The sequence below is a fragment of the Solea solea genome, chromosome 7 (assembly GCF_958295425.1).
Source record: "Solea solea chromosome 7, fSolSol10.1, whole genome shotgun sequence".
NCBI lineage: Eukaryota > Metazoa > Chordata > Actinopteri > Pleuronectiformes > Soleidae > Solea > Solea solea.
In genome coordinates, this window is record NC_081140.1 from 7,819,698 (window position 1) to 8,863,732 (window position 1,044,035).

General features: G+C 40.4%; 20 protein-coding genes and 2 long non-coding RNA genes across 41 annotated transcripts in view; 11 read left to right on the top strand and 11 right to left on the bottom strand.

Annotated features, from left to right (window-relative positions):
* The window catches only part of LOC131463152 (RNA-binding protein Musashi homolog 2-like), a 121,980-nt gene extending 88,343 nt beyond the window's left edge, over nt 1–33,637 (top strand). The window contains exons 8-15 of one of the 2 annotated variants that reach the window (XM_058634870.1): nt 12,488–12,570; nt 15,495–15,609; nt 17,288–17,362; nt 19,477–19,599; nt 21,557–21,760; nt 25,335–25,489; nt 25,815–25,866; nt 28,686–33,637. In XM_058634870.1, coding sequence (XP_058490853.1) covers nt 12,488–12,570; nt 15,495–15,609; nt 17,288–17,362; nt 19,477–19,599; nt 21,557–21,760; nt 25,335–25,489; nt 25,815–25,856 — 797 coding nt within the window. In that variant the 3' untranslated portion in view covers nt 25,857–25,866; nt 28,686–33,637. The remainder of the gene's footprint in view (nt 1–12,487; nt 12,571–15,494; nt 15,610–17,287; nt 17,363–19,476; nt 19,600–21,556; nt 21,761–25,334; nt 25,490–25,814; nt 25,867–28,685) is intronic. The other variant, XM_058634871.1, reaches the window with a different exon arrangement.
* A 4,870-nt stretch (nt 33,638–38,507) lies between these two features.
* Nucleotides 38,508–42,927, bottom strand: mrps23 (mitochondrial ribosomal protein S23). Its single transcript, XM_058633201.1, has 5 exons — nt 42,771–42,927; nt 40,880–41,065; nt 40,218–40,292; nt 39,968–40,094; nt 38,508–39,420 (listed from the first exon to the last, which is right to left on the bottom strand). Exons 1-5 carry the CDS (start codon nt 42,812–42,814, stop codon nt 39,265–39,267), a joined length of 588 nt encoding a protein of 195 aa, XP_058489184.1. The 5' UTR covers nt 42,815–42,927; the 3' UTR covers nt 38,508–39,264.
* Nucleotides 42,928–45,309: 2,382 nt separating this feature from the next.
* ngef (neuronal guanine nucleotide exchange factor) lies at nt 45,310–70,506 on the top strand. Its single transcript, XM_058634617.1, has 15 exons — nt 45,310–45,791; nt 51,972–52,077; nt 56,066–56,368; nt 56,816–56,880; nt 57,964–58,214; nt 59,424–59,584; nt 59,732–59,884; nt 63,800–63,929; nt 64,046–64,120; nt 65,033–65,122; nt 65,522–65,685; nt 66,257–66,415; nt 67,002–67,084; nt 67,192–67,296; nt 68,052–70,506. The coding sequence occupies exons 1-15, from the start codon at nt 45,581–45,583 to the stop codon at nt 68,312–68,314; spliced, it is 2,319 nt and encodes a 772-aa protein (XP_058490600.1). The 5' UTR covers nt 45,310–45,580; the 3' UTR covers nt 68,315–70,506.
* Nucleotides 70,507–78,115: 7,609 nt separating this feature from the next.
* Nucleotides 78,116–84,046, top strand: LOC131462886 (golgin subfamily A member 6-like protein 24). Its single transcript, XM_058634439.1, has 8 exons — nt 78,116–78,199; nt 78,536–78,871; nt 79,726–79,809; nt 79,900–79,968; nt 80,060–80,583; nt 80,720–80,854; nt 83,560–83,650; nt 83,741–84,046. The coding sequence occupies exons 1-8, from the start codon at nt 78,116–78,118 to the stop codon at nt 83,813–83,815; spliced, it is 1,398 nt and encodes a 465-aa protein (XP_058490422.1). The 3' UTR covers nt 83,816–84,046.
* Nucleotides 84,047–85,682: 1,636 nt separating this feature from the next.
* Nucleotides 85,683–97,783, bottom strand: sidt2 (SID1 transmembrane family, member 2). Of its 5 annotated transcripts, none has more exons than XM_058634259.1 (27): nt 96,948–97,783; nt 96,743–96,864; nt 95,314–95,478; nt 95,150–95,195; nt 94,658–94,759; nt 94,369–94,452; nt 94,101–94,266; nt 93,604–93,697; nt 93,045–93,103; nt 92,793–92,819; nt 91,967–92,005; nt 91,793–91,870; nt 91,594–91,656; nt 91,122–91,237; nt 90,929–91,002; nt 90,297–90,363; nt 90,127–90,200; nt 89,894–90,017; nt 89,372–89,489; nt 88,644–88,780; nt 88,431–88,539; nt 87,563–87,639; nt 87,422–87,468; nt 87,223–87,328; nt 87,024–87,134; nt 86,805–86,918; nt 85,683–86,496 (listed from the first exon to the last, which is right to left on the bottom strand). In XM_058634259.1, the coding sequence occupies exons 1-27, from the start codon at nt 97,194–97,196 to the stop codon at nt 86,434–86,436; spliced, it is 2,631 nt and encodes an 876-aa protein (XP_058490242.1). In that variant the 5' UTR covers nt 97,197–97,783; the 3' UTR covers nt 85,683–86,433. The 5 variants fall into 5 exon arrangements, with proteins under 5 accessions (XP_058490242.1, XP_058490241.1, XP_058490243.1 ...); XM_058634258.1 differs by having other exon boundaries at nt 91,579–91,656; XM_058634260.1 differs by lacking the exon at nt 92,793–92,819 and having other exon boundaries at nt 91,579–91,656.
* Nucleotides 97,784–100,925: 3,142 nt separating this feature from the next.
* On the top strand, nt 100,926–139,201 carry sik3 (SIK family kinase 3). Of its 3 annotated transcripts, none has more exons than XM_058633489.1 (26): nt 100,926–101,241; nt 114,640–114,756; nt 115,283–115,346; nt 115,885–116,046; nt 116,211–116,335; nt 116,521–116,644; nt 117,122–117,240; nt 117,397–117,507; nt 117,612–117,746; nt 118,230–118,310; nt 118,837–118,946; nt 119,560–119,716; nt 119,862–120,011; nt 120,098–120,171; nt 121,176–121,310; nt 122,658–122,799; nt 125,090–125,209; nt 125,385–125,443; nt 125,612–125,721; nt 126,473–126,648; nt 127,965–128,089; nt 129,343–130,112; nt 130,218–130,372; nt 130,827–130,956; nt 131,048–131,174; nt 135,636–139,201. In XM_058633489.1, the coding sequence occupies exons 1-25, from the start codon at nt 100,951–100,953 to the stop codon at nt 131,167–131,169; spliced, it is 3,864 nt and encodes a 1,287-aa protein (XP_058489472.1). In that variant the 5' UTR covers nt 100,926–100,950; the 3' UTR covers nt 131,170–131,174; nt 135,636–139,201. The 3 variants fall into 3 exon arrangements, with proteins under 3 accessions (XP_058489472.1, XP_058489473.1, XP_058489474.1); XM_058633490.1 differs by having other exon boundaries at nt 118,233–118,310; XM_058633491.1 differs by lacking the exon at nt 121,176–121,310.
* Nucleotides 139,202–140,355: 1,154 nt separating this feature from the next.
* On the top strand, nt 140,356–149,299 carry LOC131462716 (transmembrane protein 25). Its single transcript, XM_058634180.1, has 9 exons — nt 140,356–140,688; nt 142,666–142,783; nt 143,877–144,221; nt 144,308–144,598; nt 144,679–144,813; nt 144,888–144,921; nt 146,303–146,412; nt 148,050–148,133; nt 148,700–149,299. The coding sequence occupies exons 2-9, from the start codon at nt 142,705–142,707 to the stop codon at nt 148,771–148,773; spliced, it is 1,152 nt and encodes a 383-aa protein (XP_058490163.1). The 5' UTR covers nt 140,356–140,688; nt 142,666–142,704; the 3' UTR covers nt 148,774–149,299.
* Nucleotides 149,300–150,623: 1,324 nt separating this feature from the next.
* LOC131462873 (T-cell surface glycoprotein CD3 gamma chain-like) lies at nt 150,624–154,930 on the top strand. Of its 2 annotated transcripts, XM_058634407.1 has the most exons (6): nt 150,624–150,762; nt 150,920–151,016; nt 151,237–151,437; nt 151,563–151,700; nt 154,394–154,461; nt 154,565–154,930. In XM_058634407.1, exons 2-6 carry the CDS (start codon nt 150,968–150,970, stop codon nt 154,637–154,639), a joined length of 531 nt encoding a protein of 176 aa, XP_058490390.1. In that variant the 5' UTR covers nt 150,624–150,762; nt 150,920–150,967; the 3' UTR covers nt 154,640–154,930. The 2 variants fall into 2 exon arrangements, with proteins under 2 accessions (XP_058490390.1, XP_058490391.1); XM_058634408.1 differs by lacking the exon at nt 150,624–150,762 and having other exon boundaries at nt 150,781–151,016.
* A 3,563-nt stretch (nt 154,931–158,493) lies between these two features.
* On the bottom strand, nt 158,494–162,273 carry LOC131462864 (T-cell surface glycoprotein CD3 epsilon chain-like). Its single transcript, XM_058634397.1, has 5 exons — nt 162,008–162,273; nt 161,350–161,547; nt 161,104–161,247; nt 159,744–159,796; nt 158,494–159,056 (listed from the first exon to the last, which is right to left on the bottom strand). The coding sequence occupies exons 1-5, from the start codon at nt 162,072–162,074 to the stop codon at nt 158,997–158,999; spliced, it is 522 nt and encodes a 173-aa protein (XP_058490380.1). The 5' UTR covers nt 162,075–162,273; the 3' UTR covers nt 158,494–158,996.
* A 1,410-nt stretch (nt 162,274–163,683) lies between these two features.
* LOC131463120 (myelin protein zero-like protein 2) lies at nt 163,684–183,905 on the top strand. Its single transcript, XM_058634821.1, has 5 exons — nt 163,684–163,999; nt 179,513–179,682; nt 180,041–180,251; nt 180,820–180,991; nt 182,312–183,905. The coding sequence occupies exons 1-5, from the start codon at nt 163,945–163,947 to the stop codon at nt 182,469–182,471; spliced, it is 768 nt and encodes a 255-aa protein (XP_058490804.1). The 5' UTR covers nt 163,684–163,944; the 3' UTR covers nt 182,472–183,905.
* Nucleotides 183,906–188,810: 4,905 nt separating this feature from the next.
* mpzl3 (myelin protein zero-like 3) lies at nt 188,811–205,863 on the top strand. Its single transcript, XM_058634753.1, has 6 exons — nt 188,811–189,084; nt 192,534–192,700; nt 200,478–200,691; nt 201,909–202,065; nt 202,739–202,808; nt 202,991–205,863. The coding sequence occupies exons 1-6, from the start codon at nt 188,994–188,996 to the stop codon at nt 203,069–203,071; spliced, it is 780 nt and encodes a 259-aa protein (XP_058490736.1). The 5' UTR covers nt 188,811–188,993; the 3' UTR covers nt 203,072–205,863.
* Nucleotides 205,864–210,242: 4,379 nt separating this feature from the next.
* On the top strand, nt 210,243–222,029 carry gap43 (growth associated protein 43). Its single transcript, XM_058634811.1, has 3 exons — nt 210,243–210,559; nt 217,224–217,848; nt 220,708–222,029. Exons 1-3 carry the CDS (start codon nt 210,530–210,532, stop codon nt 220,788–220,790), a joined length of 738 nt encoding a protein of 245 aa, XP_058490794.1. The 5' UTR covers nt 210,243–210,529; the 3' UTR covers nt 220,791–222,029.
* Nucleotides 222,030–239,376: 17,347 nt separating this feature from the next.
* lsamp (limbic system associated membrane protein) lies at nt 239,377–849,593 on the bottom strand. Of its 3 annotated transcripts, none has more exons than XM_058633310.1 (9): nt 849,341–849,593; nt 421,486–421,564; nt 304,443–304,587; nt 300,511–300,598; nt 267,294–267,419; nt 251,473–251,604; nt 249,190–249,310; nt 241,759–241,907; nt 239,377–240,143 (listed from the first exon to the last, which is right to left on the bottom strand). In XM_058633310.1, exons 1-9 carry the CDS (start codon nt 849,402–849,404, stop codon nt 240,046–240,048), a joined length of 1,002 nt encoding a protein of 333 aa, XP_058489293.1. In that variant the 5' UTR covers nt 849,405–849,593; the 3' UTR covers nt 239,377–240,045. The 3 variants fall into 3 exon arrangements, with proteins under 3 accessions (XP_058489293.1, XP_058489292.1, XP_058489291.1); XM_058633309.1 differs by lacking the exon at nt 849,341–849,593 and adding an exon at nt 646,569–646,773; XM_058633308.1 differs by lacking the exon at nt 849,341–849,593 and having other exon boundaries at nt 421,486–421,914.
* On the bottom strand, nt 581,179–582,662 carry LOC131462253 (uncharacterized). Its single transcript, XR_009240865.1, has 2 exons — nt 582,298–582,662; nt 581,179–581,610 (listed from the first exon to the last, which is right to left on the bottom strand). It is a non-coding gene; the product is annotated as an uncharacterized LOC131462253 (long non-coding RNA).
* LOC131462251 (E3 ubiquitin/ISG15 ligase TRIM25-like) lies at nt 667,267–670,485 on the bottom strand. The gene has a single exon (XM_058633306.1). The coding sequence runs from the start codon at nt 670,477–670,479 to the stop codon at nt 669,340–669,342; it is 1,140 nt and encodes a 379-aa protein (XP_058489289.1). The 5' UTR covers nt 670,480–670,485; the 3' UTR covers nt 667,267–669,339.
* A 14,117-nt stretch (nt 849,594–863,710) lies between the features above and the next one.
* Nucleotides 863,711–879,468, bottom strand: igsf11 (immunoglobulin superfamily member 11). Its single transcript, XM_058634535.1, has 6 exons — nt 879,286–879,468; nt 871,294–871,501; nt 870,694–870,849; nt 869,092–869,214; nt 868,034–868,181; nt 863,711–866,586 (listed from the first exon to the last, which is right to left on the bottom strand). The coding sequence occupies exons 1-6, from the start codon at nt 879,322–879,324 to the stop codon at nt 866,031–866,033; spliced, it is 1,230 nt and encodes a 409-aa protein (XP_058490518.1). The 5' UTR covers nt 879,325–879,468; the 3' UTR covers nt 863,711–866,030.
* An 80,755-nt stretch (nt 879,469–960,223) lies between these two features.
* Nucleotides 960,224–964,156, bottom strand: LOC131462197 (uncharacterized). Its single transcript, XR_009240855.1, has 3 exons — nt 962,934–964,156; nt 962,711–962,819; nt 960,224–961,839 (listed from the first exon to the last, which is right to left on the bottom strand). It is a non-coding gene; the product is annotated as an uncharacterized LOC131462197 (long non-coding RNA).
* Nucleotides 964,157–965,669: 1,513 nt separating this feature from the next.
* Nucleotides 965,670–967,909, bottom strand: si:ch1073-340i21.1 (uncharacterized). Its single transcript, XM_058634203.1, has 4 exons — nt 967,795–967,909; nt 967,235–967,344; nt 966,798–967,016; nt 965,670–965,821 (listed from the first exon to the last, which is right to left on the bottom strand). The coding sequence occupies exons 1-4, from the start codon at nt 967,814–967,816 to the stop codon at nt 965,816–965,818; spliced, it is 357 nt and encodes a 118-aa protein (XP_058490186.1). The 5' UTR covers nt 967,817–967,909; the 3' UTR covers nt 965,670–965,815.
* A 1,056-nt stretch (nt 967,910–968,965) lies between these two features.
* LOC131463076 (nucleolar protein dao-5) lies at nt 968,966–978,847 on the bottom strand. Of its 8 annotated transcripts, none has more exons than XM_058634743.1 (31): nt 978,735–978,847; nt 978,020–978,159; nt 977,558–977,653; nt 976,889–976,993; nt 975,695–975,788; nt 974,989–975,038; nt 974,790–974,894; nt 974,624–974,704; nt 974,385–974,510; nt 974,146–974,241; nt 973,254–973,302; nt 973,095–973,156; nt 972,976–973,012; nt 972,771–972,886; nt 972,453–972,545; nt 972,261–972,371; nt 972,067–972,159; nt 971,805–971,897; nt 971,613–971,705; nt 971,424–971,513; nt 971,235–971,324; nt 971,052–971,135; nt 970,869–970,952; nt 970,684–970,767; nt 970,483–970,548; nt 970,354–970,401; nt 970,060–970,170; nt 969,883–969,966; nt 969,714–969,803; nt 969,583–969,627; nt 968,966–969,500 (listed from the first exon to the last, which is right to left on the bottom strand). In XM_058634743.1, exons 1-31 carry the CDS (start codon nt 978,754–978,756, stop codon nt 969,117–969,119), a joined length of 2,922 nt encoding a protein of 973 aa, XP_058490726.1. In that variant the 5' UTR covers nt 978,757–978,847; the 3' UTR covers nt 968,966–969,116. The 8 variants fall into 8 exon arrangements, with proteins under 8 accessions (XP_058490726.1, XP_058490725.1, XP_058490730.1 ...); XM_058634742.1 differs by having other exon boundaries at nt 974,624–974,707; XM_058634747.1 differs by having other exon boundaries at nt 974,624–974,651; nt 974,833–974,894; nt 978,735–978,846.
* Nucleotides 978,848–980,126: 1,279 nt separating this feature from the next.
* On the top strand, nt 980,127–984,687 carry tp53i13 (tumor protein p53 inducible protein 13). The gene is made up of 9 exons (XM_058633406.1): nt 980,127–980,628; nt 980,740–980,814; nt 981,461–981,496; nt 981,682–981,740; nt 981,835–981,913; nt 982,170–982,298; nt 982,420–982,632; nt 982,764–983,721; nt 983,912–984,687. Exons 1-9 carry the CDS (start codon nt 980,509–980,511, stop codon nt 984,016–984,018), a joined length of 1,776 nt encoding a protein of 591 aa, XP_058489389.1. The 5' UTR covers nt 980,127–980,508; the 3' UTR covers nt 984,019–984,687.
* Nucleotides 984,688–984,947: 260 nt separating this feature from the next.
* On the bottom strand, nt 984,948–1,006,187 carry git1 (G protein-coupled receptor kinase interacting ArfGAP 1). 3 transcript variants are annotated; one of them, XM_058633403.1, is made up of 21 exons: nt 1,005,782–1,006,187; nt 1,002,645–1,002,778; nt 1,002,382–1,002,494; nt 1,001,324–1,001,429; nt 1,000,852–1,000,938; nt 1,000,618–1,000,748; nt 1,000,415–1,000,509; nt 1,000,288–1,000,330; nt 999,369–999,395; nt 998,751–998,799; nt 998,230–998,302; nt 997,491–997,588; nt 996,561–996,672; nt 996,046–996,170; nt 994,891–995,043; nt 993,430–993,774; nt 991,074–991,157; nt 989,665–989,741; nt 989,350–989,523; nt 988,879–988,942; nt 984,948–988,769 (listed from the first exon to the last, which is right to left on the bottom strand). In XM_058633403.1, exons 1-21 carry the CDS (start codon nt 1,005,831–1,005,833, stop codon nt 988,554–988,556), a joined length of 2,358 nt encoding a protein of 785 aa, XP_058489386.1. In that variant the 5' UTR covers nt 1,005,834–1,006,187; the 3' UTR covers nt 984,948–988,553. The 3 variants fall into 3 exon arrangements, with proteins under 3 accessions (XP_058489386.1, XP_058489385.1, XP_058489387.1); XM_058633402.1 differs by having other exon boundaries at nt 989,653–989,741; nt 1,005,782–1,006,186; XM_058633404.1 differs by lacking the exon at nt 999,369–999,395 and having other exon boundaries at nt 989,653–989,741; nt 1,005,782–1,006,186.
* A 2,474-nt stretch (nt 1,006,188–1,008,661) lies between these two features.
* The window catches only part of ankrd13b (ankyrin repeat domain 13B), a 38,727-nt gene continuing 3,353 nt past the window's right edge, over nt 1,008,662–1,044,035 (top strand). The window contains exons 1-14 of the mRNA XM_058634444.1: nt 1,008,662–1,009,153; nt 1,024,015–1,024,150; nt 1,026,129–1,026,253; nt 1,026,861–1,026,906; nt 1,027,293–1,027,436; nt 1,027,782–1,028,022; nt 1,033,148–1,033,214; nt 1,034,763–1,034,844; nt 1,036,254–1,036,318; nt 1,037,477–1,037,613; nt 1,038,518–1,038,675; nt 1,040,329–1,040,517; nt 1,041,108–1,041,271; nt 1,042,972–1,043,111. Of these exons, the coding sequence (XP_058490427.1) occupies nt 1,009,046–1,009,153; nt 1,024,015–1,024,150; nt 1,026,129–1,026,253; nt 1,026,861–1,026,906; nt 1,027,293–1,027,436; nt 1,027,782–1,028,022; nt 1,033,148–1,033,214; nt 1,034,763–1,034,844; nt 1,036,254–1,036,318; nt 1,037,477–1,037,613; nt 1,038,518–1,038,675; nt 1,040,329–1,040,517; nt 1,041,108–1,041,271; nt 1,042,972–1,043,111 (1,802 nt within the window). The 5' untranslated portion in view covers nt 1,008,662–1,009,045. The remainder of the gene's footprint in view (nt 1,009,154–1,024,014; nt 1,024,151–1,026,128; nt 1,026,254–1,026,860; nt 1,026,907–1,027,292; nt 1,027,437–1,027,781; nt 1,028,023–1,033,147; nt 1,033,215–1,034,762; nt 1,034,845–1,036,253; nt 1,036,319–1,037,476; nt 1,037,614–1,038,517; nt 1,038,676–1,040,328; nt 1,040,518–1,041,107; nt 1,041,272–1,042,971; nt 1,043,112–1,044,035) is intronic.

Genomic DNA, 1,044,035 nt, shown 5'->3' on the forward strand with positions numbered 1-1,044,035 from the left:
TACTAAACCTAGAGCTGAAACGGTGTCTCTGTGGTGCAGACGTAATAGCAGTAGCACAGACGTTTCTGGGTTGTATGGGGGGTTTTCTTTGTGGCGTTTGCGAGAAATTGTATATATACATCCATGTATGGAATAGAAGGCAACCAGGACCCATCACACTTCTGTAATTGCTTTAAACCATGGCATGATTTATTTCCAACAACCTTTTGCCTCATAAAGACTTACTGTTCACTATCAGGGCATTAAAATACAATCAAACAACAGCTAAAATTTTCACTTTATCACAGTTTCCGCTCCCTCTTTCAGCTGCAGTGAATAATGATGTGTGTATGATGTAGAACAGAACTACATTGTTTCCTCGCTGCCTTCGGCCCCAGTGTCATTTCCAATGAGGCACAATATGAACCACTGCCTCCCTAAGAAACACACTTTCAGATCTCTATCGCATCTTTAATGTCTACCACAGATGGTGTGCAATCCCACTGTTGATTTTCCACTGTGAGGAAGATTAACGGAGAGCCGTGTAAAAGGCAGCCAAATGAAATGGCTGATGGGAGCTTACCTAACTTTATTTACATTATCATTTCTGAAGCTCACAATAACACGGGGAAGCACAGAAAGCAGAGAAATCCATAGGCGAGCTGAGGATTCGTATTTATCATCATTACTGTGTGTCATTTTAATAAATAATGTTGATGTTTGTGCCAGAGGGAGACAGATGCACGCGCATGTAGAAAGTAAACAAATGTTATGCTACCAGAATAGAGTTATTACACTGTTTGGATGAAAACTTGATTCTGATTCAGAACATTCTATGGTGTAGCATACGACTGCTTAAAGCGGACATAGACCGGAAGCTCCAATTAACGCTGCGTTTGTGTGTGTATCTGCGTCATTACCTCGTTTATGAAACCCTAAAGTTTCAGAACAAACAGTTCAGCCACTGCTGAGAAAATAGTGTTTTATTGTTTTCCTGGGCTCTGCGAAGCGGATCGGCACTTCCATTTGTTGATGATGTCATCAGTAAACCTCACCACTCCACCGTAGCTCCTCCTGGTGCGGGCACTAGTCCGGGCACATCCGGCTGCGTACATTCAACCGCAGAAGAAGAAGAACTACTCTCGTTGTAGCTGCTGAGATGCAGAGCATCCACCATGCCAGAGGGGGAGCTGCGTATCTGAGAGCTGGCATACCAATTACATCACTTCCAGGTACCTGGCCAATCACAGGACAGTGGGGAAGCTCTCATTGGCTGGCCAATCACAACACAGTCCATGTTCTCGGGGTGTGATTTTGGTCTGACGAGAGCACCAGTGAGAAGATATTTTGATCGGCTTGTTTGCAGCGACTAGGAGGATTTTGAACATGAAAACAAGTTAATATATGTAAGTAGACCTCCATAACATATATGTGCGATAAGAGTATTCGATGTCACCTTTAAGGCCCTGGTATAATTCCTTCGCATTGCACGTTGCATATCGTGGACCCAGTATTCTTGCGCGTCAGGGTCCTTTAGTATCTCACTTCGAGGCTCGGATGACTATCCTTGGCGACTTCTTCTTCTATTGTCGAAATGTTTTATCTGCTTGGCAAGTGGGGCTTAATACTCCACCTACTGGTGGGCCAGAAACTCAGTTTGCGCATGCGCTGTCCACGGTCTTTGCGCACGGTTCCAAAACTGCTGTGTTGATGACGAGCAAGTATATCTTTGGTACTACAGAGCATTGCTAGGGACATATGTTGCTTTAGGGGTTTGGGGCCGTTCAGACGTAGTGTCTAAAAATGCTTGAAAAACATATGGGAATAGACAATGGTGTTTTTGACCAGGGCAGTTGTGCTTCGGTCGCAGTCGTCATTACGAAGCAACCAAAACCTGGGAGTTGCTGAGATGACTGAAGTTGCTGCAGCTCATTCAAAAGCTCAAAAGTCTCGTAAGTTTACCAAATCTTTGTGTATCTAAGTGAATACTCATTGTTTACAAGAAGCACAACTTAGTTTTAAAACTCTTTTATTTGCTAGAGAACGATTTAATGTGACTGCATTGAATAACATTACGCATTAACATGAAGCACTGAACAAAATTTGCCTTTAGCAGGGAAACACGGGGCCGTTTTCTCCTCCAGTTGGAGAACCAGTCAAGCTTGATTACACCTTTAATCATATTAATCACCTGTCTTTTTTCCCGCTGAAAAAATCATGAAGATCAATCTGTCCTCATATTGTTTTCGATGCCATTCAGGCGTTATTTATCGTCTACCCTTGACCGTGTCTCTGCTTTGACCTCTTCCTCTTTTCCTGTGGAAGGAAACGGTTTAAACTGTTTTGGCAATGCATATCCTTCACATGGGTTTCATAAAACCACTGGAGTGCTATAGTTTTATAATGATACTCAAGGTTTTTACACAGCTCATGTGTACATATGCTCACTCTCTCTTTCTCTCTATCAGCCAGAGCACTGTAGATCGTTATTAGTTTGTGTAATTTCTATTCAGAGACAAAAGCAATGATACAAACACAGACTTATCATGGATGATTCACTGTCCACTTATGTTGAATCAGTGCAGAGAAACTTGTCGCTTTAGTCACCTAGTGCTTTTAGGTGCGCTCTCACATCAAGTATCATTTTACGTCTCGGGCCTCAGTCCTTGAGTCCTCTCCAATTACTCAGTCAATTAGTTCTGCTGCTTCCATTGTAGCCACAGCCATCCACAACAGCAGCGTGGTACACAGCACTCAGGGAAATGGTGGGGGAATTTGTCACCAGACACTTAACTCTTCCAAGTGGCATCACCTATTGTAATCTAACTGATGTCATTCCAACACTCACTGTCCTACATCCCGCTGCCAATACTGTTCTAACTCACGTGGAAACAAAGGACATTTAGCAACTTTAGGCAGACTTTACGGCCCTGATGGCCAGTCTGACAATATACCTAATACTTTGATTTAAGTCATTTGTTTTTGTGTGACAATCTGGTCAATATTTTTATAATAACATTAATGGAAACTTGTAAAATGTATTAAGTAATTGTAGAACCAAAGCTCCTTAGATGGCTGTGGAAGGACAGGGGTCAACATAAAATAACACCACACTGGTTGATTTAATATGTTCACTAAATACACCATTGCTAAACAAAAACAGCGTTTACAATACATTTGCGTTCAGTACAATTGATAGTCTGGTTAATAGTAAGAGACATTTACCCTTGGAGCTCCAATTCTTGTCATATTTCAAATATAAGATTTCCAATACTCATACAAATCTGAATTATGATAATTAATTTGATTATTCATTAGCGAGTAACATCACATGGAAGCTATTGGCAGCAATAGCAGTTGTTTATTTAGTGATTAGTATTCTTATTTTAGTATTCTTTAAACTATATAGATGCAGTAAAGAAATATGTGTGTCCTGTTATTCCAATTTTAGTTACACAATTAAGCATTGGTTTAGGGTCAGTCGGTCATTTGATGCTCTTTGCTCCTACTGCCCCACAGAAGCATCTAGTATGGAAAGATCTCAAGACACTACATAGCAAGTCAATGAGCTAATATTAGAGCTGGGGTCACCCGATAGTGTTATTTTATATGTACAAATGTTGTTAACTTTTTTTTTTTTCAAATATGGAATTCCGTCTTCCACAAAAAAATCAGTATCAGCTGCTGAAACACGTATTAGCCTATTAGCAATCGACTGCTTTGTGCTTAGTTGTATTAATTTAACATGTGATAGCAAGCATTCACTTGCAAAACAAAACAAATTGTCAAGTCTTTGAAAGTATAGGTCACATGTCTATTTTTACATTAATTCTTATTTTCATACTGCATTTCTGCAACTTATGCATTTTTAGTTCCCCCCCTCCTCAGGTTTGTTTATTGCACTTCTGTGAAAGAGACACTGCAGAGAGGCAACACGGTAGAACGACCCACCCATCCAGTGCTCCAAACATTTCAGTAAGTAGGACACTGAAATGGATGGTCCACTGTGTGTAGGTGACCTACATAAATGAACGTGGATAGAGATTTCTTCTATAGCTCAGCTGAGCTCAGCAGTAAGTTTGAGACTCAGCGTTTCATACACACAAGGTTGTCACGTACCGTATATTGTAGGAAGGGATGCCGTTAAGTATTAACGTACTTATGTCCGTGTAGGGCATATACTTTTGTTACTCTGTTGTGTGAGTCAGTGTTATGACCTGTTGTAAAATTCTGATAACGTGTTGAGGAAATGTCGTTGTCAAAGTCACAGTGACGTCTTACCAGCTGGACCTGGTAAGCGCTAAAATCTAGCCAGGACAGGTGGACACTGAACTTCTGAGGTTTAAATGTGACTCACCCAAGGTTTGGTTTCAGTCAGAAGACTCACTCAAGCACATATGTCATTTGTATTTGTCGTAGCACCCCAGTTTTAGCATCACTGCACTTGCTGTACCAGCAACTGGATTGAAACCTAATGCCGTGTTTCCACTGAGTTGGACAGTTTGGATCTGTACCATTAGGAATTGGTTCCATTAGGAATAGTACCAAAATAACCGGCCCCAACCATTGCATTTGTCGGTACCCTTCCCTTGGGGTACCAGAGTAATGGTATGGTACGGGTGGAGCTGGACCATGACAGTCAGCTGATTGGGCATCACTCCCTTGTGACTGGCGTTTCTTCAACACCTGCAGTCTCATACAAAGCTTGACGTCTTGTTGAGACAAACAGCCATAAAGCAAGCAGGAAAAAACTAACTGCTGGATGTCCTCCGTTGTCGTCTATTGTGTTGCCCGATGACCGTTCCAAACCATTACTGTACCATGATGGAAACATGACTTATGGGTAACAATGCTGTTTTTCCTTGTTTCTGGACCAACCTTTTGTTTAGTGTGAGATCCACTAATCTCCACTGCATATGATAAATGATTTCATCTCAGTCTCACTTGCCTTTGCATCCTCATGTTGGCTTTGAGTCTTACCACGAGAATCTGGGTTATACTTTTATTGAATGCGTGTCCACTTGGTCTAATGGCTGCTAGCTTTCAGTGTCCGTTACCTCATCCACACCTACAGTTTGAGTCCTTGAAACATAACGCTTTCTAGTCCAGTTGGTGATGTACTCTTGTTTTGATCAAGAGAGACAATGAAGAAGATGGGACCCATAGATTTTTGCTTGAGATTATGTGGGCGATTTTAGTATGCACAAAATCAAAGTGGCTCTCCACAAACAAGGAACTCGGAGGGCATGACCCAGGCTTAAGATTATAGTTAGACATTTGCTAATACTTCATGTGAGGACTTTAACGGTTGAAGTGGGACATACAAGAAAGATTATTCATGTTTCCTCTTTTGTTAGCACATGCTGCAGAGCTGTCTTTGTGTGTTCATTGTTATTGTCTGTAATGCTTAATATGTACAAGAGAGATAACTTTGTAAAGTCCTAAAATGATTAGGAGCTCCTACTCCATCATTCTTGGTAAGACGCTTGTAATCACATATATATATATATACATTTGTTAAAGTCTCCTGTGAGAGCTCCTCTTGCATCCAAAAATCGTCAGGGCTAATCAGCAACCACACCGTTGATATTCAGGAGTGAGAATGTGTGGCAGAGGAGAGCTCCACAGAAACGTAGAGATAACAGCATCCACAGACTCCTGCGTCTCATCTGTCACACATAGATTGCCATTAAATTCTGTCTGAGAGCTCTGCTATCATCTAATTAGAAAGGCTCTCTCTCTTTCACCCTGTCTGTCTTGTTCATTCGATCATTCAGCCACCTCTATCTTACTTTGATCGCCCTCTGTTTACCTCTGTTTCACAGAATGTCTGTCTTAGCCACCTCCCGCAACTGCTCACCCCTGTTTCATTGGTCATGCCTGGTGATCTCTTGGGGGAAATCCTCTCATGGTTCTCGTCTTGATGTGTCGTGTGTAATTAAAGCCCAAATTGTTTTGATGCCAGTGTAATCACATTAGTGTGTTATTGGAGGAGAGAAAGAAGAAGAGAAGAAAAAAGCTGGAAGAGAGACGGGTGATTTTAGGGGGTGGGGGTGAGGGGGTGTAGCAGGCTGTGGGAATAGTTTGAATTCAAACCTACTTTTGTGAGGACATTTTGGCTGGCGCTCTCAACTATAAAGGGCTTTTTGGGGGTAAAGACTTGGTTTTACAGTCAGAGATAGACTTGGGTTTTTGTCAAGGGTTGGGCTTAGGCATTTAGTTGTGGTGGTTAAGGTTAGAGTAAAGCGGTAGGGAATGCATTATGTCTGTGAGTGTCTGTGTGTGTGTGTGTGTGTGTGTGTGTTTTGGCAAGCATAAATCTGTCACTATGGATGTTGCTCAAACTCCATACAGCATTCAATTAGCCTCTCTGTCAAATGGTGAGGGAGGGCAGTTATGATGGACAGATGGAGGAGACACTATGAGAAACAACTGAGAGAAAAGTTTTACTTTGGTTTTGCTTATTGTAAGCAAAACCACAACAAGACTGACTGGATCTTACTTTGACTTCCTGGTTTATCCAAATATTAGGATGAAAATGAACTTGATGATGTCAGCTGAACACAAATTAAACTGAGAGTATTGTGCGGAAGATGTTCATCTTAGTGTTTAAATAGTTATGTAATGAGAACACACATTTGGTGGCAGCATTATTAACCCTTTAACGCCAAGCGTATCACGGACGACACTTTTGCGCAAGCGCACTTTGCATTACCGCAATTATGTGACTGTTTGTGCTATCGGAAAAATTCCAGCAGTTTCTGAAAGCTGAGAAGTTACACGTCAAAGCCAACGTGTGGTTATTACGGTCATTTTACTTGCACTGTTGCAGGAAGCTGGTGAATCAGCATCTTTGTCACCAGAGAGGAGAGAGTTGGATAATGGTTTTTGGACGTTGAGACAAAGACTCAAACAAGTGTTATTTTAAATATGTGTTGTACTATTCAAATGTCTTATTTAACACACAAAATCTGCTGTTTGTGTACAACTATAGTGTTGTTTCTAAACAAAACTTATTGGGGTTTTTTCATTTTAAATTGTTAATACACCATTTTAACATGCATGTAAATAACTATATAACTATCAAAATAAATATTGAAAGTTATTCTGGAAAAATAAGGCAAAAGCACTTACTTTCAGGACATTTTATGGTTAAAATAAACAAATTAAAAAGTCCAGGCGGACAGTTTTAGGCTTAGGTGTTAAAGAGTTAATGTAAATAAACAGGCTTGGCACAAATCAGGAAGATCAGTAGAAACCTGAGGTCAAACTGGGTCAATGAACAGAACAGTGGAAGTTATCAGGAGGCGGGGACAGTTGGGCACAGGTGAAACACCTCCTAATGGGACACACAGTCATGAAGGCTGTTTGGCACTGCTTTGTCTCCAGTTATATAGTATAAAATGTATACGGTTAATTCGATCGATGAAAGTGCAGTTTCGTCAACGCTGTCACGTTAGCTGTGCTCGGAGCCACCAAATACATCGCATTTACACTTCTGTTCAATCTGGTCACAATGCATCACTGATTTAACAGATTGGATTACAATCCGTCCTTGGGTTTATTTATACCTGTAGTTACAAGTGGTCAGGTGCTATCTGATTGTAATCCGATCACAGACAACGGGGGAATTGGATTCAATTCCAAATAAGTCCATAGACTTCCATAAGAATGGAAGTCTATGGACTTATTTGGAATGGAATCCACTTCTAGTACAAATTAGGTGGACACCAGTGTGATTGATTAGCTAGTAGAGATGCACGGTTTGGCAGTTACACCCGCGGACACCACGGATAATCCGCGGGGCGAGTAAATTGCATTAAAAAAATTTTTTTGGATGAATTGCAGATGGGTCACAGTTGAAATAAATAAACAAATTATTATTATTATTACTATTATTAGCTAGTATCATCCAATAGGTGCCTGGTTGAAGGTGACATCTGTGAATCACCGGTTTCAAAAACTGACATGCTGCCAGTCAAACTGCAAATCTCGAGGCTTCAAAAATAAAAATGTCCACTTTTTTATAAATGGTCTCTGGCATTCCTTTGGTGGGGACATTATGAATTTGTAAAATGTTAAAGTCTGCATTAAAGTTAAACCAAACAAATCAAGTTGAGAGCAAAATAAAGAAGTGAAACCAGCCTGCTCCTGCAGCTGTGCTCTGCAGTTATGTGGAACAGTGTCGTTTCTGAGGTCAGCTCTCGGGTGCATTAGCCAGTGAGCCACATCTGCTCACTGAGCTGACTGGACTCCTCATTTGTTGGATGTAATGAACCAAGCCAAGCATCACTGTCATAAGTCATTTAGTGGCGTAATGATTTGTCATGTTGCTGCTGCTGCTGCTGCCTGGTGTTTTCAGATTGCACCTCTGCAGTGATGCTGTTGTTGTTTTCTTGTCTCCACAGCAATGTAACAAAAAGTCCTCCATATGCAACATGCCTTCCAAAATGATCCTTTTTTTAATTTCACATCATTGCATGCAGTATGACAAAAAAAGACCAAGATACAGTTAACGTTCAGTTAGGTTGTGACACGAAAAAACTAACTTTGTTGAAGATGTAATGAAACGTGTTGTTGCCAGGCAGGTTGCCCTCTGAAAGTACAGTAACTCGATGACAAGTATTGCCAGCTCCTCTACCTCCCCCTACTGGCCTGGACATGATCTAGCATCGTTCATAAGAAATGGACAAAACATCACAAGTCAATAAATGAAAGTTATATTTACATATATGTGACTACACTCTTATCTTAGCATAGAAATAGGAAACTAGGGGGGATATTTGAATCTAGGGGTGATATTTGATATCTGAAGCCCAGATCCAGTTCGCTGGATCCCATAGGAATGTAGCATGGTGGGGTCTTATGTTCCTGATTCCTTGGTTGGCAGTTAGCTGACACGGACACAAATGGACATCTGAGTTATTCAAATAATATATATTGAAATGTTCTGTAGTCATCTGAAACTATGACCAGTTTCAAGCTTGGAAAGTCAAATACAATCCCAATGGTCCGATGATAAAGGTTGATTCTGAAGGACACCAAAGACTTTATGAGAATCCATGTGTATGACTTTTAAACATATGTAAAGTGTCTCTGAGCGCCATTTGAAAGCACTATATGAATAAAAATGATTTATTAGTAGTAGTATGTATGTATGATTCAGGTTTCCTTGCTTATCAGGAGCTATGGGGTGCACCTGTGTTCTTCTCGCACAGCTGAAGCCAATTAGTCTGGTTGGGAAGTTAGAAGAAGTTTGACGTTTCCCTGTTCAGTTGTTTTTTTAGTCTCTGGAGAGTCCACTCCTTTTGACTCTCTGTATTTTAGGTTTTTAAGTGGAAATCTGTGTTGAGTCTACATTTGAAGTGTGTTTCTTCTTTTGGCCGTTCATTTATTGACTTCCACTTACACCACTGCTTTTGGGTTTGGGTTTGTTGGTTTATCATTTTTGATAGAATCTGTGGGTGGCTGTGAGGAGTTTTACTTCCACCACCATCTTTTGGAAACCCAACAATCAATTTTTTTTATATATATATATATTTTTTTTTTTGCTTCGACCCTTTTATTGTAGTGTTTTGTTAGTTTGCAAAACCATAATCCCTGAATTGAAATGTAACAATGGGGGGGCTTGTTGGGAATATGAAATAAACAGTTATTTTGCAGATATTGTGTTGGCCACTCTTGAGTTACTGAATTGTTTGTTTGCTGCTCAAACCGTGGAGGACCGTTTACTGAGAATCCCACTTTGGAGGCACTCAATTTGAAAAAAAGGCAAATCACTTGCCAGTTTGGCAATTACAGTTACAGTGAGTAATGTCAATGTTTGCTTGGACAAGGAAACACAGGATTACAACTCTGAAGCAGAACATTCAGATTTTTAGTCTCAAACAACTCGTTAAACCTTGTTAGATGTATACTATTTCACACTAATCTTCCATTCATGTGTGCAATTTTTCCTCATCTCTTTGGTATAAGGCATCAAAATTCACAATTAGCATCCCTTTTTTTAATGTTTGAATTAAGTAATTGTTGTCACCGTCACATTAATAAAACATTTGCAATAAAAAACTGCCTGGGATCCCCACGCTAGCCTGAAATACTTATTACTTATAAATTCAAATCTTGGCTTTAATCTACATTTTTTAATATTTATGTATTTGAGTGCATGCTATAGATAATATATACTGTTTATGAAATATCGATGTAATATATGTATATATGGAAAAAAATATATTGAATAGCCACCAGGGGGCGACTCTGCTGGTTGCAAAAATAAGCCCATTTGAATGGAAGTCTGTGGAAAAATGAGCCAACTTCTCTTGCAAGTTTGTCTTGGAGGAGCTAGGACAAAGGTAACACCTCTGAACTTGGCCCAGCCAAATCGTGATCCTTGATTTCAGATTTGAGAATCTCATGGGTGACATCATGACCAGTTGCCACTTGGTTAATATTAGTTTTTAGTACCAAATGCCCTGTGTTTTTTTACACTGATACATTCACCTGTTTTAAATCACAACATACAATCTTGATGGTTTGATCAACGTTCAAGGAACATTGGAACTATCCATCCATTGTCCACCACTCTATCCTCCACATGAGGGTCTTGGGGGGGCGCCGGTGCCAATCCCAGCTGACATAAGGCAAAAGGCGGAGTTACACCCTGGACAGGTTACTAGTCTGTCACAGGACCAACAGGGTGGAGTGGCTCAGTGGTTAAGACCGGTACCCTGTGTGCGAAAGACATCATTGTCGCAATGGTCGCAAGTTCGACTCCACTCCTGGCTGATTGTACTCAATTCCATTGTAAGTCGCTTTGGATAAAAGCGTCTGCTAAATGACATGTAATGTAATGTAATATAAAAGAGAGGAGCAACCAGTCATTCACACCTACGGGCAGTTTGTGAGTGTCCAGTTAACCTCTGCATGTTTTTTGGACTGTGGGAGGAAACCAGAGAAAACTCACGCACACACATGGACAAGATGCAAACTCCACACAGAAAGGCCCAGACAGGGATGTGAACGAGCAACCTTCTTGCTGTGAGACATCAGTGGTAGCCACTTGCTCCCCTGTGTGGCTCCACATTGGAACTAATGCTGGAAATTAAAAATTGTCTGCCTACATACACACAAGCACACTCCTGCATCTGTCACTGTTCAACTGTTTTCGACTGCACATGTCCCCTGAAAGTGAAATGATAAAGATGCCTGAGCATCCACGTTGTGCTTTAAGTCCTGTGTAATAATGCAGCCATACATCAGACATATAATCCCTTCATTACCTCTTTTTTTTTTTCTAACCTGTCAGAGCCAGCCGATCAGAGGAGGCCTTTTCTGGTTCTCCTCTCGCCTCCCTATTCACCTTGTGTGTTTCTCTCCCAGCCCATCAGTCTGCTTAACGTATTTCACTCTGCTCATTACAATGTAGTGAGATGGCTTGCTGCCTCAATCGATTTCCCTGTCCGCTCTCATTTACTTTTCAAGGGTTCCTGTTTCTAAAGAGCTTATCTGTGTTTCCTCTCCTTCCCCTCCCTTCCTCCACTGCCTCCTTTATTGTTTTTGATTAAGAGAATGTGTAAATAAGGGAACACACTTCATGGATGCATGCCAATCTACTTATTGAGTTAGTTGTGTCGCAGCTACAGTTTCTAAAATGTTTTTCCCCCCATTTCTCTCACACATTTACACATGAAATTGTGTGTTTGTCTGTCAGAAAGCGTTTAGTTTGTATGCATCTCCAGGGGTTTATTGGCTCATAGGCGCCAATTTTAGATACTGCCAGTTCTTGTGAGGTATGCTTAAGGTGAATTGCCCGGCCCTGAGCTGTATGCAAATATAATCTATTATTTAAGCTCATTTACACACTGAATAATGTGCGCACAGTGTCATGGAAGTTTAATAAGAAGAATTGCCACACGCTGGAAACAGGAAATGACATGTTGGATGTACTCCTTCATGGTTTGACCACATCAGCCTCAAACATGGTCAGAAGAACCTTGACAAACAGCAGCATAATATTATGTCAACCTTTTTTGAGAGTCTTAATTATTATTTATAGAGTTCATAGTTTGAGGGCTTTGTTTTATTGTGCACAAAAACAAACAACCAATGGAGTCACCCCCTGGTGGCTATTGGATAGACTACAGGTTGTAGACACTTCTGTGTTGGCTTTAATCTCTGGGCTGGGAGAATAAGTACATTTTCATACATAGTCTGTGCTTCAAACCAAAAACATTCAAGTTCAGTTCTGAGATGTGCATCATTCTAACTTTAAAACTAAGTGAACCTGAGGAAACAAAGCTCTGTGTGAGGTGACAGGTTCCAATTCCACCTCGTAATGAATAGAAATGAGTGTTCTCAGCTGTAAATGGATCGTGCTTGTGGAATTATGACCAAGTGTCCCGCACCCCCCCTCCCCCATCCCTCTCCCCTTTCTTTTTTCTATTTCTTGCCTATTGTCTCTCTCTTCTCCTCCCATTATTCTCTCCATCCCTCTCTCTTCTCTCTGCAGGTTTTGGCTTTGTAACATTTGAAATTGAGGATGTGGTGGAGAAAGTCTGCGAGATCCATTTTCATGAAATCAATAATAAAATGGTGAGTGGCTCCCATCTCATTTCAGACTGTTGGAGAAAGATCAGGATTAATATTTGATTTCCCCCAGTGTGGCTTTGAAAATGATGTTGGAAACTGATACTGGGAACACACACACACACACACAGAGAGAGTTTAACACAGCTATTCTTCTTAGGACAATGCGTTGACTTCCATTCTTTTTAGAACATTATCCCTAACCTTAACCATAACCAGTTAATGGCTAACCCTAAACACTTCCGTGAAGACCATCACACTGACACAAGTGTCATTGTAAAGTTTGACAGTTGGACATTCCTGATGCTTGGTGCTGGAGACGGAAATTTAGCAGAGCGACATCTAGCATGGCCAATGTTGTTCAAGCAATAGAGCTGTTTGGAAGGTGTAATCTTTAAGCATAGATTAGATTAACCGGTTGAACGGGCTATATTTAACAACTCAGTAATATTAAGTGATAAAAACGAATGACGTGTCATCAGAGATCAAGGAAACGTGCTAAATTTGAAATACAAGCAAGTTCTGTTCATGTGTTGGTTCGGTGTAGAGTCCTGCATTGGGACTGGGATCCCGCGGGATTGTTGGCAGGATAGAGAGCGCAACTGAGATTGGACTGGAAATTTCACAAAGAACGCCGCTCTGCGCTGTCGAAGCTTGCGAGGTTTAATTCGAGCGTACCTTATTTTGAGTTATTTATTGTATTCATCTGAATGTATTTCTTTGATAATCTGTTTTGGAGCTGTTCATAATAATGTGATATTTTGCACATTTTTTATTTTTTTTAATAGATTTGTGTATTGTTTTTATTGCCATGCAGATATTTGGACATCTGATTAGTTTTTGGCCTCAGTTTACTCTAGATTTTTGTTGCATTGGTTTTTATTTATTCTGCTCATGCTTCTTTTTAAACAAAACATTCATTGCATATAAACATATTTAATCCTATACTATGGTCCCGTGCAGGGCTCTACTGTACACCAGAGCAACAACCTGCAGCTACAATAAATAAATATAAAATGTTTCCAAACCTAAAAAGCCTCACTACCATCTCAAAACATCTTGACGAGAGGAGAAGAATAGTTGGAGACGAATAATTATCCTTGTACAGTGAAGCAAAGCAACAAGGTTATAAGCAACTCTCTCTCTCCTTCTTTCATACTCTTATTTGGTAGATATTTAACATGTATACTGTTTTTACAGCCCATTATATTATGTGTTATTTCTCTGCTGATGTGACTCAAATACTGCTCTCAAGCTGACACACTTTCACTTTCAATCTTCCCCTGAACAGTGGGACAGTCACGGCATGTTTTAAAGCGCGTGTGTGCATGAGCACAAGTGTAACACGTGGTTATAAGTTCAGCGCCACGTTTCAGAAAAATGCCTGTGGGTGGCATGTTTTGAAAATTGGGACTGCAGTAACTTCTTCCATTACACGAGCAACGCGAGGAAAGAGAAGCGCCGGCACCGCAGTGTAGTTCAGCAAGCGCGTGACCCTGCAGCGGTTCAGTCGATGCCTCCGCAGCGTACGTGCGAGTGAACCACACTCGCTGACATGGAAACGAGCTGATGGAGACTGCGACGTGAGGCTGAAAACTCAAACCCCTTTTCTTCAGGATGTTGTGTGAGGTCCAGAAGTGTTGGCACGACAGCGTCAGTGCTGCGGTCGTGTTGTTAGACAAAGTCTCTGTCTGACAGTTATTTCAGGATCTTTATTCAGGGAGATGTCAGGGGAATCATGCCCCTCACTCACTCACTCACTCACTCACTCACTCTATAGGCTACTTTTTCCTTGTCTCAGTTTGTCCATCATTGTCATGTTACATCATCTGCCTCCGTTCTAAATCATGGATCACTCGTGTCAAACTCTCGCCTCTTTTTTTTCTGTCAGTGTGCCGCTGGCAGCTGAAACCGTGTTTTTTAACCGTCTCAGATTGTCTAAAAAACTTTTATCTGCCGAGCTGTGATTAAGTGTCGCTCTGTGCTGTCCTCCCTCTAACTCGAATATTCAGTGTCGGTATCTGTTTAATAAATACCGATCAAAATTACTGGGGAGGGTAGCAGAGATAGAGAAATCTGATACAATCCAAAATCCATAAATATCACATGAATGTGTCGCACACAAAGACAGACGTGTACCTCCGAGAGAAATATCTGTTTAATATCTGACAATTAAGAACTAAAAGAATCAAAATACATACAATTCTCTCCGTCTCTCAGTGTTAGTCAAAGGGATATCATTTCTTCTGCATACATCGCAATTCCACACATTCTCTCTCTCTCTCTCTCTTCTTAATGATACAATGAATCCATGCCGCTGTCAATGTGAGCTCTTATTCTACCGCTCTCATTATTGTCACTGAGTCAGCATGCGACTGCCTTCATCAAAACAACCTGGAGGAAGAAGCGTGCGCACACTAGGTATTGATTTTCACATGATAGCACATCACATGCGTTTATTGTTTGGGGAGCTCAATAGTGCTGACCGTGGTTTCTTTACTTTAGTCAATATGTCCCCACAGAGAACCTGCCGCCACAATCCTCCGTCCATAACAGTCATTGACTGGCCTGGTTTAAATTGGGCTGCAGGGGGAAGCGCAGGCATTGTTAACGCCAACAGGCAAGAAAAGAGAAACAGAGGAAGGTTATGAAATATAGACCGCAATCACAGCCGTGGCTCACATTCATACGAGGTCTTAATGCGTTGAGTAAAGTTTGTACAGTGGGAGCAAGTGGACAAAAGTGACAGTTTAAAAGGCTCTTTCCTGCCAACACCCCTAAAATGAAGTTTTAATGTTTGTTATGCTGTAGAAATGTCTTGTTGTATCTTACTCAGTCATGCAGGTGTGAAGCTGCATCAACCAGCCCAGTGTTGTGGTTGGATCAATACTGCTTGCAGCCATAACTGTCTTTGTTGTCCATACTCACAGGTAGAATGCAAAAAGGCCCAGCCTAAGGAAGTGATGTTTCCACCGGGGACGCGAGGTCGGGCCAGGGGTTTACCATACACGATGGAGGCCTTCATGCTGGGCATGGGTATGCTAAGTAAGTACGCACGCAGCTTGTTGTAGACTGTATATTAAAAATCGAGTCTTAAGACCTGTACATACTTAAAGAACAGTGGAATTTGTTCCTTTTCTCGCGGTGGCAAGAACAAAAACAAAGTGATTTCTGGCCAGAACATTTCATACTTTACGAGAAACTCGTAAATACAAGCACACTTTGCATTACCGTAGTTACGCAACGGTTTGTACCATCGGAAAAATTCCAACGGTTTCTGAAAGCTGAAGTCAAACCAACCATGTGGTTATTACGGTAATTTCACTCACACTGTTGCAGGAAGCCGGCGAATCAGCGTTGAGGAACAGTTGGAAAAACGGCTGTACATAGTCTCCATTTTTTGGCCTGTTTTTGGACATTGAGACAAAATCTCAAACAAATCTTATTTTAAATATGTTTTAAACTGCTTAAATTTCAAATTTGACAAGCAAAATCTGGTGTTCGCATACACCTACACAGTGTTTTTTTCTGTTTTTCTTCATTTTAAATTCTTAATTCACTAATTTAACATGCAGTAAATTGTCAGCCACGCCCACTTCAAATGTCTGGCCAATCACACAATTGTTGTCAGACAAAGGTTCTGCCCAGATGATGTTTTTGTCAAGAACAAGCTACAAGAAATCTTATGCTTTCCTCAGTGTAGTCAGTCTGGAAGTACCAATATCATCACCAGTAAAATAGCCACGAGGTTGGTGATTCCACTGGATGTGAAAAGAACTCTATGAGATGTAAAACATCAGTTAAGTCATGCCTGAAGAGTGAGTGAGTGGACTCAATCACCAGTTTCAGGTCATCCTCATTAGGACACAATGTCAATTTTGTAAATTATGTTCCCATTTCTGCTACATTTTTATCATAAAGACAAAAGGTCAGTTTATTTGAAGTGTGGTTGTATTAGGTCCCCATGCACGCTGTCGTCAGAATTCCGCCAAAGACAGGAATAGTCTCCCTTACTGCAAACATGGCTGCCAGCGTGAACATGAGAAAAACAGATTCTAAAGTGGAACTTAACCCGCTCTTCTGCAGCACACTCCGCCTAATGCCTCTTTTTGGAAAGTGCCAGAGAAGTGGGACCCGAGTGAGAGTGGGAGAGTGCAGAGCAGTGAGGGTCTGCTTGTCTGCTAGTAAAAATCTGACTCTGAGTTGCGGCTGCCTTACACAACGCTTCACATGGTGGAGAAGAAAGAAAGGCGACAAACAAGAAGCTGCTGCGTTTAAAAAAAGTGGGAGGAGCATTGATTAGACAAGAGCGTGATGGGAACTGAAATAGCCAATGGCAAAATTTGAATGCAGTAGCTGGTGTTTGACCAGTGAGAGGCAGTAGAGACACCCATTTGTTATCACAACATGTATCATTTCAATACTTGTGAAGATTTGCAAATAACAAATAACATTACTAGATAGACATATGCACTTGCTTACACCTGACAAAAAGTGATTTTAGTTATAAAATTTTATAAAATTTTATTTTATTATAAACTTTAGGCCTGCTTAGGTCTTTCGACTGGAAACCAGCACAGAAATTGCTATAAATTGCTCTTTGTATTGATAGAAAAATGGTTATTTTATTAATTTATTTATTTATTTATATATTTATTTATTATTTTAAAATCTTGTCAGTCTAAGTTTGGACAAGTCATCTCTTGCCCTTTTTTTCCCCCAGGTTATCCAAACATTGTAGCTACATATGGCAGAGGCTACACTGGTTTTGCCCCTAGCTATAGCTACCAGTTCCCAGGTAAGTTCTGTTTATTTACACACACATATACAGATATATACAGTATATACAGTATATATATATATATATACACACCTGCAGTATGAATTCCATTTTCTGCTCAATTAGCACTTAACTAACATGAAGTATAACATTTTCCTAAAACAGCTGTACACCTTCACTGAGCTCCCATTGCCATAATGAAAAGATTAAAAACAGTGGCTCAGTGCTGAGTGTGTGTAATATATCCTGGCGAGGTTTCATGCACACCTGTCCGCCACACTGAGCCACTTATACGTGTGGTTTTCAAAAGTCAGCCCAGTAACCGATGTGGGTTTCAAACACAGGAAGTGGAACACGTATTTACATGTGGTTGACCAAATGAAATGCACACTTTATTTTAGTTCACGTTGTTTCTCGTGGAAGAAAATGAATGGTCGCTCACTCTCCTGCAGTTCTCCCTCAGTAGCTGCTACAGGAGGCCATGACTGTACACTTTCATGTCCACAAAACACATGCAGTCACACTTCCAGAACCACTGTAGAACTGCAGGGGCAAAGGGCTGCTCCACTGTGTCTGCCAATCAACTTAAGAGAGGCTTATATTCACAAAGTGGCAGCATTATTGAAATTACCACGAGTTCGACTGGGTTACAGGGCAAAAACTAAGAATTATGTGTAAATGCTCCTTAAGAAAGATGTGGCCAAATGATGCAGCTGTAATTAACGAAAGATTTGCTAAGGCCGCGTCTCTCACACTGTTAGTGAAATGCATTTTTTAAATCCACTCAGTGTTTAATGTAATTTGCTCTCCAAACTAGCAAACAAACATATTACACTTAGAAATCTCATCCATACATATTTGTCTCGCTAGTTCTATTTTGAATTTCTGCCTCCAATTTAATAAATCCCTTATGGTTCTCCCTGGTTTCCCCCCGTTCGTTGCACCTCCTTCACTTCTCCTGTTGTTCCCTGATTGTGCCAGAATGACCTTGGCGCTCATATATGAAAGGTGAAAAGAAGACCCCCCCCGCCCCCCCCCCTGTTTCCTTTGTAGTGTTGAGGGATTTAGAGTAACTGGCTCACAGTGGAGGCTGGCAATCGACCGTTGAGAAAGAAAGGAGCTCATCTTTTTCCCAAAGAATTGCCCATAATTCTTCCCAGAGACTCAATTCAGCAGAGGTCAAACACAGCGGCTCATGCCAGTGGATGTTTGTAGGAAGCCTCTAACTGTTCAGTCGTCCACTTCTTTCTAATGCAGCGCTGTTTTATTACAGGCTGATTTAATGTCAGCTTTGTCACTGCTTTATCTTATTTTCACAGCCATTTGGCTTCCCTTCCTTGTGTTATGTGATATGGGATAATATTATGACGGTAAATTACAACAGTTACGATTTACAGTTTCTCCCGCCGCGTTGGCATTGTTATTATTTTTATGTTATTCACATGATATTCTGTATGCTCGCGCCAGTTTACACCAGGTCCAGTGGGTTTCACTACTGATTACTGCTTTTTATTTTGTGGGTCTCATTCTGTGTAATGTGCACCCAGTGAGAGAGATATATAGTTTAAGATTGAGGCAGATAAAACTCAACAATTTACACAATGAGCGAGCACTTCCTTCCCAACTGGGTGACAGTAGAGAAACGCACTTTAAACGCACTTGTGCTCTTGATCTACATGCAGAGATGCATCAAAGAAGCACAGTCTGAAATATACAGTGTATTATACTGAGAAATGCTGCGCGGAGAAGGGTTTTCATTATTAAGAGATGTGTGTGTTGTGTCCCAAGGCATCTTTCCAAGGAAATGAAATTGCTTTTCACACAGGCAAATCTGCAAATGTTGATGATCAAAGCATGCCAATTTCAAAAAAAAAAAAAATCTGTAAGAAAATACGTTTAATTCCTTAAAAAAAAGTTACAGAGCGCTGCTCTAAAGTCAAGCTTGTAATTTTGGCACATGGCATCTATGAGATTTCCCCAGATGTGATGTGTTTTTGTGATTTGGGTGTGAAAGTACAACCAAAGTACAAGATAAAAACGGGGTAAAAGACACAAGAAGATTTGTATGAAGAGTAATTAAGCAATATATAGTTATAAAACATTGGTTTTTCCGTCCTGTGCTCTTTTCTCAGGCTTCCCAGCCGCAGCGTACGGACCAGTGACGGCCGCGACAGTAGCAGCAGTTCGTGGCTCAGGTAGGGGAACCCGTGGAAGAGGGGGAAGCTACATGGCATACGGACAGAACGCAGGGGCAGGTAAACGCTCTGTCAGTATTCTGTGTAGCCTGAAACTCTATCCATTCACTTTTCCTACACATGTGGTCTGCTTAGCTTCTTGGCAACACACGTACACTTGTTTTTTTTGCAGTTAAAAACATGTTGTGTGCAAAAACAGGACCCGAAATGTATTTCATGAACAGAAAATGTAATATCTCAATTACATCTATATTGAAAGTTCACTTCCCATGTTCCTCATGTTCACAGCGTGTCACATGTGGTGGCATCAGTGTGTGTGTGTGTGTGTGTGTATGGATGATCTCATCTCATCGTAATTTCCCCAACAGAGTTTTGGTCAGTCAATTCTCATATCGTATTAAAAAATAAAACTTAAAAAAAAAAAGTAATGCTTCAAAAGATCACCAGCCACCTCCAAAGTGTGGTACGTATTTAACATGTACTGTAGAATACACATACACTATTACAAATATGTTTGAGGCAATATGACATGTTGAAATTTGAATTTTACCTTAATAATGGGAATTTGATTATATAAATGTGTATATGTCTATATATATATATATATATACATATATGTATATATATATATAGAGTATATATATATATATATACATATATATTTATATACATACATATATACATATATATACTGTACATATTTATTAGGGCTTCAACAAACGATTATTTACATAATCGATTTTCTCGATTAATCGAGTAGTTGTTTGGTCCATAAAATGTCAGTAAATGTTGTCCCCACACCAGAATGATTCAGTTTTAATGCTTTCTATGTTATACAGAGCAAAGAATATAAGAAGAAAATATTCACATTTCAGAAGCTAAAAAAAATCTGAAAACGTGTTTATATTCTTTAAAAAAAACACTTTATTCATTTATTAGTCGATTAATAATTGTGTTTCTGGAATGGTTAATGCACCAGTATGATATTTGTAATGCTAAAATATAATTATTATTGTTATCTACAAATTTTCACATTTACTATTTTACAAAAAAACTTAAAAAAAGAGTAAAGCACATTATCATTTCTTAATTAAGATGTCAAATTATAGATATTTACTTTAGAAACATTAGTTTTAGCTGTTGAATGTTTTGCTTGATTCATTTCTGACTTCTCAGAGAAGAAGCCCAGTGAGCCGACACAAATTCGGGGATTTGGGTATTTGCCAAATGAATAACAATCACATTTTTAGTGTTAAACAAGTTTTTGAAAGATTTCCATGACATATACTTATGTCTTCTCCTTTTTATGACATGTGGTCTAATACAGTTGTTAACCACAGTGTATATGCTGTATGTTAAATGTGTCTGCAGAGCTATATTTTCATTTGATTTTAACCTTTGATTCATTCAACATCAAACCAAAGGGTTATAACATGGTCAATATTGACCCTTAATTTGCTTAATGTGTGAAAATAATTACCACAAAAGATCGAACAGATTAAAGTTATGGATAAAAACACCAAAAGCAGCCTGCGTTCATTCTTTAGCAGACAAAACAGAGAGAGGAACCGTGAAATACTCTTCACAACCGAGTGACTTGTGTTTTAGCAGTCGTTTCTGACCTGCAGCTGTTGCAGGATGTCTTATTATCACACAGGAGACATACATTTATTTAAACGGATCTTTTAATCCTGTGATTTGTGCAGTAAATTGCACATGAGCTCAGCGGCAGGGTAACGTCAGGATGGATTCATGCACAGTCCTCGGGGATGTATGAGCAGTTATTCTCAGTGGCGCAGGAAGGAAGCGACGTTTCTTCATATAATGGTTGCGGTTCACAAGTACTGTAGCCGGTATTGAAAGCGATGGGGGGGGGAGTAACAGGAAAGACATTTCCACAGAAATTATATAACCTAATTCTGTCATTTAAAAAACAATCATTCAAGGTTATTATAAAAGTCAGTAATGGAATACCACCCCCACATTTCCCCACCCACCCTAACCCACTCTCTCCCAGGATTCCCTGATTATGGGTTATATTCTGCATCCGGAGCCGGTGGTGACGTGCGAGGAGGCGCGTCTTACTCTCTGGCTGATTACAGCTCCCTGGGGCCCCAGGCTGCTGCTCAAATCCTGCCCAGTGGTCATGCCAGCTCAGCGTGCAACTCTCCCACTTCCCTCCAGCACCACCTACACAGCCCGGAACCTTTCAAGAACCCAGGTGTGTACCTCCGTCTCTGTGCTGCTGCTGCTGCTGCTGCTGCTGCTGCTGCTGCTGCTGCTGCTCATGCATGCACAACCCACAGAGAACACAGCTCATCATCAGCTGGAATGAGTGTGGAGAGAAACATTTTGTCCTTATTGTTGGTTTTCACACGCTGTGTTTTTTTTTGGAACATTTGTACAATAAGAAGAAGATTCTTGGATGTGTTTTATATATTTTGTGCAGTTTGTTATGCAAAATAAGATGAAGTTACAATGAAGAGACATTAAATAGCGGCCAGGTGAGTCTGGCCAGTTAGAGATTAAATCTACAGTATTTCTGTTCAGACTATTCTCCGGACAATGAAATAAATGGCACACAAAGTCTCCAGATAATGGCTAAATGGTGCTTTCTTTGGTCACAGTGACCTTTTTGGTTCTCCACACTAGACTAATGATATGTTATTAAACAGTGGCCACTACTGACATTATTATAAAACAATGTTCAGTGTTCCCACGGGTCCGTGAAAGTAGGGATGGGAATCGGTATTGGTCATTGTTATCGGTATCGGTCGGATACTGTTCAAAATCACTGGATCGGATATTGGACGCATACAAATGTAGAATCCGATATGATCCAAAAATTCCTATATATCGCATGCTTCACAATGCACAGGCTGGAAAAATGTAAATAAAAAGGATAACCATTTTAGCCGAGTCATGTTTATTTCTTCTTTTAGGGAGAACAATGTTTTTTACACAGTTGGAGAATTACGTCTTTGAAATGACTGGGCACAAATGTGTCGTTGAATTGCTGTATCGGAATAATATCGGTATCAGTATCGGACACAATGTGGTATCGTCCCACCCCTACTTGAAAGTTTATGAATTTTTCTTTCAAGACCCATAAAGGTTTTTTGAAAATGACCCTAAGTAGACATGGGTCATTGAAAGTGCTTGAATTATGTGCATAAAAGAAGTTAAATTGAACACCTACTGTTTCATGCACCCTGCATTGCTCGATGTACGTAGATTAGGCCTTCACAGGACACCGTACACTGTCTGTCCCCCTCTCTCTCTGTCGTTGATGTGAGATTCCATGCAGAATAATAAGCGAGTAACACTAAGCAAGTGAGAGCCAATTATGTTATGCCTGGGAAATGCAAATTCAAAGATATCTGACTCACCAAAGAAAATTGCATCGAGTGATTTGCCAAAGATCCCAAGGACAATCACTTGTCTGGATGCAGAGCGTGTTGCAAATCAATAAATGTGGACGCCACGGGCGAAGCTGCTCTTACAAGTTGCCCTGAATTCTTAACCTGTGTCAGCACATGTGGTCCTTGAATTTGAGGGGAATGGTCCTGGAAAGTCCTTGGAAAGTCCTTGAATCTGATGTCAACCAAGGTGTGGGAACGCTGATTATTAATCCTTTAACACCTAAGCCTCAAAATGTTCATCTGGACTTATTTTTAACCATAAACGGGCCAGAAAATGTCATGTGAGTAAGTGCTTAACCCATTTTTCCAGAATAACTGTCAATATCTGGCAGTTATTTACAATTTACTGCATGGTAAAATAGTGTATTAACAATTTAAATTGAAGAAAAGCAAAGTTTTCTTTAGAAAAAACTTTGTAGTTGTACACATATTTAAAATAACATTTGCCTGAGTCTGGCGGCCTTCCTGCAAATTACGGTATTAACGGTAATGCAAAGTGTGCAAACGTGTCGTCTTCGATGCGCTCTGTGTTAAAGGCTCAAATAGAAATGTTCCAGTCTAATCTTAAGGATCAGCAACAGCGCACAGATCCTGTCATATACATATAAAAATGTGTTGTGTCTGCATACACGCTTAGGCTTCTCAGTTTTTCATTCAAAAATGTTTGAAAACAACACGCGTTGTCCTGACTCCACGATCGGCTGTGAACAGAAAGCTCCGTTAACGCTTCACTGTCTCATTAAATAAATCCTTGTTCTTACATGTCTTTAGTTCCTGAAGCCTGTGCCATATATGGTGTCGCACATTTTTACTATTCCAGCACATGACTCTAAACACAGAATGGACGGTGGTCTGCAGCTTCTCCCTTATTTGATATTACTCCCCTCCCGGTGATGTGAGTTCATGAAATGTTTTAGCACACATTACCCAGTACACCCTGTGCAATTTCCGGCCTGTCAGGCAGCAGGCGAGGTCCAATACCCCAGCTACTTTGGACAAGATAATCACCATCATATATTTAAAAGAGATAACTGGAAAAGGAGCAAGGAGGAGATACGGAGGGGAAGGGGATGTGGGTGTGCAGAAGTGTGAAGGCTCTCCTCCTCGTGACAGGTGTTGATTAGATGAGGAGTGTTATGTCCAATTCCCCTGTGCAATTTTTGCCAAGCATTCATAAACTGCCTGACATATCTGCAAAACGCCCAGAACACCAGCATGAAGGTGAGAAGTGTTTTTTTGACCTTTGATTTAGTGGATTTATATAAAAAAATAAAAACCTAAGCTGCACTTGAGTCGTATATTACGTAGAGTTAAACTGTCCGCCATTACATATAATAAAGGTGTCACAACCCTGATCATTTCCTTATTATGTTAACAGTTTTACTGTGTGTCAACAAATCCCATGACAGACAATGAAGGATATTTAGTCTCAGTGGCGTGCAGGGACGTTAAACACAGACCAGCGTGTGAGACCTGTGGGTGTAAAATGTGTCCCTGTATCATTTAGGAGGCAGAATTAGTGATAACACAGTCATTTATTGTCCTCTTGCCATAGAGCTGTTGATGGTGGACCAGGAAATAGAGTTAACTCTAACGATAACGTTCACATGTTCGTGTGGGAAACTACCGAGGTGGAGGTTTGTGCTCTCCGAGTGCTTTCTCTCATCTCAACCCGGGGCTGCAACTAACGATTATTTTCTCAAGTAATCATTTGGTCCATAAAATGTTGCTGATCAGGGTTTGTCACACCTGGAAATGATGATGTTCTCACATGTCTAGTTTTTACTCCACAAACCAAAATGTTAATGATTTCTTTTATTGAAAGAAACCGGACAATATTCACATTTAAACTGAAAACTGGTTTGAATTCTTTAGAAAACACCCAAACCGAATGATCGATTATCAAAATAGTTGACAATTCATTTAGTAATCGATGCATAATCGATTAATCGAGTAATTGTTTCTCCCTGTGTTGCCCACAGAGCAGTTAAGTTTGTAAGTCTCTGCTGTTTCCCCTTGCATTGTTTTGTGTGAAGGGTGCTGTATAAATGTATTGATTCATTCTGTCTGAATAACAACTCCCTGTCTCCTTTGTCTCACCGCTTGAGTTTGAAATGAGTAAAAAAAGTAAGTTTCTGACAGAAAATGACGCGTTCTGTCCTCCTCTGACGCTCGGCGCTGCTCGGTTGTTGCGTTTTGTCGTCGTCGCGATAAGAAGTCAAAATGATCTGTCGTCTCTCCAGATCATCACTGAAGCGGGGAGATTGTGTCAGAGTTGCCCTGTGATCGTTTGCCAGGCTACGGTCAACCTTTATCTCTTAGTGCCAGTTATAGATTCTCTTGTTAATCCGTCTCTTGGCTCTTCCTCGGCAGGAAGCAACCCAGCTCGGCCTGGCGCATTTCCTGGTGCCAACAGCCCTGGTCCTGTAGCTGACCTCTATGGAACTGCCAGTCAGGACTCTGCCGTGGGCAACTATATCAGTGCCACCAGCCCTCAGCCAGGATCTGGCTTCAGCCACAGCATTGCTGTAAGTATCATTTATAATCTCTGCACTCAAACTGATTTTTCAATATTGGATTATCCACTTTTTTTTTTTACTTTTTCAAACTGATTTAAGTTTGCTACTGCCTTATTATAATATGTGCTAAACTCTCCACCTGGCCATTATGAATGTGTGACAAACTCACAGGAATCAGACTCCAACGGTTAGTAAGTCAGGCAGTTTCTTTTGCTGAAAGTCATGCAGAGGTCGGCACAATCAACAACAAAAAAAACCAGTCAAGGAATAATTGTTTGCCACTTTTTTTTTTGCTTTTCTCCATGGATCATGTGCTGTCTGTTATACATTTCAGGGTCCACTGATTGCGACGGCTTTTACGAATGGATATCACTGAGCGCTCACAGGTGACTGCTTGTTCTCTTCTTTGTTGTATCGCGTGATATTATTTCTTCCTCGGCCTGTCTTCAGCTGTCTGTTGTTGTGTCCATTTTAAAATAGCCAATGCAGATGTTCACAGATGTCACTTCATCCTAGTTCCTCCTTTACATTTTGTGTTATGCTGCCCAAACCCTCTACTTATCCAAAGTGACAGTAGTTTTTCAAACGTCCTTCTCTCGGCGTTAAAGCAGCCACAGCTGGACACGTGTGACATGTGCGCCCTCTGCAGACAGTTCTTCCGTTGCTTTCTCCAGTTATTTGTCAATACAAGAAGGAGGTGGATCAGTCATACGTGCGCTTCTTCCTCTGCTTCCATGTGCAGTAATTAAACAACTGCCTTTTTGTGTATTTCAAACATTGATGTTCACTTAGAAAAGACATTTTGTGTGCAAGGCTGGAGCTCCTGCATGTTTCTTAAATAGTTGCCCTCCAGTCTCCAAAACTTGATGGTGGCATGAAATAAAGAATTGTTGGATGAAAATAGTGATACACACGAGAGTGGAGACCGTGTGCTGCAGAAATGTGACAGGTCTTTCCACAGGTTAGCAGATTTGTGAATGCACACTGCACCTTCCCACTGTGAAATTGAGATTTCCTTCTTTTTTAAAGACCCAGCAGAAACCCTGATTTAAGACATCGGCAGGATTTGCACTGTGAGAAAAACCTCTGTAAGTGAGTGAGGTCAAAGAAGTAGAACGGCTTCTTCCTCATATGGATGCTGTGCAGTGTGCACTACATGCCAGATTCATGTGCACAGCTGCTTCCATGTGTTCAAACTCTAAACATTTGTCATGAAAACAACATGGGAGCATGTGTGATAGTCAAATATTCAGTCAAATATTCTCAAAGTCTGTGTAGTATCCACCTGAGTCCATGTGCAGATACAAAAATTAGCAAATTAATAGATACAAGGAGCGTCTATGAGAGCATATCACATGTAGTCTGTATCCAATGTACGTGTATGAAACACTTCAACGTTAGTGCAGCATTCACCAAAGTATACCGCCTTCACTGTTGGACATGAATCAGCTGCTCATAGAATCATGCACCACTGTAAGGCTTTGTGCTCGAACGATATCAAATCATATCGTTATTTTACTTCCCAGCATGGGGACGGGTTCTTATTGCTTGGCCGGAATTGTGCACAGTCAAATCCATATCTCACTGTTCCATAAACCTGTGGAAACGGTGAATTGCATTATGGCTGAAGGTGGTTTGGCTGATACATGTTGCTCATCGACTGTCGTTGGAAACGTCCGCCAGCTTCTGCACCAGCTGTTTGATTCCCCCGTGTCCTTCGTGTCTGTGGCCTGATGACTCATGCCCCCCCCCCCCCCCCCCCCCCCCCCTGTATAGGACAGAACAGGGTAATACAATGTAATACAACATTCAAAAGACTATACAAAAGGCAAAAAGTCAAATTTAACAAACACAGGACAGACAAAAATCACACATATGGTCTGATTAGACATGTTTGTTGCAGACTCTGACCCATTTCTGGTATTATCTCTCCCGATAGCCAACACGACAATATTAACATTGATTGCCACATGATTTATTTTCCTAATGGTTAAAATCTTATTTCATGTTACAGCAGCATGACTCTTTTTCTCTCTCTACCTGTCAGTGATACACAGACACATCTGTACATTCAGACACAGTCATACATGACATATGTGTGTATTTGCATTCAGAGGGGGAGCGTGAGATCAAACATGGTCACAGAAGACATTTTAATGTCAGGTGTGAACACTTTTTTGCATGTTCACCTCACGTCTTTGTGTTTTTCTTATTTTTTTATGCGCTCTACATTAATGACATGTAAATTAGAGTGCGTGAATATGTTAAATGTGTGATCATAGATCATGGTCTGGGTTCAGGGGAAGCCAATGCAGTTTTCATAGTCAGTCATATTAGATATATACAGTTTACATATGATATTGCAGTATGCTGTCTGAAACCTATGGAAGCCCATTTCCGCCACATAAAAAAAGGGGTAAAACTTAGCTTTGATAATAAAAATATCTTCAAACTAAGTCATAATTGTGAGATAAAAAAAGGCGAAGTCCTAATTTCGACTTTTTTATCTCATAATTTCAACTTTTTATCTTATAATTTCAACTTTTTATCTTATCATTATGACCTTTACCTCATAATTTCGACATTTTTATCTAATTTCGACTTTTTATCTCAGAAGTATGATTTTTTATCTCATAATTTCTACTTTACATCTCATAATTATGACTTTTATCTCAAAATTTCGACATTTTTATCTAATTTTGACTTTTTATCTCATAATTTCAACTTTTTGATCCCATAATTTTGACTTTTTATCTCAGAATTATGACTTTTTATCTCATAATTTCTACTTTACATCTCATAATTATGACTTTTATCTCATAATTTCAACTTTTCATCTAATGATTATGATTTGTTATCTCATAATTTAAACTTTTTTATCTCATAATTTCTACTTTACATCTCATAATTATGACTTTTATCTCATAATTTCAACTTTTTTTAGATCATAATTTTGACTTTTTATTTCATAATTTCGACTTTTCATCTCACAATTTCGACTTTATCTCATAATTTTGACTTTTTATCTCATAATTATGCCGTTTGATCTCGTAATTTCGACTTACTTTGAGGATATTTTTATTATTAAGGCTAAATTTGATCTCTCCTTTTTTTTTTATGGTGGAAATGGGCTTCCATAGAAACCTGAGTGTGAACTCACACACTATACAAACACATCCATGCTCTGAACTCTTTCTGTGTCCAGGTGATGTCATCCTGCACTAACCACTACAGCATCCATGCAGTGAGCCCCGGTGGAAGTGGCACCAGATGAAGAACAGCTCAGAGGCAGGAAAAAAAAAATCAAACATGATGACATAAGAAGAAGAAGAAGAAGAAGAAGAAAGAAAAAAAAGACAGTCTGTTGTACTGTAAGACTGACCTGCTGTTAAGATTGATCCTTCTGACCGTCCTGTCACTGCTCTGTAGATATTTACCAGTTTATTTTACTTTTCTTGTTGAATTATGATCTTTTTGTACTTTCTAAGAATATACGTCTTTTAAACCTCATGTAAAAAGGTGTATGTGTGTGTGTGTGTGTGTGTGACTCACATAAACCAGTATGACTCACTATTGACTTACTCCGTGAGTAGTGACTCACACTGGTTTACGTCTTTCTATGCCTCAGTATGTTTTTTTTGTACCAGCAAACACAACGTGACTCACTGTAGTCATAATAGTACGGTATTAGTTCATCAAAACACACTTAGTACTTAACTTAGCACACTTAACAGTAACCTTGAACAGCTTTGGTTTTTTTAGCAATATGGTTAGTAAATGTACATTTCTGGCAATAAGTAGACTAAGATATTATCATACGTTCACTTTCATGTTTGTTTTCTGGTGGGAAAAAAAAGACAATGCTGTCCTTTTGTTACTATATCAGTGCATTAATGGAATGATATCAACTGTCCCGCCCTCCTACAGTATATACTGTACTGCTTTTTCAACTGTAGCTAATTTAATACCAGCAGAGTTGTCTACAATAAGAGCTCCACGAGTTGATGTGCGCACACGAATGCTGACAGGGTTCCTCTTCATTCTCTCGAGCTCGGTAGCATTAAAGCACATGCAAGACTTGTGGGAGTGTGAAAATACGCGGTTGTGCCCTTTAATTTCATGATTTGTTTGATATGGTCAAACAAGGGATTGATGTATTCTGGATATCTTTGTGCTTGTTGACGACATTTTCACTACAGGTCACATTTCACCCATTCACATACACACGACTGCACTTCTCTCACAGCTACACAAAAACACTTTTCCCTGCTCGACCTGCAGAGCAACAGCCATGATAAACAAGGCTACGTTCAGATTACCTTAACAAAATGACTAATTGAGATTTTCGTGTTTTCCAAAGCTTGTGATGATCGATATGTGGATATGTGACATGAGTGAGCTTGGTCATATCAGAATCCATGTGGCTTTTTTGCTTGTATGCAGTTTTGGGGAACCACGGATTGGTCACAAGGTCTTACTTAATTCAGTAGTTGGCTTTCAGGCTTGGCTTGACCCTCTCACATGTAAAGCAAACCTAACTACATGAAGAGCTTGCGTCTCACTTTTAATCTGAAGTCCTGGAAACAGCAAACAACCATAGCAATTCCAGTGGCCTACAGCCAGCTACTGAAGAAGACTATGACCTGAATGACTGAGAACCTCCACCAATACAGTATTTGCTGACTTATTCCCTGCTTATTTCTCTACTGAACATTTACAGTATAATATACAGCTATAGAAATGGTATGATGTACAAATGTGTTCTTTTCATTGGTTAAAAAAAACCCACACCACAAAGTTGCTGGGATCGTTTCCAAATCTGACCGATCCCTGCTTTTGAAGTGCAGACACAATGTTATGTGTTATTACCTCAGTCCTGTGTGTTTGGTTCCACTGACCATAACAGTCTACGTTAGAAGAAGCCTCACTTCCTGCACATTATTTTTGAAGTGGACTTTGTTTTTTTATGAACAGCTGAGTCTGGGTCAGTCAGGATATTTGTTGTGGCGCTTTTAGTTAAATAGTCTAAAACCACTGCAGACCACTGTAAGATCGATCGTTACGACACACGGAACAAAACAACATGAATGTCATGTAAACAGGAACCTGCTAGAACTTCACTAAAGACTCAAACTTGCTTTCGAAGGTTTGGAACGACTAGACTCGTACAAACTGATACATGTATATGCTGTTTGTTTGTTTGTTTGTTTGTTGTTGTTTTCTTTCATCCGTGCTGATGAAAACATTTTGCAAATGACTTTTACAGACCGTCGTAAGCCGATTACTGGACCGCCTCTGAAGCGGAGACTTCTAGTAATAATCGAATAATCAAAAGTTTGTATGATGTTATTAATGAAGAAAAGAAACGTCAGCGTTCCCCTGTATGAATTGCATTTTTATGAACAATTTGTATCAATATTTTTGTGGTTGTTGAAAATTATATGTGCAATATCTATAAAGCTAACAATAATAATAATAACAATAATAATAATAATTATGTGTGCTGTACATCCGCCCCCATTCTCTCTCCATTTCCTGTCATGCTATACGATAGTCTTCAGTTACTGTTCATGTATTTGAGTAATGTAGACAAAAAAGAAACTGTAGAGTGCTGTCTTTGTTACCAATGTAGTGATCTTTACACGGATTTCTTAAAACACCTAGTTACTTGTGATGTAGTTACAATTTTAGACTTCGACTCATTATCTAAAGTAGGACCAGTGAGCATAGAATCTTTTTTTTCCCTTATTTTCTTTTTGTTGATGTTCATGATGTTCCATGCTGCTCTCAACCAAAGCTCTCCTAAAAACATTTGAAAAAAAACAAACCCCTGCTGTAAGTTGTTCTTGTAAACGAGGCATTGCCACCCTTGAATGTTATAAAAGGGTCTCTGTGCCGTACTACCTTAAATGCTAATGCTTGATATGCAAAACACTTTGCTTTGTCGTAATCGGAGAAACGTGAAAAGAGCGACATTTGATTTCTTTACTTTTTAACGATGATTATAAATGGCAACAACCTGAACTCGGTCGGCTACTAGTTTCTATTGTTCGACTTGTTTAAACAACTCATACTTTAATAATCATGAAACCCAAATTGGAACTGCGTACATTTTTAGCAAAGTACAGCATCATCGTGTCTTGATTTAAATTGTCATAAGTGGTCACATGGTCAAGGCCCGGTTACACATGAAGGCAAATCTTTACCCTCTGTTCACTTTTATTTTGTGAGAGCAAATCGCACGACAGGAAATAAAGCATTTGCTTCCTGTGGCACGCAAGAAATCCACAGTATGTTTTTGTGTTGAGCTCACACGTCAACACAGCTTCAACCAAATCCAACAACAAAAGGGACTTAGAGTTTTCACAAAGTGACACAGGTTTATTTATTCACACCTGATTCAAATGGTCTGATAACCTGATAACAAGCTGTTCACATCTGAATCAGGTGTGTTGGAGCAGGGCAACATCTGAAACACGCAGGGCAGTGGAGTGTGTGTGTGTGACCGTAGCCTCGCTTTGGTCTCATGAAATCATCTGTTCCGGACCAAATCACTTTAGGAAAAAAACAGTGACTGTAATCCCAGCTCAAAACAATGTAGAGCACATGTGTCAAACTGGTGGTGCCGCCACTCAATATCATGGCCCACGAAAACGAAAGAATGTTGCCAGCAATATTTTTAGAATACTAATAAGACAATTAAAATGATCACATTATTAACGTTAAATTACACATAATTACAGTTGTCCACAGTATTTTGTTACTGAGTTTTAGTGCATTTATTTTGCATCGTGAAGTATGCATCATTCTATATCAAAACAAGCACTTTTACTTAAATATTATAATGAATATCTTTACTGCGATATCATGGTGGAATATTGTGTTATCATTTGAAACTCACCCACTACTGAGCGGTTTCCTTTAGTTTCCTTTTCCTTTAGACCGGCCCCCTCTTGACCAGACAGGGTCATTTGAATATGACACAATGTTCACCTAAACCTCCTGTATGTTGACACAGCTCCACTGCAGACCCTCGTTTTTGCTTCTCCTCTGGTGCAATTGTTCTTGAGAAGGGTGGAGAGGCTTTTCAGGCTCGGCCTGCAAATAAAAACCCTGGAATAGCAAATTAAAGTGTTATCAGTGAGGCCAGTGCTCCAGTTAAACATGTTTCCTTTATCTCTGAGGACGCATCGTAGTTATTTAATAACTCGCTATAATGCCGTTTTAAGTTCTATTCTATTTCCGTACACGTTCGTCACTTCAGATCGTCTCACGTTGCTCTCATGCCTCACACTTTAGGGTAGCATGGTTCTACGGGATATTGTCGCTTTACTTCAACAGCTTACAGTTCACGAATGTAAGATGTTTCTTCTTTTGTTTTTTTACATTCATCATGTTAAACATTTGAGTTTGTCACTGGATAAATGTTGGCTCCAAAAAAGAAAAAAGAAAAAAAGAAAAGTGAAAAAAACACAATATAATATGACCTGTAATGTATTTGAATATTTATTGTGAGTGTACTACTGTATCCACCTAAACTTGAATCCTGAGGCAAGTGCTGGACTAGTAATGGACAACTGTACATATACTGTTACTGACCCGATAATTAGATATTTAATTCACAGGCACAACATTTCTATATAAAGACGCATTACTTAATGGTACTGACAGTACTACAATGATAATAATCGGTTTTGCAGTATAGCACAAATTCCTCTTGAACGTCTCATGATTTTCTGAGCGGTGCAGAGTCATAATATCTCAACATGTAGCAGTGGACGCTTGTCCTTCATCTGGACAATGCTGATTGCCTTGCTCATTCCTGCCACTTGCCTTTTTTTTCTAATGTTAATGGACATTTTTAAGTTTTGAGCTGACTGAACAGACTGAAAGCATCTTTCAGTACGGCTTGCTCAATCCCTGTAAAAAAAAAATTAAAAAAAATAATATTAATAAAAAATAAAAAAACAATAGACAAAGGAAAAAAAGGGGGAAAAAGTGGATAAGAGTTTCTCACATCCAAGATGTGGAAAATATAATTTTATACTTGTATTTTATATTAATGATAATAAAAGTTGTTTGTCAATGGTTCCATTCTCTACCGTGGTCCAGAAATCAATGTGTTTGTTCAAGAATGAAATAAAAATTGTTTTCAACGAGTTGAGCGGATGTTTCCTTCCAACGCGAATCAGCATTAACAAAATAATCTACACGTGGACGTCAAAGAGTGACATATTTCAGTTGTCAGTGTTCAGAAAACAACTCGGCACACAGCAGCAACGTCCTCAAACATCGCTTCTATACGGCATGAAACTATATGTGGATTTCCACAAACCACGACAACCGCCACTTCCCAGCTGGAGCAGTTTGACCCAGAGGCCGACACTGACAGAGAGGACGAATAAGCCACCGGTAGCTCCACAGCCTTTCAACCCACAGTGCAGCAGGGTGTGTCGCTGTGGTATGGCCATGTTCCCGACCTGTTCTTCACACCACGGGTCGTGAATTTAAGCTGCATCTGTTTGGTCCTCTTGAACAGAGACAATGTCATTTTATTTGTATGCTGTGTGCATCTTAAAACAGGCTCTGTCAAGCAATACTATCAGGCGTTTATGTGTATACAGCAGCAGCAGCAGCAGCACAGGGGCTAAATAGGGGATAGGAAGCAATTTGTCACGGTCGGTCCAAAGCAACATGGGCCCTCATCAACGCCAATAATAAAGCATTAAATGACATTATTCTCGCGGGTGTATTGTAGCTGCTGTTGCTGCCTGTCATGTCTTAAATGGTAGGAAAATCAGAAAAATTGTCTGGTGTTTATTTTCACTTTGTATTCAAAATGGCACAATAATTAGAAAGTAACCAAATGAAACAATAAGTGCGTTTATTGTCACCATGACAGCCCTAAATGGCTTTTTTCAAGTGAAAGCCAGTGTATATGTGTATCTAATCATGTTATTTGTTGATCCAGGTGCAATTCCTCACAGTTTAGTTAGAAGTATTAAAGAAATAATACATATTGTGATAAAAAAACCAATATATATATATACATATATATATATATATATATATAATGTTAACATCATACTGTACTGTATGTTGGGTCTTTTACAGGTTTACTTCTCCTTTCTTTGATTTGGGGGAACAGGGGTTTAGGGATCAGTCAGCCTACAATAATAAAACAGTAGACTATATTACAACACACAATCGATCGAAGTACGTAATACGTCAAATATAAATAACAATCCACAGAAAAGTGGAGCAAGTGGCATTTATTAATCACATTTTCATACATTTCTGGATGTTTTCATCGTGGGTGAGCAGTGAAGTCCACCCGTCCACTCACAGAGATTTAGTTGTTTTTTGTAAGTCGGTCCAGTTTCTGGGACAAACCTGACAGATCATTCACTTGCAACAAACACATAGTTTGAGGAAGAGCACTGTTCATCGTCTGTAAAAAAAAGAAAATTGTCATCCACAACTAAATCCACCAGAGAAAAGAACCGGTGGAACAAGTTGTTAAAAAAAAAGTAACATAGCATCCTGCTGTGTGCATGAAAAGGAAATGGGGCAGAAGAGGAATTTTTGTCAGCCTCATTTTTTTGTGGCGGCTGGGGAGAAGTGGAGATGTAGTGACTGGACTGGTCATAGCTGGAGCTTTTGGAGTCAGTCTGGAGTGACGGAGAGTCCAAACGAATCCATTCAGAAAACATTTGGCATTAAGAAGACCCAGTGATGGCGACACCTGCAGTACGGGCTCTCGTCTCACCGAGGAGAACCAATTAAAAGAAGTTGAAAAATGACTGCAGGTGCACGAGGGTCTCTTGAGAACTCATTTGGAGATGCCTTGTGTTGTGTGGGAAGTAACAGCGCCGTAAATGTGGATCTGTGGATCTGAGAAGGTTAAAATGGAACCAGGATTTTGAGTTCAGCCAGTGTGAAATATATATATACAAAGTAGCCCTAATTACACATTACTATACAGGCATATGCAACATATGAACATATACTAGATTCATTGGTCAGAGTTTTTATTTTAATTTTGAATATTACAGCCTATACAGCTTCAAAATGTGTCTAAAATGTGCTGAAATTGATCGTTTCTGGCACATTCAAGTGTTTTTCCTTGTGTGAGAGTGAGATGGGTTGCAGGTGTGTGTGTGAGAGTCTAGGTGGGATCTGATTGGTCCTGCACAGGAGGTTCCTGTATAAGAGGCCTGATCATCCACAGCTGCAGTGGACTTCCCTTGAATCCCTCACAGCCAGACTGATAGCAGACATGTGGAACTTTTTAATGAACATTTAAAATGGCTTGTTGAGTTTAGTTTTAGTTTAGGGTGTTTTTTGGGGGGGAGTTGGGGAAGAGGGAGTCTTTTTGGTCTTGTTTCTATCAGGTTTACCTCTAGGCCTGGTCGTAACAACAAGCAGAGACAATTCATGAACTTGGGAGAACACTGGGGTGAACTGAGGCTGGAGTCAGTGCACAAAGAACCACCACTCATTCAATTTGCGGAAATAGAACCCCAGACCAATGTGAAGTTACGTGTTTGTCCACTGTGTATGTAAATATGTGACAGTCTATGATGTCTTAACAACAGATGTTCTGCTTTATCACAACATAAGAGAGCCTTTCCAAATCCATAGAGAATCCAAACAGACTCTACAGAACCTCAGCGTTGCAGAATCACCTGATTGACAGAACAAATACTTTATATTTTCCAATACATTCCAAGATTTAAAGCTTTCGTGAGACGTTTAAAGCAGCACACTGGGTTTGATGAGCAGAGGGAGAAATCATTTGAATATCCAACAATTATAATATACACAGCACCTGTCACCCTGCCAAAATCTAGATTATCTATAGTCTTGAGAAATGTCATGAGGCCGAAGAAGACTATAATAATTTCCATCCAACTGACACTTTTCAACGCAGCAGAGCAGAAAACTGAAGTGAACTGAACTTCTACAAAAAAAAACTGCGCATGTGTGAATCGTCACAACATCTAATGTTCCTGAATGAATTGATGAGATGCGAAAATGGGGATGGCATAGGAAATTAAAGAAGGGACAGCAAGAGAAAAGACAGATAGATCCTCACAGAGCAACATTATTTATTCAAAGCTATAATTAATAAGGGCCGTTTCATCATTACCCACCGCCTGTGATGGCTTCAATATTTAATGTTACTCATGGGACTAAAATAGGACAACGTGATGCTTTTCCCATTATGGGTGAGCGAGTCAGTGACACAAGTTATGAAGTGAGATCCTTTTTTAAAAAAAGTTTACATGGCAGCACAGGAGATGAGTTTTAGATGCATGTGCTGACTCTTTCTGCGCTGAAGTCTCTGCGCGTTCAGACGTAGAAGACAGTGACATGGCCGCGTCTTTTTAAAATGTCCAAATCCTTTGTCGTCCTGCTGATTTATACAAATCAAGAAGGAAAAACTGATGGAAACGTGTGTTTAAGAGTACGGGTGTGAAGTGAAGTGTGAGCATATTTGATGTGGGAGTACAGGGTGTAATAAGATGGGACTGAAAGACGGATCCAGACTGGATCAGATAATGATGAGTCCAGTTTTTATTAAACACTGATGTTTTGGTTTCATCCGCTCATCTCTTATGCTGTGCTGTTTTACAGATTATTTTTGCTTAAAGTTGGGAACAACAGCAGGTTGTATGTATATATACATATGTATATATATAGTATGTATATATATACAGTTTATTTTTATATAAGTGCATAAAGCAGACTAATGATAGAAGGTGAAAAGTTGTAATTAGCTGCCTCTTGGTGATTGTGGGTCAGAGGCAGCAGGTGGCAGCAGGATAATTACATTTGTGACAGTGTGGCAATTGAATTAATGCAAGCAAAACAACATAACAACTTTGTTATGCTCCAGTGAGCAATAACACACCAATCATAATCAGCAGCTGGGAGGCACAGGGAAATCTGTAGTGGATGCCAATGCAATCTATTACATTAGAAGGCAGCAACTTTTAACTTCGCTGTCACTGTTCTTATTTAATCTTTTGGATTCAGACTACTTTGTTCTCCGTTTAAACTTGCATAGAAATGGAAAAATCATCTTTGGTGCTAGCATGAATTTTGTTTTTCACTATTCAAAAAGGGGCCACTTCACCCAAAAAGTACAGTTGTTTTTTTCACTAATTTCCAGCGATAAATGTGTTCCACAACAACAGAGGACGTTGGGATTGAAATAAATAAATAAAATGGACAAAAAGTCGACGTCAGAGTCACTTCCTTCAAAGAAAATAAAAGCCCTACACTTACTCTGTTTTGGTCAAGTTTTATGAAAAAAATCAAATAAATAAATACATAAAAAAAGGTCAAATTTAATTTGATTCTGTAATAGAATGTGAATTAAACAAACACAGCAGCATCCTAATGATTTAAAGTTTATTCTTCATTTGACCAAGTGGAGGAAAAAAGTTTAGTTAGAATCTATGTATTTTATTTTTATTTTTTTTACATGAGTCAGAGTCATTGTATGTGCACACAATGGCCAATTCTGATTTTGAAACAATAATAATAATACAGCTGTCAAGTAAAGTGAGCACCACGCTGTGCCTCATTGCAACTGAGAAAAGGAGGAACGATTACTTCACTTTGAGGTACAGTCGACATGATGAGATATCGCTGTGACTGTGGAGTCTTTGAATCGGAGGACAAAGACACTGAACTAAAAATAGCATTCAATTCTTTGGAGTTCCTCCGTGTCTTTTTTTTCGATGAATATTTAGTTCAAGGTATAAAACCACTCCTAGACAAAATGAGGCACATAAAGAAATAGCAAGTACAGTACATTTATACAGTAGTTCTGTGCTGTTGTTAAATATTAGATGCATCCCTATTCCCAATTATCATTCATTTAAATGACTGTTCTGCTCTTGTGATCTAGCTTCCTCACTGCAGTGTGATCAGTTATTTGCATTTTCCACATTTTATATTAGAAAAGACTGCTGTTTATGTTTTAAGGCAACAAAATGAAAACAAAATATTCCACTTAATTATAAATTCAGTTGTATTTATTTTTTTCACTCAAACGTCAAGTTTTTTTGGGAAGAAAAAAATGTCAAGGAACAAACAAGTCTTCAATTCTTAAGCATTCAAAGGGCAACACAGAATATTAACAAGGTCACAGTGACCTTGACTTTCAGCTGCTCATATTAATTAGGTCCTCTTTGAATTCAGGTGGATGTTTGTGCCAGATGTAAATACAGAAACCAGTTCTGGACCTCACTCAGAATATCTGAATCCTCAGACTTTTAAATCACCAACTGCTAAATACAGATAAAGTCACTGTATGTGATTTCAACGTTGATGTATTTGACAGTATTAGCTCTGCATTCAAATCACTGTTAGACTCAAAAGGTTTCATCCCGGACTGAAATAAATCCAGTCCAGGTTTTGATCTTACCCTCTGATCTTGTGTTTGATGATCTGTGTTCATTCACTGACTTGTTTCTAAATTTGTTTTAGGGGCCATTCTCCACTCCACTGTGATATGGACTGAGGGTTTGTTTGTTTCATGTTAACAACAACAACAACAACAACCACAACAACCTGTAAGTGGTGCGTATAGATACTTAGAAACAGAATCAGTCAGAAAATGTGAGACGATCAAACAGTCCAGTGAGAAGCTCCTTATCCTGGCTGAGATCTCTGCTGAGCATGTACGGACTTAGCAATTGTGACAAAAAATGTCCGAACAAGACCACAAACAAAACCACATTAAAAGCTCGTTCGACGGAGGTCCTTCCTCAGTTGCTGAGGTTTGTGGGAGGTGTGTGTGTTTGTATCGTGTGGTCCACTGTTTCCGTGCTGTCTGCATCGACTGCCTGCTGCTGCTGCTGCTGCTCAGCCAGCATGTCTGTCAGCTTCAGCCTGAGCGTGGGATCCTTGGACACTGCTGACACCTGCAGGATAAAAGCAATACTGTAATAATGTGTTTGCCATTTGGTACCAACATTACATGAGACTGTACGGTCCAGTCAGTTTGTACTTTCTACAGCCCAACACTGAAAACTAATGTCCAGGGCTGCAACAAACGGTCATTTTCATAATTGATTAATCTGTACTTTATTTTCTCTATTTGTCAGAAAAATGTTGATCAAATGTCATTTTTCAAAATTGGAAATGATGATTTTCTCAGCTCAGATTGGCAAAGTGCCCCCCATGACCCTCATGTGCAAGATAAAGTGGTAGAAAATTGATGGATTGTTTGATTACCTTTTTCATCCACAAACCAAAATTATTACATTTTTAATGATTTCTTTGTTATATGGAGCAAAAAAACTGAAAATGTTGACATTTAAGAAGCTGAAACTATTGAAAAAAACAAAAAAAAAAACTGATCATCAAAATAGTTGAATCATTTAATTAGTCTTTTAGAGATATGTCTAGTTTTACAAGCTGTGATGTTAATGTTGCAGTCATTGTTTTCACTTATAGCAAAACACTTACAGGTGGAGGAGCTCCTCTCCTCCTCAGCAGGATGCCCTCAGCGAGTAGAGCTTTTCCAGTTTCCTCAAACAGAGCATGATCATCCAACTCGATGTGGCTCTTCAACTCTGTGTATTTGTCGACGAACCTGCATCATCAAACTGACCGTGAGCAAAACTTTTTAAAGATTCTGCGCACCAAACAGTTGGTGTGCACAACAGATTATGACACGACATAACCACACAATTTTATCTGTCCAAACGAAACGTACCTCTGACACGTAGATACAAAGGATGACTTGGTGAGATCAAGAGTCCGACCTGTGCCGTACTGCTCATAGAACTTCCTGAAAGACAGACAGACAGACAGCTGTGGGTGAGCAGAGCCTGTGGATCAATTACATGTCCAGAAGAGCTCAAGGAAAAATGGCAAATTTCACCAACACTGACTCACTGATGTCATGCTACACGTACATTGAGCAGTGCTGCAGCTTTTACTGTGTTAATATTATGCATTGGGGATAATTCGGCATCATCACATTTTAATTATAAATAATTATAGAATTATACTGAATAAATGATATGAATTGCCTAATTATAATTACAATTACTGTTACTTAAAATAATGAAATGGCAAATTTAATTGACATTCCATTACTGAAATTATGTCAGGAATCTTTTTTTTTTTTTTTTTTTTTTTAAATGATCCTTGCAAATCAGGCAAATGGGATTATTGGTGGCATAATGATTTTGAGTGTACAGACACTGTAGGAAACTAAGCAGCCTTTTTAGAGGCTCGAGTGCTTTTTCCCATTTTCCAAAAGTATCAGTTCATAAAAGTCTCAATTTTAGGGTGTTGAAAACTCCATGTATAGTGTGGATGCCAGGTGTAAGCTTCTTAAAACAAGCATTTAAATCGTAGTAGTTCACTTACGCTCTAACTTCATCCTCTCTGTAAAAGATATCGGGTACAGTTTCCTTGGCCTTGCCCCTGGGTCTGGCACTGTAAAGTGGCTTCCCATTAAGAGGATTCTTCTTAGGTGGAAAAGCCTGGTACACATCAAACCAGATGGGTTTCTCTGTCGGCTTTATGACTCCAGAGCGAATCAGGTTTCGAACCCTGCAATCAGAGGCCATCACACACTGTATGGTCAACTCTTACAGAGCAACAGTAACAGACACAGGCGCAGTCTTGCATACATACATATTATGTTATCACAAAAAAAAGAAGAACTGAGGAAGTTTCAGGTTCAGTTTCTGAAACTGAAATGACCCTAATCTGGAGGACAAAGTGGTAGAAGATGAGTGAGTGAATCTGTCAAATAAACAGAGATGTGTTTGTTTTGATTTCAGATTCAGAAAACTTTATTGGTCCCAGAAGGCCAATTCATCAGTAGCTTCCCATACACAATCATCCATTCTCCCATACACATGCAAACATACAACATGTCAAGGCACTGGGCGTCAAACAACAGGGACACAGGAAAGAAAATAGAAAAAGAAATGCGTAAAATTGACCCCAATCAGAGTTTAGTTGTCTAAGAGCTGAGGTAACAAAATATTTAGAGAATCTATTTGTTCCGGTCAGGGGCAAGAGAAACAAATGACTGAGGGGAGAAGCCAGGATGTGATCATGATCATTAATAATGTTTTTTGGCCTTTTTAACCACCCAATCTCCCCCAGTGATTTTGCCGCAGATATTTATAATGCTGCTGAGAGCATTTCTGTCCGGTCTGATTTTTTTTTATAAAGCTAGAGATGTGCATGCAATGATATTATGACTCAAACAAACACTTAAGTATATGCCTTTCTGCTTTGGGTTTGCCACAAACTTAGATCCAGACAGTGACTATGTTGCAGACAGTACAAAAAAGGCATTAGTTTCAATTCATCATGTTCTTATTGGAAAACAGTGTCTTTAAAAATACAACATTACACTTTGCACATCTATTTTCAGAGGCAGGTGCGTGGGAATGCAGCTACAGGACTCAAAACAGCAAACAAAACCCCCCACACATTTAGCCTGAAGGAGGTTTGTGCAAGAAAACCTTCCTGTAACAAATGTCAATGTATAAGCAGCAATACATTTATTTGTGCAAGTCAGACCATGTGAGAGGTCTCTTTTGTTTATTGTTTTGGAAAACAGTGGACACACATCTTAAAATAACGCCCTCAAAAAACGTATCTACCTTTATGGTTTCTAGCTAGTACGAGGAATAATCTACATTTTGTCTTTATGTATTTAGCTTTGGCGATATGTAAACTGCTCATGTTGATATTTCGGTGACTCATTGTGCAGCCCTTGCAGACACACTCCGGAACTAAAGGTGGCGCTAATGCGCCTAGCACACTTGTTTCCAACCGAGGTTAAAAACGCAGATGTTAACACATTTTTTTACGTTTGTTTCGAAATAAAACACATTAATTGCCTAAAGTGCGCAACAGCCGGTGTTGCCAGTTTTGGACCAATAAGACGTAGCGCTGTGTTGATGTAAACTAAATGTCATTTAATGGCGCTACTGCCATCATTACAGCCACAGTTGGTTGACTAACGTAAATTATTTTTGACACGTGAGACACATTTCTGGATGTTTCGGTTTGCCGAAACGTGTGTGTGTGTGTGTGTGTGTGTGTGTGTGTGTGACCTCATCAGCACAGTCTGGATAGCGTTTCAACAAAATTCTTTCAGAAGAACTGGGCTTTTGACGTAATGTCCCCCAGGACATCATGACTTTAGCTGATACAGCGCTGCTAATAGTCACTGTTAGCTGCCAAGCTAGCGAAAGGAACCAAATAATACAACGTTAAAATGCTGCTGTCTTACCGTTCGAATACTGTCCCCAGTTTCTCTAGTCTGCTGCCCGCCATTCCGTTTTTTAAATGGACAGACAGAGGTCAGCAGCAAGAACACTGTGCCATGGACATATCTACTGTCTTATGTCTTCTTCTTCTTCTGTGTGGCGAAGCGGTGGACTAGATGGAGCAGAGGCTAAATGCTGCCCTCCCCAGTTTTGAGTGTGGAAAGTGAAAGACATGACAACCGATAAGGTAAATATTAGCTCATACTCCACTGACTCTTAGGGATGTGAAAAGTCAATAAGCAAACATTTTAATTTTGTGATTTTTTTGTTTGTTTACTTGGGTGTACAGTTCAGGGGAATGGATGCTGAACAGGCTGTAAAAAGAGCTATCAACTGAAAGAAACTAGATCCGGAGGTATGATATCGGTGTAGTGCAAGAGAAAACAAAATTAAAGCAAAAGCAACGTAAGGAGGGAAGTAGAAATAGGCTTTGATTTCAATGAATCAAAAGTACAAGTTTGAGCAGGAGGGACTGGATGGTATCCAAATGACAAATGCACATGGAGCAGTAAAGACTGTGATACACGTTTTTCGATGGAGTGAAACAATTATCACACAGTAAATGTTCTCATGCAAGCAGAGCTGTGAAAAACAGACCCAATCACTGAAGCCAGTAGGCCCTGAGCAAAGTCATTTTGACAGTTGACAGTAGGGAAATCACAGGTGTAAATAATCAACTTAATGATGACTGAACCGTTAATATGGTCAGTAACATCTGTGCTTTTCCTGCTAAAACATTTTCAAATGGCTGCTATGAGAATTGGACCTATTTTCAGCAAGGACCAGTGTGAAATCACAAAATCTGTAATCAACTTTCTTCATCACACTGGACTATAGTATTTACACTCACTGGCCACTTTATTAGGTACAACTCAAGCATCAGAATGGGAGACGCGCAACACAGCAAAACTTGAAGCAGATGGTCTACAGCAGCAGAAGACCACAGTTTTTGTCATCCCTAACAAAGTGTACATATTAAAAAGTTATTTATTGGATAAATCCAGAACACTCGCCTGTCAATTGAGTGTATGGTGTGAAAATTAAGTAAAACACGTGTAAAAACTAGATTTGCTGTCATATACAGTGAATCCAACCTTTATAAAATGCCAGTCCGTCATTCTGTATAAATATTTTTTGTCTTTGATTTTCTTTGTCAGCAAAATGCATTAGCTGGAGGGAGGAATGGTTGATAGGATGGGTAGATCATTTAAACTTTATGTTTTTCTCAATGACTTTTTGGTTTGACCAAGTCACTGCTCAGACTCACTGTTATTAAAACCAATCACCGGTTTCGATGATGAGAATAACTGGTGTACATCTACTTTGGCCACAGGAGTCCCAAGGTAGAGGTGGTGTGAGGAAGAGAGCATCAGATCTTTCCCCAGATAAACTGCCAGCAAAAGATAGAAGCACAGGTGTGAGGATACATCCTCTGGACCAATTGTGAGTCTTTTCAGTTGTCAATCATGATATCTCACCATAATGTCATCAGATAACACAGGTGTAACTATGCAACTACATTTCCCTAAAATGACAGGATTTTTTTTTTCCTGGTTAAGAAGAAGTAAAAAAAAAAAAATCATTCATTTATTTTGGAAAAGATGTATTTGATAGTGAATTTAGTTTGATTCCACCAGCTAATTTGAAGGGACAGGTTTTATGACCAATATTCCAGACTGCCACCAGGGGGCAGTCCAGATTCTGTTGCTTCACTTTGAAGAGCTGTCAACTTGCTTATCTTCATGTACAAAGTACTGTATTAGCTCAGTGCCTGGAAAAATTGATAAATCATAAAAAGAAGACGAGCAAAAAATACAGCAATGAACTATATTGCTTTATTATCTATTTTATTTATTTATCTACACACAAGCATACATGTATGTGTATATAAGTGTGTGTGTATATAAATATATTTGTGTGTGTGTGAGCATACGTAAGTGTGTGTGTGTGTGTGTGTGTATATATAGCACTATCTATGTGTTGTTTATGAAATTAATTCAGAACTCGGTGTCAGTGGAAAAAAGTGCAATTGAACTTTAAACTCTCCCTGTCAGGTGACTAGAGATAAAGTGCTATAAGGGGCCCTGTCTCAACAGTAATAAATATATAACTCACAATATGTTATACATGCATGAGAAAACAATATCCAAAACCTTCTAAATGCATGCTGCATTTTTGTCAATTGTCCTTTACTGTAACCTGAACTCGGGCCCAGAAATCCCAAGAGTGAGAACCCAGACAGAATTTGAGGAGAGATTTCTGAAAAGAAGAGAAAAGTGAACAGACTGAATAATTAGTCATCAAGTGGCTTTTCAGGTTCCACAACAGATTTTTTTTTTTTAGAGCAGAGGGACGGGCAGGCTGGTAAGGCTAGGTTGCTTTCAGGAATGTCAGCATGTAACAGGTTGGTGTAGAGAGAGGGACGGAGGGAGTGAGCCAAACAGGGGAGGGACTAAGAGCAGGAGAAGGAGAGAGTCATAAATACAATAATTACAGCTCAGGCAAAAATAAACGTCACAGGTTGCCAGCGTATCTAACAACACTGCTGTAACACTGACAGCAGGGACACAGGCTCTGGGAATTACCTCTCTTTTCACTGACTTGCTGTTTGTACTTGGATTTACTTTTTCAACAGAGCATTTCTTTTATTTTGAAGCATGGATTTGCTTTTGGATTCTGGCTAATTACGACAGATGTCTTAATCATTTTTTTAATGCCAGCATTGTCATAGGCAGATATTTATAGCAGACAAAAAATATAGCAGATATTTATCATGTCTGTGATTGCCCTGTTTAGGGGGAAGTTAGGAAAGTCACAGGACACGTCAGGGAAGCATGCAGCTGCTGTGGCTCAGCCGAGCCATGAGGAGGACGATGACGAGGATGACTCCAAGGGTGGTTTCAGCAGAGAACCCATCCGAAGGAACTCACGGTTTTACCGGTCGATGAGGAAAAAGAGGAATGTTTCATCTGATCGGCGTGGAAGTAAGAGAACAGCAGAACACTTAAAGTTACAGTATATTGGCTCATCTGTATGTCACCTGACATTTAAATTCAAAGGTTTTTGCAGAGGCTTTGTTGAAGGGCATAGTGAGGATCTAAGTGCCATCTCTGCCTTGACAATGGATTTAATTTGGCTCCCGTGTGGTTGAAACTAATTGCTGTTATTTCTTTTTTGTTCCATTTGCATTTGAAGTAGTTGTCACTGAAAGTGGAACAAAGGTTTGGTACTTCAATGCTTCACTAGACTTATTCATGAATACAACCTGAGAAACTGGTTCTGTTTAAACTGCGCAATAATACCTGAAAGTTCCACATGTCGCTTGCCTGACATTTTCAAGCAAACAGCCTGAAGTGTGTGTGTCTGCAAGTGTGTGTGTGTGTTTTCAGCCAAACACACCTGAATATATTGTTGATTATAGTGAAAGTTTTCATCTCCTAATGGATTTAAAGTACATCAATACACAACAGTCTTGAAGAGGAACACTCATACACACATGACCAATGATGGAACAAATCATTTAACCATTTGTCTCAAATGTTTTGAAATCTGCATATTAGCCATTGCACCCCTTTCATAAAACCACACTAAATGCAACAAAGCGTTTGAGCTTAGACTTTGCCCAGATAGGCCTTTAGGGAGGGATCAAACTAATTGCTTAATACATAACTATTATGATCACTGATGGTAAGGATGAGGAAATTAAACCAGTACTGTGTGTTTTTAATGGTTGTTTTCTCAGTCGGATTAGGATCGTTTCTAAACCTTTAATCATGATTACGATGTTTGTCTTATTCATTCAATAACCATCGTGTATTAATATCTTTTTTTTTGTGTTCTTTTTTTAACTTTGTTCTTTTGCATTTCAACAGTGACACAGTATGATCATATGGCATTTGCTTTGATTGCATGGATGGTCATTCATAGCACATGTATACAAGTGAAGATTTCAATCAGGGAAGACTTAGATTGACAGTTGAAAAAAAAAAGATCAGTGATAAGATTTGGATGTGCAAAACAAAACAAAAGCACAGAAGCGCATTGCATTCACTTGAAAAAAAAAATATTTTGGTTTGTTTTTCAGAGTAATTATTTCTGTTTTTCTGAGAAATCTTTCTTTTGATTTACTGAATAATTTTTTTTCTGAGTTTAGAGAGCATTTGAAACAATAAATGCATTCATTCCTTTATTGGGAGTTCGATTTATAACAACATGGATGGTTTGTTTAGTTTAATCAAGTTTTACTTTGATCTGGGTTTAGGACACTGGGAGATAGTCCTATCCTTAAGTCACATAGATGGTATTACCATTAGTTTGTCGACTTTACGCAGGCACCTGAGGACTTTGCGGGTGTTCAGAAGGAAAGCACATTGTGTCAGATCTGTTAGACATGGCAATGTTTCTCCAGGATCAGTTGGACAGATATGGCATGCTCCATGGATACAAGATGATGCATTTGAAATGCATTCAGGTTACGTGGTGACTCAAGAGACGATCAGGAAAATATGGGAGTCACTCGCAGGTTGGAGGTTCTCAGGAAAGAAATTACTCCGAAAAACAGGAGGGGGGAAAAAAATAAAAAAACTGAAAAAAAATATTCAAAAAAACAAACCAAAAATTAGTTTGAGTTTTTTTGTTGTTGTTTTTTCAAATGAATGCAATGCACTTCCGTAGAGAAGAGACGGTACCAGAAATAATATTATAATTAGCTTACCCGACTGACAATAAGGATTCTTGTAAATGAAAATGAATAACTCATTGCTCCAATGACTTGACCAAATATTAAACATTGTAGATTCAGAAGAGGACGTGTTGATCTTTAAATGATAAACAGTGTAAAGATTGTTAAATTAATTATGGCAAAGAAATGGTAGAAAACCTGAGTTGATGTTGCGAGAACCTGAGGTTTAGTATATTTATGAATAAATGAACTATCAGTAAACATCCAAATATCAATAAAAGGTCATAAGACCAAACAGAAATAAAACTCAGAATAGCCAACTTATAAATATCTTGTATTACAGTAGTTTCCACAAAGTGGTCACTGGTCTCCCTGTGGTCCTCAGTAAAAGAAATACATTGGAATAAAAGAAGTTCAGGTCATACAGAAACATCACATTAGAAGCACTAAACAGACCCAAAAGGAAAAAAAAGAGAAATCGGGATTAAATATACAACAGGAAAACAAAAAACAATGAAACCAGTAACAGAACCAATTTAGAAAATGTAGTCTTAGTGACGTCTTGTATTTGACACTGTTCTCAATATTTGCAATAGAGCTACAACTAACGATTATTTTCATAATCGATTAATCTGTCGATTATTTAATCGATTCATCGTTTGGTCCATAAAATATCAGAAAACCTTAAAAAATGTTGATCGGTGTTCGTCAAACCTGGAAATGATGATGTTCTCAAATGTCTTGTTTTGTCCACAAACCAAAGTTATTAACTTTTAATGATTTCTTTTTTATCCAGAGCAAAGAAATGAAGAAAATACTCACATTTAAGAAGCTTAATCGAAAATGCTTCGAACCGATTAGATGATATCAAAATAGTTGTCGATTAATTTAGTAATCGATTAATAATCAATTAAGCCCTATAAAGATTACCTTGAACTGGGGCAACCACTAGACCACTGGTCGCTTGGCGTGTAAAATACAATTTGGCAAAAACCTGCCCGAAGCACCTTATCACAAAAAAGTGAGGTGTATTTTTCCACATCACATTATTAATAAATTGTAGGAGATAATATTCACTCTTTTGCTTCCACAGTTAGCCATGATAATGTTTTTTGCATCTCAGACACATTTGGTCAGAATGAACAATTTAAAGCTCATCTCGCTGCTCTGTTCTGAGCTACTTTGAGTTTCTTAAAGTGTTTACCAAACAACTGGGCCAGCGCAATTTACCTGATAACATCAGTCACAATGGACAGTGGGATGTATGATATGTATGATGTGGTATTATTATTATTATTGTTATTATTATTATTATTATTGTTAATATATGTAGGAAATATTCTTGGAATTGCAATGCCTTTCCTATTTTGGTGACATCATCAATTTGATCGGACCAAGAAAGCAACGTGTCCAGTTTAACTCCCAGCAGTTTAGGTTCAGTGACCTGCTCTACATCAACTGACTTCTGTATAGTTCGGTTAGCTAGGACATTTTTATTACCAAAAACAATACATTTAGTTTTAGCTATGTTCAGAATTCATTTGTTTGTTCTCACACCTCTGATTATGCTTTGAAGCCCGGCATTAAGATATTCTCTCAGCTATGCTAAAGTGGAGTCATCCCTGGCAATTTTGTTGCCAGTTTCACTGCTGAGTTTTCTGTGCAATGACAATAAAAGGAAGTCTTAGTCTCTAAGTCTATCAGCATAATCACCACATTAGCATTTCTATCAACTGATGTTAAGTCTTTTCTAAAAATCGAAAATAAAAGAGGACCCAAGCAGCTTCCCTGTGGAGCACCACAACATACATTTGTTTTGAGAAAAACTGCCATTGAAAAATACCCACCGTCTTCTATTAAGCAGGGGCTAAGGGTGAAAAGTTGTACCTTTTTTAAGCTTCAAAATACTTTGATCCGTGCCATCAACAGCTGCTGTGAAATCCAAGAGCACAGCTCAAACTAGTTTCCCAGCATCCATGCTGATGTTGGTTTGCCAAGTTAAATAAGGGCTAAAACATTGAAATTTGTGTTACATTTGTGTCTAATATGTTAAATGAACTAATAGCGCCAAGCTGAATAAGTGAGAGCATGTGATTTGTGATGAACCAGCACCAGTTATATGCATGACTTCATGTAAATCAGGCGTCAGAGATCTTCCCTGTTAAAAAAACACAAATGTCAAAGTCAGCGTAGAATGATTGAGCAGAAGAATGCTTTAAGCTGCTACAAAGAAGATGAAATATGTTGATTTATATGCATATTAAATGATAAAATTGTTGCATGTGCACAAAGCATTTAGCACTTTTCTAGTCTTGATGGTGAGATTTTACACTTAAGTTTTGCAATTTACCCTTCAGCATATAGACTACAGTTTGTGCATGGGTTCCGTGCATGGGCTAAAATCATGCAGACTAGTGTTCGGTTAAATGAAGACTGCGTGAATCTGTTTTCTGCATGTCAGAGTCCAGAGATGGACTTTGTCAGCTGGGATTGGCTCTCGCTTCCCCTGTGAGCCTCAGCAGGATTCATTAAATGAATGACTGTGTATTTGATCTGATTTACATTATATAATGTGGATTTCTGCCTAAAGCCCCATTTAAGAAAAAATATAGTCCTCTTTAATTCAATACAGCTCTGTAGTCTACTGCAAATTTAAAAATGTCTGCATTACTGTAACAGTTGACATATTTGACCCAGTGCCACACACACACTGGTTTCCCTGACACCGCTGTCTCCAGTAGCAGCAGCTCGGGTGTGTTCTTGCCCCCACCCAGTTGACACATTCTTGAATCTGTAAAGCCATTCTTTTTTTCTTTTTTTTTTGCCTTCACCTTTTGTCTAACTTCTTTTTTTGATTGTAGTCTAGTGTCCTTTGTCACACTCACTGTATTAACTGCAGCAGGAACATGTGTCGCAGTGCATTTTCTTTTATTGATGAAGTCTCTGCTGTTGTCACCAAACAAGATCTCTGTCCTCAACTCCACTCCTTTTTACATGTACTTGAAATTTACATTCAGAAAAGTCTTCTCGCTTGATACCTCGATTCAGCATAAATAAAACATTGACCAGAAGGATCAATAATATGCATTCATTTAAATAAATGTTTTGTACATATATATATATATATATATACACATATATGTGGGCTTATGCCTTTGTGCTGACGTACATTTTAATGCCTCCCCAATTATTCATCAAGTCAAACAATAGCTGTGCGTGACTTCTGACACAGAGGAAACTACGGCATGGAACAAAACCTGCTTCTCCCCCTCTTTATACGGCTCCAAAGCGATATACAGCAGATCCCTAGATTTATTTCTCAATCACCTAGGGCAGAAAGACATCGCTGTGAGCTTTACCCAAATAACAACAAAATACTGGAGCAGTATTCATTGACTTACCTATTGTAAAGAAAAGAAAACACAGGAATACAGGAATCTCACATGCCTCCATAACATAAACAGGAGATAACAGTGCACAACAAAAAGGCTTTCTCACCCCGACAGCTACTAAGACTGTTACAACATTTACAAAAGGCTGTTTATAAATGGATCATACACAAAACTTATTTGAACATATGGTCACATTTGGTGTTTGGAGAAAAGGATCTGAAACAAAGTCTGCATCTGTCCGTCACTTTTTAATTAGCACACCATCAGCCTCTGTTGGTTTACTGGTGCTTCCCTCAGATTTATTTTGTTGCTTTGGTCTTTAAACGCCTTTTGTTTGGAACATAAACTTACTGATCCTGGGAGCAATTGACCAATAACTCCTGGTTAGCACCTCACATACAACCCCACTTTAAAAACCACCACCTATTACTTTAATGGCTGACATTTCCCTCATTAAGAGAGGAAGAAGAGAAGAAGACTAGAGTTTAAAAGGCACAGTGAGCTGGAGGACAAAGACAGGTTGGTAGTTGATATGGATCACTGAAGTGCGTTAACTTTTGCACTAATATGAGTATGTGAGAGCAGGTCTGTTCGACAGCACATATGACAGCGATGACAGTAAGGGGACTTGTCTGGTAGCATTTTTATTTATTTTTGTTACTGATGAATACTCTGGCTGAAACAATGACAACTGCTATTATAAATAATGCACTTACCAAATTGCAAAGGCTGCAATTTGTAGGCAAATTTAAAAAAAGTAGCACATGCATGTTGGTAGTATAAAATAATAATTTATGTTTTATTGGTATCATGTGGTACTGCTCCATCTTGTTTTAAATTTATAACATGGTAAATATTTACTGAAGTGTCAAAAAAAAATTGCAATATGTATGTCAGAAAAAGTGGTCTTATCAAGTGGTCTTTCAAAATCATCATGTCAGTGTTCTTTACGGAATAACTATTTTCAGTAAATAGCTGCGTAATAAGCAGGATAATGTGCAGTGGGATGAGTCAGGATCTCATAACTTTTGTACATGATTAAAAAGACAAATTTGCTCTCTCTCTCTCTCTCTCTCTCTCTGTCTCTCCAGCTTCTCCCAGGCGTGATGTGGACCACAGTCCATCCCGCAGAGCAGGCGTCACCAACGCCAATACTCCCTTACCCCACAAATCACCTTTGTTGCCCGACACCAGACGGTAAGTCTGCATGCCTTCACTGCCCAACCCAACAAGTGCACCCAAGTGACAAGTGAACACAGAAACACGCCCGAGAAACAAGCAAAACACCCAGAGCTTATGTAAACACTGTCATACACCACTTTTATACTTCATGCTCAGTAATCAAATGTCTGTGATAAGCATACGTGCCTGGTCCAATCACAGCTGCTCAGTGGCCTCATGCAAAGAACTACAGAAGAGGCGATGTGGGTCATCCACAAAACCTGAGCCCAGCTACTCCAATCTTGTGTCAAGTCTGTCATTGGACAAGACACTTGAACCCAAACTGTCCCTGAAGATGCAGCCAACTAACAGAGTGTGAGTGTGATAGAGAAGCAAAAGAGAGAATGAATGTCAAGTGTGATGTAAATTCATCAACCATAGCACCTGCAAACATGCTCAGACCCATGAGTATCAATTTCTCATTACTTCTTACATTATTACATGAGAACTAAGAGCCCATTACTACATTGTTATACAAGTAATTATATCACATTACCTCATTGTATTACATTAAATTATTGCAGTATTCAGTACCACACTATTGCATGCGTACATTCACTCACTCACTCACCCACCGTCTACCGCTTTATTCTCCACATGAGGGTCACAGGGAGTGCTGTATTTATACATTCATACATATATCTACATTATTGCTGTATTCACTGCTGAACTATTGCAGTACTCATTACCTGATTTCATTGTAGTAAAGTATTGCAGTATTCAGTTCTCCATTATTACATTTTATCTCAGTATTTACAATACATTACTTCACGATATTGCATCACATTATTAAGGTATTTAGTATTACACTAGGACATTACCTCATTACTTTGTATTTCATTATTCAGCACTACATTTCACACTACTGCTACTACCTCAATATTCAGATCATTACCTCACTACCTTTATCTTACATTTTTCAGTTCTCTGCTACATTATTACTAGAGCTGCAACTAACGATTATTTTCATAATCAATTAATCTGTCGATTATTTTCTCAATTAATCGTTTGGTCCATAAAATATCAGAAAACCTTAAAAAATGTTAATCATTTCTTTGTTATCCAGATCAAAGAATGCTTGAACAATTGGAAATCTTGTTTTAATCATAAAAAAAGCTTTGAAACCGTTTAATCGATTATCAAAATAGCTGTCAATTAATTTAATAATCGATTAATTGTTTCAGCTCTAATTATTACATGAGAAGTCAGTACTTGTTTCACCCCAATACCTGAGAGCACATTAGCCATAATTATAAAAGAGTATTGAGTTTTTACATTACAGTACCTCAATAAAGTTACAGTGCATTGTTACAGTATCCACTACTACATCAGGACACAAGTTTTCCGTATTTTATTTCATAATGTTACATTTTAACAATAATCAGGGGTTTTTTCGTATTACATTATTCTATGATTACTCAGAACTACATTGTTAGTCAGAACTAACTCGTGGGGCAGACCACACCCAACTTCAAACTCTGTTTTCTTTCAATCTCACATTCACACTTGGCACCTGTCAACTTTGTGACGCGTGGTTGTGACGCTGCTGTGGTGACAAATCTTTCCACAGACAGTCACAAGTCAAGTAGTGACGTGTAGCTGAGCCAAATTTACATAAACACTGCTAATCAACTTTAGTTTCACATCTTTTATATGTCAACAAGAGAGAGAGAGCTGCAATGTGTTGACCAGGTCTGTTGAGACGAAAAATAATGGAAATATGTATGGAAATCTAAGCATTTGGAAATGTTATGATATTATTTTGGTATTTTCAGTTGTTACCAAGGTAACATTGGTGCCTTGTTCTCAACTATGTCCTACTTCAGTTGTTGGAACCTCTGAGGAAACATCTGAGGGTGGTCTTCAAATGACTATCAATTCATCAGGTTCATTTCTATGTGTTTATACATATTTATGCACATATGTTATCCATGTCTAGTCCCCTGAGAGTCCCGTCCATACCTCTTTAAGTTGGACAGGAAACGTAACTTTTCCCTCAAATAATTCACTGGTCACCATAAAAGCTACATTTTGAGCTTTTATACCAGAGAAAATCAATTTAACAAGTTAATGGACTGCCTTCAGAGCTTTTAACAATGTCTTATATTGTTTATCTACCAAATCAAACTGGCTCAGGGGTGACTCAGTGGAGTATACTATGACATTTAAGTTATGGTTATATACCGTACTTCATGACAGGGATGGTAACTTATCTCTATTCAAAGTTAGTTATTGGATCAACTGTGGATTTTCTTCTACCCACTGTAGATCTCAGTAAAAAGTAAGAGCCCAATTTTACTTCTGGGCCCAAAAAAATTATGCATATACACACAACTCACGCATAAAGCACCTCCTACACACAAACTAATATGTGTGGTACCTCATGTAACTTATTCTTTACAAATACAAGTATGAATCACTGAAATGTTTTATTGACAGAAATCTATAATCTTTCCCTTTTGTCCTTACCTGTGAAGCACTTTGTGATGTCTTTTTAAGCATAATTTTTCACAAAAGAAGTGTATTGTATTAAGTTGGGGGATAAAAGAATGGCTCTGTTTTTTCTGAATTTAAGAGAATTTTCCCTGAAAAACAATAGCACAGAACAAAAATTCTGGAAAATGATCTTAATTCAGAAAGATGGCTGGATGCGAAGAATGTCAGTCTGTTAATTGCATAATTGTCCAATGGTTTACTTGGCAGATGGCTTACTAAGGACAACATTGTGGTCAGTGTTTGGAAAAGAAATGCAAGAGATATCAGTCAAAATTCCAAAAGGTGCCGCCTCTGCCCCATCTCTCGCAAAAAGCCTGCTTAGTGAACTGTTTGACACTTATTCAGTTAACAGACGGGCGGACCAACAGACAGACAGACAGACAGACAGACAGACATACCTTGCAGTTAGAGATAAATAGCAGTAATGGTTTACAGATACATGTGAGGGTTAAACTGCAGTGGGACAGGACAGCTGTTCTATAGCGTTAGAGATTGAGAAACTTGCTGATGCAAGAGTTAGTAAAAATGCACTTGTCCTTTGACTTTGACAGGTTTAATGGATGGCAGAGCAGACAACAAGTATGGACTTGCGTACAAGCGATTCGGGGTGTATGTGTATCCCTTTATGGCAAACTGTACGAGTTGTTATGAGGCTTGTGAATGTGTGCTTAGGTTCTCAGTGAGACAAAAGCAGGTGTGCACATGGTTTCATAAATCTGCAGGACAGAATGTTCCTTTTTTGTTGTTTTTGTAAAGGTTTATACATGTTGCTGGTTGTTTACGCTTTGGTTTTGATGTTGTGCTGTTTTGTTTGGTGTTTATAGGCCAAAATAAACATTTTGTTGTGGATTATGTGAGTGTGAGAACTACACAGGACAAATCTGTAGCAGTAGACCGAGTCTTAGAGGATCTAGCCACTAAAAAACAGTAGTTTTAAGGAAAACTGTTCCTTGAACAAAAGAAATTCACTTGACATTAAGCAAAAGTGCACTTCTGAGAAAATTAAATAAGAAATGTATGTCATATGGAGAAGTCTTAGGCCACCTCTAGCTTTGTTATTGTTTTCAAAAAATATAATACTAAATACTCAAGCATGTCTTGGATAAACATGGAGTAATAGGCCTTTCGACAAACACAGGTTTGACATGAATTAAGGTTTCACTCCAGGTTTAACAGAGCCGGATTCCTGCTATTGTTTAAGTGTAAGGGTAGGTCACAAGAAATACTTGACGCTTCAGCATGTAGAAGCTGTTTTTTTTTTTTATTTAATAATTAATACATATTTCCTCTTTTTCTCTGGCTGTATTCAATTAAAGAGATCGAGATTATTATATATTGTCATTAGAGCATTGCTGAAACGACAAATCAAACCGTGTCCTCAGACCTTTGCGGTGCTCTATGTGATTCTAAATATTATTTTTTTTGTTGACTGTAGCCCTCAGCCTTAACCAAATCTCCATTGTTCCAGATCTGTGTTGCCAAGCAATGGTGATTCCAGAAGCAGACATGCTCGGTACAAGGATGCTGTGGATAAGAGAAGAGAAGGTGTGGGTGGAGGAAGTGCGGACATATCGGCAGCCTCCAACAGCCAGCACAGAGATTTAACAGATGACAAGACCTCTTACAGGATTCACAACGTTCATAGTGGAGAAATAAAAAAGCTCTCGGAGAAAACAGCTGCAGCTTGCACTGTGCAGGAGGTCAGAGGGACAGACATGAGCTCACAACAGCCCAGTTCTAATGGAGCAGACCGGGAGCACTTCAGCCGCAGGTAATGGAGGGTTGTCAAGGACAAAAACATTAAAAGATTATTTTTGTTCTATACTGTATATATATATCTATCTTAAACTGTGGTTTTGTGGTTAACAAAAGATACAAAAGACAAGACAGGGAAATGAAAGTGATTTATTTGTTTGTAATCAATCAGTTTTTTTCAACAGATTGATAAATGCTTTGTGAATAATAATAATATGTGACATTGGAATGACTGTGTGGAAAGACAGATAAAAGAATAATACTGTAAAACCATAGTCCTAAGGCTCACGATGTATATGTTGCTGGACTGAGCAGAGCATTCATCATTGTAAATCTGTGGGCTTAAATGTGCCAACAGCACTGCTGCATCATTCTGTAACAGTAAAATGAAGCATAAAGTGATTATATCCATTCCTCTGCATGCCCATACATGGATTTCCTGTTTTGTCTCCCCTTTTTTCAGGTTGCTGAGCAATGGACAAGGCTCTCAGACGATCACCCACAGCCTCAACATCATCAAAAACATTGGTGAGCAAAAGATCGTGAAAGGGTGAGGGTATCGCATATATTCCACCCACTGTTTCCGCCTCCAGAGAAGCGGCTGCAGCAATTATCTCTTCATTGTGAACAGAATAGATATGATGAATACTGAATGACAGGTTACTTTAAAAAAAGAAGAAAAACAACAATCTATTAACCAACTACATTGCACCTGTTACTAGTATCTTTGACCCGTTTCATCAAGGTCGAGTGCCTCTCTAAGCTGATCGTCTGGCAGTGTTGACAGTCTGCTCACCATACTTCAGTGTGTACATAGGCTAAGGCTTATTTGCAGGGATCAGTCCACATTTACTTAAGGCAGCAGTTTATCTGCACGACTTCCAACACTTGAAAATGAAAAAGAATATAGGTGTAGTGTGCGCGTGCGTGTGCCACTCTTATGTAATTTCTCCGTCCACTTCGACGCCCACCAAAGCAATCTGCAGTATATGACTGAGGGAGATTATGCAACCAACTCCAAAGTCACCTTCGCTCTTCATATGCACACAACCCAACGTTCCCTGTAAAGAGCATCTGTTCTTATCAGCAAACTTTCAACCCACCTGAAACTTGGAGAGCGAGACGGTTTTTATGTGTCTGTTCAACCTCCGCACTGACTTGAGCGCAAACACATTTGAAGTCCTACCCACTTCTGTGCATGTTTTTTTTTCTTATTTCACTGGCCTCACAAAATGTCCCATAAAGAACAGACTGCATGTGTTATTTTAAAACTGAAACACAATGCTAACTGGTTTGTTTAATGATAAATACTGAACACAAATGTGACCAATCCACCATTTGATTCGTAAAGGAATATTTCGTTTTTATTTAGAATGTCAAATTATGTTGAGTTGTCACAGCGGGAAATACTAGTCATGTGATATTTTGCTGATAGAAGTTGAGATTTCTGGGTCAAAGAGGGAGAAATAAAACATCTTAAGAAAAGGGCTTTTAACTCAGCAGAAGAAAAAATACTGTTTCTTGAGATGTAGTCACCCAGGCTTTTGCCTAAAGCAGGAACAAACCCCATGTGTACTGAATGCCTGACATATTTTCTTTCTTACCCTCCAGCCTTCTTGTACCAAGAATACCGGGATACCTCCAAGCAGCAGGAGATCGAGCAGCGGCGGCAGCGTGACAACCTCCCTCCCGGGGTAACGACCGGGACCTCTGTGACAGAGCCCGGTGTTGTGTCTCCACCAGCGCTCCAGCTGCAGCTGAGGAACAGCGCTCGCTCACTGAGCTTATGGCAAAACTTGGAGGCCGTGCAGGCCAGTGGGCTGCTCACTCGGTTACTGCACAAAGAAATCATAATGCAAGAGGTTAGTTGCATGTTACTCTCAAGACCGGGCAGGAGTGACTTCAAAGGTTTTCATGTTTACTGTCAAATAATTTAACGTTCAAGGTTGACACAAAATGGTGGACATCAACTTTTCATCAGACACCTATCTACAGCAAAGTTTGTTGTCATTTTCAATCAAAACAATGATTTGCAGTGACCTGGGTCCTTTCTCTCCCCCATTTCATTCTTTACTGTCCTGTCCAATAAAAGGCAAAAAAAACAAAACAAAAAATTCTATTTTGATGACGTTGGGAAGCAGCATGGAATTGTGGGAATTGTCTTATCTTTTTTTAATTTCCTGCACATTTGCCAAATGCACACAACAATAATTTAAACCAAAATAAAGTACAGAATATCACTCTGACATTTCAAAGGGCATAAAATCAGAGACTGAAAAGTGGTTGATGACCAAAATGCAATGGTCTGTGTCATTGAATAGAAATACTGATTTGTTTTGATTTAGTGAGTGTTGTAAACTATTTAGCTAATTTAAGTACACTACATTAACATAAATGACATGTGTATATACTGTATAACATTAATTAAGGTTGAAATGTTATATAATATCCAAGAACTACTGACTGCCAATTTGTCTCAGTGGTCACATGTGGTACTGCAACAGAAACATCCTATTCTGTCCCCTAGACGATGATTATGTGCAAACACGGTTCGTCACATTTTCTACTCAATATTAACATTTATCCTGAGTGATGTCAAGTGGACAGTAAGTATAGGTCTGAACTGAGCTAATGTTTCCTGTATGTATTTTTACATCCAATCAATCAATACAGTGTGAAAGCAGATCCATTCTCAAGATGCATGTTGGGTTTTTGTCCGAGATTTTTTTCCCTGCACCAAAAGACAAATACGATATTTGTATAAATATGTTAACCTGTGTTGCGTTTCAAAGATGAGCTTCTGATATTTGGTGTGACACAGCAAGATCAATGCAACAGCATAACAAACTACAACCTGAGCAGCAGGTCTCAATCCCCACCCTCACAGAACAGTTCAAATAAAACATGAACATAATTATCTCCCTTTTATGACAGGGTTGTTACCTTAGTCTGTCATGGCCTATAGAGTGTATATATATCTATAAGTACAGTACATCTAATTAACTGTCTGTCATCTCTAAACCACAGATGGCAGCACTGACACACAGCATTTTGTTTGTTTTTCTGTCTAGGCCATGTTTGAGCTCGTTACCTCAGAGGCATCCTACTACAAGAGCTTGGAGATTTTAGAGACTCACTTCCTACGTAACCCAGTTTTATTCAATACTCTCAGCCAATCCGACATGCACTTCCTCTTCTCCAACATCGAGGAGGTCATGAAAGCCAGCGAAAGGTAGGACACGACAAGCTCTTTTATTTATTTATTTATTTATTTATTTATTTATTTATTTATTTAATGTCTCACAAATCTAGTGAAGAAGCCTGATCATTCAAAGTTACAACCTTTTTCTCCATGATAATGGTCTCTTGATATGTCCAGGTTCCTGATGGACCTCGAGCACCGAATCGAGGAGTCCATTTTGATCTCTGACGTGTGTGACATTGTTTACCACCATGCAATGGAGCACTTCAGTGTCTTCACCAAATACGTTATTAACCAAGGATACCAGGAGAAGAACTACAGGCGTATTTTGTGAGTATTACCTTTTTCATTTGTTACGATGTGCTGCCTTCATGCACTTGTTGTTTTACATGCGTCACAAAGTCAGTTTTTTGTTGAAGCAGATGGTGGTGGTGCTTTATTGTGATGTACTGCACTTATTTGAAAGCAGGGAGTCTGTGCTCACACTGTGGCCTGCTTGACTCCTTACAATAAATATGTGGATGAGAGGGAAAGAGAGAGAGAGAGAGAGACACTGAGCAAGAATAATAGACATAAACCTTTATATGTTGATGTTTGTTTTTTGTCCGGGGAATTCTGTCACTTTTCAGAGAACCGGTTTCCGTCTTTGATTGAGACAAATATGATGTACAGGGTGTGGCTGACTGAAAATATAATGTGTGTGTCCTCTCCATCACCCACACATACCTGATTAAGAGAGTGACTTTCCCATTATGCGCTGCAGAGAACAAGTAGCTCACACGATCACGATGTTGAATAACTCTGAGGCCTGTCGCTTGTTTTTTAAAAATGAAATATGAAATTAAGTGTGTTCGTGAGCTCTTAAAGTGTGTGTGGCTGGTTTTGTAGATTCAAGATTCTTTATTATTCACCCATGATAAAGTGTACGAGTCATGAGAACCAGGTTTCTTTTATTACTTGTCACACACAATCACATCAGTAGTTAAGCTGTAGAAATGTTGGTTCTGTCACTTCAGGTAACATGTGACAAATACCCAGTCACTAATTATTGTGATACATGAGAGGAGGAGGAGGGGGAGGAGGAAGCGAGCAGTGTTTCCTTCTGTCATGCAGCCGGTTTGCACTGCCATTCATTCCAAGACGGATTATTTCCAGGCTGCATATCATGAAGCAAAGGCGCTTTACTCCCCCACTTCACATTCATTCACACGGGCACATGAGCACCAGTTTCCCATAAAGTCCACCACACGTGTTCAAAGCCAGTTAACTACAGTTATATCACAGAATGTGTGCTGTTCAGATATTCAGATTCACATCACTCAAATAGGGTAGATGAAAGAAATGCCGTCTTTCAAAAATAATTAAAAAGTAGTAACAAAATCACCAACAAAACAGAGAAGGTCATACAATTTAAAAATACAAACTGAATTTTGGAACATTTACTGCATTCAGGTAAGACAAGCTGGCAGAAACTAAACAGTGAGCAGTGACTTGTTTACTAGACGCAGGTGAAACTAATCGGGGGAGGAGCAGGAAATCTCAGTGGAGGGGAAAACAGGGAGTGAAGTTGTCTGAAATGAAAGAGAATGTATGTAGCCACAACAGGAAATGGTAAATCATGCCAACAAAAGTGTTGCCGTTTGATTTTCGGTAAGTGCTTCTCTGCTGAAACGTTCATAGTTCAAACATTAAATGATAACGCTGCTGATATGGGTTATTTGTCTTGACCTCAACTCCCCTTGTCTTGTTTTGTAAAGTGCGTTGTGATAATGTCTGTTGTGATTTGGTGCTACATTTTGATTTGACGCGTTAAAGCAGGAAAAGCACAGGTGTTACCGGTCACATTAACGATGGCTCGTTTCAGCATGAACCCTGAAACTGAAGAAGCCAATTCATTTGATTCTTTACACCTGTGATTTTCCGGCTGTGACTTGTAAAACAAAATCACCCTTTGGGTTATTTTTTGACCCAGAGTCGTCAAAGTCTGTCATCGCAGCCTTTATCGCTGTTCATTACCAATCAAAGATGATTAATAATGTGTTGGTGGTCTGGCCATTGTCCGCCATGCTATTATGATTTTTATCGTCTATGCTTCCTGGTTCACTAATGGCTCAAAGTGAGTGTTGCTAGGTGTCACCGCTGATGTTTGAGTCACTGATAGGTAGTTTGTTGCCAGCCAAGTCTGGTGTGATTGCAGCCATTTGCAACCGCACAGATGTAAAACACAAGGAAAGAAGACTACATAAATAAAGTTGAACACAAAAAAATTATAGACATGGATGTTTGCAAGTCCTATAAATGCTGTGAATTAATTCTGGCTCTGAAAAAGTTGACCCACAAACTTGTAGCCGATTTGTATTTGATGGAACAATTAGACTTTTAGAGTATTTGACAGACTCTTGTACCATGTGACCGTCAATACTAGAGAAGAATTATTTATTCTTCTCGATACTTTGCATGGCGTTTCTGTATGAATGTGTTGAATGTAAGAGAAAGGCGTCAGTGAAGGGTTAAAGTGAACAGAAACCAAACTGAGCTGCTTTAGTGTCGGCAGTTTTCGTAACATTTACTGTCGCTCTGAAATGTACCATTGACTTTGAACATGCTGAAGCCGCTCTGCAGTATTTTTGGTTCAGGTTGTTAAAGGCTCATTTGGCTCAGACACATGTATTTTATGGCTGAATTTCTTTGCTACCTTTGGACTGTGTACCGTGTATTGCCATAGCAACATGTGACCTGTTGTTAATGCTGTTTTCTTCATTTGTACCAACTTGGAACGTCTTTACCCTCCTGGGGCTAAATGTAGAAATGGCCATGCACGATTACACCGTTTAATGCGCACGCAGACTGGTGTCAAACAACAAAAGTAGAATGTTTGGTGCGATTGCAAACTTCAGAGTCTTCAATGAATTGTGCAAATTAAATTTAAAAAAAAGAATTGGAAAGTTGAATAGTCTTTTGTTTTATCCTGAACTGTGACTCATTTACACTCTTTCATTTTAGTCAGTTAATCATTGATTTTATATTGATTAGAAATGAGATATCATCAATAAAATTTCACTTTCGTTAGATGTTGTTTTGCACAAAAACCCATCGGCGGTATTAAAGGGATAGTTCAGGTTTGTTTTGTTTTCTTAATAGGGTGTGTATGAGTTACCTATGGCATGTCGGTGTGTTGCATACAGCATGTGTGCACCAGAGAAGATGTGTTTCAACCCTCTAAAAGAAGTCCCAACTGTAAAAGAAAGAAACATCCTGACTGTATGCTATATTTTGAATATTTTCAGAGGGTCATTATGCTGTCAGAAAGCTCTTTTTCTAGGCACAGTATAAGGACACCAATGTCAAAGCTTTGTTCTGTGTTGCAACGCAGCAATTTAGATGTCTGGGTTTTGCTTTCAAAGGGCTGACTGACAGCATGGTAAACCACTGAAGGTTTTCCAAATATAGTGCACAGAAAGACTTTTTTCGCCCCTCTTGAGCCTTCTACGATCACACCAAAACAACAAGTAATTCATTTTTTGCAGGGCCTGACTCTGACTACATCAGCGATTATCAGTGTGTTACACACTTCTCACAGTGTTCCCACCTGCTCACTATAGTGGAAGGAGATTCCCCAACAAAGTGTAAAATAAATAAATAAAAAATAAAACCGCATGCATTTCTCAATCTGCTTTGCTCTGCCTAACCTGTCAAGGATTTGAACTGACTCACAGTGCCACCTGCTGTTGTGAGGGCGGACACATGTAGGAAACTGGCTGAGAGAAGAGAACATCGCTGCACTGTATTTGTCTTGTCTTTTTAATCATCGGACAGTTGGGTTTTAAAGTTGTGCTTCACACAGTGTAAACCTAGATCTAATCCTGCTAAATTGCTTTTAAATGTGTGTTTTAACCATGCGTTACATACATATAGTATACTGCTTTTATAAAGCATATCTTTATACTTATTTGTTCATATTTTGTGGGTTATTTTATCTTAAAGTGTGTCCTTTTTGTTTTGGCACGAAGTCGCCCGCATAGATTTTGGTCTTTCATGGGTTTTCTTGACAAATGAAAATAGACTTGCAGTAAGCGATCAGGGTGGGTGATACTGTGTCTACGTGTGTGAGAACAAGGGATGCTGCGTTATTTCTGCAGCTCATCAAGAGCTGGAAATAAATCGACTCTGTTTTTCAGAGTTGGAGCTGTAAGACAATCTCCTTGTGCTCTCTAACCACTGTATTGTCTCATCATGACTGTCCAGAGAGGGAAACCAGGCATTTCGGGAGACGATGGCTGCACTGGAGAACCATCCGCGTGTCCGAGGCCTTTCCTTTACCTCCTTCCTCATCCTTCCCTTTCAGAGGATCACAAGGCTCAAACTGCTCGTACAAGTGAGCGTGCCAACATGATGCATTTTTAATATGTTGCAGCAATAAATACTTGGGGGGTTTCTCCCCACTGTTGAGGCTTTTTGGTGTTTTCATGTGACATTTTTTTCTCTTCTCAGAATATCCTGAAAAAGGCTGAGGAAAACTCTGAGAGGGAAGCCAATGCTATAAAAGCTCATCAGCAACTGGAGCAGGTGAGCATCAGTGAGAGTGGTATTGTTGAAATATGATTATTATTATTATATTATTGTCATTTTGGTGAAATTATTAGATCTTAGTGGTGATCCAGATGTGAAAATTCCAGCTCGACAAACACATTCACACCAGTCCTGGTGGTAACACCTGAACTGCTATTGAAGTTAATCTGTAACCACTGATTGACACTCTAAACTCCTTAATTCCCTTTACATATTACTATTTACATACGGTCTATGATCATGAAGGCGGTGATTACAATCTTTATGGCTGTCATTACTGTGCAGTGGTGTGTGACATCCTGATGGACAGCATTGCTGTGTTCATTTGTTTTTCCTGTGGTTTAGGCAACAAGATAGTTGCAGTTTAGATTTATGGCCCAGAATGGTGCATCTGTTTGGGGTTGTACACTTGCGTGTGTCTAGTGGAGGCTTCTTATAGTTTGACTTATGCACCAGTGGTGTGTTCATAAATGTGTTGATAGAAATGACCAAGGCACAGGTCAGTACTTGACGCTTAAGTATTTTATAGTGCAGTCTGCCTCCCTCTACTGGCCCAGACTGATGAGCATGAAGACAACAAACGCAGTCAAACAAAGAACTAAACAACACAAACCCTAGTTACATTTGTTGTCCTATAATATAATTGATTATACTGTAAAACATACAGTTTATTGCATGTATTATTTCTTAATTAATGCATGCAATAAGTCTTAATTGGTTTCATTAACCTACATGTAATCAATTCCATTTAACTCCCTGGACTGTTTGTTGTCAAGTAGCTAGTTTCCAGCAAGTTTACACACAGATTTCACATCTGACATTTGATTTTTAATGTATACGTGTGAAGTAGAGCATCTCACATGATGATTGAATACTGTTGTATGTTTTGGGTATCTGTGTCCTCCTCAGATTGTCAAAGAGTGTAACGAAGGGGTGCGAAAAATGAGCCGCACGGAAGAGCTCATCAGAATTGAGAAAACACTGGAATTCAAATCCAAGGTAAACCAAATCTTACTTTCTTCTTTTGTCCCACTATGTCAAAGTTACATACACACTCGTTTTTATCCTTGCACATTTGACCTATGGAATAGTATGGGCCCTTTGCTATATATACATATATATGTGTATATGTATATGTATGTGTATATGTATATATGTATGTATATATACATATATATGTATATATATATACATATATAAACACATATATATGTGTTTATATATGTATATATATATATATATATATATACATATAAAATGACAACATACAGTATAACTATATAGGTAAAGTATGGCAATATCATTCTCAGGATAGGGACATACATATACAGTGTACAGTATCTGTATATAAAGTCCTCTTTATTTACTTTTTTTTTTTTTTATCTTTAACTCCTGCAGTCCGTGCCCATCATCTCTCACTCACGCTGGTTACTAAAGAAGGGTGAAGTGCAGCTAATGGCAGGACCAAAGACCACGAGAACCATGCGGAGTCGTAAACTCTACCAGCCAGTCTACTTGTTCCTATTTAACAATCTGCTGCTGGTCACCAAGCCAAGCTCCAGGTAAGCATTTGTCATATACTATATTGTCTGTCCTTTTTACTCTGAGGTGGTAGTTTAAACAAATGCAGTATCAACATAATGTCGGTGCTTTCGACACTTGGTCAGCAATGATTTAAGTGCCGTTGCCTAAATCCTTTGGTGTGAGGAGTGAACAGTTTACAAAGTGAGACAAAGCCGTCTAAGCAGCAAATGTATTGATATTGATAAGATATTGTCGAACTAAACAGACATAGGTTGTATTTGACAAGCCTTTAGTTAAGTGGCTAAAATTAGTTTTTCCTCATGTGTCCATAACTCACACAACAATATAAAAGACCTGAAATATTGGATCATAAAAGGCTGTTTTTCATTGAAATTCAGTTTCTGAAATTTTCTTTACTGTATCCACCGTGACAGCAAATGTTTGTCACATTTCTAAAAACAAGAGGGCCTTCTTACCACTCTGTGCTCCTGTCCTCATGTTACCTTGGTTACCAACTGAGTTGCACACTTCATTCATTCATAAGCAAATCCATCAGCAATTGCACTGAAAACGGGGATTGTTAATTGAGCGGGTTTCTGTTTCTGTCAGTGGGGACAAGTTCCAGGTTCTCGACTGGTGCACGCGGGCCATGTTGAGGACTGAAGACCTCGATGACCAGGGCCAGCTGCTGGCCAGCGTGTTCAACCTGAAACTACTGGAGAACCAAGAGGATCGTGCAGTCAACTACATGCTGAAGACGGCCAGTATGTAAGTACCTAAAGGATGAGGATGGCTGGATGCCTCTGAGCCGCTGTGATCAAGATGTTTGTAGAGAAAATGAAGAAAAGCATTATTTTTTTTTAATACATACAGATGTAGTTCTGTTGATGGAGTTGCACTTTGTGAGTGTGTGTGTACCTCGCTATGTGGCACTATTTGGGAGGGTTATATATAAGTATGTCTTTTTATTTTTCTTCTTCTTGAGTGTAGTTTTTTTTTTGGAAAATGTGGAACAGGCATTTTTGCTTCTGTCTGCACCTAGTTTAACTCTGAGTGTGAGTAAAAGCATCCCAACAACTACAAAGTAAGACCATCTATAATCTTATCTCCCAAAAGTCCTGGTGTTAATTTGATATTTGACATAAATGAGACTGATTTAAAATAAACTACACTATACATCACTCATTACAGAGTGTTATACTATAGCTCATAGTTATGCGTCACAAAAATTAAGCTGCTTGGATCGGATCGGCTAAAAGTTCATGATTTGTGAACACCGACCAAACACAATGGGATAATTTTCATCAAGAACTGTAGAATATGTCTGAGTGTTTAAACAAACAAATGTTTACAGGAGTGACAAGCTGCGATGGATATGTGCTCTCACTCCTAACCGACGCACTCGCTTCATGTCCAGCACCAGTTCACATCAAGCAGGTGAGAGTGAGACACAACATCACACTGAAGGCGTGAGCAGTCGTCACCATCAAGCCCTGGAAACATGAACTCAAGTGTGTGTGTGTGTGTGTGTGTGTGGTCTTTAGACTCTCCACAGGTGCAGTGTATTCAGTCGTACTCTTCTCAGGAGCCAGATGAACTCTCCATTGAGATGGCAGATGTTTTGAACCTCCTAGAGAGAACAGATGATGGTGCGTATTAAAGCTTTAGTGTGCAAGAACTGGTGAAATCTCATGGTGAGGCTGCAGATTGTAACAAATGGAACATCCCTCTATTCATCCCCTCCCTTTTCATGTGCGTCAGGGAGCTACAGTGGCCTTTGCCATGACAGATAACACGTCGCTCTTCTTCATTTGTGTAGTGAGCTTCTGCTATGAACCACAAAACACACACTCTGACTGGTTTTCTCTTCAGGCTGTTTGTAGAAACGGCAACACAACATGACGGCGTCCTTTAACAAATAGTTCATATAAAAAAAACTTATTTTAAAACTTACATAAACCACTGAAGTGATTTTACACTTATGCAAACATATTTATCGGTGATATAGATTTGGTTAAAAAAACGTTCTTCAAATACCAGAAAGCATAAAAACTCACTGTTTCCTCTTCCTTCCTTGGTTAATGTGCTGGATTTTATGTGGGCGGAGCCATTCTTCTTCATTTGCATATTGAGCTTATTCTTCAAAACATGAAACGCATTTGTGTGGTCGGGCTGCTGTAAACATGTCAATTTAAGTAACCTTAAGTATTAAAGGCTAATTCTAAGGCTACGAAACCCATTTTTAATCGAAAGTGATTATACACATTATACAAACGTACTTATGCATCGTATATTCAATTTCTGCCAGCAAACCCTCCTAAATGTTACACACTGGACCTCTAAGAAATAAAAAAGTAGCCTAATACGAGGAACCTTCTGTGTTTTTGCTTCTTCTCTATTTCAGGCTGGATGCTGGGTGAAAGGCTCCATGACGGTGAGAGGGGCTGGTTCCCTAGTCGCTTAGTGGAGGAGATTCAGAGCAAAGAGGTCCGAGCCCAGAACCTGAGAGAGGCCTTTAGGATCCAGCAAGCCCAGGAAGGTGGAGGAGGCCCACAAACTGCAAGCAGGTCTGCACTGGGCAGAGCGGGCAGACGCACCGCAAAGGTGTCCAGCTTCTCCACTTCTTGGACTGGTGAAATGGGGGAAAGCAGTGACATGAAGCAGTGAAATCAGTAAAAAAAAAAAAAGAAAATTGACGTTTTCAGGACCATTATGCACTAAGAAAACAACAACAACAACATAATAATCAGGATACACACAACAATTCCAACACTAAGACACCTTGTCCTTTTGATTTTCATTTAAAAGTGGATGGTTTTTAGAGATCCACACTTTTGTCTCAGTGATCAAAGTGCTTGAACAAGAGATGCTGCATGTCTCCTAAAAATGTGTCGTGAATGTGTGTTGTTGGCCCTCACTTTATGAAGTATAATGCATGACACAAAGCTTTGTGGTTGGACGGAAGCTTCGTTTGGTAACGACTTGAACCCTAACAGTCCAGAGCCCCCTCTTCCACTAGCGCGGCGCGGCCTCGCCTCGCCTCGGCACGACGCGGTTATTTTGCATTCGATGTACTGTAAGCTGCTGCATGGGCAAGTTTTAAAACTTTTAATGTGTTCATGTGCACACTTTTATTGTAAAAATAATCACAACGTAAGCATTTAAGTGTACAGTGGCACTGAGAGCTCAATGCTCTGCAAAGCAAATGAGAGAGAGCTCCGTCAGTTTGGCTCATATGCTTTATGAAAAATGGGCGTAGTCTTCCGGTTTGAAAAGTGAAGCATAGGAAGTAGCAGTTAGCCACCAGGGGGCGATTCTGCTGGTTGCAAAGATAAATCTGTTTGAATGAGTCTACGGGAAAATGCTTATTGAGCTTAGTGAGCATTTTCCTGAGGAGTCAATGGTCTAAATTGCAAGATTTAGGTTTTCTTTAAAAGTATGTGATGTTTATTTTGTAAATGATGTTCTCATTTCGAGGAAAAAAGATGACAAACTACAGCCCATACGAGTGGACACCACTGGCTGTATATTAAATGTGCGAAGTAGTCTTCCAGTTTTCCCTCAAGAAACCAAAGCAGAAGTACAATATGTTGAATAGCCACCAGGGGGCAACTCTTTCCATTTGATTTATGACGTTAATAAACTTAATGGTCTCAACAGCTAGTTTCAGGTCTTCTTCAAAAGAACATGATGTCAGTTTTATTATAAATGATGTTCACGTTTTGAGGAGAATGGACCAAGCACAGAAAATAGGAGTGTGATTGACAGCTAATATTGGCCAAATCTTCAGTCTCGTGGCTTCAAATTGAGAGTTAAGATCATTCTGACCGGCTTCAAAACTTTGAGTTCATTTTGCAACCGGAAGACTACGTCCACCTTTTATAAACAGTCTATGATTTGGCGACATATGCAGCATTTAGGGACCAAAATGTTTATGTATGAGGAGATGATTTCAATTTTTTCAAAGAATGTCCTCGCATTTTAAAACTTGTTTGAATGTTTTTTAAGGATTCCTCTAAGGATTTTTTTTTTTTTTTCTTTCCCGACGATGAATGGTTGAAACTTGAGTTGTGCTGAGGCTACTTGGATTGACTGGCCAACAAAGGCCTATTTGTTTGGTGATTCTATGCTGTGCAATGGACCCCCAGATTGTCATTGTCATGACGAGTCCTCCTGCTGCGCTGAAGAGCGAACACAAGCTGAGCGCAGCCTGTGGTCTATGCTGTCAAAAGACAACAAATCTGGACATTATAAATCTGCAGTGTTTCTTACTCACTGTAAACTTCTGTTTAACACACACACACACACAGGTTTGCACAGCTATTGTTTTAAGGACTCGCATTGACTTCAATTCAATGCCTAACCCTTAACTTTAACTAACGATAATTCCAAATCTTAGAACTAATCTTGACCAGGTCCTCAGAAATGAATTTCTGCCTCATTAGAACCAGGTTTTGATCTCCATGGGGACTACTGGTCCTAATAAGGTCAGTGTTTATGCCAGTACATAAGTACACACACACACACACACACACACACCATCTTCCTCTATCTCTCTTGTGATTAATGCCAAATAACTGCAATATGTTGTAAAAAATACTATGGATCAGTCTAATTGTAAAACCTGCGTGTCTATAAAAATACAGTTTGTGTACAGTAATGCAATCCTTGAATGTTTAAAATAATAGTAAACAAATACTTCATTTTGTAAGATGTAAATTATTGTTCATAAAAAAGCAATGATCACAGATTTCTGAATGTTTCTTTTTCAGTGTGTTTAAATTCATGTGCATCATGAAACTGGTTTGAGTTTGACTTTAAATGAAGGACAAATAAGTCATATCTTGTTGATGCTTTAACTCTCTGTGTTCTTTGTTGTGTGTTGATTATAGAGGATGAGACAAAAGCCACTACTGTCTTTCAAAATGGGGGGAACTTTTATCCTCTAATGTGAGTAGAGCAACGTCACAAAGGTGTACAGTATATACTACTGTAGTACATAGTAGTATACACCTCTACACTGACCATAGAGTAACCACTGTAACCTCTGAGGTTAGTTTATCTTTATTTATTTTGTATGAAATGTGAAACAGACAAAATATGCATTACCTGTATGGTTTTAGAGAAACTGAAAAGTTGAGTTCAAAAGAACTTTACAACGATTATAATATGTACACATAGGAACATGATTACAGCAACTTCATGCTCAACATTCCCACCTTTTAAAAACAGATGCACGAGAAACCGATACCAAGCTCAGTAACCTAAAACTAGCCTCTTAAGGATTATACACACGTATAATTACACACACACACACAGGTTTGTGCGTCTATTTTCTTGCACTGCATTGACTTCCGTTCATTTGGACAACATTCTAAACAAAACATCATCCTTGCCCTTACTAAACCAGAGGTTTAAGGACAAGGTCAGGAGGGGACAGTGAAGTAAAAAAAAGAAAAAAGTCAAACCTTTTCAGGGAAAAAAAAAACTGTTAAGTCAAGTTTTCATTATGACACTTCATAGAATTTCAAAATAAAAGTGTCTGTTTTGATACAGAAAAATACATGTTCACAATAAATACATGTTTTTGTGATGCAATTTTAGTCTGTAAATTAAAATGAACTAAACCGACAGAAATAACTCGATATGGGCCGCATGAAATTGAGTGGCCTTAAACCATAACCAGTTTAAGCCAGACCCCTAACCGGATCACGGGGTAGTGTAGGTTTCTAATTCCTGAAGATGGCAGTAATGCAACATCGTGGACGCAAACAACTCTTTAAATGCATAGAGGAAGTCAGAGGTAAGAGGAAGGGAGCTGTGCACTGCTGCTCACTCAGGAAGCCACAGGTCACAGGTAGATGTCATTTCCTCCTCGTTTACCTTTCATCTGGGTTTCTGTGGCTGTTGTGGAAGGAAATGTCACCTGATCTCGCATGGTACGAGTTTGTTGTGCACATGCAAGAAGCCACAAGTGTGACTGTTTGGGGATAAGAAGGAGAGAAATTGTCTCAGGGTTCGTTTTGAATGTTCTTGCACAGGTTGCCAGGGCAGTGGCATTGCACCTTCATTCATTTCCTGTGATGTATGTGTTTTGCATTTTTTTTTGAGATTTTTGATCACTTGAAGAGCCAGAAGTAAAAAAACATTACACTTTTTGATGTTTAATACAGTAGGGGATTGTCAGAGCTGCAGGACGACTTTCACAAGAGGAGGAAGAGGTAAACACATTGCTGGGGCAATGAACATGAATCTGCCTCTGATCTGTGCTTTCTTTGTGAAATGTAACCAAAACAGTAGGCGTAGCTTACCGTTCTCACTCAAACTGCAAGAGGACGAAACAACTAGAAAATGTCTCAGGAGAAAAAGTGCACTCTTTAATATACCATCTCAGCGGCTTCTCAAAGGCCGTGGAATGAATTTGGCGGTGAAATTACGGCCAAAACGGGCAAACACATGTGAAAATATGATTTGATAGGTCTCCAAGCACCCAATGTGATCTGTGGCTGACCTTGGTGTTTTACTGCACTTGGCCTCCATAATATTACACATTCATCCTCATCCTCCTGGTACTTAAGTAAATAGTTGCTGGGATGAAGTCCTCATTTTAAGTCTGGCCTTTGTTTGAAATGTTTTTCTTTGTTTCTATAGAAAATGGAGCATGGAGTGGACAATCAGAGTTAAATCAGAGCCAAAACTAAAAGGTTCCTTGTATCAGCTGCTACTTGGAGCCTCGCTATGCTTTGCATGCATTAACTCTATGACCCAGTTAAGCCTGAAACCCTAAAAACATCCATCCATCCACCTTCTACCACTTTATCCTACACATGAGGGTCATGGGGGGGGGGCGCTGCTGGTGCCAATCACACAGCTTAACTGAACCATGGCTTACTCCCTGCAGATCTCCTCTAGGGTCTTTACTCTGACCCCCACACCTGTTAAAAGCCTGTCGCGTGTCTTATCTGGAGCTTTCCTCACAATCCACTTTGTCCTCTTTGAGTTGTGACACTGAGTCTGCTGCTTCCCTCCAGCTCTCCATTTCCTGGCTTGCAGTTGCAGGACTCCCTTCAACGCTTTGACTCGGTTCATCGGTTCATCTTTGACCCCGACGACAACATCACTGTGTGGCTTCTGGCAGCGGCCCAGCTGTTTCTCCCAGTCACAGAGCAACTGCGTTCGTTTTCTTGCGACATTCATGTGTCTGAACGTGCAGCTGCTCAACTGTCCTTCCAGCCACAGGTTGCACACTGTCTCACTGCCCTTTGCCTGTCTCCTTCCGTGCAGGTGGAAAAGAAGACGCAGTCCTTGACGTTCACCATGATGCTGCTGCTGCAAAGCTTACTGCTTTGCCCAGTAGAAGGAATCTCCAGTGCACACAATGAACGTATGTCAAACCCCTTTTGTTCTGTCTGTTCTACTTCTTACCTCTTTTCTTCTTTGTCGTCTTCTAATCATTTCAGCAGGCACTTTTCCCCACTACACAACATTGTTTATGGACCTAGTGTATCAAAGGAATCAAAGCACATCACAGGAGCATGAAAATACCCCTAGAAAGCCTGAGATATATATGTGTATATATATGTATTGCAGGTTTGAAAACGGCTGAAAAAACAAAAATGCAGGAAATCTGTGGCGTTCTCTGTTGTTGAAGTTAGTCTTTGGTTATAAATCTAATGCTTCATCTAATGCTTTAGTTAATTATTTAAAATATGTATTCTCGGAATTGAGTTAAGCTCATCTCATTTGTCTCAAAGCCTGGTTCTGATTTGAATCTGATTTGATTTGATAAACTAATTTTTTTTTATTAGTTTTTCTTTTTTTATATATAGATTTTTATTGAAATAGAACATAACCAACATACAAGTGCTCTCTGTGTTCACAAAGAAATCAAAACAGGAAGAAAATTAAACTACCATCCAAACCAAAATGACTTCAGGTAGCTCACAACTGTCCTTATCCCAAAAATAAAGAAATAAAGAAATAAAGAAATTTATAAAATAAAGAAAAAATAGAAAAATACATATACATGTGTATATACACATACATACATACACATACACACACATACATGCATGCATATACCCGCACATACAGATTAAAAAAAAAAGTTCAGGGGCCACATGCAGCACAATTTGATCTCAAGTGAGCCAGAACAGTAAAATAATAGCATAATAAACTATGGACAACAAGAACTCCAAATGTTTCCCCTTTGTTTACATTTCACAAAGTATCTTTTTACAACCAGATATTTCTTGTTTTGAGGAAAATAAGTGCAATTTCAACAATATTATGCTATAAGTTTGCCATTTACACATGTGCATTACAAGTTACAGATCACAGTGGATCTACAAACGCACAAATCATTTAGTCACAGGTATCTGGAACTGAAAAATATAGTATTTTAACATCATAACGTCGGCCCCCAGGTCAAACGTTTGACTTCCCTGCTTTAGCCTGTTCAAATGAATGGAAGTCAATGAATCTGTGTGTGTGTGGCTTCAGTCGTCACCATGGTAACAGCCTACTTTCAAACATCGTACAGGTACACAACATGAAAGGAAGATGCGGAGACAATTGATGTGTCTTTTATATGTCATTTCTGACAAACTTTTTGATGAATGTAAGGTACGAGTGAGGGCAGCATAGGTCTCATATCACTGCTGCTGCTTTATGAGGGAGGCATTGGACCTCTCTTGGCTGCAGGAGGCACAAGTGTTTCCTTCACTCTCATCCTGGAAACAATCTGATGCCTTTCCAGGATGTCAGACATCACACAGGAAAATCAAGGCAGATCATCACACCTGTTAGTAAACATAAAGAACGGCATCACATAAAGGCAAGTCTGAACACGAGGATTTCACCTGCACCGTTGTTTAACAACAACAATACTCCTTTTTACTTCATTAAAGCTGGTTCTCAAATTTTGTATACCAAGCAGAACTCTTGAGCTCTTGAAGTAACACCATTATCACCAACGTTAAAATACAGCTGTAAATAGGTTGAGCAAAGTCAGCTACAGACTCTACAGGAGGCAGATTTGTTCCCAATAAGATCATCATCCTCCTCTTCCTCACATATAGTTCCCACACTGGTATAGTGAAATTAGATTAAGATGGAGCGAGAAATAAAGTGACTCTTATTATTCTAATTATTCTACTGCGGTCAAAATTCCTCAGCTCACATACCCTGGAATATAAAGTAGAACAGTACTTCTGCTTTTACTCCCAGTACCATCAGAAGTATAACGCGTACCACTGATGGTAGACGTACCACAGTTTGAGAATCATGGCGCTACACTATAGGTGGTTCCGTTTCTCTTCAGCTTGTAGCAAAAAAAAAAAATCACATATTAGGAGGTTCCCTGCTCGCCCTGACGTTGCGCAACGAAGAGCAGAATGCTTTATGGTCCCATACATCTGAATTGTTATATAATTAATAAAACTACATAGCCTAAAATGTAAAGAATACTGACATTAGGCCTACATTAAACCATGGAAAATGCATGTCAAATATTAGGCCAAAAAAACAGCACTTCTGCAAAAGCAGACACCTAATGTTTTCCATGTTTCAGTCTCAAGTCCTCAAATTTGTGACTTAAGTCAGACATGTTGCTTACAGCTCTAACCAATGTCTTGTGTGAGTTCATGCAGGACACGGTCGTCCTACATCGTTTATCTTTTATTCTCCAATCAAAACACCAAGTTGGTCTATTTAAATAACTCCTTCCTCATTCATTTCCTGCCACACCAATGCCTCCTCGCACCCCTGCTGCTGCTGCAAACCTTTAGTGCCACTGTTTCAGTCTCCATATGTGAGAGAGATCGGCACTGATCCTGAGAACAAGCCAGAGCGCCGAAGCTTGGCCAAGGAAGGTGCCGTTGCCCCTTTGCCTCCTGAGTGGAGTGCTTGGTAAGAAGAGGCAGAGAGGCGGAGTTATGAAGAGGCAGCATCCTCAGTTCCCCTTTATACAAAACAACTGGCGATCACTGGAACAGGCTTGTGTGGCATTCAGAGATCTGAGGACACAGATCAGTGTAGTGTTCTACACAAATACATGTGAATACAGTCTTCATGGATTTAGAATGTAGCATAGGATTGATTTTGTCTGTGTGGATAGCAACTCTATCATTTCCAGAGAGGCTGGATATTATACTGGTGACCTGTCCATGGTTGCCCCACCTTTTGTCAGCCTGTGTCAGCTCGGATTGGCATGAAATGGTGTACTTCACATGGTACAGTGTTCACTGTCAGTTGGCGGCGCAGCCTCCAGCGAGTTTCTCCAACATCTGTGTTCATCTGCTCATCTTTCCTTCCCTTCTCTTCTCTCCTACATAGCCAGCAGGAGACAGACAAAATCAGCTCCCCCCCCCCCCCCCCCCCGCAAAGAGCTTTTCCACCACTAGGTGGCCAAAGAGCACTTGCGCCTCCAGATGAAGAAGGACACGAAGGAGAAAAAAGGGAGAAAGAAAGGGCCAGACAAGATAATTGGAGTGAGTGTTTGTTATATATATACATACATACATACATATATACATATATATGTATGTATGTATGTATATACAGTATGTATGTATATGTATACATATACATATAATATATATATACATATATGTATATACATATATATTTAAATTTATAAGATGTGAAGGGAAACTTGTAAGTTACATTAAAGATGGATTATAATCCACCACGTGCATTCAGTGAAAGAGAAGAGAAGACTCTTAGTGTTAATCTGTTACCTTACAGCTGCCCATAATGGTCCTATCCAACAATGCCAATAATGAGTTTGTCATATGTGTTATAATTATTTATAATAATTCCACGTATAACTCCATGAGGCTTTTTTAAGGTCTAATATCGTTCAGCATTCACTTGCTCTGCTGTTGTGGTGCTATACTTTGCTACAAATGAACATTGTGGATATTGTGGCTGCACCATTGTAGCCTATTACTAGTTTCCCTCTATCTCTGATGACACAGCATGCTCATCTTTCATGTAGAGCATTTAAAGCTGTAGCACGTAACTTTTATTGTCGTTAAATGAGTTCCACCACTGCTGATCGGCTCTTCATCCTTCTCTCTGTGTTTCTCTGTGTAGCCTGTGATGCACACAGGAACTGACTGTTTTATGTCCTCCCCTAACCCTAACACTAACCCTAACCACATCCGGACAGCAGAAAGCCTCCACATCTTCCGCCGCCGACTAAAAACACATTTCTTCCGACTCTACCTCTACCAAGAAAAAATAATAAAAAAAAATCACTTGCTTATACATCGCACTTACGACTAGCACTTTATAGTTTGGCTTACTTGAAGCTCTTACTTACTTTTAGCTCTTGTTTGTACCCAAATGTTTAAATGCACTTATTGTAAATTGCTTTGGATAAAAGCATCTGCTAAATGACATGTAATAATGTCAAGACAGATGGAGGCGATAACTGCAAATGTGAAGAAACATACACAAAAGAGTGACTTGTGACTTGTAAAGCAGTTGTTTAGGTAGTTGTTGGAGATAAACCCACGTGTTTAGGATTGTTAAGTGGTTTTAACTGAGGTACAGTTCGGCGCAGTTCGGCTTGATTTCTGTGTCGGACGTCTCTTCCTGTGACGGCATAAGTGTTACATACTGCAGCTTTAACGCTCTATTTATTTGTGTGGCTCACATTGTCATCGCCTCCCCTTTAGGCACTGACTCCAGTCTTGGAACCCTTACCGTCCCCGCTGTGTCGCCTGCCTCCTCTGAGAAGACTGAACTCCTCTGGCTGTGGAGATGCCACTGCTCTCCCGGGTTCACTCAGCAGCTCACGGGGGCTGCGGCCTTTCAGACCTACCACAGGGGTAAGAACCCAGTGCTGCAGCCATTTGATGCACAGTTTGTAGTGTGTTTAAATATGTGTATATTGACAGAATCATTTGAAAATGAGGACCGAGCGCAGCCCCAAGACAAATGCATACAGTATATACTTTGATGCAGCTGATATCTATTCAGTGTCTTCGTACATTATTTTACTTTGTTGCATCGGAGGGTTTTATTGTTGTGTGTATGTGTGAGTGAGGAGGAAGATGAGGAGCAGAATGGAGAGGGAGGAAATAGGGAGAGCAGAGTGGAGGTGGGTAGCAGGGAAGAGGAGGTCGGAAGGAACAGAGGAGGTTTCTGTAATTGTCTGTGAAGGTGAGGATGAGGAGAAAGATGGATGATTGGTGACAGATGACACGATACACAGTCAGGAGAGAAACGCGACAGAGGACAGTGACGACAATAAAGAGGCAGGAAGGTGCTTTGAAAGTCAAGATGACGACACCAAAGACGGAGGAGAATGTGGAGACTTTAGAGGAGAAAGCAGACGCAGGAAGGCGGGGGGGGGGCAAAAAGCAGCTTTACTAATGACAAAGATGAAGAGAGTTCAGAGAAATAGGAGGAGGAGGGACGTGACAAGACACAGAGATGAGCTCAGTGGAAGCACAGACGATGAAGAGGGACAGATTCAAAGCAGAAGGAAGAGGTGGAGCTATAATAGCAGGCTTGCTGATCCAGAGGAATCTGATGGTAAAGGTAAGAGTAAAGGAAGTGAAGCGAAAGGATGCTGAGGATGAATCAGACGCACCAAATCCAGCAGCAGCGTCGGAGCGTGAGGAGGGAGCCGCTTAAGTCCAACCTGCAAAAGTTAAGATGACATTGAGTGACCTGAAAACACTCGCCCTTGGTTCACAGTTGCCTATTATGCCTGCTGATGCACACCCATCTCTAAACAGTGTCACCCAAGCATACATGAGATACACCTCCATTGTCTTAGAGGCAGAGTGATTATGGGAGATGATGACCTTGGGATAGAGAATATAAAGTGGTCTTTTTTGTGTATTATTATTCAGACCTGCTTTGTTACTGCAGGAGACTGACAACATCAGTAAGACGTCGTCATCCTCCACTGAAGACGGGAGGAAGAGGTTGTTGAGAGAAAAGGAGGAGAGGGTGCGTCTCCTCCAGGAGGAGCTGAGGAGAGACGAGGAGGAGGAGACAAAGAAACTGAAGGAGGAGAGTGAGGCCGTGCGGAAAAAGTTACGGATCGCTCTGGAGAGAGCGACGTCGGCAGAGCACGACAGACTGAACGCCCAGAAGAAGCAGGACACTGAACGTCTGGAGGCGGAGCTGAAAGAGCAGCTGGAGGCAGAGAGGACAAGACTTCAGGGAGAGAACAAAGAGAAACTCAACGCTTTACAAAAGAAGGTGCGTGAGGAGGATGTTGGCCCATTTTTATGTATTTTGTCCTCTTTTTGTCATTCAGTGTTTAAATTGTGCTTGTCATTAATTACAAGAATGACCAAATCCTAACATTGACCCCCTGGAAATTTGTAGACGTTTCCTGCAACCAGGTTCCTAATGGATGATACCAACTGTCAATCACTGTGGTGTCCACTTGTTTTGTGTTTTTCCTCTAAATGGAAACATTATTTAACCAAATTGCCATCATGTTCTATTGAAGAAGACCTGAAACTAATGAATGAGACCATTATCAGGACCTTTTATTATAAGGGTTGCACCTCATGTTCCGGAAAACGACCCCTCAGCAAATACTCTCAAAAGAGCCTGGACCTCATCGTCCGTCCACACTCTTTTCTTTTGCTCCATATTTTATTTATTATTATTTATATATTTATATATATTATTTATTTTATTATTAATAAGTTCTTCTTTCTTTGTCTACTTGTAAAGGCCTTGGGTTGCAGCTGCACTGGTTTAAACAGCTGCATTATGTTTTCCACCAATCAGTGTTCTTCAGTGCATAGCCCCGCCCCTCTAGAGTTCCTGGTAATCTGAAAAGTCCCTAATTGCGTGGGTTCTTCTTTGGGTGAGAGTTTGGGATTGAAGGAAAGTTTTTCCCTGGGTAATTTTGGTGGGAACGTGACAATTTTTTTTTCAAAATCCAGGGTCAATGAGAAAAGTTCCTGGAGTTCCATTCTTTCTGATTCCAAAATGTTATATACCAGATTGTGGAAGAAGACATTTTATGCCTTTATTTTTATTTTTATTTTTTTTTTAATGACATTTTATATATAAAACAGCCTTTTTCTGCCCCGTAGGAGTCTGAACTGCAGGATCAAGCTGATCAGTTGGAGCAGAGAGCCAAAGCGCTGAAGAGCGAGGAGGACACGCTGCACACTAAGGTTTTGAAGCACATACTGTATTGTATGTGCGATGAATCATAGATGCTCCAACGTGAAATATGTGGGCTTATTGTTCCTGTCTCTCATCAGATAGCAGATCTGAACACAAGGAAGATAAAGGTGGGGGAGGAAGAGAAGGAGGTGGACAGGCAGATGGAGGTGTGAGGCTCTACTCTTTCCCTTGTGACAAGAATTAAACTCACCCTCATCTCTAACTACAGCGTTTATGTTTGCATTGGCCTTACTCCAGCTGATCCAGGAGAGAGACCAGCTGAAGGAAGAGCTGGAGCAAGCCCATGAAGTCATCCACAGAGCCATGGAGGAGTGGAGAGAGGCCAAGGAGAAGGAGAAGCAGCTGATGGAAGAGCAAGACCAGCTGAGGGAGGAGCTGACAAGGATGAGGGAGGAAAAATGTCAAGCCTGTGAATTTATCCAGAGAGCCAGGGAGGAGAGGAGCGAGGCCAAGGAGGAGAAGGAGCAGCTGAGAGAGGAGAGAGACCAGCTCATAGAAGAGCTGCGGAAGATGAGGGAAGGCAGAGATCAGGTGAGGGAAGAACTGGAGAGGATGAGAGAGGAGAAACATCAAGTCCAAGAACTCATCCAGAGAGTCAGGGAGGACATGAGCAAGGCCAGGGAGGAGGGAGAGAAGCGGCTGAGAGGAGAGATGCACAAAGCCAGAGATGAGAGCAGGAGAGCAAAGGAGGACAAGGGGAACCTGGAGAGCAGAGTGATGCTGCTGCAGGAGACATGTGAACGTCTCAGACACAGAGTCAGGTACAGTTTACCTACACAGGACACACACACACTGCTGAAACACCAAAGTCACTGTTCACTTCATGTACACTCGTGCTTATCAGTCAATAGAAGAAAGCAAAAGTAAAGCGAATGGGCTTGTTTGCACTTTGTCCAGTGAGTTGGAACAAGGTGAAGGAAGTCCTTCCAAGGAAGAGACAGCGCCCTCTAGTGACAGGAATGATGCGTTGCTTCACCTGGATGACTCACCACCTCGCTCCCCTGGATCAAACATTCAAAGCAACATGGACAAGTAAGGAGACACACTTCTTCTTCTTCTTCTTCTTCTTCTTCTTCTTCTTCTTCTTCTTCTTCTTCTTTCAGCTTCTCCCTTTAGGTGTCACCACAGTGCTGCCTCCATCTTGTGTCCTCTTCTGTTACAGCAACTGTCCTCGTGTCCTCCCTCACAACATTGATAAACCTTTGCTGTGGTCTTCCTCTTTTCCTCCTGACCAGAGTGTATCACAATTTTTGTTTTGTTTTGATACCCCTTTGCTGTTGCTACACTAGGACAGCTAAAGTCCTCGCACATAGAGGCAACAGAACAACACGATACAATAGAATAATCCCACAGTATCATAAAACAATATACTGTAGAATGACAACAGAACAAAAAAACAGTTTCTAATGCAGGGTTTCTCAGTCGTGGCCCTGCTCCAGCACACCTGATATCAGGCTCCTGCAGTTCCTGCTGATGAGCTAAACATATGTCTATATTTGCATAACCATTTAACAGTTTATAAAATGGATTCTTAAAACGTTTTTTTTATTCAAATGAATTTTGCTCTTGATTTCGACGACTGCTGATATTTCCGTTATACAGCTGTCTGTTTCGTTTCTTTCACTTTACTTTTTTAATGTGTAGCTTATATGTTTCCATACTTTAACGTTTTAATGTGGATTAATATGGGAATATTAATCCAAGACCACTTCTTTAACTGTACCTAATGTTGTGACCCTAGGTTTGAACGTTAGTTGCACCTGTATGTGTGTGTGTGTGTGTGTGTGTGTGTGTGTGTGTGATGGGCTGGTTGATTGAGGTGTGCATGGTTGATTGAGGGGAGTGTTTTAGTGGATCCTGGGATCCGATTGGTCCAGCACTGAAGGTATAAAATGCCAGTTTATCACAGCCATGGTGGACTTCCTTGAAACCAGTCCTAGCTATAGTCTGTTATTGTGTGTCGGGGGGAAAAATAAGGGAATGTCTTTTCTTTATGTTGCATGTAGGTTTTAGGCAACAGGCTGCTCCTCCCAAAGTACAGGACCAACAGGCTGGGGGACTCGTTTGTCCCCCGGGCCATCAAACTGTACAACTCCTCACTGGGGGGGGGGAGGGCAAACAAAACAAACAGTATGAACTAAACAAACAACTGTCCATAATCACAACTTACTGACATGTGCAATAACCACAACAATAACATAATAACATGTGCAATAAAACCATAAAGACATGTGCAATAAAACCCTGGGCATTACGGGGTGACTGTAGGTGTGTGTGTACCTATGTGTGTATATTTATGTATATATATATATGTGTGTATGTGTATATGTATATATGTATATATATGTGTATATGTATGTATGCATATATATGTATATTTTATTTTATTCTATTCTATATTTTATTCCTCCTGTAAAGTGTGACTCTAATTTTAACAGTGCTGTGTGTGGATGCTGGAGCTGTTAATTTCCCAGAGGGAACCTCCCAAAGGGATTAATAAAGTCGTCTGTCTGTCTGTCTGTCTGTCTGTCTGTCTGTCTAGGTTTTCCTGCGTTCAGATATGGTCTGCAAACATTCAATGATGCATTTCTGTCCAGAAAAACACCACTCACTGGATATTTCTAAATGTCTTGAACCACTCTGCCTAAACTATAGAGATGTTTGTGCATAAGAATCCCATTAGATCTGTACTTTCTGAAATACTAAGACCAGCCTGTGTGGCACCAACAAGCACGCCGTGTTTAAAGTCTCTTAAATCACCTTTCCTCTTTATTCTGATGGTCTGTTTGAACTCCAGCAGCTCATCCTGTCCATCTGAGTCGTTGATATGACCAAAATATTAACTGGTTGATTGGAATGTTCTGTGCACTTATACTATGAGCCTTTACACATTTAAATTATCCAGGTTACCATGTTACATTTCCTCACAACCCAATGTCTGTGTGGAGAGTGAGAGCAGCCAGTTAAAGGAGAGACGGGCAGCTCTGAGGGCCACTCAGTCCAGCATCTCTCTGGACTCCAGCATGGTGACTGAAGAGATGATAAGAGACCTACTGCAGGTAAAAAAAAAAAAAAAAAAAAGGAGGAGCATAATGACAATTGGCCTGAAAGAGGTTTAATCAGAACGAGTGTTCATTGCTGGCTGTTTTTCCCCTCGCTCTGTCAGGAGGTTAGAAATTTGTCAAAGCTGGAGAAGAGAGTTTGGAGAGTGAAAGAGGATCAGATTCAGCAGCTGAAGAGCGTGAAAACTCAAGAGGTCAGGAGCAAACGTCAGGCTGGTCCTGCAGTGTCGCCGTAAAACTTACATTTAGTTCAGCATTTATCATCAGCCCTTTTCTATGCACATTTTTGGTTTGCACATAAAAATGAAATCATGGAATTAAACCGTGAAATGTTCACATGTTGCAGTTTTTACAACTGGGGGAGGTGGGAAAGTGTTTAGAAACAGCAAACAAGACAAGGTCTGTGTGACTGATGAGGGAAGCATGTCATCCAGTTGTGTCACCTTCTTCCGTTTGTGCCACCTGCTGCTGCATGAATATGCTATATACATTATTTTCTTTAAATTTAGTCAGGATTTGATGCATTTTAATGCAAATCTAACTTGTTGCAACAAGAAGATCTGTTTTCTTTTTAATTATTTGTAATCAATTAGAAATGCCCTGGTTGTCAGTGTACCATAGTGCATATTTTTTTGTTTTTTTTATACAAATGTTCATGTCGCTCTGCTCCGTCAGCCTTTGTCTGGGGAGGCAGGAGAAAGGAGGGCGACTGATGACGTGCCTGAGTCAGACCACAGTTGTACTGTGGACCCACTGGTCAGAACAGGTAAATCCTACCAGCCATGGTGTGTAGAACTACGTCTCTTTCATTTATTTACTTAATGTCTTCACCTCCTCCGTGTTGCCCTGTCATCAGAAGGTCGTCCCTCAGCCCCAGCCAAAGTCCTGGAGTCTTTGCAGCAGATCTCAAACCATTTCAACACTGTTCTGAGCACACTGGGTTCCGTCGCTGGGTTCACACCTCACACAGCCGTCCCTTTGTCTGCAAATCAGCCTCACTTAATCTCCTCATTTAACCCAGTCATGCACCAGACACACGGCCTCTGCCCCGACTCCGTGCACCCTCGTGTCTCTGTGAGGCTCCCAGAGCTTTCGTGGAACTGGGCGCCTCAGAAAAGCCTGAAGGCCTGTGACGACCTCATCAACAGGCAACGGAGCCAGACTTTTCCTGGTACGCTCATGAATAACAAAGCACGCGTGATTGTTTGAAAAAAGAGAGTTTGAACTGTTATTCTGTTCTATAGGAGCAGTTATGACGTCCACGTCAGCCTGCTCATCATACACTCCTTTTAGGTAGCGCCCGCAGCACAACATTCATCATTATTGCAACTTTCTACAACCAATGTTGTTAATGACCTTCAAAACGTGTTTGTGTGATTTCCTCAGTAAACGCGGCAACCGCCTGTGTTCTGTGGAGATGGACGGTCCGAGTCTGCAGAGACAGATCGACAGCATGAAGACGTGGCTGGAGAGTCGCCGAAAAGACACCAGCATGTATCCTGCGGTCACACACACGCAATAATGCACGGCTGCTACTTGAAGAGCATGTGTGTCACATTATGGAGACTCATGGGGAAGACTGTGTGGAGGTGTAAGGTCAATCGAACAACTGACCTAACTTTTCTTAAGTAGCTAGAAATCTGTATTATATTTGTTGTACTTAATTACTTAGCCAACAGTGTCATTTACTGATGTGTCGTGCTGTTGTTTGTCTTTAACTCTACACTTTCAGACCTTTGTTAAGTCGCTATCAGGTTCCGTCCTCTGAGAAGGACTTGAACTGACTGGACCTGGACAAAAAAACCCAAACAACATCAGAGCCTGTGACGACTGAGGACATAATGTAATGTACACTTCAGTCCTGTTGTACTGTGACATTTTACACTGAGTGTGACATAATCAAGGACCCACATGTCACAAAGAACTGAGGACTTTCCTCCAAAATAGATGTTGATGCAAGAAGGGGACCATATAATGTCCTTTGTACATAAACATTGTGTGTATAGTGTAGTTTTATAAACGCATGACGTTTCTGTGCACACTCTTTGCCATCGTCGGTTTTCTTTCTTCGTCAGTTAGTACTAACTTACTCACGGGAACTTAGTGGCTCACTTGACCTTGAGTCTTCTGACACTGATCATTCATAGACAAACACCTGATATAAAAGTGTGTAATAGTGACATCTTATGGTGAGACTGCAGATTGCAACAAAAGACAAAGGACTTGTCCACTCACTCCCATCCCCGAGCAGAACAGACGTTCACAGACGTTCAAGCATGTACACAGTGAGTAAGGACTTAGAGCTGTTTCAAGTTAACTTATACTTGCAAATTGTTTTGATTTGTATATATTAATATATTTTATTTTAGAAAGTGAGATAATAGTCTGGAAACACAAATATTTTTCCATATTCCTTTCCCTTTTTCCATACTTAACCAGACCTGGAAATTACTCAAATTAAATTCCATACTTTTCCATACTGCGTATGAACCCCTGCATAAAGTCTTGTCCTATTCCTGTTTATTTAATTTCAAGACACTTGCCCTTTCACTATTGTTTTCCCCATCTTTTATGGATTGGGTCAAGGTGGGAGAAGCTGTTCTTTGGCATCGTAAGCGCCTGCTCCACAACTCAAAATAAACACTCAGGCTGCTGTAGAAATATGGCAGCGTTATATAGCAAGGCCCTTACCTTCACTACATATATAAAACTATTCTTAAAGCAATTACACATTTACATAAACTAACCCTTTTAAATGTGACTCATTTAACGGACATTTCAAAGAAAACCCACTCATGTGCAAAGGAGACTTTTATTCAGTAACCACTCGTTGCAATATTTGACATTAAAATCCTTTTTCCTTTTACAGTACAGTGCAAAAATACCTTTGCCGTCAAGAATACAATCATCGTCATCATCATCATCATCAGCGATATTCTCAAAGGGGACGGCTAGCATGAGGAAAACTGATCAATCAGCACAGGATGTGATTAACATGAATAAGAACATTAAAGGCCACTGACGGACTGGATGGGACTCATGTTGTCACATTTATGTTTGTAAACAAACGCACACGCGCACACACACACACGCACACACACAGCATATAAACAGTAATTTCAAATTGCATTGAAGATGTAGGACAGTATAAAATAAGTTAATTTTGCTTTTTTAGCGTGTATATCATCGTCTTCATCGTCAGCAGTAAGTAAACATCGTTACATCGACAGTGGCAACAAAGACAAAACACTTCATCATCACTTCACGTTGATCCAGCTCTTCATTGGCTCTTTGTTGGCACATGAGTGTCCATACAGGTGCGGGGGGGGGGGCGGGGCTACACCCATTCCTTGACTGGCTAATTGGCTGAGAAAGGTGGAGACATGACTGTGAAAAGCCTGGAAAATAAAAATAATCCCAGGATACTGGCTGTGCTCTTTGAGAACATGAGATGCAAACAGAGAGAAAGAAAGAAAGAAAGAATGTGTGGTGGTGTGGGGGGGGGGCAGTAAGGCAAAGAGGAAGAGCTGAAATCATCATGTGACCGATCTAGAAGACGTAGATCTTGTCTCTCTGGACGGTGTCAAGGTCGTCGTCAAGAGTCAGCAGGACCTAAGAGGGAATGGTGTGACATAATAACGTGTCAGTGCTCAAGAGACATCACTTGAACTCAACTGTTAACTGAATTTCGGGCCCAGACAAGTCAGAGAATAATTTCACTTAAAAAAAACATCTTTTAACTAGAAAAAGCAGCTCAAACACGGCCACTCAGATTCCCACAATAGTTTCTAACAAAAAGAAAATATGAATATGAATACAAAATTAATTAAAATTAAGTAATGAATAACTTCTCATATGTATACGTGTTGAATCTTTGTCTATTTAATACTGTGACTAACAGACACAACAAACTATAATACCAGGAAGGATCCGAACAAGGCGATGGACGAGAGGAAATGCCAAATGTCGTGGTCATCGAAGAACGAAAGCAGGATGCAGTCCCTGTTGTGCTCGCGAGACTCTGCTGGTGTTTTCTGTGGCAGCCAAGGAAAACACACAGTAAGCCGTTAGTGTGTGTGTAACGTAGGAATGAAGTGTGTGTGTGTCTGCGCGTGTGTGTGTGTGAGAGTTTTACTAACCTGCCAGGTGCTGAGACCGTGGAAGAAGAAGAACAACGCAAATCCCCACACCACGGCTGTGAAGAGGATACACACCAACGCCAGACACTGGATTCTCTCACCACTCCGCAGCTACACACACACACACAATACAAAGGTTTCAAAACAGACCACAAGTCACATGTTTTCTTTGCAATAACACGGATACACTGAATCCCACCTTCATGATGATGTAGAAGGCAAAGTAGAGCAGCAGGTTGCAGATGGCGATGGCCAGCAGGTAGGAGGCAAAGTCATTGGGTCTCTCTATGAGGCCATAAGCAGCTCTGCAGACAGTGAGGAGGGGAAAAAGGCGTCATTGTCTTTCCCTTGTGCATTCATCATTTTAATTCCTAATCAGAGAATAGGCGTAGACTTACAGAGACCAGTTGACGATGTTCCCCATCACGAGCAGAACCATGCGGTCCTAAAAAGACGCATCATTAGGAGAGGGTTTCATGATTTTACACAGTGAAAGGTCTTCGAGCAGAACGCGGCAGAACCCGCTGGTCAGTACTCACCACGTACATGGGCCCACTGCACTGTCTGATGGAATCTGTGTAGATGATGTATATCATCCTTCGCATGACCCCAGAGTCTGACACACACACACACACACACAAAACACATCATGGAGGCAGAGATGAGTTGCAGGCTGGCATATACCACGCTTGTATTACGTAGATTCAGAAAGTATGACTGACAAGAAACGAGACCTACAGCACAATTGAAACTGAAAACTTTTATGTGGCAGCTGATAGTTGCGTCACGGCTTGATAAGAACCAGCAGGAAGCGAGCAGTGTTTGTACAAAGAAGAATGTATGCGTATTTAAACCAGTTTTAGGTGGGGATCAAACCCACGGATCCACAACAGCTTACTAAAATGCATCACTTGCAGTATAACGTAAGAAATAACGTTCTGTCTCTACAGTGCAGTCTACAGTTACTGTGTTGGCCACTGAAATCTATTGATTGCAACTGAAATGCCCAAATATACTCTGTGAGGCCGCCAAAGTCTGATTTTTTCATTAGTCAGAGTGAGTGTTTGAACTAAATTTGTCAAGATTGCCCTGAGAGGCTTGAGCGATAACAAGAATTGGACATAATATGTAGTAGAAAATGTTGAAAAATGTCGAGCAGTGTTTCTTAAACCCTGGAAATGATGATTTCTTTGTTATATGGAGCAAAGAAACATTTAAGAAGCTGAACATTGACCATAACACTGATTAATGGGTTATCAAAATAGTAGACAATTCATTTAGTAATCGATTAATAATCGAATAGTCTTAGACAACTGGCTGTCTAGGGTTACACAGAGTAATGTGGACTGATTTTATAAGAATCACAACTCCAGCCACGTGTTTTTGTTTGCTTTCGTGTGTTCTCACCAAGCCTCCATCTGCCCATGTAGTAGAGCTGTGTGCTGAGGAGAAGAGTTGCCAGAATGTGGATCACAGAGAAAACAATCCAGAAGACGGTGTTTCCCTTCCCAAACACCTACAGACAGACACACAAGAATATAACACATATGTTTGTTCGTTTTTTTACACGTTACACATGCTGCTGCTGCTACTGCTGCTGCTACTGCTGCTATCACTTACCACTCCCAGCACAGAGAAGAAGATGACCGCAGCCAGGCAGGCGTACGCAGTGTAAGCACTTGCATTGATGTCTGGGTGTCTCTTCTGGTACAGTTTCAACATGCACAGCCCAGCAATCATGTACATGAACGACGTGTCTACAGAGGCGGAAGAGAACATTAAGACATGAGATCACCTCGTAATCATCCAACGCCACAAAACAAATAAGAAGCGAGTCGTCACACATCGGATTTACAGTTTGGATTTGTCGTGTTCATTGCAAATGACCAACTTTAACTGTCATGTGTCTTTAGGAGTGATTGTATTACATTAGTAGCAGATGCTCTGCCTGTCTGGTGAGCACCGTTTACCATTATACTCCATAAATTTCAGAACCAGCGGCGCTCTTAATGTCAGCTGAGCCCGGGCACAGTAAATTAAAAGGCAATTTCCAACAAGCCACAGTGTATGTTGTCACACACGGCTGGAAAAAGAAATTGAGCCCAGCCACACACATCTACCTGCTCTACTAAGTATTACATTTCACTCTCTGCAGTTAAGTGCTGTGCAAACTCTGCATCACAACAAAACACATTCAAACTGCAATGCTGCAGAAAATGTCCAAGATACAACAGAAAGCTGTGCGGCATCAACAGTTTTACATCAGACGGTTACTTGCCATGAATACTATGTCATTGTACAAAGACACAAGTGAGGGCAATTTTTGGTTTTGGAAGGGGAACACTTACCAAACTGGAAGTTGGTGTAGTTGGGACAGACGTGGTAACAGGCACTGAGCAAGCCCTCCATCATCAGAGCAGTTCCCATGGCATAGAACAGACCAAAGTGCTTTGGGATACCACATTCCTGGGGTGAGGGAGACGTAAAACTCAAATTCACATATTGCATATTATTCATCTGCTATTTTGTTCCTTTTTCTATTTTTTATATATACATTAAAAAAAAGATTTGCTTCATGAGGCTGCAGGTCACAAGCAAGTGTGATTATTATTATGAACATCACAGAATCTGAACGGTAACATGCAATAGCAAAAAGGAATTGTTGGATGAGGTAAACAGGAAAAGATTAAAATAAGTAAACGCACACAGCTGGGAATGTGTACAAACAAAACATGACCTTTTTCAAATCTTTGAACTGACTGTTCCTTTTCTTTTTCTTCAGTAAAATGACTCAGACACTGACTCCTTCCTGTGAAGTCATTTATTTGTGGTCCATTTTTAGGCTTAATTCCATCACACTGAGCACTTACATGTGCGTTGAGATCATTGCGGACGAGCGCTCGATTGTGGACAATGTCTCTTTTGAGGACAATGAGAAGGAAAAGAAGTCCCAACATCACGTAACCAAGGTTACTGAGTATGTTGTTGAATGCACTGTGTGAGACAACAATGACAAGTGAGTCACGACACAACTGGAACATGAGTACATCGTCAAATTAGATGTGAGCTGTGGGAAAAAATTGTTCATAATTTAAATGCATACCTAAGAGCTCCCATAGGGTGGGCACACAGGAAGTTATAGTAGCAAATGTCCTGGTTTCCTGTCACATTGACTACCTGCAGAATAGAGGTCCGCTGTAACATCCAGCTACTGCACAGCAACGTGTTAAATGCAGGAACGTGATAAATGCAGGAACAGTTTACGTCTCATACCGTTTGATAGGTGATGACCAACTGGACGACTGGCAGCGCGTAGAACACAGCAATGGTGGCAATGTTCCTGAAGAGAAGATTATATTATTAGACTTTATGATTGATTTTCTTTAGTTTATTACGTATCAGAGTACAAGATGTATTACTCTCAGGAAGAGGAAAGTACAAATAAGTATGTACCAAACTTATGAATAATGCTTTGTTACTCCACATCTATGTTACCACACAATAATACAATACTGTATTTTACTTTAACAACACCCTGAGTGTTAGGGTTACTGCTCTACAGTGAGAGAGCTCATGTATTTAAGGTCGAGTGTGTTACATTTAAGAGGCAGAAGTGGAATATATAAAACATTAGCATTTATAGAGGCGGACATCTTCTGTGCCATGTTTCTACAGCAGTCCGACAAACCAGCCGGAGAGCTTCTTCTGGTTTGCTAAGGCCCCAGTAGTTCCCTGAGATACTTGGGTAATGGAGGGGTGAGGTGTCGTAATTCTTACAACTTGGTTCAAAAATGTCATCAACTGTGACTTATACATTAACCTCTGCTCAACAAAACATAAACAGGGACATAAAGACATATTTGTAATAAAGTAACGGTATTTCTTGATCTAACCAGTGTCCTCACCAGAAGTAGATTTGGTATTTCTTGCTGAGGACCCTCTTGTCTTTGCGGGCCAGGTCAGACACACAGAGAAATTTCTGTAATCACAAAAAGGTACTTCATGTTACTGACAATCAACAGGTGAACGCTGTTATTTCATAGCAAATCACCACATGTCTAATAACTGGTGTTACTGTGCGTTAGGTTTGAACGCCACCTTGGTGCGAACTATGTTTTTGTCTGAGTTGATGTCATCCAGCGTGTCGTAGTCGTCCTCCTCCACAGAGCTCAGAGATTCTTGCCTGCTGCGCCCAATGCTGTCCAGCGATCGCTCTGATAAACGGATAAAGGAACAGAAGAAGAGAAGAGGGGACATGGCACCAAAAAGAAAAGTGGCTTTCAGTTTACTGGAGGGACAAGTTAAACAATTTAGGCAGATGCCTGGATCTAACAGCACATTTTCAAAAGAGGCAATTTAACAACAAATCAAACCAGAAATTTAAATGATTCTTGGTACTTTGATCCTTGCACAGTCAATTTTGTCTTGCTGTTCATTTCAGCATAATCAGATCAGGAATCTGACCTGTTCTCAACGTCACTGTTTAATGATCAATGATTCACATAGTGCTGATTTGCTTGGTGCACTAAATCTCTGAAGTGATTCAGCAAATTACGTGGCAGTGAGTCACCAATGCGGACGGCTATGTGGTGAAGCTGACTGACGATTGGTCGGCGTTTGAAAAACTCCTGTCCTGATAAACGAAGACACAGAAGGGCCCAGTGAGCAGCTCGCAAAGACGGCAACTGCAAGGCAGGCTGTGGAGAAATACTGCAAAGGAGTGACATTGGCAGGCCAGAGAAAACACCTGTGTCAATGTTTGCACATACCCATGTATCCGTAATTGTTATCAGTAGACGTGGCACTGTCAGTGATGGCCTCAGAGCTCAGCGTGCTGCCGTTGTCAGCTGTTGTGGGGGGAAAAAAAAGAAAGAAAAAGATTATTAATTAAATTGCCTCAAAAATAAAAAACTGACGTAAAATAAAAACTGCTCAAAACTCACCAAAAGAGCCGTATTCATACTGCGAGGCAGGAGTCTTTCCTGTGGAGACATGAAGAGACACAGTTAAAACGGCGGGTGAGCTGAGAACATGTTAATGAAATGCACTTGTACAAACAAGCCCTGATGCTACCACACCACCAACTGGTTAGTAACTCACTGCTGCACACTAAGACACCAATGCAGCTAAATTGTTAGCACATAAACACAAGGGAGTTGAGACGACATCAACACATGCACAGGACAAAAAAAATAGACATTTAGAGTCTGAAGAACTGTTTGTTTCAGGCTCAAATTGCTTAAAAGAACATGTTAAAAAAAAAAGCAGCTTTTTAGCAGTAGCTTCGTGGTGGAGTGAAAATGTGAGTGTTAAAGCTGCTTTGTTGTGCAGAGCTGCTGCAGTGAGAGTGTCAATGTCCTGCAGTTTAAAATCAAACTATATCAGCGCACACTGCAGTGAAGAGACACAGATACTGAGAGGCAAAATCATGTTGTAGAGAGGTACAGTGCAAACCTAACATTTTGATATTATCATTAAAAAAAAGGGAATACAGTAGTTTGAAGTCAGTCCTACCTAACAAGTACACCTTAGTTTGTCATGTGTATCTGTATCTCTATGATGCAAGCTTCCCTATCGCGGACTAATGCCACTTAATTAGGTCCACAAAGCACCACAAGCCAATCATGTCATTCTGTACACTTTTCTACAAATGTTCTACTGCAGGGCAGTAATCGTGTGTGAGTAAAGCATGCAGGGCATCTGCAGACATGCCACACAGCCTGAAAGAAAGGTAGCAAGAGGACAAAGGGAGGAACCGTCTTGTAATACCATCTCCATTCTTTCCAAGCAGAGAGGCTGAACCACGTATTAGCATGAGAGGGAGAGAGTGTGAAAGAAATATTTAGTACACATACACGTAAGGATAACACACTAAGATTAAGAGTTAAAAGGTAAAACAACATAGTACATGTTATCTACTGTAAAGTGGTATTTATACTATGAACAATGGTATATTCCATACACCCCCCCACCCAAAGACCCCCTAATAGGCCGGTCCATCATAGCTAGTTGCTGGGTTACCTGTCTCAGCAGGCGACATGTCAGCAGGGTTCTCAAACTCATCTCTCTTCTTTTTCATTCTGCAGAAACAGAAAGAGGAAAAACATGCAAATGAACATCATGCATATTCAGCATAGTGTTGTTCTTCTTAAGCAGCTTAATGAATTCTCCAACTCCACAGTTAAACCTCTGGGTTACATGGGGTTTAACTGTGGGGTATTTATCAGTCTGAGACATACTGTAAGGCAGTAAAAGGAGATGTCATGGTTGTATATGGCAGAGACAGAAAACTCCAGATAGGTCTTTTTAAAAGTCAGAAGAGTTTGTGTAGATAAATCCCCCATTACCGATGGAAATCCATTACAAAGGTAGAATAACATGATTCAAATGTAATAGTCAGACAGCTGTTATGACAACAGCCAAAAAATACATAAAAAAATATGATTCAACACTGCCTTATTCCAACTGTATCTCACTAGCTTGCAAACAGAACTTGCTCACTTCTCTTTGCTGGATTCATCTATATGCGAATTGCGAATGGTAACTAAATGCTAATAACTCTGCGGAGCAAAAATCTTACCGTTTGTTCTCCAGACAGGCTACCAGGAAGGTGAGTACGTAGAAGGAAAGGAAGATGCCCAGACAGAACAGCATTCCCATCACATATACATTGGCTGCAGAGTGTGGGGGGGGGAGAGACATATTTAAGGCTGAATTCACATGCTAATACGACATGACCATACGTTGAGGACATAATGCAACACAGAATACAGACATATAACTCATATAAAATGACTTTTGGAGTTTAGGCTGTTGCTGGAGAATTATGGGTTCAATTGACATGTTTCCACTGGAAAGATGTTAATTTTTCCAGTGGAAACATGTTAATTGAGGCACTGCCCTGTTTGCAGTGTTTGTCAGAAACAACAGATAAATTGAGAAAACACTGCCTGGACAGTTGTGTTGGCTTTTCAATCCGAGATGTTTTGATAAAGCCATTTAGCCCACCTTTGATCAAACATTTACTGAATGCAACAATGCACATGTCTTAATTTCCACAGTGCATATCTGACTTACAGTTGATGGCAGGGAAGACGATCACATCGAGGACTTTGCTGCGGTTGCCGGCGTCAATCAGCTCATCAGGCTGCAGAGGGTAGTAGCGCAGCGGACCACCACATGCCTCGTCCTCTGTTTTTACCACTACCACTACATAGAAACTGTAGCTGGGAAAATCTTTTCTCTAGAAAGAGACACGAAAAAACATAATATGACTCCGTCCGTGTGGTCATGCCATGTTCTGACTCAAAACCTTCTGTAATGTGGCAAATTGGAGAAACAGTACCTGCACAGTGATAGCACCTTTTTTGGTGATGGTCTGGTACATCCCAGTGAAGGCTACATTGTTGTCCAGGTCATAGACAGGGCACTGAAAATGAAATAAGAAAGATGGAACATCAAAAGATTGAAGGAAGGAGAACTAGAGATCAACAGGGTATCAACACCATCACAGAAATAAACCCATTTATGCCCTTGTGTGGGTGACAGGAACTACTACATGCTGACCACCATCATCTGGGCCATTTGAGGACAGCAGATGTCTGGCTGTGGAGACAGAGAGTGGGATAAATTACCTGGATGTCCTGGACGGACATCACGGAGCAGGGGAAGTTCATGTCAGAGTTGACCTTAACTATCACAGTGTCCACGCCATCTGGAAACACGTACTTAAAGTACTGAGAGGGAGAGAGAGAAAGAGAGAGAGAGAACATGCGGGAAAGAAAAAGGAAGGGTATTTAGAGGGGACTGGGATGTATCTTGCATTACCTCTTGACACAAATAACATTCATTTCAAAGTGACAATGCTTATTTGAAAGCTTCAAATAAAAGCTGAATCACAAGTGTGGGAAAGCAGAACTTAACAGACGAAAAAATGTCAGCAAAAACAGTTACAACGTGCTGAATTGTGTAAAAACTGAAATTCCCTTCAACCACGCGCCACCTTTTTTTATTGCCTACTTTGCTCAGCTTCTCATCTTTTTATCTGAGTCCATGACTAAACTTGCTTGTTGTAAACACAGCTCACACTTTCTAAAATGAAAACACCCAAAGTTAGTGAATGATACCTGAGGTTGGGATGGTGAGGCGGTGAAGCTGAATTTCTTGTCTGTCCTGAAATCAAAGTACAAATAACATAGCTGTCATACCAGCAGGTCACTTGTTGATCACCACCTACATTGGTGCCCTTACAGCAGGGTGTGTTTATGTGATTTTATCAAATATCACTCACTGAAGGGTGAAGCTTTCAACCCGGCTGACCCTAAGCTGGTAGTTTGTGCCTAGGCTGGACAAGGTAGACACATCCACAAAAAAGTACTGTGTTTCAGAGGCGGCCCGTGTTGGAGGCTGACACAACGTCCTTCCCACATGATTGTAAGGATACTTCCTCTGGTAGCTAAAAACACAAAGACAGAGAGAGGAGGAGGTTGACAAACAAACAAAATCTGACTTTTTACATTTTCATTTTCTATCACATTATTATACAACAATAACATCTTCCAAATGATTGCTGTTTAAGAATCTGCTGGCCCAAAAACATAATGTATCTCCAATACTTCAGAGGAAAGTCAATGAAAAGCAAACTCTATACAATGTGGTACTAGTCCTTTAATAGAGCCATGTCATTGCTAGGTGAAACCAATGTAATTTCAATCACTAACAACAACTTGGGTTCTTCAGGTCTTTTCAGATTTCAGATGAGGAAGTGAAAGTCCAAAGTTTATTTGCAAAAGCACAAGTATGTGGGACTGCATATGCAACATTACAGTGAGGTTACTCCCATGTTACACAACCACAGAGAATATCTCAAGGAAGTCGGAGACACAGGTCACATCACAGATTGGCAGTTGGTTAATGGCTAATAAACAGATCTGAACTTTTAACCTGTTATGACATCCCACCCGATTAAGTGTGACTGTCCTATAAGTGCCAAGGTGCAATCCAGGGCTACTGAAGGTTTCTCAAATAATTGAGATTTACTCATTGATTGAGTACAGATAATTAACCAAAGCTCCATCACATGACCTGAACTCAGAACTGTTTGCAGTCAGCAGCAACAAAAAGACACTCTCAAACAGGAGCCTGGGATTATTACTGTAAATACTGTATCTAGCATACAGTAAAGAACTAATCATAAAACTGGGCTTCCCAGACATGAGCCTTGAGAAAAATAGCAACTGACTCTTTTCAGTGTAGACATTTTAACAAACTGCCAAGATATACAACTAATCTATACTTAAAGCTAAATGTGCGTGTCCCTCTTGTTTTCTGACTACAAAATGGCTCTCTCATGATACACACAGCATAGCTTATACCAGAACTAACCTTTGCCCCTATTCTACAACATATATATGTATAGTATTATACTGAGAGAAAGGTATCAGGTGATGTAACGTTATGGGGCTGTTGCTGTGGCAAACAGAGGGCAATGAAGCATTACAGTGGTTCTCTCGTATTACAAACTGTAAATACTGTTGGACTGTTTGGAGTCCACAAGTGTTTTATTCAATGTTGTAGGACTATAAAAAGTTTAGTTGAGTGACTTTAAAGGAGTGAGAGAAAAGCTACATTCTTTTGAACCTTTGAATCAAGAAGCAGTTATATGATTCAAGGTAATTCATGTTTACAAGTGAATTATGTTACAAAGAGGGAAGACTCACAGGCCTCTAAGGATGAGGGGGACTTGGAATGACAGTACAGCTTGCTTCTGCCGCACCACAAACAAAATAGGACTCTCCAAACCCTGCGACAACACATCCACAGTCACACGTACTCCCTCCGTCTGAAACCATAAGAAGGGAAATAAGAGATCACACTTGACTCAATGTTATCACATGAGAAACAATTTCGAACATGCAAACTCACCTTATTCCTGGATATGGTGTGATTGAAAGCATAGATGGTCTGATTGTCGCTTGTAACCGTGCCGTTGTACGTCACATCAAACTCTGCCTCTTTTTGGACCACGTTCGTGGTCTCCATCACTGCCCCAGTACCGCACACTAACTGGGTCAAACATAACCAGAGCAAGGCTGTCAATCCAGGTCGGATCCAACAAGGAGCAGGTCCAGCGCTGTTTTTATGACGAGATTTCCAGCAACTTCTTAACAACATTTTGTCTGACACAGTCTTCCTGTACTGACAAACGATACCTCAAAGTTATTCCAGCCTGTGCGGCGACACTAATAGAAACTCCACCCCATTCAGACGTCCTGTTGGCTAGCTCAACTGTGTCACTTCCACTGGTGATTTAAACAATAACAGCAGGAGCTAAAAGACAAGCTAGGGCGATAACAGGGTGTTTACTTTGACCAAAGGCTCGTCCCTCGTCCTATTCACACCCGTAACAAACACTGTGGTGTCAGCAAATTACGCGATAACGCAAGTTTCAAGACAAACTGACAGCGACACCCTGTCTTTCTTCATGTGAAAGCACATAAGCCTGGCAGGCAGCTAGCTAACGGTGCTAACGTTAGCATTGTTGATGTGGACGCTGGTGAAGCAGCTCCGTCCGTGTTGTCAGTCCCGAGTTCAGGTCCAGCGTCGCGGAACGCGTGAAAAATTACAAACGGCACTAATTTTGTTTACACGTCAGGCAGCTGTCACGGTTCCACGACATCGTGTTGAAATGCTTCTCGGGCTGTGTGTGTTTACAGTGTGGCAAATCTGTCCCGATAGCGCCCCATACCGCCACCCCTGCTACAACCACGCTCAGACAGTAAACAAACCGAGAGAGACGTCATGACGTCATGCAGCTGCCCTGTGTGAGTGCGGGTTATGATCTTGTTCTGTCAGATAAATAATTCACAAAAATGATCAGAGCAGGGGTCTAAAGGTCCATCATTAATAACGTTTATAGTCATGTTTGATGTCATCTTATATCCGTAGTTTATGGATAGTGAGTAAACCTCTGTGTTTCCTACAGGATGAATTAACTGTCTGTGCAATACATACAGTATATCAGTGGAATTTCTCATAAAGACAGTCCTGTGCATTGCTTTTTCCATGTTGTACATAGCTTGGTAACGTGTTAACATTTTTCTATGTATATCCAATCCAATTTTATTTATAAAGCACATTCATAGCAGGGTGACCAAAGTGCAGTACATACAATACAAATGATAATACAATACAATAATAAGAGGGCTAAATACACACATAAAAGCAAATAAAATAAAAATGAAAGTATGAATTTGTATGTTTTATAGTTCCCGGCATTGATAATGTTTACTATCTGTGCTGCAAATATTCAAATTAGAATTATTAATTTTTGCACAAACACAAATTAGTGATAGTGAATTTGACCTCTGCATTTAACCCATCCTTAGTACACTCACAAGCCAGGCACAGGACCAGTGGGCGGCATTTATCTGCACCTGGTGAGCAATGGGATTAGACTAAACTTTACCAGGTACCTTGCTCAGGCCCTTTCCAAGATTGAACTGGCGACCTTCTGGATATGAGCTCAATTCCTTTCCTCTTGTCCATGGGCTTCCCAATATCTAGGTTGTGGCGCTGATAAAGGATTATATTATACCTCTCATAATCATAACTATAATTCTGGGTAATTTTCACATCCACACAATCCCGTTAAAATTTAGAAAATCAAAGAAGCTAAGAACACATCTTATTTTTGATGTTTACATTTGATGTTTAAAATGTACTTAGACTGTGGACAACGCTGATTTTATGATTATTAATTTGCATTGCGGGCCACACGGTGGTGTAGTGGTTAGCACTCTCGCCTTGCAGCGAGAAGACCCGGGTTCGAGCCCCGGTTGGAACAAGGGCCTTTCTGCATGGAGTTTGCATGTTCTCCCCGTGTGTGCGTGGGTTCTCTCCGGGTTCTCCGGCTTCCTCCCACAGTCCAAAAACATGCAATGTGGGGATAGGTAAATTGAACACTCTAAATTGACCATAGGAGTGAGTGTGAGAGTGAATGGTTGTTTGTCTCTATCTGGGTGTACCCCGCCTATCGCCCGATGTAGCTGAGATTGGCACAGCACCCCCCGCGACCCTCTGGTGGAGGATTAAGCGGTAGATGATGACTGACTGACTGACTTTGCATTGCAGTGCAGTTTGAAGATGTAATTGGACTACTACTTGATTACAAAACTGCCTAATGTAACTTGACCAGTAATCTTTATGTAACCCATCACTGTTTTGGAAAATTAACTGTAAGGCCCAAAGAGACTGTGATTTATGTAATCTCGCCCCTGGTGCCTCAATGCATTCTTCAATTACAGAGTGCAAATGACTGCTTTGTTATCTAAAATAACCACGTGTTTATTTGGGAATCTGAATCATGTTTTCTAAAAACCCTTTGCTTTTTTTTTTTTTACTTTGACACAGTGCCTGTTAGCCTTGGGTCATAATGCAGGATCTGCTTTTACACACTATTATTTCACCAGGTAAGTGATATTCAACAGTGCATTTCAAAACAAGTAAACCTGTGACCGCAAAACAGTGTGAACATGATTCACACTGTTTGTGGTGCAGCTGCCGAGGATGCAGGAACACCTTTCTAACATTGAGTGGTGCTGTCTACATCCCAATGAGAGGGCTATAGAATAGAATAGAATAGAATAGAATAGAATAGAACAGTACAGAATAGAATAGACATTTATGCAGCATTTCTGAAGAATAACTTAAAATATATAGTAATATATTTTTTTATATATATCTGTATTATATATTTAATATATATAGTATAAATACACTTTTTTGCATTACTATTTTGAATCCTATAAATGTACTTGCATATTTTGCATTACTAATGAGTGGTTTTGATGGTTTTTTTCTTTGATGTGTTTTACTTTTCAAACGTATTCAGACTGCTCATCATGTATTCTTTACTTAATCTAAAATAATTATGATACATGACAGTGAAATAAAACTAATGTTAACAAAAAACAAACAAACATTACTGTTACTGTGAATGTCAGGTTGTCTTCCTCTTGCAGGTGTGCGGGAGTAGAACAAAGCATGTGTGAATGTGTTTACTCCTCACCTCCTGCTCCATTTGAAGAGACTTTGGAAACACAGAATTGAATTTCAGTCAGTGCTCCCAGTGTTTACGACGAGATCTCAGGGACACTGGTGGAAAGCTAATCAACAGTAGCAGCTGCAATTATCTAAAAAAACAATATTTTATCAACAGTGGGGGTTTTTATTAGTAGTTTTGGAAAGTTGTAAACATAAACAACATAATCTATCTATCTAAATTATATATATACAGTAAGGATTCCCAAATGGTGTGTTTATTTGGTGGGAAAATTATTATTACTATCACTATCTCACAATTTGTTTCTGATGAAGTGCTTTCATAATATAGACTGGACATAGACATATTCTTCTTTAGAGGTGTTTATCTTATTGCTTTTTTTAATCATAATAAAAAGCTGTGTAGTGTACACATTGTATTAGTTAATAAACTTTACTTGGGACCTTTGGTGGTTTTATGACTTAATCAACTGTGTAAACGTTCACAATAGCGTGTTTATTCGAGCAGAATGATGGGGTGACTGTTTGTTTATCTCATCCTTGATCATTTCAATCTGCCGTAGTAATGTTAGAGCTGTGTATCTCTTTAAGGCCTCACCAGCCAGTCTGATCATACATAGTGCAGCAGTTTGCAAGGAATCACTGAATCATGGGAACCGGAGTGATAATGCGCACTTCGTTGTTGTCAGGGCAACCACAATACGTTTCTTTGGATTAAGTCATTTGTTACGCTGATCGTTGCCATGGTTACAACCTAGAGAGGGCGCTGCGGAAGAGCGTTCCACGTAAAATGACGCAGGGCGGGGGCGTGCCCGAGATGCGCGCTGCGCAAGGCTGCTTGTTGTTCCCGCAGAGAGGCGAGAAGATGGCGGCCGTGTCAAGCGGAGGTGCTGCTGGGTCCACTGCGCCCGGGATTACGCACTCTGCCCGACCGACCCACGCAGTTATGGGCTCCCAGAACCGAGGCCAGCCATCCTCCGGGATCAGCCACCCCAGTCGCACCAGCACGACCACTGGGTGCATCACCAGTCCTGGCCACACTTCGGCCACCAGGCCCCCCCCAGCTCGAGTGGGCCACTATGAAATCGAGCGGACCATCGGCAAGGGGAATTTCGCGGTTGTTAAACTAGCCACGCACGTCATTACCAAAGCAAAGGTAAGGCGACTATTACAGGAGCGTTCGAGGCGAGCAAGTAGCAGTTGTCATTGTGTCATTTCAAACATTTTCGAGCATTTACTCAGGATGACGCTGGGGCCTTTAGGCTCCAGGGAGACAACGGCCAGCCCGCTTTGGTGACACCGCTACTTGGTGTTAGAGAGAGGGAGAGGGTGCGTTCGACACGGGGCATCACCTCCAACTACTGGAGACAAACACATCAATGTCAAGATTAAGATGATATCGCATACATTAACTTGTAGTGTTTTAACAAACGCCAGAAAGGCCTGAGGTTAATGTGTGGCAGAGCGCAGAGGACGGAGAGAAGGGTATTGACGAAGATGAAAAGGGGGAGACACACAGTGTTCCGACTGGAGTTGCTAGCTTAGCTTCGTAGCTAGTTAGCTGTTTGGCTAGATTCAGATGTGTTTCAGACCGAAACCGAGGCACAAGGTTAAAAGTTGGACAACTATGAATGAACAATATACTTCCAAGGTTATAGGTTGCTCAAGTATCGGAAGCTGTCTTTAAAATGAAGCACAGGAGTAACATTTGAATCACGCTAAAGTCATTTATGACAGAGTCAGAGATTTGGGCTGAGCAGTAAATAGTTTTGAAATCGAAATCAATGTGAAACCACTCAGTTAGCAAGTCACTACGGCTGCAACTTAGGATAAACCATGTGTAGCACATCTGGCAAATGGGTTTAACGTTAGCCGTCATTAAAATAAAATCCTAAATTATGAAACAATACATGTCTCCTCAGAGCTGTAGAATATAGTATTGACTATTTTGATAGCATCTCATGCGGTAATGACCCATTACGTTGTGCAGTAACTACTGAAGTGAAGCTTTACTCAAAAATAACACTTTAATCATATAACATCTCTGCCCGGAAAATTGCTAATTTTCCTTAAAAGCATTTAGCTTGACGAAATGGTTTGAATTATAAATGAATAGCGTTTTAAATTATCAGCAACTTTTCTGATATCTCTTTGACAAAAATGCAACTAGTGTGGTGTGAGTCAGTCCTGTGGTTAAAACTGTATAACAGCCTTGTGATCTATCAATTTGAGATATTAAGGCCCTATTAAGTGCAGTTAATTGTTTGATGACATTGACTAGAAAACTGTGACATGTCAAAATTTGTAGTTTCAACTGTGCATAAAGTTGGGAGTGGTATAGCAGTAGACTCAATCATTGACATAATCACCACCAGACACTGTCATAAAGTAATGATAATAGTTCATTAGATTGGATAGATTACATTGTAACACTATATATTTCTCCCTGGCTTTTGAAAATGGTGTTTTCAGGTGTTTTTTTTTTTCCACACAGAATGCTTTCAACTTGATATTTGGTTGGAATATAGGAAGGTATACAAAGAGATGTTTGTACTAATTGATCAGGTGCCCAACTGTTTTAAACTGATTTTAAACAATTAATCCGTTCTAACTCCAAATATGTTGGCTGTACTTTTTTAGCTGATGTGGTCGTACCAAAGGGGCCAGGATGAATTGCTAATCAGCATGCCTCATTTGATGCTTTCAGCAGTAGTACTACAGTTTCTGCCATTTTGATGTGACAGGCTGTCAGTGAGGGCTTCTGTTGACCATACTTTGTATTAGAGGAAAGGCTGTTGTGATGTAAAGAAGCGCCATCGTAAGCAACGTTTAATTCAATTTCGGATGACTAAAGCCTGTACTCAGACAGTTTCAGCATTATGTGTTTTTCAGCTGATGAACATCCTTTAAATTTAATGGCATAAATAAAGGTGTGTCAGGGTAGTTGAGTGAGCAGCTTTCCCCTCTATGCCCTTGTTGACATACACACAGACATAGGTCAGTGTGTACTTTGCACAACATGGCCCAGTGAAATGTCCATGTAGTTTCAAGAGGCCAAAATAAACTTAAGTCAGTGAATGTTTTTTTTTTTTTATAGAAGACATTTCTTGTAGTGTGTTCATCTGACTTCACTAATATGTAGGGGGGCAGTATGTTTGATGTTGTATGAGCAAAACAAAGACAGTAGTGACATAATGGTGACAGAATGATGTGTTGGTTATGAAGCTGTGTTCCATGTGTGTGTTTGTGGCTGGCTGCCTGTCTAACAGAGTGAGAGACAGACGGAGGAGAAAATTATAGTGGTACATGGACTGACAGAAAGAGATGCCTTGTTGTCTGTTGAGGGTGGTCTCATACAGACCAGTCACTTCATGATTGTCATCATCTAGTGCAGAAGTTGTAGTGACCTCAGTTGCTTTTGAATAGCAGAGGAACAAGGGCTGTGCTTTCCCATGTCTATGGATATTATGAATATGGATATGATGAAGATCAGTCATCACAAAAATATGCTGTAGAGCCCTATGTCATGGGCTTGTTTTTCTAACAATTCAATTAGAAATGCTGACTAGACAAAAACGAATCCTAACATCTCTTGTGGCATATTTCCACCGGCTCTACTCGCCTCACCACGGCACGGTTTAAGTAGCGTTTCCACTAACATAGTACCTTAGTACCTGCTCAGGCGAGGTTCCAAAAGCGTGCCGAGTAGGTACTATGCGATGATTGGTCAGACTGCCGGCCACTGACTGGCCAGAGTGCCGTCACAGGAAGAGACGTCCCACACACAAATCAAGCCGAACAGCGCCAAACTGTAGGTCACTTAAAACTGCTTAACAATCCTAAAAACGTGGGCTAATCTCCAACAACTACCAGGGAAATCTCTATATTTAACAGAGGAGTCTGGTGTATTTAGGGACAGCGCTGGCAATCGTGAGCCACATCACAGACCACTGTCACTGTAGTCTGTGGAATAGGAGGCTCCAGTGGACAGAAATCAAGTCGAACTGTAGATCAGTTAAAACTACTTAACAATCCTAAAAACGTGGGTTAATCTCCAACAACTACAGAAGTCGTTTGCGTGTTGTGTGTGTCACGTATAAAACGAAGTCACCGCAGTTTCACTCAGCCGTGCAGTGATGACTCCGCCCACGTTGAGTAGATACTTTTTTGTAGTGGAGATGCAACCTAATCGTGCCATGTCGTGCCGTGCTGAGGCGAGGCGAGTAGAGCAGAAATACACCATTATAGTTGTTGGCTGGAGCTGGATGATCGCCTGCAGTGCAGTCACACTGAGGACATTGTTTTTAACACTTGGTAGCTTTTGAAGCCCATAAAGGCACAGTCCCTTTCTCCCTCTTTTGCTCTGTTTAACCTAAATCATTTAATGGGCAATTTATCGAAAGTTTATTTATTAAATACACACACACATTCAACCATTTGTTAAGCTAATAATCATGAACCAGTGCTGCTAGTGTATATTCTTGGTAACTTGGAAGCAGCCAGTCACCAAATGCAACCCTTCAGTTGCAGATAGTGTGCTGCACGTGTACAAGTGAAAGTTCATCTGCCGCAAACAAAGGTCAGTGAGCCAAGTGGAAGTCAAAACAAGAGTTTTCATTCTCTCATACAGTTGCATTGCTAGAAAAGTAGTCAGGCCATGGTTTGCTATGGTCTTCACAAATGTTGATTTCAGTGTTCTATAAACATTACATCTAATCAGAGTCCTTTTTAAAAATATTAGTTTTTGTAGGCTTCCGGTGACACCATAAAATACTTCTGCTTTTAGTATTTTTGACTATTTTTAATTACAACACCAGCACACATTAACTTCTAACAGAAACTTAGTTCTGTCTTCTCAGCAGAATCACAGTCACAACACATTTTGGAGCCTTGTTTTGGTGTCTGAGCTTGGTACATGGTGACAATATAGGCCACCCATTGTCCATGAGCTCACATGAGGTGTGCATGGAAGCCAGAAGAACATGTTTCAATTGACCACATTTGTGTTTCTTTTGATCAGAATGCAGATATGGGGTTACTGAAACCATTTGACTGATTGAAGAAGTTGCTTTGTTATGGAATTAGATTTGTGTCAATATTTTCAAACAACACTTTTTCATAAGCAAAAATAATATGTATTTAATCATTCAAAAATATACTGTTTTATTGTGTGAAAATACATTTGTTGTTTGCGCTCCCTAACTTGTTCTTTGCGATCCCTAACTTGTTGTTTGCGCTCCCTGACTTGATGTTTGCCCTCCCTGACTTGATGTTTGCCCTCCCTGAAGTGTTCTTTGCGCCGTGGATTTTTGTTTGCGGGCAGGCCTTAGGAAGCTGAATGCCTAACAGCTCAATGCCCCGGCAGTCGTCACAATCTTGATTGGAAATCGAATATTGATCAAAACAACGACACAATCTCGACCATCAAAAGCAAAGCTGGAATTGACGATTTACGTCCTGCAGGCGTACAAGAGGAGAAAAAAAACACTGTTGTGGTCGTAGCCATTGTAGCACGGCTATACAGTTAGTTCCTCCCACTAACCAGGGCAACTGCTCATTTGGGTGACACATCCACAAACTTGAAACTCCTCTTGCTTCTCTGAAATCCCCAGTGTGGAAATATTTTGCGTTCCCTGTGAACGCAAAATATCAGACATGAGACATCAGACATGAGACATTATTCAGCGGTGGAAAACCCTGGATTTAAACATTGAAGTAATGTACAGGAACCACGCTTTGAAATGTCAAGCAGGTTGCAGAGCTACATGACTCTATGACCTCTCTTCTTTTTACAGTTAGTTTCCAAGTTACTAGTTATTGTTACATACATATTGTGGTATCATGACCTTAAAATCGAATATAGGATTCGGAGAGTCGTGACACCTCATAGATATACTAATGATTAAGTAAAGGCACACTTTTTAAAGTGTTATCTGTCTTTTGAGCCCACATCAAGGTTAGCATGATTGGCAATGATGACACTGCGCTGCGTGTCCTGACCTGCCTCGCTGGTAAAACTGTTTTTCCCCCGTTGTTTTTCCTGTCGTTTCCCCTTTCCTCTCGAGTGTTTTTAGGCAAGGAAAGGATGAGCTGGAGGAAGAGGGTTAGGCAGGCAGGATGGCAGGCATTAGAGGACAGGCCAAATGTACTGTGTAACAATTTCACTCACTCTCTGTCACATTCTCACCCCCTTGTGCACAGTTCTCTGACACACCATCTTGCTTTCTCTGTTTCACAGAACCACACAAAGGCATACTTGTGTGTGATTTCTTTTAGGTGAATATATGTGTTTAGAGCTGCAACTAACGATTATTTTCATAATCGATGAATCTATCGAATATTTTCTCGATTAATCTATCAATTATTTTCTCGATTAATCGTTTGGTCCATAAAATCTTAAAAAATGTTGATCGGTGTTTGTCAAACCTGGAAATGATGACTATCTCAAATGTCTTGTTTTGTCCACAAACCAAAATGATTAACTTTTAATGATTTCTTTGTTATCCAGAGCAAAGAAATTAAGAAAATATTCACATTTAAGAAGCATAAACAATCAGAAATCTTTTTTTAATCATGAAAAAAAACTTCAAACCGATTATCAAAATAGTTGTCGATTAATTTAGTAATCGATTAATAATCGATTAATTGTTTCAGCTCTATATGTGTTTCTCCCTCTCATCTTGCCCCACTTTGCTGCATTCTCAGCAGTGTGGGTTTCCAGCCAGTCAGCCTCACAAGGGGAGACAGAGTCCCAGAGACACAGCCCAGACATAGTCATGGTGATAGTTATACTCTGTGATGGAGAAGACTGAAGGCTTCATCACTATTATTTTGTAGTGCACGTATGTCTGTGTGCGTCACTAAAGGCAGCCGTTTCTGTCCATATAGCTCCATTGCAACATAATAGGAACATTACATGCCAGCAAACACTGTCAGTTAGAAAATCACAACTCTCTGCTACCAGCATCTTTAGCACCGCTTTTTGTCCGAGGCGATTGTGTGTTTCCAAGGCTCCTGGTTGGGAAAGGTCGCTTGAACAAAGTCACGCTGGTTTCCATAGTAATGGGGATAGCTCCAGACCTACCAATTCTGAATGGAGGTGACTTGACTGAGCTTTTTTCTGTCATGAAAATGTCTTATTGACAGGTTGCAGATGCAACACATTTCATATTCTGAGCTTGAGTTTCCCACCTTTAGTGTTATGGACAGGCTTGGTCCTTGACATGTCTCCCAATGAATTGATTACTGAGTGAAGATGGTGGTTTGCAATGCTGATGTAATTCTTTCATCTAGAACAACCGCTGCGCTGTGATAGACAAGATCTGAGGTATTTGTTTGATTCTGCTGCTTTGAAAATCCTTACTAGGATTAAAAACATGGCCTGTGCACGTGTGAGCTATATGGATTCATTCACTCGCAGCATACAGAAACCTCAATCACAATGCATCTTGTAAAACTCTATCTTTACCAGTAGAACATTTTTATTCAGGTTTGGTTTCAGCTAATTCAACAACGTTGTTAAGTTTAATCACTATTGTACTGATCAGCTGAATAATATGCTTAGTAGTTAAGTTCTCAGTTATTCATTTGAAATTATCCTCTATGCATTGTAGCTGTAGCATGAACTCAGTCAGTGATGATGGAGGACACATGAAGACAACAAGACTTGCTTGAGTCAGTGAGGCAGTGTGCAGCCGAAATGTTCATATCCCAATCTGACTTAATTAATTACTGTATTAAGATCATGTTGATAGATTTTGGATAACATTTTGATGAATTGTTTAGCTCTAATGGGTACCAATAGTTACTGAGGGTCGGTCATACTCTTTCATGTCCATGTGTCCTCTGAAGTCTTACGAATACTAGATAATGTAGTCCTCTTCTGTGCATGAGGAGTAAACAGCATGGCAGACGAATGTGTGGTGTCCAGTTTTTCCACACTGTAGCATGTGTCCCCCGTCTTATACTCTCAGCCCGACACATTCAACTGAGTCATTACCACACAATCTCACAACACAGTTCACAACACACCAGTAGAACATCTCTGAGACGCAATGTGCTGACTCACATTGTACGTACACATGCATATTATTCCCAGAAAGTGGTCCAGCTAGTGGTGACTTGAAATGGTGTTTCTTTGACTTTTTCTTAAACACCCATGTGCACATATGTGAGAGTTTAAGAGTCTCATGTGCTCATGTGAGTTAAGCCTGAGCATTATGTTCCTGTGAGTGTTATCTGTGTCACCTCTTGATGAAGGTTAACCTCATACATTATATCACTGCACCGCTCTGTGTGTGTGTGTGTGTGTTTGTGTGAGACACTGTAGACATTGCACCCTATAATAATTCTCTGTTAAAGATCTGCCCATTTATAGTTGAGTAATGCATGGATTTTGTCCAGTATTGGAGCTCAAGAATTCTTGAAGGCTGAACACTGTGGCTTTTCAATAATTTAATATAACAATATGCTCTAGTGCAATATCATTTTATAGTTTTAATGGCTATGTAAAAAAAGGTTCAGTTTGTACTGACAGAAAGGTAATGAATTGAAACAAACTTTGGGTCATAAAATGTCATCATTATGAATCATTAACATTGTGTGTGAAATGTGAAACTGTTTGTTGTATTCTGTCTATTCTAGATGTTTTAGGTCATTTGAATGGTGGTTAGTTCACTGTATTGTTATTGTAGTAGATGACAGCAACTTCATCATTTCACAAATACCTCTGGTCTTTTTCGCCAGCTACAAGCCTTTTCAGAAGTTGTTGGTTACTTTATTAATTGTTAGCTTTGATATGATTGGTTGTGTATATATACAGTATATACATTAGTGCCGGGGCGATTGGTCGACTTGCATAACTTCCTTTGACGTGTTGCAATGAAGTTAGATGCTGACTCCCGGTCAAAGGACGGAGAACAAGCTCACAACTCCCTCGCGATCATCTAAACCGTGGGAGTATTTTAGACAGAGACCTGACAATCTGGTGATTTGTAAGCTCTGCAAGTTGGGGATAGCGGTCACAGCAGTACAACTGCTATGCAGGAACACCTGAAGCGAACTCATCCCGGAGCAGTTAGTCAAGGCGGTGGTAAAACAGCACCACTTAACCGCGTAAGCAGAGATGTTTTATTAATTTGTCATATCTTGATATACACAAACCACATTTTTAAATTTCTTGCCTCAAATGATCTTAAAACGATGTTCTGCAAACACAGAAAGAGTTTTATTTCAAGCTCTGAAATAAAAATCTAATTTCAATATCACAGGCTGAGGTAACGCTGCTCTGTGCTGGACACTGTGAGCACCAAGTGCTCGCCTAAATGGAGCTCTTCATCTACGACAACAGTCACTGTTGAACTAAATATGTCAGATCTTGATACATATATTTGAATTGAACATGCTCTTGCTTTAATTTTATTTTGGAGAGTATTATGTTGGACTGTAAAACAAAGACTTCCAGAGTTAAGACTGGGGTATGCTTTTTGTTTGTTTCATCTTGTTACATTGTTATTTGTAAGAGAACATGATTGAACAAACTATTGAAATATTAATGAGACAAGTTTTTGATATTTGTGTTGGGTTAATCCATTGTTATATTTATTAATAGAGTAATACAATAATAATTGTTATTAGGAACCTTGAGTTGAAGTTGAAATACACCCCAAATAACAAAGTTAATGTAGAGTAATATAATGTTGGAAATGAAATATCTTCACTCGTATTGCAAGGCATTGATTTGCAGCAGTTGCAGCACTGCTTCTCCAGTGTTCCTGGGCATGATGCCCCATCAAGCTTTGCACACCTGAGTTTGGGGATTATTTTTTGCAAGGTTTTTTTTTTACTGTGAATGCCCCCTTAAAATTGGTTCAGGTCAGAGCTCTGGCTAGGCCATCAAATGAAGTCAGAATTATTGCTAAGCCTCTTGAAAACCTTGAATATTATAAGCCCTGATGTTCAGTGATTGGAAACTGAACATTGATAGTGCTAGAATGTATACATTCAGGGCAAAGTTTTTTTTTTTTGGCTTAACTTTGGCCATGTGTTAGTTTTGTCTCATACAGTCTCTCACCTCTTCAAGGTGTAAATAAGTTTTTGTCCATTGCTCATATTTTACGCTGTTTATCTTGCCTGTGTGCTAATGATAATTTCAGTCTTGAAAGTGTACCTTCACCCAGTGTTACCCACTGATTTATTTCAGTTTGTGGATGTCAGACTACAAGATTGAAAGAGGAACTCTCATGTGAGCATGTCATGACACTCAAGTATTCACAAGTGAAAGTATTGTGTCTTACAAGGATGGTTACAAACATCATGGACAACTGTGTGAAAGTGCAATGTTGTGAGTGAGCACGGGACAACAAAACACTAACTAAAGGAAAATGTATAGTTTAATGAGAAGCAGTGGTGGAACAATTTACAATATAGTGGACCTCCATAGTCTAGATAATTATTGAGAAACATCCGTCCTGAGAACTCTTCATCTGGAAAGGAAATCTCTTCACTTTCTACACTCATTCTTTCCACAACTCTGACCTGTGTTCCAGTCCCTGTGCTGTCATCAGCATTCTATACCATTGAGGTGGTAGTTAGTAAATGATGAGTGGTGCTGGGGTTTGTCAAGACATGATGCACACTAATACAACCTGACTGTTCAATCAAAATGTTATCAGACCAGAGAGACTTGTTTTCTAACTGAATACACTGCAAATGTTTATACAGAGGTCATCTCCGTCCTCTCCGTGTGTTGCCGTGTGAATAAGTCCCTAACAAGCTCCCAGTGATCAGTCCTTTAAACCTCTACAGTTTACACTAGCTGAATTGCTGTCATGTGCTTGTATTAAAGATCCAAGTCACATAAAATCATAGGATGTGTACTGTGAAGCTTGTGTATGGATGTGTGTGGTTTAATGTACAGTAAATGGACTCTGCTGCTGGGCACCAGCTGCTCTGTTATGGAGCTATGTTGATGTCACAGTCTTGTGATCAGAGGGGCTATGTGACATTTTATCTCATTACAGCCAGCCTCCCCGGAGTGTGTTTGTGCATGTGTTTGTGTGTGTGGGTGAAGCAAAATCTTTTGACAGTCATGGAAGCAAGTGCAAAGGAGATGGCTGCCGAGGTACACACTTAAAGTCTCAACACATTGTACTTTGGCTGGTGCTAAACCTGGATGCCCAACCTGGTCACATGTTTGTTTGTTTGTTTGTGCAGTACAACCTCCCAGCTGCCATTGCCACTGATGTTTCTATGGTAAGATTAGGAGCAGTCGATTTGTCAAAACAGTGTGTGGACATGTATTTGCTGCCCCAGTTAATTTTGTTATTTAGTCCGTCATCAATCTTACTTTGGTCAAGGTTTTATATTCAGCAACACCAAGAATATTTTCAGAAATCAGAAATACAAATGCCTTACTGATCCAGAAGACACATTTTCAAACTACGTTTGCTTAGTTTCAGAATAGAACAAATATGAGAAATTACATTTTGCATTGTGTACGTCATTTGCTCTCTAATTTGCTTGATCATGTCGGCAGAAGCTGCATATGCAAATGTTGCCTAGTTAGATCAGTTCCTCTGATTGACCTTTTTAGAGGCCACAGAACATCAAAACAATAACAGAGTTACATATACTTACAATGACTAGAGCACACCGACTCACCTAATTCGCCTCATGGACAGCATATATTTACATCACGTTCAACGGTCACTGTGAACTCGCAAAATGCATTTTTGGACACATCTTAAAATGATGACAAAATTAACTCAGAGAAACACAACGATTTGGATGAAGGCCACTGTCAGACTAGTGATGGAATAAGAAGTACTTTTCAATGTACTGAATCATTAGAATCTGTTAATTAAAAAGATTTGCTCACTGAATCGTTCCGTCGTCCAGTCACTGAACTGGAATACAGCTGAACGGTTGTGATTCGGCTCACTTGCCGGCTTTCGGCAGTGCTGTCTCTAAATACACCAGACTCCTCTGTTAAATATGGAGATTTTAAATATTGGAGATTAATGCATGTTTTCAGTCTTCTTAAGTATTTAAAACTGATCTACAGTTTGGCATTGTTCTTGGATTTGCTGAGGCTGTTTCTGAGAGTTTAAGCTGCTGAATATCACTACACGTTCAGTGTACGAGTAGGCTACGTTCGCTGATTCATTCACAGTACTTTCAGTGAACGAATCACTTAATGTACCAGTACACATACCGTTCCCTATGAAAGTTGGCGAGATTAGAGTTCAGCACACAAAGTAATTAATTCTTGCATTAAATAATAACTGAAGTGCTTGTTTACGTTATGTATCTTCGTTTCCATATGGCCAGAGTGTAGTTTAAAAGTACCCGTTCTCCACCTCCTCATCACCGGGCAGCTGAGCTGAAGCATTGGTGAGTCTCTACACTGTCATTTTGTGCTTACTGGGAAAGTTAAAACAGCGGAGAACTTGACTGTGTGCGTCAGTGTTCGAACAAATCGTCTGCGAGCAACACAACACTATGTCAGACGTTATGTGCTCTCTCAGGAGCCCCCTCTTGGCTTTCCCCCACTTCCCCTTCCTGTCTGTAACAGGAAGTCGACCTTGTTGGGCTTCAGTTGGACTCATCTTCGTGTCTGCTTTCAGGAAAAGGGAGCTCAGGGTGGCACTTGTGTGCTCACTGATGCAGGACACATGGTTTATGTTTTTTCACACACAGACAGACAGACTGCACTTGTTTATTTTTGGCAGGAGCAGTGTTTCGGGGCAGTCCCATTAGCTTTGCTTGGTTAAGTCATTAAAGTCGTCTATCCATTCTTAAGTGGCACAGCAAAGCTCCTGTCACACATCATCAACATCCACACTGCTGGAGCCATTGTCAAGGACTCATCAATTGCGCAAGATACTTTCTCGCAGTTGCAGGTCGTGGTTTAGGTCAGGTTATCCAAAGAAGGTCGAATGTAAAGGAAGCACAATGTTTTGTAATTCCCAGCTTGGCTTTTTGTCTTAAAAAATGCTAGTGATTAGGAAAATAATTTTCTTATGGAACTTTTCCATTATAGAGTTCTAGCACTGCTCGACTCTATTCATTTATTTTGCTTTTCCATTAGGGATAGTACCTGATACCTGGTGCTTTATTTGGTACCTGCTCTGGGGAGGTTCCAAGCGAGCTGAGACAATACTAAAATGTGATGTCAACAGACTGTCGGCCACTGACGGAGTGTGTCGTCATCGGAAGAGTAATGAGCACAATGTCTGACCCAAGAATCAAACCTGCCATTTTTAAAAACTGGCGAATGCGTTACAGACCAGAGTGGGACTCAAGCTGGCCTTGTCTTTTGCATATGCAAGTGTTCCTACTAGGAATGCCTTGATAATTACTTTTTTGTGCCTGCTCCTGATATCACAACCATGTGTATCTAACTTTGTCTATCTATCAGTCCAATACAACCAACTACAAAGCTGTTGATGCTGACACTTTTACTTCTTGTCCATTTCAACTGTATAACATGAAGAATCCAGTGATTTTGTACTTCATGGATGGTAGGACTCAGGGGGAAAATAATGCATATGCTAACAAATAGCTGAAAGCTAAACCAGAATCTGCTGGTCACTTACAGGCTGGAAGAGGGTTTATCACCACTTTGCATAGGCAGTCACTCTTCAATTTGATTCCTCACCAATTTATGTATACTGGGACACGGTAGTCTGCTTCATCAGCATGGTCCAACTAAAACCTTAGTTCAGCTTTGAATGGAAATGTAGTGTTTGTACTTGGTCATTTTAGGCTTCATCTACATTATTCCGCGTTTATTTAAAAACTGATAAATTCTGCTGGCAGGTCGTCCACATTATTCCAACATTTTCATTTTTCACATTTTAGTTTGAAAAGTCCAGGGCTGCATTTTAGCTTACATAGGACTTTGAAAACTACCATGGAGTTACCCTCATTCACTTCCTGATTCTTATCGGTCACACTTTCTTCAGTTTCTCCTTGTCATCTGTCTCGTAGTAGAAATCCATGCTCTTACAGATTTTAGTACTGTTTCTCATTGGTGTTACTTCCTTAAAATAAGCAAGCAACTGCAGAGAAGATAATCCGCTTCCTGATCACACCGGCATGAGAATACCCTGTAGACCTGACTGATTTTGAGGTGTGTTAGTTTGGATGCAGATGAAAAATGTAGTCTTCAAATGAAAGCTTAGTAGTGTGGATGTCGTCTTAGACTTGATCTGACTCGCACCTTCTTTCCTGAATGATTTCGTAGCACTTGTCTCTTCTGTTTGTTGTGTCATCACAGTGATACTGCAAAGGTGCTGGGGCCATGCCCTGGAATTATTGCCGGTAATTTAAGTGTCAGCTAAATACCATTAACATTAATTTATTGCTTGTTTCTATAATGGCCTAAGATCTTGTGAACACTTAAAGAAAACCGATAAAAATAATTTATCTTTAAACATTCTATTTCTGTCTTTCTGCCTTCCAAATCTTACACTCTCCACCACCACTTTACTCTCTCTCATCATTTATTCTTATCTCTCCCTCAATCCTTTTCTTGTCTTTGTGTCTCTAGGTGGCTATAAAAATAGTGGATAAGACCCAGCTGGATGATGAGAACCTGAAAAAGATCTTCAGAGAGGTGCAAATCATGAAGTTGCTGAAACACCCCCACATCATCCGCCTCTACCAGGTACACGCTCGCACACAAAACCAACAAGAGACTAAGATCTTAAACCCGAGAGCTGTTGCCCAGGAGAAAACAAATGAAATATGTGTCGGTTTAACAGGATCTGATGTGTTGTTGTGCTTCAGAAATGTACTGGGTTGACGGCAGAAATGTCCCCATATGCTTTCGTCTCCCCCTCACTTTTCCAGATTCATGGGCATCATAATTAAAAAAAGAACCCTTCCCACACCTGTTCCAGCCTTTCACAACCCAACTATCTGAAACTCCTACTGTTTCAATCTAGTATGCCACATAATCACAAAATGTACTTGAAATATTGAATGATTAATGTTGAACTTCAATGCTGTCAGATACTGTACATGCACTGAACACCTTACTGACAGCGTCTGTTCTATATAAATCCTCTTGTTTCTATGCCAAACTGTGCTTACTCATTCGGTTGCATAACGGGTGAACCACCCATCACTAGATGTTAGTCTGTCCGAGGGTCTGTTGGTCCCTGTTTGTCATCATTTGCTTATCTCCTCAGGTGATGGAGACGGAGAGGATGATCTATCTGGTAACAGAGTACGCCAGCGGTGGAGAGATATTTGGTAAGGGGAGTTCCCCCCTCTTACCTTGTTGGATTGCCTCTGCTTTTGCAGCTTTCGTTTCTAGATTCCAAATTATGCAGAGTGTGCAACATTTCTTTCCACATTTAACAGCAGCTCATCTTATATTAACGACAGAAAAATGTGATTTTGGTCATCCGTCATGGTTTGCACTGGGGGTGGGAATCTTTAGGTGCCTCACGATTAGATTAGGATTACGAATCAGGGGCCACGATTTGATTATAAAACAATTAACGCATCTTGTCTTTGTATTTGTGAATCGATTCAGAATCGTCCACGTCCGAATCGAGATGTAGCTAAGAATCGATGTATTGTCTCTTCTGTTACTAAGAGCTTTTATTGAGTTGAAATGCATGTTTCCAATGGTCATTTCTTCTATACCTAGTATTTCAGTCATGTAAATCATGATTCAAACAGAATCTAGTCCATTTAATGAAACTTGGAACAGCAGATGACACTGTGGCCTGAGAGCCAGTGATACATTTCTGAACTGTGCTCTGTGTGTGTGCACTGTGTGTAGACCACCTGGTGGCTCATGGGCGTATGGCAGAAAAAGACGCCAGAAAGAAGTTCAAGCAGATTGTGGCAGCGGTGCACTTCTGTCACTGTCGCAACATCGTCCACCGAGACTTGAAGGCAGAGAATCTGCTCCTGGACCACAACCTCAACATCAAAATCGCAGGTGCGTGTTTCACTGGGTAAACTTCATTTAGTGATTTCAGGCCATCTTGGCAATTGACACTATGTGCTTTGGGGAGCATTTTTTCCTGTTTGATCCAATTTTCTCCTTTTACTCTGTTGAGGAGAACAAGGAGATTAAATCAACACCTTGTCTCTTGCCACCAGATTTTGGCTTCAGTAACTTGTTTTCTCGAGGCCAGCTGTTGAAGACATGGTGTGGCAGCCCTCCCTATGCTGCACCGGAGCTTTTTGAGGGGAAAGAGTATGATGGTCCAAAAGTAGATATATGGGTGAGTAGACTGTAACATTTCAAGAAATAGGAATCCTAAATGTCTTTGCCTTTTTAAAATATAGTACTTGAATTGAATTGTTGTCTTTAAATAATTATAACACCGTTGGAAAAACATCCCTTTCACTCACTTTCTTTTTTCTTGCTCTTTCTTCTTACTTGCTTCTCTTTTTTTTGTTTCTACAGAGCTTAGGTGTGGTGTTATATGTTTTGGTGTGTGGCGCCCTGCCTTTCGATGGCAGCACTCTACAAAATTTGCGGGCACGTGTCCTCAGTGGGAAATTCCGCATCCCCTTCTTCATGTCCACTGGTAAGAATTTCGTTTACCTGCTTCCAATATCTCGCTACCTTCTCCCTCAGTCCAATCCATCAGTAGCTCAATATGCCACTGACTTTGTTTGCATTAGAGAGGACATTTTGAACTCCTCCAAAAAATATTGCATTCACACAAATTTTACACTGCATTTAATTCCACCAGTGACATGATTGCGCTTTTACACAAAATATCAAAACATTAACTGAAACCGCTCTTGCAAAATAAACGATATAATGATGGTATAAAATATTTTTACTGCATTACAGGGTTTAAACATGTAATGTTTAAACCCGAATTAGCTATTTTTCTCGGCCATTAATAAACATCATGCTTGGGTGCAACAACAACTGTGCTATTTTCTCCTCTTCATAAAATAGAACAACCACATTCAAGAACACTCTGTTAAAAACAAACAAACATATGGTTTATACCTTTTTGTGTGTAAGGATACATATGTTTGTGTACCTGCAGACTGTGAGTACTTAATCCGACACATGTTGGTCCTGGAGCCCAGCAGACGGTTGTCCATGGAGCAGATCTGTAAGAACAAGTGGATGAGACAAGGAGACCCAGACCCAGACTTTGACAGGGTGAGAATGTTTCTGTCTCAGTATTGTGTAATTGTATTCTTTTTCTGTATTTTTTTGTATTTTATTATTTTTTTTTTAAATGTGCTCCAAAGGAAATGTTACGGAAGTTGTTCTTTTGACTCACATCTCCCCACCCTGTTTTTCGTCCCCCTCTAGTTGATAGCAGAATGTACGCAGGTGAAGACGGAGAGAGAGACGGAGCTCATCAATGAGCAGGTGCTGATAGCCATGTCTGAGATGGGCCTGGACAGAGAGCGCACGCTTCAGGTTGGATACAGATTTGTAGCTTTCTTTGCGAACTTGCTCTGTTGTATTTAAAATTTCAGTACGGCACTAATGATTTATATTTCTTCTTCTTTTTTGGACTTCAGTCCCTTCAAACAGATGCGTATGATCACTACAGTGCCATCTATAGTCTGCTGGCTGACCGCCTCAAGAAACACAAGACGCTGCGTGTTGCTCAGCCTCCCCTGCGTTCCATTAGCTACCCCCTTAATGCTGTACAGGTTAGTTACTGACTTTTGAAATCACTAATGGAGGATTGCATGTGATATGTCAATTTTGATGATGATTGATAGTGTTGTAGAGTTTTTAAATTAACTCTAATCCCTGTTTCTACAGTCAGTGAGTCACAGCTTTGTCTCTGCCTGCAGTCTACTGAATCATGTGTGCTTGTTTACACCGGGAATTGAATTCTTGTGGGTGTTTCTTCATTGGTGTTATATGCTGAATAGGCTACAAGGCTGATTGTGAGACCATGCAGAAAAGTGGATTTGTTGAACGCACATGTGGTCCGATTTCTCAGATGGTCTCTGAAGTGAAAAGTGTGGTTAACACGACTGTTTCTTCAGTCTACCTTACAGTAGTTGTCATGTGTATCCGCTGAATAGAGTTCATTGGCTTTAACCCACATCTGCCAATCCCACTGCACTAAGAAGATTATAAGGAAATTAGTGCTGTCCTCACCTTGTGTGTATGTGTGTGCCCAGCAGACAGATCCACAGGGTAATCCAGTTAGCATGACCGTTCCCCACGTCCAGCTCATCAACCCAGAGAACCAGATTGTTGAGGTGAGTTGAGGTTGTCCACCTAGTTGAGTCACTCTGGCCTCACGACCAGTTCTGTTGTAATTGTGCTTGAAATCCCAATCATGGCTTTTGTGTTGCTGTGTTTGAAAGGTGAAAATTGCAGCATACGTCAACAGCACATCAATGGTCTATCGTGATATATTTCATATTGTGCATTTGTGTAGTTGTTAGTTGTTTGTAAATAATTTACACTTGACTTATACAATTTACTACTGCAAGTGTAACACAGGATTCATCTAAGACTATGATCAGACATAAGCGTTCACACGTACAGTACGTGTACACACACACAGCCTTAAAGCTGACTCACAAACACTGTGAAACACAAGAATGTGTCAGAGTGCTGCATTGCAGCAGGGATTTTTTTAAGAGAAGACCTGGAATTGCTAAATGATAGCATTCAAATACGTTCAAAAAAGTGTATTCTTTTAGATATAATTAATGCCTGCAACACACAAAGGCAAATCCAAATGACTACATGCTGTATGTATGTGTTTCTCTTACTTAGCCGGATGGCAGCATGGCACTGGACAGTGATGAAGGAGAGGAGCCATCTCCCGAGGCCATGGCTCGCTACCTTTCAATGAGGCGGCACACTGTGGGGGTACCAGACCAAAGGTAACGCATGTAGCTTTAATTATTTGAAATTCATTAGTTTGATATACTGAACAATTGGTCACACATTGACACAAAGTGTGTACTTTGATGGTTCACTTAAATAATCTATGACATATAACAAACAATAGTGTAAGTAATAATAATAATAACACAACTTGACGTCACAAAACATTGTTGCCTCTATTATGTTGCATATCAGCTTTTTATGTGCAGGTAACTCACTTTTAAACAATCAGAAGAACAATTCTACTTGACTAAAATCAGTGATCTCTACTGTGATGTTGCTGACTTCCTGTGCAGTGCTCTATCTTTACATCTATGCTTTACACACACATTAAAACATTGTGAATATTGATTTTAGGGTGCTTTTAGAACAACATAAATGGTGATTATATTTAGATTTTTTTTGTACCTAAATCATAAAAAAAAAATGAATCAACGATTATTAGACTAAAACATTGAAATATGCCAATTCTTATATGTTCAAATACTCAAAACGGACGGAGCAGACAAGTCCACTACACTTTGTTTCTCTAATGTTTGCATTTGAATTTGTTTGCTCAAAACCAAAACCATTGACTCTGTCCTTTCATTTCCTATCCTCTTTCCACAGGACAGAGATGCAGGAAGACCTTCAGAAACTGCCACCAGGTTTCCCACGAGGTGCAGTGCCCCAGCCCCCATTCCCTCTATTGGCCCCCAATATGGGCCAAATACACACTCTCATGCCAACACAGAGCCTGCAGCCCACACAACAACTGGAGTACAAGGTACAGAGAGTTGGTTTAGATTGTCAGTCTTTCGCATTGTGATTTTGAATATTTGGAGGTTAATTGGTTTACATACAGAAACCTGAAGTGTTTATGGTGCTAGGCTCTCAGTGTATTTGACTTTGTGCACCTGCTGGTCCTACAGGAACAGTCTTTGCTTCAGCCACCCACACTTCAACTCCTCAATGGCATGGGGCCTCTCGGCCGACGAGCTTCCGACGGAGGAGCTAACATTCAGCTACATGCTCAACTCCTAAAAAGGCCCAGGGGTCCCTCGCCTCTTGTCGCCAGCCCGGTGAGTATATATGTCATTCCTGAGGTTAAGAATTTCTGTATGTAAACTGTTGGAGTCCTGACCAATATCCACTTTTCCTCTCACAGCACCCTATCCCTGCTGTAGCTCCAGTAGATGAGGAAGGTTCGGATGGAGAGCCAGACCAAGAGGCGGTACAGAGGTACGGTGATGGTTTTGGTGATGGGATTTTTTTTATTTTTTTTTTGCAAAGGTGCTGTCTAATCTGGATCCACTGGAAGACCTGTGACCATAGACCACACTTAGATTTGGCTGTCATGTTTATTCAAAAATCCAAAACAATTTAATTGTAATGCTGAATAAATGTCTGCATCATAACTGTATATGTCAATATTTTAAAGGCCTTAACTACAGTAAGACGATAAGACATGCATATTTTGCATGGACTTTTGTATGTATTTAGTCACTTTAACTTTAGTAAGTTAATTAAAAACAAAACAGAATTATGCAATGGAGGTTTTTTGTTTGTTTTTTAGACATTTAGAAATTTAAAGCTAGCCACAGGTGTGGAGTAAAAATGTGGTCCATGGTCAGGGTTTTCCAGCAGCTCCTCTTCAGACAGCAGCCTCAGCAGACTTCGCTGGTGTCCTGGGTTGCTGGGAGTGAGTGCCTTTAGGCTGCTCTGCTTTTTTTTTTCCCCCTGAGAGGTGGCCACTCTGCTGTGGTGCTTATCCCATCTCTCCTCCTTTGTCCATCGCGCAAGTGCCTTCCGCCACAATTCCAAACTAAATCTCCCTCCAAAATCAGCCCTCCTATCGCTCAAACTCTTTGGCCAAACACCTTCTTTATCTCCCTAATTTCAGCAAGTGCCAAATTATTCTCTTGACTTTCTCACTCTTTTCTCACACAGCTTTGCTAACTCTGAAGCTTGCAAAACCAGTGATTTCAAATGACAACCTGTCCAGTCCTTAAATTGGAAGCTGGGGGGTTGTGGAATCACTTTAAGCTTTAACATCCATCTGTGGTGTCATTTTACTTGTTTTTCTGATTGGCTAAGTTGATATGACTGATGGCCCCTTGGCAGAGGTGGAAAGGGGCGGGCTTCCCCCCCCCTCCATCTCCATTAGTCAATGAAGACAGAGAGCTGACCAGCGCTGCTTCCTGTCTCCCACCCTCACCCCCGTCCTCCCCCTCCCTGCGGCCCAGGTACCTGGCGAACCGCTCCAAGCGGCACACGACGCACGCGCTCATGAGCACATCGCATGGCGAGCCCTCGGCAGACTCACAGCGGCCCCAGGGCCCCCGCCAGAGGGGGGGTTGGGCCCCCGACATACACACCCGGTGAGGGGACACGCCCACTCCGAGTTGTATATGCACAAACACAACACACAAAACCTTACATAAACTTTGGGGCACATTAAGCCTAACTCTCTATCTCTCACACCAATACTCAAACACAGCTCATCTCACACACACACACACACACTGCAGATGAATTGGTGAATGTTGTGCACCCTCCAAAGAAGGAGGGTGTTTGTGCCTGTGAAAGTGTTGGAGGTGGAGAACATCTCCACACCACCTGTAAACCATACTTCATATTAACTGCTTCTTCCCTAAAAGCCTGGAAATAGCAGGTATGTTACTGGTTCATCCAGCAGAGTCTTTCTGTAGAAGCAAACCCTCAAACCCAAAATACGTTAGTCTTAAAGGAATACTTCACCGAATAGGGGTAGTATTTTTGAGAAATTGAAATATCGTCATTCTTTTCTTTGCTACGTGGCCACCAGTGACACTTGGTCCTGTTAGCGTAACTGTTAGCAAAGATGGCGGACACTGTTTACATTCTAGGAATGAGGTCCTGTCCCGAATTTAGCGTTGCAGTTTCAAGCCTTGGAACAAGTGTCACTGGTGGGCACTTAACTAAAAAAAGAATGAAGCTATTTCTCGACTCAGAGGAAACTGAGGTTGGGAAAAATACTACCCCTATTCTAGTAACACAACACTAAATGCAAATCAGTGAATTATTCCTTTAAGTCTTAGTGAACATGTTTTATTGTGCTTTTCTTTTCTGATCATGTTATAATTACCTGTCCTTCATGAATATAATCTCCTTCCATCTCTGAGTAGAAGTGTTGCTGTGTTTAGATGCAACGGTAGCAAGGACCTGTTGTCTTATATAGTGCTTGTGTCTGTTGTTACAGAAAGCCTACTATTTAGAGGTAGAATTGATGGTGTGTAGCCATGTCTTTGTTCATGGATTACTTTTCTAGGAAATGATGGATTAAGCTGATTTCGTTTATGTGACCTTTAGATCTGTATACTGTCAGTCAGTCAATCAAAAATAACAAACTGAGGATGGAGAAAGAAGTCTTTTGACATTTAAGTTGCAGTTTTACCCTTAGTCAGTTGTATTTATCTAATATTAGGGTTAATCTTATCTTGCAGCCTACTGATCTTTTGGTCATGGTTATAATTATTTTAAGGATATATTCTACATGAATTTATTGCTCATATCAGTTGTGTGAATCTTTAAGTCTTAATATTTTACTGTCATACTTGCAGTACTGTATTTTGAAATTATGTGATGTGTCTTGTGTGTCTGTGTTTCGTCATTTTGTGTCTTTGTGTGTGTGTGTGTGTGTGTGTGTCCATATGTTTTTGTCTGCTTCTTGTGGTCCCCCTCCTCAGATCCAGTTATAAGGACTCTAACACCCTTCATCTCCCCATGGAGCGCTTCTCACCCGTCAGGCGGTTCTCTGACGGCGCCGCCACCATCCAGGCTTTCAAGGCTCATCTAGAAAACAGCAGCCTCATTAAGCAACTCAAACAGGTAGATGTTAATATCAAGGCGTGCCACGTGAAAACAGGGAAAAACCTCAATGCCCTTCACTACTTGCCCATAGAACACTGACTTAATGAGGAATCTTCCCCCAATTTGGCTGTGCTACAAGTATTTGGTCTACAAATACTTTCAGTCTCCATATTTTAAGATCAGTTGGTTTACTTACAAATTTAGCCTCTATAGTATGGTCCCTAATTTTTGTAGGATCACATTCAAAGCAGAGGTGAAGGACCTGATCATCCTGTGAGATTGTTATATCAAAATAAGATTTAAATGTAATTTAATTTATCTTTGTGAAAGGACCGGTTGATAACGTTTTACATTCATGGTGATGATCATTGATATAAGCCGGTATGAAAACTTTTGTTACGGCTCACGGCTCTGAAAGCGTTTTGCATCACGTGCACCTATACTATGTCAACTACTGTCTATACTAATGATATTAGCACAAGAACTGTTGAGGAATATTTAGATTATTTGGCTCTGTGCATGTCCTGGCACAGAGCGAGACTGAACATAGGAGCTCAGCTTCGTGGCTGAGACACAAATAGACTGCTGCCGTTGTTGCGGGATTATTAGACTAAAACATTGAAATATGCCAATTCTGATATGTTTATATACTCAAAACGGATGGAGCCACCTAATGCAGACATGTTTTCTTACCGTTTTTATATGATATGCCGTGTGTAGTCGAGCTGTGATATCCAAACTGTTGCTGGCAAACTTTGCATGCAACTTTTTTCCCGCCACCTATTTTTGTAAAATGCTGCCACAGTGCTGATTTCTTTGACAAGGAAGTGAGAGGAGGACTGACTGTAGCCTAAAATGAAACGCTCAAAATTAAATAAAACCACCGGATGTTCTTTAATCTATCTGCCTCTGCTGGGTTAGGTTAATCCAAAAGATTCTAAACAAGGGGGGTGTTTTCTGAAGACACACGGTTACCTGTGAAACAGGGGTGCTCTTAATACACCACCATTAGCACTTGGTACATTCCTCCTGATGAAATTAATCATAGACTATGAAATTATCACAGCAAAAAATCAACCATTCAGAATTGCATGTTGTCTTGCATGAAGCTGAAATTTAAAATTTAAAATGCTTTTTTAATTTTAGGCCAACAACTACTAAAAGACAATCTAAAGGTTTTTGATCAAGATTGGAAGTTTTTGTCTTGAATTTCATATGTAAGCTTATGTTTTCACAGGTTTTTCTTTATTTGTCAACCGGAATGTTGTTACACTTTTGAGGCTCACTGTAATCCTGACGCACAGTGAACAAAATGTCTTTAAGCTGAGGTTAGTTGAGGCCCATCACCTGAGAAAACCTCAACGTACCTCTTCAGACATCACATCATCTGCAGGGACACTGCACTGATATTATCTCACCCAGAAGGAGGCTTAGGTATAGGGAAGAGACAATCGTCATCAGCGTCATCTTTTTTTAGTGAGTGCTTTGTTTTAGACATGCACTGACGTGCCAGGATTATCTTAGCATTCAAGGGTTAAGGGGGTTAATAAGGCTTGAGGAGAGGGTAACACACTCGACCTACATCTAGGCAAAACTCGCCAAACACACGGAATCCCCACTGCACTTTATCCCACTAAGAGCGTGCAAGAAACTGGGTGTATACAAGCGTAGGGATGATTATATGACCTCAGAGTATATTATACATGTTGTAGCTGGTCATACAAGTCGGCAAGCCTGTTCTTTTCATAATTTGGGATTTCAAAGTGCTTGGGGGCAGCAGCTTTTCCTGTCTCACTTTTTTTTTTATTTTTGCAGAAGGAAACTGGTTCAGACTGGAACTCGGTGAAAAGATGTGCTTTAAGCATTTGCAGCACAATTAGTTCGTTTTTAATAAACGCAATCGCTGCTATTATCCAATGCAGTAGCTTATTTGTATGAGTGCACATTTGAGCAGCTTTAGGCAAACAGTCAGTCAGGTGATTTACACATGGAGATAAACCCAGGTTGCACTGGGAGATTTAGGGAAAAGTATTGCCTCTGAACACTCCACACTGTGAGCCATTACACAAATCACAAAAGCATTGGCAAATACATAGATATTGCCTTTAAGTTCTGTAATCAATTTTATCCATGGCTACATATTGTCCCTTATTGCTGATGAATTGGTCTCTTGCTGTTGATATTTATCTTGCATTGCTACATTGCTTTGATGGATATAGTTCCCCTCTCCCTCCCCTTAAGTTTTGATTAAGTAAAATATCTTGCACTGAATTAAATATTTTTGGTCGCTGTCTTTTGTTTCCAACAGGAGTGTGAGCAGCTCCAGAAAAAGTATGCTTTCCAGCAGGATGAGCATCTCCTGGAGCACACCCAGCAGCAGCATATCCTCTACCAGCAAGAGCAACAAATCCTCCACCAGCAAATCCAGGTATCTGAAGTGGACAAAGTCACCATGGTGCCAGATTTACACTCATTTCAGGATGGTTTCACTGCTTTACATTTCTTCATGCAGGACAGAATGAGCTGCTTTACTCCACAGTTAGTTTGTTAACAAATCACGTTATTCTGAACCTCAGAGGTAATGTATTTATCTTTACCTGCAGAGTCTGTCTTTAGGCCATGGAGAGAGCCAGCCGAGTCACCTAACCCACCAGCTTCAGAGGTGAACATGCGCACACGCACACATTACTCATCGGCCATTGAACGGTGAAGAATGAACTTGATACTGTGGTGCAGCAGTATCGACTGAAATGCTACATCACATAATTCTTGTTTTTTTTTTTGTTTTTTTTCCTTTTCCTTTCTTCTCCTCTGTTTTGTCCTCTCTCAGATTGCATATCCAGCCCTCCAGCCCGCCGCCAACACATCCCAGCAACCACCTCTTCAGGCAGTCCAATCAGAGCCCTCCGCCTTGCTCTGCAGGCATACTGCAGGGGCACGGTTAGTGACACCATTAAAATGCTTAAAAATTAAAGTGTACAGACAGTTAAAATTATCGCTTCACCTAAACTAGCTCCAAATGTACCGACATTTACTGATGAAGTTGCATGTTGCAGGCTGAACATCCCTCACTTTGTGTGGACCCTATGTAGCCTTCAATTAGCAACACAACTCAAAGGATGTGGAGTCTGTATGAAGTGGGCTATTGTAAGGACACGGTGGTCCAAAATGGCTGCCTTCAGAGCTGATCCGGCTCCTAATATGAATATCAAAGGCTCATTCTGGGGTAATGAAAAACAATTCATATAATCGGGTGGTTGTTTTTGCCAAATGAAAATAATTACATCTAAATTTACACATTGGACCTTTTAAATTATTATTAGCTTTTTCTTTCTTTTTTTTTTTTAAAATGCATTTACCTTTTTTAACTGCATGTATTAGAAATATTAGTCAGTTCTGAATTAAATAGAAATGTTTTTGGTTTTTTTGCCACAGCTGAGTTAACATGTTGATCATTATAACTTATGGTTACAATATGATTTTATTGACTTATTGTAATGGTACATTAGCTATGATGCCGTGTTATTGTTGGGACAGTAAATACAAAACAATCACTTGAAAGCAGTAGCAAGAAACTTAGTTGGTGTTGGTGAGTGACTCTTTGCTCGAGTCATATTTTCTCCTCGAGAAAATTCCAGCAGAAATTTGGTGGATGTCAACACTCTGCTGCCTGTTCTGTCCTCTCCTATAGGTGGTCCGTCACCAGTGCAGTACCAGCACCAGCATGGTACTGCAGCACTGTACCAAGGCCAGAGTGGAAGCCCACCTCCCACAGGTTTGCCTCGAGTCGCTCTCGCAACAAATCAGCAAGCACCATCTGTCCGCCCCACTGTCCCATTGGCACAGGGTGTACCTCAACAACAGCAGGTGACAACAAGGAGCCGTCTAACTGTTTTCCTTTTATGTTTGTGCTGATGTTACATGTGTTGCGGTATAACGTATCTATGCAAGTTCTGTAACTATTATGGCGTATTTCCACCAGCTCTACTCGCCTCGCCACGGCACGGCACGGTTTAAGTAGCGTTTCCACTAGCATAGCACCTGGTACCAGGTACTATTTTTAGTACCTACTCCGGCGAGGTTCCAAAAGCGTGCCGAGTAGGTACTATGTGATGATTGGTCAGACTGCCGGCCACTGACTGGTTAGAGTGCCGTCACAGGAGGAGACGTCCGACACAGAAATCAAGCCAAACAGTGCATGATTTAAAACAACAACAAAAAAAGGTTGTGTGTGTGTGTGGCGTATAAAACGAAGTCACCGCAGTTTCACACAGCCGTGCAGTGATGACTCCGCCCACAATGAGTAAGCCAGGAGAGCCGGTAGAAATACGCTATTAAATACTGGGCAAAAGGTGTACCACACACCCTGGACGCCGTGATAAAGATAATAGTGATGATGATAATTATCATTAATGATACAGGTTTTTAAATGCTCCCCGTCTCCATCCTCCTCTCTCCTTTCCATTCTTCTTTTCACTCAACTCACCTCTCCTTCACTAACCCCCTTCCTTCCTCCTCTCCTTTCTCTCCTCCCAACCCGGTGGAGGCAGATGGCGTTGTACTCTGAGTCTGCTTCTGTCAGATATTTCTTCCTGTTATAAGGGAGTTTTTTTTCTCTCCACTGCTGCCAAGTACATGCTCATTGTGTTCCTGTTGGGTTTCTCTGCAATAATTGTAAGGTCTTCAACTTACCAAGCAAAGTGCCTTGAGATAACGTTTGTTATGAATCGGTGGGATGCAAATAAAATTGAATTGAGATTTTGCATTGTAGGCATTTAATTTGACTTAACATTGGTGTTATAGCTGCAACTAATGATTCTTTTCATAATCGATTAATCTGTCAATTGTTTTCTCTATTAATCGATTAATCATTTGGCCTATAAAATATCAGAAAACCTTAATAAATGTTGATCGGTGTTCGTCAAACCTGGAAATGATGATGTTCTCAAATGTCTTGTTTTGTCCACAAACCAAAATGATTCACTTTTAATGATTTCTTTGTTCTCCAGAACATTTAAGAAGCTTAAACAATCAGAAATCTTGTTTTAATCATGAAAAAAACTTCAAACCGATTATCAAAATAGTTGTCGATTAATTTAGTAATCGATTAATCGTTTCAGCTCTAATTGATGTAATGTGATTCTTTGAGTAATAGTTAATTTCAGCGTTGACTGTTCATACAGGTGACCATCCAGGTGCAGGAAGTGGAACTGGGAGGTGTGGCGCAGAGACAAGGTAGCTTTTTGTCCACACCAGGACACAGAGTTCTTGGGAAGCAGCTGAGTGCAGACAACGCCGAGATGCACAGGTGACCTCACCCATCCTGTCACCACATCACCTGATGGCTTTTACACCCTCCCAGCATTACCATTGGACTGTTTCTGTGTCATCTCCTTCCATCCTTTTTTTTTTTGACACTCTTGATGATCTCACCTCCCGGCAATAATAGACACCTGCATGCTATTCTGTGTATATATTTTTTTTTTATACTTTTTTCTTCACTAATTTGTTTGTGTTTCCCCTTTCTGTCATTTATTTTCTGATTTTTAATTGTATTTTTAAGGTCTAATGTGTAATAATTAGTGACACCTGATGGTGAGACTGCAGATTGCAAGAAACAAAGGACTCTTTCCCTCACCTCTTCCTTTCCCAAGGGTGTCGGCGAACTACTGTGGCCTTCATTTGCCAAAAAGGACGTTTGTCCTTAACAACCTTGTCTACTGTCAACTGATGGTGATGCAGATCTTAGCTACATTGTGTTTCTGTGAGTTATGCACCAGGTTTATGTGGACAGAGCGGTTCTTCAATTGCAAATGTAGCTTCTGCTTCGAAACCCAAAATGTACGCTCTGGCTGGTTTGTCCCTTTAGGCTGTCGTAAAAACATCATACCATGGATTAGTGAATTTGGTTAAAGCACCTACATTGCTTAAAGGACATAAAAAAAGGCTTATTCTGAGGCTATGAAAACCAAAGGATTTTTGTTTTGAAGCTATTTCACATTCATACAAACATATTTATTAAATTTCTGCCAATAAACTCCTAAATGTTGGAACTTCCAAAACCTTAGACAGTAACACTGATACTCAAACAGTACTGACAGTCAACTAAAATATAACATTGAGTTTTTCCCAAGATGATTTCTGAAAGCTTTCTCCACTACAGAATAACCCGGTGAGTGGTTGGATGTAGTGTTAGAGGTACAGTATGTGTTAAGATGCCAGCAGTTGAAGTAGGTGATCGGTCGTCCTGTGACACCTGATGTCTTCGTCCCATGAACGGTCCTCGTACCCAGCAGTGGCTTCACTAAGAGCGCAGTCTTCAAAAAACAAATAAAAAAATGCATCATTTGGAAACATCCTAACACCTCTTAGTGAATTCTTGAACCTGGATCCAATGTGAAGTGTTTGCTAGGCTGCCTGTGTGTGGTGATTTTAACGAAGGCCTCCTGTAGATTGATGAAAGTGAAGGTGATGTAGTGGCATCCCAACCAGGACTTGGGTGTATGTCGCTATTTGACAACAGATGGCTAATTCAGCTCTACATTCCCTCTTCTTATCCAGTCGCAGCCTCGGCCGCTTCACATCGGGCTATGAGCAGGCCCAGTTCAATGCCCACCTCATCTCTGGCGACGCTGCCTCCCGGGGCGCCTCCGGAGTGCTCAGCTCCTTCAGCCCGTACCTACAGGGAGCCTCGCTCAAAGTCCCCAGCCTAGAAGGGTACCAGGGCGGGGTGGTGGGGAGTGGCAACTATGGTACTCCCTCAACACTACAACAGGCCCTGCTGTCCCCAACTCCTTTGGACTACCGCCCCCCACAACAGCACGTCACCCCCACCCTGCAGGGCCTCCTCTCCCCCCGTCACTCTTTAACAGGGCACGCTGATCCCAGGTTGCCCCCCCAAGACCTGGCTGCCCTGCTGAAGAGGCACAGTCCCCGGCCGTGCCCAGCGCCCCCCACACCACCCAGCGGTCCGCCCCAGGAGTATGGAGAGATGTTGCTTCTACACCAGCTGAGCCAGGGTGAGAGCTTGGAGCAACCGACACCACAGGGTGCCCCCGGAGGCCCACACTACCTCCACCTCCTCCAGATTCGACCACCTGATGTCCAGCCACAGCAGCACCCAGCCCAGCCACCGTGCCCCAGCTTACCTTACTCAGAGAGCATGGAGGAGGACGAGGTGCCACCTGGCTACCATCACCCACACGAGGGCCTGCTGACCAAGGCAGGGGAAGGTCATGAGCTTCTCGGGCCTCCCTGCGGAGGCACCCCGCCCTATAACTCCCCGACACACAGGCATGGCGGCTATATAAGGAGTCCTCCAGCAACGAGAGGTAACATCTGTTTTATTGTCGCCGTATAATTTACTTGCATTAAAAGAACTCTTCTCAAACAGCTGAAAACACGCTGTGTACTGAACACACTCTGCTTTCTGTCAGAATCTGAGTGCGTGGAGTGTAGGCCCCCAGGGCAGGCCATGGAGGTGCCTGATCATAATGGTGTGGGCTACTCTCGAGGTCCCCAGGGTGACGCCTATAGGTCCCGTGGACAACTACAGCGCCACCACACCATTCAGACCTGCGATGATGCTTATGTGAGCTAAAGTCTATTGATGAATTACTTTGAGCAGATTGACCACATTCCTTTTAAAGGGCCCAACAATTAACCAGACAATTAGCAAGTCACACATGTTACAATTAAATTATTACATTTTTGATTGTTAAATATGAAAAAATTGAAATGGATGAATGTTAGAAACAATATCTTTATCCTTTTAAGTGCCTGTCCTCGCATTACAGTGTAGTAGTCGATATTTTGATGATATCCCACGTGATAATGCTCCGTCTTTACTTACTACTTAAAAAATTATGTCACAATTCACTACGAGTAGGAAAGCAAATGCACCAGGGAGTCATGTTTATTTAGATGTTTTTTTGAGGTATTAGTGCATGTTAATCACATCTGATCTTTAAAAAAAACAACAACTTCTGAGTCTTCATAAGGATTCATTCAGGATTCTAAAAATGGTTCCCTCTCTGGCTGCTCAGGACCAGGTAGAGCCCATGTCTGGAATGAGCCTGTTGGCTGGAAAGGCATTAAGCTCTGCCCGCATGTCAGACATCCTCAGCCAGACATCATTGACAGGAAGCCAGCAGCTGCACCAGCGGGAAGAGTCAGGTCAGTGTGCGACATGATATTAGCTGAAATGCAGTTTTTTGTTTTTTCTTTGGTCAATATCACTAAAGTCTGTGTGCTCCTCCTAATGCAGTGTGTGATGTCGAAGGGGAGCTCCATGCAGCAGCGTGCTACCCCTCCTCCTGCACCAGTGACATGCTCCTCAGCTACAAGCCCCCAGACCTGCAGTACAGCATGGAGCAGGCTGGGGTCTAGCACAGGTACACGCACACAAACAGAACAAAGGGTTGATGATAAAAAGTCAATTATTGAACGCAGATTAGTTGTTATCTGGTGATAGAGACACCGGAATACAGAGGAGGGGGTTTAGGATCTTCAGGTGCAGCAGGCCTTTGGTGTGAAAACCTTTTTTACATCATAAAAAGTTAGATTATACATAAAAGAAAAGGAGAAATGGTGGCTAGCATGAGTCGAGCAGCTCCGTGTACAACCACAAATTCAACAAGTGAACTTTGCTGTAGTTTGTGTGTGGCCTCAAACTGAATCAACTCCTCAATCTGGGAAAATCTGGGATTGGAGCCAAATCTTCTCAGGCACATTCCTTTTGGCACATCGTCACCTTATAAATCACTTTCCCAAACAGATTTTTATGGTTCTGTAGTAGTTTATATAATAATCATTCATCAAATGCTTTGACCTTTTATGGGTTACTCAACATTTATTATAACAATACAGTGTTTACCCTCTTGGTTTGTTTCATGTTTTCATTTTACAGCACTGAACTTGGTAGCTTTTGGGCGTCAAACCACATCAAACTTTCAACCAATCGATCAATTAAATGAGTTCACGCATAAATATGGCTCTTTAAATCAAAGATTGAGCTCATCCAATCATGCCGTTATATTTTTGAGGCACTTGAAACAGAAGCCGTCGTCAGGAGTCTATGTGCTCCTGTAGTAGCTTGCTCAAGATTGTTCAACCCCCCCCCCCCCCATCAGGTCTGACATATTCCTTTCAAAATTAAGGGCTTAAACAGGATTATTTGATTTTCTATAAATAGCAAAATAGGTGTCGACGACTGGTGTGCAGAGACTTTTTGGATGTGCATGCCTTAGCACATTTTCTGGTTTCGTTCTTATGTGTTTTTTCCAGGAAACTTAGCTCTGGACCTGCCACTCAACATACAGATGCATTTAAGCAAATGGCAACTGATTGTGACATCACTCATATTGATATTTTGCAAGTGGGAGTTCCTACAACCAGCACCTCTTGGACAACACTAGCTGTTATTCACACTGGTGTCCACGTCATGTGCTATTAAACAAGATCTGGGAAGTTATAAATCAAGTAGAGCTGCAACTAACGATTATTTTCATAATCGATTAATCTGTCGATTATTTTCTCGATTAATCGTTTGGTCCATAAAATATCAGCAAACCTTAAATGTTGATCGGTGTTCGTCAAACCTGGAAATGATGATGTTCTCAAATGTCTTGTTTTGGCCACAAACCAAAATGATTAACTTTTAAAGATTTCTTTGTTATCCAGAGCAAAGAAATTGAGAAAATATCCACATTTAAGAAGCTTAAACAATCGGAAATATCTTGTTTTAATCATGAAAAAAGCTTCAAACTGATTAATCGATTATCAAAATAGAAATTCAGTAATCGATTGTTTCAGCTCTAAAATCAATATTTATATACAGTTGAGGCCAAAATTATTAGCCCCCCAGGAATTATGGAACATTTTCCTAAAATTCTTCCCAATGTTTGCAGCATTGATAAAACTTGATATAATCAAACATCACCAGTGCCATTTAGTAGCTTTTGGTACATTTTGGATATAAAATAAATGTTTTGGCTTGCTTTATATCAAATATAGTGAAAAATGGGGTGGTCAAAAATATTAGCCCCCATATGAATTTTTATTTTCAAAACAAACCTAATTAACCAATCAGGTTTCAAACCACACCTGTGCAGTCAATTGGCTTCCTGACAACACCTGAGCATTCAATCAGCATAAAAGGAATCCAAGGAACATGGCACATGTGCACATTGAGAGGGATTACTTTTACTCATCATGCCAAAGACAAAGGAAATCAGTTTTGAGCTCACAAAGAAGAAAGTGGAGGCTCAGGAGAAGGGGGATAGGTTATACTGCCATTTCCAAGCATTTCAAAGTGTCTAGAACCGCTGTACGTTGCATCATTGCCAAGTACAAGGAGTCAAATTCAGTAAGAAACAAACCTGGGCATGGTCGTAAGTGCAAGATTTCAAGAACTCTGAAGAGAAAAACTCTGGAAAATCGTCAGAGATGTCAGCAAGAACCCCCGGACATCTGCCAAGATGATTGTTGCTGACCTGGCCTCTTCTGGAGTTGATGTTTCAAGGAACACAGTTGTGAGGTCTCTTCATCGAGCTGGGCTTCACGGCCATCACCCGAGAAGAACCCCTTTACTCAAAGAGCGGCACATCACAGCAAGACTGAAGTTTCCCCGTGAACATTTGAAAGGTTAAGATGAGTTTTGGAAGTCTGTGCTTTGGTCTGAGGAGACAAAACTGGAACTGTTTGGGCACATGGATGTGGCGTATGTTTGGCAAAGAAAGGGAGAGACCTTCAACCCAAAGAACACAGTTCCCACAGTTAAACATGGTGGTGGGAGCATCATGCTGTGGGGCTGTTTTGCAGCCTTGGGCACAGAGAGCCTTGTTCGGGTGCATGGCATCATGAAAAAAGAAAATTATGTTGAAATATTGAGGAATAATATGCAGAAATCTGCTCGTAGTCTATCCATAGGTTGTCACTGGGTCTTCCAACAAGACAATGACCCGAAGCACACATTGAAATTGGTTCAACAGTTCATTAAGGATACCAAAACCAAGGTCCTGGAGTGGCCTGCACAGAGCCCAGACCTCAATCCTATTGAGAATCTGTCTCAGGTGCTCAAGCTGAATGTCCATGCTCGGAAACCACGCAATTTGGACCAGCTGGAACAATTTGCAATGGAAGAATGGGCCAAAATCCCTCAGGAGACCTGTGCCAACCTAGTAAAGAACTACTTTAAGAGGTTGTTTTCAGTTGTGGCTCAGAAAGGGTACTCTATTGACTATTAATGGCCAGGGGGCTAATAATTTTGGACGTCTCATTTTTGCCCTTTTTTGTTTCAATTCAGTGTATCAATAAAATATTCACATCAAACTTAGTGGACATTTTGTCTTTGTTATTTTGGAAACAAATGCAATACAAACACTTGTTGTTAATGGTAATTTCCAGAGAGAAATAAAGAGTTTTGTCTAATTTCACAAGGGGGGCTAATAATTTTGGCCTCAACTGTATATATGTATGTATGTATGTATGTATATGTATATGTATATGTATGTATGTATATGTGTATGTATATATATATGTATATGTATGTGTGTATATATGTATATATATACACATACATGTAAATATGTATGTATATATATATATATATATATAACCCTAACCCTTAGACAATTCCATTCAAAATGACAGCAGAGTCTAAATGTTTAGTTGTGTATCAGAATCCTTTCCGCACCCACACTAACACACTTGCAAACATACTGTAATATCCCACTGGACATGTGTGTGCTAGTGGAAACAGGAAGCTGATTTGAAAATGCAAATAAGAAAAGTTCAGGCAGTGACAGTTGTGGTTTTAATTCATTGCTGGTAATAATAATAATAAAAAAAAAGTGTGGTGACTGATAAGAATCAGTTGTTAACTGCCTCATCTGTGATTTTGGTTCATTCAGACCAAAACAAGACTTAAAAAATGAAGCCTGCAGCGTTTCAAAAGCTGTCATAGTGTTCGGAAAGTCCAAAGTGTTGTTAACAGCAGGTGTAACCTGAGCAATTGCAATGTGTTTCACTTTGTATATTTGGATAACTGGGTACGTCATCAATTTAATCTTACATGAGAGGGATTAGAAAAAGGAATCGGCAAAATGAAAATGGCAAAAAGCCCCAGGACAAAATGACCACAATGACACCAGCTGAGTGATTTTTTGCCCACGCCACAGAAGATGTTGTGCAGTTTTTCTCACGGACAAAGTTGTTTTTTTGATTATTGGAGATTTATTAAGTAGAAATTGGGACATTTACTTTGACAATTTGACTTATTTTATGTCAAGCTTCAGTTAAATTTTCACTTATAGATTTAACACTGGATTATTTTCTTGGTTAAGTCATTATTTTTTAATCAGAGATATAAAAATAATCAATTGTTCTCTCTTAGTAGAAATTATGAAAGAACAATTTGAGGAAGATATCAAATAGCGTTTTTTGTGTGCATTGCAAAAAAAAAATTGCGTCGCATGCTATTTGGTTTGCTATATAACCTGCGATGTAGTCGGTTTAAAGTCCAGGTTCAGTTCAATATTCACTGTGTGATGGATTTAAAATGAAAAAAATAACAAAATCTCTCGCTCCATCTTGATCTAATTTCAGTATTCCAATGTCTGAAGTATATGTGAGGAAGAGGTGGATGACGAGAGGGCAAATAATCTTATTGGGAATAAATCTGCCTCGTGTGCAAAGTCTGTAGCTGACTCTGCTCGCCCTATTTGCACTATTGTGTCGTAACGTTGGAGATAATGGTGTTTGAGACTTTGAGAGTAGAACAACTAACCCCAAACAAATGGCGTAGACACAACTGTTGAAAATGCTGTTTCTTCTGTTCATGTGTCTTCATGCAGGAAAGGATGTATCCTGTGTACAGCGGTCCATATCAGCCATCCTGAGTTGTGTTGACTTGAGTTGAGCAGCATCACACCAAACCCACCACCACCACCACCACCACCGTCGTCTTTTGCCCAACCTGGGCCTCGGGAGGGAGAGGGAGGGAGGGCACTCTACGTCCATCTGTATTGTCTCCGTCTGTCCCCGGGAGGGGACTCTGTATAAGAGAGGGAGAGTGTGTGGGTATAATCTTCAGTGGGGGGGATGGGTGGGTGGGGAGCACAGGTGGGGCTGTGGGGGTTTCAAAGGTCAAAGTGCCAGCATTTTCTGCACAGACCTTCAGCACTCGCTGCTGCTGGTCATCTCTTCTTTTCTTCACCTCCCGTCGCGGTTAGACTGCAGTTCCACTCCTCCCTCTTCCGGCCCCACAGCCTCACCCCCCCCTCACCACCTCACCTCACCTCACCTCTCGCCCCGGCTCCCACCTGCTGCCGCCCCCGGCCTAAAACTCCCGCGTCATCATTTGTCCTCTGTTAACTGTCGGCATACTTGGTCATGTGCCTCGTCGGCTAACGCAGCGATCCAGTCACACTCGGCAGAACATGGAGTCTAACGTAAACACACACTGCTGCAACAAATCCAAAGTATTCACGTTAGGTCTGAGTGCGCATGCGTGACTGAAAAGACGGGGTGAGTTGACTTGAAGTTGTCTGTGAGAGTTGGTCAGTTCCTCCCTCTCTCCCGCTCTCTTCCCCCCCACCCCCCATCCGCTGGCCTGCAGCAGATAATTCCGAAACGGGCCGAGATGTCGACGGTGGCGGCCCCTTATTGGCCGGGTGTTTTGGATCTCTAACAAAGCCGCTCTCCAAAGATGGAGCTCAGTGATATCGCACAGGACAAACCAGCTCTCATAGTTTTATAGTTTTTTTTCTGTTTCTCTTTTATTTTTGTTCTGGTATTTTTTTTTAATTTTAAAATTCATTTTTACGGCTAATGTCCAAGCAGGCATTATGGTCAATATTGTTACTCTTGTTGTTACTGTTTTCTGTAAAATAAGTTTTATTATAATGGATATTATTATTATTATTATTATTATGTTATTAATGGAAAAATAGTTCTGTGTTGCAAGGAAGACAACTTTGTTCTTTGATTACTTAAATCTGCACTTTCAGTTCAAGCTGTCCTCTCTTGTCTGTTTCCACCCTCTGCACACGGCTCCTCGCTCTCTGTCATGCTGTTCACCTTGTCTTTCAATTTACACGCCTGTTCATCCACCTCGTCTTACCTTTCTCTCCATCCTCCTCCCTCCTTTTCCATGTCAGTGACAGTGTATTGCATTGTGGGTAGATTTACCAGACATTTGCTCCTTTCCTTGTACAGTGATGCCATGTATAGAACGCTATTGCAATTTCTGTATCAAATCTATTCTTTTTGTTACTTATTTTCTTTTGTTTTGTTTTTAGATGTCGTTGGGGAGGCTTTTTTTTATATCGGTATTGTTTTTCATTTGTACTTTTGGATGTCTTCAAAGTGTTTCTTTTTTCTTTTACTTTTCCTTCGTTTGTTTCTTTGTTTTATGAATCGTTGAGATTTCTAGCCAAAAATGGACAGAGAGAAGAGAGACGCTGCTCTTTCTGTCCCGTAAAAAAGATTGTTCTTATTTGTTTTTAAATATTATTATTATATCGAGACACTTGAATAAGAGGAGAGTAATTATTTTGTGTTGCTCTTTAAAGTATCATTTCAGTCGTTGATGTTGTTGTGACTGTCATTCTTGTTGATGTGGGGCCCGTTTTCTGTTGGCGGGGTCGTTGGCGGCAGGTTATACAGGGTCAGGCTTCGGGCTTTGTCGGGGTTGGTTTGGGTGCTACAGAGACTTGACAAATAAACAGAAAGAAACAATAAACTACCGGTGGAACAACTTGTAATATAGCCGACATATCATCCCAAACATCACAAGTGTGGGGACGGACAAACCCACTTCTCGTTCCCTCCCGTGCTGCCCTGCCCATCTCCTGCGATCCTCCCACCGTCTTTTACTACATCGCTTCTGATCAGATGAAGCATTGCGGACAGGACGCCTCCTCGCAAGTTAACCTGTTACTATGGCAACTAAGGAGGACTCTACTACTGCTTTTACTGAACAGCCCTCTTTTGGTTTTGTTGAACTTATGCCCCCCCCCCCCCCAAAGTCTGGAAGGGATGATTAGCGGACGCTGTATCTACATTTTATAATGGATCCTGTCTGAGTTAGATAAATCTGGAAACACTTCCAAACCGCGAAAGGGGAGACATTTATGTCAGGAGGTGAACGCAAGACTGAATCGTTGAAACATCTTCCGCAGTGAAGGATCACTCTATTGCGGCCCGAGTGTGGATAAGTGTGCCTGCCTTAAAACACGTCTACCAACAACATCTGTGCATCCTAAATTGAGTCGAACTACAGCGCAGGCAAACGGAGGCTTCAGCATACTGGAGGATTAAATATCAGCTTTTTAAACAACATTTTTATTCATAAACCTCTATTTATCCTCCCATATACAAGTACACCTGGATGTTGAGGTGGGCCAGCAAGGGGGGGGGGGTGTGTGTCAAGATTTCTGCTTCACTTGTTTGTGTTTAAAAACTGATTGCACAATAACCTGGCTGCATGGCTGGCATATTGTTCGCTGTTTCCATCCGAGAGCTGCAGATGGTGTCATGCGGCGCTCGTGCTTTCCATTTTGCATCATGTCACTTCCTGTTTACCGGCATTTCGCTCTCGCTCAGACTCATCATGGTTAGCCCTAGATGTTAATCTGTGAAAGCAGAGCGTGCACACGCGGGGTGGGATGGATTCATGAAATAACCTTGATTAAATCTGTTTTGGTGCGTTTTCCCCCACAAAACGAAACCTTCTCATGTGTGAAACATTTCCCTCCAGATCTCATTTGTTCCTCATGCAGATCTTTCCTGCACTTTTCTTGTTTACGCCAAGCCAAAACTTTGATCTGGTGGAAAAATCACTTTTTTTTTTACATACAGGAGAGGGAAATGCCTGTAATGGAAGACGGTGCATGTCTCGTGTCCCATGGCAGTATAGAAACTCTAAAATTAAGACCTGGAGGCTCCACTTTGTCTGATATTGTGACCAGTACCAGAGCCGTTGTACGGAGAGCAAAGGCACACAGGAAAAAGACGACTTGTGTGAATGGAAAGCACCGCACATGAATTCAGAGACAATGGGGAGGAGAGCTGCTTTACACACATCTCCTGCCTCTCTCGACTGAACCTTTACCCTCCTCTTCTCTTTTCTGTCTTAACCCTTCCATTCCTGACTTATGTGTTTTTTTCCCCTCTCCATCCCAGGCTCATTTCTCGACAAGCCAGCTCTCTGCTCCACCCCTTAGGTTTGTTTTTGTTCTTAATTGGCTCTCTCTCTTTCTTTCTCTTTCTTTTTTTGTCATTTTTTTTCCATTTTGTTTTTTATGTTCATTTCTGTTGAGTACAAAAATACTAAAGTGCAACAACGATGATTAAAAAAATATCAACCAAACTGAGATGAATAAATAAATATATATAAATAAAGAAATAATTTAAAAAGCATGCGACTCGTGTGTCTTCTGTTTTGAACACAGCCGCATGTGTTTGCATCGCCGCAAGTTATCTTTTCCATGTTGGACCACGACTGGCTGCCGGACTAGTTTTCTCACGTAAAGTCATGCGCGTCTTCTTCCTGTTGAAGCTTTTTGTTCTACTTAAAGGCCAACAATGCTGTTAAGATGATTTGTTTATATTATATTTATTGTTTCACGCATGCAGAGCAGGATGTGTCACAGTGCCTAACATGCCGGCTCTCTCTGGTGGACAAAATGTGTAATAATAAAAGTACTAAATGTAACCTCCTTTGACATTTTGTCTTTTGCAGTGTCTTGTTACTTATCGACATCATCCTATCTGCAGTAAGCTGACGGTAAGCTAATTATGATGGTGTTCTGGATTACATATGTGGACTGTGTGTTTGTATAATCTTTAATGGAACTCTTTGCTCTTCCGTCTGTGACTGAAATCTCTGTGTCAACACATTTGGAGCTTCATCTCCAGGTTAAAAGACTGGAGTTACCTGTATGTCTTGTTTACAGGCTGAATCTGGAGGTGTGCAGGCTGCACCTCATCCATCCATCCATTGTCTACCACTTTATCCTCCACATGAGGGTGGTGCTGCTGCTGCTGCTGCTGCTGCTGCTGCTTGTGCCAATCATCAGCCTCACACAGCTGTCTTCTAACATTTAAGCTGACGTTGCATGAATATTGTTCAATTCTTTGCTGACGTTGTTCTTAAGATGTGGAAGATGAACACAAGGGTTATATGATATTAACCTTCCCATTATACACATGAACAGATTACAGTTGTGACTGCAGTGCTCTGAGTGCTGCTGCTCTGGTCTGTACAGCTGCACTGCAGAGTCTTTCCAGTCTGAAGTAACTGAGCTCAGAAACCACGAGCATTTGGAGTGTCAGCTTTTGCATCTCAGCAGTGGATGATAGGGAAAATAGCGTTTATCTCTCTGAAATGACAGATGACTCTTCTATTTACCATAATGTCATTCCCCTCTCGGATCATTAAAGATTGATGTTTTGCACTGAGATCCTTGACATCAAACCTACATTGCCTCTCTCCTCTCCTCTCTGCACCTTATGCTGCCCTAACATGCTTCCTTCACCTTCTCTCACCCCCTTCCCTCCAGCTCCTCAGCTATCTGCTTCTCACCTCTCCTCCTCCTCCTCCTCCTCCTCCCTTCCCACTCTCACAAAGTGGCGACAGTGTGACTGCCTGCCTGCGTCAGACAGCCCTTGCCAGCTACCGAACACTGCTACTCGAGCTGCCGCGTATGCCCTGCAAAAAAGCTCTGTGTGTGTGTGTGTGAGGTGTGTAATTGCATGAGTGTACGCAGATGGGAAAGCAACTGAGTCAGGGAGGGCTGCCTCTCATCTCTGCTGTTACCACCATCCTTCACTCTCCCTCCTCTCCTCTGCTGCCATGGAGCTCGAGCAGGCTGAATCACAACAGCATCTGCACAAAGAGCTGAGGTAATTCTCGCTGTGTGTGAGATGTGGGCTTTCATTGCTGTATGAAAGTGCACACATCTGTACTGAAATGCCTGCATGCAGCATTGTAAAACGTGTGTGTGTGTGTGTGTGTGTGTAAAATGTCTGGTCCTCAGCAGCCTATCAAATTGCCCTGATTGTCAGAATAAATACAGGATCCTCAGTCTGATTGTGAAGCACTATCACATCATATGTGCAAATGGTATGGATGATTTTACCGGTTGTATGTGTAGAATGTCTTTGTGTGTGTGTGTGTGTGTGTGTGTGTTTCCTTTATGCATCAGTTCCTGCTTTCGTACTCTGGTCACATGACCCAGCAAGCAACCACACTAGACTTAACGTGTTCCCCTGCACTTGCTGTATATAAATGTATGTATATACTGTATATATATACACGTGTGTGTGTGTCTGTGACAGACACGTCTGTTGTTTTTTGTCTTTATTGCCGCGTTTGGAAAGTTTCATTTCACGTTTCAGGATTGTTTTTCCAATAACAACGTTTAAGATTCTCTATTTATAATCTCATGTGCCCACAGAGGAATTGAGTCATGCTGGTTTGATGTCTTTTGCGATATTATTCGTCTCTGAGACGTAATCGATAGACGTCACTGTGAGAGTGTTGCTCTGAACAGTCCACAAAGTAAGATAGACTAAGAAGAGTAAGTGAAATAGTCATCGAGGGAGTTCACAGTTTCAGTGTATTACTCCCACAACATTGTTAGACTGTGGAAAAAAAAAAATCAGTTTATGATCTTTTTATTCCTCCCCTGGTGCCTACCTTTGGTACGTGGACCTTACGCCTCCATTTCAGTTCAGCTGCAGGCGCCTTCATCAAAGTTTCTGGTGCATTATACTAATAATGCTTTTAAAGGCTAAACTGGCTTCCAGCTCATAAATCTCAAGTCCAGATAAGGATTTCGGTTTCATAAGCTCCACCTCTTTCCAACTCTGCACCTCCAGATCTGATAGAAGTTGATGTAAAGTCTGATGGTATTACTCCATCTCTCTCATGGTATTTTCAAACAAATGCGAGGGGCTTCTCTGCCGTGACCTATATAGTGGAGGATATGTAGATAGTGGAGTTTCCCTTTAAAGGAATACTTCCCCGATTTGCATTTAGCTTTGTATTACTAGAATAGGGGGAGTAATTTTGAAAAATTGTGCTTCCCAACCTCAGTTTCCCCTGAGTTGAGAAATATCTTCATTCTTTTTTTTTTTGGTACGTGCCCACCAGTGACACTTGGTCCAAGGCTTGAAACTGCAACGTTAATTCCACACAGGGGACGGGACCTCATTCCCAGAATGTAAACAGTGTCCGCCATCTTTGCTAACAGTTACACTAACAGGACTAAGTGTCAATGGTGGACACGTAACAAAGAAAAGAATGAAGAAACTGTGTCTTGGGAAGACACAGTATTGCTGAGATTTCCAGATATTATGCTATTATTTTATTATTCATTTAGCCTCAGCTAGGGTAGAGTGAACCTAAAAACCCTACGTTATGATAATTGCTGTTTTCCATTATGAAGTACGATGTTAACGAAGTGTAATGCTGCCACACATACAAAAAAAAGTGGGGTTTCCAGTATTACGTTAGAACGAGAAACTATCAGGTTATAACGAGATAAGATGTTTTCTCTTTATAACAAGATAGTTTCCTAAGATTAAATATTTAGGTTATGGTTTGGGTAAAGGTAAAGATAAGATTGTTTTCTCATAACGAGAAATTATCATGTTATAACGAGATAGTTTCTTAAGATTAAGATTTAGGTTATGGTTTGGGTAAAGGTAAGATAAGATTGTTTTCTCATAACGAGAAATGATCATGTTAAAACGAGATAGTTTCTCGTTATAACATAATACTGAGCACCCCACTTTTTTTTTGCATGTGTGGCAGCATTCCGCTTCCGTACGATGTTATCTCACAGTAAAAAAGAAGTGTGATTTCTTCCTCAATAGGTAGATGTGTGTTTACATGTGGTGCTCCGCTGGGCCAGTATGAAGTGTGTGTGTCTGAGGAGGTGGGCACAGGGCTCTGCTGTCGTGTTCCTTCACACACTGGCCTTATCCTGGACAGGTGAGCGACACGCAAAGCGTCGTCTATTATACATTTCTGGCATGTTGACGTCGTTACGTTTGTATCAGGTCACTGGCTCAGATGCCGGGCCTTTCTCTGTGGAGTGTATATGTTCTCCCTGTGTGAGTGTGGGTTTATTCCAGGTACTCTGGCTTCCTGCCACTGTCCAAACACATGCACAGGTTAACTGGTCACTCTAAATTGACCGTAGGTCTGAGTGTGAACGCTTCTTCATTTCTGTACGAAGAGATTTGTTTTATGTCAAGACTGTTGGAGGCAACGGCAACAATGTGCTTGTAAAGTGAGACACTGCAAACAGGTTGGAGTATGAGGGAAAACACAGGTAACACTTTTTATAATTAGTGTTAAAAGTACACACTATCAAGCATTAGCATTAATAAATATAGAATTCATCATTTATAATAATAATAAATAGCTGCTTTAATCCCTCAGCTCGCTCCAGCAGGAGGATCCTCTGTACTCAAGCAGCCAATCAGCATCCAACTACATACTAATGAGTATTCATGCATTCTAAATAATGAATTCAATATTTATTAATGCCTAACTAATGCCTGGTAGTGTGTACTTATTATAAAGTGTTACCAAAACACATGATTAATGCTTCTGACCTCTGCACTGCCACTGTACACACGCTAATGCTCCCTCGGTCAGGTCTGATAGTATTGCTTGACAGAGCCTGTTTTCAGATGAGGGACGCAGCATACAAATATCAACAAACGTTGCACACTGCAGCTTTTAACTTGACATAAAGTCTCTGCTTTTACACGAAAACCTGCTAAACATATTGATATCCTTTTAAATAAGTAAAAGAAAAGATGAATCATTCATTATAAGATATAATTGCCTCCACCAAAAAGCTGTAACACTCATACATCATACACAGATCTATTCACCAACACCTTTGCAATGAAAATTGATCACAAAATAAAAGTTTGTTCACATGCTTGTTTTTTTATCTATGCAACGTAAATGTGAGGTTACACCCAGTGTGTACAGTCGGAGTAGTGAGGTGTTTAAATTATTCTGTTTGTCATAATTTGCCACGAGCAGTTCCAACATTGTGTCCCCACAGGTGTGATCGAGTCGGCCCCAAAAATCGACGGATGGCACCGCGCGGCGATGACGCTGCAGGAGAACATGACACACCGCTTTAACTGTCAGTCAGACGGCTGGGATCCCCATGCTCCGCTGTTGCTGACCTGGTACCTGAACGGCGAAAAGCAGGGAGAGCCGTCGCCCAACCGTGGGCGCCTGGTGATGACATCCAAGGAGGATTCTCCCGTCATGAGACCAGGGACCAACCACAATAGCACGTTCTCTCTGCACGCCAGAAAATGGGACAAGGAGCTTGTGTGTGTGGCGTCAAATCCTCGGACGGGAGAGAGCTACAACGCCACAGTCACACTCAATGTCCAGTGTGAGTAAAATTGATTCAGGGTTATAACACAGCTGGTTTTTTCTCTTCATACAATGAATGTCCTGCTGTCTCCTCTGTCCCCCCAGTTCAACCAGAGATCCTCAGAGTGAACGCCCACTATAGTGAAACCTCAGGCCCCGGCCTCTCCCTGGTCCTCTTTGCCTTGGTGCGGTCCAACCCGCCCGCCACCATCACCTTCGTGGACCAGTCTGGCCAGCTGGTCGCCAACACCTCTGACTTCCTCATCTTGGACTCCCGGAGCTACCCCTGGCTGACCAATCACACCCTGAGGGTGACGCTCAGTAGCCTGTCAGGGAATATATCGATGAATGCCAGCAACAGTGTGGGAGCGGTGCAGAACAACCTCACACTAGCAGGTGAAAGGCAAAGTGACAGTGAAAAGCCAAGTGAAAAAAGGTTGAATGAATCCTTTAACACTCTCCCGTTGTCTCTCCAGAGTTCCTGCAGTCTCGTGTGGAGGTGCCCATGCTGGGCATCGTGACTGGAGGGGCCATGGCCTTCATGGCCCTCCTCATCCTCAGTCTTATTGTTCTCTGCCTCATGCAAAAAAATCAAAAAAGCAAGTCCATTGGTGAGACTATGCAATTTTACAGTACATGAAGTTACTCGGCCGGATGATAACATCTCCTTCTTTTTCTGTTACAGACGAGCCAGTGGAGATTCTCATGACCAAGAAGAGGTAAACAAAGTAATCAGATTTCTGTGATTAGACAGGAAATCCAATCAGCTAGTGACATGATGACAGAAGATAAACCATAGAAGAAAGAATGCTAGTTTTACTCATTCTGTACACCTGAGGTGCCTCAAAGAAGACATTTCTTATGTCCATAAATTCATTATGTTATTCTTTTTTGGTGGGTGAGGGCCACCATAGTTGCCGAACACACTCAGGAAAGGGAGGAGTCCTCTGGACCTTTAAGTACTATATGTAGCTCCTTTAAGCGACTTAATTCAGAGACCGGAGAATAATTTGTTGCCTGGCTCTACTCAAAGATTACAGCATCACTAATGTAGAGTTAGCAGAACATCAGCACAGATGCCAAGAAGCCACTGCACAGGGCTGAAAATGAAGGGTATGATAATGTGAATTTTGCTGCGAGCCAGGGTGGCTCTTGTTTCCCTGAAGATAACTAACTAAACTGTACTGAGTGTAATTGTACTCAAGAAAGAGTACACTTTTAACATAACATTCCCACCATGCTGATCTAATCCTATTCCATTTCCAAACTATCTCTCTCTCACACACGCACACACACACACACACACACACACACACACACACACACACACACACACACACACACACACACACACACACACAGGTCTGTGCAGCTATTCCTGGGAAACTGCTTTGCTTTGTCCTCCATTCATTTGACCAGTCTATACAAAGCGTCATCCTTAACCACCACCAGTTAATGACCAACCCTAGTCTTAATCTATCGATAACTAAAACCTCAGCCCTAAACTTCACTGGTTCCAGTTCTACCTCATTAGGACCAAGTTTTGGCCTCTATACTGGTCCAACATGGTCAGTGTTTATGCCAAAAAAAAAGGTCCCAAAGAGGTAAAAAATAGAATAATACACTATACAGAATACACAACCTAGCCCCTTACCCTAACCTTAACCATCATAACTAAGTGCCTAACCCTAACCTTTACCCAAACCATAACCTAAACCAAAATCTAATCCTTCTACACCTTAAAACCAGGTCTTAAAAAAAGCACTTTAAAGATGGTATATGTGGTTTTTGGTCCCCACAAAGTCACACCTTGAAGAACTCTCCCACACACACTCACTCACAAGTAATAATCTCTAATAATAAAAGTGAAGAAGAATAGATTTCGGACTTCTTTTATTCCCACAAACACCTTCCGTTCACTGACGGTGCGTTTCCCACACCTATCGCACATTCATTTTTCCCCATCAGCACATTAGTGATCTGGAAGGAAAACACTGATGAAAGCGTTCTTGTGCGCTTATAAATACTTAATGTTCACCCAGGAGACACGCAGCACATCTGAGCCAAGTTTGATATCTGTCCTCCATGTTTCCTGCACAGTGACTCGGCCAATCTGAAGGCGGAGAAAGCTGATAAGGTCCACATCCCGAGAGAGAACATGTCTCTGCCGTCCAACATGCAGCTCAATGACCTCAGTACTTTGAGAAAAGGTAAGAGTTGCCCACAGAAAGATGCTTTGCATTTTGCACAGATATTTCATATTGGTGTAATATGCCCTCAGTTTAAGTCATAGTTGCTGTAACTTTTATTTAAAATAATAATTCCTACAGATCTTCATCGTAACATGTTGTAGGATCTGGATCCCAGACTCTCAGCTGACTTCATACATAGTCTCTTTGTCATTTCTGTTGTTTTGTAACTCTGAAGTTGTAATATACATGTCGGGTAAATATAATAATAACACATTTTATTTGTATAGCACCGTACTTGCAAGGATTGCAGCTCAAAGTGCTTCACAATAAAAGGAAAATAAAATTTTAAAATTAAATCACAACCCGGGGTGGAATGGAAATGAAAATGCCCGAGTCATGTGGTTTAAAAGCCCTGTTTTAACTTTAAAATAAACTAAAAATGCAAATAAAACTCAACACAGGGTGGAATAAAAAGGAGCTAGTTGAAGGCTAGAGTAAAAAGACAAGTTTTAAGTCTGCTTTTAAAAATATCTAGTGAGCTGGCTTCCCTGATGTCTAACGGTAGCGTGTTCCAAAGTTTAGGGGTGTAAGTAACAAAGGTGGAGGTATTTCTATACAAGGAGGAGGAGCTTAAAGTCCAATCTAAATGTTACAGGGGGCAGGGCAGCTAAGACTGGACTAATATGCTCTCTTCCTGGTTCATTAGTAAACAAGCAGAAGATGAGCTGAAGTCTGTCAGTAAAAAGTACATTACAATAGTTAAGTCTGCTTGAGATAAAGGCATGTATTCATTTTTCAGCATCTTTTTATATATATATAAATGGTTCCACTTTAGAAATATTTCTAAGGTGGAAGAATGATGTCTTTGTCACCTTATTAATGTGGGACTGGAAACTAAGATTTAGTTCTAATACAACGCCAAGACTTGTAACCTCAGATTTAACCCTGGGAGCTAATTTCCTCATAAATATGTGACTTGATTCCTGTCGCATGTTGCATTTAATGTGCATTGCCAAGGTTTGGGAATGTTAGTCTAGAAATAGATGGTACATGATGCTGCTTTACTTAAAGCTGCAGTGCATAACCTTTTAGCGATTTTTGTTGTTGATGTCATGATTCTCCGTGAACAGACATGATGTCATGCTGTTTGTATGCCGCGTCCATCATCTGAAAACAGGCTCTGTCACTTCTATCAGACGTGGCTGAGGGAGCGGCTGACGTGAGATCATGAACTGTGAAACACTGAGTCTAGTCATGCGGAGCCGATTGGTCGATCAGCACCGTGTGAACCTGTCTGACAGTGGTTCTAACGAAACTGACATTTCTTTATATTTAAAAATAGTGCACTGCCGCTTTAAGGGACATTGTAACTATGTATACCAAAACATTCACGTGGAAAATGACATAAAATCCTGAAAAAAAGACTTGATATCCAAATGTAAGTTACTGTGACGGTACCAGCATCAGCTTTTTCAAGCTGGATGAAATGAATGATTAATGGAGAGAATCGCTGTTGTCTCTACTCTTTATTTTAACTCGCATGAGGGGAATGGAAATCATCACCAGAGATAAATAAACATGTATATTTGTTTTTATGTTGTTAACACCTCATACACTTGCATTCTCCTCCATCTTTCCCACGGCGCTCCTTGTAGCCCGAGAGGCTTCGCTGCACAACAGTCTGGGAGCGAGGAATGAAGAGGAGGAGGAAGATCTCTCTTTAGCCTACGCCGCCAGAGGTCAGGGAACTCCACTTTGATACCGCTGCATTTTTTTTTTTTTTGTATTTATACTCGGAGCCGGCCCAAGGCACAAGCTTGGGGCCCCCAGATCACCAATAGTGTGTGGAAACAAAAACATTTGAACATCTTAAAGAAATCTAGATATCTTTAGATGCATTCATATATCTAAATACTGTTAATTGTAAGATATAAGGTTTTATATTTTAGTTGACACATTTGTTCCGAGTTTTTAAAAACGTTAAACCGGTTTAGTAGTTTGCCGCAAATGCAATATCTGCTGTTGTATTTTGTTATTTTTCTTTGCATGTTCAGTATCACCACACAAACGCCTGTGATGTTAAAACAAAAACAAGAGTGACACTGGTTTGGTGTAAGTAATACTGCTATAATATAACGTTACATTTCTATCAATAATAGTCAAGCACAGGCTCCTAGGTGATTGGAAGGGGGGCCCCGTAAAGGCTTGGTGCGGCCCTGTTTATACTTAAGCTTTAGCATAAAGCAACAATGATGATTGTTTTTTCTTTTAACCGCTCTGAATTCTTTCCCCCGATGATTCTCAGGTTTTGCCAGATATCCGATGGTGGGCTACATCTATAAGGTGAACAGCACAAGCAGCGAGGAGATCTGGCTCTGACTTACCTCAACCCTGACACACTCATGCATGCATAACGACTTCCAACAATGCATCTGTCAAAGAGGGTAAACTGCCAGTCGGTCATCCGTCACCTCTAAGCTGCACCGGCGGGACGTGAGCAGTGTTTGTGGGCCACGTGCAGCATCGACACACTCTGGCTCTCTGACCGAATGTCCAATTTGAAGTGCACAAAACAAACCCGTCTCTCTACACATAAAAGTACTCATATAACGCAACGTTCCGCTTCGTTTTTCCACCTGTAACCACACGCTCATCGCTCTGTCCTCCATATGTCGCATCGTCGGAATGCATTTAAATGTCCTACGCTTACACCAGAATGTCCAAAAGGTAACGTATCGTATGTGCGGTTTTACATTCTGACAACTAACGCCTCAGTCAGGTGGCACATGATTATGAAGTATGTATTTATATATGGACAATATACATATGTCAAGTACTGTATATTTGTATGAACATGTACACGTGTACAAAAGAGGATGTCAAATAAAGACAACACTGACATTGGGATGAAGGCCGGACTTGTAGTTGTAGTTTCATTGTCACTCACTAGAGGGCACTGTACGGTGATTTATGAAATGGAAATAGAAGAGGATTTTCATTGTGTGTGTGTGTGTGTGTGTGTAGCAGTTCAGTAGCAGGTGCTGGAGGTGTGATATTTGTGCGTGGGGGTAAATGTGTGTACTTGTATTTGTTACCTCTTAAGGTCCTTTTCTGGCATAAATGCTGATCTTGTCAGGACCTGTGGTCCTCGCGACGACCGAAACCTGGTTCTAATGAGGCAGAAGCTCTTTTCTGAGGAACTGGTTGAGTTCAGGACTAAGATTTAAAGGTGGGGTTGGAGTTCTGCAAAAATAGTTTTTAGTTTAAGGTTGTTTAAGCTCTCCAAATCTATCTATCTATCCGTGTGTGTGTGTGTTTCTACATATGTGAGCGCCAGGTGTTCGCTCTAGGTCACATGTCGTTGTGGCTTCTCTTCATACAGGAAACAGAATTGTGGTGTGCTCTCGTTTGTGCTTCTTCTTCTTCTTCTTCTTCTTCTTCTTCTCCTTCTTCTCCTTCTTCTCCTTCTTCTTCTTCTTCTTCTTCTTCTTCTTCTTCTTCTTCTTCTTCTTTGCTCGGCTGTGAATGTAGTGATTGTCACCGACAGCGGGACAAAACATTCACAACATGCAGAGAATTAAAGTGTTTAGCTGAACACACACAGTTGTTGTACCAGATGGAGCGGCTCCATGGGCGTCACAAAGCGACCAGACAGTCAGAGAGTGTTCACAGACTGAGTCATTTCAACACTGTCAAAACTAGAAAGGAAACATAAAAAATATCCACACCAAATTGTGCAAAGTCAACAAATGTTACTGTGACAATCAATGTATTGTTACTACTTTTTTTTCCCATGAGAAAAACAATATATAAATTGATCCTCAATCACAGAGAGAAACAAAGAAGTGCAAACACGACGGTGTTGGCAGAGGTAACCATTGTTTTTTTTCTTCCTTTCTTTCTTTTTGTTCCTTTTGAAAAGAAGAAAACTGCTCCCACCAAGTATATAATCCATGAAATACACACAGACGTTTCTAAACTCAATCAAAGCTGTTTTTTTCTTATATACTTTTATGTATAATATACGTGTGATTGCGTCACTGATGCAGTCATGTGTCGTTTAATTTTTACTTTGCCTAGAGCAGCTTTAAGTGTTTTTGTTAAGTGTTTTCACAGTTTATAACGATGCGTCGTCTTTCCTGTTCAATTCAAGTCAAGTCAAAGAGAAGTTAGTAACTTTTGGTGTTGTCATCTGATGAGACAGAGACACAGAGACACCACGTCCTCTGCCAATCACACTCGTGTACGCCTCACCACACACACACACACACACACACACACACACACACACGGTGTGAGACATTGAAGACACGTTGGAAGAGACTGGATGAGACGTTGACTGCAGAGACGGAGCTGCTCCTTTCTCAGGTTTAAATTCTCACATCTTCTTCATATGTTACTGCGTTTGTCATTTATCTTCCGCTCTCTGTAACAGTCACTTAAAATGGTTGACTGGGACAAGAAAATGGTGCTCTTCCTGGTCTTCTGTTCTATTCTCTGTCTCTTTTTTTTTTATTATTCACAGTGATCGGGATCATCTGTCGTCAGCAGAACTCGGACGAGTCGGTACACAATGAAATGCCAGTTAGTTTTGCCTTTGCTGCTGCTTTGGACACTGTCAGGTAGGCCTCTGTCATCCTCTTTAGTTTTTTGTTTTTTTTTAATTCAATAAAATCCAAATAAGGACAAATATCTGTCTTTACAACATCCTGTGAGAGAAACAACACCTTTGATGGTTTAAATGTCAAATCGACCTCATTCATTTTGTAACGGACATACAGTAAGAAAACTGCTTTGAAGGATAAATGCTGTTTTTTTTCCATGTGTTTTCCTTCTGCTCAGGTTCAAAGGCAAACGGTGAAATTACAGTGACAACTGTACCAGGTGGGATTCGGGTGCATTGTGGAGAAAAAACATATATTAGTGAGAATCAGACGTCTCTGGAGTTGCCTTACGAAGATGGAAATTCAGGAAACTACAAATGCGAAAAAAAAGACACAGATGAACCATCGCCCAATGAAGAAATCTACGTGAAGTTTCGAAGTAAGTTCTGCAGCAGAGACGGCCTTTTTTTATTATGTCATAAAACAACGGGTATAATCATAATTCTATCAATTATACTTGAACAGTACATTAGTCATTGTGTGTGTGTGTGTGTGTGTGTGCAGCCTGTGACAACTGCATTGAGTTCGACACAGGTTCAATAGCAGGCTTAGTTATTGGAAATGTGGTGGCAACGGTTGCGATCGGAGTGGCTGTCTACCTCGTTGCATCCCTCAGTGGTCCAGTTAAGGCTCAGAAGACAGGTACAGTATCTATCTTTATCATATATGTCATATTTTCTTGCTTGTATAATGAAAACATATTTATCAGCGGCGACTGGGGTGTATTTTAATGAAAAGAGAAAAAAAGCACTACAAAAATCAAAAGAAAAAATGGAATAAAGTGGTGGGTGATCGATGTTAGATCAGACCTGGTGATCTGTTCAGAGCTGAGAGAGAGAGAGAGAGACAGACACACACACACATACAGGGAGAGAGAGAGACACACACACACACACACACACACATACAGGGAGAGAGAGACACACACACACACACACACATACAGGGAGAGAGAGACACACACACACACACACACAGGGAGAGAGAAACACACACACAAGAAGAGAGACACACACATACAGAGGGAGAGACGCACACAGGGAGAGAGACACACACACACAGGGAGAGAGAGAGACACACACACAGGGAGAGAGAAGCACACACAGGGAGAGAGAGAGAGACACACACACACACAGGGAGAGAGAGAGACACACACACACACAGGGAGAGAGAGAGACACACACACACAGGGAGAGAGAAGCACACACAGGGAGAGAGACGCACACACACAGGGAGAGAGAGAGAGAGACACACACACACAGGGAGAGAGACACACACACACAGGGAGAGAGAGACACACACACACACACACAGGGAGAGAGAAGCACACACAGGGAGAGAGAGACACACACACACAGGGAGAGAGAGAGACACACACACACACACAGGGAGAGAGAGAGACACACACACACACGCAGGGAGAGAGAAGCACACACAGGGAGAGACACACACACACACAGGGAGCGAGAGACACACACACAGGGAGAGGGAGACACACGCAGGGAGAGGGAGACGCACACAGGAAGAGAGAGACGTACATACACACACACAGACATACACAGGGAGAGAGACACACAGAGTGTTGTCTTTTGCTGTGACAGTATGATGTTGTTTTCAAACTAGTTTGACGTCCACAAAGGTTTATAAAGACATGATTGACTCAGTCATCACATGTCTCACCTGCTTTGGAGAAGACGTGATGTTTATATGCGGTTATGTGGGCCAGTCCGCTGGGCTGTGGGCACCAGTCTTTGGGCCCCAGAGCTTTCCTATCTTTTGTATTGGATGGTGTTCCTGTGTGCATGCCCCACCATAACAAGAGTCTATGGATAAGATGTGTGTGCCCCAAAGGAACAGGAAATACGTTACTGTAAACGAGTGAGACGGAACGTTTTTAAACTACATTTGAATGCAGATTACACGCAGCAGTCACAGTCTATATCATGTGTAGCTCGTTTATTCAAATGTTCCATGTTTCTATAAATTATTTTAGATGATTCCTAACTTCTTATTCATGTGAGACTGGTGGGGCGGGGCCCTAGCGCCCTCTATGGACGGGCCGCCACTGAATTATTTATGAAAGACAAGATGAATGAGGCCTAAGAAGCGACACTATTGGAACACTGACTCCACAATGTTGACGAAACCCTAACCCTAACGTCTCAATGTAGAAAAGGCTGTTTTGTGTTTTGAAGTACGAGGAACTCATTTGTGAGAATAATGGGAATAAAAACACTCTGGGCTTCTTGAAAAGCTTTTTTTTTTCCTCTTGACAATATTAAGGCTGACATCCTGTGAGTGTCCTTTGTTGAACTTTGCCCGAATGATTTCCCTCCTCTTTTCCATCGAACTCTGTGTAAAATTCCTGCAAAGACACTGCAGAGACTAGAAGACAATGGAGGCAGGAAATAACATTGAACTGTTGCCAGCATCTTGGGGCTTTGTCCCGTCACACTCTTGATGTGCCTCACCTTTTTGCGTCACATGAAATATCATTGTGTTTGTGTTTGGATGTTGTTCCGATGCTTTGTGTTTTTACCGTCAGGAGCACCACGACTTCCTGTGGTTTCACAGAAAGTATAATCTGCTGACATTAGATTCATCTATTTTAAATCAAGTGAAATGAACTCCTGACATAAGTATGCAAGAGTGTTAGGGCCACATGGAAAAAATTTAATAAAACGGCATGAATTCTGAAATTAAAGTCTCAGAATTCTGACTCTTTCTCTAATCTCAAAATTCCGCCTTTTTTCTCGGAATTCTAAAATTATAGACAGAATTCTGACTCCTTCAATCTCAAAATTCTGACTTTTCTTCCTCACAATTCTGACTTTTTCTTTAATCTCAAAATTCTGACTTTTTTTTTCTCACAATTCTGAGATTAAAGTCAGAATTCTGACTTTTTCTTTTATCTCAAAATTCTGACTTTTTTTATCTCACAATTCTGAGATTAAAGTCAGAATTCGGACTTTTTCTTTAATCTCAGAATTCTGACTTTTTCTTTAATCTTTAAATTCTTCTCTTTTTTTTTAGAATTCATCCTGTTTTTTCTTTCTTTCCTTCTTTCAATATAATATGTATTTTTTTTTTAACATGTATTACACTAATATTCTTCCGTACATAAGCCTGTGCTTATTGAGTTCATGGGATTTTATAGTAAGTGATGAAAATAATAAAATATTAAAACTCAGCAACCTTACTTTAAATAAATAATTCAGTTTGTTCTGTATATTGTATCTTATTACACATTAGGAATGAATGTGCAGATAGTTTGTGATTGTGTACATTTTTTTGACAACTTTTCATTAATGTCTTTGTCATATATTTATCCTCAGGTTCTGGTCGACAGCATAATATTGTTCCCAATGAAAGGAACAGCAGAGCCCCCAATGACCATTACCAGGTCAGATTAAGATGTGAAGGCCTCTCAGCTGAAATACATGCTATATTGAATCTTTGTTGTTCTGAAATAATACTAATATGTATCCATACGTTTAATCCCTCAGCGCCTGAAGTTCAAGGCCGGTGGTCAGAAAGACGAGTATGATGTCATCAAAAACAGAAGGGGAAACTCCTCCTGATTCACTCCCACGCTCATGTTGTGCGACCGCTGAAAACACACTGTACTGTATATGCTCTTCTTCTTCTTCTTCTTCTTCCTCGCTGCATCGCAAACATCAGTAGACGCGTGTTCCTGTGGTCAGTGTTGTGGCAGCACGCCTGCAGATGTGTCGCTTGGTCGAAGAGTGTCGCTCTGCTTTGATGTCATTTGTCGTTTTGACATAGTATTACTCAGACTTACCACTCGCATGTTGAGTGACCTGATTCCTGTATTGCATTTGCTTTTATTAAAAAACACGTAAAGACACACACATTCTGTGTTTTTCTGTGCTTTCCTCCTTCCGGACTGTAACTAGAGCTGCTACGACAGCTAATTCATCTTAATATAAATAATGTTTTTTGTTTTATTGCTGTAAACTTGAAATCAATCAAAAACAATTACCCACAGCTGATACCAGAAGTTAATAATATAATATAATTATAATATAAGTTATGCAATAAATCTTAACCCTTGAACACCGAAAGTATCGTAGGCGACAGGTTTGCGCAAGTGCACTTTGCATTACCGTAATTACACATCGGTTTCTGACAGCTGAGAAGTTGCACATCATAGCCAACGTGGTTATTACGGTAATTTCACTCGTGCAGTTGCAGGAAGCCGGCGAATCAGCGCCTTTGTCACCAGAGAGGAGAGAATTTGAAAAATGCCTGTGCATAGTTTCCCTTTTTTGGCCTGTTTTTGGAGATTGAGACACAAACTCACACAAATGTTATTTTAAATATGTTTTCAAATTTCAAATTTAACACTACTAGTGCTTTTTCTAAATACAACTGTTCTTCATTTCAAATGGTTAATACACTATTTCAACATGCAGCAAACTATAAATAATTGCCAGATATTGAAAGTAATACTGGAAAACTGGGAAAAAGCACTTACTCACAGGACATTTTCTGGCTCTTTTATGGTTGAAATAAGCAAATTTATTTCGTAGCCTAAAGAGTATCTCCAGCGACTCGTATGTCACACTGAAAACAACAAAAACTCAACTATGTCAGGTAATGTAACGCAGCTGTGAGTGGTCATCAAGACTAGAAAAACACTATATAAATACAGACCATTATACATTTTCACTTGCTCTTTAAAAAAATAAATAAATAAAATTATTAATTATTATTTTTTCTTTTTTTTTTCTTCTCAGTGTGGGACCAGTTACCCCTGAACTGGTCACTCACACAGTATGTCCAATTTTACACCTGTGCAATTTTTTCATGCGTGCAATCTCTCGTGCAATTTACATATAGTGTATTTTTTACTCTCTTATTAGTGAGTACAATTTTGTTTTTAATATCTAAATGTTTACTCTGAATTGACCATAGGCGTGATTGTGAGAGTGAATGGTTGTTTGTCTCTATGTAACTGTCCAGGGCCTTAAGTCAGCTGAGGTTGGCACGGCTCCCTCCGCGACATGTGGAGGATAAAACAGTAGAAGATGGATGGATGGATGTAGTATATCTACATTTTCTTATGCATTACTTGCACATAGGTTCTTCTGTTGAGAGAAAGCAGCACAAAATGTCATTGTACCTGTGTATAACGACAATAAAGCTCATTCTATTTTATTCTATTCTATTCTATTCCATTATCTTTAGTGTCATTAGTCTTTGCCCCCTAATGATGAGCTGCCACAGGAAGTTAGAGAATATACTTTTTCCACCACCTTGCCACCCTGTATATATCTCAGTGTCAGGCTGTGTCAAAATGTCGTGATTTATATGGTAGAAAATGACACAATACGGTTAAAGACGAGAGACTGTTTTTAAAGTTTAAAATAGCATCAAAGTAGAGGAGGCGGCAGAGGAGAGAAGGGGAAGAGATGAAAGGCCCAAGCTGACTTTAGAAGAAGCCTCCCCAAAATCTGAAAGCACTTGCTCAGACTCCTTTCTTCACTGTGCTGCTGTTGCACACACCAAGCAAACAGAAGAGAGAACGGGTTGCTCAGACTGCACAACCCTGATCAGCACACACACACACACACACACACACGCGCTCATGGTTACGTATCCACGCACACACGGATGCTCGCTCACATGACTACACACACTTGTCAGGCAGATGTAGGTCTGTGTGTGGGAGCAGTTTGACTCACGACAGTCAGATAGAGGAGCAAACACAACATCCCCTCCCCCCTCTTTACCTCTGGGTTTCTTTCTAGCACACACACACACACACACACCTGATGAGGATAATAGCATTAAGTGTGGGAGTATTTCCGCAAACTCCTCGCACCTCTTAGCTCATTCAGTTTGTGAGAATGTATCGTCATTAACACAGAGCAGAAATATTTCATGACACTATGTTTCCAACTGTCATTTCCATCAGTGCAGCTGTGCTCTGTCATTTTGGGGGAAAAAAACAAACAAAAAAACCCAAAAGCAAACAAAACAAATGAGGCCAAAACATGACACAACGTTTCCATTGTCTGTTGCAGGGTATCAGAAACACTCTGATCGTGTTCAGCGTTGTGAAATGTTCCAAAGAGTTGTTAATCACTTGTTTTATGTAGATGTAGCGGTGAACTTTGCTCACAGACACACATTGGGGAGACCTGAGCGCTGAACGCGTGTGAATGGTAATTGTGAGCATCTCGCTGGCTGTGCTCCGGAAATGAGCTGCGGTTTTGAGGCTGTTTCATTAACTTCACACAGTGATATCTGCCAAAAGCATCTCATCTCTGTTTCCAACCACAGGCACAAAAAGAAAATGAAAACAATGGTGTCCGATATATTTATCATTGGGCGTATCTGACCTAGAGGTTTTTTTAATTTTTTTTATTTTTTTACAGTGCTCTAAAACAGACATTAAAATGACATGAGATGAGGATGTTGCCTGCAGTGCTGTTCATCTATTTTTGTATTATACAGACAGCTTGAGATTAATAATTGAAACATATACAACACTGTTTGAATTTAGGCGTGTACGGAACTATCAATACAGTAGAATATAGAAATACTTTGAATTATTGTTATAACCCTGGGTCACGTGTTTTGGGTTCATCTGGCATTTTAATGTGCAGTTTCTCGCCTCCTTGTGTCCGTGTGTCTGTCAGTCTCTCAGGTGGATGTCAGCAACCAGGTGTCACACTGTGAGTGGCTCATTTAAAGTAGATTGAGTGGATGGAGTGACAAAAACCCTCCTTAACCTGCACTGTGGGCTTTCATCCTCACCTTCCCAAGCGAGTCCTGTGGCGTTTCAAAATCGTTAAATGTAGTTTTGTCGCAGTGAGTGAAGATTGGAAAATGAAGTTGTTGTATGGGCGTGGTAAGCTGCAGTGAGTAGATTCTTTGCTTTTGAGAGTTTTTGTTTACTTAAAGGAACACTCTACTTACTAGAATAGAGGTAGTATTTTTGAAAAATTGTTCTTCGAGTTGAGAAATATCTTCATTCTTTTCTTTGTTATGTTTGTTTTTCTTTGTTGTTTGCTATGTGCCCACTTGGTCCTGTTACCGTAACTGTTAGCAAAGATGGCGGACACTGTTTACATTCTGGGAATGAGGTCCCGCCCCCCTACGAGTGGCTCTAAAAAGTGCGGAATTAGCGTTGCAGTTTCAAGGCTCAAGTGTCACTGGTTAAAAAAATACATTTATTTTAACAATTATATATCAGAAATATTCTTGACAGTTGTTTTTGTATTGTATTTAATCCTCTGACTGCTTCTTGGCTGCAGGCCTTGACTCTCCTTCCCTCCTTCCTCTTCGCTTACTGGACATAAAACATTTTTTTTCGACATTGTTTATTATTCTATTATTTTTGTTATTGTGAGAGTTTTTCGTCATCACCGCTGTGTCGGGATATGTATCGTATCATCAGATTCCTGCTAATTAAACAGCCTGAGAACATGTTTAAGTGAGGTGCACCTCATAAACTGACAGCTGTTCATACAGAAAACATACATTTCTTTATTCAAAATACGACAAACAAGTTGTTGTTTTTTTGTTGTTTTTTACAGTACTCCAACTTTTTATATTAAAAATTATACCAATTGCACAGGAGGCACAAAATATACACTACTAAATTAGAACATAATTAGCATCACAAAAGTAGATTTAATGACAGTTGTGTTGGATTGAATTGGACTGTACAGCTAGATGTAATATACAGATAATATATAGGTGTATATACAGAAAAAAGACACAATATAAACATGGATGTAAATCACTGCGGTGGTGTTGGCACACAAAACAGTGTAAATAATGGATGTGAGTGGGAAAATTTAAATACATCAAACCAAAAGCCTGTGTGTGTGTGGAGCACGCTCCTGTATGTGTCCTTTGCCCATGCAGCCTTTACACCACGTGACCTAGTGGACTGTCTCGACTCTATCCCATCCTGTTCACGACACTGTAAGGGTCGTCGGAGCGAGTGCGAGGGTTCAGTTGCTGCCAAAACAGAAAGAAAGAAAGAAAGAAAGAAAGAAAGAAAGAAAGAAAGTGGTCTTAAATGTGTATTACATCGCAGTCATATTTGACTCGGAGGGTCTAAGGAAGCTCAGCACAACAGTCTAAACTCTTCACTCTAACTAACAACTCGAACAAGCCACAGTGCGTCTCTGGTTTAGCTCATATACCAACACAATTTGTGAAAAACAAAAAGTCAGCACGGCGTGACAGTGAACCAGCACACATGTACACTGACGGAGCTAAATTTAGCCCAGCCATCATTATTTTGACAATTTTAGACCTGTGATTTTCTGACTGTGACCTGTCAAAATGGCTGCAGTGCACACAAACCAGAGCACAGTATGAACCCTAATGTGTAAATATAACCTACGCAATTTTGTCAAAATCTAAAAAACAACAACTTAATAATACCAGGCGTTTCTTCATTTCACATGAATTGTGACTTACAATACAACAACAGTGATCTTAATGTATTGATATCTTATGTCCTTTCTTCAATAGGTCAATAATGATAACTAGCATCTTTGCAATGTGTCCACGAGGGACTTTTGATGACACGGCTGGGTGTCATTTCTCATTGCGATGTGTTACGTTAGGTTATGTGGCTGCGCAGACATGTATAACAAAACTGACGACGGAGAATGCAGCACCTGGTCCAGTACCTACCTCATAAGGAGAAGAGGTGCTAGGTGGAGCGTGGCCTCCTGAACGAGCAGGTACTGCAAGACAATAACAGATATCATTTCCATGAGTGTTTGTGACATTGTACTTTCAACTTTACTCACAAGAATGCTTGGTAATTCATTGTACATGCATTTAGACCACGGGTGCTTCAAGGAACTTGACCTGAATCCAACAAAAACAAGTGACATCGGGCCTAGTTATCTAGTTTCTAACCATGTTATAATTGCATTCTCATGCTGTATTCACACCAAATCAATCTCTGTCGTGCCACAGGATAATTTTCACATGTACCATATTATTTTAAACGTAAGTATAGTAAGTTCTCCATAGACATTTCCACAACAGAGAGTGCAACAATGTTTTGGTTGATGGTGACAAGATACGCCAAATTCTTCTGTTTAAAATCTGTTTAAAATACAGCAGCTCGCACTATGTACACCAGACGCAACCTGAAAAATGTGTCCGGTATGAGCACAGCATCATGCTCACAACCTAGTGGAGCTGTCACTGAATTGCTGTTGATGTGGAGTAATATAGCAAGTCTTGTTGCCCACCCATGATTTAGACACGTTATATAAATCCTTGTTATATCAGGATAAACTCGATAAGGCTACATATGTACGTAGGTTATGCCTTTCATCCACATTACCCCGGCATTTTAGGGAAAACTTGGAAAAAAAAAATCCATAACAATCAAGTTGAATTCAATTAAATCGAATAATTTATCTAAAAAATGGAAAAGGTTTCATTGTGCTGCATTTAAGTATAGTTTTTGCAAAAAACAAATACCTAAAATATGCAATTACGTGCACTCGCTTCCTAATTGGCTCTTGTCGGCCCCCAACTCAATCAATTGTGACCAAAAAGCTCAGTTTCTTGTTTTCCTTAAGCAAACAACTACAGAAAGGAGAGTGCACTTCCTGTTTCCACTGGCTTGCACATGCCCAGTGTACCTGAATGTTTTTAGCTTTATAGTAAAGATTACTGCTGGAAACACTCGTCTGGATACTGAATGTTTCACTTAAAATTCCATTTTTAAATGAAAACGCAGTAGTACGGATGTAGCCAGTACCTCAATATGAAATATTTTCAAGGGGATGAGTTGCTTGACACTAATAGTTGAGATTAAGCCTACGTATTAGTCCTGTCCCATTTTGAGTCAGTGGAACACCTGAAATAGGACTTACAAGAACTTTAGCAGCGGCATGAATTAACATACCGTGTCTTTAATCCACTGCAGTGACTTAAAAAACAACTTAAAAATCAGCATGTATCAAAACCAAATCATTCTTACTCGGCAAAGGTGATTTGATTAAAACTCTAAGACTGAGTGAACATTTACGTTTTGGAGTCTGTGTAGGTTTGGCTGAGCTTTTGTTCTTGGTGCACTTGTAGATGAAGATCATCAGAGTCATTGTCGCGACCACGTCCACAGTGATGGCCAGCAGGAACGTAAGCCCGTCGAGCTCCACACAATTTGCACATGCTAGAGAACAAAGACGGAACGTTAAAGACGCGTTGGCTCAGAGAGGACAAGTGATTCAGGAAGCACATCATGAGAAATGATAGGGTACTGCATTTTACTCACCTTTTCCTTTCACGTAGAAATAATATTTAACGTCTTTATCACCGTCTGGTTCCTTGTATGTACAGTGGTACAAGCCTCTGGTTTCACTTTTGTAGGTATTTTTATAACTATCCATATTTCTTCCCACTTCTTTGCCATTTTTGTGCCATGTTCCCTCCAATGGACAGGTCATTTCGAACTCCGCGCCACTGAATGTTACTGAGAAAAGACAAGACGCAAACATCCATATACACACACACACACGAGCATCCTTGTATCCAGTTCTTTTTCATCATTAAAGGAGGACAATGTGAGGATCCAAGAGATGAGGTGCATCGTGGTTTTCAAGTACGAACACCTCTGACGTTTAAAATCATTTTCTCTCTCTTACAACACGTTCATCACACCATGAATGATAAAGTTACACATTTACCAATCAACAACCAAGAAAAATAAATGATAAAATAAAAGAACACAATGAACGACTACAGCAAGTTCAACCAAACGTGAGTGACTAAGAGAAGCGTTCGGTTAAGTGTGGTGTGACCTCGCTACACAGATGTCACAGTTCTCCTACAAAACAAAAGTACAGGACATTGAACGCTATCAGACTATGCTTTTATCTAAATTCAGAGAAGCAAAATATAAATATGGGACTTTAAAAATGTAAAATATTTACCCATCCCAGTATCCTTCGCGGTAGCTACGCACAGGAAGAGCACGGCGAGAGCAGCTTGAAAAGCCATGCTGGTCGCTTCCTGAAGATGACCCCTGCTTTTGATCTGGGCCTCGAGATGTGATTATTGTATAGAACTAATGTGTGAATGTCTCTTCTACAAGATACGGACGGCATCAATCTGTCACCTCGGTGAAACAGAAAGAATAAATGGTGAAGACCACTTCCTCCACCTTCTCTCTCTCTCTCTCTCTCTCTCTCTCTCTCGCTCTCACTCACACACACACACACACACACACACACACACTCGAGGTGTATTGTCTCCCTTATCCAGCACAGTAATATACTGCATTAAAAACTGCTTGTTTTTATAAAGGAAGATACTGCGATATCACAGTAATAGGTGACATAACAGTGACAGCTGTCAGTACACAGTAGTTTTCTATAAAATGTATCCAATATTTAAGTACAGTATCTACATGTAAACACAGTCATTTGCTGTGAACGTACAGTCGGATATTTTACAGTGTATCTTTTTACAGGTGTTGGAAATGTCTCAGATGCAAACTGTTGCAGTAAATATCAACTTTATCACACACACACACACACACATGATAGTTCACAAGCTGAGAAATTAAATGAGAAGCTGTAAAAAAAAACATTTTACAAAAAAGAACAGGTTAACTGATGCCAAACCTGTAGCTCATCCTTGAAGTAGTATTTTCCTGTATAAATACTGTATTTGACTGTATAAAACACACTTTGTTGGCTGTAATAGTAAAGTACTTTCACAAGAAAACACAAAAGTACAGAGTTATATTGTACATTCTCACAGCTTAAGCCTGTGAAATCCTGTAAATACTGTATTTTGCAGTGTACAATTAATGTGTCAAAAGTTTGACGTTTCTTATGTTTACTATTGAACATTTTGTGTGTAAATATCTCGTCTTTGCCAATTCTTTCACAATTGGTGCAATGACACATGTTGTCATGGCCAGACATAAAGATGAGAGAACACTCAACCGCCTTCATTTTCTTAAAGGCAAAGTGCAGCTCTGCCCCCAAGTGGTTCAAACCAGGAACCAGACTGTTATTTGTCTGGATATTTGGATTTTATTGACAAAATTCAGGTTCTGAAAATTTGGTTCCATATTTGATTCTATATATGTTTGTGTGTATATATATGCCTATATATATTTATATATCTAGATATAGACATCTAAATATAAATATATGCATATTTAAAATATTATACAGTATATACTGCATAATATTAAACCACATTTCCAACATTTACATCACCAATAGAAGAGACAGATGGTCCTGTTAAAAGTGCTGTAATCGAAATAAATAAATGTCTATAATCAAAAAAATCATGATAAATAAAAATGATATGATAAAGAGGAAAACTATTGTAACCAGCAACAGAGGGAGTAAGTAAAAAAGAATTGGTAAAAGTGGTAGAAAGTAGCGAACAAAAGATGCTTATGTTCAAAAGTGGGTGTTTTAAATGTTTCAAAGAGTGCATTTTTGAAAGATTATTTTCCAGGGTAAGGGTTTGCGCAACAGCTGTGGCATGGCGCCACGCGCTTCACGCAGCAGCAGCAGCAGCGGCGGAACAGGTTGGGTGACCATCGATAGGAATTCTCCGGCTCGAGTGTATGTTAGAAAGTCAGCAGCGAGGAGAGGGGGGAGACTTTGTTACTCCGCCCGAGAACTGTGGTGGGAGGGAGCTGAAGTGAAGTGTGTGAGGGCAGTGGCGAGTTGGGACGCGTCTTTGGAGAGACACGGTGCTGGAGAGGACCCTCCGTGAATACATGCTTTCGTCCCTTTAAAACAAGACACATACAAAGACTTGTGGGTCCGTGTGAGTCACGGCGGAGGCGTCTCAGTGGGTCAGTTGACTCTCCGGTCTGTTGGTTCGTCGGACTGTCCATCCAATGTGCGTAAAGGGGCTCTATTTCCTCACCGTCCTGACTGGACTCGCAGTTTCAGGTGAGACCCGGATTTGGGGTGGTTTGGGGGGGGTTTGTCTACATGTGTGGAATGAACTGTTTGAAGGTGTTTACCCATGTTTCCGAGCTTTTCTAACTCGACCAGTCAAACATAGTCAATATTTCTCATTTCGAGGACACAATCATATTCCTCTCCTCGACCGTGCTTGTGTTCCACCACTTGTTTTCTCAAACACCAGGAGTCGTGTTAAGGTTTAACAGGACGATCCTTCAGAGACGCTTCCCGGCAATCAAGGTCTGAGAGTAAAACCCTGATTGTGTGTCCATCAGTGAAAGCTCCACAGGGAGCCTTCATCTCTTTGCGCGCGGCCGTGCGTCATTGGGAAGTGGAGTATTTGGCACCGTTGGCACCAAGTGGGCCGCTCAAGCAGTCACTTGTGACAACTTGATGACTTTCTACTGTGGGCAACAAATCCTGTAGGCATTGTTTATGCAAACTCGCTCCTTTCCGGCCTATTAATGTGCATCCGTGCTTACGTTCACAGGGACTGTTAAGTGGCCCAGTGGACGCAGATAAGTCCACCTGCTTCCCGTACAAGAAGGCAGGATATGTCAGCAGGATCAGAAACACACAGCCATGTAAATAAACACTAATGGAGAATGTCAGCTGGTTATTGCTCCGTCTAATGGAACACGTTTTAATCTGTTTCACCTTATGAGTGGCAATTCATTCAGCAGCCACCAGCGTGTTTAACCTTGAATTTATCTGTGTCCATCCCAGTAAAGTGGATTATATTGATTGGACTTGTCCATCCTCTGCCAAAGTGTCATGTAGGGGATTCTCAATAGCATCAGAAAGCTTCTTATGTTTATAAGCAGCGTGTGCTTGCAGATTAGTGGATGAAGAGGTGTAGATGATCAAATAACAGCCTGTGGACGGAAGGTCAGGCGTGTTGTGACTGAGTTCAGCTGCTTCTCACTGTTTTTATGGTTGGCTTCCGCTGCCTTTGGGTTTTCTGTGTTGGTTAATTTGGGACAGCGTGATAAAACAAGCCAGCACCCTCGTCATCTCGTCCTCATGGGGAACATGTTGTACAGCTGCAGTTACACTCTATTAGGCTAGAATAATTCCTTTTCATTTCTCCCTCTTCTCGTTTCTCCTCCAAGACGTAGTCGGTTTTCCCCCGATATGTTTGGCCATTTTCTTTTTGAACACATATGACTGTGTGCAACTGTGTAAAAAAAGAAAGCTTTAGAGACGGCAGCATTTATTAAGTTTCTGAGAACAATAAAAGGGAAGGTCTCACAAATAAATAATACTTGGCGGATGTCGGAGTCGTTTTTTGGATAAAAAGTGTGTCTCACATAGACCAAACAGAATAATCTTTCTTCCCTCTTACTTCTGCAACCACAGCAAGTTTTGCGGCACCAGCAATCGTCCATCACTCTGGAAGATAAACGCTCTGTACTGTGTTTACTGTAAAATGGAAGGCGACAGACTTTAACTGTGAGGTGTAGTCTATTGTGAAAAGGAGAATATTGCTGAAAATAGAGACAATCTGCAGGTTAGTCTATATTTTCTTGTCAACAGGGAACAGGGGAAGAAACGCTAGTTGTGGCAACAATTTTATAAGAACCCCTCTTAAACGTGATCGGTCATGTCCAAGAGACTGCAGTGACACCACTGTCAGAAACTGTTTAACAGGAGTTTTTCCTCACTCCATGTGAGGGTCTAAGGATAGAGGGTTTCACTTACTGTACGGACTGTAAACCCCCTTTGAAGCAAACTGTGTTTGTGAAAAAAAAGTGCAGCCAAAAGCTTCCTTAAAGTGCCCTTTTTTTTCAGTAAAAAAATAAAGTAATGAAGTAATTTATAGTCTGAGTGCCAAAATAAAAAAAATAAAAAAAGAGGTTTCGTCAGACTAGTTTCGATCTAAACCGTTGAGAAATGAATAACAGATAGGCTGCCGTGTTCAGTTTGTGGTATAGTGTCATCATTGCTTTCATGGAGGGGTAAATGAACGTCAATTAGCTTGAGTCTGACTCCCAATCGCTTTATCTGGTTATGTTTGTCTTTGAGAAATTTGAGAAATTCAACTTAGTACAATTTCTGTTTACATGTAGTTTAAAGGTCAATAGTTCAGAGTGTTGTTTTTAAAACAATCTATACTCCAAGAGGAGATTCAAGTAGTTTCTTGACATTGTTTTTCACCCTCTGCCGTCTGTTTTTATTCTTCCTTTAATTCTTTTCCTCCAACATCTCAACTTCAACTCAAACCAAAAACAGAAACAGGTTCAAAGGCTGTGTGACGTGTGCCAACCTGTCCTGACTTACAGGTTTAGCACACACACACACACAAAGTGACTGTTGTCAAACGCAGCACACACTGGCTTATTGGACGTTGTCAGGTTGACAGGAGACAAGCAGCTTGTTTGCGTTTAGTGGGATGTAACCGTTATCTCTGTGCCACGGTGTCTCTAATCTCGCCGCAATGATGGGTCAGCGGAACACAACAGAACTGTGTTTTTTTCGCTGCGCTCGTGCTGTGTGTGTTGACACACCTAGAGGGACGTCTGGGCCTTTGTTTGCTGGGTTGATGGGATGGCCTTGGGGTGTGGGGAGTCGACAATGACACGTTCATGTGTACGAACACATCAATCCCTGACACAAAGGGCTCAGGGTGGCGGGCGCACGTACCTGTGAAATGTCGGATGGAGAGTGTGTGAAAGCGAGGCACTCCCTCTGCCTCAAGCTTATAAACCACAGGACTGCACTCAGCTCCGATTGTAAACAGGGATTTGATTTATTATTATTTTTAGTTTTTCCAGTGAATTGAAAGTGTTCGCAGGGTCATCTAAGGTCTGCGTGTGTGCACGCGCTGAAGTCGACACATGGTCGGTCCATCAGTTAAGCGCTGCTGTTATTGTAGCTGGATTGTGCCGTTTAATTGGACTATTGTTCTTGCTATTCCGAGTCCAAGGACTTCAGTTCTTTGAGCTGACAGTTCACAAACCCCGCCGCGCTTGTCTCACTTCTTCTTTTGTGTACCGACGTTGACAAAATTAGATTTAGTTACATTTTATTTGGACTAACATACTGCATTTGCACATTTTGTCAACACGGTCACATTCTTACTCTCTGCAGGTTGTTGGCCTCTAAAAAAAAAAGTACTCAGTGCATTGAGTACTTTTTACAGAACGAGCAGATCTGTATTGAGCAAAGAGGAATGTCACCGTAGTCACTTTTGTCCACTGTTTCTGACTAATAAATGTTAACTCTTAATTCAGCTTTACTTGACACAGCGCTCAGCTATTTAAGTGAACGAGACCGTGAGCTGATGAATGACGGAGAGGGAGGAGGCGATAGTGGGTGGGGCAGAGAGTGGACAGGTTTCAGTCACACCTGAGCACTTGAATGAGAGGCGGCTCTTCATCAATTATTAGCCTATTATGTCATTGACGTGCACCTGCCTGGTCGTCTGGATGTAGTGTGAATTAAATGCGCTACATGTGAAACAATCACAGTCAAAACAATAACAAAAGACAGAGTTTAATGACGTTAGGACACGGCGTGGGATCGCGGGATTTGTTGTCTTGTGTCATTCGGTTCCGCTGTGCATCGTCGCTCTTGTTCCAGTTGTGACAAAAAACACACAATAAACTGAAAAAACAGAAGACAACAGAAGACAACACATTAGCCAACGAGTAGCATGAATTATTTCCTTACTTAAATGGTAGAAACGTGGATTTAACAGTGTTGGAAATGTTTTGGAACATTCGTTTCTTGACATTTTAATGCAGACATGTTATCACTTATGTGAAATAGCATGGCTGTCTGGTGTCTGACCCCTTCTTGGTCATATATAATATTCACAGGACTCACAGTAATTCATTATTTCCTCCTGGTCTTCTCACATCCTATATAAAATAATGCTGTAAACGCTTCTCCAGAGCCACAGAATGTATTTCAAGGTTGTTTTTAAAAGCTGAATCCTTAGGGCACAGGACATTTAGTCTGCTCTTCTTCCCCCATTACTGTTAAAACCTATATACAACTATACGACACACACACCTGAGCACTGCTCAAAATAATTTTTTAATTGGATTGAATTTGTGACATTTGGAAATAAGTTTGCTTGGCTCGTTTTTATGATCAAAAATAAAACAGAAAACTTTTGGGACTTCTACCAAGGAGAAAACTGTCGTGTACTGTGGCTACAACAGAAAGTAAGAGCAAACCCAAGACACAGGGATTCTACTAGAGAACAGATTTGCTCCGCTTTTACAAGACCCTGACTACTCAAAATAAAGGTCATCATCCAGCACCAGAGAAATATATGAGGCTAAATGATATACTAAAAGGCTGCAGAAAGAGCAAACTACCGGCCTCAAGCGCTGATAGTGGGTGACGGAGTTGTGAATGAGATAAAATACTTTTGCAGTAACTAAAGCACCAAAGTACTCTGTTTTACTAATGACATGGTGTCCGACATCTCAGAGAAAATTCTGGAAATCACTGCTGAGCATCCAACAGTGAAATCTCTTGTCATACACACAGGAGCACTTGATGTTGTCAAGCTACAATCAGAGGTATTGAAACAGGATTAATATGATCTGCTGAACAAAGTTCGATGTGTGAATACTGAGGTGTTTATCAGTGGACCTCTACCGACAGTTCAGCAAGGAGGAGACGAGAGATTCAGCAGGCTTGTGATTTTATTGACAATTTTAACATTTTTTGGGAACGCAGACACCTCAACAAGTCAGGAGTACAGCTGTTAAGCTCCAACATCATTTTATACGTCAGTCAACAGCAGCCTCTGCCAAGGACAAGGCACGAGATAATCCAAAACAACAGAGAAGACTGCGTTCTGGAGAAGAATTGCTACCGCCTGAGATAAGGACTGACCCTGAAAGACAGCACACCCAGAGAGAGGAGTCTCAACATGAGGAGTCTCCCCCAGCCCAAACAACCCAACATGAGGAGTCTCCCCCAGCCCAAACAACCCAACATGAGGAGTCTCCCCCAGCCCAAACAACCCAACAGGAGCAATCAAACAATCCCCCAGCTTGGGAGACTCCCAACTTTCACCCATTTTTTCTCCCCTCACCCGCCCTCCTTGTCCAGCCCCTCCCATTCCACCACGCAGGAAAAAAACATCACCCGAAAGTCACCAAGCCCCCCCCCCCCACCTTCTTTGAATCATATCATCTGTGAGTCTGACTGACATGTGCCGGGTCCAGGCTGTAATACTGATACCAATAATGTTCTCCTCCAGGAAAAGTCAGGGCCATATGGAGTTCAATCTCAATCTCAATCCCTGTGATGATAGGTAACAGAAGAATGTTTAACTGGTGAGAAATAAAAAGGGTTCAATTAAATCTGCCATTTTAGTATATATCAAGTATAGGATGTCAACATGTGAACTGTTAGTCAGTTATCTGCACTGACTTCAACTTTTTTTATCATAACAGGGGATTTTAACATTCACGTAGACAATAACATGGACAGTAATGCTAAAGAACTCCCTGCTCCCTGACAAATAAACATTTGCTAGCGTGGCCCTTTATGGTGGAAAGCAAAAAGCAGAGGTGTGTGCCTCGTCCACTTTATCGTTGGCCAAACGGTTCGTCTGGTCGGGAGCAGAGGTGGAAGTCACAGTGGGATTGGATTCAGTCTGACTCATTCCACTGCAGGACACTAAACATACTCGTCCAGCTTCATAGTAAATATGGGCAACAAAGTCCGTCTCTCAAGGTTTGGATCGGCCGCCCAGCGGATGCCTGTGTGCATGTAATGAGGTGGATCGAAGCACAAGCACTGGACCCCGCCATCCCCTGAGGAGTTTGTAATCCTGGGGAGAAGCTGTTGAGTCAGCTGCGTGGTGGGAGTGGAAGAGGTTTGATGGATTAAACTCTTATCCTCTCTCACCCACTACATGTTTCCTGTGGACACTGCAGCCTGATGCATTACAATTGGCCCTGGAGGAAGTAAGTGGGGGGGGGGGGGAGAAAGAGTTCAAAATAAGAGGCTTAAACTCGGTCTCTGTTTAAAGACCGCAAAACTGTAGAATACTTAAGTTAAAACAATACGTTATCAACATTGCTGTATTTGTCTTTTCCATTCAAAGACATTCATGCAAAGTAATAGAGGCTTTGAGTTTAGCTCTTTCAGCTTTGTTTGTAACCTGCAGGCTGTATATGGCCATATACAGTCATTGTGTGCATTACTGAAAGTATTCGATGTGTATAAATCTTATTCCCCAAAACAGCCTGCAGTCACCTGAGGACAAACAACACAATTTTAGACCCTGGCTGCACAATTTGTCTTCCTTCCATTCAGCTGTTAGTGCATGGATAAGGTCAGCCAGTGAGGTTTGGTGAGCGAGCGTCACCTGCAGTGACTGTTCACATCCACCCTGTAGGTGCTGGATGGGCTTGCATCACATCACAACATTAGGTTTCTCCTTAACTGGAACAAAGGCAGAGGAAAACAGCCCCAGAGAACGCATACATACAGTAAGTGCATGGGTACATACTGTACCTTCAGCAATAAGGAGTGTTTGCTTGTTTTGGCATAACTGCATATTTGACAACTGGAATGCCTGAAACATATAGTGCTCATTAGGCTATAGTTAACACTTGTGTCCACTTCAGTGAATCCCCCCCCCCACCACCACCCAACCCTGCCTCTTAACTCTGTGTCCTCCTCCTCCTCTGCAAACACACTGTTACCTGAACCTGCTATTCCCAACCCTCGGTCCAGCCCCACATGAAAGAAAGACATTGTTTTAAAAAAAAAGAAAGGGGGAAAACTAACCTGGGCTTGTGAAACCTCTCACAAAGAAGAGAAGAGACTCTTTGTATAATCCACTGAGCTCTGTATTTTTATTTTTTTTTGTCCCTTCCTGAGTGTTTCCTCCAAAACCGGCACATCAGAAAATGAGGTTTCCTTCTGTGGTCCCTTTGTTTGTGAGCCATAATGAAGGGAGGTAAAGCATAAACACACACACCGTATAGGAAATAATGTAATGAAGCCAATTTCCTGATCGTGAGAGTCGGGGCAGTGGCTTGATTTTTTTCTGGGTCTCCAACTGTGTTTCCTCCACTCTGTTTAAAGCTGTAGTGCAATGTCCGTTAGATTCAAACCACTGTCGCGAGAGTTCACACAATGCACATATAGCCTATCAGCGGCACACGGCTCTCTCTGTGTTGATCAGTGTAGCTGTGTTTAGTGCTCGTGTCAGCCGGCCACATTCTGCACACAGGAAGTGACTTGTTTTATGGCGGAGGCAACAGCAACATTGAGCAAGTAAAGTGAGACTAACTAAAAAAAAAAACAAATTGACAAACTAATTGAAAAACTAATTGACAAAAGCTAATTTCTGCATATTGTAGTGACCCATTTACAGCTGTTTACAACACTTACACATACATCTTAACTACAAGGTCGGAGAAAGTTGACCAATCTGTGGGTCCCGACCCAGTCTTTTTCTGCTGCTTTACTTAATAAACTAAAACAGATATGGTGTGAATGGTGATGACGTGGGGCGACAGCGGTAGAGTGAGTTGTCTCTTAACTTGAAAAGTTGTGGGTTTGATTCTGCTCGATGTGTTGCCTTGGGCAAGACACTAAAGCCCATGACAGATGAGTGATAGAAAATGTGCTGCACATAGATTTGCTGTATGAAAGTGTAAGCGAATGGGTGTGATGGCAAAACTGTAGTGTAAAGCAGCTTTGAGTGGTCATCAACACTGGAAAAGCGCTCATTTCCCATCGTGGATATTATACTGTATATTTTTGTTTGAGTTGTGAAGGCAGCTCTGTCCCCTCTGATTTCACCTTGTTCATATCTGCATATTTATGAGTGACTGCAGCACCAACAATTCCCCCAACGTATAAGGTGACACAGGTAAGGATATTGAGGCAGGCGTATTTGTTGACTTTGCACAATGCCTTTAAGATATTCAAAGAAAAACATAGTTTGAAAACCAAAGAATGTTTGTTGAGCAGTTATGACAAGAGTTCAGTATATGGAGTACTGTGTGCCTCGCTGCAGTGTGAAGCACACCCAGAAGGGCCTGAAAATGTAAACATTTTGAAAAGCTATCCTTGGTAACGGTTGCTAAGTGCAGTGACTAAATCTGAAGAGATGCTTATCTGTCAGTCAAATGTCCTCATAGTTCAGAGACTTTAGTGCAGGGGTGTCAAACTCATTTTAGTTCAAGGGTCACACGGACCGCAATTTTATCTCAAGTGGGCCGGACCAGTAAAACAATAGCATAATAACCTAGAAACAACAAGAACTCCAAATGTTTCCTTTTGTTTTACATTTGATGAAGTATCTTTTTACAAAACACATTATGAACAACCCGAAGTGCAATTTCAACAATACTATGCCCCAAGTTTACTTGATCAACATGGATCTGCAAAGGCCCAAAACATTTGGTCACAGGTATCTGGAACAGAAAAATATACATTAGTATATAACATTATTTCTCATCACAATGTGAAATTTTCACAAATTCATTAAACCTGCAGGCCGGTTCAGACCCTCAGGTGGGCTGGATCAGGCCCACGGACCGTATGTTTGACAAACCTGAATAAGTGATTAGATTTTTACAGCACATGATGATCAGCCAGCACTCTTAATCATATTGTTTATATCATAAAATTGTTAATTAAACTGTGCCATTCAGTCAATGGCTGTGCCATCTAATGCATATTTGAAAAAAGCCTTTTCATTCTTTATCATATATATGCATATGTCGCACAATAGAAACAATAACTCCTGCCAAATGTGTGTAATGACACGGGATATTTGTATAGCTACATACTGCTTGCAGCAATGTGACGCTAAAGAAACTGGACAGCATGCGGGTGGCATTATGCACTTTAAAACCTGCCTTTCCTTGTTGACATTGGCTGAAATGTTACACAGGCATGTCCTACACGACGGGATACTTTCTCTGCCCGCCTGGGAGGGACAAACGTTGGCTGCCTGCCACGCCAAGTAAACCTAATCACACTCTCGTGGGCTTGGCTTGAGGATTTTACAGCAGATGAAAGTATCTTGGCCTCTTTGGCTTCAGACGGGCAAGTCTGCAATGTATTTTGTACCAATCGTGTTGACAGGTAGAAATAAAGTGCAATGAAGGTTCAGCGAGTTCATTTTATCATGATATATTGCATATTGACATAAATTATGGACTAATGCCAGCACCACCACATTTAATGGATTTTCACGCACACACTGAGAGAGATAGAGAGAGAGAGAGGCAGAGAGAGAGAGACTTTTTGAATACTGAACCGAATGTGACGACACTGAAGATAAAACATTAAAGAACAATGGAAGGTAACAGTTTACAACCTCTTCCGCTTATTCCTGATAATGCCTAAAAACAGCTGGCGATGACATTACCGAAAATAATCACAAAGACATACAGGGGATACTGAGCTGAGGTGAAATGACACACGGGGAAGTCTTTTCTATAATTACCTCTGCCAAGTAGATTCTGTTTTCACCTATCTCTGCAGGATACAGGTAGAGTGGTGAGGTGTGGACCAAGGACTTGACTGAACTTGACTGAAGTTCTAGTTATAATTGTCACTGTTTTTCAACTCCTGGGAACCAGATAGCAAAGTTTTCACACACTTGATTTAACTTTTATTGATGCTTTGACCCAAGATTATTATTATTTTTTCCTTCTTGTTCTAACTGGGCATTAAAAAAACGGACCAAAGGAAACCTAATTCAAACCAATAACCCATATTTCAATCTTAAATCGTGTCATTGTGTTTTATTCCAGAAAAGACAGTCGCAGCATGCCGGTCAGCGTCTGCAAAATTTAAAACATCATTTAGATGAATTCATGCATTTGGCTGCACTCAGGTCCTGCCCTCCACTCAAGTAAATAACTCCATCTTAATAAGCGGTGAAAGCTCCCCCTGTCTGTCTCTGCCTCTGTGCGCTGGGTGTGGTCAGCACTGGCAGGATGTCCAGACATAAACAAAGGACAAACTCAGACTGGACAGAGAGACGGGCTGGACTGGACGAATGGTCAGACAAAGCAAACAAACAACAAATCAGTCTAATGCTATCTCCTCATTACCGGCTTGCACTTATGAAGAACAATACGTTTCCAGCATTTCGTTCTCCTCCAGCCCTATTCACTACACTTCTTACTCATTCACTCAGTCACTCATACTGCTCTTGTGCATCACTTAAGCTCACTTTCGACTCATTTATCTCTCTTTCTGTAAATGAGCTAAATTCTGCACGCTTAATGCCTTCACTCATGTAATGGTACACATCCTTCTTTTCCAATTAGTCCCTGCTAATGCCTGATTTAACACTGATCATGTACTTTTAGCGGGCCGGGACAAACGGTCATAGTAATGGAGGCACTGTACATAGTCCTAAATGTGCTCTAATTTCACTAATATCCACTCTGCCTTCAAAAAGACCCAATTAACCCTAATTCTTAATCAGCTCAGCTTATTTCAGAAGACAGCATCGTTGAATTTGGTGGTTTTCTGTTGCTGATTAGCAACACATACATCAATTAATTTACTGTAAATAGAATGATTAATTTTAATTGGGGGTAAGTTGGCCTGAAGGACCTGCAGTCTCTCCTGATTTATGCAGCACCATGAATCATTTCAGCACAAGCAGGTTAGACACTCTACTACAACTATGCTTATCATTAGGGATGTCCCGATACTACTTTTTCACTTCTGATACGATACCGATATTGCAGTCTTAAGTATTGGCTGATACAGATAATGATCCGATACGATATCAGCACGAATCATACATACTTTAATTACTTATTTTGTAGTCTGGAATGTTAGAATAGGCTTGATCAAGTGATATTACCTAAACAGAGTACAATAGTCAGCAACAGTAGGTATGAGAAAAACTGTGGGTTACATAAATTTTAACCTTCAATATAAGAATATTGGATTTTTTGCCATGTTAATTTCATACAGTCTATGGTTAATTTCATCAGGAGGAAAGTACCAAGTGCTAATGGGGGTGTCTTCAGAGAACACCCCCCTTGTTTTCACTATTTTGGATTAGCCCAACCCCCACAGGGTGAGTGACTCGTCCCGCAGGTAAACCCAGAGCCCGGCCCCGCAGACTTTAGAGGCAGTCCGATATAATGCAATACTTGTTTTTTGACTGATATCGGACCAATATCCGATATCAATATCGGATCGGGACATCCCTACTTATCATGTACAATATAATCGGAAAAAAAGTGTTTTATCTGCAGTAACTTGCTCTGCAACATCATGTCATTGGTTAGCTGATGCCACCATACCACCATACTCACAACCAGAATGCTTTTTTGTCTTTTTCTCTACGGAGCTCCCCCTACAGTTTTACATTATTTTTACGACACCATGGTAAACATCCATCCATGTGTCCCCTCGCTCGGTCAGAGAGTCGTTTTTCTTTCCTTCATTTTCACCGGCTCATGCTATGATGAGCATGAGCTATTGCTGCCTTGATCTTACTGTATACAGGAGTTGGTACCTGGCTTGGTAAATGACTCTGGGGTTGTTAAATTAGGGTTCAAAACCTGCATAGTACTGCAGGTATGATGACGCAATGCAAAACTGAGCATTAGCAACACTTGTGCATTTCGCATCCATGCCAACAGGAAAACAGACCATGGGAGTTAAGCATTTAATCTTATCTATGTGCCAGTTTCAGTGGCGATTGCTCTAAGACATTCAGCTTCCTCTAAAATGTTGTCAAATATGTGCTGTGTTGTGTTTACATTTCAATACTAAACGTGTCACTAGTTTGTTCAGAATCAGCTGTTTATCACGGCTCGTCTCACATGATTTTCGTATTCCCGTAGCAGCATGAGAACCACTGTGCTTGTCTCATGAATGTGGTAGAGCAGCGTATTTATAAACAGGGTCTATCAGTTCTGACGGTACACAAAATAACGCCACTGCTGGACCAGCCACCAAAACAAGAGCCTCGAATAACAGCACACAGAGACGGGGTGTGACACCACATTAATACTCTGTTTACTCAGCTAACGTTTGTTCCCTGACATCATGTGAGGCTGAATGTTTCATATTAGACTTTTAACAATAAGCAGATCACAGTGAAGCTCAGGCAGAACTGTTTTGTTGTTAGGGAAATTAAAGCGTTGGCCTGATGATTGTGCTATGTGTTGGAAAGTCAAGGGATTCATAATGTCAATACAATTCATCCCTAGGGCGGGCGTGATGGGTGTCTAACCAAAATCACCTTTTTTTTTTACATTACCCCAATCCAAGTAATAGCTCATAAGCTTTTTCCCAAAGTGAGGAACATTTGACACATTTTCATGTAATCCAAAAGTCTGGTGTGGCTAAAAACAACTTTACATATTTTGAGAAGGAGGCTTTTGCTTGATAACAGGACGGGTATTGTTGTGAGACATGCAACTCTGCCATTCCCTCCCTGTGTCTTTGCCAGGCTTCACATGGAATATGAGATGTTTACTTGTTGGCTCAGATTCTCAGACTTCTGCTGAGATTTCACACACACTAAGCCTACGGGGGAGTCATTAGGTAAACTGATACAACCAGCCCTGATGCAATCTGCTTAATGAGTGTCCTAAACACATGAAGTTTGATCCACTAACTCCTTCTTTTCTTTACACTGAACTTAAAGTGAGGGTGAGCGAGAATGTGGAGAAAGAGGAGGCCTCTCGAGTCGATCCATTGGAGCGAATCTTGTGCTGACATACAGTCAAAGATATGTTTTATTGTTAATTATTGTTTTTGTGAGCAGTGTAACTGCTGCGTCCTTCACCTGAAAACAGGCTCTGTCAAGCAATACTATCAGACGTGGGCATGCCACCAGGCAAGAAACTTGTGTTTTTAAGTATTAAGTTTATATATACAATGCAGTGTCATGTACTGAATCATGTTTTTTTCATTCAAGGAAAAGTAACATATTAAGTCTGAGATAAACTTGAAGATGAGCAAAGGCAGACTCTTATTGCTGTGTGTACACTGTCCGTAACACTCACTCACTCACTCACTCACGTTCCTCCCTGGTTTCATCAGGCTCATTTAAAACACTTAGAGTTTAGAGCACTGCCAGGGCCCAGTGATGAGAGAGAAGGCTGTCTGTTTAATGCTGTGTGGCGGCTGCCTGGTCTCCCCACTCTCTCATCCCAGCCCACAGGAAACTCTTTCCAGCCTGATAAGGAACAGAATGTGATGCCCGAGGAGCCGAGAACATGCTGATATTTTTCCCAGTTAACTCTGACCTTAACTACAATTATAAGGAAGAGGAAATGATATGGCCTAATTTGCCTTCTTTCCTCGACTTCATATTTCTACGCCTCGAGCTTTGTGCTATCTTGCTTTTAAGCAGCGGGATAACCCACTTCATTTTATTTAACCCACATTTTAAATTGCTGAGTAGAGCCTAATTATTTTAGGGATCAAAGCCTTTATGATACAATTCATATTGTGCATTTTTTGTGAATCCCTTAACCATTAACCAGCTCCTGACTGCGTCAATGAAAGAAGGATGAAACATGTATTCATGTGATTGAGTCCTTGTTTACATGTCAGTCGTTAGGCTATGTTTGAAAATGGATGTTTTCCTCCTTTAGTTAAGCGGGAAGGAATTGGGCTTGTAACCAGAAGGTTGCTGGTTCAATCATGGGACAGGCCAATGGCTGTGGTGCCCATGAGGAGCAGATAAATGTTGTCCACTAGTCCTACGCCTGGCTTGTGTGTGTAGATCTTCACACCAAGGTTATTATAGTTAACGAAATAATGAAAAACCTAAATGGAAAAAACAGAAATAACTGAAATAAAACTAAAAACTAGAGTGAAATGTGCTTAGTTTTCGTCTTTGTAAATTTATTTCATACATAAGCCTTTTGGGTTCATATGAAATGCATTGATTGTTTTCTCTTTTATGCACATTTTGCACTTCAGGTTACTTTCTTGAGACTTTTTTATTTGATTCAGGGATGGTTGTTCATCTGTCCTAAGACATTTTTAAAATGGCATCTTTTGCTGGGTTTTTATGACACAATAGACCATAACACCATGACCTTTCGAAAACGAAAACAAAACTAAGCATTTACAAGAAACAAAAAGTAATAAAAACTAGCAAACCCACTCTAAAAACTAATGAAAACTAACTCATTTTAAAACAAAAACTAAAAACTATTATAACCTTGCTTCATCCACATAAAAACACATACCCCATTATTATAAGCATGGTTATGTCCAGCAAGCAATGGTAACAGACAGGTGTGACTACACATCTTGCTTCATGTAAACAAATGTGATGACATCGCACGTTGACGTTGAACAGAGAGCGGCGGACACACCGCAGTGTGATGTTCCGAGCCAAAACCTCTGTTTTCCGCTGTCTACCCCTCGTACATACTGTGAGTGGAGGAAAATCTTCACCCTGACAGTAGTTTTCCTAAATGTGCATTTTCAGTGGACCAGCGCTGAGTCACAGTTTCTGTGATGTTGCTGCTTCCTTATATGGAATGTGTAATGACGTTAGGGCTGATCTTGGCTACTGTGATCACGCTGGCTCAGGCTATGCTGTAGCTCTGCAGATGGATTGTCCGCTGTGTGCCAGGACATTGACTTAAACAAGGCCAGACATGGCTTCTGATAATATTGGAGCATATGGAGGTGTCCCTATAAATAGTCCAGGTGATTTGGACTCAGCAGCAGACACATGGACTTCCTCTGAGACTTTGAGCCACAGTCACTGTACAAGTTGGATGGGACTTGATAAATAAGGGAGATGTGATCTGTTGATTTCTGACGTGATGTTGACCAGCTGCCAGGCAGCAACTCAGCATTAAGCTGGTCGCTGCCTCAGACAGTACATGCATGTGTGTGTAAGTGTGTGTGTGTGTGTGTGTCCTTGCTAGGCACACTCTGTTGAGCTCCATCCATCATTATATAGCAGACCCAAATTGTTGCCAATATCGCTGTCCGCTCTTTCAGTCCATTTCTTCTCCGTCCAATAGATCTATCATATAGTGTGAAGATTGATATCGTCCATATCCACATAATATACAGCAGACTCTGCCTCAGCCGCAGTCGTGCAACTCAAGTGGGTATTTTTGTGAGAGTGTCACAGATTTGTCCTCCTGACCGGAAATCAGGTGACATCAGGATGTGATGAAGCAGATTCCTTAAGGGCGTTCACTTACGGCTTGCAGATCTAATCTCATTATTTCAGCATTTGGACATATCTGCAGAATTGCAGACTGTTCTTTGCTGTGTATATCTCGGATAAAGCTATAGTGACAACTTAGAGTTAGGGATTTTTCTTGCAGCAGCTCTGCGTAGGCAGAGGCAGGGTCAGTGGGTGCACTGCATGCACTCACTGAGCTGGAAATTACTGTTGTGGGTGAATTCAATGTGCAAGTCTTTGCTGCTGTATTTTTTTTGTAAATGTAGTTGTGCTTCTTTTACAAAGCTCTGATGTATGCATTGCATTTATTTCTGCTTTGTAACCTCTGCTGCTGTGCCGTATGCTTGCAGGCGTGCTGCAGGTCAACGGGATGCGTGTATACACATCTGGGGAAATGGAGGCAGTCAATGGCACAGATGCTCGTCTCAAGTGCACATTCGAGAGCTCCTCTCCGATTAATATCAACTCCATTGTCATCACGTGGACCTTTAGACCTCTCAAACCAGGACGAGAGGAGTCGGTAAGTGTGTGTGTGTGTGTGTGTGTGTGTCTCTGGGAGAAAGTGATCAAACCTCAAACTTTGTCAGTGTGTCAGGGATCATCCACCCCCTCAAAAACGGAGGAGAGAGGAGGTGATGAGTCATCTGGCTCCCTATGGAGAAGCTAAGACAGCATATGTCTCAGTGTGTGTGTCTGTACCTCTGTGTGTGTGCACATACTGCGAATAGAGAGAAGAAATAATCAGCCATTTCTCTCTGAGAACAATATATCATTCCTCAGCTTTCTGCTTTTCGTTTGGTGACTTTCTGTCTGTGACAATCCAACAATAATCTGTCTCACTGTTGCTACAACCCCCTATTCTTCAAACTCCACGATAGGTGTTCCACTTCCAGCAGCGAGCCTATCCGCCTACAGACGGCATTTTCAAGAAGCGCATTGTTTGGGCCGGTGACATCATGGGCAACGACGCCTCTATTATAATTCGCGAGGTCAAGTACACCTACAACGGCACTTACATCTGCCAGGTCAAGAATCCGCCAGACGTTCACGGCCCGGTGGGAGAGATTCGACTCCGTGTTGTCGCTACAGGTCAGAAGATTCATTTATAGACATATAACCTTCCTTTCTCCCCCCCGTCTCTCCTCGGATGCAGCATTTTTTGTTTTTGGGGCACTTTACAAAGGAAGGACTAAGTGACTTTTACTTCACTTAACTGAGCCACTTGGTGAAATTAAGCTGATGAGCATTGTCCCAGGAATAGAGGAATTTGCATCTCTGGCAAAAATGAAGTGGGCGAAGAAGAAATTAACCTGATTTGATTAAACACATTAAGAATGGGGTACGTTTATTATTATTTAAGCACTAATAAATAAACGGCGATTAACTTAGAAACATGCAAACCAGTCAGTTTTGATTATAAATATATATGTAAAAGCTGAAAACTGGTATTAATATTAATATGAATAGTAGTAAAACTGGACATTATAGCTGATTACGGATATTTGTTTGGGACTTCATTGCAATCCCTGCAGTGTTTCAGGCTGGGTTAAAACGATTGACCATGTACAGTAAAATAGCTCTGAGCAGTAAAAGCTCCTTTGTTTTGTCAGGTAAACACACTCAGTCTGGTTCTCGTTTGTTTCCTTCTCGCCTACAGCGTCTTTCTCTGAAATTCTACGCCTGGTTTTGATCATCGCGAGCAGCATCGCCGGCGTGATCATCCTCCTCGTCATCGTCGTGTCTTGCAGGAGGTGCAAGAAAAGGAGACAGAGACACCTGGAAGGGAGCGAGGAAGCGCCTCGCAAAGAGAGAAAAGACCCCACTGCGTGGTAAGACCAAGAGACAGGCAGAGGGGAAAGGAGAGGGGGATAACTCTGTCTAACTCTGGGGATTGGGGCATGTGGTGCTCTTTCTTGGGGCCTGGGGCACTTTTCCTTCTGGACACTTCACTTCTGCGCTCCTCTCCATCCACAGTCCGGTCACAGTCGCAAACCTGGACCAATATATGGGCAGCTGTCACTAAGCAGAAATAAAATGAGAATGTGCCTTTGTGTAGAAAGCTGTAGGTGCTGAAGTCTTTTATATATTTTATATCACTGTACATGTGCCTTTTATTTCTTGAACCTCTTTTATCAGTTTATTTGTACTTGTTCCAGACACAGTTCCTGTTTAGAGTCAATGTTTTGCTGATGTAGATGGAGAACAATGGTGTATCCCCGCTGTTTACTCCCCAACTAATACATTATCACTCCCACTGCATACGTATGCAGTGCAGCCCCAATGCATGATACATTGTTTCAACAAGCATTACAGGCTCTGAAGGATAAATGAGCGCCTCAATGACCACATGATGGGAAACATGATGAAACCCCATTCAAAGATTTGCAACGTTCCTATTTCCATTTCATTTCACTGCTGAGGTTCTATTGCTTTGTATTTCTGACACGCTGTGGTGTTATGAGACTGATTTATCTCGACTGCTGCAGCAGTCATCAAAATGTGTTAGAGTAACCATGACCTGATGATGAGCACTTGTTGGAAACAGACATTTCATACTCAAATAGAATTAGATCAGCACTTTTTATTTTGTGTTTTATTTGTATTGTATTTTTTCATTGAAGTGGCTGATTGTTGTTTTTTTTTGTTGTCTCATAGCCCATTGTCTGTTTTGAACAATGAGCTATTTGGTCATGTTTTCCTGGGCATGTGGTTCTGCTTTGCTTCTCACTTGGGTTTTCAGATCTCTCTGTAACAGGTGATACATCTGGTTCCTGTGTTGCGATAACGCAGGCACCAGTTTTAAAAAAACACAATCCTCTCGCGGAGAGGTTCGTCGACTTCACTGTGATCTCGGTCGAGAGACGAATCCGTTCACTGAAACGCGATTGTACCTTAATCAGATGACGATGTGCAAACAGGATGATATTTGGAACCGTCTTTTGCTTTCAATGTTGGAGTGAACTTGTGTGACGCTAACCCCTTTGTCCCTGCTGTTTGTGTTGCTGTCTGCTTTGTCCTTGTCCTCTCCCGTTTTGTGTCACTTTTGTGCATTCATGTGCATGAATAATTCATGGACATGTCATACGTGTGTGTGCTTGCTATGCTGTCTCCCCTTTTGCATGACCTCCCTCTGTGTGCATGTGTCCCAGCCATCCATCACGGGCCGTCCATCTCTACATGTCGTACACATCCATAGAGATGGACAGTTCAGATGGCATGATCTCAGAAGCCAGCACCAAAGACCCGAGCTCCTCGGAGGAGGAGGGCCCAAGCTCAGATGATGATGATGGTGACGATGACTCCGACTGAGGATGTGGGAAGAGACAGAGAGACAACAACACTGATGTGAAGCCAGCCAGGAAGTTTGCTGGAGGGATGCCTACACGGCATATGGATTAAATTCCGGGATTCTGCTGAAAGGAGGCAAAATCAAAAGAGTGCTGTTGTTGTTGCTGCTGCTGCTGCAGTGTGGGAAACAAGCACGCTCTCTCTGAATAGAGGGAAAATGGAAAGAAAGTTTTGTGTTTAAGTTTCCACTGAAGAACAGTTTGGGGCGATGCCTTGGCGATGGCTTTGAAACAGAATCAAAAGGAAGCAGCAGTCTGCTTTTGAAAGTGACCAAAAATATTCTTGAGTGTGAAGAAATGCTGTGTCAAACCAGCAGGGCTTATGAAGTGAAAGGCAATATGTTCCTGAAGCTGGTTCAGCCTCAGTTATGAAGGGGAAGAGGGGCAATTTAGTGTTCAGTAAGATCTTGTTAATTGTCAGGAGTCAATATTAAACAAAATTAGCAACAACAAACAATTGATTTCACCAAGGACGCTGGCATATAGTGTACTGTGCGTCCTGCAGTAACAGTGAGGACAGTCATATACGGCCCTTTACTTTTGGTGTACGTCTGGAACTTTTTTTTTGCAAACAATGAATTCTATTTTTTTTAAAAAGCAAAGAATTTGTTAAGAGCTTATATGTTCCTCCACAAGCTGGCTGAGTCTATCAACACGTCACATCACGTCACATTACTCGGACAAAACAAGCACTGATGTGAAGTTTCTCTCATTAAGGCCACATACTTGATCGGTGAGCGAGAAATCGCACATGCCGGAATGCACAGTCAGATCTGAAAACCCTTTGACGGCAAAAATGTCCTTGACAGGCTCTTTTCTCACTGTGTGCGCCTGTGAATGCATCAGGTCTACTAACAAATGATTGTGATTTTTTTGATTTTTTACTTCTGTGACATACTTTTCTAATAGATGCTTTTTGTTATTGTTGCATTCTCTTTTTTTAGATAATACCAGAGGTGTTTTGCTCTGTTATTTTGAAATGTCATCGTATTTGTTTGTCATAGAGATTTTTATTAAAACAAAAACAAGATTTTCTAATAAAAAACAAATGCCTTTAAATCGTTTACCACATTGTGTCGCATGCATTCCACCACACAGAGTGCATTTGCGTAGACAACAGTTGGCCCCAGAAACAAATAATAGCACAACCTGACATGATTTGACACGGCTCATCTATTATGTAGGAGAGGAATCTCATTATTCAACATTTATTATGCATCATTATTTTTAATGTACTACCGCCAGTTGTGTGCTTATGGTGTGTCTGTCTGTAGAGTACTTTTCCTTGTTTACCTGTTTACATTTCATTGCATTACTGTTAATATCACGGCAGGGATTTGTTGTTTAATTTGTTTCAGGCTCAATATGTATTACATTAGCCATGCTGCCCTTGTGACTGAAGTCTGGTATTGCTTGTTAGATGTTCATGGGCATGAATATGTTACTGTGACTGTGACTGTGTGTGTGTGTGTGTGTGTGTGTGTGTGTGTGTGTGTGCATGTGCACACTGACCAAAGTCTGTCCCTTGGGTGCAGCTTTAGTTACTGACTGACAGACATTTTGTGTGTATGTGTTCTCGTATTTGTTACCTCTTCAGGACCTTTTCTGGCATAAACACTGACCTTGTCAGGACCAGTATCCCTCATGGAGACAAAAACCTGGTCCTAATGAGGCAGTTCTTCAGAATTTGTATCATGGTTAAGGTTAGGGATAACACTTTGGTTAGGCTGTCAACTGAATGGAAGAAAGCGAGAATCCGTAAAAGGGTAGCTGTGCAGTCCTCTGTGTGTGGTGTGTGTGTGCACTGGGTCAGAGCCAAGGATGACTAACAATAAAAAGAGGGACTGTCGAGAGACCTTGTTTATCCAAAGCTAAAATAATTACATGTGCATTGCTGTTGAACTAGTGATACGACACTGTTGTCTCTAGATAATCTTGCTTGTGTCATCACAGAGCTTCTATTAATTAGCCTCGCAGAGTTTAAACACTGGCCTTCAAATAACTCTCCCACACCAATAAAAAAAATGTGAGTGTGGAAATGAACATGTTTAGATATTCAGGGAGTTTTGTAAGAAATGACTTCACTTAATCATGATAAGAAACACATGGCAGTGGTGTTTTTGAAGCACGGCCTGGCTTAGTGAATGAAGAACAGCTCTCTAAATCCTCTGAATGTTACACTTGGCATCGATGCAGAGGAGAAGAGAGACAATAACACATACCGTGTTATCTAGTGCGAGCTCTGTAAAGTGACATGTAATGAAAGAAATGAAACACACAGAACACAGAGAAAAAAATCTATGTTATATATCATCATCACGGCTATACTGTCCTCCCCTCCTCACAGAAATAGGGCAGTTAAGAAGCGAGTCATCGTAATGCTGCAGTGTGTAACCTGTGGGGATTTGTGCTGTTGTCAGTGTTATTATTCTGCCTCTGTATAGAAGTATAGAAGAGAAACATTATTTGTATGCTGTCCATCTGAAAACAGTCTCTGTCAAGCAATACTATTGGACCTGACTGAGGGAGCGTTTGTGCGCATTCACCAGTGGAGCACATGAAGGTGGGGACAAGACACGTTTATCCTGTCAAACTGCTGAATGACCAGCTTATTTAATCGACTTTGAGAATGTTGCCGAGCAACACAAGATATAAACGCCACCATACTGAGAAAAAAGAGAGAGTTGTGCGGGGCTGATCAACACTGTGTGAAGTCATTTGACAAGGGTTTGTATCTAACATCGAACGTTTTGTTCATGTTTGAAAGTCACACACTACAGCTTTACATGCGTGCGCTGCATGGCTAAAGGGTGTGGAATCTCAAATGTACTAGATCTGCTGTTTCATGTGAAAGTGAATGGATGATTTCCAAAACTGCAGAGCGGTTGCCAAGAACGGTGGTGTTTTGCTCACCTGTTCTCTGGTGGTTGCCTCAAGGCCTTGTAGGAATTTGGGGGGGAAGGAGAAGTAAATGAAAAGCTACTGCACTATCAAGTTTCACATCCCACAGATATGAATCAGTTTTATGTTAGTTAAAAAAAAAAAGGAACAATGAATTATAAACAGTCCAGATTGAACAGTTTCACAGTAATTTCTCATCAGGCAATTCAAAGCTCTTTCCCAAGAACCATTCCTTGTTCATGACTCAGTAAATACGGCATTGTCCAATATGTAGCAACTCACGTAAAACTATGTCAAAAGAATAGATTACTGTGGGCTTTGTTTAGGAAAAGACGAAATGGAAACTATGTTCTTATCCTCCCTGCTACTTTTTTCTGACTTGCTTCATCTCTCTCTCTCTCTCACCTCAGTCTGCATTCCACACCTAAGAATGGGTTGTACCTGGCACAGTGTTGTGGAAAAGCACTACATTCCGTCACGTGTGTGTGTGTGTGTGTGTGTGTGTGTGTGCGCACAAACACAAAAACATGGGCTTGGCACAACAGGTTGCAGAGAAGAGAAAACAGAACTCCTTACTGGCATTTATCGGTATGAGCAAATGTTCAAATCCATTCACTGTAAAGGCGGGGGGTCCTGAGTGAACTGTACAGAGTAGAGGCCATGAGGTGAGTAATATAACCTCAAAGAAAGGTTTCTCTGTATGTGAAAACAAACATACAGTGAGATTATAGATGCAACATTTCATCAGCTTTTCAGCACATAAAAGGTTCAGGAGCTGATGAAAAGTCAAAAAGACACTCCACGTCTTTTTAGACAAAAGATAATAGTGACATACACCGTCTGGTTGCAGACTTTAAATCACCTTCATTAGTCCCCTCCAGTGTTGACAACAGAAGAAGGAGTCTCTTGTTGGCCAGAGTCGCCAGAAAGCCAGTTATTGGGGAGAGCGTTCATTGTTGGCGAGAACATTTCAGTGGAAAGTGATACCACGCTACTGTAACCACACAGGAGACCCCACTCTCCACCCTCACAATACATAACACAATGTAGAACTTTGTGTTCAGGTATCCAGGTAAGACCTTATCTTCTACCAGAAGATGCATGGCAAGCAGATCAGATGTAATATGGTTGGCACAATGTAGCACTGTGGAGCACAGAAATTGTGAACGCTCCCAGGTAAGGCAAGTCCTGTAACTCAGGATCTATTCAAACAAAAAGGAAGTGATACCCCTGGCCTCATTGTGGGAACCGTTACATAATATTATGAACAGACACAATGTAAACACTGTACCTATGACTGGAGGACACCCATCTCATCTTTATCTTATTAATAGGTTTTGCATGGACCTCGAGCACAAACAAGGAACAGATACTGTATGTAAGCGCTAAATCTAATCAGAATGTTATTGCACCTGTGATGCTGGATCTTTCTTGAAAGGTGATTAAAAAAGTAATAAAACAGAGACATAATTAGTATCATCAAATCTGCCTGCTCTGGCATCTTGTGTAACAAATACACAGGAATAATTTCCACATGGTCTTTAGTCGATTAGAAGCCAGTTATACAGTAACTCACATAGACTCAACTTTATTCATTGTTGTTATTGCTTTTTTACGTTTGCTTTTACTTTAATTAACTCATAAATTCTTATCAGACTCAGACTAACGATTTTGCACAAAACAATCATCTTTTTTTGGGAAATGATTTCAATATTGTGTTTCTTCTAACGATGCGACAGTGGCATGTGTTTAGCACTTCATAAAATATCTGGCCATGCACAGTAGACTGTATTTCTGTCAACTGAATCAGATTATAACACACAGCTGATAAGTACACTATATTACAAAGAGCTGGGCCCAGAGAAATAGAGCTTGCTGCTCCCGTTCAATATCCTCTGATGTGTCATGAAATAAAACGAGGTCATGAAGCACGACTGAACATCTCTCCTATCAGGATTGAGGAATCGCTCCTGGCAGACCAGATGGATGTGAGGATGTAACTGACAATCCAGAACAAATGAAGATGTAAATAAACTTCAAAAGGACTTCGTATAAACACAGGCGAGTGAAACTGAACCAGTGATGGCTAGGAAAAACAAACATCTTCTCCCATTAGGGATAATTACAACAGTAATGACAAGAGATTGGTGACAGGGATTGCAGAATAATATGTCTAGAAATAGCAGGGGAGACCCGTTATACCATCTATGATTTTGTACCATGGAGAGAACAGAAAAACTCAGGCCTCAGGCCTCCACACAGTGAGTTCATATGAGGGGGCAGATATGAGAGAATGTATTATATATTAATATGGTTCTATTTTGAACGAGCCCGTGCCTGTTTTAAAGTCTCTCATGCTTATTATCAACATCCTTACATTGAAGTTAACCGGCCAAAATAAACACAATATAATAATGATAATTAAGAATGTTAAATAATTCTTAGTTAACAATTAACTTATCATTGTTTAATTGTTATCATGATTAAATAACACTTTTCTAATGTCATTAGTGATTATCTACTCATGGCATTTGTTATTGATTAGTTAATCACTGGGTGGTTAGGCAGTGATTCATGGAGGCTGCCTTCATGTGCCGTCATGTCTCCACAGCAGTAGAACAACATCCTTTCTAGTATGTGACAGCCACTGGAGTGGGACTCCTCCCTATCTTACAGTCTGCATTCTGCAGTCTCACCATGAGATGTCACTGTTTTTTACACACTTGACCTTTAACATCATTTAACAGTGGTCAGAGGCAGAGCACACCAAGGCATAAGTAAACTAAGTGGCTGCTCCAATATTACATTTTAACATATTAATGAAATCTAGATATCTTTATTAATATTTCATTTACTTGTTTTATCCAGGTTTAGTTCAGTATGACACAGGTCATTTATAGTTAGAGTTTTTACATTTGTACATAGTCAAGCACAAGCTGCTCCGGGGTGGGCGGTGGGGGGCAAATTCAATTCAGCTTAGGGCCCCATAAAGGTTTGGGCCAGCACTGGTCAGAGATCTGGTAACTATACTGTCCCATTTTTATAAGTATTATAAGTATAAATAAGGTTGGAGACCTTTGTTGTACAGATTCAGAATCAGAAGTACTACTTTATTGAACCCTGGGGGGAAATTGCTTTCCTAACAAAGATTCACAGCCTATACTACTACTCTATAATAAGAAAAATAGATAAAAAAAATAAAATAAAATAAAGAATAATGCACTATTTTACATTAAATGTTGTATACATACTTTAATCAGTATAAATAGTTGTTAATGTACAACAACATTAAGATTGAATGAGAATTTTGGTTGAATTAGTGACATATTTGAGGGTCACCACCCTGGTATGTTGTGCGTTGTCTTAGTCCCAGTGCTCCGGCCGCAGCTCCGGCTCTCACCGCCCGTGCTCACTTCCTGATACACCTGTTTGTCAGGTAGGAGTTAACCTACAGTCACAAGGAGCAGCAGAGAGTCTGAGTCATGTCAGGACCGACTATGGACTCTGCCGTACCCAAGTTCTGACTTTTTTTTTTTTTCTGTTTTCTATCGTCACGCGAGTGAAGCTGTTTTCCCACATTAAAATGCGTCGATTATGTGGAGGGATTGTTGCTGTGGACGGCGTGTCGTCGTCGCCGCCGCCGCTGCTGCTATTCTGTGTGCTCTGGTGTTTGGGTGAGTATCCAGGCCGAGGCTCGGCGTCCATGTCGCCTACAATACAAGTTTCAACACACCGAGAGAAACTGTGGTTAGTTTACGACCAGCTCCGTGTGAGTTTCAGTAGACTGGCAGTGACGCTGTGGTACTTTTTATTCAGGCGTTTTTAACGTTTCTAACCCTCACTATTCGCACGTCATTCCCTGTAGGCTAACTTTTAAATTCAAATAAACGACAGGTGTGTAGTGAAATACGTATGCAGGTCCGTATAAGCGCTACATCTAACGCCATTTTAAGATAGCCCTTACGTTAACGTAACCATGCCGACCTTCAAATAAAAACACAGTTAGCCTTTAAATATGCAGTGTTTTAGATTCACACATGAAGCAATAATATTATACTGTGAACGAAATAAAGTAAACATTATGAATTTGCCATGGTCTACAGCATGACAACTGTTAGTCATATTTTTGAATTCATTATTGAATTTTGTAGGAATAAGTCAAAATAGCTCACACTCACAGGACTTTATATACAGTCAGTGTTCCACTGTTGCGAAGGTCGTGACAAGAACAAAGTTTCTGATCATTTTTGCTGTCATCTGTGGAACATCCAATAGTTTGAAGAAATAAAACAGATGTTTCCATGATGTTTATGTATGTTTTTATTTCACAAATCTTTAAAAGTAAAAGGCTTGGGAAAAAAATAATAATCTGAAGACCCCTAAATAAAACCTCCTGCATCCTCTCTGTCTGGGAATAACTGGTAGAAAGGATTCCTGATGGGTCACCATCAGTTACTGTGGTCAGCGTAGACTATTGCCATAACCTTGAACAGTTGTTTACCTTCTCTTGAAAGCATTTGGCCAATTATGGAATTAAAAAATAATCCTTACAATATACTTATAATAATGGCTACCAGTGCTGGGTATATGTACTGTATAGGCATGGTGGAGCAGTGCCCAACCAACTAATCCTGCTATTACTACACCCCAAAATGTAAAATAAATAACAGGCTTAGTCCGGACACAATTAAGCAACATATTCTATTGCACACCTAGTATGTGTGTAGGAGGATGAGAATCATTGTAGTGTGTCTGGATATGATAAACGTTTCACAATATTGTTGAGCCATTTTTTTGGCCACAATGATAGCAGGGCAGCACAATGTAGTGTGGTCTTAGTTTGTTTTATTTATTAAAAGAAACGTCCAGACATCTTGTTATTTGAGAAAGCAGGTGTCAACATCACCACTGATGAGCTGCCAACGTCCCAGTCCCACCACTGATTCCTAGATTTTCAGCGTCCTTCTTGTTATTTACTTGAAATCTTTCACAGCTCCTTTGCCTGAGTTTCACTTGTATGACGTGATACTCTTGTTTGTGCTGATGACCCATCTAAGGGGATCTTGAAGATGATTCAGTGTGATCACCTGAGTCTGTGTGTGTTTTGTGTAAGATAAACTTTGTCCTCACTGTTGGGGTCTTTGATGGAATCAGTGGTGTCTAAGATTAGATATGTGTGCTGATTGCCACGCTTATTTTGCTCTCACTTAATCCTTGGTGAACAAGTGGTTCGGGGTGGTGGGTGAAGTTTTGAAATGATGATAAGGTGATAAGATGCTTTAATTTAGGCCCAGAAAAAGCAGTGTTTAACAGTCAGTGGTGGGGTTTTAACACTCAAATTCATTTTTAAAGGAGGGTTGCTCAGCAGGGGCCAAAAGAACAGCAATAAATAATCAAGAAGATTGTGATCATTTGTTTTGTTGCAATGTTTGAGTGTTTTAGTGGTGGGAATCATTTGCAGATTTGGTACATGATTCAGTTCAGTCAGAAATTACTCTACAGCTATTCTTTGGACAGTTTTAAGAGTTAAACCGCAGAGCAAGTCTCACTGGATACTTTTAATTATCTATGAATAAGTTGGAGTAGTCAATCTTTTGATATTTCATGATTCTGAAATGCAGTTTCTTACTACCATATTAATAGTTAAAGTTATTATGACTCTTTAAAAATAACTTTAATTTACTATTTTGTCTCTCTTTTGGTTCCTTTGGTTGATCTTATAGCTTTTCCTTTACTGACATTTTGTTTTGAGTGTTTTGCTGTATGTTTTGAAGTTCCCCAATGCCATGAATTGTATGTACTATTGTGATCTCACTGACTTTTCATGGGTCAACACATGGTTGACATGGTCAGCAGTGTAATGCACCTGTCAAACATAACCATGTTTGCATTATAGCTAAACTTGTTAATATGCTGATATTGGTGTGAAGCACCATACTCAAGGTAATGTCACCAAGCTGCTGGTGTTGCTGTATTTTCCACAGCTAGTCCAATATTGAGTGTCAAACAAGTCTTTTGTTAAATTAGCCATAGCTCATAGCCGATATGCTGATATTTTGGGAGTGCTTGGGCTGATTACCGATACCAATACCGATACTGATTTACATGTTTTTCCCTGCACCCACTTACAAAGGTCATTTAGTCTCTTCTGTAGTGAAAGTAACTTATATTTTTCATACTCATGTTGCAGCAGATGCAGATATTCATATTCTTCATTATGCAAAATAAAGACAGAAAAAGAAAAAGTGTCGGAGAGGCCACCAGCATAGAAGTCAATAAGGTAGCAGTCTATTCAGACTACTGTTTTAGTTAATAGTCATATTGTTGTGTTTGCTGATACAGTATATGATCATTAGAGCTGCATTGATTAATCGATGTGCATGAACAATAATTCAACAATTTTGATAATCAATTAGTTGGTTTGATGTCAATATGTTCTGCTTCTTTGCTCAATATAACAAAGAAATCATTAAAACTGAAACATTTCAGTTTGTGGACAAAACAAGGCATTCAAGAAAATCATAATTTCCAGGTTTCGTAAAAAAACAATCAACATTTTTCAAAATACTCAATTAATTAAGGAAATAATCTGCAAATTCATTGATTATGAAAATAATCGTTAGTTGCAACCCTAATGATAATACATTTTAAAGCCAATTTCAGCCGATACCTATATCGTGTGGATAACGTCGTGCATCCCTAGCCATCAAGGGTGCATTTGTGGTTTGTGGATGTAGTCTAGCAACCTCTTAAGCATCATTTATCATTGTAGTCTCCTCAGGTCCTTCAGTATTCTGAAGAAATAGATATCAATGAAAAAACACCCAGCAACAAACACAGAAGCAAAATGTGTAGCTTTATCTGTAGCTCTAGGCCCTGGACAGGCGGATGATTCTGTCAAACACAACAGAGAGACTAGTGAGAACAGTTCAGTTCTTTTAGGAGGAATTTGCTGTGGTGTCACTTCTACGTTACCACTGTAACACTGTTTGCACACAGATTGTATCGGGTTTGCTTACAGCAGCTGAGGACACTGTCACCCACATGAATTTGTTTTCCCTTCCCTTCCCCTACATCCAAATCTGCACATATCACATATCATCCCTCACATTCTTTCTTCCAGTGCCTTGCCTGGTCTCCTCCATCACAGTGAATTCACCAGCAGAACTGCATGCATCTAAAGGGGACACTGTCGAATTGTCCTGCACTTTCACTTCTACCAGTAGGCCAACCAGTAAGATGACGGTCGACTGGTCCTACAGGCCCCAGAGTGGAGGGCCACCACAGACAGTGAGTACAACTCAAGGCTGTATTATATATTTTTTAAGTATCTTTATGCACATTTGCAATTTCATTCATTGACTGAATGCAGATGGTTTGCAAGTTACCATTTGGTAGCAATTGTGCATTGTTTTTTTTGTGTTTTTTTTATTATGACACATTTGAAAGTGACAAGTGACTTATTTTCTTAACCTGCCAGTAAATGGTCTGCATTTATGTAGCACTTTTCTAGACTTGATAGCTGCTCAAAACACTATTTTTTCATTTATTCAATTCATTGCACACGTTACACACAGCACCACAGCATGTGCCAGTTATTTTTTTTCTGTCAGGCATATACTGTATAATCCCTATTCACATGCTGCTGGCACAGCTGCCAGGACTAATTCACAGTCAACTGAATATTTGCAATTTTGATTTTCTGGTCAAATCTCATTTGAATACATTACCTTACACTTTGAGGAAGAGGGAAGGACATGTTGAGCTTGTTTCTAAAGTTTGCTTTCCATCATTAGGTTATCTAATATTTTGTCCCTCCTGTCTGACTCCTCCAAAGGATTGATTTTCCAGGGAATCCATAAATGCCCTCTCTATATTTAAATTCCCTGTAATTTAAAAGTTATTTTCCATAAATTGTGAGTTTGATAGTAATTTTAGTCAATGGCCATAAGATGGCATTGGTGTTTTTTTTCCAGAAGGAAGGCATTGTTGTGGAACTAAAATAGAAATATGCTTCTGACCCATTATTGTGAAGAAGAACCAAAGAAGAAGAACCAAACCCTAACCCTAAAGATCCATGGTAATGATTGTTTTGAGTTGAGTTGGTTGTGGCAGTTTTATATAAAGTTTTCCGTTGCATCTCAATGTGCATACGTAACTTTTTGTATTCTGTACAAACATGACTTGTTTGATATTTGGTTTGTTTACACTATTGACCAAACTTCTGTTGATTTCTCTGGACTCATAATTACATCTGTTCCCATAAATATCCCCTGAAACAAACACAGATCAGCCTTAGTTGAAATAGAGATACTATGTGTCCTGAGCTATGTGCCTTCCAGCCTGGCTTTTGTCTTTACAGGAGCTTCCCCCAGAAAAACCCTGCTGGTCAGCTGCCTTAATATACCGCTTCCTCTGTGGTGGTATCATGGTCTGGAAATACGTCCAAATGTATCCATCCCGACTCAGAACTGCACTCAGTCCTCTAACCCCACATACTCTGGGTTCAATCCCAGTGACCAATCCACTAAAGATCCACCACATAATTTAAGCTGTTCCATTTGGACTTGAGGATAACCATCATGTGTGGTTCTGTGAAATTGCATTTGGAGCATGGAAATCCATAGTGTGGTAGCTGCAACTCCATATGCCATCATCTCCTATAGGAGCACTTAGACTTAAGTGGAGGCTAATGTTTTGTGGCTGTGCTGATATGGAGTGCTGTTGGTTTAGTCATTAAGATGTTGTCTTGTGTCCGAGCATGTATGGGGAGGAGAAGAAAACGCTCTGCATGTGAGTTTGTACATATGCACGTGTGCGTGAGTCAGCACATGGATGGTATTACTTAACAAAGCTTTCGTAGAAAGGTGTGTCAACAGGGAATATTGCCGGTATATCTGTGGACTAACCGTCCAAGCTATTTTCTTCTCTTTATCAAATAAATAAGAGGTTGCCAGTTTCCTGGATGGAACCAAGTTTGGAAGTTTCTAATTTCTAATTTACAAGCCTTCATTTACTTTCCATCCAATTCCATTAGCGGTTTGGCCTGTTTATTGGCCTGTGTGGGCCTGGCTGTATATCACACTGGAAAAGAGACCATGAATAAGCATGTGTAACGCTCCATCAGAAAATATAATTTTGCTGCCAAAGCTTTAGTGTCAATCTGAAGTGCTGCAGTGCTTCACTGACTTGTATAATTACTTCAGTCCTGATGAGAATTCATTTTGTAGATTGGAGAAAAGAAGCTGAATGTTCAATCAAATATCAGTGGGAGTGGATGATAATTATTGGATTTTGGAACTAACTGGAAATTGAATTCTGCTGAATAAGACTAAAAAGATCCATTATCCATTACGAAGACATCAACCCTAAGTTGTGTAGACCGTTGTCAAGTCAGGGGAAGATTTTGTTTCAAATGTTTCAGAGGTGACCCCAGTATAAACAATCTTTCATTGCAGTTTTATTTACTTTTTAAACATTTTTTTCAAGTTTACCATCAAGACTCATGTTTGTTTCAAGACTCCACAGACTCTTGTGTAGTCACTAACTTCAAGCTGCTTTCATGTGAGTCGTGCACTGCCAAGTCCTCAAAGGATCAGTCGTGAGTAAATAACATTGCAGGGAGATATGCCTGTTTTTTTTAATCTTTGCTAGGCTTTTAGTCAGTCACCGCGAAATGCAGCAGATAGACACTTAGCTGTAAAGACATAAAACCTGATCACTATTTGTGAAGTATTGTTCAGGTGATTCCGTTGTTTGGAGATGGATAGTTTTATTGGGAGGCAATACACAGTTATTCTTGTTGACAAAGCTCATAGTGTGCAACCGCAACCTATACCCCATGCAGCCTAGACCAATGTCTGTGACTGTTCTGATATGTTTTATGTATGTATGTATATATATATATATATATATATATATAGATAGATAGATAGATAGATAGGTAGGTAGATAGGTAGGTAGGTATGTATATATATATATGTGTATGTATGTATATATATATATATATATATATATATATATATATGTGTATGTATATATATATATATATATACATACATGTGTGTATATCACACTTTAGGGCCAGTGGGATGAGGGTTGACCGGTGCATCACAACTGCATATTAGACCTCACCTATTTTTCACGTGTGCACGTGTTTCACAGCATAATAGACAGTGAAATTCATCTTTCACTACAGTTTAGTCATCTATATCTGTCGTGCATGTTACAAACACAAAAGGTCCTGTTTCTGTTTCAAAGCAAAAGCCCTCCAGCATTGCACTTCCCTGATTCCATTCCTTTTTTCTTTTTTCTTCTCCTACAAAGCTTTATTATGGTGGATGTATGGTTTCACACTGAATAATCGTCGTATTTAGTACAAAGGTGTATTTAAAAAAATATGTTTTATGATTTTCCAAAGCAGACACAATAGAGAAAAATATTTGTGTGTGACAACATTTTTTCTTTGCTCGCACTGCTGCACCTAACATTTCCATAGTATCCCGTACATTGATTAATGCATGGCGACAGAATCAGCACTGACTGTCATCAATTGTTTCACAATGTACTGTATATTGTTCTGTTCATTCACTCTCTCACACACATGCATGCACACACAAACTAACAGCTGATTTGTCTGCTCATTCTCTCCACACACAGCGCGTGCAGCCTAAATCAAATGCGAACAATGTTCATGGTATTTTTCTTCTATGAGCGTATGAGGGGTTTGTAAGTTACTGTGGTCAAGCTATTGTATCTGACACTTGTTTCTCTGTTGTCTTTAAGGGTAAAAAGCCTATGAACCCATGAGTCAAACTGATTTGTAAGGATATTGACGTATCGTTTTCAAAATAAAACACAGAGAGCACTATAAAAAGTCTTTGTTTGAGTGCACGGTATTCACACAGTACAGTTTTTCATATTTCAAGTTAAATCCCACATTCACACTTTTTAAATTGAAAAAAATGTCAAACTGCAGTGAAATGCATAAAAAAAAGGGATTCAGGATACATATGACTGCTAGCAGACTGGAAATCAGACATTTCTACTCTGAGTTTTAAAGAAATTTGTGTGCCACATTCTCATTTTTTTTTAATTCAAAAGAATCTCAAATTTAAGATGCAATAAAAAACACATTTTCTGGACACATAGGTTCTGGACAAGGCTGACTAGTTTGTGTTCAGGACATCTACTTGCATACTCGAAATCAGACATTTTACTGTGTACAGTTTTAGCGAAACTCAAGTTAAATTAATTTGTGCCTCCAGCGATTAGACTTATAAATGACCTGTTGTAATCCTTTGGTTCTACTGGCTGTGAAACTATTTGCCATAGGGAATAATAAAGATTCTTGAACTTGAACTTAAAATGTTCATTGACACTTTTTAAAACAAATTTTTATTAAATTTCATATGTGATAAGAACATACAGAACATTTTCCATGAGACTGACTAGGTTGTGTTCAGGACATCTATGACTCTTACCATACTGGAAGTGAGACATTTTTACTGAACTGTTTTGAATATAATTTCAAGTTAAATGTCCCACATTCTCAAACTTTGTAACTAATGCCACTGTGTGTGTGTGTGTGTGTGTGTGTGTGCTTTGAATGATGACAAACATTTCCTTACCAATTTATTTTTGTTAACCATCGTTTACATAAGTCTGAATGCATGTGTGAAATGACAAAAAGGCAACCTGTAAAGTTACTGCACTGAAGGCTGTGTGTTGAAAAATGTGGGTGCACTGAAATTTTGTGCAACCAATGCAAAAAGACTGGAGTTCACACATTCAGTGTGAACCCAGCTTTTGGCCTGGTCTTGTGAGATGCAAAAACATAATTTTTGAATTAATTAAACAAAAATCTGATCTGCTCTGCTTTTGAGAGAAGAGGTGAAAGCCATGCAGCAGTCATGTACTCTTTATTATGGTTCAACTCTTCAGTTTTTTCCTCACAGTTCATCCTCAAGTCTTTAATGGCGGACTGTGCAGTGACCCCCAATAATCATCATTACTCAGAGAAGTCCAGTGTTCCCTGTAAGAGTGCTGACCTGCGTTTTCTCAACCATCTTCTGGACCACACGTGACTCTGTTTCTATGAACCGCTGTGTTGGTAGCCTCTGATGCAGAAAAAATGAACCAGACCGTTGCTGAATTCAACCTGTCAGAGTTCACTGCACACTTTAAATCCACAGACATCGACCAATACATGGCAAAACTTGACAGACTGAATATAAATAAGATCCTTACAATGTATGGAAATAACTGGAGAGGACATAAGTCCAGACCTGCAATATGCTTGTTTGTGGGTTCCCATTGCTACATCTTGTGCTGCTCGCTCTGGGCATGTGTCATAGCAGTGATTTACTTCTGCTGTCTCTCTGGATCTGTGGGGATCCACTAAAATGCTCTTCCATTATCCCGTCTCCGATTGTTTTGTTGTCCCGGAGCACAATGGCTGTCCACCATCGTCACTTTTATGATGTAAACAGCCAGCAAAGAGACACGTTGTCTGAAAATATTGCCTGATTTATGTGTTGTCTAGTATGCAAATTAGCTATTCAGCTAACTTCAGCTAAACCATAGACCTGGTTCTGTACATGGTCAACTAAACTAAGCTAGTATACATCTATAGAGGTGAACTGCAGTCTTGTTACCTTGGTTGTATGACATCAGCTACTGGAGCTCTATAATGTGTGTATTTGTGACCCAACAGTTCCTGTCAGGGGGGTAAGAGTATAAAATGTGCCTCCTGGTTTTTATTTGAATGATTTCTCTGTCCATCCTTCTCTACAATGCTCATGTGGCCACAGTTTCCACTTTGAAGTTCACTAAAATATTGTTTCATGTTGGAGGATAAAGTGGTAGACGATGAGTGAGTGAACTCCAGCATAATATGTTGGCGAGCAGCACCGGCTGTTTTGCATTGAGCTGGGATTCCAACTGACGAGTGCTTCTGTGGTAATTAATTCAGCTTTGCAAACTGTGCATATTTAGTTGTAACCTTTGATCTGTCAGACTCAGACAGCTTTTTGAACTGAAAGGTTTGCTCCTCAAACTCTTCTTTGTTTGCCTCTTCAGCCAGAGCAGGTATTGGCTTATGAAGCTTTAAATATTTAAAATAAATCACAATGAATAATGGGTTTGACAGGGCTAATAGTTACCAATAACTGAAAATAACCCATATTTCCGCACACAATGAGTACAGAACAACTTTTTCACCTTGGTTACTGATGACTAATCACATACTTGTTAAGACACAAACTTCCAGATATTTGTTTACTCTGTGGAGAAACATCCTCAAGAAAGTCCACAGTTTCCTCTTCTCCACCTACACTCCCGGCACACTCATGCCTTGTTTTGGTGAAGCTGGGTCAGCTTAACGTGGGAGTAATGAAGAGAATCAGACTGATATTATAAAGTTAGTTTTCATATATAGTTCATTATACTCTTTCTGCACATGCATATTTTTTTGACAGTTGCTTGATCAGATGTTTATTATTATTTCCTACGCGGAGCCCTCTTCACTCTATTAAAACATAATGTAAAGTAAATGTCCCACCACCATCTGTGCCGCCACCAGTTGCTTTTAACACTATTTTGTTTTGACCGAAACATGTTTCTGAGTAATTATTCTTACTATACTTTTCCTAAATTAAAGAATAATTAAAAAAGGTGGGCGATTACTACATGTCTGAGATAGGGGATACTATGCTCACTGTGTGGTCCCCAATCCTTATCCAGTTTTTTCTCTGATTGTTCACTGTGTAAAGGCATTTTTCCTCTATATAGTACCAGCGTGCCTCACTAAATATACCAGACTCCTCCATTAAATGATGAGATTTTGGACATTTCCTTGCTAAATGTTGGAGATTAACCCACGGTTTCAGGACTGTTAAGTATTTTAAACTGAGCCACAGTTTGGCATTGTTCCGTTTGATTCTTGTGCCTCTTCCTGTGACGGCACTCTGACCAATCAGTGCAAGGCAGTCTGACGAGGTCACGCATAGTATCGGCTCAGCTCGCTTGGAACCTCATCTGAGCAGGTACTAAAAAAATGTACCAGGTACTATTGCTAATGGAAAAGAAAAGTAACCGTGTATTATAAGCAGGGATATGCCAATATCATGCTCAGTATGGGTATCTGCTATATCTTTGGATATCGAAGAAGAAGGGGAAAGATTTTTAAATCCCATACCATTCATAAATTCTTAATATGCTTTAAATGCAGAAAGCTGCATGTTGTAAAGCTGCCAGAAAGCTGTAGCATTAGGTTTTTAAAATAGCTGGTAAATTCAACAGTGAATTAGTTAAAAGGATTTAAAGGTGACATCGAATGCTTGTATCACACATATATGTTAGTTATGGAGGTCTGCTTACATATATTAACATGTTTTCATGATTAAAAACCTCCTAATCGCTGCAAACGAGCCGATCAAAATATCTCCTCACTGACGCTCTCGTCAGCCGCGCTGTTTCAGACTAAACAGTTGCTGTGATTGGCCAGCCAACGAGAGCTTTACAACTGTCCTGTGATTGGCCAGGTACCTGGAAGTGACGTAATAGATAGGCCAGCTCTCAGATACACAGCTCCCCCTCTGGCACGGTGGATGCTCTGCATCTCAGCAGCTACAACGAGAGTAGTTCTTCTTCTTCTGCGGTTGAATGTACGCAACCGGATATGCCCGGACTAGTACCCGCACCGGGAGGCGCTACGGTGGTGAGGATTTCTGATGACGACATCAAATTAAGGAAGTGTCGATCCGCTTCGCAGAGCCCAGGAAAACAATACAACACTATTTTCTCAGCAGTGGCTGAACTGTTTGTTCTGAAACTTTAGGGTTTCATAAACGAGGTAATGACGCAGATACACACACAAACGCAGCGTTAATTGGAACTTCCGGTCTATGTCACCTTTAAAAAAGCAAGCCCTATGTTAGACACAAACAGTGGTAATAGCTAGTAATAAGTGAATTACATGGCATTAGTGGTCAAGGTAGAAATAAACAAACAGAAGGCATAACTTCTGGTTAAGATTTTTTTAACAAATGACATTTTTCTCTTCCAGTTTTTCCATTTCTCTTCACGGGCGTACCTCCCACCTGATGGTCAGTTTGCTGGTCGTATTCAATGGCAGGGGAGTCCTGCACGCGGCGAAGCCTCCATTTCTCTGGTCAATGCCACACTGAACGATAACGGGACCTTCACATGCTCAGTCAGAAACCCTCCCGATGTCCACGGGTCCCCGACTTCGCACACTGTACTGACTGTCACACCAAAAGGTAGGAAAGCACTTATATACACTAGTGCTGTCCCTGTTTTATCTGGCACAGGGAGTTCCGGCTGGCCTGTATCCATGCACTTTTTTACTAATTTTTACTGAATTCTACACCATAGATGGCAAATGACACAGCAGTTTGCTCCAGTGGAGCTAGTAGTCACACACAAACATCTGTGCGTGTCTGTGTGTGTATGTGTGTATACATATGGGGGAAGAGAATATCTGAATACCCATCAAATATTCATTTGATCATTTTAATTCCTTCTAATTACTGCAGTGTCCTCGACATTGTACACACTTGATTGTGTGTAATGTCAGTTGTCAAATCCAGACTCTTGTGTTGTTGTTTCTCCTCTGCGCTTGTCCTGGCTTCCCCCCCCCCGAGGTGTTTGGATTTTGTTTGTCCCACAGTTAATTGTGTGCTGTTTGCTACATGCAGAGTTGGAGCTGAGAGGAAGCAATTTCAAGTGCAGCAGACTAATCCAAACATCTCCCGTGTGTTTGCACAGGCTTGTCATGATGTTAGCTCTGCTTCCTCGTTCGTGTTTGCCTGCCTGTGCTGTCAGCAGACTGTTGATGGTTACATGCAGGGGGTAATGTGTTGATACACGTTTGCAGTCGTTATGATCATTTAAAATATTGAACTACTGCAAAACAAGAAGTTTCTTTTAAGCGTTTGCATATTTTGGGATATAAGAGTTACTTGATTTTTTTGTCTGTGGCTTTGATTTGACTGTAGAAGAAACACAAAAAGCAGCATAGGAGTTCCTATTTTCTTCCTTCATCATTTTGAACATTGGATTATTATTTTGATGTTTAAAGAAATTTTTGCTCTCGTTTCTATTTTTATTACATTTCATTGCCTATATTTATATATTTGTCATTTTCTTATGTTTGAATAAATTAATTAATTTGTGCAGGGGACAAGATAAATACGACTCAAAAATATGTAAGTGGAGCATCCACCAGCACTGCTCAAGTGAGCATGTTTAGATCTTTTTGTTCTATTTCTTCTATGCCAAGAACTTAAGAAGACACTGTTTGCAGCCAAAACACACAGCAACGTTCATATGTAATAGTCTATTATTGTTCAAAACCTATAAACTGGCATTTTACTGTTTACTCCTGTGTACCTGATACGTGTGTTCCGTTCATGAGTACTCATGGAAGTGCTGATGTGCACGGTCATAAACCGAGATCCCACCTTCTCTCCCGCAGCCGCCAGTGTCCGCTTCTCCGATGTCACCGTGCTCCTCTTCTTCATCATCGTGCCTTCTGTTGTCATCACCCTCATTCTGATTGGACGGATAATCTGTCCCAAGAAAGAGCGCGGCCAGTCGAAGGCCTACAGATCACCCATAGAGGTCACGGAGGGGTGAGTAGATGTGCTCAACTAATCACTGCTGTCGGTCTTCAGGGAGTAGTGACGGTCACTGCAGGTCGTGGTGGGTTATGGATGTGCGTCTAAATCGCCAATTTGATAAAGATTAAACGAGAGTTCTAAGTTGATTTGAGGGTTAATTTCAGGAGGATCTGCTTCTTTGGGAAAGGGAGAGCGACGTCTAAAACCCACAGCGTCTATTAGCAGCTTTACAGTGGAGAAGTCACACAGGAGCTGGAATTTGCTCCTTTGATTTGTGTAATACATGAATATAAACGTTGAACAGGCCGGTACTATGTTGCATGAATGACTTGGACACGAGTATAAATGTAATAAGAAGCAACTCATGTTCTCTTGGGAAGTCATTATGTTATGTGAGCTGCAGCATTGTTTGATAATTGGAGGTACTTTCTCAAAACTGCAGTATTTTTTTTTGGTTTTATTTCCTTTTGTTTACTATTTACACATAATTTCAAGTGTTAAGACCACATACATTACATAAAGTGTCTTCTTCCTGCAGGAAATGTGAAAATGTGTCATGTATTCTTTCCATTTGTTACATGTTTCAGCAGGTTTCTGTCTCTTTTAGTCTGTGTTATTTATATTCTGTGGCGTGTGAATGTCATAATTGTCATTACTGACCAACTGTTTCTGTTTAATTCATCAGGGAGGAGTACGCCGTCACCCCCTCAGCGGCTCAAGCGAAGAAGCTGACATGCTGCGACCTATATTTTATGGTACATTATGGAACGTTTCGTAATAGCATGTCTTACAACCCATGAATAACTTATTGAGACGTGTCTGCGAGATCCTTCTCACATGTTTTATATATCCTTTATGTCTGGAAACTGGACCAGTGTGCGTGTGTGTCTGTCTGCATGTACCGTCCACCTGACTGTCTCTCTTTTTGTGTGTCCAGGACTCGGAGGATGAAGAAGCGTATTACAACCTAAAGAAGAGGCCTCCCATAGATGAAGGCTATGCCGAGTCTCAGTGCTAGAGAACCCCTTTTGGACCTACTTGTGCTTTTCAAAACACGTGAGGTCAAGAATGTAAATCCAAATGCTGGAGTCATGTCTTCTGTGCCACGGTCAAACAGTCACGCAGTTACGTTGGTGATGTTTACTTTGTTGACCCTCCATATTTGTTCGCATGCTCCTAAATTTCTGAAGGCTTCCGATGAACCAGTTTGCAGTTTTTATACCAGTTAGTACCTCAGTACCAGCAGAGGTATTAACTCCTCAGTGTGAGAGCTTTTGGTTTTGATTTATTTGACGTTATTTCTTTTTTTTTGTGCCTGTCCAGCATAATTGGGTGTAAACCGACCCACAACAGGCAAACGCAAAGACCTCGTTCAGTCCTGGTATTAACATCTGTCCTCAAGGACCCGATCATGGCCAAAGTAAAGGTCTTGAATGAGGTCCTGATGAGTCCTGAATGCAACCTCAGATTTGTGGTTTGAGGCTGCATTTGTCCACATTCCTGCGCGTGTAAAAACGCGATGCGTCCTCAGGACAAACTAGAGATGCCTCCTCTGCTGATGACGACTGACCAGCAGTCAGACTCTTATTAGCCCTCATACATTCGTTTATTTGCAGGCACCACAACAATGTTATCTCTGAACACCACATTTTTTTCCTAATAGTTACAATTTCTTTAGTGCAAGGAGATCTACTAAAGCTCCTCTCATCTCACTCTCTCTCTCTCTTTGTCAGACACGCGCACAACACAAAATAATGTGCTGACAGTCAGACTTGTTAGAAAACATTATTTTCGTCTCGCATACAGTCATCACGTTGGCGTGTGTTTGAATATTACATAATACAGGAGACACATCCAGGACCCATTTCGCTATCTGGTCGCAATGTGATCACTGATGTTAATCCCAGGCCTGAACAGGGCCAAGCACAAAAGCACTATGTATATTTTTTATACATCTTGGATGATTTAAAATGTTTGACTTTCTTGTTGTGAAGGAGATAAGATTTTGTTAGGTCTAATTTATTGCCTGTGTAAAAGTGTGGCTGTATGAAATCTCTTTGTTGAGCTGCAGTGTATTGTTTCTGTTCCATTCTAAATATTTTGTAGTTAAAAAAATCAATTATATAATGTGGAACATTAGCTTTAATCATGTAATAATATTTATACATAACTGTACATAAAGGTATACGTTAAATATGTCTATTCTTATATTACAATATAATATAGCAGTAGTAAATATGTGTGTATTTTGGATACATAGCTGGTTTGTGTTTTTTTTAGAAACGTAAATAAATAGTTATTAATAAGCAGATTATTGTGGTTTTAAGAGAAAGAACATGATTTGAAAGATGCTTCCAGTGAGTTGTTGATAAGAATTTGTTAATTTGATCATGGTTTAGAAGGAGATACAATTTTTGAAAGCTCATAGCAAACCACCATTTTTCCCTCTGCTGTCTCTTTGTTTAGTCTTATGCAGTATTTATGAATGGGTCTCTTCCACTATTTATGAATGTTCTTGAATATTCCTTAAAAGGCTCAGGCTGGAGTCGAAGAGCGTCATTGCGGCGGCATCTGTCTCATCTATGCAGTCGTGGGACCAGAGAGATTTATACAAAGTAAAAATAATCAAAAGCCTCCATTGAAACACACAGAAAACAATAGGTCTTCATTCAGTCTCATTTCTTTTCTGTTTCTCATTCCTCTCATTCACACTCTCAGCGCTTTTAATAATTCACACGCAGCTATGATGAAAACATCATCATTCCCGCTTCATCTGAACTACCATGGTAACGACCTACTGATGTCGGGCGGAAGAAATATAGCTTTTTCAGCCAATATAGATCTTCTAAATCAATTCTTTTAGGGAGGAATTATGCAGATTTTTATTGGCCCCCCGATGATTGGATATAATGTTATTACAACATGGTTTATCACTGACGTTTACTGTCTCTGATTCCAGTGTTTGTTTGCATTTTCAGCTGAGATCGAAATCAGTAAGTGTTCAAAAAAAAATCACAACATTGAAATACAAATGTTTTCACAGCCCGGTTATTATTTTTATTTAGTCACACATGGGAATATGTGGGAACCGTAAAGTTCAGAAAATGATGAATAATGTTATCATTTTGAACCCGAGGCAATAGAACTCACAAGCTTGAGTCTCCTAATACTAAAAAAAAGAGTGAATTTGTTGGAGCTGGCCGAGCGTGATGGCTTTGCAGTGTCAGTGAATTGCAATTGTATTAATGTTCACTGCAAACGACTGATTCTTTGCTGCCCCATGTGGCCACTTGCACAGTATATTTCAGTTTTCCAGGTTCCTGTTAAGCAGAAAAGACTACCAGCGACTTTATACCACAATCGTATTTTGGTCTTGGATCCATGAAGAATGGCAGCTCAGTGCAGGTAGCTGGTGTGCTTCCTCGGCATCAAACAGATGCTGAAGGCATCATTTGGTGCTGACGTTGCTACTCCATCAACCCCATGATCTTTTTCCTAAGCGCTGTGACAGAACTTCACATTGAAACACTGAGCTTTCGTATGTGATAGACATGCATCTATACTGTAGCGCTGTTTTCTGTGCCACTTTTAGATGGCTTAAGTTGTATTTGTGCAGTCGTACAACAAATGGATTTGTGCTATTTTTCTTTACACTCCACAAGCAAAGATTTCACAGAGATATTTAGTAGTGGCTTTATTGCGATGCTTCCCTCTCACTTTTCTCTTATCACATTGTTGTTCTCATTGATTATCCACTGTGGTTTTTTTTCTCTCCCCAGCAATGCTCAATAAAATCTGCTGCTCACTGAATCACTGGCTTCCACTTTCTGCAGCTTCCACTTTCAATTGCCCCACAGGGATTGTTGTTGCAGGCTACTCTACAGGTAGCTTTTCATGAGTGTACAAAGCTCACGTATGGTAAGTGATCGTCTTCCAGTCGTTGTGCTCATCTTCTATACTTGATGTTTGATTTGTGATGATAATCATAACGCACAAAGCCCTGTGTTTCTTATTTATCGTCAACCCTACACATAGACCAGCTTATTCATTACAGATGATGTGTTGAATTTAATTTGATATTCCCCTATGTAAATAGCAGCTGGATGGCATGTGATTCATACAGTCTTTGGCACATACAGTGACCTTTCACTGTGCAAATGAGGAGCTTCGTCACCACCAGCCTTAAAAAGCACAGTGTCGATGCACAATGCAGCAAACCAATATCTCGCAATGAATTCATATTCAAAGGTGAAGACTGTCGTGTAAAAATAGCACTGCGGAGAAGTTAAAGCTGTGTAAAAGAAATGGATATGCTCTGACTCTGCGGCACACATCTTCATTTTTTACTGAAATAATAATGCATAAAATGCATAAAAAAAAATAGGACAGCTAACAGTGCTCCATGGGGGAGCGTGCTCCAATAAATACCCTCATTAGATGACACTGTGACTTCAAGTGTTGTGGGTAGCAATGAAATGGAAACGTGATGACACACTGTGAACCGGGTGTCCCATTTTTACGACTCAAATCTTAATAATAATAAACCACATTGTAATCACGGCCGGCGTAGTGGCGGCCCACAGTGAAGTGATGCCAGAGCATGCCGTACTGTGCCTCGATTGTTTTCCTCCATAATATTGGCAGAACTGAGTGACAGTATTGATCCTGCGGTCTGTACGGCAGCATATTCAGCTGCTTAACAGCAGAATCAGATAACTGGACATGGATTAGCATACTAAGACATCAAGATAAGGGAGGCAGCGACTTTAGGCTGGGTCAGTGAGTCAATTGCTGGCCGACCTGCTGCAACTGTAGATGTATTGTTTTCAAAGAGCAGCCAACACACACACACACACACACACACACTCACACACTCTAACTGGTTTGTGCAGCTATCATGAACTTCCATTTATTTGGACAGCCAAACCAAAGCATTATCCCTAACCTTATCTATAAGGTTGAGGTAAGGTTTGTACAGGATCAATGTTTGTGCCAGAAAAGGTCCTAAAGAGTTAATAAATGCATGTGCACACACACACATACACACAGTCTCTCTCTGTCTCTAATATAAATGAATATAAATTAAATTTGGGCCACACGGTTGGTGTAGTGGTTAGCACCCGGGTTCAAGCCCAGGTTGGAACAAGGGCCTTTCTGCATGGAGTTTGCATGTTCTCCCCGTGTGTGCGTGGGTTTTCTCCGGGTTCTCCTGTTTCCTCCTACCGTCCAAAAACATGCAATATGGGGATTAAGTAAATTGGACACTCTAAATTGACCATAGATGTGAGAGTGAGAGTGAATGGTTGTTTGTCTGTTTGTCTTTATGTGTGGCCCTGCGATGAACTGTCCAGGGTTTACCCCACGACCCTCATGTGGAGGATAAAGCTGTAGAAGATGGATGGATGGATGGATAAATTACATTCAAAACATCGTCAAACAAGTTCACACGACGCTGATCAGTTCCACACACCAATCTCCATGCCGTACACAATGTGAATGTGTTTAGGCCTCGACTGACGTGAAGGAAGGCAGAACCGTAACATCTGTGTTAGTAAAGCACAAAAGCTGTGAATAGACAGAATATGGACCTAGAAAACTCTGAAAGGGCAAGTCTGATGTCACTTCCTTGGCTTAAAAGTAAGAGAAGTTTTTCCCTAATCCTTATAGTCTGTCTCTTTGTGTGTGTGAAAAAGCTGCAGCAGAGGATGTGGTCTTTCTGACAGGGGCATCTCAGTCACTCGCTGCAGAAGCTCAGGTCATGTCTTGTTTTTACTTGAGCTTTTGATTGTAACCACTGGGAAACTATCGCAGCAATAACTGTATCTTTAGTGTCTTTGATTCACTGCTCGACCAAGTCCACGTGCTCCTCACGCGTAAATCGGGGCACATAAATACTTTATTGCATTGAGCGAATTTTAATTGGCGCCGTGAATCATTTTCACCAATTTGTAGCAAATGACGTCTGCTGACGGATTATGTTTGCATCGAAAACACAAGTAAATAGCAGAGATTACCAAGTTAAACACGGATGGATGTAAAAGAGTGTTTCATCATGTTTTTGGCTTTCTCTAGGTTCTCTAAATTATTGATTCATCAACTTTGTTTGAGTCTCTACTTGGGGCTTTGGTGTTTTTAATAATTGGTGTAGAGTTTGGTGGACGTCTAGTGCTACAGCTATCAATCATATTCATTATTATTATTATTATTTTTTAAATCCTTTAATCAATAACAACATAAAAGTGGCATTAAATACACATCGTAGTTCTCCAGATTTCAAAATGACATGTTTAGTATGATGGACTAATGTGTCTGATGATAGTAAAAGATTAAATATTCATGTATAAGAAGCTTTAGTCATTAAATATTTGACTTGTACAGATGTGAACGCTGATTAACTGGCTTGTCGATTCATGATTCCGTCTTCCCGTGACTCGTGAAGGATGCAGCACGCGGTGCAGCGTTTGAACTTTTCCACACATTTATTCACTTTTTATTCTTTTCGCGCAGATGTTCGGGAGGTTGGATCTAGGAGCAACTTGTGGGAATGTGCTCAGAAAAAAAGTCTGTTCCCTTGTGTAAAGCACTTATCTGCGAGTTATTCCAGTAGAGTGGCCCGTGGGGAGCAGTAAACTGGCATCTGATGAGTATGATTGTGCGTAACTGTATAGAATTGAAGCGAGGGAGTGCTGGGAAAGATCATGCGCACTCAGCAGAACATAATGACAGAGACTGTGTCATACTGCAAGCCCGTACACCGAGATGACACATAGTGATGATGTAGTACAGCCGAGTAATGGTGCTAGATTTTCCTGTGTGGTTGCTCTGACCACCGGGAAAGCTGTGGCTCAGCACGGGAGGTTAACAATTTCACCTCGGTGAACTGGATGTGGCATAATCCTGTGAAAGGGAAGAATAGCAGATCACAACCCCCCAGGAGTCTTTTTTTTTCTCTTTTATACTCCTCTTCCCACCATCCAACCTGCCCTCCATTCCTGTGTATACTGGTACCCATCATCCCTTTCTCCAGCCTCATTTTGTCTGTAGCAACTGCAGGCACTCACCAGTGTCAGAGCGGGGGTGCAGGCTCTTCTGACACCACACTGTGTGTATGTGTGTGTGTGTGTGTGTGTGTGTGTGTGTGTGTGTGTGTGTCTGTGATAGGAAAGACAAATACAGTGTGTGGGTGTTTGCATGAGCGTGCATCTGCCTCTCTCACTATATAGTAATGGTTATAAATGCACGTGTGGGGATAATACACGAGTTGTACCTGCCCCATTAAACCAAACCTGTGCGCAAATGTGGGCACAGAGTCAGGGGGAAAAAAAAGGGGGGAGGAAGAGAGAAAGATAGATGCAGTTTCCCTCTCTTGCCTGTCTGCCACACCCAGTCCTCCTGCTTCCTCCTCCCAACTTCATCCCCCTCTCTCTCTCCATCTCTCTCTCTCCCTCTCTCTTCTTGTCTATCTGTTGGTGTTTCCATGAGAACAGAGAGAGCGCTGGTATGGGGGGTGGGCGAGTTGGTGGTGCGGGTGACGTGTCCTCAGTGCACATTGTGTGTGTGTGTGTGTGCGTGTGCATGCATGGTGCATGTGCCTGGCGTTGATCACTGCTCTCTTTCACACGTCTCTCTCCTGGCAAGAGCTGCTCCCGGCTGTGCCAGAAAACACGCTGTCGGCATCGGCCATGTCAAATTTGCAGACGCACAAAACTGTGCACACACACACGCACACACACACGCCACTCACTGATCTGAGATCCATAGTAGAACATGCAGTCTGAGACAGCACCTCGTGCACGTCAAAGGGGAGTGGATATGAAGAGAGGCATTGGTGCTGTGGAGATGAACAACGTTTTAAAAAAAGATGGACAATTAAATAAAAAAGGCCAAATATTTGACTTATATAGTCAGTTATTCAGGGAGAGTCTTTTTAGGGTGGGGCCGCAGCTTTTGATGAAGCCATGCTGAAAGAGAGGAGGAGGAGGAGGGGGGGGGGGGGGGGGGGAGAAGATGTAGAAGAGAGGAGTGCTGATCTAAAAGAGGTGGTGGGGTTCATAACTATGAGTGAGAATTGGGCGAGGGTGGGGGGAATAGTGTGAAGCGAAGATGGGAGGAGAGGGAGTGAGGGCTAGGGAGGGGTTTAAAGGGTGGGCTTTTAGTCATTGTCAGGCAGCCAGTAGGAGAGAGAGAGAGAGGGAAAGAGAGAGAGAGACAGAGAGAAGGAGGTGAGTCCAGGCAGACCAAGTGTAGAGCGTGTGTGTGCAAACTGGGATGAGTAAATGCGCCGAGCAGCTTAGCTGTTGATACAGCCAGAGAGAGAGGGTGTGAGAGAGAGAGAGAGAGAGAGAGTGTGTGAGCACGAAAGCAAGAGAGAGAGAGAGAGAGAGAGAGAGAGAGAGGGTGAGAGAGAAGAAGTGAAAGGGAGTAAAAGGGAAGAAAGAGGCAGAGAAGAAAAAGGGAGGATACTACAACTACAACTATGCTGTGCTGCATAAGAAGAACCAAACCGGTAAACTGCTCTCATTTGCTTCTTCAGTCATTCTGGCTTTTTTTATCTTCTTCTTCTTCTTCCTTATGATAAAATGCTGCATCTGAAATGTGAACTTTATGACTGTTGTTTTGTCTTCATTAGAGGAAAATGTATTTTCCTTTGACTCGGGGCCTGGTTCGTCTGAGCAGAAGTGTATCACACTGAGCCCAGACACGCCTAGTTAATGTGATTATCCTGCATGAATGGATGTTGCCACAATGCCTCTCACATCTCACACTGTACTTGCAAGAGAGGAGCAAGACTGTGACTTCATTTATGGGCGGATGGGCATTCCCTCGTATTGATCAAACACTCGCAAAAAGTGACAGATTAATGAAAAGATACCTGATCGATTCTGTATCGTATGTGCTCTTAAAAGCTGGAATACTCCCGCATTTATTCAGCGGCTCCTCTGAAGTCGACACATTGTTCCATTATTGTAACTTAGACAAAATATGTGCTTGTAAATGATGCTCTAAATGTATGTGGTGTTTCTTTATTTCTTTATTTCTTTTTACTTCTGATGTCTTGAGCAGAAATTGATGACACAGGAAAGTAAATTTCCACAGTGATGAGGAAAAAAAGGGTGGGGTACGGATTGAGTGAGCAGCACCATCATGTCAACGGCCTCGAGGGAATATAATGGGAATAAATGAGTCTAAATGGATTATAATAGTCCTCCAGCTTAATAAGTGGATCCTGTCAATGGAGGGTATGGTGAAGTATGCACTCATTTAAAGGGTGCGAAAGGGTGGTGTTGGCTAGCTTATAATAACCCAGAGCCTATTCTCAGTGGCAGTAAAAAAATAAATAAAAAAAGAAGGTGTTGCATGGGTGCGGGTGGGTCTGGACAGTGGAGGAGGAGGTGGCACTCTCCTCCCTTGCTCTCTTGTAGTCCAGCAGCTATCATAGTGGTTTTGTTTGTGATCAGGGAACCAGTTCTTGGTAGTATCTCAAGAAATAATTCTGATTTAATCTGATTTATAGCAAACACTGGATTCTGATAGGACTCCTTAAATGTCATCCTGCATGAGTCATATCAGCTGTGGCAGGGAGGGAGAAGCAGAGGGAGAAAAGAAAGCAAGTGTTGCCGGGGTTGAAAGACATGCGGGGAGAGGAAGATGCAAGAGAGATTGACAGGAGAGATCGAGTGGCAGGGTGGAGGGTGGTTGGTGCACATGGGGATGGATGGAGTGAGGTAGAGAGACGAAGGGGAACCTGGTGGGCATGGAAAGAGAGGTGGAAAAAACCCACAGGGAGGGAGATCGGGGGAAGGTAGAGGGAGGCATGCATGCTGCAAAGCAAGAAAAAATGCAACGACAGAGTAAAAGTAGATGGGATATTACAAATGGAAACAAATGGAAATGGTGACAGAGAGAGGGACGACGGGTGGAGGAATTGAGCAGGTGCAAATGTGAGGAAGAATGGGAGGGGGGGGGAGATGATGAAGGAATAGAAGCCGGCATGCTGCACTCTGCAGACCATGTGGGTGAGGCACCGGCTTTTTCCCACAGTCGCATTAACACTGTCGCTGCTTCGAGTATCACAGGGAAAAAACATCCACTCGCTCTTGCTTTTCATGAGCCTGGGCATGAATTAATCCAGACAGACTCAGTCGTCTTCATGTCTTCATGGACGGATGAGCAAAGAACGGGGGGGGGAGTCTGCTTTAAAACATGGCAACGTTGCTGTGGGTGCTGCCATTGTGGTGTTAAGTGCTCAATCGGAGTAAAACAAACGGCGGCACTTCACATTTAACTCTTCCCCACTATTGCCCCCAGCCTCTAGCTCTGGATTTATTTAAATTTAGTGGAAAAAAACTCAACCCCAACACTTATCAAATCCCACCCATGTCTGCTCTTTCAAAAAGTGCCTCTCCACCTCATTTCCCCAAAGACAAACTCCTTAATTAAGACGCAGACTTCAAGCTTAGAGAAAAGGATCTCCTCTTGTACCGTGGCTCCTCGTGCCCTCAGTGCCCTCTCCCTCGGAGCCAAAGAATTAGCCACAGCCCACATCTCCTGCTTCCTCCCCCTCCCCCTCTCCCAAAGCACCTCATCCAAACCCCTGCCTCTCTCCTCCAGCTCCTCTGCACTTCCACTTGCCTTCTCTGCTCAGCACCTTTCTTCGTCCTCATCCCCTGGCCCCCTATGCGATCAGCGGCAATTGCAGAGCCTTTGTTCAGACAGAGAGCCGGCGTAATCGAATTAAGAGGCTGCTCCGGAGGACGTAATGACGCTGGCATATGGCTGCTTATTAGGTGCTGTGGTGCATCTTTTCCCAGGCTGTCGTAAAAAAAAAAAAAAAACCTTTAACATTGCTCATCAATTCCCTGTCAAAAGGAACAAGAGCGAGAGAGAGAGAATGAGAGAGGGAGCGGGGGCTGTGGCAGTCACCACCTGAGCCCTCCTCTCCTCATCTGCAGGAGATAGCTGGCTAAAAGGGTGTGGTGCTCTGCTGTGTGTGTGTGTGTGTGTGTGTGTGAGGAGCAGGAGAGAAGAGTGGGGAGCAGTTTGCTCAGTGAGAAGAGTGAAAAAATGACAGAAAGAGAAAGGAGATATTCAGAACATAGACAGCAGCTGTCTGAATGATTCGTGCAGAAAGCAGACAGACACTGGCATCACGCCGGCGTGTTCAGGTGAAGCGTGTGTGTGTGTGTGTGTGACACCGGCCGAGCTGATAAAATTACCCCTCTGCGTATCTGCAAACTGTGGCAGAAAGACACAGAACAGGGTGGTTTTTCCCCATTGCATTTAAATGAACACTGTAATTTATGACTTACATTATCTTTAAAGAGACTTCAGCCCCCCCCGTGCCTGTTTATGATAAAAGGGGGCCTGTGTAACTCTACTGTTACCAGTGCAAATAATATTCCTCTCAGCAGCATTTGATCCAAAGCTGGAAGGAGCAGGGACGTGAAAAGGGAGTGTCCTTTTTTGAACGGATAAGTGGATTAATCACGTTTTTTAAAAGAAAGACGTGATTATGATGCCTGCTTAATGTGTGCATTAGAGTGAGCTGTGGTTCTGTGGTCATTCGACCAGCACCACGTCTCTCCCCCCCCCACGCCCGAAACATGTCCCTAATGGCACTGGCAATGAGGCAGTGCGAAGGTGGTGGATTGTTGCTGTGTGTCAACATTGGGGGATGGTATGTGTGTGTGTGTGTGTGTGTGTGTGTGTGTATGTGCAGTTATGGATCTGTCGGTAAAAACCATTGACTCTAGGGTGTGGTTCTCACGACAGCCATGCCCACCCAAGGACAGAGACAGGGAGGGAGTGAGAGAGAGAGAGAGAGAGAGCACAGACCACTGCCGATAGGTAAAGCCGTCAAATAATGTGCTTAAACATTTTAGCACAGCGATTTATTACTTTTACAGGACACAATTTTGTCCTTTGGTGATTGGCACTGTAAATAACGTTACTAACTGTTCCATTCCCATCATGAAGACAGCTGTTGCTCATGCCCCCAGTGCCCTGTCAGAGATGACAGTGACTCTCCTATGTTGCTATATTGAGAATTGCATGAAATGTCTCACAGTCGTGTGAGAAGAGGCCCATTATATTGCACAAATTCCACGGTTTGGTTGCTAATAAGCACACATTTCTCTGGTTAATGGGGTGTATCTATGGCAACCAGAAAGGCCGTGTTCATAGAGGAAGCACTGCGGGCTAATTGCAAGAAGTAATTTGATTACCCTGATAATGCAAATATGTTGTCTCATCACAAATTAATCAAGGAAGCCACAGAGTCTTGGTGTGAAGGGAGCACGTCTTGTCGTGGGCTGTACCCTTGGGAGGCGCCGCTGTATTTATGAATGAAAATGTGTGCCGCACAGACGAGTAACTAAGTAGACGAGCGCCTGCAGGAGAGTATGTGACCGGGGTTCAATTAACAGTCACAGTCCTCACGGAGCCCATATTGAAAACATTTGGTGCAAAGTTTTCCTTTTAAACGAGATTTAAAAACAGACTTTTATGCATTGCACCACTGGCGAGTGTATATATGCATATATTACAGCGGTGTGTCATCAATCTTTCAATACATGGTAACATATGACAGGAGTCAGATAATGACAGAGCAGCACCTTTTTGAAGAAGTGACGCACAGACAAATGTCAATAATTCAAATGATGATGCTACAGTTGTGGTCCAACCATGACGGTAATCTTCCTTCCCCTTCTCCTTACACTGTTATGAGATCACTTGGCAGTCTGCTGGTATTTTATTACATTTGCACTCACACACACACACACACACACACACACACACACACACACACACACACACACACACACACACAGATTGCTAAAGTAAATGACATCCCCTTTTGTTCCAATAATGATGTCATACCCTGGCCATTCCAAACACCCTCATCCATCCCTCTCTTTCTACCAACCCGTCTGACTCACAGTTTGCAGTAATTGTATTAAGTGTTAAGTGCTCGGGTCAAAGATTTTAGCAATTGTAAGCACCTATGAGATCAGAAATAATAAAAGAAAAGTCACCAGAGACCTGCAGAGGGTGTGCCAGTCTGTCTGCCTCCATGCCGCCGATCTGCTCTCATAGCACTGCACCTCTTTGACTTTATTGGGACTATTTAAAAACTGTATGTTTTTTTTTAAGGCGAGGAGCAACAATATTCCACTCCTTTCACAACCTGTGATTTTATAGTATTTTTTTTTTGTATAGGTTTTAATATTGCATTGCACTAAAATTGCTTCAGGAAGATGATGTATTGGATTTATACCCCGAGCCCAAGAGTCTGCTGCGAATAAAGGTGGAGGAGGTGGTGGCTTTACCGTGGCCTCGCTGCTCCAATATTGCAGTGACACACTGACCCTGAGGAGGACGTGTTGGTTTAGGGCCTCTGGCTCTTAAATCATGTCTCACCAATTTAATTTCTCGGCAACTGTCCAAGTCAGGCCTCGTGTTTAATACGGGAATCAGGGAAGGGACACGTGGCTGCAGCAGGTTGCAGCAGCCAGTGTCTTTTCCACTTAGATTCACTGACCTTTAACAAGATGCCACTGCACAGTGACACTAACATACACACCTATAACCCCATCAGTCCTTCTGCTACATCACACGCTCCTCCTTATCCATGCTGATTGCTCCCACTGATTTATGAGTTTCTATTGGCCTGCTCCCCCCCGAGGGGTCCGATGAACTGCCAATCAGGGTGACATATATTCTTTCATAGCACCAACCAGTAGACGTGATGAGTTAGCACTCTGGTTGTCAAGGTAACCTTTGATGGTTGGGAGGGGTATGGCAGTGAATGCTGAGGAGATTCTAGGCAGCTGGTTCCCTAGCAGCCAGAGATGGAGCTTTAGAATGCTACTTCACCTCAAGGACAGAGATGCACTCATTATTTTGGAGAAAGAGCCTCCGTTTTTGAACATCTATGGGGTTTTTTTTTCTGCTCGCAGTTTTGTGGATAGTCTCAGCAGAGAATGCAGCAAACACGGATGCGCAACTTTTTAAGTTTATTCACAGAATCTGTTTCCGCAGCCTTATCAAGAGCACAATATCCACCTCATGTCTGAATTAAATAAACCACAATAACTGCCCGGAGTCATGTTGTTTGTTGTGCCATAAATCCAAAGGGTATCCAATTCATTATGTTCAGGGAATCAACGCCAACACAAATTCCTGTGATTCACCACTGCACTAAATCCCCCTTTTCCAGCACATGACATGACAAAATATTGTACCTTTATTCTATTGTCAGAGGTAACTGGTTCCAGACCAAGCTGTGACACACAGAAAGACCATTTAGATTGAGCAGTTTTCACATATTTATCATTTGGCTTGCATGCTCTGACAGTTTGTGTTTGCCCCGTGTTGCTTATTCACATTCATTTAAGATGCACATTTCAATCTTTGGATTAGTTGAACCTTGGCTAGATAAATATATTTATTTGATTTGATTTTTTTGTTACCTTAATTTGTTTGCCAATTCATTTTGAATGTATACTGATTCATTTTGTTTGCCACTTCCAGTGCTCATCATTCATTCCTTTATTTGATTTGATTTCTTTTCATTAGATTTTTATGACTCATAGCACAGCCCACTATTTGATGGACAACTATGGAGGCAGTAACTCAAGGTAATATCACGGAACCCCTTTCAATATTACATGTGTTGCCCCTTTTCCTCCTAATCTTGCTCCTTTTCCAGTCCTACACTTCTACTTAATTCCAAAAAAAAAAAAAAATCCTGAAACCCTAACCCAGTTTTTCCAGTCTATGGTTCTCCAGTGAAACCACAACTCATAAATTAACTAACAACTACCTCTCATAGCACATTCTTTTGTCACTTTCCATCTTCTGACCTTTCACTCGTGCATCTTTCGTGGAATTGTACACTCAAAAAAACCAAAGTTTGATTACTTGAATATGTGGGATTATCATCCCCAAGCGGTACATGCCATGAGTAGTTGTATGTTTTTATGTGACAGCCCACGGTCAAGTTTAAAGGATTACCCATTGCTCCCTGGGCGCAGATCAGTGCTGCCCACTGCAAGAAAAAATTATTCTAAAAATAAATATCAGTACTAGAGTTCCTTGTGCTGGTTTCCAATGGATCTTCACATGAGATTATGGTTTTTTTAACAGCTGTATTCTCTCTTGTCTGCCAGGTGGAGAAAAATGAGGATGTGGACCAAAAGATCGAACAGGATGGCACCACTAACAAACCTGAGGACAAGGCCCACAAGGCTGCCACCAAAATACAGGCCAGCTTCCGTGGACACATAACTCGGAAAAAGATGAAAGGTGGAGAGGAAGACAAGGACGAAGACAGTCCTGCGGCTGCAGAGGAGGCGACAGAGGGAGGAGAGAAGGTAAACGGAGACGAGACACCTGCAATCGAGGAGGAAGCTGCAGGAGAAGAGGCCAAGAAGGAGGAGGAGACGAGCCAAACCAAAAGCCCAGTGGCGGAGAAGCCAGCGAATTCTCCAGCAGCTGCCGCCGCTGCGTCTCCTGTAGCGGCTGCGCCAGCTGCTGCTTCTCCTGCGGCCGCCACGGCGTCTCCCGAGCCCCAGAAAGAGGAGCCAAAGGCTGAGGAGAAAGCTGAGGAGAAGCCCAAAGAAGTGGAGGCCCCGGCGGTGGCAGCCAAGAGTCCCACGACAGCCACAGCTGAGGAGAAGAAGGAGGAGGAGAAGAGTGAAGAGAAAAAGGAGGAGGCCAGACAAGCCGACGTGCCTGCTGCTGTCAGCTCGACAGCCGAGAAGGAGGAGCCTAACCAAACAAATGATAAACAAGGTATGCAGGATGTTCCTACACTTTATCAATAAAATAGGATAAATTGGAAATTCAGAAGACGATAGAACCAGGAAACTGGTGTCCCGAGTTTGAAGTAGCATTTTATCCAAATATAAAAAATATTCTGGACACTCTCACCAATCAAGAAGCAATTTACTCCGTGTAAAAATTTTATAAACATCAATACGTGAGTTATGCTGTAGCCTGCTTGGCAGGCATCACAGGAAATAACTGCTTGTTGGGTGTGTGGGATTTAACGCTCTTTGGCAGCGCTCCACCATTCACAGGTTGATGCAGAGGTACGGCTCAATATTTGATTAGACAGACAGTTGCATCTCGGTCTGTGCAAGATGGGGAACTGTATATGGATGAGGTGCGGAGACTGAGGATGGAAGCGTTGGAGCTCAAGCGCGTCCAGCTCAGGGAATTGGCACGACTTCCTGTGCTTCTCTGAAGGGCTCGTAAGATTTGAGTCCTGGCACCAACACGGTGCTTCAATCATTTACTGGAAAGACAACACCCACAGCGGTGGATTGATGACCGCCCCAAACCTTTGGTGCGCGCGTCACAGTCAAAGCATTGACAGCGACCTGACAGATTTCACGGCAGTCCATCACAAAATGTCCAATTACGGCAGAACGTACACTCCCATAAAAAAGAGCGAAGGTCATGAAACAATATGGCAATGCTGACAAAATAAACTTCCACAACATGCACTTGACATTAACCCATATATCTGGTCCAAGGACTCTCCGACTGGGTCAGACAAGTAGGTAATGGAGCATGCTCAGTCTGCATGAGGTGGAGAACACGCACACACACACACACACACACACAGGTTTGCTCAGCTGAACAGACTAAACAATGTATTATCCCTAACCTTAACCAATACCAGTTCATACCTAACTGGAACCTTCACCATAACCACAATTAAAATATTAGCCCAATTAGCCAGTTCCAGTCCTCATTAGTACCTGGTTTTGGTCTCCATGGGGACCACTGGTCCTGGCAAGGTCAGTGTTTATTCCACACACACATACATGGACACAGAACTACATGGAAACTAGGTCACCTAGACAGCACTCTCTTCCCCTGTTGTCATAGTTACCACCTCCACGGGATAGCTGGCCTGCATGGAACAAAGCCGTGATAACAGGTGCTCTGATTTAAATGAATGATTAATGATCCTCACCGGTCACAAGCCGCACCAGAGAAGCCTGTCGCAAACAAAACAGCACTTGACAAAGAACCGCACATTAACAAACCCACTGCTGGCCATCATCTGCTTTACTAACAGAGACAGCAAATGAATATTTATAACAAAGTCACTCGGCCAGGATTTGTCAGCACACAGACTGTGTTACATGCAAGGACGCCAGGTACTCTGATCCGTCTGAATAATTTACGATGTAGTCTGCCTTTGATCCAGATTCTCCATTAAGGATATTCGGCTTTACTGGCCCAACTTAGTTACATCCAACCAAGTTGCTGGCTGTATATCTGACAGCGTAATGAATTATATAAAAGCACTGCATATTCCCCACCTATTTTTTAGTTGACGTTTACTGAGTCAGATTTTAATTAAATGGAAGAAATGCAAGTATACATTTGGGATCACACCCCCAAGTTCATCATTGTATTTTTTCAAAGTGTATGTCAATTTTTCAAGGACAAGTCACGCAAACAGAAACCATTCCTTCAAAAAAACCCTTTCCTCGTGCGGTGAATTATGTCCCATTTGGGAAACATAATTCATCCTCTCACTGCACAACGTTCAATCAAAATTTCAATCAAATCAATTTTGTTTGTATAATCCAAATCCTGCTGTGTGCATAATGGGTAAGAGACACATCTCCATGTCTTATTTGATAACGCGCCAGCATTTATTCAGAGTCAGTAATGTCTCTGTGGTAAAGTAAACGGGGACGGCACTTTGTGTCAGAAAGCAGGAACGACAGGCGCAGCGTTGTACACTGGGCGAAATCATATTTGCATCTCACAGGTCAGCGACTGCTGAGACGGACGTTCACGAGTCTGTCACAACGGCTAACAAGCTAATTACCTCTTACCTGCTATGACTCATGCTGTCTCGAGTCACACATGATTACACACAAACTCAGGCTCGCGCACGCACACACACACTTAACACAAGCAATAACACCGACATGATGGCCCCACTTCTTTCTTTCTTTCTCTGCCTCCCTCCCTCTCTCACCCGCCCTCCCACCCTCTCTTTCTCTCTTACACACACATGCTCCATCACTCCAATCTCTAGTGCAATGATGTCATTCTTTCATGGCTGCTCCATGTCTATTAAAAGAGTATGAGATCACCGAGGTTTGACATCACCGCTCTCAGGGTACTTGAATAATAGATTTTGGTCAGACACAATAAAACGGATGACTGATGACTGATCGCGTGATTACGTCTTATCCACGATTTATATATATATATATAAAGTGAACTTTTTAACTTGGAGACTACAGCAACATCTAATAAGTGAACAGCAAATTAACACGTTGTATAGGATTTTTAAAGACCAGAATGACACGTGAATATGATTGTTATTCAGCATCATAGCATTACAATTCAGAATATGTGGATGTGACAGGCGGAGATGCCGCTGTTAACATCTCGATGTCAGTTAAAGTGTTTCTCGGCTCCATTAGGAGCACTCTCTTCCTGTATTATTTACACTGCCAATTTCAGACGTTTCGCCGCGTCTTCTGAATGACACGGCCCTCAGCTTTAACGCCGCGTGAGCGTCATGGAGTCGTTTCGTGTTCGAATTTCATTTTTTTTCTCTCAAACCCCGCCTTTTATCCGTCATCTCTCCTCCTTCTTCTCAACCACTCACAGATGCTGCAGAGGAGTCTAAGGCGGAGGAGGCCGCCCCGGCGGCAGACGCAGCGGCGGAGGCCACCGAGTCCAAGAATGACTAAGGCAAAGTCGAATGCAAAGAAAGCAGAATTAAGAATGAAGAATAACATAACAAAAACAAAAATCTAAAAAGGTTGCTCTTTGCCTTCCCAATGAGAGGGCACTCCGTTTCTATTTGTTTGTCATTTTTTGTGTGGCAATGATTTTCTCATGTTGGGGGGAGTTTCCAGCGTGATGTTTTTTGGCTCAAGCTAATACTTTGAGGAAGTGGTGATGATGATGATGACGATGATGATGTTGTAGTTGATGATTATGGAAATATGATTGTTATTCTGATGATGAAGATGATGATGATGATGATGATGATGATGATGACGGGGACGAGGATTTGATTTGCTTCATCTTCACTATTTAATGTAAATGAAATATCTGTGGAACGACCGCTTCCCAACTGGAGGTTCACACATTTAAAATGCATTGACGATGCGCCACATTTGATTTGCATTGCAATGCACTTTATTAGTCACATTTAGATATAATCCGTTTTCGCAGCAACGTGCACAAACATGGTTTAAAAAATTGCAGCCCTAGTTTTCGACACGGCACAAGTGTACTGAGAACACAGCAAAAGTAGATAAAGTACGTGACACACACTGGATGGAAAATAGAATGTATAGTTAAATGTGTGACATCTCCACTTGGACGACTTTGTCCTGAATCCAAAAAAAACCACACATAGGACAAGAATGTCACTCTCTCTCTGTTCTGCTTGAGTCATTCAAGCTTGGTTTACACCCCTTTTACATACTCACATTTATAATAAAGGACCTGTTGCCATTTGAATGACATGATCATACAATAAACTATAGAAATCTGCTATAGTATTGATGTAACTGGCTCTTACATGACAATTTGTGTTCCGCCAGCCAACTGTGAGAACAGTAGCATGAACCATCGAACCAGATGCATGATGGGAACTCTCCCTCTGAGAGGAAACTTTTTCGCAGTCACAAAAACTTAAGAGGTGTGGCGGCTTCTTTTTGATGTCTTTGGTGTTGTTATGACAGTTTATATGAATTGGAAAAATACTCTTGCACTGATGTTACAAGAAAAAAAAGGTTAAAAAAAGTAAAATCTTAACAAACGAGCAAACACAAAAAAAAAATACTTTTCCTATGTTCCAGTGAGTGCAATGTCCAGTTTCAACCTTATCAAGGAGTTCAAACTTGTGAGAAAACATATGAAAAAAATAAAAATGGTTTCAATGTCTGTTTTCAAAATAAAGCAAATGTGCCAATTACCACCATAAACTGTGGCGTTTATTTAAAAGAACTGTTGGAAATGACTCATTACACTTTGATCAATGATGACAACATTGTTTCAATTTTCCTATGAGTGCTATTCAAATTAATAGTTCACATTTGGAAAACATGCTTATAAATCTAATACATCTGTAGAGTTGACATTATAAAGCTGGAGTGAGGGGACATTTTTCTTAACATGAAGTCTGTAAACAGTAAACTGTCTGTAAACAGAAATCCATTTCATAATCTGTCACAACCAGATTGTGAGACGTGCTATGCAGACGGTTTGACAGCAAATGTTTTTCAGCTGGTCTGACAGGGTCTCACTTACAGGTGAGGGGAGGAATTCTTTACAAACAGAAATGAATAACCACTCTTTTTTTAAGACAAACTGGCACCTGAACATTAAAAGTAACAAATGAAAAAAGGAGAGAGGATATCCCTTTCTCACCTCTGCAGACTACTTGAACAGACTGCACTGGATGGAGTGTCTATGTCACTTTAGAGGATACTGTAAACAAACAAACAAACAAACAAAACGTGAATATAAATATGTGTAATTTGACAGGGGAAGGTGGAAGCATTTCTTGGCCTAAAATACTGGAACCCCAAAATCAATAAAAACACAATTGCGGGTGTGAAATTCAAGACAATAATAGACTGTGCGGTAAGTTTAGGTATATATTTGATGGTATCCAGAGTTTAGGGTATGATCCCCGTTCTCAAAGTTCAAACAGACATATTCCTCTCTATTTTACTGTCTTACTATTCTTACCAAATTACATGAAGACACTAGAGAAGCACGAATAAGCAAATGGTTTCTGGAGCCTAAGAATTCAAAAAAGATATAACTTAAGGACTTCTGACTCGTTGGAGTCGCTTCATTAGCAAGAGAAATCACTTAAAAGACACATTGAAAAGCACATGATGTATTTTATGATTGGTTTAATTTATTGTTTTCAAATAGAAGTCAATGTTATAATAATAATAATAATAATAATACACTGATATACACTGATTTCTCATTAGAACATTTTGGTAGAAATCTGGGATGGGCCTTTGTGGCTTTATTTTTTTTTTTCTACCATACTTTTGCCAACATCATTTGCACACGGCGAGGATGTTACTTCTCTCCCAAAAATCACCACAAAAAGTCATAGTATAGTGTGTCGTCCAAAATCACCCAAAAAAATAATAGTATAGTATGTTATCAAAAATCATCCAGTATAGTATGTCGCCCAAAGTCACTCCAAAAGTCATAGTATGTGGTCAAAAAGGGTCAAAAAAGTCACAGTATAGTATGTTGTCCAAAATCACTCAAAAAAGTCATCGTATAGTATGACGTCCAAAATCAGTCAAGAAAGTCATAGTATAGTATGTCATCCAAAATCAGTCAAAAAAGTCATAGTATAGTATGTCGTCCAAAATCACTCAAAAAAGTCATAGTATAGTATGTCGTACAAAATGGGTCAAAAAGGTCATAGTATAGTATGTCGTCCAAAATCTGTCAAAAAGGTCATAGTATAGTATGTCGTCCAAAATCACCTGAAAAAGTAATTGTATAGTATGTGGTCAAAAATTGGTCAAAAAAGTCATTGTATAGTATGTCGTCCAAAATCACCTGAAAAAGTCATAGTATAGTATGTGGTCAAAAATTGGTCAAAAAAGTCATAGTATAGTATGTTGTCCAAAATCAGCTAAAAAAGTCATGGTATGGGTTTGCGTTAGCTCACTTGGTAGAGCTGCCGTCCCATGTTGAGGTTACAGTCCTCACTGCAGGCGACCCCGGTTCGAATCCCGCATCGGACAGTCCTTGCCTGCATGTCATTCCCCCCCTCTGCCTCCCCATTTCCTCTCTCTCTGCACTAAACTATCGATTAAAGGCATTAAAAAGCAAAAAAAAAAAAAAAAACAGTCATAGTACAGTATGTCGTCCAAAATCACCTGAAAAGGTCATAGTATAGTATGTGGTCAAAAATTGGTCAAAACAGTCATAGTATAGTATGTGGTCAGAAATTGGTCAAAAAAGTCGTAGTATAGTATGTCGTCCAAAAAAGTCACAGTATAGTATGTCGTCCAAAATCACCTGAAAAAGTGATAGTATAGTATGTGGTCAAAAAAGTCATAGTATAGTATGTCGTCCAAAATTGGTCAAAAAAGTCATAGTATAGTATGTCGTCCAAAATCAGTTAAAAAGGTCATGGTATGGGTTTGCTTTAGCTCACTTGGTAGAGCTGCCGTCCCATGTTGAGGTTACAGTCCTCACTGCAGGCGACCCCGGTTCGAATCCCGCATCGGACAGTCCTTTCCTGCATGTCATTCCCCCTCTCTGCCTCCCCATTTCCTCTCTCTCTGCACTAAACTATCGATTAAAGGCATTAAAAAGCAAAAAAAAAAAAAAAACAGTCATAGAACAGTATGTCTTCCAAAATCACCTGAAAAAGTCATAGTATAGTATGTCGTCAAAAAAGTCACAGTATAGTATGTCATCCAAAATCTGTCAAAAAAGTCATAGTATAGTATGTCGTCAAAAATTGGTCAAAAAAGTCATAGTAAAGTATGTTATCCAAAATCTGTCAAAAAAGTGATAGTATAGTATGTCATCCAAAATCACCTGAAAAGGTCATAATACAGTATGTAGTCAAAAATTTGTCAAAAAAGTCATAGTATAGTACGTTATCCAAAATCTGTCAAAAAAGTCATAGTATAGTATGTTATCCAAAATCTGTCAAAAAAGTCATAGTATAGTATGTCGTCCAAAATCAGTCAAAAAAGTCATAGTATAGTATGTCGTCCAAAATCAGTCAAAAAAGTCATAGTATATTATGTCGTCCAAAATAGGTCAAAAAAGTCATAGTATAGTATGTCGTCCAAAATCTGGCAAAAAAGGTCATAGTATAGTATGTTATCCAAAATCTGTCAAAAAAGTCATAGTATAGTATGTCGTCCAAAATCAGTCAAAAAAGTCATAGTATAGTATGTCGTCCAAAATCAGTCAAAAAAGTCATAGTATATTATGTCGTCCAAAATAGGTCAAAAAAGTCATAGTATAGTATGTCGTCCAAAATCTGGCAAAAAAGGTCATAGTATAGTATGTCGTCAAAAAAGTCATAGTATAGTATGTCATCCAAAATCGGTCAAAAAAGTCACAGTATAGTATGTCATCCAAAATCACCTGAAAAGGTCATCATATAGTATGTGGTCAAAAATTGGTCAAAAAAGTCATAGTATGGTACGTTATCCAAAATCTGTCAAAAAAGTCATAGTATAGTATGTCATCCAAAATCGGTCAAAACAGTCACAGTATAGTATGTCGTCCAAAATCACCTGAAAAGGTCATAATATAGTATGTGGTCAAAAATTGGTCAAAAAAGTCATAGTATAGTATGTTATCCAAAATCTGTCAAAAAAGTCACAGTATAGTATGTCGTCCAAAATCACCTGAAAAAGTGATAGTATAGTATGTGGTCAAAAAAGTCATAGTATAGTATGTCGTCCAAAATTGGTCAAAAAAGTCATAGTATAGTATGTCGTCCAAAATCAGTTAAAAAGGTCATGGTATGGGTTTGCTTTAGCTCACTTGGTAGAGCTGCCGTCCCATGTTGAGGTTACAGTCCTCACTGCAGGCGACCCCGGTTCGAATCCCGCATCGGACAGTCCTTTCCTGCATGTCATTCCCCCTCTCTGCCTCCCCATTTCCTCTCTCTCTGCACTAAACTATCGATTAAAGGCATTAAAAAGCAAAAAAAAAAAAAAACAGTCATAGTACAGTATGTCTTCCAAAATCACCTGAAAAAGTCATAGTATAGTATGTGGTCAGAAATTGGTCAAAAAAGTCATAGTATAGTATGTCGTCAAAAATCTGTGAAAAAAGTCATAGTATAGTATGTTATCCAAAATCTGTCAAAAAAGTCATAGTAAAGTATGTCGTCCAAAATCAGTCAAAAAAGTCATAGTATAGTATGTCGTCCAAAATCTGTCAAAAAAGTCATAGTATGTTATCCAAAATCGGTCGAAAAAGTCATAGTATAGTATGTCATCAAAAAAGCCATAGTATAGTATGTCGTCCAAAATCTGTCAAAAAAGTCATAGTATAGTATGTCCTCAAAAAAGTCATAGTATAGTATGTCGTCCAAAATAGGTCAAAAAAGTCATAGTATAGTATGTCGTCAAAAAAGTCACAGTATAGTATGTCATCCAAAATCTGTCAAAAAAGTCATAGTATAGTATGTCGTCAAAAATTGGTCAAAAAAGTCATAGTAAAGTATGTTATCCAAAATCTGTCAAAAAAGTCATAGTATAGTATGTTATCCAAAATCTGTCAAAAAAGTGATAGTATAGTATGTCATCCAAAATCACCTGAAAATGTCATAATTCAGTATGTAGTCAAAAATTTGTCAAAAAAGTCATAGTATAGTACGTTATCCAAAATCTGTCAAAAAAGTCATAGTATAGTATGTTATCCAAAATCTGTCAAAAAAGTCATAGTATAGTATGTCGTCCAAAATCAGTCAAAAAAGTCATAGTATAGTATGTCGTCCAAAATCAGTCAAAAAAGTCATAGTATATTATGTCGTCCAAAATAGGTCAAAAAAGTCATAGTATAGTATGTCGTCCAAAATCTGTCAAAAAAGGTCATAGTATAGTATGTCGTCAAAAAAGTCATAGTATAGTATGTCGTCCAAAATCTGTCAAAAAAGGTCATAGTATAGTATGTCGTCAAAAAAGTCATAGTATAGTATGTCATCCAAAATCGGTCAAAAAAGTCACAGTATAGTATGTCATCCAAAATCACCTGAAAAGGTCATCATATAGTATGTGGTCAAAAATTGGTCAAAAAAGTCATAGTATGGTACGTTATCCAAAATCTGTCAAAAAAGTCATCGTATAGTATGTCTTCCAAAATCGGTCAAAAAAGTCACAGTATATTATGTCGTCCAAAATCAGTCAAAAAAGTGATAGTACAGTATGTCGTCCAAAATCAGTCAAAAAAGTCACAGTATAGTATGTCGTCCAAAATCACCTGAAAAGGTCATACTATAGTATGTTATCCAAAATTGGTCCAAAAAGTCATAGTATACTATGTTGTCCATAATCGGTCAAAAAAGTCATAGTATAGTATGTCGTCCAAAATCGGTCAAAAAAGTCATAGTATAGTATGTCGTCCAAAAACGTCATAGTTTTGTATGTCTTCCAAAATCAGTTAAACAAGTCATAGTATAGTATGTCATCCAAAATCACCTGAAAAAGTCATAGTATAGTATGTGGTCAAAAAAGTCATAGTATAGTATGTCGTCCAAAATCAGTCAAAAAAGTCATAGTATATTATGTCGTCCAAAATCAGTCAAAAAAGTCATAGTATAGTATGTCGTCCAAAATCAGTTAAAAAAGTCATGGTATGGGTTTGCGTTAGCTCACTTGGTAGAGCTGCCGTCCCATGTTGAAGTTACAGTCCTCACTGCAGGCGACCCCGGTTCGAATTCCACACTGGACAGTCCTTTCCTGCATGTCGTTCCCCCTCTCTACCTCCCCATTTCCTCTCTCTCTGCACTAAACTATCGATTAAAGGCATTAAAAAGCAAAAAAAGAAAAAAACAGTCATAGTACAGTATGTCTTTCAAAATCACCTGAAAAAGTCATAGTATAGTATGTGGTCAGAAATTGGTCCATAAAGTCATAGTATAGTATGTGGTCAGAAATTGGTCAAAAAAGTGATAGTATAGTATGTCATCCAAAATCTGTCAAAAAAGTCATAGTATAGTATGTTGTCAAAAAAGTCATAGTATAGTATGTCGTCCAAAATAGGTCAAAAAAGTGATAGTATAGTATGTCATCCAAAATCTGTCAAAAAAGTCATAGTATAGTATGTTGTCAAAGAAGTCATAGTATAGTATGTCGTCCAAAATAGGTCAAAAAAGTCATAGTATAGTATGTCGTCCAAAACCGGTCAAAAAAGTCATAGTATAGTATGTCGTCAAAAAAGTCATAGGATAGTATGTCATCCAAAATCGGTCAAAAAAGTCATAGTATAGTATGTCGTCCAAAATCACCTGAAAAGGTCATGATATAGTATGTGGTCTAAAATTGGTCAAAGAAGTCATAGTATAGTATGTTATCCAAAATCTGTCAAAAAAGTCATAGTATAGTATGTGGCCAAAAATTTGTCAAAAAAGTCATAGTATAGTATGTGGCCAAAAATTGGTCAAAAAAGTCATAGTATAGTATGTTATCCAAAATCTGTCAAAAAAGTCATAGTATATTATGTCGTCCAAAATAGGTCAAAAAAGTCACAGTATAGTATGTCGTCCAAAATCTGTCAAAAAAGTCATAGTATAGTATGTCGTCAAAAAAGTCATAGTATAGTATGTCATCCAAAATCGGTCAAAAAAGTCACAGTATAGTATGTCATCCAAAATCACCTGAAAAGTTCATAATATAGTATGTGGTCAAAAATTGGTCAAAAAAGTCATAGTAAAGTACTTTATCCAAAATCGGTCAAAAAAGTCATAGTATAGTATGTCATCCAAAATCGGTCAAAACAGTCACAGTATAGTATGTCATCCAAAATCACCTGAAAAGGTCATAATATAGTATGTGGTCAAAAATTGGTCAAAGAAGTCATAGTATAGTATGTTATCCAAAATCTGTCAAACAAGTCATAGTATAGTATGTCGTCAAAAATTGGTCAAAGAAGTCATAGTATATAGTATGTTATCCAAAATCTGTCAAAAAAGTCATAATATAGTATGTTATCCAAAATCTGTCAAAAAAGACATAGTATAGTATGTCGTCCAAAATCGGTCAAAAAAGTCATAGTATAGTATGTCGTCCAAAATCGGTCAAAAAAGTCATAGTATAGTATGTCATCCAAAATCGGTCAAAACAGTCACAGTATAGTATGTCATCCAAAATCACCTGAAAAGGTCATAATATTGTATGTGGTCAAAAATTGGTCAAAGAAGTCATAGTATAGTATGTTATCCAAAATCTGTCAAACAAGTCATAGTATAGTATGTCGTCAAAAATTGGTCAAAAAAGTCATAGTATATAGTATGTTATCCAAAATCTGTCAAAAAAGTCATGATATAGTATGTTATCCAAAATCTGTCAAAAAAGACATAGTATAGTATGTCGTCCAAAATCGGTCAAAAAAGTCATAGTATATTATGTCGTCCAAAATCGGTCAAAAAAGTGATAGTATAGTATGTCGTCCAAAATCAGTCAAAAAAGTCACAGTATAGTATGTCGTCCAAAATCACCGGAAAAGGTCATACTATAGTATGTTATCCAAAATTGGTCAAAAAAGTCATAGTATAGTATGTTGTCCATAATCGGTCAAAAAAGTGATAGTATAGTATGTTATCCAAAATTGGTCAAAAAAGTCATAGTATAGTATGTTGTCCATAATCGGTCAAAAAAGTCATAGTATAGTATGTCGTCCAAAATCACCTGAAAAAGTCATAGTATAGTATGTGGTCAGAAATTGGTCAAAGAAGTCATAGTATAGTATGTTATCCAAAATCTGTCAAACAAGTCATAGTATAGTATGTCGTCAAAAATTGGTCAAAAAAGTCATAGTATATAGTATGTTATCCAAAATCTGTCAAAAAAGTCATAATATAGTATGCCGTCCAAAATCGGTCAAAAAAGTCCTAGTATATTATGTCGTCCAAAATCGGTCAAAAAAGTGATAGTATAGTATGTCGTCCAAAATCAGTCAAAAAAGTCACAGTATAGTATGTCGTCCAAATTCAACGGAAAAGGTCATACTATAGTATGTTATCCAAAATTGGTCAAAAAAGTCATAGTATAGTATGTCGTCCAAAATCGGTCAAAAAAGTCATAGTATAGTATGTCGTCCAAAATCGGTCAAAAAAGTCATAGTATATTATGTCGTCCAAAATCGGTCAAAAAAGTGATAGTATAGTATGTCGTCCAAAATCAGTCAAAAAAGTCACAGTATAGTATGTCGTCCAAAATCACCGGAAAAGGTCATACTATAGTCAGTCAGTCAGTCATCATCTACCGCTTTATCCTCTGCCAGAGGGTCGCGGGGGGTGCTGTGCCAATCTCAGCTACATCGGGCGATAGGCGGGGTACACCCTGGACAGTTCGCCAGTCCATCGCAGGGCCACACACAGATAGAGACAAACAACCATTCACTCTCACACTCACTCCTATGGTCAATTTAGAGTGTTCAATTTACCTATCCCCACATTGCATGTTTTTGGACTGTGGGAGGAAGCCGGAGAACCCGGAGAGAACCCACGCACACACGGGGAGAACATGCAAACTCCATGCAGAAAGGCCCTTGTTCCAACCGGGGCTCGAACCCGGGTCTTCTCGCTGCAAGGCGAGAGTGCTAACCACTACACCACCGTGTGGCCCTCATACTATAGTATGTTATGCAAAATTGGTCAAAAAAGTCATAGTATAGTATGTTGTCCATAATCGGTCAAAAAAGTCATAGTATAGTATGTTATCCAAAATTGGTCAAAGAAGTCATAGTATAGTATGTCGTCCAAAATCGGTCAAAAAAGTCATAGTTTAGTATGTCTTCCAAAATCAGTTAAAAAAGTCATAGTATAGTATGTCGTCCAAAATCACCTGAAAAAGTCATAGTATAGTATGGAGTCAGAAATTGGTCAAAAAAGTCATAGTATAGTATGTCGTCCAAAATCTGTCAAAAAAGTCATAGTATAGTATATCGTCCAAAATCAGTCAAAAAAGTCATAGTATATTATGTCGTCCAAAATCCGTCAAAAAGTCAAAGTATAGTATGTCGTCCAAAATCGGTCAAAAAAGTCATAGTATAGTATGTCGTCCAAAATCACCTGAAAAAGTCATAGTATGGTATGTCTTCCAAAATCGGTCAAAAAAGTCATAGTATATTATGTCATCCAAAATCTGTCAAAAAAGTCATAGTATAGTATGTTGTCAAAAAAGTCATAGTATAGTATGTCGTCCAAAATAGGTCAAAAAAGTGATAGTATAGTATGTCATCCAAAATCTGTCAAAAAAGTCATAGTATAGTATGTTGTCAAAAAAGTCATAGTATAGTATGTCGTCCAAAATAGGTCAAAAAAGTCATAGTATAGTATGTCGTCCAAAATCGGTCAAAAAAGTCATAGTATAGTATGTCGTCAAAAAAGTCATAGGATAGTATGTCATCCAAAATCGGTCAAAAAAGTCATAGTATAGTATGTCGTCCAAAATCACCTGAAAAGGTCATGATATAGTATGTGGTCTAAAATTGGTCAAAGAAGTCATAGTATAGTATGTTATCCAAAATCTGTCAAAAAAGTCATAGTATAGTATGTGGCCAAAAATTGGTCAAAAAAGTCATAGTATAGTATGTGGCCAAAAATTGGTCAAAAAAGTCATAGTATAGTATGTTATCCAAAATCTGTCAAAAAAGTCATAGTATATTATGTCGTCCAAAATAGGTCAAAAAAGTCACAGTATAGTATGTCGTCCAAAATCTGTCAAAAAAGTCATAGTATAGTATGTCGTCAAAAAAGTCATAGTATAGTATGTCATCCAAAATCGGTCAAAAAAGTCACAGTATAGTATGTCATCCAAAATCACCTGAAAAGTTCATAATATAGTATGTGGTCAAAAATTGGTCAAAAAAGTCATAGTAAAGTACTTTATCCAAAATCTGTCAAAAAAGTCATAGTATAGTATGTCATCTAAAATCGGTCAAAACAGTCAAAGTATAGTATGTCATCCAAAATCACCTGAAAAGGTCATAATATAGTATGTGGTCAAAAATTGGTCAAAGAAGTCATAGTATAGTATGTTATCCAAAATCTGTCAAACAAGTCATAGTATAGTATGTCGTCAAAAATTGGTCAAAAAAGTCATAGTATATAGTATGTTATCCAAAATCTGTCAAAAAAGTCATAATATAGTATGTTATCCAAAATCTGTCAAAAAAGACATAGTATAGTATGTCGTCCAAAATCAGTCAAAAAAGTCATAGTATATTATGTCGTCCAAAATCGGTCAAAAAAGTGATAGTATAGTATGTCGTCCAAAATCAGTCAAAAAAGTCACAGTATAGTATGTCGTCCAAAATCACCGGAAAAGGTCATACTATAGTATGTTATCCAAAATTGGTCAAAAAAGTCATAGTATAGTATGTTGTCCATAATCGGTCAAAAAAGTGATAGTATATTATGTTATCCAAAATTGGTCAAAAAAGTCATAGTATAGTATGTTGTCCATAATCGGTCAAAAAAGTCATAGTATAGTATGTCGTCCAAAATCACCTGAAAAAGTCATAGTATAGTATGTGGTCAGAAATTGGTCAAAGAAGTCATAGTATAGTATGTTATCCAAAATCTGTCAAACAAGTCATAGTATAGTATGTCGTCAAAAATTGGTCAAAAAAGTCATAGTATATAGTATGTTATCCAAAATCTGTCAAAAAAGTCATAATATAGTATGTCGTCCAAAATCGGTCAAAAAAGTCCTAGTATATTATGTCGTCCAAAATCGGTCAAAAAAGTGATAGTATAGTATGTCGTCCAAAATCAGTCAAAAAAGTCACAGTATAGTATGTCGTCCAAATTCACCGGAAAAGGTCATACTATAGTATGTTATCCAAAATTGGTCAAAAAAGTCATAGTATAGTATGTCGTCCAAAATCGGTCAAAAAAGTCATAGTATAGTATGTCGTCCAAAATCGGTCAAAAAAGTCATAGTATATTATGTCGTCCAAAATCGGTCAAAAAAGTGATAGTATAGTATGTCGTCCAAAATCAGTCAAAAAAGTCACAGTATAGTATGTCGTCCAAAATCACCGGAAAAGGTCATACTATAGTATGTTATCCAAAATTGGTCAAAAAAGTCCTAGTATAGTATGTTGTCCATAATCGGTCAAAAAAGTGATAGTATAGTATGTTATCCAAAATTGGTCAAAGAAGTCATAGTATAGTATGTCGTCCAAAATAGGTCAAAAAAGTCATAGTTTAGTATGTCTTCCAAAATCACTTAAAAAAGTCATAGTATAGTATGTCGTCCAAAATCACCTGAAAAAGTCATAGTATAGTATGTGGTCAGAAATTGGTCAAAAAAGTCATAGTATAGTATGTCGTCCAAAATCTGTCAAAAAAGTCATAGTATAGTATATCGTCCAAAATCAGTCAAAAAAGTCATAGTATATTATGTCGTCCAAAATCCGTCAAAAAGTCAAAGTATAGTATGTCGTCCAAAATCGGTCAAAAAAGTCATAGTATAGTATGTCGTCCAAAATCACCTGAAAAAGTCATAGTATAGTATGTTATCCAAAATCGGTCAAAAAAGTCATCGTATAGTATGTTGTCCAAAATCAGTCAAAAAAGTCATAGTATAGTATGTCGTCCAAAATCAGTTAAAAAAGTCACGGTACGGGTTTGCGTTAGCTCACTTGGTAGAGCTGCCGTCCCATGTTGAAGTTACAGTCCTCACTGCAGGCGACCCCGGCTCGAATCCTGCATCGGACAGTCCTTTCCTGCATGTCGTTCCCCCTCTCTGCCTCCCCATTTCCTCTCTCTGCACTAACCTATTGATTAAAGGAATTAAAAAGCCCAAAAAACTACTTAAAAAAAAGTCATAGTATAGTATGTCGTCCAAAAAAGTCATAGTTTAGTATGTCTTCCAAAATCAGTTAAAAAAGTCATAGTGTAGTATGTCGTCCAAAATCACCTGAAAAAGTCATAGTATAGTATGTGGTCGAAATCGGTCAAAAAAGTCATATAGTATGTCGTCCAAAATCGGTTAAAAAAGTCATGGTATAGTATGTCGTCAAAAAAGTCATAGTATAGTATGTCGTCCAAAATCGGTCAAAAAAGTCATAGTATATTATGTCGTGCAAAATCAGTCAAAAAAGTCACAGTATAGTATGTCGTCCAAAAAAGTCATAGTTTAGTATGTCTTCCAAAATCAGTTAAACAAGTAATAGTATAGTATGTCGTCCAAAATCACCTGAAAAAGTCATAGTATAGTATGTGGTCAAAAAAGTAGTAGTTTAGTATGTCTTCCAAAATCAGTCAAAAAAGTCTTTGTATAGTATGTCGTCCAAAATCGGTCAAAAAAGTCATACTATAGTATGTGGTCAAAAATTGGTCAAAAAAGTCATAGTATAGCATGTCGTCAAAAATCACCTGAAAAAGTCACAGAATAGTATGTGGTCAGAAATCGGTCAAAAAAGTCATAGTATATTATTTCGTCCAAAATCACCTGAAAAGGTCATAGTATAGTATGTTATCCAAAATCGGTCAAAAAATTCATAGCATAGTATGTCGTCCAAAATCGGTAAGAAAGGTAATACTATAGTATGTCGTCCAAAATCGGTCAAAAAAGTCATAGTATATTACTTCGTCCAAAATCGCTGAAAAAAGTCATAGTATAGTATGTCGTCCAAAATCGGTCAAAAATGTCGTAGTTTAGTATGTTGTCCAAAAAGTCACCAACATGTCATAGTCTCATTGGTTTTGTTCCTAATGAAGTGATCCGTGTCAGTGTATTTAATTGACCAGGTGGTGGAGTAATTATTACATAGTGATCGGTGTCATTGAGATGCTATTTGGTGGCCTGCAGCCTCAGTTCTCAAACAAAGGTTTTATGTTGGCCAAAAATATATGAGGGTGTGACCTGAAATGTCTGTGGCCACTGGTTTGATACTCGTCTCCTCTGCCACAGTCCACAGATGAAATTTTTGCCTTTGAGTGCCAGAAGGCTTTCTTTGAACACACACAGTTAAGATACTGTATGTGTGAAGCGTGTAGACATTGACTCAGATATAAATAACTCTTTGTATTTCCTGGTGATTTTCAAGAAAAATATTAGTGGCAGATCGGAAATTTACCAGGAACAGGAAAAGAGATTATCCAGAGAACCTTCCATACAATAAATACCCTTTATAATCACACAGGCACAAACCTGATATGTGACTGTGTAAAGAGTAATCGTAACACAAAATAACCTGTTTTAATTACATCAGTATGAGAACACAACGTGAGGCTCCAAAGACAGCTGGGTTTTGATCATTATCAGAAAGTCTTGCAGCGACTTTTTTTTATTAGACCGCCACACAAAGCCACAGCTGCCCTAAATCAACAGCATTGGTAATCATCAAAATCCTCTTTTATGTTTCTTCAATGATTAATACACCAGTATGAAGACGCTCTTTTACTGAAATGATTTACTGTTTTACAATAAACCCCAGAAAAAAATGGTAGAGTGTATTAATATTTCTTGATTAAGACGTCAAGTTATAGTTATTTACTTGCATTCCTGAATAGAAACATTAGTTTTAGTGGTTGAATGTTATGCTTGATTCATTTCTGACTCCTCAGAGAAGAAGCCCAGTGAGCCGGCTGAAATTTGGGTGTAAAAAAGGTGAATTCAGCGCTGTATAGTTACTTGAAACCATATGAAAAGTCATTGCACACCATTCCTGGTCAAAAAGCACGTTTTGAGGTAGGAAACTCACAGGATTTTTATAGATGCTTGCTTTGCATTGCCAGTGTAGGCACTAATTACAACCCCAAGGTGAACATAAATACCAACCTTAGCCTCTCAAAAGCTGTATATGACCTTCACGGTAATGAGCTGCTCTGCTAAATGAGGAAGTCCTGGACTGAGATCCATTTTTTTGACATTTCTTTTATAATCTTCGCCCTCTCTACAAAGTTCCCTGTTCTTAAATTATATTATATTATATAAAATCCAACCCCTAATTTTCAAATAATTTTCTCACTGTTTTAAGGAGCATTTTCCCCACTGTTGTGTCTCAGCTCGGCTTTTCTCATCAACAGTCATCAACAGCTGTTCCGGGAAATTGGGAATATTTCTCTTTTGTTTAACTCGCCCCGGATTTCCCCAGCTGCTGAAGCTATTAGAGCGACACATTGTGCAATAGCAGGCTTGTTTTTCTCGCCTTCTTTTAGTCACAATTACATTGCCACCGCCTATCCTCAGAGTTAGAGGCTGAGATTGATGGAGAACAATGTGTTGCCGTCCTCTCATCCAACCCCAACTGACTGGGGGCATAACTTGGTTTGTACTGACACCCAGTGGAGAGTGGCTTTACTGCAGTGATCGTCGTGGACGCCGCATGCTGCAGTGAGGAGACTTACCTTTTCACATTGAGCTGAATCTGACCTGCAATTCTAACACTCTCCAGTGGACAAAAACGTCGTCCAGAGTAACAATACACATATTATTTTTATTTGCATGATACATGGTGATAAACATAACAGCGCCATTAAATGTCTCTGTGTTCCAAGCGATCAAAGGAAAAAGAAAAAACAAACGTCTCCAACACCTTCAGTCACATTCAAATGCAGAACACTGAATTCAAACAACTTTATTTTGTGTTATGAACATTTTCTCATATACCTTTATTACATATATATCTTTTTTTCTTCTTTTTTTTTTAAGAAACTCACTGCAATTACCTTATGCCATGATAAAGTAAAGTAAAATAAGAAAACAACAATGGGACACTGTGCCGTGTCATTAATCCATGATTGAACCTTAATCTCCCGTGACAGAGGGGACGTACAAACATGATAGTTACAGCTGCGGTTTAAATCTTTCAATGCTGAGTTTGTAGAAACACAATCTTATGGATCCGCTGACTTTACAACATTCTACTGTAGAAACATCATACGGTATATATACACACACAATGGCAGAAAAGAAGAATCTAAACTTAAATTAAATAAGAGGGTTACCACAGTAACCACACCTCAAAGGAAAGTAAATCTTTAACTGTATGATTTCCATCATGCCCCGTGTATGTATGTATGTATGTAACTTCTCAGATAGGTTCATAATAATAATACTGAAAAAAAATAAATGACAAGCACACACACACACACACAGTTTTGTACACTGAAGCAGTGATGTTTTGAGGCAATGGTCAATAGTAAACTAAAAAGCTGTATCTACAGTCTTCAGTAGATACTGTATGTGATCTGTGGATCTGTCTACAGAGGGTTGGCGCAGTGTCCATAGGCTGGCTTTTGGTTTCTATGAGCAATGGAAACACTATTCTTTTTTTCAGTAATTTCTGTTTTTATTAATGAGACAGATCTCCATGGCTTTTCTACTGTATATAGAAGTGTTTTCCCTACATTAGTCAGTGCTTATTGGCTGGTTTTTCTACCGTCATGGTCACATGGACATGGATTAAGGTTCGCCTCATACGAAAATCACCAAACAATGGATGACCAATCGCTGTCCACTGAAAACATCACCTCACACAATCTGGCCTTGATGCGCTGAACTGTGCTTCGTGTGTTCTAAGCAGGTTCAAATCAATTCTGAGCACAATCTGACTCTAGTCGTGTGTCAGGGTCTCCTCCTGTGAAGCACAGTTTTAGTTTGTCTGAGAATCTGCTCAAGGCCAGCCCTGCTTCTGCCCTGAGGCGCTTTTTCTCCGTTCATTTATTGTTTTATTTTTCTATGGGACACAAACCGAGACGGTCAAACTTGGCAGAAGAGAAATGCGGCACAGAATGCTCTCACGCGAAAACCAATCCGAACTGTTTAGCCACAGCTTCCAGATCATTCATGTCATTTTACAGCCAGGTACATAGCTGTTGCTGATAATCTAGCATTCTGGGATAGCCATAAAAAATAAAAAAAAAGTGGTAAGAGAACCTGCACAAATACCCACATAGTACAAAAACATCAGGAGTCAAGTTAATCCATGTTAAAGTAGATGCACCAGAGTTGCTTATTCAGTTATAAAAGAAATAAATTAAAGCAAAGCGTGTGCATGGCCGTCGTCAAAGCGTAAAAAAAAACCAAGTAGCTTTCATTTGCCGTCGCGACCGAAAGAAAAGGTTTGAACTGATATCGGCAACACCACAAAGTCACATAGCATTTACAAAGCAAACACTGGGAACAAGTCTTTTAATGTATGACAACAAGGATGACATTAATTACACGCGTGTAATTTTACAGTACTAGTACAATCTCGGTTTGGTTGTTTTGGAGAGCAGAGACTTGAATACACACACACATCCGGTCATGGAGCTGAGCTGGGCGCCGCAGTCCGTTATGCTATGCGTCGCCTTAGAGCGGGTCAGTGAGGAAAGAAGGCAGCTAATAGTTTAGTGCGCAGTTTCAGCAATTTCTCACCACAACAGCACTGACTTGTGGAGTCGTTCTCTGAAAGAACTGCAGCGTTTGAAAGATTCTCCTCGGAGTTTTACAGAATATTGACCCAGTATTTATTTGTAGGTAAAGAAATAAATTCCAATATTTTGGCAAAGGTGTGAGGGGACAAGTGGTGTTAATATATGGTACATATTTATTAGAGGAGCCCATCAGCACAGTGGCCTTCAGTTTGTTTCCTTTGTTGCTTCCATATTACATCTCGGTACATGAACAAGCATTACAGGCTAAACATTGTATTCCACTCTCGACAATATCCTGTGAGTATCGTCTCAACTGTACCAAACTATCTCCTGTTTGAAGTGTTTCCCCCAAATGTCGGTGAATGATGGGCTTCAGGTTTGCATGACAGGACAGGGTTGCCAGTTCAAGTGATCTACAAAGTAATAGCCTACTCAGAAACATGGTACAACATGGTCTCAGGACATTGGATTCAAGTATATTTACACACACACACACACACACACACACGCAACTAAAATGAATGAGGTAAAGACTGAAGAAAATAACCTCAATATCAATATATCATGAATTTGTCTGTACCAGTTCATATTAAAACACACACACGTCTTTGAAAGAGAGAGAAAAAAAAACAACTAAAAAGTAAGTCATTCATTGGTGTCATACTTTTTTCTTTTTTTCTTTTTTTCTTTAAATCCAAATTCCAGCAGTGTAGAAGAATCATCCTATAAGTCATGGAGTAAAAGCAAACACTGCGTGTGGCGCCGGACGCGGTGCCGCCCGCCGTGAAGCGGAGGCAAGCTGCACAGTATGGTGGGTTGATCATCAAACAAGCGACGTACACTGCAACGATCTCCTCTGTTCTGCTGTTGTTACAGTGGCAGAGTTGGCAAGTTGCCTTATCATAGAGAAATACAAAAAATGTACTATGTACAGTATGTGTCATTATAATAATCTACTCCTTTTCTTTGAAGTGAGAGTGCAGCTGCAGAACCGAGAAGGAATTCTGTGGGGGTAACAGGTGAGTGTTTGCAAAGCCTCTGAATGAGGGGTGTCGAAGCAAAAGAAAAAGCTATTTTGTTCAGGTTTGCACTCCACGTGTTAAACTGTAGGATCATGTCAATTCTCTTCACTGCATCCTCAAATACTGGGCTGGATGACAACAACTGTGAGTGACTGCCACGTCTTGAAACAATGCCGCTGATTGGAGGAAATGCTCCTCACGAGAGAAGCATCACATCATTAATATCAAGCTTTAATCTCTGTACAGACACATCTGTGTTCTCCCTTTGATTTCTGTGTGTGCTAGTTTCAAATTTACAGTATATGGATATTTGGCAGAAACTTTGCATGTTGCACATTAATGCACGGCTCAAACACTCAACAACTAAAACAACGGGAATAATAGGAGGAAATATACCTTATGTCTTCAGTACTTCTAGCAACACATGATTGTTGGCATCCCTGTGAGCAGAGAGCCTTTGCTTTCATTCCCATCAAGACAAAAACACAACAAATCCCAAACCCGATCCATACCCCAAAGACAAGATTTAGCAGAAACAAAGAAGTGCATATGGATTAAAAAGAGCAATGCATTTCTTTAAAAGAGCACTGTTTGCTTGTCCTGTCCTTAATTTCACTGTTTTTGTCGTTGTTCTCGAAACATTTTTTACTGATGAACCCATCGCTTGTTGTAATACCTGTAAGCAGTGCTTGAGAGCAAGTAAGGTTTTTATATCACGATGCAAACAGTCTGGAGGGGCGGTAATAAGGATGTCGGTGAGCTGGAGAGGAGGAGGAGGAGGAGGAGAAGGAGGAGAAGGAGGAATGAAGGCCAGGAGCTGGGAGGAAGAGGAGGAAAAAGAGGACAGTGGTATTAACACTTGATGAAAAGGCAGGCGAATGAGGCCAGCAAGAGCCACAGTGATTGAGATACACAGGCAGCGCTGTTGATATCTCGACCTGTCCCGGGTCCTACACGGAGAAAAGACAAAGAGAGAGGGAGACAAACAAGTAAGAACTTAAGTAACAAGAGAGAAAAACAGGGTTTTAATGTTAACAAGAACAAACATGACAAGTATTTGGTTAGCCATCCTTTTAGTTTTCATTCAAAAACCTGGTATTTGCATGGAGTCATAATGCATGTGCTGTATTTAACCCTTTCCAAGGATTCAAATGGCAACAAAGTGCAGGTGGTGTTGTTTAGTGACATCTAGTGGCCACATTGTGCTACCACTGACCTCCCATAGTTTGACTGTAAGTTGATTATCAAGGGAGAGCAGAGTAGAAGAGGAACATTCCAATGATTGGCAGGTCTTCACTTCTTGTTTGTGTGCATTGTCAAAATGAGGATGTTTTATTAATCTGGTTTAGTTATTATTATTATTATTGTTATTATTTTATTTTTATTTTGCATTTTTTGCAGTATAGTGAGCTCAGGGAGAAATAGGACTGTTAATAATTAAAAATGACATCACAAGAGCGTACACTGCGTTTCAGCTCCACAGGTTCAAAGCTTCAACCAAATATCAGATACTTTTTTGATCTTAACTTGCCTAAATGAAGTGCAAACATCACTGAGGCTGCATAATATATGATACTGAATATTTATTTAAAAAAATCAAAGAGCAGCAGGTGTTGTTGAAGGTATTTGGTTAATATTACAGTGACTACAGGCCTCAGATACTAATTGAAAAAAATTAGTGAATGTGGTGTATTCATGGAGAATCATCACCACATATAGCAGCTGCTCTCTCTTTAAAAACAAAACAAACTGATTTCACTTATTTACACTTGTATTTAACATGGCTTTATTTTACCACAGCAAATCATCATGTTGTCAGTTACAGTATAGGGAGGTGTTTGAGCTGTTATCTGGTGCATTGCATGGTGGGTTGTTGTGTCTCTCCAGCAAATTTAGTAGGAAATTAAGAACACATTTCTATGTATTTATTATGTTATTATGTGGTGAATGTTGTCAGTTCATAGTGTTTTATTTCCATATTTGAACTTCTTAATTCACACAAACTGAGAAAACATTTGTCAGGTGAATGTGGCAAATAATAAGCAATGAGTTAAGGAATATGAGTTTAACCAATTTGCATTTAACTTTGTATTACTAGAATAAGGGTAGTATTTTTGAACAATTGTGCTTCCCAACCTCAGTTTCCCCTGAGTCGAGAGATATCTTCCTTCCTTTTTTAAATACGTGCCCACCAGTGACACTTGGTCTGAGCCTTGGTCAGAGGATTGAAACTGCAACGTTAATTCCGCACTTTTTAGACCCACTCGTACGGGGACGAGAATGTAAACAGTGTCCGTCATCTTTGCTAACAGTTACGCAAAGAAAAGAATGAAGATATTTCTCAACTCAGGGGAAACTGAGGATGGGAAGCACAATTTTTCAATTACTATTCTAGTAATACAAAGCTAAATGCATAAATTCTTTTCACAGATAAGTATTTGCAGAGCCACAACAATCCTTATTATTGTGCATGGTACAGAAACCATGTTCATCTGTGTACAATAATCTTCCACTTTGAATTTTGAACTGTGAACTAAAGCAAATAACAATCGATGCTGTACTCACTATAAAGGAAAAGGCTGGCATTCTGGACGCCCAGTCGGTTTGAGGCCACACAGGTGTAGTTCCCATAATCCTCCTCGGTAACATTGGCAATCATGAGAACAGTGGTAGTGCCAAGAATTTGGATATTGATGCCCTGGGCATTGGACAGCCTGGAGATAAAAGGAGAGGAGAGACGGACAAAAAAATGATGCAATTTTTTCAGCATATTATAAAACAATAGGAATTAGAGGACCTCGGAGCCAAAGGGGAGTCGGTGGCATTTGAGGCGAAATAGTAAAAAATCTGCTGTTTTTCGGAAACAGCCGAAAAAAAGAAAAATAAAACTCACTAGAGCTTAATTAGCTAAAGAAAAGTATTCCCAAATTTCTACACAAAGATAAAACACACTACAATTATTCATGACCTACTTCTTGGCTTAAAACTAGACGTGAATCATGTGATTATCGGCTTTAGTTATACCTTCACAATGTGGATCACAGAATTTGGCTTTGCTGCATCGAGAAGGCGCTGTTGTACTAAATAGACCTCCGCGAGTCTCTTAACAAAATGACTCTGTCAGCACCGTGCACTTCATTTCTTTTTTCATGAATAAATTATAACATATTCAATGCAATGTTAATATAATTGATTTCACCACCCACTGAAGGCTGTGAAGGGGACATTTGAAGACAAAGAGATCCATATGTTTAAAAACGAAATATTTACAATAAATGTGTAGTTGCAGGTTTTTTTTTGTGAGTTAACACATTCATTTTATTCCATACAGAGTTGTGCTTCAGTGTCGTATTTGTGCACGTATGAGTCAGGACTGTTTCCCGTTTTTAAACATTATTCATTTCAACAGTTGGACACAAAGCTGCATTAACCAGAGAGAAATCCTTGACCAAGCTCAGCAAAGGCAATGTCACCATCCTTCTTTTGACGTTTGCAGAAATGTAAGATGCATTAGAAAACATTAAATAAACAGTCTAAGTGTTGACAAATTACAATGACACCTTTTCATCAAACAAACAGAATATCTGCGCTTCAGCGTTTGGATTTAAAATGAACGAGCTGCTGAAGTCCGACACTTCACGACCACCAAACTTCTGACAATCAATTATGTCAACCTTGGATCTTTCTCCACAGCAAATTAATCAATACAAAACGCTGACACGGACTTTATGCCTCACTGGTGTTTCTTACATCATCAGAGCCAAATAAACTCTTATAGTAACACGGCACTCATAATGGATTCTGCTTGTTCTGAGCTGATTGAGTCTCTTCGTATCATGGAAACAACGTGAAGTTCATTTCAGGCGCCTCAACTTAATCCTGCTTAAGTCGGGGTAATGCGGTAACCGGAATTTGAGCAGGGGGATCGAGAAGTTTATGCTGACATATACTTGGCTGATAAAAAAGTATTAACATAAAAGGAAAATGCACATCATTGCACAGCATAATTTGGCTCGCCGGGGAATGAGGAACTTGATAAAGTGCTGAGGTTCTTCCCGTAGGGACACCTTGGGAGCAGTGGCTGTGTAAGTGTGTGTGTGTGTGTGTGTGTGTGTGTGTGTGTGTGTGTGTCTGAAAGCAAAAGAGAGAAAGAGAGAGAGACCTAATGGAGGGAAAGTGTAACAGCAGTGTCCCTGCTTCATCTAAAAGCAAACCCCCGTCCGACGATAAGGCCAGCAGCAGATTTATTCTCCAGTGCGTCTTCATGAGAAGTGACTGTACTATTAAAAAGGCCTGCACATGGAGTGTGCTGCTGCTGCTGCTGCTGCTGCTGCTACTGCTGAGAGAGCCAGATAATACACAGCACTGTGGAGAGCTGAAGACAAACACGTATTTTTACTATAGATTACAGCCCATGATTTTAATGCAGTGGTAAGGGATAAAACTGACCTAAACGGGTCAAAACAGATAGAACTTTCTTTGTTTCCACAGTTTTGGCTCAGTTTGCTGCACACAGGCTGCCAGTTTGAACGCCCAGCAGCAGAACCCTGAGAAGTAAAGATCAGGCAACTGTATCGTTTTTGTTTCCTTTTGTATTTTTTGTATCAAGGTAAATATTGCCGCTGCTGATTTTAACTTTGTAAGTGTTTGCAAACATAGATCGACCGCCTGAAACCTCCCACCGCCGAGATTTCAAGTTCATCGTCAAATATGCTCGCGTCTCTGCCAGCTTCTTCATCTGGCATTATAGACTGGAATACATTATCAGAAAAGTTGGCAGAGATGAGCACATCTATCTTTGCAGGACTGTTTTTAAACTGTGTGTGTTCCTCACAGGCAGAGGGCAGTAGTGATCTACTGTCCACCTTTAGTGATTTGTTCTTGATGCATGGAGACACTCTGCTACATTAAACTATGGATTGAAATGATTTGACCCGTCTGTTTGGTGGAGGGCAGGCTGTGGGTGTGCAGGGCTGCAGTCGCACCACCAGCAGAGATGAAAGACCAGAGCAAATCATCAGAGGGACAGATTTGATTCTGTTGCGTTTGGGAGCATCTAAAGTAGGTTATCACTGCTGGAGAAAGTGACAGACCTGTTATGATTCAAGGCCGATGATAAATTAAATCAAGTGGGGAGTCCTGCTGAGACTCATAACCCAGGGATGATTGAAAACGGTTCGGTGGCCGAGACAGCCATGTATCAGCTGGCAAAACAACCAAACATAAATGTCTGTCACGCTGGCTGACAGCTCATTTTTGAAGTTTCCCCATGTTATAAACATTGAAGGAGTGATTTACTGCACAGAGAGCTGCAGAGGAGAGACACCCAACTTTAAGCTGTTAAGTGGTTGCGGTCATGTAGCCGCTTCTATATGATGTTAATTTATACGCCGATCTGAGTTACTTCCACTGTGCACGGCCAGTCAGGAGAGATAGATCAGGAGCGGGGAAGGTCCTGACAGCCATGTTGTTACAGTGATCAGTCATGACCTCTTCGCCGGCATCTACTGAGGCTAATTAGATCTTCAAGTGCTGAGGAGTCTCTCAGATCTTCGCGAATCAGAGATGCTGTGAAGTTATGTTTCATTTATGTTGCAGAGCAGGAGGAAAATATGATCGCCTGCGCTTATTGAGACTGACTAAAAGTGGGTGAGGCGAGTAAAAGGTTCCTTCACAGAGGAGGAGGAGAGTGAAAAGTATTAAAAGCAAAGCACTGCAGCCATGTGTGTGTTGAGCAATTTATAACAAACTGTTTCTTTGAACTCTTCAGTGATTACTCCTGCAGTGTTTACTCCTCGGCTTGTTTGGACAGGTAAGAGCAATGCTTTTTCAACTTGGCACTATAGACACACCTGTGGACCTCAGTCCTCTTCATGGACAACAGAGTGATTTGTTTGGGAAAAACATAGAAAAGGAGTGTGAAGAGTTTAAAAAAATGCACAGGATTGGACCTGAAACATTTGGGCAACATAGAAAAAAAAAATAAAAATCCTGCATCTGAAGGCTGAGAGAAATTAAATATTTGAAACAAAATATGTAATTACGTAAAAAGCAGCAGAATAAAAAAGTGTGTTTCTATATGACTGCACATAAGTTTCCAAAGTTAAGACATAAGTAAATTAAGGAACAGACTAAACAATGAGTCTATCTGCTAACGTGAGCTGCAATTGCTAACCAGCTTAGAACATGCATTAACTAGTTAGATTTGTGTGGGGGTTACGGGTTATATATTAAAAAGTAGAAGTGATTACTTCCAAGACAGAACAAGAAGATGATGAGAACCTTTGTGAGCGCCTCTGGTGGGTGGACCATCTCACGTCTTCCAGATTTCGCAGCATCCTTCAAGTGCTAAGTACCTGTATCATATTTGGATGTCCGTAATTTGATCTCCTCTAGGCTATGTGCAGAAAAGTCTACAGTCTTACTGACCAGCTTACTGTATACTATACTGTATACTGCATGATTTTGAAGTTGTCCTGGACTTAAGATGCACAACGTGAAACTGTGGTGGTCCTTCGTCATGCTGTGCGAGAGCTTCAAAGACGGCTGTTGTCACAATCTTGCCACCAAAGGTAGCTCGTGAAAAGTTTTCCTGACAGTGACAGAAATGGATGACAGTGTGTGAGCTACGATCTACTAGCTGAGGAAACTGCAACATGAATGACAGAGTCAAATACAATGGAGACAAAAAAAAAACACACAAAAACAGAACTTGGCTTCAGTGGGCATAGTGTGAATTATAATGATTGCTAAAATAAGGTTTTTATTTCAGCAACAGTTTAATTATTAGACAAGTCTGATATTACACCTTTCCTTGCTTATAATTGTAATACAAGCCCATGCAGCTTCTCTTCCCTTCACTGTGATTTTATGATCTCTTGCCTTACAGCAAGAAGACCTGGGTTCACAACCCTGATCTGAACAAGGGTCTTTCTGCATGGAGTTTGCATGTTCTCGACCCTTGTGTGTGTGGGTTTTCTCTGGGTTCTCTACTTCGCTCCCACAGTTCAAAAACATGCAGATTTGGGGAATATGCAAATTAGACACTCTAAAGTGGCCATTTGATGGACTGGCGATCTGTCCTGGGTGCACCCCGCCTTTCACCCGATGTCAGCTCGGATTTGCACCAGCGCTCCCTGTGACCCTCATGTGGAGGATAAAGATGGATGGATAGATGGATGATACCGATTACAGAAGAAACTCCTAAATTTTTTTGCAAATGTGAATTACTTTATTTGTTTCAATTCAAACATGTGGTCCCCACAATTCTTTCCTTTGTGGAAAATGCAGCTAATCTGCTGCAACACTGTTGAAAGGCACTTTAGTACACACAACAGTGAGGGAGTGCATCTGTGTTGATATGACTGCGACAGCCAGAGCTGAGTCTGTCTCCAGTTCAGTGGTGCATTTACAGTCTGTCACAGAAAGCTATTCAGTTCAGCCCAAATAAATAAATAAATAAATAAATAAATACATGAAAAACTAGCCATGCGCATAGGGTTAACAGCTTGGCAGCCTATTATTATTTATGGCCAAGTAATAATATGACTCAGCTACATGAAAGCTGAATCACCGGTGAAGAAATGCTACCGATGCTGAGGATGATAATTCAATAAATTCATCTGAGGCAATAAACTACACGATTTCTTTTACTTGTATCCAACAACTCCAAGATTGGCTGTAGGCAGAAACATGCAGCTTTCGCCTTGACCTTTTAGCACAAGTACAAGTGTATATTTAAAACCTCTGCAAGGATCCATATTAACAACTTCTTCTTTTACTTCTACACCGACTACCTTTTTTGATTCTCTACCTCTTTCTAGTAGTAGAGAATCAATGCCTCATTTTATCTGTCTGACATAAAGATATTATTGTCTGTGTGATTGTGTATCAGCGACCATTACTAAGTGTCCATTGATCTCTGAGCTGATGAGGTTAAACTGAATAAGAGGGTTTCAAGCATGAGAGCAAGACCCCAACATAACAATCAGGTAAATAACAGGCTCGAGATTCTTCAGGAGTTGATCTATGAAATTAACAATCCAAGCAAGGATAAATGACATTATTATGGTGCATTATCATCACCATCCAAGGAGAAAGTGCAACAGCACCGGCACAGAGGCAGAGAGGGCTCCGTGAGCAGGCACAACGCCAAAGTCCTCCAGGGGACAAAACAACTGAGATAGATGGAGGTCGAAAACAACAGATAATGCAAAATATTTCAACAACCATAAATCTTTTTTTTTTTTTTTTTCTTCCCAAGCACTGACGTGATAGGCCCATTACTTTGGAGACCATATCTGTGATAACACTTGTGACACTACTGCAATATTTTCTCCCAGTCTGCAGTGAACTTTTACTGCTGTAGTTTGGGAGCACGAGGAACGGCAGATCAAGACACTCTGCATGTGCAATTTTCGTAGCGTTAGCGCCCCCCATTCAAAACCCTCGAGTCTGAAAATGATACAGGTGGCGGGGTTTGCTGCAGAGCGGGGAATCTCAGGGGTTGCAAGTTGAAATGAAGGGACAGGCTTGCCCTTGGATGTCATTACACTTCCATCCTCTTTGAGCAGCTTCCAGATACATGCATGACACTTAAATTGATAGCTTTCCAATGAACACCGGCGGTGCGCGAGCGTGTGTGTGACCGCACAGTTTGCCTCTTTGTGGGAGACAGTACAGCGCAGGGAGCTCGATTTCCATTTCGGCGGAATTACTTGTGGTATGAGAAAAGGGATTACTGAGACTTTCACAGACTAAAGAATCTAAATTGCTCGCCGAAGAATGTCAGATCTGTTTAACTTTTTTTCCCATTCTCAACAGAATATCACAGAATCCGCCGCTGTCTCGCACAGTAATGTGCAAATTAACAATGGACTAACAGCCTCGTGAGTGATTAAGTGGGTGATTAGTCATAATAAAACGACACAGATGATGTCATCAAATGAACACTGGGATGTGACAATGGGACTAATCTGAGGGCAAATTTGACATGGGGGACAAAGCCATCCATTATAACCACTCGTTCAAATGAGGCAGAGGTTGTCTAGCACAGAAAATAAAGTCAGGAAGCTGCTGCCACATTTTTAGAAAGAGGAGAAATGACATCAGGTAGTCCTGCAGTTTGCCTGTGGTTGTTTCATGAATTTGAACGGATGATTATTCACTGTGATTTCTTATGTACAAAGTGATACTCTTCATTAGTTCTGCCTTAAGTGAGCCTGTGACAGTTAACATGAACGCCTCTTTGCATCTGCCAATGTAAAACCAAAGTCTATAATTAAAAATCTCATTATTAGATTTGCAACGGCGGCGCGATAAATCAAGTTTGCTCCTTGCCTGAAAGTGATTCAGGTCAGGTCAAGTAAAGTTTGTTCTGCAATCTTTCATCGCGCGCACATGACCAGCAGCACTTCATCTTTAATTATTAGTCATCACAAATCATGTTTTAATACAAAGGTCGGCCAAATAAATCACACGGTAAGTACATAATAAACTCTACTCTCGACTCTACTATGCACTTGGACTGTAAACACAGCGCTGTGAGTAATGTGTGTACAGGAAAACTTCCAATGTGCTGTGGCTTTGACACAGACTATAAGGGAGAGAAAAATCTCTAACCAGAATCCATTACAGATGACCATTACAATGATAAAGAGGATTCAGGGCACAAAGGTGCCAACCTTGCTGGATATGGTTGATATGGTTGTTTGTGATACTCGTGTTTAGTAGCGCGTTTGACTGCTCAGTCTTTTTGCCCTTGATTGGGCTAAAGCTAATGCTTTACACCCAGACTGCATTTGCAGAACGTCCTGAATCAGTGTGTGATTTTAATTCCATTTGAAAAATGACTTGTGGCTGCCAAAAGCCTTTAAACGCGTTTCACGGTCATCTCCTACACTAATGGATTAATCAGAAAAATTGTGTGGAGGAGTCTTTTTTTTTTTCAATGTGAGTCGCTGAAGAATGAATGTCTAAATGTGCTTCGAGCTTTACCTTTTTTCGTCTCTGTACCATTCGAACTCTGGTGTGGGCACAGCGGTGGCGTCACACTGCAGGATCCCCATGCGGCCCACCTGCGTCTCCGAGCTCTGGGTCTTCTTTATTGTCGGAGGGTCTGCAGTGGCAAACATCAGTGACATATGTTACAAAGTATGATCAAACCAACGACGAATCAGCGCTCATGTCATGTAATTTGGCAAGTGTGTTTTCTTTAAATTTCTCTTGAAACACCTGATATGTCACGTAATGTCAATGTGTTTGTATGTGTGTCAGGGTTGGGACTGAGTATCTCCCTCGCAAGGTCTTAGAGACACTAGTCTATGCTTTTATAACATCTCGGCTGGATTATTGCAATTCCCCGTATGTTGGTTTAGACCAGTCATCTGTCCAGCGACTCCAGCTGGTCCAGAACGCTGCCGCTCGCCTTTTAACAGAAGAGAGACCCCATCACACCTGTGTTGCGCTCCCTCCACTGGCTTCCTATTCGTTTTAGGATTGATTTTAAAATGTTATTCTTGGTTTTTAAAGCTCTTAACGGCTTGGCACCATCTTACCTTTCTGAACTTCTTCTTCTTCGCGCTCCATCACGAGCTCTGAGGTCTAATAACAGGCTGTCTTTAGATGCGCCAAATTCTCGACTAAAAACCCAGGGCGATCAGGCCTTTTCTGTAGCTGCCTCTAAACTTTGGAACAAGTTACCGGTGGAAATAAAATCTGCCCCCACCATTGAACAGTTTAAACGGATTTTAAACACCCACCTCTTCTCCTTCGCCTTCACTTCAGGATAAAAATAGTCAACACGGACACCTCTAGGCAGTATTTTACAATTTCACTATTCTATTATATCACTATTTTACCGTTTTACTTCTAAAGCACTTTGGTCAACCTAGCTTGTTTTTAAATGTGCTCGAGAAATAAAGTTGACTTGACTATTGAAAAATGTGTTGTCACTCAATATTAAATTTCATCCTCTCATTTGTGTCAGTGTATATTTAGCATGCTGTTTGACCGAGTTCGAGCACCGCTCATGATTGGCTGTCTCGAGGCTTGCAGGAAGTTAGGAAGAGAGACGGCGCACATTCCCCAAAGGAGGTAGAGGAAGACAGGCTTTACATTTGTAAGTGAGTGTGTGTCTGTGTTGTGTTTTGAGAGGCTGGCGCTTGTTGAAGGTATTTCGAGAAGATCTAAGGTGACACGGAAAGTGAAATCAAACACTTGACAGTACACAGAATAAACATGAGAGCAGATAGTCACTCCGCAGATTTTGCCAGCTAAAACTAAAGAAGTTTACTGAAATGTGCAATTCTTCCTTGAGACATATTTCATAAAATGTAATATCTATATCGAAATTGTATTAATCGAACCCAACCTTTGTCAAGTTAAGAGAGAGTTGGTCAAACCAAGTTAATTAAAGCTCTTCTCATGCTGCTGTAACATGAAATAAGACTTCATGGCGATCAGTGGTGGCTACAAATAATTAAATGTACTGTATGGGCACTGATTAGTACACAAAATACAGAAGATTAGAAGACGCCAGCTGAGGAGGCGGTCTGTGAGGCATCCTGACGACAGGTTGTGTGTGATTTTATCATCGGATCTACGTCACATTGGATTTGGGAGTGTTTCGACCTGTACTTAGCTCACTCAGGAGGGTAGATGTTAATACCAGCTCTGAATGGAGTCACAGTTTTGCTTTTCTTGAAACAACATTAATCTTATTGTGTGAAGCATAATCTGAACAGGATCATTGATATAAGATTTAGGAAGCTCTTTAATACCACAACAAATGCTCTGGATTAAATGTCACTGATAAGAGCAAACAAATAAACCATCAAATGTATCGAATAAGTTCTTCCTCGTGCTACAAGCAAAGTTTCATTTTAGTTATAGGCACAAATATAAGTTCATATCATCAAGATTTGTCATGATGATTTTACAAAGACAGTTGCCATGGCAAAGACAGCTCATGAGACACAAGATGTGGTGTCTCATGAGCTGTTCATCAACCATCAACAACATGTTTAGATCAAAAGAAGTATCTTTAAGAAGATGTAATTAGGCCATCTTGTCTTGAAAGTGTCTCTTAAACATCTCTATGTCCTGGATTCATCTTGAGAAGATTGAAGGATGCTAGAAAACCTCCAAGATTCAGATACTCCACATTTCTCTACCCTTATCTGTTGAGTGTATCGTGCTGGTGAAATGCCCGACATGTGACGTGACAAGAATGTTGATCAGCTTAGAACACGGCGTGCACTGCAGTCGGTTATTACTTACAGTTGACGACCACATTGACGTATTTGACATCCGGCGTGGCGACGTCATTGCTGGCCTTGCATTCGTAACGACCCGCTTGGTTTCGCATGACGCCAATAATGTCCAGATACTCTTCTCCGTCCAACGGCTCTGCTGCAGAGAGGTGGGGGGGGGGGGGGGAGAGAGGAACAAGGGGAGAGGCAAAAGAGACGAGGAAAGAGGGGGGGATAAAGATGGCATTAATGTTTAATGTCAATCCAGTGTGACTAACAAACATTGTCTTCAAGAAATCTCTTCCAAAGAAAGAAAAAATCCTCCGTCCTCTGTTAACTTTTCTTAGCATGGAGACTAAGAAAATAGGAGAAAACTAAATGGCAACTTGCCAATAATACCTTAAGCTGTGTTGTATTTTGTTTGACTAATCCTACAACTAATAATACATTGGATTACATACCTTACCAAATAAACATCATTTTAATTTCTATAACATTATTTTGCACCTTTGCTAATAACAATGATGAAAAATAATAGAAATGTGTCATCATAAGTGGTCATTGTAATACTGTCTTAGACAGATTTACTAGTAAGTTTGCGTTAACATACATATAGTTAAGCATATAAGTTATACCACCACCATATTTATACTGGCATATTTACTCTTTATCACTCCATAACCTGCTTGTTTTACACAGTCTGTTTCAATCTGCCATATTTATTGTCATAACACTTCGTTTTTCACTTGTGTATAATCTCATATCTATACGGCCACATTTATAGTTTTCATCATAACCACCACTTGTGACATGTGCAGTGACAATAAAATTGAATCTAATCTAATTTAATACATGTGTGGCTGAAATGTCACACTTGATGGTAAATAACTGGTATCAGTCGTGAATATTTCTAGTTGTCTCGTTGCCTGAAACCATGTAATTCATACGTTTTAAGTAAGTGATAATGTTCGACCACGCAGCACTTTGCTTGATGCACACTGACACTTACATTTCTCTAATAGTTGCTTTTGATTAAAAGGCAAATAATTGAGGCATCAACTTGATCTTCGGCTTGCTGCCATGCTCATAATCCATATCGGAGTCGTGCAATGCAGGGGGAAAACTCGGGCTGAATTATTCTAATGAACTCTCTAAGTCGATGTGCATTTAATATTCTGCAACTTGTTAAACTGTGTCTGTAAAAGCTCGAGTTACCAGAGGAAAGTTATCTGCAAATGTCACGCAACACATGGTGAACAGAGTGCAACCAAAACCACTCTGGTTCAGTATCAGACTAATTGTTTAGCTCATTAGTCATGTGAAGAACATGGCGTCACTGTGTCTTATCAGGAAAGGTCTCGTACATCTTTTTAACGATGTATGTGTGGGTCAGGGAGAGGAAACGGCTAAATGTTTACTGGTAACTGGTAAGAACATGTGACAACATTGCACTGAATTGATGGAAATTGATAATAAATGCAGCAATGGAGAAGATCTCAGGGTATTTCTTCTCAAAATGAAACCATTATCTTCACTGAAGGGAGTGGGGGCGTCTCTAAGGACCCAGAAAATGTAATAACCACAATGATATCGACTGATACTTCCCTTAATCTAAGAAAATAGGGAATGATGGAATCTTGGCAGAGGGAATAAATTGCACACAGATCTCTGGGGGGGCGAGCGGGTAAATGCAATGTTTGTAACAACAGTAAATGTCAGTCGTCTCAGTTGTGAGAAAGTTCATGGTCCCAATGAGGCTCTGCAGGATCTTTGAAACTGAAAACGCTGCGCCCCAAGAAATAAACCAGCAACTTCATCCACTCTGATGTGGGAGGTTATAGTTGGAAAACAGCTGTTCTGCTTAGGCGAACACCTATAAGTGTCGCTCCATTTCACAGCATAAAGCCCTCTAAAAACAACAGGTAAAAACACCTGAACAACACCAGGCTGACTCCCGCCGGAGGCTCAAAACGACACTCACAATATCTACAAAAGCGCGCTTGAAAAACGAAAAGTGTTTGATGGCGATGGAGGTATGTTGATACTGTATTATTTCATGGTGATTGAAAGATCAGTGGGATCATGATCAAAGTCTAAACCAGATCATACTCGGCTCTCCCCAGACTTACTGCCAGACTATCATGATTGGAGTGGTATGATTGAGACTGTGTTGCCATGGAAATTCTATTGAAGCATAGTGTCTTCTTCAGTGCTTTGGTTTGGTGCCAGAGAGCGAGAGAGATAGAGAGAGAGAACCACCAGGTGACTGCAAAGATCAAAGAATATAGAATGGGGGAGAGAAAATGGAAATGACAGATGAGACGAAGCGACTTGACTAGTTGTTTCAGCGGCCCAATTAACTGTCAGTAATCTCACTTGGAGCACAGAGAGCAGCTCAGTCACAAAGGGACGAATGGGAAGCGATGTATTGTCTGAAGAAACAAATGATTACAGTACAGCATTTCACGTGTCTTTGTCCCCGTCCTCAGGAGAATAGAGCTTTGTGATAACATGCGTAGTACTTGCGTCCTGCGCACGTTATCTTTTTAATGAAGTGTAATAAAGATTGATTGGTTCATCTTTTGTAAAGGGAATTTGTTGGAGTTTGTGTGTGTATGTGTGTGAGCTGACGCGCACACACATACACGCACCCACGCCGGGTTGGAGGCGTAAAGCCTGGTGAGTGAGTGCAGACAAATTTCCCTATTGATTTGTTTTTTTGTTTTGTTTTCAGGAAGCACTGGAGGAGTAGTGACTGATTCAAAGTATGCACGTCACAAAAACCTATGGAATCAGGACATTTTCATGCAAATCTGTGTGAAGTCAAGATAGGTAGAACTTGCCAGTTTTTATTGTTTTTTGTTGAAAGCTATGCTATAGCTCCACTGGATGCACACATTTTCATAACTTTGAACAAGCATAAATAAGCTTTGAGGACAGTAAATCTGTAGGAGCCGCACACTGCCATGTCCACCCAAATGACAGGGACAATGCAACTCGAGTTTTAGACGGCGGCTCTTACACTGATTACATTACATTATAACCACAAGAGTGTGTTACGGCCACTGGACAACAATAATGTTACATTACAATCTTTTGTTTAGCAGATGGAGAGTATTGTGTATGTGTCTTAGTTGTGCCTACACTATGTAAAGTCATATTTTTAAGTTTTAAGTTTTCTTCCTTCATATAATGCTAGTTTTTATTTATTTTATTTATTTTGATTTTATTCGTTTTTCTTCCAACCTTCCTGCTGGAGCCCTTGGTGTGGAGGCAACCACGTGTCATTGCAGCCATGAGTTATTCTAACAATAGACTTCATAGTGGGGGGGACTCAAAGAATATGTGGTATTGGCTGTTTTTCTCTCGGAGAAAACAGCACGGCATCTTTAGAAAAGCATTAAGTCGATTGTTTCAACAGATGGTTTATTTTAGTCCGCTCAACTGTGGCGTTCTGACAGATAAAACATCAACCACAGTAAAAACGTATCGAGTTAGGAAGTACGTCCTTCACCAAAATATAAATGATGTTCTATCGTGGGTATCATCGCTTGCATGCAGCGATGGGTTTGCAATAAAGATGGCGTCATAATCTTTTCCAGATTTCTGCCTGTCGTAATTCTTCAAACGGTGTCCCATTTTATGGGCTGCATGTCTAATTTTGGAATGGAACCATTCTGTGATTATTGGAGGGAACTGCATGTCACGTCTGCTAAGAACCTACTGCATGTTTGCTAAGTTGCTTGGAAACCAGATCTTTTAAAAACACCATTTTAAGGAGCTGTTCAATACTAATAATAATAATAAAAAAAATACCTCCAGAAAGAACAATGTAGATGGAAACCAAGTGATAGTTGAGAAGTAAATCAGTTACATACATTGAAGGACATTCGAGCTGCCAACAGCTGAGGAGCGATGGACTGAAGCCACTTAGATTCCCTAAGCCATTATTATTTAAAACCTTTACAAACATTAAAAGGTCAAAGGTAACTCAGTATTTGTTTCCTTAAACCCACATTTTCTATCGCAAACTCATGATGCTTTGCTGCCATTCCCTAAATCGCTATGCAGCCTGGCCTGGAAAGACAATGCCCATACAGTAATTGCTGTCTGTTTTCACACATTATTCTGCTGAAAGCCCGGCGGCCTGTGGGGTTTCCAACAGCAGGCTTTTTGGAAGTGATGTGAAGAGAGTGGAAGGACCTACAAATGCCTGCTGGATACTGATTGGCATTGCACTGGCAATTTTAAGTTTGTGTGGACAAATACAAGTTTTCCATGTCAATTAAGGACACTGCAGGTGTGAGGGACAGCGGTGGGATAGTGGGATGGGTGGGGGATCCAGCACATGCCCTCCCACCTCCCAAAGCATGTGAGGGGCCCAAAGACAGGAGAGAGCACGGGAGAGCCACATGATGAAGAGAGGTGAAGTATGTGAATCACAAACCAGCAACTTCAGCTGGCAAGTGGATGGCGCTCATTTGCATGTCCTCATGAATCATTCATCAGCATCACTTTACCACAGTGTGCAGCGCAACATTTATTTTGCAAATGCTAATTTATGTTAAGTGGCTGATTTGGGAAACTTCAGGTTAGAGTAGCATAAAAGACTAAGCCCCATTTACGTTTGTCTTTTGATTGCGTGACTGGGAAAGAATGTGCACTTGTCCACCACTGGACCTGTAACTCCATCCATGTGTGTATGTGAGCGTGTTTGCACAGTTGGTGCTAGCTTTATCTAACACAGCCACACAGCAGCCATCGTTCTGACAGGAGTCGGTGTGATGTAAGTGATGGGTCAACACATAATTACAGAGCGACTGTCCTCATCAACACATTCTTTTTAGAGGAGATAATGAAAAGATGACTAAGCTCGGAAACTCGATGAATAATTTTCTCTCATCTGACGTTATTGGAAAGTGTGCTGACAAAGCCAAACATGCCATGACATACAACTATGGGGAACTGAAGAGTACTGACAAGAGTGCACAACACTGTATGTCCGACATTGATTTGAAAATGTACATTTTCTTTTTAATGTAAAAGAGAAAAAAAAAAAAACATCTGTCACATTTCGGAAAATGTCTTGCCTCCAGCTTCCTTTGAAATTTAAATATCCTGGTCGTAACAACATAAGTTAAAGTTGTTTCTCTCATTGGCAGAACTGCCATGTCCTTGCATGCTCGGAAAGCTTTACTGTTTATCCTCGAAGAAATCCGACAACATTCTTGTCTGCAGTCTGAGGACAAAAGCGGAACTTCCACTTCTATTCACAAGCCATTTGCTACTATTGCTGCTGCAGGCGGTGCAGAAATAACACAGGTGTTGGAGCCAAAAACAAGACGGCTGTTTATTTGCCGCTTCTTGAGCCGAAGAAATGATACGCACAGTGAAGCGGTGCGGCTGTCTGTTTTTTTCCCGAACAATGTCATTCCTCTCTCTATCTCATTTTCCTCACCCTTACATACTTCCCCCTCAACTCCTTTGCTTTCCTTTTGTTCAGCTTTGGGGTGGTTTCTCTTGCTGTGGCCACACACTGTACTGCTCTGTATTCTGTGCGCAAGTGTGTGCTATTCAAGTCGGAGACCGTAAAGGAGATGAATTGTTGATAAAACAGAAAAGAGTTTAGTGATTAAATTCCAGTGAAGGGGAGTGGGGTTGTCTGCTCTTTCTTCTACTGATAAACGGATCAAGCCTATTGTTGTGGGAAGACTTCTCATTACTATGTGGATACGTTCTATGGGCCTGCGTTAGCCATGGAAGAACAGGTTTTGTGTTGAGCAAAGACAGGAACACAGTATGACTTCTCCCTCCTCCATCACTATTTTCGTCTGCCCTCTCTCCTTTCCTTCATCTGTCACACGCACAGCAACGTCCATGCGTGCATGAAAGGACACCGAGACACGGGCATGCATCATTCATACACTCCTTCATGTCACAACCCCACGAGGTGAGTGTGAGAAGTGAGACGGACCCAGAACACTGCAGCTTTTGCATGAGATATCACCAGGAGATGCAGATTAAAGCAGATGCTAATGATTGTGTGTATGTGTGTTGTCAGGAGGCCAAGGATTGACCCATGGCATGTGCAGCAATCAATCAGTGTGACAATGACAATGTAGCAGCTGCGTAATCCTCGGTAAATCGCCTGCATCCTGCAAAATGACATCTCTGTTTCATGTAACTGACGCGTCACTGCCCCGCGTCACACTCTTAGAGAAGTTTATACCTTTTTATCAGTTTCAGTTCTGATTAATACAATTCTTTGGCCTGTTTTGTGAAGGCTACAGGTCTAAACAACTTTCTTATCGACAGCAAAATATTGTAAGCAGGGCCGGCGCTGTCTGAATACAAAGCACGTGCCTCATGTTGCGCTGGGGGCCACAATTTATGTGCAAATGTGGTGCAATTGTGCACGCCACAGTGTTCCCAGTGCAAGGTCTCCAAGCCATTGCTCACAAGGCCATTTGTCTGCATATGAAGGAGAAAAAGGAGGTCTTTGTCATCTGCGGCACATTGTTGTTGCAGTATGACTGACACTCTGCGTCTCACCAATCACGGCGCAGAGCTCGGCACCGATGCAGGTGAAGAGATGGTTACTAACACACATTTAAATCTGGCACAAGCAACCTCCAGCTCCTCTCCAGGGTGGGTATGTTGTCAAGGTAAACAAAATAAATATTCTAATTTATACAGTTGCAATTTACAAAAAGTCCAGTTTCTATATTTTACTGCACTTTGTCTATTTGTGTGTAGACTTGTATGACAACACACATTTTAAGGGCTGCCTTTTAGTCGGATTAGTCAGTCTATATATATTATATATAAATAAGTGTGTGTGTAGTAATAGTATAGTAATAATTTATGCATGAGAGTGATTTTGTAACACTGAGACTCTTCACACCTCCTCCACCCTCCCCCCTTCAATGGCAAGCGTTATTTTGCCATTAAAACCTGTTTGTGTCAAGGCTCTGCCACACTCCGTATACATAATGAAGGAGGCAAACAGGAGGTGTCTCTCTGTCATAAATGTGAGTGTGGCACTTGTCAGGTGTTCCACCAGGAGCCTGCAGGACAGTCCTCTTTTGCATAAACCTGCTCGAGAAATGAGCACCGCGCTTCCAAAAGACTTTACCTCATTTGTCACGGATGTCAGAGACACATCACTCTCACAAGTTATTTAGGGTGAGCTCTGGGAGCCACAAAGGCTGATGACATAGTATCCATATCCTCTACTTATTACACACGTGGATTTTTCCAGAAATGTACTCAGATTTCTGCTTTAGGTTCGCCGGTGTCACTGCTCTGCGGCCCAGTATGACCACGCTATTTTACGGAGAAGTTGTAATGGCGAAAGGGAAGAATAGGCTGCGTCGCTGTTCTCATCTCCTCCTTCTTCGTCCCTACCTTGTGCAGCGATTCAAATCAGAAGCCATCAAGTTACAAGTTCCCCTCTCCTCCAGGCTACTGCCTCCCTGAGAGGCTGTGAGACTCTGGGGGTCAAGAAAATTGCTTATGAACTACAAAAAAAAAAGTGCTGAGTGTCTGTACAATGGTGATTTTAAACAAGTCTTAGCTATAGTATTCAGCCAGCCCAGTGGTGACTGCACCTAATGAGGCTGGGTAGACATAGGGCAAGCTGTGCTCATGATGTTCTGCACACAGTGTGACAGCAGACTGATTTCAGACCAGCTGCTGATGATGCTGATTGTAAACAAACACATGAACAGTGATAGTCAGCAGATCTGAGACCTGCTGAGAGATGGATGAGCAGCTGTGTTCTCTTGCTTTCCAAAAGGCTGATGTTAAACCCGCACATGCACATGCACATGCTCACGTGCACACACACACACAGCTGGATACGTGGAGCACGAGGTTTGACCTGGGTTGCTCTGACAAGGACCTGTCACCACCTACACTTCAATCTCACAAGCAGCAGGATTGTCAGCTACTTTCTGTCACTGGCAGGCTGGCACACAATGATGTGTGGAGTGTGAGTGCCTCCTGCCTAATCTGCTCCCTCACTCCATCTACACAGGAGTTACATTACTGAGACACCTATGCATCTCCATTCTTGCCTGCTCCCCCTCCTCCCCCCTGAGAGACAGAGATATATGAGTGCATGTTGTGCTGCTGCACTCTGTAGCACCGAGTCGCTCCCCAGACAGTGAGATGAGGTGTAGAGAGGACAACTGAAGTGACTGTCATCCTCTGTTGAAGTAAGAGATGGAAGGATGATGGAAAGAGGAGGAGACAGGCTGAGTGTAAATGAGGAAGAGGAAGACAGAGCGACAGCCGAGGACGGAAAGACAAAGAGTAACAGGCGAGGAACAGGGAGAGTGCATTTCAGACAAGGTGACAGTCCAAGGGAGACATTCCTGAGCCCGGTCTTGGAGCATGGCCGCCTCAGCTGAACTCAATGTAGGAGGAATGTCAAGGGTACTTAGTGTCAAGCCTCTAAAAGGCCGCCCTGCCAAGAACTGTTATAAAAGGGTTATGACTTTAATATTCAGCCGGATCATATACTGTAGGAGTGTGGCGGTGGTCCAAATCAATTCAATTGAGCAGATGTCTTTGTTGCCACAAAACTGTGGTGACAGATTCATGGCTTACCATTTACAGTTAGCTGACCACCTTAAAGGTTCAGTGTGTTGCTCAAGGACACGGCAACAGTAAATATGGCTGCATGGTGATGGGAGTGGAGGAAGTTCAAGACCAGAGACTCCTCACAGCCATTTGTGCATTCAGCCACCGGAGAGCAGCATCGTGAATAAATCGACAAGGCATCTTTATGACTTCGATTTAAATCATTAGCGTCATATGTTCAACGCGGACTCCACAGACGGACAGATGTGTCTGTCTTTGCTCGAGTGAATCGGAGGTTCACTGTGGCTGTTCTCCCTGCAGCGCCAAATGACTGACAAACTTTATTACACCAGAGAGGTGAGAGGATCTGGAATGCATAATTGAACATTAATTAACTACTAGAGTTACCATAACTAATGATAAGAATGATTGCACATCTAATGGAACTGGCCATTTGCATACTAAAACGCGGTCCTGCTCTTTCTCTTCATCTCTCGCCTGTTTGACGTCTTTTATTTCCCTCTTTTGTTTTTCCCTTTCCTCCCCCGAGGATAGCATAACTCCCACCAGTTCCACCCCTTTTGAGCTCTGTGTGGGTCCTCCTTGTTTCATGGAATACCAGAGGCAGCCAGAGGGCATGTATTTTTCATACTTGTCTGACTTCTATTTTGGTGGTCTGAGACGCACGCAGTGTAGGATTCTGTGCTCGACAAGTGGCTCTATTTCCCTGCCCTCATGGCGCTCGATGGGGCGCTGCCACTCTCCTCCCACCACCCAGAAACTCCAGACTCTGACCTTAAGCTACACCGGGGAAGTTAAAAACAGTAAAGGACTCAAGCAAGAAATCAGCTACCTATAGAAAGCAAGACGCCTGAAGGTCCAGAGCAGAAGGCAGGAGGTGTTGGACACATGTAGTGCACTTTCTCTTCACCCCATCTTATATCTTCACACCAATCCTGCTGAATGTCCCTGAACCACTGCTCCCCCTCCTGTCCTGCCATGCCCTGTTAATCATTGGCCTCACAAGTCAGAGCAATGAGCTACTCAATATCAATATTCAATATTCAAAGTCAATATTCACAGCTGTGTCCACACTGACTGAGCGCTGCAAGAAAAAGTGCTGCCGGCAGTATTTCCACAGTCTCCTCCACAGCTAAAGTAGATGTCATACTGCTTCAGTCACTGTTTCTGCCCTAATATTTTCAAAGTTTCCTGTGCTAAAGTCAGTGTCTATGGTCAAGGGACTCCATTCATGAGTCACCCACGCAACAGGAGCACATGACGGATGTTTGTTTTGTTCATCCTGTGGTTTCTCAGCTGGTCATCTCGGTAAACTGGAGGGAGCAGGTAGAGTCGATATTATTTTTCACTCTCACTCCATTGCTTCACCTGCAGTGCACTATAAAATAATAGCAACACTTATTCGCCTGATGAATTGCATGGACGAAGGAGATCCGGTTAAAAGCCGTTAATGCTTATTGATTTATAAGAGCTATCGTCTCATCAGAGACAGGTCGATGAGTCAAAGGACTTTAAAGCTCAGATAAAACTGAATAACAGGAAGTCGACCAAGTTAAGTGAAAGGAAACATTGATTCTAGGTGCTCTATAGAATGAATGGAACATGGAAGCCTTAGGTAATAAAAAGAGATTTTAGACACTTGAAAAAGATATGCTATGCATATGCTATGCATGCTATTGATTCAATTAGAAAGACTGTGACATTTAAATGTTAATATTTTCTTCCATGAAAGATAATGGCGAGTATTAATATTTGCAATCCTACAATTTGCCCCATTTTCTGCTTTGGTGATGGAAACCAGGCAGCAAAGAAAGTGCTTGAGAAGAACTCGTGCATGAACCACATTAAGTGATGTATTATGAGACCTCTGCAGAATTCACCCAGATCAGTGCCACAATCCCTGGATTACACATGTATCTCCAAGAGGTGCAAGTAATAACCTGCAAGTAATAACCTACCTGACACCGTGTCTCTCTGACACACACACACACAGCATCATATGATGTTGTCTACTAATTGTGTACATTATAATACTCACTGTACATTGTACATACATTGTTGAATAAATTTAACCCAGTAGAGGATGACGACAGACATGATCAGTGTCTCTACTACAACCCATCCAACTAAACCTGGGATGAAATACAACTTTTGGTCCACTCCAGCATTGGAGGCATCATCTGGCACCAAACCGTTGTGGGTTTTTACTTTAAAGCCCCTGGTTCTAGTCTCCAGATTTTGTAAACTGTGTTCGTCCCTTGAGTCTCATCGTTGGTGAAAATTACATTTCAAGTGTTCCAGTGTTTGGAAACGTAATAAAACTATGGCGTTTTGTGTTTCATGTACATGCTAGAGTCTGTTGGTTATGTAAATGGAGTGCATGGAGGGGAATTATATAGCTTTTTACAACTCCTTTAGTCTCACTGAGCCATTTTGGGTTCAGTGTGGATGCTCAACAATGTGACCTTTTTCCTGCCGAAACATTTTTGATCTGTCTGTTCACAAATCGGTTCATACAGTGTTCACAGGGTAAAGTAATTAAACTACCAAACAGACATCAAGACATTTGAACCTGTCCTCAGCTTTCTCTACGTTAAAGTAAAGGTTCCAAAAAGCAGACGAAGGACAGACTCTTTAGAAAAGAAACAAAAAGGTATGGAGAGTACATTTTCTGCAAGCTGGATATACAGCACATATACACACAGTAGGAACTGTTTGCTCAGAGTGGTTGCTGTAGTTCATCAACATAGAGGGTGTAGTGCACATCATTTTCACCGGGGCTGCGAGAAATATGAAAATGTCGCCGTGTCTTCATTCTTCAAACAGTGACGAACAGTTTGTTCTTTTGTCAAGGGCAGGCATGCAAATTCATTTCCATGAAACAATTTCTCAGTGAACACTAGTCAAGAAAGACTTCCAGTAGGAAAGGAAAGCCAAAGAAAAACCGAGGATTGTCTGTCTCTCTGTCTATCTGTCAGAGCAACACAATCAGAATCATTGACATCATTAATCTGAAGTTCTGATGTCTCCCACAAATTATAATAAGACACGCCCTTAATTAAAAGAACATGATCTTTCGGAATGTATTTTGGTGCCTGATTCTGTGTGTGTGGTCATTCACTAATGACAATTTGGCAGGTTTAATGTTTGATTTAGAGTTTGGGATGCGATTTAAATAGGTGACAGGTTTTGTGGGCAAGGTGACAGTCTCTGAGAATAATGAGGTCACTGGAAGGTTTCATAAACCTAGAACTCCAGGGAATACGGAGACATGTGGAGATTATCTTGCATGCGGGTGCCATCAAATTTTCGCTCATCGGTGAACAGCAACATGTGCACAAAACTACCCATCGGCATTTACATATTTTTACAACAGGCTCTTGAATGGCCCTTGAACTCCTGACACCAGTCAAGTTGCAAGCATTTCAGACCTGGCTTAAAAAACATTAATGAAGGCTGGCAAATAAAAGCTGTTTCCAAGATTTGAAATATTTCTGTTGAATACATTTATTTTTGCCATAAGTGAACAAAATAACAGTCACAGTTAAAGTGTAATTATCCTTAAGTGCAACCCTTGACCTCATGACACCAATGTTCTGAGTTTTTTGGGATTTTTTTTTTCCTACAATTTGAACAGGTTAAGTTAATAGTTTGTAAAATATTTCTGCATTTAATTGACCACTTACTGTACTTAAAGTACCTTTCATAAACTTTAATTAAGAAAATTACACAAGTATGTAATATACATTTTTGACTTGATCCACAAGACTTGAACTTGAATTCACATGCTGCACAATCGCGCAACTCTGAACAAAAGACTTGACTTTTGCCTTGGACTGATATTTTGTGTTTTGCGAACATCTGTGGGCGCAGCGAATAGTTGAGAGCCTCACTAGCTGAGCAAAGTGGCGCCTCCACCCAGGCAAGCGAAGGCGTGAAGCAGTGAGACCACAGGCTGCCAGACATCATTATCTCTCTCAGCAGTTCCCTACATACTCTGGAACTGGGTTAGACTTATGGATTCTGGGGCGAAAGGCACCCACAATAACAACAACAAAAATAACAATAGTTCCAAGTGTTTGCAAATAGAGTGGGACCCCCATCTCAGCGAACACATGTGGCCATGTACACTTAACAGGATCCAAATCCGGCAGGATGTTGACAGGATTTTCCTTCTGCCACACAGTTTCCATTTCTATATATTCCATCTTTTTAGTAAAGAACAAAGGCTTGTTAAAGTAGTGGTCTGCCTACTACTTTAAAACACGGGCAAAGTAAATGATGAGAGCAAGAACAAAGAGTACAGAAAGACATTCTCAAAACTTGCAGAGGTGTATATAGCGGTCTAAAGCAGCTTTTATCATCCACTGTGGATATTGCTTTTTCCATTTTGCTATATCCACATTTCATTTCATTTCCTTGGAACAAAAGCTGTCAAACTCCTAAAAGAGCTTCACCAGAAATAATGTTGTGAGCCATCTCCAACCTGGAGGAGTCTTCCTTGCCACAGATGTGTAAGGCAGCCAGTTAGAGCCATATGGCTTGCAGGATTCGACTTCTAAAAATCACTCGACTCTAATGAAAACGGACAAAAGAGGCAAACAAACCTACACACTTTACAATTTACAATTTAGCTTCAAGGTGCAAAAGCAGATATGTTTGATGAATCATGTCTGGATAGTGACAAGACGATGCAGTAATTGATAAAGACACACACACCCAGAATGGCTTTCCATCAGAACACAGCTGTTATCAAACGGAGATGTTGTCAACTTCAGCATCTCCGCTCATCAGCAGTTGTGTACATTTATCTTTTCTCAGAAATCAGCTTAAATCACAAACAGCATCACTTCAATCGAAGAAACCCACACATAATATAGAGTGATGAATCAATATTCCCATTCTGATGGTGTGTACAGAATATGTAAACTTGGCAGAAGATTTTGGCATCAGAACACAAGAAAAAGGCAATTAGAAGTTATTGCTGTACATATTCAGTATGCCTGTTCAGGTGCTCATTGAATTCAGTCATGTCGTGTAAAGCCTCCATGGTCTTATCACAATACGATAGATGGGTAAAGTGCATGACGTTATTAAAGGGTGACCAAAATGAAATGGGCCATTACCTTGAATATAAATATGAATCTCCATGGAAAAGAGTGTTGAAAACATATTGATTAATTCATCTTCTACCTCTTTATCCTCCACATGAGGGTTGTGGGGGGCCACATGGAGACAAACAACCATTCACTCTCACACCTACGGTCAATTTAAAGTGCCCAATTTACCTAATCCCCAAATCTCTACCAGAGAACCCGGAGAAAAGCCACACACACACGGCAAGAACATGCAAACTTCATGCAGAAAGGCCTTTGTTCAGACCGAGTCAAGAACCTGGGTCGATGCTACATACTGTATTATATATTTATATGCAGTTATACTGTAATTACAAATATTAGTCTTTCTGTGAGTATCCCACAAACAGAATGTTCTATTTGAGACAGCTGTTCATTATGAAGAGATGAAAAATGGACTTTGCTGTCTTCAGAGGACAAAGGTCAGGACCACAAAATTGAACTATTGTCGTTTTTACACTCTACCACAGTAAAAAGGAGGAAAAGCCGAGTTCATTGTGGCTGTGGTTCCAGCTGTGAGTACTCACAGTACTGACTACTGAGTACATGCTGCTAAGGATCATGGCTGGGATCATCTCATCATAAAAGATCCATTTCATAACTGTGTATAACTTGTGTCACTGCCCCCAGACTAACCCACATGCCTCAGGTGAGCCTGTAGAGCTTTCTGAAAGCCACTTTTCACTCACCTCGGCATGGCACAGCACGTTTTTTTTTTTGCTTTTCCATTAGCGATAGTCCCTGGTCCTTTTTTTAGTACCTGCTCTGACGAGGTTCCATTGAGCTGAGCCGATACTTTGCGTGGTGTCGTCAGACTGCCGGCAACTGATTGGTCAGAGCGCCATGACTGGAAGAGTCACGAGCAAGACGTCTGACACAGAAATCTTACCGAACAAGGCTGATCTGTAGATCAATTAAAAACACTTCAAAATCCTGAAAACTTGCGCCAGTCTCCAACTTTTAGCATGGAAATGTCTAAAATCCTGATTGTCGCGATCATGAGCAACAAGGCGCATCGCAATCCCTGCCGCTAATAGAGCATTTTACTCTATTAGAGTAGCTGATATGCTAACGCCTTCCCTCCATCAGTCATGATGTAAAATGCATCACTTTCTGTCTCCACAGACACAAAAAACAAAACAATGCAATACTGGGAAACACAGAGAGTCTGTCAATGCTTTAAAAGTAAGGGACATTCGTTTACATTGAAAGGTTACATGCTACAGCTTTAAAATTACTGCACTTGACCTCAGTAACTTAATTTTCAGTGATTTACACTTACTTTTTTGAGCTACTTATAAAATGCTAAATAAAATTGGACATTTACCCAAATTAACTGAGTAGTATCAAATTTATTTTAAACATGCATTTATGGTTGGCATCTGGGATAAAAAAACCAAAAAAAAACCGAGTTGGCATTTCTGCAACAGTTGTAATAAATGAAGTTGGGAATAAAAAATCAAAAGGAAGTCCATATAAAATTAAGTAGACTTTTAGTGTCTATGAAGAAAAAGAAGAAGCTCTAAGAGCCATTCTTCATATGCTTGAGACGGTTGCACAGTGCCAGACTCCTGACGAAGTAAGAATAATGGGACGTCAGCGAAGTGCACCAAATGTTGTGAGAACCTAAAGAAAAGCTAGCGGGGATACATCTTGCTGATTGTCTAAAAGATGAAGTTATTGTAAGCCCATGAGTACTCCCTTTGTTTTTAGCATTTAGTATATTGGAGTACATTTTAGGGACAACTGCGACATTGATAGTGCTGCTGCGTATGGAGCTGCTCATGAATCATAGCATTCAGATCATCACAGTGAGGGAGCTGCTCCAAAGCAAATCCAAAATCTGAAGATGCAAAGACAGTGTGAGACATACTGCGTGTCTCTGTGTGATAAAATAGTGACCGACAGGAAATCTTTTAGGTAAAACGATAATATGAAAATGTGTCAAAGATAATCATATTCATTTACATAGCCATGCACCAGAATACATGTCCTGAGAGAGACTTCCTTGTTTAGAATGCTTAAAAGAGTCATGCAGGATTCATATCAGGAAAAACTCTGGCAGACTGACATTCATGATAATAGGTACTGAGTGGGTGATTCTTACCTGAGGGGTTAAGCAGCCGCCAGGTGATCATAGGGTCCGGCCTGCCACTGGCCAAACAGCTGAGTGTCACGTTACTGCCCTCGTTCACTATGATGTCGTCTGACACCTTGTAGATGCTGGCTGGAACTGGAGACATGAGAGAAATGACGTCAGGGTTAATAAGGTGACGAGAACACGAAGAGCAGAGTGTGCTTCGCTAGACACAGCGACATGAGGGATCCCACGCTGCGGTTTTACCAGTGTCAGAATGATTGTTTTGAAACCTAAAAAGACCATATTTGGATGAGAGGGTGGGGCTTATGAATAAGCAAGGGGTAAGATATATCTTACTGAGTCAGCTACACCATAGACATGACCTAAATTACATTTTAATCTACATGGTGCCATAATTTCCAAAATGGACATTAAAGAAAATTGTTTGCTAATGATGTGTCATCATGGATGAAGGAAACATCCATCCATTTTCTACCACTTTTATCCTCCACATGAGGGTCGCAGGGGCGAGCAGGTGTACACCATGGACAGTTCACCAGTCCATCACAGGGACATTGAGAGTGTCCAATTTACCTAATCCCCACATTGCATGTTTTTGGACTGTGGGAGGAAACCAGAGAACCCAGAGAAAACCCACACACACACAGGGAGAACATGCACACTCCACGCAGAAAGACATTTCACAGAATTTCAAAGTAAAAGTGCTTGTTTTGTAGGTCACGGGCCATGTTTTCATGAGTGGTGGGCCGCATGTGGTTGTAGTAACTGTTTGTCAAATGCAAACACTTACTTATGTGCTCTTTTTGCGTAACATGAAGTACTGTGTATGTTTTATACTGCATCTTTCTCCAAATCACAAGTTCTTATCAAAGTTTTTACACCACACTGCACTATGCTTGTTTACCATGCCAGCTGCCTTACTATAATACAGGCTATAAAGAGAAGAAACTCACAAACACAAGCTGACCTTGATTCTCTCAAATGAAAGGAGGAGTTTGAAGAAGAAGCTTTAGAAAACCCCCTTACTACTGTATCACTCAGAGTTGCTTTGAGTAAACTCTCTCAACCTAGGATCCAAATAAGCAATTTAATCTCCTGCCCCGGGACCTGAGCTCATGAAAACTCATCCCAGCTCTTGTCTTATGGGACAAACCCGACACTTGGCACTGATTCTGAGTTCAAACGCATACTGTGAGCAAAGACGGTTTTTAATACAAGAAGGTGAAATGAAAAATGTTTGTGTGGGTGCAAGTGTGTGTTTGTGAAAGTAAGACTGGTCTGGTCTGGTCTTGATGTGGCGCTTTATGATCATCCTGCTGCCTCGCGATCACTATCTACCCCTACTGCTCTCACTCCTGTACAAACAGGGACGTAGAGGGAGGCAGAAACCTTAACTCTGAGAGGACAAAAAAAAAAAACTGATGAATTAAGAAGGTACAGTTCGCTTTAAAGTGAGTCAGCAGCTAAGATGCAATCAATCATGAAAGATGCAGCGCGGGCATACATCACTGTTTTCACAAACTGTGGGTGAAGGGATAAGGTATCGTGTATGCAGATATGCAGACGTACAAATAATGATCAATGGGTCTGCAAAATGATGAATGTTGGAACAGGCATAATGCAGGACGAATGAGGGAGGGCAACAGCTCTTTTCCTCTGAACCTGTGATATGTGGGTTTACTCTTCTAATTTCAGCTACACGTGTATGTGCAGCCATGTGTCGGGTCTGCATTTTTATGGACTTGACACATGGGCTAGGTCATATTGCTGCGATGAACCCAATCCCTCCCAACAAGACACTCAACACGGTTTTAGTTATAAACTAACAATTAGTTAAGGTGTTAAACCATTAAGTGGCATGTTTCTGGTTTCCTTTTACTATAAAAACTACAATTCACAGATTCAGCATGTTACTGAGTCAAAATCCCATGATTGAATGACACATTTTAGAACCATCTTTTTAGAATATTCTTGGGCAAACCTTCAATGGGTAAAATATTGAATATTAAATTTTTATTTATACATTCGGCCTCAATTTTCAAAACACCGTATCCATTCCATCATTTTATATTCATGAATAAGACTAATTTACAGGTCAATCTTCATTTGATTTGATAAAAAAAACAACAACATCAAGTTGTGTTGAACAAGTTATGTCAGAATATAAAGAAGGTTTAAAAAAATAAAAATAAATAGCTCTGACACCGCTCAGCACCTTGGTCTGTTTGTGTTTGTCACAGTAAGAGAAAAAGACTTCCTTAACCATCTGATGGAGTTCACGAGGTGGAAATAGAAGAATGTTGCCAACATTTCAATTTTATAATATTGCATCGGAACTCTGAGTAAGAAGTAAGGAACCTTGAGTGCTTTAGTTTCACCTCTGTTTAGCCGTCCAAATCAACGCGAGGTTGGGTAATAAAAAAATCAAAGCTTGTTGGCTACCTGCTTAAAAGTGTCAACAACTGCTGGTGTAAAACATAACACAGTGCCTGCTCTCAAAAACTGTTGTAAATGTGTCCATAAACGGGGCACTTAAAGTCCAACTGCTCCATTAAAGTAACTCACTAGCCCTAAAATAAATAATGCATAATAGATATACTCTTGTTGTGGTTTCGACGCATGCCAGAGGTTACAGTGGCTTCTTCTCGTTTGATTTCAATTTTACTGCTTTTAATTTCGGTGGCTCTGCTTGACAGGTGTTCATGGTTTGACCTCAGTGGAAAAAAAAAAAACTTTACTGAAAGTGCAAGCACATTTGTAAGAAATGCAGTGTGTGGGATCATGTGTATGTACCGATACAAATACAAGCATATGCTTTTTAAATCAACCTGCTGTGTTGAATTGAAATGAAGCTGCACCATGTCTTACATATCAATGTTTTCCCAAGCAACAATATTTCAGACTTTCTCTGTTTTAGATTGTTTTTCCCGCAGTTATTACGGAGGCGCTGTCTCTGTACGATCAGCCTCACACCCATACTAACATCTCTCCCTCTCTCTGTACACACACACACACACAGTAACCCCAAGTAAACCATCTCCCTAATACTAACTGACAAGACAGTCACACTCGCTGCAAACAGCATCTTAAATGAAGTCATACAGAATTATTGCTGTAGTCAAAAGACCAAGCCAAAATGAAGATGTGTTTTGCAGATATGGGGAGATGAAATGAGGGGATGTCGGGGTGGTGGCACTCAATTGAGGTGACAAAGAATCCAATTGGCTTTCTTTTTTTTTTCCCCACCTCAGAAACAACCAAAGCGGGGCGGGTTGGGGGAAGTTGATTGGCTGAGCGGAATATGTGACTGGAGAATTAATCCTCGAGTGCATTGATAAAAATGGATTGTGGCGGAAACAACAACCGCTCATACTCTGATAACCCTGTCACCCCTGGGGGGGGGGGGGGGGGGGGGGGGGGGGGGGGGATGGGGAGAGGAAAGACAGGGTGAGCAGTGAAAAAAAGAGGCAAGATGGAACAAAAGGGAGACAATAATAAAGCGGGGGGAAAAAAAGTGTGAATGACATTTCAGCTCTAACAGTCCTCTGTCTGGGATCCTGCTGTCAGCCGTGGAGGAGGAGGAGGGCGAAGAAAGAAGTGAATTGTAATCACATAGGTCAACCTTAAAGGAACAATGTTGGAAAGGGCGGCCATTTGAAAAGTACTTTACTATTGCAACTGCAGGATGGATGAATTCCACAGAGGTAGACTGCACTCTGCTAATGTTTCCTCTAAGGACAGGGATTCGAAGCATCACTCGTGACGATCACTGGAAGCACCAGGAATGGTATCTTTACGGTTTTATCTGATACCAATACTGCTTATCAATACCAGTACTTGTCATGTATAAGCCTGCCGAAACCAATGGACTCCACTGTATTGAAGGGCTGTATTTTTATTTATTTTTACAAAAAAACTCTAATTAATTTTATGTGGCCTGCCACTTAATATCTAGTTATAATGAGTTATTTCTGTATGTTTTTTTTATTTAATTGATTCACTTTGCATCATAAATACATTAATTGTGAACAATTTAGTGTTCCATATCAAAACAAGCAGTATTATTTTTGAACTATGATAAATGTTATAATGTCAATGTATTTTTTCTCAAAAAGTAGGACGCTTTTTTCACTTGACAGTCCATTAGTCATTTTCCCTCATTCAAAAGTGTTGGATTGGGGTTGGGCTGACTTTTGTAACTGCTGCTTGAGTGGCATCGTTCATGGGATTATTAGGAATTTCTTAAAACAAGCAAAGCTAAACCAAGGACGCTGCGGTTCCAATAACAATAACAGCAGCAGAAACTCAAACACACTGACTGTTGCATTGCAAAGTTTTAACTCTAGCAACCAGAGTCCACCATGACGGCTGAAGAGTAAACAACACAGTGTCACATATAACAGCCTAACTGCAGCAGCTTTGTTATTGCTAACAAATGGCACATTCACATTCCCAAACGTTTTAAAGTGAAATTAGAATAAAACAAACCAAGATATCAACAGTGGCACCATTTATCCAGATGCTTATTGATACTTCGGCATTGACTGACCGCTACCAATTAAATACCAGTTCACAACACTCATCCCTAACAGGCAAACACTCACTTCGATGCCATGAATTTTGTTGCCCTCATTCATGGCCGAACATCGCAAACTGCAGGCTCCACAACCACTATCTAACCACTGAATAAATAAATAAAAACTAGAATAAAAACCTAAAAATACATTTTAAATAGTAATATCCTATTTGGTTTGGTTTTCCAATTCCTCATGAATAATAAACCTCAAAACATTATAATACCTTGACCTTGCTTTCAACTCCAATTTAAAATTTCAAAGAAAGAAAGTAAGACAGAAAGGCAAGACGCAGCTAAAGGCACAAACAAACATGGAGCAAGAATAATTAAGGTGCGTGTGTATTTGTGTACGTGTATTTTGAAATAATTAATGACTCACTCGCCTTTCATTCACTCTATGTATTTGCAAAATAATATGACACAAACCTCTCTAAACAAAAGGTTTAGGTGAGTGAACATTTAGATCTACTCCACAAGTTGAGACATCCTATTAATACTATAAGTCTGCATTATTAGCAAACACAACATGTGTGTTTTAAGCTGTTATCACACAAGCTGCACAATTAACGAGATACTTCTCTTATCACTTGATTTTTACGCATCTTGGTTCATTTCAAAGAGTCAATGTTGGGGTTCTCTTCATTTACATGTGACATGATTTTAAAACATTCATACTGGGGGAAAAAAACAATCGAACAAATGATCATTTGTTTTTCAATGGGATGGATTTAAAGGAACAAATCAGATAGTTTCTAACTCTTTCAGAGGCTGAGTATAGGACAGGTGGCACTATGTGACTCTCTCACACATATGACTGCAATAAAGAACTTTAAATGCAATCTACTCTCTAATTTACAACGACACAAAAGTGAACATCAGCGAGTTTATGTATGTAAACTAGGGCGGTTTGTTGGGAAATGAAGCTAACAAACACGGCACAATAGACAGTGAACAAACATCATTAAACACACATTAAAACAAGAAAAAAAAACAAAGGCATCATTATTGATTGGCCATTCAGTGAGTCTCACTCTGTCAACCACACCAGAGACTACAGCATACTTATAGTATGTTAGAGAGCAGTCTATTTAATTAAGATCAGGAAATATCTTAAGTGATGATGCTGAAGTCCAGATTCCCTGTTGATTCAGAGTTTACTTAGTTCACACCTAAGTCCGCTAGACTCGGTACGATTGGGGGTTGCAACATTCAGCCCGTCCGAGTTTACTTTCACACTTTCGCACTTTAGTGAAACGAACCGAACCTTCAGAATAACGTATTCCCCTCCTCGCCTGAGGTGGCGCTGCATCAAGAATTATTGAAGAAGAAGAAGACATGGCAAACAACGGATAAGAAAACTTGCTCATCTGTTGGTTAATGCAGGACAACTTCTGTTTCTGCCACATCAAATCCTTGGGGTTTTCATGTAGTTCGAACATGCGACACGCGTGTATACTTTGATTGTGTTTACCCACAATGCCCTGTGTTGTAGTCCGCTTCCTTGGTTCACTTGAAGCAAACCAAGAGCTACGTTTTTAGAATGCACCCTTAGAGACTTGTAAAATATTTCCCCAGTGCTCTCTTACTCCCACCCCACATCTCTCCCCTCCTGCGTTTCCATTTCTTACAATCACAGGTGGTCTGTTCTTAAAAAAACACGGCAGCACTCTTGCTTGGTCACATGTAGGCATATTGGGCATAACATTAGCCTCTGCATAGAAGTGGGGAAGGCAGCAAGGAACAGGATGTGCAACCTTGCCCACCTGGACTCTGTCATATTGCTTTATATTCAAGCGAAACCCATTCATTACAATTCAAGGATTACTGCACCAAACTCAAGTCCACTCTATGGGACACATGCAGCAAACAATAATAATAATAGAGATGAGCAGAGCACAAACACAATTAGATCTTAGAATATCAAACGCGTTGTTATCCATGAATCTTCTGGATTGTCTCTTTGCATCATTTTACATGTTTTGTATATTTCGCCTTTAGCTCATTTCGCTCCCATACATACCCCTGCTGGCTCGCAATGTGACATTTAGAGGAGTGATGTGGCAGCAAGTGCAGAAGAGGCGCGCGATTATGCTCAGCTAATTTGAAACCATTAGAAGATAATCAGGAAAAAGCACTTGCAGCTCTTTGGCTTTTTAGTGCGAAGACGCTTTACTGCCAATTACCTGCTTTCTATAAAACAAGGTCAGAAACAAACCTTCCGACCAAAGAACAATATGTGCAGCTTGTTGGCCACCAAGGTGAACCAGTGACTGTGAATTGGAGGCCTGAGGGTCACATCCAGCTTGTGAAAGCTTCAGCAGGCCTGCAGAGTATTTTTCAGGGGAGTCACGGCCAAGACAGGCAGCAGCAAATACAAAAAAAACACAGTTACACAAACAGAACACATATAAAAAGAATCCACATTATGAAAAACAAGTGCGTCTTGTAGAGAACTCTCGGTTTGGATTTGAAAGCGGTCAGTGAAATTAACCCTTTAACACCGAGCGTATCGCAGACGACACGTTTGCACAAGCGCACTTTGCATTACCGTAATTACGTGACAGTTTGTGCTATTGGAAAAAATTCCAACCATTTCTGCTGTGAAGTTGCAAGTCAAAGCCAACATGTGGTTATTACGGTAATTTTACTCACGCTGTCGCAGGAAGCCAGAGAATCAGCGTCTTTGTCACCAGAGAGGAAAGTTGTAAAAACACCCGCACATAGTCTCCTAGAACAGTGTTTTTTTTTTTTTTTTAAGTAAAACTTTTTGTTTTTCTTCATTTGAAATTGTTAATATACTATTTTAACATGGGGTAAAATGTAAATAACTGCCAGATATTGATTTTATTGTTAAAATAAGCAAAAAGGTGCAGATGGTGTTCTTTCTGCAACATGTTGCATGCAGAAGGTGCAGAATGGACAAAAGCCTTTTTGCCCAGTTCAGTACAGGCATATGGGACAGAAAGCAACAAATGATCCAGTGAACGGGAAGAGTGAGGATCAGCACTTCTCTGTTAAATGAAGGTACAAATGTCTGCGTATTGCCTTACATATGAAAATATACCAGTTCTTCATTTTTTGTTTAGCTTCAACTGACAAGAAGATTACGTCTTCGTTTTCTACACGGTCTACGGTAAAAAAACACAAATGTCACCATTTGAAGAACGGTGCCAAATTAAAGCTCAGAGCTAATTTGCATTCCCTTGGCACTGATTGCCACATACTGATTTTCACTCATTTAAAACATCACGTCTGGGTGGAGGGATTGGAGGGACGGTCTCTTTTTTTTTCCTTGTGAAGAAAACTTGTGCAATTGGACAGTGTTAGAAGGTATTTTTTATCATAAACACAAACACAGCCTGTCTTAGAGGCAGTAACAAGAGTATCGCAAAACCTAGTAATAAACACAAAGGAGAGCTGAGTAGTCTGACCATTAGACGTCAAATTAATTAGTTCCAAATATTCCCAGGCTTTAACTGCTGCTGCTGTGGCAGCTGAAGGAACAAGAGAGGGTCAGGAGGGGAAAACCCCAGCTATACTGAGGGGTGAGATGTAGGAGGGGAGGGGGCTGACAGCAGCCGATAATATGCTGCTGTGAGGGCAGAGCAGCACGTGAGAATGAAAGCAAGCAATATCATCAATCAAAATATAACAAGTGCCGCTTATTATACACAATATTCAATAATTAATTTACCAACGCCTCGTGCAAGATTAGGGACGCTCTTCTTCAGCCTGTCGGGACACTGACCATCAAAGCGGGTTAAAATTTAGCACGTGCTGCCTCTCAGGATTTCATTCTGCAGTTTAAGTCTGAGTGAACACGTTTTATTATTAGATCGATGTATAGATATGGTTAGATTTGTGTTTCCAGTTCATAATATTAAACAATAGTCTTATTTTAGGCACAGTATATCATTTCTGGTGCTATGGGGTAAGTCGAAACATTAACAAAAGCAGCGAGGGATCATGGGGAATTGTCTTGCTGTCTGGTTTCCCCTTTATAAATCATCGCAGAGCCTGCAGCAAACAGCAATGGGTGTTGTGATCGGTGATTGAAACCTTACATTAGTTCATGATAGAGGGACAGGGTAGTCAAATGCCCAACCTGTAATCAACTCCTCCCTCACGCTTTCCTTGCCTCACATCACTGCCACCGTCAAAGCTTTGCTGCCACCACCCCAGCCTCTATCTTCCCAGATCTGAGTCTAATGCCAATTTTCCGTTATACAGTTCAAGCACTACACGGCTCGACTCTACTCGGTTCGGTATCGGGCACGTCGTTTTCCATTACTCCTCAGCGTAGATGGGTAATCACAGCACGGCTGCACGAAACTGCCGAGTGACAAGTTCTTTTCAGTGTGCTGAATCGTTAGAATAAATAAAAAAAATGAGTTCAGTACTTTCTGCATGATTGGAGCGCAGCAGAATGACACAGTCACTGAAGTGAAATAAGGTGGAAGGGGATGTGATTCGGCTCATGATTGCCGGCTTTCGTCAGAAACACACCAGAAGTATTGAGATTTTGGAGATTAACACATGTTTTCAGGACTTTTAAGTCTCTTTAACTGATCTACAGTTTTGACAGTGTGTGATTTAATTCTTGCGTCGGATGTCGCGCTCATGACTCTTCACGTGACGACACTCACTGCCAATCAGTGGCTGTCAGTCTGTCGACATCAAATTTTTTGCAGCGGATCAGCTCGCTTGGAAGGTACTAAAAAAAAGAACCTGGTACCAGGTACTATCCCAACAAAAAAAACGAAACAAAAAGAAAAACACGAGTAGAGTAGAGTAGAGTCGTGCTAGAACTGTATAGTGGGGAAATGTCTGTCTTGCTTGGGCTCACTCATGTGCAGGGGTTTCCTGCATTGCGCTCCCTGTTTAGCTGAGTATGCTGCTTGGGCATTCCAGGGAGCAAAAGAGTGGAGCAGTAACAGTATTTCCATTTGTTGCAATAAGTAGTTTTAACTATGACATGAATGTTCCTGACTAAAAGAGACACATTTACAACAAAATGAATAACACTACAGTGTAATTTGTAATATTACACATTATGTTTTTTAATAAATATATATAGAGAAAAAATACTGAACCTTAGATAAAATGTTGCGGCAACCTCTGGTGGCACCTTCCTCATGCAAGGCAATCATGCAAGGCGATGTTAATCCACAAACTAAATTGTAGAGTTAAGGCCATTCAAATGACTTTCTCCCAGAAACCTGATAAATCTGTGGCCAAAATGGCACCCCGACACATAATAAGGCTTAGAGAGCGACTTGAGAGAGGAAAAAGGCCAGAGGAAATAGAAACGATGAAAGGGAAGAAAATAGCAAAATATAATCTCCATGCTACATCTCCAAATGTCTGCAATGTGCTTGTGTTGATAAAGGATATCTTTTTAGATTAATGCTACACCTTGTGGCTGAGTCTCTGGTTGTAGTTTTACAACTGAATCATACACACACACACACAAACACACAATACATTCACAAATTTTGTTTGGTGGTGACAGTATATGCTGTGTGAGTTACTGTTTATAGGCACCAGTGATGTCTCCAGTTATTCACATCGGCTTTGTTAATCAACGTAACGATGGAGCACAAATGTACAGACACATTTGCCGGCATGCGTATTGCATTTTGCAAAATAAAGGTGAGGCCGATCCTGTTTATTATAAAACTTGAGGGTGTGTATTTTGCACACACACACACACGTCTGCACTTCATGTATAGTGAGGACAATCATAGACATTATACATTTCCTAGCCCCTTACCCTACACCTTGACCATCACAGATAAGTGCCTAAACCTAACCCTTACCTAAACCCAATTCTAAAGGCACAAAGCGCGCACAGACCCAACGTGCAACGTCATCAATGCGCACCGTGCAGGCTGCGTGTGCAGCCCAGAATTTGAAACCGCATGCAAAGAGCAGGACAGCGCATGCGCAAACTGAATTTCAACCCCAGCGGTAGGTGGAGTATAAGCCCCGCTCACCAAGCAGAAAAAAACATTTCGACAACAAGAAGTAGTCGCCAAGGATACTCGTCCAAGCCTCGAACCGTCTGACACCCTGACTCCCCTGCCCGATTAGACCGTTCAGCTGTGAGCCTCTCGAACCAGACGTGTCCGAGAGATCTATGGCATTCTTCTCTTCTTCTTTGGTAGGAAGATGTCATAGTGCCTCCAGAATTACACTGCCACCCGATGGTGAAGTCAGATACTACAGGACCCTGACGCACTATGCGATGCACACTTTGTGTTCCAGTATACTCTAACCCCAAAACCAGGTCTTAACCCCCAACATGCCCTAAAAGATATGAAGACGAGCCAAAATGTCGACACATACACACGTCCCTGCCTAGCGCTGCTGAATTGAAAGAAAAGTGAATGCATAAGTGTGAGAGGGTTGGCTGACTCTGCTGTTACTTCTGCAGGAGTAGAAGCTGAAGTTGCTTGGCAATGCCGGTGCAGCAGCTCCGCCACCCGCCATCCTGCCCTATCTACTCTTCACTGTTGTAAAAACACATGAGGCAAAGTGAAGGCAGATGAGAGAGAGAGAGGTGAGGACAGAGTACAAGACACCACCTTAACCAAAAAACTGTAACCGTCAGCATAGGCAGTACTTTAAAAAAAAAAACAAGATGCCGAAGAAACTTTCAAAGGAAGTAGCGGATATGAGACAGATGTGATGGTCTGCTGGAGGCACTGATAGACGTGAGGGAGAAATAAAAAGTGTTTTCTGTGACATTCTAAAATAATAATAATGAAAAACAGCCACTTTTTTCCATTTGAGACCAACCACATTTTCATCTGTCCTCAGTCTACTTGAAGACAACAAGGTGATTAATTAAGGAAATATTTTTGTTGTTGTTTCATAAGAGGTGTTTTTCCAATAAGAGTCCCAAAAGGCGAGCAACTAATGCAAAAAAATTTAATTGGTGTTTGCGTGAAGAGAGGAAAAACAAGTGGTGTGCGGCAGAGATGATGCTGTTCTTGCTAACAAGCTCTACATGAGTGGCCAGGGAGGGTAAAGATAGTGTTTCTTTTCCCATAAAATGAACTAATGGCGACTCATGCGCTTGTGAAAAATATCTATGTTTAAATTCAGCATAAGATGTAATTCTTATCTCGGCCTAATGGAGGTACCTCCGTAAATCCTTTGCCTCCTCAGGTGCAATAGCTTTGCTCAACGTCCACGGAGACTGGAGGGCTTGCCAACAAAAAAAAAAATGGTGAAAGAAGATTTTTGCATTAAAGCCATCTGATGATTTAGGGGCTTATGATATCATACAGCTCATGATAATGAGAAAAACAAAGATGAGTAGACAAGCTAAATCCAAGGTTATAGAAGACTGGCTTCAGTGGCTGCCTTTCCCTCTACAGGTATACCATTTATTCAGCTCTTTAATACCACTGCCTGCCCTTTGCACTTCCACTTCCAAATACCATCCCTCATTATGTCACTTTGTCCAGACAAGGTTTATTGGAGATCATACGCTCCTCAAAACCCATATATGTATGCAGCTCAGTTTAGACGCCTTTTATGCCCCACTACTTCCCATTTCCCTCTCAGTGTGAAACCGCCATCACCTCCTATTTATTTTGCCCAAGCTATTCCAAGTCTCATCCAGTTACAGCTGTTTCAGCAAAACCTTAGCTTCTGATTGAGAGTCGGAGGTGTTAAGCAAACCATTCTTTTTCTCCTAATGTCGCTATTGCTGCAGTTTTATTAGGAGAAACAAAACAAACCAAAAAAAACAGTCATTATATTGTATTTATCTGTGCATTTTAATATATACATTATTAATAAAGTTCATATGCATTAATATTTAAATGTATTGTGATATCAACAATAAAATCACTTGAGGATTCAAAATATCACTTGAGGAAATTGATAAAAAAGTTTCAAAGGGAATAATTACATTAAAAATGCACATTTAAATGAGCTGTGGAAGTTTCACAGAACACGTAAATATTCAAGAGATTATCCTTTGCCATAAAAACAAGCTGTCCATTAACGGAGGAGGTATTGAATGCTCTCATTACACACTACTAAACTTAGATGTGGCCGTACTGATTATGCCAATTAATTGTGAAACAATGAGATCAAAGCAACAACATACAGTACATTTTTTTCACTGGCACACAATAACAGAGATCTATCCCCAAGGATGGAAGGTGGAAGTCAAACCTGCAATCAACACCAACCAATCAATACTTCATGATCCTCCTCCATTCAGTGGATCCTATAATAAGGAGAGTGATTTTGTGTGTATGTGTGCGGGTTCAATGATGTATAAGTGCATTCTGTGTACATGTGGCCATTAACGATTCACATCCTTTCCCGGACTACAGGTCTCCCAACATTTTTGGTAAGCAGCCATTAACTCTTAACCCCGAAAGGTTCTTCATTTACTTCGGTCTGCAGCCTCACCGACAGACTCTAGAGAATCTAATTATAAAACAGCAATGGGGAACAATGCGACACAGCCAGCTCACACATGACAGTACAATCTGTATGTAAAGAGAGAAACAGCACTAACCCACATTTATGTACACAACGCAACACAACACCAAAATGTCACAGAATAAGATAGAAAGTAAAAGATTTCTACTTTTTTTTTTATTCATAGCATTGCCTTCTAACTTTCCTAATGACATTGAACTGTGAAGTCTTGGGACAATTCGAGGACAGAACTGTGTTCCAAACAAACAACATTGTTTGATTTATTCTGTCAGTGTCTTCCAGTGTCTCTTCAGCTTAAGAGATGAACTAAGTAATTGGTTGATAAATGATTCAGTTAATTTAACCCTTAGAGCACAGAGCATTTGGGGTTTCCATTACTATGTTTAAACGTACAGTATATACAGAGGCTATACGAATGAGCAGTATAGAGTGTCTTACATCCTTTTTTTTCAGCACAACCTAGACAATCTAATGAAAAAAAAACCTGAGCCAAAAGTACTCAAAATATTTAAAATCGGATTCAATTTGTGAAATTTGGAAAATACATCACAGTTCAAAGTTCACTTGGCTCGTTTTTATGAACAAAAACAAAAGAAAAATGCTCTATTTTATGACTTCTGCACAATTACTGCTACTTTATGTCACTACTAAGAATGTGATATAAAATGAGTCATCACTTTGACTCAACAACACATAAGAAGACGAAAAAAAACAAATTTTTTAAAGCCTGAATATGTGACCTATAAACACCACCCCCAGGATGTCCATATAAGGAGTTGCGTATTATTCCCATGGCAATTTACCATGAGCACTAAGGGTTAACTGGCATTTCAATAGCAGCTGCGAAACTTAACACTACTAATCTTACATACCTCAGTCATAAACTTGCCTGTTTGCTTATAATTGGTACTAAATAAAAAACAACAACAATGCCTTTCATTAAAATATACATTATTCATGGAATTTTGAAATAAATTGCTGTTGAAATTGACCCCCTACTGGCTAATTAATCTCCACATGAACAAGAGCTCTCTGTGAGGTGATATGTCAATAACCATCTTACAGCACATACTCCTGATCCACACAACACAGTAAGCACTTTGATGGTTTAATGCTTGCATGACCACTATACTACAGTACACATTTACAACACCACGTGTCACAAAAGCTGTCAACGGGACTTTCATGAGCTGGTTCTTTCCCTTCCTCAGCACAACCATGTGTAGACAGCGAAGTGCTTGGCGGTAAATGCCACCACAGCAACGTAAAGGGATAAAGAATAAAGGAAACATGGTTTAATCAGAACTGATCCGATCAATAAGGAGTCCATTTTGTGAGGCTTCGTCTGGCCTGAGCTTTGTGCACCATAACTGTAAAATGGGCAGCAGGAAGCATTGCTCAAATAGCAATAATGCTGTTAATCATTGTAGTGTCATTTGTTTCTGGTATTTCACGAGTTAGGATTTGTTAATTTTCTACAACTATAATGGGAAATCCATAAGTAGTCGTGCCACTAGATGGCTCATTATTGCCAATATCAGGGCCAGCAAATTCAAGTAATAATGCTGAAGTGAGGTCAGCCAAAAAAAAAAAAAAAGTCATCAAACATTTGCTTTCATTGGGTTTCACAGTGTTGCTTTGGAGAATGAAATGTACTGGCTGTGCTGTTGCAAATCTGCACTTACACTGCTCAGTGCATAATGCAAAACTTGCATGATGGCTGTTCTGGGGTTATCTGCTGTTTTGCATGATGTACTCCAGCAAAACAAGCTGGCTCAGTCAGCTCAGTCAATTAATGTAATACAAAGTGGCAAACAGATAACCGATTTTGCAGTAATCATCTGTCCACAAACTGAGTGTGTGTGTGTGAAAGTCATCACTGCAGGCAGCCAGCTGCACTCTGAAATGATGATGAACTAAACGGTAAAAGGTTGTTTAATAGGCATTCACATAATGAAAAAAAAAGTCATGACAGCTAATAAGACTTGACAGAAATTATGCTTTTTGTTATTTTAATATTTATGCTGTTTAGATTTTTGAAAGAAAGAAAAGGAGTGCCTTAATTTGCCCTTCTGTTTTCAGTTTTAGCTTATTTACCCATGACTTCAAACGTTTACAGTATTCTCCCCATATTAAAATTTTTTTTTCTGAGTTAAGCCTATTCGTTGTGAACCATGATAAACGTCTATGGCGATGGCGGAGTTTGCACAACACGAGCGCTGTAGATTATTTGCTGCCATAGTGTTGATTTCGAGATCTGCCGACACTCATGCAGCTTGTTGATTCTCACTGTGTGAGGAGCTGTGAACAGCTGCTGGAGTGAAAAGCACCTGACTCACTCAGCTGGAGACCACCCCACATTGCTCCATACAGACACACAGCTTGTGAGTTGAGCTCACAGCAGCTGCAGCTGCTGTCATAAAAAGCGAATGAAGAGGGTGTGTTCGTCATCATATTTTTTGTCACACGTCCCTGTGGGTGTCACGGTGCCTTTCATTTTAACGGGGCATTTGGAATTAACAAGTCTATAGTTGCAAAGTTCAACTGAAACGCCCGCCTGAAGTGAGAGACCTCCAAATACAAGATGGTTGCTCTGCACAACAACATTGCACTATAAATGCTTTGCATATATATATATATATATATATATATATATATATATATATATAAATATATATGCAAATTGGTACATACGGACAACTCCTGTCCTTTCCGAGTCTCTTCCTCCGTCCCGTCCTGCCTTGAATTTCCAATGTCGCCATTCTGTACCCTCAACTCATCCTATTTGCCTCGTCCATGTCATCTTTCCTCTTAGTCTTCCTTTCCTAGTTTCCGTTTTTGTGCTTTGCCTAGAGCTGCGGTCTAATGAGCAAGTGGCTGGTGTTGGGAGAGTGTTTTCTCGCTCTGAGGACAGATAATAAGCCCGTATGTTATTCACCACAGTGGCAACTGCAGCAGCCGACCAGTGCCAGCTCTCAAAGACCATCCCCCCCCCAGGGAAAAAAAAAATATTTCCCATCAAATTCGTGGCTGCGCATCAAAGTACCAGGAAGAAGGACATACTTGACAACACTCAGCGACTGTGGCTGTGAGATGCCTTTGCATTAGAGAGCAGCATATTGTAATGAAGAGTCATAAATATTTTCCCTCTACAAGTGATAAGCTATTTTTTCTCATTAGTGAGATGTATTTTTATTTTCTCCTTAGGCCTGTGTTTTGATTGCAGTGCATGTGTGTACTTCTAAGGGGAAAATTCACACCGAAAATGGAATAAAATTAAACAAAGTGACATCAAGGCAGCTGCAGTCACTTTACGGAATGTTCAAATTTAGTCGGTCATACTTTCGCTCGCCGTATTAAAAAAAAAAGTACTATCATAAGAGAACATTTCTGACAACATTTCACACTACTTACCACACATTTTTAGATCAAATACTTCCCCGGGATTTCTGTAAAGCAGCTCTCCATCAAAGAGACATCCAACACGACAGATTCTCGTCACGATGAGTGTTTAGCAGTCTGCTGCCACACAGAAGATTTAATATGTAAAGCACTGCTGGTTATAACATATGGTCCAGCAAAATAACATGCCAGACATCTGCTGGGGCAGTGGGCACTTACAGAAGTACCAGCCAAGATATCTCACAGGTAGAGACTGAGGATGTGCACAAGTATGTGATCTATAAAAAGCCCACGACAAGTCAGCCAGTGTGTTTTAAAACTATGACAAAATAGCTCACAAAACCCTGATTTATACTCATTTTGTGGCTTGACAAAATTAAATGAGGTGCACTTTTAGTTTATGCTCAGTCAAAATGTTATAGTCTTCTCCATGTAACCACACATCTCCAGCTCTTTCATTCTACATTGTCTCATCCTGATTCATACCTGTGCCGCTTTTTCATTCATTTACTGAAGTGTTTGATATGACTCATGGGAAGGATATTTGGAATTTACTTTTAGTGAAAAAACAATGTGAGCGACTGCAGCGATGTACCAAATCAAGAAAGCAACAGGAATGAGATGTTCTGCTCTGACATTTGACGATAAAACATCTACATTCAGTCATATTGCATGACAAAATATGACTGTCCACAACATAGGAGGAAAATTAACATTGAAATGTTAACGCCATAACAGCAAAGGACGAGGCCACAAGCTCGATGAGCCTCTCCATTTCACAAATCCTCCGTTGTGACACCAACATTATCCTCTTTCATTAGCTCTGTTACTTGTTCTGTTTCATTAAACACATGGTACAGTTGAGTGTTATGGGAATGTCACATGCATTCCCTTTTTTGGTCATAAACTAATTAAATATACTGTGACAATGACATCAGATGAGCGGTTAATGCATCACCTTTTGCTCAAAAAAACAGGGCAATGTGCAACATTTCACAGGTTTGTGGAATTCCGCATCAATGCAACATATAAAGCTGTCACCAATGTCAGCAGGAGTTGTCGTAGATATAAGTGTCTGGAAAAAAATAAAAATTCAAGGCCGTCCATCGACTAGTTGTTGCATTTGAGTCTGAGTCAAAGTGGTAACGTGGCCGAGAGAGCATCAGGCCTTCCCTGGAGCTAGTCCGCCGGCATGGCTAAAAGCAGAATGAGTGATTCTTGTTGCTATTATAAGAGGGCTTGCACTTATTTTTCAATCTGCTGACAGTAGAGAGAAGTGGAAGAGTTAAGTAGTTTGAATCAACGTGGTTCTTATAGCAGCTCTGCGCCTGCAACACCTGAGCCACAAGGTACACTCTGAAATGAATTCAATAAAAAAAGAAATAAACAAAATCTCCCTCCTCATGTACAAAGCACTTACTGATCAAGCACCATCATACCTTAAAGAACAAGTCTTACACCAAATCGCTTCAGTGCCACAATGCCTGGCTTACTTGTGGTTCCCAGTCTATAAGAGTAGAGAGTAGAATAGCAGGCAGAGCCTTCAGTTACCAGGCTCCCCATGTGGAACCAGCTCCCAGTGGTGGTTCAGGAGACGGACACCCCGTCTGTATTTAAAGTTTTTAAGACTTAAAACCTTCCATTTTGACACAGTTTATTGTTAGAGCTGGCTAAGGGAAACCTGAACCATTTGCCATAGACTTAGACTGCTGGGGAGGTCCTGTGGTGCACTCACACTCACTTCCTCACACTCAGGGTATGAATGTGACATTATTGCACATCATTAAGCTTGTTCTTTCTTTCCCTAGCGTGTGCTTTTTCTTCCTGTCCTCTCGCTGTCTCTGCCATCATCTTGCAGGTTGACCCTGGGCTGCAGGATCCAGATCCAGTTGTGAGGTGATTATAATTATCATTGGCATTAGCAGTATTGTCAACATAATTATGCTGTGACTCAAATTGATATCAGTACAATTTCTTTTCAACAATCTGTGCAACTGTGTGTATAAATGTCACAACTGACTCAGAAGTGTCCTGTCTAAACATATAACTTGATACAACTGCTGGTCCTCTGCTGGTATCTCTACCTCGCCTCCCTCTTTCCCTGTCTGTCCCCCTCCCTGCTCTTATCCAGCCTCTGGTGATAAAGGCAGGATCAAGGCTTAGCAGTAGGACTGACCTGAACAGCAACAGGGCTGAGTGGCAGACAGTTCACACAAAAAGTACACACACAAACACAAAAACAGCAGGTGTCCCGGGGTAGTAGGCAGTGGCGGCTGGTGATGAAAAACAAGCACTACTTGAACATGAATTTGATAACGGTGAATAGACAGAAAACTTCAGTATGTCGCAAAAGGTCTTTCTACAAGTGATGTGGCTTCATTGAGATCACACAGACTTTGACCTGGAGCTGCAGATCAAACACGGTGTACGAGCCAAGGAGAGCTTTGCTATCTTATTCAGGTTATTCATTGCCAGAAGGGCTTATTTGGGTAATGCTCATCCCTCATAAGCTATTTACATGAATCACAGGCTAGTGTGGCATGTGCATGTAAACATAGATGTATACTGGAGTATTCCACTCACTTCGGGATTGGTCAACAGGGAAGTGATTTTGAATGACGGCCACAACAGTGTCGTTTGATTGGCCAGAGGGATGTGGATGCAACCAATGAGAGAGCAGCACCAGGTCATCTGCTTACCAAAAGTTAAAGGACAGTCATACACACTCATGTTACCACATCATGGTAAATGCATGTTACCAGGAAACGTAAGTAGTTAACTAAATACAAACAACAGTGTGCACAACAAGTACACGCCACACAATGTGTAAGTAATCCTTTTTAATTTAATTTTTTCATTATTTATGTGGAACATAAATTGCCTTCTTTTGTCTGCATTGTTGATGGAGGTGTATGGAATTAGATTGGTGTCAATATTTTCACTTTTCACAAAGCAAGCAAACAACACAGAAGTAGTCACTCGCTTTCCGTCTGGAACTCGTTCCCCAACTTTTCCCTGTCGATATCTGACAAAATTATGCAAAAGGTTTCTAACGTTTATAACCGTTAGTTACTTACAATTATAAGTTCCAGACAGACAGTGACTCTAAGCTTCTGATGACTTCCGGTCCATTGAGCTGTCACTCCAAAACTCAGTAGCCAATCGGTAGGCAGCTCTCTAAGGCCTGCCCGTGGTCAGAATCGCAAACAAAAAACATTGGCACAAAGAACAAATGAGGGAGCTCAAAAATGTCATGAAAAGTGTTGTTTGAAAATATTGACACAAATCTAATTCCATAGAGGTGACGTCCTAGCGCCCCTCACTGACGAGCCACCCACTCTGGTGGTAGGGCAAAGAAAAAGCTGGCGACTTTCTATTAAGCCACAGCAGGGGAAATGGGGAAAGCACAGGTTAGAACGCATGAGGGAGGCATCCTCAGAAGGCAATCACAAGAAGGACCACATAGGCAGTGCTACATGTTGTATGATTTCAGACACACACTGACAATACCTCTGCACACAAACTAACCTCGTCTTTACCTCTTGGAGAAAGCAAGTGAGGTCAGGTTTAACTGTGCCACTCAATCTCACTTCCATGTGCATTCACAGGCTTGAGTTCCAAGGAGTTGTTCATTTATCTGACAGGCCCAGGTCACTTAGATGATGGAAACAAGATGGAGGGAAAGGATACTGGCAGGTTCTATACAAGTAATAGTTATGTGTGTGGGGAGAGGACGTGATGGAGAAAGAAATAGTACTCCTCCATATCAGAGATAAGACCGGGGGAGATGCTGGTCAGAACTGATGGCCAGTGGCTCGCCTGGTTAGTCAGTGAAATATGGCCGCAGAGGCTCACCTGCATCCCCAGCAAATACCCCGGCTGTCATGGCTGCCCATGGGATGGCCCCATTTAAATGCATGAGAGCACTTCTCACAGCCAGCATAAAGAAGATTAAAGGAGGCTGCATTTTTTTTTTTTTTTTTTTCTTTCAGAGATCCAGTCTAAGCAACATAAGCTCAGTAGCCCAGGGAGAAAAAGGGAATGGTAAATTGTTGCTTTCATTAAAACTTCAAGGAGTCAGTTTCATTATGAAGGTTCAAAGGCATTGGTAAATGTGTGTGGCTGCTTTCTCCTTCTCTCTTTCTCTCTTATTCCTCAACTTCATTCAGTTGCGTAGCTGTATGAAATAATGGACAATGTGACGGTGACATGCAGTCTTGTTCCTGGAGGGCTGTTGCACACAGATCTGTGTCTCGTAGCTGGCGTGGCAGGCACAGTGGGGTACATTGGCTTACTGCTGGCCCATCACACAAATGCTTCTGGTGGGTTTGTTGGGAGGTTTTCAAGAACCCCAAATCTCTTATTTTGATTGCTTCTTCACATCCTGCATCCATGAGTAAGCTTTGGTCCATGTGACATAAACGATGTTACCAACCTGTATTCACCACGATAAGTGCGGACTCCATGCTTAAAGTCAAATGCAGCTGAAAAATTATTGGGATGGAATAGAATGTGATAGCGCTTGCATGCATGGGCAGGAAGTATGGAGATGCCTGTAAAGATTAAAAGCTGAAAATAAAGTACAAAGAGTGTTTTCTTCTGGTTTATTGCACTTTCTGTTGTTGTTTACATGGACTTGGGTTATTTTAGTTCTTTGCTCATGGTTTCCTTGTTATTTTTTATTTTGTAGCTCCTACTGGTCTGTATCTTGTCTAGCTATATCTACAGTGTTTGTCCTGCTCCGCCCGGATGTGATTCACCTGTGCCTTATAATTTTTCCTGACTACCTGGTCCATTTAGTCTCTGTGCTCCACAGTCGCTTTGTCAGTCTTAGTATGTTCTGTTTCTTGTGTCCTCATGTTCTGTTCCCGCAATACTCTTTGGGCTTTAGGTTATTTTTGCTTTTTTATTTATTTAGTTTGTTTTTTTATTCAAGACTATTTTTTGTGTCAATACTATACTGCATTTGGGTCATATCTTTCCTGCACCCTCACATTTTACTTGTGTTATTTTATACTGCAGCAGCTGTTCACTGTGAAAAAGCTCTAAAATTCAGTATACACTGCCTGCAGTGCACCAAACACCAGAGCCAGTGAGTACGTACCGTTGATGATGAACATTGTAGATAGTTTTGTATGGAAGGGGCAAGAAATTAAGGATGTAAAAATTCACAGAGGAAACTAAAAGCATGATAATCATGACCACTGACTTCAACAGTTTTAAATTCATAAAATGTTTAATTTGTCCAATTTCCTGGACGTGTGCGGCCCAAGCTTTGACCTACTTCATTCCCCATTTTAAGTCTTACGGACAGCCATCAATTTACTGAGAAAAATTATCATAAAAACACAGAGGTCATACACTCCTTTTAAGAAAACGGTTGCCTGCTGTTGCTTTATGGGAGCTGACAAACTGCACAATCCAAACATCGGCGTAATATATTTATAATTTGTTTCATCTGACCAAGGTCATGTATCTAAATAACTGTCAACTTGTAAGAGACATTGATAAACAGCCTTATCCACATCACTGCTCAGTTTTGATATATTGTAAATTGCAGTGTAGGTGGCATCAATCCCGGTGTATTGTATGCAATAAACACTTGGACACTGGACAGAGAGTAAATTGTGTTCAAGGCTTTGAGTGCCATGCACTCTTCAGTTGCTGGAAAGTCCTTGATGAGCAAAAGCTTTGTCTTCGGTGAGAGTGAGGGCGACTATTTGTTGTCTTTGGGGGTGACGGTAGCTCAGTGGTAGGGCGAGTCCGCTCTCAACTTGAAGGTTGCGGGTTCAGCTAGTCTACATGCTGATGTGTCCTTGGGCAAGACACTTAATACACACCCACGTGATAGGAAAGAAAATGTGCCGCACATGGATGCGCTGAACCTGTGAGTGAATGGCAAAACTGTAGTGTTAAGCAGCTTTGAGTGGTCATCAAGACCAGAAAAGCGCTATATAAATACAAACCATTTACTCTGGCGAGTGGAAGGCTAATTGCTTTCTGTTATCGTGACAGTTTCACACAGGCGAAAAGGGATCGTCTTGCAAAACGACTTTTGTCTGAGCTCAACGGCTGGTGGCAATATAAGCAACAATGTGAATGTGGGTTTGATCATGTGGCTAGTATGGAATTATATTTGTGTCAATATTTTCAAACAACACGTTTCATGAATCAAACAAAACCTTTCAAGAAAGCAACAAAAAATGTATTTAATCATAAAATATTGTATTTTATTGTTTGAAAATACACTTGTTCTATGCGTTCCCTCACTTGTTCTTTGCGCTCCCTCCCTGATTTGTTATTTCGCTCCCTGATTTGTTCTTTGCACTCCCTCACTTGTTCTTTGCACCGTGACTATAGTTTTGCACGCATAAAATAATTGTGAGTATCTAATGTTTATAATCTGACAAACGTTAGATATTTACAATTATTTTGTCAGATGTTGACGGGGAAAAATTGGGAAACGAGTTCCAGATGGGCAGCGACTCCAAGTCCGTGATTATTCCAGTCCCATTGAGCTGTCACTCCAAAACTCAGTAGCCAATCAACAGGCAGCTTTCTAAGGCCCACCAGCAAACAGAAAAACATGGTGCAAAGAACATCTATTTTTAAACAATAAAATACAATATTTTTCAATGAAATCAAATTTTGTTTTGCTTCTTAAAAAGTGTTGATTGCTTTGTGAAAAGTGTTGTTTAGAATTATTGACACAAATCTAATTCCATATAGATGCACTGCTGATATCTGAAATCAATATAGCCTAGCCTGTGCATGTCTATTAATTTGTCTGTCCATCTGTCTATGGGCCTTATGCACGTGACATTCTGACAAGTCATAGGAAAGGTATAAATAAGGTATAAATAATCAAATTTATGATGGCTAAGTTCTATTTAGTTTCGTGTGCACACTTACATGAGCTGAACAGAGCCATTGTTTAATCTATGTATGCACACATGTAGTGAGAGTGAAGGAACCACTGCTCAATAAATCACAGGTGTGCAGACGGCAGATGGAAATATGGGGAGAGATGGAGAACATAGTGGATAAAGAGCGTCACAGGCACAGCTAAAAGATTCCGACTGTCCCATGATACCATCCAAAAGGTCAGTCTCATCCTCGCAAAGACTATGGCAAAGAAAATGATGTGCAATAACACAGACACATGCGTCCTTGCACACCTGCTCCCTCTTGCAAGAGTGCTCACATGTTTGCCTTCAGAGAGTTTGGCGGATTAGCACTTTAAATAACACAGCGCTGCGATATAAGGACAGAGGAAAGATGGATAAGTGTGGAAGGGGCAGGCTTTTTTTTTATGGTTGGTATCTTTTCATTAAAAATTCATACATGCCAAGTAGGGATAAAGGTTGTACCCCGTGGCTGAATGAGAGAGAGTGTTGACGTTAAAGCTCATATTTTTAAAAAACAGGGAAAAGGGCATTTTCCATAGTGAAACAAACAAAAAAAGAGGTTAAAACAACCACTATGCTTGAGGGGAATATGTTGCAAAATGGAGTTCTTTGTTTACAAGTAAAGTAAACATAAGTGCAACAGTGCACCAGACTGATTGTATTATACTGGTTTTATGGCGTGACCAAAAACGAACAACATCCCAATTGTTGCCGTAATTCTGTCAATTCTGATGCTCCAGAGCAAGTTCTGCAGTACATTACGATAAGTCACTTTTCAATGGACACAGCAAATTGAATGCGGGTCACGACAACCAGGGAACAGCTGCTTATGGGATTATTCACTTTACTACTTTACAGTCACTGGTCCTGTGACATTTATGAATGGATAATGCAATTTGTCTCGGAGAGAACGCTGCTCACAAGGAAGGATTGGGCAATAACTTGTGGATTTAAGATCTAATTCAGATTGCCCAGCCACCCTGGCTCTGGTCATAAACCCAACAAAAAAAAGAATGATTATGTTGAAATGAAAATCTGCCAGAATATACAGTTCAGTGAATATGGCTTGTCATGTTTTCTGTGCTTCAGTGAAATGAGAGTATTATTTGGAGAAACTTTAACAAGAGAATTATTTCACAGACTGCTACCATATTATTTATGATTTTAATATCAGCAAGGCCACTAAAGACCTAATTTTATGACGTCAGGAAGCAGTGTGGGATCATGGGAATTATTGCCTTGTTGCCTCATTTGGTTCCCCTGTGCTTTATGAGGCAGAATGCACAGCAATCAGCAGTGAGTTGTCATGATCCATGAGTGACAATTACTATGGGCGGCAGATGGGCATGAATTATTTGTTTATTAATAAAAAAAAACGATAAAAGTGACTATTATTAATTATATTAAAGAGATACAAAACTGAAACATTATTCATCAATGATTCCATTGACTTAAAAAAAAAATTCTACTCTAATAGCGACCTAATTTGGTGCATCTATTATTACATGGTGGCAGCAGCAAGCATTTATTGAATGGACTGCATCTGTGTTTGCAGAATTTATTAAATTTAAGAGTTTTATTGAATGAACTATGAAGACAGTGTACATCCCACAGAAGGGATGACATTTAGCAGGGTTTAACCTACTGTGAACCCTGCATTTCTTTCATTAGCTCTCATGCACTGGAATTCAGAAAATTATTCAACAAATAATCCTGTTGAATATTGGAATCATGCTAGAGATGCCCCTCCTTAAACTACACACAATAAAATAAAATTAAAACTAAAATAAAACTACAGACAACACACTGGCTCACTAGTAATGCTGAATATTTCCTTCCTCACTCTGATGTTTTATGGGAGGTTTGCGTCGGAAGATTATAGCAGAGATTGTTAAAGCATATAATGATGTCATTTAAAGGCAACAAAAATGAAATGGTCGATTACCTTTAAAAGGGGGCCACACGGTGATGTAGTGGTTAGCACTCTCGCCTTGCAGCGAGAAGACCCGGGTTCGAGCCCCGGTTGGAACAAGGGCCTTTCTGCATGGAGTTTGCATGTTCTCCCCGTGTGTGCGTGGGTTCTCTCCGGGTACTCCGGCTTCCTCCCACAGTCCAAAAACATGCAATGTGGGGATAGGTAAATTGGACACTCCAAATTGACCATAGGAGTGAGTGTGAGAGTGAATGGTTGTTTGTCTCTATCTGTGTGTGGCCCTGCGATGGACTGGCGAACTGTCCAGGGTGTACCCCGCCTATCGCCCGATGTAGCTGAGATTGGCACAGCACCCCCCGCGACCCTCTGGCAGAGGATAAAGCGGTAGATGATGACTGACCTTTAAAAGGACATAAGGATAGCTATGGATTTTAAAGTATGAAAATGATTTTGGCTAATGTAAGCACACTACTTGACAAATTATGTAACATTTGTCTCATCGTTTTTACATATTCAATGCAGAAATTTTAACTATTAACACTGAAGCCTCAAAATGTCCGTCTCGACTTTTTTGCTTATTTTAAGCATAAAAGGGCCAAAAAAATATCCTGCGAGTAAGTGCTTCTGCCCATTTTTCCAGAATAACTTCCAATATCTGGGAGTTATTTACAATTTACCGCATGTTAAAATAGTGTATTAATTAATTTAAAATGAAGAAAAACAATAAAAAGTTTTATTTAGAAAAAAACAGTGCAGTTGTACACAAACCCCAGATTTTGTGTGTTAAATTTGAACAGAATCAAACTAACAAAAACTAAAAAAAATAACAATGTTGTCTCAATGTCCAAAAACAGGACACAAAATGGACACTGTGTACTGGCGTTTTTCCAACTCTCTCCTCTCTGGTGACAAAGACACCGATTCGCCGGGTTCCTGCAACAGCACGAGTGAAATTACCGTAATAACCACATGTTGGCCTTGACGTGCAACTTCTCAGCTTTTAGAAACCATTGGCATTTTTCCGATAGCACAGACTGTAGCGCAACTATGGTAATCCAAAGTGCCCTTGCGCAAACGTGTCGTCTGCGATATGCTCGGTGTTAAAGGGTTAAATATTGTACCTTTACATTGTAATAAATCATAATATCACTGTATATTAAAATGCTGTTTTTAATCCAGAGGTCACAGAAACCAAGCAATGCTGATTTGAACCGGTTGAATTAGATTAGATTACATTAGATTAGACTAGATTAGATTCACTAGAGTGAAAAGTTAGATTCAAAAGGAAAGAAAATAAACCATGAAGGCAGCAAATGTGAAACAAAATAATATTCAATGACTATACTATGATACAGTGTACTGCCATTAAACTCACCTCACGGTTCCTTTGGATTATACTTCACCACTCAGTGGGAAAAAAATATGCTTTTATATATTTTGTGTGAATATTTAATAATAATAATATTATATCATAATTGTCAATAACTTCACTATAATACATTGCAGTGTCATTAAACATTAAACTGTACATGATACTACACCATAATGTGCTTTTATATAATATAATTCTATTAAATATGTCTTGCATGTGTTTCAACAATGTTTCATTTAAATCACGGAAGCAATGCCGGGCTTTTGAGAATATCTTTGTAACTCATTCCCAACCTAAAATAAATCATACTCTCTCAGTCCATGGTGCAGCTTCATCCGTCTAGCACAACTTTTTGCTTACGCAGCTCTCAGAGTAATTCATGGGAATGATATTAATATTATTAATTAGTATTTCGTGCACAGGTTGTGCCTCCCTCCCACCACCATGTTATGTCTAGGGCTCTGTAGGTTAGTACCCTGAGTGAGAAACATGCATGCACACAGATCTACATTCATTTATTGTGTAATTACTCTGCACAGAAAAATCATGTCAAAATCCAAACTATTGGTGCTTCAGTGCCGACTACAAGATTTAACAGAATTAAATTGAGGTTTACTGTGGCTGTGTGAAGGCCACTGATATGAAAGCATCCACAGTGCAAGTTAACTCACTCACTAGCCTTGGTTATTATTATGCTTTTATTACTGGAGCAGTAAATTAACACTGAATGGTGGATACACTGATGGGAAGCACAGTTTAACAAATAGAAAAAACTATTTCTGATTGCAATCAGCAGGCCGCAGACACACTGTCAGTTACGCTGAGTGCAAAATGAAATAAAAAGTTCCACTTCTGTGGGATGAGAGATATAAGAGGTCCTCCTGAGATGAATGAATCACTCTCCAGCCTCTGCGTTTCATGATAAAGTATTTAGATTGTGCTGACTTTGCTCGTGCAGCTGTGGATGGTTGTATAAATGAATGTGGGGAAATTATTGAGGTGGGGATTGTGTCTATGTTTCGGCTTATATATGTGCATGTTTTTTTAGACCTAACGAAAAAAATGCCTCCCTGTTACATTTTAGTGCACCTCCTTATTATATGCAATAAAAAAAGTATTTGCAGCAAATTCTCTTAAATAATATAATCTAGGGATTTGAATACGTGTCTACAGTAATGCTAATGGTTCTGTGTGGCAGCACTTAAAGTTTTAAAATGAATACTAATTTCCGCAGGCAAACATGCCTCATGTAAAATAAGACACCTGAACTCTGAAAACCCAGTGTGTAATGTCTAATTTTACAACACATCCATGTAACAATTTTGTTACATCACGTTACATGTGAGGTGTGACATTATAGTTCTAAATTAGAGAGCAGAATACAATATATGATCATCGTAATTTAAGCATTTTAAAAATCTCAAATATTCCAAGAATAGGAATGTGTTCCACATAATTCAAATCTCGTTTTTACACTCAGAATGATGTTTAGGAAATTTGAGGTTTGCTATGATGCAAATCTTAGATTTCATGTGTTGATGTACTCACAAGGAACGACACTGTGTGGAAACCACAGACATTTAATGCTGTGTTTCCCTATCCAGGAGATACCAGGATATTCCCACGGAATGATGGTACCATGGACAATAGTCAAAATAATACTCCAAGTGACTCACAGTGCTGAAAAATAACTTTAGATTAGCCAAAGTTCATGGACTGAACTAAAAATGTAAATTTCACTGGTGACTGTGCAAAAAAATCATTACGTTCATGAAGTGTCGGACTTGCTTTGCCTGGTCGAACTAATTGGCCCTGCAATCATTAGAGTGATATTTATGAGTGTAAGTTTAATATACTAAACTGGTTCCTGACTTAAATCAAAATGGTTTTTAACCAAGACAGTGCAGTGGTTAAAATAAGCATGTTTTCTAAAAAAAATAACAGCAATACAGGGCCACACAGTTGGTGTAGTGGTTAGCACTCTTGCCTTTGCAGCAAGAAGAACCAGGTTCGAGACTTGGTCCGAACAATGCCTTTCTGCATGAAGTTTGCATGTTCTCCCCGTGTGTGTGTGTGGGGGGGTTTTCTCCGGTTTCCTCCCACAGTCCAAAAACATGCAATATCTTTGTAGGTAAAGTGAGTGGTTGTTTGTCTCTATGTGGCCCTGTGATGGACAGGTGATCTGTCCAGGATGCACCGTGCCTATCACCCTATGTCAGCTGAGATTGGCACAGCACCCCCGTGAGCCTCATGTGGGGGATAGGATGGAACAGCGATATAAAGGCTAAAGGAAACAGACAACACACACACACACATGCAATGCACACAGCACAAAGTGCCAACATTCATTCATCTTCTACCACTTTATCCTCCACATGAGGGTCGCTGGTGCTGACAACACATGCCTTTACAATTAAAAATTAATCAATAGGTCATTGCATATATTGTATACTTGAGATTACTGCGTGCGTTATGAGCTGTGTGCGTTCAGTGATCTTACTGAAGGTGCAGGTAATAACTCTCAAAGAGTGTCTCAAGAGATTCCATCACATGCTTACACCTGACATTATGCATCTGAATAAAAACCACTGAATTATATGAGACGATCCATCTTTATTCAATTCAATTTGTTGTAGGAGCCATAATGTTCAGTAATTATATGAGCAATTCAACATAAAAAGGAAATATGTAATTCATGTCAATTCTAACATGATTGATTCTGTTTCATTAGCCATTTATCATGTCTTCAGCTCTCATCGCAAATTATTTCACCGAAAAACACTTAGTGCAGAATGCAGTAAGGAGAAAGTGCAGGACATCAAGAAAGCTTTAGCTCAAGGATCAAAAAGTGGACGTTGAATTTTATGTAAACTCTTCATTCTCTTCAAACTGTGTCTTTTTAATGGGGTGATATCATAATTCACTATTCAGTGTTGCCTCTGTACAAAAGAGATTTACACAGTTCCCCTACTAAAAACACAATTTATTTTTAAAAAGCTGACAGAAAAAACACATTAGCTATCACATTCAAACTTATATTATATATGATAGAACATATTTTAACTCGCTGATCAAAACATAAACCTGTCATTGTCTTCTACAGACTTTAAGTGCTAAAAACGAACGCAGTTGAAGATTGAAGATTCAAGAACCTAACACAAGACTACCATGACATGGATGACTCGCCCATTGACTAAACTTTCTCATAAAAGTCAAAAGCGTGTCATTATATTGAAATTCTTGTCATGTGCGGTGACCCTGCTGCTCGGTACCAGGCGCCTGGGCCCTGCGAGTTTGCCTCTTTCTCATCCACCACAAATTTACTTTGTCTGATCATTTGTTTTCCAATTACTTCCCTGTCCCTGCAAGCAGAAAATTGTCAGCTTTGGTTATGTGAACCCAGTCTTGGGTCTGTAACCAGGGGCAATGTTTGATGCTTAGAACATTTTTGTACCCATTAAAAGATGAAGGCAGGCTGAATTATTATCCTGCAGAGTAGATTGGGTTTTGCAGAGGTTAGTTTAGATGGTATAGAGCAGCCACTCAAGAAGATACATTGATCGCTTTCGTGGTAGATATAAACCAACAAGAAGTGTGGAAAAGTGTGTATGTAAAAACTAAAAAGCTACAGATAAAGAAGTGATGCAGTGTTCGAATATTTGTCCAGTGTAAGAATAAGTCAAATTTACACACATTCATGCTAATTGCCAGAAACCTGTTCCTCCAGCCCAGCAGTGTAATTTAGATGAAAGATGCTGAACTCAACCTCAAGGAGAAGATTACACCCACATATTGGGGGAATACAACAGATGAGCTGAACAATGGCAGGGAAATGAAATGGGACTTTGAGAGGCACAGCAGAGGGAAAAATAGCAGGGAAAGAAAGCAGCAGAATCAATGTTTGGCTATAACTGTCGCATTAGCTGTGATAAACGAGGCCGCCGACAGAAACTCTGAAAGTCAACGCGAGACATTCCTATGATCAACGGCTGAATAATCGGACACAATGGATTCTGGGAAGGAGAGGCGATATGGTGCCGTGGATCCCCGAAGAGGAGCATCATTTCATATATTGACCTTTAAAAATGCTATTAATGGACGATATCTTGGGTTCATGGACGTACGAGACGCTATTGTGTGCGGTGGAATTACATCGTGAGCGCTGCCTCTACTGACAGCCCGTTATATTTATCTGGGGTCATGTTTCACGTAACGCAGTTTAAGTTTAAAACAGACAGGGCAGTTAAAAGAAAAGCGTCTGAGTGATCGTGCAATCGACGAAGGAGAAAATGCACTGAGGCTGGTCACTGCACACACACGTCTGTCGTGTATCTCTGTGGATAACAAAGAGAATTTATAGCTCACATCTGCACATGCTGTAACACTGAGAGGTGAGAAGATCAGAACATGGGTGTTAATGAGCCGGATTTTTTTTTTGCTAGGATTTTACCATTTCTCTCTTCATTACACGGCGTCTTGTAAGAGACAGGAAGAGCCTGTTCAGACCCTGGTATGAAGATCTGTTCAGGTCTGTGAACTCAATAATCCCCTATCGGACTCATTAGGGATCACCTCCTCAGCTGATGTCATCATTTCTAAGAGCCAAAACGTGGATTTAATTCACAGCCACGGCTACAGTGCTGTCTACTTGTGATCCCATCTCTCTGATGTTAACACCAGGTCCAAACTGGGACAAAGAGGACACAGAGAAACGATCCGTGACTGTGCTCTACACACAATAGGTAGTGGAGCAGTACAATGTTTTGGGGAATTTGCTGTTTCTTCACAAGGGAAACAGTCAGGGGCCACACAGTTGCTGTAGTGGTTAGCGCTCTTGCCTTTGCAGCAAGAAAACCAGGGTTCTTGACCCAGTCCAAAGAAGGGCCTTTCTGCATGGAGTTTGCATGTTCTCCCCGTGTGTGCGCAGGTTTTCTCCAGGTTCTCAGGTTTCCTCCCACAGTCCAAAAACATGCAATATGGGGATTAGATTAGGTAAAGTGGACACTCTAAATTGACCGTAGGTGTGAATGTGAGAGTGTCTCTATGTGTTGTCCTGTGATGGACTGGTGAACTGTCCAGGGTGTACCCTGCCGCAACCCTCATGTGGAGGATAAAGCAGTAGAAGATGGATGGATGGAAACAGTCAGCCAAACTAATAAAATTCACCTCTAAAGTTCACCACTCAACACATGATCTTGCTTCTTTATCACACACAATATCCACAGTTTAAAACACATCAACTTGGGCTTGTGCTGACCACAGTAGCTAATGAGCGTCGCATTAATCTTCTCATTAAATAATTACTATCAAGAAAGGGGACAGGAGATTAACCGGAAAACGTCAAACTATTCCTCAGATGAGATTAAATTATTGTCGCAGTGTAGCTGCAGCTAAATTAACCCCCACAAGGGCCACAGCATAAATATTTGTTAATGGAAAAAGCTGAAAATAAGACATGGATAAATCCACTTAATGATAAGTGATTAATCATGAGTTATTTATTAAGCAAAATGCCAAAAAGTCTAATGTGGCTCCTGCTTACTGAATATTAATATTGGAGAGTTTTTTCCCTGAAATTCAGCATCTTCAAAATAGCAATCTTTTTTTTTTTTTACACTTTTTCTGCTGCTGAACAAATAAATAATAAAAAAAAGAAAACTGTCTTAGGATAATACCAGCTGCCCCCACACTTCCAGTGTGTTAATTACTTGCAAACTGATGAAAACACAACTTATGAGCTTAAAACAATCAAGGTCATAGAAATCGTGCTTTTCTTTGAGTGACAGTTTGGTCCTCTGTGCGGGTTAATCCAGTTACGTAGAACGATATGGGAGGAAACTAGAGGCCCACTTTGCACGGATGCAAATCCAGCCTTAATTGTGGCACTAAAGTAAGACAATATACATCTAAAAAGGGGAAATTCAAAGTACTAAGATACAAAAAGGAAGAGCAGAAAGAGAAACACGGGGCAATCTAAAAGATGCAAATAAACTAGATTTAAAAATGCAATAAAACGGGGCATAAAAATAAGGCACAATTGAATAGCTTGAGCAGTGGGAAACTGGCATAAAACTTTTGTGTGCTTTTCTGGTTTGTGGTGCATTAAAACTCAGGGCTTTTTTCCTTCATCTTGCTTTAACTCTGGGTACAATAAAGAGACAATTTAAGCACATTCTGAGGGGTTTGGAGTTTAGTGTTCTTTAACATGTGACACACACACACACACACACACACACCTGTCACCTGCTACTGAAGGCAATTCAAGTGCACTTAAGATTCTTTTGAAATTGGAGAAGAAATGACGTGGCTGTATAGGAGGCGTTTGTGACATAAAGCATTTTGTTTTTGACAACTTACATTCATATAAATCATCACTGACACCTTGGGGGACACATGGTGACAGTGATACCGTACATCTCACAATTAAGAGATATTTGAAATATCCCTGAAAATGTGATCAGATGTAATAAGGGGAAAGTTTCCGTATACAATGGATCTTTTTTTAATCTCTCCCAGTGGAAATGCTTTTGTATTTCCCTGCTGTTTGTGGAAGGAAGTCTTACCTTGTACGATGAGGTAGACCTGCGAGGTCTTGGGCTGCTGCTTGGTCTGTATGGAGCAGGTGTATGAGCCCTCGTCATACACGTCCACCTGTATATCACACAATGCAATATTGATTTTTATTAGTTTAAAAGCAAGGACATGTTGTAATTGCAATGACAGAGCAGTGGGGTCCGTGTATCTTTTGGTCGTTCAATTTTCAATTCACAAACGGATATTTAAAGACAAAAATGAATGGTTATTTAATTTTCGTTTCAAAATACAAACATTAAAATTCAATTACAAGGCTTTTTTCTTTGTCAATGTCATAAAGGGATTGACTAAATTTTAAAAAAAATGATTTTTTTTCCATTTTGTAGTTATAATAACAAAATTAAAATCACTAGAAGACAGAAACGGAAAAATGCCCTTTTTTTCATATTGATTAATTTTTCCGTTTCTGTCTTTGTTTTTGGTATCAGATTCATCGTAATTTTACAAGAGGGAATGAGAATAAAGTCGTAATTTTACGAGAATTAAGTCGTAATTTTACAAGAATAAAGTCCTAATTTTACAAGAATAAAGTTGTAATTTTACAAGCATAAAGTCGTAATTTTAAGAGAATAAAGTCATAATATTATGAGATTCTTTTTTTTAGCATTGTTTAATGTATTATTATTAAATAGCAACAGAACACAGATGTAACCACTATCACTTTCAGCCATTTTCTCCTCCAGTCCACAAAAGAGATGACTTTCTCCAAGTCTGTGATTCCTTCTTCCAAACAGACTCAGTTTCTTGCACAATCTTTTCAAACTGTTGATGCTAAAGATAATGTGGTGCTGCTGTGCCAAAAATATGAATTATTTTCCCAATCAAAATGTAACTTCGCGAAAGGCTCTGCGTTTCTCATCATGACGCAGGTTGCAGCTGATCATCTGAGATTTTGCTTGAATAATAATTATGACTTTATTCTCATAATATTATGACTTTATTCTCGAAAGATTTTTAAAAAAAATGATTCACTTTGGCCCTAATTCCTCCGCCGTACAAGGATTATGATTCTGAGAAATGACAAATAATAAAGAATTATTGGAACCTCTCAGATGTGGGCAAGCTGGCAGCTGTTCTGTGAACCGTTTCTAGATTCAGCCACTGAGAAGCAAAGGAGACTCTCGCACACGTTTTAAACTTGCAAGAATGATTTAATCGCTGCAGCGCTTTGGTCCCAGACAAAGGTTTGCCTGAAACGTTGCAACAATAAAATCATTCTTGCAAGTTTAGCCAAGTCTCCTCACTACGCACCGATCCATGTTTTCCTCTTTATGCACCTGACGTAAGAAGTTCATGTGTGAAGTTTCTTTTTTTGCCCCCTGTTTTAGATTCAGCCATTACAATTTCATGTTTTTCACTCACTGATCATATTATTAGTTACACTTGGGCTGGGTATTTCAGAGACCGCCTCTGAAATACTAATTTACTTATCACTAATTAGTCTTACTAATTACTTTTAAAGCAATACATGGCCTTTCACGTTTGTACATAATTGATCTAAATTGCACTTGATAACCTTCGCTGCTGCCTTGGCTCCTCAGGCAGGACCATCCATACTCCTTCCAACTATTCCCTATTTCAGCATTTATGTGTACAGTGTCTCGACATCAATTCCCGATTCCCTTTAGTCTGGTCACTAAAGGGAATCGGAGGTTTCCGGTCAGAGCTCCACAGCTCTGGAACTCCCTGCCTGAGGAACTTTGAAATCACTCCTCAAAACCCATGACGGCATGTGTCATTTTCACATTGTGTTGTTCTTTCCCCATTGACTGTGTGCACTCTTACTCTGTAAAGCACTTTGTGACTGTGTTAAAGAAGTGATAAATAAAGGAAGTTATTATTAAATAAACCTATAAGCATAACCAAGCTTAAAGTGGCCAACGAATGTACATTGGCCTCTACTCAACAAACAGTAAACTGATTTTAACCGTGTAAAGAGCAAATAGATAACTTTCTAATCAAACAATTAACAGACAAATTATTTGAAGAGTCCTATGCATACTTAAAAAAAAAAAAAACAATGAGAAAAAAACCCTCTGTCTTGAAGTAGGAAAAAAAAAAAAGAACTCTGTAAATTCAAAACCAACAACAACATTATCTTGTCGTGGCATTCTGATTGAATTACAGCACAAGGCCCAATGTGTTTTCTTACATTTAAATAAAATTACAAAATTGCAATTTCACTAATCCTCCCCAAAGTGCTTTTATTGCCTTAAGCTGGAAATATGCTTTTGTGGAGATACACACAAATGCTGTTGTTGACTTACACAGGGAGGGAGGGATAATTCACTCACATGCACACACACACACACACACCAACGTGGGGATTTTTCAGTTTCCGTTCTTTGGGTGAATTTTGCCAAAACATCTCCACAAGTGATCCTCTAAAACAAATTCCCCTTGGAGATACTTAGTTGCTCTCAAGTCTCATCACTGTGTGTCTATGTTGATAATGCTCGGTGGATTTTTATTTTCCATTTTCTTGATCGTTTCCCAAAGTGACACCGCTTCTAACGTGAAGTGCGTGCAGCCGAGTGACGCAGGAGAAAAATAATAATTCCAGCTTAAATCTAGGAGCTGCCTGGCCACTGGTGTCAACATTGTACATTCCTCACCCCCTCTATGATACATAAACACAAATAACCCACGTAATTACATTTCCTTGTAAAACGTGAGGATGTCAGAATGTCACTTATTTACATTTTCCTTTGGATACATTTCACACTCATTACGGCAGCGCTCGCAGCACAGATGCAGGCAGGAAGTTTGCACGAGGGGAAACAAACAAATATGAAGGAGTGTGAATGCGACATAGGCTAAGGTTATTTATGGCAATAAATGATCTCTGACGAGCCACGACAAAACATGGAGCTGTTAAATTGCTTCTTGCTGTTTATTTTGGTGTTATGCAGTATATAACTTTGCTGTTAGAGTTTATATCTAACGTTTGTCTTAGGATTTTTATGTATTTAGCATTTTGGTAAGTTTACTAAACCCATGTATGTTTGTATATTACTTGCCAAACATGTTAACAGGTTATACACAAGTGTATTTTAACCCATACACTTGTTTTAACCCAACAAGTGTATTTTTTCCATTACTATGTTTAAACATACAGTACATACAGAGGTTATAAGAATGTGCAACATAGAGTGTCGTATATCCTTGTTTTCCAGCACAATTTATAGGCAATCTGATAAAAAAAAAAAATCAAATTTCACCAACTATATAAACACACCTGAGCAAAAAGTAATAAAAATGTTTGAAATCGGATTACGTCACGGTTCAAAGTTCACTTGGCTCATTTTTATGAACAAAAACAAACAAAAAAAGGTCTCTTATGTGACCTTTGGACAATTATTGCTACTTTATAACACTACTTAAAATGAATCATAACTTTGACTCAACAACACACAAGAAGGGTAAAAAAGAAAACATGGGTGCACCTAAGAGCACTAAGGGTAAAAAAAAAAAAAGAAGTACCCTGAGGTGATTGGTAGGTTTATATAAAACCATCATTTGAATGGCTGATTTATCCCATGCGGGGTTAAATGAGGATTTCCGGAGCGACTCATAACACAAGGAATGCTTTTATAGTTCTTGCTGATAGTCAAATGCAACAATCAATATCACCATCAAATTCAGTCCATTAAATATTAATCCATTGTTACCTTTTAGACACAGGCAGTCCAGCTGCTTGCCCACAATTCTGATCTTTATAGTTTGCTCTTTATACTACACGAACCTAACCACCCTGGTTTCTGCGTGTTTTGTATGTAGCGGATACACAATCATTAATCTCTAAATGTCAAACTCAAAGAAGCAGTATCGCATTTAAACGTAAACACAAATCAAAAGTGTAAGCACAACATTTGAGGTGCAGTTTTGAGTTCAACATTACCTTCTGAATGCGCAGGCTGTACTCCAGCTGTCCTTTAGTGACCAGATCTACTCTGGGGTCCAGGGACCATTTGTCTTGACCGGCATAGATGATGTTGGATCGATTGAGCCAGGCCACCTTGGACACTTTGTCATCAACATAACACCTGTGGGCACAACAAGAACGAGGGAGATCTTTCATTAGGAGGACGGAATATGAAAACATGTGAAAATGTTGTGTTTTAAGTTTAATTTTAAGTGATCTTGACCTTGTTGGGTGTGATTCTGGCAGTTTGAGTAACTGCCTATCATTGTGTTTCACACTTTTCACAGGGTTTCTGCCTGCTCAGCAAATTGACATAGTACAAGGACCGATGTAGAGTATACAAGTCAGTGACCCGTCACGTTGATTTTAAAGCACTTATTTTAGAGTACGAAAAATTGCAACATGTTGCTGTAAATAAGGATTTACACACAATCAATCGTGTTGAAACAATGGACCAAACTTTGTCACAATTCAGGGTTATATCGGATACTGCTGACCAGCAAGGTAACTGTAATGTTTGGTAGCTGTTAAGACAACAAAGTTAAGGAGCATCTCGTTTTCTCTCCCTCGCTGAATGTGACACTCTTGTCCTCCGACTCGTTCTCTCATTTTACACATTTTTTTAAATCTGCTTTTATTTCTGTCTGGTAAACACAACTTCTTTAAAAGGTGAGCCTATTCCTGTCTGGGAGAAAGGACACTGTTATCCTCTTGTTTACCTCTTGTTGCGTGCTGTCAGAACATTATGCCAAGTAAGCTTGAGCTAAAACATCTTGCACGGGAGAGAAGGGAGCCGAGCGTCTGCCTAATGAATAAATGTAAATGTGGGAAGACGTTGGAATCAATGAGAATGGATATCAGCTGTAATGCAAGCTGACAGTAGATGTGTCTCACATGCAAATTCTGGCAACTCCCCGAGCCCTGGCTGTGCTCACTGCTTTGCAATGTGTTGGTGTACAAGAGAGTAGATTAGTGAGGCAGTGGTGTGCTGCTGTCTTTGGCAGGTGACCCAGGGTGATGCACAAAAGTGGTGGTGCAGTCACCCCAGCCTGTTACCCAGTGGGAGTTGGATGTCTGATTTGTTGAGGGCTTGTACACGCAGCTTGAAACACTGTTGAGGTTCTTTCCTTTGTGTGGAGTCCAGATAACCAACTGTATTATTTACTTGTGTTGGCACACCTTCTACTTCTCCCCTCCCAAGTTTTTATCCAGATTTCCTTGAAAACATTTTTAATTGTTTATGTTGTCCAGTTCGGTTTTCATAGTATTTCTTTCTGTACGATGAAGGTTTTTGAAAATGGTAATTGGGTTTTGCAGACCCTTATTTTCAGGGCCGTTTCTAGCTTTGTGGGGGCCCTGTGCAAGACGCTGTTGGGGGCCCTAGTTTGCCATACCACAATGGTTTGATCCCAACCCTATTACACTTTAAACGCAAAACATTAACATTAGCATTAACAATTTAAAGTGAATAAAAACAAAAAGTTTTATTTTTTAAAAAAACAAACAGAAAAAAACACCGTAGTGTACCGTAGTACATGAACACCAGATTTTGTGTGTTAAATTTGAGTTTTTTTTTTAGTTTTTGTCTCAATGTCCAACTGTGCACAGGCATTTTTCCAACTTTTTCCCTTTCTGGTGACAAAGACGCTGATTTGCCGACTTCCTCCAACAGCCTGAGTAAAATTACCGTAATAACCACATGTTGGCATTGATGGGCAACTTGCCAGCTTTCACAAACCGTTGGAATTTTTCCAATAGCACAAACCGTAATCAATGCAAAGTGCACTTGCGCAAAAGCGTTGTCTGCCATCATTGCAGCGTATTTTATTCCTATACCCTATATTTATTTTTTTCATTTATTCTCCTCAGATGAGGCTGCACATGCAGCTTTGGGGCCCCCTGGTGGCTTGGGGGCCCTATGTCCGCATAGAGTGACAAATGGCTATGCTTATTTTTTGGAAAGTGTTCCCTTCCAGTTGTTTTGTAATATCACCAATTGCAAGTCAGAGAAGTTAGTGTTTGTTGATGCTTGATCAAAGATGGACCCAAAGCATCCAGAACTACTCCAGACACAATGTCCTGTAATCATGTAGTCTTCATCCTCAAATGTAGTTTAGTGTAGACCGTGCTATGCCTCTCAACAAATCATCCATGAATGATAGGCCACTGTGGCTCATGATTCATGCAAGTTATCTGTTCAAGTTTTTTTTTTTTGAATATTCTCACCAAGACCTCGGAGATACAAAAACATCAGCTACAATCCCACGAAAATAAGTCTAAATGTGCACAAAACACACATTCCTTTTTCGAGCAAACACTGTCAAAATGATTTTGGTTTCTCCAGCAAAAAAAACCACTTCATTGCAAAGAAAAATGTGTGTGCGGCCGTTCTAAATCTGACATTTATGAAGGATAAGACTTTGTAGGAAATACAGAGTGACATGGTTTGGGTGTTTGCAGTGAAGTAATAAACGTCCCTGGCTCACTGAATGGCTGCATCTTAGTTTTTTTTTTTTCCCCCACTGAGCTTTCTTCCTTTCCTACCTTATTACCTAAAAGTCTCCTACCGTGAAGTAACTGAGAGGAGGATGAAAAAAGAAAAGCAGGGAAGTGGAAGACAGGAAGAGAAGACGTGAACAGAATATGACAGCAGTTTCCTTCCAAAAACTGATATACGGAAATGTTTTATTGAGGAATTAAACACAGAACATATCAATGCTTTATTCATTAAGTGAAATCAATGATTTAAATTGATTCATTAATAGTTATTTAAGTTAGCTTTAATGAATTCTTATTGGTTCAACATTGTGAGTACGGATCCAAGACACATATTCCTGAATGAAACATCACTGATGACAGACAGGCACCACTCAAGGTCCACACTAGAAATCTTTTGATTGACGTAGCGGAATACTTTCTGCAGTGCCGAGGGCAAATTTTAGGTTTTCGGATTGTAAATGTGGGATTTTAGACTCCGTGAGTGGATCTGACAGAAGTTGCATCATGAAAAGAAATAACAGCTCTTTTATTCCTCTGTGGGGAATTTCCTAAATTCAGGACTTAAGGATGATGTGTGATCAGAATCAGAAAAAAAAAACCCATTATTGTCAGAGAATTGCCTTTGACGTGGCTCAACACACCAGAAACAGTGCAATATCAACTATATTGTATCTCTTTGTAAAAATAGTAAAAATACACAGCATAATGTGCGGCAGCATTTATACGACTTGATTTAAATATCTAATTGCAATTAGTTTGACTGAAATTGCGATAATGGTTTGCAATATAAGGGGTAACGGTAATTTTTACATGATTGCAGTTTGATATGAATAACATATTTAGAATGATTACTGTGTCATATTTGTGCAGATCTGTGAGAAGCATATACATTTAATCTAAAATGGTAATTTGACACACATTTTGGCTTTAAGAAATATTGCGGAAATTGCAGTTGGCTGTATCGTGACTTAGATAAAAATTTCGAGAAATTGTTTAGCCCTAATTTAAATAAAAAAACAAATTTTTAACAGGAGTAAAAAGGTGAGTGATTGCAATAGAATTAATTCAAATGTTGAAAATGCAAATAAATACAATAAATAGTACAAAAGTGGGTGTAACAAACTGAATGATACCCCTCATCGCTTGAAAAATCGGAACTGTTCGCTTATTTAAATCAGCTCCTATAAATTGACTATGAGTTAAGTAATAAAACACAGCCAGCAGTGGAGTTACGGTACAACTGTTTACCATGGCAACAGGTAAATAAAGATAAAAAAAAAAGAGAAAGAGCAGAGCCTCCATTTGAATTCAGTGGAGCACAGTGCACATTTATCTCAGAAAAAATAAGTTGTGAGAGAACCTTAGCTCGAGACAATCGGGAATCAGTTTGCACATTTTCATTTTTGTTTCACTGCAGTCCACTGGACCACGTTATTCTGAAGACTTTAATTTCCTCAGTGGATGCTGAAATCCTTCTGTTTGGTATTTTTTTTTGTGCTGTTGCTAGAAGATGAAAATGAATAAGTCATAAGTTCATATATCTTTAATTGTAAGTTGATGGTCTATCGCAGCAGCAGCAGCCAAATGAGCTTAGCGATTTGCAGTGATTTGTTAGTGGAGGCGTATATTTTTCTGGACGTGTATTTCAAAAATAAATCCTGCTCAATCGTATTTAATGAATGTATAACCATACTAATTAGTTTATGTTATAAACGGTAGTGTTTTCAGTCACGCCACGATCACGCCCCATAATATGCAAGTTTTCTGGGAACATTTCACCTGCCATTCACTCAGTGAGTCTTATGTGTCTAAAGCTACACGCAGATTTCTCTTTATTGTCCATCAATCAACGTTTCAGTGCAAGGGAAATGATGGACACCATTACATTAATGTCATATTAATATCCAGAGTTGCAGTTTTAGGAAGACCGTGTAAGGATTTTACATCTGGACTAGGGAAGAAGTGACAATGTGCGGGTAATAATTGAACGTACAAATTATAGTTATATAAAATTATAGGGGAAATATATATATATATATATATGTATATTCATCATCTCAGAGTTAACAAACTCTGATTTTTTTTTAATGAATCTGCCACCAGGGTCCCACTGAGGAGACTTAATAAACACATGAAAATTACATTTTTCACACCAGGTAATTAAAAGAGTGAGTGCTTCAGGTTAATACAGTGCATCTCCAACAAAAAATAAGAAAAGAGAAGAAAATAAAAGGCAGTAGTAATTACTGAAACCGTAATGTGTGACAGTGACCAGAAAACAGTTTTAGTATTACTACTGTACATGCATATATGGCACCACTGTGCATTGGGAGGAAAATGTTTTTTTTCATGTTGTTTTTATTGTCAGAGCCTGAGGCTCGTATACGTATCTCATATGTGAGGGAGTGTGTGTGTGTGCGTGTGTGCTTGTATCTGCTGCTTCTTTAGGACACTTTCCTCACATTAACACTGCCCTTGTCAGGACCGGCAGTCCTCACCAGGTGAGGCAGAATTTTGATTTGAATTTTGGGGCTAGGCAAGGTTAGAGATAATGCTTTGTTTAGTCTGTCCAAATGAATGGAAGTCAATGTGGTGTCGAGTGGCTGTGCAAATCTGTGTGTGTGTGTGTGTGTGTGTGTGTGTACATTAACGATTTCTCATTTTTTCTCAGATTTTTTCTTATCTGTCTGTAAAGTCAAAGTCGAGACGACTAGTCGTTTGATGACGTTGGCAGCTGTATGACAATGAGCGACTTTTATTTAAGTTCTCTGTAACATGAACAGTCAACAAGTGCACTTTCAAAAAGAAAAGAAACATCATGCCTTCTCAAAGACATTTAAACAAAACAAAACATAGCCTCATACCTTGAATTTTCAGGTCATTTTAAGTGCACAACAGAAAGTGAGGAAGATCTCAGCGTGGAAGAGAGGAAGATCTCAGCGTGGGAGTGAGGAAGTTCTCGACCACCCGGCTCTAGTCTGGGCTACGGCCGCACCCAGAGGTTTGGTCCCACCCCCACCCCGATCCGCTCGTTCCGAAACCCCCCACCATAGCTCAGCGTTCCCGTCGTACCCACTCCCAGGGCCGATGGACTCAACGGCGTCGCCTCCACCCCCGGGTACACACCCCCACCGGACTCGGAAGCTCTAACCCCAGCAGGGTGCGGTGACCGCTGCCCCACCCGAGTATGCATTTCTGGGTAAACGCGACTTGTCGACTCCTTACACGACTTGTGCCGCTGACGTCCATGCGTCAACAAATCAGCTTTTCTGTTAATGCCCTAGTACACACTTTCATAAAACATGTTTCTGATATTGCGATTCCAAACTTCCAAGTCTTTTGGCATTTACTTCTCTTCAAAGACCACAGCTATAAAACAATTTATGACACGATGCCCACTGTGACACCTGTGGAATTGTTGTTGTATGTTGAGATTGTGGGGCGTGGGTTTCTTCTGAACTTCCCGACCCGGCGAGAAGTAACACCAAAATGAATTCTAAAAGGTCACTCCTACAGTATGTCCTCTGCCTGAGGTACTTTCAAAGTAATATCAAAGCAGCGCTCTATGATTCCCACAGTCCTGGGACAGCTGCCAAGATGGTGAGGCGAACTTCAGTGTGCAGAATACGTAGTGAACTATAAGGAGAAACATTTGTTTGTTTATTCTTTTACCATCTGTCTATGTGAGACAAGCCGTTTTTTACTGTGAATAGCGCGCCTCTAACGTGTCACGCAAGCTCTTACACATAAATACAGGCGATCGGGTACGATTAATCATCCAAATGTTCCAAATTGTATTACCTCCATTCAGTAAGAGGTTACCATGTGGTGACACAACACATGCCAGCACACTCAGAATTCAATGCTGCTCTGTAATGTTCTCATCTCCCCTCGCCTTATATCTTATCCTCTCATCTCTTTACACCTCTGCCTCACTACTCCTCTACTCCTGCTCTTCTAGTTCCTCACCCTGCCTCCCTTTCATCCCTGTCCTCCTTTGTCTGTTGTGTAGGTTTCGTCTCCCCTCTCATCTCTCCATCACTGTACAGCAGAAGTGGACAGCATGGGATGAAAATGCGAGCAAGTATTCACTGATCTGCACTACAGGACAGGTTCCTCAGCTGCCTGTGGTTCCCCACTTAGTCAGTCATCCCTTGAACTACTCAAGCTTCCAGAGGGCCCTGACAACCCTTGCTACAGAGGGTAGCGCATGCTCAGTCGTGGCTATATCCTGTTCTTACTAATGAGCGTGAGCGTGGGAAGTAGAAACGCTTCTATCACTTGTCAGAGCAGTTGCAGCTCCTGCTTCCTTCTAGCAGAATATCTGTCAAGGTGTGTCCTCACTGGGCTGGTTTCTCATGCTGTGTCCAGCTTCTGCTGGACCACAATGAGAAGTAAGAGACAGGCTTTTTTTTTTTTTTTCTTTCTCACTGGCCTCATCTGAGGAGTATTCAACAAGTCACTTCAGTGAACGGGATTTGATTGGAACGGTGGGCCATGGTTGAGCGATTTGTAATGAAAATACATTCCATTAACTGGCTGCAGCCGTCGCAATGATGCACTTTCTGAGCTGTGTTATTTAGCCAGCATGACTTCATTCATTTGAATTGGCAAACAAAATTTAAAAAAAAATAAAAATCTGCCTGTTTTAATCACAATAACATTTCTTTGTGTGCAATCCTTTCCAGAACGCTTGTTCTCAACTGACGACATATTCTCACCTTACATGAAAGTGCTTTGCAAGTATTTGCTGATGCTCGTGAACAAAAAAAAAAAATCTTATTAAATGCACTCTTTGTACAAAGTGGCATTGTTGTTTATCAGTCCCCTCAGAGACCAGGGCTGGGATTACACCGGGTCTTGCTTGTGATGGATGCCTAGGTTGCTGCTCTGCACTGTTTTACCCTGAGCTTTGTTGATGGATGCTCTGCTGTGCTATATTATACTCTTTTTCTGCCCCACTGTGCTGTGCCAGTATGGACTGGCCAATAGGCTACGGCTGACAGGGGACTGTGTGGGCTGACAGATGCCTGGGCCAGAGCTGCTGAGCTGGGCTTGTGTTGACAGGAGGGCTGGGCTGGATGGATCCCTGCTCCAGGGCTAGCCGTGGGGGAGGACCAAAGAGCAGGCTGGAGCCAGGGAGTGAAACTGTAATGAGAGAAACGATGTGCCAAGACTGACAGAACAGCCAAACCACCCGCTATCCCATCAATACACAGGTCTCCTCGTCTTACCTCGTCTTTCCTCTCATTCCTTAACAATTTTTCTTTTCTTTTTCATTTTTATTTTGTATTGACTCTGCTCTGTTGTGCCCTCAATATCCTTCACCTTCCTCCTCCATCACTTTCCCCTCCTCACCTATCATTGACTGGAGGACCTGTGTCACATGCATGTGTTAGTGAAGATTTGTGTGTGTGTGTGTGCGCTTGCAGTAAACACGCAATCTGCCAGCCGGACAGAATTTGAAATCTTTTCTCCGAAAGAGTCAACTTGACTCATCAGTCGATCAAGGTCAGAGGTGAGAGGAGCACAATGGCTGTTAGATCGAAATCTGCTTCACTCGAGCCTCGTGGACAAGAGCTGGCCACTGTCTTTGTTGTGTGCATGTGGCAAGAGGGGAACAGAGGGAGTGAGATGGAGAGATAGCCAAACAGAACGACAGGAAAAGATGAGAAATTGAAGAAAGGAGCTTAAAGGCGAGAGGGGCAGTGTTTGTAAGCTACAGGGATAGAAGCACAGCTAAAGCTGTGAATCAATTCAAAGTGAGGTTGTTCATGTATAGCCCTTACCACAGATATTCACTTTGCAGCAGGTTAAATGTATTTCCAGTATCTAAGTTTATCCCTTACTGGGATTAAGATACCAAAGCATTTACTGAAATACATGGTTCAATGCAGTCGATCCACTTTTTATATTTGATAAAAAAAAGGAGACTAAAGTTTAATGTCAACCCTTCTAATTCCCTAATAAATCAGAAAGTATGACAGTGTCATTTTATTTTTAGTATTTTGAATTCACAGATGTAACATGAACACTGCATGCATTCCTTGGGTGTCACCATGCGTGGCAATCAGCAGGTACAAATGTTCATTACTCCTTTTCGTATGCAGCTGTTGACACTAACTAAAAATGGGTTAAGCTCATTATTGGGATTTCAAAAGGCTGCTGCAGAGTGTTTGAAGCATGTTTTTTTCATTCTCCTTCTGCAGGTTTAATGAAGCATTTACAAAGAGAAATGATGGGGATGATATGTCGAGGGTGATAAACTCTCCCTTTTTCTTTCGCTAATTGTGATTTTGCCCCTCCCCTGAGCCCTGAACGTGCCCAGCTAGCAACAGAAAAGACACAAGTCTCTCAGAGAGATCAAGCACCTCGCTCTCTCTTTCACAATGAGTGCTTTAGATCTAAAGAGAAACAGCTATGTTAACCCCTTTTAACTTCTTCAAGACCTGCCGTTAGTTGTTACAATCACTTCACTTAGTATAATTATCATTTACCTCCAAAAGCCAAACCGTGGAGCCAACCCGCGCTGGGAAATCCCTGCTGATGGAGCGGCATTTGAATAAACTTGGAATAAACTGTTGAATTTTGGTCCTCTCTGCTTCAAAGCCCACTGACAGCCACCGCCATGAAACCAATCTAGTTTGGCATGCATCAGTGCTGAGAACAAGCATTAATCAAGGCAGAAATTATTGTTCTGATACCTGGCCAGCAGACATTCATCAAAAATGGTTACAAACAACTTAGGACTTTGCACATAAGTTTGATTCATATTTACTTGGCACAGGTGATTTTCCCTCTAGCACTGTAAGTGCCAAGGCAGTTAAGTCTGTGTGTGTCATGTCATGTGCTGGAAAGTCTCTGAAGATGATCCACATGAACGCTGGGATCTGCTGCATAGTGCAAGACTTGAAACCTCACCACGAACGTTGGACTGAGGACAAGAGGTCACAGGAAAAAACATGCACCACGCGAAAGCCTGAAACATTTAACTGCTGACAGAAGTTCACGTCGTATGTGGTAGCAGCGCAGGAGCCCTGACACTTCTCCTGTCAGTCTGTCATTCCCTGTGACCCATTTATCCTTATTTTAAAGTCAGTGTGACAACTGGAAAGAGTTCCTTCCTTGTCCTTCCTTGGTTGGATGTCAAGAGACCATGACAGACGTAGACAGGGAGATCTATCGCAAGGCCAGTATCCTGCTATTGAATCTACATAAGATGTACTCTGCTTCATATCTTCCTCCTTTTGTCACTTTCATCCTCCCTCTCTCTTTTTCTGCCTTTTTTTTAACCTTCTCATGAATCAGTCAATGATCCGTCCTCTCTCGGTTTTCCTAATTCATTCTGGACCTCTTTCTCTCCATACTTGTTATTCTTTATCTCTCCTCTCTAAGGCCCCCACGCTGCTGTGGCCACACTGCAGTTCAGCACATGGCGAAGATGCACAAAATACGAATCAAAAATACTGCATATTACAACTTTATTTTACAACAAGTCCGTGCGACAATGGTTATTTTGAATGGCACTGCCATCAGGATTTCCTCGTTCCTACATATCCATGATGTTTGGTGTGATTAAAGCAGCATAAGTGTCGGGTAGAGAGCGATATCATGACTAATGTTACATATGCCTCTTTCAGCTGCAAATTATATTCATTACGCCACAATTACTGCCTGCAGAGCGCGGATGACTTCTCTCACGGATGACTTTACGCCGCATTCTCCCGTTATTATTACAGGATGTCACGAAAGGCCTTGTCTCCAAGTGTGACACTGTGGAACTACAGGCTCATTTCTCCACTCACACAAGATTTACTTCTCATACCATCACTGTGTTCTGCTTTGGTGCATCACGGGCAAAAAAAGAGGTGAATCAGTTGATCATCCAGTGCCACTGAAGGAGGCAAGGGGGAGAAAAAAGAAACAGATCTGACGAGTACTAAAAAAAAAAGAAAAAAAACCTCCAGACCTGACTGTTTCTCCCTGGGCTGTGAAATGAAATGCAGCATCATAAATTCTGTCTGAAATGAAATAGGCTTATTTGAATTTTTTTTGGCCTGGCACACTGTTTATGTTTCTCGGGAAAGCGTCTGATAACGTGCAAAGTGGAACTACCAAAACCTACATTACATCTCAACAACATAGATCCTCCCACCCACTGCACACACACACACACACACACACACACACACACACATACAATACACACCTTAGTTGCTCAGAAAATCACAAAAAAAATCAATAATTTTTTTTGTTTTTCTTTTTAGCTCATAGTCGTTTTCATCTCAAAGGCAACTCTTTGAACTGAAAATGTATTGTATCTTGAATAATGATGGTGTGAATCAGAGCTTGGGGCGCAGGTTGTTTCATCATCATTTCCTATGTTAGCAGTGGCTTTTATACCCTCTTGCCAAACTAATCAGTGATTCTTCTCCCCAGTGAGCTAATTTTGAAAAGCACAGCCTTATTAAGGAGGTTGTAAGGGATGCTATTTGACGCCGCATCAAAAAAAAAGCACAGCGCTTGTGGCTGGACTTTAAAGGTTAAGCAGCAGTGGTGTGGGAATCGGCATATCAAATGCATGACTGACAGGTGTCACGGCAAATGAGAAGGTCAGCGAGGTCTTCTGTGACTTGCTGCCAGTGATGGAATCGCTGATTTACATGCCAGTGCAGGAGGAGGAGACGTTGAAACGGTGACCGCTCTTCGCTTATGAAGGTTTACAGGCAATTAGGTAAAAACGTACATTTCTTGAATGATTCATGTGCCTCACCCATGCAACATAAGACACTCGAAAACAATGCTTTACATAGCGTGTGTCTCATGCATGCCACAGATTAGCAGTGACTTTGGGTCGGTTAAATTAATTAATATTCTTACTAAATTGTTAAGCTCATTCCATGACAATTGTTAATTTAATTTCACTTAACAATCTATTTGAAAACATTTCTAGATTAAAAACTGTTTGGAGTATAGGCTATACTTTATTGAGAGTTTAACCGTCAAAGGCTTATGTTAATTGCTTTATCAGTCCCATGCAGATGTGGTTTTAAGGGATTTGAGTGACAGCCACCAAGCAAGCCACATAATTTAATCAGATTTCTATCTAAATGAGACTTAATCCGGATTGGTGCATTGTGAAATCAAATGTGACCTCACCCTTTTCCCAAAAGAACCAGAACCAATTCATTTCTACATTTAGTAATGCACTTTCTTGCTAGAAGCTGCTTCTAAAGAAATATACATGTTCAGGGTTTTTTTTTTATTACATTGAGACACGCATCCTTAAATATGAATACTGAAACACACACCTCTTCACACTTGATGCGTGCAATGTTCACCCTACATTCAGTTTGCTCCAGTACATTCATCCTTGTTACAAAGTGCCCTGTGTTTAAAAAAAAAAAAAAAACAGAGGCCCAACCTCCTACTGTGCAAAAACTGCATGAATTGGTAGCCATGGTAACAATGGATCGTGTCACAATTCCAACATATGCTCATACTTACTTTGTCCCTTCCATGGGGTGAAATTGTAATCAGTCATTAACATCGACATTTTAGTGTGCGCTACGCACAGCTTGAGTTCCTCTGCTGTTACAAAGGTTTTATATAGCACTTTCCACCAGGGACAACTTGTTACATCAAGTGGTCTCCTGAGTGTCGATGAGGTTAAGTACTGTAAACAACCACCGACTGCTGTATAAGGCATATGTAACTGGCCTCGTCAGTTGCAGCTGATTCTTTACACTAACCTTTAATTACTCACTTTATCCGTATAAGTAAGCATCCGTTTACTGATCAAAGAACGAGGAAAACCACAGCCGTAACTGACTTTGACATCGAGATGTTCATTTGGGTATCCGCCGTGTCTTAACACAGTACCTCATAACACACATGAATATTTATTGATTTATTCATTAACTTACTGACACAGAAGCGCTTTTGGGCACCGCGGTATAACTCACTGCTGCATGAAAAAGTAGGAAAAAAAAAAATTATTATAACTCAGACGCAGCAGGGGACTCATGAATTAATGAAACTCAATTATTATCTTATCTTTGACCTAAATTACTTTTTGATGTCACGGGCTCCAGAGATAAACACACATTAAAAAAAGAAAATGCAGACCAGATCATAGATCATCCAAGAAAAACCCCTGAATCATTTTAAGAATAATGCAAAATTAAGTCACTACTGTATTAGACTACCATACTAATTGTGCAGCATGTATGATGTAATATCAGTGACATTCATATATTAACCTAATGGTCATGCTTGATGGACCATTTTATGTGTGATTTGTACATGACAATTACCGTCTGTCTCTACAGCCATCGCATACGTTTACAAGCACATGACGTGTCAATAAAGAGCTTTGCAACAGTCATAACTTATGATACACAGTGTTCATTTGACTGCCTACAACCGTCGCAACAGTTTCTTGGAAAATAGGTATGGGATGAGGGACAGAAGACTGATACAGAAGAAGAGAAACAAAAAGCTTTATGACTTGCACAGGAACTGTAATAGAAAATAATAAAAAAAAAAGCCTCACACTCTCAACTCAAACGCTGCCATGTGTGGCAGCCCCCTCCTGCACACACAGAGATATGCATGAGGAAAACAGGAGATTCCGGGTAATGATCCAGCAATGTGTTATTATCATAACAGCCCTGGAACCTTCTCTGAGATGCTGTAAACAATCGAGCAGATTCTCTTTTAATTGCTTTCATTGCTGTGCAAGTCAATGAGAAGTGGGGGTGAGGGAGTCAGTGGCAGGGATGGAAATAAGACAGTTGGAGAGGGAGCGACGCCGGGTGGGGGGGTGGTTTGTTTCTCAGAGCAACTGTTCCAGCAGATAATGCCAAGCAACTATGACAGAAAAGGGGATGAGAGGGAGAAGGAGAGAAGAGGAGGCAGAAAAATGTGTTTTTCTGGGCTGGAAATCATCCCCTCTTTTTGCTCTCGTCTGCTTGGATCTATAAAAGGGAGCGAGGGGAAGGGGAAGCTTGAAGCTAATAATCATGCTAAAATACTCTACTGACACTAGAAAATAAACAGGAATGCAATTTCATTACAGTGGTGTTTTAATAACAAAAGAGGCGGCACCACTGCTGTAAAACCCTGACTCTGTGCAGGAGGAAATTAGCCTGTGGCACAAACAAGGATTAGACGGGGTTTTAGAACATTAAAACAATATGCCACACACAGTTTGTCTTCTCATATAGTTTAACTTAATGCAACAGCACAGGTTCTAGAAACCACAATCACCAATAAACTCATAGTTGCTGTTGATCAACAGTTATTGCCTGTGGGCATAGTTTCCCAAAGCTGTAAATGGGATTGAATCTTAACTAGACCTCAGCAGTGTTTTATATGTCTTCACTGCTCACAGCTGCATTACAGCTGACCATTTCGGAAAGATTGATTCCTCATTTTTCAGGCAATCGCTGAGTTCCATCCCTTTTTATTGCACAATGGAAATCAACGTTACAATACTTTTTGAAGCTTTTTTTGATTTGCAATCCATCACTCTGAGCGTTTTATTGCCTGTATGATTTTAATCAAAGTTACTGTGTATTGATGTGAGCGGAGTCGGTTGGGGTGGGGTGGGGGCGGGGAGCAACTTGAAAGGAGCAGGAAATGAAACAACTCAAGAAAACATGATTCTACTCCAACCTCTGATGTTTCCTTATGTTTATAATGTTGAACATGAATGTAATGATTTTTTGCTGCCGTCCGCCAAGTCTTAGCTCCTTTAACATTACCTGCAGTGAGAAAGCTGTATTATCGTTAGATTGCAACATAACACCATCCATCCATCCATCCATCTTCTACTGCTTTATCCGCGCTGTGCCAATCTCAGCTGACATAGGGCAAAAGGCAGGGTACACCCTGGACAGGGTCTACAGGACCCTGACGCACGAGTATACCAGGGTCCACAATATGGCCTTTAGAGTGTCTGATTGACCTTATCCCCATATTGTATGTTTTTTGGACTGTGGGAGGAAGCCGGAGAACCCGGAGAAAACCCACGCACACATGGGGAGAACATGCAAACTCCATATATAAATAAATAAATAAATAATAAAAAAAAAAATCAGAGCCTCACATACAGAGGAGATAATGAATGTATCTTTCCAAGCCACTAACGTCACCTACATCCGTTGATGGAATCCCCTCACTTCAACAGTGGGTGCCACTGAGTCCCCTGATCACAGTTACTATTTGAGGCAATCTAAACTCCTTCTGATTCTGATTCCTCTTGAAGTCATCTGCTTTGGTGCTCTTGCTCACATCAGCTGGAAAACCCATTTTGCGGGGCCACAGCCCAGCCAATTTCTATCTGTCACAGGTAGTGGGGAATTGACTATGGGACATGTAGCATATCACTATAAAGTGACAGTAAAACGGGAAATCACTTTGTGCCAGCTACATGCTCTTGTCACCTTCTATAAGAACTTTGTTCAGTCAGAGGGAAAAGTCCTTCAAGCTAAACGGTTTGTAGAGGAAAAGATAGCAAGTCAGCATCGGGTCCTGTCTCCTTGCCCCAACTCAGGACACAATGTGTGAGAACGTAAGTGGGTCTCTGAACTGCACACTTTAAATAGACAAACGCTCGAAAAGAAATGCACAGGACACAAACGCAAAAAGTAACCACAGAGAAGTCTGCATGTGGAAAGCTGCGAGTGAGGAGTTTGCCAATCTGATTATCTGTCTGAGACACGGAAAATGTTCCCATAGCTACACAATCACCGATGCCTGATCAGATTTTACAAACAAGACAAGGCACTTTCTCTTTAACCACGGCTTACAGCCGACCAGCTGAAGTCACGCATGACCTAATGCTGCCAGGGTTATGTTTTATTCTTAGCTTGTCAAAGTAGATTTGCTGTTGAATGGAGCTTGAAATGTGGAAACCAAGCTGTGGGTAGTTGTGAAGCTGTGGCGGTTGCTGGACTTTCAAACAGGGGAAGCACTGATTTGCATTTAGCTTTGTTTTACTAGAATAGGGGCAGTATTTTTAAAAAAAATTGTGCTTCCCAACCTCAGTTTCCCCTGAGTCGAGAAATATTGTGCTTCTTTTTTTTATTGTTACGTGCCCACCAGTGACACTTGGTATGAGGCTTGAAACTGCAACGCTAATTCCGCACTTTTAGAGCCACTCGTAGGAGGACGGGACCTCATTCCCAGAATGTAAACAGTGTCACTGGTGGGCATGTAACAAAGAAAAGAATGACGATATTTCTCAGGGGAAACCTTTCAAAAATACTACTCCTATTCTAGTAAAACAAAGCTAAATGCAAATCGGTGAAGTATTCCTTTAATGCGGCGTGCTGCTACTGTATGAGAAGGAATTGGCATGAGAGGATCTGTGATAAACTGCTGATTCTGAACAGTCATATGTCGCATAGATCGCGTTGTCATGAAATGTAAATACAACAGTACATATTTGACTGTTTATTTTATGAAATTCTGTTAGCCTCTTCACTGAAGGTATTTCCACAAGCAAAATTGTTTTTCTAGCAGCTGCGGCACCTTTAACACTCACAATTTAAAAACAGTACCCCCAGTTGACAACACCCATACAAAAAAAAAGAGTAGAAAAAAGTCTGTGTTTAAAGTAATTAGCCAAGTCGTATCTCCCTGTAGTTTTGTAGAGGCTCTCAAAATTATATTAGGCACTATTTGGTGTGGTGTTATTCGACACATGTTGTTTTAATTTGAATGATTATAAAACGTTACTGAAAATATTTACTTAAAAGAAAACAAAAGAGATTAACTCACAATGTGCTGCTGCAATGACAGCTTATTTAGGCGCGTAAGCTGTTTGTGGACATTTCTAATGTTTCTTCTAAATGACTGTGTTAAGTTTATCATACCCAGAAGCAACCACAGACAGAGGTGTGTGTGTGTGTGTGTGTGTATGTATGTGAGAAACATGGAGAGGCAGAGAAAAATGGCTTATTTGAAGAAGACAGATGGTGCAGGCGTAGCAACAGCGCCAAACTGGAAATGTTTATACAGTATATTTGCATGTAAAATATAGCTTGCAAATGTTTCCCTGTTTTTTTGTTTTTTTTTATATATATATGTATATGTGGTGCATGCTGCACTAATCTTGCAGTGCGAGATGCTAATCTGTGTTGAAGGGGCAAAGCAATTTAAGGTGAACTTCACACAACTCGGAGTGTTTCTGTGATGTATCTGATGAAGGATGGAACACTTCCCCCGCTGTGTGTATGGGTGTGAGCATGCAAGTCGTTAATCACTTGGACAGTACTCCGCTTCAACTGCAGTTCAAAACAGTGTCAGAGAGGAACAAGGACTTCACACCAGGAGAAGAATAATCCTACTGTTATTTTTACCACAAACACTGGGAGCTGTCTGTTAATAGATTTGCATGCGGAGCGTTCCATACACATTCAACTTTTAGAGGACTATTATGATGTGATGTGTCTGGGATGTGAATAGAACACTGCAAGAAACAGTTTTTTGGTTGGAAAAGGAAGTTTTCCTTTTCCTTGTTCACCAGTTTCGGCGCGTATCTTCCGCCTTTCTCCGAACTGTCACTGTCTGATGTTCGGTGGTGACGTGTCTTATCAGCGGTCGTTGCGGGGACGGAAGATCACGCCTCACCGACAGTTACTAGTACACGCCAAGGACAAGATACAACCAGACAATAAACGCAACTTCATCTACGAAATCCCTTGCCGCTCTTGCAATAATGTTTCATTATCGGTGAAACGGGCAGATGCTTCCACACACGCAAAAAAAAAGGAACACCCGAAAGAATGCGAAAAAGAAAGAGAAAAGAGACACACAAGATGCGAAAAAGGAAAAGCAGACCAGGTGTAAGAGCCATTTCTTTGTGAAGCTGCTGCAATACCAATTTATGCCGGCAGGTGGGGGGTGTGTTCTTTTTTTGTTATAAAGGTGGGAACTTTGTGTCACTGGGCAGGTGTTGCCGGACGGAAGAGCGCACAGTTTTTCAACCGCTTAAAAATATGCTTTTGGCACGGTGGTCTCCGTCACCGATTTACTGCTACTACTGTTTGTTGGACTTAATCTTGCTCCGTAAAAAGTGAGAAATAAAAGGTTGCATATTAAGCAAAACAAGCGTGTGGACTGGACTTCATTGGACTTGCCAGTAAGTGTATCCAGCGTGTTATTAAGTTTAGCCTGTCCTGCAGCCCCTCAGTGGCTTTAAGCTGGGGCTTAGCCACTACACCAGGAAAACCTAAAATCAGCCATATCAGCCCACTGGAAGAGTCATTTGCACAGAAGAAAACCAATAACAACGGTGGATCATGGAGGCAGTGGAAATAAGGAAACGTGTAGAGCTGCAACTAACGATTATTTTCATAATCGATTCATTGATCCATAAAATATCAGAAAACCTTAAAAAATGTTGATGATGTTCGGCAATTCGTCAATCCTGGAAATGATGATGTTCTCAAATGTCTTTGTTTTGTCCACAAACCAATAATGATTCACTTTTAATGATTTCTTTGTTATCCAGAGCAAAGATATGAAGAAAATACTCACATTTAAGAAGCTTAAGCAATCGGAAATCTTGTTTTAATCATGAAAAAAGCTCCAAACCGATTAATCAATTATTAAAATAGCTGATAAGGCACGTCACCACCTAACATCAGGTGACAGTTTAAGGCAGAAGATACAAACCCAAACTAGTTAACAAGGTAAAGGAAAAATTTCTGTTTTCACAAACCAAAGAACTAAATTCAATCAGTAGACAGAATGAATTTTCACAACATACTTCAAGAAACACATTGTGGCGGGTATTTCATTCAAAGCAGTGGAGCTCACGTCCCTCTTCAGAGAGATCAAGGTTTTTGGGGGTCACTGATTCAGTTTGTTTGTGGGTGTAGCGTTCTATTCTTTTATTATGGCGAACTTCACAGGGAAGCAAATCAATCGGTAAATCTCTGTCTCTCCGTCAGGTCTCTCCTTTTGATTTTCTTGACAACAGCATCATCATCAGATCGACTGTAGACTTGGCAGTTATATTGCTGCAGACCTGAGGAAGTGCAGGGTCAACTCGGAGAGTTTAGGATGAAGTGTCTGGAAAATCACATACCCACTAAAACTCAACTGACGAATGTGTGATGAATGATAATGTATTGCTATTTTGCCGTTATTGGAGTGCTGTGTTTTATGGGATGGCGCTACGATTTATGTTCAAAGAAAAATCCCATAAAGACTTGGGTGGCAAAATCTTGGCCCAGTGATGATTCACAGACAATTTGGTTTCAATCAGAATGACAGTTCTGTAAATTAAATTCAAAATGAAAGAAAATCCATCACAGATGCCATAGTAGCTTTTTTGTTCAGTACAAAGAGTGGGAATTTCCCCCAAAATCTTCAGTCAATTGTTATGGTGTGAGAGGCACAGCCTTGCCAAATATGCATTATTTGGCCTCAGTGACTGGGCTGCCATCTGGCATTTGGTCCCTTTTTCCTACTTCTTTTGAAACACTGGCAAATCATTTCCCATTAGTGGGCCAAGTTATACTTTTCTAACTTATTCCAGCTCATGGCACATTGAGATCCCAATATAAATAACCTACGCAAAATAATCAGGTCTGGGACCTTACATAAACCAGTGACATTTACAAACCACAAATAAACAAAAAATAAAGAGCATGCTGCGTTCACAGACGGTCTTTATTCCTTTTGACACTGGCAGGCACAGTGTTCCTTTCTGACTGCTTTGTCAAAGTGTTTTGTTCCTCAAAGACATGGCAGCTAAGATATGAGAGCAGACAAACTTCAATCATTTTCGTTTGGCATGGCTTGTTGTTTTGGACGCTAAAAACGGGTCTGCACAGTCGCAGAGCGACTCGGGCACTTTTTGAAGAGACTTTTAAAGTTACTCGAAACTAAACTGAGCTGAACTGAACTAATGGCCAAATCAGATGGCTCAAGTCAGAAATTCAGCCAATGCTAGGACCATGGTTCATGGTACATGTAACCACCAGTGTTACGCCAGCTTCCTCTGGTGGCAATCAGAAAGAGTGCATAGAAGATGAAACAAAAAAATGTAATATTAATGATGAATTATGATAATAATTACTTGGTATAAAAAGTTTAAATAAATAGTTGAAAAGAGACTGGAACCAGACACATTCTCTGAACAGGCCTGGTTTAAGCTGCCATTATAAACCAATAAATAAAACAACAGCATACTCTGTGTTTATTTTCTCTAATGACTACAATCAGAGAGCAGAGCTTCGTTCTAGTCCTAGTCTTTTCCATGGGAATTTAGGCAGAATTGTCCAGGATGTACCCCGCCTATCGCCCTATGTCAGCTGAGACTGCAGCACAGGATCCGCCGCGACCCTCATGTGGAGGATAAAGCGGTAGAAGATGGATGGAGTTCTGTAAAGACAGAGCACTCTAACAAATAAGTCATCAAAGTAGCAGAATCTCAAAACAGCTGGACTACACTCACAAGTGGAAACACCTCTCTATCCACTCTGGCAGCAAAGAGAATATTACTCCAAAATGTCTTCTCTTCCTTTTCTTTTTCTACTTTTCTATAGCTCAGCACTTGAAAGAAAGTATTAACCTCTGCCTTTGTTTGTCTCTCCACTCTTACAGACTTCCATCAGAGAAGAAGCTAAATCAAGCGTGACAGAGATTTTTATTACCAGGTGTGCACTCACTGATTGCAATTTGAGGTTGTGTGGATGTTAGTGCTTGCGTATATATATGCAGTATATGGCAACAGAGAAGTGTTAATAACTGTCATCGAGTCAAGCGGCAAGGTTTTATACAGCAAATTTAGTCTGATTACATTACAACCTCATTAAATGTGATAGCCTTATACTTAAATGTAATAACATGCAGGATTTCTTAATACTCAGGTTATGTACTGTATCTCAGGTTGAGATTTTGTGGATTATATCCATTTATTTATTTTCATTAATCATTATTAATAGCACTTTTTTTGTTAACAAAATAAATTGTGGCATAATTGATTACATTTACAAGATGGGAAGAGTCTGTAGTTATTTGTGTCCAATAAATCCTCCCAGTGAAGGCCATTTACATTTTTGTCCAATGCACTGCCATCTTCCCAAACCGCTTAATCTAAACCCACACGCAGGTTCATACAGTTCTTCATCACTTGGGTGATTTAGGTAATTAATGGTAATGGATGAATGTGCTTACCTTTTTTTGTATGACATAAGTGCTAACTGAAATGTCTTGGAGTTTATAGAGACATATATAGAACATAAGTGTTTGAAATTTCACATTTCACACGTTTTTAATGCGTGTGAAGTGGGGAAATTACAGACTTTCAGTGAGTGAAACTAAAGAACATCCCTCCCCATTCCATATTTTGCTGTGCTGGAAAAAGAGCAGAAATCTCAGACACAGTGGATGGAAACGTGTGGTATATGTGGACTGATAAAACTAAATTGCCTACTATAATGAACTGAGGCAACAATGAAACACCACCATATATCAACAGCTATTGGTGCCTTTTTTATATCATCAAACCATGTCAATCTTGATGGAGACGCACATAAATGAACATTTTATTTTACCAAATCTCAAAATGTGACATATAACTACATTTGGAGTTGGGTTTTTGTCAGATTTTCTTCTTGCAGCTCTGACTTAGTAAGTACAAATCCAATGTAAAGCTCTGTAGAGCTGAAACGAACTGCAGAAACACACGGCACACACTATGAGAAAAACAATTGCAGCAAATATCGCTGACACTTGACTCTGATGTGTCAACACAAAGTGAGCGCAATTTCAATGTAGGTTTGATGAAGGTGTGAGAGTAGTTGGTTATTACAAGTGCTGCTCCTGGAAACTCTCTGTCGCTGCTGTCTATGGTGGATATTTTTTTATTTCTTTGCTTTTGTTTCTGGCTTACTTTGAAGAATGGTTCTCGGGAGAACTAACAAAACAGCTTTGACACCATAACCAAAAAAAGAACTCGATTAAGAGGCCTAATGTGAAGTAGTTAGATTAAATCCAACTGATGCGCCAGCTTAGTTGTGCTCTGCCACCGCAGACTGAATGGTCTAGTTAAGATGTCGTCAAAACCACTCGTGCTCTGGTGCTGCCGTCAGGCACTTTCACAGCACACCACCATAAAAGCTGCAATTGATGTTTGCTTGCTGGCACTTTTGGGTGCTTTTAAATTATGCTTCACTGGGAGATATACAAAGACACAGTCTGTGTGGAGAAAGACCAAGCCGGCTTTTATCAGAAAATATCAAATTGCTTCCACTACATTACTGACATTTTGCAAAACACACAATCAGGTTTTATGATTGCCCAAATATCCGTCTGGACCCTATGCAATATGCAGTGAAAAAAGTCCATTTGTGGAGATCTTTTTGTGATCATTATTTCTGCTACAGTCACATAATAGCAACAGTAGTGTCAGGGTCATGCAGTCTGAGCCAAAGTGTTCTGACCGAAAGATCATTTTAAAATAATAAACCTAATACTTAAGTTAGTACTTAGTAATGCCCGTCGGTTGTGAAGTCGTGAAGGACTTTAAATGGTGAAACAGATTTTATTTAGCCAGTCAAAATAGTGCTTCACAACAATAGGATTATTCCACCGTTATCTGCACAGGTAATCTCATTGACACCGTGGGTCTCATTCACAACAGAGACCTGATTCTCTGTCATGACAGAGGCAAACCTAATGTTTACAATTACGTTAAATAGCTGAACGCGATTCCTCCATCAACTTCCCTTGAAACCACATCAGGAAGTCTGTGTGTGACCCCCGCGTTTAATTGACTTGATGGATGCGTGAGCTCCAAGGACTGAGATGTGAAGATACAAGTCAGAGATAGAGATCACAGCTGTTCCAGTAAAAACGTGATATTCGGCGCCGCTGTTATCACTGCTTTCAACATAGCAACATCAGGGGAAGGGAAACACTTAATATGAGCTACACCAAAAGAGTCTTATCTCAAGTGCTGATCCTCAGTCGATATACTACAGGCCCAGGGTGTCTTCTGATGTGATCCTGGGTGTGTAGATTTAACTTTAATGTTGACTGGCGGCCTTGACTTTAGCTGTGTGGCACCCTGCCAGGGCAGAGATGGGAGGCAGAGGCATGGATCGGTGTGTCTGGGACACTGACTGATGGCTGAATTCTTCTCCCAAGCACAGTGTCAATCGTCTTTTCATTAAAGGGAAATTCCTCCTCTGTCAAAGCAACCATGTTCATTGTCTGTCAAAACACTAAACTAAACAACTATTTAAGTGTGTGCAACTGATGCTATTTATAACACAGAGTGAATCTGGTTTGCTGATTTGTTAAAGTGCGACGGGTACTGTGGTTCCGCAACGATACCGTCTACCACATGTTAGAAACAACAATTAAATACGTACGGAATTCAGTGACAGCAATATGTAGCATGAAAAGTAATTCATTTAACTTGATTCGCTCGGCTCTCTGAGCATGTTAGCATCATTTAGCTCATAATTTGGATTCCACAGCCTGCTGTTCTGCCCCCGAGAAGGACCAAAACTTCATTCATGCATATTTAAACAAATATTTTACTTACTTTTAAAGCTTTAAATCATCTGGCACTGTTGTTATCTCAGAACGTTTATGTTGTTTTTTGTTTTAAGTCAAATAAAAAATTGATTTGTATATGTTTTTTGTAAAAAAAAAAGTATTTTTGTATGTATTTTCATCAATTTTATTGTTTTCTCTTATTTTTACTGCTTGTTTGGTTTAACACAGTTTTTTTGTATTATTATTAATGATTGTAGTTGATTTGAAGTGTTGAAGTACTTTTTAACAGGGCAATATAAATGTGTAACCCCGCCTTTCACCCTATGTCAGCTGGGATTGCTCCAGCTGCCCACAACCCTCATGTGGAGGGTAAAGCATAATGAATGAATGGGGAAAAAAAAAAAAGTTTATTTGACATTTGACCTCAGGCTGCTTTGTGCTGTGGTGTATTCAGGTGGCTGCAATAATGTTTCATGTCAAATGTTTGTTTTATAGTTTTGATTTTTTTTATCAGCACTGCTCATCAATTGAATGCTCTGACAAACACAGGGAGTTGTATAGACACAGAGAGTGACCTGTTTTTAAAGTTGGAACATAATCACTAGCTGACTAAAAATAAAATATGTAAGCACATAATGTATTAGTCAAAATGGGTCAAATGTCATAAATGCTTCAACCTTCTCACTCACTCAGGGACCTTAATTAATGCCATTTTACCTGTAATCATCATTCACTGCCAAAGTTTCCACTGTGGGAATTATTATTATTATTGTTCTTTTTTACCCAGTAACAAATGCGATTTAAAATATAGAAAAGTACATTACTTCCAAAAAACAAACTTGAGTAAAATTTAAAAAAGTTCACCAAACAAAAAAACCTACTCAATTACAGTGACGCACGTAAATGTAATTCATTACTTTCCACCTCTGGGCTGCAAATCAAAAGCATTTATAATGAAAAATCCTACGATACTCAGTGATAACACCGCAGCTCAGAAAATGAACGAGCAATAACAGAGAGATCAAAACATCATCACAAGCCACACATGAAATATTTATATATAAAACTATGAAATATCTTGGCAGTGCATCATAAAAACATGCTTATTTATCGACAAGGACATTTTTAACTTTTAATATCAATGGGTCTAAGGCAAGCCAAAAGTGAGATATGGGTGTGGAGTTGACTTGCAGTGAACCATGTGCAATTACAAAGCCCGATGTTCTCATGTAGAGAGAATAGGGGAAGTAGAGTCAGCCTGGCAATTATCTCTTTGGTGCCTCTCTAAGGTAAATGACACACACACGTATGTATGTGCACACGCGCACGCTCACACACACACTCACACTTTGTCTCTGTGTGAAGACCATTCTCCCCATTTGCAAACTGCAATGCTAATGGCTGTGTCCCTCTGACCATGACAGTTTGATTGGCTTCTTGGAGTCAGGAAAAAGTCCCGAGCTTATTACCCATGATGTATAGCAGCTGGACATTTCTGGCATTCAGGTGCTCGTTAATGAAGTGCCTTGATAAGACGCACGGAGTGTTTCAGTGAGGTACCACATTTAATTGTGCCTCCACAAGCCATTGAATCGGAAAGTATTTACAAACAAATGCAATAGAACTGAGGCACAATAATCCCCGTCACGTCTGGATAGTGAAAAATAATCCCTTTCAAACCTATTTTCAATAAGATCATTCAACTGTCCCTTCACTTTTATGAAAATGTAATCACCGCGTTTTGCCACAACAACATGATTTCAGCAACGCTCTTTCAAACGCTTCCCTTTTGACAACAATGAAGACATTGATAAATGAGTCTCGTCGGAAATGACATGTCACTCTATACATGCCACCCACAACATTTTAAGGGACCCGCAATTATGGAAGCAGTCATTAAAATGAACTCCTATAATATGTGACAGCATCATTTTCATGCCTGCTCATTATTTCAGTTTATGTCGCTAAATTTGCATTGTACCATATTTATATTTTTGTCAGGCCCCCATTAGGCAAAAGTTTTCATCAATGCAAATTATAAAAATCTGCCCAACCTACAGGTGAAAGTGTTGTTACTTCCGGAGGCAAAGATAGCTTTTATGTTTATGCTTGCCTGTCTGATGTGACACGGCAGATTTCCAAAAGCCCACGGCCTCCTCCTCATGGATGGCAGTAATCGTGAGTTCAGTGGTCTCACCTGAACAAACACGGGGGACGTCAGCGTGTCTGGGATGTGTTTTAGTGCTTCAGGGCTTGTTATCAGGTCGGCCCTAAAAGGAACTTCAAAATGTTTCCCCAAAAGCAAACCCAATTTATGCTTGTGATGTTCCTGCAACTGAGTACATGTATAAAAATAATTTAACAGGACATGTTGACAAGTACAGCATATGTCTTATGGGGCTGCACGGGGCTTATTTGTACAAATAAAATGCAACAGAGCTGAGTCTAATTCAAGTGAAGCTCAGGGACAGTGGCTAGTTGTATTGATGAATAAACAGATGGGTAACTATATGGACATATGTGTCCAAATGACAGATAGGCAATCTGAGTTGAATGATGGGCAGATGATGGATGGATTTGTTGTGTTATTTTATACCTGTACTGTAAATGTGCTGTTGACAGATTGTGCTGCAACACTGCTTCACTACATCTGGCACACGTGCTGCTGCAGCAACAGCTGTTCACCGCACCGTCATCTGCATCTGATGCAAGACGAACGAGCCACAGGTAACCCCCTCATTACTCTGAACTTATCGGAGATATTTCTGCTCAGCTCTAATCAATATTAGCTGTTACGTCCCTGTCAAAACACATTTGACATGAAAATGTATTATTTCTACTGTACATTAAATCACATTATCGCACAGACTATCATATTACATTCCTGGCTCCACATGTTTGGATAGCACGTGGGTTTGATTTCATTAAACCTTGAGGGATTAGTATTGATATAAAGACAACACTGAGACTACAGAGCATAACTTATGAACATTAATGGAGATCCATTTGATTGAAAGCATTGTCAAGGGAGTTCACACAATGCTGATTAAGCTTATCAGCTCTGCACGACTGTCTCTGTGTTTCCTAGTATAACAGTGTTTAGATCTTGTTTTTGATTCAGTTTTATGTCAGGACAGACGGAGGCAACACTGAGCTTCTAAAATGAATGTGTGTAAACGTGACATCATGAAACGCTCACTTTCCCCAGGATTCAGTGCTTAGTATTGTTCCAGTAATTAGAGTAGGTCCCGGACAAAGTTCAACACAAAGGAAATTTGTAGTTTGAAGTTTTTTGGACTCCAGGAGGAAGCCGGAGTCCCTGGAGAGAACCCATGCACACACAACCAAACTCCACACAGACAAGTCAAACCGGGATCCGAACCAGTGACCTCACCACTGCACCACGGTGAGACCTATTGAGGGAAACAATCCCCACATAACTGACAGAACACACGTGTAAAAGGACAAATAGATAAATGAATAAGGAAAAAAACCGAATGGAAACCCCGCACCCTGAACTCTTCAGATCTTAGAAAGCGCTACATATCAGCTGCAATTTAAGTGTGAGTGAACGAGCGTGAATGAGTGAATAACAAAACTGTTCATTCTGAACATGTTAACACATGCACATACATAATACGGTGCTTTGCGTGTTCAGCAAGACGACAAAACTGCGATAAATATACAGCGGGTGCCTGCATGCGCATGAGTATGGCCAACGTTGGACGGCGCTGTGTATCTGTCAACAATGAGTGGGTCGAGTCACGCAGATTAGAGCCTTACAGCCACACAAGAGAGTGTATTGCCTGCTAAGGGCCTAGAATCTGCCAGCTATGGAGAGTAGGGCTTCAAGCATGCATATGAGGGGTTTTTAACAACACTGAAACCCTCTTGACAGAGTTTTAAGTCTCTTTGTCGGTCCCCATTGCGTTCTCAATTATGACTTAGCCTCGTGCGTCCCTCACCTCCCAGTAATCCCTCATCAACTTCTCTTTCTCGTTCAATCATTGCTATTTGTCATCTTAATCATCACTTTGTTCCCCTCCTTCCCTCCGACGCCCTCTTTCCCTTGTTGTGATGTTGGGGATGTAGCCTGTGGACCCGTCGAAATAAACAGCACATAATTCCATCTATCTTGCCACAGGCCATTCGCTTATCCCCATTAGACAGGACTTTTGGGAAAGACGCTGCCAACAAACAAGTTTTCCGCCCGCCTACGGACACCAAAACACATTTGCATGGACATAAGCTCACAAACAAACATTTAAAAACACATAAGTGTACAAGTGAATACTAAACATTTTAGCACTCCCCCTTAGGGCAAGTAAATGCCTGTTTTTTTTTTTAATATCTTTTATGTTCAACATCAAACAAAACTTTATGAACATGATTCAACAGATAATCTCCTATTGCTCCAAATTTGCTTATTTGTTGTTTTTTCTAATGTTTCTAATTTTCTGTGCTGCAGTCTTGAGATGGCAATGCTAGTTAGTTGTCTCTCTTGATTCGCTCCGAGTGTGTGATGAGCTGCACCAAATCCCAATGAGTGGACATTTCAAACTTTGTTTGTTCTGTGAATAGAATATTATTTTTGTCAGTTGTGTGTGCTGCTCAAAATGCATTAAGACAGTAGCACTGGGAGTTCTCCTCGTACACAGAGAGTATGAATACATGGAGGAAACAAGAGACTAAAATATTCGCCAGGCTTTAAAGAAGACAATGCTATTAGTTCCTGAAAATGCCAGAATAAATCAATAAGGATAACCTTCCTTGTTTGCCTCCTCTTCTCACGCTCTTCCAGGTTTACACCTTACACATTAACCTTGTCTACTACTGAAAAACCACATTTCTGCACAGCTAAATTCTCAACTATGCTGAAAGGATATTTCCTTCACCTTGTATTTCCTTTTGGACAGAGATTGACTCATGTTAGTTATTCACTACACTCGCAGTTTAGAGCTTTTATCTTCCACAGCAATGATATATTATTATATTATTATAATATAGTAGAAAAATAAGAAAGACACCTGACCGAGACCAGCTAAATAAATCACAATATCAGCCCTGCAGGAGAGACAGTCTGGCTTCTGTTGGGTACGTGATTGAACCTGAAGTTTAGATTACGTCATACAATCAGAGGGAACAGAGAGGTTTTTCTTTTTCATATTTGAATCACCGTTGAGTTTTGTTGGAGTCACTAATCATATCTTAAATGACGGTTAATTTACAGTTTCAAGATTAACACCGACACTTGAAAAGTGACACCATATAATCTGAAGCGAGTCAAAAAAAACTGTTGCAGCTCTAATTCCGCAGATACATTGATCCGACTGTTTATCTCCTCACTGGCTGCCAGCCCAGTCAGATTTACATTCACTTGGTTAAACTCGGAGAGTTTCTTTTTAATGGCTTTGCACTGATAGATGACTCCTTCTTTGGATGTAGTGCGGAGGTGCTAAAACACGCCGCTCTGCTGCCAATGAATCCTCACAGTATCTTTGATTTCTGATCACCCTTGTTCGTCTTTTTATCCACTTGAAAGAGAGGACGAGGAAAATGAAGTGCTGACACACAAAAAATAAAATAAACGGGCGCTGAGTCAGAGCCCTGCTGTTCAGAATGATTTATTACGACCAAACGCCAACGTCACCAAAGTCAACCAGAAAAAAAAGGAATGTTGGTGGGAGGTATTCTTCATGTAAGTCGACCACTTGTAGAACACAGTATTCTCTGTGTTACAAATGAATTGGTAATGGTGTTAATGTATGCAGCACAGTACTTCACCATTGCGCCATTCACACTCATATTAATACAGCTCATCTACATATATATATATATATATATATATATACAGCAAACGATAAAATATATCTGATGATGACAAGAAGATGCTGTGTTGCTGCATCCAGACACCCCTCTGAAGAAGAAGACGTGTTCTGGACGCATGTAATGACCTATTCACCGGACCGTTTGTGTTCCAAAGACGCATCAGGTCAGATTTGCAAGCCCAGACTCTTTTTGTAACGTGTAGTTCAAAACTCAGTTCACCAAAAATTGTTTCTGGCAGTGGCACTGCTGCAACAGGGCTGTTGGTCGTACCATTCCATGGGTAAATGCAGCTGGATACTCCTCATGAATTGTGCACACACTGCAAACAAAGCGCTCTGTGAAGCGATTGCAACCAAGCTGAGACCACCGTCTGTAGCCGGTTATGCCAAGCCCACTAGACTAACACCGATCTAGGGGAGAGACGACTAGATCGTTTGTTCTAGTGCTTACAATTCAGCTTACTTTTGATTTTTGCGTGCGACAGTTCTAGTTATTAGCGAATTAGGTACTGCCATCAGAGTCACCTTGACATTTGACCACCAAAATCTAGTCACTTTCTCTTTGAGTCCAACTGTTTGAAAACGCCTCCTGAGATTGTGAGGTGTTAATACATTGATGATGTCTACCCTTTTACTTTTTGGCCTGCGACATTAAGGACTGTCTTTTGGCATTCAGCATTTGGCATTACAGATGAATTATTATGTGGAGAATTGGACAATTACTCCACAATTCCTGGGGACACTGAGCAGGAACACATGCTATTTCCAAACAATGCAAAACCTCCAGGATAAAATCACAGAATCAATCAATCCTTCTCCTTCAGCCCATATTAATCGGATGCACAGAAATTGTTTTGTTACTGTCCATTACGGCAGTGCAGTGTGTGCTGAGTGATATTTTTCATTCACTGGCCTCACTTCCAGGCTGTAACACTCCTTTCTCCTCACTCAGTCTCGGCCCAAAAAGATTTGAGTGCAGCTTCTTTCGCTACTGGAATTGCACAACTTAATGTGCAGCGCAAACGCAAGAGAGCTGATAAGCTGAGCTGAACCCATGAAGGGTGACCTCAAAGTGTTGTCAGTCTCATACCTGTAGGAACGAGAGGTGGAGACTTAAGGTGGAGACTTAAGGAAAGGGCAGAAAGTGAAAGTGCGAGGGACATGGCAGAAGAAAAGTGCAGAGGAAAGGGAGATGAATGAAGACAGAAGGACGGAGAGACAGAAGTGAGGTAAAAGGCAGAGGTGTGTGGGCATGTGACTGATGTGAATCAGTTGAGTCCACTTGAACAAAGGACAGGACTCATGTTGTTTGTGACCCAGTCATCTCCCCCCAAAGTCTGTGTGTGTGTGTGTGTGTGTGTGTGTGTGTGTGTTCCAAGCATATTCTGAATTATCCTGTTCCCCCTCGCAGGCATCACTGAGCTGAAGGTGTTACAATATGATTACACGCAGAGTAAAGTGTTTTTTCCAAACACTGTTTGCTGAGACTGTTTCCTGGATAAATACATTACTCGCCATTTAGGGACCTTGCAATTTATTCGCTACAGACAGATGGAAACGGCTTCTGTGAAAAGGCACGGTGAGAGGGCCACAAGCCACAACTGATGCCACCAACCTCCATCTGTGCGGTGCTGAGCAGATCTAGTGTTGTGGGGGAAAAAAAACGGAAAAGGGCATAAAGGAACAGTTACTGATGAGATGAATCCAGTGACCTTCTCTCTCCACTCCCATCATTGCACGGATCAACCATGCCAACTGTTGAACAACAACCAGCTCTTTTCCATCTGGCACTAAATCCTATCTGGCGTCAGTATTCTGTATAACACAAATACAATCCATATTCATTTCGAGTGATTCTACACTAATGGAAACATCACTTTAAATACATTTCTGATAGAAATAACCCACTAAAACCTATACAATACATTTTCTGTAGATCTGTAATTGCTTAAAAATGAAATTCTATTAATTTTTTTTTCTTGCAGAGAAATTAATACACGATTTAAAGACTGCTTTTTTAGCAATAAAGTTCCACGTTGAAATCACTTACATTTTGAATAATAAAGACATTTTAAATAGAATACCTGGCATGTCATATCTTTCTTCAATAAACTGACTAATTGTGTTTTATTATTATCATTATTTTTTTTAATTATGTTTTATTGTAGCACTGGCAACCTCCTGTATTTATCCTCTGAACAAATTTGCATGTAGGTGTATATTTGAAGAATAGCGTTTCTTCACGTCAACGCTGTCAATAAAATATTTGTATTACACCGGTAATTAAACTTAATTATATTGTGCCATTAAACTCAGCACATGCTACATAAACCCTGTCGGTATTAAATACCATTTCTCACCGTGTGAGCTTGGTATCACAGACCTGAGTTGAGCAAGAACAACCCTTCACTGGGGCTCGTTCATTCAGAACTGGGGTAGTCACTTTCATGCTGGCGGTTCATGTGATCATTCAATATCAAGGATTAGCATGTAGGGCAAAGGCTTATGGAGCGTTTTTAGGCTCGATGGTCCAGTGCACCAGAGGGCTGCTCGCACCTGCATGTAAAGCTTTAAGCTCTTAAAAACCTATTTGCTCAACCAGATTTTTTTAATACGAGTGGTGGGAACACTTATTTTTAACCCGCAAAGGCTCGAGCAGTTTTGCTAATCTCACACGTGAAACACTGTCTCTGTCTGTCCATCCAATCCCTTGTCCCTATCATGATTCAGCAATATTTGAGTCAAAGTCTAATGACAGCAAAAGTCACTACCTTTAAAGGAATACTTCACAGATTTGCATTTAGCTTTGTATTACTAGAATAGGGGTAGAATCATTTCTACATTCTTTTTTTTGTTACGTGCCCACCAGTGACACTTTTAGTTAGTGACGCTAACAGTTACGCTAACTGTTAGCAAAGATGGAGGACACTGTTTACATTCTGGGAATGAGGTCCCTTCCCCCTATGAGTGGGTCTAAAAAGTGCAGAATTAGCGTTGCAGTTTCAAGCCTCGAACCAGGGCTCGGACCAAGTGTCACTGGTGGGCACGTAACAAAAAAAAAGAACAAAGATATTGAGGTTGGGAAGCACACTTTTTCAAAAATACTACCCCTATTCTAGTATTACAAAGCTAAATGCAATTCGGTAAAGTATTCCTTTAATATGAGAACAGACCACATTACAGATTTTGAATATATTTGTGGATTAAACATACATGATACCTGACAATAAATTAAAGTATTTATTTATTTTTTTTAATCAATAACCATGATATAAGCAGAATACTAAACTCAAAATGTGTATGAACCACCCCAAGCAGGCTTGAGGTATAGTTCCTCTCCTGTGTGTCACGTGTTAAAAAGACTTAAATGCCCTTAAATGTCATAAGACACAGCAAAACCGAATCAAACCCAAGCAGAACAGACAGCTGTCGTGGATAATAATAATAAAACGAAGAAATCTCATCTCATCTGCATAAATATCATATAAAAATGCTTCATCGGGCATTAGTGTGAGATGAATTGATGAATGAAGATGAATTGTTGGTGTGCGGCTCCGGTGTATTCACTACAGATGTTGCTCAAGTGCGGCTGCATATTTCACACCCACTACAGGTTCAAGGCATTGCTCAGAGGTGACACCTTCAAAGACGGAATCTCTTTGACACAACACAGCACCACTAAATGCCACAGACAACGTGCCTTCCTCTGCACGTCACTTGTTGACGCTGATTGACAAGACAAAGGTTCCGTTTAACTTTCAAACATTTTCTTTTTTCCCCCCTCACCCAAACTGAAATGGCAAAGAAAGTGGGATAAACAAGACAAGCCGATCATACTGACAGATGGAGGAAGCAAAGGATTTGTCTATTTCTCTTTGACTGCATGTTCAATATTGGTCTCAACTCATCATCATTTTCTGCCGTGAAGTCTAAAATAATGTTTCCAATGGTGCTGTGGGTAACTGCTACTACCCACCCACCTCAACATGAGTGAACATCAAATTCTTGAGGATCAGAGAGCCGTGTGTGTTGTAACACTGCAAATTCCCTGTTCTGGGTACAATAAAATAAACGTATGTTTTGCTGAGTAATATCCAGTTTCTACTGGTCATAAAAAAATGTTTGATCTCCAGTTTAAATAGTTTTTTAACCAGTGGGTCAAAAGCTAAGAATAACACCAACTTTATTTATTCCCTCTCTGAATTTAACCCATCCTCTACTAGAAACCTTCCTAGAATTAGGAGCAGGGGGAAGCCACTGAATAACACCCAGAGACCAAATGGGGGTTTGGGTACCTTGCTCAGGGGTACCTACAAGCCAAGGCCATAGGCTGCATTTTAACCATGGACACCTTACTTTTTACAACTTGGAACCACACTCTAAATTTGACTTTATCCCATTTCATTTTATTTTATTTTATTAGTGACTTAAAATCACTTACTTCACTTGAGCAAGAGACTGAATTTAAAGATACGAAGTAGTAATAATGACTATAGCATTGTCTCTGTGCTCAATTGTCTTGTTTTTCTTCCTTCAACTTGATTTCTGGTATGCTTTTACCATATTGTTACCATATGATTTACCATATGGCAGACAAACCACTGACGCTTAGCTTCGTTTGTGCGTTCACCCAGGTTAAAAAAAATCCCAGGTATACCTAATAATTTGAATGTTAAAGAGGTTTTATAGGAAGACATAAATGAATTCCTTGCAAAACACAATGGAAGTTCCAGCTCAGACTAAGTTCCTTTTGTGACTGCTCTACTGAACAAGCCAGCAGCATATTTCGGGGTGTTCTTGTGTGTGCCTACACAGCACTTACGGGCTGACTCAAGGATTATTAAGTGATGGTGGGATAGAAGGCACGTCAGCTTGGGCGATGGAAACAGCTGTTCAATTTCACACTTCTTCTCTCTCTCTCTCTCCCTCCCTCTCTCTCTCTGTCTCTCTACTCTATCTGTCCAAACCCTATGTACTTGCTCCCCACTGAATATACAATGATGCCTTTTCAGACAGTAGCCTCTTAGGTCTTTCAAAACCAATAGGGACACACAAATACTCTCGCGCACACACACTAATATAGCTTGTTCTGACCCAGACCACTGGGCTGAGTCAACATTTCAATTATTTATCACAGCTCCCCTACAACACGGAGAGGCTGCCCAGCAGAGGGATTGAGAGAGTTGTCGCCACAGTAACAACAGTGATGAGTTCTTGTTACTCGGCTCAGCGTTTTTCTACTAATACGACAAATTGCACTTCCAACAGCACAGGGCTGGAAACCATTACTTGTCATTTCCATCAGAGTGCCCTCCCCTCCCCTTCCGTGTCCCCGTCTCTCTTTTTTGTTTCCGCCGCCTCACAAACACACTTGCATTATGGACGCCTTGTCCAAAGGCTCATTTGAATTACAGTTCTCATGAGGTGAAACTTTTTCTGATGAGGCCAGGTTAATACTTTCCCTGCAGACCATACGGATTGATTGTGTGCACAACGCAAGTCCAACATTTTGTGAGTGCACAAACAGTATGTACTGTAGTTAGTGTTGCCTTCTTGTTTTGTTCTAAGAAAGATGACAACAAGGAAGACAGTAACCTTGGATGTGTGCCGTGAAGAGACATTTTGCGAGGCACTCCGCCAGTAGCCAGACTCGAAGTGCGAACCCTTGGTGAGAAATCACTGCTACTGAAATGGAATGTGAGACACAGTGTGCATACATAGAATGACAGAGTGACATAGACCATACTTTTAGTTTAAAAAAAAAAAAAAAAAAAACAGAAGTGAAGCCATGTAGACACAATGCATTGGTGAAATCTGGGTGAAACTAATTTAATTTGGCTGGAATTGGAAAAAAAAAAAAGACCAGATTGGATAAATTAGTGTTTTTCTATTACCCTCGAATGAGACTTTTATATCAGGAGAAAGGTCAGCCATTCTGGACCACCATTTTACTACAATAGCCCTCAATACACCAAATAATTATATTATGTTTTAAGCTAATTGGAGGTTACAGAGGGTCTCCAACACACTTGGAATGGAAGAGTGAATTGGGGGATATTCAGCTGCAACATGCTACTTCACCAATAAATGTCCATCACTGTACCTTCAACACACTGTCAAAGCAGGAAATGTAACTTAACAGAAGAAAACATATACATAATCAGATCACTAAGGCGGTAAAATGAGTATCTTATTTTTTACTCACTTTTTTTTCAATATAAAAATGATAACGTTGAAAGGTTTTCCTCTCGGTTTATTTAGTCGGCTAAAGGAAAGACGATTTTCCACCTTGGTGGACAATAAAGACTTATTCCATTCTGAATAAAATAGATAATGTTATATCAACCCAGTCAGCAGAATCCTATGGTAAAGCACAGAGGAACTTTATTGTCATTATACAACCGAAATTGTGAGAGCATTTCAGGTGGAGGGTTGATTAGAGCTGTTGCAACTGAGCGTGACGCCACAAGGGACAAAGCCTAACCGAATGTGTCTAACATTCTAAGATTAATACATGTTTCGATGCTGGCAGGAAACCAGAGAGCCCGGAGGAAAACCCACAACCACAGAAAGGTCCCAGATTGGGAATTGAACCCAACACCTTCTTGCTGTGAGGCAATAGTTAATAGCTAACCACGACCATGCAACCACATTCATATACTTGTGTTTTAACTGCTGGCGAGGCTTTTGGTGGAAATGTTGGTGAGATAATCGCGCCCTGGTTAGCGGCTAATTTTGACAAATTGTAGTCGACGTAGAAGTGAAATCTTGCAACTTACTGATATTCAATTAAAATCTCTGCTACATTCTAATAGAGACCTGGTGGCAGTTAATCACTGCTTTGACAAATACACCCACACAAACAGTGTTTCTTTCCTTTTGTGGCCCTGGGTTTTCTTTGCCAAATCTCAAGTAATTATCACTTGCTCTTTTTTATTTTTTTTATCTTTGTCTTACATTCAAGTGAAACATACTTAGGTTCCCAGTTCTCGGTGGAGAAAAGAGAGGAAAGCAAAGTACAGAGCTGTACTCATGCATAGATCAACCCATTTACCTCAACATGACCTGTCTTCTGTGTGCTTATAAAGACAGAGGCACAGACACTGACACGCAGGTCTCAGTTAACTTTCTCAATCTAAATTGATTAAAATTCCCTTTTGCCCTAGAGGCAGGGGCTGAATGTTCAACCCACTCAGAGGAACAGGTGATGTGAGAGAAAGACAAATAAGTTGCGGCTGAGTAAGTGACATGTTCCCCTGTGCTCATGTGAGTGAATTCATTTCACTTTTGAGAAAAGCCTGTTTTGGAGATTGCATGAATCCAGATTTCATGTCCAATTTCCAGCTTGCCTAGAGAAAAATCAAGACTGCAGGACTGTTGAAAGTGATCAGACGCCTCACGCTCACTCAACAACTCTCTTCAGCGAGGCTCCATTCCCTCTTGGCTCAAAAATCTCATTATGCTTTGCACATCATGTAGAGTTTACTGTTATTGATTAGGCTCCTCTATTACAGTGGCACCAGTGTTGTCCATTAAGCAGTATCAAGGAAACACATCCAAGACTTTAGAGTGTGTTTTACACTAATAATTGCGTATGTAAGCGATGTCGATGTTGGAATGAATACAGAAACTTATGGTTTGTAGTCATAAAAGCAGGAAGTGACTCAGCACTTTTAAGCCACGGATTCACTTGCAAGATTGCAAAAGTTTTTCAAAGTCTGATCATCAAGAAAATAAGGTCAGTGGTTAAATCGTGGCTGAAAGATTTTAATTTTTTTTCTCTCCTCAAATAAATTATGATATCACATAAAGTGCATTTGTGATTATTGCCTCCCAACATAAAACGCTTGGCAGTGACACTTTCAGTATCTACAGGATTGTTAATTCCACCCCGAGGAGACACCATCTGTCCTCTGTGACTCTGCATCTCCTGAGATAATTTTGGTTTTCTGTGCCGAGATCTGAGCTGAAATGACCTCTCTCCTCTATTATAAAACTGTCAAGCAGCAACACCAGCCAATTTTTACAGGCAATAACAGGAGTGGATTTGATTGGCCGTGATTGCTGATAGACCCTGACACACAGCCACGGAAAAATACTTTTTCTTAATTCGACAAAATTCTCCATCTATCTGCATATCACGGCTGCCTTTATATTGTGCACCAGTGGTTTTACACAACCACTGTAACTGGAACATAGATAATTAATCCATTAACTTTTAGAAGGAATGAAAATCCCAACGGTCTTGTTTTCAGTTTTCTCTCTCCACATGACTGCACGTGTGTATGTTTGTGTCGTATAAATGAGATGGTTGCAGAATTTCAGGCTGCTGTCGTGCTCAGGTGCCTACAAAGCAGTGTGGTCACACCTCAAGTCATTTTCTTTTTTTCCAAGAAAGACTCTGAAACACAATGTCAAACCCAATATTCAACCCAATCCTCCCTAGAGAGATGTTAAAAATATGCCATCCATGACAGCAGCCTTACATCAGCAGAAGATCTCTTTGTTACGCCGCTGGTAGAGAGTCTGGCTGTTCTTTTTCATTTTATTTATTCACTTTTATCTTTTTTGAGAAAGCCTCAGAATGTCTAGCACTGAACGCACTGCAGATATAAAAGCAACAGTTTCGCTGCGGCGGAAACAAAGAGGAGCCTAATCCCGGTAAATCATATAAACAACAGCTTCTATTTTGTAAATACTAAATAAGTTAAAATTCCCCCTTTGCAAAACTTAACCTTTCCACTTTTTAAGAGTCCACGTTGCATCTGGCTATTGCAACACCAGCATTGTGCTGCACATAGTTGATTTTAAAGCCTGTACAACTTCTGACTGAGTGTTGGTTACTGATGCAAAAGAAGAACAGTTGTCAGCTTTTTGTTCTTTTTAAAGCAGATTCAGTGGAGCAAAGAATTAAAAAATATATATATATATATATGTACTCCATGAAGTGACATTTTTTCTTATAATGCAGGGACTTTTTTGGAAAAAGAAAGATAGCCTGATCATAATCTTCCAATACTTCCAATACAAAATGTAAATGTCGATACCGTCTTCCCCTGAGTCTTCAGGCTGCCTCCTTCATGGAGAGTGTTGGAAAGGGTTGCTGGCATTCAGGTTTTCTTTAGCATGCTTTTTCCACTAGTGGCCAGCAGTTCCCCTCTCCGACCGAGACAAGCCCTGCTTTTGATTCTCGAGACATTGCATAGTTTACTGGAACTTCCTTAAATCCTGCTGAAAGTCCTGCTCCATAGCCACATCAAACTTAGCCACACCTCAATGTTTGGTTCTAGCCTCGTCATGCCTCCTTAAAGGAATAATTCACTGATTTGCATTAGTTTGTATTACTAGAATAGGGGTAGTATTTGAGTATTTGAATTAGTATTTAGTATTTGAAAAAAATGTACTTCCCAACCTCAGTTTCCCCTGAGTTGAGAAATATCTTCATTCTTTTCTTTGTTACGTGCCCACCAGTGACACTTAGTCCTGTTAGTGTAACTGTTAGCAAAGATGGCGGACACTGTTTACATTCTGGAATGAGGTCCCGTCCCCCGTGTGGAATTAGCATTGCAGTTTCAAGCCTCGGACCAAGTGTCACTGGTGGGCCATGAAAAGAATGAAGATATTTCAGGCGAAACTGAGGTTGGGAAGCACAATTTTTTAAAAATACAACCCCTACTCTAGTAATACAAAGCTAAATGTAAATCGGTGATGTATTCCTTTAAGACACAATCCATATTAATTCTCCAGGTAAATATATCACCAGTATATCGTGGCATACTTAACAAGTCATCAATTCCTCTTTATGGTTGATGAGGGCAATCAACCGTTCTCTTTAAATTTCTGCACTTTATGACTTTGATAGAAAATAACAATGGATTCCTCCCACTTTACTGAACATGCTTTTGGGGAAAGATTAGCCACATAACTACACTGTAGATAACATAGTGATGGAAGCTTGTAATCTGTTATAAAACTAAAAATACATTTGTTTCCAGACAGATTTACAAAACGTAACTTCCGTGAATGCGATTGTCTTACAGGATGTCCAAATCCTGATTAGTCCTCAGTGTCTTCAACATGACTCATTTAGTGCATGAATGATGGGAACCTAAAATGATCAGATGTGAACCAAGTTTTTATGGGATTTATGTGATAATGACTTGCACAATAGCACAAGTCCACATGGAACCGGACCTAAGAGCAGGGTTATGCTGTGTGCGATGGCGTCTGATCACATTAGACAAAACTGTTTACAGCTGTTTCTCACAGTCCTACTCAAAGGCAGCATGAGAAGCAAGTCAAAGAGATGCAGAGTGCAAACATCTTTTAATTTGGGGATAACAAGTCTCATATGTAGACAGTCTTTCCCAGATGGAATTCATAGTGTCGATAGAGCTGACAGAGTGAGCACAGCTTTTACTTAAAGCAGGGGTCTGGTTTTCTGTTTTCTGCAACACTTTTTTTTATCTGATCTGTTGAAATCCTCCTCACTTCCCAATGGACATCATTAAACAGTATGTCTGGACAAAAGTAAACAACCAATACTGGAATGATTCTCATGTCAGTCACTAACTGACCTGCCTTTGTGTGCCTACACCTTGTCTGTAGTCATTAAGGCTGCAACTATTACTTGATTAATAAACAACTACTGAAGTAATTGCCTTTGTTTATGCAAACACGCATCTCTGATTTCAGCTTCTTAAATGTAAATACACGCTGGTTTCTTTGGCCCTAAATGACGAGACTGTCCTCCAACAAAACAGGAATTAAGACTTAAACCAGCACCCCTAGCAGTATAAATGACAGCAATCTGGTACCTTGGACGTGTCCTCATCCAGTAGCTTCACCGAGGTTACAACTGGCACAATGGTCAAATAATTGTACTTGTATAGTTTTGGTATAGTCAATATGGGTTCAACACCGGTGTGCTAAAACGTACCTATGGGTCTTATTCTAGAAACATACCTATGGGTCTTATTTGGGGGTTGGCCAAAATTACAATAGTTACTTTTCAGTAGGAGGACAGTTTGTTAATGACAGTTAAGTGAATAGCGTTGGTCTTTGGACAAAGCAGGATGGGCCAAACAAATAATTAATTAATCATTGTCCATCCATCCATCCATCCATTTTCTACCTTTATCCTCGATGAGGGTTGTGGAGGGGGTGCTGTGCCAATCTCAGCTGACATTGGGCGATAGGCGGGTACACCCTGGACAGATCGCCAGTCCATCGTAGGGCCACATAGAGACAAGAAACCATCCACTCTCACTCTCACACCTATGGTCAATTTAGGGTGTCCAATTTACCTAATCCCCATATTGCATGTTTTTGGACTGTGGGAAGAAGCCGTAGAACCCAAAGAAAACCCATACGCACATGGGAGAACATGCAAACTAAATGCAGAAAGGCTCTTGTTCCAACCAGGGCTAGAACCCAGGTAGTGCTAACCATTACACCAGCCCTTAATCATTATCATTAATCAAAATAATTGACAGATTATGAAAATAATCATTACTTAGCCCTGGTGCTCTTAGACCATATATCCTCACAACAAGCTCTTTTTTTTTGGCAGGAGAATGACAGAAATAGGGGGCGGATCTAGCCTCATATTGCTTGCTTTACCGAACTGAACAACCCTAGCTTTAACTATGCAACATGACAAGGTTTTGAAAAAATTTCCTCAAATTGACATGGAATAAGAGTGAAAGGTAAACCTCATTATTATTCTATGAACAGTCACGTCCATGTAAATGATGTCACATGAAAGACACGGTAACATCAAAGAGTGATCACTTCAAGGAGAGAGAGTTTCATCAGTTTGCGTGAGCACCTTGTACCTGACCAGGACAAAGAGACAGCATGCTGTAATGTTGCACAGCAAGATTTTGAAATGGTATCAAATGACGACAGCTCTTAAAGCATAGACATATGATAAAGAGAACATTAACATCACCCTGTGCTCATATTCATATTGTAAAATATTTTATATTCAAAATCCTTCCTGATCCTTTCTGTGAGAGCATTTGGTTGCATGCCTCCGTCTTTCACAAAGACCAAATAATGAGTGCAAATTTGTCTGTTTTGCAGCATGCACATCCAGCAAAGACCAATGTGCCAAGAAATATGTTTCAGAATGTATGGGCGGCATGTAAAAGTCTGTGGGACTTGTTATATTGTAGCAACCTCACACAGTTGATCTCCTTCTGTCGTCGTTACAAAAAGAACTCGCTGTTTGTCACGACGACTGAAATCGTAGTCAAAAGATGAAATGAAACTTTGTATGTCAGGCATCCTGAGTGTCAATGCCGTGCATTGTACGGCTGGTCATTATCACCGTGGCCCTGCAGGCACATCGGTCAGCTGGCACAGAGATCAAGTAATGCCATCAGTTATGCAGAAAGATGTGTCAGCCTGGCAGACACATCCATATACACAAGCTCACTTGTTGGCTCACCATACATGAATGGACAAGGATTTCAATTACTAAATATATCCAGGGCTGTAGCCTGTAGCATCTACCAGCTCTCCTTTTTTGCCCCGGAATGTCCCGTTTTTTGCTACCCTTCCGTTGTTGTACCAAGCCCAGTGGTCTGGCTCCTACAGGGTGATGCCAGACAGACTGCAGCCCTTTGATTACTCACACAATCCTCACTTCCTTGAATCAGTAGAGTAAAAGAGTGTTCTTTTTACATGCAGCCTGTGGCCTTCTCTCAAACAGACTTGTCTTCTTTCTGTGTGATTAACAGCCACATGCCAAGAAGACAGATCACAAAATGCTGGATGACCTCCACTGTAACCCTTTGTTTTCTGTATTGTGTTCTTCATGGAAATTATTGGCGAGCTCCACTGCGATGTTGCACTGTGCAGCTGACACAGCTTCCACAAGCCAGATCATGGCGTACCATTCCAAACCACACTGTGACAAGCTAAACTGCACGGCTTCATGGAGACGGAGATGTACGGGCATGCCTGTGCATACAGCACACACATTAACTGACTCTATCTCCCTCATCTTTCAAAATGACAGAAAACTAAAGGACAACATATAAAAAATATAAAAAAACAACCACAAAATTGTATTTCAGCTTGCTTCTTAATCAAGCCCATTTTGGCAAAAGGGTTTAGGGTTGGGGTGACGATACAGCTGTCCAACCCACCTGCTGCCATTTGAAGGCCAAGTGGATAAATGGGTGGGGGATCTCTCCAACTGCAGGGGGGGGAATTTACAAAGTCTCTCCTCTGACAGGGAAGGAGATCAAGGGTGCAGAGAGATGCCGGAGCAGAAAGGCAAATATGCAGAAAAACACATACTGTCAGGGTAAAGGGGTGTACAAAATGTCAGCCTTGGTGTATGCCTGCACACACACAAACACAAACACACAGTCTGGTTTCCATGACTTCAGAGGACAGGACATGACTTACCTTGATTTCCTGGAGACTTACTCTAACTTTAACCATAACTACTACTGGCCTTACCCTAACTCCACAACATGTCTCCAAATATAAAATGTTCACATTCTGATTATGGAGACACAGTCCGCATACAATGACTGTTTCAACGGATATATGTCCCCATAACATGAGCATACCAGGAGCACATTCACACTGGCTGTAACCTTTCTCACGTCACCGCCTCTTCTAAGAAACAATTTCTCACACACGCAACAGCAAGATGATTCAGTGTAATTATCTTGAAAACAATGTGTGTCCATATTCAATTGAGCATATTTAACTGCGTGTTGCAATATATTTTCCAATCGTACAAATGGTTGCCATATAAGCTGCAATTAGCTGCACAAACCTGCGGTGTGTCAATACAGGCTATTAGCAGGAGGATTTAAAGAGAGCCTGTGTTGTAGGTACACCGGCATCCAACATTATTTCTGGATGTGACCAGAACACAAACAATGATTACTAAGGAACATTTTATTTTTATTTTTATTTTTTTTATGTAACAGAACATGGTCACACACACAGGGAATTTCAGCAATGTTTTTCACTTGTAAATGCCACAGTCTTGCTGCCAAATCCACTTATTTATCCACATAATTGGAACACCATTTCCCTCGTGCACACATATCATTATTGGATGTTTTCCAGTTTGTATAACATGACCGGAGTCACACACAATAGAATTCACTGCTTTTTAGTGGCTCCTTATACCAGACTGCTCAGATAAGGTAAGGGAGACACAAGTAACACACAGGCAGCAGGGGGTTGATCCTTAGAGGAGCACTTTGCAGATTGTCAACCTTGTTTTCATGAATTAGTCATAGGGGTGTCATGAGTATAACATCCAAAATGCACTGCTATCCTCTCTGTATCACTGCAGTCAGCTGGAGCAGCGTAGTTTACGTTTGCCATCGACTGACATGAAAACACATCAGTGGAGGCTGCAAGAACTGTGGCAGAGATGTAGTTTTTCTTTTTTCTTCAATATTTATTATTATTTTTCCTCATTGCCTCCTGGGAAGCATCATACCCTTCACTCAGCTTTTGGATTCGAGAATGGCAGTTTGGACAGAATATATAGCTTCCCAGAGTATTTTCATCGCGGAAATTATGGATCACTTCATATTTCATAGCACGCTGTCATGAGTCAAAAACTATACTAAAGCGGTGAGCTTGGAAGCAACCTTGGCTCTTCTTGGCTTGTGCTGTTTCTTTTTATGCAGATAGAGGCCTTATCATATCCTTAAATAGAACCTTGGTCTTAGATTATATTTAGCTATTCATTTCTCATGTTATGTGGTACACTTCCATATCTCATTACAATACAATAGTCGAAGGCTAATGTAGTGTTATGGCAGAAATTAATATGAACCTTATAAATGGGGCGGCAGTTCCTGGTAGCTAATCTCGACAGTTTAATTAAATTGATCAGTCTTATATGAAAAGCAGTGAATTCCACTTCAGCGGAGCGCCGTTCTCAACTTTAAAGGAACAACTCGGCCTAAATGAAGACAATGTTTTAATTATCACCTATAACGCGATGACAAACGATTCTTAATTGAATAATAAAGCACCACTGACAACGCACTACTTGTCTCAGGGTCACAGTTGGGATTCAGCATGATTTATATGGACTGACGAGAGAGGGAAGAAAGGGTGTGTGTCAGAAAGAGAGAGAGTGAGTGAGAGGTGAGAAGAAGGATCACACCTTAGTGATAATTATAGTCCTTACATGATAGTTCTCTGTGGGAAGTCACAGGCAAATATAAATCACATATCTGCTGTTGTAGTATTTCCATTCTTTTGGAGATTGGGCTTGGTCCACATTTTCCTCGAGTGCGTTTGTATAAAATCTGCTGGAACTATATCCTTGGCTCCACAAAAAGGCTGCGGACAGATAAGAGCCTGTATTGGTGACCTGCAGTCATATCTAATTTGCTTTGCTATACAAATTAAAAGTGAATGTAAATATATAAATAAAAGTGTTTTCATAATTGTTACCTCCTTAAAAGTGAGGATTTTGTACACTGATTTTCTGACTGGGGTCACTCCAAAAAAAACAACCTCAAATTAAAAAGTAAAAATAACTAATCCAACCAAACTTTAATACTCTGTCAAGGCTTTATAAGACAAGCTTTATAAGGGGTCACACAGGAAACGACTATGCAAACAAGATGAAGCAAAGACTTAACAAAAACATAAACCACAGTCATTTTACTTTTAAATTAGCGCATAAAACCTCCCTGGAAGTGAACTACCAGGTAAAAATGTGGTAGCAATTGCCATTAATAATGATTATAACTCTATAATAATAACTCTATTTCAGAATATGCAAAATGGAGGGGGGAGTGGCATTAAAATATTCATAGTTAATTTGGAGAATTCTAAGGCACATAAAATTCCTCAAAACACACACACACAGAAACAACCAGTGCTGGCCGGAATACCGTATTTCTTTTTTTATGATTTTATGATATGAATTTTGTGTATACCACAAAACCGGTATATGAAAAATGGGACGTGGTGCAGCAAAACACTTTTTGACGAGGGGCCTTGTTCACTGCACCACACACGCTAACGGCTTGGCTGGAGAAGTGACAATGAGCACTTTACTCCACCAACTCAGCAGAAAACACATATTAGAGTATCAATAATGGATCATGTAGAAAAAGAATACGGTTGTATACTATACCGCAAAACCATTTTTAATTCTGAAAACTAGCGTGATATCAATTTTTGGTGATACTGCCCACGAGCAATAACTCGCACTCAATAACAAATTGCTGAGAGGCAAAGATGGCCTGTCTGTGAATTTTCACTAATTAATTATGCATAATGACTTCAAGGTGGCAGTATTTCAATTTCACTCTCTTACCTCTGTCCGTCTCTTGTGATTTGTTTTCACTGAGGACAGAATGGATGCAGCTTTACGACAATTATAACTCCAAATCAGCTGCTGTTTGGACAAAGGCCCGACTTGTGCTAATCCTCTAACCACTTACCATGGCGACAGCTCTGACAGGGTCAGCCATGTTCCCTCTGGCTAATTTGAAGGATGAAAATGCAACAGGTAGGTGTAGGCGTTTGCAGCAGACTGCTATTATTATTTGCACAACAGAATGTACAATTTCTGAGCAGTTTTAATGCGCTGGAAAAGCGATAAACCCACTTTCTCACATACACGCACGGTTATACACACATGGACAGCGGTGAAGCATCCGTTCAAATTATTCCAATCAACAAGAACAGCAAAACAGTCTTCCTTCACTAATGGATAAACAAGATCACTCTGCTGTGCTTTCTATCCCTTATTATTTCTGTGTGTGTGTGTGTGTGTGTGTATTCATGCCTGTGAGTGAATATCACAAAACAACAGCAATCAATCTTTTACTCGGGGAAACAAATGGTCGATTTCCTATATTGCATTTTTGTGTGAATAAAAAACACTGTGCACTAAACCAAAACAACAACAACAACAACAAAAGCGGTTACTTTTCATTTAATATCATTTCCGTGCAGTTATAATGCAAGGAAAGAAGAACAGGGTGTTTTTTGAATAACAACACCCAGGCCTGAAATGGAATTATCACCTTTGCGGTGGAGTTTTTTTCTCTACTGCTGCTGAATTAGTGTTAAATATTTGAGTCACTGTCTTGTACAAAAGGCATTTAATATGCTCCAAACAAAGTGATGACACTGGTAAATGACATGCAGCACACTGTTCCCATGTTAGACTGACAGGCCGCCTGAACGACAGGCTGTCTTTTTGATTGACTGCCTGGATGACCATCCAACCGGAAAGCGAGCAGACTCACTTCTGACTGACGGACTAACCGACGGATATGCTGAATTGACTGACCGACTACCCGGTCGCACACATGGAGCTGATTGGCAGATGTCACTTGAGTCTGTGGGTGGCCTGGGTGGGTGGTCGTGAGGAGAGTTTTGAAATGTGGGTTCATGGCTAATGCAGTGCCGCTGAAATCAGGAGGGAAGACGGAGCAGGAGGAGGAGGAAGAGGTAGAAAACTGTTTTCCTATGAAACAAAAATGCCTCCTGAATTTGGGTGTTTGTTTCGGACTAAGGCATCCTGGGCAGGCAGAGAGCTAAAATAACCTCTGGCTGTCAGCATGGCACTCTAAGTCTTAGGGGGATGCCAGCAGGCACAAGTGTAATGTGTGTGCATGTCTATCTGTTCTTATTCCTTCACTTGGACTTCCAGGCATGCATACACGTTTCTGTGATTGTTACTGTGCAACTGGTTTGTAGCTCTTTTAACAGCATGTCCCCGAGCAGCTCCCTTTGAACGGCAACGGCTCCTTTGTGTTTAAAATAGTCGGGCATTTGTAATACAGGCAAACTGGCCTCAGATGGCCCTGACTGACGGTTTGATAGCCAGACCAGTTTGGCATGTGTAAAAATAGCACGTCTTCCTGTGATACCTGCAGCATGGTTGCGCCGAGCCAGCTAAATCTTTGCAAGTGCACCTCAGGTGTACTGGGAATCAAAATTGCATTCTGTTTTACTGGAAGAGGTGGGCAGAGGTGTCAACTTGCCTCATCGCCAGTAAATTGGAGAAAGAGTACATGTCAAGCTATTTTAACCCAGTGTTGCCATGCATGGTGACATTGAGGGGGATGTGGGTCAGGTTGTCATGTGCACCCAGGAAATCACTGGAGGCTCAAACAGTCCGCGGCGAAATGTGCAGAAAGGCAGAACTGACTGGTCGCCAAGAGGGAAAAAAGGCAAAGTGCATATGTCAACACTATTAACACAAAAAGGAAAATCTAAAAATTAATCAATGCCTCACATTGTGACTACCTTAATCATTTAGATGAAATTTCACAGTATGTATTATGTGTTCTGTTGGCATTGTAATGTCACACACATACACAACTGTATACATAGACAGCTGCAGAGGCTTATTATGACAGTGATAATGGTCTTTTTTGTGCATACGTGGGTTTTTTCTTTTTTTAAATCATTAATGTATATATATATATATATATATAAAGAAGTGCAGTGCATGGTGATACAACAGTTCCATATCCGTGCATACTATATAAACGCCACGCTTGAATGGATATAGAAAATCTTGCAATTGAACTGGGTGAATACAAATCCCAGTCTCAGGGCTGCTGTCCCATCCCTTACTCTGTCCACAGGGAACTAATACAAACACAAACACACACACACACACACACACACACAAAAAAAGCAATGAAGTAGTTTTGAGATTCATTGTAAGAGCACAAAAAAAATGCAGCAAAGAGAAAGAGTTTATATTTGTTATACATCCATTTAACTTCAACGAGCAATATTGGCTGCAATGTGTTGCTATTCTGTTTCATTGTGAAGAGTTAATGAAAACCATCCATCTCCTTTGAAGCATTTCCCTGATCGCTGTTGTAAACTATAGATTCCCATGGCAGCTAATTTCAGAGGTTCTCTCTAAAAAAAAGGGGTAATAGTTTATATATATATATATATATATATATATATATATAACTATATATGCACAACATGATGTATTCTGTATAAGGGGAATATTACTTATAATAAGAGAGGAGAGCATCACGTTCGTTCATAAAGTTAATGTCATTGAGGCAATCAAGAGTTTCTCTTTACATCCTTTAGGCTGCTCCCATATGGTAAGAGAGTGACTTTCACAACTCACACATCTTACTTCATCTTTCTGTAATGGCTCTCTAGGAGCAACGCTGTGCTGATGATAATCTTGCCAGATGGTGTAAGTGGTAAAACAGGAGAGGCGGCTTTTTTCCCTTCATTTAACAATCATTTTCTCAACAGGGAATGTAGATTTAGACTGGGAATCTAGGCAGAAATGTGCACAGTAAATGATAACTGCGATGTGAGCCATTTCTCCCTGTTGCGTTTATATATATATATATATATATGCGTCTTTAAAATCTGATGACAAAAAAATAGTGTTATTGAGTGAAGACAATGCTTTGATTTATTCCTGTTGAGTCTCATGTGATTTGACTTCATGGTGAGTCAATGAACATCCATCCAACACCAAACCCGTTTGTATGCAACTTGGCTTAGTCAGACCACTGATGATTTTTTCAGTTGAAAGCAAGCCTGTCTGACAGCCGGCTACAGGAAATGAACATATGTCTCAAGAAAAAAACAACCTCTGGATGAGCAGATTATTTAAAGGAGATTATTTGACTGGGACACTGGTATGAAAATAAAAAAAAACGAAAAGTCTACACTTAATTAACAGCATTTTATGAGTCAAAAGGAGAATATTAGGTCAGTTGCTTGCATTATTCTTGCAATGTGCACAGTGACGGAAATTGGTTGTCAAGTTTGTGTAAATAGCCTACTCATAAAAGTATCATGAGGTCACATGCTAACAGCATCTGTTCCACTGCATTATTCCTGCATATGAAAAGGTAATAACTCCGTTTGTTACCATGGAAATACCGCACGCCATGGCAACTCACATTGCTCACAAATGGCAGCCAGGTACCTTTTTTGTCACCGTCTCTGGGAATAGAGCTTTAAAAGACATTATATTCTAAAAAGTATATTAAAAAAAAGAAGAGGAAATTATATAAATATTTTACTCAACAAAACCAAAGCATGGAGTAAAATAAGGATTAGAATAGAAGGGATTCATAAATCGTTGACGTTCACTGAATTTCTCCTGAGAGGAAAGTCTAACAGTGAAAGGTGAAAGTCGACTGAAACACACATACACACACTCTGCCACTTGTTTCTCTATACTTTACCTTACTAAACCGCTCTCTTTCACCCCCCCCCTCCCTAATAGAAATCAGTCACTAAGCTTCCCAGGGACAACCTCATTAGAAGAGCAGAGCAGACAAGCAGACTTCCATCTGTCCCGCACTCTATTCGTTTAATGAGCTTTTACTCGTACATGCTTCACCAGTCACAACACACGACTATATTCTTCATTTAGAGCAACGCCATTAACAGAAGACCCTCAACGTACAGTTCATACTTGCTTGTACAAAAGAAGCGTGTCCGTGTCCAGTGTGGCATGTACGTAAGTATCACCATATGGTGTAAACGTGTGTCTGACACGAGTGCAAACTTGGCAGCTGTATAGGACAGTCACTTATTCCTTTGGAGTGTGTTGAAGCCAGTCACTGTGTGTAAATTGGATTTGTCGACCAGGACTAGGGATCACATTACTCCTATTTTAGCAGTAGGGCAGTAAATTTGCCCATCTGGTGTAGAACCCATTATGGCGTCACTTCGGGCTATTTCTCAGTCACTGAAATAACAGCTCAGACAATATTTTAGTCACTTGCTCGAAAAGAAGATTCTACTGTCATACTGTATACTTCATGCGAACTTACCTATGCATGCCAAAAACAATGAGTTTAAAAGTGAGACTATAAATCCTCTGTTTCTACGTGCATGTACTTAATATACACTCAATTAGGTGCAAGTAACAAGCCGTTGAAGCCCATCCAAGCATAAATTGTAAGCGGTTATTTGAGCCAAAGTTGTCTTTCTATGATCTTGAAACAGTCTGGTCATTCTCCTCTGACCTCTGGCATCAACAAGGCATTGTTGGTCAGAGAACTGCTGCATGCTGGATATTTTCCTCTTTTTTTAAGACCATTCTCTGTGAACTCCAGATAATGGATGTGTGTGAAAATTCCAGTCGATCAGCAGTTTCTGAAATAGTCATATCAGGTAATCTGGCACCAACAACCATGTCACGTTCCAAGTCTCTTAAATCACCCTTTCACCCCTTTCTGATGCTTGCTTTGAAGTCCAGCAGGGCAACCTCACCGTGTACACATGCATGGAGTTGCTGCCATGTGACATTTCAACAGTTGAATCTAAGAGAGTAGCAGATGAGCTGTAGGTCGGCACAGCAAGGTTTCTCCTTAATTATCTAGACCTGTTGGTATATGTGTGTGCGGCACAATTGGGCAGCCAGACCTCATATGGTGCTTTTCCATTATACAGTTCCAGTTCCATTATACTGTTCACCAAATGTCCTTCTCTTTTTAACTGATCTGCAGCTCGGCAATGTTCAGTTTCATTCTTGTGTCAGACGTCGTGCTCATGACTCTCTCGGACCAATCAGTGGCCAGCAGTCTGTTGACCCAACATTGTAGTATCAGCTCAGCTCACTTAGAACCTTGCCAGAGCAGGTACCAAAAGAAACAGCGGGTACTATCCCTAAATGTAAAAGCAAAAAAGTTGAGCCGAGTAGTGCCAGAACTGTATAATGGAAAAGCGGCGATAGTTTTACCTGCATGCCACATACCTGCAAGTGGCATGCGATGCACTTCTCTCTTTCACACAAGAACTTTTCTTTCCCGCTCTGGTCCTGTCACTCAAACTCTACTGAAACTTAGAGCAAACCACATGCAAGCATGCCCCCCGCGACTGCCACAGACTAAATTTATTCTGCATTCAGAAGACTTTCAGAGACTATTTATCAGACAGATACTATTAATCACGGACTTCAATTGTGTTTTAAAAAGGCGTGCGACAGTGATGGATGCACAGCTGTTCCGTGTGCATTTCACAAAAATATAAACTTGTGATGAAGAAAAAAAAGATTTTGCTGACGTTGTCCTTCACCAAGGCCACTTTACTCTCAGCTACTGATGATCTTCAATCACCACTCGCCATAACTGCCACTGCTGTTATTGACCAAAAACACCTCCCTTCTCGTCCCCGCTGGTCCAGCAGCACATCGCTGCCTCACCCCAAATGATCGAAGCCGCTCAGCCATGCAAGCATTAAAGCGAAATAGGCAGGTGAGAAATGCATGAAATAAGTATACGTATGGAAATTGCTCAGGTGTTTATGTTTCAGCGAGCAAAGGAGATGGTGCCACGACACGAGGCACAGATCCTAGCAGCATCACGTCGGGCGGTGGAAATGGCATGAAATACAGTCTATTTCACAGGCTGCTGGGTGGAGTTGGGGCCCCGAATGGCACAGACCAACTCTTAACTCACTCTCATTAAATGGTGCAGTTTGCGACGGAGCACAAGGTGATGAACCCGGGCTCAATATCACTACAAAATGAAACAGGTGCATCTATCACGGGCGGCCACCGTGGGTCTACTTTAGCCTGCCGATGCTTGCTGGAATTCATGGTGTGCCTGCATGCGTGTGTGTGTGTGTGTGCCAATACTTGTGCATTAGCAGAATAAGTGTGCAACTGCATGTGCAAGGATGCATGAGTGCTAACACAGATGCCTGTATTCTGCTGACACTTCTACAGGAAACTTTTTTTTTTTTTTTTCCCCACAGGTTAAATCTGCCACTGAAGCAACCAGGAAAGTAGGACCAGAGTGTTGTTATCAGGTTTGCACAGCCCTGTACTTTATCTCACACCAGTACAGTATGTGCCGAGGTGCGGTGTTGGTAAATACTTTAAAATGTAGTGCGTCTGCTTCACGAGTCTTTACACCAAATACATACAGAGGAGACAGTCAGCAGTGGCAGCGATGCATTAAAATGAAACCAACATCATTTTAACATCAAGTACAATGTGTGAACTTAATTGAATTCAATTGTGTAAAATTAAACTAAACTGGAAGATAGGGTGACATCAGTTTACTTTCATTTGGATCATTTTACAGAGCCACTAAGCTCTGGGATAATGGAGACATAACTAATGTGAATAAAACATCTTCTCTCTCTTCATTGTCAATGGTACAATTTCAGAATTGTAAAGGTAAACAAAAGGTAAACAAACTCAGCTCTTGTGAAAAGACGTAGTATGTTTTACTTCATCTTTGTTGTGACAGGTCATACTTTGCAGCTGATCCGGTCCATCTTTTCAATTGTTTGCACAACTGTGAGAATGCTTTAACCGTCCACTTGACTTCTTGGTTTTGTCACCTGGACTGAAGGATTAGGGATAAGCTGGTCCCAATATTTGGCAATGCCAGCAGAATCACTTGGATCACCATGAGATAAAGCTGAGCGAGCTGTTTACTTACAGGAGGACGGGCGATAAAGCCTAACACAACCTGAAGAGAAGTTCTTGTCTTTATTTTCTCTGTCTGAGATGCGGAAACCTGTCAGGTGTAAACAGCATTTCATCTGTATCTGTTGTACGTTGTTTTTAGTTTTTCTACATACTACATACTGATACATTAGATAGTAGATACGTCACATTAATGAATGTGATGTATCTGATCTTAAAGCGTGACTTGTGGAAAGAAACAAAGTCGTGCCATTGCTCCGGTGTGAATAAAAGTGCCCAGTCAGTATGGAGCAGTCTCTGCCTGTGTGAACTCAAGTCATGGTTAAAGCATGACTATATTGATTAGGCATGATAGCAGCCTATTCGGCCGGTAAGGCCCCACTCAGGACCAGCCAGTCAGTATCAATTCTTTAGTGTGAGAAGTGGAAACATTTCATATCAGGCCCACAGAGGGGAAATGAAGTGTGGAGGTGTTGCCTCTCTTCTTTGGTGAAATATGAATTTAACTTTAAATGAAATCAGGGACCGAGAGAAGGAATTTATTGGTTTGCAAATTACTTTTTGTATTGGTGTTTCCGGAGACATCCTTGCACATCTCCCTCTCTCTCTTTCTCTCACACACACACACACAGCTGCCGACACACACAAACAATACAATTTAAATGTTTATAACCCCACAAGGGAAACTTAGTTCCCACACATTGTTTAAAAAATGAATTCCCACATCATTATGCTGAATACAGTTAATATATAACACACACACGTTTGTGCAGCATTCGTAGTGAGGACCCTCATAGATCAAATGCATTCCCTAGGCCCTTACCCTAACATTAACCATTACAACCCTTATCAGATCCCTAACCTAAACCATTCTAACCCTAAGACTAAAAACACTTTAAATGTGTGAAGACCAGCCAGAAATGTCCTCACTTTCCCCAAAATGTCCTCACTCCCCTGCCCTTTATACATTAATTTGGTCCTCACAAATCTACACATTCAAGAACACACAGCTATAATTTTAGGGACTCTGCATTGACTTCGATTAATTTGGCCCTAAACCCAATCACAATTTAAATATTAGCTCTAAACATCCTCAGAAATTAGGTCCTGCATTGTTAGGAAACAAGTTATGGTCCTCCTAACAAACACAAGAATACACACACACACCATCCATCCAACCTGAAACACATGCTGCCCTTGGGTTACTCTGCTTACTATATTAATTTTCATGATATACAGTATATGGGACATTCCTTTGTATGTGTCCACACTTTGTCAGTGTAATTGTCACTTGCAGAGAGACAGATATATACATCCGTCAGGCCGGATTCTGTGCATCAGCCAGAGAGCCCTTGACACCTTCAATTCAGAGTGAAGTATGGTATACGCGGTGGCCGAATGGCTTCTCTGCCTTCTATGCTCAAGGTGCATTTGATTCATATGCTTACATGCATCCAAGGGGATTAAGTCCAGCAAGGACAAAAGCATTGTGTGTGGCTTGAGTTTAAATCAAAGACACCCCCTCAAGTATAACTTTGCACACATACCAGTTTAACATGAGCTACACAAATGACCTTATATCAGGCTTTGTCCACACATAGACTGGTATTTGTCAAGCTTTGTTGGCCAATCAGAAGTTTGCACTAACAACAAAGTTCAGTACATTTTACTTATATAGCAGCTTTCACATATATAAAATCACAAAGTGCTTCACAATAAAAATATAATAAAATAATAAAAACAACCAAAGTACTAAACCTAATACACTGCATAAAACATAAACACAGACAATCCTTTAAAACCCTCGCTCAACTAAAAGCTTGTTTATAAAGCCAGGTCTTCAGCTGCTTTTTAAAAGAGTGGACACATGTTACGCAGCACAATCTTAAGTGGTAAAGCATTCCAAAGACTAGGCGCTACTACCTGGAAGGTATGGTCTCCTCTAGTTGTGTACTTTGACAGGGGAACCACTAATAGCCTCTGATCTGCTGACCAGAGATTACATCTCCGGGAGTAAAGGTGCAGCAGAACAGCAATGTATGAAGGAGCCTGAAAGCTCTAAAAGTAGTCACAAGGACTTAAAAGTGTGTTCTAAAATGAACTGGTAACCAGTGAAGGGACGCTTAAATAAGGGAGAATATGTGGAGTTAAAAGTCTAGCTGCCACATTCTGGACAGTCTGCCGACAATCAAGCTCCTTCTTATTAAAACAAGTAAAAAGACTACAGCAATAGGCGAGGCGAGATGAGATAAAAGCATGCAGGATCATTTCTAATTCAGCCTTTGACATAAAGGATCTGAGGCTGGTAATCTTACGATATGCTGCTTGATCAGCAGGAGTTTACCAACGACCAGGGTTTCTGTCTCGTCAGAGTTTAGTTGTAGATAATTGTCATTTAACCACTGCTCGATGCCAGTCAGTCAAACAGTTGATTAAGGATGAAAGTTTATGGAACTCGGTGGATTTGAAAGAGCAGTACATCTGAATGTCATCCGCATAGAGATGATATGAGACAACTACTGTCTAATGATCTGTCGCAAGGGGAGGAGGTATAACAGGAACAGTATAGGCTCCAGGACAGAACCCTATTCATCAACATCCCACTGGAATACACAGTTCACAAAACACATGGAAAAGATGATTCAGAGTCCTGCCAGTACGCTGACATCCTCCCTCTTTTCCATGTTGCTTGAAACAAGTGCAATGAATCAGTTAAAGCACCGTTGTGGCCAATAACAACCAATCGGGAAATTCATGCATATAGCTGCATCATCATTTCCAAGGGTCTCACTCAGCCATTTTTTTTTTTTTTTGCTTATATCCTCTGCCCCAGTGTTTTTAAACAAAAAACAGAGCCCAAACCTTTTTGGAAAACATACAAACAAAAATGGTTGTGTGGATGTCGTCTTACACGTGGTAAAACTGATAAGAAGTGAGCCAAACTAAGCTGACCTTGGTCAGATCCTGACTATGTAAATGTAAACGTCCATATCTTTACACTGATAATGGTGGCGGTTTGTTAAAAAAAAAAAGGGGGGGGGGGCAACATCTTTAATGCATAAGTAAATGAACCAAGAATCAGCAAGAGTGACGACAGATTGGAGATAAAAATTGATATATATTTTTTTTTTTTGCCAAAGTTTCAAGTTGGGTGCAACTTCATTAATTTTTATTTTTGTAGGTTAGGTACCAGAACAACCTATAAACAGAGTCTATAAAGATTATTACAACTGCATATAACAAGTGTTTTATGCCATCGCCCATGGTCAGGCTGACTCTTGAGGCGCTCCTTCGCCTCCGCTTTCTGAAGTGCAGTAGCCTTTATTTACTCGACAGCTCCTGAGAGACTCTGATACTGTGATAAAGAAAGGGGGAGAAAAAACACCAGCCCCTCAGTTGCCTCTAGGGTCTAAAAACCTGTCTTCTGTGGATGCATCAAGTCAGTCCGTGTGTGTGTGTTTATGTGTCCGAGCCAAAGGGTGACTGTGTTTACCTGACGCTGCTAAGAGCACACATATACTTAAGGTCAGTGAAAAGGTGTCCTGATGAACAGACAACACAGAGACACCATTAAACTACTCTCCGCTATGATTCCCTCCCTGTGTGATAACTCTTTTACCATCTCCTCCTCTCGGCCTCCAACCCTTCCAGCTCATCCATAATACATGAAGCGTGCTACGAGGGATGGAGATGCAAAATCCACGGCTGGTGACTTGAGGGGAGGGGGAGATAGGTGTATGGTCATCCCTTCTTGTGATGTGAATATCATTTCCCATTCCATTACGTGGGTGTCTTACATGTTGTTAAGACAAACTGAATAGTAAAGAGTAAATAGATGAGAGGTCAGGTCAGATTAGATTTCACATGTTTCTCTGCTGTGGTTGGTTTGACGATGAGTGTGTATTAAAATGTATTTGCTTACACTAAAGATGAAGACAGGTAGACAAACCAAAGACATAGCACATTTGAAAAATGATCATGTATACATTCATGACATTTCTATTTGAGAAACATCCATGTGGGCATAACAAAGTCAGAGCAGTGTATCTGGCAAAAGCCTCTAGAGCAGTAAGTAGGTAAAGTATCTTGCTCAAGGCGACGTCAGGATAGCTTAACACTGACAGCAACCCTCTGGCTATGAAGCGTCTTCCCAGTAGGCTGTCCGGCATTAACGCTCCAACACTTGAGCCCAAACCAATTGCCTTTTTTTATTTATTTTTAATTATTATTATGTATTGAAAGGACACATTTTTTTTTAATTCCTGGATCCAACCATTGACTCTATACTGGAGGTGGGATCACACTGAATGCCTGTACGGCGTCTGTGTCACACATCACCCGGTTAACATGTCAACACTAGAGAGCCAAAATGAGACAGATGTCCCAGGAAACAGAATTATACAACACGTGTCATCAACAGACAGTATTTCCGCGAGGTGCATGCATTTCACAGCAAAAACATTCTCACTTTTACCAACGCTTCTTTTTTGCATTTTCACCTACGTTTCAAAGACTGTCGCAAACACAATATAATCTTTTCCCTTTTCCCCAAGTAAAAAAGCACTCCAGTGTTTCAGTTCCCTGAATCCATTCACTTAAAGCTTTTTTCTGAAATATTGGCAGGCATGAGAGATGTGCGGCTTCATGCGGAGGAGTTCTGGCATTTAAATGGGTACGGGAGCATTTAGAGTATTTAAAAGAATAGTTGTATGTGTTTCAAAGGCAAAGCAGAAGCTTTGCAGCAGCCACACTCTCCCCTTGTGAACAAACAAAAGACACAGCAGATAAGAGTTTCAGCATCACACACATCAAGTGTGGACCCAGCCTCACCTCTTACTATCCTGGACATCCCTACAGTGATGCCTCACTGCGCGCGCTACGAAGGCAAATTTCTAATCGATATGCCTTTCTGTTGACAATTAAAGCGCCACGTCAAAACTTTGAGGATTTTCACATTTCTCTCGACAGCTTGCCGAGTCCTCGATCCGTCCTGTCTCGCATCAAGATGAAGAAACACAAAAACACAGCCCCATTAATGTCAAAAATAATTACTCACACTAACTTTCATGTAGCCTCATCAGTCAACTACTGGGAAATAATTAATTCCATCTGTCCGCTATCGAAAGTGGTTTACATATTTGATATGCTGGCTTTAGGAGTGGAGCTGAGGCCCAGGAGAGAGTCAGGCTTGACAAGCCCCAGCTCCACATGGCTGCATTTAATTAGGAGGGATGCTGGAGAGGATGTGGGGGAGGTACTTATGTTAACTGATTTCCCTCTTTAATCAGAGCTAATCTCCAGTAATTTTCACAGCACAATGCCGACTCATTCATGAAGTCAAATTAATAGGTGAGGAATATAGTGCCGGATGGCTTGGCCTGGCATCATACGACACTGGCCTCCAATCTCTTCCTGCTTCTTTTTCTTTTATATTATTTTCCTTGCACTTCCTACGTTTGGGAAATTTCAGCACAAGCAATGAAGAGAAAAAGAGAGTCCATGTGTGCGTGATGAAAAGACACAACAGGGATGAGTGTATGAAAGTGAAAAAGAAGCTATTTACCGCTGTCACTGGTCTTGGATATTGCTTTGTACGATATAATTATAGGAGTATAAGTGGAGGATAAGTCCTTAAGTCTTTGTCCTGGAAAAACGCTTGTAGCACCCTCACGCAATAAGATAATGATTTGAAATGCATCTTTTATTTTCAGTCACTTTGTGTGTGAGGCAGAGAAAAAAAGATGACAGAAGAAGGAACTTTGAGAAAAGGGCAATTTTATGATGATGACATGACTTTTATCATCTCAGGCCAGGAGGGGAGGAAATGCATGCAGCTGTTCAAACGCAAAAAAACAATCAGTCATGGTAAGCCGAGGCTCCAGTCGCTGTCCACTGGTTTGATCCACGATTGTCTGAGTACAAATAATGACAAATACTGTTTGAAATGTTGATTATTTTACAAGACAAAAAGAGAAAGACAAAATCTGTACGTTGGCTGGGACAAAATGTGGGCTAGTAAAAGTCAGAGACTGATGAAGTATGTAGCCATCTGCTGGTTTATTACTCGGGGCTCTGCCAGGTTATATGAAGCAGACGGTTGAAACATTTGGTGGGACAGGTAACAGTGTGCACATATGCACATTTGCATTTGCAAGTCTGTGTGTGTGTGTGTGTGTGTGTGTCGACACATATTTGTGTCATATGAGCAAAGTTGTCTTTCAGACATATTTCCAATAGTCTATGACCTTAATCTTTACTTTATAGCACAGACTCATATTCAGTGTATGTACTGTAACAGTTCTAATAGGGGCTGAAACAGACAGTAAAGGTTTTCACAGTGTGTTTGCATGGCGCATTGACACATCATCAACTCCAGCATTGCCAAGCTTCCCTGGACCCACCTGAGAGCGGACAACATGGCGGCCAGCAGGGACAGAAGGGAAAATAAACGATTTTAACTACTTGACAAATGGCTCCCCGAATTATTTATTTCACGTCTGGAAAGTGATGTCCATAGAGAAAAGCAGCTACAGCTATGTTTCTACATTTTTCGGCGTGAATCTAATGAATAGTTTTAATTTCTTAGGGTTAAACATGTGTTTTAAAAACCCGGTTGATATGTTTGTCAATAAGGACATTTATTTGTGATAATAAACCAAATCACCCCTCAAAATGATGAAATCAGAAACAACTTAGATACATATAACTGTAGCTTGATTACCAATAAAATACTCATTGCTAATACAATTTGGTCACAAAACGCAAAGCACGGCTCAGTACAATATTATTGATCGACAAATCCATGTTAGGGGTCTGAGATAAGGTTTCAAATACAACGTCTTGTATTGTTGTGTTGTACGAGTTCTTTTACTGATGGAAAATCAAATTGCCAGAAAGTCTGTATGTCCATTGATAGCTGCTTTAGGCCAGACCATCATCGTTTCAACCACCACTGACGGATTACCATGACTCACAGTATTGATTTTTGACATGCGGATGATTCTTAATGGCTGTGTGAACTCTTGACCTTTCTGTTCAGTCTAATGCCAGATTGTAATGACAAATATTACCATTGAATACGTAGAACTCCTTGAACCCAGAAGCTGTTTTAAAGGGAGTTCAATAGTGATTTAGTACAAGTGCAGTACAACTTGCACGAAAGGGAAGGGAAAAGGGACAGTGATGAAAATTGGAGCAGTAGATTCTGAGATATACGTCTTTTAGTCCCCAGTCTTCAACAGAAGTGAAAAAAAAAGCTGCTTCACACAACTCCCATGATACAATTTTATATTTTTTAGACCTACCCTGCCCATAAAAGGTATTAATTTGAAAATGTATTAGAGGATAAACCCCTTGAGATGCACTACTTTATTTTCAAGGGAGCCTCAATGTCCTCATCTTTCAAACTCCATGTACCAATTTCATGTTTTATGCAGGCTTTCTATTTGAAATCATGGTTGAAGCTTTGATTTATCATTGTAGTCTGCACAGATCAACTGATGTTAGAACTCGATCGCATCTCAGCACTCGTTTTAAAATGTTAGCTGAAACACTATTAAAAAATAATGAATTAAAACTCTGAAAATAAGTCACACTGAAGAAAAGTACAATTATGTACAGTATATTCCTTGAGCACTGAGGTAACTGCAAATGTCTCAATGCTACAACCCTGTCTTTATATATGCTTTCTACTGATGCTGTTTCTACTGTACATTGGTGAGTTATGTGTATTTGCCCAGACTGCATTGAGACATTTCACAGCAGCAACTGTGTTGGAACATGCAGGCACATGTAGTCAGGGACCTGGGAACATGTTTGTACACATTTTCAATATCAGAAAATAATGTGTGTGAGAACTGTGATTACAAACTTGATGAATTCAGGTTTATTTTTAGCAGTACAATCCACATAGGAAACGTGTTCTTGGTGTTTACAGCCATACTTCAAGTGTATGAAGCTGGCGTGCTTTACATGCGCTGTGTGTTTCTTCAGCCTCACCTGATCTGTGTGCAAGTGTGGGAATGTCACCATAGTGAAACGAAAAAAAGCCAAAAACAGATCCACTGAGAAACACAGGGGGATATGGAGGCTTATTCGGCATTCCGTGTAACATTCCTGTAACATTGCAGGTTTTTATGGAGAGGATAAGCAAAACCATGGTGTATTTTTCCTAAACCTAACCAGGTGCCTTTTGTGCCTAAAGGTTAGTTGCTGTGTCTAAGTCTAAACACATTCATAAGCACAAAATGGTTTATCATTCCCTCAGACTGTCAAAAGCACCATAGGGGGTAAAATTCTATTATGTTTAATTTTAGAGACATGCCAAATAACTCATATCATTTTGCTTTGGAACGTCTCATCATAAATGAGAATTCAGGTTAGTGTCGGAAATTCATTTTTATGTTGAGTACTAATAATAAAAGAAAAGATGTGGTATGTTCGGAGGGGGAATGAGACTATTTGCTTTTGACACGCAACAGAGAATGACTTTTGTTCTTACTGTTGTTTACACTACAGTGCCTCTCTGATCTCACACAGCATGCCATGACTGAATGAATAAATACGTATGTAATGCAATATCCACACACTGTGTGCCAGTCTGTGTATGTGCCTGTGTTTACTGAAGGTCAGCTATGCTCCCCAATCCTCACAAATCCCCCTGGCACTTCTCACACACTCCAGCCAAAACACCATTAGACGCATTCACAGACATGGTGAGACCGGCACACATTTCTCCCTCTCCTTACTGCCCAGACTGTATCTAACAACACAACAGGCCTTAATCCTTCTACCTGTGACTTTCTACAAACAGGATTAGTCCCAGTTTCTCCACCAAATTCTCCCTCAAATACCGGTAAATCCAAGGTTTCTGGCTCATCGACGGGCCATGGCCCTTACTCTCTGTTTCATGTCCTAAATACACTGCTGCCCTTATCTAAATGAAAAGTCGTACTCTGGATGTGAAGCACTCCCATTCCTCACTCTCACCCTCTTCAGCATGCTGCTGTGTAGACAGAGAAGCAGAGCTGAATACATCTATGACAAGGGGGGGGGGGGGGGGCGAGCGTATCCGGCAAGAAACATGCTAATCATGTGCTTTTCCCACATATCTACAGACGTACATTAACAGGCAGACACACAGCATATTATAAAACAAAACGGTGAAATATGGCATCTATAATGCGGCAATGGGCGCACACCACAGAATGACAATCAGTAAACATCGACTTGAATGTCTGAACATCCGTAATGTGATTTAATACGGGAGAGAGATGGATGGAGCGTCGGGGAACACTGACGATGATTTACTTATCCACCTGAACAAGCAATGCATCTAAATACTGTGAGTTAACACATTTGCAATTTATGAGCGGGATAGTCAGCACAGCTGGACATATTAATGAAAACAGGTGTATTTCCAGGAGGAGAGCTCCAAAGGACAGCGCCATACTTTGTCCAAACTGCTGGGCTGATGCAGCAAATTTGGCGTATTTTTGATGAGTAATTATTACAATTTGGGAAATGTTGATCCACGATGAAGTGTTTCAATGTTGACTTTTTCTTTTAACCTTCTTTCTTTCTTCCTTTCAGTACTTTAATTTTTGCCTTGTCATGTCTACGTCTTTAATCCCTTCCCTTTCTCCTCAACCCTTTGTCTCCACTGTAATTTAGAGCAGAGCCATTTGCGAAAAACCTTTTGTAATTGTCACTGAACAAAAGAGATAGGTGCAAATGGGAGAAATTTACAGAAGTCCTTTGCGTGTGCCTAAGAAAAGGTCATGGGCATTTCCTCTCATTAACAAGAAGTGACACTGCCTTTAACTCAATCTGATAGGCAAGGGAAATTACAGCTGCAGTGTGGAGAAAGAGCTTCTAATCTATCTCACTTTCCCCAAGTTCTGTACTCTGACCACTGGTTTTGAGGAGATAAGCACTTTCAACACTTTTAAGAATCCCTTAGTCACATCAGAGAGTGAGTTGAAGGGACTATTCAGATGGATGACACTCCAAGCTTGTAGCTGTCCACTGGGTTTATTAGCTCTCTCCCTTAAGTGAAAAGAGATTTTTTGAGAGGGAGTGCATTTGAGGGGATTTGAAGTGATAGCGTGTGACACAACAAGCCTCAAACACTTCACTGGGCTTTTCTTAAAACTGTCCCCTGATCTGAAGGAGACATCAGCGATATAAAGAAGATATGTGCCTACATATGTGTAGAAGTGTCTATGTGGCTTTGAATGTGTGTGTGAGAGCGTTTCTGTCTGTCGTTGCATGTGCATGGAGTCTAACAGCAGGCAGCACTGATTATACAGCCTCCAAGAGCTAAAATTGCTCCGTGATTCACAGGCAGTGACAGCAATCTCTATTTCAAACTCCGAGACTTGTTTTGAGCAGCATATGAATATTCAGTGGGAGCCAGGGGTTTGCTCTGAGTATGCAAATACGAGTTCACACTTGCTCTTTAGCTATATGCTTGTGCAAACTTAGATTCACATTATGTATCATCACTACTAAATGGTCCTAGAGGGCATGTTTTTTGCTGTGCATTAAGAGGTTTGAGGTAGGTCTCTTACCTGCAGAGAGGAACGGGAGTGATGCAGATCATTTCGATGGATGACGAAGGCAACAGCGTTCCCAGGAGGCCACATAAGAAAGAAGACAGAGGAAAGCTTGGTTAGCCAACATTATAATTGTCTGTGTGCGTAGACTGGAGACAAAAACAGGTGTCGTCTTTCGGTCCGTTTGTGAAACCAAGAGATTTGCGATGTCCCCTGCATTCAGGCACTCACACTGTCAATCACACTGGTGTCCACTGACATGTGTGCATCTACTTTCATCTAAATGGGAACATAATTTCCAGACTTGACAACATGTTCTATTAAAGAACAACCATAACTAGCACTTGAGACTGTTAAATCCTCAGGAAAATGTGTATTAGAAGTAAAGTGAGGAGCAGGTTTATTTTACAAAATACTTCCATTGAAATCGGGTTATTTTTGCAATCAGCGGATTTGCACTCTGTAGCTGTCTTACTTCCGTGACTCGCACTTTCAAAGACTACATCCATTGTTATATAAATTCTATGTGTGTGATGATTCTATAAAACCAGATGTACGAAAGTCCTAGTATCTGTGACAAAAAAGATGGTATTATACTGGTGATGACACATTAATCAATGCAGTTTGTCTTCCTATTCAGAAACCGGTATCATTTTCTGAAGACATGGAAATTGTTACAAATTATATGTTACATTACTTTACAGCAGCAAATAAATAAAGCCAATAATTATATTTTTTTTTTTTTAGCTCAGAATAATCAGCATCACTATCAGCACCACCTCAATTCCATATCATCATAACCTAACAAGACACCATTATCAATATTGATAGCAGTTTCCCTGCCACTGTAATCATCATCAATCTCAAATTCATAGTAGAATAAAGAAAAACACCCTTATATCAGTCTCGCAGCAGCAGTGCAGAAAAAAAAAAGAATACATAAAGCTGAGAAAAGTTCTTCATATACTTCAAAGTTGTATTTGGGAAATTCAATGGTTTTTTTTTTTCCCTTATTCAAGAAGAGTCAGGATGGTTGTGAATAAATGTGCCTGTGTGAGTATACACACACACACACAGAGCCAGAATGACACACTATAATAAAGTTTTCATAGCATCGTATAAATATATAAGGGTAAGATTTACTTGCTGGCAGATACTTCATCCATGAACTACTTCTAGAGGTGATAGAAGCTATTTCACACCTTTTGCTGTAAAGCCATTTTTAAGATACTACCAAAATTCAGTTGGCGGGGGGGGGAGAGTTACAGCAATTCCCATGACCTGAACTTTATGGGACGGGGCTACCTCATGATGAACAACCCAGCATATGGAGACGGTTCTATTTCCTGTCCAGGTTGGAGCACAAATCCCTGTCTAGTCTGTTCTGGTGATGGGTGTAACCTTTCAACTTCCTCCACATCTCATCACAGCTCCCGGTGGGGCCTTATGAAGGCATAGGCTGCTGTTATAAATGGCAGCCTTGCTATCTGTGCTGCCGCGAGTAAATCCATGTTTCACATGGAAAGGTCTATGACAGACCTCTGCTCTTCCAGGGGCTGGTTTTTGAGTTGTGGAACGGGCACTAACTCGCTACTATGGGGGTAAAATGGCAGACTATCGATTGCGAAGATAGAGGACTTAAAAGCCAGAGCACAGTCGTCCTTGGGCAAGGTCGTCACCCTTCCTTCAGCCATTACGGGCAACATCCACAGCGAGACAAGATTCTCACATACTATGACACATGTACACAGGTGCAAAAGTACAACAACACGGCCCACAAACACACACATCAGCCGCATGATGAGGAATCACAGTTGCTGCCACCCTAGGCTTTTTCCGATAACAGTCTCTTTCAATGATAACAACATAAACTGGCAAGATGGGAACCTTCATGACAACACATAATTAATCCGGTTCCTGTGAGTTATAAGTATAATGGGGAAAATGGCTTGGAGATTGCAAGTAAAAATAACTGGTAATTTGTTCTAAAAGCACCTGCAGTTTCAGTGGCGAAAATAATGAATTATGTCACTAATTTTCGTGGGAAGAAGTCAGCCAGCACAGGTGAGAATAAATGGCAACAATAAAGACTCGCTGGGCAGCTGAAATGGGTTAAGACTGCATTCTTCTAATGTGTGACTCGTATGGATGCACATGAGTATTTAAATATGCTGACATGTCCTAACAAAACTGAACAGGCCAATGTGTTTCAATAAGACAAGTCTTGCCGCAGGGCTCTGTGCAAATAATGAACTACTTTAAAATCAGGTCATGGTAAAATTAAACACACAGACCAGACAACAACAAAAGAATAATGCATGTCTCATCATGGGAAGGTGAATGCATTACCTCACTCACTTCAGAAAATAGGGTCTCAGGACCATGAGTGAGTTGTGAAAAGGTTACTTCCTCTGACATATTGAATAGGGAAGGTTAATGAGCAGACTGGAGAGTAGCTGTGCCACATACCCGGCATTTAATTAACACTGCATTTATATTGAGAGGTAATGGACATCTGGTACTTCCATTACAGTTAAAGGTCCCCGTTTGTGATAATTATAGGCAGATTTGATAGTGAGCTTTAAAGGAAACTCTTGCCTTTTGATGTGTATAGTATACTCAAGCAGTGACAAGGACATGACGAAGCAGATGTGAGAACATTTATTCTGGACTTTCAAAATAATACCACTTTTCCCGATATTGTCTGTTCAGCGGTTGTTGGTGTCAAATGTCTTTGAGGACAATGAAAGGTTTATTGAAAGTAGTACTTTTACACCTGGCATTAGAATGTGTTTCCTGTAATCAGATAGCAACCGGATAGCTCTTCACCGCATGCATTTACACCTGGTATTAACATGCGTCTCCACTGTTTACATCAAGATCCAACTGCTATTTGATCACGGTCATCCCCCCTCACGTCACTTCACCCTCTGTGCGCTGCCGTATCAACAACAACAACAACTTTAGCAGCAGAAGAAGTCATGCTATTGTATGGAGTCCTTTGCTTTTGCTATTTGAAGCACGGGGGAAAAAATCATCTTTTACAAGACAGATGGAAGAAGAGGAGCCTGTGTGGTTTTGCCGCGGCTGTCACATTAGTTGTGTTAGCTAACGTATTTCCGATCCGTATTTCCATCCGATCCACCGCTCAGGTGGATCGGGTGGAAATACAACACTACACATTTTCCCAGCAGTGGCTGAACTGTTGTTCTGAAACTTTAGGGTTTCATAAACGAGGTAATGACGCAGATACACACACACAAACGCAGCGTTAATTGGAGCTTCCGGTCTATGTGGCCTTTAAGCGGTCAGGCGCCATCTGATTGCAATCTGATGACAGGAAACGCATTTTAATGCCAGGTGTAAAGGGAGCCTTTGAGAAAACTATGTAGTGCTTTGCACTCACCAATATACAGCTTCAAGTCATTCTTTTGCAGTACTTAAATAACTGAATACAGCAAAAGCTGTCAAGTCTGTGTCCTCTCAAATTGCAAAAACTACACAACTAATATCTACTTTTTCCTGTCACAGAGTTGCAAAAGGATTTGACCAAAGTTCCCTTGTTTCTTTCATCATTGGCAATGATGTGCATAGGTATGGTTGGTCCCAGCAGGGATTAAATGTCATTCCATTCAAAATCACTTTATAAGAACTGCTTCAACTGGTTATGTGTTCTTGTGAACCACCTGCCTAACCTTCATCTCAGTATCATAGCGTTTCAATTTGGTCCCGGGGATTGCAAAGGCTTTTTTATCTGCAGACTGTCTTAGATGGTCGTTGCAGATTCCACCTTTTTCTGTACCAAGTGAATCAAGGTCTGGGCAGAAATGAGTCCAGAATGAAACAATGTTGGAGGGAACCTGCTGTGGTTTGAGGTTTGGGGGCAATGCTCTTAAGCTGTCGCACGCTGCTAGGATTGAAGGAATGCACTTTCTGCAGAGGATTGCCTCTGGCTGAGTATAAAAATGATCCATATTCCAGTCACATAAGATTTCTTTAACGGCAAAGCATTTCAAAAATCACCAATTTTTAGGTTGGCTTTAGTTTGCATTCAGAACCACAGCCACGGTACCTGACCTATAGTGTTTCATTTAAGCTAGGCTCTGCCCTATCTCTGTGTTTGTGCGTTTGAGCACCATGTTTGATTTCTATCAGAGCGCGTCCCTTCTGGGTGAAAGCTGGCTGACAATAGGTGTTTGTATTCTGTCTACAGTATGTGTGCTTGATTCACTCATTGATTGTTTGTGGTGTTTTGTCCAACAGTCCAAGGGGGATGACAAGTGTTCAAATTGCACATTTCATTCAACATAGAACAGCGATGCAGAGTGATCTGCAACCAACACCAGTGCAAAAGCTCACAAACGCACCACACGCAAGCACACACTTTCCCAATCAATCTGTCTGACAACCTCTACTGGGCATTATTGGAGAGGGAAAAAAAGGGCGAGAAAATCAATACACCAGTGGCCACCCTGAAATAGCTGCTGCTCTATCGTCATATGTTGTTTCCACACATGCTGTTGTTTTGTTCAAAAAGAGGAGCTGGAACGTATTAGAGGGAAATATGGGGAGGATGTAGGGAAGAAGACTTCTGGATTTCGGATGGGATGAATTTGTGGGTCATTCACTAAATTTGTGAAATACAGAATTGCATACTACTGAACTGCTGGGGAATATGATATTACACAAGAATAGAAATGAGCTATCCTCCACAGAGCACTGCTCCCGGGCTTGAAAGAAAGCAAATGGGAGGCGTGAAGTGAGTAATTACTGCATGCAGTCCACTTACAGCCAAACGCCCACTTTAAGATGGTCTCAAGCCATGTCCCATTTGTTAAGTGTAGTTTTCACATTGATGCCAGAATGGTGGGCACAGGAAGAACATTGTAGAGGCATGGGGAGGCACTGTCTTCTGACTGCCCGTCCGATTATTAGCCATCTGTTTTACTATTTATATTAATAACAAAAGCATGTTGTAGGTGTGACAGTGTGTGATACACTCAGCAAGACGTGATGGAAAAAATCAAGTGTTTAATATGTTTGGGACTAACACAACTCACAGTTGTGTTAATAGCGACGGCGTGTGCTGACCGTCTCGCAGCAGGATGGCGAAAAGTAATCAAGTCCTACTTTGATTTCTACTTTGAAGTCTCACGTGAACATGATTTGAATCAATTCTGCATTTTTTGGTTCACAGGCTCCCATCAAGCTGTCTCTGCCATTAAGATTGCTAAAGCTGTATGAATATATCGTTTCCAGTTATCATTAAAACTCCATCGGTGTTTAGTGTGTCCATCAAATGGTGGCCTCCATTAAGTAGACTCAGTCATGATGTGAATATCAAGGGCTCATTCCATGGCGACTGTACACACATAAATTCAGTATAATTATTTTATATTCAATTTATGCAAAATCTGACATACTGGGCCTTGAAACCATGGCAAACATGCTATGTTCATGTCCATGCACTGCACTGGGATGGATGGATGGATGGATGGATGGATGGATGGATGGATAGATAGATAGATAGATAGATAGAATAGTGTAGAATATAGCTGCTGTTTCATAAGATTAATTTCATTGCTGGTCAACACATGCACATCTACAGTACATACAATAATAACAAAAGCAAAACATACAGATTTTTAGAAAGAATTGCTCGTGTACGGTGACTATAGAATTAAATTGAGACTTACTGATTACCTTTTAACAATAAGATCAACATACGAATGAGCAGCAAGGTTTTGATAACTGATGAATTATTTAAATTACTCACCAAGTAAATGCCAAATAATTCCCAGTTTCACTTTTAAAAATGTTTGCCTCGGGTCTTGCAACTGTGCAATTTGGTGTTTAGGAGTCCTTGAAAAGAAAAAAAAATCGGAATTCTTGCGATGACAGAGAGCAGGGAAGTTTGGGGAGTCAAGCCTGGATGAGCATGACAAGAGGCTCCATCGCAAAGGTCATGACTGGACATGTTGATTGGTTCTCCCACACACCAGCCCTCATCACCTCTCTCCCTCCTTATCTCGTCAGTAAGTGACTTAGGGCCTCTTCAGATCCTCCCCTTACTGACCTTCTATTCAAATCAGATTTTGAATTTTCTGACAGAAGGAACAACCACTTAAAAGACACTTGAGGTTTAGTGCGCGTGTGTGTGTTAGTGTATTTGTTACCATAAAAACTGACCTAATGAGGCACAACCTCATTTCTGTTTACTTTAGGGCTCGGATTTTAATTGTGGTTAGGGGTAGGCATTAACTGGTTTGGGATAACACTTTGTTTAGGTTGCCCAAATGGAGTGGAAGTCATGCAGTGTCCTAAAAAAACAGCAGAATATACCTCTGTGTGTGTGTGTGTGTGTGTGTGTGTGTGTGTGTTCATCAGGAGGATGCTGTGGGAGTGAGGAAGAAAGTGAGGAAATGAAAAAAGTTCATGGAGTGTTATCTCTCGTCGTGCACTGAGAGGTAAGCTGAGTAGAGGGGTGGAAGATTAAAGAAGAGGTCTACATGGACACTGGGGATCCACAGATCGAGTCCGTGGGGGTCTGCAGGACCTGAGAGACAGAGGAAAAGTGAGATGAAGAAATTAAATGAGTGAAGGAGAGCCTGTACAAACTGGCTTATCGGCTAGCGTTCCCCTGGAGAGGTAAAGAAAAGGAAGGAAGGGGGTGGGAGAGAAAGACAAAGAAGAGGAGGATGAGTCAAGAAGTAGAGGGGAGGTGGAGAATTGCGAGCAAGATGAGTGAAGCAAAAGAGAATAGGGAGTGGAATGAAAACAGCAGTAAACGGAAAGGAAGAGTGTGGGAGACACATGAGATAATTACGTGGTGTTAAGTTAAGATAAAAGGAAATATAGAAAGTATGAAATAAAAGAGAAGCAAGGAAAGTAAAATGAGACTAATCAAAAATGGAGGTTTGCTGCAGAAAGCCAAATAAATGAGGCAGGGACACCAGCCTCTCTGACACTATCTACTATCACCTCACCTCTCTTTAATAAAACATGGGCTTGCAGCGATCAATACACACAGCACACATGCAGGTATGCACAGTCACACGCAGGCAAACCCTGCTTTAAATTCTAAACCATTACTCGTAAAAGCCCAAAGTAAAATGTAGCAAAATAAGGTTCTTTATCCACCCATCATCCCCTCTTTCACTGGTTGTCTTTCATTCAAAAAGACAAAAAAACAACATCCTTTCAATTGCAGTTTACGCGATGAGCCGATATCACTGAAATGCAGGTGATCTACGCATTCAGGTGGACCCACAACACGATTTTAGGTGTTCAGGAACCCATTTATAAGCTGTTATTGGAGTCTGTCTTTCACCATGTAGTGCGCTTTCACCTATCCTCCTACACACAGGCACCAGAATGAAAGCAAAGTGGGATTTGAATAGTACAAACATTTTGTGGAGGGAGAGCTTTGCTTTGAAATCAGAACGCATCGCAATGAATAGAGCAAGAAGACAGGGAAGAAACAAAATGGATGTATTTATCTGTAAAAACTGCATTTTTATCCGTCAATGTAAACTACATGATTGATTTAAATTTTACGAACAAAGAAAAAGGAAAATGTTATTCAAGTAAAATAAGCTCAGATTTCGAGCCTCTTCTTTATACCGGGTGTCCCCTTCATTGAGAAATGCATCTACTGTGTATTACACTACAGTCTTGGTGAGCACGACATATAAACACCTTTTTTTTTTATTGTGTGATCTATTACCAAAACTGTCATACACAGTGAACTAAGTCGCACTCTGGAGCAACAGCCATTGTCTCCGCTGTGACAGGAGCTCAAGGGAACCCGGGACAAAAATGAAAGTGACATGTTTATATTGAAGAGAAGTATTTGTTTTGGTTAATTAAGTGCTTCGGAGTCGTTGGGTGTTTCATTTTGCAATGTTGATGTCGCAGTTTATTTTTCAGACTAATCATGGCTTATGGGCAGCATTATTTTGTGGTTATTCAACATGTAAATATTATGAGCTCATGGAAAATATAAAGAGATATTTGGAAGTGTAACTTTAGTCCAAATACACTGGCTACATGCTTCTTGCTCCAACAGGCTCTTTGTGGATTATATCATTCTTAAGTCTTTATTGATTTTGCTACATCAATACATACATAAATAAATAAATGAGAGCATCATAGCAATACATTGGTTGCCTTTTTTATGGAATAATCTAATCTCTTTTTGGGATGCTATTAAAGGAAACCTCTGCACACATTTAAGAACACAAAGTCCTCCAACCTCCAGCCCTAGTCCAGTCCAGTCCAAGACAGAAAACTATTTTCTTTATGTAACCACACAACACAGTTAAGTGCCTGTAATTAAACGTATTACAGCAGCCCTAAATTAGTTTAGAACGGTCACACCCTGAGCGCCCGTTTGTATTATTTAAGATACTTAGTCAAGTCTAATGTTCTCTATACTGAACTTGAACTCAAACAGATTCACAGCCCAAGTCGTTTGCGCAAGTCTCTGTAGAGATAACCCCAATTACTGCTTCAAACAATCACTCACACACACATTCATGCAGCTATTCTTCTTAGAACACCACCTTGGTAAATGGTCTGTATTTATATAGCACTTTTCTAGTATTTATAACCACTCAAAGCTGCTTTATACTACAGTTTTTGTCATTATTATTATTCACACGTCAGCAGTGTTAAGTGTCTTGCCCAAGGACACATCGGGTATCGAACGCACAACCTTTGAGTTGAAAGACGACTCAATCTACCACTGAGCCGCCGTCACCCCTAAAACGAGAATGACCACAATTCAAATCTTAAGCCCTGAATTGAACCGAAATTAGGTTCTTCATCATCATTAGGACCCGGGTTTAGTCTCCATGGAGACTACTGGTCCTGGTCCTGACAAGGTCAGTGTTTTTGCCATGCAAAGAGGTAACACATACAAGTACACACACAGACACGCACACATGATGTGAGATATACTCCTGAACTGAGGAGTCAGCAAAAAGAGAGCGAGAGAGAGAGGACATGTCCGTTTAAATGAAAGTGAGGTCAAATGTCAAGAGTACAGGGAACTGCTGATGATGACACTGGAAACTTGAACTCAAACATAACCCTTGTCCTGTGTTCTCCCCTCGTCTTTCGTTCCTTTTTTCTATTTCAGTGTGCGTGTCAACATATACCGTACTTCAGACTTAATCATTCTCCCTCACAGTCTCTCTCTTTGTAGCTTACACAGTCCCCCGTATTCAAACGACCCCCTCCGCCTTCCGACCTGAACTCAGCAAAGCAACCTCTACTTTTCAACATACAAATTCATTCTCCCAGTTGTCTGAGTGTGACAACGTGGTGAAGAAGAGACGTGTCCTCCAACTCATTGAGAGCAAATCTGAGTATGTCAAGGTATCTGAGTCGTGGCACAAAAAAAAAAAAAAGTTCCGTTAAACTTCAGTCCAGTTATATAGCAACACAGAGGGTTTTCAAAAGTCCAAGGATTATCTGGATGTGGTTTCTGCAGAGGGTTGGAGCAGCTGTAAAGTAAGCCATGGATCAACTCTTTATGTTTCTCTCTTTCTCTCGCTCTCGCTCTGTGTGTGTGTGTGTGCATGTCTTCAGTAAGCTGTCTTTGTGAGGACATTTTGGCTGCTCCACACAACTTTAACAGGCTTAGGGTTCAGGATAAGGGTAAGGGTAAGGGTTAGGCATTCAGTTGTGATGGTTAAGGTTAGGGTAAGGGGCTAGTGAAAGCGTTACGTCTTTGAGTGTCCACACAAAGACTGTAAAACCAGCGTGTGTGTGTGTGTCACTTCGCCAACCTTTAATTAGAAATAACTTTATTGCTCATAGCTCCCTTGAGGCTGTGATCAATCTCTGGTTGGCCAGTACCAGTTTGTCAGGAAGCACCCGCAGGCCTCTGGGTGGCAGCAGCAAAGGATGGTGTTTTGCCACCTCAGAAACTGCCTCTGCCTTTAATCCTATTATGCAATTAACACATTGCTTGAAGATCAAGGACCACAGAACACCAGAAAATGGGAGCAAAAAAAAGCAAATGCAGCATTTGAATTACTCAGCCACAGGAAAAAAACAAAACAAAAACACACCACTCGAGCCCTTTCAAAACTAAGGGAACCGGGGTTTTTTTTTTAACAAAGACTCAGACGTTCATGTCTACAGTGAAGTATTTAATTCAAAGTAAACTTGTATGGTTCGTGAGCCAAAGCATCAATTTATTGAAAGGCATCACGTCTGGCACTAGGTTTTTTTTTAAATGTTTTCCTCTGGGTTTTTGTGTGAGAAGGCAAAGTGGAATCTCACTCGAGTCCTTGAATAATGAGTCCAACTTTTCAGTTTCACTGGGAAAAAAAGAGGGTAACAATTCACACGTCTGTGCAAAAGATTTAACCGATTTAGCCGCTTTAACAACAATGTAATGTGATGGGTCAGGACAGCACCTCATTGTTGTTGTTGGTTAGATTTTCAGCACAATCTCATAATGCCTGTATCCTCATTTGTCACTAGAGGTGATGTGGACCAGCACATTAGTGATTGGTCTACATTACTCAATATCCACTCAAAATCCACTGCTCCTTCTGCAAAAAAAATAAAAAAAACATGAACAAATGTCTTTGGTGTAATCGGATAAAAAAGAAGAAAAGAAATACAATGTATTGTGAGCTGGGTGACAAGGGTTCAGGAGACCCGCACATCTTAAGAAAAAGCAGTTAAATGATTTTCTTAAGAGAAGAGTGATGTACAATACAAGTAAACGCTGTTTTACCACTTTATTTTGCAAGGCTGTCCTTCACAGGGCATAATTAAACCAAACTGCTCTTGCATTCCAAAGACATTGAACATTTTGATTCCTAGTGTCCCACTTAGAGACTAACTGACCTTGAGGAACACATACAATGATTATTTGTTATCGTCAGGTAAGGTAAGGCAACCATTACTTTAGGTTCTCAGAATTTGGAACTCCAGTGGTGCACTAATGGTGCTTGAAGGAATGTCTGAAATCGCTGCTGTTTATACCAACGCTGTGGGCCGAGTATGGACAGCATATACAAAAGTCAGTCTAATTTAATTAAGCTCACAGGAGCATCTGGAGCAGGCGCGAGGAAGAGGAGGATGAAAGAGCATCTATTTGTGCATTTATTTGTTGTTGTGGCCACAATATTAACACTGATCATCCCAATTCTCTCCCCCAGCCCGGTCCCACACAACCCGAACACATCGCATGTGATCGCAGAAGACACATCCCATGTTCCAGGGCAGGGGTGGGCAATTATTTTCCCCAAGGGGCCACATGAGAAACAAAAAAATATTGTTGAGGGCCGGACCAAATTTGAATTCATTTTAATTGAATTTGATCTCTCGCACAGAGCGCACCTTCACGCTTACGCACACACACACTAATGCTGCAATCACACCGGATGAGTTTACGTACGTGTGACGGTGCTTCGCTGGTGAGATAATAAGCAAATAAACAGGGAGGGAGATAATGATAACTCCTGAACTTAAACCGAGACACTTGTAGAAGAAAGGTACCACGGACATCGTTCTTAACATTTTCTTCGATACAGGCTGCCTCCAACTCCTTTGCGCGCTCTTCATCAGATAAGTTCTTGTATTTCTCGTTGTGTTTGGTCACGTAGTAGCGATTCACATTGTATTTCTTAAACACTGTGACCAGTGCACCACAAACTAAGCACACGGTGTTACCTTTGGCGCCTGTAAAGAAAGATTTAGCAGTCCATGTCTTGTTGAAAACGCACCATTCAGAATTAACTTTTCTTTTTTTAACGCAAGCCGGTATTTTTAGGGGGCACCGGCAGTCGGCTCAGTAGCGAGAGCGCTGCGCTGGAGCACGGTCGACAATGGTTCGGTCCCTAACTATACCACCTTTTTAATATTTTTTTTATTTTTACTACCTAACCCTGTCTTTTTGCCCTAACCCTACCCTCAGTAACATCTGTGCATATTCGAGTTGGAAAATACTACCTTTACCACGTCGCATTCAGGGGTTTGAAAAAAACGACCCACAGTCACGATTTCAGAAAACGACCTAATTGTACGTTTTCAGGGGTTGAAAAAACGACCTATATGTATGTTTCAGTTGGAGGACAGGTTGTATTTTATAGTAAATAACATTTGAGTACTATAAGGATAACACTTTTTCATATCTGATACAGATACGACTATCTACAGAAGAGTATTAGGGCCACATGTAAAAAAACAGCATGTATTCTGAGATTAATCTCATAATTCTGAGAGAAAAAAAAGTCTGACGCAGTAGCGGCCCCATAACTGAGTGCACTCACGCACTCACACACACACACACACACACACACACGCCTCCCACATGTGACACGCCAAACATTTCCCAGTCCTGTTCTGGTTCTCTGCATCGGACATAAGTACCACCACAACCATAATCGATTCCCTACAGTCCCCATAGTCCCAGTGGAAGTTTAGCGCTACACTCCGGTACACACACACACATCCACCACACTCTCTCAAACACACACACGCACACTCACCATAGACACTGGTGTTTCCTCCGCTGCTCTCCGTCAGGCGTCAGATCGGACAAACATGAGCGTAGCTATTCCGGCAACTAAATAGGACTCTTCGTGGGGAAAGTGACCACCTGACTAATTATGTAGATGTATGGCCGTTTAAAAGGGCTTTACTGAAGTGCTGTCAAAATGAATATTTTCTTTTCATTATGAAATTGAATCTGGAGCTCCTTACTGTTTCAGAATAAACATTCCATTTTAATTAGTTAGTTGTTTGGTTTAACGCCAGTTGGGAGGGGCTTAACATTTATAAGGCCACCATTTTGAGCCTGTTGGAGTGGGGAGTTTGTGGCATGGTGTACACAGAAGGTATTCACAAAAACAAAAAAAAGAGTATTATTGTGGGGTTTTGCTTACGTTTGTGGCTGCTTTAAGAGTTAAAGAGAAACTCTTGTAAACTTGTAAAAAGCCTTTGTTACTTTTTTTTGGATCTACTTTTGTTGTTCTTTTTCTTCTTTTGTTACTTTGTAAATACAATTTGTTTGTTCTTTCATCACTGGTTCATTGGGCACGGACAGTTACACTATTTCTTTGGCCTGTTTTTCTTCCTTTATCTTTAAACAGGTCAACAGAGCTTAATGATCACAACAGACCATCCTTCTCACTTTCTTTTGGTAGATGTTGGTAGGGCACGTCTCTCTTTATGGCCATAATTGAGATAGAGAGAGAGAGAGAGAGCGAGAGAGAGAGAGAGAATAACTGACATTAATCCACAGCAATATATCAACTTACTCCACACTTACTTTTTTCTCTTTTCAAATTGTTCAATTGTACGCTGTTGATTCACAATCAGTCAAAGAAACAATGCTGTTGTGTCTTATCACCATAATGAATTTTGAACAAGCTTTCATAATGAAGTTATAATTTGATTCTGAAAATAATTACAGCAAACAGAGTTGTAACACAAGTAGCTTTGAGTATTAATTGCTTTACTGCAATTTGATGTTTATTGTGATTTGAGCAGGGAACTTTAGACAATCACAATCAAATCCACACTAAGGCATTGTTTAGACTGTAACCCAAATCAGATTTTTGACATCCAATTTTTCCAAAGCTGATTCAAATCATATATGATGGTGGTTATAACTGCGATTCTGATTGGATTTTTAACAGATCCATTTCAATCTGAACGTCTCGGTCAGATAGGAATTAAACGTGTCTTTTTCCAGGATTCCACTGCATTAGGGCTTTAGTCAGTGTGTCAGCTTCCACCGACTCCATCATTGTTCCGTTAGTCTGTGCCCCCCGCAGAAAATAAGCAAGTGTTCCATTTCTGCCGCCTAATTCAGCACAAGTGGGACAGGAAGTCAAACACCGATATAACATTAAGCGTCCGTTTGTTTCAGAATAAAAGCCCCCATATTTACACCATATCTTATTTACACGCATGCAGTGGAATCCTGGGGTTCTGCATCCCTCAAACGACAACAACAACAATGACGTAGATCCGGAGAGACGGAAGTTAATTGGAGGTGCGTTAAATGATCGTCACAGTGGAAGACAATAGTTTGAAAAAATCAGAAGAAAGTTTCTACATAACCATTTGGGACAGAAACAGACAAATATTTCTGTCATCCATTTTGTTTAGACTACTTGTTTTTCTGGGGCGTGGCCTGTAACTATAGAAACCCATGTGGAAGACTAGATAGTATGTCAATATTGACACACACAGATATATATAATATGCTTACAAATTCGATTTGGGCTGCAGTCTAAACAAGGCCTCAGAGACACAGGACACTATTTAGATGATCGCATGGTGGTGCAAGCACATTACAGTGTGTCCAACTCTAATTTTGCTACTTACAAGGTACGTTATCTCAGCGCAAATTGAGGTACAAGCAAAAAAGGGGTTGTATTTAGTTTCTGAATTGTTTGTGGGTGTGTTGAGGGCGTTTGCAATGTGCCAACATTACGCCTGACCACACCTCATTGTAAGAACAATGCACCCATGGGCGTACTGATTTGCTATCTACACGATGTGGTCGTTGGGTACCAAAATGACCGCGCCGGTTGGAAACTAGCAATGACACTTGCTCTGTGGTTTGCACAGTTTAAGGTGGGACCAACAAACTCACAGCCTCCGATCAAAGAGCACTTCCAGAAGAACGTAACAGCAACCTTTGTCCTCCCACTGAAATAATTGCAGCAATTACCAGAAGTGCCATCATGCTTTAGCAAACAGACGATTTAACCTTTAGTCGTCAAGGTAAGCAGTGTTCTCTACACCCGCTTCTCCTGTTGCTTCAAAATGTCTTTGTAAGAAGATGAAGATGTGACAGCTGCTGGAAAGGTTATGTGCAGGTCAAATATCAGAGCGTCCTGAATGGCCCCTAGTATGCCAGTGGGCACTTGTAAACACATGGGGCCAACAGAGACATCAGACGTTTATCAGTTTATTGCAGGAAGACATTTATGTTAACCATATGAATGACAAAACAGTTTATATGTAACTGTTAATGTTTTTTTTTTTTTTTTTTTCAAATATAGAACCCACATTATCTGCAACATACCATGCTGTTACAATATGCACAACTGTGTGATGCTGTAGAGGTTGAGACTGTTGAAGCAATGAAGGTAGCCTGGCTAATGCCAGACTGCATCTCAATCTCATTTAAGATTCTGGGAAGGATGCAGTCACCTCCAAGGTTATAATAGTTTTGGATTTTTATTAGTTTTAGTTTTTTTTTTAGTTTTCAATTTGTTGTTGTTTGTTTTTAAAATAAGCCCATTTTAATTTGTTTTTAGAGCAGGTTTGCTAGTTTTTATTTTATGGAAATGGCTAGTTTTAGTTTAGTTTTGATTATTTTCATGTCAGTCTAATTTAATTTAGCTCACAGGAGCATCTGGAGCAGGTACGAGGAAGAGGAAGTTTAGTTTTGTAATGTGGAATATTTGCCAAGTGCAAGATGCAAAAAGGTCAAGTGTTGTGTCATAAAAACCCAGAATAGGAAGCCATTTTAAAAGTTTATTTGGGCAGATGAACAACCATCCCTGAATCAAATATAACAGTCTACAAGAAAGTAACCTGACGTGCAAAATGTGCATCATAGTGCTGAGGTTGGATGCAGTTAGTGTGAAAGGTACATTACATTACATGTCATGTCATTTAGCAGATGCTTTTATCCAAAGCGACTTACAAGGGAATTAAGTACAACCTGCCAGGGGTGGAGTTGAACTTGCAACCATGAAGTCTTTTTCACACAGGGTACCGGTCTTAACCACTGAGCCACTCCACCCCCCAAGGTAAAAAGGTAAAAGGCAAAAGAAAGGTAAAAAGTATATAGCCAACAGACTAAAGACACATAAACATCCATCCATCTGCTTCCACCTCATCCTCCACATGAGGGGGGAGCTGTGCCATTCTCAGCTGACATAGGGCAATAAGTGGGGTTACACCCTGGACAGATCACCAGTCCATCACAGGGCAGCATACATAGACAAACAACCACCCACTCTCACACCTACAGTCAATTTAGAGTGTCCAATTTACTTAATCCCCATATTGCATGTCAATTTGTCAACCCAAATGCTTGTTGTTGTTTTCTAGGAACGATGGCTGCTTAGTAAAGGTGTTTAAAATGGAAGCAACACACAAATGGAAAGACAGCTGCTCTTTGATGGACCCTATGAAGGAAGTAAACAAAAACTAAGGGACGTCGCTTCTCTGTTGTCATCCAAAGGTCAGGGAGAGGTACTAAAGAGGCCCTTTTTTGGGCTACATTTGCAATATGTTGTAATGTTATGTGTTGATATTGGTGGGTGGGGGGATTATTCCTTGTTTTGTTTTCATCCTGTGAAGCAATTTGATTTGCATTGCTTTGTGTAGCAACGCTATCTAAATAAAGTCTGATTGATTTATTTTTCAGGTCCATCACTGGTACACAAGTGTGCGAACACACACACACACACACACATATACACAAAGTCCTTCACAGAACTCCTGTGAGTGCTCACATTAAGGAATGGTAACACATACTTAGAGTTTGCAAATGTGTGTGCAGATTGATCCAGACAGTGTCAGACTGTCAAAGAGAGAGAGATGCGCACACAGAGAGAACTTTGTGTCAACCAGCTGGGAAGAGTTTGGCTGACAAAATCAATAAGGAGAGGAGAGTCAGCGCAGATGTACGGCCTTGTCTAGCCAGTGCTCCCTTGTGTGGCATGACCAACATCCAAGATAGAATCCATCTACAAATTCACAACACTCTCCTGCTCTGTATTCTCTACTCTATTATAATTGTTGTGTCCCTGTCGCAGTTTTGAGACCACCCTGGTTTTTTTTTCATTATTCTGTTATTACCTGAAATACACATGTCTGTTTTTCTGTGCTCTGCAGTCTACTTGTTGTTGTTTTTTTTCTCTTGGCCACTACCCTTGCACCCATCCCCCCCATCTGCCGTCCTCTGTATCTCTCCATCCATACTGAAGAGATGTTTGTAAGTGTGTTTGCCTGGCTAACCTATTGATTAATTCCTAAGTATGCCGCCCTCTGTGGTTATGGGGGTTGCAAATACTCTCTCAAACAGCCCTAAGGGCAGCGAAGCCGGCTGACAGTTTAAACATTTTAATCACAAGGTAGTAACTACTATCGCTCCGTTCAAATTATCAGGCTAAAGTGACTCGTGAAATATTCTCTAATGGAGCGACAGAATTAAAACTTGATTTTGGGCAATGGAAACAAAATAGATTACTATTGTATTGTATTGTATTGTATTTTATTGTATTAAGATGAAGGCACTAGGATGCCAGGTTCCTCAAACGACTTTAAAGTTGTTAAATGACAACTTGACATTGTATGTTTCTGTCACAATAGTATTCTTGTAAGGGCCTCCTCCATTACATTTAACATCAGCCAGAATGCAGTTGACAAACTTTTAAACAATCATGACCTGAAGTAAGAGAATTCACAGCCTATTTTCCTACACACACACACACACACACTTGAATACGTTTTGGTCTCACATACAGTATGTCTTCTGTTGACGAAAATGCATGCAAGTGTGCATAAAGGCCATTGTATAGGGTAGTCACATTCAGATGAAAGTCAGACGCAAGACACTCGCCGCTGTGAACCGTTAAATCTGATCTGTAATGAACTGGAATTGAACTATGTGGTCGCGTGTCGTGCACAGTGTGGATTCAAATGATGCATAACAAACCTCTGCAGACGTAATCAGAATGATATGGCATCTGCCTCCCACCCAAACACACATTCACATTCGACACCAGTGGCTAAAGGAGCAACCGGAGGTAGATATACAGTGTCCCATAGCAAAGCAAGTGCATTCTTCAGTTTTGCGTGTGTGTTGGTGTACAGAGAGAGACAAAGAGAGACAGTTACAGAAAGAAGTGAGCGAGGTAGAAAGGGCTCATGGTGCAGCCTACAGCCAACTCAGCCTAAATGGCTCCTTTGGGAATCACTAAAGCGGAACAATCGATTTCAACAATGGATGGCTTGAAGAGTGAAAAAAACAGGACCATGGTGTCTATTCCACACTGGAACTTCACTTGTTTCCGTCTAAGCTATAAACTGATTCCTCCCCCACTTAATAACTGATTTCCACACTAAAAGGGAGGTAATGAGAGAGGTGCCCTTCACGGAGCTGTAATGACCGATTCCAAAAGTGTTACATTTCGGCGAGTTGCTCACCTATCTTTGTTTGGTCTGCTCCGACCACTGATGAAGGCCGTGATTTAATTATCCCTTAAAAAATCAATTTTACGTAAGGTCGTACAAAGTGCAAAAGCTGTGCGGATAGCGGCTTACGTGCGATCTAACCGACGTGCACTATGAGGACGTATGAGGAGAACTGTTTCGAACATTAAGCTGCAACCAACTCTACATTCACCCAGGCAGTCTTTGTGTTATAATTAACATTCTTTAAAAAAAATAGGAAATGTGCAATCAAATGAATTAAACATGTGCTATCCTGATGAAAGCCGAACTTGCCATTTATGTAGAGTTAGCATTTCAGAAGACAACTTGGTTGACATTTGTCGGGTAAGCTGAAACCACAAGACGTGGTTAAAAAGAATGTGTTCGCTTCAGGCATAGTCATTAATCAATTACGAGGCTGCAGCGGTTACTTTTTAATGTGTAATACTGTACGTTGGAATCTAATTTATAGACTACAAGAGCACAGTTTGATTTTTGTAACTTATAATGAGAACATTTCCATACAACCCAGTCACTGGGAGGAATCGGAGCGGCGGTTTCATCTCTTAGTCTCTTATCTTTTATAATGCTTTTATATTCTGTGTGGACCCCAGGGTAACTGGTGTTCTGGATTATCTAATAAGGATTATAATAAAAAAATAAATAAATCATAAATCTTCAAGCAGCAGCCAGGGTGGACTTTTTCATGAAATACGTACAGAGCAGTACTTCAGTCAGTGTACGGTTTTTATATCAACAAAATGGAAACATTTGGGCAGAAATGTATAGAACTTTTATTCATTCATTATCCGTACTTTCGGCCCCACACGTCAGTGAGGCAGTGATTAGGGTCAGGCGGTGGTTGCTCAAGAGGAAGAGTGGGTTGTCTAGTGATGGGGAGGTTGACGGTTTGATCACCACCTCCTCTAGTCTGCATGCCAGTGTCCTTGGTGAAGACACAACCCAGCATTTCCCCTAATGGCCGTGTCATTAGTGTGTAAATGCAACAAATGAGTAGAGAAGTGCTGTGTATCTGAAGGTGTGCGTCAGTGGGTAAATGTGTGTGCTGGTTGAAGACTACTTAATAAATGTACTTTATTTACCAATCCACTGAACTCCAAGTAAGACCATCGGATAATGATGTTTGTGGATACTTGAAATTGCCTCAGTATTGCCCTATTTTTGTGTTTTGTGCGATTTGCAAGCAGTTGGTGATTGTTTCTTTGTCAAAAAATGTAAGCGCTTCACCTAAGGCAAAGACTGACAACACATTTTATAAAAAAAAAAAAATGTTTCACACAATGTCGTTTCTTTTCTTTGTTTTTTCTACCTGGACTTTACCAGAAATGATTACGTCCTCCATACAGCATCAGTACTAACACCACACATCAGCCACACATATCTCTAAGCGGCTTTGGACTCGAGCCATGTGCCAGGTCAACCCCGATCAATTATGCAGTTATTTCTGCTTGGTCAAGCAATTTGAATTTTAATCCCATGGCTGTTAAATCAAAATCCACTTTATGAAGTGTGGAGCGAAGCGGCGAGCGGAACCCGTAACTCACGTGCTTCTTCACATGTTTATACAGCAAACAGGCTGGAGCAGCCTCCGAGATAAAACTGCAGCGGGTCAGGACAGGGCATGATAGATAATCCTTACATCATTTATGCATCATAAAATAAATAAATAAATACGTGACAAAATGACAGAATTTCATCACTCACACAGTGCACCGTCCCTGCCTCCCTCACCGCCCTCCTCTCGTCGCCACAAGCCTCATTATGGAGTACTTTGGAGAGTGCCTAAGATGCTGCGCTTACAATGAGAGAACAATTAGTGTCAGAAAGCATCATTCTGCATTCTCTGACGCTCCATTATCTCACATGAGTTCAGTACTTGCAGACGAAACACAAAAGAAACATGCAGTCAAGAACAGGGAGATGCTCAGTCACAGATGCTCACTGTACTCGTTTATGCAGAGTGCCATTTTATAGAAATCAAACTCAATTGTATATGTGTTTCCTCATGTTCTGGTGAGGATTAAATAGAGAGAGAGCGCTGCCTTTGTAGCACCGCCGGCTCCATATCAATGATGTGTCTGCATGGGATCATAAAAGTGCAAATGTCAAGTTCTCTTGCACCCAAAAAGTAAATGGACATCTCTTCTCTTGCTATATAATATGCCTGAAATACAAAGCAGTGGATCAGTACTAACTCTACACGTGCTAATAACAATTAATATCACTTATTTATTCATTATTTAAAAGTCTAACAGTTTCTATAGTCAGACTCTGAAGAGAAACTGAGGGCTGAGACACTAAGTGACACATATGGGTTATGATAATCACTGTACACAGGAGAAATGACTGCATAACCCAAATTTGATTTCATATTCATTCATTCATTCCTTCGCTAATGCTTTATCCTCTGAGAGTCGCGGATGAGAGGCAGGAGAGGACAGGTCGCCAGCTTTTCAAAGGGCCACCACAAAAACGCAACACACCTTTGGTCACTATCTCCAGTAACCTCGTCCCAATATGCATGTGTTTGGACTGCGGGAGGAAGATGGAGAATGCAAAGAAAACCCAAGCACACGCGGTGATGAACTGCAAACTCCTCTTCGAAAAGAGGACCCAGATGAAGTGGGATCGGATGATCAGATCACTTTATAATTATAGCACAAATGCAAGATATTTCTTAGTTTTGTTAGTGAAAAACAACGCTGAGCATACATATTCACACAGACTAACGGATGAAAAAAATGTTTTTCTTGAAATAACTTCGCGGCACGTGGGGGTATGATATTGCTACATGTCTCACCAATGACGTCGGCTACAGACATCTCTGCATGGTGACGAGGTCCCGCAAAGTAAAGCACGGAGGTTCTTTTTTCACAGTATCTATAATGAGACATACCTTTGACAGTGTTCTTCTCTGTGGCCACTATTTTTAACAAAAACGGCAGCAAGTGGGAAAATCAGCTAATTAACACTGTTACACATTATTTTTTCTGTCGAGTCTTTGTTCTTTAAAAGTAAACCCTTTTAACTTTTCCCTCTTCTTCCTGTCTTGTCACTTTTGTGTTGCTTTTCCTCCCACAATTTAGAAAATCCCCCAGTGCACTGCCGTCCCTGTCACTGCTACCTCTTCGGTTGATGCGATGCGTATCAGGGGGTAGCCATGTGTTTTTTCTGACACACGCTAATACACACATTTCAGCAGGTGCAGAGTTTTAACGTGTGTCCCAACATGATCACACTATTACTGCTGGCAGGTATGGATGAACTGCGTATCGCAGCAACGAGACCGTAATCGCTCAGCCGCTTCTCACACTACTGTAAACTGTTAATGACGGGTATCACAACTCAGTTTGTTTCACATAATGAGCAGGAACTTTATTTTTGCACTATTGTATATTGTATATAGCTCTTTTTTACTCTTTTTTCATTCTCCAGAGCAATGAACTGCAGTGTGGCTGCATGCAAAATGTAAACACAGGAAAAGCACATTTAAAGGGGAATAACATTGTGCCAGGAGCTCAGCCAGGGACACAAAATGTGACCTTCATTCTACCTGCTATCTTAACCACGCCTCAAAAAGAACTACTGACCACCCCTCATTAAAGCGCCGATGAGTCAGCAGACTATAGTTTTCTTTATCAGCTGGGAATCCCAAGTCAGCGTTTTCAACTATAGTGGTGAAAGTGTTTTCTTCATTATTGTATCAATATACACAGGTGTTTGTTTTTCTTTTCTTCTATTGCTGCATTTTTCAGGCAATTTCAACAATTCATACACCTAAAAGTATGGCTGGGTCAAGCCAGTCTTTTTTTGGTCACGCAGCTACATCCACAGTTTATAAGACAGATAATAAATAAATAAAACAACAACAACAAAAAAAAGACTGCTGATGCCGACCACCCACAGTGCATTAATGTGGCAAGATGTTGGAGCTCATGAGCGTAAACTAAATGAATAGTAACAGGAATCTTAAATCACCTCTGCCAGAAAAGGTCTCTTGGGGGTGGATGTTTGCATGGCTGACAGGCGATAGAATAATCCTTGTGTTTTATATATGAGGTTATAAAACTTTGATACTGCTTTTTCTTTTTCTGCTAACAGTGCCGTTTGATTGTGTGCCACTCCGTTGGAGGCTTTGTAATGTTTTTTGTACAGATTCAAGAAGGACCCTCAGGCATGTTATTGATGTCCGCGTCTATACTGTAGCAGCATCGGATGCACACAGATGTGCAACCACACATAGCCGGGCTCTCCTCTATGTTTCTTGCATGTTGTCTCGAGGAGAGTTTGGCGATTCTGCAGGGTGACACCGGCGTCTGCAATTGTCTTGGATCTGTTTTGACATCGGCTTGACAGCTGATAGGAGCAGGGGCACCTTCCTGCTGCTGAGGCAGTATAGTGTCTGCATACCAAGACAATAGCGGGAGTGTCTCTATTTGCCGCGAAGGGAAGCGAAAGAACTGCTTCTTTCAGAGTTGACTGACATCATTCGTTTGATAAAGAGACAACTTGGCTGATGTGGTTGAGCAGAACAGAGACAGTGATAAAATTACTGTCTTTCCCCTCTGTCCTCCGAGACAAAAGAAATATATAACTCACTACACAGTGAAGTGAAATGCACTTTACATATGTGTGTGTGAAGTGAATAATGTGAAATGTTACAATGCACAGGACATCAATATATACATGAATTGCTTGTAAATTTCTGTCTTTGTTTAATTGAGCCAGTCTGAGGCAGAACATAAAAGCAACCCCTGACTAATTACTGTTCATGAACTTCTGTTCAACTCACTGCATATTTTACTCTTGTGTTAAAGGACAATCCTCAGCAGACAAACATATCAAAAAAATAATAATTCTATGCTGCCTTGAATATTTCATCTGACTTCATCTTTATTCCACATTACTTAGCGTTGCATTTTACAATAATGACGAGATGAACAGTCAGGGGTGATGGTGTTGTTTCCACCATTGATTTAACAGAAAAAAAAATTGCTCTAATTTGTTTCAAAATATATTATTGTGACAGGATACCGTTGAGAATCTCGTACCTGAAATTAAAGCCATTTCTCTTATTTCCCCTGCACATTTCTATTGCCGCACAAATGAAATTGCAAACTTGGATCAAATTGTGCAACACATACTCAATAAAATTCAAACACGACGTCAACAACTACTTCCTGTGCTCATTACAGTTCAAACCTACTTTGTATCATCCAGGTTAAAGAAAGCCTTTCCACTGTTGTTGTTTTTGTGCGTCAGTGGAGCTACAACAGAGGGATTCTTTGTGTTTCCAAGGCCGCCTTTGTGTGCCCTCTTTCACTAACTACTCCTCACTACTTCACACACACACACACCCACACACACACACACCCTCGGCAACTGAACCTCTGCTATTCCTGCCTAGATTTGCATGAGGGCTTTCCATTCCTTGCATATTAATCACCTCATTCATCCACCGACGCAGTGTCCACAGTCCAGCCAAAAATGTGTCCTTTCCTCTCTCTCGCTGCCCCTCCTCCTTTTCCCAGAGCAGAGGAAACCTAGCCTGGGTCAAGCTTCCCATAATCAGTGAGCCACTAATTAATGAAGCTGCATCACTATGCTGACATCCAAAGCTTAACTCCTGGAGACTTATATGAGTGGGTGTGGACACAGTCAGAGAGATACTTTACCCCAATAGCCCACACTTTCATTTATTTTCCGTGTCATTTCAACTGCTGCCTTAGGATTTAGTTGAATGTGGAGCAAGGCACACAAGGCATAGACCGAAGCTGTAAATGAGTTTGGTGGGGAGCAGCAAGTTGAGGAATCAGATGGTTAACTGCTTTCAGAAGTAAAAGAAGTTATAGTTGGGTCTCATTGGCATCTCCTTAATCCTCTCAGCTGCAAGCAGGAGCAGGAACAAAGAGCCAGTGATACAGCTCCAATAAACATGATTGAACACGGACACAAATCTTCCCTGTGTGATATGGCTTTTTACTTTACAGCTGGGACAAGTGACTTTAATGACTTGGGTGGAGGCCAGCCAGGCGTTAAGATGGTCAGACAGTGGGACAGCGTGGCACCACTTAGCCCCTGTCAGTAATGGGCAGGACACCTCCATCACAACGGTCATGCTCTGCCATCCTTCATGCCGTTCCCTTTGTGCCTCTTTCTCCCACACACATACCACAAACACAACAGAAATGGGTAGAGAGGAGAAGCAAATTGAAAGAAAAGAAAGAAAGAAAGTTAATGGATACCTCCCTATTTTCTCAACTGACAAAAGGACCAAGCACTCATTCAAGCCTCTAGGAATGCTGGTGAGTACACACCACAACAGCAGACTGAAGAGCGACTACTGAGCCATCAAAGCTTCACTGTAAATCCTGCAGTTCTTATAGTTGTATTAGTCGTGAGCATTGGAAGAATACAAGCAATATTTTGCCTCAATATTTTTCCATTACATACAATGGGTGCCCACTGTGCCAAGGAGCGAGGCTTATTGTGTTGTGAAGCTACAGCGAGGGTTGGAGGAAGGTTAACATTGTCACTTTGAAGGACAAGCTCTATTCTGCACTGTTGTTGCCCAAGATTCACCAAGAAAGCACTAAATGCTCGCTACTGCTGCTCCCACTGTTTATCTGCCTGCTTCTTTCCTTCAGTCTCAAACTATTTCGAGATGAATGACAACTCTCATCCTTTCATATTTTCATATTTATTTTTGATCAAGTTCTATACATCGTTTACTTATAGCTTCTTAACATTGTGCTATAAGTGCAGTGACCAGGATGCACCGCACTTCTGTCAGGGCCATCGCTCCCACTTAAATAGGTTGATATGCAAATTTTGAACAAGAAAAAAAATCAGGTTACCACGTTTGGTTAACTGAATATTTCAAGTTCTGTGCTGGTGAAATAATTGTAATTTGCTAATTAGGTCAGACAAAGAAGTGAGCCAGTGCACCGGCCAACCATATGCCCTAACAAGCTAATTATAGAATATTTCCCATCAATAACAACCACACTGAGTTTCACTGAACTCCTCGCACTCATTATACACACACACATGCACAAACATTCTCTCTCTCTCTCTGTCATCCCAACATCTCATCCTGCCTTTCTTTTCTCAGCGTGTCCTAATTTGCTCGTCCACTCTGCCTGTGGGTCAGCAATCTGTCCATCGCTCACTTTGCGGGTCATAATTCGGGAAATAAACCTTTTTGGGCAAAATAGAAAAGTGGGACATCCATACTACTGTGAGAGAGAGAGAAACTAAAAGAAGTGCAGATTATTCACTTGAAACATGTCTAATCTCCTCCTTATTAGAAGCAGTAAACAACCCTCTACATGCTGGGGAAGTCAATTTTCTGGTACTTTTGGTTTTACTGGCTCCATGATAAGATGTGTAGAGGCAGCATGCGCTATAGTGCTAAGTCTCTGCTGTTGGCATTTTAATGCCATGGCAAGAAACAATTTTGTCACTTTTATTACTTGTCAAAATGCTCCAGTGTTCACACGTGTTCAGTTTAATTAAAACCTAATCCATGAAGAAGGGAAACATTAACAAACAGGTAGATTGATTGCCTTATTTATTTATTTATTTAACTCTCTCTAGATCTACATGCTCAACAAGGGCATTGTAGTAATTAATTGGAGCCTGGAGGTTGGAAGGCCTATCGCATGAGGTCAATACGCCGGCACCGGCCACGCCTGTCCTGTAATAAGCTGACATAGTTACGACGTAATTGGCTGGCGCAGCCAAGCGACAAGGGCAGGCCGGATGGAAGCACTGACCGAGAAAAATTAGAGAGGATGGTTTAAGATTGATCACCGAAAACCTCTCTACCGGGCTCCTCCGCTCATAATAACCCACAAGGATTACAGAAAGGCAGGATGACTAATCTCAGGCAGGGAGTATAATTGTAAAGGCCACATCTCTCCGAGTGTTAGCTTTTAAAGCCTAGTCATCCATTTGTGAAAGTTGATGCTTTGTGGAAAAAAAAAAAAGAAAAAATGGTAAACAAAGAAAAGTTAATCTTGAATGTCTAATTGCCAAACATTCTCTTAACTAGATATCTCACTGCACACTGTCCTTGATATGAAAGTGCCGGGAGGATAATCTCTCAGTCACTCCATACCCGACATGGGCAGTAATAATAAAAAAAAAAAAGGTCAGGATCCATGAAGACGGTGGTGAATGAGGACATAATCTCAGCACATTCCCCACAGGACTCAGCCAGGATGACAGTATTGACAGCCAAGGCTGTTTGCCATTCAATCTAATTGGAGCAGTGATTTCCATATAAACAGGCAACAAATTGTTGCAAATGGCATGTTCAGTGATGGTGCTTAATGCAAGGTGGCAGACTGCACAAAACAAATTGGGAGCCGGAACTAGCACCTAAGTACAGACTTTAGTGCTCTCAGTGGACCGGTGGAGGAGGAGGGAGGTTAAGGAATGGTCCAATTAGGCTGATGGGCTTGAGGGAAATAGAAGATGGCTTACTTGAAAAGAAAGGGGGGGGGATTTGTGACACCACCGTGGCCTGTTCTTTCTATCTTCTGGAAGCGAGACAGGCTGGCTATATGACATGCACGGACACGCGCACATGCACCCTGTACCTGCAAAATAAACTGCAGTTAAACTGCGGTTTCCACTTTGTGCTGATGTGGAACTCCATATATCTTAGCAGCTGGTTAAATGTTTCCATTAAGTACCTGCTTGCTTGTCAGTGTGTCAAATTAAACACCCCGGGAATCATAGTATGGCTTTTAAATACGAGTAATTGGCCATCCTGTCAGCTTCTCACAGGTGGAAATGATATTGAAAAGGCACCTTTGTGGACCCCGGTTCAGGGTCTAAGGCCTGTTTCCCATAACCGCCTGCAGTCATATATCAGCTTGGAAATGAATGACATTTAGACTGCTGCTATGAAATTCATGATTTGAACACATATAGATACTGTGACGGGGAACCACACAGTCGGCATTTGGAAAAAGGCGTGATATTTATATACTGTATACTAGCATTGGCCAATGTATATAGAACTTCAAAAATAGATACCTTTGTGAATTCCAATCAGCTCTTACTGGGGGCAAAATACATTTATAAAGGTTAGGCTTTCAAAAAAAAAAAAAAAGGCATTGATATCTACCGCTGACATCTAGACATGTTTCTACAACAAAGACAAGCACATCCTCCACCACTGACATTATTCTGTTTTTGTTTTTTTTCCCACTAATAGCTCCATTTTTCTCTTGCCATACATCATATTAATTTAGTGCCCGATATGCAGACTCGGGCTATTCTGATTTAAATAACTAATGAAGCGCTTCTTGCTGCCAAGCAGGAGCATCTGCTCAAAGAGACGCAGAGTCAATTTTCATAAATTCGAAACACCCTCTGGGGAATCACAGAGTGAGGTAAGAAAGGGATAGAGGGATGTGGAGGAGGAAGGACAGCGTGATAAACAAGGTTAATCTGTACATTAAGGTACAAACACAGCTACAGATCTTGAATTGTAATGCAACACAACAACCAGACCAGTTGTAGATTACTACTGATTAAGCCTTCCACTTAGTAAAGTCCCATTAATGTAAATTAATAATCCTAAAATGCATCGTATGATATCGATCATGGCATCACTTTCACAAGTGTGTATGGAAAATAAACTATACTCTACCCTGTAATGGTTATTTATATCACTGTCTCACTTGACATACCAGTTGACATAAAATGGAGAAAAGTCACATAAAGCTCCTTTGGTTCAGGTCCACATGGAAACATTATTCCATATGTAACACCTCCATCACCAAAGGACATCATGAAAGCTCATGCTTTAATTGCCTACAGTTTGACTGAGAGTGCTGGAGAGCGTGTCATCACTGTTCCCTGTTCCTCATCTGCCGCCTCCTGCCATTGCTGTTACTAATCATCTGCTCCTCCACCCATTCATCTACCTGCAGGCTTTGGCTATAGGACCCACGTTCCACTGACACTAATTATCTACGCAATAATTGCACATTTTGACTCCTCTCTCCTGGTTAAAATGAATCGCACACATTAACATCTGACCCTAACATGTACCTCTCTGATATAAAGATATGTTATCTTGTTTCTGATTTGTAAAACACGTGTGGCTCGCTCCTCCCATACTGACTTTTCAAGAGCTATTGGGAGGAGAATTGACAAATACACAACACTTTAGCAGCGGGAATCACAGGGTACCTCACAGTATGCAATACGTTGTCCACGATACTAATAATATCATAATACAACGAGTCTGTGATAATCAATACATTGCACGATAAGCATAATATCTGTTGAACTAAAGAAAACAAAATGTTTGTGAAAAGTTAAAAATGCAGGATTACTCAGGATTATTCACAACATAGAGAATAAAGTGCATAAAGTCAATGTATTCAACATGTTTGGAACATCTCTTAATGTAGCTTTTCTCCGCCAGGTGACTTGAGGAGGGGCTGTTTTACTTTCGAGCCCCTAAATTTATTCATTAAAACATCAATATTTGCGTATCAATTCAGCGACAATGATATATTGCCAAATCGATATTTTAGCCTCACCCCTACAACATTTAGTCAGTCAATAACTTAATAATAACTTTAATTTATACCACACATCAAGTAGGAGATTAACATATATTCAGTTGCGATAAATATCAATGGCATCACCTGTGTATGATGATCCAATTTTATCCTTTCCACTTAATTTACCATAAACCAGATCTATAAAACATGCCATTATTACGTCTGCACTGTTGCAGCACCTTGCAGAAATCTGTTGCTAAGGGAAACCACATCAGCAGTCAAAGAAATCCCTCCTTTATGGAGCCATTCACATGCAGTGTCTTTAGCGTGCGCGTGATATCAATTAAAGGCGTTTTGAATCGAGACACGCACAAACTAGAGTGATGTCACTGTGGTGCACGTCCGTTGTAATGTGCCAGTTCTTGGCCCATCTGTAGAACAGAAGAAGTTCAACCTTTTCTGAGTGTTTTTTTGGAGAGTATTTTTACTACTTGGGCTAAAGAAGTAAGTCAAATGAATTAATGAAAGATACGATACACCTAAAAGCAAAAAATGTTCTTCTTCTTTTCACACGAGCAAAGCTGCTGTGAGGGAAATGTGGTGCTGTTATTCCGTTGTCGTTTTCGTCGATTAATGTATAAATGAATCCAGTAGCAGCTCCTAGGTTTTGGTTAGTTTTTAATGACAGAAGCAAAACTCCCAAGTACCTACGTTAAAAAAAAAAAACCTCTGGTTTCTCAAAACACGTTCCTGACATGTGCGTGACGCCTAAAATGCTGTTTCCATCCCAGAGAACCATAGAGTTGTGCCCCAGGGGTTGGATGTATGTACAATGTACCACAGTCTCCCGGGTGGAGAATGCATTAGCACAATATGGCACATTACAGGAGTGAACATTATAAAGTGATATAATGTGGATCAATAATTGCACATTTGCCCCTATATGTGGGAAGGCAGAGCTTGGTAAATGGCGGGGCATACAGCAGAGAGGGAGAGAAATGGGCTGAAAATCCTGAATACAATGGAGAATGCAGTGGGGGTTGTCGTTTTAGCTGCAGGGCTGCTGTAAAGTCAGCGTCTGAGAGAAACTGCAGTACAGACACCAAGTGCATGTCAGGTTAAGTCAGGATTTACTTTGACTGCACAAAAAACACTGGTTCCAAATTGAAACGAATGAATGAATGAAAAAAATATAATTTGACTTTAGATTCGCACAGTTGTGTAACTGCACGTGTGACTTTTGGCCAACAGACTGGAGTTTGCCTGTGTAGTGAAATGATTTCAAAATTAGCAACTGTGATCCCATTAACCTGTCACAACACAATACACAACAAACGACAGACTCAGCGTCCAAGTTACAGTACATTATTTATGTTCGCGGAGACCAAACAATGTGGTTTTTACATCGTTTTGACTTTACAGGTGTGTCAAGTAATGTTGTGTGTCTGTGGAGTAAGTAAGAGACAGAGATTTATTAATCTCTCTTATTAATACTTAGTGCACTCATGGTAAATTGCTGATGGAATAATGCACAACGCCTTATATGGACATCCTGTGGGATCACATATTCAGGCTTTAAAAAATGCAGGGGGGGGGGGTTGTCTTCTTATGTGTTGTTGAGTCAAAGTTTTGATTCATTTTATATCGCATTTTTAGCAGTGATACAAAGTACCAATAATTGTACAGAAGTCACAAAATAGACCGTTTTTATTTTGTTTCTGTACTTTTTGTGAAAATGTTTTCTTCTTATAATCTCTGTATATGTTTAAACACAGTGATGGGGAAAAAAAGCAGCCAGAATGCTGTGTGTTCTCAGGGTGAAGAGTCCAATTCTTATGAAGGCAGACCATTATAGTAGCAAAACCAAGCGACAGATATGAACCTTTAAAACCCCAGATAGAGGCGATATCAGTCTATTCATCCAACTGTCTAACCCTGTACTTCTCTTTCCTACATACTGGTTCAGGTTTAGCACATTCTCGTCATTGTGAGATTTTCAAATTCTCAAGGCAAACTGTGTCTGTATCCCTGTGATATGACTCTGTAATACTTCAAGCTACGCTGATAAATAAATCAGAACGCTTCAGCTACATTACAAGTTAGTCCGGTATCTCTCTAATGTTCTACATTTACAGTCCATTCACCTAATTCCCTGCAAAAAACGGTTACTTGAATCAAATGTTGTTCACAATGGAAATGACTTAGAGTCCAGTCAGTCGATCCAATTAGTGTCCGCTACGAAAAAAAAATTGAAGCATGATTGAGAGGATGATCACACCGGCTTGTTTTCTTTCTTCCTTTTTGTGTGTGTGTGTGTGTGGAATAATTTAATACGACATTCATGCCAAGCACATTTCACAGCCTGCAAGTACATGTTTTTCAACCCAGAGTTAAATTAACGAAGAGAGAAAGCGAGAGAGAGAGAGGGAATATAAGTGTGTGCAGCCAATCAGCGGGATGAAGTCAAGTTCCTCACTGACGCCATTGGATGTGTCACAAATCAATTCATCTGCCATCTCCCAATGCTCCTTTCATTATTATCACCACCAGCACCCTCAGCCCTCACACATCCTTCCCAATCACTCCAGTCCACATTGATTAGATCTGTTGCATCTCGAGTCATGAATCATTTTCTCTGCACGTAAAGGGAAAATAAATATATGCGTTGGTGTGACACATCAGAATGTAGGTGAATATGAATATGTTCAGTTCTGTGCAGGTCAAAAACAAACAAACGAGCGATATCTATTTTTGTATTAATTAGTGTAGAAATCCTGCGCTATTTTCATGTATAGATGCACTAATTCAAGTAGTTGCCTTTGTTCCACAAATGGGACGCTGCGATGCGTGAGCCACGCTGTGAACCCGAAGAGACCGGGATAAAAAATAAATTGTGAGAAACTGGCTGTGGTAGGAAGTAAAGCTAATCAGTTAAACTAGGTAATAACCCTCCAAGTTCATCTTGGGTGCCGTCAATTCTAATCTTGTGTGCACAAATGTCTTTGAAGCAATTATGGATGTGAACCCCGCCTTGGGAGGTGTTTGATGTTAATGCTGAATGGACTGTGAAGATAAACATGCATATTCATGTGATACAATCACAATAAACTCCTATATGGCTTTTTTTCTGTTGTGATGTTTTCTTTTTCTTTCTTAGGGTGCCTTTCAAACCTGCTCTGTGTTTATTTTATTTTTTTTTCCATTTTTACACTTGAGCTTAATCCACTAGAGACATCATACTTTCAGTCGTTCTGCAGAGCGGCACACATCAAGTAAGACAGCTAAAAATACAACAAGTACTTAACACCTGCACATACTGTATGCTTAGATGACGGAAAGGGTGGCAGGCGCTGAACCGTTGCTCTGCTTTTTTGTCAAATCTCAGTATTTTTTTCCCAGGGATTCTTTGAAACAGCGAACTCTGTGTCTCTGCAAGATGTTCAATACTCTGTTCTCCGGTGAGATCAACGCGAGCCACATCACACGGCGACGCAGTAAAAGAAGAACCGTGTAAGACACGGCTGGAATGAAAGGGAGAGCACACTTACAACAGTGGTTAATTAGGATTCCTCTCAGGCGACGTGGCGCATTGCCACCCGCTGTGAGACTCTGATGAGCGGAGGTTGAGAGACAGACTGCATTGGAAAAGACCATCAGAAGCGATTTGTCTTTTAACTGGCCCTTGCGTGTCAAGGTTCAAGACATGATGCACTTTTTTTCATTAACGCGTTGTCATTTGCTTCTGTGAGTTATTGCACTCTAATGCCACAATTTATCTCCTTTCAAAACTACCTCCTCTCCACTTGGCTGCAATAAAAACAGCATGGAATGATGAGTCCGCCTGTTGATGTTTTAGAACAACAAAGCATAATTACTAGAGGTGGGTGGTTAAACTTAAGGTATGCTAACCTTATGTTTGCATATATCTGCAGCATCTGAGGATTTCTATTTTTATGGTACTCTGGGCTGTACGTGCATTTATGTACAGTATAGATTACAATTATGTGTGTGCACTGTAATTCAGTTCTACCTGTGAATCTACAGCACATAGATTCTACTTTTAAAGATGAATTACCTGAATCATATTTGCCCAGAAAATATCGAGTCAAACACACAGTTTTAAAGGAAACAAAAATAACAAACAAACAAAAACACTTAAAAAAAACAAAAAAAAAAAACTCTCTGCAACAAGAGGAACATGATCTGGAACTGAAATGTCAATATGTGCTCTATGCACATTTGCTTGTGTGTCCCATTCTTACAAAAGTCAGTAGCATCTGACTAATGAGCTCATTAGTAAACCCTTCAACACTGGAATGCTCAAAGGTTCGTCTTAATTGGTGAATCAGTGCATGTGTAAAATCTGGTCACAAAACGCTTATAATTAGATGGAAAAAAAAACAACAACAAAGGTATGGCCATAAAAACATTTAAATCTCCATTAAGTGGTTTATTCAGCATTCACTGAGGAGCAAAACTTTGTACCATGATTAATATCAACTTATATGAGTGTTTCTTATCACCAGTGTCATTAATCAACCTTTAAGATGAGATACTTCAATAGGGCTGAATATTTTGTTCTTGGCACAGCAGAGCCAAAAGAAATAGCTTGAATGAATATCTACCACTAATTTACACTTCCACAAAAACTAAAATTAAAATTCTGACGCTGCTATTGCAAACCAGATAATTGCTTACGCCGAAAATGCACTGTTTCCGACGTATACACATCCATTCTGTTCAGTGTGTCTGCGTAACGCGTCGGGTCCGCTGAGTCGCGGAAGGTCAAAGTGGAAACGCAGCACTTCTATTTCTGGCGGATGCCACAGCAGAGCCGCATAAATTGAGCAGAATTCCGCACGAGCGGGAGAGGAAGTAGGGAAATAAAACATCAGGGTTTACTTTTCAGAATAAAACATAGAAAATTCTAATCTTCAGCCAACTTTAAGTTTAATTACGCACATATTCTTAAAACCAGACCTGGTTTACAATATTTACAGCCTACTAAGGATAAGACACAAACTAGGCGCCTTTCAAGGTTTCCAGACATCTGGACCAGATACACTATCTCAAGGCTTACTAACTATATGTATCAGAACCTGGCACGGAATCTACGATGGTGTCTTACTGTTCAGATGTCACGCCCTGTCTCAGTATTCCTCGGATCTGAGCTGTCTTCAATAAAATCTTTCAACTTAACTCATCACTGACTCCAGAGTGTCCATCATCAAAAATCTCCGTAACAGACACCACATCGAATTTCAATCCTTGCCAGCCCAGCGCGCTCCTGTTTTTTTTTTTACGGTCGTTAGAAATGCTGCTCCAACATGGACGGCGTATTCCCGTGCGAGAAAACCTAGTCTCGCGACTAGAGTGCATTTACATAAAGACCCTTTGTGAATGTCTTAAAAAAAATAAAATAAGGGGCACTCATTGTGTCTTACTGAAAGATGGTACATTCTGTTTGATGAGCACAATGGCCTGTGACCTGGATTTAACCTCAGGTAATCAGCTGAGGCTGAGGAGTGTTCTGCTTCTCCGCTGTAATAATATCACGAAAATATGACAGCAAAAGGAAAGATGGGAACCATATACTGTAGTTAAGAGAAAGACATCACAGGAATTCAAAGAGATGTCTCGGCTGACTCAGAGAAGAATTAAGGAGAATAGATGAAGTCTCTGACATGTCAGACTGGCTGAGAAATGAAGCCTTTCTTGGTGAAAAAAAACAAAATAAAATAAAGAAAATACAATAAAAAAATGTCAACTTACCGTGAAAATCACCACTGTGGCAAAGTGCGACAGCACACTCTTTCTATCATGCAGTATATTTTCTCTTTATTACTGCATCGGCATGCGTCACGTTCCATCTCTCCAAAGAGCAATGTTTTCTTGTGCAATTCAATTTATCACTGAGGGATGCAGACAAGCACTCTGTCACGCAACCACACTGTCAAAACAATTACAGCTCATGGAAGAGAAAAAAAAAAAAGGATTCAGAGTGAAGAGGCAATCCACAAGTAGCCACAGACCATTAACCTATCATTAGTGCAAAATTGCAAAGACTTGGAGTTGGAAAAAAAAAAAAAAAACCTGTTGAAATGCATATTTAATAGCATTGTGCTTCTGCAGGCGAAGAAATATGGCGGAAACAGGGTGTGGTGTTGTTATGGATTTGTATTTTCTCTTTTGGACCTAATGTGGAAGTCTTGACGCAAACTTGGGAGAGTATCTGTGCATGCAGAGTACTTGTACTTGCATGTAGACACATGATGACCTTAAGTGTGTGCGTGAGACTAAAGGGAAAGTGGTGTGAATGTGAATATCTAGGCCAGTAATAATGAGTTCTCAGTCACTGCAAAAGCAGCCACACTGTGATCTATTTCTGCCTCACCACTGGATCTTCTGGGCCTTGTACAATAATATACGTGTGTGTGTGTGTGTGTGTGTGTGTGTGTGTGTTTTATGTTTTATTGATCACAATGTGATGCTTAATGTCCCAAATTAAGTGATTGAAATCTATTGTATCTGTTCTACTTTCTACATGTGAAAAACAACATTATAATGATTATTGTAAAAGTGTATGAACTACAACAGCGTGGACATGGGGGGAAATAAGTGAATGGAAAAATTAAATTTGATTTGGGCATTCAGGGAATCCAGAATGGGATGCATCCATAGAGATTTGATTGGAATGGCATTTCAAACGTGCTCTAAATGTAGTTTGGATCTATTGTGCAAATGTAACATTCTGTTCATCTCATTTTGGCTGTCAAGTCTTTCGAAAATCAATCTGAATACGATCTATATATAACAAACAATGACTTCTGGCCAGTAATCTGAACAAGGCCCGTGGTCTGCTCTGCTCTCTCATTTTAGTGGCTGCATAGGTTTCTGTTATCTTCTGCATACACAATCAAATCCACAGTATTATTATTATTATTATTATTAGCATTGAATAATCTGCTGCTGTCAAAATGTTTTTATCCCCCATATTTTCCAAATTGTATTTTGTAAAGTATATAAATAAGTATAATAAATAAAATAAAAATATTTACTTAGACAATGGAGAAATGCAGAGTAGCTGAGAGAAATGTGGGTATTAGTTTTAATAAAAAATAGTTATTTTGAGGTTTAATTTGGAAAAGGCATTATATTACATTTGTAAAAAAAAAAAGAAGAAGGGATACTTTAATGTAAATGTGTGCATTACTGTACAGTATGTGTGTGTACAGGACGACATGCTAACAAACCAATATGCACCTAATCAATCTTATCTGTTCTGCACATGTGCACAAACACAGACTGTGGACACAATTACAATGCTTATGGGCACACATTTGATTAGCACTAACCTAGTTCAATGAGGTTCCACAGCATGTAGGTCACTATAATCTAAGAGCTGTACAGTGGTGTGTGTGCATGTGTGTGCGTGTGTGTGCTGACTGAAGTAGACCTGCTATAGATGGCAAAACCAGCAGGGCTGCCAGACCACAAGCTGGGCTCTAGCTTGCAGAGTTCAAGCACCACATGTCCTCATATTTCTATCAATTTTAAGTCTTGCATTGACTTCCATGCATTTGGACAGCCTGCTGAAGGCCTCGTCCCTAACCCTAACCATAGCCAGTTAACGCCCGTCGTAACCTCAACTTAACCACAATTCAAATGTTAGCCCTGAACCCAACCAGTTGCTCAGAAATTGAAACCAGGTTTTGATCCTAACCTCGACAAGGTCAGTGTCATTGCCAGAAAACAAACACACACAAAACAGTTATTAATTAAATAACCATATGGGACAGGATTTCTTTCCATGTTCAGTTTTATGTTCAGCTCTTAGAGAAATACATTATTCTGTGTAACAGGTGTGCCAAAGGCAGTGCACAATCCTGTTTTCTGATTTGGCAACATCTCGCGCAACAAACACAAACACAAACAGTCCTCTTTCCTTGTTGAGTAAACTTCAGCATGGCCAAGTGTGATTCTGCCATATGGCAAGCAGACAATGCTTATGAATCGAGAAAAAAAAAAACACCATAAGTTCATTTGATGTCGTGGTCCAGCTGGAATCTGATTTCTGTTGGCAACAAGATGTTGAAAGAATGAGAGAAATGTGATGTTGGTAGAGAGGAACTGGGTTTAAGTCATGGCTAAATACTGAATATGTGCTGGCAGGCCTGGTTGTTTAAAGATGACTTACCACAGCTTGTGGTGAATCACAGACACTTTCACAAAGCTCAGCTTGTTTTAAAAATACTTAATTGACTCAGCTCGCTGTCTAATTATAGGATATTGTCTACTCACTCTGTTTCTGCTGAATCCCGTGTTGGCCTCACTTCAATGAAGCCGCGACACTCAATTAACAAGTGATAACAAGACAATAGATAAAAATAATAATAATGATAAAAAAAAAAACTTGGATGAACTTCTCACTCTGCGTGTAGTGGCAAGACCTACTTGAGCACCACAATAAAAGATAAAAGGCCAATTTTGTACCCAAACCAAGGCATGTTTACAAATATAAGCTGGTATAATGAGATTGTCTAAAAATGATCTCCCAGGGAAGGATAAAAATGAAGAACCACTCTCTTACCGCGATCAATTAGCCCAAAGAGGATTGCTGCCCCAAAATATCTTTTTATTGAGATGTGCATATCCCAAATGCAATCTGCGGAGGTGTTGAACAATGTTTGGGCTTCTAGTTAATAAACTTTCTTTAGGCGTACTTGTGACCTGACAGACCTGTTTAACATTTTCACAAACAACAATGTGCACTCTTTGCCACTAGAAAGAGTTGCAACGATTCAATAAAGCCTGCGTGGTTGTAAACTATGGCAACCTTAGGCCACTGCTTTTAAGTACTTCCTATAAATTGTTGTTGTGCTAATAAGGAAGCCACAACACTGCCTCCCTGCACTCCCATGCACAAATGCACGTGTGGCACCACTCACAAACACAAAGTCAAGCTTTCTGCACGGTGACACAATCAGTGTCAGAGGAGGGGACACGTGAATCGAAAAACACAATGTATTCCAATTATTATTCATTATTATTGTTCTAGCCTTTCTTTCATTATTTTCATTATCTCCATTTGCTTAACTTTAGCTCAGCAAAAAAACAGACACATCTCACTCATATTGCTTTAACCTTTTCAATTGCACAGCCTAAACTTCTGTATATATTAAGTCATAATTAGTTTCTCACAGGGAATCCATATCATCATAATCCCCATTTGGGATTATGATTGCCTGCAGCCGTGTTTCCCCACACGTCTGTCATACTCTCAGACGCCACCTGCCCACCAGATGTTACTGGATGGACTTCCAACCACTATATCCACCTGTTTTATCTTGTCACACTGTTCGCTTATGTGTCATTGTGCTGCACATACTGTGGACTAGCGTGTATTTTCTGTACCTGACAGTCTGCAAACTTTGTTGTTGTTGTGATTTAATGTATTAAAAAGTGGTTCTGTACGAGGGTGCATCTCAGGCCCAGGTCCAAACTCTGACCGGACCCAACCTGAAGCCAACAAGCATCATGGATTTTCGATACCCGACACAATGAGAATAAAGCCCGCCTCACACTAGAGGATAATTGGCCAGATTTCAGTCCCAATCTGGCCCTTTCAACAATGGTGGTGCCTTTTGATTTCAGGCTGATCTGAACAGATTATCTGGCCAAATGATCCTGTAGGTTAACAGAGCCCTGCAATAACCAATGAAAGTGAGTTGACTGGGCTGCCCACAGTGCAACGAGGATATCCTGGTGGATGGTAAAGAAAAAAGACACACTTGTGGATTCATGGCAACATTGCGATGCTTATTCAATGTGTCCTGCAAGACGTATCACAGCTGAGCGAAGACAGTCCGCCTCCGCGTCTGTGTATATTCTGAAGTCCCTGGTATCTCCAAGTGTGTGGGGTCCTGCGTCTGGACTGAAACGTCTCGTTTTTGTTTTCGCTGGATTCAAACATCGGTTACGAAGTTAGCTGTGTCTGTGTCTGTGGTTACATTTTTTTTAAATCAAGTCAGATTTGAGAATCCTCAAGTGTGGGGCAGGCTTATGCTGAAGCACACTGTGACCATAATGCAGGTGGCGTGCATAATGTTACAGCCAGAAGGAAATGAATACTAAGCCCATGAATACACACGCAAACAAACACACACACACAAGTCACACACTGTTGTCCTCAGCACTGAGAATAATAAAGTTCAGACTCACCATTAACGGCAATCAGTTCTACTGAATGAACTCTTGTTGAACTGTAACCACTGATAACTTGTTCATGTAATCCAACCATCATGGATTATTTTGAGTTGTTGTGGAGGAAAAGGAGAACATCCACCGCGGACGCTTCAATAGCCTGTGTGATGTGTTCAATGTGCTGCCGTGAATAGTAAACCCCGTTCTACACAGAAATATTAGGTCAATCAATTTCCCCTTAGCATCACTTATTATTTCTTGTTAAACATCTATGTATGAAATGTTTACACCATATTTTCAATTAAAAAAAAATAATAATTCACCCCATTTTCTCTATGTTTCAGAATTTGAAATGACTTAACCGAACCCGAACAAGCATTTCTTGATTTTTTTTGTAAAAAATGCAGCGTGACCGTGCTCTAGCCCAGTGTTTCTCAAACTTTTTCAGACCAAGGACCACTTAACCCATAAAAAAACACTCACGGTCCACCTAACTCCAAATAGCCCCAAAACAATATGCCAACTTCAACAGTTCACAAATGACAACCTCCTAAAATGAATGAATGAAGTGAGTGGTCCTAAGCCACTGATCCATTTCTAATGTGTTTGCACCACACATCACACCGCTTTGCAAAGTCACATTCCAGCAGTGACGGCAGCAGGGTCACACTGACGTAAGCGGTTGTGGTCAGCGGTGTCGCAAACTGGTCCACTGCACTGCTCCAGTCAGACAATGTCACAAAATGGCACAAAAATGTTTTTTGGACTTAACATAAACTCACTGGGGATCACACTTTTAGAGGCTGCTCTAGTCTGTACTTGAGAAGACCCATGCCTTCATTAGCTCCTGCCACCAGTGGTGTCATCTGCATACTGTAGTGTGGAAGGACTTCTTATTTGCAACACATATGTGCACCAACTCCCTGAGTAAATGACCTGCACACATCACACTATACAAACTAGAATGTGACTCCAGCTGCATTTGTGTGTCCAAACTCAACTGAGCATGAGATAAAACTTGCTGAACCAAACTCTGACCCACTGGGCAGCATTGGACGCCATTATTCTCAGGTCAGGTCTCCATACTCTATAGTACAGGCCACACATGATACTGTATGTAAATGCAGAACAAAAACAATGCCTACACACTTACCATTAAACATTTGAAATCAACAAATCTGGTCACAGTCAGCTATTAAGACATATAACCGCACAAATAGACGACATGTGATGTGCTGCATGGGCAGAGATTAAGCAGATTACGGAGACTGTCATAGGGACCAGTGAATCTCTTGCTAAGCTTGGCCTGCAGGCACACATGCTGATCCCCCAGTATGCATAAGTAGGCTTTGTCTGCAACCTGCCAGCACTATAATCAAAATGAAGAAGAGCAATCTTCCACATGAATGTGCCCTCTTATTGAGTTCTTTTAAAAAGGACGGAGATTCGAGATGATGCAATGAATGCTTGTGTAACAGCTTTGTTTTATGTGAGATGGATTCGGGCTCCTTGCTGGCAAAAAAAATAATAATAATGATCAGGAAATGGGATTGTGCCATTTTTATTATTTTACTCCTGGATGTGGTAGAAATTGCCTCATACTTAGGTAAGTATAATAAACCTCTGTTGAAAATATGATAAAAGAAGAAAGGTTGAAAAGGGAGAAACAGAATAAAACTGGAAGTACCCATCTGTGTCAGGTAGGGGCATATACAGTATATATATATATGGCTAGTTTGTGCATTCAGTTTCAGCAACAGATGGAAATATATACAGAAATGAAAGCTTTCTTTATCTGAATCCATACCATGAAAAATTCAGGATTTTCTGAGGGCAAAACTAGGAGCTTACCTTGTATCCACAGCTGCATGCTTTATACATGCGCTGTACATTCCAGTGATCGCTGAAGCTCAAAGAATCTCCGCCTCAACAATATGACTGAAATAAGTATATGCAGTGCTGAGCAGGGAGAACTTAATTGGCAAGCTTCCATGCTGCTCAGCAGTGTGGCACGAGAGGCTCTGACTCCTGCACGTCTCAGAAGTGGCTGTGCCTAAAGATTGATTATTATTATGATTTTCCCCGCAAATCCTGGCTTTCCCTGGGTGGGCGAGAAGACGTCCCTCACAGAGGCTTAGATGAGGGCATGAAGCACAGTAATATGACGCGAGCGCACATAAATATAACCACGTTCTAACGCGCTCATATGGAACCCACAATGACGGCACCGAGGCATTTGCACACCCGCTCACGTCTATTTCTTCTCCCAGCCCTGTCCTTGAACAGTGGATATGGGAGTTTGACAAAACCAGTCAATTAGGGAGAAGCACTGGCTTCCTCCGGAAGAAGCGGGGAGGAGAAAATTGGAGAGAAGCACAGAGACGAGAGGCAGAGAGCTAACAAAATGTAATGCGGGGAGAATGATGGCGCAGATGAAAGGATGGGGACCAGCACTGTATTTGTGAAGAATCGGCGACAGCATTACTGGGAAAACCATATAAAACATGTACAAAAATGTGTCAGATGTATCTTATTTTACAGAGTGAGAGTGTTCAACTTAAACCAAAATAAATCAACAACAAAAGTTGTCATGGAAATATTGTCCACCGTCCATGGGTGAGATAAGGTTTTAACAAATTGTGTGGAGAGGCACAAAAACCTCAACCCAAAAAAAAGAGACAGAAGGTGCCTGTGAGGTGAAGTCTGAGAGAGCATTAGACAGACGTGTGAAAAAGAGCACAAATGGCAGCTACCACGTGGAAAATGCATAGCCTGGAGCACTCTGACATTTCTACCCACACAGTGATCAATCTCGTTTCTCCATCTCTCTTTCTCTTTCTCTCTCTCTCTCTGTCTCCCAGTGCCTCTCCTCACTCCCCCTCTCATCGGTCTCTCCTTGCCAAATCACATGAGGTTGATTTCCTTTCAAGTGCCAGCTTGTGTGTCATAGACAAAACTGGCATCGTGTCTCTTTGTTTTCCATAATGAGGTGGGACAATAAGTTAAGTGTATACATCAAAAAGAAAAAGAAAAAAATACTGGGTGGGCGGCAGGGTCTCAGTTTCACCAACAGCAACCAAACCCAGACACATGGCAAGATTTGGCAATATCCGGAGGCAACTGCAGCATGGACAAAGACTCACCTCGCTTTTAGCCTTCACTGTGTGCTGTTTCAAACATAGATTTTGTTTTGACTGTTGCTGACAATTGCGCACATGCCTCGAGATCAGGACGCCGCGATGCCGCACACGTGAACGTTCCAGCTCACGCACCTGAGACCACATTTTAAAGTATTTAAGCTGTTAATACAGGTTTTGTTAAGTGTGAGGAACAACACAAAGACACGTAAAGCAACTCATCTGGAAATGTACAGTAAGCCTTGCCTGCGATTCAACACAACCATCAAAAGAAGCAGCCTTGCACTCAGAAACGCGTCCCTGAGGTTCTGCCTCTTTTGTCTCGGCTGTGATAGTGAGTCTTGTTTCTTGTATCCCGTGATCTCTCCCTGTCTCTCTCCCTGCAGCGTACAAACACACACATTTATCACTCCCTCACTGTGGTCTACATGCTGGATTAGCCAGCTCTAAATCAAATACACATCAGCTAATGGGGGGGGGGGGGGGGGGTGTTTGCTCACCTATTATTGTTTGTGGTATGTTTTTTTCTTTCAATGTTAAAGGTGGGGGGAATTCACTTCCTTCCTTTTCAGCGAGCCATCACAATAAATAAACTCTCTGCTCTTTATATTCTAGCCTTTCAGCCGGCAAAGTATTGTGGAGACACAATGTGAAGCATCCACACTGCGGCCCAACAAATTAAGTGTCAGTGGATGAGACACTGTGGGCAGACTGCATTGTTCCGACAAGCCAGATGCTCGAGGGACAAGGCCACACATGTGTTTTTAAGGTCTCAAAGGTCCCTCCCTCCCCTTCATTTGATTTGTACACTGGTTTGCACAATCGTGCTGACTAGCTCTGCGGACGTGAAACTTTGGAGGTTACAGCAGTCAACTTAATTGCACCCCATGTTACTCCTTCAATAACTATTGATCCAAAGGAAAAAAAGAAAGGGCAGGCTGAGAGCAGCTGAGTTAATGTTCATCTAAATGCACTAAGGACAAATTAAAAGCAGATAAATGCAAGACTACACAAGACACCCCATATATGTATATATATATATATATATATATATATATATACTGTATATATATACATAAACCCTATATAATAAACCCTCATGTGATAGATGGCTAATGACCCAAAAAATAGGTAAATACAACACAGTCAATAAAAAGTGACATGAATGCAGCACAATACTGCATCATATTGCTATTGACAATAGAGAAAGCTCATTAAAAAGTAATTAAAGTCCCTCATCATCCCATCACCCCCCGCTGTTGTCATCATCACCATCATTATTGCCTGTATTTTCCCGTGTCCTTAATGTTACCGCACGCCAAGTTACCTCACACTGAGTCTCGACAGAGTTTGTCTGAGAAATAACACAAATATGGTCAGTAAGCCATAACTACTGTAAGCCTAGGGAAGAGAGCGATGGGAGACTACCCAGGAGAAAGCCACTCAGAGAGGATGTACTGAGCAAACAGTGGAAATAAAAAAAAAATAAGCAGGTGTCTTAGTGGGATATCAAAAATCCCTTCTCTATTTGAGGATGCCTTTTACAAGTCCATGACAATTTTAGGTTTTAAAGACGGCTTAGTTCAGCACAAGCAAGACACCCGGAAAATGGAGAGGAGAAGGGAGCAGCAGAGTCCAGACAAAATATGAAAAGGGTAAGTGCAGAAGTGGGATGTGCATCAAGCGGAGATAACAGCAGGATGTAGCAGGGCAGGTTTAAGAAAGGCTGATGCTCCTCTCACACAACAAAGCTGGATTTTGGCAGAACTAACACACACACACACACACACACACACACACACACACAGCTTAAAAAGTTCCCCATGCGGGGCCACACTGTGAATCCTATCCAAGTACAAAATATAAATAGATGAAAGATGATTGTGGCACATGGTACACCAAATGGAGTTTGTCCATCAGTATACTTCTTTGACTGAATGGAGGTTTGTACTTTATTTTTTTTATAAAGCCAAACAGTTTCTCACATAACGGTCAGTGGCGAGTGAGAAAATGTACTAACACCCCGACATACCGTAGGGAAGTAAAGAAACCACAATGACGCAAATATACACAATACAAAACAACAACAGGGACTCTATTTGGCTCCTCACTTCCTTCCTAACATGCAAAAACATAGCTCACAACTCCCTACACCGCCCTCTCTTATACATGATTAATTTTAGACAGCTTCTGTGGCATGGGTATAAATACTGAATGAAAATGCTGTCAACAAATACAACTGACATTATTTTTATGAGCAATGTCTTGTAAGACTGAACTGAGCCATGGTTAAATAGGCTGAGGGGTTTTCTTCCTTTCTCTCGTCTCCGGTTCATCTGAATGTGTGTGTTTTTTCTCCACCTGTTCCATAGTCTTTGGGTACAATGTTAACTTCAGTCACACCACATTGCTGCACATCCTGCAGCATTATGGGATCAGGTGATATGCAAATGTCTGGAAATCCCTACAATTTAGGATGTTATAGCATTTAGTGGAAGTTTATATTTTAATAGGGTGGTGAAGTGGCAAGGTCACCACAGGTTCAGCTGAGGTTCCTTTCTGTCTTGAGTTTGCATGCTCTCCCAACGTGCACAGGGGTTAGACGGGGGAAACAAAACCCACGTGCAGTGTTAGCCTGTTGCAGCTGCTATGCTTCCACCTTCCCTCAATACTCAATACTAGTCATTATGTAAAATACAAAACCTTGTTATATTGAGAATCAATGAGAAAGAGTTGTGTGCAGCTCACACCAGAGCTGTTTGGTCCGCTTTAAATAGACCAGGGTTCGTTTCCTCGGATTGTCTCTGTTGCATACCAAACAAGCGAACTCTGGCACACCTGAAGACGTGGGTGAACCCCGGTGCGGTTCGCTTACAGTGGGGAATGCAAACAGACTATCAAGCGGACCAAAGAGTGGAAGTGAGGATAGCTCGCTGCCTCGCCTGCTGCTCGTACTGTGCAGCTCCTTGTGAAAAACCAATTAGGTTTGAACACCAAAGTAAAAACAGAAACCCAAAGACTGCATCAATTTGGTGTTGCTCCATTGTTTTGTTTTTGTGGTGAGCAAGTTGGCTGAAGGGAATGGATCTCTGTTTACTGTCCTTGGTTTTCTTCTTCCTCATGCTTCCCCCCCCCCCCCCCCTCTTGATCAGTGCTAGTTCCGGGCCCAAACGAGCAGCTGTTTTAACCGCGTTATGTTGTCCAGGCGGTTCGGTCCGCATGTGAAATTTGCCCAATCGAATTGTGTCCCCCGGACTCTCCTAAGGGGGAATGCACCCAGGCTGGTACAGAGATTTGTGTCCATTTAGAAGTTACATACCTTTTGATAAGGAGATTGTTTTTTTTCTTCCAGGAGATAACTAGTGTACGTTGTATTTGTCCGTGGACATATTTTGTCACCACGGTGTCATCTCAACCACACAAGAAATGCAGTCACAAAACGTACCATGAATGTCTGGTTGTAATTAAACATCACGGTTGAGATGGCTGTGGTCTAACCACTTGCGGGTTTGGAAATCAACGCGGTGACGCACATGACGCGAGAACCTTGTCTCCAGTTATATTTGATATAAATCACAGGAATCGCTTACGCCCCCCCCAGCACATACCAGAAAAATCATCCACTTTTAAGTTTCCATCATTAGAAAAAGATACGGACACTGTTTATGTTTAATTCATCCTAGTTTTATTAGTGTCAGCGGGCATGTGCTGAACATTTCAAAAAGGTGTCCAGCTATAGTATACAAACATGCACCACAGTTTCAGTGCCCACCATCACTTTTACTGTTAAGGTTCTATTCACTTTCTTCTCTTTCTCCTGACATCCTGAGCCACTCCAATACATGTCAACCTTTGGCTGCAGGTGATGAGCGAGCCTTTGCACACCAGCAGCCTTTTAACTGTGAGTGCCCTGCTGTACATTAGCTAATGTAGTTTAAGTGCTGAACATCAAGTAATGATGATTTATCGTCAAGACAACAATATGGTTCAGACCCAGCTGTCTGCTAGCCAATTGACGGAAATTGACATAAAGGCTTTGTTGAGAGCCAATGACAATTTTATAATAATATAATAATATAATAATAATATACAGTATATATATATATATATAAAAGGGTATTAACATATATATAATTATATATTATAGTAAAATTAAAGGAAACCTGATTCAACTGGAGGCAAGTCTAATAAAAAAAGAGTGAGATTCCTGAAACAATGTCGGTCCCTTTGAATAGAGGATTAAATAAAATTGAATAGAAATAATGAATGGCAAATGAGTCTGGCAATGCTGGATTCTTGTTCTTTTTATTTTGTTTAATGAAAATGATGGAGAGTTCAATCTAATGACACCATGCTGTTGAAGTTGGAAAGGACTTCCGTTAAACTTTACAACTGGCAAATTTATGCTTTACAAATCCGAGGGGAATGCAGAACAAGTAGGCCATGGAGTCATAGCCATTCCTCAAATGCCAAACACTCAAGAGGGAAACTCTAATTAATCTCCTACACCTTTAGCACTGTGGCCTTTTCATATCCTTGTCTTTTGAATTGGAAATTAAAACTCAGTAGGATAATGTAGATTAAAATGTGGGAGTGAAGACCAGTTTCCTGAGGTGGGTATGAAACATATCACTTGTACTTGTACACTTGTGTCAGGTAGCACCGACTTTTCTGACTGTAATAACAGTCAAGGAAAGTCAAGGAAGGGTGCTCAAAGGGCTGAATTTCAAGGATGTAACGTCATCAGATCTCGGTGAAGGACGGATGCTTCACCTTCTATAAAGGGCCTGAGTCCTTCTCACAGAGCGATGCACGCGTGTATCCCACAATCCCTTGCATTCCCATGTTTTGCCAGGTGTAACCTTCTCAATGACGCTACACTGGCTCGCCTGTTGCATTTCTGCAGTCGCACAGTGTTGTTTCTCGTGATGCGATGTGCTGCATACACCTTATTGTGTTACTGATAATCCATGCATAGCAACTGTAATGCAAACGTTATTCTGCATGACTTACAGTGACAAAGTATAGGTAGGCTCTGTGCGAGTGGTAGCACAGAGTAGCCTCTGGATAAACTGCTACCTAACAAATTCAGTGATGCCTTTCGGCTTGACTGGCGAGCCTGTAACAGGACTGCGCAAGACTGGCATGATGTCGGTGCCTTATCACTCCTTTGCAGGCTTTGCAGCTTTGTTGAAAACAACTAACGATTTCTTTATAGTGTGTTGTCTTTCATTACAAATATTTTTTTTTATTATGACAAAGCAACCGATTGTGCTTTGTGGATTCCAAGAGAGGACAAAGTAAATACAGTATCAATGTTTGTCTCGTGACAGCGTTGTTGACAATCATCAGCCGTGGGAGAGAAGAGCAGCATCGCTATTTGAGAGCTGACCATGCAGAGAATTAAGGTAAACATTCACAGCCAATGCCAATACATCGCTACAGGGTTTGACGAGAGGCTTTTTTTGTGCTCGGTTTGTTTATTAAGTGCTTCCTTTTGCATATTACATGGAGGGACTGGCGCTACAAGGGGACATATGGCTTGGCATCCTCAGTTGTATTTTCTGTCCCCCTCTGTTTAAGTTTCATGCATCTATAGAAATCTATTGAGAACAACAAAGGCACTGGATGAGATACTTCTGAGAGAAAGCGATAGGTGAGATGAGCTGATTCTTTGTGCCTCCCACTGCTGATTTTGACTCTGCTTAGGTAACCTATACTCAAATATACTTACCTACACTAAGCCAGTGTGGTATTCAGGCTTTCTGAAGCTATACAATCTCTACATAAACATTGGGCAATGATTTGATTACATCTTTGAGTACAATTACTAGGGCATGTATGGGATTATTGTGTGTAACACTATTTTCAATGCAACTGCATATCAATGAGGTAATTATTATTGGTTTTGTTGCTAATCTGGGGGGGGGGGGTGATTGGTAAACAATGAGTGTGATCATCCTGGATGTTTCTTACTGCAGGCCTCTAATCTGCTTTAAAGTCATGTGGATTTAAAGCAGCGGAGACTCGGGACATAGCAGCTTAAAGCCACTTGTTTCAGCTTTAATATAAATTCATCTTTACTGAGTGAAAGATTTGAATTTATTTAACCATCTCTCGCAGTTCCAGCTAAACAGAGCTTGGCCCAGACTCATTCATTCATTCATTTTCCATTTATACTTTTCATTTTCCTATTTCACATCAGGAAGATTATTTTTTTTTTTGTCTTTATTCAAATGCTTGCTTTATTCCCTTAAAGTTGCTATAGTCAACTTTCAGCCCTACAAGATGTCAGGGAGATGTTATATGAGATGTTATATAAACACATAATATAATACAATATAATATAATATAATGTAAAATAATATAATGTAACAATATAATATATTATATTATAATATAATATACAATAATATAAAATAAAATAAAATAATATATATAATATATATAATATATAATATTGTGGACCAAAAACAAGGGAATTTCTGCATGTTCTCCCCAGTCGTGAGAAGGTAGTATAGTTCAAAGCATTCATGCATGGCCTGTGTCTCCCTCTGGACTCGTAAGTAACATTTATATTGTTGTGTGTCTATTTTAATAGTCTGTTTGCACAATCACGCTAGATTTGGTCGGCTGCTAATACTGCCGAGGCTTAACTTTTGCTTTGGCAGCCGTAGGATTTATATAGCTGCACACTGACTGGTTATTGACATTTAAAATGGAAAGTTCCTGTGCCTTTTCAACAGCTGTATAACTTCCTGAAAGATTACAAAAAACCTGAGCGAAAAAAAAAATTGATCCCGTAAGGTGGAAAATACATCATATGGATTGTGATGACTTAAAACAAGACCTTTGCGCCTGTCCCTTGTATTAAATACCACATATACTGACTTCTTACTTCACACATAGTTTTTTTAAAACATTGACTGCAGCTGTATGAGACTGATATTTTGGTGTTTTCTGAGCGCAGTAAAGAACACACTTCCACTCTTCTTCTTTTGCTATCTCCAATGGGTGGCCGGCGGCTGTGAGCAGTTGCTGAATAGTTTAAATATGCACTTGGCCAGTGTCTGGTCAGTCAACAAAAAAGCCTAGGTAGGGAGAAAAATAGACCTTGATTTCAGGAAGAAGCACTTCTTCTTTTAGCATTCATTTGGAATAAAAACATTTCAGGCCTGGCTTCCATGGTTGGGTTATTTAGAAAAGCACACTAAGAACATAATAAAGGGCTCAGAGTGTCCTGCTACATTTTCTGAAGATGAACCGGGCAAACATCAAACTACGGGCTGGAAGCCTGTGAGGTTGGGAAGCTGTGGAGGAGACACACAGAACTGTAGTGGACTGCAAGCTTCAGATTGGAGCTATATAATGTCAAAGGACCGCACTGTCTCTGCAGGCAACTATTCAGATCCTACTGACCAAGATGAAAGCCAATGGAACTTGTGACGAATTCTGAGTCGTTCCAAAAGACTTGGCACAATTGGCAAAATATCAACCGAATTCCACATCCTTCATGTCCCAAAAGCTCTTACCCTGCACCTCTGCTCTGTCCCAAGCCAAAATGGGGACGAGATGATAAAGACCCAACTGGCAACCACTCCGCTCTCCCACTGTGGCATCATGAGTGAAAATGAAATTGATTTGAAAATCCTATCTTGGACCAAGCTGGAACAGAAGGGATTATTGTGTTGATTGTACTAATACTGTGTCCCTGTCTCCCACTCCTCCCTTACACCATAATTCGACCCACCATACACCTCTCTTTGTTTTGTTTTTTCTCCCGCTTGCTTTCTTGGTGAGTGCTCTCCTCGTTTTCCCTTTTCATTTCGATATCTCCCTCATTAAGAATCTCCTTCTTCCTCTTTCATGTACACTCCACAAATCAGGTTAAGTCAGCCCAGCTGAACGATTCAGTGCTGGCAGAGAGAGAAAGAGAGAAAAAAAAGAAGAGGGAATAGAAAGATTAAGAGATAGAGGCACAGAGTTGCCCAAGGAGGCTCTTACCTAGAAAAAATAATGCAGCTCTCCAAAGTGATGGGCTGTAGAAAGATATATCGAGACCCCTTGGGGGCTGGACATCCCAAATAATGTTGCACTTTTGCCCTCTGCCTGGAAATCCAGACATTGATCTGTTTTCCCTCCATTTTGCTCTGTCCACTTGGAATACAGCCTGGACTGTACCGTCCACAGTATCAGCTTCCCAGAGCTGTGAACTGTCTGTGAAAATGAATATCCACACTGCATCTCCATGGTAATAGGAAGTGACAGCAATAATTGTTGGTTACAGGTCACCTCTGTGCAATGTCAACACAAAAGTATATTTGTCTCTTCTCCTTCCATTTTTTAAATTATTTTTTTATTATTTTTTTGATAGTTTTCCTACAGATTTTTTTTATGTAGAATGCAAAAAAGATGCTTGTATTTAACAATCAGTTAAGTAATCCCAGCAAACTGACAGCATGCTACATAATCCTAGAAATCCCTACGGTTTTTAAACAGTGTTTATGTACCAGATTCTCACATGACTACAACACCATGGCTTATCCTCTTTCTCTACATCCATGCTTTTCAATTCAGTGAAATAGGATAAATGTGAGATGTTCTGCTGAAACAAACACATTTCTCGAAGGTTGAGGGTAGTTGAGGTTTTGATAATGCTAATCCGAATCACTGTATTCACTATTCTCTACCATCGCAGATCGTATTAAAACTCGATTTAGACGAACGCAGTGTCTCGTGGTGTCTGAGCCTCGAGCGGATTTCACATACATAACATCTGTCTGACTCAAATTGAGGGTAGAGTCCCAAAGCTTTGACAAAGATCCTCAGGGGCACGGCACGAGTGCAGAGTCGTCGTCTCTCAAAGTAAGAAGTGAGGCACAGTGCACTGTCAAAACACAGACAATTGACCCAGAGGAGAGCAATCACAGACACTGTGTCATTAATACTTTAATAAGCAATTGTCAATTATTAGGTCTTCGCCTGACATTGCAACCTTCCCCTTACGGGCACAGCAACGTGAGGGACTCGTAAGAAAAAAGCAATTAAAAAGTAGTGCAACTATTGTGAAACAGACATCGCTTAAAGAGATGCAAAGAAACTTTGTTTTGTTCTCTTCTCTTCAGATTTATATTGCGACTTGTTCCTTGTGAAGAAAGTTTGATTACACTTCATCATGAAAAAAGAAGCTTATTCACTATGGTAAAGGGGCTGTGAGAAATGTGTGTGTATTTAACTGACCTAAATCTTTCGGGTCTCAAACTGCCGGGATGCAGGCCTAGATTTAACATGCTCGCATTTAACGTCCATGCTTTCCAGGGCCAAATGTCATCTGTGAACTCAACACAGAGCCACCGCACCATTCAAACAGCAGAAAGCTTAGGACACAGTGTGCCTAAAATGGTAAATCACGTTACACAAGGCCATCTAAGAATCCAAAGCAACTATATGACTTATATGGTTACTAAAGTTTAATCTTGGAGGCTGCAGCACATCAGATGAGCTCTAATTCACTTCACACCGCAAATGGTGTTGTGCAAATGTTTACATAATTCCGCCCACAGTGAGTCAGTTCTAGGGAGTAATCTCTTTCAGATTAACCCCCTGATGACCTGCTTAGGAGTCCAAATGTTAACAGTATCTGGATCTAAATGTGCGGCTGACTCAGAGGAAAGCAACCTACCTCTGGATATCTGTGCAATAATATGACGGACAAAGAGCAAGTAAAAATCAATTTAGATTTAGTGCATTTCCCCATAGACACCTACAGCTAGTGGGGATATGTCAGGATTTCCTTTACATTCACACTTGATGAGGTCTGATAGAAAATGAGATTCTGGGAACAAAGCAACAATTCCAGTTATTAAGTCACGCTAATATGTGCACACACACACACACACAAATGAACCATACTTAGAGTAATGCTTTCTGGCATTGTGCTCGTTTATAATGTACAAGAAAAGGGACTTCAGTCATGTATTAATCATGACATGAATTAGTTTGGTTTGGGTTACAGTATGAGCCAAATCTGAAACATATAATGAAGATTCAGGATGAACATAAACAACACATGTGCTTTCTCATGTTCCTGTGTGTTTTCCTGTCACAATGGTTGTTTTGCCACATGCTGTTTCTCTACTCCACCATCTCTCCTCTTGTGCCACAAATGTCACGACTGCAGCCACAGACTCCACTGAAGGAGTCCAGGCCCTATTACGCCCCCAGGTCACCAATATCCCTTCAGCATTCACATAACCCAGCTTATGGAATCAGATACTCCATGTAGCTCGACAAATTACTAGCCGAAGGCCTCCCACCCCTGCTCAAAGTTTCAACCTTCATGTATTCACTTTTTTTTTTTCTCCCCTCTCCACTATCCAATTTGTTGGGTGGAAAGTGGGTGTGAAAAATGGTTGTTGCTTTTCAATAGAGCCAAGGGGGTCTGAATTCCGGTTTATTGTTGTGTGACTGACAATAAACAAGACGGATCAGTCATGTGAACACGATACATTATCAAGATCAGATTAACTATGACACTCAGTGTGCGGATAATTATTCACCAGTCATTTGTCACGGATCATGGTAAAGGAGCGGACTAAGGGATGCGAGTGTTTTCACAGAAAGACAAATCCAATTTGAGTCTTAACCGAGTGCCAAAGCTGCCATCACCTTTGAACGACAGACTGACCGGGCGACTAAATGGTTGAATTATAGCTAAGACACAGAGAACGGGATTGGGAAAGTGAAACAAATAGCTGTGACCCCCGGTGAGGTCAACAGTAAAGAAGTCAATGGACTAATTTGAACAGCAGGTAGCTGGATGGATGGCACCTGTTTGCCAGAAGGAATCCATTAAAGAAATGTATTCCGATTGAACTAGTGTGTGTGTGTGTGTGTGTGTGTGCCTAAATGAGCACCGGACACGTGTGAGTGGCCGTGGCCGCGTATTTGTTTTTGTTTTTTTGACAAGCTGTGTAAAAGGTCTGTCCCGTAATGGCATTCTATATTTTCACACTCATTAGTGGAGCCTGGATGGTTGTACTGTAAATACAGCATGAAAGTGGGGAGAGGACAGGTGAGAAAATCAATGTGAGTGTTGTGTGTGCAGCCTATTAGAACCAGTGGACTGACCCTGCATCCCATTTTAAACGGGGAGGAGTGAGGAGGAGGAGGAGGAGGAGGAAGAGGAGGGTGGGGGTAAAGAGACTTGTTTGGAGAGAAAAAAAAAAAATCCCCCCTGCCATAAACAAGCTTTTTTGGTCACGTGGTCAGTGACATCTGCCGAGCAAAATCATAATACCTCAGTTGACAGCTTATTGTCTGAGAGGTGATTAAGTGTATGTGTGTGTGTGTGTGTGTGGGGGGGGGCTTATGGACACACAAAAACAACCCTGACTCCACATAAGAAAACTATTTTTTTGTGCTAACTCGTCTTTCTTTAGCGATGCATGTGTCACGAACGCTCGATGTTCAACATCGCACACGTTTTTTTTGTGTTTTTTTTTTTTTTTAAAGCCAAGGTGCAAATGAAGTTCTCCGTCATTTCCTCGCCCTCATCATCATCATCTGCGTTTCGACAGCGCGCATTTTGGCACTTACACACAAACATCCCTAGACATCGTGACGCACGTTATCCTGTCAGCAGTCTCTCCTTAAATAAATATAAATAAGTTGAGATAACTGTTATGACGATGATATAAATGAACCTCAATGGTCGGCTTCGTGCTCACATGAGTGAAGCATACAGCTTTTGGCTCGTGGTTGTATAAGGGAACATGGCATTCGAGTACAATTGCGTTCGATAATCAGAATAAACTGATCGCAGAAAGGCAGACGCTCCATTTGGGAATATGAAATATCAGTCAATTAAAAGTTTTATTGTCGCATCCAAACATGTCACATGTCTATTTACTTTTCGTTCATTTTTGACTTTTAAGTTTACCCCAGTTTAAATCGACACAAACTCCTCGGGGTGCAGTTTGATGGGATGCAGCTGTCTGCTCCAGGTGACGATGCTGCTGCTGATGCTGATGCTGCGCGTCCGGAGGCGGACGGGAGGAGAGGAAAGTTAAGGGATGAGTCTTACCTTATGATCGCCGTGTCGCCCTGGCGGATGGTGATGTTGTCGGTGGCCCGCTGCATATCCACACTCCGGACAGGGAATCCTGTGGGGATAAGACACAGCAGTCTGAAAAAGGACGCCTGCAATTGCCTCCAACACGACTTGCGTCCGGGCTGCATCTTAAAGCACACGAGCGCGCCTTTCGGGAGCGATAGATCCAATGGGAGGGAAGAAAGATGTGAAATAGTTGTCCAGACTTCTCGAAAAACCAATAATGTCCTCGGGTCCAAAGCAGTTGCGAACTGAGCAGTGATACGGCTTTGCCTAAAATACTTTGGAGACGAAAATGCACCTCACTCTAAAGTCTATTGATGCGCAATGCACTCCGCGTAAAGGGAAGGGACAGCCAGCAGCGGCGATGGAGAGAAGCAAGCTTCTGTTCAGAATCTGAGAGATTCATCCCCCCCAACCCCTCTCTCTCTCTCTCTCTCTCTCTCTCTCTCCCTCCCTCCCCTCTCTCTCTCTCTCTCTGTGAGTGTGTGTGTGTGTGTGTGAGCGAGAGTATCCAGTCGTCTGACTGTGATGCTCCCCTCACTGGTTGTCAGGACAACAGCACCACCTGAGGTCCCTTTTGGTGAGACACATGGAGCGAAGAGTAGATGGAAGAACTTAAAACGGGGATGTCGTTGATGTTCAAAGTAAAAAAAAATAGATTAATTAATGGAAATGATTATGTTTGTTATGTGCTCTGAGTGAATTTAAAAAGCACCGAAACTTGCTCCCTCTCTGCACAATCTGGTGAGGCAAAGCCACGAAGAAGGACACTTACCTCTGAGTATCATTATTACACATCACATTATCATTAGTCTTTAAACTATGCGACAGTGTGCACACAGGGATCCAGTCGTGTGGAGCAGTGGCTGCCTCACATTAAGATAATGCAGTGACCATGAACTCCACGGTAAACGAGACTTTAGTTGATTATGATTTAGTGGTTAATGGCATGACTTCACGTGCTGTTAGGTGTGACGAGATAAACTGACGGCTCTGTGACAGTCTTCTTCTGTAGTCGGCTGTAAGCGACTGGTCGAATAACGTGTCACCGCTCATCCACGAGGCTTCTCTAGTTCATGGTCTCCATCCTGCCCAGCTGTGATTATCCACTTCTGGATGTACTCATTTCAATTTTGACAGTGACATGTTCTTATAAACTGAAATTCTATTGGGATTGTGTTAAGTCAGGTCTTATTGTGGTGCGCTGTGCCGTGTGTGTTGTCCTGTCCTTGTTTGTTGTGTTTTTAATTGTTTCTGCACTGCCATCTGCAAAACTGATTTCCCCCCGAGGTGCAATATATCTCTGAACTGAACTGATATTTTAATTTGATGTCGTTTATTAAATTTATGTGTATCAGGGGCAGAAGACATCCATCTCAGAGAGAGGAAAGGTGCTTTGTACCTGATTTAGCGACGAGCTAATTTCCATCTGTGGACCCATCGTTCTCATTCCTCGATCATTTCTACTTCGTTGAGATGTTGTGATAGTAATTTTAAAAATTTCCACCAATTTTAATGACGTGTGGATTCTGGGTGAGGAAAAAAAAAAAAAAAAACAGATCCAGGAATGCAGAAAACTCGGCTGACCGTGGACAGGGTGATACTCAGCTGTGCATAGCTTAACCAGATGTAATCATCTCTTGTCTAGACTGCCATGGGGCTGTGTCTCGGTAGGTAATTACATCCATTTCCAGCCTGAGTTTGGAAGGTATGACGCTTCCAATTCAACGGAAAAGGCAAATACAGAATGAGCTCCTAATTTCACCAAGCACTGGCTTAATAGACCATGATCTAATGTGCATTCGACGATATGCTTAATGAAGTGCAGAGTAACAATTTAGGCAATGCATTCGGCATTTTATTTGGTTCAGAAACTACATTAATACTAATGTGAATCATTATAAGTGGTTGCACAGAAAATCCCTGCGTTTTCGTTTTTGTCTCTGTATTTGGTTCATAATTCAGACTCAACAGCACAAAACAAAAGTGTTTAGTGATCAACCTCTGCACATGCAAGCACAATACATGGTAAGAATACAGCCTATCACTTCACTGTGAACTGATTATACTGTATGTGGTTTTAACATTACACTACTTGTCTTTAAACCTTAGCGCTCGCGCGTGAGCACCCACGGTAATTTGCCGTGGGAATAATACACAATTCCTTACATGGACATCCTGTGGTGTGTGTCTGTTCATAGGTCACATATTCAGGCTTTAAAAAAAGCATATTTTTCATCATCTTATGTGTTGTTAAGTCAAAGTTAGGTTATTCATCTGATATCTTATTTTACGTAGTGATATAAAGTAGCAATAATTGTGCTGAAGTCACAAAATAGACAGTTTTTCCTTTTATTTTTGTTTCTTAAAAACGAGCCAATTCAATCCAATTTCAAACATTTTGAGTACCTTTTGCTCAGGTGTGTTTACATAGTTGGTGAAAATGAATTGTTGCCTAGTTTGTGCTGAGAAAAGGATATAAGACACTCTAGATTGCACATTCTTATACCCAACGTATATACTGTATGTTTAAACATAGCAAGGGTTAAAAATAACACATACACATAATGCAAGGACGTTGTCCTGAACACCAACCGTCAGACAGAGTGAACCAGTGGAAGACATTGTGCTATTAAGCCTTTATTTCCAGCATCAGCACATTTTAAGCGCCATATCAGAAGGAAGCCCCTGCAACCACTGCAGCCTACTGTTATGTGCAGGCTTCACAGTGAGATTAGAGAGAAGTGAAATGCAGACATAGGGAGGTAACTGATATCGAGGAGTGTATGGATGTGCTAATGTTAGTGTATTAGTTAAAGAGCACTGAGGCGCTTTCAGAGCGAGAAGTTTGCAGAGCTGTTCCCAACTTGGCCCTTAATAGTCAGTGCCTGTTACCATTTCCTCAAAGCATCTGGAGGGTTTTAGCGAGAGATTGCTCAGTTTATGAAAGAGCATATGCATTAAGACCACTTAAAAAGGGACTGGGCTCTGAAGAGGAGATGATGAGCTACTTTCCATGCAGATTTATACAGAAATGGCTTGTGTGCTATTTCTATAGGAATTCTCCAAGATCATGATTGTGTGTGTGTGTGTACTGTATGTGTGCAGAATGAATTTGACAAAAGTGATCCTTCACTCAAGTGAAGGAGTGAATGTGACGTCCTGTAAGAACGTAAAGCAACATGCGTATCGAGCCATGTGGCCCATGGTTAGCCGTTAGAACCAACAGCATATAGAGTACATTATATTCCTTGAAAGAGCGCTGATCACCAAATGAAAAGAGGATGACCCACAGTTCAATTCAGAGGCGAAGCTGTAAGTGATACAGTATGTGACACGCGTATGCAGCAACTATGCCGTCATGACTGCTGGCTATAAGTTGAGTAAAAATACACTTGTCATAAGACAGAAGTGGTATCTATTGTTCTAAGTGGAGCAGTGAATGACGAATGGTGAAACAACAATGGTGTCATGAGATAAACGTCTTTGATGGAGAAAGTAGAACATTATCTATTATTCAACTCTGTAGATCAACTTAAAAAGGTGCTGCATGAAATGCTTTAGGAGGCTTTCCTCTGTCCCTATAAATACACCGGAGACTAAGGTAATATAACCAGAAATCATATCTGTGCTTCTTCAAGCTCTGTAACAGGGGCAGTGCACACTGCAATATACAGTATAAGTCAAGCCGATGCTGCCTATCGCTTTAGGACTAGATTCATACTATTAACTCTTTCACACCGAGCGTATCGCTGATGTCACGTTTCCACAAGAACACTTTGCATCACTGTAGTTACGCGTCGGAGAGAGTTGGAAAAATACGTGCACATAGTTTCCATTTTTGGCCTGTTTTTGGACATTGAGACAAAGACTCAAATGTTATTTTGAGTCAAAATGTCATTTCCTGGCTATTTTATGGCTAAAATAAGTCCAGACGGACATTTTGAGGCTTAGGTTTTAAAGGGTTCAATAAATAAAATTTTAAAAAATTGAAACGAGTTTGTAAAACATGACTTGGCCATGTGTGATTTATTTTTTTGGCACAAGGTCTACATCAAAGGGGAAGCCACTATAGAGCCATTTCATCAATGCACAATATAAAATGCACCAACTTTCTCCCCATCTCAAAAAATCATAATGACTCTGGCAGAGTGCCTCTGCACAGTGCTGCCGATCAAAGAGTTGCGATCTGCAGAAAGAAACATAGATTCATGACTCTGATATCAAAACACAGATGAAACAAGGTCAGTTTGTGAAATGAAAATTGTGGCACGTCGACCTGCAGTGCTGGTTTGCAGCTGGAATGATCATTGGATTTCTGAACACCCCGCGGTTGGAATGTAAAAATTATCAACAATTAATCTAATATCATTAGATTACATGGTTGCACTGGCACAAAGTACACTTACTTCCTGGAGCGAACTATATAGCTAACAATATCCATCCATCCATTTTCTACCGCTCCATCCTCCCTCCAGGAGAGTACTGTACCAATCTCAGCTGACATAGGGCGATAGGCTGGCTACACCCTGGACAGTTCACCAGTCCTCTCACTCTCACACCTACGGTCAATTTAGACCAATTTACCTATAGTAATCCCCATATTGCATGTTTTTGGACTGTGGGAGGAAACCAGAGAAAACCCACGCACACACAGGGAGAACATGCAAACTCCGTGCAGGAAATCTTGACCACCAAGAAACTGAAGAAACTACTGTATGCATACACAGTCCGTGTATTTGACGGCCAACGGATTTTCTTTACACGAATACATTCACAGTCATTTTGTTTCCCGCTTTTTGTTTATTTGCACATCCAGACAACTGATCATTGTGTCGTGTTCCCTTTTCAACGATTGATGATTTTTGTTTTTCATTTCCCTATTTGTGAACGGTAAACGGCTCATTTTCCGATTTTGGTTTTATTTATTCAATTTAATCTTAAAACAAAAATCCGTTGGCCATCAAGTACACAGACTCTAAACCCACACTATAACCCCAAACTGCCATGCAAGTATAATGTCAAAACCACATACTAACTAACAGCAAGCAATTATTTTAGACTGGTGAAGAAACAAAGATATAAGTTCAGAAATATACAACAAACAGTGGCAGAGTCAGGAAGAAGCAGCCACAGTGAAGGGAACTTGATACATAGACTGTTGAACTGCACACACCGTCTGTCCACTTAATAATCTTTACAGATGGAAGACACAGTAGGAGGACACAGAGTGGTGGAGAGGGAAGAGTAACATCTAATGATGAACACAAACTGCATCTAATGTTCTACAATAACCAAATATTTCACTTCCATTTGGTCACAATCCCAAAACAGCTACAGAATTTGGTGTCAAACTTATGAGGGTCAACAACAGACCTCAGGAGAACCAGGGCAATTGAACCCAGAGTCCAAGCACCCCAGCCATTCTAGTCCTGGCTAGAAGAGCTGCTTCCCACACTGAGAGAAACGCCTCCTCTAGTGGGTTAGGGTTGGGCTCCATTCTGCCATTTTGTAAAATGTGAAGTAATCAATGGAGTCCTGTATGGTGATTGTATTTATTAAGAAGCAATTTATAAATAAATGTTGCTCAATTCCCTGACAGCAAAATCCACTCAGCCATACTAGAGTAAAATAATAAATAAATAAAAACATACATTCAGTACAGGAAACTCAACTTCATCCTCTTTCCACCGAGGTCAGTAACATAGATTCAAAAGTATTTGGAATATAATTTTGTTTGTGCTCTTGTCAGTCATCTTGATTGAGTAAGTGTTCATTAGGTTATTTTGGAATAAACCTCCTCAGGGGTGAGTTTTGTTCAAAGATGTATTCCCCATCGTTGGGGCCCCAGATCAATAACGGCCCATGAACAGAAATACCACGACTGTTACAACAAGAGGAGAATCTATAATGGGATTCTGCTACTTCATCCGCCTCTGTTGTGCACTATCTAACCTCTGCATGAAAACAAATGGCACTCTGCTCTGTCGTGAGCTATGGAAGATCAATGAGCCAAGCTCAACCCTTGGATTCTTATTCTTTTTTTTTTTCCCAAGCCAAATATGCTCTATGTCAAACCGGTAGGCTGCATCAGCAACCCTTTCCCACACATACACACACACGTTTGCACAGCTATTCTTCTTAGGACACTGCATTGACTGTATTCATCAGGGCATCCTAAACGAAGCATTATCCTTTACCTTAACCATAACCAGTTAATGCCTAACCCTAACCTCAAATCTTAGCGATACATTTAACCAGCTCCTCAGAAATTAGGTTCTGCTTCATAAACCAGGCTTCATGTTTTTGTCTCTCTAAATATATATATATATAAATGTAAAAAAAAAAGAGCGCATGCATAATTTTTCCCTGACATTCCCATCAAATCCTGAGCCTTGGCAGCAGAATGCATGATACAGTATGCAGTGAAAAGGATACCCAGTAACGTACTCAGCACTATTCTGTTATCACCATCAACACCACACAGCACAGCACACCTTCATGGACTGACGGCGCTTGCTCTCCATCCTTCTTTCTGTCCGTCAGCAGAAACAAAAAAGCAAGAAAAAAAAAAGAGAAAAAAAGCAAAGCTCTGTATATTGTACAGCCTGCCGAATGATAGTTCAAAAGTTAGTGGGGAAACCACATTGTGAACACTTGGGGGGAATTAAATAAAACTGTGGAGACATTTATTTAAATAATTTACACAGATCAGCCACAACATTAAAAGCAATTACCAGTTTGAATGTTGTGGCCGTTACTGACTTGCTGGCCAGAGGGGACGTGACAAATGATTTTCCGAGTTTTTATAACTTGGTCCATCGTCCACCACCTCCCCCTCCTTGTTTTTGGGTCGAATAACATCTGGGTGATGTATTCTCCATTCTTGATGAAGTGTAGTTAATCTGGCGAGCTGCCTGCCTGCACATACTTCAAAGGTTTTTTAAAAAAAAAAACAAAAAAAAAAACTCCAAAGAACACCTTTCAGCGTTCATTTGATTCAACGCCTAACCTTGCCAAAGTTGTTTCACTCTTCCGGACTTCATTGTGTGGAGCTCAGAGCTGCTTTATATGTGAACTGAACAGCATGCTCTACGTGATTATGACTTCTTCTACACCCATGTTGTATAATGTGATGGTACGGTGATGGCTGTTTTCTTCTCTGCTAAAATGTTCTGTCAGATAAATATATGTATTTTGTGTGTGAGAAAGTGTGTACGGTGTTTGGATTATCTCATAAACACCAATGTGTTTTCTATTGGGTTTTCCTTTTTGCCTCAAACTTTCCATCAATATGCGGTTTGCCAAAAACGTTATAATCCCAAGCCACACTTGAAATGTTTCATGCTGCCTCGTGAGCAGAAAGGACCACACACTTCTACAGAAGTAAAATCCATACACATTTATTCGTAGACATTTTTTTTTCCTCCCCTTCCTTTTCCTGTGGAAATGGGATCTGCGAGACGAGTGAGCCAGTCAATAAAATGTAGCCTGCAAATGACCCTGTGCAAATGTACACATTTGCCCTAACAACACCATTCCGCTATGGTATAAATACATTTAATTTCTCTTTGTCTCCAGCTCCTTGCACTGAATAAAAAGCTTTTGATTTCATTCAAAAACAATGTGAAATAGGGAAATGGTCATAAAATTACATAAAATGCCATGAGTGACAGATTTATGATAGGACATGAGCCAAAGCAGCACTGAGTGGTTACAGTTTTATGTGAACCTTGGTATTCTGTGATGTATATACTATTTAATATCTGCTGTTACAGGTACATCGGATTGGATACTTAGAAAAACACCCAGTACTTGATGTTTCTTTTCTACTATGGTACACTCTGTACACATTTGATTACGCAAACACTGCAGTGTTCTATGGTTAGAAAATCAATTCACACAGTGAGTCACTCCACATCTGTCTGACCACAAGTTTAAGCTCAGCTTTTAGCGGCTGTGCATTATACATCCCTTATACTGAAGACGATCACACGCTGACTCTACTCCCGTCATACAAATGCACGCGATGTCTTCACACATGAGAATTGTCTTGACTTGAGCAGGGTCATCTCTCATCTTGCTATTCAGTCCTATTAGTGAGTTCAGGAAAAAGAGAGGCCTTGCTGAGGACGATTTGTTTAGCTGCAATTGTAATGTTCAAGGAGAGAACCCACAGGATAACAACATGATTTCCTTGCAGTACAAGGATGTGCAGCCTGATAGATCGACGGAGTACATCCTTGTGAACAAAAAGCAGCTGATGTGCGACTGGAGAGCAGTAGGTGAAAGCAAACATCACATAACCACTTAAGATACGGTAAATTATGGTATTCCTTTAAAGTTTTTTTTTTTTTCCTCTATTTAACCAGATAAAAGACCCATTGAGATCAAGATCTCTTTCACAAGGGTGACCTGGCCAAGAAAGGCAGCAGCACACATCATAGTTAAATAAAAAACAGGAAGGCAGCAACTACAATACAAACATGGAAATACAAAAGTACAACTAGACAAACATAAAGTGCAAGAGTTGTGGTCACAGTAACAATTTAAGAACACAGGCACTGTTCAATGGATTTCTGTTGCCTGTCTTTTAAGATGGAGTGGAAAGCTCCCAGTGAAATAAAAGCTTGCAAATTAAGTTCAGTTTGGAGGGTATTCCAAGCAGAGGGGGCAGAGAAACTGAACGGTCCGAACGCGTGGAGCAGACAAGTGCAAAATGTCATTGGAACGTAAAGCATAATGGCTTCTGGTCCGCTGAAGAAAAGTGCTTAAAAAGGTAGGAACCAAGCCGAGAAGAGCCTTATAGACCAGAGTCATCCAGTGTGTGTAGCGTCTTACAGACAGAGAGGACATGGAAGCTTTGGCATACAGTTCACAGTGGTGGGTGAGGCGGCTACAGCCAGTGATGAACCTCAGAGCACAATGATAGACTGGAGTCAAAGACTGTAGGCAACTGTTAGAGGCACACATGTACACAACATCGCCATAGTCAAGTATTGGTAAGAATGTCACTGATATCAGGACCTTCCTAGCTCTGAGGGAGAAACAAGACTTGTTTCTATAAAAGAAACCGAGCTTCACCCTTAATTTAGAAACCAAAGTTCTACATTAATGCACACATTTCTATTTACCAGCCACAGCAGTGATGGGTGGATTGTTTTCCCTTTGTCACCAATGTGAAGGGTTGTGGCCCTGGACACACTTGCAGCAGCAGGCATTACCATGAATTTAGTATGCCTGTCCGTCCGTTTGTCCGCTGCCAAATCTGAGACAGTCATGTATCTTTATAGGTGTGTATAAAATCCGACTGCAGACTGAGACTAAAGGCCCTGGTATACTTCCACGCACATGCTGCATGTCACATATAGTGTTGCATATCGCTGACCCTGATATACTCGCGCGCCAGGGTCCAGTAGTATCCCACTTCACCATCGGGTGACGGTACAAGTCTGGGCGCAGGGAATAGACACATTCCTGCCACAGAAGAAGAGAACGATGCTACAGCTCCCTCAGTTTTGCCTTGTGCCCATGCCATATACCCTAACAAATGGACGAGGCCTTCCTGTTTCCTTGACGGAAACTGAGGAGACTGCATTCAAAGTCAACTCCGCATGCGGTTTGAATCAGTTTTGGAAAAAATTGTATGTGCCAAAAAATGAAGCTTCAAATGTGGGCTGCAGTCTAAACAAGGCCTTAGTCCCTGCTAGCGACAAGGATTTCAGAGATTCTGTTTGTTAGGCTGGTTCTTAGAAAAGGGTGCACACTGTGCAGCCAGGATTACAGAACCTAATACACCCACATTTAATAACACCTAAACAACACCTAATCAATTTAATGTTTTCAAGGAACTCGATGGAAACTGATTATTTTTGAGTGGTCTTTGAATTTTCAGTTGGAACAGAAAACCTGGAGTGCCTCTCAGACCCACTGCGCATATTACCTTTGCTTTTACAGCTTTCTGACACTTCTGGACTTATTTTTTGTCTCTGCTGCTCTTCTGTGGTTTTGTCTGCAAGTCACTTTTGTTGTGCAACTTTTTTTTTTTTTCTCTCCAAGTCTCCAGCAAGTTGAGCCAGAAGAACAAGGCTGTAGAGGTTTGTTTTTCAAATGTTATTTTTCTTTTCATAACAACAACTATGATTTTGCTTTGAACACCTTTGAGTTTGTGTCCTTTGGCTGATGGCAATTTATTTAAGAAGTTTCCTAGAATTAGTCAACGTCTGCTCCCGCATCAACACAGCAGTAAGATGCACGCCCTCTCCGGACCTTTTAAAATGAGAAAAGTAGGAAAGGAAATTAGACGATCCTGCCAGCAAGCCTTTACCTCTGAAAAAGCCGTTATTGCTGGTAGAACAACCATCACCAGGCAATCGATAATGATTGTGGGTAGAGCAAACTAGAATCACACATAAAGGCTGTTGGCTTGCCAGCTAATGCTGCTGTGAGAGCCAAGGGGATCATACAGCACATTGACAATAATCCCACTAGGCTACAGCCAGCACTTCCATACTGATAATAATGACTTGATCTGTATTTGATGGTGACAGTGTCATTGAAACATCATAGCATTTGACTTAAAAGCATACAATTACCAGCCGCTACTTATTCTATTTGCAATTGCCCAGTGTAGCTTGCATCAGATCAATTCATATAATAATCAGATTTACAGTACACACATTTTCTTTGTGTGGATGAGTTTATGGACTGTGTGTTCCATTTTGGTAAGGGACATGCATCCATTAAGTTTGTTTTGTATAACACGGACCACATCATTTCACTGTTACAAAAGAAACTAGTTTTTTTCTTTAATGAGTGTTTATTGAATTCTGCAAGAAAGCAGATTTAAATGACTTACAAACAGGACCTAACACAAATCCTCTTGGTAGAATAAATTACATTGCAAAATAAATGTTCATTCATTCATTATCTACTGCTTCATCATTCACATTAGGATCATGGGGCCACTGAAGCTAATCCATGCTGACAAAAGGCAGGGCACATCCTTGACAGGTCACCAAGTCTATTGCAGGGCAAAACTAAAGAGATGAATAACCATTCATTCTCACACTCACACCTATGGTCCACTTAGAGTGTCCAATTAACCTCTGCATGTTTTGGATTGTAGGAGGAAACCGGAGTACCTATAGAAAACCATGCATAAACAGGGAGAGCACGCAAACTCCACACATAAAGTCCCAAACTCATGCAAGGCAACAGTGCTAGCCACATGTAACACTGCGTGGCCACAACATGAATGTCACTGAGTTAATTTGTAATGTCTGAGTCTCTTTGAAAGAAATCAATTTATAACACAAACAAAGCATGGTTGCACTACTGACTGCAATAATGTCAAATGATAACAAACATGTTTATCCTTTAGTGTAAGTTTTGAGTGTAATGATCAAGCGTTATGCTGCATTAGCTGAACACAGGCTGCTCAGCTATTCAGTTAAGCTAAACACTCCCTCCATTGCACTCCAAAGGAACAGACGGTTGTTGTATTTTGTCAGTTTTAAAACATGAATGTGTGAAACTGCAAAGCAGAACAAAACCTAATAATAATAGGTGCTTTAATAACAAAGCTGAGTAAGGTAGCTAGTAAGTTAACACCATGACTAGCATACTGACACATGGTGGCTAACATGTGGATAAGCTAACAATATAATTAAGTAACTATACCTAGCTATGCTAGCAAGTGAACAAAATAACTACTTTTAACACGCTGCAGAAATAAGAAATAATTCAATACATAAAACAACAAACAACTTACATACAATGCAGTGTGGAGCTTTGACAGAGACAAGGATGATGGTCTGATCTGAACTGCAGAGGTAAAGGAAACAAGTAGGTCCAGCTGCAGACCCGCAGACCACTCAACGACACACCCCCACACTCAACGACACACCCCCACACTCAACGACACACCCCTCACACTCAACGACACACCCCTCACACTCTACGACACACCCTACGACACACACCCCTCACACTCTACGACACTCTGATTGGGTCACAAAAGAAAGTGATGACGTTTACGTTGACGAAGTATGAAGAGAGAGAGTCGGGAAAACACGGGAACAACGGTACAAAATGACGGAGGAAAAGGTAAGAATGGATAAAAAACACATTTTGATATTGAACACTGGATGAATAGTCATTATTTGTGTACATTAAATCAATTAAGTGTGGTTTATTAACCAGTAATGTCTGCTGTAACGATAGCGATTGTAACAGCAAGCAAGACGCAGCGATTCTTTTCCTTTTTTTTTCTTTTATTTATATGTACAGGTTATAACATTGAGACAGAGGGTCTCATTTTCAACCAAGAAACGTATAAGGTAAACTATATGCTCTTTATATATTAGTATTTATCTGTTTTTTAATCTTTAAATGACTCTGAGAAGTTGCACACAGCTTTGCTAATTTCAAAACTTGTGACCTCAGTTCTACAATTGTTAAGATAAAAGATTTGATGATGAATAATATTTTTCATGTTTAGAGATTTAAAATTTTGTTGAATCACAGTCAACAGTGTCATTTGATTTTTATTTTATTTCAGTTAGCCTGCATATATTTTAGTACAGGGAAAGTCTTACAGGCAAATGCAGTCCAGTTCATTACTACTTGATTCTGGATTACAAATGTTCCCATGTTAAAAATGCAAAATACAATTTTATTTTTAAATGTTCTCTTATAGAGCATCACTACGGTCAGTAATGGAGCAGACCCTGAGCTGAGGAGATGCGATTGTGCCAAACAAAGGGGAGCTTGTGTCTCATCTGCAGTGACAGCGACGGTCAAGTGTAGAGTACGGTGGTAAATCCGTCTATATTTCAATGCTGAAAGGCCTTCATTTCCCCATGAGCCTTACATGTTATGAAATATGATGTTATTTCTGTTTGTCCTGACCATGGATAACTGTGACCATCAGACCCTCATCCCTTTGAACATCAGACAATAAGTAAACTTAACTAATGCTGGAGCCATGTCATCTATGTGTACTGTACTTCATGTGTGTAGAATCTTTAGTCCATGTGTATTTTATTTTCACTCTTGTTGAGTGATAAATGTGATAAATCAAAAACATACATCTATTAAATAAAACAAAAATGGGGTTATATAGCTGTCACATTTCTACCTATATCTCTTGCATTTCTTATCAAAACAACATCAAAGTCAGCACTGGTGCCCTTTATAAGTCACCTGCCAAATGTGAAGCCTGTCAAGCAAACCATTATGCGGTTAAAACACAGATAGACAGTCAAACATTCCCTGAATTATTAGAGATATATTTCCAGTCAGCTTGGAGTCTAAATGATACCCGTGGAACAAAGTCCTGCAAATGAGCAGTAACCAGGATCCAGTGTCCCTTTAAGATAATTCTATAGGTGGTAGGTAAACATATCAACATTATGGAACTTATTTGCAGGGTAAATCTTAGTCTGTATTTACTGTAATCCTTCTTGAACAGAAGCTCAGCTTTGAAAATGCAGCTGATATGAGCCCCGTAACTTACCAGTTCATTCAGAAGCAGGCTATAACGCCTGATGCAAGTAAAGACATCCATGGCTTGACACAATATGTGGAGTGTGAATGTAATCAATTATTTATTTCAGGGCAATAACACCACTTTGTTACATGGCAAAGATTAAAAAAAAATTGTGGTGATATGAAAACACTTTTTTTTAACAACCTCCAACAATTTAACAGCAAGAGGCGATCAGCAAGTGTCCAATTACAGAAGTGTTATCTTTTGCACAGCTGTCTCAGTGCAGCAATGACGCTACATTTTAGTGAATTGCATATGATTGGAGATGCTGAGGAGAATGTTACCCCAAATACTGAGCAGAAATAGCAGATATACACAGAGCATAGATTGAAAATGTTCTTTTTACGAAGCAATGCGTGTATACCTGCGTACTGTGACCATTTTACTCCCCTTTCTCCTGCAGCTTCTCTCTGTTTCTCCCTCCCAGAAATGAATTATGTACATAGACCCCTTCAATGTTTTGTATGAGCCTAGCGATTCCCTGGATTAGGTTCTTTCTGAGGACTGGGGAGCTCCAGGCCTTTCTCCAGGGCATCCCTCCTAATCTGAATTCTGCCTCTGTTCTCTTAATTAGCAAGCCATGGACAAGAAAGCAGTAATTACAGTCAGTTGTTGCAGATTTCTTATTTTATTCCTCCCATGTGACACGTTCTTATCATAATTATTCCAGCATTTTCTTCTTCCCCAAGCCATTTTTCCTTTCTTTGCATCTTTGCCATCTTCGTCGTTTCCTTCTTTGTGCTCATCACCTTCTTCATCATTATGAATGCATGTTTTTTATCTATGCAGTTCATAATCAGAAACAAGCAATGCGAGAAGGCTAAAGGGCAGAGTAAATAATTAGGTAGCGAAGGAAATGCCACAAGACACAAAAGTCAATAACAAGCCAACATAAAAAGCTTGGATGACTCATTGCTTATAAGTTGTTAAACGGAAACTACAAGGGCTTTGTGAATTGGGATAAAAGTCTAATTTTAAGCCCAATAATACATACAGAACTCAACTCTCCTTCCCAATTCTCCATAAACGGAAATTAATATCTGTATCTGTAATATCTTTCTCCGTCTTCAGGGTGGATTTCAAGGTAAGTGCCGTAAGTGCATGCTCCATACAGCACCTATGGGATCTTCCCAACATTTATATGTCAGCTTTACCACAGCCTTATAATACAACAGGCAGAAATGGCCTCTTGTATTATGTGTGTTTTCATTAAGGCAGAATTGGGGTAATGTCTTACCAGAAACCAAGAAAGAAAGAAAAGCAGGGCCATGTATAGCTCCTGGTTCAACACAATACAGACTCATCAGTAATGCACACCACTACAGAATCAGTGCAAGTACGTATTTCTAGGTCAAATAAAGGCAATATTAAACATGTCATTTTATCTTCTTCATAGTGATCAGGAATTACATTATTGCTGACATCATAACAGTTCCAAGTATTCAATAATTGTGATTTAATAGTGTTTAGAATTGTGAATTATTTTTAATAATTAAAAGATACATTAGGAAATCTAATCTGCAATAATTGACATTATGTAGTAGTGGATTACCTGAATTTATCCTGCTGCTCCATCTCTGTGGTGATGTTGTTTAAACTGCCACATCCTCTACAGTGGAGTTCAGTCTTTCCTTTTCATAGTTCAAATTGCATGGTGAAATACTGCGTGACCTTAAGTCATAATTTAAGAGTCCCTCATGATGAATACAAAATTGTGGCCATTATATTTTTTAATGGATTCGAGTGGTGGTAAAGCTAAAACCCAAAAAATATGAGACGAAATCTCACATCACTCTCCGTTGTGCTCTGTGTTTGAACATTTAGAACCAGAAGAAAAATCAGACAAAATTCAATGAAAATAGGAAAAGGTTTCTAGCCAGTGGCAGTTGATGGTCTTAGAAATAAGGGGAAGTTCATTTCAGATACAGTTATTTAAACAGAAATTTTGACTCCTTTTATTGAGAATAATCTGTTTTTCCTCCACAACCAAACCCACGTTCATAAAAATGACTGACCAAACAATTGAAACAAAGAAATTCTATAATAGTGTTTTAATTTACAGTGTATAATATATACATTATCCGTCCGTTAATGGTCAATATTTTTCAATATTGTACATTTGTACATGTGACTATCTTCGCTGCTGTAACATCGTACATTTTCTCATATTGAACAGGTCATCGTATGACTCAATATACCGGACCAGTTTTAATTCCTGCCGATTCTTTTTTTTTCCTTGTTTGTTTTTTTTCAAAATCTGAACCCTAACCTAACCCTAACCCAAATCTGTTAGGTTCACATTTTAACAAATTTATACTGAAGAGTGTCAGCTTCGTATTCAAGTGCAGAATGTATCAAAGTAAAAACATGAGCACACACACAAACACACAGTTTCCTTTTAGGACAATTCACTGACTTCCATTCATTTGACCAACCAAAATAAAGCTTCATCCCAAACCTTAACCTCACCACAATTCAAATCAAGGTGTACACACGCGCACACACACACACACACACACACACACAGACACAGTCAGCCAACCGGTTGCCAGCAGGAATAAAAAGCAGCAAGGAAGTTGTTGTTTTACTTTTCATCCACTGCTGACCAACCCACAAGGAATCCGCCCACTGTTCCATGAGGCTGGTCTGACCCTGGTGCATGATTGAGTCATACATTCATTAGGCTACTTCAGCTTTTATCATGAATATAAATGACAACAATAACACTCTCTGTGGTGCCGTCTCCTATTCACTGTTTCAACTCACAGTATCTGTCACTGTTGTGAATTGTTTGGTTTAGATGCAAAAACTGTGTATTACAAAGTCATGTTATTGATATTGAGAAACATTGACATGATTGTGATTTCATTGAGGAGAACAGCAATTGGCCTTTGTGTGCAATTGTTCTAATAGTAGAAGTATAGTCTGTTTGCTCTTGATGAGAAAAGATGTAACGTGATAGTAATAAGTGATTGTAATGTCACTTCAGACGTACTGCAGTATATCAACCAGGAGGTTCAAGTCAAATGCCATCTGTCGGAACTCATTTTGAATCACACACATGTCTAAACTACTGAGTCTCCTGTGAGAAAAAAAACATCTGAGGTTGTATCTCGCAGGCGACTTTACAATGAATCCAGTCTCACAGCCTTTAATCACTCTGGGCTCAATGTGATACATACGGCTGTCTGCTTTGCCAAGTGCTATTACAGCTCATACGGAAGACCTGGCATACACACACCAGTCAGACACCTGTGGTGAATAAAGGGAGCTGAGTTCATCCAGTTCCTGTGTCGGCTTACAGGACGGGTAAAAAGGGAGCATTGTTGATTTGTGAATGCAGATTGAAGATGACACGTTGAACCAAAACTTTGCTCAGCTCAGTCCTCACTTGTTCACTCTTGATTATCAACCACCTGTATAAGGTCTTTCTCACCACATAGGGCCCAAAGGTTCCTGGTTTCTGCTTATTTAATCACATAGTGTCCTGTCATCTATGGCTATCAGACAGAAATATTTATTTTCCTTTCTTAAATAAGGCTACATTTTTAGTAATAATAAAAAAAAGGCTAGACAGTTTATTTAACCTAACATTAAAATGCAGGTACAGCACTACAAGACTTTTTAATCAAAGAACAGTTTGAGGACTTGATCCGTCCCATTAAGAGCTTGTTGTCCCTGTCATTTTTCAAAATCATGTTTAATCCATTCACTCCATTCAACGGCTATTTTTTCTTTATTCAATAAAACAGTGGGCAAATTGATGCCCATACACCCACGGTTTGAGTCTATATGTATATTAAAACTGAAAGGCTGGAGACTTGTCCAAGGTGTAGTCCACCTTTCACCAAGCTGAGATTGGTTCCAGATTCAGAATAAGCAGTATAGACAATGGATGCATGGATGGATGGATCTTGCTTAGTGGGAATGGCTTCAAAGTGCTTTGCAGACGTGGCTCCTCTAACTGTAAGAATAACCTCAGCAGAAGAGAACTGCTGCTGAGAATGAGAAGAACGAGAGAGTCGGTGAAGAGAAAACTGGGGAAGGTCAGGAGGGAATGGAGGTGACCTGATTCACACAGACATGTGCACACATACACAAACAAACAGACACACACAGATACAGTATATACACCCACACACACAAGCATTCACACCAACTACAATCCATCACTGCATTACTCGCCATTCCTGGACCAGTTATACAGACCCAGAGCCATACGTTATTGTAGGAGCCAAAGGTGAGTATGGGGTGTTGGGGTGAGCACACACACACACACACAAGAAGATGCCTTGTGGTGTGAAGCAGTCATGCAGGTCCATCTGCTCCTACACAAGCTCTAGTTAGGTAGCCAACAAAGGGCATTCGCAGCAGGGTGTTTTTTTTTCAATTGGAATAGTTACAAAAGAACATAAAAAGTAGCCGAGTGGAAGAGTGCTCGATAGTTATCCATCCATTTTTTACCGCACTATCCTCCACAGGAGGGTCACGGGGGGCGCTGTGCCAATCTCAGCTGACAGAGCGATAAGCGGGGTACAACCTGGACAGTTCTCCAGTCCATCACAGAGCCGCATAGAGACAAACAGCCATTCACTCCTACAGTCAATTTAGAGTGTCCAATTTACCTAATCCCCATATTGCATGTTTTTTGACTGTGGGAGAAAACCTGAGAACCCAGAGAAAACCAACACACACACATGCATTCATGCATGATTTTCCATTGAATTCAGCATTTTACACTGCATCAAAATCGAGCAGGCAACCAAAATAACACACCCTATTTTTATTATTATTATTATTATTATTATTATTATTATTATTATTATTTTTATTATTACTATGAGGGGAGACATCGCTGCATTTTAAACATGCTTTTCATTTATTTGGTAAAAAAAATTCTTACCTTTCCAGGTAAGAATATTCTGTCAAATCTTAAAAGTTTCTTGTCACTAAAAAACAGACTAACAGCAAACACTGAACAGACTGAAAGATAAACACCCCCATTGCTTCAGTTATGGCTTTTGCCCTGTCTGACTTCTCACCGAGTGGCTGTTTAAATGCTGCAGTGAGTAAAAAGTTGCCCTTTCTTTCCTCCGACTCTCTTCTCCTTGTGCTGTCAGCTGTCACACTGGGGTGACGTCTCCATAGATGAGCGAGTTTATTGTGTTTATAAGTGTTGCCGGTAGCCCAAGTGCATGTGTTGCACAGTGCTTGCATACAGTTGCCGTTTAATCCAGCACCTTTATTTACCGCTGTCATCATAGGTAACACGAAATCTGACCATGCCCTCACACAGGAGAACGAAAAGATGCATCCTCTAACTGCAGCACTAAACACTCCACACCTCCACCTTGTCTCGCCATGTACCAAATGAAAACAATAATAACCTAAGTAAGATCCATTTGTACTCAATTTTCATCCATTTTACGTTTTACATTTACGTCATGAACCGAGGGGACCAATTAGTACACACATGCCCCGAACCCTGACATGTGTACTGAACAAGGTGGGTTTTTTAAATTAACCGTTCCACCCCTAATATCTGCAGAAGGACATGTCACCTTCCTCCTCGGTACTCCCCCAAGACTTTAACTCACCTCATCTCATTCACAAATTATGAAAAATTAAGGGTTGCCACTTTTTTTGCCAGCGGCCATGAAAAATAAGGCCCCGAGCACCTGCTCATGTCACCCATAGCTAAATCCTCCCTCTCTCTCTCTCTCCTCTCTGAGAATGACATTAAATCGTGAGCGTGATCAATCACAACTTCCTCATAATTATAAAAATAATAATAGTGAAAAGTAGTAGTAGTATTATTATAGAAATGATAGTAACACTATATTCATGAGCTCATTCTCGTCACCTGACTACAGTGATGCAAGTATACTGTAACCAAGTGACAGACTGAATTAATTTGTGTGCTACTTTGGCATGCATGAACATTGGCTGTGTCAGCTTGCTAAATACTGTCAGGTCAGGGTTGTGCTTGACAGTCTGTCCACAGTTTTCTAACAACTGATGCTTCAGCAATGAATTTCACCATTGGAGAACACTCATCCTATTAGCTTAAATCACAACGCGGTGATGCAACATATTTCAGGATCCAGTCATCCCACACTTGCTTAGTTTGACTATGTCAAATTCTAGCATTAAATCTAAACTCTGGCAGTTTATTCTCCATATGACTATAGCAAGCCATTACTTTGTCTGGGGAAGGCTGGACTCAGTACTGATGGCCTACTTACGAAGATAATCTTTAACTTCAGGACGTTGCATCATATAAAAACAACTCGCTGTGTATTAGGAGACTACATAGGCCGTGTGCGCGTACACGGTCCACGCTCCACAACAAAGGATGGAAAATGTTGAGGTTCCAAGTGCTGACTGTCAGCTTTTTAAATGCATTTGCATTTTCACTGAGTGGAAAGGGTAGGCGTCATACTCATTTCTTGCCTAGGGGGGCATGCATGAAAAGGTATGTAATTTTTACATGGTTCATCGGATGTGGCTGCAAACATCTACAAATTAAAGCGGGCACATCAGCACTCTATTCGCATAGGGTTGGCAAAGCAAACTGCTTTCAGAATTGCATAGTGCTCAGTATTTTCTGAGTTGTAAAGTTACCTGTCAAAAAAGGTGGCAGCATGATCGCGGATGTTAGCGAAAGGAGCGGTATCCAGCAGAATTCTGTTCTATGTGTTGGTATGCGCGCCACATGGTTGGTGTAGTGGTTAGCACTAAGGCCCAGGTCGCGAAACAGGGCCTTTCTGCATGGAGTTTGCATGTTCTCATATGTGCACGTGGGTGTTCTCCAGTCTCATCCCACAGTCCAAAAACATACAGATTTCCTCTGATTGAATTTGTATTGTTTTTGTACACACTCACACTTGACTGTGAAACTGCAAAAAAATCAAGTTTGTTTTTTGTGTTTTGAAATTTTACATTGAGAGTATTCACTGCTTTAAAGACAGAAGTGACGGACGTCAACAAAGAATTTAAATATATATGACCACTTGCTAAATTATATAATATGGCAATAGTTTTAGTTCCCTTACATAAATGCTTTTTGTGTATTAAAATAGACAAATGAATCGTGGCATGGGCTTGCAGTATAGATTCAATTTGTAGTCAGTTCAACACATGACAACAAATTGTCCCTTGCACCTTGAGCAGACATTTGGTTTGTAACCAAGCATCAGTTTCCATAAATGGGCAAACACACACACACACACACACATACACACACACTCACATTAAGTGGCCATTGATTCTGTTGTTTCAGTCTGAGATTGATGCAGTTAATATTTCATGATTCAATCAGGGTCACAGAGAATTCAAGCAAACAGTGAGTGCAAACTTTTACTGACACTGCAAAGACATTTCCAATGCAAAAACACTGAAGTTAAGGAAAGACAGAAAATCTAGTTGACATTCTCTATGCATAACATCACCCACTAGGTCCTCGCAGGATTTAATATGCTTACTTTGTTTCACTATGTTTTTCATTTTATTTTCAGCATTTCAGCCTCCTTATTTTTTGGTTGGTTTACATTACATTGTTAAACACAGTTTGTAAGTTATGTTTAGTCTCTCAATCTAAACATAAACAGGAGACCGAGCTTTGGTAGTCAATATCCCCAATATTACTGTAGGTCACAGTCATGACCTACAGTAATATTGACAAATCCACACAATAAAATGCAAAAACAAAAGACAACAAACTGGTCACAAGTTGTAATGAATATTGCTGGTGTTTCACAGGTGGTTTAAACTTTATAGTTGTCATTTATAGGACTATACAAATGTGGTTGTTTATTATGTGGTTTATGGTAGACATGGAGGTAACTGAAAGTCATGCAGCTAGTGTAGAACACACAGGGGAGTAGTAGGAGAGTATGTAGAAGAGTCAAGTGTGTACTGCTCCCATGCTGTTGCGTGTTCTGGCCCTCATTAAATTCCGTCAAAGTTGTGTAAATCCTCTGTGGTCATTTCACAATGTGGGGATGGGTAAAGTGGATGACCTCAGTAAAAGGAAACTAATTGTGGTTGCCAGATAACTCAGGCCCCTGCCACAACCCACTTTTGTTTTCTGTTTATTTAGTTACACTATAATGACCGTATTATTCTCTATTGCTTTATTGGAACACATTCAGGAAGTACAGGTAATGTGTACAGTATGTAGTTTTAAAATAATACATTTTTCAGGTGGAAAAAAACCTAACTACTTAGACTTGAACAATGGCAGGGCCCTGTCTTAAAGTATAATTAATGGAAAGTCCCTTGTTCTGACCAGGTCGCAAACTTGGGTCTTCTTCCTGCAATGGCAAGAGTGCTAACGGCTACACCAACCGTGTGGCCCATAACTACAACTAAAACTAAAACACCCCAAAAGTATTGACATTATACATGTTGTGCTATAAAAAAAGGTCAAACACCAGCTACTGCGTTTGAATTTTGCCATTGGCTTTCTTATCCTCCTCTTGCATCCCTGGTATGCTCTTTCATCACACTCTAAACACCAGAGCTGTGTCGCTACATTGCCTTTCTCCACCACTGGAAGTGTGGTGTGAGTGATTGAGAGGCTCGACTCGCAGAATATCTCATTAGCCGTGGGGATTTTCCACACAACTCATTGCCAGATTCACTTGACCACACCCCCTGCACTGCTCCCCACTCCCAATTCCTCCTTCTCTCCTTCACTTTAGCTCCCAGCCCATTTCTTGGCATTTTTCCAAACCAGACATTGGGCGGAGGCAGCCTCAGAAAAGAGGGAGCTTAATTACCCTTTCAATCTGCTATTTCATTTACAATAATGTGTGTTTAATATGTGTCACCACACATTAATCTGCATTTCTTTGTGAATACCAAAATAAACTAACAAACTAAATCTGGAGTGGAACCCTGATTAATGTTGTTTCAGTCACATCATTCCAGTGATCATATAATTTGACCGGCGTAAAAACAACAAAGCTTGTGGTGCCTTACTTTTGCAAAAGTACTGTATTAGTCTTGCCATTTTGAGATACTTTAAGGTAGAAATGTTATCTTTAAATGAATGCAATAAACTGGATAAAAGGACCTCCCCAAAGCGAGGGAAGGGGAGACTTGAAGAGGCTGCTTTACAAAAACATGATTTAAACTAAAAGAGCTTTTATAAGTAGCTTGGTTCAAATTCTCTGCATGAGCAAGCATAATTTACCAAGGAAAAGCACTAAGCTTGCTTTGTGTGGTTGCAAATTGTTCACTCATGTACTTAGATTCTAGGCGTCCAGCATTAGTCTCCCTCTGAAGTGTCACTCTTTTATGTGTTTGGCCCTCGGACAGACCGACGGCGGCTCTGAGGAGACATGCGACGAGGCAGGGCCATGCTTCTGCGGTGTAGAATGCACCGCTGCTGAGCGCTCCTGCAGGCCCACAGGGCATTTTCACAGCAGTAGTAGGATGATGATACAACTACTTTAAAATGAATAATATACCATATAAGTAGTGCTCATCCACTCTCTTGCCAGCTGCCAACCTGAAGCAAACACTGTCTATCATCGACCGACAATAGAAGCCATTAGCTTTAATGCTACAGCAGGAGAGGTTAAGTAATTCTTTTTCTCAAACTTTATAATGACTGCAGGAAAAAAAACAAAAACAAAGTGAATGTATAGTGTAATAAGACACAAATAGAGCACAGTGTTATGGAATATATGATTATCCCATTGATTAATTGATCAATAAATTGACTAATGTCACGGTTTCAGTCATTGATTGTCTGTTCTTCAGTGATTGGCTGTTTATTCTTCCAGCGGTACATTGCCCTGACTAAAGTGCACCTCTTATACATTACTTAATTTATAATTCATTTATTTTATATAAATATGCATATTTAAATGGATTATGGAATGCAATTTTACATATAGACAACATCATTTTACACAGAATGTCTGCATTACCTGGGGGAATTGTTTTACACATTTCTAAAAGTCATTTAAAAATAGGACAAATTCAATTTATGTGACAGCAAAAACAAAAACAAGTTCATCTTACACATTTTTCTCATTCGTGAACTAGACCCTATCCAGTCAGAGCATCAAAAAGGATTGTTTTTGATTTTATGTGAAACTGTTTCTGACATATATCTATGTTCTCGTATTAGATCTCATAGCAACAAAGCGCTGCCCCATTTATGCCAGTTGTTAAATGCATGAAGTGAAAAGGGGACTGAGATTTCATGTTTCGCCCCCTGTTCATGACAGGCTAATTTTTACAGACTGAAAAAGGCAGAACTAACTGTCTGTCTGAGTGTTGCACAGAGGCACAGACAGGAAGCTCTTCAAACACCTCTTTTTGGGAACAAAGGGAATAGATCAAAAAATACTAACCCACCAGTGTCTGTAAGACATTCCAATTCGACGTTATTATCAGTACAGTGAGAAAAGTTTAAAAACGAGGTCTTAAAAATCTAATGGGAAACACTCACAGTGAGCTGGAGATGATTACTTTACATAATAATGCAAATAAAGAAACACTGAGAATGAATATTCCACTGAGCCTTCTTGTAATCCAGTCATTTTATTCCAATTAGTATTAACTTCCTTTCTTCATCACCCTAATGAATCAGGTTTATTCTGTTACAATTCTTCAGCAGTCATAAGTAGCTAGTGACTCTTTCTGTCTCCTGTTGGCAACGTGACGAGGAATTGCATGAAGTATTGTACAGCCTGTTTTTATTCCTAATGGAACAATAAAATGATATGATACAAATAAAAACCTGAATATTTTTGATGTTTTGTTACAACAAACATAGAATGTTTTACATTGTCGATCACTTGCAGCTGACACTGCCGCCTTCAACATTAATTTAGGTACTGTTTTTTTCATACAATATTTCTTCTCTTGTTCTCTGTCTCTTGACATTTTAATAATAGTCTGGCTGTCGCTCATCAAACATATGAGATCTAAGTAAAACATATAAAATATTCTGTTTTACGAATGATATGACAAATCTATAGTAAAAAAATACTATTATACGAATAAGACATATGAACTTTGATATTCGTAAGGGCTTAGCATTAAAGTTTTGATAACAAGAGACAAGAAAACAAAAGAAGTCAGACCTTTGTACCTATTTTTATACCAATGTCATTTTAAAGCATTGCCAAGAAAGCTCTTAAATCATTTTTCAGAGGGTTGAGGGTGGGGGTATATTCTTATGAAGTATATTCCTTTTTTTTTTTTAGATACAACAAATAATGACAATCTGCTCAAAAAGAAAAAAAAAACATTTTAAAACTCGACACAGAACTGCCAAGCTCTAAAGTCAAAACAAGGTCCTGAGATGAAAAAAGATCTATAGTCAAAGTGCCTTAAACTGTGTCTGTGTTGCTGCACAGACTCTAAATCATGAAAATATGGAAGACTACAGCCATCTATTATTATAGCTTCCTGTGCTCTGCTACACTGGGGAATGCTGGGATTAGGAAATCTCCCATCGAGGTGATGCATCTATGCTGGTTATGGTTGCAGAGCCCTTGCTCTTCTAACCACAGTAGATCTGAGTCACGGCAAAACAATCAAACCTGAACAATAGACACACACACGGTTCACATTAACAGGCAATTTGTGGTTCTGGTGAAACAACAGTAAATGACTCACGTTGTCCTACATAGAGCAACATTTAGCAATTACTGCCTTAAAAGAAGGGGACACTGATCCAGCTGTTTTTTTAAACCTCCAGAAAATACTGTATACAGCCACATGAATATTCTTTCTTAAATTTGGCAATTAGTGAACAGAACAATTCATGTCAAATAAACCATGCTGTGCCTCAATGTAAAAGAAAAAGTATTGGCTAATGAGTTTGCCTCACATTCTAAATTTGTCAATATAATCTATACATATACACATACACATGTAATATAATCTTACACTCTTAAATTCATAGAACTTTCTTTAATTTTCTGAACAGGCGTGACTTCCTCAACAGGTTTACAATTAAGAGACTTAATCCCCCCCCCTTAAACAGAGTGAACTCTATCTATCTATCTATCTATCTATCTATCTATCTATCTATCTATCTATCTATCTATCTATCTATCTATCTATCTATCTATCTATCTCAACAGCAACTCAAAGGTGGATAGTATTGAATAGACAAGAGGAAAAAAGAATGAAAAAAAAAATACCCAAACAACATTAAGAATGTTTATGTTAGTAATATTGCCAGTTTCAGGTCATGGCATGCGCGCACAATGAAAATGACACACTCTAATTGTCTAAAACATTCGATTACAGCTGCCTGCACCCATGCTGCTGAGATTAGTGGATATGAACAGACGGGCTTTCGTGTCTGTCAATGTGCCTCATCATCTTTGTCTCATTACAATTACACAAGGCACTGACCCTCCTCATTGGAACAGATGGAGACAAGAACCTCCTGTCTCACACAAGTGGGTTTACAAGCCCCTGTGTGTGTGATTTTGTGTGTGTGTGTGTGGGCCATTTCTGTGCTCATGGAGACCAGACAGTTTCATGTCAGCATTGTGAGTTGAAGGAGAGCCTTTAAAACGAGGACAAGAACTAAACATAGAGTTTGTGATAACGGGGGACTCAAAGTGACACTTTAACATGACGGCACACTCAATCATTCTATTTACTGTAACTCAACAGACATACAGGTCAGAATATGTTTCTATGCTTGTCACCAGAGGGATTTTGCATGTGTTTAAATCTTACCTAAGCTGATTGCATAACTGGGCAGTGTAGTAACCTTCGAGGGGCTTTCTGTGCCTGAAGTTGTCCATAAGGCACTGCTCAGTGGCACAAATTCATTTGAAGAGGGACTCGTCAGAAGCTCAAATCAACACACACTGTGATGATGCCGAATCAAGGCATCAGCTGCTACAATTATACCAATTGGACTCTGATAACAACTGCATAATACTGCATCTGTGGGCGAGAAAAAACATCCCATTACTGCAGTGTTGTCCCCCAGAAAATAAAGCCATGGATGAATGATTTTTGCCGCCTTTTTTCTTTTTTTTCTTTAAATGAATATGTAAAATCTATTAACGTACAGCCATCTGACACCACTCTTTATTAATTTGGTATTCCACAGTCGTCAGGGCTTATGTGAAATCCCCTGCAGCCACAGCATTTAAAAGACTAGATCATTTGGTGCTACCTGAAGTCGTAATATTTCTCCCATAAAACCAAAGCTAATAAAAATACCACAGTTCCTCGTCGGATTAATATAATTGTGAAGTTCCATGACAAAATGTTTATTGTCTCAGACGATTGCTAAATCACAATGTATCAACGTTTATTTTGTGAATAAGCAGAACTTCGACGAAAAGGACACTCTACATTTTCTTGAAATATGTATAAAAATAGGTCGACAGGATTTGCTTTATTCTGCAAAAAAAAAAAAAATTGTTATGAAATAACTGTCTTGTCAGTCATGATAGAATAAAAGGGAGCCCAAGAGCTTGGGCTGACTTACATCATCCAGGTGGAACAAAGACTCCACTACATTATGTGAGCTGGGTTAATAAGGAGGCTGGTTGCTACTGGTTGACTGGAGCTCATCTGTCAGCAACCATCGCCCACAGTCAGCATCTGTCTCTCAGGGGAACAAATCCTCATTGTATGGAAGCCTGACTCTTTATTGGCCTCTTTGTATGTGGCATAATTCAGAATGACAGAGACCAGTGGAGTAAAATTGGAGGCACAATAATTCATCTCATGACCGACCAGACCAGATCATCTTTTCTATATGGTCGCACTGTGAAGGATTTTGGTTACTGATTTATCCTTCTGTGGTAAAGCTCAATTGAAAAGGATAGAAAACAAAACTATCCGCATTTGAAAATCTACACCTCTACTGTAATATCAGCATAGGTTTTCACAAGTGTGCATATGCTTGTAAATTACCTTTTCATGCACAGCTTCAGGGCAAGTTTACCTGACAAAGAAAGGCTCCTGGAAGATTTCTTCCTCAAATAAACACGTTCTACCATTTTTTTCCCCCCATACTTTTAGAAATGTGTACTAAATGATGTGATTGAGTATTAATGGCAAGGATATAGCAAAAGCAGAACAGATGGTTGTGCACCAAGGATAAAAGCTCTAATACACTACATGTTAAAAAAAAAAAAAAAAGTGTCATATTGGCAGCTGTGATCCTCATTAGACTCATTAACATCATTTAATACAATACAATGAGTGCAATAGAGCACAACTTACCCAGAATGGCCGCTCAGGCTTTAAAAGATGCAAACATTCTTATGCTTTCAGTACAGTTTAAGAAACATAGCCGACCCCACTTGAACATTCAAGCTGTATGTCTTTGAAGATAAAAATGATGAACTGGGTTTAACATAATCCTTATTCGTGTTTCACATAAAAAAAAGTCTCTTCAATACTGAGTGCAAAAAGAAAACACCAATCCTTTGAGGTCAATTTGAAGCCATGAGCATTTTTGGTGGTCATGAAAAAAATATTTTAAACCTTTATATTTTTTATACACCTAAAATCTTCAACAAAATGGTTGTTCTTAAGAGTACAACACTTTGTGTAACAGGTAGGATTTAAAGTGAATGCAGAGAAATGAATTCAAAAAACCATGCGAGGTGGTGCTGTCCTGCACAGTCAGTGGTTAAAGATGTATTTTCCCTTCGAGTTGGTTTTACCACAAAATGTCAGTGTCAGTTTTGTAAAGGTCACTCAAAAAATCTCTCATAAAATTCCCATCTTTGTCTTCTCCATAAAAGTGAGTGCTGGTCTGCTGGAAGGGGGGCGACTTTCCTGCCTCTGAATCTCAATCGGTGCACCAAACCGCAAAGGCCAGAAAACTGCTCGGGGACATTATCTGTCTCATTGGGATGATGCCGTAATGGAGCTAAGTTATAGATCAGAAAGCCAATATTGTCAGAATGCTCTTTGGGAAGATGGACCGTATTTGTCAAAAGTGTCTCTTAATGTCATGCTGCTTAGAAGCATAGTCACATGTGGGCGGATGCAATTAGTTTAGAGTATATAGTATTTCAGCATAGTTCATCCCGGTTGACAATGACGCAGTTATGGTATTTTCAAAAGGAAGGCTTGAGCTAACAGTCGGGGACTGGATGAGGAATGAGTAACGTAAAGACTTGTTGTTCAAACCCATTGCAGAAGAGGCTGGGGGGCAATTCAGAGCTGTCTGCTAATCTTCTGCAGAGATTTCATTAACTTAAGTGCAGTGTTGCAAGACAAACGCGAGCAACGGATGCAAAGAACGCTGTAAATAATCACAATGTGTAACAGTGTGTGCCCCATGCATGAGGTCGCCACCTCTAGATCTCGATGAATTATGGAAGTGTTTTGAATCCTATTGCACTCCGGTCTGATTCAAAGTCCTATTCCAACAAACACAACAATTTAATTATTGCCAGCGCAGCAGAGATGTTACACGTCCTGAGTGGCTCGGTCGGTGCGATTTATGGCACACATATGTTGAACACAAGTGTACATTAAAAATATAAACATGAGTGCTCAGTGCCATGCAGCAATTTCAGTAAAAAAAACAAAACATTTTCAGAGTGATACAGATTAAGCACTGTGAAGTTGAAGGGGGAACTTCACAGTGGGGGGTATGCTGTGTTGCGAATGTTGGAGGATTTATAGTGTTTGCACCAAAGTTAAGATGATGTATGTCATAGCAGAATCCACGGGGCGAAGAATGCACATTTTTGGTGCGATAGTGTTGGTGTGAGAGCTATGTGGAGAGAGGAGAGATAAATTATAGATATTCATTTTTCCATTCCAGACATGCATGCCGTATGTCATACCGACACGAGGTCACTGAGCGGAATATAAACACTGTTGTAACAATCTTGCACTTTAGGGAAGATGGGGAACGGACGCGATCGTCAAAGTGGTTCATTTAAACGTACCGTATGAAAATATATGGTGGTATATACTGTATGGATGCTGTTGAGTGTGTGGACATGAGCGTGTTAGAGTCAATAAGCTAGCAATTGTAGGTTTCAAGTCAAGTCTGTAAGTAATAAAAGCATGAATGGAAGTCTCTGTGTTGGGAGTGAAACTGTCTTACCATGGTGATGTTTGTGAGATGATAAAAGGCAGTTTTGGTAAAGATTTTTTACATGTGCTTCAAAGTTAAAATCTTTTTTTTTACTTGTTCGGCCGGATTAAGTGCCAGTGTAATCAGTTTAAAACAAAGATTTTCTCTCTGGCTTTTAAAGAAGTTTTGTCCTGTCTGAGTTGTAAAAAGTTTTTATATAGCATTCATAGTTTTATGTCTAAAATGTAGTTATAAAAGGGCATCGATTAGCCCTGTGTCAGATAAGCCGATGTGAATCAAAGAATAGAGTGATGAACTGTATCGAAGGCTGCGCTTCGGTCAAGGAGTACTGAAAAGGAGAGTTTGTTCATATCCCTACAATGGAAGTCATTAAAAACTGTAACCTATGCCGTTAAAGGACTGTGATTTGCTGAAATATTTCAAATGTGTTATTGGTTGCCATTAAATCATTTAACAGATCAAGAACCCCTTAGTATCTTGTTTCTTAAAACCCATTTGTATTCTTTGGCTTTCAACTCAGCATGAGACTCTGCTCTTGTTTTTAGTGTTCTAGTGTTTTATTGTTTTTATTCTCTTAAAATTTTTATTGTTTTATTGTTTTTATTGTTTTAATATATTTATTGTTTTACTTTTTGTTTTATTTCTTTTCATACGGCATTTTGTCTCAGTTACGGCTGCTTAAAGCGCTTTATAAATAGAGTTGAGTTGAGTTGAGTTGAGTTGAGTGTGACTTAAGTATGACTTTGGTTCCACATTTAAAATCAGAATTGGAACAACGCTGGGTGTCTGAGCAAATTCTTGCTCCAGACAAAGTCCCCTTTATCACAAAGCCACTCTCCCCCCACCCGCAGCCCAGTTTAATTTCAAGAAGGAAAAACCAAATCAAACGAGCTAACCGAGTAAATCAATTAAAAAGAAAACACTCTGTCTTATAAATAAAATATATTAATAAATGAATCATAATTAGCTCATTGGTGGAGCTGAATGCAGACATTTTAGGGGATCATTATGATTAGAATGGGTTTACCTCGTCCATAAAATTGCATATAATGGGACTTTTTCAGTGTCTTATGCTCTGATTGTATTTCCCTAAGCAGAAGCGGAGATTAGAAAGTGGGGTGGGGTGGGGTGTGTGGATGGGTACATTTGAGTACCATTTATGTCTGTCATGCTATTATTTCCCCATTACTCTCATCATCATATTGAGAGGGGAAGGAAGTTGACAAGAGGCCGACGTGCCACCTTGCTTACAAAACCAAATCTGCGTTCTCCCAAAGTGATAAACAATTATTGTTGGACACAAATCAGTTGAGAGCAATTTGAATAGTGAAGATATAATCAATGTGTCTTTTCATGCATTAATATTAAAGAGTCCAGCTACCACTGGGAAGCAATTTACCATATCTTCTTCCACAAAACTATTCTTTCATTCCCACTTCCTGTCAGACTAAGAGCTGCCGGCTTCTCGACAGCCAACCATTCAACTCAGAGCCTGCAGCTAAACAGCCGGACCTCAGCCAGTTCAGTGGCCTGCCCTCATTTATTTATGGCTCCCCCCCCCGGGATCTGGCTCTGCTCTGTCCTGATCCCAACTGCATGCCACCTCCGTCTCCCTCACCAGCCTTCAGCGTTCAACTATTTCCCCGACTCTTTAAGGGTTCACCCTGTCTGAAAGACAGCGTCAGACCCTGGCTTCACCACAGCTCTCACCAACACTCTCTGCATTTCAAAGTGGCCGGTTGGTTTGTGATGCACAGAGGAAGAAAGGGAGAATGACATCAAGTTAGAGAGAGAGAGAGATGGAGGCAGAAAACGGGAGAGAGAAATAAAGGAAGTGGAAGCCTTGGTGTGTTGAATTGCCCCCATGCACGCGGGTGCAGCGTTCTACAAAGTGCAAACACACACAGCAAGATGTGCATACATACAGACATGTACAAGCCTTTTGCACATGAACATATTTGCATATACGCACACAAAACACAGACAACACACTTCTGTCTCTGCTGGATTTATCTGACCTGTATTGCAGCAACACTGACAAGCAGTAATGCCACAGAGAGTTGCCACCGTTCTGGGAATAACCCTGATTCCCCTCCTGCAGTTCACACAGGAACATACACACAGGCGTGGGCCCACACACACACACACACACACACACACACACACACACACACAGATACAACCACACAATTAAAAGGGGACAAACTGAGAGGGAAGAACTATTGCTCAGAGCACCTGGTGTTCTCATAATGTCAGAGTCAGATAAAGAGTGGCAACAGGATTTGAACAGTAGTTTAAAGAGAACAGTATGAGTGTGTGTGTGTGTGTGTGTGTGTGTGTGTGTGTACGTGCGTGTGTGTCTTAAACCTTTCTTCTGTCCTGATAATTGCATGTGTTGGATGAAGCTATTACAGGTCTAATGTTAGGGAGACTGTGTAGAATTTTAAAAGACTCGAAAGACTCTGACATCAACAACTGTGTCATCACTAACCCTAACTACTGGCAGATTTAAAGGAAATCTTTGCACAAAAATGAAATCTACTGTACGTATATATATATATATATATATATACGTACAGTAGATGTCATTTTTATATACTCTCATAGAATTATAGTTTGATTGTAGTACATTACTCACTACAGATGTGTGATCATTAGGATGCACTTACATCTTTACGTTTTCCTGTTAATTACTTGAAAAGACGTTTTTTTAAAAGCCACTGTCATGAAAGACTAAGAAACCACACATTAAAGCTGTGTTTAAATCTATGTGGATAAATACTTCCATCAGCAGACGAGGAGATTGAAAATAAGTCATTGTACGGGTTGTTGTCATGTTAATGCTTTTCTTGTTTTGCAAGGCGTGCAACGACAACGTAACAAGCACTGTTAAATTGTATCAAGCCAAAATAGAAAAACACAGCACGGCAGCAAACACAATTCTCTCAGATCAGACAATCAAACCGAGACACACGTCGTCACACCTTTGAAAATTATAACTTCACAAAACTTGGTTCTATATCCAAGTGTCCCAACCTGTGTTTTTTCACCTATTGGCACTTCAGGGACAACAATCCAATTCAGGCATAATGCCTGTTAGGGGTAATAATAATAATAATGATAATAATAATAATAATAACAATAAAGTAAATTAATAAAGATTAAATTACTTTACTAATTAAAGGACAAGCCAGTAGCAATCTATCAACAGAAGAAACCACAATGAGTACCGACAGTATGGAAATTAAGAAGTTTATGCCTTTCTGCTTTATTGGCAGAAGGCTGGCTTTGATTAAACAGTGTTGAAATAATGACGAGTGAAAGTGTGTAGTAAATTAAAGGATGGACTCACTTTGTCAGTCAATCCTGTGATTGCCAACATCTGCGGCTCAATGCCTGTAACGTGATTCCGACGCAAGGAAGCCACAACGAATTCACAAGAAAACCTCAATAAATATTTGACTGTCATGTAAGTATCCATCCCTCAAGGACTCGGAGGCTTTATTTCTGAAGCCTGTGATTTATCATTTATAATCAGCTTGAAAATGAATTTGTGACACAGTTGAAAAGTGCCACAGCCAAATGTAATAAGGAGATAGAGCCACAGGTGAATGGGAGTGAGAGTGAAGGAGGTTAGGGATAGAAAAGTGGATAAAAAAGGAATATGGATGGATGGATAATGACGGTGGGGGTAGGGGAGATGGATTGATAAGAGGAGGTATGATGTGGAAAGGAAAAATACAGGCTAAGAAAGAAAGATAATGGGAACTAGAGCCACAGAGGGAAAATGAAGTCTACAGGAAAAGAGGCAGGAGAGAGAGATGAAGTTAGATACAGTCAACACGTAGAGTGGAACAGCAAATGAGAAGGAAAAACAAGGTGAAAGATGGAGAAAAAGGAGCGATGTGATGCAGTTTGACACTAGTGAACCCTCTGGATCCAATCCCACTCCCATCACTCAGAAAAGCAGTGTGCTCTTCTTTGATCCTGAACACTTTGAACATTCTGTCAGGCTTGTACCTTTACACCAATGGAGATGAACAAGGAAAAAAAAAAAAAAAATACATAGGGAGATGGGATGCTTGTAAGCCTCTCAACGAATATTTCACCTTCATTTTTTGTTCTTTTGATGTTCTGCTTGTGATGTAAGCACGTGGAAATCTGAGAAACTACGGGGGGGGGGGTTTGAATGAGTCATTTCGTGAAAAAATAAAAGACAAACAAACGAGAATAAGGGATATTAAACATTTGTTTGTCATAAAACTGCGGCTTCTTAGTGAGCAAGAGTCCCCTCCAACATCCCTGGTGGACTATTTGTCTGCCTTTTATCCGTCTTAGAGTTTTATCGCTCTTTTTTTTTTACTGACAATGAACACTTGTCTGTAAAGAGAGGCAACAATGAAGTACTGTTGATTGCATGACTGCTGGCAGCTACCATGGGTATAATCGCAGCCTGGCAGAGACTCCCCTCCCTTCAGTGCATAAAAAACACAGCCAGACAAACACATACAGTACAAGGACAGATAATTACGGGTGTGAACACACAAAGGGGCCTTTTACTAATGATTAGGCTTGGTCTTGGTCATGTGGATGTATTCTTGCTCTGGTGTGTTGCAGCCTCTGCGTGACTATCATTGCAAAGCATTTGAACCTTTTAACCAAATCATGCAAAATGCAAATTCCAAGATATTGTATGACAAAAGGGCAAAGCAGTCACATCATGTAGAGGGTGGTTGCAATAAACCTGCAGATGCAAGAGCTATTATGAAGCTGCAGTGGAATGATTGCTGACATCTGACATGAAAGGAAGATAAAACTGTACGCACATCACTGCGGCGCTTATAAATCTGCCTCGAGTCACTTCATTTACTTCTTGAGAATAATATTACCAATCATTAAGCAGTTTAGAGCATTTTAAAGAGAAGAAAAACATCCCCAGCAGTTTTTGTTACTTCAAGAATGATAGTGATAGTGACGATGTGATTTTAAACGATGGTCTGAAAGCCGTGCGATGATGACAAACCATGGACCAATTTAGTTTCAATGTCTGTCATTCAGCAGCTCTTCCAGATAGATGAAAGACCAGAATCGGCCGATAATACAACTGATTTCATCGCACTGTATGACATGCTTATTAGAAGCGCTGTGGCAGTTAGTTTCTGTTTCTCAAAGACGGGGGTTTATTTAGCTCCCTACTGTCTGATGACAGGCCAGGCTGAGCCAGACAATACCTCATCATTTCAGCGTCTACTCCATCATCAGGTGTAAGATTAAGGACAGTAAGCAATTAGTTACTGACAAGACGGCTACGTTATATAATCATGCCACGCAATAAATACAAATCAAAGCACGGCACAGTTTTCCACTGTGTGCGTGTGTCAAAAAAGTTATAACAATGAAATGGTGGTAGAAATTATTTTATCAGGATGTCACTATGAATTCAGGAAATACACTATTGAGTGTTATATAACTTCTGCCACTACAGATACACAGTCATCTCATTTATACGTAATTAATTGCATATGTAATTAATGATATTAAGACAGCATTGCTGTGTTTGTCTGTGAACAGTATAAAGGCCCTGGTATACTTGCGCGTCAGGGTACTGTAGTATCTGACTTCACCATCGGGTGGCGGTAAGAGTCTGGACGCAGGGAAAAGGACGCATTCCTACCAAAGAAGAAGAGAGCGATGCTTCATCTCCCGCGGACACGTCTGGTTTGAGCTGCTAACAGCTGGAAGGCCTGTCGGACAGGGGAGTCGATGCTCGGGTGACTTTGCATGGTGACTACTTCTTCTTTGGTAGGAATGTTTTTTCTGCTTGGTGAGCGGGGCTTAATACTCCACCTGCTGGTGAGGCGGAAGGTCAGTTTGTGCATGCGCTGTCAACGCACAACCCAACGCTCTTTGCGTGCGGTTCCAAAATCTGCGAGTTGATTCGCGTCATGTGCATGGTGCACATTGCTATCTATAGCTGTGAGTGGAAGTATACCAGGGCCTTGAGAGTTTAAAAATGCTTGTCAACCACATAATTGTTAGTTACCAATCACCATGTTCCAGTTTCTTTCACTCTTGTCCACTCAAAAGCTCTGAACTAAGATATTCAAATGTGTTGCACAGCTTGAGTATGCAGCAGCAAGAGCACTTGCTGTGACTTATCCCAAGCTTTATTTTCCAGCTGTACTGTTTTTATTCCACTGTTGCTGGCATCAGTAAGTTCACATGTGGTTTTTTGTGTTACTTTGGTGTTTGAAAGCCTTTATTTGTTTGGATTTACCTGAGTGACTAAAATTTACATGGACAGCGGAAGACCAGGAGCTCACATGTATGGAGGACGAAACATGACTTATGTATAAATGAATAACTAACTAAATAAATAAATGGATAAATAAATGTATAAATGAATAGAGAAATGCATAAATAAATAAATACATACAGCCAAAGAAGAAGAAGAGAACAATGCTACAGCTCCCTCGGACACATGTGGTTCGAGCGGCTCACAGACTGACGACGTAGATCATGTCATTGAGTCTGCCCGCTGTGCACGCGAGTATACCAGGGCCTTAAGTCAAAAAGTAAAAACAGCCAGAAATAATTTTAACAATGGTAACTGTGAGTGTACACTGTGGGAAACAGTGTTTTCTTTTGTAGCATTCATTTGTGTGATTAAGGATGAATAATGGTTATAATTGTGATTCTGTACCTCATAAAGCCCATACTGTGGTTTTATAAATAAACCGTCATTAGGTGATTATTGAGGGGAAATAAGCAAATGGCCTGGAACTTAAAATGTGTTGTATAATGCAACATTATTAAGTGCTTTATAATGACCAGTTAGGAGCCAAATGTGCTTCTAATAAGTATGCAAATAAGCCAGTAGTTGAGGTTGAACAATTGGGCACTAATATCAGCGGTTGCAGGGTGTTTATATGGGGGACGAGTGCAATGAAGAAGAGTTGTTTGCCGCTTTCACAACAGAATGTGCAATAAGAAAAAGAGCTGCGAGTAAAATCTGGCATTTGTGACTTGTAGCTTTAACCAGACACACAGACATACGGTAGCACACTGGAGATTATTACATGAGACAAATTATGAAACTGGAGGGACAATTAACACAGTCATACGCGTCAATATTTACAAAATATCAAGGTAGCTCTTAATATTCAATTACACAACCGCTCCCGCAGAATAGATCCATTACATACGCACTCAGGAAGCCTAATTACATTACACATAGTGTGAATGCAGTAAATAAGGTAATAGTGCAGTAAATAAGGCCACGCAGAGCTGACCTTGTGTTTGTATCGGGTTAAATGCACAAGCTCTTAATGTAAGCATATCAGTGCTCTGTGTAGGCATTTCTCTGCTGTGGTTAAAAGTCTATGTTTACATAGAGAGGACACACACTCCCACAAACTCAGGAAAACAAAACTGCCTCCAGTGTAATTGTGCGTGTTGATTTGCATACGCACAAAGCCGCAGTATGTGATGGCTGCATGTGAGACAAGGCCTGATTGATTCTCATCACAAAGCCACAGAGTGAAGACATATAGACAGTCAACGGACAGAATTTGTCCCGACAATGTGCAATAATCCGTTTTCCTTCATCAGCAAACACCTGTACGGAGTCAGAGAGGATAGAAGGATAAAGACAGTCTGTTGATGTTGTGTTTATCAAGTGTGTGGGCACATTTGGCTTTTCCTCTCCTAAGGCACATGCTGCCCTACATTAAGGAATCAAGGTGAGTGCACAGGTGGTGGCAAATGTCCACTGTGCTCATTTGTTGGCGACCAAAGGTGCCGACACACTGGTGATGTCATTGTAAAGTAGGTTATGTTGGGGGTTAGTATCCGTGTGTGTCTCATGGCCTGGTAATAGTCAGAGCAAATCAGATGTCAGATACCCACTTAACCAACTTCAAAGAAGCTTTTACACAGTGTTGTAATGTACTTAATTTGTACAAAATGCATGTATTTGTACTTTACTATTTGTATTTCTAGCATTTCCTAAATCAATTGTGTACGTTTGGTTATAGTCTGTATTTATGTAGTGCTTTTCCAGTCTTGATGATCTTCCATACCGCTGCAACATGGGGTTAAGTGTCTTGCTCAAGGACACACAAAGACTAGCAGAGCCAGGAATTGAACCCACAACCTCACAGTTGAACGACAACTCGCCCTATACCAATGAGCTACCATGGCTCAACCCTAACTCTTCACTTTTTGTGTTTTAAGTACATTTTGTATCAGAAAAAATACTTTTGATACTTAAGTACAGTGAATGTCATATACTTAAGAGTTTTACTTAAGTAATATTATAAAAAGGGACTTTAACTTCTACCAAAGTCATTTTCTGGTAAAGTACTTTATACAAGACTAATTTTACCAATACTTACTTCTCATCCGTGAAGAGTTAACATTATTTAGTAATATGACATATAAAGATGGGTGTATGGATCACATCCTGGTATTGGGATGGGTCAGTACATCAGTACTCATCACACTTAATACATTCAAAAGTTCCTTCACACTATTTTACTGCTAATCATGATGTGTTGTGATTGTCTTCTGGACGAGTGATGATCGTAGCAGGCTATAAGTCACTGACTCAAAAGCAACTGAAGTTCCTGAAGCCATTTTATATCTAATCTCTCCTCAAGAAGGTCATGTTGCTATTAATTGAAGCAAAAAATGAAAACTATGACCTGAGTAAATGAGAATCTTCACAGATGTCAGTATCAGTCCAAATAAAATATGAATACTGTGAAATACCAAGTGAAACAGTGTGCATGATGCCTTTGCACATTTAATCTACTACTTAGTCGTACCATACGATGTGATTTTAAGTACCAAAGACTTACTGCAGCAAGACCATAACCACAACAACTATTGTTGTGCACACCAATATGGCATTATAGCTGAAGAAACTCGTCTAAGCTGCTAGTTCGGATTTCTCCATGGTCTTATGTGAATGGTGGCTGTTGTCATCATCCTCTTACTCAGCACTCTGCCAGAAAAAATCAAAATAAAAAGGATGTATTGCAATATTTCCCAGCTCAAAGACTTCAGTGACACATATGTCATATCATTTCATGACTGCTCCTTTCCTTCCCAATGACAGACAGAAAGTCACGAAAACATCCACCCTTTCACACATTTGACTTGCGAGATAATTTGATCATCAATGGCAATGGAATGACGGTTTATTTGCTCATTTGGCTGCAAAGGAGCCTCTCTGGCGAAATGGGAATGTACTGCGAGCATCAATCATTATTTGGCCTCATTGGAAAGCTCTGGCCCATCCATATGCCAGCATGTCCATGGTCACTGTCTCCCAACGGAGAGGACTTGGCACACTGTTGCTTCACAGATGTTCTCTGCTTGTGTTTGTTGCTCCTCCTGATTGTATTACACTGCTGAGTGTGTTTGTGCGAAACTGACTTTCTGTTTTCTGACACAGGGTTAGGGAGACAGTGGCACTTCATTTGCAACTGCTGCGGCCACTAACAGGGGGCATACTGCACATTTATACAGCTGTAATTCCACTCAGTTCCACTAAGATTGCATACATTAGATCGGCTCATAATTACTGTTGGAATGAAGAGTTGATTAGCTGACCGACAGAACATTAACTTTCAATTTGCATCTATTTATATTATTGTTGGTCTTAGCTTTCAAAAAATATAAGTACACACATTAATTAAAGAAGACAGACCTTAGCCAAAAATGTACCAATGCATCAGCCCAATCCACGAAATACTGTATGTCTACCAATCACTTAAGGTTCATGACTGTGTTAACTGATTTACAAACCTCTTCAATCAGAAAGAGGAGGATGTTGTTCTAATAGACACACAAGCACTTAGACTTGTTTGTCTATGTGCTTGTGTGGGGAAGACAAAGGAGACCAACAGAAGAGCTCCATAGCTGAAGATGTTGCACCACTGGATTAAGCCATAAAAGAGACTGGTATCATGGAATCTTGTGCAGTCATGAGCTGTTTTGAATTTTTAATTTTGTGGAACAGCCACTGAACACAGTTGGTGTAGTGGTAAGCACTCTTGCCTTTGCAGCAAGAAGAACAAGGGCCTTTCTGCATGGAGTTTGCAAGTTCTCCCCGTGTGTGCATGGGTTTTCTCCGGGTTCTCCAGTTTCCTCCCACAGTCCAAAGACGTGCAGATTTGGGGATTAGGCGAATTGGACACGCTAAATTGACCGTGAGAGTGAATGATTGTTTGTCTCGATATGTGGCCAGACAAACTGTTCAGGGTGTAACCTCGCCTATCGCCCTAGGTCAACTGAGATTGGCACAGTACCCATGACCCTCATGTGGAGGATAAAGCGGTAGAAAATAGATGGATGGACGGAAAAGTCACTGATCTCAATTCAAAGATATACATGTGCAGATTCTCTAAACCATATATGGACGGAACAGAAAAAAAAATAGAACTCAAAACATAATAGAGGACATAATGGAGACCTCATCCATGTCACAGGGCAAGCATCTTAGTTTCAGAAGGCTCAGTAGCAATCAGTTCCTTTCCTGCTGCTTAGACTGGGCCTATTTGGTATGTTGCCCAGCTCCCCTTCCTCAAACAAAGACATAATGATGGATATTTACAACTGGAGTGAGAGTTTGTGTGTTTTCATTCTGGGGAAGAGAGAGCAAAGGAGGTGTAGGAAGACAAAGTGGGAGAAGGGAAAGTGGTTCAAGAGATGAAACAGGAGGAGCCTGGAAAGGAAAGCCAGACAGCACAAAGGAACAAGAGTGCTGGGGTATATAAAAACAGAAGAGGAAAGAAAGGATAGAGAGGGAAACTTGAACTACAGAACCCTTCTACCCTTCGCACACACTGATTCATGCATGCAACACTTGAGCTAATACTGTTTCACCATTCATTCCCACTATGTTTTGCATAACTTGACATTCTTACATCTTTACCAGTGAATGGCTTTGATGAGATATGGTTTTAAGGCATGCACTGTGATTAAGATTTCTCTCCAGGGAAAGCTTTGTGTCTACTCTAACCAGAGGACTTGTAGAACGGCTCCCTCTCTCATTAGCTATAAAAGTCTCCATCAAGCTTCTGCCGTTTTCCCGTCTCACTATTTTTTTTGCTTTTGCATGCATAAGAAGTGGGAAAATAAGAGGGATATGTGCTGCAGGCCCTCCTTTCTATTAATGTCTCTGGGGGATTTTTTTTTTTTTTCCTTTTTCTTCTTTTGAAATACATTATCAAGGACCAAAACAGCTTTCCAACTGTAATATCTAACACAATAAGTCTCTGCAAAATTGTATTCACAGTTATTGTTTTGAGATCTCAGAGGTTCCTCGCCACTCTCACTTGAAATTCACTTGGCACACAGCAGCCAGGTACAGTATTATTAGCTCTGCCAATGGATAAAGTGCACACCCTAAATCAACCCTCACATCTATATCCTAATAACTTTGAATGTATAATTCCTGCAGGCAGCCCTCTGCGACGGAGCAGCATCCGATTTACTAATCAGCATTTTTCAAATTCTTTTCAGTGAACCTCATCTCCGACAGCTTCAAAGTTGGCAGGTCGCAGTCCCGCTCCTACGCTTGTCACATCAGTTGCTACAGTTACAATCCATCCCCACGTGGATGCTTCACAGGTCCCTGAACATGGAAATAGGCAGAGAGACAAAGAAACAAAAGAAGGAGAGAGATAATGGCTGCTACTAATGCTGCTGTCGGTGCAGGGAAGTGGTTGCACTTTGATGGCATTTTCCCTCTCACCATTAGGAAGGCAGTGCCTGATGAGGCAGAAACTTGCCCCTGTGAGCAGAACCTTCAGCTAAGCTGCCAGGTTCACACTGACACATGAGCATGAGCATGCACAAAATACGCATATTATTAATGGCACTGGGGAAATCTCAAGTGGTTGATTTCATAACCTGTGATGGAATAATTGGAAAAACTGGGAAATGCATATTCTTATAAAGACATTACAAAAGCAGGTCATTTTATGGGGGGGGTCATTTTATCCTATTTCATTCATTTAATTTGTCATAATTATATTCATGAAAACCTCAACGTTAAGTAAAAAACTAATACTTATGACATCAAAACTCTATAGCCCCACATAATAACACCCTGAAAGAGCGAGGAGGAGCTGAAATAACTATTATTATTATTATGATTCATGTTGCTGAAAACACTATCTCAAAAGGTTATACCTATTTTTGTTTTGTTCCATTTCAACAAATCCTTGTCATTTTTATTTAATAAGGGCATATATCCATAATAGCTTAGAGAAGTCGACGTGTGAAAATTAAAATTCATTTATGGACTGGCTTGTTTCACAGACCTGTGTGGCTGCAAGCACTGAGTCCTTAAACAGTATCATGGAGGTCTCATGTATGCTCTGAGATGCAGATATGCAAAAACTTGCACCTGCACACACAGAATGAATGACACACACACAAAGCTATTCTTCTCAGGATACTGCATTGGCTTGCATTCATTTAGACGACCTAAACAAAGTGTTACACCTAAACTTTACCATTGCATTTCAATTAAGAATACTACCAAAACTAGCCCCAACTGATCCATTGTTTAGTCCCCCTCCCTTGCAGTACAAGAGTAATGGTACAGTACGGGTGGAGCTAGATTCACGACAGTCAGCTGATTTTCTGACCACAGAAACGTGTCACTACCTTGCGGCCAGTGTTTTTCAACACTTGCAGTCTATTCTCATATGCTCATGCAGAAAAAAAACCAAGAAGGTACAACACAAGCTTGACCTCAGAAGTCACCCAAAATATAAAAGCCAGGATTACCCACTGCTCTCTCACTGGTTCGAGGAAGGGCACAGACTCCTCTCCAGTTTGGCCATCCAGGGATCAGCCATCAGCTCTTCAACTGCAGCTCCCTCAGTACAGAGCTAAACAACATCCAGCAGCAAGGATCAAGAGCCAAGTTAGCTCAAACTAGTCAACTTTGTGAAGAGACACCAGAAGTACAGTCAACCATCTATCATTTCTGGACCAACGTACAGCATCTCAAAAGGACTATCTTTTATGGACTTGGTAACATAACTGAGTGTAGCAGAGCATAACAAAACTTGGCTCAGCATAGACTTTGTGAAATGTTGAATTGAGTTTAGTGCACATGTGTAGATTAAGGTTAATCTGATGTTAGTAACGTCCTAGCCTCCTACCATCCTAGATGTGCATGCTACTAACCTCTCTTTTAACCTGGCACCCCCCCCCAACACCTCTAACCACTATTCAAATCTTCGTCGTACACTTAACCTTTTCCACACAAATGAGGTTTTGCCTCATTAGGACCAGATGATGGCTCCGATGAGGACCACTGGTCCCGACAAGGTCAGTGTTTGTACCAGAAAAGGTCCTTAAGAGGGGAAAAAAATACCACACACACTCACCAACACACACATTCACATTCACAGTCAGACACTGCACCACTCACAGTTCCAGCTATTTAACTCCAAAGTTAATTTGTTCCACACAGGGACATGTGGAGAAGACGGATGCTATCAGAAAGCTGCAGACCTGCTCTCAAACTGACTAATCACACAGCCAGAGAGAAGGACTGGGAATGAGAACCCGCACTGGATATGTGGGGGTGAGGGGAGAGAGGTGCCAAAAATTGTGTGTGTGTGTGTTAGTGTGTGCGTGTGGTGGGGCTAGTAAGACGGGAGATGAATGAAGGACAGACAGAAAAAATGAAAAAAAAACGCCCCATTTCTCACATTATAAATTGCATTAATTGAAGTCTACGTGGAAAGTCCTGAGTCAGCAGCTTGTTGTGAGCGATGTGTGTTGTTGGATGAGAAAAGTGGAGAGTAATCTGTTTAGCTGGCATGGCACATGTCAGTGGATTCCATTAAGGCTGCATTGTGTTACATGTAATATTTGTAAGTAATATAGACTCTGTCTAAAAACACTTCCCTAGTCACTCTGGTCTGGAGAGGAATTCATAAATCATCCCCAACATCCACTATCAGCTTTAAGAAGGTATTTTATTACTGTACATATTCTTCCCTTCCTGGTGTAATAAAAAAGGAAAATAAAATGGCCTGTAAATGCTACTTCTCTTTCCACAAATATACATTGTAAAAATGTTACGTAAATAACAAAATAACATCAACCACATGTAAGCAACATAAGGTAACAACAAGTGTCAGGTAATGACATCATTATTTAATACTATCTTATATACATTACAAACTTTATAAAAAAAAGATTAAATTGCAGCTGAATTCCAAAAGAGGGACCTTGAATAATCAAAGCACAACATGGAATAAGAATAGAGACAAAATGTGTATAAAATGCTGAGACCATGCACAATTTATAAATGCAATGTGGTTTGATTCTTTTTGCTTTGATAATAGGCTTGAGAAAAAATAGTTTTACAAGACAAAGTGCTAAATCACAACACAGTGTGACCTCTATCACGGCTGCAACTCTGTCCTCAGGGTTTTATTTTTTTTTTTTTTTAATGTCTGAAAGTGGATGCCACCCCTTTGATGCTCTCCACTGAGGAGGTGGGGGAGTGATTATGCTATCAAAACCAAAACCCGGAAAACATCCAAATTTAATGTCCTAGCATTTGATTAATCTGATAGAAGCATTAGTTTATCTTTAATATTTAATCTGGAAGATCGCTGTGAATGTCAGAGTGGATGAATTTCTTCTCAATTAATATGGCTCTGTACTTGTGGCCAGTGCCTCTTGCAAGTCCTGTGCGAGGCTTTGAAGATTGCATCGTAAAATTTTAAATAGCAAATTACTCGCACGTTTCTGGCCACGTCTCCTCCTCTTGCCCTTGGAGATGCTGCTACAGCCATGACCGCCAGAGAGAGAGAGAGAGAGGGAGAGAGAGAGAGAGAGAGAGAGAGAGAGAGAGGTGGCTGTGAGGGGTTGGTCAGGTTTAAAGATCATTCCCAAATCTATTTTACTTTTATTTCCACAGCACGGGGACCTCGACATCTCTTTAAAAACCACAGGGATTTCTAGCCCACATTAAAAGACAGTTAGGCCGGATTAAAAAGCTGCTTTATCACTAGTTCGTAAGCGCTCAATTATCCTCTGTCCTAGCACGAGTATATCCTGACTCTCCACATTAACCTTGCCCACCTATAACCTCTGTGCAGGTCTTATCTTAGCCTTTTAAAGACACTGGTTATGGCCTTATCATCCAGTGAGAGTGCTTTTTCTTTTGTATGTCGCCAAAAGGTGTAATTGAATGTGGACGTTCACGTCGTGTGGAGGGATTTCGACTGCTGTGGTTATCTCTCAGGTGAGCCTGATGCATTGCCAGAGTGACATACACTTTGAGGCATTAGCTAAAGCATGCACAACCAGATCATGGAAGGGTTACTAATGGACAACAAAATGACCAAGATTATTGAATTAACAATTAATTTTACTGCTTGTGAAAAAAGCCAACTGCAAATTTACTATTACTATTTTACTGCCCAAGTGTGCATGAAAAGATATTGTGAATTGGACGATTTTTTTTTTAAGTCCCCAATTAAAAGGAGTAGCAGTCCAATGGCTGTACAAAGTAATTACAGGGGCCTAATGATTAAACAGTAGCCTCAATACATCCTTCTCCACACAAAGATCAGGGCACATCAATAAATTATGCGTGCAGCCACATAAACACACAGAAAGGCACATCCACTCACACATACAAACAGATACAGGGACACATCCACACAATCACAGCCTACTTATCTTGATCTATGTAAGTACATGACCTCTATTGGCAGAGCAGTCAGGAGCGTGTTCTCCTGTGTCATTAGATTAGAGAACCCTGCATTCCTCTCAAGCCAAGAACAAGATAAGCACACACCAGATCCATGGTGACAACATCAAAGAGGCATTGAAGAAAAGAGGGAGACCAACACGTACAGCTTACATAAAACGATTAATACACTTGCTATGCATAATGACTCTCATGTCCCCGTGGAAATCATTATAATGAATGCAATCTTTCGTTTGTATCCCCGCAAAGAAACTGATACACACCAAAGCTATGCTTTCATGGTGGTACAGTTTGGTTTGGTACAGTACGGCACAGTTTGGAACAGTAAAGCCCTCGGTCAGGCTTGCGTTTCCTTTATGACATTGTACCGGTGCGCCAACAACAAACAACGAGGTGGAGCGCAACACAACAGACAACAATGGACGACATCCAGCAGCTCGTTTGTTTCTGCTCAGTTTGTTCGAACAAGACGTCAAGCTTTGTATGAGAATGGCCCGTGTACTTGACGGCCAACGGATTTTCAGAACAAGTCTTTTCCTGATTACCTTTAACAAATAGGGAAATGAAAAACAAAAATTGACACTCATTGAATGTGGAAATAAGCGGAAATAGGGAAACAAAATGACAAAATGTGTGTAAAGACACGTGTAGACTGTAAGCAAGGTCCATTCAGAGCAGCACTCCTGACTTACGGTTACAGCACAACAGCGTCAAGACAATATTCATAGACAAAATAATAATAAAAACAATTTGCTACAGTCATTTTGTTTCCTGATTTCCAGTTATTTGTACATCCAGATGACTGATCATGCTGTTCTTTCACCCTCTTTGTAAATGGTAATTGGGAAACGGCTATTTTTGCGATTTTGTTTGTATTTTCTTAAAACCAAAACAATCCGTTGGCTGTCTAGTACACGTACTGAGAACAGAACGTGAGCTTTGAAGAAAGGAGTCTTTCTGTCGCCCAATCAGCTGACCGTCGTCGGGCCTGGTTATTTTGGTACTATTCCTAATGGAAACACACAAAAATATGCATCGTACCGACACCGAAAGTTCCACTCGGTGACACGCTACAAATTGCCAAAATGAAACCAACCAGTTTCAAACACTAGATGAAGAAAATCTATTGCTATCTGATATACATTTTTATTCAAAGGTGATTCGTTTAAAGAGTGTACAACTGCTGCCATGCATGCTAAAAAAAGGTTACCGCTTCCAAATCAAGACATTAGAGATCGCGGTTGCCAACATTTTCGAAAAACACATAAATAAGAAGCTGCACTAGCTTTACCCATACACATACAGTACAAAACATTTGGCTGTTTCATTTTTAAAAACAAGAAAGGGTCATGGATGTTGTGCTGGAGGACACAAGGACAGTTGTTGTAACAGATGAGGATACAAGGGATGGGAGCAAGATGGAGGCAGATGATCGGCGGTGGCGACCGCCAAAGGGAGAGAGAAGCCGGAGACAAGAAGAACGAGCATCAACGTTATATAGGACATCTTTTGTTTCAATCTTTTGTCACTGAATCAGTGATCAAAACACCAGCCACAGTTTAAGTATGTCACGTGCCCACGTACAGTGTATGCACACACACACACACACATAGTATATACATGCAGAATGGTGCACCTACAGTACCATCATATCGTCTATTCATAGTGATGCCGGGTTGGGTTGAAACCCAATGGGGAGGAACAAAGAGATTTCTGAATACAGCTCAAATGGGGACATTTCCACAGCTCATCTTATATGGATGTTCCCAGGGTGCAGCTGAAAGGGAATTAACTGCCTTGTGAAAAACAAAGGCTGCTAACAATTACTTTGTTTTTGTTTTTTTTTATGGATATGCCTAGAAAATCAGTGTGAATAGAATGTCACATGTGGCCCCATTACAGTGCATTTATATATAACTATTTAAAAAAAAAAAAAAAAAAAGGAGTGGGTGGTTGCCCCAGGTGGGCGTGATTCTAACCAATAAAACATGATGCAGGCTCTCTCTTCTTCCATTCTCACAATGGACTTGCCATTCTGTGCAACACTACTTGCACCCGTCTCTTCAAAGTAATCAATTGTTGGGAAAATCAGTGTTGGTGTTTATTTTTCATATTTTTTCTACTCCTTTTCTTTGCTTTACCATTATCCTCTCAAGATCTAATTATCTGTTATCTGTTTCAACCCTCACGTACACTTAGGGTCTTTATTAGGGTCATCTATTTTTGTTTTTTGTTTTTGTTGATGCATATAGCATGCAATTTATATGTATTTGTATCTATCCTGAGCCACACCACAGCTACAGTAGTAGCTATCACTGGTGCCTTGCAGCCGTTCTGTATGAAGTTTGCATGTTCTCCACGTGTGTGCATGGGTTTTCTCCAGGTACTTTGGTTTCCTCCCACAGTCCAAAACATGCAGAGGTTAATTGGTCACTCTAGATTGACAGTAGGTGTGTGAATGTGAGAGTTAACGGTTGTCTCCGTGTGTTGGACCCTGTGATTGACTGGCACTGACCAGGGTGTGACCCCACATTTCACCCTGTGTCAGCAGGGATTGGCTCCAGCTCCCCACAACCCACATGTGGAGGATGAATTGGTAAACAATGGATGAATGTATGCATGCATTTATAGTGACATCTGTTCCAATGGCATAATACACCGTGTAAAACAACACGTTACAATATTTACCTTCTATACATGCGTAAAATACATGGAAACAATTGAATTCCCCTGTCATTAGAACAGATAATCATGTATTCCATGTGATTACGCTTTGATTCAGTCCCATGGTCTCAGGTGTATGTTTTTATAAGGAATAAGGTTGATTTAAAAAACAAACAAACAGTTGTTTCATTACTGTTCATATAGATAGATATATAGTCACTAATCAGTGACATATCTAAGGCTGCGTTATCTCTTATTTCTCTGTGTTTTTATGCAATTCAATTTGGAAACTGGCCTTTAAAGGGCTACAATGCAAACATATCAATCCATTGAAAGGGAAAAAAAATAACATACCATATATAACTGCTATAATAGCAGCAGAATTGCATAGAATGTTATTTAAGTTTGCATGAGGTTAGAATATTTTTCCAAGATGCAACACATGGTCTGTGTGAAAATGATGATTATTAAATTAAACTCAGTGATAAAGTGCAGGATGTGTTGAGCGAGGTGAAAGGTCACATGGAGAACAGAAGGCTTCATTAAAAATAACAAAACACAAAACAGATGGTTACGTGAAGAAGCACTGTGTATAATTAGTATTTTAAAAGTCCTGAACTGTGAGCATCAGGTAAATTCTGCATTGGAAATGAATTCCTACGACATATGGTGCGAGACAGACACAAACTGAAATACTTTCTTATTGCACAGTTTAGTGACTGAGTGATTAAAATGTTCGACTACAGTAGTGGAAAATTGGATCAATTGATGGCTTAGAAATGCACCTGAATGCCCTTATTCAAGTCATTCTGCGAGTTTAGATTTAGCTGCATGCACATCAGCATCTCCATACAAAGGATTCGATGGACTAGACAAAAAAGCAATTACGATAGATAGAACGAATAAACACACAAATGAAAGGAAGAAGTAAGACAGAAATGTGTGTACGTGTGCTGGTAAGGCATTGATATACAATAATGTTACATAACTTGGCTCTGATGAAGACTGATTTCAAACAGACCATATGCTGGCTACTAATGTCACAAGAGAAGTGGCACAGTGAACAATGCAGTGACACTAGAATCAATGTAGCGCATTTTAATGTCTCTACGGTGACCACTAAGTGTTTATCGCAGCAGCGCTGTAGGTGATTAACCTCTGTTGTATTCCTGTTTGGGTTTCAGCCACCATCACCTTTGTCCTGATCTCTGATAAAATGGCGTTGAAATCTGCATATTGCATACTTCCTACTAAAGCCATGATTTATACTCCATCACATGAAACTTTTAAATGTGTCCAGAGACGCACACGTGTTACATTTACATTAGTCTTGTAGCTCGTAATTTGTTGAGCAGTGTGACAGGCTGTTACCATCTTCATGTAGACGTTTCATATTCAACTGTCGGACCAAATACTCTTCTCCCCGTCGCTCTCTTAATTGTTTCGGAGCTGCAGTGACCACTCCCCCTTTCTTGTGCCCCTGTTGTCCTTTCAATAAAAGTAAAATTCTAAATGCCTTACCCCCTCAAACAATACATTAATCAAATCCAGCTCTTATGAACACAATGGGAACAAAACGGATATGGACACAAATAAACAAGCTGACAGAACCAATCAGGACGATACAATGTAAACTGCAACTTGAAAGAGCCCTGAAGTGTGTGTGTGTGGTTACGATGGAGATGACGGAAACCTTTCACTGGAGCATGAATTAAAAAAAAAAAAACATTGCATGACTCATTGAGTTAACTCAAGTGACAATTATCAAAAGTGGCAAGTGTCAAAGTATAAATCAGGCTTTAGAGACTGCCCATCAGGAGCTGATTAGGCAATTAACTGGGACTGGCAAAACTTATCAGACTGTAAATTGTATCGCGTGAACTATAGGATAAACAGAATCTATGCAAATCAACGTGCCAATAACAGAGGACATTTTCAATTAAAGGAGTACTTCATCAATATGCATTTAGCTTTGTATTATTTAGGGGCAGTATTTTAGAAAAACTTGTGCTTCCCAAAATCAGTTTCCCCTGAGTTGAGAAATATCTTCATTCTTTTTTTTTTTTGGTTACATGCCCACAAGTGACACTTGGTCCAAGGCTTGAAACTGCAACGCTAATGCCGCACTTTTTAGAGCCACTCGTAAGGGAACGGGACCTCATTTCCAGAATGTAAACAGTGTCCGCCATCTTTGCTAACAGTTATGCTAACAGGACCAAGTGTCACTGGTGGACACGTAACAAAGAAAAGAATGAAGATATTTCTCAACTCAGGGGAAACTGAGGTTGGGAAGCACAATTTTTCAAAAATACTACGCCTATTCTAGTAATACATAGCTAAATGCAAATCAGTGAATTATTGAAGTATTAAGATGCATCTGTGCTAATTTTATGTACCGGCAATATACAGTTTTGACTAAGGCCTTAGTTTTAGACAAAGATGACAGGACTGAAACGACTACATTAACGTGGCCCCGAGGTGATTCATATTGAAAACACAATCTTGATGTGTAATCAGTTTTCATGTCTTTTAGATTGATTCCCCCTTTCATTAAAGCTTTGCTAATGTTTTTACCTGCTATTATAAATGTGCCCTCCTATCTCACAGCTACCGGCAACAAGAGCCTCATTTATTTCACTAGCAAGTCTTAACTCTGCTTCCACATGATACTTCCATAAAAGATAAATTAGCATAGAGATTGAAAGTAGACATGGAATGAGTACGTATAAGCTCATTTTATTCCCTATTTCACTGCCAATATTGCCCTGTCCTACTGACAAAAAAAGGTGTTTAATTTTCAACTCTCTGCTCTGACCTAGGCTATGACTGATTGGTGAGAAAATTCATCATACGAAAGACAAATGTCCTTTTCCCACTTTGTGCTCATTCTGTGTGCTATGAACAACTTTTCCGAACAATTCTTGTACTCTTTTTGAATCAAAGCGAAGTATATTTTGCTTTCATCATTTTTGTTAAGTTTCAGATCACATGTTTTTGTACTGAAATGTCCTTATGTAAACATAGAAAAATCAAATAGGGCTTTTAAATCACTTTAAATGTTTACATATGTATGGCACATCCTTTAGAGTGAGTCAACAAAGTACTGCATAGCTGCATTACTTTGATTTAACATTCTTTAATCTACATTTCTCACACGGAATGTTCCTTTGTGGTTGTTTTTAAGCACTCCTCTGATGTTCATCATCTTAAATGCTGGGCAAAAATAGGAAATGAACGGAAACAACCTTAATATAAAAGCGGCATTTGAAACAGGAGCACATGCAAAACATAAAAAATAAAGAGCCCTAAACCATCGCTATCTTGATCGAAAGTGACAGTGCTGTATTGCGTTTGACTACACTCGGCCGGTCCCAGTGGCAGATGAATAGAAATAGAGAATATCAGTCTTCACCTTCAATCCTTCAATAAAGACAATAGTCAGCCTGAACACATGGGAGGAGATGAAAGGTGAGAGTGATTCGATGTGGCAATAATTTTCCCCCTGCGGCAGCATTTACCGTGTTTCATTCAGTAATGCTTAATCTTTCAGGGGACACTGCTTGACTAGTCAGCCGTTAAGGAAAGAACTAAGGGGATTATGAAGGCACTGAGCAGGCACTGTTCAGGCTGCATGGGAGGCAGGGAGAGATGAAGGGGGGAGAGAGAGATAGAGAGAGAGAGAGAGAGAGAGAGAGAGAGAGAGAGTGAGCTGCAGCAGGGTGATAGAGAGATAGCAGAGAGGATGTGAGAGTGAAAGGATGGATGAGACATTATCAGAGGATAGTAACAGAGATATGAGGACAGTGCAGAGTGGGAGAGGAAGGAGGGGGGAGGGTGGATTTATTCAGATGTTGGCCGTGCAAGCCAGCACTAAAGATTTAAAATCAGCCCGTCTGCCTGCACCATGCTAATGGAAAAACATCAGTCATGACGAGAGAGCCAGAGATAAATACATCATGGCAACTGGGAGGCTGATGGTAACACTTCCTTTGAGAGTCTCTCTGTGTACATTTAGTCACCAGACACATTAATTGTTTGAAAGAATGTTTTGACTGGAGTTTAACATTTTACTCTTGCCTATACATATATATATATATATATATATATATATATACATATATATATATATATATATATATATATACATATATATATATATATATATATATATATGTATATATATATATATATAGTGTCATAAATCTTTACGGAACCAGAGCAAATGTCAAATATTGTCATGTGATTCATTAAAAATCACAAATGCAATTGTATTAATACAAAAAAATACAACACAATATAACTTTTTTTTTTTTTCTTTTCGTACTTCTCAGTTTATAAAGTAATATTAAGAGGCACGTGTTAAAGGTATAAATTGTTTGCATAAACTTTACAAGACCATGCCTGTTTTGCCATTGAATTGTACTGGTTCATGTGGTCAGCTGACCACTGCAACTCTGCTGAGAGACTGTAATGTACTGGGAAGACACGGCATCAAAATAGTCCTTTATACCACTTTAATCCATACTCACTGTCCTGAGAAGCCCTCTACTCAGGAAACATAACTTAAAACACCTAATGTATGTGGGTGGACCATGAGTCAGCATGTTGTTTAAATTAATCTAATTAATTTGCTTAGTGGAAGTCTGAATTTACAGTAGCTGAGCAGAATTATAACACATACACACACACCATATTATGAGAGGAGGTAAACTGAGCTGTGGCTCTCCTTTGGCCGATTAAGCAGAGCAGAGTCATAAAGGAGCCAGGTCAGGCAAATAAATATTAAACGACCATAGCAGGGCATTGGGGAGATGGTGGCGCGGAAGAGGCCTGATGGTCTGATGCTGGCCTCCATACATCAATTACGCAACACTGGACATTTGTCATTTGAATGGCTCTCTGTGATGGCTGGCTATTGGTAAAGCTATTTGGCTAGGAATCGTAGGTTAACTGGCATCCGCACCAGGCATTTGAGAGATGTTTATGGGAAACTGTAAAAGCATATTTATGTGGATCTATAAGGATCTAATTGAAGGTTGTTTATCAGAGGGTTTTAATAAAACAAGGGTGCATTTTTGCCTATGCTGGTGTCTGTGACATAAGATCTCAGTCAAGGGATAATTTAGTACGCCGAAGGAAAGTAGGATAATGCATCTCCAAGGACTGAAGAGGCAACAATATCTGTAAAGACGGAAGACAAGCTTGCAAAAAAGAAGTAAGCCTCATGTTAATTATAGGCTGTAAGCTTTGAACATATATTTTACTAAAAATGTTGTTCCAATAATGGCGTAGAGTTGTTATTAAATGTATTATCCACCACAACTCTTTTCAAACTAAAGCTGAACTGCAGTGCTCACAATCAGGCCATGCAACACACGGGGATTTGTTGTTGTTGGCTTTGAACACCTGCAACGCTGAGCACCTGAAAACAATCGAATACACCAGCTGCACATGCCAGGCTCATGCACATACACAGCTCGACTAAACAACAATAACCGGGTTACATAAAAGGCAAACAAGGACCATATTACCTCAATTGACTCTTAGGATTATCACGATTTGCATATCAGTTCCGTAAATAATCTGCCTGGTGTCTGCCTCACAAAGGCTGTGACTTTGCAAAGAGCAGAATCCCGAGACCTTGAAACCTACATTTAAATAGGCATGTTGATTAAGGCCATCCCCAGTATACATCAGCTCCTGGGATTCTCTGTACTCTACACCTTCATACTCACACATGTGCACACGCGAAGCAAAGCACACAACACGGAGCTAATTCTTCTAACCTTCAGCCGACCGCAACTTCACGTGCTCATGCATAACGTCAATTATCTGTTTATATTACAGCAGCCTTTATGACTGCGACTATTTTTAAGCATTGCAGTGAAAGCATAAAGGATAGTGTGAATCAGTGGAGCGGGTACAAGGCTCAGTATAAAGCTATACTAAGAGGTAAAGTAGCATGAGCACAACTTTTTTCTTTTGACCTGACTGGCAGATATCCAGGTTCTCCACACCGCCTCTTCTCTATGTGACTATCAGCAGCCATAACACACAAAAAATAATATCTAACCCCAAAGGTGTTTCATCTGTGCTGGTCCACAGCTTGTGCAATATGTGTGTTTGAGACCATATGTGTGTACATGGCCGTACAAAAAAAAAGTCCAGATCAAAGCGCCCCATGCCGTCTATGTCCAGCCAACTTGGCAGGCTGATTATTAAACTCCCATCTGAGCTGCAATTCAAAGAGTGGAAAAAAAGGAAGCTGAAGTGTTATGTGTGGATACCGATACAAGGAAAGCAAAGGAAAATAAATTGTAGTAAAAAAGGGAAAAAAGACCAGGTCAAAGTAGGACAGAGATGACCTGAGCTATTTATTGTATTAATTTATTTATCTGGTCTTAACTGCAACATTCATCAGTCTTCAACACAAGCAAAATGCCTCTTTATCAGTTTTGGATGCTGTTTTGGCCAAAGCTATGTCATGATTTTGACAGTGTCAAATATGTTTAAAAAACAAAACAAAACAGTCCTACACTGTCAAGCAACCTGATTCAAATAACATGTATTACCACTGACGTGATATTTGTTCCTAACATGCAGTTTACTTGCTGTCAGATGCAATCGTCTTTCATTCAAAGAAAATTCTACTGGATTGAAATAAAAATAAAAAACTAGATGCCAGCATGTGATCCACATACAGTAATATGTCTAAGCACAATTTTGGTTCTGTGCATGAATCAAAACAGAAAGAAAAAGATGGTGTCATGAAAGTGGAAGAATCGAACTGGACGCAGGATGGAAGAAAGAGAGAGAGAGACAGAGAGAGACAGCGAGAGAGACACAAAGAAAGCCTTGCACCTTGACTTCAATCAGCACTTGTTGTTTGCCAACAGCCACAGTCTCCTTGCACCTGAGGTCAACAGGGTCAGTCCAATTGCAGCCCAAGCTCTTTCAGACTCTCTCATACTGGAGATGTGCATATGAAGCAGATCTACTGACTGCACATTCAAAAACACATTTGACCCCCCTTCCTGTGAGAATGCAGCTTGGGGTTAATTCAGTGTCATAAATCTTTACGGAAACAGAGCAACAAAGAAGCGGGGAACTCGTCGATAACTTAGACAAAACGAGGGCGTGGAAGAATCGGGCCACTCGGCCTGTTCAGACTTGACAAAATCTGTCCAGCCAAAATACGACGTGTGAATCAATTCACTACACACAGTCATCTTTTGGGTTTTAACTATTTGGAAATACATATAAATCATCGAGGTCATACTCATATATCTGGCTAAATAAAGGTGTTGCTGCTCTATAATAATGGAAGAGGGATTGTGGGGGATCCTCACTGTGGACTCCAGGCAGGCCAGTGTCCAATTACACACAATTACATGCATTGACCAACCATGTAGATCCAAGCAGCTGCAATCTTACAACATAAGTACAGACACATACTTGTGTCTCTGGACCTTGTCAGGACCAAAACCTGGTCCTAATGATGCCAAACCTCATTTGTATGGCAATTGCTATTTTTTTGTGGGGCTACAATTTGAATTGTGGTTATAGTTTAAGGTGAGTAGACATTATTATGGTGAGGGTTAGAGATAATGCTTTGTATAGGCTGTCCAAATGAATGGAAGTCAGTGCATGTCCTTTAATGGGTAGCTGCACAAACCTGTGTGTGTGTGTGTTTGTGTGTGAGAGAGAGATGCTTACTCCTGTTGTCTTCCAGTTTCAGACAATATCTTGTCAAAACAGATTTCCCGAGCAAGAGAAAGAAACCCATCCCCGCCTCTAAACTTCTTTTATAAGTAATCTGACAATATCATTCTGCCAGTTCCTTCGCCAAGCTCTGCCCAGAGGCAACCCTCTACACAAAACCAAAAGAAGAGCTGGGGCAGAGTCTGTTTAAAGGCAAAAGGAGAGGGGAGGAGAGGAGAGGAGAGGGGAGGAGAGGAGGTGGTGCTGACTGTCCACTGAATGGGTCAATATATCATTATACCCCTTTGTTGCACATACAGCACAATACACACTGACGCTCACACATACACATACAAAGCCACATTTTCTATTAAGCTCCATTTATGCCTAAAAGTTAAGTGGAGTCAACAGAACGTTGTCCTTCACTTGTCAACACTGGAAACAACCCCCCCCCCGAGGCACTGTCAACATGACATGATGGACAACTGAGGCACTTTTATTATTGTTGTGTTTTTTTGACGTTGCACAATGAAACACACTGTGAGACCAAAACAGCTCCTGGTTTAATAAGTACTGCACTTCAGTATAACCCTGCAACTTAAAGTTTGATTATAGCACTCCCATTCTCCTCCCATTTAGACGCTTGTTGGCATGTTTTAAACAAAGTGACATGAGATATTTCTCCAGGCCAAGCAATCAGCCCGAACCCAGATTAATGCAGGCTGAACTATCAGCCTCTACTGGCACTGCACTTGCACAAGAGAAAAAGAAAAAATGCCTTTCAGATTGTGTTTATCTTCTTTTTGCTTCTCCCTTTAGGGATCGCCACAGTGGACCATGTGCCTCCATCTTGCCCTGTCCCTCGTGTCCTCTTCTGTTACACCAACTGTCCTCACATCTTTCTCTTTTCATTCAGCCCTGTCCATCATCAACCCCCTTTGTCTATTATAATCACTATCCCTCCCTCTGCACGTGGCCAAACCATCCAAACCGTTCAACCTGAGATGTCACCTCGAAATTTCTTATGTCCATCCAGGTCATTCCCAATGAAAATCTCAGCATCTTTAGCTCTGCCACCTCCGGCTCCGCCTCCTATCTTTCAGTCAGAGCCACCGTCACCAAGGCCATACATCATAGCATGTCTCACAACCGCCTCGCAGACCTTCCCTTTCAATTTGCTGCTATCCCTCCGTCACACATCACCCCTGACACTCATCTCCATCCACTCCAACATGTCTACACTCTCCTCTCCGCCTCTCTTGTGCAATGTCCACTGGTTTGTGTGGTTTGATTTATTTAATAAGAGAAAATTAGCAAATGTACTCACCTAAGAGTGGAGAAAAACAAACACAACTGTGGGTGCTCCCAAGAGAGCCCTGTGCCTGCATGCATTCACCTGAGTTTTTGTCTTCAATGACACAATAAACAGAAAACTGTATTTTTGTTACTTCACAGAGGTTTGATTTATATAACAAATAAGATAAAGCGCCTTTAGAAAACCCGGTGGTCTATGTCTCGAACCTGTCATAGAGCGAGAGGCGTACAAGCACAGAGAATTGATTTCAACCTGCGACAAAGCGATGGGTCAAGTGATGGTGAAATGTTAGTGGTCATCAATACAGACCCTTCAAATCAGCCTGCTATGGCTCACTGGGTGCTAATCACCCATAACACCAGGTCCATATCTTTAATCAGGAATTGATTTCTTTCTCTATGCTTGTAGTGTTTTTAAGAATGTCAATAAGTCTCATGGATATGGCACTGGAGTTCAACGTCGAAGCTAACAGCAGATGAAGGATGCAAGGTGCTTAATAACCCAAAGTATTTTTTAACATTTATATATGGAATAAAGTGAGTCTGACCAATGAGAAAGTGGCATTTTATGGTGTTGCTAGCGCTGCAACTAACGATATATAATAATCGATGAATCTGTTGAATATTTTCTCGATTAATCGATTAATCATTTGGTCCATAAAATATCAGAAAACCTTAACAAATGTCGATCAGTGTTCGTCAAACCTGGAAACGATGATGTTCTCAAATGTCTGGTTTTGTCCACAAACCAAAATGATTGACTTTTAGTGATTTCTTTGTTATCCAGAGCAAAGAAATGAAGAAAATATTCACATTTAAGAAGCTTAAACAATTTGAAATCTTGTTTTAATCATAAAAAAAGCTTTGATTATCAAAATAGTTGTCAATTAGTTTAGTAATCGTTTAATAATCGATTCATCGATTAATTGTTTCAGCTCTCAGGCTAAACATGTACAATGTGATTGCATCTTTATGTATAGAAAGTATTATCACACATTAGTTTCTTACAGGAACACTGACTTAGAAAGTCAAAGGATAAACATAATCATTTATTTATTTATATTATTATAATAATAATAATAAAAAAAATATGCTAATAGCTGAAACACAGCAAGCACGTTCCAGTGTTTAACTAGCTGAGTGACAGCTTACCCTTTGGGAGAGAAAGTACTATATTGAACAGCAGGTGATAATACGCAAAATAAATTACAAGCTTTTTTTATTATGCAGATTCATTCATTACATGCAAATAATCAGAGGAAAAACAAACACGAGCACAACACTGTACGATTGTCTTCATTCTATTTCTAAGCCACATCTTCCCCGTTGGTCAGAACGATTCAAGAGCAACTAGACATACACACATTCAGCTCTTCCCCCAGCAGCACGGCGGTAAAGATAAATTGCATTAACAATAATGAGTGCAACAGTGGAAACGCAGCCGAGCCGTGCGTCGAGACAAAACAGTTAATTGTATTGTGTCCGATCCATAAGCTATTCCAAATAAAACATTTAACCAACACCTCTGAGAGACGTGAGGAAATAAGAGACTGTGTGCGTAAGAAAATGAGCTGTAGGAATAAGTGTTACTGAACTAAACACCACCACCACCACCACTTTATCCAACAAACAAAAAAAGGCCTTTATCTATCTATCTGTTCACCCATTCACCCGTCTGTCTGTCTGTCTGTCTGTCTGTTCTCAAGATGTGTCCATTTTATTTAGGGTGTACTATATTGATTTATTTACTCATCTAAGTGACAGATTCATGGCCCTGTGTGGCCCGAGTTTCACCCCTCTCCCTGTCAGCTGCCAAAGCCATTGTTTTCATCACAAAGAGCCATAAAAGCAAGACCAACTCCCGCCCTTCAGTTTCCACCTAATCATCACTTCACCGCTTGATAAGGACACACATAAAAGGGGTGAATTATTTGACTCAGGTAAAATTGAGCTTTTCATCACGTCATCGCTGAAGGATATTTCGCAAATCCCAGCGCCGACTGATTCCGTGCGTCGGGCGACATTGACCCGTGGAAGATGTTTTCCACCGTTATTGTGGTTCGAGGTGAAGTAAAAGAACGAGGTTCGGGACAAAGAATTTTGATATATGGCTTAAAGGTTTCATTGCATGACCTTAAGTTGAAGTACAAGTGTCTACTTACGAGGTGAATTCAACGGATCAGCATGCGGCCATTGAGAGTGGAATGTGTTAGTGATGAAGATACACATTTGACCTCTTCTTCTTGTAAGAAAAGATGCTTTTCGTACTTTAAAGTGAACTAAATATTAAATATAAAATAGCAGACGGCAACTTTTGGTTCTGTAAAATCACCTTGAGCACTTCTACTGATGGGAACGGGCATGGTCTTTATTCCAGAGCCAAAAGCAGGCATGAAAAATCTTTATTTCCTACCGTGTGTAACCCAGCCAGAATTTACGACTTACATATCTAACATTGCTTTATACCACCGTCAAAATTGTAGAGCTCAAAAGCTGTGGGCTGAGTTGGGATCGTCCAGAACCTTTAACTGACTCAGAGAGTAACACAATTGGTTTGCTAAAGATGTGTGTGTGTGGGGAAACAATTGTCACCATATCGTTTAAACTTGAAACAAAAAGGGTTAATGAGATCAAATAATGAGGTTTTTCCCCCTCCAAGAGTAAGTGTATAATATAGGGAGAGGTGAATCCTTGCATATTGTGAATGTGAGTATGGTCATTACAATATCAGCTGCAGAAAACCTGCAACATTTTCTATGAGCTAAATTCTTTCAAATATTTTGTGCCTTCTCAACTCAGGTCAGTGTTGATATTTAAAGCCGTGGTGCGTAACTTTCAACAAACTGCTGCAGAGTTTTGTTTTCTGTGGTGACGTTCCCTCGTTGCACACGGAGCAGGCAGAGACGGATTCATACATTTGCACCATGGCTTAAAAAGACCGAGAAGCGTGAAGACAAAGTTTCTGAAGGAGCACAGATCGATCTGGACGTTCACTGAAGGACTTGACGATCACATTTTTATCACGCGTTTTGGCTTCTCGCAAACGTGATCAAGCGAAATTGAAAATGTGCGCTCTGCCAACAGAGGACAGAAGCAAATCAAGCTCTACCAAAAACAACTGCCTGACCACGTGCTTGCATGTGCCAGTCACAGCTGAGGCCACGTTCCTTAACCACGGGGGGCATTAGACAGATACAACACATAAGGTAGTGTGCGATGGATTGCTTCCCATTATTTTCAGCTTTCCAGTTCTCACAGTTGTCAAAAAAATAATAGCATTTTTTAAGAGAGACATGTGTTGGACTGACATGATCCAAAATAAAAACCATAACCCTAAAAATAACAATTAAAGCAACATCCTCTACCACCAACAACCAACGATGACATCAAGTGCAACACAACAGACAATGGAGGATCAACTGCTCCACTCGGTTTGTGACCGTTTGTTTCAATAAGACGTCAAGCTTAGCATGAGAATAGCCTGCAGACGTTGAAGAGAAAGACGGCTGGAAAAATGACTGGAAAGCCTGTTGCCTGAAAGGAAAGGCTGGTTATTTTGGTACCATTCATAATGGAAATGCAAAAAATACATACCATACTGTGCCAAACCAAACTGTTCCACTTGATAGAAACATGCTATAAGTGAGTCTGACCCACGTCGTATGAGTTCCTGCTGTTCTGAATTGATATCATAAACCTGCTGCTACACAATTAGGGGTGGCTTTTCTGAGGCTATAGGCTTTCAGGATAGTGCAAGGGGTGACTTCACTGATTCTCCAATTTTCTTGTAAAAATATATAGTAGTTAAAAGTTCCAGCGAAACATTGTTTAGTTTTAGTTTGCTCCTACAAGTTTAAGGTGCCAGAGTCCATCCATCACTAAGGCTGTGTTCAGTCCTCAAATCAGATCTTTTCAGGCTGTGTGTAACTGTTGATTGCAAGAGATCAAATTGGAACATGTCTCCAGTCATAACTTACAGGCATATCCACATCATTATGTTGCATATTCAAGACATGGATGCAGGAAAAAAAAAAAAAAAATGAAACTCTCCAAACAACCCTGTCATGTTGCTGTGCAGAACTTGGAAGTTGCAGAGTATTTCTTGTGTGATAGATGAGACGGGTATATGTTAAGTTCAGTGTCTCTTGTTGTAAAAAAGGAATGCAGCACTTTGGTCGCTGCGTTTGATGTCGTCATGTGTCAGACTTTCCCACTGAAAGTCTTCTGTAGAGATCTGATTTGAATTGCATTTCAATTGTTTTTTTTTTGTTGTTTTTTTGGGATCATTCAAACTTCCCAAACCAGACATGAAATCCAGACATGAACGGAATCTTTCTGGCAGTCTGAACAAAGCCGCACATCTTTGTTTGTGCATCCAGAGAGGGCTTTACTGACTAGACACATTTTATTATTAGGATTCTTTAATCACTTACACCAGAGGTGTCAAACTGGCGGCTCGTGGGCCACATGCAGCCCCGCAAATGATTACATGCGGCCCACCACGTAGAACCATGTCATAGTGAAAACATTATTATTTTTTTTTAAATAACAAAAAACTGCATACATATTATCTGGATGTGTTCCAGCAAAGTGAAATAAAAATAATTATCCTCTATTGTCGTTATAGCATTGCTAAAACAACAAATCTGGCCTAAGACTTCTGCACAGTACTGTATATATTTATTTATATAGGGAGAGAGGGAGAGAGTGGTAGAGCGAGAGAGAGAAAGAGCACTAAAGAGGAGTCAATTGATAAACTGTCAGACAGTGCATTTATACAGATGCAGTCTATAATAATACTATATGATATGATAATAACTGTGAGAAAGGGGCGTGTAATTATTGAGCCTGCATGATATAGAAATACACATTGGAGGATAGACAGTTGTTTCTGTGGTCATAATAGTCGCCAGACATCATTTCGGTCATGTCTTGTCAATGTGGGGCTTATTGACCGGCTAATATCACTGAATACTCTCAGGTGGGCAGATGCAACTCAATATAATATATAATAAGAGCCTCGCTGAGGCTGGAACTACAGTGATTCGAAAGGAGGGGAAGTGCAAATATAGAGAAAAATAAACCACTAATCCCAGTCTTCACATTTTGCTGAAATCTGGGTGAGCACTGATTGTGTTTGATTTCGCGTTAGTGATTCACCGGGCTCTGTTTGGTGCCACACAACCACGCAGTTTCTGCGCTATTTTAAGCAGAGCAAGTGTGAAGGCAGCATGTGGTTTTGTTTGTGATTTCAGTCAGCGATAAAACAGAATAGAACAGAGAGCAAACTATCGGCGTTGGCAAACATTTTGTAAAAGATTATATACCAAAACATTGAAGGCCACATAGGTTTAACAAAGAAAACAATGAAGAATCCTGTAGCGTCTTTGTAAACTGCTTCTTAATGATTGTACTCAAATTTCTGTGGATCACTGCACATTAATAAATGACACGCATTCATCAAAGTTGCTAAAAATGTGTCAGTGATGACAAAAAACCCTCAGCCAGACACTTTTTTGAGACCGACATGACGACATACTTTTGCCCTCTTATCCATTTTATATGCTGTTAAACTGCATCGTCCCAAATGTTCTACATTCCCGCTTTTGAACGGAGGAAAATTATAAATTTTAATCAAGTGAATTGCATTAGATCTTTCCCTGAACGCTTGTGTCAGTATTGTTGTGTGCCAGAGGCAATCACACTTTTATGATGCACTTTTCAGAGCTTGCCATTCTATTTCACAGCCCCTTCGAGACATTCCGTGTCCTCCAAACAACATCTGAGAAGCAGCGATTTTCAATATGAAGGTGCTTTATTCGGTATTTCTACAGTATTTAATCTCCGGGCCTGTTTGTTTTGGCAACGACGAGACCTCTGTCTCCTGAAAAGAAGGGATCCTAACGGGGAGAGGCTGACAGCAATAGCAGTCGAGATGACAATTCGCATTGTTTTCCAACAACACAGACTCTTTCATTATTGTTTTGACTGAAAAAACTCATAGCAGCATAACAGTGCCATACTGAATAATCAAAAGTAGCTGTATTAGTGTGTTTTTTTTTCCCAACTTTAGGTCTAACAAATCCGGCAGTCTCCTCATTAGTGCTAGGTCAAGGACTCAACGAGCGATTAATGTATTCTTTTCATAACAAGGGTATTTAAAAGGCACTTTATGGAAGAAATGCATCATATTAAGACATCAAATGACCATGATGTGTCATTAGAGGAAACTTATTTAGCTGAAAAACTGGCTTTACTGATAACAACGATGCAGCCACTATATTCACAAAATACATTTTCATGTGCGGGCTGCAAACTCTTTTTTTATGTTTTGGTTTTAGTCTGTTGCACAAACCAGAGCTAATCACTAAGCCACTGAAATACTGAATGATACGGACCCTAAAAAGCCTCACTAAAAATGCCCAGATGAGAGGAGACGAAACAGTGGAGATGCATTCAAATACAGACATCTGAAAAAGAAGAGAAAGTTGATGATCAACAAACCAGTGTCGGTATTTTTCTTCAGGAAAGGGAAGCAAAACAGAGTACGCCCACCCTCATCCATCCTGTGCGTCATATATTTCTGGTTGGTGGATATTCAACACATTTTACATCTTTTTTTTTGGATTCCATTATTGTCAGCTTGTCGTCTCCTCTCATCATATGCTGCTCTAAAGCAGACTCACTATTACGTTCCATCTCTGCCTGTCGCTGACACATGGAAATTAACCAACTGGGTTCAATGTTTATGAAAAACAAAACAGAAAGTGAGTTATTTTACGTCTATATATATATATATATGTATATATATATATGTATATATATATATATATATGTATATATATATATATATATATGCAGAAACACAGTGTAAAAGTGCATCTTTGTATTTCCAAAAATATGACAACCTGGTTTTGAATTGGGATTGCAGTAATGCTAAAGAAAATAATCTCCCACCCCACCTTTATTCAACCTTTGTTGATTAAAGGTGGGGTGGGAGATTATTTTCTGGAGCATTTTTTTTTTTTTTTACTCTATTGCTTAAAATCCTCTTCACAACCCTGATTGTAACCAATTAATTAATGCATCGTCATAGAGATAAAAAAAAAAAAACCAGGACAGGCCAGTAAAAACAGCATCTAATCCTAATAAACGGTCCAACTTAATTAATTGGATCGTGATGCTTCAATCAAATGGCCATCCGTCCTCCCTCCCCCCTATGAGTGTACACCTCTTCGGGCACTAATGCTCAGAAGACAACCCCAGAGCTTAATGCTAGAGTTGCAGCAACGTTATGACAGAAAAGGTGCCGGCAACAGGTGTTGGTCACAGACGAAATACGTTTTTTTTTGGGAAAGCTACTGCCAAGAAAAGGGCTGATGCAGAGCGATCCAAGACCAGAGAGAACATGGGTGGCGACAGAAAACAGGCTGCAAAGTGATGCTGTGTTGGCTCTTTTTCCACTCGACAGGTAGGGTTATATCTGTGAGTCTTTTAGAGTATTTGTTGTTTTCCGGGCATCACGTTGTCATTTGTCATTTGAAGTATCTAAAAAAGTTAGTGGCACCGCAAAGTTACAGAAATTACCGATTTTGCACAGTGCTTGTGAATTATGCGTTCCTGTGCTCTGGAGGCGGAGCTTCGGAAGGGAAGTCTACTCTAACTGTTTTTTCCAGGATCTCCAACCCTACCTTTAACACTTTTATACTAGTATTTGTAAACTAGTTTGTCAGCTTTAAGAAAATCCATGTTAATAATTATATTTGTACAGTATGAGTGAATGGTTTGAATGTAAAGCTACATGAAGGTGGAGCTGCTGTATTCAGTGTCAACAAAATGATAAGACACTAAAAGATTAAACAGAACACCGGATGCTAAGCAACTGAAACGTCATTCAACATTTAATATAACAAACTTGGTCACTTGGTCACGACTGTCAAAGTGATTGGTTGTCAGTCAAATCTGGGAACACTGTTCTGCCCCTGCACGATAAGGTATTTCAACACATTTCCAATCAATGGAAACTCAACACTTGCCTGGCTTTATCAGTAATTATTATGTGACGTATTTTTAAAAAAAAAAAAAAATCAATCTTATAAAATCTATAAAACACTGAGGAGGAAAATACACTGCACCGACACACAAAGCATTAATTGATTTGTTACACTTGTGCCGGCGCGAGTACAAACTTGCTGTACACTGATCGATTTTGTTGAAGACCTCTATCTACATGGGAAGCTATATTTGGTTGATGTCAGAGAAAAACCTGCCATGCATTCTTAATAGACACCAAACCGCACTGCTATAATGTAGAAACAGATGGTGTTCAATCTAAAATTGAACACCCTGTTCCACGATACAGAGCCGGGAGGGTCAAATCCCAAATGTGCTTCCATAATTAACTTCACTTTGGACTACAAAGGCGATGGAGAGACAGAGGGGGTGAGAGAGAGAGAGAGAGAGAGAGAGAGAGAGAGAGAGAGAGAGAGAGAGAGAGAGAGAGAGAGAGGGAGAGGGGGGGGAGATTGTCTCATTAGGTACTGGATCATAATGGATCTGATAGGCACACGGAGGATCTGATTAGTGATTCTGCTGCCACAATCCTTCATGGGGCGATCTGTGATAAGAGCCGTCCATCAAACATGACTGGTTCATTCAAAGTGACGGAGGAAGTGAGCCTATCTTTTTATCAGCTACCCATCTTTCAGATAAGCGTGAGTGCTCTGCTGACGTAGGACGGAAGCTGAAATATGAGATGGAAGCTGCTGAGGAGGAGAGCGAGTGTTGGTTTGCAGAATAGGAGAGACATCTGCTGGCAGCCGGCTGCCTTACAGCACCAAGCTTATGTTGTGTTCAGTTATTCAAAGAAGAATGCCAGTGGAAATAAAAAAAAAAAAGGAGGAAAGAAATGTTAATAAGTTGTAGCATATTTGTTTTGTTTATTAGACGCTGCCAGAAAATTAAGCACTTTCCAACTGGGATAATTAACTCTCAAATTGTGTTGTCCATAAATTATTTTGTTGTTTGTCTACTGGTGTAATTTCCAAAACAAAATGTTATTTGGCAGCCATTGCAGACACCCCAGATGTCAAATTTCCACGCGCATGCAGTAAAAATATTTTGCCTGTGGAGAAAAAAAAAAAGAAAAAAGAAAGTATAATGACAAGAATCCAGGACACTGCAACAAAAAGAAAATATGCATCTGTTTATGTTCGGTGGCAGATGAATATTTGGATTCATTTTAAACTGAAATTACTGTGAGATTAAAAAATATGGCATCACATTTATAGTCTTAATTCAATTATACGACGACCAACACATCCATGCAACCAAAGCAAATGATTGCAGTATCTGTAAATGGCTGAAGGAACTGTCTTTATGTTTATCATTAGAGGAGATTACATATGAAAGGAACACGTGAGTTGTTTAAAGAAAGTATGGGGACCTTTTTATTTGGAACACACACTTGCGACATGGACTGGGTTGAAGGAAGGAATTAGATATTTTGAAAAGGATGAAGGTCAACCTTTATATAGTGATTATCTTTTGTGGGATTTATGTAAAAAGTACAAATTCAGTTCAGTTAGTATAAGTGCAATGACGGTAAAACTGTTACTTTTACAAACCACAGTGGTCACTGATTCCCATTTGCTTCCCCTACTTAAATCCATTTATACCACTGGTATTGGAGGAGAGTGGTTTCTGAGTTGCAAATAATGTTTGCTCACTCGTGCTGAACTTTATTTAGAGGGTCATTGCAGTGATTTGCGGCTCAGTGAAATGGCACTAATTCTGATGACACAACACAGACAACCGGGTCTTGTTTACGGCAGTGAAGTGAACTGGGACATGGTCTGCGAGGGATCTTAGTGGAAATTAAAAGAACAGGAAGCATGAGAGGAAAGTGCTTGTTAACCGGTCGCTGCTAGAGAACATATTGAGCTCCCCGCGGAGATAATGGTTTTCGACAGGGGAGTGAGCAAATGAGCAATTTACAGAATTACAGACCATAAGAAATGTTGGAAAACCCCAAACTGTGCTGTGGAAGTATGTATGTGTGTGTGTGTGTACACTTGTCGTATTTTGCAGAGAGACAGATCAACCGAACCTACGAACAAACTTCTCTCATTGTTTATCAATTTAGCTCGCATCCACAGTTAATCAACGAGGCCACATTTCTCTCCAGCTGCTGCGCGCTGCTATCTGATGCTGTGCATGTTGTACGGGCACCGGTTTCCAATTCACAGCCATATGCTGCCAAACGAATTCTTGAGAGACGTCCATGTCTAAAATGACTCTTTGCCGCCGCTGCCAAGTCGGCCCTGAGTGCAATTAAAAAGTACGATAATATTCCATCTGTCCTGCACATGTTGGCAAACGCTGCGTTTTACGCTTGTGCGAGACAATTGGAAAGTCGGGGAAAAACTAATCACTGCGTGAGACTGTCGGAGACTGATGTGGGGAGGCAGACACGGCTGTTGACAATGGGGCTACGAATGATAATGCAGAGGCTGCACGTGAGCAGCTTCACTGGTGTTTTTTTTTAGTTTTTTTACACTTGTGGGTTAATAAACAATGCACCAAAACCACAGGATACACTCATGTTTTGTTTTTTCCCCCCCATGCTACTTTTTTTGGAAATATAGGACAGATCTGGGGGTTGTATAACAGCACACTTAGCTTTGACACGTCCATATTCAGAGTGTTGTTCAGCGTGGCAATTACCCAAGCCCATTGGATATGCCCTTTTCGTGCAAGAGTCAAGTGTCAGTGGTTTAAAAGCTATTTTGCACAAATACTTGTCAGTCTACACGCACACGCACACACACACACAGAGAAAGTATACCACTCCTATGAGTAAACAGTACAGTGTATTATCCAGCATCGAGCTGGAACGTGGACATGAATAGTTTGTATTACTCAGCAAGTGTCCTTATAATTAAGTGTCCAAGTGAGTTTTCTGTTAGGGTTACTATGATTAATGCAACAGTTTCGCTTTTAATTGCGCTTGCTTCAAAGTGCCACTCGTCGAGGATGTGCTGTTGCTATAGAAACATCAGCAGGGAGAAGATGTGCGCGTGTGTTGGCCTGTGTGTGTGTGCGTGAGAGAGGGGAGAAGGAGATCTCAGAGAAAGCTATTGAGTTGTGTTTAATGAGCAGTGTGTGTACTCACAATGTTCACCGTACAAAAGTAAAAGAGGTGCAAGTCACATCGGACTGAGAATTCACACACACACGCGCAGGCATACGGTCTGTCTCTGGTCACCATGGAAGCGTGGCACTGCAAACATTCGCGGTAATCAGATAAAGGGCGCTCAAAATACACAACAGTATCTCTGACTGCGTCGGTGCACGACTCTTAAAATGGGATTGAACCGACTGTAAGTTGACACGTTGCTCATTTTAACTGAGACTCTCCTCAGTGCTTGACTGGCACATGATCCCACCTGGATTAGGTAAATGAATGCGGCTTTGCTTCAGAAAGCTCATAAGCCTGTTGTGTGGAAATCAGATGCATTTTTTTTTTTCGCCAAGAGGAGCAGGGATATTAGAGGCTGGGATAAGTGTGACTGACGGCAGACTCTGGGGTGAGAGTTTTTACTCCCTCACGATGTCTTCAGCATCGACAGAGCCGGGGGAATAAGTACATCTATATGTTGAGTTTCCTGACTGAGACAAGGGAAAGCAAAGTCAGATCTCTATTCACCGCGGAAGAGCGACTTATAGATATTTACTGTTATATTCACAACAACATAAGTGAGTCAAGCTGATATGGATCATCTTCATCTGAAATGTAGCATTATTCAAGTTGATGCTGTGTTCCATGGTTGAATGAATAATTAACTTTTAGATGCACAAAAAAATTACTCTGGACTTCAGCTTTTGCTTTGCAACTGTGAATGAGGATCATTTCTGAGTAAGAGGGTTGTTTATAACCACCTCCAAAATCTTTATTAAAGTTGTCAACACCTGGCTGATTGAAGAATGCAAAAACTGGATTTAGGACTGATGTCTAATTACAGTGGTTTTAAATAATGTGGCCTCAGAGTAGCTGTATTACATTTTCTTGACACCAAGGCTGGTAAATGGATGACACACGAGTGTAATGTTAAACATGTGACGTATAGATGTAAAAGAAAGCTAAACTAGCTGAAGAAATACCAAAGTATTTCCTCTGGCTGCAAACTTCTCCTCTGCAGAAATCTTTATTCAACTTTTTTTAAGGATGGCTTCAAGGTCACAGCGTTGTATGGATTTCTGTTACTTATTCAAATGAATCAGACTTTTGACGATGTGATCTGGCGCCCGGAGAGGCTTCCTTTTATTCAAACGTATATTTAAAATGACTGATTCATAAATAATTTTTTTTTGTAAGATTTGCAAAAAAAATTAAGTTTTCACTCGCGCTACATCTTTTAATCTCCTTGAGGCTCCAGACAGACTTCAGCAAAGCTCTGCGTGGGATGATCAAACACTTATAGAGCTGCGCTGTTTGCTCTGTTCAAACTTATTTGAACACTTATTTAAATACCGAAGTGCATGTGGGTGTTTTAAACATTATGGATGTGCAGATTAGACACAGTGAGCGAGAGAGAGAGTACGTGATAAAGGTATAAGTATGTGTCTCACTGAATCAGACACACCACAAGATTAAAGGTTCCACAAAACCGTCTGTACACTTTAGAACTTAAACAAATTCACAGGAAAACCTTTATAAAAAAATATATATATATATAAGACTGACTTCCATCTATAAATTATGCTTTTTTTTAGCTCTCTTAGAGATGCAGGATAATAATTTTGATCCCTGCTTATTTAAATAATAATTATAATTTTAACATACAAACAACATATTCTTTGGAACCTTATATGTACTCTATATATATATATATATATATATATATATATATATATATGAACTGTGTACAGAGAACTGTACACAGTTCTCTGTTATTAACAAATTAAATACCAGACACAGTTAAATGCAGTGAAATATCATGACCACTAGATGTCAGTACATCCTCAAAATTGATGTTTTTGCAGTGGGACAAGTAACTTAGTGTCAGTCTATCTGCTGAACTACTATTAGCATCTTTTTAGGACCGTCTCTGACATAAACACTGACCTTGTCAGGGCCAGTGGTCCACATGGAGACCAAAACCTGGTCCTAATGAGACGGAGCCACGTTTTCTGAGGAACTCATAAAGTTTAGGTTGAGTTTAGATTTAGGTGTTAACTGGTTACGGTTAAGGTCAGAGACAACACATTTGTGTAGCTTGCCCAAATGATTAAAGGTCAGTGCTGTGGCATGAAAAGAATAGCTGTGCAAACCTGTGTGTGTGTGTGTGTGTGTGTGTGTGTGCAAGTATGGTGGCGTATATTTATTCCTGTGCCTAATATGTCACACCTTTACCTGATAAATAGGATCCACAAAGACTTTATGTTTAATGAATGCGTGCGCGTCCGTATGTAGCGAGACAATAAAGAAACAGATAAATAGAGAGTGACTCCCTCCATTACTCATGGAAGACATGCTTATTACCAAAGCTCAGGATCATTAACATATTCCACACGAAAACCCCAGGAGCTCACGCGAATAGTCTGTGCCCCGCTTCGTGAAACCTACCCCTCAGATGTTCCACATATTGCCTCGAGGAATGGTAATTCCAAATAAGATTCAGATGAGTGTGTGTGTGTGTGCGTGCGTGCGTGCGTGCGTTGTATTCACGTGTGACACAAACAGATTTAACAGGAGACTGACAAGCGGCGCCTAATGTGCTGAGGGTGTGTGCAGACTCACACTCCTCTGAGCATTAAATGAGAAAGCCCACAGTGTGCACACTAACACCCACCCTCTGTCTGCAGTGATGGATATATCAGGTCAGCGTATGTGTCATTCTAATTACATGCTGCATCCATCCCGCTCTCCTCTCATTAAATAATGACGTTTAATCCATGGCTGAGAGTCTTGTCTATAATACCGCTGTGATAAGGACAAATTAAACAATGCGTCCCCTCTCAGCTCTGCTGATAATAAAGGTGAATTTGATCGAAGCGATGTGCAGGGTGTTGCGCACGTACTTCGAGACGACGCCATTGACTTGAATGCTTGTCAAACCAAATACCTTTACAACCAATGAGGCAGAGAGTCAATCAATTTTAACCTTGTTCTCAACAGAGGACTGACTGGAGAGGAGAAGTCAACCTTGACATCAGCCATAAACTCACTATGAGATGGACACAAAGCAGCAAGGCAAACTAAAAAAAAAAGTAAAATGTTTATTTAAGTCAGAGGGGTAATATTTTTTTTCCTGCAAATGAAGACATTAACTGAGGAATGAATGGTCTCAATTGCTAGTTTCAAGTCTTCTTCAATGTGACAGGATGTAAACAGTGTACATTAGGTTCCCATTTAAAGGAAAATAGACAAGTGTGATTATTGTCCAACAGGATGTGAATTTCCACTTTTCAGTGAAACCTCAACATGGCACCGGACAGATTGCGATTCTCGAGGCTTCAAAATTGGAGTTCAAATTCTTATGGTTGCCACTTGATTTTGTCGCATTGAGTGAGGCCGTCATGCTAAAAGTTTGTATGTTAATAGTGTTGACGTGTTTGACATGAGGCACGTGCATTTTTTTTTTACCATAATTGTAACTGTGAAATGCAGTGATACTATTTAAAGCAACATCATTAGTTTTCTCAGCATTTACTCATGAATGTCAGCCTTGAACGGAAACACCGGGAACACTGGCTGCTGCAATTTGCACATGGATATGTAAACAGAAGTGTGACACCAATCCATGCGACATACGTTATTGCGGTTACATAACAAGCCAAACATTACAATTTTATCTTTGAAGTGCTGTGAGTTTTTCATGAAACACAAGCTTCCAGTGCTCATGGGCAGCAGGTTACATATAAAATGATGGTGAGCTGCACAGAGGTGTGGAGCTGGCTCAGTAAAGTGCTACCTCCCATTTTATGTCCAGCTTTAACCACACGGAAAGCATCTTTAATTATATATACAGAAAAAACGAGTGTGTCCACACACTCGTCTCGATAACTGTACGGCGAGGACATGAAATGCATGAGCAGGTGTGCAGGTGTGCGTTGGTGTGACTAAATGTCTGCCAAATGACAACCAAGCACATTTGTCAGACAGCAAATTGTGCGTAGTTGAAGAAATAAGCAGGGGACAGATATGCATCGTTCCCGTTTGTTTGTCTTTCCGCGCAACAACTTTAAACGCTGCAACCACAACATGAGACAGACAATAAAGGATTCATATGCTTCTTTTTTTTTTTTTTAAACACAAAAACAAGCTTGTGCAACTGAATGAGACCTGAGCGCTTTCAGAGTGCCGACTATGAACGTCCCACACAAAAGCACCACCCACACACACATACACACATACATCTGGTGCTGCATGACCTCGCATGTGCAAGAGAGGGTGGGAGTCTGCCCATGAAGACACATCAAATGGTTTATGGAGAAGAAACACAGATGTACGTACTAGACATGTCATCCTGTAAATACACAAACAGGCTGTACACTGTATACCCTGCAGACACACACTCATGTGTTTTATGTCTACTACCGTCTCTCTCTCTCTCTCACACACACACACACACACACACACTCAGACACACCAAGGCATGCAGGGAGTCACTCTGCAATGCCAATGAGTTTGCTAAGGAGCCTCTGTCACGGCCTGGAAAAGCCACATTGCGGAGGACAGACTGAATCCCGACTGTGTTGCATCAGCATCTCAGCGCCACGCTGAGAGAGGAGACTGTGTTTGCTGTCATGGCTGAACACAACATGACTTCTCGCATTGACAGGAGAAACCAACAGGCAGAGAAAAGCAGGTTTATGGAAATAGATAAGAACATGTAAAGTATCAGTGGGAAGTCAGTGCATGTGTGCAGAAGTGATCCGCAAGTGCATACTGGCACTGAAGGTGACAGGGAAATAAACCTTCACAGACAAATGAAGTGTAGTTGTGAAGCTTAATATGTCATGCTGTATATTAGTGTGGAGCCAGAACATCTTCAATATCATTCACAGAATGAATTAAGATTAATTTGAAAATGTAATTTCCACATGTTATATCTACAACTGATGGGAGGTCAGAGGAGATATGAAGCAATGATGCAACAGCTGTCACCCTCCTATGACCTCAAGCCCGAACACAGTTGTTGACACGTTTTTCGAATGAATGCCACCCCAGGTTATCGTATGACAAAGGTCACTATGTGACGGACACAGTGAACCATATGGCTGTCACTGAAAAGCGCTGGCCAAAGCACAAATGATGCACAGCTGGCCATTTTCTAAATATGAAATTAAGTCGGGAATGACGTCTTTGTGACTTATGGAATCACGACATTTTGCAGTGAAGTTGAGGAGCTACTACCTAATAAGTTTAGACGTAAGGGTAAACTCAAACAGGCACACAGAGAAAGGACAGAGATTTTCTTTAAAGCAAAACAAACACAATATTCTCACTATTATACACTATTTTTTACTCAATATGAACATGGAGGCTTTGAATGGTCGACAGCTTTACTTTTCTGCAATCGACAATACTGACAAGAGCAACCTAACAGTAGCGTTATGTTAGAACTGCTCACATACCTCATGTAAAGATCTTAAAAGTTAATTTCACAATGAATTACATTTCTCTGGCTCATTTACAGTAAACTCAGGGGGGACACATTAACACCAGTGGGCAATAGAATAATATTCTAACTTGTTAGTCAGTGAGAAATGTTAAGATTAAGCCAGTGGAACATCTTATGAGGTCACCCTGAGAACACTGTTAGACTTAGATTTTATTTAATAAGTTTTAATACATTTCTGACAAATAAATGCTTCCACCGTATCATTATGTGACCGTCACCTATATTTACTGCATTCTTCAGGCTGAATTGCTGTGGTTGCAGTGGGAGGCTCATCTTCCCCTGCTCAATAACTGCTGCAGTACATTGTAATAAAAACACAGCTTCACTCGAAAGGAAAGCTGTGAACCAATAATAGCTCAAAAGCCTTTAATGCAGGCCGATCGATTAAAAACAACACCGTGCAGTATCCGTTGTATATAAGGGTAAACGGAGTGTTTCTTTCTGATTGCTTTGTGTAAAGCATGAAAACAGGGCACTGAGAATTTAATTTTGCCTTCATGTCTTGTAAATGTTAGTGATATCAATTGATTTTTTTTTTTGGGGGGGGCAGAAAATTACAGTTGTTATCACAGCAGAATAATAAATAATAGTCAAGACAAGCGAACTAAGAGAGCAGAATAACCAAAAGTATAAGGGTTACAGAGCGAACATGAGTGCACGGGAGGCAGAAGCAGTAAAACAGATTGATTTAGCGAGTTGGACATGGCACGGAACTTCGCTTGGCATGAAAAGTGAAATCATTAGCACAGCATGTGGACATTCTGGGGGCTTCGTCAGCTCTCAGCCTAAGTTTGTAGTTTGGCCTTCCCTGTCCTTGGTCCATATTGGGACATTTTTATTTGTTTTATTTAATAGGAAATGTTTCACTATTACAACTATGACTGTGAAATTTATTTTTTCTTAAATGCAACTCATTGTATTTCATCATGTTTAATTACCAATTTACCAATTCTGCAGACATCCGAGACTACGTTACTGTGCGTTACAACGAGATCTTAGAAACACGAGGATTTCACCCAGAGATGCAGCTACGTCACAGAAAGTGACATTGTGAAATTTGACCAATCAGTGGAGGCCTTTGTAGATCATATTTGTACGTATGCAGACTAGATAACGTACTGCATGAGTCTCCTTTGACTGTTCTGTTGTGCGTGAGAGAGAGACGTTTGTGCTTTTATCATTATTCATATGAAAAGACTTTCCTGCCCAGTTACAACAGTGTGCAGCTCACACGAAACAGTATATTTGTTTTAATCTACAGTAGTATCTAATAAAAACTAATGATGGTAAGGTGTGTTGGAGCAAGGAAACATCTACAACATGCAGGACAGGAGTCCCAGAGGACCAGGATTGGGAAACACTGTTCTAAAATGTTGTAATATAATTTTGTGGTGTGTGTTTTTCTTACATATTCTTAAAAAATATACTCTAGTTGGATTTGTTTTTATTTCTTTTGTACCACAGGGAAGGGACATCTATGGTACCTTCAAGGACCTTGAATTGGGAAATGTAACAAAAGGAAAACAAGTCACTATAGGGTTGACTTTTTTAATTTCTAATGTAACCGAGTGCCCAGTAAAGGAGGATTCTGCAGTTAACAACATATGTAATCTGGTAATAACTCTTACGAGTGTTTCTTGATTCCAAATCAAAGTCATGCAAAGACGGTAACTTTATAAACTTTAACATTTTTGCAACAAGACTGAGGTAATGCAATGTCTACATCAGGAGTTTCAGCTTCATTGGCTGGTTTCACACAGACAATGTGTTAGGGTCAGGGCAAAGCAAAGAACTGGGCAGAAGTGTTTACCTATGTAAAAAAAGTCTAAACTGATTAAGATAAAGCAGCAGAATTACTGTGTGTTTTTAGCATCCTTCAGTAGACCTACAGCGTTATTTATTTATCTATTCCTTTAACTTTCTAAGTGACTGATCCACAGTCTTTTTCCTGAAGTTGAATTGCACTCCAGATTTTTAGTTGCATGTAGGACAAAAACACCTACGGCCCTTTTCCACGATGGTCCCAGCTCGCCTCGACTCGTCACAGCACGGCATGGCACAGGTTATCCACAACAAAAATGGTACCGAGTCATCACTGCATGGCTGCATGAAACTGCCGGGACTTCGTTTTACACACGACACACACAAACGTGTGATTAGTGACTTATAAAGCAGTGGTTTTCAGTGTAACTGTATCATTAGAATCAGTTAATTAAAACTGTTTGTTCAGTACTTCCTCCTTGACTCCGTCTGACACAGTCACAGGACTGAAATTCACTTGCAGGGTTTGTGATGCTGCTCGCCGTTCATGCTCAGCAGTGCTGTTGCTAAATACACCTCCACTGTTAAATATTGAGATTTTAGACATTTCTCTGGTAGTTGTTGGAGATTAACCCTCGTTTTTAGGATTCTTAGGTCTTTTTAACTGATCTACAGTTTGGCATTTTTTGGCTTGTTCTTGTGTCTCTTCCTGTGACCAATCAGTGGCCAGCAGTCACTAAAAAAAGTACCTGGTACCAGGTACTATGCTAGTGGAAACGCAGCTTAACCGTGCCGAGTCGAGTCAAGCCGCTACAGTCTCTCTCTCTCTCTCTCTCTCTCTCTCTCTTTCTCTCTTCCAAAATGTCAAATAAAGGTCGACCCTTAATTAATCATGATTAATGTTGAAAACCCGAATTAAAACTTCTCCAACAGCACCACCCACACACACACACACACACACTATGGGATAAAATCTGTGCTATCAGGAACTGAATTTAAATTATTTATATTTGAATTTGAACCACTTGAATAATTGCTATTAAATTTTACATTTGAAAAATGTCAATTGAAACTGATGGAAATAACTCTTTTTTTACGCCTCTTGACTCGGTGCACTAACAGCCGATTGGCTGAGAGAAGTCAGCACGATGTCCAGTGACCAGCAGCTTAAACCTAAGGTGTGTAATAAAGTCATAACATACATGTAAGGAGGAAGCATCACGTATGTATACAATCTGTCATGAACCGGGCCGACTCTCTTAGTGTGTGACCCTGTGTGGGCACAAATGCTTGTGTGTGGGGCAAGCAATGCGTTAGGAGAGCAGCACAATTCATAGCACACTTGAGGGTTTTTCACACATTGACCAATCGCCACCACAGAATCAACACTGACTCTGCATCATATTGTCATTGTTTTCTTGCAGCACTTTAAAGCAATAAAAAAAAAATTACACGGTTGCTTAAAGCAATAATCGAAGGTGAGTAAAACTCGTTATTTACTTAAAAAAAATGACAGAAACATGTTCACATGAAAAGTAAAGGGTGACTGCCTGCACATAATGCACACTACTGTGAGCCAAACAGAAATCTACTTCCTCTATGCCAGCAAGTGCAGTTTGTACAACTTTTGTCTTTAGCACAATATAAATAACAAATAGTATTATTTGTTGGGAAAAATAGTTACTGTACATAATAGACAATTGCAATTTAACATTTATTTTTCACTGTTTGGGCAGCATCTGTGCTTGAGAACTCCCCACAGAGTAGAAACACATCACCTATACCTATATCATTCCCGTTTAAGCGCATTGCTATGACTGAGCTGTGGTTAAGTATGTATATACAATCTAATGTATCTATAAAAGTAAAGTGGCTACTCTCGGGTGCACTCCACCCAAAACATATAGTAGTTGCAAGAGAAACTGAATGTTTAATGCTGCGTTGCGTGAAGTTATGATTTCTTTTGTATGATTTCACTCATTCTGATTTTGACTTTCAAATAGGGCTGGGCGGTATCGATCGAAAATATCGATAGTATCGATACTTGTGTGATGTTGTTAATTGCAAATACAGATTACCACCCCAAAAGGGAAATTTAAGTTTTAAGTTTTCTATAAACATTTCTGAATTACTTAAATAAAAGTATTTTTATTTTTCTGACAGTAATTGCAACATACCTGAGAAAGGATTTTCTCCAAGTCAGGTCAGTTAGTGAGAGAAGAAGCTCAATAAAACAGAAAATGTAAACAATATTTCTGAGTTACTTAATAATAGTATTTGTATATGCCTGAAAACTTTGTCCTGTGTTTTATTATCATCATATTCATGATAAATTAAAGGAAAACTTACAAAATAATTAAATAATCATGAAAATTCAAGTGTTCAGTCAAACTTGCATATTGATGATGCATTCACTTAATAAATTATGATCCATTGCTCTCCCCTACACAAAAGTAGATGGTAGTAGTAAAACGTATCGGTATCGGTATCGGCAATACTGGCCCTGTATATACTTGGTATTGGATCGATACCAAATTTTGCACAGCCCTAGTTTCAAAAACATTTGTAAGTTCTCTCATTAACAATAACTAGAGCCCTTCTTAACATGCTTGTGTGCCGTGGTCCTGCTGTTCACGATGGCAAAATGGACAAAAAAACTTTTCAGTTAAAATTTGACATGCCACTAAAAATGGATCATTGATTTTTTTCTGTGCATGATACCAACATTTCCATATGAAATACACTTAAACCATGGACATCTACATGTGACATACTTATATAACATAGATTATATGATTATAGATCAGTGGTCACCAACATGGTGCTTCTTCACTTCACCTCACTTGCATATGATCACTGAGTAAAATATCATTGATATCGTTTAGAAAAACTGTGATAATCGTTAGGAGTAAGCACTGGAATGAATGAGTATGCAGTTCAATGCATAATATTCATCACACTAAAACGCACTGTATGAGGGAGGAAAACACACAAGAAGTAAGTACCCTTTACTTTCAGGTAAACTAAGTTTTTAACTTAAATGACTGTGCTTACAATAGTACACAAAGCCGTGCTTACAATGTCACAGTTGCAATTGCAAGGAAAGGTTTCTCAATTTATGAGAAATACTGTTGTATTTGTTTGTGTTCTTTTATTGCATCATATTGCATATATGTGCACGATGGATACATTTAGAGACGATAGTCTATTACCATAGACATGAGACATGAAAACAGTAGGTTCCCCACCAAGCTGGACAGCCTGGTCTGCATTTGTGAATCTGTGTTGTGTTATTGTTGTGTTGTATTGTAATGTTATTAAATTTAATACCGTTATTTCTCTAGCAGGATAACTTAGATAATAAACCACAACGGTGTAGCGCACAGATGTTTATCAAACTGTATTTTAAATCCATTTGTGATTTGTGAGTATGGTTGACCGTACTGAATGCAAAAGTATTGAGTATTCCTGAGAATAAAATCGCACAACTGGCCCAAGCAGAGAGAGAGAGAGAATGGGAAAAGCAGAGTGGACATGGCCACTGCCCTCATTAAAGCAACCACATTGTGATTGTCTGGATCCAGACAACAGTTGCAGGTACACAAAAAACTATTGTGGGAGTGCTGTTGTAGGTAGCGCATGAGCTCTTTCATAAAAAAACAAACAAATAAACCCTGTCATTTGCCCGCGCATCAGCTTATTATGATCAACAACCTCTTGCACTTACAGTTATTATGGTGAAAGCAGCAGAGGATATCGAGTAGTAACATGAAGTAGAGATGGACCATGTTCATTCATGATAAGAGGATTGCTGTATACTTTCCTTTCCTTGTTACCTTTCCTTTTATCCTCGAAACATGACTACATTTCTGTGATCTGTTGTCTTCTCCCGAACCTATAGCCAAGTAGTTTTGTGTCTAAAATAACTAAACTGTGACATAAATAAGACAAACGTCATTGTGATCGAAACCATGGCTATGGGAATATAATACACTGCCGCAGACACGGCACATTTTGATTATTGTTATCAGATTGAATTGAAGGCAGCGTTGTTTTCTGAAATGTGACATGATTGTGGGGCGTGGACATCTGTACTGACGATCCAGACAGAAACACAGCACACTAGTGCAATGTGTGCAATGACTCTAAAGATAAGACAGTGTATATTTTTCATGTACTTTTTAGTAGAAATGTTCAAATATGACTGCATGCTTCGGGAACAGACTGGCCTGAGCTTGTTTTTTTTTTTTCTGCTGTCTGATTTATAAAGAGTCCCCAAGCATCAGGTTGTCTTTAAAACTCACTCCCTGTGATAACAAAGTATCATTAGTTTTACCTGCATTTCCAGATCCATGGAGACAGTTGGCACAGGATAGAGCAGATCGGAGGACAGCGTCCCAAACCACAGGGAGAGACACACACACACACACAGAGACAGAGAGAAGAGACAATTAGCACCCAAACACCAAGTAATGGCAATTTTAAATCCCAGCACAACAAATAAAACGTGATAAGATTACATGTAATTAAGCTGAAGTAATTAAGCATTTATCTGAGAATAGTAAATATGGGTAATGGGGCTAGACACACCGGCTCTATTTCAGTCCAGCCAATCCAGCTGCTGAAAGCTATCTGTCTCTTCTGTTTGAGACTAATTAGCTGATTCTTCCTGTAGGAAAGGAGGCTGAAAGAATCTGCTCCATGCCACAGTGAGATAGTGTGTGTGCCAGCTCTATCTGCCATGGCAGTAGGGAGTGGCTGGCCTTCTGTCAGGCTTGAGATGGGTGAAGATGGCTCGGTTATCAGCACCAGTGTGTGAAAGCCTCATTATATACTGTATATATATATGTGTGTATACATATATATATATATATATGTATATATATATATATATATATATATATATATATATATATACATACATATATATATATATACATACATACATATATATATATATATATATATATATATACCACCCAGTGTGAGGTTTAAACCACAGCTGTCCTCTGAACAGTATTGGTAATTGTATATATATATATATATATATATATATGTATATATGTGTGTGTGTACACTGAAAGGTCATAGAGGGGAAGTGAACTGTAGCCAATTGTGTGAGCTGTTTATCGTCAGCAGCTGCCGGTGTGTGTATCTGTGCTTGTTTGTGAGGATAGTGAGTAATGGAAGTCAGACTCAAACACTGGAATGCCTCCATCTCTCATGAGGGGTGAAAAACAACAGAAAAATACACAAAACACTTCTTTCAGCCTGAAGGTGAATCCAAACTCTGGAGACTGAATGACTTTGTGCGGGAGTGGAATAGAGAAAGTGTGGGGGGAGGAGGAGAGGAGAGGAGAGGAAAGGAGAGGTGAGGTACAAGCACCACTAAAAAAACATTGGTGACTTTGCATGTGAGTAGATGGGGGAAAAAGTCTTAGAACTTAGGAATAACGTTTAACCCTGCGATGGTGTAGAGGAGAAGACAGAGCCCAACTACAAACACCTACTGGCAATTTAGCTTGAATGACAAACATCATTCCTTTGAAACCCAAGAAGCCACTTGCACCACAAAGCCTTTAAATTCCTCCTTTTTCCTTTACGTCATAGCAGGAGGGAGTCCTGCGTGTAGTGTGTAATGTAAATGCAAAGTTAGAGCTGCAGGGATCTTTTCTCCACTGCGTGTTTGAGTTGGAATTTGTATAGTTGTTATTTCCTTGGATGGAAAAAAAAAATCTGAGCATATTGATGCCTGACGACCAAAGGATTGTTTTTGCATAAAAAAAAAAATAAGATATAGAATATATAGCTACTGCTTTAGAGTGGGTCCCAGTCCCAGCATGAAAACAAACCTAGTAAAAAATGTTGGGATGTTGGGTGAGAGGTCACACACGTGCACACACACATTCACATAGTGACCATGATGACAAAACAGTGTGAAAACCAGTTTGCGCTCTCCTCTGTGTGGTGGACAGCACAGTAAGGAATCTCTCCCACTGTCTGTCTCTAATCTAGTTTTATCTCTTTGTGTGCTTGCTTTCCCTGCTTTAAGTCCCCAGTCCCTCTGCCGTGGCCTTGATTTTTTCATTGCCCTCGTCTTTTTGTTCATTTGTATTTCACACTCCACAGGATTGTATCGCGGTGGACTTTGTCGCCTTATCTTTCTGGAACTCAATATCAAGCATACATTCCTGTTCAGATGCTGTGTTTGGCTTGTTCTTGGTGATTCACAACACAGACACTTGAATCCAATTCACACACTGTCAATAGCAGACAAAACCTTTAGTGACAGGGCCGCTCCTTTTCTCCTCCTCTCTCCTTCACCTCTTTGTCTCTTTTCGCTTCATAGTGACGATAGAGTCAGTGGCGAGGTCATCAGACGGATGAAGTCGTTGAACCGCCGCGTGGGAGCTGCTATATATACGGAAAGTCAAAGGACGGTGTTGAGAAGAAATACGTTTCCTGATGCCTCAGCTCTGCTTCCCCTAATCTGTTGCGTATACGGTTCATCACTACAAGTCGATTAAGGTTTGACGTCATGTCTCCCATTGTTCAATGAAAGAAGTGCAGTCAAGAATTAAGGAGCAGGTGGCAAATGAAACGGAGGAAGATCATGAAAAGAGAAAAGAAAACTACTTTTATTCTAAAAAACCAAGAAAAAAAAGCATTAATTTAACCAACTAGATGTGACATAATAAACCATCTGTGCACATGATTATGGACAAAAATTGAATATTTGATGCAAGGTTTTAATTAAAACATAGAGAGATAATCAAAACCTGAAAACACTGAATGGAGTAAATGTTTGAAATGGATTGGTGGCCCTGAAAACTAGTTAAATCCTGCCAAACAGCTGCGGTGGATGCTATTCAAAGCTCAATTAATCAGGCAAAGTGGACAGCTGAGCCCTGATAATGAAGGAGATGTGAAGTTTTGTCCTGGTCTGAAGGACAGAAGATGGAGGACAGAGTGAGTGTGTGTGCTGCTGTGTGTGTGCTGCTCTGGTGGAGAAGAGACGGGGGAACTGAGGTCCAAACACATGCAGGACACAGGAGAGAAGCTCCAACCCAGGCTGAGAGGGAGGACAGATGTGGAGACATATGAGAGGACACGACAAAGGCCTGGACATTGGGAGGAGACATACACTATTATCTCCCCCCGTGTCACAAAGTTCACATCATGTGAGGATGTGGCCTTCATTTAAACTGACAAACAGGTAATGGCTTCTATAAAAATTAATTGAACCATTCTGCGATAGTGAAGGGAGACCACATGTGTCCAGACCTCAAATAAAGACTCCAGCCTCCCATGGTAGAAGTATAAGCCAATCTAATTTCTGTTATCAGGTGATTAAATGCTCATTCCCTCCATTATGAATGGTCATCAGCTAACCATCTGCTGGGCCGCAGAGTTGAGCAGACGTGTTGTGATCTAATATGATCAGACGGACGAGGACACGGGCGGAACCGAAACAGCTACACTCCAAAGATAGTTATAGCTGGAGTCGGGGAGGCTGCATCAGCAACAGTGTGATGGAGGAAATCACATCTCACTAGCGAGCACTACAATGTTAGGAATGGATGCACCTGGGCAGCTGTAAAACCATGTTTTATGGCATGCACAATATAAAACCTTGATGCTAAATTCTAAGTAGGGCACTCATCACAGTACTAAAGATTGAAAAAGGCCAAGAACTTTTACTGTGACACAGCGTTTTCCATTTCTTCCTCTCTTTTGATGTCACTTTTTTATCTGGAGTATAAAGCTTGACATGTATGGGGGAAAAAATCCTTTCTTTACATGCACAGCACAGAGAGTGAGCTTCAAAGACTAGTGTTCTGCATCTGGTTTATTGGGTAAAATGTCTTCTTATCAAAGGCCGAGAATCATCTTAGTTTTTGACAAACTCAGAACAAATGAACTAGCAAAGCAACACTCGTGTAATATCACTCTGATGTTACCATCTACATTGCAGCTGTGACATTATTGCTGACAGCGAAGGGGATGAAGAACGGAAGTGAGAGTTGAGGGCAAAGTCTTAACTCATGCTCAATCTGAAAACACATCACTGGTGACACTGCACTTCCTGCACTCTTCAGAAACACTCCCACTGAGTTTTTAGAAAAAGGAAGATAGGAGGACAGACATGAGACGTGCCTCCATTTATTAGTGGGATGCAGCCGGTCATATTCCATGCCATGTATAATTTTACACAGCAATGGCCGATATAGTTTAGTAGGGATCGTGAAACAAGCATTTCACCGTTTAAGGTTAAGTGATTTGTCTCACACTATAAAGTTAATGGGATTCATAAACATCATAAGCTTTTACAGCTGACTTTGAGATACACAACCAACAATCACGGATTTTCCTTTTTTTTTGTTCCCCTTTGCTTTCCCTGTGTCTACATCTCTCTGTCTGATTGCTCTCTCAGCAAGCCTTCATCAACTGATCAAGGGCAAACTTGTATTTCTCAGAACCCGAGGGAAGTGCACCGACAACTGTGAAGTGTTTTCAATGAGCACTTGTTGAGATGCTCACCCAACCTCCATCGACCGGGCTATTATTTTAAACAAAGAGATACGACGGCAGATGCAATTTTAACAGGCAAAAATCAACAATAACTTGCGGGAAAAAAAGAAAGAAAGGAGAGTAAATTATTTCATATACCAACTCTACAAAATAAAACGAGCTGATTGATTTAGTTTCATTCTTTCCCACGACAGAAGTCCTAGACCGAGAACGTTGTGACATTAAATCAGTTAAGTAATATCTCCTCCTCGGTGACTGAGTGTCAGTGTCAGGTCAATGCACTGTAGAGCAAACTGTGCAAAATTGACAGCTGGACAACTGCACCAGACATTCCTACCAAAGAAGAAGAGAGCGATGCTACAGCGCCCTCTGACAATCGCTTCTGCGCATGCACGTGACCTTACAGAACGGGTCTACGTCCGCTCGGCAGTTTCGATCTTTCTTTTTTTTTACAACTTTATTTAAATCAAATTCATCAATTCACAATACTGCCATCTGCAATTTCTAGCTTATGTGATATGGATTTAAGTGAAGGGCCTTTAATAAAAAATTTAGATGATGATGATGATGGAGATGTAGAGGATGAATAATTTAATGGTTTTTTTTGTTCTGGGTGTTTTTTCTGTATTCAGAATCATGAAACCCACATAAATTGGAAAAAAAATAAAAATAAAAAATAAAAAACAGTAGCACATTTTACACTTATTTGCACATTACACTTATGAGTAGCACTTTAGAGTTTGGCGTATTTGAAGCACCTACTTAATTCTAGCTCCTAATGTTGAAATGCACTTGTTGTAAGTCTGCTAAATGACATGTGATGTAATGTAATGTAATGTAATGCACAGTACATTACATTACATTACATTACATCACATGTCATTTAGCAGAAAAAAAAACATTACATTATTCATCCTCTACATCTCCATCATCATCATCATCTACATTTTTTATTAAATGTTCAGTTTACGAGGCACTTCACTTAAATCCATATCACATAAGCTAGAAATTGCAGATGGCAGTATTGTGAATTGATTAATTTGATTTAAATAAAGTTGTACAAAAAAAGAAAGATCGAAACTGCCGAGCGGACGTAGACCTGTTCTGTAAGGTCACGTGCATGTGCAGAACCGATTGTCAGAGGGAGCTGTAGCATCGCTCTCTTCTTCTTTGGTAGGAATGTCTGGTGCAGTTGTCCAGCTGTCAATTTTGCACAGTTTGCTCTACAGTGCATTGACCTGACACTGACACTCAGTCACCGAGGAGGAGATATTACTTAACTGATTTAATGTCACAATGTTCTCGGTCTCGGACTTCTGTCGTGGGATGGAATGAAACTTAATCAATCAGCTCGTTTTATTTTGTAGAGTTGGTAAATGAAAGAATTTACTCTCCTTTCTTTCTTTTTTTTTCCGCAAGTTAAGGATGATTTTTGCAATATAGGATGATTTCATCTTCTGGTACATGGACAAATCCATCTTTCCACTCATCTATCGGTCGTTTACATTTAAATATCAAGGTACGTCACGGTGCAGAAGCCCTGCCGTAAAACGTGCGAGGGAAGGAAGCGACGTTGGCCTTTGCGCATGCGCAGAACCGATCTGGTTTCCGGTACGGATCGGGTAGCGACACGGCTCACAGCTGAGAGGTCCGTCGGGCAGGGTCGGTCAGCGAAATACAAGTTAATAATCAACCTGATGTAAAGCCATCATCACTGCAGCGGAGAGACATTGAGTGGGTAAAAGTCACTGAGCTTCTCTATGATCAGTTCCGCATCTGCATGTACTGCGTAGGCACTAAGAACCTGCAGGGCAAATAATGGAACAACGGACAGTGCTATTAATATCAGCATACGAGAGTTTGGTATGCAAATCTCTGTTAGACGGAGAAAATATTACTGGTTTAAATTAAGACTGACGCTTATCTCGATCAATAAATTGTCTATTGATTTCTAGGTTCTAATGATGTCATCTGCCACATTTGACTGGTTTTCTATTTAATGCGATCCTAGGATTAGGTGACAGGCTGCTGTCAATAATCAACCAACTGTGTGGAGTCGAGATGCTCAGACTCGCTGCTGATGGCGGCTGCTCATCATCATTTGTCAGATAAATAATGTTCACAGAAATTAAAGCCGAAACTCGGTATTGGTAATAATAAACTCAGGAAGACAACATGTCACCAAAAGTTTGATACAGGATGTTTACGCTTTCATCGCTCAATCTTAATTTAATGCTGTCAGGAATTCCAAACGGCTCTATTTGATCAGAATACATTAAATGTCATTTGAAAGTCGGTTTTCGTAATTATATCTGATTGTGCATATGCATATCAAGATGTGAGGAGCACACAAGAATATTACCTGTCATGTGAATGGCAGCATTAAAAATAGACTTAGGATATGATAATATTCTGAAATGAAGACTCAAATTGTCAGACAATGAGCAAATCAGACGGCGTTAAATTGATGGGATGTGACATGAAATAGTTGCTCCTCAAATGCAAAAAGAAGCTAAAAGTATGTTGAAGCTGCTGCTTCTGCTTCACCTTTATCTTTTATTTCACTAAAAGCAGAGATCCATGATGTTTAATACAAGATGAATGTGTTTTAAATCAGTCATCCTTATTTGATTACGTGCACAAAGTGTGGATGCAATTATTAGGCAACACAACGCAACAGTGTCAACAGCCCCAGAAAGGCAGTGAATTACCCGCCTGATACTTCAATGCTCTCTGGGATAAACACAGAAGAAATGAAGCTTTCTTCCACTCGAATAAGTCCTTCAGAAAGTTATATTTTAGTAAATATCACATGATTAAGTGTGGATGGACAGGAACGACAGCCATTTCCTCCCACATTCAGCAGACACACACTCGTGTCGAGGCCTCTTCAGTTCACTCTGACAAAGAGATGCAGTCCAGCCCAGGCTCAATTTCAACAGTGAAACAGTTCCGACAGACAAATTGCCTTGCATCACAAAATAATCCATGTGCTCCAAAAAAAAAGAACAGTGGAGAGATTACAAACAGGGTTTTTTTTTTTTATCTGAACCTACATATTTGCTTTTTTCCGCCCATTTTACTCCATCGCCTTTGCAAATTCTGTTTAAGCACAGTGTGTAACAGTTAAAGAATGGGGTCACATTTCATTTAACAGGCCGCCAGATGCTATCACCTCTTTCTGAGCTTTTGCAAAGCTGGAGACAGAGGAGCACACACACACACACACACACACACGCACACCTACAAAAACACAGTCACACACACACACACACACCTCTGCTAAATGATCCTTTCACTGAAATTTGCAGTCTGGTATGTTGTGAAGCCACAGCTGATAACACTTGAATGCATTTTTCCATTTGCATAGTGATGCCTGTCATCACACTGTTCCATGAAAGTGTATTTCCACATTATTTTACACATTTTGGGGACAGAGAGAAAGGCGTGTTAGGTTTTACAAATATAGAATTACTAGCCCAAACCTGAGCGCTAATGGATAACCAGGTTACTTTGTTTGGCCTAAATAGTGATATAGTGATTATATTTAAATATTTATCCTGTGTATATATAGTGTATATGTACATAGAGCATATTTGCACTTTCTTTTAACAGTATGTTATTCTAAAACTGTGTGAAATGTCTGCACTGAAAAGGAGAAGCTCTCCAAATCTCTTTGTACACTGAATAATGACAGTAAAGGGCATACTATTCTATTCTATGTTGCCTAACATGAGGCTAATCAAGAAAAACAGCGTCAACGGAATCGAAAGCAGCCCTTTTGAAACAGCTTTGTTTTGATAGAACACAATAAATACATAAAAACATAACACAGTCCATACTCTACAGTAATTGACTGTAGGTGTGAGAGTAGATGATGGTGTAGAGCTGCAACTAATGACTATTTCAATAGTTGACAAGACATCGACTACTGTAACAAGTCGTCGACCAGTCAGATTATGAACTGCACAAAACAACATTAGTTAATTATCTTACCGATCAAGGTGCGTCTGAATCATCCAAAACTTGTTTCCTTGCACCGTGGTACGTGAGGCCCAGCTTACATTAGGGCTGTGACTTTTTCCCAAGATAAGTTTAAACATATATGTAATGACCTGGAAAATATTAGAAAATACTTGAATATTAACAAGCACACTCACAAGTGCACCCCACTGCCGTCAATGTAAATGATGGCCGTCATTATTCCATCTGTTACATCCCGTGGCCGTTTGTCAATGCAAACAGCTTCATTTCTGATATTATTTAAGAGAAACACACGTGTGTCAACTTGATTGGGATCGCGCTGACACTGACATTTAATGTAATGTGCCCTGCATACATCGCGTTTTTTAATTTTTAATCCCACATTCAAACTTTGAACAAAAAGTGTCAACCCTAGCTTAACACATGACAGTTTTCCCGTCATCCTAGTGGAGGTCACAGGTAAGTGGCAAACAGCAAACAAAACAGTAGAGTATATGCCATCATTTATCTGTAGTTCGTAGTAGGAGTATTCTAAATCACATAGTGCATTCCTCTGCACTGCCCTTCAACATTCAAAGTTAAAATTCATTAGATGGTGAAACCGTTCCTACAGTATTACCCGTAAATGCCTCACGTTGACCAATGAACAGACTAGACACCCCTGGGGAAAGCTCTAATAAATCTGGGATATTGCTGTCGCTGCTATTGAGGTATTTCAAAAGAAGCCGTTCTCTGGAATATCTTATCACATTGTAGTCTGAAGCCACATCTGTCTGTTGGCTTTGACTACACACACATATATATATATATATATGCTGCTACAGACATCTAAAGGAAGGGAGAGAGGCAACGGATTTCAAAAGACCAAAGTTCCATAAAAGGAAATGGAAGAAACAGTATCTCATAATGGCTCCTGATGACTATGATATAGAAGAGCATTGTCAAGAAACAGGGAGGAGATAAGGACATAATTTAGATCCACCAAAGTTTGCATAGTGACAATGGCCAAGTGAGGAAATTGGCAAATTATCACAGTCGGAATTGAGCTGAGTAACTTTATACACATCAGTTTTAAGCCCAAATGCACAGGGGAGATTGCAGAGAAAGCAGCGATTTCACAGTTAACACTCCATGTATTATTTTATCACTTGAAATGGTTCATCAGGCGCAGACAGAGCTGTTAGACTCATATGAGATACTTTGATCTGCTTATCGACAGTTTTCAGAGACACTGATTCGAGCTTTGCTGTGTGTTCACTTTTGCAGCATTAAAAAAAAAAAACCTGCAACGGTTGTTTTCATTCTTGTAAAGTTCCCTTGAATAAGTGATTATATTACAGAGCTGGTCATGGTTTAACTTAATTACCTGTAACAAGCCAGTAGAGAGAGAAAGAGAGAGAGAGAGAGATGAGAAGGGTCTTCCTTTTTTAAATTTCATTCATTGAGCATGTATTGCCATAGAAGCAAAGATATCAAAAGTCTTGTAATTTCAACGAGGACATCTATTCCGCTGCAAGAGCTGTTCAATGCCAAAGATGATAGTGGGCCTACACAAGTGGATATCATTCACCCACAACCTGCACTTTCAACAGCACCCACCCACCCAGGCATCCTCAGTGGAGTGCCGACATAAAGTCAGTGCAGCACATAAAAGCCTGGCTTCCCATTTGCATTTAGAGAGCACTGTGGTTGAATTCCTTTGCAGCGAGGATGAGAGAAAACTGTGAACTCTGTCACCAAGTGTCCCCCCCCACAAAAAGCCCATGTCGACCCTGAGGGTTTCACTGGGAGGACAGGCAGTCGACCGTGGACAACAATGTCATGTCAGGTCTGTCAAGAGCCTCTAGGATGAAATAAAAATCAGCTCTCATCTCACACACACACACACTCCAGTATAATTGCACACCATTAACAAGGTAGAGGGCTTCAAATGGGTCAAAATGGGTTTGCGGCCAAAGTGGGAAAGTGTCAAGATAAAGGTTGAGGGTCATATCAGATAAGAATGTGGCAGTAACTTTGTACTGGGTAAAGAAATATACCTCTTTTTTTTCCTTTTTCTTCTGAGAAATGCTTCATGTGGATGTGAAAACATGGCACACTTCCAACTTTTAACTGACAATTACAAAAAAAAAGCACATCACCCTCCCCAAATAACCAAAGACTGGACTTTAATTTAGATTCAGCCGAAGCATGAAATTGCATGACAAGGTTAAAGTAGATAATAAAAAGGGCCTTTTTGACTGATTTGAATTTGGCAAAGACGCTGCAGCAAGTGGACATTGTCTGTGTGGGTTTTCCGATACGACAAGGTCACTCTGATGGTCATTTACTGACTTACAGATATGAATATCACAGCCAATTGAGATTAGTTTGGGTGTTATTTGGCAAAAAAAAAAAATATGAATGTGCTGCACAGGAAAAAAGTCTCTCTTGCTTTGGCAACATGTTGATCTGCTTTTTGAGTTGTGCCTTGTAGTTAGTGCCAGCTTGAATACTGTAGTGACGAAATATCTGTTCAGTGGCCACCACATTATATAAATCTAAGGCTATAGTTGCTGTAGTCTATTCATATATGTGTGTGTGTAATAAACCATTTCAATTTTGTTAAGACTGTGCTGTATGTTCTAAAAGTAGATCATCACATATCGGGGTTTGCGCGTTTCCTGTCATAACACTACAACTACTTTTTATTTATGACAACCTGATATTTCCTTCTCTATTAATAATCCTAGTGCCTGCTGATTAATATATTATGTGTTTGAATCATCAAAACTGCATAAATATTTTTTTAAAAACACTGTGCAGTGAGAGATCCGCGTTGTACGAGCTGTGCCGCCCGCCGCCTCACTGTGTTGCACATGAACACTTTATCAATTTAGCATGATTAAAATGTATATTCATCACACCATCACTAACAGTCTACCACGTTCTCCCGTAGACGTCATCCACATTTGCCAATGTATGAGAGCACATTTGTCTACTCGCTGCTCATTTTAAAAAATGCCATTTGTTCAGCTGCATTTATTCAGCCATGTTTTGACTTGGAAACACGTAGTGTCCATGGAAACGGACGAGGAGACAATGAAAGTGGGTGCAAAACTGTGGCTTCATCAAATGAGCAAATATTATGCTACTGTTTGGATAATCCTTTGTTATCTCAAAGTGCATTGAGAAGAGTGTCGTGCGGCTGAATTACAAAATATTTCCCGGCATATTGTATTTTATTTGTTCATCGGGGGAGAGGAAATGTGAAGTTAGGATTGCAATTGCCTCTTTTGAACGTATGCCACCATAATGCATGAGGGTGATTTGTGTCATCAGGCATTATGAACCAAAAGCATGTTTGTAGCTGATAAACGTGCAAAGCCTGGAGAATGTCGGCATCTGTCAGCCTTTCAAGTGTTGACCTTAAAGTCCAGGCAAACGCACTGTTTGACCTTTCGTCCTCCACAGGAATGTTATTATACACCAGTGACAACTCAGATAATATAAGACCTGTAAAGGCCGACGATGCTGCTCTGAAGATGAATTCCTACTCAAGGGAAGATTCAAAAGCCCGTGTGCTCCAGTGTGCAGTATGATGTTAATGTCAGCTTAAATGACTACTGGAAATAGGAGAGAGTTGCTCTCAAATTAATCATAGCTGTATATATTCAACAAGCACTCCACCGCGCACACGGTCCCGGCCGCTGCTGTAACGCAAGAACGACAATCACGGGAACTGCATTAAATTTCATACTCCGATTGACATTAACGATGAAACGATGCGATCAAACGCGAGCACGTGCGCTGTCACCAAACGGTTGTTCTCTGTGATCTAACCTGAGAGGTGATAAATCGGTGACCTACTTTTTGACAACTGCAGCAGGAGAAGAACAGTAGTATCACACACTATCCGCACCTTCGCAGGTGAGCATCAGCTAATGATAACCTCCATTTCCAAGTCTCTGCTGAGAACTCCACATGGGCACTTTTCTTTATTATGTTGTATTAATTGTATTAATTCCTTATAACATTACTTTTTTTTTAAGGATGAATGAGGTTCAAGGATTGATTTAAGGCTCTTCCTCTGTCTTAGAGCAATTCATTAAATAATGTATGTCCTAAGCGCGCACACACACACACACTAAGACACATAAGCAGGGATGCTCGGAGACACACGAACATGCATCTAGTCTGAAGCATGTGTGCATCAACTTGTCTCGTGTGCACTAAGTGGCACAGCAAATCATGTGAACAACAGAGAAACATGACATGCCCATTTGATTTATAGTATACTTAGTGAATTGAAATGAGAGCATCTTCATCACTGCCCTCTTAGAACCACCAAAGAGAGAGAGAGAGAGAGATGATGGGGGGCCTAGAGAATTGGTATTCAAGTACACATTGTTTCGTGAGCCAAAGTGGAAAATGTTGGCAGACTGAAAAAAAAAAAAAAAGATGTCGGTCTTCCAAGGTGAGCGCCAAATGGAAGATGACAACTAAAGCAGAAGAGGAATGGGTAACAAGGAACGGGGCTTTTATGTGGCCAGCCTGCTGAGAGTCTCCTCTCCTCTGCTTGCGTAAGACAATAACCTGATGCATGGTTCCCTTCACCAGTGCTCTCCACCTTCATTTAAAACAACGGCCACAATGTCACAGCGCCTCCCTCCGCATCCACGCGCTGATTGATAGGCCACTTTCACACAGATTTAAAGTGACGGCGAGGGCACGCTGCACTTCAGAAACACAACTATATCTTTAATAACTTGCATGTCAATGTTTCTATGATTTGCACGTTGGTACTTAAGACACACCGCCACCACAATACAGTCGCTGTTTATGGTGACACGAGTCACTGCCTTGTGCCACGTTCACATTTCATCCACCTGCCTTGAAAGGCACCAGTAAAAAAAAAAACAGCCATGAAAATAATGTGAAGACGCAGACCTTGTCAGCGCATCACATGTGATGGGAGTTTGCACATCTCGTATAAAAACGGTAAAAGGTTTTGTGTCGAAGTGATGTCAGTGAAATGCCCGAGAAGAATTTCAACAGAAGAAAGTCACATCGAGTTTAATGGGAGTGAGCTGCAGTGAGCTCGCAGTGTGGGCTAAATTCAGGCTGCCTTTGTCAGCCCACCTTGTAATAAAGTTGGCAGGGGCAGAGGAATGTACTCGTGGGATTACACACATTCATGATGAAACAAACATCAGACATCTAATCATGCACATGCACATGCACGAGAATCACCTGTAGAGATAAACCTGTATTTTAAGTAGGGAATCCTGATATTGTCTATTTAATGCAGTTTTCTTTTTCTTGCAAGTTGAAGGTTATTCTTCTGTCTCCTCCTTGGGCCTTTTTCCCTTTCCAAATAACGTCTCCAAAGACGTTTTTTCTTTTTTTACTAATTTATGCTATGAACTACGACTTTTATTTTTAAGCAGGGATCGATTCTATAACGGTTGAAATTAGGGACGTAAACACGACTGATATGCATTTTATATCCAAACACTCCAGACCAGATTTAGAGGTGGTGTTGGACACATTCTTACAACAGTGAGAATGCAAAAGCATCCCAGGCTATTTGAAGGACTGCCACTATGTTTCACAACATTACGTTTTAAACTTTGTATTAGCTCAGGGAATAATGGCAATGCATGTGAGTTAGAGGAGAGAAGTTGAGGAGGAGGAATAGCTAGAAATGAGCAGGAGTTCTGGTAGTATCTGGTGATGTTCTGTAATGCAACGTTCTGGGCACAACTTGAGTTAATGATGTTGTTTGTTTGTTTGTTTGTTTGTTTGTTTGTGTAGACTGCTTTCGAGCAAATAAAGAGGTTTAGACAATTATACAATTATACAATCTCTCTCTTTTACACGCACAAACACACACCGTGACAAAGGACCTTTCAGACAGGATCAAACCATTATTTGTCTTTGTGAACAGAAGTGTATTTGCATATAGATTGTGGTGTAAGATCCAGATGTTAATGCCATGAGTGTCATATCTCTTGCATGTGTAAATGAGTCTCTTTCACCTAAAACATGATAATGGACCTGTGCTGTCTTTTTTGTAGCCTCAAAGTCAGAGATATGATTTGAAAAAGGGGGAAAAGGAGGACAAATAAAAGGTAAAAGTGTAACTGACAAGGTGGACAAATCAGCATGCCACCATTCTCAAGTACTGTGCTTATAGCAGAATGGAGCAGCTTTATGGCCATTTTGTCACTGGATTCACATGATGATCAGTGGGCAAGCCCATCCCATGGAGACATCTCTATTTTCTACAAAGATCAGTATCAGGTTCTTTCATCCCCACTCTCTATGTATGAGTCCTATAGAAAATATATTTTTTTTTCTTCCCCCTTAGAAGCTGTCAAGCATCTTCTCCATTATCAGATTCACATTTCACTCTGTGCATCCTCAGCATGAAACACTGAACCTAATTCACGGCATGGATACGAGGAGCATCTATATTGTGAGTGCAGTTGCAGGACATTTCCCCTCCTCTGTTCTCTGTAATGCAGTTTACTTACCATTATTGACTAATGCCGTCATTCTCTGGCAAATGCATGAAAAACATGACCCCCCCCCCCCCCCCCCCCCGAAAAAAAACCAGCTGCATACAGTAAGTGCATGGACTGTATTATTGTTGCATTGCATTTGAAGAACTGCAGTGATTTCAAGTAACACACGAGTAAAGAAGCTGGTATTCCATTAGTATGCACTGGAATTATAAACTATGAACGAAATAAAAATAAATGTGCAGATGGTTTTTACCTGTTGACATTTTATTTTTCAAAGTGCAATGTTTTTTTTTTTTGTTTCAAATAAGAAGTGGGCCATCTGTATTTGGTTCCAAACCTCTGGTTGACTGACCTTTACTTAGCAACACTGCTGCCATGAACAAGGATGTTAAAAGCGGAGAGCAGAGTGGAATTTATCATTCATTCTCCTCCGGCAGTTTAAACCCAAAAGACAGGGATTGCTGGTCCCCTCCTCCTCCCACCCACTCTTTCTTTCAACATCTCTCTACATCTGACTTTGCTTATTTTGCTTTCCCTGTTGATTTTCTTGTTATTGTCTTGCCTCTTTTCTCATATTCTTGAATCACTCTGAATCTTCCACTCTCAATCCATCGTGGCCATATCTGGCATCCTTTTTATCAAGTCCAAACCACATTTCCCCTCATTTATGGAGTGCATTTCCTTTGAAGATCCCAAGCAATTTTCCACGACAATCCATATATGTTTTCTCCATTCATTCATTCAGGTCTTTTCATGGTTTTGTTGCTGTGAGTGATAAGGAACACATTCAGCTCTTTTAAAAAGATTGGATCAAGGACGGATATTCTGTGACTAACAAAGTCTTAAATCTGATGGGATCTAAATAACTCATTATGCTAAGTGCATTGTGTTGCAGGGTATGTTCTAATACACTGACACAAAGGAAGGGTGACTCTGTCCTATTCAGGATGCTTAACAAATCCCTGCTTATTGTGCGACTCGCCGTGTTTGGGTCTTTTCTGCTGTTGGCTTTCGGAACAATTTATGTCCAAATGAAAAACTACATTCACCACTGGGAAAAGAGCATGTTATTGTAATTTCAAATTAATTCGGGACAATGTTCCTTGTTTAAATTTCAGACCACATAAAGACATGTGTTTTTTCTGGAAAGTCAAGTCAATAAAATTGCTCGCTAAAGATAGCAGGCAGAAAATGGATTGAAATGGTCAAAACTCCCCTGAGACCGTTCCATTTTGAGTTAAAATAAACAGAATAATAAATTTTCGGGTTAGAATGGTGCTTTGGTTCAGTCAATTCATTCTGAGAGTAAGATAAAAGCACCATTAGCATCCACCCCGAGTGATCCAGCCACGTGTACATGTGAGAACACACCCAAATACATCCTGAATGTGTCTTAACATTTGGTCACAAACTGCATGTGGAGGTGGTCTGTGACGCACGTGGACCCATTTGTTTAAATGCAAATATGCCCTCAAGCACCTCCTCTGCTCATGACCTCTGACCCTCAGTAAACTACAGTTTTACAGTTGATATTTTTATCACAAGGTTTCGTATTTAATGGTAGATCTGCACATAATAGCGTGTCTGATTCACTCAGTCGCTCTTTATTTTTCTTTCCCTCTCTCTCCACTCACCGCTCATGTGCGTACACATGCATACAAATGTTAAGTTACAGTAAATCAAAGGATCTATTCATTATAAATGACAAGAAGTGCATGCATTAGACTGCTCGTATTTAGTTTGGTATTTCAGTCATGTAGGGATGTTTACATAGTGACAGTTGAAAATAGCATGACAAATAAAAACATTCATTCATATATTAAATAAATGACACACGGCGAGCATGACATAACTTTAAATGTGCCTGTTACTGAGAGAATCTGCTCACACGGTTATATTCAGCAATTAATGTCTCTCGTTCTGTCTCTAAACTGTTGTATTTCTTTTGTCTTTGAACACGAGGTGTATCCGTGTGTGGCAGAGATCAAGGCAGCCCTGTCACCTGCACAGCGGGAGAATCTTTCATGCCTGTCAAACCGACACCAACTGCTGCGGTGACACTCAGCCAGACCACACATCTCCCTCTATTCTCACATTTTCCCCCTCGTATGAGTCGCCATCCTCACCTCATTCCCCCCAGAGCTTGTCATTTTCAGCAGTTTCAGTGGCGCCTATACACCAGACATTCTTACCTCTCACTCTTCCTCTATACAGACATTGTTTTACACTCTTTGTCGTCAGTTGTTTCCTGCAAGTTAGATCAACAAACCCTGAAATGCTTAAAAAAAACAAAACTATTTTAGGTTCAGGGATGGTAAAAAACAACTGACCACCAGCTCAATACAAATAATAATAGTAATAAACTGAAAGAGAGCATAGTACCACTTGTGCTTGCATACTGAGACAGGGAGAGTAGTTTAATTAAACACTGTGGTCAACAGCGTCGTAGCTACAAATGTAACTGGACTTAACTGTGCATAGAAACACATTGAGCGTGGCACAGCACTAAGGTTATATCATTTTATTTGTCCAATATCTGCAGCTGGCTGTGTACAGTGCATACAGTGTCACTGTGCAATATGTTTTAATGTAATTATGACCACACGGTGGATTTCTCTCAGAGTACAAAGTATAATGTCAGTATTTATTTGTGCCTGCAGGGTCGGTGTTTCACTCGTCTCGAAGGCTTAACCCAGAGGGTCTCACTTCTCAGGTCTGACAGATTCCTCTACCGCTGCTGTTTCTTATTCTCCACCTCCCTGCTGCTTCCACTCTTCTCCTCTCAAAATGATATTGTGTCATTCCAATTCACATTATTCAAATGCCTTCATGAATATTTATGGACAGTTCTGAGATAGCAAGGGAAAGAGAGGAGTGTGAGGGAGGCCAGAGGAGACTTTCTACTCCCACAGTCCCGCCCGGTCAGGGAAATTATTCAATACAACATCTGAATAGTAATTACTTGCTGCAAATGAGAGAGAGAGCAACACACACACACCCACACACACAGAAAGAGAAACAGAAAGTTTTAATTGGCAGACACCCATCTGCTACAACACAATCTCTAAAATGAGTTGCCATCAGTTAACACAACAAAATGCATGCCTATGTGCATGTGTGTACATTAATGCAGTCGACAAGAAGGAGAAGAAGAACGACTGTAACAAATATCATTTCGATTTTTCATTCATTTTGATCAGAACCGGTATCAGATCATATTTCATGATCGTATGATCGTGTGAGGAATAGATATCACCCTAATACTAGAAACATTTTCCTGCTGTCAAATTTTTGCCCTGGGCTCATCCCTCTCTCCTCATTTGTACCGGTGACTAAGATGGATGACATGTCTCCACCTCCTCCCACTGAATTCAAATTTAGCTAAAACATCCTGGATACGGTTGCTGCCACTGTGCACAAGTCAATTCATTTGCAGTCAGACTCTGTACAGTCGTGATTGGGGAGTGCATGAATATACAGCTCCCACACCTATCATGGCTCAACCTCAGGTGTCAGTCAGAACATCTCACCCCGGCTCTTGTAAAAAGAGGAAGCCAACACTTGAACATGCAGTAATGTGATGAGAGGCGATGTAAATGACAGAAACTACCTTTGACAAAAATGTGTTTGGCATTAACCGTCCAGGGTGAACCCCACCTTTCGTCACCAGTGCCTCCCGTGACCCTCATGTGGAGGATAAAGCTGTAGAACATGAGTGAGTGAGGCTTATTAACTTATTCTGCAGTCAGTCAGCAGGGGTTGACTGAAATCATTTGGCTTCACTGTCATATTGTCTATATTTATATTCACACTTTTAGTTGTGAGGTCTTTAGGCCCTGGTATATGTCCACTCGAGTATACTCGAGCGTCAGGGTCCTGTAGTATTCCTACAAAAAGAAGAAGAGAACAGTGCTACAGCTCCCTCGGACCCCTCTGGTTCGCGCGGGTCGTCGGGCAGGATAGTCGGGGTGTCCGCCGGTTCGAGGGTCGCCAGGCGGAGGCTCGGATGACTTTCCTTGGCGACTACTTCTTCTATTGTCAAAGTGTTTTTTCTGGTTGGTGAGTGGGGCTTAATACTCCAAGTTCAGTTTGCGCATTTGCTGTCCACGCGCACCCTACAAGCAGTGTGCAGCCCAGATTTTGTGGTATCCGTGCGTGGAAGTATACCAGAGCCCTTACAGGTATAGCACAGATATAACTCCTGAACTCTAACGGCAGTGTAAAACAATGTGGTGACTGTGCTAACTCTAAAATCTGTACCATGTTCTTTTATAAAAGGACACAAACCTTTATATAGATATATTGCTTCATATAAAGCAATTTCCTGATATGACAATCCTTAGGTGTGGTGACATTTGAGCACAAAAAATGCTTTTTTTTCATCTCTAAAACTGGTGGGAAAAAAAAATCAGAACCTTCAAGGCAGCATTTGTTACAGCATTCATTTGTGGTCATCATGGCCACTTCTTTGCCACTTTGATTTACAGTCACTATGCCATCTATAATGTTGCTGTTGATCCTTGACATCACAGCTCAGCCCGAGCATTTTTAACCAATAGAAGCTTAGAATTGAGTGCCACCATGTGCATCCGACAATAATGGGTTGCAGGGAGTTGTTCATTATTTCATTAGAGCTTAATGCAATGGCGTCTGATTAAATAATGACGGTAATCATTTAGGGAACAGTTGAGTGGGATCAAATGATCATTAATCTCCCTCTGCGGATTTTCAGACCCAGCTGAAACCATGTTCGTGGAAGCAATGTCTGTCATAATCCTCATGAATAAATGCCAAATCTTAGACCTAACCCTAGACCTAATGATAAGGCAACCATTTAAAGTTGCAAGGAGCAGACTTTTTTAATCTTACTATATCTGTGTATTTAAAAAACAACAACTAACTGAACTGAAATGCAGTGAATGAGACAGTTATTCAACCTTGTGGAAGGTTTGCAGAAGCACATTCTGTACTTGCTGGGGGGCCTAAACACTTATGTTTATAAACAAACCCTGCTTGAGATAGTGAATCAGAGCTGAATAAGTGTCTGCAGAAAATGTGCTTGTGTTGCTGGTGTTTCTCGGTAGGGAAGAGGAGGCTAATAGAGAATTAAACTAAGTCACTAGAGGCAGACGCCTGCGGAGAGTTTGGCTGTTTTGTTTCATTTTACCATCATCAAATATTCATACGCTGGCTCTGCGTGCGATATAGAATTTACATTTCCCTTTCACCTGCACTGGGGAAGATGTAAAGATGAACACAGACAGACATATACGCGTATTTTTGATCACGATATTTGAATCAAAGTTGTATTGCTTCTGCATCGACTGATTCGATTCTCCCGGAAGACCACGCTTTCCCCACGTGTTATTTGACAGGGAAACGGACGTCAGATCGTTCAACATCATATCACTAACAGACAACAACTGCATCATTACCCTTCACTCACAGACATAATAGACAACTATACCCACATACAGTGGCTTTTTTTATCATCCGTCTGACTTGTGTGGCGATGCCTCCGAGTCGATCAATATCCCTCTAATAGCTTTTTACTCTGTGTGTTCTACTCCGAGGGCACAATGCCTGCTTGATTTTAGAACAACGTAGCAAACTGGATGGCATTGATCACAGTACAACCGATATCCTATTAAAATGGTAAAGGCAGCTCGTCAGAACTGTATTTGATAAAAAAGGAGACAAAGCTGTAGAAGAGTCATTTAAAGTTTCACTGTACTCTGCGTTGTGGGTATTTGAAGCTGTTTGGGCAAATAAACGACTGAATGAAAGACTCTCTCGCTGCCTAATACTGCACATTTTTCTTTCTCTATACAGTTAGTCCACTTTGAGATAGGCAGACAAGACGTCACACATTACGGAACTTTACTCTGATTCACAACCGAGTGTGAAGTAAACAGCCAACTCTGTTACCCTGGATTTGACAGCCTGTGTTATCTTTAATCTGGAATTTCCCAAACTTTGGATTTACTGGTTGTCAGCTTACTTATTGGCCAGCGTGTGATTTGTGCCTGAGGAGAAGGTCATGTTGTGACTTGTTAGATTCATTTCTTCCCGTATTTGATTCTAAGGCATGTTGTATAATGACCAATTAGCTTTATGGAGGCTGTAGGGCTAAAACTGGTGCAGACCTATACAATCGGCACGAAAATGGCCGAATAAGCCGAGCCTCTGACATTTCCTTCATGCTTGTCCGGCCTATGTGCTCTGCATGATATACTGTGGTTCTGCATGAGTGTCCACACTTGGACGTGTGGTGTCCCTTGCCTGCCAATTACTTTCAGTTGTAAACAGGGAGATGTGAAATGCGTGTGCTTACAGGGAAGTCACAAAGCAGTGCTTAACTCTGTAATGTATTACACTCAAAGTCAGGAAATGCATCATGGGAGGGCATAACTACCTTTTCTTGTCTACTAGGTGTGACAGCAAGGTCTAATAAGGATCGCCTGGGCAAAAACAGTGCAAGACAGACGACAGTATTTTCCGTCGCCGCATATTCTTGACACTCGCCATCCCATAATATTCAAAAAACATTTCCACACCTCTCAATGTTCACATGAATAAGGGGGGGGGGGGGGCATAACTTTAAATGCAAATTGCACTATTTGCGAATATTCTCTATGACAGGAAATGGCACAATGATGGTGTGTGTTAATGGGGCTTGGAATTTCATACTTTGTTCTTTTCATCCCTGTGCAGCTGTGCATGGAGACGATGTGTCAGGTAGTTATATGAGTTCCGTCTACCAGACAGAGCCAGCATTGCTCTGCATTCTATCAGAAATCTGACACTGGCTGGTCTTTTTTTGTAGCTGTCTGGTTGTGACCTCGTCTTGCTCCCAAGGAGGCTTTGCATGTCATTCTGTTGCAGGAGACCGCTGGGGTGTTTAGCAGTCCACGTAACGACGCCTTCTCTTTACTGCCTTTAAAGTAATTGAGTTTGAAATCCAGACTGTGTGGCCAACACACATCTGTCGGCGTACGTTTTGATGCATATTAATATATGATGTGAAATGTGCACAATACAGCTATATGAATTTTAAAACAAATATACACTCATTTGTCACCCTCAAGTTCAAATAGAGCATCTGGATGGAAAAGGAAGGTGATTTAAGTGACTTTCAGTGTGGCAGAGTTGTTGTGCTAGACAGGCTGGTCTGAGTATCTCAGAAACTACTTATCTACTAGGATTTTCACACACACAGCCATCTCTAGGGGTTACAGAGAATAGCCTGGCATTTGGTAATACTCTGGGCTAAAATGCCTTGTTAATGCCAGAGGTCAGGGGAGAGTGTTCGGACTGGTTTGGAATGAAAGAAAGGCAAAAGTATCTCAAATAGCCCCCCTTCTTACAATCAGGATAATGCAGAAAACCAGACGGCCTACAGCAGCAGAAGACCACAACACAGAGACTAACGTGCATGCCACTTTATTCCGTGTCCTGTGTGCCTAATAAATTGTAGTAGACTCCATCTAGTTACTATGCCCTACATGTCTCCCACTAAAGAGAAAAGTCAATTAACTCAGTGTAGTTAATTAACAATCAAGCTGATTGTCTTTGGCCAGAAATAAAGATGTTGATTGTGGGCTGAGTCCATTAGTGCACTCCATTTGAATGGCCACCGGCACATTATACCCACTGTCGCTGTTCAACATACACTGACAAACACAGAGGGATCGTTCACATTCATTTACAGAATATGTTTGATCACGAATGTCTGTTCAGTTGTTTAACGAGCTGGATGTAAACAAAGAGACCTTGACTCGTGTCCTTGTGTAGCAAAGCATCAAAAAGGTGCTGCTACACTAACATTGGAAAAGGAAGAGAGAAAGAATAGAAAAAAGCGGAGGGAGTAACACAAAGGGCTGAAAAGGAGGAGTGGGTGAGTAGGAGGGAGACACAGCGATGATAATAGATAAGGAGAGTGTCCTTGCTCACCCCTCGCTTCCTTAATATAAAGTTCTTCATCCAATCAAGCAGTAAATCTTGTGTCTGACCCTCACATCCGCTGTCTGCACCATTAGCTTCACCCTTGACGTACACATTTACCGTCCAACACGAAGCAAACATACAGAGGCCGCTTTCATAACATCCATCAATGTTTAAACTGCTTGAACTACAACACAGCAGATTGTTACTCATGATCATTTTGTATTTTTTTTTTCTTTTTCTTTTTTATGTATAATTTTCTCCCAATATGATGGCCAAGCACACTACTTAAATCTTTCTCCTTCTTCCTTACACAACACACTCACGCCCCAACATCTTGGAAGGGAAATGAGTTGAGAATTTGTGAGACACATGCAGAGAGAGAAATTGCATTTAGGAAAATAAAAACAACTTTTGTAATTTGCTATTGCTTATCTGAACACACAGGCAAATAACACAAGTGTCACTTTAGCAGAAATCTATTGCATCTGTTGCAAACAGCTGCAAATCAATCACCGGCAAGGCCAAGTTACGGAATTTACATGAAGAACGGTGATGGCCCAAGGTTGCAGGTCAAATAGAGGTGGTTTGATTTCCCACTGAATGTGTACACAAACACCCACCCAGGCTCAGTGTCATCTTTAGACTAAGCAGCTGTTTTCACTGAGATTAAAAAAACATAATTAGTTATGGGACTAAACTGAAGCTTCTCAAATTAAACAAATGAATGTGGACTTTTTTTTACAATATCAGTTAGAACAATAAAATTAGAAGATTTCAATTTTATTTGGTGCAATAGACTGTAAGAAAGAAAACACATAAAAAGAACGGCCCATTACAGAATCAATTTACTTGGCTGATATATCCATCTTGGCTTTTAACTACCTTAATTACATTGCCCATTTACAGCAGACCACTCATTTAGTAAAGTGGGTTGAATCAACATGCGTTATTGATTTTCTGTGCCGCTGCGAGGCCTCAGCTTCACTACAGATCGTCTAAAAGGGCTTTTTTTGCCCTTTTAACCCGAAAGAGAGAGGAAGAGACAAAGGGATCCCCGAGGGTATGGGGATTGACTTTTTTCTTTGATTCATAAAACACTCAATATGTTACTGCGGGAAAGTGTTCTACAGGCCAACATCACATTTAGTCACGGTGCAGACGGATGGACGGCTACTCAGTAAATACTGTGGGCAAGTTGTCTGTGAACACATAGACGTGGGATTTATGCTAGGGAAAAAAAGATGTTGGAGATGGTGAGTCACAATTTGGGTATTTGTCTTGTACCTTTACAGTACGGCTGTCACAGTTCAGCTAATCAACTAAAGTCGATAATTAAAATAGTTGGCAACTAATTTAATGATCGATTAGTTGTGTCTACGTGCAGTTGCTACCCCCTAATGTGGGGCAGTAAAAGAAGGAGAAGAATACCAAGGCCACCCCTTGTGTAGCTCACGTGACGTGACACACACAGCAGAGAACAACATTAGCAGAGAGAAAAATGTACGACCCAAGACGTCAAAAGTATGGGAGCAACTTTACATGAACGACTTCAAAGAACAGCGTGAGGTGCAAGATGTGCACAGCTGATCTCGCACGGCACGGCAGCACAACATCTCTGCATGAGCGCCTGAAGAGGAAGCATGTTGGAGCCATGGGTGAGGGTAAGTTCGCAGTAAGTTAATCGTATCCGATTAATAATTCGATTATCAAAATAATCGCGAGTTGCAGCCCTAAAAACAAGTTGATGAAGAGATGAACTGAGACAACGGCAGCTTCTCAAGTTACAAGTGGCACTGTCAGTGTGTTCTCCGCGGTGCCGTCCTCTGCTGTGTGTTCCACGTCGGTTGCAATTGCTCAGCTGTCACACCGCTGAGTAATTTCTGTAGATACCAAATTGATTTGTTGAATTTAAAGCTGTTTTTTTTTTTTTTTTTTTTTGCAGAGTATGGATTTTACCGGTAATAACTTATTTATGGAGACTATCTGACTCTGACAGGTCACCTGTCTGTGCAGCTTCATGAGTTCAGGCCCCAGACTACAACAGTGGGCAAAAGGGAGATAGCTGTGTGGTGTAGTACAGGGGTTCTCCAACTGGAGCACAACTTTCCAGGGATCCCACATAATTATGGCACCAATTGTACCATAGGCTTATAATATTTCCACTGTTAGAATTCAGTCTGAATCTTCGATTCACAGGCTTTGAGAAAATAAGCCAGGGAACCTGGTATAGTCATGAGAAAAGCAGACATTTTAAAGCCACTAGTGTAGCCATACATTTCAGCGAGTACAGTATACTGATTCTGCACCCTTTGAAAAATGGAAGACAGACTGTAATCTTGCTCTGCACCGGCAAACAAGCCGTGTGCCAAGTCACCATTGAAGTCAAAGTGGAGGATGAGGACTCTGAGGTAAGTTGTAGGGAAGGAGAAACACTTTACTGGCTTCTGCTGTCACTTCAGGAGACTCTGTATGTGAGAAGGAGGAGCAGTTGTCTGCATGATTTGCAACCAGATGTCCCTTTTAGCTTGGCTGGCGTCATGTTTGCAAGCATCTGAAGACAAATAACATGCCATGCAGCAGCAGGTACAAATCACTCCTGAGGGATGTGATTGATTCATGTCCTGGTGGTCTGACAAGATCAGTCACTATCATGGAGTGTCTACTGACCCAAGGCTATGATGGGTGGCAATAGTATAAACAATATGCTTGTTTTTGTAGTGTTAATATCCCCCATTTTTAGATCTGCAATTAATGATACAGCATATTTTTCTGAGGGTAAACTTTTTTTATGCTATCCTCAACTTTAACAACACATTTAGAATGGTAACAATGGCAACAACGGTTCTCAAAATGTAAATACATATGTATTTAAACAAAAAAAAACACACAACCAGACTTAAAAGTGAAGCTTCACAAGAAGTCCATTCTTATCTTCATGGTAACAACTGTCCAGTGTGGCTGTCCCTTGGTGGGGGCCAAGAGAAGTTTACTTCAGTTACATCATTTGGTTTTGTTATACTTTGGTGCTTTTGGTCTCTTTACCATGCTCTATTCTGCACTGTGGCACTGGAAGCAGTGGCAAAAAACAGAGCTTAAATGAGCTTAAATCTGTTTTGAAGAAAAAAGCCACACAGGAGCAGCAAATTCAGGTGATACATCATTTTTAGAGTGATCCCATCCTTTGTTAAATTTGATACAGTTATAGTATTAATTTTTTTTTTATATTTCACATGCATTTACATCACATTCTCACTGAGTAGCTATGACCTTGTCGCTGAATCAATGTCACCCACTTGTTCTCTTCGAAGGCACCATCAACATACCACTTGATGTCAAAATGGTCCAGATGAAATTTCAAGCTCCATTTTGGAGCTAATCTGCATCCATACTAATGTGCCTAAAACATACCACATGACCTTGCAGGTACACTGAGCATGTGCATCATCAGGACGATGATTCTCTCCTCTGCAGTTCGTTTGGTTTTGGAGAGTATTACTAACAAGAAATAACATAATTAATTAAGGATTTATTTTATTAAACTTAAAGTGAGTGTTTTAATGGCACTTTTAATTCACAACTGATAAGAACCAATCAGTAAGTGACTGTAGATAATTGTGTTATCATTTCAGGTGCATTTTAAAACGAAAATGGAGTATTGTGAATGTAGCCGAAGTAAATGTTTTGTCTTTAATTTCTAGTCTTGATGACCTCTCAGAGCGATTACACTGCAGTGTTGCCATTCACACCCATTTCTAAGCAATTCAAGGGTTTGATTTGCTCTTTGGGATGAATATAAATATTTGCACGGAGGAACAATAAAACAGCAGATGCCATCTTGAGGTGTTTGAGCAAGAGCCACACTTTTATAACAGTCTGTGGCCAACCTTCAACATGTTATTAAGACAAATACCTTATTGTGTTTTGCAGTGGTGTGCTGAAGAAAACCACTCATTACTATTTAACGTTACTGTAAATATAACATACTGTTTTACAAAAAAGATAAACAACACTGCATGACACCTGGATCATGACTTAGCTGCTTCCTTGGGTGCAGTAAATCAAAGCAAAGTGCAACCATGTTTTAATCTCCTCTCTTTTCAGAAGTAGTCCTCTCTTTGGTGCTTTATTCTCTGATGCTTTCATTCAACAAACTTGGCTGATTATACACCATGGCTCCATCTGTCCAGGTAAGTAATATCCCCTTTTATTCTTAATAAAACATCAAAGAGGTCCTCAGCTATGAAGTGTCTGACATAGAGAAAAACACTCCATCCCAACAATAACAACCAGATCCATTTCAGATAAGAAATCTCCATTTCCCCAGAAGACCACATATATCAAGAGGCGTAATAGATTTTCTCTCCAGGCCAGAAAATGCAGATAATGAGACTTTCAGTGATGGATTCAGCATTATTTAATCATGAGATACAATATCCAATCATCTGTGGAGTAGGTGTGGGATCTGCGTGTTTGCTTACTTGCACAGTCTCAAGGTGGAGATGTTCCGAAAGCACATGGAAAGTAAAAAAAAGTATCTTGCAAGAAATGACCACTCGTCTATACTCGTCTATGTAAAATCCTGTTTCATTTTGATTAAGGTCTTCAAATCTAATGTGAGACATGTTATTTCTTCAACAGATCAGTCTATACATGCACATATATATCAACAATCTAGAGAATTTGCATCTTGTGGGAGCAATTTCACTTGAACGTCAATCCGGCATTTCTATAATTGATTTGCCATAGCTCTAATGTGACCAGAAACCATATTATATTATAATCTTACAGAAATGCAGAGAAGGGAAAATAAGCTGACAAAAGCAAAACCATATGATTACATTTCACATGATCCCACAGCCAATATTTAAATAAATGTAGAAAACAAAGCACATCACTGAATACAGTGGTGAACAACAAACCCGAAGATGAACAGTGCACGGTGTGTCTCTTAAAAGAAGATGAAGTTTGAGCCGTCACACAATTTATTCCTCTTGATACCATCAGGGCGGTTCCACTCAACAACAACAACAACAAACACCATCCATTTTCTACCGCTTTACCCTCCACATGAGGGTGGGGAGGGGGTGCTGTGCCAATCTCAGCTGACAATAGGCGGGGTACACCCAGGACAGATCACCAGTCCACCTAGAGACAAACAACAATGCACTCTCACTCCTACAGTCAATTTAGAGTGCCCAATTTTCCTAATCCCCATATTGCATGTTTTTGGACTGTGGGAGAAAACCAGAGAACCTGGCGAAAACCCACGCAGGGAGAACATGCAAACTCCATGCAGAAAAGCCCTTGTTCTGACCGGGTCTCGAACCTGGGTCTTCTTGCTGCAACGGCAAGATTGCCAACCACTACACCAACCGTGTGGCCCAACGCCAATCCCAATGGGCAGGAATGTGAAATGTTATTTTATGTCTGGATTTCATGTCATTTTCAGTATTCTCAAAACTCTAAATACTGTTCATCCGAGACAATGGTTCTACTTCCGCTCTTTAAAAGTACTCGGTTGCTGAAAGCGAAGCAGTAGAATTCCCAATACTAATGCCCCCGTCAAACACGATAAGCGATGAGACAATGCACAGCTTATTGACATATTGGGGCTGATGAGGCATTCACCTGCAGAACAGGTTTTCAAAATCCAAGACTTCATGTGTCTTGAATGAGAAGTGAAAATGCTCACTCACTCCGTCTCCATCCTCGTGCTTCTCCTGTGGTGTCATTTTTGCAGCTAGCTGCTGTCCTCCAGCAGTGCTGCCACCCGCTGTGAGTAGGGGGGGGGGGAAATAAAGGAAACGTATCCAGACCTGTAATGTCAGGAAGGAACAGACTCAACACTCAATGTGTCCTCACAGGAAACTTGTGAAGATGGGGGGGAGGGCATTAAAAAAAGGAAAGACAAACATCTTGCAGAGATTACTCAAAGCACTAGTGTGCAGGTTCCAATGTGTGAAAGGACTCTTGTCCCTCTGATTAGTCTCATGCTGCCATGTGTCTTTCATTGTTCCCCAGGGATGAGTGTGACTTTCTACTGTCCTATAACAGGCAACCGACACTTAGAATGAGCAGATGGCTCACAGTGAGACTTGTCCTCCGTCTCCTCTGCATAAAGGTCTGTGTGTCAACAAACAAATATGCAGGCACACATGTACACACACTAGTGCACACAAACATACGTGCATGAATGTGCGTGCACGCCCACGCACACAAACACACACACAAAAACATATACACACACACACATAGAGCCTTCTTGCTATCCTTAGAGTTTGCTCTTTTTATTATTTATTAAGACATTCACTGTATTTATTATTTGTCCCCTGAAAAATTATTGTTTTTTTTTTCTTTTTAAAAACACAACAATGCACTTACTGCTATAAAAAGACGTACTTATTTTACCTTAAGAAATACATGGTTTCTCTGGATTACCAGAGCAAGGATGCAACATAGCTGTCATCCAAGATCTCACAAGTCAACATCACTTCCAGAAAAAAAACACAAGATAATGGCATAAATATTAAAGGGGGGGGGGGGCTTTCATTTTGAAGTCACTAAATCACTAGGACCGGAGTTACGGCTGTTGACTGATGTATTCAGCCTCACACTGCAATGCTGAGAACAGCTTGATGCAAAACATGTGCCACATTGGTCTGCTACTGCTTCCTTACGAGCAGCCAGAGAGTTTATCAAAGACGTCAACTGAAAAGAAACTGCCTCACCGTGCTGCCGAGCGAGCCACCTAAGAACAGTTAAGGGGAGACGCGAGACAGCAGGCCCTCCACATATGCTGCAGGCAGTCCATGGAGCAAAGTACAATCATTCTCTGATGCACATGAAGGCAGGATAGACAAAAAAGTACACGTGCAACACCTGTCGTCCAGGTAAGAGGAACATCTCTCTGCAGTGACTCACAAATGATTGACCAGTCTTGAGAAATGCCAAAAGTAACATTTTTCGTAATAATGCACATCAGAACTACTGAAAAAGGAACAATGCAGTAACAAAAATGACGCACTGCATTCCTCCAGCTGGTCCAACTTTAGCGAGGTAGACAAAAATACAGAAATATAACATTTTCAGGGTCATGCTGAATGATTTAGTGTGCTTTGTCAGTGGCTTTATGACAAGGACCATGACAGCTTGAATCATATAAAAATATGAACATGAATAATATAATCATGCTGCATTTTTTAACAAAAAATATATAAATGCATAGATTTTGTTAAGATTTTGCAACTGATTTTATGCTTGTAGGTTAAAACATTGCTAAAGTAAACTTAGTATGGGATTACGATTAGCAGTGCGACATGAAACGACTCCATTGCCGTGTTTCCATTGAGTGCAACGGTTAGTTCTGTACCTATTTTTGTGTGTGTTTCCATTAGGAATAGTACCGATATAACCAGCCCCAACCGTTCAATTTTTGGTACCCTTCTCTTGGGCTACCAGAGTAATGGTACGCCACAGTACAAGTGGAGCCAGCATGACAATAAGCTTATTGGGCAACAGAAAAGCGTCAGTCCCTTGTGACCGGTGTTTCTTCAATGCCCACAGTCTATACAAAGCTTGTTCTCTTGTTAAGACAAACAGCCAAAAAACAAAAAAAAAAGCTGCTGGATGTCCTACCTTGTTGTTCGTTGTTGGCGCACTGGCACAACACCGGGCTACGTAGCTCGCTGACATGGCCATCAGACACAGCCATACTGTACCAAACCGAACCGATTTGCATTTAGCTTTGTATTACTCGAATAAGGGTAGTATTTCTGAACAATTGTGCTTCCCAACCTCAGTTTCCCCTGAGTTGAGAAATATCTTCATTCTTTTCTTTGTTACGTGCCCACCAGTGACACTTGGTCCTGTTAGCATAACTGTTAGCAAAGATGGCGGACACTGTTTACATTCTGGGAATGAGGTCCCGTCCACCTACGAGTGGCTCTAAAAAGTGCAGTATTAGCGTTGCAGTTTCAAGCCTCGGACCAAGTGTCACTAGTGGGCACGTAACTTAAAAAAAAAAGAATGAAGATATTTCTAAGTTTGAGAACCACAATTTTTCAAAAATGCTACCCCTATTCTAGTAATACAAAGCTAAATGCAAATCGGTGAAGTATTCCTTTAAATCCTGATAGTGCACAATATTATACATGTATAGGATGTTATAGGGGGTAATGCAGTGTATACTGCACTTGTATGTGTACCAGTGATAGACACATTCCCATCTATCTACATACTTTGGTATGCTGTTTCGTCTCACTGGCCTCCTGCCTGCTGTGTCTCTCTGTACACATCACATCCGCCCTTGTCGCTTCTGCTGACACAGTGGACAAATTCACAACATGGCCAACATGACCCTTATCATCACAGCAGCAGGCCCTGTCCACATCTGTGCAATGCCATATGCTACCGACTCTGCCTCTGTTTTCTATATGAAAGTTTGCCCGAGTGCAAAGTGCATCCCATCCAACGGGAAACACAAAAAACAATCAGTGGCACTCGCGAAAGGTAACTCCGTGTGGGAAATAACACAACCCTCTTACGCCACACTTTTTGTGTGTTTTTCAGAGATAATAGTTCTGAGTCATTTTCCCCCAAAATAAAAGCCATTTAAAGTGATGAAATGACTGAACTCTGTTATTTTTTCGTTTTTTTTATGATTTCACTTTTTTCCCCACATGTAGTAATAGAGCATGGAGTATCTTGGTAATGGTCCAGGGTTATATGTACAGCATCCATTTACTCTGTGTGTGCTGCTGCATTTCAGATGTGAGACTAAGACGTGCTCTCTCTAAATTTATCTTGTTTATTTTACTATTCCTCATCAAGATTTGTTAAAAATCGAAGGAGGCAAAAAAGGTAATATTCCTACTTTAAGAAAAAGCAATATTTGGCACTTTGCTGTTTTTATTCAGGGCATTAAAGCAGAGACTGATCACGCAGACAACTTAATCAAGGAGACAAATAGAAACTGTGAATGACAAACCTGTTATGCCAGTTGGGTCTTCTTGCTCTGGTGAAGCAGGTCACTTATTTCAACCAAACTCATTAGATTTCTGTTAGACTACCTAAAATTGCCACATCACTGTCACCGCATACAAGGGGCCAGTTATTAAACACAGGTCGCTGGGTGATTTTGGCCGAAAAAATTTGAATTTCAGGTTTTACATCTTCTTCCCCTTCTTAAAAACACAAATCATTCAAAAGAGATTTGCAGTTATTTTAGCAATAACATTTAAAACATGACCTAGAACATTTTTTGCTTTTATACCAAATGACAGGTCTCTTCATTGTGAGCAACAGTTGAAAATGCTGGTGTGGATGGTCTGCAGTGCTGAAGGAGAGGCGATGGAACATGATTTTCATCAAAAACATATTATCCTAAACCAGTCATTTGAATCAAATCATTAAATCAATGAATTGCCGAGCCCTTAAGGTGCATCAAATAAACAGTGTCTTGCACTTTCCAATAGCAAAGCATTTTAACGATATAGCACAACTCAAAGGCAAACAGGAGTCGTATATTAATCCAAGGCCACTCAGGCTTACACAGAACTGGTATGTGTGAATGAATGAATGAATGAATGAATAAATGCCATTTCCCCTAAAACAACACTAAAAGGCCGCTGCTATGCTCATTTATGGTGGACTGTGATAACTAAGGCGAGTAAAGGAAAGAGGAGAAGGCAGTAATGCAGCACTAAAGATGACAACGGCTATTAAACACCAAAGAAGAACAATGAGCAGTCAATTAGAAATATAATATGTCATGAACCTTCGAGGAAACATTGTATATTATATCAAACACACATGTTATCGTTGGGTCAGAGCCTCATGGGACTCTATAATGCACAGTGATCAAATATAACCAATTATGGAAAAGTCTGCACGGGATTACACTAAAAGCTTAACAAAGTCATTTAAAACTCACTTGTAGGCATTTCGATATTTCTGATAAATAAGACGAGCATTATATTGAGTGGACGACACACTAGCACACTAATGCTGCGGCAACACAACGTGATGCGACTCAAAAAGACACTGTAAGGACACATTTTGCTCGTGCCTCAGTGAAAGCAGTTGATCATTTCCTGTGACACACCTCATAATCAAGTTGTACGTGTTTTAGGTCTTTACGTTTTTTTTTATTCTGCGTGTATATTCACGCTTCTCTAAGCTACAATGAAATTGTATGGCCAATATTGATTTTCATTACTACACGGAGTGTCGACTCAGCTGTTTTTTTGTGTGTGTGTGTGTGTGTGTGTTTTTTCATCTTCTTCTTGCATAAAGCATTTTCAAAACATTTAATCAGCCCAGGACGGTCTCTATTTGTGCAAAATCAATAACGGGGCGATAGCAGCATTCTATTCGGTCTGCTTGCTTGTCCAATCTGTCTGTGGCCTGTCAGCATAAGAGCTGAATTTTAGTAGTCTGATCCTGCTCTTACATCCAGAGATATAAATAACTAGTAATCATGTCTGCCCCCTGTCTTTCCTTTTTTTGTGCGGTTTCATGAGACATTACAAGGAAACTGTGTATGTGAGAGAAATGCAACAAAAACAAATGTATATAAAAAAGAGACTAGGCTATTATATATGCTGTATATCTGTATATTTTTTATTTGAATTTTTTTCCACATCTTCTACATTTTTTATTATTTTTTATACTCTGAATAGATTTTAATTTGAGGTCTACTTTTATATTTATATTTATACTTAAGTTTGTGTTTCTGTCTCCTACAACTGACTCGTATAACCCGCACAAGATTTCCAATGTGCCTGGACTGTCTGTTTAAGCACAAATGGCAAATAAAACCCTTGAACCTTGAACCTTGAACCTATTAGTAACTCGGGTCGGGTATCTATGTACTTACACACACACACACACACATGCATGCCTCTGTATGAGACACACATGCACACATTCACGTACACACAGTATGTACATGAATGTATCTACCATACCTGAAGCCATGGTAGACTGAGAAACTGTGGAGAAATGAATGATCTCTATTAATTCATGATCTTATTAATAAACAACACACACAGAGAAATGAACACACAACAACAATGAAATATCTATCCCTGTAATGCTGGAGCTCACCACATGATCTTTGGCTTTCATGGGAATACGATGGCACACACTGATTCAGATCAACAGTGGCTTGCATATTTTGAGAGATAATAGTGAAAGACTGGTGATGATCCTGCCACTGCCTCCCTCCACTCTTCTGTAACATGGGCTAACGTCTAAAGCTTCAGAGTGTTGTATTGCTCCGTATCTGCTTTAGCCCCCGTGGCAGCAAACAGCCTCTCTTTTATCTGATGCTTAACCACAAAGAGTCCAGCAATTAATGCAGTGTGGCTCAGTATGATTAGCTGTGAGTACGGAGGAATTAAGATTGCGTTTAAAGATTTGGCCGTATTAAAAGTGCATCACAAAAAAAAATATGACTTTAACAATGTAGTATAACCACTTTTATACATATACATATATATATATATATACACACACACATATATATATATACATTTTTATATAAAATGGAAAATACAATACACAGTGGTTAAACTGTTGCTTAATGTGATGATATCTCTGAATTGTTGGGGTTTATTGCAGGACAAGGACATAAGAATTGCTTACCACAGCTGGTGCTAACAACAGTGCAGATCATTCAACTTTACTGGCATGCACTGGTGATGAGATGCCAAGAAATAGTTATCTGTGGCCAGAAAAGGAAGCTGTTTTTGACAATATTTAGGTCATTGACTGGTCCTGCATACTAGCAGTGATTTAACTGGAGTAAAGAGAAGCATGGCACAGATCCAGAAATAACACAACATGTCATTTGATTGCCAGCACATGCTTAAAAACAAAAAGGAAATAAGGAACCCAGGACAGCTGTCAATCCAACATTTCCCACTGGCTATCAATGCTCTCCTCCTGCACAGTGACAAAGAAAAAATCATTATAACCACACGATTTCCAAGACACAGAATACACATACACTCTTCATAATCAGTGGGGGACAATGACTGTCTGCCGGTGACAAGATCTTCCTCCAAAAATAATTCCACATCCTGCTGACAAGCAGATTAATGTATCTCCTCTGTGATGCATGGTGTGCTGCTTCAGTGTAAGTGCACTGCATGGACTGACTGAAGATCCACTGACACAGCTGGAATATGACAGCGTGTCACAAACTCCTGACACTGATGGACAGGGGAAACCTTTTCCTGCAGTCGCTGTTATGGACTGGACATTTTAATCAGTGACTTATTGGATATGTTTATTAGCATCAGTGACCGATGATCAAGTGACTTAACCCTGTGTCAACAGCTGATGCGCGACCATATTATTAATTATGTTGCTTGGCAGCACGCTGTAACTTTGTTAAACCCCTGTGGTAGCTATCAAACAGAGGCATGGCCTTATTCTCCCAAACAGTACCAGGGAATTATTGATTAGATGCACAAATAACCACTGATGCGCTGAGATCAAATGTAGTCTCTTCCTCTCCCCGTTGCTTTAGCCCCCTTTGAAGAATGGTCCTTTCGATACATGTGATTAAATCTCCTGGGTTTTGTGTGGGAGATAGCATGCATTTCCACAACAATATGCACAGCAGTCAGTGCAGGAGAGCGGTGGAGGAGAGCAGACTGCAATAGGCAGTCCAGGCTTTAAATGTAATTCACGATGAGCTGTAAGTCTTCAGTCTTAGCCGGGGAGATTTGAGCAGTAAATCCACTGCCCCTGATGCCAGATTTTCTGAGCATATAAACATCGATGAAGAGCACAAAACAAATATGCCACGAGGCAAGACGATGATTAATATGTCAGGCCGGACACAGACTCATAGAAAAAAAAGGTAACCTTGATGCCTTCAGCCCAGTTTCCCACACGTGGTACAGTAAGGTTCAGTCAGGTATGCCGGGAAAATATGATTGCTATGAAAAAGGCTGCAACTACTAGCATAATTCAATCAATTAATATATTGATTATTTTCTTGACCTGGAAATGATGATGTTCTCCAACTTCAATTTTAATGATTTCTATGGACGATGGATTATTATTGATTAATAATCAATTTATCATCGCTATCTATATCAACAACCGTTTAGTCAGGCCTTTGAGTTTTTACAGTTGGCTTTTAACATTGTGCAGTTTTGTCTGCAAAAAATAAAACTGGTTTTAAATGCAGATAAAACCAAACTGATGGTATTCTCTAACTTGAGTGAGAACATCCCATCAATTTTGACTTTCCAAGGTAAACCTACAGAGCTACTTTCTGGGGTTTCTTATTGACTGTGAGCTCTCCTTTAAAGCACATATTGCCAAATTGGTAACTTAGCTTAGGGTAAAGCTTGGTTTCTACTACACAAATAAATCCTGCTTCTCGCTCAAAGCAAGAAACCTTTTAGTATCTGCAACATTTCTGCTGTTACTAGATTATGGCGATGTGCTATATATGGGTGCTCCGACCAATTGTTTACAGTCTGTGACCCATCACTTTATGATGGCTGTCATTACGGCTCTTCTTGGCTTAGTTCTTCCATATCTGTACTTCTTCAAGGAACTTCTAGCAATAATTATCTTTGTTCTCCTCAAATTCTCCATCTATCGGTTCCACATGTTAGAACACAAATAAAGATTTTGATCTCAGTGGCTTCTATCACGTTAAATAAAGGTTCAATTAAATATCAAATTGCAGTCCTAATATGAAATACTATTTCTGTTGGCAAAGAGTTGTGACTTCCAGACAACCATGGAAACGAAATGAGAAAAACACAAAACCTACTATTTTTAAATATATCATCCTTTACGTGTTGAACGTTAGGTAATGACTGTGTTGCATTCTTCTTCTCAGTTGGATTTTTTTGATTGCTATGTGACGGAAATGTAAGACAGAACAGGGATTATTCTTCCAAAACCGTACCTTGAGTAGCTGAACTGTTCCGCTTTAAATGATTATTGGATACACAGCAGAATTAGCAAATTGCAAAGGCTAAAACGTAGTGATTTTATATTGTTCTATTTTCCGTGTCAATTCAAAACATGCAATACATAATTGTTAGAAATATTCACATCTTAAACTTCTAGTCCCCCCCTCGATGAGTAAAGCATATCTTGATGGTATCTCAAGTGTCAATGCTCCATTTTGTTTTCCATCAATATCACAGCACATACTGCACTGACTGAAGCTTGACTTAAAAAAGTAAAGCAATTGCAATAATACATTTCAGAAAATTTGCAATTTCGTTCAGTTCTACTGCTTGGAAATGGAAATGCAGATATACATCAGCCCACTCTTCTCCTTGCATGACTAATATGTCTTTACTTCACTCCTGACAGATTCAAAGTAGACTTGATGAGATCTGAAGGGGCTGAAGGGCAAGTTTGCGTCAAGTTCACTATTGGGTTCACAATCGCTTCCTACAGTCCATTGGAGTGGATCATAATCACTCAGCGGCTTCAAGCTCCAGCTCGCCCCTAACACTAGCGCCCACACTCAAGGTGATTTGTGGACAAAAAGAACAAAAAGAGCACAAAGGAGGCATATGATTACTGGAGTGTTGATTAAGAGAAGTAGTGGGGTGGAGCAGGAGGGCGAGGGGAGAGCTGACAGAACGGAGGGTGGACATGAGAGATGAGATGGAAAGGGCAGAAGGCATGAAGTAATCAAAGAAAGAAAGAGAGAAAGAAAGAAAGAAAGAAAGAAAGAAAGAAGTATATTTTAAGATAGGGTGTATACTTGACTTAGCTTCCTGCAAAAAGAAAGGTTATATATAAAATGCTTTCTCTGTTTTTCCTCTGTGCACCATGAGACTTGATCCTACATGAATATAATCTCCACACTTATCTGTCAATTCTCGAGTAGAAGATAAGGTCAGTGGTTCACCCCATTCCCCACATCTACGGGGACCATTAATATCCACAGCATTACTTTGAGATTTCCCCCATTAGTCTTTGAGATATACTCACTTACAGATGAAAGGGTTTTTTTCTTCTTTCTTTATCATTTTCTGGATCAAAGTGTGGGACGGATGAATCAGCTGACAGTTATCGCCATCCTTAGGCCCCACTTGCACTGCGAGAATCACAAAGGTGCTTCCGAGAATGATTTAGCAGTCGTGAGAAAGATTGGAAAAGAGTGGTGCTCAAATCCCAGTATTAAATATGAAGTGAAGAGCTATACAGCCCCAGCTCAGCGGACAACTGCGGAGATAGAAAAAACCCTGCAGCTAGCTGGAAATGACACCCCGCTGAAGATGCACAGCTTTGCCCTCTTATATTGTAATGGGATTATCAATTCAGCTGCTCTGAATAAGAATCACATTATCTGTCTGTGCTGGAAGAGATATTTCAACAAAGGAAACAAAGGTGCAGAGGATCGCACTGCTCAGATGTAAAGGCTAATGATCTCATGGGCAGTGGGGACCTTGCCAAATGTAGCACACTACAAATGAACTGTTGGTATAATGATCTAATGCATTTATAGGACTGACACAATCACCCCCATGAGCCGCTTCGCGTTATTACAAGCGCCAGCGCCCATCACACACGCCCCACTAAAGAGACGGATGTCTGTTCGGTCCAAGGACTTGGCATCTGTTAAGTACTAGTGTGTCAAAAAGTCTGTTTTCTCTCAAATGTGTGGTAAATACCTCTATAGTCTGAGAGCCATCACTGATTTAGAGGGTCTGTTCAGTGGCATGTGTCAACTTCCTCCAGTATCATCCAATCAGGAGCCAGAACTTCAAACAGAGGCCGTCCTCTCTGCCAATGAGGTTAGGATGTTTGTCAGTGAATAATTGCCAATCACTGCTTAGGATAGTCTTTAGTACAAATGTGCCACCCTTGCACGATTGTGCCTCACATTCACTGACAACAGCAACAGTGTCGTACATCAAAATAACTAAAACCACCCCATCAAAACCATAACACACACACACACACTATTAGCACGTGAGATTTTTGGTCTGACATTTGGCCTCTGACTCCATGGTAAGACACATTTGTGTTTCTGAGGAGCCTTTTATATACAACAGGTGTCAGTATTGTTTATCCCGGAACATCAAGACCTCTCTCTGTGACTCACAAGTGAAGAGCAACCTTTTATTATTCTGTTTGCCTTAATAACGGAAATCAGAAATTGCCAAAAAAAAAGAAAAAAAGCACTAAAATTGCCAGTAAAACTGCAGTTTATAAGTAAAACATCCTTTATTTTCAAGCCATTGTATCTCTTAAGTAACAAGTGAAAGGTGTGCCAGGGTCAGAGAATATAAATGACGACACAACAAGTACTACAGTAAAACTACTTTCTTTTTTAAAAACCTGGACAGCACCACTGCTGAAGTGGTGAATCACCACTCCTTCGTTTCACAGACTGAATACTTTGGCAGAAACACAGCATTTAGGGTCATAAACAGCTTACAGCACGGAGCTGACAGCCAGTGAAGAGGAGCCATTGGAGTATTTCAAAATTCCCCTGATACAAAAGAGCACGGATTTCTCGAAAATAACTTCTGAAAGCAAATACCATTATAGATGCAGTGATTCATGTATTCTTTAAGGCTGTTGTCTGCACTCAGTATTAAGCCTGTGAAACTGTCAACTTTTTGGCGCCAATGTTCCCATGTGTCATTCTGAAATGTGTTTGTATGAAAGTTGGTGTGTTGGTCCGATCCTATTGTGTCCTCCCTTCAGTCTTTTTCTTCATTCCATTCCATGCTTCTCCCATTTTATATGTATGGTATCCTTAAATAAAAATTCCGTTTTCAATGCGAGATGTGAGCTTATTTTGGTGCCACATTGTCTCGATACTAAAGCATGCACCAGCTGAGAGAGGCAACAATGTCCGATGGAAGAGAAATGGAGAAAACAGATGAGAGCCGAGTGCCAAAAGGATCCGATAACAACCCAGACTGCCCTCTTAAGATTACAGAGAATGGACGACATTTTGCTTTAGCAAACTAAATTGAGGCTGCATGATTCTTCATGTCTGATCATGCAACACTGCAGTAACATGGGCTATTTTTTGCTGCAATGAAATACCGTGAAGGCAATTAAAAAAGAAAAATGATCTGTGGGATTATCTGGTTATAACTTAGGGTTTAAGAGTCTCACACGAGGATGCAGGCTGCTGGCGTTTTACTCACACTGACTAATGGATTGGGGTTGTTTTGTTTTTTTTTGTCATTGTTTGGTTTGTCTTTCCAAGCAACAATTTATTTGAAATAACACTCCGGGGTATACATATTCTGACAGTTACACAGGTCTTCAGGTTCTATTTTGAGCCAATTAAATGATGAGAATAATGATAATATAGGCCAATAGAGCAATACCTTTGTAGTACATTCAACACATTGTGCCAAAAGTTACACAAGTGGAGAGTTCAAACAAAATCATTATATTGATATTTTGCACTTTACCCTTTTGGAATCAACGCATGGCCACAGGTATTGGTATTTCTTTTTTAGTCTTCCCTAAGCTTCACTGTAGACACTTAGCCTGGTCCAAACCAACTTTGGCCACATGTCGGATGTTGTCGTGCTGAGCAGTGGAATGTTGTCATGTGCAGAGGAATTGGACTAAATCTGAGCACAGACTGTTTCTGAAGGTCCCCGCACTCATCCTGTTGCTAATCAATACAATTTAATGGGAACCAAGTAATGTCGAGTTTTAGTGTTGCACCTGTTCACCAACTAAACAAGGATAATAATAATAATAGTGATGCCTGCGGTCTTTGACTGCAGATTAATTCCAACAAACTATTGCATGTATAGATTTCTATTTTTTATTCCCTGCATCTGCTTATTTATTTTATAACCTGTTTTTTTTAAGATTCAAGATTTAACAACCACTTTCTACGTAGGAAGCGGTCTCTAGAGTGTAGTGGGGATTCATACATAAAGACCATGTGGTTTTTTAAACATGAGTCCAAAGACTGTGCCCATTTTAAACTTACAAAACAATATGATTTAGAAGAAATGTCTTTCATTAGCATAAATCGTGCACTCCTCATGTATATGCATGTAAAGCAAGTCAAATTATTCTGCCCCTGTGAGTGGACAATGACCTCATGTCATTTTATTATCGCTTATTAAAAATCTGAATACTGACATGAATTTAATCAGGCACGGATTCACACACAATTCATAGTTTAAGTTTAATTTAAAGTCATTTAAATTTGCAAACATTATTGCAAACACCCCATCCGGTTACGTTGATTTAAATCTACTGATATCAACAATATAATAAAAGGTAACCAAATGAAAAAGTTATATTTTGAATCAATCTTTGAAGATTGACCGACTCCATGTGAAACAATCAACAGATATTTAGTCCATGGTTTGACTTAGAGATGAAACCCTAGTAAAGTAGAGGGCAAAATATCTGCAACCAACTTAAAATCCTAATCCTAATTAACTCTGGACAGTAATGACCAAAGTCAAATCTAAAGAGATGTTTTTTCTTTATATGCTTTAGTTTCACTTTTGAAAGGAGAATTAAAAATTACCACGGGCTTGGTCTCTTCTCAGATCCCATAATCACTGCAAAATTGTCATTTCAGCAAATATTTAAAGCACAAGATCAATAAACCTGATGAGTCCTTAACCATAGATTCCGCCACTGCTTCTGAAAACAATGTCACAAACAAAAGAAGGCGAGGAAAAGAGAGATTAAACATCCAAACTGGGGAGAACTATCGATGTAGGAAAGACATGTGACTGGGAACACATACATGAAAGACAATTTAGCCTCGCTCAGAAAACAACAGGAGAGACACACTGTTGGGGAAAAAGTGAAGACATTAAATGACAAAAGAGGCTGAGGTGGATCACGGTAGATGGAAACGGACGGGTGGAAATGAGGAACAAAGTGACAGATGGATATATTAACAGTTTCACCGTGTGTTACAGTCCCAGTACAGAGGACCTCAGAGACTCCTCCTTCAGTGGAGCTGATCACAGCAGTAGATATCTGTCATTACCAAGACCAAGCCTGGAACACAGCGTACTATGAACAACTGGAGCTCAAGACTACTCTCAAAGACCCTGCCAAGCAAATGCAGAGTTGTCACACAACATGTATATATATATATATATACGTATATATGTATATATGTACTGTATGTAAGAAAATAGTGACTGAGGACATTTTACACCTTTATTGTCTGTTTATTACGTTATTGGCCTTGCATTAAAAAAATCCTTTGATAATGTAATAACTGAGCCAATAATGTAATAATTGAAGCATCACTTTATTTTATTTTCAATTTCTGGAGAGAAAGTGCCACAACAAGCCTTAATATTGCATCTTGCAACAGATATCCGACCTTATAGATACCCCTCCACCCTCAACCCCCCCTCCACAGGAGGCCTAAAGGAGCAATTAGGAATCAATTTGGATTTATCTGCCACTCTTAGGGTTCCATTATAGTACCCTGTGTATCCAACTCTGTGACCATACAGACGCTTAGAAAAATTACACCTGTGGGGCAAATAATTATGTAGAAAAGACTGAAATCTGTGCGTCTGCAATGATCTGTTCAGAGTTTTTAAGCGTGTCTAAAAAATGTGGCTTGTGTGTGACAACACACCAGAGCCTTAGTTTGCATAACTCCTCCCCAAATGCTGTCATGATGTAAAAACCCTCAGCAGTTTTCCCGTCCACCTGTGAGTGGTGTGTGACACAAAAGTGGTTTGACACTGCAGCGTTCACATATATATATATATATATATACATATATATATATACATATACATATATATATATATATATATATATATATATATATATACATATACATATATATATATATATATATTCTTAGTATAACACTGATGAAGAGCGGCGAGTGCAGGCTTTGACCCCCACTAAAGCATGGAGGTCAGAACGTGTGTTTGTGACTGTGTTGAGTTTCTCCTCTCAGAGCAGACGGTGTGGCTGAAATTTACATGATTTGAAGCCTCATTTTTAAACATTGAACTGCTCTTTCTAAAACACTTCAATTTGCCAAAGTGTTTTGTAAAACATTTACCTGTCGGGTGAAACAAAGTCAGAAGAGATGTTTTACACATTTTATAAAACAACATATTTTTTTCTTTAAATATGTTGTTTTTTTTATTCATTCTGCTAAATGTGCATGACCCAATTCCATTCTTTCTTACCACCAACTCTAAAGTGCTCCTGCCAAAGGGTGAACTGTCCATTTACTGACTTGTGCCAATAAAAAGAGACACACAGCTCCATAGAAAACACAATTTTACAATATCTTTTTCCACATATTACTCTACAAATGCCAGTATGATCCATAATCACTAGCTAGTCCTGTCAAAGTTCTAAATTCTCACGACAAACAGCATGTGTTCTTGCAATAAAAGGTGCTATATTTCATTTATCAGAAATCCCCAAGTGGTTATTTAAGGTTTATGTTGTAAGAACAAGTATAACACTGCACAGGTGCCATTTTCATGTTCAGCAGCATTCCTGAACAATCAATCTTGTAAAATAAATGAATAAATACTAGAAGCTTTGATGTACCTCATGTCCTTCAGATTGAATCAGACATTGGAATCAAAAAGCCTGAAATGACACAAACTGAAGAAGGAATAAATCAAAGAGCCATCATCAGGATGGAAGAATGATGATGAACGGGTAGAAACCAGCTTTGGTGAGAGTGTGCACGTGTGTGTGTGTGTGTGTGTGTGTGTGTGGGACTGCAGATTGCAAATCTCACTTGAAGATCAAATTTAGATGGACAAAGAAGGTTATTCAAATATAATCAAACACAAACAGTCACACACACACAACTAAAAGATCCATTCAGACCAAATGCAATGCAGTGTTTGCACAAAATGTTTGCACTACTGTATGTAGCCCAATCTTCAAAATCCACCATTTCTTTCCCGTGGGCAACACTGCTTCAGAAACACACCATGCAAATCTTTCACTTGAAATTAGATAAACAATCTGACTTTTGCACGTGTTTGCATATTTCCACTGTCTCTATACGCATTTTGTGAAGTGAGTACAATCTTTAGGCCGTCTTTATTCTTTCAAAGAAAACGCAAACATTAATGCGGAGATATATTCAAACAAGCTGGGGCTTTAAAATTAAAACAAAAACAACATACTAATAACAGTAATAATAAACCGTGATCACTCCTTTTTATGGGAAATGGGAGGCAGCAAAGTGCACCAGCAGGGGGTGTTTGCTCTGTTCAATGTACTAAAGGAAATGTTTTACCTGCTTCAGAGAGTCCTCACTGTGGGAAAATGGACTGAGGAAAATCAATTCCGAATTTGACCCTTCAGGGGCAAGACATTGATCTTGGGCAGGAAGAGCCACTCAAGCATTTTCCATCTATTTTCGAAGAGGATGTTTCTGTGAACGTCAGACATGTCTTGTTTCACCCTGCTGAAGACGTCGCTTGCGTTTGTTTTTGTTGAGCTGCTATAAGAAAGAACTGGACGGTGCATACGTTTAATTTATTCCGTCCATGCCGGTCCTTCTCAGCCTCCTATTAATCACCAATGATAGGCAGCAGAAATATGAAGAGCACATACATAAAGGTTATTCAATCTCATCCACTCCCGTCATGCAGACTCAATGACAAAGCAGCAGAATCAATAAGCAGGGCTTCCTCTCTATTTGTAAATGCCAGTTCCACATCAGTGAGGCGAGGTATGAGGCCATCTGAGCACAGCACAGCCTGTACTGAACAAACTGACTGTAGAGGCTTTCACATGGAGACAGACAGGAAGAGGTACATTCACCGAAGCACTTTACATCATTTATGAGGCTCGAATGCAGGAGCCAGTCATTCCCATACTACAAAACACCTGGAGCTGTTTTTATATACTTTAATTAGCCATTTTAGACGACCACGCTGTGTCCCTCTTTCCACACATCCTTCTTTAGAAGTAGCAGAGTAGTATTCATGGCTTTCATCGCTGATGTGTTGTCATAATAGTATTAGCAGCAGCAGCGATAGCCCACAGGACACTTGGTAGCACATATTATAACAACATATCATTCACCTGCACAACCACAAAACACCTCGTTCACCTTGTTGAACCTGTTATTCTGATCTGCGTGTTTGGGCTAATTTTATGTGCCTATATAAAGACCAGTAACAGACCAACACTGGCAGTAGGATAACAACAATATAACTATAAAAATGTGTTACTGCTTCCATCTAGATTACAGTGCATTCAATCAATGCCACTTGCCAAATTGAATGCATCTGCAATGAGGTAAAGGCTGGCTGTGCACTGCAGTTTATTTTAGTTTATATAGTTAATCAAATTAAAGTTGTCTGTAATGTAATTGTTCCATTTTGCATATTGATAGGGTGTAAGGATACCTCAGTGACATCAACACACTACAGTAAGTCGTATTTATGGGGCCGGACTATATTTTTATATTTATTTTTTTTCAACAGCGTGGAATCTTGTCATGCTCATGTTGTCAATAGTTACCACTCTCTAATGTTGCCATAAAACGCCATACAATGCATCAACAAGTCATTTCCACCCATCCATCCACCATTATCCCCTACACGAGAGTCGCAGGAAGCGCTGGTGCCAATGCCAGCTGACAAAGGGTGAAAGGCAAGTACATGCTGTCCAGGTCCCCGGTCCATCTCAGGGCCATTGTCCAAAAACATGCAGATTTGGGGATTAGGCAAATTGCTCACTCTAAATTGACCGAATGCGAACAAAACAGCAAACGGTTTGTCACTGCCATATTTCAATTTAAATCATACCACCGGCTTTCTGAAAACAATCTACTTTACTGAGAGCTGTTTTGAGTCGAGGTACTCGAAAGGTCAGTGATTTTCATCAAACAAATAAATAAATACAAACAGTAAATCTAATATTAATTGGCCTTACCAAAGTATATTGTGCATGCAGCGGGTGGTGTGTTGGAAGAAGAATTATTGGACGTTATTTAGATGAAAGCCAGTCAACTGGTGCTTGCGCCAATGTCTGCTAATGCAAGTATAAATCAACTTACATCATGCTGTGGAAGCATATTTGCTGTCCTGACATGTGACCCCAGTAGAATTATTGTTTTATATCGATTGTTATTACGATCATCTATTTACTGGATCTGCCACGGCAGCAACGACTGTGATTTAGTCTGCTGTACTGTGCAATTCCACTGCACATCTAATCATAAGTGTATTATTATGTGTTAAGAGAGGGACAGTCGTGCTTTCGTCCATCCCTCACATGCCCCTGGTGATTAATATGGGCCTGGTGAAGAGGCTGCAATCTGTTTCACATACACCAGATCCTTATCAAACAAGAGACACATAAGAACCATAAAGCTGCTCGTGGCATGGAGTGTGTCAGTGACTCTGGGATCCATAACCTATTTAATCTGAAAACACATAGTGGAAACTAATGAGCTGAGCCCCGCAGAGGTATCACACAGGTGCAAACATATAGAAGACACTATAGGTGTGGCACGCAGGGGGTACAGCAGAGTACGCAGAGTCAATGTTTCACAACCTGCCATGGTAGCAGTTCTGAGATTACCTTAGTCAACTCTCTCTCTCTCACACACACACACACACACACACACACGTACAACAAACTGTAGACCATCATAGTGATGATCCCTATCCAAAGAGGGTTTACTGCTTTGGAAGAGACTACATTAAGGAGGCAGACTATTATTGTTATAATATAATGACAAACAGGTAATAAAGAGGAGAAGAGAAAGTGAGTTTCATGAGTTTATGTCAGCGAATGGAATGATAATACAATTACCCTCCTCTCGAAATCAGAGTCCTCTCTGTTTGGTCATTTATGTGCTTGATAAATTCACTGCTTGTTATAAAAAAAATGTGTTAACTTATTTGTTTGACTCTCATTGTTTTTAAACTCTGTTGTTCCTTCTCTGTCTGTATGTCAGTGAGTGTTGGCAGATACACGCATCACGGCCTCATCATTTTTATGTAGTCGCCTTGAAATCCACATTTGTCGCGTCCTGTGTTTGGTTTGGTTTGTCGAGGCAAATTGTTAAGTCTGAGAAAACATCAGAAAAAAAATGCTAAAACAAATCAAGGACAAGGCTTCGGGATGGAATGATGGTCTACATTTAATTTATCACCTAACAATCTTTTTCTGAAATTGGAAAAAAAAAATGCAAGCCGAGACACATTAATAAAAGCTGCATCATCAGCAATATAAATTAATTTCACGGGAATTGCTTCCAATCTAAATGGTGGGACATTAATAAATGCAGTCAGGAGCAAATTATCTGACGCAATAATCACTGTGGTAGTAGAGTAACAACTATGTTCGGTGGAAACCTGTTAGGACTACGCTTGCGCCAATAAAATAGAAGTGTTTCCATGTTTACCTTTGTGCCAAAAACAGTGGTTAATTAGAAAGAAATACGTTTCTATGATGAGACTGAACTGGAATTCATAGTTTGGTGTTTGGCTGGCGAATAAAGCCTGGTGCACATTACAGATATACAGTAAGTTCATCCTTAAATTTAGATAAGCATTGGAAAAAAAAGAGGAATCTAGGCTAGGCATGTTTGAGAGTTATCATATTCATGAAAACACACCCTCCAAAAAAACAAAAACAACAAAACACAATGTTTCATGTCACTGGAATACTGGCATAACAATGACATCCGAGACACAATGTTCTTCACTATGGTTTGAACAGCATTTTTTCCACCTACTAGAATAAATTAGGCAAATGAAAAAAAAAAAAAAAAGAAAGGTGCATTGAAACACATTAGCTCTGAACATAGTCTGCAGTCAACGCCACGTGAGATTCGCAGAGTAAAACAGCTTTTTGCTTTGGCAAACTTTCACCAGCTGTTTCCCTTCCATTTAGTTTGCCTTGTGTAGGCAGAGGAGGTGAACTGAACCTCACGAGGCTTTTATTTTTCCATCCACTCAACGTGTCAGTTTTACCATCTGTTAAAATGGAACAGCGATGGCATTCAATAGAAAGATTAACAGCAAAATGGAAGTACACAATGTGATAATGAGGGTGACAATATTCACATTTAGAATCACGACAATAAATCATTTCTGGAGTCGCTCCCAAATCTGCCCGATCTGTTTCGGGGGCAAGTGTAAGAACAACAATATTGAGATATAGTAAAATAGTCAGCATATGTTTATAAGATTAGGTCACAATATGCATATTGCAGTTCAGATATACTGTATATAGGGTCGAAGGGGTGTTCTGGTTTATATTATATTCAGGTTGGGGTAGTTAAAATATCGTAGCACGCTGTGCCTAATCACTTGTGCCATTCCTGCACATTTGTGCAAACAACTTAACCAAATTGATTAAGATAGGAAGAGAAAACAGAGCCACGATGGATCACGTTGTGTTCAAAGTGGTCAGCTGTGCTAATGCTAATGGATTGGACACATTAATCAAGATTTGGTTAGACTGGCGAGGCCGCGCCAGCTGGATAAGGTAGTGTTGGATACCAATGATGCTAATTGCTATTTTTGTTGCTGCATTCCATTAGCTGAAGCCCAAGTGAGTGAAGTGCTATGTCAAATATGTGCATGTGATTTGTCCATGCATGAGTCCGCCCATGTGTTTGAGTTTTAAGGAGAAAGTCGGGTAAAATAATAACCGTAAAGAAGATTCATTAAGATTAAGCAACGTGCCTGGAAGTGTGAAATACTACATTTGAGGTCATTTTTCAGATATTATCCTGGTAATTAGCACACCGTTGACAGGTCTGTGATTAAAATAAATAAATGGGGATAGGTGTATTATTATGGGAGTATATAATTATGCCCATGTGAAGTCCCGTCCAAGAAAAGACTACGGAGACTATCAAGCCGTCATCCAGCTAATATCACAATATTGCTCCATTCATTATGTGATGCAGTGAATTTTCATTGCTGTGAAACAACCTCACTGGAGTTAATAGCGATGCATCATGTAAGCCAATAGCTGCTTTGACCGTCAATGACATTGCTCTGATATTTACACTGATGATTTTCACACTACATCAAATCATAATAAACGCGTCATTTGCCTTCAGTATAACTGCTTGTCACGTGAGGGTTAGTAGAGAACATCGTGTCACACAAAGAAGCACAGGATGTAAGGACAAGGGACATCATTCCTTGTGGAGTTCAAAGAAGCCTGTCAATTCTGCATGCACTACATCTCTCCAGCTCCCTCTCAACCAGGAGATTTATCCAACAACATTAAAATAATTATTATACCTAAGTAGATACAAGCTGTGAAACCATGATTTTAATGTTGTGAGACAAACTGTGAACTGCAGTGTAGATTAGCTGTGGCAGCTAAACATCTCCAGACATTTAATGGAGATCCTGATTCATAAGTATTCAGTAGTGAGTATGCATTAGACAACTCACTGTGAAGCTAGCGTTACATGTCCACATACAAACCGTGAGGACAGAGGGACGGACTCAGCCACAGGTGGCCGTGCTGGCAGAGAATCAATGCTGAGTGATGAAAAAAGGACTGCACATAGACTCACCATTTGACTGTGCATGCGTCACTGGGTGTGTGACTTTTACTTATAAAGCACCTACGGCTAGAAAATTGCTCCATAAATGCAGTCCATTTTACTATGTATTGTCAAAGTAATAATTAGTAGTTCCTGTTACATGAAACGTATCCTACACCACAGGATACATCACACAAACACAGAAACTCATAAGACTACAAAATTGGTTTGATTTGTTAAGATTCACTACTATGGGACAGAACTCGTCCTTGATATATGCACTCGATTTGACTTGGACAGAACACAGAGCAGCCAATTACAATGGGAGAAACAGTGCTTTGAACCAATCCTGTGGCTGGAATAGCTGCCATCACATGTCAGGCCAGAAGTGAGCGCAAGTAAAACAATGATGACATAAAATCCTATGGAGTGACAAGGAGACACCTGAAGCAGTGCCATCCCCTGGAGAACACACATGCAAGAGAGTATGTGACATTGGCCCTCCCTTTAGAGCTGACATGATGTCTGCAACACAACGGCAGAACATACTGTAGCGTCTTCACCAGTGTTGGGAGTAAGGCGTTTAAGTATAACGGCGTTATTTTTTCAGTAACGGAGTAATCTAATTAATGACTTTTCCTATAGTCGCAACGCCGTTACCGTTACTGAGAATGTAAAGTGGCGCGTTACTTGTGTTACAATTCGGTGGAATGAAGCGCAGCTGTGTCGGTCTATCTGACAGCCACACATCAGCTGCCGGGAGAGAGCAGAGGTGGAGATGATTGATGACGACACCGTTGCAAATGCAATGATGATAGGCGTGGACGGGTGCCCTGCTCACGCTGTCTCACTGCACGCTCTAAGACAATGCCGACGAGCCAGGGAAGCGTAGCGTTTTGGAAGTAAGTGGAAATATCAACACTACTTCTCCCTTACCGAGGTAAAAGGAAAGAATGTATATGCAACGTGTGTCGTGACCTTGTTATGTCGTCAATAAATTCAGATACACGTAGTTTCCTTGGGAGCTCCTGCTAGCCACACTTTATTGTTTGTTTACATCCTAGCATGTCATGACGTACTTCCTATTTCAGGTGTATCAAAATAAAAGTCAGTAGCATTAAACATTACAACGTGCACATATGTCCAGGGAAAAGGAGTTTGTCCACGTCAACCTCGAGCAACTCTAACTTAATGAAGAATTTGTGTGTATTGGTTTAGTACTTGAATGCGGAGTGTGTGAATATTGTTTATTTTCAATATTTAATTTTGTTACTTTACTGAATACTTAAGAGTTGGATAGTGCCCTGTTTATTGTGCAATGGTATACAGATACAGAGATTTGCACTACTGAAAGGCCAAATTTTTTCCTTTGTTTCTCTCTACCCAAATTAACATTTGTGTGTCAATTGTGCCCTTCAATTCAAAGTTCAAATAAATACCAAATACCAAATGCTCTAAAATGCTGTATATGGGTTTAATTCTTCATTCAGGTATTATAAACATCTTTGACAGGATCATAAAGAATGTAATAGCGCTAATAGCGTAGCTTATTACTTTTACAATATAGTAACTGAGTTACCAACTCAATTATTTTTTGGGAGAAGTAATTTGTAACTATAACTAATTACTTTTTTAAAGTAAGATGCACAACACTGGTCTTCACTGTCTGTGGCAAAAACTGTGATATATGGTCGAAAATAATGATCTAAGCAGCTTATAAAATAAAAGCAATTGACCCCTGTGACCCTTCTGCATGGAGTTTGCGTGTTCTCCCAGTGTGTGCATGGGTTTTCTCCGGGTTCTTCGGTTTCCTCCCACAGTCCAAAAACATGCAATATGGGGATAAGACAAATTGGACACTCTAAATTGACCGTTGGTGTGAGAGTGGATGGTTGTTTGTTGCTATGTGCTGTGATGGACTGGCAAACTGTCCAAGGTGTAACCCTGCATTTCTCCCTATGTCAGCTAAGATTGACATAGCAACCCCTGCAACCCTCATGTGGAGGATAAAGAGGAAGAAAATGGATGGATGGATGGACCATCGTTACCAACTCCCTGGCCATAAACATTTTTCTCAGTTATGCAAAGTGTGTCAGATGTTGGATTGGTCAAGTTGCATTTGTGTTACTTCGATCAATTTTTTTGCCAACAATTGAACCTAACTTGAACTATTCAAAGAAGAAGACACATCATGAATTCAGTTCCTGATATTTAAGATACAACAAATAACAAATAATGCATTTTGTTCTCCTGTAAAACTTGAAGCTTTGAACCTGTAAGATACAGGGGTTACTTCACTCAAAGCTGAACACAAGCATGTCTGACAGTGAAGCACACAGCTTGAGCTCAATGGAGTATCAGGTTATGCACCTACTTCATAAAGACAGTGTCCATGTAATTAAATATTGTCCCTTTACTTTGATTTGGAGTGGGCAAACAATTACAATTAAGACTACATTTAATACCAGGAAGATACTGAGATACTGATTATACTGTATTTTACAACTTATTTTGCTTGCGATGGATAGATGGATGGATGCATAGATAGATAGATGGCTTATATTCAGAGGGACAATCTTTTCTGAAAGCACCAATTACACTTTGAGTGCTAACCATTTCCACAACTTTATCTGAAACTACTGTTGTTCTCGGAGTGAAAATGTAAATTACATTGCCTGAGATGTTGGAGCGACGCTCCCTGAGTGAGTTAGTAATATACAGGAGATTGCCCACACAACACAGCAGTCACCAGGGAGATGTGGAAAAGGTGTCTGAAAGGCCCCATTTCATAAAATGAGACGCAATGGTGACTAATGGAAAGAGAGAGAGAGAGAGAGAGAGAGATACAGAGAAACAATTTTGGACTATTTTGTCTCTGGGCAGCAGAGACTCTACACTAGTGTCCATTTGGATATGATGACTGCACAAATCCCCTTTTCTTTTCGAAAGAGAAGTACTTGTTTTGTGCTTTTGTCATCTCATACTTTATACTATACTATGTGTATACATATATTTTGAATATCACTTGTTAATATCAGCATCCAGTTTTATACTAATGAGAAAAAATGTATTAATATATAACTTTTAAGTTATTGTGTAAATTATTCTGAAATGGGTCAGTTTGCCTATTGCATTAGCAAACTTTCAGTCTTATTACTTTGGGTATGTTTAATCAACTTTGTTTATATATGTCCATATACAGTATATATAGACATATATAAAGCATAGTTTGTGACTGAGCCTTTTCAACACTGTGGTACTGCTAAAAAGAGAATCTGAGGAGCCTGTCAAGGCACTGTAATGCTATGACATTTAAGCTTCCACACTTCTTCAGAAGGATTTTCACATTTTAAGTCGGAGCAGCTTTGCTGTACACTCTGCAAGAGGCAACCTGCTGGGCTCTCAAAGGCCAGATGGTTCCACAGTGACAGTGCTATCGGGCTGTTGACACACAATCTCTGGAAGACACCTTGGAGATCAATTTCTTCCATTTAGCCAGAGTGGAGTCAATAGAGCGTATCAAACTTCTCCGCTCTTCCATGCTGAACCCCCTGAGCCTGGGCACATTCCCAAGAGTTTCAGCCCGTCTACGCCCACAGATTATCCATTTCACGTTTTGATTCAAGGGAAGCGTGCTTCAGGCAGTCAGTGGATAAGGTATCAGAACATTGGAGATCTCCAAATGTAACAGCATACAAATCATAATGCGACACCCTGCAAAAAAATACTAACACTGAAAATCAAACCTTGTTTTAATTCTGTAAATCTGACTTTTTCCACACATCTCTTTGCTCCCAGCTTTCTATTTCTAAAATGCTGTTCCCAAATCCTCATCTAGGGTCTGGAGGAGGTAGCGTAGTGATGCTTTCAAATGTGATCACTGTCAATATCCAACCACACGCTGAGGAAGTCAAAATATTTTGCTAACGCAGTGTGAATCAATAGAAACTGCGTCATGAAATAAACAGATAAGTAGGAAGATAAAGAGACAGGAAGGTTGACTATCTGCGGTAGTCAGCATGCGCCTCAACCATGCAGTTCTGTGTTGCACAACGCTTGTGAAACACACAATTTCACTCACCCAATCTTATAAATGGTTCCCACTGTCACAAGGCTGCTAAATCACAGCTTAATGTTGTCCTGCAGGATTACCACAGCACCAGTGTGGAGCATTCTTTGTCCGGATTTTAACCAGGGAGCAATAATACCGTTTCAGCATCCACTTGTTATTAAAACAGCATCTGGTCCTATACACACACAGCCTTTGTGTGAATTTGCTAAATTGTTCTCCTGTTAACTTTCACATACAGGGTCTAGTGGAGTGAGGCTGCAGCTCAGAGTCACAATGAGGATCTGAGGGCTGATTCTATTGAAGTAATTCACTTTTTTTACGGTGGAAAGATTTGTTTTAAGACCCTGCACTCTAAAGGATAAAGACTGTGATCCCGTGGAGATTCGATTTAGAGAAGAAATAATTCCACTGCAGAGCTATACCTGATAAATATGCCAGACCACAGACTTACGGATCTGTGTTTCCTATGTAAAGTGAGTGAGAAAGCCTTAGCATGGATCCTATATCAAAATGAACGCACCCTTTGGAGTGGCAGCTTTTGTTGCTTCTGCTAAGTACCCAACCGAGGTATGTTCCATGTTTAACAGAGGGAGAATAAACATGATCTAGAAAATAAGACATACATGGTTTTAGTGCACTCTATTTAAGGCACCCATCAGAAACAATTACACCATTATATCCACCACTAAAGCATGTTACAATAGGCAATTTAGTGATGTTTAACTAATCCACGTGATCATATCGTATGTTACTTTCACTAAATCTTATGGTGTCTTTTTTTGGTACAGTTAATTTGGCAGTTACCTGTTGAACTGCATAAAAAGCCATTCTGTTCCTCATGCTCATTCAAATGATGCTGCCGCACCTGATCCCCCACCTTGTCACATTCACTACACACAGCTGTGTTTCTTTTCATAAAGAGTGAGCTGGAAACCTTGGATTTGGAGGCTGCTACAGATTTGCTACAGATTTGTTTTTATTTATGTATTTATTTTTTGAACAAAATCTGTTTCATCAGCCCTGCATGGACGCCATGTGTGCCAGCCTCTGACGGTGACATTTTGTGATTTTAACCTCAACCTGGTGCATTTTTTTTAAAAAAGGAGGTAAAAGAGGCTTTTATTCAGTTCTGAGAACAGAAGAGGCACGTAGGATGAGAGGTGAAACATCTCCAATTGAACTCAACCTATTGCCTATGTGTACACTCTGAATGGCAAGGAACATGCACGTATACTGTAAGTCAGTAAGATATTAAACACATGTTTCACTGACTGCAGCTTTAGGGAAGTTGACGTTTTTAACCAAGTACTTTAAAATAAGAATGAACACAGCCAAGTGCACGCAAAACATAAATAATATGTTTTACTGTCTTGCACAGCTGTGTCCACAACTATGGTACATGGCAGGTCAGAGTTGTATTATGTAGCTGTTGTTTTTGTTAGATCCATTAGAGGAACTGCTTTTTCTTCCTCTTACAGCAGACAGACGCAGTCAAACATTTTAATTTCGTACATGGCTTTAAACCACAGAAGCCTTCATCAGTGCTGCCACAGCAACGTGTGTCCGTGGACCGAAAGGCAATCCTTTCATCTTCCCATTCACCGGAGGAACGGCGGTCAAAATGAACGGCAGCATGTGAATCCACTTACTGCCAGAAGTACAGAGCAATTACTGTCTGAGCTCAGTTGAAGTTTGCTGCTTAATAACGACTGTTATAATTACTGAAATGATATGAATTGATCAGTACGCGCAGTTAAGATTAATTGCACCCTCTGAGGATACAGGGGTATGAGGTGTGATAAGCTAAATAGTCTTCAAGAATAAAAAAACTCACACACATCGACAGTGCCACACACTTCTGAGATGTGTAAGCAGTAGCTGTGAATGAATGCCCACTGTCTAACACAATTGTGACTTTAAACCACTCGAAACCCAAGTCAGTGTTGGAGTGAGTGCCAGTAGTGACACTGATTAACAAGCACGGCGGTGGAGCCCACAAAGCAAGGCCACACATCAGAAAGAGGATCAGAACGAGTTTTCACACTGATTACACAAATTAGCAATTTGGTCCGAACATCCATTCAATCGCTTTATAGCCTTAAAACCCATTTAGTTTTTTTTTTGCATATCCGCAGTAGCACCCAATAGAGGCACAGAAGCATTCCAGAATTGACCTGTGTAATAAAAGGGAAGCTAGTAAAATTGTCTGAGTTTGGATTACCAGGCTCACGTCCAATTTTCTTGCAGTTGATGTTACTCCTGTTAGACTGTCAGGGCAGTGAGGACCCAACAATCAAATTTAATAATTCCTATTTTTTAAATCAGATTTCTTTCACTTCAGTATGTGGTTCTTGATCAGATATGTATGTTATGATTATGTGACATGATTGACATCCTATACACGAGCGCTTAACGTGACATATCCGGCAAAATCAAACAACAATGGAGGAGAGAGAACGTTTGTGTTATCTCAACCTCAAATGTATTACAATACCTTCCAATTCTAAACCCCACACCCAATGTACAATGTGTAAAGGTCAAGGCCACCCCTACGTAAATGCAGAACATGCACTGTGCGTAGGGCCACATTTTAAGCAATACGCATGTCACAATGATTGACATCAACATCTGACCAATCACTGGTCTGAGATGGTCTAAAAAATTAAAATTCAGCCTAGGGTAATATGTAATATTTCCCGCTTCAAAACCAAATATGTTTCTGTCCCTGATAACACTATAGCTTGTAATACACCTTCAGCTGCACGCAGTGAGTGGATTTATTTCTAGTAGAAGTATAGGCATGGGCACTGGCCAAGAGTTTATTATTCATTATTATTCATATAAATAGAAGAGAAATAAATTCAACCAAGTTTCCTCCATCAAACACATCAGTGCCAATCGAAAACGACTGTAGAGAGAGAGAGAGAGCGGATGATTGTAGAGACAGACAATTGTATTCAAGAGCCGATTGTTTCGTGAGCCTCAGTGGAAAATGTTGGCACACTGGGGCGGGGGGAGGGAAAAAAACAAACTCCACCTCTGTGTCTCCACAGTTGGGGAAGTTGAGGAAGAGTGGATAGTAGTTTTTTGACCTCAGCTTGTCAGTTAACCTCATGTCGAGCAGACTAATAATGTATCTCTGGAGAGGCAGGACACTGATGTTAAGATGCAAAAGCAAAGCACTTTTGACTCCACCACATACATGCCCCCTGTTTGAGATAAATATCCCTTTAGGAAGATTTTGCAGGTAGAGTCTAAATATCCAGGTTTAGACAGTCAGCTGTGCCACCCTATAATGATGCTGTACAAACACCACTTTTTTTTTTTCTCAGAAAGACCTCATGTATTTCACAGATTCAAGCCCTTTTTTAAGTGCTTAGCATTTTGCTGAGCTTTGTCTTAAGGTGTGCTGCAGACGGCTACAGTGCATGAAACATATTCCATTTTTACTCCCACCCTGGGTTCGAGCTACGTGGGCGACAATGGGAGCTGAGCAACCATAAAGAAGGGTTTGAGCTGGGGGGGGGGGGGCTACGATATAACAAGAAAAAAACACAATTCTGTTATTTTAATCACAAATAACACAGTTTTTAATGTAAAGAGTATCAGTCACAACAGAACTACACACAATGACTTCACTGAGCCACTGTGGCATCATGTCTAGCCTGCTGAAAACAGACCACTGTGGTCTATGTTGTCTGCGTAAAGGAAAGAAGGTGGCTGTTACATGTAGTGTGTGCCGTCATGCAATCTACCCAATTATTTGTGGGCCGTAGTGGGTGTTTAAGTGTTGGAATAAATAATTAACAGTATATAATCTCTCTCTCTAATCTACAATTTTGGTCTATGGGTATATACATATATATAAATATATATATATATATATATATATAAATAATTATATATGTATACATATATGTGTATATATACCCCCACACAGGTCAGATTATAACTCGAAACCTGCTCCCACATATAGTGCAGTATTATTGTAAAAAAATGAATTGCCACGTTGGTGCTATCGCATCAACAATAGCTGGATCACTATCTGCTTACATTGTAACGCTGACAAACGACAAAATAAATACAACAGGACCAACAAAATGTATGCAAATCAGGGGAAAATACCGACTGAGATGGATCACCTATACCTCCAGCAGGATTCCAGTAAATTGCAATTGGTTTAGTTTATTCTGATATGTAAGCAAATGGCTGACAATGAGGCGAAGAAAATAAAATAAAATAAATACACACATATACACATAAGACCATGGAATTCACAATGGCATAAAGTGTGCACTGCCATAAAAGACCTGCTTTTGATTAACTTTGAGTTAAACTAGTCACAAGTGGGATTTCCTTTCCTCCTAAATCATCTTTGGTGTCTTTTTTATAATTCTAATCCAATAATAAGTAAGTGCTGCTAGGATGCAATTCAATTCTGCACTCATTTTTAATTGCTCAGTAAACGGGTTCAAGAGTCAGCACACTCCCGGTTAATAACCTGAATGCCTTTATTTTGAGATGTTACATTTGCTGCAAAGCCACAATGACAAAGTTTAATGAATGGCACACCTGCATAATGAACTCTTCCTAGAAATCATTTTTAAAAAAACGCATGCACAATGATCGTGTCTGAATGAAAACACCTACAGGAATGAAGCTGAACATCTGGAGGGATTTAGCCAGTAACTCAGATAAGCAAAGCAAAGCCTATTTAAAATGGAACTAACAGTGCGACTGTCTACTGAAGAGTTTGCACTGAGCCCATTGTGTTTTCACCTGCTCATAACAAATAGTGTATTTGTGGGGCCTTTTGGCTGTGAGGCCAAAATCCACTATCCATTAACTCTGCTGAATCATCTCCTCACATCAGCAGGGATGACTCACTCAACAGAGATGAGCTGAATTCCCATGCTGGCTGTGGCTTCCTCCTGGCAGTGATCAGGGCCATTACACTTCATCATCTCTGAAAGTAACACTGTGAACTGATGGACCAAGACTTTCTCTTCACCCTCATTTTCTAGATGGTGTTTGATTAAGTGTAAGGTTCTATGCTTATGGGTTTGGCTTTGACTTTACTTCAAATGACTTTGTAATGTAATGATAAGACACATCCCAGTGGCAGTTAATTAAAAGATCCAAGTGCATTTTTGGTCCCATAAAACATTCATTTGGACAGAATTTAAAGTTAGTGCAGAGTAAGTGTTGACCCGTTAAACGTTTTATCTTAAATATGTCCTCACTACACACAGACTAATTACACTAATCACCAATAGGCGAGACAGATGCATATCACCACACGTTCCAAGTGAACACACACTTTGCTCATTCAATTCTATTTCCAAAGCCTCATTTTAAAAAAGGAATGTAAATATTATACACAGAGGAGGCACCGAGTCTGTTTGTGGTGTTTTCCCCCAAAAGGTCAGTGCACAGTGAATAAAATGATTGAGTACAGTAAGTGCGCTTCTTAAAAATGCATTGCTTTTTGAAAGTCCTACCCATCTTTCCCTCTATAGGTGGGATCACTTGGCAAAAGCTGTGTTGATCTTTCATTGTTCATACATTATACATAACAATCTGCTGGAGGTCAGATGCACTCTCCAGATCATTAAGTGTCTCCATGTTTACTACAGATGGATGCATTGTTTATTACCTTGGACATTGCAACATTACCTTGGACTTGTGTCCAGGCGTTGAAAATAAATGAATGAATGAATGAATAACCGTGCAGTCAAAAGCATAAATGTGTAATCAAATCAAGCATGCTTTATTTAAAATGAATGAACACCTAAAACCCATTTAATGAATAAAGAAATGAAATCACCCTCCCGGATCCAGCAGAAGCTGTTGTGCTCCATTTACTTTAGTCTTCTTTAGTCTTAAATCTAATCCTACATAATATCCGCCACCTTTTCTTTGCGTATTTGTTTTTAAATAACTATGCCTCAATTTCTACATACACACATCGGAATGTCTGCTGCTTTAAATACTAAACAAACTAAATAAACTCATTGAGCGACTATATCTGCCATTGTTTTGTGCAGAATTTCTTTTGGAGTGGAGTTCATTCTGCTGCCCGTCTGTGGCCTCTCTGGGGTTTTGAACCACAGCAGGAATCAACAGGACCTGCTGGGTTTGGCTCTGCTGAATGTGAGCGCGTGTTAGTTCACGGCTGACTAGGTTCTCAGTTCAGCAGACCAAATGTACTTCCGTAGAAGTGTGCAGTTAGATGTACATTAATGCTCTGGGTATGGGTCCTGTTTCTGATAATATCAACACATGGAAAAAACAGAGGAACAGTTAGACTGCAGCCATTTATTTTTTAAAAGTTAAGAGTAATTCCACTGTGGTTTTTGGCACAAGCATGGTGGTAACAACACATCTAGTGATATTTCTGTAATTACATTGTCTTATTAAGGACATTCAAATGTAAATACAAAAATAAAAAATAAAAAAATGATATTAGGCCTGCAACTAAAGATTAATTTCATAATCGATTAATCTGTTGCTTGGTCAGAAAATGTTGCTCAAACGTGGAAATGATAATGTTCTCAAATGTGTTGTTGTGTCCACAAACCAAACTGATTCAGTTTTAATGATTTCTTTGTTATATTAGCTTCTTTGTTGTTTTTCTTCTCTTCTGCACCTGCCACAGAAGTCTTTTGGAAATGGAACCAATGTTGTGGCTTATTATCTCATGAGCAAATGCAAACATTTGGATTCACAAGCACAGGCAGTTCAATTATCCAGTTAACCTAACCTCATCCTCAACCTCAAAAAAACACAAGTGAGTTACAACTAATCCATAATGGAGACACTAAATGCAACCAATTTGAATTATTCCCTCACAGTGGGTTATGCAAAAATAAATAAAAAAACATGGACATTTTGATAGTGAGGGATGACATGCATCCAAATTAGGGCTAAACAATAAATCGAAATTTAACTGAAATCGCAATCCAACCTCCTGCCATTTTCAAAAGCCCAAATGTGTCAAAATACACTTTTAGATTAATTATTGTCTTGATCTTTACACATCCTGTTCCACAGACTGAAGAGAACATCTTTGTTTCTTACAGATCTGCACAAATATCACACAGTAATCATGTTCTTCCAAAGAAAATGAGAATAATGATGTAAAAAAATACTATTCCCTCTGGTATTTTAATTCCTGCTAAAATAATCGCATTTATTCAAAATCGTCCAGTCCTAATCCGCATACTGCATGATCTAAGGTGTTCACGGTGTATTGTACATGTCCCTTTCTTCTGATGAGAGCGCTTTATAGCCTTACATTTTCCATACAAACTAACTAAGCAAGACTAAGAAAATTACTTCAGGCCAGAAGTGTTCAACGAAAAGACACTTTAATATGGTGTGTGGCAGAGCAATATATCTCTAAATGGGTTTTTGCATTTTAAGTAAAAGACACATTGATAAAGTAGAAGAGAAAAGGAGGCAAAGAGAGGTTAAACAGGGGAGACTCTGCCTGTGACTGACTGATTAAAATGACATTCAAGGTGTCAGATACGGAGCTTTAGGGAGATTTCATATCCAGTCCTCTCGCACACATTCTTCCTAATAGAGAGAATTTATCAGCCTAATACAGCCCACTGGCCCTGTAAAATACCATTTAGATGGGTCAGCTAAAACACATGTTAATTAGAATGAAGAGAGGAAGGACCATGTATGCCTATATCCAAGACACTGACATCTGCAGTTGACATAATATGAACGTAGAAAGTTCATGAAAGTATGAGAACACATACTGTGAAACAGACCCAGGAGCAGTTTTGAAGCTGACTCCACTAGTGCCAGTGTCACTAGTGTGACACACTGCTATTGCCATTTAGGACTATCACGACTAAGAAGAAACTTTTTTTCTTTGGTTCCTTCTTGGCAGGCAGTGGCATCAGTCTGAACCCACTCCCTCAGGTGAGCTTGCAGATTTTGCGAGGTCCATATTCTAACTATTCGGTGACATCTTGCTGTCTCGCTCGACTAGCAGTCCTGTTATGCTTCCGCCTTTCCTCCGTCAAAACACATCGCTCTATGTGCAGGGCAGGGGTGTTGCAGGTGACATAAAAACTCCACAATACTACACTGAGTAACACGGAGAGAGTCGTGTGGAACTGAAAGTGGGAACTTATTCCACAGTGGTTTGAATCTATTAAGCATTTGCAAATTTGAGAGTCAAGGGATCGCTGTGGATCCCACACTCCACAACATGCCGTCTTATGATCAAGGATTTCTAGTTACTGAGAGGTTAAAGCTCTTTTCCTCTCTCTCACTCTCTTCTTCTCTGTAATGGACTGGTGTTTTATTCCTGTCCAGGCATCAGCCACTGTCACCCTGTCTTCCAGTCTGTGATTGGTTGTTGTAGCTTGAGCCAATGCAGACTCTGATCACTTTTGCAGCACCCTGGAAATTAGATTAGGGTTTTGTGATTGTGTGGTGGAGGCACCAGTGTGTCTCAGTGGGCCGTGTGTTTGAATACTACACACTTAGCCACTACAGACTGCCAATCACGTTCTGATCAGTGACCACATTTTCATGTACTATGAAACAGGGCTTTATTTGCTCGATATAACAAAGAAATCATTTTGGTTTGTGGGCAAAACATTACATTTGAGATTATCATTATTTCCAAGTTCCTGACATTTTATGGACCAAACGAAAACTTGATTAATCAAGAAAATAAGCAACATTTTAATTGTAAAAATAATCTAAAGTTGAAGCCCTGGTATGAACCATACTTATCAAACAGAATCCAGACATGACTTAGTCCAAAAAAGTGTATCTGAACATGATTTCTAGAAAACATCTGCTATAAATTTCACATAGAGGAGTAAATAAACCAGAACATCTGCACTTTGTCGAAGCTGAAATCACAATAAATACCATCACAAATCATTATTAAGAACACATTCAAACTAATTCATCTTAATTAATTCATGGTTGGTGGTTCATTCATTCGTCAACTGACTTAAAGGGCAACTAAAACCCCTCTTCTGAGACTAACTTCACCCACTGCCTGATCAAATGAAGAAGTGGGGTGACAGCTGAGGGAGGGAGAGTGGGGAGCAGTGCATGGTAGTAGTTGAATCGTGGACGATCCCCGCTGCTAACAAGGTGCTCGGTGACCCAAACCTCTCAGTCGCTCACATCGCACTTCGAGTAGTGGAGAGAGAAAAGCAGCATAGCAACAGCTCTGGTGTTTATAAAAGGAGCAGGGACAACGAGCCTCACGCTGATTGGACAATAGGGAGACAAAAGCGTGTACTAGAGGCGCAGGAGTGGACCAAGAAAACCAGCGGCAACATTTAAAACCAGTAGATGGTGTTTGACTGGAGAAACAGCAGATACCCCGATTTTTATCAAAACATGTATCATTTCAACACCATTAAGATTTGCACCTGGATCAACAAACAAGCACTATATACATTGGTTCAAGGGTTCAGTCATGCTTTAACTAAATAATGATCGCACTGCATTTTGAATATTACGGCATTTTATGTCATTTGAAATGTAATTTGCCTTTTGTATATGAATACATGCAAAGGACACAGACTGAGCTGGGAGGGTTGTTGAGTGGATGAGAGACAACAGCACGGTAAACATACAAAGTGATAGCCACACACAGACCACGGCTAATATGAGCTATGTGTCGGCTAGAATTTCCTATTCGAGAGGGAAATGGGCTGTGACAGACATTACTGCGGCACACTCCTCTGAATAAGAAACAAGCTCCTGCCTCTACCATGGAAACACACCCAAGGCCAAGGTTACGATGGAGCTCTTAACACATGTGTGACAAAGAGAGGAAGAGAGAAAGGAACAGGACAGACAGACAGACAGATAGACATACAGATGAATGGATTAGCACAGACAGCTAGCACACAGCTTTACAAAAGAAAAAAAAAAGTAAAGGTCGTAGTGATGGTGACCATACTTTTCCATACATAAAATCCCTGGTATGACTCAAACAGTATCCACTCATGTAGTGAAATTGGAAAATCCAGCGACATGCCTCGCATTTCTTCAGAATCTAAAAAAAGAAAACCTTCAATATCCACTTTCCATCCTCATCATATCACCATGGATATGAAAGACAGACATCCATGTTTAAAGGGTGGTCTAAAGCAAAACTATTCACTATCCTATGTACTGTATATGTGGTAATTATAGTAGTACAAGCTTACAAAGCTGTGTTAAGGCAAAAATGACAATCACAGGGACTTTTTTTTAAATAAGTATATATAATATATGTGCTGCTGGAGAACATTCACCCACACCACTCAATTAATCTAGATTTTAGTCTTCGATTAATCATCACGCATCATCTCATTGTCAGAGACAACGATGTGTTTACAGTACCTATATCTATATATACTGTATATCTATATTTATATATAATATAGATATATATGTATATATATGTATATATATATATATACACATATATGTGTATATATATATATACACATACATACATACATACACACATATATATATATATATATATATACACATATATATATATATATATATATATACATATATATACAAAAACCTTGCCCTCACTCAGTTTGTTTAAGGTGAAGGACTCCTATGGAGCAGCGCCTGGCAAAGACAAATGAAAAACTTCCAACTAACTGTGATAAATGGCTCACTAGATGAAATGTTGAATGAGTTGTTTGTGTTTGCGCTGGCACAAAAGAAAAGTAATGGCTTGGCTTGATTTTTCCACACTAAACCCTCGACCAAATCTAGCTGTCCTCACAGAGACAAAGGGGGGAGCGAGGCTGGAGACGAGGAACTGAAGACAGGTAAGTTCATTACTTTCTTAATTTATCAAAAGGAGCGCGGCACACTGTCTTTGAACTGAATACCTTGAGTAGAGTTAAAAAAGATTAAGTTCTAAGATCTCCATGATCAACACATTATGTAGATTTGTATTTATTTATTTATTTATTTGTTTATTTCGAACATATAAAAACAAAACATACAAAAGAAAACAAATGCAGATGCGCATTCCACCTCATTGGTACACAAAAATCAGTTTACATGTTCAAAAAGGAGTGGGAGGAAGTATAAACTTAAATAAAGTGAACAGGAAGCAAACTGTAAAATGCTTTAAATAAAAGCAGCATTGTACAGTAGCTACTGATTCTCAATAGTTTTTCTCAGCAGTAACAAACGTTGGCGGCTTTGCAGCTCTGTTCCCTGTGGTTTGTTGACACATACTGTACGCACTTGTTATTAAGTGCGAGTTATCTGTCAGAAAACCCCCACATCTTCTCACAATTATCGTTCCATGGCTGTTGGGAAGGGTTTTCAATACAATTATCATAATTAGGCTTTGAATCAGTGGTGTGTACAGACCATTACAAAAATCACAGCAACTGAAGGGTCTAAAGTCGAACTTTTAAATATGCGACTATTAAAGCTCACGTAGGTGTTGTTTTTTTAAGAAGATCTTGTTAAGTGCACCTCCTTGGAAGAAAGCCACAATTAAAGTTGATAGAGTGGGCACCATTTAGTGTTTTTATATTCTTTGCTATTGCTAACAAAAACATTTTGAGTCTTTTAATTAGAGGGTCTGGCGAGACAGCCGTCCACTGATTGGACAAAGTGCCGTTCCTGGAAGAAGCGTGAGCAAGCATCCGACACAAAAATCAAACCGAACAATGCCGAACTGTAGATGCGTTTAAAAAAAACTTAAAAATCCTGAAAACTTGCGATAATCTCCAACATTTAGCACGAAAATGTCTGAAATCTCAATATTTAACAGAGGAGTCTGGTGCATTTCGTGACAGCACTGGTGAAAGCCTGCGATCGCGAGCTAAATCACAAACCCTGCCGCTGTATTTCAGTTCAGTGACTGTGTCAGATGGAGGAAGTACTGAACTAATCTTTTTTTTAATTAAGGCCCCGTTCACACGAGGACGCTTTCCATCTACACTGGCAAGATGCAGAACTCTGCTCAGATCTGCTCACGTCGCGTACGCATTTATGTCACATACATGCGCCAGTACAGGGAAATAGACAAACATGTCGGATTATTTCCATGGGACGGACCTTCAAGCTGCTCTGGCAGCTCTAATAAAATGTACAGGATATGCACAGATACTATTACTGAACAGAGAAGGATCTGTAAATACCTCTTTCAAATTTTGGATGCACCAATTCGTCGGAGGCGAGCCAGACGGCTTTGGACGAGACCTGGGAGATCTCGTCGATGGTGGGCTAACTTTGTGGAAGGAGTAGCTGATGCTTCCGCATGTCCAAAGATGCTCTTATCGCTTTAAGTGAAGAACTTCCACACACGTTTGCGTCACCGTATGCACGCTGATTTCCCCCGAAAACGCTCGTCTAAGCGCAGAATAAAAAGTGAAGACGCGACTTTTGCGTCAGCAGTTTCATGCTGTGATGACTCCTCCCACGTGGAGGAGGTACTATATTGTAATGGAAATCCAAGCAAACGGTGTAGAGGTGAGCCATGTTGTGCCGTGGAAAAGCGGCACAAGCTTCTTTCTTTTCATTGTCTGTTTTCAGTCAGACACCACCTTAGGTTTATGTTTGTGTAATACTGTGTAAATCAAGATCATGCTTGATTACGTATTATTACTTAATAGGATGAACTACCTGAGTCGAATAAGTACTGATCTCAAATGTCTTGACTCTCTCCAGCCTTATTTCTAAATCAAGGCGCTGGAACAAACATTGCTACCTGTGTTTTATAGCTGACACAGTGACCCTTCATTTCTTTCATTCTGAAGTTGTTGCAGCCTTTGCACTTTCGCTGACTTCATCAGGGCTAGGGGTTATAATTTTCCACTCGACTCTGAGGTCTTATTACTGCCCTGCAGTCTGTGTCCCAACGTTAAATAGTGAGTTTCCTTTCTTCTGAGATTGAAAACAAAGCAAAGAACATATAATCTGATTAAAAATCAGATACAAAGTGGATAACATCTGCACACTTGGTGCAGACTACTCATTATGGTGTTGGGCAAATACTAATCACAGACCATGGTAAGACAAGTGTAGCATATTTCTCTTAGCTGTGGATATAGCACCTGTGTGAAACACAAAGCATGTGGAACTAATAACTAATAATCCCTGGCTTCCAAATTTGATGTGCTAGAACAGAGGCATCACTCATGTCTTTTTTTTTTATAAACCACCAAACTAGTAAAAAACGTAATGGAGTAAAGTGAGGATAATGTATAAAGGCAGAGAACCGTGAACAGTATTCATGAAAACAGTCAAGTCAGGAAACACAGCCACAGGAGAGGAAATGAGCTGACACCATTATAAATGATGAAACCTCACGCTCTGCTGACCAAACCAAAACACATACGTTGATATATGCATTAAATAAAGGCAGTCAATTAGGTACATTCATTTAAAAATAAAGCATGATTTATAGATGGTGGATTCATTGAGTCCCCATTTCAGTAGATACAATAACATCAAAATAAAACAAGTGACCGTGTAAGTACATTTATAAAGACCAGTCTGTGCTGACGAAAACCGTAAGGTAGAGTCTCAAACTAACGTGATCTATTACTATTCATGACGATAATATTTCAAACTGAATTTCAAATGAAAAAGGTTAGTTATGATATGCAGAGATATGTAGTTTTCAATAAAAACATATATGTATGAAGCCGACTGAACCTATGGCTATAGCTATATGACAAAAACTGACAAAAAGGAAATATAATCAAAAAATAAATTAAAAAAATACCTAAGACAACTGTGGTTACAAAAAAAAAAAAAGCTTTGCATTGCATTTCTGTGGTGTGATTGTTACAGAATTCTTGCAGGTCTACATTTTTGATTTACTTTTACACTAAACCCCCATCTTTTTCAGGGTTGTAGAGCCAAGACGAGTGTTCAGACGGATCGAAGCCTGTGTCTCTTTGTGCTTATTCAACGCTGCAGCTGCTGTTACCTGCTGCATGTTAAGCAGTCGCAGCACAGCGAGCAGCAGTGTGTTTACAAACGCTGATAGTTTGGCCTGGTTAGGATTTAAAGCCAACTTTCGTTTTGGAGAGGGGGGCATGACCCATCCTGCATCGTAGTCTGCATCTGACGGCCTCACTCTGGGAAGTAAACTAACCAATCAGAAGAAGAGTAGATGCACTACTGTCTGCACTCTGTCTCTGGCACGCATTACATTTACGAGGAAAATGTAAATCGCTATTACTAAGTGGCATAAAATTGATTGGCAAGGCCGTAAGTGCTGCATGTTCTGTGAGTTGACCCCTCTTTTACTAGAATTAATAGAATAGGGGTAGTTTTTTTGAAAAAAATTGTGCTTTTCAGTAGTTTAGAACTATATTCATTATTTTTTTTTTGTTACGTGCCCACCAGTGACACTTGGTCCGAGCTTTGGTCCGAGGCTTGAAACTACAACGGGGACGGGACCTCATTCCCAGAATGTAAACTATGTCCGCCATCTTTGCTAACAGGTATGCTAACAGAACCAAGTGTCACTGGTGGGCACGTAACAAAGAAAAGAATGAAGATATTTCTCAACTCAGGGGAAACTGAGGTTGGGAAGCACAATTGTTCAAAAATACTAACCTTATTCTAGTAATACAAAGCTAAATGGAAATATCAATATGTGAAGTATTCCTTGAAGTCAGGATTTATCATACAGAGAAATTAAAAACAGGTCTCCTGAAGTGGGAAATACAACAGACACATTCAAGACTCAAAACAAAGTAAATGACTTATGGTAAAGTAATTATAAGGGGCTAAAATTGTGTAACTCAGAGTGACTGCACATTTGCCCAGCATTTATGTATAAATAAAGCTCAGTAAGAGTGGACATGTGCGTAAGTCTCACAGCTGCTCTGCATTTAAGCTGCTGCTATAGAGTCCACCAGCCACGAGGAAAAACAGGCACCATTAAGCAGCTTGACAGCATCCATCTGTAATGACGGGACACTATGACATGATGGAGAAGCTAAAAATATACTTCTACTCCCCGAATCACACTGGTGTGTCATTTTCAGTGCACTGTTGTCTTTAAACCCCTCATCGTCACCTCAGGGGAACTAAAGAGACATGCATTAGCAACACATAGAGGCAGAAAGCCAGTATGTGCACAGGGAGGAACAAAAAAAAAAATCCCCTCATTTTACTGACCGCCAAGTTGATAGCTTTTTATTTTGACGCTTTGTTCTGTACCATTTGGCATATCCCTCTTCATGCCATGGCTCTCCAGAAAGGCAGATTATAGCCTGGACCACGTCCCACTTGAGGCCCTCCAACCCAGAAACATGCAGGCCTGTTGGTCTGTCTGGTCAAATAAGCTCTGAGCAAATCACAGCCTCATGTGCCCACCAGAGAGGCAGAGGATCAGAAGTGATGGAGTTCAGTCGTGTTTTCTTTATCTGTGGTTTAGTGGCCTGTTGTGTGGTGCAGACTTTTCCTCTCCCAAGGCTTTCTTCAGGTTGTTGTTTCGCTGATTCTTTGACCGAACTGAAATGCACCTACTGAGTGGCAGAGCAGTTTTTCTTTTTTTTGAGGCAACCATTATTTCAATCATCATCTGCACTCCAACATAGCAGAGGAACAGGTCAAATTCAGAGATGGAGGAGAGTCTATTCATTTCTTTTAAAGCTATTTTTTATACCATTTAGTCTATTTACCTGTTTTCTACACGTGCCATAACACAGGAGAAGTGTGACTTTTTTCCTTATGTGTTTAAACTGAAGAGTTAATGTATACTGTAGCTAAGCCACCTTTACTGTGACAGCGGCACCAACAGGTCAAGCAAAAACATGATTCTCTCCAACATGCACATGTTACGGTTTCATCATTTCAGCTTATTCAGCATGTGAGCATTGTCACTGTACGTGTATTAGCGAGCAGCTTTAAGTCCATATGGCGAGAGCTTTTCTTTTTCTTTATCTATAATCTGCCACCTTTCATACGCGCAATTATAAAAACATGTACTGAGATCTCCTGAGCGACTGCATTGGCAGTATCACACACTCCGGGTAGTAAAACATATGAAGTCAGAAGTGTTGGCGTCTACTACAGAAACCTGTTAATGAAGCTTAACTGTAGAATATCAATCTACTTAAAACCAAAAGAAAACTTAGAGCTCCAACAGTCAAATGAGTGCAACTGCTGCAGCCTCTACTAAAACACTCTGGATCACAGCAGGAAAGAAGACCTGGAGATAAATCAGCTGCCCCTCTGTAATGCATCACTATTATTGGACAGGGATTCTAAAAGTCCAGTGCACGAGAGCTAGTGAGAGCAATGCACGTTCACAGTGTGTTGAGTCAAGGGAAGCAGATTGAAGATGCTAGATTCTAGAAACCTCTTACATTTCATCACATCTGCAACCAATACGACATCATTTCAGTGTTCTATCTTTTGTTTAATATAAGTACAAATAGTGACATTAACCGATCATATTGTCTAATCAAATGAATAATGTAATGATCAAACATTCATGGCCATCCCTAATAAATACATGCACTTCCCTATTAACACAAATGAACACAACAGCGAAACAATCAGTAAACTAAGATTGATGAATATACTGCATGGCTAATTGGCTAAATACAATTATGCAAACTACAAACCAATAGCAGTGAATCATGGCCAAGAGTTAATGAGGACACATCCCGCGATACATCGATGTAAAGATATGCAGTTACTCTGCTTCTACCTCCCACCTCAGCACCACTTCTTTTTCTTTTTTCCCCGAATTCTGCATTCCCTCTCGTCTTCCTCTTTTTACTTTTCAGGAAAAAACGATTCCATCTTGATAATCATCACCTCTGCCACAAAAAAACAAATTCATCAGCTTTATTAAATATGGATATTGTTTATAAATTAGAATTAAGTCAAGTATTGATAAAAGTAAAACCACTACTAGCACTACTACAAATACTACTAGTAATGCCAATAATAACAACATTTAGGGGCCGTCCACATGGAAACAGGTTGAGGTGAATACGCATACTTTTTTTTTCTATCCACACGGGTATGGTGTTTTAGGGGACCTGAAACAGTATTTTTTGAAAATGGCGTCTTTGCGTTTCCATGTGGACAGTGAATACGATACTTTAGGAAAACGATGACGTCATATTCCCACGTCTCTCTTGCGCTGTCATTCATTGTCTTGTGTTTGGAGATTGTTTGACAGTGTCACCAACTGTCAATGCCTGAAAATACGCTAGATATCACAAGAACATGTCCTGTCTTTAGAGATTTCGCACACAGGGGTGAAAAAAGTGTTGACTCGTTAAATAAAGAGAAGACAAAACATAACCTATTTTTTTTTTTTTACTTTAATAAACAAAACTACTGTTATCTGTTATTATATGACATACTGGAATATCCAAATTGCCTCACATTTTAGGTATTAACTGGGGCACTGCCACACATATCTTGTTTTGTTATAGTGCAGGACACCAAGGCTTATATACCTTCCTTTGTGAATAATTAATGTGCAATATTTTTCAAACAAAACACAATCTAAACTTAGCCTTAGTTGGACTCACCACAGGAAAAAAATAAATAGCTCTAAAAATCCATGACCGACAACTTTATGGCATTGTGTCTGCTGCATAAACAAACCTAGGTGTATTCCCACCTGCAAGTTAAAACTTAAACTGCTGCGACATAAAAAAGCACAATGGCTGGTTAGAGAATATGCCCTTGGCAAAAGTCATGATGGAGGTGATGACAAAACACTTGAAGGAGGCTGATGAAAATCCTGAAGCCTGTGTCAACAGAAAAAAAAAATGATGGTATGCACCCCTTTTGTCACAGCACATCAGCGAGAAAAGGCTTATTAAACCTGAGAGAGTAATCCTCTAGGAGCATATCTCTGAATCTAAAAAGAAGCCAAACTCATTGATATGGAGAACAGGGCAGGAAGGGATTACCTGCTTATATGCTGTCTCCAAGTGGAAGTTGAAGGCCCGAACATCTTTGCTTAGCCGAAGGAGAAAATTCACAACTTTGAGTTACTGATGAGAGTTGATGAGATGCCACCTTCTCTCACATTTGACAAAGCCTGGTTCTAGAACTTGGAAAATGCCCATGGCTGCTATTTTTTAAAGTGTCCTCACTTCACTGACAAGGATCACCTGGTAAATACAGTATTGGGTAATAATCAGAAGGCTAAAAATCCAGTGTGGACAGTGTGGCTTCTGTATATCAAAGGGAAAAACCCTGCTAAAAAAAACAGATTTGCATGAGGCATAAAGCTATACTTAGATAATCTGAGAGAGCAACATGTAACCCTTTTTGGTGGAGCTACACCATATATAAGAAACTGTGGTGAATAATTGAAATATAATTTATCTATGGCTAGTGAGATCAGAAGCTCTAGAGCCGACTACAGAGCCAAGGATGAACCAAACAACACACCAGGAACAACTCGGACACAGTATCTCTCCTTTTAGAAAGAACTCCTCTTCCCATTTAATAAAACAGGGAAGGATGAATAGAAAACAGTTACAGTGTAAATAATTTGTACAATTGTTACCCGGGTAGATATGAAAAATAAAAAAATAAGAAAACAATTCACAGCTGTTTAAATAGTCTTTGGTTCAATATTCAATTTAACCCTTCAAACTCAAACACTTAGTCCTTGCAGCAGGTAATACTGCCCAGTCCACTGGAAAAGTGGCAACTGTTTATCCTACCGCACTGTTGAATGCGTTGACTGTGTGCGTGGAAGCAAAGTTTCTGGGGTTCAGGATTCCAATCTTCTGCATGCAATTGATTCACTAATTCTTCTCCATTGGGCCGTAGCTCGCCATCAAACGTCTAGCTCCAACTCCAGGTAGATCGGGAACTCTCGGGATCCACAAAAAACCTGACCTATTGTGAATAAGGTCAGACATTCAAGCTTCTAATCAGTACATCACATAAAAGCTAGAATACAGCTTCTAATTTACCTGATCATTCTCTAAATTATCAGAGAATGACTCACAAAACATTTCAAAAGAATTTCACAATTATTAATAATCAACACGTATAATAACAAAATCAATTTGCTAGAGAAATTGTTAAAGAATTATGGTTACTGAAATAACCTTTCACTCATTGATCTTCACAATCAGTCTCAATTGGCATAAAATAATATCAATACAATAACAACAAAAAACACATGCTGTGTGCATCATCTGTCCTGCAACAGCAGCCTATAGCAGAGTCTACAAAATAATTGAGTGCAGCTTAATGTGCTTTAAGTGCACAGTAAAGGTAGTTAACCAACAACAAAATTATCTAATGTGCACAATTAGCAAAGTGCAGATGTGTGTGCTTAAAAAGCACAAATGAATGTCCCTAAATCGACACAAATAACCATACAGCATATAACAATTATGCAAGGGTTAAACACAAACAAACAACGACCAATTAAGACTTCACTTTCAAATGAACAAAGCTAACATCTTTAGCATAAGTGAATGGAATCACCATAGTGTTTTGTTAGCGTTAGCGGCTAGCGCAATAGCGACTAGCGCATTAGCGGCTAGCGATTAGCATGGTCAAAACATTTCTCACCGATGCGTTATTACTCCTCTAGTGAGGACAGATCCTTCTCGCTGTTCTCTCACGGGATGGTAGTGAAACTATCCAGCCAGTTTTCATCAATTTTAATCAACTTTTAGAGTTTTTCTGTCTATCTTTCATGTACTGTGTGTTTCGATGTTTGCTCTCGCTCCTCGCTTCTCAAGAGAGGGAAAACCTTTTTTTTTACGGAGGTGAACTAGATGAGAGCTGACACCTGATTGGTCAGTCGAACCAGCATCTCGACATGCGACAGGCTGATAAAATAAACAGGAAGTAACCCGCTGGCAGAGGGAACAATCCTTTCAAAATAACAGCATGGAGCATTTCAAAATAACAGCACAGATTATTTAACCTTGGTTACACCCTCCCCTCCTGAAGTTAAGCACGTCCCCGTGCATGGGAGTGGCTGTGTAGTAACAGGAGGGCTCAGGTGAGATTTTGAGTTTTCAGCTTCCAGCAAAACATCTGTAAAAGCCAAGCTCAGGCCTTGAAAAAGAGACTGAACGATGGATACCAGTGGGCTCCCAAGATGTGGATACTGGAGTCGTTCAGGTCTTTCTCGATTTCTCGTTGAACGTCGAACAGTGCTGCCCTGCCTGTCAGTTACATCATCTTTACCTGGCACTGCATCATTGGTTACCGCTGGTACATTCTCAATCTCTCTTTCTTTTTTTTCTGCAGGAACATCCTCTTCAGAAATTTTTAAGGTTTCATCAGCAGTAGGGTCATTTTCAGCAGGCTCAGGAACATTGAATGGTAAGTAAACACTTGTTGGTTCTTTGGTCCTTGTTTCTTTTTCAGGTACTTTGTCAGTAGTAGCAGGTGAACACTCAAGATCAGCAGCGGCTGGCAAAGTGACAGGTACGTCTCCCACTTGAACGCTGCATGAATCATTGGGTAGGTTAGCAGGTAAGTCTTCTTCACCCACTGGAGCACTGACAGATAGGTGTTCTTTGGGTACGTTTCTCTTCTCGCCCTTTGAAAAAGTCGACTCAGGATGAATGTTCACTTTGGGAATTTCGTAGATAGTCGTAAATCTCCCAATTTCCGTATCAGGCTGTTCTCTAAACCACTCATATGGAAAGTCATCCTCAGAGTCAGACTGAACATTTGCATTCCCAGGCTCTTTGGCAGACTGACGTGTCTTTGGTCTGCGTGGTTTTAGCAATTCTGGCTTTTCATCACTCAGTGGAAGAGAACCGCACGGGAGTAGGAGGTCCCTATGCAGGGTCCGCAACGGGCCTTCCTTGTTCTCTGGTCTGACAGTGTAAACTGGAAAATCTCCAGCTTGCTTCACCACTACATAGATATCTGACTCCCACCTATCGGCGAGTTTGTGTTTGCCGCGTAAGCGGACAGCTCTCACCAACACTCACCAGCCTCCAACTTAGAGACAGTAACATGTCTGTCAAATCTTGCCTTGTTCTTTTCTGCTATCTTCTTAGCATTTCGGGTGGCTATCTCATAGCTCTCTTCCAGGTGAGACTTGAGCCTTTGAACGTACTCTGAGTGGAGCTTGTATTCACCATCCCTCAAAGGCAAACCGAAAGCCAAATCGACAGGCAACCTCGGTTGACGACCGAACATTAGTTCATAGGGTGTGAATCCTGTTACATCATTTTTGGTACAGTTGTACGCATGCACCAAGGGTTTCACAAAGTTTCGCCATTGTGATTTGTTTTTATTGTCCAGTGTTCCCAGCATGTTCAGCAACGTTCTGTTAAAACGTTCCACTGGATTCCCTCTGGGGTGATATGGAGTCGTACGGATTTTATGGATACCAGCAACTTTGCATAGCTCTTTGATCGTACGTGACTCGAAGTCAGGTCCTTGGTCACTATGCAAGCGCTCTGGGATTCCATAATGTACCATGAAGTTGTCCCAAAGACATCTGGCAACAGTCTGGGCTTTCTGGTTTGGCGTTGGAATGGCAACAGCATACTTAGTAAAATGGTCGGTGATCACCAGGATGTCCTTCGTGTTACTTGAGTCGGGCTCGAGAGACAAGAAGTCCATACACACGAGTTCGAGGGGCCTGGTGGACTTTATGTTGACCAACGGTGCTGCCTTGTCTGGCTGTGCCTTTCGGCGGATACACCGATCACAGGTCTTAACTTTTTTTTCCACATCTGCTGCCATTTTTGGCCAGTAGAAGCGGGTCCTTACCAAATCCAGCGTACGTTCGATGCCCAGGTGGCCCATATCGTTATGAAGGCTCTGCAGAACAACAGCTCGGAGCTCCTCTGGTAGGACGAGCTGATGTGTGACTCTGCCACCATCTTGGCGTCTCCGATACAGCACTTGGTTATGGAGTTCAAGACGGTTCCACTCCCTCATAAGAAAGGGAATATCAGGGAGCTCTTTTCTGACTGTTGGGGGTAGCTTTTCCCCACTCTCCTTGTGAGCTATTACTTCCCTGAGACAGGGGTCATCCCTTTGCTTTTGTCTGATCTCTCTTTCAGACAGATGAGGAAGATCAGGTGGGCCAACATGCTGCTGTTCATTCACAAAGCTGTCTGGTAAGGCCTCTGAGGAGATTGCTAGAGACTGTACCAGCGTCATGGCTTCATCATTGCCTCTGCATTCATCTGTTGCCACAAGAACCAGGTGCCTCTCACAGATGGCATGCACAATGTCTTGGCTCACACCTATCCCAAAGTCAGCCAAATGGTTTTGTGTAAACTGACTGATGCGTTCTTGCTCTTTCTGGGACTTCAGGTCATTAGAAAGCCCTCCATGGGGTCTTCTAGAAAGACCGTCCGCATCAGTGTTTAATTTGCCTGCTCGATATTGAAGCTTGAAGGTAAAAGTGGATAGAGCTGCTAGCCATCTGTAACTGGTGGCATCCAGTTTGGCAGTGGTAAGAAGGTATGTCAGAGGGTTACTATCCGTCATAACAGTGAACTGATTTCCATATAGGTAATCATTAAACTTTTCTACCACAGCCCACTTTAAAGCCAGGAATTCTAACTTGTGAGCTGGGTACCGTGATTCGCTGCGTGACAAGCTCCTGCTGGCATATGCAATCACCCTCATGCGACCCTCTTGCTCTTGGTATAAAGCCGCCCCAAGCCCTATGGTACTGGCGTCGGTGTGTAGGACATACGGCAACTTGGGGTCAGCGAATCCAAGAATAGGAGCCGTAGTGAGCTTTTCAATTATGGTGTTGAATGCAAGCTCACAGCTGTCAGTCCAACGGTCACCAAAGGGCTTCTTCGGATCGTGGTACTGGTGCATCTGCAGCTTATGCTTGGTGTTCTTGTGTAGTGGAGGGTAGCCGGAAGTCAGATCAGTGAGGGGTCTAACAATGCTGGAATATTCTTTTATAAACCGCCTGTAGTAGCCTGAAAACCCGAGGAAAGATCTCAGCTCTTTCAAACCTTGGGGTCTCGGCCACGTTTTCAGGGCTTCCACCTTTCCAGGGTCAGTCCCCACTCCGCTCCGAGACACGATATGCCCCAGGTATTTGACTGATGTCTGAAAGAATTTGCACTTTTCTGGGGAGAGTTTCAGTCCGTATTCTTTCAGACGGGTCAAGACTTTGATTAGTCTCATCTCATGTTCCTGCAATGTCTTGGAAAAAACAATGATGTCGTCGAGGAACACCAGAACCTCCTTCAAGTTCATATCGCCCATACATTTCTCCATCAATCGTTGGAACGTACTTGGAGCGTTCGTAACACCCTGTGGCATACGATTAAACTCCCAAAATCCCATGGGGCAGACAAAGGCAGTTTTGGGTTTGTCAGACTCTTCAACCTCAATCTGGTAGTAACCAGATTTCAGGTCAAGAACTGAAAACCATTTTGATCCAGTGAGTGTGGAGAATGCCTCTTCCAGGTTTGGGAGTGCATAAGCATCTTTCACAGTCTGAAGGTTTAATTTTCTGTAATCAATACAGAGACGGACTTCTCCATTCTTCTTCCTCACTACAACTATAGGTGAAGAGAATGGAGATTCAGACTCACGGATCACTCCAGCTTGAAGCAGTTCTTGCAGGTGCTTACGGACGGCTTCCAAGTCATGAGGGTGTATGGGGCGAGCTCTGTGCTTGAAGGATGATTCATCTGACAGTTTGATCTGGTGCTTGACTTGATCAGTTCTTCCGAAGTCAAGATCATTCTGGGCAAAAACTTCAGGCATGCTGTTTAGTTTTTGTGTGATGCGCTCCTTCCACTCAGCAGGAACGGGAGAATCACTGAAGTTAAATGACATACTCTGTTTCTCAGTAGAGTCTGGGTTTGGTGTGGACACACTATGCTCTTGTGAGAGGACCTTTTGAAAGGCACTAATCTCACCAATAATACACCTCTGAGGAACGATGACATCGTGTTCCGACTCATTGGTAAGTACTACTGGTACCTTGTGTGGTCTTTTGGTGGGCAAGTCAATGAGGCAGGTCTTCACCAGCAAACCGCCTGGCAAGGAGGATGAGGAGGGGTGCTCCAAAACTACAGACCTCTCAGTAGTGAACCCATTAACTGCAACACAACCTTCCAGGACTACGGTTTGGCCAGCTGAAACCAACTGGGGGCCTACACTGTGCATCTTCACCAGTCCAAGGTTACCAGCCTTGCTTTGTCGCTGTCTGAGCTCAAGGACCTTTAGTACTGCCTTGTAGCCATGTTCTGTAGGTTGCTGTGTCTCAGGAGCAATTTCACAGTATGTCTCGTACAGTACATCAAGCCTGTTGGTACCAATCAACATAAGTGAGTCAGAAGCAGCATGAACATCTGGAACCACCAAAGCAAGTGTTGAAACCTCAATTTCAACTCCCAAGAACTCTTTAGGAAAAGTGACACTCAGCTCAACATATCCCAGATAAGGTACAGACTGACCGTTGGCCCCCTCAACTTCTAACAGGTTGAACAGTGGTTTGATGTCATGTTCAGGTAGGTATTTCTGATAGAATGAATGAGGGACCGTGGTGACTTGGGAGCCTGTATCTAGCAAGGAGTTCGTAGAACTTCCTTCTACTTCCACTTGTGCTGTGCTCTTTGTGCCTATCAAGCCTTTGGGTAGCTTGAATGGACGATGTTTTGTGTGAGGCTGCTTTAATACAGCACAGTTCTTGGCAGTCACTTTAGGTTTGGATTCAGTGGGACATGGTTGACTATCAACAGTTCTTGTCTGTCCCTCGACAGGAACTGAGCTCAGTTTAAAGGAGATATGGGAAGGCTCTGCGCCTCCCATAACTGCTGTCGTTCTCTCAGTTCTTTTCGTTTTGCTGCTACTAGGGCAGGATTTGCGTCAGACTCACAGGTTGCTACAATGTGCCCATCTTCCCCACAGCGAAAACAGTACCAAGGCTTTGGCTTGGAAGTGGCGCCCTTATGGGAAGGTAGATTGATTTCTGTGTTTGCATGGTCAGGTTTTTGTGTTTCTGTCATTTTCGATGTTTCCCTCTTGGAAGAGGTTGTCTTTTTCTTTTTCATGAGAGAGGTTAGCTGACTCTTCAAATCTGCAACCTGTTTCCTCAGCTCATGTATGCTATTTGCATCAAATTCAGCTTTGGTTTCTCCACAGTCATACACACTTTGAACGTGTGACACAGCTTTCTGCTTCGTGGCACCCAAGTGTTGTTTCATCCTCATGACTTTTGCTTCTTGTCGATCTTCTTCTGTACGTAAAAGTAACAACAGTTCAGCAAATGATGGAGGGGTTTGTTTTTTCTGTTCTAGATGGAGGTCAGCAAGCAGGACGTTGTCCCAACAGCCTCTGCAAAACTGTCTGAGAAGATGCTTGTCTGAATCTTGTGCTGCAACACCTCCTCTGCGCACAGCATTACCAAGGGCAACTTGAAGACGTTGCAGATAGGTAGATGGTTTTTCACCAGAGTCCTGGAGTGTGCCCATAAACCGTACAAACAATTCCTCACCATCTTCAACTGTGGCAAATGCAGAGTCTAACATTTGCAGATAGACCGTAGGGGGCGCTTCAGGACCAAGATGTTTGATGACATCAGAAGCCGGGACAAGAAGACTCTCAAGGATTCTTCGAGTTCTCTCAAGATCAGAGACAGAAGTGTCTTTCATCATCAAGTCAACATGGGATCGCCAAGTGTCGTAATCAACCTCACTGTATGGTCGAGGAATCTTACCTGAAAAAGTTCTCAATCTCAAGGCAGGATGAGAGTGTGAGGGTCTGTCTTCACTTCTTACAATGTGCTCTACCACTATCTTTTGCACTTCAGGTGGGTTGAGCTCACTGGAATTTAGATTTGTGGGTGTCTTTGATTTAGAGGAGGGGGCCGATGCTGTACTCGGATCAACATCAGGGAGACCAAGTGTTACGAGAGAAGGAGCGTCGACCAGCAGCTGCGGTGGAATCTTGTGTGGGCTGGGCTCTGCACCTTCAATAGACTCCTCTATTTGTGACATCGCCTCCTTTAACACCTCCTCAAAGTCCTTTCCACTCAGCTTGGCTATTCCCTTAAGGTTTTCAAGGTACGTCTGTGTGACATTACTGCCTACCTTCTGTGTGTAGACACTTGCCAGGGCTCGTACATGGTAGATGACATAAGGATCGTCTGGAAATGAGTAAGTATAAGGTAAAAGAGGCTCTAATGCTTGTACAGCAGTGCCGTGGTTATACTCTACTATCAGGTTTGTATGAAACTCTGTTGTTGGGTCATCTATTCTTAAAGTTCTGTTAATTGAACCATACCTTTTCAGAAAGTCATGAATCTCTTCATCTTTATCTGACCCTGTTAATCCACTCACAAGGACTGCATTTGGAACTTTAACACTTAGCTTATCAATAACATCCATTTTCTTAATACTGTGGGTCGTGTTGTCAAAAAAAAAATGTAAAACAAAATGGAGTATGTTCCAGGTTATTGTTTGGCAATAAACTAGGCTCCTGGCTAGCTCGCCAAGTTTTATGTAACCCTTTTTGGTGGAGCTACACCATATATAAGAAACTGTGGTGAATAATTGAAATATAATTTATCTATGGCTAGTGAGATCAGAAGCTCTAGAGCCGACTACAGAGCCAAGGATGAACCAAACAACACACCAGGAACAACTCGGACACAGTATCTCTCCTTTTAGAAAGAACTCCTCTTCCCATTTAATAAAACAGGGAAGGATGAATAGAAAACAGTTACAGTGTAAATAATTTGTACAATTGTTACCCGGGTAGATATGAAAAATAAAAAAATAAGAAAACAATTCACAGCTGTTTAAATAGTCTTTGGTTCAATATTCAATTTAACCCTTCAAACTCAAACACTTAGTCCTTGCAGCAGGTAATACTGCCCAGTCCACTGGAAAAGTGGCAACTGTTTATCCTACCGCACTGTTGAATGCGTTGACTGTGTGCGTGGAAGCAAAGTTTCTGGGGTTCAGGATTCCAATCTTCTGCATGCAATTGATTCACTAATTCTTCTCCATTGGGCCGTAGCTCGCCATCAAACGTCTAGCTCCAACTCCAGGTAGATCGGGAACTCTCGGGATCCACAAAAAACCTGACCTATTGTGAATAAGGTCAGACATTCAAGCTTCTAATCAGTACATCACATAAAAGCTAGAATACAGCTTCTAATTTAACTGATCATTCTCTAAATTATCAGAGAATGACTCACAAAACATTTCAAAAGAATTTCACAATTATTAATAATCAACACGTATAATAACAAAATCAATTTGCTAGAGAAATTGTTAAAGAATTATGGTTACTGAAATAACCTTTCACTCATTGATCTTCACAATCAGTCTCAATTGGCATAAAATAATATCAATACAATAACAACAAAAAACACATGCTGTGTGCATCATCTGTCCTGCAACAGCAGCCTATAGCAGAGTCTACAAAATAATTGAGTGCAGCTTAATGTGCTTTAAGTGCACAGTAAAGGTAGTTAACCAACAACAAAATTATCTAATGTGCACAATTAGCAAAGTGCAGATGTGTGTGCTTAAAAAGCACAAATGAATGTCCCTAAATCGACACAAATAACCATACAGCATATAACAATTATGCAAGGGTTAAACACAAACAAACAACGACCAATTAAGACTTCACTTTCAAATGAACAAAGCTAACATCTTTAGCATAAGTGAATGGAATCACCATAGTGTTTTGTTAGCGTTAGCGGCTAGCGCAATAGCGACTAGCGCATTAGCGGCTAGCGATTAGCATGGTCAAAACATTTCTCACCGATGCGTTATTACTCCTCTAGTGAGGACAGATCCTTCTCGCTGTTCTCTCACGGGATGGTAGTGAAACTATCCAGCCAGTTTTCATCAATTTTAATCAACTTTTAGAGTTTTTCTGTCTATCTTTCATGTACTGTGTGTTTCGATGTTTGCTCTCGCTCCTCGCTTCTCAAGAGAGGGAAAACCTTTTTTTTTACGGAGGTGAACTAGATGAGAGCTGACACCTGATTGGTCAGTCGAACCAGCATCTCGACATGCGACAGGCTGATAAAATAAACAGGAAGTAACCCGCTGGCAGAGGGAACAATCCTTTCAAAATAACAGCATGGAGCATTTCAAAATAACAGCACAGATTATTTAACCTTGGTTACAAACAACTATTGAGTGAGGCAGCTCATTGCTTCACTGCAAAATGAACATAGACTTACTGGTGAATAAGCCCCAGAAATGTGTTGTGTCTAAAATAAGACAAAGTTAAACTTCCTTCCATTATGAGCCTTCCAAAACATAACTAAAGAAAGCATTAGCCATAATGAAATGTTACATTCCCAGAAAATACACCATAAGCGTTGTTTGTTGGTTTCTGTTTGGTTTTGCTGTGTGTATTTGCAGTGAATGTGTTGATACACTGTAATCCGGTTGGACAATGCAATTCCAGTCCACAGAGATGTGGGTAAATATGCACACATTTGTACAGTCAGTGTGGAAGGCAAAGTGGCTGATTGCACCCATGGATCATTTATTTTGATTTGAGGGTCAAGGAGCTTCAGATTCATGAGGAATGAATTTCTCTTAGGAACGTTGAAGCCCCCGGGGACACCTCTATTGGAAGAATATTGATTTTGCATTCATAAAGGAGTCATGGTGTCTTAAGGCATATATTTTTAGATTACATAGCTGCAAAACATGATTTAAGTGGGAATCATTTGGACACGTCGGGAAGCGATGGTAGTTGAATGTTTTTTTTTTGGTAAAGTAGCCCAGAGGGGCATTTCAAATGACATGTGACAATAGGGTTTACATTAGCCAGTATTTGTCAAAATGTCTGGTGGAAAAATGGCCAAATACTTACTTATTATACTTTAGTATTAAATATGAAATATGTTAGCAAGCATACATAAATATAAAATTGTTTTGTCTGGTCGAGAGTTTCCTGTGTCATCATGTGGTCACGTGACCGATGTAGACCGATGTGCAGCGTAGAGCTGCAACTAGCAATTATTTTCATAATCGATGAATCTTTCGATAATTTTCTCGATTAATCGTTTGGTCCATAACATATCAGAAAACCTTAACAAATGTTGAGTGGTGTTCGTCAGACCTGGATATGATGATGTTCTCAAATGTCTTGTTTTGTCCACAAACCAAGATGATTCACTTTTAATGATTTCTTTGTTATCCAGAGCAAAGAAATGAAGAAAATACTCCTGTTTAAAAAAGCTTAAACAATCGGAAATCTTGTTTTAATCATGAAAAAAGCTTTAAACCGATTAATCGATTATCAAAATAGTTGTTGATTAATTTAATAATCGATTAATCGATTAATTGTTTCAGCTCTAGCGCAGCGAGATGCGGTGCCGCTGATGACAGCGCTGCTTCGGTGAGTTTAAAGAATGAATTGAATGTCCTTGTTAACACATGAAGCAGAATTTATTATTCGCCTCACCAAGCAGAACCACTATATATGCACACTGCTTGGGCCATTAACAAGACCTGGCCCTCTTAAGTTAAGGATATATGATGATGAAGGAAATATTTGAGCCATTATGAGCAAAGACAAATTTAACATGTGATCCCATAAAGACTAATAGCACTTTTCAACAAGTCAATAAAAAGTTGTATAAATCAAAGGTTGTCCATGAAGAAATTGTCTGTACTGAATTTCCAGAATCCTTATATTTATTTAAGCTCCACGTGGAGGCGGACCATTTATTTACTTATAAAAAAAAAAATCAAAGGAAAAGACATTAAATCAGCAAATAAAGGAAGATTGTCAGGCCTAGATGGATTACTTATAAAAGTACATATTTCATTTTGGCTCCAAGCTAGCCCTGTGCTATGTAATGCTTAATTGAACATCAGTACAAAGGTTTCTGTTATTTCTCTTCTCTTACTCCACTCGGCTGCCTAGTTTCCAGGATTCCAGTGCAGATTTACACAAATACTCATTGTGATACACAGCAGCTTGTGCTGCGAGATAAATCATAGATTGACAAAGTCCAGCAACTAAACATTTGCACCAAATTATTCCATCAATCTCCAATTTCCAAAAACTACTGTTGACAGATGGAGAGCCAATATGCTATCCACAGTGAGCTGACCAATGTTTTCATACTCAGATACTGAAGAGCAACGCAGTTAAGAGTCATTTATGAATTCCAATACAACATTTGTGCTTCACAGAGTCGAGTGTCCATGTGATGACTTTTATGTTGGCAGAACGAAATGTAAATTGAGGCTAAATTTGGCCGAACATAAACATACAATAAGAACTGGCAAGCCCCAATTCCCTATGGTACGCCATTAAAAAGATGATAAGAATGGTAAATCTGCGGTACACTTAAAATACCCATCATAGAGTCTGAGAGGAAGAGGTAGATTAAAAACACTTAATGTTGTAGTGTTTCAGTTAATGTTGTTGTGTTATCCTATTTGTGTTGGTGATTTAGACTTCAGGGCCACCGTACTTTTTACCTCTCGGATGTTTTCCATGCGTCTCAGATTTTCTGGATCCCCAAACTCGAAGAGCATCAGAGGAACATTTCCAAACCTGTGTCGCACGCCTAGCGTGTTGTCTTTTTGACAAGTCTGACTGTGTGCAGCAATGCGTGTTCAAGGTGTCACATGGGACAGTGATTTGATAACTCAATCCCTTCATTTGATACGAGGTACTAGAGCTGAACGACTGGGGTAGAATACTGTCTGTGATTTTAAACAACATATTTTAAACAACACAATTAAAATATATCCACTATTATGTAATTATATATTTAATAATCCATTTTTGACTCTATGAAGTATGAAAAGCGGCAATGTATGATGTATTTTTCAATATTTTTGTAATATAATAACACCTAATGCTGTGTCCCATACAGTATATGTAAACATGTCATTCATGAAGAAGTATATTACCATATACTTCTGTTGAATGAAGGGGAACTAAATAAATAAAATGCAGCCAACATTTCTTGGTCCCTCAAAGGTCCTCGCCTCTACACAATCTTCCTGTGGTGCAGAGCCTCGTAGGCATCTCGCCTCCTCTCTTTTATAATGACTTTACACTTGCTTGCTCACTGTTTTATTGCCTCTCTATGCTGCTTCGTGGTACCCCGTAAACTACAGCTGTACACAACTTGTCGCCCGCTTACAAATGTGTGGCCATCGCAGACATGAGCAGCCGCTTGCTAAAATCCGGTTTCCAACTTAAACTTAAATTTAATTCAAGGCAGGCCATAATATTACCACACTGAATTTGTAGCACTATGGATCCATGTGAATGTGCCTCCTCTAAATGAAAGGCATTTCTGATCTCAGCTCTGCTTTGATTGAATATGAGCTCCACAGGGCCCACAGCCTCCAGAGTTAAGCAACAACTGACACAGTTTCTGCTTCTAAGCGCTCATTTGGTAGTGTGGAACACGATTCCCCCCGGTAGCGTAACGTCCCCTGGGCAATGTGGGAATGTGCGCGCGTGTGTGTGGAAGAGAGAGGCAGAGTGAGAAGCAAAAGAAAATAATCCCCTTTCAAAGTGAAGTCATAGTTAAGATCTGCTCTGGATCCAGACAAATTAGCAGTCAGAGTCTATGCTGTGATGAATAGGAGACAATGGAATGGAAAGCTTTGGCGTAGTTACGTACATCAAAAAAAAAAATTGACACACAAAGTATTGAGTCTGAGATCAAGCTGTTGATCAAAGACGCTCGTGAAGGCCCATTCAGTCACTTAGTTTCTCTGATACTCTCACTTTAGATTCAAAAAGATCAAACAGTCGTGGTGACAGTCACGAAACGATCACGACACCTCAAGATATGCTATTCCACTTCAAGCCCAGAGTTCCTAAAATACACTCTAAAATTTGGAATTGGAGGACATGTGTGATTATATAACACAGATTGCAGCAGATTGTTTAAAATAACAAGATACATCATAATGGAGCTGAAATGCTTAATCTGTTGAAAAGATGCAATTTTTGGAAGAATTGTCAGGTGCATGTATGAAACGTGCTCTTCGTCAGATGCATTTAATGGCAGGCATTCATTTACTTTGAAGGATTTTCATTTTAAAAGTCCTACGCATTGAATGAGTTAAGAACGTGGTTAATGGAACACAAACAGGTGCAGAATTCATCAGGCAAGGCTTTGTTAGAACCAAGTCAATCAAACCAAATGAACCATGGACTAGCATCAACACTTGCTGCATGTCTTCTTATAATAGTGAGAGATTATTCTCCACTACAGGCCAATTAAAATTGTTCTCACCCAACAACCTGACATGGTGTTTATTAGCTGCAATGACCAAATGCTAACAAGCTGTTTTAGGGAATTGTGTCCTTCACTTTCCTGTTATTTCAGTCAGTCAGTCTGCCTGTATCCTCTTACTCAGTAAGCCCCTACAAACAAGGTCAGCCAGATGCCACAACAGTCCACTCTTCATTTAGAGCCCAGGATGTGTACAGCTGTTCCATTCTCATCAGTAGTAGCCATAGCAACCAAGGTTACCAAAGGGCTCAATAGTGGGTAAAGTGGAGAGAGAGAGGTGAAGATTCAGGTGATAGATAGAGAAGTTCTTCTCCTTCTTTAGCGGGACAAAAGTCAACAGATGCAAAGCTTACAAAGATTTCACTGAATGTCGTTGATTTATTGGAACTTTTTCACCAATGTTAAGGTGGACATTTTTTTTTTGCCTGTGATCTCAGTTTACTGACGGTCGTGAACCGCTGTTCTGATCACTCAGTACATTCACATGCACAGCTTAATGGAGCTAAGGCCATAGTCTGACTAAGACAGGCGGTCTGACAACTTGCCGAGAAGAAAATCAGACTTACTGGCCTTGTACGTCTGAGGTGGCAGCAGTCGATAACAGTAATAAATCCACAACTGCTTTGGTGAATTAAGCTGGTAACCGTTTTTAAGCCATGGCAAACAACAAAAAACACGGCAAGACTAAAATAACGGAAACAATAACTAAGATCAAAGACAAATGGCAACTGAATCAAAATCAAGAGTCATATAGAATCAGAGGTCATGACTGAAAATTGTTTTGTTTGTTTGTTTTTTACATTGGGAGTTTCTCGTAATGGCACTGCCATGTCTTCCACTCCCATTTCTATTATACACAGTTAAATTTAGGGGAAATAAAGCACTGAAACATTATTTGCAGTACTGGGAGATGTTCTGAGATGAACGACAAATAATACAAAATGAATTCCTGTTTATATTAGTTATTGCCTGGTGTTTATCAATCACATGTCTTGTATTGGCACCAGCAATGGATGTTCAGTTAATCATGGGGCACGGGATAGAATATGCATTGTTCCCTATACATCCATTCATTTGTGTCAGCTCACTATTGTCCACCACATAATGATTTTCTCCCTTTTAAATGGGCACAATCTCCTCTCACAGTCGAGCTGTGCACAGCAAAAAATTGCTTCCTCGTCCTCTCCTTCACTCGATCTTCGTCTCTATGTCTCTCCCAGTTTTCACTTTCAAACAAACGTGTTTCATTGGTGTGACATTTGATATCAAACACAATGGGATGTTCTTATGTTATTCAATACTTCTTCTTTTTTTTTTTACACCTTTTTAATGTATTCCTGTAGCTTTGTTAAGTTTTTACTTACTTCTAAAGTGAGAATTATTACTATAGGTTTTCTTGTTATTTATATAGTTCAAAAATAGGACTGTCCTTTATTTAATTCTAAAGTTTGTGAGCTTTAGATGATGTATCTGGAAATGCAATTACAGTCAGGAAATTCCTTAGTGAGGCAATGACAATTTTCAGCATATTCATGGGTGTTTACTTGCATTTACTATTCAGTGTGTGAGAGCAGTACTGTGGATTTACATTTAATCAAATCCTATACTTTGACCCTGAGACCACTTTGGAACACTTGAACATAAACTCTAACGGTAACAATATAGAACTCATTTCATCCACATTTCACAGGCAACCGAAACAGCCAATGACAATGAGAGGAACAGTGCTTTAGGACCAATCATGTGGCTGGAACGGCTGCAGCCAGGAAGACCAACACGCCAGGAGTGAGAGCGAGTCAAGCGAAAAAATGACGAAAGAAAACCCTAATGAAACCTCCAGCGACAGTGTTACCAAAGAAGATTCCCCACTGGACGCGGCCCAAGGCTCTAAAGATGAAGACACTGTTGAAAATAAGGGTTAGAGGAATTTGGTTGTGGCGATACATTGGATAAGTAAAGTCAGAGAACAAGAGTGGTGGCGTGTATTGCACACTGTCAAAAGCACCATAAAGACTAGAAACACAATGTCAGATTTATGGTCAAGTTGCAAGTGTGTTTGTTTGCAACTGACCAAAGCATTTATTTTGTTCTCCTGTAAATCTTGAAGATTTGAAGAGTTAATATTTAGTTTAGTTTATTTATTTCACACATAAAAAAAAGACAGAGACACAAATCATTCACATTCACCAGTTTCTTCTTATGTATGAAAGGGAGTGAGAAGCACTTTAAACCTTATTTAATCTCAGCCCTTCTCCTTGAAATGTGAATTCATTAATAAACACGGCTTCCTCTTGACATCGTTCTACAACATTCTGTCACATAATTCTTACCAATGTATACATTCATACACACATATTCAGAGTAGAATATGTAATTACGACAAAGAAGGAAATTAAAGGAAAAAGGATTCATTAGTTAATGCACTTAAGCACACAGACCACCAACATATACATAACTACATACATGAATTTAAATAAATAACATGAACATGAGTTAGGGTTATATATATATATACATACATATATATATATATATATATATATATATATATATATATAACCCTAACCCATGTCCATGTTATTTATTTAAATTCATTTGCAATATGTGCTACAGTTGTCATAAAGAGAACAAGGGAACTTTGTTAAGATTTGTGTTGTAAATATTGTTACTGAATGACGTAAAAAAGAAAGAAATGTACTGTATGTCATGATTATATTTTTTTCCCATATAGACAATAATTCATGAAGTATCATATCAGCTACTACAAAAACACAATGTGATTCAGTGTCAGTATAAAAGTGAAAATGCAGATGAAGTGGATCCAGTCCATGTTGCTATAATGACGTGTGGATATTATAACATGCCATCGGCTGTTGCAGATTATGATCTTTTATCTGAACAAATGAGAGTGGAAACTGACATTTGCCTCTCTCCGGCTCTCAACAGTGCCGTTAAGGGCTATACTTTATCAAGCGCCTTGCCTCTAATAGCTCACACCGTTGTACCATAATGCTATAAATACCATATTATGTGTGACTCTTTGCATTTCCATAAGTGTGAGCCCTAAGCTACGGCTGCTAACATTAGCACTCATCTGATCTGCATACACACGCGGCTCAGCTTTGTGTACTTCACTCATCCAATCAGCTGAAAACATTCAACATTCCAAAACAGACAGTGAGCACACAAGATATATCCCACCAGCAGCTCCACACAGACCTGGAGGCATTTGGAGAACACAATATAATTATGTTCATCAAAAAGGAAAATGCAGATTGGAGTTGTTACATTTTTTAGAATGGCTGTGGGCTGTGTGTCCTACTTTACTGAAAAGCAGCAATCAAACCATTAGTGTTTTGGGACTGTGATTACAAAACGTCGACCGTGATAGCGGTTTAAAGAAACTTTAAAGAATCATACACACATCAGCCTTCTGTTTCACATTTTCTCTCTATTCATTTGCCAACAAGGAGTCTGTCTTCCTATCAATTATCTCAACAAGCGCCTTTCAACAACAGGAAAACAACAGAGTAAAAAATAAACAGATACTAACAAACACGTCCTCAAAATGATTTGCATTGTTGTTTCATATTTGTGCTGAGTGTTCAAATATCAAGGTTTCACACTCGCCTGCTATAAGTCAAGGCAGTTATACTCGAAAGCACCATTTTACACATATTTTATCATTATTTCTAATATGAAAATTGCACTTGGGGAAATCAGTAATTATGGTATGTCTGGTGCAGCTTAGGGGATTAAACAAATGAGTCACTTCACCATATAAATAGCAAGTAATTCAATAAAAGGGTCAGATGCCAGATTCACTGTACTGTGCCAGTGATTAGACGTGATTAGACATTATTAGCCATTATTACGAGGAAACATTTATTGCAATCATTTCATGTAATGTTAAATACTCTTGTTTGTTAATGGGATTGATCGCACTCAAAGTACGTCCAATCATTTTATAATAATTATGTTCTACAACATAGAATTATTACGTTAACTTAATTTCAGGTCCAGTATAAATCTTTAAATGAAGTTTTCTCATCATTATCCTTCAGCAGAACATCTTGGGTGGGTTTTGGATGTCAAACAGGTCAAAGAAAAAATGCTGCTTGATACTTCATATGTAGACCTCATCTCTAAATTACAACTTGATATTCTTCCATATCTTTAATGCAGATGAGCAAATCAACATAATGGTCACATAGAATATGTATAAATGGGACTTTCCCACTGTTGCTGTTTTAATGTCTCACTTATACATATTTTAATATGGAGAATGTGGCACCTGAAATCATTATTATGGAATGGGCTCGACAGAGTAGGTGAACAGTAGGAATGTCATTAGAGAGAAAATGTTATTGCTCTCAAGAATATTTTCGGATCAGTAAAAACATCGAACGCAGTGAACCATTATGCTGGTTCAAATAGCTCAGGTCAGCTTCATTCCTGATCGAGAACTGTTCGATGGCCTAGGCTGCTTGACGGAATTCACTCATCGACCCCTGGTGGACCCTACCGTGACACTGGTTATTCAGCCCCTCAGGCGCCTGCCTCTCGCCTTCCGGGAGGGCGTCACCGCTGTGCTCACCTCCCTGCTAGAAGAGGGCATCATCGAGCCAATAAATGCAGGACCTTGGATCTCAAACCAGAAAAAGTCAGGGGGTCTCCGGGTCTGTGTGGATCTGCGACAGGTCAATAAAGCCATCATCCCAGATAAATACCCTCTACCCACAGCAGAAGAGCTCACCTCTCTTTTCTATGGATCAACAGTTTTCTCGAAGCTGGATTTACGCCAGGGCTACCAACAGGTTCCCCTTCACCCAACCAGCCGGGACCTAACAGCATTTGTGACACTCGCTGGGGCCCCAGGGATAGCAGTTTACCTGGACAACATTGTGGTGCATGGGCCGGACCAAGCCACCCACGATGCCCGCCTACACAGAGTGTTTGAGGCTCTCACCAAACATCATCTGACTCTGAACAGCGTGACTCTTCTCAGTGCCGGCTGTGGACTTCATTGGATTCCGCCTCTCAGCCGATGGCATCACACCTCTCTCTTCCAACGTCCAACCCACAGAGCAGCGATACTCCGACTGGGTCAGAGCTCAACGGCCACAACTACACAACAAGATGGCCTCGTTCTGGTACCAACCCAAACAGATCAGGCGCCTTCTCGGCCCCGGCACTTTTCTGCTCAACGACGGATCACAGTGGCATGCCAGTAGGCTGAGGAAAGTCCCAGAGCCCCTCTCTGAGTGCAAGGCCTCGACACAAGCCCCGTCACCGTTCCCCTATAACATGGCCTCTGATCCGTGACAAAGAAAAGAATGAAGATATTTCTCAACACAGGGGAAACTGAGGTTCGGAAGCAACATTTTTCAAAAAAAAAATACCCCTATTCTAGTAATACATAGCTAAATGGAAATAGGTGAAGTATTCGTTTAACAGGAGCTCCTGGGTAGTACCCACATACATTTGTGCATATTTTGATTAAATTGAGGTCAATGACCATACATCACCCGCTTTCATATAACAATATACAGAATGAAGCAGCCTTGCCTAAAGCCTTCATCATTTTTTACATTACTCCTCTCAGCTGATGTCCCTATCAAACAGCTTTGACAAACAGCCACCATCTTCCACTGAGGTGTGTGTGGAATCATGGATTCAAATCTGTTTCTACTTTAAGGGGCAATTAAGGCCAAAAGTTTCAGCATGAACACGGTGTTCCCCTCTCCATCTTAACTGGCACCCTTTTCACCCACAGCTGTGCTCACAGCAAGCCCTCTATACGTCTATAATATAAAATAAATATAATCATTCATGCCAATGTGATCACTTTGCAGATGTGGGTGTTATTTAGCGCAGGCGTGCGCACCGAATCGGTCTGTGCGGTGACCCCAAGCAAGTAATTAAATGCAAATTCGATACCATGCAGCCACAGGAAGTAACTTAAGTAACATTTTCTTTTTTACTTTCACGAGGGAGGTCCATGAACTGTGATTATGAATATCACTTATCTCCTTTGAGGGCAGCTAAAAGGTAGAAGTGAATCGACATATTGATGCTAGCTTAATTTCCCTCAGTATTCTACTGTACACACGGTGCCAGCTCAAGTATGAATTATGAAGAATGCATTTGCCAGGAATGTAACGAGGTCAAAAGTCTCAACCCAACTGAGTTGCAAACAAAAATGTATTCACCGGCTAACGGCATAAATAAAAAGCATATCCCTCACCGTCCAATATGCTTACGATCTGATATACTGTTTTATAACGGCTAACCTACTGCTCTACTGCATTCACAAGCGTGCTTCATGGAGACTATAATTGTGTTAACATTATCTTATTCAAATAAACAGCGCCTAACAATTATGTAGACAACTTTGTAAATGATTGAATTTGAATTATTGCAAATAGCGACACCTGAAGTGTTGAGATAGCACTGTACTCTGCTGCATTCTGAAAGGACACACACTTTGAGCTGAAACATACAGAGACAGTTCAGGAAAACAAATATACACACAGTGTAATGGACTGTCACTCCATTTATCTCATTTTACTCAGAGAAAAAAAAATGAATTGGCCAAGCCTTTACAATGTATATGGAGACAAACTGACTTTTCTCCTCCTAATATTCATCCCCCCGCCCCCCACCTGCAATTACTTTTCATTTAAATAAAAGCTCGTCCAAACGCAGCAGTGATGATGAATTAGCAGCCAACCTTGTTAGAGGAAGACAGAGTAGGTGGAACTGCAGTGAGTCTTTGCAACAGCATCATTACAATCACACAGGTAGGCAATAAGTAAGCACTCACAGAAAACAGCATATTATTCACTTAAAGTGCCACAATGTAGGAGGCAACCTTCAAATAACGTCTCCAAAATTATTGTGGCGATACATTGACGCATTACTGCATTGTTACTTTAAATGGAAAGACAGAGTTCAACCAGATCAGAGAGTGACTGAAGCAGATATTTGATTTGCATTTGTACAACCTACATCCATCAACAAGGAATGGTTCTATATTCACATCATTTCTTTATATATCATAACTGCCACAAGAAACTATTACATGATATGCAGGTCTGTAGACATTTCCGTTCAGAAACATAAGGTCACCCATAACTGGTTTGCAGAAATGTCCAACAGCAGCACCGATGACCCTGGTGACGGGGTTGCATTACACAACAGTCTGACCAATAAAGATACGTTTATGTTAACTGTCTAGAGCCAGAATGTCTTGTGAAGTCACAGTGACATTACCCTTTGACTTATTAACACAGAAACATAAGCGGATATCTGCGCTAGATGTAATGAAATCGCCCTCAAGGCGTTCCAACAAGATTTCATGTACACCAATGTAATGAAGGACTGACACACAACCAGAGAACACAAAGCCTCGAGCCATGGCTGCTGCCAGAATGGATGGATATTTGTAACCTATAGTGCAATGGGAGTGGAAGTTCACTTATATCATAACATTTCTGTATATGCATGCTAATATTGTACTATGCATGCAAAACAATGCGATACATATACAGTATGTTAAAAATAAATTCACGTTCTTGCATATCAATATTGCCGTTAATATTCTGATGCTATCTCAATGTATGTCAGGAAAATTGCAACGAGATATTTTACAAATTACTTGACCAATTAGACCAATATCTATATCAAAATATACACTGTAATTATTATAAGTAAGATATTTTTTTCTTCAGAGGAGAAAACAACACACATTTTTTCACCATTGTAAATCATTGCTTTGTTTTGTTTCTGCGAGAACAACCGTCGAGATACGCACATTTCCATTTCAATCGCAGCACTTTTTAATCATATTGCAGTTGCAATATCTGTCAACATTATGTGCCGGATGATTTTTGACCACATTGTGCAGCTCCCCCGCCCTTACACGTACTGTATATATACGGTGAAGTGGCTGATTCATGGCCACAATATCACAATCCATTCCACCCTCAAAAGATGCAGCTGTACAGGTTGTCGAGCATAAACAATTTTCTTTCTTGAAGTCTTTCTCTGCCACCAGCGTGTGACAAGGACACTACATCACTACATGGACAGCTAAGCAGCTCTGGTTTAATAAGCACATCCAGACCTCCCAAACAGGTTTCAGCTGGTCTGACAACTCTTTCACATGCTGTAATTTACAAGTACACTGCACTGTAAGTCAAGATGAGCCTACTCAACCGTGTGGCTCAATCCCTGCTGCACTCTCTAGAGGCCGAGCCACGTTTCTAACACCGAATGGTCAAGGCCATTGGAGTGTAACATTTTTGTTGAGATTGTTTTGTCATCTAGGAATGAATATGTTTATGTAGCCCTGGTGTAGGTGCAGTAAAGCACTCCGACATGTCAGATTAGCTCAATTTGCACAACTTTAATGGCATTTTGTCACATTCTGTGAAGAGAGGCTAACTATTACTGTAGTTTCACTGATACTGTGATTTGTGGCGATCCCAAACGACGAAGCTGCTCAGTGGGAGTCAGAAAATCTCCAGCTCTTCTCATTTCGGATGGCTGTGTCAGCAACGAGTGCATCAACATAAAACTGAAAATGTGCTCGCTGTCTCTCTTGTGTGTAACGTGTCGTTTCAGGAATCCATGATACGGATCTGACAGAATGAGAATCAGGTTCAAACTGACGGCAGGAAAAATGAAAACTAAAATCTGGCTCTGTCTTAGAACCTGAAATAAAATCTATGCCACATCTTTTAAACCAAAGCTGAAGTGAGCCTGCTCTCGGCAATCCACATTAGTGAGGCAATTACCACTGCTTATTCGGTTCATAGCAGCTACTGAATATGGTTCTTGGCCTACATTAAAATTAGTCATGTGTAGCTGGGGAGAGGAAGTAGAGAATAGTGCAGGCAAACACCTTTTTTTATGCCTGTGTGACTTTTGTTCCATAATTGCAGCTGATCACAATTCCCAATTCCCACTGTCAAGATTTACCCAGAGTATGTTGGGTTGACTGAGATCCTGCTTCATGTAATAACTTTATTCATTTCTTTAATGGTCCTGTACTCACTCTTTCTATCATCTTTTGTCGACATAACAACGACAAACAAAAATGGCCAGTGGGGCCATTTCAAGCTCATCATGGGCATCTTACTTGCTGAATAAAGCAAAAACAAGAGTCGCCAGAGCAACCTGCGTCTAAAACACCACATGGTCCATTCTTCCGTTGGCAGCTCTGCCTCCGTCAAGCCCTGCACTCAGAGAAGAAGTCAATGTGTTTTTCACACAGTATGGGATGATCACCAAGAATGTGATCGACTCACACAACGCATACAACTTCCTCGAATCAATACACGAGAGGACATAGCCGGTTGATTACTGTGACCATTCAATGCCACAATGACATGTTTTTACAATATGATGAATGAGAGCTTGAAATAATGTCCTCAGTGTCTGTTATGGGATCTAAATGAGCTACTGTAACTATGTGTTAGTGAATAAAAGCAGGACGGGTAGTCTCACTGGCAAAAGTGTGTGACTGTTTTTTTTTTTCCTCAACAAATCCTGGCAGCACATTTATTACACAGCTAGAGCAGCGAGGAAATAAACTTGCTTCACTTTTCATTATTCACATAGTATAATCATCAGTGGGGAGATGGGGGCGTTCTTAACATTTTCTTTATTAGGGCTGTAAAGTCCCTGTCGACTGGTCGATTTATGAGTCGATACGTTCTGGCTCGACTCAAATTCTGATTGGTTGACTTTTTGGCGTGTTCATTTCATACAGTCTATGGTTAATTTGATTTCATCAGGAGGAATGTACCAAGTGCTAATGAGGGTGTTTTCAGAGCACCCCTGTTTCGCAGGTAACAGCGTGTCCTTAGAGAACACCCCCCTTTTTTTTTAGTATTTTGGATTAGCCCAACCCACAAGAGACAGATAGATTAAATAAAGTCCAGTGGTTTTATTTAATTTTGAGCATTTCATTTTAGGCTTCAGTCAGCCCTCCTCTAACATCCATGTCAAAGACATCAGCAGTGTGGCAGCATTTTACAAAACTACTCGATTTTGAGTCAAAGTTTCAGGGCTTCAGTCGACCAATAATTCGCTTGGTTGATTACAGTCCTATTCTTTATTATTTATTGCTGTATTAAGCCTTTATTGTAACATATTTTCACACTGGATCTTCAAATTCTTTGCAGGAAAACAAAACCCAGAAGGAATTGCTTTCTGTCCCGTCAGTTATTGATTATGTTTGTGTCTTGACAGCACTGTTTTGACTTTCATGACTGGCTATCAACATAAATACTGCTGAGACCGTGCAGACTCAGTGTGTTAACGTCCCCGCAACACGAGCTCAGAATGCAATTGCAGTTTTTTAAATGCTTACCGAGACGTTTTCAGGTTGTGATTATGTTCTTGGGTTTGTGATTAACCAAGCTAATAGTGCTTAAAAAAAACAATGTCCAATGCAGCTTTATAAAAAGATTTGCAATTGTCCTTCAATGATTAGATTTGACTAAATTGATCCAACACCAGGGAAAGGGGCAGACAAGTGACAACAACAAAACAGTAATAGAATAGAGGAATAAGCAATAAGATAAATGCAAAATATAAAAATTCAAATGCACAATAGATAAAGAATAAGCAATACAATAGAAAATATTGCATGTAAAAATGTACACATTTACCTATAAAGAGTAAACATACGGTGCAGTGGCAATTATTTATTATTGCACAGATAATAATGAACAATGTGAGTTACATGTGAGTGTTTTATTTGACAATTCTTCTTTCTATTGTTCTTTTTTGAGCTGTATGTGTTTAGATAAAAAGTGTCCGTATATATAATGAAACCTAAATGTATAGCACCACAAACTAAAGCCCCCAAAAAGACTATATAGTTGGATCAGCACCTCTCTATAACAGCTCCAGATAAGGCTAACCATAGCTGTATGTGCTCACTGTTTAGTCCATTCAGCACAACACTCCTGTGTATTCTACTCAATCTGACTCAACTGAAATTCTGCAGCACCCAGCTCCTCTATAGACTCACTGTCCTTGACATTTCATATACACAAGAAATTACAGCACGTATCCCAAAGGATACTAAAGACACCGCTTGGGAGTTTTGGGGTCTCAGGAGAAAATGTAGCAGAATGTGAATGTGAATGTATTTTTCAGTGTTTCTGCACCACCACTGTATAAAGGAATCAACTTTCATCGTGTAATCCCAAACATACATGCACACTTGTCAGATAATTAAACAAAAAACTGCTTCCCTATATGCCAATTAGTAAAGTTATTATGAATGTTGTTGCATGTTGGCAAATTACACTTCTTTGACCTGTTCCCACCACCCACCGATAGGACTGCAGTGTACAGAATACAGAACAATGCAAGTGTTGAATCGTAACATAAAGAGAGGGGAAAACAAAACCTATTTTAACTTGAATGAACAATACAGCTCATATGTGACTGTTTGTGTGTACATCCCACTCTCCGCCCACTGTAAATACGGTCAGATGGACCTCAGTCGTGTTTTTCCTTCTCATAAAGAATGTAAGTTTATGACAGAAAGTCGCTAACGTTGTCGCTATTCGCTTTTTTTTAGGGATATATAAGAATATGCACACGGAAACGGCAGCTGACTGAGAGAGAGCGTGACTAAGAGAGCGAGAGAGATGCTTTTCTGACGCAAAACAAAAGATGACGTTCTAAAAAAAAGAGAAAACGCCGCACGTCCTGCGATGTGACGATCGCGATGACAATGCTCAAACGATATATCATGCAGCCCCAATAACAAGTTATTCAAAAGAAAAAAGAAAAAAACATGTCCTGAAATGAACCTTTTGGTGTGCACTGTATTTTCTCCAGTTGTATTAAATGCATAATATCCCTGATCCATTGAGAGACAGAGGAGTTTTTTTTTTTTTTCATCTTAAAAGTATCAGGCGTCTTGCAAGGAGAGTGGAAAAGGCTATGACAACATGACCTTTATTTGTAAGAAAGGCACGGGATTCCTTTGAGGTCAAGCCAAAGAGGGTACAAATTAGGTCAGGGTCAAACTGAGTGCCAAACATTTGATCCTCCTGAGATGTTTGACCCTAAAAGCCCATCTCTGCCCACTCTTTCTCCAGTATAGCACATGGAGTCCAAGGCTAAGCATGAGAGATGGAGAGTTATTCTCTGCGGGGAAAGAGTATTAGCAACTTTCGCCTAACAACACCATGCATGAAATGTGAAAAGGGGTCAACATAAGTGATTTTTCTACACTGGCAAGAGCAAGAGTAGTTATAACAAAGAAGAAAAACTACAGATAAAAGCTTTGGTGTGATTGTCCCACCTGAAATAAATTTTAAATGTGAGGCTATCATCATTAAGTCAAGGTAAGAGACGACACCAGCTAAATGTAATCATGTGGGTCACAACCTTTTAATAACAGTTGGTTAGTACAATTTAGTGATGGACAGAGCAGCAGCAGCAGCAGCAGCAGCAGCAGCAGCAGCAGCAGCAGCAGCAGCTCACATACCCAGGGAGAAGCTGTCGACTCATTTTATGGCCATTATGTGTCAAACCATTTCAGAATAACACAAAAAAAAAAATATATGTTGAAGCGGATCTAACAGCATAAGTTGTGTGTATAATGCTATGTATTTTATTCAAAGTAAAATAACTCAATTATAGTCAAACAAAATCTATAACATGTCGGGAGAGAGAGGGAGAGAGAGAGAGGCCAAACATGTCTTCCAATCTGTGCCAAAGCAAACCTCACAACCAGTTGAGTCCATGTCTATTTAATTCAATTATGGTTCATTTGTATTCATCCCGGTTCTCACGTTTGTTTTCCTTTCCGTTTATCCTCTGCTTTTTTTTCTTTTTCTTTTTTTTACAAAATAGACTGTGTTTGGAAAGTTAATTCAAATCCCCCTTTCTATTTCCATCACATAGCTCATTTGTATTTTGGGCTCAAAGCAAAAGAACAAAGTGTTCATTATAATGTGCCAACAGCAATACAAAGCCAGAAACAAAACCCCCAAAAAAAAAAAGGTTAGACAGAATTCCATCGAAACAGTGTGATTAAAAAAAATTTGGTGTCAGAGTTAGGAAAGATGAGACTTCTGATCATCGAGATACGTCGCGGTTTGAATCACGCCGGTGTCAAACCTGCACTGGCCATCGGTTACGCAAATGAAATGTAAATGATTTCTGTCTTGGCATCCAGAGTGCACACTTTCATACATTATTCATGCCACTGCATTGACAAGTGCGCCTTTTAAGATCCATGATCCACATCCAGGGTTCCACACGTCTTAAGAATAATATCTGCTCTCTGAGGCTCGCCGCTGTAGCACATCATGACGCCGCCGCCACATGATTGTATGTAGCTACTGAATTAGGTGTGTAATTCCAACAATGTTAGACTGTCGTCTTATCATTATTAATAAATCTGCTTTTACCACATGAGACGAAGACCTTTGTTACGAGAGAGAAAAATAAAGGAGTGCAACAAGGAAATATAATAATGAGCCATATAAAGCAGTGAACAGATGAAGGCAAACTAAACTAAACACAATACTAAAATGTCATGTTGTCATGTTGTCTAAAACTAAACACAATAGTTCATACATACTGTACATCACCATGACTCTATGTGAGTCTCTGCTACTGTAAGCTCTGTTTTCTCTTCTTCATGAAACAACCCAAGGATGTTTTCCAGCTCAAGATATTCCATCTCACCCCCATCCACTAAAGCTGATGTCAATCTACTCCAGTATTTCTTCAAAACAAAAGTATTGTCTCAGATGTCATTAAAGACAAGACACTGGCTTAGTTTTCCTGTTTTGTCTTGGACCGTTAGATTCAGAGCCCAGGGCACGGTGACAAATACACCAGCAGCACAAGACCTCAGTTGCAATCATTCAATAGGCCTTCAATCTCAATGATACCTCAGGAGAATAAAGCCACCTACCTGTCCATTTAATTAGAGAGCAGCACCAATGGCTCAGTGTTTTTTGTGTTGTGTTGTGTTGTTTTTTTTTTGTTTGCCTGCTTTGCAGACTATTTGATCCTCAGCCAGATTTGAAGTTTGGCTGCAAAACTGATACAAACAGCCAAGTGCAGTCAGAAAAGCAGAGGAGCAGCCGGGGTACTGGCTGTGATTCCCCGTTTGTTGCTGCTTCAAATACCTATCAACTCACTTGTGTTTCTGACTACATGCTCTCAGATGTAAAGTCTGACACTCCTCGAGCAGGACACACTCCTTACAGACCTTAGCTGAGGCAGATCAACCCTCTGACTAAAACTCGAGTTGAGTCTCCAGGAATATCTACACTTGAAACAATGGATTATTGACCAGTCACACATTGCTGGGCGCACACTTAGCCCAATCATTAATGTTCTGCCATTCCAAAGCCACAGGGGGGTACTTGTCCAATCAGACAACTGTGGCAAGAGAGTTTCTCAACTTGCGGCTCTTATACCTCATGAACATGCCAAACCACAGCCTGAAAGCAAACGAATACTGAAGAGACCACTTGGGAGTTTTGGGTCTATCTTTTTTTAAAATGTACCAGAGTCTAGCCTGTGGACCCAACTCCCACAGTGCTTGTACTTTGATTGCATTTTAATATCATATATATGTATATATATATAGATAGATAAATCTATCTATATATATATATATATATATATATATATTATTATTTTTTTCCCCATAAATGAAGTTATCACTTCCACTCCACTTTGTCTGTCTTTTAACGTCATGATATTGCATAAAAGATGAAGCTGTAGTGCGTAACCTTTAAATATAATTGACCATACTATTCAAACCATTGTCAGATGAGTTCAGACAATGCGGATTAATCCTCTCAGCTCCACACAACTCTCTCTGTGTTTCTCAGTATAGCAGTGCTTTGTTGTCATTGTCTGTAGCGACATTCCCGCACTGCACACAGAGTGACGTGTTTTACGTCACGACTGGCAGAGGGAAAGGCAGGAGGCATCGGAGCCAAGCTAGAAAAGCAATTGATGGAACGGTTGGAATATGGACCGAGAGTCATCCTTTTGAAAGGCTCTGCAGGAGTGGGGAAAGTATGATGTCACTGCCCGCCTTATTGGCTGAAAGTACTCACAAAAGGTTTTCTTTACATCCTTATAGTCCTGTGCAGACAGCTTCTGTGTTGGTGCACAGCATATCTGCCACTCACTGCAGAAGCTCAGTTCATGTCTGTTTTTACCTACAGCTGATAGTTCCTAAGCTTTAAATCGTAACTGCAGAGAAACTGTCGAAAAAGTGTCTTCGGTTCACGGTTCTGCTTATAATGTGCTCTCCTGGTTGTGTTCAGATGACAGAGGCTCAGTCAGATATCCAGTTTACAAATGCCTCATTATTGCACTGATACATATCACACTATACCTTTAAATATAGAAATATATATGTTTACCTTGTTTAAAGATAGGAGTGGCAGTGGTTGTCAGTGGTAAAATGTTTTGGTCTAGTGTCAAAAGACTGCTAAACATTAGTGTGTGCCGTCATTTTGAGCATGCATTTCTTTAAGCCAGCCTTTTTTTTAACTTTGCCAAACTGATTTTTACTACTAACTCTGTACACGTGCCAGTGTAACAGCGGCCTTCGATACAGTGGACCACCAGATTGTCTCGCCTCGCTTTATAGAGGCGTAGGTCCTACTTAACAGAGAGAAGTTTTTGTGTTGGAGCCGTGGAATCCTCTCCAGTGCCTCTCACTTGTGGTGTGCCTCAGGGTTCTATTAATGGCCCACTTCTCTTCTCCCTGTGCTTACTTCCTCTTGGATCAATTTTTTCGAAAACACAGTATCGCATTCAATTTTTTGCCGATGACAGTCAAATGTATATGCCACTAAAAGAGGAAAATGCATATTCTGTAAAACAGCTGATGGAATGCACTGCAGAAATCGAGGTTCATGTTGATCTGGGACCTTTAAGTTTGTACTTGACGCCTATACGGCAAAAAACCTGGATGTAAGACTTGACAGTTAAAAAATTTGATGTGCAGATTAACTCAGTGGTAAAGTCCAGCTTCTTTCAACTCAGACAACTCGCCAAGGCTAAACCATTTCTTTCTCGGCATCACTTTGAGATTCAAATCCATGCTTTTATCACAACTCGCTTGGACCACTGCAATGCCATCCCTCTATGTTGGGCTTAGCCAGACAACACTTGCTCAACTACAGTTGGTTCAAAACGCCGCTGCTCGGCTTTTAACTGGTATTACATGTCATCAACTGGTACAAAAGAAAACAAGAGTACAGTACCTGTCCGACCTGCTTCAGTTATACGCTCCCTTACGCTCTCTCAGGTTGGCAGATCAGTGACTGTTAGACATCCCTAAGACTTACAGGAAACTCAGATTATTATTACTCCTATTATTGTTTTTTACATTTTTATTTGTCATGTCTCTGTACAGCACTTTGGTCAACTGTGTTGTCTTTAAACTCTCTAAAGTACTAATAAAGTTGGATTGGATTGGAGTGAGGGAGAGGATGAGAGCATTTTTGTGTTACTATTTAATTTCTTCTTTCATTTAGCTGCATATTTTGTTTTCATGCCGTCATTTTGCGATACTATCATTGCGCTTAACCAAGGACTACCGAATCGCACCGAAGCCAGCTGGCATCGTAAACAAAGGGCATTTGCTTGGAAAAGAGGAAGGGGACTAAATCGACGGGGGAAGAGAGGTTGGGCCAGACAACAGAGAGTGATGGAGTAGAGTGCACCTCCCCTCTATAATCTTGGCCAATGTGCTTGGACAACAAAAACGGATGAGTTAGTGGCCCAAGAGAGGAATCTAAGGGACTTATGTGAGTTTGTGTTATTTATGTGACAGAGACATGGAGAGACAATGTAAGGGGAAGGTCTAAAGAGCAAACAGCACGCATGATGTAGGTGGATCTAAATTAGCCGCAACAGTCATGTGGTTCACAAGAGTTGAATCAATCAATCAAAGTTTATTTATATAGCACATTACAATATCTGCAAGGTACTCAAAGTGCTTCACATAAAAAAATAAAGAATAAAAAAACGCTCCATAAATTAGCAGGAATAAAATACACAATGAAACAGTAAAGAAAACCAATAAAATAAGAATCAATACAATGAGTAATTGTGCAATTAAGAACAGAGGGAAAGTGTCACCGTGATACTGAATTTTAAAAGGCATTCTTAAATAAATATATTTTGAGTTTTACTCTTAAAAAACTCCCAGGTCAATGATAGAATGCAAATCAGGGGGGTAACCTGTTCCAGAGGTTAGGAGCAGCAACAGCAAAGGAACTAAAATGAAATGGCAGCCAATGAAGTTGATAAAAAAAAAAAAAAAAACAGTTGTAATCCTTAATATGAGATTCTGACTGTACAGCATTGTGATTACAGCTCTAAAATATCAGCACCTCTGGCCATTAAACGATCAAAAACACCACCGCTCACGTCGGCCCAGAGGGGGAGGGGCCGTGTTACTCAATGCTGCACAACCTGAGTGATTCCTCTATTTTTGACAAGTCATTACAAACAGCTCATACCGTGGGCACGGTATGGCAGGGAATTTCAGGTTGTGATACCTTGACTTTTTAATACCACAGTATTAACCAGAACCCTGGTTATCAGGTGTAACAACTTCAGATTCAAAGATGTGTTCCTTTACCTCAGCAGATTGCAATTAGGAAGCTTTGCGAGGTTATGAAAACAAATAAACCCCCTTCTGCACACTTGTTAGTATGTTTCATATTATTTTATGAAGCCCAACTTAGAAACACATTACCACAGTTTTCATTAAAAAAAATAAAGAAAAATCCTGCCTACAGCCCAGAGACAGCAGCGGTGAGATAAACAATTACCTCTGTCTGGACAGCTGACCATGGCCTCAGCGACTCCAGTTATAATTAACAACTTTGCATAAGAGACAGCAGCACCACAGACAGAGACAGTGCAGTTTGAGATCACACAGCTTGGTTCACTGCTTTTAATGAAACTAGCAGATGACAGTTTTGGTCATGTCAGTACATGAGCTATTAGTTTCGTATAATATTCCATCCTACTGTGCATTTTAAATGCATTATTATTTTACACTCAGTAACACATGAATCCAAAACTGTTCAGCACAAAATCTGCATATATCTTCCCATAACAAGAAAAGCGGAGCAGTGTGTCAAATAAATGAGTTAGAAAGACCATCACATGTCCAGATCTCAAAGTCCATGGAGACTAGCGATGTAACCTTGTAAAGGCAGCTACAAGGCAGCAGAGTATCTTTCAAGTAAGGTTCTGTATAACAAGCCAACTTGTTATTAAACTTTCTTTTTTTTTTTCTTTAACTAGAAATCCCTTAAAACCTCGGATGCACCTCCCAAACTGTGTGGGAACTGAACACGACATCCATCTTTACAGGGAATGACTCTAGGAGGGAATTGAGCTTACTCATAAAATTACACTGTATAGTTGGCTGGCCAGCATTAAATTAGTGAATTATTGTACTGAACCACCCGAATCGACAATGTCATGACATCAAAAATCTCTTTGGATGATCTTTGAAACGGCAGATAAAAACAAGGCTCATTTATTTTTTCAATTTCTTTTTGGATACAACAACAGGGCAGAAGTTAAATATTTCTCTTTGATCGAGTGAGTTCAGGTCTAGCGTAGTTTTGATCCTCCCTTTTTTCTTCATGTTCCTACTTTAATCCAGAAAGGCTACAGTTAGGCTAAAGGTGACAGCTGGTCATCTGAGGTAAGACTTGTTTGGGAAACAAAGAAGTAACATAGCAAGTGAAAATATAGCAGTTTTATGTTTTGGTTTTTTAAAAAAAAACTTGTGTTAGGGCTGGGTGCTGTACAAAGTTTGTAAGATATATCGATAAATGTTCAAGTTACGTCATGTCCAAGTTTGTGCCTCTTACTCTGCATCTCTTAAGTAACCATCCCTAAGGAAATGACTTAGGCTACTTGAGGAGAAAACTATCTTTTTTTTTCCCCCCTAAACTGAATTCATTAAAAAGACGAGTTTCCTCTTCCACAACAACAGATGGTCCGGGCTTTAAAGTAATATCTGATTAAGTGGTTTGGTGAGTATTGTTTTCCATAAATCAGACTCATTCTGTGTTAATGATAGTGAGACATTTCACAGTAGGAACTGCATTATAAGACTACATCCTCACCACACTCGTTAACATCATTCACAGCAGGACATTAAAATGGTGATTTGTTGTTTTAATTAATGATTACATAAAAAGCTACATAGCAACATCCGGTCTGTTACATCTGATTAAGCATCAATCTTAAAAATGAGACGACCTGCTCCACAATCCTTCACCATCACATAGATTTCATCTATTCCTGATATTCCCACGACACAAATCCTCCACAGCCTCATCAATATGCATCCTGCATGTCTGACATCTGCAGTATAAGATCACAACGTGTCCCCATTCCGTTAACCTTTACAAAATACAGACATACTGCGTAAAAAGCTACAATTTGACTTGACTGTAGACGAGCCAGAATCAGACGAGCCGTCAGATGGCAAAGAGAATTCATTCCAGTTCAATTTTTACCCATGAAATCTCACCGCCATACCACCTCAGTGTTCCAATCAACTTTAAAACAACGGTATGTGCGTTGCATCATTAAATACCAACAGTGTCGCGCACACATTTTTACTGTCAAGTAGCAACAGGCAGTACTGTGCTAATTAGGAGTCTTTCAGCAGGTGGGTGACCGGCGTTAAAGCAAAAGGAAATGTGGGCATGTGTACCGCTCGTCCGCCCCGATTAATATGATAATGTGTTGTATAAATATGCAAACTGTGACTTTGTTAGTGAGGATGTTATCGTACATTTTCTGTGATGATCTCTGAGTGTTCTTCTTCTTTTTTTCCCCCTTCCTTTCTATGCATGATTTAGAAAGCTACCGTACGACTCATTAAGGCTTTTCTAGTCAGGAAGTTGGAGTGTTGGAAGTTTTTAAAGCTGGAACTTTGCCCATGACGAGGTGGGAGGACATTATTAAACGGATGATGAGAAATCCCCCACATTCTATTACACTATATGGGACAGAATAGCTTTTATTCATTGGTGTCTTAATGAAAAAAAACAAAAAACAATACATAAACTGCTGTATTTCTTCCTAAAAGAACATTTATTTTTGCATAGTTGGCACAGAGCAGTTAAAATTTAAATATTATGTAAAATGTGTGCACTAATGCACATAGTCGATGGTCTCCAAATTAGTTTTTATCTCAATTCAATTCAATTATCCGTGTATTAAAACTACAAGATAAAAATAAAGAATATAAAACATATCCATAATTGTTTTATAGAGTAGTGATCATTCTGGAGGATATAGGTATATAGATATAAGTGCTATTGAGCTGAATGCACCGAGCTCAGATGTTGACTATAAGAAGCCGGATCGGGTATTGGATAATGAGGCTGATCTATGATGCCGATCTATTCACTTAAATTCTACGTCATAAACACGGAGCAACAACAACAACAACAACAACAACAACGGGTGTTTGGAAGTATTTTACTCTTGTTACGCGAAGTATCCACGAGAGGTGGTGGTAACACCGCAAAATACAACACTGTGAAAATGAATCAAGCTCCTCCAGAAGCTTCGCGCTAAAGAGCGTGGCAAGATGACGAAGTATAGCTAGACGGGAAGAACTTGTAGCTGTCACTAGTGTAGAGTAGTAAGTGAGAGACTGTTCAGCGCAGTCTCCAACATTGTGGATAAGAAAGAAAACTTCATTTCCATGAGAAAGAACCTGCTGTTGATGCTTCAGTGAACACTCTGGGTAACAACAGGTCACTAAATTAACTCATATTATGAGTCTGCACAACATGTTTATGTGTTTGGTGAACTATTTATTTATCATCAGTTTCAGCTGCTGCATTTCACATTATTGCCCTAATTATTGTCCTACTCATAAGTTTGATTCCTGTTTATTTTCAAAGCCGTTCCAAGTTGCCACTGGTGCACAGTTATTTATTTTAATGAATAACAATTCAGTTCATTTATATGTATGTGTTCCTTTGTGACATTTTGTTTTATAAAGTTAGGAAACTGTGTTTAACCCTTTAACGCCTAAGCCTCGTTATATTGGCAGTTATTTACAATTTACTGCAATTTAAAATGAAGAGAAAAAAAAGGTTCATTCAGAAAAACACTGCAGTAGTACATGAACAACAGATAGATTGGAACAGTATGAAACATATTTACAGTCTTTGTCTCTCAATGTGCAAAAACAGGCCAAAAAATGGAAACTATGTACAGGTGTTCTTCACTCTCTCCTCTCTGGTGACTCTGATTCTCCATCTTCCTAATAACAGGCTAAATCTGGCACTTATTTAGTACAGCTCCACTGTGCACTTTAACATATTTGACATGTGGATCCGAACCTTGCTGTATATATGACTTTGTATCTAGACGACGTTCAGCCTGCACTTCAGTCGTATGCACCGCTGATTGACAATAGTTTGATTTGATTTGAATACAAAAGTGGTGTTAATTTGACAATCGCAATCACAGTCAATTGTTCATCTGTCTATCTGAATTTGCTTTGACTTTGTATTTCACTTGAATTCGGGCTATATTTAAATGAAGAACCTACTACACAGTGTGTGACAGTGCATTCAGCACGCGCAGAGAATTGCATTCATTCATAATCCTCAGTGACTGCTCTCACCACCTGCACTCGTGCACGACTTCCTACTCACAATTCTCGATTAGGACTCAGGTAATGGGTTCATGACCTCATCGTCATGGCAGCAAACGTGTATCTGTAAGTTATTTTTGAGCGGTGATTTCCACGGTGCTGAGTTCTGTTATTTTTTTCTTTTTTGTTCCTGTATGGAGTACACGTTCAATATCACAGACTGGAGTGTAGTGTTTTGCTGAGGTCCGTGGCTGAAAATGCAGCCACTTAAAGCTCCATCAAGTACCAGAATAAACTACTGTCTGGAACACATCAGCTCTAATCCTGTGAGTACACCGCATATACAGCAGTCTTACCTCTCCATGCTGTAACTAGAAACTGTATCACTTACAGTAAATTGCAGATGCATTGCAGTAGATGCATTCTGATGGTATTGACTCTTGGAGCTCTTGTTTCGTGTGCCGATCTCTATCCTGCAGTACAAAAAGCTTCACTGTCTATTTGTGACTCCGTCCCCGGAGGCTCAATCATGCCAGTGACTGACAAGAACATGTGATTGATGTCTGTTTTGATCTAGATATTCATGTGCAATATATCCCTTCCCATATGAAGGGTTTTTCTGACATTTCGAGAAATAGTTTCAGCTTAACTGAATGAATGAATGAAAAAAAATGCAAAAAAAAATGTAGGAACATTTCAATCACAAAAATAACACCTCAGATGTGATCATCCTTTTTAGTTTATTCACAGTTTGAATGTAGATGAGTTTCTCTCTCGTGTTCAAGTGTTCAAGAAGCAGATTGGCATCAAGCCTCAGCTTTAAACAGTAAGCTCATCAGATCTTTTCCAACAGCAAATGATTTTCTTTTCCCCTTTTTGCTAAGCCAGGCAATCCTAAACTGCTGCTCACAATATGACTATGAATCACACCAAACAACTGATGCTTACAAGTCCGCACAAGAGCTGACATCTAATGCATTAGAGTCCACAGACGTATTTATCCGAGCAGGAATAGAGAAAGTCTTGAGACATTTTATTATGTTTTGAACTGAACACTTCATACACACTCCAACATGGAAGTAAAAAATACACCAGCAACGTGCAGGGCAGCAATTGTGACCCTCTCCACTTGTTAGTATTCTCTATGTCACTGAGGCCAACATTCTCAAAGACTGAAAAACACCTGAATCTCAATCAATCTCGATCAATCTGAACGTCTCGGTCGCTCGGATAGGATTTCAAAGTGTCTTCACAGCATCACGCGCAGCGCGACTCCAACGACAACAAGGACGCAGATCTGGAGGCATGGAAGTTAATCGGAGGTGCGTTAAACAATTGTCACAATGGAAAAAAAAAAACTGGATAAAAGCATGGACGACAACAACAGACCGCAGGGTTTAGGGATTAGGGATTAGCTGGTCTACGTGCACCACACATCCCACTTCACTGCTATTCCAGCACTGATGGCTGCATGAAAGGCGGCACAACTCGGCAGTCTCCTCGCCACGGCTCCACATAACCAGTTGGGACAGATATAAGCACATTTTCTTCATTTTGTTTAGACTACTTGTTTTTTCCAGTGTGGCCTGTAAATATAGAAATCCATGTGGAAAACCAGACGAGACAATTTCAATATGAACACATGTGGATCAGCAAACTAAACTCCAACACTTATCCTGCTTCAATAAGCTCAAAAGCAGTAGAAGGACTTTTTTCCAAGAGGTAATAATCTTGTCAAAACATGTTTTACTTATTCGTGAGATTGACTTGTGTACACAGTGTTTCCTTTACCAATTACCAAGAATGTTAAATAAATAGATAAATAGTTATGTTTACTATCATAACCATGGGCTGTTTTTTGATCAACAATCACAAAACAATTTAACAACCAAGTGGTGACAAAAAGTCACAGATGTCTCCTCCTCAGTGGAAGCCACATTGTTCAGTAATGAGAATCCTTCAGCTGTCAGTTATTGCACAAAACAAGCTCTAGATGAATTGTTGTGCTTTTCATACACCCTGATGCTGAAACGTCTTTTTTTCTTCTTCCTTTTTGTGTGGCCCTCTAACACTCTTTAGTCGGTCCTCTCTGTCTTTCACAGCCCTGACAGATGTCTGACCAGGACAGCCTGAAGTGTAGATCTGAAGCTCCACAGCACAAACCTTTTAACTTTATTAAACTGTCACATCACAATTCCTCATGCAGTTCACACACGTCAAGGGTTTGAACACAGAGGCTGAGGGGAAAGAGAGGACGTTGCACACTGGACTAACTGTACTTAACCAGTGTCTTTGTGTGTACATGATCAGATTTGTTACTGTGCAAAACAATGCCCTAATCTGTATTCAGAGAAGAAAAAACAATAATACCTCTGACAATGACTGATACACTTGAATTGAGGACATAACGTCTGACTACACACCGAAAGTCAAAAAAACCCATTTTAAGACAAAAGATCAAAAAAACATCCCCTGCAACCTTTCACAACTTTCTTTAAAATAGAACTACGTGGGAGAAATAAACAAAACAACATCGTAATGTGTGAAACTATTACATTTTGGTAAGAATCTATTCTATAATGACATCACAAAATGGCAATTTCTTTCCAATAAATTGCTATTCTCTTATAATGGACACAGTTACAAAAAAAATAAAAAAAATCATATATTTAAACAAAATTGGGTACATGTATGCAGGATCAGACACTGATGGACATAAATATAGCATTAGATTAAGTTTAAACCAGATCGTTTCAGATTACGTTTTAAGTCCCATTTGACAAGTTTAGATGCAAATGCCATTTTTTTCTGTAGATGAACTACTTCAAGACATGAGAATTCCAAGGATACCAAGAAGCTCAAGACCATTGCACAAAACCTTACTCCGTCTTTAAAAGGGAAACAAAAAACATCACATAGTGAGAAAAATAGAGAGAATTTTCCTTCCATTTTACAGTGTGTTTGTGGTGTGAGAGGATGTGTGGTTAAAGGCGTGCATTTGCCCGTAAGAAGGATGCACACCTTTGATAATGTTGTTTTGAATGTCACAAAGCACAACATCTCTGATCTACCAAACATGTAAGACTCCTGGTTCCCCAGGGCATAAATACACACACGTAAAGGTACACACGCGCGCACACAGTTTAGTGTACTATTTATTGCTCTGCACGGCATCTAGCTGTAAACTGTGTTTGTGTAAAATAACCCAATGCAGGTATAGGTTGTCACCACACTTGCAGGAGGTGCATCTCCAGATGATTAAGTGTTAAATAGTCAAATGGTCAAGGCTTAGGTCAAACTGATTCCAATACTAATAATAATCATCACCAATTATCATGGAGATCACTCTGAGCACAACCATTGCAATCAATAGCATCACACGTCTGTGGCCAGTTTAGATTAACCAATCATGATTTTAAAATGGCATTATTGGAACATTATAAAGTGTGCATCATCTCTTACATATAGTAGGCATATTTATAGGTTCTGTATTTTCGTTCATTTAATGTACCTGTCAGTGAAGGTGACAGGGTCCCTGACTCACAGCAACACAGAATCACAGTTCTTCCTGCTGTAACGTCTCTCTCCAGGAAAAAAAAACATTGCATTGATCTCGCCACTGCATCGAGCTGCTGGAATCAGCTGCATTTCCTGAACTGACTGAAGGGAGGGAGAAGCATGGAGCTCAGCTGTCCCCCCCGGAGGATTAGACTGCTAAATCTCTGCAGACTTGTTAGCTCATTCTCTTCCACAGCTCCTGTCAGAAAGTTTTTTCCTGCCAAATTGAGACTGCTAGATAGCTATGTGGTGCATGGATAACTGTGATGTTCTGATTGAGGGACTTTCCACTTGATCTGACTCTGTCAAACACCGTCATCATCTCACCTCTTGATGGACAGAGTAACTGTAAAGGTTACAAATGTGTTCAGCATCTGTGCTATTAAAGAAACAACAGAGCATTGTGTGTGTGTGTGTCTGTTTGTGTGCATTCATGGAGGATTAGACCATGAAGTTGTGGCTAACCCACCGGTTTATTGACGTTATTAAAACTTAAAATTCAGGAAGACGGCAATGTACAAGTAATGCTGTACATTAACACTAGTACACATGTTAATGAGAAATGCTGGGATATAGAGGACAGAACTCCAAAGGCTGTGCCACAAATAGATGCCTTGAGAGAATCTGTGGTCAGACCTGCCCGCTTACTTACTGAATCATCACATGTCGCAATGCATGAATTTAGCTTTCTTTAGACGATGCCCATGCAGAATATATATCACCCAAAGAGAGAGAAAGAACATGTAAATCCATGGATTTTAAAAGGACAATCCCATTCACACGTTTGGCTGCACAGCTTTGTTTTTTTTGGAGTGGCTCTGTCAGACTGAGGCTGAATTTCACAAGCTTATTATACATGAATTGGACTCTTGTCAAGACTTGATTCGGCTCCTTGACCAACATGTAAAAAGTTACAGCAGGGCCAAATCTGACGCTCTGTCATGAATAATGAGGAGTTGTTCCAAAGCTTGCTGCTGCTACATCTCCGGTGACTGTGGACCACCTACAGCAGGAAGCGCAGGATGCTGCACACGGAGCTTTTAACCACTCTGACAATGAAGCGTCGTGTGCAGCCAATCATCTGTGAGTTCAGGATGTGTGCTGATTGGCCGCTGAGGCAGCTGAACCCGGTGAATGCAGTTAATCACACTAACACATACTAACCATATGGCTGTCACTGCGTGTGGTGCAATCACACAAACAAGCAGCAACTGGTCGAACTCGGCACAGTCTAATGTCGGAGGAAACAGGGACTTAAATGCAACCATTTCCCCCCCCCCAGTCATCTTGTTCAAAGGATATAGCAGCAAGCAAATGTGTGAGGCCAACTGTGCCCATTGCAAGCACAAGCTCTGGTTGATGGCTCACACATTAGAGCCCTAATAACAACACGACGGCTCACATGTATGCATTTAGGTACAAACAAGTTGTTCTTTACCTGCATTTCAAGATCCACAGATGATGGTTCAGGATGGAGAGGATCAGCAGGCAAGAGCCCCCAAAAGACAGAGAGAAACAAACAGTTAGCCATCAAACACCAACATAAACTAACATATGGCACGTGCATACGAATGCAGATAAAGAGATAAAAAAAATATATCATGCGGCAATTGACATACATGATATCGGGATGAAAGGGGGACTTAAATAAGTAAACACACAATTTAAATTAATTATTGTGAGGGGTTTGTGGGTCAGAGTGAATAATATATGATTGTTTGAGTAGAACACAGCTTCAAATCTGTCCTGTTGTTTTTTTTTTGTCAATCTCTGACCATTTTATTTTCCTTTACCTTATTTAGTTGGACTAATAGATTTACACCCTCCTTTTCTTTGTTTCCTCGTTGCATCCTACACTTTTTACAATAATACGTTTCTACTTGCAAATGGGATGCAACCTTTTGTTCCCCTGAAATGTCAAACTATCTGCAGCCACGGTGCCCATAATTATAGTCTATGATCAATGAATTATGTGTTTGCCCTTTACCGGACAGCTTTGTTCAAATACGATTCTAACACTTGAGGATTTACGGCATGAAAGTAAGAATGAGGAGGATCCACTTCACAGTCAATTGTTGACAAGCTGTGAAAGGCAAGTGTCTCCTCACAGGTCAGGTTTCCTGTATGTACTACAGTCTGATGTGTTGCGTTGTGACAGATGCGTCTCTCAGTGAACCAACATCTGGACCGACTTGTTACTGTGAGTCTTAACTCAGTGATGGCAAATTTGTGTTTGTAAATGTAAATAAGAACAAACATAATGTAATACATTAATCTGCCGCACTGACGTTCTGTAAGCAATCGTAAGTGCTGACAGTTTTTTATTGCCTACAAATGGCAAAAAAAGAAAATCAATCAGTTGCACATTTTCTATGTGCAGGGTTTCAAAGCACACTCCTCATGACAGCAGCAGTACAACACACCCGCTGGTCACCAACCTGCTGTTCCATCCTCCAACACTATCAACATTCATCATGCATCTACTTATTTCAATAAAATTGTCAAGTTCAAATAAAAACCATGTGCAATCCAAACTCTGATTCCACCAACGTGGGAGCAGTCTGTATAATTTCTGTTCCATCGTCGGCACACTCATACACCTGCTTTCACTGAGTGTGAGACATATTACAGTCAGCCGATGTCTGGTTTCCCCGTGCTACTTCTCAATACCACATTCATCCTTGTTTTAGACTTAAACTATCCACACACACACACACACACACTAGTATCTGGAGGGGAGATTTAAATATTATGGAAAAATAGCCAATTACTGTTGCCATTTTCTTACATTTCAGGTTCTCGTGGGTCATTGAACCATGGTAACATCATAATCTAGCACCGTATCTGTGGCCAGTGGCTATAAAGTAGCTAGAGGGACGTGTTTTTCAGTCTCTATTTTCCTTTTTTATTTTGGACAATTTACAATTGGATAAATGCGATACACTAAGGGTTCACCAGTTATGTGACTTAAAATTATACCCACACAACAGACTTAACCCTTTAACACCTACGCCTCACATTTTTTACTCATTTTAACCATAAAAAAGGACCAGACCAATGTCCTGTGAGTAAGTGCCACTTATTACCCATTTTTCCAGAATAACTTTCAATATTTGGCAGTTATTTAAAATGGACTTCATGTCAACATGGTGTACTAACAATTTAAAATAAAGAACAAAAAAACAAAAAAGTTGTATGTAACATAAAACATGATAAATCATATTTAAAATAACATTGGTTTGAGGGTTAGGGTTGTGCAAAAACAGGCTAAAAAATGGAAACTATGTACAGGCGTTTTTTCCAACTCTCTCCTCTCTGGTGACAAAGGCACTGATTCGCCGGCTTCCTGTAACAGTGCAAATGAAATTACAATAATACCCACACGTTGGCTTTGAAATGCAACTTCTCAGCTTTCCGAAACCTTTGTAATTGTTCCAATAGCACATACCGTCCCGTAGTCAGGGTAATGCAAGGTGAGCGTCAGCGATACGCTCAGTGTTAAAGGGTTAAATGTCTTCCACATTACACATTGCTAATATGTGTGTGTGTGTGTATAATTGCTAGAATAACTACTTCATTGACATTGTTTCATTTAAATCATTTGACACAACAGGCAGTAACGCTTTAAATTACAGTTCTGTCAAAACACATTACTATGGTGATAGTAATTACTATGGTGATAGTAATGTCATCATATTGGGTTTAATTCTTCTCTTAACCTGAAAAAAACAAATTAGCTCGAGGCTGTATCTCATGCAATACTTTTCCCTTGACATCCTTTATATATATATTATACACTTAACTTTAAAGTTAAGTGTATAAAAAAATCTGTAAAATGAGATGTAGCTTTCTAAACAAGCATGCCTTGCTCTCCATCAGCCCCTTGAGAGTGCCTGACCCACACAAAATTTGAGAAATGGCTCAGTGAAGCGCAGCAGCCATGCAATACCTTATACGTGTTTACACAGTGTAAAAATAAGGAAAACTCAACTAGGTGCACTGGATATTTTTAAACAAATAAACAAAACCACATCCACTGTTTTATAAAGCAGTGGATCCACTCCATCTCCAGTGCTGCCAAAACAAGCGCTATAGCGGCATCACCTATGGCCACACACAGTCCTGAGACATTCACAGTTATAGTTATTTAACTTCCCATTTGAGGGGATAAAAACAATATAAACTGATCCAAATATGCAATTAATACACTCCCATTATTGTCTAATTCATTGCCCAGTTGCATTAGCTGATTTAATTTTTAGAAATGATCTCTTATTACTTTCATTTGCACACTCACTGCAATTCGAAGGACAACACATTAATACTCAAGCTACTTTCTAATAGTCAACTCCCACAAGCCTCACAGTTGAATATCAATTCCACTGCTGTTCTTGAAAACAATCCAACAATCATAAAGAGAGCCTATTGTAGGCAGGGTTTCGCTGATCCAAGTGAAATGCCTCCTCTATGCATTAGGGTGAGTTTAATCACTGCAGTAGTTCTGGCTGACTCCACCCCAAATCATGTCCCCACACGATGCATGCAAAATTATATTAGTTTATCCTGATCAGGATAAGGATATATATATATATATATATATATATATATATATATATATATATATATGTATATATAATATATCCTTATCCTGACTATATATATATATATATATACACACACACATATACATATCAAGATCTGCAGTGGACATGTGTTAAAATATAAACAGCTCTAAGCAGAGAGGAAGCTGAAGACCCTCTGCCTCTCTCTCTTACACTTTGGTGGTTGATATTTAACATATATTATATTTTGTAACAGCCATTATTATCGCCTCGTCTTCTCTCATCACGTTCCGCTCACTGCTGACATTCAGAAATGTCTCAAACTGGTTTGATGTTTATTAAAAAGACGAAATAAAATGCTGCTCTGACTAGGAGCCAGTGGGAACGCACTATTATGTGCTTTTATTAAGACATGTCAGCGAGTCCACCATCACTCAATACCTGCATGAGCAGTAAAACTAAACGGTGGTGCGCTGGTTTTGTGAACAACACTGAAAATCCAAAACTGTGTTGCAGAGCATCTCTGAAGCGGGGGCATGGATTAGTTAGAAGTGTCCGTGTCCAGTTCACAAGTGCTACTGCTGTAGCTGTTGTAACGCTGACAGTAGCCGCCACAAAAATAGCGTGGGATGTTATCATTCATCAGTCCCCATCAGCTGTGAAGAATAAGCAGCTCCAGTGACAGCTTTCAAAGAGCCGCCTCCATTCACTTGAGCGCTGATATGATTCCATGTCTATAGAAACAGAGGACACTGTTTGGATCGCAGTGGTCTGCAGCCTCAGAGAGTAGAGTATTCAAAAAGCCAAACGGTGACTCAGCGCTGTCGAAGCAGAGCGAGCACGGCATACGACACGTGAATAAATTAAACATTATGGTGACATTTTACAGTTGTTTTGTCAATGATGTGCAGGATCACCTCTTACTTTATTCCCCTTTACCTTCACGTTCAGACACGGGTCAGTTCTCCCGGCGATTATTGAGTTGTGAAAATGTAATGTTCCCTTTGAATGTGTCATGAATCGCACAAAATCTCTTAAGTCAGAAATAAAGAGCCATAAAGACGGTCACAGCCAAGCACTGCAATTATATTTACCATCACCTTCCCACTCATAAACGCGCGCGGCTCCTGCAGCTCTGCCCTTCACACGTTTGCAAGTCAGTGAGCAAAAGCGGGGTTATTAACCAAGTTTGAGCAAAAGTGCTGAAACATGCTGATGCCACACAGACCAAGCCAGTGTTAAGAAGTCGAAATGTTAAGGTTCAGAATGCAGCATGTGATATGTCTTCCCTACAGACTCATATAGCTTGTGCTGTGTTTCCACTACATGGTCCCAGCTTGCCTCGCCTCGCCTCGCCTCGTCTCTACACAGTTTAGTTATTTTCCATCACAATATATTACCTCCTCAGCGTGGGCGGAGTCATCACTGCACGGCTGCATGAGACCGCCGTGACTCTGTTTACACGCGACACACACAGACTAGTGACTTGTAAAGCAGCGGTTTCCAGTGTTCTGAATCATTAGAATCAGTTAATTAAAAAGACTTGTTCAGCGCTTCCTGCATGACCGGAGCACAGACTCCGCCTGACACGGTCGCTGATCTGAAATACACCCGACTCTTCTGTTAAATGATGAGATTTCAGACATGTGCTTAATAATTGCTGGAGATGAAGCCACATTTGTAGGATTATTAAGTCTTTTTTAACTGATGTGACAGTTCAGCATTGTTCGGTTTGATTCTTGTGCCTCTTCCTGTGACGGCAGTCTGACGACATACTGTAGTATAGTATAAGCCCAGCTCGCTTGGAACCTCGCCAGAGCAGGTACTTAAAAAAAGGTACTACCGCTAATGGGAACGCAAAATAACCGTGCTGAGGCGAGGCGAGGTGTGCCACGCTAGTGGAAAAGGGGCTTTAGTGTTAAATGGAGGCAGATACTGCTGAGAGGGCTGGACTAGTGCCAGCACTTACTGAGCTGCTACATGAGCTGATATCATCCACCCTTGTTCAGTGCCAGTCGGTCACCATGTCTCTGTCTTCCTGTGCGTCTGTATCTGATCACTGCCAAGTGTTCAGCCAGGGGAAAGACACCGTATGACAGATTAAGCCAATTTCCTTTTGTGGGTGGAAGAAAAGTCAAAGTGTCAGTGTAATATCTCGTCCTGAACTCTGCAAAGCCACCAGAAGGGTCAGGTCAGAAGGTCTGGGTCAACTGTGGACAACTGATTCAAAAGCCTCTCAGCTATGGAGACATGGAGGAATCTGCTTTCAGCGCACACTTCACTACAATTAGGTATCGTTAACAATGCACATGCGTGTAGAAATGAAGAGGCTATTCATGAAATGAGAGGTTGAGGGTCTGAAATTAATCTAAATTAGCTCATTTGGTAAGTTTTCAACCACTCACTGTGCAGGCATTTGACTGTGACTTTAGGAAATGGTAACAAATACAAACCAAGATCAAAAAGATATAATAAGTATCTAAAAAACACCAGAGTCAGATAGCGACGATGTGATGGCTCTTAAGTGGCTTTTATGGCGTCACCTCGCTGGGAAATATGGAAATTAGAATCACAACATTCTCACTTCTCTTTACTTGATTTGAAATTCTTAAAACTCAGGAGTTTGAAATGGAAATTAGAAGGGGATTGTTTGCACATTTCCATGTAAACTACTTATTTGCCAAGGGAGAGACGGAGCCATTCATCAACACGACTCAAATTGCACAAAGATGGGAAGGGGGAATTAAAAAAAAAAAGGCGTAAAAGTGGACATCTCTCTTCACCTCATGTTAAAAGAGTTAAATAATGATTCCTTGAGGTTTTCTCCGACTACAGCTCAATCACAAACCTGTGTTAATCCTGTGGTTAAAACTGATGACGGCAATCTATCGGCTGGGAGAGAAACAGTATTGCCGAGTTGGAACTAATTTAAATGATGTTTTCTGAAGTGTAGACAATTGCATGTGGCTTCCAGCGTCTTTATTGAGAGTTTCATTTTCACCCTCACAAAGATGAGTGCTCACACAAGCTTTTGGAAACGAGCAGAGCAATTTTTGAAATCAGTTCTTGAATTTGCAGGTAACAAGTGAAGGGCTGTGATAAACGGCGTTGCTTCTCTTAGCATGTGTCAATAAGCCTCGCTGTAAGATCACGTGGAACCATGTTTTGTTTGTTTGTCTTTTTTCTCCTTTTGTTTATTCATTTATTGATCATGTTTTATAACTTGCTGACACCGTGTGCACAGCAGTTGTAATGTCTTGGCTCTGTAGCTTTCCTGTCTGAGAGAAAGTGCAGAGAAATAAATGGAAATATTGGTGGTGAGATAAAAACCCATTGGTGAAATTTTCACAAGCCTGCAGGGGGAACAAAATGAACATGTTTGCTATCTCAGTTGGGGGTAGCAATAATTGATTTGAAGTCATTTAACAGTTAGGAAGTTTTTGGACACCCACATTAAAATGTGTGCTCGAGAGAAGGAGAAACACGGGTTGTGCAGCATAAGAATTAGACACAGGCCCACAAAAAAAGAGGAGGACTAACTCAGGCTGAGTTAGTCCTCCTCACTGCTGAGTTACTCAGCAGTGAGGAAATGAACCACGTTTTTCCAACAACACTGTTCAGTGATGCCAGATGAAGACATGATGGTCCACTGTATCAAAGGCTGAGCTTAGGTCACGGAGATTCAAACTTGCGTACAGTTTGCTGCACAGTACGTCATTGATGAAGTTCCTTATCAGTTTAGTGTCAGTGTGTGTGGACAGGGGGAACCACACAGACGTGATGGACACAACAGCTTGGAGACAGGTCTAAAATTACTTGAAGCAATTACCTAGGTAGAGCTTCTTTAAATGGGAGGAGAAAATGCCAGTGGACAGAAAGCCGTTATTAATGGCTACAATATAAAGGACAATAGGGGGGGGTTTGAGGGGGATTTTTTATCTTTCTGGTCATATATATACAAATGTAAATAAGTTTTCCTTTTGTGGAAGTCTTTAACATCATCGTGTTAAGTGAAGCTGTAGCGTAGTGTTGTTACAGTTTTATTGTTTTGTCTCGGGAATGTGTCCTTGAGTATTGTGAAAGGCACCCATTAATAAAAATTCATTATCATTATTTGTATTAAGTCATTTCCAAATGAGTTCATATCATGCTGATCAAGCCCATCAGTTCCACATGACTCGCTCTGTGTTTCTCTGTGTTTAGTCTGTGTGACGCCTTTTACGTCACGACTGGTGACGTGAAGGGTTAGATGTGAGGCGACAGCGGACTTTATCTCCAGCTCTCTGAAACATGAGTGACGTAGTGAGACATCAAAACAAATGTCCATTCAGAATTGTGTTCATAAATATGAACCTTACAGAAAATAAGCAAACATTGTTGGTGCAATGCAGTTTCACATGTATTCCTATTTAAAAATCATGATTTATTCTGCTCTAATATACAAAGAGAAGCAGTTGAGACAAATAACTTAAAAGTGTGTTTAACTAGGGCTTGTTCAGTTAGTGGGAAACGTGTTACGGCTAGATTTACATCCAATTTGATGTGAAAACGGTACTTACTCCTCACAACATGGTCCACAAATTCTCTGCGATAGCTGGGCTCCTACCACACAACCCACACATGTTGGTTTTCATTTTCCATTTCAATCTGCAGTGAAGGTGGAAGATCAGTGATTGGTATTGATTAGTTAGAAAATGACTCCCCGCTGAACCACAACAGCCACCACTGTTAGCCTTTAAGTAACAAAGTGGTTGCAGTTTGAGTGCGATGGAGCCATTTGAGGAGAAGGAAACTGTTGGATACTTTCACATTATCAACAAGTCACTGACAGAGAAACAGATGGGAATGCATCAACAGCAAAATCACAAATGATTCGGATTTATTATGACTTCAAATCGCAGACACATCAAATATTAAATGTTAGCCACATGATTATGTTGCATTCAATGGGCTGCAACGACTAGTCAACTATTGAAATAGTCATTAGTTGCAGCCCTAGGAGAGAGTAGGACTTCATTTACAAATGTTTTGACCGACGACCAGTGTTTTTTGTAGTCTTATTCATGGAAACAAATATGTTGCAGACTGATATTGACATACATACTTCTCATATTGAGGGGAAAAACACGATAATGGAGCCTGAATTACTCGCTGAAACACAAAAGGAAGACGAAGGAAAATGAATTGAAATTGAACAGCCATCAGCAACACGACAAGAAACAGAGACAGGCTCACTGAGTAGCAGGATTTGCTTTTTTTTTTGGAAAACAACCTCTGCATTTGTGCATTAGTATTATTCTGGAGTGAACTAAATCACTGCAACTGTGAACATGAGCACTGTGAAATATTATAGATTGTATAGATACAAGTGAAGTTAGATACTACAATGTCATGTCATTCCTTTGACACCTCATCACTATCTGTGCCAGTGTTTTGCTTTACTGCCTGGCTCTCTGTCTCCAACTGGAATAACGTAGTGTGTGTGTGTGTGTGTGTGTGGCTGTGCAACCTTGGCAGTGGACTGTGTTGTGTTGCTCTCTCCTGGCCTCCTGCCTGCTGTGTCTCTCTTAACCTCTCTGTGGGTCACATCCTCTCCTGGAGCCTCCCTTGACTTTACCAGCAGGACACGCGGCATAAAAAACAACACAGCCTAAGGTCATACAACCTGTGGGAGTGAACCTCAGGTCGTCTATATGATCTACAGAATGGTCTCCAAGTCTTGTTGGGTCAACTGCCTGCTGGGACAGCTATGAAGGTGGAGACCCCACGTATAAAAGCACACAGTTCCATATTTACAATTATAATAATTTCCATAAGTCTCTACTCAAATTTGATGGAGAACGACATGATGCTGCTGGAAGCTGCTAATGAGTCACAGATAATTAAATGTGTGAGGTTTCCCAGTGTGTTCTCTAACCCTAACCCTCCCCCCATGTGAACTCCACCCACCCCACAGGTTTTGATCACGTGACGCTGTACTTGCCTCATTTCCTGTGAGGATCAATAGTCACATTTAATCAAATGGTTGGAAACTAATGGCTTTAGTAGAGCGGGGAGCGGGACCACAGTTCACCGACTCAGGTCATTGTCAGACAGTACAGCTAAGTAATGGTGTGGACGTCCCTCCAGGTAAAAACACTTAAACCAGGGAAAATGTCCATAAAATACACATTTAATTCACATGTGACATTGATGGATAAATGCCCATGTACACAGTGGAAAATTGGTTTTCAGTTCAGTTCAGTTCAGTATACAGGGTTAAAAAAAAAATCATATGTATATTTATTATTCACAACAAAAGTCACATTTAATTAAAAGCAAAAATATTTTGGTTGCCTTTTTGTCATTTCCCATATACATATGTATATGATTGTAAACAAGAATAAAGGTGAAATGTTTGTCTTCATTAGAAGTGCAAACATAGTGTGTGTATAATATTTGGTTAGGTCAACAGGGAAAATCCTAGTCGTGGTTTTATGGTCAACATAATATAATACAATCACACAATAAACACAATGAATGGCAGATTTGATTAGGAACTTACTAACTCTATTGATAATATGAAAGTACTATAGGGCTGCAGCTAATGATTCTTTTCATAACCCATTAATCTGTCTATTTTCCAAATGAATCGAGTACTTTTTTTGTCCAAAAAAATTCCGGAAAATTATGAAAAATGTTGACAGTTGCTTTGCAAACACAGAGAGAGAAAGAGAGAGAGAGAGAGCTGCAGGGAGATGAATGAACACAACGATGAGTAGTGGTTTTTAAAAGGTATCAATCAGCGATGGTCAGTGCTGATTCTGTCACCACGCATTGATCCATGAATGGGAGACTCTGGTAATGGGTGCACCAGTGTGACAACGATAAAATTGAGTCACATATCGCACTCTAGAGCCCTGCGTAAGATTAAAAATAAATACATTGCCAAATGTTTATTGGAAAAAACCCAAAAAGCTTTCAATAGAGTCTGTTATTTCATAGAGATTGGGAGTTATTGAAAAATAGCCCCCCCCCCCCCCACTGCCATTCTTATTTATGTATTCTGTGTGTCTCTAAACCAGTGGTGTGTGTGTTAGAAACCATCAGCAAGGGATTGTTGGACAGCAGCGTTACATCGTTGCCACCTCCAGAAAGTGATATTGCAGCATTTTCATCTTTTTGTTTACTGTTCCCTGTTTCGCATGTGGATTCACTCACACACTCGGTGTCAACTCAGAGAGGAATGTACTGTAATGCGCGTACTCTAAATGAAAACCAAGACTGTTGCAATTCACGAGAGTGTATTACAGCCTGGATGCCTGGCCAAAACAGTTCAATAATATACTGAGAATTGTGGGATCCCTAGCGGAAATAACAGTAAGCAATAACACATGGAATGGTGGAGAATGATTTCTGTGACTGTGGTACATACGGACATAGTGTGTCCCCAGATAATTAGCAATATTTAATACAATATTAAGCAATTTGACTTCAACTACTTAACTGGTCACCTCCAGCCCATCATGTTCTCAGCAAAACAATCAGAAGTAGCCCCAAAAAATAAGAGAACACTAGTGACTGAGTTCACTCCTACACCGAGTGCAGCAACCTGAGGGAATATTTACATCACTGCTATTTCTGATTGGGGTTGTCTTTTCTATTTGGGAAGGGCAAAATGTGTCACAGTGAGAGAATCAAACATGGCACTAATTATTATGCAAACGAGAACACGCGTCCACACAGGCTACATAAATAAGTCATCGCCCCACGACTAAGAAAACGCTTGTTGACTGCTGTACACATGTTTAATATTAATTAATATGTTTATTATTATATATTAATAATGACACATTTAATATTTAACATATAAGCAGTTTCCAAACAAAATGTCATGCACGTTGTATTGTGGAGAAGGAAAACTTCAAATGATGCATTACCAACCAATTATCAACCTTTTCTTTCCCCCGTTTGCCTGTCTTCATTACAGCACAGAAACGTGTGGTTAATGACTAAACTGTTGGGATTTTGTGTTTGCTCTACGGCTGCTGAACATCTAATCAAATCAGACAGCACATTCCCCACTGTCAGAACAGAGCCGCCTTGAGATGAGGTTTCTTAAAATGCATCCACGTAGAATAAAAAACAAACAAAAAAACGAAAAGCATGTATATGATATGACGACACAGAGTAAACATGAATGCCTCGCATGCACCACTGCAGTCCTGGGAGAAGGTGACTGTGACAACCTCTGACATCCCGTGAACACACTGTGCAACTCCTGTGAGATTTTGGAAGCAGGACCGGTGCCCTAACTTTTCTTGGCTCTTTTTTTTTTTTTCTTAATTGGACACTTACTGACACACACACACACACACACACTGACCACAATCTTACAACAGACTGTTATTTTCTCTCCTCACCACTGACATGTTCCTTCCAGTCCAGCCTGTCAATCCATGACACAAATCGGTGCGTCATTTGTCAGAATGGTGAAAGAGTTCCAGAAAAATATATAGGTTTTTACTATATATAGTATAGTCAAAAATGTCTCCCTCTCTAATTACAGCCACAGTGGGTCACTTGCTTTTTCAGTAATCCAGGGTTTCTCATCCTGGGTGCCCTTCCTGACGCAACCCTCCCATTGATCTGGGCTTGGGACCGGCAAGAGTGTAGGATCAATTTAGAGTGTTTATTAACACAATCAACGGGACTAATGAGGATCGGATAACCTGCTCAGAGGCACCCCAGCCCTCTACCTTTTGGGATTCTAAACGGTAACCCTCCAGCTGCAAGCCAAGTTGCCTTTCCACTAGGCCATGGGCTGTGTCCTGCCCTCGTCAAAAATAAATACAGTATACAGTAGATATTATTAAACCAACAAGGGCCTTTCTGCATGGAGTTTGCATGGGTTCTCCAGCTTCCTCCCACAGTCCAAAATAATGCAATTTGGGGATTCAGTAAATTGGTCACGCTAAATTGGTGTGAATGTAAGAGGGTGTAACCCCGCCGATAAAGCGGTAGAAGATGAATGGGTGGATGGATGGATAACGGAAAGCAGAGAAAAAGAGCTTTGCGCACATAAAACTGTCATTACGGTAGCCCACAGTACATCCGTGGAACGACCGTCCAATCACAGACAAGATTCCCCAGCTTATCACAAGTTTGTGACGCCAGCTTATTCCTAAACGATTGAATAACTGCCAGATATCGAAAGTGAAAGTTAAGTTAAGTAATTCTGCCTATCAACATTTAGTACTTTTGATATCTGCAATCATTTTTCCTGTTTACTTCAGTACGCTGTGAGGGGAGGTGAGAAAACCTGTTATCAGCCAATCGTCACTGGACCAGAACTATGCACATGGAGCAGCAGTGCACAGTCTTTCAATAATGGTTTTCTGTTCATGGCTGTGTTTGAGTTTTATATGCATGGGTTTTGATTGAACGCCAGTACAAATGGTCCATCTGTGAGAGTTTGTCTTGCTACAGACAACAAAAAAAAAAAAAAAGAAGCTCAAATTGCCACAACGAAGGTCATAATTACTTTCTTGATGAACACAAGTGAAGCTGAATGCTTGATTGTTAACTTGAGTAAATGTGAGTGGATTGGCAGTGATTTTTGCTTCAAGCTGTGACGAGTCGCTGCTGCCAACTGCAGTTTTTAATTTGCTTTCAAGCCAAACAAAAGAAGTTCAAATCTGATCAAATATATGTGACTATTCTGACTCACAAAAAGCAAAGAAAAAACACCTCAAGCTAATTAAAAAACGGGGCACTGACTTTTAACCCTTTAACACTGAGCGTATCGCACACTATGTATTATCGTAATTATGCGACGGTTTGTGCTATCGGAAAAATTCCAACTGTTTCTGAAAGCGGAGAAGTTGCCCGTCAAAGCCACAACATGTGGTTATTACAATAATTTCACTCGCCCTGTTCAGGAAGCCGGAGAATCAGCGTCCTTTTTGACAGAGAACAGAGAGTTGGAAAAACGCCTGTACATAGTTTCCATGTTTGACTCAAACAAATGTGTTTTTTTTAAAAATATGTTTTATAATGTTTATATTTTTAAATTCAACACGTAAAAGCTGGTGTTTATGTACAACTACAGTCTTTTCTCATTGAAACTTTTAAATTGTTAATACACTATTTTAACATGCAGTAATTTGTAAATAACTGACAGACATTGAAAGTTGTTCCGGAAAAATGGGCAAAAGCAATGTACATTTTTTTACAGGACATTTTTTGGCCCTTTTTATGGTTAAAATAAGGGTTTTTTACTTCCTTGACAGAACACACCAGTGAAACAGAAACTATAGTCCAAAAAAGTAGTAAGTTCAGCAATAGTGGGGATGTATCACACAAGGGGTTGATGCCAGAGACAAAGATAGTGGACATGTTATTCTATCAGGACTGATGGAAAAAGAGTTAGAATACTATAACCATGCTGGACTGATGTCAAATTTAAAGAGAAAAAGACAAAGGAGATAATATAAAATAACAACATGTGGGCAATATCTGATTATGTAAATACTGTGTCATTTTAGTGAGCAGTGACCTGAACCATTATAGGTGAGAGGTGGAATTTAATGTGATTTCCACTAACCGTGAATTAATTGGCAAATGCTATGTGAACCTACTAGCTCCTCAACTTTTAAATATTTAAATATTCTATGCAAGCCGGGTGACTAATACAATTTGGAAAAAAAAAAAGATAACATTTTAAATGGAAAGTTTTTCCACCCATTACTATTTTAGTGCTTGCGTAGGATGGGGTTTTTGACTGCAGTTGACTGTTTTGAAATGTGTCTTAATACAAAGTTTTCGACTCTGCTCTGCATAGTGATGAGTTTAAAATACAGAATTCAACAATGTTCAAAGTAAAATGCTAAACTCTTTCAAAGACAGGACATTTAGATATACAGTCTTTTGTATTAGTGAAGCAGTTACAACACGTGCTCCTCAACCAAGTGTGATAAAATGCTGCTTTATGCACTGAGACTCATCTCTGCCTGCAAGTCCATGACCTCTTAATCCATCATCGCCTGTTTTCACTGCACACTTGCTTCCAGATGACTGACTCGGTCAAGCTGTTACACTTTGCTCTCTGCTCTGCAGGACAACACTTCTGTAACATCTTTGGAAAGATGATTCCGTCTACACCTTTTTTTTGTACACTATGATAAACCTTAAAGGCTGGAGCTGTTGTTTTTTTGGTTCTGTAGGATATTGTTCACATTATTCTGATTTAGGGCTGTATAGTCCCAGTCGACTGGTCGATTAATCGGTCGATACGTTCTGGTTCGACTCAAATTATGATAGGTCGACTGTTTGACGTGTTAATTTCATACAGTCTATGGTTAATTCGATTTCATCTGGAGGAATATACCAAGTGCTAATGGGGGTGTTTTCAGAGCAGATAACAGCGTGTCTTCAGAGAACTTGTTTTCAGTATTGTGGATTAGCCCAACCCACAGGAGACAAAAAGACTACAGAACGTCCAGTGGTTTCAGGGCTTCAGTCGACCATGAGTTTCTTTGGTTGATTACAGCCCTATTCTGATAATCATCTTTGTCTCTTTTTGGCATCTTGTGGGTTGTTTTTTTATCTGTCTATGTATAAAAATCTTGCTGCATTAAGTGCATTTATAAAGCTTGTAGAGATAAGACTACAATACCACTAAACAGTGACTTAAATAACGGTCCCTGTTTGACATACAGACAGGGACATATAAAATCTTGGAAAATGTTGAAGTTATGAGTGTGAAATATATAAATGATGATAGCAGATAGAACGTATGCCTTTTACTGAAGATCTCATCCCCAGTGAAAATGGCAAAATGTCAGAGGCTGAATGAGGTTTAGCACAGAGAAACAGCTTAGTCCCGCATGGCTGAGAGCAGAGAGACCTGGCATATGAATGGGACATGATCTCACCAAGTGGAAGATTCTGCAATACTGATATCAATAATGGAGGATTTTAGCTGTTGTGTGACTGCACACGAGACCTCACAAGATAAGGGAAGAATGCGATGCATCCATATTTCATCAGGACACAATGGGCCTGAACATAGAGCTGCTTCACTAGGACAACATTAAAACTGAAGAGGCCATTTGTGGTTAATGTTAGAACACTGATCCTTGCAGTATCACATTAAGAAGGCATGGCGGACAAACATGACACACTGACATGAGGCTTTATATCTCGAGTACGAGTAGGTCCAGCACAGCAGGTTTTAAGTGCAGTGTTATTTTGCCACAAATATTATTTCCTATAGAGTATTGTTAATGGCAGAGTCAATTTTAATTTTAATGTTCTATACTATTCTTTAAAGAGTGTTAGAGAAGTGCACTTGTGCTGGCCTCTCACGTAAAGCCGTGAGGGTGCAGGCTCGCTCGTGACTGCTCAAAGCTGAAGCTCAGCAATTAACCTGTGAATGATTCTGAGCAGAGTGCCAGTCTGCTTCCACCTTTAAGTCAAACTTTGCCTCAATGGCATTCATTGAGTGTCCTAATAAACTGTCTCCAACCATTGGCTTATCCAAATAAATAGCTCACACTAGGGCTGCAAATAACGATTGTTTTTGTAGTCAAACTAGTAATTGATTATTATTATGACTCTTTGGCTACCGGCGTTTCAATTTACCTTGAGGTTGTTTTGGGCATGCACTCAAGACAATAAAAATAGGTGATTCTAAAATATTGCTTTTAATAAACTGAGCTGAGGATGGATGGATGCTGCTGGGTAGGGTAGCTCTTCAAAGGTATAATAAAAAAGCTTCAATATGTATATTTTTTTAATTTAAAATGTAAATCTAAAGACTGGCAGAGTGCTGATATCTAAAAAAGAAAAAATAATCAACTATCAATTTTCCTGTAAACTTAGGAATCAGGAACAAGAAAAAAGTGTTGAAAAACATTTTCCTTAATAAGAAGAAAAGGGCATCTGTCATGAATTCTGTGCTTTACAATGTCTGTTCCAGCTACACGATGACATGTCATATGTGAACTCGCACATTTTTACACGTTATACCTGGGTTAGGGTTGACGATTTTTTACGTTAAGAGGATGTTAGATCAGCAGCAGCTATGTCGCTCTGATGTTTACCTGCCACTGCATGTACAGTATTACTCCCAACCGAGATAGATGGAAAGTGAGATGTCTCATTTTGTATAAAAATTAGAATTAGTTGTTTTGAGCACACACACTAATTAGTGATAGTGAATTTGGCCTCTGTATTTAACCAATCTCTACAGGAGCAGTGGGCAGCAGTTATCTGCAACTGAGGGGCAATGGGGGATTGGGGGCCTTGCTCAGGGGCACCCCAGCCTTTGGCCTTTTCTGGGATTTGAACCGGGAACTTCTTAGTTACAAGCCAACTTCCTTCCGTCTTAGCTGCCCAAAAGCCCATGTTGTTAAGCTACCATCAAAGACAGCTAGAAAGTGATGAGTCTCACTCTGTATAAGATTAAAGATGAAGTTCAGGTCCACAGCACAAATAAAGCTGTGTGATGACATAATCGACAATTATCAACAATGAAATTAGTCTGTCCAGCCCTAGTTTGCACCCCTTCTACATAGTTGCACACATTCAGGAAAGAAAAGGCTTCTGGCCTGTGCGCAATAAATATATGAAGAACCAAAGCGACATTCTCAGCAACCTCAAATCAGGGCTGCACAACACACTTAAATCAAGATGTTGGCTTCCCACAATTAAATGTACATCATCGACTGGTATTAAAAATTCATGCTCTGCCCATTGAACGCAGAGCAAACCGAGTGCGGCCCAAAACCACTGCCTGACCACATGCCTCCATGCATCAATCACATCTGCTGCTGTTCTCTGCACCACACCGCTTGAACTTTCCTCGATGATGCAGTCTGAATGAGAAACTTTTTTGCTAATAGACAGACTGTTGAAACAAAAATCAGGTCTGGCACAGCAGAGGGTAAACAGTTGTTTGTGTGTGTCATCATTATATAATGGTTGGAGTAAGTTTTCAACTTCAACTCACTTGAGGTCATTTACAGTCATTAACTGTATGTTCTTTAGCTGCTATATAAAGTTCACTACATTAGGAAACCACATTACTCTTGCTGCTTGTCATGACTACCTGCATGCCCAATATTAATATGATATGTTTGTATACAACAACAATTTCCATGGACTGAAGTAAAATACATAAGAAAACAAAAGGTTTATTTCTCTCCAATTTTTATTGTTTAAATCTGCAGTGAGCACTACACCTTTACTACTATAATACATCCACCTGACAGGTGAGACATGATTACTGCACAGGTGTGTCTTGGACAGGTCACAATAAATTGCCACTTAGTACAGACTTTTAACAAGTTCACGCTGAGGAAAATAAGCTGTTTGTTTGCAAAGAGGAAATCTTACATGGGAAATGGGAGCCAAAACAAAAGTTTCCAGTGCTCAGTGTAATTACATAAGAGCGAGTGTGCTGCTGCTGTACTACTACTACTACTCCACTTACTGCAACATAGTTTGGTAGTTAAATAACAATTTTGAGATGAGCTTATCAAACTGGTTGGTAGAAGAGAAAGAAGGCTGGCAAACATTTATATATATGTATATTAAAATAGTGAGCAGTTACTTTGGATATGAATATGCAAATGCATTTACAGAATTAGCTAAATAAAATATGTAGGTGTTGCCTATTGAGGTGCTCCAGTGTTGAAGTGCTAAAAATATAAAATTACTTTAAAACAATCTAATTGAAAAGGGTTTAGTGCAGTTAAGAGAGCAGCAAGGAGGATGCCCCTAAATAACAGAGTCACTATTACTATTTCTATTATTCTTTAGGTTGCCTCACAGTGTACATGCTGCTGAATTTTAATTTTCAGTAAAATTACATGTTATAAATAAAAAGAAAAACCCAAGTCAACCCAAGTTACCAATGGAGTCTCCAAATAAATTCTCTTCATTGTCAGAACAAAGGTATTTCTACGTATACAGTAAGTGGATGGAGGGATGATGTTAAACAGCAGCTAATCCTTACAATGCTCTCAAGTTCACTTGATGTTGGTCCTCTTAAGCAGGGCCGGCCCTATGCATTTTGGTGCCCTATAGGTGAGACTGGAATTTGGTGTTCCCCGAATAAAACAAGTCATAAAACAATATACTGTATAGTATGCTAGTCAATAGTGTCGTTTACAATAGAAGTGTGGACACTGCAAGCAAAATGTGTAAAAATAGATATTCTGCATAGTAATGAATAATAGTAAATGGTAATAAAATAAATAAATATAGCATAGTAGATTTGTATTCATATAATTCACACCACCTCTGCTCTTAAGTGTATGTTACATACAGTCACATTCAGCTATAGCCACTACAGATATGTCTACTAGTTCCCTGTCAGTTAAAAGTGTCTCTGTGTCACCCAACAAATAAACGCACAAAATACTCTGAACACTTTCACAACCTATGAACGAAATCCTGTACTTGCCTGCTCTCGTGTTGAAGAGGGTTTTTTTGAACATGGCACACTATATGGAACCAAGATAAGATAAGATAAGATGAGGTAACAGGTGGTGTTATATCTTACAGTGTAGCTGCAATGGCATGGGCCCAACTAAAATGGTCCAGCAAAGGAGTATGTATGGTTATCTGGATATAAAATCACACTTGGACATGATATTCTGGTCAGATTGCACAGCCATCCGTTGAAGAGCAGCACATGGGGTGCAGCTGGCTTATCCTCCATCAGGCAACAGTTTGGTTGCATCAGTTCAATGTTGCATAAACGGCAGGGCACAGTTAACCAAGATAACCAACCAAATGTCTTGTGTCATGTGCCAGTATCCATCCTCACTATTTTATGCAACAGATTCATCTCAAGTCATCACTTGTTTTTACAAACTCTGTGCTGTGTTTGTTTAATGACCACCTCCTGTCAGGTGGCTCCAGATGAACCTCTTTATACATCAAACTGTACTCATGGTACTGAAGGCTCGTGTGAGAGAACAGCTCCGAATGCCAGGTCCGTATTCCCCATCCTCCAATCCTTCTCAGCAACCAACTGTCTTTCCAGCTGTCGCCATTCTCTCGTGATTATGGTGCAGTCTGTTCCTGCACAATACTCAACACTCACTTAGCAGATTCACATAGTTTCCTTTTTTTTTTTTATGTATACAAGTTCTTTTTTTTCTGTCCGTGTCTGCATTGTATGGCTGTTCGTAACCTCATGAGGGATCCTTCTGATCTCTTCACCAAACTCGGTTTGCTTTAAAACTTCCACTTTAAAATTAGCTTGAGCACAATTATTGCAACAGACGAGGTTAGAGCTATAACTGGGGAAATCAAAATGAAACACTTTAAGTTGATGAAACTTTGATGTGGATGGAACTCAACAATCGACTAGTTACCCAGGAATGTGATCGGAACTACCATCATAATGATTGGTTTATGTAAAAGCTGCCCACAACTAAAAAATGTGACTACTCCTTTAAATAAGCTCACAAAAAAGGCATCGCTTAAACCTCTACAAAGTAAGTTTAACACCAATATTTTAGCCCTGTCTCTTCAAGACAATTTGAAATGTCCTTTAATCCAAAGCACGCAATGGAAATATTTTTGCACCATTATGAAGACAAACTTTGCCCTTTTGAGAACAAGGATGAAAAAAAAAAACCTTGAGCACAGCTCACAATATAGCTACACAAATTGGCACATCAATGGTTTGAACAAACATTTCAGCTCAGAATATCTTGCATAAATGACATTACCAAAAGCAACGTGGAATAAACAAGGTATTAAACATGACCATGTCCACACAAACTGCTTGGAATTACGAATTAAGTTTGGAATGACAGTGGACTCAGTATAGTGTGTGACAGAGTGCATCATTATTATTAGGTAATAATAACAATAATAATAATAATAATAATAATAATAATAATAATAATTGATATTGCACAGAAAAAATGTTGAATTTTGTTATTAAGAACAATGGATATGACAAGATGGTAGCAGATGATCGGCTGTGGCGACCCCCAAAGGGTGAAGCCGAGAGAAGAACAACAATAATTATAATGTACCGCCACTTAGACAGCACTTAAATATGTATTTTAAGGTGAAGGATTATTATTATTATCATTATTATTATTACTATGTCGATAGACTAGGTGACATAATTACAAGCAGTTCAGTTCAATCAATTCCGCGTGCAATTACGCACACAGGTGACACTGAAAGGCTGCTGAGGGGCAGAGGGCTACGTCTGTGAAATAATAAAGTGCACCCAGATGAGCTCATCTGCACAGAACTGTCCGGTGCAGCTGCATCTAAGAGTAGGAGGATGAGGAGACAGGACATTGTTCAGTGCTGCTAAAATGTGACCATGAAATACTGATGTTTGGCAAGGAGGGCATTCAGTATTAGTCACACACTGCACAACATCATTTCATTTGTTATTTCTTTGTCGCCCGTTTTAGGATTCCCATTGATCTCTTTAAGTGTGTAATTTATTGCTAACAGTGAGTGATTTATGTCAGTAATTAACCAACGGCTGTCTCCCTGTTTTTCAAGGACGTCTGCCATTGTCTTGGTTTTGAAGGTGATGGACATGTCCTCTCTGTCAGCTGGTGGTCGCCTGGCGCTGTGGAGCTCCAGGCTGGAGCATGACTCTTCATCTGATTAAAAAGACAGAAATGTCTATGGTACAACATATATGTGTATATACGGCAAGATGCAATTTGGAGGTCTGTCCTTTTTTTTTCTTTACCTTAAGCCTTCTGTTACCAACCCTGTCCTCACCGACAGGATTTGGCATGAGTACTTCTCATTACCACAACTCCTGGACCGTTTGTGATATCTAGAATATTCAAAAACTATGGACTGGCAATCTTTCCAAGGTGTGACCCCGCCTTTTGCCCTATGTCAGCTGTGATTGGCACAGCACCCCGTGCAACCATCATGTGGAGGATAAAGAGGTAGAAGATAGATACCGGAAAGCAAAGAAATAGAGAGAAATATATACAGTACTTTTCATGGCCCTTCCGCGGAACGATTCACCAGCATGTCACACATTTGTGACGTCAGCTACTAAGTACAGTAATTCCTAAACGTTGTGTTATTCAAATGATGTTAATTTCCAGCTGTCACATTGATCAAAGGCTGATGAGCCGCACACCCGGATTGAGTGACATGCACACGTTTTATGAATCACACGTGAGACTTGGTGGGCGATTTGTTTTGCACCCCAGTCTGCACCCATTTCTACACAAATTTGATAAATGACCTGACTAGCCCCCTGACCGGCCTCACTCGTAAAGCTCCGTGCCAGCTGGCGTTTGATAAAGTGAAACAAATCCTCTGTGGCGAGCCGCTTCTGCAAACACCTAACATCTCTCTCACTTTCACCCTGCAGACTGAAGCTGTCCGAGACGGAGTCTTGCCAGAACACAACCGAGTGTCTGGTAATCCAGTGGGGGGTCCACACCGTGCATTACTACCTGCTGGGACGCCCCCGAGTTACACGATCAATCTCTTCAATTTACCACAGCTAATTCATCGTATTATATTCTAAGAAACATCGATCAGCCTTGTCTTTACTTTATTCTCTCTTTGACTTGGACACGTCAAATCATATTCTCCTCCTCATTTTTCTGTTCTTTAAGCAAAGTTTACTAATAAATAAAATACGTTTAGAATGCAGAGCAACAGACGTGACAAATGAGGCTGATCTTCAGCAGGAATAAATAGGGTAATGAAGCCCTGAGGCATCTATAGATTACTGCAGAGGGGAGAGCTGGATCAAGTAAGAGCAGTACAGACCATGTATACCATGTGTGTGTATATATATATATATATATATATATACACACACACATTCATATACACATATACGTAATATCGAAATCGAAATACGAAAATCAAAATACTTTTAACATTGACAGCATACGCCCATCTATTCCCGCTTAGAGTGTGTCCAATATCAGTTTGGAACACCAATAAAACATTCCAACAACATGTGAGTACACGGTGGAACAGCACCTATTAAATGCTGGAAGTGAAACTTGGCTGCATACAGCACAGATTATGAACTCCCCGCGACATTCACTTCACCCCTGTAAGCAGTTAACTAAAGAATCTAACTCAAGATCAGCTCATCTGATGACGTTATTGCCTTAATTGCAGCACTAAAGCGTCTTCTACACAAAGAGGTTGAGAAGGACCACGGAGCGAAAACAATGAAAAGTGCACTCTTAAGAGTCTGTCAGCACTCCATCGCGACGGTACTCGATCCTACTCGATCATTACTTTACTACATTACTGCGCAGGTGCGGTGCGCAGAAAACAAAGGCTCATCTGTCTGCACCAGATGACAGCATGCACCATCGTTGTCTGACATGTTCGATGAGATCCTCATAGTTTCTTAAATGATTTATTCTTTGAAGCATGAATATTAACCGATATACAATATCTATACACAGTATATCATTTGTTTCGGTTTCGGTTTTCGGCAAAGGTGTTTCCTGATTTTCATTTTCTTTTGTTTTGGTCAACAAATTTTCATTTCAGTGCATCCCTAATACATACACACAAACACACAAGTGTTCACAGTGAGCACAGACAAAGAGAAGAAAAAACTATTCCTCACTTGGCAAAAAGAGTATGAACTACAAGACGTTACCCACCTGTTAGTTTTGTTATGCAAGGCAAAGCTGCAGCATATGTGAGATGAAGGTAACTGTGTAAAGAACTGGTAAGAAGCTGTCAGAAACCCTCATTACTATTCATATTACTATATTAATATTATTATTAATAGTACATCGCTATGCATATAGGTTACTCACTATGTGTTCTGAACTATGCCTTTGTTGGAGACCACAGACAAGGTGAATACAAGTGTGCAACAACCAGGAGGATGGATGATCAATGACTCACGTTCTCAGCATTACAGCTCCTTGTTGTCATTTTTAGGTAAACATTCAAATGTCTGACACCACACAGGGAAGAGGTGTGGTGTCAGGACAGTGCAACATGCAACCACAACAAAAACAATCCTTCATGTTTCAAACTTTATTACAAGCAGAAGCCTCTGATGTGATTAGAATTAAAAATAAATAAATACAGGAAATTGTCTTCAGTGTCTTCAGAGTGGCTTATTGAGACTCATCTCAAAATAAAGGTGGCTAATGTGCTCATTAATCCCCGACTGATATGAGGAGGAGAGGAGCGTCAGACCTACTAGTTCAAACTGGATAGACAATTTTCCCCAGATTGTCTTTCGCACAAACAATTACGTCCACACCTGAGCCTGTGAGTGTGGTGAACATCCTTTCAAATGAGAGTCCGAGCACTGGTGCCAGCACTAAAAGAGCAAAGTCCATTAAATGTATGTGAGACAACACTGAAAGTGGGTTTAGTGACGTCCAATCCTCCTCACATATGGTAAAAACCACAGATACAGTATGTTACCTATTGTAGAGAGAGTCAAAATAGCAGATGTTACCGCCAACTTCAATCAGGGTTTGGGTTAATAGGACAATATTGAATCACTAGCTAACATCAGTCTCTGTGTACTGATGCAGCGCCTCATTTGCCAGTGAAATACAAAGAAGCACAACATAACTTAACCTAATGGTCCCTTTAGTGGTTCTCCAATCAAATGGTCAACAAAGGCGATTCAAGCAGTGCAGTCAACATTTCTATGTTGTTTTGGCCTTGAAAGAAATCAACAGTAACTGAAACGTGTCTTTACATTGATCTGCAGCCAAATACTCGCAAAAAAGAAAGAGAGAGAGAGGAAAACGGGCTTTTTTCACAGCGAATATTCACCTTTTGTTAATCTGGGTTTTGCCCGCACTGAGTCCACTGATAACAAATACAACTACTGAGATAAGCTTTATAGTGAAAGATCATTTAGATGAGTTATTCTGTTGTAACCTAGCAGTAAAACAGTCAATAGCCCAATATTTCTTTACTGTGATGATACACGACCGGCGTTCATAGAAGATATCACGACAGACCCTCCATTTTAAAATACTGACGCTGCCTTGGGCTTGTTTACACATTAATAGAAACTAACCTATTTAAATAACTGCTGTTCCTCCAATAACCAAGATTAAATTTCCTGTTTAGTCAATACCTGTGATTCAGGCTGCATAACCAACATTTATCTACCTAGGCAGGCGATGTTGTCATTACCATTAGCCGGAATGGAAAACAAGACTTTAAACATATCAGACAGAGAAGTTAACACACCAGTGATCGATTTTTGCTTGGGAAACTTTCACCAGCGATTGGTCTAAAGTTCAGTGGCTTTGTGTAGGTGGAGGAGCTGAACTGAACCATCAGAGGGTTTTCATCCACCCACACTGCGTTAACAAATAACTCAAATCAATATGAGTAATGAGAGCTACATAATCTCTTGATTAGGGCAGGTTCATGTATGTGCATTTGCATATAAATGCACATATGACCCTCTAAACAGTAAAATAGCACTTATTGTGGATATATCTAAATTATTTTTAACTTATGGAGTTGGGATAACGGTGAGTGTCTGTGGTGCAGCAGCTATCACTACAGTATATTTGCACACCATCAGTCATTTACTGTGTATCAGGAAGGTGAATCCCCTCATGAGTGAAAGTGTGAGAGAGAAGACTGACAGCACAGACGCTGCAGAAATGAACTGATGGGTGTTTGGTGGTGGACTGACAGCTCATATGAAGACCTGTCTAAGAAGAGACGACGGAGACCATCAATCCACTGAGCTTCGCTTGAACGTGTCACTGCTCATGGACCAAACCAGCTAATGATCCACAGTGTCAGTGACCAGCAGGAACACGGCTGTAATTCAGCTCGTACCTAAAATGCTCCTCTGTTCATTATGTGGCACAGTGAAACCATTACTGAGAAACTACATCGTCACAGGAGTTAGCAAATGGCTGCTTTGACCGTCACTGACATTGCTCCGATATTTACACGATGATTTTCACAACGCATTAGATCAACTGATTAATGAGTCATCACGAACAACAACATCGGCGTTGTTGTTTGGTTCGGAGAAGAAAAAAAAAAGCCCACTCTATTATCCACTGTCTGTGCACTGACAATATCACTTTGTTTCTTCATTGACCACGAGTGAGACAGAAGAGCCGGAAAATGGAGTCTAATCACTCCGTGAAGGACACATTCATTATGTTATCAGTCTAAACAAAGTTTATTTAATTAGATCATATTGATCAGTCAGCTGTTAGACATTCAAACAAAACCATTAGTTGTTTATTAAGGAGTCCTGTTGTTTGTTATAAATTAGTTTCCACGTTGCCTGAAGGAAATAAATCACAGTCAGACAAACGTGTCAGAGGAGACTGAACCACTCACAGCAACAAAAGGTAGCAGTTGTGTTTGACTGATGGTTTTCTGTTCTCTGAGAATCTCTCTAAATTAGAGCAAGCAACATGAAAGAGATACTGCGGAGATGAATATGTCTCCACTTCAAGTGCACAGGACATAACAGAGCACACATACATCACGGATGTGTCACATAAACACAATGCACACAGTAAGAGGACATAATTCAGAATAGACCCCGATCTGAGCGGCACTGTGTGGTCAAGACGAATCATGAGCAGAAACAATACACAACAACATGACAGGAATGAATGTCTGCACCATGAATCTACTCTGTAGATGCTGCTACACTTGAACTACTGAGAACGAAACCTCATTTCCACTTTCAAACTAAATTTCGTTTCCATGTAAAATGGCTTCAGCAACAATTAAAAAAGGTGCAATTTGCAACATTCACCTACTCCCTGAATTGCAACTCATTTAAGATGCAAGGCACGAGGAACACACACATGTTCAGTGTACAGTGAAATGCTGTGATGTTGAAGGACTTGACTGTTCTGATACAGCGTCAGATGTCATGTGATACTCAGGCTATAATCACTGCTCTGGAGTAGAAAGATGCAGAGAGCTGCACGCCACAAACAAAACGGAACATCACGAAATGTGACACGCCAAAGATGGAAATCCATCATAATCACAAAACTAAGTTGTCTCAGCGAGACGAGCACAGGAACTTTGTACTTTCAGTACATAAGCCTCCCATCACTGTCTAATTAGAGAGCAATCAGTGGCCTCTAATCCAATTCTGAGGCCACTCTCTCATTGGACTGCATTAAGAGATGAACGTGATGGAAGCTCATTATCAAAGAGGCAGAGAAAGAAAAACGCAGCGCGAGAGAGATTCTCTGAACCTCACGACTCCTGGCTTTGTGTGTCTCTGTGGTGTGAGATCGCCTCAGGAAAGAGTCGCTGTGTTAGTAACAGAAACGTGAAGCATCTGGCTGAAGAGTGGCGAGGAGGCGTTAGGGGGTTTGATCATTTTCGTACACCTCAACACCATCAGGAAATTAAACAACTGGATGCCTTCATCTCATCAAAGGCTGGATTATGTCACTGCGCCACTCAGATAACAACTTCACCATGCTACTGTTTGCAGTTATCCGTGTATATATATGTCGAGCTGCGATGTGATTAAGTGAATGTGAAGTCGTACTGCCTCCTGTGTTCACCACTGAACTGTCTATAGCATATATTTAATGCAGCCACTTAACATTTTGCTGAAGTGTGTCTTTTTTTAGAAAACTCAAGACTCTTTAGATTCCCATCTAAAAGTAGAACATAATTCTGTTCCCAAATTTTCTCCAACTCAAAATCAAACACGGGTGACTGTTCCCAGACGAATGTACATTTCAATTTTTATCTGCTTTTTACTCATCTGTGTCTCTTTATCACATACCTAATGTCACCGGGCAAGTTCAAGGGGGACTGGAGGAGAAGACGCAATAAAACTGACCTGAAACAACACTTTTATGGAATTTGATCAGTGTCATTATTTCCAAACAACCCGTTGTCACAAAGCAAACAACACTTTTTAAGAAGCAAATAAAATATTGATTTAATCATTCAAAGATATTGGATTTTATAATTTGAAAATACACTTGTGCTCCCTGATTTGTTCTTTGCAGTGTGGTTGTTTGTCTGTGATTCTGATCATGGGTGGGCCTCGTTCCCCAGGTTTTCCCCTTGACATTCGACAAAATAATTGCTAGTATCTAACTTTTATATTCTGACAAACATTAAACACTTACAATTATACGTTCTTGACGGACAGTGACTCCGAGACTGTCTACTTCCGGTCCAACTCAATAGCCAATCCAATCACAAACAAAAAACCACAACGCAAAGAACAAGTGTATTTTCAAACAATCAAATACAATAGTTTTTAATGATTCAATTGATATTTTATTTGCTTCTTTAAAAGTGTTGTTTGAAAATATTGACACAAATCTAATTCCATGCAATTTCTCCCGTAGACCACTTATGATGCATTTACCAGGGACGTTGTAAAAGCAAAAGTACATCAAAGAGTGCCTGTGTTACTTTTTGCCACCGACATTTAAGGCAATCAAAACTGTTGTCATGATTTAAGGAGACAGTGCCAGTCATGTCTAATTAGCAAACAGGTGAAGTGAGGCGGTATGAAATCAACCAAGCCCCAGAGAATATTGAGTGAACCCAACAGGCATCCCATATTTTTGTCTAAGCCCATCCTGAACCAGACATGCATTCTTTCGTAGGAGCCAGACACAGATAGATTATGCCAAAGCATGCTCTGACAGTCACAGTTACGGCAAACGATAAACGTTATCACTACATCAAAAAGGAATCTAAACTACTAGCCTTGTGATGAGCACACACGCACGCACAGACACTCACAGACCTTGTGAGTCATCACCAGCACGTATGAGTTTAATAAGATTTCAGGCTCACAATTAATAATCAGTTCTTAATTAACTCTTGCTGAACTGTAACCGCTGATAACCGTTTACATAATCCATGCATCGTGCTTTATTATGAGGTTTTGTGGAGGAGAAGTATGACTGTATCATCCACCATGGATGCTTCAGTAGTCAATTACAGTTTCTACTGATTTTCTATTCAATTCATATTTTCACTGAAGCAAATAAAAAAATGTTACCTTGATATAACTTAATAACACCATGTCAATCACTTCTGGATTTTTGTCCAGGTGACAGTCTTTGACTGAAATTGTTTGAAAAAAAAAAGACATTAACAAAAAGGAAATGAATAAATGAATGGTAGTAGGCTTAATAAAGACCTTCTGTGATGAGAATTTAACCGATTGAGAAGTTATTAAATAATTCTTTAAACGTCTTTTTCTGTTCGCCCGTCCCTTGCATACGGTGTAGTTACGACATACACCAGCGGAGGGCACACATGAACTCCTCTGAGCTGCACCTACTCTTGGAGAGTGCAGCTACAGCCATGATGCTACTCTTTGTGGACCGGGAGTTTTGAAATGCATTTAACAGCATTGAAATGCAAACGCTGTTGACTGGTAGAAAGCCAAGGCACCACATTTCCCCATAGAGTGTTTCTATGCAGCCTGACTTAATGACAGGCAGACACACTGTTTTATTAGGCTCACACAACTTATGTGCCGCAAATGTGCAAAAAACGTGTATATTCTGTCATTTTATGATTAACAATTAACTGAAAATTGGTTATTAACTTATTCAACTCATGGTTAAGGAGATAATTGATAGAGGGTGAAAAGATCATGTAAATCTGTGATGTAACAACGATACAGTATTTCCTTCCAGACACTTTGTGGCTGACAGGTTTGTTGATGCCTTCAGGCTCCTGTGTTGCTTTACAGCTGCTGCTTTTTTTTTTTCTGGCAGAAATAAGATACGAGACAACATGGTGTCTGTTTGTCTCACTCTGATCATCCCCCGTTAATCTCATTTATTTCACACCTCTGCTTCAAGAACATGTTGGACGCTAATCCATCGAGCCAAAGAGTTCAAGGGACAAAAACTACGACTGAGACAAAGATGCTGTTCCCACTCTCTCTGTGGGCAGAGAACAGAGTAGTGCCAGCTCACATTTAGGAAGGGCTAATTTAAAGTTCAGTTTTTGATGCACTTGTGGATGTCCATAGTTATTTTTCAGCCAAGGTTACATTTCCAAAAATGAATTAGTTCACAGAGTTTGGTGGACAATGTTACCGGCCAGATAAAATTGTAAAATCCGATACAATCCAAGCAGTCAAGCAGCAGCAGCAGAGCTAACGGGGCGTCATCTGTTATTAATGCCGAAGGTAACTTTCGACTCTCCAGGCAGGACAGGTCCCGTCTACTTAGTTAATGCGAGCGCCATTTCATTGTGTAAACTTTTACTATACGGATAATCTCCAATGTCATTGTCCATCAAATTTAGATGATGATGATGACGGCCAGAGTCTGGCTGGCTCAGAGGCCGCAGCAAGTTGCTCTCTTGCACCTCTAGCTCCTCTGTTCACAGAGGCAGGGAAGAATAAAATGACTGAGGTGAGGATAAACAAATGTTTTTAGTTTTTATGGCACATAATGGCAGTTGGGCTTAAAAAGCCAATCATTTATTTTTTTTGTCTGTACCAATTCATGTGAAAATCAGATAGTAAAGAGAGTTAATACAAATAAACACATTTGTACTTATTCCCTCACCCAATGAGAATCGTTAAGGAATCGGATCGATAAGCAATATCGATAATGGAATCGGAATCGTTAAATTAAATTCTTATCAATTCCCATCCCTAATTATAAAGCTGTGTGGCCCAGCTGAAGTCTTCTGTGAATACGATGTACAGATGTTCAACTTCAAAGCTTCACAGTCTGATACGAGCGACATGAATCACAGAATAAACCTGATGTGTTCAGTGGCTGCGGGAGAAATCAAGCACAGCAGCTCATCAAACCCACTTTGCTAAGTGTAAATTAGTCAGTGAGAAAGACTGAAATGAAAGGAAAAATCTTTAAACTGGACACGTGTTCTAATGTAGACCAGTCCAGGTGAACTTGGCTAGTTGGGTTTTAAACTGCAATATTTGAATTGATGACATCACATAAGTGAGCAAAAACATGTTATTGTAAACTTCATACAAATTCAGTCACATCATTCCAATCCAAACACATACAGTGTGTTTCAGCCGATTCAGACAGACAACATCAATCCAGGCCGACACAACACACTGAATGTACGACACCTGAAGTGAAGATATGTCTTTAATCTTAGACACCATGAAAAGATATGCACACAAACCGTCTTGTGTGACAGATGCAGTCTATCATCCTATCATTCAACCCACTGGTGTGTGTGTATGTGTGTGTGTGTGTGTGTAATTCTGGTTCAAAAACCACTGTTTGTGCTTTTACACTGACAGGAACACAGTTCCTATTCAGGCTCTTGTTCTATCCCAAACCTTGGCGCTGTCAGGGAACCAGTCTGCTTTCACACCAGTAAAGCAGAACCAAACTTCCACCACCCTATGTCATCAACAGCCAGCGTTACTGAATGGACAACGTGAGCTGAAGTAAACACGACAGTGGAAACATGGCGGATCACATTGCACTTGCACGCATGCATTTTTTGTTCTTCACCTTTTTCAGTAGGTTATCTGTCGTTCACATGACCAGTGATGGCGTAACAGATGAGGTTCAAGGAAAGTTCCCACTGGGAACCAACTTCGCAGGTTTTGAACCTATTTATTTTTGGTGCGAATGGGGACCATGTCAGTGTGAAGGGGCTAAGTACGATCATTTTGGCATATGAATGTGAGAGAGTGAGTCAGTTCTCCAAACCAAATCTACTGGAACATATTTAGAGAAACAACACAGGGGACTGTTCTTGAAATAAATCGCTGCATTTGGCTTCAACACAGTGAGAGCAGACCGTCTGCACGGTGTTTGTACCAGTTTCCAGAAACATCCTCGTCAACCTGTTCTCCCAATGTGGCTTCAATAACTCAAGATAAATGAGGTTTGAAGATAGATTAGTTAATCCAGAATGAAGTATCACCAATGACTTGGTGCTCATATGAGATGAGGGCAAAGCGTTGGAAACATGCCGAGCATTTATGGTTACTTATTCAAGTACAAATAAAAGAAGTTTAAAATGTGTACATAAATACTACATTTATTTTGACATCTTCAGCAGCTCCTGGCTTTAAATGATAGGATCAGAAACCGTGCTCATATTTCACACAGTGTATTTATGCCGTTCACAGTAAAAAATGTCTTGGTCTAGGTTCAGCCAAGTGTCATTAAACCTCCACTTTTGCAGGTTTTGCTTTAACAAGTATTGACATTTGAAGAATGGGACTCAGCTCTGTTGATTCCTTTCATCACATCAGCTCGGCTGCTTCACCTGCAGCTGAAAATCATTAAAGATTGTAAAAGTGAAACATATTCAGGAGCAATTCAACAGCAATTGAGACTCAGCCGAGTCTCATTTGAAGAAATGTATTGCTCCAAGTCATCCTTTTTTTCTTTTGAATTAATTTATCAACTCAACAGCCAAAAGCAGCAGAAGAAGAAATAAAATCTTCATTCCAGCAAATCTATCTCTATGTGAATTCACACAGTATGAGAGAGAGAGAGTTTGCACTGGGATTACCTGTGTGAATAAGGATTAAAAGAAACTGGATGTGTATGTCCATTTAATGGATGGACACATCACAGCTCAGGTCTTTTAGCTGAAATCTCTTTCTACAGAAGCTTTGATTTGCATAAGTCTGGACCCACCACAGGATAAAGAAGAGCTGCAAAAAATGTTGTCTATTTCAATCGCTCTTTATGTTTGATAAATGGCATGATGCCAAACACCATTAAAGTCATGAAAAAAGAACTGTACAGCAAGGAACAGAACACCAGAAAGGGATCTGAGAGAAAAATGAAAATGTTATCTAATGGAACTTTAGTAAAAAAATAAAAACTGTTTAGTTTTCATTGACTTGCTCATCTTCACTCTTATCTGAGAGTGAAGTAAATGAAATCACAGTGTTCAATGTCAGACATCTAATCTCGTTTTTGTGTTTCCAGAGAAACTATAATTCACATTTGAGCACCTGCAGAGAGACAGAGAAAGTAGAAGAGTGGTCTGAAGTCAGTCGTGCAAATACTACGATAATGCTCCTGCTTTGTCTTAACCCTAACCGAACAAGCTTAAAATCATTACTTTTTCCCCCAGTAGTGAGACAAAGGATTCAAACTACACTATCTTCTCATGTTTGATTCAGATTCTCAGGAATGAGTCAAGTCGGTTTCAGGTAATTCCCATTCTCACAGTGTTGGAAGAAGACACATGATGCAACATGCTTCAAATCCCGTTAGTTTCAGCCAATGGTTTCAGCCAATGACTCATACTATTATACTTGTGTAATCGGTGAAATCCCCACTGTAAACACTGACCGATTCCAGCACCGCCTCTGAACACATGCTTGTGTTTTTTCTCTCATCAAGTCAAACTGAGTTTTTTCTTTTTTTCTCACTGTTGCTTCTTCAGGTCACCAAACCATTACCACATACTCACAATTGCTTTTAAAGCCAACGCACGTACTGCATGGAGAGCACCATTACTTACTGCTGACATTTAATTACTAAAGTCGAGCAGACGATGCAACTCATCCTTTCTTATCTTCCATCCATCCCTTCTTCTCTTGATCCTGCTACTGTTCACCATAGTCTTGTTTCCACCACACATTACTTCTCCCTCAACCCTTCTTTCTCTCTTAACACAAACACAAATCTCACACGCACACTAATGAGGGCCATTGCCTCCACAAGATCAGAGTCAAAGAGAATGCAATAGGTCACATGACACCAGACGTCGTGGTTTAAACGTGATGGAACTGTGAGGTGTTTCTAGAGAACTTTAAACTGAGCTCAGCTTCTCACCATTAACTTCATTTGGAGCAAACGCAGTTTTCCCCACTGAAGACACCACGCGTGTCTCTCTGACAGGACGTGACTTTACGCGTGCACGTGCCTTCACTATTCAAGTCTGCACGAGACGGACTCACAACAAACATCCACCGTGGCTGCACTTTCCCTCTCAACTGCGCTGTTTCTTGGTGACAAAACGCCGGGACATGAAATGGAAAAAGAATGAAACCACCCCTTGCCTTGAAATCCAAAGAGGAAAGCGACGGCGGGGATCCACACGGTGTGTATCCAGGAGTAAAGCATGGTGCCCCGGTAAATCCGCGCTCTTCTCTTCCCGACGAAGCTCCGTCTGCGGCGGTTTATTTCCAGAGGAGAAAGCGGGGCAGGTGAAGCCGAGCGGAGGACGAAATCCCAGAGTGAACAGCGCTGATGAACTCTCGAGCTGGAGACTCACGCTGTCTGTGCTGCTGCTGCTGTAACGCGGACATTAGCGCCACCTAGCGACACGCTTCTACACAGAGGAAGACACTATGTGTGTGTGTTTCTAACTGAAGCAGCTTCTCAGGCTCATCACATTTCATTCAGCAGCTCATACAAGGAGACTGAGCAGATTCACTGCTGGACAGTGAAGGAGGACAACACCTCATTATTATTATTATTAAATTAAAGTCTCATCAGCACAGTTTGACTTTTTCCCTCCATGATGTTCAGCAACATTATAACAATACACATTTAATTACACGTGACATAATTAGTTGCTGAAGAAAAAAAAAGGAAAATATGCACATGAGTGGTTTTATTTTTGTGAGAATTCTATTTGTGCCCTGATTTCCTACTTTTTGACGTCCAATTAAACTATACAGATGCATGGACGTCCTCTGAGTATACAGCGTTTCAAGAGCTGAATCTAAAGCAACTACTTCATCCCATATGTATGTGTTGTATCAATACTGTAACATGTCAGAGATCAAAGTGAAGCCGCTCTGGTTGGTCTCATTGGAGAAAACCAGTTCTGTGTGTGCATACAAGTGTGCTGTATTAGCCAAGAAAGGCTGACAGCACATTTATTACACTCAGTTCTCGCAGAGCCACTGAAGCTGTTTCTTCACTTTGTGTTACTATTTACTCCAGCTGCAGTGAAAACATCTGCAGGAGGCAAACTTATTATATTTTTCAGTGTTTAGACATTAAACTTATTCTTGCATTTCTATTTTATTGCACAGTGGTGGTACTGTCAAGAAAACAGCAGGAGCCATTAATTTCAATAGACTATTTTACAAGTGGTATTTTATTTTTGACATCATTCACAACAAAGGATAGAAAGTACAAAGATACTAAAGTGCACATTTGTCCACCAGCTGTTTTCATAACATCGCTACATGCTGTGAACTTTGCTCTCACACAGAAGAGACTCTCCTGCTTGTACCTAGATTTTCTTTGACTATTTTTGTATTTTTCTCCATCTTTGTTTTGAGTTGTTCACTTTAGTTTCCATCTGTGAAGCTTCTACTCATGAGACCTCATGGCACAGGTGGACTGAAGAGTCTATTTACATTCTCCACCTGCTTCTACAACAATGCTCATTTGTATTTTGGGCTCAGAGGAAAAGAAAACTGTTTTCATTACAATGTGCCGGCAGCAAGAGAGACACAGCTCACAATATTATAACAACATGCTAGGAACTACAGTCTACTGTCAGAGACAGAAGAGCGAGAGAGAGAGACGGACGATTGTCGGGGACAAATCGTTTCAGCTGCAGAGGCCGATTTCTGCCTAGATACCTCTTTCATTCAATATTCATAAACACATGATACCAAAGCTTTCCAGTGTTGGAATAAGTCATCAGCATCATATGATGCAACTTCACTCAAATCCTCTACTCAATTACAGTCTATGATTACAGGCAATCTCTCGCTCAATTACAATTATACAATCAAAGACATCAGCACAAAAACATGTCCTCCTCGTTACATTTCCTCATTAGATAGAAACATGCTGATTCATTGTAAAGATTGCAGTCCACTCATGTCTTCTACTGAACACCGAAACACAGCTCCTGACCTCCAAGAGTCGTGTTTTATTATTCATTTCCAGCCCACAGTGTTTCTGTTCTCCAGCAAATCCTTGGATAAGACTCTCTAGTTGCTGTTGGTGAGCTGTGACAGGAAACATGGAAACATGGAAACATTTGGGAGTTTTGGACAATCAGAGTGACTTGAGACAAGGTGATTTGTCAAATATGTGAGATACACTCTCAGACCATGTGGCATGCTGGGAACACAAAGAAGGTCTCAGTTTCCCATAGCTTAACCAGCCAGACAGCGAGAAAGAGAAAATGGTAAAGAGAAAAGCTCATGTGAGGGATTTCTATTGGTCATCTGTAAAAGTGACCTTGTATGGCCTCTACAGTGAAGGTCTAAATATACTGAAAGTAAACATACTGTTCCATTAAATGAGTCACTTTGTAACAAACTCTTATGTTTGATTTAATGTTTCCCTCCACCCTGATGATGAACTGACAACTGATCTGTCCTGCAGTCAGCACCATGGACAGTGACCGAGCAGCAGCGGAGCACATAGTTTTGTTCAGTGCAGACAAATTTGCAGAGCAAACGATATTAAGTTACACATTTTTTCAGTATCACATAACAAAGTCACTGTTATACAATTGTACTGTAGTAGAATACCATATGTATGTGCTGCTGGATCCTGGATCATTGACCAAAGTGTCACAGATGCAACTCGGTCAGTGACTGTAAGATGTAAAAGATCAGAAAAGGGAAGGTTACTGGTCAACCTCTCATTCATCAAGCATCATGACTTCTCAATACAACAGCACAGTGCAAAGCTCTCTCCCTCTCTCTCCCTCGCTCCCTCTCCCTCCCTCTCTCTCTACTCTGAGCTGTGACCTCCAGCAGTGCATCATTTGCAGTAAAGTTGCACACACTTGTTCTCGGATGCTAATGACTCTTGGAGCTCTAGTTTCCTCTGCTGTTGGTCTCTGTCCTGAATAAAGAGCTTCTCTGTCTATTTCTAGTGACTCCATCCCAGTGGTTTCCATCACAGCAGACCCCAGCTGATTACCTGTGATTCTGCCGAGAGCATTTGATTTATGACTGTTTTGCTCTTATTATTCTTCAGCTCTGTGCTGAAGCACTGCAGCTCTCAGCTAAAATGCAAAAGTCTGTTTTAATGTCATGTTGCATCTGAGAGAGAACCAAAGGTTTCAGAATAGCATCCGTTTTATTCTGGTTCAGATCTAGATAAAAGAGTTGGTCTTGTCACTTGGCCTTTATAACACATATTAAGTTAAATATTCAGACAGAGAGGCGAGGAGTGAGACTACATCTGTGAAATACATTGTAATCGGAGTTGTTGCCAGTGAACATTGCACTAATCCAGTCATTTCAAATATCAACCCATGAATAAACTAATAACACAAATTATGTTGGAGTGGAATGTGATTTAAAGACAAAAACACCCTGAAGAGAGTCAACGAGAAACAAAAGGATGTGCGGCACAGACTCGAAACCTTATCTGTGAAGATATGTGGACTGAAATATGTTTTACCTGTGCTAAGGGTTAAAATAAATGGGTCACACTCGGTGTATCGGACATTGCATTTACAGTATTGTCTTCCACTAAGCAGAGTATTACAGAGTATTGATTTGAAGTGTTGTAAAATGGCACTATACAAATAAACAGATTTGAATTGAATGTCAATATGGAATTATTTTAGATTTAGATAGATTACTGTAGGTTTGCTAAATCCAATTTGATTTGATATAAGCTACAAGAGCAATGTTGCAGTCTTTCCAATAGACACAAAAGGACAAAGCGCAGCCGACTGTGTTTTTCCGCTGATCACGAGCCGTACAGCAGTTTCAGCTTCAGCCTCTTGCTCACCACACTATGACCACAGAGGAGGTAAAAGAGACACCGCAACCAGACAGCCACTTTACACGAATTACACACTAATTGTCCTCATGCTTATTTGCACTAATTATTCCCGTTTTTAATGAATGCGACAGAATTAGTAAATAACAGAGCTGATCGTGTTGATCGCAGTGTGTATCCCCCAAATAATGTACCAACGCTGTTAAAGAGGCAGATCATTTTTTTTACTGACATGTATCAGTGAGTGTCACTTTAGAGTTTCCATCATGTGCAGGGTCACATTATATCCAGTCAATTTGCAGGACTCTGTCTCACTCACACACACACACAAAACTGTGACATAATTTCCCCTGATCTACCCTGTCTGTCTCATCCATATCCTGTAAGACCTTCTGTTTGTCAATAAACCTGCACACAAGACAACAAACAATCAGACACCAGAGATGAACTCTATGATCTAAGATTACAAATGAACAGCCAGTCATCGGGCATTATTCAGTGAAAGATACAGCAGATGTAGATGTGCTTTGGTTTAGCCATTCAACCTGATGAAAACTGTTTTCCCTGCAGTTCCACTGGAGTCCAGTAAAAGGAACAACAGTGAATTGTGTGGGAGGAAAATTGCCAGAATACTGCCTGACACTTCAAAAGACAAAGAAGCTGAATACTTCACACAGAAAATAAAAATGTCAGTGAATGACAAAGAGCAAACAAGAGGAAGAGGACGTGGGAGGACGAAGAGGAAAAGAGCACATTTTATACAAATCTGATCTCAGTGGTGACTCAGCACTGACAAAGCAAAAAAAAAGTGAAATGAAAAAGAGTAACGTTCAAATCCAACAGCGATGCAGTGTGCGGTGAAAACTACCCGAGACACGTGCTGACGGTTCAGTCAGTAAGAGAAAGTCTCTCTCTGTACAGAAAACACCAAAGCAAAGGTTTGATTGTTCATTTCACATTTATCATGTTCAATTGACAGTTTTCAAGACCATCTGATAGCTCATGTGCAAAATGGAGCGGAAGAGTGTTTCACATCGCAAAAACACTGAAAGTCTTCCTCATGAATTCATAGAACTAAATCAAACTGAACAGATCTCACAAGCAGAAGGAAATGTAAGGTTTGTGAGGCATCTCAGTCTTTTCAAGCATTCAAACCAGTAAATGTCAGACCTTTATTTGCTTACTTTAGACTGCTTCCATCCTCTGCTGAAGTATTACCTGCCGTACAATCGCACTCATTACTGCATTATAACATGCGCAACCAACTGCACATTGATTAACACTCGATAGCATAATGTCTGTCACTGTTCAATCAGGAGGATTAAAGAAGAAGCAGGTGGTATGAGAAAAAGAGGAGGAAATCGAGGAGAGTGAGAAAAGGAAGAATAATTACTGCTACAGCAAAAGATGCCAAATAAATGATCATCAAGAAATGCAATCATTTACAAATCTACATTCTAATTGTAATGTCCCATCTGCACAAATAATGATTTGACTCATGGAAGTGAGCAAAGAAAACAGAAACTCTACAAAATGAACTATTAAAAAAAGTTAGATGAAATTATATTCATTATTGTTTTATTTAAAAGGTCTCATTAACCATCACAGCAGACAGCAGCACACTGACAATGACTTGGCTGAAGGAGACATGGAGTTTTGTCCTGGTTTTGAAGGACAGAAGATGGAGGACAATGTGTGCTCAGAACTGAGGTCCAAACAATGACAGGACACATGAGAGAAGTGCCAACCCTCTGGCTCTGACAGAAGACAGACTGAGAGAGAGAGAGTGCACAGCTGTTCAACTTTCAAACAGCTTTGGGAGAACATAACATGGACATATGAGAGGACGGGACCAAGGACTGGACACTGAGGGGACACACATTATCCCTCTGGCTGAGAACAAGAGAGCAGGTATGGATTTCACAGTGTCCGACAGGTCACATTATGTGAGGATGTGTCCTTATTTTAAATGAAGTAAAGTGTATCTATTGATAAAGGGAAGCAAATGCAAAGAATATTCATAGATGTGTGTATCAGCAGAGATACACACATTGTGATAAAAGACAAAAAAATCAAACACATTGTTTTGACATCCTGTTCTTCCTACACACAGACCACACTGCTGCTCCATGTCTGTGACATCCTCAGTGCCACTTTGTTCCTCCAAATAAAACTGTGATTTTATATTTGTCTATTTTCTGTCAAAACACACACACACACACACCTGATTTGTGGTTGTGTAAGGGCTGTGTGAAGAACCTCTTTCTGCTTGGTTCCACTCTGTTGCCCATCAATGATTCTTCATAACAAAGTGCTAGAGGTTAGAGATGATTCACTGAAGCATTTAACAGCTCATGCTCAGATAAAGAGTGAACTGGACAACAGATGAGGACGAGAGTCAACAGTGTGAGGAAGCAGTCAGTTTTCAGCCGTGTTCTTCAAACAACCTGGAATTAAATGTGCCGAGCGATGAAGGACGCCCCGCTCTTTTCAATTTCAGTGAAATGCCTCATTATGAACTGATGGAACACAAAGGCATGACACAGTCAATTCTATGAGGAGACGGACAATAGCAGCCTTTTCTCCTCAGCGGGACAAAGACATGCAGCCCACTTCGGCCTCTGCGTACCTCTGCTGGGATGGAAGTCAGCTAATAATCGCCAATAATAGTCAAAGATGCAGCAATGACAGGCAAAACAAATCAATACATAATTAGTCATCTGTTTTCTTCAAGGTGAAATTGCAGTCACAATGCAATGACAACAAACGCACACAGGTTTGCACAGCTGTTCTTCTTAGGACATAGGATCCTCAGAAAATAGGTTCTGACTCAGTATGTTTTGGCCTCCATGAGGACTACTGGTCCTTATAACTAAATGCCCAACCCTAAGCTGGTTCTAAAACCAGGTCTCAAAACATAAATAACAAGGAATAACAGAATTTGAGAACCAACTAAAAATGCCCTCACTTCCTGTGGTTGATATGTTTATATACACATACACACATATTACACATACTAATTACACAAAATATTAATTTGTGGCCATGGAATAGGTATAATGTCCATCCATCCATCTTCTACCACTTATCCTCCACATGAGGGTCGTGAGGGGTGCTGTGCCAATCTCAGATGACATAGGGCAATGGGCGTGGTCACACCCTAGACAGATCACCAGTCCATCACAGGGCTACATAGAGACAAACAACCACCCACTCTCACTCTCACACCTACGGCCAATTTTAGAGTGGCCAATTTACCTAATCCCCATGTTTTTGGACTGTGGGAGTAAACTGGAGAACCCGGAGAACACCCACACGCACACAGGGAGAAATAGGTATAATGTACACACCAAATGAATAATATCAATAACTCAAAAATGTATTAATTGTTTTATTAAATGTATTTTTATTTATTAATTTTCTTCTCAAGAATTACCAGGAGAGCTGCACATGTAAGGCGAGTGAAGTATTAGTATTGTGTGTGTATTTATATATATATATACAGTATATATGTATATATATATATATATATATATATATGTGTGTGTATACATATATATGTATATATACGTATATATATATAAACATATATACGTATATATATACTGTATATATGTGTGTGTGTATACGTATATATATATATATGTGTGCATACGTATATGTATATATGTATATGTATACACATACATATACATATACACACACACACAAACACAATACAATAAGCAACAGGTTATAATTGGCCCTGAACAAACACAGCTCTCTGCAAAGTTCACCCCGTTCTGATTCAGCCCGAGGGTTTGTTTATAAAATATAACCTTCCAATAAATACTGCACTCTGATCACACATCACCTTACCTGCCTGCTACAAAACAAGGTCAATAATCTGATGTTAAGAATGACAGCAATATCTGCTGGGAAAACCAGCAACATGACCTGACAAAGAACAGCAGTCCACTCTCCTCTCATAGGGATTTGAGGGTTCTTTTTTATATAAAAAAAAAGGAAAGTCATTTTCTTTCTATAGATTGTCCAATCTTCCTCCACCCACCTTCAACTGCCACATATGTGATTTAAAATCCAATTAGGTTTTCTTCACCATCGGTGAAAAGCCTGAAATTCACCAAACTCCAGAATTACATGGAAGCAGAAACAGCGTGTGTGATTCATCACACTGGCTGTGACTGAAGTCTATTACATAGATCCAGGTCTTGGGCTTCACTAACTAATGGTAACTGAGCCCTCATTATCTCACTGACTGACACCTGTACCATTTTAAACTTACAAAAATAGCATAGCATAGTGGCCCCTTTGCACAGTAGCCATTGGTTACAGTGCAGAAAGGTGTAAATCATCAAATTAATGATGGCTCAGCATGTTGGTTCACTGTTACACTGTCTCGACTTACATGAACTGAACAGAGCCATCATTAACGTGATCAGTATCACCTTTGCTTTTTCCTGGTACAACATTTTTTTAATATTGGCTGCTGTGCAAAGGGCACAGTTGTAGCATGAGCCAGTCTGACAAATGACCGTTTTCACTGATATTTGAATAATTCCATGTTAGAATGCAGGGCAGTGAATTAAACTAAACATTGTGAAATGTTCAGTCTTATTCATAGTTCAACGATTTGGTTCTAAAAGGTGATTTCAAATGCTGGGCAACGTCAGTCGTGTGTGAAGGAAATGTAAGTTTGAATATTCATTCTACAAAAGCCTCATGCATGGGGCTTAGGCAAGACACCAACTGGAATTGTTGTGTTGTGATTTTTTTTGTGATTAAAATAAAATGTTTACGGTACATAGCTACTTATAACATGAACAAAAGAGACAAACCAGCTCACAAAGTAACAACCAATCAACTCTGTCTTTCCCTCTTTGCTCTCCCACGTTATATCCACTCCCTGCAGCCCTGGCCTCCTGCATGCTGGGTCACACAGTTCTGTCAAAGTGCCTTGTAACCTCACTGGACTCCAGCAGAACATGATGTCATTATGTAGCAAACTGGACCCAGTCCACACTCCAGACCAGCACATCTGCCCAGAGCTGGGGGCTACATATTACACATTACATATTTCCAGCACCACAGACATTCACCAGCTCAGCATGAACACGCAGCAGAGATGAACACAACTGCATCTAATGAGTCGCAGAAAGAAGACAACGACAAAAAGACTGCTCAAAGTGAAGTATAAAAGCAGTTATGTTATGTGTCTTATCGCACAATAGTATGCACTACACAAACACACACACAAAGCAAGAAAATAGTCTCGCTCTGTGATGTTTCCACCAACACATGCCGGTTTCTCCAAAGTTCACCCTGCACCAATACTTTAGCCTGAGGGTTTTCGCTATAAAATATGAGTCATCAGTAGATACTGCAGTCTGATTGATAACACCACACCTCACCTGTCAACAGAAGACCAATGGCTGATAAAGGACTGACCCAAATATCTGCAAGGAATCCCAACATCATGTTTTCCTAACAGCCAATTTATTTCACAGTCTCTTCCTCTTATCTTCAAAAGAGGAAACCTGGTGACATTAAGACCTTCAGTGTCCTCTCATTCGGATTCCACTTCAGGAATTTGTATATAAAACAACAAACGCAAGTTCTGTTTCTTTTTTCCCTCTCTGTCACGGTTGTTTTCTGATCCTACCTGGATGGTAAATCTTTGGAGGAGCCACTTCCTCCACAGCGGAGTGCCATGCCTGACATTTAGAAACTCGATGGCTGCTTCTCCAATCTCCAAAATGACTGAAAAGGCTGCTGTTTGTCAAACTGCACTTTAACATAAGAGCAGGGAAAAGCACAGGTGTTGCACCTGCTGCTTCTCTAACATGACGGTCTCACTGACTGACACCTGGGCTCAGCACATGCTTTTGTTTTAGTGGAGACACTTAAGTTTCTTTTAAATCACTGGAAAACAATAAATGGTCAGAGATACATTTATGCAGTGGGAACAGTATCTATTGATATTGATGTAGAGTTGTAACATCTTCAAAAACTGAAGGCTCATATAAATAGTAACTTCTATAAGATAGTTGACTTCATCTCCGTACTTTTCTTTAACCTTGTGCATGGTTGTTTACAGCAAGACAGATTGCTAATGACGTACCTTGCACCAACCAAAATACATATTGATATACAACATGTGATACTTTTAATCTGCATTATTAATACTACTAATAATAATAATAATACTAATAATGATAATAATAATAATAATAATAATAATAATGACAATAATATCATTATAGAGAATAGAATGTGTGACACATGGTGGAAAAGCAAGATTGCGGATTGTTGTTCAGCCAAGGGCCTTTCTGTGTAGGTTCTCACCATGTGTGCATCCTCTCACAGTCCAAAAACATGCAGATTAGGCTATACATATATATACACTGCTCAAAAAAATAAAGGGAAGACTAAAATAACACATCCTAGATCTGAATTAATGAAATATTCTTATTAAATACTTCTTGTTCTTTACATAGTTGAATGTGCTGACAACAAAATCACACAAAAATGATCAATGGAAATCAAATGTATTAACCCATAGAGGTCTGGATTTGGAGTCACACTCAAAATGAAAGTGAAAAAACACACTACAGGCTGATCCAACTTTGATGTAATGTCCTTAAAACAAGTCAAAATGAGGCTCAGTAGTGTGTGTGGCCTCCACGTGCCTGTATGACCTCCCTACAACGCCTGGGCATGCTCCTGATGAGGTGGAGGGATCTCCTCCCAGACCTGGACTAAAGCATCCGCCAACTCCTGGACAGTCTGTGGTGCAATGTGGCGTTGGTGGATGGAGCGAGACATGATGTCCCAGATGTGCTCAATTGGATTCAGGTCTGGGGAACGGGCGGGCCAGTCCATAGCATCAATGCCTTCGTCTTGCAGGAACTGCTGACACACTCCAGCCACATGAGGTCTAGCATTGTCTTGCATTAGGAGGAACCCAGGGCCTCATCTCGGTACTTAATGGCAGTCAGACTACCTCTGGCGAGCCCATGGAGGGCTGTGTGGCCCCCCAAAGAAATGCCAACCCACACCATTACTGACCCACTGCCAAACCGGTCATGCTGGAGGATGTTGCAGGCAGCAGAACGTTCTCCACGGCGTCTCCAGACTCTGTCACGTCTGACACATGCTCAGTGTGAACCTGCTTTCATCTGTGAAGAGCACAGGGCGCCAGTGGCGAATTTGCCAATCTTGGTGATCTCTGGCGAATGCCAAACGTCCTGCACGGTGTTGGGCTGTAAGCATAACCCCCACCTGTGGACGTCGGGCCCTCATACCACCCTCATGGAGTCAGTTTCTGACCGTTTGAGCAGACACATGCACATTTGTGGCCTGCTGGAGGTCATTTTGCAGGGCTCTGGCAGTGCTCCTCCTGTTCCTCCTTGCACAGAGGCGGAGGTAGCGGTCCTGCTGCTGGGTTGTTGCCCTCCTACGGCCTCCTCCACGTCTCCTGATGTACTGGCATGTCTCCTGGTAGCGCCTCCATGCTCTGGACACTACGCTGACAGACACAGCAAACCTTCTTGCCACAGCTCACATTGATGTGCCATCCTGGATGAGCTGCACTACCTGAGCCACTTGTGTGGGTTCTAGACTCCGTCTCATGCTACCACTAGAGTGAAAGCACCGCCAGCATTCAAAAGTAACCAAAACATCAGCCAGAAAGCATAGGAACTGAGAAGTGGTCTGTGGTCACCACCTGCAGAACCACTCCTTTATTGGAGGTGTCTTGCTAATTGCCTATAATTTCCACCTTTTGTCTATTCCATTTGCACAACAGCATGTGAAATTGATTGTCAATCAGTGTTGCTTCCTAAGTGGACAGTTTAATTTTACAGAACTGTGATTGACTTGGAGTTACATTGTGTTCTTTAAGTGTTCCCTTTATTTTTTTGAGCAGTGTATATATATATATATATATATATATATATATATATATGTAACCTGTCCAGGGTGTGCCCCCACTTTTGCCCTATGTCTTCAGCTCCAGCCCTCCGCGACCCTTATGTGGAGGATAAGGCAGCAGAAAATGAGTGACTATAGAATGTGGTACATGTATACAAGTACAACATATTCTTTTGGTGCATGTGAAGCAAATGTGCTTCAAATTAAGAGAAGTGAAACCAGTGCTACCCCAAATGATATTAAATATTGCGGTGTATACTTACGGAGGAGAAAATTAGACACAAATGTGCAGCCTTTCCCATCGTCAGCTTTATATTTATTAATTGGATGCACACTGCTAATTGGAAAGCAAACACGACTGCCAACAAATCCCACAGGAGGGAGTGAGCTGGCATTCAGTGAAGCACAGCAGGTGCCCAGCAGCCCTGTGAAGCTCACAGCAGGGAGGTGGAAATAATGTGTCCGTGAATAAATGCAGTGGTGGCCTTTGCTCCTCTGCTGTGCATGTCATCACTGTGATGATGATGATGATGCTTCAGAACACTGTTGTCTGGACAAGGGCATCCTTATGTAACTGAGAGAGTGACGAGGGAGAGGGTGAGGACGGGGACAAGCCGCACATGAAAAGCAGCTCCAAACCAGAAGAAACACATCCAATTAGTTCCACACATTATGCACAGACAGACTCGGTCTGGTTTATGAGACAACAGCAGACAACACGAGTATTAAACTGAGCCTGTTAATGTCCATCAATCACTGACTCAGCCACAGCAACTCACACGTACACAAATGCCAATAAAATAAGCATTTTATCTTTTCTAATAAATCAGGTAAATACTGGAGTTCATCTGGCAAACTGTTCCAGAGACATTAAACCTGAAAGAAGCTTATATCCTTAAAAAAGCCCGGCGTGAGACGACCTAAGAGACCTGTCGGCCTCATAAGCACTAAGCGGCTCTGAGAGGTGTTGTGGTGCGACAGGATTTTGTGCTTTACAAACAAGAAGTGAATCTTTAAAGTCAATAAGTCTCATACGAGCTGCTAAAGCACCTCAACTAATATTACTCTGCAAAAAGACATTACAACCTGTGACTCAATCACAATCACACCAAGAGCCCTCCTGCCTTCAGCAACACACTGATCTGCTCCTCACAGCTTCTGTGCTTTCAACAAACCTCCACAGGTTGCAAATAAAATATCAGCCATAAAAGCAGCAGAGGAGCTGTTTTACTGCAAAAGACTAACTGCTAATAACTTTTATTTGGTCAGACTGCTGAGAGACTCCTCTCTGCTTAGCATGAACCATAACCTCTTAGTTTGGTGCACTGTCATACAGATTACACACACACACACACAGTCCTTAAAATCCTTAATTCCTGTGCAAACCTCTATGACCACACTAAAAAATACGCCTCCATTTTCTCAGCGTGTGTCTGAATATTAGATGTGTGATGGAGTGTGGGGGCCTCGTCCTCCCTGGTGGAACTGAAGCGGCTCTAAATACATGTAATCCTACAGAGCACTGGGGTGGCAGCATTAGAGATATAATACCCACCATGAAAAAAGAGCCTGCATGAAACACAATGCACTTAATATGACACTGATTTTCACCTCTCAGATGTGTTCATTATGTCGAAAATCCATGAGATTTGTGCAGATGACACCCTGCTATATTTATTTCATGAAACTGGACATTACATTACATTACATGTCATTTAGCAGACGCTTTTATCCAAAGCGACTTACAATAAGTGCATTTAAACATTTGGGTACAAATAAGAGCTAGAAGTAAGTAAGAGCTTCAAGTAACACAAAACTGAAGTGACTTAATGGCCCGTAAAACATTGCAGCGAAACATCGCCTGACCATTTATTCACTTTGCTTCCTTCCCTGCTCTGGGAGATAAAGAAAGGTGGATTCAGCTGCTTGCAGGAGGCTGGAGAGAAAACAGGGATTCTGAGCCCAACACTGCTGTGAACCTGATGAGTATCTGAAGGGAAAAAAAAAAAAAAAATGTTGCTCTTGTATCTGACGATCTTGACTGAAACATCCTCAGGCTGTTTTTCTTGTGGGATGTGGGTGTGGTTCTGAGCAGTGACCTCTAAATCCCCCGAACCACTCAGAGCCTCTGATCTGAGAGGAAGTTTGAGAAATTACAGAATGGTTGAGTAGGAAATCTGACAGAAAATAATCCAGAATAAAAGAACAAAGTGCAAGAAGGGCAGTGTGCAGAATCCAGTGGTTTATGGCAACGCCGAGTGCTTATGAGACCTGTCGGCCTCATAAGCACTAAGCGGCTCTGAGAGGTGTTGTGGTGCGACAGGATTTTGTGCTTTACAAACAAGAAGTGAATCTTTAAAGTCAATAAGTCTCATACGAGCTGCTAAAGCACCTCAACTAATATTACTCTGCAAAAAGACATTACAACCTGTGACTCAATCACAATCACACCAAGAGCCCTCCTGCCTTCAGCAACACACTGATCTGCTCCTCACAGCTTCTGTGCTTTCAACAAACCTCCACAGGTTGCAAATAAAATATCAGCCATAAAAGCAGCAGAGGAGCTGTTTTACTGCAAAAGACTAACTGCTAATAACTTTTATTTGGTCAGACTGCTGAGAGACTCCTCTCTGCTTAGCATGAACCATAACCTCTTAGTTTGGTGCACTGTCATACAGATTACACACACACACACACAGTCCTTAAAATCCTTAATTCCTGTGCAAACCTCTATGACCACACTAAAAAATACGCCTCCATTTTCTCAGCGTGTGTCTGAATATTAGATGTGTGATGGAGTGTGGGGGCCTCGTCCTCCCTGGTGGAACTGAAGCGGCTCTAAATACATGTAATCCTACAGAGCACTGGGGTGGCAGCATTAGAGATATAATACCCACCATGAAAAAAGAGCCTGCATGAAACACAATGCACTTAATATGACACTGATTTTCACCTCTCAGATGTGTTCATTATGTCGAAAATCCATGAGATTTGTGCAGATGACACCCTGCTATATTTATTTCATGAAACTGGACACAAAACTGAAGTGACTTAATGGCCCGTAAAACATTGTAGAGAAACATCGGCTGACCATTTATTCACTTTGCTTCCTTCCCTGCTCTGGGAGATAAAGAAAGGTGGATTCAGCTGCTTGCAGGAGGCTGGAGAGAAAACAGGGATTCTGAGCCCAACACTGCTGTGAACCTGATGAGTATCTGAAGGGAAAAAAAATAAAAAAATGTTGCTCTTGTATCTGACGATCTTGACTGAAACATCCTCAGGCTGTTTTTCTTGTGGGATGTGGGTGTGGTTCTGAGCAGTGACCTCTAAATCCCCCGAACCACTCAGAGCCTCTGATCTGAGAGGAAGTTTGAGAAATTACAGAATGGTTGAGTAGGAAATCTGACAGAAAATAATCCAGAATAAAAGAACAAAGTGCAAGAAGGGCAGTGTGCAGAATCCAGTGGTTTATGGCAACGCCGTGTGTTTGTTGCTGAATGTACTCGCTGATAACTAGAAAAATCTCTCACTGTAATTGAATCTAATATTTGATATATAGAGTGTAGGATTTCAACCTTCAACTAATGTCTTTAAGGTTATTTGGATGGCACATGACCTCATAACAGAGTGAAAGCCTGTTCTTTTACAAATCAAATTGAATTAAATAATAATTATAATCAAATTAAGAAACCCTCAATCATCTCATGCACGTTTCCCTTCACACCTGTCACCATGGTAACAAGTGGCATGGGTTGTGCGTCTATAATCTGAATGGGTCCCATTTTTACTCCTGTATGCCCAGCTTTTTGGCAGCCAAACACACTCAAGAGTTTCTGCTGCTCTTTGTCCATTTCCCCCTTTTTTTCCCTTGATGTTTGTTTCCAAACAGAAATTATTCAAAGTGGAGCCACTGAATAAGCTGATTTACCATAATCACTGTCTGAAAAAGCTGAGGAGAGAACGTCTGTTCTCACAAAGAGACCTGCCCATAGGGATGAAAATGAGCTCAAATTGATGTAGTGATTCACGGATAATAGGTATGTTATGCAACATGCTCACACGTGTGTCCCTGTTTGCGTTTCTGGGTGTTTAAGGCTCTGCGCAATTGATTGATTTCATGAATTAAGTTTATTGGACAAAAATGTTTTGAAGGCAAACTAATTTCTCCTTCACTTCCACCACGGCTCAACTTGGGGATTCCATCGTTTATCGGGGTTAAGCACTGAAGCCCATCACCCCAGGCGTTTCTTCAGAGAGACTAACAAGATGGCAGCAAAGCAGTGAAGAGTATGTTCTTTAAAGAAAAGCCTCAGACTCCTGAGTGGCATGGAACTGATTTGTTTTTGCAGCATCAGTGATCGAGTAAACCACTGCATTTGCACCTCAAAAAAACTATTTTGTTCTGCATAATTTCTTCGTTCATATGATTTTTTTTTTCAACAAAGTGAATTGTAAATGGCGTGTAGAGTAAAACAATATGACATTTTATTTTAAGGTCAGCTCTGAAGTCAGCACGACCAGCATAGCCTCTATCCCAGCCTCCTTCACTGCCTCTTCCAGTCTTATATCTTGCCTCAGAGACAGATTATGGCTCTTTGCTCCCCCACTGCTCCCACCATGGCCTCTCCTGCTGTGACAGGCTGCTCTCCGTTGCCAAACCGTGACGTGTCCGCAGTAAAATAATGTTTTCCAAAGACGACACAACTGATCCTGCTCGTCACGACCATCTATCAACCAACGTTCAACACAATCCGTCCTTGTCATTATCTGTGAAAAGTTTACTCCGCACTAACTTTCATTAGGAGACTTTATGAAAACAGCTCTTCTGTAAGTGTTTGCAAAAAGATCAGCTTGTATTAAAAAATAAAAATAAATGTCATGAAGTGCCGACACCTGAACAACTGCGCCTCAAAAATTGAGGACTCGGTTTCAACACAACACACTGAAGACAATGAACGAGAATGAAGCGCACACAAACCATACACAACAGCAGATCCTCACTGAAAAACAGATGCACACGTTCGTACCGAGTTTGTGCTGAGTAGATAATCATATTCATAGTTCAAGGATGTGAATGTTTAGTGATACAAGTCCTGGTTTCTCTGAAGCGGAGGAGCCTGCTGCTCAGCTGATGTGTTTCTGTGTGTGTGTGAGTGCCTCCTGAAGCCTCTTCTGAACACAGAGTTCAAACTCACAAGACAGTCAGCATCACTGTATTTCTCACAAAAGCAGAACCGGTCCATGTCTGCTGTAGCTCCATCACACACTGTACTGTGTGGATAGTAAGTGGGTATAATTCAAGTGCAGCACACTGAGCAATTTTCAAAGAAGAGGAGGGGGGGGAAAACAAAAAACAATGACAGCAGCTTAATCTAACACTCAGTGTGTCTTTGTCCTCAGAAACGTCTCCCCTGACTCACAGAGACAAGGGTGACGCTGTTTACCTGAACACAGGGACACTGATTCACTCCCTCACCTCAGCACTACTAAACCGTACGTGGTGTTTCAATTAAGTGTCAAACTGCTTTAATTAGCAGACAGATGAGAGTCAGGGTGGAGTATCTATAGCAGTGAGTGTAAAGAACCGTACAACAACAACAACAGCAGCAGCTCAGAGGAAATAATGGACTCTTCCAGAGAAATAAGAGAACCTGGAAGAGTTCAGCTATTTTTTGAAGTCGCCTTGACCCTACTAGTTTATAATAAAGTCAAAGGTCATTCTGGAGGGCATGGACTCATAAAACCATGAGAGATGTGGAGGAAGACGCTCACTGGAGAGATCATTACTTCAGCAGGGAGCAGAGAAGGAGGGCACTCTCTGTTTCCTCCAACAGAGCATCATTATATAAGTGTATGCAGTGGCTGACAGCCCATCAGGAGCACTGGGGTATTTTCCTGTGGCCAGAGGCTCATTTTGACCTCAACCACAAACAGTCAACTTGACCAGTCGTGATATAACAAGCAGGGATAAGTCGACAGAAGTGACTCTAACTCACCATGATGACTATATCATGGCCATCAGTAACAAGTGTAACACTGGGCTCAGTGGATGTGAAGTATTTTACTGAATTGCAAGCAGATGAGGACAGAACATACAGCAGAGAGTTGGAAAATATGTGGAAAATTACACATGCAAAATCTGGAGTTTGTGTATAACTACAGTGTTTTTTTTTTCTAAATAAAACTTGCTCACAGGACATTTCCTCACCCTTTTATGGGTAAAATAAACAAAAAAGTCTAGATGGACATTTTGAGGCTCTGGTGTTAAAGGGTTAAAACAAAACAAGGCAATCAGAGATGGCAGACTCTACCCCATTCACGCAACAAGCCTCTGTCGGTCATATTGGCAAGTAACCATGTGTAACAGACTCTATGGTGCAATGGTAGAGTGTCTGACTCCAGAGCAGAAGATTGTGCATTCAAATCATGTCGGGGCCAAAATTCTTGGGCCTCTGTTGCTCATAATTATTTCAAGCAAGTACGGAAACACAGACAGGCACACAGAGCCACCAAAAACAATACTTCATTCCCACTCTGTTAGGCGAAGTAACAATACTGCATGTTGCCTTCACTTTCCTACTCAGTGTTGTACTATATACATCACACTTTGTATGGTGAGGGTAGACAAAATTATTGTCCATCATTAAGGAAAAATTTTATCTTTGATCAATGCTCTACTGACTTATTGACATGATACAGTTTTATTGTTACTAAAAATGTATACATGTTTGAGTGTTCTCAATTTTCTTTCATATATTTTTTTTTAGTAGTTCAGTTAAGTGTTGTTTACTGTAAACAACACTTAACTAATATACTCACACTAACACTCCTATGCACAATTATGTGCTCATTGAAACCCATTCAAATCACTGTTTTTGAAGCTTTTTCTATGCATGGAAAAATGTATACGATTTTTATAGCTTCATTTTTTATGAGCACATTTTGGTGCTCAGTGTGTTAAGGTGAGTACTTTATGAAATATGACATTGCAAAAAAAAAATAAATAAATGCATATAAACAAATGTGTCTGCTAATCTTCCACATATACCAGGCTGCAATAATCAAACCAAAAATAATCCAGTTTGCATTGAGTATATTGAAAATAATTAATGTATTGTATTTTTTAGACCATAAAATGAAGATGTATCATGACAAAAACTTGACAATTTAAGGGTTAAACATTTTAAATCATTAATATTTGATATGTATGGAAAGGACTGATGTTGGTTTAAAACAAACAAAAAAATGATATAGCATCTAAGCGTTAAACTCTTCTTCCTGTCATAATCCAGTATTTAACAACTGATATGACAGTGTCCACAAATCAGAAGTTGTTCAATATTTGTTAGAATATTGAACATATATATGTATATATGTTAGAAGAGTTCAAAGTGAAGAGGGTTTTCACTTTGCAGGTGGATTCTCTCAAACCAAAAATAAAAAACATAATACAAACAGCAGCAGCACTATATATATATATATATATATATATGTATATATATATATATATATATATATATATATATATATATATACAAACAGCCTCAGTATTCAGTGTATTCAACGCTAGAAAGAAAACAATCCTCATTATATTTTCAGTAAAAATGCAATGCATCACTGTTGGGGTATGAATTTGATGCTTTGGTGCAAACAACTTCCAGGCAAAGTAAAAGGTCATTCATTTATTATTCTGCTTCTCGGTTTAGATGGTTGCAAAAACACAAGCACTCTACTCACTCACTAACACGCACACAAGACAAAATATTTAAAACACATAAATCACCAAAGTCATTTATTGGAGCTGTTGTTTATTTTATTAATTCATCAACACATGCACAATATCCCCCGTGTTTTTTTCAGACACAACTCCAAACTCTGACACTTTTCTAAGAGACACTTGGTTTCAATTATGAAAATCAATTTCTTGTCTGAATGAAATGAATTTGACTGCAACCTACAGTGAAACGTGGAGCCGCAGGTCTCTCTAATGGATATTGACATCAGCAATAAAATGGGAATATTTTCAGCCTCCAGAACGTCTATTTATAATATTTATTTTTATGTCATTCTGTACAACATGTGCAGTAAATGTCTGTCATTCAGTGTGTGTGTGTGTGTGTGTGTGTTTGCGGAGAAAGCAGATTAGCATAATGTAAATAGCACTATGCAGAAATAATCCACGATATGTGTTGTAGGGAGTGGATTTACATCCATCTGCACCTAAAAAAATCACCAGACCATATTATTATTATTTGTATTATTATTGTTAATACACAGTTGATGCTGTACATGAACAGAATGAGGCAGATTTTTCAAAAATGAACATTACATATGTTTTCATTCTGACTAAGATCAAAGAATTCAGCAAAGTCAGATTGTATGAATGTATTCCGTTAGTAGTTAGTACACACTGAGCCTTTAATAAGGCGGATACGATGTGGAACTTTTAGATATGTTCCCACAGCCTGAGACTATTTGTCTTAAAAAAAAAACACCCTGTAACACTTTTAAACATAAATCAGAAAAAGAAGGAAGGAGATCTTTGACTTTACCTTCAGGGACATAACATTTGAGGTCAACTCTTTTTTTTTCTTCTCTTTTTCAGGGACTATGCGTCTTTCTATCCTTCACTATCCATGCTCATTGATCGTCTCTAAAGTTCTCATTAACTGTGGAAGTAATTTAAGTGATTAGGACGGAGCCTGTCGCCACACGCAGACACAAACCTGTAGATGGAGGAGGGGGAAAAAGAAACAATTCCCTGGAGCGGCAGATAAGCAAGCGTTTTCCTTGAGCTGAGAAATACTGAGAAAGAGGAAGGAAAACAGCATTTCATCTATCTCTGTGTGGGCAGGAATGAAAGACGGTGGAAAAAAGGTGGAATACAAAGTGACTTGGGGGGGAAAAAGACTGAGAGGACAAATCACTGAGTAAATAAAGAACATAGTCTTTGGTTGGGCTCTATTTGACGTGTGTTATTGAGGATGTTTATGTGACACACAGTGAATTATGCAGCATGTGTTGTTGTATAAACCTGGTAACTCTTTACTTTTATTTCTGCTCATTAGTACAGAATAACTGAAGGTGTTTCATAATGTATCAATAGGATGCAGGGACAAAAATTCTTACGTTTATTCACAAATATGTATTAATTTTATTCAACATACCTCTGGAAAACACAGACATACAATGTTGTTCTGATGATAACTAACATTGGGACAAACTTCCTTATATCTACTGTATTTACCCAGCTATATTTTTTTATTTACTATTTCCAGATAGTAGACACAGTTTTCAGTGCAAAAACTCCAATGCAACATTATTACACAATGAATGCATGTGTACGTGACACAAGTCAAACTGAAAATAAACAACAGGCTGAGACAGCTGCCTGTCACAGGCACTGCGTCAGTGTTCAGACAGCTTATTATTTAGAAGCTTCACTGACAGGTTTTGCAGCTTCCACTGACCTGATCCACTTATCATTCCTATTACGACACCACAGTTTTCAATGTAAACGCAATTTTAGGAGACAAAACAGGGATTTTCCTGAGACTTCCTGAGACTTTTCTCAGGATTGTCTGTGACTTGTACGTTTAAATCTCAATGCTTCATCACCTGCTCTCTGTTTCCTTCACTGCACATAATAATGAGACAAATGACATCATTTTAAGTTGCTTAGCTCATTTAATCCTCACAACTAGCTCTGTGGACCCAGAAAAGACCGATGTGATTCATCCAACCTGACTTCAGTGATCAGTATTATAGATTTCAATCAGTTATTGTCATTTGTTACACAAATAACCATAGCTCGGGTTTTTTTTAGTGAAATATAACCGTTTCTATCTTTATACAGTTTAACAAATTGAAAAAAGGAAAACAAACAAATAGCTGCAACAATGAACTGCTGTGTGTACAGAAATTATAAAACATGACTGAGGTGAATGTAGCTTCTGTCCAGTTTCCTCCATGGAAGTATACTCAGTATGATTTTAATGCATAGAAGAAAAGTTAGAATAATGGATGACTTTTAAAAAACAAAAAAAAAACAAAAAAACACACGCACGCATGCCCTGAATTCACAATTACAATGGAACACTTTCAGCTAATTTTAAGATGTCACACCTCACTTAATTTGCTGCGGTGTTTACACACACTGTGATTCAACAAGTGAATAGACGATTGTAAACTGTTTTATGTCCTGGATGAGACACAATTTGCCAATAAGAAAGACCGTCCTACTTTAAAGAAGTAAGAAGGAAAACGAGCCACAAGTCCACCGTGTGAGCAGCTTATTATGAGCCACAGTTACTTTTTATCGTTAGCGGGCATAATAATTATGAGGAGAGTAAATGTCATCTCTCCAGACCACTGGGCCTCCAAAACAACAAGCTCTTACTGACCAGTGGGAGGAAATTGTGTGACAAATGGTAAACATGAATCAGTGTAAGTGAACCTGAGCAGCTGCTACACTGCAACAACGATACTTGAGAGCTTCCTCAGATAATGTGTGTGTGTGTGTGTGTGCCTGGCATTCATTATGCTGTGGGGACCTAAATCTGTTTATATAGTCACATAATCCAGTAAATAATTTAAGTCAATGCGTGTGTGTGTGTGAGTTAAGATTTGAGGAATTTAACCATAAAACAGAGGAAACAGTATTTTTTTTATATATAATATTGTTGTTGCAATGAGAGCAGAGAAGTTAAAGATTTAAACACAAAGTTTAACTCACTGCTCCAGAAAGAACTCACATATGAAGGCTGAGTGAACGTGGTCTGGACTCTGTGGAGGAGAGTCAGGTGTCAGAGACTCTGTAGAAGGACAGAAGACCTGCTCTGTGGTCCAGGTAAACTCCTACTCTGGAGAACAGACCATCTGAGATGTGAGCAAAATAACAACAGTTGTGTTCACAAGCTAAAGCCCAAGATTTGTCATTCAATCCAAATCCACATTCATCCGAACGCCCTGATCTCCTGATGTTCTTGTACGTCACTGCTACACAAACACACTCCACCTCCCAGTCACAACGTCCAGCCAGACTCTCTGTACTCATCACCTGACGATATTAGGTGAATCTGTCTGTGTGATAAGTATAAGAGTGTTTTTTATTCATTAATGTCACTTTTCTGTTTCCTTCAGATAATAACAGACGTTTGTTTTCTGTGTTTGGATCCAGTGTTATTTCCTGTGAATATCTGAAGCTCTGGTCTTTGGTTCTGGTTCTGTCAGTGAAACATTTACTTCAGTCACAGCCAGTGAGATGTTTGTCCACATCTCGGTCAGGACGTCCCGCAGTTGATCTCTGACTTTTGCCGCTGTTGCATCCTCAAAGTGGATCAGAGGACGGACGTTGGTGGTGGACGAGTGAGTAGATGGACCGAGGGCTGACAGTGAGCGGTAGCTGAGGAGAAACTGGTTATTATCGTATGTGTGTGAGAGCTGCTTCAGTTCAGCTTCTCTCTTCTTCAGCTCAGTGATCTCCTGCAGAAGCTTCTCCTCTACGTCTCTGACTCGATTCACCTCGGTTTCCTGCTGGAATCTGATCTGCTGTTTCACGTCAGAGCTTCTCCTCTGCAAGAGATGCATCATCTTGGTGAAGATTTTGTCCGTGTCCTCCACGGCTTTATCAGCAGAGCGAGTGAGAGCCTCCACCTCCTGTTGAAGCACCTTCACGTCTCTATCTATGTCCTGGAGTCTCTGCTGGATTTCTCCTAGACTCAGATCCAGCTCTCTCTGCTTCTGGGTCCTTTCTGCTGCCGCTGTGACCGTGTCATGGTCTTTATGTTCGTACACAGAGCAGAGATAACAGATACACTGCTGATCAGTGCGGCAGAACATGTCCATCATATTATCGTGACAAGGGCAGATGTTCTCCTGGAGGTTCTTGGAGGGCTCCTCCAGCTTGTGCTTCTTTAATGGAGGTGATTGATAATGAGGTTGGAGATGTCCCTCACAGTAAGAGGGCAAACAAACCAAACAGGACTTGAGAGCTTTCAGTTTCCTCTTCCCGTAGACATCACAGGCCACCTCTTCAGCTCCAGCACAGCAGTGGTCAGCAGGAGCAGCGTGGAGTCTAGTCTTCTTCAGCTCCTCCACTAAATCTTCCAACATGACATTTTTTACCAGTTCAGGCCTCGGCATGAAGATCTTTCTACACTGGGGGCAGCTGCAGATCATCTTCTCCTCTTCTGCGTCCCAGTGGTTTTTAATACAGTTCATACAGAAGCTGTGTCCACAGGTAAGAGCCACCGGATCCTTCAGTGGATCCAAACAGATGGAACAAGAGAAGGTTTCCCTCTGCAGCTGAGCTCCTGCCATTTCAACTCTCTGTCGCGACGACTGTCTGAGTTTCTCTTCCTCAGAATCGGAACTGGTTTGAGCTCTGATCTTAACAACATGTGACGCAGCAGTGGGTGGAGCCTCTCAGCTCTGGCTCTTCTCCACCTGTTGGCTCCTCCTCCTCCCATTGTCAAACTGCAGGTGTGAATGTGAGGGAACCAGGAAATGTGAGCTCAATGTGGAGCAGGCTGAACCACGCCCACTCTGACATGGAGTGAACTCTGTTCTTAGTGACGTTCCCTGAGGAGCAAATGAATCTCACAATGATCAGTGGCAGATAGTGTTAGTTAACACAGAGAAGATCTGAATCCTTTTGCATCTCACTTCTGTTTGAGGCTGAGCTGTTGCGCCATATGATCTGGCAACAATTTCCTGATTAGAGACAACTGATCAACCCCTGTGTTTCTTTTCAACACTCAGCAGGTTTTAGGGTTGCACTACTGCCAGTCTGAAGAGCATCATCGATGCTGACATTCAATTACGGACAGAGACAGTAGAGAATCAGCTGAACCACATGCTTCCCTTTGTTTTATTGATTTCCCTTTGTCTTGTCTCACTACAGTTCTCTGGATCCTCTTAACTCTTCATGCTGCAACTGTATTTCTTTATGAAAATAATCAACACAACAAGTAGCCACTCAGTGTAGAAACAGTACTAAAAAAAAGACTGCCATCTTAATGGCTTGTTTGTTTGTACTCTCACATTGTACCAATCAGCTGTCCTTTTTTTCATAGTTGCATTTGGTCATCATGTGCACAATGCCAGCAAATCAAACGTTTAGGACAATACTGTGGAACAGTTGGTTACGACTGTTCTCGCCTTTCACATATAAGTATTATTGGTTGTATTTGCTAACACATTTGCAGACAAATAACTGACACATGTCAGTGAACACTTCCCAGGTCAGTCTGCTCAGGCCACACAAACACACACAGTGATGTACTTTCTTATTTGCTCACTGTAAACCAGAGGCCTTCACTGTAACACTGACTAGGATCATTACTTAAAGAGAACTTTGTAAAAAAGTTAGTAAATCAAAAGTATTACCAAGAACACTCATGAGCTAATGTATTGAGGCGACACAGCAATTTCACTTGTATCATATGATGAGCTACATAGGTACTGAAATCAAACTTCTGTTTTGTGAAAAGTTAGGGATCCTCAAGTATTTCAAGTAAATTGTTAGCTTATATAATATGTAATAGTCTGTTCTATCATCATCGTTTACTTTCCTCTCCTTAATTCAGATTCATTTCTGATCCATTTAATGGTTCTTGTCTCACAGTTGTGAGAATTATATTGTCACTAGAAAGGCTGATGCTGACTTTTATACTGATCCTTGTGTTGTACAAAAATCACATGTTGTGAGCTTATACAAGTAAATGTTGATTCTTAATATTACTAATAATAATTATGTGTGGTCACTGAGAGTATGTCATTCTGACCAGGTGAGTTTGTAGTTTGGATTTGAAATGTGGGAGGGAGTTAGTGTTGCGGAGGTCAGGAGGGAGGGAATTCCAGAGCTGGGGAGCAGAGTGGCTGAATGCTCTGCTCCCCATGGTGACAAGACGGGCAGGAGTGGAAATGTGGAGGAGATTCTGAACGGTATGGAGGTGTGAGGTTGTGGACGGCTTTGAAGGTGAGGAGCACTATGTTGTAACTGATGCGATGTGTGATGGGGAGCTGGTGAATGTTGGATTTAATGGATTTAATTATTTTGAGTAACTCCAAGAATGAGCGATTTACCACTGTACAATTTAGCTTTTTCACAACAACAGTTTCATAGATTATCTGCAGGTTCATCACTGGCAGGTCGTCTTTGCTGTTCCACTCAGACCAAGAGTGGAGTGAGCCGTGACAGAGACTCAGCGCAGAGGCCTGTGTTACCAAAACTTCCTCCATTTGTCCTCAAATTGTGTTCCACATTTGTCACAGTCTCTCTGCTACAGTAAGACTTTTTATTTTTAGAGCAAAGGTAAAAGAAAACGTGAAAAATGAAGCTGCCAAGGTGGGTAATTAGTTTGTGAAGGATGCAGCCCAGTGACACAGGCTGCAGCTCTGCAGCGAAACATCGCCGTATGTGACATATTAATGTCTGTGAAAGTTCGCCGTAGCCCTGTGATGATGGAAATAAATCCATGAAGCCCTGAAGGATAACTATTAAAAATCAATTACAGCTTATCACACAGTGACGATGCTGCGCCGTTCATGGCTGAACAGCTGGTTTGATTGAAGGACATTCTTCAGCAAACAGCTGACAATGGCACAGCTGGCTGTGAGCACTGGGCAATGACAGGTACTAAGACAATGAGACGTGTATAATGGCCTAAGAGAAGTTTAACACTGATCTTAATGTCATATTTAGCTGAATATTAACACAGTAAGTACATGTTATGTCACAGCGGCGGAGACAAATTATAAGGAGACTGATTTTTAACGTCGATCTGTGAGCATGAAGGCAGAAACAGCAGACATAAACTCTCCTAAAACGCCTCCACGGTGAACACAGTTCACAGTTTATCTCCAGGGACAACTCACAGGGATCAGATCCATCACTCTGTGTGACAAATGACTCCAAAACCCCATTATGGTTCAGATAAAGAATAATTCATTCATTCTCTAATCTGACCTTGATTTCTAGATAATTGTCAGCATCTGTTTAAATTTCCCTTTTTAGTTTTAATTAACTTGCGTTATTGTAGAAACGAATTCAATGTATTGCACAAGTCAAATGTGAGCAAAAGTGTTATCTTATTAAATTAAAAGTTAAAGTGAAAACAAAGAACTGCTCTCACATGAGCACTCGAAAAGTGTGAGAGTCAGATTGTGAAAGTGATTCACAGTCATTGGACAGAGTATTTTAAATAAAACATGCAGTGTTTGTTGTTGTTTTGTTTCTTTAAATCTGATATTTATTCTGGCCTTTATAAAAGCAGTATAAAAGCAAAGCAGCAGCACATGAGGCATTTTGATAATCATCTGATTTCATAGTTAAGAAGATTATAACGTCATCTATGTACAGTGTGTAAATATTTATTTGTATAGTCATATTACTTAACTTACTAAACTTTGAACAGGTATTATGATGGAGTATTAGGGCCAAACAACAAAGAAAAAAAAATCAAATCTTTCAAGAATAAAGTCGTAATATTACAAGATTTTGTATCATTATTTAATTTAATTAAAGTTTAATTGATCCACATTTCTCACCTTGTTGCAGGTTGCAGCTGATTATGTTTGCTAGATTAATTATATTATATTTCTCATAATATCCCAACTTTATCCTCATAATATCCCAACTTTATCCTCATAATATTACGACTTTATTCTCATACTATTACGACTTTATTCTCATAATATTACGACTTTATTCTCATAATATTACGACTTTATTCTCATACTATTACGACTTAAATCTTTTAATATTACAACTTTATTCTCATACTATTACGAATTTAGTCTTATAATATTACAACTTTATTATCATAATATGACGACTTTATTCTCATAATGTTACAACTTTACACTCATAATATTACGACTTTATTCTCATACTATTTTGATTGTATTCTCATAATATTACGACTTTATTCTCGTAATATTATGACTTTAATCTCGAAAGATTCCATGTTAATTTTTTCTTTACAGTTTTGCCTTAATAGACCGTCATAATACATAGACATTCGTAGTGGGGAAAAATAAACTGATTTAAAACTAATTAAAATCAGCTGGAGAGATTGTATTGTTTTACCATGATGGAAAATGAAAAGCTGTCATGAGGAAAATGTCCGGCAGGTAAATAGTGGAGATGAAGGATCGTGTTTCTGTGGGTTCATCGAAACACTTCCAAAGAAAAAGAAAATAAGGTAGTGTTCAGGAAGTGAGCTGCCATTATTATTCCACTGCTGGATTAATGGAGCAGCACTGAAACTAATTCCTCTGTGTCTCAGCTGGATCCTTCTTTGTTATTCCTAACACATCCAACAAGTTAATTAGTGATAATATAGTAATGTCCCAGCATGCAACTGGGAGACCAACCTTCAATGTCTGTTGAAAAAAATCACTGATTATCAACTGATTAAACTCAATCCCTGGTGTAATCACACCTCTGAAAGAAAATAATTGTGGTTGTGTGTGTACGCATTTTGCTTTTCTATCATTATGTATGTTGATATCTGAATGTGATGTTGATCTCATGGTGTGACGCTGATCAGCAGTGACTCAGCATGATTATTTACATGACAAACAACTGTTGACTACAATGTCGTACAACACAAACTGCGCTGAACTCAAGTTGAAGTTGCACATCTCGACACACTCAGATGTAACAGGAGCATATACATAATTAGCCTATGGCTAAATATGTGTGTGTGTGTGTGTGTGTGTGTGCTGTTGTGCTTTCATTATTGTTCTAGTTAGTGAGATTCATTAGAGGAGATGAAGAAGCAGAGTAAACAGAGATCGCTGACGATCAGGGTTCCCTTCTCTGTCTTCATGTCTCCGTGTCTCTCGCTGTGAAGCAAACCAATCCCTCATTAAAACATCAAAGCTTCATTTGTTTTAATTAACTACATGGACACTGTCGTAAAGAGTGTCCATGTTATACTGATGAACAGTGACATAGACTACAAGCTTCAGACAGCAGCAGCTCAACACAAAGGAGACTCGACTCTGTGTTAACTGCTGTTTTAATCATCCACAGTACTGCAGAAGGTCTACAGTACTGTGGAAAAGTCAGACGGTGAGGGTCATGGGGGGTGCTGTGCTATTCTCAGCTGACATAGGGCGATAGGCGGGGTACACCCTGGACAGATCACCACATATAGAGACAAACAACCATTCACTCTCACACCTACGGTCAATTACCCTAATCCCCATATTGCACATTTTTGGACTGTGGGAGGAAACTGGAGAAGCCAGAGAAAATCCACACACACACGGGAGAACATACAAACTCCATGCAGAAAGGCCCTTGTTGCGACCGGTCTTCTTGCTGCAAAGGCAAGCGTGCTAACCTCTACACCAGCTGCGTGGCCCTTGACACGTGCAGCATTGTCTAATTTTCCTGAAGTTTAAGTTGAAGGTTCACTTACACGTCCGTAGTCCACTATCCGTCTCACTTTCGTGTCCGTTCATTATCCTTTTCCATTTACAGTACATTTACAGTTAAGCATTTAGCAGACACTGTAATCCAAAGCGACTTACAAAGGAGGAATAAGCTACATAAAAGAAGTCTTGGAAAGAAATCCACTAGATAGGAACAGTGGACTGACAGAGGGTGAGAGGGGATTGGGGCAAGGTAAGTGCTAGGACAGAAGATGCTCTTGGAAGAGCTGGGTCTTCAAGAGCGTCTTCAAGATTGACCTACCAAGCTCTACTCTGTTCTGATAGAGCTTGGTAGGTCATTCCACCGGCGTGGAACGACACACAATAAGAGTCTGGATTGTCTTGTGCGACAATCGTCCAGGGGGAACATAAGCCACTGAGAGTCAGACAAGGGAGGGTTCAGAGAGGGGAGATCGCCCAGCCGTGATACCAGTTTTACCCACTGAAGGGTTTCAGGTGTTGTTTTTTTTTAATCAGGTATCGCCCCAGCAGATTTTAGCTAGCAAAGAAGCAGAAAGCGAGCAGACACTCATCATGGATCCTTCTCTGTAGCTTCCCTTTCCAGCAGTGCAGTAACAGAACAGATGCGTGGATCAGACACGTGATCGCACCAAACCAGGAGATCACAATTGGATTCATCCTAAGGATGATCAGCGTACACCAGCACACTCATTTTTTGGTTCTCATGATTAGATTCCACTATGGTTCAAGTGTAAGGTACTTCACATTAAATACTTTAACAATTTAACCTGTAGAAGTTATTATTGTTAAAGGTGACATTGAATGCTTGTATCACACATATATGTTAGTTATGGAGGTCTACTGACATATATTAACTTTTTTTCATGTTCAAAATCCTCCTTGTCGCTGCAAACGAGCCGCAAATATCTCCTCACTGACGCTCTCATCAACCGCGCTGTTTCAGACCAAAATCACACCCCCAGAACATGGACTGTGTTGTGATTGGCCAGCCAACGAGAGCTTTCCCACTGTCCTGTGATTGCCAGGTACCTGGAAGTGATGTAATTGGTAGGCCAGCTCTCAGATACACAGCTCCCCCTCTGGCACGGTGGATGCTCTGCATCTCAGCAGCTACATGAGAGTAGTTCTTCTTCTTCTGCGGTTGAATGTACGCAACCAGATGTGCCCGGACTAGTGCCCGCATCAGGAGGCGCTACGGTGGTGAGAGGAGTGGTGAGGTATACTGATGACAACATCAACATACGGAAGTGCCGATCCGCTTCGCAGAGCCCAGGAAAACAATACAACACTATTTTCTCAGCAGTGGCTGAACTGTTTGTTCTGAAACTTTAGGGTTTCATAAACGAGGTAATGACGCAGATACACACACAAACGCAGTGTTAATTGGAGCTTCTGGTCTATGTGGCCTTTAATTATACTGTATATTTATATATATTTATACTGTATATTTATATATATATTTAGCATTATTGCTAAAACAACAAATCTCTCCAGACAGTGGAACAGTTCAACTCAGAAGTCAGATTCTTCTTCTTCCTTGCTGCTCTCTGGTGACCTGAACTCACCTCGGTGTTTCTCATGAAACTGCAGCGCAGCTTTTCATCACGTTGCTTTTTTTAAAAGAATCTTTTCCAAGGTAAGCAGGTAAGAAAAAAACAGCAGACAATGCTGAAAATGAAGCGAGTTAATATAAACAGTGAGGATGAGCGATGGCATGTGAGCAGACTGTGAACTATGAGAGGGAGGTTAGTGTCAGGTGAAAATATTTGAACAGTTCACTGAGCGCACACACTGATGTGAAACTTAAGTGTCTGAACTGTCTTTCCTTCTGTCATCACTCCACTGCCAAACATCCACAGATATCTGATGCACTTAGAGTCTGGAGAGAATCAATACGGACTGCTGACATTTCATTACAGAAGACGAGAGAGAATTATGGAAACAAATAACAAACTCTTTCATTTGTCTGACTCAATCTTTTCATCCTTCTGTTCATGTCACTATTTCTTACTACAGTAGTTGGCAGTGAGCAGACAGACGACACAGTCTTGTTGATGGTGATGACAGCAACCCCCCCGCAACAATACAATATGTTTTAATTCACGCCCAACGTGTTATCACGTTATTCAAAGTTCATGAATCATGTCAGATCAAACACGGGTTTCTCATAGTTAGAGTTGTTGTCCTGAACACAGAGATGTTAATCAGTCATAGGTCGCCGTCTGCGGTAACACGAGCTGCAGTTATTCTCATGCAGTTAACCCTAACCCCCCCCCCATTCCTTCACACCATTCACCATTCACACCCCAAACCTCCTCCAGACAGGCACGATGGAAATATACACACATTTTTCCGTTCATATCTCCCTCACACAATCTCATTGGCTGAATCCCCCTCTCTGAAGAAACACACTCCCTCTACACAACCCCCTATTGCTCATTGGTTAAATCCAATCCCTCGCACCAACAGAGACCAATGGGTAGCTGAAACCACTCCCCTTGATGGCTTTTACTCCATTTATTCTTGCAAGTCAAGCGAGTCAGGTGCTATTATTGTGAGGACCATGGGCACCCATTTGTGTACCGCTTGTTCAACTGAATAAACAGATCTTTTGCCTGGATCTGGATCTAATTTCCTTGAAGACGTTCTTTGGGGGGAAACAACAAGAAGTCCCCTCCACTCTGCAAACAGCTAAAGCTCTCAACACATACTGTGACAACACACGTGTGGTGTGTGCAAGTGTATTTATTTATTTATTTATTTATAAGAGGGCAAACGACAGTGCAGTCCTTCACTCAGTGTCACAGGACGTAAACATCTTGACTCTGACGAATCAGTGGTAACGTAACTCTCCTCCAGTGTTGAGGACGACTGGAGCAGCAGCTCATTAGCACAGCAGCAGCAGCTGTAAATAGAAAGCAGAGCAGTGCTTATGCTGAAGAGCAATTTAGTTCATCGTTAAAAAAAAAGGTTTATCACTAAAAAGAAGCGGCTTGTGTCGATGATTTATAGTCCATCAATTTCCGTGTCAGGGATCATTAGTCTTCTTTTCTCTTTGCCTGAGTTGGGCTGTGTCGACTGTGTGTGTGACCGTGTTCATTTACACTTTCCTCTTGTTTTACACTGACCATGTGAAGTTTAGACTTTTACCATATTTGAGTTAGTGTGTAGAGATGTGGGGGAAAGCAATATTCAGCCAATATATATATTGCAGTAAAGGGCAATCAGATTAATAAATAAACACAGGATATAGAGACCATACTAATGAACTCTTCTTAAAAATACAAGCTTTACAATTTCTGGATCTGATTCAGTTTAAAACAGCACAAACAATAAAAGCAAGAAATAATTTACTTCCAAATAAAATAAAGACGTTGTTTTTAGATTGACAACGTGGATATTATTTAAGAGGCAAACTAAATTTAAAAATGCAGTGTGCCAGTGCCATTGTTTCAATCTCGGGGGAACAGATGAATTAAAGCAGAGTAAAAACATAAATCAGTTTAAAAGAATATACAAAATACAATTAAATAAATGAAAAAGGATGATGTACAGCAGTTTAATCCAGGACGGTGATGGAAATGGTCGTGTTTGAAGGAATACTTCACCGATTTGCATTTAGCTTTGTATTACTAGAATAGGGGTAGCATTTTTGAAAAACTGTGCATCGCAAACTCAGTTTCCCCTGAGTCGAGAAATATCTTCCTTCTTTTTTTTGTTACGTGCCCACCAAAAATAGTACCGCTATATTCTAGTAATACAAAGCTAAATGCAAATCGGTAAAAAGTATTCCTTTAAAGCCAGACAGACATATTCTTGTGTTGTACTGAGAACATTAAGGAAATTGTATAAAATACTGTAACTATGTAAATATTTGGTGATGGGATAAAGCAGTGTATAAATTGAGTTGTGTGTAATAGTAATGGGGTATAGGTATATAATATACTCATTTATATACTTCTGTGTGACCAGTAACTTGTCATTCCTGGTGAAAGGAAACATAACGTTCTTTAACAACCAAGTGGTTTAACACTATAAGTCATAGTGGAAGTTTGTGTAATAGTTTATTCACTTGTGTTAGTGTTGGCCCTTTAGAGAGTGAACGCAGTGAAAACAATGATTTACAGATACTATTTCAGAGAAAAAACATCCAAGTCCAGGCTGAAGCTGCTCTAGCCCCAGAGACAGAGATAAATGTCAATCTTATTTTTATCATCAGGTGATTTCATGCTGATTTTCTCCCATTATGAATGGTCATCAGTTCACCATCTGCTGAGCCCCAGTGATGATCAGCGCAGCAGACGTTTTTATTTTTTCCATCACTTTATAGGATCAGACAAGTGGGGAGATAAGATGGAGGGGTGGCAAACTGAGGCTGCTCGGCTCATTTTCACCCGTGAAAGTCCTGCACAGACATATGTGAACAAAGAGGTGTCACATCTGCAGAGTGTGACATTCTCTTTGTCCCCTGAGACGTTTTTGTCTCCTACGAAGTGAGAGCTCAGAGGACGCGCTTGGAAATCTAATGTGGATCTTATGTCGTGGACAAGAACAGCAACAAAGAGATCATGTGCAGAGAAGTCAGTGGAGAGAGTATTATATTTACTATTAATGCGGATTTCTCTGAGGAACAGTATGAAAGTGGTTATTTACAACATGACTGCGTTTCCTCAGTGTGACTCATCAAACTGTGACTGTACAGCTACACGACCCAAACCACTACCGACAATACTGTATTGATTTATTATCATTACTAGTATTGTTATTGATATTATTAGTTGTTGTAATAGTAGTAGTGGTGGTCGTAGTAGTCATGAGCTTAAACTCAACTGCAAACTGGTATTTTCAGTAACATTCCACTTGACTTTACACTCTTTGATTCACAAACTCTCTCTCCCTCGCTCACATATGCAGGAATCTACAGCTTCCACTCGCACAGCCGACTGGACTGCAATATTCAACAAGGAGAATTGATTAGATTTATGAATGTAGAGATATGTCAGACATCAAATTACAGACCGTGTTTGAATCCGTGTTTGATTTTGCTTCTCCCCTGAATTCACCAGAACAGATGGAGGCGAGAGAAGCTCAGAGCTTCTCCAGTAGAGTGGGATGAACAAGCTCCACAGTCTGTGGGACGGACACCAAGGCTACATGTGGACACAACACATGGAGAACACCGACTGCACGGACATGCAAACACTCATATCGTGACATAATTATGATTTCATCTCGTCTGAACGTCACATCCAACGCAATAAATTCATTACATGAGCTGCGTTTCTATTCCTTTAAAATTGAATCTACACAACAGTAAAGTTCTTAACTGAGCGACTTCAGTGAACTGGTCTGTCCGACAGCACACACTTTACTGTAAGTCTACACACACAAATATGCAACGACATAACCAGGAATCTAATTCCGAGCTGCATGTCAACACTGCATCAAGATATCACACCTCTTACAACACGCACACAGTCTAAAGACTCAGAATCCTTATGTGTGACGTCTCTGCTGAATTACCATTAACACATAGCTGCTGCAGTTTATCAAGCTTTATTTAAAGCAACACAATGCAGGATTTAAACCTTCAAAAAATCTCTCCTTGTCAAAGCCTGAGCAGATCTGCATGGCCTACATTATCACTATAGGACTTCTAGTTTCGGGTCCAAGCCATACAAAGAGCAGCTCATTTCTACACAGTGGTTCTACAACAAAGGTCCCTACTTTGCTAAAATAGTATAGATTGCAGTGTAAATAGTGCACATACTTTGATTGACATAAATTGACAGACCCTGGGGGTCTATATTGCCGAGTTTGATTTTTGAATCCTACGAGCCACAACACTGGTATAACCGTATCTGTTCACATGCCCACCAATGAAAAGTCGCTCCACACATAGTCACACTAGGGTTGGGCGATTGGACCAATATTTTTGGGTATTGGTGATTGGCCGAGTCCATAGCCCATTGTTATTTCTGAGGCCAATTTTTGAATTTCATTGTCTGCTTCTGAGGATTGTGGGGGGTCTGTAACAAAACAAATGTGATAGACTGAGACAAATATATATTTCATAGCCTGATTATGTGGTCCAACACCTACACATGCAGGGGATTTTGTATTGGGAAAGTAGAGAGGAGAGGTTAAAGGGGAAAGGATCAGAACCATGGACAGCGCTGGGTCAATGTACTGAAAGGTGAACACAATGCACCTGAGCCAGAGCAGAGGAGCTGGTTAATGTTGCTGTGGTGCTGAAATGACCACTGAAACAAGTTAAGGTGGTGTGTTCAGCAGGATGGTGGTCGTGAGAGAATATATAAACGTGCAATATCGGTCCCTGGCATATTAAACAACCCCGAGCAGTTCAGAAAGCCGCGAGTGAGAAGTAAGCACACGCACTGCCCCTGTTTTATGTGGTGTGGTCACACAAAGGCCACCAGACTTTTGACAGTGCCGGGGTGGAGATCAAGGACGGCACTGGCCCTCTTATGATTGGTCACTTTCAGTGTGGCCACACCCACAAAGAGGAACGTTAGATTGAAGCAGATAATGGATTTGTAATGCAGACATAAATCTCACGCCATACAGACTGGTTGTGGTGGAATCTTTTGCCAGAACAACATGTTTGCAAAGACGACAATTAGCTTCATTCAGGTCCAGGTCCGGTTTTCCTTTTGCATCCAGTTTAAAGCCAAAATACTCCCAAATAGAGGATTGTGGGACAGTTTATGCTGCTGCATATTGCTCAACCCTGGTGCACACAGACAATGTGTCCCAGGAGTGAGTTTGACTGTTATCTGAGACTCCTGACATTAAGCAGGAGAAGACGGGCCAACACCAGCCCACATACTAGGCCTAGGCCACATACATCAGAGGATCAGAAGGATTTACTGTTGTTGTTGTTGATCGACAAAGATTCTGAATGTAAATCTGATCTGAAGTGATCAGAACAGTGAGCACTGAACTGATGAATCCATGCAGGTCAATTAATGAGCAAAGAATCATTGTGTCTCTTAATAGTCGAGTATGTTAGAAGAGTACAATAAATGGAAGACTCCTTCGCTCACCTCTCCCTCTCCCAAAGGTGCCAGGAAACTTTGGTGGCCGTCACATGAAAGGCCATGAATATTCTTTTGCATCTCTCTCTCTCTGCTGTTTCTGCTTCGTTTTCACTGGTTCACACAATGGTTTATGTGGGTAGAGCTACTCTTAATTTGCATAGGCCATTGCCTCAAAATGCACATCCATACGGGCTGCCGCAGAAAGTCGTTGCCGAGAGTAAATCACATACAAAAGGCTAATGCTATACCAAAACCAGCCATAGAAGCATGTATACACGCATACAAACATTCATACAATAAACCATCATTGGTGTAATGATTGTGTCTTTATCTTGTCAGTGATATAGCTTCACTCCAGAGCAAACGCCTGGTATCCGGCTGCCGCCTAAAAAAAGAGCCTTTCTACAGTCACACACTGAAAGCAAACTGTTTAAAGTCCACGAGAGAAAGACGACAAAGTGCTGAGCCTCCAACAGCCTTTTACATCAGTCACACTGTCAGAGCTGCTGCTGCTGCTGCTGCTGCTGCTGCTGCTGCTGCTGCTGCTGCTGCTGCTCACACGACGAGAACCGAGAGTTACAACATCCTGGAGAAATATTTGATCCTGAAGTGGAAATAACCTCCATGGACGTCCACACCTGCACTGTCACACCAATCTGCTCCAACACCCACTGCACTGCTTTCTGCAGCAGACATACAGTATAACCCACTCCTGATAGGTGACGGTAAGGAGCTGTTAAACCCGCTGAACTGTGACAGTGACCTAAATTGACCCAGATATTTCTTCCTATATGTGTTCACACTCAATGTGACTGTCATTGTTAGTATAAGATAACATATCAGGGGGAACTGCCTGCTTCTGTGCACAGTTCAGCAACAATGAAGAAAAAGTTTAATCTTAATTAACAGCCATGATAGATAATTATCCACAGAAATGTGGGAAATATCACTCACTTCAGAGACAAGACTGGTAACTTCAAGGGTAAAAAAAAAGAAGAGTAAAAGGGTTTAATATCATTCACAATATAAAAGAAAAGGACAGAAAATGTCAGAGGCTGAATTAAGTTTGGCACAAAACTGAATCTTAATCCCTTCAGACATGAGACTGTCAGTGGCAGCAACTGTGTGAGGTTAAGATATGATATTAGGTAGAGGGAGATCTTAAAAGAAAAGCGAGCTGTCCAATCATATTTGGTGTCATGTACATCAATAAAACAAATTGTGTTTCAGAGAGTTGTTGCTCTGGAAACAAAGAGTCAGGAAAAGCAATTGTGAATATGACCCTCAGATAAATCTCTGTCAGGTGGAGGCACCAAAGACTTCACCTTTTTATCCTCAGGTTTATGATCTTGTCACAATCCATTATGTTAGTATCTGGTATTAAATGTGTTATTGTCTACCTTTATTACTTCATGTGGTTGTACAAACAATAATGTGTCAACATATGTGTCATGTATTAAGCTCCACTGTGGCTTTAAACAGAATACAAAAAAAGGTCTTGACACAGAACATGACAGCAGATTAAAATACAGCTCAAAAGAAATAACTGTGACACATTATTCCTGCCACTCATGGCATTTAGTATATGGTAGGAATACAGTTTATGTGAAGTAACAGTAAACGTGAAGTAACGGCGTGTGGGATATTATTCACATTAATATTCACATTAATATTCATGAGATACTTTGGTATTTGGTGAGATTACGAGGAGCTGGTGATACCTGGAGGAGGGAGTTTTTTCTAATCTCTCTGCCACACTTCATTTACCTTCTAATTAACATTCATCTGAAAGGCTGAAAGGATTTCAGAACCAAATGGAGCATTTAGTGAGACTCATTTAAAGTTCTGCAAAACAAAAAAGTCAACCTCGGTTTATTATTGTTGTTTACATAAAGTCACTCCACTCCAGGAAACTGCAGGACTCCATTTTTATCAGAAAAGTGTGTATTTTTAACTCAGTGATGGGTGATCATTTAAAATAAAATCTGCAACATAATGTATAACAAGGTAAAAACACGTTTTTTGTTATGTTTTGTTTTTCGAAAAATGCTTTAGAGTCTAAGAACAATGTTTAGACTCTTTCTCTAAGAATGTGCATCTCCAGTCAGCCACACTGTCTCCTCACACCTGTGAAATGACCACATGCTCCTGCTTTACCTGATCGTTACAACTCCAGGCCACAGTGATGCTGCAGTCTGCAGGTTTTTCAATTATTTAAAAACACAGTATTTGTTACTTCGGAGCAAATCCACCAGGGGGGAATGTGTAACATTGCACTATTACATGGAATAATTGTTCCATCAATCACACAGAGCACTGAGCTGCAGGGACAGAAGTGAAGGAGTGGGACTCCGTTTTAACCACACAGTATCACTGTGACTCAAGCACAGGAAGCAAGAGTGTGTGTGAGTGTGTGTGAGTGTGTGTGAGTGTGTGTGAGTGTGTGTGTGTGTGTGAGAGAGAGAGACAGTGTGCGTGTGGCCAAACCCTTTCACTATAATATTTGCTCGTAATCTATCATCATGATAATTAAGTGCTAATTAACGACAGGTTCAAATGTGGCTGCTCAGTGACTGTGTGAAAACTGAAGGATGAATGAATTCAAACTCAAAAAACTTAAAAACTACGTTAAATTATAACAAACTCAATGTTGGACAGAGTTGTTTGTAACCCACGGCAGATGTCCCACTGTCCATCATGTCCATCATGACTGAGCCTCCTTCACTGTTGAGTGTCAGAAATGTCAGGCAACAACAGCCGAGGAGCAGGACTAAAGACACAAACACAAACACAACGAGACGGTATCCAAGATGGACACAAACTCAGTCTAAACACAGAGTCAGGAAAGGAGGACATGTTACAATCACATCAGCTCTGTCCTCAATTGTCGCTGCTCACTGCCAACAAGCTAATGCTGCTCTGGGAGAAAGTCTCTACTTTTCTGCTGTGGAAAGCGCACGCTTGTCCAGCCAATGTCTCATGAATATGCAACAGCCAAAGCTTTCAGTTCAGCTGGCGGATGCACAGTTGGCTGATGGACGACCTCATAGATATTCACGCAAGAACATCTCATGACCTATATATAATAATCTAATAATCTAATCTGCAACTGCACTGACAAGACCTAACATCTAAGGCTGTCCTCTTATGGTCGACCAGTAATCATCAGTAGGCGAGATTTTATTGGTCGTTTAGACACAAACAAACTCTGCAAACTCTATTGGGAGCTGTGTCTTGTCAAAATCAAATACAAATCTATACGACTGAATCATGCATGGCTTTAATTTGAAAGGAAGTGTGTTCACTGTGGCGTTTGACAGAAGTCCCTTCCATGTTGACTGCTCATGTGAAGTTTATCAAAAATAGTATTTAAGGTGAGAAGTGCAAAGTTTGTATTTATTTGCTATTTTCACTCCCATATCTATTCATGTGCATCCCATTTTTTATTCAACTATAAAGACATAATTTTAACTGAATATAATTTATGTTGATGTGCAAGTTCCTAAATCGTGTAATTCAGCTAAAGCTGAAGTTGAATACATTTATAAAATGCTGCCATGCTTTCCTGCCGTTTCCTTTTTTTCCTCTTTTCAGAATCAGAGTCACTTCTTTAATTGCTCTGTCAGTGTTAATGAATTCATTGTTGAGAAACAATTAATAATTTATTGTGGTTGTGTTACACGTTGAGTACTGTGTTCTACGAGCCGGTCGATCTGACATTTACTGTGGTGTGCGTCATTGGTGTGAAAAACAAATCCAACAAAAATCTTCAGATCCTCGTTTACTCATTGTTCCAATCCATAATCCAAGCCACAGGTTGGAATATGTGGCCCACTCAGTGCATGGCACATCTGTTTAATGTTGGCTATTATTTCATAGCCAATTTCTAAGACCTGGAACTCTTCGATCTTCAAATGGACAAATGGCTTCAAATGGACGAACAACGGTTCAGGAAAGTCTTATTTGTAACATCTAGATGCAATCTGATCACAAGTGGGCCAAACCAGTAAAATAATAACATAATAACCTATAAACAACAACAAGAACTCAACAAAAATCATTGCAATTTCAACAATATTATGCCTAAATGTACCATTTACACAGTGGATCAGGCACAAATAATTTATCTGGAACTGAAAAATATGGTATTGTGGAAATTTCACAAATTCATCACAGATTGGACCCTATGGTGGGCTGGTTCTGGCTCGCGGGCCGAACGTTTGACACCCCTGATGAACTGTCATTACATTCATCCATCTGATTATACTTTAGTCTTGAAGTCGAAAAATAAATATAATTTCCTTTGCTGTGGAAACTATAGTGAATTCAGTCTAAAGATCTGTTTTTGTTTAGAAGTCATTGTTTATGGTAATTAATTGATTTGTGTTGAATGCAGAAGTTCTTCTAATTCATTTTCTCCACCCAGCAGACTGTGCCAAGCACAGCGGTGTTGATTAATTAGCAGCAGCCGTGTTGGAATGGAAACGCTAACTGTCAGCGACAGCAGCGAGTCTCAGCACATGAAGACCGTTTATAAGCGGGGAGAAGAGTCGGAGCAGATTATTCAGAGCTGCAAAAAGACCAGAATGAATGCGAATGCAAAGAATGAGGCAGATGTCGGTGTTTAATGCAGAGAGATGTTGCTTTTACAACACGGAAAAGTGTATTTTTTACACTCAGCCTGTAAATAAATGGTTGTATCAAGTTGCACGTGATGTGTTTATCACTCAAGATATGAACCCAAACACCAATTGGCGGTGGAAAAGTCCACGAGACCGCAAGGCTGTTAAGGGCTAAAAACTAACTGATGTAAGTGAATATTTTAAGACGTGATCCCATGTTATACTCCGCTCCAGACTTCTCAAACAGCCGCAGGCCTTAAAGCTGAAATGACTTCACTCTGGATGATTTATGAGCCAGTTGAGCAAGATCAGTATTTGAAACAGTCGCGGTTCAGCAGGTATGAGTTATTTCTACTGTCGACAACCGAGGCACAATGACTGATTTATTCTGTCAGAAAATTAGCCAGGGCTTCCTACTGCTCGTTCATGCCTTATTCTCTCTGGTGAGTGAGAACACGGTTCTGTACATAGAGTCCAATGACAGCAGGAGGCCATGTTTGTGAAGGAGATCAAAGCGTTGACAGTGTGTTCTGACCTCATGTTGTACAGAGAGGAGATTGATGTTGTCTTTATGTTAAAATATTCAGTGGTCACATTGTGTCACCTTGATTGATTGATTTGAAGCTTCACGATGGACTCTTATTTTGGTAGGGTGACATTTATTTTGATGAGGAGTGTTGCGCACACTGATGAAGAGTCCTCAGCTCACAGTGAAAAGCTCTGGTGATCACTAATTTACTTGAGTGATCCTTGCATATGTTCATACCACATGTTGTAATTCTGGTGTTTTAGATTGTGTGATTTATTATTCAGTAACTTTTTTCCAATGTATTTATTACAGTTTCACTTGAAACTTGATGCTCAATACATGAGTAAGTAAATGGTTTTTATTTATATGGTGTCTTTCTAGTCTTGACGACTGTTATGTGTGGCTGCTTGCACCTCCCCTCTTTTCTCTCTCTCCCTCCCCTCTGTCTTGGGGAGAAGGCGTCATGGTGGGGAGGGAAGTTTAAAAGAACGCCGGCTCTTTGTTTTTTCCTCCCTCCTTAGATGCTTTCTGTTAACTTAGAAATGGCTTTGGTTTTTCTACTCACTTTACATCATTTCACGCTCCAGTTGGTTGGAGGTTACCGGCAGTCCTATTATCAAGTTTAGTTTATTTAATCTATTTTTCTTTTTGGGGACACTCTGGGTCTGGCGGCCCTTTGCTGGGCTGGTCCAGACGCTACCCACTAGTCTGCAACTAACGATTATTTTCATAATCGATTAATCTGTCGATTTTTTTTGTCGATTAATCGATGAATCCTTTGGTCCATAAAATATCAGAAAACCATAGAAAATGTTGATCTGTGTTTCGTCAAACCTGGAAATGATGATGTTCTCAAATGTCTTGTTTTATCTACAAACCAAAATGATTGACTTTTAATGATTAATTTGTTATCCAGAGCAAAGAAATGAAGAAAATATTCATATTTAAGAAGCTTAAACAATCAGAAATCTTGTTTTAATCATGAAAAAAGTTTCAAACCGATTAATCGATTATCAAAATAGTTGTCGATTAATTTAGTAATCGATTAATTTAGTAATCGATTAATAATCGATTAATCGATTAAATGTGGGTTCATCGCCAGTAACAATATGTTTCCCGTCACACATTTCGACTTCTTTGAACATCGCCATTAAAGTGAACACAAGGCTTTTTCCACATGTGCAATAGCAAACAGCGTTTTATCCCAGCAATGTAAACTGTGGGACTGTGGACAAAACAGCAGGATAATTAAAAGGTATATATAGAAAACTGGTAACACATGCTGTTTTAGCGACACAAAGAGTAAAAGTTTGACTCCAAAACATGTTTTCTACGGACAAAATGATTCCTAAACCACTTCTTTCAAGCTCAGTGTGGATTTATGTCTTTTGCTGCAGCAACAATGAACGAGTCCCCGCTTTAAGATCTTAATGCGTGTGAAAGATTTTTTTTTTCATAAACTTTGCCTTAAATAAAGTGTAAATTGATCTGCATCAGCATGTACTTAGACATAAACTTTGATTTGAGGAAAAATAAACTCCAAAATTGAAACTTAAACATAAACTACATGTCGCTGCTGCTTCACTGTCACACATTGAGTCACATCTTTCTCTGGGTTCCTCTGTGATTGAGAAAGAAAGAAGATCTCTGACTCACTCACTCAGTGCAGGGTCACTCAAATTTAGTTTTTTCGAACTTTACATAAGAATAAAGAAAAGTATGAGAGCGAATGTATCAGGACAAATGGAACTCTTTACGCTTTACAGTGAAACACTGAATAGAGAACAGATAGAATGGAGTGAATGTGGGAAGAGGACGGATACAGAAGGGTTAGAGTGTCTATTATAAACTGTACTGCATGACTCAGCATTCACTCGTGTCACATCAGTACTGTGAGAGACAAAGAGAGTTTAGAGAAGAGAGGACGCAAACACCCACTGGCAGTTCAGCATCAACAGCAAACATCTGCTTTGAAAAACCGTCTGAAGCTCAGAGAGAACGACTCACACACACACACACACACACTGTGCCTCCACCTCTGCCTGTGAGTTTCACTCTGTTGACTCTGTGTCGGCCTTTAAAGCAGGGAACACGATGCTGCTGTGACTCAGCTGAGTGTAAACCAACAGGGAATTGTATTGTTCTCAAAGTAAGATATTTACGATGCACTGAGAGCACGGGGCTCTCTCCTGAGATGTGGACGTTCTAACAAATACACATTAAAAGGAGTATGACCATAACCAGTGCAAATAAAACAGATTTGAAGCATTTCATGGTTCGACTGGTTTTCCCGATCAATATTATTTATGAGTGATACACACGCTGAGCAGCAGTGTGAAGTGAGGGGTGTATTAATACCCACTGCTGATGGAGGCTGCTCATCGTTATTCATCAAGCACGTTAAAGGCAGTAACAATGACAAACCATGACTCATCTCCTCCACCACTGTTTACATTTGCTGCATAAAAATCCCACGTTCATACAATGAAACACAATAAACGTCTATGAACGCAGCCGTTGACTCTCTACATACCCCGAGTCATGGCCGAATTCCACGCGTCCGTGTGTTTTTCCATCGTCGCCCTTGTTGATTAAAGCTCGCGTCCTCCAGAAAATGCCTCTTTGGAGGTTTTAGTGAATGTCAGAGGGCTGATTATGGACCGGATGGATTACACCAACACTTCACAGTCACTTCAAGCAGCAGCGAAGAGACAAACACTCATCATCAGCCTCTTCACCTCGCTCTGACAAAGAGACGATGTCCCTTTCGGCCTCCGCACAAGCGCAAATTACTTCAACTCGGCGGTGATTCAAGTGGGGCTGGGTTGTGACACAGTGGGACTTCATCAACACATGTTGAGGATTTGATGATCTCGAATCACAGAGTCTGAGGGAAATGCCTCAACATATATTTTATCAGTGTTTCAGTAAATGTCAGAATTAAGCAGACAGAGTGGAGAAGTGAAATGTTATAAAAGGGCACACCGTGGGATATTTATATTCAGATCAGCAGCTGAAAACCATAGAATCCAACACTTTGCATTGTACGCATGAAGAAATGTTTGCCACTGCGCGTAATAGGCATAATATACATTATGATAATCATCTGACAACACATTTACCTGTAACACAGTGGTTTATATTTCCTGTCACAGCCCATATTGCTGCTTTAATATCCTGCCTGTTGTATCAGATATAACCTATCACTGTATATTCTGTATATTTCTGTTTTTTTTCATTTATGTTCAATACATAGGTATATTGTGAAATCGGAATGGTGTGGCAACGATTCTGCCTGCAGGAAAAAATAAATAAAAAAACAAACATTAGCTTGTAGTGAGAAAGACAACATGTACTTTCACACTTCATCTGATGACAACAGTGAACAGCCTGTTCATTTCTCAAATAAACAATTATCCTGGTGTCAAACGGCAAGTCAAACACATACGAGGAGAAGAGGAGAAGAGGAGAAGAGGAAGGAAAACAAAGTCTAAAATGCATTTAATGAATCTTTTCACAAAACATAATATGAAAAACCTGAATATAGGATGCTTAAGTTTACCATTTACACATGTGCATTGTAACTTACAGATCACAGTGGACATGTCAAGATCTAGAAATTATTCTACTCCACATCTACGTATGTAGTATTATATAGTAAACTAAAGTGGGAGCTAATAAAAATTACTGTATGTATAACGACAAAATTGTAGTTGATTATCTTCAGTGTATCGTTAACTTTTCTGCTCTGCTTCTGGACTGTGGTCGGGGAAGTGCAGGGGAGATTTTACCTCCAGGGCTGGAGAGCTGTGGATGAACAGGTGGACACTCGGGTGATCTGGAAGAGTCTGAGCGTTTACTTCTCTCAACAGGCTTGGAACACAACACATATTTACCCCACTTCATAGTGACTAATGCTCACTCTGGCCATACACCGGCTTCACTCTCTTCACACACACATCCACAGCGCTGCTCGCTCACTCACTCTCCCTGCACGTATCTTGCGGTCCAGTTTGGACCATCTGGTGAGCCAGTTCTGGCCTTTGTTCTGTCCACATCTGACCTCCTCTCTCACGTAAAAAAAACAATCTGTATTATTCCATGCTTTTCTAGTCTTAATGACCACTCTTTACACTGCTTTACACTATGGTTTTGCCATTCACTCACACATTCATAGAGTGTATATATCTTCTACACACGTCATTCATACCAATCCACACGTTGCCGGCACAGACGTCAAGAGCAACGTGGGTTTCAGTGTCTTGCCCAAGGACACATCAGCATGTAGACTAGTTGAGCCGGGAATCAAACCCACGATCTTCCAGACGAAAGACAACTCGCTCTACCACTGAGCTACTGTCGCCTCATGTCCCTCCTCCACAGCTAAGGTGATGGACAGAGAGGAAGCTATCTATCTCACTCACCTGAAGATACAACCTTTTCAAATCCTTCTACTGCAAATTCATATTTTTATACTGCTATTGAACAAAAATTATATTGAAATATGTATTGATTCATGTCAGGGAATTACAGAGTGGAAACTGACCATGAGTTGAGAACCTCTTTAGCTTTGCTTTGACAGGTGTCACACAGCTTAACTCCACAGCGGTGCTAAAACCTGAACCGTAAATCACTGTTTTAGGATAAATATTAAACAGTAACGAAATGTGAGTGAGCAAATCAACTTAAAGTGACTTCTGCTCCTCATATTTATGCTGTAACAGCACAAAGACTCTAGACTGTAGATACAAAGAGCAGAAGCTTCCTCTGCAGGGAGGCTGGACTTGTCCTGCAGTGACACAGTGAGGGGCTCAGACCTCTGCTGGTTTGTGTGTGTGTGTGTGTGTGCATTCATGTGTGAACAAGCAGTTGTTGCTGGAGCACAATATCACCACCCCCACCATCCCATTTATGATTTTCCTTGAAGGACTGATCTCTAGACACATTTCCACGCCTGCTCCGACACACATCTCTCACTCGGTATTTTCTTCTTCTCTTGTCTCTCACTCTCACTGGCGTTTGCTCTGTCAACCTCCCACTGAGAAACACCCTCCTGCTACAGAGGAGGACTCACTCACACAGGCAGAAGAAGAAGAAGGAGAGACAAGCGTCTTCTTCAAAAAGGTCTTCTGTTGAAGAGTGTGTTAGAAATGCTGAGGAACTGACGCCGTACACAATGCTGGGTAAATGTTTTCCCTGGATGATGATTTCAATTGTTTTAAGTTTAGCTCCTTAAGCTTAGAAACTTTAGGATTCACAGGGAGAATCTTCCACAAAGTCTAAAATATTTCTGCCTATGACTGGAATATTTAACATTTTATTGTTTGCAATTTAAAATCATGGTTGGTAAAAAAAAAAGAAAAAAAAAAATTACTTTGGAGATGGAAATAAAACAGCTAAAATGTGAGACTTCAGCGTAGCGTCTCATTACACTGGTCACTGGATGTTCCACTCTATTAATACTAATGAATTAGGACCCGACATAGAGCAGAGGAAAGGAGGAGAACGCTGAGATAGCTGCAAATAAATGAAGGCACTCAGTGGAGTTTGATTGGCTGAAAATATTGTGTTTGTCGTTTGTCATAATGTCCCTTTTAGACAAAAAGTTGGTCCAGTTGTCAAACGTATGGCCCGCGGGCCAGCACTGGCCCACAAGAGGGACCAATCCGGGCCGCAAGACGAATTTGTTAAGATTTTTGTGAAATACTATAATTTTCAGTCTCCGAATCATGTAAATCTACTGTGATCTTAGTAGTTGTAATGCACATGTGTAAATTGTAAATTAAGCATAATATTCTAGAAAGTGAACTTATTTTTCTCAGGAAACGTCTGATAACATGTTTTGTAAAATGAAGGCAAAAATGAGTTGTTGTATAGGTTATTATGCTATTATTGGACTAAAATGAGTGCGACACCCTTGCTGTAGACTGTAGAAGTGGATAACAGCATAAGTCACAACATAAAGGATGAGAAGAGGATGGACAAAAACATGTGTTCCACCCAAAATTCATTATATATACTAAATTTGGGATGGATGAATAAGTGCCAGTTAATGGGAAAAAGAAATCCTTCATATTCACAGTGTTGGTCTACAGTGGTGTCCTGCTGCTCTGTGACACGGGACTGAACTCTGACTCACTCTTCTCTCTGCAGGCATCACAGCTCAACAGTTGGCACATCTTTCCACGGCTTCCTACTTTGGTGAAGCCTGCAGCAGGAGTCAAAATCTCATTCCTGTCATCTGCCGCCACACGTCTGCAGGAATATTATGTGACTGAGTGCTGAGAATAAGAGGCTTGTGAAGCTGGAGGAAAGCGATTTAACTGTGTGACATTTTACTGGAAGAGTGACAATGGATGTATGTGTTGCAGGAAGAGAAATATCAGCGTGGATTACATGTAGCAGCGCGACTGAGTCGCACAAGGCTCAGAACAGCAGGTCTTTGCATATTGGAGAAGAAAAGAAATATGATTTTGCAAATATGGACTTTTAGCAGATTTAGGTAAGTCGGAACTGTGGTTGTACAAAAGATAAACAGTGAGATAACTGTGACTCAAAGGTTTTTGGGGGTTTTTAACCAAAAATGTTGTCATCGGTATTTTGTAGCTGCTGAAATTCCACTCTAGTATTATCTAAGAGAGGATGAAGGTCATGATGGACCACAGAATGACATTGTTGCATGAAATTTGGGGATCAACAATTGTTGTTCTATTAAAAGCCAAAGAAATAATTCTTAAAATCCAGTGTTGTAAATGCTGTAAATACTGAACGTATCTAAGACATTTACGTAATTTTCCCATTAAAACAGGAGATTTGCTGTGGCAGCTCTGGTTTAGCAACAGAAGTGACAGTCAGAGTAAAGAGCAATAGAATGTAACTTTAAAATAATATATATGATTAAAGCTGTAATATCCGTGAGCCAATAGTAATTCAAAAGACGCAAAACATGAAACTGATTCCTCTCCGGAATAAAATGTCCTCATGGGCATTTTTCTTTTTAAATAAAAATATTCTTAATAACTACTCATTAGTCATTTCAAAGATAAACTGGAGTGGATATTCAGGGAACAGTTAATCCAACGTCCCTGCAGCAAAGGTGCAGAACAAACATGCTTGAAATTGGTTCAGTTTTTCACGTTATTGTGCGCTCAAATTCATTCAAATTCAAATAATGCAACCTTTAGAAGTTTTGACTCACTGAAATGTAGATGTGGTGTCACCTTCACCCGTCATCTGCCGTTCGTGCCTCACTTCAAATCCAAATATCAGAGTTCACAGTAAAAGAAAAAAATCATATAAATACACAGAACTAAACTGTGAGACTCTCGAGGTCGGTTATTGTTTTCAGACTTACGGTTTTACTTTACTGGACATGATCCTTCCTTCAGCCTTTAAATCAGTTACGTGACATCACACTGGGTACAATCACTGATTATCAAATCATATATGATAATAACGGATCAGGATTTATAATTTCAATCTATGTCACCTTTTACTTTTGACACGTGTTGAGCAACGACCTGCTGCCAAGTACATGAGAGCATGAGATCAATGGAGCAAGTCTCATGTTGAGGATCAAGCAGTTGAAAATCGATGGATCGAAGTTATAAAATGCCGTTTTAATATTTAATCAAGAATGACAATGATTTTTGAGAAACCAAACGCAGTCCAGGTCGTGCTGCGCCTCCATCACTTTGATCCCAACTATCTTATTCAAACGAGGATCAGGACAATATTTAACTCGAATAAGATCTTCTAACAGACTATGGAGAACATTAGCTTCTGTCACTTTATAACATACATTTGCAGAAGACAAAAGAAAAACATAATCCTGTTTAAGATGATCAAAAAATATGTTCCGTGTGATCAACAAAGGTTCGGTTTCCACAGAGACTGAAGAGGTTTGTCTCATTCAGTGAAGCAGGGACGCCTGTGCTTTATAATTAAGTATATTAGTCATGAAGACACCCACTTGACCTCACAAATTAATACATTGTACCGAAAGACAGATTTTTGTATTCCGCAGACTGTAGAAGCGCGAGACACAGACACGCTCAGAGCGGTTTAATCCAGTTTTATGGCTCTTACTGAAGTGCAGCTGCGACGGAGGCTGGAGGGAACCCATGTCCACTGAGGAAGAACAGGCAGATATGTGGAGAGATTTATTATCAAGATGGAAAAAGAAAATCACTTGAAGAAAGACACAGAGTTTAAAAGCATTTTCTTTGTCTTCATCTCATGAGATGGAAAATGGAGAGAAAACTTTAAGAGCAAACGAAAAGATGGATTAGGATTATGAAAAATATCATTCTTATTATTATTATTTTATTTTATTATAAAATGTCTCAGAGAGCTGATATTATTTTGTGAATTCTGTTTCAAAGCTTTCATTGCTTTGATTTTACTGTAATTGTATGCAATGTGTGAAGAAAGCAAACAGGGTTACAAACAGGGAAAGCAAAGCAAAACAAAACAAAGAAAGACAGTCTACGCATGTATGTTAAAATTTACATTGCACTGATGTTTATTTAAGGATGTACTGTTTTCATCTCCTCACACGGTTATTTCCCAAATCTATTGGGAGGAAGAACAACAATCATCATCAACACAAAGCGCTGAGTCACTTAAACACAGCAAACATGATGTGATAAAAGAGCTGTTGGCTATTCTGGGACGGCCGTGGATCAGTGCTACAGTGGGTCGACTTTTAACCTGCCAAAAGTTGCAGGCTCATATGACATTGACTGTACTTAAGTGTCAAGATAAAAGAGCAATGGTGGAAGGTTGTGGGTATGATTCCTGGCTCTGCTAGTATATATGTGTCCTTGAGCAAGACACTTAACCCCATGCTGAAGCAAAACAACTCAGTTTTCCACTGAGTTGTAAAAAAATCTGTTTTTCCCATACCAATTTTTCTCTCTTAAATCTGCTTGTGACAGCTTTGGTGGCAGCATATGAATGGGTATGATTGAAAAGGTGCTGCACGCGTGCCGTATGAATGTGAGAGTGAAGGGGTGTGAATGGGTGAATTGTACAGCCGCTCTGAGTGGTCATCAAGACTAAAAAAGAAATACCGACCATTTACCATATTGTACTAACACTGCCATAGTGAAACTATACTAACTCCAACCATGTCGGTCTGCACACAGGCATTAATAGAGTCATTACCCAGCATGCATTTAGACTGTCAGCGTCTTAAAACGCTTTATTAGATGAGTTATCGGATCGCCCACAATTCTGCGGCTCCATCAATCAGGGAAGTAATTATCTCGTCACAGATCAGATGAGACTGAGGCTGAACACAGGGATGGAGGAGGGAGAGAGAGAGGGAGAGAGAGAGGGAGAGAGAGAGAGAGAGAGAGAGCATCTAAACTGTATTTATGGGTGAAACAAGTTTGAGTGATTTGTGAGTTAACCACGGCAACTAATCAACTAATGAATTAGTTAATAATTAGTTAATTAGTTGTAGTAGTACATTCATTATTGGCTATGTCATTAAAGCAGCACACGCAAAGTGAACGCAATTACTCAGCACTACAGAACTATGTTTTATTTCTGAATAAATTGCACTGGATGACTGGTCCAGAGTGTTATCTGGCACTAAGTAATTAAATGTATTAAAATCACTTAAAATATTTCACTGCTGTTTTCAAGATAATAAAAATAATCCAATATGCTCTCTGTGATACATAAATTACATTTATTTGTAATTTTTTTTTAATGATAACTAATAATAACCGTCATGGGCTGTCAACCAACACTGTCACGCTTGGCTCAGGGCAGACCTTCTCTCCGTCTCTGTCCGTCATAGTCAGAAAACCGAGTCATCAGTATTGATAGTGCGGAGATGATGCGAGCAAGACGCAGCAGACACGCAGTGTGATCCAGTACGCCGAAAAACAACGTTTCCATAAATCTCAGGAAAACAGGGAGTGATGAAGTGTCAGTGTCGCCAAATTCATACAAACAACCAACACAACCCACAACAGACACTTTCTCTTCTCTAGTTTCATAAATAATGGAAACCTACATGAATCAACGCAGTAGACATACTGTAACCTGTGTAGGATATGCTCATTGTTTGTGTTGCTAGCCAATAGTAAAGTCGTTCCATTAGTGGAACTATTTTTTTGTTGGCAATAACTGGAGAAATAAAAGAAAAAAGCTTTAACCGCTTAAATAGCGTTTGTATTAAACCAATATCACACTCGATGTTGTGTTGATGAGCGGGGGGATTAGGGTTTGGAGATGATATGAAATACGTTCATTTAATAAAGGACAGATTCCACTAAAACTATTTTTTCCTTTCACCTTTCAAAGAGGGCCACACGGTGGTGTAGTGGTTAGCACTCTCGCCTTGCAGCGAGAAGACCCGGGTTCGAGCCCCGGTTGGAACAAGGGCCTTTCTGCATGGAGTTTGCATGTTCTCCCCGTGTGTGCGTGGGTTCTCTCCGGGTTCTCCGGCTTCCTCCCACAGTCCAAAAACATGCAATGTGGGGATAGGTAAATTGGACACTCCAAATTGACCATAGGAGTGAGTGTGAGAGTGAATGGTTGTTTGTCTCTATCTGTGTGTGGCCCTGCGATGGACTGGCGAACTGTCCAGGGTGTACCCCGCCTATCGCCCGATGTAGCTGGGATTGGCACAGCACCCCCCGCGACCCTCTGTCAGAGGATAAAAGCGGTAGATGATGACTGACTGACTGACCTTTCAAAGAGACATTTGGCCCCAAATTGGTCCCTTAAACAGCATTGGTGTGTGTGTGTGTGTGTGTGTGTGTGAATGGTGTTTTGTAAGCAGGCAAATGTTAAGTTCAACCTCTTAACACTTGAAACTTACACTTTAATAAGCAGCTATTGTAATAAATCAAGTGGTATAATTGAAGTGATTACCTGACTGTGCTCTGTGCTCTTTCCTAAAATACCCATTTTCAGACTTTACCCAACAACAAGAAATACTATTTTCTGATTGGCTGATAGGTTGCTAGACAGCTGTTTGCATGGACTACACAGAGCTATCTGCCTTTGCATCATCGATCCATAGACTACTAATTCATGTGCGGCGAGTTTTATCACTTCTCAGTGTGAGGAATGTCCTGAGTGGCGTGTGAGAGTGTGAACTCATTGAAATGTGTGTGTCTCATGCTGAATGCTCTGATGTGGACACCAGAGACACATGTTAATACCAGGTGTAAATGCATGCGGAGACGCGGTAACACAGGCGTATTCTCTCGCTCTGTTTAAGTCAGAGTTATAAAACTGCCCTTCACGCCTTAGTATTGATTATTTACCGACACATCCCAGAACTTCTCTCTCTCTCTCTCTCTCTGTCATCTATTTTATATTTTACCTGTGGCTGATCCACTTGACTTTGAGCAAATTTTATTTGGGAGGAAGGTCAGTTTGAAGCTGATGATTTGTCTCTTTATTTATCTTTGAATTATCTGCCACCAACTGTAAGTGACAGTGGAGGACACCACTCGGAGACTCTGCCCTGCTCGGTGGCTCATACAAGAGTTTGTCGATGTCCAAATGTCCTCTCTCAAATGTCCACACCCACACAGGCTCTGATGATTCCAATCATAGTTACATAAAACGTATTTCCCATGACCAGTTACTCTTCTGCTACAACTACTCTGTATACAGATCACTTCGGTGAAGACATAGCTACTCCACTAACAACTGTCAGTCAACATTGTGAAGACAATCCATAAATGGAAAGAGACTAAAAATGAGTGGGACAAAAAAAAATACAAAACACGTTTCAATAGCTCAGAGTGTTTCAGAGATCTGTCCAAGGTCATCCGTCTGATGAGAGGGACACGAGACAGAGAGCCGCCTGCCCAAAAGTGGCAGTGTACCTGCAGACAGAACACGATCAAGTGCTTTGTCAGTGATCCTGTCGTCTGCAGTCTGAAAAACTCTCAAAATAATAACGTGACATGTGTTATTTATTTAATTGCTCTGTTTGTGTGCACTTACCTTTTAAGAAAATCAGAATAAAGAACCTGGAGAATCAATGTCAGACTTTTCTTCAATATGGAGTGTGTGTGCGTGTATTTCTCATCTCTTTGTACCTTTTCTGGAATAAACACTGACCTTGTCAGGACCAGTAGTCCTCATTGAGAGTAAAACCTGGTCCCAATGGGGCAGACCTTAATTTGTGAGGAACTGGTTATGTGAAGGGGTAAAATTTAAATAGTTTGGTTAAGGTTATACATTAACTGGTGATAGATAAGGGTAAGGAAGTCAACGCATGTTCTTACAAGGACAGCGATGTGACCCTCTGTGGGTGTTTTCAACTTGCCAAAGCTCATCAGAGAGAAACAGACCAGAGAGAAGTAACACAACAGTCCAGTGAAGCACAGCCACAGCCTTTGTGTCCTCTTCACCTTTGTGTCTTACATTTGGGACAGATGGCTGCTCTTGGCGCCTTCATTGTTCCCACATTGATCTTTGTCACGCCAAAGATAATTAATTTCACCTCTGATTGTGAAGAACCTTCAGCTCCTGCATGAAAAAAAAAACAAAAAAAAACACGGCTGCTATTCAAAGATCATTAAAGATCACTTTGCATTATTTGATTTCTTGTTAAACCCATACGGCTGTGAGCAGGGACACCTGGAATGAAGATGGTGGCAATGAAACATTGATAATATCAATGGAGGGTTTTAATGTTGGGGGCAATGGGTTGTGGGGACAGCTAGAGAGAGAAAGAGGTATGCAGTACTTTACAAGGACACATAAGTCTTAAATGGATAGTTAGGATTTTTGAACATTAAGGTTAATGACACAGATTGCAGAAGTAGAGTGGATGCAACACTATATATATATATACTACATCATTTAACAAGGCTCCGGGTCTAGATGTCGCCCCGGTTTGGAGCCAAGAAATGTAGATTGGAACACATAATTAACAGGTTTTAAACCACAAACACGCACCCATATGATATGTTAACAAGGTTGAACAATAAAGCCGCTGCGGATCAGTATGTAAGAGTAACTTACTTATGATGTGACATAAGGATCTGCAGCAGTTTTACTGTTCAAACTTGCACCGGAAGCGATATTTTTGATTCAAAATGACATTTCATGTTTTAAAATAAGGTGCACGACAGTCAATTTTCTGAGAGAAGACTCTCGGATCAACTCCTCTAAATGTCAACTGTGATGGAAAGGCATGAAACAAGAGAGACGTGAGCCTCAACGATCAAAGAAATCCCAGCATGTGATACAGAAACCAAAGCACATTCTGAGCTCAGCACTTTGATCACATATGCTCTTTCTTGAGTGGACGAAGATGATGATTTCAAGAGGACAACAATATGCATTAATGTGTTTTTCTCTCGTGAGCTTCTGCCCCCGCCTGATGTACAAATGTAAATGAAGACGTGACGGTTTGTGAGAGAATAATAACATACAGCTGCTCAGCCACAGAGTCTCACTGCTGCTGGAAAGATCTGCATTATGTAAAGACTCTGCAGGAGGTCTGTATTTTACAAAGAGGAGACGAGTGTGAGTCTCCAGGTCATGTCTAATTATTAATGTTGCCTGGTGCCTGACAGCGGAGCATGACTCGGCATTTAAATAGATGTGAATGTAAATGACTGTACAATTAACTTCTAATTTCTCACACATTAGTTTTTATTGGTGAATAAAATGTAATAGATGCAGATGAATGAGAAAACTATAGTGGATGAAATTACAGAATATAATGTCCAAATAACTTTTTATAACTATAATGACATTTTCTGACCTTGTGGTGAAAAACTATGCAAATTAAGTATGAATACTGGAGGAAATGGACATTACTCAAAGACATGGACGGTGCTCTTTCAACGTCACGAGAATGTCTGCCCCGTCCCATAGTTGTCTTTTGTATGTCAACAAACAAAACTAAATAAGGAGTTAAAAAAATAAAAGTGAGTGTGAATAAAACAGCTAATTAAACATTCACACGCCGAGTCAAGCTGCAAATTGTGCTGTTCCCAGCTTCTCATCACCTGTCACTGGTCACACACACACACATTTTTGCACAGCATTCTAAGTGAGGACACTCACAGACACAACACATTTCATCGCCTCTAACCTTAACCATCACAAGTAAATGATTAATCCTAACCCTGAATTTAACCGTAACCTAAACCCAATTCTAACACAAGTCTTCACCCTCAAAAAGCCATTTAACAATGTGTCCTCACAAGGTCAAATGTCCTTACAAAGAAGGTTTATAACTAAATGTGTCCTCACAGACGACTACAGACATGTAAACACACAATTTGATAAGTAACTGCCCGTCTTCATCACCATGACAACTGTCGATCGCTGTGTATTTAAGTGCTTCAAGTCTTTTCCTTCCAAACACATGCAAATCGTTCAGCACGTCATTTCATTTTTACCAACTCTTACACAACAATAACACATCCCAGAACCTGTTGCATGGAGCGACAAGAAATATGAGAAAATAAGAGAAAGAAGATGATTAAAAAGAGACAGGTACATGTGCCGTGCACATTGGAGAGGGACAGATGATTGGGACGTGACAGCACTTCCTGTCCTGTCCTTCCTGACAGCAGCGGCATGATTTTTAAAATTGAACTGCAAGGATTTAGAGCTTATAGGACGTCACAGGAACAGACAGCTGGAAGTGTCTGACATCACACAATTTACCAACAGACGAGAAAGCTGACAAGCACAAAACACGAGGCACTTTAGGTTAAAGAAATTCATATGGGCATCTCTTCTGCTTCTGCTGGAAAATAAAAACAGACCAGACTCCATCACTTTTTATTACAGCAATTTAATTTCACGAGGAAAATGCAATAAGTTCACTTCCAGCCTTCTGGCAAACGGCATCAAGTGTCTCCAAATATTTTAACAGTGTCGACGAAATACAGTTGGCAGGTTTGAAGGAAAAAAACACAAGAAACACAGACGGCCATAGAAGAAATGTTTCTCAGAATAAATCGTTTAAATTAAGTTACATCTGTCAAAAACTGAGCTGAGAAGACAATGTCATCGCCCTCTGCCTGACCAGAGATCAGTTACTGACCCCTGACTGTTGTTCTAATGTCTCTGTCTAACAGCATTAGAAAGTAGATGTGGTGAAGGAAGCTGGGAACGATCATTCGATCAGAAAAATAAATGAATGTGAGGTCGAAATTAGACACAAGGTGAAAGACAGAATGTAGAAAAATAGACACTTTAAATCTCAGGGCTCCATCTTTGTGCATCATGGTGTGTGGTAGCCTAACAGAAACTGACACTGTCAGTGATAGAAATGTAAAAACGTGGCTGTAAAGAGCAGAGCTTTGGCAGATTCCATTTTCGCTTTATTTCGAAAAAATGTCAGCGGGAATGTGGCAAAATGCCAACCTCTACCTACTGACAGGACATGTTACAACATAATGTCCCACAGTCCACTGTGACTAAGGACAACATGGCTCCACATCACACAGTACACACATCATCTCGCTGGCGAAAATCACCAGTCCATCTGACTCATTAAATTAACCAATGAAGATGTGATTTTAAACACATTAAGTCATAAATTATGAATCATGCAGATCTTGGATGCAGAGGAGTGCAGATACATTTTTTTATCCGACTGCACACAAACAGTAATGTAATCTTTTGCATCACTAACTGTAATCTGCTGATCTGAGTTAATTCCCTCTTGAACTTGTTTTAATGTCGATGCAGCAGTGAAGGAAGTGGACTCATGAATTCTTTAGTTTTCAGGAAATTCTTCCTCAGGCAGTTTGGCTTCACAGTCTCTGTGTCTCAAACCGTCTTTTTTTAAACAATTACCCAAAGAGCTGTAAAAATAATGGACACACTGGAAAAATACATTTTAATTGACTTTAAAATGCACTATTGGGTAATATGACTCACGTGTCGTATGAATGAAACTGTTCAATGCATCTGAAAAGACGAGTAGTATCATGAGTGATCATGAGGAATGAGAGAAAAGACAACATCCAGATCGTTACATGTGACAAAGACTCAGGACACACAGGTTGATCCTGATGTGTCGAGTGGCATTTTCCTTTCCAGAGGGAAATGGACTGTGGCAGACATCACTGCAGGACACACTCTGAGTACAAATGTAGTCTCTGCTCCTTAAAACAAAAGCGAGGTTACGCTGAAGAATTAGGACAAAAGAGAGGAAAGGATTAAGACCAAAACTGGTCTGAGAACCTTGGTATCATACACCGTACTACACTTAGTCCAATCCATCCATCTATTTATCCTCTACATGAGGGTCGCTGGGGGTGCAGCGCCAATCTCAGCTGACATAGGGTGATAGGCGGGGTACACCGTGGAGTGATCGCCAGTCCATCACAGGGCCACATAGAGACAAACAATCATCCACTCTCACACCGACAGTCAATTTAAAGGGTCCATTTCACCTAATCCCCATATTGCATGTTTTTGGACGGTGGGAAGCCGAAGAACACGGGGAAAACCCACGCACACACGGGAGAACATGCAAACTTCCGACTGGGTGGCAAACCTGGGTCTTCTAGCTGCAAAGGCAAAGAGTGCAAAGCACTACACCCAGTCATCCATCCTTTTTTTACAGCATCCATTTCTCTCTCGATCACATCCATTCTTCAGCACACAGTCTTCCAGTGCAGACTAGAGACTCCTCCGAAAAAACATTGTATTCCACCAGCTATACTCACAAAATGAAAAACTGAAATATAGCACGTTGATCCAAAAAAACCCACCAAACCCTGCTTGTCTGTGGGGTGGAAGATTCCTGTGGAACCTTGTCTGTCAAACACAGATGGGAACTTAGAATCAAGCTGTGATTAATCATGATCACCTCACAAAGCAAATGTTGTACAAGTTTAATATATATATAAAAAAAATAAAATACAGCGGTGACTAATCGTTTCTTAAATGCAGCCAGCTGTTATTATCCTATATAGAGCCAACACTTGCTCTCTGCTCTCACATTACTTCATTTTAACTTGTGGTTTGTACCACTGGGACTCCTTCTATTGAGCCCTGCAGCTAGCCGAGGTTGTTAATGATTATTTGAAATATTTAAATTCAGATGACTGTGGTGAGCACGCCTTAGGTAAGAAAAAGTGTGGTGGGGGAAAAAAAACAAACAAACAAATCGTCCACATGTGTTCCTAATGGAAGGTTTTCCTAATAATACATTTTAATGTATGTGGAGAGATGGATATTTTCTTTAATTTTGTTTTATTTTTTTAACTCAAGGAGGAGGAGGAGGAGGAGCAGCGCAGGGGTGACTAATGATCCGCTCCAACATTTATATCCACTGAGAATGTTTGCGAGGCTTGCTAGCGTGACTTAGCTTCTTTAGGTTTATGTCTGAACACTGTGAGTATTTATTCCACCTTCTCCCAGCAGTATGATGTATCCCAGACCAGGCCCCAGTGTGAATAAATAAAAAGAAAAAAGAAAAATCTTTGCTCACAAGGTTAGGTGGTCTTCTCAACACAATATTTTAATTAAACAGGTTAACGACGCGTCAATACTTTGACTCATCGCTGCAGCCCTAGAGCCGCGTTAAATTATTTGATAAATCATTGACTTCTGAATTGACTTAAAACTGAGAAAAGACCTGTGTTGATGGTTATTTATTTCTGTTCTGGCCCTGCGGTCATCACTACATTATTGCACAGTGGAGCTGATCACAGACCAGAGGCTTAACTGAGTTAACTGAATCTCCGGTGTGAACACCAGTCTGACATTTTGTCCTCCAGAGCAGAGATTCTGCTGGGATTAAGAGATTATTGTGACGGAAGAAAGAGCTTTTTGATGAACAGAAATATAAAGGTTTTCCCCAATTCATATGTGACTCCCTTTTTCTTTCCCTCATTTCCTTTCTTATTGTGATGTAAATATTGGGAGCATATTTTAGTGGATATAAAGTTCAATGCTCGTTTGCTATAGGCTCCCGATATCAGCCTCACTTTAACTAACAAATAATGGCACCAAGGACGTGTGTCTGCCATAGACGAAAGAAAACTGGAGCTCTTTTGTTTTCCACAGTATAGGTACTGTAGCAAAAATGACAGATGGAAGAACAACAACAGCAACCATGGAAACTCTTACCTGGCAACAGAAAAGAGCTCCTTTGTCAGCGGAGTAAAAGAAGATAAAGATAGACGGAAAGACAGACAAAGCGGAGGGAACTTCGGGCATCATTTGCTGAAGACAGTCTGCAGCTGAGGATTATCAGATTGGGAAGGGAGCCCAGTAATGAAAAAAAGCATACAGTATGATCTCACCACAACTAGATTCACAGAGAAGGAACTGATATAGAGAAGTAAAATAAATAAATACACCTTTTCTCCTTCAACTCTAGTTTCCACTGTTTTCATTGCTCTGTGCTAAACATTGCTGTGATATTCCACAGAGCTGACAGTGGGAGACACGGACGCGGCGCGACTGAAACCATGAACAGTTTGAGCATTGTGGAGATTTGTTCATAAATAAATATTGTTTGAAATCAATACAATGCGTGCATCTATGGCACATTCTCCACAATCAAATAATCAGTTTCAAATTCCTCATACTGAACATGATGACCTTGGACCGTCTTTTGACTCGTCTTTGACGGTTTCATATTTATGATGTACATTATCTCCTGTCCCATGTGTCCACCAGTTCCTGCTATTCACAGAGGACTTTCGATATTTCTTCTTTGACTCTTTGAACGCCCGTTTGTTGGGCAGCGAGTGGAAGTGAGAACCCTTGAAACTGGTACCATCCATTCATGTGTGTGAGGGGAGGACGTGTGTCTGTGCAGCTCCAATGAATTGTTTTCCCCGAGGCCTCTTTAATGTCTCCAGAGAGAAAGCATCCAGTGAGCAATCCAAGCAGCTAAGTGTGGCAGCGGTGCCATCTCTTTTACACTGACATTGAGAAAAGCTGCTGCTGCCTGAGACACACAGGATGTGAACAAATGTGTCCCGCTTGTCTTTGCTGCCTCTGCGGAACTGATACTCGGCGCTTGGGAAAAATGGTTCTGTCCAATGATGTTAGATTTTATCACAGACACGTGTGCATAAATGACAAACGAATAGATGTTAATGGAAATTACACTTCTTTGGCATATCATCATGGTTAGAAATGGTGTTGCCTCTATGAACGAACAAGGGAAACACAGGGAGCTCCAGCTACTTTAGACAGAGGACATAAATGTAACCAGATACGCTTCATACAGCTTCATACTCACACCCACACGTTGTTACAAGAATTCCTGAAGCAGCACCAATCACAAGTGCAGTCACACAGGAAGGGAACAGGGCAACAAACACTGTTACAAGCCTCACACCATGTTACGGAAGACCGCCGATGTCTGATTCCTCCACACTATTTAGAAGAAACATCACATCTCTGTTAGGTCTGACGAACAACACTGAATATGAAAAGTGACACATCCTTACAACCATCATATGCTCCACGACACAGCATGAAATCATGATAAATTAAGGTTTGTCTGCTAGAGTGAATTCCTTCAGTACTACAGAGCTGATACAGGACCTGTTGTCACATTTCTTCTCACATTTAAATACAATGACAGGATTTGCCTGTGTGTATGTGTATGTGTGTGTGTGTGTGTGTGTGTGTGTGTGTTCAGAACAGCTACAAAGACTTAGGGATCCTGCAGGCAAACGTAAACAATGGGGGAGACAGCATCGCAGCCAAGTGCCAAACCCCTACACAGAGTATGGCAAGTCCTGAAGAGTCATCGGAATGAGAAGAACAACATCTGAGCCATCAACACTGCCAGTCATCAGATACTGTGCTGGAATAATAAGCTGGCTCAGGGAATAACATTGTAAAAGCCATCTGACACCAAGACATGGAAGCTCCTCAAAATGTACAAAAAGGTTTCACCCAAAATCCAGCATCCTGAGGCAAAGCAGGACGATGGAGGCTGATGACAAGCCACTGCCAGGAATGAAACAAAACTGCTCAGTGAATAGCTCAGACAACAAAAAAAAATAAATAATTAAATACAGAGGAAGATGAACCATCATGAAGGAAAAAGCCCATACAAGTCATTTAATTATTTTATTAATTGTTATTTTGAGTTGAGACAGTTGTTATTCAAAGCTTCCACTACACCACAGACGGATTGAAGAAGTGGCTGATATCAGGAAAGACTACCAATTGCTAGAAAACACTGGTTACTGGTAAAACCTGGTGTTTGTGCTACTATTTAATGTTGAAACTGCTGCAAAGAGGTCTATTACACACGGATTATTCAAGACATGCTTGCATGTTGCACAAGTTAAACTCTTTGAAAGCCTGCTAATATGATACGACCAATTTTACGTCACTTTATCCGCAGTCCAGGGACGTTTCTGTCTCCCAATTAAATCTACTCAGACAGCGAGTTGAAAGCTGCTGATGTGTTGAAAAAATAATTAACGTCCAGGTCTCAGTGTTTCTCTCCTCCAGGTAAAAGTGTGGATGTCAGAGTGAAAATATTATACTATGTCTGGGTGTAAAGCCTTGAAACTCATTAAATCACTTACTATATGTACCTCCTGGTTTCTGATTTTGACATGTAGATTAAACATGCTTAAATAGCAGAAATGGTAACTGTGGAATTATTTTATATTGTAAAATGGAATTTGAACCACAAATACAGAAGAAGGAGGAGGAGACGGACTTGTTCACTGTGCCTTTTCACTTGCAAGCAGGCAAACACACACCTCATAAACCACTTATTATAGTGGTATATTATACCACTTCATCTTATTTCAGTAAATTGAAATACTAGAGAGCAACTGACAAGCACAAACATCCACCAACCTACTCTGATTTACACAGCGTCTATACTCAATTATTTACCCTGAATATGAATCTGTATCACAACCAAAATCTAATAATTTCACTGTTGGACCATAACCTACTGCCCATGGCCACAATATTCTATTCACCTCTGTCTTTTACTTTTAAGTCATGCTGCTCACAGTCAGACAAAAGATAAACACAGCCCAACTAACACAATTTCCTGGGCTGTGGTAATTAAAATGCATGACAGAACACTGGTCAGTGTGTCGACTCACAGTCAACACAAACTGAGTGGAAATCAGCAGAAATCAGTGTGAGAATCAGAGTGTGAGTGTCTCCATTAGTACATACCCAGCACCACGACTCTTAAAAACAATGAATAACTATTCTCTTTGTGTGATCAGTTTCAAAAACTGAGAGAGTGAAATCAAGTTTAATCAAACTCATAGTGTGTCTGTGTGTGTGTGTGTCTGTGTGTGAGAGACACACACATGTGGCACAAGTGGATGAACAGCAAACACTAAGCTCGCATGCAAACACTCACACCTCATCAGCAAAGGAAATGAGTCACGTCTTACCTGTATTTCAGTGGCCGGAGATTGATGATGATCATGGATGAAGGAGATCAGGTGAGAGGAGCCCCGAAGTAGAAGGAGAAATGAGAAAAATGACAATTAATTAAATGAAAACACAAATGCATACCCAGAGATAAATAATCAATTTCCAAGATTCACAAACACGACAAAATAACTAAATAAAATGAAATGCATTTGGATAATTCCATTCCTCCCACAGTCCAAAAACATGCAATATGGGGATTAGGTCAATTGGACACTCTTTATTGACCGTAGGTGTGAGTGTAAGAGTGAATGGTTGTTTGTCTCTCTATGTGGCTCTGTGATGGACTGGCAACCTGTCCTGGGTGTACCCCACCTTTTGCCCTATTTCAGCTGAGATTAGCACCAGCGAACCCATGCGACTCTCATGTGGAGGATAAAGCAGATAATTCCAATCATTTTACCAACTTCCTCTTCACAGCCTCTTTGGTTATTGGAGTGTCTGCTGTAACTGTCAACTGAGAACAGTTGCTGTAATTTGAAGGTGTGTTAACAGATTGTAAAATAAAAAACCTGCCATAATTTTAGTCCTGGTATTCAAAAAATGAACTCTACATCATTCCAAAAGAGACAGGAACAGTAAAATTAACTTTTAGCTGTAAACTAGAAAGCTATCAAGTTAACAGGTTTTCTGCTTTATTTGAGCCAATCCTGCTGCTGAAATGTTTTCTTTCTCTCTCAGCTAATTAGCTAATATCTCTTGCAGAACAGGCTGACGAGATCAAATCCATGCCAGGCTGAGCTAGGGTCTGTGCCAAGTCTGGCAGCGTGAGCGAAGCTGATCTGGGGTCAGATGTGAGATGAGGTGAAGAGGGTTTGGTCATATTAGCAGATGGAACCTGAACAGATTAAAGCTTAACACTCAGAAGGTGGCAGAGAAGACAGACATGTAAACTTGATAAATGTTACAATAAACGTGAAGGAGTAAAACATTCTAAAATGAAACCAGCTTAAGAGATTGTTTATTTCAAACAATCATATCAACTCAGTTCAGCTCTTTGACTCTTTTGACTTTTACGAACACGGCGGAGACAATGTTGTTCCCTTTTTTTGACGCAGAAAACAGTGAAGTTGTGTTTCTACCAAAGACAAGTTGAGGACTTTGCCGTCACAAAAGATCGAGTGTGTGAGCTTTCTGCGTTAATCTGCTCTTCAAGATAACAGAACAAGGACAGAGAGAAGAGCTCGTCTCAGTTACTGCCCATCTACTTATTTTTCCAGTTTGGCAGCTCCTCGTTCTTTATCAGTAAGAAAGGGGGAATTATGCAGTGGAATATTGAAAATACTCACCATGACACTTTTATACTGCACACTTAATGTAATTATAACATTAAATCCTATATAGGAATTACCTGTAGTCAGGTTTCTTGAATTTATCATATCATTATTTCACACATTTTGTACAACAGTTAGTTCTGACCAGTTGTGAGTGAGTCATTTGTGCCTGTAATAATCAATAAGCAGAGGTGGAAAGTAGTGAATTATTTTTACTTTACTGTAATTTAGTAGTTTTTTGTGTAAATGTGTAATTTTTCTTTCACTTAAGTATGTTTTTTGGAAGTACTGTACTTTGCTACATTTTAAATCACATCCCTTACTCAGTAAAAAATGTTGGCCTGAATTTCAATTTTTTAAATTAAATTAAATTTAAAAAAATCACGCACTGGAAAGTTTTGCAGTGAATGATGAGGACAGGTGGACAGGTGAATGATGTGGACAGATGAATGACAAAGACAGGTGGACAGGTGAATAATGAGGACAGATGAATAATGAGGACAGGTGAATGACAAGGACAGGTGGACAGGTGAATGACTAGGACAGGTGGACAGGTGAATGACGGAAACAGGTGGATGATGAGGACAGGTGGATGATGAGGAAAGGTGAGCGATGAGGACAGGTGAACGATGATGCGGACAGGTGAATGATGATGAGGACAGGTGAATGATGATGAGGACAGGTGAACGATGATGAGGACAGGTGAACGATATTGAGGACAGGTGAATGATGAGCACAGGTGAATGATGATGGGGACAGGTGAAGGATGATGAGGACAGGTGGATGATGAGAACAGGCAAATTGGTAATTGCTCATTTAGGTCCTCAAGTGAGTCAGAAAGTTTAAACATTTTTGACCTTTGACCCATTTTGACTGATACATTATGTGTTTTTAATTTGTAATGGTTTGCTTTTAATTAAGAACAATTATTAACATGACACAAGAAAGAACCCCAACCTTGTTAACAAAGTAACTAAGTAACTTTTACTGAGTACATTTTAAACAAGCTACTTTTTTACTTTAGCTTGAGTAAATTTTTAGACTGGTACTTTTACTGAAGTAAAATGTTAAGTAGAATTACTTGAGTAGAATATGTCAGTAGATGCCATCAACCTACACTGTTATGTCTGATTGAGGGCAGATTTACTCTCTCTCACACACACACACACACACACACACACACACAAGCACAGTGTAAACAGTCACACAGTGTGATCCAGGCATGACAGAGCACGTTGCAAAGACATTTTTCCATAAATAACATTTCAATTAAATTCTGAAAAGTTATCAGGAGAAGCAGCAAAACACTGCCGTGCAAACCCCCGAGGGGGGTTTTTGTGACCTCAGTGATGGAAATCACGGCAGTGCATGAGATACAAATATGATAACCTATTATGCCATGTGACACAAGAGAAAATACATATCCGTCTTGCTGGTCTGAAAGTTTATTAAAAGGTAGTGATGCAAGGATACCAATGTGTATATGCATTTTTGTTCCCTGTACTGCAGAGGTCATTTAGTCTTTTCTGTCGTGAAATTAACCCTTAGAACACAGGGCATCCCAGCTGCTTTTTCCATTACTATGTTTAAACATACAGCATATACAGAGGCTATAGAAATGTGCAACATAGAGTGTCTTATATCCTTTTTTCAGCACAACCTAGACAATCTGATGCAATATTTGTTTTACATTTTCACCAACTTCATGTAAATAAACACATCTGAGCAAAAAATACTCAGTGTTTCAAATTGGATTGAATTTGTGAAATTTGGAAATACGTCACAGTTCAAAGTTCACTTGGCTCATTTACATGAGTAGAAATATTAATATTTTTGTGAGTGCTGCACAATTATTGCTACTTTATATCACGACTAAGAATGCAATATAAAATGAATCCTAACTTTGACTCAACAACACATTTTTAAAGCCTGAATAGTTGACCTGCAAGCACACACCCACAGGATGTCCATATAAGGAGTTTAGAGGTGCAACTAACGATTATTTTCATGATCGATTAATCTGACGATTATTTTCTCGATTAATCAAGTAATCGTTTGGTCCATAAAATGTCAGAAAATGTTGAAAAATGCCGATCAGTGTTTGTCAAACCTGGAAATGATGATGTTCTCAAATGTCTTGTTTTTGCCCATAAACCAAAATGATTCAGTTTGAATGATTTCTTTGTTATATGGAGCAAGGAAACCAGAAATTATTCACATTTAAGAAGCAGAAATCTTGTTTTAATCATGAAAAAATGCTTCAATCTGATCAATCGATTATCAAAATAGTTAACATTTCATTTAGTGATCGATTAATAAGTAGTTTATTTCACGTACTGTTGTAGTCATTCGTCACATCAACAGATCTTGGTGTGTTTGATGATATCTGACAATACATTTTAAATCCAATATCTGCCGATACCGATAATGTTGTGCATCCAAAATTTAAACACAAATAAATGTACATGAGTCAAAGTAGTGGAGATAATGTGTGTAGCATGATATGCTCATTGTTTGTGTTGCTGGGCAACTAAGTCGGTCTGGTTGTGTCGGTTTTGTGGTGGAGCCATATAAATGGTTAAATTAACTTCTAAATTTCATACAATTAAATTGAACTGAACTGAATAAAAGCAAAATCACACTCGACGTGCTGCTGACAAATGATCAGCTCTAGAAGTGAAAAGTGTACAACATCTTTGTCACCGTCGAACATTGGGATTCAGTGTCTCTCTCACGCTCACTGACCCATCATGCGGCTCTGTAGTTTCTCCATTCGCTCAGTTTCCCTGTCTCGCTGTTAAACCGTCTCAGCAGGATGTCATTATGTAACACACTGTGTGCTGTTCACACTCCACATCCTCAACAAACCAGAAAACATCCCCACTAACCAGCACTGACGCCCTACACATGTTCACCAGCTCAACACAAACACGAGAGATAAGAAGCACAGCTGGAGTCAACATGGAGGACGCCTTCGTTCGAGGAGGAGGTTACACATTTACACCGTCTGCTGCTATTGGTTAAAGCAATGTCATGTATTGCAAAGTCAAGCCAGTAAAAAGAGTAGTACACATAAATAATATCTATTACTATATTTAAAAATATGAAAACTATGGGAAATGTATCTTGTAACTCTCATTGTCAAATTAATCACTTTAATCTTAATTAAATCTTAATTGAATCATGCACCCAAACTTCCCGGTGATTAATTATATATATTATATATATATATACTATATATACTATATATACTATATTATGTCAAAAAACACATTTAAAGGAGGAGTTGATATGGGACATTAACATCATCACAGAGGTTCAGAAGACAGTATTCTAATTAATTTAAGTCACAAATGTTTTCCTTGAAGGAAATTTATTTCATTGCAATATCAGACAAGGGGTTATTGAAAAGAGGGAAAACAATATTTATCTTTAAACATAAAATATGTTTCTGAGTCACAGAGTTTGCATCATGATCTTTACAGCAATACAACTATACCAACTATACCAACTATAAAATATGCACTACGGCTTATAAACAGAAAACCTCCTAAAAAGAAATAAGTCAAATATAATTACTGTAATTTACTGCCATTCTATGGCTAAAAGAGAGAGGGCACCAGCTGTACATTTTCAGGCTCATAAACTGCTTTTGGTCCGCAAAGTGATGGTTATAGATCCAGTGGTTTGAGATCTAAACAGCCACGATACACAGAGAGGCCTCTCATAAAAGGGCCGACGGTGATTACATCTATCAAAGTGAGAAAAATCCATCTCCACTTAGAAATCGATTCTCTGTCACTTTGCCATATGATTCACATTTAGGTGGATTTAAAGCAAACATTAAGACCATATTGAAAATATTGAATTAAAAGTATGTGTTATAGGTTGCTGATATTAAATAGAACACACCACATGGTCATAATGACTCGTGAACTGACTAAATGAATAAGTAATAGCTGCAAGATGAGTCTGTCACAGTGACACGCGGTGGTGCACCGCATGGCTTATAATCCACTACAGTGTGTTGTACAGCAGACAAATAAAGACGGTTCCGGCTGAGAGGTGACGGTGAGGAGGGAGCTGTTAAACCTGCTGAGCTGTGACAGAGAGCTGACCCGTCCCTCCTCTTTGTCCACTGTGGATTCACTGAGAGGCGAAAACAAACGCTGGAGCAATGTCCACTAAAGTAGAACCTTTTCTAATCCTTTGAACATGTACACTTTTTCAAATTGTGATTTAAATTAAAAGCATCCACCTTAATATGTGCACAATATGTCCCGTGCATGAGGTAAATGTGTGGGCAAGAAGCAGGATGTTGTTTCAGGTGAAGAGGTTTTTAGTGCAGGGAGGGCTGTTGACTGATGGTATGTTTCAATGACATGGCGACGATCCCATCTGTCATTTACAGACTCATCACTCAGCCTCCACAAAGGGCCCTATAATCGACATGAAGCACCAGATTATAATAAGTTCCCCATGCTCTCAATCCAAAGTCAAGGAGAAACTGCAGCACACTGAAGTACTGAAGTCAAAGAATATAAGGGTGTAGTTGAGGGGTCTGAAACTAAAATGTCCTGCGGATCACTGAGGGCATCTCGTCTGGTCAGGAGGGGGCCGGTCAAGTGGAGAAAAACAAAAAGGTCCAACATTTTGAGAAAAGCCAACTAATCAGTAGTGGTGGGCGATAGAAACTTAAATGATGTGGCGATTTTCCATTTGTGATGAGGTTCTTACAGACTTTCAAAATAAAAGCATTTGTGTTGCTATGGAATGATTTAGAGTTCACAGTAAAACTGTGTTTATGAGGCAAAATTAATCTTAGTTAAAAACATAAACATAGATAAATAACTCAATATTAGGGCTGCAACTAATGACTAATATTTCACTAGTCGACGAGTCATCGACTCCTTTAACGACTAGTCAACTAGTCAGATTGTTAACTGCACAAAAAACACTAGCTAATTATCTTACCGATGGAGGTGTGTCTGAATCATCCAAAACGTGTTTCCTATATAAATGTACATGCATTACTGAAGAGGCACCATGGAACACTTACTTAACTTGATATTAAGTGGTGTGCAGCCTGATATTGATTGGAGGGGCACATTTGGCCCACGGGCCGCACGTTTGACACCTCTAGGGTAGTTCATGATAAAAGCACTTTGTTTGGTGAGCACTGTGAGCACTGCAGACCTGACATTCATCTCACAAAAACTTCACTGCTATGATTTTAAGACAAGTACGTTACCTCTGAACTTATGTAAGACGCTATGTTTCTAAACCTTCTATGGTAAAAAAAAAAAAAATGTTTGAATTAATCAGTGACAAAGCAATTCAATATTTTGCTTTTTAAATAAAATAATACTCACTGGTGCAGCCTTCCGTTGCTGTAGTCCATTTACCTCATGGTCTTCCATGTTGGGCATGAAAAAATGGTAATTGCACAACTCTAATGAATGGTTATTTTGAGTTTCTATTGCCTTATTGTCATTTGAAGCATTCTCCTCTGGCATGTGGCATTTCTACAAGAGAACTGCCACTCAGTGGATATTTTCTCTTCTCTTAGGGAAGCAATCATTTCATGTTCAAAGTCACTTACATCTTCCTTCTGCCCTTTTCTAATGCTCTGTTTGAACTCCAGCAGGTCATGTTGACCGTCTCTGCATGCGTAACTACAGTGAGTTTCTGCCCAGTGAGTTACTGGTGATCAGTTTACACCGTACAGCCGTTGAAGTGGAGTACAGTACATTGAGGGTTGAGAATACAGAGCCTGCAAATAATGAAGACAAACTGACTGCTGTGGTCGTCCCATAAACTCCTCACATATTCAAACTCAGATAAACTGGAGGACAACAGTTGCATTTCTCTGCGTCTGTACGTGCTCTTGAATCGTCACTGACCTGCTTCCTCTCCTCCCTACACCTCTAATTAAAACTGGTGTAACTGGGTCACAGCTTCACCTTCACCCAATGAAAAAAAGTGACAGTTTATGACTGGTTTGCTCTTTCGCGGCACAATGAGCAGAGAAATGTAAGCTATACAGAGAGGAGTCTACAACTGAACTGGACCGTATATTTTACAAGAAGAAAAAACAGCAGATTGCAGCCAATTGCCAGCTTTATGCAGATGACACAGTCGTATAAACACCTGCCAAGTCACCTAGAAAGGCTGCTGAGGTCCTAACAATGTGAATGGATGATGTCTGTCAATGGCTACAACATATGGATACACATCAGAACATAGAGAGAACCTGCATTTAAAGTCATTTTACAAAACCATGAAATACAGCACAACTTACTTGAAGAAAATGTCAAAAGCAGTAAAAAACTAACCTCAATTGTTTTAAATATATAAGACCTTATATACTCAGGCAGCTTAAATGTCTATGCACGCAACCATTTTTTCACATCTCTTCTATTTGGGTGACAGTTTGGGCTCAAGCATCGCCATCTATAACCAGACACGCCTCATCCCTATATAACAAAGCCCTAAATACAATGGATTAAAAGCCAATCTGTTGGCATCTCTGCCAATTACTGAAAAAGCATAACTCACATGACTTTGAGAACTAATTTTCAAATGTTTACACAGACTCGCCGCAGAGTCAAGTCCGTCCAAAAAAACACAACAGTACCAGAGTAACCAGGAGTGCGGTGAATCGTAACTGTAAAATATCATAGTTTTGGACAATTCACATCCGCAAGTGCTGGATAAAAGAAAAACAGAGATTTACCCATCAATTGTTTTATGTATATTAGGTTTATTTGACTTTTTGTTGTGTTTTAGTGTACTTTCAAGTGCAGTTTTAGCAAGTTTTATCATACTGTATTGTACTTGTTCTTGTACTTGTAATTGTTTTATATTTATCATTTGACAATTGTTATTGCATGTTGTTAAGCTTGTAGTTGTTATGTGTGTGCGTTTACATATGAATGTGTTATGTAATGTTAGCATGTAGACATCAGTTGCATTATTTGTATTGGAACTACGTTAACTGTATTGTCCCTATTTAAATAAAATTGTATTCTATTCTATTGGACAAACACAACATACATATCCCAGTGTAAAATAATGCTCAATTTGTGTAAACAGAAAAAAAAAGAAAAGAAGAAGAATCTCTATTATAATACTGTAACCTGCAGAGGCATAAATGCAGAATGACTCTGCATTCTGTTCCTGGGTCTCTTGCTTTACAACACAGCAGTGTTTCTTTAGTGTGAATAGATATCCAGGAACTACAATGTGTGTGTTTTTTTTTTTCTTTTTCGTACTGACAGAAAAGAAGAAGGAAGAGAAAAAAAATCAATAAGCAGTTAAAGAGGATTCTGTTGAGGCTTTTGGTTCAATCGTTCGCTTTCTGGATCAACAACAGATGAAAACATCCAGCATCTGTTTCTCAGATGGCTCCACTCGGCTGTTACATGATGTGAGGATTCACCCTGAGCAGGTCGCCGTCTCATGACCGGGCCAACACAGACACAGACAAACAGCCACTCAGTCCACGCTGTGATGTTTTGCCTTAGAATCAGGTCTCAGTTTGTGCAGTTAAGTTCAGAACCAAGACACGCACGCCCTGAACTAATTACCACAAGTGGGATCAGTGAATTCATTTGAACTGAAGTGAACAGACATTTGTAATGAAGTTGCAGCAGCTGAGGAGGCAGCTCTATTTAGCTCATTTATTTGCAGTCTATTGATCAGAGGTACTGATATTTTTTTTTTACTATAGTTTTCTCATTGAACCTTATTAAGAGGTTAATCACCGACAGCAGATTGTCCTCAATAATTCTATTGCCTTGATATGTTGTACATCCATAGAGGACAACTCCAAATTATTGTTACTCATTTGGCTTTTCCTCCAGTGACAACATGACGTGGACATGCATGGATTTAATGTAACATGCTCCGTCAGCGGTGATCAAATTTGAGTTTAATGATCCATCCACTAGCATACAGTATATTTGGTCAGAATCTCATGATCCCTTCTGAATAAACTATTTCTTTTTCCTATTTCCTCCTGTTAAGTGAGAATTAACAGTTCCCTTTATTGTTCTAATTATACTTTTAACTATTACTGCATTACATTAAAAAAAAAATGTTCATTGGTTCTCACTGCAGGCTCAGTGGTGAGGACACAGGTGTAAGTGTGCAGCTGTTGTGTGATGAAGTCACAGATGTCGTGGTACCAAACCATCTGTAAATTGTGTTGTTGGTCTGTGTCGAGAAAAGATAAACCTACTTTCATTCCACGTATCAACTTTGACAAGTGGCGTGTTGTAGAGTAGATGCTATATATATGAAGTTGGAACTAGCATTTGATCAGTAAGTCAGAGAAACGGTACTTTTACTAGAGGCTGTCAAATTTTATATTAATGTCTAAATCAACACTGAATTTGATGGAGGCAAAAAAATAAAACATTTTGCACTTGGTTTACAGGATTCTCACAACTGAAGGTTTCCTTCCTGTTAATATCAGTTTAATTCTTATCAATAATCTATGCTACTGCCTGTACTGTTAAATATAGATCTGGTTCTGGTCTCTCTCGCTTCACTCATGACGTAAAATACGTCACTCTGTTTGTAGCACAAGAATGTCGCCACAGACACAGAGAGAGAGAGAGACATGTGGAGCTGACTCAGCATCGTGTGAACTCAATGGGCAATGGATTTGATGACATATTACAGCTTTAATATACACTGTGACCCAAGCGGAACATTAGGATTCTCCGGTGTGTTAACACCATTATCATCAGAGCATCTCTGACTACACTCATCTCATCTTTATAGAAAGAAAGCATAACAAAAAACACTGAATGCTGCTGTAGAGGGAGATCTTGGCAAAATCAGTCAAACCTTTTTTTTTTCTGCTTACCTGAAAAAACACAAAAGAAACTAAACTAAAATCCATTTTAATTGGGGGTCAGACACAGTTCATCCTGGCTATTGGCTAAGAAAATCTAACACGTGGAACCATCATCACAGTTAAAAGCCTGCATTCCTTTTTCCTGTCGCCTACTGGAGACACAGACTCTTCTAATTGTTCACTTCGATCTGCTTCTACGTAGACAACACTTTCCATTAGTGTGATTCAGTTTGTGATACAGTGCTAACACCAGTGTCAAAGCCAAAGACGTGATATATCTCAGTCGTGAAACCATGACTCGTCTACGCGAGTAACACCCTATAAGCTCCTTTGTTCGTCTTCATGGTTGAGTTGAGTTTATGAGGCTGAATCAATGAGGGAACTTCACTTACAAATTACCAACAGTTTTTCTCCATGATGGACTCTTGTGTTTGTGCAGCCTGAACAAACTCCCGTCCGTCAGCTCTTGTGCTTCAGTGTGTTTTATGATGCGACTGCAAAGTTTTACACTTCACAACAGGCCTTGAATCCAAACGCTCTTCCTACCGCACAAAAAAAAAACAGTCAATACAATGAAACACTGACCTTTGTTATTCCATCGAAGGAAACAACCCAATTCGAAGATGTACGTTCAGAGAGTAAGTGAGAATTTATAAACCTTCTCAGATTGGATACATGAGCCCAGGTGCTTACAAAACATGATTACAGCTTATGAAAGAAGAAAACACATTTATCCTTCAGTGCTTTTTGCTATAAAGGCTACAAAGAAGAATCATGAACAGTGTTTATTTGTCTATGAGGGTTTTAATTAAAGCTGCAACTAACAATTATTTTGGTAGCCGACTATTTTTTCGATTATTTCTGTTTATTCAGAATAAATGCGAGTAACGTTACAATTTACACTCAATTAAGTACAGATATCTCACTCTTTAATAAAATACCGATTTATCTGGAGAAGGAATCGTTTAAGCTACAAAGATAAAAATGCCTTTTTAATGGAATTGTGTCTGTTGGTAGAATTGTATAGTTCAGTGTGCTCAGAGTAACAGTGTGTACTTCCTTTGTGAGACTTTGCGGTAAGACAGCTATTTCACATTAATCAACATGACTTTGTTTAATACTCAATTCTAATTGTTCAATAGCTTCATTCATCAATCTAAGATTACTTAGATAACAGACTGTTGCTCGGGACTAATCACACAAAGAGCCTTGTATGTTTCAATGCACAGAAGTCCATTTAGTTGATTAAAGTGAAACTCGTCAAACACGTCTCTGCCATAATGGAATATTTTCCTGATATTAATATCAACACGGGCCACACGGCTGGTGTAGTGGTTAGCACTCTTGCCTTTGCAGCAAGAAGACCAGGGTTTGAGCCCCGGCTGGAACAAGAGTTTGCATGTTCTCCCCATGTGTGTGGGTTTTCTCCGGGTTCTCTGGCTTCCTCCCACATTCCAAAAACATGCACTATGGGGATTAGGTTTATTGGTCACAGGGATAAATTGGGATAAATTGACCATAGGTGTGAGAGTGAATGGTTGTTTGTCTCTATGTGTGTGGCCCTGCGATGGACTCGCACCTATGGATGGTAGAAGATGGATGGATAATATCAACATATGTGGGGAGAAGAAGGAGACAGTGGCGCACAGAGAAGACGAATACTGCTTCAGAGCCAAAGTGATGGAAAACTTTAGAATTACTCCAATACACATACACAATCAGCTTCAGTCTCCTTTATGTGCCGATATGTAAGAGTGTTAGCGCCACTTAGCTTTCACGTTAGCATTACTCCGAGCACAGTCAGTGGTAGTGCCACATAACCAGGACGAGCCCTAATTTTAATGGTGATTAAATCACTGAGATGCAGTGATTTAATCAAACTACTTGACGACGTGCCAACAATAAAAATTCAATATAATCGGCAATTGCGACGATTAAAATTTGTCAACGACCTTGATTATGTCGACTAATCGTTGCAGCCCTAAGTTTAATGCATCAATACCGATATAAATTTAACTGCAACATGAATTATGCGTCCATTTTTTTTCAATTTAATTCTATCCCTAACATGTTAACTCAGTCAGCTGACAATAAGCCATAGGAGGATGAGAAAACTGCATTTCACATAAACTCATTTTAATGAACGGTTAATCCTGCTCTAACACTCCAGTACTCTAAATATGTGGAAACCGACAGAAAGATAAACACTAAAACAATGACCAAATTGTGTTAGACTGGTGACGGGAACAATTTTTATCCACTGTGCTCTATTTTCTTTCAGTGCTGCCTTATTTTTATTTCTCACTTTATTCTTTTTAGAAGAAAAGAGATTGAAGAGTTCTAGTTTCATGGCTTGATTCTGAGTTTCAAAACAGGGATTGATGTAGGGCTGCAACGATTATCCGTTTAATGGGTTATTAATCGATAACGGAGTTAACTGTCTACTATTTTGATAATGGATTAATCAGTTTGAGTGTTTTCTTTGGTTTCTCTGCTCAATATCACAAGAACATCATTAAAACAAGACATTTAAGAACCTCATCATATCCAGGTTTGGTAGACCAAAACTAGAGAAGAGCTACATGAATGAAACACATTCCCATCTTAGGACAACATGGAGAAAAACACACATGGCACATTCACACATCAGATATAATTAAGCGAGTATTGCAACTGTGTTTATCTCACGCACTGAACTGTAGCACACAACAGAACCAAATGAGGATTTAATCCCTTAAGCCCTAAACCTTTAAAGCACCGAAAGTAAACAAAACAAAACTTGTGAAACATGCTTAGAATCACAACTTAGTGGACGAAAAATTCATTAATATTAACAATGGCTCACACATACAACTGTTCACCAAGTGGTTCTGATCCTGAGCAGATGGCACCTTGACTCGAAAGATAAATATCAGCAAGAATCAACACTGAGGAAATTCACTAATATGCTGATAAATATACCAGACTAATTAAAAGGCTTATTAATTGCAGAAAATCCTAAAGTGTTGAGGATGCATATTTAATTTGAGATTTTGTTTAATACCTTGAGATATAACCCGACCGTCAGTGAGAAGAGATGCTTTAATCCCTGCAGAATTTCTGCTGCCAGTTATTCTGCCCTGCTCTAATTTAACGTGTTCATCTTTAAAGACGAAAATCACTTATTGTTTTTCTGTCACCGCATGGATTGTCTCTAAAGCTTTAACTTTTGATTGCAAAAGTTGTGTTTACAAGTCTGGACTTAAGTTGTACGGAAATGTGAGTATTCATTGTGTAGAAAAGTGTAACTAAACTCTCATTTATGCTGCGTCACTGTTTTTTTTTGGTTTTTTGAGTGTGACAAAATCCTCAGTGAATTAGTGACAACTTGTGATTTATGGCTCGTTCATGATTCTCTATTTATGTGGGAGCAATTATTCAGCTTAGATGAAAGGTCGCACACAAACATGTTAAAACCCTAGAGTATAAAACAAAAAAGGAGAGGAGAGAAGAGAAGCACAACTGCAGTCGAAACTGAGTCGCAGAGTCATGAAATAACGTGCCTGCAGTTTCAGACAGTTTTCAGACATTTTGTTTCTGGAAATTCTCCTCCTGGAAATCAAACAAAGTAATGATCCAAAAAAAGGTTTTAAACAAATCACAGTGTCCCTGTCATTGCCCTCAACAGTAGCAGAAGAGTGGACAGCATTGGATATTGGATATCTGGATATTTAGTCTTTAGCCGGTATAGGTGGAACAGAAGTAGAGAAGTAAATAATGTGGTGTAGAAGAAAAGAAAGCTCTGCGGAGAAAATACGAAAGACTCTGTGACTTTTCCTTGAAGCAACATAAACCTGACTGCAGGTGAAGTGCTCAATTATACTGTTGTCATATTGTATTCTTGTCTGGTTAAAACAAGCTGTGAGGGATACTTCCATATTGGCATTTAGAGTAGCCAGTTGTGCTACAGCTATGACACGACATGACGACATGAGGTAGCACCGTCACCTTCACTGTATCTGCGGTGCTAAACTGAGAGTGATATTTCTGGGGACGAGGATGACGCTGAGAGAACTTCACGAGTTGAGGAGCCGATTCATGTCTGAACTCAACTGATAAACAAAGCTGCTGTGGAGGGAGCGACTGGAGAGCATCAGGCTCATGTCTGTGATGGTGCATCTGAAGGCATCCAAAGAATCAAACTAAATCAAATCAGACTTAGTACACTTCACAAAGTGGATTTGAGGTCAAAGCAACATTTAAAATCCAATATTATATTATCATATTGTGAAAAACAGGTCTTTTGATATTATTGGGTTGTATACTGTGTGTTCAGGTAACGTTTGTGTGGTTACAGCACTAAAATATTGATTTGGATGCCTCCCTGAAAAATTTCAATTACAAACTGCTCATATAGTAATCTTAAGTGACTCCCTGGTTAAATAAAGGTTTGATACATAATAATAATACAAGAATAAGATGTATTTTGACTCCAGATGTTTTGTTTACAACTGGAGAACCGTTTCAGTTAAAATTCACGCATCAAAACCTCCATTTCACAAGCTAAGGAGGTTAAGGCCTGATGGTTAGGATACAGCACAGCATCAGGTTACATTATGTGAATAATATTCCACAACTTGCTCTCGTAACCCTCCGAGACGTGACCTCAGACAATAAAGATGCTGACACTCGTATTCTAATGTTGATGACTCTTGCTCTCTTACGTTTGCTCGATGAATAAAAATGCTATTTGTCTTGACTTCGCCACATCAGATTATCTGTGATTCAGATTTTGATTTCACGGCGAGTCTGATCTGTACAACGCTGAATGGACATAAACACTTACAACGAGCTCCCAGACGCTTGGTAACAAAGGGGAACAACAACCAGAGCTTCGGCAACACACAAAAAGAAAGAAAAAGAAAGCAGAGCGGCAGTTATTTAGTTTGCAGTCAGACAGTCTGGCTTCACCTGCTCCCTGTCTGTTCTGCATAAATAAATAAAAGACGAGGACAAATATACACTGGAGACAAATAGCAAGTTGAGGAGCTGGTCGACAGACAACACTCTGACACCTGACCTTTTTATTTGCTTTCCCTGGAGGTTATTAATGTGTCACCGTATCCATTTGACCACACTGAAGAGGCTGAGGATGGAGTCTCGAGACGAAGTTAGAAACCTGATAAAGAGCTGCTGTTTCTCCTCTCCGTCTCAGTATCAGTACAACCGTTTCTGAGGGGACTTTTGTTATCTAATGAAGGTCTATGTTTCTGATATTGTATTTTTTTTTTTTCCATTTCCTCAGCCTATTTGTCACAGATTAGAAGAAATATAAACCAGGAAACAAAGTCTCTTTGGGTAAACGCAAGGATGTGACAGTCTGTGTGACGACCCCCGTCTATGTTTATGAGTCTAGAGGTTCATTGAAAGTCAATGTGTCACTGAGGCGGAACAATATTAACATAGCGTCTACTTATCATCACGTCTCAACAAGACAAACCTCTGGAAAACACACAGCAAGTTTTCCTCCAGTGAAAAGCGGTGACTTCCTTCATTACAGTAGAACGAATCAAGATCTTTCTTTTTGTCCCCCTTTCAAATGTTTGCAGTTTCATCATTTGTCCTGACCGGTGTAGCATTCTTAGTCTCGCCTTGTAACTTACTGGGCCCTGAACGCACCAGCAGATCCGTCTTAGTGACGGCAACCGCGAGACACAAAAAACTACACATATTTACAAGCGTCAACACATATGGCGAGACGACAGTACAGTGCTAAGACACATTCAAATGTCCGGCAGCTCAGTGTGAGGCTGATCGGGGACAAAACAAGAGCTGCTGGACTTCATGTGACTGAGGAGAGGGGATTTCTTTACTGTGAGTGGCTCTGAACAAACACAATAAGCTACCCTTTATTGCATGACCTTCTGGTTCTGGACCTTCTCTTTTTTCTGCACCAAAGAGAAAGAAACACCAATCGTCCCTGTGTGAAATAAACTAGTTAAAGTAAAATGATTTTGCACATGAAGGCAGCGGCGAAACCAGAAGTCAAAAAGGATGTTAACTAACTTTTCATATTGAATTTGTGAGTTACTCATTCGCTGTCAGTGATCAAATGAACATGAAATCAAAAGAGGGCAAACATGCAGTTTCTTTAAATGACCTTACTTGGCCATCTTCATCTATAACCTGAGGGTAACATTTCATTCTGAGCACATGTGGTTAATGTTTTCAGTCTCTGTGACTTATGAACATAACAAGTCATAAGTCATCTTATTTTAATGATGATATGGGAAATAAAACAAAACTATCTTGGATGGATAAAATTAGAATAAGTTCAGTGAAAACACTGAATTTATTCACAGTGAACTAAATCTCCAACTTTTCTGGCTGCTGCAGCTGTGATTCTGACAGTTTGGTGCAGGATGAAATGTTAACAGGGTTCAAGTGTTGTGTCTTGTTCTGACCTGTTCAAGATAACTGACAACACCGTGGGCTCGTTTCTATCCGTCTCACACTGTTGCTGCACAAACACTGTCGACTGCTGTAAAAAAATAATGCCGTTTCTGTGAGAATAAGGTAACGCAAACCGAGCAGCCCAGGACTCGCAAGACTCGCTTTGAACTGGGATATTAGAAAGTGAAATATAACACAGACAATTGTCTGGTATTAAGCAATTACGTTGAATATTGTCATAAAATGAGTGAATCAGTAAGTTTGCCAGTGTTTCCTCCTTAAACGCTCAAAGACAGTCTGTGTCTTTTCTTTTTTTTCTTTTTATTTTACACATACACCTTGTTAAATATTCATTGGAAAGTTGCCAGTCACAAATGACAATAAGACTCGAGGACCTTTCTGGACACATCAAAGGCAGAGTCACCTGCAGGGTTGGCTTTCAGAGTCCTTCTCAGTGTTCATTTGTGATATTTTACATGCATGCAATTACATTTTCAACACAGAAGTTCCGCCTGTCAGGGCCAATAACAAAGCCATGAATAGAAATGTCAAATTGTAATTTTTAAGGTTCCGTGTTTGACGGTTTTAGACTGTTTTAATTAAGTGTCCAACTAGAATACTTTTGCATTACCTGTTGTTCAAAACGTGTAATATTTCACTGTGTGCCGATGCAGTAGTCAAGCATTTTAATTCTGTGCTCGTCTCCCCAAAAATGCCCAGTCTGCTTTGATTAGTCATCTGACCCATGTCGCGATTGGTCACCTAATTAGTGTTTGAGTCAGAAATGTGAGTTTCTTTTTTTGCCCAGACGCTTTTTTATGAGCTGCAAAAATTGCTGTAGCCACGGTAACAATGGGGTCAGCCTGATATTGAAAGTCAGGATGAATCAGCAGACAGACCGGAGCAGTGGTGCAGTTTTTGTTTTGTCACTCTTCATGTTAGGGATGACCCGATAACATACCCAACATATACAGTACAGTGCAAACATTATAGGCCAACATTAGATTAGTTGTTTTAGCGATGCTCTAAAGACCATAGAGTATAATCATTTCCCAATCACTCTATTTGAACACATCCAGAAAATACTGGAAACATTGTATACAGTTAGAAAATAACACATTTTCAGCAAAGCCGAAAAAAAACAAACAGCTTCTACGGGTTAAAGTGTCAAGTATTTACATAAGAGAATAAGTACTTACTAAATACCAGTGCCCCCGCGATCCTCATGTGGAGGATCAAGCGGTGGAAGATGAGCGAGTGAGTGATAAATACTTATATAAGAATGGAATTTTGATTAATGCTACTGCTGTGTTTGTCATACTATTTAATATCTGCTATGAAAAATTGTATTTTCTAACAAATAGGACTTTGAAAAGCCCTATATAAATAAAATGCATAAATAATATATATCTGCAAAGCCCAAACTTGCACAAAAAGGAAGGATGATCGATCGTGGTCAACACTAATCAATGAAGAGAAAGGGCAGGTCTTCGCCTCTGAATGACTCTGATCTCCAGATATTCCTGCACACTGCTCCCTGTGTGGATGTGTGTGTGTGATTACACTGCAGCATGTAATCATGAGAACACCAACAGACGAGATGCACAATTAGATAGATTACATAGAGATGTATGTAAAGTAAAATCCTGTTCCGTCCAACACACATTTGTTTCCGATCCCTGCTCTGACAGCGCAGACCTGGAGGTAATTCAGCCATCAGTGTCCCAACTCCCGTGTTAGTTGCCAAGCCCTGGCCCTTCATCAGAGATGGCAACTGACTCAGAACCAGAGCGAGAGCCAACCCGCTCACAGACAACCGAAACGAAAAAGGCTTAACGATACACTTTTAGAAAAAGACTGGTTAGACCACTTTCCTTGACTCGGGTACAATAAAACAGATAACGTGATGCACTGTTAATACTGTAGGTCATGTGGCCAAAGCATGGCTGACAACAGTGTCTTTTGTGTCATTGTGAAAGCGTAATGTCTCAAAAAGAAACACATTATGCCGTGATGGCCCCTTTTTCAATGACTGGCAGCGGCAGACGGAACATCAGGGGGATCAGAGATGATAATGAAATTCAACTTTGCTTGTAATGTAGCCAAAGAATTACTGAATGTAAGTCCAAAATCATCCTCAGGAAAAAGAATAGGTTAAACGTAAACCTGACTACATGTGCTCAACTCGACGCTCTGAAGAAAAAGAAATCGCAAATTCCATATACAATATACTGTATATCATTCATGACTGATGGAATCACAGCTTTTTCCACGAAGGTGACGTCTCAACTGGACTGAACAGAATATAGTGTAGTTATATCCAGAGTAAAACTTTTCTTTCTTTTTTTTATTAGGAATATAAAAGCAGCAAATGTTTTTTTTTCCCCACAAAGAAAACATTTGCTGCTTGTGAGGATCTGTATGGAGACTGGCCTGAGCAGACTTTAGCTCTGAGGGCTGCAGTTTATCTTGGGAAAAGAGGGGGAGTCATAGCCCTTTTGCAGCGAGAGGCAGTGGACTGTATTTTGTCATTTTTAACTCCATGCCTCACAGGTAAGGCTTGTGTCTGACACCCCAATGCACACTCTAGGCTTTTGTGTAGGTACTTTTATATCTTATAACTTACACAAATGTACATACTTTTTTACATCATTTCTTATAAACTGGAAGAACCGCTTATAAATTGTTCTTATGACAGATGATGATGCTACTATGAGTAGAACTAATCTTCATGGAGCAGTGGAGGCAACAGTCAAATCCACTGTCAAACAACAACAATGAATACATTGATGGATCAGATATACTGTCAATCATTTATTCAGATGTCTTTATCTTTCCAATAGAAGAGGCTGCTACAGAATCTGCCACAACCAAGGCAGTGGAATGCTTCACCATTGTTAGTCCACACCAGGAGGAGTTGGCGAACCTAGGATCACTTCTCCCCTGTCCTCACAAGGTAATTTGGTGGCCTACTAAAATAATATGTGTTCTGCTCATTTAAATAAAGATAAACATTTGGCTACACCAAAGTAACCAAGTCATGATTATATGGGGAATAACAATAAATAATAATAATAATAATAATAATAAAATGTTAAGTGCACCAGTTCAACCAATACATAACGTTAGTCTGGAGCTCCGATATGTGTCATTAGGGCTAAATGACATCTTACAACCAGTAACTTGTAAATTGCAGATTTAAGTTGATGCAATACCAGAACACTTGACTGGATAGTTGGTGAACTTCATCTTTGAGTAAACAGACAGAGTCCTGCTGGTGTCAGGCTTGGTGTAACTTTCAAAGCCAGTGTAGTGTGTCATTGTGATGAGCAGCGTGAAGCGCCCAGCAGCTCTGAAACATCCTACTTCAGCGACCACTCAAGGTGATTTAGGCAAAGAAATTTCATATTCCTCTTGATCTAATTTGCTCTCTGAATATTTTCAAAGTGCCTTCCAGAAGAATGTTTGATCTGTGAAACATTATTAATAAATAGTGATTGATTAACTTGGCTTTTATTTCAAAAGAGTGCGAATAAAGGGTTGAGCAGAAGAGAGAGTGGCCCTGGATCGCTGCGGAGTGAATGGGCTCTCAGAAAAATGCACTGCATCTACTCTGAGACTTTAAAATGATACAAAACACTACATCCCTTTTAATTAACTAAATGAAAGGAATGGAATTCCAGAAAATAGCAACTGCACAAAAGTAATTAAGCCCAACAGTGAGGAGTTTAAATGATCCTCAAACTTCATTATGTAATGTCAGGACTCTTGAACTTTAAGGAATTGGTGGATCAATCACATTTAGCATCACATTAGTGATACACAAGGTGCTGTTAGAAAATAAAGCTCTTACTTTCACTGAGATGAGATGAAAAGCTTCTCTATTTTGGTCAAGTGGGTGCTGAGAGTGTACGTGAGGCCTTTTTCTAGCTTATGTTTGATGGTTATGACAAAGTTAGTAGGTTCTAGCCCATCATCATCATTTTATTCCTCAAGCATTGACAATTACTATACACTGCGACTCTCTGGCGTCCTGATGAGGAGGAAAATATGAAGATCAATGCGTAAAGGCAGCTCTTTGAAGAGAATACTTCCTGTTTAAATAACATGAATAGAGCTTGGTTTCAGATGCAAATGTGTTTCTTTCTTTTCTTAGAGAAAGCAGGAAAACCATGTTGTTAATGTCAATCTACTGACAGAAAAGTATCCTCAGAGACAATTTGTCAGAACTTGAACAGGTCCATGTCTTATAAACAATTAAAAATCACATAAGGACACTGCAAAGTGGTAAAAAAAGTAAAATCAACGCAAAGTTATACGACGCATCACCACATCCGACTGTGCTTCCAGTGTGTCTCACCTCGTGGACATCTCCAGCTTTCATTCTCAGGGCTCATTCTCTTGACAGCTTAGAAATGTCGGACTCAGTGAAGCGCAGCCTTTACAGCACTTCCGCTGTTCAACGCTGTAGATAGAAGCAGGAAGACAGGGATGCATTTATCCTCCGCCTTGAGATGTGAAAACTAAAACCGGTCAATAAATATCACTGATCTCTTCACTGCTGAGGATTTTTTTTTTTTGTAGTTGCATCTAATCCTTGACACATGAACGATATTGTTTCGTCTGTTCTATTCAGAGTTCTGGATCAAGAAACTGCAGCGATATTAGCCTGTGTGCTGACTGACACACAGTCAGTTGGAGGGGAAAAAAACAGCTGCTGAAACACATATGTAAAAAAGGTGTGAACCTATCCATCCATCCATCCATCAAACCATCCATCCATTTCCACTTATCCAAGGTCTGGTCATTTGCAGCAGATTCAGCAGGGATTTCCATGCATCTACGTTGAGGGATCCCGAGGAATTCATGGCCAAATGGGATATGAAATTCCTCCAGGAAGTTGTCAAACTATTTTGATGTCCTTTCCCAGCTGGTTGCACTCAGAAAGCCTCCAAAGGCAGGCGCCTGATGTGCTGTCCGAACGATGCCCTTATGGATAAAAACTAATTCTGACACTTGTGTGTGCGATCTCATCATTCTCACAACAGCAGCCTGAAATAAAGTCCACACAACTGCCGTCACTGCACTGACATCGCACACTTAACTTCACACAGCCGTCGTCTTGAAACAAAACCAATGGCTTGAAACTTGGAGAGGCTTCGTCCTGACCACTCCACACCCGAGTTAATCAAAACCAGTACAACTGCATCATCTGCAAAGAGCAGTAACAGCATTCTGAGAATTTCTCCTATACTGGACATTCTCCTCTCCCTATAACCCTTAGTGCTGAGGTGCACCCATGGAAAATTACTGTAGGAATAAAACACAACTCCTTATGGAAATCTTGGGGGTACGGAGGGTTTATAAATGAAAAATAAAAAAGAATACGTTTTGGTAGTTCACATTATAGTGGAAATTGTGCAGAAGTCACAAAAAAACAGTATTTTCTTTTATTTTTGTTCCTAAAAAATAGTTAAATGAACTTTGAACTGTGACATCTGACAAATTCAATATGATTTTAAACATTGTGAGTACTGAAAATGAAAAAAAAAGATGATCAGATTGTCTATATTGTGCTGACAAAAAGGATATAAGACACTCTACATTGCACATTTGTATAGCCTCTGTATATACTGTATATATTTACAACAGTAAATGCTCTGTGTTCTATGGTTTAAGTCGCTGAATTGTACAGATAAATACTGTATGTACTGACACACTTCTCATTTGGTTATGCAGTGACTGCAGTGACAAACTCTAAAACTCTTATCCTCTCTGCATCTGAGAGATAGCTTGCTGCAACAAGGCACAGTTCACTGCCCGCTGATGGTGTGACCGCAGCCTCCTGATAATGACTGAGCAAGATGAATGTCTGATGATCAGATGGAGGAGAGGAGTGAGGAGTCAGGCCCATGGGAAATCATATTAATTTGCTGGTCCACAGTGATTTACGCCACACAAGTTGAAATGATCATATCTCACATGCGAGCCTCTTAAAATTCGGCACAGACTGAAATTTGAATAAAAATAAGGTGAGTGGGCAAGAAAAGATGAGAGTGGAATAAAGAGAGGCACTAAATCCCAGTGAAGTATGGTGGGACTATTTCTCACCATCTGCTTTATGATGAAACACCACCAGTGCTACAATTAATTTCATAATGATACTTTCAGTCACTTTGTGTGTAGTCCTTTGTATACAGGACGTAGAACAATCGACGACAATAGACAGAGGCTTGTAAGTATGATTTACGGCAATTACAAATGTAAACTTTATTTGTATTATATCAATGTAATTCCAACTCACTCGCTCCCACTAATCATGTTTCTCTCCTCCTGTGCCCTGTTCATCCTTTCATTTCTCCTCCTCATTATTTTTCCCTTCATACTCTCTCACACTCTCTCCCGCACACTACCCAGGCAGCCTGCCAGCCTCACAGCAGTATTAAAGTGAATCCAGTATGCTGGTCATGGCGCACACAGTTTTTTTTGGAAGAGTGTTCCTGGAAGACAAAAGGCGCCGATTGATTCGGCCCATTTCAGGTCCCCGAAATGGGCCGAATCAGCTCTAATAGTCCGACAAAAGGAGATCTGTGAGGTCAGACGATGTAAATCAAGGAGAGGAGATTTGGCCTAGACCAAATAAGAGTCGGCTATCGTACGACAGGGTGACTTTTAATGGTGCTGCCACAACTGGGCATCCTCACATTATATCACTCACACAAAAAAACAGCTCGTTCATTTGACCTGCAGCTTGTTCTCATCGTGGTTTCTAACTTAGTCATAGGGCAATAATTCAATAACAATCTATAGTGCCATACATCTATCAAGATAATGGTTATGCCTTGTGCAAACAGGCTTTGAGACGTAACACATAATTACTAGAACATAGTTTGTCTTAAAAAAATGTCTTCAACTTTCACTCAAGAGTAAAAGTAAACTTTTCCTTTTATGGCATTTTATCCAATAAATAGCGACACTGATTCATTTTACTGTGATTACATTTAGATCTTTGTAAAAGTGTGTCCATTATTCACCCAGGTCATGCATCGTTTAATCAGATGTGGATGGATGGATGGAAGGCGGGAAAAGAAGACTTTCTGACAAATTTAACAGTTTGTTTTCATCAGTACTCCACCACCCAGGACAAGAAGAACAAAGCAAAAGAAAACTGTTCATCTTCGCTCCAACAAACTATCAACATAATACAGCCTACTATAAATGACATTAGTCAGCTCTGTTCAGGCGTAAGTACTTGTTATGTGTCAGGGAATTTTGTTTGCTGTGAGTGTGGATATTGACAGAAAAGCAACACATAGCCATTCAGCTCGTCTGCATAAGAAGTCAGAGACCCCAGCTGCTCTGTGTCTTCCCTTTGGCTTTAAAAGGTCACATCTACTCATGCATTTAGAAGCAAAGTAGTCAACAAGGCCATAGCAGCAAAATATTGTATATAGGTCTATATCTAGAATGATAAGTTAAAGGTGACATCGAATGCTTGTATCACACATATATGTTAGTTATGGAGGTCTACTTACATATATTAACTTGTTTTCACGGTTAAAAACGTGCTAATCGCTGCAAACGAGCCGATCAAAATATCTCCTCACTGACGCTCTCGTCAGCCGCGCTGTTTCAGACCAAAATCACACCCGCAGAACATGGACTGTGTTGTGATTGGCCAGCCAACGAGAGCTTTCCCACTGTCCTGTGATTGGCCAGGTACCTGAAAGTGACGTTATTGGTAGGCCAGCTCTCAAATACACAGCTCCCCCTCTGGCACGGTGGATGCTCTGCATCTCAGCAGCTACAACAAGAGTAGTTCTTCTTCTTCTGCGGTTGAATGTACGCAACCGGATGTGCCCGGACTAGTGCCTGCACCAGGAGGCGCTGTGGTGGTGAGAGGAGTGGTGAGGATTTCTGATGACATCATCAGCATAGGGAAGTGCCGATCCGCTTCGCAGAGCCCAGGAAAACAACAAAACCCTATTTTCTCAGCAGTGGCTGAACTGTTTGTTCTTAAACTTTAGGGTTTCATAAACATGGTAATGATGCAGATACACACACAAACGCAGCGTTAATTGGAGCTTCCGGTCTATGTCGCCTTTAATGCTGAGCTGCTGCTGCTGCTGCTTCTGCATCCAGGAAACACAGGGCACTGCACAAACTCTCCGACAGTAAGGTGCAGAGTGCGGCCAATCATCTGTGGGTTTAGACTGCGAGCTGATCTGCCACTGAGGCTGCCGAACCTGGTAAATGCAAATCATTGCATAACACAAACCACACGGCTGTCACCACATGTGGTGAAATGACACGAAACAAGCAGCGACGGGTCAAACTTTGCACAGTTTAACGTTGGACGAAGCTGGTGAAACACAAACTTTGGCGATTAAAAGCCTCTGTGTGTCCTCCTTTGTTCTCTGCTCAGTCTGCAACTAGACAGAATAATAATAACAATAATAATCAACAACCATCTCAGCTCTTACTTTTGTGCCACTTTATACTCTTATTTACAAGCAGACACAGTGTCTAAGTTGTCTTTGTCCACTTATCAGAGTGAAATGTGACAGATTTTTTGTCAACAACAGCTCCTGTTAATGACAGTGAGATACACACAGATGAAAGCCACACTCTGGTGTCTCATAATGCTCTTCATTACTGCGACCAGCCTTGTTCCAAGAGTCACAGTATTGACAGATACCTGGAGGGAAGATTACAAAACTACATGAAGGATATCGTGGAAAAAAGCCAATTTCAGTTTCCATTTTCTCACATTACAGCTGCACTTGGGTCATTGAGCCATGGTACCATCGTAATCTAACATCATATTCATGGTCAGTAGCTAGGAAAGATGAGGGAGGACATTACTGTGTCCTCTGTTTTCACGCCGATTTTCTTTTATTTTTCTATCCGCAAGGAAATTGCACTCCAGACAGCATATAATATATATCCAAATCCTTACCATGTGATAGAATTTATACAGATATCTGGTTTGATTTTTGTGCTGACCAGCCTGGAGAAGCAACATAATCCAATATTCATAATCTTTCTTTGAAGAAATACACCAATTTACTAATATGTGAAGATATTGCATACACTCTGATAATTAGCCAAAATCCAACTCATGCTGAACTTAGCTTGAAGGGCTACAGTTTCTGCAAACTGCTCGAATAGAACATAGAGAACAGTAAAGAAACATGTACAAACTTCTTATCACAATCAATGAAATGTTCCAATATTTCACTGCCCTGAGTCGATCATCAGTCAGTATTTAACTCTGTCTGCGTTGGGGTTCTCTTTCTTGGAGAAGACTGAAACAACAACAGCACCATTCGGCTCGACTGTGGCATCAGTCACGACGTTGTCCATTACTTCATAGTACCTCCTCAACAGGGGCGGGGTCGTCATAGCACGGCTGCACGAAACTGACTCATGACTCTTCCAGTGAAGACATACTTTTTAGTATCGGCTCAGTACTCCCCAGGTACTAAAACCAGGTACCAGGTACCATCACCAATGGAAGAGCAAAAAGAGCTCTTCCTAAAACATCCATGTCATTAAAAACAACTCATCTGTGTGTACTGGAGTGAATGCATCCTTGCTATTCCCCCTCCTCACCATGCAATTAACAGGGGAGGGAACCAAAGTATAAACAGCACCTATGGAAGAGTCCAACAGCATCTAGCCTCCATTCACTTTGGAGATGAACTGATTCCATAAAAACGAACACAGTGCACTGAGAGCACCCAGGTATGAGATTCTTGTAGTGAAAAGAACCTTAAGCCAAAATATCATCGCACCACAGTATTGTAATTACAGCTCTTCTTCAGGCCATCATACAATCAAAGACACAGCTGACTGACTGTTCAAATGAACCCAGAGGGGGGGAAGGCTCATGTTACTCCACAATGCACACAACCTGAGTGATTCCTGAACTTAGTTTGTTGATGAATCATTAAAAACAGCTCATACTTTGCACAGTGGAGTATCAAATCTCGAAGAACTCAAAGAATCGGAGGAACTAAGGGGTGACTTAAATGTTCTTGAAATGGAAGAGGTTCATGCAATTTGACTTAAATTAGTTACATAATGGATCTACTGTCTGTAAGTCATAAAGTGGACACAAATTAACTGAGAACCCAGGGAAAACATTAGTAGTAAATATTATGAGCCCCTCTGTCTCTCAGTCTGTTCTCTACCATTGATTTACCCTCTTTAACTACTCTGACCAATACTGCTTCAGGGCACAGACTCTTGTTCTATGCAGGCAGAAGTAAAGACATATTCAGTTTCAAATAATGGAAAATCTATTTAACTAATGCCAAGTAAAGCAAACCTTAATGTACAGTTAATACAGACGATACTGTGAGAACTTACTATATTAAACGTTTTTTTGATCGGTTTTCTTTACATTGTGCTTTTAGTTCTGTCAGGTTTTCAGCTCCTTGTTTTTCCCTGTGTGAACCATGTCAAGTTTTGCTTCCTGGCTCGTCTCCCCTGTTGATTGTCTGCCCCGCCCTAATGTGTTTCACCTGTGTCTTGTTGGGTTCACCTGTGTACGCCTCTCTATAGTATCTGTAGTCTCTGTGTCCATTGGTTGGTTCATTTGGTTTGTTAACGTCACGTTTCAGTCCCGTTTGTTTTTAGATGGTCTGGTTTTCATGTGTTTCTGCTCCAAGTTGTTTTTCTTTTTCTTTCAGTTTCAGTCTTTTTGTAATTTTGATTAATTAAATAGGGTCCTCCATCCTTTACTCTTCCATTACATAACCTTACCCATAACCACAATTCACACCTTAGCCCTAACCTAACTAGTTAACCAGTGAGGTTTGGCCTCATTAGGACCAAGTTTTTGTCTCCATGAGGACAACTGGTCCTGACAGGGTCAGTGTTTATGGTCCTTAGGTTTTAAAGAGGTAACCAATACAAGTACACAAACACAAGTGTATATGATATACAGTACCGTTTTGCCAGCAGGGCTCATTAAAGCAATGCTCTCTCTATCCAAAGTCTAACCTGCTCCACAATGTCAGCCTGATGTTTACTGCAGTCTGGTAACATAAACATAGTGTACAACACAAGGACAACTTGGTAACAAGGTGGATTCTGCCGTAAGGGAAACTGGAAAATGATAACAACAAAACACAAACAATAAAAACAACTCACACAGTACCTCAAATATCCAACATGCTAATTTATACAACATCCTTTTTTTTTTTGCTACTGTGGCGACCCCTGGTGTCACCAAGTGTCTGGTGTTTGTTTTGTGCCTGGGGTTTCATTGGTGTCAACTGGGAACACCTGGGTCGGTGCTCCCAGGCCTATATAATCAAGGCCCTGTGGCCCATTCGGCCCTTCCCTCTGCTGCTTCTGGTTGGTATGGTTTGAGTTGTCCTGAGTTGTTGGGTTTGGTTTAATTTGTTGTTTTTTCCTTTGCAGGCACGCTGCCAGTGTGGCGAGATCAGCAGCGTGGCCTTATGTATATTGTTTTGTACACTTTACAACATACACACACCTGTCCCCTCATGCACACCTTACACTACTGATTATACTGATATTCATACTCTATATTATTAGTATTTCATTGGTCTTTACATAATTTGATTTCTGTTCAATAAATTACTCTTTGTTATTCCTTCAAGGGGTGTATTTCTCATATTTGTCAGGTCTCAAGAGTCGGGGCGTGACAAATTGGGGGCTCGTCCATTAGTTTGTTTGGTTAAACCTCATTCAGGTTGCTGATTTGGTGTTTAGTTTACAAGCTGTTCTAGTTTATTTTTGGGAGATACACCTTGTGTTTTAGTAGTTATTGTGGAAGTGTTTTTGGCTTAAGGTCAGACTTCAGGGTGCTGAACAGAAGGTACGTGTTACTGACTGGATTTGGTGTGTGAGTTTTCCCCGTTAGGCTGTATGGCGTTTCCCCTTTGGGACTCGTCAGTTTTTTTTTTTTCTGTAGTGTTGTGGGCAAACGGGGTTGAGAGCAGTTGTCTCGGGAGCACAGCTTTGGTCCCGGAGAGGTTGCCTATTACGGGCAGCCTTATCCGCGCTAAGGTATTCAGTGTCATAAGTACCCGCCGCGGTCCCCACATGAAGACTAGGGTTGAGTTTAGCAAGCTTGGGTTAGGCAGTTAGGGGGAAATACTTCATGGGTAACTTTTACCTCACACTTATTTAGTTGGTTAACACGTTGCATTCTGTTGAGTACCTGTAAACTGCTATGGCTTCAGTTGAAGAGTTTGTGAAGGCACCTACGGAGGAGTTTGTGAAAAGCTGTAAGAAGGAGCAGTTAATTCAGATCGCTGACCACTATGGCTTTAGTATTGATAGTAAGAAAAAAAAGGGGGAGATTTTAGCTGTGGTGTTGTCTTCATTGTATGAAGAAGGGGTTTTGGTTAAAGGAGAGTTGGGCCCAGACTCTGTAGGATCAGCACTGGGGCCAATTGGGATATCTGTGACTGGGTTGACATTCGAGCAGCAGAAAGAGTTGTTGAAGATACGGTTACAAGCAGACATGGAGAAGCAACTTGAGTTGGAGAAAATTCGGCAACACACTGAGAGATTGAAACTGGAACTAGAACACTCTAAATTAACGATGATCAGGGATGGAAAGATTTCTCTAGCTGAGTCGGGTATGGGGGACCAGTTTTCCACCACTTCATCTTGTGGTATTGATATTGGGGCTAATTTGCGGTTGTTACCGAAGTTTAATGAGCGTAACCCCGATACTTTCTTCATTTTATTTGAACGGGTAGCAGATGCTAAAGAATGGCCAGATTCAGATAGGGTACTGATGCTGCAGTGTGTTCTTACAGGAAGGGCTCAAGATGCATATTCGGCGTTATGTGATTCTGACAATTTGGACTATGCTATGGTAAAATCGGCTGTGTTAAAAGCGTATGAGTTGGTTCCCGAGGCATATCGCCAAAAGTTTCGTAGTTGGGTCAAGGGGGATACGCAAACAAATGTAGAGTTTGTCCGTGATTTGCTGTCTCATTTTAACCGGTGGTGTTCTTCTGCAGGAGTGGATTCGTTTGACAGGCTTTGTGAGTTGGTTGTCTTGGAACAATTTAAAAATGCAATCCCTCAACGTGTTGCAACATATATTAATGAGCAGAAGCCCACCACTGCGCTTAAAGCGGCTGAGTTGGCTGACGATTTTGTGTTGACGCATAAAGGTAGTTATGCGCGCTCTGGAGTTGAATGGAAAAGTGGAGATAACGGTGGTAATTCTCGCGCTGGTAACAAGTTTCCGAAATCTGGTCCATCACGTACTGGTACGTCCTCCTATACAGGAACTGATGATGCCAGGGTTTGTAATTACTGCCAGGGTGTGGGTCATTGGAAAGGACAGTGTCCGTTGTTGAAGTCGCGGGGTTATTTTGAACAGCACTCCTCCTTGCATGCTCCAACTATGTTGTGCTCTACTATTTCAGACCAGAGGCCTGTAAGTGTAGGGTCAAGCAGCTCCAGTGGTTCTGGTTTTGAGCCATTTATTATCGATGCGCGTGTGTCCTTGGTGGGTGGTGAAGAGCGTGTGCCCATTAAAGTGTTGCGTGACACAGGTGCTAAACACTCATTTATTGTTGAATCTGCACTACCCTTTTCACCGGTCACTGAAACGGGGGATTTTGTTCTAATGCATGGTATGGAGTTAGGCTTGATTCCCGTGCCACGCCATAATATGGTGTTGGAGTGTGACCTGGTAAAGGGCGTTGTGCCAGTCGGGGTGCGCCCTGCATTGCCAATAGATGAGGTTGTTATGATTTTGGGTAACGACTTGGCTGGTAGCACGGTGTGGGCTGACGTGCCGCCGCCTCCAGTGGTTATTTCTAAGCCAATTGTGGCTAAGAAACAAGATAATGGTGGGAGTGATCCAGAGGTTTTTCCAGTCTGTGCCGTGACACGTGCCCAGAAAAGCAAAGTTAAAGTGTTAGACCCGACTGTTTCAGGGTGTTCTGACGGTATGTGTCCTGCAGAGCCTGTAGTCTCTTTGCCTGTTCTTCCTTCGGTTTCAAGGGATGAATGGGTTAAAAGCCAAAGGGCTGATTCTTCCTTGTCTTCTTTGTGGAATGAGGTCTTGTCAATGGGAAAAGTAAGAGACGTTGCTCATGGGTACTTCCTTAAAGAAAACTTGCTGGTGAGAAAGTGGGTGCCTTGTGATGGAGAGTTTGTTGGTGAAGCGATTTACCAAGTTGTTGTGCCAAGCAATTTACGCGAGGTGGTGTTGGAAACAGCACATGATGGTTGTGGACACTTAGGTGTACGAAAAACTTATGACCGTGTCCTACGCTATTTCTTTTGGCCTCGATTGAAGCGTGACGTCTCTAAATATGTTAAGACGTGCCATACATGTCAGCTCACTGGGAAGCCTAGTCAGGTGATTAGGCCTGCTCCTCTTTCTCCGATCCCAGTTGTTTGTCAGCCATTTGAACATTTGATAATAGACTGTGTGGGGCCCTTACCCCCATCCAAATCTGGCTGTGTATATTTGTTGACAGTTATGTGCCAAACGACGAGATATCCCGCTGCATATCCTCTGCGTTCTATTTCCGTTAAATCCGTTGTCAAGGTTTTGACCCAGTTCATTTCAGTTTTTGGCATTCCACGAGTCATTCAAAGTGATCAAGGTTCTAATTTCACATCTCATTTGTTCAAGGAAATCCTGAAGCAGTTGCGTGTGAAGCATAACCGGGCTTCGGCGTATCATGCGCAGAGCCAGGGGGCACTTGAACGATTCCATCAGACATTAAAATCAATGTTGCGTTCTTATTGTATGGAGATGGGGAGAGACTGGGAGGAGGGACTACCCTGGCTTATGTTATCTGCAAGGGAAGTGGTGCAGGAAAGCACAGGGTTTAGCCCAAACGACTTAGTTTTTGGACATATGGTGCGTGGTCCTTTAGCTATCCTCCAAGATGACTTGACTGGCAGAGAACCGCCCAAGAATCTGGTGGACTATGTAAATGGTTTTCGACATCGACTGTTCACGGCGGTGGAAATGGCACGGAAAAACTTGGGGGGTACACAGGCTAATATGAAAAAGCTGTATGACCGCAGGTCGGAGAGCCGTCAGTTTAGTCCTGGTGACCAAGTTTTAGCGCTTATGCCGCTTGTAGTCTCGCCGTTTCAAGCTAAATTCACAGGCCCATACACTGTCGAAAAGCACATATCAGAACATAACTATTTGATTGCCACTCCAAATCGGAGGAAGAAGTCTCAGTTGTGCCATGTCAATTTGCTTAAACCATACTATGATCGTGGAACTTGTGATGTTGATTCTATGGCCCAGAGAGAAAATGTTAGTCCTGTACTCATGGTTGATTCTGTGTCCTCAGGTCCTAGCGTTCCCGACATGAGACTGATCGATGAGCTAGACGTTAATGTACCTGATGATCCAGTCGTATGTGGTAGGCTTAAAAACTCAGAGACTTTGCGCAATTTGCATAGTTTACTGGTCCATTTACCTGAGTTGCATAGAGTTGAGCTAATGGGACTGATTGAAAAATTTCCAATGTTGTTTAGTGACACGCCCTCACGCACAAATCTTATTGAGCATGATATTGACGTCGGTGACTGTCCTCCAGTCAAACAACGGTTCTACCGTTGTGCGTCGGGCAAATGTAAGATATTGGAGTCGGAGGTAAAATATATGTTGGATAACCAAATTGCAGTGCCGTCATCCTCCAGTTGGGCGTCGCCGAGTTTGCTGGTGGGAAAATCGGATGGGTCGCCTAGATTTTGTAATGACTATCGGAAAGTCAATAAAATCACTAAGGCTGATTCCTATCCTTTACCTCGAATGGAGGATTGTATTGACCAGGTTGGTTCGGCCACATTTGTTAGTAAATTTGATTTGTTAAAAGGATACTGGCAAGTTCCTCTGACAGCGCGTGCTCGTGAAATTTCTGCATTTGTAACACCTTTCGGACTGTACGAATATACAGTAATGAGTTTTGGCCTGCGTAATGCGCCCGCAACATTTCAACGCCTTATGAATATGGTTGTATCCGGTCTTGAGGGGTGTGCTGTTTATCTTGATGATGTTGTTATTTTTAGTAACACCTGGAATGATCACATTCAACGTATTGGTACTCTGTTTGGTCGCCTGGCTGAGGCACACTTGACAATAAATCTTGCGAAGTGTGAGTTCGCTAAAGCGACGGTGACATACTTAGGTCGGGTGGTTGGCCAGGGACAGGTTTGTCCAATAGGGGCTAAAGTTGATGCCGTCATGCAGTACCCTGCGCCCACTACCAAGAAGGAGTTGATGCGATTCCTGGGTCTTGTAGGTTATTATCGAGCGTTCTGTAAGAATTTCTCAACAGTTGTTGCACCTTTGACAAATTTGTTAAAGGGCAAGGCTAAATTTGTGTGGTCTTCTCTATGTCAGATTGCATTTGACAATGTGAAGACTCTTCTCTGTGCTGCTCCCGTGTTGGCTGCTCCACGCTTGGATGAATCATTCAAGCTGGAAGTTGATGCCAGTCTGGTTGGAGCAGGTGCCGTGTTGTTGCAGGAGAGGGAAGGGGTTGATAGACCCGTCAGTTACTTCTCTAAAAAGTTTAATTCGTATCAGCTTAATTATTCCACAATAGAGAAGGAAGCGCTGGCTCTTATCTGGGCCCTTCAACATTTCGAAGTCTATGTCGGTTCTGGAAATGGATCATTGGTGGTGTATACGGACCATAACCCTTTGACCTTTCTTGGTTCGATACAGTGTCCAAATCGTAGGTTAATGCGATGGATGCTATTTCTTCAGTCTTACACCTTAGATGTTAGACACATTAAGGGGAGAGATAATATAGTAGCAGATGCTCTATCTCGTGCTCCTGTGGCATAAGATGTTTTTTTTTGTTATGCTCCATCTTGAACTGTTTTTCAGGTACCTGGTTGCAGAGGTGGGTCCTAGGATCAGAGGAGTGGGTATTGCAAAACGTAAGGTGGATGTTTTTTTTTTAATGTGATCCTTTGGGACCCTGTCTTAAGGGGGGGGGTGTGGCGACCCCTGGTGTCACCAAGTGTCTGGTGTTTGTTTTGTGCCTGGGGTTTCATTGGTGTCAACTGGGAACACCTGGGTCGGTGCTCCCAGGCCTATATAATCAAGGCCCTGTGGCCCATTCGGCCCTTCCCTCTGCTGCTTCTGGTTGGTATGGTTTGAGTTGTCCTGAGTTGTTGGGTTTGGTTTAATTTGTTGTTTTTTCCTTTGCAGGCACGCTGCCAGTGTGGCGAGATCAGCAGCGTGGCCTTATGTATATTGTTTTGTACACTTTACAACATACACACACCTGTCCCCTCATGCACACCTTACACTACTGATTATACTGATATTCATACTCTATATTATTAGTATTTCATTGGTCTTTACATAATTTGATTTCTGTTCAATAAATTACTCTTTGTTATTCCTTCAAGGGGTGTATTTCTCATATTTGTCAGGTCTCAAGAGTCGGGGCGTGACAGCTACTAACAACAAATCCTCTAAACATATTTTATTCACACTAACCCTCTGATGTGATTCATGGAAGCATCTCCTTTAGGGATGTCCCGATCCGATATTGATATCGGATATTGATCAGATATTGATATGGGTCCGATATCACCCAAAATACGATTATCGGATTATATCGGCCTGCCTCTAAAATTGCCGATATAAGCGCTCTGATACAAGCATTCCATTCCACTCTGGCACTTCTATCCAGCAGTGCCTGTTGGATCTGCGTGTTGGATGCATGTAGAGCCCACATGATCACAACAACAGCGTGTGTGTGCTACTGCTATTTCAGAGGTTAAACATTTTCTTTAACCTCTGAAATCAGAGGCTACGAAGCCGCACAGTGAGTGTGCGAGCTGCTAAAACAACATTATTTCATAAACCAGCGCCACCTGTCGACTTTCAACAGCCTTCGTTTGTTAATTATACCCTAAAAACCAGCCATGCCAAGAGCTTTCTGAGTTTTAAATGTGTTCTGAAGCTCCACACACGGAGCTAAGTACGTCTGCGGGGCCAGTCCTTGGGCTCCGGGTTTACCTGCGGGACGAGTCGCTCACCCTGTGTGGGTTGGGCTAATCCAATGTCTCTGAAGACACGCTGTTGCCTGTGAAACGTGGGTGCTCTGAAAACACCCCCATTAGCACTTGGTACTCTTCTCCTGATTACATTACATTACATGTCATTTAGCAGACCCTTTTATCCAAAGAATATTCAAAAAATGTAATATTCTTATGATGAAGGTTAAAATGTATGTAACCCATTGGTTAATAATAAATGGGTCAGTTATTCTCTGCTGACTGTTGTTCTCTGTTTAGATAATATTACTTGATCGAGCCTATTCTAACATTCCACACTTCAAAATAAGTAATTAAAGTGTGTATTATTTGTGCTGATATAGTATTGATATCGGAATCGGCCAATACTTAAGGCTGCAATATCGGTATCGTCATATCGGGACATCCCTAATCTCCTTAAATGGTGTCCTACCAAGGCAGTTTTGATGGACCTTTGTCGTCATGGCTACAATAACGATCATGTGGTGGAGCTTGTGGAGCAATCACAGTTTTGTCCCTTTTATTCGGGAAACCGACACTGGTTAAAGGTTTGAATAAGGTCGTACCCCATGTCTCTGACTTCCTGTACACTGTGACTGTATCTGTTGAGTTCTGGGTCTCAGCTGATTCAAAATGGAGCCATCACGCTTCTTGGATGGATACCACATGGTCCTTTGTTTAAAGACAAAGAGCGCCACAAAGCTCAGCCCAGCCAGACCCTCCGTTTTCCACACTGCCACACAGGCCTGTTCAAAGCAGCCTGTTATCAGGCTCTCTAAAGGCAGTGACACAAGAGCCTGCCTGAGGATCAACCATGAATCCAGAGCTGAGTCACCTCCAACCAGCTAATTTTGTGAGAAGAGGCGTGAGCATCAGACACCGAGACACAGTCAGCAAACTGCAGCTTGTGCACAACATCCCAAAAGGACACTTCTCTGCCTTTATTAAGGACGTGGTGATGCAACTGTTTAACCTTGTACAGTTATGTATTGAGCTCACTTGTGTATGCACGTGTTATTGTTATGTCTAGCTTTATGTTAATGGGATGTTAGTGATGCCCAGGCCCTCTGGCACATTCTGCACTGCACCCTCATCCTACATAAAGAAACACAGCAGCCATGCGTTCAAGAAGCCACTTTTGAATCCACGATCTTGCTATAGTGTCTTTGTTAAGTGCCACCTTGTTTTGTGATCCCTTTTGTCTTCCTGACCATTAAAGGAATACTTCCTTTAATACTGATTTGCATTTAGCTTTGTATTACTAGAATAGAGGTAGTATTTTTGAAAAAGTGTGCTTTCCAACCTCAGTTTCCCCTGAGTCTTGAAATATCAATATCATTTTCTTTGTTACGTGCCCACCAGTGACACTTGGTCTGAACCTTGGCCGGAGGATTGAAACTGCAGCGCTAAATCTGCACTTTTTAGAGCCACTCGTCGGGGGACGGGACCTCATTCCCAGAATGTGAACAGTGTCCGCCATCTTTGCTAACAGTTAAGCTAACAGGACCAAGTGTCACTGGTGGGCACATAACTAAGAAAAGAATGAAGATATTTCTCAACTCAGGGGAAACTGAGTTTGGGAATCACTATTTTTTTTTAAAAACACAGACCTTTAAGGTCTGTGTTCACACAGGCACAATCACTCTATCACACACAAATTACAGCCTGGCCTCATAATGTTGCACAAGAGTGGATATTGCATCCTCTTCCCAGCAGAACTCTAATTTAAGATAAATGTTAATCTGGCTTTGTGATTTATCAATTATTAACTTCATTATCAATCATAATACTGCCATCAGGCACAAGGTATTGCAGTATAACTGGCTGCACCTCCACAGTTGGGAAGAGCTCCTTCCCTCAAGCAGTTAGACTGTTCAACAGTTCAACATAATGCATCCTTATCCTTATCTATATTATATATATATATATATATATATATATATAGATGGCAGTGGTGTTGGGAATAAGGGATGGACAGAGGCGGTTAATGTTGCAAAGATGGAAATAAGCTGACGAGTAATGTTATGGATGTTATATAGTTTTTATTCTATCTACTCATTCTGTAAACACAGTCAACAGCAAATCAAGTCTGTCACCAGTCTGTTTTTGCTCTGTTTACTGTTGATGTTTGTTTGTTGTTCTGTTCACTGTCTCCGTCTTAAATCACCGGCTTTAGGCAGTAACGCTTCTTTATGTATTATCTCTTGAGTGCACACCGAATAATCCTGTCCCCTTTTACTGTTTGAATGTAGCACCAATTGATCGTGGTGAAACGTTTCATTTCACTATGTAGAGTATTTTATGGTCGAAATGATTTAATTTGCCAAATACAAATGGGTAACTAACTAAATTAATGAGACTGAGCGAGTGAAGGACACTTAAGAGTGACTTATTTTAGAATTTACAGAACAAAATAGTGATTTTTTTTTAGGTTGGAAGAGAAGTAAAAAAGCTTCAGTGTCATTTCTCCTCCTGAACTCTGTCACTGCAGAGAGTCACAAAGAGAAGAAACCACACCAGAGGGTTTCACTGGGATTTGAAACAATCAGCCATTGACTGATAATCTGATTAAATGCCTCTCAGCTACTCAGCTATGGGGACGTGGAGGAATCTCCATTCAGCTCACACTTCACTACAATTAGACGTCATTATCAACGACTGTAAAGAGTCATAATAAATGGTGAGAGTCCTTGTCGAATGAAAGTGAGCAATTTGTATTTGAGCAGTGTTAATTGATCGAATTTCAACCTCTCAATCCAGTCCACAGAGTAATGTGACATGTTTTTTTTTGTTTTGGATCTTTAAAGAGATACAAAAAGTCTGCCTTCGAAATCAATCAAGAACAAATAAGAAAGAGAAGTGTGGGATCAGGACAACTGTACTGTCAACAGGCCTAAAACTGAAGAGACACAAGAAGATGAAAGAAGCAACAGTCGACCTCCAACATTGGAAGATACATTTATTTCAGGTTTATAATTAGGGTGGTGGTGTGACGTCTGGTTCATTGCCTCACTTTTAATCAGCCATTTGTTTTGACAGGCTTGAAATGCAACTTGGTAAAAATACTAGAATACAAAGACATGCTGGTAAAAATGACTGGGAGGATGACTTAGTCTGGAAAAAACAGCTTGAAAAGTGACCCGACTTGGTTGCAGTTTAGTGTTGTAAATGTTGTAGTTTTCATTGCAATATTCCTATTATTATTTAAATGTTTTTCTACATTGTACATTCATAGAATGAAAATGTATATTATGCATTACCTTTACCATGACCATGATTATCTTATCTTAAATTGTGATGGACTGTCCAGTTATTATTATTATTATTATTATGATTATTAAAAAATAAAATAAAAATGTAATACTGGAGGAAGACTGAGAGAAAACCGTGAAACAAGTAAAATAATTACCCTTAAATCTCTGAATTCCATAGCAAACATTACTAACCTGGAATATGATTTCTGATCTATTCAACAACATTTAGAATTTGTACACAAATAAAATGTCTTCAAGGATACGTTAATAACAACAGTATAAGTCAACTATTCAACCATTGCAGTCAAGCCTAACACAGCAACAATAAGAGTTATTGTTGTGGGCAAAATCAAAGCTGAATAACTGCAGCAAACACACTGAAGAAGCTCTTACTTACTTCTAGATCTATTTTGTACCCAAATGTTTAAATGCACTTATTGTAAGTCGCTTTGGATAAAAGCGTCTACTAAATGACATGTAATGTAAGGTAATGTAATGAAGACCACTCTACACACTACTACACAAATCAAAAGGCAAACTCAACAAGTGACACAACTTGCTCCCATCAAAGCAAGCATCCATTTTTGTGACAATAATAATTTTGGATTCAACTACTGAGACAATGTAATGGAGCCACTACATTGTACAGATGATAAAATGTCTTTGAGTCCGTCTCTCAGCTGTATAGTATGCCAATTTGTCACTCAAACCTTCCACGGCTGCACAACACACCTCTTTATGGAATATTAGATCCTTGGGAAAGAATCTTTATGACAATAAACAACACGGCAGTGTGTAGCTGTGTCGGCGTGCAGCCTTGGCAGTGGACTGTGTTGTGCTGCTCTCCCCTGGCCGACTGCCTGCTGTGTCTCCCTTAACTTGTTTGTGGGTCACATCCTCTCCTGGGGCCTTATTTCTGAAACTGTGCGCAGGATTCACCTGAAAGGTTGGTGTACACAAGAGTGCTTACTCACAGAAATATCCTGATTTATAAAACCATGAGCACACATGTCCCACTCCGGTTTCCCTTTATAAATCACAATCAACCCGTAAGTCAGCGTGGCTTTTGGCTATAAATAGTCAGAAAAATGCTCCCAATTAATATTCATTTATCCGGAGTGATTGGAAAGTCATTGCAAATGCTGAGAGATGACGGGGAAAAAATATGAATTTAAGGTACTTGATGAAATGTGCATACTGTAAGCGACCCAATCCGGGCATATGCCTGATAAGGCTTTGATCAATGCAGCGGCTGAAATCAATCGTAATTTCAGTGTTTTTTTTCTCCATGTTTTTGTGACCTTGACCCTTGAGTTGACGACACTGAGATGTGGAATACGACCAAGAGGAGAAGCTTCAGAAGCTGAAATTGAGCATCATAACATGTGATTCTTTCTGTCAGCCTGTAAAGTGGGATCAAAGGGAAATCAGAAAGCAACCGTACTGAGATAAATCAGCGCTGAAGTCGACAGTGATGGTGTTGACAAGCAAGAGTTTTTTAATATTTGATTCATGCATTTTGTAATATTCCACAAGTCATCATATATTAAAGCCTATTGGTATGATCGGACCTCAAAACGGCTGCCAGATCTCAGCCTATCACTGACCCACACTGAGGCGGCACTGATGGAAGGGGGTTCTGCTTCAGTGTCACACGGCAGACCTGTGTCTGAGCCAGGATTTCACTTTCTCTGGCCATGTTCTCCCAGGCTAGCGAGGAGACACAATCTCTCCTCCTGGTCTTCGGTCTGCCCCTAGGTCTCCTCCCGGTTGGACGTGCCAGCCAGGAACACCTCCCACGGAAGTAGCCCTGGTGGCATCCTTGCCAGATGGCCCAACCACCTCAACTGGCTCCTTCCCACGCAAAAGGAGCAGCTGTCTCTACTCAAGAGTCTCTCCCATATGGCTGAGCTTCTCACCCTATATTTGAGGGAGACTCCAGCCACACTCTACGTACAATATCTAATTTAACTCTAACTAATCTAAGTCTGGGGCCCTCTGTGTGAACGGACATTGTACTAATATAATCTAATAACAATTATCCACACAGCCATACACTGCACTGCAAGTCCACGGTGATTTCAAACTAGCACACACCCAGTCTGAGCTGGTGTGAGATGGATATTATATTGACATTGATAAACGCTGATTGATGAATGAGGGCCAATGTGTCTTAAAAGAGTGAAAGAAGAATATGGGGAATAAGATTCACAATCAACAAGATGTGTGATTGTTCGGTTCTTTATCAGACATGGCGGACATAAAATAATGAACCTTCATACTGACACGGTTTCTCTCCTCTTTACTGAAAAAGGAAACGTGAAGCCTTCAGGCTGCAGGAAGCTGCTAATGAGTCTGATGCAACGTCAAGCCAAAAAACAAATGAGCTGTTTAAAAATGTATAGTACGTCTGATTTATAAATTGTGTAAAGCAGCAACAAGCTGTGGGACACACTGACAGACTGAGAGTTCGGTATTTGATCTGCGATGGGTCTCAGCTCTTCGTCGAGCTGCTGCCTCGACGTCCTCAGGGACACGGCATCCGTCTGTCTGTGTGCATGCATGTGTGAACCCCCGATTGCCTGGTGTATGCCACTGAAGCTGGACACTTACTGTTAGCAGGGCTTGGACAATGAATGTGAGAAGAGTTACAGTGATTTTCACTCCAAGCAGAAAAGAGTCACTGTAGCCAAATGCTCGGGATTTTCAATTTACTCCTTTTCAACCTGAGTCAAAAGTTAGAGGTCAACCTGACACTACTGTGTGTGGATCATTCAATGGTTTATATTTGTTGAAAGAACAGATATGGGAAAAAAAAAGTAGTAATCACCTAGAATGTTTTTCAGTTGAGGTGTCTACATAGTGAAAAGCCCTATTGGACTACTGTTCGGATCCATATTAGGGCAAGAACCACTCGACTAATAAAGAGAAACAACAGTCCATCATTACTTTCAGATATGATGATCCAAGATCTTTGACTGTATCTTCAAGTTTAGTTGTGAAAACCATCTAACCTGATAATGAAACTGGCTTTCATGAGGCCCGCCCCAGGAGAGGAAGACCAAGAGTCACCGCTGCTGCAGAAGTTACGTTTATTAGAGTTTCCAGCATCAGAAACTGCACATTAACACAATCTCAGATAAGAGCATCGTTACTGAAGTGAAAATGGCTAAATGTCAGGCACTACAGAGAAACAGCACAGTCCACCTTTGCTGGGAGCATATGGATAGAACATGATCTCACCGAGTGGAAGATTCTGCAATATTGATATCAATAATGGAGGATTTTAGAGGTTGTAAAAAAACCATGCAAGAGGCTTCACAAGACAAAGGGAAGAATGTGATGCATCCATATTTCATTACTGCAGACCTGAAGAGATAATGGCTGCTGTTAGGATGTACGCTACATCTGCACAGACATGGCCCAAAATGACACGGCTGAGCACAGGCATGTGAAACAACTATAAATACGTATCCTTACCTGGATAGAAAATAACCTCAGTTTATGAGGTTTTGTTCATATCATAGAAGCATGAGCAGCATGTTATGCAGTGGAATTATCATTTGTTCATACAAACAAAAAGTCCTGTCAGCTCCACACACTGGAATAAAACAACACCTCATGATGTGAGTAGCTATTTATTTACTGTGTGCTTTAACATAGTGAACAAAAAAAGAGACGCGGCAGTTTGAGGAAGCATCAGTCTCTGATGTGGGGATGTCGAAGATAACAGAAGAAGTGTGTGAAAGCAGCACAGAGCAAAAACACACAAGCACCCCACCAGTTCAGGCCAGGGTGTGTAAATTAAAAGTAAAACACAACTTTGTAAAGATTGTTCTAATGAAAATGTATTTAGATTTTTATTCTATATTATAATAATACACCAAGAATGAATGATGAGAGCCAGGATTTTTTTTTAGGTAACCTTCACTGTGAACTGTGCTGGTGAATTTGACATCTTTCAAGGAGCGGCGCGCAGCAAGCGTCTAATTAACTCTTAAGTTTGTTTCTTTTAGTTTGATAAGAAAAAGTTGGGGGTGAGGCGCGGAGTTGTTGAGTCAAGTTCAGGCGGCCCTGCCTTCCAAATATTATGGGTAATGTGTGCCAACGTCATGATTAGATTCTTGGAATCTAATGGAAAGCGCGACGCTGCTGGGGATGGTTTCCATCCAAACTTTAGAATGACATAAAGAGCTCCAGGTGCTGACATCACGCAATACTGCCATGCAACCCTCGGAATCCAAAACATCCTTTTGGCTGGGAGCCGCGCTGTCCGTAGATGCATATGAATATAAACAACTCGTCTCTTCACCCGTTGTATTTATAAAAAAGTCTAGGTGGTCGAAAACAGTTGGGGGGGAAAGCAAATGGGAGAGCATTTTACCACATCACTAAAAATCCCACGTGAGAGCAGAGGTGGATTACTGCTATATAAGAAGGGACTTTACTGAACCCATATGAATACACTTAGAAATGTGGGGGAAAAACTCACTGTTTCACTGTTACAATGTCACTGTTGCCCTCACACCTGCACACCTGAGTTTTTCCAATGTTATCGTTGTTTGTGTAGATAGACTTTGATGTTTTTGAGAACAGGTAGATCCAAAAAAACAGCAGCACATCTGAAATTTCATCACACTTCACAATGGTTTAACCTTCACTTTCAGCTAAAATCTCCCATTAGACATCACATGTTAATTATTACAGTTACATAACATTAAACTATTGAAAGTATTTAAAGCCTCAAACTTTTGACAATAACTGCAGTGCAAACAAAATGTAATGTTTCATCATCAAGGTCTTTGAAAGAAATGGGCACATTACATGATGTTACCTCATTTCACAATCAAAATAATGACTTATGTCCAAAGACACATTGATCAGCCTTGTCTTTACTTTATACTCTGTTTGACGTTTTGACTGATGTTACAATATTAGATTTTTCTTCTCCTCAAACAATATGACCGAGCCTCATTTTTTTCTCATCTTTTGGCAAAGTTTACTTATGAATGGATGTAACAAATGACACTGAAGCAGGAATGAAGAAGGTAACGCAGCCCTGAGGCATCTGTATATTACTGCAGAGGGGATGGACAGTGTCGCAGTCAATGAATAAGGATACATTGTCGTGGCGGTGCCAGGTTTGTTCAGAAAAACAACACCGCGTGTTGAATAATTTATGAAAAGTAACATCTGATGAGAAGAAAACTGTAAACTACTACAGTGGCATTATTGGATGCTTGTATTGGCAATTGAACCAAAAGTGCTTGTACTTGGACAAACAAAAAGTGGTATTGGCAAAAACATCACACAGTAGAACATGTTTGTTTGTTTTTTCTTGGGGGGAAAAAAAAAATCTACCCTCTTCCTCTTGGGACGAAGAGTGTAAACTACATGTTGTCACGTAAGCCAAAACTTTCAGCATATGGGAGATGACTGAGTAAACAGTGATTGGTTATTCACACTATTCATTTGTTTGCCATGTGTCTCGACAACAGACAAATGAATACGAGTGTGAAAGAACCAGGGCGACGAGTGATGACATCGGTGTCTCCTCTCGCAGCTCCATCATTTCCCCTCATTCACGGCTCGTCTTTAAGAATCACTCTCTCAGCGTTGGAGCTCCTTGCCTTCAAGTCCTCAGGTAAATATAATTGACGCTCAACATCACACGTGGACTTGGTACAAAATGATATATAATTACATTAATTTGTGTAACTTGTATTCCTTCACCTTTATTTAGTCTTGATTGCAAGCAGACGCTCTCGCATGATTAAAAACAATTCTGTCTTGAGTGTCTAAAATGTCAGCGTTGGTGATTGGGACTCTTCTCCAAATAAAAGGTGGCTAATGTGCATATTAATTTGAGACCGCTTTGAGGCTCATGGATACGAGGAGGAGAGGAATATCAGACCTGCTCACTCCAACTGGACACACTGGAAACCACAGTATTAACCACATGTTTGTGTGACAATAACAGATGTTATCAACTGTCAACTCAATCTTTACCTTCAACAGTGTTTATCTGATACAGATGTGATGATCTTTTCTCTCTTTAACTACACGCAAGAAATAAAATAGTGGTAAAAAAACAAAAAAATCAATATTTTAATTATTTAGTGAAGATGCACGGAGTAGAGAAAGTGGATGAGTTTAAATACCCAGGGCGAACGATCCAAAGCAATGGACAGTGCTCAAGAGAGATGAAGAAGAGAGCGCAGGCGGGGTGGAGTGGGTGGAGACGAGTGTCAGGGGTGCTGTGAAGAAGGATAGCAGCCGAAGTGAAAGGGAGGGTTTAAAAGATGGTAGTGAGACCTGTAATGATGTATGGCTTGGAGACAGTTGCTCTGTCTAAAAGGTAGGAGGCGGAGCTGACGGTGGCAGGGCTGAAGATGCTGAAATTGTCTTTGGGAGTGACCAGGTTGGACAGGATAAGAAATGAGCATATTCAAGGGACAGCTCAGGTCGAACAGTTTGGAAATAAAGTAAGAGAGGCAAAGTTTTGTCACGTGCAGCGGAGGGATAGTGATTACACTGGACAAAGGATGTTGAAGGCCGGGCAGGAGGAAAAGAGGAAGCCCACACAGAGACGGTTCATGGATGTCGTAAAGGAGGACATGAGGACAGTTGGTGTAACAGAAGAGGACAAAAGGGAGAGGACAATATAGAGGCAGATGATCTGCTGTGGCAAAAGAAGAAAATAACAATTTGATCCCTTTAAACTTGTTTTATGTGTATTCTTGAATCAGGGTGGTGACGTTGGTTGATCTAAAAGGACAACATCACATCAAGCTTTGTGTTCATCACTCTCTGTGTACTGAGGCGCCGCCTCATTTGACAATGAAATGAAGAGAACAAATGACTTCACCTCACGGCCCATAAGTAAGCTGTTCTCCAGTCAAATGGTCAAAAGCTATTCAAGCAAAGCAGTCAACAATAAAGATTTGTTTTGATTTGAAAGGAATAAACAGGAACTAAATGTGTCCTTGCATTGATCCATCGCTAAAAACTCACACAAATATTTGACTTTTATCTCTGTTTTTATACTGTGATGATCAGACCCTGCTGGCTCTGTGTGCATGCTGTTAGTTCAAGGCCTTAACGCATCAATATATAATGTAGCCTCTTTAAATGTATGCTGTTCTTCCAATATACAAGATTCAACTTTCTGTTTAGTCAATACCTGTGATTTACTCTGCATATCTAACATTTATCTACCAAGACAGGAGATGCAGGCAATACCATTAGCAACCGTGGAAAACAAGACTTTAAACACATCAGACGGAGAAGTGATGGGCCTTTGCTTCGGAAACTTTCACCAGCTATTGGTCTAACGTTCAGTGGCTTTGTGTAGGTGGAGGGTTTTAATCCACCCACAGTGTGCTAAGATCATGATACACACACAAAAAGAGTTGGTCAAAACATGATCAATCTCACGATCTATTGCAGCAACACATATAGAGGCACGTATTACAGTCTCAACATTAAAATAAAGAGTAAACATAGAGAGTTTAGGCTAGAAACATGGCCTTTAATATTTAAAAATTCTTAAATAGACACACGTGACATGAAATGCATACACACAGAGACAAAAACCTTCACTCAATCTAAGATTGAACAAGTTTTCATTGAATTCTGGAAAACAACCATTCCAAAAACTGTAAACTGAGCAGGCAAAAATCGAATTATTATAAGATAAATGAGAAATAAACAATGAATACCCTACAGAATTAACCAGAAATACATTATGCCGAGTTCGACTCTTAAAACACACGTCTCGGTCCCAATGTCACGATTCTCCGTTTGTGTCAGTTTGCGTCGGCGTTTCATTGAACATGGCTTCTCATTGGGCTGTTCTTTTGATTCGGTTTCGGAGCGAGGATCCGAGTTGGGCAGGCACGTCAGACATGGGAATTATGGTGGCGACCTTCCCCAGCTTCGTCCCAGTCAGGGTAGATTTCCCCAAAATCCTTTATGACTGTTTCACAAGCAGTTTGGAAATTCAAGCCTCCATACCCACGCAGAAATTAATCGCTCTGTATCGGTCACATGACCACATGATGACACGGGAAACTCTTGACAAGAGAACATAAAAAATACATTTTTGAAGAAATGATTCCTTAATCACTTATTTAATTATTTTATTTTATTTTTTTTGCCGGACAAATTCATGTGACAGCGACCAAAAGCCAGCATATACCCTGGTTGGATTATTTTCTATTATGACAGTGATGGTTCTACAATGTGCCTGAATGCCAAAGCACACACTGGATAGCACTTTGTAAAGAAGGCAGCACATACTGTATGCTGCACTGAGCTTAGATTTGTGTGTGTTTGTGTGTGTGTGTGTGGGACAAAAGTGTTTTGTTACAAAAAAGCAGTTTTAAACAATATGCAACTTGGTAGTGATTAATTTTTCGATACAACATATTTGAACAAGTCTGAAACAAGAGAAGCCAGCTGTGTTCCCGCTGATAGCACGAGACATATTCACAATGAAAAAGTTTGGTCTGTAACTTTCAGGCTGTGGAGGCTGAAAAAAAGCTGTGTTTCATTTTTATTTATTACACTAATTAGCCGCTGTATTCCCACAGCTACAACCCAAGGGATACAGAGTGATGTGCAGTGTGTGTGTGTGTGTGTGTGTAGGCGCACACTGCAGCTGCAGGTGTTTACTGGACTCTGTTTAAAGCCGTCTTAAGATTCTTACGATATGACTTTAAACAAGACAATGAGCAGGATCAGATGGAAACTGAAAAATCTACCCTGCACAATCTCCAGCAGACGTGGAGTGTGGGAGTACAACAGTGAGTGTCTGTGGTGCAGCAACTACAGTATATTTTCTAACCATCAGTCATTTACTGTGTATCAGAAAAGTGAGTGACCTCTTGAGTGAAAGTGTGAGAGAGAAGACTGACAGAACAAATGCTGCAGAAATGAACTGATGGGTGTTTGGTGGTGGACTGACAGCTCATATGAAGACCTGTCTAAGCAGAGACTACAGAGACCATCAATCCACTGAGCTTCGCTTGAACGTGTCACTGCTCATGGACCAAACCAGCTAATGATCCACAGTCTCAGTGACCAGCAGGAACACGGCTGTAATTCAGCTCGTACCTAAAATGCTCCTCTGTTCATTATGTGGCACAGTGAAACCATTACTGAGAAACTCCATCGTCACAGGAGTTAGCAAATGGCTGCTTTGACCGTCACTGACATTGCTCCGATATTTACACGATGATTTTCACAACGCATTAGATCAACTGATTAATGAGTCATCACGAACAACAACATCGGCGTTGTTGTTTGGTTCGGAGAAGAAGAAAAAAAACACTGACAATATTATTTTTGTTTCTTCATTGTCCTCGAGTGAGAAATGGAGTCTAATCACTCACAGTGAAGGACACATTCATTATGTTATCAGTCTAAACAAAGTCTAATTAATTAGATCATTTTGGTCATCCAGCAGTTCGACATTCACACAAAACCATTCGCTGCTTATTGAGATGTCCTGTTTTTTATAAATTAGTTTCCACGTCGCCTGGAAGGAAATAAATCAGTCGGACAAACGTGTCAGAGGAGACTGAACCATTCACAGCAACAAAGGTAACAGTTGTGTTTGACTGATGGTTTTCTGTTCTCTGAGAATCTCTCTAAATTAGAGCAAGCAACATGAAAGAGATACTGCGGAGATACTGAGAGTAATATGTCTCCACTTCAAGTGTGCAGACCATAACAGAGCACACATACATCACTGATGTGTCACATAAACATAATGCACACAGTAAGATGACTATAATTCAAAATTAACCCCAATCTGAGCAGCACTGTGTGGTAAAGGCAAAGCACAAGCAGAGAGTAGAAACTGCAGAGTGGAGCACAGGAGAGAAATGAATGTCTGCCAAACACACACACACACACACGTTTGTGTAGCTATTCTTCTTAGGACACTGCATTGATTTTTTTTTTGCCTGAACAAAGCCATGTCCCGGACCATTTAATCTCTAAACCTGTCCACATTTCACATCTTAGAACCTGCACTTAATCAGTTCTTCAGAAATGGGGTTCTGCCTCATTAGGACCAGCTAACAAAGAACTAAACTATCTAACCGGAACTAACTAACCGGAACTATCCGAGAGTCAGGGCTATGTCAGAACATTTTTAGCATGAGTCAGTTCTCTGAACCAAATCTAATCTAAAATATTTAGAGAAGTCGCATGACGGACTGTTCCTAAAACAAATCACAACATTTGGCCTCACCACAGTAAGAACAACTCGTTCCTCGTCATTCTGTTCTTCAAATGTGGTTTGAATTATTCAAGGTTAATGATGTTCGAAGACAGATTTGTTAAAAGTGGTACAGTGAATCACACTGTGTTCATACAGGATTAAGATACATGATGATGTAATAGAACTGAATTACACAATATGGACATAAATGAAATGGATGGGAAGATACGTGGATTACAAAGGAAGAAAACATCACGTAAACCTGCAATGCAACACAACTCCAGCTTTTCCTCCCTGACGCTCTGTGGCTGACAGGCTTATTGATGCCTTCAGGCTCCTGTGTTGCTTTACAGCTGCTGCTTCTTTGGCAGAAATGAGAGACGAGACAACATGGTGTCCGTTTGTCTCACTCTGCTCATCCCCCCTTAATCACATTTATTTCACACCTCTGCGTTAGGAACATGCTGGACGCTAATCCATCGAGCCAAACCATCCAAGAGACACAAAGTCCTGCTGATTTTGACTGAGACAAAGATGCTGTTCCCACTCACTCTGTGGGTAGAGAACAGTGTAGTGCCAGCTCACACTTAAGATCTAGTCCAAAGTTCAGTATAAACAAACAAGGAACTGGTTAATGTGCATTTAAAAAGGAACTAGTTCACAGTGAACAATGTTAAGTCAATGCATTCACGGGTAGAGAGAACATATAATAATAAACTGTGAATATGATGTAATGATGTTCAACTTCAAAGCTTCACAGTCTGGTACAAAGCAACGTGAGCCATAGACGTCGCTCTGTCCATGGTGCTGAAGTGAAGTGGCTGTGAGAGAAATCAGAGGACAACAGCTCATCAAATCCCACTTTGCTGAGTTAAAATTAGTCAGTGAGAAAAACTGCAATGACAGGAAGTAAAAATCTTGAAACTTATTTGGGTTATAACCTGTAATATTTGAATTGATGACATCATTACACACCTACCCTCTCACTCAGGTCAGCTGATCAGCTGCTTCTGAGTGCGCTAAAAAAAGATAAGTGCAAGCTCAGAGGGAATCATGCCTTTGCTGTCGTGGCCCCTCGACAGTGGAATGGTGCAAATTAGAAAGGCCTGTTTTTAAATCTCTTCTTAACAGTCAGCTGATTCCGACACAAGACACAGGAGTCAAATTCTCTAAACTAAATCAAATCTAACATATTCAGAGAAACAGCATGATGGACTGTTCCTAAAACAAATCACAACATTTGGCCTCACCACAGTAAGAACAGACTGTCCACATGATTTTGTAGCAGTTTCCAGAAACTTGTTCCTCGTCATTCTGTTCTTTAAATGTAGCTTCAATTATTCAAGGTTAATGATGTTTGAAGAGAGATTTGTTAAAAGTGGTATCATAAAAGAGTTGAGAGCATAATAGTTTATGGTTACTTTTGAAAGTGTAAAAAAAAAATAAAAAAAATCACCTCTTCTCAGCTGCTTCACCTGCCGTTCCACTTTAATATCCTTTTTAGACATATTCAGGAGCAGTTCAGCAGAAACCTGGACTCAACAGAGTCTCATTTGAAGAAAAACCTATTGGTCTTTTTGTGGGTAAATGTATTTATCGGCCAAAAAAATAAAAGGATCTTCAGAGTCTTCACTCCAACAGATCTATTAAAATATGATTCCTCCTAAGCACACAGTGTCAGAGAAGTTATTTCTCAACAGGATTACCTGTGCAAATAAGGAATAATAGAAAATGAACATGCGGATACACATTTGATCACTCTGGTAATAAATGTGTTTATTTAATGACAAACAAACATGACAGCTTAATAATAATATAAGTGGCAAAGAAAAGAGATCTGAGGGGAAAATGAAAGTAGACACGCTTACTGAAGCGGTGCAGTTTGTGGATACACTGAGTATTCATGTACTTGGTCAACTTGTGAAGTAAATGAAATGAATCAAACACAGCAGTGTGATACAACTCACACTTTAGCAGTTGCTCTTGATACATATAGACATAGGAAGTTGTTGTGTTTTTCTCTACTCCTTGGCTGAAGGTTTAAGGGTCAAAGGTAAATCAAAGTGTGAAATCAGTAATCATTTCTCCCCAACGAGAAAAACTGTGTTTCAGTCTGAGCTTAAAGCTTAAATATTGTCAGCCAAAAGTATTATGTCAGACCAAACTGTTTAAGTGAAGCGGTTTGAAAAATGAACTTCAATGAACAGATTTCTACTTTAGAGAGTTTTTTTTTTTTTCAGCAGTGAGATGAAGGCTTCAAACTAACAACTGCTCACAAGTCAAAGTCTGTTTAATGCTGGAGTCAAAGCTGCAGCCGCTGCTTTCAGAGAACCATGACAGCACATAACATCAGACCTTTCAGTGATGGAATAAGACATTAACATCATATTATGCAACATGACTCAAATCCACTGGTTAGTTTAAGTCTATGGTGTCAGACAATCAACTATTACACTTATCCTCTATCATCCCTTTCTTCAACAGTTTGTGTCTCCATCACACTTCACTTCTTCCACTCTATTTATCTTTTATTCAATCTTTCTCATCTCTCCATCACACACGCTCACTAATGAGGCCCGCTGCATCTACAAGAACAGAGTCAAAGAGAATCCAATAGGTCACATGACTATGATCCACACGAGACGTCGTGGTTTAAACATGATAGAACTGTGAAGACACTGAGGTGTTTCAAGTGAACTTTAAATCAAAATTCACTGACTTAACTTCATTTGGAGCAAACGCAGTTTTCCCCACTGAAGACACCACGCGTGTCTCTCTGACAGGACGTGACTTTACGCGTGCATGTGCCTTCACTATTCAAGTCTGCACGAGACGGACTCACAACAAACATCCACCGTGGCTGCACTTTCCCTCTCAACTGCGCTGTTTCTTGGTGACAAAACGCCGGGACATGAAATGGAAAAAGAATGAAACCACCCCTTGCCTTGAAATCCAAAGAGGAAAGCGACGGCGGGGATCCACACGGTGTGTATCCAGGAGTAAAGCATGGTGCCCCGGTAAATCCGCGCTCTTCTCTTCCCGACGAAGCTCCGTCTGCGGCGGTTTATTTCCAGAGGAGAAAGCGGGGCAGGTGAAGCCGAGCGGAGGACGAAATCCCAGAGTGAACAGCGCTGATGAACTCTCGAGCTGGAGACTCACGCTGTCTGTGCTGCTTCTGCTGCTGCTGTAACGCGGACATTAGCGCCACCTAGCGACACGCTTCTACACAGAGGAAGACACTATGTGTGTGTGTGTTTCTGACTGAAGCTCAAGCTTCTCAGGCTCATCACATATCATTCAGCAGCTCATACAAGGAGACTGAGCAGATTCACTGCTGGACAGTGAAGGAGGACAAGCAGAAACATCTCAGCCGTCATTTGTCTCTCTGTTAGTCTTTGTCTTCTGTCCAACATTCGGACTCAGTGATGGACAGTTACAGAGGACAACACCTTGTTGTAAAACTAAAAAAGACATTGTGACCATTTGCTTGATCACACTGTGAAGTTCACCGACATCTAGCAATATGCATTTAATTAAAAGTGTTATAGTTGATTGTTGCAGGTATGTACCTTAAATATCATAAAACCAGGAGCTAATGATGAAGGTTTGAAAGAAAAACGTGCAGATAAATAGTTTTATTTATGTGTGACTAATGTTTGTACCCTGATTTTCTACCTTTGATGTTTAACTAGAAAGATGGACGTCCTCTGAGTATAGAGTGTTTCTAGAACTGAGTCCGAGTGAGCTGCTTCATCCTGTATGTACGGTATTGTAAAAAAACACGTCAGAGCCGCTCTAGTTGGTCTCAATGGAGAAAACCAGTTCTGTGTGTGCATACAAGTGTGGTGTTTTAGCCAGCAAAGGCTGACAGCACATTTATTACACTCAGTTCCCTCAGAGCCGTTGAAGCCGTTTCTTCACTTTTTTGCTATTAACTCCAGCTGCAGTGAAAACATCTGCAGGAGGCAAACTTGGATTATACTGTATTTTTCAGTGTTTGATCATTTCACTTATTCCTGTGGTTTTATTTTACAACACAGTGGCAGTCCTGTTCGGCAAAGGCCATGAGTCGGCAAACTATATTGCAAATTAAAAATGACATCATTCACAACAAAGGATAGAAAGTACAAATATACTAAAGTGCACATTTGTCCACCAGCTGTTTTCATAAAATCACGACATGCTGTGGACTTGATTTTTGGATCTTTGCTCTCACACTGAAGAGATTCTCCTGCTTTGACTTTGTTTTGAGTTTTGCTTCATTTTCCATCTGTGAAGCTTCTACTCATGAGACCTCATGGCACAGGTGGACTGAAGAGTCTATTTACATTCTCCACCTGCTTCTACAACAATGCTCATTTGTATTTTGGACTCAGAGGAAAAGAAAACTGTTTTCATTACAATGTGCCGGCAGCAAGAGAGACACAGCTCACAATATTATAACAACGTGGTAGGAACTATAGTTTACTGTCGGAGACAGAAGAGAGAAGGAGACAATTGACAATTGTCTGGGACAAATCAAGTCCGTTTCAGCTGATTTCTGCCTAGATACTTCTTTCATTTAATATTCATGAACAGATGAAAGCTTTCCAGTGTTAGAATAAGTCATCAGCGTCATATGATGCAACTTCACTCAAATCCTCTACTTCATTACAGTCTGTGAGACAATTTCCTGCTCATTTACAATTGTGCAATCAAAGACATCAGCACAAAAACATGTCCTCCTCAATAAATGTCCTCATTAAATGGAAAAATGCCGATTCATTGTAAATATTGCAGTCCACTTATGTCTTCTACTGAACACCGAAACACAGCTCCTGACCTCCAAGAGTCTTGTTTTATTATTAATTTCTAGCCCACAGTGTTTCTGTTTGCCAGCAAATCCTTGGATAAGAAACCCTCAAGCTGCTGTTGGTGAGCTGTGACAGGAAACATGGAAACATTTGGGAGTTTTGGACAATCATTGTGAGTTGAGACAAGGTGATTTGTTCATTGTGAGATGCACTCTCAGATGCATGCTGGGAACACAAAGGAGTTTCCCATAGCTCAACCAGACAGACATCAAAGAGAAAAAGATGAAGAGAAAAGCTCAGGAAAAAGAGTGAAAATGACAGAGGCAGATCTTTTCAAAGCTTGTCTGAGGGTTTTTTGGGGGGGGGTTTTCACAAAAAAAATATTGAGATTAAACGTACTGAAATGAGATTAACTGCATGATTTCTAATTCTTGGTAAATCCTGCAGCCTCTACAGTGAGGGTCTATATAGACTGAAAGTAAACATAAACATACTATATCATTAAATAAGTGAGTTTGTAACAAACTTAAATTATGGTGATCTGACACTCAACTAAGTGTCCCAGTCAGCACCATGGACAGAGGCAGAGCAGCACCATGGACAGAGGAAAAACAGCACTATTGACAGAGGCAGAGCAGCACCATGGACAGAGACAGATCAGCACCATGGACAGAGGAAGAACAGCACTACTGACAGAGGCAGAGCAGCACTATGGACAGAGACAGATCAGCACCATGGACAGAGACAGATCATCACCATGGACAGAGGAAGAACAGCACTACTGACAGAGGCAGAGCAGCACTATGGACAGGGACAGAGCAGCACAGAGCAGAGTGCACTGTTCAGCATGGAGACAAATCGGCAGAGCAACCTGCTGCTCAGTACAAGAAAAGGTAAGATTATTACAATTATTTATTTTTAACAGTATATGATTTTTTTTCAGTATCACATAATAAAGTCACTGTTGTACACATGTACTGTAGTAGAATACCATATGTATGTGCTGCTGGATCCTGGATTATTGACCAAAGTGTCATAGGCACAACTCTGTCAGTGACTGGAAGATGTAAAAGATCAGAAAAGGGAAGGTTACTGATCAACCTCTCATCCATCAAGCATCATGATCTGTATTGATCTAACTTTGAAATACAACAGCACAATGCAAAGCTCTCCCTCCCCCTCTCTCTACTCTGAGCTGTGACCTCCAGCAGTGCATCATTTGCAGTAAAGTTGCACACACTTGTTCTCTGATGCTAATGACTCTTGGAGCTCTAGTTTCCTCTGCTGTTGGTCTCTGTCCTGAATAAAGAGCTCCTCTGTCTATTTCTAGTGACTCCATCCCAGTGGTTTCCATCACAGCAGACCCCAGCTGATTACCTGTGATTCTGCTGAGAGCATTTGATTTATGACTGTTTTGTTCTTATTATTCTTCAGCTCTGTGCTGAAGCACTGCAGCTCTCAGCTAAAATGCAAAAGTCTGCTTTAATGTCATGTTGCATCTGAGAGAGAACCAAAGGTTTCAGAATAGCATCCGTTTCTGGTTCAGATCCAGATGAGCGTTGTCTCTGTCAATGGACCTTTATTTCTCAGCTCAAATAAGCTCTCAACATTAACACAAACAGCTTTACATTTTCAGGCGAGAGGCGAGGAGTGAGACTACATCTGTGAAATAAATTGCATTAAGAGTGATTAGAAAAAAGGAAAAAATAGAAGATCCACTGTGTCCACAGTCTATTCATAAGACAGTTACAAGTGGGATTTTATAGGGACTGTTTGTGTCAGTGTTCAACCATCTGGACAAAAGAACAATAAATTAACAAGAACAGCAACTGAGTTGATGGCTCATCAATTTGTCAATTTAATTTAATCTGCAATTAGGGATAAATTAAACTACGGTAGAAACAAATGTCTCACTGATTGGTGTGATCTGAAAATCCAGTGTTCTCTTTCCACATATTGAAAAAAATAAAATATCAACCCACAAATCAACTAACAACTTGTTAAATTGTTGAAAACAAGTGGTTCCTGTTCATAAAACACAATAAACCATCTCAAGCAGTCGTCAGTGATCTGTCTTGTGTCCACATAGATTTAAAGACAAAAAGACTTAACCTGTACTTTCAGTAGTGAGAACAGAGAGACTCATAGTTCAGCTGATAGTGGCGTGCAGCAGCCCCAGTCTCCTGCTCACCACCCTATGACAGCAGAGCAGGTAAAAGAGACACTGCTACTATAGAGTATAGTGTATATATAGTAACATTTACTGCCATAAATTACTGATGTGTGTCAGTGAGTGTCACTGTGAAGTTTACATCCATACAGAGTCACAGAATGCCGTCAATTCACAGGAATCTCTCTCTCTCACACACACACACACACACACAGAATACTGCCTGACACTTCAAAAAGACAAAGAAACTGAATACTTCACACAGAAAATAAAAATGTCAGTGAATGACAAAGAGCAAACAAGAGGAAGAGAACGTGGGAGGACGAAGAGGAAAATAGCACATTTTATACAAATCTGATCTCAGTGGTGACTCAGCACTGACAAAGCAAAAAAAGTAGCAAGAGGGACAGAGGGATGGAAAAGAGCAGGTTTAAATTCCAACAGTGATCCAGTGTGTGGCGAAAACTGAGACACGTCCTGACTGTTCAGTCAGTAAAACAAAGTCTCTGTACAGAAAACATAAAAGCAAAGATGATTGTGATTGTTTGATTGACAGTTTTCATGTTGCACAAACACTATAAACTTTCTCATGGATCCATTGAAAAATATTGAACTGAACAGATCTCACATGATCTCAGTCTGTCACGATTATCTGCTTTTGGCTGCTTCCAACCTCGGCTGAATGGACTATTACCTGGTGCACATTCCCACTCATTGCTACATTATATCCTGCAACACTATTACCTGCACATTGATTAACACTTGATAGCATAATGTGTATCAGTGTTCAGTCAGGAGGATTGAAGAAGAAGCAGGTGGTATGAGAAAAACAGATTAAGTGGAGGAATTAGAGGAGTGAGAAATGAATGCCAAAATATGCACCAAATGCATCTTGTTTTACAAAGCTATATACAGATATGAATGTCAACATATGCCTATATTCCACTTTTTAATAAATGATGACTCATGACGAGTCTCTACCTAGAACTAAATACTTAAATACAATTTTTTTTTACTCTTTAGCAGAATTTAAAACAGGTGTGATTTTTATTTGAAGGTCTCATTAACCATCACAGCAGACAGCAGCACACTGACAATGACTTGGCTGAAGGAGACATGGAGTTTTGTCCTGGTTTGAAGGACAGAAGATGGAGGACAATGTGTGCTCTTCCTCTGGTGGAGAAGAGACAGAACTGAGGTCCAAACACCGTCAGGACACAGGAGAGAAGCGCCAACCCTCTGGCTCTGACAGAAGACAGACTGAGAGAGAGAGCACAGCTGTTCAACTTTCAAACAGCTTTGGGAGAACATAAAGACATATGAGAGGACGGGACCAAGGACTGGACACTGAGGGGACACACATTATCCCTCTGGCTGAGAACAAGAGAGCAGGTACTGATTTCACAGTGTCCGAGAGTTCACGTCATGTGAGGATGTGTCATTTTTAAACTCAGCAAAGTCCATCTACTGATGAAGGGAAACGAATACACACAGACTCTTCATATGTGTGTATCAGCAGAGATACACACATTGTGATAAAGGAGAGCATGTGTGTGAGATCCTCACTGCCACTGTGTTCCTCCAAATAAAACTGTGATTTTATATTTGTCTATGCGTCTGTGAACGCACACACAAAGACACACACATATCCTTTTAAGGACCTGCATTGACTTCCATTCATTTGAACAGCCTTAGCAACCTTAGCTCTATACTTCAGAAATTGTTCCTCAGAAATGATGTTGTGTCTCATTAGGACCATGTTTTGAACTCCTTCAGGACTACTGGTCCTGTCAAGGTCAGTGTTTATGCCAAAAAAGGTCATACAGAGGGAACAGAGACAAATACACACACATTAGTACAGCTATCTAAGTAGGGACACTCACTCAAGTATAATGCCCCTTATCATAACCATTACATTACATTACATGTCATTTATCAGATGCTTTTATCCAAAACGACTTACAATGGAATTGAGTACAATCAGTGGCCGGGCACAGCCCAAAGAGGCAACGTGGGTCCACCTTCCCATGGGCTCACCACCTGTGGGAGGGGCCAAGGAGCTTGGGTACCATGCGAGTTGGGTGAAGTTGGGGACCCTCGGCTGCAGAAGTTGGCTCTTGGGACGTGAAACGTCACCTCTCTGGTGGGGAGGGTGAGGGTGAGCTGGTGCACAAGGTCGAGAGGTTCCGGCTAGATATAGACAGGCTCGCCTCTACACACAGCTTGGGCAATGACAGTAAGACCTAGAGGGGTGTGATTGGGAGGAAAGGTCCCCCTCCCCCCCGATCTAAACCCGAGTGGTGCTTAGTTGTTGGACTTCTGCACTTCTCACGGATTGTCCATAATGAACACCATGTTCAAACATAAGGGTGCCCATATGTGCATGTTGGAGTAGGCTCTCCCATAGAGACAGCGTGAGAAGCTCGGTCATCCGGGAGGGTGTGTAGAGCAGCTGCTGAAGAGCCAGATGAGGTGTCTCGCGCATCCAGTTAGGATGCCTCCTGGACGCCTCCCTGGTGAGGTGTTCCGGGCACATCCCACTGGGAGAAGGCCCCGGGAAGACCCAGGACCCACTGGAGAGACTCTCGGCTGGCCTGGGAACGCCTCTGGATCCCCATGGAAAAGCTGGACAAAGTGGGGGAGAGGGAATTCTGGGCTTCTCTGCTCAAGCTGCTACCCCCATGACCCGACCTCGGATAAGCAGTAGAAGATGGATGGATGGATGGATGGACACAATTACACGTAAACCATGACACTTTTTCCTCTGAACTCAACTGTGCCAATTCAAACTGCTTCCATCTGGAGTCTGGGTGGTTAAATGTGTAGGAGGCTGCTGCTGCGACAGACAGAAATGTTAGAAGAACAAACAACAATCAGATTCGGATCAGTGTGCTTGTGCCTGCTTGTCTTTTTGAAAGACTGTAAATAAACTGAGAAATTATGGATAAGGCTACATTTGGAGAACCAAAATGTAAATATTGCAGTCAAGCTACACCCACAGCACAACAGTTAACGACTCAGGTTAGACACCCACCAGCACAGATTTTATGCACAAAAGATGCACACTTCTACTCCTGACAGAAGTGGATGGAGAGTGTTTTGCAGCTTAAAAAATGAAACATTCACAGAACAAATCCTGCGTCAAACAGCTATGTGTATACAGTGTGTGATGTGGACAAATACGGTACCGTAGTAATTGCAACAACACGTCTTTAGCAACTTTAATAAGGTTTCAACTTGAAAGTTGTGGGTTAGATTTCCGGCTTTGCTAGTCTACATGCCGATGTGTCCTTGGGCAAGACACTTAACCCAATGTTGCTCCTGGCGGCTGTGCCAGCTGCGTGTGAACGGGTATGAAAGATGAGTGCATATGAGCTGTATGAAAGTGTGAGTGAACGGGTGTGAATGGGTGAATGGCAAAACTTCAGTGTGAAGCAGCTTTTTGTGGTCAAGACTAGAAAAGCGCTAAATAAATAAAGGTCATTTTCAAATAATGGAATGTAAATAAAACAGTGTTTGAAAGTGAAAGTGTTTTCCTGAATTATTTCCCATCTCTAGCACTGATCATATCAGACATAAATGCAGTACCATGAGAACAAGCCTCAGTGCAATCTCAGCACTGCAGTACAGGATGTAGAAGACTGGACTCAATTCTCACTCCAGACCAGCAGAGCAACAGGTTATAATTGGCCCTGAACAAACACATGTAGCTCTGAAGTTCATCCTGTTCCAGTGATTCAGCCTGAGGGCTTCTTTATAAAATATGACAATCCAATAAATACTGCAGTCTGACACATCACACATCACCTCATCACCTGTCTGCTACAAAACAATGTCAAAAATCTGATGTTAAGAATGACAGCAATATCTGCTGGGATAACCAGCAACATGACCTGACGAAGAACAACAGTCCACTCTCCTCCCATAAGGATTTGAGGGGTTGTTTGGGTTTTTTGTGTTGTTGAAAAAGACAAATTATGTTCTTTCACCATCAATAAAAAGCCTGGTATTCATCAAACTGTAAAATTACATAAAAGCAGAAACAGCATGCTGAGTGAAGTCTATTAAATAGATCCAGGTCTTGGACTGTGCTGTTGTACCTGCTGCTTCACTAACATGGTACCTGAGCCCTCATTATCTCACTGACTGACACCTGCACTGTTTTAAACCCACAAAAATAGAGCAGTGCACAGATATAACGTGTAAATAACCCAATTAATGATGGCCAAGTTGCATTTAGACATCAGTAACACCAGTGCATTTTCCTGGTAAAACATCTAAGAATGGCTGATGCGCCCTTTACATACTGTACATACTATACTAAAGTCTGATGTTCACCTCCAACTTCTAGAAGTTACCAGCTCACAAACAACCAATCAACTCTGTCTTTCCCTCTTTGCTCTCCCACGTTATATCCACTCCCTGCAGCCCTGGCCTCCTGCATGCTGGGTCACACAGTTCTGTCAAAGTGCCTTGTAACCTCACTGGACTCCAGCAGAACATGATGTCATTATGTAGCAAACTGGACCCAGTCCACACTCCAGACCAGCACATCTGCCCAGAGCTGGGGGCTACATATTACACATTACATATTACATACTTCCTGCACCACAGACATTCACCAGCTCAGCATGAACACGCAGCAGAGATAAACACAACTGCATCTAATGAGACAACAAAAAGACTCCGTTCAGAGTGATCATTTGAAAGCAGTTATGTTATGGGTGCGATCCCACAAAAGAAGATAGTCTCTCTCTGTGATGTTTCCACAAACACATGCAGGTCTCTCCAAAGTTCACCCTGCACCACTATTTTAGCCTGAGGGTTAATGAGAAGCAGCATAGTTCAAATTAGGAGAAATGAACACAGCATCATTTCACACATGCAGAGATGATTCGAGCTAGCGTACATGGACAAAAGAGGAAGGAGGTTACACAAGATTCATTTCAAAGCAGATTCTTGAAGCTGTGTATACTACGGAGGAGAAAATTAGACACAAATGTGCAGCCTTTCCCATCATCAGCTTTATATTTATTAATTGGATGCACACTGCTAATTGGAAAGCAAACACGACTGCCAACAAATCCCAAAGAGGGAGTGAGCTGGCATTCAGTGAAGCACAGCAGGTGCCCAGCAGCCCTGTGAAGCTCACAGCAGGGAGGTGGAAATAATGTGTCCGTGAATAAATGCAGCGGTGGCCTTTGCTCCTCTGCTGTGCATGTCACCACTGTGATGATGATGATGATGCTTCAGAACACTGTGGTCTGGACAAGGGCATCCTTACTTGGTTGAGAGATTGAAGAGGAAGAGTTTGAGGACGGGGACAAGCCGCACATGAAAAGCAGCTCCAAACCAGAAGAAACACATCCAATTAGTTCCACACATTATGCACAGACAGACTCGGTCTGGTTTATGAGACAACAGCAGACAACACGAGTATTAAACTGAGCCTGTTAATGTGACTCAGCCACAGTAACTCACACATACACAAACAAAATATGTGTCAAACAACCAATAAAATATAGGAAGCAGAGGAGAAGCATTTTAGATTTTCTAATAAATCAGGTAAACACTGAACACCTGAAAGAAGCTTATATCCTTAAAAAAGCCCGGCGTGAGACGACCTAAGAGACCTGTCGGCCTCATAAGCACTAAGCGGCTCTGAGAGGTGTTGTGGGGCGACAGGATTTTGTGCTTTACAAACAAGAAGTGAATCTTTAAAGTCAATAAGTCTCATACGAGCTGATAAAGCACCTCAACTAATATTACTCTGCAAAAAGACATTACAACCTGTGACTCAATCACAATCACACCAAGAGCCCTCCTGCCTTCAGCAACACACTGATCTGCTCCTCACGGCTTCTGTGCTTTCAACAAACCTCCACAGGTTGCAAATAAAATATCAGCCATAAAAGCAGCAGAGGAGCTGTTTTACTGCAAAAGACTAACTGCTAATAACTTTTATTTGGTCAGACTGCTGAGAGACTCCTCTCTGCTTAGCATGAACCATAACCTCTTAGTTTGGTGCACTGTCATACAGATTACACACACACACACAGAGTCATTAAAATCCTTTAATTTCTGTGCAAACCTCTATGACCACACTAAAACATGCAGCCAGCCTCTCAGTGTTTGTCTGAATATTAGATGTGTGATGGAGTGTGGGGGCCTCGTCCTCCCCGGTGGATGATCATTGAGCAGCTCTGAACACATGTAATCCGACAGAGCACTGGGGTGGCGGCATTAGAGAGATTACACACACCATGAACAAAGAGGCCGCGTGAAACACAATGCACTTAATATGACACTGACTCCTAAAGAGAAAACACTTCATTACAAAACACTGAAGATGTAATATCTGTACCGTAATGTACCGACAGTCACTGCAATTGAAGAGACATCAAAGTAAATTCTAATACACTTAATTACATCTGCTTCATCTAATGCGCTTATTTGTCTCCGAGTGTCATAATTCATTTAATTTACATGGTGTGTTGTCATAGAAAGTGTGTGTGTGTGTGTGTGTGTGTGTGTGGAGGGGCGGGGCGGGAACGTGTTTTCTTGCAGTGGTTTGATAATTACTCAGAAATCCACAGGGGGCGATTGACGTTCTGCACCGGAGCTTCAATCTGCGATCTGAGGGATGTAAACAAGTTTCTTTTTTATTCATCTTGGTATTTGAGTGTTTCATCTTCTATATGTGTGATATTCCCCTTGCTCTGCAGATGACACCCTGCTACATTTGTAACATGAAAGTGAATGAAAATAATCACGTAACCTGTGACCTTTCACTTTCAAACCCTCACATAAAACATAAAACTAGAAAACAAGTTCCTCGGCCTTAAACATCGTAGAGAAGCATCATCGGAACTTTTGTTCACTTTGGATGGTGTGAACTACTTCACCACTTTTGACAAGCGTGTTTCCTTTTACTTTCACATAAAACAAGTCAAGGACAGGCTTCTTCCACAGATACAACATCATGAGAATTAGGAACAGCCAGTCTGAAAACCCTGTCAATCATTGTCCCTCGAAACACTTGGCCTTTCCCGTCTTCTTTAAACCGGTATAAACCTGATCTCAATAACACACATATATATATATATATATATATATATATATATATACATTTCCTCCATTCCTCCAAGAATTTGTTAAACACTTAATTGGTTAAAATCGATTTCCAGCCCAGTTGTTTTCCCTTTAATTCATTCCCTTTGACTCTTCTTCTTCCTCCCTTATTTCCTTCCCTGCTCTTGGAGATAAGGAAAGGTGGATTCAGCTGTTTTCGGGAGGCTGAACAGGGATTCTGAGCCCAGCACTGCTGTGAACCTGATGAGTATCTGCAAAAGAACATGTTGCTCTTGTATCTGACATTTGAGTGGTAAAAAAAAAAAAATCCTCCGGCTGTTTTTCTTGTGGGTGTGGCTCTGAGCAGTGAATTGTAAATCCCCTGCACCGCACTGATCAGAGGAGAAAGTTAGACAAATGAAATCCGACAAAGAAACAACCCAGAATAAACACAATGAAGAAATGCAAGGACGTGACCAGTGTGTATTATTGCACAGAGAAAAGTTGTTCATGAGCTCTGTAAAAATTATTTCAATCTTTCCTTGCTGATGTGGAAAATCTCTCACTGTAATTTAATCTGGTATTAAGGTATTATTATTTTTGACAAAGTCAAATTGGATTAAATAATGATTATAAGCAAATTAAGAAATTCTCAAAATCCCCAGTAATCCCATGCACATTACCCTTCACAGCTGTCACCATGGTAACAAGAGCAGTGTGGGTTGTGTGTCTGTTATCTGAGGAGATCACCCTTCATCTCTGTATGCCCAGTTTTTACAGCAACAGCGTGCTCGAGAGTTTCTGCTGCTCTTTGTCCATTTCCCACGTTTCCCTTGATGTTTGTTTCCAAACAGAAATGATTCAAAATGGAGCCACTGGATAAGTTGGTTCACCATAATCGCTGAGGAGAGAACTACTGTTCTCACAAAGTGATGGAGTGATTCACAGATGTTTAATTAGTACGTGTTTTAAGGCTGAGCAAATTAATCGATCCAAATTCATTATGGTTGAAGATGATTTGTTTTTAATGAAAATAGATTTCCCAAATTTCCATCGCCGCTCCACCCGGGATTCCATAGTGGCGCCGCGCTGCAGCCCATCATTTCCTCAGAGAGACTAACAAGATGGCAGCAAGCATCTTTGTTAAAATGCAATTTCAACTCCAGGCAGCAGGCAGGTCTGTGTGCGGCTGCGCTACAATCCTGATGGGAAATTCAGTTTGAAAATATTTTTTAAATATTGTTTGGAATAATTTGTTTTTACTAAGATGGAAAATAGATTTTCTGGTGATATCACCCCAGCCCTTAAGTGTTTACTCATTTGAAAAGGATGTACTGGCTGCTGAAAATGTAAAAAGTCAGCGCTGTCGTCTCTATCCCAGCCTCCTTCACTGCCTCTTCCAGTCTTATATCTTACCTCAGAGACAGATTATGGCTCTTTGCTCCCCCACTGCTCCCATGATGGCCTCTCCTGCTGTGACAGGCTGCTCTCCGTCTCTGTCCCTGGATAATGATAGTCTGTTACTTCAGTGGGGGAATTTTTTTTATAGCAGCCAGCTGAGTAACCTCTGGCAATGTGACAGAGTCTGTTGCTGTGTGGGCTTATAACCTTGACAGTGGCTCCTGAAAAAGATCGTTGCCAAAACAGCCAAGTGTCCACAGTAAAAGAATAGCGTTGGATGTTCACCTGTCACATCAGTCCCCAACACAATCCGTCCTTGTCATTGTCAGCGAAAAAATGCACTCTGTACTCACTTTGATTAGGAAAACTTTATGAAATACGACGGACATTAAAGCTAAGCTTTTATATAAACATCACGAGGTGCAGACACCTGAACATCCTCCATCACTGAGCCTAAAAAGACTGAGGACTAGGTTTTCCACAAACACACAGACTGTCAAGTGTGTCTTACACAATCATGCAAAACAGCCGATCCTCACTGAAACAGATGCACACGTTCATAACCGAGTCGTGCTGAGTGGATAATCATATTCATAGTTCAAGGATGAGAATGTTTAGTGATACAAGTCCTGGTTCCTGCTGCTGCTCAGCTGCTGTGTGTTTGTGTGTGAGGGCCTCCTGAAGCCTCTTCTCAACACCGAGTTCAAATCCACAGTACAGTCAGCATCACTGTTTTTTGTCAAACAGCAGAAGTAAGTGGGTATAATTCAAGTGCAGCACACTGAGCAATTTTCAAAGAGGAGGCAGAGGGGAAAAACAAAAAACAATGACAGCAGCTTAATCTAACACTCAGTGTGTCTTCGTCCTCAGAAACGTCTCCACTGACTCACAGAGACAAAAGGCTGAAGCTGTTTACCTGAACACGGGGACACTGATTCACTCCCTCTCCTCAGCACTACTGAACCATACGTGGTGTTTAAATGAAGTGTCAAACTGCTTTAATTAGCAGACAGATGAGAGTCAGGGTGGAGTATCTATAGCAGTGAGTGTAAAGAACCGTACAACAACAACAACAGCAGCAGCAGCAGCAGCAGCAGCGGCAGCTCGGAGGAATTAATGGACTCTTCCAGAGTAATAAGAGAACCTGGAGGAATTCAGCTGTTTGTTGAAGCCGCTTTGGCTCTCCTACTAGTTTATAATAAAGTCAAAGGTCATTCTGGAGGGCATGGACTCATAAAACCATGAGAGACCTGGAGGAAGACGCTCACTGGAGAGATCATTACCTCAGCAGGGAGCAGAGAAGGACGGCACTCTGTGTTTCCTCTAACAGAGCATCATTATATTGACACAATATAGTTATATTGGGTGACCTACATTGATTTTCTGTTGACTGTATAAAACACATGAAGTCCCTTCTTCTTCCCGTACGAACACAGTCTCCCAGAAATTGAGTTAAGATGCATCACGTCCCCCAGTTACATCAACAAACAGCATTAGTCTAGAGTGGCTCAATATTTGATGTGAGAGGAGTTTGAGATTCATAAATTAGTTTTCACTTTGCAGGTGGAAACCAACCACGAAACATAACATAAACAACAATATAAACAGTCTCAGTATTCAACAGCAGAAACACAATCCTCGTTATATGGTATATGGTTATAAAGGTCACTCATTTATTATTCTGCTCTCGGTTTAGATGGTTCCAAACAATTATTTGACTCAGATTAGGAAAGACGAATAAACATTTTAAGTGTAACCTAAAACAAAAACTATCACTCATTAGACTCATTAGAGAGCACAATCTTTTATCAGACACAACTCCAAGACCCGCTGCCTTCCAAAAGACAGAGGAAAGACTGATTTTCCCTTGGTTTTAATTATCAAAATCAATTTCTTGCCTGAATGAAACGTCTGACCGCTAACTGGGAAAAATGGAGCCGCAGGTCCGTCTGACGGATACTGACATCAGCAATAAAACAGGAAACGCTTCCTGCCTTCAGCACGTCTGTTTATCCAAACCGCTCTGTGTCTCCTTGTCATTCTATACATGTGCAGTGCACGTCTGTCATTCAGAGTGTGTGTGAACGAGCGTCTGTGTGGACAAAGTGGATTAGCATATGTAAATAGCACCATGCAGAAATAATCCTCGATAATTTGCTGTAGGGACGAGATTTGCATCCATCTGCACCCAGAAAACTCAACCAGCCAAATAACACAGTCGATGCTGAAGATATTTTACCATAGGGGAAAAAACACTGGCATAATGTACATTGACTGTAAAACACAATGAGGCTGATTATTTTTTTTTTTCCAAGGGATGATGAAAAGCACCAAATGAATATATAACACTGTTGTGTTTTCAATCTGACTGAGATTAAGAAATTAATCTCAGTCAGATTGTAGTTGTTGGCAAATGCAGTCAGTTGCAATATCCAACTTTACCCCAGATGCCACTAAATCCTACACACTGATCCTTTAATAAGGCAGATATGATGTGGAATTTATACATTTGAATGTAAATTGTCCGTGGCTGAGAAAAGGATTTGTTCCAAAAAAAACACCCTGTAACACTTTTTTAAACATAAATAAAAAACATCTTTGCCTTTACCCTCAGGGATATTAAAGTTGAGGTCAAATCTTTTCTCTTTTTCACGGACTCTGCGTCCTTCACTATCCATGCTCATTGATTGTCTCTAAAGTTCTCATTAACTGTGGAAGTAATTTAAGTGATTAGGACGGAGCCTGTCGCCACACGCAGACACACACCTGTAGATGGAGGAAAAAAACAACAACAATTCCCTGGAGCGGCAGATAAGCAAGCTTTTTTCCTTGAGCTAAGATATACTGAGAGAGGAAGGAAAACAGCATTTCATCTATCTCTGTGTGGGCAGGAATGAAAGACAGATCGACTATAAAAATAAAAGTGGGAATACAAAGTGACTTGGGGGGGAAAGACTGAGAGGACTAAGTAAATAAAGACCATAGTCTTTAGTTGGGCTCTATTTGACGTGTGTTATTGAGGATGTTTATGTGACACACAGTAGTGAATTATACAGCATGTGTTGTTGTGTAACCTGGGAACTCTTTACCTTTATTTCTGCTCATTAGTACAGAGTTACTGAAGGTGTTTTGTAAAAGCGTCAATAGGATGCGGCGACAGAAATCGCACCTTTCTTCACTAATACGTATTTTGTTCAAACATACCTCTGGAAATAGTTGGGTATAGTCAATAAACCTATAAAAATACAGTATCTACTTTATTTATCTTTTTTTTCTGTCCCATTCTCTCTGTTGTTTACACCTGAACTGAGATAAATTGGGCCAAACCTCCTTATATCTCACTACAGTGAGCATTGTCAAAACGTATGAACTATGTGTCAACACTGCAGCTGCTTTATTTACCCAGCTCCCTTTCTGACATGAGGGATATTTTTATTTGTGTTTTTTTTTTCAGATGGATGAGACACATGGAAACTAAGGAAGCAAACATTTAATCGTATTTCAAAAAGAGAGTATGTTATTAAGTTGATTATGGTGTTGAGTTCCTACAGTGTGATGTTGAATGTCTAGATTACATCCTGCAAAAAGCTCCACTCACTCACTCACTCATCTTCTAGTGCTTTATCCTCCACCTGAGGGTCGCGTGGGCGCTGGCACCAAGCTCATCTGACATAGAGGGTGAAAGGTGGGGTGCAATTTACCTCGTCCCCATATTGCATATTTTTGGACTGTGGGAGTAAACCCACGCGCACACGGGGAGAACATGCAAAAACTCCAATGTAACATTATTACATAATGAATGCATATGTACGTCAAACGGATATAAACTACAGGCCGTGACAGCTGCCTGTCACCGTCACTGTGCTTATTATTTATCATCAACTTCACCGACCACTGATACCACAGTTCTCATTATCAACACAGGCTCCTGTGGGAAAATCACCATCCTCAGACACCAACCTGATCTGAACCAGTCTGATGAAAATGGATTCTCTCTGGTGAGCACAGTGATTGTCCTGAGTCTTCTTCTCAGGATTGTACATATTAGACAAATTACACACCTTTATCATTTGAAATCAGTAATATAGTTGTTTTAGCTCATTTAATCCTAAAATATGTATCTAAATGTCCATCACCAGTGTGGAGACGGTGTGGTGTGGACACAGAAAAGACCTGGCTTCACCAATTAGCGATGTTCAATTATTTTTACCACAGTGCAGATTGCAATATGTTATTGTCATTTGTTGTGCAGATAATCAAAGCACAAGCTCTTTAGTTTGCACACTTTAACAAATTAAAAAAGAAAAAAGAAAATACCTGCAACAATAAACTACTATTTGTACAGAAATAATAACACGATTAAGGTGAATGTAGCTTCTGTTCTTTTTCCCCAGAAGTCATTAAAGCATCTGCAGACTTAAAAGTCAGAAATAATGGATGACTTCTTCACCTGTCTTATTTTAATTAACTTGGAAATGTTGAGATGCTCAATCCCCCTGAATTTGTAAAGCCTGGAGAGAGAATACTGTAGTTTTATTTCCTCTGCTGAGTGGACTTTCAGGCAGCTACTCAGCTCCGGCCTCGTTCAAGGATGACAGAGTAGGTGTGGTGATTCCAGTGACACTCAGCGGATGATGAACATTTATACGCTGAAATAAGTTGGCTGAGCTCACTTAACACCACAGAGGAAAATAGAGACTCTCTATTTAGAAGAATAAATCACCAAATGGAACGTGTTCAGTTAAGTCGAAGACGCCACATTACTCGCGCTGTGATTTAAGAAGTGTATCGATCATTTGTAAGGGGTTTAATGTCCTGGATGAGACACAAGTCATGGACGGCTGAACAATGCTGCTGCCAATAAGAGAGAGACTGTCCTACTGTAAAAAAAAAAAAAAGAGCCACAGGTCGACCGCTTATTATGACCCACAGTTACTTTTTATCGTTAGCAGCCATAATAGTTATGATGAGAACAAAGGAGGAAGACAAGTGACGTCGTATAAAGAACAGCATCTATTCTAGGAGGAGGTGGATCGATTACTCCATAAAATACAAAAACTTATACACAGGACAGATCTAGTGGGCATAAAGACGTCTGCACTGATAATATAACCACTGTGGGCATAAATACGTCTGCACTGATAATATAACCACTGTGCCTCCAAAAAAAGCTCTGACTGACCACTGATGTGGAGGCAGATGGTTAGAAATGAATCAGTTAAAATGATCCTGAGCAGCTACAGTTACCTTCAAACAAAGAGAAGGATACTTTAGAACAGAGATGTCAAACTGGTGGCCCGTGGGCCACATGTGCCCCCACCCAATCAATTACATGCGGCCCACCACTTAATATCCTGTTATAATGAAAATGTGACCTCCTCTTCCTTTAAAACCAGCAGTGTCCAAACTTTTTTTTAACGACGACCATATTTGATAATGTTTAGATTTCCCGAGGCCAAAGGTCTTTTTTTTTTTTTCTTTTTTTTAACAGTAACATTTTCATACAAATGCACTGTTTTATAAAAATTGTAATTTTCATAGTCACAATTATCAAATGGAAATGTAACCAAATCTAAGCGACGCAGAAGTGAACAAAAATGAAAAGAAACATTTTTCGTTAATGGGGGTGACACGTGACCAAGGACAACATCTCACTGAGGTCCACGATTGGCCCGTGGCCCGTAGTTTGGACACCCCTGCTTTAAACAAAGTGAGGTAATAGAATAGCGACAGAATATAATCCTAAATGTATTTGCTATGAAAGTAATAAGACATTTGTTTGTAATTTCCACATTATTAAATGTATTGTATTCAACATCAAATTACATCTCTATATGTATATATATACATACAGATATACAGTGTATATATACATATATGAGCTTGTTAGATGGTTTAATTACAGTTGTGCACATTATTATTCAGTTGATTTTAGATTTATTTCTGTTTTTGCATCGTTCCATTTTAAAACAAGCACTTTTACTTTGAAATTTAGTGAAGTATCATCAAGAATATCTTTTTTTATTGTCCAACCACTGAACAGTTGTTTTTTCCCCCCACTTTTTTTTCTCTAGTCCGGCCCCATCTTGACCAGACTAGACGCTTGTTGCCCCCCAGGTGATTTGAGTTTGTGTGTGTGCTCCTCTGCTGTTGAACATGAGTGAACACTTTGTCAAATCTCTGTCGATGTGACACCAGCTGTTTTCACAAAGCTCCGCCTCTTCAGCGTGAAGCTCTCCACGTCCACCTGACTAACAGAGCAGCGGCTCTTCAAACAACGTAAACTCACAAGTCAATATGTGTCAATACAACAACAACAGCCTATGTGTGTTTACTGAGGAGCAAATGAATCCCGCGATGTGTCGGTTAACACTTTCGGACTCAGAGTGGATTAGAAAAGATCTGAATCCTTTTGCAGCTCACTTCTGTTTCCAGCTGAGCTGTCAACAATTTCCTGATTAGAGCCAACTGAGCTGCTGATCGACCCCTGTGTTTGTTTTCTCAACACTCAGCAGGTTTTCAGGTTGAGCTACTGCCAGTCTGAAGAGCATCATCGATGCTGACATTCAATTACAGACAGAGACAGTAGAGAATGAGCCGAGCCACACACTTCCCTTTGTTTTATCACTCTTACTTTGTTTCGTCTCACTCCGTCTCTCTGCATTAATCTGGAACCCCTTAACTATTACTCTATGTGGCTCAATCGCTATCAGAAGATACACTGAATGTGATGATGCATCAATTTACATAAGATTCACAAACAGTATTCGATGTTAAAGTAAAAGCTGCAACTTTTATTTCACCTTCAAATAGCAATCAAAATCATTTGGATGGATCTCTGCCTTGTCATCACCACTCTGCACCTGGACCTCTGTCCTTGCTCTACATAAGTTTAGTAAGTGGGTCGGAACACTGTGAGAAGTCTGTAACTTAATGCTCATCAGACTCAAAGTGCCAGAATCAGGCCCAGTGATTAAGTAAGAAGAAGAAGAACGTTGAACTGAGGTCAGTTAAAAATACTTAGAGTCAACAACACCCTGCTTTCATCATGAGCGCTAGACAAAGTTGCATCGTACACTGTCGCTCATGATCAGTCAATATTGTTGACGATAAATAATGTCAAGTATGTCATGCCAAGTGATTGCTTAATATAATATAATATCTACCACCCCACTCCATCTCATCATTATTATTAACTGCATTTCAGATTCACGGGGATACTATATCTTGATGACTCAATCAGGTCATTTCTCATATGTTCACTTGTTCTCCTACTAGTAACAGTTTTTAGGTTTTTTGACTTTTATAATCATGCCGTCATGTATCTCAGCAAAATTAAAGGTTAAAATAGCTGTTCAGTCATTTGTTAACCCTTTAACACAGAGCGTATCGCTGGCGACGTGTTTGGGCATGCGCTCTTTGCGTTACCATAAGTGTGCAACCATTTGTGCTAGAAGTCGTACTTTAAAGCCAACCATGTCTTTATTATGGTAATTTCACTGACACCGATGCAGGAAGCCGACCAATCAGTACCTTTCCACACACAGAGCGATGGAGAGCATGGGGTTTTTATCAAATATCAAATTTTGAGAAAAATACTTGAAAAATTCCATTGGATGTTTTATACTTGACACATTTCTCTGCAGAATCTCTTATTCATGCACAACGTATACTTATTGTAAGTCGCTTTGGATAAGAGTGTCTGCTAAATGACATGTAATCTAATGTAATGTAATGTAAAATACATTTTCTAAATAAAACTTTGTTTTTCTTGACTTTAAACTGTTAATGCACTCTCTTAACATGCAGTAAATTGTAAATAACGGCCAGTTCTGGATTACAATAAGCAAAAAAGGCCAAGAGGATATTTTGAGGCTTGAGTTTTAAAGGGTTAAAGGAATGATATTTGGTTCAGCTTTGACTTTAGAGCAACTGTCGGTCAAGAAAAGACACCCTTAACATGAAATAAAACACATTCCTCATGTTAAAATCATCAGAGCATAACGGCAGGTACATTTGAGCTGTTGAAGACATCAGTGTCTCTGTTTCACCACAACTTCCCTCCATTCATCCTCAAACTAAGTTCCTCATTTGTCACAGTCTCTCTGCCACAGTCAGAGTTTCTTTTCAGAGCAAGGGTAAAAGAAAACATGAAAGATGATGCTGCCACGGTGGGTAATTAGTTTGTGAAGGATGCAGAGCAGTGAGACAAAATGAGCACTGCAGTGGAACATCTCTGTATGTTCCTCTGTGTGTGAGACATGAATGTCCATTCGCCGTAGCCCTGTGATGATAGAAATAAATCTATGGAGCCCTGAAGGATAACTTTTAAAAATCAATTACAGCTTATCACACGCAGTGATGACGCTGTGCCGTTCACGGCTGAACAGCTGGTTTGAGTGAAGGACATTATTCAACATCCAGTTGACTGTGGCACAGCTGGCAGTGACCACTGGACGACTGCAGGTACCAAGACAATGAGACGTGTATAATGACTATATGGTCGAGTATTAACATGTTAATGTTAATGGTATGACACAGTAGGAAAGAAATGATTGGGATATTAATGTTAATGTTGATCTGTGACCATTAAGGAAAAATAAAAACAATACCGCACAAAAACTCTCCTGAATTTCTATTCAGTGACAATTCACAGGGATCAGGACCATCTCTGTATGACTTATCAACAACTTATCCACACAATACTTTAGCTAAAGAACGGAAGACCTGGTCATTCATTTACTACCGTCCTCCAGGGGTGGGAATCACCAGAAACATCACAATATGATATTATTACAATATTATAGTAAGCACTTTGCACCACTTAGTGGACTGAAACGTATTTTTATTTTTTTTTATGCGAATCATCAAAGAGTTTAATGTTTATTTGTAACATCAGCTTAAAAATGACTATACTTTAAGGACATCCTGAGGGTGTGTGTTTATAGGTCACATATTCAGGCTTTAAAAATGCTTTTATTTTATTTGCGTCTTATGTGTTGAGTCAACGTTATGATTCATTTTATATCGCATTTTTTTGTAGTGATGTAAAGTAGCAACAATAGTGCAGAAGTCACAAAATAGACGTATTTCCATATTTCACATTCGATTTTAAACATTTTGAGCACTTTTTGCTCAGGTTTGTTTATACAGTCAATGAAAGTGAAAAAAACATTTCATAATTTTTTATAGCCTCTGTATAAATGCTCTGTATTCTAAGGGTTAATTCACTTTTTCAATTGTAGAAATGACTGAAATTTCACACGTAAAATGTGACCAGTTGATGAATAGGAATGAGAAAAAAAAAACTTTTATCTAAAATAAAAGTAAAAATGAAGAATCGACTTTTCAAGTGTTCATCTGTTTTTTTTTCCCCTTTAAACATGATTATTTACTTTCCGGTACGTGAAGGTCAGTGTTAATTTGAAAAACTTTTAGTTGGAAACCAAAAAAAGAAAGACCTGCAAAGGCAAAGCAGCAGCACATGAGGTATTCTGTGCAATGAAACGCTAATTTGAACAGAACCATATTATATATAAAACTATATTTATGTACAATTTATACATATTTATATCTATTTATTTTTATTTTGACTTAACTAAACTGTAAATGGAATATAAATGTGTGGTTAATCTGAGAAAATAAACCACCTTTTTGGTCTTCAGACTTATCCTTTCTCATCCAACACCCAACATGCTAATTAATGATAGTATAGTAATGTCCCAGCATGCATCTGTGAGACCAGCCTTTATTATCTGTTGAAAAAACCCACTGAGTATCAACTGATTACTCTCGTGATCACACTTCTGAAAGGAAATAATTGTTTGTTTGTTTGTTTGTTTGTGTCTGCATTTGGCTTTTATATCATTATATATGTTGTGATGTTTATCTCATGGTGTGACACTGATGAGTGTCAGTGTCACAGTCACACTCAACATGATCATTTACATGACAAGCAGGTCACAAACAGCCGTTAGCTAGTGTCACACAACACCAGCACAAACTGCGTTGAGTGACACACCTCTACACCGTCTCAACACGAACTGCCTTCACATGTCAAATGTGTTTACAATGTTTACAAGATGCATTCACTTGAATGCCCCCTTCATGTTATATTCACAATACTGTGAGTGGAACATTTCTGAAAGCATCGAGTTCATGAACTGTTGCGGTTTTCAGAAATGGCAATGCCCACGTTCAGTTTTGGAGGAAGGTAAGTTAATACATTGTTCTTTTAGCAAAGGCCCCTGAGTGAGTGACATGTGTGACCTTTGACCCATTTGGACTGACACATTATGTGTTTACACATTTTATTTTGTCAGCACTTTATTTTGTAATGTTTGTCTTTAATTAAAAACAATTAATGTGAAGAAAGAACGTCAACTTTGTCAAAAAAGTAACTGAGTAACTTTTACTTTAAACAAACTACTTTTTGTTATTTTAACTTGAGTACATTTTTAGACCAGTATTTCTACTTAAGTAAAATTTGATCAGAATAGTGGTGCTTTTACTTGAGTAGAATCTTTCAGTACTCTTTCCACCTCTGCATTGTAGTCGAAAACAAAAGTTTCCCCTGTTGAGCAAACAGTGCATTTGAATGCCAAACATGTTGACCAGAGCTCATATAAAACTGCTTATTTTTACCTGAGACATATTGATATTTAATAGGAGCAAAAACAATATTGTACTCATTGTGTGTGTCATTTTGGTCCAACACAGAATTATTGTTTTGGTGAGTGAGACTCATTAGATGAGATAAAGAAGCAGAGTAAACAGAGATCAGGTTTCCCTTCACTGTCTCCCTTCATGTCTCTCACTGTGAAGCAAACAAATCCCTCATTAAAACATCAAATCTTCATCTGGTTTAATTAACTACATGGACACTGTAGAAAAGAGTGTCCATGTTATACTGATGAACAGTGACATTGACTACAAGCTTCAGTCTGCAGCAGCTCAGCATAAAGGAGACTCGACTCTGTGTTAACTGCCGTTTTAATCACGACACCAAAGCAACACAAGCTTTGGATTGGAATGATGTGACTGAAAGTCAGTCTTTGATACGAGTTCATACAACGTGTATGTAATGCTCAGGCAAGAATTGAATAAACCTGGTGTAATGGATCCTTTTTCACAACATGAAACAGTAAGACAAACACAGGTTTTGACCAATAACATTAATTCAGATCACATTAAACACTTTGTCAGGAAAAAGGTTTCCTACGTTTCGTGAGTGTGAGAGTGGAGGGTTGTTTATCTCTATAGGTGGCCCTGTGATGGACTGGCGAACTGTCCAGCGTGTACCCCTGCCTATCGCCCCATGTCAGCTGAGATTGGCACAGCGCACCCCTGCGACCCTCATGTGGAGGACAAATCGGTAGAAAATAGATGGATGGATGGATCTCCAATGTCAGGAGTTTCTTTTTTCACGTTGCTTTTTAAAGAAACAGTTTCAAGGTAAGCAGGCAAGAAAAAAAAACAGCAGACAACGCTGAAAATGAAGCTAGTAAACATAAACAGTGTGGATGAGAGTCCACAGAGAGATGGAGTGTGAGCAGACTGTGAGCTAGTGAGAGGGAAGTTAGTGTGGAAACATATTTGAACACGACCACACACACACTAGTGTGAAACGTAAGTGTCTGAACTGTCTTTCTTTCTGTCATCACTCCACTGCCAAACATCCACAGATACTTTCAGGAGAGAACTTATAGAAACAAAAACTTCCCAGTTCACACAATGATGGGACCTGACATGTCCTGTGTAAACTGTCCGTCCCTGCTCTGTGTCCCACACTGATGCTGTACATCAGGGATGTCAAACTCAAATGACCTGGGGCCCAATGATTGTCTTGTCTGGTCAAGAGAAAAAAGTGGGGTCAAAAAAACTGCCCAGTAGCTGGTGGGCAATATGAGTTATAACAAAATATTCCACCGTGATATAGCATTAAAGATATTTATGATGACATTTCACAGAAATTTCGTTCTAATATGGAATGACCATCATCTCCTGTGGAGGATGAAGCGGTAGAAGATGGATGGATGTGTAAATGGTAAACTTAGGCATACTGTTGTTGAAATTGCACTTATTTTTCTCAAGAAATGTCAGGTTGTTCACAATGTTCTGTAAAAAAGATGCATCATTAAATTTAAAACAAAGGGAACATTTTGGAGTTTGTGTTGTTTATAGGCTATTATGTTATTTGTTCATCTTGAGATCAAATCGCACTGCATGAGGCCCCTGAACTACAGCAGAAACATCATGAACGCCACTGTATTCTGATTGTGAGGTTAAAAGAGAAATTTACACTTGAGAAGAAGTGCCTTTTATTGTGTACTCTAACTCTCGCACGGTGCAAACACAAAAACCCCAAAAAACCCAGCAGCAATCTAACCAGACGTGAACATTGGGGGGCATTGTACATAAATGACCTCACACACACACACACACACACACGCAACAAACATAATAATAATGTTCCTATAATCGCAAGTGGAAATAATAAGAAAATCAGTACAACATTGTGCAAAATAAACAATCATTGGACATGAAACACAAAGTGTGAAGCACAAACTACAGTGCAGTCATTTCCTCAGTGTCACCAGATGTAAACATCTGGTTGCACTTGACACTGACTAATCAGTGGTAACTTAGCTCTCCTCAGCAGCTCCTTAGCACAAACGCAGCTGTAAAGCAGTGTGTTTATACTGTTGATGCTGAATGTTTAACAAAGAGGAACTGAATTCATCGTTAAAACCTGCAAAAACATAAAGTATATCGCTAAGAGAAGCAGCTTGCGTCAGTGATTTATTGTCGATAATTTTCGGTGTCAATGATCATTAGTCTTCCTTTCACTTTACCTGTGTCGTACAGACAGACTGTGTACGCAGAGGATGTTGTTCTTATTATGTGCCAGTAAGGGTGTTTCTACCAGTAACTTGTCAGTAATGGTAAAAAGGAAACACAACTTTCCCCAATGACAAGTCGTTTAGAATATTAAAATAAAATATCAAAAATGATTCATGCCAAAACCTGATCCTACAGCTGATTTTGTTCTGAATCCAACAGGCAAAACACTAGGTCACATAGTAAAGAATTGTCTCTGCGGTATTTCAACAATCTCGTAATAGAACATTTACAGGGGTTAGTGTTTGCAGTTTAGAGCCTAATCAGCAGTAATGAAATGAATGATCCACAGATACAAAAATATCTGTCTGAGCATCTAAATGACCTGATTCAGAGAAAAACACCTAAATCCAGGCTGCAGATGAGATGCTCTACCCCATAGACACAGTCTGAGATAAATGAATCTAATTTTTATCATCAGGTGATTTCATCCTGATTTTCTCCATCATGAGTGGTCATCAGTTCACCATCTGCTCAGCACACATTTTATTTCATAGGATGAGACAAATGACAGGAGGAGGGGGGAAAAAAACACAACTAATGCTACTTCAACATGATGGAGGAGACGCAGCAGAACAAACGGCTCATTTTCACTCATGAAAGTCCTGCGCAGGCAGATGTGAACAAAGAGGCAGCTTGTGAATTTCCTCCTGTGATCTCACCATGTACCTGCAGTGTCGCATCTAAAGAGTGTGATCTTGTCTTCGTCTCTCGAGACGTTATTTTCCTCCTACAAAGTGACAGCTCAGAGAATGAGCTTTGAAATGTGATGTGAACCTCAGCCGTCATGGACAGAGAAAGACACGTGTGCAGGGAAACCAGTGGAAATACTGTTTAGTAAGGATCTCTCTGTGGAATTATGTTCATCACTTTCTACCAGAACAGTGTGACAGTGTTATTTACAACATGACTGAGTAACCGGTGACTAATCAAACTGGAAATATCCAAATTCTGGTACTCTAGGCACAACATTTTGTTGTTTGAAGGGCTTCCAACGAAGAGAATTTCACTCCAAAAACCACAACAACACACACACACACACACCGACAGTAACCTCAAAATCTGCAGCATCATAAAATCAAATTGCCTTCATCTGGTGTCTCAGTGGAGTGACAGTGTGTCCAACTGTGTACAAGGCTGTTGTTGTCGTTTGGTTGGAATGGAATATGGACTGAATTTGTGTGTTTTATTTTACCCAGACAAGGTCAGTGGTTATTTATAAAAAACAATTCTTAACATCAGGGTGAGAGAAAATCAGAATCAAACCAAAATTCAGAGCCCTAATGGGAAATTGGATGCATTACATTTGCGCCATCAGAATCAAAATTACACTCAGGCAATAGAAAAAGTAAGGCATGAGGACGGAAATATGACGCATGCATTTATTTGACACACAAATGTGATTATGAATAAACAGAGTGTGTGAATGTTACGTGTGTACAGATAACTGTTGGAGTTGAATAAAACAATAAATACTTTCAAATGCAGGGTTTACTGGAGCACAGTCAGTTATACACAGGAGCAGCAGAGAATGGTTACCATGTTATAACATACAGAGCAGACTGATTCATTAGTGCCTGTAGGACCAAAATCACCAGTGATCATGTATTTATTTATGTACTATTAGTAGTAGTACTAGTAGTACTAGTAGTCGGAGTCATGAGAACTGCAAACTGCAAAATTTCCAGTCACATCCCACTCGGCTGTGCAGTATTTGATTTACAAACTCTCTCTCTCTCTCTCCCTCGCTCATATATCAAGCTCCCACTAACACTGGACTGCGAGATTAATATTAAACAAGGAGAATCGATTATTTTATGAATGTACAGGCGTGATGTCGGACATCAAATTAAAGACCGCGTTTGAATCCTGCCGGAATTTTGCTTCTCCCCTGAATTCACCAGAACAGATGGAGGAGAGGGAAGCTCAGAGCTTCACCAGCAGAGTGGGATGAACAAGCTCCACAGTCTGCGGGACGGACACCAAGGCTACACACAGACACAACACATGGAGAACACTGACTGCATGAGAGAAAGAGTCTATACTTCATCGCATCCTGTTGGAGCAGACCTATCCTATATTTAAAAATGATATCTGCATAACAGTGAAGCTCTTACCTGAATGACTTCACTGAACAATGGTAACATTTGTCAGACAGCCCACACTGAACTGTATGCAAGTCTATAAACAAAATCATAAAACTGCTCCAAAAAGACAACTCTCAGAATCCTAATGTGTGATGTCCTTGGTGAATTACTTTATAAATAAGTGCTGCAGTTTATCAGGCTTTATTTAACTAGCAGAACAAAGTGACAGTGACAAGAAGTTAGAGAACATCATGTTCATCTGAGAAGGTGTCATTTTAAATAATACTGCTAATACTACTACTAATAAGTAAGACACATGTCCGAATCACATGTAGAAAAAAGCAAACCAGGTATTATTTCTAACCAGTTATACTAACAACAATCGACTCTGTAACCAAACTGATCAGTGATACATTTCTTCACGTCAGAGCAAACGCCTGGTATCTGTCTGCCGCCAAAAAGAGCCTTTCTACAGTCAGAGACTGAAAGAAAACTGCTCTAAGTCCAAGACGACACAGTGCTGAGCCTCCAACAGCCTTTTACATCAGTCACACTGTCAGAGCTGCTGCTGCTGCTGCTGCTGCTGCTGCTGCTGCTCACACGACGAGAACCGAGAGTTACAACATCCTGGAGAAATATTTGATTCTGAAGTGGAAATAACCTCCGTGGACGTCCACACCTGCACTGTCACACCAATCTGCTCCAACACACACAGTCTGATCCACTACACTGCTTTCTGCGGCAGATATAAAGTATAAGCTGCTCCTGATAGGTGACAGCAAGGAGCTGCTGTTAAACCCACTGAACTGTGACAGTGACCTAAATTGACCCTGATATTTTTTTCTATATGTGTTCACACTCAATGTGACTGTCATTGTTAGTATAAGGCAGTGGTGTCAAACTCATTTTTAGTTCAGGGGCCACAGACAGTGCAGTTTGATGTCAATGTGGGCCGGAGTGGTAAAATAATAGCTTAATAACCTATCAACAACAAAATCTCCAAATGTTTCCCTTTGACATTAAACTAAGTATGTTTTTTACAAAACGCTTGGAAAAAAGTGCAATATCAACAATATTATGCCTATGTTTACCATTAACACAATTTACAGATAACGGTGGATCTACAACGGCACAAAACATTTAGTCACAGGTATCTGAAACTGAAAAGTATAGTATATCACATTATGATGAGATTCTTAAATTCATTCTGCGGGCTGGGTCGAACCCTCGGGTGGGCTGGTTATGGCCCACGGGCCATATGTTTGACACCACTGGTATAAGTTAACAGAAATAGGGTTGGGTGGGGTTCATTCTTATGTCCTGTAAAAAGGACAAGGGGAAAAAAATCTCTGTTAATTGTTTTTAGTTAAAGGCAAAACTTAACAAATTAAAGTGCTGACAAAATAAAATATGTAAATACAATGTATCTGTCAAAATGGTTCAAAGGTCACAAATGTCACTCACTCAGAGACCTTAATTAGCATCAATTCACCTGTCCTCATCATTCACTCACCTGTCAACACCACTCACCTGTCAACAGCATTCACTCACTGTCCACATCATTCACTCACCTGTCCACGTCATTCACCTGCCCTCATCATTCACTCACCTGTCCACGTCATTCACCTGCCCTCATCATTCACTCACCTGTCTATGTCATTCACTCACCTGTCCGTGTCATTCACCTGTCCTCATCATTCACTCACCTGTCCACGTCATTCACTCACCTGTCCGCGTCATTCACTTACCTGTCCACATCATTCACCTGTCCATGTCATTCACTGACTGTCCACGTCATTCACCTGTCCTTGTCATTCACTAGTCCACATCATTCACCTGCCATGTCATTCACTCACTGTCCACGTCATTCACCTGTCCTTGTCATTCACTTGTCCACATCATTCACCTGCCATGTCATTCACTCACTGTCCACGTCATTCACCTGTCCTAGTCATTCACTTGTCCACATCATTCACCTGCCATCATTCACTCACCTGTCCACGTCATTCAATCACCTGTCCTCGTCATTCATTGACCTGTCCTCGTCATTCACTCACCTGTCTACGTCACTCACTCACCTGTCCACGTCATTCACCTGTCCATGCCATTCACCTGTCCTCGTCATTCACTCACCTGTCCTCGTCATTCACTCACCTGTCCACATCATTCACCTGGCCACATCATTCACTCACCGGTCCACGTCATTCACGTGTCCTCGTCATTCACCTGTCCACATCATTCATTCACCTGAATCCAGAGATTTAATTTACAGAACATGAGAGCAGATTAAAATACAGCTCAGAGGTTTGACACATTATTCCTGCAAAGCAAGATTTGACTCATTTAGTATGAATACATTTGATATTCATCCATTTATATTTGTAAAGTAACAGTTAACAGAGCCGTGTGTGATATTATTCACATTAGTATTCACTGAGATACTTCGGGATTTGGTGAGATTACGAGGAGCCGGTGATACCTGGAGGAGGGAGTTGCTTCTAATCTCTCTGCCACACTTCATTTACCTTCTAATTAACATTAATCCAAAAGGCTGAAAGGATTTCAGAACCAAATGGAGCATTTAGTGAGACTCATTTAAAGTTCTCCAAAACAAAAAGTCAACCTCAAACGTCTGGACTCGTTTAAACATTGGCAATTCTCTACAAAAGGTGTGGTTTTACTCTGTTGTCATCATAGATTACCGATTGGTGATTGGTTAAAATACAATCCACAACATAAGAGAGAGCATGTGTGACTCACACGGTCTCCTCCCACATGCTCCTGCTTTACATGATCGTCACAACTCAGCCAACACCAGGCAACAGTGATGCTACAGTCCTAGAGAAAAACACAGTATTTGTTACTTAGGAGTCTGAGACAAACACCAGGGGGGAATGTGTAACGTTGTACGACTACATGGAATAATTGTTCCATCAATCACACACAGCACAGAGCTGCAGGAACAGAAGTGAAAGAGTGGGACTCCGTTTTAACTAGACAATATCACTGTGATTCAAACAGCACAGGAGATTTCAGCAAGAGTGTGTGTGTGTGTGTGTGTGTGTGTGTGTGTTGGAGACCAAGATCTTTCACAATATTATTTAGTCGCAATCAATCATCATGATAATTAAGTGCTAATTAATGACTGATTCAAATGTGGCTGCTCAGTGATTGTGTGGAAACTGAAGGATGAATGAATTAAAACGCCATGTGAATGGAAATCGACATTCACAGATAACGTTAAATTATAACAAACTTGATGTTGGACAGAGTTACATTTCTAACCCACAGCAGATGTTCCACTGTCTATATGTCCAAATGTCCATCATGACTGAGCCTCCTTCACTGATGAGTGTCAGAAATGTCAAGCAGCAACAGACGAGGAGCAGGACTAAAGACACAAACACAAGACAACGAGGCAGGACAGAATCCAAGATGGACACAAACTCCGACTAAACACAGAGTCAGAGGAGGAGGACATTTTACAATCACTATCAGCTCCGTCCTCAATTGTAGCTGCTCACTGCCAACAAACTAATGGACAAAACTCTGGATGCAGCCACAGTCGCATGAATATGCAACAACCGAAGCTTTCAGTCCAGCTGAGTCATTTCAACAGTTGGCTGATGGACGTATCATAGATATTAACATAGAACAACGCATTTAAATCAAATCTGCATCTGTACTAACAAGACCTGACGTCTTATTAGTTACATCTAGACTCAGTTTAACTGTTTCTTTACTGTGCAACTGTCGTGACAATCTCAATCTAAAGATTCCATCTACAAGTTCTTGTTTACAGTAATTAATTGATTTGTGTTTAAAGCAGAAGTTTGGACTGTGCCAAACACAGTGGAGTTGATTCATTAGCAGCAGTTGCGTTGGAGGAAGACAGAGTGGATGGGAAAGCTAACTATCAGTGACAGCAGTGAATCTCCGCACCATGATGAGACGTTAGTATAAATAATACTATAAATAAATGGCTGTATCTGCTAGTTGCATATGATGTGTTTATAACACAAGACATGAACCACGACACTGTGGGGACAAACACCAACTGACGGTGCAAAAGTCCACACTGAATCAGACGAGACCACAAGGCTGTTCAGGGCTAAACACTAACTGATGTAAGTGAATATTTTAAGACGTGATCCCATGTTCTGCTCCGCTCCAGACGTCTCAAACAGCTGTAGGACTTAAAGCTGAAATCTGAAATGAGTTCACTCTGGATGATTTATGAGCCAGTTGAGCAAGATCAGTATTTGAAACAGTCGCGGTTCAGCAGGTATGAGTTATTTCTACTGTCGACAACCGAGGCACAATGACTGATTTATTCTGTCAGAAAATTAGCCAGGGCTTCCTACTGCTCGTTCATGCCTTATTCTCTCTGGTGAGTGAGAACACGGTTCTGTAGATAGAGTCCAATAACAGCAGGAGGCCATGTTTGTGAAGGAGATCAAAGCGTTGACAGCAAAGTGTGTGGAGAGAGGTGACATTCACAGTGTTCAGATGTTGTCAAATTGATTAGTTTAAGCTTCATGACAGGACAGTGGTGCACACATCCTGGCTTGTTGAAAACTGGCTGTTTAACAAGAACAGTGGAAAACTGGTTGATGCAGACTCTGACAGAGAGAGTAAAACATCAAGCTTTTACAGAGAGAAAGTTTGAAATAACATTTCATTACACTTTATTTAACCCTTTGAAGCCGAGCGTATCGCTGGTGACGCGTTTGCACAAGCGCACTTTGCACTACTGTAGTTTCTGTAGAGAAATTCCAGCAGTTCCTGAAAGCTGAGACGTTGCACGTCAAAGCCAAAATTGTTGGTTATTACAGTTATTTCACCTGCACTGTTTCAGGAAGCCGGAGAAACAGTGTCTTTGTCGCCAGAGAGGAGAGAGTGGAAAGAACACCTTGTAGCAGCCGATAACGTAATAACGGCCAATAATGTAATAAAGTTGTTTAGCCAGTAACGGAATAACTTTTTCCCAATAACGTAATAACTTATTGCGTTATTGGGTGGTTATTACGATATTGGCCTTGCATTAAAACAATTATTTGATAATGTAATAACTGAGCCAATAATGTAATAACTGAGGTATCACTTTATTTTATTTTCAATTTCTGGAGAGAAAGTGTCACACTTAGCCTTAATATTGCATCTTGTAACAGATGCTTAAATATCCGACCTTATAGATACCCCTCCACCATCAAACCTCCCTCCACAGGAGGCTTAAAGGAGCAATTAAGTCAATATTAAGGCTAAGTGTGACACTTTGTCTCCAGAAATTGAAAATAAAATAAAGTGATACCTCCGTTATTACATTATCAAAGGATTTTTTTTAATGCAGGGCCAATAACGTAATAACCAGCCAATAATGTAATAAGTTATTATGTTATTGGCAAAAATGTATAACGTTATTGGATCAACAACTTTATTGGCAATTTATTACGTTATCGGTTTTATTACATTTAAATTATTACGTTATTTGCCGTTATTACATTATTGGCCATTCTTACATTGTTATGCTACACACCTGTTTCCATTTATTGGCTGTTTTTTGCACAAAGAGAGACTCAAAAAAATTTATTTTAAATGTTTTATGCTGTTCAAATTTCAGATTTAACATGCAAAATCTGCTGTTCATGTCCAACTGCGGTGTTTTTCCAATTGTCCTCATTTTAAATTGATAAAACTGTATTTTAACATCCAGTTAATTATAAAAACTGCCAGATATTGGAAGTTATCCTGGAAAAATAGACAAACGACATTTTCTGTTCCTTTTATGGTTAAAATAAGCCAAAAAATGAAAAAAGGCGGATATTTTGAGGGTTAGGTGTTAGCATTAAAAAATACATTAAAACCATTTTTAATGTACATTTTAACACAGGATAAAAAGATATACTGTATGCACAAAGAAAATGAATACACTTCATAGAGCGGCGGTTGTTAGCGTCTTTAAACATATGAGATAATATTTTTATGTTTACGTTTATGTTAACATTTCTTGTGTTTTTGTAGATATCCACAACATATATGAAACCTCTACTACAGCTACTGGAACTACTGGAAAAGTAGATAGACATTTATTTATTCATCATCATTTATGTGCAGATAAATCACCACCAACAATATTTGTTTTTCCTTCACACATTTGAACCGAAACAAGGAACTCCTTTGAACATCACCATCAAAGTGAACACGAGGCTGTTTCATGTGAAATACCAAACAGCTTTTATCCCCGCTGATATCAACAATGTTAGCGGTGGGAGTGTGGACAAAACAGCAGGATAATTATAGGTATACATTTAAAAGTGGTAACACATTTCACAGACACAAACAACGAAAGCTGTTTGACTCCAAAAACAGGTTTTCTGCTGCACTGAACTGATCTACGGTTTCATATAAAAGGAAACACAGATTTTTTTTTTTGGTCTTTGCTGCAGCAACAATAAACGAGTCCCTGCTTTAAGATCTTCACACGAGAAAGGAAGCACCTTCCTACAGTCATAAGTCTATTTCTCTTAACTAATGTTAAAAAAATATGCTTTTTAGGAAGAAACTAATAAATAATCCTTTATACTTATGACAAAATATAAGCTTATAAACATAAACATGTAGTTGCTGCTTGACTTTTACAGGTTGAGTAACATTTTGCTCTGGGAAATGAGGCATCGGAACATTACATAAGAATAAAGAGAAGAATGATAGTGAGTGAATCGGGACAAATGGAACTCTTTACAGTGAAACGCTGTCAAAGGCACACAAACTTAAGTGAATGAAATATTTCCTGCTCTGGTTGAAAAGAGAACAGAGTGAATGTGGGAAGAGGACAAATACAGAAAGGTCAGAGTGTCTATTATAAGCTGTACTACATGCCTTAGCGTTCGGTCAGGTCACATGAGTACTGTGAGAGACAAAGAGAGTTTAGAAAGATGCAATGCATCCACTATAGCAGTTCAGCATCAACAGCATAACATCTGCTTTGAGACTGCCTCCATCTCTGCCTGTGAGTTTCACTCTGTTGACTCAGTGTCGGCCTTTAAAGCGGGAACATGATGCTGCTGCTGTGACTCAGCTGAGTGAAAACCAACAGGGAATTGTATTGTTCACAAAGTAAGATATTCAAGATGCAGTGAGAGCACAGGGCTCCTTAACAGCCGACAGATCTATATCACCACACGTGACACATGGCCAATAACAGTACATTAGTTTTACTCTTATTTTTTTTTTTTTTACCCATGGTAAATTGCCGCAGGAATAACACACACATGATATATTTTGTAGCAATAATTGTGCAGAAGTCACAAAATAGAGCGTTTTTCTTTTGTTTTTGTTCATAAAAACGAGCCAAGTGAACTTTGAACCGTGACATATTTCCAAATTTCACAAATTCAATCCGATATTAAACATTTTGGGTTTCTTTGTGCTCAGGTTTGTTTATATAGTTGATGCAAATTAAAACGAAATAAAGGATATAAAACACTCTATATTGTATTGCACATTCTTATAGCCTCTGTATATAATGTATGTTTTAAAATAGTAATGGAAAAAAAGCAGCTGAAATGCTCTGTGTTCTCAGGGTTAAACATAAACAATATTCCCCTGCTTATCACTGAGAGACATGAACATACACTATATACTATATACGGTTCTCTGGGTTGTTGTCTTGTCTGTTATATTCACCCAAATCCTAAAATAATAATTCACACTATCTGTATACAAATACAGAATATGATCTTTAATGGTAACTGGTGTGTGTCAGAGAGCTTCATTTTAAACTTAATACACATGATGAATATTAGCATCACCAATATAGATAAAACAGTATCAGATGCTGACACTCAGTCAAACCTTAAAAAAGTTTCATTAAATTCAAGGATCTAATCATTTCATGGTTCGTCAGGTTTTCCCGATCAATATTATTTATGAGTGATACACACGCTGAGCAGCAGTGTGAAGTCAGGTGTGTATTAATATCCACTGCTGATCGAGGCTGCTCGTTATTCATCAAGCACGTCGAAGGCAGTGGAAATGACAAACCATGACTCATCTGATCCACCACTGTTCACATTTGCAGCATTAAATCCCATGTTCATAAATGAACTGTATTAATGTGAATCCACTGTACAGACCCTTAGCCATGGTTGGAGTTTAAAAAAAAAAAAATCAGAGTTTCCGTCAGAAAAGTGTCTTTGTGTTTCAAATGTTTTATCTTTTTGGAGGCCTAGTTGTTTAAAGCTTGTGTAAGTTACCGCGTGTCCTCCAGAAAATGTCTCTTTGGAGGTTTTAGTGAATGCAAGTGGGCTGATTATGGACTGAATGTATTACACCAACACTTCAGTCACTTCAAGCAGCAGTGAAGAGACAAACACTCATCTTCAGCCTCTTCACCTCGCTCCGACAAAGAGACGATGTCCCTTTAAATCACGTCATTTTAGAAAATGAATCAGCTAATTAAGCAGCCGGACGCATTTCTGCGACAATGAAGCAGAGCGATATTATAAAGCAGTATTTACTGTTGTGATATTTATATCCACATCTCTGAACAAAGAGACGACATAAACCATCTGCTGCTACGCTTTCTATCAAATAAACAATGCATAGGAAAATAATTCATATGCGGGGAAAATAGAACCAGATCATTCAATCTTCATCTTGCATTGTATGTAAACATGAAGACATTTTTTCAGTGACAGAATGTTGTCACTGCGCACATACAGTATTATGATGATCACAACACATTTACGTGTAACGCAGTGATTTATATTAAAATAAAAACAATGTTTACAGACACATTTATGGATTCATATTTTTTGGGACTGATGAAGGGATGTATTTATTGGTATGTTCTGAAATGAGTTTAAAACTCTAAGAAACAACAACAATGTTCATTCTAAAATAAAAACCTGAGGAAAATTCTGCCTGAGGAAAAATAAATATAAAACATTTTTTTTTTTATGTGCGAAAGACAAGATGTACTTTCACACTAACAAGAGTTAACAGCTTGTTCATTTCTTAAATAAACAGTTGCCCTGGTGTCAAAACTATAGTTAACTGCAAATCACAGGGAGAGGAGAGGAGAGGAGAGGTTTTCAAAGTTCCTTTATACTTCAAGGAAAAACTGAAAAATGTCACCCAACCCCAAATAACAATGACAGAAGCAAAAGTCAGACATTGAACTCCCCTCTCCTCCCCACAGAATATAAAACCCCACTCACAGCCAAAGAAAAGTCTCAATATTGTCCACCACTATATATAGTAAGTGTGTACCACCTTTAGTGAGGCCTTAACCAGCCCTTCCAGAACTGGCACTGGCTCTATACCCGCACTTTTTTCTCGGTTCATCCTCGTCAACCAGATGGCCAACTTGGCTCCGCCAAACAAAAGGTTTATTAACGTATTAACAGTATTTTTCTTTGGACAGTATTTGGGTCCAAATACAAAAAAAAAAAAAAAAATTTGAAAAGCTCTCACAGTCCCTCAAACCACAACTTTTAAATGTGGAAAATTGGTGTCAGCTGAGGACACTGAAGAAATAAACAGACTGTACCACAATCCACCACGGATTGAGATGTGCTCTGTATCTGAGTCCATTACCTCACGCACAATCCTTCATTGGAGGTCTGCTGTCCAATTTTGCTTTTCGAGGAATGGTCTGGGCAAAAAGCCCTGTCCACCCCGACTCCTTTATTCCCACCAAGGAGTTCAGGTTCAGGACCTTCACACAGATCTGGTAGATGGTTTTCTTCCCTTTAGCGTAAAAAGTTATTGAGGGCATGGCTGGTGTAAGACCGCGGCTGACCTCCTCGCTCCTGTCACTCCCCCACAGCTGGAGTGATTGACAGCGAGGGGAAAACTCCTCTCAGTCAGTTAACACAAGTCTTTGTCTATCGCAGCTGCTCTCGGCGGTTGTGGCAGGGATGCACAGACTTCCTCCACCACTCTGTTGAAAAGCCTGACAGAGGTGATGATGGAGGTTGACGTCATCTTGATGGAGAGGCCCAGCTCAGTACAGCCAGAGCTGTAGAGCAGTGGTGGACCACACTCTCTGATTGTAGGAGGTCACAGCTGTAGAGCAATTTGTGTGCTGTTCTTAGTCTAAAGGAGACAAACTTTGACTGAATGTGGAAAAGTCCTTTCTCTCCTTCCTCCACAGGCAGGCAGAGACTGCTGACCTCACCCAGTTTTTTTTCCAGACCAGAAAAAGTCAACAATGGCTCTTTGGATGCTCTACATCAGGCCTCTTGGTGGATTCAGAGCTGTAACTCTGTGCCAAAGGGTTGAAGCAACCACGTAATTTGCAACCAGAACTCCAACCCCTCTATGACAGATCGGTGTGGCAACTATTTCCATTTAGACAACTGTGCACATTGTTGTCCAGGACTCCGTTTTGTTCTTAGATTGGAACCTCCCACTGCTCTGATTCCGCCTCTGATGACCTCAAGAGGACCATGGTCAACATCTGAACACATCTCAACCTGCACAACAGGGGCTCAGCCCTCTTTACCATACATCCCTGTACAATAAACCAACCCAATTTAAACACCATCACCAAAGTCTTGGGAACAAATAAAATAGTCAACCCTATCAAAGCTTTCTCTTGATCTTAAGAGACAACACCAATATTTACAACATACAAATTATAAATATCTACAATATTAATATATATGAACTAAGAAAATGGAAACCCCGTTCTCGATCAGAGTAAGCATCAGAGGCTCAGAAAGTAACACAACAAACCCTTTGTTGTTGGAAGCAAAAACGAACAACCTGGTCCCCGACTGCCAACAAGACTTCTTCCATGGTGACAGAGCTACCCAGCAGCACTATTTGCACTCCCTGCTGGATAGACAAGAGTGGGCGGACAGCATTCATCCAGAAAACAACCAAACAAAGAACTTTTAACTAAACAACAGAAATACATTTGAAACAGTGGAAAACACCAACGAGGAGAAGAGAGTCTATAAAAGTAGAATCTGTATCTGTTGGTACCTTTTGCCTCATGTCTGACCCTCCACTGGATTTCGACTGTCTGCTTTTCATCAGACAGGTTCAGCAGGTCCACCTGAACAAATCTTTTTAAAAGCCAAAATCCTGCAACTTGCCCAGGTGAGCTGACATGATTGACAACTGCTGACCTTCCCTCTACTGCCACTCCTCCACAGCTCAGGTGATGTACAGAGAGGAAACGGCCCTCACAACCTTCACGGACTGCTCACACTAAGCACACTTTTTCGACAAACCAAGCAGAGCAGTGCAGACCTCCATCACAAGAAGATGATATTGCCAGTATTGTTATTGCATGAGTTCCAAGCCTGATGTCAATGAAAGACAAATAAGCTCTGTGGCCTCTGAGTCAGTCTGTGGAATATCAGGTTAATGGAGATCAGTTCAGTGGCAACTGACAATGAGGTGCTTTGACAAGCATCGCACAAGCAACTCCACAGCTCGGCTAAACCCTGAACCTTAAATCAATGTTTTATGGGAAATATTTAACAATAATGAAGTGTTTATGAGCAAATTGACTAAATGTGACTCCTGCTCCTTGTCTCTATGCTGCTAATCTCTGGGTAACAAAAACAAAGACTGTAGATACAAACAGCAGAAGCGTCCTCTGCAGGGAGGCTGGACTTCTGCTGGTGTTGGTGTTTGTGTGTATTCATGTAGTGAAGGGCAACCAGCTAGATAAGAGGCCTTTTAGCCACACAAGCAGTTGTACAGACACTGTGTTGCTTTAGTACAATATCTCCACCAAACTTGCTCCTGATTCCATGTATTATTTTTTTCCCCAAGACACATTTCCATGTCTGCTCCGACACACGCCTCTCACTCTTTTCTTCTTCTCTCGTCTCTCACTTTCACTGGCATTTGCTCTGTAAACCTCCCACTGAGAAACACCCTCCTGGCTACAGAGGAGAAGTCACTCACACCAGCTACACACCTTGATTGAGCTGAGCGAGCGGTGTGAAGAAGAGACAAAACAGCATCTTCTTCAATCTTCTGCTGAAGGGTTTGTTAGAAATGCTGAGGAGCTGATGCCGCACACATTTGGCGGATTGTGATTTCATTTTCCTTAAGATGGCTTCCCTGTATTTGTCAGTAAATGCATTATTACCCGATGACACGGTAACTTTGATCATCCCCCACATTACGGCTCTCACGACACAGTAAAATACAGATGAATTATATGCACGTCACCTCTTTTCTTCTGAAGGTGTACAAAACGCAAACGTGTGTTGCGACACAGTGAAACAACAGCAGGTCAGTGTATTCCTCATCTGCTCACTACACATTTACAGTCTGGTAGAGCAAGTGACACCCTCTATCCATAGACCCTCACACTGAGTGAGCAAAAAATATGGGAGAAACCACAGGAAGGGGTCCCTCTCCCAGGATTTAGGTGTCACATGTACAGAAACAAGCTCAACAGATTTCAAACGCAACATCAGTAAGATTAAACATAAAATAAATATAAAACAAAACATAGCGGAACATGTAACAGAAGCTAATAGAAGAGAGGCAGATGGTTACAATAACTGTAACATAAATGCAACATTAGTATCTATGAAGACGCCATAATCAAGATCCTTTCAATTGACAACACTTAAGATATTTATAGTTGACTCATTATGACAAAAAGCACGTAAAAGCAGAAAAGTTTTACATTTTCCCAAGACACACAATATATACAGCAAATGCATAATTCATTCTCATCACTGCACAATAAATAAACATGATTAATTCTACGACGGCGAGTAAACATTGCTGGAGAAATGTAGATATGTGCCCACTTCTTCAGAGAATAATCGCTCATCATTCCATCATCGCTAAATCTCATTTTCTCTTCTTTCACCTGTGATCCTACACTTATTTACACTGTTTATCATTTCCTCTTTGCTCTTTAATCTCTAACAGAGAGGTAGAGCAGTACTCCCACTATCCTATTTAAAAGACTCAGTAATTACTCCTTCAGCTGTCAATCAACAACCAAGGGGATGCAGAGGGGTGTCTGAATAATAATCACGGTAACAGGTGCTTTCTGCCTATGACTGGAATATTTGACATTTAAGTGCTAGCAATTTAAAATCCTGGTTGGTAAAGAAATGTTCGTCGGTGATGGAAATAAAAGGTATCATTACACTGGTCACTGGATGTGCCACTATAGCAATCATAAAGAATAAGGAGAGCAGGAGGCTGAGACGCTGCAAATAAATGAAGGCCCTCAGCAACTCATTTGTTGAGTGGGTGAGTGTTCATGAGGTTTTATTTGAAAGTGTCATTTTGTACAACCACTGGCACAAAGAAAACTACTAAAGGAGTCTGCAGACTGTCACGGTGGGTAACAGCATAAGCCACAATAAGAACATAACGATGAGAAGATGATGGACCAAAAAAAGAAAAAACGTGTCCCATCTACAATTCATTATTGAATCCATTTGAGATAGATGATAAATAACTCTGCTGAAAAATGAAAAGAAACCCTTCATATTTGGTCTACAGTGGTGTCCTGCTGCTCTGTGACACGGGACTGAACTCTGACTCACTCTTCTCTCTGCAGGTATCACAGCTCAACAGTTGGCACATCTTTCCACGGCTTCCTTTTTCGGTGAAGCCTGCAGCAGGAGTCAAAATCTCATTCCTGTCATCTGCCGCCACACGTCTGCAGGAATATTATGTGACTGAATGCTGAGAATAAGAGGCTTGTGAAGCTGGAGGAAAGCGATTTAACTGTGTGACATTTTACTGGAAGAGTGACAGTGGATGTATGTGTTGGAGGAAGAGAAATATCAGCGTGGATTACATGTAGCAGCACGACTCAGGCTCAGAACAGCAGGTCTTTGCATATTGGAGAAGAAAAGAAATGTGATTTCGTAAATATGGACTTTCAGCAGATTCAGGTTTAAAGTGGGACATGTGGTTGTACAAAAGATAAACAGCGAGATAACTCAAAGGCTTTTGTTTTTCTTTTACAAGTTTTTCTCATCAGTGTTTTGTCGCTGCAGAAATTCAACACCAGTATTATCTAAGAGCGGATGAAGGTCATGATGGACCATAAACCACAGCAGAGACGGTAAGATTCACAACCAGTGTTGTAAAGGATTTGCAAATTTAAACTCACGACTGAACCTAACAAAAGCTGGGGACACATTACACAACCTCCACGTTACTGATTTTGAAAAGACTTGAAGGTCACACTGACTGACTGGTTTCAGCAGATATTTTTATAACTGAAAGACTGGGAATCTACGGAAGCTATCACGTTATTTCGAGATAAGATTGTTTTGTCGTTATAACGAGAAACTATCACGTTATAACGAGATACGTTGTTTTCTTATCTCGTAATAACATGATAGTTTCTCGTTTCTCGACTTCCTGTCATCTTTGTCTTCTGACGCCAATTCCTGCGTCCGACCAACTCTGTTGGCAACATGTGTTCACAGTTGGGTCGGTAATCGGAACACACTACCCGATTGTGTCCAGAGTCGACTCAAGATCCAAACACATTTGACCGACTGCGACTGAGGTCGAGTCGAGCCTGTTAATCTAGTCTTTACCTCTCACACACTAACAGATTACCGTCCCCAATTTAGTGCTGACTAGTTCAGACTCTGCCCAACTGAGAATTGTGGGCATAAAATCTTTCAGTGTGTCCCCAGCTCAAGGCATTCACTTAATTTTTCCATTAAGATCAGAGATTTGCTGCGGCAGCTCTGGTTTAACAATCTGATAGGAACAGAAGTGACTTTGTTTGAGGCTTTATTGACCTGCAAACAGACCCAGTCAGTGTAAACAGCAGAGAATAGAACGTAAACAGAGATACACACGATTACAGTTATAATATCGCCGTGCCAATATTTATTCGGTCAATGCAAAACATGAAACTGATTCCTCTAATTCTTATCTGCTCATTAGTACTTTGAAGGATAAAAATGTGGAGTGGATATTCACTGAAAAGTTGATCAAATGCTCCTGCAGCAAATGTGCAGAACAAACGTTTCAACTCTTTTCAGGAAGAGACCTTCGGTTTACTCATGTTTTTGAGGTACAACCTTCATCTGCCGTTTATGACTCACTTCAAATTCCAATATTTTAAATTTATATAAATATACAGAACTAAAGTGTGAGACTCTTGTTGTATTTCGTTGAGGTCAGTTATTGTTGTCAGCCTGGAGACTTTAATGGAGACTTTAATGGACATGTCCCACGTAAACCGAATTGTCCTTCAGATCAATTATGTGACATAACATCGAGAAGTTTGATAATGGATCAGGATTTAGAAGAATCTGTCTCGCTATTAAGTTTTGACGCGTGTTGATTAGCGACTTCCTGCCATTGCACAGCATGATCCAGGACACTTTACTCAGCAGCTCAGTGTCAGTATGACAATGACTTTGTGAACTTGTGAAGTACAGAGCATGAGATCAATGGAGCAAAAGCATCTTGTTAAAACAATACATTGAAACATGTGTATATAAGTATTAAAGCGTTTATCTTCTTACTTTGGTTTGTCAGTTAAATGAAGGAACTGCAGCAGCAGATGAGGAGGAAGACAAGTTAATCATCATGATAGTGACACATAAGCTTCAAAGCACAGTTACAGTCACATCTGCCAGACGTGACTCATTATTATTCAGAAAGTTATAAAATTCTCTTTTAATAATGAATGACAATGATTTCTATCTTAGCTTGAAAAACGGTTCAGCAGAATGACGCAATAACATCTGAGCTTTAGCCAGAGAAAAGTGACATCATGAGAAACCAAACCCAGTCCAGGTCACGCTGAGCCTTTCAGCACTTTGATGACAGTGCAACATCAATCACAATGAACTTATTCATATGAGGACCAGTATGCCGACAACAATATTAAACCCTCATTAGACATTCTTACAGATTTAGAGACTAGAGTGACAGCACAGCAGAAGCTTCTGTCACTTTATTACTTACATTTGCAGAAGACGAAAGAAGAAAAAAAAATATCGCTGCTCAAGATCAAAAACTATTTTCTGTGTGCGAGGACGTGATCAACAAAAGTTCTTCTGCACCACTCATCCAGTGGTGCAGAAGCCTGAGCGCTTTATAATTAACTATATTAGTCATGAAGACACCCACTCGACTGCACAAATGAATATGTTGTATATAGAAAGACAGACTTTTATAATTCGCAGACTGAAGAAGCATGAGACGCAGACACGCTCAGAGCGGTTTAATCCACTTTTATGGCTCTTACTGAAGTGCAGCTGCAGCGGAGGCTGGAGGGAAACCATGTCCACTGAGGAAGAACAGGCAGATATGTGGAGAGATTTATTATCAAGATGGAAAAAGAAAATCACCTGAAGAAAGACGGGGAAATTACAGTCTATTTTCTTTGTCCTCGTCTTATGATATGTAAAATGGAAATAGGAAGAACAAGACATTTTATATATATATATATATATATATATATATATATATATATATATATATATATATATACATATATACATATATATATATGTATATATACATATATACATATATATACATATATATATACACATATATATATATATATATATATATATATATATATATATATACGCACTTAAGTCATTATTTTGAATTGAGTGCAGTTGACTGTATGATTGCTGCAATATCTTCCATAATTAAATATTAAAATACCCGGAACTGGAAGCCATATCTGCCAAGTTTGAAGCCTGTCAAGCAAACTGTTGAATAACTATGCAAGAAACAGAAAGAAAAAACAAAGATGTTTCTTGCTTTAATAGATAGATGGAGCAAGATTTTCAAATTAAAATGAATAAGGCTACAGACAAAAGGAAAGCCACTTCTAAATGCAGGGTTTTACACTGAGACAGACAAGGGAAAATGTTGACAACATATTTAATTATGTGGATCTATCTCACTGAACAATTACACTACCGTTTTAAAGTTTTGTTTAGTTTTTTTTTTTGAACAAAAAAAACTTTTTTAGCAAGAATTGTTGGCAAGTGAAAAGCTGCATTTTATTTGATGTGTTGACCCTTGTTACAAAAAGTAAATTTGACTGGCTTTAAAGTGTCATATATATTGCTCAAGAATGAAGTCAATATGAGCAAGAAAATGTTTCAGTGCCACACATGACTCAAACTTATATAAAGAAATAGTCAGTATACATACTGTACTGTATGATGAGTGTACATGTACATGTACATGTACATGTACATGTCATGAACCTGGTCTGCAGTAGCTGTACTGTGTTGTCTCATTCATCTCCACTTCTCAGCACCAAAACTGTTTATCACCCCATTTTTTTTTTGAATTCCATTCTCCATTTCGTGTGTGCAAACAAAAGCTCTGATGGACTTTGCTGCATTTACTTTGACAAGTGCATTCTCCTTCAAAATGTGTAGCAGCCAGTTTTTTGAGTTGATTTAGCCTCCATCAGTCTAAGACTCACCTGCAGCTCAAAAAATCTGCATTATGTAAAGACCCTGCAGGAAGTCCATGTTTCACAAAGAGGAGAATCCCTGGGTCATGTCTCATTATTAATGTTGACTCGTGCCTGGCAGCAGAGCATGACTCGGCATTTAAGGTGAATATTATGTCATTAACTCCAGATTTCTCACACCACAGTTTTTAGTGGTGAATAAAATATATACATCTGCAACAGATGCAGCCCTAACTTTATAGAGTGATTACATTTTCTGACCTTGTGGAGGAAAAACAACAACATGCAAATTGAGTTTGAATAAAACGGCCAATTAAAAGACATACACACTGATCTGAGCTGCAGATATAGGAACACAAAATGTGTTGAGACTCTGAATCAGCTTTATTCGAGTATGTAGACATTTACAAGGCATTTGTGTTGTCTCGCTGGTGAAGAAAAATGTATGTAAAAAAATAAAAGAAAGAAAAATAGGGAAAAAATAAAATGTTCCGGACTTCCACAAGAGTGTGTTTTCAGCTTCCCATTATCTGTCACTGGTGACACTAAAGCAATGTAAGTGAGGATGCTCAGAGCCATAATGCATTCCTTGACCCTAACCTCAACCGTCACAACTACATGTCTCATCGTAAAACAACATAAACCCTCAAAAAGCCATTCAAAGTTGCCCTCACAAGGTCAAAATGTCCTTAGAAAGACAGGTACAGGTATGAAAGTAAATTTACAGACATGTACCAACACTTCAACAAGTGCCTGTTTATGTCATCATCACCATGACGACTGTCACTCAATGTTAAGCTCACTGCTTCAAGGACACATGTTCACTCCAACTCTTCTACTTCCCACAGCAGATTAAGGACTTCATTTTTGCCACTTTTCTCCACAACAACACATCTTAGAATGTGTTTACTGAGCAACAAGACCAGAATCAGATCACCGTCACTGGAGTCAGGCTGAAGTAACAGATATTAAAATGACACTGCAAAATAAAAAAATAAAAAATAAAAGAAACAGACCATGTACAAGTGCCATGCACAGTGGAGAAACAGATGATTGGGGCGTGACAGCACTTCCTGTCCTGTCCTTCCTGACAGCAGTGGGATGATATTTAAAATTGAACTGTAAGGATTTAGAGTTTATAGGACATCACAGGAACAGACAGTGGGAAGTGTCTGACATCACACAAATTACCAACGGATCAGAAAGCTGACAAACATGGAACAGACATTTTAGGTTCACTGGTTCACTGATTGGACTCCAGGTTGGCTGACTCCTGACTCCGATTAGCTCTTGGAGAAATCATTAGCCTAGGGTTTCACATACTTTTTCCACCCTGCACTGTGAATGTTTAACTTATTGTGTTCAATAAAAACATAAAATCATATCATTGTTTGTGAGGTATTCGTTTAAGAAGACTGTGTTTGTCTATTGTTGTGACTTAGATGAAGATCAGATCACATTTTATGTCCAATTTGTGCAGAAATCTAGATAATTCCAAAGGGTTCACATACTTTTTCTTGCAACTGTACATGTGGAGGAGAAATTATGTATTTATTGACCGTGTACATATGACTCAGCCTCCATAGGTGGTGCTGTATCGCTCTATAAGGTAGTGCTATTGGTCGGTTTTACTGTTGACCCTTTAAGTCACGGAAAAAGAAAGGAGTTTTCAGCTACCTTTTTTAAATCCCCATATCAGGCTTGCACAACCATGTACATGAGAGTATTTTATTCCTTCAGGTGCATAAGCATGAAGGTCGTCACTTCATCACTCCAAAATATTGGGTTTTCTCCACACCTTTTCTTCTATAGCCAATGCCATGGTGTTGTTTGTTCTTTTTTGCAGTTTTTATGTCGTCTCCTTCTACTTCCGGGTCAAAGACCTAAGAACTAAACTCTGACTTTTAACATGCCTATAAATACTAAAATACTTTTCAGGTGAAAGTGTATATGAGTATCTAGTAATATTATTCATGTGCAAATCTTCACAGTTTAGTGTTAAATATTGAAATTATACTGTACAAGCCTACTGCCTCACTGGTAAAACACCAGCTACTACATTGGGCAGACATAGGCTCAGATGCAGGGGTTTTAGTTTACTCAGAGTTACTCAGCATCAGGACGTAGGTGTGGTGAAGCAAGCTGAGAATGATCGGCTGATTAGGACACATTTACTGTGAGGTAAAAATCAGACAGTGTGTGAAGGATAGAGCGAGAGAGAGACACTTTAAACCTTGGCGCTCTGTCTTTGTCTCACGGTGTGATAGCCTCAGGAAAAAAAAGTTACCGACAGTTAGAGAAACTTGAAACACATGGCTGCTGGCTTTGGCAAATTCAACTTAATTTTTTCTTCTGCAAATGTCGGCACAAACTTAAACTGTGGCAAAAAGCCAACCTCTACCTACTGCCAGTACATGTTGTACAGCATATTGTGCCACTCAAAAATGATGATTCATGCAGATTTGTGATGGGAATGACTGCAAATATATTTGTATCTAACTTCACGAGAATGCAATCACTTACAGCACTAAACAAAATCTACTGATCTGACTCAGTTTTCCCATGAAACTAATTCAACGTTTTAATGTCAATGCAGCAGTGAAGGAAGTGGAATCATGAATTCTTCACAGTCTCTGTGTCTCTAAGCTCCTTTTTTTTAACAATTACTCAAGAGCTGTAGAAATAATGGACACCCTGGAGAAATGATTTTTACATGACATATGTCATTAAGAATAAAACTACCCTATGCCTGTGGAAATATGGCCAAGAAACGATCATGACTCAGGACACACAAGTTGATCCTGATGTGTCAAGTAGCATTTACCTTTCAAGAGGGAAATGGACTGTGGCAGACATTACTGCAGGACACACTCTGAATACAAATGCAGTCTCTGCTCCTTAAAACAAAACCAAGGTTACACTGAAGAATTAGCACATCAAGAGAGGAAAGAATAAAACTGGTCTGAGGTCAGAACTACACTGAACAACAGTCAGTCCTCCATCCTTTTTTACAGCATCCATTTCTCAATTTATCACATTCATTCTTCAGCACACACAGTCTTCCAGTGCAGACCAGGGACTCCTTCCACAAACATTTATTCCACCGGCCGCTCACAAAATGACTGTGCTCTGCAGAAGCTTTAGATTTTCCTTTGCTAGCTGTCACTGCTCGTCTATGGAGGTGGAAGATTCCTGTGGAGCTTTGACTGTCAAACACGGATGAGAGGCAGTGTTTCCCCCTCTGCAAATTGAAAAGATCAATTGTGGTATCCAATTTATGTGCAAAATTTATTTAAAACCTGGTAGCTCAAGTCACCTACTCTTTGATTGCCAGGAACATGACATGCTGCTTTTGGAAAAGTTTAAAGAGGTGTGCCAGGTGAGCTTGGAGCTTGGAGGTTAAGGGCAGTAATGAAGCGATAGGGGGCAAGGAATGAGTACAGCCCCTTAGCAGAGGTACGTATGCGGGTCTCTGCCAATGGAAGAGGTACAGCAGTTACTGTATTTCTCATCTCGTTTTTTATTGCTTCCTGTTGAGAGTTACCGTGTGTCCTTTACTTGCTTGTCAATGACAGACAAAAATCTATGCAAGTAAAAGGATATGAATATTCACATATCACAATTTATTTGAATTTTCCTTCACTTTCAGCTCAAAAACACCAAGAATCTCTGCAGCCGTCTTCAGAGAATCAGTAATGCACTATTCGATGAGATCTGTAGACGGTGGTTTTCGGCCAATCTGAAACATAGTTGGAAAAGTTTACATTCAAAGAGGCTAGACACATAAATACAGTGAATTATTGTTCTGTTTTAACTAAATGTATGCACACAAAACTATTGGGTGTGAACATTGCAATTACATAAGACTAACAAAAAAACACAATAAACATATTGTAAAAAAAATAAGCATACATTCAGCTTGTCAGGTACAGTCTATAAGATTAGCCAGTTGCAACAAAGCGGAATAGTTTGTGTGGTGGGCTATTTCATGCTTAATGAGCCAAAATAAGCTCCCACCACGACCTCATGCTTCAGGACAATTGTGGGCTCCAACAATGCAAGGACAGTGTTGCCTGAAATGACTTGCATTGTCATAAAATTGTAATAAAATAAATAATGTTTACCTGCTGTCACTGACAGGACGATTTTAAAGATGCCATGTCTATTAAGTCTGTCATTTATAGTGACAGACTGATCCTATGTATCCTATGATCCTATGTATGTTGATATTGCAGTCAAACACTGCAATATCAACATACATGTGCAGTAAAAAAAATACATTTCAAATAGATGCATTGTTTTATTTCAGTTCATCTGCTTCTGTACATACATTACATTTACATATTATCCCGTTAATATTATTCACTTGTGTTTATTTCCACAGAATCAAAGGTCATATTTCTTACCAAGCACACGTTCTTTTATTGTTTATACGTCACGTATTAGTTTAAATAATCCATCTTTTACTTGAATTAATGTTATTCAGCAGCAAATGTAATGCATACAATCTCCCAGTGGGGATTATTAAAGTATTCTGATAAATTACTTACTTAGGAGGAGTATTTCATCTCTGACAGCCAAGTTGGGTTGAAACCTGTCATTCTGTGATGACTCAACGTGTGTGCTGCTTGTCAGGTGGAAGGGGTGCAGCAGATGGGTCTAACAGCAGGGGCAGCACTCTGGCTATTACTCTCAGAGCTAGTGGTAGCAGCCTCGTCACTGGTCCTTCATTGAGCTTGGGTGCGTTTGAATAGTGCAGATAGTTGGAGATGGTTGGGGAAAACGGGAAAACATCGAAAACGTGCGACGATGCGGAGTGAAATGAAAGCCTTTATAACATAAGTCTATTTGGTTTATTTAATACAATTCTATAGAAAAAGTAACGGAATATGACTTCTCCAAATATATATAAACCAAGCTGTGATTAATCAGGATCACTTAATGAAGCAATGAGAGACAAATTATATATGTTGTACAAGTTTAAACTTAAAGAAAAACAAATAAAGATACAATGCCACAAACTAAAGTCACCTGTTATTATCCTGTAAAAGCACAACACAAGCTCTCTGCTCTCACAGCACTTCCTTTTACTCATGATTTACGATTGAGACTCCTCTGAAGCCCTGCAGCCAGCTGAGGGTGTTAATAACTTTGTTTAAATATTTAAATTCATGTAACTGTGGTGAGCACTGCCTCAGGAAAAAGAAACCGTGGTGGGAAAACTAAGGACTTTAGAGGAAAATGCAGAAAACCAACAAAACTAAAAGACATTCTCTAGTAAACACCAACAAAAAAGACGGCTAGTCATGGATGCATAATTCTGGTTTCAAATGGCGATATGCTTTTGGTCATTTGGTAGTTCACTTTGCAGAAAACGAACACAATAAACACGTGCAAAATAATCCAGGTTGAATCATAGTGTCAATAGAAATCACATTCATATGATCGACAGGATGAAAAACACACCCAAGTTACCTTTTCTTCTTTTCCCTTATTAGCCACATATCAGATAGTCATGTAAAATGTCTTGAATCTGATATAAAAACTAAGATGAGGTGTGACTAAAATGATTATCCCGATTTATAGCGAAACCAATTGTCAATTAACAAAGTTGATTGACAATGACACAGCGCTAGCCCACTGTGCTATTGGTGGAGAGCCTTCTGAACGTGTTGATGAGCCACCTGATCACACACAATCCACAAATACCATAATAAAAGCAATTCACCACTTCTGCAATGCCACTAATGATAATGTGTGTGCTTGTTTAACCAGCTGTGTGAGAACTACTTTTTGCGTTTAAATGGCTGTTTGAGGAGGATGCTGGTATTGAATGTCAGACCCATTTACACGTAAATACAGATTAAAGTCACAATGAGTCACATTCAATTATTTGATAAGTCATTGGCTTCTGAATTCATTTAAAACCAATTTAAACCAAAACTCTGGACACTAAATAGCTGTTTCGCTTTTGCTTTGCATCTCCAGCAGGTTTTAGTCTGAATATTTTGGCCCTGCAGTCATCACTACATTATTGCACTGTGAATCTAATCACAAAACAGTCGGAATAGAGCAGAAGCTAAACTGAGTTAACTGAATGTGGCTCTGGTTGGTTGAAGGTTCATTAACAGGGATGTAAAGGTTTGTCCCACGTCATATGGGACTCCATGTTTCTTTCCATTTCCTGACTAATTGTGATGTAAATTCTAGTATTCTAATAGATATAAAATGCCAGGCTCAATTGGTACTGGTTCATCAGCCTTATTTCACTCTGCAACATAACAAATCATGGCACAAAGGAAGTGTGTCTGCTACTGAGTAAAGGAAATAGAAGCTCTTTTGTTTTCCACAGTGGCAGCAGCACAGTGTCTTTCTCCAGGTGGCAGAAATGACAGATGGTAGAACAATCAGAGCCACTGTGGAAACTCTTAACTGCCAACAGAAGAGAGTCTTTTTGTCAGAGGAGGAAAATAAGATGAAGACGGACAGAAAGGCTGCAGGTAAAAGCAGAGCGAACCTCAGACAGTCTGTGTTTGGTGGAACTCAAGCTGGGAATTGAGTCCAGAACTAAAAAAGACGAGTGAAGACACTGACCAGGACACCTTTTCTCCTTCCACACACATTTTCACTGACACAAATTAAAACTAAACTGTCCTCTTCCGTTGACAATCATGACACCTGAGCATCAGAGAAGCAGCGTCTGAAGTATGTCTGGCTCTACATCATAGACGTCAAAGCGACAAGAAAATCGACAGACTCAGCTGCTACCAAAAGCTGGCATTCAAGTCTCACATGACCACGATAGTTTCACAAGGTTTTTGCAGAGGATACAGGTATGGCATATGATAAGAGATCGATCTAAAGAACTGGAAAAATCAATTTTTAGCACCCAGCCTAATTTTCAATAATCATCTGTCCACTCCCTCATCTTTGACACTTTCAATATTACGATGTAAAAAATATCTCCGGTAAAAGCTACCGTCCCATGTGTCCATCAGTTACTGTCATCATCATTCTAGTCTTCGTTTTATTCAAACCACTGAAACTCACGTCATTCATACGTGTGTGGGGAGCACTTGCTTTTGTGCACATCCATTCATTCGTTTTCCCTGAGGCAATTTTAATGTTTCTCAAAAGAAAATATTCAGTGACCAATCCAGGCAGCACAGTGTGGCTGCAGTGCTGACATTGACAAAAGCTGCTGCCTGAGACACACAGGATGTGTGGAACCCATACTTTATCACCAAGCATTTATCATCAAATGATGTTAAATTAACATTTTCTGATGATTAAAGATACTGACTCAAATTACTAGATATTGACTAGTTATTTAACCATGTTGTTGCATCCATGTACTAAAAGAAAAGACAATGAGCTGAAGCTAACTTACAGAGGACATTCATAACTCTGTAACAACATATGAACACCTTCATACTGCAAAAAACATATGAAGGATCACCTGTGATCATCTCCCTATAACAGTCCCACAGAAAGGGAACAGAGTGTATCACTGTCTCAAGCCTCACACGTTGTTACTGAAGACATATGTCTGATTTCTACATGTTTCTTACAAGGAAAAAAAACCCCATCTCTATCATGTTTGACAAACAGCACTAAATAGAACGAGTGACAGATCTTTACAACCATTGCATGCTCCATGACACAGAAGGGAATCATGATAAATGAAGGTTTGTTTGCCAGTGACTTCCCTCAGTGGCACAGAGCTCATATAGAATATATAGAGTGTCTGCAGTGTCAGTTCCAAAGAGAGTCCTGGTCAGACTACGCAGCGTACATGGAACATCATAACCAGGGGCTGGAAATGTGTACAGACACATCTGCACTGAGGACAGGCTGGAAGTTCCCAGGGCAGATTGGAAGACACCTCCTTGGGTGGTTGAGAATGATTGAGTAAAGCTCGTGTAGGACTTCCAGCTGTAGACACTGTGGCAGACAAACAATAGAACACAGCAGTGGTCGAGAAATATACCGAGGGCTAAGAATTGACCTTCAAAAACATGGTGGGTAAAAGAAGCAGTGTTGCCAGTGGTAATCGGAGCACTGTGACCCACAGACTGGGAGAGAAATCATATAACAGCAGGAGAGAAGCACGTCCAGCACAGAACCACCAATAATTATTCTCTCTGTGTGATCAGCTTCAGAATGACTTATAAGGTGTGTTTAAAAAAAAAAGAAAAAGATTATTGTACCAATGACAAAAAAAAAGTGTCACATAAACATTAACACACATAAAGCCCCTCACTAAAGTATTCTCAGGTCCCACACATGACCAGACTGTGATGTACAAACTATCACACCTCATTAGCATAAACAATGAGAAATGTTTTACCTGTATTTTAGTGTCCAGAGAAAAAGATCCAGGATGAAGGAGATCAGGTGCCAGGAGCCACAAACCAGAAGGAGAAAAAAAGAAAAATACAATCCAAATGACTACACAGATAAAGAATATGCTGTAACACAGGAAAAAAGTTACGTTTAAAAAAAAGTTTTAAGACTAAAAATACAGATAATTCCAAATCTTCCTCTTCATTTAAACATCTTTTCAGATGACTGTTCTAACGGTTATTTGAAGGTGTTTTGGAGTTCGGGTTTTACTACTCATAACACAGTATAAAAATATAAAAACTTAATGTGCCCTATAAAAGATGGCGAGTTATGTTGCTCATCAGGACTGGGAATTTTAGTCCTGGTAGTAAAAAAAAAAAAAAAAGATGAACTTGATCACCTTCTACAAGAGACAGCAACTATAAAAATAAGTTTTTGCTGTAAACTAGAAATCGATCAAGTTAACAGGCTCATTCATGCCAATCCTGCCTGCTGTTGAAACTTCATCTTTTTCCTCTCGAGCAATTAGCTAATATCGCTTGCAGAAAATGGAGGCTGAGAGGATAAAATCCATGCCAGGCTGAGACGGTGTCCGTGCCAAGTCTGTCCATGGCAGCGCGAGAGAAGCTGATCTGGGGTCAGACATGAGATGAGGTGAAGAGGGTTTGGTCACATTACCAGATGGAATCTGAACAGATTGAAGCGTAATGCTCAGAGGGCGGCAGAGAAGACAGACTCTGAAGTACAGAAGAGATAGAAACTTGAGTAAATGTTACACTGAACTTGCAGCTCAGCCAAAGTAAAGGGGTGACAATTCTGAATGAAACCAGCTTCAGCAGCAGCAGCCTGACATTTGCTTAGTTAGATACTCAGTATGTCTGTGAAACATGAAGGAAATGTAATGATCCAAGAGATTGTTTATAAAATGGTAAATGGTCTGAATTTATAAAGCGCTTCTCTAGTCTTGTTACCACATCAAGCTCACTATTCTGCAGCATTTCTTTATTATTCCAACCAGTTCATGTACAAATTGTAGATACACTATGTACATATTAGATATATAAATTGTTCCCCGCTGTACAGTACAGACCAAGATCCTTAACATGTCAATTGTCCATTTATTGTCCTTGTCATGTCTTGGCAAATTCCCTGTATGTGCCACTCATACATCTGATTCTTTACACTACCCTTTTCATTCACCTATTCACTCACACTATCATACAGCACATTTTCTATCACATAACTTTTATACCCATTCACACACTGCCGACACAGCAGTCAGGAGCAACGTGGACTTAAGTGTCTTGACATGTAGACGAGAGGAGTCGGGGAATCAATCCCAAAAACCTTCCAGTTGAGAACGACTGAGCTACCATCCAATAAGACACTGACTCCTTTCTGCAGCTCTGTCCTCGCTGTCTTCATTCGTTCAGTTTCCCTGTCCTTTCTACATTCGTTCACTTTCCCTGTCCTTTCTTCATTCGTTCAGTTTCCCTGTCCTTTCTTCATCCGTTCAGTTTCCCTGTCTCACAGTTCAGCTGTGTCAGCAGGATGTTGTTATGTAACACACTGTGACCTGTACACACTCCACATCCCCAACATCTGTTCTGCCAACAACAACCAGACAAACTAGAAACTAGACAACGTCTCAGCACTAACCAGCACTGACACACTGCACATGTTCACCAGCTCAACACAAACACTGGAGATAAGAAGCACAGCTGGAGTCAACCTGGAGGACGCCGTCATTAAAACAGAAGATACACACCGCCCGCTGCTATAGGATAAAGCCCACATACATCTGTTTATGTAGGTGATTAGCATCAGCTGAGCTAATTAGCACAGACGTTACTAATTGCTCTCACTCTGAAATGCGACTGCGAGAGTGTGTACGTGGAGAAAACCTCTATAAAAATGTCTATTCTATATACTTTCACATCTCAAAACTACATTTGACTCATTGTCAAATTATCTATTAATTAACTGTCATTGATGTCCATGACCTGATGTCCATGTCATGGTACACCCCCCTGGACAGGTCGTCAGTCCATCGCTGCGTCAACACACACACACACACACACACACACACAGATGAATAACTATTCAATCTCACACCAACAATACATTTAGAGTGAACCAAAGTTAAATGAAATGGCTTGAGTGAGAAGCTCGGTCATCCGGGAGAGGCTCAGAGTAGAGCCGCTGCTCCTCCGCTTCAGGAGGAGCCAAATGAGGTGGCTCGGGCATCTGGTTAGAATTCCTCCTGGACGCCTCCCTGGTGAGGTGTTCCAGGCACGTCTCACAGGCCCCCGGGGAAGACCCAGGACTCGCTGGAGAGACTGTGGCCGTTTCTCAATACTCAAGTAAGCAAGTATGTACTTGTGTACTTGGGAAGTATATACTTGAGAAGTACGCTGGGAGTATATACTTGCCAAGTACGGGAGTACACAAGTATGTGGTTGTTTCTCAATACTCAAGTATGCAAGTATGTATGTATTGTTCTGCTGTTTGAATGGTGGCTGGCGCCAAGTGCTGCAGCCTCATTAGCGCCACCTACAGTGTTGATAAATGAACATATGAAATACTTTTAATAAATGCATATATATGTTGTTATTATTTTTACATTTTAAATATTTAACTTCATTTATTAATGTATTTCTATTAAAATATACAATACAAATAATACAATGTGGAAAATAGATATATTACAGCATTGTAGAGTAGTATATATGTATATATATGTATGTATGACATATATGTACGTGTACAAATATATACTACTCTACATACTATACTATACATATCTAATATTTACATATTATATTTAAATATAAATCTCGACTTTAATATAAATCTAAAATTCAAAGTTAAAATAAATAAAACATTAACAATATACAAACCTTCAAACTTTCAGGTCAAAACGTTTCCATTAAAAACAAAATAACACGTCAACAACAAATCTATGGATCACACCGAGCATGTAATGACAGCGACGTCTGAGCCAGCGGATCATTTCATCAGGACAGGCCGAGGTAACGCTGCTCTGTGCCGGGCACAGTGAGCGCCGAGCGCCCGCAGAGGCGGAGCTGATCACCTCCGACAAACGTCGCTGCCAAACTATAAATACGTCATATCTTCATACACAAACCACATGTTTGATTTCTATATGACTAATTTCTCGCCTCAAATGATGTTAAAACTTTGTTCCGGGACACAGAAAAATATTTATTTCAGATTTATATTTCTATTATCTGCTGCTATGCTCCGCCGAAATGTATTCTGGGATACATGGCCATCGCAAGTACGCTTAAGTCACCTCCGATGCATACTTGGTAAAAATGGGCGGAGCGAGAACATTTCCGGGTTTGAGAACCGTCCTCGCTGTTCGCTTACTTGAGAATTGGAACAGCACTTGGACTGAGGCTGATGACGTTTTCACAAGTACGGGAGTACGCAAGTACGCTCAAGTACGCACAAGTATGGATATTGAGAAACGGCCTGTGTCTCTCAGTTGGCCTGGGAACACCTCGGGATTCCCCCAGAAGAGCCAGACGAAGTGGCCAGGGAGCGCGAAGTCTGGGCTTCTCTGCTCATGCTGTTGCCCCCGTGACACAACGCAGATAAGCAGTAGGATTATAAGAGTTTATTGAAAAGAAAAACAATCAATAGTTTATTTGAAAGTTTAAAATGTTCTCCTGAGCCACAGAGTTTATATTTTCACTGCTGTGAGGAACTCAGGTCTCACAGGCTAAAGGTCGTTTGACAGCCTCCTTACAGACTGAGACTTGACAAATATTCCAGCTATTTGTAACCAGAGCTTGGTCTTTTCAGATTATTTTACAGAGCTATTGAATAAAAGTGATTTTATCCATGATTTCTGTCACTTTTGCCCAGAAAGACAATAACTATACAACAGTTGTTCAACTAAATTGCACACTATGTATAAAATGTGTCTTTACCACTCACTAAAGTCAACATTAAAGTCACTAAATCTACTTAATGAATACAAGGTCTACGAACAATATCCACTAGGCTTATAAACAGAAATAAGATAAACATAATTACTGTAATTTTCTTCCCTTTCATGTTTAAAAGAGAGAAGCCACCAGCTGTAGATCATCCTTTGAGTCATTTGAAAATGTTGTAAAAAAATAAATAAAAAGGATTGCAAACCGAATACGTTTCATCTTAAGGCTCACAAATTGATTTTGTTCCACAAAGTGATTGTTATAAATCCTGTGGTGTGAAATATCAACAGCCACTATATCTGCACAAAGGCGCCTCTCATAAAAGGCCTTGCGGTGATTACATCAATCAAAGTGAGAGAAAACCTTCTTAACTTGGAAATCGATTTTCTGTCACTTACAAAACCTCAACTGTGCCTCACACGTTGTGAGCTCAATTCTCACAAGGTGGGTTTAATAGTACATAATAATAATAGGTTATATTGAAGATTTCTATTGGGAAAAATAGAAATATGCTTTATGGGTTATTGATGTTAATTATAATTCACTGAATAGTCAAATATGAGTCACAGCCTGACTATAAAATAACTGAATAAATAATAGCTGCGATATCCTTGGAGACCGGGACAATTGTCACTGTAACACACTGTGCTGCACTAATCCACTACAGTGTTTTGTCCAGCAGACAAATAGAGACTTTTCCAGCTGAGAGGCAACAGTGAGGAGGGAGCTGTTAAACCTGCTGAGCTGTGACAGAGAGCTGACCCCGTCCCTCCTGTTTGTCCACTGCAACAAATCCCCTCTGTTAAAGTAAATCCTTCAATCATCAGGTCAACCGTGTTTTCATCAACAGACACAAGCAGGTTATAAGTCCAACCGCAGGCTTGTGGACTGTTAATTTAGGGTTATGTAAAAAAGTCTTGAAGACAGTGTGGGACCAGAGAGTCGGACTTTACTCTGAAATTAGAGCTTCAACTAACGATTTTTTTCATAATCGATTAATCTATCGATTATTTTCTCGATTAATCGATTCATCGTTTGGTGTTCAAAATATCAGAAAACCTTAAAAAATGTTGATCGGTGTTCGTCAAACCTGGACATGATGATGTTCTCAAATGTCTTGTCCACAAACCAAAATGATTGACTTTTAATGATTTCTTTGTTTTCCAGAGCAAATAAATGAAGAAAATATTTATATTTAAGAAGCTTAAACAATCAGAAATCTTGTTTTAATCATGAAAAAAGCTTCAAACCGATTATTCGATTATCAAAATAGTTGTCGAGTAATTTAATAATTGATTAATAATCGATTCATCGATTAATCGTTTCTGCTCTATCTGAAATCATCAAGTGTTCTGTGACAGAGAGAACACTCCAGTGAGCCACTGAAATGACAGTTTCATTCTCCTTTAGTCTAATGGGGTTATCAGTGCAGCCCGCTTTGAATAAGAATCACATCGTCTGTGTATAGAATGAATAATTTACAGTTGTGTGCAAGTGTCAGGGCACCATCACCTGTGTTGTTCTTATGTCTGTCAAATTCTGTGATCATTGGCATTTGGATTGGAATGAAATGACAGTTTCATTCTCCTTTAGTCTAATGGGGTTATCAGTGCAGCCCGCTTTGAATAAGAATCACATCGTCTGTGTATAGAATGAATAATTTACAGTTGTGTGCAAGTGTCAGGGCACCATCACCTGTGTTGTTCTTATGTCTGTCAAATTCTGTGATCATTGGCATTTGGATTGGAATGATGGGACTGAGAGTCGGTCTTTAACTCATCCAGCATGTGTATGTAATGCTCAAAGCATGCCGTGAATAGCAGATACTGGTTGACGTGGCATTTGGTGAGGTCATTTATTAAATCAGCCTGGGGCATGTGTGGTCAAGAATCAAGAAGTAAAGAGTGCAGGGAGGGCTGATGACTGATGGTGCGTCAGTTTGTTTTAATGATATTAGCTACAACCAGATCTGTCATTTACAGCTCAGGCTCATCACTCAGCCTCTCACAAAGGGCCCTAATTTACAAAAAGCACCAGACTGCACCACATCAATCATATAATAGTTTCTCATTTTAAAAAAAAGTTTGAATTTTAGGTCACATTGATATTTCAGAATTAATTTATCACACGCAACGCCACAGATTGCAAGGTACGGAATCACGGAATCACAGAATCACAGTTATTAGTAATATTAAGTTACAGTACTTAAATTTAACATGACAGGTGTTACAACAGTGTAAAAAATCATGTGGACAAAATTATGGTGAATACATTATCATCAAGACTTGAGTAATGCATAAAAATACAAATTATTATATCTGTGTATGTGTGTGTTTACTCCAATGCCCAAACAAAACCACACACACGTGTCTATATATATACACATACACATATATACATACATATATATATACACATATATATAAATACACATATATATATAAACCATTTTTAGCTCAGTGCACAAAGAAAATGACCCATAATATATTCCTTTTGCAGCTCCAAAAAAAAAGAAGCAAAAAAACATTTTCATCTTTGAGCCAAATGACACAGTCCAACACACAGAGACATCAGGCACTGACAGGCAAATGACACTGATAGAGGCATTTTCTTAAAAAAGGTATTGCAGACATGCATAATCTTTCATGTGTGCGCAAGTTATTACAGTTGCAGAGCAGTCACTCGGATGTGAAACTGACAAATGCATTTTAAACAGTCTTTGTAATACAAAGGAAAAAAAAACTAACAGTGTCAGTAGAAGCTTCCTGTTTTGAGTTAAAATCACTCATGCCACAGAAATGACTGCACCAACTGATGAATAGCTGAAATTCACGTTTCCATATATTTGGTCACAGTGTGATTTTGTTGGAGAGTAGATACTCCTGAACTGAGCAGGCACTGGAAACCAAAGTACTGATGTCACAGATGGTGTGTTTTTTTTGTTTTTTTGTATCCCAGAACTCGAACGAGTAATTCATGCTCCTGACGAACATGTTGCTCTGTTGATTGACTGATCACAGCCTGCATCAACATGGTGAGTCACCTGAGGAGCAGTTGGTCATCAGCTTTTCTTTCTTTTTACAATATTACACAAGATTGAGCAGAATACTTGTGTCTTGGATTTAGGGGCGGATGGGTTTTTCCTCTGTGTGTGTGTGAGGGTCTGTGTACCTGTTTTGTTACCTCTTTAGGAACGTTTTTTGATATAAACACTGCCCTCCTCAGTAGTCCTCATAGAAACCAAATCCTGGACATAATAAGGTTTATTGATGATGATAGTCTGTATTTATATTACACATTCATGAAAAGTTACAACCAAAGGTGCTTTACACAGTCAAATAAAAGCAAGAAAAACAATCGGTCTGCTCTATTAACAAAAGTATATCATAACCGTAAAAATTGCATTCAAATTTGAACAGACTATAAATCATTCTTACCGACATAGTTAGACCAAACTAAAAACTACATTAAAAAGATAAGTTTTGACGTTTGAAATTCTGAGGGTCGTGCTGTTCTCATATGGGGAAAATATTCTATCGTTTGGAGCCATAAAAGCATTGTGGCCCACTTGAGGAGTTTCAAAAATGAAATAATAACATTATGGCGTGTGTGTGTATGTGTGTGTGTGTGTAGTTGTGATAAACACTACCTTGTGAGGACCACTAGTCTTCATGAAGGCCAAAACCTGATCCTAATGAGGCAGAACCTCATTTCTTATGCACTGGTTAAGTTCAGGGTTAAGATTTGAATTGTGATTTTGTTAAGGTTACAGTTGGGCCTTAATTGGTTATGGTTAACACTTTGTTTAGGCTGCTCAAATGAATGGAAAAGTCAACAGCTGTGAATTATCAGCAACAAAAATGTGAATCAAATGGACGGAGCTTAGTTTTTAAGCTTTAAGTTTTAAGTTAATTTATGTTCACCCTAAGTGGACGGAATAATTACATTAATTGTGCCGGGCTGAAACAGCACATTTTCAATCATCACTATGACTGTGTTAATGAATGGAGTGGATATGAGTGGATGTTTGAAGTGGATCACCGCTTTCCTCCTACACCTACTCTACACTGCCCAAACACTCGCAGGCCATTTGCTGATTATCCGCTATATAAACATTGTTTCTCCATATTTGTTTCCAAATAGAAGCGCAGCATGAAATTAGTCAGAGCCACTGAATCTGAATTAGTCTCCTGAAACGCTTGAAGAGTAAAAGCCTGTAAAAGCCTGAGGTACAAAACGTCTATCACTCTCATGGGCCTATCAATGAGGGGAAGGAGTTAAAGAAGGTCACAGGGGTCACAGAGAGAAGCAGAGTCTCGTAGTTTTAAACACAAACTCATTTTTGTAGTTTGGCAGCCGCTGCTACCAGTCGTCTGACTGTTTTTAAAGTTGTTTTTACGGTTTATTGAAGATGTTTGAGTGTAATCATTTATTTACATCAGTAAAATACATTTATTTTTCAGTAAATGTAAAAACAAATGTGTTTTTTTTTACTTCATTTAAGTTGTTTTATTGCAATAATTTGGATTAAATCTGTTGATCAAAAGTATTTTCCAGCAAAAGCTTTAGGATTCTCCATAAATAAAGATGTCTGACTGTCATGATTAGGGAAAGTCTGTAAAATAACAATATTTTTTTGTAAAAACCTTTAGTACTGTTTTGTGCATTCATTAAAAATGTTTGATTGTAATAATTCAAGAAAAAAAAATATAAAATAACAGTATTCAGCTGAAATTTTATTAAAAATGTTTGACTGTAAGGATTTGGTAACATTCTGTATAATAACAGAACTTTTCTGCAAAACCCTTAAGATTGTCTATTAAATATACAAGTTTGATCATAATAACGTTGGAAAAACCTGTATAGTAGATAGCAGAAATGTTTGCAAGAGTTTACAGTAATGTCTGTTCCATTAAAATCAAATAAGTTCACAGAATGCTGAATAAATCTCAGCTCTACATGACTCTGTGCTTCTCAGTTTCTTTTGTTTTCGTGTCAGTTGCGACACGCAATTTTACATCACAACTGAGCAGGCGAGGCGGGAAAAGCACACGGCGAGAGTAAAGTGAAGAAGGTTCATATAGCAGCACGACGGCTAAAAACATCAAGAAACACTCACAGAGAAAGCTTCACTTCACAAATAAACCTGGACATTAGGGCTGCACGAAAAACTACACATGATCTCATTTCTAAATGACAACGATTCTTCTGCTTTTTATTTCATGAGCTGCATCGAAAAATAAACAATCCCATATTACTCTCTGAGTTTCTCACCGCAGCCTTGTCGCTGCCTTCTCTCTCTCGCTCTCTCTCTCAACACATGAATCGCCTTTACGTCTCTTGATTCAGAGGAGGAGGAAGCCCGTATGCAGGGCCATGTTCAGGGCCTAAAGAAATCACACTGTTGAATGTCTCTAATCTTTTGTTCATGAGTACAATAAACATTTCGATTTGTGAAAAAAAAATTCGGCCAAAGAATTCTGAAAAGAAATTGTGATTCACATTTTTACCAGAATCGTGCAGCCCTACTGGACATAATAATTCCATCACGGTCACAATTTCTGGTCACAATTTCCTGTGTCTGCACCTCACAGCTCTGTTTCCTGGATACATGCCATGATAAAAGACAGATAAACAACAAAGGGTTTACTAAAGTACTTAAGAAAAAACTGTGGCACTTCAGACAGCTCCTTTTCCTGTCACATTCAGTGGCACTGGTTGAATGCAATGAATAATAATAATAAAAAAAGGGGGGGGGGGGGGGGGTGTATGTGTGGTCTGTCTATTGTTAGACAGATGATTGGAAGAATTTTATTTCTTGTGTTTCATCTTTCAGTGTTGTGTACACTTTCCCCAATCTATTTTTATTATTATTATTAGGCATAATAATAATAATAATAATAATAATAATAAATACAGAGGCATAATAATGCCGTTCCTTTCTCAAGTAGCTTTAATATAATTAGGTTGTTTTTTTGTTTTTACATTTCCAGGTTTCAACCACAACAGTAAATGTCAGTGTGCTGTCTCTCCCCGACTCCAGCTTGACTGACAATCCAACCCCCGACACCTCTCCAAACTCCGAGCACAAATCCACATCACAGCAAGCGTGACCTTATCATCACAACAGCAGACCCTGTCCACATCTGTGCCACAGCATCCAGCCACTACATTAAACGCCTCGTTCAGTGCCGAGTCCAACATGCTAGTGGATTAATGGCGAGCAGCGCTGACATCCTCTCTGACAGGTGAGGGATAAGACATGACAAAATAAGCTTCTTGAGAAATATTTAGTGGAGAAGTCTTTAAAAGTGCATCTAAACTGGTTCCACTTAATTTCCACATTAATTTGTTGTGCCTTTTTTAATTCACTTTCCATGCTGTCAAGTATTTCTTTGGGCCAGATTAATTGCTTCGCGAAAACAATACAAAAATAGTTTGTGGACTTGACTATCTAATCTTTCCCACCTCAGAGAAAAAATAATTAAACAGATTTGCAACATTCATAGCGAGGTCAAGTAAATCTGCTATCCCTATTGAATTCTGCTGTTCTATCATGTCTTTGCTGTAATTGGTGACATTTATGACTAAGCAAAAAAAAAAGAATATGCTCCTGGGAAAAGCAGATAAATGTTTACTTTTTTGGATTTGATGTCTGCTGCTGGAGGATAACTAAAATATTTCAGCACGTTCAACTGTTGAAGACACAAAGACAGAGGCTGATATTAAAAAAAAATATATTTCAAAGAGTAAGAGGTTTTGATCTGTGCACGGCAGGTGGGGGAAGGAATGAGAAAGATGCCGAGAGTACAATGAGAAGGCTGAGAGCTACAAACTCTGTCATCAACTTTGCCTTGAACTGAGCAGAGGGTGGGAAAAACATCTCGACAGGTTTGCTTAACCTCTTCAAGTCTGACATTTTTTAGACATTTTTCAGCTCCAGAATAACATAATGACTCCTGACTAAGCAAAAGGTAAAGGACTGATTTAAGGAGCAGCCCCAGCCAACACCGGGAAAGAGCTGATTTTGACAGACCAGTCACTGATGCCAAGAATGAGAGGAGATTTTCCTGTTACTCTAATTAAAATGACTCCATCTTCTCACACCCTAAATTTTCTCTTTACGGGAATAAATAATAAAAAAAAAAACCTTGAGACAAGAGTAAAAATCCTGAGAGTCACAACCAAAAATCAGCACACAGGTACTCAATCACATGTAGGTTTAAGGTAACCTGAGATCCTCCCCACAAAGCAAAAGTGTTGAAATCAAAACGCCCAGTTTTTAGTAGCTCACAACATGTCATGAATATACTCAAACAACTGAAAAGTAAAAATCTTAACTGTGAAAGTCCTTACGTCCCCCAAACTCTGATAACGGATAATCCCTTGCAGAACATAAACCAAACTGTGACTTGGAGGGTAATCCAACTATGAAATATCAGAGGGAGGAAGGAAATACTTGGTTCTAGTTAGCGGGGTCAGTGAATGAGTCTTGATGGTCAGTGATGCTAGAGGCCTCCAGGCCTGGTGGTAAATAATGCACACTGATACACTGTGTGTTTGATTTCATACTAAACTCTGCTCTGTGTTTTTAATACCACATTTTGACTCTGGCGCTGGATCTTATATAAAATGCAGCAGATGTGTATTTGTGCACCTTGTGCCTATTAAGACAAAAGTCTGACCATGTAGATTGCTCCTCATCTATTATTATCCTCTTTTAAGTTATAAAGCAAGAGCAATTGTGCATGCTCTTGTTGTCTGAAATGACCTGGGGTTTAAAGAAAAGAAAGGAAAGGAGAAAGGATAATTGTCATTGTTTCTCATCTCATTTTCGGGAAAAAACATCAGTCCCTACAGCCCACTGCTCTCACATACCATGGCCGCCAGAAATGCATTCAAATTTAGCCGCAAACAACAAAATGATGAGTTACGATGCATCTCGTTTCAATAAATGAGATTTGCTCAAAGTGATTGACGGAGGTCCATAAACATATACCTGCTGTGGCAAAAAACACTCCAGCACGGTGATTGATAAAACACTTCCCCAGAAACACTTTAACTGCCACATATTTAACTTCCACATCATCCAAAGCGTTTAAAATAAAACACCAGCGTTTCGTGTGATGAGAGCTTTATTATATCACTTTGCCATCAACTGTACGCAAGTCACCCGTCTCATAGCTGGTATATTGAATATGCAGAATTTTTTTTTTAAAGATTGTGTCAGTTTTTGCCAAATGACAACTTGATCCCAAATTATTTGCCCTTTTTTTTACTACTACTAAATAAATTCAGCTGCATAGTCGTACTGCATGTGTTCATTTACCCCATTTACCCCATTTAACCTAAATAACCACTTGGCACTGGAGATTGTTAAAGTTTCATATTCAGTTTCTACTGTGCCGTTTATTGATATTAAGGCTCAGCCAGTTCTTTTTTTATTATTATCATTATTATTATTTTAACTTATCAGCAGCATCATGAAGGCAAGAAACAAAGCAAATGGTTGACGGACGCTCATAAAGCAACACAATGAAAAATACTGCTTCGAGGATGAGCGATGCTGCTTCCCATGGACAAGTCAAGTGTTCTTTCATGTTGGAGTCAGACCTGCAGAGGCCATCAGTCAGAGGATGAAATGTAAATCATGTCCGCTTTGACATCCTCACTGCATGATTTCATACATTATTCATGACACTGGCACACAACACTTTTGAATGACAGAGTATAAATAACTATGTTTATCTCAGGCAATAGGGCAAACAATGGGGGAAAAGAAGCATCACTGAGCTCATCGCAGATTCAGCCATTAGGCCAAAGGAAAAGGTCAGCTATTACCTTAGTCCCCAAGCTACTGAGGCTCCCATAAAACGCCTCATAAACTCATAACCCTCCTACTCCATGATCATAACGCACGACTCTGAAATGACCCTACTAATCATGTGTTACACATACATTACTGTGATGCTAGAAAAGCAATGGAAAGCGTTGTCTGAGGCCACCTGTTTGGAACCTAACAATAAAGCACTTAGCGTAGTGAATGTCGGTTCAGCAACTGTGAAAATGTGTCAATTCATTTTGTGAAAGAGCACTAGAAGACTAATGAAGACATTAACAATAATGGAAACCTGGCACAAACTATGAAATAAACTGCAGCTTATAAATCAGGTAAACTGTGTAAGTGCTCTTAAGTAAATCACTGGAAAGAGATTTTAAGACAATATGCTTATATTTGTGGCTATTTAGTCAGCCAGTGTCTAGGCAGTGATGTTGATAGGTTTTCAATGTACTACGTCCGTGGACCCACAGGTGCAGGTTTGTATGGGTCCTTGAGAAATTCAAATGGTCCACAATAAAATTCTTATTTCTTGAAAAAGAGTATTATTAAACTCATATTTGATGCTCGGGGCCTACGCTGAATTGAACCCCTCGACCAGCACACACAACAAATGAGTGCATCGCAGGTCAGATAATCATCAGGCAACAGGGAGCGAGATAATGTATTTACTGGGTCGTGTCTATAGAAAAGGGTGCGAGTAAGGTAATGTGGTTACCTAAAATACAAACCGAGACACCATGGTGCTGTCCTCTCTGTGCCACATATCACACTTCTATTGTTTGATAAAAGGTTGCACGCACTGTGTTATGTGCAGATATGGTGTGTGTTCGGAGTTTATTTATTTATTTATTCATTCATCCATCGCAATAGCGTTCGGTATACAATTCTTTAGGCTCCATCAAGCCTGTTGTCGTGAGGGGAGGGGGTAAGGTAAGTGCTAGGACAGAAGATGCTCTTGGAAGAGCTGGGTCTTCAAGAGCCAGACGACTCTCGTCTCTTCTGTAGTAAAATGATCATAATATTTTTCATATTCATGTCACAGCAGATCCGTGGAGAAGATTTGCCTGTGTGATTAAGGTATGGATGGAAAGCCCTAAAAACTCACCGCTGAGTTGTCAGAACAGCACATCACGTACACTCTCTCGTCTCCTCCGTGACTCGGAGCGAGATTTCTGCTTGGCTGTGATGTGTTCACTGATCCTCGTAAAATCCGCTTGCTCACCCATCTCACACATATACACATTTCCCCGTCTCCCATATCTGTCTTTCTCCAAATAATGGTGGTGACATGTCCCCACTGTCCAAAGACAAACCTATGACCTTGCATTTTGACAACATCCAGACAAAAAAATACACACTCTTGAGTATCCAGACTAAGAATTGAGACACAGCTTGTCTGACTGCTCAGGCTTAAATGCAACATAGCCATGATTTATATCGTAGCTGCACACCATGTGTCGAATATGTTAAACACTGCTTTTCATCTCCGTATAAATTCCTTTTTCTTCTGCCAACCCCAAAAAAGCAGCAGAGGTTCAAACACTGCACCTTGCTGTAAGTACAGCCAAGTCATCTGTGACATACATCAGCTCCTTTGGCCTGTTAGTTACACTTCTTAATTCTGAACAAACAACCATGTGGGAGTAACAAGCCAAATGTGTGAAAAAGCAGTAAACAGTGAAGGCACCAACTGCTCTGAAAAAGTCGGCTACAGAGAAACAAGTTGTCGGCAAGGCCGAATCAAGCCTGAAATTGGTCCAATTCTTCTCTACTAAGTGGCCATATTAAGCTGCTCAATGAAATTATAGGACTTTCTCAATAACATTAACCAGAACACTTGATGAAATGGGTCTACAGCAAAATGACTTCAAATCCTGAACTCATGACTGCATACTAATTTGACCTCTGGAAGTGGATAATTTACAGTAAAGTTGCAAGCTCGAGTTTCTGATGGCATTTACTCTTCCCTTTGAGCTCTGGTTTCCAATGCTGCTGGATAACGAGTTGCTCTATTTCTAGTGAATGCATCCCAGCGGTTTCCATCACAGCACATCCCGACTGATTATACGAGTCTCCACAGAGTTTAAGATGGATGACTGTTGTGCTCCTTTTCCACACTTTCCTCCACCAAAATGGCTCTAGAAGGCATAATCTGTCAAAATATTCCCAAAGATGTTGGTCTGTTTCAGTCTCTCATTTAGACCCAACATAAATGGCGGTGTGGTCGTCATTAGGCTCTCGGTCCACGACAAGGATCAGGTGTTGATTTCTTATTATTACTGAAGAAATGAGACTTAATGAAATGAAAGTCTTTATCTCCAAAAAACACAGGAGTCAACAGAAACAAGCATTGCATTGTTGCTATCATTAACAGTGGCTATTCCTGAATGAGAGAGGACAGGCTGAAAGGTGATAATCAAAGCAGATAAAGAGTTATTGTAGCTGGAGTTATTGGTACGTGGCTGCCTGGAACAACATCAGATGAAGGGAAAGCAGCAGGTTCAGCAATCCAAAATAATGAGCTGTGGCTTATCACAATATTAACTATCTTTTTTTTTGATGGCAACATTTTAAGATGGATGACTGTGTACTCATGCATTAAATATTTAGGCTGAACAACAACATCTTTTGCCATGGTCCAGTCATTACGGCTAGCAGGCATAAACTGTGCTTCCATAACATATAAAAAACATTCCGTTAAGGCTGAACGTCACCTTAAATGCCACGTTTTCATAACTGCCGTTCCTCGGGGCATAGCAAACAACTTTGGGCTCGGCTGAACTTTACATTGTTAAACGTAAAAATAATGGGAATGCCAAAGTAGGCCACCAAGAAATGGCGGGTGGTGGGGGTGGTGTATGAGGAGATTTTTAGCAAAAGCAGCTAAACTTCAGCTATACCTTTAGGTGAAGAGAGATAGCCTCAGTGTGCAGGAAGGTAAATCAGCGAAACACAAAGCAAAACAGTGCTGATCAGACAGTCTGACTTCACTTGTTCATAGTCTGTTCTGGATAATACTAGAGAAGAGCAGTTAGGGACAGACAGAGACACAAGAGCTGCTTGTCAGACCATACACTCAAACTGGTGATATGTGACATTTCATTTGTTTTCTGCTCGAGGGTCACTTAAGTTAATCTTTTCTGTTTGACCACACTGAGAAGGTCAGGCATAGAGTCACAGAAATGTGAAAGAGTAAATGTCAAAAAAAAAAACACATTCTTTATGATTGAAACATATTTAAACAGAGACCAGACAATGTGAACACTAACTTTAATGAAATGCTTGATTTTTTTTCAGAGTGTAAAAAACTACAGAGACTGACATATACTTAATAGTAGAGATGTAACGATATGAAAATTTCATATCACGGTTATTGTGACCAAAATTATCACGGTTATCAATATTATCACGGTATTGTTAGATGTGTTCAAAATGTTCCAAAAGTACTGAACACACACACTGAAATCTTTTAACCAAGTTTTATTTAAAAAAAGATATTTTATATTATATGATTATTATTATTATTATTATTATTATTATTATTATTATTATTATTATTATTATTAATAATAATAATAATAATTATCATCTGACTGACTGACACACACACACACACAGGTCCTCACTCTGTGTCGGATAATAATTAAGTAGCAGCGGTCGTACACAGCATAAAAATAAAATAAAAAAACACAGAAACAAACACATTTTGGTCTGCTACGGTATGTGTCGTCTGCACACTACTCGCTTTCGCGAGACAAACCATGACGTTTACCACTATTCCGAAATCCCGTTTTTGTTGACTTACTCGCTGAAAAGTTGTGTGTGGTGGTCACGGAGATGGCTCATCATATTGGAAGTGGCTTCGCGGAGATTTTTTTTTTGCATTTTCTGCACAAGGATTGATTGTCTTCAATTATTTTACCCTCAACATCCTTTAAAAATACAAAATATGCCCAGATTTCTGATCTTACGGGGGGGTAATCTCTGGAGCGCAGGTGGCTTCAGCCGTGTTGTCGCTGGACAGACAGTGCAAACTGCGCATGCGCGCCCGCTTGAGCGAGTGCCGTTCAGGTGCTGCTGCTTCTCCAGGAAATGAGCAGTATCACTGTGAGTTTATCGGTAATCAGTTGCGGTAATCAATCACGGTTTTAACGATAATTAAAATTTGAAACGGCATGATAACCGTCGTGAATTTTACCGCGGTTTATCGTCATACCGGTAATCGTTACATCCCTACTTAATAGTCATCATATATTAAAATGTTCAATGTTTTGACAATACCCAGGCCACTTCCTGTGTCTGCACTACAGGGTGAAAACACTGAAGCACTATCAGAGAGATGAACAGTGACTGGTGGAGTGTGTGTGTGAGAGAGCAAGTCTGACATCAATGCAATCCTTTGATAAGGCCGGCTGAATGTCACAGAATTTCAGATCCCTGGGCTCCACAACATGAAAGGCTTGTGGTTCTCTTTCAAAGAAAACACACACAGGTACACGAGTCTCCAAATAACCTCTGACATGAGTTTCAAATTCAAACAGCCAACTTCTGAGAAGATCTGTCATACACACAACTTTTTCATAGTTTTCAAAACTTTTTTTTTTTCCTTTCCATTCAAAGACTCCACTGAGTCAAGGACACAAGTCCTGCAGTGAATGTGGATCTACGTTATTGGAGCTGCAGTCATTGAAGTTTCCAGGTAACAAAGCAGAGGTGAAACACTGACCAGAAGACAAGAAACCTTACTCATTATGTTTGATAAACATCAACAATATTTTTTTTTTTAAATAAATCACAAAAAAACCCTACCTTCCACTCATTGCATAAATGTATCCATACAGAGCGAGCAGTGTTGGCTGTAGAATAAATTGTATTGAGAGCAGTGGATATGCACTTGTTTTGTTTAAATCGCTTATGCTCCTTTAGCGACCTCCTTGTTAACTCATTGTTTTCACATGCAATTTTGTGCATAGTGATTATCAGAGCAGTTATAGCAGTTAATTTTGCTCTCTCACACTCTCCAAACCCTTTAACACCTAAGCCTCAAAATGGACTGGAATGGTCTGGACTTTTTTTTGCTTATTTTAACCAAAAAAGGTCCAGAAAATGTCCTGTGATTAAGTGTGTTTGCCCATTTTTCCAGAATAACTTCCAATGTCTGGCAGCTATTTACAATTTACTCCATGTTAAAATAGTGTATTAACAATTTAAAATGAAACACAAAGTTGTATCTAAGAAAAAAACAAAAAAAAACACTCTAGTTGCACCAAATTTTGCGTGTTGAATTTGAAATTTGAACAGTATAAGACATATTTAAAATAAACATTTTTATCTCAATGTCCAAAAACAGGCCAAAAAACTTATGCTTGGTGTTAAAGGGTTAATACCAGTGGTGGCTGCTGTTTTTTGAAAAAGGAGAAGCTAATTTCAGGCCCAGTTATTTTTACATAAAGTCTTCCATAAATTCTGCAAACGAACAACTAGAACAAGGAAACAATAATTATGTGAAACTGAAATGCTATAATAGTGTTTTTATTCACAGTGTATGTGAATAGTACAAATGAAAATGGGTTATACTGTATCTCCGTACAGATAACACACAACGACCAGCTGTTTGTCTACAGACTTCCCTCACATAATCCACACAGGACTGAGGCAGAAAAGGCTCCACTGTCTTGTATGTTTCTGCAACGCTGTCAATCAAATACTGGTTCCGCCTTTCAGACAGTTCCTCCAATCATCACGCAAGAGCCCAGCGTCTGCCGCAGTGAAAAAACTACTATTTTGTGCCATACCACAGAGAACAGTTGAAACTGAGCTAATGCGGAGGCTGCTACAGGAATACGCAAATCACGTAAGGCGATCCGTCAACCGTGATAAAGAGCTGATTCCGAACAAACTAGTGACACATTCTAATCGCGTTGTAGCGCACACTTAATATTGAAATGTAAATACAACACAGTACATACTTGACAAAATCTTAGAGGAAGCTGAGCTTGCCTTGCTGTCTTAGAGCAATCGCCACTGTTTGACACTCTTTTGCTCCGTGTGCCAGATATTTAGTTAATAGACTTACAATATGTTCGCTGCTGGGTTCCTCTTTCTGTTTTTAACGTAGACGGGTCTTGGCCTTAATATGTAAAGTGCCTTGAGATACTGAAACAAAAAAAGACTCTGCTACTCTCGACAGTGCTCTGCAATAACACCACATACCACACTATTAAGCCACTCTAAATCACCGCAGGGGAAATTTCTTCACCACGATGGGCCTCATCTATGTTCTGTTTTTTTGTGTGTTTTTTTTTATCTCTCCACTATCCAACAGAAAATAAGAGATCCCATCTGTTCTCCGAGAGATTCTCCCCTCAAAGTCTCTGCAGACTTGTTAGCTTATTTATTGCCCGTCTCCTGAGCATGTCAGATGTGCTACTGGCTCTGTCAAAACTTTGCAAACCAGACCCTTCATCCAGACAACTACTGCAAAAATGGTGTTAAAGAGTGGGAGGGGGTGGAGGTGCTGTTGATGTGAACTACCCAGCTATAACAAAACCCAGCCACCGCTGTCCAGCTGTGTGAGACACAGAGTTGCATTTCCTTCGTGTTATGATCACAGGATTGTGCTTTCACAAAGTTGTTTGATATTACTGTAACACTGGGAAACGTATATGCAAACGTATATACTGCAGGCTCCTCTTGCTATTAGGGTTAGTTTAGATGATTCATGCATGATAACTTGTTACAGTATTATTTGTGAACAATTAAAGTAGTTAACCATTGGCCTTTGAGTAAATACTCTAGCAAGGAATGTAACGTTATCTAATAAATTGTACTGTAGCGTTTTGGGTTGGTTAGAAGCAAGCGTAAATAACTGTGCTAACCCTTTACATGACTCTTCCATGTTTTGATAATTGTGGAACTTAAACAGTACCTAAGTCAAGCCCATAGGAACCTGCCTGCAGCTAACGACTTTGGGTGGCTTTGGAATCAAGTTTACTTTGGCACTACATCATCTATGAGAATAAAAATAAAAAAATAAATCATCATTCTTTCCTTCTTTTTTATCAGTAAAGTAGTGTAGATACAGCAAGTGAAGCATGGAAGTAGAAACTCTCCCAAAGAGGAAACAGTCAGCACAATCAAACGACGACACTGTGTCATAACAAGACACTGAAGGTGTCATCCATCATTAACCTTGACTCCTTGATGCTTCACTGAAACACAAAGATCTGAAACATGTGCCATATGTAACCCAAGAGTAACAGCAATAAAACAGTTTGCATACCTGAAGGCTGTGACCCTTAACAGTAAAGAGCACTTGAAGATTAACTAATTACTTTAATTGTATGTCCCTATGATCATACTGTTACCATGTCATTACTGACCTGTAATGTCACCAAGAAAATGATCTAAGGGCACTGGATAATTTATAATTGATAAAACTCTTACAGAGGGGAAACATCAACACGGTTTGAAGGACAAAAGACGGAGGGCACCATGTGTGCTGTTACTCTGTCTGGCGGAGAAGACAATTGAGGTCCAAACACAGGCAGGACACAGGGGAGCAGCTGGAGCCCTTTGGCTCTGACAGAAGACAGACCGGGAAACAGGACAGCTGTCCAGGTTTCGATCAGCTTCCGGAGAATGTGGAGTGGACCAGTGATGGGGCACATGTTATCCCTCTGGCTGAGAACATGAGAACAAACACCGACTTTGCTGAGTCACAAAGTTCACATCGTGTGCAGATGTGTCCTTCGTTTAAAGTGATGACTGCAGGGTCCTGATCTACTTAAGTTACATTTGCATATAAACCTGGACTGAAGGCTGTCTCACTTTGCCTCGACGAGAAAAGGAAAGAAAACGACCAGGTTCTCCTTGACTTGATACACTGTACAGTACATGTTTTAAGAGAGATGTCAGGGAAATGATTTTATTGCCCAAACATAATTTTGTCAGTGTAAATTGACAGCAGAATCCCTTGGAAATTGATGTTACTTGTCTTCATCTGCTATTTATGTTGTAGTCTATGCCATAGACCATAAATGAGTTCTTCATTTACAATGTCATTATGGCTTTGCATAATATCCACATCAAGCTGAATCAAACAGTTGTAAAAAATAAAAAAAAAGTAGGGAGGCAGATGGTTTTGCAAAAAGAAAGCAAGCACTGAATGTCAAGGTAATATTTTAGAGAGTGGGATAAAATGGAGCAAAGATTGTGGGGTTGCGTTTAATAAAAGCTCTTCAATGACTGTACTTCTATGTTAAAGAAAAGGCTCCTGAGATGTTTTTAAATGAAAGGTGTCAGGAAAATTGTCAAGACATGCCGCTTCAGGTCTTTGATGTCATTGTCAGTCTCTTTTTGAAATGAAAAATCAAACAATCAAAAGAAAAAATCAATTAACATTTATTTTTGGATGCCAAAAGGTTTGGATACCGCTATTCACTGCACTGACTTCCATTCACTTGGACAGTGTGAACGAAGCATTATCACGAGCCTTAAGCATAATGCCGAACTCTAACCTCTGCCTAACTACAACTCAAATCTGAGCCCTAATTTTAACCACTTGCTCTTAAATTAGGTTCTGCCTCATTAGGAACAAGTTTTGCCTGCTGGTCCTGACAAGGCCAGTATCTATGCTAGAAAAGGTCCTAAAGTAAACGCGCACACACACACAGAGGAGCTTTTTCCACAATGTGCACAGTCCACCTAGTACTTTAAGTGCCATAAGGAAATTGAACAATCCATCTGGGAACATTAATGGCCACAGATACTATAAATAGTGTGGACCATTAACCAGCCTGAAACAGAAAGGATTGGACAAACTGGACAAGCCCACGTGGTGGCAGGTTGTGATTTTACCCAAAAGAGACGCACATTATCACGCCTCCAGATTCCCAATTTATGTTGTTCAAATGGAGGTACAGAGGCGTTACCTATAACCACGCTCCTATAGGATATAATCCAAATGTGTGGAGCTTTATTGTCCATTTTAAAACTGTATTGACACACTTGACATTGTGCTATTGAATAAGACCCACAACTATAGATGTAACACCTTATTAAATGTTTACTGGTGTTATAAACCACGTATAAAGTAGGCTAATTTTCTCATGGACTTTCTCATAGACTTCATTTTAAATTGACTTTTTTTTAGCCAATGAGTCGCCCCCTAGTGGCTGTTCAATATATGCCTACTTCACAATTGACTTCACAGAGGAAACTGGAAGACTCCTTCTATATATTGTCTTTAAATAAACACAACCAACAATTATTGACCAGCATTGTCTGTTATATAATGTCATCTGCAATATGGCATGGATAGTTTCAAATTAAGTGTGAAAAAAATAAGAGATCAGAACATCAGGATTGTGATAATAATCTGTGTTTGAGTTTAAACTGCTGTTTATGCTGCTGTCAGATAAGGAAACTTGTTTGTTCAATAATCCTCTTCAACTGTTTCCATGATCTTCCTGCACCCTCCCGGCAAAGACGTGACAAAGCCAGATACTGTACATGTCAGAACTCAGCGAGTGTTGTAAGCAATAAAGAGTCATATTTTCAGACATTCAAACATTTGGCCGTTTGCTATGGAGCTGTAGAATCTCTCTGGAGAGAAACAGACAGTGCAAGGATTAATGCTGTCTGTCTGCTCAGCTTCACAAAACAGGCAACACAATACAGAGTCTCTGCAGGCACATACTGGTAATGTGCAATTCGTTTAACTGAATGAATATTTTATGACATGTTTCACAGATCCTGCAGACTGTGTCTTTGGTGGGAAACTGTTAAATCTTTTTTTTAACACAGTAAAAGCCTCTGTGGTCAATGTGGTTTTAAAAAAAAAAAACATGACTTGAGAGAATAAGAATAGTTTTTTCTTTTCATGAAATCACTTCACAAATCTCTTCCCCAAATTCAGATTTTTTTTTGGGTTCAACTTAACCCAAAAAGTCATTTTCATGTCTCCTGATTTTTCAGATAAACTACAACAAATGAGAACTGAACAATTTTCTTTTTTTAGAGAGTGTGACTCAGACCTCTCTAGCAGCTCATTCAGAACAAAATTAACAACGCTCCACACAGTTCTTGTTTCCTCTCAAAAGAGGCTGAAACCTCTGACTCCCGGAAAAGGTCACATCGGAGAGAAGTTATGTTTTCACTGACAATAATCTCCAGTGAAAACGAGTGCCTTCCTTTATTAAAGGATTCAGGATCTTTGTCTCTTGAGCTGTTTCCTTTACAAATGTTCTCTAATATCTAATGATCATTAAATTCATTATACAGCTTCAGCATCAAGCCTATGATTCACTGTTTAATCTCCATATTTAATTTTTTTCCCCCTGTATACTGGCTGTAAAACAGCTGTGAATATATAATATATAATAAATATGTCTTATAACCACACACACACACTTCCCAACAGGATGTGCCCCATTTCACCACCACATGTACATTAGACATTATTTAACAGATAAGAAAAGACAGTTAATTGCAAAGACACATTTAATGATTCAGGCGCTCGGCATGGAAATGAGGAATATGGGCAGGAATTAGTTACGGGACAGACAGGAAGACAAATGACCGGGGAACATTCATTCATTCTCATAAATGTGCGGTTTATCTTTCAGAGTTGGTCAGTGTGATGCGACGGCAACAGGTAAACAAGCCAAAATAATCTCAGGAAGAACAAAATTAATGTTGCTTAGACAACTGGAAGCAAAAGAACAGGATGTTCTGGGGTAAAGAGATGGCCAGAACAGAGCTTAATGTACAACACGCTCTCTGCATGCCTTAATAAATCACAATGTACCTGCAAAAATTAAAGTTAATTTTAAATGCGGAGTAATAATAATTGTTATTCTTCTTTCTTGTCCCGTGTCCCATGGTCTGGGATAGCATGTGGCAGATTATACTGTGTATTTGTGGGCAATATTTCTCAACATGGTGGGAGCAAAATAGATGGTAGCAATCACAGCAAGGTAAAGATTTATCTGTAATCCACATGGCCCACTTTAAACAATCTCTCTCTTCTGGGACTGTGTCAGAACCACGGTGTCAGAGTGTAACTTTAACCCTCCATCACTGCCTATGCAACTCTTGTCTGTTACCCCTGGGACGGATTCTGGCTCTTTGCTCCTCCACTGTTCATCCTGGCCTCTCCGGCTGTGACAGGCTGCTCCTTGTACTTTGTCATAGCCAGCGGCTGTTAATATCAGTCAGCTGCTGCCATGGGAATCTTTATGTAAGCCAGCTGAGTAACCTCTGGCATTCTAGCAGTGTGTGTAGCTGTGTAGGTGTGCAACCTTGGCAGTGGACTGAGTTGTGTTGCTCTCTCCTGGCCTCCTGCCTGCTGTGTCTCTCTTAACCTCTTTGTGGGTCACATCCTCTCCTGGAGCCTCTCCTGACTCCAGCCAGCAGGACACATGATGAAATTAAAACAACAGAGCCTGAGGTGAGACAACCTGTGAGAGTGAACCTTGAGTTTGTGTGGCCACAAGCCTGTCTCTGTGCTTGTTCTCAACTTACGACAGTGAGTTGCCAAAACATGGAAAAAATATTCATCAGTGACAGCAAAGAAAATAGTGGGATTGTGAGGTTTGAGCTCATTGTTTAGTAAAATATTTTACAGTTAAATATATAATGTTTTACTACATTTGTTCGAGACTGTTGGGGGACTGGGGGCGGGGCAAATCGATACAGTTACATATTACGATGTTTTGGTTGCCAATATTATATCGCTTTTGAGAAACCAAGTAATGATTTCTTAGCATATCATTTTCTATATTACAAATAAACATCACTTAGTATTTTGTTAGCATAACAAAGAAAACAACTGACGCTTTAGTTCACTAGACGGTTCCAAGTGCTCACTTTCCCAAGAGCTGTTGTGTGAGTTTATCACAACATATGATTTTGCAAATAATAGTGTTAAATCCTACATTGCATTGAATAATATACACCTTGTTTTTTTAGAAAAATGCTGCATAATCTACATCACCTGTATTTGCTAAGACAATAAAGACTACGACAGAGAATTGTCACTGATCCAGGAATGACACAGGAGTTGCTGTTGGTGCAGGTTTTTCTTTTTTCGCCAACCATTATTTCATCACTCTAATGTAAAACCAGACAATTTCCACTCTCAATTCATCACTCAACCTATTGGAAGGCCAACAGCTCTAAAAAGACAATGCTTAACTCATTTCCTGTGGGAATTAATGGTTTCAATTAATCAAGCTGCTTTAGTGGTTTATGGGCAGACCACGGTGCACTCTTGGAGATCAGCTTCAAACTGTAAAGATTCGTGGCCAATCTCTGGACTTTATATCTGTTAGGCTGCTCTGTTTCAGTGTAGTGTTGTCCTGCAGTGTGCTGCTGGTATAAGATGTGGGAAATGGCTCATCTGCTTATGGACATTAAGTAAGTCAAAGCTAAAACAGTATGTGCATGCGCAAAAAATGGCACAGAGGAGGGGGATGCTTCATCTGGACAATATCAACATTCAAATAAATCTTACAAATCAGCACGTCTGGCACTGAACTGCTCAATAGGTGTTATATTTCTTGGACCTCTCCAGCATCTGACGTTCCATCGAAAGAATAATGACGTTTATTTCATGGGCATTAATGCTACAGCATTCTGCATCTGCTCTGTTTACACTTTACACAGCATAAATACACACAACATTCATATGGTAAAGAGGCCTCAACGGGCCAATGGACAGATCAATTAATGTGAACACTGGGTTTGTGCCTTCACTTTCACATAGTGAGGAAGACAATAGGTTCTGGGAAGAATGGTTGGTTTCTGAAGGCATCACATCCCTCAAACCCTACATTGCCACACATGGATTAATGAAACATCGATAGAAAAACAGCCGACACTCACCTGAGTCATACAAAACATCTAATTACTATTCAACTAAACTATGGGTGGTCGATTGTCTCGTGTGCCTTTGGGGAATTACCATATAAATAACTACTGCTTCTGCTTATCTGTGTTCATTTAAAAAAAAAAGAAAAATTGGTCAGAATAAAAAGGAAAGAATACAGCTTCAGACTGGTTCTCATTAAAAGGATGGCCATGACTTACATTTATCTCAGTCTCATTAGACAGTCTCTTTTTCCCTTATCTGCCATTTTTGCCTCCTCATTCCTCACATTCCTTAGGAGCCTAAATGCAACCAAAGAATAAAGTCAAGAGTCTCTTCACTAAATAGAAACACAGTTGGTAAAAACAAGTTATTGTATTTGTATTACTGAGGAGACAAATAGAAGAAGAACTGATATTATACAGTAAATAACTGTTAATGAATGGTAGAAAGACTTTGAATGAACAAACTAGATTAACACCTTATACTAACAAGCTGGCCGGGGGTGTTTTGCCCCCTAGTGGAGTGGAGGCAGACACACTTCATTCAATAAATCAATTCCCTGCTTGTGGATGCAACGGCAAAGTGATTGTATGGAAATGTAGTAAGTGAGAGATGATGATGAACAGAGAGGAGCTGGAGCAAAAGATAGAGATGAGAATGAAAAATACTGTATCGTGGGTTTATACCTTCCCTAACCAATCAAGACAGTTAACAGTGGCTAGCAGAAACTTATTTACCTTGGTAAATCCTCCGGTAAATGAGAAAAGTTCTTGTGGAGGGAAAGGTTATAGCCTTTGATTTTCTTTACAATTAGGTTCCTAAAATAAAAAACCTAATAGTCAAACAGATCAATAAGTGTTCTCAATCCAATGCTATTCCTGCTGTTGCCACCTATGCATGGTGGTGCTGCACTCTAATCACCTATATTTTACCTTTTTAACTTACCTTTACCAAGTTGGTGCAAAAGTAAATAATTGTTAAGTTAAGTAAGACAAGGCAAAGACAGAATAACCCAGGACTCTGTGGTCACTTCTGATAAGTATAACAGAATTTGTTGCTTGAACTGTGCGTTTGTGAGGACTGGCCCTAAACCTTTTTACAATTATTATTATGTATTATTTATTCAGGGTTGTTGTGCGAGTCTGTTCCCAAACAGCAACTGATATTCTGTTTCTACCAGAATTACTTGTTTGAGACAATGTGTTGTTTCAGTACCATGGACAGCGTTTTTTCTTTTTACCATGGACAGCATATTTTTATTGTGTGTGCACTGCACGTAGGGAAATGAAGGGAGAGTGGCGTGATGTGAGAGACAATACAGGTGTTTTTAGTACTAATCTGCAAATGAGCGCACTGCCACACTGCCACAATTCCAGCAGCATATGGGAGCTTCCTTTCCTTCCACCTCCCAGCCAAGGTTAATTTAGGGGAAGAAAGATTTCACATTTCCCTTCATCTAATTTTTAAGGGCCTTGCAAAAATAATTTGGTCAATGAAACATGATAAATAAACAGTGATGGTTATAAGTTGGCTCATACTTCAAAAGAGTATAATAACCCAAGAATTGAGAAGAGTAGAGAGCTGCTGCTGCAGCTCAAGCCTCATTTGGAAACAAAGAAACAATACTTTAACAATACAGATATTTTTTTTATAGTTAGATATAGTTTTTAAAAAACAAATCACAGTGACAGATTATTGAATGTTACAACACTGATGAGGAGTTTCAAAAGAGTATTTTAATTATCAAACTTTATCCCTAAATATAGATTTTTTTAACTGTAGAGTCATTGTTGTTGAAGCATTGCTTCTCGTATTTAAACATCCAAACCTTTTGAACTTTCTTTGAATGATAAATTAACCAATCAACAATTATATTCCAGACATTAGCATGAGAAAAGTGTTCACAAAAACATATGCTCACTGAGCAGCGGAGGCTCAATGGACTGCATCAAGACAACATTGATTCAGAATTGCATGTTGAACATCACATTACAGCGGGTACACACTGTGCTGTTGGAAAATAAAGCTCTTCCATGAGACAAAATTCAGTGAACAGAAATCACACAGCAAGACATTCACTTAATGTGAAGAAAAGGTGTCCCACTGCAATCTTCAGATCAATGAAATCATGATCATGAAGTGAGACAGTCGAGTACAAGACACAGCAAATGCACCTACAGCTTAGAGTTCGCAGCGGGTTCAGTCCGAAAAAAATATGCGAATGGGTCAGGGTCGAGCCGGGCTTCGGGCTTAATTTTTTCTGCTCATAAAACACATTTCTTGCCGGTTATAAATTATATCTCGTCTGTTGTGAATCATCGCTGTTCACGTGTGGTGAAGAGTAAATGTGGCTGCCTGCTTGACGGAGATGGGCAGACCTGACGCTGCTGCGTGCGTAACCCCCGACACTTTGGGCATGTCAGTGTCATTTTTGGAGTCTATTATGATGCTCAGTGTGAACTGGAGGGGGACAAATATCCCACTGTGCATCTTGTGCTGGGATGGGCAGAACGACTCAGACATCACTGCCAGCAAAATGCCAACGATACTGCACAGTTGGCAGCCGTGCGTCAATGGCATGAGCACCGGTTGGAGGTAAAAAAAAAAAGTCCATCACCGATTTCCACAAAGCTGCAACATTCCTGTGGCCGAAATTCCAAAGTCCCGCCTGTTAACTGCGCAGCAGCCGATACCAGAAGACCCAGATGATGCGACCTGCGGGCCGGGTCGTGTTCGGGCTTAAAGATCCGTGGGCCTGGTCGGGTCGTCATTTTCAGGCACGTTGAGAACTCTACTACAGCTCCATTTACCCTTTTTACATTCATTCACATGAATACAGTGCAACTGCAGTGTATGCACTGCTTTTCCTATCACACATCTGTCATCTACACAGTCACAACCACAAGAGAAGAAATTCGGGGTTAAGTGTCTCACTCAAGGAGACATCAGCATGTAGACTAGAGGAGACTGAGATCAAACTCTCAACCATCTAAGATCTGTCAACTCAATCACTGATTTACAGCCTCCCCTTTGTCACTCCCAAGGAAAAGAACAAAAGGCAGAAGCAAAAGATATCACTCAGAATCATCGCAATTTTTTTTATCCTGTTATAGAATAATTTACTATGAGAGGTTCACTGTTACACACATATACTTTTAAATGACCAAACATGGACCATGTACGTATATAGCTAGCTGCAAAGCATATCAAAAGTAAACACATTTAAATACAAGTAAATCTAATGATTGAATTATTTCAACTACACAATTGTTGTTAAGGCAAGTCTTTCAAATGCATCACGTTTTAGTTTTATTTAACTAACATGACCTACACCCCTTAACCAGCTTATTAAAATTACTTAAAATGACATACTACATGCAATATGAACAACAAAACCCAGTTACATCCCAGAAAACAGTCAAAAGCTCACCGGCTGCAGCAGAAGTCCACATAAGGCAAACTTTCACTAAGGGCTCTCGTTTCCTAGAGTGTAAATCAATACACAGAAGCAAAGGAAGGGAAAAGCCTGTATTGATAGTTGCCAGGCTACTGAAGGACGGGCACAGAAAAATTATATATTATTATTAAGATGATGGAATACAAATTAAATGGGTCCAAAAATGTTTGATTTATTGGTCTTTTTATTCATATATATCAACCAAATGCCACTTACTGTATGTGTGTGTGTTCTTTTGGTTTTGGATTTTTCAAAATAGCAAGTTTGAAAATTCTGTGTTGAAACAATATGCCAATATTGGCAGTGCTTGGGCCGATAACCAACACCGATGTATATGTTTTTCCTGCGCTAATGTAGTATAATTAACATTTCTAATTTTTTTCTGGAACCTGTCTCATCTACAAAGTGCTGAATGGACTTGCACCCCCACTATTAAATAGCTATATTCATTAATAAAAATAAAAATAAAATAAAAAACAGACGGATCACCAGAGCTATAACAAGAGGAGACGGCAATGAACCCAGACGAAAGACCACATTTAGTCAAATAGTGACGTCCATCAGAGGCACACAATCTGGAATAAAATACCGGCAAACATCAGACAATGTACCAATTATTCATTATTCAAACAGCAATGGTTACAAGCACACCACCATGTATAATTGCTTGTATCGTGATTTGTGGTGTCAGAAGCTCTGCCTGTCCTCCGAAACTATGACTATGTTTTGAAAGCTCTGTCTGTTTTTTAAAACCACGACTATGACTACAAACAAGCCAGAATGTCACATCTACTGTACATACACCCTAATGAGGCCTACTCCTGTTGTGTAATGGTGCTTACATCGACCACCATGTACACAAATGGGTAGGGCTTTGTGCAATCTACCCATGCACTTTAAAACCATGTGCAATATTACGAGCACCTTGGAAAAAAGGAGATCGGCAATAGCACTCGCACTTTAGCATGAAATCCTCAGCACTTTAATGCTTGGCACTTTGGCACTTTATCACCCAAAAAAACACACTCAACTATTGCAGTAACATGTTTTTTATATTTAATGTGTGTGAGATCGGGTCTAAAAATATCTTTGTGAGGTGTGAACCTGTCTCAGTCTTTACTGCTGTCAATGTTGGTGTGTCTCCTGTCTTATTTGTCTTTGGGTTACCATAAACCTGCCAAGGGACTGAAGATGGAAATATAATCTTGTATATTTACATAAACATGTCTAGTAATATGCCTGGTCCCCTAGCATAGAAGCCAAGGAGGTAACTGGTCACATTGGGGGATCTTAGACGTTATCACATGTAAAACCCTGTCAACTTAAACATCGGTGTACGAGTGTATCCATGTACAGTCCATCAGTGAAAGGTAATAGCAATGAAGACACAGGAACAAATTGATTCTCCACATACTGCATTAAGAGAAAGTTTGTTTAAATGATCAATTGGTGATTCTCAAGTTTTTGTGGTCCTCCCACTTTCCACTGCAGCAGGCCTCACTGAAAATGACACCAGCCACTTTAGCACAGCACTTTCTCGTCTCGTACTTCCAAACATGACAGTCAAAGTGTGTTTGAAGAAATGCCTGCTTTTAAGCCTGCCGCAGATCAGAGAGGAAATGATGTGTATCAAAATGGAAAGTTTTCAACCACTCATGGCATATCAAAAGATCCAGTGTGTAAGATTTAGGTGAAATTATTTCCATTTAGCAGAAATGGAATATATAAAAAAAAGCATATAATGACGTGTCTGAGTGAACAATTACCACAGAATGAGCTGGTCTTCACAGAGGTCACCATGTTGGACCACCATGTTTTTCATGCTTAAACATGACTGAGCCCTAGATTCTACTACATGCTTGGAAGGGAAGGGTAGGGTGAGAGATGGTCAGCTGCAACATGCAGCTTTTCACCAACAGATGTTAGATACAGATATTCAAATGTCTCCAGCATTACAGTCATATTACGCTCAACTTCTAAACAGTGCATGTACTGTACTCACGAATGTGCATTCAGTCTGCATTTTCCCCTTAGATTGTTTGGAAATTTGGTGATTTGCAAACAGAATATATGCCATTTCACTTTTGTTACTCTACTAAAAACTCACAGTCTGTACTGGTTTCAATGTATTCTACATTTTCGTGATGCAAGTCATTTTTTGACTCTCCATGAGGACTACTGGTCCTGACAAGGTCACTGTTTATGCCAAAATAAAAAAGGTCCTAAAGAGGTAACAAATACACATGCAGACACACAGACACAAACACAAAGTATCTAAAAATAACTGTCACTGCAATAATGGTGATGATTGTTACCAGACCAATGGCTTCTGTGACTCAAGGCGATAAAAACCAGCCTTTTTATTTTGTACTGTGAAAGGAATCAATGTCCTACTTAGCCACTTGAATTCTGTAGCCACAATGGTACAAAATTATATGAACAACTACTAAAAAAAAATATTTTCTGTGGTATAGAGAAGAATGACAGTAGACTGGGCCATTCTCTTCCAGTGCAAGTTGTTTTTTTTATGGCAAATACACTCACTCTCACTCACTCACCTTCTATAGCAGGTGCCAATCTCAGCTGAAATAGCGTGAAAAGCAGGGTACACCGTGGACAAGTTGCCAGTCCGTCACAGGGACACATATAGAGACGAACAACCATCCACTCTCACACTTGCGGCCAATTTAGAGTGTCCAATATGTCTTATCCCCAAGGTATATACAGTACATTTCAAATATATACTACAAGTGGTGAGTTGTTCCGTTTGTTTAACAGTTTTACAAATGTAACACAGAATTTTGCCGTTATCCAAATCATCACTTTTTTTTCAGTCCGATTTTTAATTTTTCCTCATATTACAGTTGTATATATTGCAAAACGGGTTTAAGATTAAATTTCAAAGCTTTTATCACAGTGACAGCCATAGTGAACACACAAAACACACTTGCTGTATTTCGTGGTTGTTTCCAAACTCTGAAGACTCAAAGTCATAACATTTTATAAACAACATTCACTGCTTTCCATCCAAGTCTGAAAATCCACTTTTTCCATTTGATTTCCAGGACAGAGCTCCCATTGGGATAATGGTTTGTATAAAACTGACTGTTGTGTGAAAGTTGTCTTATTTTTTCTTTGGGTTTGGGAGAAGAACTGATTCCACTGCTCAGATGATGACTTGATAATCAAAACAACTAATGACAGGAGGCAAATCTAATGAAAATGGACTGTTCATCTTGTTCCTCCTGCGCTGCGCCACATTTCTATCACTGCTATTTCAGCAGGTGTGACTATATTAATATATGCAGAGCCCTGCATCGATCATTTTTCGTGGGGCTGCAAAATTAATGGCAAATTCATCAAAATCGCAAATATAGACAGATGCGATATCCAAATTGAATGTCACAGCAATTATTTGATTCAGATAAAATGTGTGACAAAACAGCAGCATTATGAATTTATGCAGTGATGCATGGAATTCACAAGCCCAAATGTAGCTCTTAAGAAAAAATGGTGTTTGTTGATAGATGCCCAAAAATGTCAAATCATCGTGATTTGATTATTTTCTCGTTACTATGACCATTAAGATGCAAAAATGATCAGTCGCACCAATCATAATCATACCACAATTGTAGTAATCGGTCAAAATAGTTGCAATATCATTATTCTTGGCACATATTGTGCAACTCTGCTTTTCAGTTATTAATCTGATGACTAAAGCTGCTATGCCCCTACCTCTACACACACTGTCCTTTAAAAGGTCAGACCGGTCACAAGCTGTTTTCAGACATGAAGTCCTAACAATGTCCGGGATCGTCATTGGATCGTTACAATCTCTGAGTTTTGCTGGTTTACATGTGACAAACACGGTGGGTTCAAGTGAAATGGATTCACAACAGCAGGAGAATCTTCCAAAGAGAATCTCCAGGCAAGGAGTTGACACCTGGCTTGAGCACACAGGAGGCAGGACGCTCATTTCCTCACTGTGGATCATCTGTAGTTTTTCCTGCTATGAATCGCTGTATGTGAACATTTACATTCACATACAGCTCCTCCTTAAAAGCTGCTGTTCACTGGGCATAATCCAAAGAAGTCAATATCACAGGTGCAGGCTCCACTCTCTTTTTTTAGCTTCTTAATCTACGTATACTGCTGCTGAAATCCCACATTATTCAACCTTTGGTGTCCACATCCACAGAACTGTCCACAAAAAAAAAAAATCTCACCATTTCCCTGATCTCAACAACTTCTAAGTGAATTTCCAGATCCTCCGTTTTCCTTGTTTTTCACTTACACATTATGTCATATCATCTCATCATAAAATATCTAAAAACTGAAAGAGTAGTGTACTTATATTAGACAAAACTCTTTTAAACTGTTATACACTGTGAATGCCCGGCAAAAATTTCACAATAAAAGCTGAATTACGAAGCAACTTTGGGAAAAAGGACCGAGGGTTACTATTCGGAGTTCCTCTCCAGCTTCTTGAGGCTGATTCTCTGATAGCTAGGGTATGTCAGACTCAGTGAAGCACAACCTATAAAAACGTGTCACCTTTTCAAAGCTGCAGACAGAAAACGATGATCATTTGTCACCTTTGTAGTTTCTTTCAATGTCCCTTTACCTTTTCTCTCAAGGCAACGTGCACAGCAGCTACTAATGAAAACTACAAACTGTCACTTAATAAAAAGGAGAAAATCTGTGGTGTCCTGATGAGGAGGAAAATAAGACGATCAAAGCATTCATGCAGCCCTTTGAAGAGAACAGTTCCCCGTTAAATCAAATAAAAAGGGCTTTAGTTTGTTTCATTTGCCGAGCAGATTTGTTTTTTCACCGTTGTTAGCGCCAATCTACTGACAAAACTGACAAAAATCTGGGAGTGCATGTGGCTTTTATGTGAGATGGTGCAGCATTTAATGAACAAGGTTGTTATATAAAGACCTAGACATATAAGGACACTGTATATACAAGCAGAGTTATACGCTACACCACTAGATCCTGACGTAACTTCTCGTATAAGTTCACCTCCTAATCACCTCGATTTTTTCAGTTGCTCTCCAGCTTCCTGAGGCTCATTCTGACAGCTAAAATATCTCAGTCTCACCGAAGCACAACCTATACAACACATTAGCTTTATAAAGGTGTAGCCCGAAGCAGGAGCCATTAAAACTGAAAGCAGTCATTAAATATGTCTGATCTCTTCACCTCTGAGGACGTATGTGATTGTACTTCATCTCTGACCTGATTTAAAGTTCTGTTTCTTGCGGAAAATGTCGTTCGTGCAACGCCATCTTTCAGACAAAGACTGAAAGACAGTAGCTGCTTAATCCCAGATGTCACAAAGCTCTGAGTGAAAGACACAATCTCTGCATTTAGGAGACACATCCAAACAAGAAACAGTTCAGCGACTGTCGATCACATGCCCGCAGTCACCTGACAGAGATCTGATGGAACCTGATCTGATCAGTTGGACATCAGTTGGTGAGTTATTGGTTTCTGCGAGTTACTTAGAGCAAAGTCAAATGAGATGAGAAATCTTGTCAAGCCTTTTCAATTTAAAATTCAGAGCAGGTAACACGCTCAACATGAGCTGAATAAAAAGTAGATGCATGGGCTAGAGAAGTTTGGGAAAGAGACTAAAAGGGCTTTATGAGATTATGGTTAAGTAGACAATTTATCATCATCTGTTTCATGATGAAACACCAGGGATAACGATTAAGCTGCACATTTTGCACAGGCCAGTGAGTTGCAGAGTAACGTGTCGAAGGTAGAACAGTAGCACGATGGAAGGAAGCTGGACAAAGTCATTTAACTGGCATCGCTCATTAGCTTTATGTGCCCTGTGCCTTGTTCTTTAAAATCATACACTACGCTTTCTCTACATTTTCTTTCCTCCTCCCCATCCAGCACCTCACACTATTCAGGCAGCTTGCCAACATCACAACAGTGTTGAGTGAATCCAATATTCTGGTCACAGTACACACTGTTCCAGGTGGAGTGTATCCTGGAAGACAAAAAAAAAAACCTAATTGATTTTACTCTGGGCTCCCTGACATGGTCCAAATCAGCTCAATTAGCCCAGTGAAAAGGACATCTGTGAGGTCAGGTGATGTAAATGAAAGGATAAGAGATTCAGTGAAGGCTAAATAACACGGATGGGCTCAAGGAAAACGCAGCAATTACTTGATTTTCTAGTTCTGGAAAGGTTACTCGAAATTTCACTTTCAAATATCCAAGTCAGAGGAGTCAGGGCGGGACAAACAAGATGCAGCTTGTTAGGAGAGACTTCCGATTTCAGATCCTTTCCTCTTCACAGAACTTCAAACTTTGTGTCAGAGTTACCTGGGGCTTTGCTCTTATAACACTTACAAAAGAGTCTTTGTCAAAGCTCAATATATCTACTATGGGCTATCAGCTAACTGTGACTGTTGAGCTCTTTGGCATGGCATGACGGCCATGTTTCACATTCCAAAGCATACAGGTGTGCTCCCTTTTCTTCTTTTGGTGAAGTGTAAGTTTGTTTTTTTGTTGTTGTTTTTGCCTTTACAGAACTACATGTATGTGCAACAGAAATATCAGCATTTTCATGTAAATATGAGAAAACGTGACAAAAGCAGTTACACAGACTATACAGAGATTAGAACTGCTAATTATTATTATTATTATTTTTTTTTTTTTTAAAGAGTCACTTGCCTTGAAATCCGAAGAGGAAAGCGATGCTGGGGATCCAAACGCTGTAAATCCAGAAGTAAGGCATGTTTGTCCTTTAATCAGCTCCAACAGCTCAACGCTCCTCACAGCAAAACTTGGCTCTCCTGATGACGCTCGGTGTCCGCAGGGAGAATCTTGACCTCGACGCTTCAGTTAAAGATGTGCCCTCAGGAAATAAAGCCTCAGAGGAGAAACCTCTCAGTTGTGGCAGCGGCAGCAGCGGCGGCAGCGGGGAGAGAAGAACCACAGCAGGTGCTACAACCACAGCAGGTGCTGGAACCAAACGCTGGACGAAATGTGTGGTGGGCGCCTATAGCTTGGTCTCGCCTGCCATCTAGTGGTTTTAAAGAGCAGTGTTTTCACGGAGGCAGAGCCCACCCGACCCTGTATTGAGTGAGCTATCTCGAGGGGGTTTCATGTGGAAAACATGAAGGTTAATTCAGGTTGCCATGGAGATATCATCCAGGGAGGTTAGGTTCACCTGTTGTCACAGAAGGTTGATCACATCACTCACCCAAGTGGTTTATTGTCACATAATGGGACAGTTGTTATGTCTCCTGATGAGTGAAAATAATACTTAAAAAAAATAAAATAAAATAAAATATCTTGTAAAAGCCCAGATAAAGTGGACATGCCAAGCATAAAACAATCCATGAAGTGAGCAAAAAAATAGCTCATAGTCATAGCTCATAAACTGCACATATGAAATGAATATGATACAACTGTTAAATCAATATCCTGTTTGTGTCTTTTTAATCAAGCGTTTTGTTCCCAGTCTTGCCATCAATTCAAACCCCACAACATTATTTACTCATGACAACCAGTCGCTTACTCTGTGTAGTATTATAACAAATGGGCTATTGCGTGTGTTTGTCCATTGCCACATATTACAAATATCCATGTGTCAGAACTGTAATGAAATGGAGGCATATTTGCAATTGTTGTGGTGTGACGCTCTTGCTAATATCTTTGCGTCGTGAAATCAACAGTCTACATAATGAAATATTAATGACTGCAAAATGATTTGTAAACCATAAATAATGAACGTGGACCCTTGCCGTCAAGCAGTGTTTACCATATGAGAAAGCCCTGGGGAGATGTAAGGCACTAAAGCAGCTTCATCTGCTTCTCGCTGGTGATGTCTCGGCTCCACTGCAGCACAGAAGCACTGTGATTACACCCAGCAGCAACCTGGAAGCTGTCAACAGCACCTCTGCTGTTGTGAGAGACTCGCTGTTTAAAATTTCACACATTCACACAATAGTGGATCATTTGTTAGATAAGTAGATGACAGCCTATTATTTTTAACTCACTCGATAGGGCGTCATTTCATTACCCAAACTGAAATGTTGAGAAGATATTATTAAAATGTATGTCATGGGGTTAAATATGAGTTTTTCTACAGGTGTCTGGGTAGGTTTAGGAACATGTTTTCCCAAGTCACATACAAATTATACACACATAAAATACCCCTCAGCAACCATTTCCTCAAAATGGATGCCCAAATATCACATTACATGTGTTACGATGCACATTTTCATAGAGCAACTGTTTCCATATTGTTGAAATTATCATCATCACACAAAGGTGTACAAACACAGTAAAGTTTGAGGGGCATGTTGTGGTTCAGGATAAAATCAGTGTAAGAAAACCACACATCAAATCTCATAGAACAGGAGTAGAGTGGTGTTTGGTGTTATTTGGTTTGTAAATGTTGGAGACTGGTGAGTGATGGTCACTGGTTATTGAAAACAAAGACAAAGCACATGATAATAATCACGCTTTAATGACACCACAGAATGGGAAACTCAAAACAATTGTTCTACAGTGCGGATGAATTTAGAAAAGATTTCTGTGTGTGTGTGTTTATCTTTGCTTGATTAAATGTCATTTTGCAGCAGCTGCATGAAGGATCCTTTCTGCTGGCCTGTATTAACCCAGAGTTAGGATTGCTCTGGTAAGCAGGTCATCAATTGTGACACAGACTTAATACTCATGGCCAAAATAAAAACAAATTTAAGTGTGACAATAGGAAAAACTAACTAATTGGGGTAAGAAAATTAAATTGAATGAATCGATAACTAGAGACCACTTTCCAGTGATGGGGACGAGACCGCCTATGCCGATTCCGAGTCAAGACCGAGTCTTTGAAGGGTCGAGACCGAGTCGAGACCGAGTCGAGACCGAGTCGAGTCCGAGTCTGTTGGTTTTCAAAGACAGTCGAGTCCGAGTCAAGACCGAGTCTTTGAAGGGTCGAGACCGAGTCGAGACCGAGTCCGTTGGTTTTCAAATACAGTCGAGTCCGAGTCAAGACCGAGTCTTTGAGGAAGCAAGTCCGAGTCGAGACCGAGTCCTTTAGGAGTCGAGACCGATTCGAGACCAAGACCATAAAAACATGTCAGTTTTGATATTCATGATTTAGTATCACCCCAGTTAATAATCAACAGTTAGGCCTACAGACTAAGCTAGATTGGGAATTGTTTAGAGGAGCAGTCTTAACGTCTCAATATGGACTTTGCTTTTACTATCATTAAAAAAATCCCTACCACATGCATCATCTTCTGCCTATTTTTATAAACTGCTTCAACAGTGCTGCTCTGTCATCAACATGTTAAGCCCACCCTGACTTTTTTAATCATAGTTAGGACATAACATGAACATAAAAAAACATACGAGTCCTTCTCCTCCCACTGTGGTCAGAGAGTCAGAGAAAGAATGCCACCTTCCATTCCAAGTTCTCAGTAACATTGCATTAGAATATCTAAATCATCCATTTGAATAACGTTTTTGTCAGGTGTGAAAAAATATCTGTCCACAGACAGATATCTTGTGATGACCCTTGTGGTGTCCTTCCTGTACAGTATTGTGTCATATGAGAGTCAAAAAAAAAGATCTCTTTCAGCAAACAATCGGCAACTTTTCAAACATCATTAATGACTACCACTATAGTCTTTATGTGTGCCATGTCAGCTTGGCAGCTTTTGCTTTTAACATGCTTCCTTTATTTTGAATTTGACCTTGTGGTAACCTCAGGATATTGCAGATAGAAGTCACCATTTCCTGGTGTGAAATTATTCTTACAAACCAATTAATAATAGTTATCTTTCTATGCACATGGTAGATTTAGCAATCCATTCAATTTCACACTTTCAGACAAATCAAAGCGTTCGGAGATATATAATCAGCATAGGTGAAATAACCTCATTTAATTCTGTCATGCTACTGTTTTCATAACCTGAATAAAAAAAAACCATAATTCTCAGACTGTTCGGCTGAGTTGAACTCTACTGTGATGTTTTTTACTGTTTATTCAGAGATATGAAGAAGGTCTATGAAGTCATTGCCAAGAAGAACATTACAGTGAAGAAATGCTGAACTGAGCTGAACCTCACTAATTGAGAAAATCTTGTTGCTCATTCAGACCTATAGTCATTGGATAGTGAATAGAAAACAGCTTCTTTTCATAGCCGTTTTCACCGCAGTGTAATATGGTCCTGCTGAAATATCACAAGCTTGTTTAATGCAGCCCAGTGTGTGTGGATGTGTGACCAAAGTGTTTCTGGACATAGTGATGTATGGGTTAGAATCATCACAGCCCCACTGCAAGACCTTCTCTATTTTACTCATTATGCTGATAGTGTATTTTATATCTTTATTTGACCTAAATTATTTTCTTCCCTGTGTTTTTCTTCTTTCCACCGGCTCTACTCGCCTCGCCACGGCACGGTTAAGTTGAGTTTCCACTAGCATAGTACCTGGTACCAGATACTTTTTTTAGTACCTGCTCTGGCGAGGTTCCAAACACGCTGAGTAGGTACTATGCGTGACGTGGTCCGACTGCCGGCCACTGAATGGCCAGAGTGTCATCACAGGAAGAGACGTTCAACAGAAATCAAGCCGAACAGTGCCAAACTCATTTAAAACTACTTAACAATCCTAAAAACGTGGGTTAATCTCCAACAGTTACCAGGGAAATGTCTAAAATCTAAAGCCATAACAGTCCTCCTGATTTCATGTTGGAATAAGAGAAGTCAATCTTAAGAGTGCATAAAGAGGAGAATTAGTGTGCAGGTTTTTGGCATATTTGTTGCAGCCTGTCTTTTAACCACTTCCTCCATTTTCAAGGCCATGTCTGTGTACTGAGTAGGTGACTGGCTGTCAAGTATAACCCTAAATAACAGCCTTACAATGTCAGGAGGAAGAACATTCTAGGTAGAACTGTGAGTGACCCTACTCACTTAAGCAGGCACCTCATCCACAAACCTCTCTCTTGGGATATGAACCAGCTGCATTAATATTGTGGTAATGCCTGCAACTGTCTGCCTCCTTCATTCACTTCTGCCTCTGTTTCTCTGCTATGTTTATGTGTGTTTAGTGCTCATTCAACAGGCTCACTGTGGTTCCAGGAAACTTCTGCCCTGTGTTCATTACCTATTTGACTGGGGCCATCTGCCACCTGACAGCACAGCTGTTCTGTTTTGGTTTGTTTATGCTCGCAATACATGCTAATCAGGCTCATTCACATTTCATTCCTTGCCCATACCACGTCCACTTAGCTCTACCCTTCTATGTTAGCATTCACTTGTTGGTGAAGTGTGTCCCAATTCTTGTTGAGGTAGAGGGGTAGATTGAAGTGTAAGGGCTAACCGGCCAGGGCACATGTCAAATTAATCCAAAATAGTACACTAATGTTACCGCTATCACAACATGCTATCATGTGTTAGCGTGTTATGTATCTATGCTAACCACAACAAAACCTGTTTGCAGTCTCACCATAAACAATTCCTCAGTATCCCAAGAAATTAAAGACATTTTATGGCGTGTTTCTTCTTCACTGCAGACAATCACATGCCAGGAATAAGGCAGAAGTCACGTGGGTCACTTTGTTTATGCCGCTATGGTGGCAGGAAAAGCTTCTGCAACAATTAATGGCGGCTACGCCAGGTTCAAGCCGCCAGAGTTCACTGTAAACTTTAAATCCACTTTGAACGAGCAATATATTGCCAAACATGACAGACTTAATATAAGTGACTCTTATAATGTCCCGCAGGAGTGTGGAAACAGCCAGAGTGGACATTTCTACAGACCGACACTATCCTGATAAGTTTCCCTTATCCTACTATGGTGAACGCTTGGCAATAAAAGCATGTAAAATAAACAAAATATTAAAGAGTGTTGGATTCTATTCTTGATAAGTGAGCACTGCACAAGGGGAATATGTTGCCTTGCACTCCATCTTCTATGCTCACTTCGAGTGCATTTTATGGCTTGTCCTTGCTTAGATATCCAATTTGCCCTGGGATGGCATATCTACAATCTTTACATTTTATGAATTCAGCCTTGCTTGACATATTGTCTGGTATATGTTTTCTTGTACGTCTATGGATTTGAACGGCGCGACTCCCTGCGATTTTCACTGTTGCAAAACAGGACGCAGATTTACTAAAATGTCTGAGGTCATCTTTATTCTTTGGGGAATCATTGTGACAGACAATGAGTTATTATGAATCTTATATCTTGTGCAAAAAAGTGGACTGACAAAGAATCACCAGGACACCAATTTGATGGATAGTAATGATTTTAGCAGCATTTAGAACATGGCTTATTGTAGTTGGATAATTCTAATTCATTTTATGTCCAAAGACAATGTAAAAAATGTTATCATAAGACGAAGAGGTTGGAGCTTGCTGGACAGAACCAATATGACAGTCTTGATGCCGATCCAGCTGCCTGGGGGAGGTGAATGAAAGAATCAGTGCTGTTCTCCTGCCAGATGAGAACAACTGGGAAAATCAAGGTAGACTGAGGCAGCTGATGGAGCCTTAGAGATGAGTGAATAGCTGAACTGAAAGAAATGCAATGGCTTTGTAAGCAGCAGGTGAGGAGGCTGACAATCATGGAAAAAAAAAAAAAAAGCACAAGCTGATTGCCTGTTTCAGGAGCAAAATGACAGACCATTTACAGACTTTGGTCTGAGGCAGTGACAGATGAATGCATTAAAATGAGGAGTGGGATGGTGGAAAAGAAAACTCAAAGACCAGAACACAGCACACAGCTTATCCTTGGTCCTAGCAGCCCACGGGAACTTCATCCAATAATACATGTACCAGACTTGTATGACTTTGTACAAATAAAATACAACTGCCTGTAAAATAATAGGGTGACATGTGGACAAAGTGGAGACATAAAGACAGAAAAAAGAAAGAATAGATTGGAAATTGACACAGAGGGGGAAGCTGAACTTTGTTTGCCAGTAGTTCAGAAATGGACTATGTGACAGGTGGCAGGGCCTTGACACCAGGCTTGAATTTGATTCCCTCATGCCGATGCAATATCCTCTCTTCCTTGCAATGCAATCATAGGCTTAGTCTTTCTTTGCAGCGTAATGCAGAGAGATAGAAGATTGAGGTTTTGTCACTTACTGTATAGGTGACAAAACCTCAAATGTTGGAAGTTATGATCCTCCACTTGTCTCCCCAGATGTCATAAAAAGGTGTCTCATTTCCATCACTGCAAAGTGTCTGGTCTAGAAAAATATATGTGCAAAATATGTACAACTGTGGTCTTTAGCATTTAAAAAGGTGACTGAAATCCCAATTCAAAACATTGCATGAGCGTGGAAATAAGAAATTACACTTATGCCTGTCACTACACTATGTCCATGCACACATACATAAATAATTGTCCCACTGTCTGTTTTATTTTTATAAACAATGAACACATTTGGTCAATTTTATCATGTCATCAACAAGCAGAGATTGAACTTTAAAGAAATGTGATAAGCAGCTTTGGAGTAAACCCTTGTTAGTGCTCACACGGCACAGATCTGTGCCACAGGTGCACCCTTGGTAAATTGCAGTGGGAATAATAAACAACTCCTTATATGGACACACGCCCAGGATGTCCATATAAGGAGGCTTCAGGACCTTCAGGCTTTACAGAATACGTTTTGTGTTCTTATGTGTTGTTGAGTCAAAATTATGATGTCAAAAAAAAAACCTGCGAGTCAAAAAAGACTGTTTTTCTTGTATTTTTGTTTATAAAAATGTGCCAAGCAAAATTTAAATTTCCAAATTTCACCAATTCAATCCAATAAAAAAAAATAAGAGTACCTTGATCACATGTGTTTATATAGTTGGTGAAAATGAAAAAAACACAATTTCATGATTGCCTGCAGGTTGTGCTGAAAAAAAGGATATAACACATATATTGCATATTTTTATAGCCTCTCTATACACATTTTAACATAGTAATGGGAAAAAAGCTGCTCTGTGTTCTAAAGGTTAAGGACAAGTACAGAAGTCACTGGAACAGACAGAATATACAGTAGCAGATATTAGGTCCTTTAACCTCGTCGTCGAGGATGAAGGATGCACCTGTTTTACTGACCCACTGTTTCATCAACTTCATTAGACTGCACAGGATAAAGAAATGCACCAACAGTCCAAATGAATTTAACTGATGAGCAGAAGCAGAGTGTATGTGGATCTATGTTGGCACATCCAATGTGTTGCTTAAATAAGACTCAAGATAGCGATGTTCCAACAGTGCACCCGAACTGCACCTCATTTTAAGACCAAAACACCCACAAGTGCACAGTTTAGCGCAAATGCATTTGCTACCTACACAACGTGGGCGCTGGGTGTGAAAATGACACAGTTAGCAGTTAAGCCAGCATTTCAGTTTAATGTTGTAATGCAATATTAGGCACTTTATGTCACATTATAATACATTTCTTACATAGACCACATTTAACATTGCAAACGGTGTCAACAGGTCATAATCAGATATCCCTCGTTAGTTAATGCTGAGGTATGTAGATGCGGTGAATTAAGTACAACCTCACATGTACTGTAGCCTGGTCTCATGTGAGAAGAGCTAAGTGTTATCGTTCATTAAGATGATGAGCTGGATCACAAAATAGCAATGCAAGAAAGTGAAATCTTGGATCATTAGATTCTCCTTATATAACTCCTCTTCTTGGCTAACGACCCCGGGGCAAACTTACAGCACACATACCGCTGAGGAAACTTGCCACAATCTTGGCACGTTATTTATGTGAAATTGTTTCTTAAGTGTTTGGACTCTACACAATGAGATGTACTTTCATTTTAAAATACAAAAAACAAAACTGACATTTACAATCTGATACCATGACACAGAATTTCCTTGAGAGGATTTCACTCTTTACTGTAATATCATTGTCATTTGAGCAAATCCTTTTACTCTTTTCTATTTTGAGTAGTGGTGTATTTTAGACTCTACGAACTTCACAGAGAGTTTATTTTCTCCAGTGTTTGTAAAAGGTGGTATTTTGTTTTTTAAGCTTTCACTGTCCTAATCCTAAGGTTTTGCAGGCTCTCTCTCTCTCTCTCTCGATACAGATAGATACAGTAGAAAGAAAGAAAGAAAGAAAGATCGATAGATAGATAGATAGATAGATAGATAGATAGATAGATAGATAGATAGATAGATAGATAGATAGGTAGGTAGGTAGGTAGGTAGGTAGGTAGATAGATAGATAGATAGATAGATAGATAGATAGATAGACAGACACACAAAGACAATTGTTTCTTGACAAACAATGCTCACTAACTTCATCTTGATTAAATGTTTTTTTCATTCTCTTCTTCAGCACCTGTCTATATGCCCTGAATCTATTTTCACCTAATTATCTCTTTTCTATCTTCTTTCCCAATCTCCTCAGAGTTTCTTCCAGCTGGAGCACTCCGACCTCTGACTCAGGAGGTTAATAACATCTAAAGAACTTCTGCAACTCCATCAGACCCGAGAAAAACACATACTGTTACACTAACAGCTGTTTCTTTCCTTTTTTTGTTATGTTCTTCTCCGTAGTCTCCTGTGACATACAGTATAACTGTGTGTGCTTCTTTCTCATTTTCTTTATTTCTTTCTTTGCAGATACAGGGGTGTAATAAATTGCTTATGCCAAGATGTTTCCCCTCCACATTAATTTACATTTAGTGGATTTGGAAAGCGCTGTATGTATTTATGACCTTAGAGCTGTGAGGCACAATGAAAACTGCCTGTGAATGTTCAGGTTATATAGTCATGCTGGGATATTGTACCTCTGTGGTCCATTTAACAACTATTTTACAGCATTGTGCAAACATTTTAGGCACTTCCCCTCAGATGTTTAGATTCTTAACACCACCCTGTGCCATCAGTGATCCTTCTGATTGGTCCCACAGTGATTGTACATCATAACAATCCCAAACATAGAGCCAGAATCTCAAAATAACACAAAAAAAAGTCTGAGAACACATGGTGTTTGCAGAGTCAGTCTCAGACCCAAGACTCTGAGACAGAATACACTGACAATGTCTGAATCTGCTCCACATTTCGAGAGTTATTTTTGAATGCATCCTCACCATTATTCACATCACTGACTGAAAATACCTGCAAGAGAACAAACTGGTTTAGTCTGTCAGCAGGGAAGTGTTTGGGGCTTAAAATAATAGAATATTATGTTTTGTTATGCACGGTTGTTTCAAACAATACATACTTTCTGGATTACTCTTACAGATATTGATTGATCACAGTGGACAGATACCAGTGCGTCAATGATAAAGCCTGTATATAAAAGTGTTCTGGTTTGAAAAGTAAAGCTTAGTGAGTACAATGGAAGTAGCAGTTAACCACCAGGGGGCGAAGTCTGTGGGAAAATAACCTTACTTCTTGGGTTTATAGTCCCAATTAACATTTCCCTGAATCGCTGTAGTTTCAGCACTTCTTTAATAGAATGTGATGTCACTTTTGTAAATTATGTTCCTAAATAGACGTCTTTGAACGTCCGGTTTCAAACTCATTGCCCCTGTCAAGTTATGAATCTGGAGGCTTAATAATGGGAGTTCATTTTACAACTGGAAGACTGCGTCCATTTTTACATACAGTCTATACTCAATGAACAGTAAACAAGCACACACACACACACACGCACACACACACACACACACACACACACACACAAAACTCAAAATTACAAGTGAACAGCATCTCTCATCCTCTCCTCTTGCATGAATGGATGGATGTGCGTTGCTGCTCCTAATATATCTCTCACTGTGTTAAGCTCCAAGCACTAGTTCTAGTTTGTCTGTCTGTGTATTTTAGGCTGAAGTGAACGGTTTTTATCTGCCCACACTATTGCCTGGGAGAAAAAGAAGTAGTTAAAGGTGGATCAAGGCCATTATGGGATGGCTGCTTCACAGCCGACACTAGGCCCATAGAGGTAGAGAACATTCTGGTGTAATGGAAGTCCTATGTGATTTTTCTGAGACAGCATTGTGCATTCAGCTTGGATACCACAGGGGACAGATTGGCTCTATTCAGTTCTATAGTTGGCCACCTGTCTGACCTGCTGGGAAATAGCTTTCTGCTATTTTTTTTTTTCATTCTCTCTTTCTCTTTCATTTATTCCACATCTCATTGATCTGTTTATCCACTTTGGCTTCACTTAATGAATCACAGATCATTGAACGAATGAACCATTGCAAAGATGAATATATACTTGCTCGTGCCAGTTTTATTTTTGGGAGTATCTCCTCCCTACTTCACATGCACTGCAGACACAACACATAGTACATGAATCATATACATTACTGTATTTGTGGGACTATTACTGCACTGATGGCCATAAACCTTTTTTTTGTTACAACTTTCAGAGGATGTATCCTGGTGTTTTAAAACGTCCACTGTGTAACATTTAAGAGGGTTTATTGGCCACCCATTAAGTGTGGTTTTGAAGTGTATAATTGCCTCAAAATAAAATAACAGTGTATTAGAATAAGCCTTTCATATGTGCTTCAGGCAGGGATGCCATGTTTTTACACCAGCTCAAACGAACAAACCGACCAGAGCATGCATTTTGTGTTTCAGATAAAAAAGCTTACTTGACATAACTTCCTGATAGGCAAAGGCCAAAAGTAAGTATAAAGCAAAGAAATGAAAGACCAATAAATAAAAGTGTAATAAAAAATAATAACAGTATCCAGAATTGAATGGCAGTTCATGACAGATGACAGTGAGAGAGAGTAAGCTATTCTAAAAAGGTGGGTTATGAGGCAGAAGTTGAAGTGGCAAGAGGCGGTGTGTGTTGCGAGTGGGTTGAACAGTAAATTCCACCATCGAGGAGCTACTTGGCTAAAGGCTCTTGAACCCATTATAGAAAAATGAGCAGGAGATGCATTGAGGAGAATGGGGGAGGAAGAATGAAGAGTGCGAGTACAGGACGATAGGTGTGGAAAAGATTGGAGAGGTATGGGGGCGTGAGGTTATGGAGAACTTTATAACGAATGCAGAACTGGACTGGGCGCCATTGACAAGAGTGATGTGGTTTATGGAAGGTTGGAGTTCAGGAGGAGGGTGAGGAGAAGACCTATGACACGTTACCGTAGTCAGCGGAGGTGACAAGGGCATTGACCAAGGTTGGCAGTGGTGTAGAAAGACAGGCAGGGACAGTTGATGTTGCATAAGTGGAAGTATGCAGAATGAGTAGTGTTATTGATGCACGCTTGGAATGAAGGCGAACTGTCAAACCAAGTAGCCTATTGTTTGTGATTTTATTGAGTTGAATGCTTACTTGGTGAGGTTTAATCATGTAGGCAGACTCATATTTGTTATTTAGACTTCTGGTCAGATTTTAGTTCAGAGACAAAGAGGGTCTCTTGGACACATGACAGTCAGACCATACGCTTTACAATACGCATTCTCTATAGGACAGGAAGCTTGAGGGTCTGTCCTGGATGTGGTGCTGTAAGGAAGTATAGATGTCTCTTGTTTGACTAAATGGTGATATTGTCCAAACTTGTTGCATCCAATTTATAGATCATGAGACAGTATGGTATATTCGGACCCGACTTGTTTTTCAAGTTCACGTTGCACCCTGGAAACAGGAGAAAGGCGGGTGTCGGAACATGTGATGCCTACAATGATAATGCTAGGTAATCTATATAAGGTTAGTTTTGCTCTTCTGGGGCAGAATTGTTTGGAGATTGGGCAGGAAAACGTTCTCCCGATCTACTGCAGAGCTTGGTCTGATGCCTGACTTGTAACCAAATAAAATCTCTTTGTTCGGTACGAGTCCCGTGTCAGAGGGCATGCAATCTACGGAGGAGAATGTGCACATATTTTCAGGTTCACTTTAACATAAAAATAGGATGCAGGACAATTGTGAATGTAAACTGTCAAATCGGATGTGTGTGTAATCAAAATGGAATCCAAATTGAACAAATTGTGGCTGGTAATGTGAACATAGCCATAGGCGAGAAGCACAATGACGGAGGGAGTAGACACATTCAGACAATGACAGGAACTCCCAGAATAAAACAAGAAATACATGCAGTTTTCAGCAGGTTACCAAGAAGGGATGATCACGATATGCTGATATTCTGCCATCATGGTTGGTACCATATGTGTCACACATACAAATAAAACCTAAACACCTTTCTTGAGTCCTTTTGATCACATGTGCTGAACTTTAAATTTTAGTATTTCCCACAGCACCACAGAGGTGATAGCTGTAGACAAACTTGGATGCCATCATTTGTGAGATTCACTAGCTTGATGAATGAAGGTGGCACTTTACAAATCAAATCATCTAAATTAATGAGCTAGAGAGAGAGATAAAGAGATAGCAAGAGCTGGACACATAAAAGAGAATAGTCTCATAAAGTCTGCCACTTTTTCTCCTGCTTGTTATATCTGCCTCAGGTTTAAAGGACCGTTGTAGCCACCATTAAGCACACGGTCGCATTCTAACAATTCTGTGAAGCTAAGAACATTCTACTGCAGTCAGCCTTGATCGGAGGCAAAGATCACTGTCTCTACAGCCAAAGCCATGTGTAAAGAAATATATTAAAGCTAGAGACGACAAAATAATTGCACCAAGAGGTAGCACCTTTCAAAACAAGCACGGTTTAAGTGGTGGAGAGGAGTGGAGGGTGACAGAAAAATGATGAATGAAGCATAGTTGTGGTTGATGTGATTCGTCACGTCTCACAAAGAAGAAACTGTTATTTTCCTTTTCTTTGGAATGTGAGAACGAGTAAAAATACCACATACACATTTTTTCAGATTCCTTATCAAAGGTGCCTCCTGTTGATTGGTAAAGCTGTACTGGGTTAGAGGGGAAGGACAAATGAATACTGATGGAAATTCACATTAGAAATTGAACCGCAAGGATTAAAAACATCAATTAAGATTCCATTAAGACAAGAATTCTGTCCGCAGCTATTTCCCTTTAATTTTGATGAATTTAAATAAGTCCATTACCACCCCAGTAGGTCAGTTGTCAACTCTTGGTGAAATAATATTGAAGGAAATGCATCTCTCAATCTACCATCAACCATCCATCCATACATCCTTTATTCTGCAATGGTTACAGAAGGTCACAAGACGACTATAAACAAACAACCATTCACAATATGTCACTCACATCATCACCTACAGTCAATGTAAAGTCTCCAGTCTTTAAGCTAACCCCAAACTGCAGGTATTTGGACTGTGGGAGGAAGCCAGAGTAATAAGAGAACATGTCACTGTAACTTAAGACGACATGGCTGTGTCAACACTGCCACCAAGTGATGCATTTCATGAGTGCAGTTTTTGAGTCATCTAATCCCAACAATACAGTACACGAAGTGCACCAGAAATGATGATATAGTTATATAGTTATATCCCGAAGGCTCATATTAAACATGCTTATTTTAATACAAAAATAATCAGAGGCAATTTCGGTTAAACATCCTAAACTAAAAATACATCAGTAACGCACAGATTGCATGTGTTTATGATATTATTCTGCACAACTCTTCTTCTTTATGACCATCTCAACAGTCTGTGGCAGCACCGAGGGTTACGGTGAATGACTTTCATAGAAAGCTCGCTGAACATTCAAGTCTGAGAGTATTATTCATATGACATATAGTTTTCCGTCGAACCGGCCGCAGGAGAAAAGGTGATGCTCTTAGAATTCCTCTCTCGCTCTCTTTCTCTCACACACACACACACAAATGAGCAGGATGCCAATTACAATGTATTAATAATATTTATTTACTACAAGTTCCAGAGTTATTGTTCCTATCTCATTTAGACTGTAAACAGTAAGAACAAGATGTGTTCATATACATATTTACAAATACATTTTTTTTTTTTTTTTTTTTTTTGTTTTACTATTGGCAAATACCCACATGTCATTATTTGTCTATTATGTACAACCCGTGTACCACCTTGTGTTCCTGATGCCAACCGATGGCCAAAAAGATGTGTAAAATAATCTCAATTTAGTTTTTTCCAGCATGCCGTTCTCTCTGGAAAGAATAAAGCCAGAAAAACTTAGAAGAAAAGTTCTTTAATATTGCCAGCCAGTGTTCAGGGCAGGGTCACTGAGAGAAATGCTGAGAGGAATCTACACAGACAGACATACAGAGACGAAAAAGAAATACTGATTTTTGATCTATTCACCTCCATCTGCCTATTTATAAATCAATATGTGTGAATGCAGCACTTGGAGGTGGACTCAACCAATGTACTCTAGCTTTGCCACACAGTTGATAACATTATGAGAAATATTAAAGAAAAAAAAATGAATACATATTTGTGTAAAAGCAGTGTGAGGATTTGCAGCTGTGGTCAGACCTGGGTCAAAGGTTATGTGTGCAAATGAAAAAAGTATGTTTGTCATTGACCTAAGCTGATGCAGTGCCTACCGTGGCGACTGTTATAATGAAAGTGAATCAGTCAGGAAGATGGAAGGGCTGCAAAGATGAAATAGTCGTGGTATGCTGTCAGGTCTGTATTAACTGCAGGCCAACACATCTGACGCATTCAACATCATTGTTGACTGGTTCTCATCCAAAAATGTGGAAATTATATTACAGAAATGTTGTCTGGTGTTTTTTTTATTCCTATGATCTAAACATTGACCTGTCTTTCATAAGAATATTGTACAGCGAACGGTAAGGGCTGAGTATTTCTTTTTCAGTGTTCAAGTAACATTGTGATTTTACTGCATTTTAGTGCAGGTACTGTAACACTCCTTGGACAAAAGCACAAAGACAAAAATGTCTTCCACATTTAAAAAAATCGGTGATCATTGAACTCACCAGGGTGAATTCAGTATGTCGAAAAACAGACCACAAATTGTGAAATTGGCATGAACACTCTAAAGTAAAGCCTCAAGTGAGGATTTTAAAATGCTAAAAGAACATACATAAAATGATTAGAAATTGTATGTGTACAGAAATCATTTTTTTAAAAGAAAAGAACAAACACGCTGAGACTGCATTGAACACACACATAACAGTTCATAGTGTGTTACCATTGGTGAAATTTGGTTAAAATATAAATACAGTGGGTCAGATTTACTCTCTACTTTGTACAGCATAGGTGTCAGTCGTGTTAAACCAAACTGTATTTACCTCAGACCTGGTTAAGAACGTGTCAAAACTCATTAGAAATTGAACTTATTAAGAGAAAAAAACAACCCTCCACTGAAACCAGTAACACTGTCTATCAAACCTGAATGGCTGTCTACTGTAACAACAAGAACCGTTTTAAAATTAAGACACATGAGTTGTAAAATTATGTTTTAAGACAGACATGTAATGTGTTTTCTTTGATTCACAATCTAGCCTACTGTTGTAGTTACAATATGTACAGGAGAAAACAGTAGATCTTTGCCTTTGCAAAAAAACAAACAACAAAAAAAAATCACCCTTAAATATATATTTATCTCTTTATAAAGCCTTTATGAACAAACACGTCCTCTTATCCATGTCTTCTCAAAGCAGCGCTGATGTGACATGAACCAGATTAGGACGACAGCGAGGACAGACTGTGACACTGTCCATCTGCAGGTTCAAGTTTAAATCAGGGCCAGTAGCGTGTTGTGGGTGTTGTTGTGAAAGTGGTGTGTGAGCATATTCAGTAGAAAGACTGACTATTGTTATGAGGACAGCAGTTTTGATATAAAATTGCTTTGAAAAGTGCAAAAATTAAAAAGTTTGCATTCAGTGAAGTGTAATATATGATGTATTGCACCCAATAAACTCTCCCTCCCTCTCCCTTAGCTTCTAAGGCCATTTAAACCACCATATCATTCGTATACTTTCACCCTTTAAGTTTTTACCCCACAAGTACATTCACTTCCATCACTATCATTAATGTCAGTCAAAATAACAACTGAGAGGAAATTATTAGAATAGATTAAATCATTATTTTTGTCATCCTAAAACAAGGGACACATGTATTTATGCCGGGAATCTGAGCTCACTTGACTGTGACTGTGCAGTGCAGACGCACTGAGATGAAAGTGTCTTTGGGTCCAAAAAGACCCACAATCATCACAATGATCCAGCCCTGAATAAGATCTGGAAATCCAGGTCTCACAGGATGATGTTAAATCATCCAGGTGCGTAAAAAGTGTTTCCCACCACAACGAAACAGGGAAATCCGTCCAATAAAGGTTCCATGTTGGGCTCGTCCACAAGATGGAGAGTCCTGGACGTCAGAGAATTGGCATTAAATGAACTCCTCACTGTTAAGTCCCAGTTTGTTTTCAGATTAAAAAGGTCAAGACAAAGAGAAAGACACAGTTGTAAAGGGGCAGCAGGCTGTTTCAGCCCGTATTTAGTCTGTTTTTCCAAATCAGCTTTCAGACCAACGAGCCCGCTCTGCTCTGAGCAGGAACCATGACAGGCACCGCCCCCATCCGCTCCAGCGTGGCCTGACTCACAGCGTAGGAGTGCGTGTGTTGCCCATGTGCGGACGTCACCGCCGGTTTGAGGCTCACAGTGCCATTGCTGCGCACTTTGGCGGGAGGGGACGGGGCAGAGTTCGTCGTGACCACCAGAGTCTTGGGTGGTGGGAGCGTGTGGCCGCCATTGGCAAACGATGTTGTCGGTGCCGTCGCGGGCTGCACGTGGCGAGACAACGGTGCCGAACCCGGTGCTGTGACCACTGCACTGTGACCGTGGCCTGCATTCTGGGCCTGTCCTTGTCCGTGCGCGCCATGGGCTGCAGTGGAGAAGGTCTGGCGTGTGTCTCCATTGTAACGCGTGTAGGAGTTGGTGTCATAGTTGGTTTTGGGGTTGTGCCAGTAGCGACTGTTGTATGTGTTGGTGGATGTAAGTGTGTCATTCTCTGAGGACGATGCATCTGCATGGAAAGCCTTCACTGATGATGACCTCTTAGGAGGAAGGTCATCTTCTCTGTTAAGGAGGGATTTCAAAGAGTGGTCAGACAATGAACTTCAGCATTAAGTAGTAGCATCAATGTCCTCATTTAGATAGGACGAGCTGGCCAGGCTAACACTAGGTGGACACTTTATTTTACAAAGAGGGGATACCTTTTTCTTTATATTTCTAATGTGGAGTAAGTTGGGCCAAAGTGCTGCCATCTGTTGGACTTTCATATGTCTACACCCTCATGAGGGCATCACCCCATGTCCAAGGGGGAGATTCCAGTCGACAGAACACCACAATGAGCTGCTTCATAAGATGTGTTTGATGAAATGTGACTGTTTTTTTACATTGCTTTTCTTTGCTGAAGATGAGTCTTATTGAGTATTAGTGCTGTTGTGTTTCACTCTTCATTGATTTTTATCTTTTTGTATGGTGACCTTGAGTGACCTGCAAGGCACCTTTAAATAAATAAAATGTATTATTATTATCATCATTGTTAATTCCAAACTTTCGACATATCTACAAGAGTGGCAGATAGCTGATAAAGCTAACATTGGTTATAGAAGAAAAGAGAAAAACAAGTATACAGGTAACACAAATGTGTTAATAAGTGGACACAATAACAACTTTGTGAGGTAATAATTCATATATCAGTATCTGAAGTCAGTGATCCAAACACCTACTATCAAAGTGGAGACAGATAGATTTTTTATTAGATTTACATATCTTATGTAAATGATTAAAGTAGGTTTTAATGGCCACTCAAGCTTCTGCAGTAATTTTGTGCTGGTATTATTAACTTCATTTATTAACTTTGGTAAAAAAAAAAAAAACACGCTCTGAATCATTGTTGCTTCTCCACTGTCTGGAGTTAATGCGAATATTATGTCAGTAAAAAGCTGTGTTTAGATTGTTGAGGACCCTCTCTCATAAAAATTAAAAAGCAACCTTTTTACAGGGAAAGGTCGAGTCACATATAAGATTAATGTTGGATTTTAGTTGAGGCAGATGTTAACCAAATGAACTGAAGCCTAGGAAATCTGAACAATGATTTATCTTCCCAATGATTCTTGAAGGGGATTTATTAGGGGAATCGGTCCCATTAACACAACTGACAGAGCTTCACAGGCCGTTGAAACAGACAAATTAGCATGTGATAATGTGAAAAGTTGCTGCCAGGAGATAAAATTAATCTGAATGTTCTACACTTCTATCAGATTTATGTTCCCGGCTTTTTTCTTTGAAATTACAAGACTAACAGATTTATTCGCCAATAAAAAACCCACAAAGCCCCTATTTCTCATTCATTTTTAAAATAAAGAAGATAGTGCAGTAATTGAGTCACTGCGATACAGTCTGGATTTGTGCAAATAACATCCCCTGTTGGACTTCATTAGGAGCTTTTAGCCGCGAGTATTACATTATCTGTAATTCTTGCACAGCAGCATTCTCCTTCAAACGGCTTATGACCAACCTGATTTCATTGGGGATCTCCTCCTCATCATATTTATTCTTATTCCTCCAGTAGAAGAGTGTGACCACTGCTAAGAGGGAGAAGATGACGATAGCCAGGACTCCTGTAGCAATGGTCCCCGCTATCAGACCTACGCTCTGAGGCTGTGCTGTAAGACAAAGAGACCAGTCAGGCAGGTTTAACATAGGTTATCAAGGATTGTTAGAGGCAGCTACATAACATAATGAAGTAAGAGGAAGATGATGAGGATTATAGGACTTTCAAGCTTTACATTTTGGTAAACAACAACCACAACTCATGAAATATATATATTTTTAGAAGGTAAACAGTAAAAACTAAATAAATATTGTGGACCCTAACCCAGAACAATCCACTACCTATGTATTAACTTAGATGAAAATTACAGTTTAGAATAAAGCAACAAAACAGAAAGGCTAAACTAAATACACAGATAATATCACATATTTGCGTAGCTATGTATATTTGAATATGTGAGGATTTGCAAATATGTGATGTTCTCATTTATCTGTCGTCCTTGCTGATGGCTCCTTCCATTCACCTCATTAAAATGTTTTTTTTTTTTGTAGAGTTTTAATTGGTTTGAGGTTAAAAGGGACAAAGGGTATTGAAAGGGTAATTTGTGATGCTGAGCTCAATAAATAAACCTTTTCTTGACTCAGCACACTGACAGTTAAGGCCTGTCACACACTCAGATTGAGGAAAAGGGTCCAAAGACCATTTTCCAGTCCTTCCTTTGTGAAATACACAAACTGTGTGACCCTGTGTGACCCCCCCAAGTGACTCGCTGTCATTTTCTTTGATCGCTGTCAGAAACAGCAGAGTGCTGCTTTCTGCAAGATGTTCCGGTCTCGCCCTTTGCTTTGCTGTTGTCGTGTTTATGATTCCTTTTGACCGGCGTCCTTGAAAAGGAACCTCATTTTATCCTCATATGTCAGCATTCGAGGGCAGCTTTTTCTATCAAAACATGCGCATGAACTCATCCATGTGTCAGTCTGCCTGTACTTGACAAGCACATGGATTAATTGAGAAGTACTTACGTGCTACAACCTGCAGATTGAGCAGACAGGTGCTTTTGCCAATAGCATTGGTGGAGGTACACTGGTAGTGTCCTGAGGTGGAGGTGCTGATGTTTCTTAGTGTGACCGTGCCCTGCATCTGGTCTGGAAGACACACACATACACACACAGCCACACAGTGATTAAAGGGACAGATGCACGTAGGTGTTGAAGCTCATATACAAACTGATTAGAAATTAGAGTTGATGGCGTATGATAAAAACACAAAGAAATCAACTCCAAAAATATATAAAACCCATTTTATCTTAAGAATGACATTACTTTTAATCGTTTACCTTATTAAACTGCAAACACGTCTGCTATTATCTACTAATAGAAGGTGCTTATAACCTTGTTTGTACAAACACAAGGTATACGAGTGAAGTATACTGTACTTTCACAAAATAATGAGTCACTTGGATGTGCATGTACACTACTGAAAAAAAAAGAATAAGAATATTGGATATCATGCAGCTCTTTATTGTTTAAACATGTCCAAGTAGGGGACACTTAAACTATCAAGGCAAGGAGGACAATTTAATGAGTGCAGTATAAGTAAAATCATTACCTCATGTACAGTTGGTTAAACTAAAAACCCTCTATAATCCTTTAATGGGAAATGCATGCTCCAAATTTTTAAGTAGAAATATTATTAACAACAGTTAAATAAGTAGTAAATAACTACAGTGGTAATTTAGGTTACATCTTATTGGAATTGTGGAAAGAAATTGTTGAAGTCAAGACAACTTCATTATTGATGTGCAGTGAACAAACATGTCAAAAAAAAACTTAGAAAAACATGGATTTATTTATTTCATTCATCCATCTCCTTCTCTTATCCTCCACATGAGGGTCGCGGGGGGTGCGCTGTTGTCCCATCCTTTCCCAATGTCTACAATTAGATTTTTTTTAGCTCTATCAGGACAAATCTGTTCCTTGCAACTGATTGGACATCTGTATATATTTGCCTTTTGAAGATTATAACGAAGATTAAACACTACACCACATCTCTGATGCTGAACTTAAACTACAGCTCCAGCATCAGAGAGGAGCTGGATGGATGTTCTGTCTCTCACAACGTAACTGAGTGACGGAGTGCGAGCACCACTGCTTTTGACACATCTGTGTCAGAGTTTGGTATTCGGCATCAGAGGCGCACCAAAATAACCATCACTTTGCTCATTCACAAACACAATCCTGAAACACACACACACACACATTTCCTCCCACAGTCCAAAACATGCAATATGGGGATTAGGTAAATTGGACTCTCTAAATTGACTGTAGATGTGAGTGGATGGTTGTTTGTCTCTATATGTGGCCCTGTGTTGGACTGCCGATCTGTCCAGGGTGTACCCCGCCTTTCACCCTATGTCAGCTGAGATTGAGCACAGAATCCCCCGTGACCCTCATGTGGAGGATAAAGCAGTAGAAGACGGATGGAAGAATCCCTGCATCCATCAGAGGAGGGGAACTTTTGTTGCGAGTGGTTGTTTGGGCCTGGTACATGATGGCATGTGTGTGAGATTTAAAAACAGACGGTGCGGCAAAAAGGAACTCCAACGGCCAGCTTGTTTGTAATACCTTGCATGGCGTTGTGAGGCAGCTTGGGCAGCGTGTCCAGCTTCTCCCAGGAGTAGGACGGCGTGGGAATACCTTCCTCTGAACTGCAGAGAAGCATGATGTCACTGCCAACATCCAGTGTGCCCTGGATTCGACATGCTGGTATAGATGGGGGCACTAGCAGACGGGGAGAGGGGATGGTGTCAAGTTAACCACTTCACAAAATGCAATGCTTTCCTTACTGCATTGGAGAATCTTATATTTCTAATATTTATTTCATTTTGCTTTTGTCCGATTCAGTATGAAGTTAAAAAAATACACTTTTGATTGGTGACAATGAAGTTATTGTCTAATTTTCTTTACAGCTCTTCAGTTGGCAGGGAATGCTTAAAGATTAAGGGTCATATCATTTGATTTTAATAAAATCAAATCCTGAAAATTCACTTATATATAAAAACATATATAAGTGTCTTTTGTTTGCCTCGTCTAAGTAAGATTTACTTGAGACTCTGTCATTGCAGAACCATATAAGATGTTTATTACAGCAGACTCAGCTGAGAAACTACTCAGAAAAACAACAAAAACATTGATCATTATCTGTGGAGACGTGCAGTTAGTTACCCAACACAGTGAGCCCAATAACACCGATGCTGCGCCCCCCTCTGTCTGGGAAGTTGTTGACCAGGCACTGGTAGGTCCCAGTGTCAGACAACTGGGTGTTGTTGATGACGATGGAGGCACTGGTACTTGGCATGGTGGCCACAAAGCCCACACGAGCATTGGGGTGGTTGGCGGGGCTGAATATCTGGCCACCCTGGTAAGTTATCACCTAAAGTGGGACGTCACAGAGAGAGGAAGGAAAGGATGACAAAATCAGAAAAAAAGAGTAAAATTATAAAAGTTTAGAATTGTAGACTCATACCATTTTAATAAGATATTAAAGCTATTAGTTTATTTATAGTCAAAATAAATCAGTGCATTTTGGCATTTGGAGAATATGTATATATGAAGATGATTCTTAGACAGTTACAGTTACAATTATCCATCACTAGAGGGAGACCTAGATCTACCAAGAGACTGAAAAACAGTATACAGAGCAAGTCAATGAAACCGATGTTTCCAGCCTCAGTAAACAAACAAACAAACAAACAAACAGACAAACAAACAAAAAAAAATCCTTCTATTTGTAAGTGCTTCTTTCTACCTCAGTGGATAAATTGCAGGAAAAGAAGCATTTACTTAAAGTACTCTTTCATGGTAAGGCTCTTCAGATAAAAGCATTCCCTAAACGTGTATGCATAATTGAAAACATTTGAACTTAGAAATATACAGTATAAACTCCAATCTGAAGCAGTTTTATGCACAAGCTTCGCCTTATATTAGTGACCTTTGACAAGAATCACATTTTGTACAGCTAAAGTTGCTCCTTCAGGTTGAAGTAAATTTGTCTCAGGCCCACATTAAAAAGGCAAGAAAGGATGGGTTTGTTGCAAAGCCTCACTCTGGCTTCAAACTTGGCCTGAGCAGCTCATTTGTGAGGCAGAGCCACATGCAGAACAGCTCTCACCCCTCAGCTGGACGCACAAAGACGAAGAGACACACACATACACACAAATGCATGAGCACACAAGTCATTCACCCGCGCGCGCACCAGCTCACGCACAGACACGCACACACAAAGTACGGAGGGGAATCAGAGGGTCTATTCACTCTGGTGAAAAGAGCCCTCATTGAACTGTTCAAAGACCCAGGCAGGGAAACAACCAGCACCAGTGTGCGTGTGTGAGTGTGTGAGATCGTTCTGATGAAAGTGAGAGTGTGTATGTGACTGTGTCCTCCACTACTGCCTAACGATTGTAAATTGCACGGCTGCAATTTCCTGAGTGCAGTACGTTCGCTTTGTCCTCTTATGTGCAGATGAATAGGCAGCTCCTCAGCTGTGATGAGAGTCTGTGACTACATCTCTTCTTTTTCTTATCTGTGTGTGTGTGCGCGTGCGTGTGTGCGTGTGGGGGGTGGCTACACAATGGGAGGACCAGTTTGAGTTTTGGAACGAGGACACTGTGGTCGCTCCACACTTTGTGAACCACCTTTAAAGGGCTGCTGAAGGATTAAATTGGTTGTGATGGTGGAGGCTAGGGTAAGGAGCCTGGTAATGTACTCTGCCAATGAGGAATACAATCAATCATGTGTCCATATGTGTGTGTGTGTGTGTGAGTGTGTTTTGCCACAGTCGCCGTCTCTAGGCTGAATAAGTGTGTGATCTCACTTACATTTTGTCTGTCCACTGCCTGCCTGCATGTCTCGTCGCTCTGACAGACAGGTCTGAAATGACCGGGTGCTTTACTTTTGGTGACCCGACAACATAATCTGCATCGTTAGTGAAAGCGATCCAATCAATCTGCCTCACATGCAACACTGTTTGTGTTTGCAGATGAGAGCAGGTGATTCGATTATGTCCTAACCTGTGCAGGATCTCACACTTGTCCTTGCTTTTCCCCCCACCATGGTTCTTGTGTTATGGGCTTGTGACATTTCAAAAAAGGCAGATATATAATACAATAAGCATTAATATTAACTCTGTTTTCCAAACACGGTCACTGACCACTGCAATGAAACAAATCCGCCTTTGTGTACGTAAATCACCTCATCCTCTCACATGACCCGGTTGGCTTTAAATCTGTGTGCTGGGAGAAAAGAGGTCATGGCTGGCAGTCATATGGCGAATGGCCCTAAGAACTCTAGCTGGACGAGCTGGACGCTCCACTGCTCGTCCAGCGGTAAAACTCTGCAGCATCCTTTCCTCCATACACAAAACACACACAGGCATGAGCCAACACCAGTTGAACACTGTAACTGTCTGTTACAACAGCATCAGTCTCATGAAAGAAGGATGTGTTGGTCCAAGACACGAGGGACACACAGCCATCTTTCCAATAAAGCCAAAATAAGTCTCAAAACCCCTACAGCAGGGGTGTCCTCACTTTTTTAACAAGGGCCAGGTTTGAACATTCCTTTTTTATTTACCATTACAAGTGACATACAAATGCACTCTTTTGGAATGATTTTATTTTCGTTGTCACATTTATAATTTTTAAATGGCAACGTAACAAAACCTAAGCCACGCCGGAGCGAACAAATGAAACAATTCTGCCGTTCTTTCACATCTGGTGTCAGATAACATAGAAAAGGAAATGAACGCATGTATGTGTCACAGCTGGGTTGCAAACCCCGGTACTCTGGTGTCAAAGCGTAACTCAGAGCTAACATGTGACATGATGACATGTGACTGCGGCCGATTTTCTGTCCCAGTACGTCCCTGGCTTAAATAATACATGATAAAACTGACTTTGGGCATCCACAGTTTACTCACTGTAAGCTGCTGGTGTTATCGCCAACTATCGTCCACATGCTCTGAATATAGCACACATGAAATAATGTGAAATAATAATATATAATATATGTATAGTCATGTGTTCTAAGTTCGATAACACCTCCTAGTCAAATGTGCACGGTAAGGGGTGGTGAGTGGGAGGAGTGTGGAGGATCCAGCAGATGAAAAGTCACTCAGTTGGTGTAAAGCACTCCATCCTTTTGTTATGTTGTCAGATGATGAAAATGACAACGGACAAGAAATATAATATAATATATATATTATATTATATATAATATATAAGGACAGCATTATTTCCAATGGTATTTTTTTTTTCTTCTGTTGAACTAGACATGCTGAAAAGAATTAGACTTTTGGAGTCACAAGGGGTGGGCAGCGTGTTGGTATGGTGGTTAACACAGCAAACAGGCTTCTGTTTTCAATGCTGCTTTGGCCAGAGCCTTGCTGTGTGGAGTTTGCATGACTTCTCCGCCACAGTTCAAAGATGTGCAATTTGGGGTAAGACTATAAATTCCAGCTCCCCCTGCAAGCTTAAAAGAAGTAAATACATGTGAATGTATAGTCACAGAAAAAAAGAGTTTAATATAACAAAAAGCATAAAAGATGAGGGTTTGGAGTAATCATGGTGGGTTAGTGAGCTGCGTCATCTGAAGGTTGTAGGTGTCGATGCTCATTTGCTGCTGAAATACGAAGAAAGACACACAAGACACCCCCTTCATAGAGACAACAGTGCACTTGTTCTGATTACTGATGTCCCGGGAGATAGACAAGCGCAAAAGGTCTTCTGTGCAGATCGATAAAAATATATCACATTATAGCGTATGAGAGAATGAGTTGAAGCTGGGTTTATGAGGTGTTTGTGGTGGTGTAACCTCTCCTCAGTCTTTCCACACAGGGAGGATTACCAGCTTCAAACAAACAATGAGATTGTTGAGTCTGTCTAAAATGGGACATTGTTCATTTTCTCTGACGTGTCAAGCACCAAATTGTTTAGATATGGGCAAACGGGGGCAACAAAGAGAGGGGAAAAGAAGAGGTCGCTGTTTGAGGGTATCTGAAAGCAGTATTTATGTCTTCCATCCTCCATGACAGATTGTTAAATTTAGATAAAGATCGGATTCAGATCATCTAAAATACTATGACAGATTAACATCATGTCAGCACTAGGGATTCTCTATGATTTCAATACAGAGCCTCATTTCACCCAAACTGTGCTTCTTTGTTGTGTTGCCTTTCCAGGAAAAGATCACAACATATTCAATTTCTTTTTCAGTCTCAAAATAATTTAGTGATGACATTGCAGTGCTGCAGAGAAAATGTTTTAAACTCATTTCTCTCATCAGCCACAGCAAGTAAAGTGAGAATATGGAGCAAAATTTGATTTCAAAAGATTTTTATACAACACTGACTATATTAAACTACACAGTTTGTTCAAAGAGAGCAGGGATTTAAAGTTTGTATGTGTGAACAATTTAATTTACAGGCGGTGGGACTGAAATTGGAGCATTTATTGCGCATTAATAACAACAATATCCAGCCAATAGTTTAAAGACGATTAACCAAAACCTGGTTCTTAACCTGGTTCATTTATTTTAAGTTTTTCCCAGGAATTGGTTAAGTTTCAGACTAAGATTTGAAGTAGCAGTCCAAAGAGGTTATTTGAGCATATACCAGCACTATGATGGGTAGATTACAAAGATGGAAAACAGCTTTCAGAAACATGTTGAATGATATGACCTGACAATAAATAAGATAATAAATAATAATTACAAAATCACAATATAATCCGTGTTACAACTGTAAAACAGGAAAAGGCACTTGAGATTTTTTGAATACAGCGTGGAAAGTTCCCTCTGTTAAACATATACGTACATAAACGTGTGCTGTTTCTGTCTATATAATCTGTCCATTATAGAGTTGCTATGATCAAATTACCTCAGCTGGGCTGCTAGGTATGAGATCCTATAATCCAGATAAACACATAACATGCAGGTGGGTGCACACACACAGACACAGGTCTGGTTTCCATGATTTCAGAGGACATTAGTCTTAGACATAAGTCGAGTCTTACTCACCTTAACCATAACTACTAGCCTAACCCTAAACCTTAACCTTAACCTTAACCTAACCCTAACCTCATTTTAACATTTAATTTAATTTAATTTAATTTAATTTAATTTAATTTAATTTAATTTAATTTAATTTAACATTATGGGGACTTACTTTCTGTCCCCATGAAGAAGACAAGTCCTCAACATAAGAATACCTGGAGTATTCACAGTTATTCTGTTATTGTTAATTATCAACTTATTCTTTTTTAGCATTGGAGCATTTTAACAGAATAATATGGTCTTTGCTTTTAAATGCACAGACTGTCTATTATCTGTCCTGAGTCGTAATTACTTCAGTTCACATGTGTTCACTGTTCACTCAAACCATAGGGAGCTCTTTTTGTTTATTTGTGTAGCCTTTACTGTGTCCTGTAGTCACAGTCATGTGGGCTTAAAGCTGTAAAGCACAGGATGAGGTTTTAACAACATGTAACGTTAAGCATCAAGCAAAACATACAAGAGGATTAATCTCCGCTACAACAAAAAGCCAAGTCAGAGAAGCTTCTTCTAACACAGTCAGGACCCACAGATCACCAACTAAACTGGACCACACCCCACTTACTTAAAATAAATTGGGATTCATTCATGAAACCCAGAGTACTTCTCTTGGAAATATCTGCTTCACTTATACAAAATGATATGAGGTGTTACAGAAATTGCAGTTAAAGAAACACGTGTAGCACTGGTCCTATCTAAACATGACAGAGAGGGAGCGGAGACATTTGAGTGTGCTCACTAAAGTGCTAACGCAGGTTGTGATGGTGTAGAAGTGTACAGAGTAGTGTTCAGTAATTCTTAATGGCTTTTAGCATCAGCTGTAATCATTTATGACATTCTCTTCCTCTGGAATGACCTTGTACTTCTACAGTTGCCCCACGCAGCACTTTATTCCTTCACTACTTTTTAGAGAGATCACAAATTTTACACAACCCTAACCGCATGGCACAGCTCACAGTTCACACAATATGGGTTTCTTCTTCTTCTCCTTCTGAGAATTCAAATTGTGTGTGTTTGTGTGTGTGTGTGTGTGTGTGTAATTCTATGAGGTGTTTATAATGGACAATCCACGCTTATAAACTTGTGCGTGCGTCACTATATCAGTACACTTGTACATAATGTTTCCAGGTATCCAGTACACGTGTGTGTACTACAGCGAGAGTGTGAGAGGTTACAGCACGACAACACCATGGATGCGATGCAGATTCCTTTATGTGTCAGCTTCAATCATCACTTCCCTGACATAAAAAATCATATGTATTCATCCATGAGTAAAAGACACACTCACAATTGTGTTCACTGGTATTTTTTTAACTTCCCGTGTGTGAAGATAAGCTTTTAGCCGCAGGTGAGCACATGACAGCAAAGTGCGTGTGTGTGTGTGTGTGTGTGTGTGAAGTGTGCATATCTGAGGTTTCTTTCATCATTGTGCACTTTGCATGTATGTTCTGTGCATTCAGTAAATGCACAGTTAATAAGCCTTGCGTGTATGCATGCGGAGCTGCACAGCACAGCATCTGGACCAGCAGTCTGTCTCATGGTGGTTGTTTTTGTGTGCACAAATGGGTTCAAAATGACGTGTGGAGATGTTTTCACAACTTCAAAGGGGTTGTTTGATGGGCGAGATTTGGTTTAAGTAGGTTTGTAGTTGAATACATGGGGATTTACTGTACTTCTGTGATGGTTAAGGTTGGGGTAAGGGTCTACGGAATGAATTATACCAATGGGAGCCTTCTCAGCTATATAAAAATCAATGTGTGTGTGGTGTGTGGGGTGAGAACAGCTGCGATGTAGAGCCTGTTGTGGGCGTGAGATAATTAGTGCAGAAGATGATTGTATTATTTGGACGACCGACTAGCGCCGGAGTTCAAAGTGAAGGGAGGCAGGTGAGCTTGTACGGCCTGCAGCTGCATGTTAAACAACTCAAATGGAATCACCAAAGTCCGCGGGGGGTGGGGATTGGGGGGGCAAGAGTGAGAGGGAGAGAAAGAGAGAACAAACACAAAGATAGTGGCAGGACAGGAGAGGACAATGGTGATAAGTCAGTGTTAGTAAGTCATTAATTAAGTCTAAATCGTGCAGTATTTTCAGTGAACATCGGCTCACTCCTAATGTTCCAACACAATATTCACAACAGTAAAATTTGCTTCATTTTATTGCATTAATTCTCATGATACTGCAAGTCTGCAGGCTACAATACAAAACTCACTCACTCATTATCTACCGCTTCAAAACAAAACATGGAAAGTGATATTAATCTAGACTAGCAATTACACTGTCTACATTGCTATAGTCATCTAATGTCTATAACTAACGTTGGCTAGTGTCCTAAAGGTGCATTCAGATGCACCAGAAAGAGAAATTTGATGTCTTTGTATTTACACAAAGTAAAGCATAAGGCATTGCAGCCACTGCACATTCAACATACTTGTGCAAACAAAGTATGGAGAATAGCATGTTTATTAATCACAATAAGCAAAAGCCAGCCATGACTGTAAAGCTTCAAACATCCACACTGTGGTTGCACTATGATCATTATAAATAAAATGTATTATTATTATTATTGTTATTTATAAATGACCAAAATTGTAAAAATAAATGTGTTTTATTTTATTTTGGGCCACTAAAATTCTCTTTTCACTGCATCTGAGCACACCTCGGTACTGATTCAAAGTAAATACTTGTGTACCTGCTTTGACTGAAAGGTTGGCGTTGAGACGAAGTATGGCCATCCACAAGATGCATACACAGTAATGGTGCATTACAACATATGTTAGATGCATGGGGGCATTGACATAAGGTTAGCAACCTTACTCTGTAAAAAGGTTATATGCTAAGGAAACAGCTACAAAACAATGACTTTGTTGCTGCCCTATGCGTCACCAGGCTTCATGGGGATAAGTAAGTATAAATCAAGTGAGAAGTAGATTTGCTGCCCCCTAGTGTCAATATTATCTTATTTCCTGGTTTGGCTTCAGGTGAAAACGAGAATACATACATTATTTATACAATCTATGACTGAAACTCTATCCGTTCCGTGACTCATGATATTCTGTACTTTTTTCTTTTAATTTATGGCTCCGTCATGGTGAGTGCGTGTGTAAAATGTACCTGTTCTGGCTGGTTGGCATTGGACAGTGGTATCACCATCCAGATGATGTTGAGGTTGTTGAGGGCAGCGCTGGTGGTGAAAGAGCAGGGCAGGACGGCTGCTTGGCCACGGGCCACCTGGATACTGCTCTGTGACACCGTCACGTCCAGCGCCCGCACACACACTGCAGGAAGAGGAGAGCAGTGATGAGGGCCTTGATGCACAGTGGATGAGTTCGGAGGTGAAAACAAATAAAAAAACAGGGACACAGCGAGAAGAGCAGATGTCTAAACGCAGCCATCACAACTCCCAGCACACGCATCGTGTACAATGTCACCTTTAAATCTATGAGCAACTACAGTCAAGTTCAAAGTCTTTCTGCAGGCTATTTGACAACCTGCAATCGTGATGTTGGGGAAACTTGTGTTTAGAAAGTCAGAGATAGAGCGAGACACACAGGCAGTGGTAGGTCTATAAGTGCAAGTAATAATGAACAAAACTTCTGCCATGTACTCTTAATGTACACTATCTTTAAAAAGCATAAATCATGTTTAATATATCAGTTTGTCCTTTCATCGATGCTTCTTCATCTTTATAGCAAAACAAACACGATTTCCCATCCAAGCTGCTTTTTTTTGAATCACTCTCAGTGGATAAACAAACATCTAGACCGCACTCTGAAGGATCACATGAAATATGTAATGCTTAAATAGGAGAACATGATGTGCCGTCTCTTGAGATATTCCTTTCCTAAAACAACTTGCCTCTTTGCTGCTTTCATAGGAACACCACTTTTATTAGTACATGCAGAATCAACGTGACAATTGGGACAGTAATGACTATTTTTAATAGCATTTGCTCCTTCCTGTTCTCTCGTTCAGTAAAGGTCTACCCTCTTAAGGCTCCCAAGGAGCTGCTGCCCTCATCTGGAGTCAGCTGTCAGCCATAACAGACCCACAGAGACAAATGTGTACATGCTGCATCCTATTTCTAGACCAGCTAAAGACATTACAGCCTAAATTAAGTTAGATCTCCCCCGCAAGCATGTATCCATGTCCAAAAACCCCAGTGGGAAGTAATCTTATCTAAACATGGTGAGGAGGATGATGGCAGTGATATGATTAGAAATAATTGATCATGTCCTGTGAATCGTCCTTGTTAGTGATAATGTAAGATGATCATGCCATAAGCCAATAGTAGCGAGCATGTCATTTGTGTGCCATCTACTGTCCGAGTCAAGCCAGATGCCAAGTGGAGCCAACTACCTCAAAATACATAATCATTTCCCATCTGCTATGAATTTAAGGCTTCCTTTCTGCCTAAATGACATATTAACCATCCTGTTTTGACAGACTGTCTGTTGCTCCCCGTCTGTCTGTCTGTCTGTCTGTCCGTCCGAAACCTGCTGGACTTCCCACGCTTCTCCTCTCCTGGCAGACACCACACACCCTGCAGGCTCACTGCTGGCACATGGAAGATAGGCAGCACTCAAAGTACTCAGCTCAGTCATGGTTTTTAACAGATATATTCATGAACTAAGGACTTCAAAGAAATGTACACAAGCTCCTACACTTAAAAGGCATTATATTACATTGTCAAGTGTCAATAAAAACAGTATAAGTGCTACCTTTAATAACAAGACTAAATGTTAAACTGCCAAACAGTCTCTGGTAATCGGTATCACCCTGACTGAAGAAACCAGAACTGACCAAGGTTTATGGGAATTGAATTATGTTCTTCTGTGTATAAACAGTCAAGACTTGGAGACAGGAACAATGTATTATTCTTCATTCAACAACTCAACTTCCCTGAACCTCCACCTCCACATGCCTATCAGCAAACAGTGTACACTATCAGTAGAGAACAGCTCAATCCCATGCCTATAGTTTATTAACATTTTCAATAAAATAACAGTGCTCTGTGGCTCACTGTTATTTTGGCTGCAAATGCTAGTGTTGTTAGCAATTCAGTTTTTATCAACAATATCCTCAACTTAGGAGGTTAATTCAAGTTCATTTTGGTGTCCACCATCACTTTTGTTGCCCTCAGCTCCACTTTTGGCTCATTTACTTTCTTCCTCAACAACTCAAACACAATCAATAATGGCCATATTCAGCATTGCATGCAGACTATGACAAGCAGTTGTTGCATGGACTTCTGCCAAGTGCCTTCAAGTAAATGATGTCCAAAGCTAGTCAATGTTATTGACCTGAATTTGTTGTAACCCAGTTTTGGGATTATTTTATCATCTAGCCTTTTCCATCGTCTATAATGACATCTCAAACCATATACTGTAAATACAATAAAATGAGAAAACCTCAATCAGATCACGACTGTAATCTGATCATCTCCTTATCACTGTGTGAACAATGTTCATTTCCTGCACAGAATCCATCCCCATGTTCTTACTGGAGGATTAAGAATGAAAAAAGAAGGAAGTTCACACAAAAGACTAAAAGCTTAACACAATGCAGTGACGGCAAGTCATTAGTCCGAGTGATTTGTATTTTTGACCAAGAAATATTACAAGGAAGAAAGGAAGGAAGGAAGAAATCCTGGAAGAATGAGGATGGAGGGAGAATCTTTTCATCTTTAAGCCTCCTCCAGGGCAGAAGTCTCTCAAACCCACAGCAGCTGGAGGCCTCATTTCAAAACACTGGATTATGAAACCTCTGTGCACAAGCCCACAAGACCTCAGGACACACACACACACACACACACACGCACGCTCACACGCATGATGCCCCTCCCACGACACCCATCCGTGTGTGTCACTGGTGACATGTGTGGTAGACCTTCAGACGTGAATGACATGAACGCTCACCAGCTAAATTGAGCTAAACATTGCTTAGCATTGCCTCATTATTGCACAGACTTCTGCCCAAGCTTCACTCCAGGCCCTCAGCTCTGCACATGTCCGGTAGACACAATGAAAAGGTCTGTAAAGTATGTGTGAGGTGTGATGATGTCTGAGCCTCATTTAAAACAATACATGTTAGGGCATGATGTCATGTATGAAACATGAAGCATTTACAGACTTACTTAGAAACAGTTTCAGAGAATTCCTAGGTTTTTGATACAACGCAGTTAATGTTCCCCCCCACTTTTGTTCTTGTCTCGCATGTTCTTAAGTATTCTTGCCCGAGGCTGGGTGGAGAACATGATTACTGCAGTCTTTTTCATGTCTTTAGGCTGAAGTGCATGGGTGAGATGGAAAAGAGCTGTCCATCCCACCAGGGTTACCATCCGAGTCTGTCCATTTTTCTGTCAACAAACATCTTGTTCTCTCCTCCTCTCATTTCCAGCCATAAGCTCCCCCAAGGCACTGCAGCTCAGCTGGAGCCAGACCTGCCTGACTGACAGGAAATAGCAAAAACCGGCCAGTATCTCTCCCTGATGCTGAACATCTGCCCACAGTTACCTGTTGTAGATCAATTTTCATAGCATATGTTTATAAGTTATTAAAGGTATTAGGGATTTGTGTGCAAAATACAAACACAGTGTTTGGGATGAATTTTATTTTATGTATTTACACACACACCAATTAATGATGGTGAATTTGACCTCTGTATTCCACCCTTCCTTTTTAAACACCAGTGGAGAACACTTAAAAAACCAGGAGCCAGTTGGCAGCGTTTATCTGTACCCAGGAGCAATGGGGGGTACCATGCTCAGGGGCACCCCTGCTACTGAACCAGTGACCCTCTGGTTACAACCCCTATTCCTTTCCGCCTGGTCAATGATCCTTCTATCCATCTTCTACCACTTTATCCTCCAACTGAGGGTCACAGGGGGGCGCTGTGCCAATTTCAGGTGACATGGGGCGATAGGCGGGGTACACCCAGGACAGATCATCAGTCCATCACAGGGCCACATATAGAGACACAACCATTTACTCTCACAATCACAGTCACATGTAGAGTGTCCAATTTGCCTAATCCCCAAACCTGCAAGTCTTTGGACTGAATGGGGAGAACATACAAACTCCATGCAGAAAGACCAACTGGGTCGTAAACCTGGGTCTTCTTGCTGCAAAAGCCACTAGACCAACCCAACCGTGTGGCTCTTGGTCAAGGATGTCATCCATAAAAAGGTAATTTATTTTAAATTTAAAAAGCAGGGTCAGAAGCAGAACATGAAAAGATAGTTTAAGCAGAAAAAAACAAGGAGAACAAAAAGGAGCAATTATATGGAAGAACATTAGTCAGATAGAGAGGCAAAGAACAAAAGAAACACTTTGAGGAAGACAAAAGAAAGGTGGGAGGGTGCTGTTGTTTTCCAGTGAGGCCTAATTGATAAAGTCACCTCCAGCAGTGCTGCCAGCGCTCCAGAATCAACAGCATTTGTGGCAGCTCTGTATCCTCATTTGGCATCCGAGTGTCAGAGCTGCTGTTGATTAATGCACGACAAAACCACACACCTCACAAGATATGGGAGAGAGAAAGAGAGAGTATCTTAAAGATTGTGAGAGTGAGTACAGGTGTGCAGTGTAGTGCTCTATTCACTCTGCATTTGTTCTCCATTCTATCATAGCTGCACCTTTGCTTACACACACACATACAAAATCCTTGGTTGGCAAGTCATTTGCATCCTGGGTTTTTTTTTATTCATGGGGCTCTTTTATTCATATGCGTTACTTTTATTTCGCTTTCAAACAGATGCCCCTGATACTGTGATGTGATGAGCCTCTGGCACAGCTTCACTGAATGTGCACGGACACACACACACAGAGACACGGGAACACACACAGAGACACAGGGACGCACACAGACACACGTATGCTGATGAAGTGCAAAGATACAATGACAGTGGTAAACCTGACTTAAAAGAGAAATGCATACTAGTTGGTAATCGTCATCTTCCACCTAAACCAAATTAATTCCTCATCACAGACAGCAATAAAAGTCGGATTCCATTAGATTTGATCTCAGATTTAAATTGATTTAAATACATTTAAAACACATGATATTAATCTTCTATTCAAATGATTCAAATGTTTAAGCCAGAAACATTAACAGTATCACAGCTGCATTGTCTCTGCATGAGAGAGAGGAGAAAAGTGAGAGGGAACAATTTCTTGCTGGAGGCATAACAGTTGCCTCTGATCGCATTTCATGTTTAATCTGTATCCTTTTAGAATTTCTCTCTGGACTCACTTGATTTAGTTCTTTTAACCTCCACAGAACATGTGAGCCGACTGTAGGGATGTGAAAAAAAATTGAAATTAAACACTAGCATGGACACATTTATACGTAGGTTCATTTGCTCTGGCACCTGTGCCCACACACAAACTCTGTGATGTCGCCACTGCCCGTGAGGCACCAGAGCGAAACCAAAGAGCGAGCAAAAGACATCCGCGTTAAACTCAGGTGGCATAGTTGTGTACCCAGCTGCTCTATAGCCGCTCATCAAACATCATGCTCAAAGCACTGCTGAGGTAACAGAAGAAAGAAAGTCACAAATCAACACATTTTTCAATTCAAAGTGGTGTATAATTCCTGAACGTGCTTTGTTAACTTAAATGAGATCCTTTTCAATGGTTTCTGAGTAGTTTGCCTTAATATGCTATAATATGTAAAATGTATATGTTCAAGAGATGTTGAGAAGTTACTAGATCAGACTTACTAGACTTCTACTAGACTAAAAGTCACACATATAAATAAATAATACAATTCAAAATACATGCTGTATACAATTATGGAAGTTTGCAAATGGTATACAAAAAAATATGAATACATATAGATTGTCTATGTCTTCTTCTTCTTTCAGCTTCTCCTTTTTGGTGTAATAAGGATAAAACTGTAACATGTAAATTAGCATGCCACAGCTTGTATAGATATATTTTAATGTTGTACCTAATATGTTTAATAATAATAAAAAAAAACAATGGATGCTTTTTGGTTGGGAAACATTCTACATTCATTGCCATTGCTAAAAGATGACCCATTATTACACTATAGTTGCATAACTCTGCATATCAAAAATACAGACAACAATAAAGCCCAATTACAGTGAGTGTGCAAGATAAATTGGCATTTGAAAGATTTTAACTGGAAATCTTGGTTTGGAAAACTCATTTGTTTGAAGGTCTCACACACACACACACTGTGTGAGGAATTGAAAAATGATGTCAGTCAGACATTTGTTTATGTGACTGTGCTCTTTTCCATTCCTTTCCTTTCCTCACTCACTTTCATTTCACTTCCATCAGATGAGAGAGTCTCAAAACTCTCTTGCTTATCCTCCCCCTCATCCCTTGCCTTGTCCATAGTTGACCTATTAGCCACTGCTGACCAGAGCCCGCACTGACTAGCCTACATATCTTAATACCCTCCACTGAAAGGGTACACACTCTAACTAAAGTCCAGCTGATTGTGCTCTTAATGCTACTAGAAACACATGGCCATACAAACATACAGCACAAGCTATGGCAGGTCACATTCTTTCACTCCGTTTGCCTTCTCGCTGTCACAGTGTGAACAAACTGCAGTTTGTTCCCATTTTATCTAATCATTCACCGCATGAATTTGCATAATTGCATTGTAATGCATTAAACCTCAAATTGTCAGGACAGAAGCTCAAACTTATGTTTCAAGGAAAAGTAAATTCCTGTTGATTTATAGTGATGATAACAAACACAATGGAAATTGTTCCTGCTCTTTTGTTTTCCCAGTTCATAAATCATGGATATTCATGGATATACAGTATATGCTATACACAAAGAAGCATATATCAGAGGAGTAGAAGCATGTCCCCACTGGCTCTTAACACTACTTGTTGAAGATGATGCAGCAAACTGCTCTGATTTAATGTCTCACTCGTCAACCGCCCAGTCCTCAAACTTTCAGTATATTCTAATATAATTTAGAGATGTGTTTTCCACTAGTTATGCTAGTTTGTCATGTCAAGAGAGAAAATGAAACCGTGCAACATTATCTACTGTGTTAGTGTTAGTTGGAAATGAAAAACATGCATAAATTACGAATAAAAAAGTAGAGCTGCAACTAACAATTATTTCCATTATCGATGAATCTGTCGATTATTTTTAATCGAGTAATCGTTTGATCAGAAAATGTTATTCAACATAATAAAACATTATTCAATTCGAATGATTTCTTTGTCATATAGAGCAAAGAAACCAGAACATATTCACATTTAAGAAGCTGAAAAATCTGAAAACTTGCTTTAATTCCTTAAAAACCCTCCAGCCAATTAATCAACTATCAAAATAGTTGACGATTCATTTAGTAATCAATTAAGAATCAATTCATTGAGTAATTGTTTCAGCCCTAGTCACAAGACTTCTTGCTTGTCAGTGAAGATGGGGAAAGTTATTGTGGACAAGCCGATGGGTGATCACCAAACTAGTGAGCTCGCGAGCAGAAGGTTGAAGTAGGCCACTGCCCTCGGATCAGATAAGCTTGGACACTGGAAGACTATGGCTAAAGCAGCAAACAGATGGCTCTGCACATGCAGCCCTGGATACAACTACAACTACACCCACACACACACACAGAGTGACCAAAAAAAAAAGGGACCAACTTTATTGGAGGACACTAATCACAAATAGAGCTCTAAGCTGGAACGCTGTTCCCATCCTGGGTCAGACAGCATACAGCACAAAAACATGCTGTTTTACAAATGTATGTTGTTTGAAATGACAGCTGTGGAACCAGACCTGCATTTTCCCAAATGAAAGCCACAGATCTGTGTGTACTTTTTTGTTTTGTTTTGCAAAACTGTCACAGCGTCTGCACACAAATTGATTATTATTATTGTTGCATACATGTGTTTTTTTACCCAGAAATAAATCAACAAAACCTAAAGGTATGTGCTATACTGTAAGTACATCTGTCAGTTGCATCACCTGGTGAGGCCAGACTCCGGTCACTACACTTTCTTCTCTGTCTGCAGGAAACAGGTTTATGCAAACACAGTCTAAGCTTCAGTCAGCTGATACTACTGGAGGACTATTCCTGGAACTAGGATTTAGCTTATAAGATAACTATAACCTTGTCTGATATCCTTTAGATAGTAATACTTGTCTTTGTCCTTTACTTTCTTTCTTTCCCCACTACTATTACAACCAGCTCTCTCTCTCCCTTTCTCTCTCTCTCCACATATATATATCTGTTAACAGTAACTCTCCAAATGAGGACAGTGATTTTAAGCCCACCAACATTGGTCGAGCCACTTGGGAGCAACAGCTCTTCTGCAGGTGATTTGGTCACTCCAATTCTCCTGCAATACGAGCCCAGTAATGATTTATCTTCTGTTTGAGTCCCTGTGTGGCTCACCTTCAGGGTGAACCCTCGCTCAACTCAGCGCCACTAGTGTGTACTATCAGCAGGAAGCAAAGAGAGAGAGGATATGCTGTGCCAAAGTTTATGTCAAATACTTTTAATTGGTTTATTTAGGGGATTTTTTTTTTCTTTCATACATCAGACGTGTAATATTTCTTCATTTTTAGCAGCTACAGAGTTGACAGTACTGAGAAAAACAAGTTTGACTTTCACTATTGTGTTTTTATGTGTTGTATATAAGTTTTCTTTCACCTGTGGTTGCTAATGGTGACGTTAAAGGAACCCACACTCACACTGTTGTGGTTTCACACCTAACCCTCACACTGCTTTTGTCCATTTTTCCAGAATAACTTCCAATATCTGGCAGGTTTTCACAAAAACAAAAAGGTTGTAAATGACCAACAGATTTTGCGTAATTTACAATAAAATTTTTTGAGTCTTTGTCTCTGAATGTGCAAAAACAGGTAAAAAAAAAAAAGAAACTATGTACAGGTGTTCTTCCCACTCTCTCCTCTCTGGCGACAAAGACGCTGATTATCCGGCTTCCTGAAACAGCACGAGTGAAATTGCTGTAATAACCACACGTTAGGTTTGACGTGGAACTTTCAGAAACTGATCGCACCGATAGCACAAACCGTTGTGTAACTACAGTAACGCAAAGTGTGCTTGTGCCAACGTGTCATCAGCGATGCGCTTGGTATCAAAGGGTTTACCTAAAATGTGACATGTTTAAACTGTCAAACATGAGTACATTTATATAGATGAGGTCATTTGTGTGATGCTATTGTAAATGTTTTTTTCATGACTGAACATAACCTTTAGTTTCCTACAACAAAAAATGGATTTGAATTGTAAGATCAGCCTTTTTTTTAAAGGACTAAGAACCCAGACACTGCACTTGACCAGCTGTCTCGGTCTTAGACTCACACATTTACTCATGTGCCACACCGAGGTTTGTGATCTGCCTGTGCACAGCTGTTCTCAGATGACTCCTCCATGACAAACGACCAGCAAAGTGATGCATGTTACTTAGAAAAGAAATAACAACCACTATTGATTTCCCTTCAAAAAGCCATTTGAATCTCATTAAGAAAAGTGTGCAGTCTCGCTCAGTGATGCCATTTATAGATGAGCACAGTCATATTTTGTTAAGTTTTCTCTGTTCATCAGGAGGGGATGCACTGACATGGGTTTTTTTATTCCCAGAAATTTCCAATTCACAGTCTTGTGATCAATAGTGCACTAACATGAATGTGACATGTTGGATCTGGAAAAGCATACATAAGGGAAATATGAACTAATAAAGATGATATTATACTAATACAGATAGGCATTTACAATAATGACAAAGCTCTGCCTCCTCGCTGCATCACAAAATGAGTTTTCTTGTGATTCTATTAATACCCCTGTGTTACTGGAAATATCCCTGTGTGATGATACGTCAGAACTCATTCCACGAAATGGAATTGTCCTCACACCGAACAACCACACACAAATCATTAACTGTCTCAATCAGCTACAGTCTTCCTCTATCTAATCAAATAATGATTAATAATTGAAATCCCTTAATTTAACTCCATTTAGTTGTATTTGTTAGGTGCCACAGTTCCACATAACTGTTCATTTAGGAAAACATTCAAAAAAGTGCTTCTGTGTGCATTTTTTTTTCCCCCGTAGTCTATTTGATGCAAGTTTGTGTCGAGGTGATGACTAGCATGGTGATGCCTTCTAACTTAATCTGCTTTTGGATGTTTGATGTAGGTCAAACGCTGGCTCAGCAAACACTGGGAACCAGCTTACATTCTCATTCTGCATGCTGGTCAGATTTACATGCCATTTCATTCAAGGGAAACTTCACTGCACTACACACACACACACATGCAGACACACCCTCACACACACAGTCTGGTTACCATGATTTCAGAGGACATTACATTGACTTTCATTCATTTCCTGCAGAAACTATAACCGTAACCATAACTACTGGACTAAACCTGACTTTAACCTAACCCTAATGTCTTAAAATGTATTAATTTACATTTTTATTTGCTTCTGTTCCCCATAATGTGATTGTGTAAATAGATTTAGGTCCCTACAACATGAGTAATACCTGGATCGCACACACACACACAGATGCACACAGCTCCATCTTTCTTCTACGATTCAGCAAAAAAGAGCTCTAAAAAATAAACGCAAACCTGCTGAGTTGGCACTCCACAGGCAAGGAGGGTCTTTTCCCAGACAACGAAGTCAAAAGCACCAAACTGATCACTGAGAAGTTTCCTTACAATCCGATCAGTCGGAAGCAACTCCTTGATCAGCAAAACAGCTTTCAGTCCACACATGTGTAAAAAGTCTGATAGAAAAGGACCTTTGCTTAACTCAAGAGGAACCGTAGAAAAAGCATGACGGAGATTTGTTTACAGTGTGGTACTTGCATTACATAATGGGTTTCCACTTTGTTGGATTTTAAAATACCATTCAAGTATTTTGGTAAGAGCTGCTATGTTTGTCAAGCTTTTGGAGCTAATGTGGAACTTTCACTGTCGCGACCTGCATTCCCAAGGCTGTGTTCAGATTGTCAAACTGACTCGGCAACAAAATCCCATTAAAACTAAAACTAAAAAATTTAAAGCCTACAGATCGCAGAATAAAAGTCACCTAGCGAGTGAAACAGAGGACAGTGACATGAAGGGGAAAGTCTGTTCCTGTAAAGCTAGGCTGGTCTCTGTTTACTATTACTAATCATTAAAAAGCAAAAAGAGACTGCCTGCATAATGTTACATTTAGTAGATAGTTAGGTAGTGCCAACTAATGGAACATCAGCAGCAATTTATAACAATACTCACCTGTAACCTCGCCTGAAACAAAGTACTATTGAATACTATAGTACCCAAATATACTGCAGTATGCAAGCTTCCTCTGTTGGTACTTCTGACAAATCTGAAATATTGTTCTACTGTATATACCAGGGTATGAGAATGAGTGTGAAGATAATGAAACATATGACAAAATAATAATAATAAAAATGATAATAATTATAATAATTATCTTTGTGAAAAGTCTGCTTTTAAAGTTGGCTATAATGGTGTTACTTTATGAGCTCAATATTTTCTCAGGTGGTACTTACTATACAAAGTTTGAGAACCACTGCTGTAGTAAATACTATCATGAGATTTTTATTGTGGCACTCATTGATCTGATGACCCACCGTGAACTCAGAGGTTCCTCGGTGTCATCATTCATGCCACCGGTGTGGCTGTACTTTGAGAGTTAGATAATGCTGTTGTCAGTCAGTGACCTCTTCCTTGGTAACAGGCATAAGCTTCTGTGTGTCTGTCTGTGTGTGTGTGTGTGTGTGTGTGTGTGTATACGCATGTGCTTGATTGAGCAGAGGCCCAAAGCCAAGCACATCTGCTCCGGACGCCCCTGGCACTGCCATATGGCTGGCAAACACGCCTCCCACTTCTCCTTTACAAAGAGAGCGTTTGCAATGAAAAGAGAAAATAAGTGAACATGAGCGTGCGTGCATGACAGGGAGAGCAGTAAGTGAGGAACAAGGCAAGGGGAGGAAGGCAGAAGAGAGGAACAGCTGACAAATAAGGAGCCACACGTGCTGCCCATTAAGCAAAGCAGACCGATCCACCGAATCTCCAAACATAATGCTTTAAACATCCAACACTACTGTTTTATTCCATCCTCACCAGGTTGGGGTTAAATACCAATTACAAAACGACTTGTTTTTTAGCCAGGAGGTTACAAGAGGTGTTTGAATGGGTTCCACTGTATCAAAATGTATGATTATATTGAGGTTGAGTTTCTTGTTTACTTAGGTGAAGGGAAACCTTTCCAAAAACCAAGGGGATAAAGTGCAGCCAAAAACCACCAGTCAACTTTTTACAGCCATTCTCCATTATACTGACATATAACACCAGTAGAGTCCAGTGAAATACCTGAGATAAGTGTAAAGTAGCTCTATATTAAAACAGCTATCGCTGACCTAGATCGTTTGCTCGCTGACCGCTCAGACTCAGAGGCTCTGACAGTAAATCTAGAGGAAACCTTTTGATTATCCCACAATACTTTATGAAAACTCCACAAAGAAGCAGTCCCCTCTGCTTCTGCAGCCTGGGCTCTTAGATCTGCCTCTGGTTTTGAGTCTCAGATTTCCAAGGATTCACTGAGGTTTTGATGGAGTCGACTGTTGCTTTTCAAAAATATCCCTAGACGATCCAGCTCTACAGTTGATCCACAGCTTCACTGAGTTCCACATACACTCATCAACACGACTTGTGTTCACTGGTTAACCGTAACCCATTAGAGGACATCATACCCATCAGCTCCTTCCAGACAAATCAAAAAAACAAAAAAAATAAAACTACTATCTCTTCAAGTATATGTCAAACTCCGTCAGTATCTACCTGCACCCTCCAAGTGAGAGACAAGAGAAGTACACAAGTGAAGCCTGTTGTGGGGATTCAAACTTCCAATTCATCGGTTGTGTTGTGATTTCCTTTAACGCAGTGTGCATAATGTAAGGTTCGTTACATTAGAAGTCCCATCCCCCACCTCTTCAGAAGACCATATATGACATATGTGAACCATGAATGTTCACATATGAAACATAACACATGCAACTTCAGCAGTTCCAGCTTTTCATTTGGCTTTTTACCATTTCAAAGACCCGAGCATGCGTTTGCTTGTATCCGACATGTGAATCCTTTTGAGCATGATGTACAGTATCAGAGGCACCAGGCATCACTTTAAACTCTTTCGTCCTGCCCTCCTCTTCATCCCCTCCCGCCCCATGTCTTCTTATCTTCTACAGCCTCCTCTCCTTCATCTCCTCCTCTTCTCTCTTCTTTGCTGCCTTGGGCTTTTCATGAAGGCTGTGTTAATATGTGGAAATCAATACCCTGGCTACTCTGGCTGTCGGGGGACAGGTCAGAGACTTGGTGGAGGGGTTTGGGGAGATGCTTGTGTGTGGGAGAGTGTGTGTGTGTGTGTGTGTGTGTGTGTGTGTTGGGGGGGGGGCGGATGTTGCTGTATAAATGCAAACCCATTGATCTTTTCTTCACGGCTGTGTGTATAAAGGTCCACTGAGGTTCTTCTGGGTGTGACTGACAAGCAGCGAGCAGGTTCTTTGCCTTAGGGGCGAACTGTGTGTAAAGGAGTTTGTTTCAGTCTTGTATAAAATCTTTATGAAACCTGCTGAAGTTCAAACCGACCATCAGAATGGAGAAGAAAGGTGATTTCAGTGACTTCGAGCATGGCATGGTTGTTGGTGTCAGACGGGCTGGTAGAAGTTTTTCAGAAACTGCTGATCTACTGGGATTTCCACCCACAATCATCTCTAGGGTATACAGAGAATGGTCAGAAATAAAATCCAGTGAGCAGCAGTTCTCTGGGCCAAAATTCCCTGTTAATGAAGCGGTTAAAGAATAATGACCATCCATCCATCCATCTTCTACCGCTTTATCCTTCACATGAGGGTCACGGGGGGCACTGCTGACAAACTTGTGGGGTATCCATTCTCACAGAATAGTGGCCAGATTAGTTAAAATAATAGAGAGGCAACAGTGACTCAAATAAGCGCTTGTTACAACCAAGGTATGAAGAAGACCATCTTCGAACCACAAAGTGTCAGACCCTGGAGCAGAAGGTCTACAGCAGCAGTAGAACACACCAGGTGGCCACACCATGTGTCGTGTGTACCTAATAAAGTGGCCTAAAAATGCACTTACTCATTATGGAGTAGTTTTACTCCAGCCTGAGATATAGTGTCATACATTGAGATTATTACCAATGCAGTTTTTTTTAAAGTTCCAGTGCGAAACCTCTATGGCCCCCTGTGGACCTCTGAATAATTATCACAACACTGCAGTACTGATTTGACCTAGTTTTTCTCTCCCGCTCCTCCCCAGTAACACACACACACACACACACACACACAGTGAGAAGTGAGAGAGAGACAGATGAAGCATTATCAAGTTGTTGTTTATCTGTCATTTACCATTAGCGAACGCACATTTTCAATATCGGGTGATGATGTTCTTACGAGGTTGAAACTGTGATAGGGACTCAAAAATGACTGTTAAGTCCTATACTGAACATCCAGGTTTATTTTTTTAGCAGTAGAATCCACTTCTGAAACTTTTTGTGAGCACTTTTTGATGTTTTTAGCCCTAATGCTAATCCTAATTCGCCTACTGTTATAGTCATATCGTCAGATCTCGGTGTGTTTGACGATAATATCGTGCATCTCAAGTACCTTTACTTTGAAGCATATTGAGTTTGTGACATACAATAGATATAAACATTGAGACTGTGAAGAAAAAATCCGGACACTGAAAATGAAAATGAAATGAAAAGCAAGACGACACAGAGACACTGCACAGTGTGAACCACCCAAAACGATGTCTCCGTGAATTAATCACAGCAGGTAGGAATTTAATGTTGTGTGATGTTATTTGATGTGACTTGATATGGAGCAACATGTGTTGCATACAATATTCTGGCAACCTGGCCTCCAGAGAAACGTTTAGTGCACAACCCTCTGTCTTTTTTAACCACACATTTAGAGATACTGAGCCAGCTGTCATTTGACATTTCTGTGACAACACCATTTTCTCTGTGATTTCAGTGAAACATTAAGGCGAGCACATCAAGCAGTCAACATTTTAAACCCCCTTTTGATGGATGTTAAGCTCCATTTATAATACCACAGTCTCGCTGTCCAGCTCATATGGATTTTCCTTCACAAGGGGGTTACAGTGCGAGAGGCGGAGTAGGCAAACGGACAGCTGAAGAGATGGATCATTGAAGGATAATGTATGACAGCTCTTGTGTCTAACCCCCAAACAGACCCATATTACTGTAAACCTTTCAGGATGACTGGAACAATATTTGGAAAACCTGACACAAGTGTTGCCATCTGTGTCACTGTGTGTGAGTAAATAAAAGCACAATGAAATGCTGGCTGTTTACCCTGTACCTACTGGTGTATCTTTTGAGTTCTTGACATTTATCTGATCATTTTGTAGAAGTTTACAAAGGAACATTTCTTGGTGTTTAGGCAAAGATCAAAATCAGGTGTAAAAGTTTGACACAGGCCACCTCTTAATGGCAGGGTGATTAGAAGTCACTGTAGGGCATTTTAATTTAGGCTCTTTAGTGCAATCGTTTGCTTACGGGTTGAAAAACTTTCCTGTAAGTAAATTCTATAAATATTATACTGGGCTTTAAGTGAGGCTTAAAAAAGTCTGTGTTTTTTTTTATTAAGTCAGCTCCACGTGACTCTCTCTGTCTTTCTAAGTACAGCAGTTCTTTCGTTTTTATTTCTGTGGCGACATTACCCCGCTGTACACAAAGTGAGAGTAAAGTGAAATAGGCTGCTACCTCCTTGGCGCTCACTGATGTAAATTTATATCTGCTGCGACACGAGCAGGCAATTAATTATGTTAATTTCACAACAGCAAATATTAATTGACCTGTGCAGTTGGGTGCAGGGAAAAACGTACGTATATACTGTGTATATGTGGTGGAAGCTTCGAATAACAACAATGCATGTCTCTTTGTTAAAGTAACATTTCATGCTTCATGCTGCAGTGTTACACGTCGGCAGATTTGTTAGTCATGTTTGTTTTGGGAGTCACGTTTTTGTCATTTCCTGTTTTATTTTGGTGAGGGTTTAGGGTTTCCTGTGGGTCTGCACTCTGTCTACCTTGTCCTCGTCTTGTCTGATTACCTTGAGTGTTTGCACCTGGTGTCATTCCCTGATTGTCAGCACCTGGTCCCTTTAATATTCTTAGCTTTTTTTAAAAAGGCTCGCCCTGAGCTGGTCGAGTGATCCGACCAGTGCGCTGCGTGAACCCTGAACAAAAACACGTAGGCTGGGGGGGGACGGGGGGGGGTTTTAACCGGACACTGTCATCATGTTGTAGGCTTTGGAGGGACTGGTTCTGAAAGGTAAGCAGAGAGTAAAGCTATAACAAAAGTAACACAGCCAGAAACCAGCATGTTGCTTACTGCACTACAAAATAAAAGCACCCACAGTTTCATGTTTTCAAATTAATGTCAAATTACCGTTAATAGCATCACATTCACCCATATAGGATTTTAACATCCCTTTTAACAGTTTAAAGCAGCTCACTTAAATCATATTATTTAATTATGTTAACTTAACTTTAAGGCAACAATTAGTAATACAACAATATCAGTATTGTTACAGTTATCGGTCCAAGCACTCCTGATATCAGCATATTGGATATTGTCCAATATTGAGCATCCCTACAAGGTATACTAGTAATATTTTTTAAAGTTTTATTGCCAAGGGCAAGGGATCCTGTTAGTTAGTAAGTTGAGAGTATTTTAAGTATTTCAGTTTATTTATTTCTGATTTTCAATGGCAAACTCGCTTCCTGTGCAAACATTGCTCAGCAAGACGCAGCAGATCAGCGTTGCTGCCGTCACACACTGCCTCACAGAGCCAGTGTGAACCCTGCAAAAGTCGTGCGGAGTCTACAGGAGCATTACTCGCACACACCGTCCCTCTATCTTTGGGATTCTTTGTTTCAATCCATCCATTCTCATGTCTTCCGACAAGAACACACCCCTCAATAATCAGTTGCGCTATTCACTGCTCGGGGCTACACACAGAATGAGGGCATTCATCACATAATTACTGTGGAGGCAGTCACACACTTCTATTCCACAGTCTATTCCTATCTCAAAGAGCGCCGAGGAGAACAGTGAACGCAACGACATATTATAAGGTTGTTATAATATACTGAAAGGAGAAGAGCAGAGTTTATGAAGCATCAAAGTGACATCTTCCCTGACTCACATCTATGCCCAGGCAGTATAGATGAAGAGGATACAGGTAAGGTGGACGTTAAATCTTTAAAATCTCCTCCCATGCTTAGAAATGTCTCCAGAAAATATAACCATCTTTGTCACAGGGGAATATATAATGTAAGTGGCAGTTCAGAGAGGCATCAGTTTAAAATCAGAGGGGCAGAGTGAGCCATAAAGGCAGAGGTGTCTGTAAGGGATACGATGATATAAGAGGGGAGATATAAAAGGTGAAGCCTTAATGTAGGGTGATGTACGATGCTAAGGGTGAGCGGGCCAAAGGCTTTCATTGAGGGAGACTGGAAATCAATGATGTTGTAAAAGACGCAGAATGGTGAACGTCATGTTAGACTTCTGAACGTGAAGGAAGTTGGAGCTGCCTAATAAAATGCAGTGATTCGTGGGGGAGGGGTCAGGCAAATATAAATTGTGGATCTATATCATCTTAAATGGGTTAAACATAGACTCAGAAGAGTATAGATGCATAGCTCTTTCTCTGCATGGCCTCAAGTCCAACAAGAACACACCACTTGGTGTCTTACGTTGTACTGCTCATGTAAAAGCAATGTAATCGCTATGCAAATGCCTTTTTTAAGATAATGTGAAGTAAATGTTAGGGAGGGAGCGAGCATGTGAGTATGAGGCATAGAAAGAAAGACAAATAAATGAAGACACTTGGTGTGAATGGGCACAATCTAAATGCACAGCACAAGAAAGAGCTGAATGAGGAAGAGAGAATATACTGACATTACATGGCAGGTAAAGGGGAGGAGAGGAGAGGATGTTGTGCAGGTGAGATCTGAAACACTGTGTGGATGTCTTTTTTCCTACATGGTTTGCCACTTATAGTACATTTTTAAAAGCCTGACAAACACAATGCACCGCATGCAACCTGGACTCAACCCGTGCAAAGATCCATTGTTACATTCAAATCATATCATATCCTAAAAATATTGCTCCCATATACTTCCACTTTGATAAAATAATATGGAAATATATGTATGTGTGAAGATATATATGTATATGTATATACAATATATACATTTTCTTCCTTTTTCTTTGTCTTTCTTAACATATTACTTTTGCGTGTGACAATAAAGCTCATGAATCCTTTCAATCCTTCAATATTCATTTTACAATTAACCAATATTTGTTATTACCATTTTCATGTTGCCCTCTTGAACATAGTTCTGCTTTTTAATCAAATTCCATCACTTCTTTCCTCGTCATGTCATGTTTTAATTTACTCAGCTCAACGACGCACACCGTAAATTTCAGTGCCATGAAATTGTTGGATCCCTGAAGAGCGATAAGTCATGACACAAATGACCCCACTGGAGTGGAGTTAAAATCACAAATTAACACGGGTATTGATTAAACCACTGACTAAATCCAGGGAGGATGTTATTTCATTATGTTCCGTGGCTGTTAATAGCCTCAGAGAAAGTAACGTCTCCATACTGCTGGAGCTGTTTTGTTGTTCATCTCTCCATCTCTGCAGACTGGCTCAGACATCGGGGGGTAGTGCGGGTAGCGGTGTCACTGTGTGAAATTTTGTGCCAGGCCCAATGAAAGCTTTTTCCATCACAGCATCATTTACATTCAAATTAATGCCATCAAAAGCAAAGCTGAATGTTCAATGAGCTGAGAGTGGGCCTAGCTGTCATCACTCTTTTCTCTGGAGAGAGTGGAGGGGAAGAGGGAGAGAGAGAGTCGTTGTGGGATACAGTGAAAGAAAAGCAAAGGAGGAGGGAGAGAGGGAGAGAGAGAGAGATGGCAGAATCTGACTGAGCTTGCAAACTAATGATGACAAAATTCTTTGGAAAGGTCAGTGAAAATGAAACCATGCAAATTGAAAGCATGCGTATCATTTACCGATCACTACTATTGGTCGCTCTGATCGCTATTAGTGTGTTTGCAGCAGAACAATCATCACTATTGATCCATTTAAATCAATAACGTATCTATAAAATCAACCTCTGCTATGCCACACATACAAAGCTGTAGGGCAGGGCAGAGAGCAGCCCAACATCTTGCCTGCACTGGTATAATTGCACAGCATGTCAAAAACACTAATAAATAAATCAGTGATTACTTCCCTTTGTGAAGTGCCGCGGCCCAATTATTGAATATTCATGTAGGTAAATACATTCGTGCAAGCAGGTCCCCGGGGTTTTACAGTTTGCTTTTTCTGCAGTTTTAAAGCATCGCTCATCTCACTGTGCAGGGAGGAACACAACAGAAATGCTTTGAAAAGACATGAGCGCTCTTTATGTGTTTATGCATTTTTTAAAGGTTGATACTGAATTATCATGCAAGCTCATTTCGAGATGCAGAAAAACGAGCAGGCGTTATTTTTTGCCTTGTCGACCTGCAGGAATCACTTTCAAACAGAAATGCAAAGCTGATTGCTATTGACACCCGGGTATTGATTACAGAGCCCCCCCGAGGCAGATTTTCGTCTAACATGACATACACAGTGTCATTTCCCACTTCACTAATATCTTATTGGCACATTCAGGAAATAATGGTACCTCCCTGACCCACAGCTTCTCCCTCTCTCCTTGTCTTCTCTAAAATCTTGATTGCATGAGAAAGTTTGCTTCATTTCTTATTCACGGGCTTTCTCACATTCTCATGTGTACGCGTTTGCACACTGCCGGGCTAAAGGATGCAGCACAATACGTGCACACAAACGCACATTTACACAACACACAAGGAAACATGCACATACACCATTGATGGCAACTTAGCCTGCGTGATTACTGTGACTCTAAGCTGCTTAGGGGTTCTGTCCCATCTGGCTCTGGTGTTTGCAGCATCATGCAAACCCACACCCCACCTCCCTGCACCAAAACCGACAGCACCTACTCTGCCCTCCTCTCTGCCCATATACACACAACACACACACACACACAAGAACGGAGGCGGAGCAAGAGGGATGATAATCCTGCGTAATCTGGGTTTACCAACTACTAGGCCTCTGCAATGTTTTCTTACATAATCTAATCATCCGTAGAAACATGTGTGGGCATCCGCCGGAGCGAGTGCGTCAGTATGTGTGTGCTGCGAGTGGAAGCCAGAAGGGAAGCCTCCTCGCGCCACCTGGACCATGTGGGAGACGACATGCACACACACACACACGCACACACACACACACATTCAGAGGCCAAAGATTCACACGGACAGATATAGATTATGGCGATATTGCACACATATGCAGGTTTGTGCTGATATGTGATTAGTCCGCAGGCCTCACCAAAACAAACACACAAATTGTTGTCACATGTCATATTTCGGGACGTTGCAGAGATCTAACTTTGTTTTTTGGAAATTTATTTTGACCGTAACCATAACTTTTGAGGTTCAATGTGTAAGAGTTAGTGGCAAGTTAACATAACCACAACTCTTACTTTCAGGTCATTGCACACTAATGAAAAAAAAAATCGCTATGAATATTATAATTGTTCTGCCACACATTCTACTTTTTGGACCTTTAACCACTGACCCCATTAATCTCTCTCTCGCTCTGATATTTTCATCTATTCATCTGTGGAAATGAGCAGTCACCCTCCGGAGTGAGTGCTGAACGTGTGTGCTCCAAGTGGAATCCAGCAGGGAGGACTTCTCGCACCACCTGGACCATGTGGGAGAAAACATGCACTTTCACAGACCAACGTTTCACACACGCAGATATAGATGATGGTGTTAAAGCACACATATGCAAGTTCACACTCACATATTATGTGCTTATTTTAATGTACGAGCCTCAGCAAAACACAACGGTGCATGCACACAGTCTAACGCTAATTTCAGTGGTTTAGTGTGAAAATGTTTGTGTCAACAGGATTTTCATTTTCTGTAAATCTCAAGACTTTATTTTTAGGCCACTGTAGAGACAGGGTCTCACATCATGGCTGACTCAAGGAGAGTATCCTCAGGTCATGAAAACAAAGTGATGATTATTACATGATATTTAGGCTGACAAAACTCAAAAAACCCTGCTGAACCTGAGACCTGTCCTTAATTAACTCCCTGTAGCCTCCCTAGGCAGTGGTGGTTGTGGTGGCTGGAGGGAGAGAAACTCTACATGTGGCCTGTGTCGTCTGTAATATAAAGTTTAGTGTCAGACTCCAGCTGTTTAAATGGTCCTCCTGGTGATGGAGGAAACACACAAATAAGCAAAATAAATAAGCAAATGCTGTGAAACACAACAGCATCCACTGATTTTGCTGTGGAGGTAAGAAATGTTTGTGAACTTTTTACTTAATGTATGATTTACATTAATAGATTTGAAGAAATATTTGTCATATAACACACAAATGAGAGAGTTTATCAATGTTTATTCCCTAAATAATTCATAAGAAATAACCGACACATAACGTTACCAAGTGTATCTTTAAGTTACAAACAGAGCTTGCGATACAGGCGCATACACAAGCACAGGCTTTGAGAGATACAGTGAATATTGCATGTGTAATCTCTTTTATACGAGTGTAAGTCAGTATCATATTGCGCTCTGCTCTGCATTCAGCACTCAGAAAACACAGGGACAAAACAGATTGTGAGGACAATATATACTGTAGTTCCATGCAGTAGTTTAAGAACACATGGATAAGAGGGATTAAGTCTGTCCATACTCTGAATCATGCAGCGCTGGACTCTCTGAAGATGATGATACAAAGAACAAGGAGAACAAGGGACAAATCCTCACTGTACATACATATATATATAATATATATAATTATACAGCTATATATATGTATATATATATATATATACATATATATACACATATATAATTTATTTATTTTTTTTGGCCGTTGCAGAAAAGATTCTGCCTCACTGCTCTACATACACACAATCCCACAAGGATTATTTCCCTACACCATGGCCTTTTAAGGGACTAGAAAGAGCAAAAGGCCCACCATTAGTCCCTCTCACTCTTACAGAATCAAAAGAGTAACTTTGACAGATATGCGCCCTAAATCAAACATTAACGTGCATTCGCAGCAGAAGCAGCAGCAGCAGCGTTTCACTTCAGGCCATGCTGTTCATAAAACTAGAACATCGCAGCCACTCTCCTCCAGAGAATTTCACAACATGACAATTACAGATTCAGTTTCACTGGGGATATGATAGGGTCTTCTTGTTGTTTTGATCTTTTTTTCAACAGAGGCCTCGGTTCAGGCATCATAGAGAATAAAACATCTGGTAATAAAGTTTAACGTTACCTTAACATTTAATGGCATTATTAATCAGTATCATGGACAACAACAACAAACTCCACACACAGGAGGAGAATGTGGCTCAAACAAATGAAACGTTGTGATAACTGTCACACCGACGTGGTTTGTCCCTTTTCTCAAAGACATTTGGTGACATTTAGAGCTGAAGCTTTGCAACGAGTGAGTGTCTGACCGAGGAAAATGCTTGTTTGCTTGACTATTGTAACAGAGAAAGAGGAGGGGAGAGAGACAGAGTGTAGCCATTTATCTAGCATTTATTTTCCCAATATGGCACCAGCATAAACAGTCAGTCTGTGTATGTGTGTGTGTGTGTGTGTGTGTGCATATGAGAGAGAGAGAGCAGATATTTTATAAAAATGAAGCAGGGAGAAATCGTGGGAGCAAAGAGGAGTGAATTAGTGACAGAAAGAGGGGGAGGAAGGCGATAGAGGGATAGATGAGGTACGCATCATGCTCAGAGAGGCTCACATTATGAATGATTCATGCGTTCATCTTGAACTATATATGAAGAACTTTCGATTCCTCAATTGGATCACTTCACACACCCCGACCCCACCCCATCCAGCAGTGAAAATGTCTCGGGTTGATATTTCTTAGGAAGCAATAGTTATCTATTTTATCATATCCTATCCATATTTTCATATATGTTGAATTCACACATATTGCACAGGACATTGGCAGGCCTGTAAAACTAATTTGATCGCCAGTGCGAGAATATATCGGGGATGGAAATGTGACACGGGGCCCCTTTATGAACAATATTTGCATAGACTCATCTGAATATGATCATATTAGATTTGAAGATGCAAAAAAAGAGAAAGAATCGACGGCGGCGGGTTACTGTATGAGCTGCACACGCGTAAGATAATGTACTGTCATTAAACAAAGACCAAGATTCATTGTTAAGGGACGACGCGGGCTGGTGAAGGCACACACACACACTGTAGATTCATTATAGGAGAAACAATGGGAATTAAACTAGAGTAGTATGGGTTTTGAGGGCCAACGTTATCGCTATTCACTACTCTACAAAGAGGAGCAGCAAAGACATTCAGACTAAGATTTAGCCTGTCCGACGGGAGCCTACAGTATGGTATAACACTTATACACTGTTTTCTGTTAGAGCAAGTGAAGCAAATGACACTGTCTGCATCTCTGCCTCCCTGTTGTCTCATTTCTATTCACATTAGTCCCTTGTGGGGACTATGGCAAATGAAGTCTTGATTACCTAGCTGTCTGCGTGCTAAACGATTAACAAATAATGAGAAAACCAATCAGCCTAGGTAGTACGGGCATCCTTCACCTGTAAAGTACAGACTTGCATGGAGTGACAGTGAGACAGAGGAAATCAACCGCTGTGGAACATTACTGTTGCTCCCTTTATTGTGACCGCGATCAATTTAATGAGGCTCCATACAGTGCTGCACAATCAATGAGAGATCATTGCGGTTTCTTCAGAGCAATTAATGTTTGTGAGGAGCAGGAGAGTCTAAATTTATTCTGGTATTCCACTGAGACGTCTGAGAAGAAATAGTGTCTATATATGTACACTACCTTAAGCCCCCCGCTCCTACTCCTAAAGCCCTTGAGCGAAGGGTCACGGAGAAAAAAGGAGGAATGCGGGTACATTCTGAGAGCTTTGACCCATATCTTTACCACAGAACTGTCACAGGCGGGAAAATGAATGGGTGACCTTGACTGAAACTCATACCCACTAAGTCTTGTCTTGGGGATAGTCCTAGAAAGTGTTGGCTCAAGGCCTGGCCAAGGAGATGATGGGAGAGGTACCATGGAGGAGGAAGAGAGAGGGGGGATCACAATGCCAAAAGACAAAGTCATTTAATCCACACTCTCAGTGTGTTACATGTTTATCCAACGGCAATTAGAACGGCTCCTTCTGGCACAGAGCAAAGCCAGTTAATCAGGCAATCAGCATGCTCAGTGGAAGCAAATGTAGCTATTTTAAAGGACGCGGAAAACCAGAGCAGTCCACACCTCCGATGTGACAGATGTGCCTCTCTGTTGTTGCACAATTATGTCAGCGGTTACCTCCTGTTCATTGTGTATTCCACATGACAATTGTTGTAAAAAGCAAAATGATGTTTGTTTGTAATGAAAAAGAAAAGTCGCTGCAATGCCCTTGTCATATTATACATGCAGTGTTTAATATTGTCCACGCAGTCATTACAACAGCAGGGAGGTGTCATCCCATAAGTGTCTTCCCTAATATCCATTTGCTCATGAAAGAATGGAATTAAAAATGGGGGGGGGGGGGCAATCAAAACATCAAACGTCCTCTGCAATGAAAATGAAAATCATCCTCTAGGAAATCTGCTCTCTTTTTTTGCTTAGTTCGACAGAAAAAAAAAAAAAAAGTTTTGTTGATTATCCTGTATTGTTTAATAAAGTCAGGTTGCCTCAGGGGTGGACAGGCAAGTTCAGAATATCAATCAGTATCAATCAGTTTCTTTTTCTTTTTAAGCTGCAATGAAGATAAAAGGCAGCAATGTGGGTTGGGACATACAGTGCTGCATCTCTGCATCGCCTCAGTGAAGAGTGTCTGAGGTCTTCATACCGACAAATAATTAGCAGCCTGATCCTATTTCTCATTTTTACTCCTACATCGTGCCCTTTGCCACTTGCAACTGCGTTCAAAGGGGTAGTGGTTCAAATCTAGTCCTACAAAATGGGACACCCCTTCAGGGAAGTCACACGTGTGTCGACCCCCGATGCTGCCAGCGGGAGTGAGTTTGGTGTGAGGATCCTTTTTTCTATCTGTTGCTGAGGTTTGAGGAGTTGATTGGCTGATTGTGACGGCAGCCTGATGTGTAGCACCTGAGCCAGTGCTGCTGCAGACAGTTAAAGCCCAATCTATAACACAATGGCTTCTCTCTCTCACTCACTCACTCCTGCCGTCGCTCACACATGCACACACACACACAGTCAGTATCTTTATTTAGATCACAAGCGTTTTTTCAAATCAAACTATTAATTGTTGCATAATTGCACCCATTTTTTGTCAGAGCCTTTGAGCAGAGAAACAAAGACACTGTCGAAATCGTGGATTACTACTAGGGGTGGGTCAAAATATCAATTTGGTGATATATCAAAGTTTTCCTTTGTGCAATAAAATAATCAATACACCATATTTTATCCATATTTGAATAAACCCTTTAACACCGAGCGTATCACCGGCAACATGCAAGTGTCTGAGACACGTTGCATATTAAAGCCAACACGTGGTTATTACAGTAATTTCACTAGTGCTATTGCAGGAAGCCGAAGAATCAGTGTCTTTGTCACCAGAAAGGAAAGGAGTCTGTGCATAGTTGCACATGTTTAATGTTGTTAAAATTCTAATTTTAATTGTTAATACACTATTTTAACATGCAGTAAATAGGAAAAAACTGCCAGATATTGAAAGTTATTCTGAAAAAAATGGGCAAAAGCACTTTTTTTGTCCCTTTTATGGTTAACATACTGTGGGTAAGGTGTTAAAGGGTTAGAAGATTAAGGCACTCTTAAGTAAACAGCCCCTGCCAGTTTTACCCGGTTCATGTCTCCTCGCCGCGGCGTTGCTCAAATGAATGTGGGAAACTTGGGCGGAAATTAGACTAGACTTATGCACTTTGTTATCTATGATGTGAATAAATAGAGAAATGCTGCACTTTCAACTTTTCACGGACATCTTGAATCGTTATATCATGATATTATTGGTATTGTGGACCATGTATATCATATCATGTGATTCCCACCCTTAATTACTACACATATTCACCAGCAGGAAATCAAAGACTATTCCGTGTCTGGGAATACTGGTGATCCAGCTCATGATATGTACAAGAGACTGCAACATAAAACCTCCAACCTTGAAGCAGATGAGCTCCTGCAGAGGAAGACCACACCTGGTGCCACTGCTGCCATATTATTGTTGTCATGTGTATCTAATTAAGTGGCCACTGAGTGGATATGAAAACCACAACAAATAAAACAATCACAGGGTAAGATGCCAAGAATACCAAGCAGTGTGCCTGGGAGAGCATTTGGCTCTTGTGTAATGAAAACAAGAAAAAATGTGCAAAAGCAATGAGTTTTGAAGCCAAATAAAAAGAGATGTCTCGGGAGAACCGTCCTGAAGGATGTCTCGGTTGTAACCTGCTCCTCACAACAAATGCAAGTATTTAATCCCATGTTGAATGCTTCACATTAGCTTCAGTAGAATGTGAATTACAACTTTTTTTTCTTTACAAAGTTCCAAAGACAAATCCCCTAACCCATTTTTTTAGTGAAGACAGAGAGGCCTCACAAAGTTCTGGAGAGAGGCAGAGCCATTTGTCCTGAGGACAGGCAGGGGATGATCAGCACATGATGCAGCTCTATTTGACAAGGTTACGCCTTGTAAAGTCAGAGATACACACAATGACACACTCAAACAAGCACTCAGCAAACGTATTATGCTGTAGAGATACACCTTTCTGGGCCAACAGCTGCAGCTGGGTGACATTTCATGTTGAGACATCAACTCTACAGACGAGAGAAATGCATAACTTCCCGGTGACAGGAATTATTTAAATCACACTGTGTTATAACAGCACCATTTTTTTTTTAACATATTTTCCCCACGAAGGAGAATGTGACAGGTACATATTCACATCGTTATAAAAAGACAAATCACATTTCTAATTCAAGCTGCTTGGAAATGTCATTTCTTGTTTGGACTCGCTCGAGCGGGACAAATTGTTGAAAACACAGGCCGGTAAAATAAGCAGCGTCAAATCCATTCATCTATTTGTCATCTAATGTTTCTGGTGAGATGTTAGGACTGCAAAACAGAGTAACCAGAGAGGGGACAGTGAGAGACACGGAGGGGAGATTGTTAACAAACTTGATATCTAAAAATACAAACTGACAGCCAGTTCCACTTTACAGTTATCTCTCCATCACACACTCCGTTTCACACGTGAATCCCAGAGAGGCTGCAGTTTAGCCATAAGCCTGTCCAAAGATCAGTTTCAACCCAGCAGAGGCTTAAATCATACACAGTTTTCAAACATATCCCACGATAGCTCTGAGGATGAGTCATAAACACCTGGCTATGATAACAGAGGGTCGGAGACAAGGCCATGGGAGAGAGATGTGAGTAGTTTGTCCAGAGACAAGCACTTGTATAAGATACTAAAGATACACACTAAAGAAAGGGACACGTGGAAAAACACACACAAGTGTTTTTAACTCCTATTTAAAGAGTTACTTCACTATAGCCTGCACTGAGCCGGAATCAAATCTTTTTGTCTTTTTCAAGACCAGGTGTGTCTTTTCAGTCTTCTTTCCTCTTGATGTAATTGTTGCCTGAATTCACTGCGTTGTCGAACCCAAAAGACGCTGGTTTAGATGAGAGGGAGTTAGGAGACTGGTTCAGTCTCTGAATATAGAGCTGGTGTAATTTCCCTCCAATCCTTGAGATTTCACACTCACGACTGTGAAAAATCACACTCAAAGGGGCTCCAGTAAGCAGGGGCTTAATTGGCTGTGACGTGACATGCATAATATCAACTCTCTATTTAAAACACACCGCTAACGCACACACACACACACATACGACATAGTCACAGACACACCCATAATCATGTAGCAATCATACAAAATGACTTGCACACACACACGTAAGGAGACAAAATCGGATGCACGTATCTATATGCAGTGAGAAAAGCAGTTGTGAGGCATCAGCGAATCATGCAAATGGGTTCAATCACACCTATCGCAGCTAGGGAGCATCCAACATGTGAAGTTGTTTCAAACCGAGCAGTAACGAGCTACTCCTGTCTTGAATCACACGGAACATATAGCAAAGGGAAAACATGTTTGACCCACAACAAGAATATATTATCAAAGCCATTATCCTTTTACCATTTTGACAGGTTGTGCTGTTCACATATGTGGACAAGACACTGAACGGTTGGGCTGCAATCGCTCCTCGGTAACGCTGGCTGCTTGTGAAACTGTCTGAAGCTTGATTATCGCTGACTGATTAATTGCAGTACAGTCAGACTTTGAGCAGAATACAACAGATTTATTAGTATGGCGTGGTTAGTAATGGCTGAAGACTCGTGTATAATGTTGTGTGGATTTAAGACTAGTGCGAGAGCTATTTATGCATTCATGGTTCACTCTAAGCTGATTAATGTGCATGGTGATCGCTGGTGAAGACTAATTATTTTGGCCCGTTAGTTCCTTCAGCTCGTTAGGCATGCTCATGAAGCGTGTGTCCTCTGGTGTTGGTGTTTTTCCTATCACAGGACATTTATAAAACATATTCACACTGTTATTGAAAGAGATGGGAGGGTCCTTCAATTGTGTTTGATTTTATTTCATTATCCACAGTATGTCTGAAAACCGCTCTCACAGAGAATATGCTGGTGAAACAAGCCTTAAGGACGTAATTAGTAAATCATGCAGGACGTCTCAAAGTAATGGTATGCCAGTGGAAATGTTATTGGAGGGAGAGATGGGCTGATAATGATAAGAGGTGCATTATTTGGCCCTGTGGTGTAGTAAATCTTTAGCGATATAAAATAATTGACATGACTTACATACAGCCAGATACAGTTTAACATATAGCGGCATTAATCATAACACACACACAAAATTAGGAGCAGAGATCACCTTGACACGTAATAACTGGCACACGTATAATTTCCTGGTATCACTCGGTCTCACAACAAACACAGGCACCCATGCTGTCCCTCCACACCTAAAACACGGATGGAAACGTCTCGACACATGAATCCAAAGGCATGTAGAGGCGTCTGGGAGACGGCTCCAAATTAGCACAGCATCTTTGAAAGACAGACCGAGCAGGCCTGAGCTTGGCATTTCAACATGACAAAGATGAAACTGTACACCGTTACTTGGAATAGCCACCTCAATAAGCGGCACCGGCAACCCGATCCCCTCCTCACTTTCACTGAGGTCAAAGATGCCTCCCTCACCTTCTCTCTTTCATTCTCACACATGAAACACACACACACACAAACAGTACCGATAAGTTGGTTTCTATGGCCTGGCTTGGTGCGTAAAAGTCCCAAAATAACCCACTGACACATTTTCATTCGTCATTCACATGCCTCAGCTGCTGTCGAATGAAAATAGAGCTCTTAAGGTGTCTTGCAAGAAATCATTAAGTCAGATGTGAGGTGCTGATAGGTGATAAGACACTATGTCATCGGGGAAAAGTAGAGTGTATTACACCCTAGTGACGAGCAAAGACATGCTAAAATTCTAATAAAGGCAGGCGCAATGTGGCGCCTTTCAGTCAAATGTCAAGCCGGGCTTATTTATGAGCTGTCTCCTTTTAAATATTCATATTCAGTATGTGCCGTTTCACATAGCAACACATCTTTCTGTGTCACATGATGTTCGGGACAAAAATTCTACATTACCGTCGTGTAACTGGAAAGAGCTTCTCTCAATCACATACTGATCTAAACAAAGAAGAAACTGTTAGGATGTGAGCAGTGATCCCCTCAGGATTTGCATGTGACTATGAGTTTGTGAAGAGTGTGAGAGTGATGTTACATCATCCCTCCAAAACGGACCAGTCCAAACCCTGTCCAAACAGAACAGAACTGCCTGTTTTCGCCACAATAAAGTCAGTTTTTCAAAGTTATCAAGTAACAAAATAAGTAGGACAAAAATCGAATGCCTCACAACACAAGTCTTCTTGTGCAACTGTATGCACCATTTATCTGAATTTATCATGGATAAACATTTCTTTGTTGCGTAAAAAACAAACAAACATCATTTCCATCAAAGGGAGGGACTGAAAATAATATCATTACCAAACAAACCTAAGCCTCCTGTGCATCAAACACACAAACAAAGCAAATTATTTTTGCTCCTTTGTTTGTTCTTTGTGTTTTACGACAGTTCGAGTCCATAATATTAGTTGATCTATTGCCTTGTTAGTCTCTTCCTCCACAGAGAGCTCTGTTTTACAACACAGATTCCTATTAACTTGTTGTAAAAGACAAACAACACACTCTATGACTCTATGAGGAAGTGGGGAGAGAAGACAATAAAGCCGAGCTCTACCATTGTGATGAGGACTCAGTGGTTGTACAGACAGGAGGGGGCTGCAGGGGCGGTCAGGTGTGATGTGAGTAGATTGATGGCGTGAACAAGCCACTTCAGGCTCAATATCTAACTGTGCTCAGCCAGGTCTCACACACCGACACAAAAACACACACACAGAGAGCACAGCTATTCATGTTAAGACACTGCATTGACTTCAATTCATTCATCACAAAGCATTATCCCTATACTTAACCAGAACTAGTTAATACCGAAACCTGACCTTAACTTAAACATAATTAAAATCTCAGCCCTAAACTCAACAAGAGCCTAAAAAATGAGGTTCTGCCTCATTATGACCAGGTTTTGGTCCTCATGAGGACTACTGTTCCTTAAAGTCAGTGTTAACCCTTTAACACAGAACGTATCGCTGACGGCACGTTTGCACCGTCGTTACACGGCGGTTTGTGCTATTGGAAAAATTCCAGCGGCTTCTGAAAGCACATAGGTTATGTTGAATCTGAATCATATTTGATTTTTCCCCACTGATGTGATTACGATCAGGTTTGTTCCAGGGCTGTGAAGACGCAGACATCCAATCATCTTTTCAAATGTGGTACTATATCAGATATATCCAATGATGCAGCCATGCTTGCCTATACTCATAATCAGTCACTACATGGCATCAAGGCAGGTGTGTAATTTACAAGGCCAGCACCTTTTAGACACATTATTAAGACCTTGGTGAACCCAGATTGCTGCTTAAAATACAATAAAAATGTTATTTATTCTATGCAACTTTACATCACCAGCATTTTTTTATTTTTATCAAGATAAAATAGATTGACAATCTCTTTTACAAGGGAGTGCTGACAAAAATGGCAGCAGCAGATATCAGAGAGCCTAAACCTAGTAAGCCAATGATTTAGATTCTAAGTCCTTCAAAATGAATTTAAAATGATCCAGAGAAACCAGGTTTTGAGGGTGTTCTCTAAATTAAAATATATGGTAAATTATTCTACATTAGGTGACTTAAGTTAAGATACATTAAATGTGCCCCTTAACTGTTGCTATGTATCTTTGATCATAACATGTGACTGGAAAATGTTCCCGTTTTCTCAGAGAAGTAACAAAAGGAATGACCACAAATCTATCATTGCGCAGTATCAAGTCACCACTCTTGTTTTAAAAGGCAACTGTCAATATCCAACAACACATTTCAACCAAATTTGGTTATAATTTTGTTGTCAAAGTATAATTATGTTTAACAGATGCAAAATATTCTGAAAACAACCTCTTCCACATTTTAAATGTCAATTATGGACCATGCCTGATTAGTTAACCAATTACTCAAGACAAGCAGTTCAGAGTCAACTCCGTCTCCGCCACTGATTATTCTGCAATAAAGTGTTAGTTTCAATCCTGTTTTTTTCCCTCCAGGCTTCTGTAAAAAAAATAAATAAATAAATAAATCAAAACCCAACAGTGAGAGCAACACCCATGAACAGGCTGTAAAATTTGCTCAACTTATTTCAGTTTATCTACCATGAGAGGCTTACCCTTTGAAGCTCGGTCTTTAGAATACTTAACAGCAAACCCGGGGTTTCTATCAGTGTAATGTATGTGTTACACTCTGCAAATACACTTTTCACCGAGGACCATGGTTGATAACAGCATTCACACATCATCTGAGGGTCCAGCGAGAGACGGGCTACAAATAGACTCGGCATCTGTTAGCTGTGGGACTAAAAACAATCACTTACAATGTGATGACAATTTACAGCTTTAAGTGCAAACTTCTAATTCTACCACTGGGACTTGGTGAGGCGAAGGATATATGGATTCAATATAAACTCAAGAATGATGCTATGTTACCCCAAACATACAGACTTTCCAGTCGAGGAAATGATCAGGATTCTTATTTAAAATAGTTTTTTTTTTTTTTAAATATACACTCACCAGCCACTTTATTTGGTACATACATACTTGTGCCGTACGTAAGTACTTGTTAATGCAAATATCTAACCAGCTATCTACATGGCAGCAACTCCATACATTCAGGGATTAGATGGCAACCTGCTGAGGTTCATACTGAGCATCAGAATGGAGAAGAAAATGACTTTGAACATGGTTGATGGTGCTGGTTATTTCAGAAACAATCAGGGTTTAAAAGTTCCAGTGAACAGCAGCTCGTTGAGCAAAAATGTCTTGTTGATTCCAGAAGTACTAAGAGGAAAATGGCCAGACTGGTTTCAATTGATTGTAAGGCACTGATTACTCTTAACAGGAACAAAAATAACCATATAGAGGACCATGGCTGCCACTCCAGCCACTTTAATAGGTGTCCTATATACATGATAAAGTGGCTGTATATGTATATATCGCGTGTGTGTGCATGTGTGACATCAAGAACAGGAGGAATGTGATGATGAAATCTGTCAAACTCCAAAAGCTACAGTGGAGAAGAGTGAAATAGTACACTATTTGCACAATGGAAGTGTTTGTCCTCGTGTGCCTGTGGGAGTGTGGATGCCACATTTCTGAGCCTGCAAAGTAAACAGCCTCGGAAATTGGCTTTGATATTATTATTCATCTTGACCCAAATTAAAGCGGTCTCCTGGATAAACAATGGAGAAGTCTACCCAGTCGGTGACGCTATCATAGTGCAAACTAGAGAGGTTAACTCCAGCCATTTATGCCAACAAGAGATCAAGCACTGCAAGCCGAGCAGAAGAACTGCCTGGAGCAAGAAAGACAAATGCGAGTGTGTGCGTGTGTGTGTGTGCACATGTGGGCGATGCGTGCGCTGGACATCGCAGCATAGCTCCAACTAGTTCTGCAAGTGAGCCAACCTTGGCCAGCACTGTACACATAGTGTATATTATTAAGGTAATTCAATTATTGTCACAGGCAGGAGATGAGGACTACATCTTAATTTCTCTGTGCTCGTCAAGTGATGTGTGCACGAGTGGACGTCAGCTGACACTAACAAAAATAAGGTGACTCTAATTATCTCCTCTTCCTTACAAACTGTCATCCCTCCATCTGGCTTTTCTCCGTTGTATCTTCAGACCCTTTCATCAGAGCCAACTGGAGAAACCAGAGCTCACTATTCTACAGAGTATTAGTATTTAGCCTGATGTTACTTCAACCATGAACAGCATAGTTTGATTTTGAAGTAAACTTGAACATTTTGTGTCAGACTCCACATAGATGTTATTCTTTCTTTCTTCCAAATATCAGCATTAATCTGGCATGGCATGGGCCATCTGTGGCTGACATCAGGAAATCACTGCTCACATGCTGTCTGTGTGGCTGTGTTAGTCTGTGTCACACAAATGCTGCAGGGGGGGTGCAAGGAGCAGTGGCTCTCCGTCTTTTCTATTCTATAAAAAATCTATAAGAGCAACTCTCTCAGTGGACGATCTAAACTTCCCTTCTCAGGGATTCAATCACTGCACAGACGTCAGCCATGGATCGGCCGGTCTTTGAAAACTGGGTAGCTAACATTTTAGGAACTACTTCAAAAGTTCAAATAAAGAATTATGCTTCGGCTGAGTCATCAACTCAGTCAAACAGCTTTGTGTGATGTGCCAAAGAAAAGCACATCTTTGATTTTTCTTTTATTGACTTCATGATAACAGGAAAGGTGTTTGTATAATTTAGCAATAAAACCATTACTCTCATTTATGCTTACATTATAGCTGCATACATTAGCATATATTATACATTACCACTGCTCTAAACAGCATAAAAATGCAAAATCAGTACCTTCCACCACCTACATGTACACTTACAGACCACTTTATTAGGTACAGTGTGGTCTTCTACTGCTGTAGTCTGCCTGCTTCAAGTGTTGTGTGTTCAGAATCAGAATTCTTTTCTACATTGATTTTGACAAGTGGTTATTTGTCTTTCTATCATTTTGATGGCCATTTCCTGTGACCTCTGGCATGGACAAGGCATTTTTGCACAGATGCTGCTGCTGCACTGGACATTTTTTTTGGACCATACTCTGTAAACACTACAGATGGTTGTGCATTAAAAAAAAAAAAAAAAAGGCAGTAGATCAGCAGTTTCTGAGACACTCAGACCAGCACTAACAAGCATGGGATGATCAAAGTACACAATAAACCACAGATACAGCATTAAAAGGTCAGGGTATCAAAACCCACTAGATTTTACCATAATGTCAAGCCTAAGGTATGAAGTATTTTAATAACACATCATAAATCACTCGAGTTGTCTACAGCATTAAGCAACAGGACCCTTCCCCCTCCAGGTTGGTGCGAGCAGTCAGTCAGCTGTGTCCATCTCGTCCACGCCATGTTCAAAGCCACTTAACTCACAAAACAGGTGTGCCTAAAGAAGTGGCAGATCTCTGCTGAATCATTTTCTTGCATGATAGAAAGAGACGTGAGAAGGAAATAGATTGACACTCTACTCTCCTTCATTCTAGCTGGTGAGTGCATAAAGACACAGGTGAGATGACAGCATGCAGCATCCACATATGCCATTACTGCTGAATGTGACGGAAGTGATAGCAGTGGAGAAACACTATCTGTTGCCTTTTTTTCTCCCCCTTGCTGTGTCTCTGTCATTGTACTGCACAAGGGCAGCGTCGTTACCATAGAGGGTTGATAAATGGCCCGCTTCACCCTCCTTTATAAACTGAAAAAAATAAATAAACAAAAATTGAACCTCTCCAACTGAGCCTGCTGGGTCAATCTCATATCATTGCAGCCAGTTTCTCTGCTTCATTTCGGTTGAGAAGTGATAAATAGAAGATTGGAAATGGCTTCATCTCAAATGAAACAATGTAAGACATGCAGTTAGGTGCAGTTTGACTTGGCCAAGTGCAGTAATGATGGTAACATTAGTGTCTCGACTCCAATACACAAGGGTCATTACATTTCAGCCGATGATTAATTAAATGGAATTTGATTTTCTGTCTATAGCACCTTGCATGAAATAAGACCCTGTGCAGTCCAGGTTAAGTGAGCCAACTCCCTGTTAAACTGCTATCATAACCTTCTGCTCCCACTCGGATGAGCTCATTACATTTGAGGGCTGATTAATGAAGACTGTATAAATCATTGCTATTGTTAATGGCCAATGAAAAAGCGTGCTTCTCACAAGTGAGCGTCTTATCGTTCAAAACAAGATGATCCCCTGTGTGCATCTAAATACCAACATGTTTTTAATCCATCTGAGACGATAGCACTTCACAGACAAACACACTCCAAAATAAACCCAATGCTTTTCATCCTTATGCAAACACACACCTGCCTCCTTTTCTCTCTCTGCCAGCCTCATTTGTTTTGTCTTTTAAATTACAAAAGCAACAATTACAATAGCTGTTTTTAGTTGCTAACATAGCCGAATGTCTAATAGCATAGCATCACATTTTGCCCAGTACGAAGTACATGAAAAGATTGATACCTTTCACATAAACCTGTAGTGGTTCATTTTAACTCATAGCCTATAAAACCTGGACGAAAGGCAGCCACGCCATGCAAATACACATATACACAACTCATATGATCAACGTATCATTTGGACAGACCCAGGCTTGTTTCCACCTATTTGAGGGTCCTTCAAATGTCAGTGTTTTAATTAAAATTTTAATCATTACTTTATTAATTAAGCAACTCAATAAAAAATCGACATAAAATAAGAAGCTGTGGGCATCCATCCTTCCCCGGAGATGTTCCACATGTCTCCATTAAAATAAGCCCCTATGATTAACTGAGCAACTGTAATGTGAGGTCAAACCACACAAAGACATGACCTTACTAACTAAACTAGTTCTTCAAGGAGTAGAGAAAATTTGAAATCACATTCCCAACAGGTAAAGAGACGCGTATTCTGATATTGTTGCACGACTTCTCGCCCATACATCCATGTAGTAACTGCATGCTGTGGGGTACAGTGTCGTCATGTCTGAGTTTCCACGTAGGCTGCTTCTTTCTGAGGAGCCATGAACCACCCTGGGTTTCACTCAAGTCTGAGCTGGGTCTCTACACGCCAAATAGTAATAGAGTTTACATCAAAGATTTCCCTCCCACTGCGACGGCTGAGGAGATGGATCACACACTTTCTCCATCTCCCTTCCGCCTCTGTGTTCTCAACCTAATGACCTTCCTCCCTCTCCCCTTCATCCCTCCTTTCTTTCCCTTGTCTCTCTCTCTCTCTGCTTCCCATCTCCACTGGTGGTGGTGGTGGTAGCAGGGTGGAGCGTCACCTTGCTCTGTGCCCAGTGGCCTGTGGCTAGATGATGATTTATAGCTTGGGAAAGCGGGGGCTTTGGGAGATGAAGTTGGTGGATGTCTAGGTTTAAAATCACTTGTGGCGGTGTGTAAAAGCAAAGCAATGATAAATGATATACTCTCTGCATGTCAATCAAAATTATTTTCCTCCGGCATACAGTCTATACAGAGGCTCTGGGAATGTTCCTCATTTAATGATCTGTTTTTTTCCCACCATAACACCACTGTGTAAGAATAAAGATGCAGGTGGGCAGCTCACTCTGCATAAGGATGCCCCCAAGAATATTTGACAAAAACAAAACAAAAAAAAATCAGGCGGTAGAATTTTTTTTTTATAAGGTTTAAATGCAGTTTTGAGAAATGAGGCACAACACTGCAGTGTACTGGTACATTTAAACACATCCTTGTTTTAATACCGTCACAAACAAGGAAATAATTCTTTAAGAAAGACAAAAAAAGACAAAAAAAAGCAGCGACTGTTAAAATAAATAAATACATTTGTTAACAAAGGAAATCCATTCTTAACTGTTCTCCTAAAGACATTTATCAGTAAGGAGCCGTGTACAAGGAAACAGGTGTATGTGTTGACATCTAAGGGCCAACGTGCACCACGCAGGACAGTCGGGTGTCTTTTAACTGGTCTGGATTACAAATGATAATATAATTACTCATTTAAATGCATGTTTCTGCTGATATCGTAAGGGAGCAGGTTCTTGTTTAGTATGCTAATATAATCCGCACTATATTCAATTCATATGAATAAAATCATAAAACGGTGGGGACCCCTGTGATGTGTGACTCTCAGTCAGGAGCTGCTCCCTACGGCTCGCTGGATAACCAGAGAGCTGCACAGCATACAAAACAGTGCCTGTCCCCTGGACGTTTACAGTGTCAGTGTAAATGTCCTGTAAAAAACATCAGTCCGAAGACTGAGGAGTTTATTTAAAACCTAAGTTTCATCTCATCACACTTTATTATTAACTGATTTGCATGATTGCTGATTATTTTATCACTCCGTATGTATTTGAACTACAACAACATGAGTAACTAGACTGTCCAGCCCACTGAGCACAGATCTCTGCACTGTATGCATACTGTATGAGTCACACAACAGCAAGTCACACAGACAGATTGTAGTTTGCTCTCCATCTGAGTCCATTCATATGTCAGTGATATCACAGCCACATATTGTTCCACTGCTCCGTCATCTCCCAGTAAACATATTGCTTTAGTTGGTGGTGCAAAATGAGCAATCTCTTCATTTAATTAAGGTGTATTTATTGTTTTTTTATGTGCAAAGAATTACTGGTGTTCATTTAAACAGCAAGAATATAATCAGAATAGAAATATGACACCTGATTTGACAATTCAACACCATATATCATGACAATGTTTGGAGTTATTATGTTTTTAAACACCATTTACTTGACTAATTGTGAATTGTGTCCATGTGGACAACATTTAACCCATGTCTGTAAGTTTTAAGGTTATAAGGAGGGGATGGAAATAAATATGAAGCCAGTGCTATGACTCCATAAGGGCTGAAAAACAGAGAAAACTAACTGGAAATGTGTTAAATATAAAGTTTATACTTTTGAATGAATAAGGTAACTGGAAAACTTTGATACAGAAAACATCTCCATGGAAATAATTAAAAACAATAGTCAACTTGACTAAAAATGGTCACCGATATTAATTAAATTGAAACGATCTTTACTTGAAATTGTGAGTTAAAGTAATGGAATTGCTTGCTTAACAAGATACAGCAAGTTTAAACAGCACAGTAACATAGTAGTGTAAGTTCATAATGAAGGACCTGTTTTGAGTGTGTGTGGCTTGCAGCACTGGAGATGAACAGATGTTTACAGGTTTGTTTACAAGGCCTCAGGAAACATGCACAAAAAAGGGATGTGGTTTTATTGACCAAAAATCAGCGGAGAAAGCAAAGGTCACAGGAAAATTACCAAAATAAAATGAAAAATGAAATGTCTCCCCGCCTCATGAGAAACTACAAATTACTTCTCCCCTCACACAGTGCTCAAATGGGTGCTTATAGCCCTCCTAGCCCCTGATTGGACTGGACCATATAGGTGAACTAAAACAAACAGAACTCACTAACCACAATCCTGCAACAGGAACATGTAACATATCAAGGAGTTAGTTGAAGTAAGTAAGTAAAAGTTACGTCTAACTATAAAAAGAAACATGACGTTGTTAAGGAAAAGCATGATGATTCCAATGCACACACACACACATCTAATCAGCCTGACTCTGGGCTCGCCTAACCAGCCACAGATGGCTTCACTCAGCCTGATCACTCTAAGGAGTATGGGCAGGTCAAAAGATAAGAGGAAACCTTTTCAGTTCTGCCTATTTGAAATCTGTTACAGTACAGAACAGCACATACAGACATTCTGTTTGTCTCTGTAAAGCATGGAACACCACCAACCCTAAATATGCTCGACCTCATGGGCTTAGTTTGGGTGGGACTAGACAATTTGCTCTCAAAAATATCAATAAATGCTGTGTAGTTTAGGGGCTGAGGACGGAAATCAAACCAGAGCTTGATTCATATTTTATAATGTGTTGGTTGCATCGTCCTCCATTCGGATATTTCAAAGCTCCACAACTGGACCAGTTCTGTGCATGTAGCAACAAGAGTGTCACCATGCAATAATGAATCAAATTAAGTGGAATGTCAGCAAGCTAACAGAACTCTCCTTCTCCTCTCAGCATAAAATGAGTAGTTTCATGGCTCCAATTTGTCTCTCCCTGCTCTCGATGGCACATTATTTTTTGCATTTCATCTTTTAAAAAAAAAAAAATGTGGGACAAAAAAACGATACTACTGGCACTGACATAAGAGAAGAGGGAAAATCCAATTGGAAGTCCAGAATCTTTATTCATAGAGTCAGAGGTTGGAGAGAGTTGACTGGCGAGCAGCTTCTTAACATTTCAGTTTGAAATAAATATGCACCTCAATTCCTCCCCCCCACCCCCCGTAAAGATTAAAGTGCGTAAAGGCGATGTGAAGGGAGAGCGATGCTTTACAGTACAGGCAGAAGACAGAACGACGCGTGATATGCTGATGATATGGTGATGAGCATGAAGCAAGATGAAAGTGTGAAAAACGAAGACAGAGAGCAAAAAGGGAGAGCAACCTTTTGAATGAATAAAAAATGCACAGTGGCTTGTTTGCGTTAAGTGAGTTTTTAGATTTAAAGCAGCGTATTAAGACTCCGGGGTGCGAGAAATACAACCTATTTGTTTGTTTGTCTGTGTTTTATATTTCTTTTACACTCTCTACCCTATCTCTAGGATCTGAATCCTATATGGAGAAAGATCACTTTGGGAATCAATGCCATGTCATGAAGAAAGAGAATGTTTCACATTTTATAAACATGTCTAAAAGGAAATTGTTTTCTTTAAAGTATTTTGTGACACAAGTGGAATTTATGAAATGTATTTCAGTCTGCGTTAATTTGTGTTTACATAAAAAAAGAAGTAACAAACGTACAGTAAAAACATCCATGTGAGGTAACAGTATGGGCAAAACACAATCTTAGAAACACCAAAATGATGCCGTTTTCTGACCTGCAATGACAAAAGGAAACAGAGGGAAGTGGAAGAAAGAGTGAGATTATCTGTGGCCTTTCAGTGTGGTTCTAATCCATATTTTACAATATTGTCACCCAGAGCCATGAGAACATAAATCTTTAATATGGCATGTCTATAGAAACACTTAGCAGACAAATGGAACAGGATAGAACAGAGGATATTACACTGTGGGCCATTATAATCTATCTTTTTCCAGATAGATACGATGTGATTCTCTGTATGTTACCATGGGTGTATTTTTTCCAGTAGTGAAACGTGATATTTCTTAAATGTTTCAGTCCTCCAGATCCAAATAATGTTAATCCAGGACTTGCTTCACTAGCTGCAGCTCATAAGATTGTGTCATATTTTTAAATTGAAGACAAAGGGCTGGGGTTTAGCAACACCCACTGAAATTGGTCTCACGCTACATGTGTGACTGCAGCAAGGCCCCTTAACTTTTACAAAAACATGCAGCTCAAGACACTGAATTTCAGCAGCACTGTGACAAGGGAGAGGGTCTATTTGCATTGCTAACCCAAAAGCTATATCGAATGTCTTTGGGGGGGGAGGGGGCGGCGGGGAGACGATGAATAAGGGAAGAGGCAAAGGACTGAGTCTATATATAGCAGGTAATCTGTCATCTCATTTTTGTCATCGGCCGTCCCCTCGCTTTCACTTTGAGGAACGAGGGATTGATGTTGAGAAGATCAGAGGAAGTGAGGAGGGCCTCGTGGAGGCTCTGAGAGAATAGAAATTGTGTGTGTGTGTGTGTGTCAGTTGCGGCTGGCGAGAGTCCAAGTTCAAAAATTTAAACTACAAAAAAATGGTGTGTGTCAAGTGTCAAAAAATTGGGGAAACTATCCATCTAACATTTCTGCTGAATCCAATCACTGAAAAAATAATAATTATTATTATAATTTCCTCCAAAACCTGCAACACCGTTTGGAGTCAGATATTTCTGAAGTGGATATGGTTTGAACTCTCTGTCGGCACCGACAGGTTGGATTCAGTGGCAGTGAAATCAGTTTGAGACGAACGCATCCGCAAACACGAACAAAGAACACTCCTGGGAAAATGCTGTGGGGCCTTATGATGCTCCTTATGTTTGGCCTTGTGGTCACTTCAAAGCAGAGATGAAGGAGTGGATAAAGAAGGAGCAAAGCGACGGAGGGAGGAAATCACGAGGGGAAGGACTGGCTGAGGAACGAGAGATGGAGCAAAAGACGGACGAGTGAAACGGGGCGAGGCAGGAGTAAGATGAAAAGCACGCGGTGAGGGATGAGGCAAAAAGAAAGCAGGAGATGGATTTGCAGGGAAATTATAGCAAGTTGTGCACATGATGATGTGCAGACTTGCACTCACATCACACTCGCACACCTGGGGAGATGAATCTGGAACAACGAGAGGCTTGGAAGGCCAAGTCTCGTCCCTCTGTGTAAGTGCAAAATAAAATAGCAGGTTTTTGCTGAGCGGGAAAATCCTCCGATCCAGATCTGATGAGCTACAGCGAAGCCTCCAGGCACACACTGACACAGAGGAGAGGGGATCATTAGAATAACCTAACCATTCATAGATGGTGGATGGTTAGCTGGTGAGATCCATCTAGAAACATTTCCCCTCAATAATTCAAACAGGTGTAAATAAAATATATCCAGTGGCCTTCACCTAAAAAAATAGAAAGAGAGCTGCCATGTTGAGTAATAAGTTCTCAGTGAAATGAGTTCAGGTAATATATATAACATATGAGTAGAAAAACACATTTTACCTAAAAATTCACAGGGATATTCAAAGAGGGGGCTGGGCTGTGATTCAAAACTGTGTAATTCGACTTTATATCTGCCACTGATAATGACACTAAAATGAGCCACCTTTTCAACAGGCCAGGAAAACGATGACAGTGTTGGCGATGGTGGCTGTAAGTGGCATCTTCCAATGAAAAATGTCCCAAAGAAACATTGTTATTCATTCGCTGGTGCTTGGAAAGCACATCACTAAGCTTTAATATTCCCAGAATAACAGATGATAGTGGAACATTTACTGCTTTGCTCCCGCAGTGCACTGTGCAATATTTCCTGCATAATGCATGAGTGCAATGACATGGACCAAATCATCCCCAAAACAAATAGCTTCATGGGGCGTCGAGATGTGTTTGCCTGTTAGAAATCAGTCGTAGCGCATAAGGAGACAGACTGCCACGGGCGGATGTAAAGTGATGAGGATAAGAAAAGAATCAAAAGCACGAGCAGGAAGTCAATGGAAGAAGAATAAACCACTGGTCCTTTTTACATATCACACTGGTTTCTGTGGCGTTAACATGCTGTGGTAATGTAGTTGTCAACCTGTGTGGCAAAACCACACTAGAGACTGAGCAGAAATCAATACACCCTTGAGCGGATTCTTCATCATGGCTCCTAGTGGTTGGACTATGGATCACATTACTCTGCTGGATCAAGGACACTGCTTCTGGGCACAAAATATTTTTTTTTCTTAAGGTCAATCAATGGTAAAACCGGTTGTTTTCCTTTATTCCACCGATTTTTTATGAAAATTCCTTTTCAAAATACAATTGTTTCTGTTTCAAAACATGTCTCATGGGATATTGAAACTCCCTTTGTACTCGCATGGAGCACGATTCTATAATCCTGAAATAGAATTTTGAAAGCAAGGAGGCAAAGTCTGCAGCTCTGTCAGTACTGTAGATTACAATCTGTCAATCTTCTGCAGGGAACTCCTGATCCATAAACAAATCAACTATTTCATAAGATATAAATGTACCATCTGTGCAATTCTCCAACACAATTTCATTTCAGGTCTGTTTGCACTCGTGCCAAGGTTGGAAAACTTCAAAGATGTCTCCTGGTTGAACCTTAAGAGACAGGACAGCTGCCCCCACCCACCCCCGTCTTTTACACCCTCGCCTTCCTCTCTCTGTCAATCACAAACTATCTCAACACCCACCCACCCCCGCTCATCTTTTCCTTTTTTTTTTTCATTTAATTAAAATGGACAGTCATTCTGTTCCAGCAAGTGGGTCAAGTTTGTGGTGTCAGTATTTAGTAATTGAGAAGAACGGACAGTGTCTGCATGTGTGTGATGAGTATCTGGAGTTTCCTCTCAGCTCCTATTTCTCTGACACGACACTTTCTAAATTGGTTGCCTGACTCTAACCGCTGAACAGTCTCAGGGCTCGAACTAAGCCCTTTGGTTCGGAAGACAACAAGGAATACACTGCCACCGAAACGGGACATCCAAGAAAACATTGGGTCGCAGATCTGATCATAATGTCCTTTTGTGTTGAAAGTCAACCATTTATAGTTTCTGTGCTGTGCAGACAAATCACAAACTGACATAACAGTGACACCACTACAGGCACAGACCTCATTGAAGAAAAACACGGCTGTGATCACTTCATCATGGACTATATAAGGGCCATACCAAATTGCTACCCTTTGAACCAAACTCACAGTTAACATCCTGCAGGTCTCCGATACTCAAAGGTGTGATGATTAATGATGGTGGTGTTGACGATAATGAGCAGTGGGACTTTAGCTGTGCCCTTTTTCTTCTGTTCTAGTGGCTGGCATCTGCCCACCGTTCACATGTGGAGAGAAAGCAGTGCTATCTCTGGCTGCAGGGCAGAGTAGAAAGAGCGATCGTATATTATATTCTTGGCACCTCAAAGAATAGAACTTTCCCATTATGTTTAACCCACATGGAGACTGGACTTGGATGAACCACATCCCGAGAAATGCAGCCAAAGAGTCTGTGGCCAGTTTAACAAAACAGGCTGCATTATTTTATAATAGATTCCTAAAGAGGTCACTCTCATGTCAATATGGGCAAGATGGGGATTTCAATTGGTGATGAGGAGGACAAGACCCCTCACTTGTTATATTATTGGTTGTGTTTTCTTAAGCTTCTTTCACACTGGACAAAAAAAACCTACTAACACACATGACATGGCTTTTGTTTCATTGTTACAAAGTACAATTAGCATTTATTCCTGGGCTGAATAGCTCTATAGTTGTCACTGTTATTTATCAGCTCCAGCTCCAAGATAGGCAGTACTGTAAACAGGACACACAGATGTTTTCCATCGTGCCATCACAAGCGTCATTGTCCACTGCTGTGATGGGCATCACTGAGGCTAGAGAATCATCATCTCCACTGGTTATTTGTCTTCGTGACATATTACCATCTCAGCTGTATATCCCATCAGTCTCTGTTCTCAAACATCGTTCAGGAGGTGCTGATTTAAAAGAGACTGAGATAAAACCATTGCTACTCATCAGTCTCCACTGTTTGCTATCCATGTCGCCAGTCATCTACTGGCATTGGGAAATGGGTCAAATTGTACATGCTATTTGGGGGTAAATTTGTGACTAAAATCCAAAAGATCTGTGTTGCAATATCCTGACAAAACAGAGATATAGACACTAAATCAGAGGTCTCAAACGCACGACTTCCCAAATTCATTTCATGTGGCCCTCCACTTAATATCAACTTATAATGACTTATTTATGTCTGTTTTTTTATTTACAGACTCATTTTGCACCACAAATATTTATCGTGAACATTTATTGTTCCATATCATTTCTATTGCAATATAATTATGGAATATTGTGATATGATTTTAAGCTCATTTCGTCCACTCTGACTGAACATTTTTTTGTTGTTTTCTCCGCAAGATGTTGAGTGTCTCCACAGATCATTTGGGTTTGAGACCTCAGCTTGGCTTAGAACAAACACTGGAAAAAAATGAAGACTGCGTGCATGTTTAAATCCTTGTTCTATTCAGACAGAATTGACCTATATTGCTAGGCTGGTGTATAGACCTATACTGACATAAAATGAATGTGAGTGTTTTCCAGAATGGTGAACTAATAACAGTGGTTTCAGTCAGCTTGTTTATGAATTAATTCTGTGAGTAAATTTAAAAATATGACTGTCAAATAAGAAATCTAGGACAACTAGTACATGCAAATGGTATTGGTAGTTCCTGTTAAGTGTCAACTGTGAGTACAGTGTTAGATTGGGCAGCTGACATCACTGTCCCTTCAATAATAAAGACATTCTATTGAATGGGCAATGTAATAATAATTGGTTACTTATATACTCTAAGGTAAAACTAACTGTGATCCACAACCTATTACACTATTATTGTAAATATTCAATTGAACCTTGAATTATCGCAAATCAAACTGCAATAGCTAGATCTGTCAGAGAAGTTGCAATTAGCTATTTTCCACAAATTGTTCGGCCCTAGTAGGAAGCTGTGTGAAACTGTGCCCGTGTGCCCAGTGTCATTCCACAGACATGACCTCTGACTGACTCATAAACAGGGGCTTTAAAAATGCAGTGTGAGTGTGTCCACTATGTGCATGTGGAAATGCGACATTGACAGGTCAGAGAGCGCATGAGCGCGAATGAAAGTAAGAGCGCGGTGAGTGACAGCTCGTCGTCTCGGGGGAATTTATCACGACACTGGGGCCATGATGTAAACTGAATTCATTTCATCACTCACGAGTGGTCATGTCAGAAACAAGGTGAGATATTCTGTTCCACATAGCAGCCTGTATGAGGTGCTGGAAACACGAGTCAGCTCTTACCAACTGTTACTTTTGCAAGAACCTCATCAGGGTGTGACAAGAAGATAGGATTAAACCAAATCAGTCTGTCAAGGCCATTGTCGTCTTCTATTCTGTGATGTGCTGGGGAGGCAGCACTGAGAGGAGAGACGCTGGACGACTGGACAGACCGGTGAGAAAGGCTGGCAACGCGGTTGGCATGGAGCTGGAGCCCCTGACATCAGTGGTGGAGAAAAGGAGCCAGAACAAGCTGCTGTCAATCAGGGACAATAAGCACCACCCCCCTACGCAGCACATTGATCAAACAGAGGAACATGTCAAGTGGCAGACTTCGGTCACTGTCATGTTCAGCAGACAGGTTGAGGAGGTCATTTGTCCCCAGGGCCATCCAGCTTTTTAAGTCCACACAGACAGTGAGGTGAAATACTCTGCCTCCACCACGTCATCATTTCAGCCCAAACCCAGACAGTCTCGACTCTTACTTACAATATGAGCCTAAAACTTTTGCACAACTGTGTAGTCTTTAATGGACTGTACTTTATGCCTCTGTTTTTATCTTTTTATGTTTCATTTTTAAGGTACTATTTTGCTAGTATTTTGGTTGATGTACTTTTACTTTTGCTATTGTTAACTGGGTCTTTTTTTATAATATCTGCACTGGTAGCACTGTTCACATCCATCCACCTCTTGGATCAGTTGTGCCACTATTTATTTGCCTTACTCGGTGCTAAAGCTGTTTTCAAACACTGTCAAATCAGCTTCTCGACTCATGACAGTCCAGATTTATCTAATGCAGAAATGTACACGTTTACATTTTCTTGACAAGTGACTGATGATGGTTGTGCAAAAGGCTGTCCTTTTTAGAAATGCTTGAAAAGGAAGTAGGTGTAAAAGGCAACAGTGTTTATACCAGATCCAAACAGCGACACTCAAAAATGGAGGGAAAAGCCAGCTGCTGAAGACGATGCAATGTTGTTTGAATGTTGGGATGATGAAGCAGACGGGCTTTTCTGGAAGACATCCATCCTGTCTGGCTCTGGATAACAATTTATAAAAACTATCCGACCACCTGAGAAGCAGTTTTGACGGGTGCCTTTCGTACCAAAAGTAGAAATATTATTCCTAAACATACATCTAAAACAATGGTGGAAGTCCTTTATCATTCTATTTATGGCATAACATTTGTTTTGGTTCTTCTTCATATGCTTCAGCCACTGTTTAAATGTATTTGCATTGGATTCCATAATTCTTTTTGTTAGGAATTCACTTTTCTAACGATTACAACAACATTCAGCATACAGCATTGAATATTTCACAATAGGCAGTATTTCTGCAGGAGCTATTCACCTGTGTTGATCTTTTTTTAACCTACATTTTAAATAATGGAAGTCATCTCCTCCTTCCTGTACCGGCACTTCTCCCAGCTCTCCTAAATTCCTCATCCCTCCATTGTCCTCGGATCATATTTTGTGAACTCTCATTACAGGGGTGGTATTAGAATCTTCCGCGGTAAAGATCCTCTTCATTATCTGTCAAGTGTAGACTTCATCTCTAAGCTGATTATCCAGTGCCGTCTTTTCAGCATTTCAATTAGGAGCATTTTGAATAGTCGAGCAGATTGTATGGCTTATATTCATTACTGACATTCTTGGAGCGTCATGCGATGTTCAAATACAGTAATCCAAGAAACACACTGCAGCAGCGAGCACGAGGGAGAGACAAAAGAATGACATCATGTCGGATTTTTATATTGGACTCGCACTGAAATGGCAAAAGTAGCTATCAGCAGCAATCCAGAGCAATTTACAGCTGCAGAGAGGAATACAATTTTAGCATAAATGGCCCAGCTGGCAATCACATCTCTCTCTCTCTCTCTCTCTCTCTCTCTCTTTCTCTCCCTCACACACACATGCACGCACATACACACATTTACACCCAAACATTACGTTGTTGGACATTACAACTTACATATTTCAAGAAACTTCATTATCAAGTATCATTTGTTTTGACCAAAAAGACAGCTATAGCCTTCAGCATCCACATGCAGCTGTTGTTAATTTAATGTTGTGTGTGTGTGTGTGTGTGTGTGTGTTGGTTAGCTTTGGTTAAAGTTGTCTGTTTGTAGTAGTAGTATTAGTGGTAGGAGATAACTTTATTGTCCCCGTGGGGCAGCTGGGTTTGCAGCACAATCGCAATCACAAGGCACTTTGTGACAGGACACCAAATAGAAGGCAGCAGACGTAGTCCATCAGACAACATAAGGGATGTTCTTCTTATACCCACACTAGCACAAAGCACATGTAACTCATGTAGTGCTTTTATGGCTTGTGCAATAAATGAAAATATGGATCTGTTTTTGGTCAAAAGAGGGGCGCGGAAACAACGTCTAGATGGTGGCAGTTTGAAAGAAAAGGCCACTGGGTGTGTGTGTGTGTGTATAATGTTGTCTGCCTTGTGTATAGACTCTGCTCTGGAAGGACTGTAAAATGGTAGGCACTAATACATTTGACATTTTGAGTGGCGTGTACAGAGACAGGCAACACAGTCAACACCTACATCCTCAATTTTTCTGTCACTTGATTTCTTTCTCTCTACAAGCATGGAGGAGAAAAGGTCCATACATGGGGCCGGATGTGTGATAATAAATGAGAGGAGAGGAAGCAGAAAATGGGGGAATCGGTGGAGTGATGAGGAACGATGAGGTCACTGCTAATAGATTTAGCAATAGGGGGGAGAAGGTGACGAGGACATAATCTTGATCTGCGCAGGACCGTGGGTGTATGTGTGTTTGCATGAATTAAACGTACATCTGGAGTGCATGGTTTAGTGATGTCATTAGCGGCCGAGCCAAAATATGATGATCTAAGAGAATTATCAGTATCTGTGTAAGATATCCGGCTTTATCAAATACCTACTTGACACAGGAGTCACAACTGCGTTTTATCGTGCTGTCTCCATCTGACGCTCTCACTTTCACAGCCATGCACGAACACACACACACACGCACACTCACAGACTCAATAATCCATTCAGTCATTGTTAATCCCGCTGGGTGCTACCTGACAGTCATGTCACTGAGGTGCCGATGTCATACCTGTCTGTATTTTTGCTGTTGTGACCCACTCAGACCCACACGCACGCACACGTGCACACAAAAATAAAATCAGGGAGAATGAAAGTGCTCTGCCTTGAACGCCAACTGGATTTCTTTCTCAAAACACCATTAATGTCACCAGTGGCATGTTGTTGCCATGTTTTCTGTTGTATTAATTTGACTAAGTGCATAAGAGGAGAGCGGCGGAAAGAAAAGACACGGTCGTACACACTCGAGGATTTCCACAGCAGTCGTGTACCATTTACCAAAGAACCACTGCAGTGAAGTGAAGAACCTTTTTCCCTCAAACGAGAGTTTCTGCGAGAGCACGTCATTTTATTACAGTTGTGATTACAGATATGAGGCTCTTTCAGATATGTGCTTTCAAGATCACAGGTGTCAACATAAACGGTACCCCATTTTACATTTTATTCAGGGTAAAAATAATGTAATGCACAGTTTTAGATGAGAAGCTGTTCACTTTCTCAGGTGGAGATGCTCAAATCCCAGTTGTAACAGAAGCATTTGCGAGGTACAGCTTTACAGTTTGCTACATTATAATGAGCTGCACTATATGCAAATTATTCCCTGCGTTATTTGTTAATGTCAAACGCAAACCAATTTACTAAAGTGACTTGGTGATATACAGCAAGACACGATTGTTAAAGGTTACATCAAATGTGGTCATTATTTCAAATCTGACAGTTTATTACAATGCTGCTCCGACAATCATGTAAAATGAACACATTAAACTGTGTCATGACGCTGCTTTGACTGATTAGGTCCAAACGTTTCCTAGCAACAAATACAACTCAGTGTGACGTTGCTTCTATTTGAACATCGAGACCTCTACAAGTATCTATCACTAGTTTGTATGGGACAACCTTAGGGATGGATTTACAAATAGCCAGTGCCACCCGATGAGTAGTTGTTCCTGAAAAATGCATGTTAAAAATGTTCCCCCTGAGACCAGAGGTTATAGTGTGACAGCATGTGTAGAGAAATCCACAGATTTAAAACATGAGACATGAAAAGCAGATTTTAAATGGAAACATGATTAAGAGATACTAGAGTCAAAGATGGGAGGAAATGGAACACAAGCAGCCTGGGAGGGATCATGGAAAAATACAGAACTAAAAACTAAAAGAGAAAAGGCAACAGCAAATAAAATTGAGTGACAGATGAAAAGATACTGAGTGCTAAAATATAGTAGAGAAGACAGCAGATGGTGGGGATTATTCTGGACTAAAATACTCTGGGATCTAAAGAGGGAAGGCCACAGACAGAAACCATTACAGACTCCATCTGCCAGAAATAGAAATACAAAAAAGAAGGACGTGGCTCCATCATGATCATAAAATGCTGCATAGATGGCAAAGAAAATAAACAAAAAAAAACTATGTATTTGACATTCTAAACAGCAGCTGGTTTACAAAGTAGAGAGACGACCTGTCCAGTCATAGGGTTCCACATTCAGAACACACAGCATGAGATTTTAACTAAAAACAACCACTGGCATCTCACAAAAAGGCCTTTGTGTGGGGACATATTTTGTGCCATAAACACACATCAGTTGCCAGGTAGTTGTTAGTTTCTTTTGCTTTGTTTTTGCAGAAAGTGTAACTGTGCTGAGCATTTTAGAAGGTGTCCTGTGTGAAGACAAAAGATTCTTTAAGAAAACCTGAATCCAGATTTTAAATTCTCACTTAATTCAGGAGAATAATCTAATCTAATAATAATCTAATAACTGTGGGCATGAGTGGACAGCAAAAGTAAAAACAAGGACAAATTAGAAAGTGTTGAACACATTTTGAAGGATGAAGAATTTAACTTTTACCTTTCCCTGTGTGTAGATCAAACCATGAACCTGCAAAAAAAAGAGAAGAAAGCCTAATTAGTGATGTGTTGTAAGGGGACATTAGCGAGGCTGTGCTTCCATGCTAATGAAGCATTTAAATAAAAAAAAAATCAGCATTTTCTTCTCTCTGAAGGCGCAGAACATGTGCCACGCTCAGCTCCACTGTAATTGCCTATTGAGCCACATCACTCAAGACCTGCATACTTTTGTGAGAACATTGTTGTCTCAACACTGATGTTGCAAAATTATTGATTGTGTGTGTATGTGTGTGGGTATGTGTGTGTGTGTGTGTGTGTTATTGACTAATTATCCCCGCTGACAGGGAGCAGTTAATTAAATCCTTCCTGGGCAGCGAGCGTGAAGTAATTATTGTGCATGGATGCATATCTACAATAAGTCAACACTCACATGTGCTAAAAACATGCCACATATGAAGAAGCTTCATTGTCAACACACATAGATACAACTTCCCTGCAACCATGCACTCTTCTTCATGTTTAAGATTTTTCTGCATCTCTGATGGCGCCAACTGAATGCAACTCCACTTGCACCTGACATTGTGCCGTCTTCACTGCCGTCATCATTACAATTAGCAGCAACATGCTCCGAGAGGGACGCAGCAGCATGGGAGCAGCAGAGCACGTCTTCCATCCTACGGTGAGGTCACAAACATCATTGCAGTGCAAAACATGATTCATTTTATTTCCCCTCTGTGCCCAGAGCTTTGGTAATGCTCAGTGGCCACCTGGGACATTAAAGGAAATACTTGGTGAGTACATTTGCATCTTCATTTTGATATAGACTAAATAATTCATTCCCTGGGAATTTAAATAAATGATTTATATGCCTCTCAGTGCCAACCTATATGCCCACCAACACTACCAGTGGCAAATTCCCCCAAACAACTTTCCCTCCCCCGCCATTTCCCCAAAGCCACTCTGTCCTCAATTGCTGCTCTGCAGTCCAGAGCCGACGCGCTGGAACAAACAGCTCATGTCTGCTGGATGAAAGATCTGTGTCTGGTGGGTTTGTACACGTGCTAACAGATGCCTGCTACATCTCCTGTCTGATAACAAGAGCTGCTCAGTAGGTGGGTCCACCACTGGCTGTGGACTGCTCAGTGACAATTGTGATAATCTGCACAGAGTGTTTGAGAATCTTCACCTTTAAGGATGAGCCAATACATTGCTCAGTATCAACAATTGTCTGATATTGGCTAAAGTCACTCAATCGGCGATCTGTCCAGGACATGAGAAAAGGCATCGCAGTTGGAGCATTTTCTTTTCTAAATGGTTATAGCTAGCTCAGGGCAGGGGGGATGGATTTGTGAATATGTCAAATATTGTATTTTTCAGTTCCAGATACCTGGTGACTAAATGTTTTGTGTCTTTGTAGATTCACTGTGATCTGTAAATTGTATACGTGTAAATGAAATATTTTGGAAAAAATTTGGATTTCTTGTTGTTTATCCATTATTATGAGATTATTTTACTGGTCCGGCCCACTTGAGTTCAAATTGTGCTCTATGTGGCCCCTGAACTATAATGACTTTGACCCCCCTGAGCTAGGTGGCATATCAGACATAAAAAACGTGCTATTGAGGCATTCCCCATTTGCCTTCTATGAAATTGCTTTGAATGTTACCATCAGGGATAAAAGCCTACAGGTAACTTTTCATGGATTCTGATAAAACACTCCTTTTAAAGGTCTATATTTGGATTACAGTGGCGTGCCAAGACTCTGGACTTAGTGAAGTCAGATGTGCTGCGGTGTCAGGGCAGTAAATACACAATGTTTGATATACTGCACAATTTCAGCCAGTCTTTTTTCTCTCCCTCCATGCAAAAACACTGCTTCATTGTCCTACACTGTAGATCTATTCACAGCATCATGAAAAGAGAAGACTGACAGTTACGATCTGTGCTTTGCTGAAAACCCTTGATTTTCTCAGGGTGACCACCCAGGCCTCAGGAGCCGTGGAAACAACAGGAGCTGCTGTGGCATACAAATAAGCCTCACAATGTGTTACGGACCCATATGCGTGCACACATGAACTCTGTGTTGTTCAACAAGTTCATGAATTCACAAAAAAGACATTCAACCCAATCTTGCAGGAATTGCGTGACAGACAAAGTACAACGCATGCTTGTACTTTCTTGCTTCTGACGTTGTTTGTGCTAAAGCACCAAAGAAAAGTCCTTGTATGTGAACATCTAATGGCACAAGTGATGTAACAATGTGCACTAGAATCAAAATGACACTTTATTGTGAGTTGAGTGCTTATTGTCTTGGAAAAATACAGTCACCCCCTTCATGTGTGACAATGAACCAAACTCACTGAGGAAAAAAAAAATTGATTCCAAGTCAACTTAAGCTTTTCAATGATAATCCAATAACACTAGCACACAGTAATATTCCTCCATATTTTCTGCATGAGCTGGTGGCACAGACGGAGGTGTGAGACATTTCTTTTCAGCTACTTATGTTCACAGGCCCATCATCAGCAGGCCTTCAGACAACCTGCCACAGGCGTATAAAGCCCTGTGCACTTGGAAACACAGAGGAGCAATCATTTCATCAGTTGTGAGGCAGCCAAGCCTGACCACTTTCATTCAGATGGTTCTGCCAGGCAGAGCAAAAGCTTAGGGGAAAGATGGACAAATGCAGAAATAACAGAGAAAAACAAGTGCTGCACCTGATATCCTCACAGTTAATATACAGTATTTGACATAAAGAACACATTTGTGAAATGGTGCAAACATACGACAGCCTTGATAGAACAGCAGCTAAATTAAAGTGAATTCTATCAGTGCAATTTCCAGGAATATAAGAATAAGTGAATGTTGCTGCCTTTTTAATGAATGTGTTTAATGAATGAAATTGTAAATGGCAACAGGTATAACTAAACATTTGAAATAAAGATACAGTACTTCTCTGTTTGCATGTCATTAAGCTCCTTCACTCCATCTTTCAGAAATGGTGTGATTACTCACTGCATGAGTCTGCCCTGAGCACGTTTAATCTCAATCTCTGAGGCACTTTACGGGGAATTTCCAACCATTACTCAAGCTCAACAATTGGCAGTGACTGCCCAAGTATCTTTAAGGGAACATTGGTTTCCATGGAGACCGTGTACCCCCGACCCCCCAGCTGTTCACCACCCTCTTGCACCACAAATGGTGTTAAAAAGAAAAGGGAAATCTCTACTGACAACACCGATTTTTGTGTTATTTTAACCTGCACTGTTTCTGCCTTGTTCTCTTTCTCTGACATCAGTGTTTGTGTTAATCTATGAGTCTTTGTTCCCGGGTTCAAACATCTGCCTCTGTCTAGAAGTAACTGCTCATTTGCGGTTCCTTGGCAGCTTCCCTCAGACCCAGAAAGGCGTCCACGGGATTAAATGGAATCATGTATACACTTCAAAGTTTAATATTGAGAAACTACATCATGGAGAAAAGTCTGACTGTTACAAAAGGTGGTGGCTATAAAGGCCCATTTATACTACTTAAGACGGAGATGGGTGGAGCCTTTCGTCTGTACGTTGAGTTAATTTCATCTGTCATTGTGCACCAAGCAGAGGAGCTCACGATGACGGCCTACACAGAACAATGCCACCATAAATCGTGGCAGTATAGAGTCAATAGTCCAGTCAGTCAGGAAACCATAATATAAATAACCCCTTTTTAATGCTTGATGACTGCAATTTGGTACTCAGCACTCCCCCCTAGAGGAAGTATTGTGTAAACCTCCATACCAACGCAAAAGAGGTATGTATGGTTGTGATGGAGATAACATTTTATGACAGACGGTTGTAAAACGGATGAAAATTGAGTATAAATGGGAATTAACAATGAGGGGTTTGTACCTGGCTGGTTAAAGCGGCTCTATTTTCATGGTAAGGAGGATAAACTGACAGCATGTATGCAACAAAGACTTTGTGTTGGGCTCTGTGCTGGAAAATTAAAGAGGAGGAATTTTATTCCAGCTTAATATTCATGCTCACTCTGAGTTCTTGCTTTTTTCTCTGTGGCATAATAATGTGGACTCACCTCGCTCTTTATTCCTCTTCTAAACGCACAGCGACACCAATAAACAAATCTCTGTGGGGCCACTTTAATTGTGCACACAGTCCTAGGGGACCCAGTGTTTGAGCAGTGAAAACAAAACATACTGTTTACAGTGTGTGCTCTTAAAAGTAAAACTTGAAACGTGAATCAAAGACCGTGGCCTGCAAAGGTAGTGAAAAGGTGAGCATTAGATGAAGTTTCTATTAAAATCACTTAAAGACTGTACGTCAGAAATGTGGTGAAGAGAACAACAGCTAAGAGAAGAAAACATCCCAGTGGGCAGTGAAGAAATGCAGCTTCAAGGGAAACAGGACTATGACTCCCAGAGGCAACAGAACCGCTGGGCTCTCCTGCTCGTGTGCGCAGCCTGGAGACGACCACCAGGTAAAGTGAACAGCAATGTTAGCAATAACACACGCAAACGCAGTCCCGCAGGAGGTGGAGCGCTGTACAAAACTATACAAACTGCATCTTCAAAGATTCATCCCTGGCATTGGTTCACACATGATTTCCTGACCCGCGGTGCTCACACCTGATTCTCTCTCCTCCTGAGTCTTAATCAAGTTGTTTGTTTCACAAAAGCTTCATCAGCCTGTTTATTTGATTGTGTAGGTGCGAGTGCCTCTGTTTGTGTGTGTGTGTGTGTAATTGTGTGTGTACACTGAGGATCAAAAGACACACAAAAGCCCCACGTGACTTCATCGTGTTCATCGTTTTCCGTCGTCAGCTCTCTTTGTTATTGGGAATACAGGTCATTACAATGCAGGCAGCCGTGAGGAGGGCGTTAAAAGATGTTTTCCTTTATGGAGAATGATTTGTTTGTTTTACATCCCAGTACGCTGGCCTCCTGGGCCCTAACCTACATTACGGTGCGAAGACTATTAATCATTGATGATCAGACCTTTTAATATTGTTTATGAAAAATGTATTTACATGTGTATGAAACAAATGACTCTGGTTCAAAACACTGGATTGGGAGTACGGTTACCTGGTTTTTATCTTCATCTTTACTTGTTCACTTCCTCATGTTTGCGTCGTTTTTTTTTTCCAGGTTCTCCAGTTTCCTCCCAGTGTCCAAAAACATGCTGAGGTTAATTGAACGCTCTAAATTGCCCGTAGGTGTGAATGTGAAAGTGAATGGCTGTTGATCTCTGTGACCTGTCCACGCTGTACCACGCATTCCACCCTGCGTCAGCTGGGATTGGCTCATGTGACCCGCAATGCTCACGTGGAGGATAAAGCAGCAGACAATGGATGGATGTTAATTTGTTATAGCCTGTTAAGTAGTGTACTTGCATTTGGCCAAAACTTTCCCAGCAGTCTTTAAACCAATAGACATTTTTTGTTTAACCCTTTAACAGCCTAAAAATTTCCTGTAAGTGCTTATTTACAGTTTCCTGCATATTAAAATAGTGTATTAACAATTTCAATGAACAAAATGTTTTATTTATAAAAAAAACACTGTAGTTGTACACGAAAACCAGATTTAATTTGTAATTTGAACAGTATAAAACCTATTTAAAATAAAATTAGTTTGAGTCTTTGTCTCAATGTCCAAAAACATGGAAACTATGTACAGACTCTCTGCAATAACATGGGTAAAATGACCGTAATAACCACATGTTGGCTTTGACGTGCAACTTCTCAGCTTTCAGAGACAGTTGGAATTTTACCGATAGCACAAACCATCGCATAATTACGCTAAAGCAAAGTGTCGTCTACGATACGCTCGGTGTTAAAGGGTTAATAACCAAATGTGAAGCCTACAATCAGCAATCCTCACAAAAGACAAGCTGGGTAATTGAGAGTTACACACTGGCACTATGTTCAAAGACACATATAAGATATATCTACTATCTAACTTCAAAAATAATAATGAGAACACAAAGCCTTTACAAATCTAACATCTAAAGCAAATGCAGAATAATTACGTCATTCATTACAACCAAGGAGAGAAACATCTCCAGAGGTCAATTAACCTGGTGTGAGAACTGTTGGCACAGACGTCCAATAAGCCAAGATAATAAAGACACATTCACACACATACACGCACTTAGATGAAGCAGAGATGTTAATGATAATAAAGATGTGGCACAGAAGCAATTGCCAGCGTTCAATCAATTCACACACACACAAATATACATATTACCAAGCAGACTGCTGTCCTTTTATCACAAGTCGTGTTTTAATTTCAATAAGTGTGAAAGAAATAGAGGCATTCAGTGGCTCAGTCTGGCACAGACATGTTGGAGCATGAAGCTGCAGGAGACAATCTGGAGTCATATGCTTTTAATACACAATTATATTACAGTCTGGAAGTAGAGGCAGGCATGTTGTTTTAGATTTCTCTTCCACCGATCAGAAAACCAAGATTTAAGGTTTTATGGGTTGCCTTTTATCATGATGATTACATGATGTGTCCATTTCCCAGGAAAAGAAAGAAAGAAATGCTTTCAATTATGTGTAGAACAGTATGTTTAAGTCCACTTTGACTGTGTCCTGATCCCCCATATCAAAGAGATTACGGGTCTCAATTGAAGAACCCTGGATAAAGTAAATTTTAAAAATGAATCAAAATACATACTGGCTCAAAGTAATTCCTGTCTTTTATTTATCATGATCTGTACTGACACACACACACACATGTTTGCACAGCTATTCTTCTTAGGACTCAGCGTTGACTTCCATTCATTTGAACGGCCTGACAAAGTGTTGCCTAACCCCAACCCTAACCTCACCACACATCTTGCCCCTAAATGTAATCAGTTCTCAAGAAATGGGGCTCTGCCTCATAAAGACCAGGTTTTGGTCTCCATGAGGACTACTGGTCCTGCTAGTTTTGGTGTTTATGTCCGAAAAGGTCCTAAAGAGGACACAAATACAAGTATAGTATACAAGTATACACACATACACAGCTCATCTCCACCTGAGTATAAACCACAGACAGTCACCGCTAGACCTCCATAATACATGAGCCCTTACCCCCACAGCAAAGCCATTTTCTGGGTAACTGCGTCCGTCTACAATATGCTCATTCACACAGACTTCATAGGTGTTATTCAGCTTTCCATCACACATGACAAGTGTGTGTGAGCTGCATGCAATCGCTCACACATCCAAGTCAAAGCATCTCCATGTTGCTTGCACAAGCACTTTGCTGCACGCGGGTGAACACACATGCAAATCCATTCTTCTCCCATACACACACACACACACACACACACACACACATGTTCATAACACCCCGTGTTTGCATGATGTTTGGACCCTCAACTATTCAGGCCATTAAATTGGTCCCAAAGAGGGGTGAGAGCGCAGACCACAGGGCTGACCTCTCACTCTATGACTGAGTATCATAGCATTAGTGTCTGTCAGCACAATCAATAGCTCGACACCAGCTAGAGACCCAGCTTCAGTGTCGGGGAAACATTATACAATATTATTGGGCTGATGATGATTATCACAAGGGCCATTTGTTTGGCGGTTCTCCTCAGAGAGCAGGTCGAGAGCTGCTATTGGTTGTTAAATCAAATTGGGATTTGATTAAGGGAACTAGAATGATCTAAAGTGGTTTATTAGTGAGCAGTAAGACTAACACTTCATTTAAGATGGAGGTTCCTAATTTTGCTTATAGCTTACTTAATGTTTCAAGTAAATGTAGCTTTACAGCCACAGCACAGTAATAGTCCCTATTATTTATTTATAGATATATTTATTATGGGCATTTATTCTTGATTAGTGGGGCCTGAAGTACATTTATCTCTCTTTCTCTCTTTTTGGCTTAGTTTTATGATGTTTGAGATTAGATTATATAAAATTAGATTTGACTTTATTGATCCCTACAACAGCAGAGTTAGGAGACAGTACTACACTACGATATAAATTAAAAATATAAACAATAAACTTTCAATGCATTTGTCATGTCGGTGCTGTAAGATGTTTGCTAGAGGATGCCTCTGTCTTCAAACTGATTGATAACTGAATTGATGCTCAGATTAAGGCATAGAATAAAACAGTTCTCTGAGGATTATTGAACTTTTAATAATTGTGCCTTATGTTATAAAATCTAAGAGGATCCTCACAGCACAGAAAACACCTCTCTGGACAATACATGATGCCTGAGGACCACAGTGACACACTGAGGCTGGGATCCTCACTTTGTCTTGGCTGCCACACCTGGCTGTCATGCACATGCATATGACCAACATCAGGCTTCATCTATCTGCTGAGCTCTGTCACCTGCTATCCGCCCGACAACGCAGTCAAAGGTCAGCGCTGGATGAACTCAACAGTTCTTACCACAATGACAGAGCAGCAGTGAGTGATGGCTGTTCTTCTCTCGTCATTCTGCTGCTGCACAGCACACGACCTGCTCGCTGCTCCCACCGTGTCTGAGCCGCCTGAAAATTGTCATTTCATTATTCACTGATCGTATTCGAAGGACATAAAAGGATTTTTTTTTTTTTATTTAGTTGGCTTTTTCAACTCTAGAATAAAATGTAGGCATAGTGACATTAAAGCCAGTTGAAATGAGTTTAAAAAGGATTGTTTGTGCCTCCAAGTGGCCCTTTAAAAGTGTTCAGAATTCCAATCACAGGGAGCAGCAAACTTTGAAGCATTTTTTTCCACGGTCAGTTCCCACTAATTGAACTGACAATAAAAATTGGATCCTGTGACCTAAGACCTTAAGAATTTGCTTTTTGACTAATAAAAACCTGTAGATGTTTCATTAACTTCATTAACTTTGACATTTTTAACAATGCCATAAGGAACGGCAAAGAAAAACACATACTGGAGTGCTGTATGCATCGTGAGACTCAGCGTTTTATTATCATTTCAAAATCTTCCATCAGTATAATTTGGTCTGTAAATGGAGTTCTGCCATCTCAAGTCTTTGTCGTCTGCTGAGATGCCAGTACAGATGGACTGAATCGGGATGAGGCCAACAGCAGTGTCTGTGGAGCTAAACTCCTGGTGAATTGTGCCAGAGCAGAACAGCACCACGTTGGGGCCTGGCCGCTGTGGCTCTCAAGTCCTGGCAGAGAGAACAGGGACCCCTTTGTTTGGTGGAACCATGTTGACAGGAAACATAATGTATTCACGTGATAATGAGCCAAGTGAATACACGTTCCTCGTACTGCCCAGCATTCTCTCCCTTACATTGAGTACACATCTAAACTGAGACCAGGGGCAAAACACACACAAATCTACTGTACGCTGACATACACACAGACACAGACACTCACTCAATCACAAACCCCCCCAGTGTCTGGCGCAGAATGGCCTGTTGCTGGTCTCATCACCAGGGAGACCGGTGCTTGGCGGGCGCCTGGCAGAGACAGACAGCCATCTAGCATTTAGGACCTCGGAACTATTTAAGACATCGCAGAGTAAAGAAGGGATGTAGAGATGGAGATTATAAAGCTGTTCATCAGTCACCTTTCTGTGCAGGTTGATCTGAAGAAGAGGAAGAAAGACAGCAGGTTCACAGCAGACAACAAAAGGGAAAAACAAGAGGGACAATGATGCATTTATCATTGAGACTGAGAGCCACAAAGGCAGGTGGGGGGGAGAAATGAAAGGTTTTCTTCCCCGTTTTTTTACTGAATAGAGCTTAACAGCTCTGACTAAATAACCATCGAGATGGTGAGCGATGTGTCTAACTAACATAAAAGCAATCTGAGTGTTATGAGGCACATGTGTGATTTCAACCGACGTCACGAATGAGGGAAGCTATTAATACTCGTGCCCACCTGAGTCTCCACCAGGCTAGGCAGAGAAAATGCAGTGCAAATGAACTGTAAGAATAAAGAGGGTTCTTTTTTTTTCTTTTTCATTTACAGCTCCTCAAGCTGGGAAAAAAAAAGAAAGGCAATTATGAGAAGGGGAAATCAGACATTCGAGAGTCCTCATGCCCTCTCAGCAGAAGGTGGAAGATGGAGGGATAGCAAAATGAAAACAAGTGATAAATGAGAGAATGAAAAAAATGAGAGAGAATTGAAGTCTATAAAAGGCTCCAGATGTTGTGGGTTTTTTTTCAATCAAGCACAAGAGGTCTTCAAAATACCATTTAAAAAAAAAAAAGAAAAGCCTTCATTGTTTAAATTCACAAATTTTAATGATGTGACAATGCAATAAACAAACTGTTCATGTGTGGGAACTGCTCTGGCCATGCTTTGATAGAAATACGTGTGTCATTTGTGAATTTGTTTGTGAAATCTGGTTGATAATCTCACTTACTTTCTCAACAATACAAAATCCTCCCATGGCAAATGAAGCACGATTTTATTATACCTTGAAATCTGATACATATTCAGATCATGGTATTGTTTACAAGTTGCAGAAAGTTTTTAGTTAGTTAATGTTCTACTATCAGAATCTTTCTCTATAACCAGTTCTTTTGTTGTCTTGAAGAAACCACAGATGGGACTCAAGATGCAAAACATTGTCTCCATTGTCAAAGTCCAGTGTTTTGTACACCCACCATCCACACAGGCCACCTGCCTATGAGTTTCATGCAGAACAATCCACTCTGTTTCCTAGAAAAAAAAATATGAACATCTGTTCACATGTTTTTTTAATTATTAGCTATTATCATATATCATATATGTTGTATAATAAAATGTCCCTCAAAACATAACTGGCATGATGCATGTATTGAGTATGAGACTGGACCAGCCCATTCCCTCCGCTCTGTACCATCCTCTTCACACATCTTGCATCTTCACGTCCAGCCTCAGACAAGGTGTTAAACCAGGTGTGAAATCTGCCTGTGCAGCTGATGTTCTTTCTCTGCTGAACCTCAGTAAACTGGTCTGCATTTATTCCACCGCTCACATCCTCTCATCTCATCTCATCCTCTCTTGTGCTTCCATCACTCTATAGAACTCAGTATATGCGTATGCATATCATTCACAGTACTGTTTGTCATTCTAATTTAAACAAGGATTCATTCAAATTGGAATCATTCTTTTTCTCTTCCCTGCTGTGCACGGTGGTGGTGTAATCCATGACAGAGCGGCTGCTTCAGCTCAACCGTGCAACCTGTATTCATGAGCTTTCTAAGCAGTGTTTGATTATTTCAATTGTCAAAAGCATCTCACCTCCTATTCTACACCATCCTCTTTTTTCCATCCTGCTTGGATCCATATCTCACTTCTCTCAGACCACCCAGTTCAGTAATAAAGACAAACAAGACACATCTCCTTCTGTCTCTGTCCGTCTTACTGACAAAGCACGGCTTTTTTCTGCTTAATTAAAAAGCACAAACAGGAAGAGCAACACATTCAACTCAGGCAGTTGCAGACTGTGATTCCAATGGGGGGGAAAACATCCTCTTAACACGTAGAAATCATTCTAGAATGGCACAATAGCCTGTGTTAATAAAGCAACCTCCAACAGAATACAATGGAGTCATTGATCATCTCTTGTCATTGTTAAAAGCCTGCGTTTCATCTCACAGCTCTAATAAAGGCAAAATGTCAACCGTTTACAGGCCAGAGAAGATGGATCACTTGATATTCCACCATTTATTGTGAGACAAGTTTATGAAGCGTTGTGTTGCAACTCACACGTCCCTTTGTCTGACCCGCTCTCCCACCCTTTCCTCCATGCATGTCAATATCAAATACAGAAATTCTTTATCCTCTCAGCGACTCCTCTGCCATTATGACTGACATCACGTCACCACAGAGCAATAACAATGAATCACAACTGCACATCATTGTTCCTTGCAATAATTACACTTGCGATAGTGCACAGTAGCGAGAAAATGACTTAATAGTCTCTGGGTAATTACCCCAATTTACTGGTATAGCTAATTGGATTGGTTGAAAGTGTGTACATAGAGAGTGTTTGTTTGTTTTTATATAGGGAGCAGTTGTTGGGGCCACATAATTGTGCACATGGCTCGCAATTAGGTTGCTGGTCCTCATCCCAGTCTGGACATTTCTGTGTGGAGTTTGCATGTTCTCCTCCTGTGTGAGTGGTTTGTCTGCGGCGTTTCCCCCCACAGGTCCAAAAACCATGAGGTTAATTGGACGCTTTAAAGTGCCGATAGGTGTGAGTGTGAGCGGTTGTTCGTCAACATGGCTTGAGATGGATCTCAATTAGAATTTGTTATATTTAGACACACACCAATAAGTGACGGGCACATTTTAGTGTGGACAGCACACATCTGATTACAGGCACCATTCCCCCTCCACTATAATCTGGGCACATAGCCTAGTCATATAAGTAGCAGTTGTTATGCGAAATATACACAATATGAAATGATTTGCCACAGGTTTGACAATAATACTAACTAATACTTACATAGAAATGTTAAATTACATCATCTGCTCGATTTTCATTAATAGCTACCAATCATCAGTATTACAAACCCTGACTTATACTAAAAGCTGGAAAACGCTCTGACCTCCTTCCGGTGGCTTTGAACCAAATCTGATTTCATGTAGCCAGTACTGGCGTATAAATAGTAACAAACCGTATCCTTCATATTAATCTGATTTTAACATTCCTTGTGTACCCGGTCACGCCTTCTGATCACAGGATGCTGCCTGTCAGGCAGTCAACAATCAAGAAGAAATTAGTAGGCAGCAGAGCATTTTCCACCAAGGAGCATATCTTTACAAGTGCCATCCCCTCTGGGAGATAAACCTGTGGATACATTCCAGTCCAATCCTTTATCTTGGGGAAGACAAGCTATCTTCTTTCCCTTTGATTAGAACCGTATTATCATAGAAATGGCCACTGCAGCCTTTTTGTGCTGCATCATTACACACACTTCTTATCACCTGTGTAAGTCGAAAATGTCTGCGTCGACAGAGATCCTCATTTTCAAGTGATTTCACCTGATGAGTCGATGCTAGGTGAATATGGGTAAATAAACTTGACTTAACATTAACCCAATGAGAAACTGGAGGTGTGCCATTCTCTGTTCTAGGCAACACTGCTGACATTTCTTCAAAAGGGAGTTTAACATATGTGGTCAAACGTGTCCATGTCAAACCAATCTGTAGGTATTTGTGTGTGTTTGCACGCGAGGCCTTGCTTGTGTGATGCTGAACTGATCAAATAAAGCCAAAGCTATCCATAATCTATAAGCCAGGGTCACAGACCAAATGACAGACGTAATCTGTGGCAAAGCCCATCTTAACAGATGATTTGGGCCTTGGCTCAATTGTTGACACTTTGTTCCATATTCACAAATCACCTCTTTGCGAGCAAGTGGTGGATCAGCGGCGGCTGCTAATCAGAAGCAGAGGGTAAGTACATCACTTACTAGATCTCAACAAAAAGAAATAAGGGAAGTTTAATTTGTTCAAAATACAGCACAGCAGAGATGGACAAATGGCAAACGTGCAAAGAGGAAAAACTATCAAACACAGAAAAAGAAATATGCAAGTTTTTATTTAGATCTAGACTCTGAGTCACATGGATACAACTGTATGTGGCTCCTTTTAGCAAGAAGCAAGCAGAGAAAAATTTGGAACAAAAACTAAATCTACCATTGTTAAATCACCTTCAGAGGGGCATTGGAAGCTGTATGTAAAATTGCAGCCTTTAGAGGTTAAAACGCAAAAACAAAAAGCTTTACTTATACCTGCTGTGTTCATGGATATATTCATACACATACAGCACATAACTGTGTCCAATTATAGTTTTATAAACATCCGACTTATAAGTTTTATTTATCAAGTCAGCAATAGGTGGAAACGTGTGAAAGTGAAAGTGTGTCACAGCTGCAGGGAATCGCATGATGAGGGAAAGGGTGGGTGACGATGCTGACAATGCAACAATAACATTCTGTTCAAGCATTATGTACATTACATAATCCACCAACAACGAGTCAGAGACTAAGGATGGGAATCTGTATCGGTCAGTACCAGTGTATGTCCCATACTGGACAAAATCACTGGTTTGGATATCGGACAGGTAAAAATGTCAAATCCGATATAATCCAAAAGTCCTATACATATCACATGCTTCACTATGCACATACTGTAAGGATGTAAATACAAATCAGGAAAAGCATTTCAGCGGAGTCATGTTTGGGCTGTTTTTTTCTTCTCTTTGGGAGAACAATCTTTGGATCACAGTTGGAGTCTTTGAAATGACTCAGCACAATTTTTTAACTAAATTCTTAACAGCTTCATAGCTCATAAATGGTCTAAAATGACTGCATCGGACCAATATCGGTATCGTTAGAAACTCAAGTTTGTTATATCAGTATTGGACACAAAAAAGTGGCATCATCCCTATAAAAGAAAGAAAAAGACCTTGGCTATCGGCATCCATCTTCATATTCCATATTTTCCACCATCTACATTTAAAAAAAAATACTTCTCCACTGCAGTTTTGCCTCTTCTCTTGTTGAGGTGGGACATTTTTGAGAGTGGTAGTGAGGCCTTTTAGGTTTAGTAATATGCATTAGCTGCTGCCTCTTGTTCTGCTGGCAACCCAGGAATGAAAGTATTCAGTGTTACTGAATGGGTCGCAGTGGGTGGTACAACAGGCCAAAACACCAAAACCACAACATAAACAGAGATTGGTGGCCATGGTTGTCCATTTAAGTTGTGAATATACTGGCCATTTTTCAATATAACATGTTTTCTTATTCTCTGATGACATATCATGGTAAGTTTATGTCTTAATACTGAATATTAATTTATGACACAATAAATGAATGTGATTACACTGTACTTCTGCGGTTTATACTTCCACAGTATTGTAAAAAGCATCTCCATGTCTTCTCGTAGAGTCGTCCTTTTTCACTCGAGTTGCTTTATTTCCTATCACTGCATTCTGTAAACAGGAATAAAGGTTGAACCTCTAAGTGCAGACGTGACCGTGGACAGACATTTAATGAGACACTTCTTTGGCCTTGATGTGACAAAAAAAATTGTGAAAAAGAAGCGATAAGTGGGTGTTGCAGAGCGATGTTAAGCGATTGCACAGCAGCTGTGTGAGTGGCCTCGTATTAAACACCCACCAGTCTGGCCACTCATTATTACTTAAATGACTGTGTGAGCACTCTGGATGGGCTGGGTTTAGTTTAAGGGGGGACTTTTTCCTTATCTATTAGGATGCAACACAAAGTTGGTGCCATGTTTCCTGAATGGAGAATTTTCTACCCTCAAACCTCCCCGTGGCTGGTGTCATGTGTGTCAAATAAGCACGGACAAACACTCCATGATTGTTACGTTCATTTAAAGCGCCTTTAATAGCTGGGATTTACTTAAAAGGCTTTTTGTAGGAGAGTTGACAACTAGGACACAGAGTGGACAAATAGGACACACACACACACACACACATAGTGTGTCACTAGGGTCTGTGACAATACGATGTGGACTTATCAGTTAAGTCTGCGCAATATCGTCATGTTACTAATGCATGTAGGAGGATGGGGTGACCTCAATGTGTGTGTGTGGTGAACTGGCAAACTATCTGGGGCTGATATGCATGTCGCGCACATTGCAACACAAAGCGCTGTGTGCAGAGTCGTGGACCTCATTTCCCGGCCCCACCACCAGTGTCAAGCTGTCACAGAGGGCAACGACATAAGACTGTAAAGACAGATTAAGAGTTGAAGGGGCACAGCTGCATATGGTGCCCCCCCTGATATCCATGCCGCTTACATTGCTCTTAGACTACCGCCGCCTACATGGTCACCACAGGAACCAGGTCTCACAGAGACCAGTGCTCATCCCCTCCGTTTTATTCAACCATGACGGTTTAGCGCATTCACAACAAGCTTTAGTGGCCTTAGGGTCATCAAGCTAAACCATGTGAATGAAGCCAAGTTCCAGTGGGGAAAGAAAAATCCCCGATGAGATAAGATCAGTTTGAGCCAGTTGTAAGTCCCTACACAAGGACAGAATTATAAAGTCCATCTAAAAACCATAAACACTGAGTCATTGCTTTTCACAGTAATATCAAAGTAAACCTCTTAGCAGCTGGAAGGATGAGACATGTGTGTGTTTGATGGACACATTGTGTGTTTCCATTTCCCTGGTCTATCCGGACCTCAACCTCACATTAGAGAGGGAACATATTGTTACACACACAATGTTATTGATTGATAAATGAATGACTAATAGACCTTTTCTAGTTATATCTATCTAGTGACCCCTCGGCTCTTATTACTTATTGGTTCTTATACGGTCTACAAAGAGGAACTTTAAAATTTAAGATCATTAATTGACAAGATAATTGACTTCTTTAAATGTAAAGCATACAGTTCAAATAAATAAGTTTGAAACAATTGCACAACAGCAACAGAAATAATTTGACAATAATAATGAGAATGAAGAGAAAAAGCAATGTCAGCAGATATCCATGTTCAGGTATCAGATTTAAAATGCAGCTGAGGAAAAGGTGGACCTGTTACCCTGGATTTCCACTGGACGCGGAACGGCCGCGGAACGGCCGCGGCGCGGTTCTGCTTCGTCCTCTCCCAAACGTCAATCCCCACCGGGCGCGTTACGGCAGCGGCGCGGAGCCTTGCGAGCCAGCGGTATTCACGGAAGATCGCGCGATAATCTCGAATGGACGCGAGATCCCGCGATAGACTGTGTGTACAAAGGAAACAACAACAACACAGCTTCTTTCATTTCTCCACTTCCATAATCAGTCTCTCGTCGTCCATTGTCTCCGAGACCCTCGGATCAAATGACTGTTGACCTGGGAGCACCGGTTCTTGACGCAACGTTGAGGTGAAGTTGTGACCTGCGCATTGTGTTTTATTTTGAAAGGGGGGCGGAAGTGTTTTACTTTGATACTGTGTCGGACTTCCTGTCTTGTGCGATCTGCTTCGTTGAAATTTACGAGGTTCAGCAGCGGCAACGGAAAAAATAGAACTGATTCCTATCGATAGCGCTGCGGCGCGGCGAGCTGCTTCTGGGCCGCTGCTGATCCGCGCCGCAGCGCGGCCGGTGGGAATGCTCACATTGATTAGAATGGAAGCGATTTGCAACGGCTGCCGTTCCGCGGCCGTTCCGCGTCCAGTGGAAATCCAGGGTTAGTCTCTTGTCCAACATGAAAAACATAAGGTCTTAAAAGGTATAGTTTGTCCATTGTAGGCTACTGTAAAAACACAGTGGTCCAAATCCACCTCCTGATATATAAAAGGCTAATTCTGGAATAATAGAAAACAAACATTTACTAATTATACTTTTTTTTATTTCCTCAATCCTAACAAAAAAAGAATTCTACACACTGGCTCTTTATTTAAACATGGACAGGACAAGTTATTTACAGATAAAAGAAGGAAAACAATTATTAAAATAATGTAACTTGCAGTCAGAATATCAAAGATTCAATCCCTTTGACGACCACACATCATGTCCAAGTTTCCCTGACAATAAGAGTGTTACTGTGATATGAGATTTAATGACAGTATGGGTGCACCTTCACTACTGAGCAGTACATCAGCCTGACAGCAAATTGACTTTTCTCACCAAACTGCAGACTCCCAAAGACGCTGCAATATAGAGCTCAAGAGTAAAGACCAAAGCATGTACATATGAATGTCAATTTGGCAGCAAACACAGAGTAGTTTTCTGCATCAAATATGTTTTTGCAGTGTCATGTCTGGGGAATGTGTTTGCGCTGGTGCATATTGTATGACCACACATGGACTGATGTACTGTGTAAGTATGTGCTCTCCAGTTTGTAAAAAGACCCACCTGTGCCCCCTCCTGTTCTACTGGATACAACACTGACATTGTGAAGTCTGCTGTAACAATGCACAGATGGGATCACTCATGCTTCCCTCTCTCCCGCTCCGTGTGTGTGTGTGTGTGTGTGTGTGTGTGTGTGTGTGTGTGTGTGTGTGTGCGTGCGCCTTAAACCGCCATTCTTCCTGGCTGTTCACATGCATCAGACTTGACGTGCTCACTCGTAGTTTGCAAGACCAGAACAACCGGGGACCACTTTTCATTCTCATCTCCATCCCTGGGAAGTCATTTGTGTGTTGACAGAGTATGTGGGAAGAAGACAGTGGTGGAAGGAGAAAGAGAGAGAAATGTGTGTGTGGAAGAAAAAGTGCAGGGAGACACAAGGAGAGGAAAAGAAGGACGACGGGCTACGGGAAAACGGAGACAGATATAAGATGAGGAGAAGTGAGGAGAGATGTAGGTCAAAAGAGAGAAAGTGAAGTTGGACTGTCGTGAAAAAGAGACACCTGAAGGAGAGGAAGTAGAAGTGAGAGAGTGATGCTCTGGGGCGCTGTACAGACGAGGGACTAATAATGAAACTGTTGTACAACTTCTCCAACAGGGAGCAATTCAGGCAGTTAACACACTTAGTGAGAGTCAAAGTGTGTCACACCCAGAGCTCCTCCTCTCCTGCAGGGATGTCTCATGCTGTTGTTCTCTACTGAGCAGACAATAACACTGTTACACAAGTGTGGTTAAGAGGCTTTGTGGGATTCACTGAAGACATAGATCACCAACAACAATCAAGAAAAATGGCATCATTCATTTTCAACATCGTTCATTTCAGCGTTTTCATATTGTGCACTTGATGAGACCTGTTCATCCAACAAATGAAGCCCACCTACTCGTGTGTGTGGGACGTAGAAAAAGCTAAATCATGAAATTGAAGTGTTTGTATTGTTCACCTTCAGCTCTTCTTTAATGGTCATAACCTACGTGTTTGGATAAATCCTGCTCAATCATGTGAATATTCATGGTTGGTTTTATTAAATTAAGCCTTTTTTTTCCTTAACTTAAAACATTTATGAGCCAAGTGTACCCACGAGAAAAGGTGATTACAAGTGCATGAAAGGCGACGTCCCAACTGTGCCGAAAACAAGACAAGTTGCAGGAAGAAGAAAACAACAGCAGCAGCACAATGGAGCTTAGTGACAATGTTAGTTACTAGTTTACACGCCTTCAGAGCCTTGATGATCAGAGCAAACTGAACAATTTAAAAGTCACAACAGTAAAACTACATGACGTCAGTATTTGCACTGCTGCTAAAAAAATGAAGCAGGTGAACATGAAATGAGCACGTTCACCCAGGTCTTGTGTTCCCATTAATGCAGATAAAAAGCCATTGAAAACCCACCTGCATTGCAAAGTCATTTGACCGGACAGTGAATGCTAATGGGACCCAGGGATTAAACTGGGTTTGTAACTGGTGGGAATGGGGAATGAGAGCACTCTTTCTGCAAACCCATATATCAGCAAAGTGACTATTAAACACACTGATGTCAAAAACGCCATCAAAACACACGCCTCAGCATTGTGTTTCAGTGGCGGCAGAAAAATTCAAAGCACAATTGAATTGGCAGTGTATGAATCGCAGATGTCTGAGACACAGTCCTGTCCCCTTTTTCACTTTGTCCCCCATGTTCTGTATGTTTCACTCCACTAGCAGCACAATGTGCCAGTGTGAGGACAAGGGGCCGCAGTTCATCCATTCACCCAGACCACATTGTTTTTGAAACAAGCCGAATAAATTCATCTTGAAAGATTATTGAGGTCATTACCACATCTACAAAGGGGGAAAACGGCACTCGCTCACAAACATTGTCCTCCCTTTTGAGACCAAAATGTATTGCTCTTAGTAGAGTGAGAGGCGGCTATTACAGAGGAGCACAGATAATAGATATCATGTGCAACACTCAGCAATTTCCAGAACAACGTTCCTATAGAATATGAAATTATCCACCGACTGTTTTTAGAGTGTGTGCAATTATCGGACCAAGACAGAACAATGGACTGTCATGTCGTCAAAGCAGGTCACAGGATATGCACCAGCTCTGTGTGACACCACCAAGCTCATGCAGCCCATGTGTTCATCAAGTGTTGTAAGGTCATTTTGTCATTGTGCAGATCGATTACTGATCAATTTCAAATTAGTGTTGCAGGGCAACTGTACACCAGGGAGAACAGTTGAAAATACCTATATATCTTCATAAATCTATATATATATATATATATATATATATATATATATATATATATATATATATATATATATATATATATATATATATATACATTTGTGGCTTCAGGACCCGCTCATGTCAGCAAACTCTGACCTAAAACCACCCACAGCTGAAGAAACTTTATCCTTCCTTTGTGTCTGCTCCCAACATTATATTTCATGTAGCTGACTGATGATCTGTTGACTGGGAATAATAGAGCGATCATTTCCCCGGAAGGAGCGGCGTGTTTTTGTTTTTTGTGTGTTTGTGTTTGTGTCGTGCTGAACACGATACAGCTGCGAAATCGGCTGAGTAACGCAGCCTCTTATGAGCCAAGTGTTGTCACGGGGGTCAAGGTTTAATGAGTAAATTCACCTCAATTGGCAAATTGTGTGTTCTCTGCCTCAGCATATCCTCACTATTATATGCACCTCCCCATTTCACACTGAACTAAAATAAGTGACCATTTATGGCAGATGGTCAAACTAAAATAAATGAATAATGAACAAGAACGGGGACTTTGATGAGTCAATTAATCTCCAGAGCTTAGCAAGAAAACAAAAGAGTATTTACTCTCTGGTTTATGACTTTGAATTGTTATTTTACCCATTTTTGTTCAGTTAGTATCATGGACAGTGTGAGTGTGAGTTTAACTGCAGAGAGAAACGCCTGTAACATGACTGATCATGGCATGTGCAGGGTGTTTTTTTTTTTTTATTCATTCTATAATTTATATTATGTCAGATCAGCAATTCCCAACCACTGGCTACGAGAGCACTCCTCCAGGCAACACATTCACTTTAGCAACCTCTCGCATCTCATCAGCACCCCAATGATTTTTCCATGCCATGACAAATTAATTATGAAACTAATTAGAGACAGACTTTCGACGTCACTTTTTATTGTGTCCCTTTCTCCCTCTCTTCGTGGACATGTTCTCAGGACAGACGCATCTCCATTATTATTTTTTTTTATTTGTCTCATACAGGTTTCGCTGTCCATGTCAAACAAGTGTTCACAATGTAACTGGATATATAAAAAAAGAAAGAATGAACAACTGAACAGACAGAAGTGAGGTTTCTATTAACTCAACAGCTTGGATCCGCCTAATGAACCTAAAAGACAATCTGACTGTCTGGAGACCTGGAGATTTGCAATTGGTGGATGAAAGTGTTGAGGTCATTACAGTCTGGGGGAAACCTTGATCCTCAGGGATCCACGCTAATGTCTTTGCCAGGGGAATACAAAGGCCCAAGCGCACACACACACACACACAGTCTATTAGCACACACTTGTGGGAATAATGTGTGCACAGGAGCATTTCCTTCGCCATTGATCTGAGCTCATAAAGGCTTACAATGATAAACACAGCAGATATTCCTGGTAATACCAGAGATCACCTTAACGACCCATTGGCCGGCACTGATTGAGTGCCACAATAAATCTCACACACACACACACAGACAGACAAATGAACGGTGTAGGAGGGTGTTGGTAAAATATAAGTCAATTAACATGGATTGTTACAAACATTCAAATATGTGCAGGTTCCCTCAGGACAAAGAGAACAGCATCATTTCTAACACGGTTGTGAGAATAAATAAATTCATGAAAGACCTTTAATAAAAGCACAACGTGCGGGATATCAATGCTGGCACACCCTGTTTGACAAATGTAGATCTAGAGAGAAATTTAGAGTCAGATTAGTGATTGAAAGCCGGTCTAACTTTGCCAGTTGTGAGATATTTATGCGACACTGCACGTGGTCGTGTGCAAAGGTGATGATTCAGTTGGAGCAAAGTGAACCTTGGTTCTCACTGCTCTGATTCTTTGAAATGAACAAGTTAAATGTTAAAGCTCGAGTACATGGGCCATGAGGATTAACAGCAAACAAAAGCTTGATAGGTCACAATACACTTGTTTAAAAAATAATGTTCTATCTGAGTCCTGTCAAACATCAAGAGCCAGTAAAGCAAGACTGCTCATTTCAAGGAGGGGAGCTTCAGGGTGTCACCACATGAAGAAGGCATCTGCTTTAAATATGTATCCGCCCAGGGCTCTTCACACTCACACTCATTTCAGTTTTTAATTCAATTTAAACTTTTTGAACTTTATTAATCCCCACAGGGAAAAAAATCCTCTCTGCATTTAACCCATCCTCTACAAGGAAGCTTCTTAGGAACCCAGGGAGCAAAGGAGGTTGGGTACCTTACTCAGAGGACACAGTCCTTGACCTGACGGGATTCAAACCGCCAAACCTTTCGGATACAAGCCAAGTTTCACTTGGCTATGGGATGCCACCAAAGGAAATCTATGCTGAAGATTTGGTCTCATCCAAATGTTACAACCTGTTATGGTATGTTAGACCCTCTGCACCTGTTAGAAAACATAATATCACAACACTACAGCATTTCCTTTTCTACCCTTGAGTTACACAGGTGTCAGCTTTTGTCCGTAATTAAATATGAATCCAAACTCCAGTTTTGAAGCCTTTGATGTTGAGGTTTTACAACCAATCACACAGGTGTCCGCCACTGTGCTGCATTTTATCGTCTTCTTTCCTCTTAATGGGAACATCATTTACAAAACTTGTTCTACTGAAGAAGCAGTGCATGAGCTGCTCTTGTGATGCCACCCTAGTTCTCCGGCAGCCTTTTGAATCATCTAACCCAAATGCCACAACTGGTCACACTTCTGCATCCACAGTCTCACCCTGATCCCTGCGCACTCATGATTCACTCATGATCATGTGCCACTCTGATACAACCAACCCAAAAAAATCTTAACGCCTCAAACCTCCAAACCCCAAACCTCTGTGAAAGAACCACATCAGATGTTTGCCCCAGATACTTGGCCAAGTGCCGTGTAGCAGCTTGTGGACTTTTTGGGAAGTAGTTTAATGTGTGCTTAAGAGATCGTGGGACCGGGTGAACGCTGCTGCTACTGCTGCTCGCTCTCTCTCTCTCTCTCTCTCTCTCCCAAATATCAGCCTATCATTTATTCATTCTCACACTCCCAGGACTGCCACTGCTGCCACTGCTGCCATCAGTTAAGGACACCGTCATCTAAAGTTCTCTGCATCTCTGTCGCTCAAACATTCACACGCACATGCACTTTGCAAGCAGAGGTCCCAGAGGACTTTTAATTTTTTGAGAGGCTATTTTTAGTAAAAATAATTGAGGTGGAAAGTTCCATCTGTCCAACACTCTTGTTCCAGCTGCTCCTTTTTAGCAGCAGGCTGCGTGAGGGGGGGGCGGGGACAAACAAACCAAAAAAAAATACTACTTATCAGATTAAACTGACACAGACGGGATTTTTTATTTATTTTTTTTCATTCGGCATTAGCAAGAAGAGAGGCATGTTCTAGATAGATGGAATGTGCATTAAAAAGAGCAAGGGTTACAAGCATTTAGGGTTACAAAAAAACAAGAACGTGTTTATAATGGTCAAGATGAGGCCTGTCGATCACTTTCAGGTTTTGTCTTCATGGTCTCTGTTCACGCGGCTCTCTTAAAACTGTGCTGTCAGAACTATAGCTTCAAAAAAAAATAGCAATGAATCAAAAAATGCCAGAAACATCATCATCATCATCATCATCTTAACATGGTTTTGGTGATTAGCACATTTTAAAGCTGCAGTGTGTAACTTTTACCTCGGAACAAATATTTAAAATCATTCATCAGCCGACTCACATAACTCTCTGTGTTTCTCAGTTTTGCAGCGTTTGGATCTTGTGTCGCCCAGCGACATTCCCATGCTGCACACAGGAAGTCATTTGTTTTAGACAGACGGAAGCAACAGCAACATTGCGCAAAGTGGTTGGCGTATGATGGAAAAAGGAAAGTAGCGTCAATGTAAAGTTTCAGAAGTGAATTCTTCTGCTTAGAAAAACTGGTCATCCAGCAGTTTGACAGGATAAACACCTCTTGTCCCCGCCCGCCCCAGTGCTGCCACTGTGTACACACTAGGGATGTAACGATTACCGGTATGACGATAAACCGCGGTAAAATTCCCGACGGTTAGTACTACCGTTTCAAATTTTAATTATCGTGAAAACCGTGATTGATTACCGCAACTGATTACCGAAAAACTCACAGTAATACTGCTCTTTTCCTGGAGAAGCAGCAGCACCTGAACAGCACTCGCTCAGAAGCGGGCGCGCATGCGCAGTTTCCACTGTCTGTCCAGCGACAACACGGCTGAAGCCACCTGCGCTCCAGAGATCCCCCTCCAGTAATAAAACAAGATCAGCGGTCTGGGCATATTTTGTATTTTTAAAGGATGTTGACGGTAAAATAATTGAAGACAATCAACCCTTGTGCAGAAAATGCAAAAAAAAAATCTCCGCGAATGGGGGTAACACTTCCAATTTGATGAGCCATCTCCGTGACCACCACCCACAACTTTTCAGCGAGTAAGTCAACAAAAACGGGATTTCAGAATAGTGGGAAATGTCATGGTTTGTCTGTAAAACGTTCCTATTTTCTCAATAAAGGAAACCTTACAAGTTAAGTGTTACCTAACGTTACTCCTGTAAAAATACATGTTATTGGGCGCTATCAGCGAAAGCGAGTAGTGTGTGCAGACGACACGTACAGTAGCAGAGCAAAATGTGTTTGTTTCTGTGTTTTTTTTATTTTATTTTTATGCTGTGTACGACCGCTGCTTCTTAATTATTATCCGAGGACCTGTGTGTGTGTGTGTGTGTGTGTGCGCGCGTGCGTGCGTGTCAGTCAGTCAGTCAGATGATAATTAATAATAATAATTCCTTCAATTACAATAGGTCCTTGCACACTGTGTGAGTGCTCGGTCCCTCATAATAATAATAATCATCATATAATATAAAATATATTTTTTTTAAATAAAACTTTGTTAAAAGATTTCAGTGTGTGTATTCAGTACTTTTTGAACATTTTGAACACATCTAACAATACCGTGATAATATTGATAACCGTGATAATTTTGGTCACACACAAACCCTCCCTCAGTCAGGTCTGGTAGTATTGCTTGTCAGAGGCTGTTTTCAGATTAAGGATGCTGCAAACAAATAATGTTACATTGCTTCTGTTCCTGAAGAACAAACAGAGACGCAATAACAAAAACCAACAACAAAAGTTATGAACTGCAGCTTTCAGTTCACTTTTAAAAAATATTCATATTTATTACTTTTCTTCATGACTGTCTGTGCTGCTGTAACTGCAATTGTCCCCGTGGTGAGACTAATAAAAGCAGTATCTTTTGTGATCTTACTGTGAGACAAGTGAATGACAACGACGACAGCAGCACACTTGGCAAAGTGGACCACACACTGTAACTGACAACAGAGCCTCAAAGGTTAAACATGCTCACATACTGAAAGTGCAGAAGAGAGCCGGTCTAAGTTCAGCTTTGATGCAGCAGACATGAATGCCCTGAATGTCAATGAGCCTGAGAAACACCGTTTTTTTATCCGTCTTCTGTGATGCTCGAGCGTTTCTCATCCTCACTGGACTCTCCATCTCAAACATACAGGCAGTGAGCCAGAAGTCCTGGGTCCAATCTGAACATTCCACTGAATGAAAAAGCCAAACCATCTATAGGATACATTTCACAAGCAGCTAAAACAAGCAACTTGGTTGAAAAGTTCAGAGCCACAACCTCCGTTTGAATTTAATTTGCTGAATTGATTGGACCTCCACATTGGCTGCCACCACACCCCCGGGGGTTTGTTCGTGGTGGATCGTAAATTGGGACTTTCACGGACAGAGCTGCTATGTATTGGTTTCACCGAGGGGGTCGTTGTGACAACAGCTGAACAAATCGGTTTATTAGCATGGAGCTTCTTCTGTTAATTCCTCTGACAGTAAGAGACTTTCTTCAAACACTGCAGATGTGACAAACCCAAGTTTTCTCTTGGTGTGTAGCTGTAAGACACAGATTTCTAACTCAGGACAGATACAGTGATTATGTGTGACGGGGAGAGTTGAGGGCTGAACGAGGACATGACATCTCACTAATGCTCAAAGTATGAAGTGCACTGCCATTAACTTTAACTTGACACCCGCCTGTGATCACTGCCTCTTGTCCTTTTCACCTGCACATGTTGAAACCTTTGAAAAACACGTCGCACATCACATCCACGGACAAAAGAAACATCTTCTTTTGTAAAGATATTTACATACATGCGGTCAAACAAAAAAACATAACAACAAAACGTATCCAATCAATTTAGTGACAATGTGTGACATGCAAAAAGTGGAGGTCAGTACAAACAGTCAAAACAAGCAACCACGATCAATACTGACTTTGCTGCATCAGAATGTATTAATAGAAACACTGGCAGCTCCCCGCCAAGACGCAAGAGGAGGGAAGAGAAATTGTCCAGATAAGGAAGCTTCTGTCTGAACAAGTGGGCTTGTTAATGGAGCCGCTGAGCTCACACATGCAGGTTGTTCGTGCTATAAAGTCATTTGTTGACATGAAACCTCACTCAAGTGCAATGGAGGAGACAATAAACTGGACAGAAATGCAATCACTTTCGGAGAAAAATAAGCGATAGCCACAATCTAGTGTCTTCATTTTGACCCGTGTGTGTGTGTGTGTGTGTGTGTGTAATCCTGAGTGAAGCTGACAAGACACTATCCGTCCACTCACTGTAGAGGTACACAGCTAAACAAGTGAGCAGCAGAGTGAAACAACAGGGAGCAATCAGGTCTAAATTCAATCTCAGGCAATTGTTCTGTCCACATTGACATGTCAAGGAAGGTGTGTGTGTGGGGGGGGTGTTTGTGTCCTGAAATGAGTCTAAGGAGAAACTAGATTCGTATTTTCTATCATTTTTACTCCTAATTCCATTATGTGAAAGACGGTTTGACTCATTTACTATCGACCTGGTTCATATGAATACATTTATAATATGACTAATGATGTTCATTTATTAATGGGTGCAATTAATCTCTTCTCCAATGTTGCTCCCATTGTTTTCCTTCAGAAGTGTATTTTATTTTTTATGTTAACAGGAAACAAGTGGAGTTGTCATCTCATGGAAATTACACAATCAGCAACTAGACTTTGCAATAAGCATAATGTAACTTAAACTTTTTTATAGTTTCAGTGCTTTTCATTGTTTTATGGTTTGGTGAAATCAAAAAAAAAAACATTAAAACCAAATCTCAGTCTTGACAGGAATATTGTTGTGTTGCTAACGACACTGGACTAAGTAGAGGTCAACAAACTTGATGTTTCGTGCCAAACACAAACACAGGCAGCTCCCAGAGGAAGAATTAAAGGAATAACCGGTGCTTTTTCTTCGGGGTTGTCTGCTCTCATGTGCTGCCTTGCCACCATGTGTCCCGTTAATCGGGCGGATTACTACAGCGCAACAGTCCACCGTCTGCTCCGTTTCTATTTCAAAACAGTCTCTTCCATTCCTGTGCCACGTGTTGAAAGTGTATCAGTGGTGGCCGTGTGTGTGTGTTGCTTTTATGCGTGTTGTATATAAGACGCGCAAAAGTGAAGTGATATGGCACGGCATAGCGCATGAAGGATAAGGCGCGCGCGCGCATCAAAAGTGCGTTGGGAGAGATAACGTGCCGAATGGGTAGTGAGGAAAAGTCTAAATCCGTGGAAATATGTTTGTTTGAAATGCGGAGGATTTATTTATCAGCCTGATCCAAACATACAGTATTAAGAAGGGAGGGCAGGGTCAAACGGCTCTGGCACGCGCTCGCGCGGACAAGAGGTTGAGCAATTTAAATCCATGTTAGTCTCTTCATGCAATAACGATGCAGTCGGTGCAGATAATTGAAAGCATTTATAGTATATAGTTGCTTTTGTTTATAGGTGTGTTGTGTCTCAGTTTGGAAAAGATACACATGTTTCCGTGGGTTTGTTCAGCTCACCCTTCATGCAGAAAAGAACCATCCAGGCTATCCACAGGTCCGAGTTATGAAACTTCACCATGGCTCCTCAGTGTTCAGTGACTCGAGGTCAGTTTTAGTCCAGTGCCGCCGCCGCCGCCTCCTCCTCTGAGAAACCAACGCTCCGCTCACAGTTTACTTGAAGAACAGAAACTGCTCCTTCTCTTTCTTCTTCTGACATCACACATGGAAGCTATCAGTGGGTTTTACGCAGCGCAAACACGCGTGGCATTTTACAAACAACATGAAACGTACCACTAAATAACGCACAAATCATTTCCATGCACCAGGCACCAGTGCGCTTGTTACTCCTCCTTTTCCTCAGGTTTGTTTGTTGGTCACTCCGAGATTATTGTCTTTCCTCGCCTTTCCTGACAATTTACGCATAAAAAGTGAGTGAGCTCAATGTCCACCTGCTGGTGAAGGGAAAGTGAGCCTTCAGCTGCTGGAAGTGTCTCACACTGACACCAGAAAGTGGCACTTGAACTGTCCGCTAGGTGAGTCTCTCCAGCACGTCTTGTTGCGCTCCATGGTTTCTCGTCTGTGCCGCTGCAGATCAGCGGAGGTGGGACCAAGTCACCCAGCAGTGACAAGCACACAGCTTCCGATTCGTGGTTTTCACAATAAAACGAAACCTCTCGGCGCATGGCGAAGATGCATTATTGAAACAGCAGACCCCAGCTTTGCTAATGCCATTGCCATGTGGTGGCAAGAGGTCAAGGTTCAATCAAGGTAAGTGTTTACAATCAGCATTGTCAGAATCCATTAAGTGACAATAATACATTTACTAATTGTATAACTTGGCACTTTCCAAGCTTCAGTAAAAGGTGTTTTCTAGGTGAAAAGGAATACAGACCAAAACCACAAGAACACAAATCCCACAGAATGTCACCAACATTAACAGTATAAGAGCAAAATAATTGAATTCAATTTAGTTCAATTAAAAAGTACTTCATTCATCCAAAAATATGCAATTAACAGGATTCATACAAACAGCAGACATGATGCATAAACAACACAATCCACAGTTTGTGAGAAACAGAAAGAATGAACTTTGGGATTCACAAGGAATAAGTGCAAGTGCATTTATCAAGTGACCATAGGAACCTCAAACAATGCCGCTCAACACGGATCTTCCACTTTTTGATGGTACACAATTCTATTCCATGTGTGGAAATGCTGTTTATTGTGATCTGTAAGGACACAGGTCACAATAAACAGGTAAACTCAAAGTGCTTTTATTTTCGAAGCAGAAATCCAGCTGGCTTCCTGTTTCAGTCTGAGCCTGTCTGCGCGGCTTGACGGCGCACAGGAGCGCGTGACGGCGACGAGCACGAGCCCGGCTGTTGCTAGGAGACCGCTGACGCCAGTCGGCAAGGAAGACAGAGAGGGAGCGAGAGAGACGTTCATGCCCTCCTGCGGTGAAACCACAGAACAACTGATGAATAGAACGGAATCCCAGACATATATACTGTATGTACATATATATACACACACACACAAACACAATGGCATTCATTAAGTGAGTTATTTTGATCATTTGCAACCAGTGCAGACTTGCTGCAGCACCGAGGAGACTGCGTTCAGTGGAGCGAGTTCTGTGCTCAGTTTGAGGACACACATCAGTGGCAGCAAGAGAAAACAGTCCAGTCTTACTGAAGTGAAAGATAAAGCACTGATGAGATGTGAACCTTCAGAAACAAACACCACAGGGAGAAGACACACCACAGTGACTATGGTTTAAAGCTCCACTCTGTGATTAAAAGAACTGCAGGACACTACATCATTTAAACACTGCAGTTCAGGCCTGAAGCCTCTGGTCACACTTAGCTCACCTCAGCAGAGCGAAATGACTCTTTACTGGCATTCATAGTCACAAAAACACAAAATCAACCAAAAAATTGATTTCCTTTATCTTTCCTTCATGTAATTGAATTGAATTAAACAAGGGAAATAAAATAATCAAGGAAAAGAAATAAGATGAGATGACTTCGATCCCTGGCCCCATCCTTTACTCAGCTTCGCAGCTGTGGAGCTCCACAACAGGAGTTTACAATGTTAAATTGATTTATATATTAAATATTGATTCTCTCCACCCTGATGCTTCTCCATCAGCTTTTCTATTTGTTCACAACATTCCACCCTTACATAAAAAAAACAACAATACAGCTGGAGATTCTTCAATGTTTTTTTATTCACAAAAATTAAATAAATGTAGAGAGATTTGCATATTACATATAAAAAGCCCCTGTGGTGCTTTAGGTCCCCCAGTTATGGGTATCTGAATCAACAGTCTTTTTTATACATCTCTTCATGTCAGAAACCCTGAACCTTAATTTTTCACATTCAACCCTCGACTCCTCCACTTGAAGGTCACAAACAACCATTCCCTAACCCTAACCATTCACGCCTACAGTCAATTTAGAGTGTCTCATTAACCTCCACATGTTTCTGAACTGCAGGAGGAAACTGGAGAAACCCACGCACACATGGCGAGAACATGTAAACTCCACACAGGAAGGCCGCTGGTTGGACTGGGTCATGGACCAGAGTCTTCTTGCTGTGATGCAACAGTGCTATCCACCAGCCCACCATGTGACATGCATCAAATCAAGTGGTGGGCTAAAGTTAGTTTTTAACCATTTACCTCCAGTAGGAGGCATACCACCAGTGTACTTGTACTTTTTTTTGCGTTTGCATTAGGAATAGTAAATCAAAAATAACCAGCCCCATACCATTCCATATTTCAGTACCAGAGTAAAATGGTATGGTACAGGCCGCTAGACGTGCTCTACCCACGACTGATTGGGCAACAGAAAAATGTAACCCCCTTGTGCAGCGTTTTTTTCAACAGATGTCCGTACCATACTGTACCAAACTGAACTGTACTGTACCCTGATGGAAACACGGCTTTACTTAAATCCTTTGCTTGGAGCGATACTTGCCTGATAATGCTTTTCAACAAAAAAGAATAACTTCCACATTAAAATGACCATACCTAAGAATCTGCTCAAGCCCAGCTTGTGAAACTGTCAGTCCAAAACCTACACACTCTTTAAGATAATAAGCAGTATGACAATGAAAGAAGAAAAATACTCCCGTTTAAGAAGCAAATGTATTACATTTTAGTTTGTAAGTTTATAGAAATAGATTTGTCAAAATCTGAAAACTGAAACATAACACTTCCTAGTGTGCCATTTGGAAAATCAAGGAAATATATAAAGCAAAAAGAGTCATTGTTTGACCACAGAACACAGATTAAATTTTGTACGTAAATTTCTCCTTTCTCACCTCCAGACTTGCAAATCTCTCAACGACTCGATGGTTAAAATCGGGAATTTCTTTGACGAGGTTCTTTTCCATAGAGAGCATGACCAGTGCATTAAGACGATCCTGTGCCTTTGTGCTGCTGAGGAAGTTCTTGATTCTTGCTCACTTTGAGGAGCTTCTCTCCGACTCAGGCGTCGTCATAGGAGTTGTGATGAGGATCTTTACAAGAGTTACAGTCTCTAAAAAGGTGTCTTGGAGAGTGTTTGCTGCAAAGAACTGTAACAGAGCCAAAAAAATCGGAGCAGTCCCTGAACTCGTTATAGTTGTACATCACAGAGTTCAGTTTTCAGCTTGCGCTTGTTCAGCAGTGGGTACGTCACAATGGTGGTGTCCAACGCTGCTTCAGGGAACTGGTTGGTCTACTCCTTGAATTTGTTTCTGTGCAGCAGTGTAGCACAGATCAGATGCTTAGGGAAGGCAAACCTTTCCTTTGTATGGCCCAAGATACTGTCACAAACCTAAAAATGAATACAACAAAGAGATGGAAATCAGTTTCACATACTGTGTATGAGGTGTCTGCACTCATCCCTGCTGGGTATCAAACTTTATCACCTAACACTGAACTATGTGCTGTCATTCAAAACTATAGAATAAATATGAGAACAAAAACTCAGTCACAAATGCAGAAGTCTCTTAGATGAGAGAGTAAACATTTTTAACTAAACTAAAGCAAGTCCACTTACTTACAGTATATCTAAACTTTTGAAGAAATAAGCAGATGATTGGTAAGTTTGCTTGTTAAAATGTGCTTATCCATAGCATGGGCTGGCATAGGAGTTCTCTTTTTTTCCTCTTCACTAGCCTCCGCCACATCAAATGACAACCAACCGGTTTACTTGAGCAGAAAAGGGAAAGTAAGACGTGTCACTGTTTGCTTACTTCCTTTTTTTTGTTTAAATAGGAAAAATGCAAAGCTTCTCAGTCATAAAAACCTAATTTCCTTCATTCCTGATACTGATCTACAATTCAGCATTGTTCGGTTTGATTCCTGTGTCGGACGTCACACTCATGAATCTTCCAGTGCTGACACTCTGCCAATCAGTGGCCAGCAGTACCTCGTACTATTTTAGTATCAGCACAGCTCTCTTGGAACCTCGCCAGAGCAGGAACTAAAAACGTACCAGGTACCAGGTACTATCCAAAATGGAAAAAAACAAAAAACAGTTGTGGTGCTGGAACTGTCATGGAAAAGCTCCATATATCAACTGGGACTGGCTCCAGCCCCCCGCTACACTCACGTGAAGGACAAAGCGGTAGACAACAAATGAATATCAATGTAAACATGTTACTTATACGTTTACATTAATGCTCATTCAGCTTCACTCTCACCTCTGTAGCTACCCTCTGAAGTTCACCTGGCCCCAGTGTGCGACATTTCTTGGCCTTCAGCTGTTGTGCGCTGCCATCATATTCTTCACAGAGAGAAGAAAGGGAATCTCTGAATAGACAGAAGAGAAACTTAATACTTAAAAGACTTAATAACTTAATAAGTTTAAATGATGTACTGTTAACATTGCCAATAAGTGTATGCACAACATACATATTCATTTACCTGACGTCATCCGTGAACTGCTGCATGACTTTGTTGACTAGGCTGAGTCGATGGACTGCTTCTGGAGCTGACTGTAAAATTAGTCCACGTGGGGAATTATGCGATGGATCAGTTCCAGGAAGAAGTTGAAATTATTGTCCTAAAAAAGCTAGAGAATCCAGCTATGTCAAAGAAGAACTGTGTGATTTCAGTGAGATGAGATTAAGACATCAACTTGATGAGCAGCATAACAGTGGACTTAGTGTGCATACTCACACACATCCTTCACCGTCTTCTGCACACCACCTGTGGCTCCTCTCATGACAACTCCACCATCGTATATGTCTGTGAAACGAGCTTGCTTTTCTGGTCATCAGGGAGGATTGTGTGTAATTTGTCCAGATTGAATCACATGTGGCACTCTGGAGAAGTATGAACTCAAAAAACGTCTCCTGTACATCATGGGTTTTGTCAATAAAGCGGACCACAAACATCAATAGACCCTCAGTGGCAGTGCCCATCGTTTCATCAACCTGGATGGAGATAAAGTCAGCATTCCTGCTTTCTTCAATTATGTGCTCTCTCAAAACTAAGAGCATACAGTCGAGCAGTTCATTTAGTAATGACTTCGATGTCCCTTCAATCTCAAAACGCAGAAGTCTTCTAAAAAAGGCCTGGGTTTTCTGAATATTCACTTTCTTCAACAACACGCTGTGTATCTCTGAGAATACACAGCTTGGTGTATTCTTCATCAAGCTGAGCTGATACTTGCTCTCCCAAACATCCCGAGTCGTACTGCGTTTTCAATGTAGCTTTTTCATGCCGTTTCGCTTTTTCGGCAAAATGCTTCAAATCAGTGACACCAGAGTCAATCCATGGTTTTTCAGTTCTCGGCGTTTGAAACAGGAGGCAGGGGAAGCAAAATAAAGCACCAGCTTCAGGACATCCGGTTAGCCAAGACTTCTTAGCATACCAGCAGCGTGACAAATAGCGAGTGTAAAGTATGTTCCCGTATTGCGACTGTTGTCTTAAAACAATGTCCGGCTGGTCAGGTTCGAGTGCTTTCACTCGCAGCTTTTCCGACCGAGGTCTCCTCTTAAACGGTACTGTTTTAAGCGACTCAACTGAGTTTTCCTTTTCCATCTTCATTATGGTCTCCATTTCTCACTCACAACAACACTTCCTCTTGGCGCGCGGCAGCCCAAGCTAAATTATGCCCATTACTGCCTCCTAACGTTTGGAGTTGGAATAACATTTCATAAATGTATCTTGCGAAGAGCAGCGACGTGCAAATTAAATCAGAATTATTTCAATATATCTTGATTTCAATACTGTAAATATGCCCAAATCATATTTATATACATATAGTAAATATATAGAAACTGGAAAATCAAATGACACAAAGGCAACACTAGTTTGACTACTTTACATTTATAGTTTAAGAAATTATTATTCATCATTATTGCAACTATAGGTTGTACATCATAAACAGGGCTGAATTGAATGGGACGGGGATTTCTCACGTTCTGAACAACACATTGAGCGGGTTTCAAATCGACTCAATGAGAGATTGTGAAAATCATGGATAAAGATAAACAGGCAGAGATTTCTTCATCTCTCATTAGAGTACATGCCCTCACCTGTTCTTTAATATGTACTGATAAACTGAGTTCTTCTTCAGCAGCAGCAGTTCATAAAGTCACAATAATCTACGGCAGCAAAGATGGATAATGCTGCAGATGTTGTTCTGGAAATAAATTAAACCTTGTGCATATTTCATTTCACATCATAAGCAAATGTAACTCAACCACACATTTCATCCCCCAATATTCTCTAAATAAAAGAAGGGTCTGCACTTGACGGATGGGTTAAATTGAGTTTTCTCAGCAGCTGCTAAAGGATGCATGCTTGATTTATTATTGATTCCCTTTTTCTCGTTTTCTGCACCCACATAAAAGATTTAAAAGATCTGAAGGAGATCCCCAATGCTAAATGTTGTAATTCTCCTCTGCTGACAGCCTGGGCTGCAGCGAACACCACCTTGAATATTGATGTCAGGTAAATGACGACCATTTGTTTTAGAGTGTTGAGTCAGGGTTGAGAAGGTTCTATACTTTCACTCATCGATATCTTCCGTTGATCGGGTCAACCACGTTTGAGTGTGTCAGCCTCAGTGGTGGAGTTTAACCAAACATATTTATTCCAGGACTGTACTTAAGCACACTTTCCAAAAGGTACTAGTTTACTGTATACTGCGAACACAACAACAACAACAATAATAATAATAATAATAATAATAATAATAATAATAATGATCCAGTAAATGACAACTGGGTAACGAGTACTTTTACTTTACATTCAAGTGACTGAAAGATGAAACAGAAATTGTTTTTTATTCTTGAGCTGAATCAGGATTTTTTTTTTATTGTCTGCATAAACCAAATTTCTCTTTTTTAATAGCCAATAAATGTATTGTATACTTGATCACTAACTAACCAAAAAAAAAAATAAGAGACTGGGTTCAGAGCTTTTCAGTAGACATGCATCACACAAAGGGATTATTTAAATGGCTGGTTTACCTATTCCAAATAGTATTAGTTGTTACAAAAAGTCTGAAAACCACTCAAGACTTTTCAGTATAACAATTATGCTTGGATGCGTTTAAGAATATAAATGCTGCCATCTAGTGGTGGAGAAAAGATATTTTGCATGACAGGAGAATTTGATAAGTAACAAAAATGAAAACACTGAAGTCGGTTTGTTTGTGGTCAGAAAATTTACTTTGTAGGCATGAGTATGCTCGTGAACACAACACACATTATTATGTTTCTGTGACAAGGAAACAAACACACACAAACACGACAATATGAGACTAACAGAGCAGTCCTGTCCCCCAGGAAACATCATTCCTGAAATGACAAAAAGGACAATGCCGTTACGGGAGAAAGGGGAACACGTTTTATTAAAGGGCATGTTAACAACAACCAACAGCTCTTCATCTTTAATGTTTCTGCACAGTGTTTTTTTCAGTGAGGAATGTGATAAAGTCTCGTCAGGCCATGACAGGTCTGGGAACGGCATGTTCATTTCCATGCGAGTGATTATTAAACAGCAAGTTCTGTTCCGATTCTCCTATACAACCAGTTTCTGTATTCTCCCGCACGGAAACAGACTCTCCCTTCTTTGCCTCTGTCATTTGCACGTACAATAAAACCAATTACTCATGCACATGTGACCTACGTGTTTTTCTGATTTCTCAGCTGCAACCACGTGATCGAAGGCTTTGTCAATGTTTGAAGTGGGTCGGTACTGTACCTTTAACTCACAATTCATTATTATGGCCCAAAAATAATAGCTTGCACTGCGTGACATTCACCCGTTCTCACAAGAGTGTAGTGTTTTATTATTAAACAAGAAATGGTAGTGTTTTCACTTATGTTTAGTTATGGTCACGGACTTCTTGGCAGATTTGTGCCATGGAGCACGGCATAATACTTCGTCTCATATGGATAAGGGAGCACTGGCACTGATAGTTTCCCCACTTCACACACTGGGCGTTGTTGAGATTATAGTTAACATACTAACGTAGGATGTGCAGCTCCTGGCTTGACAACATTATGTGCTATAAATAAAAAGATGCAGGAGGGTGTGTGGAGGGTGTGCCAAGTTAAACTGGCTCTGCTGGTCAGACCTGCTGCTGGATGTTCCACGACTAACGAGGCGTGACAGCTGTGTTACCTGCTGGTCGGCATTTTATTGAACTACAACATAGAAAAGTTTGCCATGGTGACACTTCCACGCAGATGTTGCTATTATTCCCACTAAAATCCAATAAAACCACACTATAACCATGTTGTTGAGAAAGTTACGTAGAATTTAACTCACGTCCTCACTACTGGAAGAGGTAGATGAAGAGGAAGATGAGTGCTCTGATCCACTGCCCTCCTTATGCTCTTTGCCCTCCTTATGCTCTTTGCCCTCCTTGTGCTTCTTGTCCTTCTTGTCCTTCTTGCCCTCCTTGTGCTTCTTGTGTGACTTGTCCTTACTGTCACACTTGCTCTTGTCAGACTTGTCCTTATCGCCACACTTGTCCTTATGGTCTTTCTAAAAAAGAATAAAAAGGGAAAAGAAAAAGTTGATTTTAAATACATGATCAATGGGTTAAGTTTATAGAGTGAGACCTAAATGTTTAACATCCAGAGATGATGAGAGTTTTTAAATTTGTCATGAAACAGACTTAAAGGGCACTGGACCTCACAGTCAGAGTCAATCGAACACTATTGATTCACAAAACATGAGCATCTTTGTAAGAAAGCTCGTACCTTATCCTTATCTTTGCCCTTGTCCTTATCCTTGCCGTCTTTCTTGCTCCAGGGCCAACTGATCTCATCTTTCTGAGCATCCTCACTCTTTATCGCTTCTTCATCCACGGCTGCAGAAGAGACAAACATGAGCAGACTTCAAGATAGAATAAAAATGTCATTTGTGGTGGAAGTGAAACTGTAAAAGAAAAAGGTATACATTTACACTCGGTTCCATCTTTTTAATCAGGAGAGGTTATTGCCATTTTTAATAATCGTCATTGATTAATTATTATGACGCATGTTTGAAAGTTCACAACAACACATTTTCTTTGATAACCTATTTTATGTATTATATATTGTTTTTATTTAAAAGATACAAGTGTAATGCAGACGCAGAATGCAGACTGGAGAACAACACAAAATAACCCATATTGGTCGCTTCTACCATGAGGTTGTTTGGACATTTTCTTTAAACCTTCATGTGCAAAATGTAAACAAAAAAAGTGCTTTTCAGTGAAACCACAGCGAGAATGAACGCAAATCATGTCGAAGTGTCACGGAGTTGAGCGTGAACCTACCTGCAGCCAGGTTAAAATCCATCGTGTCTCCCTTTGGTTAGCTTTTCCAAACAGCTGACCGCACACTGACTGTTTTTCTCACGCGCACACACACAGGAAACATTTACAGACCGCACCTGAACCACATGACTTGGTCTAACCACGCCCTCTCTGATCACCTCCCCTGGTGTCGGCTCAAGTTGCGTTCAAGTGCAGTCAGATATATACACAAGAAAGTGTCAAAAAGGTGAATATCAAGAATGAATTGTCATTCAAAGACGGATAATTAATATTTAAAAAGAAATGTTGTTATTTAATGGGAGAGGAAAATATCAAAACTATATTGGTGGTCAGTGATGAAAGAAGTCCTTCATTTCAAAGTTATTTGAACTATATCATGAACTATTTTTCCCGCATTAAAGCATAAACATAGTCATTCAGTGCCTCAGTATATTACCACAGACTGAATGCATGAATATATGTCTGCAATGTCACGATCAAAGTGGATTATTGTCACAACAACTGGCTTCTCAGTGCACTTTTAGTTGGTCATTTATTCTGTTAGGACTTTTTGTTGTTCTGTTCTTCACATTGTTTTTTGTTCTGTTCCTGTTTTCTGGTTTTATTTTGTATTTCTTCCTAGTGTGTGTACCTTGTTAAGTTTGACTTCCGGTCCTGGCTTTTCCGTTGATTTTCTGCCCCGCCCTTATGTGATTCACCTGTGTCTGATTATCATCTCCTCTGTGGACACACATTGGTTTGGGTTTGACCTTTTTAACTTTTGTTAGTTTAATTTATAAAGACACATTTTGTTCCTTTAAAAAAATTATTTTTTTTTATTTATTTTACACTTCATGACAATTTTTTTTAAAAAGCACAGAACAATTGGAGAATTGCTATTTAGTTGGCGTCCATTAATCCAGATGGAAATGATGTACTATGTGTATGACATGCACGAAGAACTAATATAAACAGTCAATCAGATACATTTGGTGAAGTAAACAGTATCTGGTTAAATTGGTTAATATTCACCACAGTTAAAAAAGACTATTTAAAATATTTGATTTACTTTTAAAATATACATTATGAGCATCTACAATTGAAAAACATAAAATCATTCCTCAACTTTGACATGTTTCACCCATGTCACAATGCATTACGCAGTAACCTCTCTATCAAAAAAATGCGCCGATCAAATAATTTCTTTTATTTTTCATGAGTGATTGTAATTTTCTTGCATTGAATCAGGGGAATGAGAGAAGCTCATCATCACATTTAACTTCCTCCAATAAAAAACAAACAAACAAGTAACAGGATATTTTTGATCCAGTAATGACGTGTCATTATTGGTAAGGCTTAGGGCCTCTCAGCAAATCACTGGAGGTTAGGTGGGTGGTGGTACGGGTCGTTCCATCGCCATATCTCCTCGGTGAGGAGCTCATCAATGACTCCATGGGGCTAGGCGGTCTGCGAATTGGGGCCCTATCTCCAATACCCATTGGGATGCTAGAGACTGTGGGCTTGGAGATGGCAGAAGAAGTAGAAGGATCCAGCTTCAGGACAGGTTTGGAGGGGAGAGACACATAGGAGACAACAGAAGCACCACCAGGCTTGGGGCTGCTGCCACCGGAAGCAGAGACTTCTCCACCAGAAGCAGAGACTTCTCCACCACAAGAACTTGAAGCTTCTGTTTTTGGCTCCTGACTTGGCTTACCAACAAAACATTCCTGAAAAAAGAATTATGTGATTAGAAATCAAAAGTTTTCTGTTTTTTTTTTTTTTACATGATTGATATACAAGCAAACGTACAATCTCCTGTTTCTTCTTCTCACTTTCACTCTCTGAAGCAGAACCCTGGCAGGTGAGACAAACAGAGAACAGTGAATACGTCATGCAACACTCACGGACAATAAATACACATTAGACTACGAGTCATGTACCTTCTTCTTCTTCTTCTTGTCTTTCTTCTCCTCTTTGTTTTCCTTGTCACTGTCACAGCAACTATCAGATGAACCTGATGGACTGGAGTCCTGTTCAGAAGTAAAATGTGTTAATCATCTTTAATATAAAAAAGTGCCTTTTTATTCACTTAATGATACAGTTAATTACCTTCTTTTTGTCTTTCTTCTTTTTCTTCTTCTTGTCCTTCTTTTTCTTCTTCTTGTCATCTTCACTGCTTGAAGAATCTGAGTCCTTGGATGGAAATGTGGTATTTGCTTTTAACTGTACTTTTTCAGAAAATAACTTGTATAATAAATAGCACTTAATAACATCTCATTGCTTTACCTTTTTCTTGTCTTTCTTTTTCTTCTTCTTCTTGTCTTTTTTCTTCTTCTTTTTCTTCTTATCGTCATCGCTGGAAGAATCACTGGAGGAGTCAGAAGAAGAAGAAGAATCCTGGAAAGGGAGTGAAATTATCACACTAAATGCCAGATTTCATTAACAAAGTAGTACGGACACAGTAGTGAGGTATCATCTTACTTTAATACCTTAAACAGTCATTATGTGCCTGTGCAAAATATGGTCACATGTGTGCAAGTGAAAACCCGGAATGGAAAACACATTCTGAGACGTTCTCACCTTCTTTTTCTTCTTCTTCTTCTTCTTATCTTTCTTTTTCTTCTTTTTCTAAAGTCAAGCAAAGACATAAGGAACTGTGCGGCTGCTTATCTCTTTACTGGTACCATATTTACATGTACGTCGTCTCACCTTGTCGTCATCACTGTCAGAGGAAGAGGAGGATGAAGAAGAGGAGCTGTCGTCACAGCTGGACTCCTACACAAACAAGTGTTTCTTTATTCTTTTATATCAAGTAATGTAACTGGTGCAAACTGCACTTAATTTACAAGCCTCACATTCATCCAGCAAGCAAGTAATAGTAACATGTAACAGTAAAATTCAAATATTTACCTTCTTCTTCTTCTTCTTTTTCTTTTTCTTTTTCTTGTCATCTTCACTATCAGAGGGAGAAGAGGAGGAGGATGAGCCGGAATCCTGTGAAATAAAGACACAGTTAATAATTTCAAAACCAATACAATACCAAACGAACGAGGAGAAAAAAAAAGAATTTGCAAAAGTGTTGCAAAGACACAAACCGTATCCTTCTTTTTCTTTGTCTTCTTCTTCTTCTTCTTCTTCTTGTCATCCTCACTATCTGATGAAGAAGAGCAGCTGGAATCCTGTAAAATGAAAGCACAGAGAATTACTTTCAATACAAAACTAAACAAAACAAAACAGTAATACAATGTACCTCACAAAAGTGTTGCAAAGACACAAACCTTATCCTTCTTTTTCTTTGTCTTTTTCTTTTTCTTCTTCTTCTTCTCATCCTCACTATCTGATGAAGAAGAGCAGCTGGAATCCTGTAAAATGCAAGCACAGAGAATTACTTTCAATACAAAACAAAACAAAACAAAACAGTAATACAATGTACCTCACAAAAGTGTTGCAAAGACACAAACCTTATCCTTCTTTTTCTTTGTCTTTTTCTTCTTCTTCTTCTTCTTCTTCTTCTCATCCTCACTATCTGATGAAGAAGAGCAGCTGGAATCCTGTAAAATGAAAGCACAGATAATTACTTTCAATACAAAACAAAACAAAACAAAACAGTAATACAATGTACCTCACAAAAGTGTTGCAAAGACACAAACCTTATCCTTCTTTTTCTTTGTCTTTTTCTTCTTCTTCTTCTTCTTCTTCTTCTCATCCTCACTATCTGATGAAGAAGAGCAGCTGGAATCCTGTAAAATGAAAGCACAGATAATTACTTTCAATACAAAACAAAACAAAACAAAACAGTAATACAATGTACCTCACAAAAGTGTTGCAAAGACACGAACCTTATCCTTCTTTTTCTTTGTCTTTTTCTTTTTCTTCTTCTTCTTCTTCTTCTTCTCATCCTCACTATCTGATGAAGAAGAGCAGCTGGAATCCTGTAAAATGAAAGCACAGATAATTACTTTCAATACAAAACAAAACAAAACAAAACAGTAATACAATGTACCTCACAAAAGTGTTGCAAAGACACAAACCTTATCCTTCTTTTTCTTTGTCTTTTTCTTTTTCTTCTTCTTCTTCTTCTTCTTCTCATCCTCACTATCTGATGAAGAAGAGCAGCTGGAATCCTGTAAAATGAAAGCACAGAGAATTACTTTCAATACAAAACAAAACAAAACAAAACAAAACAAAACAAAACAAAACAAAACAAAACAAAACAAAACAAAACAAAACAAAACAAAACAAAACAAAACAGTAATACAATGTACCTCACAAAAGTGTTGCAAAGACACAAACCTTATCCTTCTTTTTCTTTGTCTTTTTCTTTTTCTTCTTCTTCTTCTTCTTCTTCTCATCTTCACTGTCTGATGAAGAAGAGGAGCTGGAATCCTGTAAATGCACAGAAGCACAGATAATTTTTTAAAATCAGTACAATACACAACTAAACAGCACAAGGACATGTATCACAATAGTGTTGCGAGGACAAAAACCTTATCCTTCTTCTTCTTCTGCTTCTTCTTCTTCTTTTTCTTCTTCTTTTTCTTTTTGTCATCTTCGCTGTCTGAAGAGGAGCTATCTGATGAGGAGGAGCTGGACGAGTCCTTCAGATCCAATTTTAAAAAGAAGGATGTCAGAATGTGATAAACACAGTACAGCAATGTTTATTTAAAACAAGAATTAACCTTCTTCTTCTTCTTCTTTTTCTCTTTCTTCTTCTTCTTATCTTTTCCATCATCATCATCATCGTCATCACTGTCTGCAGATGAGCCAGATTCCTGTAAAAAGAAAACATTCTTGAAATCACTGTGTATTTGTATTATCCTGCTATGTTATGTTATGTGTTATGCTGTAAATATGGCACCAGTACATGGCGTTGATAATGTATATAACAATTATAACTGTAATAGTGCATTATATTACAGAAAGTAACATTTTTCATTTCCTGTTTCATTGACTTTCAAAGCGTCATTTGTTCTGCAGCGTATACAAAACACAATCACCTTCTTCTTCTTCTTCTTCTTCTTCTTCTTCTTCTTGTCCTTCTCCTTGTCCGCCTCTCCCTCATCATCACTCAGGTTGCCATCCTCAATCGCACCAGAGAGTGCTTCTACGCCCCCTGTTGAAAATGGGACATCGTCACAAACACCGACTATCTTTCGACTCACTGTTTGGAGTTGTGTTTACGAGTAAGAGAAGCACACGTACCAGCTGAAGCAGCGGCCAGCTTGTCCTTGTCTTTGACCTGTCATGACGAAAGGAAGGCAGTGATTCCTCTGAGCGACTGTGCATATGCATCATGAGCACAGTTTGTGCCAATACTTTACCTTTGCAGCATCTCCATCTGTCTTTTTAGCTCCATCAGTGCTTGGGCCTGCGGTCTCGTTATCTGCACAAAGGAATAAAAAAGTGCAACATCTCTGCATCAGCACCACAAATTGTGATAACTGTTTTCCACGTGTTGGAACAAAAATGGTCACACTCACCAGCTGCTGAAAGAACAACGACACAGCTGACCTCTGTCTCATCTTCATCCTGTGGATACACATAGATTCCATCAAGTACAGCGTTATATCAAATATTCTTTACCTTGTTTTTTCAGCACACATCCACACACACACCCACAGATGGATAAAGTGCATTCAAACACAAGAACACACCAGGGTCACTGCTAGAGCTGAAACAATTCATCGATGAATCGATTATTAATCGATTACTAAATTAATGGACAACTATTTTGATAAGCGCTGAATCGGTGTGAAGCTTTTTTCATGATTAAAATGAGATTTCCGATTGTTAAAGCTTCTTAAATGTAAGTATTTAACAAAGAAATCATTAAAAGTTAATCATTTTGGTTTGTGGACAAAACAAGATATTTGAGAACATCATCATTTCCATGTTTGACGAACACCGATCAACATTTTTTAAGGTTTTCTGATATTTTATAGACCAAACGATTAATCGAGAAAATAATCATCAGATTAATCGATTATGAAAATAATTGTTAGTTGCAGGTCTAGTCACTATCATCAGATGTGAACGGGTACATTTGTTGTTCCTGTTTGAATAGATATAAGGTGAGGTGCTGAGACAGTGTTTTAATTTATCTTAACATGCCCTTCTATTGCAGGCCCTGACAGGCACAGAAGGCACTTCTCACTTTCTCAGGGTGTGTGTGTGTGTGTGTGTTGCTGGAAATCAGGTTTGCTCTTTGCTATAAAGTGATCCAACACTTTCTACAGCTGAGAAAAGAAGAGGTTAACCCAGAGACTGTTCCCAGATAACATGACTTCAGACAACTTAACCACCTCTGCTCAGTAAACAGGGAAACTTTAACACGACCTGGAAACCTACTGCATCATACACACAACTCTCTACCTTTTTCTTGTCTTTTTTATTCTTCTTGTCCTTCTTCTTCTTTTTCTTATCTTTATCACTGTCAGATGATGAGGACGAGGATGAAGAGCTGGAATCCTGTGTAAACAAAGAGAAAAAAGCACATTAGTTCATGTGACTGGCACAGATGACAAAATAACCAGTTTTGAACCAGTGACCTTCTTGCTGTGAAGCAACACAGCTAGCCACCACTCCAACATGTGACCCTCACTTTGAGTTACCTTTTTCTTGTCCTTCTTTTTCTTCTTCTTTTTGTCCTTTTTCTTTTTCTTCTTGTCGTCCTCACTGTCAGATGAGGAGGAGGATGAAGAGGAGCAGCAGCTATCTGAGGAAGAGGAGCTGGAGTCCTGTAAAGGCAGAAAAAGAATGATCCTTTATTAATATTCATGATCTGTTTTTATTTGCTGGACTGACATTATTGGTGTAACAGTATCGTACTGAACCACTTATTTAATGTCACCTTCTTCTTCTTTTTCTTCTTCTTCTTTTTCTTATCATCCTCACTGTCAGATGACGAACAGTCAGATGAAGAAGAGGATGACTCCTGGAAGTGTAGGAGAAACATGATGTGATGAAAGGTTAACTGTCAACTGAGGTGATGAAAAAAACAAACTCTTTTTATTTACCTTCTTCTTCTTCTTCTTCTTCTTCTTCTTCTTCTTCTTGTCCTTCTTCTTCTTCTTCTTTTTCTCCTTCTTCTTGTCAGCCTCCTCATCTGAAGAGTCCACATCCTGAAAAACAAACACGCGACCACAAATATATAATGAGCTGTTTAACAGCAAAGGGTCGTCAAAAAAACAGAAGGTTGTTCATTTTCTCCCTCACCAGGTTCTTCACGTTCTCTCTGCACACCTGCACGATTTCACCATTGGGACCTGAAAACATTGAATATTATCAATAATCACACAGCATCACTGCCAGACATGAAGAATGGACACACAGTTGTGTATGAATGTATCGCATGAACTGTATCTTACGTTTGTGAGTGAAAACAGTAAAACTACTAGACGTTTGTCAACCACATGGACGATAACATGGTAATGTGCATGTCATACAGTGATTATAACAACCTCATCCAAAGTATGTTAAACTAAAGGCGCATAGTCATTTTGGAATAAAAACTGATGAGTTTTAGTCACAGCCTTAAAACAACACTTCTATACGTGCTTTAGGCAACGGCCTGGTTTACCTGCGCTGCCACGTTTCTGCAGTAGCTCGGAAAAACAAACCAGCCAGAGTGCGTTTTGAATTTTGTGGAAGCTTACTATGCAAATGAAGAGGAACAGAAGTCCTCTGTTTGCTGGAATCTGCAGTCTCATCATTAGATGTTACTAACTCCTTCACATTAGACCATTCATTTATCGTTATCCTAAAACAGCAGTCAATGAGATCTAATTCACCACTTGATGCAAATAACATTAGCAATAATTAGCGTCTGTTGGGTGAGACTATATGACATGTACAAACATCTATGTCTATACATTAAGCACATACTGTATACACTGCAAATAAGAAAGGCTGTTTCATTTACCAGTCTGAGATATGATGACTTCGTCCCAGATGAACTCTTTTTCCTCATCCTTTTTCTCCTTTTTCTTCTTGTCCTTTTTCTTCTTTTTGTCATCCTGCAAAGACACAGTGATACTTTTATGACTGCATGTATGAGCATTAAATAGGGATAAAATCATCAAAATCTATATTAATTATAGTTTTTCACTACAATCAGACTGGAAACCTTCACATCTGTTATGACTATGTCTACTGTGCACAGATTTTACATACAGTACAACACGTTCACAGTAGTTTTACATCCTGGATATGCAAATATGCAGAGTAAATACTGAGCAGCTATACATGTATGCCTTATTTTATTGTCATGATTTCCATCAGATATGGGCAGCTATCAGATCCAGGACCTTTGAGGCCACGCCTTGCACTCAGGGTGAGATTCATTCCAGTCTTAAATGACCACTCCTATCATGGGGTGGTGACGGCACATTTTTGAAATAGCTCAACCTTGTGTTTTCTTTGACTTCTGTTCCTGTCATTTGTCTTAAAATAAAAAAAAAACACGAGTGAGAGTGACTTGTTTTTCCTTGAGTTTATGAGCCTGCATTTCCCAACCACACCCACAGAAAAGGGATCAGACATCGAGTCATCATGTGACTGCAGTCACATAAAAGAGGAACGTTACCAGAGTTACCAAAGTCCTGAACATTCTGAAACAGTTGGCTTATCCCCCTTTTCATTCCAAATCACATTGTTTATTTATAATTTATAATTACAGAAGGATTTACAGCCGTTCTATCTTAAATATTCCCCTAAAAGCTTATATTGTCAGACAATATCCTCACCTTAGGCAGAGCTATATTTAGAAGGGACAATCACTCTCCTGTAATCTGTTAGGAACTTGCGCTTGTGACCATTGACTTAATTCAGCAGTGCTGCCGGACAGAGATTTATATCTTTGGGATTAACAGAAACAAAACTGCACTGTCAAAACATCAGATCTGCATTTCCTTTTCTGGAGGCTTTGGCTTCAACTGAATGAATCCTGAGAGCCTCAAAAATGATCAACACAAACAACACAGGCTGAGGGAATTCTCATGTAAAAAAAGCTCTGTGGTGTAAAAAAGGAATGTGATGACTGTAACTGTGTGTGTGTGTGACATGTTGTAGCAAGAAAGCAGCTGTGAGGAGGCAATACCACTCTGTACAAGATTACCTCACTGTCACTGTCTGATGAGCTGCTGGAAGAACAGGAGGAAGAAGACGAGGAGGAGGAGCAGGAGGACGATGATGATGAAGATGAGGAGGATGAGCTGGAATCCTGTTGTAAAAGAGGAAGGTTATTGCTTAACTTTGTGGGGGCCCATTGGAACAGGTTAGTTTATAGTATCCACACCTTTACTGGCGCTAAAAATGTAATTGAAAATTGAATGAGTCACTGCAAACAAACTGGAGGTGCGTACAGGAGGCACAAGGGAGGAGCTCTTCAAACACTTGGCAACACACAAAGAAATCTACACGAGCAATCATTTTTCACTCACTCACTCACTCACACACACTTGGACACATGCAGACACAAGGAAACGCCCCATTCCAGCTATGGTGCAAGTTAATCACGACTGCAGCAGGAGTGACAGTTGATTTGCATTTAGAAAAAATGATTTCCATTCGTAGCCCTCTGCTGTTAGTAGGTGCATCCCAAACCGCATTCCCCTCCTCTGTAAGGCGTTAGGAATGTGCAAAGACATGATTTCTGCACCTGTGTTGCCCTTAAGAAGCCACATAATCCACATAGACTGTTGTGAAGTGATTTCATGTTTTTTTCAATAAAATAACTGATAATAATAGTTTAATAGTGAATATAGTTTGGTCAATGGACACATACTTTCTTCTTCTTCTTTTTCTTTAGCTTCTTTTTCTTGTCTCTCTTGCCAATGCCCTCATCCTCGCTGTCTGGAGAGCTGTCAAACGAGAACAGCTCCTGGTGAAAGAGAGAAAAAGCACAAATGAATTGATGTGACCCTTATAATCATTACAATTTAATTGCAGTGCAGGTAATTATCATTGTAGCCAATGTACTTTGTGGTAGCATTGTTACAACATAGTGACATGAGGAGGATCACAGACAAATGACCATGCGGCAAAGACAGGGAGAGATTGAGCATGACCTGTTTCAGATGTTTTATCAGTTCAGGCGTGGCTCTACTACAAAGCAGGAAGCGGGATTCTCAAATTTATTTAGTATCTTGTCCAATTGTAACAAATGGATAATAAACACATAAAAGTGTGTCATGTGTCCTATGCGCATAAAATTATATCTCATAAAAGACACATCACTCCTGTTCACCTGTCTATCTCCTGTGTCTGGGAGCTTTCCAGGTTGATCCTCCAGACCTGCAGGCTCTGCTACCTCAACAAGTGGCTCCAGACCACCAGGAGGGACCGATGCAGGCTTAAGGAAGCCATCAGTGTCTGCCCCACCTGGAGCTGAAGGGCACAGTGTGTGAAAGGATTAGAGATGTGCCGACACACACACACACACACACGCTTTACTCTGATGTGGGTTTCGTATGAGAGTTAATTGTCCACTCCTTAAAAATGAGCTGTCAGTCTCTATAATATGATGGTGGATCAGGTGTTGTAGCATACTATGCTACACAGGAAAAAGGATTATGTAACTGCACTTCCTTATTGGCCCACTTTCTTAAACAGAGTATAAATCAAACATCAGGTGTTGAATCAGTTGCATGCTATGGGTTATGTACCGATCTGCTGGTATCAGTTTGATGGCCTTTGCCATAAATCCACTTGAAATGCACAGCTATTTCTAACATTTGAGAAGTGCCACACCCCTCACAGTACAAGGAGATCAAATGTCTTTGTTTAGTGTAAAGACACCATACCAGACCCTGTCCAACAGCAACCGCGTGATCATATCTACCGGTAATGATTTCTTTGATGCTGATCAAAGAAAGACACAAGTCAGAGTTTCCTGAAACACACTTATCAAAGTATAAACTTAGTAGACTGCGTAACAAATCATAGTCAAACAAAGAGCAAACCTCCGGTGAGCTTGGACTCCATACAGGTCCAGATCCTTCTCTGTCCAGGGAACCAGGTCTCCTCTGACAGACCCACCTGTGCAGTTATAAGTCATGCACTGGGTGTTGGAAGCTACACTTATTATGGGTGGGGAAACAGGGAAAGTGTCAGGGAGGCTAAAATCCCAGACTTCCCTTCTCAAATTTCAAAATAAACCCCCCTTTGAAAGAAATTATTTAATATTACAAAAACTGCACCTGGGATAAAGTTAACACTGCAAGTCTAGCTATTGTCATGAAATGTTGTACTGTCAGAGACAGAAACTAACACTCTGCTCACTTTGATTTTAGACTGTTTATACAGTCTGTTTTATTTTGAAAGCAACAGCATGTACTCTGACTTTATCTGACTTGGGAGGTGCAGCTTGAAAGGCAGGTTCACCTGTGTCAACAGGTAATGCCAGTTTCACTGCCTGGGATCTACATGGTCTGTATGAGTACAAAGTCTCATACAGACCATGTACTACACTGGATAAATATAATGTGAAAACAGGGAATTGACTTGTTTACATTACATCTGAGGGAAAACACAGATACAAAATGCAACACAAACCAGTTCCAGCCCAACCCATAAGTGAACGTGGAGGATTTTCATATATATATACATATATATATATATCATTGGGAATTGTCAATATATCATTGGGAGTCATACAAAGTTGCAACATAATGCCGCCAGCATGAAAACAAACATCTCTGCTGGATGTTGCATTCTAAAAGAGCAAACATTGACAATAGTTTTGGTGGTGGTGGTGATAAGGAGAAGGACGTAATCAAATACTGCTGCTGACTGGCACAAACTAGATGTAAGATCCAGTCAGATATATATTAAGATTAATATGTAGATTATTTCAAAAACACATGCAAAATTACATTGTCACTCATTTCAAACATATACCTTTTGGAAATGGCTAATTCACCTACTCAAAAATAATATTAGGTGTTACAGAAATGACACACATTTTGTCATGTCATGATTTGAGTCGGTTGCGATAGATTAACTAACTTCAGTCATGTAATGTTGTTGTTGTTGTTGTCGCCCCCCAGTGGATCCACGGAGTAATGACCACATCCCATTAGTCGAACGTCATTCTCCGGTTCCTTTCCGGCTTCCGTACCTTTCATCAAGCTACACATGTGTAGTCTCTCATTTCCGAAAATGCGATTTCATTTTCAAAACAAAAGAAAATGTAATACAATAAAAATTAGAAATAAATATAATTAAAAGCCACGTGACTGTGTGTAAGTAGTAGAAAACACAATTAAATTATTCGAATGACTAACGAGAATAAGATAAGGGAATAAAATGCATGTACACAGCTTGTTTATTTGGTGCACAAGCTGCATTTTGAAATTCCTAAAGAAATCTTTCAACAGTGTGGTTAGCGTGACAACCGTGTCGCACTAAGTAGTGTTGTGGGTCTGTGAGTGTTAAGAACTTTCTGTTACCTTTCTCTGTCGTACATAACTAACAAAAGGCTTTTTAACTGAACTTAAACATGGAACTCGCCTCGCTTACGTTAGCTTAGCTTATGAAGGACAGCAGCCCGAGTGGCGTCTTCTTTTCATCCGCGACGTCCCCACGTACGTGTCTCCGCTCCGCTGCTGTTATGGGACTTTACCAAAGAAGTGTTCAGTTTGACCCACTGTCGCGACGTGATAAAAGTTAGGCTATGACGACGAGTTCGCGTTCAACGTCTCACACTTGAATGGCTGACTGGTAACCTGTGTCACCATGCCGAGTCAAAGCCCGTCGTCCCTGCCGCTGACAGTGACTGTCCTGGCCGCCCTGTGTGTCAGTGTGGGTCGGTGCGGTGCCTCCGAGTCTTGGGGGCCAGGATGTGACAACGGAAAGGTACATTTGTGTTGTTACTGTTGGTGTGCCTGTGTTACAACGTTTGAAGGACATAACTTCAATTATTATTCCATTATTGTTAAATCAAATGTTTCTCTGCGTGTGTGACAGCTCTCTTTGGAAATGGACCTGCTCACGGATCTTTATTTGGACTGTTCAGTATCTGCCTGGCAGCACTCTGCTCAGGTAACCATGGATACAGCATTCATCATCGTCACGGACTGAATGTTGCACATAGAGATGGATGGGATAATACTTTAGTATTTTATTTATGTGCCACGAAAAAAGGACACATGCTTAGTTGATTGTGGTTAATTCTATTATCAGGATAATCATGTTATACACTCTACCTTATGATTTATAGTGATCTTATTTATGGTTCTATATATATTTGTGTTTGTAACATTACAACATTTAGAAACGTTTTTACTTTGTTGTTCTGGACACATTTCCATGTTTGGTCATGTTATTTAAAAGCGTATGGACACAGACCAAATGAAAATGAAGATTATTGACAGAAATAGTTTTAATTTTAGTTATAGTTATAATTTATAGTTGCATTTATTTTAGTCAGGATAATGTGAAGGATAATCTTCCTATGAGCCTCTGCCTAGTTACACGTTTCGGTCTTCGTAGCTAAATTGGGTGGGGTGCTCTTGAAACAACAGGAAACTAGTTGTGCTATCACCTGTGTATGTGACAGTGCAGGTAATATCAGTTCTGTAAACTGTCAGGCTCTTTCTGCGAGGCTAAATACAAGACATTAGTCATTGGCTGTGTTGTTGTGTGTTGTGTGTTGTGTTTAAACAGTGTTCACTCTCTTTATTTACAGATGCACCCCAGCATTGACACAACATATGGTCCTGAGGTGAGTCAACATCTTGACTGAGCAACTGCTATCTTTATCCAATTTCCTGTCAACCTTTGACACTCCAAAACACTAGCATTTAAATAACAGTCATTGACACATTCAGATTAACAGCTTGCAAGGTTTCTTGACAAATTTTGTGTTTATACCATGAATAGAGTGATTTTTTTTTCTTTTCACTGCAGCCTGCCAGGCAGATATGTATGAATAAACCCATCTCCTACAATCACACCATTCCCAGCAGGTAAGCCTGTGTGGACACATGAACTCTTATATAACCACAGCATTGTTATTGTCATTATTTTCAACATTTAAGTTGTGTGTGTGTGTGTGTGCAGTGGAGCGTACAGACCAGTCGGGGCAGAGAGTGGGGAGTACTGGTTCTGCCCTCCTCAAAGGTGGCTCAATAATCTACAGGTAAGTTGCACCATCAAACATTACAATCGTACAATTAGGTGAGTGTATATTTTAAAAATAGGTATTATTGAACACACTGGCCCTTTCACTGAGTATTAACAGAAAAGGACAGAATACAATATTCACATCACTTTAAGAAATTAGATTCTTCAGGCCATATAGTTTGGGGAGACCTCCATTGGTGTAAATCCCACAGAAGGACAATGGTAGATAATGATAATAATGTGTGCTTGTGTTTATGTTGTGAATTTTCCAGCATGGAGCTATTGTTCTGCTGTATCATCCCTGTGTTTCGCTGCATGAGCGCCACCTTCTGTCTGTCCTGGCACGCTCCTGTTTGTCAGACTACATCATTACCCCACATCCACGGCTCAAACAGCACATGGTAAGAAAGACTTTGTCTCTTTCTGCTCCTAGTCTTTGAGTAACAGTAAAAGTGAAGATAGCTTTAAACATTTTTACAGCAGGAAGTTTTAATTTGTAGTGTCTGCTGCCTCTGTGTTCAGCCAATAGCTTTGGTGTCCTGGGGTCGGACTCTGGAGCTGTCTGCAGTGGCCTCCGCAGACGTCTGTGACTGGCTGGAGACTACAGCAAGCACAAGAAATAAGCTCAGCGGCGTGAAGAACATCAGAGAATACAATCTGCTGTTAACCTGGCCAGCTAACCATCACCGGCTGCTACGCACACATCCAGATGAACAGCAGTCGATGGAAGTGAAGGTTTGGATTCTTTACTGATAATTGTGTGTCATTTTTGATTCACATTTTAATATGCATTTTAAAAAAAAACTGCATTTAAGAAGAGGAGTGTAGTAACAGTCTCTTAAGTAGCTGTTGTTGTAAATCCCCAGGAGTCTCTGAGGCGCTGTTGTGAGCAGACCATGTCTTCTCTGCTTAATGAAGCAATGGAGGCGGAACTGGAGTCCAGTGTGAAGAAGGAAAGCTTGAACATAAAGGAAGGGAGAAGCAGACAAATAAGAGCTGCTATCACTGAAGTACAGAGAAATGCTGGGAACAAGGGAGACAACAAAACGCACAAATCAACCAACCAGACCAACATAGACAGAGTCAGAAATGCAGGGGGTATCCAGAATTACAACAACACGCTCAGACAATCAGAGGATTCTCATCCGGAAAACAGAAAGCTCTCAGATCCTCCTGGTCCAAAGGAAGTGCCCTCTCAGTCCGAGATCCAAAGTCAGAATCAGAGCCTTACACAGACTACAATTAGAAGTGATTCTTTAGCATTTGAGGCTTCCGAGTCACAGAAAAACCTGACTGAGACAGCAGCACAACATCCAGATCTCAAAAACACAGAACCGCAAACTGGCATAGATGTGAAGCCTGAAGGTAACAAAACTGTGAGGCCTGAAGCCCTGGTTTACAGTTTCAAAGACGAGGGCACAGACTCTAAAGAGAAAAACTATGATAAACATATGGCAGCAGGTGGGAAAATGAAGGACAATGAACTTGTAGATGTAAAAGAGAGGGAGTTGGACCATAAGCAAACACCACACAGTGCCACAGACTCTCAACACAAAAGTGAAAGCAGTGGCTTTGATTCTCTTTCCAAATCCCATTCGGTGTCACCTCCCCAGCCTCAACAACCCGATGCCCGAGCTGCTGTTGTGAAACAGGGGTTGCCGAGGACCCCCAGGACAGATGAGGCAGTGTGGGCGGCAGCAGCACTGGGCTTCCTGTTGGTTCTCCTGACACTGTCTGTGCTTCACACTCGCCTGTACCGCCACTGGAGGACCATGCCCAGTCTTTACTGGCATGACCCACAGCAGGACTACGATAGTGTGGCGGGTAAGTGAACCACACGGGGATCGATCACCAGAGAGACTATGTTTGATGAGTTTCTCTTCAGCTCAGCTCATGACCTTTCGTGGCATGTAACGTCATGTAAAGTCTTTTAAGGGGTTTTCTAAGGTCCATTGTGAAAGAACTTGTGATATATATATATTTGTAAGCTATGTCCTCTGTGTCTGTCTTCTAGATGTGATCCACAGGAGGCAGCAAATTGCCAAGAGGAGGCGGAAAAGGGGCAGAAGAAAGGAGTGTGTTCTCTTGCCGAGCTCCTCCAGCTCGGATGAACTTCCGTAGAAAAATGAAGGAAACATTCCCAAGAATTATGTTTGGGGTGTGGAGGAGGTGAAGAGTAAAATGTCCTTGAGAACAGTACTTGGCGTGAAGGATGAGACCCTGTGATTTGTCAGAAGACACAGAAGGATTGTCACTTTTACATCTCCTTGTGAAGAAAGCCATGAAAGGGAGAAATAAAAACAGATTGTGACCCTCCAAAAGGATCATGAAGCTGTATCATGAACAGCCTGAAAGCAAATTGTCTGTACATAAAAGACGAGCTGAAGTGACTTAAACTCCCTTGTCCAGTCCATTAAACCCGGAAAGATGTGGCATCTCACTCCAATAGAAGCTCCGGGTTTTTGTTCAGTGCATTATGATTTTTATACGTTTCATCTTCTTCAAATACTTTCCATCTACTCAGTCTGCTACACAGCACTCGGTGTAAATAAACACATTTTCACACATGCATGTACAGTAAATGACAATATTAAGTCTCATGTTTCAGCGTGATAGTTTTTATACGTTTCTTTTTTGTAAGGACTAGATTGGAAACATGTCGTTTTTCCCGTTATGGTTAAGGTTGTGATGTTAGACACTGTGTGTCACTGAATGGTGCAAACATAAGAATTGCTGTATTTCTTTGCATAGAAAATAAATAAACCACTGACACAAGTATTGAGAACTATACTGCTCACTGTTTTATTACGTTTTTGGGTAGTGAAAATTAAACCTTGCCAGTTAAGTAACTGGAATCCAGTTTTAAGACACTTTGGACAAAGGTAAAAGTTATTCTATTCTAAACTGTGTATTACATAAAGATTTAATTACTGCAACCTTTTCTCGTTTTGTAGTCTCTTGACTGAAAACTGGCCCAACACAAACACACGCACTGAAATTGCACGGTTTGAGAGAAGGACGAAGAAGAATCTTAACGCAGACAGGGCCAGGACAATTAACTTGTTTTATTATTTTATTACAAATGTACAGCTTATGAGTTTCCATTACGATTGACCTTCTTTGAGTCATTGATTTTTTCTACTTTATACAGTTTTAACGTCTTCTGTTAAAAGATAAATCTCCCGTCACCCATCTCCCAAACTGTAGAGCTGTGAAGAAACATGGGGACAGAGACAGTGCAGGCCACGGTGCACTGTCAGTGGCTGAGTATCTGAAGCATGAGTATGAGTGAGTGTGTGTGTGTGTGTGTGTAACTCACTGGCTGCAAATGTAAGGTCTGTATTTGTGGAAGGTCCAAACCAAAGTCACAACTGTGAAGTGTTGAGGGTATGATGACGTTTCCTAAGTCTGTTGGACATGAAGTGAAACAACAAGCATTATAACATTCACATTAGAGGCACCCTATGTAGTGTCCATGTGTTTGGGGAAGCATGAGGCTGTGTGCAGTTTAGAGCCTCTTCCCCCCGTGTTGAGATGACTGTAGTGCTGAACCAAAGTGCGCTCCAGACCTCTTTCTATTTGCCCTATCCTACATCGAACCCCTGCACCTTGTGTACCTGAACTAAGAGCTTTCGAAGAGTGCAGTACGTGATGTAGATCCTACCCCATCCAGTTGGTGTATGAAAATAGTGCAACTAAGACCACACCTGAATCAAACTCGTGTTTTCACTCTTCACTCTCTGCAACTGCCGTAGGATCATTAGTGTGCGTACGATGGGATTACAGTTTGTACACGTACGGGGGATGAAACCACAGCAGAACCACACTCGCGGGACATAAAGTATCTACACACACAGCGAGGGTCAAGACTTAAGAGTGAATGAAGAGAATTTTGGCCTGAAGCTCACTTGAGTCAACAAATAGACATAAATACCTCACAAACGTAACCCTAACATATAGCTTAATACAAAATATAGCATGAAAATATATGTTCAAATATAATATGGCTCTAGTCTAAAAGTTGGGCAATCAAGACTGAAGGGACAAGCTTCTTTACTGGCCCCAATGAGCGTGCATGTGTGTGTGTTGTTTCAGCAGTCAGTACAACATCACTGTAACTCAGCCAGTTAAATCAGGAGATGATGATCATGATGTGCAAAGGCATTCAATATCAAACAATAATACATTTCAAGAGTATTCCGGGCATGACTTGTTTTGACTGGGAGCAGAGGGAAAAACAGTCCAACCTCATCATCACCTACAGACAGATGTGTGCAACTGCACGAGACACTGAGGGACACGAGGGGATGAGTGATAACAAAATGTGAATCAAGAGGTCAGGGAAGTGCTGAGGGTGATCTGCATCAGTCTCTCAAAGTGTTTGAAACTTGTTGGCTCTAATTGCTTCTTGTTAAAAGGCTTTTTGAATGTAAAGTAACAGTTTTAAAGGATGATTTCAGGAGGATTATAACGCAAAGGACCACCGACTGTTACAAGCTGCAAACACTGAGAAATGAGCCGCAGAACCATTAGATGAAGGTTAGAGGTGAATCTTCACGAGACGAGGCAGCTAAGCAAAGACCTAAGAGAGCTCGTCTGAAACCATTCAGTTACAGGTGGGGCCATATTAGCTCAGTACAGTTCAACACGTTTTAAACCTGTAATAGGCGAAGTGCGCTTTCTTTGAAAGGCAAACAAAGACAAACAAATTGTTCCCAATGTTGTCTCCCAATATCAATGACGAGACGGTGAGCTAAAAGTGACGACTTCTGTGGCCCAGATCAGCAGGCCATGACGCAGAACCAAGCAGAAAACAGAGGCTGTGGGCTCGATTGTGCATGCCACAGTGACAACAATACATGGCAAAGTAAATCAAGCACACTTGAGGTGAATTCATTAATTTAAAATAAACAAATTAGCTATACAGCGAGCATCGTGTAGTGTTTTTTTTTACGGACCAGGTTACTAGACCTGGTGCTTTCCACAGGTCGACATGATGCTCAACTGCAACATAACAGTATCTCCCATCGACATAACTCCACTCAAAGTTAATGTTAGCGTGCATGTAAATAGTGGATGCTGTGCAAAACAAGCACCTAGGAGCAACACCAGCCATGTCAGTCATGTACTATCCTGTTTGGCACTAAAAATGAATATGAGATTGATTCTGAGATGATTCCACTAGTTCTGTTAAATGAGGCATTAATCAAGCACATAAAGACAAATGAGGATACATGAAAAGAGCATTCTTTTTTTTTCCAGGTCCTGTCATAGTGCACCAAGGGGCATTCGGTCTGACAAGAGTGTCAAAAACATATCTCCCCAAACACTTCTCCCCTTTGGCAACTGTTCAACCCCTTGGTCACAGGACAATAAAATATGAAAACAAAAAAAACCTCAACTGTCACCCGGATATGGAGCGCTTGAGAAATGTTGAGGACCATTTCACAGGTTTTACTTCTTTTTTGTTGTTGTTGTTGTTGTTGTAGTATGTGAACGTGCGTGCAATGTTAACTGAAATCCCAGTCAGAGGTTGAGCACACACTCCCACCTGCTGTCTCCCTATTCCCATAAATGAGCATCATATTTGAGACAATAAAATAAACATAAACAGTTAAATCAATATGACAGTCAGTAAAAATATCAATACAAAACAAAATTGACACGATAAACAATAATAAATCACAATTATTCCAGTGTAAGTGTTTTGTTCTTTTTAAGTCAGTAATGTTTGTTCTCGTAGTCGCAGACCAAAACAGTCTGCGTTAAAAAAAAAAAAAAAAAAGGAAATAAAGAAAGAGGGGAAAGAAATCATAACATGCCAGATCACTGTGTACCACCAACACAGGGTGGAGGGGAGGAGAGGGGGGACACGACAGGTGAGAGAAGAGCTGGAGCCCTTTTCCAAAAGTTAACCCAAAGCATCAGAGAGCATCTGGGGTGTGGCGAGGGGAGACATTAGATCCCAGAGGATTTTTATCTGCACTGGGAGCTCATCCTGTACGGATGGACAGGAAGCAGAGAGGCCTTGTGTTTGGCTGGAGAGACAGAGAGAGATAAAGGCAGAGATAAAAGAAGGGCAAAGGGAGGAACATCGTGACTCCTCACATAGCGAAGGGACGGACAAGGGTTTGAGTGTGTCATGGCTGATCTACTTCCCTCTCTCGCGGCACATTTGGCCTCCCTCTGCGATCATGGTGAACAGGGAGAGGAAGGGATGGCAAGTAAAAGGTGAGGAATAAATAAAACGGTAATACCTCAGGATCCAGGTTCTCTGTACATTGCCACCTTTGTATTTCACATATGCTTATCACAGTTGAAAGGTTTATGATCCGATTCCAACTGCTTTTGTTGGTTGCTCCCGGCTCTAGCTCCCATGTTGGATCCTCCAGCTCGTTCCTTCCCTACTTTCACGTCCACTCTGGTATTTGAATTTCTCATATTTTAAGTCCGCTTGTTTCTTTTCATTTGATTAGTTTCCATGCATTTTCAAATCTTCTTTCATTGTTTTCCGTTCCTCGTCATGCCCGTCATTCTCACTCCATCTGTCGCTCCCCGCCCCTTGTTCTCCCATCTTTACTGTGATCATATTATCCTTCTTTATTCTTTCTCCCTCTTCCCCCTCCATCCATCCATCTATCCATGCATTAGTTGGGTCACTGCTTCTTCTCGCGAGTGGTGATAGTGACCAGTTGCTTGGCTGCCTTGGCGATGTCGTAGGCGCACTGGATGACCTGCTGAGTGAGGAGTTGGTAGTCCACTGCAGGAGCCCCGGGCTCTGACGGCGCCGCCTTACGACACTCCACCTGCAACCGCGAGGCACTGGACGCCAACAGGCGGAGGGAGCAGTGGACCGCATCCAATGCTGGACGCTACAGAGACATCACAGGAGGGAAAAACTCAACTCTCATGGATGATGTCTAGCGTGACCAGACGGAAAACAGACATGGAAAAGGGAGAAGACAAGAAGAGGGAACTTACTTTAGGAAAGAGCGACGCCATCTCAGTGACAGCAGAGTGGATCTTCTCAGAACATGGAACAAAGCTGTGCAAGAGAGAATTGTACTAATTAACTCAAAGATTGAAGGAAAAAGCTTTGAATAAATGCAGACATGCGGAATTGTGCATGTCTGAATATTGAATGATTTTATAATGATTTCAACAGCATACCCAGTTTTAAGTAAGTCTTATAATCTCCTAAAATCAAGGGAGTGATATCCTTGTATTATTATGTATGTGTTAACGGGTTTCACTCAGGGGGCAGAAATCAATCTTTCATTATAATCTTGATAACAATAAATATTAACTGAATTGACTGGGGAATGTTATTTGTCACGATGTCACCTTGCCTAAGTCCTAATTCAAAAGCAATGAAACGGTCTGGTAGTTCTTGTGCTAAATGTAAAAAACACAATGAGAAGAATTGACAGCAGACTGTCTCCAGTCACTCACCTGTCATGTTTGAACTCCTGAGCTGCCCTGAGCAGCTCCTGGATGTTCTTGGTCACCTGCTCAGTCTTCAGTATGACGTCCTCTGTGCAGGGTAGAGTGGGATCTGGCTCCCCCGTCTCCCCTACTCCCTCGTCAGACTCCCCGCGGCCCTCCTCCTCACTGCTGCGGCCCATGCTGAAAAAAGAAAGCACACTTCTATTGATCAGCACGTTGTTTCCCTCAGGACAAACGTGATACTGGAGAAAAACAACACTAACAATAAGATTAAAAAATATTAATCCTTGTGTGTGTACAGTCACTTGCCGTGAATCTGACCTTAGCGAGAGGTCATATGTTTGTGTGTTGTCATAGTCACTGTCTGTGCCACTGCCATGCTTCTCTGGTTTAGAGACCTGAGGAAATAAAAACATCAACATTATGTTCCATAGATATTTAAGGGTGATATATGTAAAATATGTACAACAGTGACCTTTAACATTCCAAGTGGTTGTTGTAATCCCAAACCAAAATCCCATATTTTCCAAAATACAGAAACAGAAATGCACCGATACAAGCATTACAATGTTAATGCACATACTCATTCACATACATAGCTGTACAATCACCGTTTTATTTATTAACTTAAACAGGTGACGCTTGAAAGTTCAAGTGAGTCTGTGGTGAGCAGCAGTGAGGAATTATCACAGGTTGAGAAGAGACGACAAGGCGACAATAGCGGACTATAAAAACATTATATATATTATATTCTTGAGATACCCACTGACCAAGTGAATGATAGAGAGGGTAACCTTGGCTGGCGTTCTCTGTTTTGCTGCTGTCCAGGAGAAAAGTATCCACCTCGGCATGTCTGTCATGGTCAACTTTGTCTATATTTTAACGCATTTCCGCTGCAAACCCTCATTTTTCTTATCCTCCGGTTGAGACACAAGAGGTGTTGCCAAGCTTTTTGGTAACGTTCCACTGAATAACAGCTAGCTGTTCTCACTCTGAATTCCATGTGTCAAAGTGCAATGAGCAGTGTAATTGGTTGGGGATGTGAAGGGCGGAGCAACAGACCAAAACACTCAATCCAAAAAAAAAAAAAAAAACAGTTTGTGGCTCACAAATGAAAATGTATTTTGTGAATAACCTGGTTACACCATTGTTGAGTGAGCCCAGAGTTTCAATTCAATCATTTTGCTCAATCTCTAATGAAAAATCATGGTTATTGTAGAGACTAATGATCAATGTCCCCGAGGGGTTGCTAGACATGCACCTCAGTCGACACACTTTACAAGTCATCACTGGCGTTAAGCGTCTAGGGAAATGAATCAGTTGACTTTTGAATTTCTTTCACGCTTACCACGATTCTCCAATAATCCACATTATTCATTTATCCATAGAGTCCAATACAATGTCCCTCACTACACAGTATCACTTGCCAGCACAGTGTGGCTTACAGCAAGTAAACAAAGCAGTCAAGAAACTGTGTGTGCAACACCTGTTACCTAAACATTGTTCCTACCTATATTGTGTGACCAAAACTTACATAAGAGTGACACCTAGTGGACAACACAATTGCTCCTTGTTATTTTATGTCAATGTTATAAATGCAATGTATTTCTTACACATAAATGTGCAGCCATAGTTGACTACATCATCTTTGTTTTTAGAACATCTGCAGACTGGACCTTCTCAAGGCAAAATGCATATATCAACAGCAGAATTGAGTACAGAAAACTCACCATATATCTGCCCATCTCTGTAGATGCAGACAAATGCTGTCCGCCATATGACGCCGGACCTCCTCCTGTACTACCCTTTCTCACCTGTGAAGAGAGAGGTAGACAAGGATGGAGAGAGAAAGACAGAAATGGGAAGGACGGAAATGACATGATGAAAGAGATAGAAAAATGAAATTAAAAATTTGGAGGGAAACATTGGATGAAAAAGGAAGGAAAAAAAGAGAAGACATGTTTTTAAAAACTGTCCAAAACACAAAATGAAGGAGCCAGTGAGAGCAGCGCCAGATCAACTCAGCAGCTCACCCATCATCCTATCAAGACTGAATGCTATAGGACACGCAGAAACTAACTAACTAAAGATGAACAGCAGCAACACATCACACAGAGCCTATCTGAAATACACTACACATACTAGAAACTAATGTTGATCTCCAGTATTAGAATGCATAACAAGCAGACGTGGTGCACAGTGTGAGAATCCTACATTCGAGGACGAAATGACAAACGATGCAATGACAGACAAAATGCTTACATCCAGAGGATGCACGGCTGAACTGCAGTGAGCAAGGGACAGACAGGTGAAGAGACAGACAGACAGACAGAAAGAAAACAGACAGGTAAATCTTTGTGTAAACAGACGGTGAACTGGACACTCACTTTTCGTTCATAGAGGGTTGACTGTCTGTATGAATACTACACTGTTATATGTTGGTATTGTGAGCCCTGCTTAGTGTAGATGGACACGGCTTTTGTACTTGGATGTGTGTCTGAGTCACTCTGCAATTCAACCACCTAAACACCATTTTGCAGTTTCTATGCTACTGTGTGTGTGTGTGTGTGTGTGTGTGTGTGTGTGTGTGTGTGTGTGTGTGTGTGTGTGTGTGTGTGTGTGTGTGTGTGTGTGTGTGTGTGTGCGCATGTATACAATTGGTATGACCACCAAAGGGATTATGTGCTTGGATCAGACATGACGCAATCAAAAGTGTTGTGGTCTGCCTCACCACAATGTGTAATATCATTTATAAGTAAGTGCTTGCCAGGCTGCTGCAAAGGCTCAGAATTTCCAGTTTTCTGCAGGAATTTATCATAAAATGTGACCTGATCTTCATCTAAGTCACAAGTACTAACAAACACAATGTGTTCAAGCTATTAATGCACAAACAATTAGGAACGTTCATGAGAAACACTCATTAAACCGTCACAGTGGTTGTGGAAAAAGTAAGTGAACCCTTGGACTTAGTAAACAGTTGAATCTCCATTGGCAGCAATAACCTCAACCAAGCGCTTCAAGTAGCTGTGTTAGACCTAGAGTCATTTCAACCAGTGATCCTTTCAGAACTGCTTCAGTTTAGCCAGTCTTAGGATGTCTGATGTCAACAGCTTGTTTGAGGTCAGTCCATGGCATCTCTATTAGGTTAAGGTTGAGGCTCTGAATGGACCACTGATTTTCTTTTGTTAAAAACACTATGAGTTTGATTAACCTGCATGTTTTGGGTCTAGTTGCATCACCTACCTAACCTTTTCTTGTATGTTTGCCTGAATAAAGTTGTGATTGTTCCATCAATGATGGACTGACAGGACACCAGGTACGTTAAAACCTGACTATTCATGACTATTCATCTTTAGTTTGCGTCATTAGTCCAAGGGGATGACTTATTTCTTCCCCACCACCACTGTTTAATGGGTGAGTTTGATAAAAACACAAAAGTTTCCATTAGTTTGTGTGTTATAAGCTAAAGCACATTGTGTTTGTTAATATTAGTGACTTAGATGAAGAGCAGATTACATTTTATTACAAATTCACGCAGACAAGCAGGAAATTCCAAAGGGTTCACATACTTTTTCTAACAGCAATATAAACTGCCCTTTCAAAAGATATAAACAAAATGAGAGTGTGTGTAGCATTTGTGTAACTGTTCGTGTATGTGACCCTTGCATCTCCAGATTAAGCAGCTGTACAGTAGCAGGAGTGTTAACTGGGAGGTCAAGTCTTGTAAAATGTAAAGGTAACAGGGTGCAGCGCAGGCTAAAGATTACATTACATTACAGAGGTTTCTGGCAACCAAACGGTCAAGACTGTTTCGTTTTTTTACATCTTTCTCCTTCAGGGCACATTTGTGCACTTCCCTTTTTGCGATTGATGTCTCATTATTCATCGACAAACCAGTGCTGGGATTTCACATTTAAAAAGGAGTTCATGCACAACTGGACCTTTCAAGGAGAAGGATCGGGAAGTGAGATGCAGGGAGAGAGAGAAAGCTGAAGGCAAAATCCATCAGTGTGGTATAAGAGAACCAATCAAGGCCACCAATAGGAGGGCGAGAAGTCCGAGGGGCCAGGGGAAGTTCTAACTTACGCTGGGTGTGTTGAGGGGCTGCAGGCGGGCTGCCAGGGAGTCCAGGGCTGGGGGACCATGGGCCGTGGGGCCAGGGGCTGCTCCTGGCTCGTACATAGAGAATGCATGGCGCTCTCGCCGGTTGGCATGGGAGTGGGGAGTGAGTGAGGAGGACACAGTGAGCCCTGGGGTGTCTGCTCCTGGCCCAAACCCACCAAGACTCCCTCCACCTATTCCTCCTCGGATCACCCCCCCTTGCCAATGGCCTCCTCCACCTCCACCAGGCCCCCCTACCCCATGGCCGGCTGCCCCCCCAGCCTGCTGGCCCCCCCGCAGGGCACTGTTCTCTGTCTGCATCCGTGTGATCTACAGGAGAGGAGGGAAGGAGCAGGAAAGGATGAGAGGGATGAGAGGATGGAAGGAGGGAGGGACATGGGAAGGGAAGGTCAAAGGGAAGGGAAGGGAGGGGTGGAGTCAAATGAATGGTCAAAAACAAGCACCCACAATCGCATGTACAGTTAAAGGCTCACACAGGGTTTCATTTATGTAGTCACATCAGTAGTGGGGTAGGAGGGGATATGTGGTGGCAGTGTATCAGTAAGTTACGGTTATGGTGAAGCGAGGATTAGGTCATGGAAAAAGGTGTAGGGAAGGCAACATACACAACCTGTACATAAACTTCTTTGCTTTAGAGGGGTCAGGCAGAGAAATGTGGATTCACCTGCACTAAAAAGACATATTCACTACCATCTCACCTGACACCGTTTTTTGTTATTTGCAGCGTGAACACAAGTGTTTGCTCGTACATGTGCATGTTTGCCTTCACACTTCTTCACTAAACTCTCAGACAAGACAATTTATTAATGAGCCATGGGTCACATGAGCTAACACTAGCAGACACATAAAATTAATGATGATGACTCACAAGAATCCAAATGGAGCAACAATGACTTCGCTATAAAAACTAAACTAAAAATAATGACTAAAATGAGAAGATGAGGCATTTGTCAGACTCTCACTCCACATGAGAAGGACTTCTGCTTTGGTTTTCGAGATATCACTGAAAATCTGTCACCAAATTCATCTTCCACGGACATCACTGACACCCTGTCAGGAGAAATATATCAGCTTAAGAAGATAATAAAATATTAACTTGTCTCTCCATCACCATGCCCTCGTTGTGTCTGGATCACTTGTTCATTCTCACTCCGCCAACCTGTCTTTGTCACTTTATCTTGTGTCTTCAATGCGTCCCCGTCACCTAGGCATCTTCTCTCATCTGATACAGATATCTCACACTTTTCTGAGAACAACCTTTCTTGATTAATCCCATCTCTCTTTCTTGAAGAAAGAGGCTTTTTGTCAAGTAAATTAAGTGTCTCTCCTGCTCTGTATCTCTCAATGTTGGTTAATTCACCATCTGAAATTTTTTCCCCCAACTTATCCCTGCCCATCCTTTCACTTCCCCTTCATAGACTTTACCTCATTTTGGAGCCGCCGCAGCTCCTCACTCAGGTTGTTATTGACTTTCATGAGCTGTTGAACCTTGGCTTCTGAGGAGGCTAGTGCCTTCTTCACCTCCAGGTACTCCTGCAGGGTGATGGGACCGTCTGACAAGTCTGATGAGTCCATACTCTGGATTGATGGGACACAGAGTAAGTGAGAGATGGACAAAGTGAGGAAAACTGACATATGATTTGTGTAGTTTCTGCAAGAAAAACAAATCTAATATCTTCGGAATAACTTTCACTCATACTTTATATATATATATATATATATATATATATATATATATATATATATATATATATATATATATAATGGTTGCCATTTTCAGGGGTAACATGGGGATAATATACAGTCAGTATAGTAATACTTTTTTAGCTGGGTAAAAACAGAGCTTACTACTGTGAGAGAAAAAGAGGGCTGCACAACAGTACTGCAGCTGATCACACATAAACACAGTAGAGCCTTAGTTCTACTCTCAAAGCACCAACCGCCCCCACTTCCTGTGACCCAGAGCATGCTAAAACTCAGTCCTATATGATTCCCTAAAGCACGACCAACATTCGCTTTACATATTTCTATTTTATGCTCATACCCCTACTAAATGAATGTAGACTGCCATCTGACACCCAGCCACCGTTCAACCTTAGCAAAACAAAATCATAAATGGACATATTTCAAGTGTGGAGATGGGGAGTGGAGCCTCTGACTTGTGGTTTGATGGTAATTTGCCCACTGAGCTAAATAAAGTGCACAGGAAGAGGACATAGTTAATGGTTTAGTTGCCGTTTACTACTTCCACTCTGCACACGCTCTCTTCTCTTTCTCCATCTCCTTTTCCTCCCCCGTACACACACACACACACGCACAAAGACTCTCTGTACGAACAATGCCTCTCTGACAGCGACACAGAATAGTTGATGATGTCACTCAGGAAATATGTGGCAGCCCTGTCTGTGGCCACTCCCCGCAAAGCATGCTGGGACAAGCAGTTTAAAAGAGGAAAAGTGTTTATATGTTAGCTTTGTTAAATGTTACTCTCAGACACTATGGTGTGTCATCACAGCAGGTTTACCCTTTAAATGATACTCTGCATATTATTAAAGCAGGACTAGTACTCAAGTACTATACCTTTGCACGGTTGCTACGTTGCGTGTTGTTGTTGTTCTGGGCGGTCAGCTCGCTGTCGGTGTCTTCATCAGATGCTACACTGTCATAGTCATGCTGGTCATCATCACTGCCCAGGTCAAGTTGGTCTGTCAAAGCAAGTATTTTCCCATTCATTGGGTATTTCAAAACAGAGTGTGTAGACTTGCTCTTTCTTTTCATCTCTTTAGTGAGATGGCTCCCAATGATAAGACAACAACAATTAAAACCCCTTTCCATTCTTCACTATGTTGCTGGACTGCACCCATTAATCTTGTTGCTGCTTGCAGTTATAATCTGTTGTATATAAAATGTTTTGATATGCTTTAAGAGCCACACTGCAGAACAAAAACAAACTAAGATTGTAGGCAATAGGCATCCATATATGCAACTACTGTGAGCTTCATGTCCTTATTTTTTGCTATTACTGAAAGACCATATTAAGTCCTTTCAACCCTGAATCTCCGGTGCAAATATAAACTTTCCTCCCAGTCTCTTACCAGTTGGGCTGCTGAGACCTTTTCCCTGCTGTCTCCTTTTGGCGTCACTCAGGATATCAATGATGAGTGTGGCAAACTCACGAGCGTTGAATCGGGCCAGCTTTTGACGACCCTGCAAGAACAACGATTCAGGACTTAGGTCTTGTATTTATACGCAATGTGCACACACTGGAATCACCATCTGACACTTGGTAGATTTCTGTACATTTCAACTGGAGATGTGCAGTTTGCAAAAACAATTGGGCCCACAGTCAGTGCTGCACTGCCTGTGTTACTACTGTGGTCAACTACAATGAGCTATGGAAAAACACAGTCATAAAGAGCACTCGCAACAGACACACACACAGACAAAACTGTGCAAAGAGAATAAAATGCTGGCATATCCATGTATGAAAATAGAAGGGTTCATTTCCACCGACTACACACAGACTACACTGGAATTACGACACAAACAATGTGCTTTTCAAAATGCAACAATTTAGAAGACAATGAAGATAAAGAGTTAAACTTAAAATGTGTTCCTCAGTGTAAATACACAAGAGATCCTACCCACTGTGAATTACCCACTCAGAGCAGAGCAAACGTGGCATGTTGGTGTTTTTTCAGTGTGTTAAAAATCTGTGTTTACACAAATAAGATGAGTGAGAACTGTATGACAAGACATATGGGATTTCTCACATGGAGAGTGAGTAGCACAGATGGATTATACATTTCCAACTTTCTCACAGCTGAGAAACACCCTTTGTCAATTTCACACTCATGTTTAGCTTTCCCCCCCAAACACATACAGTGAGTAAGTGTCAAAAGAAATCACGAGACACTACTTTTCCCTCCATCAATTTTCTCAGTGTCCTCAGGTTACGCATATCTGCAATTTCCTGCGTATGCATGTACATATTCATGTGCATGTGTGGGTGGGTGTGTGTTTACCTGGTTGCGTGTGGCAGAATATTCAGGATTGACTGGTAGGAAGGGCACTGCACTGCGTTCTGTTACCAGAGTGCTGTGGTTCTGGGTCGTGAGCCACACTGGAGACATAAACAAGAACAGAAATAAGTCTGTGCGCGTGTGTGAGAGAGAGACAGAAAGAGAGAGGGAGAGAGGGAGAGAGAAAGTGTGCATGTAGCTTTAAGCTGCAAGGTCGCCTTGGCTGGAACATGGGTACTGAAACACCAATTCATCCACCCACACTTACATGGAGACACAAAACAAAATATGTTTTTGTTTTTTTTAAATTACAGATTTAAAAACTGGATTCTAGCCTCTATGGTGCACTGAGCTCCACAGAGTGTGTGTATCTCTGCCACTTACCTGCAGTGCTTCTGTCAGAAAGCACAAATTGACTGCTGCTGAAGGAAAGGAAAAGAAGGAAAAAGAAAACGACAGAGCAAGAAAGAGCAGTGGTGGAGGAGGAGGAGGAGAAAGACTCAAGAATTTCTGAGGCACTTCCTCACTTGGACTCTCCTCCCTCACTCACTCACTTCATTTGGCCTCCTTTTTCTCTTCCCTCTGTCCTTCAAATTCACTTGCTCCCGATAAAGAGCTGTATTTATCTCGCCGTTTCATGTTTTTAGGTAGTTTCAACGTATTGCAAAATCACAACACAGGCAGATATTTCTTCTTATAGAGGATAAAACAGGGAAATAAGCAGGGAGGAGATGATGTTTACCTGCATCATTTTCTCTGCGATCCACCTCATCATAGACATCCATTGCTAGCTCCTCGAACAGCCGATTATTGAGCTGTCACATGCAAGCAAATGGACCCCAAATATGTCAACATGTATGTATTTTTTGCATAGCATAACAGCAAAAGAACTAAAAACAAAAATGTGCAATCATCTGTAATGCAATTTTTAAGGTTTTACTATCCAGGATGTCTGATTTTTAGTCATTCAATTTTACCAAAACAATTTGGTGTTGTAGGTTTCTCACTTACATCATTCAAATGTTGCTAATTGACCATTAGATGTCTGTTTTCGGATTGTCATCTTTCTATGGGGTTATACAAACAACTCTGGAGCAGTGAACATTTAGCCATAACAATATCTTAACAAAGCATTTGCAGCATATTTTTACAATACTTCCAGAGAAACAGAGGCTCATTGGTTTGTTTGTATCTATGACTTCACACCTGTCAATTCAACTGTACACATGTACAATAAATCAAGACTTCAGTTTAACAACTCACCGCTTGGAGCTTCTTTTTGGCAGCCTTGGCCAGTTCTGAGAGGTCCAGACTAAAAAAAAACCAAAGATGATTAGTCCAACAGGCATTATAATTACACAGTGGAATTAGGAGGCAGAGTGGGAGGCGGGAGGGGAGATGTGTAAACGGAAAGAGAAGATGAGTTAAGGATTGGGAAGGGTGTTGTGGGGGTTACATTTGCTATAGGACAGGATTGTAGTGTATGTCTTAAAATGTCAGCATATATCAACGTCTGCATAAAGCAAAAAAGTATTAATTTGAATACGCTACACTGCTGTAAACCAATCAATCCTGTTCAATTATACAGATATAAGAGTTACAAATTAAATGCTTTACAGAACTTATTTTACTTATAAACTCTTGTTTGCTCACTTGCTCATATGTAGTACACTAATGATTTTTATATTTTTTTAAACATATGGAGATGGCGACAAGGAGCGACACATTGCTTACTGTGGAACTAACTGTACAATTCACTGACTGTTTACATTAGAAACCTCAAGAGGGAAAATCTACAAAAAGGATGGGGAAGCAGAGTGAGAGGATTTCAATGAAGGGCAGAATTCTGTGAAACAAACGGGACAATGAGAGTAAAGATACCTCTGTGTCGGGCACTTAGGACGAGCTCTGGCTCCACCAAGCACAGCAGAATTGGAGACAACAGAAAACGAGTGAGAAAAGTGAAGAAACAGAGAGAAAAAGGGGCAGAGAAGCCACATCAAAACAGCTTTAATTGTTATTATCAAGAAGAACCATTCACCAGAACAGAATAGATGCAAGTGGAGTTAGACGGCAGCTCAGAGGCAAGACTCAGTAAGTTACAAATACATTTTGAGGTGCGCCTGGTTTCGGGTTGTGCAGCTAGAGGACAATCTCAGAGACTGATTGATGTTTGTTGTGTGTCGCTTTTAGCGTAGTCTTAGCCTGTTCACTTTGTGTGGTCCTAATCTAAATAGCACTTTTGGCCCTTATGTGAGAGAGGGAGAGAAGAGAGAAAGAGATGCAACCCATAAAAACCTATGAATCACATTAATATAAATCAACTTAATGACGAACAATTTGTTGCTGTGTTTGCTACAAGAAGGACTGCATACAAGTTATTCTCCACCCCCACATAGAGTAGCCTTGAAACTGAGCCAAAGAACTCTGAACTTGATTTATCATGGCCCAACAGTGCACTTATACACCTGCAAAATCAAACCCGCAGTTCAAGGTTAATAAACCAAGCACACCACACCTGTCCAAATCATCACTGTTAACTGTAATAGCTTAGAATGGCAGTTACTACAAACAGCCAGCTATAATATTATACAGATGCTCATTTTGTGGGTGGGGTTACACATCCTATGGGGCCACCCTCTGGTCAAAAGAGTAAACTGCAACATTATCAATGAATCCTTGCCAGCCAGACACAAGTATAACAAGTCAAAAAGCTTCATGCAATCAAACTACAGTATGCATGCTTCTACACGGCTTTCATAATCAACATTACATTACATAATAATGTTATGGTCCATACCTGTCTGCCATTTGTGGAATGATATAATGGCCATTCTTGTGATCTGAGAGGAGAGGAGAGGAGAGGAGAGGTTAACTGTTTTGCGTGAGGTCAGGTGAGTGTCATGTGACCTGGTCCAGTGAGTTACCTGGACGCCGTCCACACAGATAGAAGGCTAGCCTGTCCGTCAGCTCATACTGACACTCCACAAGCCGCTCTGCTAACTCTATATGACCCGCTTGCCTAAAGCACACAACACAGATTATTCGTTCTCATATTTTTTACCTGATTGAACTGAAGCCATTTTCATACAGTGGATATGATGTGGCATTTAATTTGAGTGTCTCGTACCTTGCGTAGTCCATAGGGGTACGTCCATTAATGTCAGGTGCTCCAGGATCTGCACCATACACCACTAGCAGCTCCGCTTGCAAGATCTGACCTGCCTTTGCTGCTACATGGAGTGGGGTAGTGCCTTTTTCCTAGAGGATCGGGTACACACAAGGAGTCAGGGCACAAAAACAATAACGCAACAGCATGGCTAGTTGCAAAATGGATTGAGTCAGAGAGCAGATTGTTCCTGACCGGGTGAAAGAAGTTGGCTTGAGCACCGAGGGACAGGAGCCGAAGACATGTCTCTAAACTCCCCGTCCGCACACTGGAGTGAAGTTGCTAATAGAGGGGAGAGAGAGAGCAAGAGAGAGATGTGGGTGGAAAGATTCAATATTACAGAGAGACAGAAACAAGCACAATCCCCTCATTTGCTCTGTGGAGCTCTACAGCATTAGAGATCATTACATCCTGCTGTGTCATTCAGATCACTTCCTGCCAGAGGGTGTTATCACTGAGCGTGCACGTGTTTAAGGAAGTGCATGACTATGCACACACATGCATGCACGCGTATGCCTGTTTATGTAAAGGTCTCCCTCTGACATCTATAAAAGAAACATCCTTTGTGCTGACACATGCTGTTCTACAGTATGGCTATGTCTTAATAGGCTAATTAACACAAACTCATAATGTATTGCCCCTCAGCTGTGGAACAGAGAGCCCTCACCTTGCTGAGGTCCTTGGTGGTGACACCATCATCATCGCGGCATGGCAGCTTGTGCACAAAGGCCAGCATCTGGTATTTGGCTCTGATGAACTCTGACTTAGTGGGACTGCACAGGAGGGGGTAAGAAGATAGTTAGCAGAAAATCACATCTCAAAAGGAAGCAGGTTCATCTAAAAGGTAAATGATAGTTATTCCACAATTTTCTTGCAATAGCCTTTTTATCACATGCCCATCAGCATTTAAGGTGTATTAACATGTACACAAAAACTGTTAGCACTGATCCCTGAGAGAATTGGCACCTGACACGGGATAAGGTTTGTGCTTTCATGCTAATAGTTTATCCATTCAGAAACATAAGACTACACCATTTAATTTTCTATTCAGTTACATAAATATGATTAGGGCCTACCCTCTTCAATGTTACAAGTAAAACACTGAGTAAAAACAATATGAAAATGCAAGTGTGCATAAATTATGATCGGTTTTCCAACTATTAATTTATGCTTTGATGTAACATTTGATATAACATTTTACTCACTTTTTCATTCTTTGTGCTATGTAATAAAACAGAACGAACACACTCTCTCATCAAATAAATGTCATGAACTAAATGCCAGCAACGCTGCTCTTTAACAGATGTGAGCAAGGTTCTTTCACATACACAGAAATATCAGAATTCCTCCTTCCAGTGCAGACAGGCGATCACCAGATTCCATAATAAACCCGGTTATTATTACTGTCTTATACAATATTTAAACCTGCACTGTATTTAATTATACAAAACACCATATGACATCATATAAGGATAATAAAAAAAAAAAGTAGTCAAGTGATCCATGACAAGATTAGGTTTGATTGGGTGACATTATGGCATTAAGGAAAACCTGGGTGCAATGACACTCCACTAATGAATACACCAATTATGCTCAGAAAGGTTATGTGACATTCCTGTGAAGCAGAGACGAATATTTCCTCCAGCAGACGTGACAGAGGAGAGAGGTATGTGGAAGTATTACTTTGTGTAACTTCAGCCTGTAGTGACTTGTGAGTGTACTTACTGGACTTTGTCCTGGGGGTTGGGTTTTCTACGACCACTTTGCACCTGAGCAGGGTCCAGGAGACTGTGTTCCCATATGGAGTTAGCCCCATTACTGGCCAAGGTCTGAACCATCTGAAAAACACACAAGATTACTTATCGATAATACACCATGTAAAATGAGTCACCATACAGCTCAATTGCAAGATTACGGACTAATTTGATGCAATATATATAAACATTTATAGAAAAAGACATAGTGACTCTACATGTCTCAAACTTTACCTGCAGTAGTGCAGGCGGCCATCCACTGTGTCTCAGGTGCTTGACTATGGAGATATGGCGGCCTAAGCTTCGGTGAACTGAGCAGCATTCATCACAGATCAGGACCCCGCGGTTAATGCTTGTCCAGCCTGGGTCTGACAGGAACAGAAAGATGGTTACACATGCTTTATTAGCAGGCAGCACATGATGGTGAAGCTTGTTGAGCATTGTAAATACTATTTAGGGTTGTACCACAATATTGACTTCTGTATACGCAGCATGTGAAAAAAAAAAAAAAAAGTGAATCATATGCACCCTGCAGTGAAAAAGAAAAAGAAAAAAAAAATTCTGAATTATACAAACCCAGGCATCTCAGTGTTGCAAAATGCAAAAATATCTTTAAGTATGGGTCACGTTCATGCCCTCATGAGCCTGATGAGATGAGCAGCTCACAGCTAACACAATCTACCACCAAAACAAATAGATGCACACTTGCACGAATACACACACATCTACAATCTGCAGTAGTCATTCTCAGGCTGGGATAAAACCATCTGGGCTTAGAGTATTACTGGTGCTAAAATAGTCAGATGAACTGACGTGCTGCGCATTATTTTTTGTCAGCAGAAAAAAAAAAAAAGGTACCAGCAAATGCAACAGAGCTACAGTCTAGTTTAGAATAGTAGCCCAGAGTCTTTAAAGGCCAGACCAAAGCAATTTAATTCCTTAATCTGTGTAATAAATATAAAAACTCCCACAGGCTATGCTATCTGCTGGGCTCGCTGGATCAATATGAGGCTACACCATTAAGCTATTAGACCTGGAGAGAATATTGACAGTGCTGTATTGGCCAAATATGCAGCATGACATAATTAAGCCAAAAGTTGGCCTAATTCATCAACATATCATTGGCATTTGTTTTTAACTGTCTGCATAAGAACATGTACTACAATGAGAGTTACAATGGTAAATGATACAATCACTACAATATAACACACTGACTAAACGGTGTCTAATAATCAAAAATAACAACAGGCTAAACTTGACAACACAAGACTATGATCAGATTCAATGCCACAGTCAAACTGGTCTAAATGCTTGCACAAGAGCCTAAAGTTCTTACACAATTGCATCTGTGTTCGATAAAGACTTCACCATCAGGACAACATGATTCATTGTTGCTATAAAGCCTGCATATTGCTATGGAATGACATTAAAGCTTCAAGAGGCCTGGCTAGGATAGGAAGTATTGGTTGTCTTTTGTAGCCATGCCACGAAGCTACCCCCTAGTATGACGGCTGGGTCATAGGGAGGTGGCCTGTCACCAGTGGCTAGGTCAGCATTTTGCAAAAAAGCACTGTGTGTGAGCACGTTGTCCTGCTTGCAAAGAGCTCATGGAAGTACAAGACGTATACAACAGTAATTGCTGCTGCACTGACAAACTAGTTAATGAAAGACAGTGGTTCAAACTGGGTTATATGAGTGCTAGTCAGATTATGAATAGCAACTGAAGGAGCAGAAGACACTGAACAGAAATAAATGTACGGGATGAAGCTCAGGGCATAAAATCCGTAGGTAAGGCCAGAATCATTCTGAACACTATTTTTGAACATTAGGGTCCTAAAGCCAACGAGAGCAGCTGTTGAAATGTGCGTACACATGACTGAATGACAAGAACATGCACATAAATACTGGAGCACTTTTAAACAAGTGCTTGAAAATAAAACTGAGGTCATATGAGGTTATGTCTATCGAGAAAGAGATGGCAAAACTGTATTGGCCACATTCCCCTACCTTATTTTCCAACAAAAACAGAGGGAGTAGTGAGGTAAACCTCACCTATAAATGTATCAGTACACTGCAGCAGTCGTATATACTGCATATCTGTCTATTTTTTAGGGCTGGGTAATAATTCAACAACATCTATTGCAATATCATTTTGTTCAGTATCAATATAACACAGGTACAATATACAATATATTGATATGGTGAAGTTTATCGTGACACGTATTGATAGACAGTCTTTTTTTATTGTCACAACATTTTTTGGCCATAACATCCAGTCTTACATACCCATCATACTACCCATCCTAACAACGAAGTGCGAAAACTACTGTTGTCTGACAGGTGAACTGTGATCATTGTTTTGATTTTTAAACGTTTGGTATATCAACACATACAGAAATGCCCCAATACCTAGAGGGACATATCACTATGTCATACATGGTTTTACCCCGACGTACATATATTGCATATATGGAAATTCCATCTGTGTGCATATGGTATATAACCTTTTATTATAGGGGGTTAGATATTCCACTTTGGGATGTCTTACAAATTAAGTTGTTTCTGTATTTTCTATAATTCTCTAGGTGTAAGAAGAAGAAAAAACACATTTTGAAGCTTTAGAAAAATACCGCGTTAAAAATTTAGAGAAGTTAGCTTCTTTAGATGCTCTTGGAACATAAGTCAATCATTTAAAACTGATGTCAGGCACCGTTAACAAATGACTCGTAGCTGAATTCGCTTAGCAACAACTTGCCGTTTAGCAAAAGTTAGCTAAACTAGCTAACGCTGTAGCTACGCTAGCAGTGTTATCCCGCTACATCTAACTGAAGAAGCCGCAGTCTAGTGTCAACAATGACATAAAACAGTTACAGTACAAAAATGAAGCAGCGTATCAGTTCAACACGTTAATTAGATACATTTAGAATTAGTCAGCTGCCACGGTGAGTCAAAATTTGCCACCTCGTTAGCCAATCTGAGCTAACGTGATAAGAAGTCTATCCCGGTCGCGAAAATCAAAACAAACGTCTCTGAAAGTGGCGACATAAATCTGACACTCACGCCTTTCATTGCCGCAAATAAACTGCTCTCCCTCGCGTGCAATCGTAGTCAAATTAATACACATTTATAGCAGCTCAACTTGGCTACTTCATATTTAGCAGCTATTAGCTGAGGATGGTTCCCGATGTGATAACGCCTATTTTCACTGTTTATTTTGGGCCTATGCGACGCTAGGGAGCCCTGGCCGTTTTCCTGCTCTGCGGACCCGCTGACAGTGACAGCAGCCTCGGCCCTGCTGTCCCACCACGTCGCCCTTTCGGCGTATTGTTCCAGTACAGTGGTCCATTCTGATTAATTTCCATCGCCCCTACCTGGCGCACTGCAGTCGGCGCAGACTTCTGTCCTCTGTAGCTTTCTTGACATCGTGGAAAGTGGGTGAAATCGAGCGGTGGATGTCGGCGATGATGTAGCTGCTCGCCCTTTCCCCTGAGCTACCGACCGACGTCTGCCGTCAACCGATGCGGCCCCTGAATCCCCGGAAGCCGGGTGGTGTGATCGGCTTTCCCGGCCAGCTGACAGTTGAATTTCCCGTTTGCTCCTGCGGTATCTTCGCCCACGGTTACAGCTGAACTCCAAGAATGGTGCCAAGTTTTGTGCACATAGTTTATCTGACGATTGGTGTGAACGGTCACATTGTAATATTTGTTAAACCAATCTGTTCAGCACATGCCTGCACCTCACCAAGAGACGGCAGCTTTCTACCTGTCATTTTACACACGCACGCGCGCGCGCACGCACACACACACGTCTCTCTGTAGTTGTGAGGACATGCATTGACATAAGACCTAGCCCCTTATGCCAATCCCCTACCATCTCAACTACATCCTCAACCCTAACTGTATTCTGAACCTAATCCAAATTTTCCTCCCAAAAAGCCCATTATAAAATACAAGGACCTGATGGATTTGAACCAAACTCTGCCCTCACAGACTCAGAAGATATAGCACATCTGTTCTTAGGACACTACATTGACTTCCATTTATTTGGACATAAACCCTAACAGAAAAAGAAGAAGGATAAACAAAGCATTATCCCCAACCTTAATCATAACAACTTAATGTCTAACCCTAACCTTAACCCAACTACAATTAAAATCTTAGCCCTGAACAAAATCAGTTTCTCAGCTATGACGTTCTCTCTCATGTGGATCAGGTTTTGTTCTCTCTTAGAACCACTGGTTCTGACAAGGTCAGTGTTTGTGCCAGAAACTGTTCTGGAGTTAGTAAATACACAACATCACTGTGGCCTACCTAAGTAAATGTTTGATACTTTTTATTATGTAGGTTGATTGAAACATTACTGTATTAAAAACCACTGGTTTCATAGAAATGACAACTCAAATCAAATGTTGGGGGTATTAGTACACACTTTCTTTCAAAGTGGGCCAGCCAGGGAGATAAAGAAATTAGGCAGGAGTACTGGGAGTGTGCAGCAAAGAGAGAGGTGGCAAAGGCAAAGGAAATGCTTATAATGAGTTGAATGAGAGACTGGACACTAAGGAAGGAGAAAAGGACTATTGATTGGCTAGACAGGGAGTCAGAGCTGGAAAGGATGTGCAGCAGGTTAGAGTGATTAAGAACAGAGATGGTTATGTACTAACAAGTGAACAAGGTGTGTTGAGAAGATGGAAGGAGTACTTTGAGGTTCTGATGAAGGAGGGAAATAAGAGAGCGAGGAGGACAGATGGAGGGGAGATAGTGCCTCAGGAAGTGCAGCGGATTAGAAAGAGGAGGTGAGAGCATGAAGTGTGAAGAGTGGAAAGGCAGTTGGTCCAGATGACATATGGATATGTCTAAGAGAGAGAGAGGGAGCAGTTGACTTTTTGACCAGATTGTTTAACACCATGGTTCTCAAACTGTGGTATGTGTACCACCAGGGGTACACAAGCTTGGTTAAAGAAAGAAGTGATGATCAGTGAGCAGCAGTATGATTCATTTTGAGAAATAGAGGTGAGGTTTTTGCTTTGAGAGCAGTAATGGCATATAGAGGATAGTAATGTAGTATAGAACATAAGGAGTCGCACTGTGTCTTTGTGGATCTAGAGAAAGCGTATGAACTGGTGTCAAAACAGGTAGCTTTGGTATTGTATTAGGAAGTCGGGAGTGGCGGAGAAATATGTGAGGGTAGTGCGAGACATGTATGACGTGAGGTGTGCAGCTGGAGTGATGGATGGCTTCAAGGTGGAGGTGGGATTACATCAGGGATCAACTCTGAGACCCTTCTGATACTAAATGTGCTAAATGGTGATGGACACATTGAAAGATGAGGGCTCTCTGTAGACTATGTTGTTTGCAGATGATATTGTAATCTGTAATTGAGAATGGGGGACAGGTGAAATAGTGTCTGGAGAGGTGGGAGTACTCACTGGTGAGAGGAGAAATGAAGGTTAGCATAGGAAGAATACATGACAGAATACATGTGTGTCAATCACAGTGAGACCGATACAGTAAAGATGCAAGGAGTAGAGAAGGGGGAGTTTAAATACCTGGGGTCAACCATCCAAAGCAATGGACAGTGCACAAGAGAGATAAAGAAAAGAGTGCAGGTAGGGTGGAGTGGGTGGAGACGAGTGTCACAGTGATGTGTGACAGAAATATCGCAGCAAAAGTTAAAGGGGAGGTGTACAAGACTGGTTGAGGCCAGCTTTGGTGTATGGCTTGGAGACAGTGTCTCAAAGATAGGAGGCAGAGCTGAATATGCTGAGATTTTTCTTGAGCGTGACCAGGATGGACAGGATTATTAGAAATCAGCATGTTCAAGGGACAGCTCAGGTTTAACACTTGGAAATAAAGTAAAAGAGGTAAGGTTGAGATAGTTTGGTCACATGCAGAGGAGGCATAGTGATTACATGGGACAAAGGATGCTGCTGGAAAAGAAGAGAAGACCACAGAGAAGGTTCACAGATCTACATGTAAAGGACATAAGGAATATAATATAATGTATTCTAAACGTAATAAAAAATAAGTGAATGAAACACAAATGTCTCCCCTCTCTCTATGTATATATATTTTTCTTATTTAATTTTTTATTTTAATCTTTATATCACGACTATAGATTCATGTAGGGCTAATGCAGGAATCTTGCAGGGTTTTTTCTGTCTTCAGCATTTGTGTACTTATGATTTCTGCGGTGCTCTTTCATGGCAGCATAGCAGAGGACTGGCTGAGTGTGCGCACATTTCGCTGCAGCTTGTCAACGCATCTTTCTCAGACACCAGCGGATGGGAGGAGAGGCGGACAGAGTAGGCAGGGAGAAAGAAAGAGAGGAGGGAGGCAAGAGGTGGATGAGCGGCTGGTTGAGACATAAAGGTGTCGCCTAATCTACTCTCAACACCCAAAAGACAGACTTCTGTCTTTTAGTGATTTTACGGGACATACAGTATGCCGTTTATTTTAAGCAGAGCGTAAATCGGGGAGTCATCCACTGCTCCTGACGCGTAAAGGCTGCCCCTATTACGCCTTTAGCCATCTCCGCCGGTAAAGGATGATAGGTGTGATTGTATAGCGTCAATTAATCACAAAGTACCATTACAATCCACAGCGAAGGAAGAGCAGGAGGCACAGCATGATCCGAGGATGATTTCTGCCAAGAAAACTCCGGAGAAGAGTCGCTTTCCTATCCACTATTTGGTGTGGCACAACAAACACCGACAGCTAGAGAAAGAGCTGGCAACGAAGGAGCAGGTGAGACAGAGAGCAACGAGCAAACACATATCTCCACCTATACACCACACGTGTAGGCCTGTGCCTTTATTGCCAGCTGTTATAAAAAATGGTCATGTTGATTTAATTGACGGTGATGTACTGTAGATCCCACCCATGGACCACCTCACACAGGAGACTGGTCAATGAATTGGATTAGCGCAGTTAAGTGTTATCAGCAGAGTGGAGGGAGACACTTATTTTAGACTTTACATGTCAAGCATCTGTGCTTCTCACTGCACTGCATCTGGGGCTTAAAATATTCATCTTCCCAGTGATTCTCGTATGCATGGGAAGTTTTATCAGGAGTTCATCTCTGGATATATTCCAAGTGCAAATGAGTGTAACTGCTGAGTCTGACTGTGTTGCAGTGTGTACATGTACAGTGTATGTGTGAGTCACTGGTGCTTTTGTGCCTGTGTGGCATTATTGTGTGATTTCTACTCAAAATTATACAGGCTCTCTACCTTCCCATCAGCACCTATAAAGCTTTCTGTGTGGGTGAAACAATGCAGATGCTGGTCATGTGTGTGTGTGTGTGTGTGAGAGAGAGAACTATAACAGCAAATACAATAATCCAATCATTAAGGCATTATATTCACTCTCCAGAGGAGGATTTTTTCCTCATAATCTAGAGCATGAAGAATTATTTTCCCTTGCTGGTGAAATAACTTCAGTGTAAGTTGAAGGACTCCTTAAAATACCAGCCATACTGTTGTTTGTGTGTGTGTGAGACGTGTAAGAACATGTATTCATGTGAATTCAGTCATTCTATGTTTTGAAAACGTACTATAGCGCTTTGCCATTACACAACAGATGCTCTGCGGGTTTACTGAACACATTTTTAGACTGCATGCTTCATACTGCGGTCTCAAGACATCACACATGTACTTTCATGCACACGCTTACCTTATTTTGGTTAGAAAATCATAACCCAGGAAGCCCTCTCTTTACACCAGGATAGTCAGCAAGTGCCCCAGCCATCAACTGGTTTACCACAATCCCTTCATTTACAGTGAGGGAATGTGGTAGTGACATTTACCAGTTAACCCTTGACCATAAACTATTAGGGCATAAATGGCAAAACTGATCTCATATAGTGACAACGCTGAGGCTCTAAAACCCAACTTAGACCTCATATTCAAGTCACACCCTGAGGTAATGTACTTAAATCTTCCAATGGTGCATTTCCACCGGCTCCACTCGCCTCGCCACGCCACGCCGCGGTCTTAGTGCCTGCTCCGTCGAGGTTCCAAGCGTGCTAAGTAGGTACTATGCGATGATTGGTCAGACTGTCACAGGAAGAGACGTCCCACACACAAATCAAGCCGAACAGCGCCGAACTGTAGATCACTTAAAACTACTTAAAAATCCTAAAAACATGTGTTAATCTGCAACAACTACAGGAGTCTGGTGTAAAATCACTAGTAAATGAAAAAATAAAAAATAAATAACAAGACCGAGAGGATTTGATGCAGCTCCATGTTTTGCTCGTATGTGGTGGAAACAGAAGTTGCCCTGCATTAACCAACAGATGAGCAAGTTATCTTGTTCATTGTTTGTCTTGTCTTCTCCTTCAGTAATTCTTGATGCAGCGCTGCCGCAGGCGAGGAGGGGAATACGTTATTCAAAAGGTTCGGTTCGTTTCATTAAAGTGCAGTGTGAAAGCGAACTGGGACCAGTTGAATGTTGCAACCCCCAATTGAACCGAGTCTAGCGGACTATTAGGTGTGAAAACGACCATAATCAACTCTTTGAATAATTTTAAAATGTAAGGATCTCTACAGTCATTAATGCTAACGTGTATGCTAAAGGCCAAAAGATGAATGCGTCTCAAAGCGTTCCACCAGAAATGCTTAATCTCTGTCAAAAATTAAGCAGATGAACAAGAAATTAGCGTTTTCACCCTGGTCTCTCTACTGATGCTGATCAGAGCTGTAGCCAATAAAAACCAGTGTGCACTTCAGAGTTTATTACCCCGAGAGTGAGCGCAGATTAAACATCTTCCCACTGGTAAAAAAAAAACTTTCCCTCACTGTTTTCATGCCATTTCAGAGGCACTCTCTCAGACATAATTCTCCTGAACCTTATCAGTTCCCTTGGTTTGAGGAGACAGGCAGTAAAATGCTGTTCTTGTTGCCATTTCACTGTGGATGAAATCTGTAATTTTAGATGCAAACCACCTCTGTGTCTCTTGCTTATTGCATGTGTTTGTATGTTGGGTGTAAGAAAATGTAAGTATGCGTCATGGATTTATATGTATTGTCCAGTGTTTTTTGTGTTCATATTTTGCATATTCAAACTTCCAATTAAACTAACAAAGGTAGCATCACATCAGATCCCAGAATTGACCGTTTGTACCGTGCAGACACGCAACATTCTTCAGCACTAACTTTATCAGCCTAACAAGCATGAAATGCTAGTGACAGGTGTCAAGCACCCTTCATGATAACTATGGCACTCCCATAAGAAGAATAAGGTCCAACACACTTTGACAGCACAGGGACTGTAACTATCGCTCTGAAAAATGCTCAAGCACTATTTGGCTGCCCTGATTACATGCACTGACCTAAACTTAGATTTGGATGTTTACAATGGAATATTCTTAACATGAAAACCAAGGCCACAACCTAAATTTATCACTAACCTACTTTGACAATGTCCAGATAGGCCAACCAAGGAGGAGAAGACGTGGTGCAGTGCAGTAAAGATAGTGATTGTACAAATATCACTTCCACAGAAGATACTGGTTGAGGAAAATCATATTACAATCATATGCTTTGTCATTTTAGCAATACGCTTGTTCTGCCAGTCAAAACCAGCATTGGGACCCAGTTGTTTTCGACCAATGATGGGGAATGGCTTGTTGTAATTGTCCAAATGTTACTTTATTGAACCACCCTGTTATTTACAGCAGTTTATTGTCTCTATGCTGTGGAGTAACATAGCTTCAGTGCTGTTGCTTTTATGCACATTGGATGACGTTGAGAAAAATATAGTGCCATTGTGGGTCGTCTGCACACCATGCTGAACCACTGATAAATCTTTAAAATATAGCATACTGTTCAGAGAGAATTCCTTTTTTTAGTTGGGCTGAAAAAATAAATCTTTAAAACATAGCATACTGTTCAGATGGAATTGCTTTTTTTAGTTGGGCTCTTGAAGGGCTATAACATGCTTTCTCTGTTGTCCTTGTTCACAGCAAAACAATGCATAAGTCATGTTTTAGGTCTCCCTGTCCAACAAGCAGCATGCTGTACTTTGTCCCCTGTATGCAACACACTGACTATACATAAGTACGTCATACATCCCTAATTAAAAAAGGAGCTACCACTATAAAAAGCAGTAAACACTCCTTAAGGAACTGTCTGTTTTTTAAGTACATTGGAAAGCTCATCTGCCATACACACACAAACTTATCTAACTAAAGTGAATGCTCCCCTAAAGAAGACATGGGCAGATACATATTATGAACCACAACAGAAAAAAGGGGGAGTAGAATAGGAATATTTGAGGGAAATATGCATAATCCTTGTGGCATCAACATTATAATATAATATAACAATGCAGTGCTTTGTTATATTTTCCATTTTACTGCATGATAGGCATTAGGATATCACATGCTGTTACAGTCCAAATAACAAAGACAGTGTTGTGTAGATATGACACAATAATGCATGGGCTCTGATGAATTTAGCTTTTGAGACAGTACACTGGATAATTCCACAGTAAAAAAAGAAAGAAAAAAAAGGTCATCTGTAGCCATCTCCTTATCAGAGCTTATAATGGTCTGTTTGCCTTTTGTTGAAATGATGAGACTCATTTTATTGAACATCCAGTACTTTGTCTCTCGACTGCTCTCTTATTTTCTTCCTGTACAACAATGCAGCAGTTGTGAGTCGTTAGTGAATGTATTCAGAATGTTTTGGGGTTTTTTCAAGATGGCAGTGGAAGACTCCCATCTTTCCCAATTTTCCACAAGCAGCATGTACCAGATTGCATGTTGAAAATATAGTCTGCCAAGGCTGTTACAACGCAAAAAGCCAGAGAAAGGAAACTGAATTGGAAGAGGGTTAGAAGAAATGCCAGGAACACACAGCTGTCCACAGAGAAAGTACAATGGGAAAGATAAAGATGAGATGTCGTAAAAAAAAATAGGAAGAATAACGCATATTAAAAAAGGGATGAGATTTCAGGTTTTAAAGGTTCCGGTCAGTCATAAAACTAATAATAAAACTTGTCATGAATTAAGATGGATGGGAATAAGAGAACTGGCAGCATGATAGGTAAAGAGGTCAATTGTGTAAAGCAAGGAGGCAATAGTTAATGACACAATGTACTGACGAGAAGAAGAGGGACTGACAAGGCGATGACAAGAGTGAACACAGAAGCGGACAGGAAGTGAATAGGTAATAATGAGTGCTGTTGACCAGGAACAGAGTCAGTCTGGATTGCACACAGACGTAAAAGCACAGTGGGATTGATAAAGACCAGGGCCATTTAAGGAGTAATGATCTATCTTAAGACAAAGGCAGGAAATGACACATAGATCTGTCTTCTCTTTCTCTGTTGCTGGTCTTTGTCCTCTCTGTGTCTCCATGTGTCTGTCCCCAGCTCTCTCTTTCTCCTTCAGTGTGGGCTTTGATAATGATGCCCTCGGCAAGGTGCTAATGCTACATCAGCATTATAAAATCGTATGCTAGGTGGCTGGCATGAGGAAACAGAGCCATAAATGAAGGCTCTCGTGTTCATTGTTGTCACCCTAAGTCTAAACTTTAAATGGGACCCATCTGCCACATTTGCCTCTGCTCTGCCTCTGTAGCCGTCTTCTTTAAGCCTTTTCTCTACAACCTGTCTTTCTGTCTCCTCAAATCATATCCAGCTACTATTTAAAGTTTTCCTTATGTGCTTCTCCTGGTGCACCTCCACCCCTTGTTACCTACAGCTATTTATCTACCATCCCCACTCTCAACATTTTCATTTTCTCAGTCGAGATTGTTGGCATGCGTCCGTCAGGACATATTTAGCCTGAGGGGGCCGTCAATTACTTTTTCCTGCTACATGAAGCCCAGGATGTGGCAAAGGCATCACAGGTGAAAGCCATTCTGCTGTTTTTCTTGTCTACAGCAGGGTGTTGGTGACACACCGTTTGATAGACCATGGACTTTTGTACGCACAGTTTCACAGTCTATTGCCCTTGTTTGATGATTTGGATTCATCCATCGCCTACCGCTTTATCCTCCACATGAGGGTCGCAGGGGGCACTGTGCCAATCTCAGCTGACGTAGGCCGATAGGCGGGGTACACCCTGGACAGGTCGCCAGTCCATCACAGGGCCACATATAGAGACAAACAACCGTTTGTGTCCAATTTATGTAATCCCCAAATCTGCATGTCTCTGGACTGTGGGAGGAAACCAGAGAACCCGGAGAAAACCCACACAACCACACACCCACACACACAGGGAGAACATGCAAACTCCATGCAGAAAGGCCCTTGTTCTGAGCCGCAAAGGCAAGAGTTGGTTGGGTAAATGCTTTAAATATCCAAAACACATTGCAGCATTTGTAGCAACTGGCCTGAAGTTTCACATCTCATTCAAGAGGCTTCTGATAAAGTAAAGTCTTTCTCCTCCAAACATGTCAACTGAGGCAGCATCATGTCGTGTGTCCTGGGCCTTAAAACCAGTGTGTGAGTGTGAGTGTGTGACCTTAAAATATAAACAAATGTCCTTTAAACACAAACACAATGCTGATTTAGCCTATCAGCTCCACACAACGCCCTGTGTTTTGTGATTTGTTCTATGTCAAGACAGAGGCAGCAGCAACATTGGGTTTTTAAAAGAAGACCACTGCAAACAGGCCAGAGTCTAAAAACACAAATAAGCAGCCACAAAAGGTTTCAGAAGAAGATGATCTTGCTCAACAACAGACCAAACACAGACAGAATAAAGATATCATCAACAACAAAATTCAAAAAAAAGTTATGCACTGCATCTTTAAGTAGCTGCTGGACCACTTTCACTTGTAAATGAGATGACCCAGTCAACGTTCTTGTTGAAATGGGAGGTGGGATTTTTTTAAACTCCTTTTAAGCATATGCAATCTATCAGCCCCTGGAGTCCTAACTCTGTGTGGGATGCTGGAGCGAGTGCACTTGACTGGTTGTGGGCTAAGAGTGCTTGGGCAAGGGGAGTAAGGAAGAGCAAGATCATGGCTGGGTTGGTAAAACCGCTTGTGTTGTGTGTGGGTGTGCATTATGCTTGAATTGCAGGATCTGCTTGAACAGATGTTCAACCTTGATGAGAATGAGGAAGTGGTGCGTGTCACTTTTGGTGCTGTAAGTGGTCTGGAATTATGTCAAGTTTCCCCACTCCAACATCTCCAAGGCAGTCTGACCAGGATTCACGTTCAGCAGCAAGGAACATGAGTTTTTATGGAATGTTCTGATCACGTTGAGCTCCTTGCCATTTGACTCTGGTGATGAGGTTGTAGACACAGCAGATTTATGTATGAAATGCAAGATTCACTGGAGAGTCAAGCGGGGTGTTTTTGTCAGGTTTTGTCTGTACATTTACCAAGCCAGAATGTGTAGTTCTGTATCCTTATGGAGCTGCAGTCAGCAAGCTGTGCCTGCTGAAGAGTAGCAGTGTCAATATTAAGTTTGTCAAGCTTGATGTTGTCAAAGATGTCTGAAAGCCCTGTACAGACGCTTCTGATATAACTCAATTAGCTAGCATATTTGTTACAATATCATCAATCAAATGAATGTCATTTAAATTTACAGTTGTTGCATGCTTACAAAATATCCAGATTTAATACAAATACAACAATAATTGACCATACAGTGACTTTAAACAATTCACCTTGTGAATTGAATTTTACGAGAGATTTTTTTGCGGGTCTGTTTTTTTTTCGAGATTTTTTTTTTTCTGCTCCTCAACGCTCCAGGAGGATCATGTAGCCCACTAGCCCTCCTGTCCAGCTGTCCAGCAGATACCAATGTTCTTTCCCAACAACCGCAAAGTCCTGAGGTGCCTGCACAAAGTCTACAAACTAATAACAATTCCATCAATATTACTCAAACCCAAAGCTAAGTAAAACTGGATTAAACAGCTAACTATGTCGTCAAAACATTAACTGAGGTACTAAAGTTTATCCAAAATACATGAAGTGAGGGCCATGGCTGGTGAGGCACTGACTCAAGGTCAGATTAACAAATACATCAACCCAAAAAAGCAGCTTATTCACTAGTCAGTTGGTAGCATTTATATTTATTACTGGTTATATTTCATACCCATCAGCGTTTGTTTTCGGTAAGAACAAATTTGCTCTGCACCCTCCAAGAACAGCAGCACGAAGCACCTTCAGTGCAGCAAGGTACAGTCTGCTTCACCTTATGCCTTGTCACTGTGGTTTTATCCAATTAGCAAGACAATGTACAATAAACGCGTCTGCAAACATTATATTGGCCACATACAGACACACATGCATCAACCCAGTGTGTGAGGGATAGCACACCTCACACCTCGCAGCTGCCTCACCTCACGTTTATCCCCCGTATTTGAACAGGAAATGTGCAAATTCAGGGATTTTGACTCTAAAAATGATCAAAATGATTGGAATCATACTGTAAACACACTTTTTGTACAGACAAGTGGACTCATTTATTTATCATTATTAGTGTTTTACTTGTCATGATGCCAGTGGAGGCTCTGCCTCACCTGCCTTGGCTGACCGCACGTCCCTGGTCAATAAATATATACCAACATCAACATTTAATGTGATCTGCACATCTTCAGGCAGTGAAATCCTGAAAGTCCCAGAGAAAATGATCCTGAACACAACACAATGTTTTTTTTGTTTTTTTCCACAACAGGCTACAGCTGCTACATTATCTGACTGTTCTGTAGTGAACGCACTGTCTCCATCTGTGGGCACGCTTGCATCTTTGAGAATAAGGAGTGAGTGTTTTGGTGAGGTCTGTCAGCTCATTGCAAGAGACAGGTGTCAGCACCTGTAGATAAGCATCAGAGAACCTCTCTCTCTTTCTGGTTGCTATTCTGACAGTTCCATCATCACCCCACTCGTTTGTGATTTCTCTCTCTAAGCCCGTGTCTGCGGTTCTGTTTCGATCATGTGTTAGAAAATAGTTCAGCACTATTTGGGTCCATTTGGTCTTGTTTCCACTGCTGCATTGTGCAGTCCTCACATGCACCTTCAGAAGTGGAAATGAATCTTGGATGTATTACTGTAAACATGCTTGTTTGTTTGTCTGCAGGGCATCGGTCATGGTCACACCACCATAGGTGATGCATGATGATGGTGTTGCGCTAAACTCTTATTTCTGAAGCAGTGTCACAGAGAACATTGATCAACGTTTCATGGTAGCCTTGCGTTTGTCCAAGTCTGCTGTGGATGGAGAATAAAAGAGGCAAAAGGAGACGCAGAGGAAGGAGAAGTTATTTTTATACTCCTCCCTCCCATCGCCACCCTCTGCTCTTGTGCTTCCCATGCACAAACATTTTGGGAAAGCTCCTGTGTGTATATGCACAATTCTGTGTTTGTGTATGGTGTGGTTTTTGTATGAAAGATTGATGTGGGCCTAAGTACCTGCCAAGCTGCATCAGGCTGGGCACACACTGAGTGGGAGGTGAGAGAAGGAGCAGATGCCCATCAATAATGCAACCTCCACTGAGCTTTCTATTGAAGAGGGTGAGATGGGAAGAAATGAATGAAAGAGTGGGAAGGAAGGAGAGAAGAAGAAGAGAAGAATTTGACAATAAGACAAAGATACGGGTTAAGGACAGAGAGACTTTAAAAAGAGAGCGTCTGATGCAAAGAAAGAAAATCAAAGTAATGATGACAGACAAAAACATTTAAAACATGCTTGATCTTTGTTTTAGAGGATTGACAGAGGATAAAAAGGAGACTAGAGAGGTATAACTTCTATGATATGCAAACATGTATGTATGGTGAAAGAAAAAAAGTTCTTACTTTACTTTTCATTTAAAATGCAGCAATTTCTTCTCATAATGTGGAATTTAGGAACATTTTGTTTAATAATGGAACAGTTTGACCTGGACTTTATTTTCAGAAGAGAACAAACCCGCAGTGAACACATACTGAGAATGTTCTCTACTTACGTGGGTGAAAGGCAAAACAGACAAACTCTAAAAGATAATTGATTAGGTCGTCCAAGTGGCTACACGCGGCCAACTCAACCAAACTTAATATAATTCGACAGTCTGAAGTTGAAGAAAAAGCTTTTATTCCATCAAACAGTTGAACACTTCTCTTCTAAAACCAGTTTGCAGTCATCTTGCTATAATAGCGCAATGTTCCTGTTGCCTCCAACTGTCTTGACATAAAACAAATCCCAATCACAACGGGCAACATGAGATGTAAACACCACTATATTGGGAAGTGAGAGAATAGTGTACAGCTGAGAGTTTCAGTCAGCATTGAAGGAGGTCATTTGACAATGGTTTGAATGCAACATGCATAATAAATATGAATGTAAAGTTATGCACTCCAGTTTTAAAATAAGAAACACACTAATGGAATAAATCTGTGTATTTTCTCAAGCCAATTAGACAGTTTCATATTTACAGTATAGTACACCTCAAGTCAAGAAAACACACCCTTCACCTCAGACCGCACCACAGTATGCCCTCATTATGAGTTCATTGTTGAGAGAAGAGTAAGTGAGCAACTAGGGACAAGCAGGGATGACATAATGTCCCTCCTCTAACTACCAAACCACACAAGTCAAAGTCCAATGGGACACAGTTTTGTGTGCGTGAGAGAGAGAGAGAGAGAGAGAGAGAGAGAGAGAGCGAGAGCGAGAGAGAGAGGGAGAGCGAGATGGCTATATGTATACACAACTAAGGCCTCAATCAAACAGAGGAATCAGGTTTTTCTTTTAAAATTTCAGATTTTTATTTAGATTCACATTCAGCAAAAATCCAATTTTCTCAACTCGGATTAAATCCCATTTGGAGGCGTTTTCGTGCTGCAGACCTTACAAAGCTGACTATGACCACAGCACAGAACATCGCAACATAACTTCCACGCACAATTCTGCGCCACGACGATCATCTGGAGAGTGAGATATTGCATCTCCAGTTTCTCTGCTTCCATGTTTGAAAGTAGAGCTGAAGCAATTACCCGATTATTAATCGATTACTAAATGAATCGTCAACAATTTTGATAATCGATGAATCGGTTTGAAGCTTTTTTCATTATTAAAACAAGATTTCTGATTGTTTCAGCTTCTTAAATGGGAACATTTTCTGGTTTCTTTGCTCCCGATAACAAAGAAACCATTTAAAAACAAGACATTTGAGAACCTCATTATTTCCAGGTTCCAACATTTTTTTAACGTTTTCAACACCTTATGCACCAAGCGAAAGAAAATAATCGACAGATTCATCGATTATGAAAATAATCGTTAGTTGCAGCTTTAGTTGAAAGTTATGTTTTGGACACTAAAATACTATTTGTTTCATTCACTTGCATTTAACAGAGTGGACAGTAAAGTCAATCTGTATTTAGATTGTATTCACGTTTAGTCATGTACTGTACATGGCAACACAATGCGCTTTGCAAAAGAAATATTGTTTTAAAGAAGCGATAATAAAAATGATACATATGTGATATATCTATGGAGGTACACATCTCATTGCATGTGGTGCACACAAGTCTGCAAGATTTGATTTGTTCTTGATTTCGATGAAAAGTTGACATGAATAATATGTAAACATGTTGAAACCACTGCTATCCCACTCCCTCCTCTGTTTACCCACCAATACAGTTTGCACTGTTCTCATGGTGTGGATTTTAAGTCTCTAGGTGGAATGGTAAAGTCTGTCTGCCATCAGAATCACTTTCGCTCTGTCTCGGCCAATTCTGATGCAAATTAGACCAAATGAAGAGCAGGCTGCAGTCTGAGACCGACACTGGTTCCTGGTAACGCTGCGAGGTGTCATCACAGCACATTTCTCACATTACCCCTGTTGATTTGACGATTTAAAAAAGGGGGTATGTGTCATACTGCCATGATGGTTTCCAGTTAAAATGACAGAGAATTGTTAGATCGAAATATCCACACACATTAGAGATGCCTGCCTTCCACTTAAAAGATCCGTTTACCTTTGAGCAAGGCAAATAAATGTGCCCATGGGACAATAGAGTGTATCATGATGTAATGTAGCATCTTTTGTTGTATTTAAGTCAAGGACTGAAGGTGTAGAAAAACTGATGGGTGAGAAAACATGTGTGGAGGCAGGTTTCTGATGCTCTCTCACTAAAGGTTTTGAGGTCAGAAGCAGAAATGAGGTGCTCTCAAGCTCATTAAGTGAGAAGCATTTCTATCTATCTATCTATCTATCTATCTATCTATCTATCTATCTATCTATCTATCTATCTATCTATCTATCTATCTATCTATCTATCTATCTATCTATCCATCCATCCATCCTCTGGGTTACCTGTCTGCCTTTTCTTGGGAAGCTGTAGCTCAGGAGGGATGAAGTCTATCATCGTGTTGTTTGGCCAAGACACAGAAACTCTATTTGCCCGCTGTGTCATCAGTGTGAGGATGGGATGTGTGAATGATGGAGAAGGTGTGTGTGCACAGTTGACGATGTGACGAGGTATGGCTGCATCATGTGAACTCTTAAATACAATGCTTTTAGTGGTCAGAACGTCTGGAGAAGTGCTGTATAAATGCAGTCCATTTCCCAGTTGCCTTCTTATGTGATAATCCCAATCATTACCTTTACTATCACCCCTCTTTCTTTCAACGCTCTCCACCCCTCCTCTCCATATTTCCTTGTTTTTGTTCACCCTCACCAACACATAGCCAATTAAAGGGGGAGCAATAAATGAAAGGACATGAGACAAGTGCTACCATAAAAAAGACAAACAAATAAAATAAAAGGAGAGCCGAGTACACCAACTTGTTCCAGTTCCTCATGCTCCAGTTTTTCTCCCTTGGGTTTCTGACATAAATTTGATCAGATTCCCAAAACCCGATACTCAATGCTTACTATTTATACACCTCACCACGATGGACACCTTCAAATCCTTCCTTTTGACTTTTACAGTTCTTTACATTTTGGCTGACTAACATGTTTTTCTGCAGTGTCCTTTGAGACACATATGCAGACACACACACACACACACACACACACACATGCAGTACTAAGAGTGTGTATTTGCATGTTGTACCTGGGCTACATTCACACTATGCAGCACACACACAAATAACGCTGACGCCTCACTTTCCTCCCTTGCGTTGCTATAACACGCTATCACATCAATTCCCCAGCCTCCATGGCTCGTTGCATCACCTCCATGTTGTCGTCTCTTTCTCTCTCCTTTTCCTCCCTTTCTATTATATTTCCTCACCCCTCCCTCTACCTTTGTTTTCCATCATTTACACCAGCAATCTGTCGCTCTTTTCCATCACTCTCTCCTGAACACATTGCTACACGTTTCTTAATGATCCACATTATTTGTGTCCATCTCGTCCTCTCGTCTCTTTCCTTTCAGGGATACAGAGAGCTGTTAAATAGAGTTACAGATTGTACAGAGATAATACGTCCATTAACACACACTTAACACCACGGTATCGGGTTCCTTATTATCCAAACTATCCAGAGGATACGCTTGTCACATTTGGAGAGCACGTGTATGTGAGGATTCTGAAGTCCACCTCCGTGACTGTATTTGCATTCATACGCTTGTGCGTGGTTGTGTTTGTGCTGTGTGGTTTTCCCTCATTTCCCTCGCACGTAACAGAAACAGAAGGCTGCAGTAACTGCAGTGTTATTACATTACACAACAAAACACTTTTACATTACATTAACATACCATGCTATTAGGGCCTGAGTGCCAACTGGTGCAATGGTGGAGATATTGCTTACTTTTCCATTGAAATCACTTGCTATAGGATTCATACTGATATATATGCACACTATAAAAAGTCAGACACTCTGCGTTCTCCACGGTCTAATAATTTTTCACAGCTTCCTTGAGGTCTTTATTGCTCAATCGAAGCCATGCCACTTATCTTTGAAAGTAATCCTTAATTAGAATTCAAGCCTGCAGCAGACTGACAGAGCTGACCTTGGGTCATCCTACACCCTGGATAGCGGCTGACAGATGTGAGACCAGCGTGGTAAAAGTTGCTGACGTTGGAGGAGCACACGAGGCAGAGGAGCATAAAAACCGGCTCGGGGAAATCGACGGGCGGTTTCAATACAGAGCTTGTAGTTGATTAAATCAAATGAGAAGACATGACATCTCATTAGAAGCACCAGCGCCACAGTTCATATAATGATAAACAGATTGTAAGTAACGCGCGCCGCTCTTTTGCAGTCTGACACAGCTACAACTTGTTGGCTTGTAGGAATATTGCTGATCAATTATGTCACATTACTGCGTCTGTATGATACAGCAGAATGCATGTCAGAGGGAAGCGAGAGCAAGTGATTAATCAAGTGTTCCAGTATGCCTGCACCTACGCTACTGGAAATCCAAATAATATAAACACCTGCAATATAGACCAGACCTTTACATCACTATTCCACGTTTGATTATAAGATGTATAGCACTTTTATCTAGCCGTTAAAGTCTAAATTGTTTTAAGATATAAATCAATTGGTTTTCTATCGCCTTAGAATTACTCTTTTATATGTACTTTAAGCAAAGGCTTTGCTTTATGGAGATCGCAATCTTATGCCACTGTTTCTACAACAGCCCAAATAGACAAACCACTCCAGACTGTGTTTCACTGGAGTGAAACCTTACTGTACAAATGAAGGAGGACACCCTTTCTTGTATGTAAAGCCCACTGTAGTTCCCAGACGCACTTGGGAAAGAAAAGTGAGTGAGCTGTGGAGTCCTCCGTTTGTTACGACCTGTAGTCCGACTGTTTGATGTCACTAATTCCTGGATTTTTAAGATGTTGATGGTAACAGGTACTTTACCCGGAATGTATAATCTCTCCAGAAGGACAGTTCAAACTCACGAATTAACACCGTGTTTAAGTAAAAATGAATTGTTCTTGTGCGTCAGAGAGCTGTCACTCTGATTGCAGCATTTATGATAAGCTAATGGCCTGTTGTCATTGTTTTTCCAGAGATGAGAAACACTAAGGATTTTTTTTTTTAATAAATGTGGTGTGATGTGTTCTAATAAATCCCATTTTCATGAATTTATTCTTTTTAAAGATGGTGCAAACATCCTTCATCGTCACGTTGAGCATCTTGGATGATCGGAGAGGATTTTAAAAGCTAACCGCAATAAATCTTTTAAATTCAGAGCATCAAAGCACTGGTATGATTAATAATAAAGATTAACACAAATGTATTATGGCTGACAAATTAGGTTGACAGCATTAATTGTGCTGTTGCTCAATGTTTTTGTTTGTTTTCTTTGTTGTTTTTTTAAGACCAGCGCAGTTTACACATTCAGAAGAAAAAAATCATTGGTTTTTAAAGATGTATATGGCAGATCTAGGACAGTTCTGCTTATTGACTAGATCTGCTTTTTAGGGTGTCAGATATAAGGCTACAGAAACAGCTCTGAGATCAGAGTTGGGGTTAAAACAACCATTCTATCATGGCCAGGAAAGTGGGACCGAACTATGTGTGAGTGGTGCCAGAGTGATTAGCTCCTGTCACTGTTCTGTCATCAGCACACATTATTCTCTCCCTCCCTGTCTGAGCAAGAAGACCACAACAGTGACACACTAATACCCCGATTTCCTCTCCCCTCTGCTCCTCTGTCATCTCTTATCCTCTCCTCCATCCACTCTCTTCTCATTACATCCAGACTGATTTAGAGCTTCTGGACCCTCGTGGGCGGACTCCTCTCCACTTGGCTGTTACTCTGGGACACCTGGACTGCACTCGGGTCCTGCTGCAGCATGGGGCGGATGTTAGCAAGGAGAACCGCAATGGATGGACCGGTGAGTGTGTGCGTACGTGTGAGAATGAAGGGAGAGCTGTGTACGTATAGAGAATTTTCAAGGAGGATTTGGAGTGCGTTTCAGAATGAAAGACTTTCATGCTTCGTTTTATACAATAATAACGCTGTCAAAGTAATTATGAGTCTGTGGTATAATCAGAGTAAATGATGAGGATTTCTCACACTTCTGATTAAATATTTAACTTCATTTCGAGGACATGAATATTATACATTGCTGTGAAAGCTATGTTTAACTGCAATAGATGCACATCATCCTTTGGAGTGACTGAACTTGGTTGTAGATTGATTGCGCTCCCAAGTCTCCCAGTGTATGAACAGTATGTGCAAAAAAGCCATTCCAGTATTGTGCGCCTTCAGACTGGAACAATCTACACAACAAAACCTGGTTTCCTGGAAGGACGTAGAATCTTAATCATTAGCCTGTCACTGCTTTTAGGTTTCTGTCCTTTGGCTCTCTAATGTCTGCAATTTGGCCGAGTCGTCTTTGTTGAGGTGTGCGTTTGTTGCAATCTAAATGGCATTATCCTGGTAAAATAACAATAGAAGCCCACAGCAGAAGCAGGAGTATATGTTTAAACAGACAGAAGAAGGCAGAAAGGTTGTAGCAGTTGTTTGTTTGTTGGTTTTTAAACCATAAATTGAATGATCCAGCTATGTCTCAGAGGTGGAAATGGTCCTTACTGTTCTTAGGTATTGATAAGGAGACAGAGCTCAGGTCAGGAAACTAGAAGCCATGCTCAGCCAGCAGCACACAGGAATCAGAGGGGCACCACCCACAGCAGAAATCAAAGACAAAAGCAGTTTAATCTATCCATCTATAAATGCAAGGACTGTCAGTCATTCAGTCGGTCTTTCAGTTCACTGCATAACTGTCCAACAACAGGTCACTCGACCGGCTTCACACTTGGCAGGTGACCAGTGTATGCAGTGCCAACTTTGGCAGTGTTTCGATGAGAAACACAAGAGATATAAAAAAATCACTGTCACCCGCACGCACACAACACAGCACCGTGCTCCTTGCATAAATGTAGAAGAGACATACAAGAGAATAGTGAAAAGTAAATGTTGATATAGTCAGATAAGTGTATATTTATATATAAAATGAATTTTTACAGACCAAACAGTTGAATATGCCACTTGGAAACTCAGTCACAAATGACTTAAAAATGCTCTGGTTTTAAATGAGGACATGATGGCGTATGCTGTAACATTTGCAAACTAGTCTACAATGATTTTTAATAGCTCTATTTTACATTGGCACTGATTGGTTTTGCAGTTTTGGTCCCTTAATGATTTGTACATATATTTTTTTATTTTTTTCAAAACCCAAATGGCTCATAATGCTTCACATTATCTTCTGCCAGATATAGTGTCTCCTCTCTGCTGGCACTGTGCAGTGTAGTGTAGTTTAGTGTGGTGTGGCGTTACAACTGGCAACGAGAATGAAAAGGCATGAAAATCAATTTGTGTTTTAACCGTGATATTATATTATACATATTGTCTGGCATAACAGCCTTCCCTGAAGTCCAGTATCCTATTTTTGTTATCACTCTCCATTTATATATCCGAATGTGAAATAAATGCAAAAACAAAGATGTTGGTCCTAGTTGTGTGATATTATATTTTAATGTATTAGTGCATTTTAAGTCTTTGGCACATCATTATGTGGGTTCATTGGATTACATTCACCTGATTTATTATTAGCCTGTACAGCTTTTGTTTGCTAAGAGAGAAAAAGAAAGGCCTTTTTACTAGTGTAGCCCATCCTGTGAGTGACGGCCTGATGAATGAAGGGGAAGCTGCAGTAATTAGTCTTTCCAGCTTTTCCTTTGGCCTAATTCAGTTCCTCTTCAATTCTCGCTGGTCCCTTAAATTTCTCAAATACATCAATTTTAGATGAGGCCTCAGTGATCGTCTCTCCTTTACTATACGTTATTCCCCGTCTCTCACTCTTTCAGTTCTCCAGGAGGCAGTGAGCACCCGAGATCCAGAGCTGGTGCGCCTTGTGCTTCGTTACCGTGACTACCAGAGGACTGCCAAGAGACTGGCGGGCATCCCCGTCCTGCTGGAGCGACTACGCCAGGTGGGATTTGGCTCACACATGCAACAATGTGAAGCAGAAGTAGCAAGAGAGACAGAGAAACTCTCCCATGACATACACGCTTGCACACATACATGGACACATTGCACTATTTTGTGCGTCATGCACGTCTGCAAATGGCACATCAAAAGAATTTGTAATAAGAAAATAATCTTAGGTTTGTTTCAAAATAATTGCAAATTTTGAGAAGAGAAGTGTTCAAAGGATTCTGTATGTCTCAGTGTTGCACAACTCTGTCTCAGGGTAATCTGAGTCATCACTATCCCCTGAAGAGGTAAGGAGCACTATCCTTCAAGCCACAATAGCACCACAGGACAATCTTCGCCCAGGAGTAGATTGAGCACTGGTTATTCTCCTAAAAGGAAACCGTGGAGATTCAATAGATTGTGGAAAAGCAGCAGCTCCAGAGTTTGTCCTCCTGTTCAAAGGCTCCAGCTGCCTCCCTAATACACATGTATATAAATCACATACACAAGCATGTGTACCTGAGGGACTGTTTCATCAGCCTGCCCCTAAATTCAACACTCTATGACCAAATCTTTCTCTCTCTCCATCCATCCATCTTTCTCCTTCTCTTCTCTGTGTCCAGGCTCAGGACTTCTATGTGGAGATGAAATGGGAGTTTACCAGCTGGGGTGAGTTCAATCTTTGTGTCAGTCTCATCAGAAAAACAGTCCAGTGTCGACCAGTCTGGAATAAATTGTGTTATCATCTCCCCGTGGAGCTGAAGTGGCCAGTTTCTTCCGGTACATGGATGCTAACACACTTCCTGCCTGGCAGAATGCAAACAGCTTTTCACCCAAAACCAAAAGTGGATGTTTTTTTCAGTCAAATCTCTATAGTAACAAATTGCACTTTGCATCTATGTACAGTATAAACAGTATTGTTGCTACATGTGGTAGAGCTACAGCAATCTGCCTGTCTGAATGGATGTAATGATAACTTCAGGTCCCACCATCTGTCAATGTGATAAAAGCCTGTAATTACAAGTGGGACAGTTAGACTCTGTGTTTGCCCTCAGTGCCCTTGGTCTCTCGTATCTGTCCCAGCGACACCTACAGAGTTTGGAAGAGTGGTCAGTGTCTCCGCGTTGACACCACCCTGATGGGCTTTGAACAAATGACCTGGCAGAGAGGAAACCGGAGCTTCATTTTCAGAGGACAAGGTCAGAGGTCACACTCTACTCTTTACTCCGTGTTATTGTGCCAGAAGGATACATTCATTTTTAATGTACTACCAGACTACAAATGTAATAGTCATGAGAGCAGATGCCAATTATTTTAAGCAATAGTTTAACAATTTATTTTACATTTATTCAAAAAATAAACTTTCAAAAACTAACTATAGCTTTAAATGAGCTGCAAGGGAGGGTATTGTCACCATGTTGATTGGTGTTTAGAGTAAATGGGCTTTACAGCTACAACACAGCATCACAAAATAGGTAAACATGGAAGACAACCTACTCTCTGATGTGAATCACCTATATCTGCGGTATGGTTTTGTCTCACAGGCTCCAGTGCAGAAGTGATGGAGGTTGACCACGACAGGCAGCTGGTGTACTGCGAGACCCTGTCCGTCTCGTCCCTCGCGGTGCTTTCGCCCGGCCGGGGGAATTCGGGCGCCAGCTGCAGCGCTGCCTCAGGTTTGGGCGTTTTGGGAGCGGTGCAGCCCAGTGACGAGCAGGTAGCAGCCAGACTGTCTGCAGCTGTGGTGACCACTCAGCTGGACACACGCCACATCGCCTTCGAAAGGTCAGACACAAGTCACTGCTGGTTTTAGATGAATGCAGATAGAGATGAATAAAAAGCTCCAGTATGTAAGAATTGGTGACATCTAATGTCAGAGTGCAGATTGTCATAAATGGAGGACTCTCCCCGCTGGTTTTCCGGGGGAAGCACCAGGGAAGTACAGTGGCCTTCACATGCCAGAACTGGCACTTCGATTTTATTTATTTCACATTAAGTCAGAACAAAGTACTGTTCTATTAATCTGTGGACATAGTGTACGAGCATTACTATCAACTAGTATCGTCCATGCTTCCCAACTGGAATGTGGTTTAACTCAGAGGTGATGTCACTGTCAGTTCCAACTAAACGGAGTAAAAACACCATTTGTCTAATCTTATGAAAACCAAATGAATAATTTTAAAGCAATTATTGACAATGGTTAGAATATCCAATTTCTGTCTGTCACCTCTGTGCATCGCTAAACACACATTTAAAGGTAAAAGAACATTTCCAGCTACAGCTGTAAATTAGGCTACTGCATATGTATTTTATGTGTGCTCTTCTTATTTTTTTGAATAATTAAGCAAACTTTGATTCGGTGATGTAATAAATAAGGATTTGGTGCAACGTTCTAAAAAAAATGAGAAAGGAGATCAAGCATCCACCTTTTTTTTTTTCCCCTCCACCTGCAGCAGCATCACTGCACAACAATACGGTTCAGCCACAGGACATGTTCTACTCTGAGTGCTGGCTCGATTTTCTCTGAGTGGAGAAAATCACTTGTGTTGTCGTTACTGTTGAGCATCCCTCACTCGTCTCCTACACTACAACCCACAGCTGAGTGGCACAAGTCCAAGCACGTTCTCTCGTGGCTGTCAACATGTAGGAAAACATAAAAAAGCAGCAGCAGTACATGGAGAACGTGGAGACAAAGAAGCTCATGGAGAAGAAATTGCTCGAGCGGATGTGTAGCTGATCTGTGTGTATCTACTTATCAAAGTGGCGGAAATTACCCTTGGGTTAAAGCATTTTTGAGTAAATTCCAAAATGATGTTGTCAGCGTTGTAATTTGAATGAACCTATGTAACCCCAGGTACGAGTAAAAACATGGAATTAATAAGTAATAAGAGAGAAATGCTCTGGGGTTTGGATGCTGCAGGCATTTTTATTCTTGTAAATCCATGATGTAAGCACAATGTAGCAACTGTGATTAAATAAGGATTTTCTTTACGTTTGTTACTGATTTTATGTGAGCAAGAAGATTCTTGCAAAGGGAAAAAAAGGTTAAATTAAAAATATTCTGATTGTCATGTAAAGAATCTCACAGACTCTCCTAGTTAATGCTTTTGATTGAGGGGCTCTATTAGACACATCGCATAACTTAACCTTTGTTATTTAACTGAGGGCCCTGTCACATCAGGATGGATAAAATAGCTTCAAGGGCCCTATAAAGACATCATGTAATAACCAGTGGTATTTGGCTAAGGAGCCCTTTTTTTCAGATATCAGGGGTGAATAACAAACTGTGGTATATGATTGAAGGGACCTGTTAAGATGTGTCCCATTAGCTTTGTTATGTGGCTTCAGGGCCCCATTAAATGATCAGGATGAATAACGTTGTAGTGAAAATAGGGAGACAGTAGCACTGAGGCTTGGGCTTCGGGGGCCCCCTGGGCCCGGCAGGTAATCCTTGCTTCTAAGCTAAATCTACTACACTGCTATTCTGAGAAACACAGAGCGAGAGTCATGTGGAGCTGACTGTGTGAACACGTTTGACGATGGTTTGAATGTAACATCCGGGCGTACTACAGTTTAACACTCTTCATGTCCAGCATGAAGTGCTTGTCTAAAAATATATATATGTGTATATATATATAAAAAAAACTGTGTCAAGAGGAAGCAAGTTGTGAAGGTGTTGAGGAGCACATTGGCTGCAGGCTGTGTGAATCAGCGTCAGACCACTTCACAAAAACTCAACACTTATATCCCATTCCCACTGATCAGGAAAAATCTTTTTCTCACCTGCACTCACTCTGCAGTGAGTGGAGTCTGAAGGGGAAGCAATGTTTTGGCAACAGAAGTTACACACTGCAGCTTTAAAGAGAAATTGAGGTAAAAGATGGCAAAATAGTAGCCACCACAACCGTGGGCAACAGTGTTGTGGTTGTTGTTTTTTTTTTTTATCTCACTAAATCACCACAGGGCAGAACAACGTCTTGGATGCGCCTGAGTATATCCACTATATTTAGTGTGAAAGAGGTACATGGAGCAAAAAGACCATCATAAACTGATGAGATTAAAGTGTGGGGGGGGGGGAAACGGAGCGATCAGTTTATGAGCATATCAATTTAGGAGCATTTTGGTATTCTAAGAGAACAGTTTTATATCTCAGCATCATAAGGTTACACTGACAGTGATAAAAAGGAGGTGAAATGGCAGAACCCATCTGATTCTGGTGAAGTGGTGAAATAATAGTGATGTGACAAGAGAGGGATGACATTCATTTTTGCACAGAGAGAGAGACGGAGGGGGTAAAATGTAAATAGGAAGGTAAAAGGGGGGTAAAACAAACAGGATGGAAAAATGAAAAGTGATAAGGGGGAATACAAGTCTTGCAGTTTGAAACAGAGGCGATACTGTAGGGGATAAAGCACTATGTGTAAGCCAAAAACAGTGAGGAAGAGGAGAATGACTCAGGGAGAGATGTGGCTGGGTAATCATCTCCCTGTCTGACTTGTACCTTAGTGTCACCTCTGTGAATCTTCCTTGGTCAGCACTCCTCACAACATGCCAATAATCTATTTATGATGCTTAACAGCAAACCACTCTGTCAAGCATCGTGGACAGGACGTCCATAAACATTTAAGAAGTCTTTTAGAAGAGTGGAAGTTATTAGAAGAGTGGAATTACAAAAAACTACAAATTTAATAAAGTGTGTGTGTGCGTGGGTTTTCTCTGGTTGCCTTCCAAAGGTCAAAAACATACAGATTAGGTAAATTTGACACTCTAAATTGACCATAGGTGTGAATGTGAGTCTCTATGTGGTCCTGTGATGGACTGGCGACCTGTCCAGTGTGTACCCTGCCTTTCACCCTGTATCAGCTGGGATTGGCACCAGCGCCCACTGTGACCCTCATGTAGAGGATAAAGGGATGAAATCTTAGCAGTAGTTTAATCAAAATTCAAAAGATGTGATGCCTGTTCAGGGCCAGCTCCTTTACTGGGGCCATGAAACAAAAGTGTCCTCATATGGAAACTATTTTTCACTTAGTAAAACATGCCAAGTCCTCTTTGGTGATAATACAAGCAGACACTTTAACTAATACTGTACCATATGCATCCGTCATATGATGTTAGTGTTGCAGTTGGGGGAAGAAAAACAATAAAAGACAGACTCCAAATACATTAAAAACAGGATTTGTTTCTGATCCAAGTTACCAAAAAAATGTCTGGCTGAACAGAGACAAATGTTACGATCCAGGTATTTACTCATCACCCGTGGTGTGAATGACCATTTTGTCCTTTTTCTTGAAAAGCTCAGTGACACGGCGTGAAGGTAGCAACCCAAAAGCAGTAAAAAGTGGGGTCTAACATTATTCTCGCTTCTATTTATTTAAAATGTTTCCTAACAGGTTGCTGGCAGTGATTATAAGATAAGACAAGATAATACCAATTTCTGAAATAACATCACCTTGGGTTTCATGAAGATGGGATCTGCCCATGTGACAACTTGTCGTGATGTCACCCATAAGAATCTGAACACCCATTTTTGAAGCCTCCAAAACTTGGTTAACACCATGTTTGTTAAGTTCTCAGGTGTCACCTGCAACCAGGCACCTTGGACCATACCATCCATCATCCGACCATACCATCCTGTCATGCTTTGTCTATTTTCCTCTAAACTGGAACAATAACTAATTCATATTCTACCACTTTATCCTCCACATGAGGGTCATGGGGGCTGGAGCGAATCCCTACTGACACAAAGCGAAGGCGGGGTACACCCTGGACCGGTCGCCATCGTAGGGCAAACACACGGAGACAAAAAAAAAAAACACTGTCACATTCACACCTACAGTCACTTTAGAGTGTTCAATTAACCTCTGCTTGTTTGTTGACTGTGGGAGGAAACTGGAGAAAACCCACGTGCACAGGGAGAACATGCAAATGCCACATGAAAAAATAGAACATCATTTACATAACTGGAGAGGACCTGAAACTAGTGATTGAGACCATTAACTCAGCAGGAAAAGGTTTACAGAGGTTCCCCGTAGTCTTCCATTAAAACAATGTTCTTTCTGCAACCAGCAGAGTCTCCCCCTAGTGACTGTTTAATATGTTTTCACTTTCCAGTTTGCTTCAGGAGGAATCCTGTACTTTAATGGATCTGCCGCACTAACGTGCCTTATTGGAACCTATGGAATTAGATTTGTGTCAACATTTTAACGATTTCACAAATCAAAAAATCTTTCAAAAATATTGTATTTTGTTGTTTGAAATTACACTTGTTCTTTTGCGATTCCCTCGCCATGGTTTGTGGGTGGGCCTTAGGAAGCTGCCTGCTGATTGGCTACTGAGTTTTGGAGCAACAGCTCAGTGGACCGGAAGTTTTGGGGTCACTGTCCGTCTGGAACTCGTTCTCCATATCTAACGTTTATAATCTGACAAAAAAAATGTTAGATATTTACAATTATATTTTCGGATGTCGACGGGGAAAACTTGGGGAGCGAGTTCCAGACGGACAGCGAGTCCAAACCTGTGGCGACTTTCGGTCTATTGAGCTCCAAAACTCAATAGCCAATCAGCAGGCAGCTTCCTAAGGCCCGCCTGCAAACAAAAAATCATGGTACAAAGAACAAGTGAGGAAGTGTATTTTCAAAGAATAAAATACAATATTTTTGAATGATTAAATCAATATTGTTTTTGCTTCTTGAAAAGTGTTGTTTGATTTGTGAAAAGTGTTTGAAAATATTGACACAAATCTAATTCTATTTTACCGTGACTTAGTCTGAAGGAGTGATAATTTTACTTTCTGATGCATTTTATAAACAGTTTTCTCTGAGGTATGTTCATCATGTCAGAGGTCGGACACCAACTGAGACTGAAACACAGAGGACTGATCTGACATGTGCTAAATCTGTGTTTTCAGGAATAAGAGTGGTATCCTGGGCTGGAGAAGTGAGAAAACTGAAACAGTGAATGGATATGAAGCCAAGGTAAAGAACAAGTTTGTTGTGTTGTTGATCATGGACTACTTCTGTCTTTTTTTGTTTTACCATCACATGAAGAACATTCATCAGAACATGAAACCAGGGAGTTTCCGTGCAAAAACACAACACAACACCTGGTTGTATAAGTGCTCCTGAACACATCAGCGATGCACCTGGGGGTCATCGGGTGTTTCATTCAATCACAGATGTACGTGTTATTCCTTCAAGGAGTCAAAGAAAACAATTGGGGTCAAGGCAATGCATGTACCCAAGGGCCAACTTCCATATTGTGGGACGAGTAGAGGATTATCTAATCTTAGAGGAATTACCTCGACCCCATTTGTTTCCCCCCCCCCCCGGAGGAATCAATGGGACACGAGTGTCAGGTCTATCGCCTGTGTTTTAAAAAGCACTTCAGACAGATCCTGCGGGAAAATACTGCAGCCTGAAAAGCGTCTCTTTTCTTCTTCATTATTGATTTGGAGTTACAAACATGCACAAACCACTACTGTTGACGGCTTCTGCTCTTTACTCATTTCTTTCTCTCATCTGTCACCCAGTGTTAACTCAGCATAAGTGTCCTACTCAATTTTTAATCAGCATTTTCTTTTTATGGTCACCAGTGAGGAATTCTGTATTCTGCTGTGTGATCTAAGTGAAATAAGTCGGTCTATATCCTGCAGATTTGGCAGTAAGGGTACAATATTAAGAAAATGCATTTGTTTTTAATTTGTATAACGAGGATACGAAAGAAAAGAAAGGTAACAATCATCACACTGCTTCATCACCAAATCATTCCTCTGTGGGATCCTGGAGACCTGATTATTTTTTTATACTCAACACAACCTCTTTAACACAGCATAGATTATAGATCATGGTGCTACCGCACAGTTACACAGATGCTGCTGTTTCATGTGATTATATGGCTTAGTTATTGTGCTTCTCATTTCAAGCAGACTCTACAGAGTTAAGAAATTCCTTTTCCCCTTATCCTCCATGACCATTAAAGCCATGTAAACATATCGTTATTTATATATATATATATATATATATATATATATATATGTATATATAAATATATATACACACCGCAGACAGACACTATAAAGTCTAAGGCTAATTTCCCACCGGGACAGTAAAGTATATCCTATAATATAAAATACTTCTCTTTCGGACTCTTCAGATGTAAACCCCAGCTGACGGCAGCAATAAAACATGTCGCGATACAATGGAGTTTTATTTGCTCCAGATCAGTGATTGCCGTTGACAACACCTGTTAGAAAACACGACCCTCCCGAGGGCGATTTAGAGATGTCTGAGTTTTAGAACAATCTGATGGTAAAAAAGCCGAGCGGGGAGTTACGTCACTGTTGTAGGACAATATTCATGTACATTTTACCATCTGCATTTTTGCCTTCTAGTCAATTTGGGGAATATTTACAGATCATATACTCTGATCTGCATATAAGACTTTGATCACATCAGAAGAAAACTGGAGGAAACTCTGTAGGATTCATGAAAAGTCACTCAGCGTTTACCGTCCTTCTACGTCAGGTTTATGCTGCGTCCAATGTGGAGCTGATCACCAGGACCAGAACTGACCATCTGTCAGACCAGAACAAGAACAAGACAAAAGGTAAATTGTCTTATTTCGTCATCTCCGACTTAGAGTCTTAGACACGTCCACTCCTTAGATCAGCCTGATGTTTTTTTATGTGCAGTTGAATCTGTAACTTCCTGCCTGCGGCACAACAACATCTCCAATACAAAAATCAGTGATGAGTATCCACCTGAGCTCAATCGCCTCACCACAGGGCTTCCACTAACAATCCGTAACATTTGGTGGCTCTGTCTTGTTTTCTGGTTCAGATCATAAATCAGACGGGATTAGCAACTTCAAACGGTCTGAGACAGCCGTGTATCAACCGTCACGATCCCATGAGGGCGTCTCACTGACACACACACACACACACACACACACTGTATCTTCAAACAGCAGCTCAGCCAACCAAATGTCAAAGTACAGACTGACTGACATCAATGACATTAATGATAATTAATGGACCTTTTCGAAGCTGAAAGCACTCATTGAGTTTCTAATTTATGAGGACACCTGCAAAAAAGTTTCATACCAATAAGCTGGTCACATTTCCTCACTTTGCACATCTCTCAGTGCTAAATGTTGTTTTGCTAAATTTCCCCTTTGCATATATCATTAATTTTACTCTTAAGGTGATAAATCCTCCTCCACCTTTCAGGATCGAGTCATATTTTAATATAAACGTAGACATGCTGCATTGAGTATTTCAAGTGAATACATATTTTAAGATAATTCAGTTATTACATAAAAGATTATTTCTGTGAGGTCTTTTGAAAAATGCAGACAGGAAGGTGCAGATTTAGTGAAATACTGACACAGACTTACAGTCGGTTGGGTGGACACAGTGGCAGGAATCCAGGGAAGCAGGCAGACCCAGACTCAGCAAAACACATGGACAAGGACTTAAGAGAAATTTATGGAACCCCCCAGAAACAAGAATCAGGTATTACTGAACAGATGAGCTGACCAGAAAAGACTGGGAGCACACAGAGGGGAGGCAGGGATCACTGAACACAGGTGAAACACATCAAGGCGGGACAGGTAATCACAGAAGAGGGAAACAGGTCAGGGAGTAAAGCAAGAAGCACACACGATGGGAACTACAAAGTAAAACAGGAAATAATAAGTTCAAAGTCCACACAGTTTCAAAAGAGTCACGATTCTTTATCAGAGACGATCAGGGCAAACTCACTTCACTTTCAATCAGGTCACTTATGTCAGTTGAGCTTGGCTGACTCCACTTCCTTCGCAGATGGGGGAGACCATAAAGAGTGAGCCTGAAGCCTGAAGAAAAATGGCACAGCAGGCAGTTGTTATGGAGATGAATGAGTCCATTCCTCATCGTGTCATTCATCCGTGGCTTTGAAGTCATCTGTAGTGAACATAGACCTTTTGGTTTGATAAAAACTCAGTCTCACTCATCAGTTATGTTTGTCTCTGAGCAGGTGGGAAGACTCCACTGCAGAACTTCCTCGGTATCGCAGAGCAACACATGGGGCCAAACAACGGGGTGAGTCACAAAGTTATTGTGATGTCATCTCTGTGAGAACACGAGTCAGAGTTGAAAGAATGGGACGGGCTCGTGCTGACATCACTGGAGAGGCTGGTACTCTCTTCTCCACTTTGGCTCAATATTTCATGGACTGAAGTCCTGTGTGTGTAGATCCCCCCCCCCCCCCATAGACCCACTGATATTTGGTATGATACGTTTTCTTTTTCTTTTTGCAAGTTAAAAATAATTTATAGAATGCCCATTTATCGAGTACTCTCCCTAATCTATAAACACCCAATTTATCTATATTTTATAATTCCAAATTAACGTCAATGAACATATCACTGGGGCGGCAACATGCTGCAGAGAACAATTTGTGGATGTCACTGTAGTCGCCCTGCGATAAAAGAAAGCAGAATCGCGACTGAGTGAATTATCTCGCTGTTTGAGAGGCAGCGCGTGTATGAATGGCGGCGGCTGAGTCCACTGTGTCAACAGCAGAGCATGACTGTAGAGCAAAACAGTCACTCAGCAGCTCCAGGCTGCTCTCACATATCGATTATGTTTTTTAATTTGCTTCTGCCACACAGCATCTGTGACTCATAACTCCCTCCGACTCCTCTCACTTCTGAATATTCTGACTCTCACTTGTCCCCCCCCTCCCACCCCCCCGTCATTGTTGCCTCTTTTACAACTCTGCCTTTTCCCTCCAGACCACTACGTGCTCCAGCTTCAGACAGCTTGTGCAAGTGTAAACCTGTTATGTAATTTGGTTTGGATTTTGCCAAACCCTAAACACTTGACGGAGGCACTGACTGTGATTGTGAGCAGACAGAATGATGGCCTGACTTTGACAGATTTATCAAAGACAAACTCAGCAGTTGACAAGTGAAGCAGTAAATAGTGCAGCAACACAGCAGATGCATCTATGATAATGAGGGATAATCCTGTTCTATATTTTTGGCTTGAGAGCAAAGCTTTTGAAAGAGCTGTTGAAAATGTCGGTGGTAATAGGAAAGCCTTGAAATCCCAGTGGGTGGCGAGTGTTTTATTTGTGCTATTTGAGTTTGAAAAGATGTAACATTGTCATTTTTATTGCGTGAAAATAATGCCCCTGCAGGTGTTATTATATTCTGCAACTGGAACAACCTCTAATATTACTCATTATTTTAATAGGCTTTGGTAACTCAGATGTCAAGCCCTGCAGTGACCAACCCCGCAGCACTGACAGCCGAGGAATACTTCAACCCCGGCTTGTCACCGACTCAGAGGGACATCGGCCATCCGTGCCAGCTCACCACCAAGACCCAGAGGTGAAAGAGACTGACAGGGAAACAGACAGGCAGCCATGCGCACAGGAAAGTCACCCTACAGACTCACTGCCAAGTGCCAGAGCTGACAAACTGAGAGACAGAGAAGAGGCAGACACACACACACACACACACACGACAGCTGACCACCAACATTCTCAGATGAGAGAGGGATTCATACAAGAAAGAATGAAAGTGAGCAAGAAACACACTGTATTCACAGTGGATTCATACAAAACTGGAGAGAGTCAGACAGTCACGGAGAGTCTGCCTGGCTGACAAGTCATAAAAATGAGGTTTTAAAATGTGAAATCAAAGATAAACATGAAAGAAAATGCCTGGAGTCTTAAAATCAAATGAATGGATCATTTGAAGCATTTTTCCAAATACAACTAGTGTATTGATTTTCAGTGTCAGCCCGTTAATTACATTGTCAGACGGAGTTGTCATGAATGATGCTCGTGACAATCTCTCTCTCTTCCACCTGCTAATGTGCCGTTCAGTCGTCTTCCCCCTGTAATCATCGCACTGACGTGAGGCCTGTCTGCTGTCCGTCAGGAGTCCGTCTCATTACTCTCTGGCACTTAATAAAAAGTGACAGATCATCATGAGGATGAAGTCTTTAAGGCTGCGGCTCACACTCTCAATCCCGTGTTCCTTATCGAACGCATTCAAATATAAGCATTGATTGGTCACAATTTGAACACGACGCAGCAGCTTGAGTCCGTCTCTGTTGACTGATGTAATCGATGCCTTTGTGCGCCACAGGCCAAAGAATAGGCCGTTTAAATTAGGGCTCAGTTTACATCACTTAAGATGAAGCCAGGACTGTATTCGGTGATATTCATCAGCGCGCTCTGGACAGACGACCGGCTCATTCACAGACTGCACGTGTGTTTGTTTCCAGGTTTAAAGCTAAGCTGTGGTTGTGTGAGTCCCATCCTCTGTCCCTGGCAGAGCAAGTGGTGCCTATCATTGATCTCATGGCAATCTCCAACGCCCTGTTTGCCAAGCTGCGGGATTTCATCACACTGCGCTTGCCGCCTGGATTCCCTGTGAAGATCGGTGAGCACTGGGAGAGGCATGGATGGATGGATGGATGGATGGATGGATGGAGGGAGGTTAATTTTTAATTCAAAGAGATTGAAAGAAAATAAACAGAGAATTGGAGTAAAAATTATATTAATTATATAAATTAATACAATTTACTCCAAAATTATTAAAAGAGTGTAAAGACTAAATATCCTTCTATAATATAATATTTATATAAATATTTCAGTTCCACTGGTAGTTTGTTCCACTCGTGTGCAGAATAACAACTAAATGCTGCTTCATCACATTTGGTCTGAACTCTGGGCTCGACTTTCTGACCTGAGTCAGTAGATCATAAAGCTGTATTCTGGACCTAAATTATTTAGTGATTTGTAGAGCAGCAGCAGAACTTTAAAGTATATTCTATAAGTGTATTATAATAAGTGTGAGTAATGAGCTCTGATCTCTCTGTGTTCTGGTTAAAACTCGGGCTGCAGCAGCGTTCTCAATGAGTTGCAGTTGTTTAATGCTCTTTCTGGGGAGTCCTGTCAGAAGACTGTTACAAGAAAATGAAAGAGCGACCATATAACACTTGTTTTTGTCCTCCCTCCACTGGCTTCCTGTCCAGTTCACTATTGATTTCAAGATTTTATTGCTTGTTTTGGGGGTTTTAAATGGGCTGGCCCCAACCTATTTATGTGACTCGTTACATCTCCAAACTCCTGCCAGAGTCACAAGATCGAATAAGGTGCAAAACCAGATGTGATTGTGCCTTTTGCAGTAGCTGCTCACAGTCTTTGGAATAGTTCACCTTATCATATAAGAGCTGCCCAGGCCCTGAAAACACACCTGTTCTCTTTGGCATTCCTCAGAATGAGCTCGACAACTTTCCTTTTCTAACACGCTGCCTCATTCTTATTTGTTGAGCTTGCTTTTTGACTTGTTTTGACCTGCCTTGTATTTGTTGTGCCTGTGCAGCACTAAGGTTGTTTTAAATGTGCTGTATAAATAAAGTAGAACTGGACTGAAGATGAAAGCAAGGATGAGCCTTTCCTGCTCTGTTTGGGACATAAAACCTTTGACTCTGGATGTATATTCAAGCTGATAAAAGGCTGTTTTGGTTATTGATTTGATGACCGCTGAAGGTCAGATCTGAGTCTATCAGCACACCAAGGTTATGGACTCTGCCTTTGGTTTGTAGAGACTGTGACTGTGAAAGTATTGACTGACAACAATTACCTCAGTTTACTCCTGATTTAACTGAAGAACATTTTGGTTCATCCATTTATTTACTTGCTTCAAACAATGACCCAGTGACTCTGTTGGACTGTAGTCATCTGGGGACAGTGCCAGATATCTGCGTGATATTCAATGTTAGATTTCTGCAGAGTTTGACCCAACGGCAGCACATATAAGATAAACAGAAGCCATGAAAACAAGGAAAGCACATTTTTGCCACTTAAAAGGCTCATGTAATAAAATCTACACTTGCTTAAGTCAGCAATATCTCAAGAATAAGTTTACCTCTTTTCCAGCTGTAAACTGAGAAAATCTGGGAGAGTGACGGTTAACACTGCTCTCTTCTAATAACATGCACGGTTGACCGGATAGTGAAAGCAATGCAGAGACATGGTGAACAGATGAATGCTATTAAAATGTCATATTTCACATCTCCACTCTCTTCAGAGATCCCTCTCTACCACATCCTAAACGCCAGGATCACCTTTAGTAACCTGAATGGCTGTGAGGAGGGGATGACTGTCCGCACTGACAATGAAGTCGGGGTGGATGGGGACAGACAGAGAGAAACCCCGAGGACAGACACCCCGTCTCCAGGCAGTGACTCGTCCAGTGTCTCCAGCTCTAGCTCCACAAGTGAGAGCACATTCACACACACACACACACACACTACAGTGTTCTGCTGTGACACAGCTGCATCTTCTTCTCTTGCATCATCTTCTCAGCTCTCTTACACGCTGTTGATTTTTTATTTCAACAAGCTCCTCGCTCTATAACTCTTCACATTCACTGCATAATGCCTGCGATAACAGAGTTTACAGTTGCGTGATAGAGTTATGAGCGGTGTTTATCACGGGCTCAGAAGGCAAGGTTATGTTCTCCGCGTTGGCTGTAAAATTACAGCTTGCTTTCATCGTCCTATCACTTGAATCAGAATCCCAACAACACTGTTTAAATCTGCTGTCACACAGAGGGAAGGAACTATTTACTGTGTGACCGCTATCTTGCAGAAGAACCACGTCTAGAGTTATGCACACAGCTGAGTCGAAGACGCCAAACAACAGAACAAGGGGAAATTTACAGTTACATCTTACTCTCGTCTGGAATTCTTTTCCTTTCTCTCTTCCACTATTTTGCTTTTCTACATTTCTTTTACCCCTTTATCTGTTGTGTCTTTCACTGTTAGATAACATCACCCTCTTGCCCTTTGCCCTCCCCTCATGTAGTGTCATGTCGAGCTGGAGAGATTCCCCCGTGTGTGTTTGAGGCCCCACCTGGATACACCATGCTTGGTGGCAAACAGAGAGACAGCATGAGGGAGGAGGAGGAAGATCTGTTGCAGTTCGCCATACAGCAGAGTCTGCTGGAGGCCGGCTCCGAGTATGATCAGGTGCGGATTGCCTTCTGTCCTGAAATAAAAGAAACACGTAGGAGACATTGTAAGATTTTATGTTGAAAGGGAAGTTCACTGAGATGTGTCAGGCTTTACATTCATTCAAACAAAACAATCAGCAGGCTCATCCTTAACATATAGACAATGAATGAATGTTTAGGCATTTACTTGACACTAAAGACATAACTAAAAGCAAAAGTCTCTTTCTTTTCTTTTTTAGCAGACATATGACTTATATAAATTGTTGTTCACTTGCAGGTTTTGGCTCACTGTTCAGTTGAAACCTGCCATACCCTTTTTGTTTTCCACCCATAGCAGGTTTTGAATAACCACTATTTAGCTTCACACAACAGCCACACAGTAAATAGCTCAGCACTAGCGTCTATAGCAGGGGTGTCAGACTCATTTTTGTTCAGGGGCCACATACAGCACAATTTGATCTCAAGTGGGCCGACCAGTAAAAAAAGTAAAATAATAGCATAATAACCTATGAACAACAAGAACTCCTTGCTTTTTTTCTCCTTTGTTTTACATTTAATGGAGAATATTTTTACAAAACATGAAATTTCTTGAGAAATATAAGTGCAATTTCAACAATATCGTGCATAAATGTACTATTTACACATCACACTGGATCTAAAAAGGCACAAACATTTAGTCACAGGTATCTGGAAGAGAAAAATATTGTGTTTAGATTGTAATCGTAGTGTGAAATTTTAACGAATTCATCCTGTGGGCCGGATTGGACCCTCTGGCGGGCCGGTTCTGGCCCCCGGGCCGTATGTTTGACACCCCTGGTCTAAAGGGTCAGGCACTTCTGCAAATGCAGAGCAAAAACACAGTGGACATGATTGACATTTGGCAGTTGTCCTAAAACACCACTAACCTTCGCAATAATGATGTGAGAGCTGCTGTTATTACAAGCCTGAAGCCTGAGTATTGCTCTGGATGTAGTCAAGTCCTGGAAGTAGTAGCAGTTCACCACCAGGGGGAGACTGTGCATGCGGAAATGACCCTATGCGGAAATGACCCAACTTCTGTCTTAAAGACAGTGAAATTGTTTTCATTTGCTAGTTTCAGCTCTTCTCCAGTTGCACATTACAATAAGACACAGCACATAATATATGTGGACACCAGTATGATTGACATCTGGTATTGTCCAATAGGAGCCTGGTGTCATGTGAACTTACAGTTGCAAAAGAAAAATATTGAGAGTCACGAAAGTTCCAAAATGGTAGTTTGTTTTGCAACAGGAAGGAAATGTTCATTTTTATGTACAGCCATATTCTGAGGTACGACAGGACAATGGCCTTGACAACATTTAATTATCCCACTTTTGATTGTGTTGGATGATTTAGTCCTCCCACGTGAACATGTGCGACTCTTGTAAAGTGCAAACACCCACCACACCTCACAGAAATAAACTGCCCCATACGTCAAACTCAACCAGGCAAATGATTAAAGAAAAGCAACAGTTACAAAATAAAGAAAGTAAACCCAACACTAGAGTAGAATAAAGCGTGTGATGTGTGGCGCACAAACCCATTATGTCCAACACTGCTTCAGCACAGGTGCTATTTAGAGATCCAGTTCCTGACAGTCCTTGGCCCTCTTCCAAAGGCACAGAGAGACAAATAAATAGGGCTCAGTGAGACGATTAGAGGAACATCTTCTGAGTTTTCTTACGTTGGACGCAGGAGAAGAATGTAGAAGATGTAGAGGAGAGAGAGGCGGATGTCACTGTTTCTAACGTCATCTTCCAGGAGCCTGCTGTTCACAACTGTTGTGCTGTTGCTTCAAACCAGGCTAAAGAAGGGGATGACACTTTTATTTACAGGTATAATTATGAGGCTAGACGGGTTCTAAAGGAGCATAGTGCTGAGGTTGCTCCTTCAACGGCAGTAATAATGCACAAGCTACATTACAGCCTGTCATCGTGGTCATAAGAGTCTGCATTAATTTTGTACGGCGATAAAACCCAATTTGCAGTGTCATCAGAGTTTGCCCTGGTCTCGCCTTGGTTTGATAGACGACAGCTAATGTTTGATAGACGACTACTACAAGGACAGTTTTATTCACACTCTGGAGGAGGTGGATAAAATGCACGTCCAAATCCTGTATAGAGGACAAAAGCAGCACACAGAGAGGTAGTCTGTGCACTGACTCTTTCAAAACACAGGATGGGTTAGAGGAGCTGCTTTGGGTCTTGTTAACACAAGCATTTGTTGTCACACAGTTAACCGCAGGATATTTTTGGCCATTGCCAGACGGATTGTCGCCGTCAAGGTTCCCAATAAGCAGTGTGGCTGGAAGACACTCAAAAATCTTTAATATAAACGTACTGCAGGCAGAACAGGCAACAGGATAATCTTCTCATAACAGGGAGAATCCAGAGACAGAGATGGAAAGCAGAATGATCACATGACAAAACAAAAAGAAAAAAAAAAAGGGAGATAAAAAACAAAAAAGGGAGGGAGTAACAAGACACAGGGGACAGGTGTGGATAATCAGGATGGCTTAAGTAGGAAAAAGATATACAAGGGAGAAAATTAACAAATAAAACTGTCACAGACAAAAGGTAATATCATATTATTAGAAATATAAATCCATACAAATAACTTAAATACACAAAAGAGCTGTGTAGAACCTGATAATGTAATAAATACCCGATAATGTAATAAAGTGCATTTCCCAATAATGTAATAAAGTATTACATTAACAGGAAGTTATTACATTATCAGGTTAGCCTTCATTTCACAGG

Excerpts from the sequence above, each read along its gene's own strand:
- mrps23 (XM_058633201.1), bottom strand. The coding sequence starts at position 42,814 with ATGGCGGGCAGCAGACTAGAGAAACTGGGGACAGTATTCGAACG. Across the intron at positions 40,293-40,879 it reads AGAGAGGATGAAGTTAGAGC|GAAGTTCTATGAGCAGTACG; the intron begins GTAAGTGAACTA and ends TCTGTCTTTCAG. Across the intron at positions 40,095-40,217 it reads TTTGTATCTACGTGTCAGAG|GTTCGTCGACAAATACACAG; the intron begins GTACGTTTCGTT and ends TTGATGATGCAG.
- ngef (XM_058634617.1), top strand. The coding sequence starts at position 45,581 with ATGTCTGTGATTGCCCTGTTTAGGGGGAAGTTAGGAAAGTCACAGGAC. Across the intron at positions 45,792-51,971 it reads TTCATCTGATCGGCGTGGAA|CTTCTCCCAGGCGTGATGTG; the intron begins GTAAGAGAACAG and ends CTGTCTCTCCAG. Across the intron at positions 56,369-56,815 it reads CGGGAGCACTTCAGCCGCAG|GTTGCTGAGCAATGGACAAG; the intron begins GTAATGGAGGGT and ends CCCTTTTTTCAG.
- LOC131462886 (XM_058634439.1), top strand. The coding sequence starts at position 78,116 with ATGAAGAGGGACAGATTCAAAGCAGAAGGAAGAGGTGGAGCTATAATA. Across the intron at positions 80,855-83,559 it reads ATTCAAAGCAACATGGACAA|CCTTTGTCTGGGGAGGCAGG; the intron begins GTAAGGAGACAC and ends CTGCTCCGTCAG. Across the intron at positions 83,651-83,740 it reads GGACCCACTGGTCAGAACAG|AAGGTCGTCCCTCAGCCCCA; the intron begins GTAAATCCTACC and ends CCCTGTCATCAG.
- sidt2 (XM_058634258.1), bottom strand. The coding sequence starts at position 97,196 with ATGTTGTTAAGAAGTTGCTGGAAATCTCGTCATAAAAACAGCGCTGGA. Across the intron at positions 95,479-96,742 it reads CCCCTCATCCTTAGAGGCCT|CTACCAGAGGAAGTATCCTT; the intron begins GTGAGTCTTCCC and ends TTGTGTTTTTAG. Across the intron at positions 87,469-87,562 it reads GCAGTGGGCCCATGTACGTG|GACCGCATGGTTCTGCTCGT; the intron begins GTGAGTACTGAC and ends GCGTCTTTTTAG.
- sik3 (XM_058633489.1), top strand. The coding sequence starts at position 100,951 with ATGGCGGCCGTGTCAAGCGGAGGTGCTGCTGGGTCCACTGCGCCCGGG. Across the intron at positions 125,210-125,384 it reads TCCTCCACCAGCAAATCCAG|AGTCTGTCTTTAGGCCATGG; the intron begins GTATCTGAAGTG and ends CTTTACCTGCAG. Across the intron at positions 125,722-126,472 it reads AGGCATACTGCAGGGGCACG|GTGGTCCGTCACCAGTGCAG; the intron begins GTTAGTGACACC and ends CCTCTCCTATAG.
- LOC131462716 (XM_058634180.1), top strand. The coding sequence starts at position 142,705 with ATGAAGTGTGTGTGTCTGAGGAGGTGGGCACAGGGCTCTGCTGTCGTG. Across the intron at positions 142,784-143,876 it reads ACTGGCCTTATCCTGGACAG|GTGTGATCGAGTCGGCCCCA; the intron begins GTGAGCGACACG and ends GTGTCCCCACAG. Across the intron at positions 144,922-146,302 it reads ATTCTCATGACCAAGAAGAG|TGACTCGGCCAATCTGAAGG; the intron begins GTAAACAAAGTA and ends TTTCCTGCACAG.
- LOC131462873 (XM_058634407.1), top strand. The coding sequence starts at position 150,968 with ATGAAATGCCAGTTAGTTTTGCCTTTGCTGCTGCTTTGGACACTGTCA. Across the intron at positions 151,017-151,236 it reads GCTGCTTTGGACACTGTCAG|GTTCAAAGGCAAACGGTGAA; the intron begins GTAGGCCTCTGT and ends CCTTCTGCTCAG. Across the intron at positions 154,462-154,564 it reads CCCCCAATGACCATTACCAG|CGCCTGAAGTTCAAGGCCGG; the intron begins GTCAGATTAAGA and ends TTAATCCCTCAG.
- LOC131462864 (XM_058634397.1), bottom strand. The coding sequence starts at position 162,074 with ATGGCTTTTCAAGCTGCTCTCGCCGTGCTCTTCCTGTGCGTAGCTACC. Across the intron at positions 161,248-161,349 it reads TTTCTACGTGAAAGGAAAAG|CATGTGCAAATTGTGTGGAG; the intron begins GTGAGTAAAATG and ends TTTGTTCTCTAG. Across the intron at positions 159,797-161,103 it reads ACCTACACAGACTCCAAAAC|TACCTGCTCGTTCAGGAGGC; the intron begins GTAAATGTTCAC and ends ATTGTCTTGCAG.
- LOC131463120 (XM_058634821.1), top strand. The coding sequence starts at position 163,945 with ATGTGCGTAAAGGGGCTCTATTTCCTCACCGTCCTGACTGGACTCGCA. Across the intron at positions 164,000-179,512 it reads GACTGGACTCGCAGTTTCAG|GCGTGCTGCAGGTCAACGGG; the intron begins GTGAGACCCGGA and ends GTATGCTTGCAG. Across the intron at positions 180,252-180,819 it reads ACTCCGTGTTGTCGCTACAG|CGTCTTTCTCTGAAATTCTA; the intron begins GTCAGAAGATTC and ends TCTCGCCTACAG.
- mpzl3 (XM_058634753.1), top strand. The coding sequence starts at position 188,994 with ATGCGTCGATTATGTGGAGGGATTGTTGCTGTGGACGGCGTGTCGTCG. Across the intron at positions 192,701-200,477 it reads GTGGAGGGCCACCACAGACA|TTTTTCCATTTCTCTTCACG; the intron begins GTGAGTACAACT and ends TTTCTCTTCCAG. Across the intron at positions 202,809-202,990 it reads GCTGCGACCTATATTTTATG|GACTCGGAGGATGAAGAAGC; the intron begins GTACATTATGGA and ends TTGTGTGTCCAG.
- gap43 (XM_058634811.1), top strand. The coding sequence starts at position 210,530 with ATGCTGTGCTGCATAAGAAGAACCAAACCG. Across the intron at positions 210,560-217,223 it reads GCATAAGAAGAACCAAACCG|GTGGAGAAAAATGAGGATGT; the intron begins GTAAACTGCTCT and ends CTTGTCTGCCAG. Across the intron at positions 217,849-220,707 it reads CCAAACAAATGATAAACAAG|ATGCTGCAGAGGAGTCTAAG; the intron begins GTATGCAGGATG and ends AACCACTCACAG.
- lsamp (XM_058633308.1), bottom strand. The coding sequence starts at position 421,640 with ATGCAGCCCGGACGCAAGTCGTGTTGGAGGCAATTGCAGGCGTCCTTT. Across the intron at positions 304,588-421,485 it reads GGCGACACGGCGATCATAAG|GTGTTATGTTGATGACAAAG; the intron begins GTAAGACTCATC and ends TTGTGCCCACAG. Across the intron at positions 300,599-304,442 it reads ACAGCCTGCGCATTCAGAAG|GTGGACGTGTATGACGAGGG; the intron begins GTAATGTTGAAC and ends TGTGATATACAG.
- LOC131462251 (XM_058633306.1), bottom strand. The coding sequence starts at position 670,479 with ATGGCAGGAGCTCAGCTGCAGAGGGAAACCTTCTCTTGTTCCATCTGT.
- igsf11 (XM_058634535.1), bottom strand. The coding sequence starts at position 879,324 with ATGGTGATACCACTGTCCAATGCCAACCAGCCAGAACAG. Across the intron at positions 871,502-879,285 it reads ATGCCAACCAGCCAGAACAG|GTGATAACTTACCAGGGTGG; the intron begins GTACATTTTACA and ends GTCCCACTTTAG. Across the intron at positions 868,182-869,091 it reads CAATCTGCAGGTTGTAGCAC|CACAGCCTCAGAGCGTAGGT; the intron begins GTAAGTACTTCT and ends TTTGTCTTACAG.
- si:ch1073-340i21.1 (XM_058634203.1), bottom strand. The coding sequence starts at position 967,816 with ATGGATTTTAACCTGGCTGCAG. Across the intron at positions 967,345-967,794 it reads GGATTTTAACCTGGCTGCAG|CCGTGGATGAAGAAGCGATA; the intron begins GTAGGTTCACGC and ends TCTCTTCTGCAG. Across the intron at positions 967,017-967,234 it reads AGGGCAAAGATAAGGATAAG|AAAGACCATAAGGACAAGTG; the intron begins GTACGAGCTTTC and ends ATTCTTTTTTAG.
- LOC131463076 (XM_058634742.1), bottom strand. The coding sequence starts at position 978,756 with ATGGAGTCCAAGCTCACCGGAG. Across the intron at positions 976,994-977,557 it reads AGAAAAAGAAGAAGAAGAAA|GATTCCAGCTCATCCTCCTC; the intron begins GTATGTGTCCAT and ends CTTTTACAACAG. Across the intron at positions 969,804-969,882 it reads AGAAGAAAGACAAAAAGAAG|GACTCCAGTCCATCAGGTTC; the intron begins GTAATTAACTGT and ends ACTTCTGAACAG.
- tp53i13 (XM_058633406.1), top strand. The coding sequence starts at position 980,509 with ATGCCGAGTCAAAGCCCGTCGTCCCTGCCGCTGACAGTGACTGTCCTG. Across the intron at positions 981,497-981,681 it reads ACACAACATATGGTCCTGAG|CCTGCCAGGCAGATATGTAT; the intron begins GTGAGTCAACAT and ends TTTTCACTGCAG. Across the intron at positions 981,741-981,834 it reads AATCACACCATTCCCAGCAG|TGGAGCGTACAGACCAGTCG; the intron begins GTAAGCCTGTGT and ends GTGTGTGTGCAG.
- git1 (XM_058633402.1), bottom strand. The coding sequence starts at position 1,005,833 with ATGTCAAGAAAGCTACAGAGGACAGAAGTCTGCGCCGACTGCAGTGCG. Across the intron at positions 996,171-996,560 it reads AGGTCTCAGCAGCCCAACTG|ACCAACTTGACCTGGGCAGT; the intron begins GTAAGAGACTGG and ends TTGCTTTGACAG. Across the intron at positions 995,044-996,045 it reads AACGTAGCAACCGTGCAAAG|AGTATGGACTCATCAGACTT; the intron begins GTATAGTACTTG and ends CCATCAATCCAG.